The sequence below is a fragment of the Pongo pygmaeus genome, chromosome 10, assembly GCF_028885625.2.
Source record: "Pongo pygmaeus isolate AG05252 chromosome 10, NHGRI_mPonPyg2-v2.0_pri, whole genome shotgun sequence".
Taxonomy (NCBI): Eukaryota; Metazoa; Chordata; class Mammalia; order Primates; family Hominidae; genus Pongo; species Pongo pygmaeus.
The window spans coordinates 104,603,534-105,756,966 of NC_072383.2; the positions used below are offsets into that span (position 1 = coordinate 104,603,534).

At 41.4% G+C, this 1,153,433-nt stretch overlaps 9 protein-coding genes, 2 long non-coding RNA genes, 1 other non-coding gene and 2 pseudogenes across 53 annotated transcripts; 7 read left to right on the plus strand and 7 right to left on the minus strand.

Annotated features, from left to right (window-relative positions):
- Positions 1-6,446: 6,446 nt before the first annotated feature.
- NUAK1 (NUAK family kinase 1) lies at positions 6,447-81,774 on the minus strand. The gene is made up of 7 exons (XM_054444164.2): positions 81,535-81,774; positions 49,470-49,590; positions 29,846-29,997; positions 26,944-27,009; positions 15,831-15,950; positions 13,867-13,999; positions 6,447-11,072 (listed from the first exon to the last, which is right to left on the minus strand). The coding sequence occupies exons 1-7, from the start codon at positions 81,772-81,774 to the stop codon at positions 9,919-9,921; spliced, it is 1,986 nt and encodes a 661-aa protein (XP_054300139.1). The 3' UTR covers positions 6,447-9,918.
- A 30,824-nt stretch (positions 81,775-112,598) lies between these two features.
- Positions 112,599-115,236, plus strand: LOC129010767 (thyroid receptor-interacting protein 11-like; annotated as a pseudogene).
- Positions 115,237-178,925: 63,689 nt separating this feature from the next.
- Positions 178,926-188,739, minus strand: CKAP4 (cytoskeleton associated protein 4). The gene is made up of 2 exons (XM_054444370.2): positions 187,974-188,739; positions 178,926-181,392 (listed from the first exon to the last, which is right to left on the minus strand). The coding sequence occupies exons 1-2, from the start codon at positions 188,442-188,444 to the stop codon at positions 180,067-180,069; spliced, it is 1,797 nt and encodes a 598-aa protein (XP_054300345.1). The 5' UTR covers positions 188,445-188,739; the 3' UTR covers positions 178,926-180,066.
- A 35,013-nt stretch (positions 188,740-223,752) lies between these two features.
- On the minus strand, positions 223,753-223,815 carry LOC129011044 (U7 small nuclear RNA). The gene has a single exon (XR_008493178.1). It is a non-coding gene; the product is annotated as a U7 small nuclear RNA (small nuclear RNA).
- Positions 223,816-242,844: 19,029 nt separating this feature from the next.
- TCP11L2 (t-complex 11 like 2) lies at positions 242,845-289,723 on the plus strand. 15 transcript variants are annotated; one of them, XM_054445054.2, is made up of 13 exons: positions 243,599-243,805; positions 249,788-249,934; positions 250,101-250,224; positions 251,305-251,452; positions 251,897-252,088; positions 255,161-255,296; positions 259,099-259,219; positions 262,038-262,258; positions 264,067-264,203; positions 276,079-276,266; positions 276,472-276,653; positions 281,213-281,385; positions 286,661-289,723. In XM_054445054.2, the coding sequence occupies exons 5-13, from the start codon at positions 251,932-251,934 to the stop codon at positions 286,903-286,905; spliced, it is 1,560 nt and encodes a 519-aa protein (XP_054301029.1). In that variant the 5' UTR covers positions 243,599-243,805; positions 249,788-249,934; positions 250,101-250,224; positions 251,305-251,452; positions 251,897-251,931; the 3' UTR covers positions 286,906-289,723. The 15 variants fall into 15 exon arrangements, with proteins under 15 accessions (XP_054301032.1, XP_054301029.1, XP_063502738.1 ...); XM_063646667.1 differs by lacking the exon at positions 251,305-251,452 and adding an exon at positions 244,965-245,103 and having other exon boundaries at positions 243,601-243,805; XM_063646666.1 differs by lacking the exon at positions 251,305-251,452 and adding an exon at positions 244,965-245,103 and having other exon boundaries at positions 243,688-244,125; positions 246,924-249,934.
- Positions 289,724-297,093: 7,370 nt separating this feature from the next.
- POLR3B (RNA polymerase III subunit B) lies at positions 297,094-442,587 on the plus strand. Of its 3 annotated transcripts, none has more exons than XM_054445060.2 (28): positions 297,094-298,113; positions 304,072-304,104; positions 306,698-306,754; positions 306,840-306,904; positions 309,478-309,553; positions 309,788-309,888; positions 315,754-315,845; positions 317,685-317,802; positions 319,436-319,544; positions 332,464-332,586; positions 343,746-343,865; positions 348,714-348,848; positions 365,734-365,895; positions 368,835-369,035; positions 370,865-371,027; positions 372,267-372,420; positions 375,601-375,675; positions 376,225-376,323; positions 383,220-383,347; positions 392,787-392,996; positions 395,421-395,579; positions 397,541-397,658; positions 401,763-401,905; positions 428,325-428,428; positions 429,022-429,188; positions 433,779-433,892; positions 436,539-436,712; positions 441,907-442,587. In XM_054445060.2, exons 1-28 carry the CDS (start codon positions 298,042-298,044, stop codon positions 442,034-442,036), a joined length of 3,402 nt encoding a protein of 1,133 aa, XP_054301035.1. In that variant the 5' UTR covers positions 297,094-298,041; the 3' UTR covers positions 442,037-442,587. The 3 variants fall into 3 exon arrangements, with proteins under 3 accessions (XP_054301035.1, XP_063502741.1, XP_063502743.1); XM_063646671.1 differs by lacking the exon at positions 297,094-298,113 and adding an exon at positions 298,276-298,384; XM_063646673.1 differs by lacking the exon at positions 297,094-298,113 and adding an exon at positions 298,454-299,073.
- On the minus strand, positions 428,680-697,760 carry LOC129010601 (uncharacterized). Its single transcript, XR_008493036.1, has 4 exons — positions 697,619-697,760; positions 440,115-440,297; positions 432,531-432,637; positions 428,680-428,816 (listed from the first exon to the last, which is right to left on the minus strand). It is a non-coding gene; the product is annotated as an uncharacterized LOC129010601 (long non-coding RNA).
- On the plus strand, positions 507,589-686,644 carry RFX4 (regulatory factor X4). 6 transcript variants are annotated; one of them, XM_063646674.1, is made up of 18 exons: positions 507,589-508,022; positions 533,437-533,523; positions 563,711-563,771; positions 578,552-578,675; positions 606,580-606,641; positions 611,459-611,672; positions 613,846-613,923; positions 620,870-621,033; positions 633,594-633,694; positions 635,723-635,781; positions 639,674-639,818; positions 644,220-644,314; positions 645,027-645,144; positions 656,490-656,609; positions 657,292-657,453; positions 671,815-671,977; positions 675,021-675,159; positions 684,127-686,644. In XM_063646674.1, the coding sequence occupies exons 1-18, from the start codon at positions 507,980-507,982 to the stop codon at positions 684,397-684,399; spliced, it is 2,208 nt and encodes a 735-aa protein (XP_063502744.1). In that variant the 5' UTR covers positions 507,589-507,979; the 3' UTR covers positions 684,400-686,644. The 6 variants fall into 6 exon arrangements, with proteins under 6 accessions (XP_063502744.1, XP_063502745.1, XP_054301037.1 ...); XM_054445062.1 differs by lacking the exon at positions 507,589-508,022 and adding an exon at positions 525,811-526,015; XM_054445063.1 differs by lacking the exon at positions 507,589-508,022 and adding an exon at positions 525,811-526,015 and having other exon boundaries at positions 657,295-657,453.
- RIC8B (RIC8 guanine nucleotide exchange factor B) lies at positions 693,523-809,934 on the plus strand. 10 transcript variants are annotated; one of them, XR_008493035.2, is made up of 13 exons: positions 693,523-697,758; positions 706,879-706,926; positions 737,698-738,306; positions 748,589-748,683; positions 765,438-765,666; positions 766,694-766,789; positions 774,289-774,433; positions 783,081-783,225; positions 793,511-793,630; positions 797,134-797,220; positions 801,635-801,773; positions 802,423-802,595; positions 808,554-809,934. XR_008493035.2 is itself a non-coding variant. In XM_054445066.2 (10 exons), the coding sequence occupies exons 1-10, from the start codon at positions 697,675-697,677 to the stop codon at positions 808,663-808,665; spliced, it is 1,683 nt and encodes a 560-aa protein (XP_054301041.1). In that variant the 5' UTR covers positions 693,523-697,674; the 3' UTR covers positions 808,666-809,934. The 10 variants fall into 10 exon arrangements, 8 of the variants coding, with proteins under 8 accessions (XP_054301041.1, XP_054301047.1, XP_054301042.1 ...); XR_010122695.1 differs by lacking the exon at positions 797,134-797,220; XM_054445066.2 differs by lacking the exons at positions 797,134-797,220; positions 801,635-801,773; positions 802,423-802,595.
- Positions 809,935-823,823: 13,889 nt separating this feature from the next.
- LOC129010602 (elongation factor 1-beta-like) lies at positions 823,824-824,887 on the minus strand (annotated as a pseudogene).
- Positions 824,888-873,495: 48,608 nt separating this feature from the next.
- TMEM263 (transmembrane protein 263) lies at positions 873,496-896,470 on the plus strand. 2 transcript variants are annotated; one of them, XM_054445087.2, is made up of 4 exons: positions 878,280-878,410; positions 879,430-879,497; positions 889,462-889,531; positions 893,569-896,470. In XM_054445087.2, the coding sequence occupies exons 3-4, from the start codon at positions 889,468-889,470 to the stop codon at positions 893,853-893,855; spliced, it is 351 nt and encodes a 116-aa protein (XP_054301062.1). In that variant the 5' UTR covers positions 878,280-878,410; positions 879,430-879,497; positions 889,462-889,467; the 3' UTR covers positions 893,856-896,470. The 2 variants fall into 2 exon arrangements, with proteins under 2 accessions (XP_054301061.1, XP_054301062.1); XM_054445086.2 differs by lacking the exon at positions 879,430-879,497 and having other exon boundaries at positions 873,496-878,410.
- A 3,292-nt stretch (positions 896,471-899,762) lies between these two features.
- On the minus strand, positions 899,763-909,624 carry MTERF2 (mitochondrial transcription termination factor 2). 5 transcript variants are annotated; one of them, XM_054445080.2, is made up of 4 exons: positions 909,411-909,624; positions 907,518-907,654; positions 903,049-903,141; positions 899,763-901,199 (listed from the first exon to the last, which is right to left on the minus strand). In XM_054445080.2, exon 4 carries the CDS (start codon positions 901,140-901,142, stop codon positions 899,985-899,987), a length of 1,158 nt encoding a protein of 385 aa, XP_054301055.1. In that variant the 5' UTR covers positions 901,143-901,199; positions 903,049-903,141; positions 907,518-907,654; positions 909,411-909,624; the 3' UTR covers positions 899,763-899,984. The 5 variants fall into 5 exon arrangements, with proteins under 5 accessions (XP_054301055.1, XP_054301057.1, XP_054301060.1 ...); XM_054445082.2 differs by having other exon boundaries at positions 907,518-907,664; positions 909,411-909,615; XM_054445085.2 differs by lacking the exon at positions 903,049-903,141 and having other exon boundaries at positions 909,411-909,610.
- Positions 909,625-913,801: 4,177 nt separating this feature from the next.
- Positions 913,802-1,016,101, minus strand: CRY1 (cryptochrome circadian regulator 1). 7 transcript variants are annotated; one of them, XM_063646677.1, is made up of 14 exons: positions 1,015,054-1,016,083; positions 999,750-999,782; positions 944,607-944,715; positions 927,555-927,697; positions 924,198-924,382; positions 923,714-923,802; positions 922,384-922,524; positions 921,992-922,303; positions 920,354-920,505; positions 919,927-920,129; positions 919,733-919,825; positions 915,407-915,478; positions 915,229-915,332; positions 913,802-914,444 (listed from the first exon to the last, which is right to left on the minus strand). In XM_063646677.1, exons 1-13 carry the CDS (start codon positions 1,015,209-1,015,211, stop codon positions 915,229-915,231), a joined length of 1,794 nt encoding a protein of 597 aa, XP_063502747.1. In that variant the 5' UTR covers positions 1,015,212-1,016,083; the 3' UTR covers positions 913,802-914,444. The 7 variants fall into 7 exon arrangements, with proteins under 7 accessions (XP_063502747.1, XP_054301065.1, XP_063502748.1 ...); XM_054445090.2 differs by having other exon boundaries at positions 999,699-999,782; XM_063646678.1 differs by lacking the exon at positions 999,750-999,782 and adding an exon at positions 995,292-995,411 and having other exon boundaries at positions 1,015,054-1,015,183.
- Positions 1,015,820-1,021,051, plus strand: LOC129010607 (uncharacterized). Its single transcript, XR_008493037.1, has 4 exons — positions 1,015,820-1,016,233; positions 1,018,070-1,018,190; positions 1,019,686-1,019,718; positions 1,020,896-1,021,051. It is a non-coding gene; the product is annotated as an uncharacterized LOC129010607 (long non-coding RNA).
- Positions 1,021,052-1,153,433: the final 132,382 nt, after the last annotated feature.

The following is a 1,153,433-nucleotide window of genomic DNA, read 5'->3' on the forward strand; positions in this document are numbered from 1 at the left end:
AAATGGAAAATCCATGCACATGGAAAATCCTACTAGATCTTTAAAAACAACTACTAGGTAGGACTACTAAGTGAATTTAGCCAATTCATAAAATTCAACTATATTTCTATATACTAGTCACAGAAAAACTTGGAAAATAAATTTGTAAAGAATTCCACTTATAATAGTTCAAAAGTATAACATACACAGGAATAAATTTAACAAAAACTGTGTAATTCGTGTGTACTGAAAATAAAAAATAGTGCTGAGAGAAATAAAAGAAGGCCTAAATAAATACATACACTCTGTCCATGAGTTGGGAGACTTAGTATTGTTAACATGTCAGTTCTCCCCAGATTATTTATAGATTTATTGTAATTGCAATCAAAATCTTAGCAGTCTGCTTTGTTGAAATGGACAACTGATTCTAAAATTTATTTGGAAATGCAAAGGACCCAAAATATCCAAAACAATTTTTAAAATAGGAACAAAGTTATATGATTTCAAAAGTTACTAAAAGCTACAACAATCAAGGCAGTGTGATTTTGGCAAAATGACTGACCAGTTAATGGGAAGGAATACAGCGTCAGAAATAGACCCACACATCCATAGTTAATCTTTTTACAAGGGTGCTATGTCAATTTAACAGAGAAAGAACGATCTTTTCAATAAATAGCACTCCAACAACTAACATGTCATACAGAAAAAAATAAGTAAAATTCAATCTTTCCCCACATAGTAAACAAAAATTACCTTAAAATAGATCATACATGTAAATGCAAAAACTTAAATATAAAGCTTTTAAAAGACAACATAAAGAAAATATTTGCAACATGAACGTAGGCAAAAATTTCTGAGATAGGACACAAAAAGCTTAATCATTAAAAAATTTATAAAATTGACTTTATCAAAATTCAAAGCCTCTGCTTTTCAAAGCACTCTATTAATCAAAAATAAAAGGCAAATTCAACAACTAGGGAAATATTTATAAAAATGTATCTCACAAAATCCCTGTGTCTAGTATATACAAAAAACTCTTAGAACTCAATAATATGAAAATGACTATCTTAGTCCATTTTCTGTTGCTATAATTGAATATCTGAGACTGGGTAACTTACAACAAAACTAAATGTATTTCTTACTCTTCTGGTGCAAAAATAGGAAAAATCTCGGATGAAACTAGTCAAAGCACTGACATGCCATGACTGCACTGCAAACTTGAAGGATAACTCACCTCCTTCAATCTGTGTCTTCACTTTGAAATCCCCTTCTCAACAGGGAGCACTCTTATTAGCTCCAACGTAGCCTCCTGGGCAACATGATCCCACCACTCTAGATCCCCAGAGGACCTGAGAATGTGATTATAAGTTGTTTCTCTGAAATGGGAGGCAACTTTACCCCAGCCACCATGTCTCTCTCCTTCATCAAAATAGTGCTCAGCTACACGTGTTTATAAGAAGCCAGTCTAAGCAGAACCCATTTCCAGGGACCATCTGTACTTCCTAGCAATTGAACCCACAACCATGCCTTCGGAGATTACCAGCAGGACAGGGTAAGAGGTCTGCATCTGGCTTTCTGCTCCACACACATGCTTTTGTCTGGACTCCAAAGCCTGACAGCTGAAACTTCTGGAACGCCCTAGGCACTGCTGAATCAGATGTTTTTCAGCTTCAGTGATTCACAACTTCCAACTTGCAGAACATTCTCAGGCTAGCTATTTTTTAGAGTCCCTTTTCTCCAGCTGCCTCCAAAATGAACTGTCCCCAACCCTGAATTTCACTGACAGCGAGGTGTTTCTCTGGAAGTCTGGTTGGGGGCCATGCCAGCGTCATCGCCCTGTACTGGGCTTTGAAGACATGATGACACAGATTTTTATGTGATGAAGCTGCTGTTGCAGTGCCTGACCCCAGGCAGGTCCATGCAACACAGCCTGGCATCCTGTGTTTCCATATGGCACCAACCAGGTTGCTTTGAGCTCTCAGTTCTCTAGAAGCAGGGTCCCCTGAGGCACCACAACACAGAAGAGACCATATTGAGCCCTGTTGGAACATGTGTATGCACAGCTTTGGACAGCCACTGGAGGCCTGCTGTCTCCTTTACTGAATTCTGAGCCATTGCAGGTTCTCAGGATGGAGTCACCTCCATCCCATCCCACAGTAGAGTAGTTAAGAAACATGAATCATTCTATTAATTCCATCTGCTGAGACTGGAGCTTCTAGAACTTCACATCAATGGGGTATTGGGGACAGTTGCTATTTTCTCCATGTTTGTTTGGAGAATGCATTGATTTGGGCAACTGTCTTTGTTTCTGATATCTGCTCAGCTCCTGCAGGAAAATACTGTTTATATCAACAGAGATGGCAACAGGCTGGGCTTACTGTCAAGGAGACTGAGTTGCAGAATCATCATCCCTGATTCCCAACAGAGCAACTAAGAGCTTGGGCTTGAAAGTCAGTTACCCAGGCCCATGTTTGAATCCAGATGCACATTTAACAGTTGGTTGACTTGGGCAAGTTACTACACTTTTCCAAAAGTGTTTCCTCATCTGTAAAAATGAAGCTAAAGGAACATGAGGAACATTCAAAGAGATAATATATGCAAAGGGTAGGCATACGGACTGCTGCCGGGTAAGCACTTGGTTAATACTAACAATAATTATTTTTCTTAATGGTGAGAGTTCCCCCAGGAAGCAAAAATAAGCAGTGGCAGAAACATTGCTAAGTGTTCATCTGATTCCATTTTACTATTCACTTTTTAAGTACTATAGACTTGAGGACTGTCTATGATTAGGTCGAGGTCAGATGGCTGAGTTCTGACCAACGGGAGATGGGCACAAATGATGCACACCACATCTAGGCCTGATCTTTAAAAGGTTCTGACTTCTGCCCTTTCCTTCATTTGCACAGCTAGAAATGAAGAACCTGGAGATGTCAGAACCAAAGGACAGAAGAAGCTCAGATGTTTGAGCACCTGCTTGAAGGTGACATGAAAAGAGAACAGCCCTGTACTGGACTTAGTAGGAGTGAGAAATTGTTGTTTATTATATTGAGCTATTGACATTTCAGGGTTTATCTGTTACTTCAGCATAACATAGTATGTCCAGACTAATTCACAAACAAACACTAGTACAGGGAGTGGATGGGGAACCAGCTGGTCAAGGTACAATGGATATTCCCAGTCAGGTAGAGAAGGGCCATGTAAATTTTTCATCAGGATGAAAATAACTCACGATTTTACAACAAAGTTGATTGCAAATTTCCCAGGCAACCCCCCACTGGAACCAGACGGTTGTGCCAGGAGGAGACCAGGCTTGTGACATGAAAACCCCTTTGTCTGCACTTTCTGGTCTTCATATAGCAATGCCGCTGTTCCACTTCCACACCCCGAACTTTGCATGATTCTGTAGATTAAAAACATCCTCTCCATAAATTTCAACAAATTGGCAGTGAATTTCTGCAGCGGAAACAATTCTCATTTAAAACTGCACATCATGGCATGTATATTTGTCTGGGGACCACCTGTTGAAGGAAGCAGCCATCTGTACACAAAGTCACAAATGATCACATTCAGTCCATGTTAGAATGTGGCCACATGTGTTTAACAAAACATCACGTTCCCTGGATCATGGCTATCCTATGCCAATGGAACCAGAAACTAATCCTGTAAAGCTCTAATGTGAAGACCCCAGGGTCTTTGCAGATACTGTTCTTTCTGCCCAGAATGCTCACTTTACATATGGCTAGTCTTCATCTTCAGATCTCTGCCCAAAAGTCACCTCTTCCGAGATGCCTTCCCTGAATGCTCTTTCTGCAGGAGGTAGCTCCCACCCTTACTTCTGTATCTCTGCACCATATCCATTTCTTCCACAGAACTTACTATATGTAATTGTGGGGGGTGTGTATGTAACTTCTTTCACTAGACCCAAGTAACTGGGAAACTCCCCAACCTCTAGAATTCCAAGTGTATGAGCTGATAAAGCCCTTGTAGTGTTTAAGCCAATTTCAGCTGAATTTTCTGATATTATAGCTGATTTTACATCTAAAATCTTCCTAACAAATATATCTCCTCTCTAATGTATTACTACTGTTGTCTTCCCTGAGATTATCTGTATAAATTAAAAATCCACTATGTGCCAGGCACCGCATTAGGTACTTTATTTCATTTAATCTTCACAATAACTCTGAAAATTAGCGATTATTTAATGCCATTATATGAGTGAGGAAATTGAAGCCCAAAAAGTGTAACTAACATCATTGGCTCTGCATTCCTTCCTTTGGGGAGCTGTCCTCCCACATTCTGTGTGATTCCGTGTCATTCAAATATACCACAAGGTGCGTACATGATCCAGGCTGGCCAATCAGAGCACTTCTCCACCCAGACTCCGTGATGGGCCAGGAGACACATGACCCAAACAAAGCCAATCACAGTCCTTCCTTGTTACATAAATGCTAGGACATTAAGAACCTCTCTGGTTCAAGGATCACACTCTAAAATAACGTCATAACCCTGCTTTGGCCAGGAGCTGTCTTGCTGCCATGTGGAGAGGGCCTGCCTAAGAATAAAGCCTCATCCAGGGGGAGTGAGTGAAAAAGAGGCCAATGAGATCCCTTGAACTCCTGGATCCAACTGTGCCTGAGACACACACTTGGGCTTCTTGGTTCCATAAGCAGTAAATTAATCATTACTTAACATGGTCTGAGTGGATTTCTGCCATTTGCTACTGAATAAAGATGGAGCAGGCATTATGTAGAAGTTAAATACATGTTAGTTCTCTCAACTTTCCTCCTTAAAGTGACCACTGCCCATTAACCTCACAACAGTTGACAACATGTCAACTGCTGCCACTACAGGCTCCCCTATTTTTTCACTACCCTTACTATGTCACATTTGGTCCAGCCTCTAGGCCATGCACAGGCTATTCTTTCTGCCTGGATACAGAATTATGTCTTTTCCAAGGGCCACACTTCTAAGCAAATGTACTCCACAAATGACCTACAGCCCCTCTAACTGCAACTTACTGCCCATTTGCTAGTGGTGGCAGTGGATGTAGCAAGAATTAAAAGCCCACAGGCTTTTAAATGTCCTATTTTAAGTCAGTGAATATTGCCCTGCAAAGAAAGGACTATTGTTTCTCATTCATATTGAGTTTTATACTCAAGGTAACTTCATGGAGTTTCTCTTATTCCTTCTTTTTCGTAGCCCTGTTAGAGTTGGATAAGAGAGCAATTAATATACCCATTAGACAGCTGCGAAAGCTGAGTTCCAAAAAGGTGTAGCAACTTAATTGCAATTATCAAGTCCAGACTGAACTTGGAATTCTTCCCACCTCAGCCCAACCTGAGAGGCACCAACATGTTCTAATTTGGCAAGCCACAATTATAAGTATCCATTACCCAACCTCCTACCATACCCAGCACCTGGTCAATTTGGACAACTAAGCCCTATCAGGTTAGGTTGCCAGACAGTATACAGTATGCCCAGTTAAATTTGAATTTCTTTTTTTTTTTTTTTAGTATAAGCATGACCCAAATACTGTCTGGAACACACTTATATTGAAAAATTATTCATAGCATATGTGAAGTTCAAATGTAACTAGGCATTCTAGTTTCATTTGCTAAATGTGACAATGCTCCATCAGATGTTCTTCCAGTAAACTAGAAAAGGGGTGCAAGTTGTAATTTCTTTGGAAAGTCAGACTTTTCTGGCATGGATCCTAAAACACTACTATTCTGTGCACAGCATCACTCTCTAATGTTTGATACTAGGGTAGGGTTTGATGTCACTTGATATTATGGCCAGGATCCAGGAACTCTTCAATCTTGCTCTATGATGCACCTCTCCTTCCAAGAGCTTTCTGGAGGGTCTATTTACACAAGAAACAGTGGCAAAATGGGACTCAAGATACTGTCATTCTAGGCAGAGCTGTGAGTGGCCTTCTCCATTAGGAAATCATGACCCATTGATCTTGGACCCTGATTAATCCCAATCAGATTAGCAACTTCCTGCCCTTGGGATAGAGGGGAGTGCCTAGGGAAAGCGCAGGCACAGGAAACTGAAATGTGGGGGAAGAGCATGGCTGAGTGTTAGCCTTTGATGACATCTCCAGTTCAGAACTAAAGAACCTGGTGAGTAGTCTCTTTTGGAAACCAAGACTGAGAACATGTAAATTTGGAAGCTACAGGATAAGCCAAGGTGGGTTCCACAATCAGGAAGGAGAAAGCCAAGCTATAAAAGGAGAAGAAAGCTGATATGCAAAGAGAAGCAGAAAAGAGGGTATACTGTCCTCTTCAATCCACCACTCCAATTCTTAATTCCAGCTGCACTGCAAGCTGCATTTCCTCTTCTGAAAACTTCAAATAAATTCCCTTTTGTGCTTCAGCTCATTTGGGTAGGTCTCTGTTACTTATATTGATTCTGTCACTTACTTGACTATGAAAAACCACCAAATAAAGAAGCAAGGTCTCTGGTTCAGTTCATTGCAATTTATTTAATTTAAAAATAAAAACAGAAACAAAACCCAAAATGAAACAAAAATCCGTTTCCAATGAAAATACAAACACTTTGGGTGGTTATCCAGCTTGTTTCTCCCCTGTAGGCTGTTCTGGGCTCAAACCAATCAAATGAGTGAAAACCAATTTTGACAGGAGCCATAGAGCATGTTGCACCAATTAAATTACACCAATATATTATTATAATACCTTTGAAATGCCTTTCAGACCAATAAATAAAAAAGACAAATTCAAATAAAAAAGTCAACTTTTTATTACCAAAAAAAAAATAGAAATTAAATAAAAGTCACAATGTGGATTTTTTTTTTTTTTTTTTTTTTTTTTTTTAATGTGCAGTCAAGTTTCTCTCTTTTTTTCTTCTAGGAATGATACCATGCCAGTAAATCCCTACAGAACATTTCCAGTTTGGCAACAAGCAGTCAGTCGATCATTCACATTTGTACTCAAGACAGCAGGCCTGGGCAAAACTCACCTGAATTTCACCCTGAAAAGTGCTCCCCATCATCTGAAGAAGCAGCACCTGGTAACAGGGATGGCAATTCAGAGGGTACTTAGCATTTTCATTTCACCTGGGGTCTTGAAGCACTTCCTGAAAACTGATTGTGCCTTGAAATTTACCTGTAAAAAGAAGTGTAATTCTACCCCTTTGGCAGATGTGTAAACTAAGACGTTGCAAGGCCCACAGAAGCAAGGAGAGGACCAGGAAAGCTGACAATGAATCTCCTGCTTTGTCCATCAGGTCCTAAAAGTGTCTCTCACTTGTAATTCCACGGAAGTGAATAAAGCATAACTTCTTTGACTGGGATTGGCTGGTAGGGATGACAGGACTTAATGATGAAGCAGGGAGCTGCTTTAATGGCTTTTCCCTCTATTGCAAGTTTTTCCTTGAAAGGACAGTCAACACCACACCTAGAATCAGAGGATGTTGGCAGAGTGTCAGAGCTAAGCAGGGCTTCAGGTACCAGCTAATTCATCCCTCCAGCCCTCACTGGAAGGAAAACTTAACCCCCGCAAACAATGCAGATGCCTAAGGCCACCTATGACTTAACTCAGCCTCTGCCTCTGAGTGGAGGACTTTCTCTGCCACAGTCCACTGGCTGAGTTTCCTGACAAAAGAGAACACGTGTTTGGGGAGAGGAAGAAGGGAGTAGACTGACTTTCCTCAATAGTGTCATTTTTACTTAAAGACTAGAAGGATGGAAACTACTAAACAGACTCAATCACTTGGCAAAAGGAAAAAACACATCAACCAGTAGGTAGGAGCTAGTTCTAAGTCATACTGACAGCTATGGACACGGCCAGCTGCCATGCGCAAGGGGCCAGCAGGGCAGCAGCATAGGCTGTTCAGAAAAGACTGCATGAAATGAGGCAGGAAGTAGGGAGCTCAGAGTTGCAGGTTGTCCTCCATGCACCCACACCCCCACCCCCCCTACACACACAATTTGCTATCTACAGATTTTTTTTTTTTCCCTTTTAACCTCTATTAGAGTTCAGGAAGGAGGTGGAATTGAATGAAAGGAAATTGAGCAGCTTCCCATAACACACTGCTCAGCTCAACCTGAAGGAACGCATAAGCCAAAACACCAGAGCCGGTGGCAAGGGGAGAACCCAAACTGTCTCCTTAACGAAAGGGCAATTCCATTGTAATGCACTTTCTTAGCACTGTAAGGTGAATTTTTTCTCATCTCCCTAGAACTATTGTTTGTTGGTTTTTCCAAAGATGTTCCCAAGACCAGTCCTCCTTTCTATCTACACAGCTACCAGTGGTGGCCATCTTGAAATGAGTTCAATTTGCCTTGGCCAGCAGAATCTGAAGTCATCCTAAAGAGACGAGGAAGTCCAAACCTAGTATCATGAAGGTGTCCCATGGTTGGAGTGGCATCTTGTCATTGTGATCTGGGTGTTTAGAAATTACATATCTAGTGGTTTTTTTGTTTGTTTTTTTGTTTTTTTAACTTTTTAAGGTAAGAGTCCTGCCGCACCTCTTTTCTGCCTCCCCCAGAACCATCTGGGTGACATCTAAGGAAATGTTCCCTCTCTTACATGCTTCCTCCCAACCCCCTGCACTCTTTCAACACCTTATTCATTTAAACGAATGGAACTTTCTTTTCCCCCAAAGCCCAGGAGTTCATGTCAAAGTTTAAAACCATGACATAGAATACTTAGATTTGGGGGAAAAAAGCACCATCTACCTGATTTTCCTTTCCTCATCCCAATATCCCATCTACATGCTAACTCCCTAGAAGCAAACTTGTCTACCTCTGAGGATGCTACACTCAGTGGATGGGGAAACCATTTGTCACTGGTGAACAGAGCCAATGGTTGAGCCAGGTAATCCTCTGGAGAATATGGACAGTATCATGTCCAACTCAAAGCATCCATGCAGGTGAGAACCCAAGAGGCAGCATTCCAGTTAATATTGAGAAAGAAAGTGACAAGTTGCCTCTTGTTGGTGTGCATCAACTTCCATTCATCTGTGCAAAGATCACAGACCATCTTGTGCCCTGTCATATATAATAGTTTTGACCTCTGACACCATCATCTTTCTCCCTGTCCACCCTCAAGAGGTTGTGCTGTAGAGCAAGGCAGACATCAGGAAAGAGGAGGTGAACAGCAAGGAGCTAAATCACCATGGGCTGACTCTATGTCCTTAGCAGAGTTCAGAGCATTCTCTCTCTGACCAAGGCCCTGTCTTTCCTCAAAGTTGAGTAGCAAATTAACAAATGCCTCACCAGTGGCATGAAAGAGTTAACATAGATCCCACAGGATGACTAAACCGATTCCCAGGGCCTAGCCAGATCAAAGATGACAACTACATAGCATTAGTGCTACTGCTTCCCCTTCCCTTTCCCGTGGTAGCCATTACTAGTCAATCACAGCACTACTTCCCCATGATGTGGGCCACTTACACCAGCACAACTGGCAGCCACTATTAATTGATCATCAACTCAAGCTCAAGTTGCTGAAATCTACTTGCCAGCTCCATGCAGCCAGACCTAGCTTGCTAATGCAAGGAGAAAAGGGGCAAGTTCTTTGGGCTCACCCAAGGCAAACAGCCCAAGTGTCTCCTGCTCCTACTCCAGAAGCATTTGGATGACTTCTAAGGAAATGCTCCTTCCACATATGCTTCCTCTCCACCCACTGAGTGCCAATCAATACCACCTCCCCTGGACAACTGGTCCTCTAGGAGGTGCCATAAAGCAAATGCCAAATAGGGCCCAAATTCTGACTGACAATTGGCAGAACTGGCAGAAGAGCCCACCTCTCCCTTTTAGGTGTTGGCTCAAGGCTGCAAACTTGGCCAAGTGAGACAGTGCCAATCCTTTTTCAGTCTGTTGTCATGGCCAGCAAAGAGGTAACCAGCCTGTGAGCCCAAGTCTTGCTCCCCTTCCTCCCTTGTACCCCCGCCCGCCCCTGGCGCCCTGGAGTGCTAGTTGAGTTTGCTGCAGATCTCCAGAGCTTGCTTGTAGACCTGAGTCACATCATCCATATCTGTGAGGAGGGAGAAGCTGCTGTCTGCCAGCCGGTTCCGGTACCGCTTCAGGTACTGGGGCCGGGGCCGGTTCTGGAGCCCCTCAAAGTCCTGGATCTGGAGGAAGTTTTCTGCAGAGACGCAGCTGCGGATGCGCTGGTGGGCAGGGCGATTCTCCTGCAAATCCAGCAAGTCGAAAGAGTCGCTGGACAGCACGCTGTCATCGCTGATGACACTGGAAGGACGGCTGTAGCTCCTGGAGAGGCCCTCGGCAGGGACACCAGGCTCCGACAAGGATTCCAGTGTGGGCATTTCAGGGCTAACCAGGGCTGGGTCCATGGCACCCGCTGAGTATTTGCTGCTGTGTTTCAAGATGCCCTTCCTCCGGCAGGAGAGGCTGTGGGAGGTCACCCTGGCTGGGTCCGGGGGGCTAGGGGAGGGGATGCTGCTGCCCATCACATCATTACTGTCCAACAGCTCCGAAGACTCACTGCGCTCTGGGGAAGAGTAGTAACCTGATTCTCTCTGCTGGGTCTTTTTCAAAATGCCTTTCTTGGGCATCGTGGCCGACTGCTTGGGGCTGAGTTTTCCCGGCACCTCTGCCTCTGGTGAGCTTGGGAGGAGCACACCAGTCCTGCACAAGTCCTGCTCCATCTTGAAAGTAGAGGGTAAGGCAGGACCAACTACACCTTCAATGAAGCCAGTGCTGTGAGAGCGATGCTCGCTGTTGCTTCGCTTCTTCAGGATCCCCTTGGGCCTCTTAGAACTCAACTTAGATGGGCTTTCAGGCACTGCGTCCTGACCAGACTGAGCAAAGTCATTCTCTTTCTTGGATTTCTTCAGCGATCGCTGCCGCTCTAGCATGACCTCAGAGGTCGTGGGTTTGGCCAGGCCCTTCATTTTGGCTTCGGTGTCAGCCTGCAGCCCTGTGGAACGGTGGTGCCAGTCAATGATCCGAGCCAGGAGTGGGGACTCAGAGTCATGGAGGGCATCACAGTCACACACGCTGCTCTTATAGCCCCAGTTCACCCACCAGTGGTTGGCAATGTCCTCAATAGTGGCCCGGCGATCGGGGTTCACCATCAGCATCCACCGTATGAGTCCTCGAGCATCTAAGGGACAAGGGACAAAAAGAATCGGGCATTATGTGGGAGCTTCTGGCTTTGTGATAGTGGGACCCTCCAGGAGTGATGAAAGACACACACTCTCTCTAGGAAAAATCCATCTGGAGACCTGGTCCAGCCACATTATGGAGCAGGAAGCCCCAGCCTTTCAGACCATCCATCAAAAGCATAATCAAGACTGGGAACCACAGGCCAGGGTGCCATCACATTGTGGCATGTTTTCCCTGTAAGTGAAGAAATGTCATAGAACTACTAAGCTTTTCATCATCTTGAATCTTTAGAAAATGTGGAAGGTCAGGTAACGAAGAAAGAATCCAGACTTGACCCTGAGAGGTGCCCCACCATTCCTTTGGTGAATATCATTTTACCAGAGGAAAAACAGGTGTAGATAATCATGGCTTTCTTTATTCCTCCAAAGGTGGGCTTGTATAAACACACAGCACCTGCAGTCACTGGGAAAGCATGCCAGAGACAGAACATGGAGTGTGGCTCAGAGGCACTTACCTGACACACCTGGGCAGTAAGAGTGGCCATCTCTGAAACTGGCCTCGCCCCAAGGTCCTGGCCAGGTTCTGAGACCAACACTCAGTGAGCTTGCCTTCTTTCCCTCTCTGACATAAGCCATCTTCTACTGAGCTATCAGATCAGAGAAGTGATCTATATGTGCTTCCCATTCACAGCCTGTCTGAAAATTCTACCTGCAAATTTCTGCTGCCAGAGAATTAGGGAAAACCCCTAAAGGGATGCTGAGAAGGCCACAGGAACCAACTGACTCTCACAGCTTATAAACTGACTTTTAGGTTCAAACTGTGTTCCCCCAATTGGGGTGAATTATATTCTTGGAAGCTGCCACCTCCCCTCAGCTACTTATGTAGGTGAATGAGAAGCTGGCAAAGGCCTGGTAATAGGGACTGCGGCAAGAAACACCCCTGAAAAGTACCAAGATGATCATCCTCAGTCATTCAATAAATATTTCTTGAACGCCTACAATGTGCCAGGAACCGCATTGGCATCAGTTAGCTCGTGAGGCAAAGAAGACCACTTTAGAGGTCACTCTGAATTTTTCCAAAAAGAACAGGCTGGCTTGTTGAAAAAATTATATATAGAGAGAGAGATAATGCATATCTATATATATACACATACAACAGTCTAGCCTCATTATTCATAGAGTCTATATTTGCAAATTTGCCTACTTGCTAAAATTTATTGATAACCTCAAAATCAATATTCACAGCTCTTTTGCAGTCATTTTTGCATATGCACAGAGCAGCAAAAAATTTGAGTCACCCCAACACACATATGTATTCACAGCGGAGGTCAAACAAGGCAACACTCTGCCTTCTTATTTCAGTTCTCATACTATTATACAAATTGTCCTTTTCTCAGTCTATTGAGCGCTGTATTTCTCACATTTTTTGGAATTTTTATTGGTGATTCCTCTTTTTAAATGCCCCCCCAAAACAGTGCTGAAGCCCTGTTCAGTGTTCCTAAGCTCAAGAAGGCTGTGATGTGCCTTATGGAGAAGATAAGTGTGTTAGATCAGTTTTGTTCAGGCACGAGTTACAGTGCTGTTGGCTGTTAAGTTTGATGTTAATGAATTAATAATATAGATTAAATAAGGTGTCTTTAAACAGAGACACACATAAAACAAGGTTATATATCAATCAGTTAACAAAAATATTGTGAGCAGAGGCTCTCAGGAACCTAACCCTCTATTTCTCCTAGGAGCAATGGTTGAATATTCACAAATTCAGTGTTTGTAGCAACTTTGTGGAACATAACTACTATGAATGAGAATCAACTGTGTATGTGTAGTTATACAGATACACATATATATATATATGCATGTGTACAGTATGTATATAAATGAAGTGCCAATGTTAACTTCATTTGTTAACAAAAATGACCAATGATGGCCAGCTGTACACACTCTCTATACAGGCATGATGTTCCCCATCAAGAGACGAAGCTCATGACCGTGGTTGTTTTGACCAATAGAACACAGCAGATGTGACACAATCTGGGTACAAGCATGGACATGGCACTGGCACTCCAGCCTGGGCAACAGAGCGAGACACTCTCTCAAGAAAAATTTTAAAAAAAGAAAGAAAGCTCGACAACTTTTTATTCCTCCTTCTTAGAACCCCAAGCTGCCACTGTGGGGTGGCACCTCAGAGAGCACTGAGGAAGGTCCACCGTTCAGCCCCAGCAGCAGCCCCAGCTGCCATCTGCTTACAACTGTAGGAGAAGAAGGCCATAAGAGCACTTCCCAACCCACAGGGGTGAAAGAGATGATTTCATGGTTGTGTAAGCCACTGAGTTTGTTTTGTAGGGGCAGATGGGGTAGAGTTGTTATGCAGAAATCAATAATGAGACAGTACCCATGAGCCATGCCCCATGCCAGTGGCACAGTAGTGAGAGACAGAGCAGTGGCCACCCTCATTTCTATGTCTACTCAGACTGGGAGAGACCTCATCTAATACCTTTTCCAAAGTTTTTATTTATGGTGGAGAATCTGAGTCCAGAGATTAAGTGACTTGCCCAGATCCACACAGCAAGCAAACAGGACTCCTAGAAGGTGTGCTCTGAAAATTTCCTTTGGGAAGGTTTGGGGAAAGCAGCCTAACAAGCCAGCTTTGCCAAGGATGACACTTCTGGGAAGAAGAAAGAGGAAAACCAGGTGACTCCAGACAGACATACTAAAACAAAAGCAGAAAATGAGAGTTGGGTAAACAGATCTCTCTCCCCTCCACCTCTGACCCTCCCTCCAAAGGGCACGCACCTGAGGGCTGCGTGGGCTCCCGGTACTCTCCGCTGCTGATCTGCCGAATGAGGTTTTTGTGATCGAAACCATCGAAGGGCATTGTTCCATAAACAAGAGTGTAAAGCAACACACCCAGGGCCCAGCTGTCCACCTGTAGCAGAGAGACAGCACATATAGGAGAGCTGGGAAACAGATCCCAAGATGCCTTCCAAACCATTAGCATCATAGCCTGTGAGCAGCCACCCCCAACACCCCCAAGAACTGAATTTAGCACCTGGAAGATAGGTTCCTAGTGCAGCCTGACACCTGACAGCAATGCAGCTGGGACCTGCTACAGAGCCTGACCTTTCCATTCCGAACAGAGGCCAGTGGTCCCAACTAGTAAAGAACTTTCTTAAACAGATTATCTTCTTTAATCCTCACTACAATACTGTGAAGCAGTTAGGGCCAGGACTATTTTCAGCCCCATTTAACAGATGAGAATACTGAGGCAGGAAGAACCTAAATGGTTTCTCCAGAGGCCCTGCCCCAGTGATGGAGGTAAAACTGGGATGCGGGGCTCTTCATTCCTAATCCAGGAATCAATTCCTTCCTGCACTTTCTTCAAATGAATCAGGAATTACAAACTGAAATCTTGTAAGAGCCAAGCAAACAACAGATATACACAAGGCAAGAAAGAATTGGGGTTATGACATAGAGTGTTGGGGATGGAGACAAACTGTACAGTACATTCAGCCATCTTAGGCAGACAGCCTCTCCTTAGCTAATTGCTGCCACGTAGTAACGTGGGCCCAGCACTGCTCGATTCTTTGGTTTTGCAAGAGAAGTCAGAAACCAAATTTTTACATGAAATCTCCCAATTATTACGTTTGTTCAATTTTTTAAATAAAAACTAAGGTGGCCAAATAAAGGAGTTTGCTGACCAGATCACAGACTGCCAGCCTGGAACCTCAAAAACAGGTCATCAAAGACCAAAATATTCATTATCTATGAGAAATTTCGTGTCGAGTTTCTATAAGTTTGCAAATTGAGTTCTATGCTCCTCCCTCACATTCTTATTTTAGAAAGACTTTCTCTTCATTGCAGTTAATAGATGGGCTTGGCATCCTTCTCTTTACCCTTCAGCCCTGCCCCCAAACACTCTCAAACACATAAATATTTGAAAGAAAACATTTCAACACACTGAGCAGCTGCTATTTAAAGGATACTGAGTGGATGAACTTCTCTGAAAAGAGAATCATCTTTCAAAAAGAGAATCATCACTCACAACTCACTCATTTTCAAAATAAAATTTCCACATACCCACATCTTACAGTGGCCCTTGAAAGCGCTAGCATGCAGGGAAATGTATTTCTCATGAATTAGAAGATGTCATTAAAATGTATTTCCTTAGTCAGATATGCATGCTGCCAAAAATATATACAAAAAAGATATTTACTCCAGAGTGAGGCAATTTTTTGTTTGTTTTGTCTGTTTTGATATAATAGGGAAAAAACTAAATGTTCACATCTAGACATTACTAAATAAATTTTGGTATATTCATCGATAAAATGTCATTAAAATCATGTTTTTAATAATGAATTTGGAAATTGTCACAAGATAGTTTTGATAGTAAAGGGCAAGATATACATATGTGCGTCACATACATATGTATATCTTGCCTTTTATTAACTTGATCTGAATTATTTTTGAAATGCAGAGATCTACATTGGGAAAAGTTTAAAAGTCACTAAAGTTTTAAGTGATTATCTTTTCCAGGGGGATGGCAGTTACCTTTATTTTCTCCTTTAGGCTTTTCTGGGTTTCCCAAATTTCCTCCCAGGAGTATATATTAACTGCTTTTATAATTGTATAAGGAAACGTTTTCCTTGCTTGCTTTTTTAGGCTCTGTTTTTTTAAGCATTTCTCGAATCCCGTTTATGCCCTTCTTCCCTCTTCTCCCTCCCCTCCCCCGCCCCATACACACTGGGCAAGCTGCTCACCTCTGGCCCTCGGTAAGGTCTCCCATTGACAATCTCAGGAGATGCATAGAGAGGACTCCCACAAAACGTTTGTAAGAACTTATCCTTCTGGTACAGGTTGGAAAGCCCAAAGTCAGCAATCTACAAAGAGAAGCAAGACCCAGGGAGACTTGTTAGCATTCCAGATTATGTCTGTGTTGGATCAGTTCACACCACACAGCACACAGAGTGGATGAAGGGCACCTGGGTGGGTCTGCTGGCTGGATCGCCATTTTGTCTCCAGCCCTGAGTCTTCATAAAGGACCACTCAGCCCAGGCAGGTCAGTGTTTCCTAGCTGCAGTCCTTGGCATCCATCACAAGTTCTACCAAATCTGCAGACTACAAGCTCTGCAACTTACTTAGAAATTACTCTTTAAACGGACACTCTATTTAAACTTTAATTTAGACTTGCTCTGAGAAATAACATTCACAAAATCACTGGTTTGATGTTTCTGATGAACATTAAAGTGTGTAACTATTAATTTAAGAATTCTCCCTCTGTGGTCTACCCAATTATACTGCATCTGTGGTGGTGTGCATATCACACTGTGGAAAAACCCCGACCTACACAACTGGTGATACCACCTCTGTATCCACTCACACCCTGATCAGAACTGTATTTTGCCTGTCTTGTGACTCAAGATGAAATGGACTAATTGACTCACAGCACTGGGTTTTGAGTCATCATATTTCAGCCCCAACTCTGCTCCTGTCACTTAATGACCTTGAGCCTCAGTTTACCCACCAGAAAATGGGAATCCATGATCCCTTCCCTGTTCTAGCTCACAGGGTCATCATGAGAATAATAAGAAAAATAAATCAATCAAGATGAGACCTTGGCCGGGCGGATCATTTGAGGTCAAGAATTCGAGACCAGCCTGGCCAACATGGAGAAACCCTGTCTCTACTAAAAATACAAAAATTAGCCAGGCGTGGTGGTGCGTGCCTGTAATCTCAGCTACTCAGGAGGCTGAGGCATGAGAATCACTTGAACCCGAAAGGCGGAGATTGCAGTGAGCCAAAATCACACCACTGCACTCCAGCCTGGGCGACAGAGCGAGACTCAATCTCAAAAAAAAAAAAAAAAAGATGAGACCGTGAATGTAACAGTGCTTCATAACCTTCAAGTCTGATGCAAATGTTTCACCTAGCCTTGTTTCCATTGTACTCCACACTCCTTGGAATCATTCTCTTCTCCTCTGGTTTCTTGAAGTGTTTTATGTGTTATCATTTATGACAGCACTTTTACATATATATGTATATGTATATGTACACATATGTACATACATACACATATACACATATATACATACATATATACATATATATATTTGCTTTCCCTACCAGACTCTGAGTTTCCTGAGGCAGTTGGCAGGTTCCACATCCTCCCCTTATCTTTGTATCATCCACTGCTTAGCACCTGCCCACACCCAAGAAACACTTGTCACTGGAACAGGCATTATATTTTGAAAAGCACAAGATAATTAATATATAATGCAAAATAATAATAATAATAATAAACTTAGTTGCCACTTTTTGAACAGCTTCCAATTATCAGATACTGCTCCAAACACTTTAACTTCTTTAATCTAATCTTAACAAAAACTTGGTTTACACAGCAATGTGAATGCATTTCATGCCTAAAAAAGGTTAAAATAGTCAGTTTTATGTCCACTTTACCACAAATTTTTTGAAAAACTCATTTAACAGATGAGGAAATTGAGGTTTAAGGAGTTGAGGTTACTCATTTAAGGAGATGAGTAACTAATATGCAGCAATATAAACCCCCGTGTCTCTAAAGCTTCAAACCAGTGCCACCCTGCCCCTGGGTCACCTGCATATTTCACTCCACTCTAAGCCAGCCTTGCAAGCTGAGCCCCTGTAGGTTTCCGTCATTCTCCAAGCTGATTTCCATTTGAGGCTTGGAAACGAGCTGCATGATTCGCATGCCCAGAGAGAGCCCAGCCTGAATACCACCGAGGCTCTGTGGTGGTCACAGCCCCTAGAAGCAGCCTATTTTGTAAACCCTGAATGAATGGAATGTCATTGAAAGCAGCTGGTGTACAACCAGCCTCAGAAAATGCATTCTCCAGGCTCAGATTGCACTTCATTGCCCTGAATTCCACTTTCTTATCAAGGCCCCTGACTTGCTTGCAGGAAGTTGGTTGGAAGCTTTATGAAGTGTGCCCTGTCAATCAGAAGAGGCATGGAATGGCTACACACAGGAAAATGCATTCTCTTCCCGCCTGGCAGTGCCTGGGGCACCATATGAGCTTCCAAATACATGTGCGTGTGAGAGGCACCCGCTGCACATGCACACACTCACGCCGGGAGTTTTCACTCCAAGTCTGGGCAGCCTCGTTTGCTCTGTAGCCATTCTGGAGAAGTGTGTTTATGTTATGGCCCACTCCTATCCTCGCAGACTGATGTTTATCAGCCTCTCCCAGTAAAACTGTCATTGCCACTGACACAAGATTAATAGAAATCTAGATTAGCCTGTGTTCTTGGCACTTCGATGGGAAAGCAGTATTAATCAACACACACACACACACACACACACACACAGAGAGAGAGAGAGAGAGTTCTCAAATCTTGAGCCACTCAAACTTAGGCTTCAGCTCTAAGATTTAATGCCATATGGAACTTATATCAACTATTGATAAGAGGGTAAATGGTCACTGGTTATGAAACCTCTCTGAAGCTTCAGTGTTCTCATCTGTAAAATAGTGTTAGGAAGAGTGTCTATCCCTACTGTGTCATGGTGGAGATTAAATGACATAAAGTATGTAAAGTCCTTACAACAGTAATTGGCCCAGAGTTGGAGCTCAATATATATTTGCTTCCCAACTTTAAATCCAGGGAGTTAATTACCTTCATTATACTAGAAGCAGAGTTTATCCCAATGCCAGGGACTCTTGACAGTGAAGAAATAGAGAAATTTTAGATGCCAAATAATAATGGAATTAAATAACTTTGAATAATAAAATGAAAAATTCATTCCTTTCTGGATTCACCTTCAGTTCTTTGGATTAAGTCAAGAAGAAGGTCTCAGTGGGGCACTGGTGTGTCTTCAGTATCTCTTTAGCATTTATCAAAGAGACTAGGCCTCAGGCCTAGCCTGCAGCAGCAACCAACATCAAGCTGGAACTTCATAATGCTATTTGGTTTCCATTATACTTAGTTTTGAGCTTATCTTCTATTCATGTAAGTGATACTGGTTTTCCACTTAAGGTAATTATTTAGGGCTTCTTTTTCAAATAGACAGAACTTTAAAAAGTGACCTGAACTCAACAAAAATATAAAGTAAAATAGCAGTGAGGATACCACGGAAAGGCAAAAATCCATGAAAAGGATGACAAACTGAAATTTGAGAAAGATTGATTTTAAACATCATAAAACAAAAATAATCGCATCTCAGAATTACTTTGACCTGAAAGAGCCCTGAGAGATATTAATCCTGCCCCTCGCTCTAAAAGTGAAGCAGCTGAAGGTTCCAGGGCATAAGAAGTTTTGCTGAAGGTTGCAAAGATGGCAGCAAGTACATGAAGGAGCACATGGGTCTTCCCAAGCCGTACAGTTTTTCCAACAGAACATCAGCTGCAAATGGAAAGGATGACTTTCCAGCAAGGAGGTGACTGGGCTGCAGAATTTTGCTGACACACTAGCAGGCAAGCTTTGGAGAAAGGTACCTAGCTGGCATTTTTGCTTGTTGTTTTGACTGCTCCCCTGCCCCGTACTGATTCAGAACCACCTTCTGTCCCTGCCCTGTGCTATTCAGTTCAGCCTCAATTCTCGAAAGGAGCCCTGGAACTCAAGGCTCGGGTCCTTAATATTTGGAGTTTTTACTGTTACCAAGCCTTTCCAGAGGTGTTCCCCACTGCATGAAAATTGGGGTTAGAAAGATAAATAAGGAAGTAATTATTCATTCACATTTCAAAAGGATTAACCTCACTACAACACGGATGAACCCTGAAGATGTTATGCTAAGTGAAATAAGCCAGACACAAAAGGACATATATGATTCCATGTACATGAGGTCCCTAGAGTAGTCGAATTCATAGAGATGGAAAATAGAATGGAGGTTGCCAGTGGCTGGGAGGAGGGGGAAAGGGGAGTTACTGTTCAGTGGGGACAGAGTTTCAGCTGGGGAAGGTGAAAACATTCTAGAGATGGATGATGGTAATGCTTACACAACAATATGAGTATACTTAATGCCACTGAACTGTGTACCTAAAACTGGTAAGTTTGATGTTACATATATTTTACCACCATAAAACGATTAACTCCAGAACACTGTTTATAATGAGCTCATCTGGTGAAAACCGAAGTGTCACCTTGCTGACATTAACTGATAGGAAAGGATGCTGATGACAATGATAATAATTAGTGATGGTCTAACAGTCATCTGCAGTGTTTAAGAGGAAGTGTGGTGCACTCCACAGATCAGACATTTTGGGTCCAGGAGAACCTGGGGCTAACCATGGCTTTGCCATTACTAGGTGATGGGTGGGACCTGCCAAGTCACTCGAGTTCCTCATCTGCAAAATGGAACTCAGACTAGAACCCACCTCACATAAGAGTAGAGAATACGTATGTAAAGCTCCTGGAATAGTCCTGGGACCAGCTGACGCTATAAATTATAGCCATTATGGTAAGGCTGATGGTTTGGCCGACTTAACAATCGTTTGTTAGACCAGGCAAACAGGGAACCAAAAGCATTAAAACCACTGCCCATTAAAGAGCCAGGAGATCTTATCACTCATTTATAATACAGGCATGTTCAGAGTGAGAAGCTGCATCATAGGACGGGAAAAGGAAAGGATTTAGGGTTTGAGTACTTGAGTTCAAATCTCAGCCTCACCTCTTACCAGCATCTAACCCAAGGCACTTTAGTTAATCCCACCCCACTCCAATCTGGCCCATGGACCAGCAGCATTAGCATCACCTCGGAACATTTCAGAAACTGAGACACTCAGGCCCTGCCCCAGATCCACTAAAACTGTATTTTCACAAGAGCCCCAGCGTATAATATGCACTTGCACATTAGCCATTCTGAGCCTGCATTTCTTCATCTGTAAAGTGGGGTTGATGATAATAATGTCACCTACTGGAAGTGTTGGTATCAAACCAAATAAACTGATTCACGGAAGTGCTTACACCATGCCTACCTAGCACACAGTAGGCCTTCAGTAAATGTTAGCTATGACTACTTTATTTAACCTCTCTGAGTCTCAGATTCCTTTGTTGGAAAATGGAATTGCAATACCACCAATCACTTGATGCTGTGAAAATCAAAGCCAGATTAAACAAGAAAAGAATTAAAATAGGCCGGGTGTGGTGGCTCATGCCTGCAATCCCAGTGTTTTTCAAGGTTAAGGCTTGAGGCCAGGAGTTCGAGGCTGCTGTGAGTTATGATGGTGCCACTGCACTCCAGTCTATGTGACAGAGCAAGACCCTGTCTCTAAAAATAAAAGTAACAGTAGCAGCATTGCTATGTGCCAGGCACAGTTCTGTGAGTGCTACATATATTGATGTAGTAAATTCTCACAACAACTCTATCTGGAAGATTGCAGATAGTGGAATTCTAAAATTATCCTTATTTTGCAGATAAGAAAACTGAGGCACAGGGTGGTAAAGTGGCTTGCCTGAGACATCGGTGAACATCTGCCTTAGCTGTAAACTGCTACATAAAGGGGAGTTATTGCTGTCAGGTGGCTGACAAGGAAATGCACTTTCTGCATAACTCTTCGGGAAGACAGCAATTCCATCCAGGAAGGTACACTCCATAACTCCTTTCTGGCCTTGGAGTTGATTGCTGTGGCTTCACTCAAGACAGCCTCACTCCTGAGTTGCCAGGAAGTGAAGGCAGGGAGTGGAACAAGGAGCAGAAGTGAGTGGGGTCGGCTTCCGTCTTCAGAGGATCTAAGCTCATGCTGCCTCTCTTAAAAGAAAAGAAATTCCCACCAGGAACAATGTGAGGAGGCTCTTAAAAGAGGGCGCGTCCAAGCAGCAGCTCCCATGGATGCTAACGAGCAGCCAGTGCCAGCTCACAGCACACAGCCCTGGCATCCCCGCATGCCTACTCTGGCCACCATGACTCAGCCTGGCCATCAGCCACCATCAGCACTTGGAGAGTCTCTCGCAGGGATAGCTGTCTGCAAGCCTGCCTGCAGACAAGGTAAGGCTGACCAAAGCATGGACCAAACAGTACCCTCATTTGATGTGCTCTTAGATGTAGGGCAAATTTGGATAGTAAGAGTAGAGGGTAGAATTCATCAGGTGTCTGGTCTTTAGAGTCAAATAGCCATAGGTTTGTAGCCAGTCCCATCACTTATTAGCTGCAAGAGCTTCCTCATCTGTAAAATGATGTAATCACACCCACCCCAGTGGAGACATTCTGAGGACCAAATGAAATAAGGTGTGGAAGGTCTGACATGGGGCTCTAGCTTCTAGCAGGGGCTCAGTAAGCATTACTTTCCTTTTCTAGTCTCCATGCTGTGTTCCTGTGCTTGCTGTTTCTTCCTCTTGAAAAGCCATCATCATGTTCCTTACTATCAAACTCCTACCCATCCCTCAAAACCCAATTCAATCCCTCTTCCTCCATGAAAGCTTTCTGGTCCAGCCAGACAGACCCACTGCTTCGTGATCAGCACTTCCAGAATACACTACACAGGGCCATTTGGCCCTGTCATGGGAGGAGGATCAGGGGAGACTTCCTGGAAGAAGAGGCATTCAAGCAGAGACCCCAAAGAAGGAGCAGGCAAAAAGGAATGAGCAGAGCATTCCAGACAGTGTGAACCATGTGTGCCAAGGTCAAGAAACCAGAGAGAGCTTGGTGGATGAGAGGAATTCAAGTCCTATACCTGGGGCCTTCCCTGACCACTCTAGCTAAAAGAGCAACTCTATTCTTCATTCTCACCCTGCATGGATTTTCTTCACTACCAGCCAATTACATTATGTGTTTATGTGTTTACTGCTGTGTCTCCAACTGGAGTTTTAAGCTCACTAGAACAGGTACCTTCTCTTCTTCACTGATTTCTGTATCCTCCTCACGGCTCATTATCACTGCTAGTTTAACAACTGCTGGATCCTGAGTTCCAAGACAGAAATTTGGCCATCTAGTTCACTATTAAATCCCCAGCACAGGGCCAAGTACACAGTAGGACCTTAATGAATATTTCTGATCAAATAAATATTGCCCAGAAAAGATGTTCAATTCCTCAGTGAATAAATGCAGGAATGGATGAGTGAGTGCAGGTATGCATGGATATATACACACAACACATGAATTGATTAATTCATGCATGAACACAGAGCTCTCCCATTCATATCATCAAAGCCCAGAGGCTGACTCTCAGCTGCCCCACTTGGTCTTGTTAAGCTTCAGAGGTTTCTATCTCATCTTGGCCCTGGCCATTCAAAGCTTCTTTTCTTATCCACAGCAGCCGCGTTTCCATTGTCATAAGGGACAGCAGGCCATTTCCCCTATGCCCCTCTACTCTGAGCCCTGGGAGCTCACCAGATTCCCAGCCCTCTTGGAGGAGGTCGGCTGACCCTGGTGCCTGGACCTCTTCTCATTGTAAGACATTTTTACAGGAGCCTTCTATGGGAATTGTCAGCATTCCATTCTCTCAGAGAGTGGGCTGTGAATTTGGCCCGTTTTTTATTAATTGCAAATTAGTGCTGTGCTGGGTGTCTATTTTAGTAGACATGCTTCCAGAGTACGGAATGCAGCCCAAAGCAGCACATTGCTCTCATTCTTTCTGCTGACCAACTGTGTGAATATTTTTAGAAACCACACCCTCTCGCAGTGGCCAGATAAATAATTTCCAATGCCAGATGTGTGCTCTGCAAATCAACATCAGGCAGGGAAGGGGAGAGGAATGAGCTACACGGCTCTCCCCACCACTGCAGTGACATGTGACAAGTTTAAACCAGTAGCATTTAGATAGGCTTCCTAGGCCAAAGTCCTCCAACCTTGGAACATGGAAAATGGATCCACATTTAGAGAGGCACCAGAGGGGGCTCCAAGAGAGGACCTTGCTGCTCATATCCTGCTGGTTGGTGGCTCAGGTGTCCGTGGTCCCCCAGGTCCAGACACGGATGGCAGGGGCTCTCTTAAGCACAGAGGCCAGCTTGTGGCCATGTGTCTGCCTGCCTTTGTCAGCAAGGGTCCTTTCTAAATATGTTTCAGCAAAATGCTGAGTCAGGAAGAGTTGAGAATATACCACCAGAAGACAAATCAAGACCAGCTGAATCACATTTTTTAAAACCTTGGAAGTGGATGGGAGATGATGAAAAGATAATTTGCCTGGAAGTCAAACACATGAGTTCTAATCCTGGCTCGTCATTCCTTTATTCCGAAGTCAAACCATTTTGAAGTACCTACTGTGTGCCAAGCACTAGTCTACACTCTGGGGAAGCAAAGACACAATAATTTAGTCCAGACTGATTCACTGTCTGATCGTGGGCATTACCCTCCAGACTTTCTGGGTCTAATCATTAAAACAAGGGGTTGGAAAATGACCCCCAAAGTTCTTTAAAGACGTAGGATTCTCAGATCTGAGTAGGATTCCTTGAACAAAGAGGAAAGGAATTTAAAAGTGTTGATAATGGGAAGATCTGGTTTCTCTTTGGGATGTATGTGTGCATGCGCACCCATGCTTTACCTTGGGAAATGCCAGGTAGAAATTCTTAAGGAAAGGTATATGCCTAAGCCTTAATTGATAATACTGTCTTGTGTGTGTGCTCTTTCCCTCCATCATGCACAGGGACCCTAGGTTGAAGAACTTGGTGCAGGGGAACTGTCAGGCCCAACATTATCGCCTTTTTGCTTACACAAATGAAGCCATTCTCCTGGGCTCCTGCCTCACTGTTTCCCTGCACAATTGCTTTCAGAATTCTAATCATTCTTTTCCTGCATTAGGGAATTCTATGATTTCATAGAAAGCTATGTGTCTTACCACTTCTGGGACTACATCATGGGACCAAGAGGTCACACTGCACCATAGAACCCAACCCCTAGGCAAGAGGCTTACATTCCAGGCCTTGTAAAGATGACATTTAGTTTTGAGAGCTCTGGGGGCAGGTGGCAGGAAGAATCTGGAGAGGAAGTCAATAAGGTTGATGACACAAACCCTTAGAAAAATGAAAAATGTGGTGGCTCTCAAACCAGGACCAATTTTTCAGCCATGGCCTGACCACCACTCCCCAGGACCTAGGTAGGCACCTTCAGAGCAGCTGACTTCCGGTTCAATTCCCTCTCCAGTGGCCAGCCACTTAAGAAGGCTCCCAGTATAGTAACAGTTGAGCATGAATTGCTTTGATTGTAGTATTGTCTAAAATCTTCACGTTTATTATTGACACCCCAGGACTGGGCACAGGGCGTTGCACACAGTAACAGTTCAGAAAATACTCATTGAAAAAGAAATGAACAAATAAACAATAATCTGCAGAGACAGGAACTGGCATCCCTTGACAGATGAGGAAACTAAAGCCTAAATCATCAAGAAACTTATCCCAAATCCTGCCATTACTAAGGGGCAGGGGTGCAATATCTAACTCCAAAGCCACTGCTTTTAACTTTGACTCATTTGGACACGAGTGCTTAGCAGTTTACAAAACTAAACACAGAGTGTCTCATTCACTACTCTAAGCAGGCCTATGAGTAGTACTGTTACCCCGTCTTACAGTTGAGGAAACAGGGTTAAGTGGTTTTCCCAGTGTCAAGAAGCTAGAAAGCCATACATCCCGGAATTTCCTAACTCTACAACCGTGCTCCTTCTAGAATAATCCAACCACTTTGCCAGAAATAGACCCTGAGATTCCACTTCCTATTCCCATGGAGAACTACTTTGACCAACTATTTCCTGTTTATTCTATGGACTACATGTAACTACGGTCAACCACTCTGCAAGAGCAAGAGGTCACTGGGTCATGGCTTCCAGGGGCCTCTCAAAGGATGATGGTGACTAATGGTTGCTGCCATGATCTGTATAGAGAATACCAACACCAAAGCAACCCCATCCTTCCAAGCAAGGAAACAAGTCTCATCACCTGCTCCTCGACTGATAGCAGCGACAACAAAAAAATCATTCCCATGCTTTGTCCAGGGACCAGGGATAAGCCACTAACGTCACCAGCGGCCAATTGGAGGGCTCCTGCTGGTGCCGGGAGTACTAAGGCCGTTTCATAATGAAACCCATGCAGCGAGCTCCGTTTATTTTGAAACCGTATTTGCTTATTTTGTAGACGTGGTCAAAAGGACATTCAGAGGGCTCCCTGGGAGGCACTTGAACCCTGTGGGCCAGGAGAGCTTTCTCCAGCTCCAGCAGCAGCCAGCAATAATACTCTCCGTGCGAGTAAACTCCAGCACTTGCTATTTCCCAACAGCAAGCACCATCCCCATTTTGGTCAGCTTCCCAGGTCCATGGCTGGTTTCAGGGGTGGGAAGGTGGAGAGGGAGAAGTAGGAGACAGGGTGGAGAGTGACAAAGAAATAGCCAGGAAAAGAGTTCCAGCTCTAAAATAATTTAAGATCCTGCTAGCAAATCAAGCAAAGCGACTTGAATTTGGGCTCGTGAAATCAGACAGACATGGGTTCAAATCCCAACTCCACTCTTTACCACTGGATTACTTTGGGCAAATTACTTAGTTTTTCTGTGCCTCAGTTTCCCTATCTGTGAAATTATGTAAATAACAGTACCTACCTTGTAGAGTTGTTGTAAAGATTGAATTTAAGTGATATCAGGCAAAAATATAAAATACATATGAAATATGTATTGATTGCTAAAAGTATTGTTATGGTGATGATTTTAGACTACGAGCTTCCTGAGGAGAGACACTGTATCTTAGTCATCTCTTCTTACCCAGGGAGGAAGAACAATGCCCAGCATATAGTAGGAGATCAGTAACTGCTTGTTGAATTTAATTGTTTGAACTGGACTTAGAGCTCAAGCAAAGAGACTCTTCCCCACGGGCCTGCCAGGTAGGAAGTGGCTGCCTTATTTCCAGGCTGCGGCTTGGAGTGGGTTAAGCCTCCATCCAGCTGCAAGACTCAGGCCCTGCATATCAATCAACGAGGCAAGGGCTTTACCTTAATATTGCAGTTGTCATCGAGCAGTATATTTTCCAGCTTCAAGTCCCGGTGGACCACACCGTTCTGAAATGAGAAGACAAAGAGGGAATTGAATGGGAGCGGCTGGGATGAGAACAAGAGAGAAAGAGGAAGGAAGAAGGTGCACAAAGGGAAATGTCTGACAGATTAAAGAAATGCACCAGCCCGGTGGTCTTCTCCTCCATTCTTCAGGCTGCTCTCACTGTCTTGACGCTCCCCCGCCAGCGACCGACCAGCGACAGGAGAGCATTAGTCACTTGCTGTGTGGTTAAGGGAAAAATGACTGGAATCTGTTCTCCCCCAGAGCCTATAAAACAGCAGGGGGATTCTTTGTCGGAATGTAATTCCACTGTGTGAAAGCAATATAATCCCAGGCAGCAGCAAACAATGTCTGTCTGGATGGGATTCCCAGGGAAGAAGCAGATTTCTCTGCCGAGGACTCAAGACTTGTGGGGCTCACAGGCACTCCTCATCTGTCTGTCTGTGTGCCTGCCTGCCTACGCAATGCTGGAAAGACATCTGACTCAATCTATTCCAACCCATTTTGATCTGTCCTGAGGATAACATTTCCTAAGCAACCTGGAGAGAAGACTCAGAAAGTCCCTTTCTGCTCCGCAGGACTCAGGGCTGAGTGAAAGGTGAAGCATGAGAGCAGACCAATGAGACCGGGACCACTGGCCTGACTAAAGCAGGTGGCTGCCATCCTGCCTGACCTTTCCATTCAGGCAAACTCTGGCAAGGCTGAAGGCTGAACTTCAATGACCAGCGGCCAGCCAGCTGAAACGTGAAAAGCAGTCATCAGCCAACAGGCTGTCGGTCTACACAGCAGTAAACACTAGCCTTCTTCATTCTTTTTTAAGACCCGATTATCTTTTTAGGGGGTGGGTGGGCATGGGAAGAGCAGTGGGCCCGAAAGAACTGGCTATTTCGGGGTGAGTGGACAAGTAGCGGGGGACATTGAATGATTCTGAACATCATTCAGCATAAACGACATCTGCAATCGAAGCTGCTCTTTTGAGCAAATCAACAGGCATGTTTATGGGTGGTTCTTTCTTGTTTATGTTCCTTTTCATTTGACCACTCTTAATATCTCCAAAAGCACTGCTCAGAGGGAGAAATGAAAACATGTATTTCTACTAATCTTTTTCTAATTCAAGCCTGCAAGGAGGCCTTCTGAATTCAGAAATGCACAAAACCAAGTCTGTTAGAAGAAAGATGTGGACTACAAGTCACCTGATTCCATTAATTTTAAACATCAGGAGCAGTTTGGTTTACATTGCTGCATTCCTGGTTTTCATAATAAGATGGAATGAGTCTAATAAAGCCTCATTCATACAGAATCTAAGTGTTCACACACTTCAAATAACAAAAATATCACCTCTGTGGTGATTTACAATGATACCTCATGATGAAATACAAAATATTATACGATTCAAATCATGAGCACATTTTGAGTCAACAAAGAGAGGTCAGATAATGTTCACATGGGGTTAAGGGTTTTAGATTTGAGTAACTGTTCTCTAATTACTTACAGAGCCACTCTCAATTAACACAATATTTAACAAACCAGGAAGCCCCATGTTGCGATCATTTATATGAAGAAGTTGACTCTGTTTTGGATGCCCTGTTGGACTCAAGTCATATTATCCTCAAAGTAAATGACTGTTCAGGGTGTGACAGATCTGGAGAAAGTCTGAATGAGATGATAATCATGACCAAAATGATTAATAACAATAATCGCTGAGACATGGCTTGTAATTATCTGTGTACTTCATGCCTTTTCCAGAAACCAAGAGTGGCTCTACTGTGGCTATATTCTTCTTCTTATTATTATTATTATTATTATTTTGGAGATGCGGTCTCACTTTGTCACCCATGCTGGAGAGCAGTGGCACCATCATAGCTCACTACAGCCCCAAACTGCTGTGCTCAAGGGATCCTCCTGTCTCAGCCTCCCAAACAGCTGGGACTACAGGCGTGCAACCTCACGCCTGGCTACTTTAAAACAAATTTTTAAAGATGGATCTTGCTATGTTGCCCTGGCTGGTCTTGAACTCCTGGGCTCAAGCAATCCTCCCCCCTCAGCCTCCCAACTAGCTTGGATTATAGGCATGAGCCTGGCTGTGGCTATCTTCTGAGCACATGCCATCGAGGTGTGCTGCAATAAGATGTACGTGCATGTAGGTAACCTATGCAAGAAAAGGTACCAAGAGCATAGAAAGGTTTCAAGAACATTTCTCCCAGTAATTCTACTTCTGGAATCTCTCTTAATTATTCACATGAGAGGAAAATATTCATATATAAAGACACTGATCACTATTTGTAATAATCAGAAATTAGAAACAGCCTCAATGTCCAACAATCAAGAATTACAAAGAATTTTTAATAATATAGAAAAATATTTAGATTAAAGTATTAAGTAAAAAAGCATGACACAAACGATGTAAAAATGAATCCACTGTGGTACCCTAGATTGGATGCTGGAACAGAAAAAGGTCATTGGTGTCTCCATTTTGACAAATGTACCACAGAAATGTAAGATGTTAATATTAGGGTAAACTAAGTAAGGCATAGATAGGAACCCTCTGTACTACCTTTGAAACTTTCCTGTAAATCTAAAATTATTCAAAATTAAAAGTTTACATAAAAAAATAAATGTGAGAAGGAGGAGGAAGAAGACTGAAAGGAAATAAGCAAAAATGTCAAAAATGGATTATCCCTGGATTCCAGAATCGTGGGTGATGGTAATTTTCTTCTTTCTAGTTCATAAATTCTCCATACATGCTCCCATGAACAGATACCACTTTTATAATAGGAAAAAAATCATGCAGTGCCATAAAAACCGTCTACAGCCAAAGCTGCGGGCCAGGCGCAGCCATACCTTGTGACAATAGTGCACGGCGGAGACGATCTGCCGGAAGAAGTGCCGGGTCTCCCTCTCACTGAGGCGTCGCCGCTCACTGATGTAATCGTACAGCTCCCCTTTGCTGGCATATTCCATGATGATCACAATCTTATCTTTGTTCTCAAACACTGCAGAGGGAAAACAGCAATACACAAACACCCTGTTTAGCCAACAAGCTCACTTATGCTACAGAGAATGCGAGAGAGGACAACGGAGATGTCGCCAGGCAGAGGACCGACTGACGGGTCAGAAGACAAATCAGCCAATTCAGCATCACGAGGCGTGGGGCGTGCTGTCCTGCCAGGTGGGCAATGGTGTGTGTCACCACCATTGTTCCTGGACACATCTTTGTCATGCTAAGTGAAATGTGGTTCCCTTTTCTGAGGACCCCACTCTCCTTGTCAAGATCATTTCTCACACCCTCTCCCAGAACAGCTTTCCTGTAGACAGGATGATGGGTAAAAACAAACACAACCAATAATTTATTAACCACTGGATACAGACCAGGTACCCAGCCCTGACAGAGCTACTCTGACCCCAAGATGGGTGCTCAATCTTGTCATCTCTTTATAACTTCCCATCCCAGGCAAATAAAACCCAAAGCTTTTAATGTGGCCCACCAAGTCATGCACGATCCCATGGGCCCCTCTCAGCCCTACTACACACCCATTCCATGTATTTATTTATTCTGTCTCCCCCAGTCGAATGTAAAAGGGGGTTGTCCTGTTTCACTCACTGGTGTAATCCTCAGCACCCAGAACAGTATTTGGCACATAGTAACATAGTAGGAGCTCAGCTAATATTTATTAAATGAGTAAACTCAAACTACATAAAGGCATTTTTGAACATTAATAATAAATAACAATATAGCACTTACTATGCACCAAGTTTGTGTGTAAGGTTTTAAGTACCTCACATGTACTGACTCATTTAAACCCTACGACAAATGATCAGGGAAATATCTGTAATTTTACCATTTGAAAGATGAAGACACTGAGGCCTAGGGAGGTTAAGAAACTGGCACAGCCTGCAATCAGGCAGTTTGGCTTCAAAGATCAAGTGCAGAACTACTAGATGAGACAGCCTCCCAAAGAGCTGGCTGGAATCAGCAGGGCTCCAGTCCTCAGCATGGATGGGGAACTAACGCCGCAGGCTGCAGGGCTGCTGCTACTATGATCTCAAGCCGGTTCCCTGCCACCAGGTCCAGCCCCTTCTCACTCAACCTCCACACCACCAAGGAAACAGTCTTCCCAAATGCTTGTAAATGCTTCTTTCTCCCCAATGCTGATGCTCTCTAGTCATGATGTTCAAAGTCAGGGTTCCAGGCAGATGGCCAGGGACCCATGCATGGAGGCAGGGAGAAGGGAGGCCACAAATGACAGGCTGTCCAAAGCCACTCCACTGCCACCTGTTTCATACTTTGGACTTTCACATAAGATGTCCTTTGAGCAAGGATAAAATAAGCAATATTTGTTTTGAAATCCATCATCACTCTTAACGGATATAGTACAAAAACCTTTGTAGGGTACCCAAGACCCTCCCTGAAGGTCCCCTGCCTACCTCCCTCCATCTCATCCACTTTTCTAACATTTCCATCAGGCCCCCTATGCCCAGCACCGTAATTCATTAGCCAAGACTGTGCTCATATGTGGTTTCCACAGCGCCCCTCCCACTGCACTAGTCAATACTTGCCTCATAGCACGTGCAAACTGTGCGTGTTTATTTCCTGGTTTACACATTCACGTCCTCTGCCTAGATGGACAGAGCTAAAAACTATAGTGTTGGAATGAGATACTCCTAGGGCTGTGTGATTCTAGGGATGTTGCTTGCCCTCTCTGGGCCTCAGTTTAGTCAACTATAAAACGTGAATAATATTAGCAAGTACTTAGAACTGCTGGGAGGACTTATTGATACCAGGTATGTTCAATGTTTACAAGGCCTTCCCCTTACAGCATACACTCAATAATGTTAGCTATTATTGTTGCTATCAATACTAATTCATCCCCAGAGCCTAGCACCAAGGCAGACATACATTCAATGAAGAACTGAGTTGACCTGGAACCTACCCTAGGCCTGGGTCCCCTGTCTTCCCATACCTTGTTGCTGGCTGCTAGAAGCTCAGATCCCTCCAGTTCCTTTTTGGCTCCTTCAAGTCCAGCCAAACTTCCCTGATAAAATGAAGGGGGAAGGAGGAGGGTAGGGAGGAGGAGGAGAGAACATCCAGATAAAATTGGCTGCTCCAGCGTCTGCTGGCCTCGGTGTACCCTGCAGCTTTGGCTCCTGCCAGGGATTTCAGCCTGTTGTGCACTTTTCATTAACAATAAACCTTGGAAACTGGAAACACCCCAACTGCCTCGGGATGCATGGCTCAGGCCCCAAAAATGAAAGAGTGATAGGCCCTGGAGAGGGCAGCGGGTTTTCTAATTTTAAAAAGGAGGGATGTAGGAAGAAGGAAAGTACTTTGACAGGTAAATAAACAAGAAGCCTCACACCCCAAAGAGTCTGGCACATCTTTAAGGGAGCCAAAGCCTCTGGCCCTTCAGCGACTGTCGGGAGGTGTGGGCCACTTGCCTCACACAGACAGAAGGGCTGTTTCAGTGGCTGGATTCTTCCCTCTCCAACTGGCTGATTTGGTATCAAGGAGACATAAACACAATTCGGTTCAATACAGTCCAATACACCAAATATTTTACTAAGCAGCTTCCATCAATCAGTCCTACTGATCCTGTCTCTACAATATATCCCAAGTCTGGCCAGGCATGGTGGCTCACACCTGTAATCCCAGCCCTTTGGGAGGCTGAAGCAGGTGGATCACTTGAGGCCAGAAGTTACCAGACTGGCCAACATGGTGAAACCCCATCTCTACCAAAAATACAAAAAATTAGCTGGGTGTGGTGGCAGGTGCCTGTAATCCCAGTTACTGGGGAGGCTGAGGCAGGACAATAGCTTGAACCCAGGAGGTGGAGGTTGCAGTAAGCTGAGATCGCACCACTGCACTCCAGCCTGGGCAACCGAGTGAGACTTCATCTCAAAAATAAAATAAATCGCAGATCTGTCCACCTCTCTCACCTCCAAGGACATCCCTTACCCCCATCCTTTCTGGTTGCCAGACTTCACACTTGCCTCCCTGCTGACTGCATTTGGAGGGGTCAAGAAATAGTTCCAAATGCATATTCCATGGAGTACTCATTCTGCAAGCTATCTAGAAGAAGAAAAAAATTCCATGGTCAAACCCAAGCCAAACATTAATACTTGATGGTCCTCGGAGAGCCTGGTTTCCTTAACTCAGAGTTCTGCCAGTTGATTGGGCCATTTCAATCCTCCTATTGGCATCCAGAAGAGCTCATATGGAGCCAGTTTGGGAAACACTGGATGAATGAGATGATACCCGAGGGATAAAACTGGCCCCTCGTTCTCTCAGGCAGGGCCAGTAAGCAGTCTGGTCAGAGAACTGTCCGAGCGGCCAGGCCTGGCTCTGGGGCACCATCGCCCAGTGCCCCATAGGAAGAAGCCCAAGTCTCATGGTCAAGGCCCTGACTGTCACCTTAAATTAATCAAGAGCAAACAAGATTTCTAGACTTCAAGCCTCAGTGTTTCATCGAGGAGGCCAGGGCTGTTACAGATGAAGCTCTTGAAGCCTTTCTTAATAACAGCAAAATCTGCTGTAGGCTTACCATGTGCAGGCAACATGCTAGTAAGCATTCTGCATGAATTACATCATAAGGATTCGGTACTAGGAGGATCCCCGTTTTACAGATGAGAACACCTGGGGACAAGGTGAATAATAATTCCCATAACTACAAAGAGCAAGAGGCACAGCCAGCACTGGGCCCAGCAGTCTGACTGCTGCCCCCAAGCTCTCAGCCATTCCATTACTACTCATATATATCAACCCCTCTGACCCTCCGCCTCCTCATCAGTCCAATGAGACTAGTAATTTCCTCACAGGTCTATCGCCCTCAGCACGGTGCCTCGGCCAGTGCTCAACAAATGGAAGTTGTGCTCATAATTACTTCATCAGCCACTTAGGCAGCTCTAGCAAAACAAAACCCTAAGACTTTCCTCTCCCTGCTGGCATCGCTCTTTAAAACATGTTGTGGCTGCCGCAGAATCACAGGATTTTCGAGCAGGAAAGGACCTTAGAGATCGGGTGTTATTTTTCCAGAATAGTCCAGGATTTATAATGTATAAGAGCAAGGCCTTGGGAATTAATACTGAAGAATGAGCAGCTTCCGCACCCTTGGCCCAACGCTCCTTTGCCCATGCTTAAGGTCACTATCTACAAGGTGACAGGGATACTCTTGGCCATTCTTCTAGCAAAAAAAGGCTGCTTCCCTTGGGCACTTTTACAACTGGTTATTTATAAGCCCAGAAATCTTGTCTGTGTTTATGTTATTAGTCACTAAGCAAAAGCTTATTTTCCACCAGTTGGGAAGGGTTTCCTTTCTGAAAAATGAAAGCCTGTGTCTCTTGGCCAGACAGTTTTACCCAGAAGCCCGGTGGCTCCAGAATGGTAAGGAAAACTATGGCCCTTGACATGCCAGGCCTACCAGGAAAATTAAATCCCTGAATAGAATCTTAGTTCAGCCTGAGTCAGCCCACAGCACTGGGGCCATGGCCAGGTGGTGCAGAGCCTGGTTTTTAGCACAGCAGAAAGCACCTACTATGCAGATGGCACTGGGGATACCGAAAGAAGACTTTTCCCAGTTTGGAGGGGAAGGAAAGGCAGGCCAGGTAGAAGGGTCAGCATGAGGAAGGGAACAGAGCAGAAACAGAACCACCAGCAGCTGGCAGGGCCAGGGACTAGGAGGAGAGAAAGAAGAGGGTGATGAATAAAACACAAGAACTTGAAGGCCCACAAGGAGCTGCAGGTGAATCACACAGGCAACCAAACATCGCCGAGAACAATCCAAGAGACAGGAAGGCACAGGACAGCATCCAGGATCCTGGACCTATGAAATTGTTCAGGGCTCAATTTTTTCCAGGAGACTTCCCAGACAGGGATCTCTCCTTCCCTAGAAAGCTTGTAATAAGAATACTTAACATTTATTGAACAGCTACTACATGTCATGGATTAAAACATTTATTCCTCACAACAATCTTATGAGATAGGGATCCATATTATCCCTACTTTATAAATAGGGAACCAAGCCAGGCATGGTGGCTCACACCTGTAATTTCAGCACTTTGGAAGGCCGAGATGGGAGGATTGCTTGAGGCTGGGAGTTTGAGACCAACCTGGTCAACATAGCGAGACCTCATCTCTAAAACAAAAAATAAAATAAATAAATAAATAAACAGGGCACCAGCACTCACATCAAGAAACAATATTGCCAGCCCCCTGCAAGCACCCCTGCCATGTCCTCTTTCTGTCATTAATCATCTCCCCAAAGATACAGATACACCAATACCATGAATATGAGGAATATGAACCAAAATCATAGTTGAGTTTTGAAGTTCTAAAAATGGAGTCATAGCCGGGTGCCGTGGCTCATGCCTGTAATCCCAGCACTTTGGGAGGCCGAGGCGGGTGGATCACAAGGTCAGGAGACCGAGACCAGCCTGGTCAACATGGTGAAACCCGGTCTCTACTAAATATACAAAAAATTAGCTAGGCATGGTAGTGGGCACCTGTAATCCCAGCTACTCAGGAGGTTGAGGGACAAGAATCGCTTGAACCCAGGAGAAGGAGGTTGCAGTGAGCCAGCCTGGTGACAGAGTGAGACTCTGTCTCAAAAAAAAAAAAAAAAAAAAAATGGAATCACGTAGTATACCTTCTTTTGTCATTAATTCAACATGTTTGTGAGAATAATCTACGTTGCTCAATGTCGTCAAAGATTGTTCATTCTCATTGCTCTAGGGTACTCCATTATGTGAATGTATCGTGTGGTTTATTTATCCATTCTACTGTTGATAGACATTTGGGTTGTTTCCAGTTGAGGGTTGTTATGAATAGTATTACTGTGGATATCCTTGTGCATGTCTTTTGATGCATATCTGTATGCATTTTTGTTGGGTAGATACCCAGTAAGATTTGATGGCAAATTTGTGCAACTCAAAAGCGCATGTTCTTGCCACGACTCTCCACCCCCTTCCTCCATCATACACTTCTGCTTTTTGCATTACATCCAATAAAGGTTCTCCTTCATTAAATGGAGCCAATCTCACTGATTTTTCTGAAATGGCTTTATTATCAGCCTACTTGAGGCATTTATCTGAGCATTTTGATACATGTTAAAGGGAATACAAAAGAGGAGAAGGCACAGTCATTAACCCTAAGGAGTTGCTTTCGAGTTGGAAATGACCAGTACTTAAAAAATAATTCAAGAGCTAACCTGTACAGTACAGACTTTAAGTACCTGGACAATCAGAAAGATAGTGAGGTCAGCCAGAAGGGACCTGAAAAGATTTCTAGAAAAAGCAGGCATGGAACTGAACCACCCAAAATGACCTGGGTTTTACTTTTGAGATAGTTTCACCATTGTTTCAACATATCCTAAAATACCCGAACTCTCCTTTTTCTTCGACTATTCCACTGGCAGGCCTTCCTTCTTCCCAGACACGAACTTAAATTATTTTTCTTGTTTGCTGTTTATTTTCCATTTCAAAGGATAGTAGGGATTGGTTGCTATAGCAATAGCTACTTCTCCACGTTAATCCTGAATTTCATCAGATGTTCAGTTTGACAGTCCCGTTCTGCCCTCTGATCATCTGGCTTTCACAACCAGGCTAATGACCCAGCTCCCAGAGACTGCCTCCTGCAGCTCTCGAGGTTAATAACACAACTTGTAGAACTTGAGAAAATGTGTATTATAAAAACGGTACTCTGGTCTGAGGGAAACGCTGATGAGTGAGGAGATCCTGGGATTTTAAGCATCCACTGGCCACATGACAGCCGAATATACCGGACTGTTTTGGAAGAAAGAGGCCTGGAAAGCAGAGAGGATGAGGACCAATTTACAGGACGCCCCAGGAAGGGTCAGTTTTTAAAAAGGGAGAATTTCTTTCTGTAACCTCCAGGGAGGAAGAGTCCTCTGTTGAGTTTTTTGGTTTGTTTGTTTGTTGAGACAGGGTCTTGCTCTGTCACACAGGTGGGAGTGCAGTGGCAAGATCTCAGCGCACTGCAACCTCCGCCTCCCAGGCTTAAGTGATCCTTCTGCCTCAGTCTCCCAAGTAGCTGGGACTACAGGCACGTGCCACCACTCCTGGCTAATCTTTGTAATTTTTTTTTTTTTCTTGGTAGAGACAGGGTTTCGCCATGTTGCCCAGGCTGGTCTCAAACTCCTGAACTCAAGCCATCCGCCCATCTCGGCCTCCCAAAGTGCTGGGATTACAGGCGTGAGCCTCTGCACCCAGCCCATCTGTTGATTTTAATAAAAAAGGCCTAGGGCTGAGTGGCCCCAAGAGAATTCTCTCCACACCTTTGCCTTCTATCAGCTCTGTCTCCTAGGTGACATCCAGGGTGTTGCCATTTCTTCCACAGCATTACCTCCCTAGGCAGCAGCATTTTTGTCATTTTCCCAAAATCTCGGACCGAAGTACCTTTTCACTCAAGGGTGCTCTTTTATTAAAGGTCAGTACAATCCTCACAGAAAGTAGCTTATCACTTCAAAAATGAAGCGATCTTTTCTTTGAAAGGACTGTCTGCAAACCAGTTGAGTCACTTAGTCAATACAAGATTCATTCTTCAAAACTTTCCTCCCTAGAAGTCAATTTCAAACACCTCGTGGGCTCACAGCTTCACTAAATCGTCCTCTGATCTCCTGCATCTGAAAGCCCAGAGCAGTGAGGATGAGAAATTTAAACGGGCATCTCCCGGTCAATAAATTGGTCCGAGTTGATTCAGTGCAGTTCCTGGTTTGTACAACAGAAGACTTTTTTGTTCACTCACTGTCTTTTCTTGAACCAAAACTCTTTCTGGATGTTGGCTGGCATGCCCGAAGAAAACCACAGCCAACGAGGCCACCCACTGCCAGAAGTGGACTCCATGGAAGGCAGAAGAAATGGTAAGAAAGTATAGAAGCCACCTGCAGAAGAGGGGATGCAGAAGCCTTGCCAAGACCCATCTGTGCCTGCTAGGATTAATAGTGCCAATGGGGCCCAATACCCAACCCTAGGAAGGCAGGGGACATGGCCAGGATAGAGAGAAGTTGTGTGGGAGAGGGGACTTGACAACACCACACTGGACGAGCCACTGGACTCCACCCTCCTTCCACAACCATCCCTGGGGAGCATTTCTAGAAACCAAGCAGGGCCCTAAGGTGGAAACGGGCACTATCAGCCATCACCACAGGCTCATGATACACACTCCATATCACACACAACTCCACAGCCTCCCTGATCATTCCCTCTATTGCTCTGTCTCAGCCTTTGTGTCATACACAACACACACACACCACTCTTTCTCTCTCAAAAAAATCACACTCACTCACACAATCCTGAATGTGAGAAAGCCCTGGCAATTGATCAGAACCTCTCACAACTACCCCCAGAAAGAAGCAAGGGTTCTTGTACTTGATGCTGTGAACTTCTGAAAAAGCATGCTCCCCAATTCTGGCAGTGATGGGGGTAGAAATACCTCTGTGAAGACAGCCTTCATCTTCCACCCCTGGAAACCCTGGCAGAGGGCTTTGGTACAGGGGTTCATCTCACCGTCACCACCTCACCAAGGTAGAAAGGCCAGGCCTGTGGTCATCACACCTCTGGCTCCAGCCACTTCCCAGCTGGGTGACCTTGGCAAGTTACTTAGCCTTTCCGTACCCGCAGGCTCTTCCTCTGCTAAAATGAAGCCTCTACCTTACGCCTCATTGTGAGTATTATCACAGCACGCATCAGCAAGTGTAAGTAGAAGTGTTAGCTGTTCCGATTCAGCAGCAAAGGGGAACTAAGAAAGACATCAACTCCAGAATTATGGATATGCACTGGCAGAGTACACACCCAAGGCTGCATTCGAGCCCTTGAGGTATGTGTGTGATGGGTTGGAGGTGGAGGAATGGCAGAAATAGTGAATGAACACTTAAAGACATCAGAGGATTCGAGTGACCCCTAGTAAAAGCTGAGGTGAAGGCAAGCCTAGCTCTCTTTCATTCTTTTGGTCCCTAGGGCTGTTCCAAGCATGGGTGTCAATCTCTGAGCCATACCTACCAGAGGCACCTGCTATCAGAAGTTATGGTGGGAAGCACAATCAAAAAAAATCCCAGACTCTGCAGGTTAAAAGTTACAGTTCATATAATCTGACCCCCCTTTCAATATCCAAATCCCCGCTGTTGTACATGGCCATTGTGGAGGCCCCTCTTCTGTGCTCTGTGAGCCTTCCCAAATGCATGCTGGTGACTGCCTGCGCAAATTAAGAAAGCTATCCCAGTTCATTCCAAAAGACCCCATAGTAAAGGGCAATAGAGTCTTTTTTTTCTTTAAAAATTAGTGTCAAGTATAAGTGTCATTATTTAAGGCACTAGAAAATATTGAATTCCAGGAAACCCAGGAGGGTGAGGCAGGACAGCCTGGGAGTAGCGTTAGTTTGTAGCTGTTTTGTTTCTGATCTCCAGCCTCTAGAAAAATGACTTGGGTGTAATCAAAAGAAAACAATGAAAATAATAACTTGAAGGTCAAATAGCTAACTTAATAGGAAACTCATTAGAAATGTGGCTGGACAGGCTCACAGCTGAAGCACTCGTTCACATGATTACACATGAAGAGAACTCTCCGGTGCTGTGTTACGAATAAGGGCGAGTCCTCAGTTTGGATCCAGTCTGCAGGGACTTCATGTGGAACGTGTGAATCTGGCGGCAGAGGGAGTATGTTAAAATGCTCAACTGCTTGCCATGGGTTCAAAAGAGTAAACACAAGCATAATACACTACTTTGCCAAGTTCAACAAACTGTTTCACGGGGCTCTGAGTCTCTGATGAGGGCAGCAACCCAACAGCTAAGTAAGTAAACCCAAGCCCGAAGGTATCACTCATTGCTCACTGGTGACCGCCGCCAGACACACGTTCTTCCCTGGAATTCACTGATGACAAACAATCAGACCAAGACAAGTTTCCAGAGCAGGACTCGTTTTCTCTTTGTTGCAGGATTAAGCCTGTATTTCTCAGCCTGGTCAATTAAACTGGAACGTTTGGGGGTGAGACCCAGGCATCAGCATTTTTTACAAACTCCTCATGAGATTTTAATGTGCCTCCATCATTCAGAATCACTGATAGGTAAGCTGGCCTCAATCTTCTCTTCTCCAATCTCCCGACAGAAGTTTCTACTCCAGCCAGAAAGGACATCTCACTGATCCCTAGACATCACATCAAGAATAATCAATTCCATTTCTTGAGCATGGCCCTGGCACGGTGCTTAGCAATTTTATTCATTAGCTCATTTAATCCTACATTATCTATAAAGCAGCTAGCTACTGGCCCCATTTTATAGACAAGGAAACAGCCTCAGAGAGCTTAGTCACTAGCCCAAGGTCACACTGCAGTAATTGGCAGTGCAATTGGCTCACTCAAATCTCAGCCTACATGGATGACAAATTTGCCCTACTATTAGGTTCACGCAAAACTGATTGTGGTTTTCACCATTACTTTAATGAATGGTACCTGAAACAAAACTGCTAATAGAACAGTACCTGGAACAAAAGTGCTCAATACATTTTTGTAAAACACATGAATGATTCAATGACTAAATAAGCGAATGAATGAGAACAGTGGATAAAGTTAAGGACCACTGATCTTGTTAGATCAGTTCAGCCATTCCCTGACTTCAAAAGAACCTAAATCAGGACCTGCTTGCAAATCTTCCTGCCTGAGAACCCTGGAGTAGCACAGTTGTGTCTGAGAAGAGAAACATAAACTGTTTGTAGATATTTCCAAGTAACTGATGCTAGAAATACAGTCCTGCTTTTGTTTCTAAGGAAACCAGAATCAATTATTTGGAAGGTTTTGCTTCTAACCTTCTATGGAGGGGTTTTTCTAGTACAGTGGGGTTGTCAAATTTGGGTGTACATCAGAGCCACGTGGAGGGCTAACGATTACTCTAGGTGCTGCAACCCACCCCCAGAGTTTCCAATTCGGCAGGACTGGGGCTACCTTTTGAGAACTGCTGCTCAAATGCATTATTAAGCAGTTTACCAGGGTCCTGCCATTCTCAAGAGGTGATTTTCCAGGGGCACAGGATGGAGCAGCAACACTTTCTGATTCCAGGACCTCTGCTGGGTTCTGCGGAAACATCTTACACAAGCCCCACTGCCCCTGGCCACGAGCTGGGGGCGATACCGTGTACGATAAGGAATACAGGCTTTTCCACAGCCCCTGTCTCTTGATTTCTCTTCTGCTTCTCTGGATTTTTAAAGCAGTGATTTTCGCCAAGAGTGGTATCTCCTCCCAGAAAGACCTATCCAAATCTCAGGGAGCACAGGTAGCTTGCAAAAGCATATTGTAGTGCAATTTCTCTAGTAAGATGAGAGGAGCTTTTAACTGATACTGCACTCATCCAAAGTGTCTTCATGGTGGGAATTCAGAGAATATTTGAGAATACGACTTATTATAACTTATCTTCTTGTGGGCAGCATGCTTAAGGCTCACAGGGTGGGGGCATGAGATTCAAATGCTTATCAAAGGACATGTTTGTCCATTTCGTTTCTTTTCAAGTTGGAGAAACACTTCCAACAGATGAGAGATCACAGTTAACAAATGCCAAAGAGGCTTCCTACTTTGTCCCGGAAAGCCAGGATCACCCTTACCTAAAATAGGAGAAGTGATGAAAGGGTTGGCTAGTTCCAGTGTATCACAATGCAAAGAACCCATAAAGAGATGCAATCTTGCATGGCCAAGAGGAGAGATTTCCAGAAACCAAAACCAAGGGTGTCAAAGGGAAGTCACAGGCCGAATCTCCCCCACCCCTCCACCCACCTTTTCAATTTTATATGCCGGACTGTTACCAGATGGGATGCTAAAGATGTTTGTTCTCAGTGGTTTTGCAGATCGGGTCTCCTAGGCTTTCAAAGGGGAAGTGGGGGTGAGACAGTGCGCCTTTGATGTTTGAACTTCGGTCCTGAAATCAGAACCTCAGGCAAAAACTGTTTTTATCTCTTCCATCCTAGGCAACCCAGTTGAAAGCTCCAGTGGGCACTTCCTTTTCAGCTGTTTTTTCCATATTGTCAGTTACCTCCCTGCTGAGAGAATGGAATTCCTTTGACTGGAAACAGGGGTCCCTCTTTGAGATGGTGCCAGAGATTTCTTTCTTTTCTCTTGATTAGGCTCTCCTTAGTATCACACACTGAAAAGTGTACATCTATCCTCTTTTATTTACTTAGCATTAGAAGCCAGTTACGTTTGTATTTACACAGAGTTGACAAATTTGAGGGTTAATCACCTTCACCCACGGGTCAATAGGAGAGTTAACCCCAGGGTTTGGTTCAAGAAAGACACATTTGAAAGGAATTATTTTTGGGATTTGGTGAACAGCAGCATCGCTTCAGTGAAGTCACAGATTTTAGGGGCCTGGGGGTATTGTGATTATATAAAAATCAAATTTTCATGGTGTTCTGCAGTTTAGAAAACACTTGACCTATGAGTTTAACAGATTTGAACCCCAACCTTCTTCCTCGGATGCTGGCAGAAGTATTTTCTAAAATGCCTACAAAGCTAGGATTGAATGCTGTCAGATATGTAAAACAGTAACCTCTATGAAGACTGGGAATTCTCCATATCACACGGTCTAGAACAATACTTCCCTCCAATTAGGGGTCTCTGCAGACCACCAAATGACCTGGTTAGTATTGGGAGCACCGACTTCTGAGTGTTGCTGCCTGGGTTCAACTCTCGGATCCACCACTTATTAGTTGGTAAACTTAGAAAATGGACTTTGCCTCTAAAGCTGAATTTTCCTTACCATAAAATAGGGATCTTAACATTTCATATTTCCCAGATATAAGGGTTAAGTGAGATAGTACATGCACACCTCCTAGCCCAAGGTAAATACTCAATAACGCCTAGCTATTATTAGTACTATTTTATTTTATTTATTTTTGTGAGATGGGGTCTCACTCTGTCACCCAGGCTGGAGTGCAGTGGCACAAACTTAGCTCATTGCAACCTCCACCTTCCGGGTTCAAGCGATTCTCCCACCTTAGCCTCTTGAGTAGCTGGGACCACAGGCATGCACCATCACGTCCAGCTAATTTTTTGTATTTTTGGTAGAGATGGGGTTTCACCATGTTGCCCAAGCTGGTCTCAAACTCTTGAGCTCAAGTGAGGCCAGAGGATCTACCAAAAATACCTCACTTGAGCTCAAGAGTTCGAGACCAGCCTGGGCAACATGATGAAACCCCATCTCTACCAACATGACCTCCCAGAGTGCTGGGATTACAGGCGTGAGCCACCACGCCCGGCCCTAGTATTATTTTAAAGGTGTAAATCAAAAAATGCGATTTCCTCCTTTTAGCAGTTTCCCATCATTCCTGATAGAGAATCCACACTCCTTCCTCTGGCCAATGTGGTCCAGATCTAGCCCTCTCCACCTCCTTCTCCTGCTACCCTTCTCCTCACCCCTGCCAACCTCCCAGATCCTTTGTCCCTTCTACTCATACGAGCGCCTTCACTCCTCTGAGCATTTGCGCATGCTGTACCCTTTGTATGGAATTCCCAGGACTCTGAAGGGTTTAGTCTCCGCTTCATTCAGGTCTTCACTCAATCACCACTTACTCAAAAGTCCTTCAGCTCAAGGCTCAGTCCGAAAGGGACCGCCTGGTCTGTTCACTTTGTTGACTCTCTGTCTCCTCTCTTTAATGGCAGCTCCAAGAGGGACAGGAGCTTGTTTTGTTGGCCCTTGTATTCCTAGTGCCTAGAATAGGGCCTGGCACATAGTAAGCACTTTATTAGCATTTTTGTTAATGAATAAATTGCTTTTTCTCTAGAACTAGTATTTCAACATCACCGGTTAGTACAGCTCAAGATGATGGCTTCCTTTCATTAAAACCCACACTTTCTAAACATACAGGGTTAGGCACATCATTGCATTGTCATGTTGCTATTGTTGTTTTGTTGATGTTGTTGTTGTTGCTGTCACTATGTGTGTGCGCATTTGGCTCTTTATTTTAATCATAAAGATCTTTGCTAAAGAAGACATTGGCAAGTTCTTTAACAGCTTCTACTCATTTGGCTAGTATCCAAATAGCCACTTCGGTGCCTTAGCATCAATGTCTTTCTAAGCAAATTAATGCATTTCTGCACCGAACTAAGGCTCTTGATTGGCCTGTCGACCAATTGGCTTCCAGAGAGAAGGTTCCCCTCTCATTCTGTGAGTAGCAGGGAGACCAGCAGATGGGCTCACAGACTGGGGTCCCACCACCACTGCTGCCATGCTCCTTGCCCCCACCACGCCCCCAGGTTGCAGCAGGGGCAGCCAGGGGCATGATGGAAAAGGCCAGGCTGAGGTGGCCTGCAGAGCCAGCAAGAGAAGACGCAGGATCAGAAATACAGGGATGAGGCACGACAGAGCAAGAAAACAAAGGGGACCAGGAGACCCATATGTCAGGGTCACCACGTAGCCGTGACACCCAGTGTGATGATCTGAACTGCATCCCCGCAAAAACTTGGGCGTTGAAGCCCTAACACCAAGTACTTCAGAATGTGACCCTATTTGGAGACAGGGTCTTTATGGAGATAAGTTAAAATGAGGTACTTAGCACAGGCCCTAATCCAATATGACTGGTGTTCTCATGAGAAGAAGAAATTTGGACACAGACACATGTGGTGGGAAGTGGTATGAAGACACAGTTAAAAGTCGGCCATCTATAAGCCAAGGAGAGAGGCCTGGAAAGATCCTTCCCTCACCACGCTCAGACCAGAATTGTGAGAAAATACATTTCTGTTGCTTAAGTCACCAGTCTATGGTATTTTCTTACGACAGCCCTAACAAACTAATACATCCAGCAAGTCGTTAAACCTTCTAGAGCCTCAGTTTCCACAACTGCAAAATGGGAATCCCTGGCCTGCCCACCTCACAGGTTTGCTGTGGGGATAAAAAGAGACCAGATGTGGGAGACCTTTGTAAACTATGAAGAGTTCTACAGATGGCAGGATGTCTGACTTCACTTTCAGCGCTGGATCTTTGGGTCCTGCTGGGCAGGAAAGCAGACAAAGTCATGGGATCCTGGGACTGCGGTTCCCAGTGAGAGGTGTAGGAGCTGGAACACAGCCTTGGCAATCTCCTGCTCCCAACCCCCAGGGAAGGGAGGGGAGCTGCCCTCCTCCACAGTTATTTAGTGGATGTGGGAGAAACAGAACTTGCGTGGGAGAAGGGAAAGGGAACAGAACAGAAACTGGAGAGCTCTAAGAAATTAAAAGAAAGAAAAAGGACACATGTAAGATCCTGGGAGTTTTCTGGATAAAAACAACACCTTTTATTTGCATGATACCCTGTAGGTCACAAAACACTTGGAAGCACTGGGTTCTCGTTAACCTACTTGAGGTCAGGAATGCCTTTGAGAGTCTGATGAAAGCTACGTACCCTCTCTCAGAAAAAAGAAACTCATGCACACAACACATAAAACATTATATAGCAGCACTGTCTGGCAGAACTTTCTATGAGGATGAAAATGTTCTGCAACTATGCTGTCCCATATGGTAGCCACTAACCTCCTGTGGCTACTGAGCACATGAAATGTGGCTAGTGTGACTGGGGAACTGAATTTTAAATTATTTTGTTTTAATTATTTTCCATTTAAATATCCACCTGTGGCTAGTGGCTTCTGTGTTGGACAGCATAGTTACATACTATTCCAGGGGATTCACAGATCCCTGCAGCTCAGCCATGAAATACCTTGTCAATGGACCCCACGTTATGAACTATTTGTGATGATTACAGTGTCTTCATAATAATTATCTCTTTTGAGCTTACCAGATACATGTATCATGCCATTTAATCCTATTGAAAACCCCATGACAGAGCTAGAATGGTCATCCCCATTTTATAGATGTGATTACTGAGGCACTGAGAAGCCTACCATCTTACCCCAAGTGTTGTGCCTAGGTCACAGTGGAGGACTGGGGGCTGAAGCTCCAGACCTCCTAATGTGAGACCTCGTCTTCCCTAACTCCCTAAAACCTGTCCTAAGGGTTTCACCAACTGAAGCCCCAGCTCCCTCCTGAGGCCTTGATAGAAATTATTTCTAGTAACCTAAAGACCTTCCTCACACTGCTATGCATCTTTAAAGTGACAAGCAAGAGCTTTGGGGGCTTCTTTTCTCCTTAAAGCCTCCAGCCTGGTCTCTACTGAGGCCAACTTCACGTTGATAACTAAATATTCTTCCATTAAGATTTGTCTCTGATCTTCTCTTTGCCAGGGGGATGGTTTCCTGTTCTCCATTCATCCTGTCTGATTCCCAAGGCCACAGAGGGCATGGTGCTGGTGAAGAAGTCGGGTTTCTCCATGTGGGATGCCAGCAACCACAGACTGCCTCTCAAATAAAGAACCTGGAACCTTCATGCTGGGAATGCACTCTCTTTCCCTTCCTGATAAAGAAGGCTGCTGCTCTGGGCCAAGAAATCCCAAAACACAGTAGTGTTCACAGGGCACAGGACCATATGGGTCCACACCCTACAGGTCAATCCTTCACCATGGCCTATGGAGCTTAACGAAACTCACTTCCACATTGTGTCTTTGTCTCTACTCACTTCCAACTTCTAGAAATTCCCCTCATTCACCGGACATATTCAGATTTTATCTTATCAGCCTGGAATTCTATTTTCCACAATTCTTCCCCCATCAAAAAATTCCTTCAAGGCCCAGCCCAAATGCCATACATCTCCATGAAAACTTCCAATCCCCAAGCTTCCAGAATATGGTCCCAGAATATACTGCTTACATGCCTACTAATATGGTTTGGCTGTCTCCCCACCCAAATCTCATCTTGAATTGCAGTTCCCATAATCCCTACATGTTGTGGGAGGGACCCGGTGGGAGGTAATTTAATCATGGGGACAGTTACCCTCATGCTGTTCTCGTGATAGTGAGCGAGTTCTCACAAGATCTGATGATTCTATAAGGGGCTTTTCCCCCTTTTACTTGGCACTTATCCTTCCTCTGTACATGTGAAGAAGGAATGTTTGCTTCCCCTTCCACCATGATTGTAAGTTTCCTGAGGCCTCCCCAGCCTTGCAGAACTGTGAGTCAATTAAATCTCTTTCCTTTATAAATTACCACTCTTGGGCAGTTCCTCATAGCAGCGTGAGAACAAACTACATCTACATAGCACTCTTTCCATACTGCCTTGTATTGCTTCTTTTTTTTTTTTTTTTTAAGACAGAGTCTCACTTGGTTGCCCAGGCTGGAATGCAATAGCACAATCTCGGCTCACTGCAACCTCTGCCTCCCGGGTTCAAGCTATTCTCCTGCCTCAGCCTTCCAAATAACTGGGATTACAGGCGCATGCCACCACACCCAGGTAATTTTTGTATTTTTAGGAGAGATGGGGTTTCACCATGTTGGCCGGGCTGGTCTCAAACTCCTGACCTCAAGTGATCCTCTTGCCTCGGCCTCTCAAAGTGCTGGGATTACAGGCATGAGTCATCGTTTCCAGCCTGTATTGCTTCTTGAGTGTGGGATCTATGTTGCTTCTTGAGTGTGGGGTCCATATCACATTCAGCTTTCAAATTTCTAACTTCATTGAACAGAGTGCTTAACACGAAGTAGACACTCCACTCAGTAGACTAGTGGTTCTCAAACTTGTTGAAACACAGATTGCTGAGCCCCACTCAGAGAGTTTCAGTTCAGCAGGTCCTGGGTGAAGCCTGAGAATCTGCATTTCTAATAATCTCAAGTGACACTGATGCCACTAGCCTAGGCACTTTGAGAAGCACTGTAAGAGGTGTTTGTGACATAAATAAAAGATGGAATGGATAAAAATTTCCCTTAAAAATCCTATCACCAAGGGCTCCAAAAATGAGCCTTCGAATGACCAGGATAAAAGAAATATATTACCAACATTTACTTCTAGATAAGAGGCAAAAATAGAAGCAGCAGAAAAAAAGAATGGCAAAAAAAGATTAGGGAACCAAATGAAAAACTAAAACTATCAGAAAAACTTTAGGGGCACCACTGGTTGGTTTCCTTTTAGCCCAACCTGATAACTTCTTACAATCTGACCAGAAATTAAAAATAAGTTCATTTTTCTTTTTTTTTTAAACAGAGTCTCACTCTGTCACCCAGGCTGGAATGCAGTGGCACGATCTCAGCTCACTGCAACCTCCGTCTCCCTAGCTCAAGTGATTCTCATGCCTCAGCCTCCTGAGTAGCTGGGACTACAGGCATGCACCACCACACCTGACTACTTTTTGTATTTTTAGTAGAGACGGGTTTCACCATGTTGGCCAGGCTGGTCTCGAACTCCTGACTTCAAGCCATCTGTCCGCCTCAGCCTCCCAAAGCGTCAGTATCACAGGCATAAGCCACCGCACCCGGCAATAAGTTCATTTTTCAGCCATATATTTTTAAATATTCTAGGGAAACACTCTGACTCAGTAAAACCAAAATTGAGAAATTTTCATAAGAAAATAATCAGAAATGAATGTCAAAATGATGCACAAGGAGAGTTGTGAAGCCCCGTTTATAATAACCAGAAATTTGGAACAACTTAAATGTTTGGCAAAAGAAATTAGATTCAATAAATTATGGTATGTCCATAAACAGAATGCTATAAAACCTTTTCAAATGTCCTTACAGGGGAATATTTATTGATACAGAAAAGATGCATGAGACAACAAATGAAAAAAGAATCAAGCTAAAAAATAGTTTAAATAGCATGATCTAACTGGACAAAAACCACAAATAGATATAGAGAAATAGATAAAAATAGAGATACAGATAGAGAGCTATTTATCAAATTGGGAGTTAGAACAGAAATTATTTTTTAATTTTAACATTTCTATTTCAATCATTTCTACAATATACACATACTGCTGTGTAATTTATTTACAGGGTCTTAAAAAATAAATGATAGTCTGTGGGCAGTTTATTCTCCCATTTCTTCTCATGAAGGACCAAGGAGTTGAACTGAAGCCTGAGCGTTTGTATAAGCTTTTCCCCACACTGCTCTTTTGCAAACAACAACACAATTTGGGCTCAATTTTTAAGGCATCTGCTGCACCAACCCTCTTTCTTGGTGCTTACTGGACCTGCTCAGGGTTAATTTCTAACTCAAAGAACCTAACGTGGAATAACTCCGTACCACCAGCAAAGTGACTGGCTTTGGGGAATGACATTTACAATGTATCCACTGTTATTTGGTCACCCAGCAAATTGTCATTTTTCAGAAACCAGGGCTGTCTCACAGACTGGCTTTCAATAAGGTGGGTTGCTTAGCAACTGCCAAGGAATTAAGAAGACAGAATAAGGCATCCGCCGGAGATATTTTATGACCAAAATGAGCTGCACTCATGTGTCTGGTTGTGTTCAAGGTAACCAAGTAAGAGATAACACCCGACTATTTTTGCATCATGAGGAAAAATATTTGGCTTCTGCCCAGAAGGGCAATTATCTCAAAGTCTTGGCAGGCCCCATGATATGAGAAATAGTAACTGATACGGGGGTGGAAAAAAAAAATCACTGACCTTCATAAATACTGATGATATGAGGATGGTTGAGAGATGACATGATCTCAATCTCTCGTCTGATGTGAACCATGTCTTGTTCATCCTTAATTTTGTCCTTACGAATGGATTTTATAGCAACCTATAAAGTCAGGAAATGAAATGTTATTCAGAGAACTAAACAGATGCAAATCAGCCATTGGGGGAGTTTGGAAAATAAATACAGATGTTACTTGTTGGCAGAACAGACAATAACCAAAACAAAGCTTGGAAATGCCCCCTTGTCATGTCTTTCATACATAGCAAAAACACCCTTCTCCCAGCAACAGAAAACATCAGGTTTTGACAGCCTGGGATTTGTGATGGTGGTTTTGTTTTTGTTTTTGTTTTGTTTTTGTTTTTTCATAAAGTAGAGGCTGCTTAACATGGCCAGGGTCATTTACTCGAGGAACCCTGATGCTTTGAAAAAAGAAAAAAAGGCAAGTTAAGTTTACAGGGTATTGGTGATTAAATATGGTAGGTGAAATTGGTACCACTCAGTTCCACTGTGCAGCTGCCACAGCAGTGGCTATAAAAAATCATTACTGCCTGGCCAACCTCGAGGCCAGCTCTGCCTCAAGCCTTGGCTTTTAAGACTTCAGGCTATGCTGTGTTTATGCAAGGGCTCACAAGCGAATTCCTTCCTACATCCTTCCTCTTGCCCAAGGCACCTTCAATAGCACCTGATATGACCAGAGGGCTGTTCTGGAGACAAATCAGGGTAAAACAAAGATAGTGACAGCTCATCTCCCTGCCCGGCCCCTGTCAATTCCCAAAGCTCAGTGCCAATGTTGCAAATCCAAACTGCAGAGACCTGCCAGGGCCAACACACGGAGCAATTACTCAAAAGAAACACACCAAGAAAAAGGCAATGAATGACAACAGGAACCTAATAAGGAAAAGTGTGTTTGCCAATGGATTTATCTTTGCTCATAAACAAGCTGGTCAGTAACTTAATCAGATTGGCTCTAAGGGGGCCAAAAACTACTTCAGGAAGGGAGTATCCACGGGTAACAAAGAAGCCCACCAATCAATTTGCTGCCGGATCAGAAAGCCTGCCTAGTTCCCTTCCAGGCTGGTCCTCTTGTGACCTCAACTCTCACCTGTGGAGGTCAGGTAAACTTTCCTAGGGGAAAGGCAGCTAAACCATCCTTCTGGATTATAAAGGCATAGAGTTATCTGGAGCAAAGAAAGTCCTCGTTATCAGCAGTCCACGGCCACACCTTGCCTATCACACAGTCAACCCCAGCCAGCCTCAGCAGGGATATATTCACTTTTAGGAGCACGTGCTACTTCTGACTTGTACCAGCTCTCCACCAAGCACTACAAACGGAAACATTTCTAAAATACATCAGTCCACCTATGACTCAACAAGAATTGGGTAGCTGTTATGACTATTTTTGCTATGTGCTGACCTCTCAAAATACAGGTTATGTCTGACTAGCAGCTCCCGGGATTTCTCCTTTGCAGTCCTTACCCCAGTTGTGATTAAATCAGCACTTGTGTCTTTACTTGACTCTACACTGGTAGGGATCTTATTCACTGCTTTATTTAACCTCCAGTCCTTAACACCATGCTTGGCATACGGTAGACCTGAGAAAACATTTAGTGTAGGCAGGTAGGCAGGTAGATAAAAAAGGAAGGAAAGACAAAGGGAAGGAGGAAAGGAGGGAAGCTAGAGGGAGGGGAGGGTTGATGTTATTAATTGATGCAAGCTCAGACCAGAAGTGGTAGCAGAACTGGGGCAAAAAACGGGGGAACCACCCCAGTTAAATAATACTGCCAAGACAAGCCTAATAGTAAGAAGATTAAGAATTTCTTTAACATCTATCTACACAGGCAATAGAGGAATAGATACACAAATATAAAACACAGGAGGCCCTGCTGTAAACCCAGGGGCAGGCTCCACCTCCCTTCGACCCTGGGTGGACCCATGGCTGGATAGAAGGAGGCTGCATGGAGATGAATGAGCCTTCCAGCTTAAAGGCCCTTTTTCAGCAGAGAGCCAGACTCAGAGCTACCCCAAGTCCTCACGACAGCCCCATTCAGCATACGGCAAGAAAAACTTCCCTTTGCTTACGTCAAATGTAAAGATATGACTGGATGGCTTTATTTTATCTGAGGAAGGGCTGTAATCCTGGGACCTTGTTCTGGGAGGAAGCAGACAGTGAACACACACAGGCTGTGGAGGGTGTGGGTGGCTGCTGGAACAACTCCTACATTCCTCCATAAGCTAAAGATGGCCGAGGGTAGAAACCACCCCTTTGATTATGCAGCAAGCTGAACTTGGCCTCAAGGAGGCTCTATTGTCAAGTTACAATAGGCAAAAATTCTTCACCATGCAGGGTCAGAGGAGGGTAGCAACATTCTAAAGGGTAAGAAAATAAGCCCACTTGCTGATTCCCCCTAACAGTCCAGCGAGGCAGAGGGTCCCACGGTGCAATCGCCAGGGGATGCTTTCAGCTGGGTGTGAAAAGGAAAGTGCCCACATTCTCATCAAGCCTTGCTCAGCACTGAGGAAACTAAAAGGGCTCCATAAATGTTAATAAGCATAGTGGCTGTCTCTCCACAAAAATTTTCCCTTCTCCTACAATGATTTTTCCACTGAAAATGTAAAAGAGGGTGCATTCTGCTCCCCTGTTTCAAAGGGGTGACAGGAAGTCAGGAGGAGACAAATGCCAGAAATCACTCTCATCTGTGCACCTGCCAAGGCTGGAGGGAAGACATTCAGCTCTACTCCCAGAGTGGTGGCGGACCCATCCAAGGTTCAGACAGTCGGTTAATGACAAAACAAAAAAGCAATACTACTACTAATAATAATGGCCAGCATTCATTAGCCACTTAATATATGGAGCAGACACCATGCTGAATGCTTTACACACCAGGGATCTTTGCACCCTTCTCATTCAAGCCTCAGCTTCACACCACCCTCCTAGGGAGATCCTTCCTGATCCCTCTAGCTGATAAGGCCACTCTTATGGCCACCTCCCTCTCTCTATACCCTTCCCATTTTATCTTCTCTGGAGCATTTCACACCAACTACTTTATTAGCTGCATATTCAGCCTGTTTTTGTAGGACCCAGGGAGCTAAGAATGATTGTCATATTGTTCGAGGGTTGTTAAGGAAAAAAAAAAAAAAGAAAGAAAATCTCTAAACACAGCTCCTGCAAAAGTGTCTGCTTCAGGAAGTTGAAGGATACACTGAGCCAGTGCACAGACAGTATTGCGTAATGCTTTAAGTCCAGGCTAAAACCACTCTGTAGCTGTGTGACCCTGGGCAGGTTACATAACCTCTCTGTGCACCAGTTTTCTCATTCATCTAGTAGAGAAATAATAGTACCTGCCTCATAGGTCCTGGTGAGGATTACATGTCAGGTGCTCAAGAAAAGCCTGGGCCAGGGGGTAACTGCTCAGTAAGTGTCAGTCTTTTTTAACCCAGAGTGAGTGTTCTACAAGTAGAAACTTCCTTTCTTCCTTTCTTTTTCAGAGCAAACTTGAATTCCTCCTGGCTCCTCAAAAGACAGTGAGTGGAGGTCTTAGGGACATGTTTCCATAGTACACAAAGGACAAGAGCATCTCCATCCTGGCTCTTTACATTGCAACCTCATCTGAAGTCAGGAAGATCAGATCAGCTGGTCACACACCATTATCAGCAGGGCTCCTGAGTCCAAACCAGACAGGAGGATGAACACCTTGAACCCAAAAAGCGATCCCAGGAGCATTTCTCCACCCGCTCCACACTGTCTCCTTTCACCATTCAGCTGAACAGGGCACAAATATGTTCCTACTTAAAATCAAAACTCAGCCTCAAGATATTCATACCTCAGCCTTTATGAAATTTGACTGTTCATCCACTTGTTCTTTTTGAAAACCTACCATATACCAGGCTACACAGGAGGGAGCCAGCACGACTGCTCCAGCCCTCAAGGTGGGAGGTGGGGTGGGGAGGGTACGGGCAATAAGCAAAACTCACACCAGTAATTACATAATTACCCTCATGGCCAGGGCTACCAAAGAAATGCACAGACATGCCCAGCACTGCAGAGGAAACCTCCTCTCCAGTTTTCCTCAATTCTCACATCTACAAAGAAACACAGAGGTAAGGAAGGGGCCCAGCAGGAAGAGATTACCAAATGTCTGAAATCACACACCCTCCACCCCCAAAAATCCCATTTGTTCCTGTACAAGTCAGAGAGCCTGCGAGGAGGAGGGAACTCAGGTGTTTGAGCCCGACTCACAGTACAGCCACGTTCATAAATGTTCCCAAGTCTAGACAGTACCGTGTGCCTTATAAAATGGTCTGCTTTTAAATAAGGCCACCCTACGGTTTAATGTTTAAACCTTCTGCAGCAGCAGGTTTGCTGGAGAACCTGTGAATCCCGCCCTGCAGTGCCTGCCTGTTTCAGAGGCAAACTCAACCCAGCCAATTCTGTTACATGCAACAGGCACAGCCTCCTCTTGAGGGTTGGAGGTTTTTTCTTTTTTGAATAATCACCAAAAACCACCTGCTCTGTGGCCTGCTGGGCATCCTCTCCCACATTGGCTGCTGTGGGTGTTCAGAGTTTGGTGACCTAGGAAGGGCTGGGGGATGCAGAGTAGAAGAGTAAATGCTCAGACTGTCACCGGCTGGGTGACCTTAGGCAAGCCCAAACTTCTCAGGTCTCAGTTTCCTCACCTGTAAAATGGGGTTACAAAATCCTGTTTCTTGGGGTTGTTGTGAGGAGTGGAAACTAGGTAAGTAAGGGCCCCAGCACACAGTATTCACTGAATGGCAGTGATTATAAACCACACTTAAGAGGTAATGAGCCCACAGCAAATCACATCATAGGTCTCTTGGCTCCTCTCCACCCCCACACATATCCTCCCCTCCCCACATTTGCACAGTGGCAAAAGCAGGTTAAAATTAATATCCGGCCAGCCCCAGGGTGTCCTGGTGTCTTATGGAGAGGACACCTGTGTAGTGTAGGACTAGCCTTGGGGGCGTGGCAGAGAGTCTGGGCAGGTTGTCTGTCATCGAGGCTCTAACCAAGAGAATCCCTGCCCTCCTCCTTTTGCGACCATCTCCCTGAATGCTCATTCATTGACATAAGCTGGCCTCCAAGGAGTATTCTTGAAGTGCCTCTCAAATAGGAGTCACCTGTGCACCTTGTAAAAGTGCAGATTCTGAATCCATAGGGCTGGGTATCCAGCCTGGGATTCTGCATTTCCAGCAAGGTACCAGGTGATGTCAGCCCCAGGGACCACACTTGGAGTAGCCAGGTCTTAGTGCTTTGTCTTTGGCCCTCAACATTTTTAAATCAGTGGCAATATTCTTAATAATAACAATAATTAATATTTCTTAGGTGTTAATCATGTGCCAGTGGACCTTATCTCATTTAAGCCTACCTACAATCCCATTTTACAGATGAGAACATTGAGGCCAGGAAAGATAAATATTTCGCAAAGTTACATAGCCTGTAAAAAATAAATAAATAAATAAAAAGTGGAGCTAGAATTTGAGCCCAGAGGCTGCTGATTTTTAAGGCTATGAATAAAGTTGGGATGAATAGAAAACATCACAGGGAACAGAATCTCCTGTAGGATCCGAAAGGGTCCCTAAAGCCTAGTGAGATGGACCCTCCTCCAAGCAGATGAAGTTTTACAGGGTCATATGTGGGGTCCCAAAAGGAGGGACTGGAGGGCTGAGCAGCAGGGAAGAAACACAGTCATAAATATGGCATTAGCATCACTTAGTGAGAACAAGTTTGCATCCTAATCCCAGCAACACGAGCTGGCAACTTCCCTGCCATTCACAAGGTGTGATCTCATACCCAGGCACGTTCCACGGGAGCTGCAGGGCACGAAGTCAGAGGCGGCTCAGGGGTTCTCTCCTTACCTAGGAGCCCAAAGGCCACCTGCAGCAGGAGCAGGCAGCCAAGCCCAGCTGGAGGCTGTAAAGTGCTCCTGCTCTTGCCTGGGAGACGGACAGAGTGTGGGGCAAGGCACAGCCCCACCGAGGCCACACCGGTCCAGAGTTCCCAGGATCACCAAGTGGCTTTCACTCAAAAAGCCTCTGGCCGAGGACAGTCACCACGGCGATGCCACCCATCTTGCAAACAAAGCCCCTAATTAATTAAATGACCCCCGGCTCTTTATGGAGGGGCCTGGCCAACTCAGAACAACACCCCAGCAAGTTGCTGTGATGCAACGGGCCCCATGGGAACCAAGCCAGCTCTGCCTGGGGGCCCATGGGCCTCTTCTTCCCTTCCTTTTCAGCCTGTTGGTTCATGTCCTACATGAATGTATTTCAGAAAGAAATGGATTGGAAGCCAAGAGTTGTATCAACAGGCTCTGAGGCAAGGCACTGAAGCCAGGGAGCGCGGCATGTGTAGCTAGGAGCTTTTCCTTCAAAGAGTGGCATCCCCTCACTGGCCCTCATCAGCCCTTTAATCTTGTAAGAGGTTCTGAAAAGTTAATCCTCTGTAACTCGGTTCTCAAACCTCTATTTCTCAAAATTCTACATCAAAGATGATTCCTGTGATGATATTGATTTCTCTCCTGCCATAAAAAATGCATTATATTTTCAGAACATAAAAAACAAAGCAGATTCGTGCTTGACCGGGCCTGGGCCAGCTCAGGAGGACCTCAGGGCTGGGACATTTTTATCTACAGGGACAGTCATTCCTTGGTCCCTAAGACTCACCTCCACCCCTCTCCCCTTCAAAGACTGAGCTAAGAATGTCATTATTGCAAGTGGTGATGCCACAAGGGAAGTGGAATTAATGACTAAGAAATCGTAGGCAGATTCACACTCCCTGTTGAGGTTTGTAAACATAAGATACAAACCGTGGCTGACCAGGCAAGAACCAAAGAAATAGCAAAAAGGCCACCGGAAAGTTCGTGCTGGGTGGGCATGCCAAAAGTGAGCCACAAACCCGCCTGAAAAGGACAGTCAGAGACTCTAGAGCGCTATCTGTCCAAGGGTGGTGAGCAGATCACCTGCCTCCAATCCCCTGGTTAGGGGGAAAGGGGAAACTGATTGCTAAAATGCAGATTCCTGGGCCCACCCCAGAGCTAGTGAATGAAGGTGACAGTGTTCAGGGTAGGGGGCAGACCTGGTATCAGCATTCTTTACAGCCTCCCAGGTGATTCTGCTGAACTCTGAGGTTTGAGAGTAGTCACCTTAAAGCAAGGTAAATGTGGCCCTGATGACACCAATTGTTCTGTAGCTTAAACAGGAAGCAGTTATATTACACACTAGATGACTGATGAAAATTAATGAACCTTCCATTTATACAGAGAGGAATTAAACACAGGCTTCCTTGAGGGGGCTCAGTGACTTGAATTAATTTACCCCTGGTAAATGGAAAGTTTGCTTCCAACGGGTATCTCCCTAGTCCCAGCCCAAGGAGGGTCTGTGGATGAAGTGAGGCCAGGGAAGCTGGGTGTGTGGATGGGTTACTTCACAGTCTACACACACAACCCGGAGCACGAAAAAGCCTCTGGTAACACAAGAGACACTAACACAGGCAATATCAGATTCAAAGAAAGACTGAAAATGCCAGGCTGTTTAGCTGAGACTGGAGTTGCCAAGCAGCTGTTTATTTTTGGACTTTCACGTCTCTGAAGCCAAATGCAACACCAAATCAGAATTCTAAAGTGCAACTGTTTTTCTTCTAGGTTACAATTGCCCTGGGGAGGGAGAGAAAGGGCTGGGCCAGAGGGCTGATGTTGCTTACAACTTGGACAGCCTCAACTGGTAGCATCTGATCACTCTGACATTGTTTATAACAAGGCTTGGATAAGCTTAAGGTTGTGCAACTTTTATTTATCAACCTCCAAACCCAGAAGAACCCAAGCCAGTACTGCTAAGAAATCCAGCATCTGCACCTTGGGCTTGTCATCAGTCACAGCAACTCAGCCAAGGCGACTCCTATAAGGAGAGGGACTCGGATAATCACGCCACCGGCTCAGTTTCCTCACCTGCAAATGAGGATGATGATGGTACCAACCTCGCAAGGTTGCTGTGGCAATATGGCAGATTGTGTATATGATGGAAGGCAGAGAAGGCAAATAGTACCTATGGCAGAAGCCAAAATGAGCACTGTTATCATGAGTAGATGTTAGAGCTGTAAGGACTTAGAATGCTCTACGCCGATCTCCTCATGTTACAGATGGGGAAACTGAGTCCCAGGGAGGTTAAAGTACATACAGGCCCCAAGTTCATGAAGTTATCAGCAGCACTGGAATTGAAACAAGAGAGTCCTGATTCCCTCTCCAGGAGGGATAAACACTCTGAGCAAGTCCTTCCTAACCAAATACTAAGCCACAGTGAGCAGCAGGGCTGAAACTGCCACAAAAAAATTCAACATTTACATGGGAGGCTGGCTCCAGTCACAGCCAAGTCCCCAGAACTGTTGCATCATTAATAAACCAAGATGGGAGTGGCAGATACTCTTCAGAGTGCTGACAAATCATGACTTGTGTTGCAGCATGGTGCATTTCACCTCCATCTAATGTCTGTCCTCATATAGCTATGCCAGAGATGCTGTTTTCAGTTCAGTTCTATCCAAACCTTCCTCCAATTTCTGAAGACTGATTTAATATCACCCATGAATACGCATACTTGGGAAGTTTTCATCCCATTATATCTTAATTCATTGCAAACACTGCTTTTAAATGATAACTTCAGGCCACTACTGAATCACTAACCTTGGGGACAATGAACTAGGAACACAAAGCCCTAAGAAGCAAAATTAGTTTTCCAAAGGGAAAGGAAATTAGTCAGTTGAGTTTAGCTGATCCAGGTGAGCAGAACCAAAAAAACTTTTCTTCATTTCTTAATATGGCAAAATACAACAAGCAAAAAAGAGGCATGGCTTTCTATTTTATTTTATATTTTAATCATGAATGGTTTTATAAATAAGTGAAAGAGAAGATTCTGCAGAAGTTATTTTTATCCAGACAGAATCTCTTCTGTTTAGAAAACTGATCTATAGCAATGTACAAGACCTATCAGACAGGGCGGGAGCAACCGTGCAGGCTGTAGTCCGTGCCCCAAAGCCTCTGGAGAACACTCAGGAGCCCCCGAGGCCTCTCTCATTATCTCCTCACAAGCATCTTTTTCCTTCCAAGAGAAGCTCTCATTGTCCATTATTCCTAGAGTTAAAAGGCTGGTGCCTGCTCCCCAGCCCATTGCAAGATCCATCAGGAGGCTTGTCATCTCCCTCATTAGTGCTCCACAAGCCTGCCTGCTGGGATGTTCTTGCTCATTGCAAATGCACAGCCCCAAGAAACCGCAGGCTGAGCTCAGAGGAGTGTGCTCGGCCCCAGAAGAGCATTTCCTGCCGTCCCATCATGGGGATGAGCCTCGTCCAGTTCCTACTCTCAAGGAGGCTGGGGCAGGGGTCTGTGGTCATCTCGGAGACCCAAGTTGTGCCCTGGGTTGGGGAGTGTGCTCATGCCCCTAGACATGGCACCTGCCATTTTCTCTGCCAGGATCCTCCACATCCTGTCCTCGCCATTAACATTTTCGGTTGACCAACTCCTCTGCATCCATCTGCTGCAGACATTGCCTATCCCCTGCAATGACCCCTTTGCAGATATGGGTCCTCTTTTATAACCTCGCTCACCATTGCTCATAAGCTTCATTTGCACGAAAACCATTTCTGTTTTATGCACCACGGCATCTCCAGTACTGAGCATGTGCCTAATGTATAGTATATACAAAAAAGCTGTTGCTAAAATGGAGCCCAGGTATTAAGAAGGACCCTTGACAAACAGAAAACCATAGTGGGACATCTGATCATTCCAGCCAACCTAAACCCCAGCCATCTGCCGCTGAGCCTTCTTTTACTTGCTCACCTTTCAAATGTGGAATCCCTTCTTGTCCCAAAATCACTGAGCCTGAACTTCCTCATCTTCCAAATGGAGATAATAACAGTGTCCACTCCAGAGGGGTTGGGGGTGATTCACAGTAACAGCTAGCAGTCATAATAATTACCAGTTATCAAGCCCTCACTATGTGCCAGGCCCTCAGTACCTTTCTGTTAAGCCTCTCAACCTCTCACTCATGAAATTCTTACAAAAACATTATTATTTCTGCCTTCTCAATGAATATAAACTGAGTCTGAGGGAAGTTAAGTAACGTGCCCTAAGGCACATAAATAAATAGGAGGTCTGGGTCTCCATACACTGAAAGACCATACTCTTAACCTCTGAAACACACTGACAAAGCAAGCAGCACAGTGCCTGGCACATAGTAGGTGTTACATAAATATGAGCTGAATCAGAACCTCTGGACATGAAGGCCCCATCAAGGCCACACTGCCTTGTCCCCACCAGAAGTCCTTTTGTTAGCTAATATTTAAACCACTTCCATCTTCAAAAGCACATCTATCAATCAGTGTTCCTGCTGCTTTCTGTGTGACCAGGTGGGCAAAAGGCAGAATTGTACGGGAGGGGCTGGGAGGCATGTCCCTAAAACGATGTGAGAATGAGTCAATTCCACAGCAAGCAATTTTGGAAAATCTGTTCTGGATAAGGGATTGATCCAGTCCTAGAGAACATGACCTAGACCTACCCTTCAAGTTGCCTACCATCCTACTGGAAAGGCCAGTAGACACAGGGGCTCCTCCCTGCCCAGCCCCTCCCTATTCACCCTCCTTTTGGGAGGAATACCCTGACTTCACTGTGAGGACTCTTCCTACCCCCAAGATGCCTTTCGAAAGAGACCAAGATACTTCACCCTCTCCCATGCCAACAGGCAGGCACACGACTCTAGAGCTGGCCCTGGAGATGCTCTTTCTAAGGTTTCAAGAACCATCCCAGCAAAGTGTTATTTTGGGAGCCCACAGGCACATGATGTGTATGCACAGAGATGGGGCCTCTTGAGAAGTCATTCCATGCATGGCTCCCCCATTTCTATCCCTGTGTCTTTCTCACGCTCCTAAATAACTATCAATTCAAACCAGAAAACCGAGTCTCACTTTGCTCAGCTATTCATTTTCCCATTTCCAAAAAGAGCCAAGGCAGTGTTGCTGCTGCTTCTCTCTCATACTGCGTGCCTTACACTCAGTCATCTCCTCCATAAAATGGGCCTATTTCACTTGACCGGTACTAGTTGAAATGCAGTCTTCAGGACCCACGTAGACGTCATTTTTATAATAACTTCGTCAAACACCACAAAAATGCAATATCAAATTATTGTGGAGCTTCATCCCATTTCGGAGGAGGGATTCAGTAAGGATAACATTGACCTACTTTGCACAAAGGTGCAGGAAGTCCAGCCTCATTCTCTGCCAAATAATGTTCACACCTACAAACTATTTACCTGTCACTGTCCATGCTACATAATGACAGTCAGTATACAGCCTAACAAAAGGGAAGGTCATTCATTGTCAATGCCCCAGACATAGCAAGCAGAGACTGCAAGCCAGGAACTGCTGTGTTCCCCTCTGTGTCCTCAATATCTAGGAAAGGATCTGGCTCTATAGTAGTAGACTTCCAATAAATATTGGTTGAACTTCATTTTATCAAAAATGATGACTATCATAAGTCTTAATTTGTATAAGAATTATTCCTTTCTTACCTATCCACCCACTACCTGGTCCAATATCTACAAGTTGCTGAAGTCGGGCAATCTACCCAGATTCCACTCTGGTCCAAGTTGCCTCTGTACTTGTGGCTAAGACCACAAATCCATGGAGGCAATACCATGTTGTATGAATGGCCTCCCACCTATAGATACAATGTCATCCCACTTCATTTTATTGTCCCCACCACCCCACGAGATAAGCTAGAAATTTTACAGGAAAGGAAAACAGAAACCAACAAGAACTCCCCGAGTTTCCACAGGTCACAAACGCCCCACCCAAGTTTCAACCCAGGTACTTGGATCCGGTGGCCAATGCTGCTTCCACTGGACCAAGCCTGTTTCCACATTTGTCAAATCTATGGAAATGTGTGGTAGGGAAGAAAACACTCTTAGCCCTGGCATTGTGATGCTTCCTTTCTCTGGAATGTAAAGCCTTGGGGGGAAACTAGCTCAGATAGCAGATTGCTCAAATGTCGTGGAAGGTCTGGTCGGGGAGCTAATCAGAACAATTTGAATGTGTGGCTAAGCAAGGACACTCCTTCCTGGATCAAGCGTTGCTTTGATGGCAATACTTTATAAGAACCATTTCCTTACAACAAAACTGTCAAATCCAGCAACCACAGGCCAGAAACATCCCTGCGGAACCCTGCCAAGCTGCTTTCTGATGTACTGTACACACAAATACCAATATTCCCCAGATGTTCTCCATGTAAAACATTTGGTTTGAGACACTGCTCTTCTTTCCCAAAAACTCTTACATTTGTTTAATGGACTCATACAGTTCAGCTAAAATATCCTGGAGCAGACATCTGAAGCCAGCCTGGCTCTAATGTGAGCATCCCATCTGCAGAAAAGACGAACAAGTAAATAAGACCGTCCTTCCCAAGATTTATGCTCCTTGCATCTTTAAGCAGGTCATAAAATGTAAGCTATGTAAGGATAATAATGCAAGTTGCTTTCAAGTGTGTTTCTGAGTCCATCTCAGTATTAATCTAAGACTGATGTTCCAACAGAGACTGGGTCTGGCATGCTAACAAGGGGACTAAATTCTACTTCTCACTCCCTCAAAAAAGAAATCTAAAAATCTGTCACTTGAACAACATAGATGACTGAGATAAAGGTAAGTTTTTCCTGGTTTTAATTATCCAAATATAGCAATAGCTTCTTTATGTCAAAACCACTATCCCTTAACCCGTAGTGTAAAACACAGGTAAGAGGTAGCAAAATAGGAAATGCACTTGACCTTGAGTCAAGAGACCCAGCTCAGCCACATCCTAACTGAGTGACCCCAACCAGCCCTATTTACTCCAAGGCGGCTCATCCTGTTACCCAGAAAACACGACTTCATGCTTGGAGCGCCATTCAGCCCTGAAGACTTTGGGGAAGGGAAATAAGCCCTTAGAAACGCCACTCAAAGAAATGCCATGGATTCCATGCACGGAAGCCCTGCAGATGGTCACCTATAGTTTTCCTACTAACACAATTACGAGGAAAGCTTAGTCACAGAAAACCTGTAGGGAAGCTGGAAAAATGGAACTAGAAAGCTGCTAGACACAGCCTCACTGACAGAAGCAAGACATGACAACTCACTTTCCCTTTAATCTTTAACTTTTCTGTATCTGGCGAGTTTTCAGTATTGAGCATGCACTATTTTCGCTAAGGGAAAAGAAGAATTTTATTTTTTAAAAAGGTCACAAAGAGGAATGAAAGTTAACAAGGGAGATGACAGACACAAACTATAAATAGCAGACATGAGAACTCCAAAACACAGTACAGAGGACCATTGAGGAGAATTTTCTCAAACTCATCAAGAAAAAGTTTTCACTACCTTCAAGGAACTTTGTTTTAAGAAGGCAAGAAAGTGTGCATCCCGATGAGAAAGATTTCCTGAAGAAATGCCTACAATGTTTAAGAGGATTGGCTCTTAAATGGGTGAGCTTCAATTGTCTGGAAAAAAATATATTTAGAGCTTTCTATTATAACTTATTAGTATTTCCACTTAACCGAAGCATCCGATTAACCAGCGTTCTCCATTCCCTTGACTGAGGCTCATGGCAGACTGAACACTAGGGGCTGTTGGGCTACTCTCTGCTTTTCCCACACCGGTCCACACAATGAGCCAACTACCCACCCTCATCTCAGCCAAGTCTACCGCTTCCAATATGGCAGTCTCTACAGACCATGGCCTCCAATAGGACCAGAAACTTACAGCACCACTGCAACTGGTCCTTTGCTAAGGATAAGAAGTCCAATTTCAGACTTAGATTTGCCCTCATCATTGCCAAGAAAAGGCGAAGTGATGTGAGATGGCATAGAGAAAATGCCCAATATTGTGCCCAACATCCAGTATATGCTCCAAAAATGCTGGTTGTTCTTATCATTTTTATTATTATAATAATAACAAACAGACCTTATGCAGAGGCATGTGCAAATACAAACACCACAATGAGAACTTCAAAATCTGAGACTCAGAGGACGATGTCGGGGGCAAAGTGAGAAGGGGGCTGGGAGAAAAGGAGCAGCTGTTGCCTCTTCTGAGAAGCCATTTCAGGTCACCCCACTAACAGAAGTCCCTCCAAATGTACTTCTGTAGCCCCCAGGGAATTGATTTCGCAGGATGGAATTATTTCCCTGAAATAAACAGACAGTCAAAGGTCACTACAACTGGGGCCTAAAAAGAAAACAAGCCAGCTGCCTATTTACAGGCAGCCTATGATGCAAGATAGCAAGAGGTCTCGGCCCAGGTCCAGTGCAATGGCTTCGGACACACCAGTCCCACAGGGGCGAGGATGGAGGAGGTGGCTCACCTTCCTGTAAGCAAAGTCCCAGCTTGACCAGGCATGGATGGGGACACCTTCAGGAGAGCAGATCCTTGAACTTCTGCTGTCAGCATGCTCTAGCCAGTGGCTCTCAGCCCTAGCAGTGCATTACAGTGACCTATGGGTCTGTTTAAAAATACTGATACCTGAGTTCCTTCCCCAGACAGCCTCCTTTAGTTAGCCCGGGGTAAAGTCCAGCCATCAGTGTTTTGAAAAGATCCCAGGTGATTCTCATGCTCAGCCAGGCCTGAGAACTAGCCACATAGTGGAAAGAACCCACAGCAGGGTCAGGCAGACCCGAGCTTTTAACTCCAATGCTCTCTTGCTTTCTTGAGCAGATCAGCCATTCTGTCTCAGCATCAGTTTCTTTAACCCTAAAGTGACAACGATCATCACTCCCCGTCACAGAGCTGCTGTGAAGACCGTACAAGATAATGTACGTAAACTGCCTCATTTAGCGTATCTTGCAGAAGGCACACACAAGGTGGTTTCTAAATGTTAACCCCGCCTCATTTCACGCTTCTCTTTTCAAGGTTCTGCCATGTGGGTCAGGAGTTCGAAGCAGCTCTCAGTTCTAAGGGGTCTCCTGTCTTTCTAAGTGGTTAAAAAAGGGTGGGAGGCTGGGCGTGGTAGCCCACACCTGTAATCCCAGCACTTTGGGAGGCCAAGGCCAGCAGATCACTTGAGGCCAGGCATTCAAGACCAGCCTGGCCAACAAGGCAAAACCCCATCTCTACTAAAAATACAAAAATTAGCCGGGCATGGTGGTGGGTGCCTGCAATCCCAGCTACTTGGGTGGCTGAGGCACTAGAAGCCCTTGAACCCGGGAGGCAGAGGTTACAGTGAGACGAGATTGTGCCACCGTATTCCAGCCTGGGGTACAGAGCGAGACCCTGTCTCGGGAGAAAAAAAAAGGTGGGGGGGGTTGTGGGGAGGGAGGAACATCCCTCCTGAAAAGCAGGTATGAACAAGAGTGCTGACAGAACGGGTTGGTGGATCCCTACACACACAAAACACACACACACACGCACACACCCCTATTGAGTGAAACAGCAAAACTATGTAAAAACTGAGTCACAAGTAGCAAAAGTGAGGAAAACCCAATCTTAAAGATTTGCTTTCCTTTTCCCATCTAGAAGAAAACCTATCTTGTGTGTGACACTTTCTCAGAAACTCTTTGCCTGTGCCTCTGTCTCCTCCATTAGACCAGGTGCAAATCTTATGCCTGGGTGTACTACACAGGCTGGCGCACAGTAGGCCCAAGGGAATGTCCATTGAACAGTTAAGCTCCTTGGGGGCAGGGGTGTATATTTGTAGACGAACAGTGCTCATAACATCCACACGTGGTAATCCCCTAAACAGGCATTTCATAAGTATACCGGAACTTTGATTCCAAGCAACCAGCAGAAAAGGATAAAAAGGCACACTGGGCATTCACGAGGCAGCTGCCCCAAGTCCAGTGGCCATGAGCGGCAGTATCACAGCAGTTCAGGATTTTCAGATCTTACAAGGAGTGTAAACATGGGCAAATGACTTAGTTTTCTCTGCCTGTTTATCCACCTGAAAAATGGGGATGATAATGGTGTTCACCTCTTAGGGTTACCATGGGGATGAATTCAGGTCAGTGACCGACATGCTTAGACTATCGCCTGGCATGTAATTGCTGCTATGTAATTGTTTGCCATTAGTATTACTCCATGATTGGATAACAAGAAAAAGAAATCTCAAGTTTCAGGCCCAAATAGGAGCCCTCCATTTATCACAAGAGAAGGTATAGACGAGAGAAAATGGTGTGGTGTATCCCCAAATGAATACAGCAACTAGCTTCCCATTGTCCAGAGCTGTGTTCTCAAAATAAAGACCACAGACTTCCCCCATCACATTCACTTGGGTTGCTTGGTTAAAATGCAGAAGATACTCAGGTGTCCCTAACGCCCACTCCAACCCTGTTGAATCAGAATCAGACTCTCTGAGGTCAGTGCCAAGGATGGTATATTTTAACAGGTGCACCTAGGAGATTCCCACATCCCTGAAAATTTAAGAGCCACTGGATTGAATAAGCTCCTTACCCAGAGGATCTATGTCTGTTTGCTCATCACTATATACCCAGAGCGTCACATAACACCCAACCTGTAGTCCATGCTCGACAAATATCAGATGAATCCATTCCATGGTTTCACCTCTAGAAGTATTTGTTCCATTTGTTTAAAGACTCACTATGTGTTAGGCTCTGCAAAGCAATGCTGATTCTGGCAACTTCATTCATTCTGAAAATCGTTGGGTGCTTAGTGCATACCAGGAACTGTTCTAGACACTGGAGATACAAAAAATGTGATGACGAGGTTTCTCAGAGACATAATACTTTATAGATCATAATGCGTGCTATGGAGCTAATAAAGCAAGGTAAGGGGCCAAGTGTGTGCCACGTCCTCATTCAACCCAGTGTCTACAGCAGCACTAGTCCTGCCCAGCAGAACTTTCTATGTTAGTGGAAATGATCTATTCTGCAACATCCCATGATAGCCACTAGCCACATGGGGCTACTGGGCACTTGAAATGTGGCTGGTGCCACTGAGGAACTGAATGTTTTATTTAATTATAATTAATTTTAACTTTAATAGCCATATGTGCCCATATTAGACAGTGCAGGTTGAGAGGCAAAGAGGCAGATATGTGAGCTGGAAATTACAACACAAGGTAATACGAGCTATGAGGAGGGGAAGACAGAGCACCATGTGCTATATCAAATGCCTCTCACCCAATTACCAGATGCCCTAATGTTCTCTGGCTCTGGGAATTGAAAGAACAAGGTCAGGTACAAGGCATTGTGCTTGGGCTGGAATTTTTATAGCCCATGATCAGTTGAAAATGGTATGCAGCCCAGCCAAGCCCCAGAGACTGCAGCTCAGGATCACACCATCCTCTGCAAAGCCAGGCCACAGCTGCCAAAGAGATCTCTTTCCTCCCCGTCATTCTGCTGATGGTCATTTTGTCCTTGGCTACAACGTCCCACTGGGCCCGAGACACTGCAAGGATTTTATGAGATTTCTTTGCTTCAAGCATAAGTACGAGTACAAGCCTCCTAAATTCCACCGGAAAATTGGTGGCTAATCCAAACATTTCATAAAATTAGAACTCATTGTGGGGCTGAATGGAATTCAGACTGTGCCGCCACCAGAGAAATGCAAAATATTCGTTATAATTTTTTCCTTCATGAGCTGTTTTAAGAAGCAAGTGCTTTTTCTGCTTGAAGCAAAGGGGTTGGGGGAAAGGAAGAGGTTTTGTTTTTGTTTTGTTTTCTCTGCGGTTTGCAAAAAGCATCACCAGATGAAAAAGTAAGGAATCCTGCCTGATTCCCTAATCCCTCAACTAGCAGGAATAATAATAAACCATCCCAATCTTAACTGTTCTTGCCTTTATAAAGACAGTATTTTTCCTGGAAAATGAGATTTTTTCCTGGAAAATTTGATTTTTGCTCCTTAATTTTTTTCTTAGGCTTCAGCCCTAGAATTTTTATATCCTGGGATCTCATTAGCAGAGGAGATATTGCAATCATTCATGCATGCATGCATATCAGCAATATTTACTTGCCAAGCACTGTTCTAGGCACTTGGGGTACATCAGTAGGCAAAACTGATGAAAACCCCTGCCCTGGCTTGCCTTTTAGTAGGGGAAGGCAAACAGAAGAGAATTCAGCAACTGCCACTTTGAAACAATTTTGGGGCAAGACATGAAGATTCACAAAATGCAGTTTCTAGAAGCGGCTGGAATGTAAGCTGCAAGGAAGGGAGCAGAAACGTCATCTATCTCACCATGGCTGTCTCCCTACCATCCAGAGTGCTATCTCACACAGAGAATGCAATCAATAAATATCTGTTAAATGGCCAGGTGTGGTGGCTCATGACTGTAACCCCAGCACTACAAGAGGCTGAGGTAGGTGGATTGCCTGAGGTTAGGAGTTCGAGACCAGCCTGTGCCCCGTCTCTAATAAAAATACAAAAATCAGCTAGGCATGGTAGTGCACACCTGTAGTCCCAGCTACTCGGGAGGCTGAGGCAGGAGAATCACTTGAACCCGGGAGGTGGAGGTTGCAATGAGCCGAGATCACGCCACTGCACTCCAGCCTGGGCAACAGAGCCAGACTCCATCTCAATAAATAAATAAATAAATAAATAACTGTTGAATGGATAATAAATTTTAAAACAAAATCTGGCCCAGAGCCCTCATCTTACAGATAAGTTAGCTGAAGCCATGGAGGGGCATGTCTTGCCCAAGGTCACACAGCTTAAGTTGTGGCAGTGATGGAACCAGCAGCCAAGTCTCCCAACATACCCAGACTCATAACACTCCACAGCCATTCGACAAATATTTATTGCATTCTGACTGCATGCCAGGCACTGAACTAGGCACTGGGAGGATATAAATGAGTAAGACATAGAACGACTGGGATCATGAAATTAAGTTCTTCATATTGCTATTTTCCCAAGCACAGAGGCAACTTCTCTGTGCTTTAAGTCCAGCTCCAACAGTGGTTGTATCATGAACCCTGAAGTCAGACAGTCCAGCCCTACATCCTGTGATCCCGGCTCTGTGACTTTGGGCAAGTTGTTGGACTTCCTCTAAGCCTCTGCCTCCTCATCTATGAAATGAATGTGATAATAATACAGGTTCGAAGGCGAAAAAGCATGTAAATAGTTAGAATAGTGCCTGGCACACACTGATCACTCAATGATTCCTGCTATTAGGGTTGTTAAGGGAAAAATGCTCCCTCTGCTCTGGACCTTCCTACACAACCAAATAAGTGGAGATTTCCACTTCATTTTTCTCCTCTCCAGGATCTCTACTACCTGCTTCACGCCTACACACTCATTCATTTCCTCCCTCAGTGTTCCATTTGGTCCTGCCTGAAAAACAGATACCCACTAACCATGAGGACGATGCAAAATGAGGTTCTCCCCAGAGCAGCAAGCACATCACTGCCCTGTCTTTCCAGGGAAACACGTTCACGGCTGGGCTTTGAGCTCGCCAGAGAAACAGACTATTAGCCTCCTCCCTGCATGGCTTCTGCTAATGGAAGAAAGAGTTCACTTTCAAATCTACTAAGAATCACACAAGGTAATTATCTTGCCTCAAGGACCACTGAGAGCTTCTAAGGTTTGCTGGCATCTGTCTTAATTGATACTGAGAAAGCCGAGGCTGCCTAACGGATGTGTTTGATAGAAAGTAATAAAATTCTGAGAGATTAAAGAAGAAAAATAAATACAACAAGAAATCAGTCTCCTTAAAAGGACCAGCAAGGAGGGATAAATGTGGACCACAAAGACTGAGGATCTTCAAATGTCAGGGTTAGATGCACATTCTAGAATCAAGAGGTGGGTGAACTCAAGGGAGCAATATCTTACTCCCTGTTGCCTCCCCCAGTGCCTAGCACAGTGCTATTTGAATAAATATTTTTAAACCAGCTACCTGGGAGAGGCAGAAGGGAACACCTGCCACAAGAAAAAATGACAGAGATATTTCTACTCTTTCTTGGGAAGCAGTCTAGGCTCATAATTTTGAGCTCAGACAGACATGGGTTGCCTTCCTGCCATCATCCCCAAGTTACAGTGGGGCCCTGGGCCTCAGTTACCTCTGGGCAAAGTCAGGTGACAGCATCTATCTCATAGAATGGTTCTAAGAATTCAGTGAGATGACACAGGCAACGCACTCAGCACAGAACCTGGCAAAGTGCTCAGTAAAGGTTAGCTTTATTTGTTCATCTTCAAGGATGAAATAGTAGTAAACATATGAGTCAAGTCTTCCCTCTAAGTGAGACTGCAAAAACATCCCTTCCCCTGGGGACAGGGCTCTCTTAAGTCTTTTCCTCATCCCTGGAATCTTGCCTCTAGCCTACCTGTCACCCAGGATCAACAAGCCAAGCTCTCCTGGGTGCTCAATGTGCCCAGTCACTGCTAAAGCCTTGGGAAGAATAAGTGGTGTCCATGGGGAGATCCTGAGAGCAGAGGCAGCCACGAGCCTCTGGCCTCATTGGGACCAAAAGCAAAGCCCCTTTAAAGTCTAAGCATCTAAGGAATGAGCAAAGATTCCTCTGAGCAGCCCAGGAGAACATGAGCTTACCCTCCTCTGAATCGCAAATAATAACAAATAACACTGCTTGACAACTGGCTTCATGTCAGGCACTGTTCTCAGTGTGTGTGTGGTCCATGAGTCCTTGTGACAACCTAGGAGTTAAGTTCTATTACTAACCCATTTTACAGATGAGAAAACTGAGAGGTTCTTTGAGGATGAGCACTATTTTTTTATTTCATTTTATTTTATTTTGTTATTTTATTTTATTTTATTTTATTTGAGACAAGTTATTGCTCTGTTGCCCAGGCTGGAGTGCAGTGGTGTGATCGTAGATCACTGTGGCCTCCAACTCCGGGGCTCAAGCAATCCTCCTATCTTGGCCCCCCAAGTAGCCAGGACTACAGGTGCAGGCCACCATGCCCAGCTAACTTTTTCATTTTTTCATAGAGATGGGGGAGTCTCACTGTGTTGACCAGGCTGGTCTAGAGCTCCTGGCCTCAAGCGATCCCCCTGCCTTGGCCTCCCAAAATGTAGGATTACAGGCAGGAGCAACCACACCCAGCATGGGTGAACATTTTCTGTCTCACATAGAGTATAGTTCAGAAGCCACCTCATACACATGTTTAAGAAAGCCTTGGCTGCCTTGAGCTGAACAGAATGCATTCGCATCCCACAGAACCAGAGAGTAGGGAAGGTGAGCAGACCTCCCTAAACGTAGGCTGACAATCTACACAGGGAGACTCTCCGTACACTTGCAAAGTGGGTATGAGAATTGAAGATACTTCCGCTTTCCCCAGCAAGGAGTCCTTCTGCCAAAAAACAAGCAATAGGAAATGAAGCCTTTCAGTGAATCCTAGGATTCTCTTCCCATGAGCTGGAAGGGACCCTTAAGGACATTTTTGTCTCTGCCCCTCAATTTATAAGTGAAGCAAATGTGTTCGACACAGCGGCACCTACTGTGTGCAATGCCCCGTGCCCAGGATCCTGCAGGGACAGACATGACCGAGACCCCATCCTGCCTTTCCAAAGAGGCCTCCTTCCAAAACTTAGATTTACAGACCATTCATTGTGGGCGACACACTTTTCTAAGAACTTGACATAGAATTTGTTAACCCTGCAACTCCCATTTCACAGATGAAGAAACCGAGTCACAGCTGACTATCTCTAGGTTACACAGGAGGTTCATGTTCTTTCAAACCCAGGAAGCCTAGCTCCAGACTCTCTCTTTTCTTCTTCTTCTTCTTCTTTTTTTTTTCTTTTGATGCAGAGACTTGTTCTGTCGCCCAGGCTGGAGTGCAGTAGTGCGATTTTGGCTCACTGCAACCTCCGCCTCCCGGGTTCAAGCGATTCTCCTGCTTCAGCCTACCGAGTAGTTGAGATTATAGGTGTGCACCACCGTGCCTGGCTAATTTTGTATTTTTAGTAGGGACGGCCATGTTGTTCAGGCTGGTTTCGAACTCCTGACCTCAAGTAATCCACCCACCTCGGCCTCTCAAAGTACTGGGATTTACAGGAATGAGCCACCATTCCCACTTCCCTTTTCGATCTGTAGATTGGACGGTCCACTTCCCTTCCATGATGCTGTAGAAGACTGGGACATGAGTGACCTTTGGCAGTTGGGTTGAACCACACGTGAGCTGAGCCCAGTTCACAGTGAAATGGCAGCAGCCAGCAAGGCTTTGTTTGAACCTGCTGCAATCAAGCACCTTTGTGGCCCGTGAGCCACATGAATAACGGGAGCCTGACACAGACAGAAGTGAATGGGGTCCCGCTGGAGATACTAAGAGAAGCAGCCGCTACCTTTTTTAAACAGGGAAATTGCCCTTCAGCCAAACAGATGAAACTTGAGCCCTATGCCACTCACCATTCCCCGCCCTTCCAGGGAAGGAGCTAACACCTACCACAGCCTCCTCTTAGTGCCTTCCCCCTGGAGATCTCCATATCTCTAATGAAAGTAAGGGAAGTGGAATTCTTTTCTCAAATTTAAAAGGCAAATCATGATGGTGTTTTTTCAAGACATCATTAACTCTGCACCCCAGCCGGTTTACAATTCTTAAAGTACTTGATTTACAACCCAGAAAGAAATGTTTTGAAAACCCTGCAGATGCATTTTGCATCTAAACCTTGCACGCTCTGCAGAGCTGATTACCTGGGCTTCTCAGATGGAGGGCTGGACTCTCTGAAGGAAGCCAGGCCAGTGTGGGAGCAGCCCAAGGAGGCTGCTGAGCTCTGAAAAACTACTACCCGCCTGGAGCAGCCTCCAAGGGTGGGAAATGGGTTTGGGATGGGCTCGAGCCGTCTCTCCAGCTGCTGTCACTGACAGGCACCCGGCAATGCTGTGCATACAATGCTAAGGGGAGGCGTGACTCAGAGAAGGAGGAGGATGGAGCCCCAGGGCCTTCCCTGCTGACTCCCGCCTTCACAGAACTCTCCCTTCTCAGGATTGCTGGTGCTTCTTCCCGCAATTGTTCATTCAATCATTCATTCATTCTTACTGAGCACCCACTAGATGCCTAGCACTGGGCTACAGGCTGGGCTGCAGTGCCGAGTGAGGCAGACAGCAGCCCTGCTGCCTTTCTAATAGACAAGGAAGAATGGAGTCTACAAATAGTCCAACACACACTCTCCATGTGCTCACAAGGACACGAGACACGGGGCTGAAACAAAGGAGTAAGGAAGTGGTGGTCTGAAGACCCATGCACGAGCCTTGAAGGACGTGGTAAATTCAGACTTTGGGTCCCATGCAACCATGGGAGGATTTGAAGCATGGAGAGCCATGAGCCAAGATAAGAAGGTCACTGGGTACTCCACCCTAGTACTTCTCCCTGAAACAGTAATATTAGCTCTAGTTTTCAAGAGCCTACTATGCAGCAGGCTCTGTGCTGGAAGCTTCCAAATCCTATTTCTGATGGCAATCTCACTTGGTAGGATATTTCGCACTTGGTAGGATATTTCGCACTTGGTAGGATATTTCGCACTTGGTAGGATATTTCATAGCTGCATTTTCCAGATGAGTAAACAGAAGCCAGAGAAAATGAGCAGCTTGCCTGGGACCATCTAGCTCCTGCGTAGCAGGACAGAATTTGAACCCAAGTCTGTCTGATTCGACACCTGGGATTTCTTCCTCCACACCTCATTCCTTTTTTTTTTCTCTCTCTCTCTCTTTGAGACGGAGTCTGCCTCTGTCACCCAGACTGGAGTGCAGTGGTACGATCCTGACTCACTGCAAACTCCGCCTCGCAGGTTCAAGCGATTCTCCTGCCTCAGCCTCCCGAGTAGCTGGGATTACAGGCGTGCGCCACCATGCCTGGCTAATTTTTGTACTTTCGGTAGAGACGGGGTTTCACCGTGTTGGCCAGGCTGGTCTCAAACTCCCAACCTCTGGTGATCCACCCACTTCGGCCTCCCCAAGTCCTGGGATTGCAGGTGTGAACCACTGCGCCCAGCCTCAACACCTCATTTCTATACTCAGATTATTGCATTGTTCTCGATTATTCCAGATGTCTGAATCTAATAGCCCCAACTAAATTCTAGGTATCTCAATGGCAGGACTTGTAATATCCTCCTCTGAAAGTCCCTATGGTGCTGCACACATTGTTAAGCACACATTAAATATATCTATCCGGTTTATTGCTGGATTGAAAAGAAGAGCAGGTGTGTTGAGCCCCAACGTGAGGATGTTAGGTCTTTCTTATGGGGAAGCTTCAGCCACAGAGTATTGACAAGTGGTAGCTAAGAGGAAGAAGAAAGCAAGCTACCACCAGGGCTGCCAAGCAGGGATGTGCAGATCATACACGCACAAGGCACCAGCTGATGGGCAGGTGAATGGGCCCCAGCCCGTGTCGTTCTCACAGAGCCGCTAGTAGGAGAGGGGCTGCTTCTGGCCAGGACAGAAGCCTTTTCATATGTATCCACCTAGAGGAGGCCTTTTTTAAATTTGCACAAAGGTGCCTTGTAGAGTAGCAATGGCCCTGGCTGCATCTATTGTGCACCTACTGTGTGCCAGGCACCAGGCAAAAGGCTTAGCTATGTCACCTTGGTGCTTTCTCTCAACAATCCATAAAAGAAGAACTATTGTGAGCCCTAGCAAAGAACTCAGAGGTTAAAAATTAGTCACTAGCCCAAGGTCACACAGCTCTCGAGGGATGGGCTGGCATACGGATACGGGCAGCCTGGCCCTGGGGCTCTCTATGTTGACCATGGTTGGCAGGATATTGTCTTCGCTTCTTTCACAAAATGAGTGTGAGATTTCTGTGGAACCAGAGGTTGGAATCTTAGAGGCCTGCGAGATACAGGCTTCCACCCCTTTCCCACTCTCCACCCTGAGCCTCCTCCTTTTTAAGTTATTACTAGCTTTACTGAGATGTAATTCACATATCATATAATTCACCCATTGAAAGTGCACAATTCAGGGGTTTTTAGTATATTCGGAGTGGTGCAACCATCATCACAATTTTAGAACATTTTCAGCACCCCCCAGAAAACTCCACACCCATTAGCAGCTACTCCCCATTTACTCCCAACCCCACCCGCAGGCCCACTCATCTACACTCTGTCTCTATGGATTTGTCTCTTGTGGACATTACATACAAATGGAATCATACAATCTGTGGTCTTTTGTGTCTGGCTTCTTTCACTGAACATAATGTTTTCAACGTTCATCCATGCTGTCGCATGTATTAAGTACCTCATTTCTTTTTACTGTTGAATAACAGTCCAAAAATATTCCATAAATAAAATTATGGAATAGGTCATAAATAATATTCCACAAATGAAATGGATGTGCCACATTTTATTTATCCATTCATCAGTTCCTTCCACTCTGGGGCTTTTACTAATAATAATGCTCTGTGGACATTTGTGTAGAAGTTTCTGTGTGGACATATGTTGCATTTCTCCTGGGTAAACCTAGAAGTGGAAATGCCCAGCCCTGGTTTTCATATGCAGTTAAAAGTTTACCGAAGAGTTTCGCTGTAAAGCCAACATCTGGCTGCTCCTGGGCTGTTTCCAGGGAATTTTATCAATTCAGCCAGACTCCATTCACGGTGGGTCATCCGGCCCGGCCCCTCCTACTCTGAGGCCTGGGATCCTCTCATTCCTGCGCTCTACAATGTCGTCTGGGCCAGTACGATGATAAATGCATTCTGCTTTAAAGCAGATACTTCACAAATCATAACTTTCAGATGCTCCAGGACTTTCATGTGGGAAAGACAAACGAGACTTCTGCTGTCTGACTCTGGAGCCACTGAGGACAGGAAGCCATGGCCAGAAACCTGACAAACCCTGGATATACGTCTCTCCCTAATGAATGCATATGCAAATGTAACAGAAGGGGAATTCGTGCAGAAAAGGGTCTGCCTGTCTTTTCAGACTTTGCTCTATAACCTGCCATTCATTTCCAACCATTGTCTTTCCTTCCCTACAAATGTGAAGCTCCTTGAGGTCAGGAAAGATAACGTACAACTTCCACACCTCCCAAGATATTCTCTCGCTCAATGTATTCACTTCAGTTCCATCCTACAAGCCTCCGTTGAAGACCTACTATGTGCTTGGCACCATGTGAGGCACTGACAATAAGTATCTACGCAGGATGGATTCAAGACACACAGGACACAGCAACAGACAAGATACCTTGACTCAAACTCTTATCTCCTGCTGCTTCCCAGGAGGAAGCAAGATCAACACATACTGGCATGGTGTGGGGGCATTTTTGTCTGCAGGCAGGGAAGTGAACCAGCTTACCCCTCAAAGCCCCCTAGGGACTCCAGGGTCTGAGGCTGCTTGGGAAACAAAGGACTCTGTGTGTGTCCAGGTGAGGAGCTCCCTGACCTGATTCATTAAAACAAACTCCTCGAGGTCCAACAAACAGACCAACAAACAGATGGCTCACCAGAAGCAGGCACATTTCTTCTCCCTAACTTGGCTCTGCTTCTTATCTTCCCAACCTCAACTCTTGCAAAAACTCCCTGCTCCAAGCCAGCACACCAAACTGATGGGCTCAATGCCCCACTGTGATCAGAACCCAGCTCAGACACCTCTAGAGGGAGAGTTAAGGTCAAGGTCTCTGCATTCACATTGCCTGGGTCCAGACCTGGCTCTGCTGCTGCCTGTGACCTTGAGCAAGCTAGTTAACCTCTCTGTGACTCAGGTTCTTCATCTGGAAAATGGGATGATAGCAGAATTGTTATGAGGATTAAATCAGTTAACATGCACCTAGCATGTTATAAGCACTCAAGAAGTATTAGTTGCTATTATTTGCATTAGCATCAATTATTATTATTACCCCCATCCTACCTTACCAATCCTGCCCTCCCATTGTGTCCCAGCACAAACCCTGCATTCCAAGCCACCTGGAATATTCACCTTCCCCCAAACACAAGTGAATGAATGCCTTGGAATGCCCCACATTCCAATCCTCTGAAACCCAAATCAAGGGTCATTTTCAACAGCACTTGTCCTCCCATTAGCCGGAGAACACTTTCTAATCCCACAGTATGCCCTGGCCCTTCCTCTAGATCCCCTTCCGGAAGGGTGGGTGATCACCCCATGGCTGCTCTTCTGGCACCATTAGCAAAGAACCACACCCAAATCCAGAGGTCACCAGCTGTGCAACATTAAGGAAGGTTCTCAATTCCTCTAGCAGCATTGGGTTTCCAAACAAACTCGTTTGGAAACTGGTCAGACACCATCCAGCTGTCTGAACTTTGGCAAGTTACCTAACCTCCCTATGTGTCATTTTCCCCATCTGTAAAATGGGTCTCACTATTTTACACCTCACAGGGTTGCTGTGAAGGTTAAGTGAGGGAAAATGTCTCTAAAGTATTTAGCACAGTGGGATGCACCACAAGCTCTCAAAAATATCAGCTGGTAGTAAATAATGGTAGCAGTACAAATATGATTCTGTCCAGGATCAAACTCAGTTTCATGAGCTAAGCTTCAATGAGCTGTTGTCCAACTTGAAAATCACCTGAAACAATCGAATCCTCTATGGAAGAGTTACTCATGCCTAGTAACTACTTCCACCTTCTCTTTCACCAGGCTGGAAGCTCCCTGGGTCTTACTCATTTCTATGTCTCAGCATTTAACATGGTGAGTAGCATATGGCAGATGGCAATAAATCTTCATCGAACTGAACAGAATTAGTTTGTAAGTACATTTCATCTTTGCTACTAGATTATAAGTTCTTTAAGAGTGAGGCCCATGTCTTTCTCTAGTAAAGATTTATTAAATGAGTGATGGAAAAATACCAAACCAAGAATCGGGTTTCTAAGATTCAGCTCCATCATTCAAGAGCTGTGCAACCTCAACAAAGTCACTTAACCCTTCTGCACCTTATTGGACCCACCTCGAAGATGAGAAGTTTGAACCACATGTTTGCTATGGTCCCTTACACTCTAAAACTGGATTTGGGCCTTAGCTGCAACATGGCACTTCTGCCACCGTGCATGTGACGTCAACACACCCCCTGGCTTGGCAGGCCAGTTTGCTAATTTGCCTCCCTGATTTGCAGTTTTCCAGCAGGAGGCTATGAATAGCTTTGGGTGCTTAAAACACCCATTTTTGGTCAAAACACTTGGCTTGCTAGGTGAGGATGCCCCATCACCCAAGCTAAAGCTCTAGTGGCCAGGGGCACCAGAGCAGACTGTGGGGGAGGGGCACACACTGCCCACCAGTCCTGCCACTCCCATCCCAGACTCCACCCTCCAGGAACCCTGCCTCCTGCTCACACCACACCACCTACTGCTCAATAGAGATAACCTGGTACAGTGAGGAAGTTGAACTTGGCCCCTTGACATCGAGGTGATCACAGGACATAAAATTGTGTGGTTTTGGTTTTGGGTTTTTTGACAATGCTTTGTGTGGCCTGTAGGTCCAGGGAGCTTAGCTCAAAGAAAATGCATGCCGAATTATGATACAGAGGCTCACCCAATAGGCCTGCCCAAAACTGTATCAAAACAAAAGTTGTGCAATAAACAAGGACCAAATTCAAGACTTGAGAAATGCATTCAGATCCTATCTGAACCTGGCTAATTATCTCATCTTCCTATGGACACACCTCCCTAATTAATTTGGTATTTATTTTATTACTCTGAAAAGTTGATTATTTCTTCTGTCTCTCTCTGCATGATACAATGCACTGTCTCTCTGATGGTCTTAAAATCTAATGGAATCCTAAAATGAGATGAGAAAAAAAAATCTGCTAAAAGGAGGAACTAAATTGATTAATGTTCCCTTTTGAGGTTTTATATAGATCCCTGTATTCAGTTCTCACAAGTCTATGAAGTTGGTACTCTTAGTAGCTCATTTTACCGATGAAGAAGCTGAGGTTTCAAAAAGTCACATAGCTTGCCAAAAGACACAAAGCTAGTAGGGGATAGATCAAGGACTTGAATGTAAGCCAGGGCTCTTTGCCTTTCTGCAAGAGTGCCTCATTTTTGAGCTTGCTCATCTCTGGAACAAGCCACTCTGAGTCCTGGTCTCATGGACATGCTTTAGCAGAGGCTGCAAGACTGCAGGAGAATGCCTGGATGACACACAGGGTCGCACCAGCTGACTCCAAGCATCTCATTCTGCACTTCTCTTCAGAACTGCCTTTCGCGGCACATAGAAAATGATGCTGTGTTGTGTTTTGTTTTATTCAGAAGGTCCTTCCAGGTATGCAATTAAAAACCACCACATCCTCATTTTTTAGAAACTTCTCTTCTCTCTGAGAAGAGCCCCTGCTTTCAACACGGATGTTGATTTCACAGCATTTCATACAGCCCTACACCCGGCACCTGTCTTGGGCCACTCACATTAGTAAAACACGTTAGAACCACTGCTCCTCTTGAGAGATGCTGTAAAAGGCACGGGTGCAAACGAAAATAAAGCATCACTTCAAAATTCTACCCAAAGATCAAAAGGCTAAATTAAGATAGTGCCCTTTCAGTTCTCCTCAACTGCACCTTCAAAGCAAGTTGTGAATGTTTAGCACATCACTGGTACCAGAAGAAAACTCCAAGTTCATATTTTAGATGAAAATTTCTTGCTGCTCTTAACAGGTTCTGAGTCACCAGGCACTGTATGGGCAAGAACAACTCGTTGACCAATTTTTTGTTTGTTTGGTGTTATTTTCTGTTCAGCCAGTCACAGGAAATTTTCCACTTGACAATTCCTGTTTCTCACTTAAGTTCTTAACACCATCTGTGAGCAGTGTGCTCAGCGGGGGGAGGACAGGGGGGCCAAGAAGGACTTTCCTTCCCCAAACCTCAGTTTTCCCATCTGTTTTATGCAAGGTTTTTTACCCAGGGATCTGGCTAACATTCTATAAGCTTAGCTATCAAGGAGAAAGCAGCCCCATGAATAAACGAAGCATTTTAGAGACTGTCAGTTTCTGGACGTGGGTCTGCTGCCAGATTTAAAATCTTTACATAATTTTGGGGTAAAACAAGAGATTTAGCTGAAATTAATAGCACAATGGGAAAATGAACTAGGGCTGAACAATAACACAGCGGGACTTCAGACTTGTGGCTGGTAAAGAAGCCTCTCTCGTTCTCAGGGCGCCCCCTCGTGGCCGCTTGACTAAATCCTGACGGAATGTTCAGTTTCTGCAAATACAGAGAAAGACATCCCCCAAAAGAGAAAGGCGGACTCCTGCCTACTGATGCAAAGCCCTTTCACTCTAACCTAGTCTGTGGATCAGGCAGCTCAAGAACGTCTGACAGGAAGTCCCACTGACGCTCAGAAAGGCGTCTGCCATAAGACAAGTTTCGTTCTTTAGAAAGGTCTGAGGCAGTGCCCCAGCATTTAGACTTTGGGGTCCCTTCACAGACCCTAGACACACCCTTACCACTTCAACAACCCCTCATAGTCTCACATTCTCAACCTGCAGCTCGAACTGCGTCTGTTTTTCATTATTCTGCTTCCCACCTTCCCAGTGCTATTCTTCAGCAGCTATTAAGACAACATGAGCAGGGATCTAAGCTTAGTTTTTGCTTATTCAACATCCAGCCTGGGGAATAACACCTCAGAAGAAAACCATGAATGAAGTGCACGTTTCCCAGCCTCTTCTTCCACAAACCTGAAAGTGCCTTCATCAGAGGCCACCCCTACGACCCTCCCCTTTAACAATTTCATCCTACAAAAATGGCACCTGCCCAGAGTGAATTCTCAACTACTTGCTTGCTGTAGAATTTATTACGGAGCCAGCTTTAAAAAGAAATGTACGCCATCTCAAATTTCCAATTAATTGATAACAGTTTTTTTTTAAAATAACGTTATGGGATGAAGTTATATAGACTCAAACATCGAATCTGAGAAATGGGTTGGGAGGGCGTTACCCGGGTATCCAGATATTTGAGAATTTGGGGACTGAACTTGGCTGACTGGCACCCCCATTTTTTTCACAGAACTGTTCCTGCCCAAATGCAAAAGAAACATGTCAATACTAAGCTGCTATTTTATTTGACAGCTCATTTTCCTTTTTCCCTGCAGTCATTTGTTGTTTATAAGCAAACCTGAGCCCCCAAAACACCCCCAAAAGTGCACACAAGGAGTCCCATAATCAGTTTCTGACTTCGGCCCTAAATCGATTAGAATACATCTGATCTGCTTCAAATCAAAGAACCATGTTAATTTTCTGCCACACACCACACAAAATCTTTCTGCAACAGTCAGTCACTTTGAACCCAACTCTCTAGCCACAAGCAGTGTGGATTTCAAGGGCCTGTTCTGCAGAAGTGAAAATAACAACAAACCAAGGCTGGGACAAGGCAGACAGACCCCAAGGCACTCAAAGCACCCCTTGGAGCTGTGCAAATGGTGCCAGGACCCTGGCAGGGTGTCAGCTGTCACAAGAGCAGCGGGGCCAGACCCCTTCAGCAGTTTGGTAGCCCTGCAACCAGGAGCTGAAACGCAATTGAGCCTGCTGCAACTAAGCACAGCTATCTCTGTAGCTACCCATGCCCTGGACATTTCAGTCCTCCCAAAGCCACGATGCAAACTGTTAGAATCCTCAGGCTTGCAGTAGTCTTTATTTTTGCTCCCTAACCTTGTCTCAAAAACAGGCAAGAGTCGCCCTCCCTTGCAGCCACAGCAGCATCAGGGCGATGCAGAGTCTGAGTGGGAGGATGCTGAGCAAGGAGCTGCGGGCAGATGGGTGGAAGGGGGTAGGGACACCTACAAAACACGGGACTTGAGGGGCTAGCTCCTAGCTGGGAATGTGGTTCTTTGGAGAGTTGTGGAAATAAGGCGTTTTGGGGCATGGTCTAAATGTGTGCCTGCGAGGGAGACCCCGGCCGTCCCAACGCTGCAAAGTGTTTGCAAATCTAAAACATTCCTTTGCTGCTAGGATTAAATTTTTAAAAACAAACCAAAAAATAAAATAAAATATGTGCAGACAGGATGTAACAAGTGTTTCAGGACAGAGACACGCCTGAGTCACGGGGTGCTGGGGAAAGAGTGAGGAATCTGTCTCGGGGCTTCCCAATGAGCCCCCTCTCTGTCAAGAGAGCCCCAGGGCGCACAGACCCCCGCCTCGCACGCCCTCAGTCCCCGGCCGCGTCCACCCAGCGCCCCCTGCACCCTCCAGGATTGCCCCACTTACCACTCGGCCAGAAAACCTCTCGGTGGCCCTCTTGACTTTGCCGTAGGTGCCTTTGCCCAGGGTCTCCTGCAGCTCGTAGCGGTGCTTCAAGTTGTGCTTGTGGTGATGCCGCTTCACCCCGTGCGGCTTCCTGGGCTCCGGGGCTGCAGTCGCCCCCGCCACCGCCTCTCGGGGAGAGCCCGGCGCCCCCAGCCCCAAGTCGGGGCGGTCCCCCGCCACGGGCGCGGCGGCCCCTTCCATGTCCAAGCGCGGGGCAAGCCGGGCTACAGAGGGCAAGACCGGGCACAGCGCTGGGGTGTCGGGGTCCCCACCGAGGGAAGCCGCTGTACGCTCAAGGTCGCCCCCGCAGCATCAGGGAGGCGGCCCGATACCGCTCAGACTGCGGCTCGGTCACTGGCGGCGGCGGGGACTGCACATCTGGCGCCCGCGGCGCGCACGGTCCGCGCACCGCCCCCCGGCCGCGGCGAGCTGTGGAGCGTCGGGCGAGGTGGCGGCGGTGGCAGGGGAGGCGGTGGTGTTTGCAGGAGGGAGGGGATAGGGTGGCTCGCAGCGCAGGAGGGGGAGTGTTATGTGGGGCGCCGCGCCCCCCAACCCCTCCCCGGGAGGACGCGCAGACAGGGCGGGGGCGGCGCTCGCGCGGCCCCGGGGGAGGGGGAGCGAGAGGCGGTGCAGCCAGGGCTTCCCCCACCTCCCTGCAGCCACCCGGGGCCGGGGCCGCCGTGAGCTGGGAGGGGGATGGGAGCGTGTCGCGACTCGCCCTTTGTGCGGCGCGGCGTAGGCCACGGCGGCGGCGGCGGCCAGGGGTGCTTTGTCCTCGCTGGGCCGGAAGGGACCGGGAAATTCCAAGCCGGGCGCCCCCTCCCCGGGCGCTCTCGGGCTCGCCAGTCGCAGCTACCGCGGGCCCTCCGCCGCCTCGGGCTCCGGGGCCGGTCGCTCGGCCTGGATTCCTGCTGGCGCCGGGGAGGCGGTTGCGGCTGGCCGAGCCCCGGGGCCGGGGAAGCGAGAGCGCCGCGAGCCGGGGGCCGCCGGGACCTGCTCGCGATACGGCCGGGGCCGCCGCGGGTCTGGGCGCCCCTTCATTTTCTTGTAGGTGTCGCCGCGGCCTGGTGGCCGGAGCTGGGGGAGGGGGCAGGGAGGCCTGGTGTTGGGTTACAGGCGGTGACTCACGGACCTTGCCCGCCGAGGCTGGCACCCCGCGGGGCAGAGCTGCGCCCGCCTAGGGCAACTCCGAGTCCAGGAGAACCCCAAGAGCGGCGCTTTGGCCCCGGCCCCCGCGCCCTCTCCGAAGAAAGGAGAGTCAGGGACGGAGGGAGGCCGGGAGGCTGAACCCCGGGCCCGCCGTCGAACCGCCGGCCCTCCGACACCATCTGGACCCCGGCGGGGACAGCCGCCTGGAAGGGGAGGAAGGCCAGGGACGTGGAAGAGATGGGGCTCTAAAGGCGCCGGGACGGAGCTGGCTCCCCAGAGGCGCCCACCCTGCCAGCGAAGGCCGCCATTGGAGGTGGGCAAACCAGGGACCTGGGGTGGACCAGGACCCCGGGCCTGCTGAGCAACCCGTTTGCTGAGCAGGAGGCGACTTGCAGGCCTCTTGCCTCCTTAGGCCTTGGGAGATTTCCTTTCACTGGAAGGGCCAGATCCTGGCGATGGTGACAGGAACGGTACCCCGCACGGTAAGGGTCAGGCAGGAAGGGCCTCCCACCGCGGCTTGGCTGCCGCCGTTCTAAGAAGAGACCATGAAAAATAAGGAAGAAGGCTAGAGAAAAAGAGGTCTTAGGGAATTTTTTTTTTTTTTTTTTTGAACAAGTGGTGCAATGTACCAGACTGGGGTGGGAAGAGTGAAGGCTGAAGAAGGTCTGGTGTTCTGCAAACCGCATGGCGGTTCTTTTCCACCAATGGACCTCACTGGAGCCTCCTCTGCAGCTCTCAGGTCCAGCCCTTCCTCTACATTCCCGCCGCCTTCATTCCTGTCTACCCCTGGTCACCTTACCCCCGACTCCTGCAACAGCCCGCTCTCCCCAACCCTCCCCGGGAGCCTCCTCACTGCTGCCAGAGTAATGGCCTGAAACACTGCCCTCATCCTCCACACGTGTCTCTGCTGTACTCTGACGCGTGATATTCCTACCTGTCCAAACTTTTCTTCTACTGATATTTCACACAAACTCCCCTGCCCCTTCTTCCCTTCCCCAGGATCAATCACAGAACACAAACACAAAGGCGCAACGTGCCTATTCAATTCCTATTCTGTCCACCGCATTTGCAGGGCCTCCCTGCCCCCCATCCTGAAACTGTTCTGCTTCTATACAAAGTTTGTGGACGTTGTGCCTATAGATCCAACAGTCAGGATGAGTGGCATGCAGGTTGAGTCCTGGCTTCCCAGAGGATTGGCTGTGTGACCTTGGTCAAATGACATAACCTCTCAGAGCTTCGGTTTCCTCTTAAGATATGGATTAGCAGGTCTATTGTAGAGATAAACACATTGTGTCCACAGTAGTATTTTAAAATATTTTCTACTTCTTCCCCTTCCCTGGGATGTGGTAGAAATCCACTACCCCATCCTCTTGAAGTTAGATGTGACCATAGGACTTGCTTAGGCCAGTGGAATGAGAGCAGAAGTGATTGTGTTGCTTTCACTTGGAACCTTTAGGAGCCAGTGAGCAAATCCCCATGTCTTCTTTTTCCTGTCTTGAGAATCATGGTGGTACAAAGTTGGAGCCTCCCCAAGCCAGCCTGAGTCTCTGTGTAAAGATGGCAGAAAATCCCAGCCAGTCTGCATTGGAAAAGTAGTGTCAGCAAATGTTAAACTTTATTTATGTTAAGTCAGTGGGATTTGTTAAAGCGGCATAACCTGGCTTATTCTGGCTGATAGTGTTACTCCCAGATATGTGGGACTTCATCAGTATCTATTGAATCAACAGCATCTATCATAGGCTGGTACTGTTTTATGACAGTAAACCCTCCTCTGTAAAGTAGCTGTTTACAATCCCTATTTTCAATTGAAGAAACTGTATCAGAAAGGTTAAGTAATTTCCCAGAGGTTACGCTGTAAATGGCAGCACCAGGATTTAAACCCGGTATACCTGTCCAGTTCCAAAGCTCCCCCTCTTCTCCTTCCATATATGCCATGCTCCGTCTCCTTAAATGGGAAGGATGAAAAACACCCAGTACAAAGCCTAGCACACAGTCATGCCCAGGCACTGGGAGTTCCTCTCCAGACTGAATTCCTACCACGTTTATAATTGGAACCACACTTCAGCACAATGCTATCAGGCATTGTGTGTGAATGTTTTCACATCGATAAAGCATTTTCTCCAACAAGAGCCCAGGCTCCTTGATTAAGAGCCTCAGATCTAGAGGCTGAGTGACTGGGTTCAAATCCCTGTTCCACCACTTATGATCATCTTGGATAATTGTTTTCCCCCTCTATGCCTCAGTTCTCTAATCTGCAAAGTGGTGATGGTAACTTTCATGCGCGTCTGTGTGAAGAGACCACCAAACAGGCTTTGTGTGAGCAATAAAGCTTTTACTCACCTGGGTGCAGGCAGGCTGAGTCCGAAAAGAGAGTCAGCAAAGGGAGATAGGGGTGGGGCCATTTTATAAGATTTGGGTAGGTAAAGGAAAATTACAGTCAAAGGGGGGTTGTTCTCTGGCGGGCAGGAGTGGGGGTCACAAGGTGCTCAGTGGGGGAGCTTTTTGAGCCAGGATGAGCCAGGAAAAGGACTTTCACAAGGTAATGTCATCACTTAAGGCAAGGGCCGGCCATTTTCACTTCTTTTGTGGTGGAATGTCATCAGTTAAGGCGGGGCAGGGCATTTTCACTTCTTTTGTGATTCTTCAGTTACTTCAGGCCATCTGGGCGTATACGTGCAAGTCACAGGGGATGCGATGGCTTGGCTTGGGCTCAGAGGCCTGACAGTAACAATGTATGTGGTATTAGCAATTACACCAATAACACATCCCACAGGGTTGGTATGAGGATTAAGGGCTAGACTATATCCACTCAATAAATCGTGGATATTAATACGATGCTTTTTATCTTCCATGGCTCCTACTAGAATTTGGAGCCTTTTTTTTTTTTTGAGATGGAATTTCACTCTTGTCACCCAGGCTGGAGTGCAATGGCACGATCTTGGCTCACTGCAACCGCCGCCTCCCTAGTTCAAGCAATTCCCCTGCCTCAGCCTCTCAAGTAGCTGGAATTACAGGCATGTGCCACCACGCCCAGCTAATTTTTTTGTATTTTTAGTAGAGACGAGGTTTCACCATGTCGGTCAGGCTGGTCTCAAACTCCTGACCACAGGTCACCCACCCACCTAGGCCAAAGTGCTGGGATTACAGGAATGAGCCACCGTGCTTGGCCTGGGGCAATTTTAAGCAGTTTAATCATACTGCTTGGTTAGACTCTGATTTCTGGTTTTGTTCTTGGATACAGGACAGATGTAGTAACATTGGCACTTGAAAGTGTGACATCCACACTATCCTACATCTTTTATTTACATAAGGCTCATTACCGGTCCTTCACTGCACTTTCTATTTTCAAAGCAATTTAAAAGAAAGAAGGTGTGTTCGCTTTCTCAAGAAATCATTCTTCAGGAATCCTGTCATTCAGGCAGCATAGATGAGCTTGGAGGACATTATGTTGAGTGAAATAAGCCAGGCACAGCAAGACAAATACCACATGTTCTCACTCATATGTGGAAGCTAAAAAAGTTAATCTCATTGAAGTAGAGAGTAGAATTGTGGTTACTAGAGGTTGGGGGAGGGGACGGGGATAGCCAGAGGTTGATTAATGAGTACAAAATTACAGCTAGATAAGACAAATAAGTGCTCATGTTTGACAGCACTGCAGGGTGACTATAATTAATAATTTAATTGGGAGGATACAATAAATTAGTAATTTATATTGTGTATTTAAGAACATACAGTAGAATATTATATTGTATATATTCATTTATTATTTATTGTATAAATTTATAATTTATTGTATGTAAATTATATACAATATATTGTATATATTAATAATTGTATATATTCAGATAGCTAGAAGAGCAGATTTTGAATGTTCCCAACACAACAAAATGATACATGTTTGCTATGCGAATAACCCTGATTTGATCATTACACGTTGTATGCATGTATCGAAATATCACACTGTGCCCCGTAAATATGTACAATGATGTGTCAGTTAAAAATAAAGAAAAAAAAGAAACATTTTTTCAGAAAACATCGTAATAGCAGTCATTATTTATTTACTACCTACTACATTATTTATTTACTACCTAGGACCCCTACATATGCATATCACCCTGCTAATCATCGTAAAACTGCAAGGTGGGTGTTATATTGCCCATTTCGCTACTGAGAAATCTGAGTCTCAAAGAGGCTAAGTTGCCTGTGATCAAACAGTAACTGCAGTCAGGATTTGAACATGAGCCTCCGACTCTAAGGCTTTGCTCCAACCCCTATCCTGAGCTCATGTCAATTAATGCCTGTGCTTTGGCTGATAACTGTTCTTCCACTTTGCTAGATGAAGTTTTGAAAAGTTACCTAAGACTGTGACGTTTCTAACTTAAACGTGGTCTGGTGGACAATTTACATTAAATAGCAAGCTAAATAAGTGCTTAGTCTTCACTGTAGTGGAAGGAAGATAATTGCAACCAAAAATTCATGCTGCTTCATCCATAGAGCTGACAGACGGCTGCTCAGCCAGGGACACGTTACCCAGCCTCCCATACATCCAAGTGTGGCCATGAGACTAGGTCTCTCTAATGGAACATTAGCAAAAGTGATGTTTTTTGCTTCCAATCCAGGGTGTTTAAAAAGTGGGTGTGCCTTCTCCGCATTGCCTAGCTGGAAACAGAGGACTTGGAGGCCCTAAGTGAATGGTGAAGCCACAAGATAAAAGAAACTTGGGCCACTACTTCACCTTGAGAAATAAAGTCACTCTCTGACCAGGACATTGGACTGGTGCATCAGTGAATAATAAACTTAACTGTATTGTGTTAAGCCCATGCAATTTGAGGGTTTATATGTCATGACAGCTAGTACTACCCTAAATAATACATACGGTTTACACCAAATCTGTATTTACACAGAAAAAGCAAAATGGAAGATTATAACAAGTACCTGAATAGTTGGAACCCAAAATGACATTTTTATTTTCTCTTTATCTGTTTATTGAAGCAGATAGCAGATTATTTAGGGTCTTGAGTTTTTCTTTTATTTTTCCTGCATTGCTTGTGTCAGAGATTAAACAAGAGTAGTATTCAACAGACATAAAACAGGAAGAAACAAATTTATTCATTCCACAGTATTTTCCCATACATGCCTGGCACCTGGGGCTGAGAATGTGCTGGGGCAAGACAGGTCTGATCTCATCTTCATGCGGCTTCCAGTCTACGAGTAGTAAGTACAGTTGATAGCATTCAACTGACCTCCAGCCATCAAACTTCTTGGGAGAACCCAGGCTACTTGAGTGCGGACTAGATAACTAAAATAAAACTAAAGCTTACTCACAAATCCAGCAGAAAGCTATGTTTCTTCCCCCTGCTAAGAGGCTAGAGAAACAATAAGAATGATGACTAAGGGCAGAGACTCCAGAATCGGAACAACCCGAGTACAAATGCTGACTCTCCCACTTTCTATCTGTGTTCTCTTGGTCAACTTCCTCTTTGTTTCTCAGTTTTCTCAGCTTTAAGATGGGGGCATTAGTAATACCTGTCTCGAAGGGTTTTTTGTTGTTGTTGTTGAGGATTGGATGAGTTAATTAAAAAAAAAAAAGCACAAGATCAGCAAGATACGAGTAGTAGCACCCAATAAATGTAGGCTTTTTTTTGGTTTTTTGTTTGTTTGTTTGTTTTGTTTTTTTGCCACCTGCCCACTGGTATTCTATTCTGTGTATAAAAGGATATAAGAGAAGGCCTTTCCATGGGGGTTGACGGGTGACATCAGGAAACAGAAGTATAAATACAATCAGTGGATATTTACAAGGGTCAACAGAAATAGCCCAGATGGAGTTTTAGTTTTAATTTATCTCATGCATTTGATGGTTGAGAGGGCCCATTGAGCCTGTTGGGAAGAGTGTCAGTTTGGGGAGCCACCTGAGTGGGTAACCGATGGAGCAGGAGATGACTGATGACACCCTCCGACACTGACATTCTTGATACCTTTTGGAGATGTCAGGCTTCCGTTCCTTGCACATTCCTTCTTCCCTTCCTCCTGCACGTGTGAATGGGATGGAGCACGTGGACAGCTGGCAACAGTCCCATTTGCCTTGTTTTCTCTGTTCTAAACCCTGTACTGAAAAGTAAGATAGCTTCTTCCTGGGGAATAAAACAGCAGGGATTCGTTGGAAGTTTCTGTTATCAAAAAAAAAAGAAACTGAAAGGTGATAAATTCCTGTCAACAGAGAAGGCACTGGCAGGACTCCAGAGCAGAAACAACACCGTGCCACCCTGGAAAGAGTGGCTGCCAGAAAGTTGCAAGAGTAAAAATGTCACGTGCAGGGATGTGCTGGGGTCAGGTGGGAGAAAAACTCTAACTGGCTACAATGGAAGAGGCTTAGGCTTTCACTGATGTTAAATAGGGTTCTGGGCAGGGTGGGGTCCTTTCTCTCGCTGAATAATGCACACATTCCTTTCCCTTCATGGTTCTCAGGGTTTCATGTCTCTTGGCCTTTGTACATGCTATACCCAATTCCTGGGACACCTCATTTCCTGGCCTCCAGATGACAAACTTCTACCATCTCAGAGACCTAGCTGAGGACGTCACCTCTCCCCTGATCCTGGGCTGGGAAGAACTGAAGGCTCAGTTCTCTGTCCCCAGAGCACTCAGTTCCTGGGTCTATTATAGCACTTACCACATGGTATTACAACTACTCAATTGTGTGCCCAGCTCCCTGCAGTTGCCTGGAAGCTCCGGAATGGCAAGGTCTAGAACAGCATTATCCAATAGAAATATAACGTGAGCCACATGAATAATTTTAACTTTTCTGGCAGCCATGTTAAAAACAAGTCAAAAACAAAAGAAATTAATTTTAATAATATAATATTCAGAATAGTAATAATAAACATATTACTATATTACTATAAAATAAATAGTAATAAAATATTTGGAATAGTGTCATTTCAATATGTAATTAATATAAACAACTCACTGATAAGATATTTTACATTTTTCTGTGCTCAATCTTCAAAATTCGTTATGCATTTCACACTTAGAGTATTCTCAATTCAGAGATAAATTTTCAATGATTAAACTGAAATGCAACTCTAGCAAAACAATAAAGTTGTATTTAATAAAATTTTCATTTGAAAATTTAAATTTAAAAAATCTGAAGCAGTGTAAAATATATTTAGTTGATTATATAAAATTATATAAAATTTATGTTATTTATATTTATTTTATACATATATTTATTTTATATATATTTTATATATCCAATAGTATAGAGCTAGATCTTATTCTTCTAAGAGAAGCATAGGTCTGGCTTGTAGTGGGTGCCTTAGAAATGTTTAACAGATGTATGTATGGATGGGTGGGTGGATGGATGAATGGATGCATGGATGGATGGATGGATGGATGAATTTATTTGATACCTTTACTTTCTCCCTAGTTTACCATTCAATTTCCTATTCTGGAAATGCATAGCCCAGAAAAGAGAGTGAGAATGAACTTAAGAAAAAAAGTGAATTCACAGAAATCTTCCTTGGACTCCAATTTGCCTGTTTGCCCTATTGGGCAAAGTTCATACAAAACAAAGTTCTACTTTCTGATCCACACAGTTCAGCAATCCAGTACCTTCAACTCTGCTCAGATGTCACCCTCTCCATGGGGCCTTTCCTGACCATCCTGTCTACAATTGCAACCCACCTTCTCCACCTCCCATTCCACTACTGGCGCTGCTTTCCTTCCCTGGATGCTTTATTCTTCACCATTGCATTTACCACCATATAATATATTATAAAATTTCTTTATTTGTTGTATTTGTCCCCACATAGCAGGAGTTTTTATTGGTATTATTCACACATGAATCCCTAGTACCTGCTATATAGTAGGTGCTCAATCATTATGTAATGAATGAATGGGTGGATGAATGGTTTGAGTTGAGTTCTAGCAGCTCTTCCACTGTTCAGCTCTGTGACCCCAGGAAGTGACTGAACCTCAATCCCTCCAGAGGCAAAATAGGTATAGTAATGATACTTAGTTCATAGGATTGACGGGATACAATCCTACAGAGTTAATGCTTACCTTGTAGAACTATGAAAATGTCTATGAAGTGTTTAACATAGTACTACATAGGCACATGGTAAACACAGACAAAACATTAGCTGCTATTATTATTGTTTAAATAATATTATTATTAGATTTATTCTATCAGGTCTATAGCAAGCATGTAAAACAATTACCATTTCCCAAGTAATTATGTCCCAAACAAACAAGCAAAAAAACTAGGTCAGGAAAAAATAGCCCTGGGACCTAGATTTCCTATATAACTGCCTACATTTATCTGTGCTGTGTTTATTTGTATTCTTTTAACTCTGGAAAACAGGTCTCTCAGACCCACCCTGCCAAGACCCAGGGTGGCTCAGTGTCAGGCCCTGCGTCTGTTCTGTTTACTGTCACCAGGGACTAAGGCTCTAAAAACAGCCACGAGAGGGAAGGCATTCCAGGCGGGTCACCAGCCTGCCCGTGACGACAGACGCTCCTGGCCCACCTGCTCTGAGACACTCACGCAAGCCTTAGATGGCCTGGGGCCTGGCAGCTTGCCCAGTTGAGCCAGCCTGCCCGGCAGCCGGCTAGCTGGCAAGGGATACATTAGCTGCCTTCCTGGCAGACAAGCCACGTGCCCTATATTCCTCTCAAGGGCCTGCTTCTCCTGCTCCTCCCAGCCTCATCCTTTGAAACCCTTAATTTAATAGGCATATTTCCAGTCTGCCAACCCCTTCATGATGCTCTTCATTCACCTGTTCACTCATTCATTCAACAGATGTTAATTGAGCATCTATGATGCTGCAGTCATTCTGCAGATAAAGAGTAATACAAGATGGTCCTCTGCTCTCAAGGAGTTTCTAATACCTCCTATCAGCATGATGCTTTACAGTTTACAAAACATTTTCCCACAAGTTGTCTTTTTAAATTCTCAAAATGATACTTTACTTGGGATTAGATATTTTTATTTCCCGCATTTTTCATGGGATATGCTAAGAGATCAAGAGACTACCCTGTGGTCTCGCAACTTACAAACTCAGGTCATTTGGCTACATAATAGCTAATATCTGAGCAACCAAAAACTTCTCCAAGAAAGGGAGAAGAAATCACATCTCACCAATAGTTGTTATATAAAAGTCACAAAAAGTCAGCTCCTTGAAAGATAAAGGCTATTCGACTGTACATCTAATAGCTCCAAAAAGAAATTGCATGTTTTACATGGTGAGGAGAGAGACTGATTTCCTCCATGACAGAACCAGGGACAACTGGGAAACTTCCAGGAATTCAGATTGAGAACCTCGCCAGATCTAGGATCTATCTGTCCCTGGCCTCTCCCATACAAATGCCCCACTCAGGACTCTGGAAACATCTGAACTCAAAACCCTGACTGCCCAAATTAATTGGATGTGGACAGATGCTGGAAACATGCACACAGGTATGAACAACACCTCTTTCCCCCAGAAGCACTATTTCCAGCGTCCCCACCTTTAAACCTGAAGTTCTCCAGGTACCTTTATAAGGAAAAACATCTCCCCACAGCTCCACCAAGTGGCTGGGTCTGCCCACTGAAAACTTCTCCAAGAAATGGAGAAGAAATCTAGTTCACTTCAGTGTAAGCCAAGGTACAAAATAACTACTAGGACCAAGAAAGAGAAGTTGGCCAAATGGAAATGGGGTGGAGAAATTCTGGGGAGACCCAGGAGGCATGGATGTCCTCAGGGCAGGGAGAAGGAAGGCGGTTGAAGCTCTTTAGCAAAAGATAATTTGGCAAAAATATATAGACTCAGAGCTAGAAGTAGCCAACACTTCCCTTCTAATAGATAAGAGAACTGAAACCCAGAGATGTTCATGCTCTCATCATGTGATAGAAGGGCAATGGTGGACCCTGTGCAAAACATGGTACTGGTGTGATCTTATTTAATCCATGTGAGTCTAAGGCGGATGTATTACTACTTCCCAATTTTACAGACGAAGATAGGGCAAGAGTCAGCACGCTATGGCCCCCTGCCTGTTTTTGTGCCATACACAAGCTAAGAATGGTTTTTACCTTTTGAGTTTCTTTTGAAAATCAAATAATAATAATATTTCATTGATTCATGAAAATTATATGAAATTCAGATTTCAGGGCCATAAATAGAGATTTATTTGAACACAGTAACATCCATTTTTTTACATACATCTATGGCTGCTTTTGAACTAGAAGGGCAGAATTGAGTGGTTTCAACAGAGATCATATGGCCATCAAAGCCTAAAATATTTACTATCTGGCTCTTTACAGAAAAAAATACCAGCTCCTAGAATAGAGATTCAAAGAAGTCAAGGAACCCAAGACGAAGTGATACGATGGAAAGAGAACAGAAGGATGGGAAGGAGTTAGAAGGCCAGGTCTGTCACTAACTGATCTGTAAGACCAGGGATAACAATAAAATGTCCTACTGGGTTTGTTGGATGGATGGATTAAAAAGTTTAAAACATGCAAATACTCTGTCAGCTGCGAAGAGCTCTACATGTTGTGTCTATTATTTATCAGACTAGAGCCAGCTTGTAGTCTCAATTTCCCAACATTTCCCATCACATCATACAGTCTCTCCTGGCCTTAGTTTCCCCATCTAGAAAATGGGGATAATGATACCCTCCAATGTAGAGACATCATCAAAATGAAAAAAAAAAAAAAGAGCATCTTTGTGAAAGCCACTTCTAAAATAATTTGTAGATACTTAGTTTCAGGGTTCCAATCTCCTTTTTAAAATGAAACTGAATGCCATGAGTTTTCAGCCTCCAAGGTGGAATATCGTGAGCCAGAGAAAGGACAGGACAAAGAAATCCAGCCTGGCTTCAGCTTGGAATCCCGCTTTTTCAAAAAGAGCAGCTGTCTCACTGTTCCTTCGAAAGGGCAAGTGATTGGATTCTCTGCACCTTCATTATGCTGGAAGGTCGTTTAGAGAAATTAATGTGTCCTTGGGGGATTGCTATCCAGTAGTCCCCTCCAGCCTTGCACTTCGCTGTCACCCCTGGCTTCTCACGTTACCAGCTGGCGAACTCTTCAGAGGTGGTACCAGCCACTCATAGCAGACAGACAGCAGGTGATGAGTGGACTCTGGCCATAGGGACCAATCTCTGTACTGACAGAGTGAATGAGAGGCCAGGAGGGGTGGCTCACTCTTGTAATCCCAGCACTTTGAGAGGCCGAGGCTGGTGGATCACTTGAGGTCAGGAGTTTGAGACCAGCCTGGCCAATTTGGTGAAACCCTGTCTCTACCAAAAATATAAAAAATTAGCCGGGCGTGGTGGCTTGTGCCTGTAATCCCAGCTACTTGGGAGGCTGAGTCATGAGAATCACTTGAACCCAGGAGGTGGAAGTTGCAGTGAGCTGAGATTGCGCCATTGCACTCCAGGCTAGCCTGGGAGACAGAGCGGGACTCCCTCTCAAAAAAATAATAAAAATAAAAATAATTTTTTAAAAAAGAGTGGATGAGTAGTCCCTAGGGCAGCTCTAGAAGAGAAGCAAAGACCTACTGCTGAGGCAGGAGCCGGTGAGCAGCCCACTCGGTCCACACCTGGCCACAGCACAGATACAGCAATTTTCCAGAGAAAATTTAGATAAACACCTTTACCTAAATGTCCCAGTAGCTCTCACCAAAATACTTGGGTCATCTGGCTTACCTGCTGGCTCAGACTTTAGTATCCAGTGTAGCCCCTTAGAATCCAGCTACATCCATCTAAAATAAGTCCAGCCAAAGTTGAAGGGAATAAAGCACAGAGAAATTCCAGTGTGAGAGAGGCTGTGTAATATTGAGAATGAAAGCTCTTGTAGTCTGATCTGGGTCAAACTCCAGCTCCCTCCATTTCTAGCTGCGTGACTTTAGGCAACTTGCTTAACTTCTCTGGGTCTCAGTTTCTGCATCTACAAGATGGGAAGAATGCCTAACAAATATAGTTATTTGGGGAAGATTATATTAAAATATGCCTGGTATCTGGAAAATAATAAGGGCTCAGTTAAAGGGGAGTTGGGGCAGCAAGTTCTGCTTAGGCATCTTGGTAGCCCTTTGTCCCTTAGATCAAGACTGCAAAGAACCACTTGCTGAATGTGAATGAATGAATGAACAAATGAACTAACAAGCAAAAGAGCAGTATGCCTCATTCTGGCTTCCTGATAACGCCCAGGAGAACCATGATATCACATTCTTGTGTCCAATTTATAGATGAACAACGTGAGTCCCAACAGCCTACATTATCCATAGAAATCTAGAATTCGAGCTAAGGGTTTACATTTTGGCTTCCATCTGGGCCTCTGTTTGCTCTTCAGGTAAACAGGTAAAATCGTCAAACCTATATTACTGAGCTATCAAGGGCATCCAATGAGAGGAGGGGATGTGAGAACATCACATTTGTGGCTATTAAGCATAAAGTCTCACTCTCCAGGTAGAAATGTACTTGACTGAATAAGACACAGATTTCCTGTTTGGCTTTAGCCAAAAGGATGAAATTCTAATTATGGAATTTGAGGCATAGTCAGATGAGCTTGACAAGCGTCAATGCAGATGAAATGAGAACTTCCCATCACCTTTGCAAATAAGTGGCATATGGCGGTGTGGCCATGGGTGACCTTGTCCTCTGAGGGTGTTATCCTGAATTTGTAGAGTCCAGCCTCGACTGTGGCTCTGGCCCCTGAGTGAAACCTGCAGGCAACAGAGCTGCAGAAGACACTGACATACTCCACAAATCCACCCTTGTTCCTTCAGCAGAAGCATCTGGCATAGTTCCCATTTATGAGCACCTGCCAAACTTTCAGGGGTCTAAGGTTACAGTGAGCTGTGCTTCATGCACTCCACTGGCTCTGTCATAGGTAGAAACCCATCAGAGGAAGCCTTTTCAGATTACACACACACACACGCATACATGCACACACACACATACACAAAATTAGGAGTATTTAATAATAAAAGAATCATCTAATATAAAATTATCTAAACTGTCTCAACTAAACCTTCCCATTAATGCACACATATAAATTCTTTGGCGATAAAATGCCTTATCTCTTGGCTCAGATTCCAAACTTCTATTGATAATGTAGGCTGTTGGGACTCACATTGTTCATCTGTAAGTTGGACACAAAGAATGTGATATCATGGTTCTCCTGGGCATTATTAGGAAGCCAGAATGTCCAGGGAGGTACCTGTAGGAATCACTCACCTGTAGGAATGAATGCTGTGTCACCTCAGCCTTCATCTCAGCCATCACCATAGGTTGGATCTAGGAGAAGAGTTCTTATCGGAGCATGACCCAGAGCCTCTAGACAAAGAGCTCCACAAGTTACTTAGGAAAGTGGGAAAACAGAATGAGGAAGCACAGTACAGTCCCTGCCATCTAGCCATCTGCCCTCAGGGTCCTTTGGCTTTGTCCTGAGGAACTCCTTTTTGTGATCGTTTTCTTTGGGGTGTTGCTGTTCACCCTCTTGCTCTGATTGGCTATATGCAAATAAGCAAGGCCAAATATGTTGATTCTAGATACGTTCATTAGTGCCCGCTGACTCTATTTCCCCCCACCTATCTTTCTACTTTGTATGGATGTGTAGATTAGGCTACCTTAAAATGCTGATGATGGTCCTTGCTGGGAGACTGACAGACCTCCTGTGCTGATACATTGGTGCCAGAAGTGAGACTTCTAGTTAAAAATCTCATACACATACACTTAACACACCCATGGTAGGTGTTCAATAAATATTCTCTTTCCTGGTTTGCTTTGCTCCCCACATTCCCCCTGCCTTATGGCTGAGTTCCTCTTCTTTGTCCTTTCATACCATCATAGCTCTTTCCATTGTGTGTTGGGATCCTCTGTTTATGTATTTGTTCTCCCCTCTAGACTACAAGCTCTTTGAAGGCAGTGTCTTGGTCTGTTCTTTATTGTGCATCATTGGCACTATTACTGTTCTTGATATAGCTGGTGATAAGTAAATATTGAACTTAGCTGAGCCGAAGCCCAGAATTGTAACTATGAAGGAATGAGACTGTTTTTATAAAAAAATATATATATATCAGAATGCATACATACGAAATGAATGGTGTCCATTTCAGGGAAGTCACCATAAGAGGGGGCGCAATTGCTGTGCCCTTTTGGGGAAACAGCCTTTTTAGTGGGTGGCACATTCTTTTGAACAGCTTTAGTGAGAGTGCATTTTCCTCTCCTAATGGGAGGATTTATATGAGAATCCTTTTAGCGGCAAGAAACAAAACAACTAAGTAAAAGTGCCTTAAACAATGAAAATGTGGCCAGGCGCGGTGGCTCACACCTCTAATCCCAGCACTTTGGGAGGCTGAGGTGCATCACCTGAGGTCAGGAGTTCAAGACCAGCCTGGCCAACATGGTGAAACCCCATCTCTAATAAAAATACAAAAATTAGCTAGGCATGGTGGCACATGCCTGTAGTCCCAGCTACTAGGGAGGCTGAGGCAGGAGAATCGCTTGAACCCAGGAGGCAGAGGTTGCAGTGAGCTGAGATCGTGCCATTGCACTCCAGCCTGGGTGACAGAGTGAGACTGTGTCTCAAAACAAAAACAAAAACAAACAAACAAAAAAAACAGTGAAAATGTTATTATCTCACACAACAAGATGACTGGGGTTAATAGTTCCAAGGTTGGCTCAGCAGCTCGACAAAGTCATCAAAGATCCAGGCTCTTTCTATTCTTTTCTACCATGTAGCTTTCTAGAATCCATTGGGTTGTGACCCAGTAATCACAGATGGTTGCCTTTGTTCCGGATATCACACTCTCATACTATTATTTTTGAAGGAAGTAAGAAGGAATGAAGTGGAGGCCCAGCCAGGGGAAAAGGGCAGCTCCCTTCATGTGTCTTTCTTTCCTTTTATGTCAGATGGAAATACCTCCCTAAACACCCCATCACCTAGCTACCCTTAGCTGCAAAGCAAGCTGAGTACTTGGCACATTCAGTCTCTGAAGTGAAAGGCAGGGAGAGAAGAAAGATTGAGGATGGCTGCTGGGAGGCAAACAAGAAGGGTTCTCAGAGATTTTATTTCTGATAAAAGCTAAAAGTCAGTTGGAATCTGAGCTGTAACCTCAAGGTGGGACCATAAATCATGATAACATGTTGAACACTAACTATATGCCAGATTAGTAATAAGTCCTCGGCATATGTTATCTTAATTAATCTTCCCAACACCCTTGAGGTAGCCACTATTGTTAGCCCTATTTTATCTTTGAGGAAACTGATACCAGAAAGGTGAAATTACTCACCCCAGGGCACACAAATAATAAATGGTAAAGCCCTGCCAACTCCAATATAAGGCTTTTAATTCCAAAACCAGACTGAAAACTATTCACAAGAAAGTTTCATGGCTATAAAACCGAGGGAGGTTGAGGTGAACAGTTATATTGTGCTTTCCATTTTCGCCTGCCCCAACCAGGTCATTTGATCCTCAGAACAATTTGTAGGAAATATTATACTGCAGGAGGATTTTCAGTTGGCCCGCACCATTTAGCCACACCACTTAATCTGCTTCTCCCTTTCTTCGGTAATAGCAGAACTCCCAATTTTTAACTGAGATTATGGCCACCCAGAATACAGACTATATTTCCCGGCCTTCCTTATATGTAACTAAGTTCTCTTATACATGTAACTAAGTTCTATTATAAACAAAAAGATCTGGCCAACTTCTGAGTCATGCCCTTAAATAGAATGGCCTTCCCTCTCTCTTCCCCTTCCCCTATCTTGCTACCTGGAAGGTGAATCTGATGGAGAACCATGGAGAACCATAACGAATATCAGAGATGAGGGTGAAAGCCTAGGGATGGTGGACATCAAAATAAGACTCCACCATCAGTACGGCCCAGTGTGCTGGCATTGTGTCTTTAATCTCTCAATCCTACATTTCTGGTTTTTTTTGAGACGGAGTCTTGCTCTGTCGCCCAGGCTGGAGTGCAGTGGCGCGATCTGGGCTCACTGCAAGCTCCGCCTCCCAGGTTCATGCCATTCTCCTGCCTCAGCCTCCCAAGTAGCTGGGACTACAGGTGCCGGCCACCACGCCTGGCTAAATTTTTTTTGTATTTTTAGTAGAGATAGAGTTCACCATGTTAGCCGGGGTGGTCTCGATCTCCTGACCTCATGATCTGCCCGTCTCAGCCTCCCAAAGTGCTGGGATTACAGGCGTGAGCCACTGCGCCCAGCCTCTCAATCCTATATTTCTTGTCACTGGACTGTTACAAGAGGAATATACTTCCTATTTAAACCACTGTATTTGAAGTATCCGTTAAACCAGTGAACTTGTGTTCTAAGATACCCCACAGATAAAATTTGGGATAACTACCCAGGCTACAATAGTGCCCTTGTCCTCCCACTTCACCAATAAGTATGAACTCCCCTAATTAAATATGTGCCCCCTGACCTTGACCTGATGGCCACCAGAGTGAACAATTAACCCAAAATGGGTCAGAGTCCTTTTTCTATGTTTATTTGCAATGAGGATTAAGTGATTCTAGTTTGGTCTGAGCTGATGACTTGAGTAGCGGTGATGTAAGCTCCAGAGCTGTGGACCAAGAAGCAGAAAAAGTCAGTCTATAAACAGAGATTGAAGCAGATGAGCAGAGAGAAGCTGTATGGTCCCTGATGGCTTTTACAACCCTGATCCCAGTCTTAGCCAAAGGTTCAGCTGCATCTCTTTCCTTAAATTCTGCAAACCATCTCTATATTTTTACAGCAAATCCCCCACGTTGAGCTTCCCTAGCTCAAATAGGTGTTTGTTACACTTGCAAGCAGAGTTGCAAATAATATCATGAGATGCAGTGAAGCTAAGCAAGTGGCAGGACCAAGCCACAGGCTCAGCTTCTGTCATTCTGTGTCCAGCGGTCTTCTCTCAGTAGACATACTTCACAGCTTGACAGGGAAAGCTGGTCTCACCTCTCTTTTCTTTTTCAATGGACACATCTGGGAAAGACAAGATTCAGGAAACCAAGCTCCTAAATTCCAATCTGGCCTAGGCCCCCTAAGTTCCACCTAATACTTGAAATAGGAGTTGAGTCTCCGCCATCTCACTTCTTTTCAGAAAGCCCAAATGTATCTCTGGACCTTTTATAATTATAGTCCTGCATCAACTAATGACAGGGGTACATTCGGGGAAACTCATCATTTGGTAATTTCATTGTGTGAACATCAGAGTATGCTTACATAAACCTAGATGGTGTCGGCTACTCCAAACCGAGGCTACACAGTAGAGCAGGGGTGTTTAATCTTTTGGCTTCCCTAGGCCACATTGGAGGAAAAATTGTCTTTGGCCACACATAAAATACAATACACTAACATTAACGATAGCTGATGAGCTAAAAAAAAATTGCAAAAAAAAATTCGCATAATGTTTTAAGAAAGTTTACACATTTGTGTTGGGCAGTATTCAAAGCTGTCCTGGGCCACATGCAGCCTGTGGGCCATGTGTTGACAAGCTTGTGTAGAGCCTATTGTTCCTAGATTACAAACCTGTACAGCACGTAACTGTACTGAATACTGTAGGCAATTCTAACACAATGGGAAGTATTCTTGCATCTAAATATATCTAAACATAAAAAAGGTACAGTAAAAATACAGTATATAAGATTAGAAAATGGTACCCCTGTATAGGGCACTTCCCATGAGTGGAGTAGGACTGGAAGTTGCTTTGGGTGAGTCAGTGAGTGAGTGGTGAGTGAAGGTGAAGGTTGAGAACAGTACTGGATACGACTGTAGACTTTAGAAATACTGTACACTTAGGTTACACTAAATTTCTTTTTAAAATGTTTTTCTTTCTTCGATCAATGATCTTTGATAACAAAGCTTACTGTAATCTTTTTACTTTATAAACTTTTTAATGTTTTCAACTTTATGACTCATGTAATAACACTTAGCTTAAAATACAAACATTGTGCAGTTGTATATAAATATTTTCTTTCTTTATATCCTTATTCTATAAGCTTTTCCATTTTAAAAATTTTTTATTTTTATTTTTTAAACTTTTTTTGCTAAAAAGTATACAAACACACACATTGGCCTAGTCCTACACAGTCAGGATCATCAATATCACCATCTTCCACCTCCACATCTTGCCCCACTGGAAGGACTTCAGGGGTAATAACACACATTGGGCAGTCATCTCTTATGGTAACAATGCCTTCTTCTGGAATGACCTCCCTGGGGCTGTTTGACAGCTAACTTCTTCTTTTTATAAGTAGAAGGAATGCACTCTAAAATAACAACAGAAAGTACAGTATACTAAATGCATGCACCCATAACATGGTCATTTATTATCATTATTAAGCATTATCTACTGTGCATCCTTGTATGTGCCGGACTGCTATATGACTGGCAGTACAGTGCTTTGTTTACACCAGCATCACCAGAGATATGTGAGTAATGCATTGCACTACAACAACTCCTGGATGAGTTAAAGTTCACATCTTATTCAAGTCACCCCTATGCTTAAAACTCTTCAATGTCTTCCATTTCTTTGGTGTTAAAGTTCACAGGCCTTGACCACAAGACCCATCCTTCTTAGCCTGTCCCCTGCCTACTCTCCATCTATCTTCCAGTCCACGATGATGCTCCAGCAGCCCTGACAGCTTGCAGCTTCTCTCCTTGCCTTTCTGACTTCCCTCATGCCCTTTTCTCATTTAACGGTCAAGGAACATGCCAATTACTCACCTTTAGTATTAGGTTGGTGCAAAAGTAATGCAGTTTTTGCCATTAAAAATAATCTTTGCCATTAAAAATTATCTTTTCCTGTGGTAACAACCAACCTCCGAAATCTCAGGGGTTTATGATAAGAAATTATTTCTCAAGTGTGGGTTCACCAGTCTTCTGTGGCTTTGCTGGGTGTAGCTGGGTTTGGCTCCAGTTCAAGTGTGAGCTTTTTGTCTACAAATTGCAGGACCCAGGCTGGAAAAGAAGCCACTCTCTGGGGCAGGTTGATCTCATGATGGAGGTAGACCCTCAAGAGGCCAAGCCAACCACGAGAGCACGTGTCAAGGCTCTGACCAGATCTGATATACACCAACTCTGTTCCATTGCACTGCTGAGGGCAAGTCACATTAGGCAGCCAAAGACCAATAAGGCAAGAGTGTGTACCCCTTACACTGCAAAGTGGGAGGGACAGTGAATATCTGAAATGCAACAATACAATCTACTTGACTTCAGTTTCCATGGGATCACCATTCAGGAGAGAACAATATTAAGAGATTGTTTCCCCTCTCAACAATTTCTCACTATCCAAGTGGGGAGATGGAAGAGGGGACTGTCCCACGTAAGGTCTCTCCCTAGAAACCTGCCTGCCTATTTTCTCCTTTCCTTGTGCCCTATGATAAGTTCACCAGGGCAGAACTTAGCCCCCAACAAAAGGTAAGTCAGTCTATTAATAGGGCAAAGGAGCAGGAAGACCATACCAACTTCAGAGAGACCCAAGCTGAGATCCACCTTTACCAGCATGAAACTGATCCTTTCACCTCTATCTGACTCCTGTGTCCATTTCTCAGTTGGGTTACAGTATGAAGGAGAGGAGAACTGACTAAGGTTTCACCAAACCCCCAATACTTAAAATGCACTAACCTCTGTCAGGCTCCATCTGGCTAACATCTACTCATTCTTGAACAATAGTAATAAAAAATAATAATAATAATAACTAACACTCATGTAATGCTTACTATGTGTTAGTCACTGTCATAAGTGTTTTTCAAATATTTGTTAACTTAAAATTCGTGCAGCCTGGGCACGGTGGCTTATGTCTCTAACCTCAGTGCATTGGGAGGCTGAGGCAGGAGAATTGCTTGAAGTCAGGAGTTCAAGACCAGCGTGGCCAACATAGCAAGACCTCTAAAAAAAAATGAGCCAAGCATGGTGGCACATGCCTGTAGTCCCAGCTACTCAGGAGGCTGAGGAGGGAAGATCCCTTGAGCCCCGGAGTTTGAGCCTACAGTGAGCTATGACTGTGCCACTGCACTCCAGCCTGGACAACAGACTGAGACCCTGTCTCAATTATAATAATTATAATTAATTAATTAAATTCATGTAAATACTATAAGTAGGCACTACTATTTTTAACATCCACAAATTAAAGATGAAGGAACTGAGGCACAGAGAGGTCAAGTGACTTGACCCAGGTCAGATAACTAGTATCAGAGCCAGATTCCAATGTGGGCAACATGGTAGGAAACCATGCCCCGAACCACTATGCTTTACTGCCTCTGGCTCCCTTGCACACTGTCTCCCAGGCTGGATGAGTGGAGTCCTTCTCTTATTGATGTCTGCAATGCACCATACAAACTCCTATCACAGCACTGACCACTGTTACAGAGTAATCTATTTACGAGTCTGTCTTCTCCTCTTGGATCTGAGATTTATTATTTATTTATTTATTTATTTTTTAAGAGATAGTGTCTAGCTCTATCACCCATGCTGGAGGCCAGGGGCATCATTATAGCTAACTGTAGCCTCGAACTCCTGGCCTCAAGCAATCCTCCCACCTTAGCCTCCCAAGTAGCTGAGACTAGAGGGGGCACAGCACTGTGCCTGACTAATTTATGTTTTGCAGAGATGGGGGTCTCACTTTGTTGCCCAGGTCTCAAACTTCTCACTTCAAGTGATCCTTCTGCCTTGGCCTCCCAAACTGCTGGGATTATAGGCGTGAGACACCGTGCCCAGCTGGCTATGAGATTCTTGAGGACATGAAATGCATCTTGTTCTTACTTTATCTCTTCAACCTAAGAAGATGCTTTTCTTTATTCACTCAACATTACCTGAACATGACTAATGGCAAGCACTGTGCTAAGTGTTTTTTCATTATTTCTTCAATACACATGCTGTTCCAGATGACCCCAAACTTGTAAAGTTAGAATAGTAGACTGCAAAAAAAAAATGCCCTGCAATAATTCCCCTCCATGAATCAATTTCCCCACTCCTTGAATCTAGGATGGTTTTATGCCTTGTTTTGACCAATAAAATGAAGTGGAAATGGTGTCCAGCCAGTTCCAAGCTTGGACCTCAAGAGGCCTTGCCCACTTCTGCTCACTCCCTTGAGGCCCTGGGTACTACCACAGGAATAAGCCTGGGTTAAGCCAGCCCACTGGAGAATGGGAGACCATATGAAGCAGAGATAAGCCAGCCTAGCTGAGGCCATCCTAGATCAGCCTGGCCTTGGGTCATCTTGCAACTGACTGCAGACACATGAGCCCAGCAGACATAAGTCCCACCTGGCCCAGATAAGAGAAACAGCCATTCAAAACACAGTCTCATGAGCTAAACAAATTGCTGTCATTATAAGCTACTAAGTTTTGGAACTGTTTGTTACCCAGTAAAAGCTAACTAATACAATGGCAACCTGGGTTTGTCCAAGGATGGTGGTGAGAGTTGCAGTGACTGTGCACAGATGCTCCTAAGGATGAAGAAGTGAGACAGCAACCAGCCCACATGCTGCCCTTGTCAATTAAGCCAAAGACCCCAGTTCTGCCTCTTCCTTTTTCCTCTCACTCCAAAGATTAGTCACATGGTCTGCAAAATGAGAAAGGACCATGAATTGTTCAAATACTGAATGTAAATAAGCCAGACAGGCCAACATACCCCTCATTCCAGTCTCCAAGGGTTTTAACACACCACGGATTTTTGCTTCTTCAGTTTGTGTATTTCATTTTGTTTTAAGCTTTTGTGTGTTGAGACCTTGGCACCACGCTAGGCTCAGGGAAGAAAAGTGTGTTAAGAAAATAAACAGGATCTGCTTTCAGAAAGATAGTAGTAATTATTGTTAATAACACTGCTATGATAACTTCCTTGGTTTTATTTCCTTTTACTTGTTTGTTGTCAAATCTTATAACATTTGCTATTTTAACCATTTTTTAGTGTACAGTTCGGTGGCATCAAGTACATCCCCATTGTTATGCAATCATCACCACCATCCACCTCCATAACTTTTTCATCTTCCACAACTGAAACTCCATGTCCATTAACCACTAATTTTCTATGTCCCCTTCCCCCAGCCCTTGGCAACCGCTGCAGAGATTTTCTGTCTCTATAGATTTGACTACTCTTAGATATGATAAAATAGAAACTTCAGCTGAATTAAATTTAAAGGAGTTTAATTGAGCAATGAACAATTTGAGAATTGGGCAGTCCCCAGAATCACAGGAGATTCACAGAGACTCCGGCACAGCCACATGGTGGAAGAAGATTTATAAACAAAAAAAAAAGGGAAATGACGTACAGAAATTAGAAGTGAGGTACAGAATGACTGGATTGGTTACAGCTCAGCATATGTCTTATTTGAACATAGTTTGAGCACTCAGCAGTGTATGAATGGTTGAAGTGTGGCCAATGGGATTGGCCAAGATTTAACTAGTGTTACAGGTGTGTACTACTAAGTTAGGTTTTCAATTTTGTCTGCCTATTAAGCTAGGTTACAGTTCATCACAAGGACTCAAATATAGAAGTATGGAGTCCTTCTCAGTCCATACTTAGTTTGCTTTAACAGGTATATAAGTGGAATCATACAATATTTGTCCTTTTGTATCTGGATTATTTCACTGAGCATAATGTATTCAGGTTTCATCCATGCTATAACATTGGTCAGAATTCCCTCCCACTTTAAGGCCGGATAATATTCCATTGTTGGATATACCCCATTTGTTTACCCATTCGTCCTTCAGTGGATACTTGAGTTGCTTCCACGTGGTGACTGCTGTGAATAATGCTACTCTGAACATGAGTGCGCAAATCTCTCTCCAATTTCCTGCTTTCATTTCTCTCAGGTATACACTCAGAAGTGGAATTGCTGGATCACATTGTGGTTCTGTTTCATATTTTGAGGAGACGCCATACTGTCTTCCACAGTGGCTCTGCCATTTTACATTCCCACCAACAGTGCACAAGGGTTCCAATGTCTCCACATCTTCACCTACACTTGTTATGTTGTGTTTTCTTTTTTTTAAATAATAATGGGTGTGTGTGTTGGTGTGTGTATCTTCTTTTGGTTATAATTTGCATCTCCCTCATGATTAATAATATTGAGCACAGAGCATATTGCCGTGTGCTTATTGGCCACTTGTATATCTTCTTTGGAGAAATGTCTATTCAAGGCCCTTGGTTTTATTTTTCCTGACCAAATGTTGCTTTCACCTTTTGTTCCAGGCACTCTAGCAAGTGCCACAGATGCCTTATTGGATTTAACCTCCCTACAAGCAAATGAGGGGGTTATTGTCCTTATTTTACAGGTAAGGAAACCAAGGCTTTTTTCGTGGCTTGCCCCAGGGGCCACCTCAGGAGGGGCAAAGAGTAATTTGAGGCAGGCCTGGCTGACCCCACTAAGTCACACTGCAGTCCAGGCGGAGAAGAGCTGCGGAAGGGAGTGGAAGGGGAAACCCAGTATCCACTTGCCCCCATGGGACTTGTCTTTGGGTCCCACATATCCCCTTTGGTGCCCTTTGCTGCAGTTTCCTACCCCTCTTTCTTCCCTCCCTTCCCTCTTCTCTTCTTTCTGGGTCTGGCTAAGTAAGTATCTCCTTCTTGCCCGCCAGGATGTGATAAATTCTTAGTACCCCGGTGAGAATCACTCCCTCCCATTTTCAAAGGAATGAACTGGAAGAGAAATTCCCCAGAAAGACCTCCTAGAGGATCACCCCTGGGTCTCTAACTGAGAACCTGAATCTAACCTGGGGCAAGCAGACCCCAGACCCACCTCCATAACCTGGTGAATGGCACTTTTTTTTTTTAACTAGGAAGTGTTACCCAACTATTTGCTAGTTCTTCATGAAAATGAATTGTTGGGAACTCACTACAGCGTGGCAAAGTGGCTGTGGCCAGACTGCCTCTCTAGGTTCCTTCTCTCTGGGAAAGGCATCTCTGAAAGAAAGGCAGCAGCCCCAGTCAGGGGCTTATAGATAAAACTCCCATCTCCCTGGGACAGAGCACCTAGGGGAATGGGCAGCTGTGAGCATGGGCACAGCTTTAGCAGACATAAATGTCCCTGCCTGCTGGCTCTGAAGAGAGCAGTGGATCTCCCAGCACAGTGCTAGAGTTCTGCTAAGGTATATAAGTGGAATTCTCCTCAAGTGGGTCCCGTGCCTCCTGACTGGGTGATACCTCCCAGCAGGGGTCGACAGACACCTCATACAGGAGAGCTCCAGCTGGCATCAGGTGGGTGCCCCTCTGGGATGAAGCTACCAGAGGAAGGAGCAGACAGCAATCTTTGCTGTTCTGAAGCCTCCACTGGTGATACTCAGGTAAACAGGGTCTGGAGTGGACCTCCAGCAAACTCCACCAGACCTGCAAAAGAAGCGCCTGACTATTAGAAGAAAAACTGACAAACAGAAAGCAATAACATCAACATCAACAAAAAGGACCCCCACACAAAAACCCCATCCAAAGGTCATCAGCATCAAAGATCAAAGGTAGATAAGTCCATGAAGATAAGTAAAAACCAGCCCCCAAATGCTGAAAATTTCAAAAACCAGAATGCCTCTTCTCCTCCAAATGATCACAACACCTCTCCAGCAAGGGCGCAAAACTGGATGAAGAATGAGTTTGATGAATTGACAGAAGTAAGCTTCACAAGGTGGGTAATAACACACTCCTCTGAGCTAAAGGAGCATGTTTTAACCCAATGCAAGGAAGCTAAGAACCTTGATAAAGGTCAGGAGATCAAGACCATCCTGGCTAACACAGTGAAACCCCGTCTCTACTAAAAATACAAAAAAAAAATTAGCTGGGCATAGTGGTGGGTGCCTGTAATCCCAGCTACTCGGGAGGCTAAGGCAGGAGAATGGCGTGAACCCCGGAGGCGGAGCTTGCAGTGAGACGAGATCGCGCCACTGCACTCCAGCCTGGGCAACAGAGCCAGACTCGGTCTCAAAAAAAAAAAAAAAAAGAACCTTGATAAAAGGTGACAGGAGCTGCTAACTAGAATAACCAGTTTAGAGAAGAACATAAATGATCCGATGGAGCTGAAAAACACAGCACAAGAACTTTGTGAAGCATACACAAGTATCAACAGCCAAATCGATCAAGCAGAAGAAAGGATATCAGAGATTGAAGATCAACTTAATGAAATAAGGCATAAAAACAAGATTAGAGAAAAAAAGAATGAAAAGAAACAAACAAAGCCTCCAAGAAATATGGGACTATGTGAAAAGACCAAACCTATGATTGACTGGTGTACCTGAAAGTGCCGGGCAGAATGGAACCCAGTTGGAAAACACTTTCCAGGATATTATCCAGGAAAACTTCCCCAACCTAGCAAGACAGGCCAACATTCAAATTCAGGAAATACAGAGAACACCACTAAGATACTCCTTGAGAAGAGCAACCCCAAGACACGTAATTGTCAGATTCTCCAAGGTTGAAATGAAGGAAAAAAAATATTAAGGGCAGCCAGAGAGAAAGGTCAGGTTACCTACAAAGGGAAGCCCGTCAGACTAACAGTGGATGTCTCTGCAGAAAACCTACAAGCCAGAAGAGAGTAGGGCCAATATTCAACATTCTTAAAGAAAAGAATTTTCCACCCAGAATTTCATATCCAGCCAAACTAAGGTTCATAAGCGAAAGAGAAATAAAATCCTGCACAGACAAGGAAATTTTGAGGGATTTTGTCACCATCAGGCCTGCCTTATAAGAGCTCATGAAGGAAGCACTAAATATGGAAAGGAAAAACTGGTACCAGCAACTGCAAAAACACACCAAAATATAAAGACCAATGACATTATGAAGAAACTGCATCAACTAATGTGCAAAATAACCAGCTAGCGTCATGATGACAGGATCAAATTCACACATAACAATATTAACCTTAAATGAAAATGGGCTAAATGCCCCAATTAAAAGACACAGACCGGCAAATTGGATCAAGAGTCAAGACCCATTGGTGTATTGTATTAAGGAGACCCATCTCACATGCAAAGACACACATATGCTCAAAATAAAGGGATGGAGGAATATTTACCAAGCAAATGCGAAGAATAAAAAAAGGAGGGGTTGCAATCCTATTCTCAGATAAAACAGACTTTAAACCAACATAGATCAAAAGAGACAAATAAGTGCATTACATAACAGTAAAGGGATAAATGCAACAAGAAGAGCTAACTATCCTAAATATGCACCCAATACAGGAGCACCTAGATTCATAAAATAAGTTCTTAGAGACCTACAAAGAGACTTAGACTCCCATGCAATAATAGTGGGAGACTTTAACATCCCACTGTCAATATTAAACAGATCAACGAGACAGAAAATTAACACGGGCATTCAAGACTTGAACTCAGCTCTGGACCAAGCAGACTTAATAGACATCTACAGAACTCTCCACCCCAAATCAACAGAGTATACATTCTTCTCAGCACCACATCACACTTATTCTAAAATTGACCACATAATTGGAAGTAAAATACTCCTCAGCAAATGTAAAAGAACAGAAATCATAACCAACAATCTCTCAGACCACAGTGCAACCAAATTAGAACTCTGGATTAAGAAAGTCACTCAAAACTGCACAACTACATGAAAACTGAACAGCCTGGTCCTGAATGACTACTGGGTAAATAAGGAAATTAAGGCAGAAATAAAGTTCTTTGAAACCAATGAGAACAAAGAGACAACATACCAGAATCTCTGGGACACAGCTAAAGCAGTGTTAAGAGAGAAATTTATGCACTAAATGCACACATCAGAAAGCGGGAAAGATCTAAAATCGGCACCCTAACATCACAATTAAAAGAACTAGAGAAACAAGGGCAAACAAATTCAAAAGCTAGCAGAAGACAAGAAATAATTAAGATCAGAGCAAAACTGAAGGAGATAGAGACATAAAAAACCCTTCAAAAAATCAATGAATCCAGGAGCTGGTTTTTTGAAAAGATTAACAAAATAGATCACTAGCCAGACTAATAAACAAGAAAAGAGAGAAGAATCAAATAGAGACAATAAAAAATGATAAAGGGGATATCATCACTGATCCCACAGAAATACAAACTACCATCAGAGAATACTATAAACACCTCTATGCAAATAAGCTAGAAAATCTAGAAGAAATGGATAAATTCTTAGACACATACGCCCTCCCAAGACAAAACCAGGAAGAAGTCGAATCCCTGAATAGACCAATAACAAGTTCTGAAATTGAGGCAGTAATTAATATCCTACCAACCAAAAAAGCCCAGGACCAAACAGATTCACAGCTGAATTGTACCAGAGTTACAAAAAGGAACTGGTACCATTCGTTTTGAAACTATTCCAAGCAATAGAAAAAGAGGAACTCCTCTCTAACTCATTTTATGAGGCCAGCATCATCCTGATACCAAAAGCTGGCAGAGACACAACAAAAAAATAAAATTTCAGGCCAATATCCCTGATGAACACCAATGCGAAAATCCTCAATAAAATACTGGCAAACCAAATCCAGCAGCACATCAAAAATTTTATCTACCACGATCAAGTTGGCTTCATCCCTGGGATGCAAGGCTGTTTCAACATATGCAAATCAGTAAATGTAGTCCATCATATAAACAGAATCAATGACAAAAAACACATGATTATCTCAATAGATGCAGCAAATGCCTTCAATAAAATTCAACACCCCTTCATGCTAAAAACTCTCAATAAACTAGGTATTCATGGAACATATCTCAAAATAATAAGAGCTATTTATGACAAAATTATAGCCAATATACTGAATGGGCAAAAGCTGGAAGTATTCCCTTTGAAAGCCAGCACAAGACAAGGATGCCCTCTCTCACCACTCCTATTCAACATAGTATTGGAAGTTCTGGCCAGGGCAATCAGGCAAGAGAAAGAAATAAAGCATATTCAATAGAAAGAGAGGAAGTCAAATTGTCTCTGTTTGCAGATGACATGATTGTGTATTTAGAAAACCCCATCATCTTAGCCCAAAAACTCCTTAAGCTGATAAGCAACTTCAGTAAAGTCTCAGGATACAAAGTCAATGTACAAAAATTACAAACATTGCTATACACCAATAACAAGACAAATAGAGAGCCAAATAATGAGTGAACTCCCATTCATAATTACTACAAAGAGAATAAAATACCTAGTAATACAACTTACAAGGGATGTGAAGGACCTTTTCAAGGAAAAGTACAAACCACTGCTCAAGGAAATAAGAGAGGACACAAACAAATGGAAAAAGAAAATTCATGCTCATGGATAGGAGGAATTAATATTGTGAAAATGGTCATACTAACCAAAGTAATTTATAAATTCACTGCTATTCTCATCAAGCTACCATTAACTTTCTTCATAGAATTAGAAAAAAACTACTTTAAATTTCATATGAAACCAAAAAAGAGCCCATATAGCCAAGACAACCCTAAGCAAAAAGAACAAAGCTGGAGGCATCATGCTACCTGATTTCAAACTATACTACAAGGCTACAGTAACCAAAACAGCATAGTACTGGTACAAAAACAGATATATAGACCAATGGAACAGAACAGAGGCCTCAGAAATAACACCACATATCTACAACCATCTGATCTTTGACAAACCTGACAAAAACAAGCAATGGGGAAAGGATTCCCTATTTAATAAATAGTGCTGGGAAAACTGACTAGCCATATGCAGAAAACAGAAACTGACCCCCTTCTTTACACCTTATACAAAAAATAAGTCAAGATGAATTAAAGACTGAAACTTAAAACCTAAAACCATAAAAATCCTAGAAGAAAACCTGGGCAATACCATTCAGGACATAGGCACGGGCAAAGATTTCATGGCTGAAACACCACGAGCAATTGCAACAAAAGTCAAAATTGACAAATGAGATCTAATGAAACTAAAGAGTTTCTGCTCAGCAAGAGAAACTATCATCAGAGTAAACAGGTAACCTACAGAATGGGAGAAAATTTTTACAATCTATCCATCTGACAAAGGTTTAATATCCAGAATCTACAAGGAACTTAAACAAATTTACAAGAAAAAAACAACCCTATGAAAAAACGGACAAAGGATATGAACAAACACTTCTCAAAAGAAGACATTTATGTGGCCAACAAACATGAAAAAAAAAACATATGTGGCCAACAACAAACAAACATCACTGGTCATTAGAGAAATGCAACAAAACCACAATGAGATACCATCTCACGCCAGTGAGAATGGTGATCATTAAAAAGTCAGGAAACAACAGATGCTAGAGAGGGTGTGGAGAAATAGGAATGCTTTTACACTGTTGGTGGGAGTGTAAATTAGTTCAATCATTGTGGAGGACAGTGTGGTGATTCCTCAAGGATCTAGAAGCAGAAATACCATTTGACCCAGTAATCCCATTACTGGGTATATACCCAAAGGATTATAAATTATTTCACTATAAAGACACATGCACATGTATGTTTATTTTGGCACTATTCACAATAGCAAAGACTTGGAACCAACCCAAATGCCCATCAATGATAGACTGGATAAAGAAAATGTGGCACATATATACCACAGAATACTATGCAGCCATAAAAAAGGATGAATTCATGTCCTTTGCAGGGACATGACTGAAGCTGGAAACCACCATTCTCAGCAAACTAACACAGGAACAGAAAATCAAACACCGCATGTCCTCATTCATAAGTGGGAGTTGAACAATGAGAATACATGGACACAGGGAGGGGAACATCACACACCAGGGCCTGTGGGGGAGTTGGGGGAAGGGGAGGGAGAGCATTAGGACAAATACCTAATGTATGCTGGGTTGAAAACATAGATGACAAGTTAATGGGTGCAGCAAACCACCATGGCACACGTAAACCTATGTAACAAACCTGCACGTTCTGCACATGTATCCCAGAACTTAAAGTAAAATTAAAAAAAAAAATGAATTGTTGGCAGAATTGTTAGCAGGTGTCATGGCGGCAGTGTCGAGTTGGCAGAAGTTGCCCACGGAACTGGAGAAACTCACTAGAGCAGAGGAAGAAGTGACCCAATCTGGACGGCGGCAATTTGTGGGAATGAACAGAAGCCCTGCGTGGGTGACTGTGTCACTAGAGGTGGGCACCTGGTAAAGTCCCAGGCCAGGCCTCTGCGTTTCTAAGCAGAACTCAGAGCCAGCGTTGCCTGGGAACCCCACCTTGTGTTATCGAATCCTGAGTGTTTTGGACTAGTCTCGCGAAGGCAGGCATTCAAGGATATTTGGTCGGATCGTCCCACGACACTAAACCTTTTTTTTGCGAGTGGGCCAGGTCGTTCACTAAAGTTGCCGTGATGTCATCCTGGCTTGGGAGCCTCAGCTCCAGATGGGGCCAGTCTCTGGGTCAAGTCGGGGGCAGCCTGGCTTCCCTCACTGGCCAGATTTCAAACTTTACAAAGGTTATGCTGATGGAGGGCTCAGAGGAAGTGGAAGCAGATTACCTGATTCTAGGACAAAGGAAATTGAAGCCATTCGTTCAATCTTGAGATCAGAGAATGAAAGGCTTAAGAAACTTTTTACAGATCTAGAAGTGAAATATGAGGCATCAGAGCTTCAAATAAACCAACATTCTACAAGTTACCGAAATCAACTTCAACAAAAAGAGGTAGAAATCAGACATCTTAAAGCCAGACAGATTGCGCTCCAGGATCAGTTGCTGAAACTGTGGTCAGCTGCTCAGTCAGTACCTTCAGCAGCTGGCGATGTACCAGCAACCACTGCAGCTTCATTCATTTATGTGATTAGTCATCATTCTTCAGCTTTCCATGATGATGACATAGACTTTGATGATATAATTTTGTCCCAACGAGAAATAAACCAACTCTTAAATGAAGTTTCAAGGCTTGAGTCTGAAGTTGGCTATTGGAGGCATATTGCACAGACTTTGAAAGTACAAGGAACACATAGCTCTGCCCAAAGTGAAACATGCAAACCACAAAATATTGTTAAGGAACTGAAACAGAACCAAAGTCAGGAAATTGATGAACATCAACATGAAATATCAGTACTGCACAATGCACACCAACAGAAATAAGTCAATGACATCGAGAAGAATTAAGTGACTATGAAGAACGAATTGAAGAACTCAAAAATCTGTTACAAGGTGGCTCTGGAGTTACAGAAATTGATCACTCTAAAATCTATGAGATGCAAAAAACTATTCAACTTCTACAATCAGAAAAAGTGGAGTCTACCAAAAAAATTGAGGAACTTGAGGATAAAATAAAAGATATAAATAAAAAATTATCTTCTGCAGAAAATGGTAGAGATATTTTGAGGAGAGAACGAGAACAGCTAAATGTGGAAAAGAGACAGTTTTTAAATGCAGTTAAATCAGTGCAGGAGAAGACAGCTGTGTTTCAACAGGAGAGACCAAGTCATGTCGGCCCTGAAACAAAAACAAATGGAAAACACTGCCCTACAGAGAGAGGTTCAACATTTACGTGACCAAGAATTTCAGTCAAACCAGGAGCTATAGAGACTGCATAATCATCTTTTAGAATCAGAAAGTTCTTATACCAATGAAGCTTTGGCCGCAGAAGATAGAGAGGCTAAACCAAGAAAGAAAATCACAGTATTGGAGGAAAAGCTAGTTTCATCCTCTAATGCAATGGAAAATGCAAGTCATCAAGACAGTGTGCAGGTAGAGTCATTGCAAGAACAATTGAATGTAGTCTCCAAGCAAAGGGATGAAACTGCGCTGCTGCTTTCTGCCTCTCAGGAACAAGTAAAGCAGTATGCTCTGTCACTGGCCAACCTGCAGATGGTACTACAGCATTTCCAACAAGAGGAAAAAGCTATGTATTCTGCTGAACTACAAAAGCAAAAACAGCTTATAGCTGAATGGGGGAAAAAGACAGAAAGTCTGGAAGGAAAAGTGATACCATTACAGGAACGTTTGGATGAAGCAAATGCTACATTGGATTCAGCATCAAGACTTACAGAACAGTTAGATCTAAAAGAAAAACAAATTGAAGAACTCAAAAAACAAAATGAGTTCCGACAAGAAATGCTGGATGATATACAAAAGAAATTGGTGAACTTAGCAAACAGCTTAGAAGGAAAAGTGGACAAAGTCCTAATGAGAAACCTCTTCATCAGTCATTTCCACATGCCAAAAAATCAGCGTCATGAAGTGTTACGGTTGATGGGGAGCATCCTGGGGGTCAGAAGGGAGGAGATGGAGCAGTTGTTTCCTGATGATCAGGGCAGTGTTACCAGGTGGATGACTGGGTGGCTTGGAGGAGGATCAAAAAGTGTTCTCAACACACCTTTGAGACCAAATCAGCAATCTGTGCTTAATAGTTCTTTTTCAGAACGTTTTGTTAAATTTCTAGAAACAGAATCGCATTCATCTGTTCCACCACCAAAGCTTTCTGTTCATGATATGAAACCTCTAGAATCACCAGGAAGGAGAAAACTAGATACAAATGCACCAGAAAGTTTTAAAGATACAGCAGAATCCAGGTCGGGTAGAAGACGAGAGGTAAATCCGGTTTTGGCTCCTCGCTTGGCAGCTGTACCTCTTATTAACCCAGCTGGACTTGGACCTGGTGGGCCCCGGCATCTTCTTTTGAAACACATCTCAGATGTTTGGCCCACATTTACACCTTTGCCAGTGTTATCTGACAACAGCGCTGGAGTTGTGTTGAAAGACCTTGTAAAACAATAGATGATTCTCAAGCCAGAGACAATCTAGCCCTTTAAAGAAACCATGAACATTATAGGTATGTATTTTATCACAAAGTGGCCTTTTAGAAAACGTCATGTATTTATTTGTAGTTAAGGCTTTCTCTGAATTTAATTAAAATAGTCCTAATGCTTTTAGAAGTTGCAGGTGTCAAGAGGAAGTGTTTGCTATATCATCTGATTTATTCCTTCTGATTTGACTTAATTTAAGCTAGGAATATTTGATTTATCTTTTATCTTAATTTACAAAAATACAGACAGACAAAAATACTAGTAGCTACATGTTAACTTTCTATTTCCTTCTGTGATTTCCAAGCCCATTTAAGCTAGAGATTGTGGTCTGTCAAGAGTTGTTTTTTTTTTTTATGAAGAATAAAAAAATACTAGTAGTGCCTTCTCTGCATAGTGTGGAAAGCTGATCTGAAGCATATAGTGATCATCTTTGGAGGACTTTGTGGAAACAGTCCAACCCAACAAGATGGTCCCTGGAAGGTCATTGGTGCCCTGAGACGAAGTATGTATTTGGTCCTGTGGCATGTCATCATGTGTGTAAATTCTTTTGTTGTTGTTGTTGTTTTAAACAGAGATGGGGTCTCACTATGTTGCCAAGCTGGTGTCGAACTACTGGGCTCAAGTGATCCTCCCACCTCGGCCTTCCAAAGTGCTGGGATTACAGGCATGAGCCACTGCACCCGGCCCTGGGTGTAGATTCTTGTGACTACCACTACAGTCAAGATACAGAACATTTCCATCACAAGCATCCCCTGTGTTGCCCTCTCATAATCATAGCCACCTCCCTGTCCTTCTCCTGAATCCCTGACAATCACTAACTGTTCTCCATCTTGGTCATTTTGTTATTTCAAGAATGTTATATAAATGAAATCAGTATGTAACCTCTTGAGACTGGCATTTTTTCACTCAGCATAACTCCCTTGAGATCCATCCAAGTTTTTGGATGTATCACTAGTTTGTTCCTTTTTATTGCTGGGTATATAGTGCAGATATATCACTTAGCTAAGATATCTATTTAAAGACATCATCTTAAAACTACATGTTTCTTTACACAAATTCATACAGCTTTCATATAAGTGTTAAACCATACAGCTGCATCTACATAAGTATAATTAGCAATATCACTGAACATGCCACTTCCTGATAAATGAGGTACAGCAATCTGAGACTCAACTGTTCTCATCACAGTAGCGACTGAGGGCAGTGAAATTGCTTTGATAGCACCAGTACCCAGATGTCTGAAACTGAAGAGAGTATTTCTTTAATTTTTTATAAACCCATCACAAAAAAATCTTGACTTGAAACTTAACTGTATCTGGATGTTCACATTTTTATTAGTTGTTGAAGTTGTACATTTAAAAAGACATTTCTTGCAAATTTTGTAAATTTCTATATGCCTTTAAAACAGAAACATTTGTGTAACAAAGAAAGGTGAAAATGAGACAAATTCAAATGTGTAAATAGACCTGGCTCAGGCCAGAACTAAATTTGGTTGTTTGCAAGTTTTGCTGTGATTAACTGTACTTTCTAATATATTTGGAAAGACTAGAAGTCTTAATTAGACATTGATGGGTGAAACTTGTTTTTCTGAAAAATGAAGTAACTGAGAATGCTGCTTCAGAATGTCTCCTATCTCCTTGGATAACTAATTTATATTGCCATTCTTTATTTAGTATACTTTAAAGGAAGTGGTCATACAAGTTCTGTATTAGAACTGTCAAGCTGCCTCCTCTTGGTTTTTTGCCCATTATTATTTCTCTATGAGTTGCTACCCCGTGGTTTTTGGGGAGGGTTTTTTGATTTTTGTTTTTTGTTTTTGAGATGGAATTTCACTCTTGTCACCCAGGCTGGGGTGCAATGGCATGGTGCCAGCTTACTGCAACCTCTGCCTCCCAGGTTCAAGCGATTCTCCTGCCTCAGCCTCCCAAGTAGCTGGGATTAAAGGTGTGCGCCACCATGCCAGGCTAATTTTTGTATTTTTAGTAGAGACAGGGTTTCACCATGTTGGCCAGGCTGGTCTCAAACTCCTGACCTCAAGGGATCCACCTGCCTCAGCCTCCCAGAGTGCTGTGATTACAGGCATGAGCCACTGCACCCAGCCTACTCCTTGGTTTTTATATGCTCCTAACAAAGATACTTTCACTGACTATTCTACATTATTTGCTGCTTGCCATTGGAGTTTCATTTCAGTGTGGAGCAAATGAAATACTAGTTTCTAAGTTAAACACACACACACACACACACACACACACACGGTCCTTTATTTTTAAGAAATAGAATATGTAAAAAGTTTTCTCTTTTAATTTGAAAAAGATATGCATGGTATTTAGGTAGTATGTCATCATATTTGAAATGCCTTTTGTGACATTTTTTAGTATTTCCTTCTCCGACCAAAACAACCTGTCCTCCTCTCATCCCATAGTTTAACATAATTTTAAAAGCTGTTGTGGGTGGATTGCATAGCTAAACATCGCAGAGCATGATATTAAATGGCTGCTATTTAAATAAGTATGTGACCTTGTCCTACAGCTATACTACCTAATGTTTCCATTGTGTCATTGAATCTATAGCTGACTGGTATGCATACTTAGTGTTCGCTGATCTAAACCAGATATAACGCATCGATTTTTCTGAAACTTAGTTGTGTCAGAGATGAACCACCTGCTCACAGAACCGTCTTAGTAACCAGACAGTGATGAAGCATATAATTCTAATGTTGGCAATAGGACATTGCTAACAGTGCGTTTAACTGCAACATTTTAACTACAGTAATTTTTCTGTTTATTTCTCTATCCACTCAGAATTTGTGGTTGAATTCCACCTTCTCTGCCATAGTTTTTCACCACATTCCTAATGGTTTTCAACCTCTATACTGTAGCAGAAAATTCATCCAGCCATTGAATTTAATTTTAGCATAATATTAGATCAAATTGTCTGAATTTTCATTCCTGCCATTCTTGATTTTTAAAAAATGAAAGGAAGAAAAAACAAAACTAAACAAAACCTTAGGAAAAAAGGAATGGCTTCTTTCCAACTAGCCAATTGAAACGTCCAATATTCCCCCAAATAAAGCCTTTGGTTCCTTTTAACCTCTTAATGGTTAATTGAAAAGAGTATAGAAACTATCAAAATACTTATCCAATCAATAGATGGGGGCGAGGGGAAAGTTATGTCTTCAGGGACAGAAGAGTAATGAGAATTATTTAGAAAATGCTATCATGCATCAAACTTGAAAGCATTTAAACCTGATTTTTAAAGATAATGAAGTTTTCCACATATCAAAGTATTTAAAACATCTTCCATCAACAAAAATTTATATTTAATTTTGTAAATATCAAGTAAGGATAGGTGATATTTATTTTATATATTCCTATAGAAAAAAATGCTACTTTAATGTTCTGACATTTGTGATTATTTGCCAGTCTTTATCTTTTAACTTATTAAAAAGTTAAATACTTATTAAGATTTCTCTACATAAAACTGATAAATTGTCTTTTGATTTTTAGTGAAATATCTAAATGTGGGAAATTTCCAATCCAACCTTAATATTAAGTTGTGTTATTTATAGAGCTAAAGTTAATGCATTTTTTATTCCTCAGGACCACTGCAAGGCGAAAAAATACTCCAAATAAAAATGATATATGTAAGTTGGCAATGTCTTCATTCACAATTAAAAAAAAAATTTTAGCAAACAAACAAAAAAAGAATTGTTGACATAGCTACCTACCATGTGCCAGGAACTGTTCTAAACACTTTGCACATATTCAGTCATCTAACACTCCTAACCACCATTGCTACCATTGCAAAATGAGGAAACTGAGCCTCGGAGAGGTAAAGTAACAGCTCAAACTCACACAGCTGGTGAGTGGCCCAGCCAGCACTCAGTGGCCTGGTTCTAAAGCCTGCACTTAGCTGCTATTCTAGATGGCGTCTGATTTTTTCCTAGAATTTATAGACAGATATACATGATAGATAGACGGATGGATGGATAGATAGATAGATAGATACATAGATAGATAGATAGATAGATAGATAGATAGATAGATAGATAGATGGGGGAGGGGCTTTTTCTCCATTCCTGACTTTTATTTACAGTCTTTCCCCTCTTATTTGTGGGGAATACCTTCCTGTGGATGGTGCCAAACTCTATATATGCAGTACTATGTTTTTCCTATATATACATACGTATGATGAAGTTTAACTTATAAATTAGGCACAGTTAAGAGCTTAACCACAATAACTAAAAGTAAAATTGACCAATTGTAAAATATACTATAATAAGTGTTGTGTGAATGTGGTGTGTCTCTTTCTTCTCTCTCTCTCAAAATACCTTCTTGTTCTGCACTCACCCTTCTCGTGAAGACATGAGATGATAAAATGCCTACATGATGAGATGAAGTAAGGCGAATGACGCAGGCATCGTGACGTAGCATTAGACTGCTATTGACCTTCTGACCATATGTCAAACATGAGTCATTTACTTCTGGAACTGTGGTTGATGTAAGTGAAATCATGGAAAGCAAACCCACAGATAAGGGGGGCTTTCTCTACCTGTGGAGTAGCGCCATAATTGGCCTCTGTCTCCCACTCCTTATTTTTTTGTATTTTTTTATTTTTTGAGACGGAGTCTCACTCTGTTGCTGGGCTGGAGTGCAGTGGTGCGGTCTCGGCTCACTGCAACCTCTGCCTCCCAGGTTCAAGTGATTCTCCCGCCTCAGCCTCCCGAGTAGCTGGGACTACAGGCACATGCCACCACGCCTTGCTCATTTTTGTATTTTTAGTAGAGACAGGGTTTCACCATGTTGGCCAGGATGGTCTCGATCTCTTAACCTCATGGTCCGCCCACCTCCACCTCCCAAAGTGCTGGGATTACAGGCGTGAGCCACCTTGCCCGGCCTGTCTCCCATCCTAATGGTGGAGTAGCGCTCCACCATTGCCTCCTCACCCACTCCTCCAGGAAAGGGAAGACTCTGTTGTCTATTCATTTATCCCTGCCCTGCCAGTCCATTCTCTGTTCTTTCTCTGGTCCTAGAAGGCTGACCCCTGGGGACTGCATCCCCTGGGCTCCCCTCACCTCTGGCTTTCTGTTGGGCACAGTCCATGGGAAGCACCAGCAAAGACCAGAGGGTGAGAAGTGCAGTTTCTGTGTCCTGCTGTGGCCGTGGATCTTACCCTGTAGCCCTTTCCATGGCCACAATCTCTCCAAATCTCCTTCCATTCCTAGGAGAGGTGAGTCTTCCAGCTGTGGGTAGCCTTAGAGTGTCACCATTGTTTGCTGCTGAACCCTGCCCAGGCCTCTGCAATGCTCCCTTCTCTTCACTTGGATCTGCCCCACCAGCTCTTCACACTCTCAAGAGGTTCAGACTTAGAACAGCCTTTTAACAGAGAATGGACTGGCGGGGCAGGGCTAAATGAATAGACAACAGAGTCTGCCTTTCCCTGGAGGAGTGGGTGAGAGGCAACGGTGGAGCACTACTCCACCATTAGGATGGGAAGATGGCTATTTTTTGTCAGACCCTATTTTTTCAAAGAAATCCTTTTGTGGGAAGGCAGAGCCAACAGAGGGAGCAAATTTAGGGGTCAGGTAGTGCTCCTCTTTTCCCCTGAAATCACACAAGAATGATGAGGGCTTTCCCTGACTTTGCAAAGACTCCCTCCCCAAGCTCTCTCATGGCCATCATAGCCACTGAGCACCAGCTGTGTACTCCGGCCAGGGCCAACTTGAAGCCTTAAGCACAAAACTCTTAAGAGGCCTTCCATGCCCAGAAATGGCCAGAAGGAGCACCTGGCCCTCTGCCTGGGCCCCTGTTCCCAGCAGCTCCTGCTCCCAGGTGCAGTGCCCCCCAAAACCCTTACCCCACATCTGTGAGAGGAGTCAAAGGCAGGTGAAATTCTGAGGAGAGCCTGGATTTCCCAGGCTGCCTTGGTGAAATTAGAAGTCAGGTCAAGACCATCAGGAGAGAAAGGCAAGTGCCCCCTCACCCGGGCAGGGGCCAGGCCCACAAAGCCAGCTGGCTGTCACCAGAGTATGGGTAGAAAAGTTTGTTTTCCATAACCCAAGTCCTCGCTTCTACACTCTCTCCCATCACCCCACCCCACCACACCCCCAAATGTTTTGTTTGATCCTCTCTCAGGACCTGCTGAATCCCGAGGGGCTCAGGCAGAGCAGATGGAAAAGTGTCACTACTCCCAGGGGTATGCACATTCTAAACAGTGAAACCCTAGAGAGGCATCCCCAAAGAGGGGCATTAATGGAGGAATTTCAGGCAGTGGTTGGGGCAGTCTTGGAGGCAGAAATCAGACCCTAATCAACTTTCTCTTGCATTTCAAAGCGGGTTAGCCAGGGTCAGCCAGGTCACTGACTGTGGCTGCTTCTGCAGAGAATCTCCTCTGACAGAATCTCCTCTGTCCACGCCAGAGGGAGAACCAGTCACTGAGATGTGAAATTGGATCCAATCCTTCCCCCACTCCCCACCTCAGCTGAGGCCGTCAGATAGCTGCGGTCAACAGCCTCTGTGGGTTGGTAAACAGCCCCAGGCCTAGAGGTTAGAAGTCGTTAGTTCTGTTACTAGCTGTCTTCTAATTTTCTGCGTGATGTTAGGCAGGGTACTAAGCTTCTCTGGATTTGTTTCATGATTAGCAACACGAAGATTAGTTGGATTAGATGGCTCTAAGGTCCCTACAACTGCAATATGCTATGATCCCCCTTCCCCTCCACACCTGCCCAAAAGAAAGCATATCTAGATAAGGCAGAGAAAGTGGCTCAGCTCAGTCCAGAGGCTTCTGGGAACTGCAATAAGCCTGCAGCTCACATTTGGTCAACTGTGGCCAGCTGTCTTTGGGACTGAGCGTTTCTCTTCCCAGGTCAACCAAAGGTTGAGGCCTAGATAAAAGGCTTGCCCCATGCTCAGCTAGTTGAGTTGCTCAGCCCGTATCCAGGATTAACCAAGGCTTCTCACTGGCTCTCTGGTTTCAAAACAAAACAGAACTTTGAAAGAGGACTGCATTCAGTGGAAAATCCCACAGTAACAACGCCCCTGGGAGTGCTCTGGAAGCACCATCTGTCAAGTATTTGTTCACACAACCTGTGACCAAAACAGCCTTTTAACGTCAGTATCAATAATGATAATAGCACCTCATGTATTTAGACAGCTCTCCTGACCCTTCAGAACCCCTCATCTGGGCTCAATTTGGCCTCGTGCAACTTTCTATAGGAGGCAGAGCACAGGACCTTCAAATAACTTAGTCCTGTTTTAGGCATGAGGAAATTGAAACCCAGAAAGATAGCAGAGCTAGGAAGAGATACACTCATTCCTTCATTCATTCCTGAACATTCAGATGAGCAATAAATGTCTTATAGGCAGGTGGTTACATTGCGCCTGATCTGGAGTCACACAGACCCTGGTTCAAATCTTGGCTCTGCCTCTTATCACCTATGCACTATGCATCTCGGGCAAATGGTTTTATCATCTAAGCCTCAGTTTCCTCATATGTAAAAATTTGGGATTTATTATGCATCCATCAAATGGTTACTGTGAGGATGAAATGAAATCACTGATGCCAAGCACAGTCCCTGACTTACAGAAACACTCAATTAACAGTAGCTTTAAAAATCTGACCTGGTCATGGCAAGAAACACACTGATGGGTACTCAAGGGCCTATTAAATGCTGTTGACCACTGGACTCATGCCCCCACCATGGCCCTCTCTCCAAGAACCTTGACCCAAGCTAGACCAATTGGATTTTGTTTTTCTAAAATTTGTAATTGCTACTCAGGAATTCCAGTCCTTGTGGCCAGGTGTGGTGGCTCACACCTGTAATTCCAGCACTTTGGGAGGCCAAAGTGGGAGCATTACTTTAGCCCTGGAGTTCGGGACCAGCCTGGACAACATAGTGAGACCCCCATCTCTACAAAAAAAAAAAGAAAAAAAAAAATTCCAGTTCTTTACTGTTGCCTCTTGGAGCAAGCTGACAGATAAAAGCTGAAGCGGCCATTGTATGTCCTGTGTCCACAGAAGTGGGGGAAGACTGCAGGAAGAGGGAAAAGATGAAAACAGGCAGAATGAGGAGCGGAGACAAGAGGCCACAGGGTCTGGGGGAGAAGTGGGGAAGGAGGAAAGAGAGAGAGAGAGCACGCACATGCACCCTTAGTTTTCATAAGCCACCCCAGGATCCTCCCAATGAGCCCCACTTTCTGCTAAGTCTGATCTAAGACATCTGTTCTTTCGGATCTCTCCTAGGCTCACGGATTCTTCTCATATCCCATCTGATACAAGCATCCTAGCTGCTCCTTCCACAGATGAAGACATGAGGCTCAGAGTGGTTAAGTGTCTGGTTAAGGGCACAAAGCTGGCCAGCATCAGGGTCAGGATTGAAACCCTAATCAGCCTCCCTGTGGAATGGACACAGATCTGGGAGTCAGAAGACTTTTGTTGGAGGAGCAGTTCTGCCACTCACCAGCCAGGTGCCCTAATCCAGTCCCTCAATCACAGAGCACTCTGCTTGCCTGTTATGTACAACAGAGATTAGTGTCCCCTTTTCCATCTCACAGGGTTATTGGATGAAATACTGCATGTGAATGAGCTGTTTAAATTGCAAAACACCGTAAATACTAGCCATTATTATGAGTTCATACAGCTTTGTATATCTTTGCCCATTTTACGAGACTTTTTTTTTTCTGAGACGGAGTCTTGCTCTGTCGCCCAGGCTGGAGTGCAGTGGCACAATCTTGGCTCAATGCAACCTCCACCTCCTGGGTTCAAATGATTCTCCTGCCTCAGCCTCCCAAGTAGCTGGGATTACAGGTGTGCAACACCACACCCAGCTAATTTTTTATATTTAGTAGAGATGCGGTTTCACCATGTGGGTCAGGCTGGTTTCGAACTCCTGACCTCAGGTGATCCACCCTCCTCAGCCTCCCAAAGTGCTGGGATTACAGGTGTGAGCCACCACACCCAGCCTCTTATGAGATTTTAAAGTTGAAAATCCCATAGATAGGAACCATGTCTACTTGAATGCCCCAAAAGCACCTGGAAGTCAGCTGTTCCTTGGAAAATGTTAAATAACTCCAAATTATTTTTTTAAAAAAAAGCAAGCACATTTACTTTTCTAAAGCAGAGGACACAGATTTCATACAGAGAATAAATATGTTGAGAAATTAGTCATTTTCTTAACTCACGTTCCATATGATTCTTTGGAAAACTTGGATGGCATTTGGGGTGATTCACGAGGAAGAATAATTAATGTGTCTTGTGTAATTTCTTCAAGTAGCTATTAAAAACACAACAGAATAACACATGTTTTTCCATTCTCTGAAAATCAAGAAATACAGAGCTGTTTTTACTCCAACTTTTCCAAAACAAATCACCTTCTGTGATGAAAAATGTTGCCTTAAGGAGAGAAATTTTCAGGAAAATTATGAGCGAGTGAAAGAAAACAGAGCACCAAATAGAAGTCTTATTTAATGAGAACAAGAACCTCAACCAGCAGGGCTAAGTCACTTCCAGCCTGTGTCACTCAGCTGTCTCTCCTCTCGTGAGCACTGGAGACTGACAGACCTCAGTTCAAATCCAGCCATGCTTGACATTGGCTGAATAACCGCAGAGTCACTTCGCCTAAGCCTCAGTTTCCTCATCTGTAAGATGGGAGTGAAATGCCTTCGTCGTGGGCTTCCAGAAAGATTACATGAGATTATGTACTTAAAGGGGACTATGATATAAACTTTAAATAAGTTTGTCATTTCTTTGGTTGTACTCAACATAGGTAATCCCAATTAACATATATAACACTACCCGGCAAGGAATACTCTCTTGCTAGCGATGCCTACTGGAAAATTCTAGTCCCTAAAACTGAGATTTTAGGCCCCTCATTCTGGCATCTAACAGGACAGGAATTTGGTTTAGAAAGTAAAATTATTTTGTTTTCTCACTTTATCTATTGTTTGAAATGACATTGTCAAGTGTAAAAGAGGGGAAGGAAACCCACATATTATATGCATGTCACAGGTGCATGTGGTGTGTAAGGTGGGTGAGGTAGAGAGAGGAAGGAGATAGGAGTGGACTGAGAAAGACAGGAAAAGAGAACTTCAACTTTATCTTCAAATTTTTAAATTTTATGGGTATAAAAATAGTTGAAGCAAATAAAATGTTAACAGCAATTCAAGGCAGTGAGTAAGTGGATGTTTGTCCTGATATTCTCTGTACCTTTCGGCATTTTTCCAATATCAAAATCATTTCCAACTAAACAAATCATTAATGGTCATAACAGTAATGCATTTTTTTATTGAAAGAACTTCATCAATATCCTGACCACCCTAATAATTGGTGTAAACTTATATCCTGTTTCTTTTTCTTGTCTTTATACATGGGTAAAGTCACTTTACAGAGTATAATATATAATCCATTTCCATTTAGGAATATGCCAGGGTGGCCGGGTACAGTGGCTCACACCCGCAATCCCAACCCAATGGGAGGCCGAGGCGGGTGGATCTCTTGAGGCCAGGAATTTGAAACCAGCCTGGGTAATTATGACAAAACCTCATCTCTACAAAAAACACAATAATTAGCCAGGCATGGTGATGCGTGCTGTAGTCCCAGCTATTCAGGAGGCTGAGGTGGGAGGATTGCTTGAGCCCAGGAGGTTGAGGCTGCAGTGAGATGTGATTGCTCCTCTGCACTCCAGCCTGGGTGACAAAGCAAGACCCTGTCTCAAAAAAAAAAAAAAAAAAAAAAGTAATATGCAAGGATGGCAGAGGAGCTGCCCAGGGAATGAGACAGAAATGAGATCACTCACATACAAACAGTTTGACACCTACAGCCTCAAGTCTAGTCAGCTTCAGAGATTGTTATTGTTTTGACCAGCTTGGTTTTTAAGTTTGCAAGCTCCCCATCATAACATAATATCTTCCTGCTTTGGCTCTTTGGTTAGCTCTTCATCAGTCATAGACGATTGATTCATTCTACAGATGTGTATTGGGTACCTCTACGTTCCAGGCCCTGTGCTAGGCCCAAGGACACCAAATGAGTAGGCCAGGAGGCTGCCCTCACATAACCCATGGACAAACCTGAGCGATGGGCAGGTAAGCAGCCCATGAGAGGTCCTACAAGGTGATGAGGTGCAACGATGGAGCAAGGCAGAGGGTGTGTGGGCACAGGGGTGGCTGGGGATAAGGGAAGACTCCCCAGAAGAGGGGATAACTAGAAAGAATCTGGAAGGAGAGGGAAGAATTTGTTAACATTTAAAACTTAGGAGGTTATTTTGTTTTTAAATCCAGATGTTTGTGCTTACCTTAAAAAAATCAAAAGATCTGGCAGTACTTGGGAAGAGTCCTATAGGGCAGAAATTGGCCATACCTGAGTGGAAGACTGTTCCTGAGTGAGGTGCAGTGATCCTGCAGCCAAGCCCAGTCACACTCATCTGACACCATATGGGCCAGGGGCCTTCCCACGCCGCTGTGATTTCTCTCAGCTTTGGGGAAAGGGCACATTGGCTCCTCCAGGCAAAGGAAATGATTTGAGAGGTTCTGTCCAAGGCTCTTCCAGAGCCAAGATTGATTTCAGACTTTACCCTTTGGGAATAATCCAGAGCTCTTGCCTCTAGGCCATGCCCACTGCCTCAAGCCAGAGAAGTCTACCTAATGGTGATCTTGGGCACCGTGGGAAGCCAGTTGGGGAGATGGCTTAGGGTGAACAGTTAATTTGGTTCTTTTTAGATGATACCTCTGAGCCCACTTCCTTCCCTATGGCCTCACAGAGAGTTGTTCCTGGGCAAATGAGGGGAGGAAAGAGGATAGTTAACCTCTCACACCCATGTGAGCTGAAGGGAGATGATATTCAAGGAGGGTGGCCAAGAGATGCCTCGATCCCTTATTGATAGAAAGCCTACAGAGTAAAACTGTCATACCCTCAAACCTAATCAGATGTTTTGTGGCTGTGTGTACTGTTAAATGGTAACTTACCTACCAGGCATTATTCCAGCATGGACCATATGATCCTTACAAGAACGCTGGGAGGGAGGCTTTCTAACCAGTATTTTAGAAATGAGCAACTGAAGCTCAGTGAGTACATGTGGCTTGTCCAGGGTCAGGACCTGGTTGTCTAACTTAGAGACCTAAGATCTTCCTACTAATAGCCACAGTCAACTGCCACCAACTCCTGGGAACCTCAAGATATCAGCCTAGGAAGATATCTCAAACTTGGAAAAAGTTTTATTATGTACAAAATTCACCCCAGGACTGTGTATACTATTAGAGAAGTTTTATGTCATATTTTCATATTCTATGTCATCTAATACTGCCTGGCCCACTGTGGGCCCTTCAACAAACACCTTTCAGATGAAGAAAAAGGAAATAAAGGAATGATGGACTTTAACTGCTGAAGGAGGTAAAGTACATCTCCGGTTACTCGGAGTATTTGATGCCCTTTACCAAGCGCACTAAAGAAGAGTTTGTGATCACATCTTAAGGGCTTGTTATAATATTATAGGAAAAAGCAAGGTACACAATTTATGTATTATATGATCCCAATTATGTTCAAACAAACACATTTCATGCGGACAAAAAAATGCAAGAAAATGTGACATAAGAATTTACAGTCACTGTATTTGGCTGTTAGTTTTCGACCAATGAAGATTTAATTTTTTCTTCTTTCCTATTTTCCATATTTTCAGTTGTAAGTGTGGATCATTTTATAATAAAAAGGAAACAATATATTTAAAAGAAAACCTGACTTTTCAGAATTCCAGTCTCAGACAATGAAGACATGGAACTGGAGCATACTGAGAAAAGTGGCCCAGCCAAACAGCCAGTCCAGCAAGTAGGTGCCAGGGAAGGGGCAGCTGCTCTGGGTCAAGGGCTCACAGGAGACAGCAGAGTGGACAACAGGGACATTTGCAAGGGAGAAGAATGTTTTTTATCAGGGTATGGTGCAGAAAGGGCCTGGGGCTAGGCAGGAGTGGGTGGCCACAGTGACACACATGGAGTAAACAGACAGGCATTTATTGAGCACCTACCTCATGCTACTGTTAGGGAAACAAGAACCTAGGAAAGCCAGAGTGATACCATTTTAAAAATCAACTCCATCTTAAAACTAGCAGGCACATTCCTTGCCAGTCATATGGTCGTAAGATAGTTACAACTGAGGAAACAGCTTAAAGATGCCTGCAAGGACACACTCCTGCAACTACAGAAAGTCCAGATGTCCCAATACCCATAACAAGTTGTGCTTTTAGGATAATTACAGTTACGCTTCAATCTATGTACACACTAACATGTCAAGAATAGTTTTCTTTAAATCAATAGAACTATCAATTTTGTCATGCTGTCTGCTCACCACACATAGACAGAGCTTAGTTTAGTCTTTACACAGACAAGACCCCATATGAGAAAAATTTAGACAGTGCATTCCTCCACTTGCTTTCTGAGGATGCCCTAGTCTATAACGGAATAGCTTTCCATGAACTACCTCTTCTCACTGCACTCTGCAACTCACCTTGAATTCCTTCCTGTGTAAGATCCAAGAACTCTCTCTTGGATCAAGACCCCTTTTCTAGTAACACGATATGTTCTCACTGGGCATTTACGATGTATGGGGCACTGTGCCCATATTTTCTCATTTAATCCACACTACAATACTGTAAGTTTTATTGTTTCAGTTTGACAGATTAAAACAGCACCATGTAAAATGTAAAATGAAAAAAAAAACCACTTCTCAGAAACTGACTTCAAAGTTATTTTTCAGAAATTAGAAAAAATAAAATAGAAACAAGGCAGGAAAATCACAATTAATCCAAAGTGAAGACATGGAAGATCCAGGGCTCAGCCAAAGGAGGTAGAAATGGTCAATTTATTGCAATTATGCACATTTTCCATCCCTTAATCTAGATGCAGTCTGTCATTTTATTGGCTTGTCAACCTTTAGACAACTTGACCCTGTTCTTCACTTATTCAGTCATCTCTCCAGCCCCAGCACTCTAACCAGAGGAAAGCATATGGCCCTGCTAACTCATTTTTTTTCCCCTGGGGCTCCTCTGTTTGCATTTCATTGCCCAAGGAGCTGTTCATTTCTCTATATGGTTACTTTTCATTTTCTAGCATCCCTCAATTCCATGTTTTTCCCACCACCCCAGGAGCACACACTTTGGAATCAGCCTGAAGTTTGGTTTTAAGCCCAGCAGGGCCATAAACTTCCATAGTTGCCTTGGATATTTGAGCTCTTAGAGCCTTGGTTTCCCAGTCTATAAAATGAGAAGATGGGAATAACAAAATTACTATTTTTTGCATTAAGTAAATAAGATTATGTATGTTAAGTAACCAGCATATAGTAAGCACTCAATAAATACTGGCTTTGTCCCCCTGACACCGTGTGTGACACACATATCATTGCTGTAGCTCAGGATACCTTACTAGTTATCATTCAAAGTGCCACAAAAGATTACAAGTACTTTAAGACTTAGGGAAAACAAAGGGGGAAATAGTTCTCAAAACATAAATAGAAAAGCAACATTTTCTCTTTTAAAATATCAGAATTGGGAATCATAAAAAACATAACTGGAAATGGAGTTGGATATGAATCCAGAACCTAAAGGCACTGAGTTCTGCAAAAAGAAATCTGTATCCCTTTGCTTAACTAAGCTTTTTCTAAGCTTATTTGACCACAGAAATTTTGTCAAGTAGTACCCATTAATTTCCAAGGAATTCGCATGACCTTAAAACACTTTTGGAACTGTTGCTAATTATTTTAAGAATATTTGTAGCTATCACTGGTCAAGACGACCCTGTGCTTTAGGTATTTCAACAACCTCATCTGTGCTCACACATACACTAGAGCCATTGTTGTCCATATGAGGAAACTGTCTCTAAGGAGTAGCTCAACCTCACACAGGCAGGACAGCAGCAGGTCTATAGCCAAGTTTAGCAATTCTGAAGTCTGCAGCATTTCCCCCATACCATCTCCCTCTCAATTTTGTCTAATTTCCACCCCCTTCTTCTGAAGCTAAGCTGTAGCTACTCTGTCTTTAAGTTCTATTGAATCAAGCACTTTTACCAAAATGTTTTGATTACACTGATGTAAAGAGTGTGCCTTGGTAAGCAAATAAGCACCATGAATCTCTCAACATCGTCCAGACTTCCTCTCCCTCCGGACCTTCCTTTCCCAGACCATCTCATAGACATGCTTCCGGAAACACTGAATTGGAGTCTCTAGGAGCAATCACAGTGGAGGTGGAATTCTAGTTGTCTTAGTGTAATCAAGTCCTGATTTTTTCTTCAGTGTGTGACCAGAGTAGGAGTCAGAAACTGGGTTCTTACCCAGCTCCATCTCAGTCACGGGTATGTCCTTGAGCAAATCCTCAAAACTCCTGCTCCCTAAAATTCTGATGTACCAGCTAGAAAGGGGTATACCAGATAGCTAACTTTTGGGCTTCCCAGCAGGCACATAAATGATGACATAATCTGGATTTGCAATTTCATAGGGATTTAGGTTCTGAAGTCTAACTGCTTGGCTTGAAATCCTGGCTCTACCATTCACTGTGTGACCGTAGGCAAGTTACTTAACCTCTCTGTTCTTTACTTCACTTATCTCTCAAATGGGGTTAAATCACAGAATTTAATTTGAAGAGTACAGTGATTAAACCAGTGGCTGGCACATTCTAAGTGCTTGATAAATGTTATTATTATTAACTTTAGCTTGTGGCTCAGTGCTGCCTAACAGGTTAGAAATCCCCAAATGCCCTGGTTCCTGAGCAGAGATGACCCCTCACCCACAGAGCTCATTCTCTCCCGGCTTCTCTTCCCTCTCCTCCTCCACACTCCTCTCCACTCCCCACACCCACCCTTCTCAGCCTCAGAGTCCCTCAAAGAAGAGTCCCCAAGGAGTGTAAATGAAAGCTGCCCTGCCTGAGGGGAGAGAGGCTGACCTCACACAGCTGGACCAGGCTCACAGTGACCAACTGAGCCATGCAAGGTCGGGCCAGCAGTGGGGTCACCTGAGAAATTGGCCGGGTCACCAGCCCATTCATGGCCACCTGGCGTCCTGCCCATCCCTGACCCTCAGGGCCCCCAGGGCTATTGTGAGGACGAAGTCCTCCTGCTCTGCTGGGCGTAGCCCTTTGGACCCCACAGAGGCCCTGGTTGCCCACAGCTGCCCCTAGAAGCAGCTCACACACATCGGGGTTGGGGGGGGCCTCATTCCTGCATCTGGACTCAGAGAAGAGCCAGAGGGGGGAGAGGGAACCGAGACAGGGGTGGGCAACCGCTAGGATTTCTGCCACCAGCTGGACTCTTTACGATGAAGGGCAAGCACTGAGGAAAGAAACTGCCCAGCTCAAACACAGCTCCCTCACAGTGCCACCCTGCGTGGGCGCCGGCCACCAAGCCCCTCCACACCTCAGCTTGCTGAAAGAATGGGATGAAACAATGTGTGGAAAACTTAGAAAACAAGAGAAACTCACAATAAATCTCAGCTATTATTACCAAAAAAATTCCCTTATTCCTCACAACAACGCTCTGAGGTAGAAAATGTTCTATTTTCCTGATGAGGAAACTGAGGCTCACAGAGCTCCTACATTTGGGGGGGGTCTGGGTTCAATTGCAGCTCTGACCCCCAAGTCTGAGCCTTCACCACACCACCCTCTCCATCACATTCTCCTCTGGTAGAGACAAAAGCTATAGGGTTTGTCCATTCAGCCAGTATCCGGGCTGTACCAGGCACTGTCTCAGGGGTCCGGGGTGTAGTGGGGGGCAACAGATGCCGTCTACACTGAGAAGCTTACAGGAGTGAGGAAGCGTCATTCCTACATGAAGGGAATGCTCTAAAGCTGTCCCATCCAATATGGAAGCCACTTGCCACAGGGGGCTTATGAACTGACTTTGAATTAATTGAAATTAAACAAATGAATAATCCAAGTCTTCCATCACACCAGCCAAGTGCCCAGCAACCCATGTGGCTGGTGGCTGCATACTGGACAGCGCAAACAGAGAGCATTTCCATCATGGCTAACGCTTCCACCAGAGGATGTGGCTCAAGAGGAAAGGAATCAAAACTATGAGTCCTGGGGACTCAGACACTTAGAGGCTCCCCTGAGGAAGTTGCATTGGAGCCAGAACTGAAGGATAGGGAAATCAAGTGGAGGACGTTTGGGGAAGGGCAGAAAAGCCCTGTAGACAGGAGAAACAGTGCCCATAAAGGCCAGCAGTAGCAGGGCTCTCCTGCAACTGGAATGGAGAGAGAGAGAGTGGAGTGCTTCAGTGCCCAGGTTCCCCAGGGCTGGCTGCCTGGGTTTGAATCCCAGCCCTGGCTCTTCCAAGCTGAGTGCCCTTGGATAAGTTACGTGACTTCTCTGTACCTCACTGTTTCCCCCTGTCAAATGAGGATAATGATAGTACCTCCCTCCCAGGCTTGCTCTGATGATTGAAATAGCCTAGCACATGTTTAGCACTGGATGTGTGTTTGTTGTTATGATTGCTGGCCCAAGATGAGGTCGAAGAAGTAGGCAGAAGTCAGATTGTGCAGGCTTTGTGGGCTGTGGAAAGAATCTGGTCTTTATCCTAAAAGCAAAAAGAAGCCTGAAAAGTTTTAAGCATAGAGGCCAGAGGATGGCTGGTGGAGAATCACACCCACCTGAAGGCTGCAGTGGCCTCCACGCAACACGAGCCAGGCGCTGGGGTGTACGATAGTGGACTCAGCATTGCCAGGCCTTCCAAGAGGCTGGAAATTCATATTTTTTTTACATAAAAATCTCCTATCATTTTAATGTAGGCCTCTTATTCCCAAATTTTTAAGTACCTTATGGAAAAAACGAGGCATCTGCTAGGACATCTGGTTTACCCCACAATCTGCAGCTTCTCAAACCTCAATAAACCAAAGTCCATAATTAAAGTCATATTGCCAGATGAGCCAGGTGGCTCCAAAAAGAAACCAATGGACCACCTGGAACAAAAATGGCACATCAAAAAAGCTGCCAAATTAAATCTGAACCAAATTGCTACATAATTGGGCTGGAGGATCCCAGTGCCTGAGTAGAAGGGCCCATGGATAAAAGCATAAACAAGCTGCACAGCCTTTTTCTTTTTTAAGTTTGTGGTGGTAAAAAAAAAAAATATATGAAAACCGACATTCTCTTCACTCTGAGGTTGTGCAATGAATTTTTTCTCCATCCCTTCACAGAGTCTGGGTCAATCCTTTCACCTAAAAGAAATATAGGCAGCAGGTGTTCATTTGGGGGGGGTGGTCTATGGTCCGTGTCATTTCCTGGTTCCAGATTATAAAACAAAACCACTTCATTAGGACATAGTATTGAGTGACAGAGCAGGAGAGGGTATAAGAGGAAAGACTGATTCGACGAAATGAAATGCTTGAATGAGAAAGCCTTATGCCTGAGCAAGAATCAAGTATTTTAGGTTTTCATTCTTCAGATCTTCACTTTCATTAACCATTGCTTTTTCATAGAGGTTTTTCTTCCCAAAATATTGAGTATTTAACACGGGCCTGGAGCTCTAGGAGAACTGGTAGTATTTATTAGTTCTCCTCCGGTTGATGGAATATGCATCATTTCACCTAAAAAATACAGGCAGCAGGTGTTCATTTGGGGGTCTATGGTCCATGCCACATGCATCCAGTCAGAGGAGAACTAGCGACTACATCGGTGATTGCTGTTACACCAGATTAAGGGAGAGACCCCGCTAAGCAATTGTTCTAGGTGATAAAACATTTGTAACAAAAGACAATGAGGAAAAACCATGACAGGTTTTTGTATGTTATTCTCCCTCCCCAGTCCAGTCCTCTAATCAGGAAGGAAAAGTGGGCACTGGGTTTCTAAGGGAAGATTTTTTTGAATACTGAGAGAATGCTTCAGAAGAAAGAAGCTTCTAACTCTTTCTCTAATACTGGACCTCCAAGGATTAAGCTTAGGAAAGTGCCATTTAGAAAGACTGGATTGCTTCTAAGGAGGCTGGGGTATTTTATTGGGTGAAGTATGTCGGTTTGGGCTAGCACTGAACTGAGCTGAGAGTGGAGCTGAGGCTCAGGGTTGCCAGGAGATTTAAACTCCTTTCCATTCTCCTCCATCACCCCAACACTTCCTGCAGGTGGATGATGGAGAGGTAGGTTATCCACTGGCTTATGGTGCCTGTTTGCCTCAGTCCAGCTTTGAGAGAATGGAGTGTAGAGTCACGATACAGAGACATACACAGAATGCTCCCAGGTCCTAGATCAAGGACGTCTATCTGAGTCATACTAGAGCAGAGTTATTAACCTACAGCCTGTAGATAGAATTTAGGGGCTCCTTGAATACAGAAGAGAAAAAGATTGTCTTAATGTTTGTTAACCTCTAAGTGAAATGAAACACACTCTTCTATTATCAATGTAGGCAACAAACCTCAGTGGTATTAACAGTACCTGTGACTTTGCCACAAACTGCAATCACAGATATTGTCATATCATATTTCATTGGTGGCATAAACCTTGAAATAACATTGAAGTGCATTATTACATGAAAACCATGGCAGTTATTAGACCTGCTGCTGGATATTGTTATATAATGCATTAATAATGAAGCACATGTATTACTATACCACTAACTCAATTTTGTTACAATATAGTTCAAGACATAAAAAGATTAAAGGCCCATGAACTAGGGGATCCAAGCACAGTCTTTTGAATGACTGTTTGCTTGAGTTTAAAGGGCATGAAATAAACCAGGCAAAGGAAAGGGGTAAGAGGATGGCATTTCAGGCTAGGGAATAGCATTTGTAAAAGCACATGCTTTGCAGACACTGTAATTGTTGGGGCTGCAGACAGCCTCTTAAGCTGAAGGGAGTTGAGGGGCTTGGGAGTGTGGGTGGAAGCCCATTCAGCCTGGGCCTCACCATCACAGAGGGCCCCAGATTCAGACCGGACCCTAATCATCAAATGAGATGATATAAACACTGAACTTTTAATGTGTGTGCTAAAAAGTGTTAGTTAACGAAAACATTTATGCCACAATTTTCCACTCCAGATGTCTACTGCATTCCAGGATCCAGGCTGGAGAGCAGCTCCTATCTTAGTCTCATGGCAGAAAGCAACGGAACAGTGTCTGAACCACACAATGGCTCTTAAAGCTTCTGCTGAATGGTGGCTCTGTCACATCTGCCCACAGTCCACTGATGAAAGCAAGTCTGTGGCCAAACCCAACATCAATGGGAAGCACTGAAAGTTACGTGGCCATGGGCAGTAATGCACAATCCTCTTACGAGAAGGGTAGTGGCTAACTGGAAACAATAATATGATCCACTGCCAAGGCTTTAGAAGTAATTTGGTTCAAGCATCTCATTTGACAGATGGGAAAACTGAGGCCAGGATGAGTTAAGTAAATTGCTCACATTCACAAGGGGTTGCCAGTGGCAGAGCAAAGGCAAGGACCTAGGTCTCCTGCCTCCCAGTCCAGGGTTCTTCCCTGCATCCCAGGCTGCTCCCCTACAAGTTTCACTTTGGCAAGTAAGGAAAGATTGTTCACAGTTGTCCTCTGTTTGTCCTCTTCAATTCACTCGAGCAATATGTTTCCTAGCACAGAAAGCTGGCTGATGGTCCGGGCAAAAGCGAAAGTTCTCCAGAATCATTATTTGAGCTTGTTTCTCTTAAGGCACCAGCCTTAAGAGAAATTTGGTTCCGGGTGATTGAAGAGAGCCTTGGAAGCAAGCATAAGAAATTACAATACTGCAATGTTTTTAGATTTATTGATTTGGATTTGGAATTGGGAATTTGGGGCTCTTTTCTTTCATTCTGATTTATCTTGTTATGTTTTTACCAGCTTTTAATCCCACAGAGAAGAAAAAGTAATGGCTATTGAATATCTGTAAGGAATGAGACACAGAGTTTTGATACATATGTCATCTTTATTATACACATTTTCCTGGGTAAGTGGACAGTTGTAAAAAATATTTCTCAAGTTACATGTTTCTCTCCACCCTCTACCCCTTTTGATCAAATATTTTCTATAACATATTTCAAACACTAAGTGTGTAAACTGATTATAGATGCTAAGAATTTGGGAGCGGTCACTGTCTAAACAACCCATTTACCTTGGTGCAAGCAGAACTGATGGGGGCAGGGCATCTGGATCTGTGCTCAGCTTCTCAACACTCTGAGATTCCACTGGACTCAGTGACCTGCATCCCATCCCAGAACCACTTTTAGCAAAAGCTCTCTTAACAGAGTTAAGGGGACCCTATGTGCCCCACGCTGAATATTGGAACCAGGTAGGAACCTTCTCCAGTCTTCCCAGCTGCACTGCTGTATCTCTGATCCAGAAGAGAGGATGCGCTAGGCTACCAGGTACTAGTTGAGGGAAGTGGATAAATTACATTCTCTTCACTGGCCTTCATTATATCTTTGCCTCTGTTCCTATGTCTCTGTTTTCCTTTCTCCCCAGTCACCATTGATTCTCTAAAAGTCTCTGTTTACCTAATTGCTTCATTACCTAGCACATTAGCTCCTCCAATGCTAAAGATAGCACTACGTGATAGATACTATTATCTATTATCTCCACGACGCAGATGATGTAAGTGAGGCTCAGATCAATTTTGGGCGTACAATTGTTGAGCCAGCATTTCAAACAACATCTGCCAGACCACATCCAAAGCCACAGATGCTGAAATTCACTCATTCACAAATATTACAGAGCACCTACCATCACCAAGTCTCATGTGAAACTGGAAATAAATAGTGAACAAGACCCAGCCCTCATGCAGCTTATTCAAAATTCACTCAATAAGTATTGTCTGAGTTCCCACCATGTGCCTGGGCCATAGTCGTTTATAATCTGCTAGGAAATGCAAACAAAATTCACATACAACTAACAGTTCAGTCTGCTAAGTGCTACAATGGGACAGGTGAGAACAGAGGAAGTGAGTGAGAGACACATTTTCCACAACTTGCCTTGTGCTGAGTTTGACAAACTTGCAATAAGCCTCCCAACCCCACTCTCCTATTCTAATTTTCCCCTTGCTTAGCAGCTCATCAAAAGCAGGGACCTGCAGGGATTTCAGATATACTAGTCTTTGGCATATTCTTTGCACTACAGAGAAATGTACTGGAGCAGTGCCTTAGGCCAGAATCAATTTCCTCTCCCCTCCAAGAAGCCAGGCAATGTACTTGCTGCTCCTTAACGGGAGGGTGTGGGCAGAAAGTCTGAGATGGTTCTAGAGAAGTCCAGAGATGGCTCTGCAGTCAATTACTGATGGTGAGTGAAAAATGAGGTCAGCTCCCTGACAGCAACGCCTGAGAGAGGCAGCGAAATACCACAGAACCCCCATTCTCTGTGGGCCCAAGGACACAGCTAAAAATAGACATACAATATCACTTGGATCTGCCGAGGATTTCACAACTGCTGGCCCAGCACAAAATGTGTGGCTTTGGCCAAGTCAAGATGCAATGCAAACCAGCCGAGAAGCGGAGCATGACCAAGATCAACAATCACCAGGACAACAGCCACCCCTCTGTCCAGAAGGCCTTGACCACGGAAGCACAGTTACCCACTGCCCCGAGTCCTTGTTTGACTTGCTGTGCAACTTACAGAAAGTTTGTCTTGCATGCCAGGGACTTTCTAAGACACTTCATTTCAGGGACATTGGGGCACGGGTACTTGTGGAAGTTTGCCCCGAGAACTAGAAAATTGGTAAGAAATGTTCAGGATTTTAATATAAGGGGAAACACAACTGCAAGCGTGGGATGTGGGTGGAATGGGACAAGAAAACATTTGAAAGAAAATAATTACAAACACATGAGAAGGAAAAAGAGCATGGCCCAGACTAGAAATGTGTAAAAAAATAAAACAAAAATAAGAAAAGATTTGACATTCTATTTGTGGGTTTAAAACCAATTTTAAAGTTGACAGTTCTACTCTATTGGCAAACATTTATTTCTATAATTTATGGGATATTATTTCCTGAGTCGGTAGCAGGTGCCAGAAGCTGCCCTCGACCCTTCACAAGCATCTTCCAAACCTAATCCTGACACTAACCCTATGGGGCAGATACTAACATTATTCTCATTTTTCAGACAAGGAAAGCAATTTGGACCCTTCAAAGTTTGGGCAGCCCTTAGCAAGCATCTTAACCAGTGGTTCCTCACCTGACTTGTGCATCAGATTTATCTAGGAAACTCTAAATACTACAGATTTTGGGACCTACTCTAGACACTGAATCAGATGGATGGGAGTACGCCCAGGAATCGGTGTTTACAGAGTTTCCCATATGATTCTCATACACATCTCTGTTTGGAATCCACTTACCAATCCAACTGACCTCTTCAGTTTTCCAGACCAAAACACTGAAGCACAGGCAATTCTATTAACGTGCCCAAGGTAACCAGCCTATTGGCAGCAGAGCCTGGACTAGAACCTGGGGCTTGCTGTGTGGTGCTCTTGCCATCGGATCATGCATCTTCCACTGGAATCCTAAATGGGGTAAAGGTGTGGTTTCTCTCTCTCTCTCACTAAATTGCTAGACATGGCATCGCATTCACCCAATTCTTGCCCAAACCCTTCAACTCAACTCAGTGCAATTAAACAAATATCTATTGAGCAGCTACTATGAGCTACACACAATGATTGGTGCTGAGAATCATGGTTTCTTACCCTCATAGAGCTTAAAGTCCAGCAGAAAAGAAGAACATTTTAAAGACTGTAGCCAGCTTACTGAATGAACTGGGATCAGCAAAAGCAATTGTATTTTCTCATCACTGCTCCTTCAAATCTTCTCTCTCTTTCTATTCCCCACATATCTTACATATCTTAGATGGATCCTATAGCTATTGTGGTCACTCAGGCATTAAAGAACGCCTCAGTTTTGGATAATCTATAAAGTCTCATTCATTCTAATGGTAAGGCTGCAATCTCAACCAATTAAAACGTCTTCCCCACTTTTTAGCTTAGGAATGGCTCTTGCTCAGAAGCTGCAGGGGAGAAGGGGATTGTGTGGGTTTCTTTGCCGGTTCTTATCCTCCTCTCTCATTTACTGTGTTTCTTTAGGCTCCTCTGGGCCCAGGGCAAGAGGCCCAAGGAGCAGAAAGGAGTGATGGGAGAGGTAAAGAAGGTGAGAAGTCATACAGAGCCAGCGCCATCTGTACTCATTGAATGTCCCCAATCATGGAAGTTGTCATTGTGCTGGTTCTCTCTCCCATGAAGGCTTCCTCTCCACTCCCTTCTGCCATTGATGAAACTGGCCACCTGCGATTCCCTGACATAGGCCATGCCTCCTCCAGCTGACCTAGCCCCTCCCTTCCAGCATTCTATCCTATACTTGATCTCAGCCAGAAGGCCAGGAAGAGACCCAGCAGTCTGTCCTAGACACTGTTGGGGTCACCTTGCCCCTCAATGAAGATTCCCTCCTTGGCCAAACTTTAACCAAGCTCCTCTGAATCCTCTCTTCAATTAGACCTCAGCCTTGGCCCATAGAACTACAGATTCTCCGCACAAATGATTTTGGACACCCCTCTTTCCCCCCACCCACATTAAAAGGCTTAAACACCAACATAGTTTCTAACAGCTCAAAGCTAAGTCCCTAGGATGATCTTAGCCCCCAGTAAAGTGCCTGCCTGAGAAAGCTCAAGGCTGCCAGGAGAATTTTCAGTCTCTCTCCTTCAGATCCTTCAGGCATGAGTCGTGCACCAGTCACTAAGCACTTCAGTGCCAGGGATTTTTCCAAATGATTCTCAGAAGCCTTCCTCATCTGGCTTGGAGGAAGGGCAGAGAAATACACCCCTCTCTTCCCCCATGAGGTGGGAAAGGGAAACACACACACATACACACAAACGCACACGATGCTGTGACAACTTTCACAGCAGAACTACTCACCTGCTCTCCGCTGTCTCTCAATCTGCCCCCTGGCCTCTCCCATTAATGTCCTCCATTTGGATGACAACCTAAAAACTTTTTAAAACAAAAACTGATTTCACAATCTCTTAGCATGTACTGCACAGATGGTCTCAACCCTTGGGTACTTTGCCAAAACACCAAAAGTCAAATTTAACATCCCGTTGCATAAGAAATTACAAATTCAGAGCGGCAAGAGAATGTACAACAAGGGCATTTGGGGCCAGCCCATAGTTTATAGGATTCATCCCTCACATCCCTCTGGTAAGGAACCAAGACACTCCTTGTTTAGGCCTTCATAGAAACTGGATTTCCAGAGGGCGAATGAGAGAAATGACTGGTTTAGATATCCTGTCTTTCCTAACTATTAAAATATTGTCCAGACTTCTATATCCAATTCAAAAATCTATCATTTCCATCAATTCCATTCCAAAGACATGAAATATCTTATGAGTACTTTCTATGTGCTAAAGAGTGTATCGTAGTAACCAGCCTCCACGATAGTCCCCAATGATCCTCACCTTCTGAGATTCACTCCTTTGTGTAGTCCCCTTCCACATTGAATAGGACTGACGTGTATTACCAAAAGAATGTTCTGGAATTGATGGTGTATGTCTTTGCATGAGGGACCACAGACCTAGGAAATGAGCCATCTTAAGGGAGCAAAGATTCTTAGCCTGGTGTGGCAGATTAAAGATGACTATAAATTCAACATCCCATCCATTGAGAGGTGGGATCTATTTCATTTCCCCTGAATCTGAGCTGGCCTGTGACTGCCATGACAAATAGAGTATGATAGAAGTGACGCTATGCCAATTCTGGGTCTAGTCTTTTAAGAGGATTTATAGCATCTTCTTTGGTCTGTTGGAGGGTCCAGATCAGACCACCTATCAAACAAATGCCACTAAGCAATTTCAGGCAACACCATGTACAACAGCAGAATCGTCCAGCCGAGCCCTGCCCAAATTCCTGTGCACAAATTTGTGAGACAGAATAAAATGCTGTTGTTTTAAGCCATTAAGTGTTGGGGTCATTTATTATGCTTCATAAGCTATATCCAGAATATCTAGAGTCCACGTATTACAAAGTGCTGATGGATAGAATTCAGAAAGCCCATAAATTTAGAGAGGAAAAAATTACATCTTTATTTTCACTACTCTATAACCAAAATATGGCTTTGTTTTTTTCATTTAGAATCTAGGCAGCAAACCACAGTAGTGTTAGTGGCATCTGTGACTTTGACAATGCGAAGAAATTTTTATAGGCTTTTCCAAACTGCCAAATGTATTCATTGTTACATGTACATATACACATTCACACAGGTACACACACATTTACACACACACACACACACACACACACACACAGCTTAAGAACACTGGAAGAGAGAGTGAAAGCCCATAAGGTCCAGGGAAACGGGGCAGTGTAACAGGCGAGCAGGATGATTCTGAGCATGGGATTCTGTTCCCAAACTGTCTCTGACGCCTGCCTGAGCCGCAGAGCCAGGGAGCTACCCTGAAAGGAGCCAAAGGAGCTTTTTTAACAAAATCACCGTGAGACCTTGAGAGCCCAAAGTGGCATTGACACAACTGAAACAACTCAGCAGGAGCCACATCGCTGAGTGGAGAATGGGGCGAATGGGGCCCCGAATGGGGCCGGGGGACAGATTGAGAGAGAGTGGAGAGCAGGTGAGTAGTTCTGCTGTGAAAGTTGTCACAGCATCATGTGCGTGTGTGTGTGCATTTGTGTGTACGTGTGTGTGTTTCCCTTTCCCACTTCATGGGGGAAAAGAAGGGGAGAATGGGGTGAACATCTCCGGGCGGCTGACAGGACTCTGTACACACAGGCTTGAGAAACGGTTGGGGATAACTGTGAACTGGTCTGTAGAGCCCCAAAAACAAAAATAATAGAACGATATTCTTTCCTGACAGTTCAGTGACACCATTTTTCTCCCAAGTTGAGATGGCTTGGAAAACATGAATTGTTTGTATGACATAGGTGTAATTATCAATTACCCTTCGCAGAAAACCCAAAGAGGTTCAGAAACTTAACGGAAGCATCAGAGATGGTAAGTGGCCCAACCAGGATTTGATCAGAATCCATGTTATGTGCCTTACACTGGTGCATTCTCACCTCCTGTCACTCCTCCTCAAGGTTTCTTGGTCTTTTCAATCACACATTGGGTTTCTAAACATGTGTGTCTTTTCTCATCTTGTTCCCTTTTGCTGGCTGTCCTTCCCCAGTTCCTCCTACCTACCCCCCACCGCCAGCCCTGAAAATCCCTTTTCTGTGAACCCTTTTCTTTTTTTTTTTTGAGATGGAGTCTTGCTCTGTCGCCCAGGCTGGAGTGCAATGGCACAACCTCAGCTCACTGCAGCTTCAGCCTCCTGGGCTCAACCAACTCTCCTGCCTCAGCCTCCCTAGCAGCTGAGATTACAAGGACCCACCACCACACCTAGCTAATTTTTGTATTTTTAGTAGAGATGGGGTTTCACCATGTTGGCCAGGCTGGTCTCCTGGCCTCAAGTAATCCACCCACCTCAGCCTTCCAAAGTGCTCAGACAACAGGCATGAGCCACCGCACTTAGTCACCTTTCCTTGTTCCATCAGAAGAATGTCTTGTTCTCTATGTTTCCATGATGCTTCATGCATTATAGATTTTATCATATTGTGAAATTTGGCCTATTTGTCTATCTGACTAGATTACTCATAGTATTATTAATAATAATAACTAGCTATCATTTACTGAACATTTACTAAATACTATTCCAAAGACAATAGCTCCATAAGATAGGTACTACTATTATCTCTGTTTTACAGATATAGAAACTAAAACTCCAAGAGTTGGATTTACTTGCCCAAGGTCACCCAGCTACTAGTGGGCAGATCTGGGATTTGAACCCACATCTGACTCTCAGGCTCACGTTCTTAACCACTAGATTATAAGGCAGAGATTATACCATATCATTCTCTGCTTTCTCTGCACCCAGCACAGGGTCTAGCCTTCAGTATGTGCTAAGTAAATAATTGTTGGATGAATGATGGAATAAAGGCATCATCTCTATGTTTGCTGCTGCATCCCTAGCTCCAGATCCAGTGCCTGGTACAGGGAGAGATGTTCAATAATAATTTGTCAGCTGACTGACTGAATTAAATAATCAATTTATTTTCAGCTCTAACACCCTGCAAAGATGGGGCAAGAATATAAAAATGAAATCATCTTCCCCAGGTAAGAGTTATTACAACTTATTGATTCTGAAGACTCTATTCTTTTCTGGGGCCATCACCACCAAGAACCATTTTTAAAGGATAACAGACCCCAAGTCCCACAGAGTTCTTGGACTGACTCCTCAAGTTTCATGGGGAGTCCAGTGAGTGAATTAAAAAGGGACTGAGTGGGTAGTGTGTGAGGTTCACTCTAAAGTTATTTTCCAAGCCAGACCCAGAGGCCTGGTCTTGAAGCAAGCCAAAATTCATAAAAAGCAGAGTTAGCATTCTCAAGCCACTACTTCAATAAAACAATAATAATGAGTTGAAAGAATAACTGCTTCTAGGCCATTATTTATGAACCCCTGGGCCAACCAGGCGGCTTCAGTGTAAAGACTTCTAGGTGTCACATGTGACAGGAAAAGATGAGGTGTGGAAACAGATAGAAAAAGAGTTCTGTTTGGCTGTCTCGGTGTGACCTTTCATGGTTTTGCTGGAGGTCCTAGTCAGATGCACATGGAAGCCACTTTTCCTAACCTGGTTTTAATCAACAACTGAGGTCTCAGGAGTGCCTTTTTACCTGCCAGGTGCATGGCTAAAGTGGGCACATAGAGAGGGAAGGAGAGGCCCAGAGGAAAAAGAATGCTGGTGTAGGCAATTTAGGTTTATTTTGAAACAAAACAACATCAGCCATGAAGTTAAATTAAATAATAGTCATAAAAGGGCCAGCCCAAGACTTGGCACAAGATTAAATGCTCAAGAGGTGTGAGTTCCCCTTCCTTCTGCAAATTATAGCTACAGTAACCGAGACCTTCACTTTGGCAATGCCTGTTCCCTGAACATGCTTAATACACTGTTAAAGGGAGAGTATAAGATTTCCAACTGCGGCATTTAGTGTCTCAGCCAGGGCTAATATTCAACCAATTTGCCCAAAAGGCTGTACCAGTTGTTTACAATGAGCATCCATCCCAACTGGATCATGCCTGTACCTTCTAGTTATGAAATACTTTGAATATCACATCTGGTTCCAAGTATTCATTTATTTAATACATATATATTGAGCACCTCCTCTATGCCAGATGCTGGTCAAACAGCAGGGAAAGACCAGATGGAAAAAAAAAAAACAAAAAACACCTTGAAAATGTCTTCTCTTCATAAGCTTACATTCCAATGGAAAAGACACGCAGAATAGAGTACAATACATGGTAGCTTCAATGGTGATAAGTGCTATGGAGAAAAATAAGGTAGGAAAAGGCATAGCAAGTACAGGAGTGCACTTTTTAAACTTTTCATTGAAGTATCTACATGTAAGGAAAAAGTGATCAAACCATAAGTGTAACAGATTTTCTCAAAGTGAACATACCTGATATGGTTTGGCTCTGTGTCCCCACCCAAATCTCATCTAGAATTGTAATCCCCACATGTCAAGGCAGGTACTTAGTGGGAGATGATTGGATCATGGGGGCCATTTCCCCCATGCTGTTCTCATGATAATGAGTGAGTTCTCGTGAAATGTGATGCTTTAAAAAAGTTTGGCAGTTCTCCCTTTGCTCTCTGTCTCTCCCTTGCCTGCTGCCATGTTGCTTCCCCTTTGCCTTCTGTCATGATGGTAAGTTTCCTGAGGCCTCCCCAGCCATGTAGAACTGTGAGTCAATTAAACCTCTTTTCTGTATAAATTACCTAGTCTTGGGTAGTTCTTTATAGCAGTGTGAAAATGGACTAATACCCATGTAACCAGCACCCAGTTCAAGGCACTCAGCACAACCAGCACCTACGAGGTTCCATTTTTCAACAGAGTATCAGAACCAACTCTCCTGTGATGTGGGAATTGTCACTGGGGCTGCTGCCCAAATATTTCCAGCTCGCTGCCTCCTGTACTTAAGGTAGGACTGCACGTCTCTGCTGCCTACCAGGTGCAGCCACTGACTTGCTCTGGCCTATATAAGCACAAGTGATGAGTATCACTTCTCCATGGTCCCTATTATGCTGTGGTGATTGTGGAATCTGTGATGCAATGGAGCTTCCATCAGCCTCAGTCCCGAGTGACTCTGTGGAGCAGAGCAGCCCTGCATACCACAAAGGGCATGTAGCATGAAGACAAATACATCTTTTGTAGTTAAGCCAATGAAATTAAGGGCTTGTTACTTCAGCATAACCCAACCCAACCCAACCTGATGATAATCAAGGTGATAGCTCGATAAAGATCTGAAGAGATAAAAGAGTGAATCTTCTGGAAACCTAGGGGAAGAACCACCCAGAGACAGCAAACACAAAGGTCCTAAAACAGGAATGTGTATGGTGTATTTGAGAAGCCGCATCTGCTGTGGTCTGAATGTTTGTGTCCCTCCCAAAATTCACATGTTGAAATCCTAACCACAAAAATGTGATGGCATTAGGAGGCAGGGCCTCTGGGAGGTGATTAAGTTATGAGGTTAGAGCCTTCATGAATGGGATCCGTGTCTTATAAAATAGACCCAAGGGAATGTTTTGGCCCCTTCTACCAGGTGAAGACATAGAGAGAAGATGTCATCTATGAACAGGAACGTGGGCAATCATCAGACACTGGATCAGCCAGCACCTTGATCTTGGACTTCCCAGCCTCTAGAACTGTGAGAAATAAATTTCTGTCGTTTATCAGCTTCCCAGTCTATGGTATTCTGTTACAGCAGCCTGAATGGACTCAGACAATGTCTTAAGCTAGAATCCTCCAGAAGTAGACCCCAAGACAAGAATTTGAATATAAGTGGCTTATTTTGGTAGGTGATCCCAGATACACTGAGAAGAGAGTGAGAAAGTGAGAATGGAAGGGGAGGAAGCTGCTATAGGAAGGGTTCGGCAATGACCAGGTTACCACTATGGGCAACTGAAGCTCAGTGTCCTGAGGACATCAGAGAAATGGCACAGAATATGCTTCAGAGTTGTCCCCTGGGGTCTGAGGAGGCTGAGGCTTTATCCTTCAGCATTGGCTATTGGCTGAGGCTGCTCCCAAGTGTTAATATCCAGGCACTTCAGACCTGCCCTTGGGCAGCCAAGAACAGGCCAGCAGGCAGCGCTCCAGGTGCCTGTCCCTGCCACAGGGTGCCTCAGGCATGAAGGGGGAAGGGCAGGGCACTGGCAGCATCTGCTGCCATCTTCAGGCTAAGCAAATGATTCAAGTTCTTACCCGTTATCTGGACTATGTAACACCCTCCTACCTATTACCCCTGCCTCCAGCCTTCCCCTGATCTAATCCACTCCTCATACTCAACCAAAATGATCCATAAATCATATGATCTGACAATGACACACCCCCCCTCAAAATCCTCTGGCAGCTTTCAATCTGTCAGGATAAACTCCAAGCTCTTTGGATTGGCCCTCAAGACCCTGTGGGAGCTGGCCCTGCCCATCTCAACAGTTCAGCTCCACTCTGGATGTGGGCACTGATCCTGCGGCCACACCAGATGGCTGACCACCCTTGCTGCCCATTGTTCTCTCAAAACTCCATGGCTTTGTAAAGGCTGTTTCCTCCACCAAGAGTCCTAGAATATTGTCCCTCCATCTTTGTTTACCTAGTCAACTCATTCATTCAACAAATATGTGTTCAAGGCATACCATGCTCCAGGCTCTCGGAGACACAGCTGTAAATAATCAGACCTAGCCCTCCCGCATTCAATGAGGCTTAAAGGGGGTGCAGGGTAGAGACAAATAATAAAAAAAGTAAATGAATAAGAAAATCAAATAGTAGTAAATTCAGGGAAACAAAAAATAACAGTGCTATATGACAGAGAGTGGAAAGCAATTGGGTATTCAGGGAGGGTCTCCTGAGGAGGTGACTGGCCTGAATGGCAAGAGGTTACCAGCCATGCAAGAACCAGGACAGAACAGGTAAGAAATGCAAAGGCCCTAAGCTAGGAAGGAATTTGGAGTGTTGGCATAACAGAAAGACCACTGTGGCAGGGGCTTAGCAAATTGAAGGAGAGAGGCAGGAGATGTGCTTACAAGGCAGGATCAGGGAATCATGGAGGGCTTTGCTGGCCACAGAGCACTGGACTTTGTCCTACTATCTTCAATTCACATGATACCTCTGTGTGTCCTTCTCTATCCTCCAGAGGGTGTTGAGGAATGGAGTGGCCACTTCTCTTAGCATCCTTTACATGCACCATCTTTATGATTGAGACCCTTAACACAAACGTCCCAACAATTGATTTGCTTCAGGCATCTATTCTTGGCCTTGCTTCTGCCTGGCTGTGTGACATTGGATAAATTATTTAACCTCTCTGTGCCTAGAAATTCTCCATACATTTCTGTTCCATCCTCTGAATGTTATTGTTTTCTTTTTTTATTATACTTTTAAGTTCTGGGTTACATGTGCAGAACATGCAGTTCTGTTACATAGGTATACACATGCCATGGTGGTTTGTTGCACCCATCAACCCGTCACCTACATTAGGTATTTCTCCTAATGTTATCCCTCCCCTAACCCCCACCCCCTGACAGGCCCCAATGTGTGATGTTCCCCTCCCTGTATTCATGTGTTCTCATTGTTCAACTCCCACTTATGAGTGAGAACATGTGGTGTTTGGTTTTCTGATCATTTGCTGAGAATGATGATTTCCAGTTTCATCCATGTCCCTGCAAAGGACATGAACTCATACCTTTTTGTGGCTGCATAGTATTCCATGGTGTATATGTGCCACATTTTCTTAATCCAGTCTATCATTGATGGACATTTGGGTTGATTCCAAGTCTTTGCTATTGTGAATAGTGCTGCAAGAAACATACGTGTGCATGTGTCTTTATCGTAGAATGATTTATAATCCTTTGGGTATATGCCCAGTAATGGGATTGCTGGGTCAAACGATATTTCTAGTTCTAGATCCTTCAGAAATCACCACACTGTCTTCCACAATGGTTGAACTAATTTACACTCCCACCAACAATGTAAAAGCCATTCCTATTTTTCCATAACCTCTCCAGCATCTCGTTTCCTGACTTTTTAATGATCACCATTCTAACTAGTGTAAGATGCTACCTCATTGTGGTTTTGATTTGCATTTCTCTAACGACCAGTGATGATGAGCATTTTTTCATGTGTCTGTAGGCTCCCTAAATGTCTTCTTTTGAGAAGTGTCTGTTCATATCCTTTGCCCATTTTTTGATGGGGTTGTTTGTTTTTCTCTTGTAAATTTGTTTAACTTCTTTGTAGATTCTGCATATTAGCCCTTTGTCAGATGGATAGATTGCAAAAATTTTCTCCTATTCTGTAGGCTGCCTGTTCACTCTGACCATAATTTCTTTTGCTGTGCAGAAGCTCTTTAATTAGATCTCATTTGTCAATTTTGGCTTTTGTTGCAATTGCTTTTGGTGTTTTAGACATGAAGTCTATGCCCATGCCTATGTCCTGAATGGTATTACCCAGGTTTTCTTCCAGGATTTTTATGGTCCTATGTTTAAGTCTTTGATCCATCTTGAGTTGATCTTTGTATAAGGTGTAAGGAAGAGATCCAGTTTCAGTTTTCTGCATATGGCTAGCCAGTTTTCCCAACACCATTTATTAAATAGGGAATCTTTTCCCCATTGCTTGTGTGTGTCAGGTTTGTCAAAGATCAGGTGGTGGTAGACGTGTGGTGTTATTTCTGAGGCCTCTGTTCTGTTCCATTGGTCTATACATCTGTTTTGGTACCAGTACCATGCTGTTTTGGTTACTGTAGCCTTGTAGTATAGTTTGAAGTCAGGTAGTGTGATGCCTCCAGCTTTATTCTTCTTGCCCAGGATTGTCTTGGCTATGCAGGCTCTTTTTTGGTTCCATATGAACTTTAGTTTTTTCCAATTCTGTGAAGAAAGTCAGTGGTAGCTTGATGGGGATAGCACTGAATCTATAAATTACTTTGGGCAGTATGGCCATTTTCATGATATTGATTCTTCCTATCCATGAGCATGGAACGTTCTTCCATTTGTTTGTGTCCTCTCTTATTTCCTTGAGCAGTGGTTTGTATTTCTCCTTGAAAAGGGCCTTCACATCCCTTGAAAGTTGTATTCCTAGGTATTTTATTCTCTTAGTAGCAATTATGAATGGGAGTTCACTCATGATTTGGCTCTCTGCTTGTCTGTTATTTGTGTGTAGGAATGCTTGTGATTTTTGCACATTGATTTTGTATCCTGAGACTTTGCTGAAGTTGCTTATCAGCTTAAGGAGTTTTTGGGCTGAGACGATGGGGTTTTCTAAATATACAATCATGTCATCTGCAAACAGAGACAATTTGACTTCTTCTCTTCCTATATGAATACCCGTTATTGCTTTCTCTTGCCTGATTGCCCTGGCCAGAACTTCCAATACTATGTTGAATAGGAGTGGTGAGAGAGGGCATCCTTGTCTTGTGCTAATTTTCAAAGGGAATGCTTCCAGTTTTTGCCCACTCAGTATGATATTGGCTGTGGGTTTGTCATAAATAGCTCTTATTATTTTGAGATACATTCCATCAATACCTAGTTTATTGAGAATTTTTAGCATGATGGGGTGTTGAATTTTTCAAAGGCCTTTTCTGGATCTATTGAGATAATCATGTGGTTTTTGTCATTGGTTCTGTTTATGTGATGGATTATGTTTATTGATTTGCATATGTTGAACCAGCCTTGCATCACAAGTATGAAGCCAACTTGATCATGGTGGATAAGATTTTTGATGTGCTGCTGGATTCAGTTTGACAGTATTTTATTGAGGATTTTTGCATCGATATTCATCAGGGATATTGGCCTGAAATTTTCTTTTTTTGTTGTACCTCTGCCAGGCTTTGGTATCAGGATGATGCTGGCCTCATAAAATGAGTTAGGGAGGATTCCCTCTTTTTCTATTGTTTGCAATAGTTTCAGAAGGAATGGTATCAGCTCCTCTTTGTACCCCTGGTAGAATTCAGCTGTGAATCCATCTGGTCCTGGACTTTTTTTGGTTGATAGGCTATTAATTGCTGCCTCAATTTCAGAACTTGTTATTGGTTTATTCAGGGATTCGACTTCTTCCTGGCTTAGACTTAGGAGGGTGTATGTGTCCAGGAATTTATCCATTTCTCTAGACTTTCTAGTTTATTTGCATAGAGGTGTTTATAGTATTCTCTGATGGTAGTTTGTATTTCTGTGGAATCAGTGATGATATCCCCTACATCATTTTTTATTGCATCTACTTGATTCTTCTCTTTTCTTCTTTATTAGCCTGGCTAGCAGTCTATCCATTAATCTTTTCAAACAACCAGCTCCTGGATGCATTGATTTTTCTGAAGGGTTTTTCGTGTCTCTATCTCCTTCAGTTCTGCTCTGATCTTAGTTATTTCAGGTCTTCTGCTAGCTTTTGGATTTGTTTGCTGTTGCTTCTCTAGTTCTTTTAATTGTAATGTTAGGGTGTCAATTTTAGATCTTTCCTGCTTTTTCTTGTGGGCATTTAGTGCTATACATTTCCCTCCAAGTACTGCTTTAAATGTGTCCCAGAGATTCTGGTACATTGTGTCTTCATTCTCATTGGTTTCAAAGAACACCTTTATTTCTGCCTTCATTTCGTTATTTACCCAGTAGTCATTCAGGAGCAGGTTGTTCAGTTTCCATGTAGTTGTGTGGTTTTGAGTGAGTTTCTTAATCCTGAGTTCTAATTTGATTGCACTGTGGTCTGAGAGACTGTTGGTTACGATTTCCGTTCTTTTGCATTTGCTGAGGAGTATTCTACTTCCAATTATGTGGTCAATTTTAGAATAAGTGTGATGAGGGGCTGAAAAGAATGTATATTCTGTTGATTTGGGGTGGAGAGTTCTGTAGATGTCTATAAGGTCTGCTTGGTCCAGAGCTGAGTTCAAGTCCTGAATATCCTTGTTAATTTTCTGTCTCGTTGATCTGTCTAATATTGACAGTGGAGTGTTAAAGTCTCCCACTATTACTGTGTGGGAGTCTAAGTCTCTGCAGGTCTCTAAGAACTTGCTTTATGAATCTGGGTACTCTTGTATTGGGTGCATATATATTTAGGATAGTTAGCTCTTCTTGCTGTATTGATCCCTTTACCATTATGTAATGCCCTTGTCTCTTTTGATCTTTGTTGGTTTAAAGTCTGTTTTATCACAGATTAGGATTGCAACTCCGGCTTTTTTTTCTTCTTTCCATTTGCTTGGTAAATATTCCTCCATCCCTTTGTTTTGACCCTGTGTGTGTCTCTGCACGTGAGATGGGTCTCCTGAATACTGATGGGGCTTCACTCTTTATCCAATTTGTCAGTCTGTGTCTTTTAATTGGGGCATTTAGCCCATTTACATTTAAGGTTAATATTGTTATGTGTGAATGTGATCCTGTCATTATGATGCTAGCTGGTTGTTTTGCCCATTAGTTAATGCAGTTTCTTCATAGTGTCGATGTTCTTTACAATTTGGTATGTTTTTGCAGTGGCTGGTACTGGTTGTTCCTTTCCATGTTTGGTGGTTCCTTCAGGAGCTCTTGTAAGGCAGGTCTGGTGGTGACAAAATCCCTCAGCATTTGCTTGTCTGTAAAGGATTATTTCGCCTTCGCTTATGAAGCTTAGTTTGGCTTGATATGAAATTCTAGGCTGAAAATTCTTTTCTTTGAGAATGTTGAATATTGGCCCCACTCTCTTCTGGCTTGCAAGGTTTCTGCAGAGAGATCCACTGTTAGTCTGATGGGCTTCCCTTTGTGGGTAACCCGACCTTTTCTTTGGCTGCCCTTAACACTTTTTCCTTCATTTCAACCTCAGTGAATCTGATGATTATGTGTCTTGGGGTTGCTCTTCTCGAGGAGTATCTTTGTGGTGTTCTCTGTATTTCCTGAATTTGAATGTTGGCCTGTCTTGCTAGGTCGGGGAAGTTCTGGATAATAGCCTGAAGAGTGTTTTCCAACTTGGTTCCATTTTCCCTGTCACTTTCAGGTATACCAATCAAACGTAGATTTGGTCTATTCACATAGTCCCATATTTCTTGAAGGCTTTGTTCATTCCTTTTTATTCTTTTTTCTCTAATCTTGTCTTCTCTCTTTATTTCATTATGTTGATCTTCAATCCTGATATCCTTTCTTCCGCTTGATCGATTCAGCTATTGATACTTGTGTATTCTTCACAAAGTTCTCATGCTGTGTTTGTCAACTCCATCAGGTCATTTATGTTCTTCTCTACATTGGTTATTCTAGTTGGCAATTCAACCATCCTTTTTTCAAGGTTCTTAGCTTCCTTGCATTGGGTTAAAACATGCTCCTTTAGCTCAGAGGAGTTTGTTCTTACCCACCTTCTGAAGCCTACTTCTGTCAGTTCATCAAACTCATTCCCCATCCAGTTTTGTTCCCTTACTGGTGAGGAGTTGTGATCATTTGGAGGAGGAGAGGTGTTCTGGTTTTGGGAATTTTCAGCCTTCTTGCGCTGGTGTTTCCCCATCTCTGTGGATTTCTCTACCTTTGGTCTTTGATGTTGGTGACCTTAGGATGGGGTATTTGAGTGGACCTGCTAATCCTTTCTGTTTGTTTCTTTTCCTTCTAACAGTCAGGACCCTCTGCTGCCAGTCTGCTGGAGTTTGCTGGAGGTCCACTCCTGACCCTGTTTGCCTGAGTATCACCAGCAGAGGCTGCAGAGCAGCAAAGATTGCTACCTGTTCTTTCTGGAAGTTTTGACCCAGAGGGGCACCTGCCAGATGCCAATCAGAGCTCTCCTGTATGAGGTGTCTGTTGGCCCCTACTGCGAGGTGTCTCCCATTCAGTATACACAGGGGTCAGGGACCCACTTGAGGAGGCAGACTGACCCTTGGCAGAGCTCGAACGCTGTGCAGGGAGGTCCGCTGCTCCCTTCAGAGCTGTCAGGCAGGGACGTTTAAACCTGCTGTAAGCCCCTGACTGGGGCTGCTGCCTTTTTTACAGAGATGCCCTGTCCAGACAGGAGAAATCTGGCTGTCTGGCCACAGCTGCCTTGCTGAGCTGCTGTGGGCTCTGCCCAGTTGGAACTTCTCAGCAGCTTTGTTTACACTGTGACCATAAAACCACCTACTCAAGCCTCAACAATGGCGGATGCCGCTCCCCCCACCAAGCTCGAAAGTCCCAGGTGGATCTCAGATTGCTTCTGTGATGGCAGTAAGAATTTCAAGCCAGTGGATCTTAGTTTCCTGGGCTCCATGGGGGTGGGAACCACCGAGTCAGACCACTTGGCTCCCTTGCTTCAGTACCCCTTTCCAGGGGAGTGAACGGTTCTGTCTTACTGGCGTTCCAGGTGCCACTGTGGCATGGAAAAAAAGAGCTCCTGCAGCTAGTTCAGTGTCTGCCCAATTGGCCACCCAGTTTTTTGCTTGAAACCCAGGTCTTGGTGGGGTAGGCACCGGAGGAGAATCTCCTGATTTGTGGTTGTGAAGACCGTGGGACAAGTGCAGTATCTGTGCCAGAGATCCTCAGGCTCAGAGATCCTCAGGCTTAGACCCTCATGGCTTCCCTTGGGTAGGGGAGAAAATTCCCCGACCCTTTGCGCTTCCTGGGTGAGGCGATGCCCCACAGTGCTTCGGCTCACCCTCCATGGGCTGCACCCACTGTCCAACCAGTCCCAGTGAAATGAAACACGTACCTCAGTTGGAAATGCAGAAATTACCCACCTTCTGCGTCCATCTCACTGGGAGCTGCAGACCGGTGCTGTTCCTATTCAGCCATCTTGAATCCCCTCTGAATGTTATTGAATTAACTTAGCCTTGCAGGTAAATCAAAAGGAACAGTAGAATTTTCTCCTATGAGAAAAGTGTGTTATGAGTCCTCCCCCTTTACCACAGTCATGAAAAGCATGGGCTTTGACATCAGACAGACCTCATTTTGCACTCTGGTTTCACTCCTTTCTTGGGCAAATTATTTAATCTCCCTTAGTCTTGGTCTTCTCAGTTGTAAAAAGGAGCTAATAATTGCCCCCACTGTATTGTGTTCTGGGAATGATTCCGTGAAGTAAGGCCTTTTATCATTTAACCGTAGTCTTTGCGTAAAGCAAACTCAATATATAGTTTCTACAATTTTTCATTCAATCCTTCCAACACCCTCTGGGCTTAGAATTTTATCTCATTGCTTCCTCTCCAAAAAGGCTATGATGTGCATTGCAAGAATCCCTCAAAAGTTCACCTTCAAATCCCAGTGCAGTGGAAAAACTGGGGGTCCTAAGCTAGGATTCAAATCCCATCTCAGCCACTGTTTTTTCCATTTAAAGCAAGTCCCCTCTGTTCTCACCACATGACTGAAAGAACTGCCTTTCAAAGAAGCCAATAGTAGACAAAATAATGGCCCTTTCACCCTGCAAGATGTACACATCCTGACCCCTGAAGCCTGTGAATATGTTGCCTTACATGGCAAAGAGGACTTTGCATGTGTGATTAAGTTAAAGTCTTAAGAAGGGGACATTATTCTGGGTTATCCAGGTGGGCCCAAGGGTCCAAGGATCCTCATGAGGGTCCTTAAAAGAGTCAGAGAGGGATTTGCAAACAGAAAAGCAAAGTGTCAGAGGGACTCCAGGTTGATCTGAAGATACTGCACTGCCAGCTCTGAGGGGGGCCACGGAATGCGGGTGACCTCTAGGAGCTGGAAAACATAAGGAAACAGGTTCTCCACTAGAGCCTCCAGAAGGAATGCAGCCTGCCAACACCTTGATTTCAGCCCAGTGAGACCAATCTTGAACTCTGACTTCCAGAACTGTGAGAGAATAAAATTTGTGTTGTTATAAGGCACTAAGTTTGTGATAATTAGTTACAGCAGCCAGAGGAAACTGATACAAGGCTGTTCTGTGAAAGGTCTTTAAAAGTCACTCTCGGCCGGGTGTGGTGGCTCACCTCTGTAATCCCAGCACTTTGGGAGGCCGAGGTGAGCAGATCTCAAGGTCAGGAGTTCCAGACCAGCCTTACCAACATAGTGAAACCCCATCTCTACTACAAATACAAAAATTAGCCGGGCGTGGTGGCACGCGCCTGTAATCCCAGCTACTCAGGGGGCTGAGGCAGGAGAATTGCTTGAAGCCGGGAGGCAGAGGTTGCAGTGAGCAGAGATCATGCCACTGCACTCTAGCCTGGGTGACAGAGCAAGACTCCGTCTCCGGAAAAAAAAAAAAAAAAAAAAAAAAAAAAAGTCACTCTCTGGCTGGGCGCAGTGGCTCACACCTGTAATGCCAGCACTTTGGGAGGCCGAGGCGGGCAAATGACTTGAGGTCAGGAGTTCGAGACCACCCTGGCTAATATAGTGAAACCTCGTCTCTACTAAAAATACAAAAATTAGCCGGGCATGGTGGTGGGCACCCATAATCCCAGCTACATGGGAGGCTGAGAGGCAGGAGAATCGCTTGAACCCAGGAGGCAGAGGTTGCAGTGAGCCAAGATCACGCCACTGCACTTTAGCCTGGGTAACAGAGCGAGACTCCATCTCAAAAAAAAAAAAAAGTCACACTCTGCCTGCTTGCTTTCACACACACACACACACACCATGGCTACTGCTAACATTTAAGGTGAGTGACTTGGCAGGTCAGGTGGTAGTCCACGCTCTAGCAGAGGGCAGAAGTGTAAATCCAAGACTTCACTACCCAGAGGTCAAGGGTCCCTCAACCTTCATTAGATGAGACCCAGCTGTCACAGAAACTAAACTGGGAGCTTCCCATTCACAGCTTCCTGGGAGATCCAGAGCCTGGAGAAGGTCAAGGAATTTCCAATCTTCCCAACAAACACTTACTAAGCTTTCCACCCTTACTCAGAACCAAAGATTTTGTTCCAACCAGATCCATCCTGGCAGAAACACACCATCCGCAGGAATTTAGCACAGCCATGGCTATTTTGCATCCAACATGAAGAATACTAAGGAAAAAAAAGCCAGCCTTCTTCCAGTGGTCGCTGACAGCATTTCTCTCCATTGTCTGTAATTACCCTGTGTTATTGTTGGTGTCTTGTGTTTTTTTTTCCCCCATAAATAATGCAATTTGCCTTTGCTTTTTGAGAAAGTTCCTTGGAGAAAGTGCAAAAAAAAATGTTTTTCGGGATCCCTCCCTGTTGTTTCAAACTGCTTGACTCCAGATTTTTCTGCAGAAAAGTTCCATAAACGTTCTGCCACGTGGAGAGCTCTTGCCTGGCACGAGGAGCATTGTTTTTGGCAGCCAGACGTGTCGCCAGGGGCACACCTGCTAAAGGTAGCCCTCTCTCGTGCTCTGCAAAAGCTGAGGTTAGGTGGGGAAGTGGGTCATTGCAGGTGGCCAGGGCAGAGATGGGAGCCAGGGGCTAAGGCTGGGGCTGGGACAAAGCTTAATAGGACACAAGTGTTGGAAACAGCATCACAATGGAGCCCTCAAGTCAGCTGGGCACTTTTAAAGACCATGTGCTGTGAAAACACAGCCCAAGATATAGTGATAATAAAAGGGGGAGAGACTTGTGCAAGGAGAAGGGAGGGTGGGTTGGTGGAACCCAGTGGAGACGGAAAAAGAAGAATGGAAAGAAAGGAGAGGAGAGGAGGGGAGGGGAGGGGAGGGGAGGGGAGAGGAGGGGAGGTTGAGAAAGAAACTATTAGTGTTGGGGGTATACATATTATTGTTTAGAATTTATTGCTGGGAGAAAGATACACACACACACACACACACACACACACACCTTAAATGCTGACATACCCTGAGAGATCAGTGTTGTGTGTAGCTCACTTCAGCTCAAGGTCTTCTCTTTTCTGGGACACTTAAGATGCGGGGGTCTCCCTCTTCCTAGCTCACCCTCCATGGCTGAGTCCCCCAGGCTCAGTAGAAAGACTGCTGGATTCCAGACAGTGAGGAGCTGCTCCCTAGCCTCTTGCTTTTTCTTTCCTTCTGCAGCCCCCTCCTAATGAACAGAGGCCCAGGGAAATGGTACCCTGGAGAAGTAAAACGCAAGTCCCAAGCAAGCCTCTAACCACCAAAATGTGCCCACTGGAGTAGGCTAACCAGACCACATGGAGGAAGCTGCCAGGCTGAGAGTGTTATATACCTGGCTAAGGGTCTGAGACCTCAGCTACATGGTAGGTGACGGGTAGCCAGGGAGAGATGCAGGAAAGGAACATGTTAGAATAATGAAGCTGGTAATCTTTGGCTGAGTGGATTAGAGACAGAGAAGAGGAAAAAGTGTGAAAAACAGGAGAATTTTGTGGTTTTTCTATAATGAAAGGAAAAGAATGACAAAAGGAAGGGTTAGAAGTAGTGGCTTTATGAAAACAGACTGATTGGCTTTATCTTTCTCATTTTCATGCTAAAAAACACAGAAAAGGATAGCAAAAATAAAAGTGATGCATAATCCTTCCATCAAGAAATATTTTTGTTAACAGCTTTCCTCAAGTACAACTGGCAGACAATAAAGGGCATATGTTTCAAGTGTAGAATTTAGTCAGTTCTGACATATGTCTACACTCATGAAATCAGCACCACAATAATACAATGACCATGTCTGTCTCTCCCGAAAATTTTCTCCTACCCTCTTGGAATCCCTCCTTTCCACCCCTTTGCATTTTATCTTCCTTCGTGGTTTATTAGCTATAACTTTGGTTTGCAATTTTGGTGAATTTTCTAGGGTTCATAACATACATCTTTTTTACTATTATACTTTAAGTTCTGGGGTACATGTGCAGAGCATGCAGGTTTGTTACAAAGGTATACACGTGCCATGATGGTTTGCTGCACCCATCAACCCGTCATCCACATTAGGTATTTCTACTAGTGCTCTCCCTCCCCTTGCCCCCAACCCCCCGACAGGCCCTGGTGTGTGATGTATAACATACATCTTTAACTCACAGTCTACCTTCAAGTATATAATGCTGCTTCACATCTAAGAATTGTACAACTATCCTATTTTGCCCTTCCTCCCTTTTTGTGTTCTCGTTCTCATATATTTTATTTCTATGTATGTTATAAGCTCCACAATAGTTTGTTACTTTGTAAATTTAAACAGTCAATTATAGTTTATAGAATTTAAATAATGAGAATTTTTACTCAACATAATTAACAATTCTGAGGCTCTTCATTCTCTTACATAGATTCAAATGTCTACCTAGTAGCATTTTGCTTCTGCCTGGAGGACTTCCTTTAATATTTCTGTTTCTTTTTTCTTCTTTATTTTTATTTTTTTTTCTTTTCTTTTTTGAAGCAGGGTCTCACTCTATTGCCCAGGCTGGAGTACAGTGGTGTGATCATGGCTCACTACAGCCTCTACCTCCTGGGCTCAAGATCCTCCCACCTCAGCCTCCCAAGTAGCTGGGACCACAGATGCATGCCACCATGCCTGACTAATTTTTGTATTTTTTTTTTTTAGAGATGGGGTTTCGCCATCTTGCTGAGGCTGGTCTTGAACTCCTGGGCTCATGCCATCCTCCTGCCTTTGCATCCCAAAACACCGGGATTACAAGTGTGTGAGCCAGTACACCCAGCCTAATATTTCTTATAGTACAAATTGGCTGGTGATATTAATAAATTCTTTCAGCTTTATTTTGCCTTCATTTTTGAAATGAGTTGATGGTTTTTCTGTCAATATTTCAGATATATTGCCCAATTTTCTTCTACCTTACATCATTTCCAACAAGATATCTGCTGTCTTCACTTTGGTAGAAAATGTGTTTTTCTCCCTCTGGTTGCTTTTAATATTCTCTACTTGTGACCTGTTTTAAGCGATTGAATCATGATATATCTTAGTGTAATTTTCTTCATGTTTCTTGGGATTAGCAAGTATCTTGGATCTGTGGGTTTATACCTTTCATCACATTTGAAAAATGTCTGCCATTATTTCTTCAAATATTTTTCTGCTCTCCCCTCTGCTTCAGAGATTCCAATTACATGTATATTTGGCTACTTGCAGTTTTGCCACAGCTCACTAATGCTGTTCGTTTTGGGTTTTTTTCAATGTTTCATTTCCAATAATTTCCACTGTTATGTCTTCAAGTTTATTAATCTTTTTTCTCAAATGTTTAACCTGCCATTAGTACCATCTTGAACATCATTGTTTTCACCTCTAGAAGTTTGACTTGGGTCATTTTTATAACTTCCATATCTCTACTTACCATGTTCAATATTTCCTCTAGCTTCTAGAACACATGGAATACATTTATAATAATTATTTTAATATCCTTCCCTATAGCTTTTAACATCTGTGTCACTCCTAGGTCAGTTCTAATTGATTGAATTTTCCTCTTCATTATGTGTTGCATTTTGCTGATGTTTTGCATCAGCCTAACATTGTGAAATTTACCTTTTTGGGTAAAATTTTGTATAGTTTTTGTATTATTATAAATATTCTCGAACTTTGTTCTGGGACAGAGTGAAGTTACCCGGAGACAGTATGATGTTTTCAAGTCTTGCTGTTAAACTTTATTGAGCAGGACCAGAGCAGTTTTGTTTGAGGCTAATTTTCCCTACATCTGAGTCCTCTGCCTAATGTACTGTGAAGTATGAGGTTTTGAGGTTTTCACTTTTACTGGTGGGAACAGAATCCTAACCCTATGTGAGCTCTGAGAATTATGGCCTCTCATTCTTTGTTTGTTTGTTTATTTTTGAGATAGAGTGTCACTCTGTCACCCAGGCTGGAGTGCAGTGGTGCGATCTTGGCTCACTGCAACCTCTGCCTCCTGCGTTCAAGTAATTCTCTTGCCTCAGCCTCTCGAGTAGCTGGGATTACAGGTGCATGCCACCACACCTGGCTAATTTTTGTATTTTTAGTAGAGACAGGGTCTCACCATGTTGGCCAGGCTGGTCTTGAACTCCTGACTTCAAGTGATCTGCCCACCTCAGCCTCCCAAAGTGCTGGGATTACAGGAGTAAGCCACTGTGCCCAGCCTCTCATCCTTTTAAGTCATTCTTTCTCCAGCCTTGGATAGTTTTCTAAAACACATGTGCTGATGGGTACTCTATTGAAGATTGGAGGGAGACCATCTGCAGATCTCAAAGTTCTATCTCCTCTGCAGTTCTCTGTCCTGTAACCTCTAGCCATGTTGGCCTCACCAGGCTCCTGGCTTTGCCTCTTCAACTCAGGGAGACTGCCAGAATCCACCTGGGATCTCCCTCCCTGCACCACAGCCTGGGTTGCCCAACTCCCCTCAGTTGGGCTACATATTCCTCTCCAGGCAACAAGCTAGGGCAGCTGTAGCACTCATTTCATTTGCTTCTCTTCTCTCAAGGATCGCTGTCCTTCATTGCCTAGTGATCAGTATCTTGAGAATCATTGTTTCATATATTTGATCCAATTTCTTAGTTTTTTCAGATGAGTGGGTAAATCCACTGCTGTTATTCCACCTTGGCCAGAAGTAGAAGTCAAAATAATGAGTTTTTCATTTATTTTCTTATGGAATTTTCTGGCATACACTCATCTCTGTTACATATATACACATATATGTATATATATGTGTATGTACATATATATATGTGTACATATATACACACACACATCTTTACTGGGTGCTTGCTATGTGCAAGGTACTACAGTAGCGCTGGGGATAGAGCTCTCATCAAGACAGACACAACTTACAGCCTAGGAGATGAACTAAGCAAACACATAACTATATAATTACCACAGTTCATCAAATCAAAGATGCCATTGCTCATAAATTGCACCATTAGTTTATATGCCACTAAAAAAAACACTACCAATGATACTTCTGAGATGCCTTCAATTATAAGATGCATCCCAACTCAGAGATGTTAGGTGTTTAGAAACATATACACATACCAGAAAGTCAAGGAAATATAGTAATAATTAACTGCAATTTTGATAAGAGCTGAGATAGAGAAATCCAGAATGCCAGCAGAACACGTATTAGAAGAACCTGACTTAGCCTGGAGAATCAAGGAAGCCTTATTCACATGCAGCATTTCAGCTGAGATAAAAAAGATGACCTGGTGTTAGCCAAGTGAAGGTGGGTAATAGGTAGGGTATTCTAGGCAGAGGGACTAGGTTGTGCAAGATGCCAAGGTGGTAAGCAGTTTTGCACTGGTGGGGAAATGAAAGTGCTTCTAGTGAAAACTGAGGGACTGCAATGTGATTTTTAACTTTACCGTCAGAGCAACACAAGCCAGATTGTAAACAAAGGAGTGATACAGAGTCGTGTATCACTTAACAATGGAGACACATCCTGAGAAATGTGATGTGTGGTTAGGTGATTTTGTCATTGTGAGAATATCACAGAGTTCATACACAAACCTAGACAGCATAGCCTACGACACACCCAGGCTATATGTTATGGCCCGTTGCTCCTAGACTACAACCTATACAGCATGGGACTGTCCTGAATACTGTAGGCAATTGTAACAGAATGGGAAGTATTTCTGTATCAACATACCTAAACATAGAAAAGGGACAGTAAAAATATGGTATTATAATCCTGTAGGAAACATCGTATATGCAGTCCATCACAGACTGAAATGTCATTAGGTGGCGAATGACCATAAGTAAATTTGTCCTGTTGAAACATCACTCTGGCTTCTGTGTGACGGGTGGACTGGGAGAAGCAAAGACACTGTTTAAGAGGCAATTACCAGAGTCTGGGAAAGACAGAATGATGGTTTGGACAAGAGTCATGGCAGTGGAAACCAGGAAAAGTTCCCAGGAGATATTTATAGAGATGCATCAATAGGATGACCGGCTGTGGACACTAAGGGAGAGGGAGGCACAAGGACTCATGCTTCTGACATGAGAAATTAGATAGATGGAAAATCCATTTACTCCAATATGGTTCAATGGAGAAGGAGAAGGTTTCAGAGGAGTGGTCAATGAGCTCATTTGGAGCACAGTGAATGTAATAAGTTTGTACCACTCATGGGTTTTTGTTGCAATCAACACAAAACACTCCTGAATGTTTGCCACCTCAACCCTGAATGCTCAGTTTCTTCAGTTTCAGTGTAAATAACTTCTTTTTTTTTTTTTTTGAGACCCAAGTATAGTTTTATTATCTTTCTACATAGAAAACCTAGTTTTAGGGTACATGTGCACCTATGTGCCACAAAGATTCAGAGCTCTAGTCTGAGAGTATGTAATTGGCTAAGAACTAGAAGAGATAATATCTGTGCCCCCTCCCTAAAATAGAAAGGGTGTTTTAATGATGGAGAGTCCACTGAAAGATCTTTAAGCAAGCCTTGGAAGGATATCCAGTGGCTCACGACCAAGCCCTTAGGACTGGTGGAGGAAGAGAAGCCTGCACAGCTCCCAAGAGGAAGTGGTCATCAGAAAGGCCAGAGACTCAGGTGCTGAAATTATTCAGGAAGGAGTGAGGCAAAGTTCAGGTGAAAGCAGTCTGTTGTGGATGCCACTAGTGGCATCACCACACCTGGACATTTGCCACCTCAACCCTGGACCCTCAATGTCTTCAGTTTCAGTATAAATAACCTCTGATCATCTCTGCCCCACAAAGACTAGAAGTTCTAGTCTGAGAGCACGTAATTGGCTGAGAACTAGAAGAGAGGATATCTGAGCCCTTTCCCCCAAATAGACGGGGGGTTCTAATGACAGAGATCTGCTGAAGGATCTTGGAACATCCAGGTAGAAATGACAAGTAGGCATTTGACCAGTGCTGGGCTGGAACCAGAAGAAAGGTCTGGACTAGAGATAAAATCTTAGGGTCCTCAGCCTGTGTAGGTAGCCTGCATAATGTAGGCACAGATGGCAACACCCAGAAGGAAAACATAGAGCAAGGAGAGAGAACAGCTCACATCCAAGCCCTTAGGTCTGGTGGAGGAAGAGAAGCCTGCACAGCTAGCAAGAGGAAGTGGTCAAGAAAGTAAGAAGAAAACCAGGAGCATGAATTTGCATGCACACCAAGGGAGGGAGTGGACACCTGCAGTGAACACGGATGAGAGGTTAAGGGAGATCGGAACAGGAAGAACTCAGATCTTGAAAACTATCGGTGACTTCAGCAAGAACCATCTTAACGACAAGGAGCAGAGTTCATGATACAGGGGATTGAAGGGTGAAGACAAGCAGACAAGGACAGGTGACTCCTTGGAAGGTTTGTCTGTGGAGGAAGGTAAGGGGTGAGATGGCACTGGAGCTTTTTTTTGTTTTTTCTTTTTTTTTTTTTTTTGTTTTCCTGAATAGGAAAGAGGCAAACATGTTTAAGACTGGACTGGATAAAGCCAGGAAAGGAGAGGCTGAAGAGACAGGAGAGGAGGAAGAGGATTGAGAGTATCTCCTTCTGGGTGGTTGGGGCCATTCATTCAACAAATATCACTGAACCCTTAGCTACATGCTTGAGCATGATAGCACAGTGGTTCAGAGCACAGTCTCTGGGCCAGGCACAGTGGCTCATGCCTGTAATCCCAGCACTTTGGGAGGCCAAGGCAGGCGGATCACCTGAAGTCAGGAGTTTAAGACCAGCCTGCCCAACATGGTGAAACCCCATCTCTACTAAAAATACAAAAATTAGCTGGGCGTGGTGGCACATGCCTGTAATTCCAGCTACTCGGGAGGCTGAGGCAGGAGAATCACTTGAACCTGGGAGGCAGAGGTTGCCGTGAGCCAAGATCACACTACTGCACTCCAGCCTGGGTGACAGAGTAAGACTGTCTCAAAAATAAAAAGTACATAACCTCTGGAATGTCTGCATCTTGACTCTGCCTCTTACTAAGTGACCTGGTCAAGTCACATAAGCCATATGAAACTCAATTTCCTCAGCTGTAAATGGAACTAATAAGACAACCTGCTTCACACACTTGTGAGGGATGAGTTAAAGCATGAATATAATAATGGTAAACATTTAATGAGCACTTATTATGTGCTGATGATTTAGTTGTTTCAGACAGGTTGACAGATCCAGTCCCTGTTGCTCTACCTGGCCAGAAACAGAAAGGAAGAGATTTTTTTTTATGTATTTTCTTCTGAGATTTTTTTTTATCAGGATACATCAATCTGTGTAATATAGACATGCACGTATATATTCAACAAATCTTTGTTAGGTGCCTGATAATAATGCAGTAAGCACTTTACAAATTTACTTCTCACAAATACTCTATGAGGTAGGTACTATTATAATCACCTCATTTTCCAGGTGAGGAACTGAGGCAATAAGTTTAAGTGCTTTGCCCCAAGTCACACACCCAGGTGGTCTAGCTGCAGAGCCTAGGTTTCTAGCCACGAGGCTATCCTGCCCCCACCAGCTCCAGAAACAAGTCCAAGGGTAATACCAGGACAGCGGGTAAGAGGGCCACAGCCACGGATGCAGGAATAGTCTGGAAAATGGGAAGTGAGGTAGGAGGGCCCTGAACAAGTCTCACCTAACCAGAAGCGCTCACACTTCTGGTGCTGGCTTTGTGGTGCTGGGTGATTCTGGCAGGATCAGAGGCCAGTGGAGAAACAAATACCCAGAACCATCGAAAATACCCATCTGTCTCTTAATGACAAGCCCTTAGTCCTCCAGAGCACCCACTGAAATGACTCCAATGGAAAGAGACTCTGACCAGAGTCAGAGGCTGGGAGGTGGGAGGACTGCCAATGGGGCTTCTGAAGCATAATAAGGCATGTTCGGTGGCCGCCTGAGCCAAGCCAGAAAGGGTTCGCCTGCTGACTTCACTTTTTATCTCTGCCAAGGAGCACCCAAGGCCACCACAGACTCTGCATCAAGCCATTTCTGGAAGGCAGTTCCATCAAGAAAGAAAATACGCTCTGCTTTTACAAAATGCAGAGATGGGCAAACCACCAGTGTGTGCTATCTGTAACTTTGTTTCTTTGGGATTAAGCACTCCTCCAACAAGGGCAGGAGCGGGCTATAATGTCATGCTGGATTCCAGTCGACTTGGGGTGGTTTGACAGGCTGCCCAACCTGAGCATGTGACCCCAGGGGAGCTGTTTTAAGGCTTTTTTTTTCCTCCTGCTGGATTCACTTAGAAAGATTTTAGCCCCCAACAAAAGAAACTTTCCAGCCGCACCCACCTCCTCCCCCAGGCCTTGCTTCTGGTTTCTTCCTTCTATAACCCACTTGGAATTCTTGACTGATTCATTCCAGTTCTCTCCTGATGGGATTGCAGAATGTCAGAGCTAGAAGGGGCCATCAGGAAAAATTGGGCCAAGCTTCTTAACGGCAGGTCCCAGCTACTTCCATGCAGTCTGGTCTAGAACCTTCATCTGGGGCAGCTGCTCCCTCCTGGGCCTCTGCACTACAGTGCCCTCTTCTGGTAGTGGATGGAAATTGCCTCTGAGTGGCATCTGATTTTCAGGACTGTCTTGTGGCTCTGACACCTCCTCAGCATAGACTTTCTCTGCAGAGGGGCTCTAGGGGTTGAGTGTGTGGGCTGCCTCTCTGCAGATTTTACTCCCTCTCTCCTGTGCCCCTCCTTACCTCAGCAAGCCCCGGTTCCTTCCCATGAAGGCTAGGAGGAAAGTAGCCATCTGCAGAAGAATGTGGAGAGGGACTGCCGTGGTGGGCTTTAGTTCTTGGCTAGAAGAGCCTCTGTTCTCGGCAGGAGAAGCCAAATTGCACAAGAAAACCCAAAGATCTTCTTTGATGTACAAAGCCATTAAGTCACAGCCCTTAAAAGAGGTCGACAAAGAGCCCAAAGTTTCCATCAGGTTGACAATGTCCATGTAATTCAATTCACTCACTGCAAGGATCAAAACACCAAATGCTTCCAGGAGCCAGACAGGAGGCCTAAATGAATGGAGAAGCAGACACAAGTGAGTGGTGGGAAATGTGAGAATCTAGAGGCCACAGGCCCACCTGAAGGCCCTCACAATCAAACAGAGGCCCACCTGAAGACACTCACAATCAAAATTCCAAACTCAGCGGGGTGCAGTGGCTCATGCCTATAATCCCAACACTTTGGCAGGCCGAGGTACAAGGATTACTTGATCTCAGGAGTTTGATACCAGCCTAGGCAACATAGTGAGACCCCTGTCTCTATGAAAAAATCAAAACATGAGCCAGGTGTGGTGGTGTGCACCTGTGGTTCCAGCTACAAGGGAGGATTAAGCGGGAGGATCACTTGAGCCCGGAGGGTCAAGGCTGCAAGTGAGCTATGATCATGCCACTGCACTCCAGCCTGGGCAATGGAGTGAGACCCTGTCAAAAAAAAAATTCTAAACTCACATTTTGCAGGCCAACAATAGAAGGGCTCATTTCACAAGCCTGGCATTTCAAATTCCCTGCATTTAGTCAGTTTCTAAGTACTATTTATTGAGCACTTCACTGTCATGGCCACTGTTCTAAGCACCTCAGATGGAGTAAGCCTCACAACAACCCTATGAAGTAGGCACTATCGTTAGCATCATTTGCATTTATAGGTGGGGAGACTGAGGCAGGGAGCACTTAAGTAACTTTCCCAATGTCAGACAGATAGAACATGCCATGGCTGGGAACTCAAATAGTAAGGCTCAAAAACCCAATTTATCCAATTTATCTTTTTTTTTTTTTTTTTTTTTGAGACAGGGTCTCACTTGGGCTAGAGTGCAGTGCTGCCACCATGGGTCACTGCAGCCTCGACTTCCCAGGCTCAAGCAATCCTCCCACCTCAGCCTCCTGAATAGCTGGGTCTACAGACACGCACCACCACACCCGGCTAATTTTTATATTTTTTGTAGACATAGGGTTTTGCCATGTTTCCCAGGCTGGTCTCAAACTCCTGGGCTCAAGCAATCCACCTGCCTTGTCCTTCCAAAATGCTGGGATTACAGGCACAAGCCACTGCACCTGGCCAGAACCCAGTGTCTTAACCACCAGTATTATATACACAGTACAAGTACATAGTTGTATCCTGGGACATTATGGGAAGCCGATTTTATTACTATGGGAAAGGGAGTATGGTTTAATGGACAAAAAGCAGGCTTTGTTAGAGACAAACAGAGTCCGAGTCCTGCTGCTACCACAAACTGTGTGCTCCCAGAGCAAATTAATGACCATTTCTTAGCTGCAGTGTCTGATCAGTAAATCAGAGACAACCACTTTTACTCCCTGGGATAATCGTCAGGGTAAGTGAGATGATAAATGTGTTCCACCTAAAGCATGACATCAAACACAAAAGACAATTATGGGTGGCTATTACTTAAGTGAAGGACTAAGCATCCAACATTTGACTTGCCTTATTTAAAGGGCGCCACTTGCACTTCTTTTTTTTTTTTTTTTTTTTTTTGTCCTTTTTGAAACAGAGTCTCGCTCTGTTGCCCAGGCCGGAGTGCAGTGCTGTGATCTCGGCTCACAGCAACCTCCGCCTCCCAGGTTCAAGCGATTCTCCTGCCTCAGCCTCCCAAGTAACTGGGATGACAGGCACGTGCCACACGCCCAGCTAATTTTTTGTATTTTTAGTGGAGATGGGGTTTCACCGTGTTAGCCAGGATGGTCTCGATCTCCTGACCTCATGATCTGCCCGCCTCGACCTCCCAAAGTGCTAGGATTACAGGCGTGAGCCACTGCACACTTCTTAAATAGCTTGACGTAGGAACGATAAAGGTCTTTAGGTATCTAAACTTCTACTAACAAAAGATTCATATTAAACAAAACCCTTTATTACCTAAGTTTTCAAAAGGGGCTAATTAGTAGGATAGTATACACATTACAAAAGCATTCATGTCACAGAGAAATACACACATAGGTCTTTTAAATAGTGGATTTCTCTGGTATTTTTATTGGTACAATTGGATTTTATCCCCTTTCTGAAACAAGAGCTAAAAATGAAGAAATCATTCCTGTGATCCCTGACTCAGACACTAGATGGCAATAAATTCTCACTTCAATTATGTTCTCTGGGTTCCTGCTGCCACAGTCAGCTGATTTGGGGCTATTCCCCAGCTGAAAGTTCAGGGCCTTGAGCCACTTTGGATTTTTTACTGGTGCATCCCGGCATCTTCTGAAAGTGAACAGTCTTCACATGAGGTTATCCAAGATGTCAGCCCAGCCCGGCCAACTCTCCCCATTTCACCCCAATAAATGAGAAAACATTAATTGTGACCCAGTGTGTGCCGGCCTCCATGGGAGCTACGAACAGACCCTTGGTTAAGACAGAAGCCACCCTGGCCCCTAGAGATCTGCTCACTGTCTAGTCCTTTTTCCCTTAGGCCTCCTCCTGCCCACCCGAGGCTCCAAAAGAATCTTGTGCGATGGTTAAAGTCAAGGAAAGTTGGATCTGGAAGAGAACATGAAGATTACTTTATCTCCCCTCGCTTTTCAGATGGGAAAACAGATGGAGGCCCAGAGAAGGAAAGTGAATTATCCCAGGCAGCACAGCCCAGCAGGCCAGCATTCGGACCAGAGTCCTGATTCCAGGTGACTTTCCCTATCCCTGCTGTTCTTGTCACCCCATATAGGAGCTCTGTCCTGGAGTGCAAACCAAGATCATACCAGTGAATGGAAGAAAAAAAAGACCTAGGTTTCTGAGTTTCCATGAAGGACTCTGTGGGACAGGATGTGTCCTAACACCAGCAGCCACACCCAGTTGGTAATGCCTCTTTCAACACAACATCACCAGCTATTTGAACACAGATCGGCCGGGATTTCCCCACAGCCCCATTACCCAACAGGTGTTGCTCCTGAGTGTTCACTGCCACACGCGGGGGCTTGCACAGCAAGGCCAGGCTGCCACACCCCTTCCTGCCAAGAGTGGGTTTTGCTGCCTGCAGCAACTCAACTGCCCTGATTCTTCGCTTACTTCTGAGCATTTTGGATCTGTGCTTAGGCCTGGAGCCAAAACAAATTGTGGGGGATAAGAGAAGAAATTAGGCCCTGTCTTCTTAGCCAGTTAGTGTATGAGCTTGGGTGAACAACTTCCTCTCTCTGAGACTCAGCCTCCCCATCTGTAGAACAATGGAATTAGATTAGAGCCTTCTCTCAGCCTTAGCTTTCTAAGGACTGTCACATGGCTACTGAGCTATCATTACTATGAAAAGTAATTAATCATGCATAAATGCAGCACTTCACGTAATATATGTAGGCGTCATTTGTTTTCTGACCTGTACTAGTTTAACTATTAAAAGTATAAGCTTTTCTCTATGTGTTTCTTCCCCTTTTTTAAAAAAAAAAAAAAGTTTAATTACAAAATATTTCTGACCTGTGAAAAGATATCAGGAATATGGGGAGGCCGGGCATGATGGCTCACACTTGTAATCCCAGCACTTTGGGAGGCCAAGGCAGGTGATCACTTAAGCCCAGGAATTCAAGACCAGAGTGAGCAACAAGGCAAGAACTTGTCTCTACAAAAACACAAAAATTAGCCAGGTGTGGTGGTGCACGCCTGTTAGTCCCAGCTACTACTTGGGAGGCTGCGGTGGGAGAATCACTTGAGCTGGGGAGGTAGAGGCTACAGTGAGCCAAGATCGGCCACTGCACTGCAGCCCGGGCGTATATATATCACATATATATATATACCATCTCCCCATATTTTTTTATTTTTCTGAACAGAGCAAGACACTGTTCAAAAAAATGGGGAGATGGATATATATGTGATACACAAACATAGCAAAGTGTTCATTATAGTATCTAAGTAGTAGATATATGAGTGTCCGCTGGACAATTCTTTCAACTTTGCTGTTTGAATTTTCATAATAAAATATTGAAAGGAGAAAAAAGGTATTACGAGTGATATCATGAATACTTAGGTAGCCCCCACTCAGCCTAAGAAATCAAATGATCTGAATTTGGATATTTGGTCTCCTAGTCATTTCTTGGTACTTTTACTACAATGTATAGTATTTTACACGGTAAAAATGTCTTAGTTTTAAGAATTAAGGAATTTCTGAAGTGTCACACTGTGTATTTTGTCTGCAGCTTGTTTTTTCACTCAGCATTTTAGTTGTGAGATTCATCCCCACGATATATGAGATTAGGATTTCTTCCTTTTTGTTGTTGTTTTGAGGTCTATTGTATGAACAAGTGATAGTGGATTTACTGATTTTGTAGCTACTTTCTCGGTGTTTCCACTTTTCTTTCTTCGTAAGCGGCGCTGCTGTGCACATTCTCTCCACGGCTGCATGTCACCTTGTGTGCAGGAAAGGGGACACAGTGGTGTTCAGGTGCTCTATGGAGACACACATGGCCTCTAGCACAGGTGACCTGGGTGTTCAAACTATGTCCTCAGGAACCTGTGTTTCTCCGACTCTTGGTTCTGTTTTCTTCTATGCTGGCCTCATTCTCAGTGGCCTCTGCACGTGTGGTGGCCTTTAGCAGCCCTGGGCATTTATCCAGCTTGGCAGTCCTGGTGGGCAGAAAGCATCCCTTTCCAGAAAGTTCCAGCAGTAGTCAATGGATCAGATGGCGACCTGTATTCCTCCTGCACAAGTCAGACCAGATTTCTGATTGGCCAAACCTGGGTCATACACTCAGCCCAGTCAGTCTCATCAAAGCCAAATGGACTAAGAGTGGGGAAGGGGTGATTCCCTAACAGAAAACAGAGAAGTGGTCACCAAATGAAGGAGGACTGGATGCTGGGCAGGCAACAGCAACACATGTTCAGGACCCAGCAGTCCTCATGTGGTCCCTTGACCTCTGCACAGGTCACGCTGCATGTGATTATGGTGCCATTTACATGTCTGTGTCCCCTGTTTGGCTGGGAGCCTCTCAAAGAGGGAGACCTCATCTTTCATCTCACCTCCGCTGAGCAAATGCAGCTCAGCACCCAGTTTATAATAAATACCAGTGAGTGGATCAATCCCTTGACCAAACACATCCTGAAGACGGGGAAGGGCAATTCAACCTTCTGCCTCTGAGGTTTTAGGTCCTCCCTCTGTGAACCCAGTCAGACGGGTACAACAAAGAAAACGTCCACTACACCTCACCCTCTCTTTTTCTCTCTGAGTTACTGACCATCAGGACAAATGCAACGTCCAGTTCAGAAGCCCATATGTTCTCAAACAGCTGCCCTTTATTGAACACCTACTATGTCCCACACATTTTTTTTATATATGGTGGGGCAAGATTCATCCATATAGGAATGTTTCCAGCCTTCTGTGAATATGCTGAAAACAACTGTACACTTTAATAGGGTGAATTTTATGGTATGTGAATTTTATCTCAGTAAAGCTGTCATTTTTTAAAAGAAATACCAAGTCTTGTATGGTATGATTTCATCTCTACAAAATTCAAAAATGGGCAAAATATTCTATGGTGATAGCAGAACAGTGGTTAGGTTAGAGGGTATTGACTGAGGAGCACGGGGAGGCCCTGGTGTGCTGGAAAAGTTGAATATCTTGATCTGGTAGTGAGTACATGGAGATATCATGTGCAGAAATTCATTCAGCCATATATTTCAGATGTGTGTGCCTTAAAGCACCAAAGTTGCACCTTAACAAAAAGTAATCCCAAACAGTGATGTCTTTTTAAGTGAAGAAAAGAAACCAGTTCTAGAGCAGTACAAAATTTTAATGGTTTACCATTAAAATGTAATGGTTTGCCATTACTTTTAATGGCAAAAAACGCGATTACTTTTGAACCAACCTAATAACTCAAGCTATTGGGTTCTAAACCTGGCTACCCCACTTGCTAGCTATGACTAGGAAGTACTTTGTCCAAGTTACTGAATCACTCTGTACCTCAGTTTCCCCATCGGTAAAATGGAGAGGCCAATAGAACCTACCCTTAGGACTATTATAATGATTGAATGAGATAATCTTTGTAAAACCTTTAGAGCAGTGTCTGGCACATAGTAAATGCTCAATAAATTTTAGTTATTTCTGTTATTATTGATGTGGGCCAAGCACAATGATCTCTGTGGATGCAGAGATGAAAGACAGAGCCTTATTCTCATGTGGAACACACCAGAAGCAAGCGGTCATGATACAGACAGAGGAGCGCTTTGAAGACAAGAAGGCTGGAGTGTGGGCTCTTGTGGGAGGAGCTCCCAAATTCAGCCTGTGGTTTGGGTTGAAGGATCCAGGGAACGTGCAAGGGCACCAAGAGTGACAGAACCAGGGGCCGCATGAGGCGTGGTTATGCTAATCAGGGCAGCTACAAACAGAGTTCACAGAAGAGGAGGCTGGAGGGCAGGAAGACAGAGCAATCGGAAAGCTCCTTCTTGGCCACGACCCAGAGCCAGGCTGCTCCTGAGGCCAAGGGGTGAGCCTAGGGATTTAGAAGGGAGGGGACACAGGCAGATTTACTTTTGAGAAAGAGAACGATGGTCACCCATGGAGGATTCCCTGAATGGGAGCCAGGCTAGAGACAGGGAGGCCAGTTACGAGGCTGTACCCGTCCCTGAAACATATACTGCAGTCTGTATAATACATTGTCCTGTCTGTTTCTGTACGTCTCCTCCCAGCTGCATCAAGAGCACCATGAAGGCAGGAACCGTATCTGTAAAGTAATCTCCTTAGTCTGGCAAAGAGTGTGTGCTCTCCGAATATTGTTGAATTGATACTGAGTGCGTGGACCACGCTTGTGACCTCAGTTGACCAGCAGAGAGCACCGTGGGGAGCGGCTGCTGCTGGAACCCAAAAGGCTGCGAGGAGGGGACAGAGGTGGATGTGTCAAGGCCTCAACCCTAGGAGAAGTGGAGAGAGGGGAAAGGGGAGAAACAGGGAGACAACGGGTGACTCCTGAGCTTCTAGTTTAAGCAGTGAAGGGGCCAGCTGTGCCATTTACTTCAAGGGGAAATGACTTCAGTTTGGATCCGAGGGAAATTTCTGGGGGTGTTAGGGGGCAGCAAGGTGTCCAGATATTATTGGAAAAACAGATCAGTAGCTCAGAGATATGGTCTCAGCTAGGCATAGGGATTTAGGAATTATTATTATCTAGGTGGCAAATTACATGAATGCATATACAAGAAAAAGTCTAGAAAATGACTGCGTCGTTCTGCCATCCATGTTGAAATAAAAAATGATTTAATGCATTCATTCATGCCCATCCTTGTTATGAAAAAAATTGAGATGGTACTCATAAATACACTTTTTATATTTCTTTTTAGGCTATAGCTTCCGGCTCCTTCATCTTTTTCCTCTAGGTAGAAATAAATACACCTGCCACCATAGAATTTTAGTCTTACTCTCTAATTCCACCCTAGTGCTTCTCAAAAGTGTAATCCCCTCACCAGCAGCATCAGAATTATCTGGAGCTTGTTAAAGATGCAAATTCTTGGGTTCCTCCCCAGACATCCTGACTTGGAAATTCTGGGACCTGCAATCAGTGCTTTTTGGTGTATGTGTGTGTGTGTTTTTTTTTTTTTTTTTTTTTTTTTTTGGAGACAGAGTCTCACGCTGTCGTCCAGGCTGGAGGGCAGTGGTGTGATCTTGGCTCACTGCAACCTCTGCCTCCCAGGTTCAAGCAATTCTCCTGCCTCAGCCTCCCAAGTAGCTGGGAACACAGGCACATATCACCACGCCCAGCTAATTTTTTGTATTTTTTTTGTAGAGACGGGGTTTCACCATGTTAGCCAGGATGGTCCCGATCTCCTGACCTCGTGATCCACCCACCTCGGCCTCCCAAAGTGCTGGGATTACAGGCATGAGCCACCACACCCGGCCCAGTGTTTTCACAAGGTTTCAAGGTGACTCTGATGCATGTTACAACGTGAGAGCCACTAGTCTCGCCCAATGCCATCATTTTGCAGATGAGGAACATGAGATACAGAGATTAAAAGATGTACTTGCCTGACATTGAGAGGTGACAGCGTGCTGGCAGCCCTCGCAGCCCTCGCTCGCTCTTGGTGCCTCCTCGGCCTCCGCACCCACTCTGGCCACACTTGAGGAGCCCTTCAGCCCGCCGCTGCACTGTGGGAGCCCCTTCCTGGGATGGCCGAGGCTGGAGCCGGCTCAATCAGCCTGCAGGGAGGTGTGGAGGGAGAGGCACCGGCGGGAACCGGGGCTGCATGCTTCAGCTAGAGTTCCGGGTGGGCGTGGGCTTGGCAGACCCTGCACTGGAGCGGCCGGCAGCCCCGGGAAGTGAGGCGCTTAGCACCCAGGCCAGCAGCTGTGGAGGGTGTGCCAGGTTCCCCAGCAGTGCTGGCTCACCGGTGCTGCACTCGATTTCTCGCAGGGCCTTAGCTGCCTCCCCAAGGGGCAGGGCTTGGGACCTGCAGCTGGCCATGCCTGAGCCTCCCCCCATCCCCCCCACCTCCGTGGGCTCCTGCGGCCCAAGCCTCCCCGACCAGGGTGGCCCCCTGCTCCATGTGCTCCGTGGCACCCGGTCCCATCGACTACCCAAGGGCTGAGGAGTGCCGGCGCATGGCATGGGACTGACAGACAGCTCCACCTGTGGCCCCTGGTGCGGGATCCACTGGGTGAAGCCAGTTGGGCTCCTGAGTCTAGTGGGGACTTTATGTCTAGCTAAGGGATTATAAATGCACCAATCAGCATCCTGTGTCTAGCTCAAGGTTTGTAAATGTACCAATCAGTGCTCTGTGTCTAGCTAATCTAGTGGGGACTTGGAGAACTTTTGTGTCTAGCTCAAGGTTTGTAAAGGCACCAATCAGCACCCTGTCAAAACGGACCAATCAGCTCTCTGTAAAACAGACCAATTGGCTCTCTGTAAAATGGACCAATCAGCAGGATGTGGGTGGGGCCAGATAAGGGAATAAAAGCAGGCTGCCCGCGCTGGCAGTGACAACTGGCTGGGGTCCCCTTCCAGACTGTAGAACTTTTGTTCTTTGACTCTGCAATAAGTCTTGCTGCTGCTCACTCTTTGAGTCCACACTGCCTTTATGAGCTGTAACACTCACTGCAAAGGTTTACAGCTTCCTTCCTGAAGCCAGCGAGACCGTGAACCCACCAGAAGGAAGAAACTCCTAACACATCCGAACATCAGAAAAAACAAACTCCGGACATGCCGCCTTTAAGAACTGTAACACTCACCGTGAGGGTCCGCAGCTTCATCCTTGAAGTCAGTGAGACCAAGACCCCACCAATTCCGGACACAACATCACACATTAGCCATAACAGGACATAATCCAGACATCTGAAGAAAGACTAAGATCAAGCTTCACAGCCCAAACAGAGGCAGCTACCTCTGTTGCAGTGGTGATATCAGGAAGAAATGTTTTCAAGGGGTTGACTCTGCAAAGCCATCTCAAATCACTCAAACTTCTTAAGTGTCTGCTGAAAGCAGGGCGCTGTGTCAATCTCAGAAGTAAGGCATGGGCATTGCTGGAAACCATGAAGGAAAGTACATTTTCTTTATCAAATAATATCTCACCCATGGGAGGCCTTCTGTATGAGTTATGGTCCCATCAGGAAACAGAAATTAAGTAATTTAATTAGGGGAGAATTTCAGCATACAGAATTGTGACCTAGTGAGGCGTGGTTAACTACTCAAGCCACGGGGCTCGTGGCTGCTGACAGGCCTCCGGGGCCTTTCCTTTCCTTACCATTACTCCCCATTCATTTTCCTCCTTCCTCTCTGATCATTCTTTCATGGGTTCTTTTCCTTCACATCTGCTTTAAATTATCTAAGCGATCTTATCCACTTCCTTAATTTCATAGTAAGTATGGATGAGTAATTCTGAAAGCAGGCTTCTCAACTGAGCTCCACACCTGGCCAGCCCATGGGCTCTGTTTGTACAGGCAACATGAGCATAAGTCACCTTCTTATATCCTCTCCCAATCTGGGAGGGCCGTTGTCTTAGAGGCCTCTCCCTTCCTCACCCCACATGCATTCAGCAGCATCTAACGTGGCACATCTCTGACATCCACCTGCAACCCTCATCCTCAGGGCACATCGGACCCAGCCTGGACCACTACTTCCCAATGTTCACTTGCTCTCCTCCAATCCTGCCACTGCGGGGGCACTCTAGAACCCAGTTCTCACCATGGTTACTTCCCCCGCCCCACTTAAACCCTTTTGTTTATTCCTCACAGTTCAGATCCGAACTCTGAGGGATGACACGCAAGGCCTCCAGGTCCTGGCCCCATTAGCCCTCCTACCCCATCTCCACCTGACTCCCCACCTCTGCTTCCTCTATTCCAACTGCAAGAACTGTGCTCAGCCTTTCAACTGTCCTGACCACTTCAAACCCAGTACCTTTTGCCCGGTACCTGACAGCCCTACTTGTCTTTCAGAACTGGGTTCAAGTTTTACCACCTCATTATGTAGTCACTTCTTTAAAACAAATCTTACACACACACACCAATTATTGAGCTCACAAGGAAGGATAACTTCAAAATATTTAATCTGATGGGCACCCACCCATCAGAACAAATGCAGGCCCTGGGGCTGGAGCAGAGTCTTGTGGTCTCTGCTATACTAGAATATTAACCTATTAGTTGCTGGATTGTGAAGAGGTATGGTGGTCCAGAGAGAGGACACGCAGGGGGCTCAGGGCAGAAGCTATTCACCAACTAGGACAACAGTATTTCAACGTTTTAAGCTCTGGTATGATCCATGCACGCATGATCACTGAAGCACTTATGATGTGCCAGATTCCGTGCTAAGCTAACCCCTTTCAACACGCTACGTCATTCAGTCCTGACAACCACCCTGTACCATCACATCATCTTCATCACCACCATCATCATCTCCATCTCCACCATCATCTCTATTATCAACACCATCACCATTCTAAGTGGCTTGCCCAAGGCCACATGGTCAGTGGTGTAGTAGTCTCCTCACCAGGGTGCTGTCAGTCCTGCCTGAGAAGTTTCACTGCAGCCTCTTATCCTGGTGCTGGATCTGCAATTTAACCAACATGTTCAGTAATTTGTGTATATTGTTTGTTCAAAGGGCAGAATAACCTGTTTCCTGAAGCTTCCCATTACTCATGAACGCATTCCAAGGGACTTCCCCCAGCCCTTCAAAAACCTGTTCTAACCACCTCTAGACCAACCATGGCACAATGGTCACTCCTTCCTCTTGGCCCAATACACCCAAGTATAAAATACCTACCATTTTACATGACTGTCATTCCCACTGGGCTAGTCCTGTACATTTTAATTCACTGATACTTAGCAAAATGGCTGGCTATCAGCCCAATAAATGTTTGTTGAATGAATGAACACTATATTGAATGAATGAACAAGACTGAGCTGCATTATTTGGTATAAGAACTCTAGCTGCCCCGCCATCAGAAATATGTGAATTCCTAATATATTCCTTTTATTTTCACCACTTGAATTTAAATTTATCAGACACTTGTCAATGTTTTCTTTTATAATATTAATGAGAGTCCATTAAACCACTCCATAGTCAGAGATGAGCAACTGCAGAAATGACGGCAGGAGAAACAGCAAGAACATACTCAATGCAACCAATTGGCCTGAGAAGGAAATGAATTTAATTTTTTCCATGCCTGCGACTTTATGCTATTCCGCACCCTCCCCAAGTGGGTGAAAGTAGCCATTTAAAGCATACATGTCAATACTTAAGACTTTAAAATAAAAAGTAAAATAGTTTTGAAATAAAAATAGAAATTATTTACAGAGCCTGTCCTGATTTGCTGCTTTGGAAAAAACTTCCAGCTCTGAGTTGTGAAGCTTTGAGGGACCCAGAGTGACTGACAGCAATTCAGAGATGAGGGGCCCTTCAGCCAGAAAGGGGGACATCAAGCCACAGGACCTCAGGTCCTAGCCACCCTCTACTCCCTAGGTGGGAAAGAAGAAATCTCTTGCAGCCTTGGGCTCTGGAACAGGACAGATATTCCATAGGCCAAATGGACCTGCACTGGTGTCAGTGGACGATAGAGGATGCTGTCCCAGTTAGAGCAAGGATGAGGTCCAAAGCTTAGCCCTGCCACTTCCTAATGAATGATCTTGTATGAAGCTCCTCAGCCTGCTGTTCCTCTGTGAAATGGGAAATGATACTGCCTACCTCAGGGGACTATAAGGAGGAATAACAGGTTATTATGCATGCTGAGCACAAGACCTGGCACACAAGTACTCAATAAACAGCATGCGGTTTTTATTGGGTGGAGGGTGGAAGGCAATCCAGGGAAGGAAACACGCCCAGGGGTGCACTAGGGCTGAAGTTCACTCAGATGGTCTGAGACACTGGTTCTCAACCCTGGCTGGACATTAAAATCAGAGAGGGAGCCTTTAAAATACCAGTGCTGGCCAGGCGCAGTGGCTCACGCCTGTAATCCCAGCACTTTGGGAGGCCGAGGTGGGCAGATCACGAGGTCAGGAGATTGAGACCATCCTGGCTAACACGGTGAAACCCTGTCTCTACTAAAAATACAAAAAATTCGCCGGGCGTGGTGGCAAGCGCCTGTAGTCCCAGCTACTCAGGAGGCTGAGACAGGAGAATGGCCAGAACCTGGGAGGCGGAGCTTGCAGTGAGCCAAGATCCTGCTACCACCGCACTCCAGCCTGGGTGACAGAGCGAGACTACGTCTCAAAAAAAAAAAAAAAAAAAAAACCAGTGCCAGCCTCTTTATGCCTATTCAATCAGCATCTGTGCGGGCAGGGCCCAGGCATTTTTTAAAAGCTCCCAGGAAGATTCTAACAGGTAGTGAGGGTTGAGATCCTGTGCTTGAAGCTAACAGAGCTGGAGACAAGTAATCATTGAACACACTTGCTAACAGTCCATCAAAGGAGGTCCCTGGCCCAAGAGTGAGGCCATCTTGGTTTCACAATTAAAAGAAAAAACAGCCTTAAAATAGTAAACTTACCTATTTGCTAATCGTTTATACCACATGCTAATAAAACACATCAATTACGAAATTCTCAGAATGTAACCACTCTGGAAAAGTCATAACAAAGCTCAAGTGTTTATTAAGAATTAAAAATACTGTAAATAAGCCATACAGTTCATTTCACAGTAAACTAAACAAAACTTTTTTTTTTTTTTTTTTTTTTTACTTTTCGGGTTTTTTTTTTTTTTTTCAATTTTTTTTTGGAAGGGCAAGACAGCCATTAAAGAACAATACAGCTCAGAGGGAACAGAGATACAGCAAACAATTACAGAAATGCAGTATGCACGCTCCTTGCCGACAGGGCTGCCCAGACAGCAAACCTCTTCATGGACATCATGTTAAAATAAAAGGACTTGGCCTACATTCCCCAGGGAGACCCCCCCATTCCACTGTGGACAGCTTTCCTCAGGATTTTTTGAAAGAACCCAAGGACTCCCCTTTCTGGTAGTCTAAACCTGTGCGTTCCTTGGTGACCTCCAGAGAGAGAACACGGGCCGGCAGCGGGGACAGAGGGCACCAGGACTCTGCTGGGTGTAGTGCTTCACATTCAGAACCGTCTGGATGCTTTGCATAGTTACCTCTGATATCACAAGATGTGTCAGGAAGAGAAACGACACGCACACCACGAGGGAGGCGGCCCTCAAGCAGCGGATTCCTTTCAAAGAAAGACCCAGGGGCTTCTCCCCTCCTCAGAGCTGACAGCTATGAGCTTTAACCGGTTCAAAGTGGAAGACAAGTGAGAGATATCTCATAAAAATTTCGGCCAGTACAAAAAAAAAGTAAAATTAATTTTCCTTAAAGACAACTAGAAAGAAAAGTGTCCGCCCAACCCACCTTTTTTTTTTTTTTTACTTGAAATCTGCCAGCCAGACAGGATTTCTGAGGTTAATCTGCTTCTGTTAATCCTCAATTTAAGCCTTTATCATTTTTCTCTGACTAGAGACATCCATGAAAAGCCACCTGTTATTCACAGGGGCTGCGCTTCAGGAAACCAACCAAATGCAGAAGCAGGGAACTTAAACATTGTCAATAAACTAACTGGGCACGAAAATACAATGCCTTGGTGTTCAGGTGGTGACAACTGTTCTTTAAGAGGGGACAAGAAATTGGGGGGTGGGGGACACATGGGAGAAAACCACACATTTTTTGGTCATGAGAAATTGGACTTTAAATCCGCGCCCTGCACACGCAATTCATTTAGACCTTTTCGTGAATCTTCTCCACTTTCACAAACAACCTATCCAGATCATTCCTCAGGTCATCTAGTAAACCCTTGGCTGATTCCAGATTGTTCTCGTTGGTTTCTATTTTGACCGAGTATGCAACCAAACTGTCCACGGCAGTCCTGAGCATTTTCAAGTCCGCCTCCACTTGACTGACTGAGGCTTTCAGGTTGTCTAGAGAAGAAAGTCTGTCCAGGAAGTCCTGAGGAGGCAGACGGGCGGCCTGGGCTTGGTCCTGACTGAGCAGCGTGTGCACCTGCTCCTGCACCTTCTGGAGTGATTCCATGGTGCTGGGGAGCTCGCCCACACTCCTCTTCAGCTCCTCCACGTCGCCGTAGAGCACCAGCTGGGCCTCGCCCAGGCTCCTCACTGTGCTGGCCAGGCCATCCTGGTCTGCCTCTGAGGACCCCAGGCGTTCCAAGCGCCCCTGCAGGGCAGCCAGGCGCTGCTCGTGCTCCTGGCTCTTGGACAGGAGAGACTCCAGGCTCTCGGTCTGGCGCGCAGAAGCCACCTGCATGGAGAGCACCCCATCCTCCACGTGCTGGAGCCTGGAGTCCAGTCCCTGACTCTTTTGCTGGAGCGCCTCGAAGGCCTCCGAGGGTCTGAAGCCTCCGTCCTCCTTCGGCCCATGGGAATCGGACTTCAGCTGGCGGAGCTCTTCCTCCAGTCTCCGGATCTCCTCCGGGAGGCGGGAGACGGACTCCTCGGACCTGAGAAGCTTCTCCGTGAGGGCCTGCAGGGCGAGCCGCTCCGTGTCGGCCGCCTCCTTGAAAGCCTGCTGCTCCTGCTTGAGGCTGACCAGCTCGCGGACCTCGGTGTAGACGTCGGACTCCATAGTCTGAAGGGCACTTCTCAGGGCCTCCATGTCCCACTCTCTGGACTTGGCTGAAGTCTGTATCTCCTTCACAGCTTCCTTTAAGGCTTTCAAATCCTGCTTGTGCCCCTCAGATTCTTCCAGGGAGGCAACCTTTGCCTTCACATCATTGATCTCCTTCTGGCTCCTCTTCTGGACTTCTGTGAAGATGGCGATGTTGTCATTGATGGATTTGGTGAGCTCCGTCAGCCGTTCCTCCACCGTGTTCTCCAGGGACGTGAAGTCCCGCTCCCGGGCGTCCTTCACCACATGGATCCCATCTGAGAGGTCTTTGAGAATCTCATTCTGGAGTTTCTGCAGCACTTCGCTTATCCGGCTGACCTCACTCTCCCCTTGCTTCACAGCTTTCTCTGTGAGGTCTTGTTTATGTTGGGAGCTTCTCAAGATGGACTCAAAAGTTCCAAATGTGGCTTGCAAAGACTGCACCTGTAATCAAAATCCAGACGTTAATTGCTGAGAAGAGCTGATGAGTTTCACATGATACAACTTTTTTTGTCTGCCCAGCCTCCAGGTCCCATTTTTTTCCAGAATGGCACCACAATTTTCCTTTGGAGAAACATCCTTCCACATATAGTCCATATGGTTTTGAGGACCAATCCTAGGGCCCCCTCCTAGTGCTCCAGGGATGATTTATAACCCAGGCCTGACTAGTCAGGCTGGACAGCACAATGATTAATAACCTGGTAATAAATGGATTAATAACCATTAAAGGTAGCACCATGTTTTTTGCAAAAAAAAAAAAAAAAGAAAGAAAGAAAAAGACAGAAAACAAGAACCTGACTCTATCAAGTCCCCATCATGCAGGAGAGAAATGTCATGAGGATGCAATCAGCCAAACTCACAATGTGGAAAATTCTACAGGACAAAGAACCAGGATCTTCAACAACTAAGTGGCATTTTAAAAGAAGGAAAAACAGGAAACTTACAGATTGAAAAAAATTTAGGAAATTTTTCAATCAAATATAATGTGTGGATCTTATATAGATCCTGATTTGAACAAACCAACTGTTAAAAAGACATCTTTGAGCTGGGCCTGGTAGTGTCCACCTATAGTCCCAGCTACTTGGGAAGCTAAGGTGACAGGTTGCCTTAAGCCCGGGAGTGCCTTAAGCCTGGGCAACAGAGTGAGGTTCTGTCTCTAAAACAAAAAAAAAAAATTAAAAAAATAAATACATAAAATTTTTAAAGCCATTTTTGAAATAATCAAGGAACTGTGATTCCGGACTGGGTGTCAGATGATATTCAAGTAATACTATAAACTTTGTTAGGTGTGATATGCTGTGTTCTGTTAAAACAAACAGGGAAAGGAGTAGAAAGGGAAGGAAAGGAAAGGAACCCTTATCAGTTGGAAATAAATCCTAAAATGCTTTGAGTAAACTAAGAATGTCAGCCAGGGATTCATTTTAAAACTAATCCCTAATTCACTATCCCCTGGATCTGCCAGGACAACACAGGCTCTTCAGAGGCCCTAAAGCTGAACTGCCAACATTTTCTGAAGCCCTGGACCCACTTCTGCCTAGTAAATGTTCTGGCTTCAGGACAGGACAACCTCTTTGCCTGTGCTATGGCCATTCAACACCAACAGCATCTGGAGAATAAGGGAGACCAGGTTGGGCACGCATAGGGCAAGAGAGTGGTTCAGAGTCAGACTTCTTACTCCAGCCAAAAAAAAAAAAAAGTGGCAGAGGGGAGGGGTGCTGATGGAATGAAAAAAAGAATGGCAAAACATCAGTAATTCTTGAAACTGGGGTTCATTATATTGTTCTTTTTTTTGTTTACACTTGAACACTGCCATGATAAAAAGTCAAAAAATAAAACAGCACGGTCTCTGGAGCCAGACTGCCTAGGTTCAAATCATAACTTTAACACTTCCCAGCAGTGTGATCTTGGGGAAGTTATTTAGCCTATCTGTACCTTGGTTTCCTCAGCTGAAGGATGGGAAAACAGTACCGGACTCATATGATTGTCTGTATGAGGATTAAGTGAATTAATAATATATCAAGTACTTAAACTGTGCCCAGCACATAGTGAACACTCAATACATGGCAGCTATCATCATCGTGATTATTTCCCATTTCTTCTGAAGCACCTGGTAAGTCTGCAGATTCTTAGAACTATCCTCAGCCCATGCCAAAAGGCAGGAGGATAAACTGAAGTGGGATGTGAACAGCACACCTCAGCTCTCGTGCTAGCCCCACCAGTAGCCAGCTCTGTAAGCATGAAAAGTCACATTCACTTTCCAAGTCCCAGGCTCCTCATCCAATAGCAAATAGGTCTCTAAAGTGCTGTCTAGCTCCATCAGTCTGTTTTAAGGCAGATTAGAATAAGGTTCTCAGGGGCTCCAGAATACTAGACAATTTCCCTGCCCAACCAAATACGACCTGAGTCTTAAAGGACACTCTGTGAAGGTACTGGAGAGAGCCCATCTCTGAAACTAGGTTATTAAATCACAGTGTCTGCCTGTTCTAAGCATAGCACTCAGAACAGAGGTGTGAGCAGGTGAGCACAGTACCTTCAACATGGCAGGCTTTCATCCAGTGTTTTTTGATGGAATCACAGAATGAGGGAATTCAAGCAAAGCCTGATGAGCTGGTCCATGTCTCCTCTGATCCCTGTCAGCCCTGACCTGGGCTGGCTCTTCACAAATGCTTAGGAAGGAGACTAGAACAGAAATTATACCCAACCCCCAACACTATAAAAAAGAACATGGTGTTCCCCTACTGAGGGGACTATGAGTTGTGCATCTTTATGTGCAAATAACTCATTATCATCAATATGCATTGGAAATATCTGTTCCCCCAACAAATGTGGGATGCCCACTAAGTGGCAGGCAACGGGCAAGATGCCAGAGATGAAATAATGGCTAGGATCCTTGCCCTGAAGGTTACATCCTAGGGTGGGGGGACTGGGTGTTAGCAGTGGTTGACATTCAACCGGACACTTGTGATGGACCAATAACTATACAAAGGACTTCAGACACATCATCTTATTACACCCTCATCATAATCTCATGAGTTGGTATCTCCCAGTGATCTCCATTTTACTAATGAGGAAACTGGTAAGTGGTAGGCTCAAACGTCAAAATCCCAAAATGCTCGATTTCAGAACCTGAGCTCTCAACCAGTATGTGATATGCTCAGGCAGGGGCAGTGACTCCAAAGTGCCCTGAGTACCTGGAAGAGAGACTGCTAACTCCTGAAGCCCTGACTCCTTAGCCAGAGAATCTAGACAAGAAAACAAAGAAATATGACCAGGGAGCTCACTCTTCCACAAATAGGTCCTAGTCTCATTAAACTGTCCCTACCAGGCCTAAGCCTACTCCTACCATTGCTTTCTATCACGCTGGATCTGCCAGGGCAACACAGGCTCTTCAGAGGGCCTAGGGATGAACTGCCAACACTTTCTGAAGCCCAGGACCCACTTGTGCCTGTTGAATCCTCTGGGTAAGGACAGGCCAGCCTCTCTGCCTGTGCTACAGTCATTCAGAAGATTTGAGCCAATCTCCAATAACAAGAACATCTGGAGAACAAGAGACAGGTGGGCACCCAACTCCAGCTACACAACTTATGGTCTGTGTGTGACCTTGAATGAGTTACACAGCCAGTCCTCAGCTGCCCCATCTGAAAATGGTGCTACTAAATGATACCTGCCTCAGAGCGTGGCTGGGAGAACAGAAATCATGGCTACAAAGCATTTAATAGCATGGCTGACCCATAGTGAACACTAATTATGAATACTGTAAGTATACTTCCCTGCTATGAACCAAACTCCACCCCCCAACAAGTACCCAAGAGTTATAAAAGGGTTCAAACTTAGGCTGTCAGAGAACCAAACACAACTGGTTCCTCAATGCAAAATAACTTATTTACTGGCCACCCCAAAGATACAGACAGAGTGGCCACATTCTATGGCAAATCCTAACACTGTTCTGGCCATGTTCTGAGTCTCAAGTCAATGGAACATTTATTGGGCACCTACTATGTACTAGGCTAAATAGTGGAGTGGTTAATAGTGTTCTAGGAGTTAGACAACAGTTTGGATCCTAGCCCAGCCACTTACTAGCTATATCACCGCTCAGTTACTTAGCCTCTCACTTTTCTCATCTGTCAAAGAGGGCTGATAATAGTACTTACCTCTCGGGGTTGTTGTGAGAGTCAGCAGATGATGCATTTTCAAATGTTTGCATAGTGCCTGGCACGTAATAAGTGCACCATAAATATGACACATTAAATTACAGTTTGATTACACTACTAAATTAAAAGAAAAGTGGTCAGCCAGGTGCAGTGGCTCACATCTGTAATCCCAGCACTTTGAGAGGCCAAGGCAGGAAGACTGCTTGAGCCCAGGAGCTCAAGGCTGCAGTGAGCTATGATCACACCACTACGCTCCAGCCTGGTGACAGAGCAAGACCCTGTCTCTACGAAATATAAAATATGAAATAAAAAACAGAGAAGTCACTATTTCAATGATTTTAGAGCCATGAGGATTCTTAAAAGTCTGGATAGAGCCCTCTTCTCATTGTATGGATGGGAAAACTGAGCCCCAAAGAAGAAAGTGATCTATATACATAGCTGTGATGGAGAAGGGGTGAGAAGCAAAAAGAAGGGACTAAGGGAGGGGCAGGAAGAAGCACAGAGAATTAACCTGGATTCAAGACCTTCCCTATTTTGGCCTCAACTTCCAACCTACCCTCTCTCACAATTTCCTAAATGTGACTCTGCCATTGGCAGGGTAGCCACCTCCTCTCTCTCAAACATGCTCAAAATAGTGCCCCTGCTACAGTGTTCATCACAGTCCTTCTCTCAACATTTATCGATCACCAGCTAGATGGCTGGCACTACCCTGGCCACCGGGATACAGGCGAAATTCCACACCCTCCCTCTTCTGAACTTTCACAGGAGTTACCCTCAGCTGACACCTCCTTATGTGCTGCACAAGTGATTCGTGTCTTTTGCTCCTTCATACCCTCCCACAAAGCCTACACAGAGCCATGCAACTATCAGACTTTAATAAATATTATGATTGACTAGTAAGTAGGTGGATGAAAGAGAAGAAACAGAGGCTAGTCATTATACTCCAGCAGTATGTCTATTTTTTAAGAATGGTTTGACATTCAGGATAGGCAAAGCAGCACTGCCTACTTAATTCCCTTAGAAAAGTCACCTCCCTTGGCCTGCAGCATTTAGCAGGCTGACTCATTCCAGTTGCTCTGCCAGTCTTTTTTTTTTTTTTTTTTTTTTTTTTTTTGAGACGGAGTCTCACTCTGTCACCCAGGCTGAGGTGCACTGGCAGGATTTCCGCTCACTGCAACCTCCATCTCCCGCGTTCAAGCAATTCTCCTGCCTCAGCCTCCTGAGTAGCTGGGACTACAGGCATGTGCCACCACACCCCGCTAATTTTTGTATTTTTAGTAGACACAGGGTTTCACCATGTTGGCCAGGCTGCTCTCAAACTTCTGACCTCAGGTGATCCGCCCGCCTCGGCCTCCTGAAGTGCCGGGATTACAGGCGTGAGCCACCACGCCCGGCCGTGCTCTGCCAGCCTTAAGAGGAAATTCCTAGTCCTGCACACTCAACAAAAGCAGAGAGCAACTTGGCAGGACAGACAGCATGCTGGGAAAAGGAGGCAGTGGCTCCGGGATCAGAAGTGGCGGGATTTTTTGTTTCAGTCTTGCAACCAACTTTCATTGAGCAATGACATAGTGGAGGGCGAATGAGATCAAAGGGGCCGTACTTGGTATGGAAAAACCAAAGAATGGTGGAAGCTAAGCACCTTCGCCTTGAGAGTTGGGTCCATCCATAGCTGAAATGGACCCCTGTGGACCCTTAACGAACAGGGCAGCGGCCTAGACATTCTCATGTGTCTGCCACTCACCAGCTGGGGACTTTGTCAACTCATTCCTCTGTCTAAACCTCAATGTTCTGCTCTGGGAAATGAAATCAAAACTGTTAGTCCTCCCTCCCTCCCAGGGTAGCTATAAGAATTAGATAATATGTGAGTGAGTAAGCATTCTAAACACCACATAAATGTGGCTAGAAGTATTATTCACCAGTATGATCTAGTATTTTTGGCCCTTCCCTTCCCCTAAAGCTGAAGTAGGGCCGGGCGCAGTGGTTCACGCCTGTAATCCCAGCACTTTGGGAGGCCGAGGCAGGCGGATCACTTGAGGTCAGAAGCTCGAGACCAGCCTGGCCAACACGGTGAAACCTTGTCTCTACTACTAATAAAAAATCAGCCGGGCGTGGTGGCACATGCCTGTAATCCCAGCTACTCAGGAGGCTGAGGCAGGAGAATCGCTGGAACCTGGGAGGCAGAGGTTGCAGTGAGCTGAGATCGTACCACTGCACTCCAGCCTGGGCGACAGAGCCAGACTCCCTCTCAAAAGAAAACCCAAAAAAGCTGAAGTAGGACTACGTCAAAGGCCCACCGGGGCAGGCTGGTCCAATACAGGACAAGGGACCTAAAGATAGATGGTATTTCATTTGGACCTGCAAATGAGTTAGAATGCCAGCTCCGGGTCTATTAAAAACCCCGCTCGGATGTCTCCCACAGGCAGAGCTGAGGTGGGGCCTTGCCTGAGGCTTCCAGGGATGCGCTGGCTTCCCTTCCAACCTCCTTTTCAGACAGCTCTGCCCATTCAGCGGTTCCTAATCCAGAAAGAATGGGCTCCCCGGAGCCTGCCGGCTTCCTTACAGGTCACCGCTAATGCCCTGTGACAGGCCCTTGGCCCACCCTGCCAGGCGGGCCTGGCCATCCTCGCGGCGGCCCATCCCTCGGGGCGGATTCCTCCGCAGCCATTGACAAAGGGGGTCTGGGGACTGCCTCGGAACTAGGGGGCCGCATGGAGGGGGGTGTCTAGGCCAGGGCCCGCCAAGGAGGAGCGGCCGGCTCCCGCCTCGGGGCCTGGACAGGCAGCGCTAGGGGCCGGTCGGGAAGCACGAAGGAGCCCGGCCGTGGGTCCGGAGGCCGCAGTCGATGGGGACAGCTGGGGGGCCGGGGGTACCCACCTTCTGCTCGACGCCCTGCAAGCCCTGGCCCAGCTCCTCCCTCTGCCGGGAGAAGTCCTGGTGGCTGCGCCGGACCTGCTGGACCTCCTCCAGGACGTGGTGGACGCACCAGCCCGAGAAAGCGGCCGCCGCCACCAGGGCGAGGTAGAAGAGAAAGTTGAGCGCCCTGCCGAGCCTGCGCGAGCAGGACGCCGAGGACGAGGCGGCGGCGGCGGCGGAGGAGGAGGAAGAGGAGGAGGACTTGCCGCCGCCGCCGCCGCCGCCGCGGTGGCCGCCCTTGCCGTGCGCCTGGTTCTGCGGGTGCTGCTGCGGGTGCTGCTGCGGGTGCGGCGCGGGCGGCGGCGGCTGCTGCGGCGCCGGCGGCGGCTTCTTCGCCACGTCATCCGCGCCGCCCGACGGGTGGGCACCCTTCTCCGAGGGGCTCGCGGCGCCGTGGCCGCCCTTGGAGCCCCTTTGTTTGGCCGAGGGCATGGCGGGCGCGGCGGCGGCTCGGGCCGCGGGCTGGGAGGCGAGCGAGCGCGGCGCGCGGCCCGGGAAACTTGCAGGGGCTCCCCCGGGACTGGGCGAGCGGCACGCGGGCGCTGCTGGCGTCGGAGCGGCGAGAGGACGCGCGGCCGGGGAAGGAGGCCGGGCCGAGGAGGCGGGAGGAGGGGGCCTGCCTCCGCCGCCGCGGCGCCGACCCCGCCTCCCGGTAAGGGAGGCCGAGCGAGCCGAGCGGGGAGAGCCTGCCACGCACGCCGGCCCGGCGGCCCCTCCTCCCCGCCGCCACGACCCCGGAGAGGGAGGGCCGGGCGGGGTCTACGGGGGCCGGGAAGCCGGCGCGGGGGTGGCCGGTCGCGGGGCGGGGGCCCGGCGGGGTCTGCCGAGGCCGCGGTGGGCACCGAGGTGGCCGCGAGGGGAGGGGAGAAGAGCGGAGCGGAGGGGAGGGGAGGGGAGGGGAGGGGAGGGGAGGCGGCGGAGGTGGGGCTGGCGGCCCGGCGGGTTCCACGCAGGCTGGGGGCGGAGGGCCAGATCGACCCCAGCCGGGGCGGCCGAGCAAGGTCGACGGGGGCCGGGGATGGGCGGCGAGGCGGGGTCGGAGGGACGAAAGCCGGGGTGACCCTGCGCCGCGGGCCAAGCGCGACCCCCTCCTTTCCCGACCTGTGCGGAGAGGAGAGAAATGAAGGGGGGCGCCCAAGGAGCCCTGGCCCCGGGAGTGGGAGTCAGCCGGTGGGAACAGATCGCCCTTCCTTTCCGCTGGGAATTGAGGGAATCCCCCTGCTTTCACTCTCCCAGCCCGCCATGGGGTTGGGCCTTGTCCTTTGCCTTGGGTTTGAAGGCGGAGGCACAAAAGGCTGTCCAAAATCCAGCCAGCTTTGGAGGCATGGTTGATGCGAGTTAGCAAAGACTGCGGTAAGTCTGTTCAAGGGGACGCATTCACCGAGTGTCCCCGTTAGCCAAGTTAGCCTGCTGTGGCCAGCTCTTTACTTTTTCCCCCGAAGCCCCTTCAGCTCTGTTTTCTCTTTCGGGGTCATGAAGTTTGTCCACAGCCCCTACTCCTGACAGCCTCTGGGGTGGGTGCTGCGGAGTCAGCAGCAGCCGCACAGAAAGAGGCAGATCAGGGTTGTCACCCCTACTTTTGTAAAAGGAAATCTAGTATTGCCAGCTGCGTGCTTAGCGACTCACATATGTTCTCGAAATCTCACAAAAGTCCTGTGAGGTAGAAATTATTTTACCCGTTTTGTAGGAAGGAAATTGAGACTGAGAGAGCCGGCTTCGGATTGGCTCAAGGTCACATATAGTCATCATTCAAACCTCACTCAGTTTGCTTCTTTCTGAAGTCTGTGCAGCTTCATCACTTCAGAATGGGAAGGAAACGGGGGCCCAGGGAAGTTAAGCAACTTGCCCACTCACTCAGTCTAGTTGGTGCCGGGGCAGGGACAGAACTCACTTAATTCCACTGCTTTCTGATGTGTGCCTGGCACTGTGTGCACCTGGCACTGTGTGTGGTAGGAATACTGTTCTGTCCGTAACTTCCTCCCAGTTCTGTTAACAAGGACAAAACCATGCCCTGCCCTTAAAGCCTATAGGGTTCAAATGCCACCTCTTTGATTATACTTTCCCTATAACACCACTTGATACCTCTCATGGGACTTAGCAAGTAATTGCAACGAGAGGCATATATGTTAGTTCAATATAGCAAACCTTTGTTGAGGGCCCACTGTGTGCCAGGTATGTCTCCCCTCCCTGAGGACTGGAAGCAACCATAGTTTATACTTCTCCTTCTTTCTCGCTTTATAAGGTGCTGCTAAAAGTCTCTACTGAATGAATGAACACTTGTGTGCCTGCCCTCAAGGAGCCTGCATTACATTTGGAGAAATATACAGAAACCTGTTAAGGGTTAACTTAGGTAAATTGGGAATATAAATGTAAAGAGATTTGGAGCAAACCATTGGGCTGTACATGGGCAGGCTTTGGGGGCAGAAAGACCTTGAGCAATGCCTTGAAGAATGATTTGCATATGAAGAGAGCAGGGAGGATATTTCTGTGGCGGAAATGGGGTGAGCCCAGGACACCTGTTGGCCATGAGGGTGTGTTCTACATGTAGAGAAGAAAGAGATGAACTGGGTTGAGCGGGTCCAGATTGCAGAAGGCTGTAGAAGCCAAGCTGGCAGATAGAAGAATCGCTATTAGTGTGGGAGGACAGAGTAAATTATGGCAGGTTCTGGACTAGAAATACAACCATCTGCCCCAGACAGAGAGGAACCCCCTACTTCAGCTAAATACCAGGAGCTATTGTAGGAGCCTCCGGGTTCAACAGTGCACAGGTCTCTGACCTGTGGCGCAGGGAGACAGCAGAGGAAATCAGAAGACTCACTTATCACAAGAAACTTGTTTAAAATCTATTCAGCTAAGTTCAGGTTGTGTTGTTAAAATCTCTAGCGTGCAAAAAGAGGTTATCCCCCTTTAAGCAGTTCTCCATGTTAGGGGCAGAGGCAGTGATAACTGGTAAAGCAGCTTGCTGCCAAGATCTGGCCTTGGAAGCAAGAGCCCTACTCCTTTAGTGCTACTACTGAAGTGTGTGACCTTGAGAAGTATCCCTAAACTCTAGATTTCAGGGTCACCCTTTCTGTAAGGTGCATCTTTAAGGACCTGTCTTATTATTAATCTGTTTCTTAGAGAAATAGTCATCTGATCCTTATCAAAAATAATTAAATGATATTTAAATTTTTAAAAATTGATCCAGGCCAAGTACAGTGCCTCGCACCTGTAATCCCAACACTATGGGAGGCCAAGGCAGGAAGATCACTTGAGGCCAGGAGTTCAAGACCAGCCTAGATAACAGCAAGACCCTGACTTCACCAAAAAAAAAATTAGCTGAATGTGGTGGCACTCAGGAGGCTGAGACAGGAGGATCGCTTGAGCCTGGGAGTTCAAGGTTATAGTGAGCTATGATGGCACCACTGTACTCCAGCCTGGGCAACAGAGCAAGACCCTGTCTCAGGAAAGAAAAAAAAAAAAAAAAACACCCAGACTGTAGGCCAGATATGAGAATGGACGGTTTCTCAATTTTTACCTCTACTGAGAACTGAATGAATGAGTAGAGAGTAGGACGATGGGACTGTTAATATTTTCAGCATTTCCCTCTCATTCTTTTCCTCTGGGAGATAGTACATATAACGGTTAAGACACAGGCTATAGAATAGACTGACTTGGGTTCAGATTCAGCTCCATGACTGACTTTGGAGTGTGACCTCTCTGAACCTCAGTATCTTCAGCTATAAGACAGGAGTAATTGCTGCCTCACTGGGCCAGGTGTGGTGGCTCACACCTATGATCCCAGGACTTGGGGAGGCCGAGGCAGGTGGATTTCTTGAGCCCAGGAGTTCAAAACCAGCCTGGGCAACATGGCAAAACCCTGTCCCTACAAAAAATTTTAAAAAAAAATTATCCAGACATGGTGGAGCGTGACTGTAGTCCCAGCTACTTGGGGAGCTGAGGTGAGAGGATCGCTTGGGCCTGGAAAGTCAAGGCTGCAGTGAGCCCTGTTCACCATTGCACTCCACCCAAAAAAAAAAAAAAAAAAAAAAAAAAAAAAAAAAGAACAACTTTGCTGTTATGTGGATTAGACAAGAGATACCATATGATACTGGGCATATGGCAATGCTCAGTGAATATTGGACAGCTAATACAATTTGCAGAGTCACTGAGGGAAAGTATAGCTTCACAGAGCTTCTGTGTCCAGATTTCAAAGATTTTCTTTCATCATTATTTCTTGGGGCTCCCAGGACCATATGTGGCTTACAAACCACAGGCTAGGATGTGTTTTAACGTTAAAAGCAAGCAGTGTGTTTCTCTGAAGTGTGGTTCCACCATGGTGTTCGGTTACACCCAGAGGAGGAGGCTGGTGGGCAGTCATGGAAGCGCATCTTCCAGGGCAGGAAGGGATCAACAGCTCTTCCTGGAGACTTCCATCCTCCTACCCCAGTTTCTGAGCACAGCATGAATCTAGAGGAGTTTCTCTTCTGCTTTTCCTCCTGGTTTTGTTTCCTCTATCCCTTTTCCTTGCTAAAGTGTGTTGGATGGTCAGGAATGTGGGCGGAGAAGAGCGGGAGCTGGAGACATCTCTTCCTTTCATCCAGCTTGTGTAAAAATGCCTCAGAACTCCCTCATACCGCATGCACCATAAATTATAAGGTCAAGCTTTGTAAGCCTGCAGCCCTTTTGGCTTTCTGCATGTTGGTTAGAATGCCTAAATAGAAAGCCCCTGTTAATGCTGATTGCCTCTTCTCTGTTCCAGGTTGGCAAGGCCCCCAGTGGCCAAGGCATGAGCCTGGATGCCCTGCAAACTGAGTACATGTTAGGGATGGGGGCCATTCTTTATATTTTGGCTCTGGAGAGCTAGGACCACCTTTCCCAGCCTCAGGGGTGCACATCCTCAGGAGCTGCCTACCTCCAGATATTGTAAGTCCATGCAGAAGAGGAAGGGCCCAGCTGGGGCACCTCTTGGTTGAGGAATGAGTATGTGACATTTTCATGTGGGCACATTTTGATACTACTTTAAAAATAGGCCAAGCACAGTGGCTCACACCTGTAATTCCAGCACTTCGGGAGGCTGAGAGAGGTGGATCATCTGAGGTCAGGAGTTCAAGATCAGCCTGGCCAACATGAAGAAACCCCGCCTCTACTAAAAATACAAAAAATTAGCTGGGTGTGGTGGCACACACCTGTAATTCCAGCTACTCGGGAGGCTGAGGCAGGAGAATCTCTTGAATCCGGGAGGCGGAGGTTGCAGTGAGCCGAGATCACGCTACTACACTCCAGCCTACACTCGATATGATGATGAGGAGGATGATGGTGGTGATTATAATAGAAATGGTGATGGTGATGATGACAATGGTGATAGTGGGGATGGTCTCGCTCTGTCACAATCAATAAATGAATACATAAACACATTTCTACTTGTTTTTGCAGTCCTAAGATAAGTGCTCAGTAGCATCCCTGCCCTTCTAATGTGAACTTGAGGGATGGGTAAGACCCAGAGATGGCATGGGGGACAGGATAAGGAAGGCCTACTGTTCATATTACTTGTGAACATAAAAGGGTTTTACATTTTGATGCCACTTCATTAAATTGACTGTATGATATAAGCTGATGCTACACCCTCCTTTAAATTCTGGCTAACACATCCATATCCTCAGGTGGTATCAGTTGATAATGCCCATGAAAATATTTTGTAAACTACAGGGTGCTAAACAATTGTTTACTTGTATCCCTTTCTGTGGGGCACAGTTTGGTGCTATACACAAAGCAGTGAAGTCTCGACAAGAATGATGAGCACTACAATGAGCACAAAATAAAGTCTTTTTGGGTTTTTTGTTTTGTTTTGTTTTTGAGACAGGGTCTTGCTCTGTCACCAAGGCTGGAGTGCAGTGGCGCGCAATCTCAGCTCACTGCAACCTCTGCCTCCTGGGTTCAAGTGATTCTCCTGCCTCAGCCTCCTGAGTAGCTGAGATTACAGGCCTGTGCCACCACACCTGGCTCAATTTTTTGTATTTTTAATAGAGATGCAGTTACACCATGTTAGCCAGGCTGGTCTTGAACTCCTGGCCTCGTGTGATCCTCCTACATCAGCCTTCCAAAGTGCTGACATTACAGGCGTGAGCAACTGCTCCCGGCACAAAATAAAAGCCTACTAAAATAATGTTAAAATTAATAGCAAACTTTTGTTGGGTCTTGCTTATGTGTGGTCATTGTACTAAGCACTCTGCATATATTTTTTATTTTTTATTTCCGTAGGTTTTTGGGGAACAGGTGGTGTTTGGTTATGAATAAGTTCTTTAGTGGTGATTTCTGAGATTGTGGTGCACCCATTATATCTTTTAAACTTCACAACAACCCTGTGAAGGACTTACTCTTCTCCCCATTTTACAGATGATAAAACAGAAGAGAAGCATAGAACAGTTAAGAAACCTGTCCTAGTTCCCGCAGCTATTAAGTGATAGAACCAGGATTTGAACCCAGGTGGACTGACCAGAGCCCGTGCTGTTAGGCACCATTTAGCTGCTTCCTAGCAGGCCCAGCCAGTGCTGAAATGGGTAAATAGTGATCACTGGGTGGCTAAGGATGGAAAAAGCTTCACACCCAGAGTTGGAATGGAAATCAGACAGCTCAGTCCAAGGTGCCTTAACAGTCACTGAAGCTCATTTTCAAGTTAATGAGTTCGAATTTCACTCACCAACCACAACTTCACTGGCCGGAGGGATCTGGGGCCTCCTCTAGCTGGCATGAGTGATGTTAAATTTAGTGGTCTGGAAGGTGAGTGGCCTCCAGTGTTCTCTCTGGAGGAAGGGAAGCCTTCATGTGCACAAGTTTCACTCCGTGGAAAAGAGGGACCTTGTTTAGTTTGAGTGGGAGCCATCAGTATAACCCTTGATGGTCAATGGTAAAGCCCTTGCAGCTGAGAGGCTGGTTGGAACCCGGGTCTAAGGAAGCTAAGACCAGGGCTTCTGTGAACTTGGCTTTGTTATAGGGTTATAGTCTGTAGAATCAGGGAGAGCTGGTTCACATCTTGGTTCTTGCCACTTACGTGACCTTGAGCAAAATACTTCACTTTAGTGAGTCCCAATTGTTATGGAAGATAACCATAGTACCTACTTTACAGGCACAATATGAGCATAAAATTGATTTTCTCCTCCACATCTGCTCACAGTCTTCCACATCCCAGCACATGCCAGTTCCATCTGTTCAGCTGCTCAGGAATCATCCTTGACTTGTCTCTTTCTCTCACTCCTGTTCCATATTCAGTACAATATATTAGCAAATCCTGCTGGCTTTATCTCCAAAATATATCTAGCATCTCCCATTTTTCATGAACTCCACAGCTATTCCATTGATTCCAGCCACCAGCAGCTCACACTTGGGTTACTGAAATAAGCTAAAGACTGGCCTCTCTGCTTAAGTACTTGTCGCCCTGTCTTGTGTTTTCAGCACAAAAGCCAGAGTGACTCCATTAGAATATAAGTCAGATCATGTTACACCTCTTTCCAAAACCCTCTGATGACTTTCCAAGTCAGTGAGAGTAAAGGCCAGAGTTTTTACAATGACCTGGTCCCCATGTTCTGCCCCCTGCTGCGTCTCTGATCTCATCCACTGTTACTCCCCGCTTTCATCTAGCCACACTAGCCTCCTTTTTGCTCCTCACATGCCAGGCATGTTGCTACCTGGGGGCCTTTATAATTTGGTTCCTGGCCTTTGTCCCACCAGGTATCCACACGGGGCCTCCTTCCCTTCCTCAATTCAAATGTCACCTCTAGATGAGCCTTCTTTAACCATCCCAAATAAAAATGACAACTGCCCAACCCCAGAAACTTCTTTCCCTGCTTTATTTTTCTCTCCAGTATTAATTTTACTTTGACATACTACATAGTTCCTTGTAGTACAAGGAACTATGTAGTATGTCAAAGGAAAATAAATGTCAACCCTTGTAGTATTGTAAATTCTCACTTGTGGAATTAGGTTAATGAGAAGAGACAGAGAATATGTCTGTCACTTCTCATTAACCTAATTCCACAAGTGAGAATTTTATTTAGCTCACCCCTGTATCCTTTGTGCCCAGAAAAATGTCTGATGTATAGTAGGAGCCCAATAAATGTTATGAATATCACATCATAAAAATCTAGGTGGGGCCTTCTTTTTCATAAGACAACCACAAGGAAGAAGACTGGAAGCAAGGAACCCAGTGAGGAATGACCTCAGAGCTTTGATATGATGATGATGAGGAGGAGGATGGTGGTGATTATTATGGAAATGGTGATGGTGATGATGACAATGGTGATAGCGGGGATGGTTGTGCTGATGACAATGGCAATATGAGAAGGATGATGGGATGGCAAGGACGATGACGATGAAGACAATGATTACTACAATGACAGTGAGAATTTGATCACTAACACCGTTCGGCTCCAGGGGAGCTGCAATGACACATGCCTTTGTGATCTTTAACATTTACTGATCATTACTGTATGCCAAACACTATGCCAGGAGCTTTACACGCATTACCTCCTTTCATCCTCAGCGAATCTTTCATGTAGGCACCACAGTAGTATTGATCCAGTTTGCTGATGAGGGTGGACAGCTTATCCAAGGTGACCCAGCTTGAGAATGGTAGGGGACAGAGTAGAATCCAGGCAGCTAATGCTAAAGCCCATACTCTCAACTAGCATACGAACAGATAAGAGATAAGAACAGAAGGCCTAGTATCAGATGAAGTGACTAAGCCAGTATCATTCAGCCTTCAGATAAAATCCAGATTCTTACTAAGCATCATGAATCTCAAACTGAAGGGGAAGGCAGGGCCATATCTCAACCTGACACTGGTATTTCACCTCTGCAGCTGTTCGCTCTCACCACGCTGTTGACGGACATGTGTCATCCCTTAGGTGTGCTATAGGCAGAAAAAAAATTACGAGGAACACTGCCTTAACATGACATTGAAAAAAAAACCCTTTCTCAATTCTTCTCTCTCTAGCTTCATTTCTCCCCCAGTCCCTTCCTACTATACATTTAGCCAGACTGAGCTTTCCTGCTCTTGCCCTAATTTGCCATATTCTCTTAGGAACTCAGCTTCTTTGACCTTTTTCCTGCCTTTACCCCCAACCTGGATAAGGTGTCCCTTCCTGGTACATCCCCAGCTCCCAGATGGGTCATGACACTTACCACAGTGTATTGTGATTGCCTGTTTACCTGCTGTCATCCACACTAGAACTTGCAGAGCAGAGACTGATCTGTTCCTTTTTTATCCCAACACTTTGCCTAGATCGTTGCCTAGATGTATTGCATAGGCACTCAACATATGATGGATGGATGGATGTGGATGGATGGATGGATGGATGGATGGATGGATGGATGGATGGATGATGTATTAGTTTGCTAGCACTTCCATAACAAAATACCACAGGCTGGGTGGCTTACACAACAGAAATTTATTTTCTCACAGTTCTAGACTCTAGAAATGAAAAATCAAGATATCTATCAGCAGGTGTGGTTGCTTCTAAGGCCTCTGTCCTTGGCTTCCACCTTCTCACTGTGTCCTCACATGGTCTTTCTCCTCTGCACATGCATCCCTGCTGTCTCTCTGTATGTCCAAATTTCCTCTTCTCATAAGGATAACAGTCAAATTGGATTAGGGTTCACCATAAAGACCTAATTTTAACTTACCCCTTTATCTATACATTTAGCCAGACTGACCCTTCCTGCAATTGCCCTAATTTGCCACATTCTCTTTGGAACTCAGTTTCCTTGACCCTTTTCCTGCCTTTACCCCCAACCTGGATAAGGTGTCCCATCCTGGTACATCCCCAGCTCCCAGATGGGTCATGGCACTTATCACAATGTATTGTAATTGTGTTTACTGCTGTTTACTTACTGTCATCCACACTAGAACTTTCAGGGCAGAGACCGATCTGTTCCTTTTTTATCCCAATATGAGGCACTTTGCCTAGATTGTTGCCTAGATATATTGCATAAGCACTTAATATATGATAGATGAATGGATAGATGTTTAAATGGATGGATGGATGGATGGATGGATACTATCTTTAATAATATTATCTCCAAGTACAGTCACATTATTAGGTACCAGAGGGCTTCATCATAAGGAATTTGTGGGTATACAATTCAGCCCATAACTGGTGAATGGGTAGATATGACAGTACATGACTTAGAATGCTAGGCTTCTGGAGGAGGTGGAGCAAGATGGTGGAACAGAGGCCTCCACTGATTGTCTTCCCCACAAGAACGCCAAATCTGGCAACTGTCTACCCAAAACAGCACCTTCATAGGAACCAAAACTAAGGTGAGCACTCACAGTACCTGGTTTTAACTTCATTTTACTGAAAGAGGCACTGAAGAAGGTAGGAAAGTCAGTCTTGAATTGTTGATTCCACCTCTCCCTATTGCCTGGCAGTGCCCTCGTGGTGCGGAGAGAGAATCTGTGCACTTGAGGGAGGGACAGCACAGCAATTAGGGAACTTTGCATTGGAACACAGTGCTGCCAACACCAGGCAGAAATCAGATGACACTCATGGAGGGAGCATGTAGACAAGCCCCAGCCAGAGGGGACTCACCCATCTCAGTGGTCAGAACCTGAGTTCTGGCAAGCTTCGTGACTATGGGCCCAAGTGATGTGGGGTTCAAAATAAACTTGAAAAGCAGTCCAGGCCACAAGGACTGCAACTCCTAGGCAAGTCCTAGTGCTGTGCTGGGCTCAGAGATAGTGGACTTGGGGGACATGTGACCTAGTAAGACACCAGCTGGGGCAGCTAAAGGAGTGCTTGTGTCACTCCTCCCCAAACCCCAGGCAGCACAGCTTGCAGCTCCAAAAGAGACAACTTCCTTCTGCTTGAGGAGAGAAGAGGTTAAAGTAAAGAGGACTTTGTTTTGCAACTTGGAGACCAGCTCAGCCACAGTAGGATAGGACACCGGGCAGAGTCATGAGGCCCCCATTTCAGGCTCTAGCTCCAAATAACACACTCTGGGTCAGAAGGGAACCTGCTGCCTTGAAGGAAAGGACTCATCCTGGCAGGATTCATCACCTGCTGACTACAGAGCCCTTGGACCCTGAATAATCAGCAGCGGTAACCAAGTAGTACACACCATGGGCCTTGGGTAAGACTCAGGGACATGCTGGCTTCCAGAGTGACCCATCATTTTCATAGTTGTGGTGGCTATGAGAACAGATGCCTTCTACTTGAGAAAAGAAGAGGGAAGAATAAATGGGACTTTGTCTTGTAGTTCAGGTACTAGCTCTGCCATAGTGGGGAAGAGCACCAACCAGGCTCTTGGGGTCCCCAAGTCCAGGCCTTGGCTCTTGGACAGCATTTCTGGACCTACTCTGAGCCAGAGGGGATCCCACTACCCTGAAGGGTGAGTCGCATGCCTGGCAGCATTCACCACAAGCTGACTGAAGAGCCCTTGGGCCTTAAGTGAACAACATTGGTGCCCTGCAGTAATCCCCATGGATCTGTGGTGGTGGTGGACATGGCGAGAGACTTCTCTGCCTGGGGAAAAGGGAAAGAAGAGTGGGAAGGACTTTGTCTTGAGGTTTTGGTGTCAGCTTAGCGACAAAACAATAGAGCACACCAGGTAGATTTCCAGGGTTTCCAACTCCAGGCTCTGGCTCCCGGACAGCATCTCTGGACCTGTCTGAGCCCCAGGGGTACTTGGCACTGTGCTGGTTTCAGGTCTGATCCAGCACAGTCTCAGTGGTGGTGGCCACGGGGGTGCTTGTGTCACCCTTACTCCAGCTCCAGGCAGCTCAGCACAGAGAGAAACAATCTATTTCCTTGGGAGAAAGTAATGGAAGAGAACTAGTAATTCAAAGAATTCTTCTAGATCTTATCTAAGACCACCAAAGTGGTACCTCTGTGAGTCTGCAAGAATTACAGTAATACTGGGGCTTGGGGTGCCCCGTAATGCAGATATGGCTGCAGTGACCAAAAACTTAGATTGCAAGACCCAGATCCCTTTGAATACCTGGAAAGCCTTCCCAAGAAGGATGGGTACAAACAAGCTCAGGCTGCAAAGACTACAATAAATACCTAACTCTTCAATGCCCACACATTGACACATTTTTTTTTCTTTCTGAGACAGAGTTTCGCTTTTCTTGCCTAGGCTGGAGTGCAATGGCACGATCTCAGCTCACTGCAACCTCCACCTCCCAGGTTCAAGTGATTCTCCTGCCTCACCCTCCCGAGTACCTGGGATTACCGGCATGTGCCACCATGCCCAGCTAATTTTGTATTTTTAGTAGAGACGGGGTTTCTGCATGTTGGTCAGGCTGGTCTTGAACTCCCCACCTAAGGTGATCCGCCCTCCTTGGCCTCCCAAAGTGCTGGGATTACAGGCATAAGCCACTGCACCCGGCCCACACTGACAAATATTTACAAGCATCAAGACAATCCAGGAAAGCATTACTGACCTCACAAAATATACTAAATTAGGCACCAGGGGCCAACCCTGGAAAGATAGAAGTATGAGACCTTTCACAGAGAGAATTCAAAATAGCTGTTTTGAGGAAACTCAAAGAAATTCAAATTAACACAGCGGAGAAATTCAGACTCCTATAAGATAAACTTAACAAAGAAATTAAAATAATTAAAACGCCTCAAACAGAAATTTTGGAGTTGAAAAATACAATTGACATACTGAAGACTGCATCAGAGTCTCTTAGTGGCAGAACTGATCAAGCGGAAGAAAGAATTAGTAAGCTTGAAGATAGGCTATTTGAAAAGATACAGCCAGAGAAGACAAAAGAAAAAAGAATAAAAAGGAATGAAACATGCCAACAAGATCTAGACTATAGCCTCAAAGGGGCAAATCTCAGAAGTATAGGCCTTAAAGAGGAAGTAGAGCGAGAGACAGGGGTAGAAAGTGTATTCAAAGGGATAATAACAGAGAACTTCCCCAACCTAGAGAAAGATATCAATATTCAAGTACAAGAAGGTTATAGAACAGCAAGCAGATTTAACCCAAATAAGACTACCTCAAGGCATTTAATAATCAAACTCCCAAAGGTCAAGGATAAAGAAAGGATCTTAAAATCAGCAAGAGAAAGGAAACAAATAACATACAATGGAGTTGCAATATGTCTGGCAGCAGACTTTTCAGTGGAAACTAGGAGGGTGGCATGACATATTTAAAGTGCTGAAGGAAAAAAACTTTTATCCTAGTATAATATATCCTGTGAAAATATCCCTCAAACATGAAGAAGAAATAGTTTCCCAGACAAACAAAAGCTGAGGGATTTCATCAATACCAGGCCTGTCCTACAAGAAATGCTATAAAGAGTTATTCAATCTGAAAGAAAAGGATGCTAATGAGCAATAAGAAATCATCTGAAGGTACAAAACTCATTGGTTATAGTCAGGTCACAGAAAAACAAAGAATATTACAACACTGTAATTATGATGTGGAAATTCATATCGTAAGTAAATGAATCAATCAAAAATAACTACAACTTTTCAAGACATAGTACAATAAGGTATAATTCAAACAACAAAAAGTTAAAAAGTGGGGAGAAAAAATTAAAGCATAGAGCTTTTAGGGGGTTTTTTGCTTGTTTGTTTATGCAATCAGTGTTACGTTGTCATCAGTTTAAAATAATGAGTTATATTTTTTGCACACCTTATGGTAACCTCAAATCTAAAAATATACAATGGATACACAATAAAATAAAAAGAAATTAAAAGATACCACCAGATAAAATCAACTTCACTAAGAGAAGACAGGAAAGAATGAAGAAAAGACCACAAAACAACTAGAAACAAATGACAGGAATAAGTTTTTACTTATCAATGATAGCATTGAATGTAAATAGACTAAACTGTCCAATCAAAAGACATACAGTGGCTGAATGGATTTAAAAAAACAATCTATTGCCTATAAGAAACACCCTTCACCTATGAAGACACATATAGACTGAAAATAAAGGGTTGAAAAAATTATTGTATGCCAGTGGAAACCAAAAAAAGCAGAAGCAGCAATACTTACATCAGACAAAATAGATTTCAAGGCAAAAGCTATAAAAACAGACAAAGAAGTTCGTTACATAATGATAAAAGGGTCAATTCAGCAAGAGGATATAACAATTGTAACTATATATGCACCCAACACTGGAGCACCCAGATATACAAAACAAATATTATTAGAGCTAAAGAGAGAGAGAGAGACCTCAATACAGTAATAGCTGGAGACTTCAATGCCCCATTTTCAGCATCAAACAGATCATCTGGACAGAAAATTAACAAAGAAACATTGGACTTAATCTGCACTATATACCAAATGGATCTAACAAATATTTACAGAACATTTCATCCAAAGGCCACAGAATACATATTCTACTCCTCAGCACATGAATCATTCTCAAAGACAGGCCATATGTTAGGCCACAAAAGAAGTCTTAAAACATTTTAAAAAATGAAATAATATCAAATATCTTCTCCGACCACAATGGAATAAAACTAGATGTCAATAACAAGAGAAATTTTGGAAACTATACAAACACATTAAAATTAAACAACATGCTCCTGAATGACCATTGGGTCAATGAAGAGATTAAGATGGAAACTTAAAAATTTCTTGAAACAGGCTGGGCGCAGTGGCTCACGCTTGTAATCCCAGCACTTTGGGAGGCCAAGGCGGGCGGATCACGAGGTCAGGAGATCGAGACCATCCTGGCTAACACGGTGAAGCCCTGTCTCTACTAAAAATACAAAAAATTAGCCGGACGTGGTGGCGGGCGCCTGTAGTCCCAGCTACTCGGGAGGCTGAGGCAGGAGAATGGCATGAACCCGGGAGGCAGAGCTTGCAGTGAGCTGAGATCACACCACTGCACTCCAGCCTGGGAGACAGCAAGACTCTGTCTCAAACAAACAAACAAACAAACAAAAATTTCTTGAAACAAGTGATAATGGAAACACAACATACCAAAACCTATGGGATACAGTGAAAGCAGTACTAAGAGAGAAGTTTATTATCATAAGTACCTACATCAAAATAGAAGACAACCTTCAAATAAACAACCTAACAATGCATCTTAAAGAACTAGAGCAGCAAGAAGACTAAATCTAAAGTTAGTGGAGGAAAAAAAAATAATACCAATAAGAGCAGAAATAAATGAAATTGAAATGAAGAAAGCAATACAAAAGATGAACAAAATGAAAAGTTGGTTTTCTTGAAAAGATGAAAAGAATTAGCAAATCCTTTAGCCAGAGTAAGATAAAAAGAGAGAAAACCCAAATAAATAAAATCACAGATGAAAAAGAAGACATTACAACCAATGCTGCAGAAATTCAAATAATTATTAGAAGCAACTGTGAGCAACTATATGCCAATAAATTAGAAAACCTAGAAGAAATGAATAAATTATCAGACATGTTCAACCTACCAAAATTGAACCATGAAGAAATCCAAAACCTGAACAGACCAATAACAAGTAACAGGATCAAAGCCATAATAAAAAGTCTCCAAAGAAAAGCCTGAGACCTAATGGCTTCACTGCTGAATTTTACCAAACACTTAAAGAACTAATACCAATCCTACTCAAATTATTCCAAAAAGAGAGATGGAAAAAATACTTCTGAACTCATTTTACAAGGCCAGTATTACCCTCATTCCAAAACCAAAGACATATCAAAAAAAAAACAAAACTACAGGTTAATATTTCTGATGAACATTAATGTAAAAATCCTCCACAAAATACTAGTAGCAAATCAAATTCGACAACACATTAAAAAGATCATTCATCATGACCAAGTGGGATTTATCACAGGGATGCAAGGATGGTTCAGCATACAAAAATCAATCAATGTGATACATCAAATCAACAGAATGAAGGATAATAACTATATGACTTTTAATTGATGCCAAAAAAGCATTTGATAAAATTCAACATCCCTTCATGACAAAAAAAAAAAAAACCCTCAAAAAATTGGGTATAGAGGGAACATACCTCAACATAATAAAAGTCATTCGCCATCGGCCCATAGCTAGTATCATACTGAACAGGGAAAAACTGAAAGCCTTTCCTCTAAGATCTGGAACAAAACAAGGATGCTTACTTTTACCACTGTTATTCAACATAGTACTGGAAGTCCTAGCTAGAGCAATCAGACAAGATACAGAAATAAAGGGCATCTAAACTGGAAAGGAAAAAGTCAAATTATCTTTATTTGCAGATGATATGATCTTACATTTGAAAAAACGTAAAGACTCCACCAAAAAACGTTAGAACTGATAAACGAATTCAGTAAAGTTGCAGGATACAAAATCAACATTATGGCACAGTGGCTCATGCCTGTAATCCCAGCACTTTGGGAGGCCAAGGTGGGCCGATCACCTGAGGTCAGGAGTTCAAGACCAGCCTGGCCAACGTGGTGAAACCACCTCTCTACTAAAAAATGAAAAAATTAGCCAGGCACGGTGGAGGGCACCTGTAATCCCAGCTACTGGGGAGGCTGAGGCAGGAAGAATTGCTTGAACCTGTGAGGCAGAGGTTGCAGTGAGCCAAGACTGTCCACTGCACTGCAGCCTGGACAACAGAGTGAGACTCTGTCTCAAAACAAACAAACAAAACAAAACAAAACAAACAAAAGCATAAAACAAAACCAACATATAAAAATAAATAGCATTTCTACATGCCAACAGCAAACAATCTGAAAAAGAAATTGAGAAAGCAATCCCATTTACAACAGCTATGAATAAAACTAAATACCTAGGAATTAACCAAGATTTCTACTGTGAAAACTATAAAATATTGGTGAAAGAAATTGAGGAGGACATACACACAAAATGGATAGACATTCCATGTTCCTGGATTGGAAGAATAAATATTGATAACATCTCCATACCAGCCAAAGCAATTTACAGATTCAGTGCAATCCCTATCAAAATACTAATGACATTATTCACAGAAATAGAAAACAAAATCCTGAAATTTATAGGGAACCACAAAAGACCCAGAATAGCCAGAGCTATCCTGAGCAAAAAGAACAAAAGTGGAGGAATCACATTACCTGACTTCAAATTACACTACAGAACTATAGTTACCAAAATAGTGTGGTACTTGCATAAAAACAGACACATAGACCAATGAAACAGAATACAGAACCCAGAAACAAATCCATACATCTACAGTGAACTCATTTTTGACAAAGTTTCCAAGAACACACAATGGGGAAAGGACAGCCTCTTCAGTAAATGGTGCTGGGAAAACTGAATATCCATATGCAGAAGAATGAAACTAGATCCCTCTCTCTCACCATACATAAAAATCAAATCAAAATGGATTAAAGACTTAAATCTAAGACCTCAAACTATGAAACTACTGTAATAAAACATTGAGGAAACTCTCCAGGACAATGGACTGGGCAAACATTTCTTGAGTAATACCCCACAAGCATAGGCAATCAAAGCAAAAATGAACAAATGGGATCACATCAAGTTTAAAAGCTTCTGCACAGCAAAGGAAACAATCGCTAAAGTGAGGAGACAACCCTAGAATTGGGGAAAATATTTCTAGACTATCAATCTGACAAGAGATTAATAACCAGAATATATAAGGAGCTCAAACAACTCTTTAGGAAAAAAAATCGAATAATCTGATTTTAAAATGGGCAAAAGATCTGAATAGACATTTTGCAAAAGGAGACATACAAATGGCAAACAGGTATATGAAAAGATGCTCAACATCATTGATCATCAGAGAAATACAAATCAAAACTATAATGGGATAGCATCTCACCCTGGTTAAAATGGCTTCCATCCAAAAGAGAGGCAATAACAAAGGCTGGCAAGGATGTGGGGAAAAGGGAAGGCTCATACACCATTGATGGAAATGGAAATTAGTACAACCCTATGGAGGACAGTTTGGAGGTTCCTCAAAAAACTAAAAATAGAGATACCATATGATCCAGCAATCCTACTACTGGGTATACACCCAAAAGAAAGGCAATCAGTATGTCAAAGAGATATTTGCACTCCCATGTGTGTTGCAGCACTGTTCACAATAGCTAAGATTTGGAAGCAACCTAAAAGCCCATCAAGAGATGAATGGACAAAGAAAATGTGTTATTTATACACAATGGAGTACTATTTAGACATAAAAAGGAATGTGATCTTGTCATTTGCAACAACATGGATAGAACCAGAGGTCATTATGTTAAGTAAAATAAGCCAGGCACAGAAAGGCAAACTTTGCATTTTCTCACTTACTTGTGGGAGCTAAAAATTAAAACTATTGAACTCATGGAGATACCCAGTTACTAGAGGCTGGGGAAGGGTAGTGGAATGGTGGGTGGGTGAGTAAGGGGGAAGTGGAGATGGTTAATTGTATGTTAGTCCATTCTTACATTGCTATAAAGAAATACCTGAGACTGGGTAATTTATAGGAAAAGAGGTTTAATTGGCTTATGGTTCTGCAGGCCACACAGGAAGCATAGTGCTGGCATCTGCTTCTAGGGAGGCCTCAGGAAGCTTACGATCATGGCAGAAGGTGAAGGAGGAGCAGGTGTCTCACAAAGCAGGAGCAGGTGCAAGAGACAGTCGTGGGGAGATGCCACACATGTAAACAACCAGACCTTGTGAGTACTCACTTGCTACTGCAAGGACAGCACCAAGACATGAGGGATCTGTCCCCCATGACCCGAAACACCTCACATGAGGTCCTGCCTCCAACATTGTGGATTACATTTCAACATGAGATTTGAGCAGGAACAAATATCCACACTATATCAAATGGGTACCAAAAAATAGTTTGAAAGAATGAATAAAACCTAGTATTTGATAGCACAATAGGGTAACTATGGTCAATAAAAATTTAATTATACATTGTAAAATAACTAAAAGAGTGTGATTGGATTGTTTGTAACACAAAGGATAAGTGCTTGAGGTGATGGATACCCCATTTACCCTGATGTGATTATGACATATTTTATGCCTGTATCAAAATATCTCATATACCCCATAAATATATATGCCTACTATGCACCCATGAAAATTAAAAATAAAAAAAATTATAGGAATGCTAGAGTTCTGATTCTCAGCATCCTGCATTGTCAGAGCTCTTTTTTTTTTGTTTTTTTGTTGTTGTTTGTTTTTTGAAATGGAGTCTCTCTCTGTCACCCAGGCTGGAGTGCAGTGGGGCAATCTCAGCTCACTTCAACCTCCACTTCCCGGGTTCAAGCAATTCTCCTGCCTCAGCCTCCTGAGTAGCTGGGATTACAGGCACATGCCACCACACCCGACTAATTTTTGTATTTGTAATAGAGATGGGGTTTCACCATATTGGCCAGGCTGGTCTCGAACTCCTGACCTCGTGATCTGTCAGCCTCCCAAAGTGCTGGGATTACAGGTGTGAGCCACCGCACCCAGCCCAGGGTACCCACTCTTTAGGTGGACAGAATGTTGGGAAAGTCTCAAAGCTTTGAAAGTGGTTAGTAGAAGTGGGTATTATATATAAATGCAATGTTCTATGATAGGTTCAGATAATACATATAAACACATGTTGCTAATTTAACCAAGAAAATAGAAGAGGTGCATGGACACGATGGATTTCTAAATAAGTAGGATGAAAAAATAGCTGTAGAAGCCCTATTTCATCCTGCCCTTGCCTTGCTCAGGGGTCTGCCATATCTCCTTATTAGAATCAAACCATAATGGTCAGGAGTGTGGGGGTGGTTAGGGTTGGAGATGTGGAAACTATGCCTCCTCACCCACCCAGGATTCTACTCAACCTACCACTGCCTGCCCTACAGGCACCTGCAAGCCTTTGTCCTTTGTTCAAGCTCTTCTCCCTAGTGCTACAACCTGTAAGTCCCAATGGTATCTTTCTCTAGAAGAATATAGTCCCTGACTACCCCTCCCTGTCCAACTAGTGCCCCCATCATTTGGATTCCTTACAATGGAGAAGAATTTTAAGGATATGGATTGGGTCTGATACCATCTAGAAGAGTTAGTAGGTGTGTGGCTCTGGTAAGTTATCTAACTTCTCTAAGCCCCAGTTCCCTCATTTATAAAGTAGGATGAATAATTAACAGTATTTATGGGAAGCATTAAATATGAAAAAGACCATTATAACGGTAAGTTACATATATACAGTTATCATCAATATGTGCCAACAAAATAAGTCCATTCTCTCTGTAACTCAGAGGCTATCTGGGTATTTTCAACTGTAGAAAAACAAAGATAGCATCTGTAAACTAGGGATTATAGTACCCACATCCTAGGGTTGTGGTAAGGTTTCAGTGACATGATATCAGTAAAGCACCCAGCATGTTCTATTTCAGGAGAATGGAGATTATTGTGTAATTAGTTCAGTATCTTATCCTCAACAGGCCATAGGACTCTGGAGGGAACAACCTTGTCTGCCTCGTTCACTGCACTATCCTGCTGCTAATTGTTGGGTGGAGCACATAACTAACACTAAGATATAATATCTTTTATTCAATTCATGGAGCAAATTTGAGCATCAGACCTAGGCCAAGGGGCTACAGAAGTGAACAACACAGTCCCAAGTCCCTACCCTCGTGGAGCTCTCAGGCTAGCAAGAGAGACAGACAATAGTACGTTAGTAAGAGTCAGCATGGCCGGGCGTGGTGGCTCACGCCTGTAATCCCAGCACTTTGGGAAGCTGACGGGGGTGGATCACCTGAGGGCAGGAATTCGAGACCAGCCTGGGCAACATGGTGAAAACCCCATCTCTACTAAAAATACAAAAATTAGCCAGGTGTGGTAGCATGTGCCTGTACTCCCAGCTACTCTACTAGGGAGGCTGAGGCAGGAGAATCGCTTGAACCCAGGAGGCGGAGGTCACAGTGAGCCAAGATTGTGCCACTGCACTCTGGAGATCATGGCACTGCACTCCAGCCTAGGCAACAGAGTGAGATTCCATCCATCTCGAAAAAAAAAAAAAAAGTTAAAGGCAGCATCCTAGATACAGTAGTACTAAGTGCTAAGAGGAAAAAGTGAAATGGAGAAATGGGAACAGAAAGGGTTGGGAATTGGGACAGGGGTTATAATTTTAGATTAAGTGGTCAGGGACCTCACTGAGAAGATGACATTGGAGGAAAGACCTGAAGGAGTGAGGAGCCAGCCAACCAAATACATGGAAGAAGAGCTTTCCAGGCAGAACAAAAGAGCAAATGCAAAGGCCCTGAGGTGCATCCAAGAAATAAAAAGGAGGCCGGGGAGCTGGTGCAAGTAAACAATTCATTCAGCAAGTATTTATGTTGCCATAACTGTTTATTTATTAAATTAACAAATAAATCAGCACAATGCCCGGCATGTAATCAGCTCTCAGCACAAGTGATGTTATTATCAATGTCATTATCACTATTATCTCTGTATCTCTCCCATCACCACCACCATCACCCAGTACCCACCACAAGACCTGCCACCTAGTAAGAGCCCAGAAGCTGCTTAGTAAACTGAATCTCACTGTCCTGTGTAGGCTGGTGTCCCTAATCATTAACACTTGGTTATCCTTTGAGGTTTAGCCGCATTGTAAACTTACTATTTCTTTACATTGGACTTTTTGCTCTAAAAAATCATCAGGTCTTAAAGTGATACCAGAATTGTACATAAATGCAGTAGTATATTTCTTTGGTTTAATTCCTCTACCTTCAAAATGATAGAGAGTCTAGTGTTTGGATTCTGACTTCCAATCAGTCCCCTGGATCCCTTCATTGTATAGGTCCATGACCAGCAGGATCCCTCGAGGGAAGGGCAAGTGCACCAGGCCCAGCATCTCCATGGCTTTGGAGTATCACGCAGGACCCAGCAGCCAGAATGAGGAGCTTGGTGTTTAAAATGCAGATTCACCTCTGAGGTATTCTGCCAAAAAGAGGGGTAGTTGAGAGCGAGGGAACCAGAGCTCACCAGGAAACTTTCAACCACAGTGACACTGCGATAACTCAGTAGACTTATCTAGTATGCTTAAGTCCTCACTTATCACTGTTCATAGGTTCTTGGAAATTGCAACTTTAAGCAAAATGACATATAACAAAACCAATTTGACCATAGGCTAATTGATATAAACAAGAGTTAAGTTTCTACACCCTATTTCTGGCCACAAAAGTATCACCAAACAGGCCAGGCGTGGTGGCTTATGTGAGCCTGTAATCCCAGCCATTTGGGAGACCAAGGCAGGCAGATTACCTGAGGTCAGGAGTTTGAGACCAGCCCAGCCAACAGGATGAAGCCCCATCTCTACTAAAAATACAAAAATTAGCTGGATGTGTTGGCACACGCCTGTAGTTCCAGCTACTTGGGAAGCTAAGGTAGGAGAATTGCTTGAACCAGGGAGGCAGAGGTTGCAGTGAGCCGAGATCATGCCACTGCACTCCAACCTGGGTGACAGAGCAAGACTCTGTCTCAAAAAAAAAAAAAAAAAGTGTCACCAAACTTCTAAAGACCAAAACACTTCTCATAGTAAACACTAAAATACATGTGAGCTACACATACATTTAAGAAAGATTAATAAAAACAAGAAAGATAATTATTTACCCAATTATTCCAGTTCAAGGTTGTAGGTGGCAGAAGCCTCTCCCAGCAGCTCAGGGCCCAAGACCGGAAACCACCTTGGACAGGATGCTGTTCCATCGCAGGGCACACTCACACCCGCACCGATGCCCACACTCACTCATACTGGGACCATTGAGACATGCCAGTGAAACTGACTTGCACATCTTTGGGAGGAAACCAAAGTACCTGGAGAAAACCCACGCAGACATGGAGAGAATCTGCAAACTCCATACAAACAGTGGCCCAGCTGGGAATCCACTGTTTTTTTCTCACCAACTTTATAACAATACCACATTGAATGAAAAGACACTATTCAAGACCTGCTGTACATGAAAGAGATTGAGAGTCACTAAGGAACTCCCTTCTGAGCCTCTGCCAGCTAGGAGATTTCAAGTCTCTTAGAAAGGAGACTCCTTGGTGAGGTAAGATAATCCTGTACTTTTCTCACAGTGAGGAAGTCAGTATTACTATCTAACTCAAGACTCTCTTGTTTCAATAAGCCTAGGTCTCCTCGTTCTTTCTTCAAGTGAAAAAAGTGCCATCGGCAGCGCATGGTGGCTCATGCCTGTAATCCCAGCACTTTGGGGAGGCTGAGGTGAGTGGATGACTTGAGGTCAGGAGTTCGAGACAAGCCTGGCCAACATGGTGAAACCCCATCTCTACTAAAAATACAAAAAATTAGCCAGGCGTGGTGGTGGGAGCCTGTAATCCCAGCTACTGGGGAGGCTGAGGCTGGAGAATCACTTGAACCCAGGAGGCTGAGGTTACAGTGAGCTGAGATTGTGCCATTGCACTTCAGCGTGGGCCACAAGAGCAAAATTCCATCTCTCACACACACACACACACACACACACACACACACAAAGCCATCCTCTCTTGATCTATTTCTCTGATGTCCAGTAAAAGCAGAGCAAAAAAGAACCCTCCATTCTCAGGAGGCTTTCAGTTCAGCTGCAAATTGTCTCAATGTGTTCATCCTCTGCAGCTCAAGCCCCACCATCACCCAGGGACTTCCGCAACACCTATTCTAAATCTGGGCTTTTGTGATCTGTGTATCAAGCAGAAGGGCTCTTCTTCCCCTGTTCCAATGTAACTTCTCATTGTTCCTAAACACACCTCCCTCCCCACTCATTGGGCAAGCTGGTTGGTCTCTTTCTGTCCCTCTGGTACCTCACCAGTTCCCATCTTCTGGGATGAATGAGCTCTTTCCTCTTCTCGACCCAACTGAATGCCACTCTGAAGAAGAGAAAACTGGCTTTAGAGTGAGAAAGACATTATTCTCATTTTCGAGAAAAATAAAGCTGGGTCAGAGTGTCTTCGCGATTAGCTTAAAGTCACACAGCTTGTCCCCATCGAGAGTCAAGGTTTGAGACTATGTGTGTCTGATTTTAAACCTTTCTTCCTTTCTTCCAGTCACATTACCTCTTGGTTGGGTGACCTTCAAGGAATGCTGATTAGTACCCAATCCTAAAATAAATATTTGGTGTCAACTTATAATACAAGGAGGCGTGGAAAATTGGTTTAAAATTATTGCTGTAGAGAGGCCAGTTCCAAAGTAGTTGTCAAACAGAAGCGATATCAATAAATATTTGTCAAATCACTGAATGAATATCAATGATACAAAGTTAAGGAGGGTGGATCTTCTGAGAAGGAATGGTATTTTCCATCTTCAAGAAAGGAGATTCTTTGCTCTGTAAACAGATTTGAATGAGGAATTTTCTTTTATAAAAGTGACTATGGCTGTGTTATTTTCATAACAGGTGACCTTGGTTCCCAGGCTAAGCTGCCCAGGGGCTAGGATTATCTCTGCAACTGAGCTGAGGTGGCTTGTAGTGGAGCCAAGTTTTGCCTTTGTCAAGCTGTGAAGGCAAGGCCTTTGGGAAATTCAAAGCTTTTTTGGGGAAATTCAAAGCTTCTCTCCATTTCTCTAAGGAAGAAGCGTTCCTCTCCTAAAAGGTACAACCTCTTTGAAGGTTTTGGAAACCTCTGGGATTAAAGGACAACTTGGATCTCTTTCCATTTATCATCTTGACATGTATTTGCATGTTTTCTCTGGAAATGTCTTACATTAGTTCATTCCAAAGGCAACTATGAGGCAGGCCTGGCATAGGCCAAAGGCTCATTCAAAAGGAAGAAGGCAGAATTCATTTACCCATCAGGTGCTGAGCCAGGTATTTTATACTTGACTTCCCATTGACTCATCACAACCTATTAAGTAGATATTATTAATTTTGTTTGAGGTGAAAAAAAGAAACGAAAAGAAAGCAAGACTCTGAGAGAGGACCTGCAAACTGGATAACATAGCCTGAAATCAATAAAAATAGTATCAAAACCTCTATCTGCTTGAGTCCAAAGTCCATGCTCTTTCAGCTGTGCCCTCAGAGGCTTCCTGAACCCACAACTAGATTCAGCTTGGCATTGCCATCTCTCTCAATCTGCTCCCTACTTACCAGACTAGCTTTATCTCCCACAATTTCCCACATCAGTGGTGCCTGGGAAGCTTTTAAAAAATGGATGAGCTGGCCCGGCACGGTGGCTCACGCCTGTAATCCCAGCACTTTGGGAGGCCGAAGCAGGCAGAACATGAGGTCAGGAGCTCAAGACCAGCCTGATCAACATGGTGAAACCCCGTCTCTACTAAAAATACAAAAATTAGCCAGGCGTGGTGGTACGTGCCTGTAATCCCAGCTACTCAGGAGGCTGAGGCAGGAGAATCACTTGTACCCAGGAGGCAGAGCTTGCAGTGAGCCGAGATCACGCCACTGTGCTCCAGCCTGGGCGACAGAGCGAGACTCTGTCTAAAAATAAATAAATAAAATTATAAAAAATAAAATAATAATAATAATAAAATAAATAAATAAATAAATAACAGATGAGTTGGCCAGCAGTGGTGGCTCACACTTGTAATCCCAGCACTTTGGGAGTCTGAGGCAGGAGGATCACTTGAGCCCAGGAATTCGAGACCAGCCTGAACAACATGGCAAAACCCTATCTCTACAAGCAATACAAAAAATTAGCTGGGCGTGGTGGCTCACACACCTGTAGTCACAGCTACTAGGGAGGCTGAGGTAGGAGAATCACCTAAGCCTGGGAAGTTGAACCTGCAGTGAACAGTAATCATGCCACTGTACTCCAGCCTGAGTGTTGGAGTGAGACCCTGTTTCAAAAAGATAAATAAATGAGTTCCAGCTGTACATTAAACCGCATAATGGTACAGCCCAGGTGTGAGTATGTCTTTAGAGCTCCCTAGTCAACAGTTTTGTCCATCCTTGGTTAAGAATCACTACAATATATGGAGCTTTTATTCCAGACAAACTCTGCCTGCATTAATGCCTTGTATGTACCAATTTCCTTGCCATTTCCCTTACCAAATTACCTAAACTGAGCAACTCCAATTGCTCTTCAACAACCCCCATCTCACCTCTCCACTGATCAATGTTCTGCCTATTGTCATCTATTCAAATCAATGAAAAAAGGTACAGTTCAGTAAGTGTTTGATGTTTGGAAAAAATAACCAGTGTGGATGCTCAGCTCACCCCACACACTATGATAAATTATAAATAAATTAAATAATTGCATACAAAAGTTTCATGACTAGGAAAATCAGAAATAATGAAAATGAATCATATCTTAAAATTTTGCTGAGGAGATGAAATTTATAAGCATGGAAGAAAAAGATTGTGTTAAAAGGGGAAAGTAGGTCAGATTCAACCACATAAAAATGTAAAACAACTGTATGGAAGAATAAAAACAGCTTATAGGAAAAATATTCATTGTGAATATGACAAGCAAGACTTAGTGTATTATTTTCTAAACAGGCCATACAAATAGAAGGTAAGTACTCTAAAGATGGGAATGCTGTCTGCCTTGTTTACTATTATATTTTCCGCGTCTATAAATGCTTGGCCTATAACAACAAATGAGTAAATATTTGTTGAATAAAGAGATTTAAAAATAACTTATCCATAAGGTAAATGAATAAAAGATCCAAACATTCACAAAAGAGGAAATACAATGACTTCACATTTAGGAACATATTGCTAACCTCACTTGTGACGTAAGAAATGGAAGTAGGCTGGACATGGTGGCTCCCTCATGCCTGTAATCCCAGCACTTTGGGAGGCTGAGGTGGGCACATCACTTGAGGCCGGGAATTCAAGACCAGCCTAGCCAACATGGTGAAATCCCATCTCTATGCAAAAAAATACAAAAATTAGCCAGGCATGGTGGCGCGCGCCTGTAGTCCCAACTACTCAGGAGCCTAAGGCAGGAGAATCACTTGAACCTGGGATGCAGACATTGCAGTGAGCAGAGATCACGCTACTGCACTCTACCCTAGGCAACAGAGTGAGACTCCATCAAAAAAAGAAGGAAGGAAGGAAGGGAAAAGAAAAGAAAAGGAAAGAGAGAAGTACTTAAAATATCAATAGATTATTATTTTTGCCTATGAAATTAGCTGAGATCAAAAACAATAAAGAAAACTGTAATCCCAGCACTTTGGGAGGCCTAGGTGGGAGAACGGCTTGAGCCCAGGAGTTCAAGGCTACAGTGAGCTATGATCTCACCACAGCACTCCAGCCTGAGTGACAGATTGAGACTCTATCTCAAAAAAAAAGAAAAGAAAACTATAAAATATAATGCCAAAACACGGGTGAAACAGCTCCTTCATGCTATCCTCGATTCGGCCACTCTGGAGACTAGCAGAAATGGGAATGAGGTTCTGATGGCATTGAGATGGTCACTGAAATGGGAATTAGAGGTTTTCTTCCTGGCCAGCAACCCTCCCCACCTCCTGACAGATCCCATGATCCTCAGGCAGTACACCTACCCTCTGACCCCAGAGGAGAGTACACAATTAAAGACTGGCCAACCTGGCACTGGAATTTTTCAAACCAGCACCGAAGCCCTCCTTCTTTTCTGGTTGGGAATTGGTGAGGTTGTAACTCTGGCAGCTGCTGGCATCCACGTCTCTTGAAACACAGAGAGAGTGAATCTGTAGTCGGGAAAAACTAGGTTGGTTTGCAGAGAGAACCCTATTGGCCTTTGTTTCCCTGGTTCTCTTCCTTCCTGAGGTCATGTTCCGTGACCCTGCTCTTCCCACATGTTGCAGAAGTGAGTGAATCATTTTGCTCTTTTTTACGTTTTTCATTTAGTGTGCTAGAGTGGGCTTCTCTGGCTTGCAACAGCCTATTGTTAAATGTTCAGGAATTTTGTAAACTGGTTGTTAAATGGTTGGGAGCTTGAAATCAGCCCTGGTGGAAGTATTTACTCTCAGTCTACTGATGGGAGTTTCCAGCCTATGGAACTCTGCAAACACTACGCACTACAAATCAGGCCTTTTTTTTTTTTTCCTGGCAAGCCAGTTGTTAAACATTTACCAACTTTCCTTAAGGTAACTGGGCTGCAGTTCTGTCACCAACAATCCAGAGTATTTTGGACAATGCAGCCAGAGATCCTGAGAACACCTAAATCCCACCTGAGACTTTCATTATCTCTAGTTTTCGCAAATGAAGAAACTTCCCCCAGGCAGTCCCGAAGGGAGGTGACACCCAAAAAGAGTCTTATTGTTAGCTGGGCTTTAGGCCCCAAACCCCAAAGCAGAATTCTGGTGCGTGAAACTATTCCGCACAGCCAAGGCTAGACACAGAAAGGTTCAACTTCTCCCCAACCTGAATCTTGGGTAGGCCATTTTGCAGAGAAAGATGACACAGTGCACATCTGTCAGCGCTGTGTGCGATGAAGCCACAGAGAAAGAGACCTCAGCAGAAAGTGCATTTGCCTCTGAGCTTAGCAAGGATCTACCCAGGCAGGAGTCAGGCCTGCTTGCTGCATGGGAGAAAAGAGAGCCAAGGAAAGGCCCAGGCTTCCTTTAAGGGTCCATGTTCTGGGTCAGTTTTCATCTGAGAATGCATTCAACAGATTGGCAGAAAAAGGAGACACTGTATCCGTCTCCAGATTTCTTTCTGCCCAGTGACCCCGCCCGTGGTAAAGGTAACCCAACAAGTGCCTGCGCCTCTGGTCAATCACATTCCTCCTCTTCCTCTTCCTTCACTTGGAAATGAGGAAAGAAAGAAGGGGCGCAGAGAAGCAACTGGAGATAAAAGCCCCTTCTCCACATGCCTTCAGAATTATTTTGGCAACACTAGGAACATTAAAATTGCCCATACTTCTTCATTTCTGGAAATCATTTCTAAAGAAATAATACAAAATAAAGGAAAACGTTTATGCACAGACTGGCTTATTACTGAGCTTTTTAGACTAGGAAAAAAAACTGGAATCCACACAAAGGTCTAACAATAGGAGAATGATTCAGCAAATTACAATATATTAACTCAATGTAATGCATTGCAGTCATGAAAAATGTTTTGTAAAGGTTATAATAAGATGGAAAAATTCTTATGTTATCTAAATAAAAATTAGGATTTAAATTTTGTATTCAGAATGACAGGCAACACAAAAAGGAAAGAAAGGCAAACTAGGCATTGACTGAAAACTGGAGAAACATACTCAGAAATGTTACCTGTGGTTTTCTTCTTTGTGTGGTAGAACTATTGATGGTTTTCAGTTCTGCTTTTCTCCATGTTTTGCAAGTGGTGTTCAATAAACTTACATAAAAATGGATACCATTTTACTGCGCATGTACTATGTGCCAGGTCCTATGCTAGGCACTTTTCATAGATTATTTTGTTTAACTCTCCCAGCAAGCTGGGCACAGTGGAACATACCTGTAATCCCAGCTACTTCGGAGGCTGCGGCAGGAGGATCACTTGAGGCCAGGAGTTTGATGCTGTAGTGCATGATGATCTCACCAGTGAATGGCTACTGCACATCAGCCTGGGCAATAGAGTGAGAAACCCTCTCTAAAAAAAAAAAGAAAAAAAAAAGTTAATCTCATAGCAACCCTATGAGTTGGATACTTTTATTATCTCCAGTTTACAAATGAGGCTCAGCAAGCTTAAGTAACTTGGCTAAAATCACACAGCTGATAGGTAGAGGAGCCAGGATTTAATGGCTGATCTGTTTGATTTCAGAACCAAAGCCTACTATCCACCCTTCCCTCCCAACAAGAGAAAAAAATAGATAAGCAATTTACATATGACTTTACATATGAAGAATTACATCTTAAAGAAAAAATAAACTTAAGCAGTAGATCCATCCTTCAAGGCTAGTTCTTACGTGAGAACTTCTGCTCCCCTCCCTAAACTCTTGTGCTACTGTTTGTTCTCTTCATTCATTCTTACATTGTCCTATGTTGTTGACTCTCTTTTCTTATGTATAGGATTTAGGCTATCAAATAACCAGAAAGCCTGAGGGTTTCCCAACTGACTGAATGGAACCTCTGTGGGCCAGGGGGATCCCAAAGAAACCTGAAAAACTAGTTGAGGCCATGACAACAAGGTGGGGTCAGATATGCCTGCTGTACCCTCCTCCCTTTGGAGTTTAGGCCCAACCGACCAGCGTTAACATTAAAATAGAGATCATAAGACTGACAAAACAAACTCTTTGTAGGAACAAGATACCCAGCTCCAACCTGACTCTGGTATAGATAGCATCACATGACAGATAGCAGGCCCTGAAGGAAATTAAAGTATTTTACCCCACAATATATTCCTTGTCATATTTTGGAATGGCCCTGCAAAGCAATCTCCAGTAGGAGAAATTTGCATTCTGCAGAGAATCTCCTTCCCTTACTAGTTCTTTACTTGAGAATCTGACACCTTGTAAGGTCTAATAAGAGACATTTATCATCTGTTATTTCTGAAATCTGTTACTTAGAGGTTTCATCTACATAACAAGAATTTGGCTTCCACCACTCCCCTTATCTTAACTCAAGCATTTCTTTATGCCAACTTCAATTCTTCAGGCATAGCTTAACTCTTTCAACCAATTGCCAGTCAGAAAATCTTTAATCTACCTATGATCTGGAAGTCGCCCCACTTTCAAGATCTTCAAGATGTCCTGCCTTTCCAGGCTCAACCAATGTATACCTTACATATATTGATTTATGGCTTTGCCTGTAACTTCTGTCTCTCTAAAAATGTATAAAACCAAGCTGTAACCCAACCATCTTTGGCACATATTCTCAGGATCTCCTGAGGCTGTGTCATGGGCCATGGGCCTCATATTTGGATCAGAATAAACCTCTTCAAATATTTTATGAAGTCTGGCTTTTTTCATCAACAGTGGGAAGGGCATCTTCCCCTCACTGTATTCTTTCTACATTTTTTTACCCACTTTCCTTCCTGTTGTATACTAGATGTCAGCTGCAGTCTCACTACATCATACATACAATGAGGTAGAAACTTACAAATTCATGTCCTAGGGGGATGTTTAAATGCCTTACCCAAGATTTCCCCCAAATACCCCAGGAGCTTGCTTTCTTAAGTTTATTTTGTTATAGCCTCTTCTGCCTCCAACTCCAACTCTACCAAGCTACTTCATTCATGAAAAGTCTCACCTTTCTGTCTCTGACCCAGATGAAAACTCAACCCCTTCTTTGGTTTCTATGGAAAGCCCACACTTACAAGGTAATTCAAATGTGCAGAATTTACTGAAGTTATTGGAGGCCCAAGGAGAGGTTTATGCTGCTGAAATTCAAAGAACTTCAACATGAACTTTGACACATCCTTGTAAAAACGAAATGAAACAAAATAAAACTCTTTGGCCACCAGGCCCTGAAGATGTATTATGGCCGCTTTGCTCTATGTAGTATCTCACTGGATCCCCACTGTCCTTCCCTCCCCATGGTCTCCCCCGACCTTGCTGCTATACTTGAACTCCAAATTCTCTCCACTCTGCACAGCCATTCAGCTCATGCAAGCCCCAACCTCTAGACTCAGCTCCTAATGCTCCCAGGTGCCCAGTTGAATAAAAAGACTTTATATTGAAGCAGAACATACTCTTCTTACAAGGCAGCTGTTTGTGGATAGTAAACATTTTTTATCCTTTTCTGTTATATTTAAATATATAAACTTTATTGAGCATTTGCTGTGTGCCAGATGCTAGTCATATAGAAAAGTGAAAAACAAGCAAGCAACAATCCTTAAGAACTTAAACCTTAAGTTCCTTAGGAACTCGCAGCTTATGGAACAAGTAACACTCATGCCAGGTCATTGATACTATAATAGAGACAGGGGCAAATAACCACGGGGCTCAAAGGGATGGGACAGCCTGTAGATTGGGACCCCTTAAAAATTCAAGGGCCTGACATGCAGCCGTCTTGATTTCCTTTCTTTAGCCATGTGTTCAGCTGGTGTTCCTCATGTCTCCCTTTCAAAAGCTTCATTTTGGGTGTAGCTGCTGATGCAGGATTCTTCTCGGCTCCTTTGCTGGACTAGAAGCAAGGGGCACCCCGTCTACTCGGCCCACCAGGCTCAGCCCCTTGCGGGAGGAAGCACATGAGTGAGTGTGGGGTTCAGCCAGCCATTCTGAGCACCAACACAGGAGCAAGCTCTGTGCGGAGCCTGTGCCCAGACCAGGTATGTCACCCCAAGGGGAATGTGGCGGTGCCCAGGCTGGGATGCCTGCAACCCCAAAGCCCCAGAGTGGGTGTTAGTAGGATGATTAGCTCTTTTAATTATGCCATCCACAGCCTGACAGATGGTGGCATGTTAGCAGCTCAGTCGGCCCCTGGCCCCGTCTCATGGGGTGGCTGCCCTCCGCCAGTGAGGGCAAAGGGCCACTGTGACCACCTTTCTGGGTACCTGCACTCGGTGGGTCCTGAGCTCTTGTCTAGCATCCAAGAAAAATGAGGTCACGCTGATGATTGAAGGGTAATGACAGCGGAGAATTTTATTGAGCAACAAAAACAGCTCTCAGCAGAGAGAGAGCTGGAGAGGGGATGAGAAGATCAGGTTATCTTCCCCGAAGTCAGGTCGTCTCTTCCCCAAAGTCAGGTTGTCTCTGTCACTGTGGCTGAATCTGGGGTTTTTATAGGCACAGGATGGGGGTGAGACAGGCCTTGGGTAGTACTGGAAAAGGCAACATTTGATGGGTTAAAAGGCATTATTCAGAAAGAACCAATTGGGAAAGAGCAGACAAACAGGAATAGAAGTTCTCACTCTGGGCCATGGGTTTCAGGCTGTTTTTTTGGCTTGAAGGTGGGGTTTCACTGGGGACCCACCCCTGTCCCCCTAGAATTTCTCTGCCTCCTGCCCTGTTACTGCCATGATTCTTCCACTGCATTATGTAATATACAGCATTTATGAATGACACTATCCCCAATAACACTAACTTGACAATAACTCCAATTTGAAACGTGTAAAACAGTAGCTCTGTACTACCTCTGAACCATCCTGCAGGGTACCATGAGCATCTGCAAGATCATTTGGTGGCTTGAGCAACAGAGGATACTGAGGGTTCTACAAAGAAAGCCAATATATGCTAAGATGCTCAAAAAGTCTATTTCAACCTAAGTTTCCTGTTTGTGTTTTTTTGTTTGTTTGTTTGTTTCCTCAAAACCAAATGCAAACCAGAGCTTTTCTTTCAGAGTCTTTAAAAATAAATGGGGTAAGGGAGAGATCTCTGTTATCATAAAGGATGTTGCCTGCCTTGACAATGGTTTCAACAGTTCCTTTACAAAATACTGTGACTGTGCTGTATTTCACCGACTAGCTTGAATTTTGAGCATGCAGCAATTTGGTTGCCAAGACAATCAAACTCTCTTGTCATAGAATCTCTAATATTTGTAGAGTACATACTACATGCTAGTTGTTGCGCTGACTGGTTAAATATAATATCTATTTAAACTTCAAAATGAACCTATGCAGTAAATGATATGTCAGATTTCTAAAAGAAGAAAATGGAAGAAGCTCTTGCATTTTCTAGAATTATATATAAATAGAACCATTCAATGTGTACTATTTTTGGCCTTGCTTCTTGATGATTTCAAAAATGAATTTGCCCAAGATTGCACAGCTGATAAGTAAAAGAGCTGGAATTTGAAGCCAGGTTCATTTGAGTCTAAACTCATGATATCTCTCAAACGTAATAATCTATGGAAATAAAAATTGCATTGGTTTTGAGGTTATTTCTAATAATTTGAAACCAGATGTTAAAATCAAATGTTTTATCTTTTAATGATATAATCAAGATTTGCCTTCACTTTAGCATAATATAGTGCCAGTAAGTTTAAAGTTCAAATCATAGTTATTGATGTCTTCTGGGTTGAGATATTTTAAATTGATGTTTTTAAATATAAAAGAGACATATGCTCATTGTAAAAATGCTATAACTTTGTGGAAGTATAAAGGAAAATGTAAATGTCAATAGCCAACAAAAATTTGAATAGACACTTAACCAAAGAAGATCTATGGATGGCAAATAAGCATATGAAAAACTGTACATCATCATCAGTCATTAAAGAAATAAAAATTTCCCATTAGAAGACCTAAAATTTAAAAGTCTGACCATGCCAGATATTGGCAAGTATATAGAAAAACTGGAATACTCATATATAGCTGCTGGGATGTAAAATGGTAAAACTGCTTGGAAAACAGTTTGGCAGCTTCTTACAAAATTAAACATATACCTGCCATATGACTTAGCCATTCCACTCCTAGGTACATATTTACACAAGATAAATGAAAACATGTGCAAATACAAAGACTGGTACACAAATGTTCAGAGAAGCATTATTCGTAATAGCCCCAAACCCTCAACAATCCAAATGTCCATCAGCAGATAAATGGATAAGCAAATTGTGATACAGCCATACAATGTAATGCTATTTAGCAACTAAAATGAATTAATTATTTATACCCTTAACAATGTGGATGAACCTCAAATTAATATTGCTGAATGAAAGACACAAGGCCAAAAATAGTACATATTGAATGATCCTATTTATATACAACTCTAGAAAATGCAAACTGTTAGTGACAGAAAGCAGACCAGCCATTGCCTGGGGATGGAGGACAGAAAAGGGTGATAGGGAGGGTTTTCAAAGGCAGTAAAGACACCTTTGGGGGTGATGGATATATTCATTATTGTGATTGTGGCAATGGCTTCACAGGTGTGTACATTTGTCAAAATGTATTAAACTGCCCACTTTAAATATATCCAGCATACTGTGTGTCAACTATATTTTGACAAAATTCAACACACACACACACAGACACACACACACTGCAAAGGACTAAACGCTTATATTCTCCAAAAATGTATATGTTGAATTCCTAACCCCCTAGGTGATATTTGGAGTTGGGGCCTTTGCGAAATAATTAGGTCAAGAGGATGGAGTCCTCATGAGTGGGATTAGTGCCCTTATAAAAGAGACTCTTCGGCCCTTCTGCTATGTGAGGACATGACAAGCAGGTGCCCTCTATGAACCAGGAAGTTGCCCTCACTGGCTGCCAAATCTTGGACTTCTCAGCCTCCAGAACTGTGACAAATAAGCTTCTAGCATTTATAAGTCACTAATTTTCTGGTGTTTTATTCTAGTAGCCCAAACAGACCAAGACAAATACACACACACACACACACACACACTCAATAGCTCCAAAATGCTCTCCAAAAGTTACCACTGATATCAATGTTATGATCATCTTTCTAGACATTTACGCAACAGGGTCATAATGCACACAGTATTTTATAACTTGCTTTTTTCACTTGGGCTTGTTTTCATGTGTATACGTACAGATCTATCTTGCTGGAGCCTGGGAATTCAGTGTGTGAATACTTTGTGATATTTAGTGGGTCCTCTATTTGTGGACATTTAGGTGGCCTTTTGTTTGTGCTTCACTACAGATCTTCCCAGAGTTCTGAACACCCAACTTATGAATCAGTCCCATGCTGGCGCTTTCTCCTACCCTATTCTTCCTCCTCATCCCAGCAGCCTGCAACCGAGCTGTCCTGGCCTACTTGCTCCACCTGGTGGTCAATGTGAGATACTAACTTGGTTTAGTATTTTTCTCTCTAGAGTCTCCTGGTCTCTAGCTTGCCCTTCTCAAATCCATCTTGTCCCTGGCAGCCAGAGTGATCTCTCGAAATACAAATCTGATCTTCTCACTCTCATGATGAAAACGCGTCACCTAAAACAAACATAGACCTCTAAGCAGAGTATACAAAGCAGGAACACTTTGACCCTTGCCCACCTCTCCAGCCTCAATTTTCTCCTCCTAGCACTTTGTACCTTAGCAATACATAACAAATTGTAGTTCGTTAAACACACAATGCTGCTTCCCACATCGATATATTTGTACCTGCTGTTTTCTTTTCTTTAGATTTTTCTGGTAAAAACCGGGAAACCTGCCACACAAATAGTAAAAGAGCTGTAACACTGCCGCCTGCTATTTTCTCTCCCTGGAGTATCACTCTGCCTACTCCCATTCATGTTTTCCAGGCAAACTCCTATTCAGCTTTTAGAACCCTACTTAACAGACCACCACCCCCACTTGCAGTTTTGTCTTTTCCCTTACATGGAGTTGATCACTCTTCCTACTATACCTCTAATACCAAACCCATAACGTTTGATTATAATTATCTGTTTATATGTTTGTCTCCTGTACTAAACTGGCTGCCTCCCTGAACCCCATCACGAAGCTTGAGGACCAGAACTGTCTCTTGGTCATTATCCTCTCTCCAGCATCTTCCACAGTGCCCAGAACATAGTAAAGTAAGGTTTAATAGGCAGACATTGAAAGAAAAAGAACTAACTACATCCACAGTCTCAAGGGAGTGGCACTGCATGCTTCTTTTTTCCATGTGTGTAGGGCCCGCCAGAGTTAGGAATGCTGCAGTCAAGGCACAAAGTTCAGGGGCTGAGACCAGTCAAAGGAACCACACACTCTATTTTTTTTTTTTTAGACGGAGTTTCACTCTTGTTGTTGCCCAGGCTGGAATGCAATGGTGTGATCTCGGCTCACCACCACCTCCGCCTCCTGGGTTCAAGCGATTATCCTGCCTCAGCCTCCAGAGTAGCTGGAATTACAGGCATGTGCCACTACGCCGGCTAATTTTGTATTTTAGCCGGGGTTTGTATGTAGAGACGGGGTTTTTCCATATTGGTCACGCTGGTCTTGAATGCCCGACCTCAGGTGATCTGCCCACCTCAGTCTCCCAAAGTGCTGGGATTACAGGCGTGAGCCACCATGCCCGACCAGGAACCACACACTCTTTAATCTTGATCAAATACATTGCCAAGTAACATCCGCCACTTGGGCAAAGCTGAAGGTCATTTGAACCATCCTGAACCTGGTATTCCTCAATTAGTGGTTGGGGAACAAATGACAAAGGGGTTTGGTTTGCAGCTTACAGTCTTGTTCCTTTGGGGGCCATAAGGAAATTGTTCCAATAAATGGAGAGTTTCCTTTTATCGAATTCCCCAGGGGAGAAATTGTAGGATCATGGTGACCCTCCTTTTTCCTCATTTGCGATCCAAAGGAAGATGTTTCATCCTTTTACTCTTTCATTCAACAAACATTTATTAAGTGTCAGGCACTTTTCTAGACACTTGGGATCCATTAGTGAACAAAACAATGATTCCTGCACTCATGGAGCTTAATTCTGAGAATAAACAGTACAGCACTAATAAACAGAATAAGTAAATACATTGCATCATATGCTAGAAGACAAGTGTTAGGAAAAAAAAGAAAACGTCCAGCAGGTTAGGGGGCTCTGTCTATAAAGAGATGCACATAAAAATGTTCAAGCGAGCAGAATCCTGGTTGAACTTCCCGGTTGAATCCTGCACTTCCGGTTATGTGAGGTGATTTCCTCACTGTGGAAGCCAATTTAGATTGGATTTCTGTTCCCTGAAGCTGAAAGTACCCTAACTAAACTGAAAGAGCCACCTTGACATGCCTTCCTTAAGAGCAGTCTTTGTCATCCAGTCATCCCATCTGTTCCCTTGGCAAGGAAAAATAATTACAAGGAGATGCCAGAGTTTTAGTTTCCATTTGAGGGTTTTCCTGAGATCCTCTGATGACACTGTGTTCTTTGTCACATACCCATCAATTGTTTCCACTCCAGCTAATCTCATTCTCATTGTCAAGCATGAGAGTCAGAAAGCTGCACCTCAAACTGTACCCCCAGGATGGGATTCAAAAGGATCAACATGCAACTGCTGTTCAAGGGCATGCTCTGTCCACAGGGAGAAGGCCACCTGCACAACCCCAGCTCAACCACCCTCATCTCCAGCCTGAATCGCTGCCACATCTTTCCAACTGGTCTCCTCACAGCAGCCAGGGTGATTCTTTTAAAAGAGTTATCACATCCTGTCATTTCCCTCCAATCATTTCCTGTCACTTACAGACACCGCATGATCTGGTCCTGGGTTAGCTCCAGCTTCTCCTGCCAAACTTTTTCCTTACTCGCCATGCTTCAGCGACCCTTGCCCCTGCTGGTTCCTTTAGGATGCCAGCTTCTTCTATTCCAGCCTTTGCACCTGCCATTCCTGCTACCTAGGACATTCTTTCCCCAGACATCCACAGGCTAACGCTCTCGCTTTGTTTAGATTTCTGCTCAAATGTAACTTCAGTGTTGCAGCCTTACCTGACCGAGCTACCTAAAAAAATAGGCCCCCAAGCCCCTCTCTGTTGTCACAGTATTTGTCTTATATGAAATTATCACGTGGATCAATTTCTTGGTTTCTGTGCTCCCTGCCTCCCCTACTAAAATGTGAGCTCCCTGAGGACAAGGACTTTTTCCTATGTTGATCACTCTTGGGTTCTCCAGATTTAAGCACTGCTTGGCACTTAGTAGGTGCTCAGTAAATATTTTCTGAATGAATTAATGATAATCTGACTGACTCTACCTCACTCCATGGCCTAGCAAGAACATTCACACACAGACACACACCCTTTTAAAGCCTCTTCTTCCTTTTCTCTGCTCCTCTAATTCTCATATCTTTGGGAAAGCCTTGCTTCCATCTAATCTTTTCAGTCCCCTGATTTAAATATGTGTGTGTGTATATATATGTTTATATATAATATATATTTTATATATTTTTTATTTTATTATACATATCTTTTTATAGTATATATTTTATATATAATATATATTACATATAATATATTATATATTATATATATACACACAATATATATATACACACATATATATAATTTTTCACAAAGCCGTGTCTGATTAATAATCTGATAACTGCCAAAGTTCTTGGGCTAGGCACTAACAGAGCTGTCTCCGGGAGGCTAAACTATGTTAGAACTGATTAAGGAAGACATCACGATGTTCCAAGCATAAGCAAACAGGAGTGTGTACAGGGTCAGGGAGAGGACTTGCCTCCCACTTCTGCACTGAGCCCAGCACAAGTTTTGGAAGCTATGGAAGTATCCAGAGATTGTCTGCCATGACTCTTGGCTGTCCTATGGCTCATAGTGGCAGAGGTGTCTACGCATCTCTACGCACAGCAAACCTGCACATGCGAGAATCCGAGTAAGAGAGGACAAACAAGGTTAATGGCATGCAGCGTTTGTAAACTCAGAGACATGCATGAGTGCTCAGAACTAACTGCGGGATGGTTTAAAGAAGACTGATTTCCAGCAATACAGCTGGTATGCACTCATGCCATCATAATTTCAATACAAAAAGGAAGTATGACCTCATTTTCTACTCACAAGATTGTGTGGACAGAGACCAGGAGTAAAACAAGAGTTGAAAATCTGAGTTAGATGTAAAAATGAACCAGGTAAATTCATTATCAAAATCATGGATGGGGTCAGTCTTTAGTAAATGTACTTCCAAATTCTCCAACTGTGTTCTTATTTTTCTTTTCTTCGGTTTGCTTTTCCCCCCAAACATCAACATGCTGAAGAAGTTCTTTAGAAAAACTATATTCACTGTTTTTCAGGTTTGTTTAATTACTGGCATTGTATCATTTTTTTTTTCATTGCAACTACTAGGTATTTCTTTTTTTTTTTTTTTTTTTTTGAGACGGAGTCTCACTCTGGAAGGCAGTGGCACGATCTCAGCTCACTGCAACCTCCACCTCCCAAGTTCAAACGATTCTCTTGCCTCAGCCTCCCGAGTAGCTGGGATTACAGGCACGCACCACCATGCCTGGATAATTTTTGTATTTTTAGTAGAGATGGGTTTTCGCTATGTTGGGCAGGGTGGTCTCGAACTCCTACCTCATGATCCACCCGCCTCAGCCTCCCAAAGTGCTGGGATTACAGGCATGAGCCACCACGCCCGGCTTAACTATTTGGTATTTCAAAGATGTTATTGTTTGAATCGTGTTTTATGAGCCACCTAAGGAACTAAGTTTCCTATGTGCAACTAGGTATTCTTGCCAAGAATCCCTGATAATTACTGGGATGTCGTTTGTTTATAAATCATACATTGGGCCGGGTACGATGGCTCACGCCTGTGATCTCAACACTGGGAGGCTGAGGTGGGCGGATCATTTGAGCCCAGGAGTTCGAGACCAGCCCAGCCAACATGGTGAAACCCTGTCTCTACTAAAAATACAAAAATTAGCCAGGAATGGTGGTGGGCAGCTGTAATTCCGGCTACTCGGGAGACTGAGGCAGGAGAATTGCTTGAACCTGGGAGGCAGAGATTGTAGGGAGCCAAGATCGTGCCATTACACTCTAGCGTGGGTAGCAAAGGGAGACGCCATCTCAAAAAAAAAAATCATAAATTGCTCAACAGTGGGTTGCTTTTTTAAGGGCTGATATTGACTATACACAAAATGATCTTGATTTATCTGCTTGCTGCGGCCCAGAAATTTCTGCTTTTGCAGAAGAGAAAATAAGACAGGTAAGGGGCTAGGAAGGGTGGCTGAGAATGAGGCTACAACCTGTGACCCTTCACAGGTCTGTTTAAAACAATAGCGTCAGTCTTCTCCAGAAAAGTGGCTATTGGTGGGAAGGCAGCCACAACAAAAACTATTAATTCTGACCTGTGGCTTCTTGTGGTTCAAGAGCATTTTATGCTCTTAGAGCATTTGGAGATCATTTCTTTGAACTGTTCCAACCTGCCTCAAACCAGATATTACCTGATTAATAAAGAAATAGCAAATTAGTTAAATGTGCATTGCCGGTGGGGGGGGTGTGTGTTGGGAGGTAGGTTTCTTCCTTTAACTGACTTTCTTTGAAGACCTACTAGGCCAAATCACTGCTGGAAGAACTAAAGGTTGGGCTGGGGGGTGGTTACAGAGGTGAGTGAAATTTGGTCCCTGCCTTCCAGACACTAAAAATCTAAAGGAGGAACAGACATGAATAGAAATAAATAAACTCAAAAAGGATGTTCTCGGTAGCACTTAAGGTCACTTTCACACCTGAGATTTTATTATCCTATTCTATTTATCCATTCAACAAATATGTATTCAGGTCACCCAGGGGAAATTGAAACAGAGATCTGTGGGGAGTACAGAGAAGGGCATTACTTCCAAAGGTGGAGCCATGGAAAGTTATGATACAGGTTGCGTGGTAGCATCTGAGCTGAAAAATGGCAAGTAGAAATTTGGGAGGTAGATTTATGGGGTGAAAGATACTGCAAGAAAAGGGTAGTGTGTAAGTAAAACCAGGACCCCAAATTTAGGAATCAATAAGTGTTTTAGCATTCCTAAAGTGTGACAAATAATGGTGGGGTTTTGTGGTATGTAGTGTTTCCTAATCTGTGGCGGATACATTCCAAGACCCCTAATGGATGCCTGAAACCATGGATAACACCAAACCCTATACAGACTATGTTTTTTCCTGTACATACATACCTATGATAAAGTTCAATTTATAAATAAGGCACAGTAAAAGATTGACAACAATAACTAGTAATCAAATAGAATAATTATAACAATATGTGAGGATCACTACTCTTGTGCTTTGGGGCCATTATTAAGTAAAATAAAGGTTACTTGAACACAAGTACTGTAATACTGCCACAGTCAATCTAATGGGTTACTGAGTGACTCACATGTAGTGTACACAGCATGGATATGCTAGACAAACGGATGATTCATGTTCTGGTCGGGTTGGAGCAAGATTGGGCGAGATTTCATCATGCTCCACAGAATGGCACACAATTTAAAACTTATGAATTGTTTATTTCTGGAATTTTCCATTTAATAGTTTCAGACTGCAGTCGACAGCAAGTAACTGAAACCTTGTAAAGCGAAACCACAGATAAGGGGGAACCGCTGTAGTTTTAAAGCACGTCTGCAAATTCTTTGACATTTCCTACAAAAGGTACAGTCTAATGCCCCTCCCTTCGAATATGAGCCGACTCTAATGACAGCCTTCTAATTAAGAGAATGTAGTGGAAATGACACTTCACGACTTCTGAAGCCAGGCTAGAAAAGGTGATACAACTTCTACCTGGCATGCTCTCATAACATGTGCTTTGGGAACCCATGTGTGAGAATTCCAGCTACCCTGAAGCTACCGGGCTGCAGAGACTACATGGAAAGGCCGCATAGCGAGATGGAGAGATGCCTCAGAGGCCCAGCTACTGGAGTCTTCCCAGCATCAACCACCACCACAAGTGTGGAGATTTTCCAGTGACTTTTACCCTCCACTTTCAAGTCTTCTAGCTCAGGTCCCAGACATTGTGGAGCAGAGATAAGCCTTCCCTGCTGAATCCTGTTCAAATTCCTGATACACAAGAATCTGTGAGCATAATGAAAGGTTGTTTTGTGCCACTAAGTTTTGGGACTAATTTGTTACACAATCATAATAACTAGAGAAAGCTTGCTAGAAGATAAGGCAGAAAGAATTGGTTGCTTCCCAATCCATGAAGGCCTTGAAGTTTGAGTTTTACTTGGGAGTAATGGGGAGCCACTGATGGTTTTTGAGTAGGTATGTGACATCACACATGATGAGAGGAGGAAGAGAGCAAGATACGGAGTCCATGATCCAAGGAAGTGGTATGGAAGCAGAAACATCCGTCTCTGTGGCTTTCTCTCATCTCCTTGGGAAATCCTGGGAAATATGAAAACAGAAGCACGGTGGACAGGAATATCTAAGATCTACCAATGTATAAAACCACTGCTTCAGGACCTGAATATTACACCAAAAGCTAGTTTTCTCTTTTCTTCCTCTCTCTCTCCCCTTTTTTTTTTTTTTTTTTTAGATGGAGTCTTGCTCTGTCGCGCAGGCTGAAGTGCAGTGGCACGATCTTGGCTCACTGCAGCCTCCACCTCCTGGGTGCAAGTGATTCTCCTGCCTCAGCTTCCCAAGTATCTGGGGTTACAGGCACCAGCCACCATGCCCAGCTAATTTTTTTGTAGTTTTAATGGAGACAGGTTTTCACTATGTTGGCCAGGCTGGTCTCAAACTCCTGACCTCAAGTGATCTGCCTGCCTCGGCCTCCCAAAGTGCTGGGATTACAGGCGTGAGCCAACGCACCTGGCCTTTTTTTCCCCTCGTTTTCAATGGGATTAAGAAAAAAATAGATTGGCAAGACTTATACAAAGAGAAATCAACTAAATAATGTGAAATGTATCATCCCTCTTGCTCTTTAAGTCTGGCTTTGCCCCGCTAGGTACACAGTGCCATTTCTCACCTCTTTGAGTTTTTTCATTCTGTCCCCTTACCTAGAACACTCTGACTCCCTTTCTTCTTCTAGCTAACTCACCCGTCAAGACTCAGCTTTGGGGTAGCTCATTCGTTTATTTATTTACAAAATATTTATGAAGAACCAAATTTTGTACCAGACACCACACCAGGCACTAGAAAGAGAGCCATGAAGAAGATTCCCTATCTGCACAGAGTCCAGTGGGAGGAAGAGATGTAACCAGATATATAAATGAAACAGTGATGGTATCAATTTTATTGGTACAATTTTATCCAGGGCATCCAGGTGCAGTGGCTCACCTCTGTAATCCCAGCACTTTTAAAGGCTTGGGGCAGGAGAATCACTTGAGCTCAGCAGTTGGAGACCAGCCTGGGCAACAAAGCAAGACCCTGTCTCTACAAAAATAAAATAAAATAAAATAAATTAGCTGGACACAGTGGCATGTACCTGTAGTCCCAGCTACTCAAGGGGCCAAGGCAGGAGGATATCTTGAGCCCAAGAGTTCAAGATTGCAGTGAGCTATGATCGTACCACTGCACTCCAGCCTGGGTGACGGAGCAAGGCCCTGTCACACATAAAAAATGAATCTGGAGTCCCAAGAAAGTGAGTGAAGATCCGTCCATCACTTCCCTCCTATTTCACTGGCCAGAATCCAGTAAATCCGGTAGTATGTCAATATCTAACCATAAGGGAGACTGTGTGACCAGCAGGTAAAGGAAGTAGATAAGTCACTCTCTGGCACATAGTCTACATACGTTCATTTCATTTTACTTTCACAGGATTCCCAATTAGTTAGGCCTGATCATTCTCATTTTACAGACAAGATAATTTAGACTTTGAAAGGTTAAGCAGCTTGCCTAAAATCCTTCCGTATTTAGGTAGTAGTGCTGCAATTCAAACAGAAAGTTGATTTTTTTTAAATAAATCTACCCTCTTTCCACTGCCTGTATGCTATTTTTTCCAACCCTGCTACTATTCCCCAAAAGAAATGTTTATATTGTTATGTGTCTTTGTAAATAATTATACAGTCATGCATCTCATAACTGTTTCAGTCAACAGTGGACAGTATATACGATGGTGGTCCCATAAGATTACAGTGCAGCTGCCCTAAATATGTGTACCATAATTTATCTTTTACACCATATTTTTTCTACTTTTTCTGTGTTTAGATATGTTTAGACACACAAATACTTGCCATAGCGTTACTACAATTTCCTGCAATATTCAGTATGGTAACGTGCTGTACAGGTTTGTAGCCTAGAAGCAATAGATTAGACCATATTGCCTAGGTGTGTAGTAGGCTATGCCACCTGGGTTTGCGTAAGTACACTCTGTGATGTTTGCACAAGGACCTAATGATGCCTTTCTCAGAGTATATCCTGATCATTAAGCAACCATGACTGTAATTGTTTGAAACACTGCTTAATCACTGTACTTTGCAAAATTCTGGGTAGTCCAAATGATTCTTCATCTTTCTTGGTTTGCCTGGAGTTTGTTTCAGCTTATCGCGTCTCCAGAAAAACTATGTAGATTTTCCTCAAGAATCTCTGCGGTCATATAGCTTCTGATTTTCTTTAAAGGGACAGAGATATCCCTTTGCAATTTAAGCAGAGAGAAGGGAATATATTTTCTTCTTAATTTTCACGATTAGCTCTCTGACCCCTCTGACTACCTTGTCTATTTCCTGGTTTTCAGGCAAAGCAGAAAGAAAGAAAAAAGGAAAAAGGGAGTTATAGTCAAAGTTCGTCAGAGTTAATTTCCCTCCTAATCAGTGATTGTCCCTGCCAACTAACTTCCTGCACTCCCAGCCAGTATTTAGAAGTGTGTCTGCAATGTCCTCTTACCAATCAGTATATACAGCACTGAGAAACTACTATGTCACAGGCACCGTGCAAAAGAACATGGATTAATTTAAAGATGGATATAGGCCTAGCACTGTGGCTCACACCTGTAATCCCAACACTTTGGGAGGCCAAGGTGGGAGGATCACCTGAGGTCGGGAGTTCGAGACCAGCCTGGCCAATATAGTGAAACCCCATCTGTACTAAAAATACAAAAAATTAGCCAGGTGTGGTTGTGGGCGCCTGTAATCACAGCTACTCTGGAGGCTGAGGCAGGAGAATCGCTTGAACTCGGGAGGTGGAGGTTGCAGTGAGCCGAGATCGTGCCACTGCACTCTAGCCTGGGCACAACAGAGCGAGACTCTGTCTCAAATTAAAAAAAAAAAAAAGAATAAATAAAAAATAAAGAAACAAAGATGGATATAAAGAGTTATTGTCTGAAAAAGGTTTTGGGGCAAACACGAGCAAGCATTGCTCACTGCAGGCTCCAATGCACAGGCAGAAGAATCTCCTATTTCGTCACCCATGACCAAGAGGTGCCTTTGGGTTAGGGCATAGCTGCATGTGCCTCAGAGCTGTACTCCCGAAGAGGAGCTCCCATACCTGTATTTTCCTCTTTTATGGAGCAAGTATGAGAATGACCTTGCCCAAAAGAGACGTCGTGGTCTCAGCCATCAGGTAGTCTGAGAATAAGAGGCAGCTATTGAGGGGAGTGTTGGTAAACACTACCTGCCCAGCATCTGGAGACTTTAGGTGCTCAGGAGAAGTTTAATTTTTGCACAACACCTCCTGCTAGAAGGAAAAAAAAAACCTGAAACCCTTGTTAGTCCAAAGTCAGGCAATTTGAGCCTCCGAGTTCAGCCTTTAGACAGTTAAATTGCTTGTATTCGTGAGCAGAAGACATTCCTTGTGCCCAAGGAACAGTCTGAAGTGAGTGACTTTCATGTCCTCCAGTAATTACAGGACACATGTGATACATGCTGCACATTTAAAAGCTTTCCTGAAGTCTGCTTTTTTGTATCTAGTCATACATAGCAGATTTCATGGGTGAAAACAATGCTTAGGGCCCTACTTTTCTTCATGGAGATGGCAAAAATGCTTAAAGAGCTAGGTGAATCATGTAAATGAAAGAAGTAGGCTATATATAAGAGAGCTGGGCTTGTGGCATTCAAATTCAAAGTCCACCTGTGGGCTGAAAGCCACCATTGCAATGCCCTCTACATCAAGCTTATGGTTCAGCTTTGGACTCCTGAAGAAATGGCGCAGAACCATCTATGTAGATTTAGAAAGTGGATTGAGTTCCTCACCTCATTTGGCAAGAATGGTGAATTTCCCACAGTTCGCATGTACCTGTGGTTCCAAAGTGAGCTATCTGCTGCCATTTTTGAAAATTATAAAAGCAACACTGAAGCAGTTTAAACCAATCCAGATTTTTAGCTAAGCAGTTCCAATTTTCTTCCTTAGCAGTTAAGCTCACATCAGCCTTATTTTTCAACAATGAATTTGACCTAAATATTGATTTAGGGGCCTGAGTCTGTTTCGTTGAGATCACTTGAGAACTTCTTGTACATGTATCTGCTTGGCTACTCCTTTCTCTAGGAAGCCTACCTGGGGGTCGTCAGTTCTGGATTACATGCTCCTTCTATGTGGCCCCTTGGATTGACTTCTATTTGTCAAGGTATAATTTTCAACAAATTAAAAACATTACTTATATGAAATAGAACAAACACAGGCTTAAAAAATTATTTATTTCATCAATTAAAGAGTTAGCCAGTAAAATGGTAAAGTTGGTTTAAGGAATATTTGAGAAATAGGGATTTATATATCCCATCAAGAAACGCATTTTTTAAAATCTTACAATAAGATTACTAGGTTAGATACAAAATTGGTTAATGTCTTATAAGGTAATAAATAGTAAGCTTTTAACTTTTCTATAGAACAGCAATGATTTGCATTAGAAATGGACAAGAATAATTTGCATTGTTATCAATTTTTTGGTGTTTTGTTTTGTTTTGGGTTTTGGTTTTTGTTTTTTTGACACAGGGTCTCTGTCACCCAGGCTAAAGTGAGGTACCATGATGATAGCTCACTGTAGCCTCGAACTCCTGGGCTCAAGGGACTCTCCCACTTTAGCTTACTGATTAGCTGGGACTACAGCCACATGCCACCATGCCCAGCTAACTTTTGTATTTTTTTTGTAGTTACAGGATCTCTCTATGTTGCCCAGGCTGGTCGCCAACTCCTAGCCTCAAGCAACCTGTCCATCTTGGCCTCCCAAAGTGTTGGGATGACAGGCATGAGCCACTACACTGGGCCCTTGTTATCAGTTTTTGATAAAGTAACATCTGCCTTTACAAAGTTCTGAAATATCTGAACCAATAATGAGTAGTAAGTCCAATAAAAGTACACAGTCCCAGATAATGCACGAATCCTTGCACGAGTCTGCTACTACACTGCACTACACAGCACCCTACTAAAAGGACATCCAGTAATCCCTTTTGCCTATTTCCAAGTCTTTGGATAACGTTTGGATAATTATCCAAGTTTTTGGATCATTGTTCTTAACACAATATAAAGTTATGTTATTTTCCTGAATGGATCTGACTTACTGGCCTAATGAGTAGAGAATAGTAATCCTCACATTGATATATATATACTGGGTGATGTGTTAGGCTCACTTGTTAGCTAAATAAATGGCTCCTGTACCACCAACTTATTAGATTCAAATTTGCTCCTTGGCAGAATTTTAAATTATTACATGTCACAGACCTTTAAGTTGCTCAGGACCTGTCGAAACTGTAAATATTAAATCATTAAAATAACAAGAGTATAATAATAGTAGTTACAGTTTACTGATCCATACAATGTCCCTGGCACTCTGCTCAACTCTTCATATAAGTTATTTCTTTTAATTCTCCCACAGGTTATGGAGTATTTGTTCTAGTCAAAGTTCTTAGTGGCAAATAATACACCCCAGTCTGACTAGACCAGAAGGGTCTTCGTAGCTCATGGAACTGAAACCAGAGGGTCTTGGTAGCTCATGGAATTAGCTATTGAGTGACTCTAACATATTTTAGACTGAAGAACCAAGCTTGGGAAAGAACTAAAGGAAGCCAGGCATAGCTAAGACCATGCTAAGGATGCCATAGCTGGTGTCATCAGCATTGGGCACCACCACTGTAGCTCTGTGAATTACCCCTATCTACCTGTGGTGGTCAGCATCTGATACAACATGCGTAGGTCTCATGCCCATGCTACAGCTGCCAGGGTCTGGGAAGACAGAATGCCTTTCCAGCTCCAGTAGTAAAGTAATAATGGGATTAGTATATCATCCCCTCTCTGGCTTCTATAATAAATGATAACAATTCAAATACCATTTGGAAAGCTGGATCACCAAAATGACAAATGGCCCCCACAACATTATTATCCCCATTTTATACCTGTGAGGATAAGGACATATGTATAATGAGTGGTGGAACTTGGCCGTCAATCCTCTGGTCTGTCTGAACCCAAAGCCCACCCTCTTTCCACCATACCACATTTCCTCATTATATACAATTATTTTGTACCTCAGTTGATTAATTCGTTGAAAATTTTGATCTATGTAATGCTTGTAACTTTTAAAAAGCCATTTTTTTAAATGTCCACATATAATCACAGAGGTCTTCCTTTAAATAAAGAATTCAGCTTGAGCATTAAAATTAAATTTATTTGTATAACTATGTTATACCAAGCATTTTTTTTTTTTTTTGAGACTGAGTTTCACTCTGCCACCCAGGCAAAAGTGTAGTGGTGCGATCTTGGCTCACTGCAGCCTCTGCCTCCCGGGTTCAAGTGATTCTCCTGCTTTAGCCTCCCAAATAGCTGGGACTACAGGAGTGCACCACCATGCCCAGCTAATTTTTTGTATTTTTAATAGAGATGGGGTTTCACCATGCTGACCAGGCTGGTCTTGAACTCCTGACCTCAGTTGATCCGCCCGCCTCAGCCTCCCAAAATGCTGGGATTACAGGAATGAGCCACTGCGCCTGTCCTATACCGAGCTTCATGGGAATTTACTGATAATGTACATGCAGATGTACATGTAACATAAACAATGGCATGGCCTGGGATCCCTCTGAAATGTTTCATGTGTGCGTGTGTGCGTGTGAGCGTGTGAATATATATGTAAACAGCTTCATATTTTTGTATAAAGCAGCATTCCATTCTTGCTTTCTAGAAGGCACAGCCACCCCAGTATCTGGTCCAGGCACCCTTCTGGAGTAATGGAATGTGATTATGATTATAAATACTTTGGGCACTTAGTTGGTACACAGCTGGTATGCTTGTTGATATGTTGTTATGGAAATTAGATAATTATGCCAATAGGTAATACTTTGCATGTGACACTGCACGTGTGTATGTGTGTATTTGCGGAGAGAAGTCATGAAGTGAGTTCTTCTGGTTTCTATTCTTGACCTGCCAAGTGAGTGAGTCACTGCTGAGTATCCCTTTAGTCAACATAAACCCTTAGTGCCCTAGTATATGACCTTCCTCTAGAATGCCCAGGAACTCAGGTAAAAGCTACTACTCAAGCATTTGAATGTTCAGAGCTCTCAATTTTTTTGTCTTCAAAATGGACGGCTGGGTGTGGTGGCTCATGCCTGTAATCCCAGCAGTTTGGGAGGCCAAGGGGTGGATCACTTGAGGTCAGGAGTTCGAGACCAGCCTGGCCAACATGGTGAAAACCCATCTCTACTAAAAATACAAAATATTAGCCAGGCGTGATGGCACACATCTGTGATTCCAGCTACTCAGGAGGCTAAGGCAAAAGAATCGCTTGAGCTCAGGAGGCAGAGGTTGCAGTGAGCCGAGATCATGCCACTGAACTCCAATCTGGCTGACAGAGTTAGACTCTGTCTCAAAAAAACAAACAAACAAACAAAAAGGTAGTATAATTATTAAAGTCCCATATAACTTTGAGAAAGGACATTTGTACAGTTTATCATCAAAGAAAGGGAAGGTTTTAGAGGTCAGAGTTTGGGGCAAAAACATGTTTAAAATGAAAGCAAACTCCATGCACTTTGGCTATCGAAGAATAGGGCTTGAGGAGAAGAACTTAAAAAGTAAGGATCAATATTCCCTCACCCAGCATTAATAATTTTGACATATCATAGTGAGGGACTTTTTGCAAATCTATTCTTTCATATATTTTATATGAAAAGCTCCATTTGTTTTCATGGCTTTCTTAAATATGAATAAAAAAGAGATGGGAAATTTGCTTATTGTACAGTATCAATAGCCTATCTTCACTAAGGTATATTTAGGAGGACATACAATAATAAGAGTAGTTGCATTGTATGGCAGTGTGAAATAGACTAGTAATATATGAATGACATCCTCATTGTAAAAGAAATAAGCTGCTTGAATGTATACAGAATAAACCAGGAACTAACGTGCCTAAGTAGCCTTCTAAACAGTTGAGTTTCTTTTTAGTCCATTTCTATGTATTTCATATATGCACAATGCATATGTACTGTCTCTAGTGTAAGCTCTCTCTAGCATAAATTGTGTCACCCCATAATCAGTATTCTGTAACTCATGTTTTCGTGTTGAATCGTGTACCTAAAGAGTCACATTTCTTAATCCTTCCTTTATGTTTTCTGGAGATTGCATCTTATTTTAGTAGCTCTTCCTCATGCCCATTTGACAATTTCATTTGATTTTAAAACTGAGGGCCTAAGTGTTCATCCATGAACACTTTAGAAAAGCAATCATTTAGAAAATGGTTGATTGCCTGCTGGCCTGGAGATAGGCTAAAGAGAGTCACTGGCTTGGTCAGAGGTCTGAGCCATCACCTGTTTGGCCTCCCATAGGTGCTCCTTTGAGCTTCAACTCTCTTTGGCCCCTCCCACTTCCTGCCCCAAAGTTGTCTTCACTGCTGGTTCTCACTCTTTTTCTGCTTCCCAGGGGACAACAGTGGTGCCCAGGTAAGAGGAAGGGGCCCAGGGTGGGGTGTAGGGAGCACTAAGAATATTTGTCTTTTTAGTATGTGACAGGGTCAGGGACTGGGCAGTGCCTAAATGTGAAGGTACAGGCAATTGAAATGAGAAATAACTGTTAATTTTTTTACTAATTCAGTTCAGTGGAGTCAAAAGAAAACTGGTTTTGGTGCTTTGGAAAATTGTTCAAGCATCAATTAATAGTCAAAACTGGTCAATTATCTAAATTTACCTTATCTTCCAAATCAAAGGATATAGAACAAAAAAAAATTGCCTAAAAGGTGTGGTTAATTTTTTTAATAGACCTTATTTTTAGAGCTCCCAGTAAAATTGAGTAGGAGGTATGCAGTTAATTTTTGAACATTCAGGGCTTAATCCTCTAGTTGGTGTATTAACCAAATTCATTTTCTTCTTTTTGCTTTCTATTGTATTTTCCCCCTCACTGATTTTTGGCCCTTTCTGTAGCACCTAAAGATGGACAGGGGAGAGAAAAGAAGTGGGATTCCTTTTAAAAAAATTTTTTTTAATTTAATTTTTAGTTTAAAATTTTTTTTGAGACAAAGTCTCACTCTGTTGCCCAGGCTGGAGTGCAGTGGTGAAATCTCAGCTCACTGCAACCTCCGCCTCCCAGATTCAAGCAATTCTCCTGCCTCAGCCTCCCAGGTAGCTGGGATTACAGGTGTGTGCCACCATGCCCAACTAATTTTTTGTATTTTTAGTAGAGATGAGGTTTTGCCATGTTAGTCAGGCTGGTCTCAAACTCCTGACCTCAACTTATCCAACTGCTTTGGCCTCCCAAACTGCTGAGATTACAGGTGTGAACCACCATGCCCGGCCATTTTTTTTTGAGACCAAGTTTCACTCTTGTTGCCCAGGCCGGAGTGTGATGGTGCAATCTTGGCTCACTGCAACCTCTGCCTCCTGGGTTCAAGTGATTCTCCTGCCTCAGCCTCCCAAGTAGTTGGGATTAGAGGTATGCGCCACCATGCCTGGCTAATTTTTTGTATTTAGTAGAGACGGGATTTCACTATGTTGGTCAGGCTGGTCTCGAATTCATGACTTCAGGTGATCCACCCACCTCGGCCTCCCAAAGTGCTGAGATTACAGGCGTGAGCCACCATGCCTAGCACATTTTTTTGTTTTTTTTTGTTTTTGTTTCTTTCAATTACAACGGAGTCACATCTTACAGGAGGGGTTAGGCTCTTAAGGAAGACCATGAGGTCAAAGCGCAATGAAAATTACTCTTGAAAATTTTTTAATGAGCCATAAGACCTGGGATACACCAAGTTTTTGTTGCTTTTGTTTGTTTGGGGCTATTTCTTTTCTTCTAGCATTGAAACAGACATAAGTTTCTTCAAGTGAGCACTGGTTGAAATAATTGATTGGCACTTAGGGGCAGGAGAATAAGCACCTTTAACCACTAGACTCATATTCTGTGTGGGAGATCAGGACCAGTTACATAATTTGCCAGGTCCAGTGCAAAATGAAAATGCAAGGACCCTCTTTCAAAAAGCACAGTGTTAAGAATCTCAACACAACAGCAGCAATGTATTAAACCAAGCACAGGGCTCTTCCAAGGGTGGGGCCTTGTGTGACTGCCCAGACTGCACGAACTTGAAGCCAGCCGTGGGAAAGAAGCTTGGAACATAATGAGAAGCTCAGAAACTCAGATAAACACAGGAAGAGAAGCCTCACAACTCCCATGGAGAGAAATAGGGGACAAGATCACTGGAAGTATTTAAATTATTCTCTTGTGTTCCTCATATTCTGTCCTAGATGAGTCCCTTATAGCTAAATTTGCATTACATTAAATCAGTACAATATGCAACTCCACTAGGAAAGTTATAAGGCTGAGAGGTTGCAAATCCAACTGTAATTACATTTTTAGATTTTTGTCAATGATTTATTATAATTTAAAACTCAGATTTCAGATGTGTAAAAAGAAAATGAGTATTTCTATTTCTTCATCGAACAAAAATTTTGATCTGCCCTTAGTCTTTTGCCAAGAGTGACAGACCACATTTAGTCTACCGTGTAATTTACAGGGAGAAAACAAACGGTATCACTGTGAGTTCTCTAAGTGGTTCAAAAAAGGTAAGTTAGAAAAACTAGGTGTAATAATATGTCTTCTTCAAATAAAATACTAATTATTTTACTTGCTAAAGAGGTTGCCTTTTCAGATTTTGTTTTTTTTTTTCCTCAGAAAGCCATAAACATAACCTGAGCAGGGAAGATTTTATGTTATGACTGTCTGAGCCCTCTGAGCAACAATGTGATACAAGGCTCATTTTTGAGGGAACTGCCTTATATTTTACAGCACTCCATTTTTTCAAAGTGTTGTTTTTGTTTTGTTTTGTTTTGAGATGGAGTCTCACTCTGTCGCCCAGGCTGGAGTAAAGTGGCGTGATCTTGGCTCACTGCCACCTCCACCTCCCGGGTTCAAGCGATTCTCTGCCTCAGCTTCCAGAGTAGCTGGGATTACAGGTGCGTGCCACCATGCCCAGCTAATTTTTTTGTATTTTTAGTAGATACGGGGTTTCACCGTGTTAGCCAGGATGGTCTCGATCTCCTGACCTTGTGATCCACCTGCCTCAGCCTCCCAAAGTGCTTGGATTACAGGCATTAGCCACCGTGCCTGGCCCAAAGTGCTTTTACACACAAGTCAGGCCAAGGGCAGTTGGTCAGGTAATTCACCGAAGGGTTTTCAGATAGCAAGTTATTTAACATTAAAGTAACAGAAGATAGTATTTCCAGCATCTTTTCTTATCTCAGCTTGGGTCTCTGATGTTACCCCTGCCACTTCCACATCAAGGTTTGTACCCCAGCACATGTTGAAACTTGCTTTGACAAAAGCTGCTTCCTGGTGGCTTTGAGAGCTACATATCTGAACTTTAAAAGAAGAGTCATACCTAGGGTCAGGCAGCTGGTCACTCAGGTATAAAGGACAACTACCCTGACTCATGGTCACCTGCTCCAACTTATGTCATAGCACAAAACAATACTTAAATCCTTACAAAGCTAACAAAGGAAGTAATGTTGTCATGTGTCATTGTCACAGAGTTACCAGAAGTTTGGGGGATTTGGGTGTTCATCTTTCTATTGTGGAGTTTTTAGGGTGGTGATGGCAGTTGTGTGGTGGTTGTCATTTGGCAAGAATTGAAACTGGAGGCTTCTGTCATCCTGATTACTTATCCAACAAATGACACAAATAAGGGCATGTTTGTAGGGAAGAACTCAGGTAGGGACAGCACCTTCTATTTAATCTCTTAACCCGTATTATTAGGTTGTATAGGAGAAGAGAGGAAAGTGGCAAAAGGAGGCACAGATACAAATTTATACAGATCACCAGCTAAGTTTGGCCACAGTGGTTTGCCAAAGAGTTTCAATAACTAATACTTACTGAGTGCTTACTGTGTACCCTGCTAAGCACGTCACATGCTTTATTTCACTTTATCCTCAAAACAACCCAAGGAAATAGCTATCATTGTTATCCCCAGAGACCAAGATCTCATGGATAGTGAATGTCAGAGCCAGGATTGGAACCATAGAGGAGTCTGTGTTGTAACCACTGAACAACTGACTTTCTACCTTGCTTTAAAATGTTGCCTGTTGTTTGTTGTTGTTGTTTTTGAACGGTGGTGGCCAATTTGCCTCCACAATCCAGACATAATTTCGGCACTAAACGGAAATACTTTAGTCTATACAAACTTCATGTAAGTAGTTCCTGCATGAAACTATTTCCCAAGTAATACAGCACCGATTTACACCTGGCAGAAGGCATAGTTTTGATGTGAACAGTTGCGGGAAGCTTGTTTCTCTACACCCTCAAGCACGCCCACAGCAGGAGCTGAGCAGTAGGCCAGACAGCAAACAGCCCTCCTGGGACTGGTTATTTACATTAACCAAGGTGGAAACTTCTCCCGGAGATAGGTGCTGCCAAGAACCCTAGAGGAAGTAAGACGCTTTATCTTTTGCATGCACACCAAGTCTTCAGAGGGCCTGGATAGGTGTGACTCCAAGGAGCTAATCGTCCCGTGCAGGTGCAAATCTGGACCCGTGTTTATGTGGAGATGTAGACGCAACTGGAGATGACGCGGTTAGTGGCTGACGTGCGTGGGAAAGCCCACCAGCAGCGTTGTTGGTTGGGTTGTCTCTCTAAGTGTGGACAGTGTGGTGGCGGGCACCCAGTTCGGAATGCCCCGTCTAGACAGGGGTGTGCGGGCACTCAATGTTCCTCGTGCAGCCGGGAGCTTGCAGTGTGGTCCACGCCGGTGCGCCCGGAAGCCCAGGGGATCCGTCCGGCACTCCACTTGAAGCTCGGCCGGCGGCTTCGCCCCGCTCCCCCGCTCCCCCGCTCCCCCGCTCCCCCGCTCCCCCGCTCCCCCGCTCCCCCGCTCCCCCGCTCCCCCGCTCCCCCGCTCCCCCGCTCCCCCGCTGCCCCGCTGCCCCGCTCCCCCGCTCGGCCCCGCCCCCAGTGCCCCGGCAGGCCCCGCCCCCAGTGCCCCGGCGCTCCGGTCGGCTCCGCGGCCTCAGTTCCGTAAACACTTCTCACCCCGCCCCCGGCAGCCCGGACCGCACCACTCGCCTCGCGGGGGAAACGTGCCCTCTCGCATCCGAAACACCCTCCCATCCGAGCTGTCCTCGGCCTCTCTGGTTCAAACATGACGAAGACTGTTTCTCTAATAGGTTCAGTCTGTGAGCGCTCGGCTTTCGGAGCCTGAAGGGCCCTGGATCCCCTTGCCTCTTAGCGCCGTCGTCCCCCCGTTATCCTGTTTTGTGATGGCCGCGCCGTGGCTGCCTCCCTAGAGTCCCTCAGGGCCCTTTAAATACCGCGTTGGGGGGGACGCTGGGGCTGGGGGGATTGTTGGGCTGGTGAGTTTTAGAGGTGCTTGTGCTGTGCTCGGTGAGGGGACGCCCAGAGAGCCCTGATCCGGGGTCACTCCGTCGCCGTTCTCCTCTTGTCTACGTGCTGGACCCGGTGCGTATCCATCACGGGGGAGGCGTTGCCGGCTCGGAGGTGACCGGCCAGGTCCAACGGAGGGGACACCGCTGCAGCCCGAAGGCTCCCCTGCCCTATCTCGGAACTCCATCCTGGGACGGCGGGGTCAGGGGCCATCAAGCTCGGCCCCTAGTTCATGTCTTCCCACTCCGCGTCCCCTTGTTTGACCTCGAACTGCCGTCCCGCGTGGGAGCAGGGAGCGGGGAGCGGGGTACCGAGTGGCCGCCCCGCGTGTCAGGGTGGACACGGACTTCGGGCCCCGGAGGCCGCTTCGCCGCTGTTTAAATCCTGCTGGACAGGTACCAGCGGCATCCCGCCATCAGGGGCCCAGGGCACCCCCTTCCCCCACACTCCTCGGCCGGGCTGGAGTGGGGAACTGAGCCAGGGTAGAGGCCGGGCGGGCCCGGCAGCGTGTGTTTGGGGTTTGTTGCCGTGGTTTCCCCGGCACTCGGCTCTGCCTCCGCCGTCCCCTCCCCCGAGGGTTTGTTTTGACAGGAAACCTGGTGCTGCTGGAGGGGAGGGGCGGCCAGGGGACGTGGGCGAGGTCGTGCAGACTGCTGCTGCGTCCCCTTGCCGGGACCTTTGGTTAAGGGGAAGAGGTGGAGAAATGCCGATTGGGCCTGGGCTCGAACGCTGAACCCTCAGGTGTTGCTTATGCTTCCCAAAGCTGCTACTGTAGGTGGCACCACCTGGAGGTAATAGCAATGATTTGAGGTGGCACATGGATGAACATAGTTACTTGTTTTCGTTACTATTAAGAAAATCTGTTCCATTAAGTAAGCAGTTTCACAATGATAGAGTTTCCTTTTAAAATAAATATATTTAAATGCAAAAATCTAGTCGAGATAGAGACGCGGTTACTAAATTATAGTATAGGTAAGGAGGGAGACGTAGAAATAGTCATGAAGAGTGGCACTCAAACGACTTAAGTTTGGGAAATCTTAGATGATTGTCCTGCTACCTTAACTGTGAAGAAACTGGACAAGTTGTCCTTGTCCCCAGTGGGCGTCTCAGCACCCATGGTCACCAGCTCAGTCACGGACCTTGCTCTTCTCACCTGCCAACGGATAATGAGTTTATCTCAGTGGTTCCCACTTGAGGAGGCTCCCTGCCGTGGTCCTTTTCCTCTCTTCTCTAGGGATTTCATGCATCACCCTGACAGCCAGTGGAAGTTGCCTGATTTGAAGAGGCCCAGGGCCGAAGATACCCAGTCATGTGTGGAAGCAGCTTCAATGCCATTTTGTGAGAGGTTGAGGGCCCCAGAGGGGGAAGCACAGGTATTAAAACAGACCAGCAAGTGTGGGAGGAGTGCTTTCAAATGTGAAAAGTGCCTAGGAATCCTTCTCCCTGATGCTGTAATGCCACGTGTAACGTGAACATCTGCTTTGTAGACAGTGACTGCCTTGTTGGCTTTTATCTAGCTCTTTGTTGGTTCTAACTTGATGAAGACCAGTATTGTCTAGATGAATGGTGTAGGCCCCTATCCCTCTGCTCTATGGTTTTTGCTTTGCTGTGGATGAATAACTTTAGCGCTGCTATTTGAGACTGATTCTAAAGCAGCACTTTGCAGAAGATGGAAATTTTTCACATCATCTGCAATTTTTTTCTTTAGAGCCCAGACTTAGTCCTCTGACTCCCTTCCCTTTACTACACATATGTGAAGGCTTGTCCTTGCAGCTGACCTTGATCTGGTGTTGAAGGATGGTACACACTAGAAGTTTCTTGAAATTTCTTTTTTGCGTGAGCTAACCTTAACTGAATGGGTTCCATTCCTCAAGGCCCTGCTGGGTAATCTGAATACTTCACTCCAAAATGTTTATGATTGTAAGCATTTAACCTTTTTGCTAATATGTGGGGTTTAACTAGGGATTTTGCGGTGCATGAAGAATGGCTCCCTCCTAGAGGATTTTCTGTCACTGTAGCGGGGTGGTAGAGAATTGTTTTGGGTGATGTACTCCTTCAGTGATGCCCTTCACAGAATAGCACTTGAGCAGCCATACCAGGATAAGATCAGCTTGCTACCACATGTGCAAGTGTCCACATGGTGATGGGTAGATGGATTTGGAAGAGTAGGAGTGGAAAGAATGAGCAGCACACCAAATTTTCTCCAGCCAAACTGGAGTGGTAGAGAGCATGGGTTTTAGGGATCCGCTTCCTGGATTTGAGTTGTGCCTCTACCCCGCTGTGAATCCTTGGGCAAGTAAGGCAACCTCTCTGGGCCTCAGGATCTTATTATAAAATGGGGATAATACTGATACGTTAGCTAACAAGGTTATAGTGAGGATTCAAGGAGATAAAATATATAAAGAACTTATCATAGAACAATTATCGAGTGCTTATTATTGAGGTAGTAATAAGCACTCAGTGATCGTTAGCTGTAATTGTTGTTATTTGCTACACGTGAGTTTCTTTAAGCTCCTGGAACTGTGGGTTTTTGCTAGTTTGAATTTTTGGTGCCTTGCAAATGCATTGAAGTAGGCACTGGGAATTGGAGAGGAGAGTCATCGCTTCCACCAGCAGCTTAAAATCCAGTGGGAGACAGATATGCACACAAGTGTAGTACTGTAAGTGACTGCGTAATGGGAATATGAGTAATGTGAGTGAGGCAGAAAAGAAGGAAAACTCAAGGTGTCATGAATAGGAGTGTGGCGTAATTAGTTCATGCAGCTGTATTCACTGAGCTCCTGCTCTAGCCCTAGCAGTGTTCTAAGCTCTAGCTGGCTCGTTTAGATGCAGTGAGTGTAGCTATCAGGGAAGGTTACCTCGTAGTTGGTGACATTAAATTTCAAATCTGAATCACAACAGGGAGCCAACCACAAGGAGATCAGGGAGAGGAACATTTCGGGGGGAGAGAACAGCAGGTGTGAGTGCCCCGAAATAGGAAGTTTGTCATGTCTGAGGAACCCAAAGAAGATCAGGAAGGGTTAGTGGGAGAGCACTGCAGAATAAGGTGGGCTGAGTTAAGATCACAGAGGGCTGTAAACCATGGCCCACAGACTTAGGAAAAGGGAACCCACCTAGGAATGAACTCTTAAAAAGGATTATCTATTTTGCCTTTTCTGGAGGGCTCTGGCCTGTTTGCTGTTTTATCCTTTAGGCACTGTTCAAGAAGGACATCAGGACAAGTTTGACTGTCTAGAAGAGTTCTTGTAACGAGTGGTATTGAAGCTATCACAGCGGTGGGCACAATCAAAATTTCAAAACTGCAAGAGGTTGGACTGTTCTGCATTTGAATCTTGAAGTTTCAGTTCAGCCTGTCATCTTCTCTTTTAATCTTCTATTTGGAAATACTTTCAAACTTACAGATAAAGTCGTGAGAATAGTATAAGGAATACCATGTTGTCTATCTACTTTTTACTCAGATTCACCTATTAACATTTTGCTCTATGTGCTTTATTATTTTTTCTCTTTCATTTGAATCATTTGAGAAAAAGTTGTATATGTCATGGCCCTTTATTCCTAAATACAAAAGCACAGTACATTTCAACTTCAGTATATTTAACATTGGATAACAGACAGTAGATTCAAATACTGTTAACAGTGCTATTGATTGACTGATACTGTCCTTTACAGCATTTTTGCTTCAGTATAGGATCCACTCTAGGATCACCTATTGCACTCAGTTATCAAGTGTTTTTTTTTTTTTCATCTGGAACATATTCTCAACCTTTCTTTGTTTTTTATGACATTACATTTTCGGAACTTGTAACTTCTTTTAATAAGAATAAAATAATAGTTGACATCCGTCAGGCACTTACTAGGAGCTTAAGTACTTGACAGATACTATTTCAGTTAATCTTCACAACATTTCTACAAGGTGGATACTATTGTCCCATTTTACAAATGGTAAGTTCTCTGTTTCTAGTCAGTAAATAATCAAGAGGAGCCGGGATCAAGAACGCAGTCCACCTAGCTCCGGAGACAATGTTCTTACGGCTTCAGTGACATGTATTATCATCAGTGTATCTTTGCAATCCTGAACCAGTGCAGGACTATTTGCAGATAGAGTTGCTGCAGAAAGGAAATCAGGAAGTAAAGCTGTACACAAGCTGAGGAATCACAAGCAAATTAAAAACCAATCTCCTCTCTATCTGTAGTGAAATACAGCACTAGCCCCTTCAAGTCCTTGTACCCATTCACACCTCTTAAATGTCAGTAGTCTTACTACCATTCATTTATTCAACAATAAATATTTGAATGCTTGCTGTATTCCAGTGATTGGTCTCAGAAGAAATGACATAATATTATATTTATTATCACAAAGTGATGGAATAATACAATAAAAAATGTGAATATGACAGTACTTTTCTTTGAATACTGACCTGCTATCGTGTTGGAGGCTTTGCTTGGAGTCATCTTCAGTCTTTTCTGTTGACTTTACCTTTAACCAGTGATTAAATCCTCCAGGTATGATGAGATGTGATGTTTCTGAAAAGTTGTTTGATTTACTTGTGAGTTGCAGTGGCGAAGGTTAGGTAGATCTAAGTTTGCATAAGGAGTATTCCCTTTCTTAAAGAAACAGCCTGGTTTCATTATCATCAGTCTAAGGGATAATCCAAAATAGTTTTTAAAGCAGTCTAAATATCCTCAGTGCCTTTTGAATCAAGTAGCTTTGTCCCCAGGTGACTTACTTGGAAACTCAAGACCGAGAAAGGTAAGAGCAGGTATGAAGGAACTTGCGGAAGACCATTGACACAGTGATGGGCCGTTCGTTTTTGGTTTTTGTCTGTCAAACAAGTGCCAAGAGTTCTGTTCTATGTTAACTACCAGCCTTGTTTGTCTGTTGAAGAACATGGTGTTATCCTGACATAAAACTGTTTTTCCCTCCAGAGTGTTTAATTCCTGAGGCAATGATATTAACAAAAAAAAGCAAATAATAGAAAACATTTGTATACTGTTTACTGTGTCAGTTACTGTTCCAAACACGCTGCATGTATTGGGTACCTGAAATCTCACACCAACCGTATGAATTAGGTATTCTTAGGAAGCCTATATGAGGAAACACAATTTTTTAATAGAGTAATAATGGGCATTTTGGCTTCAAATACAAGTTTCTGTTTGGATACACTAAGGCCCAGTTATAATGTGGAGGCTTCTACCCACTAAACGAGTCTCTAAACATTTTGAAGCTTTTAAATTTTCCATTGCAGCCCCTGTGCCAGGAACTCTACTTCCAGTGAATTGCTGGAAGAAAGTGTAGTTTCACATTGTTAAGCATGACTGCCATAAGCACATTTCTCAGAACTTCTCGTGATGCCTCATGGAACTCTGGGTTTGGAGCATCATATATTCCTTGCTGAGAGAAACCTTATGACTGGCCCAACCTCTCAGAAAAATGTGCATAAAGTCACACGGCACATTAATGATGAACCCAGGCCACAAACCCTGGACTCCTGACTCCCAATTATTTTAATCTTTGCACTTTTCTGCCTTGTTAAACACAATTAAGAAACGTACCAAGTGTGCTATCCAGCTAAAGTAGAAAAATGAAATGGACAGTTAAAACTATTAAGCTAGTTCATAAATTCTCATGGCTGGAAGCTCTTATTCACTTTCACTTGGAAAAACAGCCAGAGCTCATTTGAGGGCAACTGTAGTAGAGAAAAATTAAGAGCAGGGCATGCATAGCACAGTGGTTACATTACAGGGGAATAACTGGGGAAAAAAAAATGACTTAAAGTGGAAACAAACTTTAAGATATTCAAATAAGAGCATGACAAGGACCTGGGAATTTTGAGGTTTAAATCTAATAAGATAGGCTTAAGCCGTAGATTCTCTGCTCTAGGGCTTGGGCTTTGGCAGTACCAGGCTGGTTAACGTGTCGTGATATCAGCTTGCAAATGTTCTGGTTGAAGCTGTACCAAATGAGATTCAGGGATTCTGATTTAGCTGACACTGAATGAATACTTGTCATATACTTGGCACTGGTCGTGGACAAGACACAATCTCTGCTTTATTAAGGAGATTCAGAAGTAGCCATGGGAAGAAAGTAACAAGGAACTAATGTACAAGGAACTAAGTGCTGTCATGGAGATACAGGAGACGCGCTGCAGACATACCAAGAGGAGTGCTGTTCACTTTGGCTAGAAGCAAGGCTTCCTGGAGAAGGTAGCATTTGCAAGAAATGCCATGAGTGGGACATCAAATGTTGGCAAAGAGAGGAAGCAAACTAGAGGGGAAGGTGAACATTCCATTTAGGATTTGGGGTTTGGTGGCAGTGAAAGGTTTGAAGTAACCCCTTTTCTTCTGTCTTCTCTTGCCTTCCCCTGAGCAGATTGGAGCTTAAGCTCAGGTAGAATTTAGTCTTCATGAGTTAGAGGAGGCTGTTTCACCACTGAGGATGCAAGGGCTCAAGACTCTTATAGCCAGTGTTCATGGCTTTGGGATTCTGGGATAAGGTGAGTGTCTCCACTCCACTCCTTGCCCTTCAGCCTGCACAAGTGGACTGTAGTGGTTTTCTGCTTGCAAAAGTGGTGGGCTCAGCAAGGATACATTTCTGTGGCAGGATTGAAGATGGTTGTTTAGGTGAGGCAAGGTGCAAATGACCTTAGGCCTTTCACCCTTATTAGATCCCTCTCAGACTCATCCTTGTCCCCATCACCATCCAAGGAATTTAAAAAATTACTCTCTTTCTCTCAACAAAGGCTAGTGCTCCTTCTCCCGCTCTGCTAATCCTGAGCCTGCTTCTCCTTTCTTGTGTTTTCTCAACAATGCTTTATTCCCCCTTTTCCCATCTAGTAGCATTCAGTAAACAGTTTTAGGTAACTGGACTTGAGAACCACAAGAATAGGGCATTGTCTTTGTTCGGTTACTTTCCCCAGTGCTCAGTGCTCAGTAGGCACTTGTTGAATATTAATGGAATCACTGAAGAAACTGCAGGCATTTTCAGACATACTATACATAATTGTGGTTTCACATTCTGACCGCTTTAAAAGCACTGCATCCCTCATTGCATGGGCTGGTTTAGGTTTAAAAGGATTCAGTGAACTCTTCCTCTCATTATTGTCCATCCAGGATTTGAGGTGCCTTTCTCCTTGAGCCCGGGTTTCCCCTTCAGTGTCAGGTGACACCATACTCACATCAAGGTCAGCTCCCTCATGGGCCTGGCTGGTGCTCCTGGGCCCAAGGCCTGGTCATCCTGTGTGCCTGTGATCTGCTTTCTGGGTAGTGTCCAAACCTGACGGCCCTTCCCTGGGAAGGATTCTCATGTCCCAGAAGTACCGGACATAGACACCAACGGACTGGTTTTATCGCGTAGTAAATCCCCTTATCCCTCTGAGTCTGTTCCCCCACTTGTGAGTCAGGATCCTACATGCTTGTGCACTCATGGGGTTGTGATGGGTACTTTGTAAATTGTCAAATCCTAACCATATATCAGGTCTTAATCTTCATATCACAACAGTTCACGTGAAAATGGAGGGGGAAGAAGCTAAAGACTTGCCAGCCAGCAGTTTCATACGGTCTTCCCCTTTCCCCAGGAGGTTCACAGAAAGCATGAAGAGGCTGATTTCACAGCTCTTTTATCTGAAACAAAGCAATAGGAGCAATAATAGCAGCTAACATTTGAGTACTGTGCCAAGCTCTTTAAGATGAATTCTATTCAATCTTCTGGCAACCCTATGAGAGGTTAGTCTTTCGTCCAGTTTCACTGTGAGGTAGGTAGTTAAGTGACCTCCCCAAGGTCTCATGGCAAAAGGCAGAACAGAACGAGTGATCTGACCCAAGTCCCACGCCCCCGCCTTCTCGTATTTCAGCAACCCAGGAGGAGAGAGCATGTGTCCTGCATCTTTTTTAAAAGGACCTGTCATTGCTTAGAGCTTCACATTTATAGTGGATGTGTCCTGAGTAAGCTCACACCTATGGCTCTGGAATCCCTTTTCAGAAAGGCAATCTCAATGACCTAGTGATCTGGCCTAGTCCGGCCAAGGTGCTGGGGGAAGGATGAGGTCATCTGGGGGCCTTTCCAACACAGTGACACTTGTGGGGACAGTTGTCTACACTGGAAGAAGCATCGGCGGTGCCTGTGGAAGTACCACAGAACATTGACGCAGGGTCTGTTTTTCTGTACAGGTGCTACCTTTTTACCCACACTTAAGTGACACAAAATGCCCTTCAATGGCGAGAAGCAGTGTGTGGGAGAGGACCAGCCAAGCGATTCTGATTCTTCCCGGTTTTCTGAAAGCATGACTTCGCTCAGTGACTATGAATGCTCCAGGCAGAGCTTTACAAGTGACTCCTCCAGCAAATCCAGCTCTCCTGCTTGTGAGCCGATGGGGGAGCAGGGGTTGTGGGTGGTGGAGGTACTTCTAGATATGTGTTGGATTTGAAAACTCAGAAATGCCTGAGAGCAACAGACTTCCCCTTCTTTCTAGATGCACCAGAATAGCACTGCAGAGGCACTGCAGCTTTCCTGGACACATCCTCAGAAATAAATAGCCACTAAAGTTTACAACCTGCTGATTTTTATTTTGATCACTGCTTCCGATCTGTTTCAGTCTGACAATAAGTCAGGACTTCAACCCCATCTGTCTTTTCTCCCAAACGGCAGAAAGCCATTCCTTGAGATTACTTCTTAGATCCCCACTCAAGGATAAATTCAAATTGGTCTTTTCTGATTATTCCTGATTTACATTGAAGGAGACTGGCCTTCATTGAAAGGTCAGGAAGGAAGTGAAATAATCTAAAGGGTTTCATGTTGATTTCAAAAAATATTGTGCAAATCACCCCAGGAAGGTACCCACAAGGAGAATTACTACATTAGGGGTGTGAGAAAGAGTTAAAAGAGAGGCCACAGCAAAAGGAGATATCTTTTTCCCGTTTTTGTGTGTAGAAACTAGAGATGGGTAAAGCAGATGTGTTTGCCTTTTTTTTTTTAATTGGCACTTTATTTAGTAAATATAACACCTTTAACTGGCAAAGCAAATGCAGGAAAAAGCAACTAATGTTTAATATGCTGAACTGTCCACTTCTTACAAATTGCTTCATTTGTATTTTAAATTTTTACATTCTCATTTTTTAAAACTTAGAAAATATGTAAGAATAGAGAAAAGAAAACATTGCCTATGAGATCACTCAAAGACGACAGCTGGCAGTGCTTTGCCGTATCTTTATCCTTCACATAGACATATGTGTGTATATATGTGTGGACTCTTCTTGCTTAGTATTATAACTAAAACATTTACTCATGATTACATGTTTTTGAAACATTGGTTTTATGAATACCTATTACTTTACCAAGTGAATATACAGTAAACTTAACCATTGATTCATCAATGGACATTTAGTTTCCTTTTTTTTTTTTTTTTTGCTGTTATAAATAGCGTTTTATGAACATCTTACTGCATGAAGCCTTTCTGGAAAGACTTTTGGATATCACTGGATTATTGGACCAAATTATATAGACAGTTTTAAGGAGAATCTTGAGTTAGACCTGGTAACAGAAATTAACAGCAGCCACCCCAGGTTTCTGTGCCTTTTCTCACTCTTTATACTGTATGTGGGGTTGGCGCATCTGACACCAGGGTACCTAGACATCCTGAAGACGGGTTTTACCAATTCTGTGTATCACCTTTCTCTTCCTCCTCCTCTTTCCCTGATCTTCCTCCTCATCTTCTCCTAAAAATTAGGTAGCCAGGTGCAGTGGTTCACGCCTGTAATCCCAACACTTTGAGAGGCTGAGGCAGGCAAATCACCTGAGGTCAGGAGTTCAAGACCACCTGGCCAACATGGTGAAACCCTATCTCTACTAAAAATACAAAAATTAGCTGAGTGTGGTGGCATGCACCTGTAGTCCCAGCTACTCGAGAGGCTGAGGCAGGAGAATCGCTTGAACCTGGGAGATGGAGGTTGCAGTGAGTCAAGATGGTGACAGAGCAAGACTCCGTCTTGGGAAAAAAAAATAAATTAGGTAGTAAAGTATTACCTGTCACTGCTGTTGTTTGACATATGATTTTAATTAAAAGAAGCTAAGATTTCCAACAGTGATTTTAAAAAGACATGATTTATTAGAATAGTTTCTTAGTATAATCTTTAGAAATAACTCAAATTCTTCATTTACTACTTCCTACTGAGAAGTAAAATATCCGGCTTCTCAGATTTATTCTATTTTACTTTTAATTATGTAAATTTATTGAGTTCTTACTATCTTCTTCCTTACTTAAATTATCTCAGTCACTTCAGGCCAACCCTGTGAGGAGGAAGGCTATGCCTCAGTGAAATCCAATGATAAATACCAATTGGCAAAACTTAGAGTGAACCTAAGCGTTTATACCATACTGCCTATACATTTAAAAATTACAGTTTTTGGCTGGGTACGGTGGCTTACATCTGTAATCCCAGAACTTTGGCCAAGGCAGGCAGATCATCTGAGGTCAGGAGTTCGAGACCAGCCTGGCCAACGTGGCGAAACACCATCTCTAATAAAAATACAAAAATTAGCCTGGCGTGGTGACACGTGCCTGTAATCCAGCTACTCGAGAGGCTGAGGCAGGAGAATCATTTGACCCCAGGAGGTGGAGGTTGCAGTGAGCCGAGATTGCACCACTGCACTCCAGCCTGGCAACAGAATGAGACTCCAGCTCAAAAAAATAAATAAGTAAATATTACAGTTTTAAAAATCAGTTATTTCATATTGAGTTTACTTAATTAGACTTCTGAATTACAGAATAAAAATAATTTTATCAATTTCCTATGTAATACATATAATAAGTGCAGGTTTCAATGGGCACTAAAAATGAAGTAATTTAATTTTTTTTTTTTTTTTGAGACAAGTCTCGCTCTGTCGTCCAGGCTGGAGTGCAGTGGCACGATCTCGGCTCACTGCAAGGTCCTCCTCCTGGGTTCACGCCATTCTCCTGCCTCAGCCTCCCGAGTAGCTGGGACTATAGGCGCCCGCCACCATGCCCGGCTAATTTTTTTGTATTTTTAGTAGAGACGGGGTTTCACCATGTTAGCCAGGATGGTCTTGATCTCCTGACCTCGTGATCTGCCCGCTTCAGCCTCCCAAAGTGTTGGGATTACAGGCGTGAGCCACCGCGCCTGGCCTGGTAATTTAATTTTTTAAAGTAACTTAAAATGGGCCTATATTAATAAACTGGTCTCATAAATATTTGAGACAATGTTATCAAATATGGTAACTGAAGCTATTGAAGGAGTTCTTAAATTTTTGAAGCCTTTATTAAGTGAGGGAATTCACCTATTTAATATATAGTCTCCTTACTTATAAAACTCTTAAGTATATACATTCTGATAAATTAAACCTTATCTGCATCAGGAGGCTTCATTGGATGACAACTTTTCTTCCACAACATTAACTGGCTTTTGTTTTTCTTTCAGCAACAAGCCCTCCAAGGGTTGTAACATTTGATGAAGTGATGGCTACAGCAAGGAACTTATCAAACTTGACTCTTGCTCACGAGATTGCTGTAAATGAGAACTTTCAATTGAAACAAGAGGCCCTCCCAGAAAACAGGTAACCTGGGGGCATTTATTGTATATAAACTGTGCTGAAGATTCTGTGTGTGTGTGTGAGAGAGAGAGAGAGAGACAGAGAGAGATACACACATATTCACACTGATTCCTGGAAGTTCTTGTATAATATCCTCAGGGGTAAACATTTAGTTCTCTAACAAGGTCTTATACTTGTTTTAAAAAAATTCTGGCTGGGTGTGGTAGCTCACACCTGTAACCCCATCACTTTGGGAGGTGGAAGCGGGAGGATTCCTTGAAGCCAGGAGTTTGAGACTGGCCTGGGCACCAAAGCAAGACCCCATCTCTACAAAAAATAAAAATAAAAATATTATCCAGCATGGTGGCATGAGCCTGTAATTACAGGTACCTGGGAGACTGAGTCGAGAAGATCATTTGAGCCCAGGAGTTTAGGGACTGCAGTGAGCTCTCATCATGCCACTACACTCCAGCCTGGGTGACAGAGCAAGACCCTGTCACAAAAAAAAAAAAAAAAAAAAATTGTTTGTGACCAGCCCAGCCAACATGGTGAAACCCCATCTCTACTAAAAATACAAAAATTAGCCGGGCATGGTGGTGGGGTGCCTGTAATCCCAGCTACTTGGGAGGCTGAGGCAGGAGAATTGCATGAACCCAGGAGGTGGAGGTTTCAGTGAGCCGAGATCGCACCACTGCACTACAGCCTGGGCGACAGAGTGAGACTCCGTCTCAAAAAAAAAAAAAATTCCCCTAGGGTGCATATTACCCATAATCTTTAGAACTCAGTTTATATGTCATTTCCTGAGGGAAGCTTTTTCTGACATTCCTGAACCCCCTAGACTACAATTAATCCCTATGCTAGAGACACCTGTAGCCCTTGCTGCGTCCTTTTTGTTAAGAGGTCTTATAATTTTATGTTTGATGTCCATCTTCCCCACTTGATTGAAATGCACTATTTATGGAGGAGCTATGTCTGTATTGTTTATTGCTGTATCCCTATTGTCTAGCATAGTGCCTGACATACAGTACAGGCTCAAGAAATATTTGCACATTGATTTATTGAAAACTGATATTCAGGTTCTGAAGAATAAATAAATGCACCTGAACTGTCAAAGTGCTAAAAGTAGGCAATCCAGAAATGTCTGGAGGGTAGGAATCACAGCTGCAAGAGGCACTTCCTGGTTAACCTCACCCTCCGACCTCTAGTTGGAGCCACCCCTTTGGATCCTACTTCAGCCTTTCTGGAGTCAGTGGATCACAGGTTTCCTGAGACAAAGAGAAGAGGCTTGAGACTATTATTACAGATCAGTCATCTTTAGAAGCAAAGTTGGTTCATGGATTGAATTTTCAACCTTACAGTACCAATTATAAATCCTGAGGCATTCTATCAGTTAAGACAACTTAGAATATTTGATCCCATTCAGAACTTTTTCACTGGTTTTAAAGCAGGAAAAGTAAAGGAAGTCAACGTAATAATTTTTCTTCTTTAAAATGTGGATCATAGTCCTCTTGGGGATGTTGTTCATATAATATTAACATTTTCTAAGCTTGCCATCTATCGTGGGTGTATCTGTTTGGTTTCCTTTGGTAACTGCATTTTGCCATGACCCTTGATACCAGCTCTACTGCTACAACTCTAGGCTAGGCCACCATCATCTCTGGCCTGGACCCTTTCAGTCCTAACTGGATGCTGTGTCTCCATTCTTAGCCCCCCCCCACAGTTCATCTTCCATATCCACACAGTAGCCTTAATGATCTTTTTAAAGAATAAGCTGTATTAGATGATTTCTTTGCCAAAAACTCTTCAATGGTTTTCAATTACTCAGAGACCAAAAATCTAAGCATTTCCCTATGGCCTGGATGGCCCCACTCCCCTGACCCTGTCTCAGTGCTGTCCCTCCTGCTTGCTGTGCTTCAGCCACACTGGCTTCCTTCCTGACCTCAGGGTTCACCAACCTGGATCTTGTCTCAGAAACTTTGCTCCTCTGACTTCTTTTTGAATGTTCTTTTCCCAGACCTTCACATGGCTCTTTCCTCTCCCCTTCTGAGTCTGAACACAAAGGTCACTGACTTAAAGGGGCTTTTTCCCACCATCCAGTGAAATCAGCACCCTCTCCGTAACTGTACCACATTGTCTTATTCTTTCTCATAGGTCTGAAATTGTCTTATTCATTTTTAATGTATTTTTTGCCTTTTTGTCCCTGCTAACATGTAAGCTTTTTGAGGTCAGAGACTTTCTTTTCACTGTAGTATCCCCAGTTCCTAAAACAGGGCCCTACACATATTGGATGTTCAATAAACATTTATTGACTAATACAAATGAATTTTTTGAGATGGAGTCTCGTTCTAAAGTTAAAATTTGTATTTTTTATGAGGTAAAGCAAAAGACAGGGCATATCTGTACTTTAAATTCAAAAGTGACGAGTACAGGCCATAGTGAAGGCATTTTAGGCTCAGACAGACCATGGGGTTTGAATCCTGGCTTTGCTGAGACCATACCTGAACCTCACACTTCCCAAGAATAAGATGGGGGCTACACTACTCACTTCAAATGCATGCTCACTAGCATAAAAGTGCTTTGCACATAAATACTTTGATACTATGGAAAATATTAATCTCTCTTCCCTTCAGTTTCTGCCATGGCTAGAAAATGTGAGCAAGGGAAACGAAGTACAGAGTTAGGACACATTGCCTTTGTTTAAAAATAAAGTCTTAGCCGGGTGCGGTGGCTCACACCTGTAATCCCAGCACTTTGGGAGGCTGAGGCGAGCAGATCACCTGAGGTCAGGAGTTTCAGACCAGCCTTCCCAACACGGTGAAACCCTGTCTCTACTAAAAATACAAAAATTAGCTGGGTGTGGGGGTGCACACCTGTAATCCCAGCTACTTGGGAGGCTGAGGCATGAGAATCACTTGAACCTGGGAGGCAGAGGCCGCAGTAAGCTGAGATTGCACCACTGCACTCCAGCCTGGGTGACAGAGTGAGACTCTGCCTCAAAAAAAAGAGATATACTTATCAAATTATGAATTCATTCACCATGCATGTGTTTGTTAAGCACTCACTATATATCAGGCACTGTGCTAGGCACAATGGTAAGTACCTACCTGGAGGACTTACGGCCTCTGCTTGGGAAAGGTATATAGCTCTGTGGGAAAACAGCCTCATCAGTAATTACAGTGGAGGGACATGTGGTTTTCTAAAAGCTATTGCTAAATGGTAGAGGAGTTAGGTAGGAATGTGTACTTTAATGTGCACCTATTTTAAGGGATGGACATAAGGGGTGAAGCAAGGTGGCCACTTATTCTATTGTGAGCTCTTCCTAGGAAGGCTTCTATTTCGGCAGTTTGGTCTGTCTAACTTTAAATGGGACACCTAAGTCTGAAGTTGGCAGGCATTCAAATGCATGTGCCCTTGGGGCCAATCTGTTCTATTCCATGCCATGAAATTTCAGCTGGTGAGGAAGAGCAACTTTGCCATCTCATCCCAAAAATGTAGAACAAGTCTAAAGATCCATATAGAAGGCTTGCTACATAAATTATGAAATCTCTTTAGGACAGAATTTCATGAAGTTATTGAAAGTATTTTCAAGGTCTAGGGGAAACAAGACAGAATGTTAAATGAAAAGTATATATTTTGTATATATGCTCTTAGCTATGTTAAAATAATGCATTCAACAAGAAAAATATTAAAAGATTAATAATGGGAGTAAGGACAATTATTCTGGTTTTTTTTTACATTTTATAAGATTTCTACAATGAAGATATTTCTTTTATAATCAGGAAAAAGTTATGCTTATTTTAAAAAACAATTCATTTTATTGCCATAGTTTGGCTGGTCGAGTGAAACACATTGTTCACCAGGCCTTCTGGGACGTCTTGGATTCAGAACTAAATGCTGACCCTCCTGAGTTTGAACATGCCATCAAACTGTTTGAAGAAATCAGAGAGGCAAGTCGCTGTGTTGTCTGTGTCAGTTAGCGTCTTACTCCAGGTGGGCTGCTATAACAGACTGGCATAGCCTGGGTGGCTTATAAACAATACAAATTTGCTTCTCACAGTACTGGAGGCTGGGAAGTCCAAGATCAAAGCACCACCAGATTCGGCATCTGGTGAGGGCTCACTCCCTGATTCATAGATGGTGCCTTTTTGCTGTGTCCTCACGTGGCAGAAAAGGCAGAGAAGCTCTTCAGGGTCTTTTTGTTGTTGTTTTGTTTTGAGACTGAGTCTCGCTCTGTTGCCTAGGCTGGAGTGCGGTGGCACAACCTCGGCTCACTGCAACCTCCACCTCCCAGGTTCAAGTGATTCTCCTGCCTCAGCCTCCCAAGTATCTGGGACTACAGGCTCATGCCACCATGCCTGGCTAATTTTTTGTATTTTTAGTAGAAACGGGGTTTCACTGTGTTAGCCAGGATGGTCTCAATCTCCTGACCTCATGATTTGCCCTCCTTGGCCTCCCAAAGTGCTGGGATTACAGGCGTGAGCCACCGCGCCCAGCCTAGGGTCTCTTTTATAAGGGTACAGTTCCGTTCATGTGGACCTCACCCATATGACTTAATCACCTCCCAAAGGCCCCACCTTCTAATACCATTCCATTGGGGATTGAGTTTCAACATATGAATTTGGGGACAGAGAAAAACACAAATATTGAAAGTATAGCAGTTTTTTCCCCCCAAAGATTGTTTTATGTTCTTTAGTATTGGCCATTCTTTTTCAAAAAAGGATCAAGTTCACTGGCAGAGTTTCCCCCTGCACCTCCTGGAGTAGCGTGAAGGCTGGAAAAATAGTGCCATGGACACAGCTTAGGGTGATGCTAAAGCGCAGAGACTCTGGTTTAGTGATGGGTTCTCTCTTTAAGTCTCTCTTTCCTGAGTACTTACAGGGTAGTCATAAGAACTAAATGAGGTGACAGTTGTAATGTTAGCTAACATTTACAAGGCACTTGCTCTATTCCAAGCACTAGATTGTTCATTTCTTCTTATCAGAACACTGTACAGTAGTTGCTCCTGTTATTCTTATTTATTAAAAATCCAAGTTTTCTGACTCATGCAGGGTCACACAGCTTTGTGGGGTAGAGAGGGACTTGAACTGAACCATACTGGCTCAGAGTGCAAGCTCTTAAGCGTGTGCTGTGTGGATAAGCACAGTGTCCTCTGTAACTGAATAATCAATAAATAGGCTGCTCGTATATAATAAATATTCTATATGTAAAATATACTTAATCGACCCCATGGGATATTTTCATCTATCCTTTTTTAAAGAGTTCTTTCGGAGCCATGATCTGCACCTTGTTCTTTCTTCCCTGAACTTTTACCTGTAGACGTTTTGAAATGCAGCAGATCCTTGCATCATATTGATTTGTTCAACATTTTTTCTTTATAATATTGATAAGAAAAAAGATAGATTCCAGCTGGGCGCGGTGGCTCATGCCTGTAATCCCAGAACTTTGGGAAGCCCAGGTGGGCGGATCACAAGGTCAGGGGATAGAGACCATCCTGGCCAACATGGTGACCCCATCTGTAACTAAAAATACAAAAATTACTGGGTGTGGTGGTGCACGCCTCTAATCCCAGCTACTCAGGAGGCTGGGGCAGGAGAATCGCTTGAACCTGGGAGGCGGAGATTGCAGTGAGCCAAGTTCACACCACTGCACTCCAGCCTGGCGACAGAGCGAGACTCCATCTCAAAAAAAAAAAGAAAAGAAGGAAAAAAGATAGATTCCTAGCTGGGGCTGCCCTCTGTGTAGAGTTTGTATGATCTCCCCATGTCTGCACAGCTTTTCTTTGGGTACTCTGGTTTCCTCCCACATCCCAAAGATGTGCATGTTAAGTTCATTGACAAGTCTAAATGGTCTCAGTCTGAGTAAGTGTGGGTGTGTGAGTGAGTGCATCCTGCAGTGGGATGGCATCCTGTCCAGGGCTGGTTCCTGCCTTGTGCCCTGAGCTGCCATGGTAGGCTCTGGCCACTTGCAACCCTGAACTGGAGTAAGCAAGCTGGAAAACGAATGAATACAAATTATTGTAACATAAAAATTCATAAAGTCTTTGATAATCATACAGATGCGCAACAATAAACAATGTGCCATGAAAGTGCTCAGTGAGCCTGCCATAATTATTATTTATTTTTGAACTGTGTGGTGGTAGGAGGTGTTCTTAACAGTTTTTGTTTGCAAACATTTCTTCCCCCAATTTAACCTACCACCATGGCAGCTGTCACTCACTGATTCACCAAAAATTGGGTCGATCATTATCTTGTTTTTATTAATTTTTCTTGTATGTATAGCTCACATTTGTCTCAGTGTTTAATATTAGAAGTGTTTGGGGTCTTTATTTAGAAGTTTGGTGATTTTTTTGTGACCAGAAATATGCCATAGAAACTTAACCGTTGTTTATATCAATTAGCCTATGGTAAAATTGGTTTCATTATATATCATTTCACTTAAAGTTGCAATTTCCAGGAACCTGTCCGCAATATTAAGTAAGGACTTACTGTGCTTTCAGTAATCTTGCTTCCTTGCTAGCTGTTTTTATTCTGACAGGAGCAGGAGTTTCCCATGGTGGGGGCCCTTTAATTCAGAAGATAGACCTTTCTTTTTAGGGTTGAGACACTGGAATGCTCCTCTGATCCACCCCTGCAGTCAGTGCCAACTTCTGTGGCATCTGAGGCACTAAAATATGGGCAAAGAGCTTGGTCATCTAGACACTGAGGTGAAAAGTGACAGCTTTTATTCACATCATGATGCTGTTAATTTTTATTTCTTTCCCTGTAGATTCTTCTCTCTTTTCTCACTCCCGGTGGCAACCGGCTTCGCAACCAGATCTGTGAAGTTTTGGACACAGACCTCATTAGGCAGCAGGCTGAGCACAGTGCTGTTGACATCCAAGGCCTGGCCAACTATGTCATCAGTACGATGGGAAAGCTGTGTGCTCCCGTGCGAGATAATGATATCAGAGAGTTAAAGGCTACTGGCAACATCGTGGAGGTGCTGAGGTTAGCACTTTTGCTGTTTGCATTTCCTAGAGTATCTTTGAGTTCATTCAGAAGGGAAGTTGGGCATCGGGGAACACAGAATAACAACTAGTACCCCAAATAAATTACTGACCCTGGAAGAAAACCATATAAGCAGAGACCATGTCAATTATTTACTGTATGCAGAGAGTTTTCACATAGAATGATCTGACAAGGTTGTTAGTTGGCACATAGTGGGCCCTGGAGATGCAATGATGAAAAAGACAGATATAATCCCTGACTCCGGGGAGTCTAATGGGGAGAGAGATCTTGAACAATTAATTACAGTTGTGATAAGTGGAAGGGGAAGTAGAGGGTCTTAATAGAGCCTCCGACAAGGGACCTAATCTAGTCAAGGCTTCTTTATTAGTTAGGGTCACTACCTGCTATAACACATAAACCCTAAATTCTCAGTGGTTTATCCAATAAAAGTTTGTTTCTCACTCATGTCACAGTCCAGTTCAGGGGTCCTTGATCAGACAACCCTCCACATGTCATCCAGGGACCCAACCTCCTTCTGTGCTTGGCTCTGCCCTTGCTCAGGTCCTTAGAGTCCTCTCCATTCAGCTGGCAAATGGGAAAGAGACCATGGGGAAGACATATGCAATATATAGCCACCTCAGCCCAGAAGTGACACATTCCCTTTGACCGTGACTAGTCACATGATCCCACCTAGATTGAAAGGGGAGTTGAGAAAGCTAGTTACAGCCTGGAAATACTTTTCACAGCCACAAATCTGCACTGCAGGGAGGGAGATTGGGCCTTTAGTGGTCAGCCAGCCATGTCTGCTGGAGCTTCTCTGAGGAAGTGGGGTGCATATTATGTCACGAGGATCTCATCTGGCTACATAGACGATAACTTCCTTGTGATCCAAGAGGGAAGAAAAGTCTGCAACACTTTTTGCCATTGAAGCGGACTTTTCTTCTTTTTTGTGTGTGGCGGCCACGTTGAGAATTGAGTTGTATGTAAATGTTTTGGAAAGGTAGGAGAAAGACTGGTCTGCATGTAGTGGGTAATTTACTTTGCGATCTTGGGCAGGTTAATAGACTCTCAAAGTGACAATCTCTGTCAAATGGGTGTTAGGTATCCTTAGAGTCATGCTCGGCTCTAGCAGATTGTGATTCCTCAGTTATGGGATCCTTGCTTCTAGTTGTCGTATTACCCTAGTAAGATCTCAAATCTGTGGTTCATCATGGTCATTTGTTGAGCGCCCACTGGGTGCCACTGCCCCCTGCACTTTACGATTGTTATCTCATTGACTGTTCACAACATCCCTCCAAGGTTGAGGTTGTCCTCTTTCACAGATGAGGAAACTGAGGCTCAGAGAGACTGATTTACTTGTGTATATGCCTATAGATCTGGCCAGTTGCAAAGCTGGGTTTGAGCATGGGGCTGCCTAACTCTAAAAGGAAGTGTTTTTTCCTCAGTGCCTCATTGCCTCGTCCTTTCTTTTTTTAATTTTTCTTATTCCCTACGGAATAGAGGCCATATGCCCTGTGTCCTGGCTCTTTAAAATTTCAGGGGTTTTCAAATGAAAATTCCTTCTTGAATTTTTCTTATATCATTAAGATTGTTTATGCTTCAAGTAATTACTCTTGAGATCTGTGGAAGGACACATTTGCAGTACACGTGTATGACCTTCTATGAAACATGACCCTACCAAATGGCAATTGGAACTTTAGAACCATTTTGGGGATGTTTATTGTTTTTAGCCTGGAACATAGATCATTGTTAGTGAATTTCAGCTTCACTTCTTAATCATCTCTCTATTTTAATTCTAAAATTTTTAGACAAATATTCCATGTCCTGGACCTCATGGAAATGGACATGGCCAATTTTACAATTATGAGTCTCAGACCACACCTTCAACGCCAGTTGGTGGAATATGAGAGAACCAAGTTCCAGGAAATTTTGGAAGAAACTCCAAGTGAGTATAATATAATGTGTATTTATATTGAAATTAGGTTAAAATGTGATGTTTTCATTTTTGACATCATATATAGTATCACTAAAGAATTTTGGCCTTTCTATTAAACATTTTTTTACCTTCCAAAATTGACATCACAAACATACAGTTGTTTATTCTGTCCAGGAACTGTGCTAAGCACTATTCATTTCTTCATTCATTCAAGATATATTTATTGAGTGCCTCCTGTGTTTCAGACACTGCTTAGGTGCAGTAGATACTGCAGTGGACAGAATGGAATACAGTTGCCGTCCCCAAGGAGCTGACATTCTAGTAGGCATGACAAATAAACATATATTGTCAGGTGTATTATTAAGTGCTATGAAGAAAAATAGGATAAAGGGACAGTAATGGGTCAAAAGTGAGGACAGTGTTGTTTTTTAGATGTGATGGACTGGGAAGGTCTCTATAAGTAACATTTGAGTAAAATTTGCAAAGAAATGAGGAAGGGGCATGTAAAGATGGGGAAAAAAACGTTCTAGCCTGAGGGACTGCAAGTACAAAGGCACTGAAGCAGAAACTTGCTTATGAGTTTGACAAACACAGGGCAGACATTGTGACAGGAGTAGAGTTGGTAAGGGGAGAGTGGTAAGAGGAGGCTTAAAAGGAGATAAAGGCAGGTCACATAGAGCATTGTTAGTAAATGAGAGGAGTCTGGATTTCATTCCATGTGCGGTGGAAACTCATCGGAGTTTTAATCAGGGGAGCAACATCTGATTTTCATTTTTGAAGAATATTCTTGTTCCTGGCTACAGAATAGGTCATGTGGGAACAAAGAGGGAAACAGAGGTACCAATTAGGTGGCATCGCAGTTGCTCAGGCAAGAAATGATGGTGGCTTGTTCCAGATGGTAATGGTGGAAGGAGTGAGAAGAGACCAGATTCTGGATACATTTTGAAAGTTGAGTAATCAGATTTGCTGAAGATTGGATAAGGGAGAAAAGAGTTGAGGGTGACTAAGGTTTTTGGCCCTGTACAACTGGGTGAATTGGTGATACAGTTTGAGTGAAACTGGGGAGACCAGGGGAAAGAAGGTTGGGAGAAGACATGGAATCGAGAGTTCAGTTTGGTGATGTGAACTTTTGAGATTTCATTTGACATCAATGTGGAGATGTCAGGTAGGCATTTAGATATGAATGACGAGTTTAGAGAAATAATGGAAACTGTGTATATGCATTTGGGAATCATCAGTATATGTGTGATATATAAAGCCATGGAACTGGGTACTAGTTAACACTTAGAAAATCCTTATCACATTCTAAGTACTTTACCTCTACAAACTAATTTAATCCTTGCAACAACTATATGAAGTTATCCCCCATTTTATGGGTGCAGAAACTGAGGCACCGTGAGGTTAAGTCACTGGCCTATATAACACAACTTAAAAGTATAGGAGCTCACCTAGGAAGGCAGCTTGGCTCCACAGTCCACGTTCCTATCCATTATATTACACTGGGTGAGACTACCTGGGGGAGTGACCGTGGACTCTGAAAGAAACTGACGTGGGGCACTCCAGCAGCTAGAAGCTGAAGTTGAGATGAGGAGGAGGATCTAACAATGGAGACTATGAGGGAGTAGCCAGAGAGGTAGTGTGACAGTCAGGAGAGGCGGGTGTCCTGTAAGATACGTGAAGAAGGTATTTGGAGAAGGAAGGCATGTTTGGATTTGACAAGCATTGCTAAGTGGTCAAGAAAGACGCAGGCCAACTTGACCATTGGATTTGACTGTTTGATGATGGTTGGTAACCTTGATGAGAGTGGTTTCAGTGGGTTTGTGTGCATTAAAACCAGACTGGGCAGGGCACGGTGGCTCACACCTGTAATCCTAGCACTTTGGGAGGCCGAGGCAGGCAGATCACCTGAGGTCAGGAGTTCAAGACCAGCCTGGCCAACATGCTGAAACCCCTTCTCTACTAAAATATAAAAACTAGCCGGGATGATGGTGGATGCCTGTAATCCCAGCTACTCGGGAGGTTGAGATGGGAGAATCACTTGAACCCGGGAGATGGTGGTTACAGTGAGCCAAGATCGCATCACTGCACTCCAGCCTGGGCGGCTGAACAAGACTCCGTCTCAAAAAAAAAAAAAACACAAAAAACAAAAAACACCACACACACCAGACTGGAGGGGGATCAACGAAGAATAGGATTAGAAGAAATCTTAGCTCATCAGATCTTCACAATTACCAGTTACCCAGTGAAGTAGGTACTGTTATTCCCTTTATCTTACAGGCAAGGAAACTGAGATGCCAGAGGTTGCACAGCTGCAAGAGGCTGGCTAACTGCTCATTGGCAAACTCTTGACACCAGCCTCTGGGGTTTAAGTAACCACTATTTAAGGCTGAGTTAGGTGGTTTCTGCCCAAATAATCAACACAATGGCCTTATATAAAAAAGACAAAACAGGCGCCACATTTAAAGGGGCCCTGGCAGGCAGGAGCACATCCAGGGGAGAGCACATTGATCATGGAGGCCACCTGAGGAACCGTCGAGGAAGCTGGGCATGTTCTGCTTGGTAACAAGGAGACTCAGGTGGGCCATGGCCCCATCCACTATCCCTGTTGACAGCAACTCAGAGACTGGTGAAATTCTGTAGGGCAGACGATTCATGAGAGGGAGGAAGCAGACAGCTGGTTTTGACCTTCCTGATAGTTGGAGCTGTTTTAACTTTGGAATGGGCCTATTATAGCAGTAGTCAGTGCTAGCTAATATTTTGTATGAGCACTTACTACATGCTAAGTCCTTACTGTACCACTTTAGTAGTCTATTCAAACATCACACTAGCCCTATGAGGTTGGTACTGTTATCACCCCCTAATTACAACTGAGGAAAGTGTGGTTAAGGTACTTAGTCTAGATGACTACTAGTAAGGGGTAGAGCCTGGGTAACCCAGATGTGTCTCTGACTCAAAGCGTGTGCATTTAGATACTGTGCAACCCTGCCTCTCTTCAAGCAAGATACCAACTGTGGGGGATATTGCAGAGGGATCTCTCACATCATCTTGCAGATTATTTAGTCATCTGGATAGCCAGTTATCTAGTCAGATAACTTTTAAGTTTTGTTCTACAACAAAAACTCTATGACTCCAAGGGCTATGTTGTTTTAGCTTTAAAGGGGAGGGAGTAAAGTGAAGTAGAACCCTACATCGAACCTGGATCTGAAACCTCAACTGTGGCAACTGTCCACAGCAGCATTTCTCGGAGACTTAGTGGTTGGTTTCATTTGTGTACCTGTATATGTAAGCACATGTGCAAATGCACCCATATCTTTAATCAAGATAGCTTGGAATCTTGAGCAAATTCCCTAATAGAGTGAATTACGATTTTGTTCATCTCAAATTATTTGCCTTTTTTTTTTTTTTTTTTTTTCCTTTTTTTTTTTTTTTCTGTTTGTCTTTAAGAGACAGAGTCTCACTCTATTGCCCAGGCTGGGGTGCAGTGGCATGATCATAACTTACTCTAGCCTCTAATTCTTGGACTCAAGGGATTCTTCTGTCTCAGCTTCCCGAGTAGCTAAGACTATAGGCATGTGCCACCACGCCTGGCTAATTTTTAAAACATTTTTTGTAGAGATGGGGGTCTCACTGTGTTGCTCAGGCTGGTCTGTAACTACTGGCTTCTTCCTGCCTCTCAGGTTACTGGGATTACAGGCATGAGCCACTGCACCTGGCTTGCTTCTCTTTTTAAAACTCAGGCTTAGTGACCTGTAATCCATTTGCAACTTTTCTATTGACTTGGATATTTTCAGAGATTTAAGAATAGAGCAAACCCAGCTTTGCATATAGGTCATCATTGCTTAGCAAGAGAAATCAAGAGTCCCAGAAGCAGAGTGTATGTCAGCTGTTAATTATGTCCCCAAGTCACTCTGCCAAAAGTCAGCCCCTGTGCCCTAATATCAAAATAAGAGCCTCATAGTATCATACAGAAGAACAAATGTGTTGGATTTCTGTGTACACATGATTATATAAGAATTATTAGAAAACTAATACAGAGAAGTACTCTAGATTTCTGAATTGGCTCCAGGAAAATATTTCATTTTGGCCTAAGAGGAGATTTTATATAATTGCCTATTTTAAATATAGCCAGGAAAACCTTAGGAATGATTATATGTACTAAGTAAGTAGCAACAAGATAACCACATTAAATTAAATTATGTAAACAAGTAAATTATCTATGAAAAGAAGAAGAGATTATCCCTGGGTGGGGGCCATAAGTAATTTTTAAGATACCCAGAAAGAAAGGCTTTATTTAGACAATACGTCATATCTGATCAAATGTTTTCATGAACTTCATTACATGTTATTCTTTAAAAAAATTCTGTGGGACATAAATATCTCTTTTAGAATATATGGAACTCTATTGTGATTGCCTTCACCTGTCACATGAGGCATTCAAGAAATATTTATGGAATATTTTAAAGAAGAGCAAACTGATGCTCAGTGATGACCTCCTTAGACTCAGAGTCATTCAGCTAAGTAAACAGTGGAGGCTGGGCGCTTTGGCTTACGCCTGTAATCCCAGCACTTTGGGAGGCCAAGGGGGGCAGATCATGAGTTCAGGAGATCGAGACCATCCTGGCCAACATGGTGAAACCCTGTCTCTACTAAAAATACAAAAATTAGCCTGGTGTGGTGGCGCGTGCCTGTGATCCCAGCTACTTAGGAGACTGAGGCAGGAGAATGGCTTGAACCTGGGAGGCGGAGGCTGCAGTGAGCCGAGATTGCGCCTCTGCACTCCAGCCTGGGCGACAGAGCGAGTCTCTGTCTCAAAAACAAAACAAAACAAAACAAAACAAACAGTGGAGCTAGGACTAGAAACCAGGTCTCCCAAATCCAAGTCCAGATTAAACCAAGATGCTACTTTTTCAGCCTTCTTTGAATTTTTCAGTTTTGTGTTATATTACCTGAGTTGTATTGCAAGCAACAGAAACCAACTCTAGCTGACTTAGCCAAAGGGAAGTGAATGGAAGGATGGAGGAAGTTCACAGAATCAAAGGAAAAGCCAAAATGTCAGAAATCAGAAGAATGTCACAAATCTGGGTAGGAAAAGCCAAGGGATAGCAAGCCTCCATTGTCACGATGGTTGATGTGGGCTGTAAACATGGGCCATCCCTGAACACTCTTACCACTCAGATCCCGGGAAGGAGTCAGCTCTGCTGGGCACGTGACTCTGCTCGGCCAGCCCCTGCTCGGGAAGATGGGGCCTCTGAATTGAGACTCACAAAAGAAAACGTGGAACCAGAGGAAATGGTTTCTCAGAGAAAGCCAGCACCAAAAGAAGGGAAAGTGAGATGTTGCCAGGCAAAAAAAAAGATGTCATGGATAAGGAAACTACATTTTTCCAACCGAAAATTGGGGTAGAAGCACGTGTAATACCATTGCTTGTTCTGGTGTCTGTCTCTCCCTTAGTAGACTAGGAACTTCTCGAGTGCAGGGACTGTGCTTATTTACCTTTAAATCCCCAGTACTTGGTACAATACCTGGGACTGAGTAGGTGCCCAGTAGTTTTCGTCGAATAAACGAATGAGTGGAAAAGTTCTTAATCCTGTCCCCAGGAAAAGCCGAGGTTGCAGGTGCCTCATGAGGCTGACCTTGCTTTTGGAACCACAGAGAGCAGTCACCGTGCCAGCCTGTGAGAGTGAAGTCTCTGCCGATCCCTAAGGGCCGACGTTTCACTCTAAACACATGCTCCTTCTGCTTTACCAGTTATTCTCAAGTCTGACTACAAATTAGAATCATCTGGGGCGTTTAAACACAGAGGCCTGAGCCCTGCCTCAGACAGAATAAATCAAAGTTGCCAGGAGCTGTGCCCATGAACATTTTTGTTTCTTTTTAAAGCTCCCCAGGTGATTCTAAAGTCAGCCAAGATTGAGAACCACTATGCCACACTGTTGCTTTTGTTCAAGATAACTAAATGGGCTCTTAAATGTGTCAGCTGTAAATGATTAAACTTGCAGTATAAATGCTTATTACTGCCACATTGTAATTCACGATGATTTCCACTCACCCTCTCTCAGTTGGATGTCTTTTAAATGAAAGACTGCAAGTCTTTTACATCTTTATAAAACAGAACTAGCAAACCAAAAACAACATTTGCCAACTGAGGAGAAACAAGAGTTGTGAAATTCTGGGGGTGGTGTTGCTTTAGTGTGGCAAACAGAACTACTCATAAATTATCCCTGCTTAAGTGCTTGGTCCAAGGAAGAAGTTCAGTCTCTCTCTCTCTCTCTCTAATCTGCACCTGTGTTCAGGCTGTATTTCTTGGCAATTGTCACCTTATAAATTCTACCAAATGTATAATTTTATAAGAACTGTGGTATAAAAAGCAATTTGTTTCTAGTGGGAAACCTTAGAACTGGGTCTAAAGCAAAATAAAGTGAATTTTGCCCTAAGGCAGACAGCCCCAGTAGAGAATTACTGCCTCCAAACTTTCAGCCTCCTGGAATAGCCTTGGCATGTCAAATTTCATTTAGTTCATGATGTAAGAGACATTTTATTCAAAGTTAGAAGAACTACTTATGAACAACAGTAAATAAATACTATTTGTCATCTAAGTCCGTGGTTCTCAACATGGTTCTCTTAGGGGTGATTTTTGCCACTGCCCCCGCACCACAACGTTTAGCCATGTCTGGAGACACTTGGCTGTCCCATCCTGGCAGGGCAGGGCGGGAGGCTGAGGAAGGGCATCTAGTAGGTAGAGCTTAGGGATGCTGCTAAACATTTTATAGTGAACAGGGCAGCACCCAACAACGAAGAATTATCCATTCCAAAATGTCAATAGTGCTGAGGTTGAGACACCCTAAATAAAGAATTGGAATGAATCCATTTCGTGGTGACCCAAGGAACCATCTTATGCTCCAGGAAAATTTGGGCTTCAGTAAGCAAGGAAGTCTGGTGGCCGTTGAGCACTTGGGGGTTGTTTTGTGTTTGGAATCAGTCTGATTTCAGCTAGTCATGGCTGCTGGTGGGTGCCTTCTTCTTCTTGCCTTCTTTCCATTGTCTAGAGGGAGCTGTTTCCACTTGCAGAAGCAAGCCCTTGCAGAGGCACCTTTTGAAGCAACTGTATGTGAGTTGTTTGTCATAGAAACTGCTAGCAAGGGAACTCTGCTAATAATAACTATTAGGCACCTAGTAACCTATATTATAGTAATATTTAAGTGCCACATGCTTAAAAATGAAATGAATTCAAGTATAAAACCTCATTTCCAGTGATACGTATTTTTTATCCAGAAGAATTGAACTTGATAAACTTGTCTAAAGTGGAAGGACAATCTAACTGGACATTGTCTTTAAGGTCATAGTCTTTAAGGTCAAATTAAGTATGAAACTCAAGTTCAGTGATCTCTTCCTTCCTCACTGCTTCCTCTCCCTCTCCCATCTTGACTTCTGGAATAGCCCTTGCCAAATACCAGGGATCATACTGCATGAACTAGATTTTCAGTGTCTGCATGTTTTCTAGATAACATCTCCTTTAAAGCATTGGCTTTTCTTTAAGGAGGTCTGCTGAGATTCTGCTCCCTCAAGCTAGCAAACTAACTGGTATCTACAAAAAAAAAAAGAAGAAGAAAAAGAAAAAAGCCAAGTTCCCAAAAAAGCTCATTTTAACCACCCCACTGCTTAGCCTACTCACTCTTTTTATTCCACGGGTGATCACTTTGTCTGAGGCAACTTCATTAATAAGGCATCTGTTGTGTATCAGGCAGAGAACCTGACTGGGCCCTCTAGAGACAATAATCCCCCTCTTTAAAGGTTGTTTACAGAGTTTACAGTTGCTAACACTAAGGGGACATTTCCTTTGTGCCAGAAACGGTTCTAAGTGTTTTGCATGTACTAGTTTGTTGAATCTTTACCACAGCTTCAGGAGGAATATTATCCCCAATTCACAGACAGAGGAAACTGAGAAGACATTAGGTAACCTGCCCAAGGCATACAGCTAATGAGTGGTAAAGGCCAGATCGAAATTGAGACTGCCTGGCTCAGAGGCCACGGCTCCCAACTACTGCACCAGCCACTTACTCTGCATGGGGGAGCCTAGCACAAGTTCTTAGTCACATGTTGATTGCTTTGATATTAGGTTGCACTAAGTTGAGATTCATTCATCTGCAATGCAAATTTGACTACCCAGTCAAGCTGCTTCTTCATTCTCTGTCTTGCTTTCTAAACTGTTGAGGCAGTCTGTTGCTGATCAGTCTCTTTGCACTGCAACTTATGTTTATGTTCTTGTCAAATCTGTTTCAAGGAATAAATGTAAAAGACTTGCCTGCCTAATTATACTGGGCTCTGTTTGACAGATAATCAGTTTTAGAAATGGACACTGTCAGTGGTAATCTGGATGTGGTCGGTACAGACTTGGGAGCCATTTGCTATACTTTAAGGAATTTTGTGAGCTAGTAAACACAGCCATTACTAAAAATTAAATTATATAAATTTACAATTAAATATATTAAAAACAAAGGTTAAACTCTGGGAAATCATTAGGCAGTTTCTTATTAAACTCACTTACAACATAGCAATTGCAATAGTGAGTCTTTATCCCCAAGAATTGTAAACTTACATTCACACAAAAACCTGTACATAAATATTCATAGCAGCCTTATTTGTATAACCCCAAACTGAAACAACCAAAATGGCTTTCAACAGGTAAGTAGATAAACAGACTGTGGTATATCCATACAATAGAATACCACTCAGTAATAAAAAGGAATGAACTATTGATACATACAACTTGGATGGATGCTTAGAAAACAAAGCCAATCTCAAAGGGTTATTTTGCTGGTCTACTCAGGCTACCATAACAAAGTACCACAGACTGGGTAGCTTAAACAGTATTAGTTTATTTTTCACAGTTCTCAAGGCTGAAAGTCCAAAATGAAGGTGCCAGCTCATTTGGTTCCTGATGAGGGCTTTCTTCCTGGCACTGCAGATGGAAAGAGAGAGAGGAAGCTCTTTCTTGTCTCCTCTTTTAAGGGTGTCAACCCTCATGACCTCATCTAACCCTAATTACCTCCCAAAGTCTCCATCTCCAAATGCCATCACAGTGGAAGTTAGGGCTTCATGATAGAAATTTGCGTGGCAGGTGGACACAAAAAACAGTCCATAACAGCTACATATTGTATGATTCTATTTACATAACATTCTTGAAGTGACATAGTTATGGTGATCAGTGGTTACCAGAAGTGAGGGTTGAGGTGAGAGTGTGACTACTGGGAGGTAACATGAGGAGATATTTTATGGTGATGGAATAGTTGAGTATCGTGATGGTTACAGGGATCCACATATGTAATAAAATTTCTTAGAACTATACACACACAAAGGATGCATGCAAAAACTGGCAAAATCAGTATAAGTTAATGGTATTGTACCCATGTCAGTTTCCTGATTTTAACAATATACTGTAGTTATTTACGATGCTGTCCTTGGGGGCAGCTGGGTGAAGGGTATACAGGAACTGTCTGTACTATTTTCACAACTTCTTAAGTCTTTTATTTTGAAATAGTTTAAGCTATTTCAAAATTTAAAAGTTATTTTTAAAGCCCTAAAAAAGAATGAACTGTGATACATAAGTCAGTGTGGGTAAATGTCAGAAACACTATGCTAGGTACTTTATGATTCCATTTATATGAATTTCTAGAAGGCAAACTGATTCATGCAGTTAGGAGTTAAAAGTAGTTGAGTAAGGTGCACATTGACTGGAAAGGGAGACGAGAGAACTTTCTGGGGTAATGGATATGATCTATATCTTGTTTTAGGTGGTAGTTGCACAGGTATATAGACTAGTCAAAACTCACCAAACTGAACACTTAAGAGCTGAACATTTTATTGTATGAATTTATTATGTCTGTAAATATAAACATATTTATATATGTGAAAAAAACAAAATAATAATAAAAAGTAAAGGTAAACAAATACTAAAAACTCTTCACTTCCAAATTATCTTACTATTGTCTATAGTCTTGACATTAAAGAATCTCAAGACTGTACATATAACAGGTATAAAGTACCTGTTATATCTGGATGATGGAAACACTGTGTAGCAGTGTTCTATACTGGGCATCTCTGCTCAACTTCATATTTAGTGACTCTCCTCCCACTTGCTCATTCTACAAATGAGGAAATCAAAAGCTCAGGAGAGAAGTGAGGGCTATAGATACAGATTTAGGAGCCTTATGGGGTATGGGTGGAAATAGAAACCACAGAAATGAGTAAGGTGGTCTAGTGAGATTGAAGAGTACCAAATCAGTGGGGATTGGGTAGAGTGCTTGGAAGTATCAACATTTAAGGAACAGGCAGAGGAACATTTTCCTGTAATTGAAGGGAGATGCACCTGTCTTCTCAACCCAAGTATGAGATGCAGAAGCACAGCTAGGGGAAACCAGGAAAGAGTGGTATCAGAAAAGCCAGGAAAAGAGTTTCTGGAGGGCTGTACTAAGAGATGTCTGTATTACAGAGATGTTTAAAAAAGGTAGGAAGGACATGTTTGTTGGATTTGACAACCAGATGGTGGCCTTAGAAAGGTTATGGGAAGGATTTATTTCAGAACCTCTCTAGCCTATATTCTGTATCTTGGTAGATGGCACAGGCATTCATTCAGATGTCCAAGGTACAAATCTGGGAGTCATCCTAGAATACTCCTTTCCTACTCTCTACATGTAAGTGGTCACCAAGACCTGTGGGTGCTCCCCCTAAATATTTCTCACTTTTTCCCTCCTTACCCCTCACTTCCACTGCCCTTATCCATTCACTCTCTTGTTTGAACCACTGCAACAATTTACTCTCCCTCCACGAATTCAGTCTTTCTTTCCAAGCAATTTTTCTGACATACATATCTGATCATACAGGTTCCATGTTGAAAATAATAATATTCAGTTGGGCGCAGTGGCTCACGCCTGTAATCCCAACACTTTGGGGGGCCGAGGTGGGTGGATCATGAGGTCAGGAGATCAAGACCATCCTGGCCAACACGGTGAAACCCCATCTCTACTAAAAATACAAAAATTATCTGGGTGTGGTGGTGCACGCCTGTAGTCCCAGCTACTCAGGAGGCTAAGGCAGGAGAATCGCTTGAACCTGGGAGGCGGAGGTTGCAGTGAGCTGAGATCACCCCACTGCACTCCAGCCTGGGTGACAGAGCGAGACCCCATCTTAAAAAAAAGAAAAGAAAGAAAAGAATATTATTCAAAACTCCCCATTCCCATCACTGGTGTTCGTAACCTGGGGACTATGAATCTGGTAAGAGAGAATGACAATTGTTTGTGGACATGTGCACGTGAGTGTGCACATTCATCTTGGGAAAGGCGTATCTCTAATTAGATATTAAAAGCGGTCCAAGACCCAAAAATGTGTAATAGTTATACTCTATTTTCCCTTCGGATTGTATAAATCTTTCACCTTTTACCAAAAATGTGTGAAAATTAATGCCTTTACTCTAAATACCTTCTCTGCATAAACTCAAGGCTGGCTTCTAACCACCCATCCAATGCCATTTGCTACAACCCTCTTACCCCTAGTTCTTTATGGACCAGCAATACAGATTTGTTTGTGGCATCCAGAATGTGGCATCTAGAATGTGCCATATGCTCTCTTTTCCAGAGCACTTACAGAGCTCTTCCTCTTAGATTATTTCCTGGACAGACTCTTCTCCCACAATTACTAGCATTCATTGTACTCTGTTATAATTGTTAGTTTACAGGTCTGCCTTTCCATCTGGACTATAAACTCCTTGCAGGGCATGACTGTGTCTTTTCATTCATGCCCAGCACCCAACACAGCATCTGTCAAGTGGAATACACCAGTGAAGGGATCAATCAGCTGTAGAACAAATATGTGGCCTTTTCACTCTTAGGTGCTCTTGATCAGACTACAGAATGGATAAAAGAATCTGTAAATGAAGAATTATTTTCTCTTTCTGAGAGTGCTTTAACTCCTGGGGCCGAAAATACCTCCAAGCCAAGCCTGAGTCCTACTTTGGTGCTAAATAATAGTTACTTGAAACTGTTACAGTGGGATTATCAGAAAAAAGAATTACCAGAGGTGAGTGATTTTGTTCTTCACCCAAATTTTCCAGTATTTTTATTCTTAACTTCTAACTTTGAATCATCTGGTCTGTGTTTCATGTGGTTTAATGACTTTACAAAAATCAGATAAAAATGGGAATTTGGAAATGACATTGCCTGTTTTGTATTTTCATGCTATTGAGCTACCCTTTCTATTTTTATATTTTAAATAAATATGTTAGACACTCATGACAGATGGAGCACGTCTTCAGGAACTGACAGAAAAGCTGAATCAATTGAAAATTATTGCCTGCCTGTCCCTAATTACCAACAACATGGTGGGTGCTATTACAGAAGGCCTGCCTGAGCTTGCAAGCAGGTTAAAAAGGATTTCAGCTGTTCTACTTGAAGGCATGAACAAAGAGTAAGTTCCAAATTTTTGCATCTGCTCCCTCTTGTATTAAGGCTCTGCATGTGTCTCAGAGAACAAGAATGACCTTGGACATCTGGATGTGAGATTCAGGACTGCGCTTTAGAGAAGCTTATCTTACACCTTTTTCTAGAATTTCCTTTAATATCTCTGAAGGCTTAGATGTCCTCTCATAGGAAGGGAGAGGTGTTTTCCATGACAAGTGCCAGGGTGAGTGTAGTATTTCCACTTACAATGAATGTGTACAACAACTTTTCTTTGACAGTGCTTTGGAAAAAAATGAAACACAGAAATCTGCAAAGCTTGATGTTTAGAATTGCGCAATTTTTTTTTTTTTTTTTTTTTGAGACAGAGTCTCGCTCTGTCACCAGGCTAGAGTGCAGTGGCACAATCTCAGCTCACTGCAACCTCCGCCTCCCGGGTTCAAGCAATTCTTTTGCCTCAGCCTCCCAAGTAGCTGGGACTACAGGCATGCACCACCATACCCAGCTAATTTTTGTATTTTTAGTAGAGACCAGGTTTCACCATGTTGGCCAGGATGGTCTCGGCCTCCCTAGAATTGTGCTAATGAAGAGGGCTTTCCTCCAGTTGTTCTGACTTCATCATTTTTCTGCAATGAAATGTTTACTGACTTCACAAATCCACCGTGCTACGAAGTCTTCAGAAGTGCTGACAATTCTGCCCTTCAGAGATGTGACACAGTCCAGTGAAGATTTTGGTTTTTGCTAAATTTATCTCCAGTATTACACCTTCATGAATGCTGGAATCCCATTTAGCTTTTGCATTTACATCATCCAATAGGAATTCCTATCCAAGTCAGAAAATTCTTAGTCTTGGTGAATGGCCAGATGGTTCTGTGGGTCTCTTATGGGTCAACTTCTCCTGCTGGTTCCCCTTTCAGGTGTCTTCAGAGGCATGTCCTCTTTATTCCTGTAATTGAAGGGAGATGCGTCTGTCTTCTCATCCTCCCACCTATTATTCAGAGAGCATATAAATTACTTAATGAAATCCTAGACTATTAAGAGCCAAAAGGAGCCCACGTAGTTATAGAATCCAACTTCTCATTTTGAACTGAAGCTTAGAGATAGAATAGAATTTGCCTTGGGCTGCAAATAGAAAAGGGCAGACCAAGGACTGAGCCCTGATCTGACCTTTCTCCTGATTCTGATGCTCATTAATATTCCAGGACCAAGACCTATAATGAAAGGAAACCTCCGATTTTGCAGTTGGCCTTATCTTACCATTTCCCTGCACAGGTAGTCATTACTTTCCAGAAACTTTTATTTATTAAGCCTTTAGAGAACACCCAGTGCTGCTGAAATGTTAATATAAAGTATACAGAAAGTGGTTACTAAGAAGACAGGCTTTCGGGTCAGACAGACCAGGGTTTAAATCCCAGCTCTGCTATTGACTTATTATGAACACTTGCATATGTTCTTAAATTACTATGACCCTGACTTCCTCACTTGTAAGAAGGGAATAATAATTGTATTAATATCTACCTTGGAGTTATGAGAACTTACGATGATTCAGGTACAGGTGCGTGGCACGTAATATGTACTCAGTGAATGCTAGCTATTAGTAACTAGCCATTAAATCATCGTCTTTATAATTGTATCTGGTTGTTTTATTGTTTAAATTTTTTCCCTGTGTTAGGAAATGAATACAATCAATTCTCAATTATCCTAATTACGGACGGGGCAATAGCATTCATAGTATTAAAAAAAGGGATAGTACTAAATAGTAGACCAAGATGTCATTTATATTTGGTTTGATGATGCATCTTGAAAACTAGAGTTTTTCCCTCTTCATTGTGAGTAGAAGGCATGGGTTATGCTAAGACAACTTTTTTTGAAGAGCTGAAAGAGGATTTATTGATTAATTGATTTTTACTTTTTCCCTTTTTCAACTTTTAGGTGTAGGGGCACATGTACAGGTTTTTTACATGGGTAAATTTAGGGTCACTGGGGTTTGGTGTACCAGTGATTTCATCACCCAGGTAGTGAGCATAGTTAGTTTTTCAACCCTCACCCTCCTCCAGACCTCCACCTTTAAGTGTAGGAGCCAGTATCTGTTGTTCCCCTTTGTGTCCATGTTTACTCCGTGTTTAGTTCCCACTTATAAGCGAGAACATGAGGTATTTGGTTTTCTGTCTGTTCTGAATTAATTCACTTAGGATAATCGTCTCCAGTTTTACCCATGTTGCTGCAAAGAACATGATCTTATTCTTTATACAGCGGTATAGTAGTCCATGGTGTATATGTACCGTATTTTCTTTATCCAGTCCACCATTGATGGGCATCTAGGTTGATTCCATGTCTTTGCTGTTGCGAATAGTGCTGCAGTGAACATATGAGTACATGTGTCTTTTTGATAGAGTGATTTCTATTCCTTTGGGAATAAACCCAGTAATGAGATTGCTCAGTTGAATGGTAGTTCTGTTTTAAGTTATTTCAGAAATCTCCAAACTGCTTTCCACAGTGGCTAAACTAATTTACATTCCCACCAGCAGTGTATAAGTGCTCTCTTTTCTCTACAACCTTGCCAGAATCTGTTATTTTCTGACTTTTTAATAATAACCATTCAGGCTGGGCACGGTGGCTTACACCTGTAATCCCAGCATTCTAGGAGGCCGAGGCAGCCAGATCACTTGAGGTCAGGAGTTCGAGACTAGTCTGCCCAAGATGGCGAAACCCTGTCTCTACAAAAAATACAAAAAATAATTAGCCGAGCATGGTGGCGCGTGCCTGTAGTCCCAGCTACTCAGGAAGCTAAGGCAGGAGAATCACTTGAAACTGGGAGGCAGAGGTTGCAGTGAGCCCAGATTGTGCCACTGCACTCCAGCCTGGGTGACGGAGTGAGACTCCGTCTCAAAAGAAAAGAAAAAAATAGCCATTCAGACTGGTATGAGATGGTATCTCACTGTGGTTTTGATTTGCATTTCTCTAATGATTAGTGACGTTGAGCATTTCTTAGATGCTTGTTGGCTACATGTATGTCTTCTTTTGAGAGATATCTGTTCATGTCCTTTGCCCATTTTTTAATGAGGTTGTTTTTTGCTTGTTGAGTGTTTAAGTTCCTTGTAGATTCTAGATATTAGACCTTGGTTGAATGCATAGTTTGCAAATATTTTCTCCCATTCTATAGGCTGTTTACTCTGTGGATAATTTCTTTTGCTGTGCATAAGCTCTTTAGTTTAATTAGGTCCCACTTGTCTATTTTTGTTTTTGTTGCATTTGCTTTTGGATAATTCATCACAAAATGTTTGCCAAGGCCTATGTCCATAATGGTATTTCCTGGGTCTTCCTTTAGGGTTTTTAAAGGTCTTATAGTTAAGTCTTTAATCTATCTTGAGTTGATTTTTGTATCTGGTGAAAGGAAGGAGTCCAGTATCAATTTTCTGCATATGGCTAGCCAGTTTCCCTTTAGCCTAAGAACTCACTGATTAAAAGCAAGAAAAAGCTAGGGCAGTACATTGTAGTGGATAAAAAGTCGGAAAGTAAAAATTTTATTACAATCAGTCTATCCTTGGATTACAGAATTCCAATGTCAGGTCCAGTGTGGGCTTATAACAAATTCCAGTCAAGGCAGAACACCAAGAACTTATTTCTTATTGCTGTTAATGATGATAAACATGATAACCTATTTTTCTCTTTTCCCTCTTCCATGTGCCTGATAATCTGCTAAGAGCTAAATATGAGACACATAGAAGTTCAGTGGTAGAGCCAGGATTTGAACCCAGCTCCACATGACACCATAGCTTATGTTCCAACTCACTCCATTATACTGCTTCCTATCATTGAGCCCTTCTCTCATCCTTTAATTCCCATTTTGCAGAGTTATCTTAAGGACCCTTTCTGGATAGTGAGATAAAATTTTCAATCATCTTTCCCTAGTAGTGTGGACCCAACAAATGCCTTTTCTAATTACCTATTTTTCCTTACCTACTAAATAACTCACTCTTTAATTACCTTTACAACTTTCTGGACTCTATATATTGGAGATTATTTATCAGTTACTTGAATAATGGGAAGGAGCTTATTATCTTTGGTCATGATCAGCCAAAAGTTTTAGGTATTTGACCTCTGAATATCTTCATTTGTTGTTTTTGATTGGTGTTATAGATTTACTGCTCAGGCATAGATGAATTGAGTCTACTTCATTTATCAAGTGCATTTTTTAAAATGTGTGAATTAATCCACTCAGACCAACAAGTTTATTTTAAGAAGTATATTGGTGTTTTCTGTCCCTTTCTGATAGCCCTGCAATATAAATGGGGTTGCAGGTGCATTTTTGGGGACTACATTTTTCTGCGTATGCTTTTCTATTTAAACACTGCTACACAATTTAATGATTTTAAGCATTTAGAAATCTGCTACATCAGAAGGTTGGTGGTTGGGAGGAGTTACTATTTTATAAGTTCATTCTAATAGAGGTTATTATTGTCTGTATAAGAGAAATTTGGTAGACATCTAAAACAAGTCTGTATATTAAAAATAATAACTTGATGAACAAAAACTTTCCCTGATGGAATCTTATTTTATGTTTCATAGGACCTTTAACTTGAAGGAAGTCCTGAATTCTATTGGTGTTCAGACTTGTGTTGAGGTTAACAAGACCCTGATGGAAAGAGGTTTACCCACTTTAAATGCTGAGATTCAAGCTAATCTTATAGGTCAATTTTCAAGCATTGAAGAGGAGGACAATCCTATCTGGTCCTTGATTGGTGAGTCCTTTTATTGATTTCTGCTTCAATTCCAATTTGCTTTAACTTGCTGATTTTGACTAATATTAAGTCAGTCAAATTTTGATCTTAAACACATTACCCACTTTTGGAGGATAAATATTGAAAATATCAAGAAATATTAATGTTTTCAAAGGCCTGGGACTCATTGCTGCTTCTGTGTGTTGTGGAGTTGGGGGATGTTTCAGGGCCTATTATCTATTCAGCCAATAGATTTTATGATGAGAATAACAGAGTGCTGGAGTAGTGTTAAAATCCTAGATCAATGCAGTAATTCAAACCAGCTGGCAATATGTTCACAGATAGTAGGTATCAGTTCTGCTGTGAGCAGCTCTGAAGGAACTTGGTCAGGCTTAAAGAGACAAAGACTAAAAATGCGTGTATCTGGGAGACATAGTGTGTAGGCTTCTTTTTGTAATGGTCAGCCAGAAAATTGACTGTCTCAAAGTAAAGCTGTGTTGGTGAGTTGGGAAAATGGATAATGTATCAGTTAGGACTTTTTCTGTTATCTGTGACAAGAATCTAAACTTCTAAACTAGCTTAAACAAAATGAGCATTTATTTTCTCATCTAACTGAAAAGACCAGGGGTAGGGCTGGCTTCTGGTACAGCCTAATGAGGGTTCCAGCTGTCACTGGCACTAGTTTTCCTGTCTCCAGCTCTCAACACTACCTTCTCCTGGGCCGGCTGCCTTCACTCATGACAGCATGAGAAAAGGCAGACTTTTCTCATGACAGCAGGATGGCTTTAGCTCCAGCCTACAACCTTCCATATTTAAGTCCAGTGAAGAACAAGGAATCTGCCTCCCTGTTGGCTTAAGCAGTGACCCCATCATTGAGTCTCAGTGGCTCCAGTTAGCCTGACTATGGTTCACGTCCCATTCTTGAATTGGTCATGGTGGCCTGAGGGGAAGAAAGTTAAGCCTGAGACATGTATTCACCTCCTGGAGCCAAGGAGGAGTCAGTTTTCTCTGTAACACCTGATGAGAGTAGGGAGGAGATGGTTACCCCCGAATGAAATCAGAGTATTGTGGCCATAAGGAAGGGGAGAAGCTGCCGTGTGGTACAAAGCAGTTGTCTACTACAGAGGTTGAAGGATGAAAACCAAAAGTAGAAGAGTATAGAATCAGAGTGTACTAACCTGCTAGGACTAATCTGCAAATTTTCAAAGTACAACATTGACGGCCCTAAGAATACAAATACATTTTATTAGTGATTTGAGGCTTTCAAATGGTGTTGCTCATCCTTATCCCTAGGGACATGGAATGCTGGGGATCCAAGCTTCAACTTTGCCCCCAGAAAGGAACAGTGTTGGTGTATACAACATTGTGGGCTGCTGGAGAGGCTGCTCCTGAGAGGGGATAGTTGATAACAATAAGAGAGCATGACCACTGTCACCTGTGACCAAGCCCTTATCTATATACCTTCACATGCTGACATGCATCTGTCCTCAGAGCATGTCGTCCCCAGCTGAACAGGTAAAACCTGAGAGATGGTGTTCTAGGAGGAAGAGGGATAGAGTAGGGACTGAGACACTGCCCAGCAGTCTCTGCAGCATACTGCCAGATCCCCAGTAGTGTGCAGGCCTCATGAGGACAGCGTGCAGGTTTGTTCACTGCTATATTCTTGTGCAATGCTGCACGTGCACATATATTTAATAAATATTTGTGAAATGGGTGAATGCATAGGAGACTTGGAGAGGTTAAATAACTTTCACTCAAAGTCCCATAACAAGCTGGGGGCAGATTCTGTCTTCCCCAGCCTGTCTGACTCCAGAGCTCATGTTCCTAACTGCTCTGACTGGCACCTCAGTCAGAACTGGAGTGCTGTCGCTTGCTGGCAGAGTGGCCAGAGTGTCAGAGTGTACTCTGTGACTTTTCTTTGGATAAGGGAAATGCTTGCAGTATCAGAAGGAAGAGGGAAGCTGAGGGCCAGGAGATGCCTCTTAAAATCTGGTAAAGCAACTTTTGTCCACCCAGCTTTTCCCCAGTCCAACTTTCCTGTCCTTTTGCAAATTGAAAGCATTTTTAATTTCATTCAGAGTACTGTTGCCCTAGCAACTTAAGTGACTCACTTGAATGTCTCTTCTTCGACTCTGGAAGCCAAGGACATGCCTTTGGCAGGGACTCCGTGTGGCTGCTCCTGACTGGACAAACACTCCGGTCACTTTAGCCTTTGCCTAAAAACAGACTCATCTGCAAAAGAGGCAGAGGAGACAGAACCACTTGCTGACATAATAACAATTTTGAAAGGGTTTCATTCTTTAAACCTTCTTATGGGAAAGCGTTGGGATCATATCTGTGATGATATAGACCTGGGCCTCTGAAGGTCAGGCAACTAGTCTAAAGAGAAAGTAGTACACAGTTAACTCTAAATGTATGCCTGCAGAGGAGTTAGAATAAATTAAACAGAGAGATTCATGGAACCTGAGAAGGGCTTGATCAGTGTTGGCCATGGTTTTCCTCTGCTAAGGGTACCCATAGTATGCTCTCTTTTGTTCTCAGTTGATGCGCTATTTATTTACTGAAGGGATTATAATCCCCAATTCCCATTACAATTCTTAACCTTTTGAAAAGATATTAGAAAGGGATTTTTCTTTCGAATACATACTAAGTAAAAATTATGGATTACCTGCTGTGTAAATTATTTGCATGCCTACGTCTACTTTTTTTTTTTTTGAGATGGAGTCTTGCTCTGTTGCCCAGTCTGGAGTGCAGTGGTGTGATCTTGGCTCACTGCAACCTCTGCCTCCCAGGTTCAAGGTATTCTTCTGCCCCACCCTCCCTAGTAGCTGGGACTACAGGTGCAGACCACCATGCCCAGCTTTTTTTTTTTGTATTTTTGGTAGAGACGGGGTTCCACCATATTGGCCAGGCTGGTCTCAAACTCCTGACCTCGTGATCCGCCCACCTCGGCCTCCCAAAGTGCTGGGATTACAGGCATGAGCCACTGCGCCTGGCCTGCCATCTACACTTTTAACAAGTAATTTCAATTGCACAGGTGATACAGAATAATTTCTCCTTGTAGAAAAATTACAGACAAAGGCCAGGCACGGTGGCTCATGCCTGTCATCCCAGCACTTTGGAAGGCTGAAGCCAGGAGTTTGAGACTCTCCTGGGCAACAGATGGAGACCCTGTCTATATAAAAAAAAAGAAAAAAAATACAGATAAGGCTTAAGTCACCTTTGTTTGCCTTCTTCAGTCCCCATTTTCCCCTGGCTGCCATGGTTTTCAGTTTGTTATTTATCTTTATAGACTCTTTTCAGTCCATTCTCACTTAAGTTCAGTCAGCATTTACAATGTGTCTGTCACATGACAGACCAAGAATATAAAGATAAAAAAGATATAACGCTCATGGTCAGAGAGTCCACTGTCCAAGAAGGGAGAGAGACACCTTCTCAACTGGCAATCATATGTCATGATAGTCTGGTAACAGATGCTAAGGAAAGTCACAGAAAGGAGGTAACTTTTGGCACGACATTGAAGGATGCCTCTGATTCTGGGCAGAGATGAGATGAGATGAGATTGAAGGGCATTCTAGTAAAAGGAAAGAATTCTAAGATGGACATTGGAAACTAAGTTCTAGGTCAGACCTAGCTGGAATGTATGATTTTTGTGAGCATTCTTTGGCGATAAGAATTTCAGTAGTATCATAGTTGTCTATATTCAGTGTGGTATATTTTCCTTAGTAAACCTTCTTATTGGTGAGGTTTCTGTTCCCAAAGCCAGAGAAAGCCCTTGGAGCGGCCTGAGCTATAGCAGGTCTTTTCTGTCCAGTATTATTAATAGTTGTCCTATGCTATTGCAGCCTGATTTCCATATGCATTTCTATGCTTTTGTGTAGTCATCTCAAAGTCAGATACATTGAGGCGGTGATGTAGGAAGGGCAGGGAAGGTGGCACAATGGTGTGCTAGTTGGGATGTCCCTTCCTCAGTGTCTCCTGATTCTTGGCCACGTGTGAAGTGCCCTGTAACTTATTTAGTATTAATTAATTATGTTTGAGATGGAGTCTCCCTCTGTTGCCCAGCCTGGAGTGTGGTGGCATGATCACAGCTCACTGCAGCCTCATGAGCTCAGGCAGTCCTCTCAACTCAGCCTCCTAAGTAGCTGGGACTACAGGCACACACCATCATGCCTGGCTAATTTTTAATTTTTTTTTGTAGAGACGAAGTTTCACTATATTGCTCAGGCTGGTCTCGAACTCCTAGGCTCGATCAGTCTCCCACCTCGGCCTCCCAAAGTGCTGGGATTACAGGTGTGAGTCACTACGCCTGGCACCATGTAATTTATTGTTCAACCAGGGTACTTTTGAGGGTCTCTTTTTAAAATTATGCCAGGACAACAGGTGTAAATTTTGACTGTCCTGGGGAAACCTAGATGTGTGGTCCCCCTTGCCGTGTAGTAATTTGGGCCCCCAAGTTTGCCAGATCTCTAGATTTTTCAAGAGAAAGCAGAAATACGGATTTCTATGTGAAATCTCCTGATTTTAAATGGCTTCTGTTTTTAAAAAAGACACTGCATGGGCCAGACTGGCAATGCCAGTTTACAAACTCAGCTTTACTGTATGTAATTACAATCATGAACATTTAGGATTAACTTTTGTAGAAGATTCCCCCCAAATAGGGCTCTGCCTTTTTTATCAGTCAGCTATTGCTGCATAACAAAATACCACAAAACTCCTGAGCTTAAAAAAAATGAGCATTTATTATTATTCACCAGTCTGTGAGGCGACCGGGTGGCTCTTTTGGTCTTGCTGAACTCACTAATGTATTTGTGGTTCAGCTGTGACTCAGGATGGAAACTTTGCTGATCCTGGCTGGAGTTTCTCAGTGTTTGAATGCTGGTTGGCTATGGGCTGGTCTAGGATGGCCTCAGATGGAACAGCTGGGTTTCCCTCTCCTTGGTCTCTCATCATCCAGCAAGCCCAGGCTTATTCTCATGGCGGTAGTAGGTAGACGGTGGACATGAACAAGAGTGGCCTCTTGAGGCCAAGGCATGAAAATGGTACTCTGGCATTTCCACCGCATTCTGTATTGGCCAAAGTAAGTCACAGGGCCAGCCCAGATAAAAAGGATGGGAAAAACACACTCCAGCCTTTGATAGGAGGAGCTGCAAAGCTACCTTGGAAAGGGGTTGGGTGCAGGGAGGGGTAAAGAATTGGGGACATTATTGCAGTCAACCTACAATTACTTGTTCTTGTTTTTAAAAATTATGTACTTTAATAATGGACAGATAAAGGTATCTTTTTTCCCCTTCAGATAAACGAATTAAGCTTTACATGAGAAGCCTACTTTGTCTTCCAAGCCCTCAAAAATGCATGCCTCCTATGCCAGGAGGCCTAGCTGTCATTCAGCAGGAGCTAGAAGCCCTAGGCTCTCAATATGCAAACATTGTGAATCTCAACAAACAAGTGTATGGACCATTTTATGCAAATATACTTCGAAAGCTGCTCTTCAATGAGGAAGCCATGGGGAAGGTAGATGCTTCACCTCCTACTAACTAAAGAAGAACTGACATTGGATGAGAGATTGGAAATCCAGCACTTTGGTATCCAGTCCACTTCCATTGACGGCATTAGAGATCCAGCACATTCTCAGTACTGTGGTGCAGTATTAGCCCAAATCTGTGTAATGGGTAATATTAGCATTACAGAAGACACACACATCACATAGACCCTCATAAGACATAAACATCACATAGACCCTATTTGTGCATCATTTTCAAGTTTAAAACAGACATTTGTAATGAACAGAAAACAATTTGTAATTAATTATATTACCTATATAATACTTGTAAATGTTTTCGTAACCATTTATATTTGGCTTATGACATTCAACCCATAAGGAGTTGTTTTTCTCACTTGTCATTATCAAACCTAATGATTTTTAATTTTGGTACAACTCCTTAAAGGGTTGAAGGTTCTGACAATAACTGAGGGAACTGATGTTCTGAATAAATGATGTGAAGTAAACACAATTGTATTTGAAATGTACAATTACATTTTATTAATGTGTTAATAGAAACTTACAAAGTCAGTCCTCAAATTCCACAAATGTACCAAATCACACTTTATAATACCAATGGTCAGTATTTATTTAGAATTTTAATGTATTAAGTACATTTTCATGCTATATACAAACTTTAGATAAAACCTCCCTTGTTTGTTTAGTGAAAATAGAAGCAACTCCCTTCTCAAATTATTCTAGAAGTTTGTTTCTTCTTACAATTTAGCCTGCTCTCCAAGAAAAACAATTTTTGCACAAATTTCTTAGTGAATGTCCTTGCATTTCTCAGGCCATTGATAAGGTTTATATAAGAGTTTAATATTTTTATGTGAGGTAGGGCTCATTTGGTTTACTTGTAAGAAGAAGAAAGGGAGTCAATGATAAAATGAGATCCCGTTCTCCATGAAGTTCATATCTGAAAAAGAAACAGTTAAACTTTGGATTTCTTACCCATATAACTTAACTAGCAGATGTCTTTTGTGCTGATGAAAGCTTTACCGTGTTATGACCAAGATGCCCTTCTAAGGATCATTATCATTTGCCTTTTTTTTTTTTTTTTTGAGACGCAGTCTCACTCTGTCACCCAGGCTGGAGTGCAGTGGCACGATCTCAGCTCACTGCAACCTCTGTCGCCTAGGTTCAAGCAATTCTCCTGCCTCAGCCTCCCGAGTAGCTGGGACTACAGGCGCCCGCCACCACGCCCAGCTAATTTTTGTATTTTTAGTAGAGACAGGGTTTCATCATGTTGGCCAGGCTTGTCTTGAACTCCTGACCTCGTGATCCACCCGCCACGGACTCCTTAACTGCTAGGATTACAGGCGTGAGCCACCAAGCCCAGCCTCATTTGCCATTCTTTTTTTTTTTTTTTTTTTTTTTTAGATGGAATCTCACTCTAATTGCCCAGGCTGGAGTGCTGTGGCACAATCTCGGCTCACTGCAACCTCCGCCTCCCAGGTTCAAGTGATTCTCCTGCCTCAGCCTTCCGAGTAGCTGGGATTACAGGCACGCACCACCATGCCTAGCTAATTTTTGTATTTTTACTAGAGACAGGGTTTCACCACGTTGGTGAGGCTGGTCTCGAACTCCTGACCTCGTGATCTGCCCACCTCAGCCTCCCAAAGTGCTGGGATTACAGGCGTGAGCCACTGCGCCTGGCCTCATTTGCCATTCTTGAGCATTAAATCAAACCTTGCAAAGTTGGGCACTAGTTGCCAGAGACTTTAGAGAAATCTGCTTATCCTGGAATTACTCTTCTTTGGAGTGCTGTGGGAAGCACTACAGTTGGGAGGTACTTGGTCTAAAAAGAGCTTCATTTGCATAAAATACACTTTTGATTGTTTTGTTTGCTAAGGACTCAATTGAGCCCTAGCAATTTGGTGAGGTAGAGTGGGTAGAAAATAAAAAGAAGTATTCCTTTCTTCCCCAACCTTCTTTTCCTCACCACAACTTTCACCATTACGGTGTTACTTCATTATTTTATGAAGTTCTAGGAAATGATTGTGTGAATAAATTGTCTCCATTGTTTGTATTTGGGGAAATCTGCCAAAATTTGAGGAAAGTATGAACGTCAGTTTTGCTTTTTTTTTTTTTTCTCACAATGCCCAATACATCAGCCATTCTCTCCACGTAAGCTGCTGCATGCAAGTGGAGTATTACTGAAGAGTACACCATTGGTCTTAGCTATTTTTTTCTCTTCCTGCAGTCCTCTTCTGCCCATGTTTTCCTATGCACAGAAACTATAAGGTGCTGAAGACATTTGGTTTTCTCTTAAGCTGAAGGAGTTCTCAGCTGTTCTGTCTTTGGGGTGTGGGCATCAGGGAGAATCTGACAGTAGAAAGGTAATATGTAGTGTGATTTTTTTGTTGCTTTCTGGGGTGAACTGTATACTTAACAGGTGGTGTACTTTTTTATTACCGGATTTGAATCCAGCTGATCCTCTTTCATATACTTGATTATACTACAGTGGCCAGCAGGAAAACAATGTACAAACTTTTTTTTTAATGCATTTAAAATGAAGGGCATTCTGCTTTTTTGTTTTTTTTGTTTTGTTTTGTTTTTTTTAGTGGCAAAGTAAATCTCAATGTTTCAAGTCTGGATTTAGGCAACTACATTTACTAGGATTTTTAAAATTGTATCCCTTAGCATGTTGTTTATTTGGTTTTTACTTAAATGTTTACTTCTAATGTTTTCCTAACATGGTCTCATTTTGTAATGTAAATTTGTATTAAATGCCATACACACATTTTCATTCTTCTGCTAAAACATGTATTGTGTGCACTTACTAAATTTTAAAGCATTAAAAATTATTTCATGATAGCCAGTGTCTCTGTTTTCTAAACCACTTCTGGGTAGCTTGGGGCTGGAATATTGGATAGTCTTTATTGGATAGTCTTTTTAGAATGATTCTTGTGCTGACCATCAGAGCCTTACAGACATCAAATCATGTTTATTCACACATTCATTCATTGAGTCAACAAATACCTATTGGGCATCTGCTGTGTGCCTGCCAAGAAGTATCCCAGTGGTTGTGATACATAGATGATAAAACACACTGTCTTCAAGAAGTTTATAATCTATTGAGAAGGACAAACTTGTGAACAGTTACAATAAAGTGTAATGCGGGTTAAAAAATAAGGCCAGGGCTGGGCGCAGTGGCTCATGCCTGAATCCCAGCACTTTGGGAGGCCAAGGCAGGTGCATCACTTGAGGCCAGGAGTTCAAGAAAAACCTGGCCAGCATGGCGAAACACCATCTCTATTAAAAATACAAAAATCAGCCGGGTGTGGTGGCACATACCTGTAATTCCAGCTACTTGGGAAGCTGAAGCAGGAGAATCACTTGAACCTGGGAGGCAGAAGTTGCAGTGAGCCAAGATCTTGCCACTGCACTCCAGCCTGGGTAACAGAGCAAGACCCCGTCTCCAAAAAAAAAATAATAATAATAAAAAAGCATAGTGCTAGGGAGAAGATGGTCAAACTCTGTTTCATAAAGAAGATAATTCTTTAGCTAAAACATGAGAGATACACAGGAACTTGTCAAGAGGCCACAAAACAGGCCAAGTGCACAGTAAGTACAAGAGTAGGGAGAAATGGCGAGCCAGGGATCAGAGTAAGTTGGAAGAATGAAAGTGCTGAATGAGAGGTGGCCAGGTGCAGTGGCTCACACCTGAAATCCCAGCACTTCAGGAGGTCGAGGTGGGTGAATCACTTGAGGTCAGAAGTTCGAGACCAGCCTGGCCAACATGGTAAAACCCCATCTGTCTACTAAAAATACAAAAATTAGCTGGACGTGGAGGCAGACACCTGTAATCCTAGTACTCGGGTGGCTGAGGCAGGAGAATCACTTGAACCCAGGAAGCGGAGGTTGCAGTGAGCTGAGATCGTGCCACTTGCACTGCAGCCTGGGCGACAGAGGGAGACTTTGTCTTTAAAAAAAAAAAAAAAAGTGATGAGAGGTGAAACAAGAAAGATGAAAAGGTTCCGGATGCCATGCTAAAATCTGGGCAGGGGACAGGGGTTGTCCTGAAAAGGAAAAAGAATCATTGAATCTCTTGAAACAGGAGAAGGTCACAAACAAATCTATGTTTTGGAAAGATTGCCCTGACAACACTTGCTGATGCTAGAATATTCCTATGTCTAGTGTATGTATATTTACATGCACTCACACGTGAAGACATGATACCAGCAATCGAAACAGACTATGGTTAACGGAAGCAGAAAAGGAGTTTATTGGACGGGCATGAAGTACCTCACAGAATCTAGTTAATCGGAGAGGAACCAGGTTTGGAAAATGGACAGGAACCAAGGCGATGCAAGCTGCAGGAGTCCAGCCACGCTGGAATCAGTGCTGCAGCTTCAGAGATGGATTTCTCAACTGTCTTTCCTTCTTTGCCTCATTTGCTTAAGATTTAAAGTCCCACATATCAAGATTCAGTTGAGTGAGTCTTAAGTCAAGTGCCCAGGCTCTTAATTTGCAGGGGATGGAGTGAGGGAATTATGATCCTTACAGTCCTGTGGTCCCACCAAAGTCATCCAATTAGAGATTTCTCCGAAATTGAGAGGGCATGCTGAGAAGCAGCAAGAGAAAAATAAATCCACTGTAATGAACATTCATGAAATCTTTAAAATTTGGATGTGAGAACTGTGTGAGGAGACCACCCAAACCAGCAGTGCTTCTGAGAATTATACAAAAGATGATTTAAGGAAAAGCATAGTTACAAGAAGTCAACCTTTCTTAATAAGTGTAGGTGAACTGCTGAACAAACAGCCCCCAAGTCTCAGTGGTCTCATAAGCTCATTTCTCAAAGCATAGTTCAAAGCAAGGGGTAGGATGGGGTTGGGGGGCGGGTCTTCCATTTAGCCATCCAGAGACCCAACTTCCATTCATGTCATGACTCCGCTGTCCTCTAAATCTTCATTCACTCAGCTGATAGGGAAAGAAAAAGACTGCCCACTTCCACTCATGTTCCATTGGCCAGAATTCAATAATGTGGCCTCATCTTACTGCAGGGGAGGCTGGAAAAAGTGCCCAGGAGAAAGGCTGTCATGGATATTGGTAAGCATTAGCCGTCTCCACTTCAGGTCCCTTCCAGTGAACGTTCTCTTCATGAAAATAGGTTTAAAATTATGTGCCTGATCTTTCAGTGGTAACTCCCCAGAGAGGGGAGGATTTGAAAGCCAGACCCAGGAGAATCACTAATGAGTTCTGTAGTTGATTGGCAAAGTGTGCTACAGAAATGGGGAGTACCTCCTTTGTGCAACATATTTTTACTTCTCAGTTGCATCTTTCTCAAGACTAAAGTTCAGCCTGTTCTACCTCTGGGGATGTTCAATTCCAAAAATTTTCCACTAATTGTTCTGTAAAAGCATGGGACTAAGAGTTGTAAGATCTTAGTTTGAATTCACTCCTACTACTTCATAGCTATATGAACGTGAGCCAATCTTTTAATCTTGCTGAACCTCAATTTTCCACCCTACTTCCCTACCCTACTATCTGCCTACCTCACAGTTATTGTGAAAATGAGACATATTTGAAATTGTCTGCAAACTCTAAAGCATAATGTAGCCAGAATACATTATAATAACTGTATGAGTCCTAAATCTCTTTCAAGCTTCAAGGGGTTTTAGTATTCGGAGATGTGATGATCAAGTACTTAAGTACATAAGAACAATAATTTTAATATGTCATCAGAACCATGGTTCATTAAGCCCAATATTGTCATTGGCAGAGAAACCCAAGGGTATGCAGAAGGTTGCGGTTATTGTCCTTGATGTCAATGTCAAAGGCTAGCGACAAAACCCAACATGTTCTAATTCCATTTAGTAATCAATTATGACATTATCCTCTATGATTTACTTTAATCTTTTAAAAGGTATATTTGTATTATCATATTGTGCCCTCTTGTTCTGTCTTTGGAGTGAGGCCTTACCTTTTCATTTCTAAGCTTACTATGTTAGCTTCTTTCACATTTCAAGGGAAAGGAACAGAGGTATTTATTGCAAACTTTTATGAAGAAAAAAGGAAATCCAGGAATTTGTCTCAGCAGCTGTATTTGTAGGTGTGATGAACCCGAGTATAGTTTTTTTTTCTCTTTCAGAATATAATAAAAAAATATTAATAGCCACTGAGCACTTACCCTATGGCAGGGACTACCCGAAGCACTTTATGTAAATATCATATAACTGCAGGCTCCATCATTTCCATATGTGGAAAATGAGAATCAGAGAAGCTAAGGAACTTGCCCAACGTCACAGAGCTGGTAAGTGTATTTGAACCCAAGGAGTCTAACCCTGGAATGTGTGTCATCCATCAGAAGTGTTTCTCAGGGCCACGGGCGCGCTGGCTCACGCCTATAATCCCAGCACTTTGGGAGGCTGAGGCAGGTGGATCACCTGAGGTCAGGAATTTGAGACCAGCCTGGCCAACATGGTGAAATCCCACCTCTACTAAAAATATAAAAATTAGCCAGGTGTGGTGGTACAGGTCTGTAATCCCAGTTACTTGGGAGGCTGAGGCACGAGAATCACTTGAACCTGGGAGGTGGAGGTTGCAGTGAGCCAAGATCGCACCACTGTACTCCAGCCTGGGCAACAGAGTGAGATGCTGCTCAAAAAAAAAAAAAAAAGAAAAAAGAAAAGAAAAGAAAAGTATTTCTCAGGCCAGATGCAGTGGCTCACTCCTGTAATCCCAGCACTTTGGGAAGCCAAAGTAGGCGGATTGCTTGACCCCAGAAGTTCAAGGCTACAGTGAGCTAGGTGACAGAGCAAGACCGTATCTGGAAAAAAAAAAAAAAAAAAAAAAAGGTATCTCTGTGGTGCTGTTACCAAATGCTGACTTGGCATTTACTTCTCAGCTTCTGTTGCTGCCCTCCCCTTTGGGGTGTCTTCATTAAAAGTGTCCTGAGAGGGAATACTATTGAGTTTGCTCGCCACGTGTCAGTTTAGATGACCCACAAACCCCACATTAGATAGGGTTCTCATGATAAGCCACTTCATCCCTTAAATCCAGCCCATATGGCTGTCTTGGGCAGGTAACCGGCCCTATTGGTTTTGATAGGATAATAAGATCACATCACATAAAGAAAGGTCTGGGGGCATGGCAGACAGCTGAAAGTTTTTGGACTATCCAGTCTTGCTTAAAATGCAGAATGTTCCGACTTCAAGGGCTCTCCCTCTGCTCTTGCCTTTTGAGACTGAAGAGTCCTTATTCTTTCTCTGACATTGTTTCTGGTCTTCTCTAGTTCTATTATGAATTAATTGAGACACAGAAATCAGAACCATATGTATCTTTTTTCCCAGTCTGAATGCATCAAGGTTTTAAGAAAGGAAGATAATCTTTTTCTTTTGTTTCTAGCATCTTCATGTTGAAGCCTCTCAGAGCGCAGTCTAATTTCTTTTACAGGGCAGAACAGTCCGTGATGGTACAGCTCCAGTGGATCTTTCTAGTGTCATCTACAGACACATCCCTTGAAAAGCCCTATGTGAGAACTACACTCAGTTGTCAGAATGTGGTATAATGTACTCATGCCCTCATGCCATTGCTCATGCTGTGTTTCCCTACTTGAAACGTCTTCCGCTACCCCATGCTTTTGGTATGGCGTTATGATAGAGTGGTTAAAAGCATGGGTTCTGGGGTCAAATAATTATGGATTTAAATTCCAGCTCTGCTTGGGCAAGTGTCTTAACCCCTGTGAGCCTTAGTCTCTTTACCTGTCAAGTGGGGATAATCATACTTATCCCCCGGGGTTGAGCACTCAATTAGAGAATGCACATCAAGTGGTCATTGCAATGCCTGACAAAGAGTAAACACTCAGTAAATGTTAATATTTCAGGGCCCAGCTTGGACACCTCTGCCTTTCCTTTTTCCTTGCTCTCCCCTAAACAAGATCCTCTATTCCCCCACGGCATTGGTCAATTTTTCATCTGGCTACCATAAGCCATTATACATTAAGCGATAAGATAGTATTCCAACATGTTAACCATTTTTCCTTCTGTGATTTTTTTTTTTTTTTTGAGACAGAATCTTGCTCTTGTCGCCTAAGTTGGAGTGCAATGGCGTGATCTTGGCTCACTGCAACCTCTGCCTCCCAGGTTCAAGCAATTTTCCTGCCTCAGCCTCCCGAGTATTTGGGATTACAGATGCGTGCCACCACCTCGGGCTAATTTTTGTATTTTTTAGTAGAGACAGGGTTTCACCATGTTGGCCAGGCTGGTCTCAAACTCCTGACCTCGTGATCCACTGCTTCGGGCTCCCAAAGTGCTGGGATTATAGGCGTGAGCCACTGCGCCTGGCCTTGTGATCTCTTTTCCCTAATTTCCCACCCCTCTTTTCAAACCACTGGTCTTTTTGTACTAATAACTCAGGAAAAGGACATGGCAGCAGAAAACAAAGAAATCATGAGACTGTTCCTGGCTTCTTGGTTTCAAAACTCCAGTCCCTTAGGGTATCAGAAAGAAGTTATAGATTTGACCTGGGGGAAGGACTATGAGGGACTGTGGCAGCTATGGTCTAAGGGCCAACACCATTCAGCATTAGCCAATTGTTGCCATATAGGACTTTGGGACCATGGCTACCAGAGCCTCCTGCTTTTGAAGAGAAACTAAAAACAATCAGGATTCTTAAAAAGTGAGGATAATATCAAACATCACCCATTGCATTTTTTCTTTCAACTCACTCATTCAACACAAATATATTCAGGAACAACTGATGGGTTAGAAGTTGGAAATACAAAGACAAACAAGATAGTTCCCGTACCAAGAGCTCAGTCTGGATAATGAGACACATAAAAAGAGGATATGGCATTGAGTGATAAGTCTTAGGTTAGTGATTTCCAAAGCATAATCACTGGAAAGCAACAGCAGGGAACTTACTAGAAATGCAAATTTGCAGGACGGGAGTGGTGGCTCACGGCTATAATCCCAGCACTTTGGGAGGCCGAGGCAGGCGGATCACCTGAGGTAAGGAGTTCGCGACCAGCCTGGCCAACGTGGTGAAACCCTGTCTCTACTAAAAATAAAAATTTAGACGGGCATGGTGGCGCATGCCTGTAGTCCCAGCTACTAAGGTGGCTGAGGCAGGAGAATCACTTGAACCCAGGAGGCTGAGGTTGCAGTGAGCCGAGACAGAGCCACTGCACTCCAGCCTGGGTGACAGAGTGAGACTCCATCTCAAAAAAAATGCAAATTTGCAGCCGGCGCGGTGGCTCACGCCTGAAATCCCAGCACTTTGGGAAGCCGAGGCAGGCAGATCACCTGAGGTCAGGAGTTTGAGACCCACCTGGCCAATATGGCGAAACCCTGTCTCTACTAAATATACAAAAATTACCCAGGTATGGTGGCATGCGCCTGTAATCCCAGCTAGTAGAGAGGCTGAGGCAGGAGAATCGCTTGAACCTGGGAGGGTGCAGTGAGCCAAGATTGCACCACTGCACTCCAGCCTGGATGACAGAGTAAGACTCCATCCCCGCCCCCCCAAAAAAAGCAAAATTTCAGCACCAATTTACCAATCAGAAAGCTGAGATTGTTTTAACAAGCTCTCCAGGTGATTCTGATACACCCTAAAGTTGGAGAATCACCTTGATAATGGAAAGCAAAGAAGCCTTTGGCACAGACAATCAACACACTTGAGCCAACCTTGAGATCATCTGCCATCTACAAATCACTTTCACAGTCCCTTCTAGGCTAGATGCTAAATTGGTTGCAATCTGGTAATGCACAAGGATGAGACACAAGTTGTATCTTGTCTCTGTAATAAGTAAATTGTAAGAACTTCAAAGGCAGGGTTGATTCTACTTTTGGTCTTTTTTCCATTCTTCTCATATTTCAGATATCAGGGCAATACTCAGAAAATACAAGTACTGAAATTTAAGTAGCTCTTTAGGAAATAAGAATAATTAACCTGGTGCAAGGGTTCTACCTTTATGAGGGAGAAACTGGAAAGCATACATGTACTTACAAATTTTCATAACTTTTCTTATCGTTGTAAAATATATATAAAACTTAGCATTTTAACTCTTTAAAATGATGTACAGGTCAGCAGCATTAAATACATTCACATTGTTGTGCAACCATCACCACTATCCATTTACAGAACTTTTGCATCTTCCCAAACCCAAACTCCGTACCCATTAATTAATTGGTGCATTTTGCCTTGTTTTTTCTAATAGGATTTTTCTTTCTGTTGATTTGTATGAGCTCATTTTAAATTAGAGAGACCAGCCCTTTGTCTTCTGCCAATTTATTTTTTATTAATTCTATTTGTTGGTGATTTTTAAAAATCTGTTCAGAAAATTAAACATTTTCCGTGGAATAATAAAATCGTGTTTAGATTATAAAATCCTTTATGATTTGACTGTTGCCGTCTTGAAAGTCTTCATCATCTCAATGTTATGCATACCTGCACTTACATTTTCTTCTAAGTTATTGTTAACATTTCAATATTTAATCCACAAAAGATTCACTTACATGTATTTTTTCCCCAAATGGGTAATCAGCTCTTCAAACATTATTTACTGGACAGACCATCCTTCCCCTACTAACGTAAATGTCATCTTTTCATACTAAATTTCTCCATGCGCTGGGTATTTACTCCTACATCTTCCATCTAGTGCTTTTGAGAATTTTCAACACTCTTCCATTACACGCATGTACATTCACTTATTTAATCAATCTTCTATTAGTAGGCATTTGGGACGTTTCTTGCTCTTCCATACTGAACAACGCATATAATTTTGGACTACATTAAATAATTCTCTGCCTCAGTGGTTCAAGTTGCGTAAATTATGCGTTTACACTTTTCTTCGGATTACTTTTAAAATGGCAACCACTACGGTTTGCTGGTCTCAATTACCAGAGAATTGGCAAGACACCTGACAGCTGAGGCTTAGGATTCCCTGCGCCAGACCTCCGAGCTACACCAGGGGGCGTACTTTCCTTACTCGGCCTCGGCCACATCCGGGTTCCATCGCCGATTCGGGCAGGGAGCAGGCGGAACCTTTCTGCCGCGTCTGTAGCTAACACGCACGGCGGGGACAGTTTAGGCCTCCGCGCACCGTTCTCCGGGAGTCGTGCAGTTTGCTTGGTGCAGGGAAGGCGGGCGCGGAGCTGCTATCGGTTTCTTCCTCCTTCGTGAGCAGCATGGACGTGCTAGCGGAAGAGTTTGGGAACCTGACTCCGGAGCAGCTGGCGGCGCCGATCCCGACTGTAGAGGTCAGTGCCAGGCACGCAGGGAGCGTCAGGGGCCGGGATGCGCCCTGAGGGGGCGTTGCCCGAAGTGCTCGGGCCGCCAAGGGGGCTGGCTGGCGGTTTTTGCGCATGCGCAGGGCTTCTGCGCATGCTCAGAGCGTCGCGCGTGCGAGTCTTTTCCATAGCCGGTCTCCGCGTGCGCGAGTGAAGGCTGATGCCAGAGGAGCTGTCAGCCGCCGCGGGGACCGAGAAGCCCCGCTGCTGGCTCTCGGGTTGGAACTCTTCCAGCATAGGTGTGCGTGGGGAGGACTGGCCCTCGCACTTACTGTGGGGGACGTATTGCATGTTTGCAGTCTTACAGAGGACAATGGGGGCCAGGGAGCTCAGGCCACTTGCATGAGGTACCGCAGCCGGCTGTGGGGGTAAAACCAGATCGTCTGAATCCCAAGCTAGTCATCTTTCCTTTTAACCTGAAGTTCAAGTTTGGGTTGCGGGGTAATTTTAAACGCCCTGAATATTTTCTAAAGAATTTGCCTGTGTGTTTTCTGGGGGAGAGATTACACAGCTTTCATCAGCTACTCAGAAGTTAAGGACGGCTGCCCCACAGCGAGCTACCCAATGAAGTGCGGCTGTGGACATGTTTTGTTATCTGATAAGGCACATATTATAACTTCTCTGAGCCTCAAAATCTACACTGACGTGGAATAGGCAAGTGGAGACGTGGCCGGCGAAGATAGCAAAGGAGAGATTTCAGGGAGAGAGAACAGGATACTTGAAACCTCCTCGGCAAGACCATTGGATGTTTTTGAGGAAGGAAAGTAAATCCAGTAGTATTACAGTGAAGAAAAATAGAGGAGAAGAGATAAAAGACAGGGTTAAGTAAGGGTCTTGATTATGAAAAGTTTCAATAAACATCTGACAGAGCTTGGACTTTGTCTTGGAGCAGAGCTTTTGAAGGGTTTAAGCAGGAAAGTGACATGATTAGTAAGTATCGGATTATAAGAACCTCCTTGGCTAGGCGTGGTGGCCTGTAATACCAGCAGTTTGGGAGGCCAAGGTGGGCGGATCACTTGGGCTCAAGAGTTTGAGAACAGCATGGGCGACATGGCAAAACCCTATTTCTACAAATAATACAAAAATTAGCCGGGTGTGGTGGCGTGCACTTGTTGTCCCAACAACTCAGGAGGCTGAGGTGGAAGGATCACTTGAGCCTGGAAGGTCGAGGCTGCAGTGAGCCGTGATTCTGCTACTGCATTCCAGCCTGGGTGACTGAGACCTTGTCTCAAGGAAAACAAAACAAAACCTCTTTATAATAATTTGACAAGTTAAGGAAGTTGAATTCGCGGTTCCATCAGATTCAGTCTATAAGTGCATGCAATAGGCTGCTGATCATCAGACAAAACTTTTTTTTTTTTTTTTTTTTGAGACGGAGTCTAGCTCTGTCGCCCAGGCTGGAGTGCAGTGGTGTGATCTTGGCTCACTGCAACCTCTGCCTCCCGAGTTCAAGCGATTCTCCTGCCTCAGCCTCCCAAGTAGCTGGGATTACAGGCGCCCACCATCACCCTCAGCTAATTTTTGTATTTTTAGTAGAGACGGGGTTTCACTGTGTTGGCCATGCTGGTCTCGAATTCCTGACCTCGTGATCCACCGCCTCGGCCTCCCAAAGTGCTGGGATTACAAGCGTGAGCCACTGTGCCCGGCTGCAAAACTGTATTTTAACTGTGAAAAGTGAATATCAAAGAGCCAGCATTCACTGAACACTTTCTAATGTGCCAAGTTCTGTTTAACCATAACATGCATTATGTTATTTAATCCTCTGAAATAAGTACTATTTTCACCCCCATTTTGCCAGAGAGGCCCAAAGATGTTAAGTAAATAGCCTTGCATTAGAAGCCTGGTAAGTGGCTAATCTGGAATTTGGACACTTGTCAGTCTGACTCGAGTCTTCATCCCTAACTGCTGTTGGACTGCTTCTCCAGAGAGCTGAAGAAATAAGCCTGGGAGATTTCTATTTCTTATCTGAATTTACACAGCTATGAAGTGATCAGTGCTATAATTCCAGCCTTCTGATTCAAGAATAACAGTTCCTCTTCCTGCACTCTGCATCCAATCCACCATCACCTCTAAAAAGTCTTGAGTTCTTAATCTATGCATATCTGAAACTTCATTCCCACTGTTTTCCAGCCCAGAACCACTGTCCTCTCTTACTTCCTAACTGGCCTACCTGGCACCTGACTTGTCCCAATCCAGTCTGTTCCTTGCTCTGCAGCCAGAGCTGTCCATTTAAACACACAAACATGGTTATGTTGCTCCCTTAGTTAAAATTCTTCAATCTCTGCCTATTGCTCTTAGGGCAAAATCTAGTGTTTACCATGTTTGTAATAAATTTCCTCAGTCTGACCAGTGCTTACTTCTCTAGTCTCTTTTCCCATGGTTCCCTCCTCTCCCTCCCCTGAGATCTTTCTACTCTGCTCATACAGTTTCTTCTGGATCGCTCTCCCCTTCCTATTTGTAGATTAAATCCCACATATCTATAATATAACTTCCCTAGGAAGGCCTTTCCTGATTCTCCCAGAAGATGGTAGTATCTCTGCTACTTGCTGCCACTTCCTTTTAAATTGAGATATTAAAATATTTACTTAAACTTTCCAACTTCAGTGTTTTCGCTGAAACTTTTTCTAGATAGCTCAGTTTTACTTGAACTGGCCATGCCTGGTGTGTATTTTTTTGTGCTTATGGTAGCACAGCAGCATGGTAGTATGGTAGAAACAACACAAGCTTTGGAGCCAATTAATCAGTTACTTGTTGAATAAATATTTGTCAGTGTTACTGAGTACTTACCTGGTGGTGTATTATTCACAGGGTTTATACAAGTTCAAAAAATGTGTTTCCTGCCTCCCAGTGTGTTATAGGCTTATAGAGAGAGACATGTAAGCAGGTGGACTAACATGCAATAGGTACTGTGATACAAGTAGGCGAGGGGTATTTTGGTATTACAAATGGTAGCTGGGATGTGATTCCTGAACTGAGTTTGCCAGATGTGGATGAAGTGTGGTGGTGCGGAAGCATTCCAGATAGAAGGAGGAGGCGTAGGCACAAGTACAACTGCAAGCACAGCATATGATGTATGCCTCGCTGTGGGGTTAAGACATGGTGAAGAGGGTGGGGAGGCACTGAAGAGTTGTAGAGAATGAGGTGCTCAGCTGTGCACATGAAGACATGTACACTGGCTTTAGTGCTGTGCATTGAAAGGGACGAGCAGGAAGAGTCGAAGTATTGCCGCAGACCAGCTGAAAGATTATGAGGGCCTCAACTGGCATAGGAGCAGAGGATGAATTCGAGGAAGGTTAAAAGGAGGTCGACTCAGTAGAATTTTTGTTTTCCTGTCGATTAAGAGGAGTCAGAAAGTTAGGACTCCCTGGTGTCTAATTTGGGATTGACTGGGATAAATGGTGATATTCACTGAGATTGGAAATAGAGCTGGGGGAAGATTTGATTTTAGACATACTGAGTTTAAGTAGCCTCTGAGGCTGTAAGGTATCACTGCCCAGTCAATAGTTGGAGGGGACAGGCCCATACCCAGTAGCTTACTGCAGCAGTGATATTCACTCACTGATTTATTTATTTATTCAGTATTTATTGGAGTCTTTTATGTGCCGGGCACTGTGGTAAACAGGATAGACAGGGTCACTGCCCTTGAAAGAGTCCACATTTGGAACTGGGGGTCTGTGGGATGAGATGGGGGAAGCTAAACAACATTTTCAAACAGTGTTGTTTGAAACAGTGTCCATTCCCAGCCCTACTTGAGAATGAGAAAAGACATTGCCAGGGATAGAACTTTGAAGAACACCAGCATTTACAGGGTGGCAGAGGAAAGAGGTGTGACAAGGCCCGGCCGGAGGAAGGACAGACAGAATGATGTCACAGAGTGTTATAAAACAGCGATCGGCATGGCCAAATACTGTGGAAAGGGAATATGAGGGGGCATCAAGGGAGGTCTTTTGAAGTAGCAGCCTTGGTGGCCTCTGTCGAGCTGTTTCACTGGCAGGTAGGTCAGAGTCCTGACTATAATGGAATGAAGGAGTGGGAAGTGAGGAACAGAGAAGCTAAATATGTAGTAATTTGGGAGAGATTGTAAGCTGAAGGGCAGGGAAGAAAGTAGTCAGAGGAGCTGCTGGGTCAAGAAAGTTTTATTTTTTTTTTCTTTTTAAATGGGAAGATTTGAATACTTTACCAGTTTTAAATAGAACAGGTTGAATATCAAGGACTGAACTGGGACAAGGTTTCCAGTCTTCAGGAGAAGGTTGGCAGGATTGTGTCCGTGGCAGAAGGGTTAGCCTTAGACCAAGGAATGGATGGTCCTTCCTTTGAAATGGGAGGAAACGAGTATAAGAAGGGGTGTAGAGAGAGGAATTTGAAGATTTGGGAGTATTAGCTCATAGGGCTGCCATAACAAAGTAACCACAAACTAGGTGGCTTAAACAACAGAAATTTATTTTCTCATAGTTCTGGAGGTTAGAAGTCTGAGATCAGGATGACAGCAGAGCCGGCTCCTTCTGAGGGCTATGAGAGAGGATCTGCTCTGTGTCCTCCCCTACTACAAGTGTTTGCTGGCAATCTTTGGCATCCCTTGGCTTGCAGAAGCTTCACTGAGACCTCTACCTTCATCTTCACATGGCATTGTCCCTGTGTGCATCTCTATGTCCAATTTCTCTTTTTTATAAGGACACCAGTTGTATTGGATTAGGGCTCACCCTAATGACTCATTTTACTTAATCACCTTTGTCAAGACCCCACCTTCAAAAACAGTCACATTCTGAGATACTGGGGGTTAGGACATCAGCATATGAATTTTGAGAGGGACACAATTTAACCTGTATCATTGTCATTCTTCTATTTTTAAATTTAGGTGTAATTTATATAATAAAATGTATGGATACTAGATATTCAGTTACATTGGTTTTATAGTTATGTGCTCTATGTGGACATTGCTTCACCCCAGAAAGTTCCTTTATGACCCTTTTCAGTCTATCCCCCCAACCACCTTTTGATTTCCGTCGTCATAGATTAGCTTTGCCTGCCTCTCTAGTTTTTGACTATACCCAGGGGTCTGCCACCTTCCCTGGCCACTCCTCGGTCTCCTTTGCTGGAGCTGCCTCCTGCTCCTCCTCTCTAATTGTTGGATTGTTCTTGACTGGTCTCACTTTGTGGAACTCTTCTCCATCTACATTCCATAGGTGATCTCATCCATCACATGCCATAGGTGATCTCATCCATCACATGCCTTTAATTGCCATCCACTTGTTAATCTCTCCCTAGTTTATATCTCCAGGCCACTCCATTCCCGAATTCAAGACTCATTTGTTGCCTCCTTGACACTTCCACCTGAATGTCTAATGGAGATCTCAAGCTTAACACACCCAAACCAAATTTCTAGTAGCTCCTCCACACCTAAACCTGCTATTCCTACAATGTTCTCGTCTCCATCAATTGTAACTCTGTTCCTCTAGTTGCTCAGGCAATGTAGGAAGCAATCACCATACGTGCCATCCTTCTGTAGCCCTGAGATGAGCTCTGACCAGACAGTAGTTGAGAGAGAATGGGAGGGAGAAAGAACTCCCTTTGGGTCTTGAGACCCAGCTCTCCCACCAGACTCTCTGAGCCTTATTTTCCTTTTCTCAAACTGGCAAACTTCACTTAGGAAGTGTCATGAGAATAAAATAAAGGATTGAAAAGTGCTTAAAATCTTGAGTCATCAAGAAGAGATTAAGTTATATTCTGTTTAGGAAACCTGTAGTGTATGTATATATGTGTATACATATTTATATGCATATGCACACATGTGATTTCCATAAAAATGTTTAAAAATTATTCTTTTTGTTTTGATTTACTTTCCTTTGCTTATTTTGGAACATTAAAATAACTTAAGAAAGTACTGTTGCTGGTACAGAGTTCTGATATTCTTCTTGTTTTGGCTCACAGGAAAAATGGAGGCTGCTTCCAGCATTTTTAAAGGTAATTGTTTCACATTTAATAATAATTGGTTATTTTTCAGATGAGAAAGTCAAGAAATAAGCCATTTTTTAAAGATTAAATTTTTGTCATCAACATTTTTTGATTTGGTATAGCTGTGTTTGGAAATACAAGGAATTATAACGTAAAATCCCTGCCTGAAAGGTGCTGGTTTGGAGAGTGGTAGTCTAATTTTAGAGAAAACTAGTAGTACATGCATAGTAGCATGGCACATGATTAAAAACCAAAGTGCTATCAGCAAAAGAGCAATGGTCAGAGAGGGCCACCCAAATGAAGTGAGACATAAACCACATCTTAAGAGAAGAAGGTTTAAGCTGAAAGCTGGGTGCAGAGAGCATGGCTCAATCAAGGTGTTCAAGAGGAGCCTCCACAGGGTCTGCAGGAAATAGCGACCAGTCAAGAGGAGCTGCTGAATATGATATGATGTGGTGTCAGGCTTCAGTTCAGTTTCCAAGAGCTTATGCTAAGAAGTAGTGAGTACCACAGTGAGAGACCACTTGGCACCTGCTAGGATAGCTATAATCAAAATCAAATGTTAATAAGGGTGTGGAGGAGTGGGGACTATCATGCTCCACTGGTGGGAACGTAAAGTGTTATAGCCACTTTGGAAAACAGGCTGGCAGTTTCTCAAATGGTTAAACAAAAAGTTACCACATCCTCCAGCAATTCCACTCCTAGATATCTGCCCAAGAGAAATGAAAACCTGTGTCCATGCAGAAACCTGTACACAAATGCTCATAGCAGTATTATTCATAATAGCCAAGAGTGGAAACAACCCAAATGGACATCAGCTGCTGGATGGATACACAAAATGGGATATATCTGTACAACAGAGTATTATTTGGCAATAAAAAGAAATCAAGTACTATTACCTGCTGCAACATGGACGAATCTTGAAAGCATTGTGCTAAGTGAAAGAATGGAGACTTGAAAAATGAGACCCGGCGTGGTGGCTCATGTCTGTAATCCCAGCACTTTGGGAGGCTGAGGTGGGCGGATCACGAAGTCAGGAGTTTGAGACCACCCTGGCCAACATAGTGAAACCTCATCTCTACTAAAAATACAAAAAATTAGCTGGGCGTGGTGGCTGGCCCCTGTAATCCCACCTACTTGGGAGGTTAAGGAAGGAGAATAGCTTGAACCTGGGAGGCAGAGGTTGCAGTGAGCCGAAATCGTGCCACTGCACTCCAGCCTGGTCAACAGTGTGAGATTCCGTCTCAAAAAAAGAAAAATGAGTAGGGTTTTGTCTCTACTCATTTTGAACTCTACTCTAGAGTTCAGTTGGGTGTTATGGGCAGAGGGGAGAATGCTGGGAAATGAGGCTGGGAAAGTTGTCAGGGCCAGTTTCCTGATCAGATTTGAAAGCCATGTTAAGGATTTGGCTTTTCTTCTAAAAGCCACAGGAAGCTATTGAGGAGTTTCTAAGTCGGGGAGTAACCAAGAATCAAATAAAATGGTTGTAAGGTCAAGAAATTTCTTTTTCCCCCTAAGAGACCAGGTCTTGCTGCATTGCCCAGGCTGGATTTGAACTCCTGAGTTTGAGTGATTCTCCTGCCTCTGCCTCCCGAGTAGCTGTGACTGTAGGAATGTGACACCTTGCCTGGCCTTTTTGTGATTTTTTAAAAGGAGCTGCACATAAATGGAGAAGAAGGTGCTGGGTGCTGGGCACAGTGGCTCACGCTTGTAATCCCAGCACTTTGGGAGGCCGAGACAGGCGGATCATTTGAGGTTGGGAGTTTGAGACCGACTAGCCTGGCCAATGTGGTGTAACCCCGTTTCTACAAAAAATACAAAAATGAGCTGGGCATGGTGGTGGGCACCTGTAATCCCAGCTACTCAGAAGGCTGAGGCACCTGAACTGCTTGATGCAGGGAGGCGGACGTTGCAGTGAGCCAAGATCGCACCACTGTACTCCATCCTGAGCAATAGAGCGAGACTGTCTCAAAAAAAAAAAAAAAAATTTTTTTTTTGCTAAAAACTAAGATACAAATACATACATTAGCCCGGGCCAGAATCATCAATATCACTGTCTTCCACCTCCATGCCTTGTCCCACTGGAGGGTCTTCATGGGCAGTAACACACATGGAGCTATCATCTTCTATGATAACAATGCCTTCTTCTAGAATACTTCCTGAAGGACCTGCCGAAGGCTCTTCTTGAGGAGGGGTCGCTCTTTTCAGAAATACACTCTATGAAATCAAATCAAGTCATAAGTCAGTAGGTGATAGGAATTTTTCAGCTCCATTATAATCTTATGGGACTGCTGTCAGATATGTGGTCTGTAGTTGAATGAAATGTTGTTATGTGGCACATGACCATATATTCATATACTCATATTTTGATTTCCAAGAGTCAGATTGCTTCTCAAGGAGGAAAACTCTCGAGGATATACTAGTAAGACGATGCAGAAATGGAATGAGAACGCATTAATGAAAAGATTTATTTATTAAATAAAATTCATGGATTTTTTTCTCACTTTGGTTTTGATAAAAATTTGATATTCACCCATTATTAGATTCCATTATATGATTTATTATTTTGTTGCTAACCTGTTTACTTTTTCTATCTGTTTAGGTGAAAGGCCTTGTGAAACAGCATATAGATTCATTTAACTATTTCATTAATGTAGAGGTAAGCATCAGATGTTAGAAATAGACATAAACTAAGGATTAATTGGAAGCCAGAGTCTTTGCTAATGTTGCATTTTCCACTGCAGATAAAGAAGATAATGAAAGCCAATGAAAAGGTTACAAGTGACGCTGACCCTATGTGGTACTTAAAGTAAGGAACCAACTATTCTTAATTTGCTATGTGGGTTACGTCTAACATTTTTTAAAGTGAGTGAAGTTGCTATCAAAACTCTTTTAAAATCATTGTCTTGGCCAGGCGCGGTGGCTCATGCCTGTAATACCAAGCACTTTGGGAGGCCAAGGTGGGCAAATCACCTGGGGTCAGGAGTTCGAGATTAGCCTGGCCAACATGGTGAAACCCTGTCTCTACTAAAAATACAAAATTAGCCAGGCATGGTGGTGCACATCTGTAATTCCAGATACTCGGGAGGCTGAGGCAGGAGAATCGCTTGAATCTGGGATGGGGAGATTTCAGTGAGCTGAGATTGCACCACTGCACTCCACCTTTTGCAACAGAGTGAGACTCTGACTCAAAAAAATAAAAAATGAAAAAATAAATCATTGTCTTTTATTAACTGTAAAGTGCTCAAATTAAATTTTTAACTGGCAAATTATAACGAGTTATGGTTGGGAAATTTTTGAAACTATTAGGTTTTAAATATTTAAATTTTTATTTTGAAATAATGTTAAGCTTAAAAGAAAAATTGCAAAAATAGTACAAAGAGTTCTTCAATATTCTTCACCAAGCCTTCACTGACATTAACATCTTACATAACCATAGCACGATGATCAAAACCAGGAAGTTAGCACAGATACGATGTTGTCTACTATCTATAGACCTTATTTGATGTTTTCTCACAAATGTCCTTTTTCTGGTGTAGGAATCAATCCAGAGCTCCGTGTTATGTTTAGTTGTCTTGTATCCTTATTCTCCTCAATTTTTGACAGTCCCTCAATCTTTCTTGGTCTTTCCTGACATTGACACTTTTGAACAATCTAGTCAGTATTTGTAGAAGTTCCTTTAATTTGAGTTTGTATGATGTCTGATTGGGTTATACATTTTTGGCAAGAATGCCACAGAAGCAATGTTTTATGCTGTTCTCACTGATTCATATTGGGGTTACAGATGCCAATATATTTTATTACTAATGATTTTAACTTTGTTCACTTGATTAGGGTAGGATCTTCCAGATTTCTGCACTGAAAGGTTACTATTTTTCCTTTTGTAATTAATAAATATCTTATAGGGAGATTCTTTGAGACTATGCAAATACCGTTTCTCATCATAATTTCACCAACAATTTTAGCATACATTGATGATTCTTACCTATAACAGTTATTATTGTGGGCTTATCTAATGGTGAACCTTTATTTCTATCATTCCTTCTGCATTGATACTGGAATTCTATACAGAATAGTTTCCTTTTCCCCTCACATATCTCTCTCTATATTAATTTATATCAATTTGGACTCATGGATGTTTTATTTTATTCTATGAGTACTATCATATATATGTATCCAGTACTGTCATTTTTCTGTTGTTCAGACTGTTTCAGCTTTGACCATAGGGAGACCCTTCAGATTTACTCTGGTGTCCTTTCAAGATGCCACCATTATTTTTTGAGCACTCCTTTGCTTTCTCGCACTGTAAGATATGGTTCATCTGGTATGCCCCCGTCCCAGATTGGGAATCCAAGGAGCCCTAGAGTCTCCCTTTTATTGGAAAATAGTATTTAGATTCCAAGATATGGACACTAAGATTTCAGCAGGTAGAGCTGAGAAATATGTGTATGTATACAAACACACACGTGCAGACACATCTGTATTTCTTTATCCTATCCATTTTTACATATATTAAAAACCATGCAGACTGATACCTCCAATTTCAGTTCAACACTGCAGGACTCATTCTAACCTTTTCCCTTTCCTTATTTAACTTTTATCCCAATAATGAGAAATCTGGCTCCCATTATCTGCAAAATTTTTTTAAAATTTTTTTCAATCCTAGACTATACATAAAGTTTCAGAATTGTTAACTCATACCTCTGAGAGATAAAATTTACTAGAGTGTAGGATTTGTGCACTGTCGTTTTTATCTTTAGCCTCTCAATGTCCAATCAAAATATTGTCTCCCAGGGTTACTTACGTTAGTTCCTTTCTTTATTTTTTCAGTATGTGAGACATTATTATGGTTTAAGAGTTAGACTTGCACAAAAAAGTATATTCAGAAAATAGTTGTTCCACTTCCAGTTTTTTCCACCCTGTTCCCAGCCACTCTCCATAGGTAACCAATCTCATTAGTTTCCGCTTTATCCTTTTTATCCTTCTTTTGCACAAATGAGCGTTTTGTTTTGTTTTTTTGTTTTGTTTTGTTTTGTTTTTGCCTTTATGGCCTCTTCTTTCTTTTGCAAATGATAGCATATCATCAGTACTCTTTGCACTTTGCTCTTTCATTAAGTATCGTTTTTAGGGAGCTGTATTTCCAGTATTTTTTAAAGAGATTTGTAATATTTTTTAAAAGATACTTTGATAATATTTCCCTCCTTTGTAAAGCTATATTTACTATCACTTCAAGAAGATCTCCAATTTTAATATTTAATTTGTCATCCTTAGCAAGATAAGCATTTATCAAAACATAATCTTTGTATTTGGAAGGAAAATAGCTTGTTTGCTTTTATGATCTTTGAAGAAGTATAATTCGTACCACACTAATTTGCTTTTCAGATATCTTAATATCTATGTTGGGCTTCCTGATGTTGAAGAAAGCTTCAATGTAACTAGACCAGTGTCCCCTCACGAGGTAATTATGAACCGTACTTTAATTGGACTTGTTTGCTTTAACTCAGAGTCTGCCCTTAATATATACTCTTAAAAGATCATTTAAAAACGGGGTGGGGGGGACATTCTTTGGAGAAAAAGGGATTAAAGTTCAATGTGGGCCATAATTCTACTACAGAAGGAGCACTTTGAAGTGGTCAGGACCCTGTTGCAGAGAGAAGGAGCAGTAACTGTCAGATTCCTGATTCTCTTTCAGTGCCGTTTGAGAGACATGACATACTCTGCCCCTATTACAGTGGATATTGAATATACCCGAGGCAGCCAGAGGATCATCCGCAATGCCTTACCTATCGGCAGGTGAGAAATGAAATCCGTATTAGAGCCACACTGCCTGGATTCTAGCCCCATGATGTGACCCCATTTCCTCATCTGAAGAATGCAGGAAATGCTGCCTATTTCATAGGTCCAGTGAGTCAGCATGTGTAAAGCACTTAGAATAATGTCCAGCATATAGTCGTGGTTGTTACTATTTATTAATTGTAAAACCTTTTCTAAGAAGTTGAGGAAAATGTTTCCCTTTCCTGCTATAACTCTGAGCTGCTAGGGAAACACTAGGTACAATAGCATTTCAGTGAACTCTCCTGGACAGGTCTTCTAGGTGGATTCCAGGTATATTCTGAGATTGAGTTTTCCTGGAATTTAACTTTTTCTCATCTACAAGTATTTAAGGGAGAAGTTACTTATTTGCCGGGTACAAGTTTGGAAATGATAGCATCCACTTGTGTTTTTGCAATCTGCCCTTCCTGATTAGGGAAATATATTGACTCTCCTTTAGAAATGGACAAAACCCACAATATTATGAGGTCAATAATGGTACTAGACTTTAAACTTAGTCCACATAATTTCTGTTCAAGTGTTTTTCCCCCCTCAAAAGTGCTAAGAGCACTTTTGAACAAACATCCATTTGTTCAATAAATATATACCAACTGCCTATCACTTCTTATGTATGATGCTGAGTGCTTAGGTGAGTAAAAGATATACAAAATACAGTTCCTATTGGCTACCTTCATTCACAGCTGTCAGGGAAGACAGGCATATGTAATTATGGCACCATTTGGTAAGGGGTCTAGAAGTCCAGAATTTTATGGGAACATGCAGGTTTAACAAATCCTTCTCCTATACTTCCCTCAAAGGAAGGGGTAATTTGTATTGTTTCTCTCCTCAGTCTTCACTTAGAAAAATAAGTAAGATATTAAAATATTCATCTTGGTTTTAGCAGGACTGTTTATCTGTGTTTTTTTTTTGTTTTTTTGTTTTTTTGTTTTGAGACAGAGTCTTACTCTGTTACCCAGGCTGGAATGCAGTTTTTTTTTTTGAGACAGAGTCTTACTCTGTTACCCAGGCTGGAGTGCATGATGTTGACTCACTGCAACCTCTGCCTCCCGGGTTCAAGTAGTTCTCCAGCCTCAGCCTCCTGAGTAGCTGGGATTATAGGCGTGTGCCACCACACTCAGCTAATTTTTGTATTTTTTAGTAGAGACAGGGTTTTGCCATGTTGGTCAGGCTAGTCTTGAACTCCTGACCTCAGGTGATCTGCCCATCTTGGCCTCTCAGAGTGCTGGGATTACAGGCGTGAGCCACCGCGCCCGGCCTATCAGTGTTAAGATGAGAACTTCTTTCTTTCTTGTATATGGACCATACTTGTGTCCAGTTAAATTTTGGACCATAGCTAAATTATGAACTAGATTGACTATTGTGAAGGAAAGGCAAGAGAGACTGGAGGAAAACATAAATTCGTAAGATTGAGGGTTTAAATCCTGGTTTAAAGAGGGGGCATGTAACTAGCATTTGTTGAATACCTGCTATGTGCCATACTATGATAGGCAATGGTGTTTGTTAGCTCCGCATTCATAAAAATGACCTCTAGTCATTAGAATGCTTATATGTGCTATGCATTACCTAAATTACATATATAATCTCATTTATTTTTTGGAGTAAAAAGATTTTAGTTTAATCCAAATTATATTTGTACTTGGTTAGAAATCAAACAGTACATAACAACATTTGATTCAAAACAGTAACCTCCCTCCCTCCCTCCCCTTCCTCACCTTTCGTCCCATTCCCAACTTCATAACTATTTCTGTTATTTTTTCTGGGGGTTATTACATCCATAACTTTATTTTGTGTGTGTGTATTTTGTTTTGTTTTGTTTTTTGAGATGGAGTTTCACTCTGTTGCCCAGGCTGGAGTACAGTGGCATGATCTCAGCTCACTGCAACCTCTGCTCCCCAGGTTCAAGTGATTCACCCACCTCAACCTCCTGAGTAGCTGGGATTACAGGTGCCCGCCCCACTCCTGGACAATTTTTTTTTTTATTTTTAGTAGGGATGGGGCTTCACCACGTTGGCCAGGCTGGTCCCGAACTCCTGACCTCATGTGATCCACTCGCCTCGGCCTCCCAAAGTGCAGAGATTACAGGCATGAACCACCGTGCGTGGCCAATATCCGTAACTTTAAATGCGATGCTTTGACCTCTATTTCTTAATACATTAACTGTAGACATTATTTTTTCCCTCCTGATATATGGGATGTGGCTTAGCTTACCTGTGTCACCACTTTACTTCTCCCTTCCTCTTCCAAATTTTCCTTCTTGTTTTTAATTATCTTTTTGGTTACTGTAGTAACTGAAATATTCTTATATCTTCATGTCATATTACATAACTTTAGTCAGTATGTTCATTTCCCTTGATGTAAAGTGAGAATATTCTTATTTCTATCTTCCCATTACGATTTCCTTTTTAACCTGAGTTATTTAGAAGACTTACGATTTCCCAATTGGTGCTTTATGTCAATTTTTGGAACTTTGTAGAGACCTGTTTCTATAAATGTTTCATGTTTATTTGGAAACAAGGGGTATTCTCCAGTTGTTTTGTGCCACTGTCTATGTTTTTCCTTCAGATCAGACTTGTTAATTGTGTTGTTTAGATGTTTTGTATCAGCATTGCTTTTTGATTTGTTTGTTCTATCAATTACTACAATAGGTATGTTAAAATCTCTCCCACTATGATGGTGGATTTGTCCATTTTCCTTATGGTTTTGTGTATTTTTGCTTTTTTGAAGCTATGATATCAGGTGCATAGAAGTTTAGAATTGTTAAATCTTCCTAGTAAACTGAACCTTTGATGATTATACGTTTATCTTCTTTATCTCTTATAATATTCTTTGCCTTGAATCTTATTTTGTCTGCTCTTAGCATAGCCACATTTGCTTTCTTTTGGTTATATTTCTGGCATATCATTTAAAAAATTATTGTCTGTTTAATCTTTTATATGAGCTGGGCACAGTGGCTCACACTTGTAATCCCAGCACTTTGGGAGGCTGAGGCGGGTGGATCACCTGAGGTTGGGAGTTCGAGACCAGCCTGGCCAAGTAGAGTAGAGAAACCCCATCTCTACTAAAAATACAAAAATTAACTGGGTGTGGTGGTGCACATCTGTAATCCCAGCTACTTAAGAGATTGAGGCATGAGAATTGCTTGAACCTGGAAGGCGGAGGTTTCAGTGAGCCGAGATTGTGCCACTGCACTCCAGCCTGGGCAACAGAGCGAGACTCCATCTCAAAAAAAAAAAAAATCTCTTAAATGTCCTTATGTTTTGAGTTTAGTTGAAGTAAACTGCATATGGTTAGATTTTTTAAAAATTTGTCTTGAGAATGTAGTTTATATTTGTTTCATATATATACATATATATGCATATATATTTGAGTGTATGTCTGTCAACTTATTCTATATTTTAAAGCTGTCTAGCTTTTCATGTTTCAGGTTTTTTTCCATTTTTGTTTTTGGATAATGGAAGATTTTTTTTTCTCACCCTTCCCCAACTGATTTAAAAGTCATATACAGTATTTCTGATTGTTTATGTTTACCTTAGAAATTTTGAAATGCATACATAACAATGTTTGAAAATAAAAAATACCTTTATTCTCCTCCTGGCAAGAACAAAGACCTTAGAAAGCTTTAACTTGGATCAAATCAATCACTTTGACTTACATGCTTTTGTTGTACCAAATTTTTGTTCTATCTTGTTTTGTTTGGGTCTTTTTGAGACAGGGTCTCACTCTGTCACCCAGGCCGGAGTACACTCATGGCTCACTCTAGCCTCAATCTCCTGGGCTCAAGTGATCCTCCCACCTCCAGCCTCCCTGGTAACTGGGACTATAAGTGCACCACCACACCTGGCTAATTTTTGTATTTTTTGTAGAGACGGGGTTTCGCCATGTTGCCCAGGCTGGTCTCGAACTCCTGGGCTCAAGTCATCCACCCGCCTTGGCCTCCCAAAGCATTGGGAATTGCAGGCACGAGCCACCATTCGTGGCATGTTTTTTTTTTTTTTGAGATGGAGTCTCGCTCTGTTGCCCAGGCTGGAGTGCAGTGGTGCGATGTTGGCTCACTGCAACCTCCGCCTCCCAGGTACAAGTGATTCTCCTGCTCCAGCCTCCTGAGTAGCTGGGACTATAGGTGCATGCCACCACGCCCAGCCAATATTTTTTGTATTTTTAGTAGAGATGGTGTTTCACCACGTTGACCAGGATGGTCTCGATCCCTTGACCTTGTGATCCACTTGCCTTGGCCTCCCATAGTGCTGGGATTACAGGCATGAGCCACTGCACCCGGCTTCCTTGGCATGTTTTTTTAACCTATAAATTAGAAATTGTTATTGTCTTATGAAGTTCGCATTTGTTTATATCCACACACATTAGTTTCCATTTTCTTTGCTCACCATACATTTTTACACGTCAGACTTTTGGTTAGTGTTTATTTTCCATCTTCCTGAAGATGAATTTTTTTTAGAAGTTTATTTAGTGAGGGCCTATTAGTACATTAGTAACTTCTCTCAGTTTTTGTCTGAAAATATCTTTATGTTGACCTCATTCTGAGTGAATACGTAGCAGAATACACAAATCGAGGTTGGCAGTTATTTTCTCTTCAAGCACATTGCTTGTGTGCTTGACACACACTTCGAGCACACTGCTCTGTGTCATTGGTTGTTGTGAAGTTATTGTGCATCCAGTCATCCTTCCCTTTTTGGTAGCCTCCCTTTTTTTCTGGCTGGGTTTTAAACCTTATCTCTAATTTTGGTGTTTAGTATCTTGACTGTGATCTGCTTAGGTGTAGCTTTCTTTTTATTTATCTTGTGCAGATGTTACCGTGAGGATTTATGGCTTTCATATATCTTTAAAAATTTATAGCTCTTATCTCTTTGAATAGGACTTCTCACCTATTCTGTGTATTTTCACCATCTAGAAGTCTGATTAGATGTTGATTAGTCGCTCTCTCTCTATCCTTCCCTGACTCTTAAACTCTCTTTCATGTCTTCCATCTCTACGTCTTTCTGAAATTCATTCTCAGTAATTTCTTCAGATGTCTTTTCCAGCCCAGTAATTATATCTTCAGCAGTATCAAATCTATTATTATCCAACCTATTTCCACATTTTTAAGTTAGTGCTTAAAATTTCCATTTCTAGTACGTTTTGCTCAGTTCTTTTTCCAGACTGCCTGGTTAATTTTCTTAGCCTCTTGTTCCTTACACTTGGATGCATTGTGCTATTGCCAAGTAACTGATGAGAATCACTTTGTCTTCCATGAAGGAAGTATTGCCGTCATTTCTGACTCTCACTAAAGCCTGTATGCAAAGTTTAAACCAAACATTTGAGATTTTTTGTTTTTTTGTTTTGTTTTTTGAGACAGAGCCTCACTCTGGAGTACAGTGGTGTGATCCTGGCTCACGGCAACTTCCACCTCCAAGTTCAAGCGATTCTCCTGTCTCAGCCTCCTGAGTAGCTGGGACTACAGGCACACACCACCACACCCAGTTAATTTTTTGTATTTTTAGTAGAGATGGAGTTCCACCATGTTGGCCAGGCGGCTCTCAAACTCCTGGCCTCATATGATCCATCCACCTTGACCTCCCAAAGTGCTGGGATTACAGGCATGAGCTGCTGCACCCAGCCTGAGTTTTTATCATCTGTACTAGACAAGCAGTGTGCCTGAGAAAATACTTCATTTTGCTTGGTTTCCATGTAATTGCTATTTCTCTGCCTTTTCTAACATGGTGCATAGACAGACCCTTAGTGAGGTGGTGTGCACTGCATGTTTTGTATTTTTTGCAGCTTTTATCATTGACAGCCTACATGTGATATTTTCTTTTGTTTTATTTTATACAGAATGCCCATAATGCTACGTAGTTCAAACTGTGTTCTTACGGGAAAAACGCCAGCAGAATTTGCCAAACTGAACGAATGTCCCTTAGATCCAGGTATGTGTGAAGTCTTGGATTTGTCCCACTTTCCTTAATCTTTTATTCTGCTGCTGCTGTTGTTTTAACATTTTGTCTCAAAAACAGTACCAGTTTTTCTACTTTATAATAAACTTGTTCACAAAACACCCAGAAATTTGTCTCTAGCTTTATGCTACTAGTCTGTATTTCTTGTATTTCTTTCTTTCTTTCTTTTTTTTTTTTTTTTTTTTAGGTGGTGTCTCACTCTGTCATCTAAGCTGGAGTGCAGTGGTGTGATCTCGGCTCACTGCAACCTCTGCCTCCCAGGCTCAAGCAATCCTCCCACCTCAGCTTCCCAAATAGATGGGACTACAGGCTTGTGCCACCATACCCAGCTCATTTTTGTATTTTTAGTAGAGATGGTGTTTTGCTGTGTCATCCTGGCTGATCTCCTGGACTCATCCACCTTGGCCTCCCAAAGTGCTGGGATTACAGGCGTGAACCACTGCGCCTAGCCCTATTAGTCTATATTTCTCAAAGACATACTGTTTCCTCTTTTATTTCAGGCTTAAGACTTTAATATGCCACATTCTTGTTTATTGCCATGATTTGTCAGTCTTTTCTTTCTGTCTTTGCCCACCAGTTTCTTTTGGTATGCCTAAAAATTCAAGAATAATCTTCCAGAGTTACTGGCCTCACCTGGTTGAAAAAAATCAAGTATCACACTTCAGGCTGTTTTAAATGCAGTAAAGCAGTGGGGGGATGAAAGTATTTTTTTGTTTACATTTTAAAAAATTTTATTTTTGTACCTATTTCTAGGCAATTTCTTTTGTAAAATTTCAAACTTAGAACTTAACAGGAAGTTTCTCTTAATTCTTTAACTCATATTTCACATTGATTTATTTGAACTTATAGTTGCTTTAATCTTATTCCTGTAAAGTTGCATTGTTTTAGAATCCCAGAAGTTTTGGAAAGAAGTTAATGAAGAACGTGACTTTACTAGACTATAACAGAATGTTGCATAACTCAAATATGTTGTATTGTTTTTGCTTATATTCTGCAGGTATAAAATGAAATATTACTTTATCCGACTCTGAATTGTGTGCAAAAAAAAATACATGATGATGCATGAGTTTTTTTGAATATGGAATATTATTTTGGAAACCAAATCTTAATCTACCATTACCACTGATTTGTTAGAAAACTTAGAGTAAATTTGAGCTTACATTGAAAATTGTCAGTTACACTTGTACTTAAGAGCTCTGACAACTAATTTATTTAACTTTTTTTTCATTCACTTTTTACATATGTCAGGGGCTGGTGATTCATAGACCAATAAGATATATTTCCTGTCCTCAAGAAATTTTTTATCTTGTAGCTCATTTGCATAAAATCACGTGCTGATCTTCAGTCCATAAAACAATATCAGATTGGCGCAATGGCTCTTGCCTATAATCCCGGTGCTTTGAGAGGCTGAGGCGGGAGGATGGCTTAAGACAGGGAGTCAGCCTGAGAAGCATAGTGAGACCCTGTTGTTACAAAAAATTTAAAAATTAGCTACGCGTGGTGGCACATGCCTCTAGTCCTAGCTACTTGGGAGACTGGGGCGGGCGAATCACTTGAGGTTAGGAGTCCGAGGTTGCAGTGAGCTATGATTGTGCCACTGCACTCCAGCCTGGGCGACAAAGGGAGATCCTTTCTCAAAAAATAAAATAAAATAAAATAAAAAATAAAATGAGCAACCCCTTTGAATCAAGTGTTAGCCAGTGCCATGAAGCAGTAGAAAAGGTAATCTCTGATTCACAAGATTCCTGCCATTACTAAATCAACACTCGTTGAGGAATAAATGATGAAGTTTTTCTTGTTTCCTTTGGGTAGGTGGCTACTTCATTGTTAAAGGAGTAGAAAAAGTTATTCTTATCCAAGAGCAGCTGTCTAAGAACAGGATCATCGTGGAGGCTGATAGAAAAGGGGCCGTTGGAGCTTCAGTTACCAGGTATGGAAAGCAGAGATGGTGTCCTTAAGCAATATTGGCCATTCCATTAGTCCTAAATGGCTATCTTTCAATACAGAGGGAGCCAGTTATTACTCTCTAAAAGCAGGCATTGTAATATTTAAGCTGTCTGCATTCAATTTATTATGAAAGTCTGGAAGCATAGGGTATTGATTTTAAAATTTCAGTGATGGGAGTCTGAGACATTGTTTGAAAAGTCACTGTTTAAGCTGAATTTTATGTTAGCTTATAGAGCGTGAAAGGAGATTTTTAAAAAGAAAAAAATATAAAACCACTCTTCAGTTTTTCACTCTTCTTTTCAGCCTTTTACCATTTACATGTGTATTCCTGCATCAGTATGATCAGGGACTATTTGACACTTAATATTGAATGACCTGTATTATGGACTTAACACCCTATTGTTAGTTTTCTAGACCAGCCTCTTTCACAGTGTGCTCATTTTTACTACAGTCTCCCTTTCGAGGCTTCTGTAACTTCTTTTTATTTTCACATGTAATTTGAAATGTGGAGGTTAATGAGTTCTGGGAATAGAAAGATTTGTGGCATAGATAAGATGTGAGAGTGCGGTAGTTTCCCATTTGATAACCTACAAAGAACTGATTAACTCAGTTTCTGTACTTTTCTTTCTGATGGAGAGGCAGCTAACAATAATGGTCGTTCATGGAGTACTTACTAGGAGGCAGGCAAAATACTAGGTATATTATTTGTCATCTCAGTCCTCCAAGATAAGTGGTACTATTAACATCTCCATTTTACAACTAACAGGCCTTAAGCTCAGGGATACCTTGACTGTAAGAGATAGATAGCCTTTGAACCCAGATACGGTTAATTTTACAATCCATGTCTTCCCACTGTCTATAACTTTGGAGCCAGGGCAATTTGAATTTGAATCCTAAAGCTTTGTTTTCTAGTTATGAGGCACTGGAATGTGCAGTTACTTAGCTTCTCTAAGCCTTGGTTTCCTCATAAGTGATTTTGAGACAATACTTCAAAGTTTGACTATGTAGAAGATTAGAGCTAATATAAGTAACGTGGGTAACAATGCATAGTAGCAGGTAATCTGTGTGTGTTACTAATGTGGTTGATTAGAGCTTTTAAAATGCTTTGAAATCCATTAGGAATTTTATAACTAACACAGATACCAACAGAAGGATATTCCTTTCTTTTGGCTTTACTATATACCAAGACTGTGGGTATATTTTGTTGAATTACTAGTTTAAAAACTCATAGTATATAAATTCATTTCTTTTTAATTTCCTCATTATGGTTAAGGCCCATATATAAAATTGGCCTTGTATATATGCTGTACACTGGATCAAAGTAATTCAAGGTAGAGTCAAAGTGAAGTTGGTCAGAAAGTAATTGTCACTCATTCACACACAAAACTTCCATCATAATCTCAAAGTCAAAGAAAAATTTATAGTGTTTTTAAATGTTCGCTGAAGTGGCAGCAGGGCAGGAAAGGAATTGTCTTTTTAAAGTACTTATTAGAAAGGACCTTGTGATTGTTGTTGATCAGTTGACCCTTATTGATTAATGATCATTGCTATTATTGCATGTTACTAGTTTGAAACTAAGTGGGGATGCAGTTTAACCAACTTGTATTTACTCATAGCTCTACCCATGAGAAAAAAAGCAGAACCAATATGGCTGTGAAACAAGGACGATTTTATTTGAGGCATAATACTTTGTCAGAAGATATACCCATTGTCATCATATTTAAGGTAAAGCTGCCGCTCTTTTCTGAAAATCGTAAGAATTCTTTCTCTGGTTTATTTACATATGTAATTAGAGATTTGGAGAGTAAGGAATTCTTGGAATAGAAAGATTTGTGATGTAAGTTGTCAGTCATATGATGTATTTTAAATTGAAAGCTGGCTGGGCATGGTGGCTCATGCCTGAAATCCCAACACTTTGGGAGGCCAAGATGGGCAGATCGCCTGAGCCCAGGAGTTTGAGACCAGCTTGGGCAACATGGTGAAACCCCATCTCTACCAAAAAAAAAAAAAAATAGCTGAATGTGGTGGTGTGCATCTCTACTTCCAGCCACTCAGGAGGCTGAGGTGGGGGGATGGCTTGAGCCTGGGAGGCAAAGGTTGCAGTGAGCTGAGATTGTGCCACTCTGCTCCAGCCTGGACAACATAGTGAGAACTCATCTCTACAAATAATAAAAACATTAGCCAAGCGTGGTGGCATGTGCCTATAGTTTCAGCTATTTGGGTAGCTGAGATGGAAGGATCACACAAGCCCAGGAAGTCAAGGCTGCAGTGAGCCGTGATCATGCCACTGCACTCCAGCCTGGGCAACATAGCAAGATCCTGTCTCAAAACCAAACAAAAAATCAGCTTATTTGTGAATTGTTGGCCTAGAACCCAAAAGACATTTTCCATAGAAACAATATTGAAATGGTATAGTCTTCTCAGATACAGGCATACTTCAGAGATATTGCTGGTTTTGTTCCAGACCACCACAATAAAGCTAATATCACAGTAAAGTGAGTCACACAAATATTTTAGTTTCCCAGTGCATACAAAAGTTATATGTATACTATACTGTAGTCTGTTAAGTGTGCAATAGCATTATGTATAAAAAATATATGCCCCAATTAAAATATACTTTATTGCTAAAAAATGCTAACAATTATCTGAGTCATAATCTTTCAGTGAGTTATAGTCTTTTTACTGGTAGAGGGTCTTACCTCAGTGTTGGTGGCTACTGACTAATCAGAGTGGTGGTTGCTGAAGGTGGCTGTGGCATTTTCTTAAAATAAGACATCAGTGAAGTTTGCCACAGCTATTGACTCTTCCTTCATGAAAGATTTCTCTGTAGCACACAACGTTGTTTGATAGCATTTTACCCACAGTAGAACTTCTTTCAAAAATTGGAGTCAGTGATAGCATTTTACCCACAGTAGAACTTCTTTCAAAAATTGGAGTCAGTTGTCTTAAACCCTGCTGCTGCTTTATCAATGAAGTTTACATAATATTCTACATCCTTTTTTGTTATTTCAACAATGTATACAGCCTCTTCACCAGGATTAGATTCCATTTCAAGAAATCACTTTCTCTGCTCATCCTTAAGAAGCAACCCCTCACCCATTCAAGTTATATCATGATATTACACCAATTCAGTCACATCTTCAGGCTCCACTTCTACTTCTAGTTCTCTTGCTATTCCCACCACATCTGCAGCTACTTTCTTCACTAAAGTCTTAAACCCCTCAAAATCATCCTTGAGGATGGGAATCAGCTTCTTGCAAACTCTTGTTGATGTTGGTATTTTGACCTCTTCTCATGAATCACAGATATACAGACATTCTTTTTTTTTTTTTAAGTGAAAGCAAGTTTATAAGAAAATAAAGAAACAAAAGAATGGCTACTCCATAGGCACAGCAGCCCCAAGGGCTGGTGGTTGCCCATTTTAATGGTTATTTCTTGATTATATGCTAAAGAAGGGGTGGATTATTCATGAATTTTCTGGGAAAGGGGTGGGGAGTTCCCTCCTCCTTTTAGACCATATAGGGTAACTTCCTGAAGTTGCCATGGCATTTGTAAACTATCATTGCGCTGGTAGGAGTGTGAGGATGACCAGAGGTCACTCTCATCGCCATCTTGGTTTTGGTGGGTTTTGGCTGGCTTCCTTACTGCAGTCTGTTTTATCAGCAAGGTCTTTATGACCTGTATCTTGTGCCAACCTCCTATCTCGTCCTGTGACTAAGAATGCCTTAACCTCCTTGGAATGCAGCCCAGTAGGTCTCAGGCTTATTTTACCCAGCCCTTCTTCAAGAGGGAGTCACTGTGGGTCGAACACCTCTGACATATTTTCCCCCTTCCCTTTTATAAGACAACCCTAGTCCTAAGGTTTGTAGAAGGATGAAGATCCATCTTCCATAACTTCTTCAGGCTAAATAGGAATGATGATATTCCTGCCTAACTATTAGGGTCTCTTGTATTCAAGGGAATCACATATATTCTTATTGGCATCTAGAAAAGAGTGAATCCTTTGCAGAAGGTTTCCAGTTTACTTTGTCCAGATCCATCAAGGGAGTCACTATCATGGCAGCTATAGCCATAAGACTTGAAAGTTGAAATTACTTCTTTATTCATGGGCTGCAGAATGGATGTTGTGTTAGCAAGCACAAAAACATTAATCTCCTTGTACATCTCCATCAGAACTCTTGGTGACTCAGTTCATTATCAATGAGTAGTGATGTTTTTAAAGGATCTTTTTTCTTAGCAGTAGTTCTCAACAGTAGATGTAAAATATTCAGTAAACTGTACTGTCAACTGATGTGCTTTGTTGTTTCATCCAGACTTTGTTGTTTCATTGGTAGAGCACATGCAGAGTAGATATAGCATAATTCTTAAGGGCCTTAACGATTTTCGGAATGGTAAATGAGCACTGACTTGAAATTTTTCTAGACCCGCACAAGAAAATCAGCCTGTCCTTTGAAGCTTTGAAGCCAGGCATTGACTTCTTCAGCAATGGTCTTTGAATAGAAGGCTGTTTCATCTACATTGAAAATCGGTTGTTTAGTATAGATACCTTCATCAGTGATCTTAGCCAGATCTTCTGAATAACTTGCCGCAGCTTCTCCATGAGCACTTATTGCTTCACCTTGCACTTTTATGTTATGGAGATGGCTTCTTTCCATAAAACTCATGAACCAACCTCTGCTAGTTTCCAACTTTTCATCTGCCCCTTCCTCACCTCTCTCAGCCTTCATAGAATTGAAGAGAGTTAGGCCCTTACTCTGGATTATGCTTTGACTTAAGGGAATGTTGTTGTGGCTGGTTTGCTCTTCTATCCAGACCACTAAAACCGTCTCCATATCAGCAATAAGCCTGTTTTACCTTCTTATCATGTATATGTTCACTGGAATAGCACTTTTGATTTCCTTCAAGAACTTTTCCTTTGTGTTCACAACTTGGCTAATTGGTGCAGGAGGCCTAGCTTTTGGCCTGTCTCAGCTTTTGACACACCTTCCTTTCTAAGCTTAATCATTTCTAGCTTTTGATTTACGATGACAGACATGAAACCCTTTTTTTTTACTTGCACACTTAAGCCATTCTTGGGTTATTAATTGGCCTAATTTCACTATTGTTGTGTCTCAAGGAATAAGGAGGCTCAGGGAGAAGGGAGAAAGATGGGGGAATAGCTAGTTGGTGGAGCAGTCACAACACACACATTTATTGATTAAATTTTTCATCTCTTGTGAGCACGGTTTGTGGCACCCCAAAACAGTTAAGATAGTAACGTCAAAGTACACTGATTGGCTGGGCGCAATAGCTCACGCCTGTAATCTCAGCACTTTGGGAGGCTGAGGTGGGGATCATTTGAGGTCAGGAGTTCGAGACCAGCCTGACCAACATGGTGAAATCCCATCTGTACTAAAAATACAAAAATTAGCTGGGTGTGGTGGCGCATGTCTGTAATCTCAGCTACTTTGGGAGGCTGAGGCAGGAGAATCGCTTGAACCCGGGAGGTGGAGGTTGTGGTGAGCCGAGATTGCGCCACTGCACTCCAGCAGGCAACAGAGTGAGACTCTATCTCAAAAAAAAAAAAAAAAAAAAAAAAAAAGAGGAAAAAAAAGGTCATTGATCACAGGTCCCCATAACAGTGAAAAAGTTTGAAATATTGCAAGAATTACCAAAATGTGACACAGATATGAAGTGAGCACATGCTCTTGGAAAAATGACGCCAATAGACTTGCCTGAAGCAGGGTCAGTCTGGAAGCAGGGACAAACCTTAAATTTGGAAAAAACACAATATCTACAAAGCCCAATAAAGCAAAGCATGATAAAATGATATGTACCTGTAGTTACATAGTGGCCCGTTTAACCTGTTATAAGATGTAAATTCTGTACACATTCAGTGAACAGTTAAATTGTCATATTAGTTGTCAAGCAAAATAAAAAAATAGCTGGCATTATGTGATATAGTTAATTGATCCTCAGTATTTGCAAATTCCCTATTTATGAATTCACTTACTTGCTAAAATTTATACGTAGCCCCAAAATCAATACTTGTGGTGCTTTTGTGGTTATTCACAGATATGCACTGACACAGAGTGGTAAAAACTTAGAGTCACCCAGTGCACATATTCCCAGCTGAGATTGAACAAGGCAACACTCTGCCTTCTTGTTTCAGCCCTCATGCTGTAATCGAGTGTCCGTTTTGCAGTCTATTTAGTGCCATATTTTTTGTATTTTGTGCTTTGTTGATTTGCAGTATAAGATGGCCCCCTAGTGTAATGCTAAAGTGCCGTTGAGGTGTTCCAAAGGACAAACAGGCTGTGATGTGCCTTTTGGAGAAAATGTGTGTTAGATAAGCTTGATAAGCTTTGTTCAGGCGTGAGTTATAGTGCTGTTGGCTAACTTCAAAGTTAATTAATCGATATATGTTACATATCTTTTTTTTTTTTTTTTTTGAGATGGAGTTTTGCTCTTTCACCCAGGCTAGAGTGTAATGGCACAGTCTCAGCTTAATGCAACTTCCCTTCCAGTTTCAAGCTATTCTCCTGCCTCAGCCTCCCGAGTAGCTGCGATTTCAGGCGCCCTCCACCACGCCTGGATAATTTTTGTATTTTTGGTAGAGATGGGGTTTCACCATGTTGGCTAGGCTGGTCTTGAACTCTTGACCCTGTGATCCTCCCGCCGTGGCCTCCCAAAGTGCTGGGATTACAGATGTAAGCCACAGTGCCCGGCCTTAAATATCTTTTAAAAGAAGCACACAGAAAATAAGGTTCTGTATTGATCAGTTGAAGAAAATGTTGTGACCATAGGCTCACAGGAACCTAGCCCTATGTTTTTCCTGGAGCAATGGTTCAGTATTCACTATTCAGTATTTGATATAATTCAGCAACTTTATAGAACATAACTACCTTGGATAATGATAACTGATCGTATATAGGTATAAAATGAATCTCGATAACCAGTTTAGTTGAAATGAAGAGCTCAGATTATTTGAGGAGATAGTGGATGCTTCAGATAATTTTAGAAATTTGTAATATTTATTCAGTTTCAATAGTTATGATAGTAGAAATAATTTTTGAGTCAAAATTTGAGAAAACAAAGGAAGAGATCCTCTAAAGTTGAACTAAGTTGGTTAAAATGGAAAAGCATTTTGAGTATAAGCCTCAGAGAAGTAAGAAAGAAGGGATTGAGTCTTTACTGTTAAAGTTGTAATCAGATGACAGAGTGTAGGAGTCAGGGAGGAAAGTAGCCCTCAAATCAGTCTGGTGATTGGGGTTTAGGGAGAGAGTATTGATAAGAGTATTCATAAGTATTGAATGGACATTGACAAGTCAGGTTCTTTAACTCAGGAAGCATCCATATTCTAAATGCAATTGTGTGAAGGAAGTTTTAGGAAATTTTAAACTGTTTATTGTAGCCTAATGTGCTTTTGAGTTCTATAAATGAGATGGAGCCATTTTCTTTTCAGGATGATGATGATGATGATGATAGTCATAATAGCAGTACCATGATATCAGAAGGCCCAGGAAGAATTCTTAAATATACTTTTTCTTTTCTTTCTTCAGGGTTTGCATTTTTTAAGCACAAAAGTAATTTTGGCTTTTCTTGTAGGGATCCCACAGTGCCCAATACAGTGTTTTATGTACATAGTGATGAATAAAGAAAATTTTATCTAACGGGGCTGGGCGCGATGGCTCATGCCTCTAATCCCATCACTTTGGAAGGCCAAGGCGGGTGGATCACTTGAGGTCAGGAGTTTGAGACCAGCCTGGCTAACATGGTGAAAAGCCATCTCTGCTAAAAATACGAAAACTAGCCGGGCATGGTGGTTCACGCCTGCCCCAGCTACTTGGGAGGCTCAGGCAGGAGAATTGCTTGAACCCAGGAGGCAGAGGTTGCAGTGAGTCGAAATCGCAGCACTGCACTCCAGCCTGGTCGACAGAGGGAGACTAGGTCTCAAAAAAAAAAAAAAAAAAAAAAAAAAAAAAAAAAAAAATTTATCTAAAGATGTAGAATTACATGTCCAGCAGAGGGCAGTATGTCCCCATGCATCCAAAGGACTTTTTTTTTTTTAGAAAGTTTTATAGACACTTGAAGATGCACAGCACTCTTTCTTTCTACCAGAAATTATAAATTAATTATAATGCATATAATCTTCTATCACTCATGGAAAATGCATGACTAGACTCATGCATACATTAAAATCAGAAAACATATTAAGTACTGTTTTTTGGCCTGGTGATGAGTTTAATAAGACAGTTTTGCCGGGCACGGTGGCTCACGCCTGTAATCCCAGCACTTTGGAAGGCCGAGGTGGGCGGATCACGAGGTCAGGAGATGGAGACCACCCTGGCTAACACGGTGAAACCCCATCTCTACTAAAAATACAAAAAATTAGCTGGGTGTGGTGGCAGGTGCCTGTAGTCCCAGCTATTCGGGAGGCTGAGGCAGGAGAATGGCGTGAACCTGGGAGGCGGAGCATGCAGTGAGCCAAGATCACGCCACTGCACTGCAGCCTGGGGGCAACAGAGCAAGACTCTGTCTCAAAAAAAAAAAAAAAAAAAAAGACAGTTTCTTCTGTCAAGTTTGTTTAATATTTATATTGTACATCTATAAACACATATACTTACATACACACAGCTGACTTAAATCCTTTTTAGAATAGGGCTGTAAATTAACAATATGCATATTTATGTAACCAGTAGTTGTGGTTTCAGACTTCTCCCTTTCTGATTATAAAAACATTCCTTGCATTATTTAAATTTAGAAAGCCACTTAAAACTATATCTACATTTTTGGATATATTTTTCCAGACAATTTTCCTTTGCTTTTGTGATATACACATACATTTTAATTTTTTTCACTTAACAGTGCACTATGAATAGCTTTCCCTGTTATGAATCTGCATCATTATTTTTAGTTATTGTTGTGTAGAAGTTGCATACTTGTGGTGGAATTTACTTAACCACTTTCCTCTAGTGGGGCATTTAGGTGTCATTTTTTTCCCCAAGGCTTTACTCTTAAACACAACCCTAGGATGACTGTTATACATACCTGTTTGTACACATTGCTGATTGTTTTGTAAGACTTTATTCCTGAGAGTGGAAATTTTTTTTTTAAACTTGGTGCATGTTGCCAATTATTTTCCTGAAACGTATCCACTACATTCTAATCAGTAAATATTTTAAAATTTTTAGTTTGGATAAATGAGCTAAATATTTTGGTCATAAATGGCCACTTTTATTGGTCTCCCACAATAGGTATGTTTTAATAAATTGATGGGAATTTGTTTGATAACCACTCTTTAGACTTTTCCATCTGGGAGGCAGCATAGAGTATTAGATATCTTAGAGTCAGACAGATTTAGGTTGAATCCCAGCATCTGCACTTATTAGTTATGTGACCTTGGGCATATTTTCCAGTCTCTTTAAATCTTGGATAACTCATCTGTTAAGGTGAGAATTTTAAGAGAGTTGCTGTGAAGAGCAAACAGGATCGTGTATTTTTTTGAAAAGTCCTGGAAGGGGAGTGCCCGTTTTCTTTCCTTAGTTCTCTTTATGGTCAGAAACCCGGGAAAACAAATGGGGATACCAGAAAAGACACATCATTTCTCTTTGAGTGTTGTGTGGCCCTAACACAGATCTTGACAGTCATTAGGACTTGATAGTTGTTGATTGTAACCAACAATTGGCTGAAAGTGACAGGAACAGCAGGGTTTCCAGATTCCATGCTGAGTCTGAATATGACAGAGAAAGCTTTTAAGACATAGATCAGCCTTATTTATGGACTTGAATCACTACAAAGGTTCTCCTGCCCATGAATCTTCCCCACTTTACATTTTGTATTCCCAGGTATGCAGCCTGCACTTATGATGGCATCTGTAGTTTGAAAGTTTTTGTGGAAAAGAGGATCAAATTTCAAGGGTGCTGGGCAGTGTTTCCTGGAAACTGACTTATATGGAAATTTATCTTTTTTTTTTTTTGAGATGGAGTCTTGCTCTGTCACCAGGCTGGAGTGCAGTGGCGCGATCTCAGCCCACTGCAACCTCCAACTCCCTGGTTCAAGCGATTCTTCTGCCTCAGCCTCCCAGGTAGCTGGGATTACAGGCACGCATCACCACGCCCAGCTAATTTTTGTGTTTTTAGTAGAGACGGGGTTTCTCCATGTTGGCCCGGATGGTCTTGATCTCCGGACCTGGTGATCTGCCCACCTTAGCCTCCCAAAGTGCTGGTATTACAGGCGTGAGCCAACGTGCCTGGCCGAAATTTATCTTCTTTAAAGAGAAATAGTTACAAAGTTAGAGAGGGCCTTCACAGTTCTCTTATTACCTTCTGGGACTACTGTGAGTAATAATAGATTGATTTTGGTCTACTTTAAAGAAACATTAGAGATTTCTGAATATTAGATATTTTAAGAAGTTATTTCCTTTCCCGCCTTCACACAATATATTTCAACCTGTCACCATTAGTGTGTGTATCAGTCTCTTCTGCTCATTAGTATTCTTTTTGTCTTTAAAAGTCACGCTATGTAGATATCTAAAAAGACCTCATGCCACTTTTTATAGTGCATCTCCCCTTATTTTTGTTCAGTGGTATTGCTGATTGCTAGAGTGTAGGGGACCTGCTGAAATATATTATCTCTGCTATTTTTTCGTAAGGTTATTATGTAGGATTTACTTTTGACTTATTAGAAAAAATGATTTCAGATATCTGGAGTACAAAGAGGTCCATGTAAAGCCAGTTTTCAGATGTCTAAATTATGTCTTTAAAGTAAAATGGTTGAGCATTTTGCTGTCGTTTCCATAGCAATATGTCATTTATTTGTAGCTGTGACTACTGAAGGCTAAATAGTCATAAAGTCAGTTCGGTCTTTGCAGCTGGTGTGCTTTGATGATAACTTGACTGAGTTATCGCCCCTGTATTTAGTGACTTGATATAGGAAGAGTTTAGTCCTTTTAGAGCAAAGCTTTGGCAGTAATCATGCTTTCTGCCCATATGGTGTCATTTACCATGTGCTTGGCGTATCTTTGCTTCATAGCTTAGAAATATTTGGAAGGCCTAAGCAGTCTGTTTAGATCCCTGTTAGGACATTTGAGAATTTTATGCAGTTATGAAATTACCACTTAGATTCAGCATCAAGACAACTTGAAGTGGCAATCCATATGTCAAATGAGGAAAGACCTTTTCGTTACAGGTTGAGCATCCCTTATCTGAAATGCTTGGGACCAGCAGTGTTTAGGATTTCAGGGTTTTTTTTTTTTTTAATTTTGGAATATTGGCATTATCCTTATCCTTATGATTGAGCATCTCAAATCCAGAAATCCAAAATCTGAAATGCTCTAATGAGTATTTCCTCTGAGTGTCATGTCTGTACTCAGAAAGTTTCAGATTTTGAAAGCTGGTCATGGTGACCTGTGCCTATAGTGCCAGCTACTTTAGAGGGTAAGGTAGGAAGATTGCTTGAGCCCAAGAATTTGAGGCTATAGTATGCACTGCCGTTGCGACTGTGAATGGCCTCTGCACCCCGGTCTGGGCAACACAGTGAGACCCTGTCTCTTAAAAAAGTTGGCTGGGCACGGTGGCTTTGGCCAGGCGTGGTGGCTTACACCTGTAATCCCAGCACTTTGGGAGACTGAGGCGGGTGGATCACTTGCAGCCAGGAATTTGAGACCAGCCTGGCCAACATGGCAAAACCCCATCTGTACTAAATACAAAATATTAGCTGGGCATGGTGGCAGATGCCTGTAGTCCCATCTACTTGGGAGGCCGAGGCAAGAGAATCACTTGAATCCGGGAGGCAGAGGTTGCACTGAGTTGAGATTGCACCACTGTACTCCAGCGTGGGCGACAGAGTAAGACTCTGTCTCCAGGAAAAAAAAAAAGCAAAGAAACAAAAAAACTCTCTCCCCCCAATTTTTTTTTTAAGTTTCAGATTTTGGAGCATTTTGGATTTTCAGATTAGGGAAAATTAACCTGTATTATTTAAACACCAAAGAAAGGAATTCTGTTCTAATATTTGTGACTGGCTACTTGCAGACCAAAGAGAAAGTGTAGATGATTTTACATATGTGCCATCACCATCAAAGTAAATGCAACTCAGTGTGCTTGAGCTAAGAATAATCTAGTTTTGTTTGTTTGTTTAAAAATTAGAACTGGTAATTTTTTTTAGGATTGCTATCTTTTAATCCATGAAAGGCTAAGTGTTTTAATGAAATCGTGTAATTTTTAAATAGTGGAGCTTATTTCTAGTATCCATTTGATAAATGTTTCCATATCAAATTGGAGGTTAAAAAAAAAGACTGCAAAAACTATAGAAAAAGGTCTTGCATCCTGAGAACTTGTTTGCAAAAAAAAAAAAAAGAACAAAACAAGTTGTACATTTAAACACATTGTTTTAAATTCAGATAGTGAATTTAATTCCAAAATTTGGTATATTAGTTATCTGTGCTGTGTAACAAATTATAGCATAGCTTCTATTCATTGGGAATTTAAGACTTGCTTAGCTGGGTGGTTCTGGCTTAGAGTCTTTCATGAGCCAGGATGTCAGCCACAAGCCGAGCGTAGTGGCATGTGCCTGTAGTCCCAGTTACTCAGGAGGCTGAGGCGGGAGGTTCACTTAAGCCCAGGAGCCTGAGGTTGTAGAGCACTATGATTTCACCTGTGAATACCCACTGCCTTCAGCCAGGGCAACATAAGCAAGACCCCTTCACCAAAGAGAACAAAAGAAAAGATAATCAGCCAGGGCTGCAGTTATCTGAAGGCTGAACTGAAGCAGCGTGGAGGATCTACTTCCAGGATAACTCACCCCCATGGCAGTTGACAGAAAACTGCAGGTCCTCATTGGCTGTTGGTAAGAGGAGATAGTTTCTCACCACCGGACCTTGCCACAAACTGCTTGTGTGTTTCCATGACATGGTAGCTATCTTCCCCCAGAGAGAGCACTTTCAGACAGAGCAAGCAGGCAACTATAGTGCCTTTTATGACCAATCTTTCAAAGTCATCATACGTGCCACCTTCACATTTTTTCTATAGAGGTGAGGCATTGAGCTTAGCCTACACTTGGGGTGGGGAATTAGTCTCCACCTTTTGAAGGGAGTATCAAAGAATCTATGAAGGTTTTTAAAACCACCAACGTTGGCCTAAAAGGGACATGGGATCTATTCAGATTTCCCCCAGATCTTCAAAACTTTCTATAAGTTTACATCGGATCCTAAAGTATCCAAATCAGATTTTTAGAATGCAGACCACCGAAGGTCAAATGTAGATTCATAGAATTTTGAGCTGGAAGGGATCTGGTTTTTCATTTATGCAAATGAGAAAACAGAGGCGAAGAGGTTGCATGACAGTAGTAGTTGTAATGTCTGTGTGTGTTGTTGGTATTATATTAGGACAAACACCTCAGATCTCTGGACTTTTAGATAGATGCCCCTGTTGTACTGAGGATAATGTCCTTGATTTTCTGCATTGGAACTTGGGATTTGATTTTCCCTTCCTTTCTTTTTTGTGTGGAGAACTGAGAACTAGGGCATCAACACTAACTAGACAATTATCCTCTGGTTCTGTCTTCTCTACAGCTGAAGGAGGAATTTTAATGCAAACATAACTTTTCCCCTCACTTCTAAGAAGCTGACTATTACTCTTCCAGGAGAGATTTAGTGAGATTATGCTGTGTTCCTTGATATGGCAAAATTCCAGGCAAATGTGTGAAGGAGTGAGCCCTAGTACCATATGGAATCTACAAAGACTTGTGTTGCTGCTGCCACCTTGAAACACTTAAGTGGGTTTCTGAAACCTCTTAAGTGTGTTCCTACTTTTTTTTTTTTTTCGAGATGGAGTTTTTGCTCTTGTTGCCCTGGCTGGAGTGCAATGGCACAATTTCAGTGCACTGCAACCTCCATCGCCCGGGTTCAAGCAATTCTCCTGCCTCAGCCTCCCGAGTAGCTGGGATTACAGGCACACGCCAACACATCTGGCTAATTTTTGTATTTTTAGTAGAGATGAGGTTTCACCACGTTGGCCCGGCTGGTCTTGAACTCCTAACCTCAGGTGATCCACCTGCCTCGGCCTCCGAAAGTGCTAGGATTACAGGCGTGAGCCACCATGCCTGGCCCATGTGTTCCTAGTTTTTAAAAGTCTCCTTTGAAACCTGCATGAAGTTTGGTTTGATATCTTTAGAATAGTGAGGTAAAACGTGTTTTAGGAAAAATTATTTTAGTCTAAATATGAGTGATTTGACGGTTCTCAGAAAAATTAATTTTGTGACAAGACTGATTGGGGTTCTGCTTATTTTCAGCAATACATCTTTTCTGATTCACTGCCTTTTGGCTGTTTGTCTTTACAGTTTGCCTTTGCAGTCATGACCAGTTGTCTTTACCGTACCTCCCTGCCTCCTTTTTTCGTGATGAGACTCTTAGAATATTTAAAAATTTTAGCAGATAGTACACATGCAAAAAATGTTTGAGAATGTTTGTTTTCCACTTTCTAATCAAAATATCTGTTTCAGGTTTTTCTGCAGCTTGGGCAAGGCTGCCAATGCCAGATGGCACCGTTTCTGAGAGAAGAGCTAGCTTTTGCTTAGAAGTAATACCCACAAACAATGCCAAATTAGCATAAGCAAATGTCAGTGAGTTAACACAAAGCCAACACTCTTTCTTTTCTTTCCTTCCTAGGCCATGGGTGTTGAGAGTGACCAGGAAATTGTGCAGATGATTGGAACAGAGGAGCACGTGATGGCTGCATTTGGGCCCAGTCTGGAAGAGTGCCAGAAAGCTCAGATTTTCACACAGATGCAAGTGTGTCTTTTCATGTTGTCCTTTGCTATGAAATGGAATTGGAGACTTAATGTCGCTCATTGATAAAGCTCATCAGATGTGATGGCTTTGGGCTCATAGATTTGGGAAAGGTATTGGGGAGATGGGAGGAGTGAAGTTTCTTTAACTCACTTTTGTCGGGATTGGAGGAAGGAGTTTGCCCAGACAAATTAGGAGCCTATGGTGCCCAACTTAGAATAGGGATATATGGCCAAGAGGTGTTTGTTTTGCTATAATAGCAAGTACTATTTTTTTTCCTTATTTGCCTGAGTGATAATATATTTTTTTAAACATGGCAACTCTCATGTACAGGTTTTGTGTGTGTGTGTGTGTGCGTGCGTTTCTCTTTAATATCTTTTTTTATTCCCTACTTCAGTTGCTTTAGGCATCCAGTTGTATGTGGTTTCTGTTTCTTTTCCTGAATTCCCAGTGCTGCTTTGGACAGCAAGGAAAACCCAGGATCAGTCCCTTTTACTGCTGCAGAACCTTCATTGACCTGCTCAGGCACTCCTGGTTGGACCCTGGGAATTTTAGGACAAGACTCAAAGATGAAGACTGAGAAATACACACACACACACACCCCATAGTAAAAATAATTGCACTTCCCTCCCCACATGGAGGGAGCCCCAGCAGCCATACTTAGGATTTTAGTCCCATATTTGCAAATGCTTTCCTAAGTATAAATCAAAGTTAACATCCCTCATAGCCATCCTGGGAGGTGAGAATTCCCTACTATAGAATCACAACAGACAGTTCTTACCTATCCACGTGTACATTCTCTATTCTGTGGGTTATGTATGACATATGTAAACTCTGGACTGCTTTTTTCTCTTCACCCAGGATGCTTGTAGAGAAAGCATTTCCCACTTATATCTGTTAGTATGTATTCTGAAATCAAATCAGTACTGATATTTTTGTAGACTACACTAGATATTGAGGAAGATCGAAATAGGTCAGTATATATATAATTCCAAAGCACAAATCAGTAAGGATTATTCTCATCACTGCCTTCCTCTTTTTCTACAGTTAATTAATAGTTGACTGCAGTTACAGGGCAGGCAGCACCAGGAAGGGTGGTTTGGATTTAGGAGATTCTGTTTTTGGCCTTTATCAAAAATGAAATATTTGGTAGGCATGAATCTTTGTTGTACACTAAAGTTATATTGTCCAAGGGTTCCAAGAACATGAAGAGAAAACATTAAGAAATATCCAGGAGGCAGAAAATGTAGAATCTACCCTGCGAACAGGAATATTTGGTTCCATTTTGGGAGCTACCCTATTCTTTAATGCTGTGTAGTGCCCTACAAGTTTACCTTAATGGTTCCTCAGTGGCTTCAGTGAAATCTAGTATGCAATTTATTTCAAACATCATCATTGGGGTCAAATAACCCTAGCATTGTAAAGCTGTTTGAGCAGAGCCCAAACAGTAGGTTGGAAAATCATTCATTTATTTCTGTTAAATAGGTTCTGACAGAAAATTTCAGCTAACTAAATTAGATCAGGTTAGTGAAAAGATGGCGGGAAAAGATGGAGGGAAGTTAACATAAGAAAGACAAATGTTCCTTTTCCTCGAAAGGGAAGTATAACTTTGAAAGTGCTTGTACTCTGTATGCAGGATTAAGGCACATATTAGCTATTGAAACTAATAAAAGGATATAGAGACGCAAGTAACCCAAAATAGTTGGTATGTAGAACATATATTAACAGTTACGAAAACATGAATATTCTATGCTATTCGAAATGAAAATGTAGTAAGTACACTTTGTATTAGTCTGTTCTCACATTGCTATAAAGAAACACCTGATCAGGGACAACATGATAAGACCCCATCTCTACAAACAATAAAAATAAATTAGCCAGGCATGGTGGCAGGCACCAGTGGTCTCAGCTGCTTGGGAGGCTGAGGCAGGAGGATCACTTGAGCCTGAGAGGTCAAGGCTGCAGTGACCCATGATTGTGCCACCCCAGCCTGTGTGACAGAGTGAGACCTTGCCTCAAAAAAAGAAATACCTGAGACTGGGTAATTTATAAAGAAAAGAGGTTTAATTGGCTTATGGTTTTGCAGCCTGTACAGGAACCAAAACCTGCTTCTGGGGAGGCCTCAAGAAGCTTCCAATCATGGCAGAAGGCAAAGGAGGGGGCAGGGTGTCTCATATAGTGGGAGTGAGAGCAATAGAGCGTGAGGGAGGAGGGGGTGCCACACACTTTTAAACAACCAGATTGGGAAAACTCACTATCAGGAGGACAGCACCAAGGGGATGGTGCTAAATCAGACATGAGAAATCCATCCCCATGATCCAGCCACCAGCCACCAGGCCCCACCTCCAACGTTGGGCACTACAATTTGACATGAGATTTGGTAGGGACACAGATCCAAACCATATCACACTTTATTTTATATAATAGAACTTTGGAAGATGTGGCACTTTAATGGATTGCTTAAAACCTGTGGAGTTTTGTTTTTTTGGCCAGGCATGGTGGCTTATGCCTGTAATCCCAGCACTTTGGGAGGCCGAGGTGGGTGGATCATTTGAGGTCAGGAGTTCAAGACCCAGCCTGGCCAACATGGTGAAACCCTGCCTCTACTTAAAATACAAAAATTAGACGGGCGTGGTGGTGGGTGCCTGTAATCCCAGCTACTCGGGAGGCTGAATCAGGAGAATCCCTTGAACCCAGGAGGTGGAGGTTGCAGTGAGCCAAGATCGCGCCACTGCACTCCAGCCTGGGTGACAGAGTGAGACTCTGTTTTTTATGCCTCCCTTTGTAGTCTCTCTCACATTTCTTCTGTTCCCTGAAGCCTTCTTTCTGTGTTGGTCATGTATGTTTTATGCCATCATTGTCTTGGGCTCTAGTATATAGAGAAGAAAGTATTAGCTGTAGCGGGGGATAGGAGGCACTAGGCATGTCATCTTGGCCTATGCATCACAAGGGATACCCTGCTCACCTGTATTCCTCTATTTCTCCCTCAAACAAGTGAAAAATTTTAGACTTTTTCACAAGGAAACTAGAAGGCCAACATTTATTGAAGACAGCTTAGTTGGGGGAAAACTGAACTGCCTATCTACTCATAGTTCCTGCCAACTGACCTGCTTTCTTCAGTTACTTAGTTACTACTTACTACTAGGTCACTGCAGCAAGTGTTTTCAGGGTTTTAATTTATCTTATACTCTAATGGCCTTTTAATGGGAAAGATTTAGATTTGAAGTCCAAATCTTATCATGGGGACAGAGTTTCATTCAATTCCAAACACTGTACTAATCACTGGGAGTCAAAGAAAAAGATGATGGAATTCCCACCCACCAAGTCTAATAGGAAAAACATACATGTAAATAGATCATTAAAACATAATGTGATATGAACATGAATTAAAATACGCAATCCTGAATGCATAAAGAATTAAAACTGCAGAGAAAGAGGAGTGGGGTTAGGAAAGCCTTTGGAGAGGAAGTGATACCTGATCTAGGTTTTGAAGCATGAAAAAGGAATTCCCCAAGCAGGTAATTGGACAGGAATTCCAAGTTAAAGAATCAAAGATCCCAGCCTTTTCTTCTGTTAAACTGAAAGTCATTTTTTTTTTAAGTTCATTCTTGGCCAGGCACGGTAGGTCACACCTGTTACACTGCCACTTTGGGAGGCCCAGGCAGGAAGATCACTTGAGGCCAAGAGTTGGAGATCAGCCTAGGCAACACAATGAGACCCTGTTTCTACCAAAGGTTTTTTTTGTTTTTTTTTGTTTGTTTGTTTTTTATTGTTGTTATTTTAATTAGCTGGGCATGGTGGTGTGTGCCTGTAGTTCTGCTCCTTGGGAGGCTGAGTGAGGTGGAAGGATTGCCTGAGCCTAGGAGATTGAGGCTGTAGAGAGCTGACATCACACCACTGCACTCCAGCCTGGGCAACAGAGTGAGACCCTGTCTCAAAAAAAAAAAAAAGTACATTCTTGTTCCAAAATAATAAGAACCACATATGCCTCTTCTTTAAACATTGTTGATTAGGAAAAATTTCAACATATACAAAGTACAGAGAATAGTGTTATAAATGCTCATGTATCCAAGGCCTACCTTCAAAAGTTGTCAACACTCTTACTTGGTTATTTTAAGTAAATTTATGTACACTAAAATGTACAAATCGTAATTGTATGACTTTACAAGATATAGAATATTTCCTTATCCCACAAAGTTCCCCCTCATGCCCCTTCCTAGTCAATCTTTACCTCTACTCTCTGATTTTTTTCCCCACTATTCTGATTTTTGCATCGTAGATTAGTTTTGCCAATTACAGAACTTTATATATGGAATTAGGCATCATAAATTAGTGATTTTTGCACCATAGATTAGTTTTACCTATTTTACAGCATTGTATATAGAATTAGGCCATATATACTCTTTTGTGTCTAGCTTTTGCTGAGCTTATTGTCTGAGATTCATCCAAGTTATTTCTTTTCATTCCTTTTTATGTCAGTTATCCATGTAGTTCATTTCTTTTTATTGCTGAGTAGTATTTTGTTATATGAATATACCACAGTTTATCCTATTGATAGACACTTGGTGTTTTTTTCAGTCTTTAGTAATTATAAATAAGACTGTATAAACAAATCTTTGTGTGGATGTGTGGACATTTTCATTTCTCATGAATGCATACCTAAGAATAGAATTGTTGTTAAGGAGCCAAGATGGCCGAATAGGAACAGCTCCGGTCTACAGCTACCAGCGTGAACGACGCAGAAGACGGGTGATTTCTGCATTTCCAGCTGAGGTACCGGGTTCATCTCACTGGGGTGTGCCAGACAGTGGGTGCAGCGCACTGTGCGCGAGCCGAAGCAGGGCGACGCATCGCCTCACCCGGGAAGCGCAAGGGGTCAGGGAATTCCCTTTCCTAGTCAAAGAAAGGGGTGACAGACGGCACCTGGAAAATCAGGTCACTCCCACCCTAATACCGTGCCTTCCCAAAGGGCTTAAAAAACAGCACACCAGGAGATTATATCCCGCACCTGACTTGGAGGGTCCTACGCCCACAGAGTCTGGCTCATTGCTAGCACAGCAGTCTGAGATCAAACTGCAAGGTGGCAGCAAGGCTGGGGGAGGGGCGCCCACCATTGCTGAGATTTGATTAGGTAAACAAAGCGGCCAGGAAGCTCGAACTGGGTGGAGCCCACCACAGCTGAAGGAGGCCTGCCTGCCTCTGTAGGCTCCACCTCTGGGGGCAGGGCACAGACAAACAAAAAGACAGCAGTAACGTCTGCAGACTTAAATGTCCCTGTCTGACAGCTTTGAAGAGAGTAGTGGTTCTCCCAGCACGCAGCTGGAGATCTGAGAACAGGCAGACTGCCTCCTCAAGTGGGTCCCTGACCCCTGAGTAGCCTAACTGGGAGGCATCCCCCAGTAGGGGCGGACTGACATCTCACACGGCCAGGTACTCTGAGACAAAACTTCCAGAGAAATGATCAGGCAGCAGCATTTGTGAGTCATCAACACCCGCTGTTCTGCAGCCACCACTGCTGACACCTAGGCAAACAGGGTCTGGAGTGGACCTCTAGCAAATTCCAACACACCTGCAGCTGAGGGTACTGTCTGTTAGATGGCAAACTAACAAACAGGAAGGACATCCACATCAAAAACCCATCTGTACGTCACCATCATCAAAGACCAAAAGTAGATAAAACCACAAAGATGGGGAAAAAACAGAGCAGAAAAACTGGAAACTCTAAAAATCAGAGCGCCTCTCCTCCTCCAAAGGAACGCAGCTCCCCACCAGCGACAGAACAAAGCTGGACGGAGAATGACTTTGACGAGTTGAGAAAAGAAGGCTTCACACGATCAAACTACTCCGAGCTGCAGGAGGAAGTTTGAACCAATGGCAAAGAAGTTAAAAACTGAAAAAAAATTAGACGAATGGATAACTAGAATAACCAATGCAGAGAAGTCCTTAAAGGACCTGATGGAGCTGAAAACCAAGGCATGAGAACTACGTGATGAATGCAGAAGCCTCAGGAGCTGATGCAATCAACTGGAAGAAAGGGTATCGGTGATGGAAGACGAAATGAATGAAATAAAGCGAGAAGAGAAGTTTAGAGAAAAAAGAATAAAAAGAAACGAACAAAGCCTCCATGAAATATGGGACTATGTGAAAAGACCAAATCTACGTCTGACTGGTGTACCTGAAAGTGACAGGGAGAATGGAACCAAGTTGGAAAACACTCTGCAGGATATTATCCAGGAGAACTTCCCCAATCTAGCAAGGCAGGCCAACATTCAAATTCAGGAAATACAGAGAACACCACAAAGATACTCCTCAAGAAGAGCGACTCCAAGACACATAATTGTCAGATTCATCAAAGTTGAAATGAAAGAAAAAATGTTAAGGGCAGCCAGGGAGAAATGTCGGGTTACCCACAAAGGGAAACCCATCAGACTAACAGCTGATCTCTCAGCAGAAACTCTACAAGCCAGAAGAGAGTGGGGGTCAATATTCAACATTCTTAAAGAAAAGAATTTTCAACCCAGAATTTCATATCCAGCCAAACTAAGCTTCATAAGTGAAGGAGAAATAAAATCCTTTACAGACAAGCAAATGCTGAGAGATTTTGTCACCACCAGGCCTACCCTAAAAGAACTCCTGAAGGAAGCACTAAACATGGAAAGGAACAACCGGTACCGGCTGCTGCAAAATCATGCCAAAATGTAAAGACCATCGAGACTAGGAATAAACTGCATCAAGTAACGAGCAAAATAACCAGCTATCATCATAATGACAGGATCAAATTCACACATAACAATATTAACTTTAAATGTAAATGGACTAAATGCTCCAATTGAAAGACACAGACTGGCAAATTGGATAAAGAGTCAAGACCCATCAGTGTGCTGTATTCAGGAAACCCATCTCACATGCAGAGACACACATTGGCTCAAAATAAAGGGATGGAGGAAGATCTACCAAGCAAATGGAAAACAAAAAAAGGCAGGGGTTGCAATCCTAGTCTCTGATAAAACAGACTTTAAACCAACAAAGATCAAAAGAGACAAAGAAGGCCATTACATAATGGTAAAGGGATCAATTCAACAAGAAGAGCTAATTATCCTAAATATATATGCACCCAATACAGGAGCACCCAGATTCATAAAGCAAGTCCTTAGTGACCTACAAAGAGACTTAGACTCCCACACAATAATAATGGGAGACTTTAACACCCCACTGTCAACATTAGACAGATCAACGAGACAGAAAGTTAACAAGGATACCCAGGAATTGAACTCAGCTCTGCACCAAGCAGACCTAATAGACATCTACAGAACTGTCCACCCCAAATCAACAGACTGTACATTCTTTTCAGCACCACACCATACCTATTCCAAAAATGACCAGATAGTTGGAAGTAAAGCTCTCCTCAGCAAAGGTAAAAGAACAGAAATTATAACAAACTGTCTCTCAGACCACAGTGCAATCAAACTAGAACTCAGGGTTAAGAAACTCACTCAAAACCGCTCAACTACATGGAAACTGAACAACCTGCTCCTGAATGACTACTGGGTACATAACAAAATGAAGGCAGAAATAAGGATGTTCTTTGAAACCAACGAGAACAAAGACACAACATACCAGAATCTCTGGGACACATTCAAAGCAGTGTGTAGAGGGAAATTTATAGCACTAAATGCCCACAAGAGAAAGCAGGAAAGATCCAAAATTGACACCCTAACATCACAATTAAAAGAACTAGAAAAGCAAGAGCAAACACATTCAAAAGCTAGCAGAAGGCAAGAAATAACTAAAATCAGAGCAGAACTGAAGGAAATAGAGACAAAAAAAAAACCCTTCAAAAAATTAATGAATCCAGGAGCTGGTTTTTTGAAAGGATCAACAAAATTGATAGACCGCTAGCAAGACTAATAAAGAAAACACAAGAGAAGAATCAAATAGATGCAATAAAAAATGATAAAGGGTATATCACCACCGATCCCACAGAAATACAAACTACCATCAGAGAATACTACAAACACCTCTACGCAAATAAACTAGAAAATCTAGAAGAAATGGATAAATTTTTCGACACATACACTCTCCCAAGTCTAAACCAGGAAGAAGTTGAATCTCTGAATAGACCAATAACAGGAGCTGAAATTGTGGCAATAATCAATAGCTTGCCAACCAAAAAGAGTCCAGGACCAGATGGATTCACAGCCGAATTCTACCAGAGGTACAAGGAGGAGTTGGTACCATTCCTTCTGAAACTATTCCAATCAATAGAAAAAGAGGGAATCCTCCCTAACTCATTTTATGAGGCCAGCATCATCCTGATACCAAAGCCGGGCAGAGACACAACCAAAAAGAGAATTTTACACCAATATCCTTGATGAACATTGATGCAAAAATCCTCAATAAAATACTGGCAAACCGAATCCAGCAGCACATCAAAAAGCTTATCCACCATGATCAAGTGGGCTTCATCCCTGGGATGCAAGGCTGGTTCAATATACGCAAATCAATAAATGTAATCCAGCATATAAACAGAACCAAAGACAAAACCCACATGATTATCTCAATAGATGCAGAAAAGGCTTTTGACAAAATTCAACAACCCTTCATGCTAAAAACTCTGAATAAATTAGGTATTGATTGGACATGTCTCAAAATAATAAGAGCTATCTATGACAAACCCACAGCCAATATCATACTGAATGGGCAAAAACTGGAAGCATTCCCTTTGAAAACTGGCACAAGACAGGGATGCCCTCTCTCACCACTCCTATTCAACATAGTGTTGGAATTTCTGGCCAGGGCAATCAGGCAGGAGAAGGAAATAAAGGGTATTCAATTAGGAAAAGAGGAAGTCAAATTGTCCCTGTTTGCAGATGACATGATTGTATATCTAGAAAACCCCATTGTCTCAGCCCAAAATCTCCTTAAGCTGATAAGCAACTTCAGCAAAGTCTCAGGATACAAAATCAATGTACGAAAATCACGAGCATTCTTATACACCAATAACAGACAAACAGAGAGCCAAATCATGAGTGAACTCCCATTCACAATTGCTTCAAAGAGAATAAAATACTTAGGAATCCAATTTACAAGGGACGTGAAGGACCTCTTCAAGGAGAACTACAAACCACTGCTCAATGAAATAAAAGAGGATACAAACAAATGGAAGAACATTCCATGCTCATGGGTAGGAAGAATCAATATCGTGAAAATGGCCACACTGCCCAAGGTAATTTATAGATTCAATGCCATCCCCATCAAGCTACCAATGACTTTCTTCACAGAATTGGAAAAAACTACTTTAAAGTTCATATGGAACCAAAAAAGAGCCCACATCGCGAAGTCAATCCTAAGCTCGAGAACAAAGTTGGAGGCATCACACTACCTGACTTCAAACTATACTACAAGGCTACAGTAACCAAAACAGCATGGTACTGGTACCAAAACAGAGATATAGATCAATGGAACAGAGCAGAGCCCTCAGAAATAACGCCGCATATCTACAACTATCTGATCTTTGACAAACCTGAGAAAAACAAGCAATGGGGAAAGGATTCCCTATTTAATAAATGGTGCTGGGAAAACTGGCTAGCCATATGTAGAAAGCTGAAACTGGATCCCTTCCTTACACCTTATACAAAAATTAATTCAAGATGGATTAAAGACTTAAACGTTAGACCGAAAACCGTAAAAACCCTAGAAGAAAACCTAGGCATTACCATTCAGGACATAGGCATGGGCAAGGACTTCATGTCTAAAACACCAAAAGCAATGGCAACAAAAGCCAGAATTGACAAATGGGATCTAATTAACCTAAAGAGCTTCTGCACAGCAAAAGAAACTACCATCAGAGTGAACAGGCAACCTTCAAAATGGGAGAAAATTTTCGCAACCTACTCATCTGATAAAGGGCTAATATCCAGAATCTACGATGAACTCAAACAAATTTACAAGAAAAAAACAACCCCATCAAAAAGTGGGCAAAGGATATGAACAGACACTTTTCAAAAGAAGACATTTATGCAGCCAAAAGACACATGAAAAAATGCTCATCATCACTGGCCATCAGAAAAATGCAAATCAAAACCACAATGAGATACCATCTCACACCAATTAGAATGGCGATCATTAAAAAGTCAGGAAACAACAGGTGCTGGAGAGGATGTGGAGAAATAGGAACACTTTTACACTGTTGGTGGGACTGTAAACTAGTTCAACCATTGTGGAAGTCAGTGTGACAATTCCTCAGGGATCTAGAACTAGAAATACCATTTGACCCAGCCATCCCATTACTGGTTATATACCCAAAGGATTATAAATCATGCTGCTGTAAAGACACATGCACACGTATGTTTACTGCGGCGCTATTCACAATAGCAAAGACTTGGAACCAACCCAAATGTCCAACAATGATAGACTGGATTAAGAAAATGTGGCACATATACACCATGGAATACTCTGCAGCCATAAAAAATGATGAGTTCATGTCCTTTGTAGGGCCATGGATGAAATTGGAAATCATCATTCTCAGTAAACTGTCGCAAGGACAAAAAACCAAACACCACATGTTCTCACTCATAGATGGGAATTGAACAATGAGAACACATGGACACAGGGTGGGGAACATCACACTCTGGGGACTGTTGTCGGGTTGGGGGAGCGGGGAGGGATAGCATTTAAGAGATATACCTAATGCTAAATGACGAGTTAATGGGTGCAGCACACCAGTATGGCACATGTATACATATGTAACTGACCTGCACATTGTGCACATGTACCCTAAAACTTAAAGTATAATAATAATTTTAAAAAAATACTACTATAAAATTTACCTGTGGTTTTCTCTGGGTGAAGGACTGATGACTGCTATATGTCTACACACACACACAAATATATTTTACTTGTGTCTGTATTTTCTAAATTTCCTACAATGACAATATATCTTTTTTTTTAGTAAGAAAAAAAAGGGAACCAGTGTATTAGGCAGTATGCTATGCTTTTTGGCATTGATTTATAATAAACATTGATTTTCGACTAGACCCAGTACAGCTTTCTCTATAACCAGGGTCTTTATCTCTTTTGCTCATACTGTACGTGTGGTTGGGTGCTTGCTAAACTACCTCCAGTGATGTCATTCAAACATTATTGTAATCTGTTTTTTATAGGCATTAAAATATATAGGGAACAAAGTAAGAAGGCAAAGGATGTGGGGAGGTGGACCAAAGAAAACCAAAATAGAAGAAGCAAGAGAGCTCCTGGCTTCCACCATTCTGACCCATGTCCCAGTGAGTAACACTTTGTTATTGTGAATAAGGACTGTGGGGTCTGTGAATTCCTGTTAAAGAACTCTGATAAGATTACCTTATTTAAAGTCTAATTCCTCAAGAGAAAATTCTAAAGAGGACTGTATTGCCCCATCAGAAATAACCTTCCATTATCAGCAGTTTGTTTATACTCGGAGAATGTTAGCTGTATCACCATCATCATGTTTATTCTCTTGCGGTTATTCTTTCAGTCTTAAATTATTTTTATTTTAATATTCATACATATATTAGTACTGCTACTAGATTTCATGGTTTTGAAGGACAGAGATGGTGTCTTACATGTTTTATAAATAAATTAAAATAAGCTTACAGTGCCTTGCCCATACATATTTTTTATTGTATGTTAAAATTGCTTATGTAAAATATGCTTATGCTTATTGTATAGTAAAATATGCTTAATGGTAAAATATGCATAACATAAAGTTTACCGTTTTAAGTGTACGATTTTCTGGACTTAAGTACATTCACATTATTGTACAACCATCACCACAACAGATAGTTTTAAAAATGTTTACTGGATGAGTTCATCTTCTAGACCTTGAATTTAAAGTTCACATTATCCAGCCTCCTTCACTTACTGTGAAGATTCTCTGATCCAAACATGCTAGATGATTTGCGTTGTCACCCAGCTGGTTAGCGGTAAGAGTAAGGGTTAGAACCTATCTTCTGGCCTTGAACTAGTATGTAATATTTATTTTTTGTTAATTTATTATTAAACAGAGATCAACCATATTGGCATGTGGGGTGTTGGCAAGAGGCAGCCCTCAATTTTCTTCCCATTTAATGTATATGCTACTCTTACTAAGTTATGGAATTATTATTTGTTAGACTATCTTGTTAACTAAATAGTCTGGTTTGTAATGAGTTACCATGTGTTCCATCCATGAATAATCTTTTTCAAGGGTTGCAAACACTACCTTCAGGGGCTGACTGTAAAATAATGGAAGGTCATGGGATCTGTGGAAGTCGAGAGTAACCACCTGAATGCATCCAGATCCGATTTTCCTGTATTAAAACACCCTTCAATCCAAATAATACAGGCCTCTCATTCTGCCCCTTGGCTACCATTTGTGCATGTCCTTGATTTAATCCAAATAATTAGAAAATTCTGAATGTTAAAGCTGGGTCGGAACTGAATTTTAAGCTCTTTTGGATGATTGGAAGAGTCTGAAACTTAAAATAGCAAAAATGGATAGTAGAAACAACAAAGGCTTTTGGAGCCTGAGACGTAATTGTTCAAATCCTGGTTTCTTACATCCTAACTGATGAACTTTGGGCAAATCTGAACTTTTCTAAGCTTCAGTTTTCTCATCTTTATAATAAAAGTAATTCCACTTTCTTGCAGGGTTCTTGTGATGATTCGGAGATATAATATACGTAAAGCTCTGTATTTTCCACAGCTCCCCATGTAGCTCTCAGGAGCTACACTTACCTTCACACTATAACTGAGAAGAATGTTGAGTTAATTAAAGAGCTGTAGTTGATAGAGTCCTGCCGATATTAACATTTGTTTAGTTAGACTGATAAAGATAGGCTGGGCACAGTGGCTCACACCTGTAATCCCAGCACTTTGGGAGGCTGAGGCAGGCAGATCACCTGAGGTCGGGAGTTCGAGACCAGCCTGACCAATATGGAGAAACCCCATCTCTACTAAAAACACAAAATTAGCCAGGTGTGGTGGCGCATGCCTGTAATCCCAGCTACTTGGGAGGCTGAGGCAGGAGAATTGCTTGAAACTGGGAGGCGGAGGTAGCAGTGAGCCAAGATCACACCATTGCACTCCAGCCTGGCAACAAGAGCAAAACTCCGACTCAAAAAAAAAAAAAAAAAATCATTTGTACTTTTCTGTGGTTGCATGGAACCTAAATTACCATTTTAAAAGCTTGGTTATACATAATCCAGTGAGGAATAAAGTCAGAATAGATGGATCAGGGAAAAGATCTTTGTTTTCCAGAATTGTTTTGGACAGTATTTACCTAAGTGTGATATAAAGGGTGATTTTCAGTGATACAGGGTCATTTTTTATGTAAGTAATTACATACTTATTAGAAAGAATACAACTAGCACATCAAATCCATTTTTGTGATATATGTGATTTTATGGTATTATTGCATAGGATGAAGCTTAGCTTAAAATTGGTTGTTTAAAGATGATTAGACGTATTACATAAATAAGTACTACAGAGATATGCTGATATTTGTGATGGTGGAACTTCAATGACTAGCATTTGGAAAGTATTGTTTAGGTGTGTCTGTGTAGAGGGAAAAACATGGACAGATATTCAGTAGTTCTCAGTGCTTGTCCTTGAGGGTGGGCCTGCAGAGGCCTTTGTCTTGGTATCCTGGCCTTTCAGTTCCTTGGGGACTGTGGTTCTCAAAGAGCATTCCCTGGACTAGTAGCGTCTGCATCACCAGGGGACTTGTAAGAAATACTTGAACTGTACCTACTAAATCAGAAACCCTAGGGGTGGGTCCCAGTAATCTGTGTCTTAACAAGCCCTCCGGATGATTCTAATGCATGCTAAAGTTTAGAAACTACTGCCCTAAGAGTGGTAAGGCTCCAAGATGCTGAAGTCCCGGACCACTCTTTCCTCTAATGTAGCATTAAAAGGTCTCCAGAGTTCTGAAATAGGCAACAATTCTGTTTCAGCATTCTGGGTTCGTTTGTTAGTCCTTTTTTCTCCCCTTCTTTCAGATAATCCACAGGTTAGTATCCCACAAAGGAGTATCTGAACTACTCTTAGCTTTCTCCTAAAAAGTGTTACCTGCTGCTAGATTGAGAAGATCACCACTCACCATATGACTCTGGGAACAGTCCTGGAAAAATGTGCTAAGTATTAACTCATTTCAATTTAGACCTAGGGTTTGCTTTCCAGCATATAGTCATTAAAAAGGGGAGTGAAATGAGTTAGAGTTCAATCCCAAGGGGGTGATGGACTGTACCTCTAATTGAGTGGCATTATACAGTTCAGTAGGGGCATTTTCTGTAAATATCCATATTTATTTCTACTTATAAATGTCTTGGGAGAATCTACTACCAGTGTTTATGCAAAAGGAAAATGTGAAATGGGCTTTGTTGGAAATTGAAAATTTTGTTAGTGAAAGTTTGCTTTATTTTTCTCATTAACAAGAAAGATAACTACAACTAGAAGAGTTAGATGTTCCATGTAACTTGCCACATTAAGATTAGAACAATAAAATGTAAATCATATGTACTTAAATGGAGGACCATACAGCTTTTGAAATAGCAACTGAAAATGTAAATTACTTATAGCTGCCCAGACACTGAGTTTTTCTGCTTGGTTTTGTGGTAACTGGTGTTATGATTGTAAGAGGGTTTGTTTTTTTTGTTGTTGTTTTTTTTTTTTGAGGATGGGCAAGAGCTTTTTCTTTTTAAAGAGCTTCTTATTGATGTAATTGTTTTGTGGGTACAAGATAACAAAGTAGCTTTTAGGGCTACTTTTTCTTTTACCACTTTCAAACACATTTCTTTTAACACATTCCAAAGTTCTCAGTAATAGAGAGTAAATTGACCTAGAGAAGAAATAAAACTTCCTTTGAAGGAAAATGGAGTATTTGAAACACATACAGAATTCTAACATCCTACATTATTTAGTGAAATTACTTAGCAGCAACAACAAAATGTATGAAGGAGAATGCTTGCTTGTTTTTTTTTGAATGCAATCTATTGATTTATTGTCATAGTGATAAACTTTATAAAAGAGATTTCATTGGGATTTTACTAAATGATTAAGGTAAGTAAGAAGGAAATTTTATAATAGTATGTATCATCTGTGGAAAAGCCTATAAATGCTCCTTGGAATTGGCAGAAGCTCAGGGTACAGTCTCAAAATTTGCCTTTTTAGATGTAGGATCTACTTCAGTTTTTTTGTCTCTCCAAACAAACCAGTGCAATTATTTTATCAGTTCTGAGTCAACTTACTGTGATTGAGCCAGATTCATTCATATGGGTTTCAGTGTTTCTGCTAGAGAAGATTGACTAGAACATTTGCTACGAATTCATTCATCTGTTCATTTGGCAGATATTTGTTGCATGTCAGACAACATGTTAGTACAATTCTTGTTATCACTGCATGACAAACAATTCTAAAACTTAATGGCTTAATGTAACTGTTTATTGTGTATCTCATGATTCTGTGGTTTGACTGGGCTTAACTTAAGGTGGAGGAGGGAGTTCTCGTTTCAGGTCTCTTACAAAGTTGCAGACAGATAGCAGCTGAGGTTAGAGTCATCTGGAAGCTCACCTGGGCTGGACATTCAAGATGGCATCTTCACTCATATCTCTGGCCCCTCCTTGATTTTCCATTTCATTGGGATTTTACTAAATGAAATGTAGCCTCTCTCTCTGCATAACAGAGTGTTCTGGACTTTAGTGTCTCAGGACTGTAAGAGAAAGGAAGAGGAAACTGCCAGTTGACTTAAAGATTAATTCTGGAATTGGCTGGTATCATTTCAGCTGTATTCTCTTGGTTAAACTAATCATAGGCCAATCCCAAGGGAGTGATAGATTCCACCTTTAATGAAGGAATGGCATGAAGTTTATAGGAAGGGAAGAAGTTTATGTAGTCATCTTTGACACAAAGGTACTCACAGGTTTCTGAGGACAATGATGAAAAGTCATCATCTCAGCTCAGGAAGTTTCCAGACTAGTTGAATTTATTTGAATGGAGAGAATCTTAACAATTCAGTATTTTCTTAGTTAAATGTTATAGTATTGATACTTTTCTTGAGATACGTTAAATTTTAATGTCCATTTTCTCAAAATTTTTCTCCAATTTCTGACTTACAGGTTAAGGAATTCAATTTCCGAGCCAAATGTATCTATACTGCAGTGATGGTGCGAAGAGTTATTCTGGCCCAAGGAGATAATAAAGTTGACGACAGAGATTATTATGGTAACAAGCGACTGGAATTGGCAGGACAGGTGATTTAATATTTTATGTCAGAAATCTTATTTTCCTTAATGAAAATTAATTTGGTTTTCATTTCACATAAGAAGAAACATTTGAATGAAATATAGTTTGTAGGTTTGAAGTATAAACATTTCATACCTGACTTATTATCTCCTAGAATTCCTTTAACTATAAAAACATTAATTCTTTCTTTTTTTTTTTCTTTTGAGACGGAGTTTTGCTCTGGTTGCCCAGGCTGGAGTGCAATGGCATGATCTCAGCTCACTGCAACCTTGGCATCCTGGGTTCAAGCGATTCTCCTGCCTCAGCCTCCTGAGTAGCTGTGATTACAGACATGTGCCACCGTTCCCAGCTAATTTTGTATTTTTGGTAGAGATGGGGTTTCTCCATGTTGGTCAGGCTGGTCTCCAACTCCCGACCTCAGGTGATCTGCCCACCTCGGCCTCCCAAAGTGCTGGGATTACAGGCATGAGCCACCATGCCCAGCCTAATTCTTTAAATGTTAATAGTACATGACCTATATCTTTTGTTGGGATGTTTACCCTCATTCTGTATAATATACAAAGTGAAGTATGACTTTAAGTAATATCATTTATTCAGTTAACAAACATTTACTAAACACCTATTATGTTCTAGGCATACTCCTAAGTACTAGTTATATAAGAGGGAGTAAGACAGACAAAAGCCCCTTTTCTCTTACTCCTTGTAGTTTCAGTGGGAGGGAGAGAGACAATAATCAAGGAAACAATCCGCTGATTGTTTTGGTGACATGGTAGAGGTAGGTTAGTGAGGATATCTCTAATCTCATTTTAAGTCTTAGCCGATAAATGACATTTTATTTCAAGAGTGTGTATCTCCTTCAACTGGCTAGCAAGCATCCAAAAATCTTTGGCTAGCAAGTATCTAAAAAGCTCCAGTTAATTTTTTAGTTTAGATATTGTATTTTTCTGTTTTAGAAATTTCATTTAGGTATTTTTGATAGCTTCTATTTCTCTACAGAGATTTCGTATTTGTTCATCCATCACAAGCATATTTTTATTTACATCCTTGTATTGTAATAGCTACTTTAAAACTTTTGCTGCTAATTTCAACGTCTCATTCACTTGTGGGTCATTCTCTTCATTAGCTTTTCTATTGAATGTGGCTCATGTTTTTCTGTTTCTTCTTATGTCTAATAATTTTGGATTGCAACCTGATAGACATTGTGGATAAGTTGTGGAGGCTCTGGATTCTGCTGTATTCCTCTAAAGTGTGTCCCAGTTTTTTGTTTTTGTTTTAAGACCCTCTGAACTTGGCTGAAAACCTCTGAATCCTGCCTTCTTGCAGCAAACATCAGCTGAAATATTCATTTAGTTCTTTCAGTCGTAGCTGGGGTCAATTGGGGATTTAGACAGAGTTTAAATGTGGAATTTGGAATTTCCTCACTTGCATTCTAGCTGTTGAGGTAGCTCAGATCTTTTCCTTTTGGTTCTTCAATCCAGTAAGACTGCAACTTACTTTCTCATGTTTTAGCCTTCTGATTTGACAAGGATCACTGCCTGCCCTTAGGTGAAAAGCCATAAAACAGGAAACTCACTCAGAACCATTTGCTTTTGATAAGCATTCCTTTTCCTCAGTTTCTTTCTGCTTCCTGATACTCTGCAATGCATTTCAAGTAGTTGTTTTATCTAATATTTCGTTCAGTTTATACAGTTGAGCCACATTATGCATATTTGCAAATTTGTCTACTTGCTAAAATGTATTTTCAACCTCCAAATCTGTACTCAGCGGCATTTTATTGGCCATTTGCAGGCATATGCAGAGCTGCAAAAAATTTGAGTCACTACACATGTTCCTACTTGCAGTCTAACAAGGCAGTGTTCTTCCTTCTTGTTTCAGCTCTCATACTGTAAACAAGTGTCCTTTTTACTACTTTGATTTGCATTTCACTAAAAACTGATGATGTTGAACATCTTTTTATGTGCCTATTGGTCATTTATACACCTTCTTTGAAGAAATGTCTATTCAAGTCTTTTGCCCATTTAAAAATTTTTTTTCTTGTTGTTGAGTTGTAGGAGTTCTTGGTATATTCTGGATACATACATATATCAGATATATGATTTGCAATTATTTTCTCCCATTCTGTAGGTTGTTTTTTCGCTTTCTTGACAGTGTCCTTTGATGTACAACAGTTCTTAATTTTGAAAGAGTCCTATTTGTCTTTATTTTCTCTTGTTGCCAGTGCTTTTGGTGTCATATTCATGAAATTATAGCCAAATTCAGTGTCTTGATTTCCACAATGTTTTCTTCTAAAAGTTTTATAGTTTTAGCTCTTAAGTTTAGGCCTTTAGAGTGAGAATTTTGTTAGATGTACAATTCTAGATTGATATTTATTATCTCTCACCATTTGGTGGTGGAGATATTATCTCCCACCATTTACTAGTTTATTTGTTTGTTTTTATTTTTTTACTTTAGGCAAATATTTCACCTCCTTCTGCCTCAGATTCCCTGTCTGTAAAAATGGGGTTCATGCCATGTACCTTATAGGATTGTTATGGGATTAGATGAATGATGTATACCGTACCTTGAATGGCACAGAACCATTGTAGTTCCTTCACAGGTGTTCTGTCTTATCTCTCTAGGTACTTTTAAGATCTTCTTTTGGCTTTTGTTATTCTGCAGTTTTCTTTATGATATGCCTTGGTGTGAATTTCTTTTATTTTTTTTGCTTGGTGTGTGCGTGTTCCTGCTACCCAAGGATTAATGTCTTTAATCAGTTCAGAAAAATTCTCAGCTATTATCTCTTCAAGTGTTGCCTATTCTCCCTTTTTTCTATTCTCTTTTTTCTATTCTCTTTGTTCCTTTACTGCATTCTGTGCGATTGTTTTTCTAATTTAGCTCTTAGTTCATTTTCTATCCAGCCATGTTCAGTACTTAAGTTTTTTGTTGTTTACTTTTATAGAAGTCTTTTTCACATATTTTGGTAATTTGTTGGTTTTACATTTTATGATGAAAATTCTGAAACATTCAGAAAAGTTAGAAGAATGATTTTGTGGTCACTTTGATCATCTTATTTTGTGTGTATTTTTTATTTCTTCATAGATTTACATAGCTTTTTTTAATTCCATATCTGATAACTGTATTTTAGCATCTAGAATCTAATATGCCATTAATTATCAGGTGGACCACTATTTTTATTTCCACTAAGAAATAAAACACATCACCAGTTAAATTGTGACACAGTGCTAAGTGTTAAGATGTATCCCATGTTCAGAATGGGATACAAAAGTTAAAAAAAAAAAATTCCAATCAGTGAAATATAGTAATTCCAGTATCTAATGTTCTAAAGCTGCTGAGTTAGTTGTTTTTGATTACTCTTACTCAAGGTAGATTGGTTCCTTGTGAGTTCAGTGATCTTTGTTTATGAACTCATATTTAATTGAGCTCCAATCCTGGGTGTTATTCTAGGGATATTTTCTTTTGGGGATATGTATTTTCTTTTGCAGGGAATAGTGCTGACCCGGAATTTCTAAGTCTTCTTACATGATTCTGAGGATGATGAGTTTTGAGTTCACATCCTTCATCTTGTCACTGAACTCTGATTTAGTCTCCAGGTCCCTAAGCTGATATCAGTATTTATTCTCAGGGCAACTCTGCCATTTGGGTTTGCTTATTGCTCCCTACTCCCTACCATGGCTTCACCTCATTTTTAATATGTTTTATCCAGAATCTAGTCGTATTGTAGTAACCAGACTCCTCAGAGAATCCAACCCAGTATGCTGCAAGCAGCAGAGGTCCCTTCATTTTCACAGTAGACTTGAAGCTTCGTGAGGACAGAGACTGTATCTTTCTTGTTCATCTTACTAAACTTAGCAACTAATAAGATGCCCCAGATATAATGTTCATCACATATTTGTTGTAGTAATGAATCAATTAATTACATGTTCTAAAATAGTTTACTTTAAAGCCCCCTTTTAATTCTGATATTCTTTCTTCATTTGATGTCTTAATCAGTTAACAGTGCCATCTACCCATGCCGCTGAGCTACGAACCTCTATGTCACTCCAGACTCTTTCTGTTCCTTCAGTCTACACATCAGGTTCATCAAATCATCAAATCCTGCCTGTGCCACTTCCTAAATATATCTCTAATTTATTTCCAGTGTAACTGTTAGAGCACAGGCCTTAAACTTCAGTGTAACCTCCTAACAAGTGTCTCTGTTCTTAGCTTCACCCCAACTCCATTCATCTTCCACAGTGCTAATAAAATTATTTCAACACACAAATACGATCTTCTCACTCTTGTGCTTAGGCTATTTGAATGGCTCCCTCTGAAAGCAGTGAGGTCACTGCAGTGAGATGTAATGTGGTTAATGGAAGATATCAAGTTAGGGAATGATGTGTCAGCCAAATCATCTTTTAGGAATTTGGAGTCTATGTGTTGGTGACAATTCTACTTATGAGATCAGTCTGTGTGGTTGTCACAGAGGGATGATGGTATGGTTGATGGAAAGAGGATGCCAAGTTTCCTTAATAACTAAAGATATGGTAACTTAGGGATATGGTTGTATAAAGCACTAGCATGCTCCTAATTAGAGGTACTACTTTCTGAGTCTCCTGGAATATTCCCAGGAGATATGTATCTGTGAATGATACCACTGGCCTAGAATGAAATTTTGCAAAGCCCAAGACACTTCTTTTGTTATTCTGATGGTTATTCATTTATTTTACCAATTTAAACAAATATCTTTAATTTTTTAAAAAAGTGTTATGATTTTTAAAAAGTAATATTAGCAGTAAAAATAATAAATATTGTAAAATAGCAGAAGTCATTCTTAGTAAACATTTAAAAAAAATAGCATAGCAAAAAGAATTTTAAACAAAAAGGTTTGTAGTGAAAAGTGACCCACCTCTGACCCTCCTTTCCATCTGACTCAGTTCCCCAGTTCTCCTTTCCAGAAAGTCACTTTTCCTATACTGTCCTCTATCCTTCCAGAGACACTCTATGCATATACAAATATCTTTATTAACTGGCAGTTTAAAGTTAAACCATTGGAAGCTCTTGTCCTGAAAACTATTCAGGACTCTGTGAATTTATGCTTAGTGGGGCTTCCTTGGGGATCTTTGTCATGGGCAAGTTTGGAGTCAGGTTTTGCAAGTTCAGAAGAAATTATATAAAGGAATGGTTTGTTGTCATTAGTTTGAAACAGATTTTCAAAGCAGTAATGTCCGAGAATGTTATTTGACCATTACTGCCAAGCCCTTTGACTTAAGGGGGAATTTAATCAGTTAAATGTGTCTGTTGCTGCAGAAATTGACATATACCTGTTTGTGTATGTGCTTTTTAGTTATGAGAAATTGCATACACACCACTATATATAATGTGTGTGCATTAAGTCTCATAAAGCAAATACTTGTATATTCCCATTCAGTTTAAGAATGAACACAGCATCAGTACATTTGAATCCTCCATGTGCCTTCTCTTGTTCTTGGCTGCCCCTCCCATCTGTCTGGAGGCTCTGGCCATGTGCCTGCCTATTCACTTGGTACAAAGCAATCCCAGCACATTCCTGAGCATTCTCTGTGTGATTAGGTGAAGCACAGGTCCTTTTCCCAGGAGCATCCACAGCAGACCTGAGCTTCAGATGTAGGTTTCGAAGTTTATTTATTTATTTATTTATATATTTATTTATTTATTTATTATTATTATACTTTAGGTTTTAGGGTACATGTGCACAATGTGCAGGTTAGTTACATATGTATACATGAGCCATGCTGGTGTGCTGCACCCACTAACTCGTCTTCTAGCATTAGGTATATCTCCCAATACTATCCCTCCCCCCTCCCCCTCCCCCTCCCCCTCCCCCCTCCCCCCACCCCACAACAGTCCCAGAGTCTACTCATCTGACAAAGAGCTAATATCCAGAATCTACAATGAACTCAAACAAATTTACAAGAAAAAAACAAACAACCCCATCAAAAAGTGGGCAAAGGACATGAACAGACACTTCTCAAAAGAAGACATTTATGCAGCCAAAAAACACATGAAAAAATGCTCACCATCACTGGCCATCAGAGAAATGCAAATCAAAACCACAATGAGATACCATCTCACACCAGTTAGAATGGCAATCATTAAAAAGTCAGGAAACAACAGGTGCTGGAGAGGATGTGGAGAAATAGGAACCCTTTTACACTGTTGGTGGGTTTCAAAGTTTTTAAAGCATGAACTCTCAGTTGGAATCCCAATATTAAAACAGGTAAAAGTTGAGCCTTTCTGGTTGAGGTGGGATAGAGGGGTTCTCTGCCTCCTTCCCCTTCCCCTGAAACTCCTCCGTGGAATTCATAAGCACAGTTCCCTCTGTAGAAGGATGTTTGGATTCTTTCACAGAGCCTGCAGGGTCCTTGATGGTCGTGCCCCTCTGTGCCTTTCCGGCCTCATCTCATGCCAAAGTGAGGCACTTATATCTTCTCAGACATACCATAATGCTCTTCTATCATTCTATTCCTTTGAGTTATGCCTTCTACCGAAGCTGCCCCTCCCTCATATCCCTTTCACCCTCTCTCTAAAGAGGAGCTCCTCCTTATTCATCTTTTGAGCCCTCTCTGAAACTGTGACCTCCTAGGTGCAGTTAGTTGCTCTGTCTTCCTTAGACCAGTAGCAGTTTATTCAAGTCTTTATTTGCATGCTAAATTAACATGTAATTCTTTACTTCCATGCTTCTTCCCCCTTTTAGATTGTAAGCTCATTGAGGACAGGAACCATTTATATTCATCTCGTTATTTCCACGTTTGTGCAGGCCGATATTTGAATAAGGAGAAGTTGCTCTCATGCAGCCTTGCAAACTGCATTCCAGCAAGAGACACAACCAAGTTCACATCTCCTAAGGCAGGAATGAATTTAGGGACTGGAGGAACTGATAGAGGGTCAGTGTGGCTGGAGTGAGTGAGGTGTCAGGATGGTAAGAAATGACACTGGAGACCCAGGTGGAGGCTGGATCGTCTGGAGCCCTGTGTGCCATGGGAAGACACTTGGATTTAATTCTACATGCAGCAGAAGACCATTGAAGAGTTTTAGTCAGGGGAGTGACATGATCTGATTTTTAGTTTAGAAAGATCTGATGTGGAGATGAACAGGCCAAGAGTGGGCCGGCTAGAAGCTGTAGCAGTTTTCCAGATGAGAGATAGTGCGGCTGGGATGATCACAGCAGATAGTACCACAACTAAAATTTAAAAACTAGAATTATGAAATTATAGTAATTTTAGGTTCTAGAAAAAAAAATTAGTATCTGGACTACTGAGGAAGCTCTGTTTCGTTAATGGCCACTACTTAGCAGTTTGGTTTTTGGCCACCTTCAGATTGACCACTGTGCAAGGAATTATGGGTATCCTCACCATCAATCCCATTTTTACTATTTTTTACTTGGGAAAAATCATGGTGTTAAATGAGTCCATTAAAAAAAAGTTGATTGTTTAGAGGAATAAGGAATGGAGTAAGGAGGGGGAAAGGAGAGCTGATCCTGTTGCTTAAAAAATTAGAATTAAAAAGAGGGTTCCCATGTGCAAGAAAACATAGCTTTATAAACAATGTAAAGACATAAAAGGCATTGTGTTAGCAAAAATGTGTAAAAACAATAGCTGCTAATTTCACACCCCATGGGATGAGGGAGCATAAATGTGCTTCAGCTTTAGATAACAGAGTTGTCTCCACTGGCCAAGCAGGTTCACAGAGCTTTCCTTCAGTCTTGCTGCCACAAGAGGGTTGGCAGGCCAGCCGCCAGTAGAGGTGTTAGCAAAACCTACCGATTTCAGGCTTAATCTTTCACCTACCTTTTATTTTTCGGTAATGTGTTCATTATTTGCTGAGCATTACTCTATTCTTTGTCTGCAGATTTTTTGTTTCTAATGCAGCTTGCTTTGTATGGGTGAGATATGGAATGGCACCAAAATCCGGCACCCTGGAAAGCCAGGGATTTCCACCCTATGACAAAAGAATGCCGTCTTGACTTCAGAGATTGCCTAATCCCAGCTGTTCTGATAATGTAATTAAGGCTGCCTAATGTCTTTAATTTTGCAACCAGTTTGTGTGAAAAGGAGAATTTGGCTCTCTGAAGGCTTAAACACTAAATAGCAATCTCAAGATGCCTAATTAGAATTCTCTGACATTAAGCTAATTGGTGAAACTGTATTTCAGCAGCTTAACTTCTTTATTAATTTTTTTAGCATTTTCATTGAAAATCAATTGATGAGCTGTCAGCATTTTTCCCCGAAATATGATTTGCTCTTTACTGCTCCTGTCTTAAACAGGCTGAGAGGCCTTATGCTAGCAAGGTATTGAATATTATCACCAGCATTCCTTCCCTTTTAGTCATTTTACTTTTGACCTAAATAATGTGGTGTATTGTGTGGATGGCCTTGTGGTTTCTCACTGCTCTGTGAACTTGGACAGCATTTTTTCTTTTAAACTGAAATTTTAGGAGTAGGGAAATTTAATAATGAGGCAGTATTTCTGTTGACTCTGCTCTTACTTTTTACTTCTTTAGTACCAAGGACATTTCCTTGTGTTTGAATCAAGGGGCTACAGTAAATTCAGCTGGGATCCAAAAAAACTTTGTCATAATTTGAGACAAAAGTGTCTAAGTGTAAGGGACTAATTAAAATAGAGCTGAGCTTTTGTTGTTTAGGTTAAGGGCATTCGATTCTGTTCAGGATGCTTATTCAAGTTCCTTTTGCCAGTTTCCACAGGAAGTTGCTGGAATAGGCTTCTTCATCCCCTCTCACCCCTCTGCACCTGCTTCCATTCCCATATTCTTTCTTTCCAAGAGTGAAACTGCTGGGTCTCACTGTAAGAAAGGATTAAGCTCTCAGAGGAGGAAGTTTTCTTTTTAGAACACTTCTGACATAGTAAATTCAAATCCAAGATCCAGGCTTTTCTATCTGAAAAGTTGGTTTTAGTAGAAAAGTGGAAGGACATGTCTTAACTTTAAAGAAGGAAAAGCATGAAATCCAATTCCACTTAGGAAATTCCTTCTTTGGCACTAGCTAGAGGAGAAGATTCAGTTGCTTTGAATACCTTCTTCATTCTGAGTCAAAAAACTACCTATCACAAACATTCAGGAATATAGTCAGTATGGAATTTGGAAAATCTTTAGCTTAAACATACTTCACTGAACCTCAGAATTCTTTAAGAAATTAATTAGTATAAATATGCCCCCCATATTACTTTAATGTTTTGTTATTTAACTTAGATCACAAATATATTGAGCTTTTTTCTTCCACTGCAAAGAAAAAAGATGTGTACAAAGGGAAAAAACTAACAATTAATTTTATAGGAGTATTTAGTATGCATAATATCTGTTATATTACTGAAGAAGTCTGCCTGTTTTTTATTTGTAGTGAGCCAGCTATTTAGTTTTGCTTTTTTTCTTTTTTTTATGAACTTGATATAACTGGCATTCTGGTTACGTGTTACTCTGTTACATGCTATCTCAAAATGGTGGCTTAAAACAACAACCATTTTATTATACATACCTCATAGTTTGGTGGGTCAAGAATTCAGGCAGGACTTGGCTATTTGATTCTTTTGTTTCACATGGTGTTGATGGAGATTAGTTGGTTGGTGTTCTGCTAGAGGATGGTGGGAAGGGCTGGAAAGCTAGGCTCAGGCCTTTCCAGAGTTGTCACATTCGGTGGCTCAGGAATCCAAGAGTAAGTGTTTCCCATAGACAAGAAACTGTGTGACCTTAATGACCTAGACTGAAAGTCACAGCATCACTTACGTTTATTCTATTGGTCAAATAGTCCCCACCCAGATGCGGGGCAGTGAGGCACGGGGGATGGGGATGGATATGGGCCACACCTCTCAATGTTTGCTTCAGGGATCAGCCAGAGATTTGGGCAAAGTTTATATATATAGTTTGGAGTTTTCTTCCTTGGGTTCTCTCCTTTATGAAATTCCCCTTCACCTTCCAGCTACTCAAATCCAGTAGTTCAGATCTTTTTCTTCTGTTTCTTCAATCCAGTAAGACTGCGGGTCTTTCTCTGAGTTTCAGCTTCCCAATGTGGCTTGGACCCTTTTTATTAATGTGGCCTACCCTTAGGTGAAAAGCCTTAAAAATGAGATGTGTACCCAGTGCCATTCTCTCTCAGTGTCCTGCTTTTGGACACTCCCTAGTGCCTTCAAAAAGTTTTTAAATGTTTTGTCCAGAATTTATAATTATTATCTGCAGATGAATCCGTCTGATAGGACCTACTCTACCAATTCGGGAAACAGAGCCACCTAGTCTGTTTTCATGACTTACTGTTCCATCCCATTGATTTGGCTTTCATAATCACACTGTTTTAAAATATCACTGTGGTTTAATAGCATTTATAGGTAATTTTTAACATAAAAATTAAAATGTTACATTTATATGTTATGAAGGGTACAAATAAAATGAACACCCTCAAGGCCACTACTCAACAACTAGACTATTACCAATACTATTTCATTTACCTATGTACCCCCTGCTCCATTCTTCATTTTCCCCTACCATCCTGAACTTTTGCATTTTTTAATTTCTTGATTTATTATATCATTTACATCTTTAATTTTAAAGTTTTAAAATTATTTATTACGGTATAAGCTTTGCTTACTTTTGAACTTTATAGAAATAGATCCATATACCATATAATTTCTCTGCAATTTTTTTCTTCTTTCAACATTAAGATGTGTCTATATTGTTGCATATCACTGTAGTTCATTTTCATTTCTGTTTTCCATTGTGTCAAGATGTGATACAGTATGATGAATACCACTTTATTCATTCTACTGATCAAGGACTTTGTATTGTTTCTCCCCATTTGACATAAAAAAAAAAAACACAACACTGGCATTCTTATTTATATCTCCTGGTTTCCATATGCAAGAGTTTCTCTAAGGAGGATTGCCTAGTCATGGAGTCAGAGTCAAGTTAAATTTTTACCTGAACTGGAGAATGTCAAACTAGTTTGCCAAGTATTTCTACATTACGTTGTATATGAATTTCTGATGATCTCCGTCCCATGACTTAGTATCAGACTTTTAAGTTTTTGTCTAATAGGTGCAAAGTGGCATCTCCTTGTGGTCTTAATTTGCATTTTCTACATTACTAATGAGGTTGAGCCCCTTTTCATGTACTTATTGATTATTCCTGTTTTCTTTGAAATGTCTTTTGGGTTGTTCCCATTTTTGTTACTGATTTCAAGGAGATTTTTGTATATTTTGCCTCCTAATTTTTTGTTATATGTGTTGCAGATATCCTTTTCCAGTCTAAATTCTTGTTTTAATAACTTTATATATATATATATATATATATTTTTTTTTTTTTTTGAGACAGAGTCTGGCTCTGTCGCCCAGGCTGGAGTGCAGTGGCATGATCTCTACTCACTGTAACCTCCGTTTCCTGGGTTCAGGCGATCCTCCTGCCTCAGCCTCCCAAGTAGCTGGGATTACAGGCGTGCACCACCACACCCAGCTAATTTTTGTATTTTTAGTAGAGATGGAGTTTCACCATGTTGGCCAGGCTGGTCTCGAACTCCTGACCTCAAGTGATCCACCGGTCTCAGCCTTCCAAAGTGCTAGGATTACAGGCATGAGCCATGGTGCCCGGCCAACTTTATGGTATTTTAAAGTACTACTAATTTGTGCTTTTAGTTGCAGCCATTTGTCAACTTACCTAACTTTTAATAGTGCTTGATATGGTTTGGATCTGTGTCCCCACCCAAATCTCATATTGACATGTAATCCCCGATGCTGGAGGTGGGGCCTGGTGGGAGGTGATTGGATCATGGGGGTGGTTTTTAATGACTTAGCACCATCCTCCTAGTGCCATTCTCTTGATAGAATTCTCATGAGATCTGGTTGCTTAAAAATGTGTAGCATCGCCCCCTTCTCCCTCTTCTTCCTGCTCTGGCCATATAAGACATACTTGCTTCCCCTTTACTTTCTGCCATAATTGTAAGTTTCCTGAGGCCTCCCCAGAAACTGAGCAGATGGCCAGCATCATGCTTCCTATACAGCCTGCGGAACCATGAACCAATTAAACCTCTTTTCTTTATAAAGTACATAGTCTCAGTTGTTTCTTTATAGCAATGCAAGAGCAGACTAGTACAGTGCTCTTTATTTTTTAAACTTGTGTGTTTAGTATTTGTTCTTCTGTTCATCTGGAATGAAGTAAAGAATCCAATTTCGTTTGTTTTCTAAATGGATAACTGGTTGTCCCAGCTCCATTTATTATATAGTCTTTCATTTCCTCACTGATCCAGAATGCATCTCTATCATATAACAAGTTTTATTGTATGTGCAGATCTTTTCTGGACTCTTTGGTCTATCCATTGGTCAGCTTGTCTATGTATTCATTAGTACCTTTACCTTTTTTAGGAGTGTCGGGGCTATTTCAGGGTCTTAGCTTTTCCATATAAATTTTGGAATTATTTTGTCAATTTTCATCAAAGTAAATCTTCTAGGGATTCTAATTGGCATTGCATTGGAACTGTAGATCAATTTGGAGAAGATTCATAATCTTAAAATATGTAGACTTTTTATCCATGAATATTCTCTTTTCATTTATTTTGGTTTTCTTTGATGTTTTTCAATAAAGATTTATAATTTTATTCATGAGGGTCTTGCACCTCTTTCAGATTTATTTCTAAGTTTTTTAAGGGTTTTTGGTAGACATTTTAAATAAAAATATGAACATTTTCAAAAATATACAAAAATAGAATAGTAAAATTAACTCCCATATCTCCATCACAGACCTTCAACTGTTATCAGTTGAATCTTGTTTCATCTATACCCTTCTCAACTCTTTTCCCTCCCCTTATTCCCCAAATTATGTTGTTTAAACAAATTGTCGCCATCAAATCATTTCATTATCTCAGATGTCAAATCACATTCTGTAAATACTTAAAAATGTATCTCTAAAAGACATGACTAAAATTTTTTACACCTTTTCACACATTAAAATTTTTTAGATAGATAGAAAAGATAGGAAGGAATTTATTATGGGAATTGGCACATGTGATTATGGAGACAGAGAAGTCCCACAATGTGCTGTCTGCAAGCTGGAGAACAAGAGAAGCTAGTGGTATAGTTTAGTCCAAGTCCAAAGGCCTGAGAGCCAGGGAGGTGATGGTGTTAACTCTCAGACTGAGGCTGAATGCCTGAGAACCTAGAGTTCTGATGTCCAAGGCCAGGAGAAAATGGGTGTCTCAGCTCCAGAAGAGAGAATAAATTTGCCTTTCTTCTGATTTTTTGTTCTATCTGAGTCCTCAAAAGATTGGATGATGCCTGCTGACGTTAGTTGAGGGCAGATCTTCCTTACTCAGCCCACTGATTGAAATGTCAATCTCTTCCAGAAACAACACCCTCAGAGACATACCAAGAAGTAATGCTTTTCCAACCTTCTGGGCATTCCTTAACCCAGTCAAGCTGACACCTAAAATTAACTGTCACATATCCTTATGGTGTCTTTTTTTTTTTTTTTTTTTTTTTTTTTTTTTTTTTTTCTCGAGACAAGAGTCTTGCTCTGTTGCCCAGGCTAGAGTGCAGTGGCACAATCTTGGCTCATTGCAACCTCTGCCTCCCGGGTTCAAGCGATTCTCTTACCTCAGCCTCCTGAATAGCTGGGATTATAGGCACCAGCCACCATGCCTGGCTAATTTTTATATTTTTAGTAGAGATGGGGTTTCACCATGTTGCTGAGGCTGGTCTCAAACTCCTGACCTCATGATCCGCCTGCCTCAGCCTCCCAAAGTGTTGGGATTACAGGCGTGAGCCACCGAGACCAGCCCTCATGGTGTCTTTTAACATATATATATATATATATATTCCTCTCCCTCCTAAATTTCTTATAAACCAGGAGTTAAATCTAGAAGATAGATGGTATTCCGGTTTTGGTTTGGTTTGGTTTTTGGGACTAGAACACTTCATGGGTGGTGGGGGTATATCCTATCCTGTATGTCTGATTTTATCCACTTTTTGTGCCATTGAAATTGATCATTGGGTTTAGGTGTTTGGGTCCCTGATTCATCCATTATTAAGTTCCCCATCAACTTTTCTCCTGATAGTTTTATTTAGCATCTGATGATGATCATTTCCTTTATTTATTATCTCATTAGGGCGTGCAAAACAGTGATATTCTAACATTTTCATCCTGGTCCATTTATTAGCTGGAATTTTTTAATAAAGAGTACTTTCATTGTCATCCCTTTCGTTACCCTGAAACATAATTTCCATGGGAAAGGCGGGGTAAATGCTTGCTAGATTTTTTTTTAAGCCTGTTTGCAGAATAATGATTTAGTTCTCTAATTTCCTCCAGAAGTGAATAGTGAAGGTTTTTTTTCTCTGAGTATTATTATAAACTTAGGAATTTTAACATTTTTACTTAAGTTTTAGCATTAGCTTCTCCATTTTCACAAATAAATAAAAGCCTGCAAGCTTTTTCATTGAGATTACATTTGAATTTGTAGGTCAATTTGGGGAGAACTGATATCTAAATAATATTTAGCTTTCCAATCCATGAACATACCATCTCACCTATTGAAGTTTTTTTTAATTTCTTTCAGTAATTTTCAGTTGCTTTGTGTTTATTGGCCTTGTATCTTGCAAACTTGCTAAACACATGTACTATTTCTATTAAGGTTTTTTTCTTAGATTCTTTTGGATTTTCTATGTGGATGAACGTATTATCTGCAAGTAAAGACAGTTTTATTGCTTCTTTTCCAATATTTATATCTTTTATTTATCTTGTCCTATGGAACTGAATGGCATCTCCAATACAATGTTGAATAGGAGTGTTGAGAATGGGCAATCATTTCTTTTTCCCCCATTTTCTAAAGGAAAGATTTCAGTTTCCTGCCCCTTCCCTGTGGTATCTGGCCCCTGCTGTGTATCAGTGCAGGATCTTTGCCCAACCAGGTTTCCTGCTCCTCCCCTAGGGAAAGATGCTTCTCTCTCCTCTTCTCTCTGGCATTGCAGCTTTTCCTAGAATCAGAGGGTTTGCTGGACCTCTTCTGGGGGTAGACTGTTGTTGCTAGTTACTGTAGGTGCAGAGTTTGTTGGGAGAGCGGGGGAGATTAGGGACAGACAGCTTTTGCTTCTCTCCCTCTCTGAGAAGAGGTTATTTTTGCCTCCTGGGACTTTGCTAGGCAGGAGGGTGTCCTGCCCCCTTCCCAGGGATTTAGGTGTTGCTTCCTATGCAAGAAAGCCCAGGGAAGTAGGTAGGTAGGGTTTTATTGCCTGTGTTCCAACAAAGGGGTCTTTCTCAGGTTTTCTCCTCACTGCAGCCTTTCATGAGCACTCCACAGAAAGGAACTTGTGAGTGGGAGTGGACACTTCTTGTGCCTGGGCTTCAGAAGAATTCTGAATTTGTGTGGCACTCCACATTTGGCCTTTAAGAAGTCCTTAAAATTTTAGCTGATTCCTTCTATTACACTATTTGCATCCTAACTTTTCTTTAAAGTTTAACCACCTAATTGTACCTTTCTAAACAATATAATGTAGTTGTGCTCGGTTTTGAACCTTATATAAATGGAATCATGCCATATATATGTTGTTTTATGTCTGGTTTATTTTGCTGAGTATTTGTTTTTAATACTCAGCCATGATTTTGTGGTTAGTTATTTTTTGTTCATTTTCATTGTTTTACAGTGTTTCATTATACGAGTCTACCACAGTTTGTCTATATATTATTTGTATGGTTTCCAGATTTTAGCTGCTACAAATAGCTAGTATAAGTATCTTGAGTGCCCTCCTCCTGCCAGCAGCACTGTCATCTCCTGGGAGCTGATTGGGCATTCATACTCATGGGCACTACCTTAGACCTACTAAGCTGGAAACTGTAAGGGCCGGGCCTGCAATTTGTGTGTGTGCGTGTGTGTGTGTGTGTGTGTGTGTGTGTGTGTTTGTTTTTTTTTAAGACAGAGTCTCACTCTGTTGCTCAGGCTAGAGTGTAGTGGCGCAATCTCGGCTCACTGCAACCTCTACCTCCTGGGTTCAAGCAGTTCTCTGCTTCAGCTTCCCAAGTAGCTGGGATTACAGGCACCCGCCACCATGCCTGGCTAATTTTTGTATTTTTAGTAGAGACAGGGTTTCACCATCTTGGCCAGGCTGGTCTTGAACTCCAGCTAATTTTTGTATTTTTAGTAGAGACAGGGTTTCACCATCTTGGCCAGGCTGGTCTTGAACTCCAGCTAATTTTTGTATTTTTAGTAGAGACAGGGTTTCACCATCTTGGCCAGGCTGGTCTTGAACTCCTGACCTCGTGATCAACCCGCCTCGGCCTCCCAAAGTGCTGGGATTACAGGCGTGAGCCACCGCGCCTGGGTGCAATTTGTGTTTTAACAATCCCTCAGAGTGATTACTACACATGCTAAAGTTTGAGAACCACTCCTGCAGCAGGTATAACTAGGAGAGGAACTGTTGGGGCACAGGGATGGGTAGATAATGGCAAACTGTTTCCTAAGTGATTGTACCAATTTATACCTTTACCAATGATACAGGAAACATCTTGGGTATCTTCAGAGTTTATAATGGTAATTCTTCTCTGCCCCTCCCATCCTTTTTGGTTTTAATGTATAACTTTATTGTAAAATTAAAAATTAGGTCATTGGTCAATGAAATCTGAAAGTCTAGAAGTGACTGGTCTAAAGGAAATGTCTTTGAATGCAGTGAGTATGTCATCATCTTTGCTCTCGTTTAAATGCCTAGCACGGTGTTAAGCACATAGAAAATTATGTACATATCTGTCAAACTGAATTTGAAAATATCAATTTTTTTCTGTTTTAAGCAGTTTCTCTATCTTATTTTTTAAAAATCTTAAGACCTAAAATTTATTAAAATAATCTAGCAATGCTTTTTGAAAAATCACCATATAACTTTTTTTTTTTTTTTTTTTAGCTTTTATCTCTTCTTTTTGAAGACTTGTTCAAAAAATTTAATTCTGAAATGAAAAAGATTGCTGACCAGGTGATTCCTAAGCAAAGAGCAGCCCAATTTGATGTTGTCAAACACATGCGCCAAGACCAGATCACCAATGGCATGGTGAATGCTATTTCTACCGTAAGTCTTCAGTCACTCTTTTAGGATTTTGTAATTTATTTGTAAACCTATTCAATAGAACAGAAACTTAAAGCACTTTGAGAATCCAGGTGAAATATATATATCAAAAGGAATGTTTACAAAGTGCATATTTCTACTTTGAAAGAAAGTCTGAAGTGTTTATTACTATAACTTTCCTGCCAAATTATAGTTGCTGTTATATGAGGCAATAAGAAAATAGGTACTCTTATATAGAGGAAAAATCTTCATTGAACTGTTAATAACCATTCTTTTAAAGAAACTTTCCCCCATTTTCTTCTATAGTAAAATTGACACATTTCAGGCAGGTTTATTAATTATCAACCTTTTGTCCAAAATAATAGAAAATGTTTCATTTCACAGGAGGTTTATATTCTTCCAAGACCTATCAGCTGTTCCTCACATAAGCAATGAATTCAGTTCTGGATGAATTCAGTTCTCGGCAGCTGCTATGTAGTCAGGGTCTTAGGCTATTCATAAAAGGTTATCAGATGGGTTTTTGCTTCCTTTCTTAAAGCATAACAACTATAGGTCTATCTGATGAAGTCTGGTTCATGTTTTGCATGCCAGACATAAAATTAGTTTTATGGATGAGATTTTGCCCCAACAAAGCATAGTATAATCTACCATGTTGATTCCCTTAATGATGAAAGAATTAGCGCAAACTTGCTTCAATACTTGACTTTAGAACTTCATAGTGGGTCTATGTGAGTGGCCCATACAGTGACAGCTACATCTAAATTTGAGGTGAACCAGGCCTTTGTCCCTATTTAGGCACATAATCTCTAGTGGCCCAAACTTGTCTGAGGTGGATCCCTGAATATTTGAAGAGAATCTTCCAAAGAATGCTTGAACAAACCTCTGTTAGAATTACTTTTCCTTGCTTCCTCACCCATGATTTTCAGGTCAAAAGAGCTATTTGAGTAGTTCTTTTGCCCCTAAAGGAAAGTGCTTTACCTCCCTAATAGAACTGCTTATTACAGAAATCAGTAGCAGGCCTAGTTACAGGTGTGCCCCGCTCTAGGCAACAGAAAAAGATCAACCTTTAAAATTCTTAGTGTTGCTATTAGCAGAATGCTTTTACCAAATACATTTTTCTCAAAGGAGCATTTTTAGCCCTCTTGTCTGTTTCTCGTCTCTCCCTTTTGTAATACTCCTACAGAATACAAGAACAAATTCTCTTGCTGAACATCTTGGCTTCACTCCCATCTACTTGCTACTTGCCAACAGCTGCTGCCTTATTTTAGCTGTGTGCTGAATACTTATTTACCTTATTTACTCTTACTCTGTGGGCATAAGTCAGTTTACTAGATTCATTCTGCCTCCAAGGATAAAAGGAGTTAATGAAATAAGTAATAATATGAGAGGTTAATTTGTGGGATATATATGGTCGCTCTGTTTCTTTGTCTTATAATAGGGTTTCTTAGAGTTTAGCTCTTTCCCACGTTTCAGAAACTCAAGGTTCCAAAGTGATCGATCTTCACTATAATAGTGAGCAAACTGTGATTTGTGAGGGAGCTCCCCCAAAGTTACATATTTTAAGGCAAACAGATCATCTAATCTTTTCCTGAAGCCTTAGCAGTTTTTCTGCTACAAGAGTTTTTAACCTGGGATCCACAAGAGTCCAAAAATGAATATAAAAGTTTTGTTCTTGTTTCTATGTGCATTTTTCTCAAGAGAACATTCCTAGCTTTTATTGGGTCCTCTGAGGAGGAATGAAGAACCATGGCAGGTGCAGTTTTTCTCTTTAGAATTATAAAACTTGAGCCAACAATTTTGTTCACATCTTATTGTCTGCTTTGCTCTTTTTTTTTTTTTTTTGGACAGCATCTTACTTCGAGGCTGGAGTACAGTGGTGCAATCTCAGCTCCCTGCAGCCCCTGCCTTTTGGGCTCAAGTGATCCTCCCACGTAGCTAGAAATACAGACGTGCACCACCACGCCCAGCTAGTTTTTGTATTCTTAGTAGAGATGAGGTTTTGCCACGTTGGCAGGCTGGTCTTGAACTCCTGACCTGAGGTGATCCACCCACCTCGGCCTCCCAAAGTGCTGGAATTATAGGCGTGAGCCAACACACCCGGCCTGCTTTGCTTTTTTGATAAATACTGTTTTCTACTGTTAATTCATGTTACCATGAATTTAAATTTCAAAAATTTCTAATGTTAATCTTTAAATTATCCTTGAGAATATTTTTAATGTATACAATTAATACAACTATAAAATATATTTAAAATAATACAACATATTTAATGCATAAGAAGATAAAGTAAATTTAATGTTCGAGATTTAGTTCATATGAATCTATTTTAATAATGACACAGTGGCCACAGAGAATATATGTTTCTTAATATGAATATATATACTATTTTTAGATTCCTTAAACCTTAATTAAGAAGCCTTCAGTTTGTTCATTATCCTAAGTAAATGATATCTGAGTTATTTTTCTGTTGCTACATTTTCCTGTTCTTAAGACTAACTTTGGAAAACATCCAAATAATAGCACATTCCAACATGAAATGATTTCTTTGAGCTTCAAACTAGTTTTCCTTTAAATGTGTATAGAAATTGCTGGTGTTTTATCAGTTAGCTTATGACTTCCCATGGAAATCTCTGGTTGAACTGGCTCTTCATTATAGAATTAGTTCCTCAGAAGGTGAGTGCTCTGATGTGGTAAGGTTATGCATCGAATAATTCTGAGATGGTTGCTAGACATAGTAATGTTCATTATCTTCTTAGAAAACCCCAGCAAGTGACTTGACTAAACTTTCATTTTAATTGTGACACTTTGATTTCTGAATATATGTCATGGTTCTAATTTTGTAAGCATTAAGCTCCTGTAATGAACTTCTTGGAGTGACCGCACAGTATCAGACAACATAGGATTGGGTTAGGAATAGTCTTATGTCTTTCTTCTCCCTACAGGGAAATTGGTCTCTAAAGAGATTTAAAATGGACCGCCAGGGTGTAACCCAAGTGCTGTCTCGCTTGTCATATATATCCGCACTGGGCATGATGACAAGAATCTCTTCCCAGTTTGAAAAAACAAGAAAAGTGAGTGGTCCTCGCTCCCTCCAGCCATCTCAGTGGGGAATGCTGTGTCCTTCGGACACTCCTGAAGGAGAGGTAAGGAATCTGAGGAGTCTTGATGCTGTGTCAGAGGCGATACCTATGTCTGTGCATGGGGTGGGGTAGGGAGATCTGCTTCTGTTCCCATCTCCAGGCCATATCCTTTCTTTGGTCTGTCATTTATCTGGCAAAGAAATATTGACATGCTTGGAAGACTACATTAGTATCATTCTAAAACTAGGACCTGCAGAAGCATTTGATTCAGTATGTTAGCTAAAAGTAATACAGTCCATGTTTCTCTTGCTTATTTTAGTTTATCCCAAAATCAAAACATGCACAGAGGGGATAAGACTGTGAGGGCAGATTGAAAGACCTATCAGCTCTCATGCTCATGAGGGGCTCTTTTTGAGCAGCTCCTTATTGTCCTTAGGTAGGCTCAGTCACAGCCAATTAGGAGTATACAGTCCATGACCTAATGTGGATTTTGACTCACTTATATTGGAAACACAAGCAATTGCCTAAACACCAAGCCAGGGAGTTTACATGGGTTTACTTCTATAGCACCCGCTACTCCCTGTGTCACGGTCCTTTCTCCTTTGTGTTAACATTGTTAGTTTCACTTGATTCTATTCCTTCTAAATTGTAAAATTCTTGAGGAAGGAAGGTTCACCACTGTATCTCAAGCTCCTAACATAGAGCCTTGGTTAGAGTACAGGCCCCATGAATATATGCTGAATTAATAATTACAACAAGTAAAAGATGTAGGGTCCAAAGTGTAGGAATTTATTATTATTTGAAAGAGATGAAAATAGGAGTCTGTATAGAGCTGCGATTTTTAGAAAGTATTTAATTTATCTTAAACCATATAAAAAGTGACACTAAAATTATCCAGTTTGTCAAATTTTGCATAATTTATATATCTTGAACTTTGAAACATTTCATTTCCCAGAGATTGCTTCAGCTAACTTCAAAAAAGTAGCTATTTTGTACATTACTGCAGCAGATGGTTCTAAGACTTGAAGATACAATCTTACAAGTCACCTGTCTTAAGTATTTTTTTTCTATTCGCTATATTCTGTCCTTGGTTGTATTTTTGTTTTAGAACTGTACCGAGTTGCATAGATGTTTAAAAAGATTTCTTTTCTTTTGATTTTGAAATAATTTTAGATGTACAAAAAAGTGATGTAACTGGTAGAAAGATTTTCCACAATCTTTCATCTAGATTCCCAACTGTGAACATCTTACGTAACCATAGCACTGTTATCAGCCTCATGACATTGAACATTACTTTAATCTATGGATCTTATTCAAATTTTGCCAGTTGTCCCACTGTTGTCTTTTTTCTGATCCAGAATCACACATTGTTTTTAGTTGTCATGTCTCCTTGTCTCTTTTAGTCTTTCTTTATTTACCTTTCATGACCAAGAAACTTAAGGGTACTGGCCAGTTATTTTATACAGTCTCTCATTTCAGGCCAGAAGTTTTATATTTTTATGTAGCTGCATTTATTAATGTTTTCCTTTACTTATTTTATACAATGTCATCATAATGACTGTAATGTTCCAATGTCTGGGAGTAATTGTTAATGTAATCAGTTTTGTTGGACATTTATGATGCCATCAACATTTACAATTACAAATAGTACTGTGCTGAACATTTCTGTATCTAAATCTATTTTATATCCTTGCTTGTTATGAAGAGAAATTCTCCTGAGTTAAGGGATATATATATATTTTAAAGGCATTTGTGTGAATCACCACAGTATCCCCTACAAAGTTGTACTGCTTTGCATTGCTGCCAGCAAAGTAGTGAGCTATTTTCAGATGTAAACTGTACTTTGTATTACTAATGTTCATTCTTAGAAATGACTGTCTTTTGTTTTTTAGGCATGTGGTTTGGTTAAAAACTTGGCCCTTATGACACACATCACAACTGATATGGAAGATGGACCCATTGTTAAATTAGCCAGTAACTTGGGAGTAGAAGATGTGAATTTATTATGTGGGGAAGAGCTCTCTTACCCAAATGTGTTTCTTGTCTTTCTTAATGGTGGGTATATTATAGAGACATGTTGGTCCTAGATAGTCTGTGAAGAGGGGGAGGGAATCCATTATTATCCTCGTATTTAAAGCATAGATAGACTTTAATTCTGGGCCCAGGTTGACCTTCACTTAAAGGTAGAAAATACAATGATAACAGAAACAGTTACTTTGTTGGCTGGGTTATCCAAGGTTCTGAGAGGATATAGCTATCAGAGCTAAAGGGTAACTTTGCAGAAAGTGTCTGCTTGCTTCCCTTTTGCAGTTGCTGGCATATCCTTAGTGGAATAAGGTTCAACATGGTATCTTTAAGTACAAGTTAAATATTGGAGTCATTCTGCAAAAATTATCAGATCAACTCTTATAATGAATTGACTTTGTCTAGCCATCTGATAATCAGTATGTCAGCAGCCTGTGGTAAGAGGATCCCTCTCCTTTGGCTCACACTCCAGTTACTTCTTTCATATACCTCTTCCCATCTCCTTCAAAGTCTTCCAGAGACTCAGCAGCAAGTGTGCTCTCTTCCTTTCTGCTTTTGATTTGGTGCTGTGTGCCTGTCCTCTCCCTAGTATGCTCCATGAGCTTATCCCTTATCACTTGTCTGTTTTCTCTTCCTCTCCCCCTTCCTCTCATTCTAGGAGGCATTAACTCTTTTTTTATATGGGCTGGTGAGGAAGGGGTCAGAGCCTCAGCAGGGCTGTTAACTGACTGCCTAGTTCATTGTGTCCCAGAGGCTAACATTGAGTGAGCTTTTACTCTGCACTTTCACCCAGTGCCTCTTTGAATCCTCCCGCTAACCTTGGGAAGCAAAGTTCATTTTCCTCATTTCACAGATGATGATTACAACAAGAAGCAGTTTAATAATAGCAGTTAGTAGGTACTAGGCAGAATTCTCAGTACTTTAAATGATCAGCTTGTTTAATCTTTACTGCCAGCCTATGGAAGTGATGGAGCCTGTGTTCAAACCCAGGTGGTTTGGACCCCAAGTTCATGCCCCAGCACTGTGCTGGAAGATGAGGAAAATGAAGCTGACTTTTCCAGTATTCCTCAGCCAGCATGTGGAAGGACTGGCCCTTAAGCATTCTTCCTTTGTTGCTTCCCTGCAACCTTGTGGACTGGCTGCAGGTGTTAATAATAGTATTTTCAAATAACTGCTTAGTGCTGATTACTGTTTTTATTGGTTGGATATATTAAATCAGGTTGCATTTATTTTTTATTTCTGTCTTACCTATTCTTTCTTTTTGCCTAGGTAACATCTTAGGTGTCATTCGAGACCACAAAAAGCTAGTGAATACATTTCGACTCATGAGAAGAGCAGGATATATCAATGAATTTGTTTCCATCTCAACAAATCTTACAGATCGATGTGTCTATATTTCTTCTGATGGGGGAAGGCTATGCAGGTATATATGCAGGTTACTAAAAAGTTTTTAAGAATCTCTTTATATTTGCTCTTGAAAGAAATAGACTTGTTTTTATTTTTGAAACTGTTTTAACCTCTTTCATTGTGAAGATAAATTTAATTCCGTGAGCAAACACTTCATGAATACGCATATTAGGTACCAAGGATTCAGATTAATGGGAGACAGAGTCTGCCCTCAGAGAGCTCAGTCTGCCGGGAAAGGCAGAAAAAATGACTAATAACAATCAACTGTGCTAGTAGTTAATGCTAGCCACCATTTGTCATTTTAATAGAGACACTATATGTGTAAGGCTTTAACTTCATTCAACCCTATGAGGTTGGATTATTCTTGTCATTTAAGAAATGAGGAAACTGAAGTTCAGTGAGGCTAAGTAACTTATTGAAAGCTAAAGAGTGGTGGAATCTGTTTTTTATTTGAAAGTCCTTAGGATTCGTTTGACGCATGATTTTGCCCACTATAGTCTGTTGCTACAAACTGAGCTTTAAAGGAGGAGTAGGATTGTGTTAACTTGGAGGTAGGTGGGGAGGAGAAAGGCTGAAAAAAGGCAAGAATGAAAACATGGAGGCATGAAGAAATAAAATAACACTAGACCCAATGGAAACGTAGGTTCCTTTTATTCATTCAGTAAGTATTTATTAAGGGCCTATTATGCACAGGTACTATCTAGGAGCCGGAGGTACAGAGATGAATGTGACATGGTGTCTGGTTTGAGGGGATATGCAGAGACATCAGCTGAGGACATTGCCTTGTTTTACAAGCCTTTTCTAGCATTACCATAGTTATTCTGTGTATACCTCGGGTAGTGTTGAAGCACAAGGCAGGGAGCCAGCAGTAGCTGGAAGTCTGTCAGAGCTGGGAGAGTGACTGCATGCTTTCCTCCAGCATCCTTTCCTCCTTCATATGACACTACCTCATTTTCCTTTGAGGACTGCCTGTCCCCATTGGCAGGCTTCTTGGGATGGTCAGTCTAGCACCCTCTTCTCTTCAGCCAGGGGTTGGGCATATGACCCAAATAAGGTCAGTCAGACCTCCTCATCAGAGAATTTGAATCCCAGGTGAAATAAATCAAGGGAGGGAGGTGGTTGGACTTGATTCATTCTCCCAGTGCTGCATGCAAGAGACTGCCTGTTACACCTCATTTTCTGGATTCTTGGAACTGCTCTCGTTCCTTTTCTTTCTGAGGCTGAGCATTTCACCTTTTTCTTTGATTCTTATCCTTCCATTAAATTATTTTTTTTTTTTTGAGACAGAGTCTCACTTTGTCACCCAGGCTGGAGTGCAGTGGTACGATCTTGACTCACTGCAGCCTCCGCCTCCCAGGTTCAAGCGATTCTCATGTCTCAGCTCCCCGCCCCCCTCCCCAACCCAGTAGCTGGGATTACAGGCACACACCACTGCCCCTGGCTAATTTTTTGTATTATTAGTAGAGATGGGGTTTCACTGTGTTGGCCAGGCTGGTCTCGAACTCCTGGCCTCAAGTGATCCACCCACCTCAGCCTCCCAAAGTGCTGGGATTACAGGTGTGAGCCATCGCACCCAGCACCAGTAAATTCTTAATGCTTCCAGTAAACTTCATTTTTGCTTAAATTAGCCAGAATTGGTTTCTCTTCTTTGCAACTGAAGAATGGTTAGCTGATGATATACCTGTGTTTGAATCCTAACTTCCCACTTACTGAGTTATGTGACTCTGAGTATACTACTTCAGTCTCTCAGCCTTGGTTTTGTTGGCTGTAAAATGGAAACAATAATGCCTGCCTAAAACTGTCCTGAGAACTAGTTGATAGAAGATGTGGTAAGTGCTCAGTAGGGTGCCAGGCACACATTAGGTGCTTATTTATAACTTAATAACATGGTCCAGTTAAGGCTAGGAATAACAGTGACATTTTCTAGGTTACTCTTTTTTAGGATTTCATTACATCCAACATAATATATATTCAAAAATAAAACTCTTTTATAGAAGCAACTTTATAATGGCATAACAGATCTAGCAGGAAAAAATAGTAGAATGCGTTGAGTAACGTAAAGATAACTGAGGCAGCTAAATGTGATCCCCTCCCTCTCCTCCGCCGGTTTCTGTCATCTCATCTGAGGCTTAACCTGAATCCACTGCAGCGCTCAAATGAGGCATTAGTAGGCTCTGCTTCCCTACCAAGAAGGAGCCAGAATTTCGAGGTACTGTGGATTTCCATGAAAAGCTCACCCAGTTCATTTTTCAACAACTTGTGTTCCCCTTTTGTAATTGTGCAGCTCCTCTTCTTAACTGTTGAAAAGTGCTCATTAGTCCTCAAATAGTTATTTGGACTTTAGGGTAGAGCGCACAAGTGTCTGGTGGTTACTTGCTCCTCTCTGTAAGAGCTGCTTATCCAAATAGCAACAGCCCTTGACGTTTCAGTGCCGCATGCCATCCTTTGTGTCGGGGTTTCCTCATGGTGGCAAAGCCCTCCGAGGCAAGTCCCCACTGACAGTTACAGGTTAATCTGCCAGAATGCCTTCTCCACCTTCCACCCATTACGTCGCTGAAAACCACAAAGTAAGAAAGCTTCATTCTCTGCCAACTTTTAGCCACTCTCTTTGGTAATGTGTAGCTTTAAGTATCTTGCTAACCTAGCTCAGTGATGTTTAGACTAAATCAAACTACTCTAAACATCTGGATATTCATCAGAACCTCATAACACAACGCCGTTATTACCCTAGGTGACAGTGCTACTTTGCCTGTTAACTCCATGAGTAGTATGCAAAATCTTTCCAATGTGAAATCAGGGGATGTTTTTAGATTGATACATTACACCGTTTTTTAAAATATGGCATTAAAGGTTTTGTTTCCTTTTCAGACTTTGAGTATCATTTTTGTGTTGCCTTTTCATTCAAAACCAAATGTTTCCTAAGATACTTGCAGGAAGCACTGTGTGTGTGCATGAATATGTCCACACATACTCACATGTGCACATGGGCTTGGGTATGTATGTGTGTGTATGTGGGAGAGAGCATAGGCCCCTATACCATGCTCATCCATGCAAAAAAGTACCTGGTGTCCTCAGCAATCCAGGAATAGGTTTGCTTGTATTTACATCTTCCCTCATCTCACTTTGGTAAACTAACTTGCCTGTGTAATTTTTCCCTGGAACTACTATTAATTTGATTTTGCTGTTTCCATTCTAGACCCTACATAATTGTCAAGAAACAGAAGCCAGCAGTCACAAATAAACATATGGAAGAGCTGGCCCAAGGGTACAGGTAAGTAGCCAAAAGTAAAACTTACCAATCTCCTTAATACCCACATACATGATTTAAGAAAAGTGTATTTTCATTTTAGTGTTTTAATTTCTTTCCACCAAATTACCAGCCTGTTAAAAACCTATTTTGCTCCATGTGAACTTGCTTGGACATTGTAAAATATTCATCAATTTAGATCATGAGGGTTACCTAGTCTTGATATCAATTAGTACACAAGTAACTGTTTCTGGTAAGAAAAGGACTTACATCATATGTCAGTGTAGACACTGTGGGTCTCATTATGAGGTTTCTAAGGTCAGAATTTTTTTTTTAAGAAGTGGGGACTAGGTTCACAAGAGTTACAGACAGACACTTTGCTGTTTTTATTTCAGCAATTTGTGGTTACTGTGTGAGCTAAGAATAACATGTTTCAGGTATCCCAATGTAATGATACTCTCTGGGAGAGAAAGGTGCTTTGGGCCTAAACGAAAGCCAGTGTCTCCTGTTATTATATAAAATACTGCAGAAAAATGCTTTTTAATGATGTCTCTTTCACCAATATTTTCCCAGGAATTTTGAAGATTTCTTACATGAGAGTCTGGTTGAATATTTAGATGTGAATGAAGAAAATGATTGTAACATTGCACTGTACGAACACACAATTAATAAGTAAGTAGGATCCATAGCAACCATAATTAAAACCTGTTCTGACTATAGAAACTACCTTCTCTTTTACTGTCATCTTCAGTCCTTCTATCTTTTACTCTTTTGACAGGAACTGTTAGAAATATACAATCTTTTTTTTTTTTTTTTGAACATGCAGGTTTGTTACATAGGTAAACGTGGGCCATGGTGGTTTGCTGTACCTATCAACCCATCACCTAGGTATTAAGCCCAGCATGCATTAGCTATTTATCTTGATGCTCTCCCTCTCCCAACCCCCTAACAGGCCCCCTGGTGTGTGTTGTTCCCTTCCCTGTGTCCATGTGTTCTCATTGTTCAGCTTCCACCTGTGAGTGAGAACATGCGGTGTTTGGTTTTCTGTTCCTGTGTTAGTTTGCTGAGGATGGCTTCCAGCTTCATCCATGTCCCTGCAAAGGACATGGTCTCATTCCTTTTTATGACTGCATAGTATTTCATGGTATATATGTATATTGTATATTTCCGTATGTACCATAAAGAAATATACAATTTTATAGCAGAGCATAACCCATCATTTATCCCAGTGAAGAGTATTACAAAGCAGCTAACAAGTCATCTTTAGATTTAATTATCCTTCCTATTCGTGTGACAGTTTATATATATACACACACACATTCATAGAAAGATGTATCCATATATCCATATAGATAGATAACCACATATATGTATATAAAACCATATATATATATATATGGTTGTTTTTTTTTTTTTTGAGACAAGGTCTTGCTCTGTCACCCAGAAGGAGTACAGTGGCACGACATAGCTCAGTGAAACTTTAAAACTCCTGATCTCAAGCGATCCTCCCACTTCAGTCTCCTGAGTAGTTGGAATTACAGGCATGAGCCACCATGCCCAGCCTTAATGTATATTTTTTAAAAGGAGTTGCTTCTCTGATTTTAATACTTGATTACTGCCAAAATCGAACTAATGAATCAGACTGTATAAAAATATACTTACCTCTTTTAGAGATGATTTTGTCCATGGACATCTGAATTCTTGTCAGTGCAGGAATTCTCTACATAGTCTGTTCAAAAACTCTAAGTTATGTGCAGTATACACTTGAATTGGTAGTATGTTCACAATATTTCTTCTTGAACAATGATATTTTTAGAAGCATCTGTGTTCCATTTGGAGTACATTAAAGAACATCTATATAACTTGCTGTCTGATGCATGTGACTGATGTACCACTTACCTGAAATTGGAATTCTTGCAGATATATTGCTAGAGAGTTTAATACTACCACCTAATAACTATTTATGTCTTCAATCAAGAATAAGTACTTTTCTGACCCAGTGTAATGGCTCACCCCTATAATCCCAGTGCTTTGGGAGGCTGAGGCAGGAGAATCGCCTGAGGCCAAGAGTTTGAGACCACCCTGGACAACATAGCAAGACCCTATGTCTAAAAATAAAAATAAAAAATTAGCTGGACACAGTGGCACACACCTGTAGTCCTAGCTACTTGGGAGGCTGAGGTGGAAGGATCACTGGATCCCAGGAGTTATGGGTTACATTGAGCTATGACTGTGCCCCTGCACTCCAGCCTGGGTGAGAACCTCTTAAAACAGGAAAAAGAAAAACTTTTCTGTTTTCTGCTACCAAATGAAATATATTACTTTTTAAAAGATTATAATTTACCAGCCTGGGTAACATGGCAAGACCCCATCTCTACAAAAAACTTAAAAATTAGCCAGGTGTGGTGATGTACGCCTGTAGTCCCAGTAACTCAGGGGGCTGAGGCTGGAGGATTGCATGAGTCCAGGAGGTGGAGACTCTGTGAGCCATGTTCATGCCACTGCACTCCAGCCTGGGTGGCAAAGCAAACCCTGTTGCCAATGTATATATTGCAAATATATATATTTTTTGCACTTTGTAAATAGTGCTTTTTAGTCAGAATTTTTCTTCCTTAAAGATGTGAATCTCTCAAAGTACTATTTTATACCCCTCATTTCAAAATTGACTGAGGGCCAGGTGTGGTGGGTCACACCTATAATCCCAGCAATTTGGGAGGCTAAGGCACGAGGGTTGCTGGAGCTCAGGAGTTCGAGATCAGCCTGGGCAGCACAGTGAGACCTCATCTCTACTAAAAATAAAAGAAAATTAGCCAAGTGTTGTGGTGTGCACCTATGATCCCAGCTACTTGGGAGGCTGAGGTGGAAGGATCACTTGAGCCCAGTTTGAGGCTGCAGTGAGCTATACTTGGAACACCACTGCATTCCAGCTTGGGCAAGAGAGTGAGACCCTTACTCACAAAAAAATATAGATATATATCCTGAGTATAAAAGAGAACTATTTTATAGTAGCCCCGTAAATGACAGTTCCATCCTTGTATTACTCAAGCCAACAAAACCCTCTGTTTCCGTCCTGACCCTTTTTCTCTATATCGACATCAATCCCTAGCTCATCATATGAGCCTTCCAAATACATCTGGAATCTGGACTCTTTTTCACTACGTCAGTCCATCACCTAGTCCAGGCCATTTCTATGTCTTACCTGGATTTTTGCAAAGGCCTCCTGACTATTTTGACACCTGTTCCCATACAGTCTTTTCCTAATAGAGCAGAGGGGGCATGTCCATTCTCTTCTCAGATCCCTCAGGGACTTTCCATCTCCCTCAGAAGTCCTTACAGAGGCCTTCCAGTTCCTGCACAATCTGCCCACTCCCATTTCTATCTCTCCCCACTCCCTGTTTCAACCACACTGGCCTCTTCTCCGAACACTCCAGGTGTGCCTCTGCCTCTGCCTGGAGCACTCTCTCACATACCTGCATGGCTCACTGCTTCACCTCCTCCGGGTCTTCACTCAGGTGTCACCTTCTCGTGAGACTTTTCTGACCACTCTATTGAAAATAGAAACCCTTATCTCTATCCACTCCTCTTTACTACTTTTTTTTTTTTTACTTCTTATGCCTATTACCATAGAGTAAAATTGGTATTTTACTGATGTATCTATGTATTGTCTGTCTCCCCTTACTTAGAAGCTTCACAAAGGCAAGGATTTTCATCTGGTTTTTCACTGATGTAAATGAATATAACTCTCAGCATTACCCAAATACCAAGCTATTCTATATGTCAAATTAATTTCATTTTAAAAATCTAGAAGTTTTTGTATTATTTAATTCATACTTATGTTTTTTAAAATATAGAAATGCATGAAGTACAAAGAATGAATCCCCTTCCTTTCCCATCCCACCAGACTCTACCCTCCAGAAGTCGCCAATGCTAATAATTTCTTGTGTACTATTCTAGATTTTTTTTCTGAGTACAAACATACACACATAATTCCACACAATGTGTGTGTATAAAACAGTGATAACATTTCCAGTGCCTTGATTTTGAAACTTAACCAGTATACTCTGGACATTTTCCATATTAGTATATATATTTATATACATGTGTATTTGTATACACAGCCATATGTCACTTAATGACGGGGATGCATTCTGAGAAGTTTGCTGTCAGGTGATTTCATTATGTGAATGTCGTAGTGTACTTAAACAAACCCAGATGGTGTCTGTCACCCACTATCACCTACTACACACATAGACTATATGCTAAAGCCTATTGCTTCTAGACTACAAACCTGTACAGCATATTACTCTACTGAACATTGTAGGCAGTTGTAACACAATGGTAAGTATTTGTGTATCAAAACATATCTAAACAGTTGACCCTTGAGCAATGAGGGTTTGAACTGCATGGGTCCACTTATACATAGATTTTTTCAATCAAAGCCAGATCAAAAATACAGTATTTGGGGGATGCAAAACTCACATTTATGGAGGGCCAACTTTTCATATACGTGCAGACTGTGATACTTGAGTATGCATGAATTTGGGTATACATGGAGGTCCTGGAACCAATCGCCCATGTATACCAAGAGACAATTGTATATGAATGTCTTATTCCTCAATAAACTTTAACTCACCATTAAAAAAAAAAAAACAAAAAAAAAATCTAAACAAAGAAAACGTGTAGTAAAAATGCAGTATTATAATCATTTGGAACCACCACCATTTATGTAGTCTATTGTTGACCAAAATGTTATGTGGTGTGTGACTGTATACATATATATATTTTTTAATTGCCGTTTGTTATTACATTATGTACCTACACATATTTAGTTTATTAACTAGTTTCCTACTGTTAAATATTTAGGTAATTTCCAATTTTTCTACTATTATAAACAATAGGTTACTTAGTTTTCATTCTAACTAAATGTAAGTGCTTTATACACAGTGAATAAGAAATCTCGGCCGAGTGCAGTGACTCACGCCTGTAATCCCAACACTTTGGGAGGCCAAGGCAGGCAGATCACCTGAGGTTGGGAGTTTGAGACCAGCCTGACCAACATGGAGAAACCCTGTCTCTACTAAAAATACAAAATTAACTGGGCGTGGTGGTGCATGTCTGTAATCCCAGCTACTCGGGAGGCTAAGGTGGGAGAATCGCTTGAACCCGGGAGGCGGAGGTGGCAGTGAGCCAAGATCGCACCATTGCACTCCAGCCTGGGCAAGAAGAGCGAAACTCCGCCTCAAGAAAAAAAAAAAAAAAAAAAGAAACCTCCCAATTCCTGTTCAGTTTCTAAACTGATGATTTTAAAAAGAATAATTTTTTTTTTTTTGTAAAATCAGAATCTAGAGTGTTTGGACTTCCAGTAATTATTAGATACTATATGAGTTTATGTTTGTTGTCACCATAAAAGAAAAAAACTTAAGATGTTTCTTTTCATTTTTCAACTCAATCCAATGTTAACATCTGAAAAAGTGGTTTTTACTTAGATGGAGAATGTCAACTTGGCCAATATTTAAACAAAGCAGTATATTTAAAAGAAAATCTGTTTTCTTCTAGACTATAAAATGTAGCTATAAGCTGATGTTCTTTAAAGAAAAAAGCAAAACAAAACTTAGAGTATTTGCCCTTCCTGCTTAACAAAGGAAGTCTTTTCCCTTCCTGCTTGTCTGAGAGGATTGGGGTTCTGCTAGGTCATAAGGTGAAAACAGTACTCTTCAAACCAAGAACCACATGGAAGGCACCTTCTCTCACCAAACTAGGGACGTAATTTAATACATGTGTTTTGGAAAAAAAAAATAGATGAATAACTGGAGAAATGGGGGATCTTTTACCAGGTACATTCCAGTGATGGGTTGGGACTTGGTTTCTTGGACATCACTTCAGTCCACAGGTGCTGTAAACCACTGAAATTCTTAAGGTTACACTTCACAAACACTTGAGGGAAAAATAGCGGGTTCACAGAGATCACAGATCCTGGATGACACATCTGGTACTTTCCACAAATACCTATAATTAATCTGGGTACTCTTTCCTACTAACACGTCTGAGTTGCTTCATCATTTGGCCAAAAAACTGAATTTTCTGCAGAAATATATTATGAAAGTAACCAAGATTCTAACATCTACTAGGTAAAATCTTACTTTGTGTCCAATACTACCCATAGCAGAGCTGTCCAGTAAAATAAAATGCAAGCCACCTATATAACCTCAAACTTTCTAATAGCCACATTAAAAAGGTGAAAAGAAACTGGTAAAATTATTTTAAATAACAGTTTTGTCAACATATCCAAAATATTATGTCAACAGGTAATTAATATAAAACTAATGAGCTATTTTACACTTTTTTTCCTACTATAAGTCCTCAAAATCTGGTGTGCGCTTACAGCACATTTCAATTTGGATGCCAATTTTTTATCAGAAATACTAGATCTCATTTCATAACATTTACACTTTTAAAAGATTCATAGATGTGAGTTGTTCCAAGATAAAAGGTTTTATATAACTGAACTATTTAAATTTCAATTTGAGTTTTAAAATTTAAAGTAATTAAGTAAAATTTAAAAATTCAGTTTCTCAGTCACACTAGCCTGGCATTTCAAGTGCCCAGTAGCCACAGTTATCTAGTGTCTAGTGGCTATGGTATTGGTCCCTGTTGGTCTATAGTAACTATTCTTTTTTTTTTGGCAAGATCTCAGCTCACTGCAACCTCCATCTCCTGGGTTCAAGCAATTCTCCTGCCTCAGCCTCCAGAGTAGCTGGGATTATAGGTGCCCGCCACCATGCCTGGCTAATTTTTTGTATTTTTTAAGTAGAGACAGTGTTTCACTGTGTTGGCTAGGCTGGTCTCGACCTACTGACCTCAAGTGATCCACCTGCCTCGGCCTCCCAAACTGCTGGGATTATAGGCGTGAGCCACTGCGCCCGGCTTATACTAACTCTTCTTTTTTTTTGAGACGGAGTCTCGCTCTCTCGCCAGGCTGGAGTGCAGTGGCATGATCTCGGCTCACTGCAACCTCTGCCTCCCGGGTTCAAGCAATTCTCCTGCCTCAGCCTCCCAAGTAGCTGCGACTACAGGTGCGTGCCACCACACCCAGCTAATTTGTATTTTTAATAGAGACAGGATTTCACCATGTTGGCCAGGATGGTCTCGATCTCTTGACCTCATTATCCACCTGCCTCGGCCTCTCAAAGTGCTGGGGTTACAGACATGAGCCACTGTGCTTGGCTAGTAACTGTATTTAAAGGACGTATATTCCACTCTTAAATGGTGATACAACGTACTCATTGATATATGTTAGAAGAATGAGGAAAAGCAGGCTACTCATCCATGTGGATATTGTTGATGTATTTCTATATGTTGAATATAGTAATTTATGTGTTAATTACAATTTCTTATGTTTTACTGTATTTTATTTAAGTATGTTTTTATTTTACCAGTTTTACTAGCATCAAATTTTAGTGACATATAAATCCCTTGAGGACCTGGATAACAATATTTTTGTACCCTTTAAGAGACATTCATTTTTGTACTTGATGCTTAAGATATGTGATTTTTACTTAACTTGTTAGAGACACCACCCACTTGGAGATTGAACCCTTCACTCTTCTCGGCGTGTGTGCTGGACTTATCCCATACCCTCACCATAACCAGTCACCGAGAAACACTTATCAGTGTGCCATGGGGAAACAAGCCATGGGTAAGATTTCCTTCTTGAAAGTTGGTTCTAAATACTTGGAAATACTTTTGGAAAAAGTCTTACATCTTTATTCCTGCTTCACCAGTATTATATGTTCCCAACCAGGCACTGGGAACACCTGAGGGTTACCAAGCCCAGGGAGTTGCCTATGGAACTCTGCAAGGCTTGGTGCCCTGCCATGTCTAAATCTTAAACAAAAAATGGAGAAACCCTCTCTAAACTTGTTTCCTTCACCAAACAAAGCAATATGTAATAAGTGTCACAGAATTAAGAGGGATAAATACAAAGAGAAAAGCCCTATAAGATGTAACTTGTTAACCTTGAGAGATGGGAGAAAGGGCAGAAAAACTCAAAGTTAAGGAGGAAGAGGGAGAAAAAAATAGATAAAGATGTACGATGTCTATTTGAATGTACCTTGTAATTGCCTGGTTGACAATCCCCAAACCCATTATACCCTTGCAATTGCTAGTGTATCTCCTAAAACTTATCCAATTCATGTCACACTGATTTCTGAGTTTATTTTCCTTCCTCTTTGTCTTCTCTTTCATCTATTAATTTATTTATTCATTCATTTGTAACATTTATTGAGCATAACTGTAGACTAGACATGAGGCTGGAGCCTGAAAATAGAGATGAGGCAGAGCCCTGTGCTCAGGGAGTTCAAAGTCTAGTAGGAGAGAGCAACAAATAAAACAGTAATCCAATCTGGTGTAATAAATGCTGTAATTGACAACCAAAATCTAAGAAAATTAGAAGAGGAAGATCACTTAAAGTGAGAGTGGGTTGTTTCTGAAGGGTAGAGCTGAGCTGAGTCTTGGAAGACTGAGTATTTTTGAAGGTATGGAAGTGTGAGCAAGTATGGCATAAGAGGTCTCAGTACTTTGGTGTGGCTGCCTAGTGTAGCATGGTACAGAGGCGTGAAGGGGAGGTGCCATATGTTAAGGAGTTTGAGTTTTATCTTGAAGGTTATACAGAGAGAATACCAGTGCCCCCTGACCCCGCCAAAAAAAAAGTTTTACTTATAAAGCTTTTTGAAATGTTTTAAAAAATCATTTAAATCCTAATATATTTAGTAAATTTTATTTTCATATATGCCCATGACACCAATATGATTGCCATCTCTGATTTAAAGTATGATACAAGGAGCTTCATAAAGAAACTATAAAAATATAGGGAGGGAGGCATTGCATTGCATTTGGGTAACAGCCAGAATGCATTTAGCTCCTCCATTACCAGCAACCAGCTGCAACTGACCATAGCTTGGCAATTAAGAAACCCTATTTCTTCATTATGGATAGAGAGTAGATATATTTCTTTTCAAGTTTTTATATTGCCCTCTGGTTAGCTACAAAGAAATAAAAAGCATTTTATCCTGCTACTATTTACCTGAATGATGTAATGCCTGGACAGTTGAGAATAATTCCCAGTGGGAAAATCTAAACAGCAGCTCATCAATTTAGCCTTTCCCATTCATCCTCAGTAGCAGTGTAGGCTGATTTCCCGCTTGTGCTTCTGACTTGCTAACAAGTTGAAATATACAGTACTGAACCCTGTGTGTCATGAAAGGGCTATCACTTCTATTGGGTTTACCAAACCATTTTGTTTCATGATGTGAATCCCAGCTGAAACAATACACCTTTTGTGTAGAACCTTCAGCAGAATTAACAGAAGACTAATCACTTCATCGCTAATGCCACTCTTCAGTGTGTTTGAAGATCGAAACAGAGCTGCAGCTATCTCCATGTAGTGAAGCTTTTTTAAAAAATAAAGAATAGACTTGAAAGAAAGAAATAATATTTTTATTTTTATAACTCCTCTCCCCACATACACCAAAAAAAAAAAGAAAAGAAAAACCCTTTATATGTGGCAATGAGTATCTGAAACGTTTGGTTAGTTACCACACACAGTTAAGCAGGATCAGTGTGTACAGAAAGCCAATTCAGTGTCTGTAGAGTTCTTTTGTAGTTTTCTGTGTGAAGGTTTTTTTTCTCGTTTTGTTTTGAGTGTCATTTGCAATTCATTGTCTGTGTTTTCTGAGGTTGGTGTATTCAGCTGCTCTGACCCTGGGTCCTGCACATTTAGCTCCGTGGATACAATCCTCTGACGTTACTGCTGACGCTAGGAAGACAAAAGCCACTGAATATCTTAAGTAATAAAAAAAAGCCTTTGTTACTGTTTGTTATTATAAAACACCTGACTGGAAAGAAAAGCAGCGAGATAAAAGTACATTTAGAGTTGGCATATAACGCGGCAGCATTTCTCTGTGGACACTGAAATAGCTGCAGAAGTATTGAGCAAAGTCTGCTTGAAAAATGACAAAAGGAAAAAGGTCGGCAGAGGGAGAAAACTCACAGCAGATACCCAGGTCTGTAATGCAGACTTCACACTTTGAGTAGGACTTCTCTGGATCGTTTTAATTCCTTGCAGTCTTTACAGCTGACAACTAAAACTCATACTCTATCCCATTTTTACTATGAGCCATTGCTGAACATTATTTAAATTCAGAGCTTCTATGTGGATTTTCTAAAATAATATTTTAGTTGGTATTCATCTGTCTGCTGGTCCATGTATAACATGCAAGATAATAGCTCAGAATTAATTCAGTAAATATTCTAGCCAATCTGGAAAATTTGCTCTTTACCATTCCCTACTGTCCCTCCCACTCCCCCTATAAGAGAGTGAAGAAATGAGAGAAAGTCATTTTCTATCACTATGAAGGAGACCAAGGCCAGCACAAACCACAGAGATGGAAAGCCTTACCTTCTATGTAAGAGAGCTAATCCACGATAAAACACCAGCAGAGAGTGTTTCTTAAATCTTAGGCGCTTTATTAATAAAGTTCGAGTTTCCACACAGCATCTTACTGTGCCACTGAGAAGCACTTCTCCATGGGTATGGCTGTGTGTGTATTGTGACATGGCTCAGAGCAAGAAGTCAGGTGGACATCTGGAAATGGCTGGATCTCCAGGTCACTCGCTCAGCACTACCAGGAAGGGCTGTGTGTTGGAGCCACATTTTGTGTCCTCATCGGCACCCGATGCCAAGTTCACATGAGCCACACTTTCATATCCTGCCCATTTATTAGTTGGCAATCCTCTAGTGGAACACTTTCTCCTGTGTAAAAGGATCATTCAGTTACTATCAGCTCAATTAATGAATATGCAGCACAGACCTTCCCAGACCTCAACAGTGGCTTCTTCTCACTACCCCTTCCTGCTTCAACTTCAAACTACTGGGACTTTTTGTAAAGCTCAGGAGTGAATGCAGCTTCTGTTTTCGTGTTTGTTTTTAATAGATTCTATTCCTAAGTAGATAGTTTCTTCCTTTATGTTCCGCACTTTACAGTAGGCTGAGATGCACTAGAAATAGGCTGGAGAATTTTGAGACACTAAAAACACAATATACAAAGATCCTCATAAAATTTTGTTTCATTCTACACCTCCTCCTTTCTGTTTGATTTGATTTTTAGCATATTTATTCTTTGTCCGTTTAAGGGTACAAAATGCAAAAAATGTTTTGGCCAAATTACCCCTGGAAATTATTTTTTGAATTCTGCTATTGGTTAAAAGTTTTTTTAATTATTATAGCTATTTTAGGTTTAGGCTTATGTGGTATTTCCTAAGACTAGAATGTTAGCAATGAATATATACATAAATATGGAGGTAAAATTGAGTACACTAAGTTTAGTATGTAGGTTTGAGTGGGAGGTAGAATGGATGATATTACAGGGTAATAAGGTATGAATTTTTATTATTACTAATATTGTTAATATTGGTCATAAATAATGTTACCCCTTACTGAGTATCCAAATTCTTTACATGCATTCTTTCTTTTTTTTTTTTTTTTTTTTGAGATGGAGTCTTGCTGTCACCCAGGCTGGAGTGCAGTGGCACGATCACAACTCACTGTGACCTCCACTTCCTGGGTTCAAGGAATTCTCCTGCCTTAGCCTCCTGAGTAGCTGGGACTACAGATGCACACCACCATGCCCAGCTGATTTTTTTTGTTTGTTTTTTAGTAGAGACAGGGTTTCACCATGTTGGCTAGGCTGATCTCGAACTCCTGACCTCAGGTGATCCACTTGCCTTGGCCTCCCAAAGTGCTGGGATTACAGGTGTGAACCACTGCACCCAGCCCATTTTTTTTAATCACAATAATAATCCTTTGAAATATAATACATACTTTTTTTTGTTCTGACAAGGAAGCTGAATCCCAGTTTTGTTGAGTAACATATAAAAGGTTTTCTATGTCTTCTATGTAATGTTACCTATAAAACTTACTAAAATTCTTCTCAACCAAAACTAACTTCTTTTCTCATTTTTTTCCTGTCCATTGTGGATCACGATCAGGCTGCCTTTTCTGGTAGAATGTAAATTATAAGCCCCTTGAAGTCAGGAGCTCCGTTATTTATTACAGGTTGAACATCCCTTATCTGAAATGCTTGGGACCAGGAGTGTTTCAGATTTTGGATTTTTTTTTATTTTGAAATATTTGCATATACATAATAAGATATCTTGGGGATGGGACCCAAGTCTAAACACGAAATCCGTTTAAGTTTCATAAACACTTTATATGCATAGCCTAAAGGTAATTTATACGATATTTTTAATAATTTTGTACATGAAGCAAAGTTTGACTAAGTTTTGACTACAACCCATCACCTGAGGTCAGGTGTGGAGTTTTCCACTTGTGGCGGCATGTTGGCGCTCAAAAAGTTTCTTATTTAGGAGCATTTTGGACTTTGGATTTTTGACTAAGGATGCTCAACCTGTGCTGCAGTTGACTCTTGAACAACACAGAGGTTAGGAGCACCAACTCCTCTCACAGTTGAAAATCTGTGTATAACTTTTGACTCCCCTAAAGCTAACTACTAATAGCCTGCTGTTGACTGGAAGCCTTACCAATAACATAGTCAATTAACACTTATTTTGTATGTGATATGTGTTATAAACTATATTCTTACAATTCAAATAAGCTAGATAAAAGAAAATGTTATTAAGGAAATTATAAGGAGGAGAAAATATATTTATTATTCTCTAAGTAGAAATGGATTATCATAAAGGTCTTTATCCTTGTTGTCTTCACACTGAGTAGGCTGAGGTATAGAGGAAGGGAGAGATTGGTCTTGCTGTCTCAGGGATAGTAGAGGCAAAAGAAAATCCATATATGAGTGGACCCTCACAGTTCAAATCCATGTTCAAGGGTCAACTGTATATCCTTTGTGTCTAGCATAGTGCCAGCTTAGTAGGGAATATAGTAAGTCATGTTTCAAAAATGAATGAATGAATGAATCTCTGAGAATATTAAAATCATTAAGGAGTCGGGTAGATTTTCGAAAAGAATTTTGAAACAAAGAATAAGTTGGAGGATTTATACAAATTGATTTTGATTTACTATAAAGCTACAGTAATACAGTATGATGTTGACAGAAGGGTAGACATATAGGTCAATGGAATTGGCATCAAGAGTCCAGAAATAGACTCAAACATTTATGGGCAATTGATTTTCAATGAATGTGTCAAAGCAATCCATTGGAGAGTAAAGTCTTTTCAACAAAATAAATATCTGTATACTTATATGGAAAAAAGGAACGTTAGCTCCTACCTCATAGCATATGAAAATTAACAAAAAATATATTATAGCCCTAAATGTAAGAGCTAAAACCATTACTCTTGAAGAAGGAAACCTAGGTGAAAACCTTCATAGCTTGAGTTAAGCTAAGATTTCCTTACATAAAGAGTACAAAGTATAAAAATTGATCTTCTCAAAATTAAACTTTTGCTCTTGGAAAGATACTGTTAAGAATATGAAAAATGCAAACCATAGAATGTTTGTAGCAGTTTTATTCACAGTAGCCAAAAACTGGAAACAAAGCAAATATTCATCAACAGGTGAATGGATAAACAAAGTGTGTATTTATACAATACTAAGCCATAAAAAGAATGAAGTATAATATTCAACCATATGCATAAATCTCAGGATCATTATGCTAAATAAGCAGATACTGTGTAACTCCATTTATATAAAATTCTAGAAAATGCAAACTAATCTGTAATGATACAGAACAGATCAGTGGTCCCCTGAGGTGAGAAACAAAGGGAGGGATCTTTTGGGGGTTAGGAATGTTCTGGATCTTGACTATAGTGGTGGTTTCACAGGCAATTTATAGTGCAACCTTGATAAAAAGTTCTGATATATATATATCAGAACTCATTAATTTGTACACTTTAAATGGATGAAGTTTATTGTATTCAAAAATGTTGATTTAAAAGAAAATTGAGGCCAGGCACTGTGGCTCCGCCTGTAATTTCAGCACTTTGGGAGGCCGAGGCAGGCGGATCACTTGAGGTTGAGGAGTTCACCTGGCCAACATGGTGAAACTCCGTCTCTATTAAAAATACAAAAATTAGCTGAGTGTGGTGGTGCACGTCTGTAATTCCAGCTACTCAGGTGGCTAAGGCACAAGAATTCGGTTGAACCCAGGAAGCAGAGGTTGCAGTGAGTCGAGATTGTAACACTGCACTCCAGCCTGGGTGATGGAGTGAGACTCTGTTATAAAAAATAAAAAAAAAAAGGGAGGGGAGGGAAGGGGATGGGAGGAAATTTGGCAAAGGAAGATAGGAAAAAATAGCTAAATGCATAAAACTTCATTTTAATTTTTTCAGCATACATTTTCTAAGCTGTTTACATCCTTCCTTCCTAAGCTTTTTCATGCCACCTTATAAAATAGCACTGCTTCAATATTTTAACCTACATTTGTATACCTTGTAGTGCCAACTTGTGACTTAAGAAAGTTGTTATCAAGAAAATAGGGCTTTTTAAGAAAGATTATGCCTTAGTAAGTAAAGGGAATCATTGGAGACCATAGTACAGCAAAATGGGATAATAGAAGTAGAATGCTACTTATAGATATTCTCCTTGTGTTATTTTATATGTGTGTATATATATGTAATGCCCTTTTTAAGGAAGCTGAAAATACTAATAGGGGAATCAGAGTTTGAGCGTGTGCTGCACACAGGCAAGCCCTATCATTTGCTTGCCTGTTGCTTATTGGCAAAATGGTTAGTCAGCCATTCATTATTTTTATAAACATTTGGGAATCTGATAGCATTTTGAAGTTTTATGATATAGAATAGTTTATAAATTATATTTTAACATTTTAACTTACACACCCATAGTCAGTGCTGCTAAAAATGCATGTACATGTATACTCTCACAAGTTCTTTAAAAAGCCTTTAGAGAAAACTTTTTGATGTCATAAGCACTAAACATTTGCTAAACTATTTTGCTGTTCATCCATTCAGTGGTCAGTTGTAATGCCTGAGAATTATGTTCTGGGCCTGGTAGCACAATTTATAGCAGGATCCAGCCTCTTTCACCATTGTTTAGAGGTGCAGCCATTTATGCTTCCCTGCTGCATAATAATGTGTGTCTCAGGTTTCAGAAGACATGTTTGGCAGCCTGGTGGGACATTGCCTGAACCCTTGTCTCCAGCTGAGTAAAGTATACAATTGGAACTGAAATCTCAACATAAATTTTAAGTGATTTCATATGAAAGGACAAACTTATTGTCAGTGAACTTTACCATAATCCCAGCAGTAGTAATCTTATTTCTAAAACAGTAAGTGGTCTATTGCCAGGTATCCTGCCCAGTTTATTAGTTGGCACTAAAATAGCATAAATCAATTGGCAATTTATAGTGCAACCTTGATAAAAAGTTCATGAGGTTCAGTTTGACTTGTTTTTCAGCTGAATCTTGTTTTTAGAGATTTAAGCACATACTGTCATAAAAAGTATAATAGAATTCTTCAATTTAATTCGCTTGACGTTTATTGAGCATCTATAATGAGCATGGCACTACACTAGGTATTCCCTACATATTTACTATTTCTTTCAGTAGTAATTGTCAAGGAGTACCATATAATTTTTGCTGCTTGAATGGTTTATTTTCTTTTTCTTTTCTCCTTTTTTTTTTGAGACAGGGTCTTGCTCTATTGCCCAGGCTGGAGTGTAGTGGTATGATCTTAGCTCACTGCAACCTCTACTTCCTGGGCTCAAGCGATTCTCATGCCTCAGCCACCCAAGTAGCTGGGACTACCATGCCCCGTTAATTTTTACATTTTTAGTAGAGACATGGTTTTGTCATGTTGCCCAGTCTGGTCTCGAACTCCTAAGCTCAAGCAGTCCACCCACATCGACCTCCCAAAGTGCTGAGATTACAGGCATGAGCCACCACGCCCAGCCCGAATAGCTTATTTTCATCCCCAAAATGAAATCATCATTGATTTAATGACATGAGTATGGAGAAAAAGTTAAAGGAAATAAATATTGAGTTTTGGTGTCTGCATACCCTACGGTGTAACTCTGTGAAATGGCACTTAGGTACTTCGGAGTGTGTGTGTGTGTGGTGTGTATGTGTCACTGTGGAAGCATGTGCAAGAGAGAGACTTAAAGCTACCTTAGCTATTCACACAGGGAAAAAAGAGATACCTAGGAGAAGTTAAAGAGGCTCAGTAGCCCACACTCCAGCTCAGCAGTAGAGCAAGCCTGAGTTTTCCAACTTTAACGTCTCTGTGTAGCATCAGTTCTGTGTCCACAAGCCGAGGAGACTGAAAGACTTACCTTCAGGCAGGTGCATAAACCCCAGTGTGTTTATAAGGGGAAATGAGAGAAAGGGTTAACATTCTGATTTCATGTTCAGTTGACAGTGACCCAATAACACCCTTCTGAGGAACAATCAGGTGGAAAGACTGATTGCTAAGGAGAGAAGAGCTCACCCCTGATTGGGCTGTACCCTAGATTTCTTAAGGAAGGGGCCAAGCCTTTTCTCATTTTACCTCTAGTTTTTGGCACAGAGTAGATGTTTATTAACTGCTTAATAAGTTAATCATCAAATAAATGAATAATCCACTCTTCCTTGCTCTCACTTGAATTCCTCTTTGTTCATTCTTTTTTTTCCCTTCTCTCCTGTATTCTTTTTCATTTAGAACTTTTGCAATTATTTCTTTTTATGGAATATACCTGTTTATCCATTTTATAAGCTCCTTGGATGTGAACACTGGGCATTGTTCTTACATTACCTCTCCCCAGCAGGCCTGGAACACGGTAGAACCAAATAAAGAATTGTTGATTGTGAAATTAACCAGTGGAAACTAAATCCCTCAGATGGGATAATATAAATCCAAAAAGTCTAAATTATTTAGATTAAAATATACTCTGAGTATATTTTTCCTTCTTTGTAGAACTTTAAATATTAGTGAGAAAAGTTGCTTTTGCAAGTTGTTAAGCCACCATGAGAGTATTGGCTTTTGAAATGTTGAACCTGAAGATTTTCTTCATTTTAATTAGTGATGTTAATGTATTTATCTCTATATTCATTACTACCTTATTATTTCACATAATAGAATGTTATATTTTGTTTTCTCCAATATCAATGCAGGTACTATAGGGTACAACCAGCGAAACAGAATTGATACTCTCATGTATCTGCTAGCATATCCACAAAAACCCATGGTTAAGACAAAAACCATCGAACTGATAGAATTTGAGAAACTGCCAGCTGGACAGAATGCAACAGTTGCTGTGATGAGCTATAGTGGCTATGATATTGAAGATGCTCTTGTTTTAAACAAGGCCTCTTTAGACAGAGGTAAGTGAATTTTCAAAACTAACGCCAAAGGTGCTTTTTGCAGAATTAGATATAGGGATGATTAATGTAAAAATCACTTGGTTAATGTCAGTTTTAAGTTATTTGAATTTTATGATATAGAAACAGGAGGTGGTTGGGTTTTGATGTTGGCTTTCTTGTCATTTGTAATGAATAGTATATTGAAATAAATTTGTTAAACGTACTACTACAGAATATTTTTCTTCTTTATTATTTTATTGGTTATGTGAGACAGTCCTTCAAAGAGAAAAAAAATGTAAGAATGTGTTTGTTTTCCAGCAGGAATTACAATATATGAAATATGTGTTTTCACTGTGTCTAGTGATATATATTATTAACAACAAACCTGTTTGAGAGGGCAGTAGCAATATTTGGATGTAAAAGGCTGTTTCTTATTTGTGTAACCTCATAATTTGGTAACTTCTTTGGCCAACTGACGAAAGTTAAAAATACACAGCCACAAATTCTGGTGTGGAGTTTTTCTGCTTTTCTTTCTGTTTTTGACAATTATTTTCGCAAGTCACCACTTCGTGGTTTGTTTCACCTGATCTGAAGTCTGACTTCTCTATTCATAATCTCGATTTCTCTTTTTCCTTTCTGGCATACCCACTATGCCTTCCCCTTCCCTCTTTGTAGTTGCTAGGCAGCCATAATAGTACTCCTAGACATGTGTCTTTGGCATTAATGTTGGCCACACTTAATTTATGCCTCTTTTTTTCCTCCAAATGACAACAGCCATGCTTTAAAACTAGATGTTTTCCTTTCTGATTAACTGGTAACGTTTATGTGGAAATCTGAAGACTTTGTGATGTCTGTCAGAAACTCTGCAACCCAATTCAGTGATCTGAGTTTACTCCCCTAGCTTTTAAGCTATCACCTGTAAATAAAATGTCTGTTTACACTTTGAAGAAAACACTTCTTGATTTCATGCAGTTAAGATTCACATTGCACTCCAGCATGTTGCAGTTAATGGCTACTGTATGAAATTTCAAGATCATGTAATGTTTCCAAACCAGCTGGCATTCTGAGCCAAGTTTATTATGGCCATACACAATTTCCTAGGAGCCATGATGACTACGGCCTTGCTTAAAGACACAAATGTCTTCATCTGACGTCCAGTTTTAGAAATCCGTTACTTCATCTCACAGTCACCTTCATATTTAAAAAATTACATTACAGCCCTGAGATTTTATTTATAAATCCACTTTTACCTGATTGATTTCTAAAGTCACATTCTTAGATTTCTGTTTTTGGTGGAAAATTGTTAAGTGAAGGATTTTACTGCCATGCATTTATTTCATCAGTAATAAGTGGCATTTAATCCTGAGACATTTCTTATTTAAGTGAACTCTGGCATGGCTCAGTATATCCTGAGGAGATTAGTAAGAGAATCCAGTTTAAAATAACTGCTTGGCCAAAGGGAAAAAAGAAAGAAATGCAGCCACAGAATCTTAGGAAATTATAGTGTTGAAGGAATGACAGCTGTTTTGGGTAACTCTACAACTCATGGATTTTTTCTTTTAGGGATTCAGTGGTTGAGGTTTTTTGCCCCACCCAAAGGTTTTTCTTCTGTCCTTTTTTCTTATTTTTCTTCCTTTTATTTTTCTGATCCATTGCTAGACAGCTTATTTTTCTTAATGTTTAGATTGTTAGTTGATTTCACAGCTTTTCCCTCGTCCACTAGATAAATGCAATCTAAAAATGTAATTAAACTCCAATCTTTAGGGCAGAGGAGAACTATTTTTCCCATTGAAATAATTTGATTGTTTCTTTTCTCATTCTGTCTCTTCTCTGGAGAAAAATTAATGTTTTTACTTGTTGGCTTAGAACTTGCTCTAAATGCCAAATTTTAAAAAGGAAAACTTTCCCGGGAAGTTTAGCAGAAGTTATGCACCAAAAGGATGTGTATCCTGGCTCAGGAGTCAGTGGACTTGTGCTGTTCAACATAGTTCTCAACTCTGCTACCAACTTTCTGGATGACCTTGGCCACTTAATTTCTCTAGACCTCACTCCTAGTGCCTGTAAAAGAGATAGGTTAAGCAGGTGATTTCTAAGGCCCTTTCCAATTCTAATATTCTATGGCTCTGTCCTCTGAAAGAATCACAGCGCCAGTCTTAGATTTCTCTCACCGTTCTCCAGTATGACAAGGTGTATTCCATGCAGAAAATGGTTGTAGAGATTCCAGTGTTTACACAGACAGTAGGTAGGGGACAAGTCCTATGCTACTTCTTTAGATTATCAGATTTTAATTTGGTTTGTACTGGTCCCAGATTATTATCAAATACAGAGAAGTTTTGGGATTTGGGGGAGGGTGAGGTGGAGTGGATTGTTGAGTAGCACAAATCCATGTTTTCTTATAGCTTTGGGTTACTGGTGGTTCTAATGCCCATTTTGGTTTCATTTTAGGCTTTGGGCGTTGCCTTGTATATAAAAATGCTAAATGTACATTGAAACGATACACCAATCAGACTTTTGATAAAGTGATGGGGCCCATGTTGGATGCTGCTACAAGGAAACCTATCTGGCGACATGAAATCTTAGATGCAGATGGTATTTGTTCTCCAGGTAAAAGCCTTTTAAAATAAAAAATTTTAATAAATACTTTTTGACATCATATGTTATTCAATAATATTTCTGAATATTTGACAAAAAGGGCAGAAAAAAGTAACAACCTATAAAACCACTATCCAAACTCAACCAATGAGGTCATTTTTGATGAATTTCCTTCTAGTCTGTTTTTCTATACACTATGTTTTTACCTATCAGTAATCTATGCTAACTATAATTTTCTAGTTATAATTTTGAATAATAGAAAAGCCACTTTAAGGAAATATTTACAGTAGTTCATGTCCCTACATCTTCACTGGTATTTCTTCATTTACGCATTTAGCTTACAGACTACTTTAGAATTGTATCCCCCTGCAAAGGTATGACTCCATTATAATTACAAACTTGTAATGCATTTTGTTGATGAAACAAATAGCCCTTGCCCTTATGGGTCTCACAGCTAGTGCAGGAGACTGACATTGATCAGAGGATCATGCATAAACCCAGGTTAAGGAATCATATAGGTAATTATGAGGCCATTTTATAGCAAGAGAATTTGACCTAGTTAGGAAGATCAGCATGGCTTTCCCAAGGAAGTGAGCTGGAATCTGAAGGATAGGGAAGAGTTAACTAAAATCCGGGAGCATGTTCTAAGTAATGAGAAAAGCTTGTGCAGGGGTCCCAGAGCTTGGTGGTTGAAAGATCTGAAAGGAGACCAATGTGGCTAACAAGAAGAGAGTGCAGGGAAGCGTGGTGCACACGAGCTGGTGGGTGACGCACGGGGTAGGGGCCAGAGTAAGCGAGTCCTTGCAACCATGTTAGTATTGTCTTTATTTTATTTTATTAATTTTATTTTTGAGACAGGGTCTCAGTCTGTCACTGAGGCTGGAGGGCAGTGGCACAATCTCAGCTCACTGCAACCTCTGCCTCCCAGACTCAAGCGATTCTCCCACTTCAACCTCCTGTATAGCTGGGACCCATAGGCGCATGCCACCATGCCTGGCTAGTTTTTTGTATTTTTTGTAGAGATGAGGTCTTACCATCTTGCCCAGGCTTGTCTTGAACTCCTGGGCTCAAGTTCTCCACCCACCTCGGCTTCCCAAAGTGCTGGGATTATAGGCTTGAGCCACCGTGCCGAGCCCATGATACTATCTTCATTATGATCCTAAAAGCAATGATATATTCAGATACGCATTTTGAAATGATCATTCTGACTACAGTGTAGAAAAAGGATTAGAAGGGCACTAAAATAGAAGGTAGACCTGGTACCAGGAGCTGTGGTGAAGGTGGAAAAAACCCAGTTGTGAGGAGGGAAATCCACATGACTTTGTCATGGTTGGCCTGTGGGCGGTGAATGCTTTATCAAGCTGTCGTTCCAAAGAGACACAGAGTACGTGACTTCTCCTCCCTCCCTCTGCCTTTGTTTCTTGGAGAATTTTTCTCATCCTAACACCGGTCAGTATGGCTTGGAAAATACGCGCTATGACAGTACTGCAGGTAGTTGGTCTTTGAGCTTACCAGGAAGAGATACAAAGCAAAAATGAGAATAACAGCAAAACCAAAGAAATATTTTGATTTCCTCGTTGCCCAAGTTAAATTGGTGGTGGCTTGTTACTGGTTGAAATAACTACAAATAAAAATAAGTGATCAAAACTTAACACCCTAGGAGATATATAAAATTGCTGTTTACTGAGATGATGTTTCTCATGTTAATGTAGTACTCTGAATTATTTTCTTAATTTTATATAGACTATGATGTGTGTGTGTGTGTGGGTGTGTGAGTCTCACTCTGTTGCCCAGGCTGGAGTGCAGTGGCATGATCATAGCTCACTGCAGTGTCAACCTGGGCTCAAGCAATCCTCCTACCGCAGCCTCCTGAGTTGTTGGGTCTACAGGCCTGTGCATCTGTGCCTAGTTCGTAATCTTTGTATTCCACGCAGATGGTAACGATATGCCTAACACTTTTCTTTTTTTCTCAGGTGAGAAAGTAGAAAACAAACAAGTGCTTGTAAATAAGTCCATGCCCACAGTGACTCAGATTCCTTTGGAAGGAAGTAATGTGCCCCAGCAACCGCAGTACAAAGATGTACCCATAACGTATGTATTGGTTGTGCCCTGGTAATATGTAGAAAGGTTAGAAAAAGAGAAGGAATGGGAGAAATTCGAAGTTAGGTCTTGGTGTGTTGGAGAACTAGAAATAGCAATTTGAGGTAACATTACTTGTCATGGAAAAAGCATGATGTAGAAGATAAAACTAGTCTATGGAATCATATAGGCCCTAAACTGGGTTTGAGGTGTGGACCACATAGGCAGGGGTTCCTGGTGGAATTAACGACAGGATGATGGGCACATGGCATAAAAGTGCCTGGGTTTTGGAGGATCAGTGCAGCTTGCTGGGGCTAGGTTGTGAAAGAGTTGGGAATTGATACTGCAGAGAGTGACATGGTAAGAGTCATATTTTTAAACAGTAAAACACACTGGCCACAGCATGGCATCGCAGTATACTAGAACATAGCCCAGCTCTAGTAGAGGTTGTTTTGTGTATCTTACATGAGTAAAGCATTTAAATTCTGTTAGCTTCAGTTTTTTCATTTGTATAATACAATGAAAGAGTTAGACTTGTTAATCTCTAAATTTCTTCTAAGCTCTAAAATTTAATAAAATATGAACCTAGTGAGAAGGGCCAATGATAGTCACCACATTGTGATATAAAAACCAAACTAGAAGAGATATCTAACCTAGCCAAGGTGAACTAGGCTGAGTTTAGGAGGTGGCAGTGAGGGTGACATAGGAGAACTGGATTCTTGAGTTGTGATGGCAGTTTTACAAATGTATTCAATACACAGTAGCTGAGGCCTGCCGTGTGCCAGCCATCCTGCCTCTTGTGCCAGCGATATAGAGCTGAAATAAGCCACAGGCCTTGCCTGCAAGGAGTCATATTTAGTTGGCAAAGACCCCCACACAAAAAAAGTGCAATAATGACCATGATCATAATAGCATATTGGGAATTTACACTGTACCAGTTACTGTTCTGGACATTTTACATGTGTTAGCTCAGTTAATCCTACCAGCACCCCAGGAGCTATGTTCTCTTAGTGGCTCATTAGAAAGATAAGATGGAAGCAAGGAGAAGTTAAGTAACTTACCAAGGTCACACAGCAATAAGGGGCAGCACCAGGATTTGAAGTCATGCAATCTGGCTTCAGAGCGCTTCTCTTGACCACTGTGCTAAACCCAGCAAAGCATTGTGGGTGCCATGGATTTGTCTCTGGAGGATGGGCAGCTCTGCTTAGGGGATGGGTCCAGACTCTACACTGACTTCTACAGGATGAACAGCTATTTTACAGTTACAGAGGTGGCTCTGCTGGTTGGCTTTCTTCCTGTCTTGAAGGAGGATATCTCTGTTTCTGTGCAAAGTTCATCTCTCCTTTTGGTTTCTTAATTTCATTCGCTCTTTTCAGAGACCTTTTTCTGTCATCTTCTCTTTTACCCTCCCATATTTTCAACCTGTTTCCTATTGAATCCTTCTCCACAGGCTAGAAAATGTGCTCAGATACTTTTTACCTTTAAAGAAAAATGAAAGTTTTTTCTGGTCTTTGTGTCCCTTTCCAGCTGCCACTGTATTCCTCTTCCTTTCACTACGAAGCTCCTCAGAGCAATCATCTTGTCATCTCCATTTCTACTTTGTTACCTTCCACTTGCTCCCTAACCCTCGGAACTGGCCTCTTACCTACCTCCTCATTCTCCTGAAACAGCTCCAGAAGAGGTCACCAAAGACATCCTATACGTTTGTTTCATTCAAGAAATACTTTTTTTTTTTGAGATGGAGTCTCGCACTGTCACCTGGGCTAGAGTGCAATGGCACGATCTCGGCTCACTGCAACCTCCACCTCCCAATTCAAGTGATTCTCCTGCCTCAGCCTCCGGAGTAGCTGGAACTACAGGTGCACACCACCACACCCGGCTAATTTTTTGTATTTTTACAAAAATAAAAAATACAATATGTTGTCCAGACTAGTCTCGAACTCTTCACCTCATGATCTGCCCACCTCGGCCTCCCAAAGTGCTGGGAGTCATGAGCCACCGTGCCCAGCCCTTAAAAAATACTTTTTGAGCACTAATAGTATGCCAGGAACTATTCCAGGCACATGGGATAGTGCAGGGAGGAAAACCAGCAGTCCCTGTCTTTGTGGGAATCACACCCCAGTACGGGAAGACAGGAAGTAAAGAAATAAGCAAAACCCATGTATAGTCGAATTTGCCAAATCAGACAGACTCTTCGATCGGAATCTTCTTGCAGACTGGGACTTTGTTTCTTTTTCACCTTGTACCCCCTAGTGTCTGGCATAGTACCTGGCACATAGTGGGTATTCAGTAAATAGTTATGTGAATGAATGAATTTCATATGACCCTTCTATAGCGTTTGACACCACTGACCTCTCTCTTCCCTTGATGTTGTGACACTGCTCTTGCCTGGCCCTCCCTATCAGTCTAATCACTCACTCTTAGCCCCCCCTCCTGCCTGGACTTGTGGTGACTTCACCCTGGCCGAGATGACTCTTGAACCTCATCTGGACAAGCTCCCCAGTTCTCAGCACTCCAGTCACCCTGTTTTAGCTGATGGCTTCCATATAGACATCTGCCCAGTGTCAGCTTCATATCAGCACTTGGAAAGCTTTACAGTGGCCCCAAACAGGCTCCTCCTCCTGGATCCCTGTCTTGGTAAATGGCATCAGCTGCCAGCAGCCAGCCAGTCACCAGCACAACCTGACTCCTTTCCTTTACCTGCCACACACACCAATCCTGTCGTTCCTGTCATCTTAGCAGCTCTCTTCTCTCCCTCCTCCTGCTTCCTGCTACAGTGTCTGCACTGTGGCCCTCTGCTCCACCTGGAGTTCTTGTTAACTGTCCATCTGCCTCCAGGCTGGTACCACTCAGGCTCTCTCTGCATCACTGCTAGGGTGATTTTTTCTTTTTGAGACGGAGTCTTACTCTGTTGCCCAGGCTGGAGTGCAGTGGCACGATCTTGGCTCACTGCAACCTCCACCTCCTGGATTCAAGCGATTCTCTTGCCTCAGCCTCCTGAATAGCTGTGATTACAGGGACATGCCACTATGCCCAGCTAATTTTTGTATTTTTAGTAGAGATGGGTTTCACATGTTAGGCTGGTCTCGAACTCCTGACCTCATGATCCGCCTGCCTTGACCTCACAAAGTGCTGGGATTACAGGCATGAGCCACCGTGCCCGGCTGGGTGATTTTCTAAACTACTCTGGCCATGTTACTCTCTTGGATAAATAGAGTAAAACTTGAGTAAGTTAAGTAAAAGTATGAACGACAGTGGTGCCTGTGGGAAAGTCGTCCTTAGCACGCCTCCCTGGCCTCATAGGCCCTCCTCGCACACTAAGCCCTATGTTTCTAGGAAATCACCTCTTGTTCTCCAAAATGTGCCATCCTAATTCAATTAGGCCTTGTGCATTCGCTCAGGTTGCCACTCTGTCAGTGACCCACTCTGGTCAGGTCTCAAGTTGAGGGTTACCTCTTCTGTGGCAGGGCTTGACAGCTTGCCGCTCCCTGCCACCGCTGTCATCCCCCACCCCCAGCAGAATTGACTATCTCCCTTGAGCCTCTCCTGTTCTTCATACCAGATACCATTACTGCACTTACCTGTCTCCTCCTTGATTGGATTGTGAGCTCCTTTGGTGCAGTAACTGTGTCTACTTAATTGTTACGTGTCCAAAGGCTACCAGGATCTGATACCTGGTAGATTTCTAATAGTGTTTGTTATGTGAAAAAAATTAATAATTGAAAAGCTGAGTAAGTAAAAGTACTATTACTATTAAGAACTAGGAGTTGAGTCTGAAATCCCAGTTCCACTTTGTGTAAGTCATGTGCCCTTGGACAAGTTACTTAACCCCTCTAAGCATCAGTTTTCCTCATCTATAAAAAGGGAATAACAGTATGGACTGTTGTGAGGATTAAATTGCACTGTGCCTTCCTCATAATAAACATGTAGTATTGTAAAAGGGAAATTGTGAAATTTGAATTCAATGTTAAAAAAAAAATTGGAGTCATTTTTCAGAGCCCAAGATGAAAATGTCAAAATACTCTATGGTAGGCATGAAATGAAATATAACATGGGTGAGAAGTTCACAAAGGGCAGTTTGAAAACTCTGTTTTATTGACTTTCTCTTAACACCAGCTACAAAGGAGCAACAGACTCATATATTGAAAAAGTGATGATATCTTCAAATGCTGAAGATGCTTTTCTGATCAAAATGCTGCTGAGACAGACAAGGCGTCCAGAAATTGGAGACAAATTCAGCAGTCGTCATGGGCAAAAAGGTAAACTGTATCATTTCTCAACTTGATTATAAAACAATATATGAATGTATTTGTTCATCACTTATATAAAATTCCCCCATTTAAAAAATTTACTTTGGAAAAGTATTACATTGTTATAAAAATTAATCTTGTTTTATTTCCTAGATTAACCTGTTTATATTTAATGGCATTTAAAAATACATGGTAGACTTGCTCCTCTGTGCTGTCTGTTTCATTCTCCTGCAGTTGTTATGCCCAGAATTATAATTATAGATACATTCTAGGTGATGTGCCTATTGAGATACATGTAGCTGTTCAAAAAATAAATAGTAGTGCCTTTTTTTTTTTTTTTTTTCCTGAAAGGTACATCTTTAAACTACTATATGTTCTGTTGGGTCATAGTATCAGATGTCAGCATTAGAAGACACCTCAGAGTTATCCATCCCCTTGTTTACAGATGAAGAAGTTCAGACCCCGCATTTTCAGTGGCCAGTCAAGGATATGCAGCTACTTGGTTGCTGAGCTGGTGTTAGAACCTGGGTCTCCTGACCCCAGGGCGGTGCTTTGTGTGTCTCTTACATCTAATCCCATTGGCAAGCCTCACTCATTCCTTTGATGGTTACTGCACAGTTTTCATCTATTTGTAGTTTTGTTTATTTTCAGGAAACACAGCACTGTATCACTGTTAATTTTAGCTCTGCCTGCCGCTTAGCTTTAAAAACAACAACAGCTAACACTTTTGTAGCACTAACTGTGTGCCTGGCTGCATTCTCATCACTTTACAGGTGCTGACTCATTTGATTCTCACACAATTCTGGAGGGAGGTAGCATCATTATCCATATTTTATAGATAAGGAAACAGAGGCATAGAAAGATAAATAGCTTGCCCAAGGTCACACAGTTAATGGGAGAACTGACATTTGAACCTTGGCAGCTTGGCTCCAGAGACCTAGCTCTTAATTACTAGGCCACACTGACTGTTAAGCAGTTAGCAATGTGCCTGGCACATAGTAAGTGCTCAAGAAGTAGCAGCAATGATCATTAACATTGACCATCTTTTTTTTTTATATATACTTAAGATGTATCACTTCTACTTTTCTACCTCGACTCTCACATTTGCTTATAAATTACTAGTGTGATATCTTCTTATTTTTAATTGGTTTGAAGATAACTGCACATTGTGTTTCTGCTGATTTTAAGTTTCTTTGCCAAGCGAGTATATCCATGTTACAGTTTTCTTGGTCAAGTATACCCAGCCTTAGTTGTCATTCTGCCAATGAAACTATGTCAGACTAAGATACTCTTTCATCAAAATCATTTTTAGTTCTGTTGACAGAGGCAAGATTATTTTAGCCTGCCAATATTTTTAAGAAATGATTGGCTCCATCTGTTAATGTGAATTTGACACCTGTAATTCATATAGTTCCCTGAGATACTAACTCTTAATGCCCTTTGAGTGTTTTTAAAAGTATCTTGAGTTTCTAATGTTTTATATGGCTTGCCAGTAAAAAATCAAATTCTGTATATTGAAACTGTTTCCCCTTTTATCTTGGTCTTGACAGTTGCTGAGTCAATTATGGGGTAACCTTAACCTCATTTGCTAGGTCATTGTGGGGTAACCTTAACCTCATTTGTAGTCTCTATCTTACTTTGCCTCCTACTTGGACAAGAGCAAAGTTGATATTCTTCTTGTAAAATATTGACACTGGAAGCTTCACAAGAATGCACACCATAAGAGAATATCCCCCTTCTGAATCAGTTTACAAGACTAAGGTACCCCAAATCCTTATGTCTTTATCCCATCAGGGTATTATGCAAAGAGTTGCAGACTAGCAGATATTTCAGTGGCTATGCAATGTGTTCTAATTCCACTAAACTTTTTTTTTGTTAACTTTAAGTTCTGGATTACATGTGCAGAACGTGCATTTTGTTACATAGGTATACACGTGCCATGGTGGTTTGCGCACCCATCAACCCGTCACCTACATTAGGTATTTCTCCTAATGTTATCCCTCCCCTAGCCTCCCACCCCCAGCAGGCCTTGGTGTGTGATGTTCCCCTCCCTGTGTCCAAGTGTTCTCATTGTTCAACTCTGACTTATGAGTGAGAACATGCAGTGTTTGGTTTTCTGATCTTGTGATAGTTTGCTGAGAATGATGGTTTCCAGCTTCATCCACGTCCCTGCAAAGGACATGAACTCATTCCTTTTTTATGGCTGCATAGTATTGCATACTGTATATGTGCCACATTTTCTTAACCCAGTCTATCATTGATGGACATTTGGGTTGGTTCCAAGTCTTTACTATTGTGAATAGTGCCTCAATAAACATATGTGTGCATGTGTCTTTATAGTAGAATGATTTGTAATCCTTTGGGTATATGAGATTGCTGGGTCAAATGGTATTTCTGGTTCTAGATCCTTGAGGAATCGCCACACTGTCTTCCACAATGACTGAACTAATTTACACTCCCACCAACAGTGTAAAAGTGTTCCTATTTTTCTATAACCTCTCCAGCATCTGTTGTTTCCTGACTTTTTAATGATTGCCATTCTAACTGGCATGAGATGGTATCTCATTGTGGTTTGATTTGCATTTCACTAATGACTAGTGATGATGAGCATTTTTTCATATGTCTGTTGGCTGCATAAATGTCTTCTTTTGAGAAGTGTCTGTTCATATCCCTTGTCCATTTTTTGATGGGGGTTGTTTGCTTTTTCTTGTAAATTTGTTTAAGTCCTTTGTAGATTCTGGATATTAGCCCTTTGTCAGATGGATAGATTGCAAAAATTTTCTCCCATTCTGTAGTTTGCCTGTTCACTCTGACGATAGTTTCTTTTGCTGTGCAGAAGCTCTTTAGTTTAATTAGATCCCATTTGTCAATTTTGACTTTTGTTGCCATTGCTTTTAGTGTTTTAGACATGAAGTCTGCCCATGTCTATGTCCTGAATGGTATTGCTTAGGTTTTCTTCTAGGATTTTTATGGTCCTAGGTCTTATGTTTAGGTCTTTGATCCATCTTGAGTTGATTTTTGTATAAGGTGTAAGGAAGGGGTCCAGTTTCAGTTTTCTGCATATGGCTAGCCAGTTTTCCCAACACCATTTATTAAATAGGGAATTTTTTCCCCATTGCTTGTGTGTGTCAGGTTTGTCAAAGATCAGGTGGTGGTAGATGTGTGGTGTTATTTCTGAGGCCTCTGTTCTGTTCCATTGGTCTATATATCTGTTTTGGTACCAGTACCATGCTGTTTTGGTTACTGTGGCCTTGTAGTATAGTTTGAAGTCAGGTACCATGATGCCTCCAGCTTTGTTCTTCTTGCCCAGGATTATCTTGGCTATGTGGGCTCTTATTTGGTTCCATATGAACTTTAAAGTAGTTTTTTCTGGTTCTGTGAAGTAAGTCAGTGGTAGCTTGATGGGGGTAGCATTGAATTTATAAATTACTTTGGGCAGTAAGACCATTTTCCTGATATTGATTCTTCCTATCCATGAGCATGGAATGTTTTTCCATTTGTTTGTGTCCTCTCTTATTTCCTTGAGCAGCGGCTTGTAGTTCTCCTTGAAGAGGTCCTTCACATCCCTTGTAAGTTGGATTCCTAGGTATTTTATTCTCTTTGAAGCAATTGTGAATGGGAGTTCACTCATGATTTGGCTCTCTGTTTGTCTGTTATTGATGTATAGGAATGCTTGTGATTTTTGCATATTGATTTTGTATCCTGAGACTTTGCTGAAGTTGCTTATCAGCTTAAGGAGATTTTGGGCTGAGACGATGGGGTTTTCTAAATACACAATCATGTCATCTGCAAACAAAGACAATTTGACTTCCTCTCTTCCTATCTGAATATACTTTATTGCATTCTCTTGCCTGATTGCCCTGGCCAGAACTTCCAACACTATGTTTAATAGGAGTGGTGAGAGAGGGTATCCTTGTCTTGTGCCAGTTTTCAAAGGGAATGCTTCCAGTTGTTGCCCATTTAGTATGATATTGGCTGTGGGTTTGTCATAAATAGCTCTTATTATTTTGAGGTACGTTCTGTTGATACCTGGTTTATTGAGAGTTTTAGCATGAAAGGCTGTTGAATTTTGTCAAAGGCATTTTCTGCATCTATTGAGACAATCATATGGTTTTTGTCATTGGATCTGTTTATGTGATGGGTTATGTTTATTGATTTGCATATGTTGAACCAGCCTTGCATCCCAGGGATGAAGCCGACTTGATCGTGGTGGAAAAGCTTTTTGACGTGCTGCTGGATTCGGTTTGCCAGTATTTTATTGAGGATTTTTGCATCGATGTTCATCAGAGATATTGGCCTAAAATTTTCTTTTTTTATTGTATCTCTGCCAGATTTGGTATCAGGATGATGCTGGCCTCACAAAATGAGTAAGGGAGGATTCCCTGTTTTTCTATTGATTGGAATAGTTTCAGAAGGAATGGTATCAGCTCCTCTTTGTACCTCTGGTAGAATTCAGCTGTGAATCCATCTGGTCCTGGACTTTTTTTGGTTGATAGGCTATTAATTACTGCCTTAACTTCAGAACCTGTTATTGGTCTATTCAGAGATTCAACTTCTTCCTGGTTTAGTCTTAGGAGGGTGTATGTGTCCAGGAATTTATCCATCTCTTCTAGATTTTCTAGTTTATTACATAGAGGTGTTTATAATATTCTCTGATGGTAGTTTGTATTTCTGTGGGATTGGTGGTGATATCCCCTTTATCATTTTTTATTGCATCTGTTTGATTCTTCTCTCTTTTCTTCTTATTAGTTTTCCTAGTGGTCATGTATTTTGCTGATCTTTTCATAATACCAGCTCCTGGATTCATTGATTTTTTTGACGAGTTTTTGTGTCTCTGTCTTCTTCAGTTCTGCTCTGATTTTAGTTATTTCTGCTAGCTTTTGAATTTGTTTGCTCTTGCTTCTCTAGTTCTTTTAATTGTGATGTTAGGGTGGCGATTTTAGATCTCTCCTGCTTTCTCTTGTGGGCATTTAGTGCTATAAATTTCCCTCTACACACTGCTTTAAATGTGTCCCAGAGATTCTGGTACGTTGTGTCTTTGTTCTCATTGGTTTCAAAGAACATCTTTATTTCTGCCTTCATTTCATTATTTACCCCATAGTCATTCAGGAGCAGGTGATTCAGTTTCCATGTAGTTGTGTGGTTTTGAGTGAGTTTCTTAATCCTGAGTTCTAATTTGATTGTGCTGTGGTCTGAGAGACAGTTTGTTGTGATTTCTGTTCTTTTACATTTGCTGAGGAGTGTTTTACTTCCAATTACGGGTCAATTTTAGAATAAGTGTGATGTGGTGCTGAGAAAAATGTATATTCTGTTGATTAGGGGTGGAGAGTTCTGTAGATGTCTATTAGGTCCATTTGGTCCAGAGCTGAGTTCAAGTCCTGGATATCCTTGTTAACTTTCTGTCTCGTTGATCTGTCTAATATTGACAGTGGGGTGTTAAAGTCTCCCATTATTATTTTTTGGGAGTCTAAGTCTCTTTGTAGGTCTCTAGGAACTTGCTTTATGAATCTGGGTGCTCCTGTATTGGGTGCATATATATTTAGGATAGTTAGGTCTTCTTGTTGAATTGACTCCTTTACCATTATGTAATGGTCTTCATAGTCTCTTTTGATTTTTGTTGGTTTAAAGTCTGCTTTATCAGAGACCAGGATTGCAACCCCTGCCTTTTTTTTTGCTTTCCATTTGCTTGGTAGATCTTCCTCCATCCCTTTATTTTGAGCCTATGTGTGTCTTTACATGTGAGATGGGTCTCCTGAATACAGCACACTGATGGGTCTTGACTCTTTATCCAATTTGCCAGTCTGTGTCTTTTAATTGGGGCATTTAGCCCATTTGCATTTAAGGTTAATATTGTTATGTGTGAATTTGATCCTGTCATTATGATGCTCGCTGGTTATTTCACCTGTTAATTGATGCAGTTTCTTCATAGCATCGATGGTCTTTACAATTTGGCATGTTTTTCCAGTGGCTGGTACCGGTTGTTCCTTTCCATGTTTAGTGCTTCCTTCAGGAGCTCTTGTAAGGCAGGCCTGGTGGTGACAAAATGTCTCAGCATTTGTTTGTCTGTAAAGGATTTTATTTCTCCTTCACTTATGAAGCTTAGTTTGGCTGGATATGAAATTCTGGGTTGAAAATTCTTTTCTTTAAGAATGTTGAATATTGACCCCTACTCTCTTCTGGCTTGTAGGGTTTCTGCAGAGAGATCTGCTGTTAGTCTAATGGGCTTCCCTTTGTGGGTAACCCAACCTTTCTCTCTGGCTGCCCTTAACACTTTTTCCTTCATTTCAACCTTGGTGAATCTGACAATTACGTGTCTCGAGGTTGCTCTTCTCAAGGAGTATCTTTGTGGTGTTCTCTGTATTTCCTGAATTTGAATGTTGGCCTGCCTTGCTAGGTTGGGGAAGTTCTCCTGGATGATATCCTGAAGAGTGTTTTCTAACTTGGTTCCATTCTCCTCATCACTTTCAGGTACATCAATCAAACGTAGATTTGGTCTTTTCACGTAGTCGCATATTTCTTGGAGGCTTTGTTCATTTCTTTTCACTCTTTTTTCTCTAATCTTGTCTTCTTGATTTATTTCATTACTTTGATCTTCAATCACTGATATCCTTTCTTCCACTTGATCGAATTGGCTATTGAAACTTGTGTATGCTTCACGAAGTTCTCGTACTATGGTTTTCAGTTCCATCAGGTCATTTAAGCTCTTCCCTACACTGGTTGTTCTAGTTAGCCATTCATCTAACCTTTTTTCAAGGTTTTTAGCTTCCTCGCGATGGGTTAGAACATGCTCGTTTAGCTTGGGGAAGTTTGTTATTACTGACCTTCTGAAGCCTACTTCTGTCAACTCGTCAAACTCATTCTCCATCCAGTTTTGTTCCCTTGCTGGCAAGGAGTTGTGCTCCTTTGGAGGAGAAGAGGCGTTCTGGTTTTTGGAATTTTCAGCCTTTCTGCTCTGGTTTCTCCCCACCTTTTTGTGGTTTAGTATACCTTTGGTCTTCGATGTTGGTGACCTATGGATGGGGTTTTGGTCTGGATGTCCTTTTTGTTGATGTTGATGCTATTCCTTTCTGTTTGTTAGTTTTCATTCTAACAGACAGGCCTCTCAGCTGCAGGTCTGTTGGAGTATGCTGGAGGTCCACTCCAGACCCTGTTTGCCTGGGTATCACCAATGGAGGCTGCAGAATAGCAAATATTGCTGCCTGATCCTTCCTCTGGAAGTTTCGTCCCAGAGGGGCACCTGCCTGTATGAGGTGTCTGTCGGCCCCTACTGGGAGGTGTCTCCCAGTCAGTCTACACAGGGGTCAGGGACCTACTTGAGGAGGCAGTCTGTCCATTATCGGAGCTTGAACACTGTGCTGGGAGAACCACTGCTTTCTTCAGAGTTGTAAGGCTGTGACGTTTAAGTCTGGAGAAGCTGTCTTCTGCCTTGCCCTCAGAGGTAGAATCTAGAAAGGCAGTAGGCTTTGCTGAGCTGCGGTGGGCTTTGCCCAGTTCGAGCTTCCCTGCCACTTTGTTTACACTGTGAGCATGGAACTGCCTCCTCAATCCTCAGCAATTGTGGATGCCCCTCCCTCTGCCACACTCCACCATCCCAGGTTGATCTCAGACTGCTGCGCTAGCAGTGAGCAAGGCTCCATGGGCATGAGACCCACCAAGCCAGGCACAGGAGGGGATCTCCTGCTCTGCCATTTGTGAAGACCATGGGGAAAGCACAGTATTTGGGCAGGAGTGTACCTCTTCTCCAGATACAGTCACTCATGGCGTCCCTTGGCTAGGAAAGGGAAATCCTCCAACCCCTTGCGCTTCCTGGGTGAGGCGACGCCCTGCCCTGCTTCAGCTCGCCCTCCGTGGGCTGCACCCACTGTCCAGCCAGTCCCAGTGAGATGAACCAGGTAGTTGGAATGCAGAAATCCCCTGTCTTCTGCATCGATCTCCCTGGGAGCTGTAGACCAGAGCTGTTCCTATTTGGCCATCTTGGATGCAACCAGTCTCCACTAAACTTCTTGAAGGCAGAGACCATGTCCTTGTATTCTCCATAAAGCCCAATAAGGCCTTTCTCATAGCAGACACTTAATAGATAGTAGATAATAGGTGAATTCACAATGTATATGAATGAATGAGTGAATGAAATTGGAGGTAGGTGAAGTGACGGAGGTAGATTCTCTACTGTTGATGGATTGATTTTATTCAGGTTTTAATCTGTCTGCTGTGTGTGAGTACATGTATGTGTATAGACAAAGCAGTGCTTTTTTTTTTTTTTTTGGAGACAGAGTCTCACTCTGTCACCCAGGGTGGAGTGCAGTGGCTCGATCTCAGCTCAGTGCAACCTCCAACTCCCGGGTTCAAGCAATTCTTCTGCCTCAGCATCCCCCATTAGCTGGGACTACAGGTGTGCACCACTATGTCTGGCTAATTTTTAGTATTCTTAGTAGACATGGAGTTTCACCATATTGCCCAGGCTGGTCCCAAATTCCTCAGCTCAGGCAATCCATCCACCTCAGCCTCCCAAAGTGCTGGGATTACAGACATGAGCCACCACCGTGCCCAGCCAAAGCAGTGCTTTTAAAAATGAAAGCAACACACCTAATTAGTAAGCTCCTGAAAATATAGGCATCTAGGTAAAATGTCAGGAAGGTCTTTGTGCTATAGCATTTTTTCAGACTGTTAATATGATTGGTATAATGTTCATTAACAGGCATGGTTTCTAATTTGCAGTGATCTGAAACAGCAGATTTTAGAGAACTGTTCATTCTTAGGGGAGCTTTGACTTGTACGTCTCTTTACGAAACTGAAGGAGTCCTCCTGGGTCTAGCTGACCTTTCCCTTGTAGTGAGGAGTTTGTCTTGCTACTTTTTTTTTTCCAGATGGCTTTTAATCCAAGGGTAAAAACCTTCTGATTAGCCTAGATTCCCTTGATAGTCCCTTCTCTTACAGCTTCATCAAATTTATGTTAAAGATTGGGGAAAAAAACAAGCAAACAAACAAAAAGTAGGTAGTGTAAACTTTAACAGAGTAATAGAAGGATTGACATGGGACTCGTAACTGGACATAATTTTTATTTCTCTTAAGTATAATTTTATTATTAAATAATAAATGCACATGGTTTTAAAAGGTCAAACAGAACAAGAAAGGGTTCTTTGTACAAAAAAAAACCATCAGTCCTTGTCTCTCCTCCTCACCCAACTTCGGTTAGGTATAAAATTCTAGGTTGAAAATTGTTTTCCCTAAGGATTTTGGTGGCCTTGCCACATGATCATCTAAATTCCATGTAAATTGTAATGTCACTCTTCTTCCTGGTTTTTTTGTGCCCTGTTTCTCTTTTTCTCTCCTTGCCTCCCTCCTACTTTGTTCCTTTCTCTCTGGAAGCTTTTACTATCTTCTTCCCTTCTTGACATTCTGAAATTTCATAGGCTCTTTTTTCATTCTTTGTGCTGGGCAATTGGACACCGTCTCATTCTGGAGATTTAAGTTCCTTCAGTTCTAGGACATTTTCTTATATTTATTTAGTTAATAATTTCCTCTTCCTCGTTTTCCCCATACCCTTTCTGGTTTTCTTAGTGATCAAATATTGGAACTTCCAGATTGATGCTCCAGTTTTCTTATCTTTTTGCCTTCTTCTTGTTTTTCTTTTTAGGAAATTTGATCAACGTTATTTTTCAGATTTTTGAAGCCTATCATATTTTCAATTTCTAATTAAATATTTAAAGTTAATTTATATTCTTTCTCTCTCTTTTTTTTTTTTTTTTTGAGACAGAGTCTTGCTGTGTCACCCAGGCTGGAGTGCAGTGGTGCAATCTCGGCTCACTGCAAGCTCTGCCTCCTGGGTTCATGCCATTCTCCTGCCTCAGCCTCCCGAGTAGCTGGGACTACAGGTGCCCGCCACCATGCCTGGCTAATTTTTTGTATTTTTTTTTAGTAGAGATGGGGTTTCACTGTGTTAGCCAGGATGGTCTCCATCTCCTGACCTCGTGATCCACCCGCCTCGGCCTCCCAAAATGCTGGGATTACAGGCATGAGCCAGCGCACCCAGCCTATTCTTTCTCTTATAGCAAGAAGTATGTGTTTTTAGTTTTCTTTGAGTTTTAGTTTTTTGGTTTTTCTTTTTTCTTTTTAGTTTTCTTCTGTTTCTAATTTTCTTTCCTTCCTTCCTTCCTTCTTTTCTTTTCTTTTCTTTTCGCGGTATCTTGCTCTGCTCTGTCACCCAGGCTGGAGTGCAGTGGCACGATCACAGCTCACTGCATCCTCAACTTCCTGGGCTCAAGCGATCCTTCCATCTCAGCCTCCTGAGTAGCTGCACTACAGGCATGCACCACCATGCCTGGCTAATTTTTGTTTTTTCTTTTGTTTTTTTTTGGTTTTTTTTTTTTTATTATTATTTGTAGAGACTAGGTATTGCCATATTACCCAGGCTGATCTCGAACTCCTAGGATCAAGTGATCCACCTGCCTCAGCTTCCCAAAATGGCATTTGAACCTTGGGATTACAGGTGTGAGATTACAGGTGTGAGCCACTGTGCCTGGCCGTTTCTATCTCTCGATAGGATTTTCCTCTCCTATTTGTTTTAGTGTCTGATTTGTTGTTGTTGGAGGCTTTCCTCGAATACCTGGTATACCCCTGAACCCTAGAAAGCATTTCAAAGTTCTGTGTCCCATGGATAGAACTTGTTGACTAGTGAATATCATTGATGGGTGGTCAGGTAGTGAACTACTTTATTGTTGGTGCCATTCAGTTTCAACATACTAGGATCTTTCTAACTCCTGCCTGAAGGTTGGAGCTGGGAATGAGGGTGGGACAGTGCTTAAGGCTGTCAGCTGACCTCCAGGAGTCAGGCAGGGGCAGGGACTGGAGCTTACTCTTCAGTGCATAGGCTTTAATTCCTCGGTATCAGGCTTTTGACCAGCCCACCCTCTGCTGCGCTTGCTACCCTTGGGTCTCAGATCAAGTACTCAAGTAATGGTTACTCAAGGAAGGGTTAGGGGAGAAGTGTAGTTTCCTGGCTGTATGGACTAAGGAATACAGAGAACTGACAATTTCTTATATAGACATTTATTTATACAAATATTTGTTAAGTATCTTCTGCGTGTCTGGTACTATTCTAGGCTCTGGTGACAAGCAGTAAACAAAATAGATTAAAGTTCCAACCCTTGTAGGACTTGTGTTCTTGTGGGCAAGAAGGAAAATAGTAAGTGCTGAGGGAATGATGTGTCGTGAGATGAGAAAAGATTGAAAGCTGGGAGGGGGGATGGGAAGCATGTGAGGGGAGGGCGTGTGGTTAGTGATTCAAAGTTTAGGCAGAGTGGTTGGGGAACAACACCATGTTGAAAAGATGGCATTGAGTAAAGACCTGAGAGAAGTAAGGGGGTGAGCCCCCTCTGGCTAAAGAGCATTTGAGGTGAAGGTTTTGCGGCTGTAGCTCACCTAATAGAAGACCAGCAAGGAGGCCCCATCGCTGGAGCAGAGTGAGAAGTGAGGAGGCAGCTATGAGGCTCATAGGTCACTGCAGGAACTTTGGCTTTTATTCTGAGGGAGAGGGAAGCCACTGGAGAGGAGTTTGAGCTGGTGAGAGAGATAATCTGACTGACACTGGCTGCTGTGTTGAAAGAAACTGCAGTGGTGCCAGTTCAGAAGCTACGTGAGAGTTGGAGGTGGGCTGGAAAAGCATAATGATGAGGAATTGGTGAGAAGGGATCAGAGTCTGGACACATTTTGAAAGTAGAGCCTCCTAGAATTGCTGATAGATTGGGTGGCTTTGATTCAGTCCTCTTGCTTTCAGCTTCGCTCCTCACACTGCCTTTTGCAATACTAGTACTTCGTGTCTCTGTCTTCTGAGCCTTCCCAGGAATCGGGTGGGTGAGTGGGGGTGGCACCAAAGGCCGTGTCAGCTCACCTCTTCACATCTCATCTGCAGGGACTTAGGATTACTCTTCTGTTACTTTTCTTTCGTCTCTTTATCAGCTTTCAAAGTTGTAGAATTATCTCATGCCCACTGATACCACTGTGCCCATTCTTTCTCCTTACATGTAGGTTTACGCCTTAATTTTTTTAAACTCAGTGAGGTTTAGAGAAGCGGTGTTGATAAACACATGTGTTTCATCTGTCACGTTTAACTAGAAATCTGTTTATTATTTGAGAATATTCAGCACAAGAATGTTTAGTGAGTATGCTTGATTTTTTTCAATGCAACTTATAGAACTGAAAATTATTTTAATAAAAGATGAGAAGGATTTTTAGAGCACTAACCTTTTGTTTCCTGACCAGAGCCTTGCCTCTAAGACTGCTTGGGTTGGTTGGTTTGTTTGTTTTTGTCTATTTTAATCAATTCTCAGATTGAAAATTAATTTTAAAATGTTTAAAGCTCACACCCTGAGAATTATTACATAAATGCTAACAATCATCAGAGAAGCATTAATCATAGTTTGTCAGCTTTTATCTGAAAATAATTTATCTTTCTTCTGGATCATTGTTGTAACTGAGGTCTGCAACTTTGGTCCTCTTCTTGAATGTCACCCATCTGAAGCCAGAGGCATGACAGTAGCAAAAGTCTATTTTTTGAATTTTTATAAATAAAATTCTAAAGATTCAAAGATACCAATAGTTTTTTAAAAATAATTGTATATGTTGTTAAATATCCAGAATACCTTGTTGGCTAACTTAGTGTATTATTCCATTCTCACACTGCTATAAAGAAATACCTCAGACTGGATAATTTATAAAGAAAAGAGGTTTAACTGGCTCACGACTCTGCAGGCTGTACAGGAAGCATGGCTGGGAAGACCTCAGGAAAGTTACAATCATGGCAGAAGGCAAAGGGGAAGCAGGCACATCTTACACGGCCAGAGCAGGAGGAAGAGAGAGAAGGGGGAGGTGCTACACACTTTCAAACAACCAGTTCTTGGGAGAACTCACTCACTATCATGAGAACGGCGAGGGGGAAATCCACCCCATGATCCAATCTCCTCCCACCAGGTCCTTCCTCCAACACTGGGGATTTGACACGAGATTTGGGTGGGGACACAAATCTAAACCATATCACTTAGGTAAGTATATTTTAGGTTCATTGAGATTAGGAAACATGCCCTGCTGATTTACTTAACCCCAAAGCACCCAGCATAGCACTTCGCATATAATATGGTATCCACTTATGATGTTTGAGGAATCCTTTATTAAATAAAAGATTTTACATATTCATTGGTCTTGTTGGAAATTGTACTGACATAACAAGCCAAACTCACTACTCCCAGAATAAGTGTAATTTATTCTTCCTAGTAAATATCAGAAATGAGATGCCTCATTTTTATCTAAACTGGCACCAGGAGTTTCAACACCTAAGACTCATAGCTCCCCAACCCTAACTGATCACACAGGCCCACTAAAGCTTCTTCAACCATAATAACTAAATATAGTCATCCCTCAGTATATGCTGGGAATTGGTTCCAGGACCCCTGCACATATTCAAGTCCCACAGTTGGGCCTGTAAAACCCAAATATATGAAAAGTTGTCCCTCTGTGGAGAAGGGCTCACATTCCGCAAATGCTGTATTTTCGATTCACATCTCATTGAAGAAAAATCCCCATATAAGTGGACCTGCACAGTTAAGACCTGTGTTATTCAAGGGTCAAGTGTATACATGCCCACCCACGTCCATCCCAGGCACAAATGAGAACCTGCCTTGACAGCCCCAGGGAAACCTATTCGGTCATTTTTAAGTTACTGTTGTGGGCTCAAAACTGTGCGGGGCACTTTAGGGGATAGAAAGTAAATGAATCCCTTGACTAATGCCCATGAGGAGTTGACTGACACCTGAAGCAAAAAGATGGATACGAAGGATTACATAGTTAAATGCTAAATTATATGGGAGAAACCACTAAAAATATAGAGGTTTAGAGTTTACCATAGATAGGAATAGAATCTTAGAGTTTGAAAAGTCCTTTTAGAAGTCCAGTCTAAATCCATCTTCTAGTATAAGAGTTCTTTTTAGATTATCTTTGGCAGATGGTTTTCCATGTTGATTGTGGCCTGTGAAGGGAGGCCCTTGCTATTTTCTGAGGCAGCCTCTTCTGTAGTAGCACTGTTCTGATGGTTTTCTTGAGTCAGAAGTGCTCAAGAGTTAGTAAGAGTGCTCAAGAGTCTATAGGTTACTGCAGTTAGTCCTGCCTTGTCTTGTGGACCACACTGAATGAACACATTGCCTTTTCATCACAGCCATCCTGTGTTCAGTATTTAAAGAAAGCCCTCGGATTGAGGAAAAGTATAGCAGAGAGAGAAAGGTCTTGAACTCCAACTAGGTGAACTATTTTGTCCCTTTATGCCTTGGCCTCCTTGATACTAATGTGTAAAAGCAGGGAACACAGTGCCTGATGCACAGGCAGGAGGCAGTAAAGGTGAGCTGCAGGCAGGTCTGTCTTGGGTCTTCTCTTGCAGGCTGCCTGGTAAAGGAAGGCCTCAGAGACTAGATGGGGTTCAGGCTTAGAGGGCTTTGACAAAGATGTGAAAGAAAAACAGGGGGCAGCAGAGAAGAGCAAATGAATGGACTTGACTGACTGAAATAAAGACAGCATAAAGAAGAAAAACCACGGGGACTGTGGTTTTAATCCGGTAAACGATGGCACCAATCACAAAGCATTTGTGTCTCATTGACTTGAGATGGTGAGATGATGGAAGATCATCTCGAGTGCCTATATTGTTGATTAATTCATCCATTTATTGAGCTTTCACTGTGTGCCAAGCACTGTTCTAAATACTGGAAATACAGAGGTAAACAAGACTGATGGGGTCTCTGTTCTCCCGGGATTTGTGTTCTCCTTAGGGAGGAAACAGACAAAAAAGAAGTAAACAAAAACATAAACCCCAACTACTTAGTAGGCTGAGGCAGGAGGATCACTTGAGCCCAGGAGTTTGAGACCAGCCTGGTCAGTATAGCAAGACTCCATTTCAAGAAAAAAAAATGTGTAAACAAAAATATAAACAGGATAATTGAAGGTAATGATAAGTGCCATATATGAAGAATGATATAAAAGAGTGGATGGTTTAGAGGTGGGGGTGTGTATTTTAGATTATGATCAGGAACAGCCTCTCGGAGGAAGCGACATTGAGCTGAGACATGAAGGATACAAAGGAGCCAGCCGAGCAAAAGTCTGGGAGGATTTAGTTATAGGCAGAGAGAACCATTAGGGTAAGAGTTCTGAGGCACGAATAAGCTTGGTATATTCAAGGAACAGAAAAAAGGCCAGTCTGGCCAGGCATATGCCTGACAAGGAGCATAGTATGAGACTTGGGGAGTGAGAGAAGGATGATGGGGGCATATCCTGTAGGGCCTTTTGGCTAAAAGAAAGGAGACTGGACTTTACTCCAGATATGCTGGGAACCAACAGAACTGTTGGATGGTGGGTGTCTTGGTCCATTTTCTGCTGCTATGACAAAATACCACTGACTGGATAATTTATTAAGAAAAGAAGTTTATTTGGCTTATGGTTCTAAAGACTTGGAAGTGGAGGAGCATGGCACCAGCATCTGGAGAGGATCATCCCATGGCAGACAGGCAGAGGGGCAGGAGAGCTTGCTTTTATAACCAAACCAGTCCTGAGATAACTAACCCATGTCTGTAATAATGGCATTAATCCATTCATGGGAATGGAGTCCTTATGACCTAACCACCTCTTAAAGGCCCCATATCAATTAAATCTCAACATGAGTTTTGGTGGGTACATACAAACCATAAAAATGAATGTAAGCAAAGGAGTGACGAGATCTAACTTACAACTTCTAGAGCTCACTGTGGATTCTATATGAAAAGTGGATTGGAACGGGCAAGGAAGGGGGCAGGGAGACCATTGCAGTGGTCCAGGCAAGAAAGGGTGGTGGCTTGGACTAGGACAGCAGCAGTGGAAAAATAGAGAGAAGTGACTGGATTCTGGACATACTCTGGAGATAGAGCCAACAGGACTTGCTTATGGCTTGGATGGATGTTGCAAGAGGAAAAGACAGGAGTTGAGGATGAAGTTTGTGGCCTGAACAACTGATAATGCTATTTACCAAGATGGGAGCGATTGGGTAAAGAATCATTTTTTGGCATTAGACAAGGGCAGAGGTTGAGAGTTTGGGCCACAGGTTGAGATGATTAGACTCCAAGTGAAGATATAGGTTGGCAATTGGGTATAGTCTAGAGCTCCAGGGAGAGATTTGGGCTAGAGAAAAAACTGAGGAATCATTTGCATGCTGTTTATCTCCACATTTATAGTATTTTACTTTTTGTGTATTGATCATTTATAAGCACTTTTATCTATATTTCATCCTTTAACTGGTACAGTTCCAGTTTGTGTTGTTATTCCTACTATAAAGAGTAAGGAGATTGGCCAGGCGCAGTGGCTCACGCCTGTAATCCCAGCACTTTGGGAGGCCGAGGCGGGCAGATCATGAGGTCAGGAGATCGAGACTGTCCTGGCTAACATGGTGAAACCCCGTCTGTACTAAAAATACAAAAAGTTAGCCGGGCGTGGTGGCAGGTGCCTGTAGTCCCAGCTACTCGGGAGACTGAGGCAGGAGAATGATGTGAACCCGGGAGGCGGAGCTTGCAGTGAGCCTAGATTGGGCCACTGCACTCCAGCCTGGGGGACAGAGGGAGACTCCGTCTCAAAAAAAAAAAAAAAAAGGAGTAAGGAGATTGAGGTTCAGGGGAGGTGAGTAGCATGCCTCCTACAGCTTGGTGCTGGCAGAGCCTGCATTTGAATCCAGGATTTTGATTCTGAGCATATGGCTCATTTGGTTAAATCTAGTTAAAGGTGGCTCTTTTCTCTTCTTATATCTTACTCTGCTCCTGAGATTGCCATATTCCCAGAGATTTCTCGTTGGAAAGACACTACCTTTCCTGAGGATGAATCCTGCTGTTTCTTAGTATTATTTTCTGTCTCCTCCTTAAGATGGGCATCTTCTCAAAATTCCCATTCTTCCTGGATAAGCAGCTTTACAGCTGCCACAAATCCAGAATAAATACTACCCTCATACAGCATGTTGCACAAATGCCTGCCAAAGCCCCATATTAAGATGTACTCCTAAAATAAAGCTGTATTTTCTGGTGTCCCTTTCCTTCTAAATCAGCTTATTGTAAAACACTGTCCCCACTCCCTTCTTTAACTGGTCCTCTGGTCAGGCTTTAGTGGCCTTGTGTAAAATTCAAAATCTATCAGGATTTCAAACAGATGTAAAAGGAAGTAAATTTCTGAGCCCTCAACTTTGACAGTTCTCCTGATTTATTTGGCTAGATTTGACAGTAAAAGCCACAAAAAGAGGGCACTTGAAGAAAATGTTTTGGCCACAGTGATTACAGTTAGTGCACTTGGAACCTTCACATGCCAGGCACAGATGGCAGGTGTCTGTAAGGAGCCACACAATAACCCAGCCCTTAGTGTGGGCCCTAAGGGGGACTGCATCAGGCCTAAAGGAGTTGGATATTGGCAAGCAAAATGTGAGTGAAACAGAAAATGTAGTCCACAACATCAGTTACGCTGTTTGTAGTTGCCATGAAATGAGCTGATAAAAATTTCAAAGTGTTGAGTTTTCAGGGTATATGTGTCACACCACGATTCCTGCAGAGATTTGTTTGTTTGTTTGTTTGTTTCTGTTTTGGTCCAGATACATGCGAGAATAAGAGCAGTGGTTAGTTGAACTTAGTTTTTAATCCTGAGATGTAGAATTGTTTGGAAATCCTGTTTTTTCTTTTGTAGCATCTCCTGCAAGTTGACACATACGTATTATCTATGAGAAAATTTGAAAATTCTTTTGATTTAGTATACCTTTGTGCATATTCTTTTTCTCTCGCCATTTAGAGTATAAAATGTATTGTTCTGGGTGTTCAGAAAGTAACATGGCCCTGCAGATTGTCTGATTTTTGTCTTTTCTTAAAAGGTTACTTTGACAAAGCTGTTGTTAGGGATTCTTTTTGTATATGAATTGTGTGTAGATCACATTTCTGTGCCCAATGCCTCTTCAGATATCCTCTCTAACAATTAAAGGAGACTTGAAAATTTAGTTTCACAGAACATGTGCATCTGTCCCGCTCAAGCCTGATCACTTCAAAGGTGGTAGGATAGTTGGTAGCTCAATGAAACAAATGTGAAGAGGAAGCGAAACAGTGGTAGTTATGTGCTGCATGTGATCACAGAGCTCATGAAGAAGACTGAAGGGGGCAGAATGCGTGGGTAAACTGGAATAAGCGAGTCAATACTGAGTAGTTGGGAATCAACATCAGTGCTGCGTGATGAGCAAAGATTGAATGCAGTTGGTCAGAGAAGGCCCACTGGAGAAGTGAAAATGTTTTATCAGTTACAGAGGTGACAGACCCAATAAGCAGCATCACCTTCTGTAACCTCAAAAGTGGAGGAGGACTAAGCAGAGAACCAAGTAATGAGGAACCATGTTTTGTAAAGAAGGTGGCATCACAATTAACATAGACTACTGTGGGCTCAGAAGCAGGCAGGATTCACTCACAGTGTATTTTTTAGATGAGGGCATTTCAATACAGTCTTCTTCTGAGACATTCAAAGAATCTTAATGAAGTACAGCCTTCCTTTGGGCATTGTGAGGTCAGTTATATATCTTATCAGTAAATGTGCAGTGAGTCTGCATCCCCCCAAAAGAGCTGGACCTTTGATCAAGAATCTCTAGAGCTGTTCATCCTTTGGTAGTATGCAAAATGCTGGCCAAGGTGAAATGATTTAGTAATAACCTTCTATACACCAAAGTTGTGAATTTGTCGTTTGTTTATTTACAAAGGCAGGAAAGTTTAGTTCTGTTTTAAATTCATTTGGGGAGAAATATGTAAACCCTGAAGTCTTGAGCTCATTTCCCAAGTGGTCTAGACTTCTAGATATTTTCGAGTGAAGCCATGACTTATCTGGTTGAGGCATAATGATGTTCCAAAGGGAAAACAGAGCTGAACATGGGTGTGGAATGTTCTATGTGTCGCTGTATATTCTAATCATTTTTATAGATAGAGTTAAAGATAGGAAGAGACATTCACATATGCTGATTGAAATTATGTTTGGAATTAGACTTTCTATTAAAATCAAAATAACACATGTAAGCCTCTTCAACTGTGTTGTAAATTCTAATGGAGGGAACTCATCAAGGGCAAATATTTTTGTCTTGAGCCTTGTTTTCTCTGATGATTAGTGCATTTATTAGAAGATTAACTACTCCTTTTAAAAAAAATCTTTAACAAAAATTATCTGAGAGCCCAAGGAATTCTCAAGTTCCATTTCAGTGTTCAGGCAAACCAAATTATTATATTTCCAGATTTCCTCTTCTTTTGCTGCCATTCACAATGAAGGAGGAAAAAGCGGACTCCTTTGATGTGGAGAGAAAAAAAAAAAAAGCAATATATCACTTCCCTGAAAGAACATTTCTCAGTCTCTCATGTGAAAAAGGATTAGCACCTCCAACAAAGGTCCTGTGGATCACAGCATTGGGCAGCAATACCAAGCAGTACTCCTAAGGAGAGGAAAAACTGTATTTGAGCAAGAGTGTTTGTCCTGGCAAACAGAAGCTTTTTAATAACTGCAAATCTGAGATAATGGCATACGCTCCCTAAATCCTTAAGGACCAGACAGCTAGTTTAAATGGAGTGAAGTCAACTTTTGTTTTACAACAGTAGTCTTATCAAAATATAGTTTTTTCACTTAATGGTTTAGTCTGCCTATCTGTGGTTGATAAGGATTATGGGTATATGGATAAAATCGTTTGGAAGATTCATCTTTGACCCTCTCTTATACAAGAAAAGTTCCATTATAAGGTCACTTGCTTCCATTTTGCACTAATAAGTTATTCAATAACCTGCAGAATTAATTTATTAAGATTTTGATCGAATGTTTCTTAGAAGAAAATAAAACCTGCCCTGACTTTCCAAGACGTTAAGGAATCATTTTACAGTAGATATAAAGAGGCTGTGGGAAGTAAGAAAATGGTAATTCATGTGTGATAGAAAAGCCAAGGAGAAAGTTTATCTGTTAAACAAGGTTTGGTTTAAAAGTTTGGTTTTGCTAGACCTTCATTTGTTAGTCCTTTTTTCTGTATTATGCTTTCTAAAATTGAGACAGTGAAAAGAACCTGATTTAAAGTAATAATAATAATACCTTGTACTCGTGTAGTACTTGAGACTGTCTAAAATCCTCTCTGCAAGTCCACAGCTTTAAACAGTCTGGATGGCTTTGGCTCTCTACTTTGCTTGATCCTGCTTGAATGGAAGTTTCTAAGTGGGAGGGGAGAAGGAGGCTGGTAGGACTATCCGTATGACCCCATCATAAGGTGTATGATGCCAAATGATCCATCAGAGTTTCAGTCCAAAACCAAAACTCCAGCAGCTCTTACTTTAATGTTATTAAATCAGGGTTTCTTCATCCACACGGATACCTTATTGGAAGAAGATTTTATGGAATTGACTTTTTTAGGAACAAATTTTGGTCTTCAGTAGCTCGCCAGTAACCCTCTGACCTTTCAGTAAATATCCAACTAAAGCTTTGAAATTAGGGTATTTAGTGTTTTATGGCCCAGAATAAAAATCTCCAATTCTGTTTCCAAATAGTGTAGCCTCAACACATTTTATTAAGCTCTTGACACATTCAGCCGTGTGTATTTTGTAAAGTTCCTATGGTTATTGTTTTACAATAGCTGCTTGCAAAAGCATTGTAAGGGTTTCAATTAATCAGCCCTTTGTGCGCTTCAGACTATGCAAATTTATCACATCAAACCATTCAACTGCTCATGGGAAAGCCGTGTAAAAACTGTATTGTCTTCTAGCGCCTCCTCTCATTTAGAGTGATGTTTTAATAAGAAAGCTAATCAAGTTTTCTTATGCATTATTTATCTGTTAACATGTAAGGAAGAGCCGAATTAAAATTATGTCAACCGGTATATGGCAAGTGATGTGATAGATCTGGAAATGATTCAACAACAGAACAAAGCCAATATGATTCAACAGTTTTTGTCCACTCCCCTCCCTCTGGGGATTATTTAAGGTGGTGGTGTGAAAAATAAAAGGAGGTTAATTCGATAGCTGGAAAAGGGGAGGGGAAGAAAGGAATAACCACCTGTGTTAGCCTTAACATTTTGATTTAGAGATTTCATTTCTGAATGTATAAAGGCTCATTGAGATAAGTTTACTCAAAGCAAACCATTTCTTAATAGGAACAGTCAAACTTGAAAGCATTCCTACTGCTTCTTTGGCCCCATTTACCACCATATTCATTAGCAGTAAACTATTCCCCAATAGATATCTGCAACCCCAGGCCTCGTGAAAGTTATCAGGAGACAGTGTCTTGATGATGTTAAATGACCTGCACAACCCAGGAAGGAGTGAACTGCTTTTCTGCCTCTCCAGCCAAAGTTAGTGCAACTGCAACTGCTCCTTCTATTCATTAAGTTGGTCTCCTTTGCTTTGCTAGTTTGCTTCCTGCTGAGAGTAATTAGGTTTCTTATATAATAATAATTCCTTGTATTTAGACGCAGCCTTTCTCTAAGGACCTTAAAGTACCTCTCAGACATTAGCTCATCTGTTCTTCTAACACAATTGCCTCATGAGATAGGTGCTAATTATTCCCGTTACAAAGAGCAAACAACTAAGGCTCACCAGAAAGTGGTGCTTCCCCCGCACCCCCAAAGTAACATATCAGTGGAACAGCATTGAGTCAAATTAAAGTCACCCAATTCCTTGATTCACCTGCTCTACATAGGTCTAAGAGTCCAAGGGGTGATGAATTTTTTACAGACGGCATTTCCCCCACATTTATAAACCTCACTAATACTGGGCACTGGTTGAGTGTTTATCCGTTACTAAACACAGCTCTCTTCTTGCACTGGGACTGATGGAGAAAAACCACAGCATCATTTCACCATTCAGTGTAAAGAGTGTAAAACTGTGCAGAATAAATAGCCTTGTCCAACTGCTGAGTATCTGCAGAAAGTAAAAGGAGGTAATTTAGACTTTGATTAGGATTATTTCGGCAGACCATCCTGCCAGATGTGCTCCACATCATTTAGAGCATTAGAAAGTGGCAAGCTGAATTGTATAAACGTATACAATATATTTACGAAGTTTTCAATATTCACTCAGATGACTCGACATAAGCTACCTCCGCCTATGTGGAGTTGGGGCCCTGAACCTCTACTTCCCCAGCAATTGAGGGAAATGATTCTTTTTCTCTTTCCTCACTCAGAAAAGGAAGAGTAATAATATATATTAACCTCAGAGGGGTAAATTTAATTCAAATGTGATTACACTTAGAAGGTAGACTTGCTAAATAAAAGTGTAAAAATTAAAGCAGACTGTAATATTAAAATGAGAATTGGCCATCAACAAAATTGAAACAATTTACTAGTCAGGTCTCAACACACTGAAGTCACATCAAAAACATCTCTTGAATTAGAGATGGCATTACAGTTGTCTTCTGCAGATGCCATTTGCTTTCCTGTCTTCATATGCTACTAGAATGTGTTAATTTTTCTTACCATTTTTTCTTCTTTTCTTACCTTTTTTTTTTTTCCTGTTTGAGTTAAGATAGTCCATTACACAGAGACAGTACACTAAAATCAGTATTTTTTGAAGGCCAAAAATGACTTTTGAATATGTCAGTTGATGTTTAGAATTAGGAATACTTTTTAAGCCAGGCATGGTGGCTCACACCTCTAATCCCAGCCCTTTGACTTGAGTCCAGGAACTTGAGACCAGCCTGGGCAACATAGTGAGACCTCATCTCTACAAAAAAAAAAATTAAAAATTAGCTGAACGTGGTGGCACGCAGCTGGACGTGGTAGTCCCAGCTACTAGGGAGGCTGAAGTGGAAAGATCACTTGAGTGAGCCGTGATTGTGCCACTGCACTCCAGCCTGGGCAAGAGAGTGAGACCCTGTCTAAGAAAAGAAAAAATGAATATGTTTAAAAACGATCAAATGATTCCTGAGATTAACTTGACTTTTCCTGAGCAAGCCTATTCTTAAATGATTTCTGTGTTGTTCTGTGAAGCCTTGGAAATAGAAATAGCAAATTGGTGTAGGAGCCAGCAGTGTCTGGAGCATGATACAGAGAGCTGTGATAGTGGATGTCAGAAGTGCCTCTCCTGAGTGGATCGGCAGTCAGATTTAGACTCCCTAAATTCTTCCCCTTTACAACTAGAAATTAAGATGGATGGTGATGGAATAATATTTTGTTGATTGCGGTATTGGCAGTCCCTTTCTGCTGTAACTTTCTGTGATTCTATTTTTTTTCTTACTATTTGCATTTGTTAAAAGTTCTATACTGTAGTCTGTGGTCCAATTCCCATTTGGCCCTCCTGAGTGCATTAAATGTTCCTGAGCATGTTAAACTGGTGTATTTGCATTTTATTGCCAGGAGGCTGTGCTGTAAACAATGGGGTTGAGACACCAGCTTGAACCAGGGGATGAAATTTTATTTTAAAATCTGAAATGCTGTGTAAGCATTTAAGGTATGAATTGGTAATTGTTTCACAACAGCTTCCATTAGATATGGTTTATTTGTAGTCCATCCTCTTTTCAAGGATCCAGGGGAGTGTTAACACATTGAAGCGCACCGCATATCATTTACATTTTAAACCAGTGTTAAGGGAAAATGACCATAACTTTTAAGACTTCTAAATATTGGCATGGACTTTATGCCTCTGTCCCTGGAGAAAACAGTTTTAATCTTTCATTTGAAAATAAGAAAAGAAACCTTCCCGCTGTGATTAAGGATTTGAATAATTCTGAAACAGAGAAATACTGTTAGAAAAAGAAAAGTCTGGTTCTAAGATTGAGAACTCTCTTTCTGCCCCTAATGAATTCAGTAAAATACAAACTTTTAAAAATCATCTGTCTAATTTGAGATTCGAGATCATCAAATTCTGTCTAAATATTTTGTTTTAACTTCTAAGCTCATTATGGTCTCTTTGTGTTAACTTGTATTAAAATCTGTCAGCTATGACTGGTCTCATAAGCACAGTCAGCGGACCAGAATAAGTTAATTATTTACTTGTGTCACTAGTGCTCTTCATCTAATGAAATGCACAGCTGTGTTAGATCTGCAGTTGGATGTGTAGCTTCCATTGTTCCGCAAGTCAGCAGAGGGTAGAAGCCGCAATGATGGAGAGCCCTCAGTTCTTTCTGCTGTTCTGGCTTTCTGTGTCGATTTCATGGATCTTTTATCATTCACTTTCACACAAAACAAACAACACAGGGCTGTCTGCTATGGGAACCATCTTGGCATATAAAAGGGTTTTCAGGGCCTGAAGTAATTTTAAGTCGGCTAAGATTTAATTTTTGACTTACAGGTGCCCTTGGTTCAGATATTGCCAAAGCAGTTCCTATAATGGAAGGAAAAAAATCCGAAAGCTACTTATGTGTATTTTTTTAACAAAATGTCAGAAAAGGGCTGATAAGAAAACAACTTCCCCAGAAGGAAGCTCTGCACTAAATATTATTAATCAGATTTCAAGCAAAGGTATTAGATTCACATTTCAGTGGAACGAGCACTTTTTTCATTTTAATAACATAATAAAATTGAATTTCCTTAATTAAGTGTGTCGATTAAAACTGAAAACACAAAATGTAAGTCATCTCTCTCCTTACCCACCCCCAATATAAGTACGTCATGCTTCCTTGGTCAGTTTCTGCACCTCCTGCCCCTCTCTCCCACCTTCTCTTGATGGAGGGTGGACAGGCAGCTTCCTCCTGAGCAGACGCCAGCCTCCTCCTGCGAACTGCTGCTTAAGGGGTGCCGAGGTTTCTCTTTGGTTTTGTTTTTTCAGGGGTAGAGTTGAACCCTCCATCTCCTCACCAGCCAAAATTACATTCTCCCCCGAGCTCGTCCCAGAACCGGCCCCTTTAGGGATTGCCATTTTTAACATTTTGTTCACTGCTGAACAATGTTGTTGTCGGTGCACCTAGATTTACAATTTGATTTCTTTCAAAGTAGATTTCCCAGTAGCCCTAGGGTTTTGTCAGATAATTTCAGTGTAGATAAGATGGATTTTTGGAGGGAAGAAAGAAGGGTCACACACTCTGCTTAATTGAAATTCTAACACATTGTAGCTGAATTTGAAATAAAGTGAACTGAATGATTGTTTCTGTTCTTCATGTAGGAAAGCATATATTTATAATAAACAATACCATTTTAACCCAAAAGCCAATTTAAACTAACTACATGTTCTAGAATTCAACTCCACAATATCCATATTGTTGGCAGCTACAAGAAATCAGAATATTAATAACCAGTATTACATAGGCAAATGGCATTCTTTTTCTTTTGACTTTAGCTCCTGGTGATTATAACAAATCGTAAACTGTTGAAATAGTTTGAATAATTACATAGAATCAAATTGAATGAAATATTTGAGAGCAGTTTCTTTGCAATAGGGGCAGATAGTTAATAACTTTACACAGAGAAAAGGAATTTTATCTTTTACTACCAATGTAAAAGTGTTTGTTTTCTTAGTCCAATGCCACTGTACACTAGTTTTCTGATTCTAAATTATGGAGATTGTAGTTAACAATCTAAATTCTATTCCCACTCCTCTTCCCAAGAAAAAGAAATCAGAGGAATGAAAAACTATTTAGCAACAAAATCCCCTATAGGTTAGAATAATATTAAGGGAATTAATTTAAGAGAATATTAGTAGTGCATGGAGTTGGTAGATTTTTGTTTTGTTGTTTTCATTCTTAGAATTCCATTTCTAATTCTAGCCTTTTTTTTCCAAGAACGATTTGGTATTTAATTTTCTTGTTCAACTTTACAAGTTCAATCAAAGATCACTTTCCTAATGGGCTGTAAGCTATAGGAATTAAAATCCCTTTGGGCAGTTTAGACTCAGCCAGGGAAGCCCTGGCAAAAATCAGCCAACCAGCCAGAGCACTGCAGCCTATAGGTAGACCTGTTAGCACATCAGCCACACACAGGTAATTCTTGTCACTGGTTTTTCAAACCACATTGTAAGCACACTCCTTGTCCAATCATTTCTGTGTTTGGGGGTCAAAGAACTTGGATTCCTATAACTTGGGTGCAGAACCCAGCAGATCACGAACTAGCTAATGAGGAGCAAAACTGCTGCTGACTTAAAGCTTCAGGTATGGCCACAGGCCTGGGGTCCAGTGAAGCCGCTGCTCTTCAGTCTCTGTGGCACAGGAGGGTGGACAGGCAGCCCGACAGCACCATTGTGTGCCATGCCAGCAGCACAGTCCACAGGCTGCAGTGCCTTTCGCAAGGAGAGTCATTTTTGAACTGTTTGTCCAGCAGGATTGTTGAAAATCGCTTTGTTGCTCTTGATAGAGGCCATGGGGAAGATTTTAGAGCAGTGGAAATAGAGATAGCAGTGGGGAGATCCCAATTAAGTACTGTATTCTTCCTTTCTGCCGACTTGCTTTATGTGGCATGAAATCTTCTCTCCCCCAGGTGTTTGTGGCTTGATCGTCCCCCAGGAAGACATGCCATTTTGTGATTCTGGCATCTGTCCGGACATCATCATGAACCCACACGGCTTCCCATCACGAATGACGGTCAGTGACCTGTAGGTTTTTCAGAGGCACTGCCTTTAAGGAAGAAGCAGGCAGTTAGTTTAGTTAGAGTGAGTGGAGGTGACGAGGACTCTGAAGCTGTTTTTTCAGGTAGAGCTCTTTTGCCCCTTGCCAGATAAACAGGCTTCCAGCCCCTGACGATTCTGGGCCACTCCCCTCTACAGAAAGAATGAGGAGCACGTCTATACCTCCCTTTGAGAGTGGAGTCTTCTGAGTGATGAATTTACCCCTCAGCAAAAGAGAACCCCTTGTCTTGAACCTAAATGGATCTCCCTTTCAGTGATTATTTTTGGTGATCCTAGCTCCACCTCTTACCAGCTGTGTGGCCTTGGACAAGTTGCTTATCCTTCCCATACTTCAGTTTCTTCATCTGTAAAATGAAGAAATATAGGACCTATCTCATAGGGTTATTGAGAGGCGTAAAATTAGATCACACATGTCAAGCTTAAATACTGCTTCTATTAATTTATCACTGTTATTAATAGTGGTCGTGGGGAAATGAGCTGGAGATAAATAAGCAGAGGGAGTGCTTGTGCCACAGGGAGGTGCTCACTTAATTTGTTCACATCCCGCAGGTGGGGAAGCTCATTGAGCTGCTGGCTGGCAAGGCCGGTGTGCTGGACGGCAGATTCCACTACGGCACTGCGTTTGGAGGCAGTAAAGTGAAGGATGTGTGTGAGGACCTCGTTCGCCATGGTTATAACTACTTGGGGAAAGACTATGTTACATCTGGCATCACAGGGTAAGCATGTGATTGAGCTATTTTAAAGAAAAAGAATGTTTTCTTTTTTTTTTTTTTCTTTTATTATTATTATTATTATTATTATTATACTTTAGGTTTTATGGTACATGTGCGCAATGTGCAGGTAAGTTACATATGTATACATGTGCCATGCTGGTGCGCTGCACCCACCAACTAAATAAAAAAAAAAAAAAAAAAGAAGAAAAAGAATGGTTTTACTAGGATAGGGGAGACAAGGCCTTAAGGTATACTCTATTAAGTATACCTTCAGGCAAGTTTGTACAGCCCATGGGCGGCATGTGGGCCAGGACGGCTTCGAATGCGGTCTGACACAAATTCGTAAACTTTTTTTAAAAACATTATGAGAGTTTTTCATGATTTTTTTTTTTTTAGCTCATCAGCTATCATTAGTGTTAGCATATTTTATGTGTGGCCCAAGACAATTCTTCTTCTTCCAGTATGTCCCAGGGAAGCCAAAAGATCAGACACCTCTGCCTTAAGGTGTAAGCGTTAAGGCGATATGCCTTAACCTTTATTTTTTTAAGAAACTGGATACAAGAAAATCTAACTTTAGAAAACTAACAATTGAGGAGTGCTGTTTGTACTGGTAAGATTTTAATTTAGAAAGTAAAAAAGATTTTTGGTAGGCCAAGGTGGGTGGATCGCCCAGGAGTTTGAGGCTAGCCTGGGCAATACAGTGAGATCTCGTCTCAAAAAATATAAAGTAGAAAAGATTTAATTTACCAAAATATGATTTCTACCCTATGCCTACTTTTAAGGAACACATCAGTTACATATAATGCAAAGTTTTCCTTTAACTGTTGAACTTTCCCTGCATTTATGTGATGAGTATCAGAATAATAAATGCTTTGACAGACAGACCGAGGCCTAACATTTGTGCATGCGTTCACGAAAGATGTGCTAAGCACCTACCTAATATGTGCTAGGCACTGAGTATATACCAATAAATACAGTAGACATGGTCCCAGTTCTATGGAGCTGACCGTTTAGGTGTGTTGCTAGACATTAAAAAATAATAGACACAAGGTAACTTCTCAGTAGGGCCTACTGTGACCATCTAATTTAAAACTATAACCCCATACTGCCTATTTGCTGCTTTATTTTCCCTGTAGCACTGACCATTTTCCAATATACTGCATAGTAATACTATTGCCTGTCTCCCCAACTAGAATGTAACCTCCATGAAAGCAGGGCTGATCTGTTTTGTTTACTGTTCTATTTCCAGGGCATAGCACAGGGCCTGACACACAGCAGGCACTCCGTAAACATTTATTGAAAAAAGGAATGCAGACAAATAAATACAAGTACATATAGCTCTCACCAAAATGAAGACAGAGTGGGTGAGAAGGCCCCTGTGAGGAATTGGCTATGATATTTCAGCTGAGAGATAAAGGGTGAGACGGATAGGGCATTCGAAGAGTGTTTAAGGGAGAGGAAAAGTTATGTTTAACACTTTGCCAGGGAAAGAGCTTGGTAAGTTCAGGGAACAGGAAGAGGCCAGCCTGGCTGTGGTGCAGTGAAGAGGCAGTGCTGGCAGCCCGAGGTGAGGGTGGAGGGGAAGAAGAGCCAGGCGACCAGGCTTGGGAGCTTGTGTTAACCTGTGAGAAACAGATCCCTGCAATGATCGTGAATGACAAGGTTCTGAAGCTGGAATCATCGTGATTTTTAAAAGATCAAATTAGTTGCCTAAATTAAGACACACTTGGGTATTTAATGCCAGATAAAACTCCACGACCTAGTGTTTATAGTGTTCTTCTGGGTGTTGTTTTTTGGGGTTTTTTTGTTTGGTTTTGGGAGTTTTTTTTGTTTTTTTGGGTTTTTTTGTTTTTTTGTTTTTTTGTTTTTTTTGAGACAGAGCTTCGCTCTTGTTGCCCAGGCTGGAGTGCAATGGCACTGTCTCAGCTCACTGCAACCTCTGCTTCCCAGGGGGTTCAAGCAATTCTCCTGCCTCAGCCTCCCGAGTAGTTGGGACTACAGGCGCAGACCACCATGCCCAGCTAGTTTTTATATTTTGAGTAGAGACGGGGTTTCGCCAAGTTGGCCAGGCTGGTCTTGAACTCCTGACCTCAAGTGATCCACCCACCTCGGCCTCCCAGAGTGCTGGGATTACAGGCATGAGCCACCACGCCCTGAGGTTTTAAACCACTTGAACACTAGTGAAACTCAGCATGGAAGCACATGTAAGAACAGAGCTTGATTTTAGTGCTGCAAATAGACTCTCCAGATGTGATTGAAATTGTTAAAACCTCTATCTATTAAAAATGTGGAGTGCTTTTAAAAATTGCCTATTAAAACTATAATAATATGGATTTCTTAGGGGTATCATACCTGAGATGTTATAGAAAATCACATTACAGGAAAAGACTAATGGACCATTTCAGAAATGGTTCAATAAAATAATTGTGACCATTTCAGAAAACATAGTTGTCATTGCTAAATTTATTAATCTTCTCTTCACTTCTCCACCCAGAAATAAGGCACATTTTTGGCCAGATGTTGACCAGAAAGTGCAAAACCATAGGATCAGTTTGGTGGACCTTTGTGAACATAATTTGTACTGAAAGAATTGGATGGGTTATATCCTGCTTGCCGTAGACAATGGTTAGTCTATATCCCAGTCCACACTGCCTTCCCCTATGCCCCCAGCCAGAGTTTTCCTTTCTTTGCCATTTATTTCAGTGACAAAATCTGAGAAGCACTGTTTAGTTGAAAATTCCCGAGGGCATTTAAATATATCACCCACTAGCTTTCACTTTTTGTTCATTCGTGCACATAGGTAGGAGGAAAAATTGCATATGGCTTTACTCTGTGGATGATGGAATAGCATTGGGTAACCGAGTGTCATAAATTCTACCATGAGTAACCCTACCATTGAGGAATAGAATCGTTCACTGTTAGAGCTGGAAAGAATCTTGTTCTGACCGCCTTCTTGTACAACTAAGAACACTCAGCTAGAGAGGTCATGTAATTACTTTACTATGTGACAAAACCAAGACAAGGACAGGGTCTCTTAATACCCTTTCCGTTGTGCCTTCCACTCCACTCTGTGTCTTCCAAGAACCAGGTTGTGCTGAAGTCAGCAGAATGGCCTGATGACCACAAAAGCCTTGGCTCAGGATGCTGAGCGTGTGATCAGGGACACCGAGCAAGCAGCGGCCAAGCTTTTCCTTTGCCTCTCTGCTGTGTCTGTTGTTTCCTTTACTTTTTCTACTTTTACATCATGCTGTACCCCAGAGTTTACTTGTTCCAAATCAGACCAGTGTTGCAGGGAGAGCCCTGGATTTGAACCCTCACTGCACCACTCACCAGCTCTTATCTGACCTCTTGGGCTCTCTGTGTCCATTTCTTCATCTTCAAAATAGAGATGACAGTTCTTCCTCCCTGGATCGTTGTGTGGATTAAGTAGCACATGGTAGTTGCTTCCTTCCCTTTGAAGAAGAAAGTTTGAGGCAGTTAAAAAAAAATTTTTTAAGACATCAGTGCTCTGGTTGTTCTTGCTCCAGATTAATGAGAAAAGGTTTCTTCTGTCAAAGTACATATATAGTCAACCTCTTCTTAAACTCTTATTACAGCCTTTCTAAAGATTCATTGAAGCAGTTATGTAATAGACATTTATTGAGTACCAGTTGTGTGCCAGGCAGGGTCACAGGTGCTGGAGCCACCGTGACAAAGGAGACAAAGTGCTTATCCTTGCAGAGTTACTTCTAGTGGGGAAGACAGGCAATAATCTGAGAGATAATAAATGTACACCACGGTATCAAAAGGGGCAAGTGCGCCAAAGGGTCAGGTTGAGACAGGGCCGGAGTGACGATACCAGGTGTGAGGAGGACTTCTTTAGATGTGGTATTCAGGGAAAGTCTGTCTGAGCAGGTGAAATGTTTGACAGAGCCATATGAGTACCTGGCGGGAGAGTGTTTCAGGCAAAGGAAACGGTAAGTCAAAGGCCCCAAGAGAGGAACAGGCTTGCTCCATTTGAGGAGTAATGAAGAGGCCAGTGTTGTTGGAATAGAGTGACTGGCAGGACACGGGAATAGGAAACAGTGAGGTGTGCAGGAACTGGAGTATGTCTCACCATGTGGCCATAATATAGAATGTTGGCAATACAGGTTCCAAGTATGATGGGAAACCATTGGTGAATTCAGGACAGAAGAATTGACCTGTTGTGATTTACATTTTAGAAGGCGTCCCCCTGACTTTTTATACAAAGAATAAATTGTTGAGGAATGAGAGTGGAAGCAGGGAGATTAATTAGAAGATTATCTGTGGTAGCCCAAGCAAGAAAGGATGGTGGCCTGACCAGGGAGGTCATCCTGAAGGAGAGATCATCCAATACACACTGTTTCCCAACCTGTTTAAATGTCTATTTCTTTGTGAAGCCATTTATCTTTAAATATAGCTATGGTACTTTTCATATTTTTAGAACTAGTCTTTTCATTCACTACAGACTGAAAATCATTCTTATCCAGTCAGTCATAAATGAGTAAGGACCTGCCAGTGATGGGTCCAAAGACTGTCTCTTGTTAGCCCAAACTTAGTTTCTTAACCCACAACACTTGATCTTTCTTTCAGTGAGCCCTTAGAAGCATACATCTATTTTGGCCCCGTGTACTATCAGAAGCTGAAACACATGGTACTGGATAAAATGCATGCCCGGGCCCGGGGCCCACGAGCCGTCCTTACCAGGTAAGAGAAAAGTACTTACAAAAAGAATTGATAATGCAGTGAAGTCCACCTTGTATTTTCCAGATATGGCAAAAAGCAGACTCAACAAAGTTTCTGTTTTCCTGAGATGTCAAAATTTGGCAAGTTTGGCATTAAGAAAATCATATATGTATGATTAAAATGAAAAAGTAGCAGCCAATTAAAAAATATTTCACAAGCGCAAGAGCAAACCCACCATAGGTCTTGCCAGTGGACTCCTAACACAACTATTTACTGTGTAAATGTCTGCAAATATGATCCTATTTATAAAGGTCCATACAAGAAGATGTGTATGTATATACCCACACACACATTGATATACTTGCATGTCCCCATGTATACACAGAAGACACATGCAGACATTATTTGGTAGCATAAACCACAATTGGAGTTTTTTAAAACTAATGTTATTGAAGCATAAAGTACCTCCACTTGCAGACTTATTTGAGTAAGCTAGAGGAGGTTAGGGACCACATGTGCCCCATTCACAGGTGTACCCTCAATCCCAAGCATAATGTTAATGAATGGATAAATTTCTTGGGAAAGAGAATTACAGCTACTAAGTTTCACATGTTCTTAGTGCTACTTTTTCCAGTTGTAGATGCATAGTCGAGGGCAGTGGTTCTCAGCCAGGGATGATTTTGCCTCCCAGGGGACATTTAACAACATCTGGAAACATTTTCAGATGTCCCAACTTGGTGCTGGGGAAATAGCTACTGGCACCTAGTAGGGAGAGGCCAGGGATGCTGCAGGGACAGCCCCCTACAACAAAGAGTTACCCAGCTCAGTATGTCAGCGGTGCCGAGGTTGAAGAACCCTGAACTATAGGAGGGAACCCAGGCCTTGGAGTCAGACGGACAAGGTTGTGATCTCATCTCCACCTTTTCATTCCGTCACAAGACTTGGACAGATCACTGATGACCACAGTCTGATGAAACGCTCAGCTTAAGCATTTCTCATATTTAAAGTGGAGACAATAGTACCTACTTAACAGGTGCCAGTGAATGTCAAGAGTGTGAATACAGAATGTGTACAGCACCCATCCACAGGTGGCATCAGCAAGCATCCAGTTCCCTCCCCACTTTCACTGAGCACTGCCTGGATGTAACAATGTAGAGAGGGGGCAAGGATGAGGCAGCTCATGCTTGGGGTTTTATTTTTTTTTTTTAAGCCAAGGGAGAGGTGTAGGTGACTCCATTCTTTGAGCATTTAAAACTGAGCACATGCACATGTCTGTTGAAATGATAGACATATGTGTGCTTAAAACTGCAAAGGGGGAAGAGAAGTTGATTCTCAAGACAATAATCACCTCAGCAATGGTACTGTAATTGGGTTAGATGTGTTTCTCCCATAAATGCTGTCCCCTCCTAAACTTCCATTTCAGTTACAACATCCAAAAACTATTTCAGAGTAACATAAATGTCAAAGCAGTTATTTCCTATATTTTGCTTTGTTGTGTAGAAAAAGTTATTACTTTGGTAACTTTTGTCTCTTCCATATGAAGACTGCCTCAAGTGTGTTTGTCTGTAGTCAGTTATCTTAGTTGGTTAAAATCCAAGTATTGGATTCTGTCCACATGTGGTCTGTCTACCTTTACCTTGTTCACTGACCTCAAGTGAAGGGAGCAACTACCCATTTGTGTTTCTACCGGCAGATAAAAATGTATAGATGTGCTCAGTTATGAAGTTTCCACTATAATGTGTTTATTTAGACCTATTTGTAAGTTATTCATGTGTATATTTCCTTTCAACAAGTAATCTACAACTTCTTTGATTTCACATTGAAACTCAACCACAACAATTTAAAAAATCTTAAAATTTCAGTATGTGTTGGCATACCCTGTGTTCACCTTCTTAATTCTTTGGGAGACTGGCAGCAACAACAAAGGTTAAAAGATGCTATGGAATACAGCAAACAAGGGGTGCATGGTCACCCCTGCTCAGAGATTACCTTTAAGAAGCCTGCCAGGGAGCTTGCTTTTTTTTTTTCCCCCAAATAATTTGTGTGATCCATACCTACATGGGGTTGCCTAAATTGTTCAGATCCCCCTAATTTTAGCTACGTCTCTGGGTCCTGGATTCTGAACCTTTTAAAGTATTCTCAAGCCCAACATATACATAAACCACAGGGAATCCATTCAATAGGCTAACCGCTCTGGCCGCAACTACTGGAGGATCCAGGTTTCCCCCACAGTCTATTCTGCTTAGTTTTTCTGCTTTTAAATAATAGAATACTGAGACTCTTTGAAAATACTTAAAAGACATTGTTTCCTGATTTGAAAACTCTGCTGTCCTAATAATAATGATAGTGATGGTAATAGTAATGGTGTTTTCTGTGATTATATGTTAATATATTATTACATCATATGATATTATGCAATTATATATTCATTTAACCATAACAACCATCAATATTACATCTTTTCTCAATTGAGGCTCTTTGGGATAGGTGTGCTTATGCACTTTTACAAATGAGGCTAAGCAGCGTGTTCAAGCTCCCTGTCCAGTTATTGATTTGGATCCAGGTGAGCCCTGCTGCAAAGCCTCGTGCTCTCTGCCAGCATGTGATGCTACCTCTTTGTTTGTTTAACAGAATAATAACACATTTGTCTAATAACTTGTTTCAAAGGCAACCCACTGAAGGACGGTCTCGTGATGGGGGCTTGCGTCTCGGGGAAATGGAACGTGACTGTTTAATCGGTTATGGAGCCAGTATGCTTTTGCTAGAGAGACTAATGATTTCAAGTGATGCCTTTGAGGTTGATGTCTGTGGGCAGTGTGGACTTCTGGGGTATTCTGGCTGGTAAGTGGATACCATATGTCTCCCATACCACACCCCTTGCCTCTTAAATCACAGCTCAAGAATTGACCCTGGATCCTATCCGCATATTCTCCAGCCTCTGTCTGTGATCACTAACATACCCTCCCTCATGCATGTATTCCTGTCATTGGGGATACTCTGTGTACGTGTCTCATTTGTCTACATCATGATCTACTTCCTACACAACTAGAGGCTAAGCTCCCAAGGAGTACAAACTTTACCTCCTTTTAAATATTCTCTCAGGTACTTTTTATAACACTATTTGCCTGTGAAAATCCTAGCAGATGCATTGTCGGGTGTTAGAATCACAGTGTGTTAAAGAAACTCTTTAGGGAAGATTACATCGAATGCTTTCATTTGTAACTTCAGACCCAAAGAGCCAGGGATGCTGCCCCAGGTCTTATAGCAAATTGGTGACAGAGCCAAGAGCCAAGACCAAGACAACCTGGTACCCTGCCCCCTTGTCTGTACTCTCTCTGCCATGGCTAGCTGCTTCACACTTGTACTGTAGATTCTGTGAGGGCAGAAACTGGGTCTGTCTCAGAATTTATTCAGCAAACATTTAGTAAGTGTCTGCTAAGTGTCAGACACTGTTCTAGGCCCCAGAAATGCAGCAGTGAACAAGACAGATGATGGCTGCTCCCAAGGAGCTTATCTTCTAGTTCATTCTGATTGCATCCTGTCATGTTTACCCTCATTTCTCCAGCCTGGGACCTGGTAGGTGCTTCATAAAAAAATACTGGTTGAATGATACCCTGCATTTGTAGGATTGCCAATAAGTAAATCATGTCATTTGTAAAGTTTATAATTTCTGTGTAGCATTTGGTACACAAAGGTCACCTTAAAAGATGATGCTGGATGTTTTTTGTTTTTGTGCAGTTGCACCACCTTTCCTATTTGTAATGATTCCACTCTGTCACCAGAGAACAAAAAGCTCACTTAGGGTTATTCCTAAAACACTCCTGTAGGCAAGAGAATCCATAGTTCCCCAAAAGCAAGGGGTTTTTTATTTTGTTTTTGGTTTTTGTTTGTTTCGAGACAGAGTCTCACTCTGTCACCCAGGCTGCAGTGCGGTGGTGTGATCTCGGCTCACTGCAGCCTCAACCTCCCAGGCTCAAGCGATCCTCTCACCTCAGTCCCCTGAGTAGCTGGGACTTCAGGCTCACACCACCACGCCTGACTAACTTTTGTATGTTTTGTAGAGACAGGGTTTCACCATATTGCCCAGGCTTGTCTCAAACTCCTGGGCTCAAGTGATCCCTCCCAAAGTGCTGGGATTTATAGGCATGAGCTGCCATGCCCAGCCAAAAGTGAGTTCTTTACTTACTTTTCAATCAGAGGCAGGGTCCAACAAGATCTAAGACACAAGCTACAGAGCTTCCAGCCTCACCCCCTCATTGCCCCTCACCTGCCCTCCCCAGAGTACCTTTTCTCTAGATAGGGGCCATCCCCAAGATATAGTTAGGCCCAAATAGCATTCATTGCTGGGGTTTGAGGAATTTGTGGGCCACCTTTTCCCCATTGAGTCCCCATTGTAGTTTCCTTCCAGACAGAGCCTCAACTTCTTGCCATCCTGAGCTACTAATTTCTAAGTTGAAAAAAGCCAATCACAAGTTGAACAAGTGGGCTCCTTAAAACGCAGTGTATCCCTTGCCAGATAAATGTCAAAACTTTTTAGCCAGTTATTTCATGATTTTGGTGTAGAAGACTCTTGTCTGTAAAGAGATCATTTCACTTTAAAAACTAACAGAAGAGGTGGCCATTTGCGGTTCATCTTTCATAAGGTTGCGGTTCGTCTTTCATAAGGTTGCAGAGGTGACATGATTCCAAGGATAAGCCTAGCTCTTTCTTATATGAATGAGATGGGGGTTTGCTTCAGTCCTGAGATGTCTATTTGTCTTTTGAAATGCATATTGAGCTTGCTTTTTATAGTCTGGACTGTGCAACCAAAAAGAAAAAAAAAGAAAAGAAATCATGTAATAGGAAGATGCCTGGATCCTAGTTCCACTGTGCTTAAATCTTCAAATTTGACACAAGGATTTTTAAATAATTTACTTCGAAAGGATGGTACAGAAGAATCACGTCATTAAAAATAGAGGTCATAGAACTTCAAAAAGAGTTTCCTTTTCTCTTCCTCCCCCTTGCATTCTTCCTCCCTTTCCCCACCCCTGGAGAAAAAAGAAAACAGTCAACCCAATTCACTTATGTGCTTTGGAAACCTTCCCCTCTCCGCCACTGGTTACCCAGGGAAGGTAATGTAAGCAAGAAGACCTGTAAGCAGTGATTGATCCTTCAGCATTATTCTGCTAAATGTATATCTTCTTTCCTGCTTCATTTCTGTCTCATTTAGAGAGCATCTGATGGCAGTGTCTGATTTTGAAGCGTATGTATTCAGCGTGTATTGTATTTGAAATCCTTTGAAAGAGGACTAAATCAGGTTATACAGTTTGAGGGTCTTTACTGTAATTAAACAGACCTCAATATATACTGTATGTCTGATTTTGAGTGGCCTACTTATACCCTTGTTGCCAACAGAAAAAAATCCTAATCCATTGTAGTAGTCTAGCCGCCGCCTCGGGTGATGCTTTCTGGCCGAGGAGCGTAATGATGCTGTCATTTTTCCCATCATTACCTGATCATGTGTGCTGGGTTGAGTGGGAGGGAGCATGGGCGTCGTTGGAGGAAGTCGCTCTTTAATGAGCCACACAATGGAGGCTAGGTAATTAGAGCAGTTCGGAACCTTGAAACTGGCCTTTTGTCAGGGATTTGCACATTAGTGAGGCATTGCTATGGGGATGTTTACAGCACGACTGTTGTTCTACAGAAGACACTAAGGGCATAAGTCACAAAAGAGAGGTCCAAAAGGAAGACTTCAGGAAAAGGAAAATCCCTATTAAGATAATTAGCTCATAGAGGATGTTTCACTGGACAGTCATTTCTCGTGTGAAGCCACAGCCTCCCCTTTTTGCTACCTTTGCCCTAAAAAAATCCGTTCATTTTATTGTTGTTCACATCAAGTTTCTACCTTTGCAAATTGTTCAGATACAAGGTAAGGTAAGGTTTTATACACACACATGCACATTGGAACATTTTAAATGATGGAGAAGTATTTAATAATAGAGAAGATTAAAGGGCTTTCTGGAATATGAATCAGTACATATGGAAATTTAAACTAGATTAGCTTGGATCGGAGTCATTGGGTAATGTACTAGTCAGCAGAAGAAGCGAAAGGTACCCCGGTTAAATGCATTTCCCCAATTTAATGAAAGCATGAACATGATTCCTAGATAAATTACATCAACCCAAGCACATTAAAAACATAATTTTTGAACTCGAATGCATTAAATAGGTCTTTAGATAATCTTTTAAGAAAAAGTAACTCACCAAGTTTGTATTTGTACTGTTAATGGATCAAATACAGGTTAAGCACCATGCGTCCCCTCATCATAACATCAATTGTGCATATGTGAGGGTTAGTCTTCTCCCATTCTCCTCCTCAGGAAATTCTGTCTGCGTAGTTACCACCACCACGTGCACATTCTCAGCCTCATTTCTTGCTTTTCTTTTCTAAAATAATACAAGCTTTATTTTACTGATTGCAAAAATGATCCCTGCTCATTGTAAAACATTCAAAAGTTACCACAAATATAAAGCGAGTCACATTAATTCCCACCACCCAGAGATGACCACTATTAACATTTTGGTGACTCTTTCAAGATTCTGATAAGGGCAGAAAAATACAAATATACACACAAAAAACTTAAAATTTTACGTATGATTTTGGGGGCTCCATACACTTACAAAACCTGTTTGAGGGCCCCCTTGGGACCATGCTGATTAACAAACTGCTTTTTTCACCTCACAGTTTGTCCTGGACACCTTCCATTTCAATAAATGTGAGTCCACAGCAGCAGGTCTAATGGCTTCACAGTCTTCTTCTATCTAAATGTCCCAGTGGACATTTGCATAGTCTCACCTTATGCTGTTATAAATAGTGTGGCTGTCAACATTCTTGTGCACATACCTTTGCCACTTTTGGGATTACAAAATCAAAGAATATGCACATTTACAGTTTTTACACACACTGTCTTACTGCCCTCCAGAATGGCCAATCCTTTGTTCACTAAGGAATCCCCCTCCAATTCCTGGTCAGCACCAGATCTTCCAAGCCTCAGTTGCTATTCTTCTTGGACTCATTTTCCGCCTCGTTAACTGTGAGGACCTAGTTTTCTACCTGTTAAGAGTCAGGATTTGTACTGGATACCTACTGTCCTAGCTGCCGCGGACCCTTGAGGTATAGGGTAAGGTCCTATTTTGGTCTGAAACCTGAAAGAATAATTCACTTTCTCCCCAGGGACCCTTCTACAGTTGCAGCCATTGATTAAGAACTAAGTTCAGTTTACCAGCTCTTCCGGAAAGAACAGAAAATAAAGTCCTAATTGGAATATGAGGCAAAATGGTTAGGAACATGGGCTGTTGTTGCTAGGGTTAAGTGGGAACATATGTGCACGTGCACACATACATACATTTCTTAGTTTTGCACAAGAGACAACATGTTGTAAGTACAGTACCTTCCAACACTCATAGAAATCACCAAGCCTGAAGAGCACTAGACAAGTTACCATTTGATTGAATACCACTGTCCTATTCAAAAGTCTTGTCTTTTCCATCAGACTTTACGTATCTCAATGACAGAAACCAAGTTATAATTGTTGAGCGCCTTGCCTAGAATAATATACTGCTAGTATAGTTGATGCTTATCAAATACATGTAGATTGATTGAATTGGTTTAAAACTCTTTAAACAATGAAAAAATTTAAATCTGAGTAAATTTCCCAATGATTCAGATTTCTGGAGCTCTTTCAAAACAGTATATAGGCAAATGTTTTACATTTTAAGGAGAAAGGGCTAGATGTGTGGTAACAACTGACTCAACTTGCGTGCTTTAAACACTGGAGGGAATGGTGTTTGTTTCCTCTTTTCTTTTGCTTCCTTGGATGTTTCTTTTTTTCTGGGCACATATGTACTTATATGATAGTGCAACTGAACACTTAGGAATAGAAAGATAATTTGATAGAATGATAATAGAACTTTATGGAGACCATTCTCACTTCCTACGTGGAGGCCTTTGTTTCCGAGTTGCTGTCTGTCTAACGCTTGCTGACTTGGGTTTCAGGTGCCATTACTGCAAGTCATCCTGCCACGTGTCTTCCCTCCGTATTCCGTATGCCTGCAAGCTGCTCTTCCAGGAACTACAGTCTATGAACATTATCCCCAGGTTAAAACTGTCCAAGTACAATGAATGAGGATGGAAAAAATGATTATTAAAGAGAACAAGTGATACTTCCAATGCAATGGAAAGCAGAAGGGATTTAGGACTACTTCTCCTCCTGTGAAGAATTCTTTTGCGTATTCTCTCTCTAAAACAACCAAAAAAATGGAGAGGCTTTTTATATACTATAAGACTGGCTAAACAACCTTGATCAGTGAGCCTCGAGCCATGGGAGAGATGCTGACCATGTGGACTGCAAGGCAGCTTGATTCACGGATGTGACCTAAAGGATAAATAAGCTATTACTTATGTGCTAATATCTTGACAGTCACTCATTAGAAGACCTTCCTCCTTCAAGAAAATGTTTGGGGTCAGATTTACCGTATCTTCTGGCTAACCATATTCAAGATTCTTCTGAAACTTGGAGGATGTAAAGAATCCATTTGATTTGGTCAGCCTGGCTTTTGTTGTGGTGGCTGGCTCTGATAAATTTTCCCAACAATTAAATCTTGCCTTTACACACCCAAACTTTGTAATTTTAGTCTTGGTGAAATATAATGAATTTGTTCCTACCTTGTCAAGCAAGAATGTCGTCTCCCCTTATGGACTCAGTTGCTATTATTTTGAACCTCCATGATCGTACCATGCAATACTATTCGTTAAATATCTGAATCTAACCCCGTGGCTGCTTTGTCATGCTCTGTCCCTTCCATGCCTGCCAGGATGCTAGCTGTCCATTTCCTTTTTAATCTGACAGGCTTCCTTACTCATTTCTAATTTGTTCTCAACTGCTGCCCCAAAGCCAGATAAACATTTGTGTTAAGGATTGTTTGTAAAATCAGAGTCAGAAACACTTTGAGTAATGGCCTAAGGCTTCATTCCCAGCATGTCACACTGAAGATGTTCAACAGAATATTAATAGGTATTATATACCAACAAGAATCAAGCTCCTATGTCAAACTAAGGTTGAGAAACTGGGGGTAACCAAGTTAAACATTCCACAGGACTTTTTCAAAGCCCTTAAAGATCCCAAGCTAATGTGTACTGGGTTTCAAAAGAGGGATGTTCCAGGGACCCAGGCTAGTCATTGACTTGAGAACTCAACCTCACTTCTTCTTTTTCTTCACAATAAAAAATTTCTAACACACATAGGTGTAACAGTCATAGAGGTATCAGTGAAAGCAGAATGAAAGACACTGCAGGTGAGCAGGCCTTCCTCAGCCCTCATGGCAGGGACTCAATAGGTATTCTTTTTTCTTTTTTTTTCTTTTGAGACAGGGTTTCTCACTCTGTCACCCAGGCTGGAGTGCAGTGGCAAGATCACGGCTCACCGCAGGCTCAGCCTCCCGGGCTCAGGCTATCCTCCTACCTCAGCCTTCTGAGTTGGGACTACAGGCACATGCCACCACACCCAGCTAATTTTTGTATTTTTGGTAGAGATGGAGTTTCGCATGTTGCCTAGGCTGGTCTTGAACTCCTGAGCTCAAGTGATCCGCCCGCCTCGGCCTCCCAAAGTGTGGGGATCACAAGTGTAAGCCACTGCGCCTGGCCTCAGTATGTATTTCAACAGGTATTTCAAAAAGGAGTTTGAATGTTCAGATCTTTGCTATGCCAATTCCTTTTTTTTAACCTAGCTTATAGTTCTCAAAATTGATGGTGCATAAGGATTGCTGTACTGGATTAAATGTACAATCATACTGTACTTTGTGGGCTTTTTAAGGAGTTTTCTAGGGTGATCCTGATTATCTCACATCGTGTAGCAAATGCACTTCCCAAATCCATCAAAGATGCAGTTGCCCTGCAGTGTGGGACACGCCATTTCAGTGAACACTCACAGGGTCAGGCTGGAAGAGTTAAAGGCAGTGTGCTGGGTGCTGGCAGGAGGACTTCATTGTTCATCATTCAGTACCTGCCACGTACAAGGCACTGGACTAAGGATAAAAGAACAGGACAGGGCCTCTGCCTGACCGAGGACATAGTCCAGTGGAGGAGGCCAAGACGTGTGTGCTGGTCACGGAGCACTGCCCTGCAGTCAGTGCTAAGGATTAACCTCGGCAGTGCTGAGGGAGTGCCTAGGGCAAAGCGGCCAACAGTGCTCTGGAGATTTGGAAACACTTCACAAGCGTGAGTATGCCCTTTATACATGAAGAAACTGATGCCCTGAGTAGCTAAGTGACTCCCCAGAGCCTCACTGCTAACAAGGGGGACAGCAAGGGCCTTGGGACCAGGCATTCTCACATACAGGGCTTTGTTCTGGTTTTATCTGTGATTATATATTTTTCCGTCACCAAAAGTGACAGTTTTTTAAAAAATTCAGATGCCCTTGAATGGTTGTATCTCTTATAAATGAACATCTTTCTCATGAAACCATTCCAAGCCAGTCTAATCTTTCTGAGCGACACTTTCTAAGTGTCTAGGAAATTCTAAGTTTACAAGATCTAGAAAAGTATGGGTTTTCAATTCGAGACATCCTTAAAGGAAAAAAATTCTATCAGATTGATATCTCAAAAATTAGCAACTGCCACTTTTGAGTAGCTATTTGACTCTGAGAAACACTTTAATGAAAAGCAGCCAGACACCAGGCATGGTAGCAGGCACTTGTGGTTCCAGCTACTCAGGAGGCTGAGGCAAGAAGGTCATTTGAGCCTAGGAGTTTGAGACCATCCTGGGCAACACAGCAAGATCCCATCTCTAGGGGGGAAAAAAAAGCAGCCAGATTTGGTAAGCTAATCCCACTACGGTTTTATTTATTTGTAAGTTAAAAACAATTAACTTACAAATAACTTTAATAGTTATTTTTTATTTAAAGAGTTTATTTAAACTTTATTTAAAGAGTTGTTTATAAATAATTAGAGTTTCATTTCCAGTAATGATAGAGTAACCTTTTACAGACCCTCAAAGCACTTTTTTCCCTCCAGTCTTTTGCGAGGCTGGAAGTGGCACAGGATGAGGCTAAAAAGCCACACCAAAGCTATTGAAGAGGCTGTGACCCTGACATGAGCTTTGACAGAATCAAAGGGCTGGGGAGACAAGACTGTGGGCACAAAATTGCCCAGATGCCAGGATCGGAGAGGTCAAGATCCCATATAGAAAGGAAGTACATTGAAGTGAGCTCAGCTTCTTCACAACTGTTCTGGATTTGCCAGATCCAGCTGATAAAATGTGAAATCACCGACTGGGTGGATTTAAACGACAGAGATGTATTTTCTCACATTTCAAGAGGCTCAAAAGTCCAAGACAAAAGATGTCCACAGGGTTAGGTCTAGTGGGCCTCTCTTCCTGGCTGCTGGTGGCCACCTTCTCACTGCAGCCTCACGTGGCCTTTCCTTAGTACACAATAAGGGAGCACATGAGTGAGCTCAGGTGTCACTTCTTAGGATGCCAGTCCTGTTGGATCAGGGTCCCACTCATATGTCTTCATTCAACCTTAATTATTCTCTTAAAGGCTCTATCTCCAAATGGGATCATGCTGCGGGCTAGGGCTGCAACATGTGAATTTGGGGACACACAGTTCTGTCCATTATACCCCTGAAGACATTTGCCAATTCATAACAGCACGGATAGAACTTGGCAGTATCTATTAAAGCTAAACATACCCAGCAATTCTATTCCTAGGTGTGGGCCAGCAGAAATATACGTATGAGTGTGTTATCAGTATGTGTGTACAAAAATGTTTCTAGCAGCATTATTTATAGTAGCCCCAGGTTGTAAATAATCCCTGCCTATTAACAACAGAATAAATTGTGGGATGGTCATTGATACGGCTTGGCTGTTATGCCCCACCCAAATTTCATCTCGAATTGGAATCCCCACGTGTCAAGGGACGGACCTGTAACCCCCCACGTGTTGAGGGAAGGAAGTGATTGGATTATGAGGGCGGTTTCCCCAATGCTGTTCTCGTGATAATGAGTGAATTCTCACGAGATCTGATGGTTTTATAAATGGTAATTTTTTTTCTTTGCTCTCCCACTATCTCTCTTGCCTGCTCCGTGTAAGACTCATCTGCTTCCCCTTCTACCATGATTTTAAGTTTCCTGAGGCCTCCACAGCCATGCAGAACTGTGAGTCAATTAAACCTCTTTCCTTTGTAAATTACCCAGTCTTGAGTAGTATCTTTATAGCAGTGTGAGAATGGACGAATACAGTGATGCAATGGAATACTATACAGCAATGAAAAATGAGCTGCTGCTACATATAATATCATAGGTAATCTCACAAATATAATATAGGGCAAAACAAGTTAAGCCCAGATAGGGTGTGGTGGCTCATGCCTGTAATCCCAGCACTTTGGGAGGCCGGAGGCGGGTGGATCACCTGATGTCAGGAGTTCAAGAACAGCCTGACCAACATGGTGAAACCCTGTCTCTACTAAAAATACAAATATTAGTCAGGAATGGTGGTGGGCACCTGTAGTCCCAGCTACTCGGGAGGCTGAGGCAGGAGAATTGTTTGAACCTGGCAGGCGAAAGTTGCAGTGAGCTGAGATTGCGCCACTGCACTCCAGCCTGGGCGACAGAGTGAGACTCCGTCTCAAAAAAAAAAAAAGTTAAGCCCAAAAGAAACATACTATATCAATTCCTTTAAAGCTCAAAAATAGGCAAAATTAATAATAATATGAACAATCATAAGATTTCCCTATGCAGAGTGGGTGGCTAATGGCTAAGAGGTGCAAGAGTGGGGGCTTCTAGGATGCTGGTAATTTTTTTTTGACCTGAGTGCTGATTTACATGGGTGTGTTCATTTTATGAAAATGCATTAAGCCATATTCACTCAGTACTTTTTACCTTTCTGAATGTACATCATTGTTTAATAAGTTTTTTTTTAATCTACCAGGTGACTTAACAGTTTAAGAATACAAGCTCTAAACCTGCGTTTCAGTCTCTTCGCGTAATAGATGTCACTGCAAATATAACATATTGTGTTAGTTCTTTTAGTTTTCCCATCTTCAAAATAGGGAATATCATAGTACCAACACCTGGGGCTATTTTTAAGATTAAATGAGATAATACATCTAAAGGGCTTACCACAGTGCCTGGCACAAAACAGGTGTTCACAAATGTTTGTTATTGTCTTCATTGATGATAACCAGTAATCATATCGTACACCTTATTAACAGCACTGCCAGGACTGGCAGTGTACAACTGTACAACTTCATCAGGCAAGGGTTAGGAAAGGCAAACCCTGAGTTTCCTTTCGAAGAGAGAGTTTGGAAACTAGGACCAAGTGCAGAACCCACAGGATTTTGCCAAAGCGATTTGTGAAAGCTGCCCTGTTTAACAATGATGAGCGGAAGGAAGGTGGTGGAGTTAGTGAGCACACTTCCCTGGAACAACCATTTAGCACTGACATCAAAGTGAGGCCTGTTGTCAGCGCGGGAGTCCCAGAATGGTTTCATGAAACCCACAGAACGTTCTCAAAATGCTTCCATGTGGTGAGAGTCAAGTAAAGGATTAAAAAAAACACAGAAGTCCTTGATTGGGTGCTACATAATGGGATAGTTTTCAGCTGCTTCAGAGCATTTTAGCCAACACCTTTATTTGCAGTAATGAACCACATGAGGGTGAGCACATTAGGGCTGGTGGCTGGGCCCATCCGTTCTCCGCCGTCTGAGTAATAGAGGAGCCAGTTTCGGAGAGACCTGTAAATAAATCCATTGTGAAACGGATGGTCAGAAAAGTGACTGTAAAAGTAGCACCTCTTTACCATCCATATTTACTCCATATGTGTCTTGAAAACAGTTTATTTCATTTGTTGACCAAAAGTTGATTTTTACTACTTCAGCCCACAGGGCCAAGATTGGTGGGAAATTAATGCCAAGCTTTAAAAAGGCAGTTTTAAATGGGGGGGAAAAAAGTAGTAGCAATCTAGAAGTATATAGATTACCAATGCCAAGCTACCAGTTTGAGTTTTAGAAAGAGGCTTCAGAAGCAGTGAAGAGATTTGCTTCAGCAAATCAGTCGTGATCAAGATGTCATGGCAGAAAATCTCAGCACAACCAGACACTCACATTTTTACTCACAAGTCTAACATCTCACACCATGCTCAAAGTATTTTTCAAGTTCAGGTAATAGCTCTCGTTCCATGCATAATAAATTTTAAGTCTGGCTAACTCCCAGTCATCCACATTAATGGAGGCAAGGTGTGATGTGAATCAATTAAAACATGATGAATTCAACATCTTTTGTATTGGATGCTGGGATGAAGTTTGCAGGCACATTTTTAATATAGCTTGCATGGTGGTTTGATGAGTTTGCTGTACTTCAAATAGTGACTCCTAGGAACACTGTATTTGAAGAAAGTGGAATAATAATGTCTTTTCTGGCTAAGTAATGACAGATCTTTGGGGTGGGGGGAGTGGTTAGCCACACTCAACTGGGATGCCTCTAGGCCACTAGTTTTCAAAGTTTGGTCGCTGAACCAGCAGCATCAGCATCACCTGGAAACTTGATAGAAATGCACATTCTCAGGCACCTCCCCAAACCTGCTCAGAAAATCTACTGGAGAGGCTCAGCAATCTGGGTCTGGAGGTTTCCGCGTTCTCCTTCTAGCTTCCTTTCCACTCCCTGCTACTCCCATAAAGATACCCCACTTCAAAGGGGGCCTGAGTGAGTGCTCAGAAGTCCACAGTTTCTCTTCCTATCTCAGCTTGTCATGTCAGTCTGCTGTCCAAGTCCATGAAGGGATGGGACAGCATCGCCTCTCCCACAGCAAAGCCCTGAAGTCAGCAGAGACGCTCTGGGTGCTGCACAGCTTCCTTGGCACCCGCAGGGGTGGTTTGGTGCTGGGATTTTGCAACTCTCTTTGCAGGGGTGTCCAACCTTTGGCTTCCCTGAGCCACATTGAAAGAATTGTCTTGGGCCACATATAAAATAAACTAAGGATATCTGATGAGCTTAAAAATCACAGCTGGGCACAGTGGCTCACGCCTGTAATCCCAGCACTTTGGGAGGCCGAGGCGGGCAGATCACAAGGTCGGGAGTTCAAGACCAGCCTGACCAACATGGCGAAACCCCGTCTCTACTAAAAATACAAAACTTAGCTGGGCATGGTGGCACGCACCTGTAATCCTAGCTACTCAGGAGGCTGAGGCAGGAGAATCTCTTGAGCCCAGGAGGTGGAGGTTGCAGTAAGCTGATACTGGGCCACTGCACTCCAGCCTGGGTGACCGAGCAAGACTCCATCTCAAAAAAAAAAAAAAATCTCATAACGTTTTGAGAAAGTTTACGAATTTGTGTTGGGCTACATGTGGCCCATGGGCTGCCAGTTGGACAAGCTTGCTTTAGAGTATGACCAGCTTTAGGGCTGCTGTCCTAAAAATGAGTTGGCAGTGGTATTATCAACAAAGAAGGCCCCAAGGCGCTTCCACTAATAAGCTGATTCTCAACTTTCTCATCTGTTCAGTGGGTATATAATACCTCCCCACCTAATGACCTATGCAGGCTTACACAGGAGTAAGAATAGTACTTACCCCATAGGTTTGCTGTGATTAATAAATGAGTTAATTCAAGTGAGGCACTTAGAACAGGGCCTACCCCATGCTACACACTTAGAGATTCGCTTTTCTTTCTTTGTATGTGTAAACTTCAAACTAGGCCAGTTTCTCAAGCTTGGCACTACTCACATTTGGGGCTGGCTAATTCTCTGTTGTGGGGCTGTCCTGTGCATTGTGGGATGTTCAGCAACATGCCTGGCTGCCACCCACTAGATGCCAGTAATGTACCCTAATCATGACAATTAAAAATGTCTCCAAACATCGCCCAACATTCCCTGCCGGGAAAAATCACCCCCAGTTTAGAACCACTGAACTAGACAATGTGTATGAAAGTGTTTTAAATTCCAGAGCAATTGAGAACAGTCTCAGCAAATCTTATGCAGCTTTGTCCTCAGGAAACTGATAGCCAATCTGCTTCTGGATAATTGAGGGACTGTATTAACAAATGTGAACATGAATGCAAACCCTTGTTTTTTCTTCATGTAGCAGTTGTCGTGGCATCAGATCAAGCTGCTGTCAATCATTTGTTGGTCATTAAGTTAAATAAGTTTCATTCCTGTTGTACACTGTACTTTTATAGATCTGTTGGTAATGTTATAGTCATAAAAATAAGATCAATCGTAATCTCCGTTGTCATTCACATTTGCCCCCAGCTTGATTTTGTCCTAGATCTAGCCTATTTTTGGTTTTTGTCAAGGACATATGCTGATTTTCATCATTTACTCAATCACCCCTCAGTCTTGCATCTGCCCACCTGCCATGTGGCAGGGACTGTTCAGCTCCCAGTTCACCCAGACACTGAAAATTCTGCCTCTAATGGCCCTGTGGGAGCAAATGGGCTTGAAAGTCCTAGGGAGGGCCCTCTTCCACACGAGCTAAAGTCCTGCTTGCATTTTAATATGACAGCAATAGGGCTGGGTCCCCAGCACAGAAATCTCAGCATCGACAACTCTCTTTGTGAGTTATGGGAAGGTTTCCTTCATCGTTACTCTGGGTCTTGCATGTCCCAAGGATGTCTATAATCTGTCAGGACCTGAAATATGGAAACATCGGTCCAGACAATGAAACAGTAGGCTGTTTGTGATTTACTACCTGCTCTGCCTGCAGGGAGAGTTATTCTAATTACCTTATTCAGTGTCAGATGTCACAAAAATCCAGGAGTAAATATTTATAGAGATTAGGAGACAGGCACAGTTCTGATAGTACAGACATCATAGGACTTTTTCATTTAAATAAAGTCAGAGATGGCAAATACACATATATGTGCTCCCATTTTTGGTGGCTCCCTAATCGCTCATGCCAGTCTATTGTGCTAAACCTGAATTTGACCTCAGACTCTCGAACACCAAGCTCTGACAGCCACAACCCATCAGCTGCGAGTCAGGAGCATGCTGTGGTCGAGAGCAAGAACTCTGCGATCAAATTGGCTGCCTTCAAATCCTACCTCCACAACCTACTAACTTCTATGATCTCGGGCAGATTATTTTGCCTCAGTTTCCTGTCTGCAACAATGAGGTAATCGTGCCTACTGGCCCAGTATGGTGGCTCATGCCTGTAATCCCAGCACTTTGGGAGGCCAAGGTAAGAGGATCACTTGGACCCAGGAGTTCAAGATCAGCCTGGGCAACATAGCAAGACCCTTCGTCTACAAATTTTTTTTTTTTTTTGAGACAGAGTCTTGCTCTGTCACCCAGGCTGGAGTGCAGTGGCACGATCTCGGCTCACTGCAAGCTCTGCCTCCTGGGTTCATGCCATTCTCCTGCCTCAGCCTCCCGAGTAGCTGGGACTACAGGCGCCTGCCACCACGCCCAGCTAATTTTTTGTATTTTTAGTAGAGACAGGGTTTCACCGTGTTAGCCTGGATGGTCTCCATCTCCTGACCTCGTGATCTGCCCGCCTCGGCCTCCCAAAGTGCTGGGATTACAGGCGTGAGCCACTGCGCCCGGCCACACATTTTTTGTTTTTTTAATTAGCCAGGCATGGTGGTATATGCTTGTTGTACCAGCTACTCAAGAGGCTGAGGGTGGGAGGATCACTTGAGTCCAGGACTTTGAGGCTGCAGTGAGCTCTGATTATGCCACTGCACTCTAGCCTGGGCAACAGAGCAAGACCCTGTCTCCCATAATAATAATAGTACCTACTCATAGGTTAATTGAATCAATCAATTGAGCACATAACACATGCTCAATAAGTACCAGCTGCTATCATGATTACTTGGAAGTGGCTTTCTTATGAAACTTAATTTCCATCCCTCTATAATGGCATTTTTTCCCCTTTTTAGATTAAGTTCAGTCCAGCTATGTGATTGGTTACCTAAGTGGGGCAGCCTCTCCTGCTAAGGGTAGGGTTTCGTCTTTGTTGGAGTAGTAGATTTAAATTTTTGTTCAAAAATTTCTAAATGTTTACTTTTGGTTACAATGGAGACTGGGTCAAAGGGTGTGGTTGACTGAAAGTAAAGCCATCTCCACTCTCAGAAACAAAACAGCTTAAAGTATTTACCTAGCACTGAGTTAGGGAGTACAGTCTCATGTGTGAAAGAAATTGAAGACATGCATATGACATTGTTGTTCTTCCCATCCGGCATCCACACTGCCTCATATTACCAGATTTTATATATAATGTCCATATTCAGCTGTGTGCATTGAACACAGCATTAATGCTCCCTGCGTAAGAATCTGATGACCTGCATAAGAAGGAATTTGTATATAAAGGAATCTTTGGCTTATGTGCAAAGGAAAAAGTCTCCCCTGGAAAAATGCAGGCCTTACACATTTAGCAGACCCTCGTGTCCACAGAAACAGTCATTGGCAATTAGGCAACTGCCATAAGATCAGAAGCAGGAGCCCGCACATGAAACAGAGGCGGTGCAGGAAGATCACTGCCTTCTATCTCTTGAGTTATGGGCGGCTGAGGTTGCCTCCCCCTGTGTCCAATCTGCTCTGAGCTTTTCCTGCTGTGGACAGAGGCCCTGGAGACTTTTACACACCCCAGTTTTCATGGGGCTTACTGATCCCTTTTCACATGAATGAAGAACGCCTTTGATTTTGAATACTCAACGTCTGTTTTGTGTAACGCTTAACTGATGTGCCAGAATCATTCTGTACCTTAAAGGGGGTCTTGCACTGGGCTATTAAAATCAGTCCTTCTGTGAAGAGTCACTGTGCTCACTTAAAGGATAACTGCCCTATCTTTTTAAATGGGGCTCATCTTGTTAGACCTGGATTAGGGAAGAGAGGAGCAAGCCGACTCGCTGTTGAAACTCATCCAGAGCCCATCAATGAGTTGGGTCCAACCACAAGAGAGGCTTCAAAGAAATATTACTATCTGCCAACCAGCTCTTCTTTGGGAACTCTACTTCCTGTTATTAATTCCAGTTAGAATCATGGTAAGCTAACAGAGACCTTGAACCAGTAGGTCTACTTTATTTGTTCAGATGACAGAATGGGTTGTTCCATTTTCTATGGAGTTCCACATCTCTGGAGAGGTCCAAGGAGAGGTTTTATGACTTATCTGTTCAGTCAGCGTTCTCTGTGTCTTCTAGGAACGGATGCTCTACTAGGTTCTGGGGCTACAGAAGTGAGTTAGATGATGTCCCTGCCCTCTGGGTGCTCAGAACTGGGAGAGAAGATAGAGAAGCTACCAGAGAGAGGAGGCCGCCATTCACCTATGTAACTTTGGCAAATTCAATTACATGCTCAGCATTTAAAAGGTAAAGGAAGGGTAGTATTTAAGGCAGACAATACCAGTCCCATCCTTCATCCACACCCCTGACATAGTTGAGCCCAGGTTGAGTGGAATGTAGTCTTCTGTCTCCTAATGCCTCTCACGATACGAGCATCTCTGCTGTAGTGTGAATCTTTGGAGTTAAAAAGATCATGGATAGTTTTTAGTCTTTTTGTACTCTATAGACCCTAAATGGAAAGTACTGTCCCACTGGGTGTTCAACCAAACAAATAGCCACTGTCCCAATGATGAGCTGTTTAAGTTATCTTCAAGGACGATTTTGACTCTATGGGGTTTTCACTTGAAACTATTTAAATGCCTGCTGTAGAAAATAACAGACTAGATTTCTCTATCATACAGGAGGGGAAGCCACCCGTAGTGTCCTATAGTGGGGGCTCTGGTGCAGGCAGGGCAAGTTTTCCAGAGGAGGTGGCTGCCAGAGCTGACTTTTGAAGAATGAGTGGACATTTGCCAAGGGCAGATGGTCCTGGGTGGGGCTGGAGGTGAGAGCATCAGGAATTAGAGCTGACAGGACTTTGCAGGCAGTGAGAGAGGAATCAAGGGCACTCTGAAATTACAGCCTGGACTGCCAAGTGGGTAGTGAACCCCCAAGGCAAGGAGCAAGTGGCAGACACACTATGATATGTTCTGTGTGGCACATATGGAGTTGGGTGTGTCCAGGACCCCTGAGTTAGTGGCCCATCTGGAAATGAGAGGCAGGGGCTGCCAAGGTAGATTGGGAAGTCATCAGTGATTGTGGGCACAGAATGAATGTCACACACACCCGCTCCAGAGAAGGGAAGAGGGTCAGAAATGAACCCTGAGGACTCCAGCATGTGGGAGATGGGCACGGAGAGAGGCACCTTCCAAGAAGTCCAATTTGGGGCAGCAAAGGAAAGCCAGAAAACAGCAGAGTCCAGAGGCCAAGGGAAGAGGGTTTCTAAGTAGGAGGGAGGTCACAAGTCAGAATGTGAAGAGGACCAGGAAGATGAAGTCTGCAAGTCCAGTGGATCCCGCCAGGCTGTGAGAGCTGATTCAAGGGCATGAAGGCGGCAGGGGTTAAAGGCACTAGAGGAGGGAGCAGCAGGAGGCTGTTTAATATGATGCCTTTGCGTTCCTAATTGCCCACTCAGTGTCTAACAGAGGCAAACAAACCTAGGAGACACCACTGGACTTTGTGTGGCCTCCGGTGTGCTGGTGTCAGCACCCTTTCCCAGAATTCTCTCCCGTCAGCCTGCCTGAAATCCCCACATTGGACTCCGCAGGCAAGTCACCTGGGAGGACCATCCATGAACACCTGATTCCTATCAAGACTAATGTGATTCCCTAACCTGTCTTCTCAGGCCCCTGAGGAAATGGACGAGGATCAGGAGGGTGGGATGAGGGCAGCTAGAGAGAGGCAAAGTGAGCAGACCCCACACCCCACCACCCGCATAATGGAGGCTTCGGGAATTAAAGTGAGGGGAGAGTGACAGAAGAACATTCTGTCCTACCCACAACTTGCACAGTTTGGACTTTGACCAACTTGACCAATACTGCTGCAGAAGGAACCTTAAGCTTACTGAGCATGTACTAGGGGCTGATCCCTTTACATAAAGGATCCCACTACCCCACCCTGCTAGGTTGACATTATTCTCCTCCATTTTATTCCCTTCTAACCTGATGTGATTGGGAGAAATGTCTTAATACAAAATTCTCCATATGTGTAAGAAATGCAAAATCAATTTTGAGCTAAGCTTGTTATAGGTCCACTGCAGGGTAAAATTTTGTTACTGGGTGATCTATTAATCACTCTGATTATGGAGGATCTAGGGTGTGCATTCATAATCCCATTTTACTCACACCACAGCCCTGTGAGGTAAATATTATCTCAGTTTTGTGAGGTTAAATGATTTGCCCAGTGGTACCCAGTACTAAGTGCCTGACCCAGACTTGGATCCAAGCCTACTCTACCACATCTCCTCCTTTGTCAGAAAGCTCTGGAATGTTCTGCAGAATGTGTTCAAGGACCCAAACATGGTATGCCAGCCCATGGCCTCAGTGCTATCCAGGTACTCTTCAAATTCTTCAGCAATGCAGAGTTTAGACCAGAAGCAACCTGTAAATAACACTGAGTCATCCCTTTTACAGCAGGTCTAGGAAGACAGTCTCGTGTGTGCATGTGTGTGTCTGTGTGTGTATGGTTTTTTGGGTGTGTGTCTGTATGTATGTGTGTGTGTGCTTTCATACTCTCCTGGCTGCTGCCAAGATATTTCCTTGAACCTTTCACCTTCTTGACTTCCAGGAGCAGCTTCTAATGATAAATCTTATTGGGACCCAAGTTGGAAGGCCACTGATCCCTCACCGCTGGGGCCACCATCTGGGTTTTATGGCCAAAGCCCATTCTGAGGAGATCTCTTGTATTAGGGATTTATACTTAGATACAGAAGTGCCTCAATTTATGAAAACCCCAAACTTCTGAGACCCGGGTGCTGGAGATCCATAATTCCTTCCCACAGCAGGGGATCCTTTAAATACAGTACTCTACAAAAAATACATGTCATTGTGGACCAACTACAGATAGGCACAAATAAAGTAATTTAAGTTGCCCATAATCTCATCACAAATAACAATTGTTAACATTTCAGTGTAGTCCATACAGTGGAGTACTGTGTAGCTTTACACAGAAGACAGACAGTCGCAGCCCTATCTAGTAATACTGAAAGCTCTCTAAATTTCACACTTGGAAGAAAAAAGAGACTTAGGAAATAGAAAGTCTCATTTTTGTAGAAAAAAAAAAGTGATGGGTAGATGGATACATAAGTAGGTAGTTATATAAATAGATGATAGACACAGAGAGGTGGGGAGAAAGAGAGAAAGAGATATAGCAAGGTACAAAAACACATCCGATTGGACAACAAATTGTTAAGAGTGGGATGAGGGAGGGAGAAGAGGAAGGACTTAGGAAAAGAACTTTCCTTGTTTTCTTTTTTGTTCAGTTATGTTTATTTCATGTACTTATTTTTGTATTTTGTGACATCACATATGCATTACTTTATAATGTAAAATAATTTATAAAAGTAAAGCAAATTGGCATCCAAAACTTTTTCTATATATAGTTATATAAATGCAGGCACACACACATACACACACAGACACACTTTTTCAACCTTAACCACAAAAAATTCCAAATATTTACAAAACTAGAGAGAATGGTATAGTGGACCCTCATCTATCCATCACCCAATTGCAACGATTATCAACTCATTGCTAGGTTGGTATCCATGACCCCACCTATTTTCTCCTCCTAGAATATTTTGAAACAAATCCCAGGTTTACAAATTCATTTCACCCATAAATATTTCAATATATACCACTAAAGTCACTCTTTAAAAAAAAAAAACCACAATACCATTGTCATAATAACAATTAACAAGTCTCTTACTGTCATCAAATATCCAGTTTGTATTCAAATTTTCCAATCATCTCATGTTTTTTTCCAGATGTTAGAACTGGAATCCAAATAATTAACATTAGTTAACAAATCTTTGAATTCTCTTATAATCAGTACTGGCCTCTTCTATCTCCCAGGTCCCCATCTCCTTCTTTTATTTGCAATTTATTTCTTGAAGAAACCAGATCCTTTGTCGTATAGTTTCCTATAGTTTGTACTTTGCCAGTTGCATTCCTTTAGTAGAGTTCAACGTGTTTTTCTGTATTCTGTGTCTTCTGTAAGTCTGCAGTTAGAACTAAAGGCTCAATTGGATCAAGTTTGATTTTTGTGACAAGACTCATTCATAGGGGGTGTGGCCTTCCCACAGGAGGCATGCACGTTTTGTCCCTCTTTTTGTGATGTCAGCAGCCACTCATGCACAATACTTACTCCATTAATTTAATAGAGGGTGCAAAATGGTGCAATGCTCATTCTATCATTTCTTCATTTTTTAGCTAGGATACACCTGTTTAGAGAAACGTCCTTTCATCAATTATTTGCTTACCCAGAAGTTTATTTCATATAATAAAGGCTGGATACATGTTTTATTCTTTTCCTTTACTTACCAGTTGTCAAAATAATGAGTTATTTCCCTAGCATCCTTCAATGGGAGCCAATGAGTTTGGGGGGGAATTCTTATGAACTCATGGACTAAACATATTGCATTGTCCCAATCCATTGCAGTTATTATTCTTCTGATGCTCGGATTACTCCCTCTTTGGCCAGGACAAGCTGTTCAAAATGTCTCCTGAGCCCTTTTGATACAAACTCAGTAACACTTGGAAATTTCCTTGCTTTCAAGTATGACATGGTGTTCCAGTCTCCCATTGTACATTTCCTGTCCTAGGCCTGAACCCAACCTTTTCTCTAAATGAGCCTAGTTTGTGTGTGTGTGTGTGTGTGTGTGTGTGTGTGTGTGTGTGTGTGAAATAATAATTCAAGACCACAATCTAGGTGTTAGGAAAACAGTACTGCTGAGCAGGTAATTGGTTCCAGGCCTTTTTGATGGTTAAAACTAAAATAGATAGATGAGAGAGTGAGAGCAAGCTGTGGTCTGAAAGTGTCCTCTTCAAAATTCAAGTGTTGCCAATGTGATAGTATTAAGAGGTGGCTCCCTTGAGAGGTGATTAGGCCATGAGGGCATCTCTCTCATGATTGAGATTAAGGCCTTTTTGAAAGAAGCCTTATGCCTTCTTTGGTGACCTTGCCCTTCTGCGTTCTGCCATGCAAAGTCACAGAGAGAAAGTCCTCACCAGACCAAATGCTGGTGCCTTGATCTTGGGCTTCCCAGCCTTCAGAACTGTCAGAAATAAATTTTTGTTCCTGGTACATTTCTCAGATATTTTGTTGTGGCAGCACAAATTGGCTGAGAGAGGGAAAGAAAGAGAGCGAGAGAGAATATATCAAGTTCATACCAATATTTCCCATTCTTATTCAGTACTACAAGGTTTTCTTAATTGCATCCATCTTATAGGCAATCAAAAGTTCCCCTTTCTCTCTCACTAAAACTCCCAGTACCAAGTTCTCAACAACACCAGCATAATTACTTAGTTGCTGTCCCAGAATGTATGCATAACTGTCTTAGAATAGCAATACCAACATTACCACCAACAATATGATTACTAATGAGAGTGTAATATTTTTGTGGCTTTACAATTCTTTTTTTTTTTTTTTTTTTTTCTGTCAGGGTCTCGCTTTGTTGCCCAGGCTGGAGTGTAGTGGTGTGATCTCAGCTCACTTGCAACCTCCGCCTCTTGGGTTCAAGGAGTTCTCCTGCCTCAGCCACCCTAGTAGCTGGGATTGCAGGCATGTGCCACCACACGCAGCTAATTTATGTATTTTTAGTAGAGACGGGGTTTCACCATACGCTGGAATTACAGGCAAGTGCCACCACATCCAGCTACAATTCTTTCTGTTTCTATAGGATATCATACTAGGGGTACACAGTCAAATGACTGGTTGTATAGTAATTTAGAATTGTTCTCTGTGAGGTTATCACCAATAGTATGTAAAGTTAGGTTTATTTGTTTAATTTGATTTGGATTTTTAGGAATTTGATTTTTAATTTTATTTTATATTAAGGTGAAATATTTATGTGGCTTCAAAGTTAAATTTATAATGCAAGGCATATTAAAACAACTCTGGCTTCTATACCTGTCCTTGTTACCCTATAGTTAACCATTTAATTTTTATGTTAATATTTTTATTGTTTTTAAAATACATGCATATATTACCCTCTTTGAAAAACAGAAACATGCTACTCCACCTTGATTTCTTCACCCAGCATTATATCCATGAGACTCCACCATAGCAGTATATAGAGAAATGGGTCTCTCTTTCAGTGGGATCAGATATTACATACTGTTTTCCCTTTTTTCACTTAATATCCCAGGAGCTTCTTTCCCTCTTTCCTTAAAGCTTTGAAAATACAAATTAGATTTAAAAATTTTTAATCTAATACTGGCCAGAAAGCAATTAATCTTGCCTAATGTTTCATCCAGAGCTGGGAAAATAACTAGCCCACAAGCAGATCTGAAGAGACTGCAGGAGAAAGTTGTTTTAATTGTATTCAGTAGAGCCCAGTCCCTTCAATATAATGGCTACATTTGTGAGGGCTCATCTAGGATCCTGTACATGATACAGATGTGACCAAAGTGTTAAAAAGAATTAGAGGTCTTTCAGATTCAGCTCTTACATGTAAAGAATACAGAGTCTGTCATTTCTATTCTTGCAACAAGAAAAAATGGAATAAACTGAAAAGTAACAATTTTTCTTGGGCACATCAGAGAACTCGGTATGTAGAGCAAACTCCCGCCCTGAAATCTAGAGACACAGGTGAATGCAGAGACACATCTGAGATCTGCTTACCTGGAGCAGAAGCCAAGGGAGCCATAAAGTGGTGGGAAAATTTAAATAGTAATTTAATGGTAAATTTAATGGTAAATTTTCCCTTCCTAGAAGGGAAGTGTGGACTAGCCTGAGAGTGAAAGTTTCTGGGGCTTTTGGTTTTAGGAGTCCCTCACATTTTTGTGGGCTCTACCTCCAGTAAGCCCACCAGATTACCACGGTTAAGATGCCAGAAGGATCTCCTCACAGCTCTGGCAGGGGCAGGGGACGAGTTACTGTGAAATACACCTAGAGTGTTCTCCATGACCAAGAACCTTCTAGCTTAAATCAGGAAGAATTAGATACCCTGAACCTTTCTCCAAGGGAAAGGACTATACCAGAGCTTTATCCCACTTGGCGAGAAGAGCATTCCTCCCTCTTTAGCTCCCTCTAACTTCCTCTGACTCAGAGGGGAAAATCTATGCCAATAGAGAAACACTTGTGACAGTCACAGGTCAGGGACGCAGCCCACTAGAACACTGAGATTTAATCATACGGTTATAGAATGCTTCCCCTCCCCCACGCCATACCGCCACTCCAACAGGGCTCCAATACAATCACAGTGGATTATAGTTGAAAGAACTGCAAGACACAGACTCTCTGATGAGGGGTACTTAGGGAAGCCCAAAGTCAAGAGAGTAGACAAAAACAAGAACACTAGAGGAATTTGAATCCCCTGACACCTATAGCTACAGCAAACATTACACACAGCCCAACTCCTAACCAGATTAACATAATCCTCACACCAAAGGCTCTGTTCCTATTACCCAATACAACATGTCCTGTCCAACTTCAACAAAAAGCTACAAGGCCCACCAACAGCAAGAAAAAAAAAACATGAACTGAAAAAAACAAAGCAAGCATCTGAACCAGACTCAGATATGACACAGATGTTGGAATTATCACAAAGAGAATTTAAAATAACTGTGATTAACATGTTAAGAGCTGTAATGCAAAAAGTAACCAAAATACAAGAATAAATGGGCAATGTAAGAAGAGATGGAAATTCAAAGAAAGAATTAAAAGAAAATTCTAGAGATGAAAAATATACTAACATAAATGAAGAAAGCCTTCACTGGGTTCACAGAAGACTCAACACATCCAAGGAATGAATCAGTGAACTTGAAGATAGATCAATAGAAACATCCTAAATAGAAATGCAAAGATGGGCCAGATGTGGTGGCTCATGCCTGCAGTCCCAGCACTTTGGGAGGCCAAGGTGGGTGGATTACTTGAGGTCAGGAGTTGGAGACCAGCCTGGCCAACATGGTGAAACCCCATCTCTACTAAAAATACAAAAAGCCAGACGTGATGGTGGGCACCTGTAATCCAGCTACTTGGGGGGCTGAGGCAGGAGAATAGCTTGAACCTGGGAGGCGGAGGTTGCAGTGAGCCAAGGTTGCACCATTGCACTCCAGCCTGGGCAACAGAGCTAGATTCCATCTCAAAACAAAAGAAAAGAAATGCAAAGATGGAGGTGGGGAGAGAGAAGAAAATGGCAGAGCAGAACCTCCAAGAACTGTGAAAGAATTTCAGAATTTCTGAACATGTGCATAATGGGATATCAGAGAGAGAATAGAGCAAAAGAAATATTTGAAATGATAATGGCCAAAAGCTTTCCAAAATTAATCACAGACACCAAACCACAGATCCAAGAAGCTTTGTGAATACCAACTAGAATAAATACCAAAAAGCTATACCCAGGCATATAGTCTGCAGTCAGACTGCAGAAAAACAAAGACAAATAGAGACTCTTGCAAGAATCCAGAGGGGGAAAAGAATCTTCCCTGTAAAGGAACAAGGATAAGACTTACAATGGATTTCTCATTAAAAACCATGCAAGCAAGAAGAGAGTGGAATGAAATATTTCAGATGTTCAAAGAAAAAGACTACTGATCTAGAATTCTATATTCAGTAAAACTATCCTTCAATAGTGAAGAAAAATAAAGACTTTCTCAGACAAACAAAATTTAAGGAAATTCATCACCAGGAAACCTGCCCAATATGAATGTTAAAAGATTTTCTTCAGAAAGGAAATGATATAGTTCAGAAGCTTGCATCTACACAAAGAAAAAAAAGCATTAGAGAAGGAATAAATGAAAGTAAAATAAAATATATTTCTTAATTGACCTAAAAAGTAATTTTTAAAAGAATAATAATTTATTGGTTGATTATAGACAAGTGAAATAATGACAGCAACAACCTAAGGAATGGGTGATAGAATTGTGAATACAACTGGTTTTTTTTAGAGTTCTTTTTCATAAGTTATTGGGGTACAGGTAGTATTTGGTTACGTGAGTAAGTTCTTTAGTGGTGCACCCATCACCCAAGCAGTATACACTGCACCATATTTGTAGTCTTTTATCCCTCACCCCCTCCCACTCTTCCCCCCAAGTCCCCACAGTCCATTGCATCATTCTTATGTCTTTGCATCCTCATAGCTTAGCTGCCACATATCAGTGAGAACATACGATGTTTGGTTTTCCGTTCCTGAGTTACTTTACTTAGAATAATAGTTTCCAATCTCATCCAGGTCACTGCAAATACTGTTAATTCATTCCTTTTTATGGCCGAGTAGTATTCCATTGTGTGTGTGTGTGTATATATATATACACACACATATATACACACATACATATACACATCACAGTTTCTTTATCCACTCGTTGATTGATGGGCATTTGGGTTGGTTCTACGATTTTGCAGTTGTGAATTGTGCTGCTATAAACGTGTGTGCAAGTATGTTTTTCGTGTAATGACTTCTTTTCCTCTGGGTAGATACCCTGTAGTGGGATTGCTGAATCAAATGGTAGTTCTACTTTTAGCTCTTTAAGGAATCTCCACACTGCTTTCCATAGTGTTGTTCTAGTTTACATTCCTACCAGCAGTGTAGAAGTGTTCCCCGATCACCACATCCACGCCAACATCTACTGTTTTTAGATTTTTTTTATTATGGCCATTCTTGCAGGAGTAAAGTGGTATTGCATTGTGGTTTTGATTTGCATTTCCCTGATCATTAGTGATGCTGAGCATTTTTTTTTCTTTTCTTTTTTTTTTTTTTTTTTTTTGAGACGGAGTCTCGCACTGTCACCCAGGCTGGAGTTCAGTGGTGCGATCTGGGCTCACTGCAAGCTCCGCCTCGTGGGTTCTCACCATTCTCCTGACTCAGCCTCCCGAGTAGCTGGGATTACAGGTACCCACCACCATGCCTGGCTAATTTCTTGTATTTTAGTAGAGATGGGGTTTCACCATATTAGCCAGGATGGTCTTGAACTCCTGACCTCGTGATCCACCCGCCTTGGCCTCCCAAAATGCTGGGATTACAGGTGTGAGCCACTGCACCCAGCTAATGTTGAGCATTTTTTAAATATGTTTGTTGGCCATTTGTGTATCTTCTTTTGAGAATTGTCTATTCGTGTCCTTAGCCCACTTTTTGATGGGATTATTTGCTTTTTTTTACTGATTTGTTTGAGTTCATTGTAGATTTTGGATATTAGTCCTTTGTCAGATGTATATGTTATGAAGATTTTCTCCCAGACTGTAGGTTGTCTGTTAACTCTGCTGACTGTTCCTTTTGCTGTGCAAAAGCTCTTTAGTTTAATTAAGTCCCAGCTATTTATCTTTATTTTTATTGCATTTGCTTTTGGGTTCTTGGTCATGAAATCATTGCCTAAGCCAATGACTAGAAGGGTTTTTCCAATGTTATCTTCTAGAATTTTTATAGGTCATAGATTTAAGTCCTTAATCCATCTTGAGTTGATTTTTGTATAAGGTGAGAGATGAGGATACAGTTTCATTCTCCAACATGTGGCTAGCCAATTATCCCAGCACCATTTGTTGAAAAGGGTGTCGTTTCCCCCACTTTGTTTTTGTTTGCTTTGTCGAAGATCGATTGGCTGTAAGTATTCGGGTTTATTTCTGGGTTGTCTATTCTGTTCCATTGGTCTATGTGCCTATTTTTATACCAGTACCACGCTGCTTTGGTGACCATGGCCTTATAGTATAGTTTGAAATCAGGTAGTGTGATGCCTCCAGATTTGTTCTTTTTGCTTAGTCTTGCTTTGGCTGTATGGGCTCTTTCTTGATTCCATATGAATTTTTTAATTGTTTTTTCTAATTCTGTGAAGAATGATGATAATATTTTGGTAGGGATTGCATTGAATTTGTAGGTTGCTTTTGACAACACGGTCGTTTTCACAATATTGATTCCACCCATCCATGAGCATGGGATGTGTTTCCATTTGGTTGTGTCATCTATGATTTCTTTCAGCAGTGTTTCATAGTTTTCCCTGTAGAGGTCTTTCGACTCCTTGGTTAGGTATGTTCCTAAGTATTTTATTTTATTTTATTGCAGCTATTGTAAAAGGGGTTGAGTTCTTGATTTGATTCTCTGCTTTGTTGCTGTTGATGTATAGAGGAGCTACTGATTACATTAATCTTGTATCTGGAAACTTTGCTGAATTCTTTTATCAGTTCTAGGAGCTTTTTGGAGTCTTTACGGTTTTCAATGTAAATGAGCATATCATCAACAAACAGTGACCGTTTGACTTCCTGTTTACTGATCTGGATGCCCTTTATTTCTTTCTCTTGTCTGATTGCTTTGACTAGGACTTCCAGTACTATGTTGAAGAGGAGTGGTGAGAGTGGGCATCCTTGTCTTGTTCCAGTTCTCAGAGGGAATGCTTTCAACTTTTCTCCATTCAGTATTATGTTGGCTGTGGGTTTGTCATAGATGGCTTTTATTACATTGAGGTATGTCCCTTGTATGCTGATTTTGCTGAGAGTTTTCATCATAAAGTGATGCTGAATTTTGTTGAATGCTTTTTCTGCACCTATTAAGATGATCATGTGATTTTTGTTTTTAATTCTGTTTATGTGGTGCATCACATTTATTGACTTGCATATGTTAAACCACCTGCATCCCTGGTATGAAATCCACTTGATCATGGTGGATTATCTTCTTGATATGTTGTTGGATTTGGTTAGCTAGTATTTTGTTAAGGATTTTAGCATCTATTTTCATCAAGGATATCATTCTGTAGTTTTCTTTTTTGGTTGTGTCCTTTCCTGGTTATTAGGGTGATGCTGGCTTCATAGAATGAATTAGGGAGGGTTCCTTCTTTCTCTGTCTTGTGGAATAGTGTCAGAAGGATTGGTACCAATTCTTCTTTGAATGTCTGGTAGAATTCTGCTGTGAATCCATCTGGTCCTGGACTTTTTTTGTTAGTAATTTTAAAATTACCATTTCAATCTCACTGCTTATTATTGATCTGTTCAGGGTATCGAATTCTTCCTAATTTAAGCTAAGATGGTTGTATTTTTTCCAGGAATCTATCCATCTCTTACTAGGTTTTCTAGTTTATGTACATAAAGGTGTTCATAGTAGCCTTGAATAATCTTTTGTATTTTAGTGGTGTCAGTTGTAATATCTCCTGTTTTGTTTCTTAATGAGGTTATTTGGATTTTCTCTTTTCTTTTCTTGGTTAATCTTGCTAATCATCTATCAATTTTATTTATCTATTCAAAGAACCAGCTTTTTGTCTCACTTATCTTTTGTATTTTTGGTTGCTGTTGTTTCAATTTCATTTAGTTCTGCTCGATCTTGGTTATTTCCTTTTTTCTGCTGGGTTTGGGTTTGTTTTGTTCTTGTTTCTCTAGTTCCTTGAGGTATGACCTTAGAATGATAACTCATGCTCTTTCAATCTTTTTGATGTAGGTGTTTAGAGCTATGAACTTTCCTCTCAGCACTGCCTTTGCCATATCCTACAGGTTTTGATAGGTTGTGTCATTACTGTCATTCAGTTTGAAGAATTTTTCAATTTCCATCTTGATTTCGTTTTTGACCCAGTGCTCATTCAGGAGCAGGTTATTTAATTTCCATGTATTTGCATGGTTTTGAAGGTTCCTTTTGGAGTTGATTTCCAGTTTTATTCCACTGTGATCTGAGAGAGTGCTTGATATAATTTCAATTTTCTTAAATTTATTGAGGCTCATTTTATGGCCTATCATATGGTCTATCTTGGAGAAAGTTCCATGCACTGTTGAATAGAATGTGTATTCTGTGGTTGTTGGATGAAATGTTCTGTATATTTCTGTTAAGTCCATTTGTTCCAAGGTATAGTTTAAATCCACTGTTTCTTCATTGACTTTCTGTCTTGATGACCTGTCTAGTGCTGTCAGTGGAGTATTGAAGTACCCCACTATTATTGTGTTGCTGTCTATCTCATTTCTTAGGTCTGTTAGTAATTGTTTTATAAATCTGGGGGCTCCAGTGTTGGGTGTATATAGGTTTAGGATTGTGATATTTTCCTGTTGGACAAGGCCTTTTACCATATTATATAATGTCACTCTTTGTCTCTTTTAACTGCTATTGCTTTAAAATTTGTTTTGTCTGATATAATAATAGCTACCTCTGCTCACTTTTGGTGTCCATTTGCATGAGATGCCTTTTCCACTCCTTTACTTTAGTTTATGTGAGTTCTTACTTGTTAGGTGGGTCTCCTGAAGGCAGCAGATGGTTGGTGAGTTCTTATCCACTCTGCAGTTCTGTATCTTTTAAGTGGAGCATTTAGGCTATTTACATTCAATGTTAGTATTGAGATGTGAGGTACCATTGCATTCACTGTGCTCTTTGTTGCCTGTGTACTTTGGTATTTTTTGTTTTTTTGGGTGTTTTTTGCTTTTTAACTTGTATTTTTGTTTCTAGGTCCTGTGTGATTAATGCTTTAAAGAGGTTCTGTTTTGATGTGTTTCCAGATTTAGAGCTCCTTTTAGCAGTTCTTGTAGTGGTGGCTTGGTAGTGGCAAATTCTCTCAGCATTTGTTTGTCTGAAAAAGACTGTATTTTTCCTTCATATATGATGCTTAATTTCACTGGATACAAAATTCTTGGCTGATAATTGTTTTGTTTGAGGAGGCTGAAGATAGAGCCCCAATCTGTTCTAGCTTGTAGGGTTTCTGCTGAGAAATCTGCTGTTAATCTGATAGGTTTTCCTTTATAGGTTACCTGGTGCTTCTGTCTCACAGCTCTTAAGATTCTTTCCTTTGTCTTAACTTTGGATAACCTGATGACAATGTGCCTAAGTGATGATCTTTTTGTGATGAATTTCCTGGGTGTTCTTTGTGCTTCTTGTATTCAGATGTCTAGGTCTCTAACAAGGCTGGGGAAATTTTCCTTGATTACTTCCCCAAATATGTTTTCCAAGCTTTTAGAATTCTCTTCTTCCTTAGGAACATAGATTATTCTTAGGTTTGGTCGTTTAACATAATCCCAGACTTCTTGGAGGCTTTGCTCATATTTTCTTATTCTTTTTTCTTTGTCTTTGTTGGATTGGGTTAATTCAAAGATCTTGTTTCCAAGCTCTGAATTTCTTTCTTCTACTTGTTCAGTTCTATTGCTGAGACTTTCCAGAGCATTTTGCATTCCCATGTGTCCAATATTTCCTGAATTTTTAAGTATTTTTTTTCTTTAAGCTATATATTTCCTTGACTATTTCTCCCTTCACTTCTTGTATCGTTTTTTTTTTTTTTTTGGATTTCCTTGCATTGGGCTTCACCTTTCTCTGGTGCCTCCCTGATTAGCCTAATAACTAACCTCCTGAATTCTTTTTCAGGTAAATCAGGGATTTCTTCTTGGTTTGGATCCATTGCTGGTGAACTAGTGTGATTTTTTGGGGAGTGCTAAAGAGCATTGTTTTGTCATATTACCAGAGTTGGCGTTCTGGTTCCTTCTCATTTGGGTAGGCTCTGTTTGAGGGAAGGTCTAGGGTTCAAGGCTGTTGTTCAGATTCTTTTGTCCTACAGGGTGTTCTCTTGATGTAGTACTCTCCCCCTTTTCCTGTGGATGTGGCTTCCTGTGAACCAAACTGCAGTGATTATTGTCTCTCTTCTGGGTTTAGCCACCCAGCAATTCTAACCAATTCTGGGCTGGTACTGGAGGTTGTCTGCACAGAGTTCTGTGATGTGAACCATATATGGGTCTCTCAGCTGTGGTTACCAGCACCTGTTCTGGTGAGGTGGCAGGGGGGTGCAATGGACTCTGTAAGGGTTCTTAGCTTTGGTGGTTTAATGCTCTATTTTTGTGCTGCTTGGCATCCTGCTGGGAGGTGGCACTTTCCAGAGAATCAGCTGTGGTAGTGTGGGGAGGAACCAGCGGAGAGTAGGGCCCTAGAACCCCCAAGATTATATGCTCTTTGTTTTCAGCTACCAGGGTAGGTAGGGAAGGACCATCAGGTGGTGGCAGGGTTAGGTGCTATGGCTGCTATGGGGGATGGGGGTGAGGTGCCCAGGTTAATGGAGTTGTGTACCTAGGAGGATTATGGCTGCCTCTGCTGAGTCATGCAGGTTATCAGGGAAGTGGGGGAAAGCCAGCAGTCACAGCCCTCACCCAGCTCCCATGCAAACTGAAGGGCTGGTCTCACTCCCACTGTCCCCCTCTAACAGCCCTGAATCTGTTTCCAGGTGATGGGCGAGCCGGGCTTGAGAACTTGCCCCAGGCTACCCACCTCCCAGCTGTGAAAGAAAGGGGCTTGGTTCTTCCCCCACCTGTGGAGTCTGCACACTGGATTCATGCCCTCCCCCAAGTTCTGGCCAGGAGGCTTCTCGCCCAGTTCAAATTGCTGCAAAGTTAGCTGGAGATTTCCTTCTCCCTGTAGTGTTTCCCCTTGCACTCCACTCCTCTGGCTGCTGCCTTCCTGATGGATCCCTGTGGTGCCAGGCAAGAATGGCCTGCTTGGGGATCCAGCAAGCTCCCAGGGCCTTTCTGCTGCTTCCTGTACCCCTGTATTTCACTCAGTTCTCTAAATTGACTCAGCTCCAGGTACAATTGGAAACTTCTCCTGCAAACAGACTTTCAGTTTCTCCAGTGGGGGTGTGTGTTTGGGAGAGGAGGCTCTCCCTTTCCCACTTCTGCAGTTGGGGCACTCACAGTATTTGGGGTGTCTCCCTGGTCCTGCAGGAGCAGTCTGCTTTTTTCAGAGGGTCTGTGGGTCCTCTTGGGATTGCTGGTTTGTTCTTACAGTTAATCTGGAGCTAAAATTCATGATGCAAGCCTCAGCACGCTGCTCTGTCCATCCGAGTCAGAGCTGCAATCTCTACTCTGTTATAAGGTATGTTTATTACCATGAAGTTACATAGTGAAGGTGAACTAGTTAAAACTGGCCAAAAGATCTGAACAGACATCTCAGCAAATAAGACATACAGATGGCAAATAAGCATATGAAAAGATGCTCAACATCATTTGCCAATAGGAAATTAAAAATTAACAGTGAGATGCCACTACACAGCTATAGAATGAAAAAAGTCCAAAAAACTGGCAATACAAATTGCTGATGATGATGCAAAGCAAGAGGAGCTCTCAAGCATTGCTGGTGGTAATGCAAAATGGTATAGCCACTTTGAAAAACAGCTTTGCAGTTTCTTACAAAACTAAACATAGTTTTACCATATAATTCAGCAGTCATGTTGCTAGGTATTTTCCTAACTGATTTGAAAACATGCACACACAAAAATTCTACATACGAATGTTTATAGCAGCTTTATTTGTGATTGCCAAAAAATGGAAGCAACCAAGATGTCCTTTAAAAGGTGAGTAGACATTCAAACTAAGATGCTTTCAGGCAATGGAATATTTTTCAACAATAAAAAGAAATGATGTATCAAGCCATAAAAAGACATAGATGAAACTTAATTATATATGCTAAGTGAAAGAGTTTAGAAAAGGCAACAATTTTTGGTAAAAATGAAGTGGTAAAAACATCAGTGGTTGCTGGGGTTTGGAGGGAAGTTGAAAAAGTGAAGCACGGGAGGTTTTTCCTCCATCCTAGGTGGAGAAATTATTCCATATAATACTGTAGTGGAAAATACCTACTATGCATTTGTTTAAAACCCATAGGACTTTGTAGCCCAAAGAATAAACCTTAATGGATGTAAAGTTTTAAAAAAAACAGTTGGGAGGTTGAGGGATCCCAAGATGCAATGTAGAATATGACAAAAAAAAACCAAAAAACAAAAAACAAAAAACAACTACCTGTATTACAAATGTATAATGCAACCTCATTAAAGGAGGTCGGGAAAGGTGCTGACCTAAGTAGCTTTGGAAGTGAATCAAGTTTGTAAGACTAAAGGCACAAGAAACTGTATATAAGCATTTACCCTAGTTCAGTCCTTCCCAACTCCTGGTCCGCAGACAGGTACTGGTCTGTGGGCTGTTAGGAACCGCGCCACACAGCAGGAGGTGAGCGGTGGGTGAACGTCACTGCCTGAGCTCCACCTCCTGTCAGATCAGTGGTAGCATTAGATTCTTGTAGGAGAGAATCTCATAGATTCTCATATTGTGAAGTGTACATGTGAGAGATCTAGGTTGCATGCTTCTTATGAGAATCTAATGATAAATGTAATGCTCTTGAATCATCCTGAAACCAGCCCCCTCCTCCCGTCTATGGAAAAATTGTCTTCCAAACAACTGATCCCTGGTGCCAAAAAGCTTGGGGACCACTGCTCTAGTTGATACAGTTTTCCCCAGGGAGTTATGGGTTAACAATTCTGATACCACTACACACTGTGGTTGAGCGATTAAGTGAATGATGGCATATGGTGGCAATCATATGGCATATGGTTTCTCACTGTTGGAGTTCCAGAGTCAAGAGCAAGCCTAGAGGACCCTGAGGAGGCATGACTACTACATGTAATGTGTTATCTTGACTGGGATTCTGGAACAGAAAAAGGTCATTAGGAAAATATTAAGGAAATCTGGATAAAGAATTGACTTCAGTTAATAATAATGTATCAAAGTTGGCTCATTAATAAGTGTACCATACTAATGTTAGATATTAATAATAAGGGGAACTGGGTATTAGGTATATATGAACTTTGTATGATCTTTGTAATTGTTTTGTAAATTTAAGCTGTTCTAGAATAAAAGGTTTATCTTTAAAAATTACAGAAAGTGAATAATTTAAACTGAAATTTAATCACGTATGGCAGTAAAATAATAAATGAAACAATTTTGAATGCTAAAATTAAAAAACCACAATGAAATACCAATATAACCATTAGAATAACTAAAATGTTTTAATATGACAATTACAGTTGATGGTGTTTGTGATGATATAGGGACGTTGGAACTCTCATACATTGCTGATGGGAGTGTAAAAGGGAGTGTAAAAATCCGTCTTTGGAAAGCTGTTTGATGGTTTCCTATAAAATTATACATGCAATTACAATATGACCCAGCAATTTTACTTCAAGGTGTTTATCCAAAAGATATGAAAGCATATGTACACACAAAGATTTGTACCAAAACATTCATATGAGTTTTATTCATAATAGCCCAAAACTGGTAACCACCCAATAGATAAAAATGGCTAAACAAGTTGTGGTATATTTATTAAAAGGAATACTACTTAGAATTAAAAAATGAACAAACCTACATATATATGCAACAAACTAGATCAATATAATAAAAGCATTATACTGAGAGGCCAGACGTAAAAGAGTAAGTATTATGTGATTCAATTTTTATGAAACCTTAGGAAAGATGTGTTTAATCTATAGTGATAAAAAGCAGATCAGTGGTGGTGTGAGGCTGGGAGCAGGGGCAATTGATTGAGAAGGGGCAAAAAGGAACTTTTTAGGATAATGAAAATATTTTTATTGTGGTAGTGATTATACAGATGTGTATCTTTATCAAGATTCATTCATCTATACAGTTAAAATGTGTGCATTTTCTTATGTATAAATTGTTCAATAATAAGGTTGACTTTTAAAGAGGATTAGAGAAAAAATGACATTATTTTATAATGTGAGTTCAAAGGAGTTTTTAAACCTGTAATTCAAATAATTAGATGTAAAAGGACATTTAAGGGTATAAAGCTGTATAAAGCCATATAAAGGATATTTAGAGGTATGAAGAGAAATACTAGAAGAGCTAAAAATCATTATAAAATTAAATGTTAGTGATAGAAGGAAGAGACAATAAGGAGGTGGGAGGAGGTGAACACATACTAACTTTTGTATTGCACATAGTCAAAAGCCATTAATTGCTATTTAAAGAGAACAATATTTAATAATTAATTTTATAAAATTAAATCACTAAAATAACTTTTAAAAGGATGAACCACTAAAATAACAAAATAACCCCAAAAATCTTCCCAATCATCAGAAAAATGCATTCACAGAATGAATGAAATACAGATAACACAAATCACATACGTATTAGTCAGTTTTCACACTGCTATAAAGACAACCTGAGACTGGGTAATTTATAAAGAAAAGAGATTTAATTGACTCACAGTTCCACATAGCTGGGTAGGCCTCAGGAACCTTACAATCACGGCGGAAGGGAAAGAGGCATACCTTATATGGCAGCAGGCAAGAGAAGAGTGTGTGTAGTGAAGGGGGAAGAAGCCCTTATAAAATCATCAGATCTCGTGAGAACTCACTATCACAAGAACAGCAAGGAGGAAACTGCCCCCATGATCCAATCACCTCCCACCAGGTTCCTCCTTGACATGTGGGGATCACGAGGATTACAATTCAAGATAAGATTTGGGTGGGGACACAGTCAAATCATGTCAATATAATAAAAAGATTGTTTAAATGAATAAAAATACATAGTATAGCATAAAATATAATTTAAAAAATGAACACCAAATGTACCTGTTGTATCCATAGATTTCACTGGATAAACTAACTTTTTAAATAGAAAATATTCAGGCTATACCACAAAGCAAATCTTAGCCATTTGCACAAGTGAGCCGACACAAAAAACCATGGTAACCTAGGAAGTTTGAAATATAATGTATTAGGCTGTTTTTGTATTACCATACAGGAATACCTGAGACTGGGTAATTTATAAAGAAGAGAGGTTTAATTGGCTCACAGTTCTACAGGCTATGCAAGCATGGCACCAACATCTGTTACAACTTCTGGGCCTCAGGAAGCTTACAATCATGGTAGAAGGCAAAGCAAGAACAGGTACATCCCATGATAAAAGCAGGGGTAAGGTTGGGGGATGTAAAGGTGCCATGCTCTTCTAAACGATATCTTGTGTGAAGTACAAGAGCAAAAACTCATTCATCACCAAGGGAATGACACTAAGCCATTAATGAGGGATCTGCCCCATGATCCAAATTCCTCTTACCAGGCCCCACCTCCAACACGGGATTACATTTCAACATGAGATTTGGAGGGGACAGACATCCAAAGCACACCATTCCACCCTTGGCTTCCCAAATCTCATGTTCTTCTAACATTGCAAAATACAATCATGCCTACCCAATAGTTCCCCAAAGTGTTAACTCATTCCAGCATTAATTCAAAAGTCCCAAGTAAGTCCAAAGTCCAAAGTCTTATCTGAGACTTAAGGCATATTTCTTCCACCTCTGAGCCTGTAAAATCAAAACCAAGCTATTTGCTTCCAAGATACACTGGTGGTACAGGCGTTGAGTAAATATTTCTATTCCAAAAGGGAGAAATCAGCCAAAAGAAAGGGGTTTCAGGCCCCACACATCTGAAACCCAGCAAAGCAGTCATTAAATCTTAAGGGTCCAAAATAATCTCCTTTGACCCCATGTCCCACATCCAAGGCACACTGGTGCAAGCAGTGGGCTCCTAAGGCCTTGGGCATGTCTTCCCCTATGGCTTTGCAGGGTGTGGCCCCCAGGTCTGCTGTCATAGTTTGGAGTTAAGTGCCTGTGGCTTTTCCAGGCTGAGGTTGCAAGATACTAGTGGCTCTACCATTCTTGGGTCTGAAGGACAGCAGCCCACTTGCCACAGCTCCACTAGGCAGTGGCCTGGTGGGGACACTCTGGGGGGGGTTCCAGCCCACATTTCCCCTTGGCACTGACCTAGTGGTGGCTCTGCCCCTGTGGCACATTTTTGCATGGGCACCCAGGCTTTTCCATACATCCTCTGAAATCTAGGTGGGAGTTGCCAAGCCTTATTCATGCTTGCATTCTGTGTGCCTGCAGGCTTAACATCATGTGGAAGCCACCAGGGCTTATGGCTTGCACCCTCTTGAGCAGTGGCCTAAGCTGTATCTGGGCACCTTTAAGCTGAGGCTAGACCTGGAGCAGCCTGGATGTGGGGAGCAGTGTCTTGAGGCTGTGCGGAGCAGTGCGGCCCTAGGCCTGGCCCATGAAACCATTCTTTCTAGGCCTCTGGGCCTAGGTGGGAGGGGCTGCCTCAAGGATTTCTGAAATGCCTTCCAGGCCTTTTTCCCCTTTGTTTTGAATATTAGCACTTGGATCCCTTTTAGTCATGCTAATCTCTTTAGCAAGTGGTTGCTCTGCAACCTGCTTGGACTCACTCTACCGCAGTGCCAGGTTGCAAATTTTCCAAACTTTTATGCTCTGCTTGTCTTTTAAATATAAGTTCCAGGGCAAGGCACAGTGGCTCATGCTTGTTATCCCAGCACTGTAGGAGGCTGAGGCAGGTGGATCACTTGAGGTCAGGAGTTTGAGACCAGCCTGGCCAACATGGCAAAACCCCATCTCTACTTTAAAAAAAAAAACAGAAACAAAATTAGCCATGCATGGTAGTATACACCTGTAATCCCAGCTACTCGGGATGCTGAGGCTTGAGAATTGCTTGAGCCCAGGTGGTAGAGGTTGCAGTAAGCTGTTATCATGCCACTGCACTCCAGCCTGGGTGACAGAGCAAGACTCTGTCTCAAAAAAAAAAAAAAAAAGGTTCCAACTTTAAGTCATTTCTTTACTCCCATGTCTGATTATAGGCTGTTAGAAGCAGCCAGGTCACATCTTGAACACTTTGTTGCTTAGAAATTTCTTCTGCCAGATATCCTAGGTCATCACTTCTAAGTTCAAACTGCCACAGATCCCTAGGACCCAAACATAATACAGCCAAGCTCTTTGTCAAGGCATAACAAGGGTGACCTTTGCTCCAGTTACCAGTAACTTTCTCATCTGAGATTTTGTCAGCCTTCCCTTCATTGTCAATATTTATATCAGCATTTTGGTCACAACCATTTAACCAATCTCTAAGAAGTTCCAAAGTTTCCCTCATCTTCCTGTCTTCTTCTGAGCCCCTCAGAACTCTACCAACCTCTGCCTGTTACCTAGTTCCAAAGTTTCTTCCACACTGTCAGGTATCTTTATAGTAACACGCCACTCTCAGTACCAATTTTCTTTATTAGGCCATTCTTGCATTATGATAAAGGGATACCTGAGACTGGGTAATTTATAAAGAAGAGAGGTTAAATTGTCTCACGGTTCTGCAGGCTGTACAAGCATGGCACCAGTATCTTCTCAGCTTCTGGTGAGGGCCTCAGGAAGCTTACAAACATGGCAGAAGGCAAAGTGAGGGCAGATACATCACATGGCAAGAGTGGGAGCAAGACAGAAAGAGATGGGAGGTGACGTGTTCTTTTAAATAACAAGATCTTGTGTGAACTACCAGAGCGAGAACTCATTTATAACCAAGGAGATGGCACTAAGCAATTCATGAGGTGAATTGCAATTCATGAGGTGTTTGCATGACCCAAACTAAGCAATTCATGAGGTGTTTGCATGACCCAAACACCTCCCACCAGGCCTCACCTCCAACACTGGTGATTGCATTTTAACATGAGATTTGGAGGGGATAGACATCCAAACTATATCATAGAGATACAGGGCAAGATTCAGGGAAATATAAACAAAGAAAGCAAAAATTATCAGTCAATAAAACTTAGAGCAAAAAGCATCATATGGGATGAGTAAAGACAATTTATAATAATAGGTAAACTGTGAAATAAAGACCTTGCATTTATACTTATTCATACACCAAATACATATCATCTAAATTCATAAAGCAAAAATATAAGGAAATTAAAAGAAGAGGTAGAAATAGAAGTAGGGACCGGGCACAGTGGCTCAGGCCTGTAATCTCAGCACTTTGGGAGGCTGAGGCGGGTGGATCACCTGAGGTCAGGAGTTTGACACCAGCCTGGCCAACATGATGAAACCTCATCTCTACTAAAAATACAAAAAATTAGCTGGCCATGGTGGTGTGCCCCTGTAATCCCAGCTACTCAGGAGGCTGAGGCAGGAGAATCGCTTGAATTTGGGAGGTGGAGGTTGCAGTGAGCTGAGATTGCACCACTGCACTCCAGCCTGGGCAACAAGAGGGAAACTCCGTCTCAAAAAAGAAAAAAAAAAAGTAATAGAAGTAGGATACTTAATATCTCTTAGTCTATATAGATATCATTTAAAAATAATAAGCTCATTGAAGGCCTAAATAAAATACTTTAGGAAAGTTTAATGTATTTAACTCTACACAACCAAAGCAAATAGTCAATATCTTCTCAGGAACCATACAAAACACAACAGTTTCCAGTCACAATGCAAGAAAACTAAAAGTCAAATGATAAAACTAGAAAACAGAAAACAAAAAACTACCATAACTATTCAACCAAAGAAGAAATCAAAACAAAAAGCCAGAATATTTAGAAAATGACAATAATAAAATATTTCCTTGAACTTACGAGATAGGACCAAAGTTGTACAGAGAAAAATTCATAGCCAAAGGCATTAATAGTAATAAATAATTAAGGATTAAATTAAGATAGTAAACATGAACAGAAAGAAAAACTAATGTAAAGACAGAATCTAATGTACTAAAATGTTAAATTGCTCTAAAAAATAAGAGGAATTTTCTAGATAAAAATAAGAACCTAATCAAGAAAATGAAAAAGCATAAAAACACAAAGTCATGGAGATGATACAAATAATCTGAGGGTAAACTAAAATATTGTATGAATCTTACGTTTTAAGTGGCAAAAAAAGCTTTTCCTCTAAAATCTGGAACATGATAAGGATGCCCGCTTTCACCAATTTTATTCAACAGTACCAGAAGTCTTAGGGCAATTAGGTAAGAGAAAGAAATATAGGATATCCAAATTGGAAAGGAGAAAGTCAAACTGACTTTGTTTGTAGATGACATAATCTTATAGAAAACTCTACAGACATCACCAAAAATCTTAGAACTAATAAACAAATTCAGTAAAGTTACAGGATATAAAATCAACATACAAAAACCTGTGGCATTTTTATATACCAGTAGCAAACTATCTGTAAAAGAAATTTAAAAAGCAACTCCATTTATAATAGCTAAAAAAACTCCCAGGAATAAATTTAACCAAGGAGGTGAAAGAGCTCTACAATGAAAACTATAAGGCATTGACTTAAAAAATTTGAAGAGAATACAAATAAATGGAAAGCTATCCCATGTTTGTTGATTGGAATAATTACTATTGTAAAAATGTCCATGGTATTAAGAGTGACCTACAGATTCTATGCAGTCCCTATCAAAATACTGATGACATTCTTCACAGAAATATCAAGACATCCTAAAATTTGTATGAATGACCTCAAATAGTCAAAGCAATCTTGAGCAAAAAAAAGCAAGGCTAGAGGCATCACACTACTTGACTTCAAAATATACTACAAAGCAATAGTAATCAAAAGAGCATGGAACTGGCATAAAAACAGGCACATAGACAAATAGAGGGAATAGAGAACCCAGAAATAAATCCATACATTTATAACCAAATGATTTCTGGCAAAGACACCAAGAACAAGTACTGGAGATGAGACAGTCTCTTCAGTAAATGATGCTGGGTAAACTGGATAGCCATATGCAGAAGAATGAAACTAGACTCCTATTTCTCACCACCTACTCAAATCAATTCAAAACGGATTAAAGACTTAAATGTAAGATGGCAAACTATAAAACTACTAGAAGAAAACATAGAGTAAATGTTTCATGGCATTGGTGTGGGCAAATACTTTTTTATAAGACCCCAAATGCAAAGGTAACAAAAGCAAATATAGACAAATGGAATTACATCAAACTAAAAAGTTCCTTCACATCAAAGGAAATCATCAACAAAGTGAAGAGATAATCTACAGAATGAGAGAAAAATATTTGCAAACTATGCATCCCACAAGGGACTAATAACCAGAATATGTTAGAAATATGCAAACAACTCAATAGCCAAAAAAAAAAAAAAAAACCCACACCATTCTGATTTAAAAACAGGCAAAAAGGGCCGGGCACGGTGGCTCATGCCTGTAATCCCAGCACTTTGGGAGGCTGAGGTGGGCGAATCACAAGGTCAAGAGATCAAGACCATCCTGGCCAACATGGTGAAACCCCGTCTCTACTAAAATACAAAAAAATTAGCTGGGCGTGGTGGCATGTGCCTGTAGTCCCAGCTACTCAGGAGGCTGAGGCAGGAGAATCGCTTGAACCTGGGAGGCAGAGGCTGCAGTGAGCTGAGACTGCGCCACTACACTCCAGTCTGGCGACAGAACAAGACTCCTTCTCAAAAAAAAAAAAAAGAAAAAAGAGAAAAAGATCTGAACAGACATTTTTCCAGAGAACACATACAAATGCCAACAGGTATATGGAAAGGTACTAAACATCATGAATCATCAGAGAAATTCGGGATGTCACTTTAAACTTGTTTTTTTTTTTTATTATTATATTTCAAGTTCTAGGGGTACATGTGCACAACGTGCAGGTTTGTTACATATGTATACATGTGCCATGTTGGTGTGCTGTACCCATTAACTTGTCATTTACACTAGGTATTTCTCCTAATGCTATCCCTCCCCCCCTCCCCCAACTGCACGACGGGCCCTTGTGTGTGATGTTCCCCACACTGTGTCCATGTGTTCTCATTGTTCAATTCCCACCTATGAGTGAGAACATGCGATGTTTGGTTTTCTGTCCTTGTGATAGTTTGCTCAGAATGATGGTTTCCAGCTTCATCCATGTCCTTACAATGGACATGAACTCATCCTTGTTTATGGCTGCATAGTTTTCTATGGTATATATGTGCCACATTTTCTTAATCCAGTCTATCACTGATGGACATTTGGGTTGGTTCCAAGTCTTTGCTATTGTGAATAGTGCCGCAATAAACATATGTATGCATGTGTCTTTATAGTAGCATGATTTATAATCCTTTGGGTATATACCCAGTAATGGGATTACTGGGTCAAATGGTATTTCTAGTTCTAGATCCTTGAGGAATCACCACACTGTCTTCCACGATGGTTGAACTAGTTTACAGTCCCACCAACAGTGTAAAAGTGTTCCTGTTTCTCCACATCCTCTCCAGGACGTGTTGTTTCCTGACTTTTTAATGATGACCATTCTAACTGGTGTAAGATGGTATCTCATTGTGGTTTTGATTTGCATTTCTCTGATGGTCAGTGATGATGAGCATTTTTTCATGTGTCTTTCATGTAAATGCCTTCTTTTGAGCAGTGTCTGTTCATATCCTTTGCCCACTTTTTGATGGGGTTGTTTGATTTTTTTCTTATAAATTTGTTTAGGTTCTTTGTAGATGCTGCTGGGTATCAGCCCTTTGTCAGATGAGTAGATTGCAAAAATTTTCTCCCATTCTGTAGGTTGCCTGTTCACTCTGATGGTAGTTTCTTTTGCTGTGCAGAAGCTCTTTAGTTTAATTAGATCCCATTTGTCTATTTTGGCTTTTGTTGCCATTGCTTTTGTTTTAGTCATGAAGTCCTTGCCCATGCCTGTGTCCTGAATGGTATTGCCTAGGTTTTCTTCTAGGGTTTTTATGGTTTTAGGTTTACCATTTAAGTCTTTAATCCATCTTGAATCAATTTTTGTACAAGGTGTAAGGAAGGGATCCAGTTTCAGCTTTCTACATATGGCTAGCCAGTTTTCCCAGCACCATTTATTAAATAGGGAATCCTTTCCCCACTTCTTGTTTTTGCCAGGTTTGTCAAAGATCAGATGGTTGTAGATGTGTGGTATTATTTCTGAGGGCTCTGTTTTGTTCCATTGGTCTATATCTCTGTTTTGGTACCAGTACTATGCTGTTTTGGTTACTGTAGCCTTGTAGTATAGTTTGAAGTCAGGTAGTGTGATGCCTCCAGCTTTGTTCTTTTGGCTTAGGATTGTCTTGGCAGTGCAGGCTCTTTTTTCATTCCATATGAACTTTAAAGCAGTTTTTTCCAATTCTGTGAAGAAAGTCATTGGTAGCTTGATGGGGATGGCATTGAAACTATAAATTACCTTGGGCAGTATGGCCATTTTAACGATATTGATTCTTCCTATCCATAAGCATGGAATGTTCTTCCATTTGTTTGGGTCCTCTTTTATTTTGTTGAGCAGTGGTTTGTAGTTCTCCTTGAAGAGATCCTTCACATCCCTTGTAAGTTGGATTCCTAGGTATTTTATTCTCTTTGAAGCAATTGTGAATGGGAGTTCACTCATGATTTGGCTCTCTGTTTGTCTGTTATTGGTGTATAAGAATGCTTGTGATTTTTGCACATTGATTTTGTATCCTGAGACTTTGCTGAAGTTGCTTATCAGCTTAAGGAGATTTTGGGCTGAGACAATGGGGTTTTCTAAATATACAATCATGTCATCTGCAAACAGGGACAATTTGACTTCCTCTTTTCCTAATTGAATACCCTTTATTTCTTTCTCCTGCCTGATTGCCCTGGCCAGAACTTCCAACACTATGTTGAATAGGAGTGGTGAGAGAGGGCATCCCTGTCTTGTGCCAGTTTTCAAAGGGAATGCTTCCAGTTGTTGCCCATTCAGTATGATATTGGCTGTGGGTTTGTCATAGATAGCTCTTATTATTTTGAGACACGTCCCATCAATACCTAATTTATTCAGAGTTTTTAGCATGAAGGGTTGTTCAATTTTGTCAAAGGCCTTTTCTGCATCTATTGAGATAATCATGTGGGTTTTGTCTTTGGTTCTGTTTATATGCTGGATTACATTTATTGATTTGCGTATATTGAACCAGCCTTGCATCCCAGGGATGAAGCCAACTTGATTGTGGTGGATAAGCTTTTTGATGTGCTGCTAGATTCGCTTTGCCAGTATTTTATTGAGGATTTTTACACTGATGTTCATCAGGGATATTGGTCTAAAATTCTCTTTTTTGGTTGTGTCTCTGCCAGGCTTTGGTATGAGGATGATGCTGGCCTCATAAAATGAGTGAGGGAGGATTCCTTCTTTTTTCTATTGATTGGAATAGTTTCAGAAGAAATGTTGCCAGCTCCTCTTTGTACCTCTGGTAGAATTCAGCTGTGAATCCGTCTGGTCTTGGACTTTTTTTGGTTGGTAGGCTATTCCTCAATTTCAGAGCCTGTTATTGGTCTATTCAGGGATTCAACTTCTTCTTGGTTTAGTCTTTGGAGGGTGTATGTGTCCAGGAATTTATCCATTTCTTCTGTATTTTCTAGTTTATTGCTTAGAGGTGTTTGTAATATTCTCTGATGGTAGTTTGTATTTCTGTGGGATCGGTGGTAATATCCCCTTTATCGCTTTTTATTGTGTCTATTTGATTCTTCTCTCTTTTCTTCTTTATTAGTCTTGCCTAGTGGTCTATTTATTTTGTTGGTCTTTTCAAAAAACTAGCTCGTGGATTCATTGATTTTTTTTGACGGATTTTTTGTGTCTCTATCTCCTTCAGTTCTGCTCTGATCTTAGTTATTTCTTGCCTTCTGCTAGCTATTGAATATGTTTGCTCTTGCTTCTCTAGTCCCTTCAATTGTGATGTTAGGGTGTCAATTTTAGATCTTTCCTGCTTTCTCTTGTGGGCATTTAGTGCTATAAATTTCCCTCTACACACTGCTTTAAATGTGTCCCAGAGATTCTGGTACGTTGTGTCTTTGTTCTCATTGGTTTCAAAGAACATCTTTATTTCTGCCTTCATTTCGTTATGTACCCAGTAGTCATTCAGGAGCAGGTTGTTTAGTTTCCATGTAGTTGTGCAGTTTTGAGTGAATTTCTTAATCCTGAGTTCTAATTTGATTGCACTGTGGTCTGAGAGACAGTTTGTTATGATTTCTGTTCCTTTACATTTGCTGAGGAGTGCTTTACTTCCAACTATGTGGTCAATTTTGGAGTAAGTGTGATGTGGTGCTGAGAAGAATGTATAGTCTGTTGATTTGGGGTGGAGAGTTCTGTAGATGTCTATTAGGTCCGCTTGGTCCAGAGCTGAGTTCAAGTCCTGGATATCCTTGTTAACTTTCTGTCTCTTTGTTCTGTCTAATGTTGACAGTGGGAGGGTAAAGTCTCCCATTATTATTGTGTGGGAGTCTAAGTCTCTTTGTAGGTCTCTAAGAACTTGCTTTATGAATCTGGGTTCTCCTATATTGGGTGCATATATATTTAGGATAGTTAGCTCTTCCTGTTGAATTGATCCCTTTACCATTGTGTAATGGCCTTCTTTGTCTCTTTTGATCTTTGTTGGTTTAAAGTCTGTTTTATCAGAGACTAGGATTTCAACCCCTGCTTTTTTTTGTTTTCCATTTGCTTGGTAGATCTTCCTCCATCCCTTTATTTTATGCCTATGTGTGTCTCTGCACATGAGATGGGTTTCCTGAATGCAGCACACTGATGAGTCTTGACTCTTTATCCAACTTGCCAGTCTGTGTCTTTTAACTGGGGCACTTAGCCCATTTACATTTAAGGTTAATATTGTTATGTGTGAATTTTATCCTGCTATTATGATGTTATCTGGTTATTTTGCTCATTAGTTGATGCAGTTTCTTCATAGCTTCAATGGTCTTTATAATTTGACATGTTTTTACAGTGGCTGGTACTGGCTGTTCCTTTCCATGTTTAGTGCTTCCTTTAGGAGCTCTTGTAAGGCAGGCCTGGTGGTGACAAAATCTCTCAGCATTTGCTTGTCTGTAACGAATTTTATTTCTCCTTCACTTATGAAGCTTAGTTTGGCTGGATATGAAATTCTGGGTTGGAAATTCTTTTCTTTAAGAATGTTGAATATTGGCCCCCACTCTCTTCTGGCTTATAGAGTTTCTGCCAAGAGATCTGCTGTTAGTCTGATGGGCTTCCCTTTGTGGGTAACCTGACCTTTCTCTCTGGCTGCCCTTAACATTTTTTCCTTCATTTCAACCTTGGTGAATCTGAGAATTATGTATCTTGGGGTTGCTCTTCTCGTGGAGTATCTTTGTGGTGTTCTCTGTATTTCGTGAATTTGAATGTTGGCCTGCCTTGGTAGGTTGAGGAAGTTCTCCTGCATAATATCCTGAAGAGTGTTTTCCAACTTGGTTCCATTCTCCCCGTCACTTTCAGGTGCACAAATCAAACATATATTTGGTCTTTTCACATAGTCCCATATTTCTTGGAGGCTTTGTTCATTTCTTTTTACTCTTTTTTCTCTAAACTTCTCGCTTCATTTCATTCATTTGATCTTCAATCACTGATACCCTTTCTTCCACTTGATCGAATCGGCTACTGAAGCTTGTGCATGAGTCATGTAGTTCTCGTGCCATGGTTTTCAGCACCATCACGTCATGTAAGGTCTTCTCTACACTGTTTATTCGAGTTAGCCATTCTTCTAATCTTTTTTCAAGGTTTTTAGCTTCCTTGTGGTGGGTTTGAACATCCTCCTTTAGCTCAGAGAAGTTTGTTATTACTGATCTTCTGAAGCCTACTTCTGTCAACTTGTTAAAGTCATTCTCCGTCCAACTTTGTTCCGTTGCTGGCGAGGAACTGCGATCCTTTGGAGGAGAAGAGGCGCTCTGGTTTTTAGAATTTTCAGCTTTTCTGTTCTGGTTTATCCCCATCTTTGTGGTTTTATCTACCTTTGGTCTTTGATGATGCTGACCTACAGATGGGGTTTTGGTGCGGATGTCCTTTTTGTTGATGTTGACACTATTCCTTTCTGTTTGTTAGTTTTCCTTCTAACAGTCAGTACCCTCAGCTGCAGGTCTGTTGGAATTTACTGGAGGTCCACTCCAGACTGTTTACCTGGGTATCATTAGCGGAGGCTGCAGAACAGTAACTGTTGCTGCCTGATCCTTCCGCTGGAAGCTTCATCTCAGAAGGGCACCCAGCTGCATGAGGTGTCAGTTGGCCCCTACTGGGAGGTGTCTCCCAGTTAGGCTACTTGGGGGTCAGGGAGCCACTTGAGGAGGCAGTCTATCTGTTCTCAGATCTCAAACTCCATGCTGGGAGAACTACTGCTCTCTTCAAAGCTGTCAGACAGGGATGTTTAAGTCTGCAGATATTTCTGCTGCCTTTTGTTCAGCTATGCCCTGCCCCCAGAGGTGGAGTCTACAGAGGCAGGCAGGCCTCTGCTGTTGAGCTGCAGTGGGCTCCACCCAGTTTGAGCTTCCCTGCCACTTTGTTTACCTCGTCAAGCCCCAGCAATGGCGGATACCCCTCCCCCAGCCTTGCTGGCAGATACCCCTCCCCCAGCCTCGCTGCCGCCTCCCAGTTTGATCTCAGACTGCTGTGCTTGCAGTAAGCAAGGCTCTGTGTGAGTGGGACCCGCCGAGCCAGATGCAGGATATAATGTCCTGGTGTGCCGTTTGCTAAGACCATTGGACAAGTGCAGTGTTAGGGCAGGAGTGTCCCGATTTTCCAGGTACCGTCTGTCACGGCTTCCCTTGGCTAGGAGAGGGAATTCCCTGACCCCTTGTACTTACTGGGTGAGGTGCTGCCCCACCCTGCTTCGGCTCACATTCTGTGGGCTGCACCCACTATCCAACCAGTCCCAATGAGACGAACCTGATACCTCAGTTGGAAATGCAGAAATCACCCATCTTCTGCGTCGCTCACGCTGGGAGCTGTAGACTGAAGCTGTTCCTATTTGGCCATCTTGGAACGATCTCTCCACCTTACACTTGTTAGAATGGCTATTACCAAAAAGACAAAAGGTAAGTGTTGGTATGGATGAGGAGAAAAGGGAACCCTCACACACTGTTAGTGGGAACATAAATTAGCACAGCCATTATGAAAAACAGTAAGGAGGTTGCTAAAAAAAATTAAAAATAGAACTGCCATATGATCCAGCAATCCCATTACTGGGTATGTATCCAAAGGAAATGAAATCAATAAGTCTAAGAGATATCTGCACTCCCATGTTTATTGTTGCACACTATTCACAATAGCCAATATATGGAATCAACCTAAGTGTCTATCAATGAATGAATGAATAAGGAAATGTAGTGTATTTGTACAATGGAATACTATTGAGCCATGAAAAAGAATGAATTTCTGTCATTTTTGGCAGCACAGATGAACCTGGAGGACATTATGTTAAGTGAAGTAAGCCAGGCACAGAAAGGCAAATATTGAATGATTACTCATATGTGGAATCTAAAAAAAAAAATTGATCTCATAGAAGTAGAACAATAGTGGTTACCAGAGGCTGGGAAAGGTATAGGGGGTTTGGAGGGATAGGATGAGGTTAGTCAACAGATACAAAGTTATACTTAGATAGGAGGAATAAGTTCTAGTCTTCTATTGCACAGTCAGGTGACTGTAGTTAAAGATAATACGTAGTATATTTCAAAATAGCTAGAAGGGAGAATTTTGAATGCTCTTACCACAAAGAAATGATACATGTTTGAGGGGATTGATATGTAAATTAGCCTAATTGCACATTGTATGCATGTATCAAAACATCACACTGTACCCCCTAAATATGTACAATTATTATGTGTCAACTGACAATAAAATAAAACTTCAAATGGAATAAGATGATTTTTCAGGAAAGGACAAAATACTGTCTAATATTCAACTTCAAGAAAAAAATCTCAACAGATCAATTGCATAGACAAAATAAACTTTCAAAGATTTAGCCAGGTATCTTCCACCTAAACATCCCACATGGTTTGCCAGCAGGAATTGAACCAAAATTTTAGGAACTCTAGTACTTCAACATTTTTTTCTGGAACATTAAATAATACACCTTTGTAAGTCCCTGTACTGAGGTACCCAAAGAGATGGCAATAATGGATAAAATATACAAACAGAAAATTAAGATATCCAGGCTCAAAAACAAATTAAACAGATCTATGCACTGGCAAATAGGACACTAACAGAGTAACAATCCCAGGTAATGAAACAGGCAAACTAGACTCAGCTGGCCATGGTAGGTGGGCGTTTGTCCTCTGCAGGGTAACTGGGTCTAAAAGCTGTCCTATGCAGCCAATGTTGTCACCAGACACCAGAGGCAGTACCCAGGGTTCTTCTGCCTGTGAAAGAAGGCTTAAAAATTATTGTTGCCTGGAGCAAGGATTGCGTGAACTGTGGTGTTAGGGAGGAAAAGAACACAGCACAGTTTATGACCAGGAATTAAACTGTTCTCTGACAGCTTGGTAGCATATTTGCCATTTCTTCAATATCACCATGGGGCAGGAACCTTACATTGCCAAATGAAACCTGGTTCAGGATGGAGTGGACTGAGTGGAACTGTGCCAATAGGCTGGTAGGAGAGTGAACAGAGAGAGAAAGAGAGGGACAGGGAGGAGGAAAAGGGGGTTTGGTAGAGGGAGATTCTTCTTCTCAAAATGAGGCTACAGACAAAATTCCAAAGCAAATTAAGAAATCTCAGTGTCGGCCAGGCATGGTGGCTCACGCCTGTAATCCCAGCACTTTGGGAGGCCAAGGTGGGCGGATCACTTGAGGTCAGGAGTTCAAGACCAGCCTGGCCAACATAGTGAAACCCCATCTCTACTAAAAATACAAAAACTAGCCAAGCGTGATGGCTCACGCCTATAATCCCAGCTACTTGGGAGGCTGAGGCAGTAGAATCGCTTGAACCCAGGAGGCAGAGGTTGCAGTGAGCCTAGATCGTGCCACTGCACTATGGCCTGGGTGACAGAGTGAGACTCCACCCCCACTCAAAAAAAAAGGTAAAATCCATAAATCAACATTAAGTGGGAGTTACAGTCAATGGGCAGTTAAAATGTGTTAAGCTTGTTTCATTTGTGACTTTAGTCTTTTTATTCAAAGATTAATTGAATATATAGCTAAAACTTCATGGGAAACCACTGGAAGAATAGAAAGACAATCAACACAGAGGAGGGTGAAAAAATATAGAAAACATTTTCAATCCAGCAGAAATCAGGGAAGAAAGTAAAGCAGCAAATAAAAAGGATGGTAAGCAAAACACAAAAATAAGTGTTAAAAGTTGTTAAAAGTCTAAATATGCTATTTATGCCAATAAATATAAATAAACATTAATTATATTAATAATAGATTATATTTATAGATTAATTATATTATAGATTATATTAATTTCCTAGGGCTGCCATAACAAATTATTACAAACTTGGTGGCTTAAATAACCAAAGCTCATTCTCTCAAAATTCTGGAAGGCAGAAGTCCAAAATCAAGATATCAGCAGGGAAAGTGTTCCCTCAGGGTTCTAGGGGACGATTCTTCCTTGCCTCTTCCGGCTTCTGGTGGCTTCAGGCATTCCTTGGCCTGTGATATGGTTTGGCACTGTGTCCCCATCCAAATCTCATGTCGAATTGTAATTCCCATTGTTTGAGGTGGCGCCTGGTGAGAGGTGATTGGATCATGGGGATGGTTTCTAATAGTTTAGCACCATCCCCTTAGTGCTTTCTCCTGATAGAGTTCTCACGAGATCTGATTGTTTAAAAGTGTGTAGCACCTCTCCCTTTGCTTGCTCTCTCTCTCCTGCTGGCCATGTGAAGACATGCTTGCCTCCCCTTTACCTTCTAGCATGATTATTTTATAAGTGTTCTGAGGCCTCCCCAAGCATGCTTCCTATACAGCCTGCAGAACTATGAGTCAATTAAACCTCTTTTCTTCATAAATTACCAAGTCTCAGGTAGTCCTTTATAGCAGTGTGAGAATGGACTAATATGGCATGTAACTGCATAACTCCAATCTCTACCTCTTTCACATGGAGTTCTGTTCTCTCTCTCTTTTGGTTATCTCTTAGAAGGACATTTGTCATTGGATTTAGTGCCCATCTGAATAGTCCAAGATGATCTTATCTCAAGATCCTTAACTTGATTACATCTACTTTGTCCAAATAAGGTCACATTCACAGATTTTGGGGGTAAGGAAGTGGATACACCTTTTTAGGCACCACCATTCAAACCATGAAATAAGTTACCTTACCTGGAATAAAAAAGCAACTATCAAATTGGATTTTTATTTGTTAATTTTTGAGACGAGATCTCACTATGTTGCCCAGGCAAGAGTGCAGTGGCACAGTCATGGCTCACTGCAGCCTCAACCTCCTGGGCTCAAGTGTAGCTGGGACTACAGGTGCACACCATACACACAGCTACTTTTTAAAATTTTTGTAGAAAATGGAGCCTCACTATGTTGCCCAGGCTGGTCTTGAACTCCTGGCCTCAAGTAATCCTCCCACCTCAGCCTCCCAAAGTGCTAAGATTACAGGTAAATAGCATATAAAATTGAAAAACCAATGATGTATTAGTTCGTTTTCATGCTGCTGATAATGACATACCTGAGATTGGGCAACTTACAAAAAAAAAAAAAAAAAGGTTTATTGGACTTACAGTTCCACGTGGCTGTGGAGGCCTCACATTGGGGGGAAGGTGAAAGGCACATCTCACATGGTGGCAGATGAGAGAAGAGAAGAGAGTTTGTACAGGGAAACTCCCATTTTTAAAACCATCAGACCCTGTGAGACTCATTCACTATCATGAGAACAACGTAGGAAAAACCCATCCGGATAATTAAATCACCTTCCATTGGGTTCCTCTCACAACATGTGGGAATTGTGGGAGTTACAATTCAAGATGAGATTTGGGTGGGGACACAGTCAAACCATATCAAATGGTAAGAAAAATATATACCAAGGAAAAGTTAATCAAAAAAATGTTGATGTAGCAATCATTAAAGCAGATAGCTAATAACTTGCATTTTCACTTTCTTTCCAATGTATTTTATTGAACAGTTCTTATAAAGACAAATTTATCAACTACTGGAGCTTCACAGTCAGCCCTAATAGCTGGTAGGTCAAGGTTCTCTTCCTTCCTTTTTTTCTTTAGAAGATACTGACTTCTTTCAGCCTTATTCTTTGACATTAACTAAAATAAAATATTTAAATAGAGAGACCTGTTATGTTGATGGATAGAAAGATAGTAACATAAACCTGACAATTCTCCCCAAAATGATCTATAGACTTAACAAAATCCAACAACGATTCTAATGAGGTGTTCATGGTACTTGATAAGCTGATTCTAAAATAAATGTTCTCTTTCATTCAGTAATTAAATGTCTAGTAATATATCCTACACATAGTTACACATGTACACAAAATGAATGTACAAGGAGATTTACTGTTGCATTGTTTATACCAGAAAAAAAGATTAGAAAGAACCTAATGCCAACAAAGATGAAATCAATCAATTATTGGAACATCTATAAGAAGAAATACCATTAAAAAATTTAAAGACCAAAGCAGCACCACATAGATATAAAATGTCATAAGCTTCAGCATACATTGTTAAGCGCAGAATAAAGGAAAAGAAGAATAATTAAAGTTATCCTTAGTTATACTTTTGTACTATTGATTTTAATTATACTCAGTGTCACTAATGTTTATTGAGCATTTATTATGAGCCAGGAAGTTTTCTAAGTGACAGAGCATGGCTGAGATGGTTTTAGCCTGATGGAGTGTGGAGAGGTGGTATTCACAGTCATCAGCCATTGCCAGAGAGAAGGCAGTGGTTGGGGGCAGCACATACAAGCATTTAACCTGGGGAATTCAGCCTTGTGTTTAAAAAGAGGGAGACAAACAGATCGACTCTTTGGAAATAGTGTAGGCAGTCCCAGTCACCATTCAACTCAATGAGCACCTGGTCAGAGGAGAGGTCAGAGGTTCATCTCCATGGGGAGATGAACACTGAAACAGTAATTAGAAGATGTTTGGCCAAGCAGCTCAAAGGAGAAGAACAGGGTACGCTGAAAGTCTATCATATAAGGAATGATTTGGTTGGGACTCTTTTGGTTGTGAGTAGCAGAAACAAAACTAAAACTGCTTTAAGCAAAAAAAAGGTGAATTTTTTGGCTGACATATCTGAAAATCCTGAGAAGAGCCAACTTCAGGCATGGTTAAACCCAGCCACTCCAAAGGCATCACTGGGACTCTCCCCTTCATTTGTCAGCTCTGTTTCCATCCACGTGGGATTCAGTCTCAGCCAGGCTCCCCTCTCAGGTGACTTCCAGTAGATTCAGCATTTCACCCATCAGTTTCAACTGCCCTTTGCAAGAATTCTAACAAAAGCTCTAGCTAGGTTTGAGCCACATCTCCACTCGCTGGAACTAGTGATGGGGTCAATTCCATATAGTTCAAACACATAAAGTAGATGCTATCAAAGGAAAAACATAGCTGTTTTTAATGGAATGAGTGTGAATAGATATTGAAAAAACCAAACTCACAGATGTCTACAATGGGGCTTAACTATTAATAGTTTGGAATCTGAGGAATAGCTATTATGGGAATTTGGCATTTAAGATGAGGATTTAGGAAACGCTGTCAAATAGAAAATATAGTGATGCATCACTTAATGACAGGGATAGTTCTGAGAAATCCGTTGTTAGGCAGTTTCATTGTTGTTCAAACATAGAGTGCACTTACATAAACCTAGATGGGATAGTCTACTACGCACCTAGGTTATGTTATTTGGCTTATTGCTCCCATACAACAAACATGTACAGCATGTGCCTGTACTGAATACTGTAGATGATTATAACCTCATGGAAAATACTTGTGTATCTAAACACATCTAAACATAAAAAGGATACAGCAAAAATGCTGGATAAAAGATGAAAATGGTATACCTCTATAGTACACTTAATGGAGCTGGTAGGACTGGAAGTTGGTCTGGGTGAGTCAGTGAGTGGTGAGTGAATGTGAAGGCCTAGGACAGTGCTGTGTACACTACTGTAGACTTTATGAACACTATACACTTAGGCCACACTAAATTTATAAATAACATTTTTCTTTCTTCAATAATACATTAACCTTACTTTACTGTAACTTTTTTACTTTATACACTCATTTTTTTTGTAATCACTCATATTTATTCATATATTGCCCCCTTTGTCCCAGATATCATACAGCCAAAATCGAAATAGGTGAAATTCTATTTTACAGATCTTTCAGTGGTGAGGCAGGCGATGACTGCAGCTAGTAGCCTAATTTCCCCAGGTGAATTATCAGACCAGCCATTACCTCCAAAGGAAGCTTCTTTTTTTTTAATTATACTTTAATACTTTAAGTTTTAGGGTACATGTGCACAACGTGCAGGTTTGTTACATATGTATACATGTGCCATGTTGGTGTGCTGCACCCATTAACTTGTCATTTACATTAGGTGTATCTCCTAATGCTATCCCTTGCCCCTCCCCCCACCCCACAACAGGCCCCAGTGTGTGATGTTCCCCTTCCTGTGTCCACGTGTTCTCATTGTTCAATTCCCACCTATGAGTGAGAACATGTGGTGTTGGTTTTTTGTCCTTTGCTGAGAATGATGGTTTCCAGCTTCATCCATGTCCCTACAAAGGACATGAACTCATCATTTTTTATGGCAGCATAGTATTCCATGGTGTATATGTGCCACATTTTCTTAATCCAGTCTATCATTGTTGGACATTTGGGTTGGTTCCAAGTCTTTGCTATTGTGAATAGTGCCGCAATAAATATACGTGTGCATGTGTCTTTATAGCAGCGTGATTTATAATCCTTTGGGTATTTACCCAGTAATGGGATGGCTGGGTCAAATGGTATTTCTACCTTGAGATTTGAGAGGGTGGCACCCAAGAGAAGACATGACAGTTCTGCACATACACACACACGCATCCCCATGCTTCCCCACAGCTTGCCCTACACATCTCTTCTGTTTGGCTATTCCTGAGTTGAAATGTCCATGTCTGTTTCACTACCATCACACCAGCATTAAAAACTACCTTTATAAAAACTGGAACCAATTTGGTGGGTTCAATGCCTTGTTGGGCCTAGAACAGTCTATATGACAGCTGGGGTGGGGGTCAGACTGCAGGGCATCACCTGCACATGGGTCACCTTGGGCCAGTTACAGGATCTGCCTTTAACTAAGAGGCATGAACAAGAGACAGAATCCAGCAGATGGATTGATATGCTCCATCTCTCACTGCCCCCAAGCAGAGGAAAAGGATTTCTAGGAGTCGTGGACCATGCTTTGAAATGCTTTTCTTGGCAAAAGAATGTGTCAGCCATCTAGACCACAAAGATACCAGGAAGCACCTGTTCTGCACTGAATAGCATCTGCATCTTGAATCTCCTCTGGATCATCTCGGGCCACACCAGTTAAATACCCATATGGCTGTCTTTGGGTGTGGAGAGTGGATGAGCCTTTATGAACAATCAAGGAAGACAGAATCTTTTGTGTGGTGGGATCCTGTTGGGCAGCCTTCTCCACAAGCAGCCTTCGTACTGTTTTAGAGAACTAGACCATGACCTTCCATAAGTGTGTTTTCCAGGCCAGTGTGCCATAGCTGCTTTAACTCCTGCTAGGTATAAATCAGGCACCTGGCTACAAGTGATACCTGGGTGTTGTATTTTTATGGTCCAAAGAGTTGAGTTTCTTCTCATCATGATTAATGAAGATTTTTGTCCCTGAAGAACAGGAAGCATACATAAATTTTGTGCACTAGTGTTAAAAAAAAAAAAGAGAGAAATCTCTTTCTCTATCTCTCTACCCACACACTAAGGAAAGGCCATATGAGGACATAGCAAGAAGGTGGCTGTTCACAAGCTAGGGAGATAGCCTTCACCAGACACAGAATTGGCAGAATTGAACATCTCACCTCAGGAATTGTGAGAAAATCATTTTCTGTTGTTTAAACCACCCACTCTATGGCATTTTTTAATGGCAGGCCAAGCTGACTGAGACACGTTTTGATGGAAAAAGAATGGTTAACCATACTGGAAAAACATTGCAAAACAATACAAAGGCGAACTACAGATGGACTAAATGCCTAGATGGAGTGATAAAAGGCCAAGTGAATGAAAGAAAAATGAATGTAATGCTGGAGACAGGAATTCTTAAATAAGACCCTCAAAGAGCAAACCATAGAATGGAAAAAAATTGGAAGTACCATTCCATCACCTTTGCCATGTTCTATCACTAGAGGGGAGCCACTAAGTCTGGCCCACATTCAAGGAGAGAGGATTATGCAAGTGTATGAATCCCAGGAGGCAGGGATCACTGGGAGCCATTTTAGAAGGTGCCTAAGACAGTTCACAAAGCACAAAATGCAAAAGTCAAACACAAGAAAATGTGCTGAGTACCCGCTAGTATTCAACAAAATACAAATTGAAACAGCAATTATTCATTTTTACTCAACATTTGGCTTTAAAAATTATTTTTAAGTAATAACATTTAGTGCACGGAAGGACATTGCAGAAACTGGCACTTTCATGTATTGGTGGTAGAACTGTGAACTTTTAAACTTTTGGGGAAAGCAGTACATCAAGGTCATTGATATGGTTTGGATATTTGTTGTCCCCTAATCTCATGTTGAAATGTGATCTCCCCAGTGTTGGAGGTGAAGCCTAGTGAGTGTTTGGGCCACAGAAGCACATCCCTCATGGATGGTTTGGTGCCCACCCCAAGGGAAGGAGTGAGCTCTTGCTCTGTTAGTTCACACAAGAGCTGGTTGCTTCAAAGAGCCCAGCACCTCCTGTATTCTCTCTTGCTCCCTCTGTTTCCGTGTGACTCACCTGCTCCTCCTTCACCTTCCACCCTGAGTAAAATCTTCCTTAGGTCTCACCAGAAGCCGAGCAGATGCTGGTGCCATGCCTGTACAGCATATGGAACCGTAAGCCAAATAAACCTCTTTTCCTTATAAATATCTGAGTCTCGGGTATTCCTTCATGGCAATGCAAAACAGATGAACACAGTCATTAAAATATTAAATGGTTTGGCAATCCCCTTCACAGCAATCTATTTCATAGAAATAAAAGCACTAGTACTTGCTAGTACAAGGATGATCTATTGTAACATTATCTCTGAGGGCAAAAAAAAAAAAAAAAAAAAAAAAAAATCCTCTAGAAGCAAAGTGAAGGACCTTCGATAAGGGAAAGACTGGAGAAATTATGGTACAACCAAACTATGAAATATTCTTATCCGATTTGTTTGTGTTTGATCATAGCAAAAGGTTTGGAATCACATGCACCAAACTATTAATATGTGTTACCAAAATAGAATTATAGAGGGAAAGGTAGATTATTAATTTTTAATATATCTTCATAAATTTTATTTATTTATTTATTTATGTATTTGAGATGGAGTCTCATTCTGTTGCCCAGGCTGGAGTGCAGTGGCCCAATCTTGGCTCACTGCGACATCCACCTCCCTGGTTCAAGGGATTCTCCTGCCTCAGCCTCCTGAGTAGCTGGGATTACAGGCGTGCACCACCACACCTGATCTCAGCTCACTGCAAATCCACCTCCTGGGTTCAAGCAATTCTCCTGCCTCAGCCTCCCGAGTAGCTGGGAGTACAGGCGTGAACCACCACACTTGGCTACTTTTCGTATTTTTAGTAGAGATAGGGTTTCACCACGTTGGCCAGGCTGGTCTCAAACTCCTGCCCTCAAGTGATCCACCGACCTTGGCCACCCAAAGTGCTGGAATTACAGGTGTGAGCCACCATTCCTGGCCATAATTTGAGTTTTATAGCAAACATTTATTACTTCTGTTATTGAACAAAGGCAAAAGAATTTTTTAAAAAAGAAAAATAAAAGTTGTCTTGACTAAGTCCTACCAATTCCAAATGAAATAAAAGCACATGAAAATTTCTCTTGGAAGTGTATTAAATGTGTAAATTATTTTCTCCCGGTTATTTGTGCATTTTAAAAATGAATTTTCATTCATTCACTCATTCAATGCATATTCCCTTAAAACAGCCTATTATATGCAAAAGCACTGGCTACAAAGAGTAAAGCCTTTCACTGTGGTGAATCCATTCTTCTCATGAACAAGAAGCAGGAGAGGTATTTTTGCAGAGCTGGGAACATGAGTCTTCTTTACACCTGTCAAACCAAACCACAGAACCGTTTTGAAGATACTGTCTTGAGAAATGGGTGGGACACAAAGCTTTGTGCAGTGAATACTCTTTCTCACAAGTGAACTGTTAATGGGAATCAAACAGGAGAGAGCTGGAGGTCACGTGCTCTGGAAGGCAAGGACCTGGGGTGAAGGTATTCATGGACAAGATGTATATTTTTTAGTTGAGCAAAAGGGTCCTTCCCACTACACAGCATGAAGTTATGCAAGGCTGATCTTCTTTTAAATAGTATGGCATACACTCCTGGCTGTCTACCTATTCCTGTGTGTTTCAGAGGAGGACAGACCTTTATCCAGACCTAGAGGAAAATTTTGGCTCATCTTAGCCTGTCATGGTATTTATTTTCCCTTTGCCTAGTATTGGTTAAGGAATGGGCAGGTAAAAATCAATTATCTGATGGTATAAGGGGGAAAATCTTCCAAGAGGCTTTTGAGAAAGTTCTTCTACTCTTAAGAAAGGACAGAAGGAAGGGACGCATTCTCTTTCCTCCATTCAGTCTTTGAGAAGTGTATTAGGTAGGCATGATGCTTTAGCAACTACAGCCATCTTGTGATGGTGAGGAAAGACAAGCAGAGGACGAGAGCAAGCAGAAAGTAGAGCTTGAATGTGGGAGGAACCTGGGGCCATGATGACATTCTTGAGCCTCTCAATTAGCCAAACTTGGAGTCCTCCTATGACCAGACTTTTTGTTATGTAGGCCTTTAGAGTTAGGTTTCTAGAACTTGGTAGAAATAGTGAGGTGGTTATTTATCTTGTAATTCTCTGAATTGGTAATTCATTTATTTCCTTCTTTCCTTTTCATTTCGTTTCCTTTCACTTTCCTTCCTTCTTTTGTTTCTTCCTTCCTTTTTCTTCTTTCTTCTTTCTTTACATCCTTCTTTCTTTTCTCCTCTCTTTCTTTTTGTAAATGCACATTTGCTGACTCCCTTATGAGACGTATTTCCATAGGGCAGTGTTCTCTCAAAGTGGATCCAAGACCCTTCTGCATCACAATTACACAGGGCATTTACTTAAAGGCCACAACAGCAATAGGAGGATAAACCAAAAGTTATTTCTTTTTTTTTTTTTTTTTTTTTGACAGGTCTCACTTTGTCTCCCAGGCTGGAGTGCAATGGCATGATCTTGGCTCACTGCAACCTCTGCCTCCGAGGCTCAAGCAATTCTCCCACCTCAGCCTCCTGAGTAGCTGGGACTACAGGTGCACACCACCATGCCCAGCTAATTTTTGTATTTTTTGTAGAGACAGGGTTTCACCATGTTGCGCAGGCTGGTCTTCAACTCCTAGACTCAAGTGATCTGCTTGCCTCAGCCTCCCAAAGTGCTGGGATTACAGGCGTGAGCCAACGTGTTCAGCCTAGTTTTTGTTTTTTAAAGAAATAGTTACTATAAGGGAAGGAAAATACATGGTAAGTGGGACAGGAATGGGATATGAAATCCTTAACATACTTTGTTTCATAGATTTTTTGTGTGTATATTTGACTTGGAAAACATGTAAATAAGTTACATTTTTTTAAAAAAACCATTCTTTTCAAAATGAAAAAAACTAAATGTAAAAAGTTAAATCAATCAGCTTCCAATTTTAGTCCTTGAGATCAGAAGTTGTTACTCCCATTCTAGACAAACTGAAAAGCAATGACTTTTTTGGATCCACTAGAGAACTGAGGTTGCCAGGCAAGTGCCACTTCAGAATATAGCATAACTGAAGGATCCAAAGAGTCACAGCCAAGATCTACTATCTGGAGCAGAAGTCACTGGAGCCATGAACTAATAGGACGTTTAAATGGTTATTTTCTTGAATTGTTGAAGGTTAAGTGTGGATTAGCATAATAGGAAGACATTCCTGGGGACCTCAGCCTTAAGGGCACCCTCAAAATTTCATGGGCTTTACCTCTAGCAACACTGCTAGGCTGTCATGGTAAAGATCTAAGAAAGATCCCCTCGTGGCTCTATCACAGAGAGGAAAAGACTAATAATTGTGAAATATGTTCAGAGCTTTTTCTGTAATAAAGGCCTATTCTCCAGAGTAAAAATCTTCATCAGAACCTTGTCCCAGAGCCTTTAGGGAAGAGTGTCCCATTCCAGCCCCCTCTAGCCTCCCAGTCTCACCTAAGGGAAGGGGGAAAAGAGAAGCTATAGAAGAATACTTGTGAAAATTATAATTCAGGCTGGGTGTGGTGGCTCACACCTGTAATCTCAGCACTCTGGGAGGCCGAGGTGAGTGGATCACTTGAGGTCAGGAGTTCAAGACCAACCTGGCCAACATGATGAAATCTTGTTTCTACTACTACTACAAAAAAAAAAAAAAAGTTAGCTGAGTGTGGTGGCCCACGGCCATAGTTCTAGCTACTCAGGAGGCTGAGGTAGGAGAATTGCTTGAACTCAGGAGGCAGAGATTGCAGTGAGCCAAGATTGTGCCACTGTGCTCCAGCCTGGGCAACAGAGTAAGACTCCCATCTCAAAACAACAAAACAAAACAAACAAAAACAGTTCAGAGACACAGGCCCACTAAAAGGTTTAATTAGAATATTATAGAAGGCTCCCCCTCCCTCACACCTTACAACAACACCAACAGGATTCCAGTATAATAATAGGTTACAGATGACATCTTACAGCTGCAAGACTCAGACTGTATCTGAGGAAGAGGAATACTTTAGGGAAGCCTGATGTCAAGAGGGAAGATAAAAACAAGGACACTGAAGGAGTTTGAAGCCTCTGATACCTGACTACCTCTGACATCTCTGACACTAGACTACAGCAAACATTAAACAAAGTCCACCTCCTATTCCAATTAATGTAGATCTTCACACTAATGGCTCAGTTCCTGTTACATAATGCAACATGTCCAGCTTTCAACAAAAAAATTATAAGGTGGCCGGGCGCAGTGATTCACGCCTGTAATCCCAGCACTTTGGGAGGCCAAGGTGGGTGGATCACCTAAGGTCAGCATTTCTAGACCAGCCCGGCCAAAATGGCGAAACCCCGTCTCTACTAAAAAAAAAAAAAAATACAAAAAATTAGCCAGGCATGGTGGCGCATGCCTGTAGTCCCAGCTACTCGGGAGGCTGAGACAGGAGAATCACTTGAACCCAGGAGGTGGAGGTTGCAGTGAGCTGAGATCACACCATTGCACTCCAGCCTGGGTGACAGAGCAAGACTCCTTCTCAAAAAAAAAAAAAAAAAAAAAAAATTATAAGGCAAGAAAAAAACACTCTGAAGAGACAAGGCAAGCACTAGAACCAGACTCAGGTATGACACAGATGTTGGAATTGTCAGACAGGGAATTTAAAATAACGGTAATTAATATGTTAAGAGCTCTAGTGGAAAAAGTAAGCAACATGCAAAAGCAGATGGACAATTTAAGCAGAGAGATGGAAGTTCTAAGAAAAGATCTAAAGGAAATACTAGAAATCACAAATACTGTTAATAGAAATGAAGAATATTTTTGATGAATTCTTTCCTAGACTTGACATAGCTGAAGAAAGAAATTAGCATGCCTGAAGATAAGTCAATAGAAACTTCCCAAACAGAAATGCAAAGACAATGGGGAAAAAAAAACAGAAGAGAATATTTAAGAACTGTGGGACAGTTTTCAAAATATGTAACATACATATAATTAGGATATCAGGAGGAGAAGAAAAAAACAGCAAAATATATATTTGAAGTAATAATGATAAAGAACTTTCTAAAATTAATGACAGACACCAAATCACAGATCCAGGAAGCTCAGATAACACCAAGCAGAATAAATACAAAAACAAAAACAAAAAAACACTCCACTTAGGCATATCACATTTAAAATGCAAAAACAAAAAACAAAGAGAAAATTGGAAAAAAAAGAAAACACCTTACCCATAAAGGACCAAGAATAAGAATTACAATAAACTTATCAGAAACCATGCAAATAAGTAGAGAATGGAGTGATATATTTAGTGTTATGAGGAAGAAAACACCAACCAAAAATTCCATATCCTGAAAAATTATTCTTCAAAAGTGAAGGAGAAATATAGACATTCTTTAACAAAAACTGAAGGAATTCATTGTCATCAGACCTTCCTTACAATAAATGTTACAGGAAGTTCTTCAAAGAGAGAGAAAGTGATACCAGAAACTCAGATCTAGCCAGGCACTGTGGCTGACACCTATAATCTCAGCTACTTGGGAGGCTGAGACCAGGAGTGCAAGGCTGCAGTGAGCTGTAATTATGCCACTGTACTCTGGCCTGGGTGACAAAGTGAGACCCCATATCTAGTATTAAAAAAAAAAAAAAAAAGCCTGGCCAACATGGTGAAACCCCCATCTCTACCATAAAATACAAAAACTAGCCAGGCATGATGGCACGTGCCTGTAATCCCAGCTATTTGGGTGGCTGAGGCCGAGAATTGCTTGAACCCAGGAGGCGGAGATTGCAGTGAGCCAAGATCACACCACTGCACTCCAGCCTGGGTGACAGAGTGAGACCTTGTCTCAAAAAAACAAAACCAAAAGAAAACAAAACAAAAGCGAAAACTCAGATCTATGTAAAGAAAATAAGAGCACTGGGGAAAGTTTAAAGGTAAAATAAAATATTTCATTTCTCTTACTTGATCTAAAAGATTACTGCAGTTTAAGGGAATAATATTAACAATATAATGGGTGTTTATAGCATATAGATAATAAATGACAACAATGTCATAAGGGACAGGAGAGAAGAATTGGGAATGTTCTGCTATAAAGTGCCTGTGCTACAGGTGAATAATGCTATTTGAGCGTGAACTTACATTAGTTAGAAAAGTATGTTGAAAACTCTAGAGCAATCAATAACATTTTTTTAAACCAAGTATAGTGCACTGAGAAGAGAAAATGCACAATTAAAACCAAACAAGGTAATAAAAGAAGTGTCTGACAATGGATAGAAAACAGTTACAAACATAGTTGACATTCCCAGAAATATATTAATAATCGCTTTAAACATGAATGTCTAAATATACCAATTAAAAGATTATCAAAGTAGATTTTAAACTAGATTCAATATATGTTGTCTACAGAAACACATTTTTAATATAAAGACTGACAGTTTACAAGTAATGGGGATAGAGAGAGATATCCTGGGCAACACGGTGAAAACATCTCTACTAAGATATGAAAAATTAGCCAGGCATGGCATGCGCCTTTAGTCTCAGCTACTCGGGAGGCTGAGGCAGGAGAATTGCTTGAACCCAGGAGGCGGAGGTTTCAGTGAGCTGATATCACACCACTGCACTCCAGCCTGAGCAGCAGAGCGAGATTCCGTTGAAAGAAAAGAAAGCTGGAATAACTCTACTAATTTCAGACAAAACAGACTTCAGAACGAGAGAAATTATCAGGAACAAAGAAGGGCACTAAATAATAATGAAAGGATCAGTTTTCCAAGAAGATATAACAAATGAATAAAGCTGATAATTTATCCAGATTTTTTTCCCCAAGGGATTTTGAAACAATTATTTGACTGTATAGCTTGTGCAAAATACACTCTAATGACAAAGAGCACTGTAATAAAATGACCTTAAACTGTTTTCCATAATCATATTGTTAGTAATAATACAGTATTGTAATTTTGAAACTATTATACACACAACTATAAAGAACACTGTCCTATCTTTCAGTACTCATAGCCAAGTGCAAGAGACAGACATAAAGGCTAATAATCATGGCAATATGATAAATAATATAATAGAGATATGAACAAGATTCAAGGATAATAGCCAGGAGGAAATACTGAACTTTTTGTGATAAGGCCAGGCAAAGCTTCCCGGAAGAAGTAACAATTGCACTGTATATGAATTTCTAGTACAAAGTGAGAACGGCAATCCAGGCCAAGATAATTTACAAAGACAAAGCCATGGCTTGGTTGGAAAGCTACAAAATTGCTTTGACAGGATTGGGGAACATTGTATGCCCAGAAAAGAAGGCTAGAATTATAGAGAAGTGAGCCACAAAAGTAGACAAAAAGGGCCTTGTGTGCCAATATAAAGAGCTTAGACTTGAACCTGTGAATGATGATACACCGTGGACAATTAATATCAGGTAAGGGACATAATCAGATTTGCCTTACAGAAATATTACTAAACAGTGGTATAGAGGCTGGAGGCACAGAGTCCACCGTTTTAAAAGCTTACCATATGCTCTAAATACCATTTCCCACTGAAAGGAACTGGGATTCCTTGGAGAAATAGCTGATTCCTTGTCTAAGGCAAAAAAATAAAAGATGAGCCTGGGTCATCTTGTCATGCCAGAGAGCAAGGAAGCCATCAAAAGCCACAAGGGTCATGTCAAAAGGCTTGGGGGCCAATTGAAAGATAGGATAATTTTAGTGTAAAAAGAATAATTTAATGGATTGAAGCATCTCAAATGTGTTAAATTCTTTAAGATCATAATACTCCTACAACAAAATATCCAATGAGGGCCACCTTTGGAAGAATTTAGGAAACAAAATTATTATTGTAAAACCTGGTAAGTAAAGGGGGAAATCAAATATTTATCCTGCTTTTGTTATATTAACTATCTCAAGGCAACAAAATACTGGATGGAAATAATTTTTATAGAGAATTCCAGCTATACATGCAGAAGGGATGATAAAATCAAATATTACTGTTTTGCAGGCCCTAAGAAAAAATAATGGATCTAAGTAATGGTCATCAATGGCTGTTAAAACCACTAGGTGAACAACTGATGAGGAAATTTATAAAAAATGGATCAGGTTGGTAACACCTGAACCCATTGATCTTCTTAACACAGAGAGACATTATGTGAATCCCAGTGTTATGTAACAGAAAGTACACACCACCACCCATGTGCTACTCTTGCCAAAACCTTGAATCTGAACCTGATCAAGTCTCTAGACCCAATTACCAATTTACAGACACTACAGGGGACAGAGGAGCATGTGAAACAACCCAGCAGTGATGCAATTAGCAGATTGCAGAATGTTGGGCACGCAACAGGACAAATGATTTTGTCACTAAATAAGAAGGAATAAAATAAGGACAGGAAACCTCCATATTTAAAGAGACCTAAGAGATATAGCAAACAAATGCATTGCATGGATTTGGCTTGGATCTTAATTCAAACCAACTTAAATTATCAAATAGGCAAATTTTGACAGTAAATAGTTGATGGTTATGGAATTATTATTGATGTTTCAGGTGTGATAATGATATGGTTGTGTTTTTTTAAAAAAAATCCTTGTATTTTATAGATACATGCTGAGAGTGTTTATGGATGAAGTATATGATGCCTGGATTTGTGTTAAAATAAACCTGTCACAGGTGAAGGGCCGGGGAGGGTAATAGGGTAGATTTACGGATGAATCGACATTGATCCCATGTTGATAATAATTGCCTTATGGTTACTTTCTTATGGGGGTTCTTTGTATTACTGCCGCTTTTTTATATTTATTTGAATTGTTTTATGATAAAACTTTCTTGAAGTACCTATTGCTGGGCCCACTGCAGACCCTCTTAATCAGAATCTCTGGGGACAAGACTCACTAGTGTATTTCGATATAAAGTCCTCCAGCTGATTCTGCAACACCCTGAGTTTAAGAATCAGTGTTCTATGGATAACAATCCCCTCCCATTTATATCTCTAGTTCTGACCTTTCCGCTGAACCCTAAACTTATATGTCAAAATGCCAATTTGACATCTGTAGTGGATGCCCAAGAGGCATCTCAAACCATACATGGCTGAGAAGAGGTATTGGTTTTGCCCCAAACCTGTTTGACCCCAGACTTCTCCGTCTTAGTAAATAGGACCACAATTTACCCTGTTGTTAGAGTTAAAAACACAAGGATTTCTTCATTCTTCTCTTATTCTCATTCCCTACCTCCATCCATCAGCAAGTCTTGTTTTACTTCCAACATATACCCCAAACCTGTCTGTTTCTCCTATCTTCATATCTACCCTCTTTTTAAAAGTCACCATACAATTTGCCTGGACCCCAGCCCCAACCCTAACCCCTACTCCTATCCCTAACTCTTACCCTAACCCTATTACTGCTGCAACAAGGCTGCATCACAAACCACCCAAGGACACAGTGGCTTACAATAACAAGCATATATCACAGGTCTGCTGGTTGGCTAGGCAGTCCTGCTTCAGGCAGCAGTCACGGTGCATTGTGGAAATAAAGGTTCATGTAGGTTGGGCAACCTGGAGGCCTGGCTTCCAGTGGCTCTGGGGATGAGCTCAGATCTGAAGCACATGCTATAGTCCCAAGGGTTTCTTCCAGAAAGGCTGGCTTAAGCTGACATGGATGCTGAGAGAAGCCAGCTAGGGTTCTTCCATGGGCTTACTCTTTAAGGCGATTCACAGTGGTGAAGCCATCTCCATAGAGATGTTTCTCACTAGCACCTCTATAGCTCCCCTTATGTCTGCAGATTGCCTAGGTTCAAATCTTGACCGTGTTGTTACTTGTGTGACCTTAAGTAGGTTACCTAACCTCTTTGTGCCTCATGTAAGTGGGTATAATAAAAGTACCTATCTCACAGGATTTTTGTGACAATTAAGCCTTAGAACTGTGCCTGATTCTTAGTAAATGCTTCATAAGCATTAGCTATTATTAGTAATAGTCTTACCATCTTAAAGGAGAAGACATTAATATATCAAAACCCCTACTTATAGACCTGTCTTTCCCCTTTAAGATGGTAAGACTATTACCAACAACTTTCAGTGGCTTATAACAACAAACTTTTATTTCTTGCTCACAGTTCTGTGGGTCCCTGGGAAAAAGGGGAGCTCTTCAAACTGCCCGGCAGGTTCTGGCTGGCTCCATGTGTCTCTCATTCTAGGACCAGTGACTACTTGGGGTTTGCTCAAGGCAAGTCAGGAGTCCAAGAGTACTAGCCAAACTACCCCCAGGACATGTAAGGCCTCTGGTTTGATTTAACATATGTTGTCCGCTCACATTCTGTTGGCGAAAGCAAGCCAATAGCCAAACCCCAAATCAGTGAGAAGGAAAGCCAGAGCAGGGCAGAGAGGGAAGAGATAATTATGAATAAGTAATACCATCTACCACATCAGGCAAGTAAATAATTACAGTGAAGTGAGTTCTGGGTCTGGAAAGATTACAGCAGTGGAGGCGGAGCACACCCCATGATCTAAAAGGGATCCGCCCTGCACCTTCCTCTTTCAATGCTGCTCATTCATCCATTCCAGGGGATTCAGCAGCCACCCAGGTCTGCACAAGCAGTGCCAGTTCCACACCTTTGTGGGTCTGCCTGGCTGTCATTGCCACTGGGCTACTGGGAAGTTTTAAGGGCCCTTCAAACCCTTCTCTCTTGCTGCCAAGTCTTCCCTCCTCATGTCACATCCTGGTACCAATAGCTACTCATTGCTCAAGTCAGAACCTGGGAATCTGTTCTCCCTCCCCATCCCTGGCCACAACTAATCAACATCAAGCCTGGTAATACAGCTTCCTTGGTATCTCTTGAACCCTGCCCCCGCTGCCATGTACCTGTGGCAGGTCATCCTGATTCCTCCCTCCCAAAGACCACCCCCTCCTGCAACCAACCCCCATCTGGCCACCACATATTTTGAGATCTCTTCATATTTTGTGATCTCTTCAAAATGTAGATTTAGTCCTATATGCACCAAACCCTTCCAGGGTACATTTCTTGGCATGGCCCCAGCTTACCTCCCCATAAAATGGCCTGTTAATCCTCTCTTCCTCTCTAGGGTTCCGTGTGCAGCCAGGCCAGGCTCCAGTCCCAAACACACTCCACAGGTTCTCCTCTTTGCCTGTGCCTCTGTCTGTAACACCCTCAACCCCCTTGTCTGGTTAATTCAGCTCCTGGGTCACCACTTCCTCCAGGAGGCCCGCCTTGACACCAGCCTCCGAGGATCAGTCACATGGCCCTCTCTTTGCTCTCACAGCACCCACACTTTCCCCATCACCTCCTCCCTGCCCCTGTGCTATGTTCTATTGAGATTTCAGGCCTCTGCAGGATAGGAATTGGATAATTCATTACTGTGTCCACAGTGTCTGTCAAGGGCAAGAGAGCCACACTGAACCCCAGTTGTTCTCCTAAAAGTGGAGACAACAATAATATGTATTAGTTGTGTTGTGAGGATGAAATGAACTAATGCATGGAAGACGCCTGAACCCATGGAAACACATAATGAATACATTAATAGTAAATGGTAGCTATTACTATTTATGATGTTGACAGCATTAAATCTAAGCAAACGTTTTATTGAAGTATGAAATACATTCCGAAAAATGCGCAAAATCACAAGTGTCACAGTCAGTGAATTGTCACAAATGACACCCTTGTGACTAGCCCCTGGATACCATTACTTTTAAGTTCAAATGTCAGCTTCTCAGAGAGGCCCTCCCTGACTTCCTCTCCCACCTCCTAATTTTATGTTGTATATATTATCTCTTTCCTCTCACTCCCATGTAAGCTTCAGGAGAGGAAGATTTTTTTTTTTTTTTTGGTCTATTTTTTTCACTGATGTAGCCTCCGCTTCCTAGAATAGTTCTGGACACATAGTAGATACACAATAAAAATTTGCCAAGGAACGAATGAGTGATTATTATTTTCATTTCTTTAAGCTCCCAGGCGCTGCAGCACGGTCATGGCCAAGAACTCGTGCCCTCCCAAGTGAAGCAGCGCTGGGCAGGGACCAGCCGCACCTGGCCCAGCGGCACCTGGCCCGGCTCTGAACTGTGCTGGGCACTGGGTCCCGGCTTCCTGCCGCCCACGGCTCCGGGTTCTTCCGCCTCACTCCTGGCCTGTGAGCCCGGCTCACCTCACCCTACCCACCTCCACTCTGCGTACAAAAATTATAATAATAGCAACAATAATAGTCTCATCCGCCCTGGAGACCACCCGTGCCCCCGTGGCATCCCTCAAGGACTCTCTCCGGGCGGTGGCAGCCGCCCACCCTGGGGACGCGCTCCTTGCTGCCACCGGAACGCCCCTGGCCAGGCTCCATCTACGCGCTGTCAGACCCTACCGCCGTCTGAAGGAGGCTTTTACTCTTCAGCCTATTCCAGTGGCAGAGAAGCTAAAGAAGCTAAGGCTGCAAAGGCGAAAGCGGACAGTCAGATCTGACTTCGAATTCCGCGGTCATTGCTGTCAGGCACACCACGAGGACGCGCGGTGACCGCCACCATGGCCTTCGGCTGCCAAAGGTTTCCATCGACCTCTTTCCCATCACCAGCATCGCAGCGGGAAAGAACGTGCCTGGCGCCGTTCTGGGCACTGGGCATAAGGTGGTGAACAAAGTCCTCCAGAAATAAACCGGGTAATGAGCCCGGCAGCGGCCGGGGCAGGAAGGGACCTTCGCAGAGACTGGTCAGGCACAGTCCCTCCGAGGAGGCGACGCTCAGCTGAGACCAGAGTGACGCAAAGGTGTCGGCCGGTTAGGCACCTGTGAGGAAGGAGGAGCCGGCAGAGTGCCAAGTAGAGGGAACAGCAAATGCCCGGCTCCTTTTATAACCACTGCCTCAGTTGTCTTCCCCCAAACCTTGAGAGGGAGCAACTTTGCTACATTTCACAGACGAGGAAGCTGAGGCCCAGAACGATGAAGGAATTTACAGAGCTGGGATTCGAACCCCGCGCTATCGTCAGTCCATCCCGGGCTCTGTCCAGCCGGTACCGCGCGCCGCCCCCTTCCTCCCGCACTGTGACCTTAACTCGGCACGTGCTGGCCCCTCGGGCCCCCCAGCCTCCGTACATTGTCCCACTCAGCTCTGATTGTGGGGAGAGGGACGGACCGACGGGCGGGGGGCGTCTTTCCGAAGGATCTCGGAAAGCCGCGCGCAGCCAGGGGCCCGGGGTTAGAGACCCCCACCCCCGCACGGCGTTAGGGACTCCGCGCTTCCCCGCCCCCGCCGCGGCCGGCCTGCGCTGCCTCTGTCCATGGTCAAAGCACCCGGGGTAATCCGCCTTTCTCTTCCGCCCGCCGGGCCCCATTCATATTCTAATCACAGCGCGGCCGGCCCGCGAACGGCCACTTTATCGGGGCCCGCAGGAGACGCAGCTTGCTCCCCCCACTTCCACTTCCAGCACCCCCCGGCCCTCGCCCCCCTCGCCCCCCTCTTTCTGCACTTTCAACTCCGCCGAGGAGGGGGTCCCTGGGAAAACCGCGTCCCCACTTGGATGCCGGGGCTTCTCACAAACTTCGAGGCCGACTGGGGGACGGCGGTGGGGTGGGGAGGGCAGGGGGAGGGCAGAGGAACAGAGACAGACAGACTGACAGAGTTACGGGAAGAGGCGGGGGAGGGGGGACAGTACAGAGAGACCGAGGGGGATAGAGACAGAGAGGGGCAGAGTCCTAGAGGGAGACAAAGAGAAGTGGAGGCAGGGTCTGGACAGAGACACTAGCAGCCAAGAAAGGAGAAATAGAGGGATAGAGACGGAGACACAGAGGACGAGAGGGACAGAGAGCTAGAAACAGACACCGGGAGACAGGCGGAGAGACAGCGAGATGGAAGGAGAGAAACAGGATGAAGGACCCAGGCCCAGAGGAAGACAGAAAGTTCTGGAGGAGGTGAACCAGCCACTCACCTCCTCCCCGCCTAGCGGCCTTGTCACGCTCAGATTGGGGGATGGGGTCTTAGGGCTTCAGTTCCCCTTCCCCACCCTTTCCCCTTCAAGCTCGCTTCACTCCCCCACGCGTGTCTGCGGATCCGCGTGCAAGGGGCCAAGACATACCCCCTCCCGCATTCCCAGGGCCACCACCCGAAATCTAACCCAGGACCAAAATGGGGGGTGGGTGGGGGCGCAAGAGAAGGAAGGGAGTGGGGCCCCACTCGTGGTAGCGCAGGCGACTCCCCAGGCTCCAGGAGTTCCCCGCGGCTCCCCCCCCCCGCGCCCCCCTCCCGGCCTGCCCGCGCGGCGCGGGGCCCGATGGCGGGGAAGGGCCAGGAGGGGGAGGGGGCCACATCTAAGCCAATTTTGATTTCGCCTATAATGAGTGCCGGGCGAAGGCTGGAGAAGGCCTCTGGAACTTTAAATAAGAAAAACGTTGCTAATGCTATAATAGAAGGGGGAAGTCGGAGGGCTGGGATTGCGTCGCTCTGAGCCCCCCTTTTCGGAGGCGGCTTTTCTTATTCAAAACAGGCCCACAATGGGCTTCACAGTGCGCCTCGCCACGGCCCCATCTGACGAGCGGCCATTCATCAGGCCGGCTGGCCTATCAATGACATTGCTCCCATCGGGGCTCCTATAAAATGATGCTTTTTCCCATGAAACATCCGCAAACATTTTGACGGGTTTGGCTTTGCCCGGCTGGATTACTGAGTGTCCCCTCGCTCGCTCGCTTTTTCTCTCTCCCCCTTCTCCGAGCTCGCTCCCTTCTCTCCCTCTCTCTCCTCTTCTTTCTCTCTTCTTTCCTCTTCTTTTTCTTTTCTTTTCCTTTCCTCCTTTATCCTTGTGCCCCCTCACTTTCTGCGTCTCTCTCTCTCCCCTTCTCCCTCCCTCACTCCCTTCCTCTCTGGGCATCTCTAGCACGGGGGATCCCCAAACATCAGGACTTTTGGGGGGCGCCTGTGCTGTCCATGGGAAGAGCATGCATTGTGGGTTACTGGAGGAACCCGACATGGATTCCACAGGTTAGTCCTACTGGTGGGGGGCGGGGGGATACATTGGGAGGGAAGGAGAAGGGAGAGGGGGAACTTTAGAAAGAAGTTGGGAAAAGTTCAGACGGGTCAACTTGACAGTGGAACCCCAAGGAATAACGCAGAGCTTGCAGAAGTTTTCAATTCGAGGCGATGTGTGTAAGTGGATGCGTGGAAGTATGTGTATAAGCGTGTGATTGTGTACGTGTGTGAGTGTGTGTGCGTGCGCGCGCGCGAAGGAGCGCGCTTTCGCTTGCCCTGGACACAAAGTTACGTAAAGATGCGCTGGCTCGCGGCGAGCTCGAGGTGCCACTTGCAGAAACTTTGCCAGCCGACCGCCCCCTCCCGGACCCAGGTCCTCCTAGGGTATGGGGGCCTCGGAATAGCTGTGCGCTCGGGGTCTGGCGGCCAGGGCCGGGAAGCCGAGCGGAACGCCCCGAGGCGGGGGAGGGTGACGACTTCGCACTGCGCCTGGGAGGTGGGGACCGAGGCTCCGGCTGGTAGAGACGCGCAGCTGGAGGGAGTGGCGGCGGCGAACCCGGTGGTCCTGGGGAATCCTCAGAAACGGGAGGTGGGAGTCCTGGGCTGTGGGGGCGGGCTTTTAGCTTTTCCGCCAGGAAGGGGCACCCAACGCCGGGCTCCACTAGGGAGCTGTGACCTTGCTGGAGGGAGGGCAGGACGCAGAGTGGCCCGCTAAACTCGGCGTTGGGGTCTGCAAACTGCTCTGCAGTTCAAGAGCTGCTGGGCGTCAGGTTTTGGGGGCGCGGCTGTCCTTAACAACGAAAAAAGGAGGCCAAGGAATCTTTCACAAAGAAAACGCCCGGTATCTCGGTTCTTCCGCCAGTAGTTTTCGCCACCTCCCACTCCTAGCACCTTTGAAGAGCCGTCACACTTCTAGATCTGTTAACGCTCCCTAAGTCCCTTGCAGGTGGAAGTTCTCTTACCGTTCACCCCCTCCCCTAGGCTCATTCTTGCAACCCGGCTATTCTCATTTTGGCCCCGCTGCAGCCTCAGGATTTCTTGGGGTGATGAGGTCGGGGAGAGGCAGAAATAGGGCAGTGGACTCAGCCTGGGCCGTGGCAGGGTTTGAGAGAATGCCTGCAAGCATACGCTGCTGGGCATTGCAGCGCGGAGCAACAAGTGCCTTCCAGCCCCGGCCGTCCCCTAAGCATGCACGTCCTTTCCTTCAGCAAATAAATGCCGCACGGATGTCTCCCCAACTCCAACCCTAGGCAGGCTGGATATGGAAGTGGGGTAGGGGCTGGGGTCATCGGGGCATTGCCCCAGAAGGTCTTTCCTCGGTCCCTACAGAAATATTTAAGGCCTCTCCAGGTTTCCGCTGCAGCCCTGGTGGCCCGGACACCGGGCTGCTCTTGCCAGGGGGGATATTCGGTGTTTTAGAGTAGTTGTCGATCTCTGATTCCTAGAGTCAGGGCCCTCCCTGATTGCACTCCCCTGGGCGGGTGTGAGCCCCCAGGGAGTGGGGAAAGGCTAAGCCCCGAAGTTCTTCTTCCTAATGACAAACTCAATGACAAACGAAGGCAAGGAGAAGCGTCGCCTGCCCTGCGTGCCCCTCCGGACACGGCAGGCCCCGCTGAGGTCTCTGCTGGCGGTAAAGCGGGAGCCCAGAGAGAGAAAAGCGCCTTTTCCACCATTTTTTCATCTCAAGCGCTGCGCCCTCACCACCTCCTGAGAACTCTAACATTAAAAATGAATATCCTTAACAAAATTAAACGCATGTCTGCAGAGTTTGTGGCCAAGTATTTTCGAGCGGCCCACGCAGGGACATAGGGTCTACCCTACATCCCAAACTTGCAGTGGCCCTGCTGGGGCTTTTAGCTGCCTCCTCCACAGGGTCAGGCCCCTCGGTACTTCTGGGGAGGACTGTGGGGCTGCGGATTCGTGGTGTTTTCTGTTCTCGATGCAACTGGTGGTCGTGGGGGCACCGAGTCCTCTTCACCTCAACTGCAAACGGTCCAAAGAGGTTCTGAAATAGAAATCCTTTCCCCATCCACCTCTCCCCCTTTTGTATATCCGAGACATCCCTAGGTCACCACCCTGAACGCAAAATCAAAAGTTTTGGTACACGACAGTGTGAAGAAATGACACGAGAAGCACCAGGTGACATTTCACTCGGACTTGCAAAACCGACGACAAGGGAAGTGCGGCTCGGCGTGGTCCAGTCCAGAAGCCTTCCCTCACCTCCCTTCCAGAGAATTTAATCCAATTAGCCTTTCTTCTGAGTTTCCCTTGTTATGTAAAGGTCTTTTCTCCTCAGCTTGCAGAGACGCGCGCTCCACGGAGCAGTTCGATTCTGCCCCTTTTGTATAAGATCGCGCGCGATCAGAACCAAGAATATTGCTGTTATTATTTCATTCCGAAAGGACTGGAACAACCGACTCACAGCAAGTGCTGGGGCGAAGTAGGAAACGTCCAGGATAAGAGACGCCGGCGAGCGGGGCCACCGTCCCTTACTCTTAAAAGGAAAATCCCCGCGAAGTACCTCGGGCCCGGGAGAACAGTTTTGCAGGGGCCAGGGCTCTAGTGGCCTGCTTTGGGGCCACTTCAGCGTGACCTGCGGAAACGCGCCCCTTTGTTCCGCACACCAAGCCCGTAATATATTCCTCGGGTTTCCCCAAAATACTCAACAAGTGTGGAGCTAAGACAATGGCCCCGTCGGGGGAAGCTGGGCAGCCGGCGCGCGCCTCCTGGGCCCTAGGCTCTCTCGCGGCTGAGCCCGACAAAGCAAAGCCCCTCTCGGAGGCAAAGCCCCAGCTTGCCGCGCGCCGCGGTGCTCCAGCAGGAGGCAAAGGCGACAGGCGCGCGCAGGGGCAGTCGACGCACCTTCTGGCCGGCGCGCGGTTTGCAGTAAGCGCAGGCGCGCGTCCCGCTCGGCCCGCGCTACAGCCCCACGCCGCGCAAAAGTGGGTGCTGAGCCCCGCGTGGCCTGCCCTCTCCACGCGGGCCACCGGCAGCTACGTGTTTGTGGCCGCCGGGTCCAATCAGGGCTGCTCTGCCCGGGTGATCGTTGCTCAGTTACTCAAGTTATCCGGAAATTCGAGAACGATGGGGGAAAGTGGGTAGAATTTTAGGCCACCGAGAACTTGTGCAAAGTGGGCCGGGCCGGGCCGGGTCGGTCGCCTACGCAACAGAAGGATCATTTCTTTTAAAACGGGTTGGCGCGTTAGAGAGGGCCACTGCCAAGCTGGAGCTGGAAACTTCTGCCTCCATCCACTTTCCGCTCCCATCTCCAGAACCCAGAGCTGAGGCGGCCAAAGTACTTCCTAGAGCCGGATTTGAGTTCCCCGGGCCGCATCGGTAGGAGGGCACGCTAGTTTACAGGCCTCCAGCTCAGCACAAATTCTGTCCAAAATTCTACCACCAAATTAATTATATGCCTTTGTGGGCCCGGGATAGGGACGTCCAGTGGCCTTGGCGCCGTGCCCACAAGGCAAAGTGCGTCCTGGAGGGAACAGGGCCCGAGCCTCCTCCATTCTTGCCCAGGCACAGCCCTGGGGAAGGAGCTGCTGTCTGCAGGCTTGGGAGAGCAAGGAGCCAGAGGTCCGAGCCTTGCTCCCGCTCCCAAAGCAGACAGTCTCGCCCTCCCCAGGCGTGTGTGTGTGCGTGTGTGTGCGCGCGCGCGCGCGGGCGAACGGGGCATGTGCGCCCCGATCTCTGCCACCTGCTAAGCGCCGGCGTCTGGATTTGGCAGCGGGGGTCAAGTGAGAGCCGCATGGTACCAGGGTTCCGGGTCCCCGAGGCTGCAGCCCTTGATGGCGCGGATGCTGCACGCAGGCTGGGTCCTCGGAGTCCCGGATTCAGCACGCGACTCTGTGCGGCAGCCTGGGACAGCGCGCTTTCCTACCCGGCCTGCAGGTCTCAGAGACTCGGAAAAGTTTGCAGGGGCCGCCCGGCGCCTCGGGCCTGGGATTTCCAAAGCCGCGCCCGCCCCTCTCCCCAGCGCGTCACCATGGAGACTGCTGGAAGTTGGTGGTGGAAAACAGACCTGGCGCAAAGCAAAATATTATGAGTGCAGTTGGGGTGACTTCAGGGGGGCGGGGGGACCGGAGGGCAGGAGCGGGAGCCAGAGGCAGAGGCCGACAACAAAAGGCCCAGTGCGAGGAAGAGAGAGGAGTTTGCACGGGGCCTCCCCGCCGCTGTGTGAGTGCTGGACCATCCTGCTTCCCAGAGGCGCCGAGGTCTCTAATTTCTCCCCAGCAGCTATACCTTTTCTCAGCCCGCCTTGGAGCCCTTGCTCCCTCCCCTCCTCTCCGGGTTCTCTTCCAGCCTCCCCCCTCACCCGTCCGGAGGTTAGGCGCCAGCTGGGCAGTGCGCCCGCCTCCCCAAGAGCCACAGGCTCACCAACGTGAAAGGTTCTGGCTTTTCTTCCCCACGACCCGTGGGTCGCCCAGGGTGAGTTTCTCACCCCCTATCTCAAACCCGATCTGAAAGGGTGATGGGTTAGAATAAGGCGGGAACGGAATGGGAAGAGAAGGGAGTGTCAGGCCAGAAATCTTGGGAGTGGGGATGGGTAAAGAGGAGATTCTGATTTTTCCCCCCTTTTTACAGTGAGAAAGGCGCTGAGTTGTGATTCCAACTCAGCCACTTGTAATGTGACTTTAGGTTAATCTTCTAGCCTTTCCAAGATTATTTTTAATTGCCTGTAAAATGAAGGGTTAGACAGCTTACAGGCTGGGATCTCTGACAAGGAAAACATTTCCCTCTATTCCTTTGGCTTTACTGTAGAATCCAGGAAGCAATATATGAGCTGGTTACCACTATCTGAAATATGACCCCCTGCACAATTAGTTAATTTCTCCTCAAACTAATAATATACTATTTTTTGCAAGTCATTTGGGATTTAAGAGTCAATAACCATGAACAACTCTTTTTAAAAGGCCCAGAATGTCCTTTCTCATTGCCACCTGCAGTGCATTCCTTAATTGTTTGGCCAACTCCCTCCATCCCCAAAGGATTTACTAAAAGACACTAGACTTTATGGGGCTGTATCCAGTGCCAATTTAGGGAACACTGAAATGCTTCTAGAAGATGAAGCCGGCATCACAGACCCTCACATATGTGAGAGAGGAATACACATTGGCCAACGCACTAAAATGCGGCCATCAAAGGAAAATCACTCCACCCTCCACTGCTCAAGCTTTTGGGAAGAAGTCTCTTCTCACGCCCAGGCCCCCCTCCTGATGACAATCTGGGCAAAGGAGCCCTTCTCCTTTCCCTGAGATTCCATTGCCTCATTTGCAAAAGAATGGATTGGATGTAAAAATTGATATGCTCTATTGGGTTGGTGCGAAAGTAATTGCGGGTTTTGCTACAATGGCAAAACCCGCAATTACTTTTGCATCAACCTAATAAAATTCTACCTCTCAACTATATGCCTGTGTCCCTGACATCTATGTCAAATCTTCTGGATACTTTGTTTATAAAGTAGTTTTACTGACATTGTGCCTCCCAGGCACTCCATGAGCATGGCATTATTGTGAAACATAGGGTTTTTCTTTCATTTCCAACATTTTAAGACTGATTTCTAAGCCAAGTTGGTCTATTTGCCTCAGTGTCTTTTCCATAAAGGCTGAGTGAGAAGATACAAAGTGGTGACATCACAAGTTGGGATGCCGGACACTCAGGTCTCTACTCCACAGGTTCCTGAGAGCCCATCCTACATGTTCTGCAGGTCACTTGGGAAACTCTTCAGCTGCCCCTCCGATGGCCATAAGGCTCTGCAGGATGGAGACGGTGGGAGAAACCCCCAATGTTGTTTTTACCTCTTCCAATCTATTTTAGATATTTGCAATTTTATTAAGGTTTAGGAGAGAGAGAATGAACTTTGAAGAGTTTATTTGGAGGTATCAGGTAAAAGTGAAGTTTAAAAAAAGAAGAAAATAGACTACTTTGGGTTTTATTCAATCTCACTTCCTGACTACCTGCTGGGTGGCAGACCCTGAAGATGAACAAGGTCACAGTCCCTACTGTCAAGGACTTCAGAATGCATTTAATAAGAGAAGGTATGGACACACTGAGAGTGGGGAGCACTACAAGGAACATAAAAATTGAGTCATTTTGGAGCTTAGAGGAAAGGATGCTCTCTCTTGCTGAGTACCTACCATGTATCAGCTCTGTAACAGGCACTTTTTCACACATTAGCCATTGAAGCCTTATCACAACTCTGCATAGTCTCTTTTTAGGATGAAAGAGGGTCTGGAACCTGCGTGAGGTCACAACTGGTACATGGCAGAGCGAGACTGGAGAGCAGACTAGGGAACACTCATGCCCTCTCCCCACGCAGGCCACGTCACCTAGACACTGCTGTCGTGATAGGTCAGGGTTTAGTTATGACAATGGCTTTAGGTGGATTTGAATCCTACTTGGTGAGAAGAGAAACAGGTGGATGAGAGTGGAGAATCACAGAATGTTGTCTTCCCTGGGCTCCAGAGAAAACCCCTCTGAAGGAATCCTGTGACTCTGCCTTTAAGGAGGATTTTAAATGGTGGCAGCAATGGGAGGCAGTGTATCACAGCGGTTGAGTAGAGATTTGGGGCACAGACAAATTTTGGCTTTCTTCATTCATGTGTTCATTCATTCATCCAAGAAGACTATGTGTCTCCTATGTGCCCAGCATTCTGCTAGATACTGGGCTTAACAAAAATGTCATCTTTGCTTCTCTAGAGCATAAGTTCTAGACCCACAAATAAGTAAACACAAAAATAGATAATTTCAGTAAGTGATTAGCAATATGAAGGAAAAAAACCTATCTGGAGTAATAAAGACAGAGCATGGTGATGGGGTTGTTGCCTTCATAGGGTGGCTGTGCCACATAAAGCTGTGAGCATTTCGTCTGGAAGCTTAATGTTGCTGAGCCTCAATTTTCTTATAGGATTGATACAACCAGCTGATACAGCTGTAGTGAATATGAAATACGAAAGTGGTAATAGTTAACACACGTTCGATACTTACTGTGTCTTCACTTTGCTAAGCATTTTAAGTACATTATCTGTGTAATGCTCACAACAATCCTATTAAGAAGAAACTGTAATTATTAAGAAGAAACTGTTATTATTTACAGTTTAAATAGAGAAACCAACAAGTTAAAGGAAAAATTGAAACTAGAAGCTGACATGTTCAATAAGTTTCTGAGCCCTAGGAAGCTGGGCTGGCAAGCTGTACCTCGATTGCTTGGGAAGCTAGATTACTCTTATTGTGTGTTCCTAGCTTTCCTGAGGCAGAATGCAAGCAGGAGACCTAGCTTTTCATTTGTATTTTAAAAAGCAAATGTTTTAAAAACACTGTGACAGAGAAAGGATATAATGGCCAGGCACTGTGGCTTATGCCTGTCATCCCTGCACTTTGGGAGGTGAGGCAGGAGGATCACTTGAGGGCAAGAGTTGGAGACAAGCCTGGGCAACATAGCGACACTCTATCTCTACAAGAAATTTAAAAAATTAGACGGGCATGGTGGTGCATGCATATAGTCCCACCTACTCAGGAGGCTGAGATGGGAGGATCACTTGAGCCCAGGAGTTCAAGGCTGTAGTGAGCTCTGATCACACCACTGCACTTCAGCCTGGGTGAGAGTGAGACTCTGTCTCAAAGAAAAAAATAAAAAAGAAAGGAAGGAAGGAAAAGAGCAACAAAAAAAAAAAAAAAGGAAAAATTAAAAAAAAGAAAGCTTATCCAAGAGATGGGTAAGTGGCAGAACCAGGATTTGAGCAGAGGGGCCACAGCCCAGCCTGGCTGGCTCTTAGATCCATACTCTAAGTCATGAAGCTGTACTGACTCTCTCTTCTTCTTCTTCTTTTTTTCATTAGGGAGAGGGTGGCAGTGGGAGGAATGCCCAGTAACATACATAGCATTTTAGCAAAAGAAAATGACTTGCTATTTTCTCCCTATATGAAAGTGTTAAAATAGTCTTTTTTTTTTTTTTTTTTTGACGGAGTCTTGCACTATCACCCGGGCTGGAGTGCAATGGTTCCATCTTGGCTCACTGCAACCTCTGCCTCCCAGGTTCAAGCAATTCTCCTGCCTCAGCCTCCTGAGTAGCTGAGATTACAGGTGCCCGCCACCACGCTGGCTAATTTTTTGTATTTTTAGTAGAGATGGGGTTTCACTATGTTGGCCAGGCTGGTCTCAAACTCTTGACCTCGTGATCCACCCGCCTTGGCTTCCCAAAGTGCTGGGATTACAGGCATGAGCCACCGCGTCCGGCTAAAATAATCTTTTAAACTCTAAAGGCAAAATGTATAATTGTTGACAAAAATAGGGACATAAGTAAATCGTTCGTACCTTTACTACACATGTGAAATGTCCTTTCATCTTCTTTGGGATTCACTCAAACTTTGGTTAATATTTGCTTTGTCTCTGAGAAAGTCAAGGCTTCATTCATGCAACAGGAAGGATAATAGAATGAGGCAAAAGCAATTAAATAATATGATAATATATGGAGCCTTTAGGTAACTTAAACAATATATTGCATCTAGAAGTCATTCACAGATAGGTGTTAAAATACGGCTTCAGGGGTATGTAGTGTGACTTAGTGAAAAGAACATGAACTTTGCCATCAGACAAAGTTCAAATCCTATATCAGTTACATTCTTGCTGTGTGACCCAGAGCAAATTATCTTAGTTCTCTAAGCCTCTGTTTCCTTCTTTGTGAAAATGTGTACTCACTACCTTCTAGGATGATTATGAAAATTCAGTAAGATTGTACATGTGAAGTATTTGATTTACTGCCTGACTCCTAAAAGTTGCTCGGTAAATAGCAGATATTATTATTATTATTATTAACAATAATTATCTGGCCTTCCTATATTTTATTCTAGGTGTCTAGTTGGGAAAGGGGATAAGAATACTGAAAAAAAATGTAGAATGTTTTAGAATACCTAGATGTGCTTGTACTATGTAGATACAACCCCAGTTTTAATGTTGAGACAAGTCATTTTTTTTCTGAAGGGTTTAGACTAAAAGACTAATTTTATTTTTATTTCTCCACCTTTCCCATGAAGAAGGCATTTTATGTGCCCCTGTTTGCCATTATTTCATCCTTGTGTTTTCCAGCCTGTTAAAGGAAAATGTGTCTTTGTAGAGGCAACTCCTGTGGGCTTGAATTTAAATCCTGGAAGAGAGATCTATGGCATACTCAGAAACGACATATGTTGCACAACCCTGATAGAGGCCCCTCCACAACTCCTGATGCCCTTCCAGTTCTGGAATGTGATGGCCCACATTTTTCATCCCTCTCCCTCTTGCCTTCCCCCCACCCCAGCCCCCTTGACCACCCAACCCTCTTGTGTTTGTAGGCATCAGTGTTTTAAGGATTGAACCATTTTTACACTTGGTTTTCAAGAAGTAGAAAACTCAGTTTTGAGTGAGCCATTCTCTGGAACTCGTTTTAGCAGGATGCAGAGAGAGTTTGGTTCTTTTGCCTTTCTTGCATTTATATATATATTTTTAACGTGAGGATAAAACGTCCATTTGTTCTGTTTTTGTCTTTATAATTTGATGTTTACTAACATTGCAGTTTTTGAGTTCTTGAAATGTTTACGAGAGGGAAAGAGATCATAAAAAGCAGAAAAGAATGAAATGCAGCCATTTTGCTTTCAGTTGAATTGGGTCCAAATTGAGGCAACTAGGGCTGGATTGACCTGTGCCGGGAGATTACGGGGTTTATGTGTCATATCCCACCCTCAAGGCAGGAATACTTCAAAAGATGTGTACAGTTTCCACTTTTCTGGTTGGTTATTCTTCCATAAAACATAAAAGCATCATTGTGCCTCTGAGTAATCAATAATTATTAGCAGAGAGGTGAACATGGACACGTTGGATTTGTATTTTTATAGTTGTTTTGTTTTAATTTAAAAGAACAATGAGAAAGTCTTTGAAAAGGCTGCAACCCAGTGAAGGTTAGTTAGCACTTTGTGCCTTGTGTGTTTTCCAACTACCCAGTAATTGTGCTAAAGACTAGTGTTTAGACACAACGTAAGTGAGACTGCTGAATGCAGCAGATATTTATTTAATCAGAATGGAAATTTACCACTTCATAAGCACTGATGTCCTGAATCCATCATGTTGGAGAAAATACAGTATGAGTCAATGCAAGCAAACTAGTCTTTGAACTAGATTTTGAATGGACATTTGGATAATCTAATGAGTGATTAGTGATTGACAATTACACCTCCAAGCCAGCATCTAATTTTTGAGACACAAATGCATTTTGTGAATAAAATAATGTCAGTGCCTTTGTTTTGAATCTTGGCCATCAAATCATTGCAAGTTACATTACACTTTTGAAGAAGGAAGTGTTTCTTGGAATGTTGCGATTATAGGATTTATAATTTTTAAAAGTGAGCATGAGAGACTTTTTTGAGTTCTACGTTATCTTTTTCTGAACGTGATTAGTCCAAATTTGGGGTGTCCATACATAGAACATATTTATAATTTGGGTACTGCATCTAAATGCTCATGAATAAGTCAAGTTTCTATTGAAGTTATTAGGATTTTATAAAGTTCCAGAATTGGCGGAATTGGCTCCATGGCATAAACTCAAACCTATTTATGGTGGAACTGATGGATTATCCTAAACATTTTGCCAAGTTTTCTTCATGGAGTTCACTTCCACTGCTGATAATAAGTCTAGGGTGAGGGAAGAAGTAGGGTGCCTTTATAAAGTTACTTGCCTCCCCAAAAAGAAAATCAACACATTTTGCTTCCTCCTTAAATGGCTACTAACCGGGCTAAAATTTCTTTTACTTTTATTTCTTTTACTCAGTGACTCCTTTTTCAAAAGCAAAATAATTTATCCACCAAGCATTATTGGACATCACAGAAAATAAATAAGTCTGGCTCAGAAAGCTCTGGGAGTTTACAAGGGAGAAAAATTCCAGAGGGCTTGAGGCCCTCAGTTAAAACATTAAAACTTTTAAGCATTGGAGAGAAGATTTCTAAAGCGTCGAGCGGTTGTTGTGAGAAAGGCTTTGGTCTCCGTGAACTTTTATTTTCAACTCAGTGGGCAGAGTTTTTGAGGTTTCTGTGGTTTGGGTAGGGGACCTTTTCAGAAATGCCAGGCTTTTAGAAAAAACACAGCTTTTCTTCTAATCAAGTCTGCGTTTTAAAGTTTGAAAACTTTGGTGTGATGACAAGAATAAATTATTTCTCTGCTACGTTGAGGTTTCCTCTGGGTGCCCAGGCTGCGGGGCATTCTCACCTCGGCTGCCTCACAGGGCACAGCTGAGGAGGCGCTGGGAGTGGGAGCGCCGTCAGTCCAGACCTCGCCCGGCATGTACTGGGCAGCCTCACACAGAGGCCGGCTGAGCCTTGAGCGCCGCTGGGAAAGCCTGCCGAGCTGAGCAGCCCACAGGGATCCAAGCCACGGAGGACCTACACAAGGATGCCCCATGGATCCCGTGTTCTGCTCCAAGTTTTTCTTGGTATTGAGAGGGATTAAAAAAAAAAAGAAATGAAAACACCAAGGCTGTATGTTGTATATCGGTAGCTGATGATAAACAGAGCATTTTGAGAAGGAAGGGAGAAAGAGAGGGAGGGGGACCCCAAGGGAGGATGGGAGGCCAGGAAGAGACTCCACCAGATTCATTTCCATAATTGTCAGCAGGCTGACTTAATGAGTTTTTTCAAAATTATTAGTTTCTTTTTTATACAAGTGAGTCCCTTTTGGAAATTGAGTAGCAGATTAATCAAACTTGTAATTTTTTCCGGGCACTGTGCTGAATACTTATGCATGTTACTTTATTTAACTCACATATTGACTCTATGATATTATTATCCCCAGTTTACAGATGGGGAAACTGAGATTCAGACAGCCTAGTTAACAATATGTCCAGGCCAAACCCCTAGTGTGAAACCAGGATTTGAACACGGATTACTGTGATTCCAAAGTCAAGCTGCCTCCTTGCCTCCTCAACTCCAGAGCTAGAAGGAAGACCTGAGAGTTTTACATTCTAGTTCACCTCCTCTACTGCATAAAGTTCAGGAGGTCCAGTCATTCCCTCATCCTGGTGGGAGACAGCAGCTCACACTGCCATTCTTTGGAGTGTACTGTCATGGGTGTCAGTGGGCGACTGGGTGCCACTGGCCTTGAGATGTGACTCTAGCAGCAGGCTGCTGAGGATGCCCACGGGCACTCCTCCCTGAGTGGGTGCCTCCATGCAATGTGTGCCTTTCATCTCAAATCATTCTCAGAGCTTCTAAGTTCAACCTGGCACCACCACTAGGCGGGTATCTTCCCACCTGCCAGTTACTTTGGGAAATTTGACATCTTACACACATCATCAAGGGCTTCATTTCTATTTACTTACAGACATGATTTCACTTAGAATAGGTTCAATATAAAAACCTTGCTGTTAAAAGAACAGCACCTTCCATTTGTATAGCATGTTACAGTCTATAATCATGGATAGAATCATTAACAGTGCAGGCTCTGGAATCCAGCAGGCTTCCTGAGAATTGGTTTTGCCATGAGCTGGATATATGAACTCAGCAACTTAGGTAACCTCTCTGAGCCTCAGTTTGCTTTTCAGTAAAATGGCACTATTCAAATACCCACCTCATGCAGTATTGTGAGGATTAAATAAAGTAATATGTAAAGGGACCAGCACAGGTCTTGGCACATTGTACAAGCTCAATAAACAGAAGCTGCTTTAAGCACCACTTGCAAGGAGAACCTTGTGGTCCTCTAGTGACTTCCAAGACCTTTTCCCCCCACCCCCACACACAAAGACCACATAGGATGATATGGTTTGGCTCTGTGTGCCCACCCAAATCTCATCTTGTAGCTCCCATAATTCCCAGGTGTTGTGGGAGGTACCTGATGGGAGATGATTGAATCATGGGAGCAGGTCTTTCCCGTGCTGTTCTTGTGATAGTCAATGAGTCTCATGAAATCTGATGGTTTTAAAAACGGGAGTTTCTCTGCACAAGCTCTCTCTTTGCCTGCTGCCATCCACGTAAGATGTGATTTGCTCCTCCTTGCCTTCCACCATGATTGTGAGGCCTCCCCAGCCACATGGAACTGTGAGTCCAATCCAACCTTTTTCTTTTGTAAGTTGCGCAGTCTCAGGTATGTCTTTATGAGCAGCATGAAAACGTACTAATACACAGGAAAAGAAAACAAAATTTTATAGAATTTGTTCTTCCACTGTGTTCAGTATTTTGAGGCAATATCTCATAAACCTGTGAATTGGAATGATCATTCATTCCCATTGTACACCTGGTAAAACCAGTAAGATTCAGTCACATGCATTGGTCTGTATGGCAACTGAGTATCCAAACTGAGGTTTGTTTTCCAAAGCTGATCCTGCTTTCTTTAAACCAGGCCACCTACATCTCAATTAAAAACTTATGAGGAAGTGTATTTTTCATTCCGATTGTATATGGTTATTTGAAGCTTTTCCTTTTTCAAGAGTTTTGCCTGTGTAATTTTTATCTGTGTTTAGCACAGTGCATAGCATCTGCTAGAGTGGCTTGCACATAGTTAGTGCTTAATAAATGTTTATTTAATATATAAATCAATCCATTTTTAATATTACAAAGGATGCTGCATCTCTTTCCTTACTTTCTAGGAAGCCTGGCCCAAGGGCCCCTGCAAACTTGTTTGTGCCTGATAAATTACAAACTTGTTTATACCTGATAAATTACAGATTAACTAACACTCTTTGGATCCCCTACTATGTGCTAGGCATAGTGTTAGCGCTTCATTCATTCATTTCTTTCCCTCCCTCCTTTCTGTCCTTTCCTCCACTTCTATTGATCTGCTATTCTGGGCCAAGCGCTGTCCTAAATACAGCAAATAGTGGGTGAGTAAAGTACAATCAGCACTTAAGGAGCTTATATTATATCTTCTAATCCTCATAATAACCTCATGGGGTAGTTTTTTTTTTTTAATAGGAAGGAAATTAAGGCCCATGAGGTTAAGTAATTTGCCTAGGGTTGCAGAGCTTACTTAGTCAATTGTAAGGGGAGGATTAGAATTAGTGTCTTTCTGGCTTTCAAGGCCAAGTTCTTTTAATTGTATCGGGAGATCCAAGAATCAAACAGGAAAGGTGATTTCAGGTACAGACTAAGGTGGGATGCCTTAGAGATGGGCATGATACATTAGCTAAGACATTCAATGCTTATCATGTAGGCACCTGATGTGCCTTATTAACTCAATTCTTATATAAACTCTGTGAGCTGTTACTGATACTACTCCATTTTGCAGATGAAGAACTGAAGGCTCAAGGAGGTTGAGTCCCTTGCCTTAAGGTCACAGAGCAAAGAAGTCAGAATTGAATCTAGCAGTTTGGCTCACCAGTCCATGGTCTTAACTATTATACTGACACTAAAAACAATAACATGGCCAGGTGTGGTGGCTGAAGCCTATAATCCCAGTGCTTTGGAAGGCTGAGGTGGGAGAATCACTTGAACCCTGGAATTTGAGGCTGCGGTGAGCTATGATGGTGCCACTGCATTCCAGTCTAGGCAACAGAGCAAGATCCCGTCTCTAAAAAAAGGTGGTCGGGACAGGGGTGCAAAAAATAAAAAAGAAAAAGAGGAAAAAGTGTGCCTCTGTCAAAAACAAACTCTTGGGATTATGATTGTTCTGTGTGGCTAGAACTTGCTCTGGTCCAGGTAGTATTCTATGTGCTTTCTGTGCATTTGTTCACCTAAATCTCACACTATTAAGATGAGGTAGGCAGATTATTATTATCCGTATTATGCATAAGGAGACACTGAGGTTTGGAGAAGTTAATTTGCCTTGATTCATTGAACTAGTAAGTATTAAGCCTAGAATTCAGAAAATTCATTGGTAATTAGTCACTAATCCCACCTGGTAACTTTTCCTTCTTCTAAGTGACTCTCAGGAAATGATTCAAAACAAAGAAAAAATGATATGCACCAAGTCGATTATTGAAACATTATGGAAGATAGAAACACTTGCTCAATGGAACATTGGTCATCTTTCAAACAATGATGAATATGAAGACTGTAGTGACCTAGGAAAAATCTGCATAATAATAGAACATTAAGAGAAAAACGAACGGAAATGCTATGTTTGCTGGAGTTACAGTTCTCTTACGTGCACTTATAGATATGAGACTTGCGACCAATACACACAAAAAAAGAAAAGAAAGGTAGTTACCAGGTTAGAGTGGTGGGATTGTGGGAAAATATGTTTCTCTTTTCAACATTTTAAAATGTAATTTCTGCAGTAGACTTACAGGAAAGAAAAAAGCATTTTGCCTAGGAGAAGGACATTTTGGTGGCTTACCTCAAAAGTTCAGGCTGGGTTAAAATCTATTCAGCTTCTGTAGCCAGGAGTGCCTGGCTCCTGAGCTTTTGGGGGAATCCACATCCCCAAACAGAGCAGGAGAGGTAAAAATAAAATGAAAACCCAAAACTAGAAAAGGCAGTGATGTCAAGGATGGAATAATATCAGATGCCGTGCAGAGCAAGTAGCCTTGGCCTCAATGATTCTTTTCCTAATTTTATGTTTTAATAATATTGTTATAGTAGAAATAGAAACAAAGAAAAAAGCCTGCTAACATTAAGTAGTAGTAGGTACACCCTTCCCCAGAAGTTGAGGGAAAATGAAATTTTTACAACCTGGTTATGCAATAATGTACATTAATGCTAGTGTTCCCAGGGATATTTTCAGAGCCGAGATCTGCTTTTGCATTAAATTTATCTTCGACAGGAGATGGCACTGAACACCTTAGGTTGAATTTTCTCTAGTGTCTGAAGACTCTTGGTGAGTTCATGATCTCTGAACAAACGGCATTTGTGCATTGTTGGGAGTTTCCTCATTCTTTTTTTTTTTTCTTGTACATTGCAGGTAATGACCCCTTAGTTAATTTCCTTGCCCACTTTAGAGTTTTACATATTGAGTTTCCCTAAAGTGGGAAAGGGTAGCTACATTATTGAGCACCTATTGTACGTTTGGTGTTATGTTAGACACAGCTTAGAATTCACAATGAGACTTTAATGTATATATAATTATGAGTATATAACCACAGGTGAGTAGTTAGGTTCGAGTCAGATTCAAATCCCTGCTCAGCAGCTTAACAACTGTGTGATCTTGGGCAAGTCATCGCTGTGATGATGATGATGATGATGATGATGATGATGATGATGATGATGATGATGAAGGTGATGGTGCTTGTGTTGGGAGGCCATATTCCAGGAGAATGATATTAGCGTCATCTCAGGCTCACCTGTGTCCTGTTGTGATTGAGACTCCAGCTGATGAGGAAGAGACATAGAGCCAGTAATCACATGGATTGGCTGGGGAGTGAACACAGTTAACTGGAAAGAGTTCTTATCTTTTCTCCACAACATTCTTTTTTTTTAAACAAATTACTTCATCCATCCAGTTCAGGTCTCTAAGACGTAATGAGCCTCTAGTGGCCTCCTACAGAGGGGGACAAGTAAGTCTCGGTTTGCCTGGCTCAGTCCTGGTTTATGCATGTGATCCTGGCAAAATTATTAAAAATATTGCTTTTCAATCTCAAAAGTGTTCAGGTTTGGATGATAAGGGATATGGTCACCCTTACTCCGTGGCCTCCTCTTCCATTCTTTCCCCTCTAAAACGTGTTTAGCAGCACCAGACGGAGCTGCCCACAGAACTACTTTGCTTATGCCCCACTCTACTCAAAAACTTTATGAGCTTCCCAACCACCTACTGAATACAATCTAGACTCCTTAACCCAGCGTTGAGTACAGAAGCAAGGCTTATGTATATGCATCTCCTATGGCATCTCATAAAGTGCTCATCAAGCAGGATAATATCAGGAAACATGTATTGATACCTGAATCAATGTGTGTAGACATGCTCAGGCTGCTTGTCAGTTTCTTGAATGCATCTTTCTTCTGCCTGCTTCAAGAACTTCACACATGCAGTTCTTTCTGCCAGGAACACGCTTCCTGCCTCTCTACCTGGTTCATGCCTTCGCATTCTTTAGCTGCCAGTTTAATGCTGCTTCCTCCAAGAAGCTTCCTAACTCCCCCAGATTAGACCCGACCCCCCTTTTTTCTCTCATGTGGCACTCTTGGTAATTGCATCTCTGTTTGTGTGATTATTTATAGTTGACCACACTAAACTCTAATCTTCCAAAAAGATGGAACTGTCTATCGAGGCTGTGTCCCTCCTGTGTAGCCAGCCCCTGGTGCATGGTATCCCATAAATAGTTGCCAAATGAAGACAGGGATGAATGAATGTGGGCTGCCCTTTCTGAGCCAGTGCAGTCCGCGTCACCTGTTTAAAGTCCTCCAATAGCTTCTTAGCGCACTTGGAATAAATGGGAAGTTCCTAGGAGGGTCTGCAAGTCCTTACATATTTTGGATTCTTCCCAACTTTCTACGTCATTTCCTGCTGTTCTCCCCACCTCCCGCTTCGCCATGCTGGCCTCCTGGCTCCTCCTCACACACCCGAGCCCGCCCAGGCCCTTGCACTCCAACATCACCTCCTCAGAAAGGCCTTCAGTGTCCCCACTGCCCAAAAAGCACCCCACCTCTCTTGATCTCCCATTCCATGGCTTTATTTTCTTCATAACACTCACTTTCTGCTGTCTTCTTGCTAATTTTTCAATATCTCCACCGCAGAATATAAGCTCTCTGAGAGCAGGGACCTTGTCTGCCATGTTCATCACTAGCTGCTCAGAGCCTGGCAAACAGTAGGTGCTAAATCAACATTTGGTAAATGAGGGAAGGAATGAAAGCAGAGGCGGGGCAGGGCCCCTTCCTGGAACCCAGCAGCCCCTGGGGCAGGGCCTGTGGCGTTGCCATGGCAACCCACTGACCTGAGCCACCCCCTGGAGAGGCCACAGCTGCTGGCTTCCTGGGCTTCTCCAAACTCCTGTGTGTCGCCACTGCCACCGGCAGGGAGCCAGGAGAGACAGAAAGGGGTTGAGAGAGAATGATCAAAAGGAGAGCCCACCCTGGTGCGCGAGGCGACAGGACCAGGCCTCGACGGCGCCGTTCCACTGGTAATGAGCAGGGCCCAGGGAGAGGAGACTGGGGTGGGCCTGGCACCCTCAGGGGGAACTGGGGCCAGGCCCGCCTTGGTAGCTGTGAGTGTGGCATGTCAACTCTTTTATGTAGCGTTTCTGGAGCTGCAAGTTCCTAAAATAGGCCTCAGCACAGTGCCCTGAGAGACTGTTGATATAGTGTGAATAATGGCCTCTATTAAATCCTGGTGACACTTTTTAAGTCAGGCAGCGTTTTCTGCAGGTATTGCATAAATCAGGACCTCCCTGTTCTCATCCAGTGCCTCAGGAACAAAACTCAGCGTGTTCACTTCTCCACTGCTTGAACACCACGGCTGGCTCCCAGCTGCCTGCAGGCTTTGCGGCCTGGTGGGCCCGGCGGGCAAGGCCTTTGCAATCTGCTCCTAACGGACTCTTCCACCTGTCTCCCACCACTGGGAGTCACAGGTCGGCGAACTCTTCACCTTTCCCAGAACCACCAGGCCTTTCACAGCTTTGTGCCTTTGTCCTGAAGGCAGCCCTCCTGCCCGAAATGCCCTGCTTCCCTCCTTGGTCTGGCAGGTGCTGAATCCTTTAAGGACCAGCTGAAATGCCACTCCCTCTGTGAAGCAGCCAGGCTTTCCTCTCCATGGAAGCTCTCTTCTCTATGCCCCACAGCATCTTATTATAATACCAAACACTCCTGGTATCTGCTTGCTTGTAAAGGCAGTGTGGGCAGGGAGGGCAGTGAGCTCACCCCAGCCTCGGAGTCAGGCAGACCTGACCTAGCTCAGCCATCAACTAGCTTCTCTGGATCTGAGTTTCATTCTTGCAAATCAAAGTTAGTTAAGTCTCTGCTTCAGTTGCTGTGAGCAACAGAGATGAAGCACGTGGAGCAGAGCAACCAGCACTGGAGGTCACTCAATAAATGCCAGACATCACCATTAGGCATCTGTCCCTGTCACTCAGCTGTGAGTTCCTGGTGGATAGAAACCATGTCTTCCTCATTTTCCTATGGCCCTTAAAGCCAAACACACTAAGTGCCTTACCTTTATAATTCCAGTTAATCTTTGAAGAAATCAGGTAGGTAGGAATTTAGGACAATTTAGGAACCGTCCCATTGTTACATAACTAGTAAGTGGCCAGGCTCGGATTTGAAATCCAGTCAGATTTGAGCTCCAAACCCCACATTCTCCCAATCCCGTCTCTGTCTTCTCTTTCATGTTGTACCACCTCCCCCTCGGTCACTCTGCATCAGCCACCTGAGCCTTCTTGCCATTCCTCAAACAAGTCAAGCATGATCTTTCCTGGGGTTGGGGGTAACCTTCGCCCTTGTGGTCCCCTCTCTCTGAATCTTGAAAAACCTTGCTCTCTCACTACATTCAGTGTCTGCTCATAGGCTGATTCTTCCCAGAGGCCTTTCTGGTGGAGAATCCCCCCTCCTTGTCTCTCATTCTCCATTCTTTCTTCCTTTACTTTTCTTCATCACAAGCAACACTACAGCTATGTGCCTAATACTGTACTAGGCTCTTGGGGGCAAGGCACTGAACAAGATAGACAAGGTCATTAGAACTTACATGTTAAGGGTGGGAAAAATAAGTGATTTAAAGAAAGGGAATAAACAAAAAAACCCAAGATACTTTTAGGTCTTGAGACGCTAGTCCACCAGAGATATCCTGTGTAATATATGTGTGTCCTGTTGAATAGCTTTTATTCATCCCTTCTGTTTGAACATTGAAGGCACTTGATAATTATTTGGAAAATGAATAAATGGATGCATGGATAATCTAAGAGATTGCTGTCAATGTGTGCTATAAACTTCAAAGATTACCTGGCTCTTGATAACCATCTTAATAGGCCCTCCCTGCCAGGTCAATATGGGTTTGTGAAACACCACTCTGAACCTTGAACTGCCTTGGATGTGCCATGTCCCCGATGCGGCTACTTCTGGGTTATTCTTTGCTGCCATAAAGAGAATGAAGCCTGGTAGAAAACCTGATAACTCTATATGGCTCTGCACAACCTCATTATATGTACCCGAGAAAATAACTTCACATTGGGGTTTCCAAATCTTCAGTCCAAAATGAAGAGGCATAAAGATCTTCCTCTAAGGTATGTGGGCTGAACTCCCTGAAAGTGAAAATCCATAGGCATTATCTGCCTCCTCCTTTCTGCCCATAATCCCAGATGAATCAGGGGAAAGGATGCTTCACAGCCCAGGAGCCTCTGCTCACGGCTGTAGGCAAATCCTGTTGGGCACTTAGCACAAGCTCGGTCCTTACTAACAGGTCAGATGATTTTTATAGATCAAGAATGAGGCAATTGGGAATAGGAAGTTATCCCAGTATGAATTGAACTCTCTTTCTCCTATGTCCCATGCAGTCCCCAGAACTCAGTACCAGTATTGCAGCATTGATCACAGTCTGCCTTCCTTTTAGAACTTTTGCTTCAAGCCTAACTTTCCATATCTATAAATAGAGATATGAAAACATAACATGTAATGTTGTTCTGGTTCCAATTTAGACAACATATGTGAAAATGGCTTCTATAGTACCTGGCACACAATAGGAACTTAATAAAGTTTTTAGAAAAAGCATGTATTTATTGTGTGACATCTATGGAGCCAGGCACAGCGCCAGTCACTGGGTATGAGATGATGGACAAAAATGACAGGGTCCCACTTTCATGAGCTCAGGGAGTAGCACGTGCCTCACTTTCTACTTGGTAACTAGAGGGCAGAAGCCAGTCTTATTCATGTTTATATCGCTACAGCTTCTCTTTTTTTTTTTTTTTTTGAGAATGGAGTCTCACTCTGTCACCCAGGCTGGAGTGCAGTGGTGCAATCTCGGCTCACTGCAACCTCTGCCTCCAGGGTTCAAGCGATTCTCCTGCCTCAGCCTCCTGAGTAGCTGGGATTACAGGTGTGTGCCGCCCACACCCGGCTAATTTTTGTATTTTTAGTAGAGATGGGGTTTCGCCATATTGGCCAGGCTGGTCTTGAACTCCTGACCTCAGGTGATCGGCCCGCCTCAGCCTCCCAAAGTGCTGGGATTACAGGTGTGAGCCACCGCACCTGGCCACTACAGCTTCTATTTAGCACAGCTTCTTGCATCTGGAAGGCACAAAATAAATGTGTGTCGAATTTTGCTTTATTTGGAAAATCGCCTTTGATATGTTATACTTTTCCATGCCTTATGTGGTTAAAAAAAAGAAAAGAAAATGATTAGGAAATTCTATAGATATGTGGACATATCTACTTATATGCTATGCATTCTTTGACATGTGTGTCACTAATGTAACAGTTATTGAGGCCAGACTACAGGAAAAATTTTATAACAGTACTAGTAGAGAGTCAAAAAGAAATAGAATAAAACGGGCTCCATTCTTAAGAGGTTTAAGTTCTAAACTGAAGAGGCTTCTGTGTATGACAAAGGCTGACAAAGAATATGGAAATGAATTTAGCAAAATTATGTAAGTAGAGTTTTAGCAAAAGTTCAAATACAAAGCAGACCAAGAAAAATGCTGCAGAATTGGCGCATTGTTCTGGGGACTAAACGGGACATAGGAGAAGGAGAAAGCTCAGTTCACATTTGGAGAGAGAATTGTGATTATGACCTCAGTTTGAATGCTGGTCTTCCTCTTACTAGCCAGATGACTTTGGACGAGTCACTGAATCTCTCTGAGCCTTAGTTTTCTTATCTCTCAAATAGGCCTGTTAATAGCACCCACCTCTAGGATTGTGATGAGTATTTAGTATGATGATGTATGTAATGCAGTTGTATGATACCTCGCCCATAGTGAGAGCTCAATATATAGTGAACTTTATTATTATGAAATCACATCATCTACAAATCAATAAGGTGGAAGAACACAGTGTTTCATTCAAAATTCAGTATATATGTCATTCTGCTTAAGTAATTCTTGACCTCTGCAAGACCAAAATCCATTGTTAAGAATAATTTTAAGGTATATAACATTGACTTCAGTTGACCTAAATAGAGGCCTTCCAGTCATAGGAAGCTACCTGGCTTATAAGACATGAATTGGAGATGCCACTCCCAAGGGCTCCACTAGGGAAGAAGACAGAGGTCAAAGTCCACCTGCAGATCCAAGGCCCGAATCTGGTTTGGATATCTCAGAGTGTTGCATCCACATAGTCTGAAATGCAAGACCCTTGAATGCATGAGAACTCTATGTCCAGAACAACATAGGTGACGGTTCTTTCACTGCTCAGACCATTGTCTGAACTCTCAGAGTCTATCCCAAGTGCCACATGTTCACATGGACATTGATTAACTAGAAGATGTCCATTGATTAACTAGAAGCAGGTGAACTGGATGGCAAAGAAATGGGAACAATTTCTTCCAAGAAAGAGGTGAAACAAATGTGGTTCTTTGATGGGGGTACTTCAACCAGAAATATGGGGGAATGATGGTTGTCTTCTCATATCTGCAATGTGCCAGTGAGACCAGACTTATTCTGGATTGCCCCAGGGAGCAGAGTTGGCTACAGGCATAGACTGTGGGGTCAGAGAGGTCTGAGTGGGTGCAATGGGTGAGATGTCTTCTCTTTCATTTTCGTGGCACCTCCCACCCTCTCCCACTTCTTGTGGCCTTGCTTTCATCTCTCTCCAGTGTGGGATTGCACAGTGTGGAGGACAGGTGCTGCTGTGAGGAAAGTTCTTTCTTTACTCAAACTCCTGTGGGTGGGCGCTGTGCTCTCTTGGCTTACCTGGTTATTAGAACCAGCTTCTCTCGGGAATGTTGCCACGAATTCTTCAGAGAATGTCCCATCAATCACAGGGGGTTCTCACCTGCAAGAACAGGCCCTTCTAACGACCCTGATGTTATCAGGCCTGAATCCAGTGCAGGCAAATGGGTGAGAGGGAGAGTGTTTCCCTTAGTTCCTGTTTCTGATGAAAGGGGCATTGGGGTGTAGATGTGAGTGTGTGTGTGAGAGTGACTGGGTGTGTATACCTATCTAGGAAGACCAGGGGTTGGCCCAGAACTATAGATATTGCTTTTGGTGGTATGGTTTGCTGGAGGCAGGGGCTGCAAACTTTAGCAGATGCCATCTAAATGTAGCTATGGCTGCTGCCAGGGAAAATGTGCCAGGACTTGAAAGGATGAAAGAAGTGGGTGGAGACATTCTGGAGAATCCTGAAAAGAACTCTGGAGATTTGTAACCAGATGTGCATTTGGATAAAGTGTGATGACAGACACCTACCTTGTGCATCCCAGCTTTGAAACATTACAAGCTGTCTGTCTCCACATTGTGCATTCGATGTCTGGAAGGTGCAGCGTTTTAATGTTTTGAATTTCTCTGCTCCTCAGTATTTCCTGGGAAATATCGGATTTCCATACCCTCTCAACAAGCTGGCCCTTGTTCTTCCCCTCGGATATTTTCCCCCTACTTATTCACAATTTTGGAAGCAGCTTTTAAAAGAGCAGTTTGTTGGGACATAAAATACAAAACAAAACAAAAATCCGACATTTCTCCCAGCTGTTGGCATTGATTTCCCCTCTCCGCATAGCTTACTCGTCCGCGTGGCTTCTTTTTATGGTGTGTAACCTAAGATGTTAACTAATGATCTTTTCCTCGGCTCTTTGAATTATGAGGAGTCACATTACTTAATCTCTCTAAATCCCAGTTGCTTTCTAGGAAAAATAGAGATTAAAATCCTTGCTTCAGAGAGTTGTTGTGAGGACTCAATGTTGTGAGGGCCTGGCATGTTCAAATAGGTGTTCAATAAATACCAGCTCCCAGATCATAAAGAAGGCAATGGGAAACCACACTGTCCAAAAGCCTGCAGCCATAGGTGTCGCCACTTCTGCTATAATACCCCAAATGCCTTCCTAAAAATCACCACATTATACAGAATCGCCCAACAAAGACCACTGAGTTTACTGGCAAAATAAGCTTAGGGGCACAATACTGAAAAACTTTGTCAGTGACACATAATAAAAGATAGAAACCTAATAAAAATGATATCACAGTTTTGCACATGTTAAATGGTTTAGAAATACACAAATACAATAAAAATGGCACTTCACCTTGGAAAAGACCTGAAGATTGCTTTTAGAGGTGGGTATCAGAAGGGTTGCAGCCTGTGAGTTATTATGAAGTGAGCAGGTGTGACTCATAACACAATGTGGACCGAAGTAGCTGGTAGATGTCTGAGGTGTGAACGTGAGTGTGTTCTGCATATTTCTGTGGTGCTAAGTATAATGAGGGGTGGGGTGGGGGGGCGTGGAGTTTTCTGCATTCACCTAATTTTTTAATGAAATAAATGGAGCATAAAAAGACACAAAGTTTGCACTATGCTCAAATTGTTCCCAAATATATCACTTGCTTTGGGACACATTTGTTTTCTCAGCTGACTGTACTTAGCTGATGTTGTTGAATGATGAATGAATGAATGAATGAATGGTGGGTGGTCTAGAAAACAGAATATTACACTACATTGCAAAAAATACATTTGTAGCCTTTGAAATTGGATTAAAAAAAAAACCCATAGTCTTGGATTTTAAAAGTGCTGCATAGTAGCTGGGCACCATGGCTCACACCTGTAATCCCAGCACTTTGGGAGGCCAAGGCAGGCGGATGGCCTGAGGTCAGGAGTTCGAGACCAGCCTGGCCAACATGGTGAAACGCCGTCTCTACTAAAAATACAAAAATTAGCCGGACTTGGTGGCGGGTGCCTTCCCAGCTACTCAGGAGGCTGAGGCAGGAGAATCGCTTGAGCCCACGAGGCAGAGGTTGCAGTGAGCCGAGATCATGCCATTGCACTTCAGCCTAGGTGACAAGAGCAAAACTCCATCTCAAAAAAAAAAAAAAAAAAAAAAAAAAAAGAGGGGCTACATAGCTACCATAGTGCTTTTGATTTCTCCTCCTGCTGTGGCTTCCAGTCTGTGAGAGCTCTTTGAGGGGTCCCTGGCCAAAGGGAGGCAAGCTACAAGGTTCCCTGCCCTCTTTCAACCAGAGTCCCTAAAGTTTTACCTGCTTTTCCCTTTGTTTTCACTTGAAGAAAAGTTCTGCTGCTAATTCACAAGTTTACAAACCACCACCAGTGGTTCAGTTGGCCAAGTCTGGTTTTACAAACTGCTACTCAGGAACATACCTTCTTTGCTCAGAAAGATAATCCTCAGTTGGTGCTACAAATACTCCAGAATTCGTGGAATCTGACCAAGAAATACTCAAGTGAGGCTTCAAAGAGCCATTTTGCATCCAAACTACTCAGCAGTCTCGTCAGCAGCAGCAATGGTGCACATGGAGCTCCATGCAAAATCCCATTCCAATCTGGGCAGATGCCACATGAATATTGATGAGCATTTAAATCTAATGCATTTATGATGTTCTGTCTCTTCACAAACATCCACAGCAATTCTGTGATTTTCTTTTTTCTTTTTCTTTTCTTTCTTTCTTTCTTTTTTTTTTTTTAGAGAGCTGGATTGAAAGATGTCTCAACGAAAGTGAAAACAAACGTTATTCCAGCCACACATCTCTGGGGAATGTTTCTAATGATGAAAGTAAGTGCTTGAAACTCATTCTTCCATGACATCCCAGACATGGCCAATGTCCTGATGGGAGGGTAGTGCCACTAGATTGCTAGGCTGGGCCAAGTCACCTGGAACAAGACACTCTCCAGCTATTTATGAAATATCCCAGGTCCTCTCTGTAATATTCCACAATAGGGAGTAGAATCCATTCAGGAAGACCTGGAAACTAAGGCCACAGCAAAAACTTGCTGTTTACAGACTCATCTTCTGCAGGAGACTTGCTAGCCTGCATTCCCAAAGACCTTGTTACAGTGACGCTCCAGGCAGGCAGATGTGGACCCTGGTTGGCAAAGGCCATTCTCAGTGTCCACTGTAAATATGGGTTCAAAGTAGTTGTGTCACAGGATAGTTGTTTTAGTCATAAATGTCCTTGATATCAGAAAGCAGAAATTTCTTCCGGTTCTCAGACTAGAGAGCTAGAGTTAACTGAAAGATGTACAATCCTGTGTTTACACCTTGCCCTGTGTTATGTCAGACTGGGGCTTCTGGGTGCTATATTAAGAGCAGTAGGCTACGTGGGACTTGTATTTTTTCCCTTAAACACTAAAAAAGAGGGATCAGCTTATTATAAGTCTAATTTTTTGCAGAGTCAGAAGTGTCTTTCTTCCATGGTTGGTAAAATGCATCTCCTTCGTTCAGTTTTCTGAAAGCATGAGCCCCGGCCCACCTGCTCCACAATCCCCTAGCATGTTTGCTAGATCTACTCAATAGCCCCGTCCTGAGTCTTAGCTGGCATTGTCATTCTATCACCATGTCACTTCATTTTATAAAATTGAGCTACATTGAACATAAAGTATACAAATCTTATGTAATTAGTTTGATGGGTTTTTTTTCTTTACATATTGTATCCACTGGTGACATTACCACCCAAAAAAGATATAGAACCTTTCTTGTCCCCCAGGAGGCTTCCTCATGTCTCCTCCCTGTCAATCACTACTGTCCTGACTTATCACTATAGCCTGTTTTTGCCTGCTTTTAAAACTTCATATAAATGGGATAATGGACTCTGTATTCTTTTGTGTGTAACTTTTCTCAGTCAGTATAATGTCTGTGAGATTCATTCATGTTGTTGTCTCTAGCAGTAGTTATTTCTTTTTCATTGCTGTATAGTATTTCACTGTATGAGTATATCACAATTTACAGATCCTTTTAAGTGTTGATGAATATTTAGTTGTTTCAAGTTTTTGATTATTAAGAATAAAACACTACTCGGGAGGCTGAGGCAGGAGAATGGCATGAACCTGGGAGGCAGAGCTTGCAGTGAGCCAAGATCGCGCCACTGCACTCCAGCCTGGGCAACAGAATGAGACTCCATCTCAAAAAAAAAAAAAAAAAAAAGAATAAAACATATCTGAACATTCTAAGTTTTATTTAAGTTTGGCAAAAATCTACATAACATAAAATTTAGCATTTAATCGTCTGAAATGTACAATTCATTGACATTAAGTACATTCACCTTGTTGTGCAGCCATCTACACCATTTATTTCCAGAGCTTTCTTCATCTTCCCAAACTGAAACTCTGTACCCATTAAACAGTAACTCCTCATTCTCCTTTTCCCTCTGTCCCTGACAACTACTATTCTACTTTCCGCCTCTGTTAATTTGACTGCTCTAAGTATCTTATATAAGTGAAGTCGTATGGTGTTTGTCTTTTTATGACTGGCATATTTCACTTAGCATAATGCCTTCAAGGTTAATCCATGTTGTAGCATGTGTCAGAATTTTCTTCCTTTTGAAGGCTGAATAATATTCCTCTGTATGGATATGTCACATTTTCTTTATCCACTAAGACATTGATGGGCAATTGAGTTGTTTCTATCTTTTGGTCATTGTAAATAATGCTGTTTTGAACACAGGCATACAAATATCTTTTCAAGTCTCTGCTCCTAATTCTTTTGGGGGTATATACCCAGAAATGAAATTGTTGGATCATATGGTAACTCTGTGTTTAATTTTTTGAGAAACCACAAAGCTGGTTTTCATAGTGGCTGCATCATTTTACATTCCCACTAGCAAGGCACAAGAGTTCCAATTTTGCCACTTCCTAGTCACCATTTGTTATTTTCTGTTTTTTTCTTAATAATAGCCACTCTAATGAATATAAAATGGTATCTCATTGTGGTTTTCATTTGCAATTCCCTAATGATTGGTGATGTTGAACATCTTTTCATGTGCTTATTCACCATTTGCATATCTTCTTTGGAGAAATGTCTAAGTCTTTTGCCCATTTTAAAATCAGGTTGTTTTCTGTTGTTTAGTTGTAGGAGTTCTTTATATATTCTGGATATTAACCTCTTATCAGTTATGTGACTTACAAATATTTCCTCCTATTCCATGGGTTGCCTTCTCACTCTGTTGATTGTGTTCTTTAATGCACAGAAATTTTTATTTTGATGCATCCAATTTAACTATTTTTTCTTTTGTTGTCTGTGCCTTTAGTGTCACATCTAAGAAATCATTGTCAGATCCAATGTTGTGAAGCTTTTGCCTTTTTTTTTTTTTTCTGAGAGTTTTACAGTTTTAGACCTTACATTTAGATTCTTGATCTGTTTTGAGCTAACATTTGTATCTGGTATTAGCTAAGAGTCCAGCTTTATTCTTTTTTTTTTTTTCCAGACAGAGTCTCACTCTGTTGCCCAGGCTGGAGTACAGTGGTGCTGTCTCGGCTCACTGCAACCTCCGCCTCCCAGGTTCAAGTGATTCTCCTGCCTCAGCCTCCTGAGTAGCTGGGATTACAGGCACGTGCCACCGCGCCAGGCTAATTTTTGTATTTTTTTAGTACAGACAGACCAACAACAGACCATGTTGGTCAGGTTGGTCTCGAACTCCTGACCTTGTGATCTGCCCCCCCTCAGCCTCCCAAAGTGCTGGGATTACAGGCATGAGCCACTGTGCCTGTTGGAGTCCAGCTTTATTCTTTCACATGTTGGTATCCAGGTTCCCCAGCACCATTTGTTGAAAAGACTATTCTTTCCCCCATTGAATGGTCTTGGCACCATTGTCAAAAAACATTTCATCATGTATGTGGAGGTTTATTTCTGGGCTTTCCATATTATTCCATTGGTCTATATGTCTGTCTTTATGACAGAACTAGACTGTAGCTTTGTAGTAAGTTTTGAAATCAGGAAATGTGTGACCTCTCATGTTCTTCTTTTTCAAGATTGTTTTGGCTATTCAAAGTCCCTTGAGATTCCATATAAATTTTAGAATGGATTTTTCTATTTCTGAAAAAAAAAATGCCACTCGGGTTTTGATGGGTGTTGCATTGAATCTGTAGATTGCTTTGGGTAGTTTTAACATCTTAATAGTAAGTCTTCCAGTCCATGAACACAGGATGTCTTTCCATTTATTTGGTGTTTTTAGTTTCTTTCAGCAACAACATTAATAGTTTTCAGTGTACAAGTGTTTTGCTTCCTTGGTTAAGTTTATTCCTAAGTATTTTATTCTTTCTGATGCTATTGTACATGAAATTTTCTTAATTTCCTTTTCAGATTGCTCATTCTTAGTGTATAGAAATGCAACTGATTATTGTGTGCTGATTTTGTGTCCTGCAACTTTGCTGAATTCATTTATTAGTTCTAACAGTACTTTTGTGTTTGGGTATGTGTTAAATCTTTGGGGTTTTCTACATATAAGATCATTTCGGACAGGCGTAGTGGCTTACACCTGTAATCCCAGCACTTTGGGAGGCCGAGGGAGGTGGATCACCTGAGGTCAGGAGTTCGAAACCAGTCTGGCCAATATGGCAAAACCCCATCTCTACTAAAAATACAAAAATTAGCTGGGCATGGTGGCAGGCACCTGTAATCCCAGGTACTTGGGAGGCTGAGGCACGAGAATAGCTTGAATCTGGGAGGCAGAGGGTGCAGTGAGCCAAGATTGCACCACTGCACTCCAGCCTGGGTGACAGAGTGAAACTACGTCTCAAAAAAAAAAAGATGATTTCATCTATGAAAAGAGATAAATTTACCTCCTTTTTATTAATTTGGAATGATTTTATTTCTTTTTCTTGCCAAATTGCTGTGGCTAGGACTTCCGGTACTATTTTGAATAGAAGTGGTGAATGCAGGCAACCTTGTCTTGTTCCTGATTCTAGAGAAAAAGCTTTCAGTCTTTCACCATTGTTAGTTGTTGTTTTTTTATGTATGACCTTTATTATGTTGAGGTAATGCTCTTCTGTTCTTAGTTTATTGAGTGCTTTTATAATAAAATCGTGCTGAGTTTCGTCATATGCTTTTTCTGCATCAGTTGAGATGGTTATGTAGTTTTCCTTCCTTGAATGCAAGGATGGTCTGGCAAACAAAAATCAATCAATATAATGTATTTATTGATTTTGTATGCCAGACCATCCTTGCATTCAAGAAATATATCCCATTTGGTCATGATCTGTAATCCTTTTACTATGCTGCTGAATTCTGTTTGTTAGTATTTTGCTGAGGATTTTTGCATCAATATATTTTTTTTTAGATGGAGTCTCACTCTTTTGCCCAGGCTGGAGTGCAGTGGCATGATCTCAGCTCACTGCAACCCCCGCCTCCCAGGTTCAAGCGATTCTTCTGCCTCAGCCTCCCACACAGCTGGGATTACAGGCGCCCACCACCACACCCAGCCAATTTTTTGTGTTTTTAGTAGAGACGGGGTTTCACCATGTTGGCCAGGCTGGTCTCCAACTCCTGACCTCAGGTGATCCACCCTGCTTGGCCTCCCAAAGTGCTGGTATTATAGGTGTGAGCCACCATGCCTGGCCTGCATCAATATTTATAAGGGATATTAGTCTGTAGTTTTATTTTCTTGTAGTATCTTTGTCTGGCTTTCATATCATGATAATGCTGGCCTCATAGAATAAATTCGAATGTGTTCCCTCCTCTTTCATTATTTTGAAGGAGTTTGAGGATTGGAGTTCTGAACATTCTTGTATATCTTTTGGTGAACATGAGCACTTATTTTTCTTGGTATGTTCCCAGGAGTAGAATTGCTAGATCATAATGTATAGGTATATTTAGTTTTAGTAGATACTGCTGAAACAGTCTTCTAAAGTGGTTGTGCCAATTTAGAACCCCACTATCAATTTATAAAAGTTTCAGTGTTTCACTTCCTTGCCAACATTTGGGATAGCCATTCCTTCTAATATTAGCTATTTTCATGGGTGTATAGCGTATGTCATTTTGGTTGCATTTTTTTCTGATAAATAATGACTGTGGCATCTTATATGCTCATTAGACATTTGTATCTTTTGTGAATTACCTCCTCACGTCTTTTTTTTTTTTTTTTTTTTAGTCGGAGTCTCACTCTGTCACCCAGGCTGGAGTGCAGTGGCATGATCTCAGCTCACTGCAACCTCTGCCTCCCAGGTTCAAGTGATTCTTCTGCCTCAGCCTCCCAAGTAGCTGGGACTACAGGCACACGCCACCATGCCCAACTAATTTTTGTATTTTTAGTAGAGACGGGGTTTCAGCATATTGGCCAGGCTGGTCTCGAACTCCTGATGTCATGATCCACCTGCCTTGGCCCCCCAAAGTGCTGGGATTACAGGCATGCGTCCCCGCGCCTGGCACTTCTTCACGTCTTTTGCCTGTGTGTGTGTTTTTGTTTTTGTTGTTGTTGTTGTTGTTGTTGTTTGTTGAGATGGAGTCTTGCTCTGTCGCCCAGGCTGGATTGCAGTGGCGCGATCTCGGCTCACTGCAAGCTCCGCCTCCTGGGTTCACGCCGTTCTCCTGCCTCAGCCTCCCGAGTAGCTGGGACTACAGCCACCCACCACCACGCCCAGCTAATTTTTTTGTATTTTTAGTAGAGACGGGGTTTCACCGTGTTAGCCAGGATGGTCTCGATCTCCTGACCTCGTGATCTGCCCGCCTCGCCCTCCCAAAGTGCTGGGATTACAGGCGTGAGCCACCACGCCTGGCCGCCTGTGTGTTTTTTAAAAATTATGTTGTTGGTTTTCTCCTTAAGGGTTTGTAAGAGTTGTTTTTATACCTTGAATAGGAGATATTAATATTTGTCAGGTAAAAGTATTACAAATATCTTCTCATGGTTTGTGGGTTGTTTTTATATTCTCATAATAACTTTTATGAACACAAGTTTTTAATTCTAATAAAATTCAATTAATGTTTTTCTTTTATAGTTAGTGCTTTGGTATCCTATTAAGAAATTTTCGCTTACCTGAAGTTCATGAAGGTCTTTTTAACATACCATCTAGCAGCTTTACTATTTTACCTTTCATTTTTATATCAATAGTTCATCTGGAACTTTTGTGTATGGTGTGAAGGAGGAATCAAAGTTCTTTTTTCTTATTAATTTTCAACTGATAGAGCACGATTTCTTGAAAAGGTCACCCTTTATCCGCTGAGTTCCAGTGGTGCCTTCATCATAAATTGGCAGATTATATATATTTGGATCTGGGTCTGGACTTTTGTTCCAAACTGTTGGTCTTACTGTCTATTTTTGGGCTAATACTGCAGTCTTTATTACTGCACCTATACAATAAGTCGTGATATCTGGTGGCTTAAGACCTCTTGTTCTTCTTTACTTCTTCAGTATTGTTTTGGTTAATCTACATGCTTAACAATTCCATATTGATTTTAGAATTAGTTGTCATTTTTTCACATATGCAAAATACCTGCTAGGATTTCTGATGGAGACTGCATTGAATCTATAATAAATTTGGGAAGAACACCTTAACAACATCAAATTTCCAATAAATATATGTTGTATTAGGCCTCCATGTATTTGGATCATCTTTAATTTTTCCCAGCAGTGTTTTGTAGATTTCACTGTAGAGATTTTACACATCTTTCTTTAGACTTATTCCTAGATAATTGATGTTTTTCAATGCTAGTGTAAGTAGTAATATTTTAAAGTTTTTCCTAATTGTTAGTTGCTAGCATATGAAAATGCAATTATTTAGATAATTTCGTATTTAGCCACTTTGCTAAATGTGCTTATTAATTTAAAATTTGCATTTTTTAAACATTCTATGGACATCATCATGTCACCTGAGAATAATGACAGCTTTGCACCTTCCTTTATAATCTTTGTCTTTTTATTTCTTTTGTGTGCCTTATGCACTGGCTGGGATCTCTAGTGCAATTTTGAGGTAACGTGGTGATAGTGGACATCATAGCCTTTTTCCCAACCTAAGTGGTGAAAGCGTTTAGTGTTTCATCATTAGGTGCGATATTTGCTGTGGATTTTTGTGGATACTCATTATCAGGTTGAGAAAATTCCCTTCTATCCTTGGTTTTCTGAGAGTCTTTTCTTAAATGGGTGTTGAATTTTATCAAACACTTTTTCTACATCTGTTTTGATGATCATATATTTTTCTCCTTTATTCTATTAATGCTGTGAATTACATCGGTTGAGTTTTGAATGTTAAGCCAATCATGCATTCCTGTAATAAATCACACTTGGTCAGAAGTATTATCTTTTTTATATACTTCTGGGTGTGATTTTTATATGTTTCAGGCTGTATTTTGTTAAGGATTTTGGCATCTATGTTCATGAGATTTGTGGCCTGTGATATTTCTTTTTTATGATGTTCTCATCAGGTTTTGGTGTCAAGATTATATAGGTCTCATGAAAAGGGGTAGGAAGTTTCCTATTTCTCTATTGTTTTGAAGAGTTTATTTAAGATTGGTATTCTTTATTTCTTAATTGTTCGGAAGAATTCAACAACTGGGTTTAGAATTTTCTTTGAGGGAAAGTTTTTAATGATGGATTCAATTTTCTGAATAGTTATTGGATTATTTATATATATATTTTTTTACTTTTAGTAAATTGTTACCTTTAAGGAATTTGTTTCATCTAAATTTTCAAGTTTATTTACATGGTGTTCAAACTTTCCTTTTATTACTTTTGCCTTTACTTTTTTTGAGACGGAGTCTCATTCTTTCGCCCAGGCTGGAGTGCAGTGGTGTGATCTCAGCTCACTGTAACCTCTGCCTGCCAGACTCAAGCAATTCTCCTGCCTCAGCCTCCCGAGTAGCTGGGACTACAGGTGTGTGCCACCATGCCCGGCTAATTTTTGTATTTCTTTTTTTTTAAGTAGAGTTGGAGTTTCACCATGTTGGCCAGGTTGGTCTCGAACTCCTGGCCTTGTGATCTGCCCACCTCAGCTTCCCAAAGTGCTGGGATTACAGGCATGAGCCACTGTGCCTGGCTACTTTTGTCATGTTTTTGACATCTATGTTGATGTTCTTTCATTATTGTTATTGGCAATTTATGTTTTCTCTGTTTTTCTTCATCAGTCTTGCCAGGGTTTATCAATTTTATTAGTCTTTTCAAAGGTCCAACTTTTGGCTTTGTTGTTTTTCTCAATTTATATCTTGTAAGAATTGCATTCATTTCTGCTCTTATCTTCCTTCCTTCTACTTTCTTTAAGTTTAATATGCTGTCTTTTTCCAGCTTTTGGGATAGGTGCTTAGATTATTGATTTTCAACCTTTTCTAAGATATACATTTAAAGTCATAAATTTTCCTCTAAGCATGGCTTAATTAATCCCAACATTTTTCTGATATCACACTTTCATTATTGTTCAGTTAAACATATTTTCAATTTTTTATTGTGATTTCTTCTTTTACTTATGGTTTATTTAGAAATCTGTTGCTTAATGTCCAAACATTCATAGATTTCCTAATTGTCTTTCTGCTGTTGATTTCTCTTTTAGTTCCACTGTGGCCAGAGAACACATTCTGTATTATTTCAAAATTTGAAATTGTTGAGACTTAGTGTCTGTCCCAACATATAGTCTATTTTGGTTAATGTCCATGCACACTTGAAAAGAATGCGTATTTTGCATTTTGAATGTACATTTTGGGTTTGTTGTTGTTGTTTTTGGGACAAAGCCTCGCTCTGTCACGCAGGCTGGAGTGCAGTGATGCAATCTCAGCTCACTGTAGCCTCTGCCTCCCAGGTTCAAGAGATTCTCCTGCTTCAGCCTCCCAAGTAGCTGGGATTACAGGAGCCTGTTACCACGCCTGGCTAATTTTTGTATTTTTAGTAGAGATGGGGTTTCACCATGTTGGCCAGGCTGGTCTCGAACTTCTGAACTCAAATGATCCACCTGCCTCAGCCTCCCAAAGTGTTGAGATTACAGGTGTGAGCCACCACGCCCGGCTGAATGTACATTTTAAATGTCCCAACATATAGTGTATTTTGTTTAATGCCCATGTGCACTTGAGGAGAATGAGTATTTTCCATTTTGAATGTACATTTTGAATGTATACTGGATGGAGTGTTTTACAGATATCAGTTATGTGAAGTTGGTTAATTATGTTATTTAAATATTCCATATCCTTACTGTTTTATTGTTGCTATTGTTTGTTCTCTCATTTACTGTGACAGGTATGTTAATATCTCCAGCTCTGATTATAGTTATGGCTATCTATCTTTTTAGTTTTGTTAATTTTTACTTTATATATTTTGAAGTATTAATTTCTTAGAAATTTAGGATTGCTATGTCCTCTTATTGAAATGACTTTTTTATTATTGTTAAATATTTATACCTTATCTCCAGTAAGAATTTTTGCTTTAAAGTCTATTTTGTCTGATATTAATACAGCTACGCCAGTTTTCTTTATACATGGGTTGCTGTGGTATATCTTTTTCATCTTTTTATTTTCGATCTTACTATATAATCTTAACTATATTTAGTTTAGTAAAGTTTTTCACTATAGCTTTTTTGAAAAACAAAACCAAGTCTGATAATCTTTGAATTTAGACCATTTAAATTTAATATTGTTACTGACATTATTGAGTTTAAGTCAACAAACTTACTATTTATTTTTTATTTTCCCATCTGTCTTTACTCCTTTATTCTTACTTTTTAGCTTTTTGGGAAGGGATTAATAGAGTTTTAAAAAATATTTGATGTTTTCTTCTGCTAGCTTTTCAATTATACATTCTTTTAGAGTGGTACTATTAAGGATTACAATATGCATTTTTGCATTCTTCACTTATTATTAATACATCTACCTCACATTACTTCTTCCCCCACTTCAAGCGCAGTGAAAGAGCACTACCACATTTTAACCTCATTTTCCTCTTTCTCACCCTCTGAGCTCTGGTTTTAATGTATACATCTTGTACATATGTTACACACCCCACAAGACATAATTATTATTGTTTTAAGCAGTTAATATTTATTTTTATTTATTCACAAATTTACCCTTTCCAGGGTTCTTTCTCCGTGTCAGTAGTTTCATGCTTCCATCTGGAATCATTTTTTCTTTAACTCAGATAAATTCCTTGCAGATTTATTATCATACTGTGTAGTATACTGTAGATCATGAAACACATCTTTATTTCACATATATTTTTGAAGGATATTTTTGCTGGTGATAAAATTCTAGGTTGGTGAGACTTTTTTAATTTTAATTTTCCTTTCAACACTTTAAAGTTATCATTTCACTGTCTTCTGGGGTCCCAAAATGTCTATTGAAAAGTTAGTCATCAGATGTATTGTTACTCCTTTGAATGCAATGTGTCTTTTTGTCTCTGGCTGGTTTAAAAATTTTTTCATTGCCTTTGGTTTTCAGTAGTTTGACTATGATGTGCATAGATACGGCTTTCTTGTTTTTATTCTTCTTGGGGATCACTGAGCTTCTTGAATTTGTGTGTTGTCTTTCATCGAATTTGCAGATTCTTTGCCATTGTCTCTTCAAATATTTTGTCTTCCTCACTCTTCTCATCTGGAGCTGCAGTTATGTGAATATTAGACTTTTCGATTACACCTCATTTTTTTATGTTTTGCTCTGGTTTGTCCATCTTCATCTCTTTGTACCTCAGTTTTGTATTTTTTTAATTGACCTGCCTTTCAGTTCTAAATTCCCATTTTCTATCATATCTAGTCTTCTTTAAAGCCCATCCAAGTGATCTTAATTTCGGATATTATATTCTTCTGTGGTAGGTGGTCCAATTGATTCTTTTCTCATAGTTTCTAAATCTTGATTGATATTCTCCATTTTTTCATCTGTTTTGTCCATCATTTCCTCTAATTTGACCATATTTTTCTCTATCTCCTCAAACATATTATCCATAGTTATTTTAAAGTTCCTGTCTGATAAGTCTAGTATCTGAATTATCTCTGGATCTATTTCTATTATCTGGCTATTTCTTGGATTTCAGGTATTTTTGGTCCTTTTGAGGTTTTTCAATAATACCTCATAGTTTTTTATCCAATGCTGGACATTATGGATGCAAAGTTGAAGAGCCTTTGGGTGAAGGATGTTAACTTTCTCCAACAATATTGGGGGAACCCGCCCCCAATATTTCAACATAGGTTCTTTCTGTTTTCCATAAGTGTTGGCTGACTGAGAAATAAAGAGAGACAGTACAAAGAAAGGAATTTTACAGCTGGGCCACCGGGAGCGACATCACATATTGGTAGGACCATGATGCCCGCCTGCGCCTCAAACCAGCAAGTTTTTTATTAAGGGTTTCAAAAGGGGAAGGGGTGTAAGAACAGAGAGTAGGTACAAAGATCACATGCTTCAAAGGGCAAAAAGCAGAACAAAGATCACATGCTTCTGAGGGAATAGGACAAAGGGCAAAAGCAGAACTACTGATAAGGGTCCAACAAAGATCACAAGGCAAAGGACAAAAGCAGAACTACTGATAAGGGTCTATGTTCAGCGGTGCATGTATTGTCTTGATAAACATCTTAAAAAACAGAAAACAGGGATCGAGAGCAGAGAACCGATCTGACCACAGATTTACCAGGGTGGAGTTTTTCCCCACCCTAGTAAGCCTGAGGGTACTGCAGGAGACCAGGGCATATCTCAGTCTTTATCTCAACCACATAAGACAGACACTCCCAGAGCAGCCATTTATAGACCTCCCCCCAGGAATGCATTCCTTTCCCAGGGTATTAATATTAATATTCCTTGCTAGGAAAAGAATTTAGTGATATCTTCCCTACTTGCACATCCATTTATAGGCTCTCTGCAAGAAGAAAAATATGGCTCTTTTTGCCCAACCCCACAGGCAGTCAGACCTTATGGTTGTCTTCCCTTGTTCCCTAAAAATCACTGTTATTCTTTCTTTTTCAAGGTGCACTGATTTCATATTGTTCAAACACACATGTTTTACAATCAATTTGCACAGTTGACAAATTATCACAGTGGTCCTGAGGTGACATACATCCTCAACTTACGAAGATAACAGGATTAAGAGATTAAAGTAAAGACAAGCATAAGAAATTATAAAAGCATTATTTGGGAACCAATAAATGTCCATGAAATCTTCACAATTTATGTTCCTCTGCCGCGGCTCCAGCCAGTTCCTCTGTTCGGGGTCCCTGACTTCCCGCAACACAACAAGTGTTGAGTTTTGTTCTAGCAGGCAGAGAGAGAGCTAGCAGATCTCCTTAATCTTGTCAAGCCTTGCTTAAGTCTAGTCTATTTCACTTTTGTCTGTACTACTAGGGTGTGGTTTTTATTCCTAAAGCCTGGCCTTTCTGGGTTCACCACTGAAAGCACTGGGTGTTTACCAACTTCCCTTTACTTTGACCCAGCTTGGACTCCAACCCTAACCAATTAATGATTGGCTCTTTAGTCTCTAAGCTGCTACTTTTCCCTCAGTTTCTTGGTTTCTCACTCTGCATGTATAGCTTAGGAGTGGCCTAAGGACTTGAGGGGTAATTTGAATACAAGTATGTTTGTCTCTTTCTTTAAAGTTCTCTTCTCTTTGGGATTTTGCTCCTTAGATATTAGCTACTCTGTCATCCCCAAACTCTCCTTAGCTCAATAGACTATACTCTTTGCTTGGGTTCTATTTCCCAGTGTAGCAATTCGGAAAGATCTTTCGGGAAAACGCCAAGGTGACTGTAGAGCTTACTTCTGGTGCTTCCTTTCTTTCAAGGCTTGTAGTTCCTTTAGTACCGTCTGCATTTATTGCTCTCCAATGTTTTCAAATAGCTATTTGTATATTTTATCTAGCTTTTACAATTTGGTGGGTGAGTTAATCTAGTGCAAGCTACTTTATCATGGAGGGAACTGGAAGTCTGATTATCAACAACTCTTAGACAAGGAAATTGAGACCTAGAGAAGTGAAGTAGCTTTCTAAGATTATACAAGAAGTCAATACCAGTGCTGGATCTAGAACATGGGCCACCTGACTCTTGTCCAAATAAAAGAATAAAGAAGTTTCAGTTCCCATTTTGCATTTATTTTCAAAACACAAAGATTATATTATAAAAAAAAGTCCCACAACTATAAAAGTTACGTGTACATGTATTTGGAAAAATATCTGAGGAAAGAAAAGAATTGCCTCTAATCCTACTATGTAGAGATAACCACTCTTGATGTTTTTGTGTTTCCTTCCAGTCTTTTTTCTTTCTAAGAATATATTGTTAAGCAAAATTGTATATATTTATAGTTAATATGTGTATATAGCTATCATTCATGGAGCAAGGAGAAGTGTTTTAATTCCATGATCTCATTTCTTTCTCACAATAGTCCAAAGAGGTGGCTTATGATTATGAGCTTTAGCTTACATATGTAGAAATTGAAGCTCAAGCACATTTGCATTCAAATTCCTCTCAAGTCCTTAGCCCACTCCAAACTGCATTTTTTTTTTTTTTTTTTTGAGACAGTCTTGCTCTGTCGCCAGGCTGGAGTGCAGTGATCTCGACTCACTGCAACCTCTGCCTCCTGGGTTCAAGCAGTTCTCCTGCCTCAGCCTCCTGAGTAGCTGGGACTACAGGCACGTGCCACCACGTCCAGCTAATTTTTGTATTTTTAGTAGAGATGGGGTTTCACCATGTTGGCCAGGATGGTCTCGATCTCTTGACCTCGTGATCTGCTTGCCTCGGCCTCCCAAAGTGCTGAGATTACAGGCATGAGCCACTGCACCCGGCCAAAATTGCATTTTTTCCCCCTAGCAGATGTTAAGAATCTTGCCCAAAGTCACATAGGTGGTAAGTGGTAGAGTTGAGATTTGAACTCAGGTCTATATGTCTGCCTTTCAGCATTAGTCTTTTTTTTTTTTTTTTTTTTTTTTTGAGATGGAATCTTGCTCTGTCACCCAGGCTGGAGTGCAGTGGTGTGATCTCGGCTCACTGCAAGCTCTGCCTCCTGGGTTCACGCCATTCTCCTGCCTCAGCCTCCCGAGTAGCTGGGCCTACAGGCGCCGGCCACCGCACCCGGCTAATTTTTTGTATTTTTAATAGAGACGGTTTCATGGCGGTCTCGATCTGACCTCGTGATCCGCCTGCCTTGGCCTCCCAAAGTGCTAGGATTACAGGCATGAGCCACCGCACCCAGCCCAGCATTAGACTTTTATAGTGTTTTTTGCACTTGTCTGCCTCTCAGAAAATAATGAACCCTCACGTTTCAAAGACTTGCCACTGGAGATTTCATAATTTGCCAGTAGGAACACCAAGAGTAGAGCTCATCACCCGTGCTTAGTGATTCATCTGGTGCGTCAATATTTGATTGTGCCTTGTCATCTCCTTTACTAGACTAGAAAGCCCCAAGAAGGCAGAAATGTTGTGTGGTTCACTGTTGTAACCCCGGTACTTGGCACAGGACATGGGTGAAGTTTTAAAAGTTACTTACGAGGGAAAAAAACACTCTGCTTTAGCATGTTAAGAATGCTTTGGCCTGTGGTCCCAGCTACTCAGGAGGCTGAGTTGGAAGGATTGCTTGAGGTGGGGAGGTGGAGGTTGCAGTGAGCCAAGATCATGCCACTGCACACCAGCCTGGGTGACAGAGTGAGACCCCATCTCAAAAAAAAAAAAAAAAAATCCAACAGAATGCTTTTGATTGTAAGAGACAGAAACCCAATGGTTTAAATGATGTAGATATTTATTATTTTATTTAACCAAAGATGGGAAGGAGGAGGTTCCAGGGTTTATTCAACAGCTCAGCATCCTCCAGGGCCCAGGCTCTTTATGTCTTTCTGCTGAGTCCCCACATTGTTGGTATTTTGTCCCCATGTCAGTACCTCATAATCACAAGGCATCTGCTGCAGGTCCAGGCATCAGGTCCACATTTAAGACAGGAAAATGGAACAAGGGGAGGCGCTAATTACTCTTCTTCTTGTGTGTCTCTCTCTTTTATCAGAAAACAACAAAATCTTTCCCAGAAGCCCCCAATAGACTTATTTTACATTATTTTTGTCCAGAACTCTATCATTTATAGCTGAAAGGAAGGATGAAAGAGGATTTGTCCAAAGAATAAGATTATGATAATTGGACTGACCACAGGTCAAATCTAGCCTGTGGGCTGTTTTTATACATCCCATGATCTAATTTTTTTTTCATTTTTATTTTATTTTATTTTACTTATTTTTTGAGATGGAGTCACGCTCTGTCATCAGGCTGGAGCGCAGTGTTGCGATCTTGGCTCACTGCAACCTCCGCCTCCCAGGTTCAAGCGATTCTCCTGCCTCAGCCTTCTGAGTAGCTGGGACTACAGGAGTGCGCCACCATGCCCAGCTACTTTTTGTATTTTTTTTTTAGTAGAGATGGGGTTTCACCATGTTGGCCAGGATGGTCTTGATCTCTTGTCCTCATGATTTGCCTGCCTCGGCCTCCCAAAGTGCTGGGATTACAGGCATGAGCCACTGTGCCTGGCCTTTTTTTTTTTTTTTTTTTTTTTTTTTTCATTTTTAAAGAGTGTGTGTGGAGGGGGTGGGAGGGAAGAAGAAGAAAAGGAATAGACTGTATGTGGCCCACAGAGCATAAAATATTTACTATCTGGCTCTTTGCAGAAAAAGTTTACCAACTCTTGGCTTAGAAAAATCATGGTTTACCTCTTGGGCTATCATAATATTGCCTTGGATAAAACTGGGGTTTGATTAGCAAGCAGGAAAAAATGAATGATTGGCTATGGCTGGCCTGCCATAGAGCGTATCTCTGGACCAGGCCAATTGAAAAAATGCCTTCTCAGGGTGTGATTTGAGACAGGTCAAGATTCTACCCACTGAGAGGACTTCTTTTACTGGCATAAGCGTTTCAGTATCAGCACCAAGGACCTGGTCAAAGTGAAAATGTGTTGCTCGGAATGGGAGACTATTAAGTTTGTTAGCCTAGAATAAAATAGTATGAGATTTTATGGATCATCTTGGCCCAACTCTCCTGTTTTACAGTTAAGGAAACTGAGGCTCAGAGAAGGGATGTGATTTTCCAGAGATCACACTCCTAGTTAGTGGCAGAATCAGGACTGTTACTGAGGTCTTCTGATATCTGTCAAATGCTCTGTTATGTCCCTTTAGCAACCCAGAAAAGACTGATTTAGTTGATTCGCTAGAGATTCAGTGAGTGTGAGGAAATGTGATATGGGACTGATATTTTTTGATGGAATGCAGTTGGAAAGAAAACCCTGGACCAGTGGGGTCAAGTCCTAAATGCCTGATGGGTGAAGAAACCAAGCAAGAGTGGATGGGTTATTTACCATAATTCAGGTCTCATGAATTCTCACTTCCAATCTAAACAATTGCATTTTTCCCCTAGCAGATGTTAGTGGATATGTATGCTTCTCATGACATACTCACCAACAAACAGGAGGATTGTGACTGTAAAATATTAAAAAGTCCGTGACTGTTGGAGCATCATATCCAGAGAGGAAAGCTCAGCAGTGTGGATTGGACAGAGTTGTATGGGTATAACAGAAGTTTCTGCAAAAATTGGGCCCAGAAGATTCCCTGAGCACCTACTACATGCTAGACTCCATGGAAATCCCAAAATTATATAAGGAAAGAAAGAGGAGGGAGCCAATATTAAAATATATTCAGCACCAGGCAGTATGCTGGGCATAATCACAACCATGATTTCTTTTAATCCTCTGGAGGGACAGTATTTTTTCTCCCCATTTTACAGACGAAGAAACTGAGATTCAGAGATTATGTGACTTATTCAATGTCATAGCAAGTAAGTGGTAGAGTTAAGACTTGAATTTAGAGCTATCTGATTTTATTTCTGGCTCTCTTTCGACTACATAAACTGTCTTTTCCATGGATCCCTGCTCTCAATGAATTTTCAATCTAGAAGAGAAGTTAAGGCACATACTTGAATATTAATAATGCAAGGCCACATGTGATCGACTTCATTCAAATGATATGAGTTGTACTTAAGACCTTGCCACACCAAGTGTGGTCCTGGCCTATAGCATAGATCTCCCTGGAAGCTTGTTAGGAATGCAGTATTTCAGGCCCATCCCAGACTCACTGAAACATGCTCTGAATTTTAGCAATACTTGCAGGTGATTTACTAATTATGCATGCTACAGTTTGGGAGAGGTCACAAGATTGGAAGGTGACTCTGGGGAAGGCATCTTGGAGGAGGTGACATTTGCCTTGGGCCTCAAAGGATCCTGCATGTGGTTCCTGCAGTGATGGGAAAATGGCGGGAGGCAGAAAGCTACAAGACTGGTCTTGAACTTGGAGAGTTTTCCAGATTGGCTTGAGCAGAGAGGTTGAAGAATCATGGGAAACAGGGCTAGGAATGAGTTTGGGCCACATCACTGAGGGACCTGAATTCCAAACAAGGGGTCTAGAATTTGAGGTCTGAGGTGCCACTGAAGGAGCTGGCTGAGGAATGACAAATCAAAGTGGTGTCTTCAGAAGGTTGGCGTGGAGGTTCTATGCAGGTGGATTTAAGCCAGGAAGACACATCAGGGCTGCTACCTACTCCAAGTTTGAGGCCTTAGACTAAGCTGGTGTTAGGGGATTGGAAGAAATTGGAGAAACTTGGAGGACAGGATGGGTCCAAAGAGCAGGAACCCAGTGGGATTCTTTGGGATTCCTGTTTCCCTCTTCCAGAGACAGAATAAGTCAAATGTAACCAAGAGGTGCCCAAGTCCTCTAGCCTTCAGGTCACCATTTCCTTAATGTCTAAATGAAATGACTCTAAACTCCATCCCATATCCTAGGCAGGAGTCCAGAACCTTCCAATTCCCTCCACGAGGTATCAGACACACACATGCATGTGTGCATGTTTGTCGTGAATGTATGGAATGAGGTTCTTCCTCTCCTGAGACAGTCCATGCTGTGTCCCGTTCCCTCTGCCCTTTCACAGCTCCTAGCCACTGCCATTCTCTTGTCTTACCATGTTCCTCACTCTGAATGTACACTTCTTCCTTTACCCTCTCCTGTTACTGACTGTCCAGTGGGGACAGAGGATATCTATAGCATAGGGTAGGGAAAAGTTACAATTCAGTGGCATGATGGCATAGAAAATCTGGGGTCACAACTTAAGGTGACTCATCACTATTGTATTAAAATATCATCGCAGGCCAGACGCGGTGGCTCATGCCTGTAATCCCAGAATTTTTGTAGGCCGAGGCAGGCGGATCACTTGAGATCAGGAGTTCACAACCAGCCTGGCCAACATGGTGAAAGCCCATCTCTAAAAATAAAAAAATTTGTCAGGCATGGTGGCTGGCACCTGTAATCCCAGCTACTTGGGAGGCTGAGGCAGGAGGATCACTTGAACCTGGGAGGTGGAGAGGTTGCAGTGAGCTGAGACCACACCATTGCACTCCAGCCTAGGCAACAAGAGCGAAACTCCATTTCAGAAAAAAACAAAACACATCACACTTCAAGGCTACGTAAGTGAAAGTTACATCTCTCTCTCACTCCACTCACCTCACTCAGCATGTCTTAGTTGATTATCCAATTTGGTTTCTTATAACTTCATAAAAAGATTTCCAGAGAAGAGGAAATGTCATTAAACCTTATTTGAAATTCTTTACTAAAAAAGGCAGAAGGAACTGCTTGGCCTTATCTGTTGTGGATAAAAGACTGTGGTGAGATGGAATGTCTCCAGGAGAAGAAGGAAGTTCAGGGTGGTCAGGAGCTGTTTTGTATTTCCATTGAGATGTAGGCCAAATGCCCTGCCAATAGCAGAAAGGCATTCAGGCAGCTCCTAGAGCTAGGGCAAGACTGAGAGTCCAGGACAGGATTCAACAGGAGAGACCTCCTGGGACACCTGCAAAGAATTGGATTGCCCCCATGGGGTGTCTGCTGCAGTTTTAGTGCTGGCTGGGAACCCAGGTTTCAAGACTGCTAGCTGGCTGGCACGGCCCCAGTGTTTAGGCTGTGATTTAAGATGACCTCCTTGGCCCTTCCCCTTCCTCACCTGCATGCCCACGGTGTCATCAAGGGCTGCCCATTCTGCCCGCAGTGTCAGTCTATCTGTCCTCTCTTCTCCAGCTTACCTTCCCCACTCCTCTGGGGAAGAAGGACGTACCGTTTCCTCTGGGCTTCGAGCACACTGCCAGGCCAGGGCCCCTCCACCCTCCATTTAGTCTCTCCATGGGGCCAAAACACTTGAGGGGAAGGCACTATGTCTGACTGTATCTCACCAGCACTTAACATAGTAGGGCCTGGTACATAGTAGGTGCTCAGTAAGCATATGGATATTAGGAAAACAAAATAGACCATAAAGCCTCCCTAGATTATGGGTGTTTATAATTTGCTTCCAGTTTTTGGTACTCCAGGACCATTTATCCATTTGAGCAGATTCTTCCTGTGGATGCCCCTCCCCTATAGGGTCTTTTTAATTTGTTCATGCTTAAAAGTTAGAATAGTTTTGAATAGATAATACAGCCATATTGTCCAACAATCAAAATGCTTTAAAAGGTACTCATTGAGAAGTCTTGATCTCACCCCCATCTTCCCCCTGCAACCCCCTACCCCAGCTTCCTAGTAATAAACACTTTTGTTACTTATATATTCTTCAAGTATTTCCTCATGCAAATAAAAAATTCAAATATATGTTCCTTTTTTTTTTTTTTTTTTGAGACGGAGTCTTACTCTGTCACAGGCTGGAATGCAGTGGCACCATTTTGGCTCACTGCAGCCTCCACCTCCGAGGTTCAAGCGATTCTCCTGTCTCATCCTCCTGAGTAGCTAGGATTACAGGCATGCACCACCATGCCCAGCTAATTTTTGTGTTTTTGTAGAGGCAAGGTCTTGCCATGTTGGTTAGGCTGGTCTCGAACTCCTTACCTCAAGTGATCCACCGGCCTTGGCCTCCCAAAGTGCTGGGATTACAGGCATGAGCCACCATGCCCAGCCATTTGTTACTTTTTTAACACAAAAAAGTGGATACTATATGTACTGTGCTGTGACTTGCTTTTTTCACTTAATAATAAAAACCAGAGTGTTCCATATCAGTAAGAATATAGAAAGCATCCTCATTCTTTTTTGGTTTTCATCTTTTAAAAAAAATACTTGCATAGTATCCCATTGTGAGGATGCATTCTAATTTAGTTACCCAGATGAACACCTGGGCTGTTTCCAAACTTTTGCTGCTACAAACAAGCTGCAACAAATAACCCTGTGTATGTATCGTTTCGGATGTGTCCAGGTATAGCTGTAGGATCAGTTCACAGACCTGGGGCTGCTGGATAAAGGGTACATGGGATTTCAGTAGATTCTGCCAAATGACCTTCCATACAGGGAAGCCCTAGGTCTTGTTTGTTTGTTTGTTTTGTTTTTGTTTTTGAGATAGGATCTTGCTCTGTCACCCAGGCTGGAGTGCAGTGGTGTAATCATGGCTCACTGCAGCCTCAGCCTCCCAGGCTCAGGTGATGGCTCCTACCTCAGCCTTCTGAATAGCTGGGAGTACAGGTGTGCACCACCATGCCTGGCTAATTTTTTTATAGAGATGGGGTTTTACTATGTTGCCAAGGCTGGTCAAACTCCTGAGCTCAAGCAATTTGCCCACCTTGGCCTCCCAAAGTGCTGAAATTACACGCATGAGCCACTATGCCCAATCTTTCCAGCTAATTTTTAAAATTTTTTGTAGAGACAAGGTCTCACTGTGACCCTCCTGCCTCAGCCTCCCAAAGTGCTGGGATTATAGGTGTGAGCCACTGTCTGGCCAGGAGGCATGGTTCGCTCTCCCCCTGCAAGGTCGGAGGGTGCCTGTTTCTCATAGCTTCACAGCAGAGTTGTGTGGTTGTGATTTGGATTTTTGCCAATCTGATAAGTAAGAAATGCCATCTTGGTGTAATTTCTATGTTTATTGATTAAAACTGATCATCTTTCCACCTTTTAAGAGCATTTGTATTTTTTCCATTAACTGTGTGTCATGCGCATTGCCTGTTTTTTCTTTTGGTTCTTGGTCTTTTTCCTGCTATTTTTTCGGGAGCTCTTTTCTATGGTGGGCAGATGAGACCATTGTCTGTGGAATGACTGCAGTTTTCCCGAGTGAGTCATTATCTTTGTACTCATGTTGTGGTTTTTTTTCCCTCACATAGAAATTTTGGATTTTTTATGTAGCAAAATTTATCAATCTTTTCTTTTATGGCTTTGTGATTTTGTGTCAAAGTTAGACAGCCTCTTTCCCACTCCAAGATTATGAAGGAATTCACCCAGAGGAGGCGAGAGGAAGCAGGTGTGGGCCCCTCGCAGCAAATGCTGCCAACATCACAGTTTTGTTTGGGATTTAGCCCCGTTCCCACGGGGAGAAGGGTTTGCTGCCAGAGGCTGATGCCCACTGCCAAAGGCCTGGGTGCCAGTCACCCTGCTCATCAGCTGGTGCCCTTTGCAGGGGCTGGAAAGGAGGTGAATGAGAGGAAATGAAACGTTTGGCAGCCCCATGTTCCCAACAGGTGAGTTCTGGCCAGGTGCAGCCAGGTCAGTATAATGAAAGGAAATAGAATTAGAACTTTGAAGTGAAATTTGAGACTCACATAAACTTGAACCTTTCCTGGGATTTGAAAAGAAGTAATTAATTTAGAAATGTGTTTCCTCAATATTAAACTCTGCCACACTGGCTCCAGGCAGGAAGTATTCTAGAATAGATTCCCAAATGTGAATTCATTTGACATGGAGGCAGAAAAGAAATGATGAGGCAGATAATAACTTCTCTAAAATCTTCAGTCCAGTACTATGAGTTTGAAGACAGAATGAGGCTTATAAATGTTTGGGTCTGGGGAGGTTTTGACATCAACTAGCCTGGGTCCTTGTCTTTGCTCTGCCACTCACTATGTGACCTCAGACAAATTCCTTCACTTCTCTGAGCCTTAGTTTCTTCCTCTGTAAACGGGGATAATACTAATCATTAGGCCTAACATTGATTAAGCACTAAGTACACTCAGGCACTGCATTTGATGTTTCACATGCGTTAAACTGTTCACTTTTTAGGGCAGCTGTGAAAACTAAATGCCATACCATGAAGAGCTTTGCACAGTGCCTGGCACAATATAAGTCCTCAATAAACATTCCCCAATAGTACTGCTGTTTGTACGCTTACTGAAATCAGATGGGAAGGCTCCACTTTTAATTGTGGTGTCATTTTATTCATCCACTCATTCCACAAGTGCTTCCTCCGACCCTACCACATGTGGGTGCTGGAGACACAATGGTGAGCAAGGTCTGCACCCTGCAGAGCTTACAAGATAACAAGGCAGACACAATGGTCAGTGCTGCAGACTGAATGTCTGTATCCCCCCAAATTCATATGTTGAAACTCTAACCCCCAATGTGATGGTATTTGGAGATGAGGCTCTGGGGAAGTGTTAGGTCATGAGGGCTCAGCCCTTGTGAATGGGATTAGTGTCTCCTTATAAAAGAGGCCCCAGAGAGCTCCCTCACCCCTTCTGCCATGTGTGAACACAGGGCGAGAAGACAGCTGTCTTTGAACCAGGAAGCAGACCCTCACCAGACACCAAATTACTGGTGCCTTCATCTTGAACTTCCAAGCCTCCGACACTGTGAGAAACCAATTTCTGTGTTTAAAAACCACTCAGTCTATGGTATTTTGTTACAGCGGCCTGAATGGATTAAAACGATCCATGGGCAGTGACCACACTCTGCCATGGGGACTTTGCTGGGGAGCAGTCAGGGTGCTGAGGGAGCACAGAGTGAATAACCCTGTCCCAGCTGCAGGGCTTGCCAAACCTCAGGTGCATGGTCCCTCTGGAGGAGCAATAACCATTATAAGAGCAGGGAACACTTAGATAGCAAGTTCTTTGAACCAGAAGTGGTTCAATTAATACTCACGATAGCTGTATGTGCTTGGTACTATTATTATCCCTATTTTACAGATAATGAAACTGAGGAACCAAAATGTTGTTCAAGATCACGTGGCTAATAAGTAGTGGAGCTGGGATTTGAGCCTGGAAATTTGGCCCCAGAGTTTATATCAGGAGGTAGATGCAGAGAGGAGAGCAGAGATGCTCACCACTGCAAACTGGACTGAGACCTCTGCACCATGTTAGGAATCATAACTGCAAAGTGGGAGAAGAACAGAGTGGCAAGAAGACCAGGAGCTGGGGCAGCATCTTGGCAGGAGTTTTTTTTAAAGCAGACCGCTGCTCTCCAGCCTTGGCAGGACCAGCAGGGGGGCACTGCAGGTGTGCCTGCGAATGGTTCCAGGAATCCCGCTGGCCTAAAATGATACTTTACAGGATGAATCTTGTTTGGTTCAAGGCATTTCTCCCAGTGAAAATGAAAAGGCATTTGGCAGGACCAGTTCCTAAAGTCTCTATCAACTTTGGCTATTTCCATTTACCTAAAATGTGTTCTCCTACTCTCTACTCTCTTCTCCTAGGTAAGGTTGCTGCTCCTCCTCAGATCTGCAAGCCAGGCTCACACCCCACATTTGGTGCTGCTATAGCATCCTGGACCTGCATTTCACAGCTCTTGCCTAGGACTTACTTTTAAAGTTTGGGGTTTCTTTTCGGTTTGTTTTAATTTTACTTTACTTTTGAAATGGGGTCTTGCCATGTTGCCCAGGCTGGTCTCGAGCTCCTGGGCTTAAGTGATCCTCCCAGCTCAGCCTCCTGAGTAGCTGGGACTACAGGTGCATGCCACCGTACCTGGCTTGGACTTACATTTAATTGGCTGATAATTTATGGCCTCAAGAGAGCAGTGACTATGTCTGTTTTTTCTTACCCTTTAGCACCTGTCATGGGGCTGGAATGTAGTAGACACTCAATAAATATCTGATGATTGAGTAAATAAATAGCCAGCACTTCAGGAGAACTAAGATAGCCATCAAATAGGAGGGTCAGTCCTGGGTGTGACACACCTCCTACTTTAGAAGAAAAGGGCTCGGCATTCAGACCCTGGGCACAAGGTCACCAGTGATCTAAGGAAAGGAGCCAGCAGAGGTGGACAACACCTGTTTGGTGACTGAGCTGGAGGGCCCACATTGGCTTTGGAGTAGACCAGTTCTCTTCTAAACGCTGTCAGTAGCCACTGGATTGCGGTGTACCTAGTGAGGTCCTGTTTCCATTCACCAGCTACATGGCCTCATGCAATTATTCACCCTCACCAAAGATCTGTTTCCTTATTTATAAAATAAGGATATAAAACTTCTTCATGGCAATATTTGGAGGAATAAAATGAGGTAGCATATGAGAAGTGATGTGTAGTGCCTGGCTTAAGTACTTGACCAATGAATGCTATTATTAGTATGGCATTTTTAAAAACTGTATCTAGTTCTTAACATATTTAATCCTCAAAACATCCTTGTGACATAAGTTATGATTCACATTTTTTTAGATAAGGGCCTTCAGGCTTGGATGAGTCAAGTTGCTGCTCAAAGTCCACACAGCTGGGGGCAATGCTGGAATTTAAACCCATGTCTGCCTGTCCTCAAAGCCAAGTTCTTTTTATTCACTGATACTCAGAAATGGGGCCATAACAAAGTTTAGCTGGGAAAAAAATCTGATATAACAAAGGCAGTATTGCTTGAGTGGGAGACACTGCGATGGAATCTCAGAATAGGGAGCTTCCCTGGCTCCACCAATGGGACCATGTACATCTTCCCTGGGCCCCAGGTCCCGGTTCCTTACCTTTCCTCCTGCTGCTTCTGCCTCTTGGAGTACCCTCTCCCTTGGTGGCCTCCTCCCAGAGTCTGACGTGTCCTATTCAAAATGAACAGGGCAGGTTACAAACTAGGATGGACTGTATGACCCTCACATGTTTTAAGTGTAGATATGTATGTGCTTGTGTGTGAAAGAACCCTGAAAAAAGACGAGGCAAATAGGATAAAAAGATAACAGTCGTTCCCTCTGTTGAGAGGGGCTTGGATTCTGAGATATTTTCTCCATACTTTCTTAATTTTAAAAAGATGAACATGCATTACTTTTGTGAACATAAAACAACGTTTTTTAAAAAAACCTCAATCATCCCTTCAGGGCTCAGCTCAAGTGCCGTCTCCTATATGGAGCTGTGACGTCCCCTGGTGTGTGTTTGCCTTGTGAGGTCCTTGGTGATGCCATTGTCTTTGCCCCTGTAAATCTTCCAAAGCAGCAGATCCCAGCAGACAGAATTGCTCCAAACGCCTCCTGGCTGGCCAGGCACAGCCAAGGGCAACCTTTCCCCACAGATGGCTGCAGAGGGTGCTTTTGAACGCTTACCCTCTGTTAAGCTCATTTCACTTAATCCTCCCAACAACCTTTTGAGGTAGGGATTATTATTATCCTCCATTTAGAGATGACTGTCTTAAGACTTAAACGAGATAATTAGATTGTTAAACATCACATCACGTTCCATGCTCACCTGGATCCACTCTGCCACACCCAGCAGAGACCCGTGCTGCAGCCACCTTGCTTCTGGGAAAGTGACATAATCTGTCAGGTCCCCTTGTCTTTATCTGCTCTCACCTTCTCCACCCTACTCCTGACTTCCATCCCACCTTCCCCCCATCTGGCTCCCATCTCTGGCTCACTCCAGGACACAGCTCACCTATTACTTCTTCCAGGGAGCCTTCTCTGACAAGCTCTGCTTTTTTCATGTAGTCTGGATTGGCCAACTCCTCTGTGCCTGCCTGTATCACAGCACTCACCACTTCTTGCTGAACTTGTCCTCTCTCTCCTCTGCCTTTCTCTTTCCCCAACCAAACTCAAGGGCAAGAGTTTAATCTCTTTCTCCCCAGTGCCTAGTTGGCACAAATAAGGTATTCAATAAATATGTGTTGAACAAATTAATAGGATTCTTATAACTGCCATAGAAGATGACCTTTTTACAAATGAGGAAAAATGAAGCTCGAGTAAGTTGAGTGATTTGCTCAGTTCTGGCCGGTAAGTTTTAGGGTTATTCGAATCTAGGTCTTTTGACAACCTGTCCAGGTTGATCAAAATGCTGAAATTTAAAGAAACAAAAATTTAAAACCCCGCCAGTATTAGGGGGAACAAAAATACTAACAGCATGCCAGTGCAAGCTAGGTAGAGGTCGATTTAGGTTGTTTTTCTTGTTTAAAAAAACACAATTGACAATTTGTTGTTGTTGTTTGTTTTTGAGACAGGATTTCACTCCTGTCACACAGGCTGGAGTGTAGTGGTGTGATCTCTTTGCAACCTCTGCCTCCCAGGCTCAAGAGACTCTTGTGCCTTAGCCATCCGAGTAGGTGGGATTACAGGTGTGTGCCACGGTGCCCAGCTAATGTTTGTATTTTTAGTAGAGACAGGGTTTCACTGTGTTGGGCAGGCTGGTGTTAAACTCCTGGCCTCAAGTGATCTGCCCGCCTCCGCCTCCCAAAGTGCTGGGATTGCAGGTGTGAGCTATCATGCCCGGTCCCATGTTTTTCATATAGCCTTTTCTTTCTTTTTGATTATTTGCTTAGTATTGTAATTTCTAGAAGTTGGGTTGTGAGGACAAGCAGCTGAACATTTTAGATGTCTCTCAATATTACTGCCAAATTGCATACTAAAAACATTAACACTACCTTCAGGTATAAAGAACTCTGAGAGTGTCAATTTCACCATGTATACACCAGCATCAAAAATTGTCATTATTTAAATTTGCTTTTCCCTCAGAGATAGAAGGAGTGCCTCATTATTTGTTTCCTTTTCATTTCTTTGTGAACAAGAGAGGTTGAGTATTGTTCTGTGTGTTTAGGGGTTCACTTACCCACATTCTTGTGAGACCCACATGTTCATGCTCTTTATTGTGCTGTTCTTTAAGACTGGAGAAGACACACTTAACTATTTAAATACTAAGTGGAAGGCACTGCGCTAGGTCCTGCAGGAGGTAATGCAGATGACTGAGATACCACCCCTGCCTTCTCACTGAGTTTATGCTTGAGCAGAAGGGACGGATGTGTACAGAAATAATGATCCAGTCACCTGAGGTCGGGAGTTTGGCACCAGCCTGACCAACATGGTGAAACCCCGTCTTTACTAACAAATACAAAAATTAGCCGGGTGTGGTTGTTGGCATCTGTAATCCCAGCTACTTGGGGGGCTGAGGCCGAAGAATCGCCTGAACCTGGGAGGTGGAGGTTGCAGTGAGCTGAGATCGCGCCATTGCACTCCAGCCTGGGCAGCAAGAGCAAAACTCCTGTCTCAAACAAAAAAAAAAAGAAAGAAAAATAATGATCCAGGTGGCTACACTGGGCAGCTAAGAGGCAAATAATGTGTTACAGAAGCACAGAGTTAGGATCAATGATTGATTCCTGACTAAGAGAGTATCAAGGAAGGCTTCAAAGAGTGGTGGCATTTATTCCAGGCTGGAAAGGATGAGAAACATCTATTTAGAAGAACTCCAGGCTGACAAAGCATCATGAACAAGTGTTGAGTCTATGATGTATTTTACATTCCATTCCTGAGAACATTTAGCATTAGAGTGGTTTGGGTTCTAACCATCAGTTAGAATGGTTTTGGTGGCAGGGAAGAGAATACCCAGTAACAGGAGGTTTTATGAACTGAAGAAACTGTGCTATCTCATAGAACAGAAGGCAGCCATTGTTTGGGTTGGTTCAACAGAGGCACCACGTGACAATCAGAGCCCCCAGGCTTTCCCTTTTTTTTCCTCTGCCTTCCTAGGTGTTGACTTTGTCCTCAGATTGAGTTTTTCCCCATCCCAAGTTTGCTGCTTTCATCTACTTATTGTGTCATCTCATAGCCACATTCAAAAGTAGAACAGGCCAGAACCTCTCACTCCTTCAATTTTATTAGGGAAAAATACTTTTCCCAGAAGCCCCGAGAGAGAGCGTCTCCTGAAATGTGATCGGCTCATATCATGTTACATGCTCCACCTAATCCAATCAGTTAGATGACATAAAATTACCATGATTGTTGTAAATGAATCAACATTCACTTTTCTAGGATTTGAAAGGCTGTCATTCTCCTTGAACACACAATCCCCTCTAAACTGGGGTTCTATAAATAAGGAAGAAGGTGGGTACATGTAGGTTTTGATTAAGCAACAACAGTATCTGCCACAGTGCTTACAAGCAGACATTTAAATCAAAATTACACCAATATTGATAAATTTTCATCAAGAAGATATTTTCTGGATTCAGCTTTGATGAGCTAATTTAATTTTAGAAAAATTTTTCTATACATCATACGACATTTTCATTTTTGTTTTATTTAAACTATTTTCATAGATACCAATTCTTTTCCATATAAATTTTATGCCACAGATTGATTTCATTGATCTTTTTAATGTCTATATTAAATTTTATTGATAATATTTGTAGGCTTTGACATTACTAGTTTTCTTCTTGAGACTGTTATTTGTCCTAATTATCTTGGGCCAAATTTTGTGGATCAAGGAATTTTATGTTGACTGTTCCTATCAATAATCTTTATTAGGAATTGGATAAGAGACTGACTATTTCTCAGTAAGTCCATGATGAAATTGTGACAAATTCTTTTTAGATATGCTAAAAATTAATCTGTTGTTCAGATTGTGGTATTGCAGGGATCAGCAAATCAGGGTCATGTGAGCCAAATCTGGCCTGATACTTGTAGGGCTGCAAGCTAAAAATGGTCTTTACAGATCAACTTTTGCAATCTATTTAATAATAGGCAATACTAATTTTAATCCTAATTAGAAGAATGTTACCCACACCCCCAAAATTAATTTAATTCTTCTTATTATTAGACATGTATTACAAATATTATATTCAATTATTACTATTACACTGGATTTTTTTTTTTTTTTTGAGTCTTGCTCTGTTGCCCAGACTAGAGTGCAGTGGCGTGATCTCAGCTCACTGCAACCTCTGCCTCCCAAGTTCAAGTGATTTTCCTGCCTCAGCCTCCTGAGTATCTGAGATTACAGGTGCATGCCACCACACCTGGCTAATTTTTGTATTTTTAGTACAGACGGGGTTTCACCATGTTGGCCAGGCTAGTCTTGAACTCCTGACCTCAAGTGATCCACTCACCTTGGCCTCCCAAAGTGCTGGGATTACAGATGTGAGCCACTGTGTCTAGCCTTACATTGAATTTTATTAATACATATTTCATGGAAACCTGTTTTCTCTCCTGTCATATAAATTCTACATAATATTCTTGATTTTTACTATTGGTCCACAAACCCTAAAATATTTACTATCAGGTCCTTTACAGAAAATATGTGCTAAACCCTGCTCCATTGCATTGCTAACCTGATTCTTCTGAACACTTACACTTTCCCTACCCTACATTAAGGCTCTGCTTCATTGGGGTTACAAAGAACAAATGGTGAATAGCTTAGTCTGTTCAGGTTTTCATAACAAAATACCATAAGCTGTGTGGGTTATGAACAACAGAGATTTATTTTTCTATTGTTTATTCTCAAAGATTTATTAATTAACAGAGATTCATTCTCCCAGTTCTGGAGGCTGGGAAGTCCAAGATCAAGGCAATGGGAGATTTGGGTGTGGTGAGGGCCCACTTCCTGGTTCATAGATGACTATCTTCTCACTATCTTCTCTGTCTTCTCAGAGGGGAGAAAGGGGTATGGGGGAGCTCTCTGAGGTCTCTTTCATAAAGACACTAATTTCATTCATAAGATTCATGACTGATCACTTCCTAAAGGCCCCACCTTCAAATATCATCATCATCTGGGGGATTAGGTTTCAACACATAAATTTTGGGAGGGACACAAATATTCAGTCCATAGCAGTGAGTGAGGTCCCTATGTTTTTAGGGTTGAAATTGTAGTCTGTCCTGCTTCAGTTAGGAAAATATTAAGTGGATGAGTGTGATCACATTGCTCAGTGATAAAGGGAAATGCTCTTCAAACTCTAACACATTGTGTCAAATAAAAACAAAATTGACATAAGAGTTTTAAAATAAAAGTCAATTTCCCCTTTTTAGTATTAAAGTATGATGAGTCTAACATGTTGGAAAAGCCAAAATATTGTTTCAAAGCATCAACATTTCAAAGAAACATAGTCTTTTGAAACTTGGGAGAGTCGAGAGGACTTTTACTTTTTCCTACTGTTTCCTACTGAAGTTAGCTTCTTTTTCTTTCCTTTAACAGATGAGGAAAAAGAAAATAATAGAGCATCCAAGCCCCACTCCACTCCTGCTACTCTGCAATGGTAAGTTTCCATTTTTAGCAAGTTCTGTCTTCAGAGGATGCTCATATCTTCTTGCCTATAGGATAGGATATCACTTGGATATTTTAACATTGTCATGATAACTTGACATCCCACAACATGAAATCTATTTAGTTTGCAGTATATGTAAAATGCTCAACTAGCCTTAGATCTAGCCTGGAGACTGGAATTTTTGTATTTTATTTTAGGGTAGATTTTTTTTCTGTTATCCAAACACTGGCAAGGACTGGATTCCCCATGGGTATTATTAATTGATTTTAATAGAATCCATTATTACAGTTTATAATAAAAACAGAGGTCTGTTGACTCTTACCAATGAACCCTTAATTCCTAATTAATTGCAACCGTATATAATTATTTTAACATTAATAACACAAGAGTAATCTACTAGAATGGCTTTCTCTTTAATATTTGGCATTCCTGGGCTTAATGAAATATTTAGTGATGTTTAAGTGGTTGCACTTGTGTTTGATATTTACCGATAAATTCTCCTCTAAAAGCTTTATTTGGAAATTATGTTGTAGCTTTGAACGCTAGAGCTCTCTATGCCTGAGATTCACCCTATGGAGAATCTTGGCCATTGAAGGCGATTATTCCCCTAGCAGTGCAGCCCAGCAATATGAAGGAATTAAGGAATGAAGGGGGAGGAAAGAGAAATGGGGAAAAGAAAGGAACTAAAATCCATTATATGCACCCCTCCATGCTAGGCACTTTATATATATACCTCATTTCATTCTCACAATTCTGTGGAGTTGCTATTGTTGTGCCCATTTAACTGAGGAGGAAAATAAAGCTGAACCAGTTAAACCATTTGCCTGAATAGGCACACAGCCAATTAGTGGCAGAGGCAGGAACTGGCTGGGTCTCTTTAACTGCAAAGCTCATGCTTGGGAAGAAAGGAAAAGAAATATCAGGAAGGATAGAGAAGAGAGGACAGATCAGAAAAGGAAGCAGATGGGCTTTAATGAGCAAATCATATTAGATTCTCTAGTCTAATCTATCCAGAGGTGAGAGGAAAACAACACTGGGAGAAAGCATTCAGGAACGTAACTCAATCTTCTCTAACAAGAGCCTCAGCAGTCAGCTTGTTTTGCTTCAAGAATAGCAAAGGTTGTTTTCAAGAGCTCTATTTCCAGCCTTTTGGCCTCTTTCCATCATTTGTTCCTATACACTTTTTCTCATTGCATTTGCTGCTTTTTGCTTTATTTAAAATTCTACTTTATGTATCAGATCAAATCTCCCCCTTCACCCTTCTCTAAGTATTATGGCCATGCAAGTTCCCATAGTGCCAAGACATCAAATGAGGCATCGATGTAAAGGACTTTGGGAGTGGGAGTTTCTAGAAATGCATGGAATTGACAGACTTTTTTTTTTTTTTTTTTGAGGTGGAGTCTCACTCTGTCACCCAGGCTGGAGTGCTGTGGCGTGACTTTGGCTCACTGCAACCTCCACCTTCTGGGTTCAAGTGATCCTCTTACCTCAGCCTCCCTACTAGCTGGGATCACAGGTACCCGCCAACACGCCCGGCTAATTTTTGTGCTTTTTGTAGAGATGGGGTTTCACCATGTTGGCTAGGCTGGTCTTGAACTCCTGACCTCAGGTAACCCTCCCGCCTTGGCATCTCAAAATGGTGGGATTACAGGTGTAAGCCACCAAGCCCAGCCAACAGACATTCTTGCTTTAATAACTTGAACATGTCATATGTTTCAGAGTAAAAAATTTGAAAGGAACTAGAAGAAAATCACCTTGTTCATGTCTATTTTTCTGGGATTCCAGGACATTTGCCTGGCAGCAGTGAGGCTGTAAATGGTGGTCTCTGAAATCAAACTGTCATGGCTTAACTCACAACTCTGCCACTTACAAGCTGTGAAATCTTGGGCAAGGTCCTTAACCTCTCTGTGCTTCAGTCTACTCACCTGTAAAATGGGGATAGCAATAGTGTGTAGCTCATAGGGTAGTCATGAAGATGAAATGAGTTGTTCTATAGAAGGTGCTTGAACAGCACCTGGCATGGGGTGGGGCTGAGTCAATCCCTCAGCACACTCCTTCCTTCCGAGACCCACAAAGACCACCTGGAGCAGGCCCCATCTCCTCCCTGGCATAGGCACAGCCAGTTCTCCTTCTATGGTACCTAATTCTGCACAAAATATCTGTTTTTCTAAATAAAGGGTCACATGGATCATTCCAGAAGAAATTTCACCCTCCAAGTCACAAGGTCAGACAGTGAATTTTTTTTAATGATAAGTCTATTTTCAAAGCCAAACCAAATCTGAGAATTTGTACATATTCGCCTATTCTTATCAAAAGATATCAAGTTGTTCAAAGAACATTAATGTTTGCTCTAATTATCTTTATATTATATGTTTAAGATAGAATTTCAGTCATTAACTAATTCAATAAATGTTTACTGAGCACCTGGTATTTGCTAGCTCCTTGTTCTAGGCTCTGGAAATGCAATGGTGGATAAGGTAGACCAAGAAGAGGAGCTGATGATGGGGTAAAAAGGGGAAATATCAATATCTATATCTATATCTATATCTATTTTTTGAGACGGAGTTTTGCTCTTGTTGCCCAGTCTGGAGTGCAATGGCATGATCTCGGTTCACCATAACCTCCGCCTCCTGGGTTCAAGTGATTCTCTTGCTTCAGCCTGTCGAGTAGCTGGGATTACAGACATGCACCACCATACCCGGCTAATATTGTATTTTTAGTAGAGACAGTGTTTCTCCATGTTGGTCAGGCTGGTCTCGAACTCCAGATCTCATGTGATCCACCTTCCTCAGCCTCTCAAAGTGCTAGGATTACAGGCGTGAGCCACCACGCCAGTATATATATGTTATTAAACTAATGACACTCAGGGCACAGTGGCTCACGCCTGTAATCCCAGCACTTTGAGAGGCTGAGGTGGGAGGATCGCTTGAAGCCAGTAGCTGAAGACTAGCCTGGGCAACATAGTGAGACCCTGTCTCTGCAAAAAACAAAAAACTTAGCTGGGCATGGTGGCATAAGCCTGCAGTCTTACCTGCTCTGGAGGCTGAGACAGGAGTATCGCTTGAGCCTTGGAGTTCAAGACTGTAGTGGCCTGATTGTGCCACTGTACTCAAGCCTGGGTAACAGAGCAAGACCCTGTCTCTATTTAAAAAAACAACTAATGATTGATAGATAAACAAGTAATGTATTAGATAGTGAGAAGTGCTGTGCAGAGACTTCAACTTGGCTAATATGATAGTGTCTGAGAGGCTATTTCTGGTTGAGCAGTAAGGGCAAGTTTCTCTGAGAAGGTGACATTTCAGTGGATAGATGTATGACACCGTGATAGTGTGAAAACCAGGGACAGGGGAATGTTCCAGGTGGAGAGAACAGCTTCTACAAAGGCCCCACTGTTGTAAGTGGCCTCTCCAGATTGAGCAGAGTTGTGCATACAGGTGGTTTATTAGGGCATGTGCCCAGCCTCCATGCCCATGGGGGTGTGAGGGATGCTGGAATAGACAGAGGGGGTGTTGGGCAGTGAAGAGGTTATCACAGAGGCTTCAGCCAATCCTACAGGGAGTTCTGAGGTGGGGATGGCCAGTTAAAAATGACCTGAATCAAAGCAACGGATCCAGACCTTTATCCCCCAACCCCATTACCCATCACTGGATACAGGCTGCCCCCAGGGTGGGGGTGTAACTTGGGAGAGGCAGTTCCCTTCATGTTTTGCTGAGGATCACTCCTGGGAACGATTCAGCCTCCCAGCAGGGGGAACAATGTCTCAGTGCTCCAGGGCAGTCTGGGCACACACAGCATCCACCACTCCTTCCTGGGATGGGAGTAGGCTGAGCTTGCTGAAGGACCAACGCGAAGGTGGCCCATGTGGTTAGAGCATAGCACACATGGAGGAGAGTGACACAGATGAGGTGGGAGAGGCAGGCAGGGGAGAGGCTACGTAAGCAGTAGGGAAAAGAAAGTAGGACATTAAACTTAGATAGAAACAGTCACGCTTAAAACGGTGTGGAGAACATGTGACCTCCTACGTAAAGCTGCACATGTATCATCTTTTAAAAAATATGGTTTCAGTATAAACACTTTATCTCTCAAAAGAGAGTGGATGCACCCTCCATTTTACAAGGAAAAGTGACATAATTTACGTGTCCCCTTTTTGCTCTGGCTGCCATGGGGTTGAGAGCTAAATCTGATGCTTACATACTTTTGCAATCACTTCTTTCCTTTGTCTAATTTTCTTCTTCTTTTGCTAGCTTAAAAAAAACCCAGGATGTAAGTAAATTTAATAAATATATTTTTGCTTTACTTTTATTTTGTTTACACAAGAAACACATTTCCTTGTTAAAAAATTAAAAACATTATAGGTAAGACTCCAGTCCATTTCTCCCTGTAGTTCTTTGCCTTCTCCTCAAGAGCAACCCTATTCAGTGAGACATGTGTGTGCATGTGTGCACTTGTGTGTATACATATGTGTAGATATGTATTACAGACCCTTCCCTATGAATTTGCACACATATGTATCTGTAGAAGTTTCTGAACTATGGTTTTTAATTTAGCATTGTCTCCTTTATAAAAAGCATGCAGATGTATCACACTAAAAATATTGACCCACAGCCTGTTATGCTGTATTGATCCACTACTTGCTTTCTTCCTTAGTAGAATGTCCTGAAGCTACACTTATGGTTCATAAAGAACAACCTCATTTTAACTGCAGTGCAGTGTTCAGCATAAGACAATGGCAGAATTAATGTTGCCATTTCCTTTTTTTTTTTTTTTTTTTTTTTTTTTTTTTGAGACAGAGCCTTGCTCTGTCACTCAGGCTGGAGTGCAATGGTGTGATCTCGGCTCACTGCAACCTCCACCTCCCAGGTTCAAGCAATTCTCCTGCCTCAGCCTTCTAAGAAGCTGGGATTACAGGCATGCACCGCCACATCCAGCTAATTTTTGTATTTTGGTAGAAATGAGGTTTTACCATGTTGGCCAGGCTGGTTTTGAACTCCTGACCTCAAGTGATCCACCGGCCTCGGCCTCCCAAAGTGTTGGGATTACAGGCATGAGCCACCCCACCCGGCGCCACTTCCCTTTTGATGAACATTTAAGTTGTGTTCAAATCTCATCTTTGCCATTACAAGTTAGGGCCCCACAGAACATCTTTGTGTGTGTCCCCTTGGACGCCGTGGGAGTGTTTCTTCATGTCTGTATCAAGAAGCAGAATTGCTCCATTAACACTTAAAGTGTTGATGGGATTGCAAAATTGCCCATCAGCTGGCGTTACCATTTTTTATCTTCATCTGCAGTGTAAAATACTTACAAAAGAAAACAGGAACCTAACGCTAGGACAAGCATCTCATTCTCTGAGGCATTTATGTCCTTCATGCTGTGCCCTCTCTCCAGGGGCAGTGGCCAGCCCCTGAGGACAGAGAGGAGGGCAGGCCCAGGAAAGGACACTGGCCGCACCACTAAGGCGCCCGCCACCCGCCTGACAGTGCCGAGCTCTCCTGGGACATTTGGCTTGTTATTGGAATTGGGTTAGGAGCTATTTGCTTCTCCTTCTTCCCCTTCCTTGCCACAAACCCCCTCCCCCTCCCCCTAGAACAAATAACACCGCTCTAAGAACAAATAATACAGCAGCCAAGCAGCCTAAAATAATTGGGGCCACGTGATCTGGAGGCAACTCCCAGCAGAAAACAGGCAAATATTGTCAAATGCCTTCTGCCAAACACTTTCCAGCATCCTCGGTCACGAGGGTTAGTAAATCCCAACTCACTGGGGATGGTGAGCGCTGCTGGAATCCCGGCCGCACAATAACCTCTATTCATGCAGAGAATTTCGAAATGGAAAGCAGCCTGTTCCGCAGTCCCGGCCTACTTGCTGCCAACACATGCCCCCTCCGTGCCCCGCCCTCGCCCGCCACCCTTGCCGCCCTTACCCAGAGCTCCTTGTGCGCCTTCTGGGTGGGGATGTTTTCCCTTCCAGCAATTTACCAAAGAAATGAGGCTCTTCCAAAAAGGAGGACAGAAGATCAAATTGTCACTTTCGGGTGGGATTTGGGGGAGATTTTCCTTTCTTTTGAAAAAAATTAAATTGAGGACTTGGGTGGTTGACAAGCTATCAGTATTCCAAATTAATATGAAACAAAAGAAATTTAGAATTTCTCTTTAGAATGTTCTGGAAGGTCATAGGTAAGAAATTGGGTTTGGCACTGTTCCAAAGAAGAAATACATTGAAGTTTTAGACCAGATCACAGCTGCTAGACCAGACTCATTGGATGTAACGATAACTGACATTTTGCACCCGTTTGTGACTTGATTCTTACTCAACAGTGACAGAACATTGCTTTCATGAGTTAGGTAACATGGTTCTAAAAAGGGAGGCTGAACACTTTTAGCTCTGAACACAACCAGTGTAGATAATGCCACTAGATGTGACTGTGTCCCTCTGGATGACCTCAGCTACAGATGGAGAAAAGTCAGTTAAGCTGGACAACCCAATGCCAAGGGCAGAAATTTCTCAGGGAATGAGATGCTGTGTTGTGGAACCACAACTTTTTTTAAAAAAAGTATTTTGTGCTGTGGGTAAATGTGTCAAATGGTAAAGCCATTTGATGGGCAATTTTGCAATCCCATGAGCATTTGAAGCACATGTAGCCAGCAGCTCTGCTTCTTGATGCCGGCAGGGAGAAACACTCCCACACAGGTGTGTAAGGGGGCACATATGAAGATGTTCTGTGGGGTCCTATTCATAATGGCAAAGTGCAGTAGAGATGAGTAGAGACTGGGTATAGGTGGAAAGGGACCACTGAGGAGGTAGCTTCTGGTAGGGGATGGTGCCAAAATCACCTCAGCTACTGTCCAGGACCACCAGAGCTCTGGGCTGCAAACCTGTATCCTAGGCCCCAATAGAAGCATTCGGAACCGAACGGAAATTGCAACACTGTGCTTAATACATTGCCTAGTTTTGTCCAAAAAAAAAAGAGGGGACTTGAATAACCAAAAACTGAGCTGAGAGATTCCAGAAGCCTCCTAAGCCCAGGCCTTACTAGAACACTAATTCAGTAGGTTGTAGGTCAAACCTAGCGTGGGAATTGGATGGCTACTGTTCTGGTCCAGTTTAGACATTACAATGGCAGAAATAAATCTCTGTTTCAGTCCATTGCCCCACATCAGCCAAACCTACAGGTTCAGCAATCACCTGTGGGATGCCAGGCTTGTCAGGTGATGTCACTGCTGAGCACACCTAATCCTCATGGAAATCCTGTAGAGAAGGCAGGACAGCTACCTGTATTTTAAGAGGAGGAAACCAAGGTAGTCTCTTTCTACACAAAGAGGGGGACATTCCTGACTCCCCAAGGAAATCCTCAACAACAAGGAAGCTGGGTCAGCTGAAGTCCCCTGAGAAATGTCAGGGTCCACACAAATGCATGTTTCTGACTGGCTTGTCTACTTAGCAGCAAAGCATGGCTTAACTGTTGTGTAATGAAATAGATTTTTTGTTTGTTTGTTTTATTTTGCTTTGGAGTTTTCTAGACTCAGCCTCAGTCCTAACCAGAGCCCATATGAGCCAAAGCCCACTGTTTTCTATTCATTTGCTGTCTGGTGGTGTTATCTCCCTAGCTCCCATCTTCCTTCTGGTAAACTGTCAGTTTCTTAAAGGCTGGGGCAAGAGTAGCATCTTCTTGTTCATGGCTGTATTCTACAGTGCCTGGCACATAGTAGGTGCTCAATAAATATATTCTGATTGACCAAATGAATGTCAGTCTCTGGCACATAGTGAGAACTTTAGAGGCATCATACCTGAGTTCATACTTTTTAAGCCTAGCTTTTCCCAGCGGAGTCGCTGTGGACAAGCCACTTTACTTCCTTGACCCTCCATTTCTTCCTCTATATCCCAGGGCATAGTGTTTACTCATCTTGTGGGGGTAGTGATAGCAAATATGAACATCCCTAGCGCAGGGTAGGCACTTGAAAATATAAATCAAATATATTAATATTAACCATGCTTTCCTTTAACTACCCAGATATTAAGATTGATAAAATACCAGAATCCCTTGACCTGTGCAAAAGCCTGCCTTCCTTCTTATTGGCCTTTCCTCCTTTCCCTTCCTTCCTCCTACAGTGTTTACCAATTGTGTTCAGGACACAGTGCTAGGAACTATGTTAACATCAATTGGAATTTGGTTTGATCCCTGCCCTCAAAGGACTTTCAGTTTAAGATACAAAACATTACCTGAATATTCCACAATATTGTAAAATAATGCGGATCGTTACTCTTTATTGAGTGTCCCCCACAATAAAGGGCCTCAGGCTGTGCATGGATTCTTGTCTAGTCCTCACAGCAAGCTTGGGAGATGGTACAGCTTCTCTCATTTTACAGATGAAGGAAGTGAGAGAGTTCAAGTAACATGCCCCAGGCTATATGCTTGTAAGTGGGTGGAGGCAGGATTCAAAGTCAGTGATCTCAAACTCTAAAACCAGTGCTGGCTCCTGATGAAGCTATTTGAGCCATAAGCTATGAGGAACTATGGTCATCCCTGGGAAGTAGTGAGAGCTTTACAAGCAGAGGATGTGGCTTTTCTACAGACATAACAGTACCTGGCATTTAGACCACTGCAGCACTCTACGTGTTATTGAATGAATAAATGAATTTGGTAGGGAGGAAAGGATGAAGAAGTGGTTAGCAGATGGGGTTGGGTGTGCACTGAACATAGTTCCATGGAAGAAAAATGTGAGTTGAGCCTTGATGCGTGGAACACGGTGGAAGAGGTCATCCCCTGCGGTAGGAAAGTGATGGATCGTGTGTGTGGGTGGAAGGTGACAAGGTGTGTCTCAGGAGCAGGAAACGATCCAGTTGGCTGGAAAGAGGTATACGTGTGGGAAAGCAGGACAGAAAAGGAGCCAGGGGCCTTGGATGCCACAGTCAGGAATCTGGACTTTTGTGGAGAGGGAACAGGGAGCCGTTGATGGGTGTAGACTACTGTCTTGTCCTGATTGCTTAGCAAGGGTTTTTTTTTTTTTTCTACATAGTTTACAGTCTCACATCTCTGTGACAACTTCAGTGATAAGTTACAATAGTTAATACTTTTAAAAATCCTGTTGTCTTGGAAAGTCTGGGCTTTCTGTAAAAAAAAAAAAAAAAAAAAAAAAAAAATCCTGTTTTTTTTTTTTTTTTTTTTTTTTTAGTAAAAGAGAGTGAAAAAGTTTCTGTTCTTGACATGTGTTCAAGAACTTGAGAAGTGGGCACTTTGAACTGACACAGAGCGACCTTTCCTAAGAATACATCGATCATGCTGCTCCCATGCTATAAAACATCTAATCGGTTTAAAAGATCTCTGTGTATACATATAAGAAATCACAGGTTTAAAATGAGGATAGTGGGAAATGATGCCAGGTGCTGAAACATTTGCTTTTCATTGTAAAGTGCTGATACAAAGCTTCCTCCATGTGCCCTAGGAGGCCACATGCTGAAACCTTGTGAGGAAGTCTTCTTAAAAATATATAACTCAGATAATGACTCATGTTAGCTAGCAGACTGAGCTCATTATCTCTCCATAATAGGATAGGCTCAATTCAAATATAATCAAGTTGTTAAATAGAAGATAAGGAAAATGGAAGAAGTGGGGAATTTTTTTGTGATCATTAAAAAAAACCCAGGTATAACAGAGCATTGTTCACCATGTCAGACTAATGATGTCCTCTAAAAGAGAGGAGGAAACGAGAAAATTTCATCAGATATGAAGAAGAATAATTAACTGCCTTTCTTTCTGCCGTGCCTTGGTCAGGGAAGTGGACATTCCAATTAGCAACTTTAGTAGATAGGCAGAACCTCTGGATTTTGCGAGGTTTGGGCAAAGGTGTCATGATGCTATTCCTATAGAAACTTATCAAGCATCAAAGGGGCCCTTCCGTGCCAATTACATCCATTTGTTCATAGAGCTTATTAAAATGCTTTGTAGCTATAAGCCACCTAGTTACTTTGAGGCTCAGAAGCTCTGGAAAGAGGAACAAAACATGGGCTGAAAAGTAGTAATTTAGGAGGCTCTGGCCTTTGACAGGTAACTGTTTAATTAGCTCAGCCTGTGTGAACCATGACTTACACCCATCTGATTTGAATAATTTGTTGCTGCTATGGGTTCATTTGATGTGATGTTTCTTAACCATGATCCTGTATTTTAATCTTGACCTCTTGGCCAGATTTAGTGAGCACACAAGCCACAAGAACTGCAAATGGAAACTGAGGCACAAGGAGCTTAAATAAAGTAACTTACTTAGAAACTCATGCTGTTTAACGCTGCATTTGAAAGCATGATTTTCACCCTTAACTGTCCTCTCCTTCTGCATTTCTGATCATGGGGAATGGAGCCCCCCATTCATCCATTCTGCCCAGTTAGGAACCTGAGAGTTTGCTTGGTTGCTCCTGTCCTCCTCACATCTGGCAGCATGAGGCCCACACCCTAAGTGTTACCTCTGCTCCCACAACCATTGCTTCAGTTCATGCCCCATCATTTCCTGCCGGAACTATTATAGTAGCTCCTAATTGGTCTCCTGTGTTCATTCATTCATTCAACAAGTCCTAATTAATCAGACACTATGTGCCAGGCTTTGATCGTCCTCCTGGGCCACCTCCCCTAGAGGTACAGAGCAAACTTTCCAAAGAATGCATTGATCAGGCCACTCCCATGCTTAAAAAAACTAATTGGTTTTAAAGGATTTCTATCAATTTAAATAATCATATGCAAGATGAATTCTGAATGGTTTGAAATGCACATTTGTTTAGTGTGTTCATGGACTTTTTTTTAGTCAAAATAAATTCCAGGAAGCCATTAGCAAAAATAAGCAAAAAGGGATATTTTATCTTCCCCACTGCTTGTCATACACAAAATTGCAGTTGCCCAATTGTTCATATGTATGCATGAGACTGGAAAATGTTCCACTACAAGTGTTGAAGTCAAATCTCTTTTAAAAATTGCTTAATGGAACTCTCAAAAGTCAAAGATGGCCAAGCGCCGTGGCTCATGCCTGTAATCCCAGCGCTTTGGGAGGCTGAGGCGGAAGGATCACTTGAGGTCAGGAGTTCGAGACCAGCCTGGCCAACATGGAGAAACCCCGTCTTTACTAAAAATACAAAAATTAGCCGGGTGTGGTGGTGGGCACCTGTAATCCCAGCTACTCAGGAAACTGAGGCAGGAGAATTGCTTGAACCGGGGAGGTGGAGGTTGCAGTGAGCCGAGATGTCACCATTTCACTCCAGCCTGGGTGACAGAGCAAAACTCTGTCTCAAAAGAAAAAAAAAAAGTCTAAGATGATACCTATGAGACAGGTGTTTCGTTGTTTTTGTTGTTTGGCATTCTTTTATTATACTCAAGCCATTCCTGGCAAATAGAACATATTAAGCTTTAAATTAATGTCAGTTGTTGTTATTGATGATACTATTATTATTATCATTATTATTATTCCTATAGCATCACGGAAGCACTCAGGTCTTCCCGACTCCTCTGAGTCTTTGTTTCTTTCAGTCCTCCAGAGTACAATTCTACCGCCTTCTTCTGAAAATAACAGTTTTTATAGTAACTCTTCAACTCCAAGTGGGTGCTAAATTCTTAAGCCAAATCATATCCATTTGTGTGGCATTTAAAGACTCCCTCCCCACCCATGGTTCTTCCCTTTAGATACCCCTTCCTTCTCTCTCTACTCGGATCAGCATTTCCATCATTTAAAGCACATGGCACTGTCTCCCATCCTTGCTGTTCTACTTGCCTGGAACCTCCCTCCCTCCCCCAACTACCATGGCAGAATACCAGAGAAGTTTGGAGTGAGACAAACCCTCCTATTTACTAGCTGCATGACTGGGCAAATGAGTTACACCCTCTGAGCCTCAGATTCCTATCCTGAAACATACGTATAAATACCTACCTCATACCATATGGTTATTGTGAGATCAAATGAGACCATGGATACCCAGTGCCCAGCACCTAGTAAGAGCTCAATAGATGCTAGCTGTTGTTGTTGTTTGTTGTTACACAATTCCAAACACAATTCTTCCATGAAACTTTAATTATCTACTCTCATCTACACATCAATCTCTCTGTTTTCCCACCTTCAACTGTACCTATGGTCAGGAGTTTATAGTAATTAAATATCATTTCTTGTGCATATGTCTCCCCAACAGACTGCAAAGTTAACTAGGACATAGATCATGTCTTATGCCAACACAAGTGCCTACAGGAGCCAGACAAGGAACAGAAAATAGACAGGGTACAAAGAAATAGGGAGCAGTGAGGACTCTGGCCAACTCCAGGGCACATGTAGCTCTGGCCAATTGTTGTCATGCGGGAATATGGGTCCAGTGTTGCCAGATCTCAGCTTTTTCAAAAGAAGCCAGAAATCCAGATTCTTATGTGCAATGTCCTGAATTTTAAAAATTTGGCCAACACTGTTCAGGCCAAAACAAAGCATGTCTGTGAGACCCCAGTTTGAGAAAGCTGTCTTATTCAGATGGCCCCTACAAGTTTGTACGCGAGCTGGTTATTTGGACCTCTGAACTCACTTTTATAGAGAAACAATGCCGTGAATGGCAGTTAGGGGTCCAGGCTAACCTCCCAGGCTGATTTTCATTCATACTGGACCTGAAACTTAGGACAGTCCTAAGAAACCTACTCTTTATGTGAAACCCTTTTCCCACTGGAAAACACACTTAGAATTCCAATTTATGATGTCAAAGACATATATCAGAATGTAAGCCTGTTCAGGACAGGACCATTGTTTTGTTCACCACTGTTTCCTTAATGTCTAGAACATCGCCTGGCACTTAGTAAATATTTGTTGAGTTAAAGGTTATCTGTGTCTTTGTCCATCTGTCTACCATTAATCTGTTCACTGTATGCAAGCATGGACTATCTTGCTCACTGTGATATCCCCAGTGCCTGGCAGGTGATAAGATCAATAAATATTTGTTGAATGAATAAATGACTGAAATAATCTATCCATAATACACTTATTGAGCACCTACTCTGTGCCAAGGAATATGCTGGACCTCAAGGATGCAGAAGTGACTCAGACACTATGCCAGCCTCAAGGAATTTGATCACCTAGAAAGGATTACATCAACTCTTTCTGGGAACATTTCTAAAAACTATCACAAGTTACTCAGTGTTCCCCATCCCAGAAGAGTGGGGAGTAGATGAGATGATCGGGGACTATTCAGCACCAGGTTTTGTCTTGGTGCTGACAGGTCTGTGTCCCTAGGGTTGTATTCCCCCTCTGTGGGGTTTGGATATGAAATGATTGAACTGATGTTCTTGCAATCACATGTTGGAATGAGTTGAGCGAGTGCTGCCCTTTCAAGTGGGCACCTTGGGGGGCCGTGTCCTCATTCCACTTCACTTACGACAGCGCTGGGCCACTTCTTTGGCAAATGCTCTCAGAGGGAGTTTTGAAGCCACTTGAGGACATTTATTTCATCACTTTGGAATTATGCCTTATTTTTGACCAAAAAAATTGGGGGTGGGGGATGGTTTTCCAGTCACTTTATCCCCCAAACTTGCTTCCAAATGACTTTGGGTTGTTTCCTAAAATCTAGTTAATGATCAAAGGAGAAATGTTTTCTGTTGGTGCGTTGATTTAGCAGTAGGTGCCCCAGGCTTCGAAGGCATGACCCTAAGAGAAGTTCCCAAATTGTCCTGTGCCACAGTAGTTTCCTTGGGAAATGTATTTAACCTTCCAGAGTGCCTAGGACAATGGAGGCAAGATTCATTTGGATGCCTACATTCTGGTGTTTGGGTTAAAGAATAATAAATTTTTTAAACCCTGTATCTAATTTTTGTTTATATCCCCAATGTCTAGCACAGGGTCAGGACATATAGTGCCCAAAAATGTTTTCTGGAGAGGAAGAATGAATTATGAGGAGGTCTGACATCTTCTCAGTGCTTCCCATGCACATGCCAGGCACCATGCGGATGCTTGTCACACGTTACCTCATCTGATCATTATAACCACTTTAGGAGGCACTTACAATTCAATCCCACCAAAAGGAAACTGAGGCCTGAGCTTAAGTAACTTGCCCAAGGTCACCAAGCCAGCAAGTGACAAGGCTGGGATGTAAACCCAGTTGTAGAAAATCTCTCCTACAGAATCCCTAACGGAGACTCACTAAGAAGGTGATGGGTATAGAATCATTACCCCTAGCACAGCAGAGGAGAAGAGGATTCTAAAGTAATCATGGGGCCAACTTCCTCCTCTGGTCATGAGACCTCCCTTCAGTCAGCAGATCAGTGGCTATACAGCTGTACAGGCCTCTCCTGGGGCATTGGTTTTCCCAGACAATCCTCCTCCGTAGCATTTGTCAGCCAAGGAGTTCCAAGATGTTGACACATCGTCCTTTGGCTTTTAGCTATTACAAATGGCTCCTCAAGTGGGTCTGTGGTTCCATTCCTGGCTGATTGGGGCACCCACAAGACCCTATGTGGTTTTTGGAGTTTGCAGGTATCTGATCTAGCCAGAACAAGGCCAGGCCAATGACAGTACAGAGTAGAGGATCTGGGAATTTGGGCTGAAAAAGTAGCCTGGTGTCATACCCAAAGGGGCCAGGATTCTGACACTGCCAAGCCACTAATGCCAGGCATGACTGTGGGCAGCTTGCTTTGTCTTCCTGGGCCCCAGCTTCTCCCTCTGTAGAAAGAGCGTTATTTCTAAGGTCTGCCCATTGCTGGAGGACTAGAAAGAACAGACTGTTCTTGCTTGGGGAAGATAACACATTTTTTGCTCACTGGGCATTTATTTCCCTAGGCTGGAGGAGAACTATGAGATTGCAGAGGGGGTATGCATCCCTCGCAGTGCCCTCTATATGCATTACCTGGATTTCTGTGAGAAGAATGATACCCAACCTGTCAACGCTGCCAGCTTTGGAAAGGTGAGTCCAGCCTCATCAGGCTTGTCCTCCCCATCATCCCAACTTTAAGTAATTTATGCACAGTTTTAAAGCATTTTAGTTACTTTTTTAAGTTATCAAAGTACTTACTTACTTTGGTACTTTGACAACTTCAACTTCAGTATAATACTTTCCTATCAAAATTTCAAACAATTCAAAAACATTGTAAAGTAAGAAGGGAATGTCTCACTTGAATTTCCTCAGTACTTAATTTTCATGAAGTCACTTATTTTCTCTGAGAGGCAAATATTGAACTCACAAGTGTGTTACATGGATGTCAATCAGCCTGGGACAGGCAACCTGCTTGGCTTAGTCATGTGGATGCTTGGAGAAACTGGAAATGGCCCTGTATCCTTAGATTGGAGGTGTGGGAGTCCTCTGCAAGGAGTGGTACTATTTGCATTATCACCACAGTCCTGACTGTTCTCTTTCCACCTTATAATAAAAATATAATCCACATTTAGAGCTATGTCTACAAAAAATTGTTAGCAGTGATCATTCCCATTTAATATGCCAAGGAAAGCTGTTGGGGCATTCTTTAAGACTGATCATTTATTTATTTGATGGCTACACCAAAAAAAATCCAATTTGAGTCAATACATCTAAACCTTCCTCCTTTTGTTAGCTTCCTTTTTCTATGTGTAATTTTTCCTGCATCTGCTGACAAAAATAGGCTTGTTCTGTACCACGATTCTTTATCAGTTTTCTGAGTGCAGGAATACGAAGGGCTGAAATGGCAGAAAGAGGTCAGTGTATGAGTTTCAGGAATTCCCTTTTCAGATCCCCAAAAGAGAAATCATCAGTAGGAAAAAACAAGGAGCTGTGTTAGGGCTGAGCCAACCACCCTGGAGAGCCCAAAAATGGAGTGGCTGAGAAATGGCTCCATTCAATAAATGGGAGGATGCTCTGTGATGACTTGGGGAGGAAAAAACATTTTTGTGTTGATTAACACGATTTCTCCAAAGTGAAAGGGATGTTTTTTTAAAAGTCAGTGGAGAAACTACCTTTGGCTATTTCTTTCATTCATTTCTTCAATCCTTCAGTATTGGTAGAGACTGGCTGTGTGGCAGGCCCTGTGTTAAGTAGTGGCAGTGGGGACCCAGAAAGGAACTCAGTATGGCTCTGCTATGGAGGTGACCCTCAGCAGGTGGGAGAAGGGAGAGCACACGCGGTGGATGTGTATGCTACCAGAGCTTGGTCAGGAGTTTGCAGTCCAGGAATATTCAGCGGCACCTACAAACCCCTCACAGAGGCCACAGTGGAAAGCCCAGATGAGGCCTCTTACATACAGGTTGGGGACAGGTTGGGTGAACCAAAAGACCAAGAATCCTGACTTTCCTGGACTTACTATCTAACCTCTCTGAGCCTCAGCTGCCTGAGCTTCCTCAGGGGGATGTTGCAAGAGTCAACTGAGATGATGTCGGTGGATGATGGAAGATACTGTTTACTCAGTCATCCAATAACTCAGACATTTATTAAGCACCTACCATGTGCTATTACAACTGTTGCTGTTATGAATTCTGCATGAGATGTCTGTGCATAGACATAAATAGACATTTGTTAGCTTATATTCTGCAAAACAAACAAAAACCCTCACCACTTTTAGAAACTCCAATTTGCCTGCATAAGAAGCCTCTATTGTCTTTTTCTCAACTGCTTTTGTAACCCTATTAGCTTGTGGTTTTCTTGACCTCCTGATCTAGGTAAAATCAGTTTAAGCTCATGCCTTCACCTCAGCACCCCAGTCCCATTTTAATTTTAAGTCTCAAGCCTGCCCCAAGACTTCAGCAAATCTCAAGGCATTTGCATTCTCAGGGTCACCTTGACTTGAGACTCTTCCTTCTGGTCATTAGTCATGTGTGGCTGTTTAACTTAAAATAATAACTTCAGTTCACTAGCAGTTGCATTAACCACATTTCAAATACTCAAGAGCCACATGTGACTAGAAGCTACCATATTGGGCAGTGCAGAATGAAACGTTCCCAGCATCACAGAAAGTTCTATCAGACAGTCCTGTGTTACACTGCAGTGAGCCAAGGAAGAAACTCAGCACCCACTTTGCTTTTCACAAGACAGCCCACAGGAAGCCTCTGTGATCCTAGTAGAGTGAGGTTTGTAGGAGAGGTTTACATCCCAAACAGGGTTAACATCCCAAACAGGGTCCTGCGGAACAGACATCCCCCACTTCAAAATGCTCTTCAGCCTCTTCACCACAGTGGGGGCTTACTGGCCCTGCCCCTGATGGTTCCCAAAGCTAGTCCCAGCCCTTCTCCACCCTGCTGTCTCCCTTTTCTCTTCTCCCATGTCCCTTCTCCTCATTCTCCTCTCCCTCTCCTCCTTGAGACATCCCCCACCAAATGTCTCTCTTCTGCGATCTTTGGTTTCTGCTGACATCTATGCCCATAGAGGTATCTCACTCACCCCAAATGGCATTTCAAAATATTTTTCCAAATAATACATTTCCTCCCTAAGAATTACAGTGCCAGCTGCTTCCAAAATAGTCATTTAAAAAAACATCCGGTATGAGAACACATGGACACAGGAAGGGGAACATCACACTTCGGGGACTGTTGTGGGGTGGGGGGAGGGGGGAGGGATAGCATTGGGAGATATACCTAATGCTAGATGACGAGTTGGTGGGTGCGGCGCACCAGCATGGCACATGTATACATATGTAACTTACCTGCACATTGCGCACATGTACCATAAAACCTAAAGTATAATAATAATAATAATAATAATAATAATAAAAGAAAAAAAAAAAAAACATCCGAACTCCATCTTATCTTCAGCCTGAAAACAAGGAAATACTCTAATGGCATTAAGAACACAAATGCAAATGCTTTGTGCAGCTGCCTTGCCATCAATTTCAAATGGACTGGGCACTAGGGCTGTCCTTCCAGCCACAGAGGACAGGAGCTGCCTGCTAAGGGTTTCCACACTGAGCTTGCTGGATTGAAATCCCAGACACATTTGCCTTTCCTGAGGATTCCAGCATGCTGCAGCTGCCATCTCCTTGAGAGAAAGGGACTAGTTGTTCTGTGAAACTTTGAGGTGAAATCGTGGACAGTCTTCCTTTGAGCAGATCCATCCAAACTTATGATTCATTGATGAACTTTTAACTTAGAGCAGGCGAGGTTTAATATTTCAGCTTAGCTTTTGGAGAACAAATGCATTGGTAGTAGTCTCTACCCAGCTTGCAAGTGGGCTGAGGCAACACAGACATCAACGCTGAAGCTGTCCCCCAGGGACAACCAGGGTGACCTGGTTGGGATTCCATTCTTCATAAAGTGGGTGGCAGCCATTGCTTCGCTGCAAGTAAGATCTGAAATGTAAATCCTCTTTCCAAGTCTGTGGCCAAGCCCCATAAGCACTGGCTTCCAGTAATGCTGTATTGACTTTGGGTCCCAGAATTAATTTAGGGAGTGTAGAGAATGTGAAAGCTTCTAGCTGAACTGGTCTTGTGCCTGCTTTCACTATTAAGGGTAATGAAAGTTCACCCAACTTGGAGTCACTGAACTTTTCTGAGCTCACATTTCCTTATCTTTAGACAGGAATAATCCCTCACAAAACTAGGGATAAAATGAGACAGTGCTTATGAGGGCGTTTTTTGAAACTGTCAAGTGCTCTACCCATCAAATAAATCATCATTCTCTAAATGATGGCCTCATTCCATCTCACCTCCCATCTTTCCTTAGCATGCTTTATTTTTCTTTATAGCATTTATCACGACTTGAAATAGATATATTTATACATTTATATAGCATAGTTTTCTCTCTCTCTACAGATATATAGCTAACTTTCCCTACTGCTGTTCTGTGCTTGCCAAATATCTATATCTATATCTATATATACACCTACCATGTGAGTATAGAGAAGCATTATATATACATAATGATTTTGTTTTGTCTGTCTCCTCTAGAATGAAAGCTCTATGAGGACTTTTTTGTCCATTATGCATCCCCTACACCCAGAACAATGCCTGGCACAGAATAAGCCCTCAGATATTTGTTACATGTTGTATGATTTATATTTACATTACTTGTCAGGAACCATGTGAATCACTTTTACATATATGAACTTGTTTAACCTTCATGATAATAACCCTATGAAGCTGGTGTTGTATCCATTTTCCATTAGCCCATTTACTGAGTAGGAATGAACTTATTGAGGTACACATGGAAACTAGCTGTATTTTTACTTACTTTGAAGAATTGCTTTCAAAGTTCTCCATCCAGCTCTTCCTGCTCTGATGATGACGTCTTCAGAGGAAATCCCACAGCATCTGGCCATGTTCTCCCATCACATCAGTCTTGGCTGAATAATTACAGCTCATTCTCAGCTATTAAAAAGTGCAGTTCAGTCCAATTTAAAACTTCAATCTCACATCTAAGTCAGAGCTTCTTCCTCCTTGTGGCTCAGAATTTGCTCTGGGAAAGAGGGGTAAGATCAGCTTTTTCTCCTTCCTTTTCTGGCTGCTCCAGGGTTGGGGGTGGGAGACAGTGGGGGAGGAAAGGCAACAGGAGCCATTTGACAAACTGGTGCTCACTGGGGGCTTCTCCTTGCTATAAGTGCCTTCTGCTACGACTGTCACCCAAATGCTGGGGCCAGGGGTCCTGTCATAGGTTTTGGGGGAAGCCACTGTGGATCTCTGTCCACATTAGCTGAGAGATGTGTTCTCTAGCCAACCTCCTACCACCTCCACTCACAGGCTGCTTTGGCCCCGCAGGTAACTGAGGAGTCCCTCTGTAGCTCTGTTCTTGTGTTGGAAGCTTCTGGCCAACTCACTGCACACCGAGTATTACACTCTGATTCTTAGAGATTCCCAGAGGAGCCCCAAAAAGCAGAACTGGCAGATTGAACAGGCTGAACTCAATGAAGCATAAACAAAAAATAGCTTTGCTTTGTTCCAAGTTTGTCTATGGCTCCCTTCCTTCCCTGACCCCCGATGGTTGCATGGCAGATTTCATAGCTTTTGCCTTATTGATTATAAGAACAAGCATCTTCTCAATAATTTAGACTCTTTTTTAGATGTTAAAAGTCCAGTCCAGTCCAGTTCTTGAATTTAAAACTGCAGTCTCACATCCACTTCAAAACTCCTCCCTAGCCTAGCTCGGGTCTGCCTATCTGTGGCTTGGGGACACACAGTGAGGAAGGGAAGAGTGTGATCTGATCTTCTCCTTTCCCTGACCTTTCCCTCCTGCTCCTGGTCCCTTTAGGTGTGTTAGACTGAGAAAAAATACTTCCAGAATATAACTCTAGCTCTCTAGGGAAACAGTGAAATAAATTTTTAGAGAACAACAGAACTATAAATTGAAACAAACATATGGTAATAGGGATCAGAATTGGCATGCACATGACGTTGTCCAAGCTTATGAATAGGCAATTTTTAAACAGACGGTAGAAGTGTCTAGCTCTGTCTAACTTAGAATGCAACATTCAGTTTTCATACAATTAAATAGCAAACATTTATGTAGGGCTTTCTGTATACCTGGTACTGTTCTAAGCACTTTACATATTATCAACCTTGTCTAGTCCTCTAAATAACTCTATGAAGTAGATACTGTTATTGTTCCCATTCCATGGATGGCAAACTGAGTCCCCCAGAGAAGCTGGGTGATTTTCCAAGTTCACACAGCCAGTAAGTGGTGGACTCAGGATGTGAACCAAGGAAATATGGCCCCAGAGCCCATGCCCTTAGTCACCTCGTTTACACAGGATGAGTTATTTCAGGGCTAAGCTAGGTATGTGTGGAGGCAGGTTTTGTGCACACACTTGTCCTTTTGACTTTGTTGTAGTCATTAGTAGTCATCTGGTGATCTCCTAGGTGATGGAATTTTGGAGAGAAGTCTCAGCCTGTCTGTATCTCAGGGATCAAGTGTGCTGACCACTGCAGTTGAGAAATGCTTTCCCAAATCTTCCCAGCTGGAGTGTTCTGGGTACTGTGAACTCTGGGGTACTGAGTACTAACTCCCTCAGCACCCGGGTTCATCCATTTATCCGATATTCATGTATCTCATGTCTGTGTGGGCCAAGCCCCGTGCTGGGAGATGGGATAGAGTGAAGTCTGCCTCAGAGGAGAAGGCCCTGTAGAAGAGACATATACACATGAGTGACTGCAAAACAAGATGGCAAATGCAATTCCTGAGTATGAATGCAAGATTGGAAGGGCACAGGATTAGAGGGATGCTTCCTCCTTGTAGGGGTGAGGGGCAGCCTGAGAACCAGGCTGGTTGTGGAAAAGCTCCAGGCACTGAGCATCCCCCTCCCTCAGCCCACAACCCTGGAAGGTCCATGGAAGCTAAAGTGGGTGTTTTAATTTCACCAGAAACCTCCTTCTCCTGCTTGACCACTTGTCTTTCAGAAACTTTAAAACAAAAACTCTACCCACACAAAGATGGAGCATCACTGCATTTGGCCAACAAGCTAAGCCTTTTCAGAAAGAACAACTGAGCCTCAGATTTTTGAGAAAAGAGAACATCTCTAGCCTACAAATGAGTTGCTTTCCAAGCATTTGTGAGCTGCATTTCAGTAGAGCAGAGGTCCTCAATCCCTGGTCTGTGGACTGGTACTGGTCTGTGGTCTGTTAGGAACTGGGCCACACAGCAGGAGGTGAGTGGGTGGGTGAGTGAGCGAGCATTACCTCCTGAGCTCCACCTCCTGTCATCAGTGGTGGCATTAGATTTTCATAGGAGTGAGAACCCTATTGTGAACTGTGCTTGTGAGGGATCTAGGTTGTGTGTTCCTTATGAAAATCTAATGCCTGATGATCTGAGGTAGAACAGTTTCATCCTGAAACCATTCCTTCAACCTGTCCAAGGGAAAATTGTCTTCCATGAAACCAGTCCCTGGTACCAAACAGGCTGGGGACTGCTTCAGTAGAGGCCACAAAGTGAAAGAATGTCTTCTTCAACTCACACTTATTGAGGGCCCACCATGTGCAGTAGCCCAGGAATTTCCAATAATGTCAGGTTTTGAGCCCTGAACTTGAGGATCTATCACCCTTACTCACCATGTGATGATGGGCAGGTCCTTTTCCCTCTCCGAACCTCACTTCCTCCACCTATCAAATGGGGAAGTTAGTCTACAAGCATATGAGGATCTTACCGTATTAGCCCAAAACACTTTTCAACTAGAAATCATAAAATAGCTAACACTGACTCTATGCCAGTTGCTGGGCAAGCCCTTTTCATGGATTATCTCATTTAATCCTTGCATACTCTGTGAATGAGATGCTGTGATCTGGGTTTTTTGTTTGTGCGTTTAAAACTTTTTAAAAGAGAAATTTTAGTTTGACAGCAAAGAATAAATTGTACAGAGATTTCTCATATACCCCTGTCCCTACACTTGCCCAGCCTCCCCCATTAACAACATCTCTCACCAGAGTAGTACATTTGTTACAACTGATGAACCTACATTGACACATCATCACCCAAAGTCCATAGTTTATATTAGAATTCACTCTTGGTGAATTCACTCACATTGGTGAATTCACTCACATACTGTGAGTTTGGACAAATGTATAATGACATGTATCCATTGTTTTGGTATCATGCAGAGTATTTTCACTGCCCTAAAAATCCCCTGTTCTCTGCCTAGTCCTCTCTCCCTGTCCCCTAACCCCTGGTAACTACTGATCTTTTTACTGTCTCCAGTTTTGCCTTCTCTAGAATGTCATATAGTTGGAATCGTACAGTATGTAGCCTTTTCAGATTGGCCTCTTTCCATTCATAATATGCATTTAGGTTTCCTCCATGTCTTTTGTGGCTTGACAGCACATTTCTTTTTAGTGCTGAATAATATTTCATTGTCTGGATGTACCAAGGTTTATTTATCCACCTACTTACTGAAGGATATTTTGGTTTCTTCCCACTTTGGCAATTATGAATACAGCTGCTATAAATATGCATGTGCAGGTTTTTGTGTGGACATAAGTTTTCAACTCCTTTGGGTAAATACCAAGGAGTGCAATTGCTAGATTGTATGGTAAGAGTTTATTTAGTTTTGTAATAAACTGCCAAACTGTCTTCCAAAGTGGCTGTACCATTTTGCATTCCCACAGCAATAAATGAGAGTTCCTGTTGCTCTACATCCTCACCAGCATTTGGTGTTGTCAGTGTTCCAGGTTTTGGCCATTCTAATAGGTATGTAGTGGTATGTCATTGCTGTTTTAATTTGCATTTCCCTGATGACATGTGATGTGGAGCATCTTTTCATATGCTTATTTGCAATTTGTATATCTCTTTGGTGAGGTGTTTGTTAAGTAAGGTCTTTGGTCCATCTTTTAATTGGGTTGTTTGTTTTCTTATTGTTTTTAAAGAGTTATTTGTATCTTTTGAGCAACAATCCTTTATTAGATGTGCCTTTTGCAAATATTTTCTCCCAGCCTGTGGCTTATCTTCTCATTCTCTTGACATTGTCTTTCACAGAGCATAAAATTTTAATTTTAATGAAATCCAGCTTATCAATGATCTCTTTCACGGATTGTGCCTTTGGTGTTTTATCTAAAAAGTCATCATCATACCCAAGGTCATCTAAGTTTCCTTCTATGTTGTCTTCTAGGTGTTTTACAGTTTTGTGTTTTACTTAGATCTGTGATCCATTTTGAGTTAATTTTTGTGATGGGTATAAGGTCTGTATCTAGATTCACTTTTTTTGCATGTGTATATTCAGTTGTTCCAGCACCATTTTGTTTAAAAGATTATCTTTGCTTCATTTATTGCCTTTGATCCTTTGTCAAAGATCAGTTGACTATATTTATGTGGGTCTGTTTCTGGACTGTCTATTGTGTTTTGTTGTTCTATTTGTCTATTCTTTTCCCAATACCATACTGTCTTGATTACAGTAGCTTTATTGTACATCTTGAATATGGGTAGAATCAATCCACCAATTTTGTTCTTCTTCAATATTGGGCTGACTATTCTGGGTCTTTGGCCTTTCCATAGAAACATTAGAATCAATTTATTGATAGCCAGAAAATAACTTGCTGGGATTCTGATTGAGATTGTATTGAATCTATTGATCAAGATGGGAATAACTGACATATTGGCAATATTGCATCTTCCTATCCATGAATATGGAATCTCTATTTTTATCTAGTTCTTCTTTGATTTAATTCATCAGAATTTTGTGGTTTTCCTCGTATAGCTCTTATACATAGCTTGTTAGATTTCTACATAAGTATGTCATTTTAGGGGGATGCTAACATAAATAGTATTGTGTTTTCAATGTCAAATACCACTTGTTTATTACTGGTATATAGGAAAGTGATTGACTTCTGTATATGAGCCTTGTATCTTACAACCTTGCTTATTAGTTCCAGGAGATTTTTTTTTCTTTTGTAGAATCTCTTGGATTTTCTACTTGGACAATTATGTCATCTTTGAACAAAGAGTTTTATTTCTGCCTTCTCAATCTACATGCATTTTATTTCCTTTTCTTGTCTTATTGCATTGGCTAATGCAGTATGATGTTGAAAAGGAGTGGTGAGACATCCTTGGCTTCGTCCTGATCATAGTGGGAAAACTTTGAGTTTCTTACCATTAAGTATAATGTTAGCTGTAAGTTTTTTGTAGCTATTCTTTATCAAATTGAAGAAATTACCCTTTATTCCTAGTTTGCAGAAAGGGTTTTTTTTTTTTTTTTCAAATCGTGAGTGGGTGTTGCAATTTGCCAAATACTTTTTGTACATCTGTTGATATGATCATATAATTTTTTAGCTTGTTGATGTGATAGATTACATTAATTGATTTTTGAATATCAAACCAGCCTTGCATATCTGGGATAAATCCCACTTGGTTATGTTGTATAATTACTTTTATACATCATTGGATTCAATTTGCAAATATTCTGTTAAGAGTTTTTGCATCTATGTTTATGGGAAATTGGTCTGTAACTTTTTTTAATGCCTTTTATCTGATTTTGGTACTAGGTAACAGCTGACCTCATAGAAAGAGTTAGGAAGTAGTCCCTCTGCTTCTGTCCTCTGAAAGAGATTGTAAAGAATTGACAAAATTTCTTCTATAAATGTTTGGTAGAATTTACCAGTGCACCCATCTGAACCTGGTGCTTTCTGTTTTGGAAGGTTATTAATTATTGATTCAATATACTTAATAGATATAGACCTATTCTGTCTGTTTCTTTTTGTGTGAGTTTTGACAAATTAAATCTTTCAAGAAACTAGTCAATTTCATCTAGATGATCGAACCTGTGGGCATAGAGTTATTTATAGTATTCCTTTATTATCCTTACAATGTTTATAAGATCTGTAGTGGTGTCTCCTCTTTCAATACTAATATTACTAATTTGGGTCTGCTCTCTTTTTTCTTTGTTATGCTTGCTAGAGGCTTATCAATTTTATTGATCTTTTCAAAGAACTGGCTTTTGGTTTTATTGATTTTCTTTATTGATTTCCTGTTTTCAATTTCATTGATTTCTGCTCTAATTCTTACTATATCTTCTTCTTACTTCAGATTAAATTCACTCTTCTTTTTCCAGTTTCCTAAGGTGGAAAGTTAGATTATTGATTTTATATCTTTTCCAATATATGCATTCAGTGTGATAAATTTTCCTCTACTCACTGCTTTCACTTCATCTCACAAATTTTAATGTTGCATTTGCATTTTCATTTGGTTCAAATATTTTTATTTCTCTGAGATTTCTTCTTTGCTCCATGAGTTATGTAGAATTGTTGTTTTATTTCCACACATTCAAGGATTTTCTAGTTATCTTTCTGTTATTGAATGATAGCTTAATTCTACTGTGGCCTGAGAGCAGACATTATATAATTTTTGTGTTTTATGACCCAGAATGTGATCTATCTTGATGAATGTGCCATGTAAGTTTGAGACTATATATTCTGCTATTTTTGGATGAAGTAGTCTATTAATGTCAATTATATTTAATTGATTCATGTCCTTACTGATCTTCTGCCTTACTGATTTCCATTTCTGATAGAGGAGTAGTGAAGTTTCCAACAATGATACTGGATTCATCAATTTTTCCTTGCAGTTCTATTAGTTTTGGCATCATATAGTTTGATGTTGTCTTGTTAGGCACATGTATATTAAGAATCATTGTGTCTTCTTGGAGATTGATACCTTTATAATTATATAATGCCCTTCTTTATCCTTGATAACTTTCTTTGCTTTGAAGTATGCTCCATATGAAATTAATATAGTTATTCCTGTTTCTTTTGATTAGTATTATCATAGAATATTTTTCTCCATCCATTTACTTTTAATCTACATGGATCTTTATATTTACAGTGGGTTTCTTATAGACAACATATAGTTGGGTCTTATTTTTTGAACTGCTTAGGCAATCTTTGTCTTTTAATTGATGCATTTAGACCATGATCTTCAAAGTAATTATTGATAAAATTGGATAATATTTACCATATTTGTTACTGTTTTCTATTTGTTGCCCTTGTTAGTTGTTACTATTTTTGTCTTCCACTCTTCTGCTGCCCTTTGCAGTTTTAATTGAGCATTTCATATCATTCCATTTTTCTCCTTTATTAGCATATGTTATACTTTAACATAAAAAAACCTTTTAAGTGGCCATCCTAGAATTTGCAATATATATTTACAACTAATTCAAGCCCACTTTTAAATAATGCTATACCACTTCACAAGAAGGGCGAGCACCTTATAATAAGAAAATCATAACTTTGGTGCCCTCTGTAAAAAAAACACATGCACACATACTTATGTATGTGTTTTAATTGATATACACATATAACCAAATACTTTGTTGCCATCATTATTTTGAAGAGACTGGCATCTGTTAGATCAATTAAAAAACAAGAAAAATAAGTTTTTATTTTACTTCACTTATTCCTTCTTCAGTCCTCTTCCTTTCTTTGTGTAAATCTGAGTTTCTGACCTATATCAATTTCCTTCTCCCTAAAGAATTTCTTTTAACATTTCTTGCAAGTCAGGTTTACTAAAAACAAATTCCCTTAATTTTTGTTTGTCTGAGATAGTCTCTACTACTACTTCAGTTTTGAAGGATAATTTCTCAGTGTACAGAAACTTAGGTTGGTAGGTTTTTTCCTCTCAACACTTTAAATATTTCATTTCACCCTCTTCTTGTTTACATGATTTCCAAGCAGAAGTCAGAAGATAGTCTTGTCTTTGTCCTGTATAGGTAACATGGGTTGTTTTTCTCTCTGGCTTTTTTCATTATGTTTTTCATTATCTTTGATTTTCTATAGTTTGAAAATGATATACCTTGATGTTGTTTTCCTGTGGTTTGGCTTTTTGTTGTTTGTTATTTGACATTTATCCTGCTTGGTGTTCTCTTAGCTTTCTGAATCTGTGATTTGGTGTCTGACATTAATTTGGGGAAATTCTCAGTCATTTTTTTTCACATATTTCTTTGCTTCTTTTCTCTCTTTTTTTCTCTTTCTGATATTCTTATTATGTGTATTTACATCTTTTGTAATTGCCCCCTAGTCCTTGGATGTTCTATTCTGTTTTTCAGTCTTTGTTCTCTTCACTGTTTAGTTTTTGAAGTTTCTGTTGATATCTACGCAAGCTCAGAGAGTCTTCAGCTGTGTCTAGTCACCTGCAAATCCATCAAGTCACTCTTCATCTCTGTTACAGTGTTTTTGATCTTTAGCATTTCTTTTTGGTTCTTTCTTAGGATTTCTATCTCTCTGCTCACATGGTCCATCTGTTCTTGCAGGCTGTCTAATCTATCAGTTAGAGCCCTTAGCAAATTGATCACAGTTGTTTTAAATTCCTGGTCCGATAATTCTGACATCCTTGCCTTGTCTGGTTCTGAGGCTTGCTGTTTCTTTAAATTGTGTTTTAGCATGCCTTGTAATTCTTTCTTGGTGGCCGAACATGATGTGCCAGGTAAAAAAGGAATTGCTGTAAATCACCTTTAGTCATATGGTGGTAAGGCGTGTTGTGGGGGGGAAGCAATCTATTGTCCTGTGATTAGGTCTCAATCCTTTAGTAAGCCTATGCCTCTGGACTGTGAACTTTACTACAAGTGTTTCTCCATTTTTTCCCTCCCCTCTTAGATGTCATAGGATGGCTAAAGTTGGTTAGAATTGGATATTTCCCTTCTTCCACATGGAAGGTTAGAGGGGACTGGTGTTGGGTTATTTCCCTTCTCCGCATGGAAGGCTAGAGCTGACTGGAGTTGGGTATTTCCCTTCTCCCAAGTCAGTTAGGTTCTGATAATACCCCAGCAGATTAGGCTCTGGTTAACTAGCTTCTCCTGAAAACAGGCCTTGTTAAGAAGAACAGAGTGCTCCGGCGTATTTCAAAATGGTTCCTTTACTCCTTCCCCTGCCAGAAGCATGAGGGACTTTTGCTCTGATATTTACTGTGGGAACCTGGTCAAGGTCCTAGAGGTACCTCTCTCAATATTGTGTGGGTTCCCCTATGATTCGGCCTCCCTAGAGTTATTTTTTAACTCTCAGCCTTGTCTGCATTAAGCCTTCACAACTTGTCAATTACAATTCAGGTGTTCCTACCACAGCACTGGGTCCTGAGGCAGTTCCCACTCCTGAGTCTCTGCTCCAGGGAGCCACGAATCCCTGTATTTGCCCATCTCTCCAATCTTGGGGGCAGCAGTTTGTTCTGTGTCCTTCCCTCTCTTAAGGACCCAAGAAGAATTGTTGATTTTTCAGTTTGTTTTGCTTTTTACTCGTTAGGATGGAATGGTGACTTCAAAGCTTCTTATATACAGAAAACCAGAAACTGGAAGTCAAAAATGCTGTTTTTATTCCCATTTAAAGATGAGGTAGTTGACTCCAGGGCCTGTGTTGTCAATATTGGATTTCTGATCAATGCAAAGGAGCTAAACACTGGAGCATTCTCTATAAAGTAGATCCTGGGTGGAAACGAGAAGGTCTCTGAGTTATTACAAAAATTGGGGCTGTGGGGAAAGATGTCCCTCCCCATCCCTCAATAGTGGCTTAAATAAATTAGTGGTCTTACTTTTCTTACATAAACTAAGTCTAGAGGAAGGTAACCCAGCCGAAGTTGGGCAGCTCCATAAGAGCATCGGAGACCCAGGTTCTTTCTGTCTTTGTGCTCTGCCCTTTCTAGCAGATGGCTTCCAGTTTCTATATCACCTCATGGTCCAAAATGACTGCTAGACTCTAAAGACTATCTTCCAGGAAAGAAGTAGAAAAAAATTGGATAAGGGAAGAAAGGTCAAAGCTCCCAGTTCAGTCAGCCCTCTTTAGACTCTTTCCCAGAGCCTAGCCCAGTGATTTTCCCTTACATCTCATTGGCTGCCTTTGGCTATCAGGGAGGCAAGAAAATGTGGTCCACTCTATCCTGGAATAAAAACTATGGTTTGAGCCAGGTGCAATGGTGCAGGCTTATAGTCCCAGCTACTCAGGCAGGAGGCTGAGATGAGAGGATAGCTTGAGCCCCTGAGTTCGAGTCCAGCCTGGGCAACACAGTGAGAGCCCCTCTTATAAAATTTTTTTAAACTTAAATAAATAATTAGGATTTATTTACCTTGGACTAAGGATGAAGGGAAAAAAAGAAAAAATAATTAGGGTTTAGTGGGGAAGGAGTAGGCAACTAGCCATTTTATCCACATAAGGGTGTTTCACACATCCATGCATCCTTGTATATGCTACAACTATGAAATGGAACTCAGGATCCTGGAAGAGTATAGGTTATTCTCTCAAATTATGAGCTCATGGGAAGTAACATGGATGGTACAATGTGATCACTTAAGACTGTGGAGTATGACATGATTCATGGTCAGTAATTTGCTGAACTTTTCAGGAAAAGGCTGGCTTATGGATAGGCACTAGATAGTTGTGATACAGTGTAATTTGAATATGTGGAGAGGCCATTTGGCCTCAAAAATATACCTTCTGAAATAAAGTCTTAATGATGTCTTAAATTCTTCAATTCCACTCATTTAAGTCTGTAAAAATGCAACTAGAACAGGATAAGATCATTCATTAATACTTATCACTTACTAACACTTCAGTATGTGTGCGTTTAATCTATTAAGGAGACTCAGAGATCAGTTGATGTAATCCCTTCACTTTCCAGATGTGGAAGTTAAAGCTCAGAAGGACTGAGTGGTTTTCCCCAGTTCCTACATTTGGTGGCAGGTCTCCCCCTCCCCCACACTGGATCCAGTGGTGGGGCTGAGAGTGTAGAAGAGACACCAGTAAGAGGTAGAGAGACTGGAGAAAGGGAAGCTGGGGTGACAGATGTGCTCGTATGAATTAAATTTATTTATATCCTGCATTTTTCCAGTGAGGACATGGGTAATTGGCAGTTTGGGTTGTGGGTGGCTCATCCTTGAATATTTTGGCTCCTTTCTCCTTGCTGACCATCCTTGGGCAACAGGGAAAAAAGCCAAGTGTGTTCTGGGGACCTGTGCTTCATCAGCTGCACTTACCTGCATTGGAGAGGAGAACAGAGACCCCCTCATTTACACAGTGGCCCTCTTCTTCTAGCCCCACCAGTCTGCCCACCCTCCTCCTACTCTGACCTGGGGTCACTTGCACATCCCTGAACTGACACAGCAGAAGATGAGGGCACTCCTGAGGCATCTTTAGGATCCTTCAAAGATGGTCTTTTTCCAGTTATCAAAGGAAAAAAAAATACTTACATAGACAGACTTTCCTTCTACTTTTAATTCTTGCATATATTTTTCTTAATATTTTTGAATCTGCTATGGGGTGCCCATGACAGAATGTCTGATTTCACACCAGGTTTTTTTTTAGGTGTGTGTGTGTGTGTGTGTGTGTGTGTGTGTGTAGTGCCATGTAAAACTCTGAAGTCAAACTGTTTGGGTTTGAATTTGAATCCTGGTTGTACCACTTAGCAGCTGTGTGAGCTCAGATAACTTCCTAACAGCTCTCGGCCTCAGTTTCCTCATCTGTAAAATGGAATATTGATAGCAATCAATCACCTGGAGAACTGTTGTGATAATGACTGTAAAAGGGCTACTTAGCACAGAGCCTGATAATTATAAACACTCAATGCTTGTTAGTTATGACTTCAGTTTATTATAGCAATATTTCATGATCACTAACATATCAGTGTTCCAGCCTTTCTAGGTGCTTTTCTTTCTGAACAATTTTGAGAACAATTGTTCTAAAATTGTCCTACATCACACACATGCTGCCATCACCACCCTCACCTTCTCTTATTATCATCTTCAGAATTATTCCATTTTTGACTTAACCTGTATCTTATGTAACTCACCTCATTCTAGCTAAATCAGTGTGTGATGACTGCCTTCTCTCATGTACACGTGACACATTATCCAGTCACCCTGAGGACAATGAGGGGTTCACATATGGATTTTTGGCATTCTTGTTATTGCCATCCGTGGTACCCCTCAAGGGGCAACAGATTCACTGTTACCTTTTCAGCCCTGGGGCTTTTCAAGGAATTCATCAATCCATAGGCATGATTTGAAATTCCACTTCTGTCTCATTGCACTCAGTATGAATTTCTTGTAGGAATTTTGCAATTTCTCTTAGGGAATTTCCTGTGAAACTTGTAGCATTCTCTAGCCCTTTCATTCCCCAGTTCCTGGCACCCAGGAAATGTCATAAAAATTGTTGAGTAGGTAAGAGTTATTATCAGTATAGTAAAATGACCCCAGCAAACACTCATTTTAAGATGGAAGCATTGAGATAGAGTGTTTTACAGTCCCCATTCATATCACCAGCTTTAATTATTTTTTCTTTTCTGAAAAATAGACTAGGTTTATTGTCAAAAGAAAGAAAGTGAATATCCTGCTTTCAGAGTTAAATTTGTGACAATTAGTTCCCTTTAAGCAACTTCTTTCCCTAATCATTTCTCTCTCTTGTTCAAAGAATTGTTTCTTATGTGTGATTTTAAAAATATGCCACAAGATTTCCACAATACATGGTTATAAAACAGGAACTTGTCATTGTATTAAATTTCTAATTTCTTGCTTCTTGAAAAGCCCTTCTTTTCCCACACCTAAAATGACCCCTGAAATAAGACCCACAACTCTCATTTTTAAACTATGTTCAGCATACTTGACTCTATTCTACATGAGTTTATCTCCTTCAATGTGTGGAAGGACGTCTACTGATTCCATTGCATTAGAATTTCTTTTAGATCACTTCTTGTTGATGGCAAATCTTTACCTACTGAGGGTGGGTGGAATTTTTGGAAACAAAGGCCCGATGACTAAGTTTGGAGACCAAACTGATCAAGATCATATTATTTGGGGTCAAAACTGAAGGCTGTATTATGTAGAGTGATGAGACTGAATGGCCTTCCTGGGTGGCTCTGGGGGTGTCTCTTGAGGCAACACCAAGAGAGGCAGTGGGGCGGGGATTATCATTCACAATGAGGGGACACTGTGCCGGCTCTGGCGTGTGTGGGTGTGTGTCAGCCATAGTAAAGAAGATGACAGGTAGGAGAATCAGATTCCTGTTTCTTCCACTGGCCAGAGACTGTGAATGGAGGCAGCCTTGAATCACCCTAGATCCCAGTTCCTCATTTGTAAAGTGAGATCATCATATTCTCTTCCAGTGTTGTTTTCCTTCTTTCTTTTCTTTTCTTTCTTTTTTCTGGAGATGAAGTCTTGCTCTGTCACCCAGGCTGGAGTGCAGTGGCATGATCTTGGCTCACTGCAACTTCCGCCTCCCACGTTCAAGCGATTCTCCTGCCTCAGCCTCCTGAGTAGCTGGGACTACAGGTGTATGCCACCACGCCCGACTAGTTTTTTGTATTTTAGTAGAGACGGGGTTTCACTGTGTTGCCCAGGCAGGTCTCGAACTCCTGAGCTCAGGCAATCTGCCCACCTCGGCCTCCGAAAGTGCTAGGATTACAGGCATGAGCCACTGCACCCAGCCTTCAGTGTTGTTTTCTAAGACAAAATGTACTACCGAGTATAAAACCACCTCATTTAGGGCATGGTGCTTAGTGATGCTCAGTGGCTGACAGCTCCCCTTTTCACTCTTTCCCTTCCTCATCTTAAATTAGGAGGGCAATTGTTTGAACATGTCATCTTGGAAATTCTTGCTTAAAACTCATGTTTCTTTAAAAAAAAATTGCACCCACAAAATGATGTAAGGGTATCCTGCATGCTGGGTTACCTTTAACTGGAGTGTGGTGTATGGGGAGGAGAACGGACAGGGGAGATGAGTGACATGGCCACCACCACCTAAAGAAGAATTCCAACAGCTCCAGAGAGAGTAGTTCTCCAGAGCTTCTCTGCTTCCCACCCCTATCCCCGTGGAGCCCCCAGCTCTGTCTGCCCAGGCTGAAAGAGAGAAGGGTGGGATTCATGAGTAATTAAAGGGAATTTGGAAGGCTGGGATGTTGCGGAATGTTAGATCAGTAGCTAGAACAGCATGTGGCGTTCTTTAGGCAGGCTTCATTGAATCCATACAAAAAAAGAAAGAGGGGCTGCCTGCCTGTCTGCTCATTTATCAAACAGCGAAGCTCAACTTTCACAGCTCCACAAAAGTGTTTTACTGTTTGCTGAGTCTTGCTCCAGAAATTAAAAGCTGAGCAGCCTGAGCGGGGCTGAACCGACCCTGCATTTTGAGACTCGAACTAAATTGTGCTGGGCTTTCAGATTCAGGGACCAGTTGATTATTTGGTGAAAGGAGAGAAGAATAATTTGTAATTTGCAGCCCATAAGAAACACTTAAAAAAAAAAAAAAAGCCAAACCTCCTTCCCACAGGTTTTTGTTGCAGCTGCAAGGAGGAGGTGCTATCTGCAGCAGCCCTTTCTTTGCTCAGAGTGGGAAAAGTCTTGACCTGCATTTGGGCAGAATGTGATGTGATACAGCAGCGCTTCCACCCATCCCCTATCCCCTACTCACAGCAAACTCCCTTTCCTCTGATTTCTTTACTTGAGATTGCCTTTTTCTCTCTTCGGAGGAGGAGAAGGAGAAGATTTGGCCATTAGATACTTTTAGGTAAAAGAATTTTCACAAACAGAACTAAATATTCCAACCACATTAATATGTTCCTTGGGAAAGCATAATATTCCACAAAAGCCCAAAAACTAGATTGAATGAGGAGCGTCTGCAAATCCATGAAGGACGGAAGTTTAGAGGGCTAACTCCATCAGTGAAGAGAAAGGGCTAGAAAATAATGATAACTAGAGGACGAGTCACTAGAGAGGCAGAGAGGAGTGTTAATAGATATGGACCCCGTGCTCCGGCGCCTCCCTGGCAGCTGGTCACTCCTGGCTCCCCTCCAGCCAGCGGGCTGTGAAAGCCTGTTGAGGTTGAGCTCTTGCCCTCCAATCTTGTCCCACTTCCGGCTGGTGAAGTCCCAGGCGGCAAGCCTGGGTACCCTGTCTCTAGCCTCTCTGATCCTGCTACGAGCCTGTGAGATAAGCTGAGTGAGTGTTACGATCCCCACTTTATAGATGAAGAACTTGATGCTCAAATGGAAGAAAGAGCAAAAGGTCTTTTGTGACTTTTCAATTTAGCACATTTTTATAAAGTGTTAATGCCGTCCTATACTTTATAAAAGTGTGTTTTAAGAACATTGAAATGTGTCTCCCCTTGGATAAAGCAGCTCCACCTTTGAGAAACTATTACGAGGAGGAAATCCCAAAACAAAGTATCCACAATAAAAAACAAAAATCATGACACACAAAGATATTGCTTATAGCATTATTTGCATTAACACAATGCTGGAGACAACTTCAATGGCCAATCAAAGAGGAATGATTCTTTCATTCTTTCATTCAATGAGTCAATGAATTAATGCACCGAGCCACCTTCTCTCCCACCTGGACTACTGCAGTAGCCTTCCAACTGGTTTCCCTGCTTCCACCCTTGCCCCTAAGTCAGTTCTCCACACAGCAGCCAGGGTGACCCTTTTGCATGGTAAGTCAGGTTTTGTTCCCCACTCCCCTCCTTAAAGCCCTGTGAAGTCTTCCCATCTCACTAAGAGTAAAAGCAGACATGCTTACAAAGGCCTGCAAGGCCCCGCAAACCCCTCCAGCCCCCAGACCTCTCCTCCTGCCACTCCTTCGCCCACTGGCTCTGCTCCAGCCACATGGGCCTCCTCATTCTTCCTGAAACAAATGAGACAAGCTCCCACCCAGGGCCTTTCCATGGGCTATTCCTTCTTGCAGTTTCCTTCCCCCAGATATCCACAAAGTTCATTCTCTCACTTCCTTTAGGTCACTACTCGGATGCCACATGATCACAGAGTCCTAATCGCCCTAAACAAAATAACACCCCCACCTCCATTTTCTTTCTTTCTTTCTTTCTTTTTTTTTTTTTTTTTCCAAGGCAGAGTCTTGCTGTGTCACTCAGGCTGGAGTGCAACAGTGTGATCTCGGCTCACTGCAACCTCTGCCTCCTGGGTTCAAGTAATTCTCCTGCCTCAGCCTCCTGAGTAGCTGGGATTACAGGCATGCGCCACCATGCCCAACTAATTTGTGTATTTTTAGTAGAGATGGCGTTTCACCATGTTGTCCAGGCTGGTCTCGAACTCCTGACCTTCGTGATCCGCCCGCCTCACCCTCCCAAAGTGCTGGGATTATAGGCATGAACCACCGTGCCCGGCCCCCACCTCCATTTTCTTTATTCCCCTCGCCCTGCTTTTGTGTTCTCCTCTGGAGCACTCACCTGATAGAAGATACATTGACTTTTTCATTTATTTTTGGTCTTCTCACACTAGAATGTAAGCTTCTTGAACAGAGGCTGTTTCTGTTTTGCTCAGTGTGTTCCTCAGTGCCTAGCAAAATGTCCAGCCTATAGCATAAGCTCAGTGGATATCTGCTGGTGAATGAATCCAAGCTTTGTACCATTAGTCAACCTATTATGGTTATTGAGGCTGCAGCTTGTTGAACGTGGGGAAAATAAGGCTGGAGATCCAGTTTGTGTGGAGTCTTACAGGCCTAGGTAAGGACTTTATTGAGCTAAGTAGAACACTGATTATTTATAAAGATTCTATGGGGTTGGCGGAGTTGGAGAAATTTGGTCAAAGAATACAAACTTTCAATTAGGCAGGAAGAGCAAGTTCAAGAGGTCTATTGCACAGCATGGTAACTATAGTTAATAACAATGTATTCTTGAAAATTACTGGCCAGGCACCATAGTTCAGGCCTGTAATCCCAGCGCTTTGGGAGGCAGAGGTGGGTGGATCACTTGAGGCCAGGAGCTTGAGACCAGCCTGGCCAACATGGCAAAACCCCATCTCTACTAAAAATACAAAAATTAGCTGGGCATGGTGGTGCATGCCTGTAATCGCAGCCACTCAGGAGGCTGAGGCACAAGAATCACTTGAACCCAGGAGGCAGAGGTTTCAGTGAGCTGAGATGGTGCCACTGCACTCCAGCCTGGGCGACGAGTGAGACTCTGTCTCAAAAAGAAGAAAAAAGAAACAAGAAGAAAAGAAAATTGCTAAGAGGGTATATTTTAAGTGTTCTCACCACAAAAAATAACAACTATGGGAGGTAATGCATATGTGAATTAACTCAATTTAGCCATTCCACATGTACACATATTTCAGAACATCATATTGTACACCACAAATAAACACAATTTTATTTGTCAACTTTAATTTTAAAAAAAGATTCTATGGATCACATAACTATGGTCACCCAACAAGTGATCCAGGGAAAGTTTCTAGGAGGAAATAAGGTACAAGCTGAGATATGAGGATGAGTAGACATTAGGCAGAAAAGGGGTGTGAAGAGAGGGCTCTGGACAATGAGAACATCCTGTGGGAAGGGCCAGAGTAAGACAGAACACAGTGTGTTCATGAAACTTGGAAGAAGTTCCATTCCATATGGCCGGAGCACAGGAATTGGGAGAGGACGGGGAGAGGTAAGCTGGAACAAAGGCAGGGCCAATTAGGCAGGACCTAGTGGGTCTGGATTCTGTCTAGAGGCTTCACGGAGAAGTGGTCGTGATGGGGCATGACAGGAAGCAGGGCCAATGAGACTATTGCAGCACTCCAGGTGCAAAACCATGGTCCTGGGATGTGTAGAGACGGGAGGATATGGGTAGAATCAGGAATATGAAGATAGAGGGTAGAACTTGGTCACAGGTTGGAAGTGGCACATACAAGGTAATCATGGTTTGGGGAAAGGCGAGCTCTGGTGTGGTCAGGTAATGGGGAAAGGCTCACAGAGCAGCGGAGTGCATGCTGGCTGGCTGGATGGGCTCTGAGGGCACAGGTAGTGAGGAGGGAGAGAGAGTTGAGGGTAGAAGGTGCAGAGGTATGGACCTGGGAAGCATTCAGGGAATAGTGCAACACCAAGTAGTCTGACTTGGACAGAACCTCGAGTTCATGGAAGGAAATTTAGAGAGAAAAGATGGAAGCAAAGACTGGTGTCTGAATTTCAATCAAAAGAACCTCTGCTAAGTCAGGTGACCATGGAGAACTGCCAGAGGCCTCTAGGTAGACAGGTAATGATCTGCATCATTCCTTCAGTAAACTTACTTGGGGACCTCAATTATGCAAATAATGATTTTTGATTAGCATTTTATTAAGCAGGAGTGTTTCACTGCCAGATTGCCACTTGAGTGGGTGCAGGGAAATTTCATCCAGGAGGAGACACAGGGCTGTCTGCTGATGTCACCATCCCCTCAGCTGCTTCTCACCTTCCCTAACCTATTGGGTGCAGGGCCCTCAGATCCTGTTCATAGCAGAGGCCACCAGAACATTTCCAAGAGGGTCAACGTGAGGAGAATAGAAGAGAAATCTTCACTGAAGAGTTGATGAGAACAAGAAATCATTTCATTCCTCAAACACACCCAATGTGTAAATGCAGGAATATGACATAAAAGAAATAAAGGTTACTGTTAAAGGAAGGAATGAGAGGCTTCGAGACATTCTCATTCATCTAGAGGCACTAACATTGCGGTGGTAGAGTGTTAAGTTGGACTGGATGCATTCAAATTGTAGGTCTGCATCTGAGCTCTGTGGCTTTGTGCAGGTTGCTTAGCCTCCCTAGACCTCACTTTACTCATCTATACTGAGGGAATATCAGTGGAACCTGGCACTCGATTGTTGTGATGATTAACTGAGATAATACATCTAAAGTGGTTAGCACAGTGCCTGGGTCAGGACTGGAACCCGGATGAGCCTGACTCCGAAGCCTGTGTGCCTAACCACTGTATACCACTGTTTCCCAATTCACTAGGAAAACAGAGAAAGGAGGCAGCTAAGCCTGCATGGGAAGGGTCACAGGGCAAGTGGGAGAGGCTCAGAGAAAGCTAGGAGTTCCTAGGGGGTGAGTGGAAACAGTGTGGCCTTGGCATTCCAGCCACAGGGAACAGCATTGTGGATGTGGGAGCAAATGAGCCTGGAGCTCTGGGGAGTGGCTGGATTTTAGGCTGGGCAGCTGGGTGGGAGTCGATCACAGAGGGCCTCATGGACCAGCCTGAGGAGCCTGGATTTTTATTCAGAGTAGGCAGCGAGAAGACATCCAGCATTTTCAATGAGGAAGTGAAATGATCATATTGGCATTTTAGAAAGATCCTGCCGCTGAGGCTGGGTGTGGTGCATGTACCTGTAGTCCTAGCTTCTCTGGAGGCCAAGGCAGGAGGATCTCTTGAGCCCAGGAATTCAAGGCTGCAGTGAGCTAGGATTGCACCACTACTCCAGCCTGGTCAACAGAGCGAGACCCTGTCTCAAAAAAATTAAAAAAACAAATTCCATTGGTGAGGCAACAAGACTGGTGGCAGGGAAACCAGTTAGAAGAATGTTTCTGTGGTCCAGGCAGTAAGAGATCACAGTGGACTAGTGCGGTAGTGGGGGTAAGGGCAGAAAGAGAGAAGGGGCTAGGTTCAGGAGATGTCCTGAAGGCAGAACCAGTAGGACCCGGGGTTGTGTGGTGTTAGGAAGAGAGGAGTCAGGGAGGACTCTCCTGTTCTGTCTTAGGTAACTCAGCGGAGATTGATGCTGGTCACATAGATGCTAAAACTGCATGTATTGATCTATACATTATTCAAAAAGAATAAGTAAAAACCATCAGGAATGAAAGGAGTCATAGATTAAATTGATCCATGAATTCCCAGGCCCTATGCTATGGCTTGATAATTCCTCAAGATCACAGTGCATAGAATTACAAACACACTGATCGTACATGTTTTTGCCTCACAGAGGTAGAACAAATGGCTCCAGAAGGCCAGTCATTTCCCAGGGGCCTTCTGGCACATCTCTAGAACACAGTCGGCAACCCCTGGTACCTTCACCTAGGGCCAGGCATCAAGGGCTTGGCCTGTGTTGCTTTATAGATGTTATGTAGGATACCATTTGGATAAACACTTAGAAAGATTTCAGAACTTAGCCCAGTCTCTTAAATCAAGTAATCATAAGACTTAGCAACCAAACAAAACAATGCTGCTTTCCTTAATTATCTACATATTGTTTATAGAAAATAGGAAATGATTTATGTTTTTAAAAAAGGAAAGAAAGAAAGAAAAATAACAACCCTATAACATTCTGGTAGATTTTAGGTGCTTCTTCCAAGATTATCTTGAACTTTCAGTTATTTCAATAAGGCAATCCTTTTCTATTTGCAAAAAACAAAAAGTTGATTTAGTACATAAATATACAAACCCTTTTTGTTCTACCCACAATCCCAATGCCCTAACGAATATCCATTTTCATTTTACCACATTACCTGTTTATTCCTATATTTTTACAAACAATTCTCTGTTATATAACTATAACATAAACACAGATTGAGATCTGCTATTTCATTTATCATTATAAGCATTTTCTGTGTTGTGACATAGTTTTTGTTACCATCATTTTTAATGGCTATTTCATAATTTCTACCAGGTGTATGTATACTATCAGGTTTTTAGACAGTTTCCTATCATTAGACATTTATGTTGTTTCAAATTTTTCACTCTCATTAGTAGACTTACATTTAGCTTTTCCTGATTTTAGATTATTTCCTTGGAATTAATAGATCAAAAATATAAGTACTTTATGGCTTCGTATGTATTTTTAAAATGCTTTGGGGAAGGGTTGTGCTAATAAATGATATCATCAGCCATCTGAGTATTCCAGTTTTACTACAGCCTTGACAGCACTGAATATTATCCTTTCCAAAATGTCTGTGAATAACAGAGGGTTAAACATGGTGCCTTACTGGCCAAGTGCAGTGGCTCACACCTGTAATCCCAGCACTTTGAGAGGTTGAGGTGGGTGGATCACTTGAGGTCAGGAGTTTGAGACCAGCCTGGCCAACATGGCGAAACCCTGTCTCTACTAAAAATACAATTATCCAGTCGTGTTGGTGTGCGCCTGTAGTCCCAGCTACTCGGTAGGCTGAGGCAGGAGAATCACTTGAACCCAGAAGGTGGAGGTTGCAGTGAGCCGAGCCGTGCCACTGCACTCCAGCCTGGGCAACAGAGCGGGGGCTCTGTCTCAGAAAAACAAAAAAACAAAAAACATGATACTTTACTGTTGTGTCCATTTGTATAGGAGAAATTTTCCAGACCTAAACATAGGAAAATTTCTGCTTTTTCTAAGCAACTAGTATGCACTTATATTGATACTGGGACTCTTGGAACTCTATTGTATTATCTTCTTTGCTTGGGTGGTTAGGAAACTCAGAACCCACTTTTAACCAATGTGAAAAATCCCCTGGCTCAATTTTTATGCTTCCCTTGTTTTCTTTCTATCTCTATTAGCATGTCTATGTCTGTCAAGTAGTGTGCCTTTGTGAACAGCTGCTTCAAATCCTGGCTCTGAAGCCATTCATATGATGAAAGTCTGAAGGGCTTGGCCACAGGTTAATATAAATCCAAGGTGATGAGGCCACTAAACCTGGATGCAGTCTTAGGCTGCACTGCTAGACAAAGTGTTTAAAGAGCACTGTTACTGACCCCATCTTGAATCACTGCCTTTTACTCAGGTCACAACAATTTGAGAGGGACATAAAGTGAAAAGCTTGGATCCTCAGTTTACAAGAGTCAGGGTTAAAGGGATGGGATTTATTGCCTACAAAGTGGTACCCTTAAAGAATTCAGAGAATTGTTGCATCATTTTATTCAGTATTATCACCATGAGATGGTATTTTACAAGCCTTTTTTACTTCCAAAAGTGGTTTCATGATGCTATCGCATTAGATTCTCTAAACATTCTTGTGAGGTGCATCTTTTTGTCAACGATTTTCAGATGCCGAAATACTGTCGCATCCATTCTCTACGCTGGAAGTGGTCAGCTCCCCAGTGTAGAGAAATGGTCAGTCTTCAAGGTTCTCAATTTCTCACTAATTTGTGCACTTCTGTCCATCCCACTGATGCCATTTAGTTGAGATCACCAACACCTAGTCCTCCAATTAAGGGAAGACTACACAACCCCTTAGTCCTCAAATGCCACAGGAGGAAATTCAGGCACAGAGAGGTTAAATAGTATGTCCCAGTTCAAACAGCTAAGAAGGTCACAGTCCATATTTGTTGAGTGAATGAGTAAATCAATCAATGAGAGTATTGGTGTGGATAAAATAGGGGTGAATAGATGAATAGAGATTCATCCCCATCCCTAGAGAAAGCACTCAAGGTTTATGCCCTACCAATAAGAAATCAGCAACAGCATCTCTTCTCATGAAGGCTTACTCTCTCTGACCATGCATGCCTGCTCAATGCTGTACCAGGAGGGAAGGGAGTCTTGGTTATACTAAAAAAAATCCCTGGAAGTAAAAGGGTCATCAGGACAATCAGTGGTAATAATGGGTAACATTTATTAAGTACTTACTAACTGCCAGGCACTACTGCCAGCTATTTACATACATTCACTTTTTTAAATTTCACAATAACTCTAGAGGTTATTATCATTCCTGTTTTACAAATGGGGAAACTGAGTCATGCGGATACTAAATAACTTGCCCAAGGGCATCCAGCCTAACCAATGCCTGAGCTTGCATTCAATTCAGGTAGTCGAGTTCCAGAGTTCTTGCACATAACCCCTGCCCTGTCATGCCTCTCCACAAACATCATCTCTGTAAACCCCAAGGAAAGGGGCCCCATGGTTATGTTTTCACCTTGAGAGATGCTCTCTCTTCACGGATTTCTTGTGAATTGGTGTGGTTGTCCTGGGCAACAGCAATTATCATCCTCTGCTCAGCAGACAGAAAAAAGATACCCCTAGGCTTACATTCCTTCATTCAGCAAATGTGGATTGAGGTCTTTGCATGTGCCAAACCCTGTATGAGGTCCTTGCTCTCATGAAGCGTGTGTTCAAGCAGGAGGAGACATAAACTAAGCACCCAGAGAGTAAGTGAACAAAATAACTTCAGATAATGCTAAGTGATAAGACAAAGCAGGGCCATGTGACCCTTGTGCTACTCCACACTGGCTGGTCCGAGAAGGCCTCAGGGCAGAAGGACATTGTCCAGACGCCTGAATGGTTAAAGAGGAGGCAGTCTTGTGAAGAGCTGAGTGAAATTCCACTCCTGGGTGCAGTACAAAGGCCCCCCCATGAGGAGCAACGCTGGTGTGTTTCAGTAATAGAGAAAACAATAAAAAGCCAATGTGGCTGGGATCTGGTGAGTAAAGGTCAGAATTGTAAGACAGGAAGGCCAGAAGGTAAGCAGGATGAGTTACAGAGGCTAAGGGTGGGCTTAGGTTCCACGTGCCATGGAAACCACTGGAGGGTTTTAAACAGCGGAGAGTCACGTTCTGGACCAACCAGAACTCTCCTTCCTTTGTGAGTAGGACGGGGTGAAGCACAGAGTGGCCAAGTGAGACCCCCTTAGTATCCAGAGCCCCACAACCATCCAAGCACTCCCAACTCTGACACCAGTAGTCTTCTCCAGGGTCCTCACAGACTCCTATTAAGTCATTGAAACCAAGCACCTATGTTTTCCTCCCTTCTGTAGATGGCTATTTGTAAAACTCAGTCACTGTGCTCCCAGCTCTTCCCAATGGGTAACTGATTCTTGTGTTGACTTACAGATCATAAGGCAGCAGTTTCCTCAGTTAACCACCAGAAGACTCGGGACCCGAGGACAGTCAAAGTAAGCACCGGATGGCCATTCCACCTGCAGAGCGCACATCTATGGGCCTTGAGACAGGCCACACCTTTGGCTCTTTATCCTGAGCTCTGTCTGCAGGCCTGGCAGAAGTCTGTGCCTAGAGGGAATATGGAGGAGCTTTATGACAGCCAGGGCCCCTCTCTCAGGACTCCTGAAAGAGAGGTTGTCCAGAAGCCCAAGACGAGTTGGCTCTGCTGCTTTAAGGAATCTGATTTTGTACCACCCTGCTTTTAGGCATATCTTGTAAAATAGTCTTGGGCATCATTGAAAGGATTGCCTTGTGGCCTCTTGGATGATCACCAGGTTATCTGGACTGTTTTGCTGAGCAAACTCTGCTCTGATAGTATCCAGTAGACCAGAGAAGCAAAACTGTACTATTCCCTGCATGGGAGATGGGGCAGAAAGATCCAGCTGCACCATGGTCCATGAGGGCTCACGGCTTCCCATTCAACAGTTTCATCAAGCAACCAACCAACTCATGCTTTATACTTTCTGTGTGGCACATATGTGGTGCTAGGTACTGGGAACACAGGAGCAAATCAGTTTCTGTCCTCATGGAGCATACATTCTGGTGGGAAACAGACAAAACAGAGAATCAGATTGTGACAAAGTTGTAGCAGAGAGCAACAAAAGAGGAATGGCCAGGGAGGGTCTTTCAGAGGGGGTTACATTTAAGTAAAGACCAGGGGAGTGCAGAAGGCTATGCAGACACTTGTCTGCTAGATGTCAGTCAGTGGGAAGGGAATCTCTTCCTGTACTGCTCGATCTTCATTAAAATCTGGATTTATAGGACTTGCCTCTAAGGATGTTTCAAAAATTGTTGGACGATAATAGGTGTTCCACGAAGAAGAGCAGCAGGCCCTATAAGTTTGGTTAACACTAAGTTTAAACAGTTTCCTTTACTGCAAGACTTCTCAGAACCCTTATTATGCTAATGTACAAGGTGACTCCACTAGAGGGTGCCTTATTATGCAGTATTTCTAAGCATTTTGACCACGCTGAGCAGGTCAGCACATAGTGACCTATAAAACACTGTAACTTTTTAGAAAGGCAACCATATAGGACTTTTAAGACTTGTCTTGAAGGATGTGTCAAAAGCATGTCCAGTGCTCTCACCCTGGGCCAAACCCCTGTCCCTCACCAGCTCCTCTCAACCCTGGGCAGCACATTCCCATCCTCCAAGGGTGGGTTTGATTTTGGAGCCAAGGTAGGGAAAGAAAATGGATGATCAAACTGGGAAAAATCCTTTTTTGGTATTCTGAAAATAATGAGACTAATTTTTTTGGTATAGCTCAGAAGCTCTTGATCCAATCTCTAAACGGATTTCCAGAAGACTGTTGAACAAAGGACCTCTTGGAATAAATTACTAATAATTTTCCAAGATGACTATTCTGAAAAACAAAAAACAAAACAAAAAAAAACCAAAAAACAAAAAAACCTCAGTTATAATTTTAAAATTCTGGTATTTGTTTAAAAGTAAGGTTTCAGCCTTGGTACGTTATAGATTACAAAAGCCAGATTCTTCCTTGTTTGCTGGTAAACACATAGTAGGCAATTCAAAATGTTGGTCAAACAGAAGAGTGGATGGATAGAAGGATATGGAATAAACGAAAAGAAATTATTTTTCTCCTGCTCTTGGTCTTTGAGGAATCAGTGGCTCCGATACCTTGTTGCTCATTTCTAAGAAGAGTAGAAATAGTAAAGACACATAGTAAAGAGAGAGCAGAAAGGTTTCCCATCCTGCATAAACAGAGAAAATTTCCTTCTGTCCACATGGGAGAGTCTGTTTTTGTTCTGTTTTTCTTTTTCTTTAACCTCGAGGTTGGCAAAATATCTTCTTTAAAAATTCTGTATAATCAATTTTATTGTATCCTCTTCCATAAGGATACTTCAAATTTGGTCACACCTTCAACCAATTGAAAGGCAGTAAGAAGCTCTTGTCTCCAACCTGCATCATGGCTTTACAGAGAAACTCCCTTGGCAAATTGACAATGACAGAAGAAATCTGGGGGGTGGGCCAGGTGCAGTGGCTCACGCCTGTAATCCCAGCACTTTGGGAGGCTGAGGCCGGTGGATCACTTGAGGTCAGGAGTTCAAGATCAGCCTGGCCAACATGGTGAAACCCCATCTCTACAAAAAATACAAAAATTAGCCGGGCATGGTGGCACATCCCTTTAGTCCCAGCTACTCGGGAGGCTGAGGCAGGAGAATCGCTTGAAGCCGAAAGGCAGAGGTTTCAGTGAGCCAAGATTGCACCACTGCACTACAGCCAGGGTGACAGAGCGAGAACTGTCTCAAAAAAAAGCACATTCTGCACATGTATCCCCTGCCTTTTTTTAGAAGAAATTAAAAAAACAAAAAAGAAATCTGGGGGTGGCTGGTGAGGAATGTGTTGTTGTGCCCTACAGAACTGAAATAGAAGAACTCAAGATCAGAGTACTAGCTTCACTGTGGTTGTTGATTTTAGCTACGTGATCTCTGAATAGTCAAGAAGTGGTCTGGTCTGAACATATTAGATGATCTGGCTCTTAAGAAGTTATAAAGGTGAACTTTTTAAGGTTAGGGTGGTGTGTCATAACTGTCACCCCACTGGAAGCCACCGGAACCACGCTCCTCCCCCACCCACGGAGTGACTTCCAGGTGGGAAGGCAGTTATGACAGTTGGGAAGTAGTAGAAGACACGGAAGGCACAGAAGGCAGACTTCGCTCAGCACAAAGAAGAATTTTCTGATAACCATACTGGCAAAATGAACTGGGCTGCCTTCGGAGGGTCTGAATTTTTCATCCCAGAAGGCATTCATATAGATTCGAGATGCCCACTAAGCAGAAATATCACGGAATGGTATCAGGAATAAAGGAGGGTTGGGGATAGGGAAGGTTTTGACGTGCTCATCTCTTCCCTCCTCGCGAAAGCGCTTCCCGTAATTCAAAATGTCTTCTCATCTGTATGATTTTGTGACTTTCATCGTATCTCCATGGGTAGAGAAAAGTAGTTAATATGTTGTGTGGTGTTTCTGAAAGCGAGGTCCACGGATGACCTAACATTTGTATTGCCATGGGACTGTGAAAATCGACTCTAGACCTACTAAATAGGAATCTTTAAGGGTGGGGCGGGGCCCAGGAGTCTCTATTTTAATGTTTTTTTTTCTCTTCTTTTATTCCTAACCACTAGACTACCAGGGATATTTTAATATGTTTTGTAAGTGATTCTTATTAGTAGTAAGGTTTGAGAATCACTGGCTTAGTGGTTCAAAGCACTTGGGAGGTTCAAATCCTGCCTCTGCTCCTTACTCACTGGGTGATCTTGGGTGCATGACTTAAATTCTCTGGGCCTTAGTTTCCTTATCTATAAAAATGGGGATAATAATTAATTCTAGTTTTATGGGGATTTTGTGAGATTAAATAAGATAATATGTGTCAAGCATTCAGTACCAGAGATCTCAAACTGATGTGCTTTAGAATTACCCCTGTGGTGCTTGATTCAGTGCTGATTCCTGGGCTCCATTCCCAGATGTTCTAAATCAGTAGGTCCTGAGAGAGGGCCCAGGAGTCTGTATTTTTATTAAACTTTAAAAATGATTCTGGTAAGATCAAAGTTTATAAGACTATCTTGCAGTGTTTTCAGTAGGATAGCACTGTGGCTTCATAGTCAAAAAGACCTGTCTGTGTTCAAGAACCTGTTCTTCCCCTAAACAGCTATATGACCTTAAACAAATTATTTGAGCTTTCTTGCCTCCAGTCTCTCATGTGTAGAAAGACTGTAATAATTTCCATTATTGGTTATTTTACAAATTAAGGCATGCAAAGTCCTTTGCAAAGTGCCTGGCATATAGCCAGTGCTCAATAGATTATAGCTAAAATCTAAACAAAATGCAGCCTCCAATCCCTTGTTAGTCTTAATTGAAAACATTGCTAATATTAAGCCCATTTTGAGTTAATAAAAAGTTCTGGTCTTCGTTTTACATTCAGTGTCAACTGAAGCACTGAATTTACCTTTTTAAAAATACAGTTCTTTGAGACTACCATTTATTGATTAAGAAAAACACAGGCCAAGGCCAGGCGTGGTGGCTCATGCCTGTAATCCCAGCACTTTGGGAGGCCAAGGTGGGCAGATCATGAGGTCAGGAGTTCGAGACCAGCCTGACCAACATGATGAAATGCCATCTCTACTAAAAATACAAACATTAGCTGGGTGTGGTGGCACATGCCTGTAATCCCAGCTACTTGGGAGGCTGAGGCAGGAGAATCGCTTGAACCCGGGAGGCGTGGAGGTTCAGTGAGCTGAGATTGCACCACTGCACTCCAGCCTGGGTGACAGAGCGAGACTCTGTCTCAAAAAAAAAAAAAAAGAAAAAAGAAAAGAAAAACATAGGCCAAATGAATTTTTATTGGAGGTGCAGTTAGTAGTCACAAACATATCCTGCTTGGGTCCCCACAGAGAAGGGACACTCAAGTGCTGGGATCCCATTTGGCTAGACATGAGAGATCAAGTACTAATGGAAAATTTTTCATCCCCTCTCTGCTTTGCAAAGTATTTGACTTAACGTTTTCTGTAGGAGGCAATTTTGGTTATTTTTACCTGCCTGATTGATGGCTGGCACTTTGGTTTAATTCTATATTTCAGTGATATTAGACTTACAGGAGAGTTAACTCTTCTATCCCCAGGTAGGATGGCCCCAGCTTTCCTTGGCCTTGGGCAACACTCCCTACCTCAGGAAACCTCACTTAATAACAGTGCATGTGGGTCTCTCTCTTTTTTTTTCTCTCTCTCTCTCTGTCTCCCTCCCCTTGTGGCCCAGGTACCATTACTATGGCATTGCAGTGAAAGAAAGCTCCCAATATTATGATGTGATGTATTCCAAGAAAGGAGCTGCTTGGGTGAGTGAGACGGGCAAGAAAGAAGTGAGCAAACAGACAGTGGCATATTCACCCCGGTCCAAACTCGGAACGCTGCTGCCAGAATTTCCCAATGTCAAAGATCTAAATCTGCCAGCCAGCCTGCCTGAGGAGAAGGTAACCACAACTGAAGTGACTATTTGGGGTGGGTGGTTTCTCTCTCTTTCTCTTTCTCTCTTTCTCTCTCTCTCTCTCTCTCTCTCTCTCTCACACACACACACATTTATTGCAAAACAGTGAGTTTAAAAATATAAAGATAGAAATCCAGGCTGGGAGAGGTGGCTCATGCCTGTAATCTCAGCACTTGGGAGGCCAAGGTGGGTGAATCACTTGAGGTCAGGAGTTCGAGACCAGCCTGACCAACATGGTGAAACCCTGTCTCTACTAAAAATACAAAAAATTAGCCGGGCGTGGAGGTGGGCACCTGTAATTCCAGCTGGAGGCTGAGGCGGGAGAATTGCTTGAACCTGGGAGGCAGAGGTTGCAGTGAACCAAGATTGCACCATTGCACTGCAGCCTGGGCAACAAGAGCGAAACTCCATCTCAAAAAAAAAAAAAGAAAAGAAAAGAAAAGAAATCAAAATAAAGCATGGACTATAGTTAATAACAATTTATCACTATCAGTTTATTAGTTGTGACAAATATATCCTAGTAATACAAGTTGTTAACAATTGGGATGAGGCATATGGGAATTCCCAGTACTATCTTTACAACTTTTCTGTAAATCCAAAACTATTCTAAAATAAAATTTGCTCTATCAATCTCTATCATGTATGTCTGTCTATCTACCTATCATCTATCTTCTGTCTATCTACCTACATACCTGTCCTATGATCTTATGCTGTCTCATTTCATGAGGAAAGAACCGCTCCCCTCTGAATTGCTTTTCCACAGGATAAAGTCCATTTTCCCATGTGCTGCAGGGGATTTGGTGAAATCATAGTCTAACAGTCAAAGAAGATTTTATAGGTATAGTGAATGTGATAGTTTTGATCATAGAATATTTGGAGCAACTTACTGAAAAAACAAATTTGGGGAAGTTTCCCTTGGGGTATCACATTTCTTTTTTTTTCTATTTTTTCTTTTTGAGATGGAGTCTTGCTCTGTCATCCAGCCTAGAGTGCAGTGGCGCAATCTCGGCTCACTGCAACCTCCGCCTCCCAGGTTCAAGCAATTCTCCTGCCTCAGCCTCCCAAGTAGCTGTGATTACAGGCGCCCGCCACCACATCCAGCTAATTTTTGTATTTTTAGTAGAGACGGGGTTTCACCATGTTGGCCAGGCTGGTCTCGAACTTCTGACCTCATGATCTGCCCACCTCGGCCTCCCAAAGTGCTGGGATTACAGGTGTGAGCCACTGGGCCCAGCCGAGTATCACATCTTTAATGCACCTATTGATGCAACCCAGTGCCGCTCTAACATGTATTGAGCTTCTGCTAAGTCTCCATGTCACACTAGGATCTGGGATGCAGTGAAGAATGAGATGAATCCTGCTTTCAGAAAGCTTAGAGTCAACCAGGGAGACAGATGCTTGCATAAGTCAAATTAAGTTTATATAAAATGCATGTCTATGTTCTAAAATGAGGAAAATGAACTTGTATCTGTAAAGGATACATTCATTAAATCTAAGAAATAGATAAATATTTTTTCTTAAATTTGCTTTTTTGGTCAATAAACACACAAATGAACTTCCTGCACCATGGATTTAAAATTCTCAGGTAATTAAAAAAAACATAAAAATAAAAAAATTATTGGATAAATGGAGGGGGAGATTAATTTTTTTTTTTTTTTTGCTAAGCACGTTGCAGAGAATTTCCAAATGTCTTATGGTGACTTAGGCAGAATCACTTCTTCATATAACTATACATTGGATTTTAACTTTTTAGTGGTCTCAGCCAATGAAGAGAATTTAGTTCCGTAACCCTGCTTAGCTCTATGTGCCAGGCACTGTGCTAAGTGCTGGATACATGAGCATGAATAAGATACCATTTTTGTTTTCCTAGAGCTCACAGTTTCAGGGGGTGGAAAATGGGGGCAGAAGGAGAAACCAGCACATTCCGTATCTCAGGGAGAAACACACTCGTGCTGTGTGAGCACAGAGGAGGGAGCCGAGGGTCAGAGAGTACCACCTAATGAAAATCAGTCTCACCTGGGTCTAGTAGGCTGAGCCAGTGTTAGGTGAATTCCATCCCCCCCACAGGGAAGAAATGACTTAAAAACTGAATGTCCAAGGGCAGCAGCAATGTGTATTAATGTGTGTCTTTGTTGTTGATCCTCCACCCACCCTCACAGGTTTCTACCTTTATTATGATGTACAGAACACACTGTCAGAGAATACTGGACACTGTAATAAGAGCCAACTTTGATGAGGTAGGTCAACAAGGGTTGAGCTGTGAATACTCGGTATTAAAAATCTTGTAACACTAGCTCCTATTTCATGAGCTCCTGCTAGGTGCCAGGCCTGGCATCTGGAAGCCCTTCCTGGATACCCATTAGCTCACTTCATCCTCATGAGATCCCATGAGGCAGGTATGATTATTATCCCCATTTTATAGACTGTACGTGTGTATAGCAGTGGGCTTGGCCTCCTCCTTTGACTAACTGGTGAACTGCCTCCTGCCCTATCAGCACACTAGGAAGACCATTTTGCCAGCATATCATTACACCCAGGATTATAGATTCAGAGAAGCTAAAGAAAAGCTTCCTTACATTTTGGAAAAAATATATGAAAAGCTTTATTCTATTTTGTATATTTAGGCTTTTCCTGAGGCTTGTCCACTTTGGTACATTTGGAGCTGGTTACCCTCCATTCCCAAGGTCTGATCCATAGATTTCCATCAAATCCCATCAGTAAGGCCATCGTTAAATACAAACAACGTAAGAAGTCCATTTTATTTTAAAATATTGTAGTTAAAGAATGGAGAGGAGGAAATGAGAAAGGATGGAAGAACAATAACCAATAATAAAGTTATATAACTTTATTATTTTTTGACGGAAGATAATGTGGTCTCTAAAAGGACTACAAAAAACCCAGTAGTTATTGATGGAAGAGATCCCAGAAATTCCTTTGGTGTGTGTGTTGTGGGGAGGGGGTGCTGTTGTAGGTGGAGGAGTATAAAAACAATGTCAGGTACAAAACGCTCTTCTCCCGTACTTTTCTGCCTTCCCACGGCTGTGTCCTTTAGGAGCAAATGTTTGTTGAGCACTTCCACTATCACTTTGCTCATAGACACAGCTCCAGACGAGATGGGAGTGTGTTGGTAAAGAAGTACTGTTCTTCCCTCTCTTGACTTTTATCCACTAGACTTCTAAAATGTACTTTAAAATGTCCCAAATTACTTGAGCAAAAATTTCGGCAAATTTTTTCTTTTAAGAAAGAAAACTCCCTGCTTTCTTTCGAACTGTGGTTTGGCTCTATCTTACATTTCAAAGATCACTCTGAGATCAGGACAAATAATGATTTGTGACTGGCTAAGACAATACTAGCTGCTGTAACAAATAACTCTCCAAATCTTAGCACACTGGAGGTTTATTTCCCACTCATGTCACAATCCAGTGCGTTGGTTCTTGGTTGGAAGGCTGGTTGCTGGGGGTGATTCAGGGACTCAGGCTCCTTCCACCCTGCCCTAGAGCCTTGGAGTCCTCTTTGTTCAGCTGATGGGTGGGGAAAAGAACTACTAGGAAGGCATACCCTCTACTTATCCTTGTCAGCCCAGAAATAAAATAGCACTTCTGCCCATATTCCATTGACGGGAGCTGGTCCCACGGCCCCACCTTAATGCAGCAGGGGCTGGGGGTGTGGTCCCTCACTGGGCGGCAGCTTACACTACTCAAATCTCTAATGGACAGCTGTTCCTCTCTGCCACAGTTACCAACAACAAAACTAGTGGCAGTCCCCCCTTATGTTCATATGTAGCTTATTCATCTCAAAACTCACTCTCATTTCATTTCATTTGCTTAATTCCAACACCTATTGGGTCCCATACACTATTGGAGAGATAAGTAAAACACAGCCGATAGGATGGGGGGAAGGCATGTAACCAGCAACTAGGATGCAGAATATATGGTGAGAGGTCCAGAAACATTGAGGGGCAGATGCTGCTATGGGAAGAGTGCCAGGCTTCAAGTCCCAGGCTTGGATTCAAGAGCTGGCTCTGCCTTTCAAGCCTCAATTCCTCATCCTAGAAATGAAGATTTAAAAAAATCATCCCCATCTATTTAATTCATAGTGTTACCAGAAAGAGGAGATAAGACTATGCCTGGTAAAAGCTCTTTGTAAACTGTAAAAGGTCATACAAATGCTTGTTCTTTTCAGATGTGTCAACCAGAGTGTTGAGAGACTTGGCCAAGGTCACACAGTTGGTTAGGGCCAAAGGTGTGACAAGGTCCTTCGTCACCTGACACCCTTAGGCCAATTCCACCCCACTGGCAGGAATATTTGGTGGCTGCTTTTAAGATAGCTAATTCTTCTCAGCCACAGAATAATGAAGGGAGACATTTTACCTCTGATGAGGATGGCTTTCTCCTATAGCTGAGAAAAGTCATTGGTAAATGCATGGTGGATGTATCTGGTACACCTTGACTTTACAGTTGGTTTCAAGTCTTCCAAGTCTTTAATATCGGTTGAGGTTACAACTTATGCTAGTATCACTGTCCTAAATTATCTTGTTTGTTCACTTGTTCATTGTTTGTCTCTACCACTATAATGTAAGCCTTTGAGGGCAGGAACCTCATCTGTCTTGTTCACTGCTATATCCTATCTAGCCATACTTTTAGGCTGTCAGTTAGTATTTGTTGGGTGAATGAGTGGATGAATGGATGAACAGGTGTAGAAATGCCATTGACTTATAACATTGTCAAGCAATTAAAGAATGCAAATCTGAGGCCGGGCGCGGTGGCTCACGCCTGTAATCCCAGCACTTTGGGAAGCCGAGGTGGGCAGATCATGAGGTCAAGAGATCAAGATCATCCTGGTCAACATGGTGAAACCCCGTCTTTACTAAAAATACAAAAATTAGCTGGACGTGGTGGCACGCGCCTGTAGTCCCAGCTACTCAGGAGGCTGAGGCAGGAGAATCGCTTGAACCCAGGAGGTGGAGGTTGCAGTGAGCCAAGATTGTGTCACTGCACTCCAGCCTGGTGACAGAGTGAGACTCCATCTCAAAAAAAAAAAAAAAAAAAAAAATGCAAATCTGCATATAGGGGACTTGGGGACGTCTTCTCCAGACTACATTGTACAATAAGCTGTAAAGTTCAGTAGTCTTGTGATTGAGTCCCAAATCTGCCACTGACTAACCTGTGACCTTGAGCAAGGCACTTAACCTCTCTGAGCCTGGATTTCTTTTGCTACAAGATGAAAATAATAATTATATCTATACCTCATAGTGAACATGAAATTGTGTATGTAAAGTGTCTGATTTTGTTCTAGAATATGATAAATGTTAGGCATTTTTGTAATTATTTTATTGAGAGCCTTCCAACCCTGTTACACTTAGGGACCCCAATTGCAAGTCATCACAGGTGTTTCCACAAGGTGCCAATGTTCAGAATGAACTAAATGTGAACATGGAAAAAGAAATAGAAAATTTGCTTGGTATTCCTAAGGAAATCATCTCCTAGTACTTCACTGAGCTGAGAGACAAAGGGCCGAGAGTTCAGAAGATTGAAACAGATACCTCAGGAAACTTAATTTTACTAATAATTTGGAATCATTTGCCTCTGATTCTTTCACTGTTTATGCTTGTAAGGTGTAAGAACTTATCAGAACTCTCCTTTCTGCCTAATAATGTTTCCATTTGTTAAATGCCTACACGATGCCAAGCATTTTACATAAGCTATCTTATTTCACCCTAATAGTAGGAAGACATCATTATCTTCATTTTACAAATGCTGGTAACTCTCAGAGTTATATGTTTAGTCCTGAGCTCCAGATTCAATTGACTCAAAATCTAACTTAACACAGCCAAACCAGAGCTCTTAATTTTCTGCCCCAAATCTGTTTTTCCCAGGTCTTAGATTGCGACTCCCCTCCACCCAATTGCTTAAGCCACAAACTTTGATTCTCCCCTTTCCCTCACCCTTCAGATCCAGTCCATTGGGAGATCCTGTCACCTCCACCTTCTGCAGGGAAACACTGCATCTGTCCATTTCACACCTAACTTCCAAGCTTAGCGCTTGAGCTAAGGCCATTCTCCCTCCTTCCTTTTCCTTCTCACCTGGAGGAACAAGTATCATTGGACAATAAATGGCCTAAAATGCAGAGAGTAGGAAGGGAGGTTAAAACTGGAGAATATACCTTCTACAAAAGCCACTCAGGAAACTGAGGACGGATCAGCCTTCCCCGTGTGGCTTGAACAGGCTTCAAACAGACAGATGCCTGCTAAGGACACTGATTTTGCACAGATTTGTTTGAATCCACACAACAGCTGATCTTTTCTAGACGTTCTGCTAGAAATTGACTGCTCATATAAAAAAGTGGGTACGGCTGCCTGCAAGAAGAGCTAAGTAAGGCAAATGAATTCAAAATCTATCAACTCAAGAATCAGCTGGGCAGAGCTTCTTACTCAGAGTTAGAGGAGCAGACAAGAAGGCCCAGGACCTGACCTGAGCCTGACACCCAGGGAATGAGCTGGGATCAGGGGACAGTGGAGGGTCCTCTGGAGGGCAAGTACCTTGTCCAAAAGCCGTGGACATCTCCAGGCTCAGGCCACGCTAATAGTCAGCCACCGGATGTCTCAGTGACAGAACAAAAGTCTTGATAGGTGAGCGGAGCCACAGTAGGGATCCTGGCTGGGTGACACTCAGAAACATAGGTAAGAAAGTCTCAAACACCTAGGGCAGGACACTGATCTCTTGAGCCCAGTAATGGTAGTGCCTCCATGATAAAATATTAGTAATAACAGCTAACCTTTATTAAACATCTACGATGTGCCAAGCACTAGAAGCACTTTTTAGAAATCTTTACTAAAACCTATGCAGTAAATACTGCTTTTATCCCCATTTCACAGAAGGGGAACGGAGGCCTACAGATATGATACTCCTCAGTAGTGGAGCCAGGATTAGAACCCTGCAAGTCAGTCTTCACTCCTCCAGATTTTGTTTTAATTTTCAATCTGGATGAAAACTTTGCAGTATTTCCACTGTCATGGAATAAACAGGACTCTAACTGAAGTCTTTTCGATTTACAGACCTGACTTCATTCACCACTATGATCATGTTTTCAGCAATCACCACTTCTCTCCTAGGAAGTCAGAGAGGCATGCCTTTCTCCCTGCTTCTTATCCTCCAAGCCTTCCATCCTGTACTTCCACGGGGAAGTCCAGGCAGGCTGTAGGCATCAGGGAAGCCTATTCACAGGAGGCTGAGATGGAGTCACCAGGCTAGAGTCAGGGCATGGCTCTACTAGCCAGAGGCAGCCTTTTCAGAGGAAAATTAGGCCCTACTCCTTGGAGGGGCCTGAAGGATGCTGCAGGTTACCAGGGCAGGGGCAAAAAGCTGGGAAGTAGGCAGCAGCCTAGGGAGAGACATGGGCCTCAGCAATGGGGTAGAAACCCAGTTACCATGTGAAGAACAAACTAGCCACAAGAGAGAGACTGTGGAAGGACTGAGGCAGACATAGGCTCTATCTCATCCATTCCCTGACTGGCTGTCTGGCTTTGGACAACTAATATCTCTGCAAATAAGAGTAATGATTCTCAGCTATAGTATTACGAGTATTACATGAAAGAACCTAAGCAAAGTACAAGGCATATAGTAGGTACTCGATAAAGAAAGCTAATGGCGGCCAGGCGGTGGCTCACTGTAATCCCAGAACTTTGGGAGGCCGAGGCGTGCAGATCACCTGAGGTCAGGTATTCCAGACCAGCCTGGTCAACATGGTGAAACCCTGTCTCTACTTAAAAAATACAAATATTAGCCAGGTGTAGTGGCACACACCTAGAATCCCAGCTACTCAGGAAGCTGAGACAGGAGAATCGCTTGAACCCAGGAGGCGGAGGTTGCAGTGAGCCGAGACCACACCACTGCACTCCAGCCTGGGTGACAGAGCAAGACTCCAGCCTCCCAGAAAAGAAAGCTAATGGCAATAATACTTGCCCCAAAGTGTTAAGACTAGCGGGACTCAGTTATCTCCCACGCCAAATCAGGATTGATTTGGGGAAACAGGGATGTGGATAATGCTACATGTGGAACTCAAGAGTGCCCATCTGTTGGGGAGAGAAGGAAACATGATCCAGAAACCAAGTCAAACCCATTGGAATGTATAAAAATTCAGAGTTATGTGTTCCCCAGCTTCGAGATGGGCTGCTCCCCAAGTGAAGATGTGCTGCAGATGTTAGCTGATAGCTGAAGTCTAGATTTTCTCAAATGTTATTATATACATCAGTTACTATCTTCTACTATTTCTCTTCACTTCCCTTACCTTTCCCACCACTTTGCCCCCTATTCTACTCAACTTCTAACCCACAGCTAAAAGGCAGAGGTGTAGGGGAGGCGGCAAGGGGTTCTCTGCTTTGGACATTCACTCTGCCTTTCATTCCGTAACAATGTGGCTCAAGTTCCTGCTATTGTCATATTAATAGTAATAATTGCATTTCTGGGTGGCTGCTATAATCTGGTTCTTTGCTGCTGGTTTGGGGAGTTTTAAAAAGTCAATCACACACACTTCATGTGCTCACATAGCTTACCGCTCAGGAATCACCATCTAGCATCCCATATAGCACCCACTGGCCAGGGAGCTTTGGGAAATGGAAGAATTCCGAGATGAAAAGCCTCTTGCACTTGACCCAATCTTTGACGCACAAATTTGAATCAGGAGAATTTTGTTTGTGTGGCACCTATTCTCCTCCCTTCAGCCACACTCCTTTTACCCGTGACTTGCATACCTTTCCCTTCCTTCCCAGAATACCCAAGGGGCCCCTGAGGTTCGGTGGGCTCAAAGAATAGTGAGTACTAGTGCTCCGACCTTTTTAAAAACAATGCCCCACCTTCCTTTCCTTAAACTCTTCCCAGACCCCAGTAAGCACTGAAGGGGCTGAGGGGTGAAAGTGCTTCATCTTTTGGGGCAGAGGAGACCCCAGCCTGCCAGGCTAGGCAGTTCCCCAGCAGTGAGCATGTTGCATGCCTGGGCAGAGGGAAGACTTGAAGCAGGAGAAACTCCCAGGGCCTCCTACAACATGGCAGGCTGGGGGTGACTTCTGCTGCTGCAGGGGAAGTAGATGACAGCGTTGTAGACTTGGTTGGCCTTGGTGGAGTCCCAAGCTTCTGTTGGGAGGGCCCTGGGTAACCTCATGGTTCTTCTCTCTGTGGGTCAATACAGGTTCAAAGTTTCCTTCTGCACTTTTGGCAAGGAATGCCGCCCCACATGCTGCCTGTGCTGGGCTCCTCCACAGTGGTGAACATTGTCGGCGTGTGTGACTCCATCCTCTACAAAGCTATCTCCGGGGTGCTGATGCCCACCGTGCTGCAGGCATTACCTGACAGGTGGGCATGCTTATTCTTGTCTTCCTTCACGGCTGGTCCACAGAAGGGATTGTTCTGCTTCTCTTGTACTGATTATAATCATGCCCTGTCCAGAGGCCTCCCTTGTAAAGACCATTAATATTGAACTTTTAAATATTAAAGTTTATTTATATTTTGGAATATAAATAAACTTAATATTTTGAACCATTTGTGTGGCTTAAAATTCAAAGGTATAAGATGGTGTACAGTAAACAATCTCCCGACCAGACTCCTGTCCCCCAGACAACCCAGTCCCTTCCCAGAACATCAAATAGAATTATTTTCTTGGAGTCTGTCCAGATCTGATATGCACATGTAATCAATGCATATTATATACTGTTTTTCTTACTGAAATGGTGACATACACTATATCCTGTTCTGTGCCTTGCTGTAAAACAAAACAACTTAACCTTGAAGTTTATGCTGGACAGCTTCCATGCCCCTCCAGATGCAGTCTCCACCACACTTCATGCTGCCTTCTGCTGGGGCCAGAGGTGGGGCATATGCTGATAGCATGGGCCACACACAGGGCACTTCTCAGGGAGGGATAGAGGGAGGAGAGTGAAGTCAGGAGATGGATTATCTGGCCCCCCTCCTGTGAGATTGTGTTGAGCTGGCTGGGTTCCTTCACTGGGCTGTGTTCCCTTCCAAGCAACTTTCCAGGCTTTCCTTGGGCACAGGGTGGGCGAGAGCCTGTGCTCCGAGCCTTAGGTTGCAGCAGTCTCCCTTATAGTTCCTCTACCCCGTCCACACCTTTGTGACATGTCCCTTGTAAATAAACCCACCCATTTAGAGTGGCACTCCTTCCTGTTGGGACTGTTACAAAGCACATTCCACATCCATGTATAAGGTGTAAGGAGCTTTTTTCTTTTTTACAACTGTATAGGGTTCCACCATCTTGCATTTAGTCAATTCTCTTGATACGTCCAGTTTTGTCCTACTCCAAACAACACTGTGATGAATGACATTTCATTTACCTTTTTTTTTTTTTTTTTTTTTTTAACATGGTGAAGTGTATTAGTTTCCTGTGACTACTGTAACAAATTACCACAAACTGGCGGGGTGACTTAAAACAACAGAAAAGTTATTCTCCCACACTTCTGGAGGCCAGAAGTCCCAAATCAAGCATTGGCAGGGTTGGTTCCTTACTGAGGCTCTAAGGGAGAGTATGTGCCATGCCTGTCTTCTGGCTCCCGGTGTTGCCAGCAATCCTTGGTGTTTCTTGGCTTGCAGACGCATTACTCTAATCTCTGCCTCCACCATCACAGTGCTTCCTGCTCTGTGTGTGTGTGATTTTCAATCTGTATACCTTTTCCCCACCCCCATCTTATTGCACTGGCTAAAATCTTTAGGATGATGTCCTAGCCCTAGGCAAGGGTGGACATCTTTGCATTTACCCTGACCTTAAGGGGAAAGCATTCAGTATTTACTATAAAATATAATGTTAGCTATAGGTTTTTAATATCTGGTTGAATGTGTGTGTGTTCGTGTGTGTGTATAATAATAATAATGATTATTATTTTTTGAGACAGAGTTTCGCTCTTGTTGCCCAGGCTGGAGTGCAATGGCACAGTCTTGGCTCACTACAACCTCTGCTTCCCGGGTTCAAGTGATTCTCCTGCCTCAGCCTCCCAAGTAGCTGAGATTACAGGTGTGTACCACCATGCCTGGCTAATTTTTTGTATTTTTAGTAGAGACGGGGTTTCACCATGTTGGCCAGGCTGGTCTTGAACTCCTGACCTCAGGTGATCCAATTGCCTCAGCCTCCCTTTGTGCTGGGATTACAGGCAGGAGCCCCTCACACCTGGCCAATTATTTTTTTTTAAGATGAGCTCTTGTTCTGTTGCCTGGGCTGGAGTGCAGTGGTGCAATCATTGATCACTGCTCACTGCAGCCTCAAACTCCTGGGTTCGAGTGAGCCTCCTGCCCCAGCCTGCAGAGTAGCTAGAACTATAGGCATGCCCCACAGGACCTGGCTAATTAAAAAAAAAAATTGTAGAGATAGGGTCTCACTATACAGCCTAGGCTGGTGGTCATAAATTTTTAAAAAATATATTGCTAGATCTGAATTGTTAATATTTTGTTCAGAGGGTTTTATAGTTCATCAAAGTTATTTGATCAATAATGAAAGTTATTCATCTTTAGTTTTCTTGTCTCATAATGTCTTTCTCTTATTTAGATATCAGAGGAACCCTGGCCTCATAAATGCATTGAAAAGTGTTCCCTCTCTTCTTTTTTTCAAAAAAATTCATAATATTTTCTTATTATCCTTTTAATATCTGTAGGCTCTGTAGTGATGTGTCCTTTCTCATTCCTGATATAGGTAATTTGTGTTTTCTTTCCTTTTTCTTGGTCAGTGTGACTAGAAATTTTTCCATGTTATTGATCTCAAAAAATAGCTTTTGGTTTCTCTGGTTTCTTGTTTTCTGTTTTCAATTTTATTGACTTTTGCTTTTTATCTTTATTCCTCCCTTTTTGTGCTTGCTTTGGATTTATTTTGCTCTTCTTTTTTCAGTTTCTTTAAGTGAAAACTTAGGTCATTGATTATAAATCTTTCTACTTTCCTAATAAAAGCATTTAATGCTATAAATTTTATTCTAATCTCTACTTAGCTGCACCCACAGATTTTGATACATTGGGTTTTCATTTTAATTCAGTTCAAAATATTTTCTACTTTCTCTTGTGAATTCCTTTTTGATCTATGGGGTATTTAGAAGTAAACTGTTTAATTTCTAAATATTTGGGGATTTTCAAGATATCTTTCTATTAATAATTTCTAGTTTAATTCCCTTCTGGTCATATTATATACACAGTATTATATCAATTCTTTTAAGTTGATAACATGTTTCATGCTCCAGAATGTGGCCTATTGGTGAATGTTCTATGTGTACCTGAAAAAGCTATATATTCTGGTATCATTAGGTTAATTATTCTATAAATGTCAACTAGGTCAAGTTAATTGATAGTATTGTTTAAATTTTCTTTGTCTTTACTGATTTTCTGTCCATTTGTTCTACTGATTAGCAATAGAGAAGTATAGACACCTCCAGCTCTAATTGTGAATTTGTCTATTTCTATACATTTTTGCTTCATGTATTTTGAAGCTCTGATGTTAAATGCATACAAATTAGAACTGTTATGTCTTATTGGTGAATTGACTTCTTTTCATAATGTCTTTTTTTATCTTTCATAATATTTCTTGTTCAGAAGTTTACTTTGTCTGTTTGTAATATAGCTACTCCAGGTTTTTTTTTAAATTAGTGTTTGCATGTCATTTTTTTCCACCCTGTTGATTTGTCTTTATATTTGAAGCAGATTTCTTGTAACCAACATAGAAACATAGAGGGAGGTCTTTCTTTTTTATTGTCTGGCAATTTTCCTTTTTAGTTGGTATGGTATGTGTAGATCTTTATATTTCGTGTAATTAAATATATGGTTCAATTAAGATCTTCCCTCTTCCTAGTTGTTTTCTATTAGTTTCATCAGTTTTTGCTCCTTTATTCCTCTTTTTGTGCCTAATTTTGTGTTAATTATTTTTATCATCCCATTTATCTCCATGGTTGGCCTTTTTTTTTTCCCCTCTGAGACAGGGTCTCACTCTGTCACCCAGGCTCCAGCTGGAGTACAGTGGCACAAACACAGCTCACTGCAGACTCAACATCCTGGGCTCAAGCAATCCTCCCACCTCGGTCTCCTGAGTAGCTGAAATTACAGGCATGTGCCACTAAGCCTGGCTAATTTTTTTACTTTTATGTAGAGATGGGGTCTTGCCATGTTTCCTAGGCTGGCTTGAACTCCTGGGCTCAAGGAATCCTCCTGCCTCAGTCTCCCAAAGTGTTGGGATTATAGGTGTGAGCCACCATGCCTGGCCATGATTGTCTTTTTAAAAATACCTCTTAAAAAAAATTACCAGTTGTTTTAAGTTTTTACATCTTTAATTATAATATACCTTCAAATAATATTATATTGCTTCACATGTAGTGTAAGAATCTTAACAACAGTATACTCCCAATTTGTCCTCCCATTTTTTATGCTATTATTGTCATACATTTTGTTTTTGTATATGCTATACACTCCTAAAACATTATAACTATTTTTGCTTTAGATAACTATCTTTGAGAATGATTAAAGATATGAAAAAATATTTTATATCTGCTTTCATTCGCATGATTCCTAATCTTCATTTCTTTGTGTATATCCAACTCATCTGTGTAATATATGAGTTGGATATGTAATCATAGTCCTCTGCCTGCAAAATTTTCTTTAATGTTTCTCATATTGCAGGTCTAGTGGTAACAAATTATTTGTTTTTCTTTGTCTGAAGAGGTCTTTATTTCTCTTTCATTTTGAAAAATACTTTCATTGGGTATGGTATTCTGAATTAACAAGTTTTTCACTTTTGGCATTTTAAACATTTCACTCCATTGTTTTTGGCTTGCATGTTTGTCTTTTGTACATCTTTGCTCCTCTGTAGGCAGCGTGCCTTTTTTCCTTGGATGCCTCCACAGTTTTCTCTGTCTTTGGTTTTTCAGTCTCTATCTTTGGTTTTCAGCTGTTCGACCATGATGTGTCTCAATGCTTTGTGTTGTTTTCAATCCTACTTGGGGTTTTCTGAGCTTCTTGGATCTGTGCTTTGATGTATTTCATTATTTTTGGAAAATACCCATTCATTATCTTCTTCTCTGCTTTCTCTCTTTTTTCTCCTCCTGATATTTCAATTACAAGTATGTTAGGCCATTTGATACTGTCCCACAACTCCTGGATGCTCGATTTTGCTTTTTCTCTACTCATTTTTCTCCTTGTGTTTTAGATGGAGTGATTTTTATTGACCTATCTTCAGGTTCACTGATTCTTTCCTTTGCTATGTCAATGCTACTAATGAGACTATTGAAAGCATTTTTTAATCTCCATCACTGTACTTTGTTTTTATGTCTATTTCTAATATTACGTTCTTTTAAAAGTAATTTCTGCATTCTGGCTGGGTGCCATGTGGCTCACACCTGTAATCCCAGTGCTTTGGGAGACGAAGGCAGAAGGATCACTTGAGGCCAGCCCAGACAACAAAGCAAGATCCTGTCTCTACAAAAAAAAATTAGCTGGGTATAGTGGCTTGTGCCTATAGTCTAGCCACTCAAGATGCTGAGGCGGGAAGATTAATTGAGCCCAGAAATTTGAGGTTACAATGAATCATGATCCAGGCCAGATGACACAGCAAGACCCTGTCTCTAATAATAATTATTATCACATTTATTATTAATATATTAATGTTATAATAGTAATTATTTATGTGTTCTTCTGAAATTCCTCCTCTGTTCATGCTTCTTTACTTTTTCCATTAGAGCTTTTAACATAGTAATCATAGTTACTTTAAATTTTAAATTACCTGTCTGATAGTCTGGTTATGTTAATTGTTTTGTTTCTTGACAGTAGGTTCTTTTTCTTAATTTTCTGTTTATCTCATAATTTTTATTGGCTGCCAAACAGTGTGTAGAAGAGTAGAGACTGGGATAAATAATACTTATGCCTGGAAATGGGCATGCCTCTTCCCCTAGGCTGTGAATATGGGTTGAGGCAGTCTATTCGGGAGTTCATTGCATTTGGGTTTTGTTGTTCCTATGGTTACCTTTAGTGTAGCACCAGACTTAAATTCTTCTGGGGTACTTTGTGCTTAAGTTGGAGATTTGTTGGGTTGTTTCCCTTAATGTGCCTGCTCCTTTACCTGTAGACCGTCCCTATGCACACAGTTGCTTAAGACTTGGTGCTTGTTAGCCTGATTGGAGCTGGAAGTGGGGATGTGGGTTCTCCTTTGTACAGTCCTGTTTCAGTCTTAAGCAAGCCCTGTGCTTTGGATCTCAGAGTTGGGCACTCTCAGTGATCTTGACTCATTGCAGAGACAAATCTCTAGTGATCTGAGCCCTTGGTGGTTTCTAGCAGGGTTAGAGAGCTTTCTCTTTTCATCTTTCCCCCACCTACAACAGGTCTTCCCTATTCCCTGGGGTCAACAGTGTTTTCTGCTCTTCCCCTAGCCAACTGAGGTTTTTGTTCCATAAGGGAGAAAGGTCTTGGTGGAACTTCATGCTTTTTCCACAGCAACAGCTGTTCCCTTCCTCCAAACATGTACCTCTCAGAAAGGCTTCTTCTGTCCTCCTGTCCTGTCCCCAGTCTTCCTCATGAACACCTGGTGAGGCCTGTGGAGGAGGGCTTGCAAATAGATGTGAACTTCTTTTGTATCTGTCATTCCAAGAGTTCTATACTCTCATGGTAGTTCATATAGGCCCATTAGCAATTTGTTAAAAGTGTTAGCAAAATTTATTTCACCCACTTGTATGTAACACCCTGTTTTCTTCCCTCTATTGCAAGTGAGCCAGTCCCCAAGTCCTTCTCTCATTGGAGGTGCCTTTCTTTCCATAAATTCCAGGCTACATGATTGTGACCTCAGCTCTCTAATGGTTTAAAGAAAAGTTATAATTTTGTAGATTATCTGGCTTTTTCTTGTTATGGTGGGAGTGATGCTCTTTCCAGCTTTCCACATTGTAGATGGAACGGAAACACACCCAAATAGGCTAATAAAGGTTACCTCCAGAGGGGATTATGGCCACATTTTAGTCTCATCCTTTTCTGCATTATTCAAATGTTCTACATTAAGACCAAATTTCAATTTTTATAATATGTATATGTCTATATTATATATGTAGGAGCCATTTAGGGCTTTGTGTTATTAAAATCTTTCTCAGTCACTGATCAAGTGAACTGAGGTTAAATCTCCACTTATATTTTGTACCACAAAGGTATCTTCTGAGGATTTAGTAAAACACATCTTTATAAGAAAGATTCACATACTTTTAATAATGCTTTATAGGTGTTAAACACACACATACACATGGCATTTGCTGTTTATTACAAAGCGGTTTGTGGGGTACAAATGAAATGTTAACCCCTCCCTTCCTATCTATAATTGACTTATTTTTACAGATGTGGAGGTTAAAGCTTAAAAGCTGAAATGAGGGCCAGGCATGGTGGCTCATGCCTGTAATCCCAGCACTTTGGGAGTCCGAGGCGGGTAAATCACTCGAGGCCAGGAGTCTGAGAACAGCCTGGCCAACGTGTCGAAACCCCGTCTCTACGAAAAATACAAAAATTAGCTGGGCTTGGTGGCAGGCGCCTGTAATCCCAGCTACTTGGGTAGCTGAGGCACAAGAATCACTTGAATCCAGGAGGCGGAGGTTGCAGTGAGCTGAGGTTCCACCACTGCACTCCAGCCTGGGTGACATAGCAAGACCCTGTCTAAAAAAAAAAAAAAAAAGGCTGAAATGATTTGTCTACCTTCACCTGCAAATAAATGAAATAGTCAGGACCCGAATATTCATTCAAGAAAACCACAAATACTCATTCATTCATTAAACAAATGTTTATTGATTACTATAATGTGCTAGGGACTATGCTAGTTCCTGGAATACAGCATTACATAAGATAAGCATGCTCCCTGCCCTCACTGAGTTACAGTCTGCCAAAGGAGACTGTTAAAAAATTACGTGGTTATGTAATTACCACTGCAATCTTAGCCTGCAAGGCTTACAAATCAAGTGCCTTTTTCATTAAATCAGGAAGACAAAGTTATTCAAAAGATCAGGCTCCATCTGAGAGCTGACTTTTCAGTTTTATATATTCATTCATCCCTCAAACTTTTTTGAGTGCCTTTTCTGTACCAAGCCCTGTGCTTAGCATCATGGAAATGAGAATTGGCACTAGAAGTTCTCACTCATGACCCTGGGCAGGCCCAAGCTGAGGCACAGCTCCCCACCCCCTAGCTCAGACCCATCCCTTCCTTTCCAACTCAGAAGATCATGTTGAAATTCAGGGGAATAAAAAGACACTATTACAGAGATAACCATGGATCATACACTCCCATTTATAAGAAAGGGAAATCATTCTCAAACTGGGGTTTTTCACTTCTTCCAAGTAATCTCGGCACAGTGATTGTTAATAACAATTGGGTTAGCTATAGTAAGAAAATGTGTGTGTATGCATGTGTGTGCGTGTGTGTGTGTGCATGCATGTGTGCTATGGGCAGAGAGAAGAAGTCAAAGAGGCAAAGAAAAGACTGAGGACCAAGCCTGAAATGCCAAAGGAATAGCAACATCGGACAGAAAGGCAGACGGCACTGGAGATGGGGAGCAGCAAGGCATGTCAAAGTGCACAATGTGGTACTTTCATCAAAGTGGAGTAGGACAGCGGTTATAAGTCAGATAGACCTGAACTTGACTCCTGGCTCTGCCACTTGCTGCATCTCTTTGGACAAGTAAAATAACTTTTGTGAGCCTCGATTTCTCACCTCTCTGTTGGGACTAACAACAGTATGTACTTCTAGGGCTGAGGTGAGGATTAATTAAGAAAGTACATGTGAAGTGTTTAGTAGCTTGGCACATTGCACTCATTAAAAGGTAACTGCTGTTATCACCATTGTTGCAGTTGTAACAGCATCACCACTGATGGGCATTCAGGGAGCTACGAGTGTGGAGTTAAGATGTAGGAGAAGGGCTGAAGCCAGAGCTGTAGACTTGGCAGCCAACCGCACAAGAGGGAGGAAAAGTGTGTCCCTAGAAGTGGAGGACAGACCCTGGCATCCCAGCCTAGGGAAGGAGAGAGGTGGAGGGAAAGCAGAGGAAGGAGGTCGAGCTGCAGGTGTACACCACAGAGGACAGTATGTCAAGAAGGCATAGATGCTGCAGGAGATAGAGTCAGTTGGGGCTTAGGGAGGCATCTCTTAGAGCAGGTGATCAGGAGGTGAGCTGCTATCTGGGGCAAGAGCTTCCAGGCAGAAGGGACGGCAAGTGCAAAGGTCCTGGTGAGGTAAGCAAGGGCCTGAAGTGTTGGAGAAACCGAATGGAGGCTAGTGCTGCAGGGATGGAGTAAGCTGAGGGGACAGGGGGAGGAGCTGCAGCCAGAGATAAGGAGGGTAGGGAGTGGGACAGTTTGGACAAGGCCCGTTGTCCATCTGGGGGTGGAGAGCTATTCATTCTTACACTTCACTTAACAAGCATTTCCTATGTGCCTACTATGTGTCTGGCACTATGCTAGGTACTGAGGATACAGTGATAAGCAAAACAGACATAGTCCCTGCCCTCTGCATGAAGGGTACAGTGAGAAAGATGCACAATGATCAGATAATCACACAAGTTGGCATAACAACAGTCACAACTACATGGTCTTTCAAGAGGAATCATCAGGGGTGCTGACTTGGTCTGGGGGCTTCGGGGAAGGTTTGCCTATAGAAATAACATCTAGTCTGAGATTAGCTGAATAACGAGGAGCTAAGCAGGTGAAGAGGGAAGAGATGCTCTTGACTGAAAGGATGCCAGGGGCGAAGGCCCTGAGGGGAGAGGACCAGTTGGAGTTGGAGGCCAGAGGTCCGGAATGCGGAGAAAGGGAGAAGGTGCAAGGTGGAGCCTTGGGGGCTGCAGCAAGAATTGGGGTTTTTATCCTAAGAGTAATGTGAAAACATTGAGGAGTTTTAATCGGAATTACAGGTGTTTTGGAAATGTCCCTCTGACAATGTGGAAGATGGAGTGGAGGTGGGAAGGAAGGTGAGCAGGGCAGGATGGACTCAGGAAGCTACTGTAAGTCCAGATGAGAGATGACGGCAGCCTGAACTAGGGAGAAAAGGGAGAGAAGTGGCTGTGCTTGGGAAGTGATTTGGAAGCAAAATCTGTAATATGTGGTAAATGGAAAGAGAGACTGTGTCCAAAATAGTGTATGCAAAACTGGATACTTGCCTAAAGAAATTGTAACTGAATTAATCAAGTCTTTAGAAGCAGACAGGATAGATGAATAGATTACATGACACTACAAGACAGAATTCAACCAAATCAGAGTGTAGGACATTCCAGGGAACAAATACCATGATGTTGCCAATAAATAAATGGCACAAAATAGGGGAAAAAAAAAGATTTAAGAAATAGAACAGGACAATGTTATATGTTTCATGCAATGTGTGGACTTTGTTTGGATCCTGATTCAAACAAACTAAACATCTTTGGGAGAAATAGAAAAATCTGAATGCAGACTGGGCTGTAGATGATATTAAGGAATTACTATTCATTCTGTTAGATAAACTAATAGCATGGAGGATTTAAATGTTGCACGCACATTGTGTGCGTGTGTGTATACACGTACACATATGTATTTAAACCTTGCCAGTGAGAAATGCACAATAAGTTTTTAGGGGTTAAATGACATCTTGGATTTGTTCAAAACACTCCAGAAAAGAAAAAGTGGAATATAATATATTAAACTGGCAAAAATGATGCCAATTGTTGAAGCTGGGTCATGGGTGCTTGGAGGTTTATTATACTACCTGTCTTGGGGTAAGTTTGAAATTCTTGAAAATAAAAAAGTGATCAATAAAAATAAAATGATGAAAAAGAGAATTCATACTGAAATAGAGGACACAAGAAAAGAAGCAGGTCCAAGGGAGAAATCACAAGTTCAACTTGGGAGACCTCTGGGCCGGAGGTGCAAAAGTTAAGTGCAGACAGTGAATCTGCACAGACGGGAATTTCACAGATTCAGTGAATCTGTGGGCCTGGAGAAACTACGTGGGGAAGGAAGAAAGCTTTGTGAGAAGAGAGCCCAGGACTGGACATGAAGAACTGAGAGGCGTGATGACCAGGCAGAGGGCAGGAGTTTTGTGACTGGGGAGGAGCAGCAGAAGGAGGGATCACAGAAGCCAAGAGAAGTGAGTGTTTCCAAAAGGAGGGCGCAGGTGACAGAATCGAATGCTGCCAGGATGTCAAGCAGATGAGAACCATGACAAGTCCACTGGGTTTGGAGTCATGCATGGGGGCTGCTTAGGCTGAGGTCAGGAGCGGGGTGAGGAGGGAATGGGAGGTGAAGGAAATGAGACAAGGAATTGGGCAGCACTTTGAAGAAGTCTGTCTGTGATGTGGGAGAAAGGGCAGTGGCTCAAGGAGATAGAGTGGAGGAAATAAGAGGTTTTTGTTGTTGTTGTTGTTTTTAAGGTGAGACATTCTTAAATGCATTAAAATAATGAGCAGGACTGGGCATAGTGGCTCACGCCTGTAATCCCAGCGCTTTGGGAGGCCAAGGTGGGCGGATCACTTGAGGTCAGGAGTTCGAGACCAGCCTGGCCAACATGGCGAAAGCCCATCTCTACTAAAAAGACAAAAAATTAGCTGAGCGTGGTGGCATGTGTCTGTAATCCCAGCTACTCAGGAGGCTGAGGCACGAGAGTCATTTGAACCTGGGAGCCGGAGTGAGCTGCAGTGACCTGAGATTGTGCCACTGCACTCTAGCCTGGGCAACAGAGCAAGACTGTCTCCTAAAAAAACTGATGAGCAAAATGATCTAGTAGAGAAGAAAAAGCTGAATATACAGGAGAAGGGACCGTCGGTAATGTAGATTTCCTGAGAAAGCAGCAGGGGATGGCAAGAGGAGGGATTGCTCGTGGATTCTATCAGGAAGAAGAGATGAACCAGACAGGTAGCTGAGGGCTGATGATATCCTTCCTTTGTGTGTGTGTGTGTGTGTGTATGTGTATGTGTTTTTTCTCCCTGAGAAGTAGGAGGTGATTCCACCCGCTGGCAGGAAGGGGAGAGTTGGGGAATTGGAGGCATAAGGGTCTTGAAGAAGGTTGGAGATAGCCATGAGAAAGGAAAGAGTGAGTGACCAGAGAGAAATGGGGTTGCCCAGTGGGGTGGAGGTTGGTGATTTTGCGTCTGACAGGAGACAGTGGGTGAAAGGCTGAACCAGGGCAGGCTAGGTGGTGTTGGTGGAAGGCAAGGATGGATGGTCAACGGGGAGATGTCCCTGTGTCTGGCACAACCAAGGAGGACTTCGTGGAGGAGAACGAACCTAGGCCTGTGAGCAGATGGCTTTGATAGTAAGGGCCAGAAAATGGTGCCTGGTGTCTTCTCAACTTCAAATTCCCATCTTATTGCAACCTACTGCCCTGCTCAGTGCTTCGCCTCTCCAGTTCCTTCCTGCCTCCTGTTCTAATATGGTCTTTGACTCTTGGAATCTAATATGGTTTCAAGGCCCATATCAGGGTTGTTTGCTAATTTAAAAATATGCTGTTGCTTCCCAGTTCCCACCAAATGGCAAGCAGTTTGGTAAGCTGGGTGGGCAGGCATGGCAGTTATGTTGCAAACGGGGTTCCTGCCTGCCTGGGAGGATCGGACAGGACTGGGCTTTCTAAGGCCCACGGCCCACTGTCTTCACCTCTCACACAAGCTCTTCAAAAACATGAAGGAGCATGTTTTGCTTGCATCTAAATAGTTCTGGATGCCACCAAGCCTTGCAGTGAGCATCAGCGACCAGCAGAGTACATTCTATTCGTGCCCTTCCCAGACCCACCAGCTCTCCACAGGGCTTGGGCTGTTGGCACTGTCTCTGAGGTTGCTATTACAAATGGCACCTATTGGTAGCAGCTAAAACATTATTAGGGGAAATAAAACCCTCTAGGGGCCTGTGAGAGGAACTAAGCAACATGTGCAGCACTTAAAACTCATCGTTTCTTTTTCTAGCTTAACTCAGGTGATTCGAAAGTTTGCCAAGCAACTGGATGAGTGGCTAAAAGTGGCTCTCCACGACCTCCCAGAAAACTTGCGAAACATCAAGTTCGAATGTAAGTACTGAGTTGGGAGCGGGATGGAAGAGAGAATTACATTTTAGTGCCAAATATTTTACATAAGTTGTTAATAGTAGCAGCAGCTACCGTTTACTGGTTGACTAGAAAGCACCAGGTATTATACTAATTACTTTACATATGTAAATGTATTTAATCCTCATAAAATGTTTATTATAGGTGGCACATTTCTTCCTTTACAGAAGAGAAATCAACTTAGAGAGGTAGTAAGTAGCAGAGACAGGATTTTCTCCCAGGTCTGTCTGACACCAAAGTTTCTATTCACCACCACCATCCTCCTTATCTCATTTAATCCTCATGCTGCCTCTGCGACGTAGGAAGTAGTATCCCTGTTCTACAGATGAGGCTCTAAGAGGCAAAGAAAGTTCCCCCAAAGCCACACAGCCACGCAGCTGTAAGTAGGGGCCAGGAATCAAACTCAGGTCTGAGATTTCCTTGAAGTGACTGCCCATAAAATGGTGGTAGCAGGAGAGAGAGAATAGCTTAAGGGCTTCACGCATTCTCTGCCTAATTAGAAAGCCAAATTAATATTTCTCATAAAGGGATTGAGACCGTGAACCCTTTCTTTGCTGAGTGTTGGCACCCATTCCCCAGCATTAGTTTTCTATTTTTCTGTTTCAATCTGCCTGTACTTGCGGGGAGACTCATGTACAGTTCGTTTGTTGCTATTAAACAAAGATGAAATGATTTTGTTTTGTTTCATCAAAACAAAGTTTTAAAATATACATTTTTTAAAGCCCCATTTGAATACACCAGCTTGCTATTCTTGCCCGAAATAAGTGCCAGTGAGTAAAATGAAGGCGATCAAATTACCCTCTCTCCACAGGCAAAGGGAGCCCTTTCAGACGCGCTTTGAGGCTGCCTGCAGTGGCCATCACCTATTGATAAAGCCTGCTTTATTTCATGGCTCTCAGCTCTTTTCTTTTCATGAGCACTAAATTCCACATCACAAAGTTAAAGAAAAAGTAATTAAGGAGAAGGATTAACGATTGATCAGCCTGGAAAATTAGAAGTCCATCTGCCCCCTCCCACCCCCATTCCTCCACCCCACACCTTATTTTTCAAATCAAGCCAGCTCTGAGTACAAATTAGAATAATCCTAGGGAAATTTCTGACTATTACTTGACCAGTTCAGAAATTACCAAGAAGAATGCCCCTGCACCCATTTTAATTACGCCGACAAAACAAACCTGTTCAAAGTCGGCGGCGAGGAGGTTTGTTGGACCTTCCACCTGTGTGTGTCTGGAGGAAGCTGTTCTTCCCAGGAAGCCCAGCCTGGGAGTGTATTTTGAGAATGTGCAAGGGGTGGAAACAAGCCCCACTCCAACGACTCTGTAAGAATGAAGAGCTAGGGCAGGCACATGTCTTGTCTGCGTTGAAATCCACAGATATAAGATCACCCTACTTCAAATTATCAGCCTATTATGTCAGTGTAGGAAACAAGACCTTTTCCTAGCTGCAGTCATCATCAAAACATGCAAATAGGTCATGGAGATCATTTGATAAAAAGGACAGATTATGAATGCAAAGCCAGGGTTCTATCCCAGAAGCACCTCCTAGCCCCACACACCGCTGAGGCTCAATCAAAGTTTACTATTAGACATACTACTTTTTAAAGGGACTTCTTCAAAGCTTCCACTTGATTCCTGCAATTATTTATGGGGAGAAGTGATTGAGCCTGCAATTAGCGAAATGAAAGACAAGTAAATAATTGCTTTTACTCACGGTTGAATGACGCCACCATTTCTCACACCTGCGAGTGTATCGTGTGCATGACTTTGAAATATGTACCCCAAATGTCACCATTAGGAAATAGTTGTTGAAGCCCACATGGGAGAACAAAGAATCAAGTGCAGGGTTTTGCCAGTGGGTACATAAAATGGGATTGGGCAGTGAGACAAATGTAGGCAAAATAAGCAGGCTACTTTTTGAAATGTGCCCCTGGAAAATCCAAGTTAGAATCATAAAGCATGCAAATATTTCAAACTAATTCTTTTCTCCTTGCAGTGTCGAGAAGGTTCTCCCAAATTCTGAGACGGCAAACATCACTAAATCATCTCTGCCAGGTAGCTGTCCTCCATTATGTGTTTTAATCACTGCTGAGTCATTGCAAATGAGGGGGCAAATCCACAAAAACAACTTCCTGCAGGATCTTTCAGGTTAACAGGGCACTCTCTCTATTATTTTTTAATTTCTACACATAAGGAATGAAAACATTAGCCAATAACTAGTTTCAACTAATATACAAAATAATTTCTGATATCAGTTGCCCCTTAACCTTTCAGATATGTTCTAGGTCCACAGTTCTGTGTTTCTCTTAATTATCCAGCCCAAAATGTATGTAGTGGTTGAATCAAATGATTCAAACAGATTAAAAGGATGATTTGTTTGTTGTATCATCTGAGTTCAAAGCCACATAATATATTCAATATTTGCCCAATTTTGTTTAGTTTTTTTCCAGATCTGCATTATTTTTAGCACAAAAGTGACATATGCTTGCTATCGAAAACATTTAAAAATATAAGTGTAGTAAGTAAAAGTGGAAGATCCCACTCCATGCCCCTATCAACTCTGTAGTTATAGCTTGATGGCATATAACTACATTCTATTAATTTTGCACTTTAATGAAGGGACTCTAAGTCTGTTAAGGCAACCGATTAACAATTACATTAAAATATTAATGACCTTAAAGCAGAGGTGGCAACCAGTGGCCACAGGCCAAATCTGGCCCTCAGATGTGTGGCGTTATTGTTGTTTGGTTTGAATATATTCAAAACAATTTTTTTCACATAGTCACTAACAGTTGGAACTGGGAGATGACAGCTAAACACCCACATTTTTCTGAAGAAAACCTTCAAGTGCTGACAACTTGCTCCCAGAGCCCCGTTTCCCCAGGACAGCTGTCAGCTGCTGGGCCAAGCTTCTCCACAGTGGCCACCGTCCTCATTCCACCAACTCTCTCACACTTGGCCCACCTCACTCCTGAATGTCACCTGCCTGCCCCCTTCCTGTGTTTCTGTTTGCAGCCTCTCCTTTAAGGTGCTGTTGGTTCTGGGTGGGTTCAAGGTCAAGGTAGTAGGGAGGGGTTTCTAGTTAGAGGGGCCTGAAGGAGGGTCCTAGGCCAGGAACCAGAAAGTATAACACAACACCCACATATACCTCACTGCTCCTGTCCTGCCCCTGGCATGAACAGCACAGGGGATGATTCGGAGACCAGAGGGAAACTCGTCCAGATTCATGCAGGCTGCTACAGAGGCTACACCTGGGCATTGTTCTGGTGACGGTGCAGAGCCTGACAGATTAATGGGATTCAGGGAAGAAGATGAATATTGGCCTAACAAAGAAACACTGCCTTATTTCTGAGGATGCATGCCAGCCTGGCCCTCTGATTCTTTTTTCCAGCTTGGAAGAGTGGCTCTTGGGTCATATCAGGGAACTAGACATGGTTTTGGTGCCTCCCTCTGGGGATCAGACAATTTAGAGAGGACTTTGTCCCTTTAATGCACATGTAGATAAAAGCATCCACACCCATACCTATAGCCACGTGTTGCACAAGCGTGGGGGCACACACACACGTTCCCTCTCCACCTTCCGCACAAAAACAGTATGTAATTTAATCGGCAAATGCCCCATTTCCATCTCTACTGGACAGCTTTCAGACACATTCCCAGATCAGACAGAGGACTAGGGTTAAGGCTGGGAATGAAACACCAGCTAGTATTCCAGTGAGCTTTCCTAAACACACACACACAGCAAGTCAGACTAAACAATGTCCAACTGAAGACTCACCTCAAAACTTAGACCCAAGATTCACACATCCCGGCTCTTTCAGATACACCAGGTAAGTAAGCACTTGGCATTCCTATCTCAGCCATTCACTTCACAAAATCTTTTGGGTGCCTACTGTGTGCCCAATAATGTGCTTAGTGGTACTTTCCTCAGCAGGAAAAAAAATTAAAAGTGTTAAATGTTATGAAAGAAACAGAATGGAAATAGAAAATCACAAGGCATTCAGGTCCTATGTAGATAAAGTGGTGAGAGATGGCCTTTCCATGGGTGTGGCATTTAAGCTGGAGCGTACATTGTAGTGGGGCTGCTGGGGCAAGGAGGGAGAAGAATGTTCCAGCCAGCAAGAACACCATGTGCAAAGGCCTTGAGGTATCAACACAATCACTAAAGAGAAGCGATCGGAATAACAGTAGCCACTTTTATTGAGCTCTCTGCACTACGCACTGTTTTTCAAACACTATCTCAAGGAATCCTCAACAGCAGCCCTTCTTTAAGAGGTAAGCACTAAGGCCCTAAACACGATGGTGAGAGACACTATTAAAAAGCATGTTCTAGGCAGGGTGCGGTGGCTCAGGCCAGCAATCCCAGCACTTTGGGAGGCCTAGGTGGGCAGATCACTTGAGATCAGGAGTTCAAGACCAGCCTGGCCAATATGTCGAAACCCTGTCTCTACTAAAAATACAAAAAAATTAGCTGGGTGTGGCAGCATGCACCTACAGTCCCAGCTACTAGGGAGGCTGAGGCAGGAGAATCACTTGAACCTGGGAGTCAGAGGTTACAGTGAGCCAAGATCGAGCCACTGCATTCCAGCCTGGGCAACAAGAGTAAAACTCCATCTCAAAAAAAAAAAAAAAAAAGCATGTTCTAAACACTTGCTTACAGAATTCACTCTTTGGTAAGCAGTTCATTTCATTGTAATAAAGTAGCTCACAATGCTTCTCTGAAGGAACATGCTCAGGAAAGAAAAAAAAAGGTAGGTACTATTATATCTCCACTTTGTAGATTAGGAGGCTGAGGTTAATCTACTTGCCTGCCCCAAATCAGCTGGTCAGCAACGAGGCCAGGATTTGAACTAGGTTATGTTTGAATCCAGGACACTTGACCTTTCCATTCAGTTGTTTTCATTATCATTAGAGATTCACCTAACTCATATATTCTACACCTTTGTGACCTTTAAAGAGTTCTACAATTATTTAACTAAGATTTTACTTGTAATTGGATGGTCTGGGTACAACAAGGGGTTGTCAGCATTTACCTTTGCCTAGAAATTTACACATATTAGGAGACTTGACAATGTCTTTGTGTATTTTAAATCTTTTTTTATTTTATTAAAAGACATTTTGAAAACATGCAAGTAAAGGAAATGATCCTAGATATATATTTTTCTTAGCTTTTCTCAGTATTGTTTCAACTTGATGATATTGTTCCAAGTATTGTTCCAACTTGTAAATTTAAGTTCACTAATGAGGGTTCCATGAAAAAGCCACAGCTTTAAAGAAAAAACATATATAGATATATATAATTATTCACACACTATACACATCCCTCCATCCACTAACAAACTACTGAGATGTATGGTATAGTTTCCCTTTTCCTCCAACCTAATTATTCATATGTGTTTTAATCATTATAGTTACATTTAAAAAAAGCAAAAACAGAAAACTAGAGCATAAACTGCTTCAGAATGTATTTATATGAAAAATACACACTTTGAAATTTCTGGGATTAAGTTAGGCCCAGGAGTAGCAAGAACACTTCTAAATCACAGCCTGTAGTTTCTCAGGGACTAGAGACACAAGGATAATTCGGCACAGAGCTCCCATCCCACAGGCTTACATCAGAAAGCTGACAGATCTCTGGGCTTCGTCCCATTGTTCCATGGGGTCAAGACCAAAGGGACTGGAAACAGCAGGGTTTGGTCTGGCCTAGCCCACCCTCGTAGTTTCTTGTAGAGAAAAAGAGATGTATGGAAAGAACCACAGGAGAAAACAGTGTCTGCGTCTTCCAAGTTACAGAGTCTTCTGGTGCTTTCCTGAAATTGAATTTCCCGGAATTTCAGGGTAGTTGGCAAAATACCATAAGCAGATGCATTAACAAGATATAAAAGGAAATACAGTGAAAGGGTTTTAACAACCCATGAGCTAATGAGTTGATTGGATTGGATTATAGGCATCTCGAACAGTGATCCACAGTGCAGACATCACGTTCCAAATGCTGGAAGACTGGAGGAATGTGGACCTGAACAGTATCACCAAGCAAACCCTTTACACCATGGAAGACTCTCGTGATGAACACCGGAAACTCATCATCCAATGTAAGCTGTCCCACCAGGGATTATTGTCCTGTTTTTGTTTTTAAAAGAAAGAAAAAGTGTCTTAGTAAATACCGAAGTGGCATCCCCACACTCTTCTTCTTCCCAGCATCTCTTCCTCCTTATTGTTCCTTTTAAATGAGTCAGTCCAGAAGGAAGGGCTGATTGACTTAAGAGGACATGTGTCAACACTGCTGAGTAAAGAGTGTTCTGGTGCAATTGGGCAGCATACAATGTCATGCAAAGGGCCCCACATGTGACCTGAATGCCAGCCCGGGTTCCATGGAGGTGGCATTAAATATGAGAACAAAAGCTTATTGCCTCTCTCAGTGTATGTCAGCCTGGGGTCAGCTGGATATGCTGCCTATTTTTCATTTGAGGGTCACGAGTCAGCCCACCTATTGGTAGGTGAACCTTTCAATCACGTTAAATGTTTGAAAAGCAGGTGGACGGTATTTTACTTCTGTGAATATACGTTCATGTCCCGGTGAACAAAGACTTCCAACATGCAGACTGCAGGTATACTGCTCCAAATATTAACCCCATGTAGGCAGGATGTTTGCTCTTAGTACTAAAGCAATATGAGAAGGCCAGAGAACAACATCATTGTTAGCACATCCCTGCTATTCCTCAGATGCCCATCCCAGCTGACTGCCCAGGGCATCCCCCCAGCCCAATAACCCTGGATCCATAGGCGTCTACAGGCTACCTCCATAATTAGAGAACATCAGGTCAGGAAAGGTGTTGAGAGCATGCACTCCCATGTTCTCAATGGGGTGAGGCCCAGGATCCCAATAGTGACACTGCTTGGGGAGCTGCACAGAGGCTGTCCCACCAAGAAGAGGGGTCTTTCTGAAAGCCCCAAGGCCCTTCAGATTTCTTAGTATGCCTTCTGCACTGCTGTCTTGAGGGAACTCTATTCAGCTACCCAGTCTAAACTTGAGGTGCTTTTAAACAAAGTTCCCTAAGAGGGTCCTATTAGAGATCTCTTTCCCATTAAGCCCTTTTCAAAAGCAAATGGAACAGCCGAAATGTTTGAACATGTGGACCTTCCCCAGGGCTTCTTTCCTGGCTTAGCCTAAAGCTCACTCAGGCTGTTACTTCTTCCTTCACAGCTGCCCCAAGCCCACTTTTCCCCTGGTAAGAATTTTAGAGATCATCACTAAAATAATAATTCAGCTTACTGACTGCCTATTCTAAGCCAGCTCCTGTGTTAAATCCAACACATTCATGGTCCCATTTAATCTCCACATCAACCGCATGAGGAAGACACTCTTATCACCCCCACTTTACAGATGAGAAAACTCAGGCTCAGAGAGTTGGTGAACCTAACTCAAGGTCACGCAGCCACTAAGCAATAGAGCTGAACCCAAGTCTGGTCTCTCGTCTAGTCCCAGCTTCACCACCAGGCCATAGTGCTGCTCATATTGTATTCATGTGCAGAGGAGACAAAAAAAAAAAAAAAAAAAAGGAAATATGGGTGAGTTTTAGAGGTTCCAGGATCTTTCCAAGTGCTTACAATCATCCTTCCTGTTCTGCTTTTTCCCATTCCCTGATGGAAGGTCAACAGAAAGTATGGCCCTGCACACCCTAATGGCACTGAGGGTACCTTTGATCACTGTGCCCCTAGGAACTCCCAATGGGCCAGGCACAGAACAGGTGTCCAGCAAGGTTCATGGAATACCAAAGAGATGAGTGGAAACCCAGAGTGAACCTAGTTCTTAGCTCTGCAAATCTTCCTAGCAGTGTTAGACTCAGTTCTCTTCCCACCTCAGCTCCTTTCATGAGGGATGAAAATGTGAACTAGACTCATAGGGAAAAATACAATCAGCATTGCTTGCTTAAGGGACCAGGTTCTGAGCCTTTGCTGGAGCACCATGGAGGTCACTGCTGCCTCTCTCAAGAAAGAACCTTCTGTGGCTTTCTCTTCAAGTTCCTTTAGGTCCAGGGCAGAATGGTGCCCTTTAAAGCTGTGACTGCATTCTTCTTCTGGGGAAGTAAATGCTGTGGTTCAGTTCAACCCAGCTAGTCCTTACTGAATGCCTGTCCTAATTCAGGTACTGTATTAGATGCTAGCCAAAGGGCAGTGAATAAGATGGACACATCCCTTCCCAACATGCAGCTTACAGTTAATGGTAAATAAGACCTCAAACATGTATTTACAGATGTGTTGCATCTTACCAAAGAGAACAATGTCATGCAATACAGTGCTGTGAAGGGGGAATTGAGGGAGGGTACCAAGCCTCAAGGCAGTCCAGCACATGTGCGTCAACCCTGTACCTCCTAACCAGACAGCTGGGAAGTCCCTGACACACAGGGAGTTGGACCAAAGGTCAGCTTGAGCAGGGCTGGGACAACTGTGTGCAGCGCTCTTCTTTCCTCACAGCCAGCTGACAAATCTGCAAACTCTTGCTTAGGGGGTTACCGTCACCTCTGTGATATAGATCTCGGCCGGCAATGCTCAGCTTACCTTAGATTTTAAAAGTGCACACTAGTACTTAAGCAAGCTGATTAGAATGAGTTATAATTGTAACTGCCCAACGTCTGTTGGGCATCCCAGCCCCATGTCCAAGTTCCATTGGCTGGGATCCCTGGGGCTGGGATGCCCAACAGACCTTGGTTCAAACCTTGCTCTTACGCAGCTCTTACACAGCATGGGGCTGGGATGCCCAAAAGACCTTGATTCAAACCTTGGCTCCAGTGCACTGTGACCTTGGTTTCCATTTCTGTAAAATGGGACTAAGGTGAAGGGATTAAATGAGACTATCTGTGCCACATGCTTGGTACACAGTCTAGTGTTAGCATAGTGAAGTGGTTAGGAGGCAAGCCCTTGAGTCAGGATGTGTTTGAATCTCGTCTCTGCAATTCACTAGCTGTGAAAGAACCACCTTTGGAAAGTTACTCATCTTTGTTTGTCTCTGTTTCTTCACTTGTAAAATGGAGGATAATGGTACCAACCTCCATGGGTTGTTCATCCGTTCAGTCAACAAACATTTGAGCATTCTAGTGTTATGACCCTCTGGTCTCAGAATCTTACTTCTTGTAGCAAGCGTCAACTAAGTAAAATAGAGCAAAGTGTCCAGTCCTTTAAAATAAGAGAACAAAAACTGCTCAAATGAAAATGAAAGAAACGTATGGATCTTGAATTGTGGTTTGATTTATTGATCTCTGCATGCAGAAACACAAAAATGTGATGAAAAGAGATGTTTCAAACTAGAGATCACCAGAGCCATGTTTCTATTTTCTAGAGCACTTCATTGATTAAAAAGCACTTCCAGCCAGGTGCGGTGGCTCACACCTGTAATCCCAGCACTTTGGGAGGCCAAGGCGGGTGGATCACGAGGTCAGGAGATTGAGACCATCCTGGCTAACACAGTGAAACCCCGTCTGTACTAAAGATACAAAAAAAAAAAAAAAAAAAAAAAAATAGCCGGGTGTGGTGGTGGGCACCTGTAGTCCCAGCTACTCGGGAGGCTGAGGCAGGAGAATAGCGTGAACCCGGGAGGCGGAGCTTGCAGTGAGCCGAGATTGCGCCACTGCACTCCAGCCTGGGTGACAGAGCAAGACTCCGTCTCAAAAAAAAAAAAAAAAAAAAGCACTTCCAGATTCAGTTATCTGACTTAAAGTGAAGACAGGTTGTAAAGTGGTAGGATTATCTCTCTAATGACGAAACTGAGGAGCAGAGAGACTGTTTCACTTACTCAACAAGTATCTATTAAGCACCTACTACATGCCACACAGAGAGGCTGCTTGCCTGATACAGTTGTGGTCCAGAAACATTTGAATTATCACATGTGCCCTACCCTGGGCAGAGAGCAAGAGAGCAGCAATGCCTCACCCATTAATTCAAGCAACAATTCGTTGGGTAACAACTATGTCACAGATAATGCACCAGCTAATAAAGATATCAGACAAAGAACTAGCAGGGAGACACACATGCCCACCCAACTATGCCATAGTGCCATTAGTCATATAATAAAGGTAGAAAACCGATAATAAAGTGCTATGTGAGTGCAGAGGAGGGGTGATCAGTTCTGCGGGCAAGGGGCATAGAAGGTTAAAGGGATTTCATACCAGGGCCATTTCAGCTGAGACATGAGGAACCAAGTAGTGGGAAAAGCCTGAAAAAAAAGACTAAGGCTATGAAAAAAGCAGGGCTTGCTGGGGGAATGGCAAGTAATATGGGATAGCCACAGTTTAACATGTTCACAGGCATGGAAGATGATCTTGGAAAGGTAAGTTGGGGCATGTTTTATAAAGTCTTGAATGCTCTGCTAAGACCTTGGAGTTTTATTTATTTAAAGTTTTACTTTATTCAAAGTTTTGTTCCTCTGTTCTTTTAAGACGTAGCTCTTGTTAAATACAACTGCAGTGATGCGTGTGGGGTTCTCCTTTGTTTGACAGTATATCAGGAGTTTGACCACCTCTTGGAGGAGCAGTCTCCCATCGAGTCCTACATTGAGTGGCTGGATACCATGGTTGACCGCTGTGTTGTGAAGGTTGGTAAACCGGCGCCTAGGGGGCAGCCTTGGGCCCTGCAGCCCACCACTGCCCTCTGTGAACTTGGCCAAGACAAAGCCCTATGGTGAGCTATCTGAACAGGGTTTTGAGGAGAGGCCCCAGGAGGTGGAGGGGTCAGGAGGCAGGACTCTTGAGTCTTCCATCCCTGATTCAACCAGGTCAGCATCTCTTTTATCTGCTGTATACACTGAGTCTTGGCATAAGATTTCATTTTTTAAAGTATTTTTGCTGCTACAAACAAAACAAAAACCATTGCTCCATCGCATTGATTTTGAAGACCATAAGCCTTCCTGTCATTTTTCTGTATTTATTTATTTATTTATTTATTTATTTTTGAGACCGGGTCTCACTTTGTTGCCCAGGCTGGAGTGCAGTGGTGCGATCACAGCTCACTGCAGCCTTGACCTCCCCAGGCTCATGTGATCCTCCCACCTCAGCCTCCTGAGTAGCTGGGACTGCAGGGGTGTGCCACCATTCCCAGCTAATTTTTGTATTTTTTGTAGAGATGGGATTTTCGCCACGTTGCCCAGGCTGGTCTCAAACTCCTAGGCTCATGTGATCATCCGCCCACCTTGGCCTCCCAAAGTGCTGGGATTACAGGCGTGAGCCACTTCGACCTCATTTTTCAAAGAGACAGTAATAAATGAAAGGTCAAGTTGACCATCATTAAAGCCATTCACTTTCTTGTAGGTGGCTGCCAAGAGACAAGGGTCCTTGAAGAAAGTGGCCCAGCAGTTCCTCTTGATGTGGTCCTGTTTCGGCACAAGGGTGATCCGGGACATGACCTTGCACAGCGCCCCCAGCTTCGGTAAGGCCACCCCAGCCCTCCCCATCTCCAAACGCTTCTTCCTCTGGGCTCCGTGCATTGAATCTGCCACAGTCTAGCTTGCTGTTTCTGCAAGGTCATCACCCTGAAACACATCTGTTCTGGGGAGACATGACATTGTTAGGACTTTCAGGGAGAGAGATGGCATTACATGCTAAAAGTGGAGTATCAATCTGAAAATGAGTGGTTTTGCCCATAGATAGTACTATCTGAGCTTAAAGAAGAATAAATTGCAGTGGCTGTACTCCCCATGCCTAGATGTCCCCAGTGATTGTGCTTCCAAAGCACAATTTCATAGAATCCCATATTTGTGCACTTCCTGAGACTGGGCACATGAAGAAACTTCTGAGTTTGAACACTTGCAAATGGCTTGATTGACCATACTCTAGCTGTGGGTAGATGACCTTAAGTTTTCTTTAAAAATGTACTCTAGTCTAATCCCTAAAAGAGGGCATTTGCATTCACTTTCCCTTTTGTTTCACTGACCCTTTAAGTCTTCATCACCTCCAGGAGATATCCCCACCTTAAGTCTTCATCTGCTGCTTTCTAGTATAACAGGGCTTGAAATCTCTGCCCAAAGGTACTGATAACAGTCTCTGCGGGCAGCAACCTGATTACTGAATCGGGGTGAATGTTATGCTACATTGTAGGACAGTTTTCTACTTTTCACCAGAAAGAAAGCAATATGTACTGAGTCCAGGTCATCATTGGCAAAGTGAGATGGGACTTTTAGGCATTATCCAGACATTTGAAATCCCAAAACATTTTGGTTTCAATTTTCTAGGCATTTCGGCAAAGGGGCATTGGTAAATTTTCTGGGTAATTGCTTCAGTTCTCTATTTCCCTTTGCAAGTAAGGGTTGTGATTTTGTTTCTCATTATCTCCAATTAAGCCAATCAGCTCTGGGTTTTGCTGTGGGTTTAATTTGACACTTTTCCATCTAGCTTTTTATGGTCTTGTCACCATTTTCCAGTTGTGCTATACAACAAAGTAAATATGTGGGAAAACAAAGAAGGCACTATTTTTTCTAAACAGCCCTGTCCATGAAAGACAGTGTTTACCCACTTGGAGAAGTGTTTTGTTGTTCATTTCTTTAATCTCAGCATTGGAAGGTTCTCTGAACCTGCCTGCACCATGGCTACAGATGGAAATTCTCTTTGAGCTATATATGGAAATGCTCTGCTGACTGCTACCTGGGCAGTGCCATCAGGCATGGCATTTTGATGACTTCCAGTTCAGCACAGTTAGTGTTAGCACATGTTACCTCCAGCTCTGGAAAAACCATTCACGCAGAACTGTTTTCCCTTAAGTGAACTGTTGGAAAATATTTGAGATTTTTTCATTGCTTCCAAGTCAGAGAATCAACAATATCACACACAAACACACGTATCCACATCCACACAGCGAGCATCCTCTCCATGCTTTATCCTTTACTCTTCAATTTGCTTATTCTTAAACTGACCACGTATGGTAGCAGGTGCCTTTCATTAGACAGGGAAAGTAATTCCCTTGCAATATTCTTTGAAATGCATCTGTGCTTACTAACAGTCAATGTAAAAAAGAAAGTTTGAGCAGGAGAATGATTAGGCTTTATGAATGGGTTGAATTTATTACTAAGAAATATGGTTCCTTGAAATGTGTTTCTTTTTGAACCACACACTCTTTTGGGATAGATATACTGGAAACTCAGGCAAATGGCAAAAAAAAAAAGATGATCACAATTCACTTAGAAAAGGAGAAAAAGAGATATTAACCCAGTCTCAGTTTTACAGTATTTTTCAACCCTGAGTGGGTTGAAATAATACGTGTCTCCAAGTCCATTTAGCAAAGTTTCTGAAATGGCCCAGCTCATCTGACTCATTGTTGAATTTTGCAGCTTGGGGTGACAGGCAAGTTAAAAGAGTTTGCGGCAGACAAAAGCCCAGCTCCCCCTTTCTGCCTGTATATGTCAAAGACCCAGTTGGTGGTTGTGTTTGGGTCATGTGTTCCCTGTATGAAAACAGCTAATTAGGAAAAAGAGCCCTCTGTTCCTTGGTACCCTCCCCCAGCCACAGGGGCCAGCTCTATATATCTTATAACTCCCACATGGTCCTTGTCGCTGTGAATGGGTACAGGGTTTGTGTGTCAGCGTAGCAGGCTGACCATTACAATGATCGTGTGGAATATCACAATGATCCCGTAGGGGACTCTATCACCTCTTCCCAGAACAGCTTCTTTCAAAGGTAGTTGACTCCTTTCTTCTCCTTAATTCCTTTTCACTCTCTTCTCCTTAATTCTTTTTCACTGAAAGAACCTATGCTGTGAACTAAAGTAGCCAGACTTTCTTTCTTTGCTGCAAGCAGTGTTTCTAGCAAAATTAGTTAGCAAAGGTAGGCTATCAGGCAAACTTTTAGTCCTAATGAAGCTGAGCAAATCAAAGTTTTGTTTTTAAAAAACAACCATCTTTTTAGTCGACTGATCTGATTTCAGTTCCTAGAGTACCTAGATCTCAAGTTGGTGCCAGTGCCTTTACCTTTTCATTCTGGATTTTCACCAAATGCCTGCTTATTTCACTGTTATGAACATCTGGAAGGTAGTAATAGTTCCCGGAAGTACTCCAGCATAAATCAGTTTAAAAAGCAGCCTGGGTGTGACAGCTGAGGGGCACAATTGCACAACACTTCCACAGTTTCACTTTTTTACACACCTGTTGTCTGACCTAGCATCAAAGCTCACTCACTTGGGCAGGGCTGGGGAGATCATGTGGGCATGTGTCAGGGAGCGGCTCCCAGAACAAGTGGCCATGACCAAGCCTTCCCAACTGCTTCTCTATGCTTAGATGGCCTGGCCCAGCTCTCTTTTAGGCAGAATCTGCTAAATTGCAGGACCTTAATGTTCGCAATGTCATTCAGGCCCCCACCAAGCACTAAGAGACAGGAATTGCTTTCCCTGTAGTCAGGAGTGGAGGTAAAAACCCAGAGAAGAGAGGACTTGCGTGTGGACTCAGAGAAGTGGCAGATTGAATTCAACCTGCAATTGTTCCCATGCTAAAGCTGGAGTTTTTTCTGCCATGCTACACTGCCACCACCTCATTTACCTTTCTTTAGGTAAAAGAAAATTAATAATAACAACACAGCAACAGGTATTGAGGGCCAAATATACTTTAGACATTACATTTTCTCAATTACTTCTCACACAACCCTGTGAGGTCTGAATAACTGCCCTCAATATGACAGACGAGGAAGCTGAGGTAGTACTTGAAGGATTTGCTTAACATTAGAAATAAGAATGAAGCAAAGACAAGATAATGATGACTATTATAAGAAATATTTTGGAAGCACATACTATCATTGAATTCTTGCATTAACTCTGCAATGTAGGTAATAATAGACACTTTCTAAAGAGGTGAGAAGGGAGCTTGGAGAATTTCCTTGCACAAGGTCAATGCAGCAAATGTCAGAATTCTGTTTCAAAATCAAACCTGCCTGACCACAAAGCCCATTCCTTTTTGATTATCACAATTAAGACAAATACTCTGGGCTCAGATGCACAATAGAGCTAGAAAAATTTATTTAACCCACATTGATGGTATTAATATTTTTAAAATATCCATGGATTAAGATTTAAAAATTTAAAGCTATGAGAGAAAAGAATAATTATTAGACTGCCATGAGCAGTAAGAGATGCCAGAAGACAATGGAGTAATATCTTTTAAGTGTTGAGAACAAAGAACTGTCAACTATTATTCAAGAGTGAGGGCAAAATAAAGACATAATCAGTTATACAAAGACAGAATTTGGCACCCACAGATCTTCACTTAAAAAAACAACAACAAAAAACTATTAAAGGATGCATTTCAGCTGGGCGTGATGGCTCACACCTGTAATCCTAGCACTTTGGGAGGTGAATTCCCTGAGGTCAGGAGTTTGAGACCAGCCTGGACAACATGGTGAAACCTCGTCTCTACTAAAAATACAAAAATTAGCCGGGTGTGGTGGTGGGTGCCTATAATCTTAGCTACTCGGGAGGCTGAGGCAGGAGAATCGTTTGAACCCAAGGGGGCAGAGGTTGCAATGAGCCGAGATCGCACCACTGAACTTCAGCCTGGGTGACAGAGTGAGACTCCATCTCAAAAAAAAAAAAAAAAAAAAAAAAAAGGATACATTTCAGCAAGAAGAAAAATAAAGCCATAGCTGAGGTCTAGAATACAAGAAACAACAATGTTCTAGTTATTGTTGCCATTGCTGTGTAATAAATTACCTAGGCTTAATGGCTTTAAGACAACCATTTTATTATGTTTATGGATTTTGCAAGTCAGCATCATGTGCCAGCTCACAGTTCCACCTGCAAGTGCACCAAATGTGAAGTCACTTTGCTTTTATGATCCCTTCTTAGATACAGTGTAACTTTCCTCATACTCTATTGGTCAAAGGCAGTCCCAAGCCTACCATGGCTCAAGGAGGTGCACAGATCCCAATTGTTAATGGACGGCACATCAAAGAATTTAGGGACCCTGTTTTAAGATGAAAGAAATTTAAAAATATGTAAACATATTTAATTAACTATTGAATGTAATTTAAAAACTAAAAACTAATTTGTATATGTGTTTTAAAAAGTTAAAAATAAGTTCTAGGTAAAACTATAACATGGAGTAATGAGAAGAGAATCTTCAAGGAACAGTTAAAGCATGCTAATGTCTTTGTCTTTTTTAGGAATACTAAGTAACTTTAGGCTTTGTTGGAGAAATTTATAGTTTGGATTTAATAAATGTTTAGCATATATGTTAATAAATTAAGGTATCATTACTAAAAGAACACAATCATGATTTATGGAGGAAAATGGAAGAATATGAAAACTTAAGAGATAAAATGTTAAATGGAAAAGAAGAATTGAGAAGATAAAAGAAGCATAGAAAATGGATGGTAAATGAAAGCACAAAATAGGATGGTAGAAATAAAGACCAAATGATAATCACAATAAAGGAGAAAGTCTCTTCCTTCAAAAAACATTAGGCATAAATGTTGTTATAGGCAAGTTTAACTAAACTTATAAAAAATATAAAATCTTTAGTTTATGAAAATAAACATGAAAATCAATATTTCAGAGAATAAAAGAAAAGAAGAGGCTAGGCGAAGTGGCTCACACCTGTAGTCCCAGCACTTTGGGAGGATGAGGCAGGCAGGCAGATCATGAGGTCAGGAGTTCGAGACCAGCCTGACCAACATGGTGAAACCCTGTCTCTACTAAAAATACAAAAATTAGCCAGGCATGGTGGCACGCACTGTAATCCCAGCTACTTGGGAGGCTGAGGCAGGAGAATTGCTTGATCCTGGGAGGCAGAGGTTGCAGTGAGCTGAGATCGTGCCACTGCACTCCAGCCTGGGCAACAGAGCAAGACTCCATCTAAAAAAAAAAAGAAAGAAAAACAGGAAAAAAAAAAAAAGAAGAAAATTTGTTTTCAGTGACTGCAAAGGTTAGGACATCCTGGCCCAGCCTAGGATGTCTGATCTCATTGTCCTCAGTGCTGCTTTGCCCACCTCATTCCCTTCAATAAAATGGTTTGACCTGCCCCCGCAAAATAAGGAAATGATTGTATTCTTTTAGTAATGATACCTTAATTTATTAACATATATGCTAAACATTTATTAAATCCAAACTATGAATTTCTCCAATGAAGTCAAAAGTTACTTAGTATTCCTAAAAAAGACAAAGACCTTAGCATACTTTATTCCTTGAAGATTCTCTTCTCATTACTTCGTGTTATAGTTTTACCTAGAACTTATTTTTAACTTTTTAAAACACATATACAAATTAGTTTTTAGTTTTTAAATTACATTCAAAATAAAGAAATATACAACTCATTTTACAAAGCTAACATAATCTCAATTTCAAAATCTGGCAAGAAAAGCAGAGGAAAAGAAAATTATGACTCAACCACACTTTTTTTTTGAGACAGAGTCTCACTCTGTTATCTAGGTTGGAGTGCAGTGGGGCAATGTCAGCTCACTGCAACCTCCGCCTCCCGGGTTGAAGCGATTCTCATGCCTCAGCCTCCCAAGTAGCTGGGATTACAGGTGTGTACCACCACGCCCAGCTAATTTTTGTATTTTTAGTAGAGATGGGGTTTCACCATGTTGGCCAGGCTGGTCAGGAACTCCTGACCTCAAGTGATCCACCCACCTCTGCCTCCCAAAGTGCTGGGGTTACAAGCGTGAGTCACCGCACCCAGCCTACACACATTTTTTTCATAGGTGAAAAAAATTGTAAATAAAACACTAGCAGATCAAATTTAGTGGCAAAAATTTTAAATCAATATTAGACTATGCCAAAAATCCTAGTAGGAAAAATTACTAATTAACATACTATATTAAGAAAAAGAGAAGAATCATAAAATCATCATTATAGATACAGAGAAAAAAAGCATTTGATACATTTCAGCTCTCAGGTATGGTTTTTAAAAAACCTTTTAGCAAACTAGGAATAGAAGGGAATTTAATATCTTAAAGGGCATCTACAAGTCTGCAGCAAACATCACACTGAGTGGCGAAATGTTAGAAAATTTCCCATTTCTATCATAAAAAGACAGGAATGCCTTCTAATATGATATCTAATAAATATGTACTGGAGGTCCTAGCCAATGCCTTAAGAAAAGAAAATGAAATAGAAGAATTAGAAAGGAAAACACAAAATTGTCTTTATTTGTAGATGTCATGATTGCTGGCAAAAGAGAATCCACAAACTAATAGAACTAGTAAGAATTCAGTCAAGTTACTGAACTTAGTTTTTTTTTTTTTTTTTTTTTGAGACAGTCTTGCCCTGTTGCCCAGGCTGGAGTGCAATGGCACGACCTCAGCTCACTGCAACAGCACGACCTCAGCTCACTGCAACCTCCGCCTCCTGAGTTCAAACCATTCTCCTGCCTCAGCCTCCTGAGTAGCTGGGATTACAGGTGTGCGCCACCACACCTGGCTAATTTTTTGTATCTTTAGTAGAGACGGGGTTTCACCATGTTGGCCAGCCTTGTCTCGAACTCCTCACCTCATGATCTGCCCGCCTCGGCCTCCCAAAGTGCTGGGATTACAGGCGTGAGCCACCGCGCCCAGCCCTGAATTCAGTTTTTATAAAATCATTGGCATTCTTAATTTCACTAACTCGAAAATATAACTTAAAACATACACACTCACAGAATTCATAATAGCAAAAGAAACTAAAAGGTACCTAGAAATAATTCTAACAAAAAATTGGTGGTGATTACACTGGTGTTCATTTTATTTTTCTATGATGCATATTTTTCATAAGAAAAATGAAATGCTTTGATTCTACCAAATGCAATCAACTATATTACCATATAACAATAACAAAATAAAATCTCCTTTTGTCTCTAATCCTAATGCCTTTTTCCATAACAGGCTCTGCTGCTCCCTAGCTCTGTGACTTTAAGCAAGTTATTCAAGCCCTCTGAGCCTTCATTTCCTCATGTATTAACTGAAGATAATACCTTCTTTGCAGTGTTTTTGAGAAGTTAAAAGAGCTTACTTAGCGCAGTGCATATGGAAGCAGTCAATGCTTGCCTATTTGATTCATACATCTAACACATATCCATTGAGTCTCTATTGTGTGCCTGGCAATGTTGTAGTCACTGGGTATAAAGCACTGGTCAAGACAGAAAAATCTCTGCAATACAGAGCTTACAATCTAGTGGAGGAGGCATGCAATAACAATTAAGTTAAATACAGGTTATAGTATTTAACTTTGATGGTGAGAAATGCTAAGGAGATAAGTAAAGTGGGATGTTCGCTGTAACTGCCTCTCTCCTCTTGTCTTTGGTGTCTCTCTGTCTCTCTCATCAGTCTTTCTGTATCTCCTTTTCATTTTCCTGTCTTCATCGATATTCACTATCCTCATCGCTGTGACACTCTGGCACTGAACTGTTTACTGCCCAATAATCTTAATGATTAATTACTGCCTAGTAAGAACACTTAACTTCTGTGGAGTCTGAGACTGAGCTTTATGCCTCCTTTGTACTCAGAGCACTTAGCACAATGGTAAGCAGGTAGCAGTAGCTCTACAAACTCTTGTTGTTTGAAGGATTAAAATTTAGAATGGAAAATTAACAGACTAACTGGTAGCTGATCAGAGGCATTAATGAAGAGAGCTTGAAGGCCCATGTCAAATCCTCACTTTCCCTAAAGTACCGGCTTCCAAGTTCAGCTCTGATGTTTTCTAAGAGTAATCTTAGGCAAGTTTCTTCACCTCATCAGATCTTTGTTTCCTTGTCTTATAAAACAAGAGGATGGTATAAAATGATTTCCAAGGTGTTTGTTCATCCTAAAACTACTGGCTTGGATTTTTATCATCCAAGCTTTCCATGCTAATTCATTATTTCATAGTAGATTTCTCTCTTTCTATTCATGTTGACTTTAGATCAACATCCCAGCAAATAATTTCTTCATTTTGGAGACCCTTTCCTTATTTGATGCTATCTTTTGACTTGTTTGAACAAAGATGTTCAAAACAAACAAAACATGAACAAAACATGAACAAAACAATCATGAACAAAACAATCTATGAACAAAACAATCATGTCATGGGATCTTAGAACACAGCAGCAAAAGGGATCTTAGCGATAATAATAATAGCTACCAATTATTAAGCATCTAATATATACTTTTCCTCATTTTAGTACTTCTGTAATGTACATTTTACTGTCCTTTTAGAGAGCTGTAGCACATAATGATTGAAGAGCAACTTCAGAGTCAGACAGTCCAGGGTTCAAGTCTTGGTTCTGCCACTTAATGACTGTGTGACATTAGACAGCTACTTTACCTCCCTAAGCCTCACTTTCCTCCTTTGTAAAAGGAAAGTATCACTTATCTCACAAGGTTGTGATGAGGATTAAATGCCAAAATAAATCTCCGGTGGTTTACACAGTGGCTGCCACAGAGTCAGAGGTCAATAAATGTCGGATTTTGTTTTCAGTATTTATAAGGATTAGGGAGGGTAAAGTCTAAGCTACTAAGTGGCAGAGCTAGGATCTCAACCTGGGCAGTTTGATCAACAGCCCATGTAATTACCCACACAGTGCTGTACCTCCTCAGTGGTTCATGGATCTCATTTCAGAGAAACAGTTGGAAAGTTTAGTTTTAGAGACTGCATCTCACAATGATTGAGTAGAACCTGGACTCTGCTGAATACCAAATGGCATTGAAAAACAGACATAGTACTGGAGATGGAAGAAGGATGTGAAGGAGGTGCAGGACAGTGGACCTTGGCCTTGAGCTCTGTGGGAACAAGGACAGGAGTTTACGGCAGGCTGTAGAGAGAGGGGGTCATGTTCATGACCTGCTGGGCATCTAGTGGCCTTACAGTTAAGCCAGGGATTTTCCTCTCTAGCCTTTCTAGACCAAAAGAATTAACTGATCTGAGATGAAGGGTGTGGGTGTATACAGAAGCCAGGCGCAGTTAAGGAGAAAATAAATTTCACCAAGGAGTGCTCCACAAGCCCCCAACTAGCCTCCATTACCTTATTTCTGAGACTTGGAGAGACCTAGCTCCCAGCTCAAGTGGCCCCTGTAGGGGCCAAGTCACTTATGCCATCTGGGCCTTATTTTCTCATCTGTGCTATGAACATATTGAACTAAATGACTTATAGGGGAATGGGAACAGATTATGGAGCAAGACCAAACTGAGGCAAATACCTACTTGATTACTAATGAAGAGACTCATTTCCTCACCGGTAAGGGAGGATAATACCATCTACCTCACAGTTTGTTGTAAGGAAGAAACATGTGTTCAGTGCTTAGCAGAGTTTTTGGTACAGAATAAACACTCAATAAACAGTAGATGTGATGATGATAATAATGGTGATGGTAATGATCCATGATGAAGATAGAATGACAAAAAAAAATAATGCCAGAGAGTCCCATAAGGTCTCTAAAAGGCTGGGTGTGGTGGCTCATGCCTGTAATCCCACCACCTTGGGAGGCTGAGGTAGGTGTATCACCTGAGGTCAGGAGTTTTAGACCAACCTGGCCAACATGGCGAAACCCGTCTCTACTAAAAATACAAAACTTAGCCAGGCGTGGTGGCACGCACCTATAATCCCAGCTACTAGGGAGGCTGATGCAGGAAAATGGCTTAAACTAGGGAGGCAGAGGCTGCAGCGAGTCAAGACAGCGCCAGTGCACTCCAGCCTGGGCAAGGGAGTGAGACTCCGTCTCAAAAAGAAAAGTCTCTAAGAAAGCAAACTAGAAGGAAATGGGACAAAAGCAAACAGTATACTGGTCAGCTTGGAGAGAGGTGAGAAGTTTTGGACATTTTAAAGGGACTGCAGGATATGTACATGGAGATGTCCTATTGGGACCTGGAAACATGGGTTGGGAGATGAAGGCTTGGCCCCTCTCTCTGACCCTGGATCCATGAGGCCTTGATTACAGTAGACATTAATTGAGCCCCTACCGTAGGTGCACCATTCCACTGTGCATGGTAGCAGCATGACATGCAAAAAAGCTTGTTTTGAAATAATGTATTATCTATTAATCGTGCCATCTTGTATAAGTGCTTCGCCTGCAAAATAAGAATAAAAATACCCACCTTGCCACATGGTTGTAGTTATTAAATTAGAGAAGACAAGACTTTGAGCACAGAGACTGACATACAGGAAAGTCTTTAAAAATGACTGTTCACATTCCCTTTTACAAAATAATCTACTCTAAATTGAAAAATGAAGACCGCCACTTGAAAAGACCAACTATTTTCAATGAATTACCTTTTCTAAGAACCATATGCTAAATGAGGTCTTGAAAACATTTAGGGAAATAAGTAAATAACTTGTTGCAGATTTAAATTTTCAAATTGGCTCCTAGAATTATGTCAGGTACATTAGTAGATAGCAATAGAAGGCAAAGTCCCTGCCATGGACATACTTAAAGTCCAATTGGGGGAATAATATGCTGGTGGAAGAGATAAAAGTGAGAGACACTATGTTAATAAATGCTGAACAGAGTGAGGGGTGCTCACATGAAGATGAGGCCAGTGGGTATGTGAGAGCTCAGAGATGGCTCAGTGGGTGCCATTTTTGATAGTGTCATACTAATATAACTTCAGCAAGGAAAAGATTCACTTGCCACAAAGTGTTAATGACACTTACCTTATGCCAAGCACTAGGCTAAGCTGAGGATACAGCCAAGAACTGCAACCTCTGACCATGAGGAGATCATAACTGAGTGGAAAATTAGACTCTTGAGCAGACCATTTAGAACACTGTGTAACTTGTGCAGTTGACCAGACGGAGGGGGCATACATGAGACAGCACGACTTCCTTTCTGTTTGATCCTTTTTTTCACCAGGGTCTTTTCACCTAATTCACTTAATGTTTGACGACTACGTGCTCTACCTGTTAGAATCTCTGCACTGTCAGGAGCGGGCCAATGAGCTCATGCGCGCCATGAGGGGAGAAGGAAGCACTGGTAAGCCAGCATTTTCCTGGGAATTGCACCACGTGGTAATGGTATTTGTATCCTTACTTCTGTGCTTTATGTTTCTTTAACTCTGTATCTCAAAGAATTTAGTTACGGTGAACAGGTTGAGTGGTATCAAACCAATCATGTCTTTTTCCTCTTTAAAGTGGGCATGTGGGCTGGGCGTGGTGGCTCACACCTGCAATCCCAGCATTTTGGGAGGCCAAGGTGGGCAGCTCACCTGAGGCCAGAGTTCAAGACCAGCCTAGTCAATATGGCAAAACCCCATCTCTACTAAAAATACAAAAAATTAGCTGGGTGTGGTGGTGCACAACTGTAGTCCCAGCTGCTCAGGAGGCTGAGGCACGAGAATCACTTGAACCCGGGAGGTGGAGATTGCAGTGAGCCGAGATTGTGCCACTGCACTCCAGCCTGGGTGACAGAGCAAGTCTCCATCTCAAAATAAGTAAATAAATAAATAAATAAATAAATAAACAAACAAATTAAATAAAGTGGGCATGTTTATATACGGAAATTGCCTTGAGTGCCATGATGGTGATGGGAAACCATTGAAGAGTTTGACAAGAGAGTGACATCACACAGATTAGAAGAATATTTCACTTTTTAAAGTCTTTTAGAGACACCTGCCTTTACATTTGGTTTTAAAAACTTACCCTATCTCTATCCACAGCAGAAGTCCGAGAAGAGATCATCTTGACAGAGGCTGCCGCACCAACCCCTTCACCAGTGCCATCATTTTCTCCAGCAAAATCTGCCACATCTGTGGAAGTGCCACCTCCCTCTTCCCCTGTTAGCAATCCTTCCCCTGAGTACACTGGCCTCAGCACTACAGGTAATGGAAAGTCCTTCAAAAACTTTGGGGAGTTAATGTTTGAAGAAAGGTCTTTCGGCCAGCCTGGGCAACATAGTGAGACTTCATTTCCACACATACACACACACACACACACACACACACACAAAATTAGCCAGACATCTTGGCTCACACCTGTAGTCCCAGCTACTTGAGAGGCTGAGGTTGGAGGATTGCTTGAGCCCAGGAGCCATGATTGCACCACTGCATTCTAGCCTTGGTAATAGAGTGAGACCCTGTCTCAAAAAAAGAAAAAAAGGGCTTTCTGGAAAAACATTCTTCCCCCGCAGTCTCCAAAAGATAATGCCAAAACCTGGGTATCTTCCTGGATTTGTGAATGACATACAGGTATTCATTTATTCATTGGTACACATTCTGTATGCTGCTGTTTTCAAGTTGGCAAATTAAGCATATGATAAAATCCCAAAACTAAGCCACTGAATTGATTATAATGCTATATAACATAAATACACAAACATTCTTGAAAACAAGAAAGGGAACTCTCTGAATCAAAAACTGAGCTGCTTTCTTTTTCTCTGGAAAGGGAGGCAGACAGGAAACCTTACACTAAGCTATGGCAACCATAACGAGGCAGGGGCTGTGATGTGAGTGGGTCTTCAGCTAAGCTAGAGCTGCTGGGCACATAGCATGAGGCTGATGCTACCGTGAGACTGCGTGGAGGCCCACACAGTCCAAGATATGCACAGGAGTCTCATGAGATTAATTTACAACCAAGAATTACCCAAGCTTGGATACACACCCAAAAGAAGGCAGAGATCCAAACAGATGTTTGTACATCAGTGTTCCTAACAGCATTTCTCACAATAGCCAAAAGGCAGAAACCACTGAAGCATCTATCGATGGATGATGGATAAAGAAAATGTGGTATATACATCAATGGAATACTATTGAACCTCGGAAAGCAATGAAATTCTGACTCATGCTACAACTCTGATGAACCTTGAAGGTAGTATGCTTAATGAAATAAGCCAGGCACAGAAGGACAAATATATGATTCCATTCATATGAGGCACCTAGAATAGTCAAAGTCACAGACACAGTGAATGGAATGGTGAATGTCAGGGGCTGGTGGAAGGGGAAATGAGGAGTTAGTGTTTAATAGGCACAGAGGTTCAGTATAGGATGATGAAAAAGCTCTGGAGATGGATGGTGGTGATGGTTGCACAACATGGTGAATGTACTTAATCATTGAACTGTACACTTGAAAATGGTTAATACTGGGCGTGGTGGCTCATGCCTGTAATCCCAGCACTTCGGGAGGCCGAGGTGGGTGGATCACTTGAGGTCAGGAGTTTGAGACCAGCCTGGCCAACATGGTGAAACCCCATCTCTACTAAAAATACAAAAATTAGCTGGGCATAGTAGCACATGCCTGTAATCCCAGCTACTCAGGAGGCTGAGGCAGCTTGAACCCAGGAGGTGGAGGTTGCAGTGAGCCAAGATCGCTCCACTGCACTCCAGCCTGGATATCAGAGCAAGACTCCATCTCAAAAAAAAAAAAAAAGTTAATATGGATATATATTACCACAATTAAAAGTCACCCAAGCATCTGTGGAAGCCCAATTCCATGAAGGAGGAACAACAAACTTAAGAACAGAGAGAGTCTATATCCAAAGGAATAAAGTTAATAGGACAACCTGAAAACTATTGTTAAGATGAGAACTAAAAAGAAATCAGCCAGGCATGGTAACACCCTGTAATCCCAACACTTTGGGAGGCCAAGGTGGAAAGATGGTTTGAAGCCAAGAGTTCGAGACCAGCCTGGCCAATATATTGAGACCCTATCTCTACACAAACTTTTTTAAAAAGTTAGCTGGGCATGGTGGTGTGCACCTGTGGTGGAGGCTGAGATGGGAGGATCATTTGATCATAGGAGTTCGAGGCTGCAGTGAGCTATGATCAGACCACTGCACTCCAGCCTGGGTGATAGCCTGTTTAAAAAAAAAAGAAGAAGAAGAAGAAAGGAAAGAAAGAAGAAAAAGAAATCATACCCATGAGAGTCAAGATCTTCAAAAGGAAATATATAATTGTTGAAATAATAATTTCAATAGATAGGCTGAATATTAGAAAATTAGATCCAACTGAAAGAGATCAGTAAACCGAAAGACTGAGCTGAGGAGTTCTCTGATAATGTGGCAAAAAGAAATAGTAAGTATAAAAGTGATGTTAAGAAAAAGGACTGATAAACTCAGAAATTCTAATATTCATTTAATAAGTGTTCCAGAGAAAGAATAGAGAGAAAGTGAAGATGTAATAGCTGAGAGTTTTATAAAATGGAATAAAGACAAGGCTTTTTAGACCAAAAGCTCTCATTGAACATGTGCTGAATAAATGGAAAAAAAAAATTACCTCTAAGCCCACTGAAGAAAATCAAAGATAAAAGAAATCTTATTAGCGTCCCCAAAGAAAATGCATATAACCTCCAAAGAAGAGAGAACCAGACTGATATCAGACTTCTCATTTGCAACATTAGATTCAATACCTGAAACCATACTTTTGAAGTGTAAAGAAAAAAACTGCATTGAAAACTTTGAATCCAGAATCCTATATATGTTTATTCATGTATATATGTACACACATGTATTTTTTTTCCCCTGTGAGGACATTTTATATACCAAGTCCTGTGCTAGGTGCTATGGGAAATAAATAGATTAATATGCCAAGGCCTTGCTACTAAGAGGGAACACAAGGATAAAGAAAAGTACAGAGACAAGTGTTATGGAAGGAAGAATGTGGTATATGCAATAAGTGAGATATAAACTAATGCTATGAGGTTCCCAAGGAAGGAGAGATTCTTTGTGGCTAGAAGTATCGGGGAAGACCTCACAAAGATTCCAGGCTTTGTGGAGTGGAGGGCTTGGTCAGGCTGTGATAATTAATTCATTATCTTTCCATCAAAACCTGCTCTACTACCCTTCTGTTACCCAGACAATGAATACAGGAGTCAGCTTCAAATCTTTCCTCTCCCTCAACTCCTGTATTAGTTAGGGTAGGCTAAGCTGGTGTGACAAATAGATCCAAACACGGGTGGAGTTAACACAACAGAAATCTATTTCATGCTTGAAGACAGTACTGCTAGGGTATTCAGTCATAAAGGAGGCTCTCTGTAATGCAGTCATTTGGAAACACATGCTCCTTCAATATTAAGCTCCCACATACCCCAGGGCAGTATTTCCCAAACTGATCCACAGACCAGCAGTATCAGTATCTCTTGGAAACTTACTAGAAATGCTCTTATCTGGTCCCGCTGCAGACCCAGTGAATCAGAAACTCTAGGAGCAGAGCCCAGGAATCTTGTTCAGCAAACTTCCAGGTGATTTTGATGCTCACTAGATTAAGGACCACTGCCTGAGGGCTTTGTTAAGTCAGCACTCAGCTGGCAGAAATGGAAAAAGGGCACAGAGGATGAAAACCAACTCTCTTAAAAGCCCTGGCCTGAAGGTGGCACACGTCACTTCCACTTATATTCCATCAGCGAGGACTTAATCACATGGCCTCATGTAACTGCAAGAGAGGCTGGGAAATGTAGAATAGCATGTACCCAGGCAGGGAAGGGGGAACAGCTTTGGGGGCGACAGCGGGCATTCTCCATCACACTTCCTAAGTCCAGTTGTTCTAATACTAATCTAGACTGATCTGTTCCTTCCCATCCCATTTGTGCCTCTGGTTCAGGCCACCCCCACCTCTCATGGACATCCACAGTGACTCTCAAGCTGGTACCCTGCCTCCAGACTCTATTCTGTCCTCTCTCACACTACTCACTAAGTCTCGTTTTCATGAAGCTTGTGCCTCCTCAAAGTGCTGGGGCAAAGAACCCACTGCCTCACTCTAAAAGCCTTAAAGAGCTCTCTTTCTCCAAATCACTTCTCACACTGTTCCTTCTTCTTGGGCTAGCCTCCTTCTACCCTCTGCCTGATAAAATCCTACTCACCTCCTTTGATGTTTCCCTCACCCTCCAAGTTAGAATCTTCCTCCAGACCCTCACGGCATGGACTTAATTATATCCTAATTCTATTTAGGACTGTTTCCAGAATAGACTTGGAACTAAAGTGTTTTTTTTGTTTTGTTTTGTTTTTTTTTTTGAGGACCAAATAAATAGGGTCAGATTGCTCCATTCAGGAGCATTTACTCATTTACTCACCTATCTATCCATTTCTCCAAAAAATATTTCTCAGGTGGCTTCTTTGTGCCAAATACTTTCAGGTAGGTGGTGATATAATAGCAAACAATAGAAGTGTGGTCCCTGCCCCCTGGGAGTTTATGTTTAGAGGTTAAGGTTCTTGATGAGCAAACTGACAGTAACAATATAGTGTGAGGAGTGCTAGCTTGGAAGAAGGGTCAGAGTATCATGGGAGCATGAAGGAGAGAGGAGAAAAGGTATTCCAAGTAGAGGCAAGAGAGAGCATGTTATTTTGGGGAAACTTAAAAGTATATATCCCGGAGACTTTTGATTAATTCCTTCCCTAAAGTTTCCTCTCTCTATGGAACTACACCTACTTAGAGAGGGATTGAGAGGATGCTTAAGAAACTGGAAGGACTTGCTATCTTGTGTACTAGCCAATAAACTCAGTGGCCCTCTGTCAGGGACAGCTAAGGAAATTGGATTCTTCAAAGTATTGAAAAGCTGGGTTGTTGATAAATGGCATTAGATCAAGCTTTGATTTCACTTTGGGTACACAGCTAGAGAGCCCTCTTCTGTGGAAATTTAGATTTGAGATCGCTGTATTTGTTTATATAGATGCGCCTCAAACTGTATTTTGTTTTCTGCTTTGAGGAGGAAGAATGTGATCAGGCTCCCACCTCCCTCCCATTTTCTTTCCATAGTGGGTTGTTGTAGTTCCTGCTTAGAAGGCTCAGAAAAAGTAAGTGTAGTGAAAAGAATGACTTTGTTCAGTGAACATTAAAAGGGAAGAGAATTTAAGTACCATTCGCAGCTCTTCATGCAGTTCTCAGGAGTTCTTCAAAGATTGGGATTATTGGGCAACCATCCTGAGTCTCCTTTCTCCCTAAAGAAAGAGCCATTTACCCAAATAATCCTGCCCAAATATCCCTGTCATCACCAGGGAGACACACACGAGTCTGCTAGTGATAATATCCTAACTTCTGAAATAAACAGGGAAATTATACAAATAAAACAGTTCTGCATTATGAAGCAGAAACCATTTGGATGAAATGTTTCTCAAAGTGTAGCAACATTTCAAATAAGGAGACAGACTCTAAGGGAATAAGGGATGGGAGGGAAGAGTGTGAAAGAAAGATGTCTGGGATCTTCTCATAGTTCTCATCCAGCTAGTGAGTGTGGCCTGGCTTTCTTCGTGGCAACGTGGAGGCCTCAAGTTATGGCAGGTGTGATAGACAAGGCCACAGGAATATCATAAATGGCTTCAGATATTTCTGTGCAATGTGTTCAAGAGCCATAAAAGTAGCTTCTTAGAAATACAAATGTGAAACAGGTTCTCTTCAGATGATTTTAAGCTTTGAAGATTTTGGCACATTCCAGCTTTGTTCTCAGATATCTCCATGCGGCATTAAAAATGTCATCCTATATAAGACTATGTATGATATTTTTCTCAAGTACCACTTTTGAAATACTCCATTGCTAAATTAGACTGGATCTGGGCATGTAATATGGGTCATGGTCTTGGAGAAAAGAAACCCAATTTCCTAACAACATGTATGATTATATAGGCATATTATATTATAAAGCACAAACAATTTACCCATGCTAGAAACCTAAATATTAGGAAATCTATTACAGTAGGTTTCTTAAATTTTCGTTGAACAATAGTGTAAATTGTAAAACAATTATGTAAATCTTATAAAATGTATTTGCCATGTTACTTTTTTTTAAAAAGTCAACTCAGCACACGGTTTTCATGCCCAGTTAATTTTTATTTCTATTTTAAAATTATCGCTTGACTTATATATCCCATCTACTTTCCAAAAAGTTTTAAAGTAGTTTATAATAAAAACAGAAAAATCAATTTCATAAAAAGGACCAAAACTAGGAAGAAAGAAAGAAAAGGTGAGGAAAATTAAATGAAACAATGGTTACCTTTAAAAATTTATTAAAATCTTATTAATATGTGAAATTTTATGTGACCCAGTTATTTTGTTGGGTTTCCAGCATATCGTTGATCAGACAATGTAAATATTACCAGGTTTGACTTGTTGAGAATCAAGGCCAGTCAAGTACCTGGGACTATTTAACAAATAAATGTCCCACTTTGGATGGACACTTCTCCATTTTTCAGCTGTGAAAAAGGAACAGTATTATGTATGCTTGGTGGCACAAAGCTAAAATTAATTCATTGCACATAACCTTTTGGCATCCTTCGATACAAGGACGAGGGAATACAAGGTAGTACAGATAATGAGTTATGACTCACTAGGAAAACAGTCACTCTGCTTATCTGTAGCTACGTCTAGTTCCATGTCCACGTTTCTAAATATATTTTACTGACTGTACTTATTAATTGATTTTTTTAAATGGGGAAAGAAAGAGAAATGAAATAAATTTCAGGTACCTAAAATTAAACCTGATATATGGCCAATTTTGGTTGGGTTTACGGCAATGTCATGGTAAGAGGCTGGTTAAAGGATTCCATTCCAACAGATTTCCGCAAGGTAAGATCTAGCCTGTCTGTCCATTTTCTCCCCCAAATTTGTAGGCTTGCTACGCTCCCTCATGACCTGGCAAAGTTGGCAAAGTTTAGAAACATTAACTTTCTTTAAGGAAAACTGGCTCCTTTCCTCCTTGGGAGCATGGCAGGCAGTGCCAAACTGATCAGTCTATTTAACATGACATTGGGCTGCAAATTCTTTAATGTCATCTAAAGCAAAACGTTAAGCTCCTACTCTGTCCCATCGGGCCACCGAAGGGTTCTAAAACCTCGTTTATGATGTCATTTTAAGTATTCCCTCCTTCAGCAATGACAATAAAAGTTAACTATTAAACTCATGTTTTCAACTTCCCACCATGGGTTCCCTGCAACACAAAACCAGCAAATTAAATCATTGAGATACTAGGATACTTAATGAAATAAAAGCGAATTCCTCATAAATGGCCCTAACTGTAGAACATCTGGCCTGCCCAGCTGCATTTTCTCTACATCAGTTGAGGATGTAACAAAGATAACTGACCCTTAGTCTTTCCAAATAACAAAAGCCCAGTTATTCTGAGGGCAGCTAAACCGAGTGGGATAGGATGGACACTTCAACCCTGCCATAGAGTCTGCGATGACTCATTTACAGGACCTCGGAGTTGTCACTGCTAGTGAATTCCTCCTTCTTTCGTCCCTGCTGCTTCCTTTTCTTTAAAGGAATGGAATCACGAAAAATAAGCTGGGATTGAAAATAGATTGTTTAATCGACTCTTTTTTTTGGATCACAAAATCAAATCTTAGCTTGCTGCTGGGACTTTAGTCTCCCTCATTCATTCATTTGTTCATTCATTCAACAAATATATATTTCGTGTCTAATTTGTACCAAATCCTGGGAGTACAGAAGTGAAAAAGAGTCATAGTCACTTCCCGCATGGTACTTACATTCTAGTGGGTAAGAGTCAATACAGAAGTAAACTGCCAGGTAAAGGTGTAATTTCAAATGGTCAAAGTGCTATGTGTGAAAATAAATGGTGTGCTATGAAAAAGTATAAAATGGGGACCCATCTTAGTTGGTGGTCAGAGAATGCCTCCCTGACAAGGTGACATTTATCTGAGACCTGAAGTTTTACAAGGAGCCAGCTACATAGAGGTTGGGGAGGGAAAAAGAACTTTCTATGCGACGGGGAAAACCATGTGCATAGGCCTCAGGCAGCAAAGAGCTTGGCATAGTGGGAACTGACAAATGTGTATAATAAATAAGGAAGAGAGTGGCAGGAGAGGAAGTTGCAGAGATAGGCAGAGGCTAGATTATGCAGCAACATAAGAAGGAACTGATTCATTTGCTGCCCCTGGTCAGTTCTGTCAATCAGATTTTGACCATGGAACTATTGGTAAAGTGTTAACTCAAACAGATGAGGTTTCTAGCTTCAATAGGAGGTCTCTTTAGACACAGCTGTCTTAAGGATAGATAATAGCCAATGACGGAGGTTGCAGTGAGCCAAGATCGCGCCACTGGCACTCCAGCCTGCATGACTGAGTGAGACTCTGTCTCAATACACAAAAAAAAGATGATAGCCAATGACATACCTAGAGATACAGGTAAATATGAATATATAGTCTTCTTTCCTTGTCTCAGTCATGAAGATTACAGGAAATGCTTGTTTAGTAGCAAATACTGTCAAGCAACATTGTCCAAATAGAACTTTCTGTGATGAGATGGAAATTTTTTCTATCTTAGCTATCCAAAACAGTAGCCATTAGCCACCTGTGGCTATTAAGCACTTCAAATGTGGCTAGTGGAATTAAGAAACTGAATTTTAAATTGTATTTAGTTTTAATTCATTTAAATTTCAATAGCCACGAGTGGCTATAGGATGGGGCAGAGCAGCTCTAGAATCTTGACACACTTAAAGGAGCTTACAAACAAAAGGCGTAGGTTAGGTTAAAACTTGAGCAACATCTGTGATGGTTCACAGAATCCCCCTAAGGAAAAGGTTAAAGCAGTGGTCCCCAACCTTTTTGGCACCAGGGACCGGTTTTGTGGAAGATAATTTTTCTATAGACTGGGGAAGAGGTAGGGGGATGGTTTCAGGATAAAACTGTTCCACCTCAGATCATCAGGCATTAGACTCTCATAAGGAGTGTGCAACCTAGATCCCTTGCATGTGCAGTTCATAGGGTTCACACTCCTATGACAATCGAATGCTGCTTCTGATCTGATAGGAGGTAGAGCTCAGGCAGTAATGCTTGCTTGCCCACCACTCACCCCTTGTGCGGCCCAGTTCCTAACAGGCCACGGACCGGTACTGGCCCTGGGGTTGGGGACCCCTGGGTTAAAGGATTCAGTCCAAGATCTGAAAAAAAGGGTACAGCCAGGTAGCTTGGGAAGCACTCTAAATTTTCACAAGTCTGTAGCAGAATCTCAAAGCTTCTGGGTTTTTGTTGTTGTTGTTGTTATTGTTGTTGTTTTTGAAACAGGGTCTCACTCTGTTGCCTAGCCTGGAGTGTAGTGGCATGAGCACAGCTCACTGCAGCCTCCACCTCCTGAGCTCAAGTGATCCTCCCGCCTCAGCTTCCCAAGTAGCTGGGACTACAAGCACACACCACCACACCCAGCTTTTGTATTTTCTGTAGAAACAGGGTTTTACCATGTTGCCCAGGCTGGTCTCAAACTCCTGGGCTCAAGAAATCAGCCCACCTCAGCCTCCCAAAGTGCTGGGATTATAGGCATGCGACACTGCACCTCGCCAACTTCTGATTTTTAATGGCCCTTAACATATAAGATGTGTGACAGGAGGCAGTATGTTATAGAGCCTTGTTACTCAAAGTGTGGTTTACAGACCAACCACATTGTCATCATTTAGAAGTTTGATATAAGGGCCTCACTCCCAATCTACTGAATCAGAATCTGCATTTTTAACAAGATGTCCAGTGATTCAAATACACATTCAACTGTAAGAAACATTGCTATGGCAAGGGTTTGGGGTTGGGCAGACCTGCATTCGAATCCCAACTCTGCCACTCACCTGAGCAAGTCATTTAAACTCTTGGGCCTCAATTTTCTCACCTGAAAAAGGAGGTAATACTACTTACCTCAAAAGGTTGTTGTCAAGACTGAATGGGTCAACGTATAAAAGGAAATGAGCGTGAGATCTGGTTTATGTTGGATGATCATTAATTCATTTATTTGACAAATCATTACTGATTGTCTATTATATTCCGAGCACCCTTCCTGTCCTGTGCTTAAAACCCCTTCCAAAACAAAGTAACCTTGGGGAAGAAGAGTGTTTTGTTGGGGATGGGAGGGGAAGAAAATGTTCCCCTGTAGCAGTTTCAATACTGTAAGGTGACCAACAACTGCTCCTCTTGGGATCTTTATAGGATTCTCAACTATCAGGGGCTTCCACCGCTATCCTCAGACCTTTAAATAAATAGAAATGTGAGGAGGGGAGGGGGGAATAAGAGAAAAATATGGGAATTGAACAAATAGAGAAGATTTGCTATTGTTTTACCGACAAATAAAAAGCATTAGAATTGTCTTAAAAACTAAGCACAAACTGTAAGCTGCGCAGATTTTCTTTTATTAGCTTCCTTAGAAAAGCAGCAGCAGCAATTCTCACTGGAGGTCTCACTGATAGGAAAGGGAATTCAAGGGGTGTTCTTTTCTGCTCCCCAGGCAAAAAGGGTTTCTCACCCAAGCCAGTAGGTGTTAATCTGCTTAAGCCTGCCTGAGTGGATGTGTTAGATTGCTGGCACATGGCCATTTAGGGGTTTTGTTCCCCAGACCACAGGAGCCCATTTTTCCAAGAGTTCCACTAGCTTTTTGTTTGATAACGTCTATTTCTAGCAGCATTTACTCCTTCAACAACAAATTCAATGGAATGAAAATTTACTGAACACCTACTATTTGGCACACCCTCTGTTGGGGATACAGAGATGAATAAGGAAAAGTTGCTGTGCTCCGGGGCTCACACAAAAGTAACTGCTGTTGCATTCTCTCAGGTGATGGCTATTATCATGACTTCTTCCCACTGCTTGGAAAAAAACATGCTTTGGTTTCCTTGGCTGCCCCGTTTAAATATCCACTGACCTCGCTGTGCTGGCCTGAGGTCCCAGAGGCTTCAAGGGTTAATTACTTGCTTGTTGTGGCTGGTTCATTGTTCTCCCAAACTTCTCACCCTTTCTGATTCCATTTCCAATTCTAAACTTTGTTTAATGTATTAACGTTTTTCTTTTTACGGAGGCAATACACATTCATTACAGAAAAATACAGATAAGTAAAATAAGGGAAAACATTTTAAAACTCTCCTCAATCCCACCACTCAATGATAACCCGTTTTAGTAAACATGACATTTTAAAAAACTATAACAGTAATATAATTTCACATGAAGTTCAAAACATAGAGGAGGGCAATTACACATAATCCAGTCATCTGGCTCGTGATCATTTTGGGGATCTTCCCATTTTCTCGTACTTATAAATCAAGCCTAACATGTAGCCTGCTAAAGTCATTATCTTTTGGGGGAAGAATATGGAATAGATGTGCAAAGCAGGAAGGGGTACTTTCAGCTGTGCTGGTGAGTAAGGACACTAGTAATTTTATAGAAAAACATGTTTAGAAATTTGCCATAATTGGCTAAATTACTGTTGCTATTCAAATGTTTCGTCCCTGGTAATAGAATCTCACCCAAGAAACTTGCCTTTCTTCCTTGGGGTCTGAAATGAGAAATACAGAAATATCTATTTTAAGAAGTTCTCAGGTAAGAATACCTGAATTCATAATGAAGAGTGCTTGAATACCATTAAAAGCCTACCACGTGCCAAACTCTCTGACATATATTATCTCAGTTAATCCTCACAACAGTCCTGCAAGATAGATATTATTACTCCTGTTTTAAAGATGAGGAAACAGAAGCTCATAAAGTTTAACAGGCTTGCCCAAGATCTTATAGCTAGTACCTGGCAGAACCAGAACCCAGAGCAAAGAGACATAACGGTAGAGAGTAGAAAGTATGTGGCAGAAAGTGTGTGGGTTCAGAGCCCGACTGAACCACCCACTCACTCTGGGACCTTGGGCAAGTTATTTAACATTCTAAATTTCCTTGAACTGGACTTTTGTGTGATGCCATTAGCCTGCAGTTAGTGTTGACAAAAGGAACCGTCCTTAGAATCAAGATGAAGTCCACTGTAAGGGTGTTGAGGACATTGTTGAACAGTTCATAGTTAAAGATATTGCTGTTTGCTCTGAATTTGGAGGACAGTAAACTCCTGAGCAATCGTCAGTCTTAGTGCTCCTAACTATTCAGGCTTCCGGGAGCACGGGCTCCTGGAAAACTCATATCTAAGTTTAAAGTTCACATATAGGAAGAATTTGGGCGGCATGTTTCACCTCATTCTGAATTGCATTTTTTGCCTCCAATTCTGCTTTTCTTTCTTCTTTCATTCCCACTTCCATTTTATTGTCTCGAATCTTTTATATTGCTATACGCTCCCTTAAATTCTTTTGGATTTAACCATCAGTTTCCTCATCTATAAATGGGGGATAACGTTCTTTTAAGGATGTGTGACAAGCACTCAGCACAATGCATGGCCTGTAAGAGATGCTCAATAATGGTGTCTCCTTTCATACTCTTAGAATAAATTTTTGTCACCTCATTACAACAAAGGACATTATTTGCATTCCACAAGATTCTTCAATTTATGAAAGGGCTCACCAAAGGGTTCTTTTAACAATAAGCCAACGTATTTAAAATAGGACACCATTTCCACATTTCTTCAAGGGTATTCCTTACCAAGTCTCTGTCACATAACTGGCACAGCGTTGATCCACCAACTCTGCCCCCTCCCGCTACTCCATGTCAATGCAGCTCCTCTCATACGCTATTTGCAGAGTCCCTGGGCTGGAATGGACCAATTTTTAAAATGAAAACCTTTCCTTTATCTTCCCAGAGGAATTTTTAGATAGAAATGGTCTACTGCAGAAAATACAGAATGGGAGATCAAATTTTCTCTTTTACTTCACATTAAAATGTCCTCCCTTAAATTCTTTCATGTTTTCCATGTACCTAAAAAGGGGGATGTTGAATCCCATTCTCTCTGCCTTCTAAAACAAGTTTAATTATTTCCACCATATTAACATATTTTAAAATTTATCAGAAATTAAGTTGTCTGATAAGTTTAGTATTGCTATTAATGATTTATTAAATTATCATTTAAAAAAATTCTAGCCCAGGAGCGGTGGCTCATGCCTTTAATCCTAGCACTTTGGGAGGCTGAGGTGGGAGGATCACTTGAGACCTAGAGTTCAAGACCAGCCTGGGCAACATAGTGAGACCCTGTGTCTATAAAAAATTTAAAGGCCAGGCGCAGTGGCTCACGCCTGTAATCCCAGTACTTTGGGAGGCCAAGGTGGGTGGGTCACAAGGTCAGGAGTTCGAGACCAGCCTGACCAACATGGTGAAACCCTGTCTCTACTAAAAATACAAAAATTAGCCAGGCATGGTGGTGTGCGCCTGTAATCCCAGCTACTCAGGAGGCTGAGGCAGGAGAATCACTTGAACCCAGGTGGCAGAGGTTGCAGTGAGCTGAGATTATGCCACTGCACTCCAGCCTAGGCGACAGAGTGAGACTCCATCTCAAAAAAAAAAAAAAATTGAAAATTAGCTGGGCATGGTGGTACATACCTGTAGTTCCAACTACTTGGGAGGCTAAGGTGGAAGGATCCCTTGAGCCCAGGAGGTCAAGGCTGCAGTGAGGGCCATGATCATGTCATTGCACTCCAGCGTGGGTGATATAGTGAGACCTTGTCTTAAAAAAAAAACAAAAAAAACTAACCATCTCATAAAATATTAAGCATTTAATTTTGTCGGGTTTTTATCCCCCAGTCTTTAGCACTTTCAAGGTATCCAATTAAATTAAAAAATAGACAAAGGGAATTCCTAATTTGTATGGAATAGGTCACTGTTCAGGTCACTGTCTAATAATCTTCAAAAAGACCTGAGCTGGCAAAGCCCAATAATCTACTTATGTTTGCTTAAAGCAATTTGTTGGATCCTTAACACCTGTTGAGTTGAGTGCTGAAAAGTTAATTTGCAGTGCCTATCTAGGCTATATTTCCCCAAGCTTTCCTTTTCCTTCTCGCCCTCCCTTCCTTTCTTCCTATCCTTCCCTTCCCTTTTCTCCCTTCTAAAATTTTTATTGAGTCTTTTGGTGGCCAGGCTCTGTACTAAGCACTGGGAATCCATTGGTGGCCAAAATAGACCAGGCCCCTACCCTCATGGTGCTTTCTGTCTGGTGAGGGGGCCATTAATCAAATCACATTCACTAATGGGTGTAGGATTACAAACTGCAGTAGGCACCACTTAGGCCTACAGTACAGTGAGGGATCTAGCCTAGTCTGGGGTTAGGAAGAGGACAGCTTTTTGGACTGTGAGAGGAAGAATGAGTGGGTAATAAGGCAGCAGAAACAGCATGTGCAAAGGCCCTGAGGTGCTGGGAATTGTGGTACTCTGGATACAATGAAAGGTATTGTGGCTGGACCAGATAAAACAAAGACAGGGGATGGGAGATGCCTCTGGTGAGCTCAGCAGAGTCAGAGATACATGTCTTATAAAGATTTTGGCCTTCAACTTAAGAACAAAGGAAGCCACTAAAGTAAGGAAGAACAAGGGATGTGAGAACTGTTAATGATCAAGACGTCTTAATTTGTCTCTGCAGGAGCAATGCAGTCTTACACGTGGTCTCTAACATACACAGTGACGACGGCTGCTGGGTCCCCAGCTGAGAACTCCCAACAGCTGCCCTGTATGAGGAACACTCATGTGCCTTCTTCCTCCGTCACACACAGGATACCAGTTTATCCCCACAGAGAGGAACATGGGTAGGTAACTTTCCAGGGATGCTGCTGGACTTTTAAAATTTCATCTAAAGAGGCTGGACACAGCAGCTCACACCCTGTAATCCCAGCACTTTGGGAGGCCGAGGTGGGCCTTGAAGTCAGGATTTCGAGACCAGCCTGGCCAATGTGTTGAAACCCTGTCTCTGCTAAAAATACAAAAATTAGCCAGGCATAGTGGCGTACACCTATAATCCCTGCTACTTGGGAGGCTGAGGTGGGAGAATCACTTGAACCTGAGAGGCAGAGGTTGCAGTGAGCGGAGATCGCACCACTAAACTCTAGCCTGGGTGATAGAGCGAGACTCCGTCTCAAAAAAAAAAAGATCTAAAGAGGGGTTTCCTTAGCAGCTATTTTCTCAAAGAACAGGAAGGGTACTACTCTTTGCTGAGTTCCCACAATATCCTGAGCACTGTATTGTGTAATCCCCACAACAACCAGGGTAGGTAGGTAGGTAAGAAGGTGTTAGTGACCCCATTTTAGATGAAGAAATTGAAACTTGTTTGGTTATTTTCCATTCCCCAAGGTCACACAGCTGGCACATGGTGGGGCCCAAACTGAGCAAATGTCTGACTCCAAAGCCTGTGTTCCTCCCTCTTTACTCCTTTAACGCCTCAGCTGAAAACCCCTTTCAGCAGTTCCCCTGGGTGGCTCTTTGTACACTTTGCAGAATTATAAAGCTTCATCTTAGGTTCAAGTCTTTTATGATTCCATCTAGAGAAGGGCTTCCCCACCTGAGGGCCGGAGGTCCCTTTAGGCTGCAGTTATTCATGAGGTTCAGGGGATTCCCCATAGGTTCTAGCAGTGTTTTATGCCCCGGAAAAATGCATCATTTGTTTTGCCCATATTTTTTTCTTTTTCAAATATGTGGAGGGATGTTGCTGTGATGAATGAACTACAAATCCATACAAAAGTGTTACTTGAATCCTCATAGCTCTTTGCCATTATGCACTGTCTTTATCAAAAGACACTAACCTTACAATGTCTAATGAGCAGTGACCTGAAAAGCACTTATGATATTAACAAGAGGTCCTGGCTGGGCACAGTGGCTCACACCTGTAATCCCAGCACTTTGGAAGGCCGAGGTGGGTGGATCACTTGTGGTCAGGAGTTCGAGACCAGCCTAGCTAACATGATGAAACCCCATCTCCCTACTAAAAATACAAAAATGGGCTGGGCGCGGTGGCTCATGCCTGTAATCCCAGCACTTTGGGAGGCCAAGGCGGGGTGGATCATGAGGTCAGGAGATCAAAATCATCCTGGCGAACACGGTGAAACCCCGTCTCTACTAAAAATACAAAAATTAGCTGGACGTAGTGGCATGCGCCTGTAGTCCCAGCTACTCGTGAGGCAGGAGAATTGCCTGAACCCAGGAGGTGGAGGTTGCAGTAAGCCGAGATTGTGCCACTGCACTCCAGTCTGGTGACAGAGGGAGACTTCATCTCAAAAAAAAAATAATAAGAAGAAAAATTAGCTGGGCATGGTGGGTGCCTGTAGCCCCAGCTACTCAGGAGACTGAGGCAGGAGAATTGCATGAACCCAGGAGGCGGAGGTTGCAGTAAGCTGAGATAGCACCACTGCATTCCAGCCTGGAGAATAGAGTGATATACTCCATCTCAAAAAAAAAAAAAAAAAGAGAGATCCTACCATGTGGTGCAGTGGGCCTCACCACTCACAGGCTAGGTTCCAACAGACCAGTTGTGGGGGACACGGGAGGAGGAGGGGTAGGACTTCTCAGGTCCCTTCCACAGTTGGCCCAGCATAATGCAGCACGGCGGTGACCTGACGGTGGGCACAGGCCTGGATGTTGGTGTACTTTTCCATAGGTTCAAGTGCCCCCAAGCAGTCAATCGGGCAACCATTATTTTCTCAGGGGGCCTTTGAGAGTATTTCCACACATTTAGAATAGACTCTGAAAACCCTGTTTCAGAGAGATTTTTGATTCAGCAGAAATAGCAGAAAAAATACTCACATGGTCATAGGTCAGCATCTTTGCTATAAAGATGTTACTAAGAAGAACAGTGATAATAATAGGCTATGTCTACACAGGATTTTCTGGTTTATAGAGTGTGTTCACACATACGATCCTCAGAATGACCGTGCGCAGCATTTTTATGGATGTGAGAAACAGGGTCATGAAAGTCACACAGCTAGAAAGTCGTGGAGCCTGACTTAGAACCAGGGTCTTTGATGCCTGTTTGACCACGCCATGGTGTTTTCCCCCCAGGAGACAGCTTACAGAAACCCACTACATCCTTCCCCATGATGTGGAAGCAGAGGCCTGAGTGATACAAAAACATAAATCTCACGTGGTTTCTTTTTTGTTATCCCTATTTGATTTCAGGATACAACAGGGGTTTTAAACACAGCAGGGGTAGAGGTTTCCATCACTAATGATGTTTGGCTCAGGGCTAGATTTCATCCCTGAACGCTGGCTGGGGGGTAAGGGAGGTATGTTCTAGGTGTTGAGGGAGGAGGAAAATCAACCTGGGGTTTTAAGTTAACCATAACAAGGCCACAAGAGTGGAAATGGTAAGAATCAAAAAGAAGAGGCGGACACAGTAGCTCATGCCTGTAATCCCATCATTTGGGGAGGCCAAGGTGGGTGGATCATCTGATGTCAGGAATTTGAGACCAGCCTGGCCAACATGGTGAAACCCCATCTCTATTAAAAATATAAAAATTAGCTGGGCATGGTGGCACACGCCTGTAATCTCAGCTACTCAGGAGGCTGAGGCAGGAGAATCATTTGAACCCAGGAGGCAGAGGTTGCAGTGAGCCAAGATCATGCCACTGCACTCCAGCCTGGGCAACAGAATGAGACCCTGACTCAAAAAAAAAAAAAAAAAAAAAAAAAACCAGAAAAGATGAAAGGAAGAAAAATGGGATTGGGGGTGAAGGGGGAAGAAAAGAAAAGAGAGAAAAAAAGAAGAAGAAGGAAAAAAAATAGATGAGATTTTTAAAAAGGTGTCAAACTGATCTGTTCTTGCTATTACTCACACTATTCAATGTGCTTGATGCATTTTAGATACACGGGAAGCTATAACTATGGGAGCTATGGCAACCAGCATCCTCACCCCATGCAGAGCCAGTATCCGGCCCTCCCTCATGACACAGCTATCTCTGGGCCACTCCACTATGCCCCTTACCACAGGAGCTCTGCACAGGTGAGTCAGTGGTCCTGGTTTCTTGGCCAGGCCTTGGTATACTTGGTTCCAAATCTGGTTAACACAGTTCATAAACTGTTATGCATACTGTGTGTGCAGCGTGTGTGTCCCCAAGGAAGGACAGTCTTTTCATCAGTGTCATTTCTGGCCTCCAATGGCTGGCCCACAGTGGGTGCTCAGCCAGTGTTCATGCCCCATGTGCTCTCACACACCTGGTTGCTAAACAGGTTTTTTTTTTTTTCATTCTATCCCCTCTTTGACCTCTTCATGCCAAGATCTAATCGGCTGCATGTCTGCTGCCCTTTTTTGGGCAGCTACCCTCACCCTGGGCCTTGGGTCTCCTTTCCCATCACCACTCTCCTGGTGCAGACCCTCATGGAGTCTTGTCAGGACTGGTCTGTCAACATCATTCTAACTGGCCTCGGGGTGTTCCATGTCTGCTCTTTTCATCCAGCCTGCACAGGTAATCTTAAGCTGAAGAATCCTCCTGAAATGGATCCCTTTTCAAATCACTCTCAGGCCCTACATCTCCTCGGGCTCCTCACTGTCTAATAAGCCAAATCAGCCCTCTGTGGCCTGTGGGGAATAGACAGGCCATTGCACTTGGCTGCATTTGGGAAACCACCGCTGGACACTCTACCTGTCTAACACTTTCCTGTGCATTGGCTCTGATCCAACTGGTTGCCAGTTCCACTCTGCATCCTAAGTATCTCTGTATGCCGTCTGTGCTCACCTCAGCTCAGGCCTTTATCATATCCAACTTAGATGAAGACAGAAGCCTTCCTGGTGGTCTCTATGCCTCTAAAATGTGCCCCATCTCTGGTCCACCCCCTACACTGCGGCTAGAGGAGTCTTTCGGAAAAAAACCCAACTGACCATGACACTTTCCCTGTCTTTGGCACATCATTGCTTTACAGGTCAAGTTCAATTCCTTAGTATGTCTCTTAAGACTGGTTACCTTTCTGGCCTACTCACAAACTCCCTCCCTCCCCCCAGCCATGCCAGCCCACATGTGGTTGTCTTGGATGTGCTGATTTCCTCCATGTCTTTGCAGAAATTGTTCCCTCTGGCTGGGTGTCTCTTCCCCAGTCTCTTCGGCTGGGCATTCATGACAATCATATTGCCGTCTTTGTGGCATTCCTGAAAGTACCCCCTTGAGTCCTCCAGGACCTTATTAGGTGCCACGCCCTGGTTTTCCTCTCTCAGTAGCATTTCTCACACCCTGTTATCATCACCAACTTTCCTGTCTGAAGCGCACAGAGACCCTAAGCTCCCTGAAGGCAAAGATGAAGTCCAGTATCCTCAGGTCACAGCACTTGGCACCTATCAGAAAGAGGAGCTACCTTCTCCTGAACACGTGCTGTATGCCAGGCTCTGCGCTGAGCACTCTCCACATCCCTTAGATAACCCCTGCAGAAGAGGAAGTGAGACTCACAGTAACCTGCCTGAGGAGTTGAACCCAGGCGCTGTGACTCCTGTCCAAGCTCTCAGGCACCACCCCCTGCCGCCTCTCAGATGCAGACATTCACTAAGTGTACACTGAGCAGATGAGTACATGGGAGGTGGCGTCAGCATGAACAATAGTATGGTGTGCCGAGCACACTCACTCTATTCTGCAGGCACAGGAAGCTAGGGAGTGGTAAGATCAGAGCTATGATTAAGAAAGAGAGCTCTCAGGGCCCCCACAAAATGAACCAAGAAGCGGGACTGGTGGAGGCAGGGGGCTCTGCTCCAAAGCACTTGTAGAAGTTTAGGAATGAGATGGCAGGACTGACGCTAGCGTGGAGGCTGTAATTACATCAGCTGTTAGCACACAGACTTGTCTCTGAGGGAAGGCACCAAGGAGAACGTATCCACAACACATGGGCATTCTGGGCAAACAGGTGTTTGTTTTGATTTCCATCTGCAGTACCAAGGGGAGCCCTGGTTTAATCCCCAGACAAGCCAAGAAGTTGATTCCACTAAATCATCACCTGGGGCATTCATTATAGGTCTCCAACTACGTCACACAGAGATGCCAGCTCCTTAGGAGCTCCGTCTCTTGGGAGCACTCTGTGCTCCTCACTGTAATCCACTGCATGACTGAGAATGGCTGCAACAGCCTAGATCACTCTGCACCCTCCAAGCATCTCATTCATTCATTCATTTATTTTTCAAATGGCCCCTGGGTAACTACTATGTGCAAGCACTGCACTAGCCACTGGGAGTACAGTGAGAAGGAGATAGAGCATGCCTGCTTTGGTAGAGCTTATGCTCCAGTGGGAGACAGCATCATCAAGCCATAGCTCTGGGCATTGTCTTCCCTCCTTCTTCACTTCCTCATTCCCCCTCATGAAATGGCAGGAGCTGGTTTTCTGGGGTGATATTTTTAAAGCCATTGCCATAAAAAGAAGCCAAGGTCTCCTCAAGACCTATAAGGTCCTGCTCTGGAAGCCACAACAGTCCCCAACTGGAACACTGCTGTTTAATAGCTGGTCTTAATAGAATGGCCCAAGGACAAGTGAAAGCCCATGGAAGGACCCTTTTAATCCAGACAAGGTGTGAGAGTCCAAAGGGTCCTAGGCCAGGCTCTTCGCCACCATGCCTTGTGACTCTTAAACAAGTGCCTCTGACACTCCCCTCAATACACACACACTCCACACTTCATGGTTTATGCCTAGTCTCCATCTGTAAAATAGGGTGGGGAGAAATTAATTATATCAGTCTCTACCTAGGTTGATGAGTGAGGTCAGTGTTCAAAATGTACCTCTCTGGGGGAAGGTACTGTCTAAAGACAAAGTGTCCTTTGTTTTGTTTTTCATTAACATTTATTCAGAGCACTGTTCTAGGCATATTTAAATATACAGACTCACTTAATTGCCCTAACAACCTTGGGAAGAAGGCATTTTTGGAGATAGGATCTCACTCTGTCACCCAGGCTGGAGTGCAATCTTGGCTCACTGCAACCTCTACCTCCTGGGCTCAAGTGATCCTCCCACCTCAGCCTCCCAAGTACCTGGGACTATAGGCACACACCACCAAGCCCAGCTGATTTTTGTGTTTTTGTAGAGACAAAGTCTCGCCATGTTGACCAGGCATGTCTCGAACTCCTGGGCTCAAGTGATCCTCCTGCCTTGGCCTCCCAAAGTGCTAGGGTTACAGGCGTGAACCACCACACCTAGACTTTTCCCTCAGTTTTTAAAGATAAGTAGACTGCCTCAGAAGGTAATGTGCCCCAGGTCATGCATCCAGTAAGGGACAAAGCAGACTCGAATGCAAATCCTCCAGCTCTCAATCCCAATGCTAAACCAGTGGTACTTAATACTACTGTTTTGGAGAGTGGAAGGTAAATTCAAGAGGTTACTGCTGTTATTCTCAGTAAGTTTCAAGTTGCCAAAGAGAAGCACACACCCCAAGATAACCTTATTTCTTTCCTTTATTGGTTCTTTGGTTTAAGGTTGAGCATAGAGAAAATCCACTGCAGGACTAATTAGTTTTAGCTTTCCAGAGCAGGGGTCAAGCTGTTCCAGTTCTGAGTAACTGAATATCACACTTCACTACATCAGACTCACCAGGGAAAAGGACAGTCCGAATTGGAAGACAAATTGCAAGTATACAATATAGTTGGAGAAATGCAATTGGTCATCAGCACAAAAGTAACTGAAACTACTGCAAATAAATGCCAGCTAGATTTGCCTTAGAGGGCTGATACATCTATGAAGTGCAGTAATTGTAGGTTTCCCAGCATTTATATGCTCAAAATAATTTTAAGTCATTTGTTTTCAAAATAGAATATGTGTATGCCCTTGTTTACACTACTTATTTGCACAATACATACTTTCTTCCTGGGTACTACAAAGGTAAACCTCCCAGCCCTGCTTAGATTCTTGTAACTTCTGACTTAGTGAGTCCAGATGAATGAGGTTTCACAGCGTAAGGTTTGAATTATTTTGGAAAAACATTGCAACTGTGCTGCACTTGTTCACATCAAAGTAAGCTGCCTCTTCCCAGGTTCCCCATTCCCAGGCCCAACCAAAAGGAGAAAATAAACCAGACCAAGTACATAGCTACAAAATCTTTCTGAGCCTCATTCAATACATGTTCATAGAACCTCTACTCTGTCAAGCAGCCATAGTGGAACTGGGGACCTTGAGCTCAAAAGCCATTTGATCACACTTAGACTGGAAAGCTATCCCTTATTTCTCATCTGAAAGGCAGAGGCCCAGCCTTATCAGCTAATCACCGCCTCTCACAGAATCTTCAGCAGTCTAGCCGAAACCAACCCAGGACCATTGGGTGCTACAAAGTTTGCTTAGGGCACTGTACTTTGGGTTGGTGTCTTGGGCCAAAAAGAAAAAAAAAAAAATCAATCAATGATAGTGTTGTAAGATCTCTGACTGTACAGCCAGGCTCCCTGGGTTCAAATCCCAACTTTGCCTCCAATTAGCCCTGTGCCTCAATTTTCTCATCTGAAAAATGAGGATAATTATGCTATCTATTTCGCAGGGTCGTAGTGAGGGTCAAGTGAGTTAATAAAGGTCAGAACAGGGCCTGGCTCATAGTTAACACATTTTATTATTATCCTTGGTAATACCACAGTTATAATACTATATTTAGGGTAATTTTATAATTAAGATCTGTCTCCCTCACTGTACTAGCTCTGTGAAAGCAAGGACCAAGTCCTCTTTCTCTCCCCATTATATTCCCATGGCCTAGCACCGAGCTTGGCCCTCAGTGAGTGCTCAGTAAATACTTGTCAATGAAATGAATGAATGACTGGATTCTTACTCTGGTACTAAGTTGCTGTGTGACTGCAGTAGATCATTTCCCTTCTCTTGACCTTAATTATTTCATCTGTAAACCCAGAGGTAGAACCAGATGGTCAGTCACTAAGGCTCTTCCTATCATTAATGGACCATGACCCTATGATTCTGAAAAGGACATTAATAACAGCTAACACTTTTTGAAAACTTACTACATAGGAGTTCTAAGTGTTTCACATGTAATAACTTAACTAATCCTGACTCTAAAAGCTCAGCAGCAGAGGGACGGTGGCTCATACTTGTAATCCCAACACTTTGGGAGGCTGGGAGCCCAGGAGTTCCAGTGGGAGGACCGTTTGAACCCAGAAGTTCGAGATCAGCCTGGGCAATGTAGTGAGACCTCATCTCTACAAAAAATTTAAAAATTATCTGGGAGTGGTGACACATACCTGCAGTCCCAGCTACTTGGGAGGGTCAGGTGGGAGGATCACTTAAGCCTGGGAGGCACAGGTTGGAGTGAGCTGAGATCACCCCACTGCACTCCAGCCTGGGTGACAGGGCAAGACCCTGTCTCAAAAAAAAAAAAAAAAGCTCAGCAGATGTGGACTGTCCGACAAAGATTTTTTGGGAGCTACATCCTTCTCCAGAAGACGCTAAGAGGCTAGGGGTGAGCCCTCTGGCAGTACTTTGGTGCAGTGAGAGCCGCCTTTCATAGGAAAACAGTTTGTGCTCCTGACTGGGCCACCTTTCACCCCTTGTTCAAGTAGCAGCTCATTTGGTAAGGGGTCAGGAATAAAGGGCTCTTTCTTCCCTCTCCATGTGTAGGAAAGTCAGCCCTTGGTGTGGAGAGTCATTTCTCAAAATAAGTCTTCCTAATATGGTTCCAAAGAGACCAAGAGTCAATCACAGCTGAGATGGGCTTACGCCATAGGCATCTGATGAACGTTGGACCGTGTATCCAGGCACACACAGGTGCACACAGGCACCTCTCATACACTCCTTTCAAGGGATGGTAAACTGGTGACTTATGTCCTTTTTAAAATCAGTAGCAACAGCATATGATTTGATCCAGAGAATGGTAACTTCCTGTTATGGGCCCTCAACAAAAGGTGCCTTATTCCAGACAGAGATCTCTGGACCCCGGAGTTTGTGCCCAGCATGCTTAAGGACCCTGTATGAAACCGGATGTAAAGTGTGAGAGGTGAGGCGGGTGCCATGGGCCAGCCTCTGCCACTCTCACTAGACTAAATAGAAGCTTCATTGGTCATGTTAATGACCAGGCCAAGGCAGTGAGCACTTCAGCTAACTGGTCTTTCAATGGTCTCTTCACTACAGGGAAAACGAGTCACTGACTCATTTGCAATTAGCTGACCTAACGGGACAGAATTTTCCATGCTGGATTCTGTGGTAACAGAATTTTATTGTCACATTAGAGATATTTTGAGCCAGTCTCGTTTCCAGGCAATTACTCTTTTCAGTCTATGACACAACTTCTGAGCACAGCTGTGTCGAGGGTCCTTGGCTAGGCACAAAAGCCACACTCTCTCGGGTTCTGTGGGAAAGAGCCCAAGTCCATTCTGTGACATTTTACCTACACGAGCCAAGGCAAAGGGGACTCTGTCAGAACCAGCAAGCTGAGGCCAGGTGAGAATTCTAAGGCCCCAGAGCTCTGTTGGGGAAGAGGCAGCTCAGTGAAGGAAGCGGAGCAGAGGGATTAAAGTCTAATGGGCTGGCCTCCAAAAAGGGAGTGCTCTCCTGCTCCTGGGTAACTTGGCAGTGGCAAGGTCAGCCTCCTTTGGGACGGTTATATCAATGTGGGGAAAGCATGCTCCCCAACTGGGTTTCTATGCCAGCTCTTCCACTAGCTTGCTGTGTGACTTTGGGCAGGACACTTGATCTCATGGGGCCTGGCTTTCTCATCTGTACAACATGGGGTTGGATCACAGGATCCCTAAAATTCTTTCTAGTAGTAACGTCCCAATGTTCATTTGCCAACTATTATTTAGCACCTGCTAGGTGCTAGGCACCATGCCAGATGTTGGGAACATGGTGTTGAACACAGCAAAGCCCCATCAGGAGCATATGAATATAAGCCAAAAGAAAGACCTAGCTAGCTGCCAGGCAGGATGGTAAGGCCCCAGCCTGAGAGGCACAGGCTGGGGTGTTTAGGTTCTTGAGATAGGATTCCAGAAAAGTCTCTCCGAGGAGGTGACATTTAAGCTGAGATCTAAAGAATGACAAAAGGGCAGGCATGGCAGGAGCCAGGGGTAGGGGTGGTAGAGAAGGTTCTAGATAGAAGGAACAGGTAGGACAGATTTCCCTGAGATGGGAACCAGCTTGGCATGCCATGGGACCAGAAGGGAGGCCTCTGTGCCAGGGAGAGCACCAGGAGGTGAGGTGATACCCAGGAGTTGACTTGAGAGAAGATCAGGTGGGGCAAGCAACCTTTTTGAAAAAGTAAGGATTGTTTTGTAGTAATAGTTCCTAATGTTATCTGTTTAATACACCTGGGATCTTGTTTTTTGGGACAGGGCCCAATCTTACTATGGTCTCACTGGGATTTAGAGAGGTTCCTGTGCTAGAATCCCACTGTGCAGGCCTGAGGGTCCACCACTGCTGCCACACAAACAGCATCCTGTAGGTTCCCATGATGCAGAGCACAGGGGTATGCGCCAGTGTTTCTGATCTGATTTGGGATTAGGAAAGCCTTGGCGTGCTGTCCATAGTCTCCTTGGCAACAGCCCTTGGTGCCTTCTCCCTTGAGTTCCCAGACACCACCTACGCCCTTCTCCCTCTTTCCTAACTGTTCTTTTGGTTGTGAAGTGGCTGTACTTTTGCTGTGTAAGGCATGCCATCCTATGTAGGGGGAAAAATCCCTCCCTACTCAAAAATTGGGATCCCTCCTTCTTGACCTCTGAATTGCTGGTTCTCTTTGCATGCTTTGGGCCTAAGCGCCTTCCCCAGCTCCCCTTAGGCTCTCACTCACAGAGGAAGAGCAGTTCCCTGTAGCCACCTAGACTCCAGGGAGCAGCCATTGTTGTCATAACCCCTTCTCCCTGCTGTCTAGGCTTCAGCCTGTCTGTCTCCCTCACAGGAGGCAGCCTCCCACCTAATCCCCTGGGCCTCCACTTTCCAACTGTCAGGGAAGACAGATGGGGAGCAGAAGAATTCATACATTCACACACTCTCTCTCCTCCTCGCTGCTCTGGCCATCCTTGTTGATTGGCTCCTGTCCTTGTTGGTGTAGCCCTCAGCACAGCAAAGAAATCTTTGTGCTGACTGGCCTGCAGACTGGGAGCTCTCAAAGGGAGCCCATAGCTCCTCCCCTTCCTCCCCTCTGATCCTACTAACAGGGGCTTATTTGCATAGCTGTCTTGGTAACAGAAAAGAATGTAAAAGAAGAAGCACTTCAGAAGCACTTCTCTTACTCCTAATCCTTTCTAGAACTACTTCCCCTCTTCTTGTAGCTACTAACACCTGTTCCTCTGACCTGCACAAAAGCTCCCCTCCCCGCCCCTCTCAATTGGTTTCCCTTGACTCCTTCCTCCACATTCACACCAAGCCCAATTCCTATTCGTGTATCTTCCAGGAGTTCAGTGAATGTGAGCCAAAAAGAAAAATGTTCTCTAAATGATAGGCACTAATAATAGCCTTCGAAATTGTTGACTTGCTTCCTCTTCAAAAGCCTGCTTTTAGGCTGAAGTTTATAATTGAATTCAACTGTAAAATGTTATTTTTAATAACATCATTGTATTTTACTTGGCAGTGTTATGCTCTTGGGTTGATGGACTAGGACCTATCACATCTCCATAACTAATGATAAAACTCACTACCATCCATCTGTACATCCATATTTATTTATCTGGACATGCAGTTACTAGTGTATATGTGTGTGTGTGACAAACACACACTTTCCTGTATTCCTGGTGTGGCTGTTTCTCATTTTGGGTTTGACTTCCCAAGATATTGTAGATTAGGAACAGAAAGCCAGTATAACCACATGAGTAAACACCAGCCCAACTCAGGCTATGAAATCTTTTGCATTTCTCCTGTTGACTTCCCTAAGACCAATATTCAATCTTGTAGAAGTTCAGTGATTCTTCTCCATCAACTCTCATTAATAGCATCTTAAGAAATTTAACTTAAACTGTAAACATGACTGATATTGTGTATATGCAACCTCAAGCTAATTTTAACTTTGTGGAATTTCTTTCCCCTCAACAAGTACCCTTTTAATAGCCCCACTTCCCGGATGGAACCTTGTTTGATGAGCAGTACTCCCAGACTGCATCCTACCCCAGTCACTCCCCGCTGGCCAGAGGTGCCCTCAGCCAACACGTGCTACACAAGCCCGTCTGTGCATTCTACGAGGTATGGAAACTCTAGTGACATGTATACACCCCTGACAACGCGCAGGAATTCTGAGTATGAGCACATGCAACACTTTCCTGGCTTTGCTTACATCAACGGAGAGGCCTCTACAGGATGGGCTAAATGACTGCTATCATAGGCATCCATATTTAATATTAATAATAATAATTAATAATAATAATAAACCCAACACCCATCCCCCAGAAGACTTTATCTCTATACATTGTAACTCATGGGCTATTCCTAAGTGCCCATTTTCCTAATGAACATGAGGATGGGATCAATGTGGGATGAATAAACTTTAGTTCAGAAACAGGACTTATTAAAAGTCAGTGGGACTGGGTTTCTGTAGCCAAGCCAGACTTGACTGTTTCTGTAGAGCACTATCTCGGGCAGGCCATTCTGTGCCTTTTCCCTCTGTTCCATGACTTTGCTTTGTGTTGGCAACCACTTCTAGTAAGCTACTGATTTTCCCGTTGACAAAATCTCTTTAGTCTTGAAGGATGGATACTGCAGACAGAATCTGGTTTGTGTTCTTGGATGGGCACATAATTTACCAAGAGCATTCACCTTGCCATCTGTCTTGTCATTGTACTGTACAAGGAACAGCCCTCAGACGTGTTCTGCACATCCCTTCTTCCTGGTGGTACCATCCCTATTTCCTGGAGCACCAGGGCTAAATGGGGAGCTATCTGGAAACTCTAGATTTTCTGTCATACCCACATCTGTCACAGTACCTGCATTGTCTTGGAATGTAAGCACTGTCTTGAGGGAAGGAAGAGGTCTGTTCTGTATTGCCTTAAGTTGATTGAGGTTTGTAGGAGACTGGTTCTTCTACATACAAGGATTTGTCTTAAGTTTGCACAATGGCTAGTGTCAGCAGAAGGCAGGAGAGGGTTTTTTTTTTTTTTAAGTTCTATGAGAATGTGGATTTATGGCATTGAGTATCACACTCAGCTCTGCTGTGTTAACTTTGTGAAACTGGATGGAACAAACTTTAACTTCCCAAGCACCAAGTGTGAAAATGACTTTCATGGTTCCTTCATAAAACTATAACAATATCCGACACTTTGATAGAAAAAAATTCAAAGCTGTGCCTTTGAGCCTATACTATACTGTGTATGTGTGGAAATAAAAATGTATTGTACTTTTGGAGAATTTTTTGTAGGCATTTTTCTGTCAGATTTGTAGTAATTTGTGAGGTTTGTTAGAGATTAATATAGGTTTTCTTTCTGTATTATAAAATGCACCAAGCAATTATGGTGGACCTATTACCCTATGGGTAAGAAATAAATGGAAATATGACATCGGATGTTTCAGCAACTGTTCTGTAAATAAAATCTTTGATCACACCACTCAGTGTGATAATTGTGTCTACAGCTAAAATGGAAATAGTTTTATCTGTACAGTTGTGCAAGATATGAATGGTTTCACACTCAAATAAAAAATATAGAAATGACCTTTCTTTTGACTTTTCATTTGACATGACCTGTGTGTGTGTGTGTGTGAGAGTGTGTGTGTGTATGTGTGTATAAACATTCTGAATACTTAGGGTGTAAGTAGGCAGGGCAAAAAACCAAGTAGTCTTACATGGCTGTGTTTATCCAGTTCCCCATCATCTTGTCATATAATAATAATTAAAATGTGTATAAGCCACACATCCTGTCCTTGAATAATGATTAAGTAAAAATAGTACTTACAGCCTGATGGAGGTTTGTAGGGGACCAGTTCTTCTACACACAGAGATGTGTCCTAAGTTTGCACAGTGGTTAGTGTCACTCAAAGGCAGGAACCTTTCAGCTCTTATAGGGAATATTATTCTTCAATACCAACACCATTAAGAGGTCCCTTGGTACTTAGTTCATTATGCTTTAATGATCACTGGGTGTAAAGATATTTCAAGTGCAGTGCTTTAAATGCTAATAAACTTCTGGAACAGAACAGTAACATTACTGAATACTTAATAAGTATTAACAAATTCTTCTCCAGCACTGTATTTTTATTCTGAGGCTGAAAGGAGTGGGGTATAGAAGTACAATGATGGTGTTTTTCTCAAACATTAAGAGTCTAGGATCTATGAGAAGTTCAGAACCACAGATTTCCAGAAATGGGAGTAGTGAGTATATTAACTAAAAGGCATGAGAATTTGACAACTCAATTTGCATTTTGAAAGATTTATATTTAAAGCCAAGTTCTTACTTGCTATTACATAATATATTTATACCTGAACATGATTTTTAAGATTAAAATTATATACAGAGCATCCCCTTATATTTAGCTATATTGTTCTACAAAAAGAAAGCAGATGTTGAATTTCACTTTCTGATGGTCAATTAGTTTGATCTTTTGACCACAATCCATTAATTGGCTTTCATATAAGGAAAGTAAGGAAAAGGAAGAATGAAATTTCAGATTTAGTCACTGCAAAAAATAAACCTGAGAGTGACCAGACCAGTCTCTCTCTTACAATTCAAAGCTAGAGCTCCCTTAAATAAATGAAAGGGTGTAGGAAGTCTGACTTTTGACTTACTAAGCACAAAAAAGTAATCATCAAATTCTTTAGTCAGGTAACAACAGCATAGGACACCCATTTACACGTAACAGCCACAAGTTCATTAACTGAACAAATCTTCAGGCAAAACTAGTCATAACAAGGGCCTGAAGCCCAGAGAATAGGTCACTCCAGGAACTTTGCAAGGAAGAAAATGTGTGCCTCCCTTTCTCAGCACAACCAAGACCTAGGCATCATTAGCATCCTGGAAAAGAAGGCAGCTTCAGATGAAGGCAGAAGACCACTGGGCTTTCTCTCCAGAGCACAAGGTGCCTACCTCTTGGGAGCCAAGCAGTACCTATGTTCCCAATTGTTTTAAAACTTTAACTTCAGAACCGGGAAAGATCTGAATAGGAAAAGGCAACAGCTGCTGTGAGCACATGACTCAAATGCACCTTCTTTCCCTCTGATAGCTCCCAGTCAGTCACCAGATTGGGAAATTCGGGCAAGGTTGGCAGCTGGGAGTGGGGCCAGTCACTTGTCAGGGGAAGAACAGAAGAGTCTTGGCAATAAAGGGACCCTCCCCTCTTAGGACTTTTTCTGAAAAGAACTCTGCCAGCTTGAAACTGGCTGAAGTCATGAAGAGCAGCCAGGATGGCTCACCCACATTGCAGGCCTGTGGTGTCCTCAGATTCCATCCTGCTGTGTCCTTTGTCAGGCCTCTAGTACACCCCAGTTCTGGGTAGAAAGAGAATTTGTGGCCCCTCTGAGACTGAAACCCAGGCACAGATCAACCCAAAATGTTTGCCATCGAGTAAGCCCAACCTAAACGGCAGTAGGGGGGGCGGGGGGAGTTGTGGAAACTGCCATGTGACCTTGAATGGTTCACCTCCCCACTCTGGACCTCAAGCAGGTGTGTTACATGATTATGACATTCCAACTTACAGTCTGCACTGATGGACCAGGGCTGGCAGATCTGGATGAGGAGGATGGACGGGCCACTTAGGGAAAACAAAAAACAGAGTAGACTGGCAGCTGGGCAGTGATTCAGGGAGGGAGCCACAGGAGAGAAGGCACTGGCTCCACCAGCTGGTGCTATAACACAGAGTGAGGCTCATGAGTCCAACCCCATCCTCCCTTACACAACTCTGGATAGTAGTGTTTGGCAATTTTCCTCTCTCTTCAAAACTGGCCTTAATATTTGCTTTAAAGTCAAAATGTCTGAAGTGAATCTAGAGAAGAAAAGACAGCAAAAACAAACAGCTATTTTGTCCCAACCTCTTGCACTGTTTAAAGGCAGACTTGCAAGACTAGAAAAAATTAAGGCTGGGCATGGTGGCTCACGCCTGTAATCCTAGCATTCTGGGAGGCTGAGGTGGGTACATCACTTGAGCTTGAGCTCAGGAGTTTGAGACCAGCCTGGGCAACCAGGTGCCTCTACAAAAAATACAACAATTAGCTAGGTGTGGTGTTGCATGCCTGTAGTCCCAGCTACTTGGGAGGCTGAGGTGGAAGGATGCAGTGAGCTAAGATTGCGCCACTACACTCCAGCTGGGGTGACAGTGATACCCTGTCTCAAAAACAAAACAAAACAAAACAAACAAACAAACAAAAACCAAAAAAGAAAAAAAAAGAACATAAATTAAATCCTAGGAAGAGGGATAGCATAAATACCCTCATTATTACAGTGGAAGAGACTTGGGGAAGGGTTGCCATAGGTCTTCTGAAGTCTAGGGGAAAGCTCTCTGAAGTCTAGTGAGAGCAGAGGCATAGAATTCAGACTTGGGCAAGAGCCTCAAGTATGCAAATTGTCATCACTATAAGCTTTTAAAAAATTGGCCCATTTGCTGACTTTGAAGTGAGGGAGAACTGAGGTCAAATTCTGGTTTCACCAAAGATGTTGTAGAGGGGGCATTCCTGCTCTAAAGTAGGATTGGATGTCAGTGGCTCTCAACCCTGGCTGCCATTAGAGTTCCCTGGTCAACTTTTTAAAAATACTGAGTATAAGTCGGGTGCGGTGGCTCACACCTGTAATCCCAGCACTTTGGGAGGCCGAGGTAGGAGGATCACTTGAGGCCAGGAGTTTGAGACCACCCTAGGCAATATAGTGAGACCCTATCCCTACAAAAAATTTAAAAATTAGCCAGTTGTGGTGACATGCACCTGCAGTCCTAGCTACTCAGGAGGCTGAAGTGGGAGGAACACTTGAGACTGGGTATTTAGGCTTACAGTGAGCTATGAATGGGCCACTGCACTTCAGGCTGGGTGACAGAGACCTGTCTCAATAAATTAGTAAAGATAAAAATACTGATGTATAGGTCCCACCCACAATAAATAATGACTTGGAATGTGACCCAGCCATCAGTATTTTTCTAAGCTCCCCAGGTGATTCAATATGCAGTCAAGGTTGAGAAACATGATCCCTTCCACCCTCAAGTTCTAAACTTCAGGGACTACTATTCCCTGAACATGTGGCCCAAGTTTCTCTCTTGCAGTGTTGTTTGTCCAGAGTGGAGAACCATGCTCTGTGCAAGTAGTGACACTCCACAATAACCTACACCGTGCATAGTTTTCCCTTAGCTGACAAACCTTTCCCTGAACTGCACTGTTCTGTTCGCCCCTCAGCCACCCCCACCTCCCTACCACTTTGCCGCCTGCCCTTCTAACCTGGAACTTCTCTGCTTCAGTTCCTTGGCAGCCTCCCAAGCTAAGCCAGCTTGGACACAGTGCTTGGGGCTTCCTCTTGTTCCAAGGAGGTCAGAACCTTTTGTGCTTCACCAGCCTCCTCCCTGAAGCTCTTCCCCCAATCCCCCTCCTATGTCTCAACCTCCCCCAACCCCGCCGCCGCCCTCTCACCCCCATATTTTGCTGCTGCTGGTGTAGGTGGGACGGAAGACGTGGGCCACAAGAGATGAAGAAAGAGCTGTTGCTAGGAAAGGAGTGTGGGTGAAGAGAAATGGTGGGCGGGAGAAATAGGACTCCCCAGTTATATGCCTCCCTTTCTCATCATAAATGCCTCAAGAGCTAAAACCAGCTGTTTAAAATCTATTATGAAAAATAATGAGGTCTGACCGTGACAGCAGGGGTAAGAGAATCAGACTCAGAAAGAGCTGAAGTGCTGATATTTGGTATTTATAAGTCTCCTCCTAGAAAAGAAAAGCCTCTGAGTGAAGTTTAAAAGAGTGAATTCTTAAGGAACTATCAAACTGTGCCCCTGTGAGGGATGGTATCTAGAATGTCTTGGCATATGCTGCACCTCTCAGAAACAATAAACTGCAAGATGTCTTAAGAACAAAAATATAGTTGAGGCAGAAGGATGATCTTTAAATGAGAAGTCTGAAACACTCTTTCCTCCTCACCTCACACTCAGGGGCGCATTTCTGAAATAGATCTGCCTTAATCCACGGAGTCTCCCATTTATTGGAGTCTTTGTACCAGGCACATTAGACTCACCCTGTCTGCTTCTCACAAGTTCCCTGCAATACTAGTGGCATAATCGCTTCTGTTTACAGGTGAAGAAATGGAGACTATGAGCAGCTTAATGCCCTGCTGAAGGTTACAGTTTAAGTGGCAGAGCTGGGATCTGAAAATTACTCCAGGCACAGTGGCTCACACCTACAATCACAGCACTTTGGGAGGCTAAGGTGGAAAGATCACTTGAGGCCAGGAGTTTAAGACCATGGCAACATAGTGAGACTCTGTCTCTGTCTATATATTAATTTTTAAAACACAATAAAAGAAATACTACTCCAGAGCCTGTCTGTGCTTTTTCTACTAAAGCACACTCTTCCTCCTTCCTACTTTTCTTCCCACCTTCCCACCCCTATCCCAACTTCCATTCCCCTCTCCTAAGCAGTTTTGCAGTTTTAAAAATCAACCTTGACCATGGTAATAGAACCTACTGGGGTGGAAGAGAGTTTCAGAAGTTCTGGAATATTTTTGTGCTCACAAACTGCAGGCAGTTTCTAAGCTGGGCACCAGATCTTCCCCTAAACCAGAGGTGGCATTCTGCTCACTGTAAATAAATAGCAGACTACCTTTCCCTCTGTCATTTCCCAACGTACAAACAAACCAGTGCATTATCTATGACTGAGATATGGTTATTCTATGGAGAAACAGGAATAAAAGAAAATCAATAATAATGAAAAAAAAATACCAGGTCACAGAGGATTTTTATTACCAGGTCGAAAAAAAAAAGCTCTGCAGGGGGGCGTGCAATGAGCCAAGCATTCACTGGAGTGAAGTCACTGGGGTGGGGGAGGAGGGAGCACAGAGGAGACTGGCTACCTCTTGCTGTTAAGGTCACTACCCTTTGACAGAGGTGGCCTCTGACCTCAACAGCCCTACAATTCTGTTTTGACTGACCCTGAAACCCATGAAATTCAGATGTAGGCACTGCCCAAAAGTTGAGATAAAGCTGACTAATATGGGAAAAGCTCCCGGTATGTGCCCCCAGCTGAAAGGAGCTGGCAGTTCTTTGGCGGTAGACGCAATTTATTCTGTCCTCCTCCTTTCAGGGAAATGCTAATCCTTCATAGGCAACTCGAGGGGAAGACTAAAATGTGTTGATGATGAATGACAATAATCCTTTGTCCACCGCCACCTCCTCCTAGGGTTGAACCTTAAGAGTTTAATCAAATGTTGGTAAGTAAATTAATGCCTTACTGCAAAAGGAGGTGGTGGGAAGAAAGGTTGTGAGAATATATTTCCTCTGACATGTGAATCTCAATAAACTTAATTGCAAAGGCATTGATATGGGAAGGGGGTACTGAAAGAGTGTTTTAGATTCCTATTTACACACACATACACATAACAGTCACTATCCGAAAACTGTCTTACAGCATGTCAGTGTTAAAATGTTAACTTTGAAGTCTAAAGACCAAAGCAGCGCAATGGAATCACTTTGCTGTTGTTAAAAACAACAGCAGCAACAACAAAACTCATGCATTTGTGCATCCATAGGAACAGCAAAATGTTTAGCCCTGAATCTTCACATCTTTCTAAGGAAGGTTGCATTTTTCATTCCAGTTCAGCTAACATTTTAGTGGCTACTCCATGCCAGGTCCGCCTTGCTGGCCACTTTGACAGCCATCTCTTTTAACCCTTCCAACTTACTGCAAAGTAGGTATAATTATGCTCATTACAGTTGAGAAAAATCAATGCTCAAAGACGGCAAGTGATTTATCCCTGTATACCCAGAGTTAAAATTCAAACTAGGGTCTTTCAGCCTCGGGTTTTCCTGTTAGATACAAAAAATTGGTTGCCAGAAGGGTTTCAAGGAATTTGACAAATGATCAGCTTCTGAGACTCACACAGTGAGTCAGGGCTAAAAACCAGGTTTTCCAATTCTCAGTCCGGGTTCTTTCACCACATTACAGCATTGCCACCCAAAGCGCTGGGTTTTCCCAAGAGGTGTTTGGATGGGATTCCAAGTCAGCGAGATGCAAATAGGTCTGACCCACATTCCTGCTCTTGGGTAAATAAAAACTCCTAAAGGGCAGAGCCCATTTTGTGTGCTTAATCTAAGAGTCCCACTGTGGGTAGTCAATCAATATTAAACAACTAGAGGGACATCTGCCTAGGACTAACGGCACGGACTCAATTTAAGCAATCAGAATACAGCGAATATTACTGAGGAACCTCATAAAGGTGCTGAAAGGCTGAATCAAGTAAATTTTTAAGAGTTGGAAAAAAACCTTTGAAGTCATCTAGTCCGACTCTAACTTTATGAGACAGAGATAAAATAATGTGCATAAAGATCTGAAGACAGTCAGCAACAGACTCCCTTCCTGTCTCCCAATTCTATTTAATTTTATGTCCTACAGCATTGTAAGGTAACGTTTTCAGGAATGCAACATGTTGTAAGTCGAAGTTGGACTGGCTGGTTATGGAGTCATCACTGATTATGAAACACCTCTCATATTTAACTTTTCCTTTCCCACTGACCAAACTGACCTCTAAGAAATCGCCATTGCTGGCTTTCAAGTTCAACCAAGTTGGTATCATTTCTCAACAAGAATCTCGTTAATTTTGGCCTCCTGACCTTTTCTCACAGCATTTCCCCGTCTTGGAGCCCTCTATGCTCTCTCCACCATCCCTCTTTATAGATCACCTTCTTCAAGAAGGCTACTCTGACTACTATCCTTCCCATTAATGTTTATCTTGCTTTGATTTACACAGTACTATGTTCAATTTGTTTTTTCCTATCAGTAAAAAAGATTATTGTTTGGTTGTTTCTTATATCCCCAAAGGACATAAGAAAATTTTTTAAAAATTTTATGGTATCTAAGACAATGCTGTGCTCCAGTGAGCACTACATATGTGTTAAAAGATCAAACTATGTTAAGTAACTTTGCTATCAAAGGGAGACTGCATTCTTTTTTTTTCTTTTCCTTTTTTTTTTTTTTTTTTGAGACAGAGTCTCGTTCTGTCACCTTGGCTGGAGAGCAATGGCATGATCTTGGCTCACTGCGACTTCTGCCTTCCAGGTTCAAGAGATTCTCCTGCCTCAGCCTCCCAAGTAGCTGGGATTACAGGCATGCACCACCATGCCCAGCTAATTTTTGTATTTTTAGTAGAGATGGGGATTCACCATGTTGGCCAGGCTGGTCTCAAACTCCTGACTTCAAGAGGTCCACCTGCCTTGGCCTCCTGAAGTGCTTGGATTACAGGCATGAGCCACCGCACCCAGCTGAGACTGCATTCTTGGTAAAAAAATGAAATCAAAATAACTTTCTTTCTTTTTTTTTTTTTGAGATGGAGTTTCGCTCTTGTTGCCCAGGCTGGAGAGCAATGGCACGATCTTGGCTCACTGCAACCTCCGCCTCCCGGGTTCAAGCGATTCTCCTGCCTCAGCCTCCCGAGTAGCTGGGATTATAGGCATGCAACACCAAATCCGGCTAATTTTGTATTTTTTTTTTTAGTAGAGATGGGGTTTCTCCATGTTGGTCAGGCTGGTCTCGAACTTCTGAGCTCAGGTGATCCACCCACCTTGGCCTTCCAAAGTGCTGGGATTACAGGCATGAGGCATGAGCCACCGCGCCTGGCCAAAAAAATAACTTTCATATTGTCAGGTTATTTCTCAAAGACTAATGAGTTACATGCACATGAGTTTGGGGGTCTATCAAAAAACCAGTTCAGTGGTAGATACTCTATCAAAATATTGATCCAGTGGTTCTCAATACTAGCTGTTTATTCAAATCAACTGAGAAGCTTTTAAAACTACCAGTATCCAGATTTCACCACAGATCAACTGAATCAGAATCTTTGGAGGTATGCCCAAGGAATGATTTGCACATATCATATTGATATATGATTTGCACATATTGATTTTCACATCCCCACTCTTCATAATAGGTTTTTCTAAAGAATTAGCATATTTGAAGGTGGTTTTGTTTTTCCGATAATCACAAAATTTTAGAACTGAAATAATATCTGGATCAATCCCTTAGTTTAACAGCTAAGGACACTGTGGGACAATCCAGCTATTATTTCAGTTCTAAATTTCTAAACCTCAAGAAAGGTTGAGTGAGTGGCCTCACATAGTGAGGTGGTGGTTGCTGAGTGACAAGTCATATCTTGAATTAGTGGAATTCTCTGAACTCCAGTTCTGGAGCTGTAGCCAATAGACCAAACTGCCAAGGCTTTAAATTCTGCTTTCCCCTAAAGAAAATGTATTCAAAATATTACAACAGTTGAATTTTAAAAGCTGTTAGCACCAGGTACTCATTAAAGACCTTCAGTTTGGCACATTCCAACTAGCCCATTGTCATGGCAAGAGGAAATGCCACAGCAGGATATATCAAAGTCCAAAATAAATGACTAGTATCTATTTGCAGGCTTTTTCATTGGCCCTAACTTGAAAGTCCATAATATTTTATGTTATCAGAGCCCAGGGTGCTTCTAGCCCTTAACTATACCACTTATTAGCAAACTTCTTTGCTTATGAACCAGCTAATCAATACTCTGAACTTCCCTTTTCTCTGTAAAAAAGAAAATAGTCCCTCTTATTGACCTTGCAATTTCAGCTATAGTAAGGATTAAATAAAATAATCTATGTGGAGATATTTTAAGAATTTAAAATCTCTATTCATAGATATATATAGGATTACTATATTACTGTTTCTAAGAGCAACGACTTGTGAAAAAATATTTGTTGCTTTGATTACCAAGGCTCTAAATCTTAATTCCTTGCTATCATGCCACTCAAGCATCACCGGGAAGTGAAGTCAGAACAGGACTAGAGTCTCTAGTCCCTGAAAGTATCCCATAACTAATATTCAAGGAGGTAAAGTGATGTAGTGACCTAGGACTCAGCTACTCTAGGCTCCATTCCCAGAGTCTGCTATTGACCTTGGACAAGCCACTTAATTTTTCTGGAACCAGAGTCTCGTCAGTGGTCAAAAGATGACTTGAATTAGAGTCAAAGATCCCTTTGAGTTATAAAATCAGAATACGAACATTTAATTAAAATTACTAAAGTACAACTTCCCAAGTCATTAATTCATCTGGTTTTACATTTTTTAAATCTCTTTTTAGAAGTACAGAGTTGGAGACTAAAAACATAGCCTATTTCTGGCAAACAGACATTTCAAAGACATGTGTCTGAAATGTCAGAGACCTTCTAAAATAATTCTAAAGAGAAACATCTCTACGGAAATAAGATACTTTGTGCTCGTTTAATAAACTCTCTGGGAGACCCTTGCTCCAAAAATAAATATATGGATACCCCCAAAGCACTTAATTCTGTACTGGACACAGAGTAGGCACCCAAATACTTTGTTAACAGCTCTCAGTTTTTGTCCCAGTTCTTGTTACTTAACTCGTCTGACCCTGTTTTCTTATCTATAAAGTGGGAACAATACCTTCCCCAATGATCCATTGAGATTAGAAGTATTAAAAAGTTCTGTAAACTGTTAAAAACAATTGCAAGATGTTACTATTAGCTTAGAAATTTAGCTAACTATTCCATGACCTTACTAAAATGTGCTTTTTGGAGAGATGGATTAAAATCTTTCTGAATGTATTACAGAGCACCTACCCCAATGCCTGACTCAACAAATACGCTCAATAAATGTTTGCTGCATGGAAAGTATAATATACAGAAAGAGCAAAAGCTCCATAAACTCAGGTCCCATGTTCGTTCTTATTTCCAAATTCCCAGTATCTAGCAGAATATCTAGCACAGCATAGAAGAAATTCAATCATTAGATGAATAAACTTTTGCCCCCTCTAGTTCCTCTTCAGCACAGCTCAAGAGGGAGAGACTGGTAGAGGAGACATCAAGGATGATTATGGGTAAAGGCTGCTTGGAATGGAAAACTTGAAATTACTTGCAGAATTCATCCACTCTCCATCAAAAAAAAGCTTGGGAAACCAGAAAGAGCACAGGCTCTGAGTTCAAATTCAGTTTCCAAAAATCTGCAATTTTGATAAATTAACCAACTAACCTCTCCAAGACTCAGTTTCCTCATCTTAAAATGAGAATAACTCATATGGGCGCTCACTAGAATGGAAACTCCATGAAGGCAGGGACTTTACTTTGGGCCCACTGTATCCACACTGCATTTAACAGCGCCTGGGCACAGCACAGGCTCTCAGATATTTGTTGAATGAATGTGTATGAAATTGATTGAGCTAACATAGGTGAAGTATTAACAGAGTGCCTGACACGTAATTACCATTGGGGCAACGGGAACCTTTGTCATCACCACCACCGCTACTGTATCGGTATTATTACAGTTCCTGGAGGTCGTAGAGCGGCCGCTTCGGGGGGAAAGGCCTGGTTTCAAACCTCGACTTTCCCATTCTCTGGCCGTGTGACTTAGGATAAATTACTGAAACTATTCGGGTTCCTTTTTATTTCCACAAAAATTTGTGTTGGGAGAATTAGAGGATATAGGGAAATTACCTAAGAGAATCTGGAGCCCCGGTGGCACGAGATGCATGCTAGAGATTAGTATTAAGGCAGAAAATCGCCGAGTCCTCTTTTATCCAGATAACTGCTTTCGATTATTTCCCACATTACTGTAGCTGAGTACATAACAAGAACGCAAACAAGGGTGGAAGGAATTCCCGAGACCGAAACCGCTAAATGAGAAAAGGGAATTAAACCGGTGCCTGACAGTTCCCACCAAGGGATGGCAGTTTCCGCGACCGTCGGCCAGTCCAGCCAGCCCAGCCAGCCGAGACTGGAGCAGGACAGTCAGCGGCATAACGAACAAAACCGAAGCAGAGGCTTAGACCCTCCCTCTAACGGTCTCCCCGCCGCTGGCCTCAGGCGGCCGCCAGACTCCCATTTCCGGCCCTCGCGGTACCACAGTTCCCAGCATGCCCTTGGAGGGAAGTCTTTCCGGCTGGATGACTACTAATCCCAGCATGCCATTCGGCACTCCAGTAAATTAGATGGAAGAGCGGGATAAGCCCATTGCATGCAGGGAATTGCAGTCCATTTAGCGGCTGGTTCATAGATGGGCGGGGAAGAGCCGGGTCGCTCTTGTCCTTTGAGAATGATTCATAGAGGAGGGTCAGGAAAGAAGAACGGTTCAGTCTGTGAAAGCCCCCTTAAAAGACTGGACACTTCTCCCAGGGAGGGAGAGGCAGGAGAGCAAGCAGGGCCTTGGGCCTGACTCCGCCTCGGTCCGCTAGCCAGGCCCCGACCGAGTCCTGGGCCTTGTCGGGGGCGGCCGTGAGGCGCCGGTTGCTGGGGGAGCGGTGACGTCGCGGGGTGAAAGTTGAGGGGCGGTGACGTCGGGCCGGCCCGGGCGGAGGCTGGCGGGTTGGAGGCAGGAGGGAGGGAGGGAAGGAGGGAAGGAAGGAAGCTGGGAAGGAGCGAGCGGGGGCGCGAGGCGTTTACCTGGAGGCAGCGGCTTGGGCGCGCAGAGCGGCCGCGGCTCCCCCGCACCTGCGGCCATGGATGAGGAGCGCGCCCTCTACATCGTCCGGGCCGGCGAAGCAGGGGCTATCGAGCGGGTCCTGAGGGATTACAGCGACAAGGTAAAGAGTCCTGGCCCCGGGCGTGCGGTATCGCACCCCCGGGCCGCCCTCCGTGCTTGCACGTCGCATCCTTCCCCACCCCCCTCATTCTGGGGATGCGCATTGGTCTCCCCCGAAAACGTTTCCTGCTTGGGCATGCGTGTTTGTGCCCCCAGCCTTTTCCATCCATGCATCCTGCATCCCACTACCCCCACTGTAGCGCCCACTCCTCTGATTCCTGGCCCAGAACTTGACCTCCGGTCCTCCTCTCAAGCGTGCAAGTCACACCCCCGGAATTCGTAGATGTGCATCTGTGCCCCGTGCCCCACTCCTGGATGCATAAATGCATGCGAGGCTTCCTCACCTGTATAGCATAAAAATACGTGCTTCCCTGCATAAACACGGCCCTTGACATGCATCAAATGTATCAGCAACGATGGCAGTTTCTATACCTTTAGCACTGTACGGTTTTCAAGGCATCGATGTCTCATCTATGGTCTCCTTTGATCCTCAGAGTGTTTATAGGGTAGATGGTATCATCCTCCCCATTTTATAGATGAGGAAACCGAGGTGCAAAGAGCTGAAATCACGCCCAAGGTCATGGACATATAATGTTGTAAGTGGGTGGAGAATGTAACTCCTAATGATACCTGTTATTTGTATCACGTTAACAGCTTTCTTATCCATTATCTCATTTAATCTTACAGCAATCCTGTGAGGTATTATCTGCATTTTGCAATTGAGACTCTAGATTGGTTAAGTAACTTGCCCAAGGTCATACTTGGAGCTGGTATTCCAGTTTAGTTCTTTCCACTTTACAACTCTGCGTAAAAGAGTATCTTGTTATAAATCCCAGTCACTTCTCAGAACCTCTTTCCAAGAACCGTTAGCTCTTCATTACTTTTCCTTCCAGGAATTTTACATGCTCACTTCAAAAGATAGCCTACCACACCTTTATCCTTTGGTTTAGAAGACTGCTTTATAGGAATGACTGGCGACTCCCTTCTGTGAAAACACACCCAATACCAAGTCACAACCTAACTGTTAATGTTTTTCTTTCTTTTGCCCCCATACATTATCTCCCCTTCAGTATTTGCTTTGTGTCCACCACTGCTTCCATCCACTTTGTATTACTGACAATTTGTGTCTTATTTTTGAATCTTTTCCACTCGGGGCAGAAATGGCATACTGGCGGCTGAATTCCCATTTAATCTTCCCAACAACCCTGTGAGGAGAGTGATGGTATTCCCCAATTCACAAATGATAAAATTTAGGATGATAATGTGGTCCCAAGTCCACACAGCCACTGAGAGATAGAGCTGAGATTTGAATTTAGGTTGTCCAACTCCAAGTCCAGCGCTCTTTCTGCCTTACTGTTTTGCTTTCCTTGGGAGGATTCACAGATTCTGTCTATTCATATCTTAGCTCCTTCACTTTCTGGTACGCTTTATTGTTGAACGTGTCTGCCTAATTTAGGAATAACTCATTTAATGCATAGTTGTACATATTGTGGAGATTATGATTTAACCCGATTTATTACTGCTTTCCAGAAAAGATATGAGGCAGCTTCAAACTGATTTTCAGAAGCAAGAATTGCAAAGAGAACTTGGCCATTTGTTGAATCAACTAATGTTTATTTAGCACTTATTATATGCCAGATACCCAGCAATAAATAGGAATTTGTTTCTGTAGAGGAGGAAGGAGGAAAAACCTTCAACTGGATATAATCATGTTCTTTAATATTTCTCCTTCCCTTTATGGCTAAACTAATTAGACTCCAGATTTGCTTCCTCCAATTTATCTCTTCTCATTGGTCTCCCTCCAGATTGGTATCTACTTACCACTCCTGGCCAGGTGCTGTCAGAGCTTAAATCCTGAACATCTCCAGCTCACCTTTTGTATTGGGAATGTTTTTAAGGTTGTTTTGCATGGTGTGTCTTGTTTAAGGTGGTATCTGAAGTGTTTCAGATACACTTGTAATTTTGGGATCAAGCCTGAGAGTGCTCTGACTAGATGTGAACTGGGTCAGTTAGCTCTTTCAGAAGAAAGCGCTCCCTTCTTCTTCTTTTTTGGAGACAGGGTCTGTATCTGTCGCCCAGGCTGGAGTGCACTGGTGCAAACACGGCTCACTGCAGCCTCCATCTCCTCCCACCGCCGACCCTGCCAAGTAGCTGAGACTACAGGTGCGTGCAACAGCACTGGGCTAACTTTTTAAATTCATTTTTTGTAGAGATGGGGTCTCACTATGTTGCCCAGGCTGCTCTCAAACTGCTGGGCTCAAGCAATCCTCTCACCTTGGCCTCCCAAAGTGCTGGGATTATAGGTGTAAGCTACTGTGCCTGGTGAGAAAGCTCTCATATTCAATACTGACTGTAGTAGGGCCAGTATAGTAGGGCTGATTATAATACAAAGAAAATGGCTGAGCATCATATTGCAGTGAGGTTTTGCCCCTCAAAGGGAGAGATTTTGAGAGCAGATGAATAGGAAGTGAATGTATGATCATGGTGGTTCAGGCAGTAAGAATGGGGAGGTGGAGTTAAATTGCCCAGCTCTATGGTATATGGAATTTGGAACCCTGAAAAAAATAGTTGGGTACCATATACTTCAGTTTCCTTATCTGGAAAAATGGATTTGAGAAATGTTTGGATTATGAGGTGATTATAGGGCATTGAGGAGTCCAATAGAGAGAAATGAATGCTGTAGAGAGAGAGAGACTGGTTCATTATTTGGGAGAGTAGTGGAGAGGTTCTTTATGCTACCTTATACCTCTAATAAAGCTAGTGCTTGAAAGGAGGCAGTCAAGTGTAGTAGAAAGGTGGTGGGATTTGACATCAGAGAAACTTGGTTCAAATCCCAACTCTGCCATTTATTAGCTTTATGACTATGGATAAATTATATTAAGCCTGTGGGTCTCAGTTGCCTTATCTGTAAAACAGGGATAATATCACCATTCTCTTAAATTATTGTGAGGATTATATTAAATGAAATATAATGCCAACACTGGGCACAATGCACCTAGGAAGCACTCAGTAAGTTACAGTTATAATGACCAGGGTGCCTAAGAGGTGTGGCCAGAGCACAGGTTCTGTAGCCAGCCTGGCCACTGATCCTCAATTTAATGGCTTGTGTGACCCTAAGACGAGTTACTTAACTTTGCTGTGGCTTAGTTTCCTCATCTACCAAATGGAGATAATAATAGTAACTATATCATAGGTTTGTTGTCAGGATTAAATGAGTTACATGTGTAAAGCACACAGAACAGTGCCTGCCACTGAGGAGGCACCCCATAACTGTTAGCTTTGAACAAAAAAATTAAACGTGGCATGAGTTGGGATGGCACAATATTAAAATTTGGGAATATGCTCCATTCTTCCCCTTCTTTTTCTAATGGGTAGCAAAATTGTACCTTGTACCACTTTCAGAGATACCTGTCAGGCTCCAGGAAACATCTAATTTCTACTGTGTTATACAGACTCTCATTTCCAAGCCTTCTTGCTTCATTCACTGACCTTTGTTATCTTGGTGAGAGGAAATATCTATCTATCCCAGAAAGAATGAAACTTGTCTGTTTGTCAAGGGCATAACACAGCATAGGTCTCAGCATAGGCAAGTTTTTTTGTTTGTTTGTTTGTTTAATGGAAGGAGCGGTTGTTTTTCTCTCCTGTCAATTCACCTGTTGACATTTATTGAGTGCCTGCTATGTACTATGTATTATCCCAAGCATTTTCACATTTTGTATGTCATCTTATATTAATTCCTCTTATATTAATCCTCTTATATTAAAACTTATGAGGGAGATGGAAGTATTCTATATACAGGCTCAAGGTCACATAGCTAAGAAATGGCAGACCTGGTCTTCAGATTCCATATCCAGGGATCTTTTTGCAGGGCTATGTTGCCTTTACCCTGTCTCTTCTGTGTTTTTGAGCACAGAAAAAGTTTCTCTTTCAGAAGTGGTATACTACGGTTATTCCTCAGTGTCCAAAGGGGATTGCTTCCAGGATCTCCTGTGGATACCAGAATCTGTGGCTACCAAAATCTTCGAATGCTTTAGTCCCTGATAGAAAACACCATAGTATTTGCATATAATCTGGGCACACCCTCCATTTTTTTGAGTTGGAGTTTTGCTCTTGTTGCCCAGGCTGGAGCGCAATGGCGCGATCTCGGCTCATCACAACCTCTACCTCCTGGGTTCGAATGATTCTTCTGCTTCAGCCTCCTGAGAAGCTGGGATTACAGGCATGCATCACCATGCCCGGCTAATTTTATATCTTTAGTAGAAACAGGGTTTCACCATGTTGGTCAGGCTGGTCTCAAATTCCCGACCTCAGGTGATCTGCCCGCCTCGGCCTCCCAAAGTGCTGGGATTACAGGCGTGAGCCACTGAGCCTGGCTGGGCATATCCTCCCATATACATTTTTTTTTTTTTTTTTGAGACAGAGTCTCATTCTGCTGCCCAGGCTGGAGTGCAGTGGCTTGATGTTGGCTAACTGCAGCCTCCGCCTCCCAAGTTCAAGCGATTCTCCTGCCTCAGCTTCCCGAGTAGCTGGGACTACAGATGTGTGCCACCATGCCTGGCTAATTTTTGTATATTTAGTGGAGACAGGATTTCACCATGTTGGCCGGGCTGGTTGTGAACTCCTGACCTCAAGTGATCCTCTCACCTGGGCCTCCCAAAGTGCTGGGATTACAGGCGTGAGCCACTGTGCCTGGCCTCTCCTATATACTTTAAATAATCTCTAGATTACTTATAATACGTAATATAATGTGAATGGTATACAAATAGTTGTACTGTATTATTTAGGGAATAATGCCAAGAAAAAAAAAAAAAGCCTGCACTTGTTCAACACAGACACACACACAAAAAATTTTTTTTTTCCAGATATCTTCAAGCCATTGTTGGTTGAATCCACAGACACAGAATCCTTTGGCTACTGTTGGGTCCTAATCACCTCCACTTTAGTTATAGAATGAACTGTTAATTTGGGGAAGTATGTATCATTCCAGTCTAGACTGTTCAAGCTCTTGCTCCCCCACGGGCCTGTTCTTTTTTTTTTTTTTTTTTTTTTTTTGTAGAGATGGGGGTTTCACCATGTTGCCTAGGCTGGTCTTGAACTTCTGGGCCTCAGCCTCCCAAAGTGCTGAGATTACAGGCATGAGGCACAGTGCCCAGTCCTCAGGACTTCTCTAGTAACAGATTTAGTAGAGAGATTAGTTGCCATCATTATCATGATTATCAACAACAAACTGTGACTAAGGGCCCTGAGGTATGGAGTAGTATCATGATTCTTTACATCACAGGATATTTATGTTAGAGGAGCCTCAAAGATAATAGGGCCCAACCCCCTCGTTTAATAGATGACTCATCAACTATGATGATAACCAGAGAGGTGGCTTGGTGGCCCTGCAGGCCACCTGGACGTATGACTACCCCATACATAGCAAATTCCAGCAGGATTCCAGTTTTGAAGTTTGGCAAGTTTTTGGCCAAATGAAAGGTATTTAAGATACAGACAGATAGGTAGGTCTCTAGTAGTAGTCCTCTTAGGAGAAGAAAACAAGACTGCTGGCAGTGAGGTCTTCATTCATGTGCTAGAAGAACCTGATTCATAGAAACCTAATATTGGGACAGTTCTATAAATATAGCCTCTACATTTGAATAGAATATGTAAATATCCAGGACCATGTAAGAGGACTTTTTGTTTTCTACTTTGGAAGTTGGGCTCTGACTCTTTGAGTTCACTCTGTGGGTTCTTGCAGAGAAGCATGTTTAGTGGGCTGTTCCTTTGTTATACTTTGTTCTTATGTCCAGATTATGTTATATAATCTGTTTCTGATTTTTAGTTGTAGAAGCAATCTGTGTTCATGAAACAGCACAACATACACCACCCAGTTAGGTTTATTCCCTTGGAGTAGTGCTGTTTGAGTGTATCTTTAGAAAGCTATGAAATTACTCCTAGCTCTCTAATAGGTCAATATTTGGCCAGACACCACACCATAGGTTATTCAACAATAACAGTAGTGGCCATTGAACACTACTGTGTGCAAGGTGCCATGCTTATAAAAATAGGGAAAATCTGATAGGTAGTAAAGTTGAAAACTTGACCAAGTTTACACTTTTAGTAAGCAGTAAGACTGGACTCAAACTCAAGGTTGTCTGACTCCCAATCCTGAGCTTTTTAGAGCTTATTCATGGGATATGAAACCTGCAGTGAGAGTCCTCATAATAGTCTGGTGTGACACTGAGCTGTTAGCTTGCTTGGTCTCTAAAATGAACAATGGTTTCACTCTTTTTTTTTTGAAATGGGGTTTTATCGTGTTGCTCAGGCTGGTCTCAACTGGTCTCAAGCCATCTGTCCATCTCGGCCCCCCAAAGTGTTAGGATTACAGGTGTGAGCCACCATGCCCGGCCAGTTTAACTCTTTATATTTGATTTTTTGCTCCTGTTTCTCTGGAAATTAAGCATGTAAAGAAGGTGAGATGGCTGACTGTTGGCGAACAGTTCTAGAAATACATGTACAGCTGGAAATGCTTGTTCTCTTTTTCCCCATTTCAGCCTTAGAAAGGGGAGAGAATAAAGATAGGGGTACTGAATAAGTTAAATATGATCTAAGTTGGATAAAAGAACCCAGGTTTATAGAAGCCAACATCTATTGGATCCAAACAGTCTTAGAGGTTTGAGCTTCTGAATAGATTGGCGCATTCCAGATTCAATTTGTAGTGCCTCACAGACCATTATATTTTCTAATTAAGAGCAACAGAATAATTAGAGCTTGGTACTATTCTGAATTCCCACCTTAAAAGATTAATTCTACAGAAGAACTGTTTAAAAGACACTTATAACTTACTGAGTGTCTTTCCAAAAGACAATTTATTTTTCTTTCCCCTTACCATTAATGCCAAAAAAAAGTTTAGAAGAAACATTATATTAACAAGTAGGTACATTTATTCCAGATAATTTATGGAATTAGTATTTTACATATAATGGCAAAAAAAATAGGCTTTCTTGGTTTCTTAGTGCAATTATTTTCATTTGTATTGAACCTTTATGGAGCTTTAGTTTACAACTTTAACCTGATATCTGGCACTTTTAAGTCTAATGTTAATTTTTACTAAACCTCAGGTCTATGCATTTCTAAGTATAGCCCTCAGATTTACAATCTTTCTTTCCTCTCCTCCTTTCTTTTTCTTGTTCTTTATTCATTATCCATTTAAAAATTTTTTTTATTATGAAAACAATATACCAACAATGAGTCTTCTTTTTAAAAAATTGCTACATAATATTTTGTCAGGTGAATATGCTATGTATAATAGAATATTGTCACATGCATAACATTCCGTCAGTCTCCTGTTGGTTATTCCAGTTCTCGCTTTTTTTCCTCCACTGTATTGGATGACACTGCAGTGATACACATATAATTATTCTCTCCTTCTAGATCAGTAGGAGTTCTGGGTCAAAGAATATGAATATTTTTATGGCTTCTAATATGTGTTGTTGCCAAATCACTTTCTCTTTTAAGGTTTATGTCAGTTTATACTGCCACCAGGAGTATCATGCCTGGATTATTGATGTCCATTCCTCACAGGGCATTATGTCCTTAGTCTTGCTTTCCTTTAATCTAGCCTGTGAGCTACTGCCCAAAATGTTCTACCAGAATGCTGGTCACACCTCCGTCATAGTCTTCCCCTGGTTGCCTGTCACCCATTTGCCAATTCAGGTGTAAATTTTAAAATCCATGCCCTTACCACCTGACTTCATTCCTTTTAATTGTTTTGCATCTATATTCGAGGCAGCCTCCCTCCCTCAAATGGCCACTGTCTCCTACCTCTGAGTCTTCCCTCTGATCATTTCTTACATTCAGAACTTCTTTTCTGCCAACATTTCTCTATCTTCTTTAATTTAAAAAATTGCTGCTTCTACAAAGATGTCAACACAGAACCACCTGTGATGATGATATCTTTAGTACTCAGTGTACTTCACTCCTGGTGGGTTGCCAGTAAATATTTGTCAGTGTGGCTAATGAGAGAAAGAAAAAAGAAAAAGTGGAGAGATTTTTGGTGGAGATTTTTGTTTTTTAATAGAAAGGCTTAGAATTCTTAAGAGTACTTGGTTTTCCTGAATAAAACTTCAGAGGAGAATGAGGAATTCTGTGCTCTATTTTTGGGGTACCATTGTTCTTTCTGTGATCATGGGCAAGCCAACTTATTCTGTCTTCTATTCTCTACTTCAGCTACAGAGTAGAAAATATAGTATTGCCAATCATTGCAGAAGAGTCATGACACTCTCTGCCTTTCCAGTTATTTTTTCCTCATAATCATTGGCATCATCATCATTATATCCCTAATATTTACTGAGTATTGCTACTTGCCAGCACTGAGATTGTGCTTTATATACATGCCTTAGCTTTTTTTTTAAACTGTCACAATCTCTCTGTGAACTAGGTACACCCTGTTTTCAGATGAGAAGCTCAGTTCCAGAGAGTTTACTTGCTCAAGGTCACAGCTAGTAAGTGGTGGAGCCACCATGATTTAAACTCTTATTCTTATTGAATTACTTTTCTGAAATATCAAACCATCAAGTCTTCCCTATCCACAATTCTCTGATGATTTCTTATTGCATATGGAAAAGAAAGTGTAAACTCAGCAACATTGGAAGGCCCTTCCAAATCACTGTCCAGTCTACTTTTCCATTCTCATCTTCCTCCATGTCCCACCCCAAACATATGTCCTGTGTTCCAGTCTCACAAAGTTGCTTATTTCACAAATATATCGTGTAGTTTCACACATTCGAGCCTTTGTTTTTGTTCCTGGAATGCATTCCATTTGCCTCTGGCAAACTCCTGTTTATCCCTTAAGATCCAGCACAAATGCTCTGTATTCTGTGAAAGCCATTCCTGATTTTCCTGGGCAGTTAGTGGCTTGGTTTGCTGTGCTCCTTTGTATATATATCTGCTGTAGTCTTTTCACACTGCTTTATAACTATTTGTTTACATGCCTGTCTCCCTTACTTTAATAAGAATATTGAGATATGGGAAGGCAACATTTTTTACAGGGACATTATTTTAGATGCTATTAAACGTAGCCAAAATTAAAAAATACATGTATTTAAAATGACATTGTTTCCCTTTTTTCCCCCCTCAGCATAGGGCTACTTTCAAATTTGAATCAACAGATGAAGATAAAAGAAAGGTAAGCCTTGGTGTTACTCTGTGAATGTTTATGTGTGTGTGTGTGTGTTGCATTCGTGGACTTTCTAAGCAGTGGTCATGTTTTCATTTGATGGTTATTGATTGGTTTCTTGTTTCCCTTCATGTTTTTTAGGCACCCTGAGAAGAAAGGTTAGGTTAGGTTTAGTTTGGGTTACATGTAACTTTTTCCTCCTTTGTCCTCGCAGGACTCTTAACACTTGTATAAATCAGGGGAGTGGGAGGGAGTCAGAGGAGTCTCTCCCCAGATCTACTTACTCCCAAAGACTGACTGTTTAGTGGCAAGACTCCAGGTTGCCCAAAATCCATTGCTAATATTGTAAAACTTAGCTTGAGACAAGGTCTTGCTCTATCACCCAGGTTGGAGTGCAATGGCTCACAGTAACCCCAGACTCCTGGGCTCAGGCAGTCCTCCTGCCTCAGCCTCCCAGTAGCTAGAGCTACAGGCACACACCAGCATGCCCATTTTTAAATTTGTTTGTAGAGACAGGGTCTCATCATGTTGCCCATGCTGGTCTCTTGAACTTCTGGCCTTAAGTGATCCTCCTGCCTTAACCTCCCAAAGTGCTGGGATTACAGGTATGAGCTACCATGCCTGGCCCTGCCTTTGTGTCTTGCTGTACTCCGTACATCTATCCCTGGCCATACAAATGCCAGAACCAAACATGAGAGTATGACTGAATCAGTGTAAATCTATCACTGCTGCTAGAAAAATAGCTTAAATCCAGTATATTGCTAGTAGTGGGTTGACAGTGCCTTGAAATCATTCCTCCATTCACATGTATCCCCATACTTAATATCAGTGTCCTGCTCATTTTACCTTTTCAGATTTCTTCCATCCATTTTCTCCTTAACCTCTGCTCTAATTCAGGCCTACATCTGATTACTGCATCAGTTTCCTGACTGTTCTTTCATTTTCCAGTTACATGCTTTTCTAGTAGACTGGCATCCATAAATCCAAAATAGCAATCTGACCATGTCATCCTTAGCCTTAAAACCCTTCATCTATCCCTTCATTGACTTTCTTTACCTACAGAATAAACTTCAAGCTTCTTAACATGACATGCTGGGTGCTCAGTGATCTGATATATGCCTACTTTCGCAGCTTATTTCTTTTGTCTCCCTTGTATTTTGTGTTTTAGAAATAGAAAATGTTTCCAGTTATGCGCACATCCACATCCCTTCTGTTTCTTGCTTACTACTCTTGCAATATATTGTTTTCTACCTAGAATGCTCTCTCCCTCTTGTACACCTCTTCTTTTTCTCACCTGGTGACTCCCTACTCACCTCAGGGGCACCTCCTTCAGCAAGCCTCCTCTGACATTCCAGTTAAGGTGAAGTACCTCTTCAATATTCTCATAATACTCTATATAAATCTCTAAATTAATATTTATGCCTTGTTTCTTAATTATATATCTGTTGATGTTAGACACTGGTATCTTTATACACTTGACATTTGGAATGTCCAGCACATATAGGCACTCAAAAAGTATTTATTAGATGAGTGACCATGGAATATAAATTTTGTAGATTAAAGGTTTAACTCTGACTTTCTTTTGAATTTCTACAATGTAACCCAGACTAGAATACCTTTTAGAACAGGGATTCTCAACTAGGAATATGCTCTTTGGAGAGCTTTTTCAAAATAGCCCTGCTCAGGCCCAACCTCTTATCTACTGAGTGAGAATTTGGGAGGTGAGCTCCAGGCATGTGCATTCTGTGTCTCTCTCTCTCTGCGTGTATGTGTGTGTGTGTGTGTGTGTGTGTGTGTGTGTATGTGTATAAAGTATATAAATTATTTAGAGACAGAAACTTGTTTCGTTGCCCATGCTGGAGTGCAGTGGCGTGATCATAGTCCCCTGTAGTACTCCTGGGCTTAAGTGATCCTCCTGCCGTAGGCTCCTGAGCAGCTAGGAATACAGGTATGTGCCACCATGCCCAGCAAATTTTTAAATGTTTTGTAGAGACGGGCTCTCACTCTGTTGCTCAGGCTGGCCTCAAGGGATCTTCCCTCTTTGACCTCCTACAGCCCTAGGATCACAGGTGTGAACCACCACGTTCGGCCCAATGTGTATTATTATTATTTTTTTTTTGAGATGCAGTCTTGCTGTTTTGCCCAGTCTGGAGTGCAGTGGCGCGATCTCAGCTCACTGCAAGCTCCGCCTCCCGGGTTCATGCCATTCTCCTGCCTCAGCCTCCCAAGTAGCTGGGACTACAGGCGCCTGCCACCATGCCCAGCTAATTTTTAGTATTTTTAGTAGAGATGGGGTTTCACCGTGTTAGCCAGGATGGTCTCAATCTCCTGAGCTCGTGATCCGCCCGTCTCGGCCTCCCAAAGTGCTGGGATTACAGGCATGAGCCACTGCGCCCGGCCCCAAAGTGTATTTTTGTAGATGGTCTTCAGGAAATAAATACTCATATATCTGATGGGAGTGCAAAATGGCACAATTCCTATGGGGAAGAAACTGGCAGTGTCTATCAAAATTACAGATACGTTTTACTCTTTCACCAAGAAGTGTCTCTTTTAGAAATCTATTCTGCAGATAGATTGAACCCCAAGTAAGCGAAGTTATTCACTAAAACATTGTACATAATAGCAAAAGACTGGAAACAAGTGTCCAGCATTTAAGGAGTGTTTGAAGAAACTATGGCTCATTTACATTATGGAATATTATGATGTAGTAAAAAGAGATTCGCTGTATGTGCTAATGAGAGAGTGAAAAAAAAAAAGCAAGGTGTTAAAAAGAACATGTTGTTTGACAAACTCATGATAACTAGTCAGGCTAGGAAGCCAGCTGCTATTTATTTAATTTCATTGGAAGATCCATACTATATCCATAGATTCATGGTGCCTTAGAAATCTGACATTAGAGTCTTTGGTAGTGCTTTTACTGGTAAAAATAAGCATATTAAGACAGAGTCTCCTACCCCATATAAATTTCAGGTGAAAGGGAGAAATTTCTTACACAGTTATTAATAAAATGTGTTTATTTCCAATAGGATAGTAGAAAAAACTAACATTTTCAAAGTACTGTCTTTTTCTGAGTTTTAGATTTCTGGAGAGAGTAACTACTGTATAGTGCTTATTACCAGTTATAGTGTATAGGTTTCTGCTTCCTGGGAGGTCTGTTATAAACAAATGTCATTAGGGGCCTAGCCAGGTAATCTTCATTAATGGGGAAAACATTGGCAAACAAATCCATTTCTGTGAAGTCTCCAGGGGTTAAAACCATTTGTGACTCTTTCATGCCTAAGGCTCTTTTTAGACTTAGACATCAGAACCATTGGACAGCTCAGAAGGATCTATATCTTAATAAGCTTTTCAAGTTCTTAATGGAGAGACATATAGAATATAGGCATTTCTGTACCTTAAGCCTACTCAGAAAATAAAAGGAACTCACATTACTGCCCAATTCGTTTGCTCCCTATATTTGTTTTCGCACTGCTGATAAAGACATACCTGAGACTGGGAAGAAAAAGAGGTTTAATTGGACTTAGAATTGCACGTGGCTAGGGAGGCCTCAGAATCATGGTGGGAGGTGAAAGGCACTGCTTGCATGGCGGTGGCAAGAGAGAAAAATGAGGAAGATGCAAAAGTGGAAACCCCTGATAAGCCCATCAGATCTTGTGAGACTTATTCACTACCAAGAGAACAGTATGGGGGAAACTGCCCCATGATTCAAATTATCTCCCACCATGCTCCTCCCACAGTATGTGGGAATTATGGGAGTACAATTCAAGATGAGGTTTGGGTGAGGACACAGAGCCAAACCATATCATTCTGCCTCTGGCCCCTCCAAATCTCATGTTCTCACAGTTCAAAACCAATTATGCCTTTCCAACAGTCCCCCAAAGTCTTAACTCATTTCAGCGTTAACCCAAAAGTCCACAGTCCAAAGTCTCATCTGAGACAAGGCAAGTCCCGTCCACCTATGAGCCTGTAAAATCAAAAGCAAGCTAGTTACTTCCTAGATACAATGGGGGTACAGGCATTGGGTAAATACAGCCATTCCAAATGGGAGAAATTGACCAAAACAGAGGGGTTACAGGGCCCATGCAAGTCTGAAATCCAGCAGGGCAGTAAAATTTTAAAGTTCCAAAATGATCTCCTTTGACTTCATGTCTCACATCTAGGTCACGGTGATTCAAGAGGTAGGTTCCCATAGTCTTGGGCAGCTCCGCGCCTGTGGCTTTGCAGGGTATAGCTCCACACCTGGCTGCTTTCACAGGCTGGTGTTCAGTGTCTGTGGCTCTTCCAGGCGCAGGGTGCAAGCTGTCAGTGATCTACCATTCTGGGGTCTGGAGGATGGTGGCCCTCTTCTCACAGCTCTACTACACAGTGCTCCAGTAGGGACTCTGTGTGGGGGCTCTGAAGCCACATTTCCCTTCTGCACTGCCCTAGCAGAGGTTCTCCATGAGGGCCCCACCCCTGCAGCAAACTTTTGCCTAGGCATCCAGGCCTTTCTGTACATCTTCTGAAATATAGGTGGAGGTTCCCAAACCTCAATTCTTGACTTCTGTGCACCCGCAGGCTCAACACCACATGGAAGCTGCCAAGGTTTAGGGCTTGCACTCCCTGAAACCATGGGCTGAGCTGTCCCTTGGGCCCTTTTAGCAATGGCTGGAGCATCTGGGACTCAGGGCACCAAGTCCCTAGGCTGCACACAGCCAGGGACACTAGGCCCGGCCCACTAAACCATTTTTCCCTCCTAGGCTTCCGGGTCTGTAATGGGAGGGGCTGCATTAAGACCTATGACATGCACTGGAGACATTTTCCCCATTTTCTTGGGGATTAACATTTGGCTCCTCATTACTTTCACAATTTCTGCAGCCAGCTTGAATTTCTCCTCAGAAAATGGGTTTTTCTTATCTACTGCATTTTCAAGCTGCAAAGTTTCTGAATTTTTATGCTCTGTTTCCCTTTTAAAGTGGAATGCTTTTAACAGCACCCAAGTCACCTCTTGAATGTGTTGCTGCTTAGAAATTTCTTCTGCCAGATATCCTAAATCATCTCTCTCCAGTTCAAAGTTCCACAGATCTCTAGGGCAGGGGCAAAATGCCACCAGTCCTTTGCTCCACTTCCAACAAGTTTCTCATCTCCATCTGAGACTACCTCATCCTGGACCTTATTGTTCTTATCACTATCAGCATTTTTGTCAAAGCCATTCAACAAGTCTCTAGGAGGTTCCAAACTTTCCCACATTGTCCTGTCTTCCGAGCCCTCCAAACTGTTCCAACCTCTGCCTGATACCTAGTTCCAAAGTTGCTTCCACATTTTTGGGTATCTTTTCAGCAACACCCCACTCTACTGGTACCAACTTAACATATTAGTCCATTTTCACACTGCTAATAAAGACATACCCGAGACTGGGAAGAAAAAGCAGTTTAATTGGACTTAAAATTCCACATGGCTGGGGAGGCCTCAAAATTATGGTGGGAGGCGAAAGGTACTTCTTACATGGTGGCAAGAGAGAATGAGATAAACCCATCAGCTTTCATGAGACTAATTCATTACCACAAGAACAGTATGGGGGAAACTGCCCCCATGATTCAAATTATCTCTCAGCAGGTGCCTCCCACAACATGTGGGAATTATGGGAGTACAATTCAAGATGAGATTTGGGTGGGGACACAGCCAAACCATATCACTCCCCTAGTTCTCTTTCCTAAATGTGTTTTTGGAGCTCTATGCCAGCAACTACTTAGTAACAGCGGGACATTTTTTGGTACACTACATTGCTATCTCTTTGAAAAACACTACCCCCTCTTATATGAAAAATCTTTGCGACAACTTAGAAGTAAGTGTAAGGGAACAGTGCCCTTCAAAAAAAAAAACTTGATTATACTGTGCTTTTTAGGAGATAATTATAAATTAATGATCCTTAGACCTAATTCCTGACACTTATATAGTGTTTTGCAGTTTTAACAAAGATTTGCTTCTTACCGGTAGTGCTGTAAGTATGGTAAGACTATCACCATTCCTATCTTATGAATAAGGAAACTGAGGCTCATGTGAATGACAGCTTGGTAACACTCACACTAGTTAGTGGTTCAACCTCACATAGACAGCAGATTATCTATTATGTGCAGCTCCTTCACTGCTCACTGCTCCATAGCTCCCTCTTATTACCACTGAGGTATATTTCAGAAGGCTTGAAATTATGATCCAGTACCTTGTTTTCTCTCATTTTATACCTTGAGAAGCCATTTAGGTAACTAGACTTAAGTTGGAAGATAGCAAAGGAAATTAGCAACTAGAAGTGCTTAAATTTTTGTAGAGAAGTAAAGTCAGATACAACGGCTAATGTTTGTGCATATAATGCAAATAGTTCCAGGTGCATGTGGAGCATTGTATACTTAGATATAAGCACCTGTGTTTATTGAAGGATTTGCTTTATATTCTGTACCTAAATTGGTAGGCTGTGATTATCTACCAGCACATAAACAAATATGTCATGGAAATATGTAGGATTGGGGGGAGGATATAATGAATAATCTGAAAATTCACATGTTGAGGAAATGAAAGCTCTTAAACAAAAAGCTTTAAAACAAAACTGACCCCAAAACCAATAAAGAGTACTAATTGCAATAAGTTTTGAAAGAGACATATCATAAAATGATTAAAAGATTTCCAGCTCTTTCACATATAAGAATACAACCTTATCAAATGTGGAAAATTTCAGTTGTCTGAGATAAATCTTTGTGTATATAGTAATTTTCCTCAAAAGAGTGAAGTTAAAAGTAGCCAAATATCAAGCATATTTTATTACCTTCAAATTCACACAGCCCATATTTCTGTGAAGCCATAAGGTAGTTGTCAAGTTGAGATTGCAAGCTCTTTGAGGACAAGAACTCTAGCTTACTTTATATTTTCAGCAAAATACGCACCTGTAATAAATGCTTGTTAACTGAATGAAAAGAACTTTGTGAGTGAGTAGAGGCCAGAATTCTTGTGACTTGTACATATTGTTTGGTTTTGTGTTCTATATTATTTTAGCTATAAAGTAGAATCCCAAGCACAGCTCATGTTGTTCACTGAAAAAGCAGGATACAGTGCAAAAGTATGCATACAGTATGATCACAGACACATAAAACTAATAAAAACCATACAAAGAAAAAATGATGACAAGGAGATAAATGGCAGCCACCTGAATAGTTATTACTGTGGATATTTTTCTTTTCTGTTTTTTAAACTGTTCTTTTATATTACAATAGATTATAATGATATAAGCATAGGTTCATTATAAATTATAACATGTTACAATATACTGTTACAATAGTGTGATTGGAGTTATAAGCGAAGGACTAATACTTCTTTTTTCAAATCATGTATTTTCTTTAAAATTGGCCGCCTTGATTACATATTCCTTTTGGGAGAGCATAAAAAACTCTTACTCAGTTTGGGGCAGTATTATCGGCACAGCCAGTTTATGGAGTGAAATATATATAAACACAAAAGTTCATTCTGCCATTTCAAATACTTTTTTCTTTTTTTCCCCCAGACACAAATGTATTTAGCATATTAGAGATCTCTGTAATCCACAAATATTTTTTCAGTAAATCCTGTATTCCTGGCCTTGTGTTAGGCCTTGGCTCCTAAGTTGGCTTTTTGTCCATGGTGTTTGGTTTGGCACTTTCTCAATTATAGATGCATGCTGAGGCTTGCCATTGTGGACTATAGAAAATGAATGGGTAAATTTCTATATTAGATTCCCCCAAGGAATATGTGCCAAAATAGAATCATTAATCCTAGACTGTGAATCCATGCTTTGGAATAGCTTGAGGAATGGATGCTTGTTCTAAAAGCCCTTTGTCCTTATTTTGGTCATTTGAAATTGTCACACTCCAGTTTTTACTACAACAAAATAAGCTTTGTATGCTTTGCAAATTTGACTCAAAATTTATTTGGTGTCTTTGCTTGAGGGAATGTTTTGATACATAGTGCAAGTACAGTTCTCACTTAGAAACCAGTAATTTTCAACATCTTCATCTCTTTAAAATAATTGCACGCAATACCAAAAGTACATCTAAACCTTTTACTTTTTAAAGTTCCTGTCCAGCTGGAATCTGACACAAGACTTGACTTAGGTCTGAGTTGTATCATAGGGCAGGATGAATGCCTCACGGTAGGTCCAAAAAACAATTTAAACTTCATTCCAAATTCCACTTTTAGTTTTAGATGTTTTCCATGGCACTGGAGGAGTAAATCTAGAAAGCAAGGACAGGACAGCCCTGACTTAGTAAGCCACAGGTATGGCAGTCTATACATGATCATTGGATCACTTTTTAAGATTTCTGTCTGGGATAATAAGAATACTATCTCTGATTTGTACTTTAGAGTTTCAGGTGCATTTTCTCATTTAGAGATTTCATCAAGAAGTTCCACTTCCAGCCATGACAGTGTGAGGATACTTTAGAGTTTCAGGTGCATTTTCTCATTTAGAGATTTCATCAAGAAGTTCCACTTCCAGCCATGACAGTGTGAGGATATCTACAGATCTGCTCCCTAATGGAACTGGTAAAAATTATTTTTAAGAACAACCATTTAAAGTCTGGAAATAGTCCCAAAGGCATACAGTCAATGAAGAAACACCTATTCAAAAAAATCTAAAAGTAAGAAAAATGGGCCGCATGCTGTGTCTCACTCCTGTAATCCCAGCTACTTGGGTGGCTTGAGGAGAGAGGATTGCTTGAGTCTAGGAATCTGACGCTGTGGTGAGCTATGATCACGCCACTGCACTCCAGCATGGGTGACAGAGTAAGACCCTATCTCTAAGGAAGAAAAGCAAGGAAAGTAAAAGTCTGTGTTATTTGAACCAAGACCTGTTCTCCCTCTCTTCTCTTGGCTAAGTGAGATAGAACTCTTCTCCAAACTGGTGCAGGGAAGAATATACGGTTCCCCTTCCCTCTAGTCCCAGTTGGAGTGCTGTCTTCACAGGAGTGATGGAATGTCAGCATTTCTCATCCTGCCCCCAGCTACCTGTTGCTCAAACTAAATTCTGGATAAGTGTAGCTGAGAGGTGGGTCTTAACTCCTTCCATTCTCCCCTTCCCCATGGGATAGCAGCTATACCTTGGATGTGACACTGCTGAGAATACCGGAGCCACAGTCATCCTGGTGGCGGAACATGGTTCCACCCCAGGAAAAGCAAACCGAGGAGATCTAGGGTTGCTATACCTTTACTTCAGTTGAGCTGTCAGCCCTAAAGTGGGGGTGTCACACAGAAGCATACCATTGTCTCTGCCCCCAGCATCAGCACCAGGGCTCAGAAATTTTGTCCAGGGGAAGAAGCAAGCCTTATAAAAGAGAGTGCTGAATGTCTCCTCAAAGGAACTGACTTCATTTGCACAGAATATGGAGAACTTCATGCCTAAGGGTGCAGGTTGTGATGAAAGGCACTTGGGGTGACATTAACACAGTCATTGGAGATATAGGTTAACCCAAAGGCCAGCTACTTTGCTAGGAGGAATGGGATAACTGGGCTAGATTGCTAGAGATAAAGGAGGAAAGTGATAGCTGGGAGGAACTATCCCTTCAAAAGATTGAATCTGTTTGTGGAGCAATTTTTGCCCCAGGACATTTTTGAAGTCAGTAGATCAGTCAACCAGCAATTAGTGACACATAACAGCTCTGTGTGGTCAGGAAAAGAGAAAGTCAGAGGGGTCTGCCAAAGCCACTGTCATCCCAGGGCAACTGTGGGCATACCCAATGGTGTGCCCCATAAGGTGCAACATTAGGGCTTCACACTTTGAGGAAGCAGAGAGAGAATAGACTGCTAAGATAATTTAGCCAGTCACTAAACAAATAAACAAATACAATAGCAAGTCCTGGAGAAGGTGGGTGGAAGGGAGTGCAAATACCTGGAATTGTTACAAGATGTCCAGTTTCCACGGCGGGGTGGGGGTGGGGGAGGGAAGCAGGCACCAAAAACTGCCTGTATGACCAGATGTTGGATTTAACAAAGACTTCAAAGTAGCTATTCTAAGTATATTCAGAGAACTAAAGGAAACCATGATTAAAGAAGTAACAGATGTAATGAAGTCACATAAAATGGAGAAATCGATACAGAGATAGAAGTTATTTTTAAAAAGAGCACAGTAGACATTCTGGAGTTGAATAAAGTACAGTAACTGAAATAAAAATTCACTGAAGGGGCTCAACAGTAGATTTGAACTGGCAGAAGAAAGAATAAGCAAACCTGAAGACACAGCAATAGAGAATATTCAAGGCAAAGAACAGAAGAAAGAATAAAGAAAAACGAAGAAAGCCTTAGAGAACTGTGGAATAACATTTACATACCAACCTACACATAATGGGAATACCAGAAGGAGAGGAGAGAGAAAGAGAGAAGAAAAATATATTTGAAGAAATAATGGTTTAAAACTTCCCAAATTTATTGGAAACCTACACATCCAGGAAGTTCAGTGAACCCAAAGAGATGCATAAATACATCATAGTAAAAATGCTGAAAGCCAAAGACAAGGAAAAAATCTTGAAAACAGCAAGAGAAAAATGACTCATCATTACAAGGGAAGGTCAATAAGATTCACAGCTGACTTATCAGAAATGTAAGTCAGTGGGATAACATATTCAAAGTGCTTAAAGAAGAAACCTCATCTAAGAATCCTGTATCTAGTAAAGCTATCTTTTAACACTGCAAGGGAGATAAAGACATTTTCAGATAAACAAAAAACTGAAAGAATTTGTTGCTAGCTGACTCACCTTACAAGACTTAATAAAACAAGTTCTTTAGACTGAAAGCAAGTAACCCTAAACAGTACTTTGAATCCACGTGAAGATATAAAGAGTACCTGCAAAGCTAATTATGTAATTGTAGAAGTCAGTATGAATACATAATTCTCCCATTTTCTCTTAATTGATTTTAAGAGCATTTGTATAAAATGATATATATAAAATGTATTGTTCAGTCAATAATATAGAGAAATGTAATACACTTGCCAAAAATAGCACAATGGTGAATGGGAGCAAAGCTGTATTGAACTAAGGAAGCAAATCCAGATGATAACTAGGATCCACAAGAACAAATCAAGAAAACCAGAAATGATAAATAAGGCTAATATATCAAAAGCTATAAATGCATACTTGTTCTCCTTTCTTTTCCCAGCTTCTTTAAAAGACAAAATTATAAAGTAATAATTATAATAATATATTATTGGATTTGTAATGTTTATAGATGTATATAACAATAATACTATAGAAAAAGGGGGAAGGGAATAGTGAAGTAGCTATGTTGTCTGGGGTAAATACCCGGGGTTCGTCTTCTCATGCCAAGACAATTTAGGACATGGACACACACCAGGAGTTTAGGAGTGGAGGTCTAATAGGCAAAAGAAAGAGAAGGGAAGACAGCTCTCTCTCTAGTGAGAGAGAGGGGACTTCTGAGAGGAAAAAGGAGCCAGCAGCGGATGTGCCAGATTTTATAGTCAGATTTGAGGAGGTGATGTCTGATTTACATAGGGCTCACAGATTGGTTCGATCAGGTATGATGTTTACATAGTGTGGGGAAGGCTGGCCGCCCCAACCTCATCTTATTATGCAAATGAACTTTCCCATTGGCCAGCACTATCTTGTCTGCTCCTTAATGTACATGTGGCTGACAAAGAGAAGGGAAGATGGAGCCACCATCTTGAATATGATTGGCACAACTGCCGGCATGTATGTCTGCAGCTCGATTTTACAGGCTGCTCTTTGTTAGAAAGGAAAATAATTTGGGGCTGCTTTTCATTAAAAGGAAAACCTTACCTAGGACTTCCGTACCCTCACTATTTGCCTAAGTAATTTCTTCTTAACTCCTGTATCAATAATGCTACACAGGAATGTTTCTGTATCTCACTGGGATTGGTATAAATCTGGAGCTGATTCTAATAAGGTATATATGCTAAGCCCTAGAACAATGACTAAGGACATAACTCATACTTAACACTTTGAAAACTGTAAAACATTGTTAAAAGAAATTAGAGAAGCTTAAAATAAATGAAAAAACATCCCATTGTCATGGATTAGAAGACTTACTATTGCTAAAATGTCAGTACTCCTCATATTGATCTACAGATGCAATGCAATACCTTTTAGAAACCCAGGTGGCTTCTTTGTAGAAATTGACAAGCTAGTTCTAAAATTCATATGAATTTTTGACACAGAGTAGTCAAAACAACCTTGAAAGAAAGAACAAACTCAGAGGATTCACAATTCCTTATTTTAAAATTTACTACAGGGCCAAGAGCGGTGGCTCACGCCTATAATCCCAGCACATTAGGAGGCCGAGGTGGGAGGGTCTGTTGAGCTCAGGAGTTCGAGACCAGCCTGAGCAATATAGTGAGACCCCCCCATCTCTAAAAAGAAAAAGGAAATTGCTACAAAGCAGTAATAACCAAGGCAGCTGGTATTGGTGTGAGGATAAATGTAGATATTAACAAATGGCGCTGTGACACTTAGGTAGCCACATGTAAAAGAATGCAGCTGGATTCTTACCTCATGCTGTATACAAAAATTAACTCCAAATGAATCAAAGACCCAAATGTAAGCATTAAAGTCATAAAATTCTTAGGAGAAAACATAAAGGTAAATCTTCATGTCCCCGGATTTGCCAGTGGATTCTTAGCGATAACACCAAAAGCACAAGTAATAAAAGAAAAAAATAACATGAATTGGATTTCATCAAAGTTAAATACTTTTGTGCTTTGAAGGATACTATCATGAAAGTAAAAAGACAACCCACAGAATGGGAGAAAATATTTGGAAATCCTATGTCTGATAAAAGACATGTATCTAGACTATGTAACTCTTACAACTCAAAGGCAACTCAATCTTAAAATGGGCAAATGATCTGACTAGATACTTTTCCAAAGAAGATATACAAATGGTCAGTAAAGATGCTTGATATCATTAGTCATCAGGGAAATGCAAATCAAAACCACCATAAAATATCAGTTCATACCCACTAGGATGGCTAAAACAAAAAAGATAACAAGTGTTGACAAGAACGGGAAGAAATCAAAATCCCCATACACTGCTGGTGGGAATGTAGTATGGTGCAGCACTTTGGAAAACAGTCTGGTGGATCCTCAAAAGGTTGAATAATTACCATATGACCCAGCAGTTGCACTCCTGGGTGTCTACCCAAGAAAAGTGGAAATATATATCTACATAAACATTGTACACAAATATTCATGGCATTATTCATAATTGCCAAAAGATGTAAACATGCCCATCACCTGGTGAGTGGATAAATAAAATGTGTTATATCTATACAATGAAATATTTGACCATACAAAGGAATAAACTAACTGATGCTGCTACAACATGGATGAACCTTGAAAACATTATGCTACACGAAAGATGCCAGACACTTAAAAGGCCACAGATTGTATGATTTTATTAACTTAAAATTTTAGAATAGGCAGATCTATGGTGACAAGGTAGATTCATAGTTGCCAGGGGCTGGAGGAAGAGGGGAATCAGGAGTTACTGCTAATAGATATCTTGAGCTTCTTCTGGGGATGATGAGAATGTTTTAAAATTAGATAATAAGGGTGGTTGCACAAGTGTGAATATAGTAAAAACCAATGAATTGCATGCTTTAACAAGTTGAATCTTACAATATGTGAATTATATCTCAAGCTATTTTAAAATAAATACTAGTAGATAATGTATCGTCTACGCCCATCATCGTTCCAAGTACTGTTGGGTATTAACATTTAATCCTCACAACAAAACTATAAAGTAGGTAGAATTTTGCTTATTTTACAGATGAGGAAACAAAGGCACGCAGAGAAATTACTCACTGAAAATAAAGTTGGAGGCCGTGATTCGAGCTTAGGCAGCCTGGCTCCAAGACCCATGTGCTACAACGTACTGCTGCTCATTAATAATTGGATTGACCTGTTGTGTAGTTTATGAATCGATTCTATTTATTTCCTGATTTTAGGCACCCGAAATGTAAGATTTGATGGAGAACATAAAGCTTTGACATTAAACTAGTTATAGCATTGACAGAAAACAGAAGATCATGCTTGCCAGTGTAAGCGACTGAATAGAATAACTAGTGAAGAAGATAGCTGTGTAGTACTGGCCTTATAACACTTAGGCATATCGTAGATCTTTTTGATGCCTCGGATTCATTTTTTGTTGTCAAAAATGTAAGGTTTCCTTTTCTCGGTAGCTAGCTTTTTTCTTCCTTTCAATTTTTGATCAGATGCTGAGCAAAGTGCAGAAATTTGTACATCTTTGATGCGTGCAAAACTCATAGGGACCTGAAAGTTCTTGGCTGACCAGATGTTTCCACGTTCTCAACTCTTCTATTTGTAGATAAAAAAACTAGAGGTTGACTTACCCAAGATCAGAGTTAGTGAACAGAAAAGCTGGAACTCAAACCAGTTCCTCTGTCTTCTTTTCTGACTTCAGTGATGATCTTTGCGGGGCCTATCCTCAGATAGCTCGCAGTGTAGTAAGGGACCCACAGTGTCTTCCAGTACAGTATGATTCCTTCTAAGGCATCCTACACTAAGGGTCATCACCCTGACTGAATACTTTCGGTAATGGAAAGCTTACAGCAGCCACTGTACTGTTTTTTTAGATAGCTCTAATTGTTACAAGGCTTTTATTTATATGAACTCTAAATCTGCTTTGCTTGTCCTAGTTTACCCATATTTCTCTCTGCTGCTGTTGTCCGTAATTTGACTTAGCTTCCCACCTCTTTTTTGCCACTTAGTCTTCATCATTTTTTTCCCCCACTTACTGCCCAACACATTTATCAAAAAGCTTTCTCTGGCAAAATTCCTTATAGTTCATTCCTTCAGTCTTTTAGCACATAGCTTAAATTGCTGTATATTGAAATTTAGCATTTCTTATTCATTTTACATATTTCAACCTCCCTAATGTTATAAACTACTTGAGTCATGTTCCTTTATATCTCACTAACTCAAAATAGACATCTTGTCACTAAGTTAGAATATATTTCTCTTGAATAATTTGCATGCACTTACATTTTAAATTGGGAACATTTTCAGATACATTCCTGTATCAGGGTGGTGTACATAGGTGCTCAGTAATGGACACTGTAGAATCTATAGAATTAATAGAAAAATTGCAGTGTTATTTTTTATAACATCACTACTTCCCTTTCTCAAGTGGCTTTGCCATTTCATTAAAATGCAAACCCTTGTAAACAAACAAAAATATTCCTAGCAATATTTTTCTTGTATAGAATGTGCTTGTTAGCGTTTCTTGATCTGTTTGTCCGTCTGGCCATCTTTATGATGTAATGTGCATCAACCTCCTACTCTATGCCAAGCACTATGCTAGAGGTTTCTAATATATCATCTCATTTCATATTTATAAGCCCTAGTTGTTATCCCTATCTATTTAGAGTTAAGGAAATGTAGCTCAAGGGATTTCAAGAAATTTGCCCAAGGTTACCTAGCCACAGGGGCAGAGCACAGCTAGTGTCAGAATCCAGGTGCTTTTTTTTACTTCAACTATACTGTTTCAATTAAGTCACGTAAAAGATGCCTTATACTTCATACTAGGGTCTTTCATATGCTGTCTGTGTAAATAATTACCATAAGCATGTGAGATAGATAAATTTCTATCTTACAAATAAGGAAATTTAGTCTCAGAAAGATCAATTTACTCCAGATCCAAGTTCAGAAAATAGAACTAGGGATTAGGAAGAACCCACATATTTTGTTTCCGTACTTTTTCTGCTGTATTATTAGTGTGTTCTTATGCCTTTGAAGACCTCTAAAATCATACAGCTGTCTCATTGAGACAACTTAACTTCCCTCTTTCGCCTGTTCTCGGCTATCTTAGTCTGCTTGAGCTGTCAAAATACCGTAGACTGTATGGCTTAAAGGACAGAAATTTATTTCTCCCAGTTCTGAAGGCTGGGAAGTCAAGATCAAGGTGCTGTCAAGGTAGATTTCCTTTCGAAGCCTTTTCTCCTAGCTTGTGAGCAGCTGCCATGTCACTGTGTGCTCACATAACCACTTCTTTGTATGCATTTACACAGCAAGAACACAAGCTCTTGGTGTCTCTTATAAGGGAAGTAATCCCAAGAGACCAGGGCCTCACCCACATGACTTCACCTAACCCCACTTACCTCTGTATTAGTTTGTTCTTATACTGCTATAAAGAAATACCTGAGACTGGGTAATTTATAAAGAAAAGAGGTTTAATTGGCTCACAGTTCTACAGCCTGTACAGGAAGCAAGGCAGCATCTTTCTGGGCAAGGCTCAGGAAGCCTTTACTCATGGCAGAAGGCAAAGCGGGAGGGAGACACCTTATGTGGCTGAGCAGGAGGAAGAGAGAGAGAAGAGGGAGGTGCTACACACTTTTAAACAGCCAGATCTCACGAGAACTCAGGACAGTACCAAGGGGAACATCCGCCCCCATGACCCAGTCACCTCCCACCATGTAATTCTCACCTCCAGCACCAGGGATTACATTTCAACATCAGATTGAGGGGGACACAGATCCAAACCATATTACTGCTCGAAAGCCCCATCTCCATATATTAATATTATCACATTGTGGGTTAGAGCTTTAACATATGAATCTGGGGGCATGGGACACAAACATACAGTCCGTATATTAGCTTACCATCAGAGTCCCTGACTATCTTTCATACATGCTTGGGCTGTTAGAGCTGAAAACCAGGGATTCAAAGATAGAGGAACTAGTTCAGAGTGGCTAATTGAGTGTTGTGGAGTAGATGGCATTGGAGACAAAGTAAGGAAATTCCAAAGAGATTGTATATAGGAAAGAACTTGATTCACTGAAAAAGGCAAAGAAGCAAAGGGACTGCTATAGGACCAGGATTTATATCAGCCACCAAGATATGAGGTATATGTTATTGTGACAGTGTTCATCTTGCAGCCTTGCTAGTGTACTGTACAATCAAACTATAGCTTGTGCTAAGAACTCCCTAAAGATTAAATGAGATAATGTTCTCTCATTTGGTAAATTCTAATTTGAAACAAATGAAGATACTTCTGTATTTGCCAACATACTAACTTTAAATACTAAAATATATTTCACATGGGCAATGGAGAATAGGGCTTTCTGAAAAATAGGCTTAAGTAGTAAAAGAAGCAGAGTTGGCTGGTACTGTGTTTGAAGAGAAATAGAAAGTTTTGACATACCCATTTTTGCCCTCAAAATGGAGGCTTGTAAATGGAAGCTTATAAAACCTTTCTTGTCAAGAAAGAAAGGGCAGCTGATTGGTTTTATAAGCTTTCATTTACACCTAAGCTCTTTCCTGTTAATGAACTCTTGATGATGTAATGTGTCTTTCTCAGGACTGCTAATTAGCAAAGAAGTTTGAGCCAAACTTGTTTAATAATTGTTTCTCAGAACTTTATTTTCAGTTTTTTTTTGACAGATCACCATGATATATAACAACATTGATTGTGTTACTGAAACATGTACATGTGCAGGAAAGGAAGTTAGAGATGAAATTTAGAAAGTGAGATACAGCCTCGTTCATAGAGACAGTATCCATTAAATAAAAAATGAGAATTGCCATTGCCTCCCATATTACAAGTAGGAAAAACCCTCAAGTGTATATAATATTAATCTTTTACATGAACTCAGCTGCATGAGTATTCATTTTAGAAGATCTCCATGTTGGCTTTTTATAAAGAATTCCAAATTTGACCTCTAGAATCCTCCCAGAACCTTTATTAAAAACATATTTTAAAATTCTGGCAATAAGTCATTAACTAGTATTTTTGTGAAATACAGTTTTTGAATAGGTCCGTCTTGTGGGACTGACAACATTGTCCCAACTACAATTATAGTAAGCTTATTTTAGAATTTAATACCACCCTCATCTTCTGCATGTACACATGTACCTCTTGTTCCCCCTACATACACGTGCTGTATACAGAGGGCAGAAGTTAAGGACTATCAGATTTAGGTGGCTGACCTTCAGCTCCAGTTAAGAACTAAAATTAGATCCTTGTGGAATATATATCCAGTGACGTTCATCACAGAAGAGTGTAGACATAACCTTGAGAGGCCAGGGAAACATCATCCAAGGGAGCCTGCCTTAACTACAAAAATTCCTTTGACATCTCATTTTTTATCTTAAAATTCATGTAAGTTATGTATTGTGATTTGTAATGCATTCATTTATTTTCATGTAGAAATTGCCTACCCCAAATAAATCTTTTAGTAAAATAGTGGTTAAAGAATATGTACCAAAATTACCCTATGACTTTAAGTATCCCTGGCACTGGGCCACATCTCCCAGATGAATGTGCATAACCTATTTTAAGATTAGGGTCTATCCTGTCACTATAGGAGTACTGGTAGATTCAAGTGATTATAATTCAAGCATGTGGCTAACACTGTAGTCATAATGGGCAAAAAAGCAGGGAAGGAGGAGTTTATTCTATTATCTATTCTATTTTTTTAAAGAGAAAGTGGCAGACTGTAGGGATAGGTATTTCACTGCCACTACAATATGAGAATTTTTTTTTTTTTTTTTTTTTTTTTTTTTAAGTAGAACCATGTTTAAGGATTTAGGTCTGTTTATTTAAGGAAAACAAAAATCTATGCTTAGAAATTCCCTTCACTGGCCTAGTTTAGCCCAGAATTTCTTTTAATGTTAAGAACACTCATTTTTGTTTTAGTTCTTGTGTATCACTAGATACTAGTAAAAGAGGGTAGGACTGAATCAAATAAGAATTTGAGTCCTCTTTTCCACTGTAGCTTTCTCTGCTACCTTAAGCAAATCATTTAGCCTATCTGGGAGTCAGTTTTCATATCTATAAAATGAGAAAGATATCCTCTTGTCCTGAGTATGTTAATAGATGTTATTTTTTGAAAGGGTTCTGTGGTCAAAGTAAGGAAATATCAGTTTAAAAAAAATGAGCAGGGCTGGGCACAGTGGCTCAAGCCTGCAATTCCAGCACTTTGGGAGGCAAAGGTGAGGGGATTGCTTAATTAAGTCTTGAGTTTGAAACCAGCCTGGGCAGCATAGCAAGACCCTGTCTCTAAAAGTAAAAAAAAAATAGCTGAACACAGTTAATTGGACCTCTATTCCTAGCTACTTGGGAGGCTGAGGCAGGAGGATCCTTTGAGCCCCGGAGTTCGAAGTTGCAGTGAGCTATGATCGTGCCATTGCTCTCCAGCCTGGGTGACAAGAGTGATGATACCCTGTCTCAAAAAAAAAAAAAAAAAGCAAGTTTCTTTTCCATAATACATGGGAGAATCTTTGGTAGTTTGATATGCCTTATAAGTTTCCCAAGCTTATTTGCCTACAAAACTCATTTTTATAGAATCTTTTGTACTGCTAGTGTTTGTTAATGGTAAGTGATCATTATAGTGCCTTCTAACTCTTAACATTCTGAAATTGGACACAGTTTGTTTGACTGTTCAGCTCGTTTCTAGACTGTAGTTATCCTAGGTTACTAACAAGTTGAACTCAATGCTTGTAATGTGTGTGTATCCTGCCATTTTTTCCAGCTGGTACTGGAAAGTTATTGCATTTTGCTGTTTCTTGTAAATAAAACAAACATTACTCTTTGTCTTTTGCAGTTTTTCACTTTCTCTGTGCCCCTTCGTTTCAGTGTATTGAATTATTGGCCCATTTTTATTCTAAATTAATCTATTCATCTTTATCTGAGTTTCACCAACTAATAGTAAAGATTTCTGAAACCCTCAGTCCATTAAATCCTTTTGAGAAACACTAATGTTGGAGAGAAAACTATGTCACTTCTACATGTGGGCTTATTTCAATCAGAAAAACAAGCCACTTTTAAAATGTTGCTATTGGTTAAGATCTTTAATTATAGGTCTTGTTCTTAGAAACGTAAAATTTTAGCTCTTACTGTGTACCATCATTTCATTTAATAAAACAACATTGTCATAGAAGGTGTATTATCCCCGTTTTATAGGTAATGAAACTAAAGCTCAGAGAAACCTAATAACTTGTCCAGATCTCACAAATAATAAATAGCAGTCATATCCAACTTATATTCTCTATTATACCTTGTAGCTTCTTACTAAAACATATGATAATACTGTATGTGGCATGTGTGGTATAGTTATAATGATAAGTAACATTTATTGACTAATTCTAGTGTAACACATGCACATCATCTCATTTAATTCCCTCAACAACCCTATGAAGTAGGTACTTTTATTTCTTTCCTTCCTTCCTTCCTTCCTTCTGTCCGTCCTTACTTCCTTTCTTTCTTTTTCTTTTTCTTTTTTTTGCGACAGAGTCTTGCTCTGTCACCCAGGCTGGAGTGCAATGGTGTGATCTCTGTTCACTGCGTTCTCCGCCTCCTGGGCCCAAGCGATTCTCCTGCCCCAGCCTCATGAGTGGCTGGGATTACAGGTGCCCACTACTGCGCCCATCTAATTTTTGTATTTTTAGTAGAGACGGGGTTTCACCATGTTGGCCAGGCTGGTCTCGGAACTTCTGACCTCAGGTGATCCGCCCGCCTTGGCCTCCCAAAGTGCTGGGCGTGAGCCACCATGCCCAGCCTGAAGTAGGTACTATTATACCAGTTTTATAGGTAAGGAAATAAAGAAATTGGTCAACTTAAAGTCATACAGCTAAAGTAAGTGGCAGCTGGGAATCAAATCCAGAGCTTTAATAACCTTTTAAATGGTTGGAAATAATATTCTGTAGCACACAGTGCTTTGAAGATGTCATACCTAGTATGTATGTTTGTAAATATTCAACATATTTGACAGCATCTTTGTGCCTGTGGAAGAAGAGAAATATGTTAAACAGACCCTGCCCCTGCCAAAGCTGATAAAAGAGAGAACTCTCCATAAATATAATTCAAGGTCAGAGGTGTTAAGTGCTATAAAAGTGCTAGAGATTAAGTATTCTGGATTTAGAGGTGGAAGGGATTACTTCCTGCTGGGGGATGGTGAAAAAGATAGTGTTTGATTTGAAGGGAGGAGTGATTTAAGAAGATCAGGGGTTGGGAAGACATTTTGAATCCAGGAAGTAACATGAGAAAAGGCACAGAAGTTTGGACAGGCATTAGAGAGTAGATTATTGTGCCTAGATCAAGGATATTGTGACAATAAGTAGTTGAATGTGAGTTTTAGAAAGGTGAGTTATGGGGGATCGGGCCCCTTCCTAGTTAATGTGTTTGGATGTGTTTTATTTCAGGTATCTACTATGGGACAGTTAAAGAGAAATGTCTACCAGGCAGCAACACTTTCTTTTTGCTGCCAACTTTAGGAAGCAAGTCACCTATCTCAGAAGTAAAAGATACCACCATCAACCAAGTTATACAAGTTAGAAATCTATGAGGTTCCTTGCCTCCTCTTTCTTCTTCATTCTTGACCAATCATGCCACCAATCATTCAATCAATTCTGCACCCATAAAATCTTTCCTCTGCTGGGCGCCATGGCTCACTGCTGTAATCCCAACACTTTGGGAGGTGAGAAGATCACTTGAGTTCGGGAGATCAAGGCTGCAGTAAGTCATAATGGCACCACTGCACTCCAGCCTAGGTGACAGAGTGAGACCCTGTCTCAAAAAACAACAACAACAAAAAAAACCTCTGTAATTTTCCCAGTTTCATTACCACTGCCTTAATTCAGACCTCCATCATCTCTCACTAGGATTACTGCAACAACCACTTAACTGCCCTGCTTCTGGTCCTGCTCCCCTTTTCTTATTCATTTTCCACATTAACATCAGAGTAATATTTCCAAAATGCAAATGTAATGTCATTATCCTGCTTAATACTCTGCAGTAAGTTCCCCATTTCCCTCTGGATTAATTCCAGACTCTTCATTCTTCTCATATAAACATGGACTAGTATATTTTCTCTTTAAAAAAGAAAGAACAGCCTTTCTTGATCTTACATTCCCTCTTATTGCCAGCCCATTTCTCTGTTTGTCTTACAGCAACATCTTGAAAGGTATCTACTTCTCTCTCTCTTTCACCTCCCAGTTACTCTTCAGAAACTGTTTTTTTGTGTTTGGTTTTTTTCTTTTCTTTTTGAGATGGAGTTTTTCTCTTGTTGCCCAGGCTGGAGTGCAATGGCACCATCTCGGCTCACGGCAAACTCCACCTCCCGGGTTCAAGCGATTCTTCTGCCTCAGACTCCCGAGTAACTAGGATTACGGGCATGTGCCACTGCGCCCAGCTAATTTTTTGTATTTTTAGGAGAGACAGGGTTTTTCCATGTTGGCCAGGCTGGCCTCGAACTCCCGACCTCAGGTGATCCACCCACCTCGGCCTCCCAAAGTGCTGGGATTACAGGCATGAGCCACTGCGCCTGTCCCCAGAAACTGTTTTTATCAAGGCCATTTGTGATCTAGCATTGCCAGGTCTTTATGCTATTTGATCTTTCATATGCATTTCAAACAGCTGACCATTCCCTACATAAAATATTTTCTGCCATCTTGTGTTCCAGAACACCACACTGCTAAATTTCCTCTTGCTAATACCTCTTTACTTCCTTTATCAGTTTTTCTTCCCCACAGCCACTGAGTGGTGGCATCTTTCATGGCTTTTAGTCTCCCTTTTGTCTACATATTTTTCTCTAGGCAATCTCATCTACTTTTGTAACTTAAAAATGCCCTTATTGCCGATCGCTCATGCCTGTAATCCCAGCACTTTGGGAGGCTGAGGTGGGTGGATCACGAGGTCAGGAGTTGGAGACCAGCCTGACCAACCTGGTGAAACCCCATCTCTACTAAAAATACAAAAATTAGCGAGGCCTGGTGGTGCATGCCTGTAATCCCAGCTACTCGGGAGGCTGAGACAGGGGAATTGCTTGAACCCAGGAGGCGGAGGTTGCACGAGCCGAGATCACGCCATTGCACTCCATCCTAGGCAAGAGTGAGCCTCCATCTCAAAAATAAATAAATAAATAAAAGAATGCCCTTATTCATATAGAAAGCATAGATAACCCTGATGGCTGCTTAGAGCTCCAGCCACATACATTCAGCTTCCTATTTGACATCTCTAGTTATCACAAACTTAACGTGACCTTACAGAATTTTCCCCCAAACCTGTTCTTTCCCCAGTCATCCCCTTCTCAATAAATGGTACTATGTTGGCTTAAGCCAGAAACTTCCCTCTCCCCCACAAATAGTAAGTCCTGTCAATTTTCCCTCTAAAATACATACCAAATCTGTTCACTTGTCTCCCTCTCCACTGCTACCACTCTAGTTGAAACTATGTTTGTTCCAGTCCAGCCCATTTTGATTGTATGGTACAGATTCTGTGTGGTACATCGATGGGATACCATATTTCAAAGCTGTATTATATTTAGGTTAAAGCTAAGTTGTTTTAACAAAGGGACCTCAAGATAGAAGTGGTTTACAAATATGGGTGTTTATTACCTTTTCAAGTAATAGTTCTGAGATAATCATTCAGGCAGTGAATGGCTCTGCTTTATGAATTTATTCAGGGGCCTGTTTCCTTTCAAGTTGTCAGGTCATGCTTCACCATCTGAGCATTGTCTTAACCTAGGCTGGACTGCCACTTTTAGGTTTTAGGCTATAGAAGGGGATAAGACAGTGGAGAAGTCATACCCACTGTCTTAAAGAGCCAGACCTGGAAATGGCATAGATCATGTCTATACACTTTCATTCTACTGGCAAGAGCTCCATCATATAGCAGTGAAGAACAACTGGGGAATATGGTGTAGCTAGGTAGCCATGGGCCTTGCCACAGTTGTTACTGCATGAGAAAAGGACAATGGGTTTTGGTGGACAACTATCAGTTTCCATCACAGTGCCTAACAATTAAACTGTTAGATAAGCCTAGAGTCAGCCCTCTGTATCCATATATTCAACCAACAGAATTCAAAAATATTTAGGGGAGGCTGGGCGCTGTAGCTCACGCCTGTAATCCCAGCACTTTGGGAGGCCAAGGCAGGCGGATCACCTGAGGTCAGGAGTTCAAGACCAGCCTGGCCAACATGGTTAAACCCCATCTCTACTAAAATACAAAAATTAGTGGGGTGTGGTGGCACGTGTCTGTAATCCCAGCTACTCAGGAGGCTGGGGCAGGAGAATCGCTTGAACCTGGGAGGTGGAAGTTGCAGTGAGCTGAGATCGCACCACTGTACTCCAGCCTGGGCAACAGAGCAAGACTCTGTCTCAAAAAAAAAAAAAAAAATTTAGGGGAAAAAACCCCCCAAAACAATGATATAACAGTAAAAAATACAAATAAAAAATACAGTATAACAATTTACATAGCATTTATGTTGTATTGGGTATTATAAGTAGTCTAGAGGTGATTTAAAGTATATGGGAGGTTGTGCAAAGGTTATATGCAAGTGCTATACACTTTATATTAGGGACTTGAGCATCTGTAGATTTCAGTATCTATGGAGGTCCTGGAACTAGCCTTCTGAGGACACAGGGACAACTGTATTTATGAAACTTTATATTATTTATTTATTACTCTGGTATCTCAGTTTTGCTACCTTATATAGTTGAAGAAAACTTATAAAGGATAAGAAATGTGGTCTAGAACAGTGCTTCTCAAATTATTTGAGATGAAGGATCAAGGTCTTGTCTTGTTTGTTTTTCCCTAATTTGCAGTAGGCCAATACTTTTCTAAAATATAATAAAAATTAATCACTAAAAGAAATAATCATCAAATTACTATGAAAGTTTCTAAATGCATACTCTTCTTTTATGCCTGTCTCACCTTATGTACCTGTCAACATGATCTAGCAACAAGGAGCTGGTGAACTGGCACTAATCAATAGACGATTCTTCTAAGTAGTATTTGCCTCAGAAGTGTTTTCTAACAACCTATTTTGGATTCCCAGAATCTAGTAGGTGAACTGTGGTATCAATCTTTTAAACAAAGACATTTTCTTTATGTATAAAACTTTTAATTTTTTAATAGTTTTAGAAATCACCTCTTAAGATAGTATATAAATCTTGATAGATCATTTGAATGCTCACATATGCTTCATAGCATGCTATTTTGTTTCATAGCTAAAGCCAAAGATGGTCTTTGTTTTATTGATTCAGAGTGAAAAAAAAGCCTACTATTCTGGAGCTCAAAGAAGGTTGCCTTAGAGGGCATTTAGTTTTAATGCATGGTGTGGAGGGAAAAAAAGGCCTAATAAAGTGACATGCTCAAAATCACAACAAATTGGAGACAGCTATGGTGTGATCATAATTTACAGTGGAAATTACATTGGAATCAGATGATCCAGATTGAGTCCTGATCTTTTATTTCTTAGCCAAGTGGCTCCAGGCAATCATTTAACGTTTTAAGAATTGTGTGGTGGGGCCTGGCATGGTAGCTCAGGCCTATAATCCCAGCACTTTGGGAGGCCGAGGTGGGAGGATCACCTGAGGTCAGGAGCTCGAGACCAGCCTGGCCAACATGGCGAAACCCCATCTCTACTGAAAATACGAAAATTAGCGGGCGTGGTGGTGTGTGTCTATAATCCCAGCTACTCAGGAGGCTGAGACAGGAGAATTGCTTGAACTCGGGAGGCGGAGGTTGCAGTGAGCCGAGATTGTGCCACTGCACTTCAGCCTGAGAGACAGAGAAGGCTCTGTCTCAAAAAAAAAAAAAAAAAAAAAAAAAAGAATTGTGCAGTAGGTGTTCAGTAAGCATTTCTTAGATTGAGAAACATAAAAGTTTTTTGTAAACTGTAAAGCACATAAGCAAAATATATTACAGGTTACACATCCCAAATCCCCAAACCTGAAATCTCCAAAATTTGAAACTAAAAAAAAAAATTTATGGATACGTAATAATTCTACATATTTATGGGGTACATGTGATACTTTGACACAAGTGTACACAATGTATAATGATCAAGTCAGGGTAATTGGGGTATCCATCCTCTCAAACTTTTAACATTTCTTTGTGTTAGGAACATTCCAATTCTGTTCTTCTAGTTCTTTTGAAATATACAATAAATTATTGGTAACTGTAATTGACCTATTGGGCTACTGAACACTAGATCTTATTCCTTCTAGTGGTATTTTTGTACCCATTAACCAACCCCTCCATATCCACCTCAAAGCCACTTCTACTACCACTTCTTAGGAAGAAATAAAACATATTTCTTATTTATTATTTATTTCTTAGGAAGAAATAAAACATAATAATAGTCACCATTAAAGAGTGCTTATTATGTCCCAGCGCCATTTTATAACATCCCTGTGAGATATGGATGTTATTTCCTTTTTCTTTTTTGATCCTCCCACCTCAGCCTCCCAAAGTGCTAGGATTATAGGCATGAGCGACCACGCCCAGCCTCCCATTTTTTAAAAATGGGAAACTGAGGCTAAGAAGTGTCTAAATCATACAGCTGGTAAAAAAAAAAAAAAAAAAAAAAAAGTCACACAGTGGCAAACCCAGGTATTAAACTCAGGTCTTTGATTTAAAAGCCACTACAATACGTTTTCTTCTCTTGTAAAAAAGATGTCCCTTCCGCCCACAGAGAGCTTTTAGTAGTTGAGGCAAACTCATAAAAAGAAAACTGACAGGACGGATGTGCTAAGCACCAAATGATTGCTACAGATTTGTGGTTTAGGTATCCCTTAGAAAAGAAGAATGTTGAGGGCTGAAGTGGTTAGGGAAAATTTTATGTTGAAAATGTGTTTTAAGCTTAGCCTTCGAGAATTGCTAAAACTTAAATAGAAAAGGAAAAGGACTGATGTGTAGAGGGAGGCTGTAAAAAAGCAAAAAAGCTCAATATGAGATAATTTGGAAAGAAATACAGCTAAAGAGGAAAATTTGATAAGAATAGTATGAAAGAAGACTGAGAGCAGGTTAGCAGATCTTAAGTGCCAAACTGAGGACTTTGACATTTTACCTTATAATAATGTATAACAGATAACCTGTACTGAACATTTATCACTTGCCAGGCACTGCCCTATGTGTTTGTACATGCACGATCTCATTTAATTCTTGCAGTAAATGAGGTCCAGAGACAAGTAACTTGCCAAGGCCACAGTTGTTCAGAAGAAGAGCCAAGATTTGCATACAAACAATTTAAATTCAGAATTTCTACTCTTAATTACCACACTGATTTGGTTTTAGAGTCTATGGTGGGTTGAACAAATTTCAAGCCCAGGATCACTGACGTTAAACAAGTAATATGCCTCACACCTTTGGCAGTTTTTAACATTTTAGTTAAGAAAGGTAATGTGACAATAGAAACTGACATCTCATTCCTGTCCCTGCCACCCTTACACATCTTTAGCACATGGCAGTGAAGGAGAAGTCAAGGTAATGTGCTAATGGCTTTCAAATCTGCCTGTTTTTCTGTGTTCGTCTGGTCAGGTATTCTCAGTTAACCCTCGACCCTAACGTCCAAATTATGTCACTCTGTTGTTAATCATAGTTCAGTGATTCTCACATTGTTTATTCTGGACCAGCAGTAGCATCCACTAGGAATTTGTTAAAAGTCTGTTTATTCTGGACCAGCAGTAGCATCAACTAGGAATTTGTTAAAAGTCCCATTTCTGGACCCTCATCCCAGACCTACTGAATCAGAAACTCTAGGGATGAGGTGCAACAGTCTGTTTTTTAAAAGTCCTTTAGGTGATTATGATGCATGATGAAGTTTGAGAACCACCTTTAGAGTCCTCTCTAGGATTTCAGTTTGGGAGCAAACTACTAAAAAGTTTTTGGCAATCCTTGATGGGTAGATGTGGTGGCAGGGCATACCATGCTGAAGGAACAGTGGAGGAAGGACTCAGGATGTATCATGGTCAGGGACTGGGGGTCAATTTGGAACACCTGAAGAAGAAACTGTGTGTTTGCATTGTGTGTATCAGACAACAGTAGGAAAGGGGAAATTGGGCCCATTTCAACAGCATTCTGTGGGCAGCAGGGAGGTATGAAAGGTGTTTGAGGAGAGCAGAGCATGTTTTAGGAAGAGTAAAATCAACTTAAATAGTTATAGCACAGAAAAGTACTGACAGGGCAAAATAAAGGGGAAATACAAGAGCACCTTTGAAACATGGAAGCAGTACACAAACTCAACAGATAGAAGAGCTATAAAGAATGCTGCCTTTTCAACCACTTTTATTTGTTTCTGATAATATTCTTTAAATAGGAATTATTGTATTGAGTAAAGCATTAAATATGTCGATTAAATATCACTTATTGTTTTTTACGTGTTTTTGGTTCTAAAAATTGTAATTTAAAAAAAGAGCATCATTGTCCAAAAGTGGTATTAATTTTCAAGAGATATTGCAAAAAGCTGTGCAACAGTCACCGTGTGAGGTAGGTCTGTAGTGAGAAATGGTATGTTCAAGAACAACTATGATTAAAAACTGCAAAAAAATCTTGTCTTTGCTTGCCGGATGATCTTCTACAAGCTTTTAGATGAAGCAGTTTTTAACTATAAATTTTGTAGGCACCTTTAATCTCTTTCATGTCTCAGAGTTTCTCAGTCCATTTGGTTTATGTATAGCCCTGGCTGTTCCAATTTGTCTTCAGGCTCTGCTCTTTTTCTTTCTTGAGTCTGAGATTATTAGGAAGAAAGGTACCATATTGCCCATAGGTTTTTTTTTTTAATAATTTTATTGTTGCTATTGTTTTTGGTTTAGAATGGAAGAAAGATATTTGTGTGCTTTTAGATATGTAGAACTCCAAATTCACATATATATTTTATAATACCTTATTACATGTTTCTCAACTTAAGGAGGAAGGTAGATATTTCCTTCTTGAATAAAATAGTGTGGAAACAAAGGTGATCTGACTCCACCCCTAGGAATATACCACATGTGAAGTAGTATGTAGAATGTATTTTTTTGTCTTGAATGTGAAAGATCTAAATATGGAGAAAATTTTCCCTGTTCTGTATACTTTTAATAATGGGCACATTATACTTTCCACTATCCCCAAACTACATTCAAAAAAAGTGCTTTGACAATGATACTAAAATATTAAGAGAAAGTCTTTTCTAAATATCAGGTATGTCAGGGATAGAACTGACAATGTTATGAAATTTTTTTTTGGCTTATCAGATAAAGTTCTTTTCCACATCTATTTAGAGAACATAATACAGTCATCCCTCTGTATCGTGCAGTCTGCATCTATGAATTTAATCAATTGTAAGTTGAAAATACTCAAGGAAAAAAAAGGATAGTTGTGTAGAACATGTACAAACTTTTCTGTCATTATTCCTTAAATAATACAACGATTTACATAGCATTTACATTGTATTAGATATTATAAATAATCTAGTGATGACTTAAAGTATACAGTAAGAAGTGCATAGGTTATATGCAAATACCATGCCTTTTTTTTTTTTTTTTTTTTGAGACAGAGTCTCGCTCTGTTGCCAGGCTGGAGTGCAGTGGCACGATCTTGGCTCACTGCAACCTCCGACTCCCTGGTTCAAGTGATTCTCCTGCCTCAGCCTCCCAAGTAGCTGAGATTACAGGCATGTGCCACTATGCCCAGCTAATTTTTTGTATTTTTAGTAGAGACGGTGTTCCACCATGTTAGCCAGGATGGTCTTGATCTCCTGACCTCATGATCCACCTTCCTCAGCCTCTTGAAGTGCTGGGATTACAGGCGTGAGCCACCGCGCCCAGCCTTCTATACCATTTTATATAAGAGACTTGAGTATCTGTGGATTTTATTATCTGCAGACGGTTCTGGAATCAATACCACACAGATACCAAGGGATGACTACATTTAAAATAGGCATTTTTGTAGCTGATGACTATGTGCACATAGCCTAGGTTTCCTGACAAGATCATAATGGGACCCACAGGCAGCCTCTTTTTATTGAAGAATTAAGTCTGATGATAGATTAATAGAAATTTTGTAAAATCTTATATTGGTAATAGTAGTTGTTGTTTTTATAAGATGTAAGGGAGTACAGAAATGTTCAGTGATAGAGTAGTTATACCTGCTTGCCTCACATATAAGGGTAAGCTTGAGAGACCCAGACCTGCAGTTTGTAGAGAAGAAAGCTGACATTGAATTTTGAGGGAATGGTCAGTGATCCTTAAATTTGGCAATGGTATAAAAAAATCCTTTTTAGGAAATATAAGATATTTGGGTTCATTCTAGAATTGTTTTTGAGATACTGATAGCAAGGTTTGGAACCAGAACTACTACATATATTTGTACAGTCTGTGCCCTACGGCAAGATAACAAAAGAAAGCTAAAATTCTGTCCACAGTCTGAGCTTTCCAAGCTATGTGTGCTTTTTAATTTGCCCACCCAGTGGGAACTTCTTTCTGTAGTTTGTATACCAGGAGGGGTCACCTTTTTGCAATTGGCTCAAGGCATAATATATGCTAATTCAACTCTATTTGGAACCTAACACTTGAATAATTTTTTATCAGTTTGTCAGCAAAAGTTCTTCTCTGGGGTTGTTTGATGATTAAATATTATTAGATCTTAGCTAAAGGGGGTTCTAGGGTTTCTGAAACACGGGACTGCTGCTGAAGAACTATAAATTCAGAAGCAATAGCACAACTAAAACTCAGCAGAAATGCATACTTCTTTAAGTCTTTTTGCAAGAGCCTGTACTCTGGACAAATATGAACCAATTCTTAAGACGTTAATCTTTATTTCTGGGAAGGGAACAGCTATGATTCAAACTGATTGTCTTCCGTCCTGATGGTGACCTTATATTTCAGTTTCTAACATTCCGTGATTTAAAAAATAATAAAAACCTTTTCTCTCTGGATTTTTAGCTGTTGTTAAATACATTGGCAGAGAAACATTCTGTGTTAAGTCATTTGAGCCAAATAATGATTTTTGCATACTCGTTCTTGTTTTTCAGAAACTCTGTGAAGGCATATTTAAAGTCCTTATAAAGGACATCCCAACAACATGTCAAGTGTCCTGCCTGGAAGTACTCCGCATTCTCTCCAGAGACAAAAAGGTTTTAGTTCCTGTAACAACTAAGGAAAATATGCAGATACTGCTGCGACTAGCCAAGCTAAATGAGTTAGATGATTCTTTGGAGAAAGTATCAGAGTTCCCAGTTATTGTGGAGTCATTAAAATGTCTGTGTAATATAGTGTTCAACAGTCAGATGGCACAGCAGCTCAGCCTGGAACTTAATCTTGCTGCAAAGCTCTGTAACCTCCTGAGAAAGTGCAAGGACCGGAAATTTATCAATGACATTAAGTGCTTTGACTTGCGCTTGCTCTTCCTTCTGTCACTTTTGCACACCGACATCAGGTCACAATTGCGCTATGAGCTCCAGGGACTACCGCTGCTAACCCAGATCTTGGAAAGTGCCTTTAGCATCAAGTGGACCGATGAGTATGAATCGGCCATAGACCATAATGGACCTCCTCTCTCACCTCAGGAGACGGACTGTGCCATTGAGGCCCTCAAAGCTCTCTTCAATGTGACGGTAGACAGTTGGAAGGTGCATAAAGAGGTAAGGTAGAGAAGGCTATTTTTGTCTACCTGGAATTTAATTGGTCTGGGACATCCCTAGAGTTTCCTGCAAGAGAAGAATACAAGTTGGGAAATGGAAAAAGTTCCCACTTCTCCCATTAAGCAATTGTGTTACCCAGGATATACTTCTTAACCATTGTAAGTCTTATTCTTTCCATTTGTGTGATAACACCTATCAGAATAGGTGTAAAAATAGACTGCTATTTTGTAAGATGCCAAATATAGTTTTCTGAGTTGCATTATTCTCTCTTTTTAAGAGTGCCTCTTTCAGGAATAAGGTTTAAATTATAAGATTTGAGGGGAAACAAAACAATGTGGTTGATAAAGCTATAGGCATTTTCAGTGGCTGCCGTCTTAAAGAAAAGTTAAGACAGATCAAGCCAATTGAAGTTGATCAATCAGAATTATTGTCTGCTCAGGAGAGTAGAAGATGCTCTGTGTGTGCCTATCGTCCCGGTCTCTGGGAGGTTTCTCTGTAGTGTTAGATAACTATCAGAGGTATAGGACCACAACTAGATATCTGTGCTCATATATAAGTTCTAGAAAACAAGCTGATTATACCAGAGTGTGGGAAAGGTTATTTTAAACCACTTGACTTATTTCTAAACAAAGATCTTTCTTCACTGTGGCTTGGACCCTTCAGCAACCCAAAGTGAGGCAGATTTGATAGTTTACATTTGAGTACCCACAAGAACAATATGCTAAATAGGAAACTTAGTTTAAGGAAGTCAACAAATTAAGTGAACTAGACATAAGCTTTTTTCCCTCCTTCTAGAAGCATAACATGTCACATTTATTCTCTTTTTAGCTTTAAATAACTTGAAATTCACCCCCTGCTGTAAAAAGAAAGAGATTTTGGTTCCAGAGCAAATTGTCTTTTTTGACAATTGACTTTAAGATTTAGGCTAACATTTGAAACACTTCTCACCCATGAGTAAAGATCTGTTTTTGCCAGCAGCCTACTTTAAAGGGATTATCTCAGTGCATTGTTATAGTGGGAATATGCAGACATCTGAGCTTTAAAGCGCAAATAGGTCTGTATTTTGAAACGAAATATTTGAATATCAGTCCTAACAGCTGTTCTAGATGACTGTAGTATGGTCAGTTTTTCCTGGGACTTGGCAAGAAAAGATGTGGAAAGCCCACATGCTCCATTTATGCATTGAAACCAAATATTTGGAAGTATTTAAAATGTTATGTTTCTATGCTTGGTACCTTCTATGGTTATTTTTCTTACGCTGTTTGTTTTGGGGTTTTTAAGTTCTCCATTTGAGACCTTAAATTCCGGAGACTGTTGGTTTGCCATTGTTAGAGCCCCCTGTTATTTAAATTATACCCAAAATAGTAGCTCACACTGTTCAGATTCCTGACAAAAAAGGGTTTAAAATTCAGTGGCTACACAACAGTATATGTATGAGATGGTTGATAGGTAATAAATATCAGTATATTGAGATTATCCCTCATTAGTATACTTAAGTTATAAGTAATATTGGAGCTAGAAGAAGCTTTAGAAAATGTTGAAGTAGCAGATACTCATTCTGTATTATAGAATATTTATTCTTCGAAAGATACATGAAAAGGATCAGTAATCCTGGAGCAGGTATCTCTGACCTAGTACCTGTTGTGAGTCAGTTGATATAGCCATTATAAAATATGCACATTTAATGTGACTCTGGGCTATTATTGAAGTGCTCAGAAATTTAAATACTATTGAAAATAAGATTCTTGCCAACCCAGTTAGATAAGAAAGTCTTCATGAGTTTCCAAAGTCAACTTTTAGCAAACATTTAGTCATTCGTTCATCCAATCAGTCTGTCAGTCAGTGAATATTTATGGTCAATTGCTAGACATAATGCCGAGCATTATGTAATATTTTGGCAAATAATAGGCATTGTCTTTGCCTTCATGAAACTTCAGTTTTTTTAGGTGAGATAGGTAATAAATCAGTAAACAAATATATAATTCAAACTCCGTTAAGTGCTAGGAGAGAAAGAGCGCACTGATTGAGAATACTTAGTAAGAGAAATTTTCTGAAGGTCTCTCCTGAGATCTGGAAACAGAATGATTCAGCCATTTGAAAAACTGGGGGATAAAAAATTGGGGGATGAACATTTTGTGGAAGTTAAACAGTGTATGAAAGACAGAGACCAAAACATAGAGTACTTTCTAGTGAGGGACCCACAACATAGCATAATGAAAATCTCTCGGCCAGGCGCGGTGGCTCACGCCTGTAATCCCAGCACTTTGGGAGGCCGAGGTGGGCAGATCACGAGGTCAGGAGATCGAGACCATCCTGGCTAACACGGTGAAACGCCGTCTCTACTAAAAAAAAAAAAAAAAAAAATACAAAAAATTAGCTAGGCGCGGTCATGGGTGCCTTGTAGTCCCAGCTATTTGGGAGGCTGAGGCAGGAGAATGGCGTGAACCCGGGAGGCGGAGCTTGCAGTGAGCAGAGATCATGCCACTGCACTCCAGCCTGGGCGACAGAGCGAAACTCTGTCTCAAAAAAAAAAAAAAATCTCTCACCAGAGTGCAAAGAAACTTGCTACTAAGAGCCCATTTACCTGGATTTTAATATCTGCTTGATTGTCAGACAAAAGACACAAAAGACAGTTTACTTCAATTGGGCAAGCCCATAAAGAATTGCCAGAATTTTAAAACAGTGACTGAAATAAAAGGATATGGAAAACTTTTTGTACAGAAGAATCCAACTTTTAAAATAAACATTATTTTCCTTTTTACGAAAATAATATATGCTCATTGTATAATATCGAGGAAAAAGGCATATAAGCAATAAGAAAATACAAATTACCTGTAAACTCACCACTCAAAAGATAGACACTTTTTTTTTTCTTTTTTTTTTTGAGACAGAGTCTTGCTGTGTCGCCCAGGCTGGAATGCAGTGGTGCAATCTTAGCTCACTGCAACCTCTGGCTCCCGGGTTCAAGCAATTCTCCTGCCTCAGCCTCTGGAGTAGCTGGGATTACAGGCGTGCGCCACCATGCCTGGCTAATTTTGTATTTTTAGTAGAGACGGGGTTTTACCATGTTGGCCAGGCTGGTCTTGAACTCCTGACCTCATGATCCACCCCCCTCGGCCTCCCAAAGTGCTAGGATTACAGGCATGAGCCACCACACCCGGCCTCTTTTTTTTAACTAAAGAAACAGGGTCTTGTCTGTTGCCTAGGCTGGAATGCAGTGGTGTGATCATAGCTCACTGCAGCTTCAAACTCTTGGGCTCAAGCTGTCCTCCCGAGTAGCTGGGACTACAAGTGCAGGCCACCACACTCGGCTAATTGTTTTTTATTCTTTTAAGACATGGGTCTTTCTATGTTGTTCAGGCTGGTCTTGAACTTGTAGCCTCAAGCAATCTTCCTACCTCAGCCTCCCAAGTAGTTGAGATTACAGATGTAAGCTACTGCACCAAGCACTATTTGCCTTTTGGTGTATATCTTTCTTTTTTTTGAGATGGAGTTTCCCTCTTGTTGCTCAGGCTGGAGTGCAATGGCGCAATCTTGGCTCACTGCAACTTCTGCCTCCCGGGTTCAAGTGATTTTCCTGCCTCAGCCTCCAGAGTAGCTGGGATTACAGGCATGTGCCACCACCCCTGGCTAATTTTATATTTTTAGTAGAGATGGGGTTTCTCCATGTTGGTCAGGCTGGTCTCAAACTCCCGACCTCAGTGATCCGCCCGCCTTGGCCTCCCAAAGTGCTGCGATTACAAGTGTCAGCCACTGTGCCTGGCTGGAGTATATCTTTCTATTCTTCATTGTATATCTTTATATTCTTCATTGTATAATATATAAACGAATATATATATACATTTTTACAAAAATGCAGTCATTTAATAATCTTAGTCTTTTTTCTTCACAATAAAAGTTCATAAAGAGTAGGTTTTCAACATGTGTTTCTTTAAGCCACAAGGTTCCTAGCAGTGGCCTCTGGGAGTAATTGGACAGTGTTCCAAGTTCCTCCCTCTCACTTTAAATAAAGAGCACCAATTGTTCTTGCTATTGCTATTGCTTTTCTTTAAATATAGGTTGTAATTAAGATTTAACTTGGGGGATAAAAAGGGTTCTTCAACCCAAAATAAATTTTTGATGACCACCTTCTAACTTCTTGTGAAATAATACATACTTATAAGTATAAAGAGACCTATGAAAATAAAGAATATGGCTGGGTGCAGTGGTGGCTCACGCCTGTAATCCTAGCACTTTGGGAGGCTGAGGCAGGAGCATGGCTTGAGCCCAGGAGTTTGAGACCAGCCTGGGCAACATAGTGAGACCTGATCTCTACAAAAAATAAAAAAAGATAAAAATTATCCAGGCATTGTGGCATGAGCCTATAGTCCTAGCTACTTGGGAGGCTGAGGTGGGAGGATCACCTGAGCCCAGAAGGTTAAGGCTGCATGGTTGTGCCACTGCATTCCCACCTGGGTAACAGCGTCTCAGGAAAAAAAAAAAAAAGAGAAGGAGGAATACTCATAAGTATATAAGTATATATAAAATATATAAAATACTTATATATTTTATACTTAGAGTATTCCTTCATAAGGAAAGATGTATCAACCTTCAACAAATCTCCCTTTTGAAGACACTTAGATTGTTTGCAGTTGCTTGCTGTTTTAAATTCTAATGATTTTTCTTATAAAGTCTTCGTAGATACATTCCTGAAATTGGTGGGCCAGAGGGTTTCAAAGTTTCAAGGTGTTTTTATATATGTTGCCAAATTTACCTTCAGAAAAATATTGTTGGTTTATACCTTTTCAAGCCCTGGGCATTTCACTTTTTAAAATCTTTGCCTGTTTCACAGCTTTACAATTACAGAAAATGCAAACATTTGGTTTTAAACTGTTTTAGTTATTTTTATGACCACTTTCATTTACAGTTCACCAAAAATAGAAAATTAATGACTAGGTTTTTCTTGAGGTTTAGCAAATTAGTGCAGTTTGTTCAATTTAGATTCGTGCCTCAGTGTTAAATTCGTGCCTGCCTGCTGATGCCATCAGCAGATTAATTTGGAGTTTGCTTTCCATTCAGTGGGAAATGTAGCTAGCCTTATTTCCACATGTGGAATCAGCCTCTGTCTCCCTTTCCTAAAGGTAGTGTGTTTTAAAAAGCCAATTGATTTCTTTAGCAGGATATAAAGTCAGTTTTAGAAAAGTTAATTGAAATGGTCTTGTCTTTGTCTTCCTCCTGCTTTAACACTTTTCTAAATATCTCTGTTGATGGAAGAGAGCATGTTATTCTAGGGACTGTAAGAGATCCCTAGAATGAAGACCACATTCCCTTCTCCCGTGCTTCCAAGGTATCATTGAAACGTAATAAGAAAGTACAGACCAGCAGACATGTTGGAAACAGACAACCCAGTGCACACAGAGAAGTACAAGTATCTGAGTAGTCAAAGGATACCATTTAAATGAGATAAAACAGTGAGTGTCCATAGAAGTTAATTAGGAATGTCACAAAAGAGGTTAGTTCCGTGATTATTTTAGAGACTTTGAAGGAAATATGCAGTAGTGGAATCTGTAATTAAGATGTGAAAGTTATATAAAGAGATCCCAAAGAATTTCCTGAGTTTTTTTTTCCATTTTAATGTTACCTCATTTTGATTTTCACTATCACAACCAAGCCTGCTTGCTGTCTTTCTCTTCCTTTGCCCTTCATCCTTATGGACTTCTTTTCTCTCTCAGCCTTTGAAGGTGGTATCATTTCAGGAGGAGAGAATATTGATGCACTGAAAATATCAAAATTAAATCAGGAAACAATTAATTAACAGTTGTATAAGCTGTTTGTATAATGCTTTGTAAAAAGCAGTTGCATTTCTTTGCTGGCATCTTTGTGAGACAGGAAAGAGCATTAACCCAATTTGACAAGTGAGGACAGTGAAGATCAGAGAGTTTAAATTACCTAGGGAAAGTCACACAGTAGAATAACCAACAGTAGAAAATAGTGTCTACTTTAAGCTTTGTTAAGACTTCTTCAGTGATAGCACTCATCCAACAGATATTTATGGAGACATAGACTAATGGAATAGAATAAATAGAGTTGATACAGTCAACTGACTTACAGGTAACATTGAAGTGCAGTAGTGAAAGAATGGGCTTTTTAATAAATAGGGCTTTATCAATTGTATGGCCATGTGGAAAAAAATGAATTTGAATCCCTATCTTATACCATACACAAAAAATTAATTTGAGATGGATGAGACCTAAATATACAAGGTAAATAATAAAGCTCATTGAAGAGTATCTTCATGACTTTCTCTCATGCAAGTCAAACATTTCTTATATGAGCAAAGATTTCTAAAACAGGACAATATAAGGATAAAATCATTAATTAAAGAAATGACAAATCGATTTTCATTAAAGTGAATTCATCAAAAGAAGCAAAAAGACAAGACACCAGGAGGAGAAGATATGTGCAATGACTCTCTTCAGAATACGTTAAAAAGTCCTACAAACCCATAAAAATAAAAATCAGACACCCCAATAGAAAAATAAGCAAAGGGCATTCAGGTGCGGTGGCTCACGCCTGTAATCCCAGCACTTTGGGAGGCTGAGGCAGGAGAATGGCGTGAATCCGGGAGGCGGCGCTTGCAGTGAGCCAAGATTGTGCCACTGCACCCCAGCCTGGGTGACAGACCGAGACTCCATCTCAAAAAAAAAAAAAAAGAAAAGAAAAGCAAAGGGCTTGAACAGGAACTTCACAAAAGAGATATCCAAAGAGTAATAAACATATGAAAAGGTGTTCAACTTTATTAGTCATCATAAACATGTATACTACAATCAAGAAATCACTACACATCCACGAGAATGACTAAAATTAAAAAGGCTGACTCTGACAAGTATTGGTGCCCCTGTAGAGCAACTGGTGGGGTATAAATTGGTATAAGTACTTTGAAACACTGTTGAGCAGTACCTGGTAAAGCTTGACATATGGGTATAACCTGTGACTCAGCATCTCCTCTCTAGGGTGTATACCTGTAGATATCAAATGACATGTAAAAATTGTGTTCACATCAGCACTTTCCAAGATAGCCCCAAGCTGGAAACAATCCAAGTGTCAATCAGGAGAACAGCAGATAAGTAAACTGGCATATTCATACATTGGAATACTATATAGCAGTGCTTTCTTAACCTATCTGTAGGTGAGGGACCAGATTTTTTTCCCTAAAAATCTGTCAGGATGAAACTCTTGTGTAATACAATATTACACACAACGCCAAACTGCTCAAAAGTTTCTAAATGTTCACACATACCTTCTGTACTCATGGTGTTGCAGGCCAGTGATGAACAGGGTGGGGACCAGCAGTGGTACACAAACATACTTCAAATAGCACTGCTCTCAAACGATGACAAAGAACAGACTGCAACTACACAGAGTAATGTGAATGAATCTCACAAGCCAACACAAGAGTCTGTATTTTATGATTCCATACGTATAAAGTTCAGTAGCTACCAAAATACTAACCTGTGACATGAACAAGTTAGAATTACCCTTGAGGAGCAGAAGATGGTCATTTGTAGGGGGTATGGAAAGAATTCTGGGATTCTTAATCTTGGCATTGCATGATTTTTATATTGGTTATATGGGTGTGCTCATTTTGTCAAAATTTAGTTGTATGCTTATGATTTGTGCACTTTTCTGTATGTACATTATACTTAACATTTACATTAAAATTTATCGATGACCTATTAAACACATACCCTCTTTCCTCATTAAGGTAATAGATTAGTGGAGGAAACAGAGTATATGCAAGTAAACAAATGTGAAATTACAAATTATGATTTCATGAGAGAAAAAAGAGTCTTCTCGGAGAAGATACTTTAGCTGAGACCTGGAGTATGCAAAGGAACCAGCGATGCAAAGAGCAGAGGCAAACAATCCAGGGATTTTGGTAGTTGTTTTGAGTAGAGAAATGGAGCTAATTTAGTGGGTTTAGAGTAAAAGAGGACATTGTAGACACAGGGTACAACTTGGGAGTTGATGTTATCAAAACTGGAAAAGGTAAAAAGTAGAATTTTGGTTTGCAGCTGCAAATAATGGAAAGACCGAATGGATAGATTTCCAAAAGCCTGTCAACATCAGCATGAAAAGAGAAAGATTTTTATATCTAAAATAAAGGAAAATATAATTTAAAGGGAAGTGTATTCCCTAGTTAATTTTTAAAACCAAAGGAAATAAGATCTTATCAAGAGTTCAGTAATGAATGCGTTTCACATTGGTATTTAACATATGAGAGAATTTTTTTTTTCTTTGAGATGGAGTTTAGCTCTTGTAGCCCAGGCTGGAGTGCAATGGCATGATCTCGGCTCACTGCAACCTCTGCCTCCCGGGTTCAAGCAATTCTCCTGCCTCAGCCTCCCGAGTAGCTGGGATTACAGGCTTGCACCACAATGCCCGGCTAATTTTTGTATTTTTAGTAGATACGGGGTTTCACCATGTTGGCCAGGCTAGCCTCTTAACTCTTGACCTCAGGCGATCCACCCGCCTCGGCCTCCCAAAGTGCTGGGATTGCAGGCGTGAGCCACCGCGCCCGACTCATATGAGAGAATTTTTATTCAGGCGTTTGAGATGGATAGTGAATGGGACAACATTCATTCCAACCCTTCCAGTCTTAGTGTCTCTGTCATTCCAGTAGTGCTCTTTGTTTTTCCCCTTTCCCCCTATAATGATTTATCATTTGTTTCAGCTCTGTCAGTCTTGCCTTTTGTTCCCTTCCTCTGTTATCCTTCCCCCAACCTTCAAATGTTTTATTGAAAGTATTAAAGCACTTTTATGCATATCATTTTCTTTAATCCTTTGTAACCCTGACAGAACCCTCCAGTATTTGGAGTTTCATGTGGGGAAACTGAGGCTCAGAGAAACTATATGACTTGTCTAAAGTGCCAATCTAGAGTCCTGACCCCAAGTGCAGTGCCTTTATTTCAGTTAGGTCACTGAGGCCTCCTTCTCATCCAGCTCTATACATGATGATGTTATATTTAAAATGTTATTGTCCACATTATGAGTTGCGAAAGTGTGCCCTAATTGCTTGCTAGATTTTAGGAGAGACATCTTCCTAGAAGGGTTATGTGAGTTCTATATATGAATATAGGATATATGTGTATAATTTATGAAAATATATCACTTCACATGGATTTGAAATCAATGATATATTAAGAAGTTTTGGCCGGGCGCAGTGGCTGGCACCTGTGATTCCAGCACATTGGGAGGTCAAGGTGATCAGGAGTTCAAGACCAGCCTGACCAACATGGTGAAACCCTGTCTCTACTAAAAATACAAAAAGAAAAAAAAATTAGCCGGATGTGGTGGTGGGCACCTGTAATCCCAGTTATTTGGGAGGCTGAGGCAGGAGAGTCACTTGAACCTGGAAGGCGGAGGTTGTGGTGAGCCGAGATCACACCATTGTACTCCAGCCTGGGCGAAAAGAGCAAAACTCCATCTCAAAAAAAAAAAAAGAAGTTTTATAATTTTTTAGTAGTTTTTGAGGTAGTTGGAGTCTTCCTGAAATATGGCATATCCAGGCTCTCTATCACAGTTGTCTCTAATTTCATGTGTCTTCTTAATTATTTAAAATCTGGAAGAAGAAAGATATGACTTTGATGCAGATAATTAAAGCAGGTGTAATGGCCCAAGATCTCACTAAAAATGAAGAAAACCAAATGATTATTCAGGGCTTAGTTTATTTCCTACTGTTTGCCTTCTTGCGTCTAACTCCCTGTGTCTCTTTAATACCACTGCCAATGAGTAAACATTGGAGATCACTTGTTTTTCATTACTTGCTGGTAGTTCTGGGGGAATTAGGATATTAAGATTGATTAAAATGAAGTTCGTGGATTTATTGCTTTGAAAGTTAAGAGGTGAGACATTTTTATTAAGGATGTACAACCAGTCTCTGAAATAACCTGGTAACATCACATCTGTTGAAACTTTTATAATGGTTAGTAAACTGGAACAGTGCACCATAGAACAAACGAATTTAGGCTTTTTGGAAATGAAAAAAAGTCTCTAGTGGAATTGAATCTTAAGAAGGTAAACGAGAGTGGCTAGGTCAGCATTTCTGGAAGTGGTTATGGTTGTTCATATGAGATAGTGACTATTAGTATTGCCTCAGGAATTCTTCCTAGGATATTCTGCCGTCTAAAATGTATGGTATAAGAATGATTGTTTGGGGTGGGCAAGAGATGTAGTAAAGTAGCAGACCCCACTGTTAAGGCATTCAACCCCCAATGTTTCCTTTCTTTTTTATTTGCCATAGAGTGATTCTCATCAGTTCCGTGTAATGGCAGCTGTCCTTCGTCATTGTTTACTAATCGTAGGTCCAACTGAAGACAAAACAGAAGAGCTACACAGGTGGGTAAGCTCTGTATTGATATCGCAATGAAGGACATCATCAGTTGTTGTTGGTTTTGTGCATCTAATTTCAATTGTTATAAGCACAAGAAAGTGAAAATACTACAGTAAATCAGGTAACTGGTAGGTCAGAAATAATTATCATGGAAATCATCACTATGCCCTGATGAGAAATTTTTATTCTGCCCTCTTTCACTTTGTTATATTGCAGCTCAACAGGAGAAGAGAATTTGGCATTTGTTGCAAATGCCACAAATAGTTACTGTTCTTGGTTTTATCCAGAACAGCAATAATAGTACACAGTTATTGAACACTTACTCTGTGGCATTGTGCTAAGTGCTTTATAACAATTAACTTCTGTTAATCACCATGCCAACATTATAAGGTAGATTCTGCAATTTTTCCTTTTAATAGATGAGGAAACTGATGCATAGAAAGATCAAGCAATTTCTCTGAGATTATACAGCCCTAACAAGTGAAAGAGCTGGGATTTAAACCCTGCTTTTAGTTACTACACTTAACCAGTACTCTCATTAATTTCATTTGAGGAGTACTTACCAAAAAGTATATATTTTGGCAATGATAGTTTTATTTTTTAAAAAAACTTGTAAGAATTAGGGCATAGTGTCTAGCATTAAAATATATAAAATAGGCCGGGTATGGTGGCTCACGCCTGTAAACCCAACACTTTGGGAGGCCAAGGCCGGTGGATCACTTGAGGACAGGAGTTTGAGACCAGCCTGGCCAACATGGTGAAACCCCGTCTCTATTAAAAATACAAAAAAAAGTAGCTGGGCATGGTGGCACATGCCTGTAATCCCAGCTACTCGGGAGGCTGAGGCAGGAGAAACACTGAACCTGGGAGGTGGAGGTTGCAGTGAGCCAAGGTCGCACCACTGCACTCCTGTCTAGGCAAAAGAGTGAGACTCCATCTCAAAAAATTAATTAATTAATTTTTAAAATAAAATATATAAAATAGTTCAGCTGGGTGCTGTGGCTCATGCCTGTAATACTAGCACTTGAGGAGGCTGAGGCGGGCAGATCACTTGAACTCAGCCTGGGCAACATGGCAAAACCCTATCTCTACTAAAAATACAAAAATTAGCTGGGTGTGGTGGCGCACGTCTGTAGACCCAGCTACTTGGGAGGCTGAGGTGGGAGAATCTCTTGAACCTCTGGAGGCGAAGGTTGCCATGAGCCGAGATTCCACCACTACACTCCAGCCTGGGTGACAAAGCGAGACCCTGTCTCAAATAAATAAATAAAATAGTTCAAATTTTGCGACTTGTCTGTTAAAACTATTAATGGACTGCTGTAAAAATTTATCGTACTCTGAGAACAACTGAATAAGAATTAATGCATTTTTCCAGTTCTCTTTCCATTCTGGATCAGATTTACAATAACAAGAGTTCTCACTTCATCATGATACTGCTCATGGTGCTTTATTCTATATGAATACAAATGGCATTTTAAACAATTCAAATAAACTCATATCTGCAAACAAATTACTTTGGCATTAACTCTACAAAGAATTTAACATAGGGTTGTTCTTAATAGTAGAAATTCCTTTTTGAACGCTTAAAATATTCAGTTTTCCAAAATACGGCTTAAATAAAACTATAGAAACACAGCCACAGTATAAAATGAAACATATGCTTGTTATTTTTCAATTAAATCCATATTATTTTAGTTATGATCAGCAACTTATTATTTGATATTGTACTGAATTTGCTGGTAGGTTATCTCCGTGTACTCCCTGCCCTGCAGCCTGTCAAAAGACTGTTTTTTTCTTGATTAGAAAGTGTAATTTTTTTCTGTAGCTACAAATCAAACATTCCTTTAGTTTTCTTAAGACAGTACCTTTAAAAAAAGTCAGATTAACTGCAATAAATCATATCCTAACAAGATTTTATTAAGCATTTTGACCCACTGTAATTTTTTTTCGTAATTAAGAGACACTAGAAATTTAGACCCTAAAACTAAAAGGAAATGCTCTTATAAGCCCAAGAGTAAATTAATTTTTTTAAGAAGTCAGATATCACAAGTTAAATAATCATACAAGGATGTGAAAGGAAAGCACTTTGACCAAAATTGCTATACTAGTCACAAATACATTGCCAAAGATTTCTCCGAATAATGAATTTAATATCTTGACGCAGCACCCAGTATTTGTTGAAAGAGAGCAAGACTATATAATAGAGGTTTTTAAAATAAAGTTTTTTTTAAAAAGTCATATTTATTTTCCTTAGTGATGCTCGCTTTTTTCTTTAAATTTGCTTTTATCTTAACAGTTACTTTGATAAAAACCTGTCGGCTTCACTGTAAATAAGGAGCATGCCTAGAGCCACAGACAGGATTTATGAGTATTTCTCAAAAGCTTTCTGGGAGATTGAGGTTGCTGCTGACTTAACAGTTTATCTGGAATGGCCTTGCATGTTCCTTTAATCAGAATTAGAGTGATTAGTATCATTTTGAGCAGTAATGACTCCAGGCTAATCCATTTAAATACAGTGAAAACGGCACTAACCTCAAAGTGCTATTTTAGGAAGCTTCTGTAGTGATCCTGAAAACAATTTTTCTCTGTGTGTGTGTTTTAAGCATAAAAATTTTTTTAAAGGATTTCAAAGTAACATCTCAAAATCCATTTTTGAAAGTTATTTTCTAAGTTTGTTTTTGCTGTTTTTTGGACACTTTGATTTGCTTTAAAGAAAAGTTTAATGAAATAGGTAACCCTGGGTAGTATAGTGTATGGTTGTGCTTTATCATCAAACCCAAAGAGTTGTGATGATGATTAAATGAGAGGTTCATAAAGCACCTCTTCCCTGGCAATGAGAAAATACTCAGTAAATGGCACTGCTGCTGCTGCTGCTGCCACTGCCACTGTGCCACTGATGTGCTACTTCTATTAGTATTATGATAAACATACTGGATTTTATAATATTTAGTTATTTTAAATCTTTCTTTAAAAGTTGTTTGTTGATTTTGATACACTGTTTAGGAACTTATGCCTATGTTTATCCTGTGATCGTGTAAAGACATCTTTTTTCTTTTAATCCAAGTGTTTCTGAAGCCAGATAAGTTCTATGATATATCCAAGTTAGGAGCCTATAAAGATGCTTTAGGAGAAAAGTAAGTTAAAAAAAATAGCCTGGCAGCTTTTTCTGATACGTTGTCTTTGTAAGACAGTGCAATTTTTTCAGAGAAGTCAAGAGGACATGGACATAGAGATGAAATGAGTTAGCTCGTAAAGACAGCAGACCTTGACCTTCATTTCCACTAATCAACATTTTATATGGCTTTTAAAATCAATTCTCTTTCATTTCCTTTTGTCTATACTTAATGGTAACAGGTAGGTTGTTGGTATGATCCACATTTTTTGCTTCATTGAAGGACATCCTAATTCTGTTCATTTCTATGTGCCTGAAAGTATTTTCAGCACTCCAGTCCATAATCAACAAGCTTATGCATAAATACTTAGCTCAAAAAAGTTGGCATGTGGTTGTGGTTTTATTTTATTTTGGAGAGAAGGGAAGAAATCAGGATGGCCTATATGCTGATGAGAGGCGGGGAGGACCAGATTTGATTTAATTTATTTTAGGCTGTCAATCTCGTTTTCTTTTACTCACTGAGTACATTGGTATTTATAAAGCTTTTTGTTACTGTGTCTTTGTTTAGACTAATTCATTTTGTCTCACATATTGAAGGGGACAATATAGTACATAATACAGTACCTAATAACACCTTACTACAATGCTAAATACAATGCCTTAAACATGGCAGTGTTTTTTTCTTTCAGTTTTTTTTATAGTGGTAAAATACAGTTACAGAATTTGCCATCTTTTAAGTGTGCAATTTGGTGGTTCTATTTATAATGTTGTGCAACCATCACCACCATCCTTCTCCGTAACTCTTTTCATTTATTCATTAAGATGGCTCCATCTTCTCCACTGCACACAGGTGTTTTTCAAAAAGCAAATGTCTGCTTTAAATCTTGTCATGGCTCCTCTTTGTCTTAAGGATTAAGAGAAAACTTTTTGGCAGCAGGATTGGTGGGGGATCATTGTGCAGGTATTTATGATCTGTAGTCTCATGTGGAAAATCTGTTTCTCCTGATTAGTTCCCTCTTTCATCCTGTATATATCATTCTACCAAACCTTTGAATATATATATGTGAGAGTTTATTTCTGAGCTCTCTATTCTATTTCATTTGTCTGTATGGCTTCAGGCCAGTAACACTGTTTTGGTTACTGTAGCTTTATAGTAAGTTTTGAAATGAGTAAGTGTGAGTTCTCCAGCTTTGTTCTTTTTCAAGATTATTTTGGCTATTCAGAGTCCCTTGAGATTCCATATGAATTTCAAAGTGGGTTTTTCTATTTCTAAAAAAGAATGTCATGGGGATTTTCATAAGGATTGCATTGAACCTATAGAATGCTTTGGGTTGTATTAATATTTTAACAATACTAAGTCTTCTAATTACACAAGGCAGACTTTTAATAAATGTTTGAAAATTGATTTCATTTGTTTATTAATTAAGCACTACTATGTGTTAGGCACTATGTTGAGTAACAAAGGTGAATACAGCACAGTCTCTGTTCTCCATGACTCGCTAATCAATAGATAAGACAGATTTGTAAGTAAATAGGTAGAGTTGTTTTGATGAGTGCGGTATTAGACATGAATAAGCTTATATGGTTGTACAGAAAAGGATAATTTACTTTGGAGAGACTGAGAAGGGGTTTGGATTGGTTTTGTTGTAATCATAAAGCTCTTAGCTCTTTAAGCTGATTCTCTGTAAATGACAGTCATCTAGGTGAACAGATGTTTTCTGAACTATAGCTGAGCACTGGTCTTAGAGGACTTCACAGTGCATACCTGGAGAAACATGGAGACTAAATTCCCAGACTGCCCAATTTAAATTAAGACCCTCCCTCCCCCTCATGCACATATCTTGTCACTGTCTTATCATCTGCTTTTTTTTTATAAGGAGAAAATACATAAATGTTAGGAAAGCTAAATAACAATTCAAGACAGGGATAGAGAGATATCACAGATTTTTTTTGAGTAGTTTCTCAGTAAATTAATTATTCAAATAATAATTGCTAATAGAATTCAAAGGGCAATGTCACCATGGTCTGTCGTGATGAAGAAAGTCTTCCTTGCTCAAATGATACCTGTCCTGGCCTTTTCCAGACTTCTAGTCCTCTGATGATTCCTTTTTCTCCTATCTCTAAGTCCTCTTGTAGATTTCCTTTCTTCCATCTCTATTCTAAAACATTTGTTCATCATTTCAACCTGCTCCACTCCATTACTGTGTCCTGCAAGTCTTAAAGCACTCAACCCTAGATCTGTCAGCCCACCTTCTTTCTCCATAGGCTGCTGAGCCCTAAGGAAAAGTTTTACCTAACCTGACAGATGGCTCCGTCTTCTCCACTGCACACAGAGGTGTTTTTCAAAAAGCGGATTTCTACTTTAAGTCTTTTCATGGCTCTTCTCTGTCTTAAGGATTAAGAGAAAAAAAAATTTTTTAATCACTGTGCATGTGTTTATGATATGCAGTCTCATGTAGAAAATCTGTTTCCCCTGGTCAGTTCCTGCTTTCATCCTATGTATATGATTCTACCAAAACCTTTGCAACTCTCTAAAGGCCTTCTGCACCCCCTTGTCCTCAGAAGATAACATGTTTTTACTTAGTTTTTATTATGAATATTTGGGGTGGCCTGGCAACATGGGGTAGGGGTTGTGAGATTATGAGAGAGCTTAAAGCCTTCAAATACATCTTAGCATGGCCATTGAAGCCTGACATCTGGATTAAATCTAAACCCTTTCAACAAGACTTCAGGGCAGAATATCATGCTAAAGTGTCAGAGTCTCTGCCTAATAAATTGGGCAGAATGCTGTTATCATGGCAATATGCCAGTAACTTCTGAATGAGGGAAACCATCTCTGGTTGTGTTGTATTGGATGAATCCATGGAATTGGATCTGAGGCATTGGCCTTCACCTTGGGAAATCTCTGACCGGACAGCATCCGTCTTTCTGTTATCAAGCAGCACATTTGCATGGCATGGAGCCACTTCCTCCCCTTGCCTCCAGGAGCCTACCATTCCACAATCTGCATGACTTTGTATTCAAGCTACTCTGCTCTTCTTTCTCTTCCTTAGACATAGATTCCTTATTAGGGCTTTTACACTTGCTCTGTCTACTGCCTCGAATCCTTTTCCCAGATCTTTAAGAGGCTGAGTCCTTCTTGACACTGAGAACTCAGCTCAAATGTCACTTCCTCAGTTAGGCCTTCCCTGACTGCCTAATTTAGATTAAGAACCCCCTCCCAGCCCCCTGCCACCACACACATATCTTGTCACTATCTTATCATCTGCTTTATTTTTTTCGTGGTACTTATCACTAACTGAAATAATCTTCATCTTTTATTTTTCCACTTGTTTATTGTTTCTCTCCTTCATTAAATTGTATGTAATCCCAGAATTTTGGGAGGCCAAGGCGGGTGGATCGCCTGAGGTCATGATTTTGAGGCCAGCCTGGCCAACATGGTGAAACCATGTCTCTACAAAAAATACAAAAATTAGATGGGCGAGTGGCGGGCACCTGTAGTCCCAGTTACTCAGGAGGCTGAGGCTGGAGAATCGCTTGAACCTGGGGGGCTGAGATTGCAGTGAGCTGAGATGGGGCCACTGCACTCCAGCCTGAGAGACAGAGCAAGACTGTCTGGGAAAAAAAAAAAAAAAAATTTATGCTTAAGAAGAGTGAAGATTGTGTCTGTCTTGTCTGCCATTATATACCCAACACCTAGAACAGGTATACTTAGTAAATGCTCAATAAATATTAATTGGATGAAGGGATGAATAGATAGATGATCTTGCTGACCTCTTAAGAGGCTAATTGGAAACTGTCAAGCAGGATCGTTCTTAAACCCTTAATTCCCCATCCCTACCTATAAATGTACTGTAAAATGCACCTGTTCTTTCCTGTTTTCTGCCAATCTCAGGAAATTAAGTGGCTCTCTCGCTGCCCAAGGTTAATGCCAACACCTTTTTCTTCTGCCTTTTGAGGCCTTATTTCAGCATTGAACTCCTCCTCTAGTTCTTCAATCTCTTCTTTGGGCTTTATCCCTTCAATATGTGACATGCTGAGATCTATCCCTTTTGTGAGAAAAAAAATCTTTTATCGGATCTTTGTCACCTCAGAGATATGACCCTGTTTCCTCCCTTCCCTTCACAGCTAAGTTTTTTGACAGTGTTTTGTGTGCCATTAGCCTCTAAATATTTTTATCATATTCCTAATCAATAAAAATTTTTGAATACACCCTCAAGTATATTTATTTACATATACCTTATATATATATGCTGCTAAACTGACATACGAAATAGATAATGAAATTATATACAAATAATAAAAAGGGATAACATAGAGATTAATATTTTAAAATAGATTTTTAAAATTAACCTGCCACAAACTTTTAAAATTATCAGCTGGGCGTGGTGGCTTACACCTGTAATCCCAGCACTTTGGGAGGCTGAGGTGGGCAGATCACTTGAGGTCACAAGTTCGAGACCAGCCTGACCAACATGGAGAAACCCTGTCTCTATAAAAAATACAAAATTAGCCGGGCATGATGACGCATGCCTGTAATCCCAGCTACTTGGGAGGCTGAGGCAGGAGAATCGCTTGAACCTGGGAGGCAGAGGTTGTGGTGAGCTGAGATCGCACCACTGCACTCCAGCCTGGGTGACAGAGTGAGACTCTGTCTCAAAAAAAGAAAAAAAATTATCAAATGGCAGAAGTTTTTCTTTATGTTCTGCACACTTACTATTTAAGTACCTTGTTAATTGTGGTGGCTTTGAACTATCATTAGCTAATAGCTCTGGGCACATTATATACTTGATATGTTTGGATGTTTTGTCCCCACCAAATCTCATGTTGAAAGGTGACCTCCAATGTTGGAGGTGGGCCTAGTGGGAGGTGTTTGAGTCATGGGGGTGGATCCTCATGAATGCTTGGTGCTGTCCTCCCCATAACAAGTGAGTTTTCACTCTGTGATCACTCGAGATCTAGCTGTTAAAAGAACCTAGCACCTTCTCCCCCTCTTTCTTGCTGTCGCTCTTGCTGTGTGATACTCCTGCTCTCCCTTCGTCTTCCACCATAATTGTAAGCTTCCTGAGACCCTCACCAGAAGCCAGTAAGATACAAGTGCCATGCTTATACATCCTGCAGAACTGTGAGCCAAATAAACCTTTCTTTATAAATTACCCAGTCTCAGCTATTCCTTTATGGGACTAATACAGTACTTAAGGCAAGACTCCTTAGTATTGTAGTAGTTGTAAATTCATGTTACAGATAATTTCCAGTTTTTCTAAAACTAGCTTCTTGTCAGATCTGTTTGGATTGTCCTTGTTTTGACTCATGGCATACAAAAGGCTCTGCCATTTTCTTATCCTTTGCTTATACTAATTATCTTCAGTGTTGGTGTCTTTGTATTATAGGAATTATTTAAAACAGTTTGTTCATTTTACAATAATTGGTTTAGTTAAAACTGGATATAATATATAAACCCAGTTAACTGGGCATATGTAAATTGTAATATGACCAATGAAGAAAGCAAATGAGTGACCAGGAAGGAAGGACATCACTGCTATCCTTCCGTAACGTGGAATTTTAACTCTTCTCTCAATTTTAATACTTCTTTCAAAGTATCTCAAGATACTTTGCATTTGTTTGTGACGTGGGGAGCATTTGATTTATGGTTCAGGTCTGGGTACCAGTGTCAATTCATTTATAAAATATTAGTAAAGCTTAATTTCTTTTCAACTTTTTAGATAAAAATAATAAAAATAGAACTATTTCGGCTGGGCGCAGTGGCTCACGCCTGTAATCCCAGCACTTTGGGAGGCCGAGGCAGGCAGATCATGAGGTCAGGAGATCGAGACCATCCTGGCTAACACGGTGAAACCCCATCTCTACTAAAAATACAAAAAAATTAGCCAGGCGTGGTGGTGGGTGCCTGTAGTCCCAGGTACTTGGGAGGCTGAGGCAGGAGAATGGCATGAACCTGGGAGGCGGAGTTTGCAATGAGCTGAGATTGTGCCACTGCACTCCAGCCTGGCGACAGAGCGAGACTCCGTCTCAAAAAAAAAAAAAAAAAATTGAACTCTTTTCTTCCCACACCCAGTGGATCATCTTATGTACCTCCAGGGTTGCATCTACCTCACTTTGCAGACTACTGGTTTGTACTTACCGTTTCCATGGCTTTACCCCCTATTCATTCTTCAGCCCACTGTAATCAGGCTTCTGCATCTATTCCTCTGCCAGCACAACTCTGGTTTAAGGTCATTAGTAAGTTACCTTATCATAACATACAAGACTTTTTATAATGTCCCCACCCCATTTCATACATACATAAATAGACCTTTCTAGTCTTATTACCTACTAAGACCCCTCCTTTAGAGGCCTTATCATTTGCTTTAGGTTTAGGAACCTATTTTCAATTCCCCACAAGTACCATAATCTCTCATTCCTCCAAATTTTTGCTGTTCCCTCTTATAGTGGAATATGTCTGCTGTTCAGAAGCTCCTTAATTGTTGACATTTACTATGTGCCAGGCAGAATGCTTTGCATGCCTTTCTTCATTTAATACCCACATCAACCTGGTAAGTTTAAGCTCCTTTATTTTAGAGGTGGGACAAGGCCTAGAAGAGGTTATATAATTTGCCTAAGGCATACTAGAATTCAAACCCAGTGCTTTACTAATTATGTTATGCTGCCTTCCCTTAGGAAAAGGAGTTTATTTTCTTTTTTATACCTGGCACCTAGCACAAGGCATAGCAAATATTATATTTGTTGAATGAATAAATTGAGGTTTGAGCTAGTCTTAAAGAATGAAAATGTTCTAGGCAGGAGAAAACATGGACAAATACAGAAAAGAGAGTATGTCTACAGCACATTTAGAGAACAATGACCTGGTCACTATGGGTTAAAAGGTATTTCACTGAGAGTAGCATTCAAGGGTCTTTCCATTCAAAGTTTTCTTGAAGCTTCCCCACCTGTTGCTGCTGTAGTCGTCTCTTGTTCTTTGTAGCAAAACTCCTTTAAGTGGTGACTATCTGATTCCTCTACTGTTCTTTTGAATCCAGTTCACTGAGGCTTTTAGCCTCACTACTCCACCAGAATGGCTATTGTTAGGGTCAATAGTGACTTCTGTGTTGCTAAATCCAGTGGACATTTTTCAGTCATCTTACTTGATCTGTCAGCATCGTTTGACACAGATCATCACTCCATTCTTAGATACCATGCTATCCTGGTTTTCGTCTTACCTAACTAATTGTAAATTCTTTGTCTACTCCTCAGCCTCTGAATGATAGAGTGCTCCAGGCTCAGCTTTCATAGTCTTTTAATCCACACTCACTCCTTTACTGATCTAATACAGTCTTCTCTTTAAATACCATCTACATGCCGAAGACTTTTCAGTTTATATCCCTCTGTAACCCTGATCTCCCTCCCTGAACTCCAGACTCACATAGCTAATTTCCTATTAACAGCTCCACTTGGATGTCAACTAGACACCCCAAACTTAACATCCAAAATTAAACTCTCTATCGTCCCCCTAAAAAGCTACTTCTCTTGCAGTGTTTCCCATTTTCAGTTTATGGCACCTCCAGCTTTTCACTTGCTAAGGCTAGAACTTTAGATTCTCTCACACTCCACACTAGCCTGTCAGGAAATCCTTCAATATATATCGAATGAACCACTTCGCTGTTAATACCTTGTTCACTCACCTGAATTATTGCAGTAACATCCTAACTATTCTCCCTTACCTTTGATGGCCTACTGACTGTCCTCAATGCAGTAGCCAGAGCGACCTTTTCAACCTAAGAGGATCTCATCATGCAAAACCCTGCAATGAATGATTTTCCATTTCCATCAGAATAAGATCTAAAGTTATAATATCCTACAAGACCAATCTGTTCTTCTCTGTTATCTACCTGATGTCATATCCTACTCCTCTTATGTATGGTGGGTCAGCCACACCAACTTCTTTACTGTTCTTCAGACATGCCACTGCTCCTGCCCCAGAGCCTTTGCTTTTACTCTTCTTCCTCTGATGCTCCTTCCTCAGTCACATTACTCACTCTCTAATCCCTTCAAGTCATTTAAATGACTCATCTCAGTGAAGCCTTCCCTAACCATCCTATTTAAAAGTATAACCTGGCCGGGCGCAGTGGCACACGCCTGTAATCCCAGCACTTTGGGAGGCCGAGGCAGGCAGATCACGAGGTCAGGAGTTCGAGACCAGCCTGACCAACATGGTGAAACCCCATCTCTACTAAAAATACAAAAATTAGCCAGGCATGGTGGCACACATCTGTAATTCCAGCTACTCAGGAGGCTGAGGCAGGAGAATCACTTGAACCCAGGAGGCGGAGGTTGCAGTGAGCCAAGATGGCGCCATTGTACTCCAGCCTGGGTGACAGAGCAAGACTCTGTCTCAAAAAAAAAAAAAGTATAACCCATACATACTAGTTTACCCTCCTGGGTTCTTCCCCCAGAGCACTTACCACCTTCTAGCATATTATTTAATTAATTTAAAAAAATTTTATTAACTTTTCTTTCCACACCAGGGAATAAGTTCTGTGAGGACAGGAATTTTTTCTTTATTTTCTTTATAATACCTGCCTGAAATAGTGCGTGGCACAAGTAAATAATAAATAATTACTGGATTGAGTTAGATTAAATAAAATTATTTATTTACATCTGAAAATCTTTTGGGTTTTGTTTTTTTGTTTTTTTTTTTTGTTTTTTTTTTTTTGACAGAGAGTCTCACTGTGTTGCCCAGGTTGGAGTGCAGTAGCGCAGTCTTGGCTCACTGCATCCTCTGCCTCCTGGGTTCAACCAATTCTCCTGCTTCATCCTCCCAAGTAGCTGGGATTACAGGCACGCGCCACCATGCCCAGCTAATTTTTGTATTTTTAGTGGAGATGGGGTTTTACCACGTTGGCCAGGCTGATCTCAAACTCCTGACCTCAGGTGATCCACCCACCTCAGCCTCCCAAAGTGCTGAGATGACAGGCGTGAGCCACCACACCTGGTCAGGGATCGTTCTTTTCTTTGCCTGAATCATTTCAGATGGTTTTATTGTGGTTTGGTTGATATACAAAAAGCTGTACATAGTTAATATATACAACTTGATGAGTTTGGAATTCTAAGTAAACACCTGAGAGGTATTACCATAATCAAGGCCATAAACTTTGTCATCAAAACAGTTTTTGTACTGGCATAAAACAGACATATTGACCAACAGAACAAAAGAAAGAGTCCAGAAATAAACTCATGCATATATAGTTATCTTCAACAAGGGTGCCAAGAATACACAATGGGGAAAAAAATAGTCTCTTCAATAAACGGTTTTGGGAAGACTGGATTTCACTAAAAGAATGAAATTGAATCCTTATCTCACATCATACACAAAAATCAACTCAAAATAGATTAAAGACTTAAATGTAAAACCTAAAACAATAAAACTCTTAGAAGAACACTTAAATTAGCCAGGCGTGGTGGCACACCTGTAGTCCCAGCTACTCCGGAGGCTCAGGTGGGAGGATCACTTGAACTTGAGAGGTTGAGGCTGTAATGAGCTGTGATCACACTACTGCATTCTAACCTGAGCAACAGAACAATACCCTGTCAAAAAAAAAAAAAAAAAAAAAAAAAAAAGAGGGAGGAGGAGCAGGAGGAGCAGGAGCAGGAAATGTAAGAGAAAAAGCTTACGGACATTGGGCTTGGCAATGATTTCTTGGGTATGACACCAAAAGCACAGGCAACAAAAGCAAATATAGACAAGTGGAATTACATCAAACTAGAAAACTTCTGCACAGCAAAGGAAACAGCAACTTAAGAAATGAGAGAAAGTATTTTCAATTCATATACCTTAAGAGGTTAATATCTAAAACCTATTAAAAAACTCTTAATAGCAAAAAAAAAAAAACAAACCTGATTTTAAAATGGGCAAAGAACCTGAATAGACATTTAACCAATGAAGACATGCAAACAGACAACAGGTACATGAAAAGGTACTTAACATCACTAATCATTAAGGAAATGCAAATCAAAACCTCAATATCATCTCATACCTTGTTAGAAGGGTTATTACAAAAAAAAAAAAAAAAAAAACTCAAAAAACAAAAGATAATAGATGGTAAGGATGTGAAGAAAAGGAAATCTTTTTACACTGTTGGTGGAAATGTAAATTAGTATAGCCATTATGGAAAACAGTGTGGAGGTTTCTCAAAAGATGAAAAATAGAATTATTTGATTCAGCAATCCCGCTTCTGGGAGTATATCCAAAGGAAATAAAATCACTGTTTCAAAGAGATATCTGCATTCTCATCACATGGTCATTACAGCACTGTTCACAATAGCCAAGATATTGAAACAACCTAAATGTCTATCAGTCAGATGAATGGATAAAATGTGTGTATGTATATATACACACACAGCAGAATCAGTGGAGTATTATTCAGCCTTTAAAAAAAGAAGGAAATCCCATCACTTGCAACAACATGGGTGGATCTGGAGGGCATTATGATAAGTGAAATAAACTAGGCACAGGACAAATACTCCATGATCCCACTTTTATGAGGAGTTTAAAATAGTGAAGCTTGTAGAACTAGATAGTAGAATAGTGGTTATCTGGGGCTGGGGAGAGGAGTAAATGGGGAGGTGTCAGTCAAAAGATACAAAGTTTTAGTTATGCAAGATAAGGTCTGGAGATCTCCTGTGTAACAGAGCCTGTAGTTAGCAGTACTGTATTGTATACTTAGAATGTTGCTAAGGGAGTAGGTCTTACGTTAAGTGCTCTTACCACAAAAGAAAAAAATACTTTTCAATGATTTTGAGGGGTTTGGGTGGAGTGGCTCACGCCTGTAATTCAGCACTTTGGGAAGCCATGGCAGGAAGATTGCTTGAGCCCAGGAGTTTGAGGCCAGCTTGGGGAGCATAGTGAGACCTTGTCTCTACTAAAAATTAAAAAATTAGCAAGGGGCATGGTGGCGTGTGCGTGTGGTCCCAGCTACTCAGGAGGCTGAGGTGGGAGGATCTTTTGAGCCCGGGAAGTCAAGGCTGCAGTGAGCCGTGATCATGCCACTGCACTCTGGCCTGGGCAAGAGACTCTATCTCAAAAACAATTTTTTTAAATGAATAAACAGGGCAAAAGGAAAATCTTTTGGAGATTTGAAGATTCATTTACATAGACTTTACAGCCTTGGAAAATAGATATGTAAGCCCCAAATATAAAGAAGATACATTTGACCAACAAGATTTATTAACAGCTATGGATCTACGTGTGCCATATCATGTTCTTCAGTGTAATTTCATGTTTTTTGTCCAGCGATTCACAGAGGACTAGATTTTAGATTGCCTTTCCTCTCCCACAACTGACAAGGCTTTAATCAGGGCATTAAGGAGTTCTAAATAGGTCTTGCTTTTGAATCTGCATATCAGGAGGGGGCTGGGAGCATGAGCGGGAGGATGTCATGTCTCAGTGATTAATGATCTCTAGGAAGCTGAAAAGGGGAGTGTAATATACACAGTATTTCTACCCCCTGGAGTAGGAATGCAAACACTATTGTGCAGATCTGTGCATAGTCACTGACTTCCTGGTAGCTGGAGAATTTCATACACTCTTCTACCACAAATAAAACTGTCAGAGAAGTGACAGAGCTCAAAAAGCTGGCCTTCCTTACTTAAAAAGAATAACTCAAACACAGTGAGCCAGAAAATTAATTTTGTAGTTGTTTGGAAACTGAGTTGTTAAATAAGAAATAAGAAAATGGGAACTTTTCTTGAAAAGCCTAAAACCTCCAAATATTTGTTGAATCAAACTCTACATTTGGTTTCTTAAATTTACTGAATTCCTGGAAACTGCTTACTTTAAATGAATTTAAAGGGGAAACATTCCTTTGTAATGAAATGACCCATCTTAAACTTTTCAATCTGGTCTCTGGTAGGTTCAGAGCATCATACGGTCAGTGGACTTAAGAGCCTATTGCCTGATGTTTAGGGAAAAAATCACAACATTTCAGAATGGCTTGTATACAGTTTTTGAAAATAATTCTAAGGTAGAGTTATCTCCCCCCTTTTATTCTCAATGAATCTATGGTATTATTTAGTAACAATTTCTAAATGCTTAAGATAGAAGCGAAACATTCTGAACTATAGATAAGATAAACTACAGATATTTGCAAAAAAAAGTTTTAAGAGAAAGTTTTGGGGAAAGCTTGTATTTCAGCCACCTTTGATTATTTACCAATAACCAAATATAGAGATTTTGTGCATAACACCAGTAGCAGCAGCAGTATTTGGTTTTAGTGAGGACAACCAAATAACTTGTATTTTACTAGGAACCATTTATTCATATGACTTGTTAAATTATTTTTTGCTCTTGATTCATTTTTTTGATGCCCTATACATTACCATTTTCTGTTATGCATTGTCTAACTTTTCAACTGACTTGTTACTGGTTTTTATTTTTCCATAATATAAAAAGAAAGGAAATATTCATTCTTGGGGAAGTGGAGCGCAATTCAGGATAGAGGAAAGAAAAATTTTTATATTTCTATTTCTTTGTTTTTCTGTTTGTTTTGCTTTATTTTTTAGGGTGTCACTATAAAGTAGAAGGAGCTACTGGTCTAAATTAAGATAGTATCAGATAGATTAAGCTCTAAATTTGGTTTCCAAGTGGTTAGACTTTTAAATTGCATTTGCAGGAGTTTATTTTTAGTCAGGATGTGGTTATTTTTAGATCTGCTTCTCTGTCACTAGGAAATGAAATGCCTGTCTTTCCATTGTTGTTCAGGAAGTTCTAAGGCACAGGCATATAAGAGCCAGTTAGCCTAGAACACCACCACTCCTTTTAGATGAAAGAATATGAAATAACTCATGGAAGAAATTATGTTTGTTGAGAACATATCTAATTTTGAAATTGTTAGTGTCATTTTAATCTTTTGTACACTGAACAACAGAACAAGGTTTTTAGGCAATGCCAAAAATATAAGGTTTGGGTTCCCCCTACTGGTGTGCATCCCAGGCTCGTGTATTCATTAATACATAGCTGAAAGGCCTAGGGGCTAGAGATTAGAAATAGCTATATTAACTTCATTTAGAGACCTGATGATAAGAAAGAGAGAAAAAACTCCATTTCCCTTTTTCTGCATATGTCTTACAAAAAATGGGATGATTTTAAAATTGTATTTTCTACATTTAGAAAGAATAAAACTTAATTCTACCATATTTGGTTTTAATGTTGTTGCTACTGATAAGCTGCTTATTTGCAGTGCTTCTCAAATGCTTTATGTTGTAATCTAAGGAATAATAAAACACCAGTGGATCCACAAAAGGATTTAAAATCCCAGGGAAGAAATGCAAAGCTAGCGTTGTTGCCATAATAAAATTAAAGAGCTGTCATTAAAGCTCACTAATTCCTATTTTAGCATTTCAGAAAGTGACATGACATCATGTGATTAGGTCTGTCTATTTAACATTTGTTTTTTCTAATTTATACAACATATATTTGAAACAGTTTTTTATTTCCTATCTCATAGTAAGTGCCAAGTAATATTAATGGCTCATTTTGGAAAAGAAATATTTTAATTGACTCTTAAAAGTCACTTTTGAACTTCTTATTATGTTTGTATTTTAAAGGACTATTCAATCAAGTTAAAATATTGTATTTTTTTAATTGCTTTTCAGCAATGCAGTCAACCTTTTAAGCAATGTTCCGGTCTCTTGTTTGGATGTTCTCATTTGTCCGTTAACCCATGAAGAAACAGCCCAAGAGGCAACGACTGTAGATGAACTGCCCAGTAATAAAACAGCTGAGAAAGAAACAGTTTTGAAAAACAATACCATGGTATACAATGGTATGAATATGGAGGCCATTCATGTTTTACTCAATTTTATGGAGAAGAGAATAGACAAGGTAAGGCTGATAAAATGGAAGCCCTGGGAAGACGCTTCCAAAGAATGTAAATGTGCCGTACATACAGACACACATCACAGAGCATGATTTTTAAATCTAAGCTTTTTTTCTGACTGATATGTTGCATAATTGTTTTTACTTTGGAAAGCAGTTTATTACAATATATGATAAATTGCTGAAGCCATGTTAATTTATTTGTTTCATGTTGAAAATTGTGTTCATGCAACACCAAAATTATGAGTAGTGCTTGAAAACAAAGGAAAAAGTAATTACTGTTCCATGTTGTTACTTTGTGAGTCCTAGAAATAAAAAATATCCCCCCAGAAACTTGCTAAATACTCTTCATAATACCTAAAAGACATCTTCCCAAAAAAAAGAAAAAAGAAGACCTTGTCAATTTCCCATTTGTTGTGAGCTGTTTACATTCTCTGGTCTATTACTCACTTTGTCAGGTATCTATATTAAAAGGCGGCAAGGAAGCATAGTCCAGTCACCAAAATTTTGCTTCATTCAAGCCCATTGGCTAAGCCCATGGGAATCCTAGAAAATGTAGGAACATCCAGGAAGGACCAAAAAAGGCAATAGTAAACATGAAGATGATAAAATGGAAATGTTTTTAGGAAAAGAATTTTTAAAATAGTTTGTAAGCTTGGGTAACATAAGATGTCCCCACCTCGCGGATCACGAGGTCAGGAGATTGAGACCATCCTGGCTAACACGGTGAAACCCCATCTCTACTAAAAGTACAAAAAATTAGCCAGGTGTGGTGGTGGGCGCCTGTAGTCCCAGCTACTCAGGAGGCAGAGGCAGGAGAATGGCGTGAACCCAGGAGGTGGAGCTTGCAGTGAGCCGAGATTGCGCCGCTACACTCCAGCCTGGGCAACAGAGGAAGACTCCCTCTCAAAAAAAAAAAAAAAAAAAAGGCCCCACCTCAAAAGCAAATTGATATCCTCAGTTACATGAAGGAAAGTAATACTGTTAGAAACAAAACTAATGTATTTCAAAAACATATGGTTTTTTTTTATAGGGAAGCAGCTATAGAGAGGGTCTAACTCCAGTTCTCAGCTTATTAACTGAATGTTCCCGAGCCCATCGAAACATCCGAAAATTTCTCAAAGATCAGGTAACTGCTTAATGCATATTACATTGCAAAGTTAGTCTTTTTATGTGCCTTTTAAACATAGAATTAATTGAATTTTCTCACAATGATTTTGTTTCAGATAATCGGAAACTCAGTCTTAATCTTTGAAATCTTCTTAATCAAGAAGTGTGTATTTTTTGTCATTCATTCAACAGATGCTACCGAGATCTGCTGTGTGCTATGTTTTGGGCATTGAACAACAGACGAAGTCTTTCCCCTTGGGAAGTTTATTTCCTAGAGAGGGGGACAAAAAGTAAACAAATATAAAATATAATGGCAGGTGGTGATAAGCATTCTGAAGAAAGATAAAGCATTTTAAGAGAAAGGAGACACTTTAAGGGAACAAGGGAGGACCTCTCTGAGATGACATTTGAACAGAAAGGTGGAGAAGTAAGAGTATCTCTGAGAATGTTTGGAAAGGAATGTCCCTGAGAGAACAAGTTCAAAACCCCTGAGACAAGAGGATGCTTTGGTATACTTAAGGAAAAGCAAGAAGGCCAGTGTGCCTAGGCCACAATATGCAAGGGGGAGAGTGGTAGATGAAGAGAGGTAACAAGAGCCGGATACAGCAGGCGGTGAAGGACTTTCCATTCCCTTCTAAGTGAGATGAGAAGATATTGGAGTGTTTTAATAGGAGAAGTGATGTGACCTTATTTATGCTTAAAGATATCCTGGCTACTATTTATGAGATTGACATAGTGGAACACAAATGGATGCAAGGAGACAAGTCCAAAAGACAACTGATGTTGCATGTTTGGAGTAGGATGGTAGTGGTTAGAGTTCATACTTGGGGATATGTTTTAAATATTTTAATATGTCTTAAAAGTAGCTCACAGAACTTGCTGATAGATTGGAATATGGGTTGAAAAAGAAAAAATAAGGGTCATTTTTAAACTTTCAGATTATATCTTAGACTACAAGTGTAAGACTTTGATTGTAACAATACCTGAAACTAGCCTCCTCTAAAATCCCAATTTCAAGCACCTTCTCTTATTTAGTACCCTCAATCCAATATTCTTTCATCCTCTGAGGATTGTCACTCTGTCATTTTTTTCCACTGTTCTTCACTCACTTGTGCCTTCTCTCCTTACCCAGGCTAGATTCCACCTGAGGTTCATTACTATAATCACTCCTTTCCATACATCTCTAACTAGCACCGTGTGCGCTCCCTCAGTTGTACTCACCTGGCAAAACCTAACAAACTGGCTAACTCCAGCTTTCTGCCTACTCTGGGTCTCCACCAAGCCCTTGAACGTGATAAGACAAAATGACACCACCATTTTGACTAGTCTACTTTAAATTTAAGACCACCAGCCCCAACTGGTTCCTTAGCAAACTCCAAGATGACTATTTCACAGCTCCTTTTTCTTCACACCTCCAATGCTTACTGCCCTCTCCTTACTCTCATTTCTTGACTTTGTTTCCTGTTTCATCACGAAATTAAGAAAAAAACTTTATCTTTCCACCATTGCATCTGCTATCTCTCTGCATCTATACTGCCATATCCCTTGTATTCCCATCTGTCACAATGGATGAATCATTGCTACTTCTGTCTGTGGCCAGCATTTGTCCTGGATCTCTTTCTCTCTCATTAACTTTGCACCTGCATTTATTTCCGCTCTCTCTTCTTATATTAATCATTTTTAAAAATGTATTGGATCATTTAAGTCAGCACCCAAACACATCTTTCATCTTAAAAACAAAAACACCTTCCCTTATCCCACTTCTCAAGCTGCCTTTCTATTCCTGTGCTCCTCTTTATGCAGTGTTCCTCAGAAGAGTTCTCTGTACTCACTCTCTCTATTCTTTTTACTCGTTTTTGACTCCTAAACCGTCTGTAATTAGGCTACATGCCTTCCGCCCCACTGCAAAGGTGTTTATCAGAGTCACCAACTCAACTTTGCCAAAGCTAACAGTTCTCAAGTCTCTTTTTTTAAATTCTCCAATATAATTTGATGTAAGTATTCCCTCCTCCCTGAAATACTTTCTTCACTTGGTTTCTAGGACACAATAGAGAACCTCTTTGTTGATCTTCCTCATTTTCCTAACCTTAAATGTTTGAGTGCCCCAAGGCAATACTGTCTTGTCGCTATCTCTGCTGCCATGGTGATCTCATTCAAGAGTCATGGTTTTGAAAATCATCCATATATGCTGATGACTCTCAAATTTATATCTCCAGCCCTAACCTGTCACCTAAGCTCTAGACTTATACAATGAACTGCCAACTCATCTCCTCCTCTTGGATGTGTAGTAGGTATCTCAAGTTTAACATACCTCAGACTAATATCTTGATTTTCATCCCTCCAACCTATTTCTTCCCCTTCTTTCCACATTTCAATACATGGTACCACCATTCACCCAATTGTTCATTTATCACTACATAGAATCTCCCCTAATAAATGAACCAGGTTCATTTTTTCCCTCTGTATTTATGGTCAAGATTTAGTAAGCACCTTACTGTATCTAGAAACACTAATAGGTAGTGCTGATAAGGAGAGATTAGAAAATAGAGACCATCTTTGAGGAATTTACAGTCTGTTGAAAGAAGAGAAATACCCAAAAAGCATGAATAATGATTTAAGCAAGATTAATTAATTAATTAAGGTCATTTCCACATTTGATTATTTTAAGGCATTCTTCCTTGACTAGGAGGAGTTGGTGAAGCACAGTAAATGAAAAGACTTTTTTTCTGCATTTTTGCTTTTTTCCACAAGGGATCCAGGTACACGTAAACTGTTTAGATTTTGCTATCTCTAAACAGAATAGCCAAAAAAAAAAAACCTATTAAAACCTATTAAATACTTCTTAATATGAAGGCCTTGGGCCACATATTGTGTCATTATAAAAGATTATGTGACCACTGTCTGTCTTCAAGAAACATTATAGTAGAGGTATGGAGATGAAACATGACAGGTAAAAAGATAACTAAAGATACAAGGCATAATACAGAAATCAACTTTCCTTCTGAAGAGGATGCACTGTAGACTGTTATGATCAAGAAAGGCAGAACTTAAAGTACAGATGATTAACTCTGATAATAATATAAGTGGAACCTTGATTTATTATTATGCCCTGTAGTGAATACCTGGTTAAATCCAACTCATGCATACCCAAAGGAAATTGGTCTATATTCTGTATTTGGGAGGTAGAAAAGAAGGCAAGTGGTAGAAATTACTGACCCAGGTTGTATTATTCTGGAGAGGCTTATAGAAGCAATGAGTATTTGGGGGATTTGACAAAGAAACTGGACAAGATTTGTCAAAGAAAAAATTTGTTGGAGGTAGTATTCTGGGGGGAAATACATATGCAGTTTGGGAGTGGTATATAACAATAACAACAAAATTTTGTTAAAAATTTGTTTTAAGGAACCAAAAATGTAGCTAACAAAATTTTTACATGATAACCTTTGTTCATAGATTCTGTACTCTAGGTACTGTAGACATATACTACATGAAATCATTTGTTACATGTTTCATTCTTCTAGAAATGGGAGATGTACTAAGTATGGTTCAATAATGGTTCACAGTAGTAAGGATTTATTGTGCAATTACTTTGTGCCTAGCATTTTATTCTACCCAGCCAGAGACTGAAATATGGATTCTGTAAACACTTTGGATAGGTTACTCAATTTTCTGAGATTTAGTTTCCATTTTTGTTTATAGCTGTGTCTCCCCTGCCTCTGATATCTCCTGATGGTGGATACTTGATATAGAAAGAGAGAGAGGGAAGAAAGTCATTTGAGTAGATCAAGTAAAATTAGATATACATAAAGGATCTGGGATATAATAGGTGCACAGTAAGTTCTTATTTGACTTTGTGTCTGCCCTCATTTCTTAGCACAGTGCCTAGCTTATATAATAGAAGGCACTTAATAAAAGCTTCTTGAATTAATTCATTTTTCCTTCAACCAGCAAATATTCATTAAACACCTGTAATATGCTAGACACTGGGAAGAGAGCAGTAAACAAAACAAAGAAATCTCTGCCCCAGTGGATCTTGGTCTTGTGGAAGGAGGCAGACAAGTAAACAGATAATTATATACTATGTCCGGTGGTGATAAGTGCTATGAGGAAGGTTCTGGCAGAGTAAAGAGGTGGAGGTGTTGCAAAAAGAGAGTGCTAAAGGTTAGCGATATGGAGTGGTCAGGGAATGTCTCCTGTAAGTGACATTTTGGCAAACACCTGAAGGAAGTAAGGAGAGAGCCATGCAAGTTTCTAGAAAAAGAGTTTCTGGGCAGAAGGAGAAGCAAATTCAAAAGACCTGAGGCAGGAAAGTACTTGGCATGTTTAAGAAGGTCCATGGAGGTCTGTGTGTCTGTAACAGCATAGGCAGGGAGAATAGTAGAAATGAAGTCGGAGAAGTAGCAGGAAGCCAGATTATATGGAATCCTGTAAGGAAGTTGTAAGGACCTTGCCTTTTACTGTGAGATGAGAAGCCATGGGAACTGGAGAACTTTGAGGAGTGACATGATCTGACTTTCAAAGGATCATCCTAGCTGCCATATGTAGAAAATGAATTAGAGAGTGACCAGCATGGAAGCAGAGACCACTTACAAGGCTTTGATATTAGTCCAGGGAAATATTGGTACCTTGGACTTGGTAATACTGGAGGAGGTGGGGAGAAGTGGTTGGATTGTGGGTATATTTCAGAGGTGGAGCTGACATAATATTCTGATGGATGGATATTAAAGAGAGGAGTCAAGGATATTTCCAGGGTTTTTGTACTAAGCAATTGGGAGAATGGACCTACCATTTAATGAGATGGAAAACTGATGAGGAACAGGTTTGGTGGGAACTTCAAGAGTCCTGCTTAGGACCCGCTAAATGTAAGAGGTCTATAAAAGCCTGGAGGTCGGAAACACAGAGTAGAATAGTGGTTACCAGGGGCTGTGGAGAAGATGGGGAGTTATTATTCAATAGATGTAAAATTTCAATAATGTAAAATTATTAAGTTCAAGAGATCTGCTGTACAACATTGTACCTATAGAATGATGGTTACCAGAGGCTGGGAAGGATAATGGGGGAGTGGTGGGAGAATGAGGAGTGGGATGGCTAATGGGTACAAAAATGTAGTTCAATAGAATGAATAAGATGTAGTATTTGATAGCACAACAGGGTGAGGTCAACAATAATTTGTTGTACAGTTTAAAAACAGCTAAAAGAGTATAATTGGATTGTTTGTAACACAAAGCATAAATGGTGGATATCCCATTTACCCTGATGTGATTATTATGTATGGTATGCCTGTATCAAAATATCTCATATATCCCATAAATATATAACCTACTATGTACCCACAACAATTAAAAAAATTTTTTTCTTTTTAGTTTATTTATTTATTTATTTATTTATTTATTTATTTTTTGTAGAGACAGGGTCTCGTTATGTTGCCCAGGCTGGTCTCGAGCTCCTGGTTTCAAGCGATCCTCCTGCCTTGGTCTTCCAAAGCGCTGGGATTACAGGTGTGAGCTACCATGCCCAGCCAAAAATTAAAATTAAAAAAAAAAAAACTACACAAAAAAATACTGTATGGTACACATACAGATTTAAGAAGGTTAGAAAAAAGAAACAAGGAATCAGTCATGGGTCCCACCAAGACTTAACTGAATCAGAATCTGCATTTTAACAAGATCCCCAGGTGTTTGGAATGCACATTCCAGTCTAAAATCATTAGCCTGAAAAGCCCTAGTTAACAGGATGACTTCAGGACACTTTAATATGCTCTGTAATCAGTCTGTAAGTGTAAGTAAGGTGGTGGCAGTGTATTTAATATTGTGTTAGATTGAATATCCTCTATATAGATCTATCATAGATATAATTATCTTAAAAAATGAAAGTGAGTCAATTTTAATATATTTTCTGCCCTTATTTAAATCTATTAGTTTCCATAGCTCTTTGTAAAATCCTATAATTTCTGTGATAAAAAAAGAAGTTTGGAGGTCAGGGAAGAAATCAACAATGGAGATATAATTTAGGGCAGGGGTCCCCAACCCCAGGGCCCGGTCCATGGCCTTTTAGGAACTGGGCCGCACAGCAGGAGGGGAGCAGCAGGCGAGCATTACTGCCTGAGCGCTGCCTACTGTTGTATCAGCTGGTGCATTAGATTCTCATAGGAGCACAAACACTATTGCGAACTGTGCATGCAAGGGATCTAGGTTGTGTGCTCCTTATGAGAATCTAATGCCTGATGATCTGAGGTGGAGCGGTTTCATCTTGAAACCACCCACCAAGCCCCAGTCTGTGGCAAAATTATCTTCCATGAAACCGGCCAAGTCCCTGGTGCCAAAAGGTTGGGGACTGCTGATTTAGGGAGTCATCAGGATGCAGAGACTATAAAAAGCCATAAAACTGGATGAGATCACAAATTGAGTAAAAATAATGAAGTTGCCTACAAACTCAGCCCTTGAATATTCCAACATTAACAAAACAGGAATAGAAAAGACAATTGGCAAGAGAGGCTGAGACAAAGCCACCAGTGGGATAGGAGGAGGACCAGGAGAAAGGGGTGTGGGTGGATGAATGGGTGAGTGAGTGAGCAAACTAACAGACAAACTAAGCAAGTTTCATAAGCCCTCTGGGGATCAGTCTATTTGCCATTACTTTTAAAAGCAAAAACCACAATTACTTTTGCACCAACCTAATACAAAATGGGGATGAGAGTGATGTTACTACCTCCTTTGCGGGGTTACTGTGAGGATTATAAATAATGTATATATACCATCTATTACAGCAACTAATGCATAGAAAGTACTCAAAAATTAAAAGCCATTTTTGTTATAAAATTAAATAACTAGAAAACGTAAGTACAGTTTTTTTAATTAAATAAAGGTTGAGTGTCCCTAATCTGGAAGTCCAGAATGCTCCAAAATCTGCAACTTTTTGAGCACCAACATGATGCTCAAAGGAAATGGTCATTTTGGAGCATTTCTGATTTCAGATTCTAGGATTAACGATGCTTAATCCAGATGTATATATAACACGAGATATTTCAAAATCCCCCCAAAATAGAAGTCCGAAGCACTTCTGGTCCCAAGCATTTTGGATAAGGTATACTCAACCTATACTGAAAATGTTGGAGGACTCAAGAGAAGGTAAAAATCAATATGACTCAGGGTATTAGGGAAGTCTTCATGGAAGAAAGAGAAACTTGACCTAAACTTCAAAATGGATTTTCATAGAGGCAAGTTGAGGCATTCCAGGTGTTGAGATAAAAACTCGGAAATTCTCTTGAGGATAGTGTGATGGTACAGTGAAGAGATGTTTCTGTTCAAATGAAACCTCATCAGAGGCATGAAATCACTTGAGGTCTGGTTTTTGTTGTTTAGTTTTACTTGGAAGCTAACTTTTTTTTTTTTTTTTTTTTTTTTTTGCTCCTACAATACAAACCCCAGTAGACATTACAAGACTGGCCAGTTGCATTGTACCATCCTCACTCACTCTAGTAGCCTCGATTGATGATGGTTTTTGCATTTGTGCCATCAGGTTTTACCACCGTTGAGGGATGTGACAAATCGACCTGAAGTTGGCTCAACTGTGAGAAATAAGCTGGTGCGCCTCATGACACATGTTGACCTTGGAGTCAAGCAAATTGCTGCTGAATTCCTTTTTGTCCTTTGCAAAGAGAGAGGTAGGTTAAACTCTCTTTGCCTCTGCCTTTTATCTTTCAGAGGGACTTTGAGAAATTTAATTGATAGTGTTAGTACTGGTCGTCTCATTCCGTTCTTTCCAAAGCTTACTGTTTGTTCTATTAGAGAGGCTGAGGAGTTAATAAAAATTAATAGCCAAAAACATTTTTATACGCTTCTGAATTCATTGAGACATGCAAAGACAGATACATTACCAAACACACTCACATTTAAACTTTGCCTTCTGTATCCTTAACCCAGCCTTCATCTTAATGGGGCAGGACATACAGCCATTATGAAAAATTGGTTCAGTAATTCAGCGGCTACTATTTTAATAAGAGGCACAGGTCTGGGTTAATTCCTCTTTTTAATTCCTCTTGGAATTAAAGCTATAGGAGTTTTGGTTTCTTTACTACGTTTTCCAATCAGTAGTTACTGAATGTGAGCTATATAATATACTGAATAGAAATTTTTAAAATGCGTAATACCCTTGAGACAAAGTTAAGATAGTGGTAGAGAGAAATTTTAAAATAACTGTACTACAATGTAATAAATACTACTCTGTAAGTGTATATAAAGTGATTGTCTACTGAGATAGATCCAACAATTAAATATATTTTCTAAAATTATATGGATTACTCTGCAAAAGGCAAGTTTTCCAAACAAGGAACTTTGATTATTCAGTTATTCTTACTTATTTTTTCTTCTTCTACTTTGTAAGTCTGCTAGTATAAAATCCCATCTAAGCAGCTCTATATTCTACTTTTTTAAAGTACCCCAGTTTTATAAGATAGATAATTTGGAGATGGAAAAGTTCACTCCTCTTAAAATCTTAAGTCAATTGTTATTCTTAAACTTCATTTCTGATGTATTGATCCAACCACTTAAGTTCACATTAAGATGGCATGTTAGTAACCTAATTTGATCATTATTATAATGGTGATTATGAATTGAGAGGTATCATGTGCCTGACATTCTATGTATAATCTCATTTAATTTTCATAATGACCCTCTAAGGTAAATATTATATTTTGATTTCATAAATGAAGCAACCTTCCACCTGAGAGCCTTTCAATAACATGTCACACAGTTGCTGAGGGCAGGAGCCCAAATTTGGGTCCTGTCTTTTCTTTCTGCCATATTTTCTCTCATAATAATTATATTAACTATTATCATAGACTGTTTAGCATCTGTTCTTTTAGACAATTTACTTCTTCTTTAATGACTTTGAAAAAAGATTGATTTAGCATCTTGGAATTAAGTGGTTAGCATAGTGCCTTGCTCATAGTTATCTGTAAATATTGGCTGAATTGAATCGATTTGAGATCAGAAATGATCTGTTTTTTAAAGTGTAATTATACATGTATATGCATAAATCCAAAATCACACATATGTGTATCTATTCATTTTAAAAGGTTTGTCAAAATATATACCAAAATATTATTTATTGTTACCTCTGAGTAATAAGAGTACTGGTGATTTTTTTAGTTGTCTGTATAATTTTTCTGTAATGAACATGTTTTTTTTGTGTACCTTTAAAAAGTTTTAAAATGGGGAAAATAAAGTTTATTTCTCCTGTAATTACATATCTAAGTGTATATCTAAGTATATAAATCTAAATAAATAATTACATATCTAAATAATTTCTAAATATAATCACATTACTGACGAGTGAGTGTCATAGCAAATATGGTAAATTGTATTTATAAGTGAATTTTGTTAACTTTTTAAATTTGAAATGGTTGGTTTTGCTCCCCCTTGGACCCAGTATTTAGTTTCATAGTCCTGTCTTTGAGCCCAAAGCTAACCTCCATTAGCAGATAATATATTTTTAATTTGACCTCAACAATTCTGCTTTATAGTCTTTTTTTTTTTTTTTTGAGACAGAGTCTCACTCTGTCGCCCAGGCTGGAGTGCAGTGGTGCAATCTCGGCTCACTGCAACCTCCGCCTCCCAAGTTGAAGCGATTCTCGTGCCTCAGCCTTCTGAGTAGCTGGGACTACAGGCACGTACCACCATGCCTGGCTAATTTTTGTATTTTTAGTAGAGACAGGGTTTCACCATATTGGCCAGGATGGTCTCGAACTCCTGTCCTTGTGATTTGCCCACCTCAGCCTCCCAAAGTGCTGAGATTACAGGCGTGAGCCACCGCACCTGACCTATAATCATTTTTTTCCTTCCAATTTGATTATTAGTTTAGTAAATGTATTCTTCCGGAATAAACAGACATTTGTTCAACAAATGTTTTTGAGCTAGACCCTGGAATTACAGAGGCATATAAGATAAACAATGTTTCTGCGCATGTATTACTTACTTTTTTATTTAAGGGTCACAGACTCAAATGCCTACAGCAGCCAGGCTGGTAATAAAAGTAAGTCAAGTGGACTAGATGTAAGATGAACAAATGAAAGCTGACACTTGGCTCACTGTTGGGGAGACAATTGGCTGGTGTGGGGAGACGAAGGGACTGTGGGAGATTATAAAGAGTATGTTGCTACTATTTAGCAGCAACTGATGGTTACCATCAAGGAACATGTGGCCAGTGTTAGCAGATGTTCCATGTTTTCAAGAGAAGCTCTCTGTTTTTAAATGTTGTCAGCTAGTTCAAATTTAAAACCTTCTGGCCAGAAAAAAAGAAAATGTCTACAGTTTACCTTCAACTTAACAGTAATCAGATTTTGGAATTTGGGTTTGGAGGTAGACTATTAAAATAAAATAAAATTCAAATAATTTTTCAGAATGTCTGAACTGTCTCTTAAGGATATGCCAACTAAATTTGAAAGTGAAGGCACCTTGATCAAGGCTCAAAGGTCAGACCACTAAGTAGAGACAGACAGTAAGCAGCAGTTATAATGGGTTAGGAACACAGAGACTGCATTAAGAAAGAGGGGCCAGACGCGGTGGCTCATGCCTGTAATCCCAGCACTTTGGGAGGCTGAGGCGGGCAGATCATGAGGTCAGGAGATCAAGACCATCCTGGCCAACATGGTGAAACCCCATCTCTACTAAAAATACAAAAATTAGCTGGACGTGGTGGCGCATGCCTGTAATTCCAGCTGCTCAGGAGGCTGAGGGGAGAATCACTTGAACCTGGGAGGTGGAGGTTGCAGTGAGCCAAGATCACGCCACTGCACTCCAGCCTGGTGACAGAGCGAGACTCCGTCTCAAAAAAAAAAAAAAAAGAAAGAAAGAGGTAAGAGAGAAAGGACAAAATTTTATGGAAGACTAGGCACAGAAAGAACCATCCAAAGGTTTTAAATACCCATCTGTGCCAGGCCCAACTGTATCCCCAGCACAGAGTGGCCCACAGGTTAACTTGTACTTGTGCCATTAACTTGTTCAATTGAGCCTGAACATGACTATTTTTATCTCCCTGCAAATTGTGTACTTTCTATTAGGGGCCTAAAAATAGGCCTTACATTGTTTAATTAAAAGAAAATGATTTGTAAAATAATCTGCCTTGGTAGGGGTTCCCCCCCACCTTTTATCGTATTCATTAAATCTCAGTATGTGGTAGGCATTGTGATGTAGGGGTGAATTACAAAGAAAAATTAGGCTTGAACTCCCTTAGCACATAGACCCACACCAATAAATTTACTGTAATACCCACTTCAGTCTCAGAGGAATAGGTTATCTCTTTAGCTTGAGGTTCACTAGTCTCCCTTTCCTGTTGATCATTTCTCTTCCTGTGTTTGCAGAAGCGTTGCTCCATCACTCATTACCCTTTATTCTTTTGTTCTTTGAACTCGCCCTATGTGCTTTCCCCAATCTCTGTGCATACTTATATCACTGTCCTTCACTGCCTAACATCTTGAAAAACTTAGTCCTCAACTTGCTGCAAGTCAGGCTTTCCACAAGCATTCCCTACCCTCCAAATACCACTGAAAATGCTCTCAATAAGGTCACAAATTACCTGATTTTCAAAAGCAATGGGTATTTTTTAGTTTTTGTCTTATTACGTCTCTCATAACAGTTAATGCTATTGTCCACTTTCTTTGTTTCTGTACTACCACACACTCCTAGATGTCCTTTGACCTCTCTTCTTTCTTTTCAGTCTGATTTGCTAGCTCCTGTCCTTGTCCACATTTAATTGCTGGTGTTCCCTGAAGTTATCTTTTGGTCCTCATCCACACTTCACATTGCTCCCTGAGTAATCTCATCCTCTCCCTTGGCTTCTGTTTGCGTAGATTCCCAAATCTCTGTATCTTTAGCCCCAACCTTTCTTCTGAACCCAGTCATATTAATCCACTTGCTTGCTGGACCTCTCTGCCTGAGTTTCTCACTGGTACCTCAAACTCATGGCTAAAGTTGAATTTATGATCTTCATTCCCATGCCCTTCAACCTTTTCATTATCCTTCTATCACTTTCTCTGCAAACAGCACCACTGTCTGTTTAGTTCCTAAAGCCAGAAACTTAGAGTTACCCTAGATTCCTTCTTTACCTGTAGAAGTCATAATCACCACATCTGTAGATTTTACCTCCTGTTAAATATCTTTTATTTATTTCACCCATTCTGTTCCCACACCACCATCTTAGTACAGGCCCTTAAAATTATTTTAACTATTAATAAGCTATTAAAATATCTCATCTCTCTGTTTCTAGTCAGATTTCCTTCAGTTTGTCTTCCACATGGTTAACAGAGGGATTGGTGTAAAACACAAATATAATCTCGTCATTCCCCTCATATAAAACTTTCAGTGATTCTCTGTTGCCTGCATGGTAAAATCCAAATTTTACCTCCACAGAGTCTCTGTGTAGTGTATTTTAAATCTATTCCCCTGTTACACTGCATGCTTAATCATACTAAATTCTTTATCCTTGCCTGATTATACTGCACCATTTCTTGGCATATCTCCATGGCTTGGCAGATGCTGTTCCTTTTGTGAGGAATGCTCTTCCTCATCTTTGTTACCATGGCGAACTTTACTTATCCTTGAAGACCAGCTTAAGCATCATCTCTGTGAAGACCTTCCTGGCAGAGTTCATCATTTTCTCCTTTGTGCCATTTTTCCTTCTGTTGTTAATACTTTTGACATTTGCTATGTTGTAACTCTTTATTTGTTGAACTTATATTCTAGACACTGAGTTTCCTTTACATCGGAGATCATGTCCTACTCATCTTTGGATCCCCAGTGCTTAACAGATAGCAGGTGCCCCATAGATGTTTAATAAAAGAGCAAATGTTTGTGCTCTCTATAAATTCAGGCTGGTGAATACAGGGTCCCATTTAAAGGAGTAATTTCAGTACACTATGATAAGTGCCCTAAGAAGAAATGTGCCAGGTGCTATGGCAACCTGGAAGTGGGAATGCTTGGGCGGTGTGGAGGAGATCAGAGAAAGTCTTCACAGAAGAGGACAGAGAAATAGGAAGTAGCCTTGAATGTATAGAAAAGAGACTAGTTTAAGGTGTGAGGAATCTTTAGGAGACAAGTTTGGAAAAGACAGCAGAGGCCAGAAAATGAGCCCTTTAGGCCCTGTTTTGGAATTTGAGCTTAGTTTTTAGGGGAAGACGTTAGAGATTTTATCCAGGAAGGTTGTAAAATCCTATTTTTGCTTTACAAAGATATTTTGGGCAGTTGTGTGGATAAGAAATGGAGGAGTGTGAGACTGAAAATAAGGACACCAAGACGAAGCCACTAGTTGAGTCTTCTAAAAGTTACAGCATTTGACTAAAGGAAAAGGATTTTCACAGAGAAGGGGGAATGGTCTCTGGGTAGAATCTGGTTCTTGACATTCTTTGTTCTTGGTAAAAGAGCAAAAACGTATTGCTTTTATTTTAGAGTATGGTAGAACCCACATTTGTGTAACTGTCTATGTTATTACCAGTGCAGTTCTGACTTTGCACAGTGCTGCTGTGGTTGGTTTCCTCTGTTCATAGTGCCCTCTAGCATCCTGATAAAATGGTGAAATATTTCTCGCAATTTTTTGACTGAACGCTGAATTGTTTCATTTAGGCAGCATTTTCATATAACTGCATGGATAATTACTATGCAAGGAACAAATATATTTGTGTGTTTCCTTTTTATTTTAGAACCACCCAGAAAATCTTGTTTGCACTAGCAGCTCACCTTAACATCCAAGTGCAGTCAGTTTTCCGTTTACTACTTTCCCAGTATCAAATAGGATATTTTGTGGTGTATTTGAAAACAGACTTAAAAGTAGCTATAAACACTGCTTCAGTGCTTCTCACTGTGAGGATTTCGTATTTCATTTGTCTCACCTTCTCTACCCCTAATTTTTGGGTATTTTATCCTGTTAACAGAAGTTCATGTGATTTTAAAACTCTTGGCTGTACCCTTTATCTACTTTGAAGGCAAACTATGTCTTAAGTCACCTTTGTAACCCACACTGCCTGTCATAGAGTTAGCACATAAGGTTTGTTCCAGTGAAAGAGGAGTTGACATGATTTTCATAAAATTGCCGGGGGCTTTTACTGTTAACTGGCTTCCAGAGAGATTTTCTACATAAGAGAACAGTTATTTAGTATTCTGTTTACTTCTGTTTCACCTATTTTGGCTTTTCATAACCTTTGCATTTTTAAACTCTTTTAATTTTTCGCCATTTTGTGTCTTTTTAAATTATTGTTATTTTGTCTTTAAGTATATTCATTTAAACATTCATTCATATCTCAATTTAGAGTTTCCTAATTGTAATGAGTATTTCTTTTCTGGATCCACTAAACCTCCTTGTTTGTTAAAAATAAGCTTTATCAGTAATGCTTACAATGATAGCATCACCTACTATCTGTAAGGTACTTTGTGTGGGTTTAGATCTGTGATCCTTTGCCTTCAGTGGCTTTGTGTCTGACCATGTCAGTAAGAAAATGTTTGACCTTCATGAATATTAAGAATACCTATATACACTGAACACTCATTTCTTCTGCTAGTACTTTTTAAGGATTCCTTCATTTATCTAAAGCACTACATCTTGGGGAGGCACTGATGCCAAGAGAGAGCATATCAGACTTATTCAGAGGGCTTACCCCACCCTCATTCAATAATTCTAATAGGATTCTGTCTAGCACCCACTGAGAATTATTACAGAGAGACCACAGTTACCAGTAGGTTTTAAGATTGAAAATGACTAGTTTCAACATCATTTAATATACTCATTAGCCCATGTTTCCTTTTGCACAGATTTCACCAGTTTGCTATATTATTTGAAAGCAGGGCTTCCTTTTATTTATCCCCATACCACCTATTTTCAGTGTCATGAGAAGGACCCTCTAGTTCAGGTATTTGAAAATGTAACAGTAAACTCTATCCTAGAATATATTTATCCTGTCCGTATCCTCCATGATTTTATACTCTGATCATATATACCCACTTTTCTTACCTATTTTCCTTTCCACCAACCCTTTCAGTTCCCCAGTCATTTTAATTACCTTTTTCTGAATCTTCTCCAGCTCTATTTTGTCTTTTTTGAGGTAAGTGATCTGAATTACAGATGTAGATTTTACTATGGCTTTATACGTGGATAAGATTGTATGTTATGTTGTGTTTCCTACAGTTGCCTTTCAGTTGACATTTTAACAACATTCTGTTAAAGACCTTAAGTAAATTTTCTCAATTCTTACCTTTTGATTAAATATTCTAATGTTTGCCTTGAAATTGTACCTGAAGAAAATGAAATACTGCTAAACAAAGCTGCCAGTTGTTGCTTAGTATCTTCCTTAAAGGTGTTTAGAAATCACTAAAAACATTATTACAGTGCAAGTGTCCCTTGCAAAAGTTGTGTGTGTCTGCTCATCTTAAGAGAGACATCACCTGACCCTGTTGGCAGGATAATACTTTCAGAGAACCTGAACCAAACTTTTCATTAGGCTTCCTTTTTTTTTTTTTTAAACTAAGATAATTCTAAAATGATCATTTTACCCACTCTTCTCAGAGAAAAAGAATGTTTACTTCGTGGTAGATACTTTTCATACTTTGCATATATTAACTTGTGAGGTAGATAGTTACTATTCTGTTTCTACAGATTAGAAAACTAGGATAAAGCTGCAAAATATCTTACCCAAGGTCAACCAGTTAGTAATTGGTAGAGCCAGTATTGAAATCCAGCCAGTCTGACTCCTGGGTCTACCTTCTTAATGGGCTTCATGTGCTTATATATGGTTGCTGACTTTTTATTTTAAAAAAGCAGTAAGTTATCACCTATGCTATTTGCTAATATCCTTCCTTAAGTTTTCTTTATTTCTTCCTCCCTTTTCCTCCAATTCCAACAAAGAATGAGAGAGAGATTTTACATTATGTGCCATATTGCTAAAATCCCAATCTGACTTTCACTCTCTCTAGTTTCTTATCATTTCTCCAAAACTGGATTTTTAGATAGTAAGATCTGAGATCAGAAACTTAAAGCGTGGCCCTTACCAAAGGCCTGGCAGTCACAGAGGCCCCACTTTTGCCATAAAGTGTGTTCAGAACAGCTCTGTTTTAGTTTCTGTTACCTCAAAAAAGGCTCTTAGTCCCCAGAGCCTATGGGAAAATTTGTAAGTAATTCAGTATAACCACTACCACATTTTGAAATTCTCTCAGTTTAAAGGTTTACTGCCATAGTGTGTGTCTTCAACCTTCTTTTGTTGGTGAGTGGTTGATGATGATGGTGAAGACCCAAGGATTCCTATCTAAAACCCTATTCTGTTTTTGCAGTGGATAGTCTGCTGAAATACACTGGCTATGGGAATGCTGCAGGACTGTTGGCGGCCAGGGGCCTCTTGGCTGGAGGAAGAGGAGATAATTGGTACTCAGAGGACGAGGACACAGACACTGAAGAATACAAAAATGCAAAACCAAAGTATAGTATCAAATTTCTTTTCACCTAACTATGGCTGTGCCTTTGAGTTGGTTATTTGCCTTTTACTTCCTTTGTCTTTCATTTTCCAAGTGTTTCTTTTCTTTTGTGGATTTGGAAACTTTCCATTTAATGGTGTTTTTAGAGGCAGTTTCATAGCTAGTGCCTTAGAGAGTGACTTCAAGTGATGGAGGAAGGCTAATAATGCAAGAAATGATATTTTCAACATACTTATTATCTTCTCCCAAGTACTAAGAGAGCTGGTGTGTTTAGGTTGTACTGAAAAAGTGTTATTGCTTACTATTTGCTTTCCTTTCCATAGGTTAAGATTTTATAAGGTATAACCAAGACCACATATTTAAGTTGATTATTTGATGCTTCAGTCTTTCTCAGAAATCTAAATGTAGGTTCTGATCCTCCCCCTTGCATAAAAGCCCTTATAAGTCAATAAAATAGGCAACAAGACACATTAATATCAAAAGAAAAGAAGACTGGCTTCACAGTGAATTTTAATCAAACAAACATATAGATACTCATCTTTTAACAGATACATGAGTGCAATGAGTAGGCAAACCAGAGACTCTGTGAGGTCTTCTCTGAGTCAGTGCTTAACAAATTAAAGACACTATAATTATTCTCTTTTATCCCAAGATAAACCACCTCTGCTTCCTCCTATTCCCTCTCCATCCTTTCCATCCCACTCGTAACCCTCAACCCATGTGTAAATTCTTAGTTTCCGCTTATTAGGAGTTATTTGAGCTATGTTTTTTCTGGGTTCCATTTGAAGATTTCCATCTGAAAATTGGAAAAGCATGCCCTTTCCTTGTGACATGGTGACATTGACATGCTGTGTTTTCTGCTGGCCATCTTCTGGAGTGTGATGTGGATCATGCAGTAGGTGATCGAGGATAGACTATCTTTATCTGCAAAATTAGATACTTTTAAAAACCATACATTGTGCTTTGTTGACATGCAAGTAATGGGTTGTCAGAAGGTGAAAGAAATGATCAGTTCCCGATTAGACAGGACATATATGGCCTGTTTCTTGGCAAATCAGGTCTGAGTAGGTAGTGTTACTTTTAGCATCCCCAATGCCATCAGCCTTAGTAGGATCTTATAGAGTGTGTCCTAGAAATAAAGACTTTTGGGGAGAAAGCTGGCAATGACTCTAAGCACTATTTTCTTAAGACTGCCACCATTTAAATATTATCAATTGGCTATCTCTGACAAGTATTTGAAGCTAAGATAGAGGAATGCTGCTTCTTTCTTTCCCTAATTATAGAAGTCATCATTCTAAATTAGTCTTACTAGCTTTTTTCATTCTATAAACTATATTTCCTTATCAGTTTAATATTGATATCTCTTGATTTGAGCCATTAAAATACACCACTTGAGAAATTTCATATTTCTAAATGAAAGTAGCAATTACATTAGGCATTTCTTACATCCCAGGGTGTGTGGACACATTCAACTATGATACAGAACTCATGAGTACTCATACATGGTTGATATCTTTGCATCTCAATGTGTATTGTTAATTTTGTTTAGTAGATAACTTCTGTAATGGTAATGGTCATATATACAGCAAGCACCAGAATGCTACTATAACAATAGGGAAATAGAATTATGTTACATTGTGGAAGTGGTGTTAGATTTCAGGAAGTACCTTCTGTTGAAATCAACAGCCATGATTAGTATTATTACTGTCTTGGCTCTCTGTCACGGAAAGTTTCTGTACTTAAGCCTTACATCCCTAATTATAATATTCAGCCTTTGGACTTTGCTTATAATATTCATAGGAATGGTATGTTTGTGTAGTCAGAATAGTCACCATTGTGAAATTTTGTTGTATTTCTTAAACACTGCTCATTATAAGTATAAATGTGTGTTTTTCAAGTAGCATCACATCTTCCCCCTTCGGATAGATTTGCATCTGTTTTTCTCTTAAATTTTCCTTTTTTAAAGTGAAAAAGTGTGGTGAGATATTTAATGTTACTTTAAAATATTTGTTCAAATGATTTCTATGGAAGTGGTGGTAAATAAAGTACTTTGCAAGCAGGAGTACCCTTTGTACTCTGTGGAGCGATCCACAGAGCTCAAAGAACTTGTTTCCTAAAAACTGTTGTAAAAAATTTTTTACCAATCAAGCTTATAAAGTCAGCATCTGAAAGGATTGCTTACTCCCCTACCCCTGAATACCGTTCACCAGTCAGAGTTCCCAAGATCTCAGTCTGCTTTTCTTGTGATGCATTTATTCACAACAGTTGCTACTATTGGCAGAAGCAGAGAACTTACTCTTCATCCAGTTGGCTGTAGTCCCATTGTCAAAACTTTAAGTGGATTCTGATTAATGCACCAAGGTAACCTGTAATCCTTTACTGGAATCTGAAACCAAGAATTGTATGGAGCTTACATTCAGGCTATGGGAGACAGTTAATATCACAACAAAGCTTTTTGTGTCAAAATAAATGTATTTAATGGACTGGAAATGGCTTTCTGCAATTAGCACACTTAGAGAAAATACACTCATAGAATTGAGTTACATGCCACATAAATTTTTGGTGTATGTCTAGCCAGGTTTGTTGAAAGTTTTCAGATAAACTTTAGTCCTGTGTCAAAGGGAAACCAAATTTCTAAATTCTAACCTTTATACCTGTTTCTTTTATGCCTCTGAGAATGGAGGTCCCTTGACTGTAAAGGTGATATAACTGGCTGGTATGGTTTATACATTATTCTAGACATCAGTTGAAAGATGTGTGTCTAATGATATTTGGCTCCTTTTAGACGAGTGGCTTTCACAGGGTGCATAGGCATCTAGAGGCCCAAAGAGGTATCTTTAAAAGGCTGCTTTGTGGAGGGATAGGAGGAACAGATGGTCAAAAGTGAGCAGAACCCTAGGGAGCCTCCTTGCACACTTAACACACCACACCAGTTCATAATCAGATCCAAAAGCTTAAAACCATTGTACTAATAAACTCAGGGGTGTTTCCTTCTTGACCATATTTTTCTCAGCTGTAGCTATACCACCAGCTGCATAAACAGTTTCTTCAGCACAAGGCAAGATACTTTTTCTTTTGTTTGTCAAGATTTTGCTATGCTGCTTCAGTCAAGTCTTTTTATAGTTGTCTTATTATATTGGGCTTTATAAATTTATTTATTAATATTAAATATTTATTGAAGTAAGTGACAGAAACCAGGACATGAAGATTTTTCTCTTTGCCCAGTTTGGGCTGTGATGACGTATTTATGTAAAATAGCATTTCTAGGAACTAGAACCTATTACTGTAAGCAGTCATAAAACGTATCTAAATTCAGAGTTCTAAAAGACCAGAGGTAAAAGAGGCCAGTATATTAGCTTAACTACAGTACTGAGTTTTGCTCCAGTGTTTATTTGCTATAGATTCACAATCATCAGTTTTCTATATCCTTTATGTCAAGGTTATTACTCTTAATCAAACGGCCTAACATGGGAAACATTTGCACTATAATTTAAAAAGGCATTTTGAGGCCTTTTTTGTTTTATTGCCTAGATGCAATTTGGTATTCCTGTATGTATATATATTCAGTATGTATAAATTTATGTGGCTAATACATGGTAGATACATAGTAAATATCAGATAAGTAAATGAAAGAATGACACCATATTACACTGGTTCTTTCTATTGCAAATGTAATGCGAAAACCTGAATTAGGATGTGCTTTCATAATTTACCCTATTTCTTTTATGGAGAATCAGTGTATCATTTATATGATAATTCTCAAATTACTTGAGACATTTTCAGAAACTGGTATCTCTTCAAAATATATCTGAATTTAAAGCACACGCCACAAAACCACCTATTTGTTGCATGGTTTTTTTAGTTAATGAAGATTACACATTCATCTCCATAGTAAGGATTTGACTGAATAGAGTAACTTACCTCCTGGATCATCTGAGGCCTCCTGTGTTACCTATTTCTCCGCAAGTGGCTCACTAATGCTAGTAACAATAGCTGGTATTTATTGAGTGCTTAATGTGTGCCAGGCACACTTTTCTAAGAACTAGACAAATATTATATAATCTTCACAACAATCCTTTGAGGTAGAATTAATCTCATTTTATAGAGGAGAAAACTAAAGGCAATGAATCGAGTAATTTGTCCAGGGCAAACAGTTCGTAAGTGATCAGGCAGCCTGACTCTAGAGCTTGCGGTTTTTGGGAATTTTATTGTTGTTTTTTGAGGTAGGCAAAGCAAGTTTTATTGTGCTCTTCACTCTGCCTTTTTACTTTGGGGATAAAATATGTAACATCAAATTTACCATTTTAGTCAGTTTTAAGTGAACAAATTTGTAGCATTAAGTACATTTACACTGTTATGCAACCATCACCACTATCTCTCTTCAGAACTTTTTCCTTGTCCCTAGTGACACTCTGTACATATTCCCCTCCTTCTAGCTCCTGGTAACCACCATTTTACTTTCTGTCTCTATGGAATCTAAGAATCTCTACAAATGGAATCATATACAATATTTCTCCTTTTGTTACTGGCTAGTGTCACTTAGAATAATGTCTTTAAGATTCGTTCATGTTGTGGCACATGTCAAAGTTTCAGCTGAATAATATTCCATGTGTGTATATACATTATATATATACCTTTTGGTTGTTGTGAATAATGCTGGTGAACATGGGTCTACCAATATCTGTCAAGTCCCTGCTTTCCGCTCTCTTGTGTATATACCCAGAAGTGTTGTATCACATGGTAGGTAGTTCTTGTGTTTAATTTTGTTGCCAGCCTACCATATTTTACATAGCAGCTGCACCATTTATATTCCCACCAGCAGTGTGCAAGGGTTCCCTTTTCTCCAGATCCTCACAACACTTACTATTTTCTGGGGTTGCTTGTCTTTGGGATTTTTAGTAATAGCCATCCTAATGGGTGTGAAGTCAGAGCTTATTTTAACTTCTACTATATTGTTTCAAAGCCAAAGAGAGAAATGAGTTTGCCCTTCAGATAGCTTCCCTGTTCTCCGAGCATCTATTATTTTTCTTTGCTATAACCAAAACAGAAAAGAAAGAAAATGTATCTGTGTATACCCCAATATTCCTGAAAACAGAAAAATCCCTTTGATTCATTCTAAATTGGTAAATATTCACATACATCTGTCAGGTAGTTCTGGTCCTATCTTCATAATACATTCTGACCTAATTACCTTTTTTATTTGTCATCACTGCTACCACTCTGGTCCAAGCTAAAATCTCTCTCTCCAGGATCATTCTCAAAGCCTTCTCACTGGCCTTGTTGTTTCTACCTTTGTTCCTCTTCATTTCGTTCTCAAAACAGCTGTTACTGGGATCCTTATAGTATGTAAATCAGACTAGTCAACTGTTCAAACGTCCTCGCAGTGGTATACTTGCACCCTTTCTTGCTATACTATTGCCACACTGACCTCTTTACTATGTGTCAGGCACTGCAGGCACATTCCTGCCTGAGGCCTTTCTGTTGACTGCTGTTCCTTCTGCCTGGAATGCCTATCCTCCAGATAGCTGCCATATCTCCCATTCCCTCACCGCCTTCAAGTCTTTACTCAGGTATCACCTGTTCTGTGCCCTTGTTAACAGTTGCTGCACTCCTGCCTTTACCACTCCATATCATACTTCTTACATTGCTTTTTTTTCTCACAGTGCTATTCACCTTCTGACATTCCATATAACTTACTTATTCATTGTCTGTTTTCTCCTCCAAAAAGTAAGCTCCAAGAGGGAAGAGGAGTTTTTGTTTTTTTGGTCTGTTTTTGTTCATGTAGATGTCCCCAGAATAGTGCCCAGCACACAGTAGGCAGTCAGTAAATTTTTGTTGAATGAATGAATTTTGAGTTAGTCAGCCCCTCCTCAGCATTAGGATACCAAGAAAATTGAGTTCCCTTTCCTCGTCAAGCTTCTACATCTAGTTGAGGAATGGGAGCCAGGGAATAGAATTCAAGAAAATTCAGATATGGTAAATTTCCATTTTGTTCTTTATATTGTTTTTTGGGGGAGCAGTGTATTCTGGGTTTTTCCCCCTGGAAAGTTGTTTTAGTGTCATTCACATATAACATCTCCTTTCCTACCCGCCTGTCCCCTTCTTTCCTGGTCTTGGCTTACAAAATGCCCTTTCCTAAAACCCTGATCCCTTTCGTAGAAGTTGCAAACTGTCTGGATTTAGCCCACAAGTATGTTTTGTTTGGCTTGCCCCGTGTCCTATTGGTTATTTGGTTTGTGGTTTTGCTTTCTTATTTTACACAGTGCTTCTTAATTACTTAGCAACATTTAGAATTCAGATATTTTAGATGAAAATCTTGATTTCTAACTTCTTTTGAAAAACTGGAAGTTCTGGTAACATAGGGCCTGCATTCTACGTGACAACCAATTGATGGAATTGAGTAGCTGTGGTTTCCTTCCTACGAGGTATAAGCTCCTTTGGTGTGACGGCTTATCCTATTCACTTATCTTACCTGTCCAACTCCTGTAGGTTGACTTTAGAGTTCCTTTTTTAACCAGAATGCTTTGAATGAATTTAAGCCACACATTGTAGAGATTGAAGTTAATTTTCATATAGCTGAATTAAGTTTTAATGGATCTTTTTTGTAAATGACCTAGTACTGTTGATGTTGGCCAAAGGTAGCAAAAATTTGAAGAGCAAAAGACTTGAAATACAGCTCAGGTTTTATACCTGTGTTCATTTGTCCATACCTTTTTAGTGTGTCTTAATCCTTTTGTCTCCAGGCCCATAGCTGTTGTCAGTTCATATAATAGTCTTATACAAAATTTGTGATGAAATACCACAGATAAGAATTTAGACACTTCTTGTCACCTAATTGGAAGTCATAAATAGTAGGATTGGAGTGCTACGAAATGGGACAGGGAGCAGAGACAAGGTGGAGGAGATCATGATAAATATAATTACCCAATAAAATGTCCACCACAATTAGTGTTCTTAAAGCATCTTAAGACTCCAGGTTTTGGAATGAAATAAAAGTAACTCCAGAATTTCATAGTGTCAAGATTGAAACCTGGACTGTGGCGTCTCAGACTGTACTATTTGAGGTTGAAAGGTGTCAGGTATTTGTTCCACCAAAAGTGATCTATTTTATGAAATCTCACGTCTTTGTTGTCACGGTGGCTATTATTTTTCTTTTCCTTTCTGGGTAGGGAAACTACATGAGACTCTGGTTTGAAGTGGGGAGCGGGAGAAGAGACAGTGTTCATCTGCCTTCTGCCACAGCACACTGGCATTTTTCCCATAAGAGAGTGGTACACTATACTTCAGTGCCCTAACTTGTGTTTTCTGTGGCTTTGTTTACGTTCTTCCGAAGATCCAGGGGAAAAATGTCTTTTTAAAGGAAAAAATGAAACCCAAATCCCTAGAGTGACTTTAGAGGGTTGGAATGTTTTACTCTATGGCAAAAAATGAGTTCTTACTCTGTAAGAATGAATTTCTGGCTGCTGCTTTTATACTCAGATAGCAAAGAATTGTGTTACTTTAGTAGCTAATTTCAGAGCAAACCATTATATCATTTTAGCAGCCGGGGGACTTGAGGTCACCTTATGTAAGACAGACTTAATTTCCACCAAGCTCTTAAGAGAACCAAGAAAACCATCAAATTGTGTCCTAATCTAGGAATTCGTATAGTGACTTTGTATGCTGTGGTGCCCACAATACCACATAGCTTACCAGGGTGTCCTCCTGACACATTTTTTTCCCTGAAGCATGTGATCACGTGTGCAAATGTCCTAAAAGTGCCTACGGGCCTGATTTTTCAAATCACAGCTCCATTGAATTTGAGGAGAGAAGCCCTCTCTCAAGAGGCAAATAAGCATGATCTACATAGTTAATACATCTACCTTCCCTTACACTTTCTTCTAAGGCCTGATTTTCTTTGCTTGGGAAGTGGTATGTATCTATGATAAGCACCTTTATTCATTTATAAGACTAGTTGTTTTTCTAATTTAACAGGTGGCAGAAGAGAAACCAGTGAAAAGAGGTGTCTTGTTATATGCCTGAGCAAGTAATGGATGGGTGGTGGAATTGTATTTTCAGTGTGGCATCTGGATACGTCTCCATAGTTCTCAGAAGCCTTGTCTGGGTCTTCTTTGTTCTTGACCTTTAGGAAATACGATGATGCATTCAGCATTTTTGTTGATGGCCTCTAACTGGAAGCCTTTTTCTCTTCTTTTATGAGCACCTGAAAAAAGAGGAAATAGTAGCATACAATGAGTGTCTAAAGCAGGTACTCTAGACACACACACACGCACACACAGATTTAGTTGGTCTAAGGTGAGGCCCAAAATTTTTTTCTTTTTTTGAGACGGAGTCTCGCTCTGTCACCTAAGCTTTTTTTTAAAGTTTCTCAAGTGATTCTAATGTACAGCCAAGGCTAGAAATAAATGACAAGGCTATGGGTTTTCAGGTTGCCCCAGAACCTTTGAAAGTACCTTAAGAGAAAATAAGTGGGTAGGGGACAAATAAAGGGACTCTATGCCCCCATCTACTTGGCTATTCCCATCCCCTTTTTGCCTGAGCAGTTCACTTTTGTCTATTTTATATATTGGGTTTCTAATGGGGGAAAAAAATTTTAAATATGACTCTAGATGTAGGTCTTATGCAAGAATGGCAAGATAGGTTTTGAATCAGGTTTTCGAGGATGGTGAGCACTGAGTCCTTCCATAAGAATTGGTATGTCATGCAGCCGCTGAGGAAGATAGAAAAGAAAAGTAAATCTAATAGTAATAGATAACAATACGTAGTAAGCTAGCCTTTACCCAAATGAGAAAAGCCCTGGTCAGTAAAGAAAGTAACTTGCCCAACCGAAAGTCTCAAAGACGGGTTGCAAGCTGGCTACCAGAAGATTTAATTAATCACTGTGTCTTTGTCTTGGCCAGTATCTTTTTTTTTTTTTTTTAATTTAAACTGGGCACTGTTTTCTAGTTGATTCCAATCTCCCAACACTCCACATTGTGTATATTTGACCCTCTCACTCACTTGCTTGTCTTAAAGGCCTGGCTTCTGAAAGCGTTTATGTTCATAGACCCTAGAAAGCAATTTATTAGCAATTGCTATTTGCAGGGATATTTAATTTGATCATTAAAAACAAACTACTGGCTAGGCGCCATGGCTCATGGCTGTAATCCCAGCACTTCAGGAGGCTGAGGCAGGAGGAACACTTGAGCTCAGGAGTTTGAGAGCAGCCAAGCCAACATGGTGAAACCCCGTCTCTACTAAAAATACACAAATTAGCCAGGCGTGGTGACACGTGCCTGTAATCCCAACCACCCTGGAGGTTGAGGCAGGAGAATCACTTGAACCCAGGAAGCAGAGGTTGCAGTGAGCGGAGATTGTGCTACTGCACTCCAACGTGGGTGACAGAGCGAGACTCCATCAAAACAAACAAACAAACAAAAACAAAAAAACAGTATGTACTTGGCTGGTACAAGATACTGTGATCTCGTCTGCTTCTCCAGAAAAATGTTTGTTGTAGATATTTAGGAGCCATTGAAAGAATTATCTTTTATTTCCTGTCCTCAAAAAAAAAAAAAAAGTATGGCTTTTCTCTAAGAGAATAGTTTGTTTGGTATTATAACCTCATACAAAGTTTATGCAAAGTATTCATTTTAAGTACTGTATTAAATCTATTTCCAGAAAGCCAGGATGATATACCTGTCTCTTGGTAGGCTAGATTTCATCCCTTTTTTTGTCTAGGCCAGATCAAACCTAATTAGAATCGTTCTTCTGCTTTATCTTTTATTATTTAAACACTCATTGCCCTCTGTGGTCTCACTAATGGACTAATTTCCTGAGATTATAAATTGGCATGCTTTCATTTCCAGATTGTAGCCTCTCCGTCATCATTTTTCCAATTTTTTTTGATGTTTGTTTTATGCTGTATCACAAAATGGATTTCCTCATTTCTTCTTCCCTGAAATCATGTGTCCCCTTAGAATTAATGGATAAGCTGTGCATCCACAGATATTTATCCTAACGGCACTAATCAAATTCTGTATTTTTAAAAAGCAACCATGCCTTTGAAATAAAAAAAGCTGGCAAGACAGTTTTCGTTTTTTTAAAAAAAGTATAGCCCATTTCCCAAAGCAAATTAGTGGAAAAGTCCATTTTTAAAAATTCCTATATCAGTTCTATACCATAAAATTGAAATTATTGCCAATTTTTTGGCTATTATACTCTTTCTTATTATCACTTAAAAGTTGGACCAGAAAAGTATAGAAAGAGCATAATTTTAAAACATACAGCATAACTTTTTTTTCTTTTTGTAGCATTAATCTTATCACTGGTCATTTAGAGGAACCAATGCCAAACCCCATAGATGAAATGACAGAAGAACAAAAAGAATATGAAGCCATGAAACTTGTCAACATGCTTGATAAACTTTCCAGGTATTGTATTCCCATCCATTTTTTGCTTGGTTTCTAAAAATGGTCTATTTCTTTGTCTCTCTCACTGAGAGTTACCATAGAACAGCAACTCTGGAAATCCATGTTGATTGGAATAGGGTGGCCCAGGCAGCAGTAGTTCAGATAGCTCTTGGCTACCATGGTTTTTCTACATGTGCCGCTTCTGGATGTGCATTCCTAAACATTTAAACTCTCAAAGCTAAGATAGTAACTACCAGAGCACTGTAATAATTAACCAACTAACCTCCCTGTCTTCAAAAAGATGCTGTGAGTTAGATTCAGTGATTTTGCTGCTGCTTGTATTTTTGTTTTAGCCTGTTTTAGTTTTTGTTTCAAATCATGATGCTTTTATTTTTTCATTTTTGATGTGTAAGTTTGCAATTACGCCTTTTTGGGTTGCTGCTGAAACCAAGAATTCTAAAATGTCATGCACCCAATAAGAAAAAGTGAAAAGAAATAGCTCACATGAAGGATTTTCTGAAAACAGGGACTTGTATTAATTAGGAGTTCTAAAAAAAAAAAAAAAACTCCCCTTCCCCTCTTGCTTCTCACCTCCTTCCCCTTCAAAAATAACCAGTTTTGAAATAATTAAATCAAGTATATACTAATCAGCAACTAGTCATCTTGGAGGAGTTATTAGAAAATAATTCCTTTCATACTTGGCTGAATCACTCTATTTTCTAGTCGTACATTGAGTCACTATCTTCTTTAAGCCATCTTGAATGAATGCTTCTGTGTGTTGGTGGCAGCTGCCACTTAAAGATGAATTTCTTCTGGCCATCTCCTTTTTCACAGTAACTATGTAAAGGCTAGTATCCCTCAGTCAAAAGAAGGAGCCATTGGAATGGAAAAGCCAGAGAGCCAACCATGAAAGGGAAAGGTGGAACACAGAAACAAGCAGAGATAAAGGGCACAGCAGAGGCTTAGGGCAGAAATGGACAAGAACAAGAGACTGACATGCGGAGTGTGACAAGTATGGATATTTATCCACGCTGCAGAGTATGATGCTGGTAATGTGGTAGAAGTTGTTTAGCAGTAAATAGCTTAATTATCTACAAAGCTAATAAGACTAGAACTCAGTAACTTCCAGCTAGCCCTTTTAAATTTTCATCCTTTCTCAAGAAGGTTAGAATTTACAGCTAACTGACTATATTCACAATCTTCAAAAGACATTGTTGCCTCTTTGCAAATTACATTCTCCATACCTTTGTATAGACCAGAAATCTTCCCTCCCAGAAGGGATTAATAGTCACAGAGAAGATACCGATAGGGCAAACCTATAGGAGGCAGAATAAGATCAAAATGAATGTATAAAGATAAGGTGTGTGCTTGGCCACTTCCAGGAGGAGCTGATGTAGCTAATGAAACACAGGGGTATAAAAACAACAGGATGAGAACCAACAGAGTCAGGCCGGGCACGGTGGCTTATGTCTGTAATCCCAGCACATTGGGAGGCCGAGGCAGGCGGATCACCTGAGGTCGGGAGTTCGAGACCAGCCTGACCAACATGGAGAAACCCTGTCTCTACTAAAAATACAAATTTAGCCGGGTGTGGTGGCACATGCCTGTAATCCCAGCTACTCAGGAGGCTGAGGCAGGAGAATCGCTTGAACCTGGGAGGCGGAGGTTGTGGTGAACCAAGGTCGCACCATTGCACTCCAGCCTGGTCAAACAAGAGCAAAACTCCATCTCAAAAAAAACCAACAGAGTCCATGTGGTAGAAACTGGAGAGGAAGGGTTAGCAAGGACCTGAGTAGAACACATTAGTGTGTTAGGACAGTAAACCAGTTGCATAAATTTCATATTCTGACCAACAACATGAGTTTTTAAAGTTTAACACAAATGCCATTTAACTGGGCCATCTACCATGGATGAGTAAACTCCAAGTAGGGAAATGGAAGATAGGGGAAATAACTGCCTAAGACTACACAGTATAATCCAGATACTTGGCTTACTAATAGAGGAACTACCATTTCATAAGACATCTCTATCACAGGCACAGAAAACAAAGGTGCTAGGTCCTTCTCCTTTTAATCTCAGGGGAATCCACATATTCTAGAAGCTGCCAACAAATAAATATACAAACGTCAAGTCTGAAATACCCCAGCTTCCACCTGATTTAAACTATGCCTCAAAGAAGATGCCTACTTATCTGGAAATACCCAGCAGATGCCCAACTGAAGGTGACACTGATTTTGCATGTTTAAAGCAGAGCAAATATGTCTTATGTTGGCTTTGATGGTATCAATTTTTCCATTAAAGTTGAAGCGAAAGGCAACCTTGAGAATAGTTCAAATCATACAGAATTTTTGCATGACATGTGTTGGGCGTTTTACATTGTCTGCCTTTGTGTGCTTTCTAACATTTGCTCTCACTAAATACAATCAATGACAAAACTGTATAAAGATCAGCAGTGGGCATTCCAAAGCAGTAATGCAAAGAATGAAGTCATTCTTTATGCGTCTTACATGTCTTTTGTGCTGTGTTCCTCATTAGTCTTAAGTTTCTTCTCTCTTTCCACTTTTTTTTTGAGGTAAAAAGAGATGCCATAAAGCCAAAATAGACTAAACTCAGTACAATTCAGGGAACATTTACTAAGCAGCTCCTCTGTGCAAGGCATCGTGCTAGGAACCTGAGGAAGATTCAGAGGAGAATGTGACAGTCTCTGCCTTTGGAAAACTCACATTCTAGTGGAAGAAATGACTGTAATCTAGTCTAGAATACAAGGTAGAAGGAAATAATGACAAAATGAGTACTATGTTGAAATGTAAGCATGCAGGAAAAGGAGTAGTTCATTCTGTCTGGATGATTCAGGGACTGTTTCACAGGAAAGCTAGCATTTGTGCTGATCCTAGAATTTTGATGTATTTAATAGAAAAATGGAAAGATGACCATTCATTCCAGGTGGAGAGAAATTTAATCTTGTTAATAAGTCTTGGATAGTCACATACTACTTATTTCAAAGAGCTCAGGTTGTTTTATCATTATTTGATTAGTATGTTATCAGATTTATCATTGGGGGAAGCAAGTACCAAAGAATTGCCCAAAGCATTTCCAAGCTAATGACTGATGATAATTCATTTCCTTTTAACAGTTTATAAAACACTTTCACATACATTCTCTTTCTAGTTTCATTTTAAAAAGTGAGACTAGACCTTCATTTTCCAGAACTCAAGATGTTTGCTCTGTCCACTGTGCTACTGTGTCTGTCTGTTATAGTAAGTGTTTGCCAGAACACTTCCTCATCACCCTGTCAGCATCGTAATATTGGTTAGTTCCCTCCCTTTCACTCTAGGACGTTCTGCATTCAACCAAGTCGTTATTGTGCTAAGAGTGTACCATAGCTTTGTCTGATTAACTTTCCTTCTCAAAAATGAAATGGTTTTCTCCTGCACCTGAATTGAAAGGCATGTGAGTAAAGGATAGGGTTGGAGGTGATGTGGCCAATGAATGGACACTAGACACTTCCTTTTTTCCATCCATAGGAGAGCAGATGTGAAGGACCTGCACCAGGATGGTGGTTAGCAACAGTGGCCCGTGCCAAAGCACTTACCAAAGTGATGATGACTAAGGTTGGTCATGCCAAGTACTGTTACTGAGCCTGGTGTAGGGTATAGATGTTATTCACTACCAAAATTGTAAAACCACCAATGTAAAAGTTAAAATTACATTTCTATTTTACTTCCATGCTGGACATAGCCGCTGCTTCAAGGAGCTCACCACCTTAGCAGCTTTCTCTCAGCTAGATTTCCAAAGATACTGGAGAGATTAGTGCTCAGATATTTTCTTCCCATTGAATACCAGCTGACTTAAGAGTATTCCAAGTGATTTTTTTTTTAGTATAAGGATTATATTTGTGATAGATGTAGATAAGGGGATTGGCAGGTCTAAAGAGCTGGAAAAGAATCTGAACCCTATAAATCCCATCATGTCTAGCTAGTACAGTGCCTTGTACCCTGTGGTTTCCACAGTATGTGATGATGAAATAATGAAAATAGCTGATCCCCAAATTTCAAGGGCAGTTTTTTGCTTTAAAATACCTACATGGTTTAAGACTTTAACGTATACTTTGTCAATTCCATTTTTTGGCCAGATGTCATAAAATTCAGGGCCAGAAAGGAATTCCATAAAGTACTTTGAGCCATGATTGGCTTATTTAAATATTGGGGTCCATAATTCCTTTCATATAGAATGATAACTGTAATATTTATCAAATATAAACATTTAAGGCCTGAGGCATGAAATTATAGAAAGCCTCATTTGACATTTTTAATGTGAGGGCAGAGATGGAAAAGCGGATGAAATTTGCCTGCCTCTTCACCTTCTCTTTCCTTCCCTGACTTCGGAAAAAACAAGCCCCTGCAACTCAAGCAGGATATCTGAATGGGAATTGTGTAGTTAAAGCAAGCCCACTGTGCCTAATACAATTTCATTTGCCTTAGCTATTGCACACAACTTGTATATAATAGTGGTGCCTCCTCTAAAAAAGGGGAGAGAGCATTGACTGGCTTAAGCTTAAACTAACCCAAGGGAAATAATATTTCAAGTTACAGTTTTGTTTTGACTTCTCTAATACCCTTTAGTTTCTAAATTGGAACCAGAGCTAATTAATCCTCTACTCACCCTTACCCCGTCACTGTCTAACAAGATACATTGCCTTTTTGCTTATATATTCTGCCATCAAAATCTATGTTTTAAAATTTATATTTATATAAATTAAAGATAATTGTTCTACCATTTTTTCCTTTTCTTACTCCTTAGCCAATAAGTGTTTTGTTTTTTTTGTTGTTGTTGCCAGTCATTGTGTACTATTTGAAACATGACTTTTATAATAAATGTAGGCACCAGATATAGGATTAGTTCTCTTTAATCAAAAGATTAATTTTAAACTGACTAAGGCTGAGATAGGTAGTTTATAACTGAAAAATAACAAATACATAGTTTTTTCTTATAAATAAGTTATTTTACTCTCCTTACAAAAATATCAACGACTGTGATTATACCTACCTTTGTGATAAGTTAGTTAAGGAAATGCTTTTCAGGTACATTTCATAAACATGATCTAATTTTTAGAGCATTGTAAGATCTATTATAGATATGAAAATATGAAGATCTTGTTTTCATCAGAAAATTCTTTAGACTACCCTGTCCAGTATGGTAACCACAGCTATATATGACTATTGAGCACTTGAAATGTGGTTAGTCCAAATTGGGATGTCCTATCAGTGTAAAATACTCACTAGATTTCAGAGACTTAGCACAAAAAAAGTAAAATATCTCATTATTTGTTTAATATAGATTACATATGGAAATGATAATATTTTTGATACATTGGGTTAAAATATTAAAATTAATTTTACCTATTCTTTTTCAATGTGGCTACTAGAACATTTAAGAGTACATACATTTGGCTTACATTGTGGCTTACATTATATTTTTATCAGACAGTGCTGTTCTACCTCATTAAAATATACTGTAAGGTTGCTTGGAAATTGAATTAAGAGGACTTGGATCCAGCTAAATTAAACACCTTAAGGTGTCAGGGGAGGATTAATTTGAGAAGCTTGATATTATCTATGCTTAGGTTATATAGGACCTTTCCAGTAGCTAGACACCTCTAAGTAGGATGTCATGCTACCTTTGTATTGCCTATCTGTAGTCATTGTTCTTTAGATCTGTAGTGGGAATAACTACTTTGAGCTCTTGGTTAAAGTACTCTCTGGAATGATTTTTGACTAGTACAGGAACATCAAATAAGAATCATCTCCACTGGCTGTTTGTTCTCTTAGTTCTTCCCATTCTTTAACTTTTAAGTCTTCCTTATTGGGAAGAGCATTAAGAACTTCTGTTTCTACTGCTTTGTTCAACAGTGTCAGTTGGCATGCTGACCTCTTATTAATATTTATTTTGTTAATTTGGACAACAGATAAGAAAAATTCTGTAAATAAATTACCAAGAAATAATTTTTTAAACCACTTAAAGATAAAACTGTACTTTATTCTTCTAGTACTATACCTGATCCCTTTTTCTCTATATTTTCTTAACCATGTTGTTTACTGTGGGTAAATTAAGTGGGTAGCAGATTTTTAGAAGCTTTGCATGTGATCTAACAGAAATGTGAACAGTGATTAAAAAAACCTAATATTTATATAGTGCTTTAAGGTTTAAAAAATGCTTCCATATACGTTATCTCCATTGATTATTAAAACAGCCCTGTGAATTAAATAGCGTCAGGTATTTTTTTAAGGATTAAATGCACCAAAGATTAAGTAACTAACCCAAGTCCAGTTTTCAGTCTTGAGACTCCAGATTGTGTGCTATTGTGAGAAATTACCAACAGCTGTCAAACTTGTCTGATTATTTTTAAATAAGACATTCTAAATTTTAAATAAATGAAAAGCACGAAAGACAGATAATAAGCATATTTACTTTAGAAGAGAACTAAGATTTAGAGGACATGCATTACTGTTTTTTTCATTCCATAGTTGAGCTCTTCGTAGGTATCAGGTCAAATGCTAAATAAATAGCTTATATTTTAAAACACAAAACAAAGCAAAGCTTTTGAAGGGAACAAGTAAAATTTCTATGATTCTATGTTAATACAAGGTATTTAAATTGTTTTAAAAAGAGAATGATTGATTATGGCTCTTCTGACAAATTTTCATACATGTGATCACATTAATAAAACCTAACTTAAAAAAGGCTTCCCTATGGGACTATTTACCAAAGTTGTTCAACCCGCAGCCCAGGACGCTTTTGAATGCAGCCCAACACAAGTTAATAAACTTTCTTAAAACATTATGAGATGTTTTTGCAATTTTTTTTAAGCTCACCAGCCATCATTAGTGTTAAGTGTATTTTATGTGACCCAAGACAATTCTTCTTCCAGTGTGGCACGGGAAAGCCAAACAATTGGACACCCCTGGTTTAGACAATTCCCAATTACCTTTATAAAGTAGAAAGACATGGTGATGTGGGGACTGTACACCATATCCATTTGTCTTGGGTAACAATATTTTTATGTTGCATATTTTACTTTCCCAATTGTACCCAATCCCAAAGCACAATGATGAGGGCTGAGGGAAGGATCTCAGAATCCTTTCAAAGATGTAGCCTAGACCTCAAATTTGCTATGGAAAAGTTACCATACCACTCATTCCTGCCGAGTTAGTGGCTTAATGAAAGATCGGTATAACCAGTCAGCCCTAGGAAGTCATTAGATGAAAGATGAAGCATCAGGGTTCAAGCCTAAAGGACACTTTCACAGTATCTAACTGAACATGTTTACCAGTCCAAAGGTTATAATATTATTGCTGTGAGAAAAAAAGAGGTGAAAACATTTATAAGAATATCACAAGTTATTGGGAAACCTGTTATACTTCAGTGGATTATGAACTATCCAGTGATGCTGAAATCTTGATATAAGATGCACTCCCAGACTTTAAAAGAACTACAGAGCTTCCTTCTCAGGGCTATCACAGGCTCCATCCATTTTAACAGGCATTTTTTGAAAAGCTCTATGTTAATTAAAATGCTTTATTTATATACTAATTTCTCATCCTATCTTTCAAATGTGAAAAGGAATTAAATGTGAAATGGCTAATTTAAACTGTCAGGATTCTTTTTTCCAAGTCAACCTTACATTAAGAGCAGGAATCCTGTGCTTAAGAAATGGTTCCCAATTATCCTGTCTTGGGTTTTGTTATACATTGTACAGAAGTCAACAAAACAAGTATGTAACAGAACCTGCCTAAATAGCAGCCGCCCTCATTAAAAACAGAGAATTAATCAGGGGGTGATTGAAGGAAGCAATGCCTCATATGTTTCCCCCCCTTTTCTTCTTTTCTAATCATAGAACAAAATATGTTACATAAAAGGATCGGAACTATTATGCAGTACTCAATTAGAGGGAGGTGAATAGGTCTCTAACATGCTGTTTTATCAAAAGAGCAGACTGGTGTTTGCATGACTGTTGTTTCATTACAGACCCTGTCATTAATTCCATGTGTCAATACTGCCCTGTAGTACACAGAGCAGACAAGAAAGAAGAGCCCTTGAAAACAAGGGAATGATTTTTGAGTCGTTATCAAGCTAAGTGGCAAGCGGGAAGCTGAAACTCGTATAGGTAAATTCGAAGGGACTCTTGGGAGATCTGCAAGTGGGAAACAAGAATGCATTTTACCAACTGCTTAATTATGTCCTGTTTTTCAACAAGTACACTTGAATTGAATGTTTTGTTTGTATTGCACAAAAACATGTGCTGTGGGCAAGAGTATTCTCTTGCTTTCAGGTCAAGTAAAGTGTTTTATACACATACACGTCTGACCTATTCTATATTGTGCGATTGGGTATGTTAGTATCTGAACCCCAATTTTGCACTGTCATTTTTGGGGGAAAGAGTCATATAGGAACCAGAAGCCCTAAAAAGCAGAACCTTCTCTAAGGTTCTGAGAAGTCATATAAGCCCAGGCATCCTAGAGTATACCATACTTATAGGCAAACGGTGGCTCAGGAAAATGTTAAAATATATCTGGAAAAAAAAACAGACCAGAATATTTTAAATATGGTGTAAATTCCATATCTCCCATCCCTAGCCCTTTAAGAAATTATTTTTTTTGGTTTCCATTAGCAGTCCCAAGGGTTAGGCTGGGGCAAAATAGGGTTTCCTTTCTTGGACGTGCTTTATCTGTGTCCTCTTGCCTGGCCAAGCCCTTGTAGATTATGGTTCCTTATCGTTTAGTAAGATCAAATTTCTAAATGATGTTTCGTTCCAGTTGAACATTCTTGGAGGCTTATCTCTTCCCTGGCCAGATGCCTGATCAGATGAGAAGCCCGCCATGATACTGTCACAGTGCCTAGAATGGGCTCTTTATCCAGTAGACACCACTGTACTTTTTGATACGAGGGCAGTCTTAACTTGTGTTAAGGCCTGTGTGTAGCATTGAAGGTAAGTATGAAGGAGTTGTTGCTATGTGAATATCTTAATCCTGATACACATTTCAATATACAGTATCTCCGTTTTACCATGATATACATGTATCTGACACATAGCCATCCTTTTTAGATAGGACCTTCATAATTTAGGACCAGTAACTCTTTATGAAATGGCCTGTTTATTGAGGGCCATGATTGAATTTGGATCCTTTTTTGTAGCACTTGCCATTGCTTTGGTTTCCCTTTGTAATCATTTTAATCATATGCTGGTAGTCTTGCAGAAAGGGCTTGTGGTCTTGGTGTATGTCTGTGACAATTTGGTAGGATGCTGTTGTTTGACTCTTAGGTTTAGAATATCTGCATTAGAAACAAAGGCTTAGTAATAATGAGTTTGAATATCTTTAAAAACCTAGCAGCTTTTTAAATAGATCAAAATTATTTCATAGCCCAACACTTAGCCTCTTGAAATTAGTATAGAATGTTGGGGATCATCTTGTCCAACCACTCACTTTATAGATGGGGAGACTCAAGCCCAGAGAGGCAAGTGACCTGCCCAAGGACACCTAGCAAGTTAGTGGAACATCTGAGATTAGAATCTAGGTCTTCTGATGCCCCATATGGAAGAAGCTCAGTCTATACCAGTTAATGGTTGGGAATTCCAGGCTGTCTGGTGAAAAGGGGGCTTGACTTCTGCTGAACTGTCAGAATGCCTGATATTAATTCATCAGGAAAATAATTACAGTTAAAATAACATGAGAATGATTCCTGACAAATGGTCTCCATTTATGCCACGTTTACTGAGCACCTGCTGTGTGCTGTGTTCTATATTAGATACTGGCAAATCACAGCCTGAGAAGACATGGACTCTGCCCTCAAGTTGCTCACAGTCTAGTACAGAACAAGAAATCTCTGGAAAGCATTATACAGAATTTCCTGTGGAATGTCAATCCTGTTTCTAACCCTGTAAATCTTCGTGATGAAAGTGAATGTGTACCCAGAGATTTAGCTTTTCTCTTCATGGTTTAGTCATTAGGAGTCCCATTAGACACCATACCTTTTCTCTTCAGGAAAATGAAAGATAATATCAAGCACAACTAAATTTAATTCACAAACACTTATTGAGGATCTGCTATCTGCAAGGCACTGTGCTAGACACATAGGGATATGAAAATTGAGTAAAGCATAGACATTCTCTTTTTAAAATATCAGAGCAGTAGTATTTCATAGCTTTCAAACTTTGTAATGACAGTTATTTTTAATATCCTTAGAAGTGGGGGGTGGGGGAATGCTCTTGAAATAGAAAACAAGAATACCTTTGTACTCAAGTCCAGACTTGTCAGCCTAGGATTCAAGGTCTCCATTCAAATCCTCTTTTATACCTCATCTCTTTTGAGTTTTTTTTTTTTTTTTTTCCTTTATCTCAGCCGAGCCAGCCTGCTTGCCAGTCCCTGCATACAACTAACTCTTGCTTCTGTGCCTCTGCTTGACTAATTCTTCTGCTTCTGGGATGCCTTTCTCCCTGTGAATCCATGTCCATCACTGCCATTACAGTCTGGCCCCTGAGTCCACCTACTGCAAGGAGCCTGTGGTCAGCATCCCTGTCTCCTCCTGTGTCCCTCTCACATGTGCATAGCCATACGACTGGTGAAGGAATATTTCTGTGGTGTTCATTAAAGCTTCCCATTCTCTGTCCACATCTTGCTGATCTAGGTACAACAGATTGCAAATGAAATAGTCCCAGATTATAAATGAAACAAACAGTCCAATATAACCAGGTCATTTACCAAGCCTTTTAGGAGTGAGTCTCTGTACCAAATATTTCATTTTGATATTTGTGGGCCACTAGTTGAAGGATAGAGGAAGAAGATGAGAAAAGTTAGGATGAGGGTATGAGAAATAAGCCTGAGGTCAATTAGAACAAACAGTCACACATCTGTAAATGATCCTCTCCTTCTACTCCCAGACAGGACAAGAAATCTCCTTTAAACCAATTTCAAATACAGTAAGGGTGTACTGACAAATTTTAAAGCTTAAAGAAAGCAGGGCTCTGCCTGTTAATCATCTCAAGCTTGTTGATCTGCTGTTCTGTAATTCTTTCAATATTGTTTAATGTGTGTGTGTTTTATCTTCTGAACTGACTAAAAGCTTCTTGAGGACAGGGACCATGTCTTTTATTTGCCTCTGCATATTCTTCCCCCACTTAATCCCTAACTAGCATGGGAAAACCTTCTGTAAGCACCTAAGGGACAGGAACGACAATTTATGGGTTCTAACTACATTCCAGCCTAATGTTATACTATACCCTTTGTATGTATAGTAGCCTTTTGCCCTCATCACAACTTAGTGTGAGGTACGTGTTCCTGTCCTAATTCTACAGATAAGGAAATTGGAATTCAGTGAGTTCATGTTCTTACAACTAGTGACTGGTCGATCCAGAATTAGAGCAGAGGTCCATCTGACTCCAAAACCTATATGTGCTTTTCACTATACCACAATAATAACAACAAATATTTGTTCTTTACAATTCACAACTCTTTGGTCTACATGATTATTATTATTACTACCACTACTTACATCTTCACTAGTCAGTAGGTACAGCCAAGATTATCACGACCCCCATTTCACTGGTAGGGAAACTGAGACTCGGAAGCTTGCCCAAGATCACACAGCTGGTAAGTGGAGGAGAATCAGGACTTCAGACAGACCTCCTGACTCCAGATCTTTTTTTTCTTTCCATGACATCACATTGCTGCCTTAATTCATTTGCACAATGCATGACTGTATGGCCAGTGTTCACTGACGCCTTTCCTACAGAAGTATCAATGAGCCCAGGCGTTACGCAGAGACATGTGGAGAAGAAAATAATTCATATCTTCAGAGGAGCTTCCATTTTAGCGGGGGTTGATACAAAGCACCCAGAAAGTAAATGCTTGAGAAGAGTAGTTCACAAGAATTAAAATATAGGCCCATTGTTCCATAATGAATCCTATAATTTGGCCATAAAACTAATATTTTTAATTATTTCCATAATTGGATTAGGGAGCAAGGGTAAAGCTGATAGACTTATTTGAAAATATTACTCCTGGGTTTAGATGAGAAAGTGCTAGATACTTCACACAAGTTAGTAGCTAGCCCCAGAATCATCTTTTTATCAAAGAGATGCAGTAGTGTTAGTCTCAGGAGTGATGGTATATCCACCCAGCAGTTTATCACTCAGTCCCGTCTGCCAATCCTACTTTTACCTATCCCTACCCTTCAGTCCCCACCCCACACCTGAGTTTAGCAACCCCTTCAGACCCTCAGTGTTTCATTCCCAGCAGGTTCTCCCTCTTCTCCTTTTGCTTCAGTTGTTAATATGTAGTGTCCAACATCACAAAGTCCTTTAGCACAATCAGAACTAGGAATTTATTTAAAATATAGGTATGTAATTTATGTCAGTGCTAGAGAGAAGTTTTAATGGAAACATTGTTTCTAGCTCTCCACTGAACATTTCTACATGGTTGTCATGTAGGCACCTCAAGCCCTTCAGGTCCTAAAATATATCAGAATTTCCCCACCAAATCTCCATCTCCTATGTCCTGGCCCCATTGAATAGAGTTACCATCCACTTGGTCATCTGAGCTGAAACAACAGGAACTCTCTACTTACTACTCTCATTCTCCAACCCCTTTTCCTCCCAGTGAGTCATGAGATCTACCTCAGAAATGTTGCCTTTTCTTCCCACAACCTCAGACTTAATCCAGCTGTCTGTCTCCTCCCCCACACACAATTATGATGACCCCCCTAATGACTTGTCTATCTGCCACCAATTCCAATGTGTCTATCATGCTGCTGCCAGCGGTACTTTCTTATAAAACAAACGTAATCAAACACTCTTTACAGGGTAAAATCTAAGCTCCTTATTTTGACATTTAAGACATTTTTGACTATTGTATCCCAAACTACCCTTGCAGCCTTACCTCCTGCCCCTCCTTCATTGAACCTCACCATTCCCCAAACACTGGGCCCTTTCCCGGCTTCATGAGAGCACAGAGATAGAAAAGATGAGCTGACACAATCCAAAAAGGTTTAAAAAGATACAGAATCACACACGTCAGTGGGACCATTCAGAACTCTTTACAGTCTCCTTTATCTGAAATGCTCTGTGCCCGTCTGCCTAGTGCAGGGCCATTCACTGACACCTCACTTGGCAGTGCCCTCCCCAGGCGGCCTGGTCAGTGCTTCATCTCAGGAGCTGCCTCACTTCTTTGTTCATAATTCTCTTACAGCATTTACCTCATTCTGCTCAAAATGACTTTTGCATATATTTGTTTTCCCTGCTCCTCAAAGGCAGCAGCTGTACCCAGTCTTCCTTACCTCCCAGTATATGACATAGTTCCTGTCACATAGTCATTGAACAGATGTTGAAGACATGAACTCAGTGTGCTCCTCCAATGCAGTTAGGGCAATTAATCCAGATGTGGTGGGCTGCAAAGATCACTGGACTAGGATTCAGGAGACCCATGTCCCAGGTCCAGCTCTGCCACTAGATAAGTGACCTTGGATGAGTCATTCAGTCTCCTTTATTAAAGAAGGGGGTTGGACTAAATGATCTCTCAGACCCCTTCCAACTTTAAGTTCTATGATTCTGACCCCATTTCTTGGATTGGGAAACACATTTCCTCCCTCATAGTGTTCAGGAGCCTCAATTTAGCCTGTCAGACGTTCACATTTCCCAAGCAAAGCTTTCAAACACTTCGAAGTTGTCTACTGGAGCTAGCCAGAGCTCTTCATTAGGCTCCTGTTGGCTTATCCATTGACCACTAAGCTGTTCTCACTCCTCCCCAGGAGGTTTCACTGTGTCTGTAACACCATTACACTACTGTGTGGCTGCCCCTTCCCAGGAGGGAGCCCTTCTTTCTGCTGGCCTAAGGAACAACTGTGAGGAGGGAGTCATTTCCCTTCCATCCAAATCCCACCAACATTATAGCTGCTGCCATGTGGGTTTTTGCTTATGGACATGTTTTTGGGGGGTGATGCCCATTTCTGTGATAAATAAGTTTTAAGCAGTTCATGGGGCTCTTCAAGGCCACTCTTAAGTACACTGCTGACCTTTTTAGGGATGGGAGGACTGGAGTTAGCAACTCAACAGGTACATTCACCATAATCTCCATGTAATAAATAAGAGCCTATGAAAAGATTTATTTAATCTTTCCTAATGCTTTTTGATTGGCTTAATCAATAATTAATCATCTTTAGATGAGGCTGTAACTTGTGGAGTAGATATAATTGGATTAGCTGAAAAGCGGCAGTTGGGGAGCTTTGAAGAGATTAAAATGGCTGTCAATCCCATAATTAAACTGCCACAAACAAAAGCAATGGTGTTTTTTAGAAAGGAGAAGGAGGAGGAAAGAAAGAGTGAAAGAGAGAGAGAGAAGGAAAGAAAAGTCGGGGAGAGAGTTGGGGAAGGCCAACTAATTTGAAATGAATCAACATGTACTTAACGTATCACTAGAGACTGAGGCAAAATCAAAACTGACAGATTTATTCCATTGAAAGAAGTGTATGCATATCAAATCAGCCATTTAATTGTATGCTCCAACCACTGGGGCAGGTGAAATTTTGGCAGCTTCAACTTGTCTAAAACAAAACCAATCCACAAAAGGGGAAAAAAAAAAAAAAAAAAAAGTTAATTATTCAAAACAGAAGAGACCTGCTCCTTGTCCTGAGCCCATTTAGACCTTGACTTTTCATACTTTTAATTGGCTTAGTAGGTTTGGCCTGTGTGAATGAAGTCTTTTATCTCCCTCTTTTTCTTTCCATGCCCCTTTCATCTTTCCTATTACAAACACACAGAGAAAGCTCAAGGGAAAATACTTTGGTTTTTAAAGACTTTTCTTTTTAAAAGGTTGTGGATTTGGGTGGGGGGGAGGGGTGTGTGTGTGATGCTGGTGAATACTTTTTTTTCTCTCTCTTTTATCTCTTTTTCTAGAGAGGAGTTGCTTAAACCAATGGGACTAAAACCTGATGGGACAATAACGCCTTTGGAGGAAGCACTCAACCAGTACTCTGTCATCGAAGAGACCAGCTCTGACACAGACTAAAAGCATCACCTGCTCAACTCTCAATATTGCTTTATCAGCATCTTTTCTCTGTAGCTCCAGGGGAATCTTTTCTCTAAAACATTTATGCCCTTGCTTTGGCTAGAAACACATTAACTGGTTTACTCATTGAGAATCCAGCATATTTAAGAGGTGACCCTGTGTTTTTTGTGATATTGAGGCATTCATACAGAGCTGCAGTTAGACGGGGTTACGGGGGCTAGAAGCAGAAAAAAAATTCCATTTCATCAGGATGGAACTGAAGGATTTTATTCTATAAAGTGGCCCTGGTTGAATCTGGCAATTCTTTTTGCCAAGATTCCTAGCAGATGATTTAGCCATGTCCTTCCCCTCACTTGTGTGAGTGGCCCCTTCTGAATCTCTCCAGCAGCCAGAGGCACGTGAGAAGCAGAATGAGCTGGTAAATAAAGTCTTGGGCAAGCGACGTCTTAGATCAGAACTCACCAAATGGAAGCCTAGCAGCTGCTCCGTAAACCTAGCCCCATTCTTCATATCAATTTTGTATAAATATATAGAAACACACACACAGCCTCAGACTTACAAACTGATAATACTCTAAAAGTTTGTATGTCAGTTAGCTAAAATTTCAGAATACATTTCTCCCTATAAAGAGTTATAAATGATGGTTTAGTTCTCAGGCAGCTACAAATGCCTATTTATTCCCTAATGTACCTGAACACTAGTACCACAGAACTGAACCATCATCTGTATCAGCGCATGGGGAGTGTGCATTCTGAGGTCTAAGCCGGGGTGCCAGGAACACACACATCCTCCATCCCAGCATAGAGAATGGGGACTCCCTGAGTAATGGGAGTTCTTTTGTGGCCTCTGCTTGGGGTGGGGGAGTCAGCAGCACCCATTTGTACATATAGGTCATTCATACATCACATTTTAAATGGGGGACTGTGTGTGCTGGTGTGTGTGTGAGTTCTACGTTTCTACCATATGTGATCAGTTTAATAGTAACTTTATTTATTTAAAAAAAAGAAACACAGTTAGTTACTGTTAAACTGATAAAGGGTGTTTATTTTTACTTTTAGAATTGGTCCTATGAAGAAGTAGAAAGTGAGTCATGCACTAGACAGTGGGCCTAGCTCATCAGTGGCTAAAGTTGAAAAGGGGTTGGTTTCCTGTATATATATGTATGTGTATACACACGTACATACATTCATATATATACATATATACATAATGTGCTTAACCACTGCCTTTTAAAACTTTAAATTAAATAAAACATTGGGGTTGATTCAATTTGGCCATCCGTGTGTGTTTCTTTATAGATACATGGGCTAAACAATACTATTTCACAGTTTATGCTTTTTTAAAGTGCTTTTACATCCATGGTCCCACTTCTAATAGTCTTTTTAAGGACAGAGTACATGGAGTGTTAGTGAAAAGGTCATTTATACAGAAGTTACCTCTCTGGCAAAGCAAAAAAATCAGGAATTGCGTCTTAAAGGCCTTTCAGCTGCCAGAGGAGATGTTACAAAGTTTCTTGCAACTTACTTATGGGAGAGATCTTCAAGAATATCACTCTTAGACTCTGAACTGAAATTTGTATACGCTTCCAACATGTTTTATTAGCTGGCTTTGAAGCTCACAAAAGAATGGCAAAGAAAGAGGCTGCTAGATTGAAGGCAGGCATACTGAAAGAAGAAAAAGGCCAACTGAAAACTAGATAGTGAGAGGAGAAGAAGAATAAAACTTCAAGACATAGCAAATCTGGGACTGTCTACTTACCAAAGGATACTCTAGTTGACCCAGAAAATATGTGTACAACAGTATGGCCCATAGACTTCCCATAATGGTGACCCTGAGTTTTTTTAAAAGAAGAAATTAAATCCAGAATGCTTTATAAAAGGCTAGGAAGAAGACAATACATGTTAGAATTTCATCCAAAATATTTGAGGGAGAGGTGAGTGACCCAGGTTTTAACCAACAGCAAAAGAAATGGGCAATTCATAATTTTAGATTAAGTGAAAAGTTTAGAAAAAATTTAAGTATTTTTGTTATTTCATTCTACAAATGCATTTTTAAAGTATTTTTATAATTTCTATAATCAAATAGCTTTGGCATGCATGTCAGCTTACCTAAATGAAAATGTGTTTAATGAAATGCCATCTTACCAGCTTTCTTTATGCAGAGTAAGTGTTTGAACAGTCCTGTTTCAGTAGCTGTGCTCTTCTGCTTTCAGTGAGTTCTGTTTCATTTTGCATTTCTCTGCACTGAGCACTAAGCTTTGTTTTTGAAAAGAGAATTTGCGGGGAAGAAGATGAGAGTGTCTTCATCTGGCACACGGAAAGAGAACTAATATCTGTTAAGTGCTTACTACATGCTGGGCTTTTGATGTATGTTATCTCATGTAACCTCACGTTATCGCATATGAAAGATCCTCTCCTGAAAGCTTGTGAAAGTTACCCACGTCACAGCAAGGAAGAGTCCAACTCTGGTGGCCTGACTCCCAGCACCACTCCCTCCTTTTCCCCACAGCACACCTGGGCCCACACTGTGCCTCCTTAGGGCTCTGAAATGCTGGGAACAGAGTGGTGTGAGGAGGGTGGTCATTCTCAGGCCATTTTAAGCAATAACTATTTCAACAGAACTAGTTTAAAGAAGTTTTTAAGCAGGGAAGTGACCTGGAGTGGAAGTATGAGTGGGAAACTTGCATGGTCAGCACTGGATTTCCAGTGAAGACCTGGAATCTGTTAGGATAGGCCAGGGACCAAGGCTGCAGGCTGGCCTCTCTGCCCACAACTCTCCTGACCTTGGAAGCAGGGTACGGAGGCGTGTGTCCTAAAATAAAGCATTTGAGCTGCTGCTACAGAGGAACAATCACCAGATATTGTGACCCTTTCAGATGCCCAGTAGTCCTGGGAGGGAGGCAGGCAGGGCAGGTGTTATTATCCCTTCTTTATAAATGAGGACACAGACTGAGGCAGTACAAGTGACTCTAAACACCCCCTTAGTGCCACATCAGTCTCGCCACCTCCCAGGACTAGGTGTCACCTGTATTGACCTCTTCCCCTCTGATTATAAAAGTAATATATGTTCATTGTGGAAAGTTTGGAAAATGCAGAAAATAAAATTAATAATTTACCCCAAATCCCACCATCCTGAGATCATCACTGTTAATGTTTTAGTGTATTTCCTTCCTGTATTTTTTCTATGCATATATAATTTATTTTACTACAAGATTGGGATCATGCTGTATTTACAGATTTGTATCCTGCTTTCTTTAACATATTGTGAGCATTTTCCCATGTCAATAAATATTCTTCAAAAAGTAATGGCTATATGATATTCCATTATATGAATTGTGGCAGACGCTGCTAGTTTCCTTCCCAATATTCTTTCTAACAGAAGACATCATGACCACCACGCCCATCAAAAAAAAAAAAAAAATTTAAAAAGGTAGTGCCTGCTGCCTTTCTAGAAGGCAGCATGAGTTGTTAGTGCTGAAGAGCAGCAGGAACTAGGGTTGGCACCAGGAGGAGCAGACTTGCTCTGCCACACAGCACCAGTCTCACAGAAGCCTCGGCAGCACAAGTCAGAACAGCTAGAGTAAGTGCCCAGATAACTATAGTTTTTGTCAAGAAGAGTTATTTGAAGGGAGCAAGGGAGCCAGGTGACTTAGAAAAGTGCATTAAAAAAAAAAAGACGTCAACCATGTTTAGTGTTTAGTCCAGTTATTCGCATTTTCTTGGAGATATTCACTGCAGTTCCAGAAGTGGAGAACACACAGGGTTGGGGAGTGATGTGTGACTCTCAGTTTTGAAAAGCAAGGTAACACGTGTCAGAATAGGTGTGTGATAAGCACGATATGGAGAACAAACTGTTCAAGGAACAAATTACGGGTGAGGAAGGGAGATATTTGTAGCAACTATGAGAAGGTTTAAGGAAAGGGAGAGGTATCTAGACAGGACTTAAAGTGGTTTGACTCTGATGCACTGTGTTGAGTCCCTGCACCAGGTCTCTAGGTCTAAGAAACATCAAAGAATATCAGAGCAGCCTTTCTTAAAGCGGAGGTGACTGGAGATCATGAAACCTACATGCCCTGAATTGTAGACAATGAACATACTCTCCCGTGCATCTAGAACACTGTAAGTTATGTAACATTCTGAGAACTGAGAAAATAGTCACTCCAGCCACTTTCTGTGTTCTGTGGTCCAGATGAAACCTGGTTGAAAAAGGCTGTTCTAAGAGAAGAGATCAAAATTTTTCTCCAAGGCTTCTGGAGTCAGATTTGCGTTTTCTTTTAGTGCAGCACCGTGAAGATCCTAAGCCCTACCATGCAGCTATATCCAGATCTCAGAGACCTCTACCTTTTCTGCACTGAACTTCACAATAAGAGCTGCAAGTATTTGTTGAGCAATCACTGTGCCAAGCACTTGAAGTTAGACTGTGCACTAACATGCAAGGTGTAAGAAGTCCATAACCAAATCTGTACTGTGCACTGACAAGCACGGTCTAACTTCAAAACAATCTTGAGAAGTAAGCGCTATTATAATAGCTCCCATCCACTTTTCAGATGAGAAAACTAAGACATAAAGGTGTTAAGCACTGTGTGCAAGCACACAGCCCTCTCTATTTGCTTATTAATTGATACACATAGCAAAATTTGAACTCAAGCCTGATGCCAGAGTCCATATAAATACTATGCTTCGAATGTATTGCTTCTGCAATCAGAAAAATGCAATAAAATCTTGCTTATTTGGAAGAAAAGAATGTCAGAAGAGACAAATGGGAAAAACAGAATTGGGAAAACGACACATTTTGCTTACTTCATTTCCATATCACACATTTCTTATCTAGCTCCCATTCAGGAACTAGTCTCAAAGATAAACCTATAGTCCCAAGCACACCAATCCATATCAATTTGTTCAATTAACATTGATTGAGCATTGACTATGTCCCAGGTACTCGTCAATGTGCTTGGGTATACAAACATAACTGAAAGGTCCTATCCCCTAAGTGCCCACAGTGTAAGAAGTCGATAACCAAAGTCTGCACTGTTACAGGATGCCAGGATGAGGTATGGCTAATGCTGGCCAGGAGGATTGCAGGGGGTGAATAACAAAGTTTTGTAGGTAACATACGCATTTTCCATCCACTGGAAAAAGGCTGTTGCTACCAAAAGAACTGGGTCAAACACAAGTTCATGGGCAAAAGGTTTACAGAACACAAGTTGTTGAGTATGATGGAAACAGCTATCCCATGTCTCATGATTGGACACATAAGCAGCAGCCTTTCAGGCATGAAAAGGACCCCACCAGGAAGAGCACTCTGGCTGCCATATAGAGAATGGATTGATGCAGGGACAGACAGAAAGCTGTTGCCTCTACCTGGGAGGGGCAAGTAGGGCCTGGACTAGAACACTGGCAGTAGACGTAGAAAAGGGGATGGATTCAAGAAAGATTTCAAAGATAAAAGAAACACACTTTGATCTTGGAGAAAGGCAAGAAAGAGCTCATTTAACTCATGAGAATGAGAATGTTCGGAGAAAAGATCATCTGAACCATTGGCTCCCAACCTGTGAACTAAACAACTCCGGGTTTGGGAGCAGGAGAGTAGAGCTAAGAGTTAATTCACGGAGTCTGCAAATGTGTATGGTCACCAAACATCATTTATATACCAAATAAACAATGCCTTGGACATGCAAGTACTCCTATTGTACAAATATTTTATATATACATGTTGACATGATAAAAGCTTATTTATATAAGTTATTACTGCATTCTTAGTATCCTTTTGCCCATCTGTATTTTCTCAGTTAAAACATGATAAGCCACTATTATGCGAAAGGAGACCCTGGAAAGTTCAGGCTTTAGAAAAAGAAATTCTCATAATTGAAAAAACTTACAACTCTTAGTAAAAAGTATCAGAAACTCAAATTGAACTAGCTTAGTAATGGAAGAACATGTATCTTTTGTAAAGAAAGGAGATGAACAACCAAGCTGTGGAAAGAATGGAGCGGGGTCTCGGTCACAGCTGAGACCTGAGTCTTATTACAGGAGGAGATAAAGGGATTTATAAAATCCGTGTTCAGTGATGTCATGATGGTAACTTGAAGTCAACTGTGGTGGGAATGTTGACACCATGTGAATCAGCAAACACCACAAATTAGAGCTTTTATTCCCCTGGAGAGCCAATTAAACATTTACCAGCAGTCACTGTAGTATACCCTGCAGAACCCCAGAATGGCTTAGGAATCAGAGATACAAGTAACATCTGCAAATAAGGGTGTGGGTGGGCTTTAAAATAGGCAAATTCCACTCTGCCACCAGCCCCTCCCACACACACACACTCGCAAGCGTGTGCTTGCAACCAGGTGACTCCCAATCCACCTCCCCAGCATAAGCCAGGAGTTTCACTGAGGAAGTTAATTCAAAAGGCTCTAGACCCTCGGACTCAGGCATAGAAGAAGGGGTATCTTACTGAAAACGAGAATCAGGTAAGAGACCTCACATTGAATCACTGGATCTTCAGCCTCCTTCCCTAGTCAGCTCTAAGAACACTGGCAGCCAAGACTCTTCTAGCTGAGAAAACTGACCCAAAAGAAGAGATATAGAGAATGAATATTAGGAATCCTCCAATGAAATGCCCAGATACTAGCCTTTTCACAGTCACTCAAGCCACCATTCATTCATTCATTCAACAAATATACACCGAGTGCTAATATCCCAAGCACTGCAGAAGGTGCAAAAGACACAACCGTGAACAAAACAAAGACTCTGACTTCTTGGAGCTTTCATTCTTCTGGAGAAAGACAACAAATAAATCTAAACAGCATACTGTACTGTCACATCAAGTGACGATAAGTCCATTGGAAACAAAAGCAGAGTAAGGCCCAGGTGGAAGTTTTATAAAGGGTCATCAGGGAAAGCCTCTCTGATAAATTGCTTTTCGAGCAGAGACTTGAAAGAAGTGGGAGGAAAAAAGCCAAGTGAACACTTAAGGGATGTTCTCTCCAGGCAGAGGACCCAGCAAGTGCAAAGGCCCTGAGGGAGCAACAATCCGGATATGACGGGAATGGCAGGGTGGCCAGTGCAGCTGGGACAAAGGAAGAAAGGAGGAGGGAGACAGGAGATGAGGTCAGAGAGATGGAATGAGACCACATCACGCAGGCCTTGGAGAAGACACCATTGGCTCACACAGAGCTCCCAATCAGGTTTTCTGTGTCTCACTCGTCCATATGGAGGGACAGTCCACAGGGTCTAGACCTTTGAGGAAATCCTCTCGCATGAAAAACAGAGGCCAAAACAAACCAAAAAACAGGGAGCCAAAGAAAACGTCTACAAAACCATGATTAATTATCATAGACTTCAGCTCTATTACAAGAAAAGAGCAGAACAAATAAGCAAGAACTAAAAATAAATAAACCTAGAGCTGAACAAGGCAATTAAATAAAATAGAATTAACTGATAAGCAGTACGCTGGGTAGTGGTTCACTTTATTTTAAAGTGCAGTCATGAACCACATAATGACATTTCAGTCAACAACGAGCAGCGCATATGCCCATGGCCCTATGAGATTATAATGGAGCTGAAAAATTCCTGCAGCCTAGGGACGTTATCGCCATCGTATCATCGTGGCTCCATGCATTGCTCATGAGCTTGTGAAGCTGCTGGTGTAAACAAACCTACTGTGCTGCCAGGCCTATACAAGTATCACGTTTAATTATATACAGAAGGCGGGGTGCAGTGTCTCACGCCTGTAATCCCAGCACTTTGAGAGGCCAAGGCAGGAGGACTGCTTGAGGCCAGGAGTTCAAGACCAACCCTGGCAACATAGCGAGACCCTGTCTCCACAAAATATTTTTTAAAAATTAGCCAGGCATGGTGGCACACACCTGTGGTCCCAGCTACCCAGGAGGCTGAGGTGGGAGGATTGCTTGAGCCTGGGAGGTTGAAGCTGCCTTGAGCCATGGTCATGCCACTGCACTCCAGCCTGAGTGACAGAGTGAGACCTTGTCTCACAAAAAAAAAACAAAAAAAATATATACAGTACATAATACTTCATCATAATAAATGACTATATTACTGGCTTATTTACTGTATTATGCTTTTTATCATTAGAGTGTACTCCTTCTACTTATTTTTTAAAAGTTAATGATAATGCAGCCTCAGGCAGGTCCTTCAGGGGGTATTCCAGAAGAAGGCATTGCTATCACAGGAGATGACAGCTCCATGCATGCCATTGCCCCTGAAGACCTTCCAGTGGGACAGGATGTGGAGGCGGAAGACAGTGATACTGGGGATCTTGACCCTGCATAGGCCTAGGTGTGTTTGTGTCTTAGTTTTTAACAACAAAGTTTTGTTTTGTTTTGTTTGAGACGGAGTCTCACTCTGTTGCCAGGCTGGAGTGCAGTGGTGCAATCTCAGCTCACTGCAACCTCCACCTCCCGGGTTCAAGTGATTCTCCTGCCTCAGCCTCCTGAGTAGCTGAGACTACAGGTGCACACCACCATGCCTGGTTAATTTTTGTATTTTTAGTACAGACGGGGTTTCACCGTATTGGCCAGGCTGTTCTTGAACTCCTGACCTTGTGATCCATCTGCCTCGGCCTCTCAAAGTGCTAGGATTACAGGCGTGAGCCACTGCGCCCTGCCACAAAAAAGTTTTTAAAAGTAAAAAAAGAAAAAAAAAATTTAAAAATGGGAAAAAGCTTATAGAATAAGAACATAAAGGAAAATATTTTTGTACAGCTGTACAATGCATTTATGTTTTAAGCTAAGGGTTATTACGAGAGTCACAAAGTTAGAAATTTAAGTTTATAAAGTAACTAAGTTACAGTAAGCTAAGATTAATTTTTCTTGACGAAAGAAAACATTTTTTAATGAATTTAGTGTAGCCTAAGGGTACAGTGCTTACAAAGCTTACAGGAGTGTGCAGTGATGTCCAAGGCCTTCCCATTCACTTGCCACTCACTCACTGACTCACCCACAGCAACTTCCAGTCCAGAAAGCTCAACTTGTACTAAGTGCCCTGTACAGGTGGACCATCTTTTATCTTTTATACTGTACTTTAACTATACCTTTCCTATGCTGAGACATGTTTAGATACACAAATCCCTCCCATTGTGTTACAGTTGCTTACGGTATTCAGTACAGTCACATGCTGTACAGGTTTGTGTCCTAGGAGGAAAAGGCTATGCCATCTAGCCTAGGTGTATAGTAGGCAAGACCAACCAGGTTTGTGTGAGTACACTCTGTGATGGTCACACAATGACGAAATCACCTAATCACAAGATTCTTAGAACGCTTCCCTCTTGTTAAGGGCTGCCTGACTGTATACTTGAGTCTCTCAGAAAAACCAATAACACACTGAGCTAGACACAGAGCATGAATATCACAAATATTGTGTGAAATTGGACAGTACCTGGGAGCAATCCAGCTCCAGGAGGGTCAGAAAACTGAAGCCAGAGTTTCAGGCTTCTTACACTTCCTATGTTTCCACTTTGCTTTCCTTTGTTTTTTATTTTTTTAATTTTGTTTGTAGAGACAAGGCCTCCCTATGTTGCCAGGCTGGTCTCGAACTCCTGGCCTCAAGCAATCCACCTGCCTCGGCCTCCCAATCCCTTATTTTTTAGTAAGTTTTTTTTTTTTTAAGTTCTTACCAGTCTTGACTGTGTTTAGGAGAGCTGTGGAAGGGGAGTTTTTTTCTAACTGGTACAAAATGGCCTGGAGTTTTTTCTAAGCTTGCACAAAAATGCTAGCTATCATCATAACCATCATCATCATCATCATCATCATCATCAAACAAAGCCGTAACAGCAGGAACTGAACTGTGAGAACATGCTGAAGGTAGAACTCAGGAGAACAGAGGGTCTCAGTAATATATTAGCAACTCTATCCTCTGGAGAATCTTCTTTCAGAGTTAGATCTTAGAGATCCTTATTTATATTTTATTTGTAAAGTCCGGCCTTCCTTTTCATTATCCCTGCTACATCTGCAGCCTGTTACTAACCTTACACTTTTTTTAAACTGTAAAAAGTGTTGCTTTCTCCAGTGCAAAGCAGGAGATAGACAGACTCTCAGGAAAGATGTATGTAATTATTACATGCATTATCTCACTTAAGACTTCCAAGGATAGGTAAGGACCTTGTAACTGATGAGAAATTGAGGTTCAGAGAGAGAAAATCACTTGTTCAAAGTAAGTGAGCTAGAGTTTCTTAGAACAAGGATTTCATAGTCATCTGTATGACCCTCAAATTGTTTTTAGTTACTAGATCACACTGTCTTATGAGATGATTTACAGTCAATTCTTAAGAAACCTGTGCTATAAACAATTACTCTCTTTGATTTGGCAGGCTGGCAAGAAGGGAAGGAAGGGAGAGGAGGGGAGGGAGGGGAGGGAGGGGAAGGGAGGAAGAAGAGGGGAGGGGAGGTAGGGGAGGGAGAAGAGGGAAGGGGAGGAAGAGGAGGGGAGGGGAGGGAAGGGAGGAAGAGGAGGGGAGGGGAGGGGAAGAAGAGGAGTGGAGGGGAGGGGAGGAAGAAGAGGGGAGGGAAGGGGAGGAAGAGGAGTGGAGGGGACGGGAGAAAGGGGAGGGAAGGAAGAGGAGGGGAGGAGAGGAAGGGGGGAGGGGAGGAGAGGAAGAGGAGGGGAGGGGGTTAAAGGAGGGGAGGGGAAGGAGGAGGGGAGGCGAAGGAGGAGGGGAAGGAAGGGAGGGGAGGGGAGGGGAAAGGAGAGAAGCTATCATCAATCAGTCTCCATTTCTCACCTGCAAGTTCTCAGGAATAATAAGAATAACAAAATGTAGTAAGTTACTCTGACAGTTGGTGCACTAAGGGCTTTGTATGATTAATCTCATTTTAGTCCTCACAACAACCTTGTATCATCCCACTGCTTTTATTCCTAATGTACTGATGGGAAGTGGTGGCTGAGCTTAGGTCACTTAACTACTTAGCAGCAGATTTGGAATCAAAAGCAGATTGGCAGATTCTAAGCCATGCCCTCTACCCACCAAAGGACTCAGCACCCTGATCCAATATGCCTCTTCTTTATGCATCTCTATCTAGGGACACTTTCTAAGCATCCCTTGATACCATTTCTAGTTTCGAATCTGAATATCTTGGAAAACTGTCTAGCTGTCCATGTAGCCCACATAGCATATCCTGGGGCTCCACCTCCTGGTTCAGAATCAGTTTCATCAAATATTTTCCTTGACCATTGAACACCTGCCAGATTCACATCCCGCACATGAGCTCATTGACTGCCCACAGCGGAGTTGTGTGGTGCAAGTTTCTCCACGGCCATCCTCATTTCAGACCGGGATCCTGTGGCTCGGAGAGGTTGTGTTAACAGAGCTAGTGCACTGGAAAGCCAGGACTTGAGTCCAGCTCTTTGGATTCCACATCTCAATTCTTTGTATCATGTAGACAGCTGGTTCTCAGGAGTGGATAATCCAGCCCACCTCATTCCAGTTGCATTAGAAACTTGGTCCTATTTCCTACGGCTCAAATCCTCTTCTCAAGCCCTACTTCTTTTCCCAGACACGGAGCCTGGTTCACACTATAAGAGGCAGTAACCCGGGGTGGGGGCTGCACAGGAGTGGATGGCAAGGGGACACCTTTTGACCATCAATCTGAATATGGTATGTTTCTTTCTGCTACCTCTAATCTCTCACCATAGTCCCAACAATCATCATATCCATTTATCTTCAAAATCACTCAGAGAGTGTCCCCTTTGGAAGAGCAACCACTTCCATTGCCTGCCCTACCAGCATATCTGTTCCAACCAGACCCTCTGCTCCTGGCCAGACCCAGCCATCCCAGACACACACCAGGTAGCTGTCAGGCAGCCTTCCGCATTTGAAAGTTTTTCAGCAAACATAATAAAAGTTTCCTTTCCACCAGGGTTAGGAAAAGCATCCCATCCTGAAAGACCAGACCACAAGCCTCTCAGTCTTAATACTTACTGAAACAGAAGTGAAAAGTAAAAAGGGCTTCTTAGTCTAGGGGCACCATTCTTGGCCTGGCAAACTTATTTCCCATGCTCTTCACTGTAGAGAGAGGAGGGAGTTGGAGATGGAGTGTGTGGGTTGGTAGGAGCTACCCTCTCCCTGTTTTTCTTGGTGTCAATTAGCATAATTTAAAAGGCAAGGGGAAAAAACTGGTATCTATGTGACTGCTTTCGCTTTAAACTTGTCTGACTTTGGAGGCTGATTATGGCCAAGTGACCCATATTTTAAAAACATTTACAATAAAATGATGCATTTTCTTTTTGTGCCATCAGCTTCCCTGATGAAAAGCAGAAATGCTTTAAAATTGTCCCTTTTTGTTAGCAGTAATGGCTGTGCTATATTTCAGCTCATCCCCCTCGTGGGCATAGAAAGGGAAGGGTAATAAAGGGCACAGCTGTAGACACTTTATGGCCTGCGTCGGGGGTGGGGTGGGGGGAAGGGGAGTGGAGGCAAGAAACAGATTGACTGAGTGTCAACAAATGCAGCTGGGAAAGAGAAAGCTCTTGAAGACCTCTACAACTTAAAGTCCTGGATAAATGATGTTCCTATTTGGAAAGGAAAAAAATGGAGGTGAAATTCAATAAAGGACGGCTGAAAAGAGAAGGGTTGCAAAGGCCTTTCTCTGCAGCTAGGCAGCTCCCAAGAGAAATGAGCAAAACTGGCCGTAGGCGACAGGGAGTGGGAGGGGGGCTGCAGCCCAAAGAGGCAACAAAGGCCCATCCCGGCCAATGCATTACAACGCCAGGGTTGGCCAAGCCTGGCCCTGATGAGCCCGGCCAAGTTGGGGGTGGAAATGGTTGAGTTGAAAGAAATGCCCCAGGAAACCCTGACAGTTATATTTCAGGGCGTGCTCATGCCTTGCATTTGAGAAAGAAAAAGGCAGAAAATAGATGACCCCTTAGGGCAGAGGCTGAGGCAGGTTATGATAGAAAAAACATTGCTCTGGGGGTCAGGAGACTTAGATTGAGCCCCAGCTCTGGCACTGACCAGCTTTGTGAGGTAAGCATGTCCACGAGCAGGGTCAGTCCTGGATCTGCAGGCCCTTGATTGGTGATGAAAACTTGCCCTTCCGGCGTCTCACTGGAATCTCACCAACACCCTGGAAAGCAAATTGGGATCCTTGGTCCCGCCATCTGCACATAAGAAAACGAAGTCTCAAGGAGGGAAAGTGCTTGCCGAGGGTTACACAAATAACAAATAGACAGTCTTCATTTCCAGGAGAACCCCTTCCTTCCTTTTCCATTCCATTGGCCTCGGCGAATGGGGAGAGAAGCTTTCCTTCATGAAAACCCCATAAGAAAAGCCTCTAGGAGGATGTAGCCGCGTCTTCTGGGGACCAGCACTTCCCACAGAGGTTGCTGGGCACCAACTCTAAACCAAATTATATCTGTTAGAAAGCAAGAAGCGGCCAGGCGCGGTGGCTCATGCCTGTAATCCCAGCACTTTGGGAGGCCAAGGCAGGTGGATCACGAGCTCAGGAGATTGAGACCATCCTGGCCAACATGGTGAAACCCTGTCTCTACTAAAAACGCAAAAATTAGCCGGGCGTGGTGGCGGGCACCCGTAGTCCCAGCTACTCAGGAGGCTGAGGCAGGAGAATCCCTTTGAACCCGGGAGGTGGAGGTTGCAGTGAGCCAAGATCACACCACTGCACTCCAGCCTGGGTGACAGAGTGAGACTCCATCTCAAAAAAAAAAAGCAAGGAGCAGAAATTTCACTCAGTCTGGCTTATATAAGAAACGAATCTCACAACACCTGGAAGCCCAGAGGGTTGATCTAGCGGCTCCACGCTGGTAAGGAAGCATCGCTCTGCTCCGTCACTGCAGAGAGAGCTTCATCCCGAAACCAGTAGCCAAATGGCAGAAGTTCCAAGTATAACATCCAGACATGACAATAGCCAAGAAGATCGCCTTTCCCTGCAACTCCCTCTTAAGAGTAAGAAACCTTCCCAACAGACCTCCTGAAGACTCTTTGGACAGAATTGCGTCATCTGCCCATTCCTGAACCAATTATCAAGGGGAATGGGATTACCCTTAGTTAATAAAAGCCTTTACATGGAACTAGGGCTCAGGTCAGCTCTCCCTGAAGCCCATGGTGAGGAGTGGAGATGTGAGAAAATAGGATTCTGCTGGAAAGAAAGTTGTAGAAAGAAATTTTGGATAGACAACCAATAGTGACCACTGAACCAATAGCATCCACTAAAGAGGTTTGAGAACAACATGGCTCTGACTATGTACCTGCTGGAATGACTAAAATAAAGATGAAATGTGCCCCCAAAATGACATAATGCATATTAAGTGCTTAGCATAACACCAGGCACATGGTAAGCAATCAATAAACACTATCTTATTGTTATTATTATTACTGAGATGGAGTTTCACTCTTTGTTGCCCAGGCTGGAGTGCAATGGCATGATCTTGGCTCACCGCAACCTCCACCTCCCGGGTTCAAGTGATTCTTCTGCCTCAGTCTTCCTGAGTAGCTGGGATTACAGGCATGTTCCACCATGTCCAGCTAATTTTATATTTTTAGTAGAGATGGGGGTTTCTCCATGTTGGTCAGGCTAGTCTCAAACCCCCAACCTCAGGTGATCCGTCTGCCTTAAGCTCCCAAAGTGCTGGGATTACAGGCGTGAGCCACCACGCCCAGCCGAGTCTGCATTTCTAACCAATCACAGCTGAAAGCAGTGATGCTGGTCTGCAGACCACGCCTTGAGAAGCAAGGCTCTAGGTCTCAGGGAAAGCATGAATCAGAGGAATTGGAGAGAAATGGAGGGGAGGGGGTTCTCCCACAGGTGGTGGGAAGAAATCTAGAGTGTAATGTTCCAAAACTGTTATCAAGTCTGCATTTAAAGTTGGTGTCACTTAAGAAACATAGGTTACAAAATGACTGGTTACCACATATTAACAAGAATTAGACAAGCCTGGACTATACTATTGTGATTAAAACAACAAATAGGTACGGTGTTTTTAAAACACTCAATTGCTCTGCCGTCTTATTAAACACATGGCCTTATGAGGTAGATTTTAGCATTATCCCCATTTTACAGAGACTTCGATGAATTTGCCCAGTCACCCAATCAGCATAAGTGACTAAAACCAGATTAAATTTCCAGCTTGTCTAACTCTACATTTTTTTTTAATCTTTCAAGCTTTAAGTGCAATGATCCAGGATGGATTTTAGATCTTGTTGAAAGCAGCCACATCCATGGGCTATACATAATCCTCAAAAGCAGCGATCTGCTCCTCCAGCATATCTGTTCCAAATTTATCATCTTCAACCACACACTGTATTTGAAGTTTCTTAAATCTATATCCCACTGGAACTAGTTTAGATGAGCCCCAGACTAAGCCATCTGCTTGAATGCTTCTGACTCACTCCTTTCATTTTGCCATATCTGTCTCATCATCCCAAGGTTTCATGTCTAAGATGGAAGACTTGGCAACAAGTGCAGGTTTTTTTTCTTTTAGGTTTGATGATCCTCTCTAATTTTTGCACTTATCATGTATTTTTCTTCTATTGATCTTATTTTACTTTTTTTTTTTTTTTTTTTTTTGATGGAGACTCACTCTTTCACTAAGGCTGGAGTGCAGTGGCACGATCTTGGCTCACTGCAACCTCTGCCTCCCAAGTTCAAGCGATTCTCCTGCCTCACCCTCCCGAGTAGCTTGGATTACAGGCACCCACCACCACGCCCAGCTAATTTTTGTATTTTTAGTGGGGGGGGGGTTTTCACCAAGTTGGTCAGGCTGGTCTCAAACTCCTGACCTCAAATGACCCACCCACCTTGGCCTCCCAAAGTGCTGGGATTACAGGCATGAGCCACCGCACCTAGCCTTAAGTGCAAGTTTTTTGGCTTTCTTTGATTCATATTGTGCAAGGTGTTCTTCCCTTAGCCTCTTTGCTTCTTCACTTTCCTCCTCATCAGATCCAAGGAGATCAGTTTCATCATCATCTTTACTATCTGTAGCTCCACTTCCTGTAGTGTCTTCCACCTTAGCAGGACCATACCTGCCCACAGCTTTCTTCACTGCTGGCAGGCTGGCCTTTTCCTTTTCATAAGACTTGATCTGATTATACCAACATAGGGCATGACACAAGTCAGCAGGCGGTGGGCCGGACACTGCTTCATATACTGACACATGTGCTTGTGATGGCACATACCCTTGATGTAGCTCTTGTCCGCCAGGTAATCGCTGAGCACCTGGAGGCTAGCCGGGCTTTTCAGATCTCTGAAACCCATGGCATCATCGGCTGTATCCAAGAGCTGGGAGCAGCAGAAAGAGCGCAAGTTATGGGCACCCTGCGCCGAGAGAGGAAGAAGCTACATTCTTTTTTTTATTCCTCTAACATTTTATCACCCAAGCTTCCACTCTCCAGCAGAAAAATAAGTAACCTTGTTTCATCTATAGACCTAGAACCCATCTTTGACTGACTCTTGCTCCCACTTGCTACAGCAGGAACCTAGTTCCAACAGTCCCCAAAGTGTTTCTGGAAATCTCCATAAAGTATGTTGCATGGATTCACAAAATTAAGATAACCATCTGTAAAGCTTAAGCTACATATATCCAGGTCGGTGTTGTTTCAATATTTCTTCCTCCACATCCTCACACCCGTACCTAATATCCAGCCACACTTTCCTAATCACCATTCCTGGAACATCTGATGCACCTGTGATACCTGCCCAAGCTCTTCTCCAGTGATGAATCCCAACGTCTCTGCTTGGTGAACTCTACTTTCAAAATCCATCTCAAAGTCCCCTCCTCTGTGAAGTTGAGTGCCTAGAAAAAATAAATCAGTGATTTTTTCCCATCCATCGTGTCTTATTAACACGTTTTATAAAGTGCCTGCCAGGAGCCAGAGTATGAGGATTAAAATGAATTAATAACGTAGAGCTTAGCTCAATGCCCAGCACCCTAAAAGCACTGCATAGGAGTTAGTTATGATGCCGACGATGATGGTGATGATGCTGCCGGTGCGTCTCAGAGACAGAAAGGACGAACGCACAACCCGGGATCCAAGGGGCCTGGAGCTGCTGAGAAAGGCCCACAGGAAATCCCAATACCGTGCAAACTGAGCTCTGTAATAAGGCACAGGGCACTTTTGGATCACACGGACGGGATTCTTATCCAGTCTAGGTTCTGCAAGAGATCAAAAAAGTTCCTCCAACGAGTGGGCATAGAAGGGAGCAGTATAAATAAAAATAAAAATGCACATTCCAAGAAGCTGCTAAAGCTCTAACCTTTCTGGACTACTCTTTGGAAGTGCCAGTTTACACCAGGCTCGACAGTCGAGCCACTTGGATCCGAGAGCCCATGGTCCAGCTGGACCACCCAGCCTGCTCAGGACACCCGCCTCGCGAGTGGCAGCGCTAGGATTCAGGTCCAGATCTGACTAGGAAGCTTCCCCAGGGAAGTCCGCCCCGGACTCCTGGAGACCCACATCGTCCGGTGTGTTTTCCTTTCACAACACTTCCCACAGCCTGTAATTACATGATTATATATTTAGGGGCATGTGTTTACTGTCTGTCTCCCTGACTGGGCTGTCAGCGTTTTGCTCACCACTGCATTCTCAGGGCTTCGCGCTCAGGAAAGGCTCAGCGAGGTTCGTGTTCAGGGAACTGGGGAGGGCGGGGCCCTAGCGAGGAGCAGCTGGGCCCGGCGCGGGGGTGGGCGGGGCCCAGGGAGTAGGCGGGGTCTGAGTGAGTGGCTGGAGGGCAAGGAGTCTCTCGGCAGGTAGCACTCTGCCGAGGGCAACCCTGAGAGTCTAAGACCCTTGGGGGTGAACAGCCCCTGTCGGATGGGTAGCCTGCTCCAGCCAGACCATCCTCCACCATGTCCACATTGAGCTTTCAGAAAATGTACATTCTAGTGGCCCTTTCCCGCCTTCAGAATAAAATCCAAATCTTAAATGCAAGTTTATAAGTATCTTTATTCAGTTATGTTTCAAATGCTTATTATTCTGAAGGGGTTTTTTTAAATTAAGCATTAAAAGTTACTTTAATAAAGCAACTCATGGATATGTGATAAAATTGCACAAAACTAAATACACTCACAAGTGTATGTAAAACTGTGACATCTGTATAAATTTGGTGGGTTGTATCAACGTTAATTTCCTGATGGTGATAATGTAATATAACCTTGCACAGTGTTTCATTTGTTTTATTTCTTACAACTGCATATGACTCTAAAATTACCTCCAAGTAGTTTTTTATAAATATATATATATAACAGAAAATAGTTGCCAATAAGCTATTTTTTAATACTTTCTATGTATACCTCGTGTTCCCTGAAAGGTACTTGAAGGGAAAAACCAGGTCTGATTAATTTTCATAACAGAAATAGAAATTAGTAGCTTCGTACATAGTACAAATGAATTTCTAAGAATTCTCAGGCCACAGTTCAGTGCCTAACTCAATGATTAAGCTTGTGGGACCTTTTAAGGCCCTGGGAGAGACCCTGGCAAAAGGTTCACATGATCATATATTTTTGTAAAGTTTGAAAAATTAAGACATTTTAGTGGCCATCTATTAAGATCACTGTTTCTTTTCATTCTAACTTTCCTTTATCAAATTTCTCTTTCATCAGGTGGCAGTGTCCTGGCTCAGGGCATTTTGGGGTCTTGCTAAGGGGAGATTGGAAATGCTCCATTTTAATCACACTTTGGAAAGATGCTTTGGGGACTTTTCAGTAAAACAGGTGAGAAATTTGCAGTCTCCTGATGCAGATATATATGAAAGGCATCTTTTATTTTTTGCATCTTTAAATATATTTTTGAAATCCTCTAGAAAAATTCATATAGTAAAAAAATGGTACATGAAACAAAAAGAAATAAAGATGAGCAATAAAACCAAAGAAAATTATTCTGACACTGAGGAGCATAACAAAATCAATTTCAGGTAATACTAAAACATAATTAATTGAGAATAAGAGACACATTTGAAATAACAACAATAGGCTTTTGGATTGCTAGATAATCTAATGATAAGAGTGAATTACAGAGACCCACTAGGAATAGATTTAAACTTGCTTACTGATTAGCTAAGGAATACTAACAACTATGAAGATAATATCAAACACCTGACCCACATTATGGGGAAGACACTGAGGACATACTGGTTATGGGTGTTATCAATTTAATGAGTCACTGTACATTAAGCATTCACTGTGCAAGAAAACTTTAACTGCCCTGAAAACTTATAGTTCATTCATGATAGGAATTTGATATTTCCTCAAATTTGACAACAATCTTAAAAAAACTTATATCCCTTATATGTGACATTTGTTATGGAGCTGAAACAAAGAATTCCAAACTCTCTCTATAAAAACAAATTATGTTTTTATTTTTATTTATTATTATTATTTGAGACAGAGTCTCTGTTGCTCAGGCTGGAGTGCAGTGGTGTCATCTTGGCTCACTGCAGCCTCTGCCTCCCAGGTTCAAGTGATTCTCCTGCCTCAGCCTCCCAAGTAGCTGAGATTACAGGCATACGCCACCTCACCTGGCTAATTTTTGTATTTTTAGTAGAGACGGTGTTTCGCCATGTTGGCGAGGCTCGTCTCGAATTCCTGACCTCAGGTGATCCACCCGCCTTGGCCTCCCAAAGTGCTGGGATTACAGGCATGAGCCACTGCACCCGGCCTCCATATAAAAACAAATTATGATCAACCACACTAGGAGAGAGAGGATGATTATCTATTTTCTCTATGAAAAATGTAACAAAATCCTTGTTTATACAAAGATATGTCTTGGTCCATTCGGGTTACTATGACAGAATACCCTCGGCTGGGTATTTTATAAACAATAGAAATGTATTGCACACAGTTTTGGAGGCTGGGAAGTTCAAGATTAAGGTGCCAGCCAACTCAATGTCTGGTGAGGGCTTGCTCTCTGAGTCAAAGATGGCACCCTCTTGCTGAGTTCTTAACGTGGCGGCAGGGACAAATGAGCTCCCTCGGGCCACTTTCATAAGGGCATGAGTCCCATTCATGTGGGTGGGGTATCGTGATTGAATCACTTCCCAAAAACCCCATCTCTTAATACTATTACATTGGAAATTAGGTTCCAACATAAAAATGTTGCGAGGACACCAACATTTAGACAAGGTGATTAAAGATTATGCAGACAAATATAGTAGGAAAATGATTATAATAGAAGATTTCAAATTGTTAATAAAAATATTAGGTGTTTTTCTGAATCTTGTGATGTTCGTGGTACTGGACAACTTCATAAAATTTGTATGTAAGCATTCACTTTCACGTCTAACTTGGCATTCATAGTTTTGTATTCTTTTCTTAGAGAACCAAGAACTACAGAAGCATCAGGCCTCCCAAACCTGGATCTCCCTCCATCTCTGTAATCCAAGGCTATACCTGCCTCTGCTTACCTTGTCAGCCCCAGCTTCCACCACCACCCACCATCCCCAACCACACAGACACCCAGGAATTCCAAGCACCAGCACTTCACATATGTTACCTCATTTAATCTTCACACAAACCCTTTTAGCTAGATTCTATTTTTATTCCTACACTGATGGATTAATGGCGGAGCAGGGGTTCAAACCTAGGTAGCCAGGTTCCAGCGTCCATGCTATTAACGATGACATCTGATTTCCTCCCATGCTGGTCATATCACCTTTAAAATTTATGAAAAACTACTAACAGTGCTAGAGTTAGAGCATTATTATTTCATTCTCATAACAACCTCAGGAGATAGATTGAGACTCTTAACTTCCATGCAAGAAATTTTAAGGATGCATCAGTCAGGATAGGCTAGGACATGCTGCAGAAACAACCTCCACAATCTCTGCGCAACAATGAGGTTATTTCTCAACTCCTGTTCTATTTGTTCTATTTCCTGCCAGTCATGTGGCAGAAACACACGAGCGATCCTGCTGTCACAACCCAGCCTGATTGGGACTACTCAGATTAGAGATAAGCATGAGATGCTATGGGGAAAAAGGGACAGATGGCACCTAACCTAGCTTTGGAAGGTGAGAAAGCTTTGGAAGGATGCTTTCCTAGAGGAGCTGATACTTGAATGAGCTTTAGAATAGAGCAAAAACTAGCAAGGTGGGTGACAGGAGGAAGACTTCTTTTTTTTTTTTTTGAGATGGAGTTTAGTTCTTATTGCCCAGGCTGGAGTACAATGGCGCGATCTTGGCTCACTGCAATCTCCACTTCCTGGTTCAAGCAATTCTCCAGCCTCAGCCTCCTGAGTAGCTGGGATTACAGGCATGCACCACCACACCCAGCTAATTTTTTTGTATTTTTAGTACAGACGGGGTTTCACCATGTTGGTCAGGCTGGTCTCAAACTCCTGACCTCAGGTGATCCACTTGCCTCAGCCTCCCAAAGTGCTGGGATTACAGGAGTAAGCCACCGTGCCCAGCCAGGAGGGAGGGTTCGCTAAGAAAAAATTACTGCCCCTAATTTACAGAAGAGAAAACTGAGGCTTCTCCAAGATCACATATCTCACCAGCAGAGGGCCAGAGATAGACTCAGTGAATTGTTTGCTCTCCCTACAATGTTGTACGTCTGTCTTGCATGCAAATGTTTCAACATGCCTCTTCTCCTACCTGAATCAGAACCCAGCCCTTCAGCTCCCAGTGAGGGGCACAAAGAGGAAAAGGCGCCGCCGCGGAAGGAAGGCATATGCCAACGAGCTCCTGGAGGTGGGGTCTGGGGGATGAGCACGTGGGAACCAGCCTGAGCATTTGTGAGCTATGAAACAGTCACCCTGGGCTTCCAGACCTTCATTTGAATCTTTAACGAGCTGGAATGACCTGAGAAAGAGGACTGGGAATCTACTGGGAAAACCCCAGCTCAGACGGCCTCTGGGGAAGGAAACCTCCTCAAATCTCAGGCTTTCTGGACTCTTCTTCTAGTGCTCCTCCTTTTCCTAGTTGCAGCAGACACTGTTGAGTACCTGCCCGGCCTACACCTGCCTCCCTGAGAGCTGTCCCCTCACACCCACTCTCAGAACCTTCTTGGTAATGTCTGTGCCCATCCACCCCAGCCTCAGCTGAGGTGGCCCAGACAGGGATGTAGCACAGACAGAGTGGGACAGGGAGCAAAGACCGTGTGGCTCTGAAGTGAGTAATTGCAGCGCTGAACTTTCCAGGACACCCAGCGGTAGTCCCATTCTTTTTTCTTTTTTTTTTTTTTGTCTCCCTTAAGGCAGTTGATTGGGTTCTAGTGATGGTTCTGTTATATTAAGTTTAGCCTAAAACTGCCTCCTTACATATTTTAAGTTCGGCCTAAAGGTTTCTCCTACCTAGTGAACTGTAACCTAACTGGATGTGTGAACAGACTGAAACCTCCTCTTGAGCCAGTCACTGAGTTTCTGCCAATCACAGGTGGCATGTTTAAATCAGGTGAATGCATGTCGTAACCACATGGGCTGTTTCTGCACCTCCATTCCAGCTTCTGTAGGTCATTTTTCTTTTTCTGTCCATAAATCTTCTTATACCACACGACTAGCTGGACCCTCATTGAGGGGCTGTCCAATTCACAAATCCTTCTTTGCTCAGTTAAACTATGTCAATTTTTAAGTTTGTCCTCTTTCTTCCTCTTTCTTTTTCTTTCCCTTTCTTTCTTTCCTCTTCTTCCCCCCCCCTTCCTTCCTTCCTTCCTTCCTTCCTTCCTTCCCCCTCTCTCTCTGTCTCTGTCTCTTTCTTTCACCCAGGCTATAGTGCAGTGGCATGATCACAGCTCACTGCAACTTTCCACCTCAGTCTCCCAAGTAGCTGAGACTACAGGCGCGTGCCACCACGCCTGACTATTTTTTGTATTTTTTTGTAGGGACAGGGTTTCACTATGTTGTCCAGGCTGGTCTCAAAATCCTGGGCTCGAGCAATCCTCCTGCCTCAGACTCCCAAAGTGCTGGGATTACAGGGATCATCCTGATGCTGCCTGTCAGATTGTGTGCACGTGTGCCTTTTCCTGGGGCATGTTTCGTAGGAATCCTCTTAAGATCCTAGAGTGATCTATGGCCCAGAATAGGTTAAGAACTATTAAAAGAAAAAAACTGGCCAGGAACCATAGCTCAAGCCTATAATCCCAACACTTTGGGAGGCTGAGGTGGGAGGCTTGTTTGAGCCTGGGAGGTCAAAGCTGCAGTGAGCCGTGATTCTGTCACTGCACTACACGGGTGCGTGCAGGTTCTTATTCCTGTCCCCTCTCCCTCCCTCATCTGTTTTCCAGAGGTCTCCAGTTTTGGTCACTGAGGTATCCAGACCCAATCTCAGGTGGAACAGAAACCAGAGTCTTTGGTGGCAGCTCTTGGGCCAGACCCTAATGCTCCTGATGGCTGCTGTAGTACGCACGGGCAGAGAGCTGTGGAGTTTGACTTCCTGCCTGGAATCAGGTCCTTTCTAAGGCCTGAGAGTGAAAAGGGAGCTGCTTGGGGAGCCCAGGCTGACCCACTCATGGAGGCAGCCAGGGAAAGGGGGCAGAATTGGCATGCCGTCTCATTCGTTTTGAAAGAATATTGTCTGTCTCCCAAGAGATGGGCTCAGTGCAGACTCTGGAAACTGAGCCAGGATTTTAGGACATCTGGATTCCTCTCTCTGCATGGCAATAAATAAGCCCCATTCTTGGGGACACTTTGGGCATCACAAAATGATAGACAAGAAAGTCATCAGAGCCGGGCGCGGTGGCTCACGCCTGTAATCCCAGCACTTCGGGAGGCTGAGGTGGGTAGATCACAAGGTCAGGAGAGTGAGACCATCCTGGCTAACATGGTGAAACCCTGTCTCTACTAAAAATACAAACAATTAGCCAGGTGTGGTAGTGGGTGCCTGTAGTCCCAGCTACTCGGGAGGCTGAGGCAGGAGAATCGCTTGAACCCAGAAGGCGGAGGTTGCAGTGAGCTGAGATTACGCCACTGCACTCCAGCCTTGGTGACAGAGCGAGACTTCATCTAAAAAAAAAAAGCCATCAGAAGATAATAATTTTTTAATTTTTTAGAGACAGGGTCTCACTGTTACCCATACTGGTGTACAGTGGCATGATCATAGCTCACTGAAGCCTTGAAGTCCTAGGCTCAAGCAATCCTCCTGCCTCAGCCTCCTGAAGTAGCTAGGACTACAGACATGCATCACCATACCTGATTAATTTTGTGTGTGTGTGTGTGTGTGTGTGTGGAGACTGGGGTCTCACTATGTTGCCCAGGCTGGTCTCAAACCCCTGGTCTCAAGCAATCCTCCCACCTTGGCCTCCCAAAGTGCTAAGATTACAGATGTGAGTCACAGTGCCCAACTGAGAAAATGATTTTTAAATGCAGGTCACATTTGTGGTTTGTGTTACTTCCTGATTTTGCTAATTAAAGCAATACACAAACCCACCCCTTCCCTTTTTTCCTTCTATACCTCTATCTATGAAAATTCTATGGTGGGCATTTTCTTCTTAGTTCTCTGGGACTAGCCAGTGTCTCTGGGACTTCAAGCAGGGGAAGAAAACCATTCTTATGAAGACAAGATTGTACAGATTTCTATTCCGGTCAAGTGTTAATACCCAAAGAATAGTTAATGCTTCCTTCCTCACTCCCCAGAAATCTTGGCAGCTGATCCTGGTTGGAGGCCATCCCAGACGTAAGGGCAGGAATATGGTGGCCATAAAGAAGATGGAGAAAGTTGCTAGAGTGAATCAACTGTAGACTCCAGCTCCTTATGAAAAGTGGAAAGTACATGCTGGGTTACAAGCTGACCCTGAAGATGATCAGACAAGGCAAAGTGAAATTGATCATCCTCGCTAACAACTGCCCAGCTTTGAGGAAATCCAAAATAGAGTGTACTAGGCCCTGTTGGACAAAACTGGTGTCCGATATTATTGCCACTACAATGGCAAGAATATTGAATTAGGCACAGCATGCAGAAAATACTAGAGTCTGTACATTGTCTATCATTGATCTCGGTGATTCTGAGTTCATTAGAAGCTTGGCAGAGAAGACTGGTGAAAAGTCAACCATACAAAATTTTGTTTAATAAAACTTGCCCAGAACTTGTTTTTTGTTTTTTGTTTTTTTTTTTAATAAAGAGTTCATGTCACCATTTCAAGAGACAGTTGGAATCTTCCCGTTTCCCCTGTTCTCAGTGTCACACACTGAGAACTCCTGGGTGATGATAACCTCAGAGGGGTTCTCTATCAGATGCCACCTCCATCTCAGGAAGTGATGGGGGGAAGTTACATTGGACACTTACTGAGTACCAGGCTCTATGCTGCTTTGACACATCCAATGCAGGGTTTATGATCCTCATTTTTCAATCAGGGAAACTAAGTCTCAGAGCAACAAAGCTTTCCCAGGATAACTTAGCTAGGGGTCTCAGAGTCTGCCTGCAAACCTAAGTCTGATCTGGCTCCAGAAGCTGTGTGCTGTCCACTCTGTAGCTCTGTTTCAGAAACATCACTTTCCTTATTGTCGGTTAAGATCCCATACTGCCAGACCAGGGAATCCCATTCTCTCCCAATAGGAAATTTCACAAACTCCCTAGTCAACAGCGAATTGGAGAGTGGCCCCATAAAAGCCTGGGCATCCATCTACTAAATGCAGGCTGGGGAGGGGCTCAGGCAGTTTCTGGTTCTGGTTCCTCCTTGAGTTTGACTTCATTTCCTGTCCTTGGAGGCCATGGGACACCCCCATATCCTTCCCATACGTTGACCTTTTTTGATTAAATAGGGAGAATAGGTTTTTGCTTCTTTTTTTCCTTTCTTTCTTTTTTTTTTTGAGACAGTGCCTCACTCTGTTGCCAGGCTGGAGTGCAATGGTGTGATCACGGCTCACTGCAGCCTTGTACTCCTGGGCTCAAGTGATCCTCCTGCTCAGCCTCCCGAGTAGCTGGGACTACAGGTGCACACCACCACACCTGGCGAATTTTAAAATTTTTTGTAGAGACGGGGTCTTGCTATGTTGCCCAGGCTGGTCTTGAACTCCTGGCCTCAAGTGATCCTCCTGCCTCAGCCTCCCAAAGCACTGGGATTACAGGAGCAAGCCACCATGTCTGGCTGGTTTTTGCTTCTTAAAATCACATGAACCCTGATTAAGACAGAAATAAATCAATCCAGTTCTTTTTGTTTTGTTTTGAGGTGGAGTCTTGCTGTGTCGCCCAGGCTGGAGGGCAGTGGCGCAATCTTGGCTCACTGCAACCTCTGCCTCTTGGGTTCAAGTGATTCTCCTGCTTCAGTTTTGGAGTAGCTGGGATTACAGGCATGCGCCACCACATCTGACTAATTTTTGTATTTTTAGTAAAGATGTGATTTCACCACGTTGCCCAGGCTGGTTTCAAACTCCTGGCCTCAAGTGATTTGCCTGCCTCGGCCTCCCAAAGTGCTGGGATTACAGGTGTGAGCCACCGTGCCCAGCTTAAATCCAGTTCTTTTATTGCTCACTTTTCAAAACGTTCCTGAAAACTTCAGTAATGACATTTATGAAGTCTCAGACACCAGGAATGTCTGCATGGCTGGTCATGTGGCAGTGCATCTGGGGTCTTCCCCATTGTCTTCCTTTAATAACAACCTCTGCCATGTTCACACCACACTTTCTCCCAGCTGCCTCCGGGATTTACAGGAAGCACAGCCTAGTGGGAGACGCTTAGGTTTGGGAATCAGAGCAGAGTTTGAATCCCGGCTCTACCAACTTGAGTAAGTAGCTTCACTTCCCAGAGCTTCAGCATCTTCTCAACTGCCATATAGGAACAACAGCATCTCCGTCACCTGGTTGTTTTAAAGATCTCAGAAAATGAAGTCTGTAAAACATTGAGCACAGAGAAGATATCAATAAATGGCAAATGTTACTTTGATTTTAACCCCAGATTTTCAGGGACTGTCTTTATGACAGTGTTCTCTCCTGTTGTTCACGTAAACCTGGAATGGAATTATCCTGGACTTTCTGATATTTTAGTATCCAAAAGGCGTCTCCCAAACCAACACCTTATGCTCTAGAGTCTGGTTTGGAATCTGTGGTCTTTGCACTTAAGACCTGGGCCTCAGAAGGGGTGGGGGGTGGCAGAGCCTGCTCGATTGTCCCTGACAGGAGAATTTCATCACTCCCAGGCTCCTAGTCCCGGTTGACAATGACACCTCTTCTAAGCAGGCGGCACTGTCCCTGCTGTCCCCACAGAGCCGCAATCAGGCCCCATGCTTGGCCCTGCCAGGCTCCTGGAGAGCTCTGGATCCTGGTCCTCAGCCTCCAGTGCCAGCTGTGCAAAAAGAGGCCACTTTACATTTGATACAAAGCATCAGCCAATCTCATTCACGGTGTCTGGAATATGCTAAGCTCCAGATGTAAGGCTGGTAAATAGCACTTCCACATGAGCTCCCTTTCTGCCTCCCCACCACCGAGACGCTTATGGACCCAGATGAACACGCAGTGCCTTGTCTTTTCTGCTGCTCATCTCCCCAGATGTCAAGAGATGTTGTTCCAGGGAACAGTCTGAGAAAAGCCCCATTCTCCTCGCTGCTTCTCACCTGCCAAGAAGCCCCGGCCCGCAGGTGCCTGGTGGAGGTGGAGGAGCTGCCAGAAGGCATCAGCCCATTCATGCTGGTTGAGAAGTGGTCTTCTCCGTGCCAAGTCCAGCCTTGGCAGCTCCATCGCAGGGCCTGGTTCTCATTCACAGCACCTGTCTGCCCAGGCCTCAAACCCCATCTCCTACCCCTGCTGCTTCGCACAAATGCAGGTGACCCCATGACCAGGGCCTCCCTCAGAGCCCACGGTTGTTCTGACAAAGCCCTGCTTGTTGGAAACGCTGAGTCTCAGAGAGTCTCCGGTCCTAGAAATAAGAGAAGCCAAGAGATGGATGATCCCGCCCTATGTGCTCCTTTCATAGGGAGGAACTCCAATGGAGGCAGGAGAAGGATCTTGGAAAGCATCATTGGGTCCAGAGGATCTCAGCCCTGGCTGCGGTTAGAATCATCTGGGGGAACTTTAAAAAATGAGATTCTGATTTAAATGGGGGGTGGGGAGTGGGCAGTGGGGTGGGAAGGAGAACCCTCAGGGGAGCCCAAATTGAGAATCCCTAATCAGGTACAACCCAGAACCTGTCTTACACATGGAAGAATGGAGGTCCTTAGAAGAGGGCCTTTGAGGTTGTTAATCTCGTCTAACCCACCTGCTTACAGTTGCACACAAAGGTCCTTAGAAGAGAGCCTTTGAGGTTGTTAATCCATCTAACCCACCTGCTTACAGTTGCAGACACTGAGGCCCAGAGAGGTTAAGTAGACTCAAGGCTCATGGCTAGTAAGTGCTACCTTTTAGTATTTTGGGCAGTTTGACTTTTAATTATCTCAAAATGGTTCTGTTTCTAATCATCTCTGGTTTTATTGCCTTAAAGATCTGCTTTAAACCTATCATGATTCCCTAATGGGCCAGGCTGGAGTGCAGTGGTGAGACCTTGGCTCACTGCAAGCTCCACCTCCTGGGTTCACGCCAATCTCCTGCCTCAGCCTCCCAAGTAGCTGGGACTACAGGAGCCCGCCAGCACGCACGGCTAATTTTTTGTATTTTTAGTAGAGACAGGGTTTCACCGTGTTAGCCAGGATGGTCTCAATCTTCTGACCTCATGATCCGCCTGCCTCGGCCTCCAAAAGTGCTGGGATTACAGGCGTGAGCCACCATGCCTGGCCAATTTTAAATATTTAGATATGGGATGTGGGCATCCATTTGTACCCATGCCTTGGCCCTGCATGTTTTGGGGACATCTGCTTTTCAGCTTTGGCCCCTGTAGGTGGAGGCTTCATGGTCCCTGACTTGTGAAAAGGCCCCTCAGGTCTCCCAGAAAGGAATGGAGGGAAGTGGCTTCAGTGCTGACCCCTGTGGATCTCAGAGAAGGCAAGGTGGTAGTCAGCCTTGCTGTGGGAAGGCAAGTGGCCCAGCCCTCCAGTCTGTATAAGAGCAACACTGGCAGTTGCTGGTGGGAGTCACAGACTATACTTATGGTCAAAAAGAATTCACAAGGTACTGATGTATTACAGAACCAGGATGTGGTGTCCCCAAGCCCTGGTTGGTAAGTACCTCCTTTCTTTCTTCCTGCAGTACATTTCTTACAAAGTCCTGTTTTTCAATTCCAAGGCTATGTGCTTTTCATTTTCACAACAGAATTTCCATGGAATACATGAATACTAAGAACAGGACTGCTGGGTCATAGGGTATCTCAGATACTAATTTGCTTAAGTAATTCTAGATTGTTCTTTAGAATGGCTGCACCTGTCTACCGTCACACCAACCGTGCATGAGGGCGCCACCGCCCCCACACTTCTGCAAACACCTGTCATGATTTAGTTTTCTAATTTGTGCCAGATTAGCAATAGAAAAGTTATAAATATTTGTTGCTCTAAGTTGCAATTTTTAAATTACTAATGACTTTGAGCATCTTATCATATGCCTGTTAGCTTCAATTATCTCTACATCCTCCTATGTAGCATCAGCCTGCCCATCTTTCTCTAGGATTCTCTGCAAGGATAGCTGGGAGAGACTAGAACCAGTTTGCTGATATCTAGAGTTGCTATGACACAGAATAGTGGAGAGACCATGCTGGTACAGCATTAGCCACTCCTGTTTCTTCTCATCTCTTTAGGACTGCCTCTCCTACCTTCTGGCCCCCCAGCTCCCTGCTCTCCAGTTGTGCTGGCCAGGAACATACAAGGCCATTCCCGCCTCTGGGACTGTTTCTCCCACTCCTCTGTCTGCTGGGACCACTGACATGGTCAAGGCTTCTGCCCACTCTCCCTGGAGTTTCTGCTCAATGACATCTCAGCAGTGACATCTTCTGTGACCTCTGTATCTAGAGTAGCACTTTGACTACTTTCTTCCCTTAGTTTTTTTTCTTAGCACCTCCCATGACCTGGCATTCCCATTGCCTGTTATGTGTTTGCTGGTTTGTTTATGTATCGTGTCTCTCCTAGGTGCCACAAAAGCAAACACTGTGACTGTTTGTTCACTTCTATATCTTAAGTGCCTGGAAGGGTGCCTGGCACATAGTAGGCACTCAATAACTCAATAATCACTTGTTGAATAAACTCTTTTTTAATACATGATATTTATACATACTAATGGGGTACATGTAGAAGTTTGTGATATGCATAGGATGTGTAATGATCAACTCAGGGTATTTATCATTTCCATATATCATTTCTATACGTATTTATCACTTCTATATGTTCTACATTTCAAGTCCTTTTTTTTTTTTTTTTTGAGACAGGGTCTTGCTCTGTCACACAGGCTAAAATATAGTGGCTCACTGTAACCTCAAGCTCCTGGGCTCAAGCAGTCCTTCTGCCTCAGTCTCCTGAGTAGCTGGGACTACAGGGACCCACGACCATGTCCGGCTAATTTTTAAATTTTTTGTAGATGGGGTCTCACTGTGTTGCCCAGGCTGGTCTTGAACTCCTGGCCTCAAGCAATTCTCTCACTTCGGCCTCCTAAAGTGTTGAGATTACAGGCATAAGCCACCGTGCCCAGCCTCTTACAGTTATTTTGAAAAATACAACATGCTGTTGTTAACTATAGTCACCCAACTATACTAGCAAACATTATAACTTATTCCTTCTATCTAACTGTATGTTTGTACCCATCAATGTACCCAAACTCGCTTCATCTCCCTTCCTCCAACCCATTTAATTGAATACATTTTAATTAGTTCCTCCTACCTAGACATATAGGCATAACGCTTACATGTAAACATTTGGACAATTTATCAGTTTTCTCAGGATGGTTTTTAGATCCTTAGAAAAATGGGCTGGGTGTGGTCGCTCATACCTGTAATCCCAGCACTTTGGGAGACCGAGGCAGAAGGATTGCTTGAGGCCAGGAGTTTGAGAACAGCCAAGTCAACAAAAAAATAAGAAATAATCCAGGCATTGTGGGGTGTGCCTGTAGTCCTAGCTACTCAGGAGGCTGAGGTGGGAGGATTGCTCAATCCCAGGAGTTCAAGGCTGCAATGAGCCATGATTGTGCCACCGCACTCCAGCCTGGACAATTTCCTATAGCGATTCAATTAAATTAGCTCCCCAGGCTTTCTGGTGCTTTCTCTAAACTGTCTGGATCAATATATTTCCAGATCTGGCTTTGAAAATAAATAGAAATTTCTCCTAAATAGGAGATTATTTCCTAGAGTTCATATAGCACAAATTACTTTGGTTTTCTCGTATTGCTTCTGCTATCTTTGGTCCTAAATGTTAATTATGTTCTTACTTAGAAAAATAGATCTTTCCATAAAAAGTAATGAGTTTTTAGGCTTAAAGTTTTAGTCCAACATAATGACAGATTGTTAGACAAGCATCTTGTCACTGTTGCACAAACACTTTCTAAAAAATTTAACTCCAGTTGCTTTCTCTGAAACTTGCAAAAAAAAAAAAAAAGTTGTTAGGAAACACCAGGACTAGAATTCAGCCATGTCTTTCTTAAAAAAAAAAAAAAAATCAGTTGGAGTGCCAGTTGTATAGGCACTGCCTTTTGTTACCAAAAAAAAAAAAAAAAGTTTTAACTCCACAGTGGAAAAACTAACATTGTCACTAGGATATGAAGAAACCATGGTGAAGAACTAGCAACAGTGGGGCCCCGCAGAATGGCTGGCAGCATCTGTGCTGAGGGCCTTTATCAGTAGCCTTGTATGTTCTATTCAGGACTCTCAGGACGATTGTTGGCATGATGTAGACAAATTGACGCAAATTAGTTTAGCATGGGCTATGCAAAGTTTAAGCTTGTTGAGTAACACACGTGGACCACATAGCAACAGCTCCCAACACTATGCAAAAGTGTTGGATGCAAAGTACTAACTACCCTAGACTGTGCTATTCCAGATTGGAAGCAGAATTTGCAAATTACTAGGCAGTGCGGAGGAGGAGGGCAGGAAGCTGGCAGTGGAGACCGGATCCCCCATGCTGACCCTAAAGGCCAGTGATGGTTGAGAAAAATAATTCCTGAAAGTTCCGCTTGCTCTGCCTAAAACCGACTGCCTGTTATTTCATGGCCACAAATCCTCAAAGAACTGGCCCCAAAGATTAAGGGGATTCCGCCACTTTGCTCTTTACTTTTGGTTCAAATATCTCAAGACAATTCCTTTGGGGTTGGTGTCACACAGACCACCTAGAGGGACCTTCTAATTGTATTTACAGTAATTTAATTATGGCAGGGAGAGCTTCAGAAGGCAGGATTTACCAAGATTGATACTATGGGTGCCACTGGCAGAGTTTTGATCTGTTAAATCAACAGAGAAATGGTAAAAAAAATAAATAAATAAAAATAAATAATAATAATAAAATAAAATAAAGCTACTCCAGAGTTTGGAAACTATTTTATAGACTTTTTCTTCTTCTTTTTTTTTAGTGGAGGCTGGGAAGGTGAAGGAGACATTTTCCTGGGGCCACAGCTTTCACGCTTTTGTTCATATTATTTTGTATTTCATATATGCATTATATCCATCTGTTCTCACACACACACACACAGAGTTTAGATATTACGAATGCACCATAGCCAAGTGTGTGTATGAGTATGCATTTCTGTGTGTGTACTTAATTAAATACATCTCTGAATAGTTATTCAAAAACTTGGTAGCAAGTTCCTCCTCCAGGGAGGAGACCTAAGGTGGGGTGGGAGAGAGATTTACTTTTAACCTCATTTTCCATTCTTTTGTTTGCTTTTTTTCTTTTTGTTTTTTAGTTTTCCAAAACAATTTTACACAAAAACATTTAAAATAGTTTTTGAGTGTATCCATAAAGAAACTTTTCATGCAAATATTAAATAATAAAAGTCAGCAACCTGTATATAATTCAGCCAATTGTAGGTTGTTTGGCTAACCAGTTACCTCGCCTTAGTTGGTGCCCTTCCCTTTGGGGTCCTCAGCCTTCCCGTCTATGAAAGGGTGTAGACCAGCTGCTCCTGAAGGCCCCTTCCTCTCTATGAGATTGACTGCCTAGAGTCTAAAAACAGCATGTGTTGCTACTGCCATCTAGCAGTCCAACTAGGGCTGCACGGATTTAGCTTTCCTCAGGTATTTTGAAAGACATCTGGGGGCTATTATTCAAAACACAAAAACTTCATTGAATATGCAGACATTCTACAGCCCCTAAGTGCTTTCTGAGTGGGAGACAGTATACATATATAAACAAATCTTAGACATTTAAAAAGTTGTTCTGAACCTGTAATGTTTGACTATTGTAATATTTGACTACTGCAGTCAAACATTATACCATCATTGCAATTCAGTGGTCTCAAGGGCCTTTGGTGATGTGCCCAGACTGCCCAGTATAGCAGATATTTGTTGGGTACTCACTATGCATGCAGAGGACTGTGCAGGTGTGTGTGTGGTAGAAAGAGACAGGAATTTGGTATCATGCAGTTCAGACACCCTAACTCTTTAAGGACAGAGACTGTGACCTTTTGGAGGTGTATTCCCAATGAGCCATGCATCTCCAACACCTAGCAGAGCACTGGCACACAACAGGAAGTTAATAAATGTATGTTTTCAATGAATGCAGGAAAGAAAGAAGGAAGAAATAATCTGGATTTGAATTCATGTCCCCTGTTTATGAGGGCATTTTCTTCTTCATTTCCTCGTCGGCACAATAGCAATGATAACCCTTGCCCCTGATTGTGAGGATCCAGTGCTATGACAAGGGGCAATGCCTCTGTCAGCTGGAAAAAGCTTTAAAAAAGAGGTGGGGTGGGGGAATCTCCGTATTTTGAGGCTCATCAACCACCTACTGTGCATGACAATGAGATATTCTTTACTCCCCAAATTGATATTTCCATTTGAGAACTAGAAAATGTTTTCTGCCATGTATTCTAAGTTTTCTTGATTAGCTAAAGTGGATATTGCAGAAATACTGCAAATTCAGGCCTGAAGTACACTCAGGGATTTTTCTCCCCACCTCTTCCCGCAACCCTGCCCTTTCCTAGCAGAACAGGACGTGTTCTTTGTTTTTACTGCATCTCCAGGTTTCCATATATGTACACTGAAGGAGTTGAATTAAATTAACCCTAAGGTCTTTTCCCTTTTAAACTCTAAAGCTTCTTCCCTTTAAAAACAGGTTCTTATAGGGAAAATTGTACAATGACACCGTGGGCTCAACTGTTGTAAAGAAGCTGTGATATGCTGCCACCTGTTGGTGATGCATTGAATTATTTTAAATTCTAAGCAAAACTGAGGTTTAGCATTTATTAATAAATAGTATTCACTATGACCAAATGAAGTTACATACATATTTACAGTAGAAATGTATCACAGTGCCAAGGGCAAAAATGTTTTCCCCAAAGGCAAAAATAATAGTTGACATTTAAAGACCAGAGTCTTTCAGTACCAAGCCCTACGTGAATTCTCCCACTTAATCCTCACAGCCACCCAGTTCTTTGATTATCCCCACTTTACAGATGAGGAAACTGATAGTCAGTGAGGCAATGACTTGCCCCAGGTCACATGGGTGGTAAGTAGCAGAGACATAACCTGGTTCCTTAACAACGATGCGCTTAGCATAGTGTGTTCTGTAGTGTTTTCTTGCTTCTGATTTGAAAAGAAATTAACATCATTGTAGAAATTTCTTAAATTACAAAGAAAAAAAATAAATTGAAATCCCACCACTAAAATAAAATCAATGTTAACATTCTGTGCATATCTATCCAGTATTTTAATGCTTATGTCATGTATACATTTGTACTTTTAAATATGATTATAATTGTTGGTCATAACCCAAGTTCCCTTTTTTTTAATTCATTCATTTCTCCACTCATTCATTTCTCTGATTAAACTTAACAAATGCTTAATTTGTACCAGGTAGAGATACAATGCACGGGATTTTTTTTTAAAGACATTATATAAGCTTGTCCAACCTGCCTTATTTTGTTGTTGTTGCTGTTCTGTTTTGTTTTGCTTTAGGCTTTTAGCAGCCTGAAACCACGGTTTTTTGTTTCTGTCTCTAGTGATAAGCAGAAAAGAGGCAAGAGGAAGGGGCTTTACTGGCCCAACCAGAAGCAAAAACTAAGAACTCATGACTGTATTCTGTCCCTTGGCACTCCTGGATGAGATAAATAAATGTTCTAAAGGAAAAATAGTTCCGGGAGAATAGGTAAGAAGGGAAATTAGTTTGCACAGGGGGAACACAAGGCTTCCCTGAGGAAGTGATGCTTGGAAAGATTTGGATGGTTCAGGTACCCCTTTCCCCCACCTCACAACTAACTTTCCAAGCAATTCTTTGCTTCAAGGAGTGAAAGGCCTGCCCTCTTCATTCTCTTTCCAGTGCTCAGGTAGGCACAGAGACAGATCAGTTAGCCCTTGCCTAAGCAGATGAAAGAGTGGGAGTAAGACGTTATTCTTCTCATATTGTGGGCACTCCAATACTTACCAGTGATTCTTTGGGGACCTTCTCTCTCTTGGCCTAAGGGAGAGGAAAACTTCTCACCCCAAACACTGCACCTTCACCTTCAACAGTAGAAAATCTAGGTGTCTAGCCTCAGGTGTTGGTGCTTGCCTCCTGTAGGGGAGAACTAGCTCCTACAGGTTTCAACTGAGATCCCAGTGTCAATTCCTGAGCAACCGGAAAAGGCCCCTCAGCAATTGCACCACAATTAGTTCTCAGTCCGAACTAATTGATGATAGCCTAATCAGCCTCTCTTCTTCCAGTTTCTCCTCACTTAATCTATCCTATAGTGGGCTACAAAGTCGGTCTTCCTAAGAATAGTTAAAATAATGCTATTAACTCAAAACTTTCAGCATATCCCTAAATAAACTAGTTTCAGTAATATTTTTATCAATAACTTGGATTTGCTGATACTTTTCCTTTGCTTTCTTTCCCAATTCCACCCCCTTCCCCCATGTACACATCACTCAGCTTTTTTTTTTCATTCTTGCTTTTTAAATTTTTTGTTGTTGTTGTTGTTTTGAGACACAGTCTCGCTCTGTCACCCAGGCTGGAGGGCAGTGGCGCAACCTCCACCTCCTGGTTTCAAGCAATTCTCCTGCCTCAGCCTCCCGAATAGCTGGGATTACAGGCGCACGCCACCACACCTGGCTAATTTCTTTGTATTTTTAGTACAGACAGGGTTTCACCATGCTGGCCAGGCTGGTCTCAAACTCCTGACCTCAAGTGATCCACCTGCCTTGGCCTCCCAAAGTGCTAGGATTACAGGCATGAGTCACCACACGCAGCTAAAATTTTTAAATTTTTGTGGGTACATAGTGGTGTATATATTTATAGGGTACATGTGATGTTTTGATAAAGGCATGCAATGTGAAATAATCACATCATGGAGAATGGGGTATCCATCCCTTCTAGCATTTATCCTTTGTGTTACAAACAATCCAATTACACTCTTTTAGCTATTTTTAAATGTCCAATTATTATTGACTATAGTCTCCCCATTGTGCTATCAAATAATAGGTATTATTCATTCTATTTGCTTTCTGTACCCATTAACCATCCCCACCTCCCTCACCCCAGCCCCCCCACTACCCTTCCCACCCACTGATAACATCCTTCTACTCTCTATCTCCATGAGTTCAATTATTTGATTTTTACATCCCACAAATAAGTGAGAACATGCAATGTTTTGTCTTTCTGTGCCTGGCTTATTTCACTTAACATAACGACCTCCAGTTCCATCATGTTGTTGCAAATGACAAGGTCTCATTCTTTTTTTATGGCAGAATAGTACTCCATTGTGTATATGTACCATATCTTCTTTATCCATTCATCTATTGATGGACACTTGGGTTACTTCCAAACTCAGCTTTATGATTATCAATTAACAGCCAGTCTTGTATAATTTATGCCCCTACTTTCTCTCTCCCCCACCCATAGATTATTTTTAGGCAAATCCCAGATATAGTATTATTTAATTCATCAACATTACAGTAGGTACTAAATTATAGGGACTCTTTAAATCATAGCCACAATATCACTGTCACACTAAAAAATAATAATTCCTTAGTATCATTAAATATCCAGTGAGTGTTCAAATTTCCCTTAGTGTCTTAAAATTTTTTTTAACAGTGATTTGTTCAAAATGGGATGCAAACAGGGTCCATGAATTCATTTGGTTGACTCTTAAATCTCTCTTTTTTCTTTTTTTAAGTTCCAGAGTACATGTGCAGGATGTACAGATTTGTTACACAGGTAAATGGAGAAAATTTTTGAAATTTTTGAAATCTCTTTTAATCTATAGATTCCCATTCCATTTTCTTGTTTTCCTTGAAGTTTATTTGTTGGCTAAATGGGTCATTTTCCCCATAGAACTTCCACAGTTTGGATTTGTTGATTGCTTCCTTGTGCTATTGTTTAACATGTTTCTCTGTCTCTGTAGTCTTACAAGATCTGGAGGTTTGATCAGACCAGTTTGAAATTCTCTTTCATAGGGAGAGGTATGTACTTCCATCGGGAGGCATTTATTAATAATACTTGCTTGTCTTTTTCTGTGATGTTAGTGGCCACTGATGATCATCCATGGTTGGTACACCTATCATTTCATTAATGGTTTGCAGAATGGTGATATTCTAATTTTATCAATCCTTCTTATATTAGCCAGGATACTTCTATAAGGAGAAGCTTTTCTTTCATCAACTATTTGATTGTCCTCAGCTATAGTTCATCTAAGAAAAGCAGGTCAAGTGCTTGATTCTTTCTCTTTATTTACTGTTTTAGTCTGTTCTCATGCTGCCAATAATGACATACCCAAGACTGGGCAATTTATAAAGAAAAAGAGGTTTAATGGACTCACAGTTCCACATGACTGGGGAGGCCTCAAGGCAGAAGGTGAAGGAGGAGCAAAGGCACATCTTACATGGCGGCAGACAAGAGAGTGTGTGTAGGGGAACTGCCCTTTATAAAACCATCAGATTTTGTGAGACTTCTTCTCTATCATAAGAACAGCATGGGAAAAACCCACCCCCATGATTCAATTACCTCCCACAAGGTCCCTCCCATGACACGTGGGGATTATGGGAGCTACAATTCAAGATGAGATTTGGGTGGGGACACAGCCAAACTACATCATTTACTAATTTTCAGAAAGATAGTTGGTTCTCTAGAGACCTCCAGAAATGACTATGAGTTTTTGGGTTCGAATAACATTGCAAACTCATTGATATTTGATGTGTTTCACTTCACTGTAGTGGTCATTTTTAATGATGCTCAAATTGTTTTGTTTTTGTTTTTGTTTTTTGGCCAGTGGAAGACTCTTTGATCTGGCTCCTGAGTCCTTTGACAGGATTCTTACCAACTTTGAAAATTTTTTCACCTCCTTCCTCCCTCAAACAGTGACATATTAAAGTGTACACTTTCGTCTACCTTGCTTTTCCACTTAATGGTATCTTCTAGAAATCACTCCATGGTAGTATAGAGATGTTCCTCATTCCTTTGCATGGGTGCCTATGATTCTATTGTGAGGAAACACCACAGTTTATTCAACTAGTCTCCTACCGAATATTTGGACTGTTTCCAGTCTTTTGCTATTACAAATAGTGCTGCAGTGACCAACCTTGTGTGTATATTTTCTTCATATTTTTGCCAGTGAATCCTTGGGATATCTTCCTGGAAGTTAGGTTTCTGGGTCAAAGAGCATTTGCATATGTCATTTTGCTATATAGTGCTAAGTTATTCACCACAAGGCTTGTACTATTTTTGTATTCCTATCAGCAATGTGTAAAAGTGTCTGTTAACTGAAGCCTGGTAATGAAGTATATTTGTGAACTTTGGAGTTTTGCCAATCTGATAGGTGGAAAGTGAGAATTTATGATGAGCCAAGTTAAGTATATTTTCCAATGTCTTTGCATTTTTTTGTGTGAAATATCTTCTCATTTAAAAATATAATTCTTGGTCTTTCTCTTTCCATTTTTAGGAAAAAAAATTTTTTTGAGATAGAGTCTCGCTCTGTCGCCCAAGCTGGAGTGCAGTGGTATGATCTCAGCTCACAGCAATCTCTGTCTTCTGGGTTCAAGTGATTCTCCTGCCTCAGCCTCCCGAGTAGCCGGGCCCAGCCCTTACGTCCTCTTATAAGACAGTAGCATGTGCCACCACACCCGGCTAATTTTTTTATTTTTTATTTTTAGTAGAGATGGGGGTTCACCATGTTGGTCAGGCTGGTCTCCAACTCCTGACCTCAACTGATCCACTCACCTCAGCCTCCCAAAGTGTTGGGATTACAGGTGTGAGCCACCACAACCAGCCTAGAAATTCTTTATATGTTAAGAACATTAACCTTTTGTGATGTAAGTTGCATGTAAAATGAGGTCTTACTGGTAGGCTCTAACTTTTTTTTTTTTTTTTTTGGTGAGGTGGAGTCTCTCTTTCTCCCAGGCTGGAGTGCAATGAAGAGAACTTGGCTCACTGCAACCTCTGCCTCCCGGTTTCAAGTGATTCTCCTGCCTCGGCCTCCCAAGTAGCTGGGATTACAGGTGCCTGCCACCATGCCTGGCTAATTTTTGTATTTTTAGTAGAGACGAGGTTTCACCATGTTGGCCAGGCTGGTCTTGAACTCCTGATCTCAGGTGATCCACCCACCTCGGCTTCCCAAAGTGTTAGGATTGCAGGCGTGAGCCACCACGCCTGGCCCTTATGTCCTCTTATAAGAGATTAGGACACAGACACAGGGGAAAGACCATGAGAAGACAAAGAGAAGGCAGCCATCCACAAACCAAGGAGAAAGGCATCAGAAGAAACCAACCCTGATGACGCCTTGATTTCAAACTTGTAGCCTCCAAAATCATGAGAAAATGAATTTCTGTTGTTTAACTCAGCAGTCCCCAATCTTTTTGGCACGAAGGACCAGTTTGGAGGACAATTTTTCCATGGACTTGGGCGGGGGATGATTTCAGGATGAAACTCTTCAGTTCAATAGTCATTAGATTCTCTCATAAGGAGCGTGCAACTTACATGCTTCGGATGTGCAGTTCACAATAGGTTTCGCACTCCTATGGGAAACTAATGCTGCTGTTGATCTGACAGGAGGCAGAACTTAGGCAGTAATGCTCACTTGCCGCTCACCTCCCACTGTGTCTGTGTGTCCCCATTCCTAACAGGCCACGGACTGGTACCAGTCCACGGCCTGAGGGTTGGAAACCCCTGGTTTAAGCCACCCAGTCTGTGATTGTTATGGTAAACCAGCAAACTAATACACAACTTTTTGTCTTATCAGATTTATTAATCTTTTTCCCTTATTGCTTCTAGGTTTTTGGTTTTTTTGGGTGTTTTGTTTGTTTGTTTTCAAGACATGATCTCACTCTGTTGCCCAGGCTGGAGTGCAGTGGCACAATCTCAGCTCACTGTAGCCTCAACCTCCTGGCCTCAAGGGACCCTCCCACCTCAGCCTCCTGGTAGCTGGCACTACAGGCCCACATCACCACACCTGGATAATTTTTGTATTTTTTGTAGAGACAGGGTTTTACCATGTTGTCCAGGCTGGTCTCAGACTCCTGAGCTCAGGCAATCCTCCTGCCTTGGCCTCCCGAAGTGCTGGAATTACAGGTGTGAGCCACCACACCTGGCCACTTTTAGGTTTTGAGGAATAGCGAAGAAATGTCCTGCAATCCCAATAGAGAAATTCACCTTTGCTTTCTTCTAGTATTTGCACCATTTCATTTTTCCCCAAGAAATTTTTAACTTTATAAAAGTTTTAAATTTACAGAAAAGTTGTAAAGATAGTACAGAGCATTTTTGTACACCCCTCACTCAGTTTACCCTATTGTTAACATTTTATATTGCTGTGGTACATTTGTGAAAACCAAGGAACCAACATTGATACCTGGCTACTAACTAAGCTCTGCACTTTATTTGGATATCACTAGGTTTTTCCTTTTCTCCTTCCTTCCCTTCTCCCTTCCTTCCTTCCTCTCTCTCTTTTTCTTTCTTTCTTTCTCTTTCTTTCTTTCTTTTCTCTTTCTCTCTCTCTCTGTCTTTCTCTCTTTCTGGGTCTCACTCTGTCCCCCAGGCTGGAGTGCAATGATGCGATCACTGCTCACTGCTGCAGCCTCGATCTCCTGGGCTCAAGTGATCCTCTCACCTCAGCCTCCCTAAGCAGCTAGGACTACAGGCATGCACCACCAAGCCCAGTTAATTAAAAAAATAATTTCTTGGCTGGGCATGGTGGCTCATGCCTATAATCCTAGAATTTTGGAAGGCCGAGGCAGGTGGATCACCTGAAGTCAGGAGTTTGAGACCAGCATGGCCAACATGGTGAAACCCCATCTCTACTAAAAATACAAAAATTAGCCGGGCGTGGTGGCGCGTGCCTGTAGTCCCAGGTACCCAGGAGACTGAGGCAGGAGAATGGCTTGAATCCAGGAGGCAGAGGCTGCAGTGAGCTGAGATCATACCACTGCACTCCAGCCTGGATGACAGAGTAAGACTCTGTCTCAAAAAATAAATAAATAAAATAAAGTTTTTTTGCAGAGACAGGATTTCACCATGTTCCCCAGGCTGGTTTCAAACTCCTGAGCTCAAGCAATCCCCCCCACCTCAGCATCCCAAAGTGTTGGGATTATAGGCATGAGCCACCACGCCCAGCCTCACTAGGTTTTTTCTGGTATCTCATCCAAGATGCCATACTACATTTACTTGTCATGTCTCCTCAGTTGCCTCCAGGTTGTGACAGTTTCTCAGACTTTCCTTGTATTTGATGGCCCTGACAAGTTATAGGAATACTGACCATGAATTTTGTAGAATATCCCTCCATTGGTGTTTGGTGTTTTTCTCACATACAGACTGGGGTTACAGACTACTGAAAGACCACAGAGACTAAGTTTTATTCTCATCACAATCATATCAAGGGCACATGATATCAACATGACTTATCATTGATGATGTTAACTTTGATGATCTGGCTGAGGTAGAGTTTACCAGGTTTCTCCACCATAAAGTTACATTTTTCCTCCCCTTTTCATACCCTGTGTTTGGAAGCCCAGAACATATTCAAGTGTGGGAAGGGAATTAAGCTCTATCTCCTTGAGGGAGGAGTATCTATTTAAATTATTTGGCATTCTTCTGTATGGCACATTTGTTTCTTCTTCCCTAGTTATTTATTTATTCCTTTATTAATTGTAGATAGATGCATGGATATGTATTTTATACTTTGAGGTCTATTCTAATACTACATTATTTATTTTGTTGCTCAAATTCTTCCAGGTTTGGCTATTGGAAGCTCTTTTGTGTTGGCTCCTGTGTCTTTTTGACATGCCTCCATCCTTTTGCTCTGAGCACATCTCGATTTCCTGGGACTAACAGATGTTTCAGGCTCATTTTGTATGTTCCCTGCCCTAACCCTAAAATCAGCCACTTCACCAAGCCCTAGATCCTTTTCTTGAAGAATGGACTTAGAAATAAGCACTGGATGCCATTTTTCACATTTTAATATTTGGTCCATTTGGAACTTATCCTGGTACATAGTGCGAAGAATGGATCTAATTTTATCTTTATTCATATGGCTAACCAATTTTTCCAACAGCATTTATTAAGAAGTCCAGGCTGGACACAGTGGCTCATGTCTATAATCCTAGCACTTTGGTAGACTGAGGCAGGAGGCTCACTTGAGCCCAGGAGTTCTATACTAAACTGGGCAACACAGACCCCATCTCTACAAAAAATGTTTTGAAAATTGGGTGTAGTGGTGCACATCTGTAGTCTCAGCTACTCAGGAGGTTGAGGCAGGGAAATCACTTGAGCCCAGGAGTTCAAGGCTGCAGTGAGCTATAATAGCATGACTGCACCCCTGGATGACAGAGCCAGTCACTATCTACCCCAAAAATTAAAAATTAAAAAACCATGAAGTCTATTTTTCTCCCACTGCTTTGAGATGCCATCTTTATCATACACTAGATTTTCATATGCAATTGCCTCTTTTTCTGGCTTTTCCATTCTGTTGCATTGGTTGATCTGTCTGTTAATGCACCATTACCCTACTAGTTTACTTATACATGATTTATAATATTTGTTTTAATATCTGATAAGATTAAACTTGTTACTGCTCTTCTTTTCTGGATTTTCCTATTTGTTCTTATTTGGTCTTTCATATGAACTTTATTATCAACCTGTCTAGTTCCCACAAAAAGAATCTGATGGTAGTTTTATTGAGATTGTGATTATTTTATATATTAATTTAAGGAGAAATGATATCTTTACAACATTGAGTCTTCCTATACAAATTCATTGTATGTCTCTCTATTTGTCTTATGTCTTTCAAAAGTGTTTAGTATAGTTTTCTTCATATAGGAACATTCCCTGTTATTTATTCCCTATTAATTCATTTGTTCATCCATTCATTTATACTATGATAAATGGGATATTTGCCATCATACCTTCTATTAATACTAGCTGTTGCTTGTGTATGTGGAGGCTGTTGCTATCTGAAGTCTTACTGAATTCTCTTCTTGTTTATGGTATCTCTTCAGCTGACTCTCGTTGGTTTCCTGGGGTTATAAGTATTCATATTTGCAAATTGTGTGAGTCGTACTTCCTCCTTTCCAAGTTTTACATTGCTAATTTTGTCCTCTTGTTTTCTTGCATCCACAAATACCTTTTTTCAGTATGGTGGCATTCTTTGACTTATTTGTGATGGTAGATCATTTTGATGATATCTATTGAGGAAATGCCCTCAATAGATAAAAGGTTTGAGGTTGTTTTTTTTTTGCAACGTGTGTGTGTGCACGTGCAAGTGTATTTTGACCATGTCAAGCATGTATCTATTTCTACTTTAATGGCTTTTAAAATCAACAATAAGTGTCAAATTTTCTCAGATTTCTTTTCAGCATCTTGAAGATGATTATATGATTTTTTCTCTCTAACCTCTTTATTTTATTATTGATTCTTCAAATGTAAATCCTACTTGCATTCCTAAAATAAGTGCTACTTGGTCATGATGTATTATTTTTTAATAGGCTACCAGATACTCTTTGATTCTATTTTATTTGACATTTTTTTCATTGATATTTATAATTAATATTAATCTGTACTTTTCACTTTGCCAGGTTTTGGTATTGTTATATGCACTTCATAAAAGCAGTTTGGTACTACACAAAGCAAAATACAGATTCAATGCAATCTCTATCAAAATACCAATGATATTGTTTATAGAAACGGAAAAAGAAGTGTAAAATTTATATAGAACAAAAGACTCCAAATAGCCAAAGCAATCCTGAGCAAAAAGAACAAACCTGGAGGCATCACACACTACCAGACTCCAAAATATACTACAAAGCCATGGTTACCAAAACAGCAAAGTACTCGCATAAAAACAGACACATAGACCAATAGAAAAGAATAGAGGACATGTAAATTAATTAAAGTATCTATAGCCAACTTATTTTTGACAAAGGCACTGAGAACACTCATTGGGGAAAGGCCAATGTCTTCAACTAATGGTGCTGGAAAAACTGAATATCCATATGCAGAATGAAACTAGACCCCTATCTCTCATCATATACAAAAATCAACTCAAAATGGATCAGACCTAAATATAAGACCTAAAACTATAAAACTACAGGAAGAAAACATAGGGGAGGAACTTCAGGACATTGGTCTGGAAACAGATTTTACTAATAAGACCCCAAAAGCATAGGTAACAAAAGCAAAAACAAACAAATGGGATTATATCAAACTAACAATCTTCTGTACAGCAAAGGAAACAATCAGCAGAGTGAAAAAACAACCTACAGAATGGGAGAAAATATTTGCAAATTATTCATATGACAGGGGTTAATAGCCAGAATAGACAAGGAGTTCAAACATTTCAACAGCAAAAAATAAACAATCAGATTTTAAAATAGGCAAATGATCTGAACAAACATTTCTCAAAAGAAGATACACAAATGGTCAACAAATATATGAAAACATACTCAACATCACTAATCATCAGAGAAATGCAAATCAAAACCACAATGAGGTATCATCTCACCCCAGTTAGGACGGGTATTATCAAAAACACAAAAAATAACAAATACAGGTGAGGATGCAGAGTGACTTTTCAGGGGCATAGATTTCTTTTTGTTGAGAAGAAATGTTCTAAAATTAGATAGTGGTGATGTTTGCACAACTCTGTGAATACAGTATACTAAAAAGCACTGAACTGTACACTTTCAATGGATAGATCTTTTGGTATGTCAATTATATCTCCATAAAGCTGTTATTAAAAAACAAAAGTTGGCTGGGCATGGTGGCTCACACCTGTAATTCTAGCACTTTGGGAGGCTAAGGTGGGAGGATTGCTTGATCCTAGAAGTTCAAGACCAACATGGGCAACACAGCAAGACCCTCATCTCTTAAAAAAAAAAAAAAAATTAGCCAGGCATGGTGATGCAGAGTTGTAGTCCTAGCTACTTGGGAGGCTGAGGCAGGAGGATCGCTTGAGCCCAGGAGTTCAAGGCTGCAGTAAGCTATGACTGCACCACTGCACTCCAGCCTGGGCAATAGAGTGAGACTCTGCCTCAGAAAAAAGTTGGATGGAGGAGGCGCCATGTGCTGTTAGTATTAGTGCTGTCAGGCTGCTTTTGATTCTTCAGCACCCAGTTGTCTCAAACCCTTTGCCACTTCTACTGCAGACTAGGATCTTGCCAGGAAAATGTCTGATGAATTTTCTATGGCAAATGCTCTACCCGAACACTTCCCTGACCAAGTCCTGCTGTGATTAATAGAAATCTAGTCAACCTCCTTAAGGCCGGCCAGATTCCAAACCTAGGAAGAACCCATGTGCTGTGCCTTCTATGCCATCTGGACTCCCACCAAGTGCAACACTCTTCATTGTACCTTTCGGACCTTTGCTAACAGGATTGCATCCCTCTGTGCCTCCCACTGGACTGCCTCTGAGGACCCGAGAACTCTTCCTCTTTCTGGACCATCCTGCTCCCCACCTAATGGTCCTTATCCAACTTCAACTGTGATGCACCTGGACCCCACAGGCCATATCCTATGCCAAAAATGCCCTTTCTAGAGCTTCCCAGACCATATGGTGCTCTCACAGGTCTCACAAGTCGTGCTGCAACTGGTATTTTAGGTCCATGAAAATCCACATTTCTGAACCATGGGCACCAGAAATGAGAAGGCAGCATCCTACTCTAAACATGCCACATGTACATCTAGAGCCATATCTTACTCATCCTCCTCCAGGCACCAGGGCAGTGTCACCTTTTCCAGTGGGGCTCTGTCCTATGTAGACCACCAGTACCACAGACTATATCCCACACAAGTCTCTATCCTATTCATCGTAATTCTTTTCAAGTTCCTTTGGGACCTTCTGCCTGGTAGCCTCATTCTTACCCATTCTTACCATTAAGTTAAAAATGGATAAAGGGATAACATTTTGCTTTTGAAAGCACACACACTGTATATATATATATACAGTGTATATACTATAGGCTGTCTTTTCATTTCACAGGCAAACCTTTCATTTGTTAAAAAAAAAAAGGCAGTATCTGTGAATTGCAATAAAGTGCAATACAATGAGGTATGCCTGTATATATACTGGATGCATATATACAGAGTATATGTAGTATATATATGTAATATATGTAAATACTTACATCCATTTGTATATAGTAGGCCAATTAATAGGCCAAATAAACCAATTAATAACCTTATGGTGGCCTCTACGTGTTCAAGAGAAAGGAATAGTTGCAAGTCTCTCACTTTTCATCAAAAGCTAGAAATGATGAAGCATAATGAGAAAGGCATGGCAAAAGCTGAGACAGGGCAAAAGCTAGGCCTCTTGTACCAAACAATTAGCAAAGGTGTGAATGCAAAAGAAAATTCTTGAAGGAAATTAAAAGTGATACTCCAGTGAATACATAAATGATAAGAAAGTGAAATAGCCTTATTGTTGATATGGAGAGAGTTTAAGTGGTCTGGATAGAAGATCAAGCCAGATACAACATTTCCTTAAGCTAAAGCCTAATCCACAGCAAGGCCCTAACTCCCTTCCATTTCTATGAAGGCTGAGAGAAGTGAGGAAGCTGCAGAAGAAAAGCTGGAAGCTAGCAGAAGTTGGTTCATGAGGTTTATGCAAAGAAGCCGTCTTCATAACATAAAAATACAAGGTAAAGCATCAAGTGCTGGGTGGAGAAGCTGCAGCAAGTTATCCAGCTAAGATCATGAATGAAGGTGGCTACACTAAACAAAAGATTGTAGATCAAACAGCACTCTATTGGAAGAATACACCATCTAGGCCTTTCATAGCTGGAGAGGAGAAGTCAATGCCTGGCTTCAAAGCTTCAGAGGACAGGCTGACTCTCTTGTAAGGGGCTAAGGTAGCTGATGACTTTAAGTTGAAGCCAATACTCATTGACCATTCTGAAAATCCCAGGGCCCCTAAGAATTATGCTAAATCTACTCTGCTTGTGTTCTATGCATGACACAACAAAGCCTGAATGACTGCACATGTGTTTACAACATGGTTAACTGAATATTTTAAGCCCTCCATTGGGACCTACTGCTCAGAAAAAAAGATTCCTTTCAAAATATTATTGCTCATTGATAATGCACCTGGTCACCCAAGAGCTCTGATGGAAAGGCACAAGGAGATTAAAATTTTCATGCCTGCTAACATAACATCCATTTTGTAGTCCACGGATCAAGGAGTAATTCTGACTTTCAAGTCTTATTATTTAAGAATTATGCTTTGTAAGGCTATTGCTACCATAGACAGTGATTTCTCCAATAGATCTGATCAAAGTAAATGGAAAACCTCTGGAAAGGATCTATCCATTTAGATGCCATTAAAAATATTTGTGAGTCAAGGGAGGAGGTGAAAATATCAACAATAAGTGGTGTTAGGAAGGAGTTGATTCCATCCCTCATGGATGACTTCGAGTTCAAAACTTCAGTGGGGGAAGTAACTGCAGATGTGGTAGAAATGGCAAGATAACTAGAATAAAAAGTGGATACTGAAAATATGACCAAATTGCTGCAATCTCATTATAAAACTTGAACAGATGAGGAGATACTTTTTATGGATGAGCAAAGAAAGTGGTTTCTTGAGATGGAGTCTGTCTCTGGTGAAGATGCTATGAACATTACTGAAATGACAACAAAAAATTTAGAATATTACATAAACTTAGTCGATAAAGTAACAGCAGGGTTTGGTAGGATTGACTCCTATTTGGAAAGTTATACTGTGGGTAAGCCACTATTAAACAGCATTGCATGCTACAGAGAAATATTCTGTGAAAGAGTCAACTGATGTGGCAAACTTCATTATTGTCTCATTTTGAGAAATTGCAAAAAAATAAAATAAAATAACTGGGCATGGTAGCACACGCCTGTAGTCCCAGCTACTCAGGAACACTGAGGTGGGAGGATTGCTTGAGCCCGAGAGGTTGAGGCTTCAGTGAGCCATGATTGTGCCACTGCACTCAAGCCTGGGCAACAGAGAGAGACCCTGAAAAAAAAAAAAAAAGAAAAAGAAAGAAGAAAGGAAGGAAGGAAGGAAGGTCAGTCAGTAGCCACCCTGGTCAGTCAGTAGCCATCAACATGGAGGCCTGACACTCCACCAGCAAAAATATTGTGACTTGCTGAAGCCTCAGATGATTGTTAGCATTTTTTGGCAGTAAAGTATTTTTAAATTGAGGTATGTACATTGTGTTTTTTAGACATAATGCTACTGCACACAACAGACTATATAGTACAGTATATAAACATAACTTTTATATGGACAGGAAAACAAAAAAATGTGTGATTTGCTTTATTATGATACTTGCTTTATCGTGGTGATCTGGAACTGAACCTGCAATATCTTAAAAGGTATGCCTGTGTATAGTGTGTGTGCGTGTGTGTGTGTGTGTACCCATGAATACATATATTAAAATGCTGGTTTTAGTATTCTTAGAAGGCATTTATGAAAATAATTCTTGCACCTCTCAGAGTAGGTATGTGACTCTTGAACTTGGATATATATTTAGAACATTCAGATAAAAATGCAAATATGATTTTTGTTTGCTTTTTATGGAAAGTTATGGTGAATATTTTAATTATATTGAATAGTTCTTTGATATAATTTATGAAACCACATACTTAAAAATCTAAAATGATGTAGATTATTAGAATCTGCAACTTTATTGGCAAATTATTTTTCTATAATAACCATTTCCCTAAATAAACATACTTTTGAAAACAATCATGTTGCCATACTTTAAACAAATGATTTCTCTGTTTATAGGATAAACAAACATGGTCCTCTTGAGGTTATATTTTGGAGTATACATTTAAAAACTGTCAGTAAAAACTGTCTTGTGTTCAGCTCATTAGCCAGTGTTCATTTTAATTATTTAAAAATTTATTTTTAAATCTCAATAGCTTTAGGGGTACTGGTAGTTTTCGGTTACATGGATGAATTCTATAGTGGTGAAATCTGGACTTTTAGTATACCAGTCACCCAAACAGTGTACATTGTACCCAGTAGGTGAATTTTCATTCCTTACCCCACTTCCATCCTCCCCCTCATTTTAATTCTTGAGCATTGATTAGTAAAGCTTTTCCTTTTTTTAAGTTCTACCTAATTTGTCTTATTTTTAGCTAAGTGGGTCACACAGCTCTAAAACCTATTATTTATGGAAACTAACATTAAAATAAAAATCCAGGTCAATACACATGTAAATCATGGTTGTCCTACATTGGAATAAGTTGCCAACTCTGCCTTTAGGTACATTATCTAATGTAACAGTCAAATTTACTTAATGGCAACAAATCAGTATGTGCTCTTCAGTGACAAGCAGTGATAGTGCCTTCATCTATCAAAAAAGTGAGAGGAAAACATACCATTACTTTGTACACTTAAATTGTTTCAGTGAGGCCAGGCATGGTGGCTCACACCTGTAATCCCCGCACTTTGGAAGGCCAAGGCAGGTGGATCACCTGAGGTCAGGAGTTCGAGACCAGCCTGGCCAACACGGTGAAACCCCATCTCTACTAAAAATATAAAAATTAGCCAGGCGTGGTGGCATACACCTCTAGTCCCAGCTACTCAGAAGGCTGAGGCATGAGAATTACTTGAACCCGGGAGGCGGAGGTTGCAGTGGGCTGAGACTGCACCACTGCAGTCAGCCTGGGTGACAGAGCAGCACTCTGTCTCAAAAAAAAAAAAAAATTATTTCAGTGAAAAATACTTGAAATTGTGATTTTAATTAACATTTTAATGACAAATTTAATGTATGTAATTGTCTATTCATTTTAAGTTCATCTGCTAAAAATCTGACTTGAGACATATATTTTGTTTGCGTTATGAACAGTAAGCAATCTGAGATGTTAGGTTTTCTCACTTGATATTGTTTTTGTAAACAAAGATAAATGTTGCTTTAATAAGTAATTATAATTGTGAATAGAATATGTATTTGATACTTGATTTTTTTGAGACAGGGTCTCACTCTGTTGCCCAGGCTGGAGTACAGTGGCACAATCATAGCCCACCGCATCCTTTAACTCCTGGGCTCAAGTGATTCTCCAGTCTCAGTCCTGAGTGGCTGGGACTACAGGTATGCGCTACCATGCCTGGCTAATTTTTAGAATTTTTTTTTAAGAGATGGTCTCTACAAAAAGTGACCATCAAGGCTGGTCTCAAACTCCTGGCCTTAAGCGATCCTCCCACCTTGGCCTCCCAAAGTGCTGGGATTACAGGCACAAGCTATTGTGCCAAGCCGATACTTGATTTTTTTTTTTTTTTTTTGAGACAGTCTCACTTTGCCGCCCAGGCTGGAGTGCAGTGGTGCGATCTTGGCTCACTGCAACCTCCACCTCCTGGGTTCAAGTGATTCTAGTGCCTCAGCAGGGCACCACCACGCCCAGCTAATTTTTGTATTTTTAGTAGAGACGGGGTTTCACCATGTCGGCCAGGATGGTCTCCATCTCTTGACCTTGTGATCCACCCGCCTTGGCCTCCCAAAGTGCTGGGATTACAGGTGTGAACCACTGCGCCTGGCCTAAAAAATTATTTAAAATATTTTCATAGCTTAAAAAAATATGTTCCCTCTTCTTCCTCTTCCCCTTCTCTCTATTGTTTCCCCTTTTCTTCTCTTTGTGGGCAATTCAATCCAAGGCCATTAAAAAGAACTGGCAAGGTAGGCTTCCATGGCAGGGTAGAAAGACAGAGTTGGAGGAGGATGTCCATGTGGGGCGAGGGTGGTATGGAATTTCAGAGCCCAATGGAATGAAGAGGAAGTCAGTGCAGGACTTCCTCCTCCTGTGGTACCAAAGCCCAAGGAGGGTACCCATGTGGAAGAAGGAGCTGCAGTAGTGATGAGATTGATTACACAGAGTGGGATTAATCAAATAAGTTAACACTTTACATTAAAGATAATGGGAACCAGGTGTCTGTCAGAGAAGGGGCAGACAAATATGGAAAGGGAGAAAGCAAAAATGAACCCTGTGTTATTAATTTGAAATTAGAGATTCTGGTGTGAATTCATGGTTGTCAACATACAGACATGTAGAAATATGGGGGGGGGTGTGTGTGTATATAATTTATAGCAATGTGCCTATGCAGCATCAAACCTTGGTTTCTAGATACCATTCTCCACTAAAAGGACTTTTCCTCAGGACTTTCCTTGATGAAATGGATGATTCAAGGCTGGGGCAGGGAAAACGCAAAACAAAACCGGAATGCCTGGTGTCAGAAAGTTAGAAACTGCTTAGAATTATGGGGATATGTCAAAAGGACACAGAAGTCAACTTGAATAAGGCTCTCACTAGCCAAATCTGGGGCAACTTGAGCATCAAAATAATGACAGTAATGAATTATAACCCATTGAATGAAACAGAAATCTGGGGGTCCATATTGACTTAAATAAGTAAATGAATTAATTGAAAGTTTGACGAGTAATGGGAATATTTATGAAGAGGCTAAGTTGACCCTAAAAAGACTCCTTATGGTCAGGTGGGGTGGCTCATGCCTGTAATCCCAGCACTTTGGGAGGCTGAGGTGGGCAGATTGCCTGAGGTCAGGAGTTTGAGACCAGCCTGGCCAACATGGCGAAACGCTGTCTCTACTAAAAACACAAAAATTAGCTGGTCGTGGTGGTGAGTGCCTGTAATCCAAGCTACTCAGGGGGCTGAGGCAGAAGAATTACTTGAGCCCAGGAGGCGGAGATTGCAGTGAGCCGAGATCACACCACTGCACTCCAGCCTGGGCGATAGAGTGAGACTCTGTCTCAAAACAAAAAACAAACAAAAAAATCCAACTCCTTATAGTGGAAGGTTATTGAGTTATGCTTAATAATTGGCAAATTTACGATTTGTCCCTGCTATCAGCAGGAATGGGAGCATCAAGACAAGTTACAGAAAATAAAGAGTGCTGTATGTTTTATACATTTGGGTATAGTGTGCAAAATTTAGATTCTGCTACATGGAGCAACAATTTGATCAAAGACTTTCATGTTCTTCCACCTCCATGAGGCTCTAACAACCTCAGCCAATCCAATCAATTTTCAGGCTAAAAAGCCTAAAGGGAGATGTACTTCAATTGTCTATCACAATACAAACAGCTATCAGCTACCATGTATTGAGTACTCACTCTGCAAATGAACATTATGTTACTCAATAAACACAATTTTAGCAGATGGGGATTATTAGTCTACATTTTTTTGGGGAAAAAAGGCCCAGTCAAGTTAAGGTACTTGATCAAAGTAGAAGAGTCCTGATTAAAATCTATTTAGTTATAGCACCTGGACTATGAGTCACCACACCATATTGTCCAGTCGTGTCACATTGAAACTCAGGTTTCATCTACTCAAGCTTTCATAAATCTTGAGAGGAGAAGAAGGGGCATGGTTAAGACAACCCACCAGAGACCAACTAAGCCAACGGAGTTGGAGGCACGGACAGATACATTCTTGTTCAAATTTTGTCACTCCTATAATCTGCCCTTCTCAGAAGCAACCAGCAATGGGACTAGTGGTACATTTTGGGACTACTATCAACAAAAGGAGTCATACTCTGTAAAATATTTGAAGAGATTTATTCTGAGCTGAATGTGAGCGACCAATGGCCCATGACACAGCCCTCAGGAGGTCTTGAAAACATGTGCCCAAGGTGGCTGAGCTACAACTTGGTTTTATACATTTCAGGGAGAGCTAAGATGTCAATCAACACATGTAAGATGTACATTGGTTCGTCTGCAAAGGTGGGACAACTAGAAGTGGGGAGGATTATGGGGTGAGAGGACTTCCAGGTCATAGGCAGATTCAAAGATTTTCTGACTGGCAATTGATTATTATCTAAAGACCTGGAATCAATAGAAAGGAATGTCTGGGTTATGATAAGAGTTGTGGAGACTAAGGTTTTATCATGTAGATGAAGCTTCCAGGTAGCAGGCTTCAGAGGGAACAGATTGTAAATGTTTCTTTTTTTTCCTTTTCTTTTTTTTTTTTTTTTTTTTGAGACAGTCTTGCATTGTCACCCAGGCTGGAGTGCAGTGGCACGATCCGGGCTCACTGCAACCTCCACCTTCTGGATTCAAGCGATTCTCCTGCCTCAGAATGGTGCCCGCCACCATGCCCTGCTGATTTTTCTATTTTTAGTAGAGAGCGGTTTCACCATGTTGGCCAGGCTGGTCTCGAACTCCTGATCTCATGATCCGCCTACCTTGGCCTTCCAAAATGCTGGGATTACAGGCATGAGCCACTGCTACTGGCCTGTAAATGTTTATCAGACTTAGAGAGTCAGTTCTGTCAGTCTTAAGATCTCTGTGTTGATGTTAATGCTGGTCAGCTGTGAGGCACGTCTGGCCATCCACTTCCCATCATGGCCTGAACTAGTTTTTCAGGTTAACTTTGGAATGGGCTTGGCCAAGAGGAGGGGTCTGTTCATATGGTTAGGGGGCTTAGAATTTTGTTTTTGGTTTACATTCTCCCTCTTCTAGCTAAGATTTTCCAGAGGCAACATCAATGGCCACCAAACTTTTATTTTGTCCCATAACAACTGCTGAGGTGGCATGGCTGGCTGCCCTGGGTCCATCCTGTCCCTTGGTGGGACCCCTATGGTCAAGGGACTTAAGAGCCAAAAGACTTACAGCCAATTTAAATGTTTTAGGCCAGATGGGAATGAATGTGAACAGGCATTCACTAACCCTTAAAATTTTTAAGGTAATATAAAAGCCAACAAATGAAAAGCCAGAGGTGAGGTTACAAAATTGACTTATCTACCTTTAACCTCTATGTATTGAGCTACTGTGATCTTGGTTTTAGTTACAGATGAATTGCAATGAACTATAAAAAACAATCATTATTAAAACCTTTTAAGCTAAGAAATTTAGAGACTTTTGTTGTGCTGCCATGCTTTTTGTGGTCTTTTCGTGATTTGTCCTAAGGTGGCCAATCAATTTTTTAAAAAAAATACATCTATCGACATAAGTCTCATAACTGGGAGTATTATACTGAAGAGGCTTTGTCATGAGGTATTTTTATATTCTCTCAGTAATTTTATTTTAATTCTATGGGAAGCAGGAAATTCTTTATGGCTGGGATGGATAAAAAAGGTGCCACACATGTAATAACCCAGGAGGCAAAGTCTCTTATTTTACCAACTATTTAGGTGTCTGTGTACTCTTCCTTAATTGGGAGGATCTGAAATAATGCTGTCCCTCAAAACTGGGCCTTACAATCTAATGTGCCCACCTCTTCCACGATAGTCCCTGGGCCTAGAGGGAGGGTGCTTATATAGTTTTAATAGCAGGGTATTTACAGTGAAAAACAGATTGGAACCAGGAGGATTCCAAATGAGGGAGATTCGTAGGATTTGTCAAATCATCTCAGTTTTCAGAGTATCATGATTCCGGTTTTCCCAGAAGAAGTAAAACTATAAGAGATAACATTAATAATTTGACAATCAAAAAATAATGTGTGTGTCAGAACAGAAAAAGGAACATATTCCATCAGGGCACCAACTAAAAACATGAAGCAAATTATAACCTGGTACTCTTTAGAGGATTTTTGCAGCCCAGAAATAATTCATGAGTCAATCTGCACTCAAAACAAAAGTCAGGGCTGGAATCTAGTAACAGATGTTATAGTTTTCCTTTGAAACAATTTCTTTCTTTCTCTAGCCCTCCTCTTCTGCTAAAGAGAACCTATAGTAAGACCAATTTGTGTGCAAAATAAGTTTCAGGCTTATTATATTTGGCCTGATTATTCACATAAAGTCCAGCAAAAATTGACTGGTCATAGAGGCTCTTTTCAAGTTGGCTTTCTGGAACTTTACCTAAAAATGTGTTATTCTAGTAAAAACCTTGGTAAAATAACCAGTGTCTCCAATTGTCCTGTTTTAAAAGATAAGGCTTTTTACTGAATTTTTGCAAATAACTATATTGTCATAAAGTCAAAATACTCATGAACAGTTTCTGAATTTTGGAGAACTCAGAAAGGAAAATATGCTCTCAAAAACATACTTTACCTGATTGCTCTAAACTATAAATAACTCAAAAGATATGCTTGACTGTTATCTAATCAGAGCAGCAGTCTTCCAAACAAGATGTCATTTGTTCATTTTGGAAGTGCCATTTACAACCCCAGCAGCTCTTGTCAGACGAGAGATGTTCATCAGGCACTGCAGAATCTAGTAGCTCCTCACCTAGTCAGTCAGTCCTAAGGAAAAAAGAGGCTCCCTGTTCCTAACTATCTCCTCCGTGCATCCCCAGGTAGCAAGAACCTATATAAATACTTTTTATTTTATCATGGAACTCTTTTGGGCACCATTATTTCAATTAGCATAGGGTTAGTTTCAGTTAACATCCCATAGCAAGGCAGCAATGCCTCTCAAGTGGGAACTCTCTAGTCCAAAGTCCCAGTAGTTGTCATTGGGAAATGCTTACCGGCTTTTGCCATAAGCCTCAATAAACATGCCACAAAGAGCTATCAAGTGGAAGATTTGCCCTGACCAGCACTCCAGCTTCTACCCTGTATTCTGGGAATCTTACTAGTTCTCATTTAGCATGTCCAGTTAACATTTCTCAAAGGACAGATTTACATGCCTTCAGTTTTGCAGTACTAGATAGGGGAAACATCCCCCAGTCACACACAATACCCATTTTCATAAGACATTTAGGTAAAGGACTCACAACTACCTGACATAAGGTAGTTGTTTAAACATCTCAAATTTCATAATCCTGTCAACCTTTACACTTTTATGTTCTGATCCCAGGAACTTCTCTACCCTCCAGACCACTTTGCCTTTTCTGGTGAAAAAGGATTTGGGTTCCCAACAGGGAGCTGGGCCAAGGGACTCAGCCTTTTATCAATCTTTATCTTAATTTGCCTCAACATTGCCCTAGGCAATGTCAGCTTTCTTATTATAACCTTTGCCTTTTAATTTTCCTTAGATTTCTCCTAAGGAAATGTATGAAATGTAGAACACTAGTATGGGGCCTTTTAATGTTGCGGGGCCAGCAGGGGCTCCCTTTGGTCCACCCAACCAACTTTTGACAGTGTTGTAAAGACCTTTGTTTTAACCTCATCGATTTTCATTTTATTTCATTTCTTAATAACCATCTAAAGATTTCCACCCTTCTGGGATGAGTCCTTTGACTTCCTTTTGCCTTCCCCATTTATTTTTGGTTACATGTCCTAATGTTTTATGAGCATCTGTAAGACCCATGAAGGATAGCAAATTTGATAAGGCTCCTCAAACAGTTGTTCGATTCTGCAAGAGTAATGTCACCCAGAGTGCCCATGTAGAAGGGATCCTCTTAACCACAGCATTTACCACGACGTGGGTAATAGGCATATTAAGTGGGAGAATATCCTGGTCATCATAAAGCCAGTCTCACATGGCTCGCATAAGAAGCATTATCAGCTGTTTTGTCTGGGGTGTCCCACTTAGCATTTAATAGGGAGAGTTGGGCAGTCCCCTTATCAGGGTAATCAGCCTTACAGTGGCTTTTATCTGGTTCACCAGGCTGGATATACCCTCAGGAATAACCTCCTGTGCAACTGGATAACATATACTCATTAGTGAGTGTTTAACAGTGGGCTGTGAGCCCTGTATCAACTCAAACTTGCTCTTTCATTATGTGGCATTTAAAATTAAAGATGCTGCCCTTAAATTAGTTGCTCTTACAAGGTTTTTCAGGAAGCTGATGATACCAATTAATAATGGAACAATTCCTTTATGTTATATGCTCTGGTTTTAATAGTTACTTGGTTTTGCCTTACCCCATATTGACTATCTTCTTGGTAACCACAAGTCACAGAGGCACTTTCTGTTGTCCCTGCATAAGTTTGCCGTTAGGGGGGCAGTTTTGAGGATGGTGGCATAAGCTCAGACTGACTTAAATCAGACCTTGGTCTAGCAGCAAGGTTCAACCCAGACTTCTCCTTTAATTTTTCTATTCTTTTTTTCTTTTTCTTTTTTTTTTTGAGACAGAGCTTTGCTCTTGTCTTCCAGGCTGAAGGGCAATGGCACAATCTCAGCTCACTGTAACCTCCGCCTCCCTGGTTCAAGCAATTCTTCCGCCTCAGCCTCCAGAGTAGCTGGGATTACAGGCACCTGCCACCATGCCTGGCTAATTTTTGTATTTTCAGTAGAGACAGGCTTTCACCATCTTGGCCAGGCTGGTCTCAAACTCCTGACCTCAGGTGATCCACCTGCTTTGGCCTCCCAAATGCTGGGATTACAGGTGTGAGCCACCATGCTTGGCCTTTTAATTTCGTTTTAACTATTACAGATAGCAATAACCAAGGGATTGGATATTTTGTTTTTATTCTTATTAGTTTGCATTTCCTTATGCACTCAGTGAAGTAACTTCCTGGGAGTATGAGTACCATCCATCTCTAAATTCCACTGGTAACTTTTACCCTTAGTAACTAAATGCAGCCCAGCTGCAGCTCCATACCACGGGTGACCACACGACCACCAAGGAGTCAAAGGTTTTTCCTTACCAGCCTTTTATTTTTCTCTCTATCCATTTAGTTTTATTTATATACTTCTTCTTTATTTTAAAGTGTCCCCCAAATAGCCTCAAAATTGGAAAAAAAATTACATTTCCTTTTTTTTTTTTTTTTGAGATGGAGTCTCACTCTGTTACGTGATCTCGGCTCACTGCAACCTCTGCCTCCTGGGTTCAGGCAATTCTCCTGCCTCAGCCTCCCAAGCAGCTGGGGTTACAGGCACCTGCCACCACACCCAGTTAAAAATTACATTTTCCTTAGCCAACACCACATCCTTGTGTTTTTATAAACTTCCCCAAAAAAGGTTTTGGTGAAGAGTAACACATTTTACTCTCCTATAATTTTAACTCTTAGTAACCCAAATTCCCAGTGAAAAAATAAGGATTGCTTACTTTAACATAACATGGTTTTAAATTTTTAAATTACTGAAGAGAATTTTATGAGTAAATTTACCAAATTAATCTTACCAAATGTTACTAAAGTCATGTGAATTAAAAGGCATCTGAGCTAGTTTCTATTAGTCTGATAAACACTTGGTTTTCTTTAAGTCAATTGATTAGAGCTCTTTCATATAATTTGGTAGTGAAATTTCACTTCCACATTACATATTCAAACATATAGACATAACAGACATATAAACAAAAGCAAATCCTCTATTTTCTTATCTGCTTGTTTTCAAAAATTCTCTCCCTTTACGAAAAAATTGCAGGAGCCAACAAAAATTGAAGAAGAGATTTACCATACCAGGCTTCTCAAAAGGAAGAAAGACCTGAAGCAGCAGGGTACAGCAGAAGTTGCACTTCTAAGATATCTGAAGAATTTCAAAGAGAAACAGATTATAGAATTTAAACATTAAAAACTTCTTGCTTTAAAAGTCAATAGTTTTTATAAAAGCTTGTTTAACCAATTATTTCGTTTGTATTAGCGTATTTTTAATATGAAAGTTCAATTCCTATATTTTTAATATCAAAGTTCAATTCCTAGAAAGATTATTATAATTTCCTTTCAATTACAGCCAACTTAATTATATAACTTTTAAAAAAATAAATCCCTTTTTTACTAACCTCATTACAACTTATCCAGACCATTCATGACATGCTTGGACTTTCTGGCTTGTCCTAAATATCCCTATTTCTTAAACAACCAGTCATTTTATTTTAAGATAAAAATTTACCATACAAGATCCTCTCTCATACAAAGTCATTTTTCTTTTAACCTTTCTTTTTTTTTTTTTTTTTTTTTTTTGAGACGGAGTCTCGCTCTGTCGCCCAGGCTGGAGTGCAGTGGCTCAATCTCGGCTCACTGCAAGCTCCGCTTCCCGGGTTCACGCCATTCTCCTGCCTCAGCCTCCTGAGTAGCTGGGACTACAGGCGCCCGCCACCGCACCCGGCTAATTTTTTGTATTTTTAGTAGAGACAGGGTTTCACCGTGGTCTCGATCTCCTGACCTCGCGATCCGCCGGCCTCGGCCTCTTTTAACCTTTCTTACCAAAAATACCTCTTTATATCTGTAACTTTCTTTATGTCTCTTATTTCCTGGTTCCTTTTACCTTGTTTTACATATATCCTTTAACATATAAACTAGACAAAAATTATTTACCTTTTAATAGGAACACATTTTTAGAAGAAATGTTTTCCTAGAATCTTAAATTGAAAATTACCCAGATGTTTAGTGGATATCTATTATTTGATATAACTTTAGATTGGAAATTATATGACATTTGTTTACAAGCATTTATTCCATTACATTTACTTGTTTATTTTTAATAGTTTACCTAGATTATTTATGAAAACCGATATTCATCATTTAAAGTTATTTCCCTGTTAACCATGTTTATAATCTATGAATTTCAAGTGTTTACCTGAGTAAGAAACTTAAGGCTAACTATATTGGTATTTTACCAATAACTCAGGATTTAGCTGTTTTCATTAAACCAACAATATAAGTATCTTTATAAAAAATTACTGTAATCCCAGCACTTTGGGAGGCCGAGGCAGGCAGAACACAAGATCAGGAGATTGAGACCATCCTGACTAATATGGTGAAACCCTGTCTCTACCAAAAATACAAAAAATTAGCTGGGCGTGGTGGTGGGTGCCTGTAGTCCCAGCTACTCGGGAGGCTGAGGCAGGAGAATGGCATGAACCTGGGAGGCAGAGCTTGCAGTGACCCAAGATCATGCCACTGCACTCCAGCCTGGGTGACTGAGTGAGACTCCATCTCAAAAAATATATATATTACATGGCTGGGTGCGGTGGCTTATGCCTGTAATCCCAGCACTTTGGGAGGCTGAGGTGAGTGGATCACAAGGTCAGGCATTTGAGACCAGCATGGCCTACATAGTGAAACCCCATCTCTACTAAAAATACAAAAAATTAGCTGGGCATGGTGACAGGAGCCTGTAATCTCAGCTTCTCGGGAGGCTGAGGCAGGTGAATCAATTGAACCTGGGAGGTGGAGGCTGCAGTGAGCCGAGATCACACCACTGCACTCCAGCCTGGGCGACAGTGCAAGACTCCATCTCAAAAAATAAAAAAAATTACACAAGCAAAGATCATTCTGTTTTGGGTTGGGTTTATAGTTTTATAAACCTCATGCCATATGTTGACATCTTATGGTATTTGGCAGGGATAAGTATGGAACTGCTTGATCAATAAATACAAAAAATGCTGAAAATTCTTAAGACATTTCTAATATTACTTTGCCAATAATTTGAAAGCCAGCTTATTTATTAAATATTTTACTTATATCACATAAACTTGAAAGACATTTGGGTTTCTTTTTGTGTGTGTGTGGTGGCTCAATGTGTGCTGACTATGAGCAGGACTCTACAGTGTTTCACCACTGAATTGTTTCTGCCCTCTTAGATGTCTGTTTCTCTCTCTGGAATTCTATTACCTCCAAGAGGGCTCAAAATGCCAAGTGATCAGCTCTTATATGTGTTTCCTGGAAGAACCTTTCTAAACTAATTTTCTTGGGGGTTCCCTGTAGGGCCATTGCATGTCTCGGGAAGTCAACCCCCAGACACTTTCACTTCATCCCCAGTCACCCAGGAGCACCTTTCAGCTGGGAGGAACAAAATGCCCTTTTTCTTCAGAGCTGAGGACCTCAGTCTCATTTATCTATGAAAATAACAGTTCAGTTCCTCACACAAATGCACAGACAAACCAATTGAGCTTAATTTTGGAAGAAAAAGCAATGGAGAAGACTTCTTAGAATGCACCTCCAAACAGGAAACCAAATGAGGTGTCCAAAAAGGGGTCCTTCTCCTTGTCTTTAGAAAAAGGCAATCGAGAACACCTTTAGAATGCACCTCCGAACTAGAAAGGGATCCCAAATAACTTTCTAGGGGGAAAAAGAAAAACCTCAGACTACATCAAGGACCATCAGCCAAATGGGAGGTCCAGTGCTCAGAAGGACTTAACAATTCCACTGGAGGAAATGCTCAAAGTTGGGGAGAACTTTCAATGGGCCCCTGCTGGTACCTTAGCTCCAAGTTCAGCCAACTCCTTCAGGGCTCTGAGTCTTCTCTGAGGCCTGATGTTAGGTGCCAAATTATTGTAAGTGAAAGAGCCAAACTCTGTAAATTATTTGAAGAGATTTATTCTGAGCCAAATGAGTGACCAATGGCCCATGACACAGCCCTCAGGAGATCCTGAGAACATGTGCCCAAAGTGGTTGGGCTACAACTTGGTTTTATACATTTCAGGGAGACATAAGACATCAATCAATACATGTAAGATGTACATTGTTTCAGCCACAAAGACGGGACAACTGAAAGCAGGGATGGGGGTGAGAGGACTTCTAGGTCATAGGCAGATTCAAAGATTTTCTGATTGGCAATCGATTATTGTCTAAAGACCTGGAATCAACAGAAAGGAATGTCTGGCTTATGATAAGGAGTTGTGAAGACCCAGGTTGTAGTATGTAGATAAAGCCTCTAGGTAGCAGGCTTCAGAGGGAATAGATTGTAAATGTTTCTTATTAAAGAGTCTCTTCTGTCAGTCTGAAAATCTCGGTGTTGATGTTAATGCTGGTCAGCTGTGAGGCATGTCCGACATCCACTTCCCATCCTGGCCTGAACTAGTTTTTCAGGTTAACTTTGGAATGCCCTTGGCTGAGGAGGGGTTTGTTCAGATGGTTAGGGGGCTAAGAATTTTATTTTTGGCTTACACTATTAACTAGCACAGTGACTCTAAAACGTTAATTATTCTCTTGGCAAATAAGTGATTAGGCTCATGTAAGGATGTGCCCTGAAAGCAAGAAAGGAAAGTGGGTCAAGTAGTCACTGATACAAATTTTAATTTGGCAGTTTTAGATCTAGGAAGAGATAAATGTTGGCTCCTTCACACTCTGAGGATTGGTGGCTATTTCCCTTACATTCAATGTGAATATGAAGGACAGATTTCAAATGGTCCCCTAAAACAGTTTCTCCCTCTCTTAGAACTCATTTGCATTTGCAAACTGAAATTAGTGTTTCAAGTTAGAATTCCATCTACACTGGTTGCAGAAGACTTAAGATGTTAGATATCCTCAGGCTTTTCTTCATCTGTAAATGATGGACCACGCCCCTCAGAATGCATACAGCATTACCTAAACCATGGGGTGGGCCATTGTTTCCAAAAGCAGGCCAAGTTGAGAGGCTCTCTTACTGTAATTCACATAAATCCTAGTCAAACCATATTGCATTCTGGGGTCACGTTGAAAATGTCAACTTGGTAAATCTCCCTTCTCATGGTAAATGTACATGTTCTTTCAACCTGGCTATTGCAGATGACAATAAAGACCCTACTGTTCAGCTTTGGGCTGCTCTATTCTATCTTTTTAAAGCTCCACCTTGTCCATCTTCACCAATCCCCATTTAACTTTTTACCATTGATAAGGCATAAATTATGCTGTGTGGGCTCTGCCACCATTTTGGGTGCTTTGGTCCAAGGTGAAATGGAAGCTTATCATTAGTCCTCTCCCTAGTCCTAACATCTATACCGGATGCAGGTAGAAAATAGTAATGATTCCTCTCTCATAATTTATAAGTATCATGCTGAAGTCCTTATAAAAGTAGGTATTCAATTCTTATTATAACTTCCCTCCTCTCCCTGCTGCAGAAGCTTTCTTCAGCCCACATCCATATCTATCTTTTCTGCACTCATTCAGTCCTCTTTTTTTACTCCATTTGGCCTTTATTTGTATTACCCTTTAACGATCTTTAAATGCTTAATGTGCACATGTCCTTCTTCACATGGTGGCAGGAAGGAGAAGTGCCAAGCAAAGGAGGAAAAGCCCCTTTATAAAACCATCAGATCTCATGAGAACTCACTCACTATCATAAGAACAGTATGGGGGTAACAGCCCCCATGATTCAATTACCTCCCACCAGGTCCCTCCCACAACACATAGAGATTATGGGAACTACAATTCAAGATGAGATTTGGGTGGGGATACAGCCAAACTGTATCAAACATAGAACCAAGGGTAGAAACCAGACTCAAACTGGGTACTGAAGTTACTCTACTGGTTACTGTAGAGGTAAGGGCAGTTGAGAGAAGAAACTTGCCAACAGTGGTCAAGCATGGTAAGAAATTAGGCAAAAACATAAGAACAAATTGAACATCTTTAAACTCAGGTTGTATTACTGAAACTACTGTGAAGTGCTGCCCATTAGGAGCATAACAGGCTGCTCACCTTTAGGCCAGTCTTCATATTCATGGTGTCAGGTAGCTCTACCTCATCAAAACTCTTTTTTTCCATTCCAACATCTTTCTTTCTCAAGTCAAAATTATTAAGGTACAATTTACACACAGCAAAACTGCTCTATTTAGTGTACAAATCTATGAGTTTTGGCAGATGCATACATTCTGTAACCCACACACATCACAGTCAAGACATCCAACAGTTCCATTACCCCTACCCAATTCTCTTAAGCTCCACTTTACAGTCAACTCCTCTCACCTCACAGGCAACCACTGATCTCTTTTCTCTTTTTATGGTTTTGCCTTTTCCAGAATGTCATATAAATGGAATACAGTATGAAGACTTTTTAATCTTGCATCTCTCACTTAGAATAATGCACTTGAGATTCATTTGTGTGTAGGAGCAGTTTGTTCCTTTTATATGCTGAGTAGATTCTATTGTATATATGTACCACCATTTGCTTATCCATTCACAAATTAAAGGGCATTTAGGGTGTTTCTAGTTTTAGATGATTATAAAATACGTTCAGGTTTTTGTGTGAACATGTTTTCATTTCTCTTGGGTAAATATCTAGGAGTAGGATTTCTAGGTCATATCACAAGTGTATGCATAACTTTATAGGAAACTCCCAAACCATTTCCCAAGTGTATGTACCCCTCTGCATTCCCACCAACAACGTCTGAGAGTTTTAGTTTTTGTCCATCATCAATAGCTTTTGAAATTATTTTTATTTCAACCAAGTAGTGATCATTGTGGCTTTGATTTGCATTTCCCTAATGACTACTATAGTAAATAGACTACAGCAACAAAAGGAACAAACTACTCCTACACACAACATAAATAAATCTCAAATCCATTATTCTAAGTGAAAGATGCAACACTAAAAATGCTTCATACTGTATTCCATTTATATGACATTCTGGAAAAGGCAAAACCGTAAGGAGAGAAAACACATGAGTGGTTGCCTCGGGGTGGGAGGGGTTGCGCATCTTTTCATATGCTTATTTGCCATCCATGTATCTCCTTTGGTGAAATGATTGTTCAATTATTCTCACATTTTAAAACTGGATTGTCTTCTGAGTTGTAAGAGTGTTTCACATATTCAGAATACAATCACTTAATAGGTATGTTTTGGCTGGGAGCGGTGGCTCATGCCTGTAATCCCAGCACTTTAGGAGGCTGAGGTGGGCGGATCATGAGGTAGGGAGATGGAGACCATCCTGGCTAACATAGTGAAACCCCGTCTCTACTAAAAAACAAACAAACAAAAATTAGCTGGGCATGGTGGCAGGCGCCTGTAGTCCCAGCTACTTGGGAGGCTGAGGTAGGAGAATGGCGTGAACCCAAGAGGCAGAGCTTGCAGTGAGCCGAGATTGTGCTACTGCACTTCAGCCTGGGTGACAGTGTGAGACTCCGTCTCACAGAAAAAAAAAAAGGTATGTTTTGCAAATATTTTCTCCCAGTCTGTTGCTTGTTCTTTTGTTTTCTTAAGTGACATCCAAAGAGCAAGTGTTATCCAAAGAGCAAGTTTTTATAAATTTCTTTCTTTCATGGATTGTGTGTTTTTTGTTGTACCTAAGAAAACTTTGCCTAATTCAAGATCATAAAAATGTTCTCCTATGTTTTCTTCTAAAAGTTTTTATTTTCACATTTAGATCTATGATCCATTTTGAATTATTTTGCATATGGTGAAAGGCATGAGTTTATAGGTGTTAAGCTTTTGTTTTCAAAATGATGTCCAATTATTCCAACATGTGCTTCTTTTCACTGTCTTTTAATAAGGCTCAATTTAGCAGACACTCTATATATGATCCACAAAAAGAAAGGGAACCTTCTAGCTTTGGTGTGACAATCCTATGGCTGGAGATGAAAGGGCAGTTTCCTTTGACTGGCAGAAATACCTAATAAGTATGCTTTCTACTCCATAGAAATGCATGATATAGAATAGTCCAGAAAGAACTGTCAATGCTTTCTAGTCAAAGATCACCAGGAACACACCTGTGGTTGAACAAGTTGAATTTACTACTCATTGCAGCAAGAAGAACACATCACAGGGAACCATGTGGCATACTGGTAAGGTGATTGAAAAAATCCTTTTGTAAGATTTGGGTTTGTGTTAGGTGATCTGATAGAGGGTTTAAGGTGGTGGAACTTTGCTCTATGCTCTAAACAGGATATTGTCAGGAAGTGGGAGTAATTCTATGATTGGGTATCTTAATAAATCTTATCTAGAAAGAGGGAAGACTGGAATGAGGCTTAAGCTGTCATTGGCAAAGAGGCAACAGCTACGTAGACTAATTTGGTATTTTCATTTTGTGTATTCCATTTGGTGGGTTGGACAGCATTTGTGTTTTTGTCTACATTCACACATGATTATGAAGTAGTCTTATTTTTGTCCTGATCCACCATGATCATGGAGTGGCCTCGTCTGATGTTGATGTTCTCTAAAATTATTTTTGTTCAACAAGAATACCAAAGCCTAGTGTGCCAGCATTTACTGCATGTCAGAAACTGCTTTTCTCTTTCTCAGAATATAGTGGTTAAGAACTTGGGCTCTAGAGTCAGACAAAATTGTGTTTGATTCTAGAGCCTGCTCTTCACTAGCCTGTGGGACCCGGGGTAAATTATCCAACTTCTCTATGCCTCAGTTTCCTCATATGAATATAGGATTCCCTATATTAGAATATAATGTACTTGCTTCATTGGATTGAGAGAAATCAGATGATCAAGGTTAGGAGCTGTGTCAAATAAATCTACCCTATCATTGGAAAAATTAAGAAGGATATTGGTGCAGGCAAAGGAAAACCAACAGCACAGGTGATTGTGCCAGGAATGGCAAAGAGCAGTTAAGAAAGTGAGAAAAGAAAGCATAATGGTTTACACCGGGGGGTAACTAACCTTTATAAAGCTGTTAATTTAATGCAAGGATAACGCATTACACTCATGAAAACATGGTGAAACAGGAAAAACGTGCGCACCTTGCAACAAGTAGGCTTCTTAAATGAGTCCATACTGAAACCCTGGGAAGAGTGTTTGATAATGATGAAAACTATGATTGTGCACATAACAGGAGACAGACTCACATGTTGGGTAGAAGGTTGGGCTGGAGCTTTTTAAACTTCAGTGTACTATCAGCCTAGAAATAATTTCTTGCTTTAACATTACTGGTTTCTGCCTTCTTTCTGGTCCACTTTGAACCACCCCACCATGTTAAGCAATGTCACATCTAATTTCTAAGTTTTTCAATAAGGCAAAAAGACTGTGTCTGTACCCAACTAAAAGAAAACTCAGTCACTTAAGAGGCTGGGTAATTGATATGTGTATTAAGAATTTTGTTAAAAGAATTTTATTGCCTGAAGGCACTAAGAATTCATTATTATTGTTATTTTGAGAGGGTCTCTGTCACCCAGGCTGGAGAGCAGAGGCACAATTTTAGCTCACTGCAGCCTTGAAATCCTGGCTCAAGTGACCTTCCTGCCTCAGCTTCCCAAGTAGCTAGGACTACAGGTGCATGCCACCACACCTGGCTATTTATTTAATTTTTGTAGAAACAGGGTCTCACTATATTGACCCGGCTAGTCTCAAACTCCTGGCTTTAAGCAATCCTCCCACCTTGGCCTCCCAAAGTGCTGTGATTACCTGGCCAGGGCTCATTAAGACATGACAAAATCTTTCAAAATAACATCCAGAAATAAATGTTTCATTTTATTTTTCTTGAAACAGGGTCTCACTCTGTTGTCCAGGCTGGAATGCAGTGGTGTGACCATGGCTCAGTGCAGCTTTGACCTCCCAGGCTCTAGCAATCCTCCTGCTTCAGTATCCCAAATAGCTGGGACTACAGGAGTGTGCCACAATGCTCAATTATTATTATTATTTTTTTAAGAGATGGGATCTCCCCATGTTGCCCTGGCTGGTCTTAAATTCCTGGGCTCAAGTGATCTTCCCCCGACTCAGCCTCCCGAGGTGCTGGGATTACAGGCATGAGCCATCTGTATTTTATTTTAACAATCTAAGAAAGGGAGGTCACAGAATGGGAATCAAGAACTTAGAGGAGTTCAGACTATAAAACGAAGAAATACTACAAGTCATGTATTTCTTCGTTTTATAGGCTGAACTCCTACACCAGGAGTTTCTGGTGAACTCATGACCTCCCAAAGGAGCTCTTTTAAATCTTAGTTGGTTTATCAAACAGATTCAACTGCTGCTTTGAGTTATGGCTTTTGATAACCGTAAAAATGCAAAATCTCCCAGGAGTGGCTACAATCTTGTCAGTCATTTGTACTTTAATAATAGATTCTCTTGCAAAACGACGTGCAAAGGGAAGAAGAAACAAGACGTAATTGTGCACTTCATAATTTTACCTAGAGTTCAACCTTGAAAGGTCACATATTAAGGATAGAAGTTTGTGTAATAACGAGAAAACAGAGGATATCCGTTTCTTCACATACTGGATAAACAACAATCCACGGATCCTGCTAATCATCCAAGCCATATGTTGAATTGACAAGAGTATTTAATTTCCTCTTTCTGCTTTGAGAAACTAAAATATCTTCACAGTCTGAGCACAGTGGCTTAAGTGGCCTTAATTCTCTGATTTCATAAGTTAATGATTAGGTTGAAGCTATAAACTATAGTCCATTCCATTTAAGACCTGGATCAAAGTTAGCTTCATCCAGCATGTTTTACCACGTCCTTTCTGAGCTATGTTGTCAATAGTTACCATTCAGTTCCAACATCCTGAATATTCTGCAGTTGATAAACCATTTTGTGAGGTTTTTTTTTTTTTTTTTGCTTTCTGTGTATGTTTTTGACTCGCGTGTTTTTGCTTCACTAATCAGATTGCGAAAGGAAACATCTCACGTTTGCATAGGACTTCACAGTTCATAAAGACCTTTCCCACCCACCACAAAAAAAGTTTGACAAGTTTCCCGTCATCTTCATTTTATAGGTGTGGAAAGGGAGTCAAAGAAAAGTTAATAGATACCATTTATCTAGTTAAGCAGGCTTTGAGCAGTTCATCTCCTCCCGTCCTCAAAACGACCTTCTGAGGTGTCTCCTGCAACCCTGCTCTGAAGCTCAGAGCGAGACGGCCTCACATCCCGGGGGCTCAGCTCTGGCGGGGCCGCCACGCGCCTCCCCGTCCGTGCCTTTGGACGGGCGAGGAGAGCTGCTGCCCCGGCGGGGACCACGTGGAGGGGCCTAATCAGCAAGTGGCAAGGACGCGGCGCAAAGCCAGGCTTTCTAATGTCCAATCCGCGGCTCTTTCGATACTGAATACCCACCTCTGCAACAAATTTCGAGCGCCTGGCAGGCCCTGCACCAAGCCTACGGTGATGGCGACCCAGGCGGGTTTTTACTCTCAAGAAGCTCAATTCTAGGGCAGGGAGAAGTAAAATTAAAAAAAAAATCATAAACTGAAAAACACATAAATAAGCCACGTCTCTCCTCACCCCTAGCACTTAGTCACAAAGGCCTGTAGACTGTCCCGACGTGAACTTCTGAGCAGGCCCCGCTGTCAGTCCCTGAGGACAGCAGGCAAGGGAGGTTGACGTCCCTGGACGAAGAAAGTGCTGGAGAAACTGGCGACCGTCCCACCTTCCCTAAGGCGAAGGTTCTGAATTCCGAAGACCGTTACTCGGCGCGGAACGCGGGCAGCCGCCGACGTCAAAACACCGGGCCTGAGGGCCGCGGCCTAGGCGTCTCCCGGGCTTCGCGCCCCTCGCCCGATCTGATTGGATGGTGGCGGGAAGAAGGCGGGGAGACCCCCGGAGGAGGCGCGCGCAGGCCGGCCGGTGGTTCCCACGGAGGCGCCCAGGGGGCGAAGGGGCGGGAGCGGGCCTCGGAGCGTCGCGCGTGCGCAATTGGGACACGGCCGGCTGGGGACTGCTGGGAGGGCCGGACCCTGCGAGAAACGGGTGGGCGTGTGCCCGGTGGGCGCGGGAGGGGCCCGGGCTGCACGAGCGCGCGTGCGCCTCGGAGCCGGAGCCGCGGGAGGAGGCGGGAGCTGAGGAGGCGGCGGAGGGGCGGGTCGCGTCGGGCGCCACGTCCGCAGCCAGAGGCCTCCGTCTCCACCTCCACCGCCGCCGCCACAGTCTTCCAGCTCCACATCCTGAGAGGACGCCTCCGGAGCCGCGACTGCCCGGGGTTGTGCCGGCCGCCGCTGCCGCCCAGGCCGCCTCAGCTCTCCTCGGCACCGGCCCGCTCACTCCGCCCGGCCCTGCCCTAGCGCTGGCCGCGACCCCGGCGGTGAGTGAGTCGGGTTGCGAGGGCAGGGGCGCAGTCCCGGCTTCCTGCCCTCCTCCGTCGCCCTCTGCCGTCGGCGCCCCTGCCCCTCACCTCCCAGTGCCCGGCCTGGCTTCCCAGCGAGGCCTTGGCGAGGCCCCAGCGGGAAAGGGGGAGGGGCGGGACGAAGTTGGGGGCGGATGGAGGTTCGCTTCTGGGGCTACTCCTCCTTATACGTCGCTGACTGCCCCGCCGCGATTGGAGCTTGGGCAGCCGTGGAAAGCCTCCGCCTGACTTCTTAGCATTTGGGGGTTCGGGGTTGGGGGCGGAGGAGGAAGGTAGGGGGCGTCAGCAGCCTGGGAGAGGGATGCAGCGGAGGGGCTTGGGTGCTGGGCTTCCTCGCCCTGCCAACTCCTGACCTGTTGATAAACCTCCCTTTTGGGTTCAGGCACGCAAGACTTTTTCCCAGTGGACACCCCCATAGCTCTTCCTGGGTAGGAAGGCTGTATCTCCACGCCTAACCTAAAGTAAAAGTGGGAATGGAGAGGGTGCTGGCGGCGCCCAGGGGTGACAGGGAGTGCTGGAGCACCCATCCGTGCCGTCACTGCCTCCCAGTCTAAATAAAAACTGCCTGCTCTGCACACGCAGCTTCAAGACCGACCCCCCAGCTCCCACTTCCAATCAGATCGCCTGTCCTAAACCCTTACATAGAAATTCTGGAGCCCTTCGGGATTGGGGGGGTGTGCTGGGTGTACAACGTGGAGCGGAGGGAGGAGGTGCCAAGCTCAGCGCTAGCCACGACGCCTCCAGGGTCATTTTCTGCCTCCTGCCACGTCACTCACTCTGCTAAAGAAAAAAAAAAAAGGATTTGCTAGTGCCTAAAGGGATCAATAGGGAGAGAAGGGGCCGCCCGGAAGGGTTTAGAAACACCTAGGGAAAAGGGAAGGGTTCTTAATTTGGTTTTTGCGTCCTTGTGAACACTGTGCTAATTCCAAATGAAAATATTTCCTATATGTGATTATTTGCTGTATGCTGTTGTTTAGCCTTTGAAACTTCTGCTGGTGTGAGTGCCCTCAAGGGTTCCCCAGGAGTATCGATACCACACCAACAGGTAAACGGGCGCGCTCGTGTGTGTGTGTGTGTGTGTGTGTGTGTATGTGTGTGCGCGCTCGCGCCCATGCTTAACTTTTTAAAAAGAAAGGGAGAAGTAGCCTTTGATAAACCCATATGCATCCTGTTTTGCTTTTTCCTCTTTCATTTCTTTAGTCTTTGTTAGAACAGATGTACCAGAAACCAAGTTCAGTAAAAATTTGTCCATTTATAGAAAGCATCGTTTGTAATTATAACGGTTGCTACATTAGACAAATATACAGATTTCTGTGTGTGTGCATGGGTTTGATTTTTTTTTTTTTAACTACAGGAAAATCTTTACCTTTCTTTGTTTCAGTTATTCCTTATTTGCTCTTTTTCTACTTCCGGAAGATATCTCACTGGATTATATATAAACATCTTGAGAATAGGACCTTTGTATGCTTGTTCACAAGGATGCCTCAGTGCCTAACAATGTTTGACACATAGTAGGAATGCAAATATCTGTTGAAATAATGTGAAGATGGTTTACTGGTTCTCTGGTTTAATAGAGTATTGTAATTCTGCTTAATGTTTCATTTAAGGATAACCCTTAAAAATTGCCATTTTGACACTGTCAGTTATTACTTGTCTAAGTGGGCACTTAGAAGTTTTACTGGCAGATGACCTTTTCTTTCTTGCTAGATTGAGAGCATTTCTTGTAGCCTATTTGCTGTTGATTTAATGGGCAGGGGCCATCTTTAAAAGCAGACTCTTCTCGATAGTTGGTTTAACTAGAAAAACATAAAAACAGTAAGCTGGAGTTTTCATGTACTCTGCTTGTTGGTGTATATGTTGTAAAGCTCTATATAAATATATTTTTGAATCTCTTTGCAGTTATTTGGCAAAAAAGCTAAAACATGGGAGTGAGGATGTGGTAAAGTTCTTTTAGGTAGAATATGTAGAAGAATTTAGCTAATTCATTTATAGTCGTCTTTTTCTATTATAGGGAAATTGGCACCTACTGTTGAATAACAGGTGGTTTTAAGTGGCTTTGACAATAAACTTGTGCACTGTATCTTGTAGTTAAGCTTTATATAAGCTTTATATAAAGTTAAGCTTTATTTAACTTCCTTTGGTGTATAGAGGGGTGGTAACCCAGAGGAAAATTTATGTACTGTTTTCGGAATTTTTTATTATGAATAAAACTTTAAATTTATATATGAAATATTACTGAAACCCACAAACAACATTGATTCATCAAAGAAAACAAGTTTCCCAAGAAGTGTTTGTTTACTTATTTCTATTATTGGAATAAATTACCCTTTAGGGAATTGCGTTGTTAATCCTTGCTCAGTGTATTTGCCAGCTGCTAAATCTATGTGATACTATTGTACTGGGCAAGAATTATTTCTGCCCATCTCTACAATGCTTAATGTAACTGCTGATGAGTTTGTAGTCGTGATATACAGTCTACAACTAAGAAGTCTTTCATATGTCACAATTTCTTAAAAACCCACTTATAACCAGTTTAGTTGGTATTGTAATAGTTTATTCACACTTCAGGACCAAAAGGTAGAACTGATTTATGTCTGTAGAATAAGTTAAATCATTTGTACTTATCTAAAGCTATTGTCTGTCATTACTGCCTTCCTTAGAAAAGTATGTGTTGTTTTGTTTTTTTGGTAGAGACGAGGTCTTGCTGTGTTGCCCAGGCTGCTCTCAAACTCCAGGGCTCAAGCGATCCTCCTGCCTCGACCTTTCAAAGTGCTGGGATTACAGGCATAAGCCAGCATGCCCAGCCAGAAAGTATGTTTTTAATAGAAACTTGTGCATTATGAGCTCCTAGAGAGCAGATATATTTGTTTCTTGAATATATAATTTGTTTCTTGAATGATTCACTAAATGGTAAGTGCCGGAAAAGTCTATTCCCACTGGATTGTAAACTCTAGTTTAGAGTAGTACCTGTGTGTGCTTAATCACACTGAACTCCTAATTGCGTAACAGGGTGCCTGGCACATAGTAGGGCTCAAGTATATGTTGAATTAATGATTCAGTGAGTTCAGGGCAGATAGTTTGTATAGAATTTAATAATTTTAATGTACTACTTAAGAGTAACATTTAAAAATGGTCATTTTGAATTTTTTTCTTTTTTGATATGGAGTCTTGCTCTGTCGCCCAGGCTGGAGTGCAGTGGCTCGATCTCCACTCACTGCAACATCCGCCTCCCAGGTTCAAGAGATTTTCCTGCCTCAGCCTCCCTGGTAGCTGGGATTACAGGTACCCGCCACCACACCCGCCTGATTTTTCTATTTTTAGTAGAGATGGGGTTTCACCATGTTGGCCAGGCTGGTCTCGAACTCCTGACCTCAGGTCATCTGCCTGCCTCAGCCTTTCAAAGTGCTGGGATTACAGGCCCATTTTGAAATTTTTACTGTCAGTTGATACTTGTCTCTACATATATACTCTTAAATTTTATTAGTAGATTATTTACCTTTCAAAGTTTTAGATTGGGGTCTATTTATCTTCACAGTTCCTACTATAAGAGAAACAGGTCTCCTGCAATGGTTATAATAAGCAGGATAGTAATATAAAAAGTATTTCTCTTTAGTAACGAAGTGGCAATATCCATAAAGAGGTAATATCACTAAAAGTTAGGCACATATTTGTGTGTAGGACTTTGGAATGGTTTATGTGAATGAAAAGTACAGATGACACAGTTAAGGATTTTAGCAAATACCTTTATAAGGTAACTGTTTTATGATCAAATTAGGAATTCAGGAAAAAAAAATCTCAAATACTTGTGGCTTTTTAATTAATTAAAAATTAGTAATAATTTTTATTACTCTAAGAGTTCTAGAGGAATTTTGATACTACATACTGGCTATTAAGGTGTGATGTACAAGATGCCCAAACATCAAAACAAAACTAATCTTTTTTTTTTTTGAGATGGAGTTCTGCCCTGTCACCCAGGCTGGAGTACAGTGGTGAGATCTTGGTTCACTGCAACCTCTGCCTCCTGGGTTCAAGCAATTCTCCTGCCTCAGCCTCCTGAGTAGCTAGGATTACAGGTGTGTGCCACCATGCCCGGCTAATTTTTGTATTTTTAGTAGAGATGGGGTTTCACCATGTTGGCCAGACTGGTCTCGAACCCCTGACCTCAGGTGATCCACCCGCCTTGGCCTCCCAAAGTAGTGGGATTACAGGTGTGAGCCACCATGTCCGGCCCTTGTTTTTTTTTTAAGTCACAATGAAACTAATCTTTGTGGCACTTAGGACTTTCAAGGCTTTCTAAATAGTGAATTCCTCTAGTCTAGGTAGACATATGCCTGGCATGGCAGGACTCCAGAGTTGCTACTTTCTTGTTTATTGATAATCTTATTGGTAACTACTGCTAATACATTTTAAATGCAATTGAATATTTCTATATAATAGTATCTAGCTTTTTACATTTCATACTCCTCTACAGAAATACTCCTAATTTAAGGCCAGAATGAACTCATGGTGGGCGTGGGAGTGGGAGTGTGGTTGGACTGGCAGGGAGAGCTGGTAAGTCTGAGAATATACCCGGAAGCAGCCCCAGGCGAGAGTGAAATCTCTTGAAAGTCTAGTTATCTTTTAAAAAAACACAATGCTCAAAGCACTTTTCATTTCACTTTTTACTGTGTGTGAATTTAAAAATAAAACAGTATTTTAAATTACTCTAGATTAAATGCAGGCATTATGTCTCTCCTGTGTATTCTTAAGTCCTTGGCACACCACTGCCTAAGTTTAAAAAGGTACATTTGGAAAGCATGACTCTAGCTTAGAGTTTTCTTTTTTTTAAACCCCAAATTTGGGCCATATATTGGTATGTATTTCTTCTTGTGATGCTTAAAGTATATGTGGATACTCCTCTTCGCTTCTCTTCTCCTCTCTTCTCTTCATCCTGTCCTGTCCTGTCCTGTCCTGTCCTATCGTTTGAGACAGGTTCTCGCTCTGTGGCTGAGGCTGGAGTGCAATGGCATGATCATGGCTCACTGCAGCTGCTTTAAACTCCTGGGCTTAGGCAGTTCTTCCTCTTCATCCTTCCAAATATGTGGGACTACAGGCGTGCACCACCATGCCCAGTCAATTTTTTTTTTTTTTTTTTGGTGGAGACAGAGTCTCATTATGTTTTCCTGGTCTTGACTTCCTTAGCTCAAGCAGTCCTCTAACCTCAACCTTCCAAAGTGCTGGGATTACAATATTTTCTTTTTATTCTACTTATCCCACAAATACTATCTGGCAGCTTACAACAAAAACATGTACCAACAAATTGGTAAAAATATGTAAATAAGATACGCAAATTGCAAACCAGGGAGAAATAGCAATCCAAGTAGCAGTCTTGAGGAGGTGTGGAAGTGTGGAGGAAGATAGGACACAACTGTGCAGGCCACAGGAGCCTACCTAGTTGAGCTGGGATTTTAGCTGTAAGCTTCCTGGAAGCCAAAGAGAAGGAAGACATCATACCTTTGTATCTTTTAAATATAAAAATGCCTATATCTTTAAGAAAACATGCTAAATATTTGGGGGAAACAAGACATTTTCTAAATAATTACCTCTGAAGAAATTTCTAATGTGGAGTTCCGTATCAGAGCTATTAAGTGTTGTAGTGGGTAATGTCTTTAACAGTATTGTACAGTTAATATAGTAATAACCTGCATAAGGCTGTTTGTCAGGATTTCCTTACCCAAGACATAACTGTGAACAAAACTCAGTGATACCATTTTCTTAAAGCATCATGTGATTCAAGTACATTGTTTTTTAGATTATTAACTTCATCTGTGGCTAAAACTTAGAATAATTAGGATTTGATGAACTACATAATCTTTAAAAATATTTATGAATATTACTGATTTCCAAGACTTGAAAATATGTATTTTTCTTTAATTATAAAAGCAACACATTTTTATGGAAGAAAATTTATAGATGTTAATTAACTATGCATATTTCTATGTATATGTATTTGTGCATATTTCTATGTGTAGGTATAAAAATACTATATACAAATACTATATATACTATAAATACATAAATGCTATGTATACTACTTCATGCATGTGTATGTAAAATGTAAAACTTATGTATTTCTACCCCCCCGCCCCTGGCAATCTTTATTAATACTTCGGCATACTTTCTTCCAGTCTTTTTGTATGCATTTTTTAAAAAATTGGGCATGATGATATATGCCTTTTACAGTCTCTAAATATAGCATTAGCATATTTCTGTAGTATTTGATCATAAATTATTTTCACATCTGCATAATGTATGTCTTTTGGAAGCTTATAAATTCTTGTGTTCCATGAGGCTGTACTCATTTGTTCATTTTCAGATGTGTTTTGTTTGTTTTTGCTGGCTTCTGTTTTGCTCACCTCTTAAATATGAGCTGGCCAATTAAGGCTGTCAGTCGGCTTCTCATCACTCTTTTCCTTGATCATATCACCCACTGCTCAGAGCTTCAGCTATCACTTCAAACCGCTCTTAGAACCTCAACTCTAACTCCAACTTTATGCTGAATCTCTGGCCCCTTAAATCCAATTGCCTGCTGAACAAGTGTGGATGCCCTGAAGGCATTTCAAATACAGCTTTTTCAGAAACAAGTCCTTCATCTTCTCTCAAAAGGTTTCTCTTCTGATGTTCTCTGTGTTCATCATCTCTGTCTTATACTAGAAATATGACATGAGATTCTCCCTTTCATCTCACATTAATACCCAAGTTACATTCTACTTCTTACAAAAAATTCAGGTATATGAGTGTCAACCATGCATCATTGATTAAGTCTCTGGTGATAGAGTAGTGAACAAACCAAGCGTTTGTTCTCATGGAGCTTACATTTTAATTGGGAGAGACCCAAAGTAAACAGATTAGGTGAAAATGATAAGAAGAGTGGAGGTTGCTCATCTATTATAAGGTGGTCAGGGGACATCTTCTGATAAGGGGATATTTGCAGAAGGACCTGAGCCATGTACATATACTGGGGAAAAGGCTTCGAGGAAAGGATAAACAAGGAACTCTGTGTTACTAGACTGGAATGAACAAGAGGTAGAAAGTGGAGATGGCGGTTAAGTATCTGGCCTCAAAGGCAAAGGTATAAGGACTCCAAATTTTATTCTAAGCAAAATAGGAAGCAGTTGGAGGATTTTAAGCAGAGTATGACATGACTGGACTGAAAGAAGAACAAAGGTGGAAGCTGGGAGACCCATTCAGAGATTTTGCAGTACTACAAGTAAGAGATTATGGTGGCTTAAAAGTGGTAACAGTAGGAGGTAATGAGAAATGGTTATATTCTGGATTTATTTAGGCAACAGAATTTACCGATAATTAGATGGGAATGTAAAAAAAAGCACAATTCAAAGGTGACCCTGGTATTTTGGTCCAAAGCATTTATTTAGACATGAAAATCTGGCAGAGTTTAGACTGTCAGAAAATTCTATCTTACTGGACTACTAAAGTAGCCACATACTGTATTAATCTCTCGGTCCTTCCATCTCTTCTTGCTTCAGTTAGAGTCTTAAGGCACAGATATGACAGTATAGCTCTGCTCATGGGTTCTTATTGCCTACCCACAGAAGGATGAAGTCAATTCATATTATTTAGATTAAACTGTATATATCTTATGCTCTCATGAAGCAGAACTAATTTTTAAAAATTGTGGTCTTTTTCTTAATTACAAGATAGGTATAGAAAAATAATTGTTTTTAAGGGATACTGTATTAGAAATAAAAGGTAAGACTGTTGGTAGGGATTTATGGGGTAGGCACCAGAAAGTCCGTTTTGAAATATATGCGGTTACAGTCATAATCACACCTATTTTTAAACTCCAGTTAAAATATGTAAGATGTATGGGTATATGTAATTTCCCATATTTCTCTGTAGGGTATGGTACCTTCTGTTGATTGACCAGCCAAGTGATCTCCTGGATTTGTGTCTATGTGTATGGTATTAATATATAGTACTGAGATTACCATGATGAACAAGTTGGACAAAGGTGTCTGCCCTCTTGAAATTAATAGTCCAGCAGGGAAGTAAGTGGCTTCAAAATCATCATTTCTCAGAAGGGACACACATATTCTACCAGGAATTTCCGCATGTTTTATTTTGGAATTTGTTAAATAGTATTCTCATCTTAGGGTTAAGGCTAGAATTGTCTTTGATTTTTATTTTAACTATCCTAAACAGCAAGTATTTAATGAAGTTATTTGTCCTCTTCTATACAGTTTATGGTCAAGCTGAGATTCAAACTCAGGCACTCTGACCCCAAAGCCTTAACCACCATCCTGTATAATTTGTTATGATCTTACCATGATGATAGATCAAAGAAAACATAAATGTGAATGGTAATAAATGAACCTTTGTGGTTGGGGAGTTTTAAAATTAAGGCACATCCATCAAGAACCTCCTTTCCCAGTAATGCTGAAATTCTTACTGGTTTTTCTGTGAGAGATTACTTAGCTTTACTATTACTTTTTAAATCTTATGTTTGGGATGATGTGCTAAATTCTCAAACCAAACCAGGAAAGATTAGGTGCCATTGATAAATGACCTGAGTCAGGATTTTCATTAGAGCAATTGAAAGCTATTTATTAAACACAACATGTGCTGCTGGACTCAGCAGGGGTGCAGAGAAGTCTCATCTTAAGTAGGATTTACGTTTTAAAGTCATAAGAAGATGAATTCCATGAAGTTAAAATCACCTTTGAAAAGTCCCACTTCTCACAACCTCTGCCTCTACCACCCTCATCCAAGCCACCAACATTTTTTGGCCTGGATTATTGAAGTTGTTTCCTAATGGGACTTTCTGCCTCTGCTGTTGTTCGCCTATTGCTTGTATTCCTTACAGCAGCCAGAATGATCTTTTAAAAGATCACCTTACTCTTTTGTTCAGTGCCTTTTACTAGTTTCCCATCTCACTCAGTTAAAAGCCACTCTCCATCATCGCCTTCAAGGGCCTATGTTGATCCAGACCTCACTCTTTGACTTCCTCTCCTACTGCCCTTGATGCGACCCTGCCACACTTTACTGGCTGTTCCTTCTTGCTGATCCAGGTAAGCTCCCACATCAGGGCCTTTGCTCTTGCCATTTCTTCTTCCGCAAAGACTCTTCACCTAAATATCTTGTATCCTTACCTTCTTTGAGTGTCATCGCAGTAAAGCCTTCACAGACTATCCTATCTAAAATATCATATCCTCTCCCCATCCATCCTTGGCCGGGCGCGGTGGCTCATGCCTGTAATCCCAGCACTTTGGGAGGCCGAGGTGGGCGGATCACCTGAGGTCAGGAGTTCGAGACCAGCCTGGCCAACATGGTGAAACCCCATCTCTACTAAAAATACAAAAATTAGCCAGGCATGGTGATGCACGACTGTAGTCCCAGCTACTCGGGAGGCTGAGGCAGAAGAATCACTTGAACCTGGGAGGCAGAGTTGCAGTGAGCTGAGATCGCACCACTGCACTCCAGCCTGGGCGACAGAGTGAGACTCTGTCTCAAAAAAAAAAAAATTATACAAAAATAAAGTATCACACCCTCTCATCCACCCCTTTTTCTCCATAGCATATAAATACCACTGACATATAGTCCTCTCTTTGTATTTATTTATTGCCTTTCCCCATTGGAGTATCCATTTCATGATGGCAGAGATTTTTTTCCGTCTGTATTGATATTGATATATACATATATATATATTTTTGTACAGTAAATTTTGAATTCTGTTAACTGCCTCTGTTCATAAGAGCTTTAAGAACAGCAAAAAGTCATCAAAATTGATCTGTTACTGATTCAGATTGGTGGTGTCATCATTACAAGAGAGGGATGTCTTTTTTTTAAAGACTTTCTCAGATAGAACACCTTAGTATTTATTTATTAATTTTTTCAAATTTTAGGGTCAGCAGTACATGTGCAGATTCATTACGTGGGTAAAATCGTGTGTTGTGGGAGTGGGGTGTACAGATGATTTCATCACCCAGGTAATAAGCATAGTACTCAATAGACAGTTTTTTGATCCTCACTCTCTTTCCACTCACCACCTATAAGCAGGCCCTGGTGTCTCTTGTTACCTTCTTTGTGTCCATGTATACTCAGTGTTTAGCTCTCATTCATAAGTGAGAAAATGCGGTATTTGGTTTTCTGTTCCAGTGTTAACTCACTTAGGATCATGGCCCCCAGCTCCACCTGTGTTGCTGCAAAGGACATGATCTCATTCTTTTTTATGGCTACATAGTGTTCCATGATGTATATGTACCACATTTTCTTTATCCAGTCCACTGTTGATGGGCATCTAGGTTGATTCCATGTCTTTGTTATTATGAATAGTGCTGTGATGAACATAACACGTGTGTGGTAGAACGATTTATATTCCTTTGAGTTATATCCAGAAATGCGATTGCTGGGTTGAATGGTAGTTCTAAGTTCTTTTGAGAAATCTCCAAACTGTTTTCCACAGTGGCTGAACTAATTAACATTCCCATCAGCAGTGTATAAGCATTCTTTTTTCTGCAGCTTTGCCAGCGTCTGTTATATTTTGACGTTTTAATAATAGCCATTCTGTCTGGGGAACACCTTTTTTAGTTCTGGTATACTTTTTTCTTTAAGTCTATTGTGAAATAAATTACAATTAAATTAACCAGTATTCTGTAGGAGGAAACAACATTTTTGTCGGCTAACCCCCACCTTCCAGCTCTCTTTCAGTGAGTAATTTTCAGTTGTAGTTGAAGCACCACAGTAACAACATAGGAAAACTTATACTATGACTGCCACTCTTTGGTGGGTGTTTCACATAAGATTTATGTTGTCTACTGGTATAATTTAAAGTATTTATTAAATGCCGCAGTTTGAAGTAGGAGAGAAACAAGATGAAGACTAGTTGTATAGTGGGTACAAAATGTTGTTTATCTGAATAATGTTGATGAAATCGCAATTTAGCATGTGATAAGAGGTAGTCTCACATGTTGAGGTTAAAATGAAATGTGTTTGTATGTTTTTTTTTTTAGGAGATCATGAATCAGACAGATAAAAATCAACAAGAAATCCCATCATACCTTAATGATGAACCACCAGAAGGTAAGTATGCATCTGTAACACTAAGAATGGAAAAATATACTGAATTAAAGTTCTGATAGTTTTTATTTTTTACTTATTTTATTTTATTTTATTTTTTTGAGACAGAGTTTTACTCTGTCAACCCAGGCTGGAGTGCAGTGGCATGATCTTGGCCCACTGCAACCTCCGCTTCCTGGGTTCAAGCAGTTCTCCTGCCTCAGCCTCCCAAGTAGCTGAGATTACAGGTACCTGCCACCACACCTGGCTAATTTTTTGTATTTTTAGTAGAGACAGGGGTTTCATCATGCTGGCCAGGGTGGTCTTGAACTCCTGACCTTAGTTGATCCACCTGCCTCGGCCTCCCAAAGTGCTGGGATTACAGGCATGAGCCACCACTCATTAAATTATATTAAATTATATTAAAGAAATATAACCTGTTTACCTTGTCAGTAAATATGTCCCCAAAATAATTGAAGATAACATTTTTAGCTTCTAATAAGAAAGCATAGATAGTGGTGAATAGGGACACAATTTTACCATACAAGGCATAATATTTTGCTGTCATTCTTCTTTTAAGACCATTTTAGAAGTATAAGTATCCTTTCATTTGTAAAGGGTGAGGATGGATACAGAGGAAGGATGGACTGTGTTTAGTTTTGATATCCTGCATACAAAATCAGCCTAATGCAAGAGGCATTAGAGATCTGTTCTTAAACTCCTATTATTCATTATATTGTAATTGGTACCTCTCCTCCTCTATTAACACATGATCTTGGGATCTGCTTCATTTGTCTTTTTAAGTCATAATTTTCTTTGAGTTTGAAAACTGTGATATCATGAATCATTTTAATTCTTCAAAAACCCTTGGAAACACACCTGAATGTCCTGAGTACATACAGAAAATGACTAGAGGCATGTTTTTGGTATAGACTGTTACTAAACTTAATCCAAATAGTGATCTCCTTGGAGAATTGCATGTTGATTACTAGGGCTGGAGGTTGTGACTCTAGGTATTATATAGTTTTTCCTAGTTCTGTTACCCATTGTCTAAAATTTTCTTCCTATATTTCTTTTATTGGTAGGCAAAAATGAAATTGCTAGGAAAATAGCAACAAAGAGTTTACACTTAAGCCATAAAGAATTCAAAAGAACTATCGGAGGTTGCAGTGAGCTAAGATCGTGCCACTGAACTTCAGCCTGGGCGACAGAGTGAGACTCCGTCTCAAAAAAAAGAACTATCTGATTAGGTTTAGTTTAGTTTGGTGGAGGAGTAGCCTGGGAAATTACTAACTTAGCTCTTTTCCATGCCTTACATTTTTAGGTCTGGAACCATGGAGTTTTGAAAAGTTAGGGCTCAGTGAGAAAGTTAACAAGGACTTTGTGAGAAAGAAATCAGGAAAGGGATAAATTAAGGCCATCCAGGGGCATGATTGTCAAGGAAGAGAACAAAGCAGAATGTCTTTCTATGCCAACCACTAAACAAGAGGAATCTGCAAAGCAGATAATTTATATGGTGATAATTAAGAGTATACTGTAATAAAAGAGATCAACTGCATTAATTATTTATCTGATTTGATTAAGAACAATTATTTGTCTTCTTTAAATGCATGTGTACCAAATTTGGCATGGCAAGGTAGTTTTACTAATGAGATATTTGGCATGAGGCAGTTATCTGTTGTAGCCTCAAATCAGGATTTTGCCTTTTTTCTTAGGGCTAGTGACCTTGATTACAGAAGAATTACCAATTATGTAATCCTTTCCATCATAATTTTATAACTAATATATTCAAATGCCCATCTATATCTTAAGTCTTTTACTTCAGTTATTAAAAATTTGTATTAACTATACTTATTACTTAAGTAGTTTTAATAAAAATATTTGGTTTTTAAAATTTATAGCTATTGCTGTATCTGTATTTATGCACTATTTTGCAAAGATATTTTGACTAGTCAGTGAGATTTTCCCACTTGTGATACAATGTAAAATCTTCAGACAATGAAAAGAAAAACTATCTCAAGGTAAATTTGTGCGTTGTGCATTGGAAAGCTCAGTTTTCAGAATTTTTTATTTTCTCCATCAAATATTGTCAGTTTCCCCATGATACCTTCTCTGAGAACTTCATTCTGCTAGAATCTAATAGTTTTGGTGCTCTTAGTTGGACTTATGTACCCAGTAACTTACCCCTCTTTTTTAGAGGTAAAGCTTGAATTGTGTAAGTACCAAATATTTTTCCATGAAGTTTAGAAAAACACCAATGCTTATGTGTTGTTGCTGCTTAAATTATTAGGTTACTAGGCCGGGCGCGGTGGCTCACGCCTGTAATCCCAGCACTTTGGGAGGCCGAGGTGAGTTGATCACGAGGTCAGGAGATTGAGACCATCCTGACTAACACGGTGAAACCCTGTCTCTACTAAAAATACAAAAAATTATCCGGGTGTGGTGGCGGGCGCCTGTAATCCCAGCTACTCAGGAGGCTGAGGCAGGAAAATGGCGTGAACCCAGGAGGTGGAGCTTGCAGTGAGCCGAGATTGCGCCACTGCACTCCAGCCTGGGTGACAGAGCAAGACTCCGTCTCAAAAAAAAAAAAAAAATTATTAGGTTACTAAAGAGAAAAGACCTATGTTCATTTCAAGCTGGTGCAAATTTTTATGAAATCTTTCTGCTAGTCATTTTATTCCTAAGTTTGAGCTTACATGCTAATATATGTGGCTCTATTTAAAAAAAAAAAACCAAAGAAAATAAACTCATGACTTAGATACAGCTTAATTTTTCATATTGCTATTACCTTTTATGGGGGATATCTCTAGTTTTTAAAAACTAGATACTTAAAGCACACACTCTCTTTCATAAGAATTACTGAGGCAGTAATTTTAAGTGTTAACCATAGCTATAGTTTCTCTATCCTACTTATGTCTGAATAAAAATGATTTTTTAGGTAGATAACACGATTTTAAATGATGAATAGTTTTTAATTTTTACATAGTATTAGCTCTTTAAATACGTCAGTAAGGGAGACATAGAGCAGAGACCCAAACGTATTTACTTAATAGGGGTTCTTAAACTTTTTGGTCTCAGGATGCCTTTACAATGTCAAAAATTGAGGCCCCAAAGAGCTGTGTCTTTGTCAGTATTTACTATATTAACAATAAAAACTGAGAAATTTGAATATTTTATGCATTAAAAACCCATATTAACATAATTAAAATATTTTTATGAATAGTAATTATTTCAAAACAAAAAAAATTGTGGAAATTGTGAGCAAGGTGATACTGGTTTATACATTTTAGCAAATCTCTTTAATGTTTGGATTAATGCAAGACAGCTACATTCTTGCAGCTGCTTTTGCATTCAGTCTGTTGTATTATACATCATTCTGCTTCTGGAAAACTCTGCTATAGACTCATGACAGAAAGTGAAAAGACAAATGATATTTTAATATTATTAAAATAATATGATATTTTAATATTATTAAAATAATATGATATTTTAATATTATTAAAATAATATGATATTTTAATATTATTAAAATAATATGATATTTTAATAATATTATGAAAATAGTTTTTACCTTGTAGACCCCCTGAAATGGTCTTCGGCATCTGCAGTGGTCCCAGACCATACCTTGAAAACTACTGCTTTTTACAAAGAAGATTGTTTCGGTAATGATTGATTAAATCCTGTCAAGGAAATGAAGGCCAAATGTAGTTATGTTTTTATTTTTTCATGTTCGTTTTAGGATGTAAAATAAAGGTTATTTGTTAACAAAACCGTAAACCAAGGAAACATTTAAAATAGGATTCTGTTTTACAAAAGTTGTCTAGTCTCTAAAGCATTTCTTCTCATAGATACTAAGACTTAGCATTGGACCAAGATATTGTAAAAACATGTACAACTATACCCCGAAGGAAGAGCTCTTCAGTGTCTTTGAATCGGTGTGGTTGGCCTTATCAAATCAACCTCCTGTTGTGAGGAAGTCTTAGGTTACTTAATGATGTGTACTGTTCTTTTAAAGACTTATGACTTATATTTGATTGTCTCATGATATTTTCTCTCATTAGGTTCAATGAAAGATCACCCACAGCAGCAGCCAGGCATGTTGTCCCGTGTGACTGGGGGTATCTTCAGTGTTACAAAGGGAGCTGTTGGTGCCACCATTGGTGGTGTGGCTTGGATTGGTGGAAAGAGTCTGGAAGTGACCAAAACAGCTGTTACAACTGTGCCTTCCATGGGAATAGGGCTGGTGAAAGGGGGTGTATCTGCTGTGGCTGGAGGTGTTACAGCTGTTGGGTCTGCTGTTGTAAACAAAGTGCCCTTAACAGGAAAGAAGAAAGACAAATCTGACTAAAATATAGAGATACACTTGCGCTCCACAGCACTATAATGCCAATGGCATTGAATTGCTAAATTATGGACTACAACCAAGTCAACTGTTTTGGACATTTATCTTCTAAACTGCTGTGTTGAAAGTATTGATGACTGGCTTTCATCTAAAAAGAAGAGACCAATACGAGCACAGTATATGAAGGTTTCTCATACTTAAGTTCCAGCTTTTTATCTGGTAAAATGTTACACTTACTCGGTTGTAACTGAAGATATGGTATGTTTGAATATTTACTATAAGTCTTTCAGTTTGACTAAAAATGTGAAAGTTGAATTTAGTAGATGATCTTCACAGTTCCATATGTATAATGTGCCAGGTAACTCACCTGCCCCTTAAGAAGGGAACCTTGAATTACATAAGCCGTACCTTTGATGTGCCTAATAGTTTCAGATGTCTTAGTTTTTTATAACCATAGTTGATTAGGCCAAGAGACATTCATTTGTTATTTAAGCTGGCAAAATTAGCAGGAATTAGAGAAGTTTAAAAAGAAAAGATTAATGGTTTTATGATAATGTTAACCATCTTTTGTTATGCCTTACAAAAGAAAACATCTTTTCTAATACCCTGAATATGTGCTGTTCTTAGAATCATCTATGGATTCTTTTAAAGTTTGTTTGTGAAATTAGTTTTCCCTCTTTAGAATCTCAGGAGTAGTGGGGTAAAGACATTTCCTGCTGTCAGTGGATAAGACAGTGCTTGTTAACTCTTTTGGCAGTAGTTAAAATCAAATTGTACACTTCTCAGCCTGGGTTCATGCTTCATCATTAATACACCTCACAGTGCCTACGGAACATTTACTTACTGGTTAGAAGGTATTTTGGAAGAGTTTCATATTAAGGAGGAACAAATAATAATTTTAAGTTCTTAAAAATTACCTAAAACACCCCAAATATAAAAAGAAGCCTTCACACCTATTCTGTCTTTAGGATGTCTTAAATTATTAGCAGTACTCCTTTTTTAAAAACACTGTAAAAGTAACCACAAGTATGTGAGGACTTACTATTTTAAATGGAATGGAATGAGCTCCATAGATTAGTTTTGAATATAAAATATATAAAAGTGCTTCAGTGGTTTATATAGGCTTTAAAAACATGTTATCTTACAGTCCTTTAAAGCAGCCGTAGAGTTTGTATCATTTTTCAAGCCAATTTCAGTCAGGGATTTGAAGTGTTTGATTATGGATGATAAATGTGTCATATCTTATTAATATGTCTCATGTCTCATTCCTTCTTAGTATGATTTAGCCGGAATTCATTTTCTTTTTGTTTCATGTTTAATTTCATAAAACATTTAACAATTGGCATATATACTTGGTATTCCTGTCCACCAAGGATTATAATCCAAGTCTGGGAAAATCTTAAATTTCTTTTTACTTAAATCTGGAAATTTGTCTCCATTCTGCCAACTTTTTTTTTTTTTTTTTATAGTGGAGGGGAGGAAGGGGGGTGATACCTTGCAGTAAGTAAGTCAAAATAGCATGCCTGAAAATTTGAAACAGACCATTCTAACACCCAAGGCTTGTTTATAAAATACTTGAGAATTACGTTAATGTGGAATCAACAAATGCAGAAGAATATAACATAACTTTTAAAAGCTTTCATAAATACCAGCAGCAATTGTAAGCAAATTTACAAAGGTTCTTGAACCTTTCTATTATATACAAAACTGAAAAGTCATTAAGGAGTTCAACTAATCAGGAATTAAACGGTCATTTATTTCATGCAGTATGATTTAAGGTATTTCTTGGGATTCTGGTCAAATGTCATAATCAGCAAACGGGATTAAAAAAAACTCCAATAGGTGAACACTAAATAATTATTTAAATAATGGTATTGGAGAACTTGTTTCCTGCTATTTGGAAGAGATTGTTGCTTCATTGCTAGTTTGTATTTCTAACTTCTACAGTTATAGACTCCACTGTGCTTTGTGTCTGAATTTCTCAGTATAGACATTTTGTTTACTGTATGCTTGCATATTTATTTTCAACTTTGCCTGTCTTTAAAATTGCTTGAGTAAAATGGTTGTAATTAATTTCTGCTACAGAAAAGCCACCTGGTACGTTTTGTCTCATCAGGATTGTTTTAAATTCTAAACTGTAACTTTGTTCAGAGGGGCTTTTGCAATGATAGCAGAAAACCGTACAAATGTACAGTTAGTTATAGAGGTTCTTGTTGAAATGAATTTACCATCTGATGATATGTATGTACAGCTGTATACTTGAGTCTTTTTTAGTTTACTTAGAAAGACTAGCAATTTGACCTGTTAAACAGGACTAGTTCAAGTCAAGAAACTAAGGTGGTTGTATACGCCTGGAGGCATCTGTTATTCAGCTTATCCTTTGAGTGGGTATTTGGCACAATGAGGATAAACTTACGTGACCCACTTGAATGGCTGATCTAATAATGTTGACATTATGCATTCTGTACTTAGTGAAATGTCAGATGAAAATAACTGATGAATAATTTTTTTGTATTAAAGGGATGGGAAAAGAACACATGAATTTGTTAATAAAGCACTATGATCTGCAAACGATGGAATGTTTCATAAAGATCTAAAGAAATAAAGGAAACTTTAAAACAGGGTGATCTTACCATTTTTAGTTACTTTGCAGTTCAGAAAGTGCTGTAGCCAGTTTAAAATTTTTTTGATAGTAATGTACAAACATATCTTTGGATATGTATTTTGATGCTGATACAACCATGAAATACAAATATATTTTAAGCAACCCTAATAATAAAGATTAAGAGTGTAGATTTCTAGGTTTTACCCCAACTTGCCAAATCTCTGCAAGGTGGGGCCCAGGACTGCATTTTAAGAACCTCTCTGGGTAATTCTTGTGTACAACAAAGTTTGAAAACTGATGGATTATAAAGCAGGGAGCACTTCTCTCTGTTCCAAGTAGCTGTGGAACCAACTGAGACATCTCACTGGAAAGAAATGACTGACTAAAAGGGGTGGGGAGGAGTGTAGAAAATTGATATTTACTGGGCATCTGCTTACCTGCCAGGTACTGGCCATACTTCTCATTTAATCAGCATGAGGGCCTTATGAAGGAAGTATCGTTATTCCCTTACAAATACAGAACAGGCTAACTTTCAATGTTAGTCGAATTTTCCGTATCACTTTTGAATTAGTGTAGGTCACAACTTCTCCAGCTTATGTCCAGGAACAGAAATGGGGCTACTCAGTAACTAGGCCTTTATTCTAGTGTTGACATTCAGCGCAGCCTGTATGCTTGATTGACCAGGCTGTCTGACTTGCAGCTTACCGGAAGTCTTTCACGTGACCATATCTACTTTGGTGACCACATTTTGCTACAGCAATGAGTTTAGTGTGATTTTACACAAATTGAAGAAAATCTAATTTTGTTAAAGAGCGTTTTTTCACAGAGGAAATCGAATTTGACTCTAGTGTTTTATGAAAGGATATCTCCCCCTGCTATGTTACTGATTTTGAATTTTTAAAATTCTGTTTCACAGGAAGATCTGAGTTACAATGTATGAATGAAAAAAAAAAGGCAAAGCAGAACAATTTCAGAGGTTCAAGAACCAAAAGCAATGGAATGGGCCCTAAGGGAAAATAAAGTCAGTATACTGCATAATTGATTAAGAATGTAATCTTTTCAAGTTAGAGTAAGCTACAAATGTATTTCTATAACTGAAACTACTTCTGGTTCTCTGTGGCTAGATCTGAGCACTTAAATTTTGCTGCTGTATTGACTAGTCTCCTTTTAAATTAATGGCCACAAAGTACACATGCTCACTCAAACTTTCTAATATGCCCTTTTATTGTATGTTCGCTTTCACCCTCCTCAAAATGACTCCCCGCCACCCCCGCCCCCGAGACATGGTCTTGCTGTCGCCCAGGCTGCAGCGCAGTGGTGTGAACATAGCTCACTGCAGCCTTGATCTTCTGGGCCCAAGCCATCCTCCCCGTTCACCCTCCCAAGTAGCTAGGACTAGAGGTGTGTGCCACCACACCAGGCTGATTTAAAAAATTTTTAAACATTTTTATAGAGACAGGATCTATGTTGCCCAGGCTGGTCTCAAACTCCTGGCCTCAAGTCATTCTCCTGCTTGGCTTCCCAAAGTGTTGGGATTACAGGCGTGAGCCACAGTGCCTGGCCCAGAATCACTCTATAGTGTGAACCAATTATTTCCTTTTTGCTAAACCCATTAGTCACTTCTCTATGTCTTAGTTGACCCCCTCAGTGGCTTCGTTATTATTGACCATGTCCTTGTTTCTTCCTGTGACCAACTTCTTGCTTTGACCAGTCTTTTTCCAGGCTTGGCCAACCACCCTACTCCAAATCTGCACTTTGTTTTCCCCCAGGCAGTCTAACCTAGAGCCATGGCTTTAAATAGCATAGATATGCAGATGATCCCCAAATATGTATTTTCAGTTCTGACTGAAACTCAACTCCAGACTTAGCCATTTGCCTGTTTGATATCCCTGCTAGGATGTCTAGTAGGCATCTCAAAATTGACATCTAACTACCAAGGTAACCATATCACATATAATGTCTTCCCAACTGAGACACTTCAGAGTGAAAGAGCAAGAGCGCCCCTGATACTTTATGTCAGGACAAGAAGCGTAAACTGAAAACTCTCCAAGGGTTTCCCATCACACTTCAAATGAGATTCTGCTCCTTAGATGGACCTGTGCTGCCTCTTTCCTCTTGTGCCACTCTCCCAGTCACTCAACCCTGCTCCAACTGTACTGGCTGCTATTCTTGAACAAACCTTCCTGCATGACCTTGGGTAAGTGACTTACCCTGAGTCTCCTCATCCATAGAAGAGTGAGCAATGGTACTTTTAGAATCGTAAAGCACTTCTATATACAGAGCTCCCTATAGGAAGTGAACAGATTTGGATAGTAAGGGTACTTACATTTGCTGAAGGAGTGAAGAGTGAGGATACTGCCTGCATCTTCCATAATTTTTTCATTATACTTAAGCCATGTACAAATAATGCACAGATGTTGTCAGTCAATTGTTTGGCTGTACATTTGTTACAAAGTTCAGACTTCACAGCTGAAAGTGAGTCAGTTCTTTATCTGGGTATGTTTATCTTGGAACAAGGTTCAGAAATGGAAACTTGAACCACCACCCCTAAAATTAGTACTAACCATCACCCACTTTCCCTTACAGGCAGACCTGGATCTTCAGAAAGTTTTCCAAAAAGCTCCATTTATTTCAAATGTATATAAATTAGATAATTTTGAATTAGAACACTTTATAGAGAGGTTTTCATAAATGTCCCCGAATTTGTTGTTAGTACTTATTCCTTTTGGCCTGTCAGGTAGGGGTGACTTCTCTTATGCCAATTCATAAGTAATCCTTCCAGTTCACAAGGTTTAAACAGAAGTTAGAGCCCAGTTAATAAATCTGGACTCTGCCATTTGGCAGCTGAGTGGCCTCTCTCAGCTTCAGTTTCCTCATGTGTAAAATGAGGAAAGTAATGAATCCACATAGTGTTTTATAAGAGTTATAATAATGGTCAATTCTAAGCAAACTGACCACACAAGTAGGCTCCAACTCTTCTTTTTGGATGAGTAATACTTGATTCTCAAAGACAGTAATTTATTCCAAACACATGATGAAATTTTCTCCAAAAAAAAAAAAAAGGTATAGAAGTTTGCTAATAGTTCACGTAACACTAACCTACAGAATTCAGACCACAGTAGAGTGATGTTTCATGGCTAGTAGTGAGAAAGACTGGATTTGCTTCCTAAGATGAAATGTGCTGTATGAATATAAATGTATCCATACCTTGAATTAAGGAAGCACTTGTCCATTTCTTAGAAGTGATTCACTTATAAAGTATCACACTGATATGCCATTTAATAGTACATGAGTTTTTGAAATAATGGTTTAAGGTAAAAGTTACCAACTTTATTTATTAAAATAAATATGATTTATATTTTATAATATGGCAAATGAGTCAGAATTTATCTATTTAGAGATAACTTAAATACAACCCAGAAGCTAAGCAGGTTCTTAAAATTACTGGTGTCTACAAACTGCCTCAATTTTTGTCTTTGCTAGTTAGTTTCACCCTGCACTGCTAGAAAGAAGCAACAACAGTCAGTATGTCATTCTTCAACATTTAATGGTGCCACAGGGTTAAATAATGGCCTTACTTTTTTGGCCTGAATTTTGCCAAAATTAGCTTCAAACTCTTTTTTTGATCCATTTAGATTTGCTAGATGTCCATCCTTTATTCTGTAGCCTAAGGAATTCAGTTTCCTTATCCTGTACTGTACTATCTGTGGTGTTAATTCAAGAACCATTGGCGTCTCTCTTATCTGAGCTATGGAAATTCCTTCTCTCAATAATCCTTGCATTCTCTCTTCTAAAACTGGAACAGAATAATATAAAAGGGCAGGACATTTCAAAACTAATTGCTTCAGGTCATGATCTGTGCATTTAAAAGCATTTTTAGAGAATGAAATACTATTCTGTATACTTCTTGGGCAAAGTTGAAAAAGAAATCCTTTGAGTTTGGACAGAAGCTGGAGAATTTCAAAGCTTGTGAAACCTTGCTCCTGGAGAAATTCTAGTGTTTCCTTTATAGCTGTGGGAGAATTTAACAAAATAAATGGGTTTTGGCTTAACAATTTTAGTAGCCAAACTTTCATGTTGGCCTCAGAGCCACCTACATTTAGATAACTCTCTTGGAGAATTCTTACCATTTGCTTATTCTTCTCAACAGGATTATGAAAAACATTAGATGCAGCTGTCAGAAGTCTGCTAATGACCACATTTTTTAGTCCCAACTCTTGAAAGAACTGAACATTCAGCTTCTGGTTCTCTTGGTCTTTAATAGTAAAGAAAGATTCTGGAAACTGCTCTATTAACTTAATTAACTCTTCCTCATTTTTGCAGACCAACTGCCAGAGTTTTCTCTGGGTGTTAACAGCGGTTGGACGACAGACAATTGCTTCCGGGCAGCGTTCCAAAATATTGGCTACAGCAGTCTCATCGGCACCTAGTTCTTGTAAAATATTCGCAATTTCTTCAACATAGGTTTCATCCTCTAAAAGTACCCATCCTTTTAATCTACGAATTTTTCTGATGTCAACTGAACATTTATAGAGCTTTTCCACTGTTCTTGTATTTTCTTTGCTCGACTGTCTATCAGTTGTATAGGTGAAGCATGCTAAGAAAGGTCTGTATTTTGGAGGTGATCGCATCTTTCTGAAAGAACACAGCCTGCAGGACTGGGATCTCAGCAGCAGCTTCCACAACATGGCTGCAATCCACTAGCTAGTTTCCACTGTCCTGGGACTTAAATGGACTCATTCTATCTGTAACAAAGAAAATAAAGGTTTTTAGTATAAGGGTGTTGACTTTCCAGAACACATACACTTACAAATTTGAGCTGTTGAAGTCTGGAAATAAAGTGGATTTAAATTAGACAAGAAAACTACTCATGTGGAATATTTTGAAAAATCTTCCTAAATAAGGATTGCTTGAACCCGGAAGCCCAAGGTTGCAGTGAGCTGAGATTGTGCCATTGCACTCCAGACTGGGCAACAAGAGTGAAACTCTTAAAAAAAAAAAAAAAAAACCTCCTAAATAATTGAATTGTAATACACTTCTCCACAACTTCGACATCTTATACTTCGTAAATACACTGTTGAGTTACTTCCATTTTACAGAAGAGCAGCAAGACTAAAGAGTTCGAAGGTTCACAGACCTCAAATGTTATTTTCATACAAATTCCCTTTTCCACAACTGTTTATCTTTTCTTTTAGGAGGCCTGTATTATGCACACACACACAAACATGGTTTTTTGAAATGTTTTACATTATTAAGTTGATGTTTAGCTGAAGCAGATACTTAAAGGGGAAGAGGGGAAGGGTCATCTCTAATTTTATACATTAGAGTAAATATTTTGCTGAATAACTATCACCCAAAGTGGGCCAATTATTTTATTTTAAATGAGTTAATAAATGGATTTTTTTTTTAGAATTATATGAACAAAACTCCCTTTTATAAAACCAGAATTAGAATAAGTTGTAATTCCTGCACTTTGGGAGGCTAAGGCGGGCGGATCACCTGAGGCCAGGAGTTCGAGACCAGCTTGGCCAACATGGTGAAACCCCATCTCTACTAAAAATACAAAAATTAGCTGGGTGTGGTGGCAGGCACCCGTAATCCCTAGCTGGGTAAAATGAAAAAATGCCACATAACTGTTCCCGTGGTGCCATGGGAAATCAGGTCAGCTGTGGAATGGTGACTGTACTTTCAGAACAGTGTAATCAGCTATCCACTTGACATCTGTAGGTATCTTGAGATGGCTATACTGTGTCTGACACATTAACAGTCTTTGCCTCTGTAGGGGCAGCAAAACACCTCCATCTTCTTCGGGTCGTGACAGGACCCGAGAATTAGACATAAGATATATTAACAGGAGAAAAACATAAACTTTATTTTTTTTAACTTTATTTATTTTGAGACAGTCTCTCTCTGTTGCCAGGCTGGAATGCAGTGGCGCGATCTCGGCTCACTGCAACCTCCACCTCCCGAGTTCAAGTGATTCTCCTGCCTCAGCCTCCCGAGTAGCCGGGACTACAGGTGTGCGCCACCATGCCCAGCTAATTTTTGTATTTTTAGTAGAGATGAGGTTTCACCATGTTGGCCAGGATGGTCTCGATCTCTTGACCTCGTGATCTGCCCATCTCGGCCTCCCAAAGTGCTGGGATTGTAGGCGTGGGCCCCCACCCCTGGCCATAAACTTTAATACAAGTTCACATGGCATGGGAGCCTTCATAAGGAATCAAAGACCCAAAGAAGCAGTTAGAGTCAGTTATTTATGTACTGAGTTGGACAAAAAATAGAAAGCTATGAAGAAGCAACTGAATTACATGGGGAGGTCTAAAAGATAAGTTATTTTAACAAAGACTGTGCAGAAATCTTTTGGTATCAATTTCTCATCCTTGAGGTTAAGGATGTTACTCCTTTTGGTATAGGGAGGCTGTCTTTCACATGGGAATTTTATCTGCTTTTAAGAAACAGAAAGATCTTACACCTGCTATTTTTCAGGAGCCTTTAATTCAAAATGGTCAATATGTCAAAAGTGGTATAATGAACTCCTTCACCACTATTCCTTTTGTCTCTGGTAATGAAAATACATCTGGTTTGTTTTAGTACCTGAGAGTGTTGTAAGTGTCTCAGCCTTGCCACAAAAGTGTGTAGTATGGGTCAATTTAGCCTGTTGGCAGCCTTCCGTCACTCTTTATAGGTCTGAAAGAAAAGAAGAAAGCAGCCATTTCCATCCCTGACTCTAATTTAAACGCCCTTGCCATGTATGCTGGGGACTCTTCACTTTCAGCCCTGTCTTAACTAATCCAAATAAATGATTATTCTGTTAGGAAAGTTATGTAACACCCTTTCCATTTTGGTTTCCCATTTTGGTTTAGCTCACTGTGAGCGCCTATGGAGACTAAAATAATTGTAGGCATAGCTTGTTTTACTCTTAGTGGTTCAACTAGAATTTTCTTCAGATAATTCCTAATACTGTTAGCCAAGATGAAAATATTATTTTAAAAACTTTCTAAGAAGGCCATCAACTTTAACAGGAAGGAGGAGGCGCAGCACGATGAAGCACAGGCAGATCGGGGCTGGGATCCCACTCCCCACTCCCTGTTGTGAGACCCCACAAGCTCAGGCTGCACCTCTGTACCACATGTGGGGGAGGAGGGTGGGCTGCTGCCAACCACCCACACCCAATCCTGGCTCCAGCTTATAGGGCACCCTTGGGTAAGTTAGCCTCAGATAAAACAAGACAGCAGTGATTAGAACAGCGCTTCACACTAACTAGTCAATGAGTATTACCAGCAGCAATCTGTGAAATGGAAAGAACAGAATCTAAGCCTTACAGGAAAACTGTAAGGGTTAAAATGCATGTCAAATACTTTGCACAATGCCTGGTACAGAGTAAAATTTCTGGAGCTAAAAGTCTTGTAGTAGTATGACTTTAAATTGTATTTTAGACAGAAATAGATTATTTACAAAGAGAACTGAAAACCAAAAAATTTATGTATGTATGTATGTATGCATTTATTTATTTAAGAGACAGGGTCTCACTCTGTCACCCAGGCTGGACGGAGTACAGTGGTGTGATCTTGGCTCACTGCAACTTCTGCTTCCCGGGCTCAAGTGATTCTCCAGCCTCAGCCTCCTGAGTAGCTGGGACTACAGCCATGAGCCACCACACCTGGCTAATTTTTGTACTTTTTGTAGAGACAGGGTTTTGCCATGTTGCCCAGGCTGGTCTGGAACTCCTGAGCTCAAGCAGTCCACCCGCCTCGGCCTCCCAAAATGTTGGGATTACAGGTGTAAGCCACCACGCCTGGCCTAAAAAATGGATTTTAAATGCTTCTGTTTCCCAAAATAACTGCTTATAAAAGCTATGCACATTCAATGTGGAAAAGTTGCCAACTTCTGGAAAGTATAAAGAAATGGAAAAAGTCTTTCACAATCCCCACCACTGAAGATAACTGTTCATATTTTGGCATACATGATGATGTGTGACCTGAACACATCACAGTTCAGCCTGGAGTAAGCAGGAAATGCAGACAGCTGCTGTTCCCTTAGCCTCACTGTGCAGGAGCCTCTGTCAGTGGATGTGCCTTGCCATGGTCGATGTCCTTCTAATGTTTAATGATCTGTCATTCTGTATAATGTAACCCCCAACCAAGCCAACTGCAGCATCTAGTGCTTAGCCAGAGAACAGGATCTGTTCCAAACCCGAGGAACTCCTGGCTGTGCTGGACTTGCTGAAAGATAGTGTATTACTGGTCTCCTGTGTGTTACCTTCCCTACACATGGTACTTAGGTTCTGAATTCAGCCTACAAAGTGAAAATTACAAAGACTCAGAATTTTTCTTGAAAATCTCTTATGCAGACACCACACAGATGAAGCAGTTGGCTATGAACTATGACGTGTTCAGGTGAGTCTTTACCAGTTAATCTGCCTTGCTTAGTCTCTGATGAGCAAACACAGCTGACTATGAAAGTGAAAAGTGTGAATGTTGTGACTCCTATGTAATGAACACATAATACATATATATGTATCTAATTTATCTTTCTGCTTCTATTTTATTCACAGTAAGTATCTAACTGTGGTATTAAAAATGCTCTGTAAACATCTGAGTGCTTGGTATATGGGATGGATATACTGTTATTTTGTAATTCATTCCTTATATTGAGCATTTAGGCTATTTGTAATTTTTGCTATATGCTGAATAAATGTCCACATCTCATATGCTTTTCCTTTAGGATGAATTCCTAGAAATAGATTTCCTAACTGAAGAGGAGATACGTGAACACTGGGAAAGCAAAGTTGCTAAATTTCCTGTCAGGAAAAACTATCTCAGTTGACATTCTCACAGGCAGTATGAGTGATTCTCTCATCAGTTTTTATTTTGATATGTGAAAAATGATACAACACTAATTTAACTTCTTTTTATTATTTATAAGGGTGATGTTTTCATAATTAAACTATTTTGTTCACCTTTATTTCCTTTTGTGAATCAACCATTCCTGACTTGTAAAACTGCAATCGTTCTGCTTTTTAAAAATTGACTTGTATAAACTCTATGAATTAAGAAATATAATCTCATTTTTGAAAATATTTTCTTCAGCTCATTTTCAGTTGTTGATGGTATAGTTTAGCATACCAAAGTAGCCCCTTTTTTAATTGTAGTAAGATATAAATAACAAAAAATTTACCATTTAAACCACTTTCAAGTGTACCATTCAGTGGCTTAAAGTACAGTCACAATGTTGTACCACCATGAGCGCTATCCCAAACACCAACTGTCTCTGTGCCCATTAAACAATAACTCTCCACACCCTCTTCCCTCCAGATGCCAGTTACCTCTATTTTACTTTCTGTCTCTATGAATTTGCCTATTCTAGGTACTTCTTATATGTGGGGTCGTATAATATTTGTCTTTTGTGTCTGGCTTCTTTCATTTAGCATAATGTTATCAAAGTTCATATTACAGTATCTGTTAGAACAAAGCAGTTAATTTCACGTGGTCAAAGGAAGGTCAGGGAAGTTTTCCTTGATGATCCTTACTGCTTTTAAGTACCAGATGATCAGTAAAAATTCATCCATTATTTCCTCCCATATTTTTGTTTGAATTTTAAAACTTAGCTCCTCAAGTTCATTTGAAATTTCTGGGTGTGAGCTGAGAATCTAAATAGATTTTATCAATAGTTTACTTCTCTCCAAGTACCATTTTCTGAACAATCCTTTCCTTCCCCATGACTTATGATGCCTCCTTTATCATATGTTAAATGTAGCTTTTGTCTCTAATTTGCCTCCATCCTCATCCCCCTACTTTGCAGTTCCCCAAAGGGGCCAAGAGGCTCATTTCTGGTCTTTGCTGCATACTTGGCTCCCCCTGCCAGACCATCCTCAAACAAGCTCTGGTTGACTCACTCTTCCACACTTCCCACCAACTATCTCAAATCTTCTCAACTCAGACCTCTGGCCTCCCGCCTACCTCCATACCCACCTTCACTCACAACCAGTGCCCTTGCCTCCTATCTGTACAAAGAAAGGAGAGCAGCTCCTCTCAGCAGACATAAACCTATCACTAGCTCCCCTTCATAGCTTTCATTATCCAGTCACAGCTTTCATTATCCAGGGTCATTCCTGCTCCTGTGCTGAGCTCAGCCTCTCTGGCCTGAGAACTCTCAAGCCCTTTCTCGAGTGTTCGCTCCTTCAGGTATATCCTCCTCTGATGCTCCAGCCATCACTCCACTGCTCTTCCTCTCCTTGCCCAAACCCTATCTCTCTCCACTGCTCTTCTTTTCCCTGCCCAAACCCTATCACTCTCTTCCCCTCAGCTAATTCTTGCAGATCCTTCTTTCTCTCCATTTCCTCTTCTACTTATATAGCTTGCAATAAAGATAACTTCCCTGTGGTTACAGCCAATAAGTAGTTTTCATTCTTATCTCTTTTTTTGTAGAGAAGGGGTTTCACCACGTTTCCAGGCTGCTCTTGAACTCCTGAGCTCAAGCGATCTGCCCACCTTGGCATCCCAAAGTGTTGAGATTACAGGCGTGATATGGTTTGGCTGTGTCCCCACCCAAATCTCATCTTGAATTGTAGCTCCCATAATTCCCCTGTGTTGTGGGAGGAACCCAGTGGGAGATAATTAAATCATAGGGGTGGTTTCCCCCATACTGTTCTCATGGTAGTGAATAAGTCTCATGAGATCTGATGGTTTTATAAGGGGAAACCCCTTTCGCTTGGCTCTCACTCTTTTCTTGTCTGCCACGATGTGAGATGTGCCTTTCACCTTCTGCCATGATTGTGAGGTCTCCCCAACCATGTGGCACTGTAAGTCCATTAAACCTCTTGCTTTTGTAAATTGCCCAGTCTTGGCTATGTCTTTATCACAGCATGAAAAAGGACTAACACAAGCCATGAGCCACCACACCCAGCCTTCCTTATCTCTTTTGACTTCTGCAGCTTTTAGCAGAGTTGACCACTTTCTCCTTGAAATATTCTCTCATTTGACTTCCTGGACACTCAACTTTTTTGGTTCTTCTCCCTTTCTATACTTCTCACCACCCTCTATCTGTCTCCCGTGCAAGCTCACCTTCAAGGCTTGGTTCTAGACCTCTCTTCTTCTTACTTTACAGTCTCTCCCCACAGATCTTGTCCTCATCCAGATATTGAGTTCATCCACTTGGGATTCTTTCCAACTTCTTCTCAAAATGTGATCTTGTCAGCTCCCTGCAATAAACTTGCCAATGGCATTTTAGGATAAAGACAAAATAAAATAAAACATAGAAATGCCTTACCATGGCCTACAAGGCCTCTTTGGGCTCTGCCACCACCCTAATTCCCATTTCCCTCTCCTGCACCAGCTGCATTTGCTTCCTGTCAGTCCCTGGTGCTCTACTGGTTTCTACCATGTGGTCTTTGAAGACTGTGGGCCAGATTCCATGCCCAAAATGCTCCAACTCTTAGGCCTAAGTGTCACTTTCTCAAGGAAACTTTTCTAACCTTCATGAATCCATGAAGCCTCCTGTCCCCATTATAGGATTTCATGGCACCATGGACTTTTACACTTGTGCACAAGTGGTACAACAGCTGCAGCTGTTCATGTGTTGTTTCTGTCTCAACACTCTACATGGATAGAGACTGGTCACCACAGTGTTCCAATGAACTGCTTCCCTATCCTTCACCCAGCTGCCTTCACTGCCTCTAGGAGGCATTCCTGGGCAGGTGGCCTTCTGTTTGCTCTTCCACAGCATCCTGCTCTGGACCTTACTGCAGCACTTATTATGCTCTTACGAGTTCTTCATTCTTCCAACCAGTAGGAATTTTGTTGCTGTTTGTTTGAAGTTCAAGCTGTGTATCAGGCATACTAGGCACAGGTCTGCTAAAACAACACTTCTTCATACCTCTGTTTGGATCACAGATCAACTCAGAACCTGACAGTCACAGACTCTCTTTCCAAAAGAAAAGACCCACACTCACAACATTTAGCAAATGATTTTAGCAGGATTCATGGACACCCTGCAGCCCGGCCATGAATAACTTGCACTAGATTTACAAGCGTTGGGAAGGCAGGAACTGAACGGTGTTCTGCTTTATTCCCTGCACCCAGCAAAGAACTTGTTCCACAGAGAGACAAAATTAGTATTTGTCAGGTGAAACTGAGTGAACAAGTGGATGCGGTAAATTAATGCAGTGGGTAAAACTGGGTTACCAGAGCCAGACTGCCTGATTCCTGGACAACAGTTGTGTTGTGACTTGAGGAAGTTACTTCACCTCTCTGAGCCTCAGTTTGGCATCAGGAAAATGGTGATACTATCTCCTGGGTGACTGCAAAGATCAAACGAGTTAATACCACAAATCACTTAGAATATGAAGAAAACTCTTCACATATAGTAAATCATTAAATCATCACAACAACTCATTTTAAAATGAGGAAACAGACGCAGGTAAAGGAACTTGCCCAAGGTTGCTTAGCTAAAAAAAAAACAAAAAAAAAAACCGGCAGAATTTGGACTCAAACCCCACAGCTTGGCTCCAGAGTCCTGCCTGCTCTTAGCCCTGTGCCCCCACATATAGTAATGCTTTTGGTAAATGTTTGTTAAATCACAATGTGGGCTGTTCTAGGATGCTTGTTTCTTAAGCATTTTTGGGGAGTGAAATTCACTTCTGTAATACACACAGTTATGGTTAGCATGGTCTTCTCTACACCACCACTGGTTTCAATAAAGTTCTTCTTTCGTAACACGTATGCCCTGCTGCCAGTTTGAAATTGACCAACGTTTATAAGCAAGGAAAAACGAGGGTCCACGTAAGATCTCCAGGACCGATCAAAAGGCCGCACATTCACTGTGGGGCCTCCACTTTTCCAGAGAAACCCGGCAGGCTGAGCTGAGCGTCTGGCAAGGCGTGGGGTTTTGCGGGCCCTGACCGCTGCGGCGCCGCTGGTGAGGAACACGCCCAGGAGCAGAGGAAGAGGGCGACTCACCCGTCGGCGTCAGCTCCAAGCAAGGCACGGGGAGTCCCGGGGGCCAGACCCCGTCCTTCCCTCTCTCTCCGGCCAGCCTCCACACAGTCCGCAGTCCCCCTGAGGCCTGGAGCTGGGGTTTCGGTCCTCGGTCCCAAGAAGCTCCCGACAGTTCTCGGCAGCGCCAACCAGGCCACCAGTCCCTTCGCCCATGGCCAATCAGGGCTCGGGAGATGACCACCCCCCCCCCGCCCCCCCAAAAACACGCCCCCGCGTCCCAACGCAGCCAGTCAGAGCGCGGGACACAACTACGCGTCCCTCCCCGCACCACGAGGGCGAGTCGGAGTGGGAATCGGCTTTCCAGGCAACCGAGCCTGTGCTGGCGGAGGCATCTAGCATTTTCACACCCTTTCCTTCCCAGCATTTTAGAAAGCGGAGTTCCAGTGGCTTTGACGCTTAGAAAATGTAAGAAAAAAAGAAGTAACAGAAACCGCTATATCTTTAAGATAGAGCCAAATCACTGTTCCCAAAATAATTCAGTTAGGTAAAGAACCAACTTACAAAAGAAATGTTTAAAAAATCCCCAAAGTTCTTTGAAACGTTTAAACTCTTCCCCGCCCCCACCCTACCCCAGCAGTTAGCGACTGTCTTTAAAAGCCATTCTCCTTTCTCCCCCTCCTTGCCACCTTCACCTAAATACTCCCCTTTTCTGATAAACTGCCAAGTGGTTTCCATTCTAATTATTACTGGTGATGCCCAACCTCATACACTAAACACGTTAATTTCTCCTTAAAGCCAGGCTGAATGTCTACTTTCACATTTATCCATCCAAAAAAAACAAGTATTTATGGCAGGCCTGTTAAGTGCCAAGCATATTGAGACAGCAATGAGAAGATAAGAGGGGGAATAAAACACATTCCCTGTCCTTATGGAGCTTACATTCTAGTAGAGGGCAGAGATATCAACAACTAATAACGTGACTAATCACACCTAGTTAAGTGTTATCGAGGACAGGGTGCCCTGAGCTGGGCCACACAAACTCTGTTTGTGTGGAGTTGGAGTCACGAAAACTGGTTTTCCCAGCTGGAGGTGTCTGCTGTCAGGTGCTCGTAGCACACTGTGCACAGTTCTGCCATAATCGGTGGCACTGGCATACTTAGACTGCCCTCGCACCCTGTGGAGTGAATTCCTTGAGGCTACTGATTTTTTCTGTAAACAATGCTCGGCACACAGTAGGAACTCAGGAAATGTTAACCAAATCTTTCAGTCTAGTCTCACTATGCAGTTTAGGCTCAACAGGCTTTATTGAGAGGAGCTCACCCATGCATTTAACTCCACAGAGTAGCAGCAAGAATCCTGGCTCCTCAAGATCACCCACCTCTGATCTCTAGGATATTCTAGAACGATCTGAGCAACTCATGTGTACAGCTGGGAGGTGTTTGTCCAGCAACTCCTGAGTTATCCGAATATAAAAACTCTATTATGCATAGATTTATTGCACACTTTTTCCTGAAATAAAATGATTTGGGGTCCAGACTAACCAAAGTGTGTCATCTGCACTTAGGAAAAGGAAATTAGGATACAGAAAAGGAAGTTAAGGAATGTAAACTCAGGACTTGGAACTGCAAGCTGCCATCACTGGTCAGGAAGGAGGGAGCAGAAATGTGCACCAGGGTGCTGGAAGCTTGTATTAGGGCTCCAAGTAATTGTGTAACGAATTACAATACATATGACCCCGTGCATTGTAAACAAAACTTGAAAGTGACAAATCAGCTATGCCAACTGTATTAAATAAATGCTACTCAAAGTTTTTTCCAGCCCAAATATTTAAACAGTGCATTTCTAGGACCATATAATCAGAAAAAAAGCCTTGAATGAAGAAAAGGGGAAAATAACTTACAATTATGCATATTATGTACAAGAAAATTACAAACACATTTGAATTGTGAGAAGATCCTGAAATTTCTAGTATGTAAGGGATGCATTAAAAATATTGATAGTCTTTTATATCTCAAATTTACTAATTTATTTTAAGCAAATATGAAAAACATAAGGACTTTGTACAGTTCATTCAAAACCCTGGTTCTCTCAATATAATTTTCCCAAGTTGTCAGTACAGTTTTTGGCAATAAGAATTGAAGAAGTATTTGAATGAGTAAAATGTCTTAAATCCCTCAACCACAAGTAGGATTTCTAGTTAGGGGGAGAATACTGATTCGAACATCATGTATCTGCTCAAGTAGAGCATGATGATTGATGCCTTTTCTTTCCCTTTCAGTGATTCATTTTGACCACTGTTTACACCAAACTGAAAAAGCTTTCCAAAAAACTCCCTAATAAAAAAAAAATCCTCTTACATTTATAAATAGCATACCAGTGCTTATGCTGAGATAGTGTTCTTTTACTGAAATGTTTATTTATTCACATTAAAACTGAATCTTTGGCCGCGCGCGGTGGCTCATGCCTGTAATCCCAGCACTTTGGGAGGCCAAGGCCAGCGGATCACGAGGTCAGGAAATCGCGACCATTCTGGCTAACGGTGAAACCCTCTCTACTAAAAAATACAAAAAATTAGCCGGGCGTGATGACACGCGCCTGTAGTCCCAGCTACTTGGGAGGCTGAGGCAGGAGAATCACTTGAACCCAGGAGGCAGAGGCCGCAGTGAGCCGAGATCATGCTACTGCACTCCAGCCTGGGCGACAGAGTGAGATTTTGTCTCAAAACAACAAGAAAACTGAAATCTATGACCTCTTGTACGGTGATGGTAAATCTCAGGTCTATGAATTTCTCAACTCTGCACTGTACAACCAGGTCCAAAGAGTAGGATGTGAGGTACACTTACCATAAAAAACAATTAAAATATTACTTAACAGTGGTGAAAAAAGAACGATAAAGCACAGGATTTTTTCTTATTCTTTTTCTCAGTAATGAAATTTCCCACCCACCCCCACATCCCCGAGACAAGGTCTCACCCTGTCATCCAGGTTGGAGTGCAGTGGTGCAATCATAGTTCACTGCAGTCTCAAACCCCCCAGATCAAGCCATCCTCCCACCTCAGCCTCCCAAGTAGCTGGGAACATAGGTGCACACCACCACACCTGGCTAATATTTTTGTTGTTTCCTTTTGTAGAGATGGGGTCCCAAGATGTTGTTCAGGCTAATCTTTTTTTTTTTTTTTTTTTTTTTTTTGAGATGGAGTCTCGCTCTGTCACCCAGGCTGGAGTGCAGTGGTGCGATCTCAGCTCATCGCAAACTCCGCCTCCCGGGTTCACGCCTCAAGTGATTCTCCTGCTTCAGTTTCCCAAAGTACTAGGATTATAGGCATGAACCACCATGCCTGGTCTTCTTTACTTTTTACTTTTTATTTTTATATTGATTTTTTAAAAATAGAGATGGGGTCTTGCTAAGTCTCCAGGGCTGGTCTCAAACTCTTGGCTTTAAGTGATCCTCCCGCCTCAACCCCACAAAGTGCTGGGATTACAGGCAATGAGCCACCATACCCAGCTCAGATGAGGTCTTGCTCTGTCCACCCAGGCTGGAGTACAGTGGCACAATCATAGCTCACTGCAGCCTTGACCTCCTGGGCTTCAGTGATCTTCCCACCTCAGCCTCCAAAAGTGCTGGGATTATAGGCGTGAACCACCACACCTAGCCTCAGTAATGGAATTACTGATCATTGTTAATTCACTATCCAGGATATTTTAAAAAATGCATATCATCTAAAATGTTATTCTGTATTTTTACTCAACTTTATCTTCAGTTATCTTTAAATTATCATACTAAATATCTATCACGATTAATGATGGGAAAATGAAAAGCCACTGGTTATAATTCAGAATGGCAAGAACTAACCTACTAGAGAACATTAAAGGGATAATAACAATAGTAATAAAAATAATGGCAACTAACCAGAGCTGTGGCATACAGCTATGCAGACTGTGCATTGTACACGCCAGGGGGTGACACAGCATGGCAGCCCTGTGGCTAACATTGAGTACCCTAACATGCCAGCTCATAAGTATTTTACATGGAACTGAACTATAAAGCAGATACTACCCTCATTCCTATTTTATAGATAAGAAGAAAGAAGACACAGAAGGTTAAACTTGCTCAAGACCTCAAAGCTAATGAACGGCAGAACTGGGCATTTGGTTCTAGAGCTCACTCTATTGATTGCTAGCCCATACTGCCTGATTTATGGTTACAAATGCCATTACTTGAAAAAAGTCCCTTTAGTTTTACCTCTTTCTTGCATATAATTTTGAAAAACACTGTTTAACTAAACATATGGTAGCTGTTCCTTCAAAATGATGATGTGGTTTATAGAATCTCTTTGTAATTTGTAATCATATATCATACAGCAATACTCTCTCTTACCAAAAAAGAAAAAAAAAAAACCACGTACACAAGATTTCATATTTGCATATACTTTAATAACAAGGTCATTTTAGTAATAAATGAACAAAGAAACAGAGACAAAGAGAACTTAACACATGATACTTCAACAAGTTTAGGTCTAAAAAGGTTTACATCAAAGTTTAAAACATATACTGTCTGTGTTAACAGAGGCTACAATACCAATTTGGATTATGCACATTATCTAAAACATTATTATCAAAGAGTGCAAAGTTAGATCAAACAACGTCAAGAAAATTCTGTCCTAAAATTTTAACAAAGTCTTTTAAGAAAGTCTAAAAACCTCCTTTTTTCCCACTGACTTCAAAACTTTGAGTTTTATATCAGAATATCAATTTGTCATTTTAACTTTACCATACATGAAAAATTATCAAAAATATATCGATGGGTCTATACTAATTGTGACTGTTTATATTTACATTAAGCAAATTCTCTTGCCAAGTTCTTTATATACAAATTACCAATTGTCCTCTGTGAAATTCATTAAAAAGTTAAAAACCACAGAAATGTCATTAGAAACAACATATTTCAATATGTAACTGCTTTCCATCAATGAAGAATATTTTTAAATAACTTAATTGAAAAGTATTGAACTCCCCACCAATTTCAGCTGCAACAGTATTCCTCCTGAATGTTTTCTGTGATTTAAGGGGAAAAAAAAACTAGGTAAAGCTTGATTGCAAATAATTCAATGACAAAAATGTGATGAGTGTTTATTGACCTTATCTTCAAGATACTTATAGTCTAATTAGGTTGACATAAAAAAACTAAGCAATAAAAAATGTAAACAGTGTTAGAAATTGAAGAAACAGAAAATTTTTAAAAACTGGCAAATCCAACGTATAAATACTTTTCATATTAATTTAAATTACAAAATGACATCCCAAATCCAATTAAATTGAATGCAGGAAAGGCTTTGTGATACTTCTAATAAGGGCCAGCATTTTAAAAAATTTTAACCTATTCCCAAATTGGAAAGAATTTAGATTTTAGAAGCATCACAACAGATAAAAGAAATTTATAAACATTTAAGAGGCAAAAATTTGGGGGAAAGTTCATAAAAAGATTATATTAATGTCACTAAAATAAAGAGGCCACTTTAACTGTTTTAGACTCATAGTTACGTAGAAAGGAAATAAAAAAGTTGTCTTTTTCTAAGAAAAAACTTGACCACAAAATCATAAACATCTCTAATTTAAAGAGCATTGGTTCAGATGAATATAAAACTGGTGCAACAATTTCTCTGGTACAGATGCATGTCTCTTGACCAAAAATTAACTGATTTTGTAAAAATTGCTTAAAAATTAATGCCTCAAGACTTTCTGCTCTGAAAATAGAGATTTGCTCCATTTTTGAAATTATCTTAATTTACGTTAATTATATACTCATCTAAAGCAAGAAACAAAGCTCTAAAATATTTACCTAATTAGTGCTCTGTCTCTGGACTTTAGGACCAATACTCTGTGTGTCCTCTTCCTGACTAGCACGTTTCCCACCACTGAGACCAGTGCCCATGGAGCTTCTTCCTGCACATTTAAAAAATGTATGTTTAAGATAGGAAAAGGAAAAAGAACAGTATGCTCCAATGCTTCATTCTTACCTTGCTTCAACAGGTGAGTTTGCTGACTGTCGCCATGAGCATAGTGTAAAATACCACTCCCTTGAGAGCAACCTGTTAGTATTTAAAACACAGTAAAATTAATTAAAATCAAATGTAAGATGTATATATTATTAAGACTACAAATCCGACTTTTAGTGCTTGTACTTAAGGTCATTTATATGCTTTTAAGACTAAATTTCAATCTTCCTATGAACCAAAAATCACATGGTCAAATCAGGAAAACTTAAATTTAGGCTCACAGAAGTGTTGACAGTTCAAAGGCAAAATCACTGATGATCATTTTTTAAAAAACATTTCCTTACTAGATGACAATTTGAAACTTGACCATGAAGGTAAAACATAGGGGCAAGAATGAGACAGACATTTTTCCCTCACTCTTGTCCCTTTTCCCACGCTTTTCCTTCAGAGCCCCTCCAAACATATTTCCTTGAGGATAAGGGAATAAGGGCCTGCCGATGAGTTAAACAATTCAAATCTACAACAAGCAGAAGACACAGACTATGTGGCAGTTACCTAGCCTAAGCAATCATATCAACCCTTCTAAAAACAAACACTATTATAGGAGAATATGTTGGCTAGAACAGAGAAGTATGTTTTAGGGAAACATTTCCGTCAGTGTGTCCAGGTTAGGAAAAATATGAGCATTCTGGACCTATCCATGGGCAGGTGGATAGGTCAACATCTTATGGCCTGAACTAGATTGTGCACTTAACTTTCATTTTAATTAACTTCAATCCCAGGCAATCGGTGGCAGTTGCTCACCATAAGTGAGTATGAAGTACTATCCCACAGTTGTTTTAATTTGCATTTCCCTAATGACTAATAATGCCGATGAACTGATATTTTACAATAAAAAAACCCTAAAAGTTAAATAAAAACTAAAACATATTGCTACAGTAGTAAACATATTACAGTCTGTTTTATTATAAGAACAAAAGTAAGACTTCTATGTATAGTTTATTCCTTTCCTGAGCACATGTGCACACACACACAAATACAAAGATGAGCAGAGAAAAATGCAATTTGTGTTGCAGAGATTAAGAATGTTCCACAGTCATTAAAAAAACAAACAAAAACAAACAAACAAAAAACTAAGAAAAGTCAAAGAATTTTGCCCTTTGACGTGCCTTGTAAGGTACTATAAAAGCCTACAGACAGGATAGGTGTAAGGCATAAAAGTATATGCTTTAGAAGCATTTAAGTCCTTTCAAATGGGGCAGAAACCTGAGAGGAGAAATGTTTAATATTAATAGCATAGCCCAAGTCGTGTCTTTTCACAATTTCCCATTTCCAGGTCTAAAACGTTTTTTTTTCTTCATCTCACTACCCAAATGCTACTCAATCCTGTCACCTTTCAAGAAAGTCTCTCTAGTCCTTTCAGCTCTCAATAATCTCTCCCTTTTCTCATATTGCACATGGAGGCAGCATCTTATAATTTACCACTTTTTCATTTGTTTTTGTTTTCCCTCCACACCCCCATTTAGACTTAAGTTCTACTTAGCTTTTCATGTCTCATGTCTTTTGAAAGCCTCCAAGAAGCTGGCTACAAACTGTTACAGGCAAATATTTACATGATTAAAATAATTTCAAGATTTATTAATTCTTCTATTATATAATAAACTACCCTATATTTATACATTTGTGAAGCAAAATTGTCCCAATTTAACCTGCTACCATGATTAGCTTTTAAAGATAATTCCAAATAAACGACACAGGTTTGAGTGGTCTAAGAAGCTGTCTGTGCCATCATTGTGCATTAGCCCAGCCCTTGGTTCCTAGCCCATTGCTACCTGCCTGTTATCTTAGTGCTTCACAGAGCTTCTGTCCCTCACTCATGTGTGGGCTGACAGGGCAGGCTATGAACTGAACAAGAGATCTGAAAGAACTTTTGAAATGATTATCTTGTGGAAGTTTATTCAAATTGTAGGAGATCCTGAGAAGGAACATTTCTCAAGTATACTGCCATCACTGGCAACTGTCAACTGCTGGGTGGATCACATTCCAGCAATAAAATATTTTCTCTTGTAAACACTTATGGCATTCCATTTGCAGAGGAGGCCCAATGATGCAGGAAGAAGTACAAGCTTTGGAGCTAGTCAGACTTGGATCTGAATCTTAGCTCAACTACTTACTAACTGTGGGATCTTGGTTAAGTTACCTAATCTTTCTAGGATTATTTCCCCAAATATAAAATGAGGATCCCACTACCTCCTCCCCAGGTTATTGTGAGAAAGTAGGCAAAAATCCCTTACTATCTACTGGGCACAAGGTAGGCAGTCAAAATGTGAGTGCTTTTGTCCCCTTCTCCCAAAACTAATTCTTGGAGGATAAAATACATGCTGTTTTCACAAGGATGCAGGACATTTCTGAATTCAAAAAGGTTCAATTTTTAAAAGGTTTTATTCTTAATATCAACTTAGAACATCTGACTTAAAAAAGCATTCCTCAAATGCTACCCTGTTTTTATCCTTTTTTTTTTTTTATTTTGAAAAATATAGATTCACAAACAGTTGTAAAGTTAGTACAAAGAGGTCCTGTTTCCCTGTCTTCTTAGTGACATCTTATGAAACTACAGTACAACAATATAACCAGGTATTGACATTGATACAATGTGTTTGTATAATTTTATGCTCTTTTATCACATGTATAGATTTCTTTTTTCTTTTTCTTCCCTTCAATTTTAAGTTCTGGGGGTACATGTGCAGGATGTGCAGGTTTGTTACATAGGCAAACATGTGCCATGGTGGTTTGCTGCACAGATCAACCCATCACCTTGGTATTAAGGCCAGCATGCATTAGCTATTCTTCCTAATGCTCTCCCTGCCCCTGCCCCCCCAACAGACCCCAGCGTGTGTGTTTTGTTGTTTTTTGTTTTTGAGACGGAGTTTTGCTCTTGTTACCCAGGCTGGAGTACAATGGTGCGATCTCAGCTCACCGCAACCTCCGCCTCCTAGGTTCAAGTGATTCTCCTGCCTCAGCCTCCCAAGTAGCTGGGATTACAGGCATGCGCTACCACGCCTGGCCAATTTTGTCTTTTTAGTAGAGACTGGGGTTTCTCCATGTTGGTCAGGGGCTGGTCTCGAACTCCCGACCTCAGGTGATCCACCCACCTCGGCCTCCCAAAGTGCTGGGATTACAGGTGTGAGCTACTGCACCTGGCCCCAGTATGTGTTGTTCTCCGCATGTATCCGTGTGTTCTCATCATTCTACTTCCACTTACAAGCGAGAACATGAGGTGTTTGGTTTTCTGTTCCTGCCTTAGTTTGCTGAGGATAATGGCTACAAGCTCCATCATGTCCCTGCAAAGAACATGATCTCGTTCCTTTTTATGGCTGCATAGTATTTCATGGTACATATGTACCACATTTTCTTTATCTAGTCTATCATTGGCATTTAGCTTGATTCCATGTCTTTGCTAATGTGAATAGTGCTGCAATGAACATACGTGTGCATGTATCTTTATAACAGAATGATTTATATTCCTTTGGGTATATACTCAGTAATGGGATTGCTCAGTCAAATGGTATTTCTGCTTCTAGATCTTTGAGGAATCAGCACACTGTCTTCCACAATGGTTGAACTAATTTACAATCCCATCAACAATGTAAAAGCCTTCCTTTTTCTCTGCATCCTCACCAGCATCTGTTGTTTCTTGACTTTTTAATAATCACCATTCTCACTGATGCTGTCCTATTTTTTAATCAAATTACTGAGCTTCATGCTATTTTTGGTCAAAGCCAAAAACTAATATGATGATTCAAATTTCTAACACATACTGAGTTCTTGAAATTATTAATATCTCATGTAAGAATTTACATGGTCACTAAATTCGTATCATACAGAAAACTACTACAGACCAGACTTTATAAGAAAAACTTATGTGCAAAAAGACTAGAGGGCTCTATGCATGTGTACAATAAATCTTTCGGCCATGTTCATAGGGCCACTGACTTTCTTAACTAATTACCTTATAGTTGCCATACACCTAAAGAGTAAAAAATAATAAGCATTCTGAAAATGTGACATTTGAGTTTCATTTTATCCTTAAAATTGCTCTCCTCAGTTTGCAAGAGCTTTAACTTGACCCAGTATCTACTACACCTAATGATATTTTCCATCTCTAAAATGTCATCAATGGAGTGAAGAGATGTGTCTGGGTGCACATGTATGCATGCATACAAAGAATCTATTAAGCTAATTTCAAAGATAGATTTTTATAAAATATGTTAGTGAGCATCAATAACAAATATATTTGTTTAATAACCTCTTCATGTTACTAAGTGCAGAAATTTCCTTTTCACTTACTTCCACTGCTGCTACAACCTGGGACATTTTCTGCAGAATATCCCATGAAGCCTCCATTCCCATTAGGATTAGAAGGTACTGATGCTAGAAGACCTAAAGGACAAAAAAATTTTCTTTTAAATTATGATCAAGATAAAATTCAAAGATAAGTACATAAACAGCTGCCAAAGAAACAAAGACAGTTATTAACATACCTAGTCCTCTATATCGTGAAAGCTGCTGATAGATCTGTTTCATCCTTTCGATATTCAAACGGCTTGCCTCAGCATGGTTCACCATTGGTTTAGGATAATTAACTCCTATCAAACATTTGGCTACCTTTTGGATACCTTCTGGTGCATTCCAGGGATCATAGATATATTTTGCAGGGAAGCCTCTTAGGACAGGCAAATAACGCCTTTGGGAGAAAAAAGAAAGATTACTAATAAAATGCACTCTAAGCAAACTATAACTACTAGCTATGACAGACCAAAATCAAATCAAGACCATTTAAATGATCTGTTTGCCCTTCTCATCTCTGCTGCCCATCATGAGTGGGGAATACTTTAAGCATTGATTAAACATAAAAAGCTCTTCTTGAATTAACTATTCCAAACTGAGTAGTAATCACCCTTGATTTACCTGATATAGTCTCCATTGGGATCTGTTCTCCTACCAAAACCAACAGGGCAATAGCAGTGAAAAAACTGTTGAAAAAAGGAACTACAAGACAGCCACATCCAACTTCCAGCATTTATGCTCCAATCTGCATCAAGCAATAATTCTTCAAATACCTTCAGAAGTAACAGTAACCAATTAGTTTGCACACACATAATTCGCAAAGCAAGCATTTTCAAGGTCACAGTAGATCCAAAGTCAAGGCAAAGAAAATCTAGCACAGAATTGTAAAATTAAACATTCCAAAGTTAGCTTCCCTATGTTCTGTTCTATAATGAGCTCTTCCAGAGAAAGAAACATAGTTGTAATATAGTATGCTTCTGAAGAGAATTTACTTTTCCAACCTCTGCAGTGTTACTGGGAGAATGGAAGGTAAAAAAAAATATTCAAATCACTGATTTAAAAGGATGTGGATTTAAAAGGATATTATTAGTAGACACAGGAAAAGCAGTAAACCACTTTCAAGAAAGCAAAAATGCTATTACATAAAACACCAACAAAAACTTAGCTTCGTATTCTAGCCTAAACAAAGGAAGCATACTCAAATATAAATTCACTTAAAAATATATACTAGCATTACATAGTTTAACTTCGAATTCCTTGATCAGAAAGAAAATAGAATTAAAATAAATGATTTTTATATATATTCATTAAGTATGTTATATATTGTCTTTGTATACAACTGTGTACTAGGAAATATAAGAGATTAAAAACACACACACACACACACATAAGCTCAGAAATGGTCCTTGGATGGGGCAAATGTATGATATTGCCAGAAAGGTAAAAAATGTACGTAATGGCCGGGCGCGGTGGCTCATGCGTGTAATCCCAGCACTTTGGGAGGCTGAGGCAGGGGGATCATTTGAGGTCAGGAGTTCAAGACCAGCCTGGGCAATGTGGTAAAACCCTCTCTCTACTAAAAATACAAAATTAGCTGGGCACAGTGGTGGGCACCTGTAATCCCAGCTACTCGGGAGGTTGAGGCAGGAGAATCACTTGAACCTGGAAGGCGTAGGTTGCAGTGAGCTGAGATCACACCATTGCACCCCAGCCTGTGCTACAGAGCGAGAGACTCCGTCTCAAAAAAAAAAAAAAAAAAAAAAAAAAAAAAAGTACCTAAGTCTTATTACGTATAATCCACAAGATGTCGTCACAAAATGTAGTATGCTTCTATTTACATAATAGAAGTATTACTAAAAAGCTGTGAAGTGAGGTGAAATGATTTATATTTTAAAATTTATAATATGAATTCATTATCTCTAGGAACTCTTTAGTGAATTCTTTTGGTGACAGAAATATCACCTATAAATATATCTATCAACAAATTCAGTGTTAAATTTTATAGTTCTCTTAGTGGCTAGGCTGGTTTAACCATTAAAATGACTTTAGGTTAATCAATTTAACCAGTTTTCACCTTTTTGCTTGTCTGATTATACCATTTTTCTCTGAAAGTGTCCCCATATTTGGGGAATTAAATGTTTTATCCACTGAAAAACTACACTATAAATGAATCTATATAACAGACAACTTCTAGGATTTGTTTTATTAAGGTAAGGATTCCTTCAAAATAAGGCAAGCTATATCAGTTAGAACACTTACCTTCATTCCTTCTTCCCAACTAATCCACAGGTCCCCTCGTGTCAGGAAGCAAGCAACTGCATGCCTGGCTAGATGATGAATCCAACCCTCCTGACGAAGCTGTGTCATGATGGCATCAATCCATGGAAAGCCTGTCCGGCCTTCTGCCCATTTGGCTAAAGCCTCAGGATTTTTATCCCAAGGAATCTGAACACAGATAGGGTTTCCTTCCATTTTATCAAAGCGTGGATTATTTGTTGCTGCTGTATAGAAAAATTCACGCCATAACAGTTGCCCATAAAGGGAAAGGGGAGGGGAACTGTTCTTCTTTACCTATGGTTAAAAAGCAAAGAAGTATTATCAGAATGTTTTTTTTAAAGTATTAAACAGTAAGCTCTAATTTTAGAGAATACCTTTTTGTAGAGATCTGTTAGTTTGAAGTAAAACAGTCGACATGACAAACAACCAAATCGGAGATAAGGACTAAGTCCAGTAGGGCTTGCAAGCAGAGAATTCGCATTCATTCGAGGTCTTTCAAAATTTGCCACCCAAGCCTGAAAACACACAGAGAAAATTACATTAACTAATTGTCTTTTTAATTTTAAAAGAACACTCAGAATGGAGATTTTCTTTTAAAGTTACATAGTTCTTGGGGAATAAAATCTTATCCTAGCCACAAATTACATGTTTTAATAAAAAATAAGACAGGATAAAAAAGTGAGCATTCTTTTCAGTCATCCTTGTGCAGCACATACTCATGTGAAATAAATTACCTTCAAATTTCCAACAGAAAGCTGAGAGAACCTTCAATCTCTCTCTTTTTTTTTTTTCTGAGACAGGGTCTCGCTCTGTCACCCAGGCTGGAGTGCAGTGGCTCAATCTTGGCTCACTGCAACCTCCAGCTCCCGGGTGGAGGATTCTCTTGCCTCAGCCTCCTGAGTAGCTGGGACTATAGGCATGCGCCACCATGCCTGGCTAATTTTTGTATTTTTAGTAGGGATGGGATTTCACCATGTTGGCCAGGCTGGTCTCAAACTCCTGAACCCAAATGATCCGCCCACCTCAGCCTCCCAAAGTGCTGGGATTACAGGCATGAGCCACCAGGCCTGGAAAATTTATTTATTTATTTTGAGATGGAGTCTCACTCCATCACCCAGGCTGGAGTACAGTGGTATGATCTTGGCTTACTGCAACTTCTGCCTCCTGGGTTCAAACAATTCTCATGCCTCAGCATCCCAAGTAGCTGGAATTAAAGGCACACACCAACCACCCTGGCTAACTTTTGTATTTTTAGTAAAGATGGGGGTTTTGCCATGTTGGCCAGGCTGGTCTTGAACTCCTGACCTCAAGTGATCCACCTGCCTCAGCCTCCCAAAGTGCTGGGATTACAGGCGTAAGCCACCATGCCTGGCTTTCAACCTCTCTTTAACACAAAGGTAAAGGTGAAATATAATTCTATTCTAGTTTCGAAATTGTGGCCACTAGATACTAGCTTAGGTAGAAAGAACAGAAGAGGTAGTGCGGTAGTAGCTAAAGGGGAAATAATTAGAAGAGAAGGAGAAAGAGCATTTAAATGAGGAGATGGTAGTTAACCTTCAAACAATTAGGTTTGTGCTATTTTAACCATTTCCGTTAATCCTCCCCTTTCAACAATCTATTTGTTATTTTTAAAAGAGAGAAAAATTATTTTTTAAATGGCAGTTTGGAAATACAACCATAGCTATATAATCTACATTATCATACTTTTCTTTCCAAATGCCTTTCCAAACGAGTAAGTGCTTCAGTTTCTCCGCCTGGCCACACTGCAGAGGATAAGCCATCTGTATCGAAACCTACAAGAAAGAAAAGAAAAAAACATCATTCTTCCGAAACTAATTTTTATTTAACCCCAATAACTGGCAGAACAAATTACTTTGCAGAAAAATTAAGAGAGTACCATAAAAATGAACTGAAGGCCTAAATAAGCCCTCACCTATAGAGAATATGACATGGTTTCAATTTTTCAGGATGTACATCTTAAGGTGGTAACAATAGATCACATACTTATAGAACACATAAATGATGAACAAACATATCACTTCTTAAAGGGTTCTTTTTCTTCTCCCCCTGCCCTTTCTTTCTCTCCTAATGCAAACTACTTTACATGGCAAAATTAAAATGGGAATTTTCTGAGTAATTTATGATTTATTAACTTTTAAGCCTCACACTGGTTACAGTTTACACTCACCTAGCTCTTCCAGTGAAGGGACTCCATATTTCTCATCATGGTCATCAGACAGAGGAGTTGTGCACTTTTCTATCACTTCTGAAGTAATTGTCTCTACTGGTATCTCTAGTGGTTCCATTTTGCTGATAAGAGTCTGGAATCTTTTATAAGTTAGAGGTGGTTGTCCACCATTGAGTTCTATGATCCTATAACAAGAGTTAGTAAAATGTAGTTAGTATAAAAAAAGACAATAAATTTTGGCTAATAAGCTCCCAAAAGGCTTAAAAAGCAGAAAATAAAATTAATAACTGAAGTCTTTGAGGGAAATGTTAGCTTGTTATAATGACCGAGAAATGTGTCCAAAATGATTAATGAGTCCAAAAATCATTCTCCTGAGCTTCTAGACATCCTCTAGGTATCAAATATACACACTACACAAATATTAAAACCTTTAAGACAAAGAATATTAAAAACTTATGAGAGGAAAAAACAAGTAAGAGGGTAAATTAGTCTAAAGGCAATTACAAAAAGTTAATATACACAGACACATGAAAAACATGTTATGGCCCAGCTCAAAGAATCTCAATCATCAATAAAAACTAAACCAGGCTGATAATTATATGAAAGAGTAATCAGCAGGTCTCATTTAGGAAAAATAAATTTTATTGTATATATTTGAGTTTACAACACATTATGGGATACATGTAGATAGTAAAATGGTTACTATAGTGAAGCAGATTAACATATTTATAATCTCAGTTACTTTTTTGTATGTGTGTGACAAAAGCAGCTAAAATCTACTTATTTGATAAAAATTCCAAATAAAAGACAATTTTATTAACTAAAATCCTTACTCTGTACACTAGACCTCTAGTGTTGTTCATCTTACATAACTTCTACTTTGTATCCTTGGACCTACATTCCTGATATGGTTTGGCTGTGCCCCCACCAAAATGTCATCTTCAGTTGTAACTCCCACAATTCCCACATGTCATGGGAGGGACCCTGTGGGAGGTAACTGAATCATGGGGGTAGGTCTTTCCCGTGCTGCTCTCAAGATAATGAGTAAGTCTCACAAGATCTGATGGTTTTTAAAAGGGGGAGTTACCCTGCACAAGCTCCCTCCTTGCCTGCTGTCATCCATGTAAGACATGACTTGCTTCTCCTTGCCTTCCACCATGATTATGAGGCCTTCTGAGCGTGTGGAACTGTAAGTCCATTAAATCTTTTTCTTTTGTAAATTGCCCAGTCTTGGGTATGTCTTTATCAGCATCATAAAAACGGACTAAAACAATTACCCTATTTCCTTCAGCAAATTTTATAAATTTTGATTCTATATTACTGTGGTGACAATTACTTCCTATTTTCTATTGTGCTAATGAAGGCATGAGAGATGTCAGCATATGTATCTATGTCACATACTTAGAACACATAAGCCCCCAAATTTCAAGTTATTTAAATTTAAGTATCTTTTTACTTCTGATCATTAATTACCTCAATCAAGTATTAATTAAAAAAAATAACTAGCTTTGCCAATGGTAGTTTAGATTAAGTTTAGACACTATTTTGGAATAACTACTTTTTTTCATTATGGCCATTTGCTTAGCATTTGGCCTTAATAAAAAATGACAGGTGAAATCCAACTCCATCATTTTACAGATGTGAAAACAGGCCTACCAGGAGAGTTAAGTAAACTAGTCAAGGTCATATAACTGATAAATGGCAAATCAAGGTTTTCTTAGTGTATTTTAGTGTATTTTTCATTATACAATACGTAGTGATGTATCAACTACAGATACATACAGAAAGTAATACAGAAAGCAATCACCATAAAAGATATCCTGTTTAAGTAAATTTTGCTTTGATGTATTTTGAATTTATTCATAGGGTTGCAATGAATTTTGCTGAATGTAATGATGCTACAATAATACTACTGAGGACATTGTTAATTACACAACAGTAGCAAAATGAGAATCTCAGGACAAAACATTTTCTATATGTTACATTTTAATATGATAGATTACATATAGTAAATATTCACATTCAATCCAATAAACACTTGATTTTTTTTTTTTTTTTTTTTTTGAGACAGAGTCTCGCTCTGTTGCCCAGGCTGGAATGCAGTGGTGCTATCTTGGCTCACTGCAACCTCTGCCTCCCGGGTTCAAGTGATTCTCCTACCTCAGCCTCCCAAGTAGCTGGATTACAGGCACCCGCCACTATGCCTGGCTAATTTTTGTATTTTTAGTAGAGATGGGGGTTTCACCATTTTGGCCAGGCTGGTCTTGAACTCCTGACCTTGTGATCCACCTGCCTCAGCCTCCCAAAGTGCTGGGATTACAGGTGTGAGCCGTCGCGCCTGGCCTAAACACTTAATTTTATGCATAACACTGAGTCTCCCACTTAGAAGCAACTGCTTTTATCCTGTTTTGCCCCCTCCTTGCTATAAGCTCCCTAAAGTTAAGCAAATTGGTGAGCTCGAAGGCAAGATTATTATTAAAAGATATATGAATTCTAGCTTAGTATCAAGTAAGACCTTTGTCTGAATCAAATCATGATTTTTTGATACATTTAAAATGTAAAATCAGCTAGTTTGTCATGTTACAGAATTTTTTACTAACTTGATAAAATACATAAATTACTAAAAAAGTAAAATGATTTAAAAGGTAAATAAATTATAAGATTTCAGTACTTAAAAGGACAATGGTATGCCAAAAGTTTTAAACAGTTAAGTTTTATAGACCTCTAAGACTCATAGCATATAATACTCCCTAAATTTAAGTTTGACCACAGAATTTCTGTGGGACAAAGGATCACCAAGGACTGGTGTTGGAAGAAATACACTTTGGGAAATATTCTATTATGCCATTGTTCAGAGGACTACAGCTATGCAATGTTATATTACATCCAATTTGCATCTGGATTTAAAATCCAGACAGACAAGATAGATATACATGAAATAAGATAACATTAAACAAGCATACAAAATATGTCAATGCAATTTATAACTATGTATAACTATAAAATTGATAATGCTAAGAGCCCAGAAAGGCAAGACCACAGGAGGCTGAGTTAAGAGTAGTCAAGGAAAATTCTGTAAGTCTTAATCCATAATAGTTTTGAAACTGAAATGCTGATACCTGTCATTGGGTCAATAGCAGCTAAATAAAATGCTAAGTAAGGATTTGACATATGTTCACTTAATTCTCCCATAACTCTGTGAAGTACATGTTATTTCTACTTTATAAACCTCAGTTAAAAACTTATCTATGTAGTTAATACCACCGAACTATATACTTAAAAATGGTTAAGATGGTAAATATTATGTTATACGCATTTTCCCACAGTAAAAAAAAAAATAGAAAAAAAAGGACTCACTTGTCTAGGTCATATAATGTATGTGAAATTCTTACAATGACTTCTACTCCAGCTTCAGTTGCCAGTTTCTTAATAGCTGCATCTCGTTCCTTTCCAAAGGGCTCAGAATCATACTCAATTGAAAGTTTAGTAATGTTCCATTCCTAAAGTAAGAGAACGGGGAACAATGTACACCAATTTTAATAGTTATTTTTTCTATTATAACAAAAAGTGAAAAAGCTGAAAATCTACATATCAAAGGATTACACATAAATCAAACTTTGAATATGCAGGAAAAAGTAAACAATTTATCAATTAAAAAATACATAAGTAACAAATGCATAACCCATTAGATTCTGGGCATTATGCTAGGCAACAGACAATCTAGCAAAGCAATATGCTTAAAACCAGCTCTTACACTAAATGTGTTTGTAGAGCACTTTACTTTTTCAAATTACTCATACTTACATTATTTCATTTGAGCCTCACAACAACACTCAGAGTTTGGCACTTTGGTTAGTACTTCCATTTTGGAGATAAGTTTATTTTTAAAACTTAGGGACCTGCCAGAGTTCACAGAGAGCCAGACCACCTGAATTTATGTCTGTTGAGTCTAAGAACTGGTCTTTAACTAACCTTTGATATTGATATGGTATAAGCTGCCTGGCTGAGGTCGTGTGTGTGTGTGTATGTAAATATTTTCTTTCTGATTACTAAAAAATGTTAACTGAAAAATTTGGAGATGGTAATAATAGTATCAGTTACTTATTATCAGGAGCTATGTTAATAAGTTCTGTACATCTCCTTATACTGATTTTAAATGAGGAAACTGTGACTTAAAGGAATTGATTTTTCTTAAGGAGAAAGTTTTTTTTTTTATTCTAAGTCTATTCTGATTTATCTCATAAAGAAAAAATTCTACCATTATTTAACTGCCTATATGGTAACATAATATAATTCACCAAACACTTCCAGATTAGACAAGGGCTATTCCAATGGTGGGTTTAAAAAAATTGCTATTCTAGGCCAGGTGTGGTGGCTCATGCCTGTAATCCTAGCACTCTGGGAGGCTGAGGTGGGTGGATCACCTGAGGTCAGGAGTTCAAGACCAGCCTGGCCAACGTGGTGAAACCCCGTCTCTACTAAAAATAAAAACATTAGCTGGGTGTGGTGGCACATGCCTGTAATTCCAGCTACTCAGGAGGCTGAGGAAGTAGAATCACTTGAACCCGGGAGGTGGAGGTTGCAGTGAACTGAGATCGTGCCACTGCACTCCAGCCTGAGTGACGGGAGCGAGGCTCCATCTCAAAAAAAACAAAAAAATGCCATTATAAACTTTACAGTATATATCTTTACCTTTATGCACACATCATACAAATTTTAGGGTATTTATCCAATTTTTTCCTAGAAATAATCCCTTGAAAAACAACTGATGGATCAAAGATAAGCACATTCAAAATTCTGATAGGCTGTCAAATTATATACCAGAAAGACTGTACAAATTTACATTCCCATCAGCAGTGCACCTAAGGCTTGATCTCCACACACTTGCCAATAATATGTATTAGTAATCTTTTTTTTTTTTTTTTTTTTAGATGACATCTCACTTTGTCACCCAGGCTGAAGTGCAGTGGCATGATCTCGGCTCACTGCAACCTCTGCCTCCCAGATTCAAGCGATTCTCCTGCTTCAGCCTCCTGAGTAGCTGGGATTAAAGGCACACACCACCACAACTAGCTAATTTTTGTATTTTCAGTAGAGACGGCGTTTTGCCATTTTGGCCAGGCTGGTCTCAAACTCCTGACCTCCATCTACCTCGGCCTCCCAAAGTGCTGGGATTACAGGCGTGAGCCACCATGCCCAGCCAGTAATTGTTTTTAAATGTCTGCTAAACTACTAGGAAAAAAACAGTATGTCATTAAAAATTTTTTCCTTTCTTAAAAGTCCTGAAGAGTGCACATCAAGAAATTAAGGGCTGTTGATTTTGAGGAATAGAATTTGAGCATGTAAATAACTTTTACATTCTGCTGCATTGCTCAGATTTGTTAGTATGAACTTGCTATTTTTGAAATTTAAAAATAAAACTAAGATGAGAATAGAAAAGCATTCTATTTCTTTGTTTTATAGTGAGGTAGTATAGAATAGTTTAAAAACACAGGATCTAACAAGTTAGACTTCCTAAGTTCAAAGACTGGCTCAACTACTTAGGCAAACTGCTAAACTCTCCATGCCTGTTTCCTAGTCTATAAAACGGGTAGAATAAGTAAAGTGCAGAGAGAGTGCCCAGCACGTAATAAACCCTATGTAAGTATTTGCTACAGGGAAGTGAAAAAATTAACCATATTATTGGGTTGCTAAAGAATTAAATAACATAATGCATATAGAGTCTTTAGGACAGAGCACAATGCATAGCAAGCCCTCAATGAATGACAGGAACTCTTTTTCTTTTCTTTTCTTTTTTTTTTTAAAGAGTTAGGCTCCCACTCTGTTGCCTAAGCTGGAGTGCAATGGTGCAATCATAGCTCACTGCAACCTCAGACTCCAGGACTTGAGCAATTCTCCCGCCTCAACCTCCTGAGTAGCTAGGACTACAGGCATGCACCACCATACCCAGCTAACTTAATTTTTTTTTTTTTTTTTCGTAAAGACACGGTCTCACTGTATTGCCCAAGCTAGTCTCAAAATCCTGGCCTCAAGAGATCCTCCTGCCTCGGCCTCGCAACGTGCTGGGATTACAGACGAGAGCCAATGTGCCTAGTGTGATTTAATACTGTTTTTTGAAAAATATTATTTTAAATCTTAGGTAGTAAATACTGAAGTGAGTCAATAAATAACACTTCCTGCCCCTTTTCCTTCTTGAGTTCAGTCATGTAAGCCAGGGGGCTAAAGATAAAAATATCAGCCATATTATTAGCAAAGCTGAATTGTAGAAAACATACTAGGTTTCAGGGCAGGTAAACTTGCTAATACTATTTCACTGCTGAATCAAACAGATTTACCTACTCAATCATAAGCAGCATCTCCCTGCAGTGTGGGCTTTCCCTATAAAATGTATTACATAGAAGAGGAGAATATAATGTGTGCTCTCTACAACTAAAAGAAAAGGAACCGTCTGAGCTAAACTAGCCCAGCTCCTTCTCCTAAACTCACCAATGAGATCATTCACTTTTCCTTCCCTGGGGATAAATTAGTGAACATCTCTCCACAAGAAAAATGAAAATCTAGGGAAGAGAAAGTTTCCTGAACATTAAATACATTCATTAATACACTAAATATTTATTGTAATTCTAATTATATGACAGATACTATGCTAGATGCCCCTCTCCTGGAGCTTATTGAGAAAGAGTGGCAATACAGAGGTAAATTAATGAATACGTAACTATTAGGGAAAAAAAATGCTATGATAGAGAATACGGGGATGGGGTGTGAGGTTGTAAGCTAATAATCCACACTCTGTCTTCCATGACTGCACTGGCTAGACTTCAAGTAAGTTGTAAAAGCAAATATCCTTGTTTTTTCCTATCTTGGGTAGAAAGCATTCAGTGTTTCACCTTTAAGTATGATTTTGTGTTTTTTTGTAGACTTCCTTTATCAAATTGCTATTTAGCACTTGATATGGTTTGGCTGTGTCCCCACCCAAATCTCATTTTGAATTGCAGCTCCCATAATCTCCACATGTCATGGGAGGGACCCAGTGGGAGGTAACTGAATCATGGGGGCAGGTTTCGCCCGTGCTGTTCTCATGATAGTGAATAAGTCTCACGAGGTCTGATGGTTTTTTTAAAGGGCAGTTCCCTTACACATGCTCTCTTGCCTGCTGCCATGTAACATGTGCCTTTGCTCCTCCATCTTCCACTAGGATTGTGAGGCCTCCCCAGTCATGTGAAACTGTGAGTCAATTAAATCTCTTTCCTTTGTAAATTACCCAGTCTCAGGTATGTCTTTATTAGCAGTGTGAGAACAAACTAATACAGCACTTTAAAGAATTTCTAGTTAGCTAAAAACCTTCTTAAAAAGTATACGTGGGTGTTGAATTATGTCAGATGCGTTCTCTTCATTTGTTAAGATAATTTCTCTTTTCCTTTATCCTATTAACCCAGTAGGTTATATTAATTGATTTTTTTAATGCTCAACCAACTTTGTATTCATGAGATAAACCCCACTTGATCCTGAAGTAGTAGTATTTTAAAATATTGCAGCCTGGGCATGGTGGCTCACACCAGTGAGCTCTTTGGGAGGCTGAGGCAGGTGGATAGCCTGAGCTCAGGAGTTTGAGACCACTCTGGGCAACATGGTGAAACCCCGTCTCCAATAAAGATACAACAATTAGCCAGACGTGGTGATGGGTGCCTGTAATTCCAGCTACTCAGGAGGCTGAGGCAGGAGAATTGCTTGAACCCGGGAGGCAGAGGTTGCAGTGAGCCAAGATTGTACCACTGCACTCCAGCCTGGGCGACAGAGCAAGACTTCGTCTCAAAAAAAAAAAAATATATATATATATATATATATATATATATATATATAGCCAGGTTCACGGTCGGGTACGGTGGTTCATACCTGTAATTCCAGCACTTTGGGAAGTCAACATGGGAGGATGGCTTGAGCACAGGAGTTTGAGCTCAGCCTAGGTAACATAATGAGACCACATAGTGTCTTTACAAAAAAAACTTTTTTTAAATAAAAAATATTGCTAGATTCAATTTAGTGATTTCTGAGTCTTTGTTTATGGGGGACACTTGGCTATACTTTTAATTTTTTCTTAAACTTTCCTTGTCAGGTTTTGGTATCAGGGTTATGCTGTCCTCATAAAATGAGTTGGGAAGTAATCTCAATCCTGTTTTCTGAAAGAGTTTAATTTAAGAAGGAAATATTTCCTTCTTAAATATGTGATATAACTCAAAATAAAGCCATCTAAGGGCTTGAAGTTTGTTTATGGGAAGGTTTTTAATTATAAATTCAATTTCTTAAGAGATATAGGGCTATTTAGGTTTTCTTTTTCTTCTTATGAGAGTTCTAGTAAGTTATACCTTTCAAGAAATTTTTTCATTTCATCTCAGATGTATAATTTATTGGCACTATAGCGTTTATGATATTCTTTACTATGCTTTTAAAGTTTGGAGAATCTCTAGTGATGTCCTCTTTCTTATTCCTGATATAGGTAACTTGTATTTTCTTTCTTTTTTATCCGAATCAGTATTGTTAAGAGTTTATCAATTTTATTAATGTTTTCAAAGAACCAGATTTTGGCTTTGTTGACTAACAGGAGACAAAAATCACATCAGCAATTTGAACATGAAAAATTTACAAGGGCAACTCATTTTATTGTGCTTTGCTTTATTGCGCTTCTCAGATATTGTGCATTTTATAAATCAAAGGCTAACGGCAACCCTGCACTAAACAATTCTATTGGTGCCATTTTCCCAACAGCATGTGCTCGCCTCGTGTCTGTGTCACATTTTATCAATTCTCACAGTATTTCAAACTTTTTCATTATTATATCTGTTATGATGACCTGTGATCTCTTCTCTTTTTTTTTTTAAGAGATGTGGTCTCACTGTATCACCCATGCTGGTCTTGAACTCCTGGCCTCAAGTGATCCTCCCATTTCAGCCTCCTGAGTAGCTGGCACTACAGGTACCAGTCACTACACCCAGCTTTTATCAGAGATCTCTGATGCTACTATTGTAATTGTTTTGGGGTACCATGAACTGCACCCATGAAAGAGGGTGAACTTAATTGATAAATGTAGTGTGGTCTGTCTGCCCTATCTAGCCTTTCCCCCAACTCTCTCTCGCTCTCCTCAGGCCTCCTTATTCCCTGAGACAACAATATTGAAGTTAGGCCAGTTAGTAACCCTACAATGGTCTCTAAGTGTTCAAGTGAAATGAAGAGTCACACATCTCTCACTTTCAACCAAAAGCTAGAAATAAGCTTAGTGAGGAAGGCATGTTGAAAGCTGAGACAGGCCAGGCTGGGCGTGGTGGCTCACGCCTGTAATCCCAGCACTTTGGGAGGCCAAGGCAGGCAGAACACGAGGTCAGGAGTTCCAGACCAGCCTGGCAACATGGTAAAACCCCGTCTCTACTAAAAACAAACAAACAAACAAACAAAAACTGGGCATGGTGGCGTGTGCCTGTAATCCCAGCTACTCGGGAGGCTGAGGCAGGAGAATCGTTTGAACCTGGAAGGCGGAGGTTGCAGTGAGCCGAGATCGAGCCATTGCACTCCAGCCTGGGCAAGACTCTGTCTCAAAAAAAAAAAAAAAGCTGAGACAGGCCAAAAGCTAGGCCATTTGCACCAAACAGTTAGCCAAGATGTCTACACAAAGGAAAAAGTTCTTGAAGGAAATTAAAAGTGCTACTCCAATGAACACATGAATCATAAAAAAAACAAAGCAGCCTTAATGGCGATATGGAGAAAACTTTAGGGGTCTGGATAGAAGATCAAACCAGATACAATACTCCCTTAAAGCACAGTCCTAATCCAGAGACAGGCCCTAACGCTCTTCGATTCTGTGAAGGCTGAGAGAGGTGAGGAAGCTGTAGAAGGAAAGTTGGAAGCTAGCAGAGGTTGGTACATAAGGTTTAAGCAAAGAAGCTGTCTCCATAACCTAAAAGTACAAAGTGAAGCAACAAGTGCTGGGTGGAGAAGTAGCAAGTTATCCAGATCTATCTAAGATAATGAATTAAGGTGGCTACACTAAACTACAGATTTTCAGTGTTGATGAAGCAGCCTTCTATTGGAAGAAGATGTCATCTAGGACTTTCACAGCTAGACAGAAAAAGTCAATGCCAGGCCAGGCACAGTGGCTCATGCCTGTAATCCCAGCACTTTGGGAAGCTGAGGCAGGCAGATGCTTGAGGTCAGGAGTTCGAGACCAGTCTGGCTAACATGGTGAAACCCTGTCTCTACTAAAAATACAAAATTTAGCCAGGCATGGTGGTGCACGCCTGCGGTCCAAGCTACTCAGGAGGCTGAGGCAGGAGAATCAATTGAGCCCAGGAGGCGAAGGCTGCAGTGAGCCAAGATCGTGCCACTGCACTGCAGCATGGGTGACAGAGGAACACTCCGTCTCAAAAATAAAAAAAGAAGAAAAAGTCAATGCCTAGCTTCAAAGCTTCAAAGTACAGGCTGACTTTCTTGTGAGGGGCTAACATAGCTGGTGACTTTAAGTTGAAGCCAATTCTCATTGCCCATTCTAAAACTCCTAGGTCCCTTGAGAACTATGCTAAATCTACTCTGCCTGTGCAGAACAGGAACAACAAAGCCTGGATGACAGCACATGTGTTTACAAAATGGTTTATAAATATTTTAAGCTCTCTGTTGAGACCTACTGCTCAGAAAGAAAGACTTCTTTAAAAATATCACTGCTCGCAGACAACGTACTTGGTCATCCAAAAGTTCCAATGGAGATTTATTAGAGAGATTAACATTGTTTTCATTCCTATCAATGTAACATCAATTCTGCAGCCCATGGATCAAGGAGTAATTCTGACTTTCAAGTTTTATTAAGAAACACATTTTGTAAGGCTATAGCTGCCACAGACAGTGATTCTTTTGATGGGTCTGAGCAAAGTAAATTGAAAATCTTTGGAAAGGATTTGCCATTCTAGATGCCAGTAAGAACATCTGTGATTCATGGGAGGAGGTTAAAATATCAACATTAACAGCAATTTGGAAGAAGTTGATTCCAGTCCTCATGGATGACTCTGAGGGGTTCAAGACTTCAGTGGAGGAAGGAACTACAAATGTGGTAGAAATAGCAATAGAACTAAAACTAGAAGTGGAGCCTGAGGATGTGACTGAATTACCGCAATCTTATGATAAAACTTAAATGGATGAGGAGCTGCTTTCTATGGATGAGCAAGAAAGTGGTTTCCTGAAATGGAATCTACTGCTGGCGAAGATGCTGTGAACATCATCAAAATGATAACAAAGGATTTAGGATATAACACAAATTTAGTTGATGAAGCAGTGGCAGGGTTTGAGAGGATTGACTCCAATTTTTAAAGTTGTACTGTGGGTAAAATGCTATCAAACAGCATTGCAAGCTATAGAGAAATCTTTGGTGAAAGGAAGGGTCAACTGATGTGGCAAACTTCATTACTGTCTTAAGAAATTGCCATAGCCACCACAACCATCAGCAACCACTACCCTGATGAGCCAGTAGTCATCAGCATTGAGGCAAGAACCTCCACCAGCAAAAAAGATTATGACTTGCTGAAGGCTTAGATGATCACTAGCATTTTTTTAGCAATAAAATATCTTTAACTAAGGTGTGTATTTTTTTTAGTCATAATGCTACTGCACACAGAAAAGACTACAGAATAGTATAAAGACAACTTTTATATATATGCACTGGAAAACAAAAAAACTGTGACTTGCTTTATTGTGATGTTTGCTTTATTGCAATATTTACTTTATTGTGGTGGTCTTGAACCAAACTTGTAACATCTCCCAGGTATGCCTGTATCAAAAACTGTAATTGTTAGCTACTAAAGGTAGTCAACAATGACAAGAAGTAAAACAGGAGATAAGGCTACACTTCAGTATGGCAGGTAGTAGCCACTAGGCCACGTGTGGCTTCTGAGCACTGAAATGTGACTAACTGGCACTGAGATGAGCTGGAAGTATAAAATACACACAAGATTTCAAGAACTTTTTTTTTAAAACTCTGTTTAAAATAAGCTATTTTAAAAGATAAAATAGCTTATTAATACTTTTATATAGAATATTTTAGATATACTGTGTTGAATAAATCATTAAAATTAATTTCACCTGTTTCTTTTTACTTTTTTAATGTGGCTACTAGAAAATTTTAAATTTAACATGACTTCTATTGGATGGTACTGCTCTAAGGTGTTCAAAAGTACCAATTGCAGAAAGCAGCTGCCACCTCTATGCGGAGGGAAAATAAACAAGGAATGAATAAAAAACTTAACAAAAGCTCCCTCCACCAAGCCACTGAGATTCACGGCACATCGGATGGAGCGTGCTGCCACAGGAACACACAACCTTCCCTGTAAAGAAACTTACCAGAGGGCAATGACCAAAACTGTTTCATACCAATAACCTGCTGGTTGGCTGAGAAACTTCCTGGTAGGTATGGGCTAACTGGAGGTATCTGTAGAAGCTGTCCACCAGGTGGCATAGAAACTTATCAGAGGGTATAAATAGGCTTACACAGAAATTCACCAGAGGGTGTATGTAGGCTGTGGCTGGTTCAGGAGGGCTGCTGAGGTGAATGCTACTGATCCTCCTGCATACTCATCTGCTGGCCCAGGGAAAAAAAGCACAAGTATATCAAGAAGAAAAGCTTCTTCTCTCCTGCTGTGACCTTGCAGAGCACCACCAACAATATCTTTTGATAAAGCCTAATATCTAGCCAGCTGGCAAAGGAGAAATGTTTACAGTGTCCAGCTCCAGTATCACACAGTAGGGAAAGAAGTGTGGGTTTGGCACTAAGAAATAATAAACTAATTAACGCATACTGATTTTCTTTATTGTTTTCTATTTCATTGATTCCTGTTCCTCTTTATTTTTTGTTTTCTTTCTACTAACTGTTGGTTTAATGTGTTCTTTTTCTATCTTTAAGGTAGAAACTTAGTTCTTGATTTTTCCTTTTCTAATATAATACTGAAAGCTATAATATTAATTTTCCTCTAAGCACTGCTTTAGCTGCATTCTGTAAATTTTGATACACAGTCCTCCCTTGGTATCTGCAGGAAATTGGTTCCAGGACTCCCTGTGGATACCAAAATTCACAAATGCTCAAGTCCCTTATATAGAATGGTGTAGCATTAGGATATAACCTGGGTGTATCAATATATATATTTTGTGTGTTTTTGTTTCTTTTTTTTTAGACAGAGTCACACTCTGTCATGCAGGCTGGAGCGCAGTAGCACAATCTCAGCTCACTGCAACCTCCGCCTCCTGGGTTCAAGCGTTTCTCCTGCCTCAGCCTCCTAAGTAGCTGGGATTACAGGTGTACACCACCACTCCCAGCTAATTTTTGTATTTTTAGTAGAGACGGGGTTTCACCATGTTGGTCAGGCTGGTCTTGCACTCCCGACCTTGTGATACGCTGGCCTCGGCCTCCCAAAGTGCTGGGATTACAGGCGTGAGCCACCAGGCCCAGCCTTTAGAGACTTTATTTTCTCAATTCTCTAACGGGTTCAAACAAAATAAGAGGAAAAAAAACCTCTATAATTTTGTGTCACATTCACTTTCATCTCCTTGTTAATATGGGAAACAATGATCTATTGTGAGTTTTTACATCTTAACCAGAGATGGAAGTCCCTATCTACTTTTTTTTTTTTTTTTTTTGAGACAAGGTCTCACTCTGTTGCCCAGGCTGGAGTGCAGTGGCATGAATATAGCTCACTGCAGCATTAACCTCCTGGGTTCAAGTGATCCTCCCACCTCAGCCTCCTGAGTAGCTAGGACCACAGACATGCACCACCATACCCAGCTAATTTTTAAAAATTTTTGTAGAGATGCGGTCTCAGCATGTTGTCCAGGCTTATCTACTCGTTAGAGCAGGTTTTTATTTTAAGCAACACATAGTTACCTTTGAATTTCAATACCTGGATTTAACAGTAAGACTGCAAATAGCACCAACATATTTTCATTTGAGTAAGTGAATATTCACTTTGCAATTTTTTTTGAGCGAGGGTCTTGCTCTGTCGTCCAGGCTGGAGTAGAGTGGCATGATCTCGGCTCACTGCAGTCTCCAACTTTCCAGGCTAAAGTGATCCTCCTACCTCAGCCACTGGAGTAGCTGGGACTACAGGTGTATGCTACCATGCCCAGCTAATTTTTAAAATTTTCTGTAGAGACAGAGTCTCACCATGTTGCCCAGGCTGGTCTCAAACTCCTGGGCTCAAGCACTTGGCAATTTTAAGCACTAAGATTTGTATCTATTTTTGTGTATCACAATTACTTGTTAATCAGAAAGGATAACATGAACAACTAAATGAGTATAAAGTTCTTGGCTGGGCGTGGTGGCTCACGCCTGTAATCCCAGCACTTTGGGAGGCAAAGGCAGGTAGACCACTTAAGGTCAGGACTTCCAGACCAGCCTGGCCAACATGGTGAAACCTCATCTCTACTAAAAATACAAAAATTAGCTGGGCATGGTGGCGCACTCCTGTAGTCCCAGCTACTCGGGAGGCTGAGGCACGAGAATCACTTGAACCCAGGAGGTGGAGGTTGCAGTGAGCTGAGATCGTGCCACTGCACTCTAGCCTGGGTGACAAAATGAGACTTGGTCTCAAAAAACAAAAATAAAACAAAAGAAAGAAATAGCACTCCCGAACAATTAAAAAAAAAAGTTCTTAAGTCATAATTAATATACTGTGAAAATATGCAATGTAAAATTTGATAGTAAAAGTTGTAAATCACATTATGTCCTAGGAGAAAGCATTTATTTTTAAATTGACAGTAAATTAAACAGTATAATTGCATAAAAATGTAAAGCTATCTCACAAAATAATCTAAATACAAAGAAGGTAAAAATCTAAAAATTTCCATCCATCCATCCATCATCCTTTCCTTCTGTTTCATAACTCTAGTCTTAGGGTCTAAACTACTATTTATATACTGAAGAGTCCTAAATTTAGTCCAGACTTCTCCCTGAGCACTAGACTTGAATGCCTTCTCAACATGTACATTAACATGCCTAAAAGGCATCCCAAACTAAAAATTTATAAAATGAACTTCTTATTTTTTCCTTAAACTTGTTCCTCCATAGTCTCTGTTATTCCATTAAATGGGAATCCATCCTGCCATGTGTCCAGGCTAAAAACCTAGAGTCATCCTTGACTCTCATATATCACATATAGGCAAACCTTACAGCCTCTATTTAAAATATATATCCAAAACCCTACCATTTCTCAATACCTCTACAGCTACCCTGGTCCTGGTCATCATCATCTTATTCCTAAATAACTGCCACTGCTTCCTAACTGATCTTTCTGCTTCTGCCTCTACAACACTTTCAATCCCCTGTGTATTCTCCACAAACAGCCAGAGAAATTCTTTTAAATCTTGAGTTAAATCATGTCACTCTTCTACTCAAAACTCTCCAATGGCATCCATTTCACTCCGAGTAAAGGCTGAAGCTCCTAACATGATCTATAAAGCCCTATGATCTGGCTTCCAGCCACCTCTCTGATGCCATTTCTTCTTTTCACTCACTGTGCTCTAGACACTGGCCTTCTTGTTGTTCCCTAAACAAATCATGCACATGTCTACTTCAAGGCCTTTGTTAAGCACTGTTTCCTCTGCCTTCCATGTTCCTCCCCCATGTTGCAGTTAGCTTAGTGGAATTATTAATTCTCAAAATTCTGTCAGGTATCTGGATGGTTCTTTTATTGGTTTCACTCGGATCTGTTCATGAGGCTGCAATTCGCTGGCAGCTTGGCTGGGGCTGGAGTGCCTAAGATAGTCAAACTCACACATCTCAGACTTTGGTGTTGGCCGTTGTTTGGTCCACTCTCTATATGTGGGCCTCCCAAAGTTAGATATTCTACCCCAGGCTTTCTTACATGATAGAAGGAGCATCCTAAGAGGGGAAAAGTAGAAGCTGAAAGGTCGCTTAAGGCCTAGGATTTGGAATTCACAATGTCTTCTTTGACACTTGGTTAAAAACATGTTATAAGGGCAAGTCAGATTCAATGGGGTAAGGAAATAAACTCTACCTTTTGACAGAAAGAGCTGCAAAATATTGTGGATATGATATACCACAACCCAGATGCATGGCTCACTCTTCATATGTTTGCTCAAATGTCACCTTATCAGTGAGGCCTTCTTTGATTCCATATAAAGTAACCTTCCCTCACCTTGACATTTACTATCCCACATTTTACTCTTCTCTACAGCACATATCATCACCTGACATTGCATGTTTACTTATTTGTTTACTATCTGTCTCCTTCCACTACAGTGTAAGCACCATGAAGATAGAAATTTTTTGTTTCACTACTGTATCTCCAGTACCTCAGACACAGCCTTGTATATAGCAGGCACTCAATCAGTATCTGTTGAATACATTCTATCAAGCATGTGTCATGAATTAACAAAGCAAGATCCAAAGTAACTTAAAAAAGCATAATATAAATTTTACTGTTGAAAAATGGTGGCTTTATATGTTCTTTTATTCTGTGATTTTGAACAAAACATTTTATAATGCTTCAGTGTGGCCATCTATAGACTTTAGCCATGTGTCTCTGTTTCTTAGATATAATGAGGCTGGGCACAGTGGCTCATGCCTGTTATCCCAGCACTTTGGGAGGCCAAGGTGGGTGGAGACTCCTGGATCCTGAAGCCAGGAGTTTAAGACCAGCCTGGCCAATTGGCGAAACCCTTTCTCTGCTAAAAATACAAAAATTAGCAAGATGTGGTTGTGCATGCCTATAATCTCAGCTACTTGGGTGGCTGAGGCACAAGAATGGCTTGAGCCTGGAAGGCAAAAGTTGCAGTGAGCCAAGACAGCACTACTGCACTCCAGCCTGGGCAACAGAGCAAGACTCTCTCTCAAAAAAAAAAAAAAAAAAAAAAAGAAATAATTAAAAAAAGAAATAGATATGAGAATGTTTTTAAAAAATCTAGATATTAATTATGCACCTAGTCTCTAAAACCAATAATTTAAATTCCTTATTAAAAGTTTCTGCAAGGCCTAGAAAAAGCCATCGTTAGCCTATATTAAGTCAGAGTTTAACTTAGAAAAAAAACTAAGTAAAAAACGCCAGAAAAAATGACAATAGTTTATTAGATATATATGTGTTTACCTATGTGTGCATAAAAATGTTCTGACTCATTCCTGAATCTACTCCTTATAAACAGAATAAATTGAGTGAATGACACAGAAGATAGATAGATACTAGGGGAGCCATCAGTACTGGAGCCACTGACACAACTATCCCAATTAACTAAGGCTACTGTTACCAGGTCTAAACTAGCCTTACCTCCAATGTGGAAAACCAGATTAATTACCTATTAAAAATCCTCACTACTTGCTGTACTAGAACCAAAAGACCTGAGACACTAATTAAGTGACTCAGCTAGTTAATGACAGAAGAATCTTCTCCCTCAGAGAAACTGTGGTTGTGATGGTTAGGGTGAAGGTGGGGAACAATATGCTTCTAATGCTTCTAATTGTATATGCTTTTAGCCTTTTTTTTTTTTTAAACATATGCATGTTGAACCTATAAGCAAAAAGTAAAAATTGAAACATTAATTCAATAAAAAAGGAATTAATTCCCTCTATGGCTCTAGATATGGTAAATAAATCTAAAAGGAAGTTTTTATAAATGGCATTTTATACAGACTACTATATGTAGCTAAAGAAAAAATCAGAATAAAATAATAAGTACTATATGTATGTGTTCATGTATTTGTATATTAGGGCCCATGTGGAAACCCATTCCTCTCTGCCAAATTGATAAGATAGGACATCATTTAAATATAGAAGATAGTTTGGCCCAATAATGTGCTATTTTAGGCAGAAGAAATCTCAAAACAAAGAACACAAAACACTTGCTGGTTTGAAAAATGTTGGTTCAAAAACAAGTAAATAAGAATTTTGTTGTTTTAAAGCAACTAGGGCTAGGTGCTATGGCTTATGCCTGTAATCCCAGTGCTTTGGGAGGTTGAAGGAGGATTGCCTGAGGCTAGATGATTGAGACTAGCCTGAGCAACATAGCAAGATTACCAAACAAAAAAAAAAATTAGCCAAGTATGGTGGTATACAGCTGCAGTCTTAGCTACTCGATCCTGTAGTCCTAGGATCACTTGAGCCTAGGAGTTTGAGGCTGCAATGAGCTACGATGGCACCACTGCACTACAGGCAGGGCAACAGAGCGAAACCCTGTCTCCCCGGCTCCAAACAAAAAAAAGGCAACGCCACTTAGGATTCATTTTATTTATATCAAACAGATTTAGAGATAGGGTTGAAACAATTATCGACACACACTCTTATATTCATGAGTTGCTGATAAATTATTATCATTGCTTCTTATTATGCTTTCTTGATATGCTTTCTTGTTAGAACTCTCCCAAATACCTAGGTTAAATTCTAACTTGATGTATTACAGTTGTGAACACTCTTTATTGAATGTAAATTTTCACTAACATTAAATGTGTCTTTCATACAAGCAAAAAAATAAAATAAAATAAAAAGGCTAAGTAATGTTTATTTGATTCCCAGCACTGGGGATTGATCTTCTCATTCACAGAAAGGAGCTGTTCTCTTCTACATTAAGAAATACAAATAGAAACATTGCTATTTCAAAAATTTGATGACTCAAATGATTCAAGAAAAAGCAGATATACATTTATAAAGTCTAATAGTAGTTGATATGGTTTGGGATCTATGTCCTCACCGAAATCTCAAGTTGAATTATAATCCCCAATGTTGGAAGTGGGGCCTGGTGGGAGGTGATTGGATCATGGGGGCAGATTTCCCCCCTTGGTGCTCTGATAGTGAGTGAGTGCTTGCAAGATCTGTTTTTTGTTTTTTTTTTTTTTAAAGTGTGGCACCTCCCCGCTCCTTCTCTCTTCCTCCTGCTCTGGCCATGTGAAGTTCTTACTTCCCCTTTCCCTTCGCCTTCCACCATGATTGTAAGTTTCCTGAGGCCTTCCCAGAAGCCACTATGCTTCCTGTACAGCCTGCAGAACCGTTAGCCAATTAAATCTCTTTTCTTTATAAATTATACAGTCTCAGATATTTCTTTGCAGCAATGTGAGAATGGACTAATACAGTAATAAATAGGAAGGCATGAATATAAAAAGGGCAATGAGGAAACTCAGTTTCTGGTCTGGGCATTTCCATGAGCTAGTTGTATGATCTTGGGCACTCATTTACTCTCTAGGCCTAATTTTTCATTTGGAAAAATGGGAAGAGATAAGACTAGGTATCTTAAACATTTTTAAAGATTTTTAAGATCCTATTAAGTTTTTTAAAAAGCACTACAGTGCTGGGCGCAGTGGCTCACACCTTTAATTCCAGCACTTTGGGAGGTCGAGGCAAGTGGATCACCTGAGGTCAGGAGTTCGAGACCAGCCTGACCAACATGGTGAAACCCTGTCTCTACTAAAAGTACAAAATTAGCCAGGCATGGTGGCGTGCGCCAGTAATCCCAGCTACTCAGGACGCTGAGGCAGAAGAATCACTTGAACCCAGGAGGCAGAGGTTGCAGTGAGCTGAGATCGCGCCATTGCACTCTAGCCTGGGCGACAAGAGCGAGACTCCATCTCAAAAAAAGAAAAAAAAAAGCACTACAAATTCTGTATTATCGGTAAAATGTCCATTGTTACAACCTTTTGACCCAGAAAGTCTTCTAAGAATTATCCCACAAATGTACTGGCCCATGTGAGCAAAGATTCGTAAATGTGGACAAGTAGATTCACTGGCATTTATATTAGCAAAAGGCCTACAGAGAAAATAATTAAACGTTCAGTAGAAAGCTAGTTTAAAAAATTATAGCCATCTACAAAATGGAATACTATGAAGTCATCTGAAAGACCGAGGAAATGATATGGAAGAACTTCCAAAAGATATGGTTATGTGAACAAAGCATGGCAGAGAATGGTGTGTACAGGGTGTCATTTTAACTTTTAACAAAGGGGATAGTAACACAGACACAAACACATGGATAGGCGTGTGTGTGTGTGTGTGTGTGTGTATACATATATATATACACAAAATATGTGTGTGTGTATATATATATACAGAAAAAAATTCTTGTTTATGCAAAGAATATTTCTAATTGGATAAACAAGAAACTGGAATTGGATACATAAGAAACTAGTAGTAGCTGTTGCTTCTGGGAGGGGAACTAGCAGTTTAAGGTGGAAGAAAGATTGAACTTTTCATTGTAAACTATTTTCTCACTGTCTGATTTTTACCATGTATAGCTTTTTCATTAAATAAAGAAAAAAAACCCACAAAATTTTTACTTGAAAATACTTACTTATATTCTGTACATTTTCAATTAGTCAAAAAACCTTATTTACCAAATATGTAATATTATCTGAGAAAAGATTGTTTTATGCAAATATTTTTCAAATTACCTTGAAAAGCCTGGGAAACACATCTGCTGGTTGTCCACGAATCACAAACAGACGGGAGTTTAATTTTCGTAGATTGGCATCAAGATCCTCAAGACACTGAAGCAAAAATCTAGAGAGAAGAAAGTATTATTTAAATTATTAAAAATATATATTTAGAAGACTAAATTATTACAAAGTCATGTTATTCTAAAAGTTGAAATGCCAACCTATCATCTTATTACCTCCTATTGATATATACTTTTTCAAAAAACCATACTAATATATATTTTTTAATTATAGCACAAATTACCTAGTATTTTAATAAAATACTGAATAAAATCACTAATTTTCATTAAATAAAAGTGACTATTAGCAAAAATTTAATTTGTGAACATAAAAACATATAAAGAAGTATCAAAGCAATTAAATTGGTTTCATTGTTTAAACTTGATGAAATATTTTCTATATGAAAATGGCTTTTCATACAGAAAGGAAAACTTGAAAAATCTAGAATATCTTCTGCTAGGGGGAAAAAACCGGAAACATCCTACGTAATGAATAAGCAAGTGAATAATTTAAGAATATCATGGTAAAAAGGAATCTGAGGGGACAAAAAAAAAAGATTATGAGTACTTTTTTGTAATAGTGTAATAATTTAAGAGATTGAAATCATAACGCCCATTTTCAAGTTTCTAATTTATTAAAAAAAGAAACTAATAAGTAGATGCCAAATTACGTGGTTATTAATTCTCTGAGTGTAGAAAATGCCAGAATAACTTCTAAAAAAAAAAAGAAAAGGTTTCATGGAGTTGGGGTGGAGATTATAGACTTTTTCAATGAAATAATTAGTAACAAGGCTTTCACATGACAGATATCTAAGAAAATTCTGGGGCAGTACCAGAAGACTGCTTACTGTGCATCTTCTGTTGCGAAGAAATGGAACATTCCCAAGAGCAAATTTAAAAGAGATGTCACCCATGGAAGGTCCAATCTTATTATTTGATTCATGTTAAGTTTCATCTAGATTCTGTTCTTTTCAGCTGGACGTATCTTATTTCCTATTTTGCTTCTTTTATGTTTTTGATATTAAGGTTAAGTATTTGTCTGCCTTTTTCACAGGCCACATGGTCTTTCAGAATAGTGATTATCTCTTACTTGTGAAGAGGAGTGATTAAGAAGCAGGGAAATGCATATTCTAGAAGTGCACTATCTAATATGGTAACCAAAAGGCACATGTAGCCATTTAAATTTAAGTTAGTTAAATTTAAAAATCAGTTCCTTAGTCACACTTGCCACATTTCAAGTCCTCAACAGCCACATGTATAGCTGGTAGCTACCATACCGAACAGTATAGCTACAGAACATTTCCATCATTGCAGAAAGTTCTACTGGACAGATTGTTCTAAAAAGTTGCTTGGTCGAGATCATTTTGTTCTCTTTACCCATTCCGATACCATCATTTCACCAAATAAGTCTTGTTGATTTTTTACAACTGTAGTTATTAGTGACATAAGTACACTAGTCAGGTCTGACACTTCTTCCTCTTTAGGAGCGCCATCTGTACAGCTTGAAGAGTCACGGTGCTATATTTTTATGAGGATGTTAAAGACATCCCACCATTTCACCTTAGGAAGTCTCATGGGTTTCCAAGTAGGAAGCAAACCTTTCTATCCCCACATTTATATTTTATCACATCCCTTTTCTGCCTTGGTTTGGAGTCACCTCCCTAACACCTGATCCCCACCCTAACCCACCACTACCAATGTACAAATATTTCAGGGGAGAAGACTGTTGTTGTTAGATGGATAGTGATATAAAAGCATTGGAGTTTAATAAAATTATCTCCAACTATGAATAATTTATCATGTCTGGTGACAAATGTTTATTGGGAAGCATCTAATTTTATGTATTTGCTTGGCAAGAAGAGTTACTAGACAGAACAAAGATCGAAGAGTTTTTACACAGATCAAAAATTAAGAAGTTGAAAGAACTAGCAATTTTAAGTTTTCTTAAATTGAAACAGTACAAAACTTAAATGTCCTAGAGGGGTAATCTAAGGCCATAATAATCCCCTAATCTCTGTTGTACCATTAGTTTCAAAATCTTCCCCACCAGAAGTGAGGAAGAACTGAGAACAGCAAGAGTTCTCCATATTCAACTTTTTGGTCAAAACAATTCTATGTGGTACAAGAGTTCAATGACAGTAAGATGGGAAAAGAAATAAACCAAAAGGACATGATTAATTCATAAAATGAAGAATTAAGTATGGATTAATTAATAATCTTTCCCTTTCTTAATAGGTTGAATAAGCATTCTGAATGCTTTTAATAAACACTTTTTTTTTTTTTTTGGAGACAGGATTGTGCTCTGTTGCTAAGGCTGGAATCATGGCTCACTGCAGCCTTGACTTCTCCCACCTAAGCCTCTAGAGTGACCGGGACCACAGGCATATGCCATCACGCCCAGCTAATTTTTGTAGTTTTTGTAGAGGTGGGGTCTCCCCACGTTGCCCAGGCTGGTCTTGAACTCCTGGCCTCAAGTCATCCTCCCATCTCAGCCTCCCGAAGTGCTGGGATTATAGGCATGAACCATCACAGGCCTGGCCTTAATAAACATTATATGAACCAAACAAATGCACAGAATGATATGGACTAAAGTAATGTGTTACAACAGGAAAAGTTTTGAAACCTAAGAATTAATTTTGTTTTGGTACTTCATGAAACAAAGGACTAAAAGCTGTATTTAAGTATGGTGTTCTTCTTCCACAGATATAATTTACATCTCTCATTTCACATAAAAGTTGCACAGATTTAAAAAATAGAAGCACTTAAAAAATAATATAGGTACTTCGTAATCAAATATTTTAAGTAGAAAAGACTCCAGAAGAAAAGCAAAAGAGAAGGCTAAAGTAGAACACACTATGATGCTATTCTTTGTTATAAGGCTTTTAAAACTATTTGCATATATTACTTTGATAAAATAAAATTTACATTGCTTGTATCTACTTTTGTTTATATGTGCACAAGAAAATAACTGGAAAAATACTTACCAAGCTATTAATCATATCTCCCCCTTAGGGAGTGGGGGTTTGAGATAGGGGTGAGAAACAGAGAAACAAACACATTTTTTTAGCTTCAAAAAAAAGTTTAAAATTGATAATTAGCATACATTCCTTCAACGTAGAAGAAAAACGAGATATACTACATGTGTATCTGGTTTAATACATGGTGAACATCTTTTCGAGGCAATGGACATACTTTTACAGCATCAATTTTCATAGTTTCATAGTACTTCATTGCACAGATGTCCTATAATTTAACAAGTCTATCAACAAATTACTATCTTTAAATCAATCCTGAAAAGTCCTATCTAGCCTCCTCATCTGTAAAATTGGGACAGTAATCGGACCTGTCTCATAGCATTGTTCGTGAGATTAAATAAATTAACATATGCTCTTAGAATAGTGCCTGCCCATAGTAAGCACAATTATATGTTATCTATTACTTTTTAGTGTTCTCCTTCCTTTCCACTTGTTTTTGCTACAATAATTCTAGTTCATATTATCTCTTGCTTGTATTTACTGAAATGCCTTAAAATAGATCTGCCTACTAACAATCTCTCTCCATTCTAATTCATTTTATATGCAATTCCAAATCTTCATGAGGCACACCTTCCTATACAAAGGTTTTCAATGACTCATTCCCTATACAACACACAACAAATCATTTTGCTTGGCTACTAACCTAGGGTTCTAGGTTGATTTCCTACCTCACACCCCTTTCTCTCACACCAAACCAAACTTCTCTTTCAGTACACATTCAATCTCCTGGAATGTGCTCCAGGGCCTTTCCTTGGCTTGGAATACCTTTCCCAATTCCCATCCCTTTAAGTTCATATCCCAGTAACCTTAAATCTTCCAGCTTAAAGTCACTTCTACATCTTCTGAACCTCTGAGGTACATTATGTCCTTCAGAGGATGAAAAAATTTTACCTCATATTATACATATTATATATATATATATAAAATAAAACCTCCTCCTGATGGATTTCAAATTAAGTCAGTCTCTCCCCATCTCTCTCTTTCTGAGACAGAGTCTTGTTCTGTCGCCCAGGCTGGAGTGCAGTGGCACGATCTCAGCTCACTGCAGCCTCCACCTCCCAGGTTCAGGCAATTCTTGTGCCTCAGCCTCCCAAGTAGCTGGGATTACAGGAGTGTGCTACCACACCTGGCTAATTATTTCTGTATTTTTAGTAGAGATAGGGTTTCACCATGTTGGCCAGGCTCATCTTGAACTCCTGACCTCAGGTGATCCACCTGCCTCAGCCTCCCTAAGTGCTGGGATTACAGGCATGAGCCATCAGGCCTGGCCCTAACTACAGTTTTCTTAATCTATATTTTGGTTTCTATATTTGGCAGACAAATCTCATTATGTGCCTTGTATAATTTGTTGAAAAGATTAGAAACAGGATTAAATGACCTAGTAGGGATGTCTTGTATAACTGTTGAAAGGATTAGGAGCCTCATAAAATCACCTAGTAGAGTCTCTAGCACATGGTAGATATGTATCAAACAGAAGTTGTTATTTTCCCTTGAGAATAATTCCTGTTTTTTTTTTTTTAAAGAAAACACCCCATGCATTTCTATATGTAACTACTTGGGCATGACAAAAGAAAACATGAATTAGTTGGATGCCTATACCTGTATAAAGAATTACTTTGAATTCGTAACTTCATCTGAATGTGACTTTGAACTACTATTTGAAGGAAACCTTTCCCAGTAGCAAGGTCAATATGACTATAAATATTATAAAACAAGGTACAATGCAATTAAGACTCAACTAATCTCTAAGCATATAATTTTTCCTTGATAATACCTCCAACAGCCCAGGTTCAAAGTATCAACTCAGTGATGCGTGTGATTTCTTTTTAATGCTGAATGAATAATGTTACTTCAAAACTATACAAAATCTAATGCTCAATCCTTTACCCTTAGCTGGGAAAAGGATTAGATCTGTTAGAGTTCAGATTCAGTGTGTTCCAAAGAACACACCAAGTTCGACTTTAATGTAATTGAAATGCATGTGCTCTGGGACACTCAATATTGAATGAAATGAATGATTTATTTTTAATATATTCCACTGAAAATACATATGATATCATCTTAACAGGAACATACTTTCAGACCTTCTCTAATTTGGCATATATATTATTTTCTTGAACTACACTCATTTGAAGGCTCAGTTAATACTGCTATTAACTACATACAACAGGTTGCTTTTTAAATAGGCCAAATGATAGTAAAACTCACTACATCCCTTCATGTAATTGTATTGCCTACATAGAAGCACAGTCCTCATATTATTTAATTACAATACTGAACGCACCACTTTAAAATAAATTGAAGAGCTATTAGGTGACAAAATATATATTTCTTCAATTTAAACATTTTAAGGATGTTTTTTTCTCCAGAGATCACTATCTATTGCTGTTATTTTAAAAATTATATGCAGTAAGCTTCCTTATACTACTTCCAAAAGATGACTTCAACATGAATCAACAGAAATATTTTCCTAAAGTAGGTCACTGCTATAGCAACCAGTGGACGGTTTAGTATACTCCATCACAATGACCTACTTTCCAGTCTGTGCTAGAACAGCTTTATATAACTAGAATTTCTAGTTCTGTCTATGAAATAGTCCAAAAAGGCAATGGTAAGATACAACATAATCCTATTGCTGCTGAACACAAGGCATTAAGAACATGTATCATGCCAGAATAAAGCCATGTGGTTCTGTATGCTAGTTTGTAAAATATACCTTACACACTCAGCAATAAAAACTACACTTACAATATCTAAACAAGAACAACTCATTGCTGACCCCAAATAGCTGATTCAAAGAATATAAACTAAAATCACTAAAACTACAAGGAGAATAACCTTATTATCCACATAAAACAAGAGTTAAATGTAGAAAAAATTAAAGTTTTGTATACACCATCATAAAGAAAAAAAATGGGGATTCTCAGTCATTAACCAACGTCTGTTATATTTTATTAGAGATTTAAAAAAATAACAATTTGTGTGTGTGTAAATTTAATAAAATTTACATATGCTCTTTTTTCTGGTTTGTTACAAATTTTTAGTGCTTTCATCTAACTTAATTTTATCTAAATTGTCTGGATATTTGTGATACACACTTTCCCTGAAGATAAGAGTTTAGTGTTCAGTAAAGATGAAATATATATTTTAAAAGCAAACTTTGCATTTGCCACACTCTAAAAGCCATAAACCAGTAGACCTATATCACTTTTTATAAATAATATTTTGCAATGCCCTCTTTTAAATCCTGAAATAAAAGACCTAGATAATATAACATATCCATACACACAATTTTAAAGCATTAATATCATGCTCTAATTGAAACATATAGGAGAAATTAAAGGAAAGTCATTTATATTTTAAAAAGAAGTAACATGTATTTCTAGAGGTAAATATGTGGGCATGATATAAGGAGACAATGAATTAAAACTCAGTGTCCATACCTACATACAGAATCATTTTAAATTTAACAGCTACAAAATAGACTAATACAGCTGTGTGATTGGTGACTCAAACACCATACACCATGAGTGATATTGTCTTTGGTGATGTGATTTTCTGAAATATTGACCAAGACAGGAAAGTTCAGGAAAAAAGCAAAGTACAATCTTTCCTTTATTTATATAGGTGATAAATACATTCCAGGAAAACTCAGTGTATATTAAAATTGTGTAAAAAATACCTACTGTTTATACATAAAGATTTAGGCTCTAGGTTCAGACAATTATGAATAAGTTTTTCACTTACATTAAACATCTGGAAGAACATTTGAAATTTATGTGGAACTCAGAAAAACTTATTTTATTTACTTATTTACTTTAGAGACAGGGTCTCGTTATGTTGCCCAGGCTGGCCTCAAATTCCTGGACTCAAGTGATCCTCCCATCTCGGTTCCTGAATAGTCGGGACTATGTGCATGCACAGTATGGCACCTAGAGACAACTATTTATTTTGAGGGATTACTCTGAGTACTGAAAGAAATCTTCCATTCTTGGCTTCTCCTTACTAATTCCACTAGCACCTTCCAATCATTGTGACAACTGGCCGGACACAGTGGCTCATGCCTGTAATCCCAGCACTTTTGGGAGGCCAAGGTGGGTGGATTGCTTGAGCGCAGGAGTTTGAGACCAGCCTGAACAACATAGGGAGATCTCATCTCTACAAAAAATACAAAAAAACTAGCTGGGCGTGGTGGCGCATGCCTGTAGTCCTAGCTACTTGGGATGGGCTGAGGCAGGAGGATCAATTGAGCCTGGGAGGTTGACGCTGCATTGAGCTGGCTGTAATCATGCCACTGCACACTGTACTGCATGCAGTCTGGGCGACACAGTGAGATCTTGCCTCAAAAAAAAAAAAAAAAAAAAAATCAATCATTATGACAACCGAAAATTCCTCTACAAAATTTCTAAAATGCCTTTAAAGGAGTGATACTGTTAATTACTTCTATAATTTCAATCACTGATTTATGAGTCATACAAAGATAAATGAGGTTCCAATACTCACAGAGCTTAAAACCTAAAAAAGTAACCTGAATATGTATATTATGTAAATAAATACTACAGAACTGGCTATGGTAGAATAAAACATATAAAATACAAATAGATATCACTAATATGCTCTGAAAAATCAGGTGGCAGAAATCATTTCTGGATTTTTCTTTCCTTGTTTTGATATGGGGAGCGGCTTGGGCAAAAATTTCAAGGATGTGGTGGTGATGGTAGGTAGTGACCCTGAAGTATCAATACAATAGCTGGAGATAAGGAAGGAGAATTATTGGCCACTGGACTGTAGCCTGTAACTAGGCCTTGTTCGCCACTTCCCACTGTCCAATTCCTGACGTATAGCAGGAGTTCAATAAATATCTATCTATGACTAAATAAATTAATGAAAGCAGAAGAAAGGGATTTTAAAGGCTTGATTCAACAGTCAATGAAGAAGGAACATGAATGGGAAAGAATATTCTCTGAATGTCTATTGTGCTGGATACTTTACATATATTATATTCCCAACAATTTTACAAGGTATCTCATTTTAAAAATGATGGAATCTGAAACTCACCAAGGACATTTCCAAACCCAGGTAAACAATGAAGCAGAAAATTTAATCTGGATGTCTCTGACTCCAAACCATAGTGCTCTTTGTACTACATAATGTGACTTTCCTACAGAATATGTAATAATCTAAGATGTTTTAGGAAAATTAATTTGACAGCTTTAAGAACATAACAATGACTAGTATACAGTTTTTGTCCTCAAGCTGAGGAATAGGCGTGTGTATCAATTAAGAAGAATTTAGGATATACTATGGTAACAAATCAGTCAAAACAGGTCACATGGCCAAGTTAGTCTTCAAAAAGGCAGGAAAACATAATCTTCTTGCAGGAAGGGACACTGAATAACAGTGTACAGTAATGATATCTACCACAATAGCTAAGCTTTGATATTATGTGCCATGTGGTAAATTTTATTATGAAAAGTGTATTATGGTAGCCCAGAAGAAACCTAACTGTGTGGGGGTGGGGAAGGGGGCAGGGGAAGGCACAAGGAAGAAAAGATTTGAGTAGAGTTTAGAATTAATAGGTGTTGCTTAAGGTGATAAAGCAGAAATGGGCAACTAAAGCAGAAAAAATAGTATGTATGCTTAAATCACAGAAACTCAAAAGAGCTGGGGGTTGGGGGTACCTGGGGAAGGACTGTAAGTATTATGCTTTCTATACTAAGTTGTATATTCTCCCCAACACAAGCTTTAACATTTCAAAATATATTCAAATCAATGTCAAAACAAACCTGTTGTCAACTTCTGTTGTTGACAGTACACCGGATTAAGATAACCTAACAGAAATAACTAACAAACTGAGAAACAACAACAACAAAAGAAAAGTTCTTAAAATAATTCACTGGGTTGTCCAAAAAGCAAGAAGGCATAACAGGTCACAGGGAGCTAAAGTCAGCTTTAGCCCTGAGGATTTCTGCAGAGCCTGAGAACTCTGAGCTTCATCTGGGTTGAAGAGGACAGGAGACAAAGCCCAAGACCCACCCAAAGTAAGTAAGCTAATAATAGATTCAATATAAAGCCTGGGCTTCCAAAAGCTTTAGTAAATAAGACATAAATCTTTTTTTTTTTTTTTTGCTTATTATACCCAGACTGCTCTGAAAGATACAAATCTTAAGTCACAGATGAAGACTACAAAGAAACTTATCTGTCTCTAGCCAGTTTGGGATGAAAGAAAATAAAATTTCTCCCTGAATGGAAAGGAAAAAATAGTAACTTTACAGTAGTGAATACTGACAAGTACTACCTTAACCACACAATCAGAGTCAACATCACCAGTGATAGGTCAATCATGTTGATACTATGTTCACTCTGACTTGATGTGATGAGAAAACCATTTCACCTTTGTGGTATTGTCCTCCAAACCCCCATAACCCTAGTTTAATTATAAAAAAAAATCAGAGAAACTCAAATTGAGGGCCATTCTACAAAACATTTGACCAGTACTCAAAACCACAGAGGTCATTAAAAATAGAGAAAGCCTGAGAAACTGTTACAGAGGAGACAAAGGAGACATATGACTAGATGCAGTGTGGTATTCTAGATGGGACTGTGGAAAAGAAAAACTTAGTGGAAATCTGAATAAAGTCTGGAGTTTAGTTAGTACTATGGTTTCTTTTTCTTTTCTTTTTCTTTTGAGATGGAGTTTCGCTCTTGTTGCCCAGGCTAGAGTGCAGTGGCACGATCTTGGCTCACTGCAACCTCCGCCTCCCGAGTTCAAGCGATTCTCCTGCCTCAGCTTCCCAAGTAGTTGGGACTACAGGCATGCGCCACCATGCCTGGCTAATTTTGTATTTTTAGTAGAGACAGGGTTTCGCCATGTTGGCCAGGCTGGTCTGGAACTCCTGACCTCAGGTGATCCACCTGCCTCGGCCTCCCAAAGTGCTGGGATTACAGGCATGAGCCACCACGCCCGGCCAGTACTATGGTTTCTTAGTTTTAATAAAAGCACCATGGAAATGGAAATGTCAATATTACAGGAAACAGGATACAGAGCATACAGGAACTCTGTGTATTATCTCTGCGTATTTTCTAAAAATCTAAAATTATTCAAAAAAATTTTATTAAAAAAATCCTCCGAGAATGAATCACCTCAACGCAAATTCATGGAAAGTACGTGGTCCCAAACACCTCAAGCATGACAATGCGTTTAAAGTGGTCACAGGCTTGGTGTGCCCTGAGATAACTGTTACAGACACACACACACACACACACACGTCACAAATCCTCTCTGTATTCTCAACTTTAAAACTCAGACTTCAGGCCAGGCACGGTGGCTCATGCCTATAATCTCAGAGCCCACGAGTTCTAGACCAGCCTGGGCAACATGGAGAAACCCTGACTAAATTAGTAGGGCATGATGGCATGCACCTGTAATCTCAACTACTCGGGAAGCAAAGGTGGGAGGATCGCTCAAGACCAAGAGGTCAAAACTACAGTGAGCTGTGATCACTTCCCTGCACTCTAGCCTGCATGACAGAGCAAGATCAATTTTAAATTGGTATCATTTATATGTTTTGAAATTAGAAAATACTTGAAGACTTGAAATTAAGAAAAAGAGCAGAATAAATCCTTAAAAAGTAAAAAGAAGAAAATGATAGAGAACAGAAATTAGTGAAAACAGAACACAAATTCGTAAGAGAAACAGCAAAGCCAAAATGTATTATATGAAGAGACAATAATATAAATGTCCGACAAGAATAATTAAGAAAAAAAATGGGAGAGGGAAGAGTAAGAAAATGTTAAGAATTTTTTAAAAAGTGGGGACATAATCTCAGATACTGCAGGGATTAAACAGAAAATAAATAACTTTATGCAAACAAATTTGAAAACTTAGATGAAATAAATTCCTTGCTAAAACTGACTCAAGAAACTTAAAACTTACCAAAATGGACTCAAGAGTAAAGAAAGAACAGGAATAGTTCTAAGTCACTAAATAAATTGAATCCATAGCTTAAAATCTTACAAGAAAAACATAAGAGTCAGTTAGCTTTACAGATGAATTCTACAAAATATTCAAGGAATAGATAATTCTATTTTTACAAAGGATTCTAATCTCATAAAAAGGATAGACAGAAAAGGAATATTCAACTTATTTTATGAGGTTAGATTTACCTTGACACCAAAACCAGACACAGTATAAAAGAAAATTATAAACTAATTTCACTCATGAGCATATTATAACAGTAAACCAAATCCTGCAATATACAAAACATATTATATATCATGATCAAGTTGGGCTTATCCTCAGAAAGTTAAATCATTTAATATTTACAAATTGGTTACTGTAATTCACCTCATTCATAGACTAAAGAAGAAAAACTATATAACCAATTGACAAGATGTATAAAGAGTAGCAACAAAATCTCAATTCCCTTTAGCTTCAATAAACTAGAACTAGCAGGTAACATCCCTAATCTGAAAAAGGGTACCTGTAAAAATACTTAGGGAACATCACATGTAATAGTGAAATGTTGAAAGCACTTCCTTTAAGATCAGAAAGAAGACAAAGATGCCCGCTACCACTGCTTCTCTATTCAATATAGTAGGCCTAACTAATGTAGTGCAGGTTGAGCATCCCAAATCTCAAATGCTTCAAAATCCAACACATTTTGAGTGCTGACACTGTCAGAGGCATTTGAACCAGAGTGACTCCATCTTAAATAAGGCCTTGGTAAAATAAGGCTGAGACCTGCTGAGCAGTACTTCCAGGAAGTTAGGCATTCTTAGTCACAGGGTGAGACAGGAGGTGGGCAGGACTGGTATCACAAGATACAGGTCACAAAGACCCTGCTGATAAAACAGAATGCAGTAAAGAAGCTAGCCAAAACCCACCAAACCAAGACGGAGACAAAAGTGACCTCTGGTCATCCTCATTACATATTATACACTAATTATAATGCATTAGCATGTTAAGACACTCCCACTAATGCCATGACAGTTTACAAATGCCAAGACAACATCCAGAAGTTACCCTATATGGTCTAAAAAGAGGAGAAATCTTCACTTCTGACAACTCCCCACCACTTTTCTGGAAAACTCATGAATAAGCCACCCCTTGTTTAGCATATACTCTTGACTGAGAATACTCAGTCAAGAAACCCATGCTGCTGCTCTGTCTATGGAGTGGCCATTTTTTGTTTCTCTACTTGTCTAACAAATACGCTTTCATTTTACTCTGTGGACTTGCTCCAAATTCTTTCTTAATTGAGTTCCAAGAACGCTCTCTTAAGGGCTGAATCAGAAGCCCATGTCTGGTAACATGACATTCAAAGGAAATGCTCCAATGAGTTCGGTTGCTCAACTAGTAATGTCAATATTCAGAAATATGGGGAAAAATCTTAAATCGAAAACATTTCTGGTCCCAGGCTTTATGGACAAAGGATACTCAACCTGTAATGGAAGAGGAAGAAATAAAAGGTATAAGGATGGGAAAGGAAGAAGCAAAACCATGATTATTTATAGATGATAGGCAAATAAGTACTATCGATACAGACAAAAATAAATACATAAATAAGCGTTTCAAAGGATTAAAATCACTTAATTTCTGGCATCAATTAGATTAATATAATCCTTGTAACTTATGCCTCTCTGATCTCAAAAATCACACAGAGCTATTTATAGTCTAGAAATTGTATTAGTTCTTGTCTAACTTTAGAAATCACTGCATTGTGACTCTACCAGGTTAGACCAAATAAAGTATAAGATATACTTCTAGAATTTAAAGGATCCACATACAACTAAAGTAACATCTGCCTAACATGTGTTCAAAAACATGCTGTCCCAGATCTATGAATAATGCTTTTCTGTAGTCTAACAGCCCTATTTCAAATTTCTGTCCTTCAAAAATATATTAATAACGCTGAAAAATTATTCCACTTTTTTTGATCTATGACCTAGCACATGTAACTATTCAGGTCTGTTTGAAGTTTGGCCAATGGTCAAGATTTTTCTCATACTGACATTACTGCAAAAATTTAGTCACTTATGCAATCTATCCAGTAATGTATCTATTAACAATTTATTGAGAGCCTATTAAGTGTCAGACATTGTTGTGGTCCCTGGTAATAAAGCAGAGAACAAAATTAAGTGCCTGCTATCATGAGGTTTGGATGTTAGATGATAATTATGATGATAATGATGATTACAGCTGCAAACATTTAGAAAGTGTGTATAAGACACTGCTGTAAGCACTTTAAATGTTTATACTCAATAACCCTTTGATATAGGTACCTCCTCCATTTCAAACGAGGAAACTGAAACATATAAAGGTTAAGTAATTTTCCCAAGGACACTTGAATAATAAAGTGGCAAAGCCACAATTTCAAACCCAGTCAGCTTGGCTCCAAATTCCAAGCTCCTTGAACCATACAGTATTTCAGTGCTGATAATTTTTATGGAGAAAACTAAAACAGAGTAGAAGGATACTGGGGGGTATAATTTTATGCAAAGCAGTCACAGAAGGATTTATTCATATCCTTCCATTTATTAAACATCTCCCTTTGAAGACTGCCTCAGACCATCTCCTCCCACAGTCTTCCAATCTCATTTAATTCCATCCTTCAAGTTAATCAGGGCAAAGACTCACCTGGTTGGTCAGAATAGAACAGGGTTATGCTGCAGTAACAAACAACCTCCCAAATCAGTGGCTTGACAAAACAAAAGTTTTCATCTTGCTCATGCTGAGTTCACTGCAGCTCCGGCTAGTTATCTTCTAATGGTGACTTTACCATCCCAGCTATTATGACCTTGTGGTTCTATAATTTCAACACAAGGCCTCCTCCACAGCAGGGGAAGAACTGGGAAACATACAGGGCTTTACACTGCCTTCGCCAAGTACTTCGTCACACAATTCATTGGCCAGAAAGAGTCGCACAGCCTCGCCAGACTGCAAAGAGAGCTGAGAACTGAAATATTGCATAGCCCAGGTAAGAAAGGTGAATTGGATATTGGTGAACACTACCACATCATCCTTGACCTCTCTTTGTTTCATAGTCCACATCTAAAACTCTGGCAAATCTTAACAGCTATATGTTCAAAATACATCCAGAATCTGATTACTTCTGACTGCCTTTACCTCTACAGCTCAGGTTCAATTCTTCATCATTTCTGACCTAGATGATTCCACTGGCCTTCTATCTGATCTCACTGCTTCCATACTTGTCCTTACTGCCATCCAGTCCAGTCTTCACCCAGATGCCAAGTGGTCATGTCATCTCTGTGAACAAAGTCTCCAACTGCAATGACTTCCCAGCCCATTTAAAGTAGGTGGGGTTTTTTTTTTTTAAGTCCTTAAAATGGCTTTCTAGGTCCTACAGAACGAACCCGGGCAACCAATACCACTATGACTCCATCTTTCTTACTACTCTCCTTCTCACTCACTCTGTTCCAGCCACACGTCCTCCTTGGGATCCTGTGAGCATGCCAGAAATGCTCCTACTTCAGTACCTTTGCACAGGATGTTCTTTCCATCCAGAATACATTTCCCTCATACATCCACAGGGTTCAATTCCTCTCTTTCTTTAGGTCATTGCTCAAAGGTCATCTCTTAAGTGAGGCTCTCTCTGACCACCTTATCTAAAATAGACCTCTCCCCACTTCTGGCCCCTAGCATTCCTGAGCCCCCTTCCTTGCTATCTCTTTAACATACTATATAATTTATTTATGTGTTAATGACCTGTATCCCACCCCCACTCAGATGTAAATTCCATGAAAGTAAGGTTTTTGCCTCTTTTATTCACTACATTCAATAAATATATATAGTTTCAATGAATGAAGATAACATGTGAGCAGAAAGACACCTAAGGGGGTAAATGACCTATATAGATAACAGAGAAAACAGAACATCACAGAGGGAATAAAGGCCCAGACACATGGGACCTCATGCCTGTTTGAGGAACAAAAAATAGGCCAATATGCTTGGATATCAAATAGTAAGGGGAAAGAATAATAAGAAAATGGTAATCCCAGCACTTTGGGGGCCAAGGCAGGTGGATCACCTGAGGTCAGGAGTTCGAGACCAGCCTGGCCAACATGGTGAAATCCCATCTTTACTGAAAATACAAAAATTAGCCAGGCGTGGTGGTGCGCGCCTATAATCCCAACTACTCGGGAGGCAGAGGCAGGAGAATCACTTGAACCTGGGAGGTGGAGGTTGCAGTGAGCCGAGATCACACCATTGCACTCCAGTGTGGGCAGCAAGAGTGAAACTCCATCTCAAAAAAAAAAAAAAAAAGGAAAATGAGTTCAGGTTCTACTGGGAGTCAATCACATGTGTCCGTGTAAATAATGGTAGAGACTTAAGTTTTTACTCTGAGTGAGTTGGGAACTCATTGAAAGGTTTTGAGCAGAGGTTGGAACATAATATAAATTTGTTTTTTAGAAATTATTTTATTTATTTATTTATTTTAGAGAAAGAGTCTCACTCTGTTACCCAGGCTGAAGTGCAGTGGCATGATCACAGCTCACTGCAACCTCAAATTCCTAGGCTTAAGCGATCCTCCCACCTCAGCCTCCCAAGTAGCTGGGACTACAGGCACACACCAGCACACCTGGCTAACTTTTTAATTTTTTATAGCTATGGGGGTCTCACTATGTTGCCAAGGCTGGATTCAAACTCCCAATCTCAAGCAATCCTTCTGCTTTGGCCTCCCAAAGCATTAGGATTACAGGTGTGAGCCACCACAGGTGGCCCTGAATTTGCCTTTAAAAGGATCACTTGGGCTGCTGAGTAGAAAATAAGTACCAGGCAAAGAAAGGGCAGGCACAGGAAAATCACTTAGAGGTTACTACTTCTTTACAAGAGAGATGATGATGAGATGGATAAAAGTGGTAATGGTGAAAATGATAAGAGAGTGGGAATCTGAATAGAAATTCAAGAGCTAATACAGTAAAGGAAATGAGATGACTAAGTCTGGAGTTCATGGTAGAGGGCTGAATTTGAGATATAAAACTGGAAATCATCAGCACATATGTAGTAGTCTTAAGACTAGATGAAGGAAAAGAACGGCTGACAGAAAGAAGCAGCTTCACTTTGAATAAACAGAAGGAATGACAGAGAAGGCTACAGAGAAGGCTGAAGAGAGAGCAGAAAAGAGGAAAGATGGAATAAAGTCTACAGAGGCAGTGGCAAAGGATAGATGTATGTATTCTTAGAAGGAAAGATGGATGGATTGACTTATAAAAGAAATAGAGGAAGGAAAAACAGCTAAATGGGACAGAGAAGCAAAGATAGAAGACAGAGAGAAGCAAGGGCATGTGGGACAGCAAAACGAAGACTAACAGAATATAAAAGCAAGAATGGATAAAGATAGATGGAAAATGGTAAGAGGGTCAAAAAGAAGGAAATAAGAACGATGTCAGTGAAATGATAGAATAGGAAGTCCTGGACTCTCATCCACAGACACACTGATTCAACAGCAATACACAGATCAATTCCCTTTGTGAGAAACAAACAAACTAGTTGAGAAGCTCCTGCACATTGGGAGAATGTGAAACTAGCCACACTGAAACTAGCAGGAGACACCCTCTCATCATAATCTCCACTCTTGGCACAGAGCCATATGATTGAGACAAAACTCTCAGCTCCTAGGTTTTCCCTGAGGAAGATACATCCAATGTTCCATCCCTCCCAGCTGCTGCCCAAGAGACTAGCATCTGTACCACTCATCTCAGAGTGCTGGGCGTGGTGGTGCATGCCTGTAATCCCAGCTACTCGGGAAGGTTGAGGCAGAAGAATCACTTGAACCTGGAAGGCGGAGGTTGCAGTGAGCCGGGATCATGCCATTGTACTCCAGCCTGGGCAACAACAGCAAAACTCCATCTCAAAATAAATAAATAAATAAATAAAAATAAAATAAGGCCTTCATCTTACACTATACACAAGAATCAGCTCAACATGGATTAAGACTTAAATGTAAGTTTTTAATTAATTAAAACTTAATTTAATTTAAGTTTTAAATGTAAGTTTTAAATGTAATTTAAGTTTTAAATGTAAAACTCCTACAAGAAAACAGAGGAAAAAGCTTTGTGACATTGGGTCTTGGCAATGCTTTCATCAATATGACTCCAAAGGAACTGGCAACAAAAGCAAAAATAGATGACATCAAACTAAAACCTTCTGCACAGCAAAGGAAACTATCAACAGAGAGAAAAGCTCGCCTATGGAATGGAAGAAAATATTTGCAAACCATTTATCTGATAAGAAGTAAATTTCCAAAATATGTAAGGAACTCCTGCAACTCAATAACAGAAAACAACCCATTAAAAAATGGGCTATGCATTTGAACAGGCATTTTTCTAAAGGAAACAAACAAATGGCCGACAGGTATATGAAATGATGTTCACATCACAAATCATTAGAGAAATGCAAATCAAAACCACAATGAGATATCACCTTATACCTATTAGCTATTATCAAAAAAATAAAAGGCAATGTGTTGGCAAGGATATGGAGAAACTGGAACCCTAATATAATGTTGGTGGTGCTGCAAAATGGTGTGATCCGTATAGAAAAAAGCACAGAGGTTTCCAAAAAAATTTTGAATAGAACTACCATATGAGTTGGCCACTCAACTCCAGGTTTTTATCCAAAAGAACTAAACTAAGGATTCCAAAGCAATATTAGCACTCCCAAGTCCACTGCAGCACTATTCAAAATAGCCACAAGATGGAATGAATCCAAAAGAAGGGATTAAGAAAATATTATACATACATACATATACACACACGTATATGCATACATACACACAAATATAAAATACACACACAATGGAATATTATTTGGCTATTAAAAAGAAGCAATTCTTCAATATGTGACAACATGGATGAAACTTGAGGACATTATGCTAAGTAAAATAAGCCAGTGAAAAAAGGACAAATACTGCATGATTCCATTTATATGAGGTATATAAAATGGTCAAACTCATAGAAGCAGAGAATACATAGAATGGTGGCTATCTGGTGCTAACAGGAAAGGGGAAACAGGAAGTTGCTAATTGACGGTATACAGTGTCAGTTATGAGAGATGAATACTTTCTTTTCTTTTTTTTTTTTTTAGTTTGTTTTTTTTTGAGACAGAGTCTCGCTCTGTCACCCAGGCTGGAGTGCACTGGCACAATCTCGGCTCACTGCAACCTCTGCCTCCCAGTTCGAGTGATTCTTCTGCCCCAGCCTCTGGAGTAGCTGGGACTACAGGTGTGCACCACCACACCTGGCTAATTTTTGTATTTTTAGTAGAGATGGAGTTTCACCATATTGGCCAGGCTGGTCTCAAACTCCTGACCTCATGATCCACCCACATCGACCTCCCAAAGTGCTGAGATTACAGGTGTGAGCCACTGTGCCCAGCCAAAAGATGAAAACTTCCTAAAAATCTGTTGTATAACTTTGTGACTATAGTTAATAATGTATTTTACACTTAAAAATCTTTCAACAGGGTAGATCTCAATTATTCCTACCGCAATAAAATATATTTTTTAAAAAAGAAGAGGGAAGAGTAGATAGGAACAATCAAACCAAAATTTTAGAATCCTAAATCTGACGTGATATTCTGTAACAAAAAAGATCAATTACTAATAAGTGAGTTATGAACCTTCCATGAATCTCAAATATATTGCATACACACTTGATTTCATCTTTGAAAGTGAGACATATCTCTTGACTTTATGGATGCTATATAAACCTTTTTTTTTTTTTTTTTTAAAAAGAGATGGGATCTTGCTATGCTGCCCAGGCTGGTCTTGAACTCCCAGTCTCAAGTGATCTTCCTGCCTCAACCTCCCAAGTGCTGGGATTACAGGCATGAGCCACTGCATCCGCCCTACGGATGCTATACAACTATATGACAGAACCTGTTCTACACTTACAGAGAGAAATATAAGAGGTGAAGCTAAGAATTTATTAGATGTAGAACTGCCTATTCTGAGGTACATCCTTTCATTTATACAGCCAACATTTGGGCATTTACTCAGGATACAAAAAAAAAATAAAAAATTCTACTCCTTAGAATCTCCACCGTTTAATGAGATTAAAATACGCGAATTTATTGTTATATTAATTAATGCATTGTATCATTGATGTCCCCAATGTTAAAGGACATAAAAAAGGAAAGCAATTATACTAGGGAAGATCTCTAAGGTTTTATAATAGAAAGATGGTAACTAATCTGGGTCTTTTTATATCTATCATGGCACTTTATGACAGCAGCTTAAGTTGATCTTTACTTGAAGTATTTTTTATCTTCTGAGGTTGACTTACACTAGCATAAGGCTATGTAATTTATGCCTTCCTAATCTCTAAATCACATAACAGTATTTGAAATCTAGGACTTTTACTATTCCATGTGTATTTTTAGAAGCTGCTGCAACATAACACTACAGGCCAAAAATCATGTATAAAATCTACTTCTAGGCTTTACAGGATTAATATGGAACTAAATGAAATATGTTCAACAAGTTACAAAAGCAAATGGCGGAGCTATATATGCTGGTTTTCTGATATTCCTATTTTTATGCTAGATGAATTCAAGTTTTTCAGATGCTTTCATAGTGGTAGCACTATGGGGTGGGGGTGGGGAAGAGTGCCAGGAAAAGAAAAATAAGGCTGTAAAAGTTGAATACAGCACCCAGATTTTGGTTTTTAAATATCGTTCCCCAGTAAGAATAACCAGGACTCAACAGAGCAGTTACTGATTCCGGGGCTGGGGAAAGGAAAACAGAAGATGAACTGGAGCATTTCACAGTGTCAGAAAAAACTGGTCAAGAAAAATAGGATTGGTGCATGTCAAACAACAGGATGGGTGCCAACACTGGAACAATTTAAATGAAATAAACAGTAATAGCAGTACATTATGACCCAAAGAGTAAAAAAAAATACTCATGAGTCTGTACTTTTATAAATGAATGACTGAATAATTAAATCAATGAGGGAGAAGGAACAACTCTTCATTACAGAAGAATTCCAACTAATAAATATAGGATGAATGAAGGGAATAGAAAAATCATCATTAGAATAGCACATAATTCAGGCAAGATCTACTGTTGAATACTACAATTAATGGCTGAATGTTTAAGGAGACAGAATATTTACACAGTCTCAAAGTAGCTCTCCCAAAATATTAATTACAGAAGAAAAATAGTAATTTTACAGCAGAGAAACCTGGCAGACACGAACTGAAACACATGATCAAGGTTAGTATCATTTGTAACAAGACATACTGGTACCACATATCCCCTGATATAAAAAAAGGCACATCACTTCTGTGGCATTTTTCCCCCAAAAAGCATAATCTTAATCTAACTATTAAAAAATATCAGATAAAATCAAATTGGGGAGCATTCTACAAAATACTTCACCAGGTAATGATATACTGTATCTGAGTAAGATGGCCAACTGGAAGACCCTAGCATTCATCGCCCTCACAAAAACAGACAGAACAACAAATAAACAAATGTATTTTGAAGAAAATAGCTAAGGGAGAACACTGGGGTATATCACGGGAACAGAAACCCTGGTGAGTACAGAAACTTAGGATGGCCACACAGAGAATGGAAGGAAATGCTGGGCCTCCACCACCTCATCCTTCAAATGGGATCAGCTGAAAGCTAGGAGGAACTTCTCATGGTGAGGAGATAAGCAAGAGGATCCCAGCAACCTCCATCGACACCTTGAACATGTAGAGATCTTACCTCACAGGTACAAAGTCCAGCTGACGGAATTACCTGGAGTCCACGTAACTGTGCTCGCCCTAGAGAAAAAGCAAACACTAGGCTCCACACCCTGCAGCTACAGGGCTACTATGCTACGCCATCGTAGAATTGGAACTATGGCTGGAGGGTGTCTTGCTCTGGCGGTGAGTAGTCGTGACTCTCCTTCATCTCTGAGACTAAGATGCAACTGAACCACCGCCCCAGCCAAGTGGTCCAACATCCCCAAGCCAAGCTTCCTTTCCTGTGGGGCCAAGCAGAGATAGGGCCACTTTACTTACCCCTCCACCCTTGTGCTTGAGCTGAAGTAGTATCTTGCCTCTTGCAAAAACAGTACCTTGGCCACTCTGAGCAGTCATGTCTCCCTGAAGTCTACGATGAAGCAGTGCCCTGCATCCCAGGAAATGGTGACTTGGCCACCCAGAAGAATGATCATGCATCACAGTACCTAAGCTGAAGTGGAGCCCTACATCCCAGGGAAATGGTTCCTGGTCTTCCCAGAATAATCACACTCCCCCAAGCTTGAGCTGAAGCAGCATTATCACCCTCTGGGAATAGGTGCCTTGGCTGAGCTGAGCAGCTGCACATCTCAGAGCTGAGCTGATGTAGTACCCTGCATCCCAGGACAAAAAAGCAGTGGCTAAGCTGAGATACTCTGCTCTACAGGCCAAACAACTCTAGTACTCTGCTTCTGTGGAGCTGGACTAGCTACCTAGAGTGTGAGTTGCTGAGATACCCATCTCCCTTGATGGTGGGGTCAGAACTGTGCTGTTCCCTGTTCCTCGCAGGGTCCAATGACAGCTGTGCTCTGCCATTCTGGGTATTTGCTGCCACTACATCTGGCCTCCCAGAGGGAGGATACTGCTGAGCCCCACTATACCACGGTCTAGAGTTATTACTACACAGTTGCTCATCCTCTAGAACTCAAATTGCCACTGAGCCCTATTGGCTCAGATTCCCAAACTGCAGCTGAATTTTGCTCCCCAGGCTCAAACCTCCAAAGTACCTCTTACTCCATGGGTCAGGCCAGAGCTGTGTTCTGCCTCCTTCAGGGGTAGAATCATAGCTACAACTCAGCTTCCTGAGACCAAGCTGCTAGATGGTACCTGAGTCACAGATTTTGGTTCTATGGACAACCGGCATCCAACCCTGCCACAGAAAGTGAACCTGCACTCCAAGACCCAGGTGCCAAAATAGGGTCATGAGACCCTGAGATTAGGACCTCCATCTGCCCCACAGCTGCTCTGGACATCTGCACCTGGAACCCAGAGCTGCTGCAGCTGCTTGTAGGTTGTGTCAGACCTGACAATAAGAGGAATCCCCTTGGCTAAGTCTCCTAATTGTGGAGAAAATGAGAATAGAAGAATCCCAAAAAGCCTTTGACACCAAGAACATTAACAATCTATGCTGCTGCTGCTGCTGCCGCCGCCGCCACAAAGTTCTACAGCCTAGGCCACTGAGGTGCCCACAGTTATTGCTGATGTTCAATGCAGCTGAAGCAGCTGCATGGAGACTATACCACTGCACTTATCTGGAAAGAGAGTCACCATACCCTTCCCAAATGGCACACTAAAACCCAATAACAGGTGAAAGTCTGTCTCTATGAAAGATATTTTAGGAAGTTTGGGAGAGACAACTGTTCTACCAGATACACAGACATCAATGCAGGGACCAATACAGACAGACTATTCAATGAAATCAGGAAAACAATTCACAATATAAACAAGAAATTCAACAAAGAGATATAAATAAAAAGAACCAAACAAAAATGCTGTAGCTGAAGAATTCAATAAATGAAATTTAAAGAAATACATTAGAGAGCTTCAGCAGTACACTTTGATCAAAAAGAAAGAATCTCTGAATATGAAGGTAAGTTATTTGAAATTTGTCACTGGAGAAAGAAAAGGAAATAAGAATGAAAAAGAATGAAGAAAGCCTACAAGACTTATGGGACAACATTAAGCAAACAAAACTTTCTATTATGGGAGTTTCAGAAGAAGAAGGGAAAAGGTGTAGAAAAACCTATTTAATGAAATCATAGCAGAAAACTTCTCAAGTCTGGGAGAAATATGCACATTCAGATCCAGGAAGCTCAAAGGCCCCCAAATAGATTCAATCCAAATCATTCTCCACGGCACATTACAGTCAAATCGTCAAAAGTTAAAGACAAAGAGAGAATTCTAAAAACAGCAAGAGAAAAGTGTCAAGTCATATAAAAGGAAATCTCCATTAGACTAATAGCAGATTTCTCTGAAGAAAGCTCACAGGCCAGGAGAAAATGGGATGATCTATTCAAAGTGCTAAGAGAAAAAAAATGCCACCAAAAATACCATACTCAGCAAAGATATCCTTCAGAAACAAGGGAGAAATAAAATCTTTCCCAGACAAGCAAAACTGAGGAAATTTATCACCACTAGATAAGGCTTACAAGAAATTCTCAAGGGCAGCCGGGTGCAGTGGCTCATGCTTGTAATCCCAGCACTTTGGGAGGCTGAAGTGGGTGGATCATGAGGTCAAGAGATCGAGACAAGCATGGCCAACATGGCGAAACCCCATCTCTACTAAAAATACAAAAATTGGTCAATTTTGGCTTTTGTTGCCATTGCTTTTGGTGTTTTAGACATGAAGTCCTTGCCCATGCCTATGTCCTGAATGGTATTGCCTAGGTTTTCTTCTAGGGTTTTTATGGTTTTAGGTCTAACATTTAAGTCTTTAATCCATCTTGAATTAATGTCTGTATAAGGTGTAAGGAAGGGATCCAGTTTCAGCCTTCTACCTATGGCTAGCCAGTTTTCCCAGCTTACTCACAGGTGGGAATTGAACAATGAGAACACTTGGACACAGGAAGGGGGACATCACACACCGGGGCCTGTTGTGGGGTGCGGGGAGCGGGGGAGGGATAGCATTAGGAGATATACGTAATGTAAACGACGAGTTAATGGGTGCAGCACACCAACATGGCACATGTATACATATGTAACAAACCTGCATGTTGTGCACATGTACCCTAGAACTTAAAGTATAATAAAAAAAAAAAATACAAAAATTAGCTAGGTGTGGTGGCCAGCACCTGTAGTCCCAGCTATTCAGGAGGCTGGGGCAGGAGAATTGCTTGAACCTAGGAGGCGGAGGTTGCAGTGAGCCGAGATTGCGCCACTGCACTCCAGTCTGGCGACAGAGCAAGACTTTGTCTTAAAAAAAAAAAAAAAAAATTAGTTGGGCATGGTGGCACACACCTGTAATCCCAGCTACTCGGGAGGCTGAGGCACAAGAATCACTTGAACCTGGGAGGTGGAGGTTCCAGTGAGCCAAGATCATGTGACTGCACTCCAGGCTGGGTGACAGAGTGAGACTTTGCCTCAAAAAAAAAAAAAAAAAAAAAAAATGCTCAAAGGCATCCTACATCTAAAAACACAAAGACAATAATCACTATCATGTAAATATGCACAAGTATAAAACTCACTGGTAGAACAGATACACAAATTAGAAAAAGAATAAAAAGTTACTACTACAGAAAACCACCAAACCACAATGACAAACAATAAGAGAGAAAGAAAGAAACAAAGAATACACAAAACAACTAACAAAGTGACAGGAATAAGACCTCACCAATCAGTAATAACCTTGAATAATAAATTGATTAAATTCCCCACTAAAAAGCTATAGAGTAGCCAAATGGATTTTAAAAACAAAATGATCCAATTGTACTCTGCCAACAAGAAACTTAATTCACCTGTAAGAAACATACAGAATGAAAGTGAAGGGATGAATAAAGATATTCCACACAAACAAAAACCAAAAGCAAAAAGGAATAGCAATATTTACATTAGACAAAGCAGAATTTAAGTCAAAACCTTAAAGAAACAAAAGCTCATAATATAATGATAAAAGGATCAATTCAACAAGAGGATATAACAACTGTAAATATAATGTATCCAACACTGGAGCACCCAGATATAAAGGAAATATTATTCAATCTAAAAGGATAGATTCCATTACAATATTAGGGACTTAATCATCCAACTCTCAGCATTGAAAAGATCATCTAGGCAGAAGAAAATCAACAAAGAAACACTGGACTTAAACTGCACTCAAGACCAAATGGACCTAACAGACATTTAGAACACTTCGTCCCACAGTTGTAGAATACACATTCTTTTCATTGGCATATGAAACATTCTTGTGGATAGACTATGCGTTAGATCACAAAACAAGACACAATAAATTTAAGATAACTGAAATCATATTAAGTATCTTTTCTGACCACAATGGAATAAAATTATAAATCACTACAAGAACTTTTGAAGTTACACAAATATAGGGAAATCAAAGAACCCACTTCTGAATGACCAGTGGATCAATGAAGAAATTAAGAAAAAGATTTAAACATTTATTGAAACAAATGAAAATTAAAAACCAACATACCAAAACCTATGGACTACAACAAAAACAGTATTAAGAAGCTTATAGCAATAAACACTGATATGGTTTGGCTCTGTGTCCACACCCAAATCTCATCTTGAATTGTAGTTCCCATAATCCCAAAGTGTCATGGGAGGAACCAGGTGGAAGGTAATTGAATCATGGACGCAGTTCCCACCATGCTGTTCTCCTTATAGTGAATTTGTTCTCATGAGATATGATGATTTTATAAGAAGCTTCCTCCTTTGCTTGGCACTCATTTTCCTTCCTGCTGCCACGTGAAGAAGGATGAGTTTGCTTCCCCTTCTGCCATGATTGTAAGTTTCCTAAGGCCTCCCCAGCCCTGCAGAACTGTGAGTCAATTAAATCTCTTTTCTTTATAAATTACCCAGTCTCAGGTATTTCTTCACGGTGGTATGAGAACAGACTAATACAAACACCTATGTCAAAAAAGTAGGAAGATTTCAAATAAACAATCTAACAATGCATTACAAGGAACCAGAAAAGCAAAAACAAAGCAAATCCAAAATTCATAGAGAAAAAAACCAATCAAAGTTGGTGCAAAATAAACAAAATTGAGACTAAAAAAAATTACAAAAGATCAACAAAATGAAAATTTTTAAAGACAAAATTGACAAACCAATAGGTAGACTAATATAGAAAACAAGTATTATTATAAAATAACTGTTCAAAGCAATTATATTATTTTTTGAATGCTAGTATTCATTCAGATTTTTTTTTTTTTGAGATGGACTCTTGCTCTGTCACCCAGGCTGGAGTGCAATGGCGTGATCTCCGTTTACTGCAACCTCCGCCCCCTGGGTTCAAGCAATTCTCCTGCCTCAGCCTTCTGAGTAGCTGGGATTACAGGCACCTGCCACCACACCTGGCTAACTTTTTGTATTTTTAGTAGAGACAGGGTTTCACTATGTTGGCCAGGCTGGTCTCGAACTCTGGACCTCATGATCCGCCCACTTCGGCCTCCCAAAGGCTGGGATTACAGGCGTGTGGCACCGTGCCCGGCCATTCATTCAGATTTATCCACATACTTATGGTTTCTATTGCTCTTTATATCTTTCTGTATCTCTGTATTTCTATGTAGAATCATTTTCCTTTTGCCTGGCAAAACCCCTCTAGAATTTCCTTCATATTTGATCTGCAGATTCTGTTTATCTCTCCTCTCCTTTTGGGATGTCAATACAAACATTTCAGATTCCTTTACCAAATACCATATGTCTCTCATGCTATTTTCTGTATTTTCCATCCTATTATTTTGTGTTTGAATCTGGCTATTTCTTCTGAACTATCAGTTTATCAATTCTCTCCTCAGCTATATCTAATCTTCTGATAAACCTATCCACTGACTTGTTAACTTCAGCTATCGTATTTTTCATTTCTAATATTTTCATTTGAGTATTTAAAGCTCTCTGTCAAAATTCCCTATTGTATTCAATTTTTGAAAATATTAATCACAGCTGTTTTTAAATCCATGATTGGTAACTCTAATGTGGATTTCCTATGAGTCCAATTGTCTGGTTTTTTTCCTCCTGGTTTCAGTCATTTTTTGTCTTTCAAAATGCCTGGTTATTTTTTACTGTGTACCAGACATTATATTTAAAAAGTTATAGATATCCTCCTTTAGAGAACCTTAACATTTACTTGTGGCGCACTTCTAAAATATGATCTAATACCATTAATCAGTTAAGTATTAAGCTGATTTCCCTATGGACTTCAGTGCTTGTATAGGATATTTTACTTACTCTATTCCTAGGATATTGCCTTTCAGGGGTCTCAACCAAAAGCTGAAATAGTCCAGGGCTCCTCTTCCTTGTTAGTCTCTGAACTCCATTTTTTTCCCTTTCAGCCCAACATGACTGCTAAAAATTATGCTCAGTCTCTCAGTCACCATTGTAATTTTCAGAATTGACTTTTGCATTAAGGAAAAAACAGCATCAAATGTCAAGTTCGATTATCTTGGTTTTCCTTTTCTTCCAGATCTTAGCCCCACAAATTCTTCCTATCTTTTTTCTGTTTGTTTTGAGATGGAGTCTCATTCTGTTGGCCAGGGCAGAGTGCAGTAGTGCGATCTTGGCTCACTGCAGCCTCCGCCTCCTGGGGTCAAGTGATTCTCCTGACTCAGCCTCCTGAGTAGCTGGTACTACAGGCACGTGCCACCATGCCTGACTAATTTTTGTATTTTTTTAAGTAGAGTTGGGGTTTCGCCATGTTGGCCAGGCTGGTCTCAAACTCCTGACCTCAAGTGATATCCCTACTTTGGCCTCCCAAAGTGCTGGAATTACAGGTGTGAGCCATCGTGTCCAGCCAAATTCTTATTATCTGTGTAACTCTCTGATGGCTTCAAACAGATTTTTAAAAAATATTTTCTCAGCTTTCCTATGTATTTTTAGCATACATACCTGGTGTTTGGTCTAGGACAACCAAATTAGCCACTTCCAGAAGTAGAAATGCCCAGTTTAACATGTATTTAGTTTGAAGTGCCTATGAGACATCCAAGAGGACTTGTTAATTATAAAATGATGTACATAATTCTGGAATTTAAGCTAGACATCTGCAATAGTAGATATAAATTTGGGACTTACTGTAGAAATGGCCCTAATTGCTATAAAACTAGATGTACAAGTGGAAGAACAGTTGGATGGAAGAAAAACTAACGCATTCAAGGAAGTAAGGAGATAAAGAAAATGGAGTGGTTACAAAAGACAAAGTGGGGGAGACACAAGGGGAAAGTAAAAGCAAGAGAGCATCTTTCTATAAGAAAATAGGAATAATGGAAAGAGAAGAAAAAGCTAGAAAAAATGGAAAGGTAGAGAGAAAAACAATGAGGAGGGCTGGGAAGAAAGATGACAAGGGGAGGGAAGTTTGGAAGAAGGAAGGTAGGACAGGCAGGTAGCTCCAAGAAAGGAAGGGAGAGACAGAATAAGTGATATGATTTGGACATTGTGTCCCCTACAAAGCTCATGTTGAAATGTGATGTCCAGTATTGGAGGTGGGCCTAGGGGGAGCCATTTGGGTCATTGGGGCAGATACCTCATGAATGGGTTGGTGCTATCATCATGATGCGTGAGTTCTCACTCTATTAGTTCACGTAAGATTTGGTTGTTTAAAAGACCCTGGCACCTCCTCCCCTCTCTCTTGCTCCCTCTCTTGTCATGTGATTCTCCTGCTTCCCTTTCACCTTCTGCCACAATTGTAAGTTTCCTGAGGCCCTCAGCAGAAGCAAATGTTAGCAGCAGCTTCCTGTACAGCCTGCAGAAGTGTGTGCCAAAATATCTCTTTTCTTTATAAATTACCTAGTCTGAGATGTTCCCTCATAGCAGCACAAACAGAAATAACACAAAAAGGAAGAAAGGTTGACAGAAAGGACAGATCTTTGTAAGATGGATCTTTGTAAAGATGACAGAGACAGACTAACCAGCCTTGGAAGGACAGACTAACCAGTCTTTGAAAGGACAAATGGGTGTTTGGATGTCAAGTACGAAAGAAGGAGGGGGCAGCATGAAAGAAAGGAAGAGTGGAATGGATGAGAAAGAGCAGGACAGAAAGATTCAGACACTTTGATAAGGAGACTTAACAGGAAGTGGGTATGAGAGCTCTAGAAAAAAGAAAATAATGAAAGAACAACAAAAAAAATCCAATTAAGATAGCCACTAAATATGATGTGGTTTTCAAAAGAAAGGTAGAGAAACATTTTAAAAATTTCAAACAAGAGGGTTATGAACGTATCATGGACTGAAAACAAATTTCAATTACATGCGTTTACACATTTGAAAATAAAAATGTTCCCTAACCATATAGATGTTACATAATTATATGAAAAACATGTTTTATGTAGAGAAAAAAACAAACAAACAGAAACAACAGAACTATTCTTAACTAATCCTGTGAGTCACATTATCTTATTTAGGTAAAAAGTTACATTTAGGCCTGTATTAATTTTTAATACTCTTATAGTCCTACTGCTTTTATGTCCTTTTTATGGTAAAATATTAGTGATCAATAAAACGCAGAAAATTGTATCTGAAGCACTTTCATTCACTCATTCTTTCAATCAACATTTGGGTATTTTCTTGAATTAAAAAAAATCAATAAAGCTTTAAAAATAGATAAATAAGAAGATACAGAATTCCCATCCTTGAAGCCTCCCAAATTTAATGAGAATAAGATATGAATATTATCTATCAAACTGCATTATTAAAGTTCATGGCACAGAGGAGTCAATCTGTCAAGGAAGGTCCATAAAGTTTCATGAAGATAATCTTTGATATGGGCCTTTTAACTATCATAGCATTTCACTTTGTGACAGCAGCATAAAATGATCTGTAATAGAAGTTATATACCTTCTAGAGTTGAATTACACTAGCACAAGTCTATATAACTTATGCCACCATGATTTCAAAAACCACATAGAGGTAATTGTAATCTAAGCCTCCTACTAATTTTTATCTATTTTTAAAGAACACTATATTGTGACTCCAAAGGGGAGGGAAAATCAGCAGATCTACTTGAGGACTTTAGGAGACTTATATAAAATTAAATAAAATCTGTTAGGCATTTGTAAAAGGCAAATTGTCTTAGAACTATATATAATGATTTTCTGCAGTCTAAAAGAAATTTCCCTTCTCAAAAAAATTATTCAAAAATGCTGAAAATTATTCTGATTTTTCTGATCTATGATATAAACTGTAAACAACTATCCCAAGTTTGCACGAGGTTTTTCTAACGGTTACTCGGTAAGAATGATTTTTAAAGAGAAGAAAAAGAAAATCAAGAAGGTCATAAAAGAACCTAGAATTCTATACCCAGTGTAAATAAGGATGGTATCTTCAGACAAACTTGGGAGAGTTTACCATTAGCTGCCTTTTACTATAGAGAATTCTAAAAAATCTAATGTAATTAGATTTGAGACTCTCCTAAAATGACAGTACCTCTTCACCACAAGGGCAGTCCCTTGAATAACACTTTATAATCATTTATTTATTCAACAAATATTTATTGAGAACTTATGTACTAAAGACTGTACTAGATATTAGAAACACACCTGTGATTTTTTAAAGTCAAAATTCCTACAATTTAAAGCTAATATTCTAGAAGGAGAGGGAGTAAAGACAGAATAATACAAAAACAGTAAAGCAAACTGTTCAAATGGTAATAATTGAATAACATAAAGTTAAAGGGGAAACTGGGACTTCAGGGAATAAAGGAATGGAGACTGGTATTTTATATGAAACAAGTCAAGAAAATACTCACTGATAATAGAGTATCTGTGCTGAGACCTGAAGGAAAGTTGGAGAGCAAGCAATGCTGGTAAGGAAACATTTTGTGCAGAGGGAACAGCAGATGTACAACACAGATGAAGAACATGCATGACACTTTAAAAAGAATACTCAAAAAACCAGTGTGGCCACAGCACAGAGAGCGGAAGAGTGGCAAGAGATTATTAGGTTAGAAACTTATCAAGTTCCAATTCACATGACATCTTGTAGACTATGGTAAGGGCTTTGCCTTTTACTCTGAGATATAAGCCACTAGAGATTGATCCTACTTGTGATTATGAAGGATCACGATGGGCTGAAGAGGAAGAAGGAGAGAACCAGAGAATCTGAAGGGAAATTATTCAGTAGTTAATGTGGAAGCATGAGATGGTCCGAACTTGGATACATTTTGAAGGCAGAGCCAATATAATTTAATCAACATGTTTAAAGTAAAAAAAGCAAGGAATAAGAAATGGCAGATTTGAAAAAGAACCAAAGAAAATCTCTATATATGAAAAATATAATGATTGAAATCCAAACTTAACAGATATAGTTAAAAATAACATTTATAGAATAGCTGATAAAAAGACATTTTTAAAAATGAAGTACAGAGAGCCAAAGAGATGGAAAATATGAAGAAGATAAGAAGAGTGCGAAAAATGTCTAACACGTGTACAAATGTATTTTTTTTTTTTGAGACGGAGTTTCACTCTTGTTGCCCAGGCTGGAGTGCAATGGCGCAATCTCGGCTCACCACAACCTCTGCCTCCCGGGTTCAAGCAATTCTCCTGCCTCAGCCTCCTGAGCAGCTGGGATTACAGGCATGTGCCACCACGCCCGACAAATTTTTTGTATTTTTAGTAGAGAGGGAGTTTCTCCATGTTGGTCAGGCTGATCTCAAACTTCCAACCTCAGGTGATTCGCTTGCCTCGGCCTCCCAAAGTGCTGGGATTACAGGCGTGAGCCACAGTGGCCAGCTACGAACCTATTTCTAAAAAGAGAAAATAAAGCAAGGCAAAGCAAGATCTGAAAAAGTAACAGCTGAACAACTTTCAAAGCTGATGAAAGATAGCAACAGACAGGTTTCAAGGAGCCCTGTAAATCCAAGAGAAGTAAATACAAAGAAACTCAGACCGAGATTCATCACTGAAAAACTTCAGAACATGTCAGAGAAAGAGAATATTTAAAATTAGACAAAAAGAAACAAGATATTACCCCCCAAAAAAGTATGAGTGGGAGTGGCAGCTGACTATAACTACATCCCCAACAGGCTCAGAGAAAATCACTGTCAACCTAGAATTCTATATCCAGTGTAAACAAGGCCAGTATCTTCAAACAAACCTGAGAGAGTTTATCATCACCAGTCTTTTTCTATAGAGAATTCTAAAAGATATATCTGAAATAAAAGAAAAATGTTCCCCAGTGGAAGAGCTGAGATGCTAGGAAGAATAAAGAACATTGTAAATGGTAGATATGTGGGTAAATAAATACTGGCCTTATAAAACAATAATAATATATCTTGGTTTTTAAAAACAAAAACAGAGAAATGACCAGAATTAGAATATACCAATCAGAAGAAAGGTAATTAGAGTTTGTGTTTCAAGGGCCTTGAATTATCCAATAAATAGACAAAATTATTGATTAACTTCAGACATTAACCAATGTGCTTCTGGTAATTTCTAAAGTAAACACTAGAAGAATAGCTAAAATAATGTGTAATTATTTTATTAATTAATAATTTATTAAGTCTGATAAATTAATAAATCTAGTTATTAGAAAGAAATGAATGAAATTTAAAACAATAGAATTTAAAAGAATATTAAAAAATAGAACAGGAAGGACAAAAAGAAAACACAAAATAATATGACAAGAAATCCAAATACTTTGGTAATTATAACAAATGTAAACAGACTAATGAAAGGCTTCAATTAATTAAAAACTATCAGACTAAATAAACAAATGTTAATATATGCTATTTACAGGAGACATCTAAAAGACTCCAGAAAGTTTGGAAAAAAAAAAAAAAGGGATACAAAAAAGTTGACCATAAACATACCAAAGAAAGCTGCCATAGCTATATTAATTATAAACATAATGAACTTTAAAGAAATATACTATAAAGTCATGTTCATAATGACTTTAACCAGGTTAAAATCATCTAAATATATACATATTTTACACATATTTATCCACACCTCATAATGATAAAAACAAAAGCCTTCACTTCACCAGGAGGACATATATTTAATTTCAGCATTTCAAATTGTATAAAGTAAAAATGACAGAGCTTCAAATAAAGACAGATCTATGATTAAATTGGGGGGATTTTAACATTCTTCTGATAATAATTGAGATAAGCAGACCAAAAATGAGTACAGAAGATTTGGACAACTTATTAACAACCTTGACCTAATGGAAAAACAAAGAATATCCCATCTAATAACAATGAAGACAGCAGTGTACACATGGAACATTTTTAAAAATTCAGCATATATTGGACCATTTAAAAAAAAGTCTATATAAATTTCAAAGAACTGAAATTATTTACAGCATAGTCTCTGACCTTCACGTATTTATGCTAAAAATTAATACTGAAAAGATAATTAGAAAACTTTGCATGTTTGGAATATAATAAATATTGTAAGTAACAAAGGATATAATTCTAAATAATTCACAGACCAAAGAAAAAATCATAACGAAATTTAGAAAATATTTTGAACTGAATAATGAAAATACCACATTAAAGAGAATGAGGAATAAAACTACAGTAGCAATTAGAGGGATATTTACACACCTAAATAATTGTGTCAGATAAAAAGGAAAGGCTAAAAATAGCCTAAGAATTCAGCCTATTAAATTGAATAGGCTAAACAGGGTATTCAATAGGCTAACTCCATTTCAATAAGTTAGCGTAAAAAAAAGCAGAACAAAGAAATAAAATTAACACATTCTGAAATAAAAAAGAAACCTACCATAGGGAAGGCAAATAAAGTTGGTTTTCTGAAAAGACAATGAAACTAACCAACCTCTGATGAAATGTATCAGGACAAAAGGTAGGAGACAAATAAGCAATATCAAAAATGAAAAGGTTTGGGTGTAATTGCTCACACCTGTAATCCCAGCACTTTGGGAGACTGAGGCAGGAGAATGGCTTGAGTGTAGGAGACAGAGCAAGACCCCGTCTCAAAAAAAAAAAAAAAGAATGAAAGACAAGGGCAAAATAACCATAGATACTACATATATTTATATCAAACAAGAATAAAGCTAAATGGGTTTCAATTTCAAGTAACAGCTTAGGTTATTTAGATCAATCTAATTGGTCTAAACAAACAAAAATACTGGTTAAGATATATAAAATATCTCCCTAAAGAGTTGGCAAGACAATAAGGAATTCCCAAACCAAAAGCTAAGTCGAATATATAATCAGTTTTTGCCCTAAGAACATTTGCTAATAATCCCAGAGAACCTCAATAGTAGTTTTGACAGCCTCATGGTAGAAGAAGGACAGAAATTAAAGCCTAGAACCAGCTCAAGACAGACAGTCTAAGATACCCCAAAACATTAAGCCAAGATGCCTAGACATCGTTAGGGAAGTGGTGAACCAGAAACAAAATCCTCCTCCACACCTTTTGTGAGGTTGCCTTGGCACTCAGCAGAAAAAGATGGAAAATATAAATAAAAAGTAAACAATTTATAGGCCGTAAGCACTGGCCAGCCCTTGGGTGGATTTTCATCAGAGGGGCACAAGAAATCTCAAACAATAAATTTAAAGTGCCCTGGAGTGGTAATGACTCGAAAGCCATTAAGAAGTAAGCTCAAATTCTAAAGCAAGCTTGTCCAACCTGTGGCCCACGGGCTGCATGTGGCCCAGGTCGGCTTTGAATGTGGCCCAACACAATTTTGTAAACTTTCTCAAAACATTATGAGATTTATGCACGGACCCTTTTTTTTTTTTTTAAGCTCATCAGCTATCATTAATGTTAGTTTATTTTATGTGTAGCCTATGACAATTCTTCCAATGTGGCCCAGGGAAGCCAAAAGATTGTTCTAGAGAAAGACAACCTTATCAAAGGTCTCAGGAAGTTCCCACAAATAATCTTTCAAAAAATGAGAAAAATCTTCAAAGCAGCTAGAGGATAGGAGTAGATGACAAATTACCTTCAAAGGAGAAACAGTTTCCAACAGCAATAAAGGTAACCAAAAGACAACAGAATATTTCCAATAAGCTGGTAACAAACCCAGAAACCTAAAATTCTATATTCATGAAGATATCTTTCAAGAATTAAGACAAACATATAGACATTTTGATAAAAGATGAAAGAGTCTGTCTTCAAAAGATGTCACTAAAAAAAATTCTAAATGATATATTTTAGGCAGAAGTAAAGTGATTACAGATGATTGTCTAGTATGTAAGAAATATGTAAAGCTATCATGTAACAATAAAAAAAGAGAAAAAACTAAGAGAAATGAAAGTCACTGCATTAGATGCCTTCTAAGTGCTTACAATACAGAAGGGGAAATAGTTACATAAGCACCATAATATACTGCAGTAAGTATTGTACAATACTTAGTCATACTTTTGTTATCAAGATTGAAAAATCTACACAGACTAAACAATGAAAATGGTATAAAGAAAGCCCAATAAATGCCAAGTAGAAAGATTTATGGAGTGCCTGTCACTTAATAGGCATAAATAATAATCAGTAAATAATGGGTTGGCAAATCAGGAGGCAATATGGCACAGGAATTTAAAAAGATAAAGCCCTGCCTACCCACTCGTGAATGAGTAAAACGAGTGAAAACTAAGATCAGGAGTGAGGGAATAGAAGAATGCCTCTTTCTTTCTCTCCAAAGTTTGCTCACAAACACACATTTCAAAGATGAGAGGACTGGCATATAATTGAGTAAAACTGCAAAAACAAACAAAAGCCTTTAAGAAGTTTCAGCTTAGCTGGGTGTGGATGTATGTGCCTGTACTCCTAGCTACTTGGGAGGCTGAGGTGGGAGGATCACCTGAGTCCAGGAGCTGGGGGCCACAATGGACTATCATCATGCCACTGTACTCCAGCCTGGGTGACAGAGCAAGACCCTGTCTCTATAAGAATGAATAAATAAACGAAAAAATAAGAATAAGTTAATTGAGGTTAGGACTGGTGGCTCACACCTGTAACTGCAACACTTTGGAAGGCTGAGTCAAGAGAACTGATTGAGGCCAGGAGTTCAAGACCAGCCTGGGCAACACAGTGAGACGCCGTCTCTCCAAAAAAACAACAACAAAAATTAGCTAGGCATGGTGGCATGTGCCTTTGGTCCCAGTTGCTCAAGAGGCTGAGGCCACTTGAGCCCAGGAGTTTGAGGCTGTAGTAAGCCATGATCACAAAACTGCACTCCAGCCTGGGCAACAGATCAAGGCCCTGTCTCAAAAACAAATAAACAAACAAATATATAAAGTGTCAGGAATGTTCAAACTGAGGTTTAAAAAAAAGTTAAAGATGAGAATACAACTCCTTTTAAAATTCATGCTCATGGCAAGAAAATTAACAAAGAGAATACAAGCCTATAACTCAGAATAATATAATATTAATAAATGACAGAGAGAATGCAGAACGTCCTCTTCCACTAGCACCTGGTAAATACATACACACAGACACAGATGCACACACACACACTCACACGCTTCAATAAGAAACTTTAAATAGGAGTGTACAAACCTAAAGAGAGAACAGAAGTCCAAGATAAACCTCTTGGCAAGAGTAACATAACACCACAGACACAATGAATGAGCTCAAGTTGAGAAAATAGTTACACGACTGGAGATGAGAAAACAAGTTGGATTTTTAAAGGTGGCTATCAGTGGGGAAAATTCCTTACCAGCCAGTAAGTGTGCTTACTTTCCTCAGGAAAGTAACAGAAAGGGTTATCAAACAAAGTTTAGAAGTACTTAGAAAACAGAGCTTGTTCTAAAATAAAAAACCGAATTACTAATAAGGTCATGTCAAAATAACCTCTTTTCACTTTCTGATTATTAGACTGGCAATAACATATGACAATAGTATATGGCAAAGTAAATGATGCTTTTTGTGAAGACAGAAAATTCTGAATTGTTGATAAGATTTTTAACTGGATGAATTGTAGCCAATAAAGTATTGTTGAATGAATAAATACCTGGAATAAGGATTCTAATATCAATGAGCCTATCATGAGGTTTTCTGTACCCATACATCTCTTGACAATTTCATAATTATTTTCAATTATACAAAAAAGCTAGAAGGATTTGGAATCTAATCAATCATGTTTTATATTAAGACACTGTAAGCACAGATATGGCCTAGGGCAAGTGGTTTAATCTCACTGGACCTATTTCCTCATCTAATAAGTGGACGAAATCAGTGACATTCAAACTTTCTGGCAGTCACTCATATTAATAGTAAGAAAAATGATCTAGTGCAACTAACATGTATGTGTTTGGTGTATGTAACTAAAACAGAAGTTTCATAAAACAGAATGCCCTTATGACATAATGTGCCTAATATTTTCTAGTCTATTTCATTATTTTTAATGTAAGTTACAACCCCCCAAATTGATATCATAACCAAAAATGGGACATGAATAGAGATTTTGTTTATTTTTCTGAAACAGGGTCTTGTTCTATTGCCCAGGCTGGAGTGCCGTAGCATGATCACAGCTCACTGCAGCCTCAATCTCCCTGGCTCAAGTGGCCCTTCTGCCTCAGCCTCCTGAGTACTGAAACTAGTGGGCACCACCATACTTGGCTAATTTTTTTTCCGATTTTTTAGTAGAGATGAAGTCTCGCTATATTGCCCAGGCTGGTCTTGAACTCATGGCCTCAAGCAATCCTCCTACTTCAGCCTCCCAAAGTGTTGAGATTACAGGCATGAGCCACCATGCCTGATCATGAATAGAGGTTTGAAAAAATAACGGACAAGACTTCTAAAGTCATCTATATACAGCTGTACAATTTAATAAATAGTTCTCTAATTTAGATATCAAACAAAATGCATGATATCAAACCAGTAGATGATGTATACTATATCAACATAAATAGTAATGATGACCTCGCAGTGACAGAACTCAGAATTATACCAAACAACTGAACACTGGGTTGAAAACAAAATGAATCTACAGAGGTAAGGCTCTGCATTTAGGTTCAGAAATCCTCTCAACAAAGCCAGGCAGCAGGTCAAATGAACAAGACCTGCAGGCTTTAGTTAACTTCAAGCCTATTATGTGATCTCAATGTAATTCACCAATTTATTGTCATCTATAAATAATACTGTTTTTAATAAATATGTGTGATATAAATAAATATTTTGGTACTATGCAGATCAAAGGTAATCTGAGATCAAATTTAATCTGGATCAGAGTGATCAGATGTAGTCCCCATCCTTTTTATTACATGTAACATAAAAGAACAAAATATTGATATTATATGCATTAATATACATTTTACTGAGTATAATTTCCCAGATATAGTATGCTAAGTATTTTTCTTTATCTCATTTAATACTCAAACAATTCTATGAGATATGTGGTGCTATAGTGTGAATGTGTTCCCCAAAAAGCACATGTTAGAAACTTAATCCCCAATGCAACAACGTTCTGAAGTGGAACCTTTAAGATGTGATGAGGCCAGGAGGGCTCTATTTCATTAATGCCATTATCACAGAAGTGGGTTCTTCATCTTAGGACAAGTTCAGCCTCCTATTGCTCTCTCTCTCTTGCCCTCTCTTTGCTCTTCTGCCACAGGATGATGGGGCAAGAAGGCCCTATCAAATGCGAGCCCCTTCATCTTGGGACTTTCCAACCTCCAAACCCATGAGCAATATATTTTTGTTCATTAAAAATTACCCAGTCTTTGGTACTGTGTTATAGCAGCACACAACAGACTAAGATAGTATTATTTCCATTTAAAAATAAAGAAACAATCTTAGAAAAGTTAAATATCCTACCCAGGTCACACATGTTGTTAGTGGGTAAATGCTGAAACCAGGAACTGAACGCAGGTCTTTCTGAAGAGAAACTATGACCTTTTAACTCTTTTTTAAAAAAATTTGAGCCGGGTGTGGGGGCTCATGCCTGTAATCCCAGCCGAGGTGGGCGGATCACGAGGTCAGGAGATGGGTACCATCCTGGCTAACACAGTGAAACCCCGTCTCTACTAAAAATACAAAAAATTAGCCAGATGTGGTGGCAGGCGCCTGTAGTCCCAGCTACTCGGGAGGGTGAGGCAGGAGAATGGCGTGAACCTGGGAGGCGCAAGTTGTTGTGAGCTGAGATTGCGCCACTGCACTCCAGCCTGGGTGACACGGTGAGACTCTGTCTCAAAAAACAAAAAACAAACAAACAAAAAAAATTATTTCTCTTTACTGAGATTCCCAAAAAGCTGGAAGTCTGTGTTTATTAAACTCCTATTTCTTATCAAACTTTTATTAAAAAGTTCATTAAAGGATCTATGGCTATAACAACTATTTAACATATATGTGGACCACTAAATTCAGGTAAATTAATAGAAAATCTATTAAAATGTTTAATACAATATAAACATATTTTAATTAATAATAACAATGATCGTTTTCTACCACAATATTTTACCAGTGTCTCTTTACCTTAATTAGTGATGGCTCACTACTACAAGCACTCAGAAGTTAATTCAGTGAACCCTAAAAAAGCTGACAGCCGAATGCTTCAATTCAGGAAATGGTAATAAACTGATTCCTAATACATTATTATTATTTATTTTATTTTTTTGAGATGGAGTCTCACTCTGTTGTCCAGGTTAGAGTACAGAGTTCAGTGGCGTGATCTTAGCTCACTGCAACCTCTGCCTCCCAGGTTCAAGCAATTCTCCTGCCTCAGCCTCCTGGGTAGATGGGATTACAGGCATCCACCACCACGCCCGGCTAATGTTTTTGTCTTTTTAGTAGAGATGGGGTTTCACCATGTTGGCCAGGCTGGTCTTGAACTCCTGACCTCAAGTGATCCACCCACCTCAGCCTCCCAAAGTGCTAGGATCACAGGCATGAGCCACTGCGCCTGGCCCCTAATACGTTCTTTAGTTGCATTTGGACTTGGAAAATATTTCTTCAAATCCTATTTCAATACACAAAAATACACATTTTTCTTACCATATCCACTAGCATATCACTAATTTCTTTCTCTAAACAAGTGATCAAAATTATCCAGTGCTGGGAAGGAGTTAAACTTTACCATCACAGTTCAATCTTTAGAAATCCTATTATCTACACAGGCACAGTGGTGTAGTCCCAGCTACTTGGGAGGCTGAGGCATGAGAACTCCTTGAACCCTGGAAGTGGAGGCGGATGCAGTGAGCCAAGGTTGTGCCACTGCACTCCAGCCTGGACAACAGAGCAAGACCGTCTCAAAAAAAAAAAAAAAAAAAAAAAGAAAAGAAACCCTATTATCTTATCCTCAACATTCAACATTAAAAATCCTATTTTGGCTCTATTCAAGAAACTAAAAAGTCACAGAAGTAACTTTTTATTGACATCGTATTATGAAGAAATGTTTTCATCTCATCCTATATTTCAAAAACTTACATGAGCACCTTTTGTTTTTATAATATACTTCAGAATTGGAAACCAAAGTCTTGACTCTAGATATTTTCAGGAAGATGAAACAATTTTCACTTGATTATTATAGTTTTAATTATATTCATAATTTGTATTACATTCAACAATTAATCATGATTAGGAAGCAAAATGTTGACTACCAACTCTTTTTTCTGAATAAAACAATGTCAGCAATTACATTACAGTACAAGTTATTTTATTCTACTATCACTTAAAACTTAGTTTTTCCTTGATGCTCAAAGCTAGTACTGTGTCAGCGCCGACATAATCCATATTTTCCAGTCTAAAAAAAGTCACAAAAGAATCATTAAACTAAAAATTTCTTCTCCTGGTTTTTCTGTGATAAAATAGTAAGTTATCTTGCAGATCTTCCTTATACATACACCATAGAAGTACAAATACCTCATTTCTACAATGCATACTGGGAGTTGCATTCAAACAAAAGGAAATATATATTCAAGCCAGTATTTAACAGTACTGACTCTTCTACATTGTATGCCATGAATATAGGATTATCCATAATATCATACGATAAAAGAATATTGTCAAATAGCTTATTCTGCCTCTTCTTCCAGAACAGTCCAGTCAATAGCTTCATAAGTGAATTTCAGTCTTTTTGGCAATATTTCCCTACTTCCTAAAACATTCATTAATCATTAAGTTTTTCTCAATTCAAAACTTGACTATCATTTACTTCTCTGACATTTGCTATACTAGGATACTGTGTATATAAGGTAGTATTGGATTTTATACAAAATTTTATTTATTTTTAAGTTAAAAATATGTGTTTCATGGTGTTCTCTTTATTTCCCAGTTTGTGAACTCAATTTTAGAAACAAAACTGTGCCAGCAGTGAGGAAGATCTTGGATTAAGAAGACTCAAGAGACCATTTTGGAGTCTTAATATTCTAGGCAAGAAAAGCATTGTACACAAATGGAAGATTTAAAGCTATTTTAGAGGTGGAAACCAATAGGATTTTTACGTCCAAGAAGAGGAGGAAACTTCAAAAATGGCACTAAGTTTCTAGCTTAGGAGCTGAGAGGATACGCTATTAATTAAGAAATAAATTTGGTTTTAAATATCCTTGGTTGAGTTGTCAATTACCTGACAAATAGATAAAAAGGACTGGAACTCAGGAGAATTAGGGATTTCTAATATATGAGTTCTTTTGCTTTTGTTTCCCTGCCTCACCACTTAAAGCTATGTAAAGTTTTTCAATGCTGGCATGGAGATTAAAGGGAAAGAAAATGCAACAGGCTAGAGGGCATATATGTTAGAGGGTAATCTAGGCCATGTGGTAAATGCAATATATAACCCAGCTGGGTCATAGTTTTTGTCTTTTTGTTTTTTGAGACAGAGTCTCGCTCTTGTTGCCCAGGCTGGAGTGCAGCGGTGCGATCTCGGCTCACTGCAACCTCCGCCTCCTGGATTCAAGTGATTCTCCTGCCTCAGCCTCCTGAGTAGCTGGGATTACAGGCATGCACCACCACGCCCAGCTAATTTTTGTACTTTTAGTAGATACAGGGTTTTGCCATGTTGGCCAGGCTGGTCTCGAATCCCTGAACACATGTGATCCACCCGCCTCAGCCTCCCAAAGTGCTGGGATTACAGGCATGAGCCACTGCGTCCAGCTGGGTCACAGTTCTTAATCAGGGCTCATTATACTCATACTGGGGTTGGGGGGACAGGTGTTTGCAAAATAAATCTCCTAAGCGCCACCCTGGATATTACTTCTTTGATAGATCTGGGGTAGAAACTGAGAGTATACTTTTTTTTTTAAGTTCCCTGAATGGATTGACTCAAAGAGGGTTATGAGAGAACTTTCTGTAATTATAGAAATATTCTATTATGACCGGGATGGAATACTATTCGGCCTTTAAAAAGCAGAAAATTCTGTCATTTGTGATGTGAATGCACGTAGAGACATTATGCTAAGTGATATAAACTAGGCAAAGAGAGACAATATCCAGAATACATAAAGAACTCTCAAAACTCAGTAATAAGAAAATAATCAACCCAATAAAAAATTAGCAAAAGATTAGAGTAACACACTTCACCAAAGATATATAGATGGAAAATAAGTACATTAAAACAGACAACAACAAAATGCAAATTAAAACCACAATGAGATGCCACTACATACTTATTAGAATGGGAAAGAACAAACCTGACAAAACCAAATGTTGACAAGTATGAGGAGCAGCTGGTCTCATATATAGTCAGTGAGAATGCAAAATGGTATAGCCACTTTGGAAAACAGTTTGGCAGTCTTCAATAAAGTTAAAACAGAAGACAAAAATCATCAACAGTGGAAGCACATAAAAAGACCACAAATCTAAGAAAACTGAAAATCAAAATACAGAATAACTTAGAAATAGAAATGGGCAGAATCCACACAATATTGCCAAATAACTATGACATGTAGGTGTTTGTAGGAGATCACAATAATTTGAAAGAAAAACAGTGAAATGACGGAAACCACAAAAAGACAGGAGAGTCAAAACCAATCTAACTTAATTAGTAAACTTCAAACAGTAAACACAACAAATGGAATAGAAAAAGTAATCACAAATATGTTAGAAGAAAAATAATCCCACCAGATTATCATGCTAATGGAGCAACAGACATTCTCTAACTAAAAGAACTTGAGGGAGGGGCAAAAGCTGGACAATGATATCAAGCCAAACAACAGATAAATGGAGATAAAAGGACTGCTGATAAGTTCTGAATTTATTTAGGAGTAAAAATGGGCTGGGCATGGTGGCTCACACCATTTTCCCAGCACTTAGAGAGGCCAAGAGGGGTGGATCACTTGAGGTCAGGAGTTCAACACCAGCCTAACTAAAATGGTGAAACCCCATCTCTACTAAAAATACAAAAATCAGTCAGGCATGGTGGCACACGTCTGCAATTCCAGCTACTCAGGAATGAGGCACGGGAATTGCTTAAACTCGGGAGGCAGAGGTTGCAGTGAGCTGAGATCATGCCACTGCACTCCAAGCCTGGGCGACAGAGTGAGACTGTCTGAAAAAAAAGGAGTAAAGGCCGGGCATGGTGGCTCACACCTGTAATCCCAGCACTTTGGGAAGCCAAGGCGGGCGGAAAACCTGAGGTCAGGAGTTTGAGGCCAGCCTGGCTAACACGGTGAAACCTTGTTTCTACTAAAAATACAAAAAAATTAACCAGGCGTGGTGGCGCACGCCTGTAATCCCAGCTACTCGGGAGACTGAGGCAGGAGAATCACTTGAACCCTGGAGGTGGAGGTTGCAGTGAGCTGAGATCGCGCCATTGCACTCCAGCCTGGGTGACAAGAGTGAAACTCTGTTTCAAAAAAAAAAGAGTAAAAATCACTGGGAATTTTGGTGTATAGAATAAAATAAAACAGAACTATTAGTAAGAATAATCTGGCACTGGTGGTAGAAAGAAATACAGTATGTTAAATGATCCATACCATGAAAGATAAGGAAATGGACGTTGTCCAAAATGAGACACTTATTCCTAACATTTCATATTTTCATAAATGGAAGCAATTTCTACTTCACAACCAAGATGAAAAAGTAAAAGGAACATCTTCAATTTATCTCTGCCTCTGCATTAAAAAACAAGGAAGTACATATGCTCAACCCAGCCCTACGGGATGTAGTTTCTATTCTCCCATGCAGTAAAATTATAGAGGCATTATCCACTCCTGCTGTGGCTGACCAGCACAGTCGATGACTATGTTGCTAAATAAGTCTAATTCAAAAATAAAGTATCATAAGGCTCATTCTGACTACACAGTCGTACAACCTAGTTTTTACTAGGAATAAAGTGAATATTATTTCTGACAGTACAACCCTCCTTTGTGTGTGTGCATCTCTCCTTTGATTAGTCCAAAACTGGGAAAGTGAAGATTATTGCCCATCCCCCAACACCAACTTTACAGTTCAGTAAAATCATAATTCTAAAATAATTTTTAAAAGTTTATCATAAGTTTAGCTATTCTTACATTTTACTTCCTTGTTATATTCAAGTAAATTTAATTCTTTTTATTTTAAAATGGTGTATATAATATGATCCCATCTTCATTTCTCTATATCCATTCATCCTTTTATCTTTAAATGTGCGTAGAGAGACCCAGAATGATTTACATAATGTTTAAGATGGTTATTTCTAGATGGTAGATTAAGTTTTTTTTTTTTTTTTAAGACAGGGTCTCACTTTGACACCCAGGCTGGAGTGCAGTGGCACGATCTCAGCTCACTGCAGCCTCGACCTCCCAGGTCCAACTGATCCCCCTGCCTCAGCTCCCCAAGTAACACAGGCTACATGGGACTACAGACATGTGCCACCACATCTGGCTAATTTTTGTATTTTTTGTTGAGATGGGGTTTCACCATGTTGCCCAGGCTGGTCTTGAACTCCTGAGCTCAACATCCACCCGCCTTGGCCTCCCAAATTGCTAGGATTACAGGCGTGCACCACTGTGCCTGGCTTAGATTAATTTTGTTGTTGTTGCTGTTGTTTGTTTTGTTTTTGCTTTTTCAAGACAGAGTCTTGCTCTGTTGCCCAGGCTGGATGGAGTACAGTGGCACTGGAGATCATGGCTCACCACACCCTCGACCTCACATGCTCAAGTGATCCTCCTCCCACCTCAGCTTCCTGAGTAGCTGCGACTACAAGCACATGTCACCACACCCAGCTAATTTTATTTATGTATTTGTTTGTTGGAAGAGACTGAGTCTCACTATCTTGCCCAGGCTGGTCTTAAACTCCTGGGCTCAAGCAATCCTCCCACCTTGGTCTCTCAAAAGGACTCAATAAAAGAAATAGGAAATAGTCTACAGAAGCGTTTGTAAACTATGGCCCCTGGGACAAATCTGACCTGTGGCCTGTTTTTGTATAGCCCACAAGAAAGGCTTTTAATTTTTAAAGGGCTGCATAAAAAAAGAAGACTATGAGACAGAGACCCTATGTATGTGTGGCTCACAAAGCTGAAAATATTAACTGTCTAACTCTTCAAGAAAGTTGCCAGCCCTTACTTAGTCTATACTATCGACTCTATATTGACAAAAGGTACAATCTACTGTAACTCATAATTCACTGATATAGAACAGAATTTTATATATTAAGGAAATCAAATTTTATCACACAGACTCCCTTTTATCCCTTGGGATGTTGTCTTTAGATGCTGACATGGTGATATCGGCATGCACAACTTTTATGATTATCTAAAGTTCCCAATCTTTTCTTTTTGATTTTAGGATTGCATGTTAGGAAGACTTTTCTCTTTTCAAAGGCAAAAAAACAAAAAAAAACAAAAAAAACCCAAAAACTTCCTTAGTTTTCTTCTACTACTTTTATAGTTTCGTTTTTCACATTTTAAGTCTGCAACATCTGGAAAAGAGGCCCTTCCATGACTAGCAGTAAATAACAATCTATACAGAAAGATACCAGACTGCAGATTAATGGGGGGAAGAAGGTGTTGGAAAAGTGTAGGGGAGAGGAGAAGGAAGACAATGAGCAGGAGTCTGTGACAAGGCTGAAATCTTGAAACTGACTGAATGATAATTTATAGGTTTCCTTCCTTCTCTCACTAGAAAGCTTCAAACTGTACTCTTTGTTGAACCCTTGAGAGATGTTCTCAACCGAGGATGTTCCATGGGCCATAAGGCAGTCAGTTCCTAACTATTCCATAAGAACAAGAGCTTCAGTAGAGAAAAAGATCCAATCATCATTCTCTTTGTATCTGAATTTATCTCTAGATTGTTGTATTTCTCTTTGTTGCTATTATACACAGAATTTTTCTTCCTGTTATATTTGCTAACTGGTTGCTTATATGTAGCAAGGGGCCAGCCAACTATGGGGTCAAGTCAGCTCACTGCCTTCTTTGTAAATAAAGTGTTACTGGAACACAGACATCCTAATTAGTTTCATGCTACAATAGGAGAGGTGGGTAGCTGAGAGAGAGATCATATGGCCTGAAAAACCTAAAATATTTATCATCTGGCCCTTTACATTAAAAGTTTGCCAATCTCTGATATATAGGGAAACTATTTGATTACAATTTTTTGAGGTAAAATTGTAATACATATAATACAAAATTAATAATTTTTTTTTTCTCTGAGACAGTGTCTCACTCTTTTGCCCAGGCTAGAGTGCAGTGCCATGATCTTGGCTAACTGCAATCTCCGCCTCCTTGGTTTAAGCAATTCCTGCCTCAGCCTCCTGAGTAGCTGGGACTACAGGCATGTGCCACCACGCCCAGCTAAGTTTTGTATTTTTTTTGTAGAGACAGGGTTTCACCATGTTGGCCAGGCTGGTCTCAAACTCCTGACCTCAAGTGATCCACCCTTGTCAGCCTCCCAAAGTGCTGAGATTATAAGCATGAGCCACCGCACTCAGCCCAAAATTAATAATGTTAAAATGTACAATTCAGTGGCATATAGTACATTGATAATGCTTTGTGACTATCACCTCTATCTAGTTCCAAAACATTTGTATCACAAATGGAAACCCTGTACTGATTACCTTGTACCCATTAAGCAATCACTCTCTATTTTTTCCCCTGCCCCGAGCTACCACTAATTTGCTTTCTGTTTCTATGAATTCACCTGTTCTGGATGTTTCATATAAACGGAATCATATAACATGTGATCTTTGGTGTCTGGTTTCTTTCACTTAGAATGTGTTTGACACCCATGTTGTAGTATCTCATTTCTTTTTATGGTTCCATCATGTGAACAGACCACATTTTGTTTATCCATTCATCAGTGGACAGACATTTAGGTTGTTTCCACATTTTGGTGATTGTGAATAGTGCTGCTATGGACATTCACATACAAGTTTTTGTTAGAATGCCTGCTTTAAATTCTTTTGGAATTCTACGAGTGATATTGCTGGTAATTCTATGTTTAACTTTGTGTGGAACTGCCAAATTTTTCTACAGCAGCTGTACTATTTTATTCTCTCACCAGCAATGTACAAGGGTTCCAATTTCTCCACACCCTCACCAACAATTACTTTCCTTTTTAAAAAATTTTTTTTTTTTTTGAGATGGAGTCTTGCTCTGTCGCCCAGGCTGGAGTGCAGTGGTGCAATCTTGGCTCACTGCAAGCTGCACCTCCCAGGTTCACGCCATTCTCCTGCCTTAGCCTCCCGAGTAGCTGGGACTACAGGCGCCCGCCACCACGCCCGGATAATTTTTTGTATAAAATTTTTTTAATAATAGTCATCTTGGTGCATATGAAGTGGTATTGCAGTGGTTTTGTTTTGCATTTTCCTAATGACTAATGGTGTTGAACATCTTTTCAGGTGCCTGTAGCCATTGTTTGTTATATATATATATATATATATATATATATATATATATATATATATATATATATATACTTTAAACTTCGATGAATAAAACTGAAAAGACAGCACATCAACAGAAAAATGAACAAGACAATTAAAAGGTAATTTATAGAAAGAAAAACCTCCAAAACTAATATGTATAAGAAATGTTCAAATTTAGTAACTAGAAAAGTACAAATTAAAAGAATCAAACCTCAGTTTATGCTTTTTAGATCAGTAAAGTTTATAAAGCTGGATAATTTTTAAATGTTGGGACATAAGGATATGAGAAGACTCATGCATTGTTAGTGGGAATATAGACTTGTTCAGCTACTGTGAATAGCAATCTGCCATTTCTTAGTCAAACTACATATGGGGCTAACCTATGTCCCAGCAATTCTATTCATTTGTATATGCACTCCAAACAAATACTTAACACAGAGTCATGTGCAAGGATGTTCACTGCAAAACAATTTGTGGTGTCAGGAAACTAGAAGTAAACAGGTAGCTATCACTAAGATAACAGATATAATATGGTAAAGGTCTCACAGAGCATTATACAGCTGTTAGAAGCAATGGATTAGCAGTATCAACATGAGTACATCTTAGACATTTAGTGCTTGTGGGAAAAAAACAGAATAAGAAATACAACACGATAGCATTTATGTAAGTTAAAAATAAATGCACATAAAACAATATCTGTTTTGCATGAACACATAGTTACAAAAAGATAAATATATTAGAATATAACCACAATGTATACTGTATAACAATGTATTTATGTATGGGAGAAGGGAAATTCAAATAGGAATAAAGGAGGCTAAAGAAAGAAAACAAGGAAGAGACCTTACATAAACCTGTGATGATAATGTCTTAAACTAATTCTCTGCACCTAAGGCTAATAAAAATTCTATCTAGCCACATCACTGGATTCTCTTATTTTTATTTATTTATTTATTTATTTTTTTGAGATGGAGTCTCGCTCTGTCGCCCAGGCTGGAGTGCAGTGGTGTGATCTTGGCTCACTGCAAGCTCTGCCTCCCGGGTTCACACCATTCTCCTGCCTCAGCCTCCTGAGTAGCTGGCACTACAGGCACCTGCCACCATGCCCGGCTAATTTTTTGTATTTTTGTTTTTTTTTTTTTTTTTTAGTAGAGACACGGTTTCACCATGCTAACCAGGATGATCTCGATCTCCTGACCTGGTGATCCGCCTGCCTTGGCCTCCCAAAGTGCTGGGATTACAGGCGTGAGCCATCACACCCGGCCTGGATTCTCTTATTATTAATAGTACCTTTTCAGTTGATTCTCCTAGATATTTTGGGATATAATAATATTGTCCTAAAAACAGCAATAAATTTTACTTCCTCTTCCATTTTTATAGCTTTTATACTGCATTAGTTAGTACCTCTGGCACAATAAGTAATAGTGATGACAGCCAGCATTTGTATCTTGCTCCAGACTTTGTAGAACTTCTAAATTTTACCCGTTAAGCATGATGCTGACTTTTGAGCTGATTTGGTAGCCTTCTATTTCTGGTTTAGTAGTAAATTTTATTAGGAATAAATATTGAACTTTATCAAAAGTATTTTCAGCATCTATGGAGGTGATCATATAATTATACTCTGATCTATTAATATAATGACATATTAATATAGTTCTAATACTGAATTATTCCTGCATTTTCAATATGAATGTAGGATATACATTTAAAATATGCTTCTGTATCCTATTTGTAGGATATACATTTAAAATATGCTTCTGTATCCTATTTGATAATTCTACACATTGTTTCCTCTTCTTTTATCATGTTTTAGAACAATTTACATATCACTGAAGTAACATGTTTCTTAAACTTTGGTAGAACCCAACTATGAAACTATCTGAGCCTGACGTTTTTTGTGGAGGTAACTCTTTGACAATATTCTTTATTCCTTCCATAGGAGTTATGCTTTGAAAAGATCAATAAAGTATAAAAACATCTAGCAAGTCGAAGAAAAAGAAGAAAAAAAAAATCTATTAGTAATGTAAGAAAGGAACTATCATAGCAATTGTGGTACTTATTAAACAAAAGAATATGGTATACAACGTTAGCAACACATGTGAAAATGGAAGACTAGATTTAACGGCAGATATTTTAGGAAAATATGCATTAATAGCAAATTCAATTATCAAACTGACAAGAAACCTAGAATAACCAATAAACACAAATGAAATAAAAAGTATGTTAAAGATGATCTAAGTCAGGAATTGTTTCACTGCAATGAACAGAAATCTACTCAAACTAGGTCAAACAAACAAACAAAAAGCATTGGAAGAATATAGGAGTATTTCATGGAAACTTGTGCTCAAGTAGTATAGTCAAGTCTAAGGATTCTGGAATGTTAGAACCCAACTCCTTTTTGGAATTGAATTCTCTCTTGTTTGTTCCTTTCTGCATATGTGTTCATTCTTTTGTCTTTCTACAACCACCTTTCTATGCAAAGATATCTATTTTTTATTACTACTCGGTGCCAAGGCCCAATACCAACTGACTACAGTCTCTGCATTCCTTTTCCAAATTCCAAATGGGCAAAGCTTAGCTCAGGTATCAATTCTTGAGTCAATAAACTTTCCAGAGGAGAAAGAATGAAAGTAGGTTACAGAGTCACCAGCTACTAAATTAGAGGATAAATTCATGTATTAACTAGGGGTTTGATGTGGGCAGTTTGTTGTGTGGACTGGACAGGAAACTTGAAATTGCTATAAAAATAATCTGACTCCCAAAAACCCCTGACCCAAATTGCTTTATGGGTGAATTCTAGCAAAGTTTTATGGAACACAGAAGTCCTATGTTATTTATACTGTTGGGGGCATAAAAAGGACAGGAAGTTACTATAAGGCTAACATGATCTCATTGTTAAAATTAACAAAATTAGCTCCCAAAAGAAAAATATGAATTAATCACACTTGTGAATAGAGATGTCAAAGTTTTCATGTAAACACACATTCATATTAACACATATGTGCATATTTGCACATTTATATTTTCATATTTTAAAACTACTACCAGTGTTGTATTTCTTATCTTCTTATGGGTGATATTATACAGACACTTTCTTCGTATCATTTGAATTCTTTACTATGATTGTATTTTTCATCAGAAAAAATCCACATTTTAAAACTTAAATAGCCTAGAAATGATCGTAAAATATTAAAAATTTACATTAACACTTATATTTACTTACCTCACTGAATTGGAAATGATCCAATAAGTAGTGTTGGAATAACTGGCCATCATTTTGTGGAAAATGATCATCATTTGGGGAAAAAGAAGTTAGAGTGTAACCTCAGTGTCAATGTAAATTCTAGATGGAACAAAGATTTATATGTGTAAATAAAACTCTAAATGTATTAGAAAAACATTGTAAATATTTATATCATCTTTGGGTGCAAAAGGAGCATTGAGGCTTATCGCTAATGATATAAACCACAGAAGTTTGAATACAAAAAAGTTTAACATGTAAAATATATTTTTTTATTTCTCTCTCTTTTTTTTTTTTTTTTTTTTGAGACAGAGCGTCGCTTTGTCACCCAGGCTGGAGTGCAGTGGCGTGATCTCGGCTCACTGCATTCTGTCTCCCTGGTTCAATCGATCCTCTTGCCTCAGCCTCCTTAGCAGCTGGGATCACAGGCGTGAGCTACTGTGCCTGGCCTAAAGTATTTTTAAAAATCATAATCATAAAGACTGCCATTCCTGGCTGGGCGCAGTGACTCACGCCTGTAATCCCAGCACTTTGGGAGGCTGCAGAGGGCAGATCACTTGAGGTCAGGAGTTCAAGACAAGCCTGGCCAACATGGTAAAATCCTGTATCTACTAAAAACACAAAAAAATTAGCTGGGCATGGTGGTGCATGCATGTAATCCCAGCTACCAGGGAGGCTGAGGCAGAAGAATTGCGTGAACCTGGGAGACAGAGGTTGCAGTGAGCCAAGATTGCACCATTGCACTCCAGCCTCAGTGACCAATTGAGAGTCTGTCTCAAAAAAATAGAAAAGACTGCCACTCCTTTTGTCTTGCTATATGCTCCTCTTTCAGTATTCTCACCCGTTACCCTAATTTTAATTATCACCTCTCAAAAGACTGTTTCCAATTAAATATACACACCTAGTCCCAACTTCTCTTCCTAGCTTCAGTCCCTGCTAACCAACTGTATCGGGATATCCCACTGTTAACCTAACCTCAATACACCTAAAACAAACTTTGATACACCTAAAATTAAGCTTATTCTAATTTCTAAACTAGTTCCTTTTGACTTTGTTATGTCTCTCTTCGTGGGATCTCAAAATATAATCAGTGACTCCTCCTTTTCCAAAAACCTACATGTCACTCTACTCTGATGGTTATTCTTCTTTTTAATTATCTTCCTTTCATTCAATCTTTCCTTTCTATTCCCACATTACCCCAAATTATGCCCCTAATTACAAAAAATATTAACACTAAGCCAGACAATTAAAAAGGGTATTTTAACCTCAAAATTAGAATCTGATCCCATACCATACATAATACCAATAAAAGTCTTGGCAGCACATTCTCTAAGACATATACACTGTAGCACAGTAATTTAATATTAAGTCATTCTATTACAGCCTTTTAACTCCTGCTGGCCTATATCACTTAAAACAAGAAAACTAAATAAAAATACATGTCATTAAGATATTTCATTTGTTGTTGTTGTTGCTATTGAGAAGACAGATAGGATAAGATAAAAATGGCAAAAGTAACCAGAGTCAACAGAATCCTCTTTTTTTAAATAGCATTTTTTAATCTCTAGGAAACCCTAATATTCAATTATTTAAAATATGCAACCCAAACCAAATAAAAATATTTGAGAATGAATTTTATGTCAAATTTCAAAAACCTATCGTTATATCTTTTATAATACTAAAAATTATTTTGGTATTACCATCACAGAAATCATACAATTCTAGAACTAGAAGGGACCTTGGCAATTATGTAGTTAACATACATTAAAACTACTAAGCCGGGCTCGATGGCTCACGCCTGTAATCCCAGCACCTTGGGAGGCTGAGGCGGGTGGATTACCTGAGTTCAGGAGTTCAAGAAAAGCCTGGCCAACATGATGAAATCCCGTCTCTAGTAAAAATACAAAAATTAGCCAGGTTTGATGGCGCATGCCTATAATCCCAGCTACTTGGAAGGCTGAGGCAGGAGAATCGCTTGAACCGAGGAGGTGGAGGTTGCAGTGAGCCAAGATCGTGCCACTGCACCTAGCCTGGGCAACAAGAGTGAAACTCTGTCTCAAAAAAAAACAAAAAACAAAAACTACTAGTGATCTCCAATTTATCAATTCACACAAATAACCAAATGCCTTCTGTACCCTGTGCAAAGCGTACAGAGGCCATACTGACTGATGGACATGGCTAATTTCAGTCTGACAAAAATAAAATAGGCTACTGCTTTCTAATAAGTCCAATTCCTATTCCAATCAGTTAAAGTTCTAGACATATGAAGAGTCAGTTGTGTTTCTCAAACACGTTCACGCCAGCTGAACTTATTTTAATCACATAATTTAAATTTTATATAAACTGAGAATATAAAAAATAAAGGTGTTTTATAGAAAATGAAACTGAATGCTTCAAAAAGGCTTGATAAAAGGTGAATCACCAAAAAAGTTTGTCTAATTAACTATCTGTAGATAAGACAGCTAAACTAGATGGGAAGAAAAAAATGTACTAAAGGAATTCTGTATTCAAGTTTGCTTCACCATGGTCTTTAAGGTTTTAATCAACTTTAACAAATGATAGGCAATATCAGTCTGCGGGTGTAATTTACGCAGGAAAGCCAACTTGAAATTCCATGAGCAAAATCAGCAGAACAATACTCATTTATACATTCAATACACAAGGACATATTGACACCTACCCTGTGCCAGGTATTGAGCCACCAGACCTAACTGGTTTTAAAAATATTACTCTGAATTCCACATGGAACAGATGGGAAAGGCAGGCACAAAAATGGAAGTGGAAAACTTAGGCGGCTTTTACAGTAATCTTGTAAAAAATGCTGGTGGCCTGGATATTATGATAGCAGTGGGAGGGTGTTATTTGAATGGATATGAGATTTAATTTGAAGGGAAAAGCTCTAACAATTGCTTTAGGACTAGATATGAAGTTTGAGTACAAAAAGAAGAAAGGGTAGCTCCTGGGTTTTTGCAGAACTAGGTGAATGTTGACATTTACTGTGATATAGAGAAACCATGGGAGGTGGAGGAGATGGAGACAAAATCAGCTTAAGATGCTTATTTTGAATCCAAGTAAAAATACTAGATAGGCAAATCCGGAATTCAAGATAGAGGCCAGTGCAGGTAATACATGATAGGAAATTATCAGGTATTCAAGTACGAAACTAGATGAGATCACCTAAAGAATAAATGTGGATAAAGAAGTGAGCAAAAGAACTCAGACCTGGAATCAAGCCCTACATCAAAAACTATCAAATTAATGCACATTTTTCTATGTTTTTTTTTAAATGATTTCCTTTTTCAAGTAACTGCAGGTTCCAATGGTGTCAGATAAGAGACAATTTCTTAGAAACTCCCTTTTCAGGCTGGACGCAGTGGTGCATGCCTGTAATCCCAGCACTTTGGGAGGCTGAGGCAGGCAGATCGCTAGAGGTCAGGAGTTCAAGACTAGCCTGGCCAATGTGGTGAAACTCCATCTCTACTAAAAATACAAAAATTAGCCAGGCGTGGTGGCACACACCTGTAATTCCGCCAGCTACTCGGGAGGCTGAGGCAAGAGAATCACCTTGAACCCAGGAGGCAGAGGTTGCAGCGAGCTGAAATCATGCCACTACACTCCAGCCTGCGTGACAAAGTGAGACCCTGCCTCAAAAAAAAAAACCAAAAAACAAAAAACAAAAACCTCTCTTTCCATGTAAGTACACTGACTCATGCATGCATCTTCAAGAAGCTGATCTAATTTGGATATGTGTCCCTACCCAAATGTCATATTGAAATGTAATCCCCAGTGTTGGAGGTGGGGCCTACTGGCAGGTGACTGGATCAAAAGGGCAGGTTTCTCATGAATTATTTAGCATCATCCCTTTTGGTACGTCCTTAACAATGGCGAGTTCTCATGAAATCTGGTCATTTAAAAGTGTGTAGCACCTCCCCTCTCACTCTCTTGCTTCTGCCTTTGCTATGTGACATGCCTGCTCCCCCTTTGCCTTCCACCATGATTGTAACCTTCCTGAGGTGCCCCAAAAGCAGATGCTGCTATGCTTCCTGAGCAGCCTGCAGAACCATGAGCCAATTAGACCACTTTTCTTTATATATAACTCAGTCTCAAGTATTTCTTTATAGCAATGCAAGAACGGCCTACTACAGAAGCATTCTAGAATTCCTCCTCTCTCAGTCTCATATCTCACACCCAGCACTCCCCAACACATACACACAAACACACACACACCTCTCTAGAACTCACACTCATCACCTTTACCCCTTTTCCCACCCCTTTAAAGTTAGTTGTCTTTCCTTTGTGCTTTCACAATTGTCTTTGTAGATTTCCACAGAGGTCCTTTTTAACATTGTATGTTCTAATTGTCCTTTAGTGGTGTGAAAGTTTCCTTACAGGCAAGAACCATAATCTTCATCTTTGTATCTCCAATGACTTGCACAGTACCTGGTAGATAACAGGCTCTCACTGAATGTTTTCCTGAATGAATAAATGAAGGGAGAGAGATTTACCCAAGGTCAGTCACACGGCCATTTAATAGGAAAGTAAGAATTATAAAATAGGTCTTAGTACAGTCAGATGTTCTAAACTTACTTCAGTCTGTCATTCAAAGAATTACATATTCAGGCCTCACCTTATCTATATATTTTATTTCTTATTTATCATCCTGTGAATATACTATGCTCAGTCTTGACTAAAAGTCTAGTTATCTAACCAAAATTCACTTTTCCTCAGCCTGTTCAGAACCTACGCCTTGAGCTAATTTCTTACCTCTCTCATAAAAAATCTCCCTCACATTCCAACCTGAATCATTTCCCCCACTCCCCTCCCCTCATGCTACACACACCTTTGTTAACATCCTATACAATCTGATTTCTATCCTTACACCTACATTGAAGTGTTATCTCAAAGTTCACCAAAAGCCTTTGTAACAGATAAAGTATAATTTTCAAAATAGTAAAATCATGACTCTCATACAAACACGAAATGAAGATCTGGCAAAGAATTTACGTAATTAATTGATTAAGGAAGAAAGAAGTAAGATGTTAAAACTGATTCAAATGAGAATCTGATTTACTATTTCTCAACTTACAAAATTCATTTTCATGGCACAAACATAATTTGCATTGGTATGGGCAGAAAACACTTGTACTGCTTTCAGTTTTCTACAACTTAACTTTTATCCCTTTTTACAGAGTTGTAAAACAGCCTTGTCAATCAAATACAAAGATGCATACCCCTTAATCAGAATCACATAACTCCTGGAGGGTCCTCTAAACAATATCTAGCATTCTAGATACACAATAATTTCCTTTTCCCACTTCTAAATCTTTGATAATTTTTCCTACATAATTGTCAAAACTCATCCTAACCTGCCTCCTGTAGTGCAATGTAAAACCACTCTTGCCACATTCAGTTTTCATAATATGGCACTCTCCTGGATCCTCTTTCACCTCTCTGGTTGTCTTCTGCCTCCTTCACCAGCTCCTATTCATCTTAAATATAGTATTTGCTGAGTTTTTTCACTGGGCTTTTGACTAACATAACTTTTTATGGCTGTATCCAATCTCATCCAGGCATGCTTCATCCATTACTTATACAGGAATTATTCCCATATGCACAGATCCAATGTCTGTAATTCCCAGAGTGAAATTTCTATTTTCTCCATTTCTCATGTTGATATCTTAGCAGTGCTTCAAATTGGTCAACAACCTAAACTCACTCTTTTCCTCACCTACATATGGTCTATTTCTGTGTTTCCTAACTTAATGTCTAATTGTCACAGAGGCACAAAGTATGAGGATCTTACACTCTACTTTCTCCCTCACCCTCCTTCCTCTATGAAACTGTTTTCCAGGCAGTCACCTAAGCTTTTCACTGTACCTCTACAGGCTTCCTCTTATATCTTCCCCTTCCTCATAGCCTTTCCCCTTGTTCAAGCCTATATTATCTTTCACTTGAACTCTTGATAAAGTCTCCAAACTGGTATCTTGACTCTCTCTTATAACATTCACTCAGCTACTAAATTTATATTTCCCCTAACAAGGGCAGCTTTTCTGAACTATACCCACTTATCTGAGTTCTTATATAATAGGCAACAATGTTGTTTTAGGATATCCACCTACTTCCTACTCATTTTACTTGTTACTTCAGTTCAGTCAAGCTGACTCCACCAGTGAAGCACACTTCAGCTAAGACAATCATAAACTCATGATGACTAGTTCAGAAACTGGCCCAAAAGAGCCAATAAAGTGCCATAAGACTTTTGCTGAGACTTCTGGGCCAAAGGTGTATGCTTTTTGCTGAGGTAAATGCCATTGTTATTGCTATATTTTGCCACCAGAGGACAGCCTATTTGAGAAGTCAAGGCAGGATAAGTGAAGTTCAGAGATGCAAAGAGAAATGTGATGCTGGTAACATCTTCTGAGCCCTGGTATCAAGAGACGCCCAAAGCCAGTTTCCCTTAGGTTATTCAATTACATCTACCAATAAACTTTCTTTTTGCTTAAGCCTGTTTGACTCAGGCAACCAACTAGCAAACAAAAAAGTACTGAACAACACCTTCTATCTTTTCATGCACCATATGACTCAGCTACATCAGCCTCCTCACCACTATCAGAATACTGTGCCTTTCCTTAAGCTCTTCTTTCAGTCTGGAATTTGCTTCTCTCTGCTTGGAATTCCCTTCCCTCCATGCCTTGCTTATTAAGATCCACTTTACACTTCAAGTTTCAGTTTAAATGCCTCAGTGAAATAATCACCAGAGACTAGAAAGAAGCAGAGGGCCAGATTACACAAGGATTTGAAACCATGCTATGGCTTTTTGAACTTTAACCTAAGAGTAAAGAAATGTCATTAAAAGGTTTTAAAGCATAAATGATGTGACCAGATTTGCAATTTTAAAAAGATCACTCTACTTGCTGTGTAGAGAATGAATTAGAGAAGGGCAAGGGGGACAATGACTTGTAAGCTACCAAAACAATCTAGGCAGAGAATGGTGATATGGGCTAAAGAGACAATGGAGAGGGAAGAATGTATTTATGTAACTATTTCATTTCTGAATAAATCTTCCTCTGTACTATAAACTCCCTGAGGGCAGAGAAATTATCTGTTGACTATCACGCTATCCACAGAAATTAGCAAGTAATTGGCACACAGTGAGGACTCAAATGGGCAAATGGAAGTATCATTTGTGAAGACAGAAAACACAGGAAAACTCAGTTTGGGGTTTGTTTGTTTTTGAGCAATAGAGAAGGATGAAGATGAACTCTGTTTTGTACAAGCTGAGTTTGAGTAATGTAATATATTCAAGAAGGCAAATGGGTATATATGATACATACAAACACACACACACGTCTGGGGATCAGGAAAGAGATTTGTGCTGAAGACACTAACTTGAGAATTCCGGGCATAGACGAGTAAATGGTAACTGACTTTATGAGAAGAGCTAAGATTGCCTAGAAATATGTGAAATGAAAGAGGGTGGAGATCACAGACCTCAGGGGTATTTAAAGGTTGAACAGAAATGGAGAAGCTAAGGAAGAACACTAATAGCGCTGGCAGGAAAGCATAGAAGAGTCCTTTAATAAAGCCAAGGGAAGAAGAAGAAGGTGTGGCCAAATGTGTCAAACATTGTTAAAAAATAAAAATAAAAAATAAAAAAAGAAAAAAGTCAGGGAATGGGCAGATTTAAAGTATCCTTTGGATAAAAATAGTTTTGGTAGAGTGGGTGGGAGTGAAGCCGGACATGCCTTGGTTTGGAGTGGGTTCAAGGGTAAGTAGAATATAAAGAAATGAAGTCAGCCACTATTAGACATCTTGCTCAAGAAACTGGCTACAAAGAAACTGAGATACATAGTTGCAGGAGTGGAACACAGTCAATGCTAAGTTCTGTTCCTTTATTGTTACAGGTTGTGTATGTTTTACAGAATTTGATCTTAAGCATGTTTAAATGTTGATTGGAGGCAACCTAAAAAGAAGAAAAAGTAGAGTGTAAGAATAAATATAAAAAATGAGCAAAGTCTTTGAAATGGAGCACAGGAGAAGAAACTCGTTTTGAAAAGAGACAGTAGTATCTCTTCCACTGAAGTTGTATACTAGAAGGAAGAACTAGTAAGGATGTAGGCACATTTATAGATTTGGTTACTGAAAATTAAGAGAGCTTACAAGTGATAGCTTCAAATGTGTAATGAACATATTGAAGTTTAAATTCTAAAACAAATCTGTTCTTTGAGAATTTTTTCTAGGTTATGAGTTTAAGATAGACATTAACATATAAATTATATAAAGTAGCTGTCCCATCCCTCAACCTTAGATTTATAAGAAAAATTAAAACAATATTTAATGCCTACTGTGTATAAGTCACTATGCTGTGGAGAACACAAAAAGGCTCTTTCCCCAGATACATGTATAGCTTGTTTCCTCTTCCTTTAGGTCCCTGTTCTCACATTCTGCTTTATTTCTCTCCATTCAATTTACCACCACCTGATACATTATTTTTGTCTTACTGTCTGTTTTCCCCCGACTGGAATAGGGCAGCAACTTTTTCTGTTTTATTCACTGCTGTATACCCAGCATCAATAATAGTGCCTATAATGGATAGGGATACAAGATAAACTTTTGATTTAAGAGGGCAACTTCTCTTCAGGAAGGTACTATGTTAAGTGAGAGAGAGATTATATACAGAATACATCCCTGCTATGGTCTGAATGTCTGTGTTCCCCCAAAATTCATGTTAAAACCTAATCCCCAATGCTATAGTATTAAGAGGTGGGGCGTTTAGGAAGTTATTTGGTCATATGCATTGTACTGTCATGAGAGGGATTAGTGCCTGATATAGTTTAGATATTTGTCCCCTTCAAATCCCATGTTAAAACTTGATCTCTAATACTGGAGATGGAGCCTAGCAAGAGGTATCTGAGTCATGGGGACAGACAAAGACAAAAAACTGGTACCAGGAGCTTTAAAACTAAAGCTGCTTAGGGGTTGCAATCCTAGTCTCTGATAAAACAGACTTTAAACCAAAAAAGATTAAAAAAAGACAAAGAAGGGCATTACACAATGGTAAACGGATCAATGTAACAAGAAGAGAAAATTATCTTAAATGTATATATGCACCCAAAACAAGAGCATCCAGATTCATAAAGCAAGTTCTCAGAGACCTACAAAGTGACTTAGACTCCCACACAATAATAGTGGGAGACTTTAACACCCCACTGTCAATATTAGATCAATGAGACAGAAAATTAAGAAGGATATTCAGGACTTGAACTCAGCTCTGGACCAAGCAGACCTAGTAAACATCTACAGAACTCTCTACCCCAAATCAACAGAATAAACATTCTTCTCATACCACATAGCACTTATTCTAAAACTGACCAATAATTGGAAGTAAAACACTCCTCAGCAAATGCAAAGAACGGAAATCATAACAAACAGTCTCTCAGACCACAGTGCAATCAAATTCGAATTCAGGATTAAGAAACTCACTCAAAACTGCACAACTACATGGAAACTGAACAACCTGCTCCTGAGTTACTGGGTAAATAAAGAAATTAAGGCAGAAGTAAGTAAGTTCTTTGACACCAATGAGAACAAAGAGATAACATACCAGAATCTCTGGGACACAGCTAAAGCAGTGTTAAGAGGGAAATTTACAGCACTAAATGTCCATATCAGAAAGCAAGAAAGATCTAAAATCGACACCCTAACATCACAATTGAAAGAACTAGAGATGCAAGAGCAAACAAATTCAAAAGCTAGCAGAAGACAAGAAATAACTAAGATCGGAGCAAAACTGAAGGAGACAGAGACACGAAAAACCCTTCAAAAAAATCAATGAATCCAGGAGCTGGTTTTTTGAAAAAATTAACAAAATTGATAGACTGCTAGACAGACTAATAAATAAAAGAGAGAAGAATCAGATAGACACAATAAAAAATGATAAAGGGATATCACCACTGATCCCTCAGAAGTACAAACTACTATCAGAGAATACTATAAACACCTCTATGCAAATAAACTAGAAGAAATGGATAAATTCCTGGACACATACACTCTTCCAAGACTAAACCAGGAAGAAGTCACATCCCTGAACAGACCAATAACAAGTTCTGAAATTGAGGCAGTAATTAGTAGCCTACCAACCAAAAAAAGCCCAGGACTAGATGGATTCACAGCCAAATTCTACCAGAGGTACAAAGAGGAGCTGGTACCATTCCTTCTGAAATTATTCCAAATGAAAGAAAAAGAGGGACTGCTCCCTAACTCATTTTATATGAGGCCAACATCATTCTGATACCAAAACCTGGCAGACACAACAAAAAAAGAAAATTTCAGGTCAATATCCCCAATGAACATCAATATGAAAATCCTCAATAAAATACTGGCAAACCGAATCCAGCAGCACATCAAAAAGCTTATCCACATGATCAAGGTGGCTTCATCCCTGGGATGCAAGGCTGGTTCAACATATGCAAATCAATAAATGTAATCCATCATATAAACAGAACCAATGACAAAAACCACATAATTATCTCAATAGATACAGAAAAGGCCTTGGACAAAATTCAACACTTCTTCCTGCTAAAAACTCTCAATAAACTAGGTATTGATGGAACGTTATCTCAGAATAATAAGAGCTATTTATGACAAACCCATAGCCAATATCATACTGAATGGGCAAAAGCTGGAAGCATTCTCATTGAAAACTGGCACAAGACAAGGATGCCCTCTCTCACCACTCCTATTCAACATAGTATTGGAAATTCTGGCCAGGGCAATCAGGCAAGAGAAAGAAATAAAGGGTATTCAAATAGAAAGAAAGTCAAATTGTCTCTGTTTGCAGATGACATGATTGTATATTTAGAAAATCCCATCGTCTCAGCCCCAAAACTCCTTAAGCTGATAAGCAACTTCAGCAAAGTCTCAGGATACAAAATCAATGAGCAAAAATCACAAGCATTCCTATACACCAATAATAGACAGACAGTCAAGTCATGAATGAACTCCCATTCACAACTGCTACAAAGAAAATAAAATACCTAGGAATCCAACTTACAAGGGATGTGAACGACCTCTTCAAGGAGAACTACAAACCACTGCTCAAAGAAATGAGAGGACACAAACAAATGGAAAAACATTCCAAGCTCATGGATAGGAAGAATCAGCATCATGAAAATGGCCATACTGCCCAAAGTAATTAATAGATTCAATGCTATTCCCATCAAGCTACCATTGACTTTCTTCACAGAACTAGAAACAACTACTTTAAATTTCATATGGAACCAAAAAAGAGCCTGTATAGCCAAGACAATCCTAAGCAAAAAGAACAAAGCTGGAAGCATCAAGCTACCTGACTTCAAACTATACTACAAGGCTACAGTAACCAAAATAGCATGGTACTGGTACCAAAACAGATACATAGACCAGTGGAACAGAACACAGGCCTCAGAAATAACACCACACACCTACAACCATCTGATCTTGACAAAAACAAGAAATGGGGAAAAGATTCCCTATTTAATAAATGGTGCTGGGAAGACTGGCTAGCCATATGCAGAAAACTGAAACTGGACCCCTTCCTTACACTGTATACAAAAATTCACTCAAGACGAATTAAAGACTTACATGTAAAACCTAAAACCATAAAAACCCTAGAAGAAAACCTATGCAATACCATTCAGGACACAGGCATGGGCAAAGACTTCATGACTAAAACACCAAAGGCAATGGCAACAAAAGCCAAACTTCACAAATGGGATCTAATTAAACTAAAGAGTTTCTGCACAGTGAAAGAAACCATCATCAGAGTGAATAGGCAACCTATAGAATGGGAGAAAATTTTTGCAATCTATCCATCTGACAAAGGTCTAATATCTAGAATCTACAAGGAACTTAAACAAATTTACAAAAAAAAAAAAACAACCCCATCAAAAAGTGGGCGAAGGATATGAACAGACACTTAAAAGATATTTATATGGCCAACAAACATGAAAAAAAGCTCATCATCACTGGTCATTAGAGAAATGCAAATCAAAACCACAATGAAATACCATCTCATGCCAGTTAGAACAGCGATTATGAAAAAGCCAGGAAACAACAGATGCTGCAGAGGATGTGAAGAAATAGAAATGCTTTTACACTGTTGGTGGGAGTGTAAATTAGGTCAACCATTGTGGAAGACAGTGTGGCGATTCCTCAAGGATCTAGAAACAGAAATATCACTTGACCCAGCAATCCCATTACTGGGTATATACCCAAAGGATTATAAATCATTCTACTATAATGACACAGGCACATGTATGTTTATTGTGGCACTGTTCACAATAGCAAAGACTTGGAACCAACCCAAATGCCCATCAATGATAGACTGGATAAAGAATATGTGGCACATATACACCGTGGAATATGAAGCAGCCATAAAAAAGAATGAGTTCATGTCCTTTGCAGGGACATGGATGAAGGTGGAAACCATCATTCTCAGCAAACTAACATAGGAACAGAAAACCAAACACCGCATGTTCTCCATAAGTAGGAGCTGAACAATGAGAACACATGGACACAGGGAGGGGAACAGCACATACCAGGGCCTGCCAGGGGTTGAGGGGCAAGGGGACGGACAGCATTAGGACAAATACCTAATGCATGCGGGGCTTAAAACCTCGATGACAGGTTGATGGGTGCAGCAAACCACCATGGCACATGTATACGTACGTAACAAACCTGCAGGTTCTGTACATGTATCCCAGAACTTAAAGTATTAAAAAAAAAGCAAAAACTAAAGCTGCTTACAAGAGCTTAGAGAACTCAAAACAAAACAAAACAAAAACAAAAAACCTCATACACAAGAAAAACTTTAAAACTTTTTAGAGACTGGTTAAGAGGTTGTGACAAAAATGCTGATTAAAATATAGACACTTAAGGCCATGTTCATGGGGTCTCAAATAAAATTTTTAAAAACGAAAACAAAAAAATGGCCACATTATATGTTCTGCTTGTTAACAAAAAACTTGGCTACATTGTATCCATGCCTAGCACTTTGTAAAAGGCTGAACTTAAGAGTAATGACCTAAGCTACCTTGCAAAAACAAGTTTCTAAACAACAAAGTGTTCAAAAGGTGACATGGCTGCTTCTAACAGCCTACTATCAGACATGGGAGCTCAAAAAAAAGACAAAGTTAAAGCTAATAATTAAGAGAAAAACAGAGCACACAAATTTGAAAAATTTACAACCTAACCATGTGGTAGAGGGAAGTTTTCAGGAGAGAAATCCAAACTACCCAGCCCCAGGTAACAGGCCCTGACAGAACAGGTTGTTAAAGCGATTAACAAGAATAAAAGAGAGCCAGTTGTTAACAGTCAAGACAATGGGGAAAAGCCCCCAAGACATTCCAGAAATCAAGGCTACCCCTTCCATCACAGGCTCAGAGCCCTCCTCGGGCAAAATGGATTGGGAGGCCAGGCCCAGGGTGTTGCTGCCTTGTGCCGTCTTGAGATGCTACTCCCCACGTTCTGGCTGCTCTGGCTGCAGCCAGGGCTCAAAAGGCCCCAGGTACTGCCTGGACTGCCACTCCAGTGGGTGCAAACCATAGGCCTTGATGGTTTCCAAGTGGTGTTAAGTCTGCAGGTATACAGAATACAAGATCCATGGAGGCTTGGCAGCTTCCACCTAGATTTCACAAGATATGTCAAGAAGTCTGGGTGTCCAGGTAGAAGCTTGCCACAGCAGAGCTCCCACAGAGAGATTCTACTAGGCTGGTGCCAAGGGGAAATGTGGGGTTAGAGTCCCCAGAGAGAACTCATTGTAGAGCAGTGGGAACAGGGGCACTGCCCTCCAGGACCCACAGTGGTGGCAGTCTAACTAAAGCCAAGAGAAGAAGAGAAAGGTGTGGTCAAATGTGTTAAATACTGTTAAGAAAAAGAAAAAGAAAAAGAAAGAAAGAGAAGGAAGGAAGGAAGGAAAGAAAGAAAAGAAAAGAGAAAAGAAGAAAAGAAAAAGAAAAAGAAAAGAAAAGAGAAGTCAGGGAGTGGAAAGATTAAAAGTATCCTTTGGATGTAAACAGCATACACCCTCAGCCTGGAAAAGTGACAGACATTAGACCCCAATCCATGAGAGCAGCCATGTGGGCTACGCCCAACCAAGCCATAGAGATGCAGCTGCCCAAGGTTTTGAGAGCCCACCTCTTGGACCAGTGTGCTCAGGATGTGGGAGGGAGTGGAAAGTGAGGAAGTGGAAAGATTAAAAGAATCCTTTGGATGAAAACAGCACACACCCTCAGCCTGGAGAAGTGACAGACATTAGACTCCAATCCATGAAAGAAGCCATGTGGTCTGTGCCCAACCAAGCCATAGAGATGGGGCTGCCCAAGGCTTCAAGAGCCCACCTCTTGGACCAGTGTGCTCAGTTATGGGACAAGAGTCAAGCGAGATTATTTTACAGCTTTAAGATTTAATGTCTGCCCTACTAGGTTTCAGACTTGGGTGGGTCCCTTTTTGTTGGTCAACTTGTCCCTTTTAAAATGAAAATATTTACCCAATGTCTGTTCCACCATTGTATCTTAAAAGTAGATAACTTGTTTTTGATCTTACAGGTTCATAGCTGTAAGGAATTTGCCTTGAGTCTCAAATAAGATTTTAGACTTTGAGTTGATGCTGAAACTAGTTAAGATTTCTGGGGACTTTGAAAGAGATGATTATATTTTACAATAGAAAAAAGAGGGTGGGCATGGTGGCTCACACCTATAATCCCAGCACTTTCAGAGGCTGAGGCAGGAGAATTGCTTTAGCCCAGGAGTATGAGACAGCTTAGTGAGATCTCACCTCTACAAGTAATAAAAAAAATTACCTGGCCATGGTAATGCATGCCTGTGGTCCCAGCTACTTGGGAGGCTGAGGTGGGACAACTGCTTGAGCCCAGGCGGTTGAGGCTACAGCGAGCCATGATCACGCCTCTGCACTCCAGCCTGGGAGACAGAGTGATACCCCGTCTCAAAAATAAAAATAAAAATAATAAATAAATAAGACAAGATATTTGGGGGGCTAGAAGTGGAGTGATATAGTTTAGATATTTGTCCTTTTCAAATCTCATGTTAAAATGTTATCCCCAATGTTGGAGGTGAGAGGTGTTTGGAACATGAGATAAGATCCCTCATGAATGGCTTGGTGCTATCATGTAATGAGTGACTTCTCACTCTATTAATTAACAGAACAATTAATTATTAAAAAGCGACTGGTATCCCTCCCCTCTCTCTCTCGCCATGTGATATGCCAGCTCCACTTCCCCTTCCATCATGATTAAAAGCTTTCTGAGGTCCTCACCAGGATCAGAGGCTGATGCCATGCTTCTAGTAAAGCCTGCAAAACTATGAACTAAGTAAACCTCTTTTTTGTTATAAATTACCCACCCTCAGGTATCCCTTTATAATAACACAAACAGACTAAGGGAGTGCTCTTATAAAAAGGGCAGCAGGAACTTGTTTACCCCTTCCGCCATGTAAGGAGACAGAGAAAGCATCGTCTATTCAGCAGAGACACTGAATCTGCTGGTGCCTTGATTCTGGACATCTTCCAAAACTGTGAGAAATAAATTCCTGTTGTTTATAAACTACCTAGTCTAAAGGTATTTTGTTATAGCAGCTCAAACAAACTATTAATAAAACAATACTAACATTCACAAATGAGGGCAGCAAATGCTAAGAGTGATGTGAGGAGCAACAGCAAAAAGTGGTGTAAGAGTTCAGAATACTGCTAATCATCCCAGACAAGCACAGAGTTGTACAATCATCCATCACCTTCTAGAATAGTTTCATCATCTCAAAAAGAAACTTTGTGCCCCTTAGCTATCAACTCCCAACTCCCCAGCTTCCCCAGTCCTAAGAAGCCACTAGTCTGCTTCCTGTCTCTATACATTTGCCCACTGTGGACATTCCATATAAACAGAATCATATAATACATGGAATTTTGTGACTGGCTTCTATCATTTAGTTTGTTTTTAAGGTTCATTCATACATGTTGTAGCATGTATCAGTATTTCATTCCTTTTTATGGCCAAATAATATTCCATTATATGGATATACCATATTTTGTTTACCCATTCATCAATTGATGGCCATTTGGGTTGTTTCCACCTTTTGGCTATTATGAATAATGCTTCTGTGAATGTTAGTGTGTAAGTTTTTGTATAGGATAATTTTTCTAAGAGATGCGAATTTTCATAAAGCTTGTAAATTAACCCAAATCAAAACATGTTATTCTGAGACAATGTCCTTCAAATTTTTTGTTGTTGTTGTCTGTTTGTTTTTTAAGAGATAGGGTCTCTCTGTGTCACCCAGGCTGGAGTGCAGTAGCCCATTCATAGCTCATTGCAGCTTCCAACTCCTGGGCTCAAGTGATTCTCCTGCCTCAGCCTCCTGAGTAGCTGGGATTGCAGGCATGAGACATTGAGCTCAGCCAAACTTTTTTTTTTTAATATAAAACATCCTTTTTAAATGAAAGGATGGCAATATCAAAAAGTGGTTTTGTTAATGTGCTTATTAGGTAAAATATTATTTAAAATTTTGCTTTTCTGTTAAATCCAAAAGTCTAAAAAGTGTTGATCGAAGAAAATACAAGATAGCTTCTAAAGAAAACTAAGAAGGTTTTCCCCCTGGAGTTGAAATCACATATTGTAAACAGCAGAAAATGAAATACATACGCCAAAAGGTAGATCTTGCCAGGCTAAGGAATTTGGGCATTATCCCATAGTCAATAAGTAAATTAATAAAGCTGTTTAAATATAAAATTATTGACTCCAAGATATCACTCTATTCAACAAACAATAATTGAGCTACTACTATATAAAAAGCACTGAATTTGGTACTATGAGTGATTCCAAAAAGACTTTTGCCTCTGACACTACCAAAACCACTCCAGATAAAATTCCAAATGACCTAAAATTGCTAAATCCAATTTTTATTTTTCAGTTCTCCTCTTGACCTATCAGTAGCATCTGACGTAAGTAAAACACTCTTCCTTGAAATACTTTCCTTCTTTCTTTTTTTTCTTTTTTTTTTTGAGACAGAGTCTGGCTCTGTTGCCCAGGCTGGAGTGCAGTGGCACGATCTCGGCTCACTGCAACCTCTGCCTCCTGGGTTCAATTGATTCTCCTGCCTCGGCCTCCCCGAGTAGCTGGGATTACAGGCATGTGCCATACACCCATCTAATTTTTTTGTGTTTTTTACTAGAGACGGGGTTTTGCCATATTAGCCAGGCTGGTCTCAAACTCTAGGCCTCAAGTGATCTGCCTGCCTCAGCCTCCCAAAGTGCTGGGATTACAGGCATGAGCCACCATGCCTGGCCAAAATATTTTCTTTACTTGGCTTCTAAGACACCATACTCTTCTGGGTTTTCTTCTTACATTACTAGTGGCTCCTTTGCAGTCTCATATGCTGGTTCTTTCACAGCTCCACAATTTATAAACATTAAGAGTATTCAAGGTTCAGCCCTTGCACCACTTGCATCTCTTGTCTATCTCATTTTAATGCTGTCAGTCTCACGGCTCCACTAGAATGTAGCTCCAACAGGGTGAGAATTGGAGGCTGCTTTTTTATACTGGATCTCTAGCACCTAAAACAGTGCCTGGCATATAGTAGGTGCTTGACAAATCTTTGTTCAATAAATGGATGGATGAATAAATGGCTTTATATATTATCTATAAACTAATGAATTCTCCAATTTATACTTCCTGCCTGGATCTCTGTCTTGACCTCCAGATACATCCAACTGCCTATTTGCTATCTCCATTTGAATGTGTAAAATACATCTCAAACTTAATGACTTAATGAAAGAGAACTCCAGTCACCCTCCCAATGGCTTCTCCAGCTGGCTTCACTTTCTTAGCAAAGTGTAGCCCCATCCTTCCAGTTTCTCAAGCTAAAAATTTTCTCAAACAGTAACTAAACTGCTACTATATAAAAAGCACTGAATTTTGGTGCTTTTTATATAGCACCAAACTATAAGTCCTTTTTTTTTTCTTGCGACAGAGTACTCTGTCACTCAGGCTGGAGTGCAGTGGCGCAATCTCAGCTCACTGCAACCTCCGTCTCCTAGGTTCATGCGATTCTCGTGCCTCAGCCTCCTGAGTGGCTGAGATAACAGGCATGCGCCACCATGCTCAGCTAATTTTTATATTTTCAGTATTAATAGAGACAGGGTTTTGCCATGATGGCGAGGCTGGTCTCGAACTCCTGGCCTCAGCCTCCCAAAGTGCTGGGATTACAGGGATGAGCCACCGCGCCCAGCCTAACTCCTTTTCTTTCTCTCTCACTGCATATCCAATCTGCCAACAAATACCGTGTATTCTGCCTTCAGAATATAACCAGCATCTGTTTATTTCTCACCACGTCCACGATTATTATTATGATTCAAGCCGTTATCATCTATCACCTGGATGAATGCCAACAGCTTCTTAATTAGACTTCCTGCTTCTTGTCCACCTCCACTCCCCAATTCAGAACCACAAGCAGAAAAATTCTTTTTCAAACTTATGTCAGATCACATTACTTCTCTGCTCATAATCCTGCAGTTATTCCCATTTCACTAAGTAAAAACCCAAATCTTGAAAACTGCTTATAAGGCTCTCTTCAATCTGGCCCTAAGTCAACTCTGACCTCATCGTCTACTATTTTTCCCTCACTTATTCTGCTCCAGACATACTGGATTCTTCTGCTGTTCCTTCCAAAGGTCAAGCATATTTCTGCCTTTTCCCTTACTCTTCCCTTTGCCTGGAATGGTCTTCCCCTAGATATCTGCATCCCACCACCTCCTTCAGGCCTGCTCAACTGTCACCTTCTCTGTGACTTTTCCCCCGATCATATTTAAAATTGCAACCCCATCCCTACCCTTGTATTCTTTATCCCTTTACTCTGCTCTATTTTTCTCCACAACACTTATCACCACCTAAAATACTACATATTTTACTTTCTGGTTGAAGACATGACTTTCTGTCTTTCACTCACTGCTATATCCCTAGCATTTAAATCAGTGCCTGGCACATGGTAAGTGATCAAGAGTCTATCTGTTGAGCTATGCTTTCATTTCCACCAGGGGGCCTAACAATCATGTAGCTTGGCGTTTCAGGAAAAGATCATAAAGCATCTCTAAGATTTCTTTCAGTGCTCTGATCCCTAGAAGGACTACAACCTGCCTAGAAAGAAAAACTGTGCTTTGTCTCGGCAACCACAAGGAGGAGTTGAGAAAAAGAACCGAGCAGAGAAACCAGATAATGCTGTTTCCCTTGCTTTCCCCACAGTAACCTCAAGGTGGAAGAACACTGGATCTGCAGCCCGCTGTACTGAATGAATAATTTTTCTCCATACTATGAGTTACCTAGACACAAACGTAAACAGGAAATATCACAATCCTTTCGAATGCCACAAAGAGGCCAAGGGAATCCATATACACTGGCCACTAAGGACAGGAAAGGTGTTTCTTTAACTCCAGCACTAAGAATTCTCCACAAATTCAGGGGAGGAGCTCCAGTTAGCACAGAAAGACACATAACTCACTGATGAAGGCCAAGTGTTTCAGGTCGTCAGTACTCTTTGGCCAGAGAAGTATTAAGTAAATTCTATTTAATACTTAGGGCACCTAAAATTCGTAAGCGGTATAAGCGTCCCACGTCTAAATTCACAGATTTGGCGGATCGCATGGAATTCATTAACATCAGACTCATTAAACACCCAAATCCATTTCCCACGGGCTTGTGACTCACCGCCACCTGTTGATGCCCACATTGGAGGAGCCGGCGAACCAGGGGTCCAGGATGTAGACGCAGCGGATGGTGTCGGCGCCCTGAATGCACTCCTTCAGGGCGGGGTTGTCGTGGAGCCGGAGCCCCTTTCGGAACCAGTGCACGGCGTTCACCCCCATGCCGGGGGGCGCAGCGAGTCCTCCACGGATAAATTCAAGGAAGGAGGCTCCGGCTCACAGCCGACACCTTCGCTTTCAAGAGAATTGCCTCACCCGGGGAGTGAGGAAAGGGCGGCAGAGGGGGGACAGGAAAAAATGACTCCGAGGAGGGGACCGGAGAAGGCGGGGGCGCTGGAGGCGCAGTGGGAAGATGAATGGAGGTTGCCTAGTCGGCGGAGTCCGGGTGTGACGCCCTTTAGGAGCCCGCGCCCGCCGCAACCGCCTGGAGGCGACGCATAACTTCGAGGGCCTCGGACCTCCGGAGCCTGAGCAAGTTCCAGCAGCTCGAGCCGCCACGACGGCCCGAGCCGGCACGGACGGCCCCAGGAGATTCGTCACGGAATCCTCGCCCCACCAAGGCGGCCCCTAAAGACAAAACGGCCCGCCCGAGGTGAGTCACCGAGGAGAACGGGAGGGGAATGAGCCCCTGTCGGCGACGCTGTCTCTCGGCCCGGGAGAAAGGACCGGGGACGGAGGCTGGAGGCGGTGGTCGAGGCCGCTGGACGGTTGCCGGCCGGTGACCGGTCCCGAGGCTGCCCGGGTGACTCTGCCGCCGCCGCCGCGTCAGCGGCCTCGGCCCCGCCCCCGGCTCCTCATTGGAGGGCGCGCTCCCCTCGTGACCACCGGCACCTCACGTTTCTGAAGTGTGTTTACTACACTGGCTCCGAGGGGGAATCTGCTCGCGCTTCGGTCGCTTTTGGAGGAGCGGCAGCCGCTTGATCCCAAAACTGTTGACCCTCGTCCACACGCTGAACTCACTGCCTCTGCCCCTTTCCTGTGCCGACTGGTGGCCGTCCCTTGGAGGCAAATCGCGTTGACCACAGGCCCCTTGTGAGGGAAGGCTTAGCCCCGCCCCCAGGGGCCATGAGCGGCCACCATTGGCCGAGGCTCACTGAGACCCGGATGAGCACGGGGATGCGGGGAGCTTGCGGGCGCGCGCGCTGCTCCGGGAGGCGCGCGTGCGCTCTCGCGGCGTTCCAGAGGTAAGGGGGCGGGGCCGGCGGGTAGGAGCGAGCTCGGCGATTCCTCCCGTGGGATTTGGGAAGGCCTGGAAATTGTCCGATTTCCTTCAGGAGCCAGTGGTGGAGTCGGGCGGAGAGTGAGGGGAGGATGGAGTGGAAGGAGGAGAGTGGGAGGCACCACGTACATTTCAAGTCCAAACCACGTGCTTCAATCCTGCTTTGGCCAGAGAACCCTACTTTGGAGATTGTGGAGCTGTGCTCCTCCACTCTCCTGGCCCTTGGGTGCCTCCTCCCCCTTGTACATGCTCTGTGGAAAAGGGTAATTGGCAGGACGGATGCCAGGCATTCCTGGACTTCCTGGAATTTTTTTAATACTGGCAATATATATCATCAACCTTTCACTCCTCGTCTCTTACATTTAATGTAGTTTACCGGCCTCTTTGAAACTGGACTTTTGTCTACTTTTCCAGCGACAGTGAACTGCAGGCCATGGCATCCCTTAGATATATGATGCCCTTAAATTCGTTCAATGATTACTTTTTGAATGAACTAGGCACTGTTCAAAGCACTAGAGATACAGGAGATACTTAATAAAACAGACTAAAACCCCACCCCTCCTGGGGTTTACAATTTGTCTCTTAACCTTTGCTGTTTTTACCTCTATAAAATACTCTTCTTTGGAATCCAGTACTCAATATTACCACCTTTGAGCTACCTAGGATATTTCTACGCGTCCCTTTAGACTCAGATGAAATAATACCTAATTTCTGAAAGTATTCCTGATCCCTAGGGCAAATTTAGGACCTCCCTGGGTTCTCCAAGTATGTTTCTGATACATCACTTACCACACTACTGTGAAAATTAGTTGAAAAGTGCCCATACTTAGCAATACCAACTCAGTAATAGTACTTATTATCATAATAATGTGCCTCTGATTCCCTCCGAAGTGTGATTTCTCAAGGACAGGGTCTGTATTCAGTTTTGTTTTGTTTTTATTTTTTGCATCAACACTAGAACAGAGCCTGACATAGGCAAATGTTTATTTAATGAATGAATGAGTGAGTGAGTGAGTGCTGCTGGCCACCAGTGTGTTTGGCAAAGTTAAAAGAAAGAAGGAGATGGCAATTCTTACTGGTTGAATTGTGTGTCCCCAAAATTCATATAACCCTCAATGACTATAAATGTGGCCTTATTTGGAAATAAGGTCTTTGTACATGTTCAAGTTAAGATGAGGTCATTAGGGTGCACCCTAATCCAGTGTGATTGGTGACCTCATATAATGGAGAAATTTAGACACAGAAATACATATACATACAGGGAAAATACCATGTAAAGATTGGAAGTGTGCTGCCACAAGCCAAGGAACTACTGGAAGCTAGGAGAAAGACCTGGAACAGATCCTTTCTTAGCACCTTCACAGGGCTGTGGCACTGCTGACACCTTGATTTTGGACTTCTGGCCTCTAGAACTGTGAGACAGTTAGGTCCTATTGTTCTAAGCCTCCCAATTTGTGGTACTTTTTTACAGCAGCCCTAGCAAACTAGTGCAGCAATAAAGTAAATTCAATACTCTAGAGAGCCAATCTGTCTGAATAGTCTTCCCTACTTCTGCTTCTGTTGCCACAAGAAGTATATATCAGCCTTTCTTTGGTTCTGTAAGAATACTTTTAAAATTATATATATGAATGATATGGTTTGGCTGTGTCCCCACACAAATCTCATCTTCAGTTGTAGTTCCCATAATCCACATGTGTTGTAGGAGGGACCCGGTGGGAGGTAGTTTAATCATGGGGGCAGTTACCTTCATGCTGTTCTTGTGATAGTGAGTGAGTTCTCACAAGATCTGATGGTTTTATAGGGGGCTTTTCCCCCTTTTGCTTAGCACTTCTCCTTGCTGCCTCTATGTGAAGAAGGATGTGTTGGCTTCCCCTTCTACCGTGATGATCAGTTTCCTGAGGCCTCCCCAGCCATGCTGAACTGTGAGTCAATTAAACTTCTTTCCTTTATAAATTACCCAGTCTCAAGTGTGTCTCTATTAGCAGCATGAGAACAGACTAATATAGTAAATTGGTACTGGGAGGTGCTGCTATAAGGATACCCAAAAATATGGAAGCACCTTTGGAACTGGGTAACAGGCAGAGGTTGGAATAGTTTGGAGGGCTCATAGGAAGACAGGAAAATGTGGGGAAGTTTGGAACTTCCTGGAGACTTGTCAAATGGCTTTGACTAAAATGCTGATAGGGATAAGGACAATGAAGTCCAGGCTGAGGTGGTCCCAGATGGAGATGATCTTGTTGGGAACTGGAATAAAGGTGACTTTTGCTATGTTTTAGCAAAGAGATCTGTGAAACTTTGAACTTGAGAGAGATGATTTAGGGTATCTGGCAGAAGAAATTTCAAAGCAGCAAAGCATTCAAGAGGTGTCTTGGGTGCTGTTAAAAGTATTCAGTTTTATATATTCACAAATAATATGGTTTGGAATTGGAACTTATGTTTAAAAGGGAAGCAGAGCATAAAAGTTTGGAAAATTTGCAGCCTGACAATGTGATAAGAAAGAAAAACCTATTTTCTGAGGAGAAATTCAGACCAGCTGCAGAAATTTGCCTAAGTAACTTGGAGCCAAATGTTAATCTCCAAGACAATGGGAAAATGTCTCCAGGGCATGTCAGAGGTCTTCACAGCAGCCCCTCCCATCACAGACCCAGAGGCCAAGGAGGAAAAAATGGTTTTGTGGGCCAGGCCCAGGGCCTTGCTGCTTTGTGCAGCCTTGGGACTTGGTGCCCTGTGTTCCAGCTGTGGTTAAAGGGGGCCAAGGTACAGCTCAGGCCATGGCTTGAGGGTGCAAGCTCCAAGCCTTGGCAGCTTCCACATGGTGTTCAGCCTTGACAGAAGTCAAGAATTCAAGTTTGGGAACCTCTGCCTAGATTTCAGAGCATGTATAGAAATGCCTAGATGTCCAGGCAGAAGTTTTCTGTGGTGGCAGATCTCTCATGCAGAACCTCTGCTAGGACAGTGCAGAAGAGAAATGTAGGGTTAGAGCCCCATACAGAGTTTCCACTGGGGCACTGCCTAGTGGAGCTGTGAGAAGAGGGCCACCGTCCTCCAGAACCCAGAATCGTAGATCCACCGACAGCTTTCACCATGCACCTGGAAAAGCCGCAGACACTCAACACCAGCCTGTGAAGGAAGCTGGGAGGGGGGCTGTGTCCTGCAAAGCCACAGGGGCATAGCTGCCAAAGAGGTGGGAGCCCACCTCTTGCATTAGCATGACCTGGATGTGAGACATAAAGTCAAAGGATATCATTTTGGAACTTTAAGGTTTAATGACTGCCCTATTGGATTTCAGACTCATGTGGGGCTTGTAGCCCCTTCATTTTGGCCAATTTCTCCCATTTGGAATGGGTATATTTACTCAATGCCTGTAACTCCCTCCACTGTATCTAGGAAGTAACTAACTTGCTTTTGATTTTACAGGCTCATAGATGGAAGGGACTTGCCTTGTCTCAGGTAAGACTTTGGACTTGGACTTTTGGGTTAATACTTGAATGAGTTATGACTTTGGGGGACTGTTGGAAGGGTATGATTGTGTTTTAAAATGTGAGGACATGAGATTTGGGAAGGGTCAGGGCTGGAATGATATGGTTTGGGTGTGTCCCCACCAAAATCTCATCTTGAACTGTAGTTCTGATAATCCCCACGTGTTGTGGGAAGGATCCAGCAGGAGGTAATTTAATCATGGGGGCAGTTACCCCCCTTCTGTTCTCATTATAGTGAGTGAGTTCTCATGAGATCTGATGGTTTTATAAAGGGCTTTTCCCCCTTTTGCTTGGTACTTCTCTTTGGTGCCTCTATGTGAAGAAGGGTGTATTGGCTTCCCTTTCCACCGTGGTGGTCAGTTTTCTGAGGCCCCCCGCAAGCCATGCTGAACTGTGAGTCAGTTAAACCTCTTTCCTTTATAAATTACCCAGTCTTGGGTACATTTTTATTAGCAGTGTGAGAACATACTAATACAATGAAAACCCTGGGGAGGATCCCCTGAGCCCAAGAGATAGAGAGCAGCCTGGGCAACATGGTAACACCCCATATCTACAAAAGATACAAAGAAATTAGCCAGGCCTGGTCCAGCTACTAGGGAGGCTGAGGTAGAAGGATTGATGTAGCTGGCAGATGGAGGCTGCAGTGAGCCAAGACCATGCCACTGCACTCCAGCCTTTGTGACAGAGTGAGACCCTGTCAAGGAAAGGAAAGGAAAGGGAGGGGAGGGGAGGGGAGAGGAAGGGAGAGGGAGGGAAAAGAAAAGAAAAGGGAAGAAAGAAAGAAGGGGGAGGGAGGGAGGGGAAGGAAGGAAAGAAAGAAAGAGAAAGAAAGAAAGAGAGAAAGTGAGAAGGGGAGAGGGGAAGGGAAGAGGGGAAGGGAGGGGAGGGGAGGGGGATGGGGGGGAGGGGAGGGAAAGAGGAGAGGAGGGGAGGGAAGGGAAGGGAAACCCTGTGATCACTGTAAAGTGTTAAGCAAATATGGGTCATTTTTACTGATGACGATAAGCCTTGGGTCATCACCACACTTAGCCTCCCCTCACCTATGCAGCAGATCTGGTATACAGAGCTGTGCCTTCACTTGGATTGCTTCATTCTTCAGGGCCCATCATTGTACTTTTTAAAATACAATGTTTTGTGTTTCCTTTTAGGCAATTTGAAAGTAAGCAGATTGTGTCTAAAGACATAAGAATTGTTTTCAAGCATCCAAATGAAACAGTGGGAGGTGCAGAGAATATTGATTTGTATAGAGTTGACTTATGTTTGTGGATTGTTCATTCAATAAAGACAGAGTTTTTTTTAAAACAGGCAGCTGTGTGGGGGTGTGTGTATAACTTTCATTTAAACATAAAATGCTAATTTATTATAAAAGTGTCAGTAGTGTCAACTGCACATTCCTCAAATACTGAAGGATTTTTATGGCGTATAAATGATTTAGGGGAGGAGGGTTACCGTTTAATACTAGCTATGGCTTTTGAGCACCTACTATGTGCAAGCTTATTTCTATAGATTATTATTAATCCTAGTAATCTTAATTATGCAGTTTATTAATATTTAATAATTATTTAATAAGAATCTGTGCCCAGTTTGCTGTTGAAGAAACAGAAACTCAGAAACACAAATACATAGTCAAACCCGTTGAAAAACTAATACTGTTTTTGGATCCAAAACTCTTTCCTTAAAATATACCATCCCTCACTGACACACACACTCCCATTCTTTTTGGAGTGAATATTATGTATAAAGGGGGAAAGAAGAGTTGAAGGCCATTGTTAGGAATCATTTTTGAAATTCTGGTTGGCTCCAACATCGTGGTGGTAAGAGAGTACAGGACTAAGAGGAAGAGAACAGTTTGTATCTCAGCTTGCCATTAAATTAGTTGATGATCTTGAACAAGTCACCCAGGCTTTCTTGGCCTGACTAATTCGTCTATAAAATGAGGGAACTGAACTACATGATTTCTAAGTTTTCTGTGCTATTTTAAAATTCTATGAACGTGACTCTGCTGTGAGCTCAGAAATATATGAGTCTTGTTAAAGGTTCTTTTAACTGCCAACAATGTTAGAAAAATCAATGTATCCTTGATTTCATGAACACTCTTGATAAAACTGTGTCAGATCTCTAAATCAAAAGCCTGTGTTGTCTCTTGACCCCATCTTGCAGAGGTGATTTTTGGCATCTGTTAATACGCAAATAATGAAGGAGTAGACAGTCTGTTCAGCTCATTCAATCCTGATATGATGTGAATGTTGGCTGAGTATCCTTCACACTGGAGTCTTTGGGGGATTGAATTTAAATGTGTTAAAGGGTGATTTTTTTTTTTAGACAGGGTCTCATTCTGTTGCCAAGGCTGGAGTGCAGTGGTCATAGCTCACTGTAATTATTTTTTAAAGGTAAGTTATGACTCTTTTATGAATATAAAATGAACATGTCAAAAATTTCACTTAACTCACTAATTAATGAAGGAGCCCATAAGATGTTACAATGGATTAAAAGGAGGATCCAAAGAGCAGTTACACAGATAGGCCATCATGCATCTTAAAATGAATTTGCTTAATATATGTAAAACTGACTTCTTCCACAGAGGGGTAGGGGAATGGAGATCAATTGTACTTTCACAGGACAGCATTCATTTGCATGTCCAAGGACAGGATTCATTTGCATTGCTATCAATTATCTGCAATTTACAGAGTTATAAAATAGCTCAAATATAGCCAAAAAAAAAACAAAAAACTAAAATGATAGACAGAGAATAACTTGAAGGGTGCACTGGTCAATAGACCTAGTAATCTTTTTCGACCATTTCAAGATCATTCAGAATTTTTTGCTAACTCTTCAGAGAGGTCCTCCATGTCTACCTATTCTTAAAAGGGTCTCTCTCTCTCTCTCTTTTTTTTTTTTTTAGACAAGGTCTCTGTCATCCAGGCCATGGAGTGGAGTGGGGTGATCACAGCTCAGGGTCAATGCAGCCTCGACCTCCTAGGCTCAAGTGATCCTCCTATCTCAGCCTTCTGAGTAACTGGGACCACCGCCATGCACCAGCTATTTTTTAACATTTTTTTAAAGATGAGGTCTCCCTGTGTTGTCCAGGCTGGTCTCCAGCTCCTGGACTCAAGTGATTCTCTCATTTCAACCTCCCAAAGTGCTGGGATTATAGACATGAAACACTGTGCCTGGCTAAAAAGGGTCCCTTCTTATTCTTTATCATAGTTTTCTATTTACTTTTGTCGTGGCACCAATTATGATCTGTGTTTTTGTTTGTTTACTTACTTATTTATTCTCAGTCAACCTATGCCTGCTGCAGCCCCAAATGCAAACTTCAGGAGGGCAGAGTATTTGTTGTATCATTACTACTTGCTACAATGCCTGGTGCTCAACTCTCAATCCATTGTTCTTCTAGAGGCCCTGCTAACACCCAATTGATTACATTTAACACTACATTTCATTCATATATTGGTTATCAATTTATTGCCTCTCAGCTCCAAATTCATCTTTCATTACTTCCTGTCTGTTAATGGAACCAGGCCTCATAAGGATTTCATCTTTGCCACTGGCACGATGCTAAACATTCTCAGTAGAGAGCATTGGAGGGAAACTACAAGAGGAAGGGGCTTCTCTTCCTAGTTCCGGTCTTTCTGTTTTCTTTTTCCTGTACTTATTTTGCCACTGACAAAGACGCCTTGGAGAGGGACATGCAGTAGCACTCACTTCTATCAGGTTTCACTGGCATCTCTGCTGGTGGATCCAGCGAGTCTTGCAGGCATCCCCACAGTTGGCTACCCAGCCTCAGTCCACCTGCATTCTGGGAAGGTGTTTCCTGTGGCCACTCCCATCCATGTTTTCTGCCCTCTGGCCTCTACCTGGTGAATGTAGACCCTGCCTGAGCTAAGGGAAATGCAGCCAACTTCTTCATTATCCAGTGGCTACAGCAACACATTCTCCAATGAGGTCTGAATCCCACCCTTAGAGAGGATTCCCTGCACTCACACTTCCAAGTTTGTCCTTTGTTGGGTATTCTCCCTCAGTACTTTTGAATATTCTTTAGAATTCCCCCTATACTTTTTAAATCAATCATCCGTTATAATTGATCATTCTATTTATTAAATATTTCCTGTTTGACTTACTGTGTGGTTTCTGTGTCCTGATTGGACACTGATATAGTCCATGAACTGACCCAGTCCACCAGAATGTACTTGTGAACAGTTCTCTTGTTCTTACCCTTTTTCTTGACCAGGTACATTTAGAAAGTGTAAATAGTTACAAATGTGGCAATATGATATTGTGAAATATTAGCCAATGTTTTTTCCCCACAGATCTTTTTCTGTCCTGTGACCATCCCCATGCAGGTCATTGGATGAGAGTCTTGTCACCTCAGAGGGGCAGAACTAGAGGACAAAGGTAGTCCAGCATTTTTTTGTTCTAAATTCAAGAGCCTTGGTCCAGATGTAAATCAGAAAAGATTTGCTGCTTCCAACTCGTTCTCCTAAAACTGTATAAAAATCCTCCAGGCTGGGGTGGAATATGAGGGCAAGGAAAATAAGATTAAAATTATCTATCTTAACTAAAGTAAGAACAAAATATCTCATCTGCCCTTATCTAGGATTAGCTCCAGATGTCTAGATAAGTTTAGGGTGATCTGAGGGTAGAGGAGATTTGTGCCAGCTTCCCATCTGAAATCTGGAGGCTGAGTCTCATGGAAATTCCAGGCCACTTTGCTGTGGCTCAGCACAGAAGCCTGTATGGGATGCCACTGGGCCTCAGAAGCCTGCAGGCTGAGAGAACAGATGGACTTTTCTAGATTTCTCCTCATCTTTAGAGGGCCACAAAAATTACCTGAAAGACAAAACCAGATAACTAAGGGGTTATGCCAAGGGGACAGCATGGTACAAGGTGTCACAAGAGGTTGTGGCCAAAGACTAGATGGGGACATGGGCATCTCAACACATGCCAGCCTGGAGAGATAACAACATTTGAAGACCAGACAGGATCATACATTCAGCAAATGACAGTGTAGACAGGTAAGGAATGTCAGCCAGATCAATACCCTTCCTTTCTAAGGATGTAATGTTCCTTAAGCATCTGGGGACAGAGATGCTATCCTGAAGAGAAGCAGGAGACATCTCCTTAGATGTTTTTCAGAATTGATTGAATTTCAGTGTGAAATGATCTAGAATTGACTAGCCCAGTTTTCAACCAGTGAGCAGACTGAGACTTTAAAACGGTTTAACTCTAGTTTAGCTCTAGAAAAATGAAGGCAGGCTGGGCACGGTGGCTTATACCTGTAATCTCAGCACTTTGGGAGGCCGAGGCAGGCAGATCACCGGAGGTCAGGAGATTGAGACCAGCTTGGCCAACATGGCAAAACCCCATCTCTATTAAAAATACAAAAATTAGCCAGGCGTGGTGGCATGTGCCTGTGGTCCCAACTACACGGGAGGCTGAGGCAGGAGAATCGCTTGAATCCAGGAAGTGGAGATTGCAGTGAGCTGAGATCATGCCACTGCACTCCAACCTGGGTGACAGAATGAGACTCCATCTAAAAAAAAAAAAAAAGTGAAGGCATCTGATTTACAGACTGAAAAATATAGTAGTTGCTACTAAATCCAGCCAAACGTTATAGAAACTCCAAAGACCTGCACAAGCTATCTGGCCCTGCGATCTGGCCTGCCTCTGCATCCTCTCCGCGGCCCATCCATCTCTCTGGCTTCTACTCTTCCCACTCTCTCCTTACTCACTCCTTGCTCTTCCTCAAGCAGGCCAGCAATGCTCCCTCTAGCCTTGCTACTTCCTCTGCCTGGAATGTTCTTTCCCAAGACATTCTCATGCCTCCCTCCCTCATTGCCCTCAGGTGTCTGCCCCAGTGTCACCTCCTTAGGGTGGTCTTCTTACCTGTCCACTGCATCTACACCCCTCATCCTTCTCTATTCCCTTTATCCCCTTGATTTTTCTTTACAGCACTTACCAGTATTTGATATTATATTATAATTTGTCTGGTTACGTGTGTCTCTCCCCACTAGTGTATTTATATTTGTTGATATTTATGTAAGTGAATATTTATTAAGTGAATGAATAGTTATTCACAATATTTATTATATTATTTATTAATTAATTAATTATTGTTAATAAATATTATTTATTAAGTGAATGGTTAAATGCCCAAAATACTCTAAATAATCTCCAAGATAAATTGAATCCTTACTATATGCCAGACACAGAACTACTATATTAGGTACTTTGCTAAGTACCTTAGATAACATTACTTAATTTTTACAACAGCCCCTGTGAGATAGATATTACTACTGCCATCTTATGATGAGAAAACTGAGGCCCGGAGTAGTTAAGTTCTCATAACTTGTCCTTGAAGCTAAAAGAGGCAGGATACAAAGCCAGGCTCTCCCAACTCCAGAGGCTGTGGGTTGCCCAGCATACTCTACTGCCTCCATTGCACTGGTATTTAGGTGCTTTTACATAGGTGCAAACCAAGGGCTATCAGAGCATGGGGGAAGGCAGAATAATTCTGGTTAAGACAAACCTGGGAAGGCCTTCTGTAGAAAGTAGCACTTACATTAGGCAAATTTAAAACTTTTTTTTTTTTGTTTAAAAAAAGGAACAAAAAACGATTCCAAAGGAGTAGATGGTTGTGCAACTTATGGCAATATATTTATTAAAAATGTTCATGTGGTGAAGTCGATATATGTAAGAAAAAGGTTGTCAAGTATAAATAGAAGATCTAATGAACAATGACAGTTACCTGGAGGGGTATTTTTTATAACTGCAATATCAACAGAGCCTGCTGGTAGGAAGCAGGGAAGAAATGGAAAGAAAGAACAGAGAGATGGCACTGAATCGTGCTGTGCATTACTCAGAGCTATCAAAGTGCTTCCATGGTGCTCAGCTCCGTGGTACTTGGGCATTCAGTGGGGATGAAACCAGCCACTCTTGGGGTTGTTGTATTGAGATGGTAATACTTGGAAGAGGGGTCAGGGTAGAGAAGTGGATTTAGTAGTTGCTTCATATATCAACCAAAGCCACACACACACACACACAAACTGGTAGGAGCTCTTTGAAGAAAGAACAATCCTCTGTCCTCAAAGCTAGATTTTTGTGTAAGAATAGTTAGTGGACAAGACCAATAGGCAAATTTAGAGAAGGCAAGGTACACATAAATGCTGATTGCGAGAACAGGCACTGCCCAGTCCACTACTTCCCTGGCCCACATCTCTCAGAGTCCCATGACAGCCAAGAAGTTGTCTGGTGCTGGTGATGCCACCTGGAGGCTAGTGCAAGAAGTACAAGAAATTCCAGAAAAATCTATACAATACTTCAGAAAAGATGCCACAATTAAAACAATAACACTGATGGAAACGTTTGGTTGGAACGAACTACTTAAAATGTATACAACTTAACCACAATACTCACAAAAATAACAATCTTAGTAAAATGACAACACAATTAAAAAGACAAGTTCTCATTAAAGAAACATAAGGCTTTATTTTTTAAAAGTGTTGCTAGCTTGATGCAAAGGGTATAAGAACAAGTTGAGCCTATTGATTTATGGAGATAAGAATGTAATAAACAAAAGTTGAGTAGGACTCCACCTATGGCTAAATCAAGACAGGAGACAAACATGGGATGAATCATGAGTATCCGGCACAGTGTGGTGTTCCTCCGTGGCTTGCTGTGTTCATCTCTGCGGATCTACTTTGCCATTCACTGTTGTTTCTTAGTGGAACAAAACATTAATGTACTGGGTAAAATGGCATATGAATCATCATAGCTTTTGCCTTTCACTGACATCATTTATATATTAACCAATAATCTATAAGCTAATTTGCATAACATAAATATCTTTTGTAGTAGAAGAGCCTGTAAGTCACTTTCCCTCCCCAGGGCTCAAGAGGATCCTGACCTCCTGAGCATTCAGCATCCAACCCCCACCAGTCCCTTCCCTGCCCCCCCCACAACATTTCCTCCAGTCTTTGCAACTTAAACAAGCTCATGATCACTCCTATTTAACTGATGTGAATCTCAGTCTCCAAATCCTGATGTTGAGAAAATTTATTTTCTGAAAATCAACTTAATTTCTCATGCCATGCCCCTATTCTGCCAGGTTGGTAAGAAACTGACCTCAGCCATTTTTTTGAGATTCCCTTTTACTTCCTGGGAGTCATCAGACTGTGCGGCCCCATGCAGTACCCACATTTTGAGGGCCCTCCGTCTGTTCCTACTGGCCTTTGCACAGATGGCCACTCTCCTATATGGTCATTTCAGATCTGGGTGGCTATCTGCTGATTTTGTGTGTTACTTACAGAATCATGGTTCGTTTTGTTCTTGCTGCTGGGATCTCTCCCTCCCCTGGCCATGTTGCTGCCTCCCTAGTCCACCCCCTGCCTCTCTGAGCCTTGCCATTTCTTTGGGACACTGCCACCAAGAGGGGTCTGGGACTCTTACTCTTCCTCCATTGCTGGAGACAGCTCTTCTTAATCTCTGGTAATCTGGATACCACTTCTTGCATCTCTAAGACACTTTACTCTTTACTTCTGCCTTCACTTCCTCACCTCCTTCCTATCAGTTAACAATCTTTGGGTTGTAAGCTACAGAAAATGCATCTCAGACTGACTTAAAAGAAAGTATATTGGCTCAAATGACTGCAAATCTAGAAGTAGGGCTTGTTTCAGGCTGAGATTGATTTGGCCAGTCAAATTTTTTTTATAGCAATATATTCCTGTGTTCCAGGCCGTGTTCTGGGCACTGGGGATACAGTGGTGAGCAGGTGGATTCTCTGGCCCCCAGTCAAATTACCATATGGTGCAGAGACAAGCTGCCTCTTCCAAGCCCTGCCCAAATTGCATATTCATGAGAAAATCAGTGATTGTTGCTGTTTTAAGCCACGCAATTTTGGAGTAGCTTGTTACACAGCAATGTTATGTGAACACCACCTGTGAGTATAGGGACAATGGAATTTTCCCTGTCCTTTGGGAAGTTTGATGTTTGAGTCCGAGAAATAAACTGACAATAGTCAGATTAATAGGAGGAAAGACATACAAACTTATTAATATGCACATGGACATGGGAGTCCTGCAATTATGAGACTCCAAGAAGGCAATATGACTGCAGTTTTTATACCAGACAGAAGGAAAGAGGGGCTTGGAACATGGTGACAGGTTATGGAAGGGTGAGGGGAGGAAAGGCACGGTGAGCAAAAGCTGTCTTAGGATGCAGGTGAAGTCTCCCAGGTCACAGCCCTCAGAAAGAATAGATGGCGCCCTGTGGAAAGTTTCTGTAAAAGTGTCAGATCTCTAAAAGGGTCAGACTTTTAGCCTCCTTTTCCTGAGTGTTAATCTTTCCTGGATCCAGATAAGGGGACTTCAGAGAACACCTCTACATTGCTGTTTTCATCACTAAGGTAGATATCCTCCACAGATGCAAATCTCCCCCACAAAGGACAGCTTTCCAGAGCCATTCTTGCCTCTGCAGCCCTGCTGAACAGCCATCTTGAATATGCCAAAGATGCATATTTTAGGGTGGCATATTTTGGTTTCCCACATGAGCCCAAAAGAAATCCTAGTATTTATCAATAAATATAAGATTAATGCTAATGAAACACTTTTTATCAAGAATAAGGAAAGGTATATACTTTGAAATTAGATAATAATAACAACAAGAGTATTTCCCCTGCTCTAAATTGCATTGAACAACCTTCCGCAGGTTCCTCACCCTCTGGCTTCCACATAGATTTGGCCCCCCGGAGGCACTGGCATTAGATAGGAAGGCAGGAGGAGAGAAATCAGGGTTTACCTCCACCCACTGCCCTCAGTGCCACCGCTATTTCAGTGACATCATTTCTGGCAGTGGTTGTGATTCCTCTATGGTTCTGAGGAAGAAAGATAAATTTTGGGGTCCCCAAATCACTAAACTAAAAGGGAAAGGTCAAGCTGGGAACTGTTTAGGGCAAACCTGCCTCCTATTCTATTCAAAGTCACTCGTTTGCTCACTGAGATAAATGCATATCTGATTGCCTCATTTGATCAGAAACTCAAAAGAATGCAACCATTTGTCTCTTATCTACCTATGACCTGGAAGCCCCCTCCCCGCTTCGAGTTGCCCCACTTTTCCAGACTGAACCAATGTATATCTTACACATATTGCTTGATGTCTTATGTCTCCCTAAAATGTGTAAAACCAAGCTGTGCCCCTACCACCTTGGGCACATGTCAGGACCTCCAGAGGCTGTGTCACAGGCGTGCATCCTCAACCTTGGCAAAATAAACTTTCTAAATTATCTGAGACCTGTCTCAGGTTTTTAAGGTTCACAGTTCTATTACCTGCTGGACAGCCCCTCTCTCAGGGGTACCAGTTCCTGCCTAGTCAAGACAATTGGCTGTGACAAGACCATTTCGTTCTTTTGTTCCTCCAGGCCTAGGGATGGGAGCCACTTTCTGCTGTTGATGATCTCTGGGTTGTCTCGCTAAACTGTTGGGCTTCTTTGTTCTTCCAACACTAGTTTTCTTTGTTATTTTTCCTTTGTTTGAAAGACTTAACAAGGTTCCTATTTCCTAGCTTGACCGTGGTTGATTCAATCACTAACATTTATTGTGTATTCTAGGATCAATCCTATTAGAAAGCTACTATTAGCATCTCCATTTTCCAGATGAGGTAGCTAAGGCACAGAGAGATTAACCTGTCTAAGATCCCACATTCATATTCAGTGCTACTAACATCTACAAACAATGAAGTACCATTATAAATTAGTATTATTTATTATTATTTTCGTGGGGGTGGGGTCTTGCTCTGTTGCCCAAGCTGAAGTGCAGTAGCACAATCATAGCTCACTGCAGCCTCAACCTCCTGGGCTCAAGTGATCCTCCCACATCAGCCTCCCAGGTAGCTGGGATCACAGCTGTGTGCCACCACACCTGGCTAATTTTTTATTATTTAGACATGGAATCTCACTATGTTGCCCAGGCTGGTCTCGAGCTACTGGGCTCAAGTGATCCTCCCACCTCAGCCTCCCAAAGTGCTGGAATTATAGGTATGAGCCACCACACTCAGCCTAGAAATTATTTTTTTAATTGAAAAAACGTATTCACTGTTAGGGGACACAAAGGGGCCTTCTAGGGTGCTGGAGTCTTCTGACCTGAGGGTGGTTACATGGGAATGCTCACATTGTGAGCATTCATCAAACTGTGCATTGAGGATTTGGACACTTTTCCATATGTTAGATTTCAATAAAGAGTTTACTGTTCATATGTGTCAATTTTGAAAGCTTCAGAAATCTTCATTTAACTCTTCATTAAACTTGGTTTTCTCAAACACTGACTTTCAAGGTACACTATTTCTTTTTTTAATTTTGAAGATTAGAGTTCTGATTTCAATTCAATTCTATGTTACAGTTTTTGTAGAACAGTTACGTGACAGACACGTGCTAGGAGTTGGGACTCTAACAGTAAACACAAACATAGCCCATGCCCTAGTGGATGGAGCCTAGTGGGGAAGACAACACTGAAAGCGAATTGTAACCTGGATGTAGGTCCTACCCAGAAGAAAGATGATGGGAATACAGGAGGTTATAAAAAAAAGGAGTTAGTCCAAGCCTAAGCAGAACTGAAACTAAGACTTGAAGGTTTAAAGGTAAGGGGAGGGGGGACTGGCACAAGAAACAAGGGTAAAGGTCCAGCAAGCAGAGAGAGCAGGAAGTGAAAGGCTGTTGAGGAGTAGGGAGCAAAGTGGGAGATGGTAGAAGGGAAGGCTCGTGTCACAGCAGTCAGATAAAGCAGGCCTGCACAGGCTGTGATTCAGAAATAAATTTTCCAGTAGAAAAACACTACCGTTGGTTACCAATGGCTCTCAGGCCTGCCTGCAGAGAAGTACTAGGAAATGAAATCTACATTCAGGGATTCTCCTGGGGATATCAGGGTGTCAGAAATAGTTTTTTTTTTCTTTTTTTTTGAGATGGAGTCTCGCTCTGTCGCCCAGGCTGCAGTGCAGTGGCGCGATCTTGGCTCACTGCAAGCTCCACCTCCCAGGTTCATGCCACTCTACTGCCTCAGCCTCCCAAGTAGAAATAGATTTTTTTTTTTTTTTTAAATGTAGCAGTGAGATGAGAGCCTACCAAAATCCCTTACCACCATCACCGCCACCACACTAGGGGCAGAGGTGACAGCAAATTGAGGATACAGGGGGAGGCAAGGGCTTATGGAGCAGGGAATCCACGTTTGGGTTATGATTACTATTGTCAGAGGTGTTTGAACCAGAATGACTCTGTCTTAAATAGGGGCTGGGTAAAATAAGGCTGAGACCTACTGGGCTGCATTCTCAGGAGGTTAAGGCATTCCTAGTCACAGGATGAGATAGGAGGTCGACACAAGATACAGGTCATAAAGACCTTGCTGATAAAACAGGTTTCTGTAAAGAAGATGGCCAAATCCCACCAAAACCAAGATGTTGATGAAAGTGACCTCTGGTCGTCCTCACTGCTCATTATACGCTAATTATAATGCATCAGCATGCTAAAAGACTCCCATCATCTCCATGACAGTTTACAAATGCCATGGCAACGTCATGCAGTTACCCTACATGGTCTAAAAGGGGGAGGAACCCTCAGTTCTGGGAATTGCCCACCCATTTCCCAGAAAACTCATGAATAATCCACCCTTGTTTCGTATATAATCAAGAATTAACAGTAAGTATAAGCAGCTGGGCAGCCAATGCCGCTGCTGTGTCTATGGAGTAGCTACTCTTTTGTTTCTTTACTTTCTTAATAAAATTGCTTTCACTTTACTCTATGGACTTGCATTGAATTCTTTCTTGTGCAAGAGCCAAGAACCCTCTCTTGGGATCTGGATTGGGACACCTTTCCGTTAACACAGTCATGTCTCTGCTCCTAAGCATAAACTCAATACCCTGCCAGCTCCTTTCCTCTCTCATTACACACAGATGACCACCATCTTCCCTTTGTACCTGGGGAAGCCTTTCCAATTCCTGCTTTAAACAGAATGAAGTCTCACAGAGTTCCTTGGACTTCATCTCTTCCTTGAAGCAAACCCATGTCATCAGTAAGACTTTAAGATTGTACAGATAGCAAACAAAGACAAAAATATGAAGATACGCTCCATTCAACCAAGCAGTAAAAAGATTGAATCCAATTAAAGTGGTGAAGCAGTATGGGGGATGGGGTGGGTTGCAGACTCAAATAGAAACAAAGAATTAGATAATGATGCAGCTTAAGCCCAGAAGGTGGGTTCACAAAACCCACCATTTTTACTGGAAAGGTTTGTACTTGAAGTCTCCAGTTAAAGGAAGTGACTAATTTTTCAAAAGGCCAAATGCATCCATTTTTGATGCTGAAAAAATCACCCTGGAATTCACATGCTCCCTTGGGCCAAATATCTCTGACAAGAAATAAATTCAACTTGCTTGGGATAGGAGGTGCAACTCATTTTGAGATGATATAATTATTCCCTTAGTTATAGTATATACATGAATTTTAGTTTTGGGAAGATGTAGAATTAAATATTGAAAAATCAAGAGACCAAATTCACAATATTAATACTTTTGTATTAAATTTAGAAACAATCTGTGTATATTTCACATTTACAGTATTTATAATGTTTAAAATAATTGGGTGTGTGAGAATATCTGAGAGATTAAGCTTCTAATTCCAACTTGAAATACGTAGTGAAGTAATTGACTTTAGATTTGCAGTTTATTGCTGAAAGATGTTAAGAGGATTTTATGGTTTGCAAACAGTATGGTATTGAAATGTTTAAGAGATTCGTTATACTGTATTTATAAATTTAATTTAGTCTGTAAGTGCTTGGGAATGTTTTGCTTGTCAGGGTAGGTGATTAATGTGCTTAAAAAAAGAAAATTGAAAATGTTGAATTTATGAATGCAGTTTACAATGTTTTAAGGGAAATTTAATTAAACTAAGCTTGTAAACAGAGCTAGTTGAAGGGAGTTTAGTTTGTTCAACTTGAGACTATAAATCAAAGCCCCCTTATTACAATGTGCTAGACTTATTAATAGAATAATAAGACTTACTGAACTTAAAAGGCTTAAGGGAAACTAGGCTTTAAATTTTATTATTTTAATTAAATATTAGCCTAAAAATAATATTTTTTGTACATCTCACCAAACTTTCACCTCTTCCACCCTCCTCCGTGGATACCACGCTAAAAGAACAGTCTTTTAATATTTTCTACGAGCTTTTACTACTAGCAAGATTGGTAACAAGGGGGAAAAGAAGGTTACAGTTCCTGGCCGTGATGAAATTCAATAGTTCAGGAGAAAAAAATTAGGAGAGTGGAGAAGGAAGGAGAATACTTAAGACCATGAAACCAATTTAGTTTTGCCTAAGGGGCCATTTGTGTATATGGAACACACATTTGTTGTAACTGAATGCTGAGGGCTCCCTTAAATAATGTAACAGTATTGCTATTCAGTTCAAATGTAATTTAATTCGGCTACAATATGAATTAAGTAGTTTTGGGGAACTGGAAACTAACCATTGACAAAACTGTTCATATTGGAACAAAATTCTACAGCATTTTTGAACTTTTAAGGGTCAATATTTGAAAGTTTGATGCTAAATATTGACTTTCACAAATGAGAGAAAAATGCAAGAATATTCAGGGTAAGTATTGTGAATTAGCTACAAATGACTTTCCCTTTCCCTGAAAGATAACAATGCATAGTTTTGTATAGAGCCCACTTTACAGAGTATGATAGTGAAGATATGTTTATCTTGCTGCTTTCATTGCAGCTTTAAAGGACCATAACTAATTTTAAGGAGCATTAATGAGTGTGACAAGGTGATATTGTGAAGTATTAACTAGCATATTTTTTTCTCACCTCCTTAAAAAAATCCTTTGAATATTCTCATGCTTACCATGAGGTATAGCCCCTCGAATAGACTGCACCACTTCAATTGCCTCAGATGGAAGTAGGCACATTAAGACAATGAAGCACAGTCTTGAAATTCTTGGTTCTTAGGCAGAAGCAAAACAGACAAGAAACAAGCAAACAAAAAGCCCAAACACGTTTCCAGGTGTGAGGGTAAAAGACTTGGATAATTACTGTTGAGCTACTTCCAGTTATGCAAAAGATCCCATGGGCAGGGGGATAGAAGGGGGACCACCAAGAGAAGAAGAAGTTGGACAAGAAACTAGAGTGTTACATTCTGGTAGGATCTCTGAGATTAGCTAAATCCAGGTGGGGGAGAACTTGGATCAGTCCTTGGGAAGAGGGAATGAAGAAGGCAGAGGGGAAAATTCAAAATTAACTGAGTTTAATCCTTACATGTGTTTGGGGAACTCAAAGGGAAGGAGCTTGCGCTCCATTTTCTGCTGGAACCCTGGGAGGTAGGAGCCTCTTGGAACTGTCCTGTTTAGTATGGTAGTCACTACCACTTGTAGCTATTGGACCCTGGCCATGTGTCTAATCCAAATTGAGATGTGTTACAAGTATAGAACACACCTGATTTTGAAGTCTTAGTATTAAAAAAAGAAAGTAAAATGTCTTGTTAATAATTTTTATAGCGATTTCATGTTGAGATGATAACATTTTAGCTATTATTGCAGCAAACAAAATGTATTACTAAAATTAATTTTACTCTTGGCCAGGTGATCAAGGTCAACAGCAACAGTCATAAATTATGTTGATAGTATATAACCTGGATATTATGTGATGATAATGGCATTTACCTCTGCCATCTTTCTCCCAAATACCCATAACCCCAATCTAATCATGAGGAAAATATCAGACAAATTCCAGTAGAAGAACATCCTACGATATACCCTATATGGTTTGGCTGTGTCCCCATCCAAATCTCATCTTGAATTGTAGCTCCCATAATCACCATGTGTCATGGGAGGGACCCAGTGGGAGGTAATTGAATCATGGGGCTGGTTTTTCCCATGCTGTTCTCATGATACTGAATGAGTCTCATGAGATCTGATGGTTTTATAAAGGGCAGTTCCTCTGCACATGCTCTCTTGCCTGCCACCAGGTGAGACATCCTTTACTCCTCCTTCACCTTCCACCATGATTGTGAGGCCTCCCCAGCCATGTGGAACTGTGAGTCCATTGCACCTCTTTTTCTTCATAAATTACCCAGTCTCAGGTATGCTTTATTAGCAGCACAAGAATGGACTAATACGATACCTGACAAATAATCCTCAAGACTGTCAAAGTCATCAAACACAAGAAAAATGTACAAAACAGTCACAGCCAAGAGGAGCCCAAGGAGCTATGACAACTAAATGTAATGTTGCAACCTAGACGGGTTCCTGGAACAGAAAGGCACATAAGGTAAAAACTAAGGAAATGTGAAAAAACTGTGGATTTTAGTTGCTAATAATGTATCAGCATTGGCTCATTAATTATAATAAATGTACCATACTAATGTTTCAAGTTTATTTTTGTTGTTGTTGTTGTCAATGTTGTTATTGAGACAGGGTTTCACTCCGTCACCCAGGCTAGAGGGGAGTGATTCAATCACAGCTCACTGCAGCCCCAAACTCCTTGGGATCAGGTGAGGTGATCCTCCCACCTCAACCTCCTATGTAGCTGGGACTATAGGCACATGCCACCACACCCAGCTAATTTTTGTTATTATTATTATTTTTTTTTGTAGAGACAGGGTCTCCCTGTGTTTCCCAGGGTGGTCTCAAACTCCTGAGCTCAGATGATCCACCCATCTTGGCCTCCCAAAGTGCTGGGATTATAGGCGTGAGCCACCATGCCTGGCTTAAGATGTTAATAATAAGGGAAACTGGGTGGGTCTGTGGAGGTATATGAGAACTCTTTATACTATCTTCTCATTTCCCCCATGGAAATCTAAAACTATTCTAAAGAGTAAAGTCTATTAATTGAAAAAAAAAAAAAAAGTCAATATCCTGGTAACATGCAGAGGGCAGGAGTAGGTTGAGATTGGGCCGGGACAAGGGAAGAGGCTTGGGAGGCAGTCAGTGAAGTCTTATTTCATGCCCTGGGTAGTAGGTACATAGGTGCTCACCTTATGAAGCTATACATTTGTTCTGTGAGGTTTCCAGCATTTATTTTTCTTACATACAAAAAGTTAAACACAAACCAAAAGATTAACTGCACCTATTCTTTTTTTACCTTTTTAAAAAACATGGCTACTAGAAAATTTAAACTATGTATCTGACACATTACATTTTTATTGGAAAGCTTTGCCTTAGAAGCTTCCAGTGTGTCAGAATATTGTTGCATTTTATGTTTGCATGAACCTTTCACACCAGATGCTTGTCAGGCTGTAAAAGGGCAGAGAGTAGGGATGTCACTGAAATTATAGGAACAGGTTGTGTGATTTTTTTGTATGTGCCTGCTTTCCAATAAATATTTGTACATGCTGCTTGCTTTGTATGATACCATCTGGTAGTGATACTGCACAGAGAAGACACATCAGTCCGTCTAAGCATGGGACACACCTGATCCTTACCAAAAGAACCTGACAATTATAAGACAGATAAGTTAGCTTAGGTCAGTTTGCAAGGAGAAAAACAAGTACAATTTCCAGAGGCCCCACAAAATGCCTAGAAATGAGCTGAGAGGGAGCGACCCTACAAAGAATTGTCAGTTTCAGTGAGGGGCTGCTGCGGAAAGCAGAAGTAGAAAGCAGAAAGTCGATCATGTCCCCTGGGACATGGGTGCCTCAATAGAAGCCAGCATGGAAGAATGCCCATACCCCAAGTTCAGCTGAGATTCTACCCTTTTAACCAATGATGGTGTAGAACGGAAGACAGCTGCATATCAGTTTCCTATCTTGCTTCCAAGCTGTCTTAGCTTGTCTTCAGCTTGTCTTGATCCAAGCTGAACTTAGATCAGTCTTCAGGAAGAGAGAATGAAGAAGGCAGAGGGGAAAATTCACAATCAACTGAGTTTAAACCCAAGGTGGCTGAGAACATCCTCGACTGGCTGAGAAAACCTAAAAACATCAGTAAGTTTTCTGCCCTCATACAGACTGGGGAGCTCAGGTAGAAACAGTTTGATCATTAAGAAATATGCTTGATATCTTCCTGGTTTTTTGTTTGTTTGCTTGTTTCTAACACCTGACTTTTGTGGCCTAAGAAACTTGTCTGAGCCATAGCCTTCTGGCTTAGCTAAAAGATACAGCTTATAAGATACTTACTGTGCCTGTTGGTAGAGGTGCACCAAATATAACTTTTGGCCAAATACCCAAGGACTGAGTGTTATAATCAGGCCAAAAACTAATTATTGTCACCACAGAATGAATTTCTGGTTTATGCAAATGTGGTGGGTTATTTGTAAGAATGACTTTAATTATACTCCTCCCTGTATTCATGCCCCCCTTGCTATGTAATGGGAATGCCCTTCCACTCAGATTCAGATTCTGGGCTCAGGGTTTTTTTGGGGGCGTGCAGGGTTTCACTCTGTCATCCAGGCTGGAGTGCAGTGGCGCAGTCATGGCTCAGGCTCACTGCAGTCTGACCTCCCGGGCTCAAGCCATCCTCCCACCTCAGCTTCCCGAGCAGCTGGGACTACAGTTATGTGCCACCACACCCAGCTAATCTAGGCTCAGTTTTGTACTTATGTTAGAGTTATCTGTGGGTCTTCCGAGTGGGGATGCCCAGTAAGCCTTTAAATATATAATGCAGGATCTCAAGAGAGATATTTGAGCTGGAAATACAGATTTGGCATCCTTAGCATATAGTCGTTGGAATGACTGACATCCCTCAGGAAGAGTGTTGGCAAAAGAGAAAAGGGCTTGGGGGCAGAACCCTGGGGCCAGAAAAGGAAGAAGTGTCTGCACAGAGAGACAATGAAGAAAGATTTAAAAGAGAGCTAGGAGCCACAGGGAGATGATGGTTTTGAGATCTACAGAGTGGTCACAGGTATCAAAAGCAATCTAAGGTCCAAGGAGATCTTGATAGGAGCAATTTTAGGGGAATGGTAGGCTTGCTCTTTCATTGCTTTTGAATCCCTGTGACTACTGCCTTGTGACCAAGCCCAGCCTAACCTGCTGCATGATGAGAAACCACATGGAGAAAGGTCTCAGTTATCCCAGCTGACCCAGCTAGCCTTACCAACTAGCCTTACCATCTTATGGTACAGCTGATGACAGCATTACCACTGTGTTATTTAGCTTTTCTTTCTTCCTGGTACTAACTCACAGAAGACTTTTGACCCCTGGACTGAAGATATGTCTAATGGTGAGGATACAATTTTTGGAGGAGATTCCACAAATAAGAGCTCTGCGTACTATCTGAAGAAGATATACTCTACTTTCTGAAGCATTGTCATCAATTCCATTTCTTAAAATTCCTGATGTTTGCATGTACTTGCTGCCTCACACTTTAGAAAAGTGTGCTCTTAAATCTTGGGTCCAGAAATGTGGTAATGGACCCACTTTAATTGGCTTCCAAGGTAATACAGTTCTCTGTATTTCCTTCTTCAACTTGGCCTTTGTGGTATGCAAATTTTCGCATCTTCCCTGGCAAAGCATGATAAGTGCATCTTTATTGATGAGAAATGCTTGCTCTCTTAAGGACCATTGCTCTGGCTATTCAGTAGATTTTGGTGTAGGAACCACTTTCTCTGCAGGAAGTCTCTGGTGGTTAGCAAGCCCTGCTATATGGGCATTTTAATCTGCAAAGTGCTGAATTAAAGGCTCTGTTTTGTTAGAGCAGCCTTTTAAAAATGTAATAGCTGCTATTTCATCTTGTTTGAACATCTTGTATAAGTACATGACAAGGCAATTCCAAAATTCCTTGTCTGCCTTGAGGTTTGTCTTTTGCTGAAGAAAAATGATGAAAGTGGCCTCTTATCTTCCTGTTTACCGTCAGTCATTCTGCTTCATCAGGCTGCATGCTAATTACTTTCTGAAAACACAACTGAAGAGTCATGGCCTAAATAGAATTAAATTACTAAAAGCTAAATATAGCTTTGGAGATTATTTTATTTAATGTTAAGAGGGCTAAAACAAATAATTATATAAAAATTAGAATTATGAAATAATCTAATCTCTATATTCTGCCTATGCTATTTAAATTTTTATAAAGCTTTTTGATTCAAAAAGGATATTATATTCTTCCTAAAGTTTTCTAGTTAATGTTATCTCTACATGTTAGAAATTTCTTGAGATTTTTTTTCATAACATGGAGAACTTTCATAATCATCATGAACTATTCCAGCATTTTACTCTGGCAAATTAAAAATATACATTTATACTTCAACTGAGTGATAGGAATTCAAAGTCCAAAGCACACAAATAATTTCTTTTTACTCTCAGTTACATCTAAAATACTTACTTATGTTTGACAGTACACGTTCAGATCTTAATAATGACTCTGAATGGCATGTCTTATTCTATTATTGTGCTGATTAAATTTGATGGTAACTATACAGTCACTTGCTCATTGATCAAATGCACATTCAGGGAGCCCAGAAATGACATTAAAGTTGGCATTCTGTTACTCAGCCTTCCAATGGTCAAAGCCAATACCCAAACACATTTTGGCCAAATATTGTGGCTGAAGCCAAACTTTAGTACAAACCTCATTCCCAGGAAACAGTGATTGAAAGGAAGTCCAGGAATTTAGGCAGGAAGAAAAGGGCAACTATAACCACACCACCAAAAAAAAAAAATAAATAATAAAATAAATAAAAAATAAAAAAAGGCCAGCTATAATAAGCAGACATGATTTATTGCTCAAATTAGCAAGGAATATAGAGTTAGGCCAGAAATAGGATTTGGTGATCAAGGATAGAGAACTTTCTTGTGAGTTCAGGGATGCTTAGATTAGATCTACCCTTTAGGAAAGTCTGCTAAATGTCATATCAATGCTAAGTGCTTTGTGTGTACAGCCCAGATGTCTGCTAGGTTGATAGGCTCTGCTAATTAGTAGTTACACCTCAACCTGCCTCCAAGCACCATCAGTGATCACAGTTATTTCCAGAAGACACCCAAAGGTGTGATTCAAACCTTTCTTCTGTTGCTTGGTATCACGTGTCTACCGACATTGTCTATGCAGCTGCTTGGAGAAGGTTCCCCACCCCGCATTGCTGCCACCTTGCATGGGAGTGCCCAGGACCCTGCCAAGAACTGTACTGAAGATTTGCCTCTGGGTACTTTCAGATTTCAACCCCTGAGGTGCCTGAACAGTGTTTGCCAAGGGTTTGTTTGCCAAGGGTTTGGGCAGCGTGGCGGAGTAGCTAGGTGAACATGGTTTCCTTCAAGGTTGCTTCTAAAGCAGCTTTTCTTATGCTCAGATCCCCTCAAATCCTCTTGAGTAGCCCCATCTGCCTCCACACTTCCTTCTCCTTGAGGGCGGAAAATAAGACACTATTTCATCACCTTTCTGGGTTTTTCCCCCTTTTTCTACTCAGCCCTCCCCCTTATGAAAACACCTCTCCTTTTCCAGTTAAAAAAACAGACAAAAAACACCAAAAAAGCCCACCTCCATATATGAACAGAGATAAATCAAAACTAGCCTATGTACAGGGTAGGGGGATAGGAAGAATATGCCGTCGCTCGTCTTTCCCAGGTTTGGATGTTGTACTAGTTTTTTTTGTTGTTGTTGTTGTTGCATAACAAATCACCACAAGCTTCGTGGCTTACAACAACACCCATGTTATTATCTTGCAATTTTATAGGTCAGAAGTTCTGTAGGTCAGAAGTCCAGGCTGGCTCTACTGGGATCTCTCCTTAGGGTTTCTTTTCTCTTCTGCTGATGGCTGGAGAAAACTTTTAATTTTTAAAGGACTTGTGTGATGAGATGAGGCACACCCAGACCATCTCCTTTTTGAGGAGGGATATCTCACCATAATCACGGCTTCCACCTGAACTCAAAGGGGAGGGCATTGTATAAGAGTGAGGGTCACTGGGGATCATTCTTAGAATTCTGCGTACCACATAGGCATATTAGAATTATCCTTTTGATCAGGACCAAATATACGGGTTCTCAGACATCTCCCCTCTTCTCTGAGATTCAAGGTTTGTTGACAGTCTGGAGCAAAGCTGAGGGACTTGTATGTTTCACAGGCCCAGCAATGTGATTCTGAGGCAGAATCTTCTGGGGAGAGTGTTGGAATATCAACCCAAAAGGATCTGCAATCTGTACATCATCTTTTATCCTGAATTAACTCTTTCAGGTTTGTATCGTTTCCTCCATTTAGAGGTGAGGAAACCAAGGTACAAAGAGTCTAAGCAACTTTCTCAAGATCTCACAGTAAGTGGGAGAAGCCAGGTTTAGCACCCAGGAAGTATGGTTTGCAAAACTGCATGGTTCCTCACTCTTAGAAGTGGATTAATACTAAGATGAGGACCTAGAATTTTGTGAGAACCAGACAGGAGGATTTAAGCTTAGTAAGACTGACGTGATGGCCAGGAATCCCAAATACAGAGAACTACTAGACATACTTGATACTAGTTAAGTTTAACTTCTCTTGGACAAAGTTTGATTTTAGTCACTCCGTATATCTTGAATTGCTTACCTATGTTCAGATCAACTGAACATATTTTATTGAATGCCTATTATGCATTCCTTAATTCATTTAAAAATATAAATGAATTTATGAGCAGAAGAAAAATATTTGAATATGAGGTATGGCTTGATCCACATTGGTAGTTTTTAGGATACATTTCTTTTTTTTCTTTTTATTTATTTATTTTTTTGAGACAGATTCTCGCTGTGTTGCCCAGGCTGGAGTGCAATGTTACAATCTTGGCTCACTGCAACCTCCTCCTCCCCGGTTCAAGCGATTCTCCTGTCTCAGCCTCCCGAGTAGCTGGGATTACAGACACATGCCACCACATCTGGCTGATTTTTGTATTTTCAGTAGAGACGGAGTTTCACCATATTGATCAGGCTGGTCTCGAACTCCTGACCTCAGGTGATACCAGCTGCCTTGGCCTCCCAAAGTGCTGGGATTACAGGCGTGAGCCACCGCACCTGGCCTGTAGGAGAAATTTCAAGTGGAGAAACAGATGAATATTTGCCAAAATTCAGAAAGCCCTCTCACCTGAGTATTGCATAATACATATGGTCATGATGTACAAATGAAAAGAAACTCACTGTCAAACACTGATTACACTGTAAGTTCCAAAACACAGCATCAATAATTTAGGACATTTTTACAAAATAAAATCATATTAGCTGTTAGATATAATATTACACACTCTTATTTCCAATCCATAGCAGAAGAATGTCTTAAATAGTTATAGAGTATTTTATTTGTTCAACTGTTTTATTTTCTGACCTCATTTAAAAAATTATTTCTCAAGCATATATTTTCTGCTAGTTGTGTGTTGCGACTTGTGTAGAAATCATAAAATGTATTTCCTTCAGGAGCACATGGCCTGGTGAAGGGAGAAAAACATGCAGACAGAAAATAATACATATTTTCCCTATGTTTTCAGGCTTTGGGATAGTTGGTAGTGTATTTATTGTATTCTTTTTTTAAACACCAAAGCCCTTGCTTTAAATTTAGCAGTGCTGAGGAATCACCTGAAAAGTTGTCTGGAGATTAAAGAAAAACTTACTAAGTAGATCATTTGAAAATGTAACCAGCATTCAATTTAAAAATAAGTTTGTCCCGGCCGGGCGCAATGGCTCACGCCTGTAATCCCAGCACTTTGGGAGGCTGAGGCGGGCAGATCACGAGGTCAAGAGATTGAGACCTCCCTGGTCAACATGGTGAAACCCCATCTCTACTAAAAATACAAAAATTAGCTGGACATGGTGGCATGTGCCTGTAGTCCCAGCTACTCAGGAGGCTGAGGCAGGAAAATTGCTTGAACCTGGGAGGCAGAGGTTGCAGTGAGCCGAGATCATGCCACTGCGCTCCAGCCTGGTGACAGAGCGAGACTCCATCTCAAATAAATAAATAAATAAAATTTAAAAATAAATAAATAAATAATAAGCTTGTCCCATGCTTCCTAACTTTTCTGGGACCTGTGAAATATGGGAAGTGCTCTGATGGGGCAGTGATTCCGACCAGAGACATCTTGGAAGGCGCTTGCTGACTTTGTGCTAGGGCTTGAAGAATCTGCAGGGGATCAGGTGCTTCAGTAACAGTTCAGGAAGAAGATTCAACTCAGAGGGAATAGCATGTGCAAAGGCACAGGGGCATAGTATAGAGTGACAAAGATTCTTTGCTTCACTAAACTTTGGCCAGGCATGTGAAGCTTCTCCTGGGCACCTTGTAAAATCCGGTTTTAACAAGAACTCTGCTAAGCCAGTGTAGCAAGGACTCCCCCATCCTCGATATCTGATCAGATTCCTCATCCTCTACCCTCCCCCAGGTGATGTCTGACGACCCTGACCTGTCTTCAGGAAAAATCCTGTTAGATCAGGTTAGCCAGAATTCCCCTTACCCCTGATGTTTGCTTTTAATAATTTCCCATCCACTGACCCCTGCCCTGCTATAAATTCCCACCTGCTCATGCTGTATTCGAAGCTGAACCCAGTCTCTCTCCCTCACTGCAAAATTCCATTGCAGTGGTCCCTATATCTGTTGCAACAGTACTGAATAAATCCACCTTACTGTGCTGTAATAAGTGCAATTCGATAATTTTTCTTTAACAATATGGGAAATGAGAAGTATTAGTTGACTGAGACTGGAACATAGGAAGCACGAGAAGAAGAGGAAGGAGGTTGGGTAAAGCTCGTTCAGAAAGCATCCTGTATACCACAGTAAGGACTGCGGACAGTTCCTGGAGTCCAAAAGGAGTCAGTGAGGCTTTAAAGCAAGGGACTAATCTGATTTATATCTTAAAAGAAGAGACCTCTCTGGCAGAGGCCTGGAAGATTGAATAGAGTGGGCTGGTACAGGCAAGGAGACTACCCTAGTAGGCAAGAAATAATAAAGTAGGTAGGTGTGAAGATAAAGAGAGGGGAGCAAATTTGAAAAAGTAACAGGAATGTGGTTATCACCGTCCACCCCACCCCCCTAATCTCTCAACAAACACAGCCCTTCAGAGTCAAGGTGAAGATGATGGAAATTAGGAAATAGTGATTAGACATGGAGCCTTCTGGTGCTGAGTTAATGGATGAGGGCTTTGTAATGCAACCCAGGATCTTTATCATAATATCAAAATAAGGGGAGAGTTGGGGTTGAGAGGCAGTGGTGGGGGTGGGGTGAATATCATTCATGGACCGGATGCAAGCTGCTGGAGGTGATTTACTACAGCCTTCTTGATAGGTCTGATTAACTTTTGATATTGCGGGACAAAGATCAATTTATTGTTCCCTCTGTATTCTACTCTTGGTTCCAGAAGCTTCTCTCAGATTGCCACATAACTTGTTTTCTCATTTTCTTCAGGTCCCTGCTGAAGACGAGGAGGAAGAATTACTGGTGAAAACCAGAAGTTTGAAAAAAATAAATCCAAATTGCTCTTTTGTTTAGTGTTTTGGGAAACAAGGAAGAGGGAATGAAATCTCTGTTTTAAAATTTTATTATTTCTGTTATTGCACATTCACAATTCACTGTATTTCATGCATTCTTTAAAGATCCAATTTTTTTAAATTGGATATTGAATATCTACAATGTGATAACCATAAAACACCTGTAAAACTTAAATAACAATACCATGATACCTATATATTCAATATCTAGTTTAAGCATAGGCTATTATTACCATAACTTCGAAGCCAACTCTGTGTACCTCCTTGGTTCCTTCCCTCTCCCTCCTTCCCAGAGGTAACCACTATCCTGAAATTTGTATTTCATTCCTATATTTTTCTTTAAAATTTTGAAGAAAAGCAATCTCTAATAATATGCTGCTTAGTTTTCTGTATTTTTGAACTTTATGTAAATTGGATTATACTGAATCTAGTCTTCTGTAGCTTGGTTTTGTTGCTCACATTACGCTTTTGAAATTCAGCCAAGTTCATTAATTTTCACTGTTGCTTAGTATTCCTTTTAAGAAACAAGCCACACACAGAAAGATGAATACTGCATGTGATGATTAATACAGAGTGTCAACTTGATTGGATTGAAGGATGCAAAGTATTGATCATGGGTGTGACTGTGAGGGTGTTGCCAAAGGAGATTAACATTTGAGTCAGTGGGCTGGGAAAGGCAGACCTACCTTAATCTGGGTGGGCACAATCTAATCAGCTGCCAGTGCAGCTAGAATATAAAGCAGGCAGAAAAATGTGAAAAGACTAGACTGACCTAGCCTCCCAGCCTACATCCTTCTCCCATGCTGGATGCTTCCTGCCCTTGAACATCAGACTCCAAGTTCTTCAGTTTTGGAACTTGGACTTGCTCTCCTTGCTCCTCAACTTGCAGATGGCCTATTGTGGGACCTTGTGATCATATGAGTTAATACTTAATAAACTATATATATATATATATATATATATTCTATTAGTTCTGTCCCTCTAGAGAACCCTGACTAATACACTGCATGTTCTCATTTTTTTGTGGAAGCTACAAGAAATTGAATGCAAAGAAGTAGAGAGCAGAATGGTGGTTACCAGAGGCTGGGGAGAGGGGTAATAGAGAGATGTTGGTCAAAGGGTATAATGTTTCAGTTAGACAGAAGGAATAAATGATAAGTATTTGAGGCTGGGCATGGTGGCTCATGCCTATAATCCCAGCACTTTGGGAGACCCAGGCAAGGAGATCACCTGAGTCAGGGGTTCAAGACCAGCTGACCAACATGGCGAAACCCCATCTCTACTAAAGATACAAAAATTAGCAGGGTGTGGTGGTGCGCGCCTGTAATCCTAGCTACTCTGGAGGCTGAGGCAGGAGAACTTCAACCTGGGAGGTGGAGGTAGCAGTGAGACAAGATAGAGTCTGTCTCAAAAAAAAAAACAAAAAAAACCAAGATAAGTATTTGAGATGGTAGATATGCTAATTAGCTTGGTTCACTCACCCCATATTATATACATATACCATAGCATCACTTTGCAACCCATAAATATATACAATTATAATTTGTCAATATCAAAATAAATAAATAAATAGAATTTTTAAAAAGAACAAGCCGTGATCTATGTATTCATTCTTTTATCAATGGATTTGGATAAATTTCATTTTTTAAGAAAATTATTACAAATATTGCTGCTGTAAACATTTTGTCTTCTCATACTTATGCACAAGAGCTTTTTAGGAAATATGCCTAGGAAATCCGATCCTAATAGTATTTATTTGTCCTTTTTTTTAAAAAAAATGGGTCTTCCCAGAGATTTGCCAATTTTATTGGTCCTTCAAAAAAACCCAACTAGGTCACCCTAGAATTCATAGGAAAGAAACCCAGAATGTTTTAGTTTTGTCGGGTCTCTCTGTGGTGTATTTGTTCTCTATGATTTTCTGCTCTTATATTTTTTCTCTCTTTGGGTTTATTTTGTTCTTTTTCTAACTTCTAAAGCTGGATTCGTAGCTAATTAATTTTTAGCCTTTATTCTTTTATAGTATATGCATTTAAGATACTATAAATGTCCCTCCAAATACTCCCATAGCTGTATCTCACTAATTCTGACAAGTAGTAGTGTTGTTCACTTCTAAATACTTGCTAGTTCTCATTATTTCTTTGTTTTATGAGCTATTTAGATATGTTCTTATATTTCTAAATGTATGATTATTTCTGTTTTAAAAATGGATTTCTAAATTAATTGCATTATAGGCAGAGATTGTGGTTATCAATTTTTTTGCTGAGACTCTTTCATGTTAGTACCATGGTTAGTCATTTTTCACAAATTATTCCATGGAATTTGAAAAGAATGAGCCAGGCGTGGTGGCATGCACCAGAAGTTGCAGCTACTCAGGAGGCTGAAGTGAGAGGACTGCTTGAGTCCAGTAGTTCAAGGCCAGCTGGTCAACATAGTGAGACTCCATGTATGAAAAAATATATATAAAAAGAAAAAGAAAACAATGCATATTTTTCTATTCTTGGGTTTAATGCACTATAAATAGAGATTACATCCAGCTTGTTCATGGTTATTTAAATCATATTTCAAATCTCACTGACTTCTTTGTTCACTTGACCATAAACTTCCCTTGTTTAATTTATTGGCTTGCTGTAGGAACTTGTGTTTATTCCATGTGTATACTGCACCTCCCCTGAAGCCTCTCTGAATCTCATTTGGTGACTCTGAAACTTACTGATCTACTTTACCCTTGCTAGGTTATATGTAATAATAAACAACCCCCAAATCTCAATGGCTTACAACCATGAAGATTTATTACTTGTTCACATTACATGTTATTCTCTGGCCAACTCTGCTCTATGTTTTCTTCATTCTGGAACCTACGCTAGAGGAGTAGCCCATACCTGAGGCAGGTCTGCTTTGTGTCAGAAGGCAAAGAATAACGCAGAACTACTGAAAGGCTCTGAAAGCTTCTTCTTGGATGAGGCATAAACACTTCTATGCACATGGCCAATCCTGATGTCAGGAAGGTGTGGCATTATTATCATATCACAGGGGGAGAAGAGAATGATGGAGAACAAAAACACAGTCTACAACACCTGCCTTTTTGTTCTCTTTGAATAGTATCTACACAGAATTTCTAAACTAGATCTTTCACTAACTGGTTCAGAGCTGCCCCTGCGTGGCCCCAATTACATGGTACATCTAGTTCAAAATAGCTGGGCTGGATGATTTGTGTATGCTTTGGTTATATGTGCTTGTGACTTTTACATGTAGTTTTGTCTCACCTGAACCATTTGATTGAAGATGATTAAATATCTGCTAAAATAGTGAAAAATGCGCATAAACATACATATCCAGTTTTGTTTGCCAGTTAAGGATTTTTTTTTTTAAAACTCCCTGAATTTCATGCAGGAGCCATAGGTCCCTACCATTTTTGCAATTGTCTGTTCACACATCTGTATTGTCTACTAGACTACACTGTGAGGTGGGGTTGCATTTTTGTTCACTCCCGTGTCCCAGCTATTAGCACAGTTGCACATAATAAGGCTGTGATTTAAAAAAAAATGTGTTAAGTGAATAATAAAACTGAACTACAATTAGAATACAAGTCCAGGGTTCCAAATTGAATGAACAAGATCAAATTAGTAAAGATAAGCTATACTCACTAGAAGTCCATAATAAAAAAGAGATACTGTTTATACTAAATTAACAGTCTTTGGAGACTGTCTTGCTTCTTTTTGTAAAGTGAGACGAAGAACAAAAATCCTGGACAGATTGAAGCTAGCTTTTATGTCAGTGTAAGTGAACTCTTCCTCCACTTCCTCTTTTAAGGGGTTGTAGCCGGAACATGCCAGGCTGATAATGATTGTTTTTATTTTATGTCATACCCTTCTGAGGGAAAACCAATAAATCCAGGCTGACAGTCTGGATGAATGAATAGGTGCTAGCAGCAAAAGATGGGGCCATGTCATGAGTTTTTTATTTGAGAACCAGCCTCTCCTCCATACACAGAACCACCAGCAGATGTCGTATCTGACCTCTGTTGTTGGGCCTGCTGCCTGATTTTCAGTTAATTGTTTCCATAACACAATGTTTTTCCATATTGTGGCATGCTTCCTATTACACAGGACACGTTTTCTTTACCAACTCCCATAAGCACACAGATATGATGTGCTTATTTATTTATCCATGCAATAAAGATTTATCATGTGTCTATTCTGTGCCTGGTATTGAGACTACAATGGTGAGCGAAACAGATACAGCCCCTGCCCTCTTGAAGAATTCTACTGGGGAGGACAGTTAATTCAATGAGTAACTTCCAAAAATTATAATTTGGGTTTTGTTAGTTGAAGCATGGTACTAGGAGGACAAGTTAAAAAAATAGCCAAATACAGCCTAAGAAATCAGGGAAGTTCTCCAGGGAAGCAAGGTTTCTAAGGAATTCTGAAAGACAACTGAGTTAAGCAGACCAAGAACCAGGAGGAGAGCTGAATCTCTGTTATTTTAATTAAAAGAGTGAAGGGAGGGTGTCCTGAATGTCCCATTAAACACATAGGCTCTGGGCTAGCCTTCCTGGGGGTCTATTCCTCACTCTGCCATTTATTAGCTCTGCTTCAGTTTTCTCGTCTGTACAATGGGGAGTGTGACAGTACTTGCCTCACAGGATTACTGTCAGGATTAAATGAGTTAATCCATGCAGGTGTCTGACATAGAATAAGCAATCGATTCATGTTGGCCCTTATTTTTCTTTGTTGGAATATTCAGCAAAACCCATTGCATCTCAATTCTTTCTCAGATTAAAAAATTCTCTACCTGTGAATCGGAACTATGCTAACACAATGAACTCCAGTCGGCCACATTTCATTTCTGAAGCAAAGCCACCTTTGAGTTTTGATTGTTGTGCCTGTGTCTTGTGTAGATGGTACATGGAACTTGGCCAAGTTTCACAGGACAACATGAAGTGTTCAGCTCCAAGCCACATGATATAGTTATAAGCCATATAATAAAATATGTTATCTTAATCCCACAGGAGATCCCATAGATATCATGGCCACATGGATAGAGACAAAGTCCTTGAACCTTAAAATAGCAAATCACAGACTCATTTCAAAGTTATTGGTACACAGAAGATCTCTGTAGTGTCTTTTTAAATTCTGTCAGCTTTAATTACAAGCTTTTAGTCTCACTTGACAATATAATCCCTTCATTCTCAGGGCTGCACAGCATATTCAATCACTTAGCTTTCCTGACTGTTTAATGAAGATCTTTATGGTTGCATTTTGGGGAGTGCTTTCAGTCTCTTTCCAATAACAGGAATACTGAAAAAGATGTACAGGACATAATTAAATGGTCTCATGCTGTTGTTCAGATTAGAAGCAAAAAAAGAAGGAAAAAAAAAAAAAAAAAAAAAAAGGCCGGGCGTGGTGGCTCACGCCTGTAATCCCAGCACTTTGGGAGGCCGAGGTGGGTGGATGGCTTGAGGTCAGGAGTTCGAGACCAGCCTGACCAACATGGAGAAATCCTGTCTCTACTAAGAATACAATATTAGCTGGGCATGGTGGTGCATGCCTGAAATCCCAGCTACTTGGGAGGCTTAGGCAGGAGAATCACTTGAACCTGGGAGGCGGAGTTTGCAGTAAGCCAAGATTGCGCCATTGCACTCCAGCCTGGGCAAGAAGAGCGAAACTCTGTCTCAAAAATAAATACATAAATAAATAAAATAATAATAATTGCAGAGTCTACAAATATACTTGATAGAAAAAACCCTTTGAAAAGAAGAGCACATCTTTTAAATTACAAATCATGTTTGTTTTCTGAAATTGCACTCTACTCCAGAATATCAGTCAAATGCCCACCTGAGTTTCAAGTATTGTTAAATTTTAGGTTTCTAATTTTCCCGTTATTCACTTCTCAGCAATCTTTTTGATTTTTAAATGATGCCAGAACTTTCTTTATATCTATTTTTAGAAGTCACATATTCAAACCCAATTTTATTTGCATCTACATATAGACATGCTGAAAAAATACTGTAAGGCATTACTCATGGTTCTGTTTGGGTTCTGGGATTAAGGGAAGCCTTGTTTTTGTTGTTATAGTTTTCCTATATATAATTTTAGTTTAATAACAAAATGTGAGTGTGTGGTGTTGGTTTTTTGTGTGGACCTAGAAAACAGTTCGCAGTCCTAGGTAATTCCATTTGAATACAATTCACTTATTTTTAAAACAAAAAAAGCCAATCAAATAAATTAGCTAGTAAAGGAAATATTAAATTTTATTGGAAAATTCCTCAGTTCCAGTATGCTTTGCTTGTCAAAGGTTAATACAGTATCTACAACTTGGCTTTATAGGGTTCTTAAGGGTCTTGCCTTTGGATTGATTCATTATTGAGATGGAGTTAAATTTTCTGGAAAAGAGAATTCCACTGCTCAGCAGGCTAGCTGCCTTTAGACGGGCGACATTAACTCTACTTATTGCCAGCCTAGCCAAAAAATCAATAAAAGCTGGTGGACTAAGACAAGTCATAAATTTGATTTCTATATCCAAAATCACTTCCATTCCAGGCCGACCTCACATTGGCAGTCTGATTTGATTACAAGGTCATTTTCCCACACGTTGTACTCAGCAGTTTGAAAAGTACAATGTGTTGGTTAAAATATGATCCTTGGGGGATATTTGCTCACTTTACAAGCAGCTCCTCCATTTGCCATAATTCAGCCCAATGGGCAGTTGCTCCTCAGGGAAGCCGATGTGCTAAACCCTTGGAGTTGTCCCAACCCCATCGAGAGAGGCCCTGCAGAGTCTGCATGGGGCTCCATGCCGTCCTGTCATCAGTGCTCACTCTCCGCTTTCCCCTGACCTCATTTCACATCAAACCTTTAATAACAATCTACAAGGAAGCCTTTGTGCTCCAAAATGTTCTCATATTTATGATGGCTCTAACATGGAGGAAAAGACTTAACCTAAATATTTGATTGAAATGTTTCTCTTAGCCTCAGAATAATCATTTTTATAATAATCATATATTTCCATTACCCAGGACTTCAAAACCACATTTACAGCAACAGATCTCATTGATTTAATATCAGAGTGGAAATGGATCAAGTACACTAACGATTTTATCTAGGAAATGAAGAAACTGAGGCCCAAAAGGAACCAATGGGACTAGCCCAAAGTCATATGGGTAGTTGTACACAGAGCTGGGATGAAAACCTTTGGTCTGGCTGGGCATGGTGGCTCATGCCTGTAATCCCAGCACTTTTTGGGAGGCTGAAGTGGGTAGGCCACTTGAGGCCAGCAGTTCGAGACCAGACTGGTCAATGTGGTGAAACTCTGTCTCTACCAAAAAATACAACAATTAGCCGGGCATGGTGGTGCACACCTGTAGTCCCAGCTACTTGGGAGGCTGAGGTGGGAGAATCGCTTGAACCCAGGAGGCAGAGGTTGCAGTGAGCTGAGATGGCACCACTGCACTCCAGCCTGGGTGACAGAGTGAGACTCTGTCTCAAAAAAAAACCCAAAAAACAAAAAAACAAACCTTTGGTCTTCTGACTTCCAACCCTATGCCCTTTCCCTTCTCTCATTCTGGACTTCTAATCCCCTTATCAGTTTTGGCTAAGGGGCTATGACATTTGATATCATTATTATTAATAATGATCACTACCATTTATTTAGCCTTTATTAGGTGCCTGATGCTGGGTATCACACTCAATTCTGACAACAGCCTGATGGGGTAAGTATGCTTATTATCCCATTTTACAGCTGAGAAAATTGAGTCACAGAATAAGTAATTTATCTGGCATTTTAAATGACAGTGAGTAAAAGGGAGGACTGAAATTTAAATCTAGTTCTTTCCGACCTCAGAAAACAAGTGTTTAACTATTTAGTACCATTCTTGGGTCCCAGAACCTTATCCTCTTGGCAAAAGATATGAAACTATCTTTTAAAGCCTGTTGGCCTAGAAAGCTTAAGTTATCCTACTTGATATGAGCAGATTGTTATCAGACAGCCCAAACGCATTATAATGCTTTCTCTCATCCTGGCCCACACAGTTCGAATATAATCCTTTAAAAATAGGAGCCTTTTGTCTTATAGTAACTAACCCCCCATGAAGTCTATCTTACACTAAATTCTGCTCTTTGGGGTATGAGCTAGTAGCAAAACCACAATAGAGCCTAAACAATGATTTCAAGCACCCTAGAGTGGTAGTTGTTAAGGACAACATTTGACAAGCCAGGGATCCTGGGCAGAGGCCACTGGGGAGGACAAGAGGTGGGCGCCCATCTGGCTCGCCCACCAGATCCAGGCAGGCGCAGCACATCGTAAATAACCTCTTACACATGCCTCACTGCCAGCTCAAAATGGGTTTTGAGCGCATTTGGCTTGTTTTTAAAGAGGGTATGAGCTAAAGGCTGTCATTTAAAATTGCCCAGAACCCATGTCACAAGAACAGGTGGGCCCAGGTTTAAAACAAAATAAATGAGAGGCTGAACTTACCAAAGCAAATATTACGGAGTGATTATTTTGCTTTAGAAAAGGATTACCCTTGGGACTCTTCAGAGCAGTGATCTCCCTTATTGCCATTAAAATGTAAATCTCTCAATTCAAATTTGGTTAACACTCATGACCTTTCAGGAAAATGCTTGCTTTATTGAGCAAGGAATCCATTCCTTGTAAAGAAGAACAAATGAAAGGTTTGGTTCTTTTTTACAATTACGGAATAAGGTCTGCAAAGCTCTATTTCCTTTTTCTTTCTAAATGTGAAAGCTGTTAGAGAAGCCTCTCTATGGGAGAGGTTTTGTTTTAAATTTCACTTGACATTCTTTCCTGAAACACGCTTATTAAAAGGTCAAGATTAGGTAGAGATACCAAACCCTTCTGTGAGCACATTTTATCTGCTGCTGAAAAGCCTTATCAGTAGGTGGCGCTATAAGAATGAGATTACCATACGCAGGTGCCAACACATTCAGGATAGAAAACAAAATTCCGCCCTTTCTTGGGCATCTTCCTGAAGGAAACAGCTTCGCTCTGCACCTTCATAGGATTCCTCTTTGCTTACCCCGAGCTGTCCTGCTCTGAATTGCTGTTTGAGCAGAGGGATGCCCACATTGCACCCTTCTTAGAATCCCAGAATGTGAAGGCGAGGAAGGACCTCTTATGTAATGGCTTAGCTTGCAGTCTTTTCATCCTAGAATCACAGGATCTGTAAAGGTTAGAGGAACCTTAGAAATCATCTCCAACACTCATGTTTTCCATGAGGAAGTTAAGACTGAAATGAAGGACTCAGAATCACCTAGGCAGTTCATAGCTCAGGCAGGATAAGAGACTTAGTGGGCTTGCTTGACATCCAGTGTTTCCCAGTTATTGGGGAACATTGCAGGGCAGTGTGAGAGGGAAATGATAAGTGGTGTGTGGGGAGACAGTGGCCCCGCCTGGCCTGGGTTCAGGCAGAGCTCACTGACTGTGGGTGGACAACATTAAACATCAAGGATTTTCTCCTTCTATTCCCTATACTCACGATTGCCACCCTTGCAGGACTTACGACAAATGTCAGGTGGGGCTGTGCCCCACCCAGATCTCATCTTGAATTGTAGCTCCCATAATTCCCACATTTTGTGGAAGGGAGCTGGTGAAAGGTACTTGAATCATGGGGTGGTTTCCCCCATACTGTTCTCATGGTAGTGAACGAGTCCCATGAGATCTGATGGTTTTATAAGGGGTTTTGCCTTTTGCTTGGCTCTCATTCTCTCTTGCCTGCTGTCATGTAACACCATGCTTTTTGCCTTCCACCATAACTGCAAGGCCTCCCTAGCCACGTGGAACTGTGAATCCATTAAATCTCTTTTTCTTTATAAATTACCCAGGCTTAGGTATGTCTTTATCAGCAGCGTGGAAATGGATTAATACACTCTTCAAGCTAACTTTCCCTTATTTCTGCCAACCAAACCATTTCCCCCAACACTCAGATTTATAACTTAGAGTCCCTGTTGTCTAGTCCCTTTAGTATGGATTCCCTGTGTGCTTAGAAACGTTCTAGGCTGCAGGGTATAGAATTGAACAAAATAGATAAAATCCTTGCTCTTATAAAGAAAACAGAAAATAAATAGAATAAATAAGTAAATTAATTAGTATATTAGTGATGAGTGCTAAGGAGGGGGAAAAATCCAGAGTGGAAAGAGGGATGTAAAGTGTTAGGGATGGAATAGAAATTGGGTCAGAGAAGGCCTTACTGAGAAAGTCCCTGAGTCAGGAGCAGGCTTTGAATCTTAGGAACAGAAAGGAGACCAATAGACTATTTCTAAATTCTTACCAAGTGCAGATTTGTTTTTTCTTTCTCAATGTGTCCTCCTGATCCCCTATTTGTCCCTGTTGTGATCTCTTTAGGCAAGGTCCAAGCCGAAACTAAACAGATGAGGAGGAGTAAGCCAGGTGCAGGGAGCTGAGAGGGTGAAGAGAAGAGGGATAAGGAGAAAGTTCTAGTATGCGGTAAAGGCCTACTGTTCCTGAAGAGTCATCTTATGCCAGACTAGAGGACTTACTGTCCTTGGAATCCACATTTGAGGTCTTGGTGATTATTTCCCTAATCTACCTCTTGGGGTCCCATGTCACTATTTTCAGGCTTAGCTTTCCAAACCTGGACAATCTTTTAAGACCCAGTAAAAATGCCATCTTTCTTAGGTGTGGGCAAGAAGCCTATCTCCGCATGCTCATTCTCTACTTTGAGTCCTATAACGTAATAGATTATGTCTTTCATTTGCTATTTAATAATCCTCCCTTCGATTGGTTACTTATCTTTGACTCAGCTGTGTGTTGACATGACACTGTTGTGAGCCACAGAAAGCTGAAGCGTCTCACCCACCTACGCAGATAGTGCTTTGCAGATTACTGTGTTGGGCACCTACAGTGAGAGAGGCAGCTTCCTCCTTTGCAAAATGAAAGTAGGAAAATCTGCCTTCGGAGAGTTGTAAGGATTACATGAGACACTGGAACGAAAGTCCTTAGTTCAGGGTTGGCTTTCATTGTAACCACTTAACAAAAGGTAATGGTGACTTGATTGTCACTGAAAAGACCATTGGACTTATAGCTGAGCTGTTGGTTCTGCTACTTATTAGCTTTGTGACTTTGGACAAGTAATCTAACAGGATTCTTGGGTCTCTCTTTTCTCATCTGTAAAATGGGATAATAATAACTAACTTCAAAGAACAATTTTGAGGATCAAATTTCTAACAGTGTGTATGCAATCAGTTATCTGAAGGGTCTCAATCCCTTTGGGTATAACGCCATGAAGTAGTTTTATTTTCCCCAATCATTGGTTTGAACTTGCTATGTTGTATTGCTCTTTTCTTGGGGATAGTGCTCCCTTGGTGATATCTTGGACAGATTTAATAACTTCCTAGTCACCTTGTGATGTGGGCAATCTTGTTTCAGAGTTTAAGACACAACACAGTTTATTTTCATGACCCCAATATCAAGCTTGATTAAAAGTTCTGTTCCTGGCCCCAGGCAGATCATCCTCTTTTGCAGCCCTGGGAGCCTGGGGTGGAAGACCAAAGACCAGAGATGGCTTTGAGGTCATTGCCCTACCCCCATTCCCCCCTCCTCCCCCCAGTTCTTGTGTAATTGAGGGCAAGGAGGAAGGTTACAGGAAGCAGAGGTATTCTTCTGTGATTTCCCACAAGGCCTCAAGGGGTAGGGAAAAGTTGTGTCTCTGGCTTCCCTCCAGTTCTATTTGGGTCTGATGCTAGTGCCCTCTGTTGGAGTGGTGGTCTCCTCACAGATGGTGTGCATGTTTTTCTTTGGAGTGGTATTCAGTCTCCTCTGCCACTGGGGACCACTTTCCCTGGTTGACATCCCATCATTTGGTCCAGTGGTCATCAGGGCTGCTCAAAGACTCTTGCTCTTCTTGCCTTGGTATTGTTTACCCAGTGGAGACACAGAAATTTCCAAATTCCTCTTCTGCACCCTCTAAAGGCCACAGAGAACAGGTATGGAGTGGGCCTTCACTGTCTTCTTCCCAGCCCCACCACATTGCACCATGGATATTTCCAGCCCTGTGGGTATGGGCTATTCCACCAAGACATCCAACTTCAGTAAGAAGTTAAGTAAGCACCAGTCTGTTTCCAAAGTCCCCCAAATCTAAGACTGCACATTTCAGGCACCTACTCTTTTTTCCCATAGTGAGGAGAGAAATTAGAAGGCTTATGGGCTATTCCTGGGCTTTTAGAACATTCTCCAAGAGCTCTCTCTCACCAGAGAATGCTTGGGGACAGCTTGATGACTGGCCCAGCAGGTACCAGAGATCAGCAAACAACCCACCAGGAAATGGGAAGCTCTTTGTCTTGCAAGCTCCCCTAATGTCTTAATCTACTCAGGCTGCCATAACAAAAAGTAGCATACACAGGGTGGCTTAAACAACAGAAATTTACTTCTCACAGTTCTGGGGGCTGGCAGTCTGAGATCAGGGTGCCAGCATGGTCGGGTTCTAGTGAGGGCCTTGTTCTGGCCTGCAGATGGTTGTGTTCTTACTGTGTCTTCACATGGCAAAGAGCAAGCTCTCTGGTGCCTTTTTCTCTTCTTATAAGGGTACTAATCCCATCATGAGGGCCCCACCCTTATGATCTCATCTAACTGAGTTATCTCCCAAAGGGTCTATCTCCAAATACCAGTGTGTTGGGGTTAGGGCTTCAACATGTGAATTTTGGGAGAACATAATTCAGTCAATAACACCTAACATCACAAGAGGTATTCCTGGATTAGGGGAGAGAATGTTCTCTCTCCACAAACACTGCACTTTCTTTAAGGCCAGTGATGTTTTTCTCTCCCTGCCTCTCCCTACCTTGGCACTTTGCTCTAGTTCCTTCATATTATTTGAAAAAATGCTGGGGCCAGACACGGTGGCTCATGCCAGTAATCTCAGCACTTTGGGAGGCCAAGGCAGGCGGATCACTTGAGCTCAGGAGTTAGAGACCAGCCTGGGCAACATGCCAAAACTCTGTCTCTATAAAAAACACAAAAATTAGCCAGGCATAGTGGCACAGACCTATAGTTCTAGCTACCTGGGAGGCTGAAGTGGGAGGATCGCCTCAGCTTCATAAGAGTCAATGGACTCTTTTGGCCATTGAATCCTATGTGAGGGGTGACTGGTAGTAGATGGAAGTATTTGTACCAGTTGTGGGGCCTTTTCAGCAAACTCTGCAGGAAGGCAGATGATTTCAATGGCTAATGGCTTCTAGAAAGCTCCTTGAGCTTGGAATATGGGGATATCTGGCATCATTTGTCTTCAGCTTTGAACCGAAGCCTATAGAATGGCCCAAAAAATCCTACTCAATATATAGCTCCATATTTGGAAGTGCTTTGAAACAACACAACATTATACAAAGAAAGGCATTAGTTTTAGTATTACTTGTTTTATTATTACTACTAGTAGTATGCTGTTTTATTTATTTCATACATCTTTTTCAAGTTCCTGCTGTGGCCAGACACTGTTTTAGACACTGGGAAATACAGCAGTGAACAAGAGAGATCAAGTCTCTGCAGTCCTGAATAGGGACTATAAAAAAGTAAGCAACTATGTAAACTATGTAAACCAAGTGATTCCATTTTTTTTTCTTTTTCTGAGACAGTGTCTGTTTCTGTCACCCAGCTTGGATCTCCACTCACTCTTTCCTTTATAAATTACTCAGTCTCAGGTAGTTCTTTATAGCAGTGTGAAAATGGATTAATGCAACCAAATATCTGGGCACCCCATGGCACAGTCAAGTTGACATAGAAAATTAACCATCACAATCTACCCCTTGTCATCTGCCTGCTGGGCTCAAGTGATCCTCCCACCTCAGCCTCCCAAGTAGCTGGAACTATGGGCGTGTACCACCACCCCTGGCTAATTTTTGTATTGTTTGTAGACACCGGGTTTTGCCATGTTGCCCAGGCTGGTCTTGAACTCCTGAGCTCAAGTGATACGCCCACCTTGGCCTCCCAAAGTACTGGGATTACAGGCGTGAGCCACTGTGCCTGACCCCAGCTTTTTTTCTGAATAATATGAAGGAACTAAAGCAAGGTGCCAAGGTAGGGAGTCTAGACAGAGGGCATTAATTTAAGCTGAGTGCTCAGGGAAGGCTTTACTCAGGAGGTGATGTTTGAGCTGTGACTTAAAGGACAAGGTGGAGCTAAGAGTATGATAATATGGAAAGCAGCCTCCTAGCAGGGTGCATAGCAAGTGCAAAAGTTCTAAGGTGGAAACAAATGTGGTGGGTTCTAGTAACTGAATGAAGGCTGGTGTGGCTGGAGTGCAGGGAGACAGGAGTTAAGGTCAGGGGGATATGCAGGGACCAAAGTGTGTACGGCCTTGTAGGTTATAGTTAGCAATTGGATTTTTTTCCAAGTACAAAGGAAGGCCATTAGAAAAATTTTAAGGAGCAGAGGAGTGACATTGATTGATTCATATTATACAAGGTCACTCTCCTTAAGTAGGGAGAATGTATTGTAGGGAGGTGTAGTGGTTTGAATGGTGGTCCTAAAAAGTTATGCCCATATCCTAAACCCTAGAACCTATGAATGTGACCTTATTTGGCAAACTGATCTTTGTAGGTATAATTAAGGATCTCAAGGTGAGATCATTCTGGATTATTCAGGTGGGCCCTAAATCCAATGACAAGTGTCCTTATGAAAAGACAGAGAGGAGAAGGCACACAGAGGAGGAGAAGGTGTTTCAAAATGGAGACAGAAATTAGAGTGATGCGGCCACAAGCTGAAGAATGCCTGGAGCCACCAGGAGCTGAAAGAAGCAAAAGAGATTTCTGCATTAGTCAGGGTTCTGCAGAGAAACATAACCAACCAATGTGTGTGTATGTACATTTGTTTACTTATTATAAAGAATGGGCTCATGTGATTATGGAGGCTGACAAGTCCCAAGATCTGCAATCAGCAAGCTGGAGACCCAGGAGATCTGATGGTATAGTTTCAGTGTGAGTCCAAAAACTGGAGAACCAGGAGAGCCAGTGGTGTAATTTCAGTTCAAAAGCTAGCAAACTTGAGACCCAGGAAGAGCCAATGTTTCATCTGGAGTCTGAAAGCAGAGAAAAACCACATGAGGTCACAGCTCCAAAACAGTGAGGCAGGAGTTCCCTCTTACTTGCATGAGAGCCAGCTTTTTTGTTCCATTCGAACCTTCAACTGATTGGATGAAGCCCACCCATATTAGGGAAGGCATTACTCAGTCTATAGACTTAAATGTTAAACTCATCCAAAAAGACCCTTACAGAAACACCCAGAATGATGTTTGACCAAGGATATGGTTTGGTCTGTGTCCCCTCCCAAATCTCATCTTGAGTTGTAATCCCCATGTGTCAAAGGAGGGGCCTACTGGGCCTACTGGCAGGTGACTAGATCATGGGGGTGGTTTTCCCCATGCTGTTCTTGTGAGAGTGAGTGAGTTCTCTTGAGATCTGATGGTTTAAAAATGTGGCACGTCCCCCTTCATTCTCTCTCCTGCTGCCATGTAAGACGTGCCTTACTTCCCTTTCACCTTCCACTGTGATTGAAAGTTTCCTGAGTCCTCCTCAGCCATGTGGAACTGTGAATCAATTAAAACTCTTTACTTTATAAATTACCCAGTCTCAGGTAGTTCTTTATAGCAGTGTGAAAATGGATTAATACAACCAAATATCTGGGCACCACATGGCACAGTCAAGTTGACATAGAAAATTAACCATCACAATCTACCCTTTGTCATCATCTTCTTAAACCATACTTAATCTCCAAATGAAGACAATATCAAGGTTATAATTCTGCCAGTTCTGCCAACTAATCTTCATACAGCCAAAAAGGCATGAACTCCTTCCCTAGAAGAGAAGTGCTTGAGTGATATTTACTCTTCTCCTTGATATCCCATAACTTAATACTATGATGTAAAATTAATAATACTTAAATAATGTGACACAAAGTTAATACATCTATGTTGGATGATAAGGGAATAGAAGAGGGAAGAAAACAAAGATATTTGACATACACATAAACATATTTATAACAAAATAAAGAGAAAATACTCTTGGCAATTATAGTCTTTGTTTCTGTAACTGGCCAGGTGGTCATACCTGGTCTTTATAACTACCTTCTCCCACTACTTATTCTGTATTCCCTTTGCCTTTAACAAGCATGTCAGCTGGTTGTGGTTCTTTACCTGGTAGGTAACCCAAAACTTCATTCCTGGAGAGTCTGGGCCATTAGTAGTCCCGCCTGGATTAGGTTGTTGTAGTTTTCCTTTGACATTAATCACAGGGCATGGTAATACTAAGAGATATCATAAGGGATCTCCTATATTCCAGCCATGTTCTTCCTCACCTCCACTGTGAAGTACTAGTCCAATTTCTCTTGGTAGTCAGGATCAATCACCCCGACTAGAGTCGTGAGGAGCTCAAAGTAGCCAATCAGCAGTCTTAAGTTCCAGTTAAGTGAAATAATTTTTGTGTCTCTTGGTGGAAGCATTCTTCCCTCTCAGGAAGAAGACGTCTATGTTGTCTAGGCCAGAAGGGGATAAAGTTGTGGGAACAGAAAGGAAAAATTTTGCTAGTGGGTTACTAGGGGTAATAGTGAGTGATGCCACTCCCGTTTTCACCTGTTGGCTTCTGGCCTCATGAACTCTGAATATGGAATATGGGAGAAACTGTGTCATATATTGGACACTGATTCAGAGCATCCACAGCCTTTGGAGAACCTTGCTCCAGTCCTTCAAGGTATTGTCACCTACCTGGTGCTGTAACTGAGTCTTCAAAAGGCCATTCCATCAACCTGTCAAGCCAGGTGCTTCAGGATGTTGGGAAACATGGTAAGATGAAGACCATGAAATTCCATAAGCATGGACCTATTGCTGTATTTCATTTGCCATGAAGTGAGTTCCTTGATTGGAAGCAACGCTGTGTGGAATACCACACAGGCATTCTGAAAGGTAAGGCATTCTGAAAGTTCGCAGATGGTAGTTTTGGCAGAAGCACTGCAGGCAGGGAAGTCAAATCTGCATCCAGATAAAGTTTCTATTCCAGTAAGAACAAAATGCTGCCCCTTCTGTGACAGAGGTGATCTAATGTAATCAACCTGCCACCAGGTAGTTGGCTGATCACCCCAGGAAATGGTGGCATATTGGAGGCTCAGTGTTTTTCTCTGCTGCCGGCAGATTGAACACAGAACAGTTGTAGGCAGGTAAGACTTGGTGGGTGGAAGTCCATGTTGCTTATTCCATGCATAACCTCCATCCCTGCCACCATGGCAACCTTGTTCACAAGCTCACTGCGCAGTGGCAGTGGAGGTTGGAGAAAGAGGCTTGACTAATATGCACAGAAAAGGTCATCCCATCCACCTGATTATTAGAATCCTCTTCTGCTGAAATCACTCTTTGCTGAGCATTCACATAGGACCCAAATATATATATGTATATTTGGAGACAGAGTCTTGCACCAGGCTGGAGTGCAGTGGCAGGATCTCGGCTCACTGCAACTCTGCCTCCAGGGTTCAAGCGATTCTCCTGCCTCAGCCTCCTGAGTAGCTGGGATTACAGGCGCCTGCCACCAGGCCTGCTAATTTTTTTAATGTATTTTTAGTAGAGATGGGGTTTCACCATGTTAGCCAGGCTGGTCTCGAACTCCTGACCTCAGGCAATCCACCCGCCTCGGCCTCCCAAAGTGCTGGGATTACAGGCCTGAGCCACTGCTCCCAGCCATCTTCACATTTTTGCCCATTCCAAGAGTTCTACACATACCTTTTCTTCAAATTTCTGGTCACCAGTTTCTCAATTGTTTCACTTTCAAGTCCCTGACCATCCAGCCATGCCACTGGCCACAGCCCATGAACTGGTATATAATTGCATGTCTGGCCATTTCTCCTTCTAAGCAAAGTGAACAACCAGGTGCATGGCTCAAAGTTCTGCCCACTGGGAGGATTTTCCTTCACCACTGTCTTTCAGGGATATCCCAGAAAGGGGATGTAGTGCTGCAGCTGTCCCCTTTCCGGTGGTGCCTGCATATCATGCAGAACCATCTGTAAACCGGGCCTGAGTTTTCTCTTCCTCTGTCAACTAATTGTAGGAAACTCCCGTAACACTGTAGATGCAACTGAGAGAGAGAACACAGTGTAGCAGAAGTGGGAACCATGGACATTTGGGCTGATTTTTTTTTTTTTTTTTGAGATGGAGTTTCACTCTGTCGCTCAGGCTAGAGTGGAGTGGCGCGATCTCGGTTTACTGCAACCTCTGCCTGCCAGGTTCAAGTGATTCTCCTGCCTTAGCCTCCTGAGTAGCTGGGATTACAGGCACGTGCCAGTATACCCAGCTAATTTTTGTATTTTTGGTAGAGATGGAGTTTTGCTGTGTTGGCTAGGCTGGTCTCTAACTCCTGACCTCAAGCAATCCGCCCACCTCGGCCTCACAAAGTGCTGGGATTGCAGGTGTGAGCCACCGTGCCTGGCTAGGCTGATTGTTCATCTAACTTGCCTATGTCACCAGGGCCTAGTTGGGCCCCATCATGGATGTACCACTTTCATTTGATGATGGAGTGCTGCTGTGCACATCCAATTTACGGCTTGGTGGGTCAGATAATTCCCAGTTCATGATGGGCAGCTCAGGTTACATGGTAACTTAGTGGCCCAGGGTTAAGCATTCAGTCTCTACTAAAGCCCAGTAGCAGGTCAAGAGCTTTTACTCAAAAGGAGAAACAGCAGCTGTAGTTACCTGCAGAGGATGGCAGAGCTTTGCTCCAACATCCTAAGGATGTACATTGCAGTTCCCCTATAGAGACCTGCCAAAGGCTACAAACAGTATCCCTATCAGCACTGATGCTTTAAGCACCATTAGATCTTCTTAATTATGTTGCCCAGTGGCAGAGCAGGTTGCACAGAAGCCTGGACCTGTTGCAGAGCCTTCACTTGTTCTAGGCCCCACTCAAAACTCACAGCTTTTTGGGTCACTCAGTAAATGGGTAGGAGTAACACACTGAAATGAGGAATGTGTTGTGTGATGGGGCCCATCCACATTAGAGAGGGCAATCAGCTTTATTCAGCCTATTGATTTAAATGTTAAACTCAACCAAAAACACCCCCCCAAAACACTCAGAATTATATTTGACCAAATATTTTGGCACCCTGTGGCCCAGTCAAGTTGACACATAAACTTAACCATCACAAATTCTCCCCTAGCACCTTCAGAAAGAGTACAGTCCTGCTGACACCTTGATTTTGGATTCCTGGCCTCCAGAACTGTAAGCGAATGGATTTATATTGTCCTAAAACACCGAGTTTGTGGCTTAGAATACCATTAGTTTTCTAGGGATGCTGTAATAAATGGTATTACATTTATACCATTTATTACAGCATCCCTAGGAAACTAATCCAGGAGGTAAGCATTGAAACAGGAAACGGTTAAGGAGACAGTTTGGTAACTGACCTAGGCAAGAGACTATGATGGTGTAGAGCAGGCTGGAGCCATGCAGAGAGTCAGAAGTGATATATTTTGCAGTTGTAGCTAGCAGGGATTGCTGGTCCATTAAATGTAGTGAGGGCAGGAAGTGGTTTGAGGAACAGAAGAATTCTAGGTTTGGGACTTGAGTACCTGGTTGGCTGAACATATCATTTACTAAAACAGGCAAGACTAGGAAAGGAGCAGATTTTTCAGCAGGAAAATCAAGAGTTCTCTTTTGGACTTGCTATGTCTGAGATGTTGGGTAAGGATTTTGGAGTTTAATTGTAGATGTCAGGGCTAGAGATGAAAGTTGAGGAGTCATCATAAAAGGTAGCATTCAGGGCCGGGTGCGGTGGCTCACACCTGTAATCCCAGCACTTTGGGAGGCCCAGGTGGGCGGATCACGAGGTCAGGAGATCGAGACCATCCTGGCTAACACGGTGAAACCTCGTCTCTAATAAAAATACAAAAAAATTAGCCAGGCATGGTGGCGGGTGCCTGTAGTCCCAGCTACTCGGGAGGCTGAGGCAGGAGAATGGCATGAACCCAGGAGGCGGAGATTGCAGTGAGCTGAGATCGCACCACTGCACTCCAGCCTGGGCAACAGAGCGAGACTCCATCTCAAAAAAAAAAAAAAAAAAGGTAGCATTCAGATAGGAGTGGAAGGCTCAGGGCTGGGTTCTGGAATGCCCCAATGTTTAGGGATGGAGCAGATGAGTAGAAGCTGGGAGTGGAAATGGGGAAGAAGTGAGTGATGAGGCCAATGAGAAAACTCACGAGGGAGTCAGGAAAAGACAAGAAAGAAGAGAGTTCAAGAGATGAGAGGTGCTGATAACACTGGCACCTCAGAGAGGTTGAGAGCAACATTAGATTCAGTAACATGGAAGTCCTTGGTGACCTTAACACAAGTATATTCTGATCTGTGTTCTGGGGTGGGTGCGTATACAAATCGGAGATGGGTTGAGCAGAAATTCTGTTGTAAGGAAGAGGAGATCACAGTGGATGAAAATTATTTTACCTGGGCTGGTCTTGTTGACATTCTCAACCCCATTGCCATTTTGGTGTCTTGCTAAGGCATTTCTTTCCTCTTACAATTTTTCCCTTCCCGCCTGTAACTTTCCATGCTGGATTTAGAGACTTAGAGATGTTAGGTCTTCTAAGGGTCAGATAATTCCCAGTTTATGATGGGCAGCTCATGTCACATGGTAACTTGGTGGTCCATGGTTAAGCAATAAACCTCTATTTGTTTAAGCCACTATTATTCAGGTTTTCTGCTGTATGTTGCAAAGTACAGTCCTGATACCCAAATAAGAAACTGGTGAGCTGCAGAGAAGAAATTTGGAATTAGCCTATCTAACTCCAAAGTTTATATACTTAACCACTATACTGCATAGAGGTTAAGCACATTTGTAAACTGTCTCCCAACTTAATAACATATCATGAGCATTTTCTCATAACATTACGTCTCATGACATTAAAAACATAAACATAAAAACCTAACAAAAACTCTCCATAATGTTTCCCATAACATTAAAAGCCCCTTATAAGCATAATTTTTGTGATTGTTTAACGTTCAGTTGTATGGCCTTTTTGGCTACTGAAAACAGCATGTGCTCAACATCTTTGTGCATATAATTTTTATCTGGCCTCCCAGCTGTGTGTTGAGAGTTGTCCTGGAATGAAATTGCTGGGTTAAAGATATGAACATTTCTTAGGCTATCGATTCTTAAGGCCAGATTTCTTTCCATAGTGTTCATAAATTCCTTAATTTGGGCCACCTCTTGCCAGAAGAGATTGTATGATCTATGAGACCAGGCATCATTTCTAAATTTTCAGGTCCTCTTGCAGCACGTGGCATAGTTTTTCGTACATACTGGGAATGTAGTAAATAGTTGAGTTGGCTGGAATGGTTGGAAATGAATAACTTGGGGTGACTTATCTTGTGTGGAGGAAATGGGACCCAGGTGGGTAACAGGTGGATGGGAAGCTGGGACTATTCACTTCACTCAGCTTGATACATGTAATTGAGGGGAAAAGTGCACATCAAAATGGAAATATGTCAAGTGGCTGTCTCTAAATGGAAGCCACAGCAGATACCGGTGGCTGATCCCATGCCCATATTCCAGGTTCCAACCCCCATCCACGGTCTCCTTAACTCATCTATAACCTGAGTTCTTCACCTTCCAGCCAGGTGTGGTCATGTGACACAGTTCTGTCCAATGAGATGAAAGCAAAGTCTGCTGCAGGGGACTTTCAGAAAAGCTTTTGTATTCCTGATTTTTAAAGGGTTGGATTGAGCTGCCATGTCATTTTTATTTCATTTTCCTTTTTCGTGTCCAGAATACTGTGTGATGTCTCAGGATGCAGCAGCCTTCTTGAAACAGATTATGAAGAGCCAAACATGAGAACAAAATCCAACTTGTAAAGTCAGGGCACTTATTGACTTATTTATTTAAAACATTTATTGAGCGTCTAATATGTACATCTAATATCCACATCTGCAGGAACACTTACATACTGCCTACTGCACTGTGCCAGTAGTTTGCATGTATCAAACTATTAATCCTTTCAATAGGCCTAGGGGGTGAGGCTATTATTTTCATCTCCATTTTACAGATAAGAAAACTGGAGAACTAGGGAGAGATTAAGTAACTTTCCCAGTGTCACACAGCTAATAAGTAGCAGAGCCAAGGTTGAGTAAGATTCAATAAGAGCTAGTAAGTAGCAGCAGTCCAGGCAGCCTGGTGCTACTGTCCTTGCACTTAAACATTGTGCCACCCAGTCTGGGTCTTGGTGTCATTTGTGAGGAGTTGCACCTTCTCTTGACTGTATTTGTATTTCTATGTATGAAAAATAAATCTCTGTTTGCTTGTATTTCTTATTAAATGTAAAAAATAAACCTCTATATGTTTAAGCCACTATTATTTAGGTTTTCTGTTGCATGTTGCAAGTACAGTCCTGATACCCAAGCTGTAGAGTAGCTAATATCTTTTTTTTTTTTTTGAGACGGAGTCTCGCTCTGTCGCCCAGGCTAGAGTGCAGTGGCGCAATCTCGGCTCACTGCCAGCTCCGTCTCCCGGGTTCACGCCATTCTCCTGCCTCAGCCTCCCAAGTAGCTGGGACCACAGGTGCCCACCACCACACCTGGTTAATTTTTTGTATTTTTAGTAGAAACGGGGTTTCACCATGTTAGCCAGGATGGTCTCAATCTCCTGACCTCGTGATCCACCCGCCTCGGCCTCCCAAAGTTCTGGGATTACAGGCGTGAGCCATAGAGTAGCTAATATCTTAAATTACTTTTATGTGGCTTTGTACTCATCATTTTTCTTCTCCTGTTAGAGTGTTAGCTCAACAAAGACAGGGTCTACAACAACTTTGTATATTACTGTATCTCAACACAGTGCCTGGTACATATTAGATGCCCAATAAATATGTTTTGAGTACATGAGTAAGTCAATAAATGATTGATAGCTAAGACTGTAATAAATTTAGTCTCCTGCCCATGCTTTACCTAGCATTACACTAATTTGCATCCTCTGAGTACAGGCTAGCAAAGGGAGAGAACAGGAGTACTGTGCTTTGTGGCCATGTCAGTTTAACATGGCATAAAAAATACACTATGAATAAATCACCAAGTCAAGGAACCATTGAGAGGGAAGTATATTTTTGGGTATTTTGTTTCCCTTGCAGTCTTCTCTCCCCTTTCAGCCCTGTCTTTAGCTATCAGTTTCTTACTTTCTTTTAATTCTATACCACCTCTAACATCAATTTATCCTTTTGATTTATGTATTTCATGTATGCTTTTTTCTTCTTCCTTGTCTCTCCTTATTTCCCTGGACATTCTGCACAATTCCTCTCTACTTCAGATAGAGTGATTTCTCAAAGGTAAAGAAAACTGTTTGCTACCCTCTAATGTACCCTGCTTGTGCCATCCTCACCACTCATTTCAATGTCTTGGTGTGATTTATCCAGCAATCAGACCATTGCCCAAAATTGGCTTTGCAGAAAGGCTTAATGTGTTTGTCTTACCCATTCAGGGACTACTCCTAATTATCATCCAGGGAAGCTCACATCTCCATTTCGCTGATCCTTCACTTGGGCCAGATCAGCCACGAGACCCATTTTGTTTGATACCAAATTGAGCCATTAATTCCCAGAGTAACAAACATGCAATATGTGGAAGGAGTCACGTGCCTCCTCGTTGGCAGGAAGGGATTCTGTTTCTTCCCTTTGACATGGCTTGCTTTTTCTCCCTGTGATGCAGTGGAGAGACCCTTAGAAATTGGTGAGCTGGGGCTTAGGCTCATCTCTGTGCAAGATGCTGGTCTTGAGAAATCTTTGACCCCCTTTGGACCTCCGTTTCCTAACCCCAGAGAGTTAAGAGTTGAACTCAATGTACCCTAAGATATCATCTGGCCCTGTAATTTATGATTTTATAAGCAAGAAATGACAAAATAACTTAAAAAATCAATATTACAAAGGCAACCTCATTCATCTATCGGGGAAAAGTCTCAGACCTTCCCTACAAACATATATTATAAAACTAATCACTTCAGTCTCATAGGTCGAGTTCAGAAAAATAGATGGGAAGGATCAAATAACAGGGAACAGCAGGAATACCAGACAGACTCAAGATTAGCTTAATGACAGGAATTCAAGAACAAAGGGGTTAAGCCCTACCAGTGGACTTGGGTGAGGCATGGGGAAACAGCTTCTTAGAAAAAAAATTCTTTTTAATTGGTGAATTTTTCCAAACGTTTTAAAAAATTGATATATGATAATCGTACATATTTATGGGACACATGTGATATTTGGATACGTGCATACAATGTGTAATGATCAAACCAGGGTAATTAGGGGTGAAATTTTTTTTTGTGTCTTTCTTAGTGATAACCCACAGATCACATTTGACGGGCTTCCAAATTAACTGCCTGGGGAAGGTCTTATGATTCATGGCTTACATCCTGTCCTTCAGTAAAGAATCTTACCATGAATCCCTCTAATCTTCTCCTGAGTTCCTCAAACCGTTGTCATACTGATTAATACGTAACCTACTGACACTGAAAAGGACACTGCTTTGTTTCTGAATAATGAAGTTTTGCTGCTTTGTTTCTGAATCATGAAGTTTTACTTATCGTCTTGCAGGTAAAACATTTTAGCCTGTATGTTGTCATCTGTAGCCAAGGATTGTAACATCGGTATTGTACTCTCCAACAAAAAAGGACAACTCCAATATGAGGAGTCCCCTTACCTTCTCCTAAACTTTCTTATAAAAGCATTTTAACTTGCAACAGACTTCAGAACTTGCTCAACTTTGTTGGGGTATCTTCCTGGGTTGATTCTCAAATTGGCTTACCATAAACCTTTATCAAATTATTTCTGTCTCTACAGCCTTAATTTTGGTTGACATGAGTTCTGCTGTTTGTGCTCTCTTGTTTACTGACCCCCTCCACCCTCCACCTCTTCTCCAGGTATTTTTTTCCTATTTGCCATTTAAAAGATTTTTTGTTATATCTGTTATAGAAAGATACATTTTCACAGGAAATTTATAAAATAACAAAGTGTGTGTTGTTTTCTTTGCCCATGAACATATTCTGGTATGTTTGGCCTTCCTGGGCTATAGTAATCTAATCAGCAGGTAGCTACAGTTGCTGTGATCTCAGGTTAATGTCCAGATGTCAACAGATGAATGAGCTCCTGACATTCTCTACTCCAAGTTTCCTTTTAGGCAGTGATGCCAATGGGAAGAGCAGGTGAACGTCACAGATATGCTGCATTATACTTTATTATCTACATGGACTCTCTCTGAAGTCAGCAGGGGAAATGGGAAAGTCATTTGGAACCCAGAACTTGTGACGTGCACAGGCTCAACTTAAACCAGTTATACATAACTTGCACGTGTTCCCTCTACAACATACAGCCTTCCCAGGCCTTTCTCTGACCTTCTTCCACATGGAGCCAGTTAGAGCATGCGTGGTTCTTTGAACTTCATTTGCACAGAGTTTCCTCATTATGAAGTAGAGGTCCCATAACTGAAGTGAGGTTGTTGGGAGGGTTCATTTTATGCATCAAACTGGCTGAGCCACAGTCCCCAGATATTCAGTCAAATATTATTCTGAATGTTTCTGTGAAGGTGTTCTTTTTTGGATGGCATATAAATCAGAGGATTTAGAGTAAAGCAAATTGCCCTCCACAATGTGAATGGGACCCATTCAATCAGTCGAAGGCCTTCATAGAACAAAGACTGACCTCCCTGAGCAAGAAGGAATTCTGCTAGCAGAGTGCCTCAAACTGCACTTAAACTGCAACTCTTTCCTTAGTCTCCAGCTGCTGGCCTACCCTATCAGATTTTGGACGCACCAAGCCTCTACAATCACATGAGCCAATTCCTTAAAATAAATCTCGCTTTTCTATATATATAGATATACACATCCTGTTGGTTCTTTTCCTCTGGAGAACCCTGACTAATACAGATTTCCACAGCTAGTCTTGCCCACAGAAAGCCCCTAGGAAGACAGAAACAGGAAACTTCTGGCCTTGAAGTGCAGGTGCTGATAATGGAAGATTACCTTGGTGCAGAATTTCAAGGCTTGAACCTAGGACCTTAAGCTTAGATGACCTGACTGGCTGAGAAGCAGAATTACTGCCTTCTATGGTAATATTATTTGTTTCTAGCTGCTGCCATGGCTGGAAAGTTATAGAAGCCATTGAACTTGCAATGATTTACTCCTCTGACCTGGCAGATATTTTATTCAGAGTGAGCTAAATGTAGGTGCACCTCTCTGAGATAAGGGAGGAATTAATAGCCAAGTCTGTCCTCCTGTACCCATGTCTACTTTGGGAGCTCTCCTAAAGAGAAGCAATTTTGAGTCTCAGGTGCCATTCTCACCTAGCCTAGAGCCCAGATCCAGCTATATGGTCTGGATAAGCACATGCAGGAAGGCCAAGTGCTGTGATTGTCACTCTTACATAGGGACCTGCTCTGCCATCTGGTCAAACTCTCGCTGCTCTTGGCTACCTCACCTTCTTGGTCACAAGGATGCAAACATTATGCAGTTTCCAGTTTTCACTTCCTTGTTTTACCTGTTTATTCACAAGATATTTGTGGCGTGTACTTATTGCCTTAAATTCACAGAGTCTGTATCTATTCTTTATTCCTGAATCCTTTTCCTTCTGTAATATCATTAATTCTTTCTCTGATCAGTGTGTAAAGAAAAACAGAAATCACCTATATTTCTACTATCCATGGACAGTCCCTATTAGTATATGGACCTGGGCAGTGAAATGAATGGTAATGCCATTTATTGACATTGGAAGATTGGGAGAAGAGCATGTTTCAGGGATGGGCATTAAGTTGTAGGGGAAAATAAAAATTCAGTTTTGGACAGTTTTGAGATATTTATTAGACATCCAAATGCAAAAGTAGAGTAACAAGGGGTCTGGAATTCAGAGGAGAAATCGAGGTCAGAGATAGAATTTGAAAGTCACTGGCATATAGATGGAATTTAAATTCATGGGCAGGATGAGATCACTGAGGAAGTATAAAAAGAGTAGAAGCCTGAGGACTGAGTTCTGGGGCACTACAATGTCTAGAAGTGGGGAGGATGAGGAAGAACCAGCAAAAGAAAAGACTAAGAGATTGAACAGGGAGGTAGGAGAGCAGGAAAGAGCCAAGTTTCAGAAGCCAAGTGAAGGAAGAAATTCAAGAAGATGTAAGCCATCAATTATGTCAAATGCTGCTGATAAGGTCTAGAAAGATGAGGACTGAGAATTAGCCAATAGACTTGGCAACATGAAAGTCATTGGTGACTTTGACAAGAGCAATTTTGTGGAACAGAAACTGATTAGAAGGGATTTTGGAAAGAATGGGAGGAGACACAGTGGAGACATTGAGTCTAGATAAGTCTTTCTAGGAGTTTTGCAGAAAGGGAGGGGAGAGATGCACTGTGGGATGGAGAAGGACATGGCAGGTGGAGGGAGGATTTTTAAAAATGGAAGATAGTGGACAGGTGCGGAGGCTCATGCCTGTAATTCCAGCACTTTAGGAGGCCAAGGCGGGTGGATCACCTGAGGTCAGGAGCTTCAGACCAGCCTGGCCAGCATGGTGAAACCTCGTCTCTACTAAAAATACAAAAATTAGCCAGGCATGGTAGTGGGTGTCTGTAATCCTAGCTACTTGGGAGACTGAGGCAGGGGAATCGCTTGAACCTGGGAGGCAGAGGTTGCAGTGAGCCGAGATTGCGCCATTGCACTCCAGCCTGGGCAACAAGAGTGAAACTTTGTCTCAAACAAACAAACAAACAAACAAAGGAAGATATTAAACAGCAAGTTTGATGCTGATAATGACAATCATATCACTATTCCATTTGTAGGTATATCATAGTTTATTTAGCCAATCCTGCATTAGAAGACATTTTATGTCTCAGACTTTTCCCATTATAAATAATGCTGTGATAAACATCTGCACTATTTCAAATGAAAATGACAAATCCAGCTTGAAAAATAACTAGCCATCCCTGGACCAATAAATGATGATTGATCAAGGGAGTGGGAACTCTCACGGGTCCAGTTTGGGTCAGGTGTCCAGCCTGCTTCCTCCAATCAGTGGTGGCCAGGGGGCCTGGGATGGGTGAGACGATATCATTTGAACCATGATGAGATGAGAGTTTCTACAAAGGTGAATGTGCATGGGAGTTGTTCTGGATAGAATTCAAAAAGCATTTACTGCAACACTCTCGTATATCAATCATTGCATTTCTAATTATTTCTTAGCATAAATTCCCATGTGAAATCACTGGGTCAAATAATATTAATATTTTGACAGCTTTTACCAAGCTTTTTGCCAATCTTTATTCTCACCTGCTGAGTATTAGAAAATCATTCCATGTCCCTTCTCCATCTCAGCATTTACTACTATTTTTTTAAAAAATGAAGTATTTGAAAAGTGGAAAATGGTTTCTCGTTGTTGTTTTATTTTTTTAAAAACCAGTAAGCCTGAATCCAGGTAAAAATTGGCAGTAACCAACATATGCATTAATAGTCCACTCATTGGGGTATTTAACATGGTGGAACTAAAAGGTTCTGGCCTTCAAGCCACCAGAGGCCTGATAGGCAGATATGTCCCCTTACAACAGCAGGAAGGGATGTTTCAAAACATAGCCTCAGTAACCTTATTATTATTATTATTATACTTTAAGTTCTACGGTACATGTGCACAACATGCAGGTTTGTTACATATATATACATGTGCCATGTTGGTGTGCTGCACCCATTAACTAGTCATTTACATTAGGTATATCTCCTAATGCTATCCCTCTCCCCTCCCCCAACCCCTCGACAGGCCCCAGTGTGTGATGCTCCCTTTCCTGTGTCCAAGTGTTTTCATTGTTCAATTCCCACATATGAGTGAGAACATGTGGTGTTTGGTTTTTTGTCCTTGCGATAGTTTGCTGAGAATGATGGTTTCCAGCTTCGTCTAGCAATGGAGTAGAGGTAAAATATACTTGTAATAACTTATTTTTTAACTCTATAGTGTAATGTATTATATTTTACAAAAACAGTGACTGTGGCACATCAGAATCTGTATAACAGTCAAGTGGTTTCTAACGATCAAGAAATACACTGGAAGATGAATGTCAAGAAGCCATTTCTTCCACATAAAATATTTTACCAACACGAGGCTTTGAAATGCAAAATAAATCACAGGTACTATTTCTAAAGATATCTGCCATCAGAACCATCAGTCCATTGGATTCTGAACTGCAATCACAGCTCTTCTTGGACTTTATATAATTTGACAACAGTGTACAGTTCTAAACATGTATAAACAATATCAAAGCAAAAAAAAAAAAAAAAAAAAAAAAAAAAACCAACACACAGCCTCAGAGCCTAGACTTTTTCTTAGAACCTTCCAGCTTGAATTGTTGGAGAGCAGAAGAAGAAAGATTCAATTCCGTTGCCTCAGGGTCTCGGCCAAAAGGAGACACCAAGGACACTCTTGGGAAGCCTGTCCTGGTGCACTGGAAAGAAAATTTCAGCCTCAGATTTGGATTTCTTTTGTGTCCTCCATGCACCTCAGTGGCTTGACTGTCAGCTGCAAGAGAACATGCCCGGGGCCAGAGAGTAGCAGCTGATGGTGGAAACCATGCTCAGCCCATCTCCTCCCTCCCAGATGCTGGTTTAGGTGTCAGTGTGATCTGTGGTGTCACCTTCCATTCCAGGCACCTCTAGCAATGGCTCCTGAGTCCCTAGCACCTGGACATTGTTCCCAGGGTATCCGCTGAGATGATTGAATTCCTCAGGAGAGAAAAATGACCCTTTATTCCAAAAGGGGAAAAAGAGGAGGAGAGAGTTTCATCTTTAAAACTTCTTAAATTGTGTGGAGGAGCTCCATCCTTCATCTCACCATGACACCCTACCAGAACAAAGCGGTTGGGTCTGCTTTTTTTCTAGGGCCATGATCCTGATTCCTCTATTCCATTTGGGCAAGTCATGTGACCTCTGTGCCTCCAAATTTGTAAAATGAGGAGAATAATGGGTATCACTATCTCTTGGGTGTCATTAATGCCCTTATAAGTAGATTTATACAGTGCTTGCTTCTAAGAGCTAACAGAGCATTGAAAAACTAAGATGTACTACAATGTGTCTTTTAAAAAATTTATTTTTTATTTTTAAATTAAGATCGGGTAAAGGTTTGTAAAGGCAGGGAGGTGAAGGTTACAGGAGAAGTCACAAATCAATACGTGGAGGTCATACATTTGTTTGACCTAAAAAGACAGAACATCTTGAAGCAGGGAGCCCACAGGTCATAGGTGGATTCAAAGACTTTCTGATTTGCAATGGGTTAAAGAGGCAAAGCTTTGTTTAAAAATTTGTGATCAGCAGAAAAGAATGTTAGCTCCGGCTTGTGGGTGTGACCTCCTCCAGGCCCCTCAGGAAGAAATTAAGAACAGAGAACAGTGGCCAGAGTTCAGTTCTTAATTCCTCCTTATGTGAAACCTATGTGCCAGCGGATCCATTTGGTGGGGGTTTGGGTTTCTGGAAAACAACTCAGGGACATAGGTTAAGACACTATATTTGGTTTCTTTAAATTTTTTAACCTTTATTTTTAATAAATAGGTTCTTGTTTTGTCATCCAGGCTGGAGTACAGGGGTGAGATCATAGCTCAATACAGCCTCGAACTCCTGGGCTCAAGTGCTCCTCCGACTTTAGCTAGGACTACAGGTGCATACCACCACGGCAAGCTGATTTTTAAATTTTTCGTACAGATGAGGTCTTGTTGTGTTGCCCAGGCTGGTCTTGAAATCCTGGCCTCAAGGGATCCTCCTGCCTTGGCTTCCTAATTTGCCAGGTACAGGTGTGAGCCATCATAACAGGCCTGTTATCTTTAGTTTCTGTAGTGAACCAAACAATACTGTGACTCTAACTTCCTTGGGTATTAAGTTACTATTACCTTCTTGCTCATCAAGCTGCTCATTTACTTTTCAAGGCTAGCTAGGTGCCTGGAATTTCCCTTGAAGGAACTCGAGATTTTTCTTTATTTCCTTGCTTGGGGTGGCCTACAGGCCCCTAAGACAGGTCCCTGCTCAGTCTCAAAGCTGGTGAATATATCATCTGAGCCCCAGTGCCTGACTGCCTGGCTCTATCATGAGCTCCTTTAATAACCCCTCTTCCCCAGGTGTTCATCCATATCATGTTCCTTCCCTGACCCTTATCAAAACCCAGGGTAGACTCTGCGAATTAATTTTAGTCCATGAGACATCTCTCTGAAGGATATTTGTAACTGAAATCTTATCTTGAGTGGTAAAACAAAGCTCTGGCCACTCTCCCAGGAATTTTAGGCATCAGCAACCAGGAAAGACTTTTTATCAAGCAGCCAGCATTATCAGTGCCCTTAATATTGCAGTATTTTAGTGGTGGCTCTTGGAGAAGGCTGGACCTGAACAGAATAGTAATTCAAAGTCAGATGTATAAGATGACATATCAGTTAGGAATTCTGTTCAGCTGCTAATGGCAGAGGCCCAACTACAACCAAGTAGGAGTTTATTCTCTCACATAGAAGAAGCCCGCAGGTAAACACTTCAGAGGGGTATGGTATCTGTGATCGTATTAGGGACCTAGGTGTATTTTCTGCTCTGCCATCCTCAGCATATAACTTCCATCTTCAAAGTAGCCCCATGGACCCAAAATGGTTCCTGGAGGTCCAGCCATAACATCCTCTCTCCAGAAAGGAAGAAGGGAAACAGCATGAAACAAAAGGGAGGCACCATCATGCTGAGTTAGTCCTCTTAGTCCTTTTTTTGTTTGTTTTTGAGACAAGGTCTCACTCTGTGGCTCAGGCTGGAGTGCAGTGGCATGATAACGTCTCACTGCAGCTTCAGCCTCCCTGGGCTCAGACAATCCTCCCGCCTTTGCCTTCTGAGTAGTTGGGACTACAGGCATGTGCCACCACAACCGGTTAATTTTTGTATTTTTTTGTAGAGATAGGGTTTCGCCATGTTGCCCAGACTGGTCTTGAACTCCTGGGCTCAAGTGATCTGCCCACTTTGGCCTCCCAAAGTGCTAGGATTACAGGTGTGAGCCACTGCACCTGGCCTGAGTTAGTCTTCTTTATGGAGCTCTCCTGAAAGCCCTACCCAAAGATTTCTATTTACATCTCCCCAGCTGCAAGGGAAGCGGGGAAGGTAGACTTTTAGCTGAACACATTGCTGACCTGAAATAAATCAGAATTCTGTTGTGCTAATAGACAAGGTGAAAAAGGATAATGGGTGGAAAAACTGTTATCTCTACTATAGATACTATTTCTTTTAAGCCAGCTATGTTCTCTGTTTTGCTTTGTTTTTAGGGCTGAGTAGGTGGACATATACCAACTCACTTGGCTGACTTAAGTCATCACCATAAAATAAATGGTGTCCCTCCCAGCTGATTAGTTCTTTTTCCAGCCAGATTAAAGGTCTGAATTACAGGAGATTTTTTTTTTTTTTTAAAGACATTGTAATTTTCTCCTCAAATTTCTTTCCATGCCTTTAACTGGTACTTCCTTCTTGGTAGTTTCACTGCATTTGGATTTTAAACCTACCATTCTTCTCAAGTTGCTCCTATGAACGTCTTCAATGACCTCCCCGATGGCTAGATTCAAGAAACCCACTTCAGTACTTATCGTTCTTAAACACACCATGGCTGTTGATGCCAGTGACCACTCCATGGATTCCAGAACCATCCACTCCCTGTAGGTCCTAGTTCTTTTTCAATTCTTTCTTCATTGTCTCTCTGTGCAGACGTGTCTTCCTTTTCTGACCCCAGGGTTCTACCCCCAAACCCTTTTCTCTTCTTTCTCCAACACTCTTCCTGAGAGATGTCAGTCATTCCAATGACTGTATGCTAAGGATGCCAAGTCTGTATTTGCAGCTCAAGTGTCTCTCTTGAGATCCTGCTTTATACATTTAAAGGTTTCCTGGGTATCTTCATTTGGAAGACCTACAGATAACTCTAACTTAAGTTCAAAAGTTAGCTCACTATCCTTCTCCCCAGATTCATTCCTCTTCCTCCTTTTTCTGTTTAGGCCCCCCTTTCCCCTCTAGATACCCAGCTAGAAACTTGGAAACCATCCTCATTCTCCACATTCAATGGATCTCAGAATCCTGCTGCTTCAAATTCCCTTTATATCTCCTGAATCTGTCCCTTCCTGACTATTTTCCCTTGCATTACACAGGCTCTGGCTTGCACTAGCTTTCTAATAGACTTTAAAAAATTATGGTAAAATATATATATATATATATAAGTTACCATTTTAATCATTTTTAAGCATTTGGTACAGTGACATTAGGTAGAGTCCCATTGTTGTGCAACTATCACCATCATCTATTCACAGAACTTTTTTGATCTTGTAAAGCTGAAACTCTATACCCATTAAATGATAACTCTCCCTCCCTCCACCCTCCAGACCCTGGTAACCACCATTCTACTTACTGTCTCTATAAATTTTACTACTCTAGACACCTTACATGAGTGAGATTATACACAATTTGTATTTTTGTGGCTGGCTTATTTCATTTGAGCTGGAAATACAGACTTGGCATCCTTAGCATATAGTCATTAGAATGACTGAAATACTTGGCACAGTATTTTCAAGGTTCATCCTCATTGTAGCATGTGTCAGAATTTCCTTCCTTTTAAAGACTGAATAATATTCCATTTTACATATATACCACGTTTTGTTTCTCTGTTCATCCACTGATTGAATGGGTGACCTCCACCTTTCAGCTATTGTGAATGCTGCTGCTATGAAGGTGGGTTTACAAATATCTCTTTGTGTCTCTGCTTCTAATTTTTTGGTTATAGACTCAGCAGTGGAACTGGAATTGCTGGATCACATGATAATTCTGTTTTTAATTATTTACCTCTCGTGGACCTTTGCAACTGTCCCCTCACAGTCTTCTATCTCCTTCATGACAAATGCATTCTCCCACTCTAGGTAGAGTTTATTTTTTTAAAGACAAATGTGCTTTTGTCATTTCCCTGATTAAAGCCTTTCTATGGCTCCATGTTAGGCAATGATGCAATTCAAAGCTTTAGCACAGCACACAACGATCTTCATGAGATGATCCCTTTGCTTTCCTTGTCTCATCTCCCAACACTATCTCCTGAATGTTCTACCACAAAACTTATAACCTTACATTGTACAATTATCGATGGTTTAATCAATATATTAAACAAATGTTTACGGAACACTTACTGTTCTGGGCATAGGTTCTATAGCAGTGAAGAAAACAAAGTCCTTGCCTTCATGGATTTTCCATTTTGGTGTGTCTTGGCAGTGATGGTAGAAGGCTATAAACAAATAAATAATATATCAGGTGGTGATAAGTGCCATAAACAAATATAAAGAGGCATAGAGAATGCTGGGGGGGAGGTTGTTATCTTAGCTAAGGTGGTCAGGGAAGACCTCTCTAATGAGGTGACTTTTGAACAGAGACCGAAAAGTAGTAAAAGGGGGAGCCATGAGGATATGTGGGGGGATGGCATTCTTAGAGGTTGCAGTGATTGCAAATCTCTGTGACAGGAGTGACCCTGGTAAGAGCAACAGGGGGACCCATATGGCTGGGGTAGAGTGAGCCAGGGGAAAAGTGGTTGAAGATGAGATCGAAGAAGTAGAAGAGAAATCAGATCATGTTGAGTCTTAAGGCCATAGGAAGGACTTAAAGTGCTCTAAGATGAAAAATTATTGGAAAGCTTTGAGAAGAGGAAAAAGATATGATCATGTTTTGAGAGGACCTCTCCCAATGCAGTATGTGGAATACACTCTGCAGTGGGGAAGTGCAGAGGTACAGGTGCCAGCTGGAAGACCATGAAAATAATCCAGGCAACAGATAATGGTGGTTTGGACAAGAAGGGCTGTGATGGAGAGGGTGAGATGTTAGATTCTGCATATAACCTGTAGGTAAAGCTGACAGAATTTTCCAAGGTATTGGATGCAGAGTATGAAAGGAAGGGAACAATGACTCCAAATTTGTGGCATGTCAACCAAATGGAAAAATAATATGGCACCATCAAAGCCAAAATTATGAAGACTGTGGAAATATGGGTGAATATTTATAATGAAATATTAAGTGAAAAGAATGGAATTCAAAACAGTAAGTTTCCAGTGATTACAAGTCTGTTAATTGCAAACAACTAGTAATATGCCAAAATAATAATAATTCTATGGTAAATTTTAGAAATTATCAGCCTTAAACCCAAGGGTAACACTGGTAAAAGGTTAGTGTGCCCTTTTCAGGATTTGGCCGTCACGTAATTCCACAAATAACTCTCTTGGTCTCAGTGCATAAGAAATAGAATGACAGAATCTAGACACGGATGGTGGGGTGCTGGGGGAGCGGTTGGAGATCACCTGATACAACCCTCTCCTCTTACAGGTGACAGAACCAAAGGCTCCAAATGTTAATGGTGTTCCATAAGGTCACACTGCTAATTATGAGCAGAGCTCAACCTAACGTGCAGCCTACTAACACTTGATCCACTAGTCCTGGTAAATCCTTGTACCTAATTTTATTTTCTGCTTTTGAAATTATCCTGGAAATGTATTTCTCACAGTTTACTGAAATCCTGTTTCTTGGTGATTTATTCAAAATCACTCTACTCACCTAGACTTGTTTGCATGCAAAGTATACCCTATTTTCAAAGTCGAGAAGATGTGAAACGTCTTTTCCTCTGCAAAGCCTTGCACAACATGTGAATCCTAATATTAGACCTTCAAATGTGGAAACTTGGTAAATCCCATATGTGCATAACAAATGCTTACTCCACATTTTTCCAGGTCTCTGATTTATTCAGCAGGATAAGTTATTAATAACTGTAATGCTGGATGAGATAAAGTTATGTGTCATAACAAATTTGAGTCTGGAAGTAAGTAAAGTAAAAAACTGGGAAAACCCCCAAGATCTTAACATTTATTAGATTTCCATTAATGTCACATTCCTATTACTAAGGTATCTAGGTAAATATTACAGAAGAATTGGAGAGAAAACCTCTAATAGGATTGGTTACATGTCTTTTAGAGGAATTAAGATACTGCAGAGAGAGAAGAGCGATTCTTGGAAAGAATGCAGAACCAGATACTCATATTACTGAATTTATGATACTGAGGTAGTACTAGGTAGTAGAAAGCTTCAGGCTGTAATATGGTTTGTCTCTGTGTCCCCACCAAAATCTCATCTTGAATTGTAATCCCCACGTGTGGAGGGAGGGAGATGAGTGGATCACGGGGGCGGTTTCCACTATGCTGTTCTCATGATAGTGAGTGAGTTCTCACAAGATCTGATGGTTTTATAAGAGTCTCTTCCCCCTACACTTTCTCCTCTCTCCTGCTGCCTTGTAAAGAGGGTACTTGCTTCCCATTCTATCACGGTTATAAGTTTCCTGAGGCCTCTCCAGCCATGCAGAACTGTGAGCCAATTAAAACTCTTTCCTTTATAAATTACCCAGTCTCAGGGAAGTTCTTTATAGCAGTGTGAATATGGACTAATACAGGCCGAAACTCAGCATACGTAAATCCTAGCCACTGTTCTACCACTATAGCAAACTTAGACAGTTTACTTATTCAACCTTGAATGCCTTACACTGACATTCAGTCTGCAAATATTTATTGAGCTCCTACTATGTCACAGGCTGCAACAGACACTTTGAGTAGCCAACTCAATATCCACATCCACTTCTTTGCTCATAAGATGCTGATTTTGTTTGGGGAGGCAATTTGCTCAGCTAACTACTTCCTTTCCCAGTCTCCGTTGTAGCTAGAGGTGGCCATGTGACACAGTTTTGGCTGATGGGACAGAAGCAGAAGATAGCTGGGGATTTACACTGAGATCAGAGGTCCCTGGGATGCAGAGAAGACTTGCTTTTTTCCTATACAGACTTCAGAATCTGGTTCTATCATCAACAAGTTCTATGATAAAGGATGGATACCCGGCTTAGTCTGTGACGGAGTAACAAAGCTGAGAAAGCTTATTGGAAGAGGTGATTTTTAAAGTGGGTCATGAAATATCTCTGGGCTTCTGGTTCCTCATTTATAAAACAAGAAGATTGAACTAGATTCACTGTTTATATCTTGGGTTAAAATTAAAAAAGCCACTGATGAAAAAATATCTTACTTATAAATATAGAGAAAGTTAAAGGAGCAAAAAGCCATATTATATTTGGAATAATAAACAGGGCATTGGATATGGGTTTGTGTGTGTGCATATGAGAAATTCAACAACTTCAACGTGGAAACTACAGCCCAGGGAAAAGAGTGAGCTTTCCTGTAAACCATGGCCCTAAAATGTTCAGAAGATATTTTTATTAATTTGTTTTTGGATCCATTTTTTTTTTAAATCATTCTTCCTTGGGCAAAACTCAAATTGCAAAAATTCCGAACAAGAAAGAGAACTGCTTGCCTGTTAATAGAGGTGAGAGAGAGTGGAAGGAACTGAACCCGACCATCTGAGAGAAAAGGAGGGGGGATTTAATTTGACAACACCACGACCCAAGAGAATGATCTCAAAAGGCAAATGCAACTTGACTCCCTTTTAGTGGAGATGAAAACTAATTTTGTCTAAAGCTTTCTAGTGAACAAAATGTTTTCATATCCCTTATCTTATTTGATCTTAACAACAACCTGACAGGGAAGCATTATTAATATCCTTCTTTGACAGAGAGGAAAGCTGATAGGATCTCTTCAAGGTCAGGCAGCATAAGTAAGTGGTAGAACTTGGACTCAAATACTCCAAATACTATATTCTGCAATTTAACAAAAAGAAAATGGTTTGCACATCTTTTAACAACAAGAACATTAGCGCAAATGTTTCCTACACAAAATAGTTAAACAGCAAACTCTTGGTGAGGCAGCTAGTAGGCAATTTTCTACACGAGTCTTTTATTCCAGTTATTATAATTTGAAGCCAAGGGTGGAGAATTTGAAAGTGGGATCACAGGAAGTAACTACAGAGTAGAGGGCTTTACATTAGTCTAGATAGGCTAACTGCTATAACAAAGAACCAGCCGCTCTTAACACAATAAAAGTTTATTTCTCACTTTCAAAATGCGGATATTCCTTGTCAGGCTGGCTTTCATGTAAGTGGTAATTTAGGGATTACAGTCTTTCCACCTCGTGACACCTGGCTTCACACATGGCTCTCTGTGAAAGGGTGGGCAAACATGAGGGCACACCACATACTTAACCAACTGCCTTAGCTCTATAGAGACACACAAATCACTTTTGCTCTCATTCCATTGGCTAGAAATAGTCACCTGACTGCCATGTAGAAGAAAGTTAGGTTGGGAAATGTAGTCCCTGAATGGGCAGCTGCTTCCCAGTATCCAAGATACATGATAGAAGGGCAACATGAATCTCTGGCATCAGCTGCCTCTGCTGTAGAACTCAAAGTCATTGGATCATTGGATCATTGGTTCTCACCCCATTGAAACCTAGAGAGGCCTACAAAACATGTTCCATTGCAGCAATCTAGAAAGAAGGCATTTTGTACCAGGAATATTTGCAGAATTGGAGGAGAGTTGCACCATCAGCATTGGCTCAGGTGTAAGTAATACCTAAGGGAAACAGAAGTAGTTAAAGCCAGGGAAACGTTACTGGGAAGATTCTGTGTTTTAAAGACGTGTTCTGGTTAGTATTTAGTGCCCACTTTATGTGGCAGGTTTAGAAGCACAAAGTCGTTGAGGCAGTGTGTCAGCTATCTTCTGTGGATCCCCTAGATTCACTTCACCCTTTTCCACTCTGCCCTCTACTCTAGGAGGCTTCCCTGTCTGTTCTACATTGAAGGGCTGCCCAGCCCTCTGTATCCCAATTGGGAAACCCATGCAGCACATGAGAAGCCCTGGTAGAAGACTAGAGAAAGGGAGGAGAGGAGGTCAGGGGTCTGTGCCCTTGGCTTCATTCCTGCAAGGTAGCCTGAGGTTTGCCATGTCCTTCTATGGATGGCTGCTCCTTCAAGCTTCTGTGCTTTGCAAGACCCTCTCTTCTTCCAGATTGTGGTAACATCTCTGTCCTGGGATCCCTTCAAGCCTAGGAGTGATAACAGTTCTGCTATTCCCAGCCCAGGGTTTCTGTGCCATCTTCAGGGGTCCCCCAGATCTCATTCACACTTTTGTTCTTAATCTCTTTGCAAAAAAATATAATTTGATTTTGCCACTTGTTTCCATGTTTGGCTTTTTATTTAAAAAAATCTGTTAGCATTATGCCCTCAGCCCCAAGCAGGAGGTACTTTCTCTGTATAAACTAGTAGAATCCTTTTTTTGTTGTTCTTAGCATTTTTTAAATCAGCCTCAGAGATTCGGGGCTTTACCCTCTGGACATGATTCTTACAGGGCTTTGCCAGATTTTGTGTATTCAGTCTTGATTATGTGTCCCTTATTCCCTCTTCCTGTACATGCCCTTTGAAAATTTGAGCTCATCAGCACAGTCCCCACCCAATCACATGTCCTTCATCATTGCTCCCTGAATCTTCTAAAAGAAGAAATTGCTAACAAGGCAAGTGGAGGATTCATCAAATGTTTTGCTTTTTGCAGAATGAGAGTTCCATCAGATATCAAAAAAGCTAAATTAGGAAGAATCCAGTAGAGGAGGTAAAAGCTTGTTTTGAGATTTCCTATGTTACCAGAGAAATCCAGATATGCTGGATATCTAAACTCAACTGTTGTTTGTCCAATTCATTTTCTTCCCTGATTATTTTTGAAGTCTGTATTTTTTTTTTAAAAAAAGTTTTACCTGGTTTTATCCCAGCTCTATGCTGAGTCATCTCCCTTTTCTAATTCTCTCAACTCTCCAAGGAAGATTTTGTTTGATTTCCAGTTTCTCCTCTTAGCCTACACTTTTTTGATCCTGCTTCTCAGAGAAACAACTTTCTTCTAGTCTCAGCTGGTACAGAACCTGCTCTTCCTTTTCATCTTCTACAGTGGAATTTTTGAGTTAGATAGAATTGGGCTTGACTTCTGCCACTTTCTAGACTGAGTGACCTTGGTGAGATTTCTGAACCTAATCTCAGTTTCTTCATTTGTAAAATGGAGATAAGAAATGTTCCTAGCTCAAAGGACTACTATGAGTGTTACATGGGAAAATGAATATGCCATGTATGGCAAATAGAGAGCACTCAATAAGTACTGATCATTTTAATTATAACCCACTTCATGTGACCTAAATGCCTGGGTTCTAGATTTGATCTATTGTTCAAAGTGGAACCTGAGGTCATTATGTCCCTTCTGGAGGACCCCGGAAGTGTTCTTACTTGTTCATTGCTGACTGATGCCCTTCCATTTGTTCTAGTTATTGCTCTAAATAGAGCAGAGTCACTTAAAATATGCATAAAAAATCAAACTGAACCAATATTTATGGAGTTCCTTATAAATACCAGATATTGTGTCGACAATGCTCAATAGATCTTCTACAAGAAAGGTTAATGCTAATTACAGGCTCAGACACAGGCAGTGGACAGCTTTGTTTGTATAAGACAATTGTCAACTTTTTAATTCCCTATTCTAATTTGACTTTCAATTTGTTCTAATCATCTGACCATAGGCAGCATTTTCTGGAACAGGTTTTTGAAAGTTTCAAAAAGGCAATCATAGACACATAAAATTTAGATGGAAGGGATTATTTCAAAGTCACCTGTTTTTAGTACTCTTTTGCTTATCAAAAGACAGCATTTGCTTTGAATAAATATAATGTCAAAAGGCTTTTTTAGTGGTCATTCGTTCTTGATAAAGTTGCATGTTTGTTCAGGTTTTATTTCCTCTAATTCTGTACCTACACATTTGTATCAGCTCTTTTCCCTCCTCCACAGGGACCTGACCCAATTTTCTGTTTCAGTGGGCTTTCCGATTTGCATTTAAGTTCTTTATGCCATTCTTGTCACCTGGTTGATATATCTAGGTTTAGCTGCCTTCAATTGTTTCTTCTTCCATTTAATTTTTCCCATCCCTTCATATATCGCAGGATATTTGCCTCTTTTGTTTTTGTCTTTGAAATGTCACTTAAGACTCTGACAATTTTGGAGCTAGAAAGACCTCTAAAAGTCATCTATTTTATAGATGATGAGTTTGGAATGTTCTTGGTTGCAAGTAACAGGATATGCAAATAAAGTGGTTTAAACAATAGGAGTGCACATTTTTCATATAACACTAAGTCTGAAAATAGGTTGTCCCAAGTTGTTTCAAAGGCTCAACAATGTCAGTGACGACCCGGCTCTTCCCATTTTTCCATGCTGGAACTTCAGTGTTTTGCAATGTCTCCTCTCAAGGTCTAGGCAAGCTGTAGCAGCTCCAAGTATTATAGTCTCACTTTTCAGCATCCCAAGAAGGAAGCAGATAGGGTCAAAAGTCCTTCTCATGAATCTTTTTCTTTTATCAGGGAGGACAAACTTTTCTTGAATGTTTTCATCAGACCTTCTCTTAATCTCATGGGTCATAACCTAATCACAAGCCTACCTTTTGACAATCAGTGTCAAAAAGAAAATAATTCCCATCCTTGGCTTAAACCAATCATAATTAATTCTTCTGGGGGTGGGCACATTTCCACATAGAAACAACTGTGGTTCTATTATCCAGAAGGAAGATGAAAGGACTGTTGGATAAGCGCACCTGCCTAGTCTCCACCTACCTACTGCCATCACCATTTATAGGGGAGAAATCTGAGGTCCATTGAGGTTAAAGGCTTCCTAAGGAACACATACATAGAATGTGTCCAAGCCAAGACTGAGTCCTTCATCTTATGTCCTAGAATTAATTCCTCCATTCAATAATTTTTAAACTAACCTTTAACCATAAAAGTTCTTGGGAAGAAATGGAAGTCAGTAGAGAGCCAAGTCAAGGGGAATTTCTTTTCCTGTTTCCATGTCCCAGACTTACAGGGTGATAGACTTGTTATGTCCAAATTTGTGAAGTTAGCTCATACATTCATCCAACAAATACTTACTGCTCTCCTACAATATGTTAAGAATAGTATTACATACTAGGGATACAGTTCATTTGGTTCATTTTCATAATTGCACCTTCAAATATTAAATCGAAATCTAGGGGTAGAACTGTAGAAATCATTGTAATTGTGGATAGAGATAACATATATTTCTCAAAGCTTATTTTATTTTCCTCTTCCTAGTCACATAGGAAGACTACATTTCCCAGCCTCCATTGAAACTAAGTTGGACCAGATGTGGGCAGAGGTAATGTATGTCATTTCCAGGTCTGGCTCTAAAACCCTTTATGCTCTGGACGAGGAGCAGGATCATCTCTACTAGGCATTTTTCCTGTAGTTTGGATTGTCAGACAGTATCTCCACCTTTTTTCCCCTTCAGCTTCATATGGTTTAGCAAATTAATAGCTTTGAGGATAGTCTTGGACTCTCATAGCTTTTTAACACTTTCCCATGGGTTCCTTTTAATAAATGGCCTCATCTTGTTTTATTTCAGCTTCTTTGAAATGAAGAAATGTTTCCCTTTTTAAATCTGAAGCAGAAGTCTATTTTTCCATCTGGAGGGGAAGGTCTAGAAGTAACAACCTCATAAGCGGAAGTTCAAGCCCAGTCAGAGATGGTGGAGAAGGGGATTAAGTCTCATCTCAGGGTTGGGCTTAGTTGCTTTTAATTCCCTTCTAGTCATGAGAGTCTGTGTTCTCAAGCATTTGCTCTATTTCTGCCTCTTAATACCAACAACTTAATGGGGAGAGGAAAGTGAAAACAAGATAAATCTAAGCCTTTGAAAGTTCTAAGCCCCTCACATGTAAAACTGGGATAGCAAACTCTACTTCATTGGGTTGTTGGAAGGATTCAATGAGATAAGAGATAAGACGTTTCAACAATAAGGCCTAGCACATGCTAGAACTTAAAAATGATGTTATTTAAATTATTATATTGTTATTGTTGAGGGATGCCAGAATATGGTAGTTAAGAACCTAGACTGAGAACCTCAGCATGCCTGTATTCAAATCCCTGCTCAGCAATGTACTTGTCACATTATTTGTATACGTCACTCAATCTCCTATTACACATTGTTTCCATCTGCAAAATGACAATAATAATAATATTTGCCTCACAAAGTTGTTATGAGAATTGAGTTAATTCATTTAAAATGCTTAGAACAGTACCTGGCACAGTTAAACACTTCAGACTGTTAGTGGTTCGTGTGGTAGTTTCGTTTCTCTTGCCTAATTACATCTTTTTTTTTTTTTCAAATGAAACAGCATGGCATTAAATCAACCTTATGACTTAATATAGGCCAAGTGATATGGGACCTTTTGAGCTTTCTATGTTAGAAAATGGAAAATTGTCTTGGTTTCCTACATGCAATTTTTTCTTGCCATATCTTCTCTCTGTCTAGTGCTTAGTATAAACAGTAGGTCCCTAATCAATTGTGTATTAAAATTCTATGCTTGCCTTTTCTGATTTTATACTATATATTGCATATTTGATATGAAATGTTTGGTTTTGTGACCATTTCACGTTTCAGTATTCAAAAGTGTTAAGTCATTTCTAAAAGCCTCATAACATTTATTTATTTTTCAGACAGGGTCTCACTCTGTTGCCCAGGATAGAGTTCAATGGCACGATCATGGCTTACTGCAGCCTCAACCCCCAGAGATCAAATGATCCTCCTGCCTCAGCCTTTCAAGTAGCTGGGACTACAAGAATATGCCATCACATCTGGCTAATTTTTAATTTTTTTTGTAGAAATGAGGTCTTGCTACGTTTTCCAGGCTGGATTATAGATGTGAGCCACTGCACCCAGCCTAAAAGTCATATACTTATTTAAATAAAAGCCACTTTCATACAAAAGAAGAGGAAAAATGAATTGTTAGCCTTTGAAAATTTAGCATACTATGAGGTGCTTCAAAGTTTTACTTCTTGTCAACAGATGCTGTACCTTTTCTGAGTTAATGGCTCAGTTTTAGCTATTGGCTACATATAAAACATTTCTTAAGTAAGTACTGGAAATTGAATAACAGTCTCAATCAATATCTCATTAAAATGCATGAAAACACTGAAAAGGTACCAAAGATAACCAGTGACCTATATAGTATGTGGAAAAGTTATCTAACTTCTAGAGCTTTGATAACTGATTTGGATATAAAAGAAAGATAAACTACAATACCTTTTGAATCTTTTGAATAGACAATAAGAAATCAGTTCCATGGGGCTTTACAATTTGTTGTAACAACACACAATATCACATGTGCAAGTTAACTGCTACACATTTCACTAAAGGTGATCTATTTGTGGGAAAGACAAAGACCGAGAACAGAGAAAAATAATAGATTGACTCACCTCACCTCCTCAGTTTAATAGGCTGTAAGTCCAAAAGGTCACAAGGACAACTGAGTCAGTGGGGGAACCCAGAGAAGCTAATCATTCATAAACCCTTGTATTGCTCTTCCCTACCTAACCCAGGAGGATGGGAGAGGATTGATTGTTGTAACACAATATGTTGTGTAACTCTTGGAGACCCTATAGGGTTGTTCCTTTAACATTAAACAGAACCTGGATTTGAGTCCTGGTTCCATTATTTCCTGGCTATGTGGCCTTGTGACATCACATTTTCTTCATTTGTAAAATGGGGATAATACAGTCTCTACTTCTGTGAGTAACTGTGAGAATTCTAAAGCACTTTGCAATGGACCTGACACATAGTAAATGCAAAATAAGTGTATCTATTATCATCATTATGTTCAATTATATTAGGTAAGTCACTTCGGCTTTCTGGTCCTTAGTTTGCCTCATAAGTCAAAATGAGCATGACTATTCGTACTCATTTGAGGGCATGCGGATAGATGATCTCCCAAGATGATGTCCCATGATTCTTGACTGAAAAAAAATTATATCTATATCTCTATCTATCTATCTATCTATCTATCTATCTATCTATCTATCTATCTATCTTATATCTGTATTTCCATATATCCATATCTCTTCCTCTCTCTCTTTCTCTCTCTTTCTCCATTTGTCTTGAACATAGAGCATAGGAGTAAAACTGACCCATGATTATGAATCAAACTATGAGCATGTTGGCAAAGTCACCTCTGTGATGGAGTTATTTTGACACTCTCCCTCATACCCATATTCAATGTATTATTCATTAAACAAATACATAACAAATGTAAGTGCCAGATATTCACCAGGCCATCTTTTAGAAACTGAGAAAACAAAAATTCAAAGTCTCTGTCCTCTTGGTAATCATTTCGAAAGTACTATCAGTAATAGACAATAAACAAATGAGGAAATGAATACCATGACCCCATCAAGTCCTGTGAGCTATATCTTCAAAATATAGCTCCGATCTGACCATGCCCACTGCCTTTCCTGCTACCATCATACAAATCAACATCATTTCTGGCCTTGGTTACTGAACCAGCCCCCCAGCTGGTTGCCCTGTGTCCACTCCTGGTACCCTCATGCCTATTCTGCACCCAGCAGCATATGTGGATATTACATTATAGCACTCCCTTACTTAAAACCTACAGATGGCTTCCCATCACACTTGAAACAAAAACCAAAGCCTTTTCCTATATGATCTATCCCTTGGCTACCTCTTCACTGTCTTCCTACTGCTCACTCCCTTCTTCTGTCCATGCAGCCACATTTGTCTGTCTGTCCTTCCTCAATCATGCCTTTGTACTTCCTGTCCCTCTGCCTGGGGTACACTTTCCTTATATTTCTCTCCATCACCTCATTTGAGTTTTAGCTCTTCGGAGACATCTTTCCAGTTACCCTTCTCAGAATAAGCTGTCCATCCCATCTCTCTTTAGACCCTGTCCTGCTTTATTTTACTACAGTTTAAGTGAGCACTTTCTACCAGCCAAGTGCTGCAGTAAGCGCTGCAGTAAGTCTCTGATGTGCATTGTCTTCTCTAATCCTGACAACTCCAGGATATAAATATGGTTGTTATTTCTATTTTTCCAGATGCAGAAACAAAGGCACAGAGTGGTCAGGTCCGTAATGGAGCTGGGATGTGATGGTCTGACTGCTAAGCATGCTATCCAACCCCTAGAAAGCTCTTCCTGAAGATGATTACTTTGGTACTTGGAGGCTGTTTTGTGTTCTTTTAATCTTCCCTGAGGGTGTTCATTCTGACATGTCCGTTTACCCCATCACTGTGAGCCTTTGAAGCTGGAGATCATCTTACTCATTTTTGCATCTTCACCAACTAGCAGAAACTCTGGCAGGTATTACAGTCAGTTAAAGTCTGTTGAATTGACCTCTATTAAAACAGGATCGGTGCTGGGACGGGTATTCTAGGCAAAGTGCAGCCTCATCCATTTCTCCCCCTCCCCTTTCTCTCAGTCACCCTCCCTCATGCCTTTTCAATGCCACGCTGTTCAAAAGTTTTTCAGGATGTGAAATTTTTAAACTAAAGATTATAAATAATGGTTACAGAAACAGTTTCTATTTTGCTCTGGTCTAGTCTCTGAAGAGTTCAGGGCAGCAGTGGGTTAGTGGCCAGACTAGGAGCAGCTCTTATTCACAAGGGAGGTGAACTGGAAAGTATGTATACATCACGTGTACACACAGACATACATGTCTACTTTGTATAAACAGAGAGAAACAGAGCATAAGATTTTTCACATTTCTCCTGCTCTAACCACAGTATGTTGTTTTAGTTTACTGGATTGAATGATTATCCACTCCACAGAAAATTACTATTTTGGTTTTTGCTAAAGGGTGGTTTGTTCTACAGTAGAGAAGTACAAAAAGACTAAGTTTCCAAAAGGAGTATTTTTGTCCTATAGCAGAGCACCAGGGTGCGGAAGGAAGAGTGCTGGCTTGGGGGATCAAGAATTCTGCATTTATACCCCTCTCTGTCTGGACAAATTGTTGGCTTGGGGTAGGTCCCTTTCTGAATTTCAGAGTCTTTCCTGGGATTATTGCTCATCTATAAAATAAATATTTAAGAAGTAACCCCTGCCTTCCATTGTCTGCTCTGTAATCTGACCCAGAGCAATTTTGGAAACTACGAGTGCAGGCGTGGGAGTCAAATGGACCCAAGTGAAGACTTAGTTTTGTTACATCTGGCTGGAGAGAGACTCAGCCTCTGGAAGTCCCTGTTTCCTCCTCTGTGAAATGGGGGTAATAACTGTCCCCACATTACAGGGTTGCTGTGGGGATTGTTGAAGGGGTACATGTAAACAGCTTGCTACTTGATACACGGCATGCCATTGATAAGTGGTTACAGTAAAAATAGTTGCAATAATGATAATGACCAAAACAACGTGCTAGGATATGGGGTCAGGGAAGAGATGGGAGGCTTAAAGCAGAGGACACAGAACCTGACCTCAAGGAGGTAAAACATATAAAACATTAAAGCAAAAAGGCCCCCTCTGAATCGAGCTAAGACAGAGGACAGAGTCCCTGGCCTCAAAGAGGTAAAACTTATAAAACATTAAAACCTTAAAGGACAATCTGAACTAAGCTGCAGGAATAGGCAGAGAGTGACAATATCAGGATTCAGAAGAGAGAAGTGCTCCTCAGACTGACATGATCAGAGACTTCCCAGAGGTGGTGGGAGAGGAGCTGGTCCTTAACAGACCTTGCAGGGCGGGAAGGAAGAGGATGTGATTTCCAGGAGACAATGAGATTGGCTTTCAGGGGTCAGTATACAGGCTGTTTTCATGGAGCAGAGTGTTTTTAATAAAATATAAGTGGAGCAAAGCCTTGTCTACTTTCTCAGTGAGTACAAATCCATAATCACTGTGTTCTTTCTACTCAAAATTCTACATCTGAAATTGACTTCAGTGAAGGGCTAGCTAGGTACTGAAGACTGTGTCGGTGTGGCTTGAGCACCAAGATATCTGCATTTTCCTGAAGCATGTGTGTAACTTATGGACATGCCCTGGACCAGCTGGGAGTGGAGGACAGTGAAGGTGTCCACAAGAGCCAATGCCAGCTTTCCAGCTGTGCAGTCCCTCCAGGCACACAGTGAATTTGGCTGGAGAGTGCCGGAAGTCGAGTTCTCCCTGCTGTGTCTCCTGTACCAGCTTGCCCTTGTTATTCGTGGTTGGGCCACTCAGGAGTCCACATGTTCAGAGTTATTCTGTTGAACAGGTCATGAATATGTGTGCTGAGACTCATGGTTTGCTGAGATTCTGTAAGAGGGTAAATTTTTAAGGAAACACACACACACACACACACACTCACACACAGGAAAGACTAGCTAAGTTAGCATCTGCTTCCTTCCACCTCCCACCACATAACAAGGCCAACACTAGATTTCTAAAGACCCATTGAGAAGACCCATTCTGAGACTAGAAACCTGGGGTAGGAAGCAACTCATTGCATCACAGTTGGCACCAGCTTTACCACTGTCCCTTCATGCTGTGTCTGCTGAAGGGACTTGTCTGTAATTTCAGAATTCTTGTTTTTTGAGAAAGGATCTCGCTCTGTCACCCAGGCTGGAATGCAGTAGCACAATCACACCTTACTGCAGCCTCGACTTCCTGGGCCCTAGCAATCCTCTCACCTTAGTCCCACAAGTACCTGGGACCACAGGTGTGTGCCACCATGCCTAGCTAATTTTTAAATTTTTGTAGAGATGAGGTCTCCCTGTGTTGCCCAGGCTGGTCTTGAACTCCTGGACTCAAGTGATCCTCCCACCTGAGCCTCCCAAAGTGCTGGGATTACAGGTGTGAGCCACCATGCCTAGCCTAGAATTCTTGAATTACCCAGTGGAAGTGGGGAGAGAGTCCTTTCTTCCACCTTGCAATTACTGAATACCCACAATATTCCCCACCAGTGAGGGGAATGTGGTGGGGGGTGCGTTGGAGCAGATTACGTTTGATTTCAAGAAATGAAGTGTTGTGACATGTCTCGCACCCTAGATTTGAGGACTAAATTCTTTGTGCACTTTACTTCTGTTCTTAACTATCAACTACTGAATAAAGGAGTAAGTTTTCTTCACTCCTTGCTCACATCCCCACCGTTGCTCCAAGTAGAAAGCTCAGGCCAGCCCCGGTACCTCTGTGGCTAACTTTTCAAGAAGGTAGCAGAGTCTCCTGGACCTCACTATGGTCTAAAGAGGAATTGCTCAGTAGAACTGTTCCTTGAGAGCAGAGATGGTCCAGGAACCTGACCAGGTGACAAGTAAGTATAGTATTTGTACTTCCCATGCTCAGACATTCAAGTGCTTCAAATTAAGGGGTCACATTACAATTGCAGAATTTACAAAGCAAATCTCTAAGAACAATTCTGTGACTCTTGGATCCCTCAACCACATCAAAGATCTAACAAAGGGTCAGGGTGGGAAAGATTTATGGAAAGAGTTCTTTGGGGAAGTCCTGTGCAATTTCCCTCTATCCTCCCAGGAGGGGAGAGAAAAAGGGTTCTACTTCCTTCGCCCCAAGTCTAGTGCAATCATTGCCACAATCAATTTTACATTTTCATCATCCCAAAAGTAGTCCTGTGCCCATTAGAAGTCACTCCCCATTTCCCTCCAAACTCACCAGTGCTAGGGAACCACTAATCTACTTTCTATTTCTATAGATGTGCTTATTCTGGGCATTTCATATAAATGGAATTGTGTACTTTGCAGTATTTTGTGACTGGATTTTCCACTTAGGATAATGTTTTCAAGGTTCACCCATGTTATATCATGAATCAGTACTTTATTTCCTTTTTTCCAGCCAAGTAATATGCCAGTATTTATGAGATGGATGTTGGAGACCCATGTTTAGATATCTACATTTTAAAAAATCCATTCATCAGTTAATGGACATTTAGGCTGTTTCTACTTTTTGGCTACTATGAATAATGCTGCTCTGAACATTCGTACACAAGTTTTTGTTTGGACATGTATTTTCATTTCTCTTTGATGTATATCTACCAGTGGAGTTGCTGGGTCACATGATAACCTTTGAAAAACTGCCATGTTTAACCTTTTGAGGAACTGCCAGACTGTTCACTGAATTACTTTTAAAGAGATAGTGGGAGATAAATACAAAATTGTGTTTTGATTATGTCACAAGTTGTGCTTGTTCAACATATTGATTATAGAGGAACTCAGCTGCCATCCCCCATCCATTCCTGTAACCTTAGAGTTCAGGACCAGATGACTTGAGGAGAGATAGGAGACAGAGAGAGAGAGAGAGAGAGAGAGAGAGAGAGAAATAGAAAGGGAGAAAGAGAGAGAGAGAGCCCAAGCTTGAGTAAGAGCACGAATAGGAGCTTAAAGACAAGGGCAGTCACCAAAGATGACCTGGCCGGGCATGGTGGCTCACGCCTATAATCCTAGCCCTTTGGGAAGCAGAGATGGGTGGATCACTTGAGCCCAGGAGTTCAAGACCAGCCATGGGCAACACGGTGAAACCTTGTCTCTCCAAAAAAAAAAAAAAAAAATTATCAGGCATGGTGGCACACGCTTGTAGTACCAGCTACTTGGGAGGCTGAGGTGGGAGGATCACCTGACCTTGGGGAGGCTGAGGATGCAGCAAGCCGTGATTATGCCACTGCACTCCAGCCTGGGTGACAGAGTGAGATCCTGTCTCTTTCTCTCTCTATATATATACATATATATATATGACTCAGGAGGGATCAGAATTGGATAAGAAGTGGTTTAGATTCAGAGGTCTGTGAGGCAATTAAGCCAACAGTGTGTGCTTGGAATGGGCTTATTTGCCATTCAACACATGTATGCCCACTATGTGGCTACTGTGTGCCAAGGACTATATTTAGGTAAGTCAGATTATATACACATTGTTTTACCCAATCATCACAAACACATGAAGTGGCTGGCATCATTCCTTTTTTTTTCTTTTTTTGAGATGGAGTCTCACTCTGTTGCCCAGGCTGGAGTGTAGTGGCGTGATCTCAGCTCACTGCAACCTCTACCTCCTGGGTTCAAGTGATTCTTATGCCTCAGCCTCCTGAGTAGCTGGGACTACAGGTGTGTGCCACCACGCCTGGCTAATTTTTTATATTTTTAGTAGATACGGGGTTTCACCATTTTGGCCAGGCTGGTGTTGATCTCCTGACCTCAAGTGATCTGCCCGCCTCAGCCTCCCAAAGTGCTGGGATTACAGGCATGAGCCACTGCAGCCAGCCATCATTCCATTTTACAAATGAGAAAGCTCAGGTAAGTGACTGGACCAGGGTCATACAACTATAAGAGGCAATCTGGCAGTTAGAAACCTTGTCCGCCTAACTTCAAGGCCAATGTTCTTGACTATTACGTGACTCTCAGTTAGCCTGTACTCCTGAGCTTGCCCTGGCAGCTCCTGAAAGACCAGTTTTGCATGTCTTTAAAAACTCTTCTATGTAGAGAGGTGTGCTGGGAAATTTACTCTCAAAAAAAAAAGGCTGGGTACAGCGGTTCACACCTGTAATCCCAGCATTTGAGGAGGCCAAGGTGGGAAGATTGCTTGAGGCCAGGACCAGCCTGGGAGATGTAGTGAGATGCTCTCTCTACAAAAAATTTAAAAATTAACTAGTAGGTGGTGGTACACACCTATAGTCCTAGCTACTTGGGTGGCTGAGGCAGGAAGATCACTTGAGCCTAGGAGTTGGAGCCTGCAGTGAGCTATGATTGCACCACTGTACTCCACCATGGGGAACAGAGTGAGGCTCTGTCTCTTAAAACAAAACAAAACAAAACAAAAACCCAAACTATGTAGTGTGTGCCAATTTCTATGGTGTAAGTATTCTCAGCACAGCAGATCTCAAGCTACCATCACTTTATCAACTACCTTACAAAATTCCTGATTATTTAACAGTCAGCTCTCATTAGCCAGCAATATTAATTCCAGCACATCATTGCCTTGATGACTTTGAGTTGTACGGACCTTTGCTCTTGGTCTTTGGCATTCAACTACCAATGTTCTAGTTAGGACCACATGCATCCTTGAATATTATGGCTAACTGAGGATTTTAACCTGTAACACTAACTCAACCATTTCTGGGGGGAAGATATGCCTATAAAACCTGATGTTTCATGACTCACAAAAATAGAAGCAAAGTCATATTAAAGAAATGCACCGGGCTGGGTGCGGTGGCTCACGCCTGTAAACCCAGCACTTTGGGAGGCTGAGGTGGGTGGATCACCTGAGGTCTGGAGTTTGAGACAAACCTGACCAACATGGAGAAACCCTGTCTCTACTAAAAATACAAAATTAGCCAGGCGTGATGGCGCATGCTTATAATTCCAGCTACTGGGGAGGTTGAGGCAAGAGAATCGCTTGAACCCAGGAGGCAGAGGTTGTGATGAGCCAAGCAAGATTGGGCCATTGCACTCCAGCCTGGGCAACAAGAGCAAAACTCTGTCTAAAAAAAAAAAAAAAAAGAAGAAGAAGAAGAAATGCACCAGTTTTGTATGCATTTTCCTCTACCTAATAGTTAACATAGTTTTAGGTTTATGTGAAAAATGTCGGTTGTAAGCCAGTGACCATATGATAGAAGCTGAAGTTGACAGAAGCCAGATCTTCTTCAACACAGTATTTCTTAAACTAGGGTCTGCATGTTCTACCAGGATTTTAAAATATAGTATGTAGTTTTCATGGTAATCTTAAAATACTTCATCAGTTATAAAGAGAAAGATAAAAGTTCTCTTTGTGCATGATTATTTGCCATTCACAGCCATTTAACAAAATGGCTTTCGTTTCTTATGGCAAATAAATTCTTTGGTTGGGGAGGAGGATAATTTTTTTTCCTTTAAAATGTGTGCTTATATGTGTTATGGTTGAGAACTCCTGCTCCATCCCTTAGAATCTGATCACTTTTTAAAATATTCACCATTCCATATTCTTTCCAGATTTTTTACAGATTTTTTTTCAGTTTTATTCAGCTTCTATTGTTTTCCTACAAACGGGAAAACTCGTGACGACACCCAGCTCTCACTATGTGACAGGCCACTGAGAGCAGGATAAACTGGCAATCTGTAATCTTCCAACCAATTTCACGTGGTTCACCAGAGCAGGATTTGCAGGAATAGTATTTCCTAGCTGCTAATGACCAACTTCATTATCACGCCGCCCTGAGCTGACATTTTGCCTTTGGCTTATAATGGCAGTCATTAGATTCTAGAAAATTCCCTTTCTGTCCTGTCTAAATTTGATTCCTCCAGAATCAGAGAGAATACAAATCCTCCCAAGCTTTGTGTGTACCAAGTGGATGCCTGGTGAAATAAAAACCCACATCACCTCAGCGCCTGGGCACAGCCTCTGATTCCACTGGAAGAAGTCAAGCTCCAGATGGACGCTGCTGCGCAAGCACACGGGTGTCGCATGCTTGGAGTTAGTTAGGAAATTAACTAAATAACGCCAACATTCTTTCCCTTCTCTCCTTTCCACTCTTCACTTGCTTCTATAATGAAGCAGCTTTAACTCAGCCCTTTAGCTCTCTCACGGGGGCAAAAGTGTTTGACAATTTCTTTCTCCTGTGACCTTTGGATCAAAAAGAAAAGTCTCTTCTCTCTTTCACTTGTTTATTCCAAAAAGTGCTTCTCATCAAGGCTATTGAATTTCACTGAAGACGCAACTTTCTGAAACAAGATGTCCTGAAAATGCTAGTTCAAAGATGCATCCTTTAAAAACAGCAAAAGTGGCACTTTAAAAAGAACCCAATCACATTATGAGTGGATCCAATTCTGTATGCAACAAAATTATTGTGGCATAGTTAAATAGCAGGTTGCTAATGCTGTAGACATAAAATCATACAATGAATCAAAATGAGGGTCAGATCTTCCCCATGTGGTCATTCGCTTGTTTAATGTCTGTGTTCTTTCTTCATAATGAACCCAGTAATGGAATGTTTAAGTAGAAATGTTCAGTAGCAATTTAAAAATATTGATGGAGTGCATCATAGGTGCACAGCAGTTACCACCCACTTTAGAGGCAAAGATGTCAATAAATGCATGGCCTATAATGTATAAAGCTCTGTGATACATAGGTGATGTGGGCTATAAATAGGGGATACCTGGCCTCAGAGAGTTTGTAATCTAGAGTGAAAGAGAAACAAGTATAGAAATAACTAGATCACAGGCAATTACCCATGTAATGTATATTTCCTGAACATCGCCCATGGGCCAGGCACATTGCTAAGAGAGGGGAGACACTAAATTTCTTCCTTCAACAAATATTTATTGAGCATCTACTACCATCATCCCTGGTTATCTGTGGGGGATTGATCCCAGGACCACTCACGGATACCAAAATCTATAGAGCTCAAGTCTCTAATATAAAATAATGTAGTATTTACATATGACATACATGCTTCCTCCCATATACTTTAAATCATCTCTAGATTACTTATAATACCTAATACAATGTAAACGCTAGGTAAATAGTTGTTATAATGTATTGTTTCGGGAATAATGATATGAAAAAAAATCAGTACATGTTTGGTACAGATGCAATTTTTTTCCAAATATTTTTGGTCTGCAATTGGTTGAATCCATGGATGTGGAACCTATGGATATGGAGAGCTGACTGTATATGCCAGCTACTGTTGTTGAAGCTGTGGATAGAGCAGTGAACAAAACAAAGTCCCTGCTGTCCTGGAGATTATGTTCTATTATGTTCAATTGGGGAGATGGAAAATAAAGAAACAAATAAAATTAAGCAAACGTAGTTTCAGGTAGCAGTAAGTGCTATGAAGAAAACAGAATGGGGAAAGTGGATTAAGAGTGACAGAGTAAGGCCAGGGGTTGTGGCTCACACCTGTAATCCCAGCACTTTGGGAGACCAAGGTGAGTGGATTGCTTGAGGCCAGGAGTTTGAGACCAGCCTGGGCAACATGGTGAAACCCTGTCTCTACAAAAAATAAAAAAAATTAGGAGGCATGGTAATGCACACCTGTAGTCCCAGCTACTAGGGAGGCTGAGGTGGAAGGATCACTTGAACCTGGGAGGCAGAGGTTGCAGTGAGCTGCGATCACGCCACTGCACTCCTGCTTGAGTGAAGAGCAAGACTCTGTCTCTAAAAAAAAGTGACAGACGAGACTACTTTAGCTGAGTGGTCAGGAAAGTCCTCTCTGGGAAGACTTTTGAGCAGAGAGCTGGTGGAGGGAGAGAGAGGGCTGTGCAGCTCTCTTAGGTACAGAGAATTGTGAATGCAAAGGCCCTGCGGTGAGAAGGAGCTCGTGTTTGTGAAAGAGAAAGGAGGACAGTGTGGAGAGTGAGCCAGGGGAAAGAGGAACTGGAGAGGAGCCAGAGGCCAGATCATGTGAGGCTTTGAAGGCTGTGGGAAGGATTTTGATGTTGTTCTGAATATGACAGGAGGGCAGTGAAGGGTCTTGAGCAGAATGATGTCTGACTTCTGTCACCTAAATACTTGCATATATGTGAAGTGACATATGTACAAGAGTTTTTGTTTGCTTTTAAATTGCAGCATTATTTGTAATAGCAGAAGAATGAAAACAACTTAAATACCCACCCCTAGATGGCTAGTTAAATAAAATGATGGCACATCCCAGCCATGGAATATTATATAGCCATAAAAAGGATGAGAGGATCTTTATGCACTGGTAAGGAATGATCCCCAAGATATATTGTCAACTGAATAAGGTGAGGTTCAAAAATAGCGTGTCTATTGTGCTGTTTGTAGCAAAGTGAAAAAAATATGAATGTGTATGAACAAAATATTCTGAGAACTGCTAACACTAGAATCCTCTGGGGAAGGAAATTGGATAGATGAAGGATGTAAGTGGGAGTGGCACTTTTCACTGGATATTCTTGTACCTCTAAAATTTAAAATAATATGACAGAGCCCTTTGCTTGTGTGAGGCATCTATGACCTGAATGTGATTCTAGAATTACTTTAGAACCAGAAAACCACAGCACTTTCAGACCAATCCTTCAACCAAAGACCTTCCCAACTATTAAAAGGTGGTTGAAGAGGTGCCCTTGAACTGAGTATTTCCCCCAGGGAGGAAACACCTCACTCCATTTTTGAATTCATCTTTCCAAAGTCCACTTGCCAAACCCTTTCACTTGTTCCTTACTGTTCACCAGATTTAGTGTCGACTCCTTTTCCTGCCTGTATTAGTCAGGGTTCTCCATACAGATAAATAGCTATTATAGGGAATAAACTCACAGGATTATAGAGGCTGACAACTCCCAAGATCTGCAGGTTAAGTCGGCAAGCTGGAGACCCAGGAGAACTGATGGTGCAGTTCCAGACTGAGCTCAAAGGCCTGAGAACCAGGAGAACTGATGGTGCTGTCTAGAAGGCTGGTGTGCTTGAGACCCAGGAAGAGAGGACATTTCGGTTCAAGTCCAAAGGCAGGAAAAAGCTGATGTCCCAGTTCAAAGGCAATCAGGCAATAGGAATTCTTTCCTGCTCAGAAGGGGGTCAGCCTTTTTGTTCTATTCAGTCCGTCAAGTGATTGGATGAGGCCCACCCACATTAGGGAGGGCAAGGTCCTTTATTCAGTACACTGATTTACACATTAATCTCATCCAAAAAGACCCTCACAGAAACACCCAGAATAATGTTTGGCCAAATATCTGGGCACTCCATGGCCCAGTAAATCTGACACATAAAATTGATCATCACACTGCCATTGAGGGGCACTCAGCCTCTTTTTCCAGCCCTACCTCTCAATTGCCTCTCTACATACTCTACACACCAGCCACACTGGACCTCTACTTCTTTCTTTCTTTCTTTCTTTTCATTTTTGTTTTTTGAGACAGAGTCTCGTTCTATCGCCAGGCTGGAGTTCAGTGGTGTGATCTTGGCTCACTGTAACCTCCACCTCCTGGGTTCAAGCGATTCTCCTGTCTCAGCCTCCTGAGTAGCTGGGACTACAGGGGGCGCTACCACACCCAGCTAATTTTTTTGTATTTTTAGTAGAGACAGGGTTTCACCATGTTAGCCAGGATGGTCTCGCTCTCCTGACCTCATGATCCACCAGCCTTGGCCTCCCAAAGTGCTGGGATTACAGGCGTGAGCCACCGTGCCTGGCCACCCCTAGTGCTTTCTAATCATGCCTGGCTTCTCCCACCTCCCTGCTTTGGTCTAGATGGGTCCCTGCTTCATTTTTTCCTGTCCAATTCCTGGCTGCTCATTGAGGGCCACTCAATACCACCTCCTCCAACTGGTGTCTCCTCCTTTCCTCTCTTCCTTTCCTCGCTGTGAGGTTATCTCACCTCTTTGTCTCTCCTTTGTTTATGTCTCTCTTGGGCATTTAACATACTTCCCTCCTATAATTATTATTTATATGTTTATCATTGAAATGAGATGTTTAGTTAGAACAACTTTTCTTCACACTCTACTCTTCCAGGACAAATTGCAGGAATTCACTAAGGAACTGCTGAAAGGATGGAATTCCTTAGGAAGTTCTCTTACAGGAACAAATTGCCTTGACACTTTTTTTTTTCTTTTTTGCTGGCTCTTACTTCCTTGTCCGGAAAGTGAAGATGATAATAGTATCTACCTCAAAAGCTTGTTGTGAAGATTAAATGAGATGATGCATTCAAAGCACCTAACACAGGATATGGTGAAGAGTAAACCCCCCAAAAGGCAGCTATTATGGCCAATGGGGAGAACCTCCCTCAGAAACATAAATTCACAGCCACCAGCATCCTGAGGGGTGTTTCCCACAGGAAGGTGGAGCAGACAGCTATAGGGCAATTCACTAGAAAGGGTGTGAATTGGGAAATGCACTCTGTTTAAGATTTAAGGCTGGGCGCGGTGCCTCATGCCTGTAATCCCAGCACTTTGGGAGGCCGAGGCAGGCGGATCACTTGAGGTCAGGAGTTTGAGACCACCTTGGCCAATATGGCAAAACCCCATTACTACTAAAAATACAAAAATTAGATGGGCATTGTGGCTCGCGCCTGTAGTCCCAGCTACTTGGGAGGCTGAGGCAGGAGAATCGCTTGAACCTGGGAGGCGGAGGTTGCAGTGAGCCAAGATCATGCCACTATACTATTTCCTGGGTGACAGAGTGAGACTCCATCTCAAAAAAAAAAAAAAAAAAAAAAAAGATTTAAAAGGAACCGGTCTGATCCCTCTGTATTTCCCAGAAAGGAGCAAGTGGTTCTGGATATGAAAGGACAATGCTTGAATGATTCTGATAAAACCCTCTGGTGGCAGCTGCAAGGTGGGTAGAGGGAGTAGGAAAGGGCAGTCCAAGAGTCAGAAAGAAGGAGCTGACACACTTGGGAGGCTGAGATATCCGTGGTCCAGCTTAGCTGAGGGGAGGAAGAGGAAGCTGAGTCGGCATCCCTCAGAGGACCCTGGCAGCCGTCTGTCCTGAGAGCTAAGCTGGGCCATGGAGGCCTGAAGCAGTCCTCACAGGGCTAATAGGAATTACATGCTGGCTCTGGGCAGAAATACAGTTATAATTTAACAATAATCAGTGGGTACTTGGGCGCACTTTCTTGTATCTGAAAGTCATAGCACTAGATACTGACCATTTGCATCCCCATTGTTTCTTTTCTTTTTTTTTTTTTTTAATTTATGAAGTATTTATTGATGATTCTTGGGTGTTTCTCGGAGAGGGGGATATGGGAGGGTCATAGGATAATAGTGGAGAGAAGGTCAGGAGATAAACACATGAACAAGGTCTCTGGTTTTCCTAGGCAGAGGTCCCTGCGGCCTTCTGCAGTGTTTGTGCCCCTGGGTACTTGAGATTAGGGAGTGGTGATGACTCTTAAAGAGCATGCTGCCTTCAAGCATCTGTTTAACAAAGCACATCTTGCACCGCCCTTAATCCATTTAACCCTGAGTTGACACAGCACATGTTTCAGAGAGCACGGGGCTGGGGGCAAGGCCATAGATCAACAGCATCCCAAGGCAGAAGAATTTCTCCTAGTCAGAACAAAATGGAGTCTCCTATGCCCACCTCTTTCTACACAGACACAGCAACAATCTGCTCTCTCCTTCCTTTCCCCACACTTCCCCCCCTTCTTTTCAACAAAACCGCCATCGTCCTCATGGCCCGCTCCTGATGGTCGCTGTCTCTTCAGAGCTGTTGGGTACACCTCCCAGACAGGGCGGCCGGGCAGAGGCGCTCCTCACTTCCCAGAGGGGGCGGCCGGGCAGAGGCGCTCCTCACTTCCTCCCAGACGGGGTGGCGGCGAGGAAGAGGCGCTCCTCACCTCCCAGATGGGGCGGCTGGGCAGAGGTGCTCCTCATCTCCCAGATGAGGCGGCCGGGCAGAGGTGCTCCTCACTTCCTCCCAGACGGGGTGGCAGCCGGGCAGAGGCGCTCCTCACCTCCCAGACGGGGCGGCCGAGCAGAGGTGCTCCTCACTTCCCAGACGGGGCGGCCGGGCAGAGGCGCTCCTCACTTCCCATACGGGGTGGCGGCCGGGCAGAGGCGCTCCTCACTTCCCAGATGGGGCAACCGGGCAGAGGCACTCCTCATTTCCTCCCAGATGGGGTGGCGGCCAGGCAGAGGCGCTCCTCACCTCCCAGACGGGGCGGTCAGGCAGAGGCGCTCCTCACCTCCCAGACGGGGTGGCCGGGCAGAGGCGCTCCTCACTTCCCATATGGGGTGGCGGCCGGGCAGAGGCGCTTCTCACTTCCCAGATGTGGCAGCCGGGCAGAGGCGCTCCTCACTTCCTCCCAGACGGGGTGGCGGCCAGGCAGAGGCGCTCCTCACCTCCCAGACGGGGCGGCCGGGCAGAGGTGCTCCTCATCTCCCAGACAGGGCAGCCAGGCAGAGGTGCTCCTCACTTCCTCCCAGATGGGGTGGCAGCCGGGCAGAGGCGCTCCTCACCTCCCAGACGGGGCGGCCGGGCAGAGGCGCTCCTCACATCCCAGACAATGGGCGGCGGGGCAGAGACGTTCCTCACTTCCTATAAGGGATGGCGGCTGGGCAGAGGTGCTCCTCACTTCCCAGATGGGGCGGCTGGGCAGAGGGGCTCCTCACATCCCAGACGATGGGCGGCCAGGCAGAGACGCTCCTCACTCCCTAGACGGGGTGGCGGCAGGGCAGAGGCTGTAATCTTAGCACTTTAAGAGGCCAAGGCAGGAGGCTGGTAGGTGGAGGTTGTAGCGAGCCGAGATCACGCCAGTGCACTCCAGCCTGAGCACCATTGAGCATTGAGTGAGCGAGACTTCGTCTGCAATCCCAGCGCCTTGGGAGGCCGAGGCAGGCAGATCACTCCAGGCCAGGAGCTGGAGACCTGCCCAGTCAACACGGCAAAACCCAGTCTCCACCAAAAACACAAAAACCATTCAGGCATGGCAGTGCGCGCCTGCAATCCCAGGCACTCCTCAGGCCGAGGCAGGAGAGTCACAGGAGCCCGAGGCAGGGAGGTTGCAGCGAGCCGAGATCACGGCAGTACAGTCCAGCTTCGGCAACAGAGGGAGACCGAAAAAGGGGGGGGGGGGGGGGGGGGGGGGGGGGGGGGGGGAGGGGGAGGGGGAGAGGGAGAGGGAGAGGGAGAGGGAGAGCCCCATTGTTTCTATTGATAGGATTTCTGACATTAGGGTCATAAGCCTTTTTGTTTAGGAATTGTTTGAGATGTTCTTCAGATCCTGAATTCCAGCAGAATGGCTGATGCCAACCAGTTTAAAGATCCCCACAGAGGAATCGAATCAGCATGAGGATGCAGTTTCTTCATCTCCCTGTCCCATGACTTCACCCTGCACTCTTTGACTAATCAATTATCTCCACACCTCAGCCCACTCCGAACCCCTTAAACTCTCTAGACCCAAACTCCTCAGGGAGGTGGATTTGAGGTTTCCTCCCATCTCCTCATTTGGTTGCCTTACAATTATTAAACTCTTTCTCTGCTGCAATCCCTGTTGCCTAAGTATACTGACCTGGTGTGTGTGCATCAGAGAAACCTATCACAGCAGCACTCTGGAGTGGGCTGAAGGACTCTAGCAGACCCTCCTCCCCAAATTTTATTTATTTATATTTTTCACTTTATTTTAATAAACATTACTAAAGTATAGCACTCATGTAGAAAAATGCAAAAGTCAAAATGTAACATTCAATGAATTTTTACAACATGAATCCACCCATGTAGCCACCACCTAGGTCAAGAAATAAAATATTACAACAACCCAGAACTCCTTGCTCATTCCTTCTCACGAGTCCCCACCCATATCTTTGGCAGTAACTGCTAGCCTGACTTCTAAAAACTTAGATTAGTTTTGCCTTTCTTCATCTAAATAGAATCATAAAGTATGTACACTTTTGTGTCTGGCTTTTTTTTTTTTTTTGCTCAAGTTATTTTCATGAGATTTATTCATTTATTATGTGTAAGATTATTTCACTCATTCTCATTGCTGAATATAATTTCATTGTATCCATAGGTCACAATTTATCTGCCCATTCTACTGTTGATGGACATTTGGGTTGTTTCTGGTTTTGGGCGGTTACAAACAACACTGCTATGAGCATTCTATTTTTTTTTTTTATTATTATACTTTAAGTTTTAGGATACATGTGCACAACGTGCAGGTTAGTTACATATGTATATATGGGCCATGTTGGTGTGCTGCACCCATTAACTCGTCATTTAGCATTAGGTATATCTCCTAATGCTATCCCTTCCCCATCCCCCCACCCCACAACAGGCCCCGGTGTGTGATGTTCCCCTTCCTGTGTCCATGTGTTCTCATTGTTCAATTCCCACCTATGAGTGAGAACATGTGGTGTTTGGTTTTTTGTCCTTGCGATAGTTTGCTGAGAATGATGGTTTCCAGCTTCATCCGTGTCCCTACAAAGGACATGAACTCATCATTTTTTATGGCTGCATAGTATTCCATGGTGTATATGTGCCACATTTTCTTAATCCAGTCTGTCATTGTTGGACATTTGGGTTGGTTCCAAGTCTTTGCTATTGTGAATAGTGCCGCAATAAACATATGTGTGCATGTGTCTTTATAGCAGCATGATTTATAATCCTTTATGAGCATTCTAGTACATATCTTTTGATTTCCACGTGTTTGCATTTCCATCGGGTAAATACCAAGAAATTAAATTACTGGGACTTAAAGTGTGCACATATTTAGTTTTAATAGTAAAGTGATTGTGCCAATTTACACTTCCACAAAGAGTATATGAGTGTATATCCATTTCACCTAATTCCTTTACATCATTGGCAATGCTTGGTGTGGAAAGATTTCTTAATTCTAGCCATCATATTGAGGCACGTTAGGATGACCAGCTCTTTTTTTTTTTTCTTTTTTTGAGGGGGAGTCTCTCACTCTGTCGCCCAGGCTGGAGTGCAGTGGTGTGATCTCGAACTCACTGCAACTTCTGTCTTCTGAGTTCAAGTGATTCTCCTGCCTCAGCTTCCTGAGTAACTGGGAATACAGGAGCCTGCCAACATGCCCAGCTAATTTTTGTATTTTTAGTAGAGATGGGGTTTCACCATGTTGGCCAGACTTGTCTTGAACTCCTGACTTCAAGTGATTCACCCACCTCAGCCTCCCAAAGTGCTGGGATTACAAGCATGAGCCACCATGTCTGGCAGACCAGGTCTTAATAGTGCCTCAATTTGGCAGTGGAAGGCAATGGCAAGAGTAGGTCTGATACATTGCTTTTGTGATCTCCAAAGTGAGACGTTCTTGCCCAAGAGGACCCAGCATGAAATAAGGGGCGAGAGGAGAAAATAGAACTTCTATTTATATGTATTTTTAAAACAGCTTTATCGAGCTATAATTCACATACCATACAATTCACCCATTTAATATGTACAATTCGATGGTTTTTAGTATATTCACAAATATGTGCAACCATTACCAAAGGCAATTTTAGAACATTTTCTTCATCTCACAAAGAAATCTTTTACCCTGTAGCTATTGCCCCCTCCTCATCACCCAGTATCCCGATCTGCCTAAGCAACCACTATTCTACTTTCTGTCTCTATAGTTTCCCCTGTTTTGAATTTTCATATGAATAGAATCATATACCACGTGGTCTTTTGTGGCTGGCTTCTTTCAGTTGGCATAATGTTTTTAAGATTCATCCTTGTTGTAGAATGTATCAGTACTTCGTTTCTTTCTATGGCCAAATAATATTCTGTTGTTTGAATATACCACATTTTGTTTATCTATTTGTTCATTGATGGACTATATGTACTTTAATCACTTTAAAATGTTGATATTTTCCATGTTTTATAACATAGTACATTGTTACATAATTTAATGTATTACTGTAAAAGGATTCATCTGTCTTTCTTTATATGTCACCTCATCTGTGGTTTATAAATAAATAAATATAAGGCCAGGTGCAGTGGCTCATTCCTGTAATCCCAGCACTTTGGGAGGCTAAGGTAGGTGGATCACGAGGTCGGGAGTTCGAGACCACCCTGACCAACATGGTGAAACCCCGTCTCTAATAAAAATACAAAAATTAGCTGGGCATGGTGGCACGTGCCTGTAATCCCAGCTACTCAGGAGGCTGAGGCAGGAGAATCTCTTGAGCCCAGGAGGCAGAGGTTGCAGTGAGCACATTGCACTCCAGCCTGGGCAACAGAGTGAGAGGAGTCTCAAAAAAAAAAAAAAAAAAATACATAAGTACATATATTGGAGAGACAATCTCAAAAAGATTTTACTGATATGAATCCATGCTCAATAAAGTTTGAAAATCTCTGCCTTAGAACTAGTGTTCATTCCTTTTGGGTTAAAAGTAGAATCGACTCTATTTTTTGGGGTGCTTAAGCCCCAGAATTGTGTTTTTTTTTTTTTTATTTCAGATAGTTAAGGTGGAAAAGGGAACCAAAAGGGTGGGTATTCCTTCTAATGTGGCAGATGAGTATTCCAGCTCATTTAAATTTAATTTAGAAAAATAAAAGAGATATGACCACGTTTGATGTCTCAAAGGTTAAGGAGCTGTTCTTTCTAAAATTATATTATCCACTCTCTAGGAACCTCTAACAGCAGCCACCATGTTTCCCTCAAATTTTTATCTTCTCCAAGGGTCTAGCACCCACATCCAGCCTGTCCTCTCTCTGGGACACCCCTTCTGCTGTAGATGCATCTGGCAATACTTGGGGCCAGGCCAGTCTCCCCCAGGGAGGATCTCAGCCAGGGATCCTTCGGTTGCAGGTAACAGGACCTCACTCACACTAGAGTGAGCACAACGGCTCTCCAGGGAAGGTTGATTTTGCTCCACTTCTCACCCTTCCAGGGACATCTGTCATTGTCTGGAGACATTTCTGATTATTATAACTGGAGGGTGCTCCTGGCATATGGTGGGTAGAGGTCAGGGATGCTGCTAGACATCCTACCATACACAGGACAGTCCCCAACAACAAAGACTTATCCAGCCCTAAACATCAATTACACTTTCTAGCATAAGGAGAAAGAGGGGCTTATCAGGAGGTCCCAGAAAAGGACCTAGAATGCTAAGAATCAGTTTATCTGCTCATTCATTCTCTCTCTCTCTCTTTCTCTCTCCATGTAGTAGCCTGTTTTCACATCTTTCTGAGCGCAAGTTTTAGTCTTTCCTGTTTACAGACTGGCTGTTTCTCTAAACAGCAGCGTAAGATGCTGCTCCCAAATTCACATGTCCTTGGTTCAAGTGATCAGTAGAGACTAATGAGTATCTCTACACAACTCAAAGGAGAGGGACCATGATACACCCAGCTAGTGACAGCTGTACACCTCTTATTTCATCTGCTAAGGCTGGATGGCAGGATCACTGGCCCACATTGTTGCCAGGTCCTGTTCCTGCATATCAGAAGGAGCAATTCCTTAGAGAAATGGGATCCCAGGTTGAATGAACTGTGTCATAACACTTACAAGGCTTCCTGGAAATCATTGGCACCATTCTTGTCTCCTCCACTAGACCCTGAGCCCCCAGGGACTCATCTCTATAGCTTCAAGCTCAAAACACATTGCCTGGCACAGTGTGGGCACTCAAAAAAGACTCCTTGAAAGAATGAGCATTTATTCATTTGCTTTTACACACAAATAATAATGAGAGTCCCTATTTACAAACCTCTCAATGAAACACTACAAAATAAAACACAGTGAGTTGAGAAAAAAGGAAGAAAAAACAACAGTGAGCATCTTGAGGCATATCCTTGGAAAGGGCATACCTTCTCTGAAAGGAGAAAAAAACCAAACCTGAAAAGTGCTTGCCTTAGAAAGTGACTGAGTGGAAAATTCTTCCTTCTAAGGCAATTACTGTCAGTCATGGGCAGTACAACTCTACATAGGGAAACACTGGTGTCAAACCTCATTATAGGAGATGATTTAGAACTTCACTTGGCATTTCCTCCCACATTCTAAAATCAGAACGTCTTCATATTAAAGAAAAAAAAAAAAAAAGACCACAGAGACTGTGGCCTAGGAGAGAGAGCTTCTGTGTTAGAAGGCCCACCAGCAATCTCCTTGGTTCAGGCTTTACTGTCTGAAACCTGCTTGTGTAAAAGTTCCCCATGGTGAGGTCAGAACGACCATAAAAGTTAACAATGAAAACAATAGTAAATCACTGTTATGGGCTCAATTTTGCCATACACCCCATCTCCCAATTCATATGCTGAAGATCTAACCCCCAGCACCTTGGAATGTGCCTGTATTTGGAGACAGGACCTTATAGAGGTGATTAAGTTAAAATAAGACCAGTAGGGTGGGTTCTAATCCTATCTGACTGTGTCCTTACAGGAGGAGGATGTTTGGACACATAGAAAGACACCTTGGACCCACACACACAGAGGTGTGAAAGTTGATCACATAGATTGCGTCATTCTTCTTACACCCAATTAAAACAGAGTTGAAAGACCCAGGGGTAAAAAAGCACTCAGGGCATATAACATTGCCCCAAGAATGTAATTCTTTGTAAGTCTGATTATTTCTGGCTGCTGAAACTGCCTGTTGTAACCTGAAACCAGTTCTATCTAATAATTCCTGAAACAACTTGCTGTGACATTAAGACTAGTTTTACCCACCACAGTCACTCAACCAATCAAAACTTGCCAGCTCCCCCATCCATAATGTCAATGAAGTTTCTTTTAAAACAATATGTAACATTTCTCCTTTTTATAAAACTTCCAACCTTCTCTTTGTTCTTTGGACATACTAAAGACCACCCAGTCTGTGTGTATGCCCTAAGTTGCAATTCTGGCTTCCCAAAGAAAACGTTCTAAATTTAGAGATTTGTCTCCATATTTTATTTGACATTGATAGAGGAAAGGCCACATGAGGACACAGTGAGATGGTGGCCACCTGCAAGCCAAGGAGACATGCCTTCAGAAGAAACTAAACCTGCTGACACTTTGATCTTGGACTTCCAACCTCCAAAATGGTGAGAAAATAAAATTCTGTTGTTTAAGCCACCCAGTGTGTGGTGTTTTGTTATGGTGGCCCTAGCAAAGTAGTACAATCACTTTCTCTGATGACTCTTCATCTTTTCAAGTATGAAGACTTTTTGTTTTATTATTTATTTATCACTGCAGGTATGTTTACCTCATTTAACCAGCACAGAAACACACAGAAAATCTAACTCTATAACGACTTTAGCAGGCAGCCCCAGAAAGAAGGGCTGGAAAGCCAAGGAATAGATCCCTGATTTTTTTTCTAGCAATTTTTCTGAAATTAAACCCTAGAAGAAAACCTAGGCAAAGGAACAAAGCTGGACAGAGAATGACTTTGATGAGTTGAGAGAAGAAGGCTTCAGATGATCAAACTACTCCGAGCTAAAGGAAGAAGTTCGAACCCATGGCAAAGAAGTTAAAAACCTTGAAAAAAATTAGACGAATGGCTAACTAGAATAATCAATGCAGAGAAGTCCTTAAAGGACCTGATGGAGCTGAAAACCACAGCACAAGAACTACGTGACGAATGCACAAGCCTCAGTAGCCGATTCGATCAACTGGAAGAAAGGGTATCAGTGATTGAAGATCAAATGAATGAAATGAAGTGAGAAGAGAAGTTTAGAGAAAAAAGAATAAAAAGAAATGAACAAAGCCTCCAAGAAATATGGGACTATGTGAAAAGACCAAATCTATGTCTGATTGGTGTACCTGAAAGTGACAGGGAGAATGGAACCAAGTTGGAAAACACTCTGCAGGATATTATCCAGGAGAACTTCCCCAATCTAGCAAGGCAGGCCAACATTCAAATTCAGGAAATACAGAGAATGCCACAAAGATACTCCTTGAGAAGAGCAACTCCAAGACACATAATTGTCAGATTCACCAAAGTTGAAACGAAGGAAAAAATGTTAAGGGCAGCCAGAGAGAAAGTTCGGGGTACCCACAAAGGGAAGCCCATCAGACTAACAGCTGATCTCTCGGCAGAAACTCTATAAGCCAGAAGAGAGTGGGGGCCAATATTCAACATTCTTAAAGAAAAGAATTTTCAACCCGGAATTTCGTATCCAGCCAAATTAAGCTTCATAAGTGAAGGAGAAATAAAATCCTTTACAGACAAGCAAATGCTGAGAGATTTTATCACCACCAGGCCTGCCCTAAAAGAGCTCCTGAAGGAAGCACTAAACATGGAAAGGAAGAACTGGTACCAGCCACTGCAAAAACATGCCAAATTGTAAAGACCAGAGAGGTTAGGAAGAAACTGCATCAACTAACGAACAAAATAACCAGCTAACATCATAACGACAGGATCAAATTCACACATAACAATATTAACCTTAAATGTAAATGGGCTAAATGCGCCAATTAAAAGACACAGACTGGCAAATTGGATAGAGTCAAGACCCATCAGTGTGCTGTATTCAGGAAACCCATCTCACGTGTGGAGACACACATAGGCTCAAAATAAAGAGATGGAGGAAGATCTACCAAGCAAATGGAAAAGGCAGGGGTTGCAATCCTAGTCTCTGATAAAACAGACTTTAAACCAACAAAGATCAAAAGAGACAAAGAAGGCTATTATATTATGGTAAAGGGATCAATTCAACAAGAAGAGCTAACTATCCTAAATATATATGCACCCAATACAGGAGCACCAATATTCATAAAGCAAGTCCTTAGAGGTCTACAGAGAGACTTAGACTCCCACACAATAATAATGGGAGACTTTAACACCCCACTGTCAACATTAGACAGATCAACGAGACAGAAAGTTAACAAAGATATCCAGGGATTGAACTTAGCTCTGCACCAAGCAGACCTAATAGACATCTACAGAACTCTCCACCCCAAATCAATCGAATATACATTCTTTTCAGCACCACACCACACCTATTCCAAAATTGACCACATCGTTGGAAGTAAAACACTCCTCAGCAAATGTAAAAGAACAGAAATTATAACAAACTGTCTCTCAGACCACAATGCAATCAAACTAGAACTCAGGATTAAGAAACTTACTCAAAACCGCTCAACTACATGGAAACTGAACAACCTGCTCCTGAATGACTACTGGGTACATAACAAAATGAAGGCAGAAATAAAGATGTTCTTTGAAACCAATGAGAACAAAGACACAACATACCAGAACCTCTGGGACACATTCAAAGCAGTGTGTAGAGGGAAATTTATAGCACTAAATGCCCAAAAGAGAAAGCAGGAAAGATCTAAAACTGACACCCTAACATCACAATTAAAAGAACTAGAGAAGCAAGAGCAAACACATTCCAAAGCTAGCAGAAGGCAAGAAATAACTAAGATCAGAGCAGAACTGAAGGAGATAGAGACACAAAAAACCCTTCAAAAAATCAGTAAATTCAGGAGCTGGTTTTTTGAAAAGATCAACAAAATTGATAGACCGCTAGCGAGACTAATAAAGAAGAAAAGAGAGAAGAATCAAATAGATGCAATAAAAAATGATAAAGGGGATATCACTGTCGCTCCCACAGAAATACAAACTACCATCAGAGAATACTATAAACACCTCTCTGCAAATAAACTAGAAAATCTAGAAGAAATGGATAAATTCCTCGACACATACACCCTCCCAAGACTAAACCAGGAAGAAGTTGAATCTCTGAATAGACCAATAACAGGCTCTGAAATTGAGGCAATAATTAATAGCTTACCAACCAAAAAAAGTCCAGGACCAGATGGATTCACAGCCGAATTCTACCAGAGGTGCAAGGAGGAGCTGGTACCATTCCTTCTGAAACTATTCCAATCAATAGAAAAAGAGGGAATCCTCCCTAACTCATTTTATGAGGCCAGCATCATCCTGATACCAAAGCCTGGCAGAGACACAACACAAAAAGAGAATTTTAGACCAATATCCCTGATGAACATCAATGCAAAAATCCTCAATAAAATACTGGCAAACCGAATCCAGCAGCACATCAAAAAGCTTATCCACCATGATCAAGTGGGCTTCATCACTGGGATGCAAGGCTGGTTCAACATACACAAATCAATAAACGTAATCCAGCATATAAACAGAACCAACGACAGAAACCACATGATATCTCAATAGATGCAGAAAAGGCCTTTGACAAAATTCAACAACACTTCATGCTAAAAACCCTCAATAAATTAGGTATTGATGAGATGTATCTCAAAATAACAAGAGCTATCTATGACAAACCCACAGCCAATATCATACTGAATGGGCAAAAACTGGAAGCATTCCCTTTGAAAACTGGCACGAGACAGGGATGACCTCTCTCACCACTTCTATTCAACATAGTGTTGGAAGTTCTGGCCAGGGCAATCAGGCAGGAGAAGGAAATAAATGGTATTCAATTAGGAAAAGAGGAAGTCAAATTGTCCCTGTTTGCAGATGACATGATTGTATATCTAGAAAACCCCATCGTCTCATCCCAAAATCTTCTTAAGCTGATAAGCAACTTCAGCAAAGTCTCAGGATACAAAATCAATGTGGAAAAATCACGAGCATTCTTATACACAAATAACAGACAAACAGAGAGCCAAATCATGAGTGAACTCCCATTCACAATTGCTTCAAAGGGAATAAAAAACCTAGGAATCCAACTTACAAGGGACGTGAAGGACCTCTTCAAGGAGAACTACAAACCACTGCTCAATGAAATAAAAGAGGATACAAACAAATGGAAGAACATTCCATGCTCATGGGTAGGAAGAATCAATATCATGAAAATGGCCATACTGCCCAAGGTAATTTATAGATTCAATGCCATCCCTATCAAGCTACCAATGACTTTCTCCACAGAATTAGAAAAAACTACTTTAAAGTTCATATGGAACCAAAAAAGAGCCTGCAATGCCAAAACAATCCTAAGCCAAAAGAACAAAGCTGGAGGCATCACGCTACCTGACTTCAAACTATACTACAAGGCTACAGTAACCAAAACAGCATGGTACTAGTACCAAAACAGAGATATAGACCAATGGAACAGAACAGAGCCCTCAGAAATAATGCCGCATATCTACAACTATCTGATCTTTGACAAACCTGAGAAAAACAAGAAATGGGGAAAGGATTCCCTATTTAATAAATGGTGCTGGGAAAACTGGCTAGCCATATGCAGAAAGCTGAAACTGGATCCCTTCCTTACACCTTACACAAAAATTAATTCAAGATGGATTAAAGATTTAAATGTTAGACCTAAAACCATAAAAACCCTAGAAGAAAACCTAGGCAATACCATTCAGGACATAGGCATGGGCAAGGACTTCATGTCTAAAACACCAAAAGCAATGGCAACAAAAGCCAAAATTGATAAATGGGATCTAATTAACCTAAAGAGCTTCTGCACAGCAAAAGAAACTACTATCAGAGTGAACAGGCAACCTACAGAATGGGAGAATGTTTTTGCAATCTACTTATCTGACAAAGGGCTAATATCCAGAATCTACAATGAACCCAAACAAATTTACAAGAAAAAAACAACCCCATCAAAAAGTGGGCAAAGGATATGAACAGACACTTCTCAAAAGAAGACATTTATGCAGCCAAAAGACACATGAAAAAATGCTCATCATCACTGGCCATCAGAGAAAGCAAATCAAAACCACAATGAGATACCATCTCACACCAGTCAGAATGGTGATCATTAAAAAGTCAGGAAAAAACAGGTGCTGGAGAGGATGTGGAGAAATAGGAACACTTTTACACTGTTGGTGGGACTGTAAACTAGTTCAACCATTGTGGAAGACAGTGTGGTGATTCCTCAGGGATCTAAAATTAGAAATACTGTTTGACCCAGCCATCCCATTGCTGGGTATATACCCAAAAAATTATAAATCATGCTGCTGTAAAGACACATGCACATGTATGATTATTGCGGCACTATTCACAATAGCAAAGACTTGGAACCAACCCAAATGTCCAACAATGATAGACTGGATTAAGAAAATGTGGCACATATACACCATGGAATACTATGCAGCCATAAAAAATGATGAGTTCATGTCCTTTGTAGGGACATGGATGAAGCTGGAAACCATCATTCTCAGCAAACAATCACAGGGACAAAAAACCAAACACCACATGTTCTCACTCATAGGTGGGAATTGAACAATGAGAACACATGGACACAGGAAGGGGAACATCACACACCGGGGCATGTTGTGGAGTGGGGGGAGTGGGGGGAGTGGGGAGGGATAGCATTAGGAGATATACCTAATTTTAAATGACGAGTTAATGGGTGCAGCACACCAACATGGCACATGTATACATACGTAACTAACCTGCACATTGTGCACATGTACCCTAAAACTTAAAGTATAATAAAACATAATTTCCCCTCAATTCCAAATACCAATATTTTTTCCAGCCAAAGGCCTGTACCAGCAGGCAAATGCTGTGATAGGATTCCTTGCGATGTTTGGAGTCTGTTTAGGGAGACCCTTAGGGACCCTTTTACATGGGACCTGAGACTCTCTGACACAACTTCGTAGCATTGTTTTCTTCTCCTAGGATGCTAATGGAATGTGAAGACACTAACTATTGTTTTTATACAGTCTGCCAAGGTTCTCTGCCTTTACTCAAAGGTAGATTGCAAATTTATGGTGAGACAGGAGAACATGTGATGTAGGTAGATCTCCTGTTAATAAGTCCTTTTGTTTATGTAGAATACTAAGAACAAAAGAATGAGAGATTTACAACTGCACTCAACAACGTGAGTGAATTTCACAAACATGATGCTGAGCAATGGTGAGTGAAAGAAGGCAAACACAAAGGAATAGGCCCTGTATGCTTCCGCTTATGTAAAGGACAGAAACAAGCAAAAATGATTCTATGGTGTTGAAAGCCAGAATAACAGTGTATTATGTTCCCAGGGCTGCTGTAACAAATTATCACAAGGTGGTGGCTTGAAACAACAGAAATTTATTCTCTTACAGTTCTGGAGGCTGGAAGTCCAAAATCAAGGTGTCAGCAGAGTCATGCCCCCTCTCCAGGCTCCAGGGAGGGGCCTTCCTTGTTGCTTCCAGCCTCTGTTGCCACCTGCAATCCTTGGTGCTCCTCAGCATGTGGCTGCATCTCCGATCTCAGTCTCCATGTCACATGGCCATCCTTCCTGCATGTGTCTGTGTCTTCCCATGGCATTCTCCTCTCTGTGTGTTGGGTCTTTGTCCTCTTAAGAGGACACCAGTCATTGGATTAGGGTCCACCCCAATGCAATATGACCTCATCCTGATTTGATTACATCTGCAAGGACCCTATTTCCAAATAAGGTCACATTCTGAGATTCTTGGGGTTAGGACTTGAATATAACTTTTTAGGGACATGATTCTACCCCTTTAAAGGGCTCCCCCTGAAGAGGGTTGTTGAGTGATTGAGAAGCAGGAGGAGTCTTCAGGAGTGCTGGCGATGTTCTGTTTCTTGATCTGCATGCTAGCTACTCCTGGCTTCCATTTATGAAAATTCATCCAGCTCTTCCCTTATAATATATACCCTTTTCTGTATGTATGTTTTGCTTCAATAAAAACAATTTTTTAAGTCACCTTTGTTTAGAATTTGCACTTGTTTATTCTTTTGATTTATGTTTCTCTAAAATATTAGAGAAAAGCAAATCTATCAGCGTCTCGAAAGAAGGCAAAAGAAGACAGTAATTAGATATATCACCATGAGCTTTGATTTCTCCTCTATATCTGAGATTGAGAAACAACATAATGAGTAGAGCCACAATGTATTCAATATTTGATATTTTTATTCTTCACAGTAACATCTATATACATTTGAAAAATATTTGTACATAATGTCTCAAGCATTATATATTTGTTTGCAGATTATACTTGCCTGCCATATGGATTCACAGGCACCTTGCAGTAATTTCATGTAATTTTTGACTCTATTCACAGGTGGGGGCTTTCATGTTTAAAATCCTTTAGGGAATAATGTGCAATTTGGATCAGGCTACCTGGGTTGGAATCCCAGACTCTGCCATTTTATTTGGTATAGGACATTGGTGTGTGCCTCAGTTTTCCCACCGATAAAATGGAGTGATATAATATTATCTAATTCATAGGATTGTTGTATTAAGTGAAGTTATAATGTGAGAAACACTTAGAAACTTTGCTGATACACAGTAATTGTGCTAGATTATATATAAGCATTAGCTATTATTATTACTACTGCTGGTACTGTTATTATCAGGGTTTGCAAGTCTGTGGCTATTGTCAGAATGAAGGACTAAGGTGGTAGCTACCCTGCCCCTGATTGGAGTGGGTGTTAGGGGTAGACATAATTGGGAGGGAGGGTGTCTTATCATCTAAAAAGCAGTGACTTATCAGATTTTTTCTGGCAAGAAGTCCTGCAAAGTGGGGTTATGTCCTATGGGTACCATCAGGCACCACAGAGCATCACATGAGGTCCTCAGGGTCACAAAGATTTCGTGAGTCCCCAAAACATGCCTGGGGCTGAAAGAGCCTCAAGAATCACCTCCTATAAACCAAGTTTAAAAATGAAATTCCTTATCATCAAGGCAAAAAGAAATGGTACTCTCCATTCAGTACATGGAACCTGGTCTCAGTACATCACCCCATGAGGCCCAGTAAGGCTTTCACAGGAAATAAACTGGGACCCTGCTGCTTTACTTCTTAAAGTCAGCTAGGCCAAATGGAAAGGATGACCAGGTACTGAGGAGGACCCCCTACATAGCACATGGCAGCTGTTTACCTGAATGCCAAGCCTGCTCCACATGGTATGGCTCCTGGGGACCCAGATGGGAGGGAGCAGGGACAATGTTCCTGTGAGGTCCTGCATCTGCCCAGGAAACTCAGTATACTATTCCCATTGCTCCCCAAGCACCTAAGACCTTCCACAGGAAAGTCTGTGACTTTCAAACATTGGTTTGCCTTTAAAACTTGGCTCCCCCTTGTTCACAGAGCAAGATTATGGTTGACTGGTTTTAGGGTTTGTTCTTATGAAAACTAGGGTGCTCCCCAATTTGGTCTGTCTTGGTCCTTTTTGGGTCGCTATAACAGAATACCACAGACCAGGAAAATTATAAAGAAAAGAAATTAATTTCTTATGGTTCTGGAGGCTGGAAAGTCCAAGATCAAGCAGCTGCCTCTGGTGAGGGCCTGGTGCTACTTTGTAGCATGGTAGCAAAGCAGAAGGCAAGGCAAGTGCACATGAAGGAGAGGGGTGATAAATGGGCAACCTGCTTTATAACCACCCACTCTCTCAAGAATGAACCCTGAGGGGGAGGAGCCAAGATGGCCGAATAGGAACAGCTCCGGTCTACAGCTCCCAGCGCGAGCGATGCAGAAGACGGGTGATTTCTGCATTTCCATCTGAGGTACCGTGTTCATCTCACTAGGGAGTGCCAGACAGCGGGCGCAGGTCAGTGGGTGAGTGCACCGTGCGCCAGCCGAAGCAGGGGCGAGGCATTGCCTCACTCGGGAAGCGCAAGGGGTCAGGGAGTTCCCCTTCCAGGGGTGACAGACAGCACCTGGAAAATCGGGCCACTCCCACCCGAATACTGTGCTTTTCCGACGGGCTTAGGAACCGGTGCCCCAGGAGAGTATAGCCCGCACCTGGCTCAGAGGGTCCTACGCCCACGGAGTCTCGCTGATTGCTAGCACAGCAGTCTGAGATCAAACAGCAAGCGGCAGCAAGGCTGGGGGAGGGGCGCCCGCCATTGCCCAGGCTCGCTTAGGTAAACAAAGCAGCCTGGAAGCTTGAACTGGGTGGAGCCCACCACAGCTCAAGGAGGCCTGCCTGCCTCTGTAGGCTCCACCTCTGGGGGCAGGGCACAGACAAACAAAAAGACAGCAGTAACCTCTGCAGACTTAAATGTCCCTGTCTGACAGCTGTGAGGAGAGCAGTGGTTCTCCCAGCACGCAGCTGGAGATCTGAGAACCGGCTGACTGCCTCCTCAAGTGGGTTCCTGACCCCTGACCCCCGAGCAGCCTAACTGGGAGGCACCCCCCAGCAGGGGCAGACTGACACCTCACACGGCCGGCCAGGTACTCCAACAGACCTGCAGCTGAGGGTTCTGTCTGTTAGAAGGAAAACTAACAGAAAGGACATCCACACCAAAAACCCATCGGTACATCACCATCATCAAAGACCAAAAGTAGACAAAACCACAAAGATGGGGAAAAAACAGAGCAGAAAAACTGGAAACTCTAAAAAGCAGAGTACCTCTCCTCCTCCAAAGGAACGCAGTTCCTCACCAGCAACGGAACAAAGCTGGACGGAGAATGACTTTGACGAGCTGAGAGAAGAAGGCTTCAGACGATCAAATTACTCCGAGCTACGGGAGGATATTCAAACCAAAGGCAAAGAAGTTGAAAACTTTGAAAAAAATTTAGAAGAATGTATAACTAGAATAACCAATACAGAGAAGTGCTTAAAGGAGCTGATGGAGCTGAAAACCAAGGCTCGAGAACTACGTGAAGAATGCAGAAGCCTCAGGAGCGGATGCGATCAAATGGAAGAAAGGGTATCAGCCCTGGAAGATGAAATGAATGAAATGAAGCGAGAAGGGAAGTTTAGAGAAAAAAGAATAAAAAGAAACGAGCAAAGCCTCCAAGAAATGTGGGACTATGTGAAAAGACCAAATCTACGTCTGATTGGTGTACCTGAAAGTGACGGGGAGAATGGAAACAAGTTGGAAAACACTCTGCAGGATATTATCCAGGAGAACTTCCCCAATCTAGCAAGGCAGGCCAACATTCAGATTCAGGAAATACAGAGAACGCCACAAAGATACTCCTCGAGAAGAGCAACTCCAAGACACATAATTGTCAGATTCACCAAAGTTGAAATGAAGGAAAAAATGTTAAGGGCAGCCAGAGAGAAAGGTCGGGTTACCATCAAAGGGAAGCCCATCAGACTAACAGCGGATCTCTCGGCAGAAACCCTACAAGCCAGAAGAGAGTGGGGGCCAATATTCAACATTCTTAAAGAAAAGAATTTTCAACCCAGAATTTCATATCCTGCCAAACTAAGCTTCATAAGTGAAGGAGAAATAAAATACTTTACAGACAAGCAAATGCTGAGAGATTTTGTCACCACCAGGCCTGCCCTAAAAGAGCTCCTGAAGGAAGCGCTAAACATGGAAAGGCACAACCGGTACCAGCCACTGCAAAATCAAACCGAAATGTAAAGACCATCGAGACTAGGAAGAGACTGCATCAACTAACGAGCAAAATATCCAGCTAACATCATAATGACAGGATCAGATTCACACATAACAATATTAACTTTAAATGTAAATGGACTAAATGCTCCAATTAAAAGACACAGACTGGCAAATTGGATAAAGACTCAAGACCCATCAGTGTGCTGTATTCAGGAAACCCATCTCACGTGCAGAGACACACATAGGCTCAAAATAAAAGGATGGAGGAAGATCTACCAAGCAAATGGAAAACAAAAAAAGGCAGGGGTTGCAATCCTAGTCTCTGATAAAACAGACTTTAAACCAACAAAGATCAAAAGAGACAAAGAAGGCCATTACATAATGGTAAAGGGATTAATTCAACAAGAAGAGCTAACTATCCTAAATATATATGCACCCAATACAGGAGCACCCAGATTCATAAAGCAAGTCCTGAGTGACCTACAAAGAGACTTAGACTCCCACACATTAATAATGGGAGACTTTAACACCCCACTGTCAACATTAGACAGATCAACGAGACAGAAAGTCAACAAGGATACCCAGGAATTGAACGCAGCTCTGCACCAAGCAGACCTAATAGACATCTACAGAACTCTCCACCCCAAATCAACAGAATATACATTTTTTTCAGCACCACACCACACCTATTCCAAAATTGACCATATACTTGGAAGTAAAGCTCTCCTCAATAAATGTAAAAGAACAGAAATTGTAACAAACTGTCTCTCAGATCACAGTGCAATCAAGCTAGAACTCAGGATTAAGAATCTCACTCAAAACCGCTCAACTACGTGGAAACTGAACAACCTGCTCCTGAATGACTACTGGGTACATAACGAAATGAAGGCAGAAATAAAGATGTTCTTTGAAACCAACGAGAACCAAGACACAACATACCAGAACCTCTGGGATGCATTCAAAGCAGTGTGTAGAGGGAAATTTATAGCACTAAATGCCCACAAGAGAAAGCAGGAAAGATCCAAAATTGACACCCTAACATCACAATTAAAAGAACTAGAAAAGCAAGAGCAAACACATTCCAAAGCTAGCAGAAGGCAAGAAATAACTAAAATCAGAGCAGAACTGAAGGAAATAGAGACACAAAAAACCCTTCAAAAAATAAATGAATCCAGGAGCTGGTTTTTTGAAAGGATCAACAAAATTGATAGACCACTAGCAAGATTAATAAAGAAAAAAAGAGAGAAGAATCAAATAGATGCAATAAAAAATGATAAAGGGGATATCACCACCGATCCCACAGAAATACAAACTACCGTCAGAGAATATTACAAACACCTCTATGCAAATAAACTAGAAAATCTAGAAGAAATGGATAAATTCCTCAACACATACACCCTCCCAAGACTAAACCAGGAAGAAGTTGAATCTCTGAATAGACCAATAACAGGAGCTGAAATTGTGGCAATAATCAATAGCCTACCAACCAAAAAAAGTCCAGGACCAGATGGGTTCACAGCCGAATTCTACCAGAGGTACAAGGAGGAGCTGGTACCATTCCTTCTGAAACTATTCCAATCAATAGAAAAAGAGGGAATCCTCCCTAACTCATTTTATGAGGCCAGCATCATCCTGATACCAAAGCCTGGCAGAGACACAACAAAAAAAGAGAATTTTAGACCAATATCCTTGATGAACATTGATGCAAAAATCCTCAATAAGATACTGGCAAACAGAATCCAGCAGCACATCAAAAAGCTTATCCACCATGATCAAGTGGGCTTCATCCCTGGGATGCAAGGCTGGTTCAATATACGCAAATCAATAAATGTAATCCAGCATATAAACAGAACCAAAGACAAAAACCACATGATTATCTCAATAGATGCAGAAAAGGCCTTTGACAAAATTCAACAACCCTTCATGCTAAAAACTCTCAATAAATTAGGAATTGATGGGACGTATCTCAAAATAATAAGAGCTATTTATGACAAACCCACAGCCAATATCGTACTGAATGGGCAAAAACTGGAAGCATTCCCTTTGAAAACTGGCACAAGACAGGGATGCCCTCTCTCGCCACTTCTATTCAACATAGTGTTGGAAGTTCTGGCCAGGGCAATTAGGTAGGAGAAGGAAATCAAGGGTATTCAATTAGGAAAAGAGGAAGTCAAATTGTCCTTGTTTGCAGATGACATGATTGTATATCTAGAAAACCCCATTGTCTCAGCCCAAAATCTCCTTAAGCTGATAAGCAACTTCAGCAAAGTCTCAGGATACAAAATCAATGTGCAAAAATCACAAGCATTCTTATACATCAATAACAGACAAACAGAGAGCCAAATCATGAGTGAACTCCCATTCACAATTGCTTCAAAGAGAATAAAATACCTAGGAATCCAACTTACAAGGGATGTGAAAGACCTCTTCAAGGAGAACTACAAACCACTGCTCAAAGAAATAAAAGAGGATACAAACAAATGGAAGAACATTCCATGCTCATGGGTAGGAAGAATCAATATCATGAAAATGGCCATCCTTCCCAAGGTAATTTACAGATTCAATGCCATCCCCATCAAGCTACCAATGACTTTCTTCACAGAATTGGAAAAAACTACTTTAAAGTTCATATGGAACCAAAAAAGAGCCCGCATCGCCAAGTCAATCCTAAGCCAAAAGAACAAAGCTGGAGGCATCACACTACCTGACTTCAAACTATACTACAAGGCTACAGTAACCAAAACAGCATGGTACTGGTACCAAAACAGAGATATAGATCAATGGAACAGAACAGAGCCATCAGGAATAATGCCACATATCTACAAGTATCTGATCTTTGACAAACCTGACAAAAACAAGAAATGGGGAAAGGATTCCCTATTTAATAAATGGTGCTGGGAAAACTGGCTAGCCATATGTAGAAAGCTGAAACTGGATCCCTTCCTTACACCTTATACAAAAATCAATTCAAGATGGATTAAAGACTTAAATGTTAGACCTAAAACCATAAAAACCCTAGAAGAAAACCTAGGCATTACCATTCAGGACATAGGCATGGGCAAGGACTTCATGTCTAAAACACCAAAAGCAATGGCAACAAAAGCCAAAATTGACAAATGGGATCTAATGAAACTAAAGAGCTTCTGCACAGCAAAGGAAACTACCATCAGAGTGAACAGGCAACCTACAAAATGGGAGAACATTTTCGCAACCTACTCATCTGACAAAGGGCTAATATCCAGAATCTACAATGAACTCCAACAAATTTACAAGAAAAAAACAAACAACCCCATCAAAAAGTGGGCGAAGGACATGAACAGACACTTCTCAAAAGAAGACATTTATGCAGCCAAAAAACACATGAAAAAATGCTCACCATCACTGGCCATCAGAGAAATGCAAATCAAAACCACAATGAGATACCATCTCACACCAGTTAGAATGGCAATCATTAAAAAGTCAGGAAACAACAGGTGCTGGAGAGGATGTGGAGAAATAGGAACACTTTTACACTGTTGGTGGGACTGTAAACTAGTTCAACCCTTGTGGAAGTCAGTGTGGCGATTCCTCAGGGATCTAGAACTAGAAATTCCATTCGACCCAGCCATCCCATTACTGGGTATATACCCAAAGGACTATAAATCATGCTGCTATAAAGACACATGCACACGTATGTTTATTGCCGCATTATTCACAATAGCAAAGACTTGGAACCAACCCAAATGTCCAACAATGATAGACTGGATTAAGAAAATGTGGCACATATACACCATGGAATACTATGCAGCCATAAAAAATGATGAGTTCACGTCCTTTGTAGGGACATGGATGAAACTGGAAATCATCATTCTTAGTAAACTATCGCAAGAACAAAAAACCAAACACCGCATATTCTCACTCATAGGTGGGAATTGAACAATGAGAACACATGGACACAGGAAGGGGAACATCACACTTTGAGGACTGTTGTGGGGTGGGGGGAGGGGGGAGGGATAGCATTGGGAGATATACCTAATGCTAGATGACAACTTGGTGGGTGCAGCGCACCAGCATGGCACATGTATACATATGTAACTTACCTGCACATTGCGCACATGTACCATAAAACCTAAAGTATAATAATGATAATAATCATAATAATAATAAAAGAAAAAAAAAAAAAAAAAAAAAAAAAAGAATGAACCCTGTCCCATGAGAACTGCATTAATCCCTTCATGAGGACAGAGTCCCTATGACCCAAAAACCTCCCACCAAGCCCCACCTTCCAGCATTGCACATTGAGGAATTAAAGTTCTAACACATGAACTTTTGGGGAACACACTCAAACCAGGGCAGGGTTAAAATTTCTTTGTTTCTCTCTCTCTATTTCCTTGGCATCCTCTTGTCTCCACCTCAGATAGTTATGTTCCTCAAGTCTTTTCTCTACTCTCCTTATCAAAAAGAATCTGGTAAAACTGTCTTCAGGCTCAATGACAGAAAAAATTTCTAGATGTCTTTGAGTGTTGTGGGGAGGTATCAGGCGGGGTGGGGAATTTCAAGCCCCAGCTGAATGAAGAATTTCTAAGTGATAGAGTGGGAAAGACCTGGACCCAGGACAAAAAGACCATGTTTTGAGTCATATGACTACACATATTTACTTAACGGTAGATGATATGCTTATTACCATGTGAGAAGTTACTGTCTTTGTTGGACTAACGTTGATTATCTTGGCATGTGGGTTTTTCAATTCATCCTCAAAGCACAACGGGAGCAAGCTTTTCTTTCTTACTGACCTATACTTACTTAATTGATAATTTCTGACCAATTTGTTTTCTTTTATATTAAAATCATTCATCTGTGAAGATTTTTTTCTGAAAATAAACACAGTTCAGGGTAATGTTAAAAAAAAAAAAAAGACCATGTTTATATCATTAATTATGTGACCACTTGATGGTTACTTGATCTCTCTGTGCCTCAGTTTCCTCATCTGTAAGATGAGGACTTTTGCCATTGGATCATGAGAAGATAAAATGAGTTATCATATGTAAAGCACTAAGTAGGGCATGTCAGGTGAAAAAACATTTAAGTAATGTCAATTAGGTCCCTTTCAGCTTGAATATGCTGAATTCATAGTTATATTTTAACAAGGAGTCACTTCAAAAGCCCCTGAAATTATATCATGATGAGTTTTTTAAGCTACATGTAAAGATGAATCAGGTTGCTTAGGTCTAATTAAAATATGTGTGTGTGTGTGCATGTATGCGTGTGTGTGTCTGTTGAGTCATTTTAAAAAAGGTGGTAAAATTCACATAACATAAATTGCCATTTTAGCTACTTTTAAGTATAAAGTTCAATGCCATTAAGTATGTTTACATTGTTGTGCAACTATCATCATTATATGTCTCCAGAACTTCTTTATCCATATGGAAACTCTGCACCCATTAAATAATAATTCCCCATTTTTCTCTTCCTGCAACCCTTGGCAACCACTGTCCTACATTCTGTATCTATGAATTCAACTATTCCAGGTGGCTTACATAGGTGGAACCATACATTGTTTGTCTTTTTTGTGTCTGGTTTGTTTCACTTAGCATAATGTCTTCAAGGTTCATCTCTATTGTACATGTATCAGAATTTCACTCCGAGTTAAGGCTGAATAATACTCCTTTGTATGTGTTGACCACATTTTGTTTATCCATTCATACACTGATGGGCATTTGTGTTCTTTTTCACATTTTGGCTATGGTAATTAATGCTGCTATACACATTGGTGTACAGAATCTACTTAAGTCTCTTTTTTCAACTCTTTTATATATATACCCAGAAGTGGAATTACTGCACCAAGTGTAATTTTTTTTCTTTTTGAGACAGAGTCTTGCTCTGTTGCCTAGGCTGGAATGCAGTGGTATGATCTCGGCTCATTGAAACCTCTGCCTCCCAGGTTCAAGCAATTCTCCTGCCTCAGCCTCCCGAGTAGCTGGGATTACAGAAACGTGCCACCACACCAAGCTAATTTTTCTATTTTTAGTAGATATGGGGTTTCACCATGTTGGACAGGCTGGTCTCGAACTCCTGACATCAAGTGATCCACCTGCCTCGGCCTCCCAAATTGCTGGGATTACAGGTGTGAGCCACCACGCCTGGCCACCAAATGTAATTTTATGTGTAGATTTTTGAGGAACTGCCATGCTGTTTTCCTCAGTGGCTGCACCATTTTACATTCCCACCAGCAATGCACAAATGCTGAATTTCTCCACATCCTTGCCAAATCTTGTTGTTCCCTATTTTTAAAAAAATAACAATAGCTGTGATGTTTAATTTTATATATCAACTTGACTGGGTCATGGTGCCTAGATAGTTGGTCAAACATTATTCTGGGTGTTTCTGTGAGGGTGTTTTGGGGTGAGGTTAACATTTAAACTGGTAAAACTTTGAGTAAAGCAGCTTGCCCTCCATAATGTGGGTGGGCTTCATCCAATAAGTTGAGGGCCTGAATAGAACACAAGACAACCCTCCCCTCAGTAGTAGGAGTTCTTTAGCAGGCTTTTAGACTCAAACTGGAACATTGACTCTTCCTGGTTCTCCAGCTTGACAGCCTGCTAACTGGAACTACACCGTTGGCCCTGCACAATATGTGGGTCATTTCTTACAACAAATCTCAATATATCTTACAACTATCTATTATCTATCTATCTATCTATTTATCTATCATCTATCGATCTATCTAATACATATTCAAATACGAATGAGACCTTCACAGCCATTAGGATGGCATTTATATTAGTCAAAGTTTTCCAGTGCAATAGGACCAAAGTCTACCTATCTATGTCTAAGATAGATCGATAGATAGCTGATAGATGGATAGATAGATGGATAGATAGATCCGTAGATCGATAGATCGATAGATATAGATAGGTCGACTTTGGTCCCGTTGCACAGGAAAACTTTGACTAATACAATTGCCATCCTAATGGCTGTGAAGGTCTCATTCGTATTTGAATATGTATTATGAATAAATATATAATACATACACACTGTATATAAAACTTTTATTGAGACCCACCATGAGCCAGACACTGCTCTTATGCACTTTACATGTCTTAGCTCATGTGATGCTCACAATAACCACATAAAGCAGGTATGATTACGGTCTCCAGTTTATAGATGAAAAAGCAGGCACATAGAGGGTACGTACGCATGACTTTGCCTATGGTCATGCAGCTGGAATGTGGTGATCTGAACTCAGCAGTCTGGCTCCAGAGTCCTTGCTTTTGCCGAAAGGACACTCAGACGTCTTCTCTTCTGGTAGCTTTGCTTAATTCTACTTATTTTGGTAACTTCTTATGCACTGGATTTCCCTTTCATCACCTCCCGTCTTCTTGAAAGTCCTTCTGTACATCTATTTCCTAACATCAATCAAGGCTGGGTACTGCAGTATTTCCTATTGTGACATATGGTGTAAAGGGAAATAACAATGCCTTCTGGTCTGAACAGAACCCTAAAAATATGCCCTTGAGAAAAAGAAATTAGGGACTGCTTTTATCCTCTACATTGGAAGAGCAAAATAAGTAAATCATTTAAAAATGAAAATTATTCCCATAATGTATTTCAGCCAAATAATTAAAGTGTACTCAACTATTAATTACACTTCAAGATTTTCCTTGCTCTGCTCTGCAGGTCACTCCTTTTTCTAGGTGTTAAGTGAGGACAAGTTCTTTGAGGTAGCATTGAATTCCATTTCAAGAAAAGTCTCACAAGGCTGGTTAGGCTGAGATTCTCATCCAAGAGAATTTCCCAGCCAAGCAATTAAGTCACCTTCAGAAGTTTCTAACTTCCAGCCAAACTTGGTAGAAGTGGGAGCCACAGCTGTAACTCATGGATTTGATTTTTTTTTTTTTTTTTTTTTTTTTTTGAGACAGAGTCTCACTCTGTTGCCAGGCTGGAGTGCAGTGGCATAATCCCGGCTCACTGCAACCTCTGCCTCCTGGGTTCAACAGATTCTCCTGCCTCAGCCTCCTGAGTAGCTGAGATTACAGGCACGCACCACCATGCCTAGCTAAATGAGGGAATTTTATTTTATTGTTTTTATTTATTTATTTATTGAGACAGAGTCTCACTCTGTTGCCAGGCTGGAGTGCAGTGGTGCGATCTTGGCTCACTGCAATCTCTGACTCCCTGGTTCAAGTGATTCTCCTGCCTCAGCCTCCCAAGTAGCTGGGATTACAGGCACGCACCACCACGCCCAGCTAACTTTTGTATTTTTAGTAGAGACGGGGTTTCACCATGCTGGCCAGGATGGTCTCCTGACCTCATGATCTACCCGCCTTGGACTCCCAAAGTGCTGGGATTACAGGCGTGCGCCACCACACCCGGCTGGGTTTGTTTTATTTTTTTTTTTAAGATCAAACTCTCCCTCTAGGAAAAAATGTATCCAGGACTTGAAACTTGAAAACAGTACTAAGCTAGGCCGCTCTCTAGAATTGCTGCAAATGTTTTCACAGCCCGTCTTTCAAAACAAAAGACTGCATAATTTCATCAAAGCTGTTTGCTTTGCCCTTGGTCGGCTTCTCAGAATAATCACCTCTACCTTCTGCAACGTGTCTTGGAAATGTGGGCTTTCCTGGGGTTGTAAAGCATTTCAGCTACTGCTAGAAGGAGGCTTTTCAGGGCATGCCACTCTGCACATGGTTTCCGAGACTTTTGAATCAGAGAGGGAGCTCAAAGACCACCAAATCATACCTCTTAATTTTACGGGTAAGGAAAGGAAAGCTCAGAGGCACTGTGGGGAGCCCCTGAAAGATTTTAAACAGGGATGGGCCAACGGTGCTCTCTGTAAGCCTCTCCTGTTCAATTCAATGGTGAAATCTATGGGTGATACAAAGCACAGAGTTGGAGAGACTGCTAGAAGTTGGGACAAAATGCTCAAACCAACACGTTGAAGTTCAACAAAGAGAAATAATAAAGCACTGCTTCTGGCTACAGAACCAGCAAAACTCTCTAATAACTTGAGGATGTGAGGCAGGGGAGGAGGTTTAGCTGACTGCAATCTGTGTATGAGTCTGCAGAGACAGTGGCCAGCCAGACACGTAAGAACCTAATTAAATTCTAATAATGGTGCAATCACATTGTGTTAATATTTGGATACAGTCTGGAAGAAGTCTCAGAATTCATGGTAGTCATCTTTGGGCAGTGGAACTAGGAGGAAGAAAGGGCTATATGTTTTACTTTATACATATTGTATTACTTGACTTATTTTACAACGAGCATTTTATTAATTTTGTAATAAGCAAATCTTAAAAAGTTAAAAAAATAGTAATTAACAAAAACTGAGGATAAAGAAAGATGTTCAGATGAAGAACGGGAATAGTCTCATGTGCTATATAGACTGCAGGGAATGTCTATTGCGTAGCCTTGAGCATAAAAAGGATATCAATAACCTAAAGTACTGTATTCAGAAGGACAGAAATCAAGACAGTGAAGGGTGCTATGAATCAGGTCATGGAGGGAATTTTCTTAAATGTTTAATTTTTGTGGGTACATAGTAGTTGTATATATTTATGATATTTATGGGGTACATGAGATACCTTGATACAGGCATACGATGTATAATAATCACATCAAGGTAAATGGGGTATCCATCACCTCAAGCATTTACCTTTTGTGTTACAAACAATTCAATTATACTCTTAGTTATTTTTAAACACATAGTTAAATTATTGACTATAGTCCTCCTGTTGTGCTATCAAATACTAGATCTTATTCATTCTTTCTATTTTTTGTACCCATTAACCATTCCCACCCCCCACTCCCCAAACCCTCACTACCCTTCCCAGTTTCTGGTAACCATCACTCTATCTCTGTGAGTTCAATCGTTTTAATTTTTAGCTCCCATAAATAAGTGAGAACATGTGAAGCTTGCCTTTCTGTGCCTGGTTTATCACTTAATGTAATGACCTCCAGTTCCATTCACATCATTGCAAATGACAGGATCTCATTTTTTTTAATGGCTGAATAGTACTCCATTGTGTATATGTACCACATTTTATTTATCCATTTGTCTGTTGATGGACACTTAGGTTGCTTCCAAACATTGGTTATATGGAGGGGATTTTTGAGTGAATGTAGCTAACTTCAAATTTTTGAAGGCTCAGTGTGGGAAACGGAGTTATCTTCTATGTCACTTTGAAGAACTAGTACATGGAAATGAATTTCTTCATTCATCAGTCAGTCACAAAATACCATAAAGTGTATCTTTCTTAGCAAAGCAGTTGAGAAAGTATTTTCTCTAGCAGAGAATTAGACTAAGAATAATGAGCTGCTTATTTTTGAATGTATTCAAGGAAAAATTGGCTGACCAATTTGCAGGGATTAACACTTGCATTTTTAAGGATGAGGGGCTAGAAAATATCCAATGATTCTCATCAGTTTGTAATCACATCAGTTTCCTACTTAAAAATACCCTAAGGCTTCAAATTGCCAAGAATAGAAAGGAATCACACTATTCCTTTATTAATATCACAGCATTCACTGTGATACTCAAGGCCCTTCAGAATGTTGCTCTGATCTATCTTTCCCAGGTTATCTCCTACTGTCCCCATTAGGGAGCCATTTCCAAGCTGAACTGGTCCATTGATCACATAGTTTCTTCCCTCCTTGCCTTTCTATTTTTTTAAAAATAAAATTTTATTTTTCTAGAGACAAGGTCTTTCTATATTGGCCAGGTTGGTCTTGAACTCTTGGCCTCAAGCCATCCTCCTGCACTTCAGCCTCCGAAAATGCTAGGATCACAGGCTTGAGCCACCATGCCTGGCCCTTTCCTTGCCTTTCTTTTGTTCATGCTGTTATTTCCTAGAATGTTCTTTTGGCTCTTTGCCTAGGGAAATGCAACTCCTTTTTCAATTTAAATCATCAAATACTACCTTGCTTTGAAGCTTCCCTGCTCTTGTAGGTATGACTCTGCAGAGCTGACATTCACTACTAGGAATGCACAGCCATACCAATACTTTACAGTTAGGGTCCACTCCACTTGGTGGGTCAGTGCCCATGCCATATCAGAGGTTGAAAATGTTAAACATCACCCTGCTGTCACTGTAACACATGTAACACATGTTATATATTGTACATATTGTAAACACAAATATAATATTATAAAAGGCCTAGCACCCCCATAGCCATGATGGAAATCTGAGTGAAATGAATTCATTGATTTTAACTATCTGTGGTTCTGATCCTTACCAGCTGGTTAACTCTTCCAACTTCAGCAAGTGGGTAGCACCTTCACACATAGGTTGAAATTGGTCTCATATATAAATGCCATATTTCTTACTCCTTTTATTTTTTTTTAAACTACTGTAGAGGTCTTTGGGAATATTCTGAGAATACACTTAATTGAAGTAGTCAAATTTTCAGTCAGGGATACCTATATCCACAATTCTAAGAGGGGGCAGTATAGAGTCCAACAGACAGAATCTGTTACAGAACACAGTTCAACTTCAGAGTCCAACAGATCTGAGTCTGAATTCTGTCTGTGCTAAGTGCTAGGGTTGTTTTTACAGCTGTCAAACCCAGAACACTAAGCAGTAATAATATCTACTTTTATTGAGTGCTTACTGTGTGCTTTGCATAGAGCTTAGTGCATTGTATATGGGATTTTATGAAATCCTCCTTTCAACAACCCTGTGAGGAAGGTACCATTTTTGTGCCTTTTTTTTTTTTTTTTTTTTTACAGATGAGGAAACTGAAGCCTAGCTACAGTAATAACATATTCAAGGTCATATGACTAGCACTTGGCATCAACAATGGCTGTTGTAACTTCCACTAGCTGCTCACAATATACATAAACTTTTCTGCAGTACCTGGTTCCTAAAAGGCATGATACAATGTTCAACATACTCAAACATGTGTTTCAGTGTTTGGAGCATTTGGATTCCAAAAGAAGAACTTTATGCTTTTATATTTTTATGTTTAACATCGCAGTTTTTGCCTGAAATCCAGGAACAAATGGACTTGAACAAATTATATTAGGCCCTTTACATGGGCAGAGCATTGTGGCTTGCATTTACTCAAATCCAAATTAAGGTCTAAATCCAAAGAAAGAAAATCACCTTTTCCCAAGAACCAAATTCCACGGGGAGAGAAAGTAGGCCAAGCACCTCCTGGACAAACCACTGGAAGGGATCCATCATTTCTTTCAACTTTTGTTACTTGCTACCAGCCCTGAAATAAACCTGTTTGTGCCAACACTCGTTATTTCTCCACCTCCAAAGAAAGTCAGCATTCAAACAATATGGAAGATCCTGGATAGGCCATTGTAATAATGAGTCATTCTAATGGAAAGTTTAAGTGCCGATTCTGCATCTTTCTAGCTGTGTGATTTTACCATACCTCAGCCTTTCTGAGGCTCAGTCCTTGTTTTCCAATCTCTAAAATGGGGATAATAATGTAACTTTGCTAGTTTCTTAACCTGTGACTCAGATTTTCTTCCAATTTATACAATAAAGATAATAACTACTTCAGATTTGTTGTGAAAGCTAAATGAGGAATATATATGTATATGTAAAAATATACATTATGTTATACACTATATATAACATATAGTATAAATATGCACAAATTACTTAGACAAGTATGAAGTGTTATGATTAATGAATATGGCATAAAGGAAGGGGGAAGGGATTTTTCTGCAGAAATTCATTTGCTGAGGTGATAAATCACAGGTGATAAATCAGGTGGGCAAATCACTTCATTTACTTATACTGATCAGCCATGCCTACCTCACAGACCTTTCTTTTAACTTTTTTTTTCTTTTTAATTTTAAGCATTTTGTAAAGACGAGGTCTCACTATATTGCCCAGGCTGGCCTCAAACTCCTGAGTTCAAGCAATCCTCCTGCCTTGGCCTCCCATGTTATTTTTTTCTTACTTCATAAATATTCATATTGTATAAAAATATAAGATGCAGGCAAGCAAAGATAAAAAAGAACTAGAAATACACTCACAATCCCATCATCCAGATATAATTTTGATGTATACCATTCCAGACTTATTTCTATGCATGTACTTGTGTGTGTGTATTTCTAAAATGAGATCATTTGGTGTACTTTTTTTTTTTTTTTGAGATGGAGTCTTGCTCTGTCACCCAGGCTGGAGTGCAGTGGTGCAATCTCAGCTCACTGCAACCTCTGCCTCCCGGGTTCAAGCGATTCTCCTGCCTCAGTCTCCCGAGTAGCTGGGATTACAGGCATGTGCCACCATGCCTGACCAATTTTTTTGTATTTCTAGTAGAGACGAGGTTTCACCGTGTTAGCCAGGATGGTCTGGATCTCCTGACCTTGTGATCCACCCACCTCGGCTTTCCAAAGTTCTGGGATTACAGGAGTGAGCCACCATACCTGGCCCTGTGTACTGTTTTATAGCCTTACTTTTTTAGCTTAACAGAATGTCTTGAACATCTTTCATTGTTAATAAATGTATTTTATATCATTTTAGATTATGTAATATTGTATATAATATTATAATTTGGTAAATATTCCTATGTAAAAATATTCCTATGTAAAGCTATACCACAGTTTACTTAATCGTTACGCAATGTTGAACCATTTATTTCAAATTGTTTTCTATTTATAAATGAGGCTGTGGTAAACACCCTTAGAGCTAAAACTGATCACATAAATGGTTATAAGTGTTAAAATAAATAGAAGTGGAATTACTGGTTCAAAAAAGTAAATACCTTTTTAACAGTTTTTGAATTATAATTTACCAAAAGGGTACAATTCGATAATTCTTAGTACATTTATAGAGTTGTGCAACCATCACCACAATTCAGTTTGAGAATGTTTTCATCAGCCCCAAAAGTTTCTTCATGCTGATGAGCCTAACTCCAGGCAACTGCTGATCCGCTCTACAGATTGTCTTTTCTGGAAATGTCATATAAATGGAATCATATAAAAGGTACTCTTTTGTATCCGGCTGCTTTCCCTTAAATAATGTTTTTGAGGTTATTCTTCTGGCAGCACATATTAGCAATTTGTTCCTTTATACTGCCCAAGAGTGTTTCAGTGAATGGATAGACCACATTTTGTGTATTCATTCATGAGTTGATGACATTTGGGTTGTTTCTACTTTTAGCTATTTTAAATAATGCTACTGTGAGAATTCACATAAAAGTCTTTGTATGGACATGGACATATATTTCACTTCTCTTGGGTAAATACTTAATAATGGAATTACTAGGTTGTATGGTAAATTTATTTTCAACTGTATAAAAATCTGCATACTACTTTCCAAAGTGGCTGTACCATCCACATTCCGGGTACAATGTGTTCAGGTGCCAGTTTCTCCACATCCTTGCAGAGACTTGATATTACCAATATTTTGGATTATAGCCATTCTAGTAGATTTGTAGTGGTATTTCACTATAGTTTTAATTTGGATTTTCATAATGATTAATGATGTTGAGCACCGCTACATATGCATATTAGCTATTTGTATACCTTTAGTAAAATGTCTATTCAAATATTTCACCAATTTTTTTTTTTTTTTGAGACAGAATCTTGCTCTGTCACCCAGCTGGAGTGCAGTGGTGTGATCTTGGCTCACTGCAACTTCTGCCTTCTGGGTTCAAGTAATTCTCCTGCCTCAGCCTGCTGAGTAGCTGGGATTACAGGTGCACACCACCACACCCAGCTAATTTTGGTATTTTTAGTAGAGACAGGGTTTCACCATGTTGGCCAGGATGGTCTTCATCTCTTGACCTCGTGGTCCTCCTGCCTCAGCCTCCCAAAGTGCTGGGATTACAGGGGTGCGCCACCGTGCCCGGCCTATTTCACCAATTTTTAAGTTGGATTTTTTATTTTTCAGAGTTAGTTGTAAGAGTTTTTTATATATTCTAAATACATATCCTTTATTAGATATATGATTTGAAAATATTTTATTTCGTTCTCTAGCCTATCTTTTCATAATCCCAGGTAGTTTTTTCTTTTTGATGCTATTGAGAATGGAGTTGTTTTCTTAATTTCATGTTCAAATTGTTTGTTGCTAGTATATAGAAATACAATTGACTTCTTTTCAATTGATTTCTGCATATTGATTTTATTTCCTGAAGCCTGCTAAAATTATACAGTTTTATTAGTTTTAGTAGGGTTTTTAAAATTTGGTAGATTCCTTAGGATTTTCAATGTATAGGATCAAGGTTTTTAAAATTAAGATGAAATTCACATAACATAAAATTAATCATTTTAAAATATACAATTCAGTGGCATTTAGTACATTCACATGGTTGTGCAGCCACCACCCCATCTGCTTCCAACACATAACACTCTAAAAGAAAACCCCATACCAATTAAGCAGTCACCCCTCATTTCCTGCATCCAACCCCCCAGCTCCTTGCATCCATCTGTTTTCTGTCTCTATGGGTTTATCTTTTCTGTATATTTCATATACATGGAATCATACAGCATGCAACCTTTTGTGTGTGACTTTTTTCACTTAGTATGATGTTTTAGAGGTTCATCCATATTGTGGGTATGTATCAGTTCTTCCTTTTTATAATGTACCATTGTATGTCTATATCATATTTTGCTTATTCTTTCATCTGTTAATGGACATTTGGATTGTTTCCATCTTTTGGCTATTGCGAATAGTGCTGCTATAAGCATTTGTGCCCAAGCACATCTTTGAGTCTCTGTTTTGATTTCTTTTCAGTTTAGACATAAGAGTGGAATTGCCGTGTTATATGGTAATTCCATGTTTAATTTGAGAAACCACCAAATTGCTTTCCATAGTGTGTGTACCATTTTACATTCTCACCAGCAATGCATGAAGGTTCCAAAAACAAGACATCTTTGCCAAAACTTATTATTTCCTTTTTTTTTTTTTTTTGAGACAGAGGTTCACTCTTGTGGCTCTGGCTAGAGTGCAATGGCGTAATCTCGGCTCACTGCAACTTTTGTCTCCTGGGTTCAAGCAATTCTCCTGCCTCAGCCTCCTAAGTAGCTGGGATTATAGACATGTGCCATCATGCCCGGCTAATTTTGTAGTTTTAGTAGAGATGAGGTTTCACTATGTTAGTCAGGCTGGTCTCAAACTCCTGACCTCAGGTGATCTGCCTGCCTTAGCCTCTCAAAGTGCTGGGATTACAGGTGTGAGCCACCGCACCCAGCCTATTTTCTGTTTTCTATAAATTATAACCCCCCTGTGGGGTACGAGGTGGTATTTCATTGTGGTTTTGATTTGTATTTACCTAATGGGATTATATTTTGTAAAGTCTATATATTTTTAGTTATTTTCCTGGTGATTGCTTTAGGAATTATAATATGTATCTCCATTTGCTTTTCACATTTTACTTGAGGCTATTCCTGACTTCATTTGAGTAAAATATGGCAACTTTCTTCCAATATGTTTCCATTTTATTCACTCTACTTTGTGCTATTATTGTCATATGTATTACATTAATATGTATTGGAAACCAAATAATACAGTGTAGTAATTGTTTCTTTAGACAATATTATATCTTTTAAAAGACACTAACGGATGAGAAGAGACAAAACATTTATACAGTCTTTTATATTTGCCCACATATTTACCATTTGCCTCTTTCTGTCCATCCTGGTTATCATCTGATGTCATTTTATTTTAGCCTGAAGAACTTATTTTGGTATTTACTATAAGGCAAGTCTCCTAGCAACACTGCCTCAATTTTTGTTCAAATGCAAATAACATTATTTTGCCTTTGTCTTTGAAGAATAGCTCTGTTGGATACATAATTTTTTTTTTTAAGATAGAGTCTTGCTCTGTTGCCCAGGCTGGAGTGCGGTGGCATGATCATAGCTTGCTGCAATCTCAAACTCATGGGCTCAAGCAGTCCTCCTGCATCAGCCTTCCTAGTAGCTAGGACTACAGGCATGAGCCACTGAGCCCAGCTAGAATTCTTTTTTGACAGAATTCTTTCAGCACTTCCAACATGTTGTTCCACTGCCTTCTGCCCTCTATTGTTTCTGATGAGAAGTCAGTTACTAATCATACTGCTGTTTCCCTGTAGGTGGTAAGTCATTTTTCCCCTTGCTGTTTTTGATTTCGTCTTTGTTTTTGGCTTTTAATAGTTTGATTGTTATGTGTCTAGGTGAGAGTCTATTTGCACTTATCCTACTTAGGCATTATTGAACTTCTTGGATCTACACATCAATGCATGCAGTGTCCCACTTAGCTAGGGATGTGTGGAGAGCTTCTATGTCAAATTTCTATGATTCTATAATTTCCAGGATCTTCTTGTCAAATTTCTGGATAGTTCCCCATTCTGTCACTCAGCCCAACTAGCAATGCAACTTCAAACTATCAGTACTATTCCCTATTTGTTTGCTACTTTTACTGACAATACTCCTGGGCACAGATTTTCCTCCCTCCACCCCAAATCAAATCCTTTCTAGCATCAAAGCTACTGATATGCACAGATTGCCCCACACTGATAGCACCACTGGGTCACAAGTTGGCTGGCAGGATGGGAATAGTTCCAGACAATAATATAGTAGACTCCTTCTGTTTTCACCCAAAGTTCAGCAGCTTTTCATGAGTATATATTTTTAAATTTTCTGTTTGCCTTTGGTCAACTTCCAGAGCCCTGAAATAATTATTTTTGAATAACTTTGTCCAGTTTTGTCATTGCAGGTGGTTGGGGGAAGGGGGGGAGATTTGCCTTCCTCATCTTTCTGCTTTACTCAGATGTTCTGTCTATGCATGCATTTTTATTTTATTTTTATCTTATTTTTTGAGACAGAGTCTCACTTAGTCACCCAGGCTGGAGTACAGTAGCGCAATCTCAGCTCACTGCAACCTCCACCTCCAGGTTCAAGCTATTCTCCTGCTTCAGCCTCCCAAGTAGCTGGGACTACAGACATGCGCCACCACGCCTGGCCAACTTTTTTGTATTTTTTTAAAAAATTTTTTTAGTACAGATGAGGTTTCACCATGTTGGTCAGGTTGGTCTCGAACTCCTGACCTCAAATGATCTGCCCGCCTCAGCATACCAAAGGGCTGGGATTAAAGGCGTGAGCCACTGCGCTGGGCCTGGCGCATGCATTTTTGATACAGAGAGATAAATTGCTTTCCAGAAACTTTATGCCAATTTATGCTCCTGTCAGTAGTATATGAGAGCGCCAGTTTCCCTATACATTTTCCAGGATTGGATAATAGCATTAAATGAATATATTGTAATTTATAGGTAAAAAATGCATTACATTGTGGATTTAATTTTAATTTCTCTAATTACAATTACTTTAAGGATCCTACTTAAGAATAGGATGAGATGATGTTATATGTGTTAAACTTCCCCTGGATATAAATTTTTTCTATAGAAATGCAAGGCATGTATTACTGTCTTGCAATACTTAGGTTCTGACCACAAGCCAAAATAGTTCTAATAGTTCTGATGTTTAAGATGCTTAGGATAAGCCCAGAAAGAGCCCTGCTTTACATATGGAGAACTCAGAGTTGAATACATGTATCATATCCTCATGTAGGAATACTAGTGATGATGTTCCAGCAAACCAATCTTCAAGATTAAAATAATTTCTCAATAAATGTAGGAACTGCAGGATTTAGCGGAAAATTGGTGGAGAGGAGACAAACCACAACTCTACGTAACAGCTCAGTGTTTGTGGATAAGTTCTAATATGGCTTTAAATATCTGAGAATGTCAAGACAACAGTTTTATGACAGTGTCCTGAGACTTTCCAGGAATTATACATAAAATTCAGCATTTCCTCTGAAGGGAACCAGGATATAAGAAGGAAAATCCATTGCAAGTCCATAAAACCCAGGATATGAGGGCATGGACTTGTTTTTCTCTTGATAACATAATACATAATTGATTATAGATCATATAGAAAATTCATATACGCAAAATAACACAAATTCTACTCATTGTCTTACCACCCAAAGATAACCACCAATATAAGTCTGTGGATAGCCTTCTTGGTTTTAAAAATGGGAAAGATAAAGAGAGGAAGGGATTTTTTATAATCTATATGAGTCTTTGTTTGTTTTTAAACTCTTGCACTTCTTCTAAGCCTTTTGATGCTACTTCAATTGGAAGAGGAGGCTGCCAAGGAGAAGTTAGAACAGTGGAACCCGAGCGAAGGTATCAAATCAATTTTTAAAGCCCATGAGTTAAGAAGGTGATGAGGAATCCATCCACAACCAGTTAACAGGACTTTTATTATAAGATCTGGAAAGACAATGTCACCACCTGTCTTAGGAGGTGGGAGGTGAACAAAGAATCATGACAGTGTGCTAAAGCAGTACTTCTCAAACAACCAGTGGTGATGGATGAGTTTCAAATTTCCATCCCATCCTGGACTGATGCTTTTGTGAAATATAAAATCACACATTTGGGTATCACTGTAATTTCAAATTGCTGTAAATTACTCTAAATTTCTTTACTTATTGCAGACTTATGGTAAATGCTTGTAGGTCACCATAGGCCCATGGATCCCATATTGGGTAGAGCTGTACTAAAATACCTGTCTTGTTTCAGGGACAAATTAGTTATCAATAGTGATTAAGACAGTAATATGCTGATCAATGTCTAACAATTGGTTCTCTGAAGGGGGGATGAGAGGTGAAGCCAGCTGGACTTCCTGGGTCAAGTGGGGACTTGGTGAACTTTTCTGTCTAGCTAAAGGTTTGTAAACGCACCAATCAGCACTCTGTAAAAACGCACCAATCAGCACTCTGTGTCTAGCTAAAGGTTTGTAAATGCACCAATCAGCACTCTGTAAAAACGCACCAATCAGCGCTCTGTGTCTAGCTAAAGGTTTGTAAACGCACCAATCAGCACTCTGTAAAAATGCACCAATCAGCGCTCTATCTAGTTTGTAAATGCACCAATCAGCACTCGGTAAAAACAGACCAATCAGCACTCTGTAAAATGGACCAATCAGCAGGACGTGGGTGGGGCCAAATAAGGGAATAAAAGCTGGCCACCTGAGCCAGCAGCGGCAACCCACTTGGGTCCCCTTCCACACTGTGGAAGCTTTGTTCTTTTGCTCTTCACAATAAATCTTGCTGCTGCTCACTCTTTGTGTCCACACTACCTTTATGAGCTGTAACACTCACCAAGAGGGTCTGCGGCTTCATTCCTGAAGTCAGTGAGACCACGAACCTACTGGAAGGAAGAAACTCCAGACACATCTGAACATCTGAAGAAATAAACTCTGGACACACCATCTTTAAGAACTGTAACACTCACTGTGAGGTTCCGCGACTTCATTCTTGAAGTCAGCGAGACCAAGAACCCACCGGAAGGAACCAATTCCAGACACATTTTGGCAACCACAAAGGGACTATTGACTATCGCCAAGTGGTGAGCACCATTGGACCCCTTTTGCTTGCTATTCTCTCCTATTTTTCCTTAGAATTCGGGGGCTAAATACCGGGCATCTTTCAGCCAGTTAAAAGCGACTAGCATGGCCGCCAGACTAAACACACGGGTGTCAGGCTTTCTGGGAAAGCACTCTCTAACAAACCCTGACTCTTCAGAGTTGGGAGCGTTGGTTTGCCTGGAATGAGCTTCCACTTTTCTTGTACTTCTGGGCTGAGCTGAGGGTCAAAAAAGAGGAAAGCTATTCAGCTCCAGGGTCCTGACAGCAAGTTGGTTGACTCTGCGGCCAAGAGCAGAAGTCTCAAAGTCATGTCACCCAAGCAAGACTCGCCCATCTACCCTATCTATCCTGACCCTTGCCTTCTGGGTCCTAACGCCTGTCAGACAAACTTCCTCTCGCCTCTCTTCTCCAAGGTTAGTCCCACTTCTAAAAACCACTCCCTGTCTCTGGTGCTTTTCTAGTTTCTCCTATAAGAATGATTTCTAGTATAAACCTCAGGACTCTGTTACCTTCTTTAGGCACCTGGGCTCACCAATCAGAAAGATATAATTTTTGCCCAAAGCCCTGTTAGGGCGGGGACTATCTGGAATTTTAGGATCCCTCCTCAGACTAGCAGGCCTAACAAAAGCTATTCCTGAAGCTAGGATATGGGGAGCTTCAGAAATGGTATCTTTCTTATTCATATAAGTGAGGACAAAATGCATCACTCTTCCAACTCTGGAGGTCCCTTTCCTCCCTCAGGGTATGGCCCTCCACTTCATTTTTGGGGTATAACATCTTTATAGGACACGGGTAAGGTCCCAATACTAACAGGAGAATGCTTAGAACTCTAACAGGTTTTTGAGAATGTGTCGGTAAGGGCCACTAAATCCGACCTTCCTCAGTCCTCCTTGTGGTCTAGGAGGAAAACTAGTGTTTCTGCTGCTGTGTCAGTGAGCGCAACTATTCCAATCAGCAGGGTCCAGGGACTGTTGCGGGTTCTTGGGCAAGAGGTGTTTCTGCAGCTGCATTGGTGAGTGCAACTATTCTGATCAGCAGGGTCCAGGGACCATTGTGGGTTCTTGGGCAAGAGGTGTTTCTGCTGCTGCATCGGTGAGTGCAACTATTCCGATCAGCAGGGTCCAGGGACTGTTGCAGGTTCTTAGGCAGGGGGAGAAGCCAAACAAACCAAAACCATGGACGTTTTTTTCTTTCAGATGGGAAACACTCAGGCATCAACAGGCTCACCCTTGAAATGCATCCTAAGCCACTGGGACCAATTTGACCTGCAAACCCTGAAAAAGAGGTGGCTCATTTTTTCTGCAGTACAGCCGGGCCCCAATATTCTCTCTCTTATGGGGAAAAATGGCCACCTGAGGGAAGTATAAATTATAATACTCTCCTGCAGCTTGATCTTTTCTGTAAGAGGGAAGGCAAATGGGGTGAAATACCTTATGTCCAAGCTTTCTTTTCATTGAAGGAGAATCCACAACTATGCAAAGCTTGCAATTTACATCCCACAGGAGGACCTCTCAGCTTACCCCCATATCCTAGCCTCCCTATAGCTCCCCTTCCTATTAATGATAAGCCTCCTCTCATCTCCCCCACCCAGAAGGAAATAAAAAAAGATATCTCCAAAGGACCACAAAACCCTCTGGGCTATCAGTTATGTCCCCTTCATGCTATGGGGGAGGGGAATTTGGCCCAACCCGGGTACATGTCCCCTTCTCCCTCTCTGATTTAAAGCAGATCAAGGCAGACCTGGGGAAGTTTTCAGATGATCCTGATAGGTACATAGATGTCCTACAGGGTCTAGAGCAAACCTTTGATTTCACTTGGAGAGATGTCATGCTATTGTTAGATCAAACACTGGCCTTTAATGAAAAGAATGCAGCTTTAGCTTAGCCTGAGAGTTTGGAGATACCTGGTATCTTAGTCAAGTAAATGACAGAATGACAGCTGAAGAAAGGGACAAATTCCCTATCGTTCAGCAAGCCATCCTAGTATGGATCCCCACTGGAACCTCGGCTCAGATCATGGGAACTGGAGTCATAAATATCTGTTGACCTGTGTTCTAGAAGGACTAAGGAGAATTTGGAAAAAGCCCATGAATTATTCAGTGATGTCCACCATAACTCAGGGAAAGGAAGAAAATCCTTCTGCCTTCCTTGAGTGGCTACAGGAGGCCTTAAGAAAATATACTCCCCTGTCACCCAACTCACTTGAGGATCAATTGATTCTAAAAGATAAGTTTATTGAATCAATATTGTGAAAATGGCCATACCACCCAAGGTAATTTATAGATTCAATGCCATCCCCATCAAGCTACCAATGACTTTCTTCACAGAACTGGAAAAAACTACTTTAAAGTTCATATGGAACCAAAAAAGAGCCCACGTTGCCAAGACAATCCTAAGCCAAAAGAACAAAGCTGGAGGCTTCACGCTACCTGACTTCAAACTATACTACAAGGCTACAGTAACCAAAAGAGCATTGTACTGGTACCAAAACAGAGATATAGACCAATGGAACAGAACAGAGCCCTCAGAAATAATACCACACATCTACAACAACATGATCTTTGACAAACCTGGCAAAAACAAGAAATGGGGAAAGGATTCCCTACTTAATAAATGGTGCTGGGAAAACTGGCTAGCCATATGTAGAAAGCTGAAACTGGATCCTTTCCTTACACCTTATACAAAAGTTAATTAAAGGTGGATTAAAGACTTAAATGTTAGACCTAAAACCATAAAAACTCTAGAAGAAAAACGAGGCAATATCATTCAGGACATAGGCATGGGCAAGGACTTCATGACTAAAACACCAAAAGCGATGGCACCAAAAGCAATGGCAACAAAAGCCAAAATTGACAAATGGGATCTAATTAACCCAAAGAGCTTCTGCACAGCAAAAGAGACTACCATCAGAGTGAACAGGCAACCTACAGAATGGGAGAAAATTTTCACAGTCTACCCATCTGACAAAGGGCTAATATCCAGAATCTAAAAAGAACTTAAACAAATTTCCAGGAAAAAATCAAACAACCCCGTGAAAAAGTGGGCAAAGAATATGAACAGATGTTTCTCAAAAGAAGACATTTATGCAGCCAACAGACAGATGAGAAAAGGCTAATCATCACTGGCCATCAAAGAAATGCAAATCTAAACCACAATGAGATACCATCTCACACCAGTTAGAATGGTGATTATTAAAAAGTCAGGAAACAACAGGTGCTGGAGAGGATATGGAGAAATAGGAACACTTGTACACTGTTGGTGGGACTGTAAACTAGTTCAACCATTGTGGAAGACAGTGTGGTGATTCTTCAAGGATCTAGAACTAGAAATACCATTTGACCCAGCCATCCCATTACTGGATATATACCCATTACTGGATATATACTGATTATAAATCATGCTGCTATAAAGACACATGCACACATATGTTTATTGTGGGACTATTCACAATAGCAAAGACTTGGAACCAACCCAAATGTCCAACAATGATAGACTGGATTAAGAAAATGTGGCACATATACACCATGGAATACCATGCAGCCATAAAAAATGATGAGTTCATGTCCTTTGTAGGGACATGGATGAAGCTGGAAACCATCATTCTCAGCAAACTATTGCAAGGTGAGAAAACCAAACACCGCATGTTCTCACTCATAGGTGGGAATTGAACAATGAGAACATTAGACACAGGATGGGGAACATTACACACTGGGGCCTGTTGTGGAGTGGGAGGAGGGGGAGGGATAGCATTAGGAGATATACCTAATGTAAATGACTAGTTAATGGGTGCAGCACACCAACACGGCACATGTATACATATGTAACAAACCTGCATGTTGTACACATGTACCCTAGAACTTAAAGTATAATTAAAAAAAAAGATAAGTTTATTACCCAATAAGGTGCAGATATCAGAATAAAGTTCCAAAAGTGAGCCCTGGGCCCTGAACAAAATCTGGAGGCATTATTAAACCTGACAACCTCGGTGTTCTATAATAGGGACCAAGAGGAAGAGGCCCAAAAGGAAAAGCAGGACCAGAGAAAGGCCTCAGCCTTAGTCATGGCTCTCAGCCTTAGTCATGGCCCTCAGACAAACAAACCTTGGTGGTTCAGAGAGGAAAGAAAATGGGGCAGGGCAATCACTCGGTAGGGCTTGTTATCAGTGTGGTTTACAAGAACACTTTAAAAAAGATTGTCCAATGAGAAACAAGCTGCCCCCTTGTCCATGTCCACTATGCCAAGGCAATCACTGGAAGGTACACTGCCCCAGAGGGCAAAGGTTCTCTGGATCAGAAGCCTCCAACCAGATGATCCAGTAACAGGACTGAGGGTGCTCGGGGCAAGCGCCAGCTCATGTCATCACCCTCACTGAGCCCCGGGTGCATTTAACCATTGAAGGCCAGGAAATTGACTTCCTCCTGGACACTGGCACAGCTTTCTCAGTGTTAATCTCCTGTCTGAGACAGCTGTCCTCAAGGTCCGTTACCATCCAAGGAGGCCTGGTACAGCCTGTAACCAGATATTTCTCCCACCTCCTCAGTTGTAATTGGGAGACTTCGCTACAGATATTAAGGTGGCAGGAGTGGAATATTGGATTCACCACACCTGAGTTAAATTTTGGGCAACCCCTGAGGAATCTGTGGGACCATCAGCTCAGGAGTCCCAAGATCAGCCAGAATAGCCTCAATATACCCATGAACCATTGGAGGACTTGCATCTCCTATTTTGGAAGGAAACATCCCAGACTAAAAAGGCTCCTACTGCTGATCCTGAGGAAAAACCCCTTCTTCTTTAAAAAAGATAAGTGAAAAGCTACATAATCTTTAACACCTCTCCTTGCCCCTTTAATGAAACCCTTTTACTATTTCATCATATTATTAAGCAGCATATTAACCATACTCTTTGCAATAGGACTATATACTGTAGCTCCTGCTGCGATGAAAATCCTAATCACATCAACCTTCTTTCTATCTTTCTTCCTTCTGACAGCTATTTACTCCTACCTTTAACTCAGACTGGATAAAATGATCTCGTCTTCCAGAGCACCCTCTTTACCTTCCTATTTACTCTTTGCCTATCTATCCCTCCTGCTTCGTTGGATACCTCATACAATCGCCCCTCCCCTTCCACTAGCTCCTAATTACCTCTACAAGACTCTCAACTTAACCCACTCTCTGCTAAACCAGTCCAATCCTTCCCTGGCATATGACTGTTGGCTTTGTATCTATCAAATTCTGCTATGTTGCCACTCCCATTCCCACAAAAAATTGGGTCTTTACCAACTTAACCTACCACCCTCGTTATGAAGGAAAAGACCCTTTCCAACTTCTAAATATTCAATCGTTAGCCAACCTCCCCATCTCTGATAGGACCGAGAATACCCTAACAGGACTACAATCCAACTTTTACGTTCTTACATTTCCAACCTCAACTATTACACAAGCAACGAATAGCCCATATATGGCCCTGTAACTACGAATACCGTCTTAACTTTCCAAGCCCCTTTATGCATCCAACGCAACCTGTTATCAGGCCTGCCTCTTGGGCACCTACTACCCCATCAGTGTAATTACACCCTACAACTTCAAGCCCCAACTGATCATAGTAACTTCCGAGTCACCGAAACAGCTCCATTCAGATGGCTCGTCCGCTTCTCAGGGACCCCTAAAATCACCACCTCCTCCCTGCTTAACAAACAGTCCAGGTTTTGTAATGGCAAACACACTCCCTACATGACCATTCACCCCTGGACCCCCTGCACCAGCGCCCCCACCACTAGTGAATGCCTTCTCATCCCCTCTTTCAATCGCTCTCTCGAATGGTTCCTAGTAGATACAAAGAGATTTTTTCTCCAACGGGAGAATAGAACACAGGGAGCCACTCAGTTGGCTCCCAACACCCCTTTCCAGCCGCTCACCAGGGCTACCTTGGCAAGTACTCTAGGAGTATGGGAAAATGAAAACAACAAACTCATACACCTTTTTAACATACACAACCAGTTCTGTCTACCCAGTCAAGGTATATTCTTATGTGGAACGTCGACGTATATCTGCCTCCCCACTGGACAGGCACCTGCACCTTAGTCTTTCTAAGTCCCAACATTAACATTGCCCCAGGAAATCAGACCCTATCAGTACTCCTCAAAGCTCAAGTCCATCAGCGCAGAGCCAAACAACTAATACCCCTACTTATAGGGTTAGCAATGGCTACTGCTACAGGAACCAGAATAGCCAGTTTATCTACTTCATTATCCTACTACCACACACTCTCAAAGGATTTCTCAGACAGTTTGCAAGAAATAACGAAATCTATCCTTACTCTACAATCCCAAATAGACTCTTTGGCAGCAGTGACTCTCTGAAACTGCCGAGGCCTAGACCTCTTCACTGCTGAGAAAGGAGGACTCTGCACCTTCTTAGGGGAAGAGTGTTGTTTTTACACTAACCAGTCAGGGATAGTACGAGATGCCACCCAGCATTTACAGGAAAAGGCTTCTGAAATCAGACAACGCCTTTCAAACTCTTATACCAACCTCTGGAGTTGGGCAACATGGCTTCTCCCCTTTCTAGGTCCCGTGGCAGCCATCCTGCTATTACTCACCCTCAGGCCCTGTATTTTTAACCTCCTTGTCAAATTTGTTGCCTCTAGAATTGAGGCCATCAAGCTACAGATGGTCTTACAAATGGAACCCTCAATGAGCTCAACTAACAACTTCTACCGAGGACCCCTGAACCGACCTGCTGGCCCTTTCACTGGCCTAAAGAGTTCCCCTCTGAAGGACACTACAACTGCGGTGTTGTAGGGCCCCTTCTTCGCCCCATCCAGCCAGGAAGTAGCTAGAGCAGTCATTGCCCAGTTCCCAACAGCAGTTGTGGTGTCCTGTTTAGACGGCGGATTGAGAGTGGAGGCCAGCTGGCTTCCTGGGTCAAGTGGGGACTTGGAGAACTTTTCTGTCTAGCTAAAGGTTTGTAAACGCATCAATCAGCACTCTGTAAAAATGCACCAATCAGCGCTCTGTGTCTAGCTAAAGGTTTGTAAACACACCAATCAGCACTCTGTAAAAACGGACCAATCAGCACTCTGTAAAATGGACCGATCAGCACTCTGTAAAATGGACCAATCAGCAGGACATGGGTGGGGCCAAATAAGGGCATAAAAGCTGGCCACCTGAGCCAGCAGCGGCAACCTGCTCGGGTCCCCTTCCACACTGTGGAAGCTTTGTTTTTTCGCTCTTCACAATAAATCTTGCTGCTGCTCACTCTTTGAGTCTGCACTACCTTTATGAGTGTAACACTCACCACGAGTGTCTGCAGCTTCATTCCTGAAGTCAGTGAGACCACAAACCCACTGGAAGGAAGAAACTCTGAACACATCTGAACATCTGAAGGAAGAAACTCTGGACATACCATCTTTAAGAACTGTAACACTCACCACGAGGGTCTGTGGCTTCATTCTTGAAGTCAGCGAGACCAAGAACCCACTGGAAGGAACCAATTCCAGACATAGGGATAGCACTTGACAATTTCTATAGTGTAAATATTCTCCTGCTATGACAGAATTCCAGCTACTAAGAAACACAGAGTACAATGAATGCCAAGTAAGAGGTGCACAAGTTGTCTATAGCACACTATTGTATTAAGAAACCTACAAATGGGTCTTAAGTTAATGGCAACTATCGTAAGAACAAAAATGGAACATCTAACCTTTAAACCAGCAGAAGAAAACTCAAATGCAAACTCACCTTATCCAATGGAAAGGAGGAAAAGAATATAAAAAGAAACATCCTTCTTTTGATTGGAGTATTTCTCAAATACAACCTACCCGCCTAATGCAGAAGCCAGATCTCACTTTTCCAGCTTCCTTAGTAGGGTAGGTGCATGCATGTGACTAAGGCTCAGCCAGTCAATCAGACGGCTTCCCTCTGGATTTCTGTTCGGGAGAGGGCATCCCGAGGAAGCTTCATTTGAGCTGTGGTGATGAGGATAATCAGATCTTGGCAAGTAGCAGTAATGGGATACAGATATAGGCATCCACTCAAGCCTGTTTGGTGAGAGCTATAGAGTATGGGTGAGTAGTGGCTGTACTGGAGGAGTCCCCAAGGGTGGCATTTGAGGACTGACACCCTAACCCACTGGGAGAGTCTATGAGATTCCTAATATCCTTAATAAATTCTCTTTTCTGCTTAAGCTATGTAAACAAGTTTGAACCCGAAAGAGTCAATCCTTCCAGTGGATCCCCAAGTGGCTAACTGGGCCTAAATTTTAAATAGAACCAAGCAGCCATTTGCTGACTAGAAGTCACACACATACTCTGTCATGAAAACCCACACCTCTATTTAACTTTGAGACTTTCAGAGTTCATCTGAACCAACCAATCAGAGCTCACCTGAATCAACCAATCAGGTCTCAGCTATATCAACCAATCAGGACTCAGCTAAGTTGACCAATCAGAACTAAGTTAGCTTGACTTCTTCAAATGCATAAAACAGACCTGATTGGGAACCTGGGTGGGAACTTTCACTATAAAACGCAGATCCTCCCTTTGTTCTCTGAAATGCGTCTTCATTTTAAAGAGTTTGCTCCCTGGTTTGCAAACTGTTCACTGGTATAAAGTTTCTTTCCTCCAAATTCCTTTTCTGAGAACTTCTGTTCACAGCTATTAACCATAGATTCCTTTGTTTGCAATCAAGAACAGTGATTGATACAACACCTGCACCTCATTTTAAAAATAACATCTTTATTGAGATGTGATTCATATAGCATACAACTGACCTAATTAAAATATACAAATCAATTGTTTTTAGTATAGTCACAAAGTTGTGCAACCATCACCACAATCAATTTTGCAATTTCATCACCCCTAAAGGAACCTCCATATCCATTAGCAGTTACTCTATATTTTCCCCCAACATCTGGCACCCCTCTCCAACCCCAGATCTACATAACCACTAAACTACTTTCTGCGTCTATCTATTTGTCTATTCTTGGTATTTCATACAGATAGAATAATATAGTATGTGGTCTTTTGTGACTGGATTCTTTCACTTAACCTCAAGTTTTCAAGTTTCATCCATTTTGTAGTATGTATCGTATTTCATTTATCTTTATTGCTGAAAAATATTCCATTGTATGAAGATACCTCATTTCATTATCCATTCTTCGGTTGTGCATTTGGGTTGTTTTACTATTATGAATAATGTTGCTATAAACATTTGTGTACAAAGTGGGTTTTTTGTGGACATATGTTTTCATTTATCTTGGGTATACACCTAGGAGTAGAATTGATGGATTATACAATAACTCTATGTTTAACCTTTTGAGCAAAAGGTAGACTGTTTTTCAAAGTAGCTGCACCTGTAGTCCCAGCTACTTGGGAGGGTGAGAAAGGAGGATTGCTTGAGTAGTCCCCAAGGAATTTGAGGCTGCAGTGAGCTGTGATTGTGCCCCTGCATTGCAGCTTGGGTGAGAGTGAGACCCTGCCTCTAAAAAACAAGCAAACAAAAAAAAACCCAAAAAACTCCTCTTGTTATGAATAACATTATTATTTCCTATAAGGAAGCAGATATCAACTGTGTAAGCCAGAATATTCTAATAATAAAGCTGAAATGGACTATTTTATCAGATGAGGATCTTCTAATCCCTGCAAATATCAAGATTAGGCAATTGGACTGACCATCTGTGAGGATGTTATTCTCTCATTTACCCATCCATCCATTGGTTCATTCCTGGCTCCAAGAAAAAATTTAAGAGTCTTATAGAAATTCATAATATACCAGAAGAAAACACAAATTGGAAGAAGCAAGAAAGAGAAAAAAAATCATTCAGGTTAGAGATATAAGATGAAGTCAGGAATTAAGCAAACAGAAAAGAGCTTGTCTTACCGGTTGGGTGTAACACCTTTGCATTTTCCAGCAGTCAAATTTGGCTTTGAGTTTTTCAGCAGTCAAGGCCAAGAGGGAGACTTGCTCAGCTATACAATTTACAGTGCCCATTGGGCACAATTCTTCTTGATTCTAGGACCAGAAAGGTCTTCTGATCCCAGTCCCATGAGACTCACTCCTTTATGTTAAGGTATTTCTGTTTTTGGTTCCCCTTTGGGCTTTTAGTCATTTTGCTAACCACCTTCTCTCTCACATTGGTTGGAACTTGGGAATGCTGGAGGCTCTGAAGTTGAGAGCTATTGCCCCATACATGAATATCATAAAAATGCCTCTCCTCCTTGAGTCCTACTGCTTAAGTCCTCCTTGAATTGATTCTTTCAAAGACGCATTTTGAATAATAACCACAACTGCCATCTATTGAGTAGTCAGGCACTTTTCCATCTTGATCTCTTCTTCACAACTAAACCAGATAGCATTTTGCTATTTTATAGATGAGCAAACAGACACAGGGTAAATGATCCATTAATACAAAAAATTAGCCAGGCATGGTGGTGTGCACCTGTAGTCCCAGCTACTTGGGAGGCTGAGATGGGAGAATCACTTCAACCCAGAGGTTGCCGTGAGCCGAGATCACCCCACTGTGCTCCAGCCTGGGTGACAGAGGGAGACATTATCTCAAAAACAAAAAACAAAAAACAAATAACAAACAAAAAACAAAACCAAAACCAAAACCAAAAAAAATTACAGAACTGGTAAGCAACAGAGCCGGGATTCAAATCCAGGTCTGCCAGGCTCCTTAGCCTGTCTTCTTTCAATACAATCCCATTGCTGGTTTCTAACTTTTTCCCTGATGATAGTATTAATTACTTTCTAACTTCTTAGATCCTTATCAGAAGATTTCCTTATTGGTTAGACTAAAGGTTAATCTGCTCTCACAGAAAGACTCAAAACACAGCTGCTTAAACTGCAGAGGATTGTTTTTCTCTCTCATGTGAAAGTCTATAGCTGACTGGTCCAGGCCTGCAGGAAGGCTCTGCCACTCATGATGTGGCTTGCTAGGGAACTCCAGTTGTCATCTGTGATCAGCTGGTGAAAAGTGGGAGAAGGAATCAAGGACAGGCATATTTAAGAAAATAATGTCAAAGAGGCCAGGCGCGGTGGGGGTTGGGGGTTGGGGGGGAGGGGGGGCAGTGGGGGCGGCACACGGCTGTAATCCCAGCACTTTGGGAGGCCGGGGCGGGCGGATCACTTGAGGTCGGGAGTTTAAGACCAGTCTGGCCAACATGGAGAAATTCCGTCTCTATGAAAAATACAGAAATTAGCCAGGTGTGGTGGCACGTGCCTGTAATCCCAGCTACTCAGGAGGCTGAGGCAGGAGAATCTATTGAACCCGGGGGATGCAGAGGTTGCAGTGAGCCAAGATCATGCCATTGCACTCCAGCCTGGGCAACAGAGCAAGACTCCATCTCAAAAAAAAAAAAAAAAAAGAAAAGAAAAGAAAATGATGCTACAGTTACACGTCACTACTGCTCATATCCCATTGTGCTGATGTTAGAAAGTAATTAATATTGATGTGTTATTTGGATCAGGGTAACTCTGTATTCATTAAAGGAAAAAAGGGGGAAATCATCTCTGAAGAGTGGTTAACAGGCTGCATCATAATCTCCCTAGGAACAGTTCTGTTCTTTACAATTCTGAGTTTTATTTTGAATCAGTATTCAGCCAGCAGTGGTCAGACTGAGAAATAGATTGTTGTCTCTTGCTTTTTGCAAGTTCTCTTCCTTTTAATGTTTTCTCTCTGCTCCCTAAAGCAAAATCATTATTCACATAG

Bases quoted from the DNA above. Each gene is read 5' to 3' on its own strand.
- RIC8B (XM_054445066.2), top strand. From the start codon at position 697,675: ATGGATGAGGAGCGCGCCCTCTACATCGTCCGGGCCGGCGAAGCAGGG. The intron at 697,759-706,878 runs GTAAAGAGTCCT...TTCCCCCCTCAG, and splicing joins TGAGGGATTACAGCGACAAG to CATAGGGCTACTTTCAAATT. The intron at 793,631-808,553 runs GTATTGTATTCC...CTCTTTTTCTAG, and splicing joins ATGCTTGATAAACTTTCCAG to AGAGGAGTTGCTTAAACCAA.
- CKAP4 (XM_054444370.2), bottom strand. From the start codon at position 188,444: ATGCCCTCGGCCAAACAAAGGGGCTCCAAGGGCGGCCACGGCGCCGCG. The intron at 181,393-187,973 runs GTGGGTACCCCC...TTTTGATTACAG, and splicing joins TGCAGGGCGTCGAGCAGAAG to GTGCAGTCTTTGCAAGCCAC.
- TMEM263 (XM_054445086.2), top strand. From the start codon at position 877,901: ATGGTGGCGGGAAGAAGGCGGGGAGACCCCCGGAGGAGGCGCGCGCAG. The intron at 878,411-889,461 runs GTGAGTGAGTCG...TTTTTTTTTTAG, and splicing joins CGCTGGCCGCGACCCCGGCG to GAGATCATGAATCAGACAGA. The intron at 889,532-893,568 runs GTAAGTATGCAT...TTCTCTCATTAG, and splicing joins TAATGATGAACCACCAGAAG to GTTCAATGAAAGATCACCCA.
- CRY1 (XM_054445090.2), bottom strand. From the start codon at position 1,015,211: ATGGGGGTGAACGCCGTGCACTGGTTCCGAAAGGGGCTCCGGCTCCAC. The intron at 927,698-944,606 runs GTAATTTGAAAA...CTCTTACTTTAG, and splicing joins TGTTTCCCAGGCTTTTCAAG to GAATGGAACATTACTAAACT. The intron at 915,479-919,732 runs GTAAGTGAAAAG...AAATACTAACAG, and splicing joins AGGTTGTAGCAGCAGTGGAA to GTTGCTCTCAAGGGAGTGGT.
- RFX4 (XM_054445062.1), top strand. From the start codon at position 525,946: ATGATCAAAAGGAGAGCCCACCCTGGTGCGCGAGGCGACAGGACCAGG. The intron at 613,924-620,869 runs GTAGGTCAACAA...GGGTCAATACAG, and splicing joins TAAGAGCCAACTTTGATGAG to GTTCAAAGTTTCCTTCTGCA. The intron at 639,819-644,219 runs GTAAGCTGTCCC...TTTGTTTGACAG, and splicing joins CCGGAAACTCATCATCCAAT to TATATCAGGAGTTTGACCAC.
- MTERF2 (XM_054445080.2), bottom strand. From the start codon at position 901,142: ATGTTGTGGAAGCTGCTGCTGAGATCCCAGTCCTGCAGGCTGTGTTCT.
- POLR3B (XM_063646671.1), top strand. From the start codon at position 298,304: ATGCCAGAGGAGCTGTCAGCCGCCGCGGGGACCGAGAAGCCCCGCTGC. The intron at 372,421-375,600 runs GTATATATGCAG...TTTCCATTCTAG, and splicing joins GATGGGGGAAGGCTATGCAG to ACCCTACATAATTGTCAAGA. The intron at 375,676-376,224 runs GTAAGTAGCCAA...ATATTTTCCCAG, and splicing joins GAGCTGGCCCAAGGGTACAG to GAATTTTGAAGATTTCTTAC.
- TCP11L2 (XM_054445057.2), top strand. From the start codon at position 251,932: ATGCCCTTCAATGGCGAGAAGCAGTGTGTGGGAGAGGACCAGCCAAGC. The intron at 255,297-259,098 runs GTAACCTGGGGG...TTATTGCCATAG, and splicing joins GAGGCCCTCCCAGAAAACAG to TTTGGCTGGTCGAGTGAAAC. The intron at 276,654-281,212 runs GTAAGTTCCAAA...TATGTTTCATAG, and splicing joins CTTGAAGGCATGAACAAAGA to GACCTTTAACTTGAAGGAAG.
- NUAK1 (XM_054444164.2), bottom strand. From the start codon at position 81,774: ATGGAAGGGGCCGCCGCGCCCGTGGCGGGGGACCGCCCCGACTTGGGG. The intron at 27,010-29,845 runs GTATGGCTGCGC...TTCTCATTTCAG, and splicing joins CCGTGCACTATTGTCACAAG to AACGGTGTGGTCCACCGGGA. The intron at 14,000-15,830 runs GTGAGCAGCTTG...TCTCTGCTACAG, and splicing joins GACCTTACCGAGGGCCAGAG to GTGGACAGCTGGGCCCTGGG.